General features: G+C 50.3%; 7 protein-coding genes, 3 long non-coding RNA genes and 3 pseudogenes across 24 annotated transcripts; 6 read left to right on the forward strand and 7 right to left on the reverse strand.

Annotated features, from left to right (window-relative positions):
• Window positions 1-35,279: 35,279 nt before the first annotated feature.
• Window positions 35,280-43,397, reverse strand: CRIPT (CXXC repeat containing interactor of PDZ3 domain). Its single transcript, XM_002709887.5, has 5 exons — window positions 43,245-43,397; window positions 41,491-41,556; window positions 40,783-40,837; window positions 36,521-36,624; window positions 35,280-36,182 (listed from the first exon to the last, which is right to left on the reverse strand). The coding sequence occupies exons 1-5, from the start codon at window positions 43,258-43,260 to the stop codon at window positions 36,118-36,120; spliced, it is 306 nt and encodes a 101-aa protein (XP_002709933.1). The 5' UTR covers window positions 43,261-43,397; the 3' UTR covers window positions 35,280-36,117.
• Window positions 43,398-43,462: 65 nt separating this feature from the next.
• On the forward strand, window positions 43,463-79,784 carry PIGF (phosphatidylinositol glycan anchor biosynthesis class F). Of its 4 annotated transcripts, none has more exons than XM_008254442.4 (7): window positions 43,474-43,602; window positions 44,371-44,466; window positions 45,105-45,349; window positions 47,471-47,562; window positions 48,792-48,908; window positions 68,622-68,730; window positions 79,392-79,784. In XM_008254442.4, the coding sequence occupies exons 2-7, from the start codon at window positions 44,451-44,453 to the stop codon at window positions 79,503-79,505; spliced, it is 693 nt and encodes a 230-aa protein (XP_008252664.1). In that variant the 5' UTR covers window positions 43,474-43,602; window positions 44,371-44,450; the 3' UTR covers window positions 79,506-79,784. The 4 variants fall into 4 exon arrangements, with proteins under 4 accessions (XP_008252665.1, XP_008252664.1, XP_051698909.1 ...); XM_051842949.2 differs by having other exon boundaries at window positions 68,622-68,734; window positions 79,392-79,700; XM_008254443.4 differs by lacking the exon at window positions 44,371-44,466 and having other exon boundaries at window positions 43,463-43,602.
• On the reverse strand, window positions 74,235-110,480 carry RHOQ (ras homolog family member Q). Of its 2 annotated transcripts, XM_051842945.2 has the most exons (5): window positions 109,492-110,151; window positions 108,966-109,024; window positions 83,796-83,960; window positions 83,449-83,544; window positions 74,235-80,031 (listed from the first exon to the last, which is right to left on the reverse strand). In XM_051842945.2, exons 1-5 carry the CDS (start codon window positions 109,631-109,633, stop codon window positions 79,876-79,878), a joined length of 618 nt encoding a protein of 205 aa, XP_051698905.1. In that variant the 5' UTR covers window positions 109,634-110,151; the 3' UTR covers window positions 74,235-79,875. The 2 variants fall into 2 exon arrangements, with proteins under 2 accessions (XP_051698905.1, XP_069925278.1); XM_070069177.1 differs by lacking the exons at window positions 74,235-80,031; window positions 83,449-83,544; window positions 83,796-83,960 and adding an exon at window positions 98,229-98,778 and having other exon boundaries at window positions 109,492-110,480.
• Window positions 110,481-110,805: 325 nt separating this feature from the next.
• On the forward strand, window positions 110,806-130,232 carry ATP6V1E2 (ATPase H+ transporting V1 subunit E2). Of its 6 annotated transcripts, none has more exons than XM_051842950.2 (2): window positions 110,806-110,943; window positions 129,327-130,232. In XM_051842950.2, exon 2 carries the CDS (start codon window positions 129,426-129,428, stop codon window positions 130,104-130,106), a length of 681 nt encoding a protein of 226 aa, XP_051698910.1. In that variant the 5' UTR covers window positions 110,806-110,943; window positions 129,327-129,425; the 3' UTR covers window positions 130,107-130,232. The 6 variants fall into 6 exon arrangements, with proteins under 6 accessions (XP_051698910.1, XP_051698913.1, XP_008252672.1 ...); XM_051842953.2 differs by having other exon boundaries at window positions 110,874-110,925; XM_008254450.4 differs by lacking the exon at window positions 110,806-110,943 and adding an exon at window positions 111,067-111,202.
• A 26,569-nt stretch (window positions 130,233-156,801) lies between these two features.
• Window positions 156,802-161,009, reverse strand: TMEM247 (transmembrane protein 247). 4 transcript variants are annotated; one of them, XM_051842947.2, is made up of 3 exons: window positions 160,802-161,009; window positions 160,027-160,290; window positions 156,802-157,290 (listed from the first exon to the last, which is right to left on the reverse strand). In XM_051842947.2, the coding sequence occupies exons 1-3, from the start codon at window positions 160,916-160,918 to the stop codon at window positions 156,817-156,819; spliced, it is 855 nt and encodes a 284-aa protein (XP_051698907.2). In that variant the 5' UTR covers window positions 160,919-161,009; the 3' UTR covers window positions 156,802-156,816. The 4 variants fall into 4 exon arrangements, with proteins under 4 accessions (XP_051698907.2, XP_051698906.2, XP_051698908.2 ...); XM_051842946.2 differs by having other exon boundaries at window positions 159,988-160,290; XM_051842948.2 differs by having other exon boundaries at window positions 156,802-157,191; window positions 160,802-161,008.
• Window positions 161,010-179,997: 18,988 nt separating this feature from the next.
• LOC127490330 (RNA transcription, translation and transport factor protein pseudogene) lies at window positions 179,998-180,879 on the forward strand (annotated as a pseudogene).
• A 31,755-nt stretch (window positions 180,880-212,634) lies between these two features.
• LOC100348549 (transmembrane protein 126A pseudogene) lies at window positions 212,635-213,054 on the reverse strand (annotated as a pseudogene).
• A 43,394-nt stretch (window positions 213,055-256,448) lies between these two features.
• EPAS1 (endothelial PAS domain protein 1) lies at window positions 256,449-337,105 on the reverse strand. Its single transcript, XM_008254453.4, has 16 exons — window positions 336,488-337,105; window positions 291,505-291,695; window positions 283,393-283,544; window positions 282,918-283,002; window positions 279,807-279,925; window positions 279,508-279,713; window positions 269,824-269,930; window positions 264,159-264,306; window positions 263,572-263,786; window positions 262,500-262,690; window positions 262,137-262,247; window positions 260,584-261,074; window positions 259,797-259,914; window positions 259,591-259,702; window positions 259,256-259,423; window positions 256,449-258,584 (listed from the first exon to the last, which is right to left on the reverse strand). The coding sequence occupies exons 1-16, from the start codon at window positions 336,511-336,513 to the stop codon at window positions 258,433-258,435; spliced, it is 2,592 nt and encodes an 863-aa protein (XP_008252675.1). The 5' UTR covers window positions 336,514-337,105; the 3' UTR covers window positions 256,449-258,432.
• An 88,367-nt stretch (window positions 337,106-425,472) lies between these two features.
• Window positions 425,473-927,835, reverse strand: PRKCE (protein kinase C epsilon). 3 transcript variants are annotated; one of them, XM_051828578.2, is made up of 16 exons: window positions 926,559-927,835; window positions 748,242-748,305; window positions 620,260-620,419; window positions 617,834-617,868; window positions 615,825-615,910; window positions 614,207-614,336; window positions 598,748-598,890; window positions 596,190-596,286; window positions 593,255-593,451; window positions 590,681-590,854; window positions 518,696-518,850; window positions 456,602-456,740; window positions 451,458-451,646; window positions 450,696-450,842; window positions 445,766-445,795; window positions 428,565-428,701 (listed from the first exon to the last, which is right to left on the reverse strand). In XM_051828578.2, exons 1-15 carry the CDS (start codon window positions 926,904-926,906, stop codon window positions 445,781-445,783), a joined length of 2,079 nt encoding a protein of 692 aa, XP_051684538.1. In that variant the 5' UTR covers window positions 926,907-927,835; the 3' UTR covers window positions 428,565-428,701; window positions 445,766-445,780.
• Window positions 434,124-445,758, reverse strand: LOC138848633 (uncharacterized). Its single transcript, XR_011386660.1, has 2 exons — window positions 439,917-445,758; window positions 434,124-437,398 (listed from the first exon to the last, which is right to left on the reverse strand). It is a non-coding gene; the product is annotated as an uncharacterized lncRNA (long non-coding RNA).
• Window positions 456,732-489,864, forward strand: LOC138848632 (uncharacterized). Its single transcript, XR_011386659.1, has 2 exons — window positions 456,732-469,303; window positions 481,514-489,864. It is a non-coding gene; the product is annotated as an uncharacterized lncRNA (long non-coding RNA).
• Window positions 469,297-482,600, forward strand: LOC138848631 (small ribosomal subunit protein eS8 pseudogene; annotated as a pseudogene).
• Window positions 799,264-806,188, forward strand: LOC138848819 (uncharacterized). The gene is made up of 2 exons (XR_011386925.1): window positions 799,264-799,647; window positions 805,608-806,188. It is a non-coding gene; the product is annotated as an uncharacterized lncRNA (long non-coding RNA).
• Window positions 927,836-952,768: the final 24,933 nt, after the last annotated feature.

The following is a 952,768-nucleotide window of genomic DNA, read 5'->3' on the forward strand; positions in this document are numbered from 1 at the left end:
GCGGTTTTCAAAGCGTTGTCCTCACACTGGCAGGGTTGTGGGCAGTGGGGTCCCTGGCTAGATTTTTTCCAAGTCCACACGTAAAGGAAATCAAAGTGGAAGCATAAAGGTGTATAGGAAAGCAGGATTTATTTAAAGCAGGGGTTGGGAACGTCTGCTTTATAAGGCTGGTGAAGTCGTTGGGTCTGGTGCCCTGAGGAGGCAACTGCAGGTGGAACTTAACATTCAGTAAATCTGTGGTGGGCTAGTTTTTAAGTTGATAATTTTGTATGGCCCACAAATGATGTTATAAATCTCCAGATGGCCCTTGGCATTATCTCAGCCTAGCCACAGGCCTCCATTTGCCCCATGGGATGGAGCACAAAGGTGTCTATCAGGACAAGTGCGTTGAATGGGTTTTCTCCAGTGTGGGGAAGGAATACATTGGACACATCTCCTGTAACGCCTTTCAGGTCTCTTTTGATATGGAAAGTGATGGTCTGGAAAGAGTTAACTGAGTCATTCTCCATAAAGAACTGGTAGCCACTGGAGGTGATGATCCTGTAGAAACTGATTATCAATATCCAAATGGCCCCCACCCCGATTTAAACAAAGTAAAGGTGCACACTCCAGAAATAAGTGGGGGGCTGGTGCTGTGGCGCAGCAGGTAAAGCTGCCACCTGCAGTGCCGGCATCCCGTGTGGGCTGATTCAGGTCCCGGCGCTCCACTTCTGATCCAGCTCTCTGCTAAGGCCTGGGAAAGCAGGGAAGGATGGCCTGGTCCTTTGGCCCCTGCACTGCTTGGGAGACCCGGAGGAGGCTTCTGGCTCCTGGCTTCAGATTGGCTTAGCTCCAGCCTTTGTGGCCATCTGGGGAGTGAATCAGCGGATGGAAGACCTCTCTCTGTCTCTGCCTCTGTCTCTCTGTGGCTCTACCTTTCAAATAAATAAATAGATTTTTGAAAAAGGAAGAAAGAAAAGAAATAAGTATAGGCCAGCGAGAGATAATGCTCCAAAGCCAAATCACAAAATGACCCCAACAAAAGCTGCAAATCAACCTCCCCCACAACAAGGTTCCGAATGTCCTTATATACCACTGGTAGGCGTAGCGGGTGGTGTCTGGGATGGATCTTAATTGAATACTCAAAATGGGTGGAGTTTGAGCACCACACATTTCTGTGCCTTTTGTGGAAGTGTCATGATGTCAGGTGCATGATGGGAGTGGGAGTGCCAGCCATGCTAATTTTATTGACATTATAATGACTTAAACGTCATCGCAGACATGTGTCCTGCAACCATATTGGATATTTCTAGCTGGCGTTGGCTCTTAGTTCAGAACTTGAAATTTCCACTTCAAGGAAAGAAGGTGGGGTTTGGCAGTACCCAGGTGGCCCTCGGTAGTGCACAGAAAGGTGAGGAAGTTTGGATGGTGCACAGAAGTTGGGATGTCACGTGGGCTAAGCTAGGCTGGCATGCAGGGCCCAGCTGCAGCTGTCCCACTGCAGGTTGGCGGCAGGAGCCATTCCACTCAGAAGCCTTCCCACAGAGGGTTGCACCATGGGTACCAAACAAGAGCCCCCTGCTGCTGCCCGAGTTGCTGAAGCTGTCAAACCTCCGTTCTTCTCTCCAGGTACCTATCAGCAGCATCAGTGTCACCTGGTTGTTTATGAGAAATGGAAATTAAAAGCACAGTCCTGGATTTAGTGAATCAGAAACTCTGTGAGTGGCACCCAGCAACCTGCTGTAATAAGCCTTGAGTTGATTCCTACGTAACCAAGTTGGAGAAGCAATGGTGAAATAATTTCTGTATCCGTGCCTGCTCAAATGCTTTCTATCTGTTAGGAGACATGAAATCAATCTTTCTACTCCTGTGTGTCTCCGTGTCTTTGAGCATGTGTGTATCTCTATCTCTGTCTCTCTTTTGCCTTTGTGCACACACACGCACACACAACACACACAGCTCACAAGCTACATATAACTTCTGCATAAACTGGTAGCCACTGGAGCTGATGATCCTGTAGAAACTGATTATCAATATCCAAATGCCCCCCACCCCTGGTTTAAACAAAGTGAAGGTGCACACTCCAGAAATAAGTGGGGGGCTGGTGCTGTGGCGTAGCAGGTAAAGCTGCCAATAAAATGAGCCGTCTTCCAATCTCCTAGTTAAGAGCTCCATGAGCAGCTCTTGGCTGCACATAGCAGAGACCCCGCACCCAGCCTCTTCCTCCTCAGCCTGTCACTAACATCAGAGCCTGCCTCTGCAAGGGATCCATTAGCATGCCAGTCAGCAGGTGGCAAATTGTACAATAAATCCTTGTCTCCTTCACCTCCTGCCCAATTAGCCAGAGGTAAGCTAGGAAGATTCATTCTGCTCTGCAGGCGAGGTCACAACCTGGAGTCCTACTGCAAGCCAGTTGCCATGCTGCCTCTCCTGAAGCTGCCGCAGCCGATTGGCTCATGGGCAGAAGGCTCTGCCTGGTAGCAGGGATCTCATAGGCAAAGCTATGCAAGGAGGGGAACCAAAAGGGAAGAATAGCTGCTCTAAGCCTGTTGCCTTCGCCTAAAAAAATTTATAGATCTATTTATAACCTGTCTTGCTCCACTAAGGGTTTGTGGCGGCAGCCTTCTTGTTGGAAAATCCTCGATGCCCACGCTTGCCATCTGATGTGACGGACAGGCTGGCTCGGAGCAAGGGGCCAAGTCCTCCTTGTCCACACAGCCCCGGGGAGGTGTCATGGCTGCTCTGGGCAGAGTGCTCTAGAGTATCCACCTTCTTTCTGCCTGCCTCCGCAGAAGGACCGTGGCCGCCGCCAGCCTGATTATTTTAAACAGCATCACCTGGCTCCTCCTGGCTCTGTGTTTTTCCCACTCAGACCAAATGAACAGAATCCACAAAGAAAATGCTGGGAAGCCCAGTGTGAGCAGTGCTTGTCAAGGGTCTGTACGAAGTGAATTCTTCCCCTTTCCTCAGCGACCAGTTCTTTCAGGACAGTGCCAGCTGCCCACCCCAAAGTCAGATGTGTACTCTGAGTTGACTTGGGATGGTGGTGGAGGGCAATTAAGTCAGTTAAGACATTTTAAGTGCCTAGAAGAAAGCCAGGCGCACAGCAAGTGCTCAGTAAGTATCACCTTAAACAAACAAAATAAGCTCCAGCCACAGCACAGATCTGTACTGAAGCCATTCACAGTATCTTGGAAGAACGTGGGCTGGTGTTGAGGGCTCTTCGGGGTGTGTCTCCTTCCAGAGTTATTGATCCTTGTTGAGTCCAAACCCCCAGCTCTGGCCTCATTTTCCATTTTCACTTTATCGCCTTAGCCTGGAGCAGTATCCAGCAATTCCGTCATTCCTGTTTCCAGTTCCTTAATAAACCACCCCAGAGGAGGTTTCTGATAAAGGCTTAGTCCATCTGTGATAGCCTTAGATCACTGTGCTCTTTTTTGAGTATGCCAAAATATTTAAAAAGCTTCACAGGGTAGAATCAAGCGTAAATTCTAGCAAGATCCTTATAAAGAAGAAAGAGGCTTACCCTGCCTTCTACACGGATTTATTATCTATTTTCATGGATTTGAAAGACAGAGAGACAGAGAGGTCTTCTCCCAAATGCCCTCAACAGCCAGAGCGGGGCCAGGTGGAAGCTAGAAGCTGGAATTCAATCCAGGTCCCCAGAGTGGGTAGAAGGGACCCAGGTCCTTGAACCATCCCCTGCTACACATCCCGGTGTGTATCAGCAGGAAGTTGGATCAGAGTGGAGCCAGGACTTGCATTCACACACTCTGATACTGGGATGTGGGTGTCCCAGGTGGCATATTAACCATTGTACCAAACGCCCACCCCTAAAGACTTATCCCTAAGTTAAAACATGCTGTTGATACAGGGATATTCTAACACACCAGCGGCATAGAGGAGAAAGCAGAGACAGACCCCAGCCATGAATGTGAGACAGGAATCCTCAGAGATGACCAAGGGGAAGATTGGGTGTTCAATGAGTGCTGCTACAGACTGGCTTCCGAAAGCATAGGGAAAAGCACAAGGGACACCTGCATAGACAGAAACTGGGAACTTCAGTGTAAAAGGCACAATTTTAAATTTCTTTTATTAGCTTTTAAAGACCAATGTTTTGTTTATTTGTTTTCATTTTATTTGAAAGACAGAAACACAAAGTGCTTCCAACCACTGGTACACTCCCCAAATGCCTGGGACAGCCAGGTCTGGGCCAGGCCAAACCCAGGAACCAGGAACTCCATCTGGGTCTCCCATGGACTTGAACCATCAACTGCTGCCTCCTGGGGTCCACATTAGCAGGAAACCAGAATTTGAAGTGAAGACAGAACTTGAACCCAGGCACTCCATACGGGATGCGTGCTCCCAAGCAGTGTCTTAACCCATGCAACAGATACCCAGTCCCAAAATCTTTTAAAGCTACAGAGTTAACTATGAACTCAGGGTAGGAAAAAAGATTTCATATAAGTCATAAAAAACATAAACCACAAAGGAAATAATTAACAAAATTTCTACATTAAAATTTTAAACTTCTATTTATCACAAATTCATTGTAAAGAGAGCGAGCAGACGTAGCACAGTCTGGGAAGAGTACGTGCAGCATGTATAACTGGCAAAGGATTCATGTGGACGCCAGTGAGTCCATGACAAAAGGCAAAATACCCCAACAAGAAAGTGAACAAAAGAGATAAGCCAGCATTCACAGTATTCACAGAATACACAAATGACCAATGACTTAGTGAAAATGCACTCAACCTATCAATAATAAGCACAATTAAAGCCAAACCTACAAGGAGATACCTTTTTTCCTACAATTGGATGGGCTAAAATTAAAAAGTTGAGCAATAACAAATGCTGGAAAGGCTGAGGAATAACCAGAGCTCCTGGACCCTGTCAGTGTGAGTGTAAATTGGTATATAGGAAAACAAATCTGGCATTTTCTGGTAAGGAGAAAAATAGGCACACCTTACAACTCAGCAGTTCTCCCCCAAGCGGATATCCTAGAGACACACACAGGAGCCAAGTACAAGAGTGCTCTGTGGCATGTGTCCAGAGTGTCCAACTCAAATGCCCATCACCACTGAAAGAACGTGTCCGTTTCTCATTCAGTGCAGCACTCTACAGCGGTAAAAATGAGCAGTAACTCCACGCATCAGTCTGGATAGATCGCTCAGATAGTGAGGGAGGAAAGCAAGATAAAGAAAAATACATTATGTTCTTCATTTGTATAAAGATCAAAACTGAAAAAGCTAAAAATAGGTTGTTTAGAGACACAGTGTATTATTAAATATATACGATTTAACAATGAACGTTAAGTGCTAAATACTATTTTGTTATGTGTATCAATGTCTTGGCAAGAAAGGGTGGCACATCAAAGTGGGTCATTATGGAGAATGTATTAAGGAAGAGACTCCACACACTGTATATGTCAGGTGGGCATTTGAGTTAGTGGTTCAGGTGCCTACGTCCTGTATCAGAGTGGCTGGGTTCACGTCCCAGCTCTGCTCCGGGTTCCAGCTCCCTGCTAATGCAGACCCTTTGAGGTGGCGGGTGATGGGACCAGTGATTGCGTCCCTGCCACCCACATGGGAGATCCAGATTGAGTTCTGGGCTAGCAGCTTAGGCCTGGCCCGGCCTGAGCCTGTGAGAGCGTTTGAGGAGTGAACCAGTAGGTGGGCGCTATCGTCCTCTCTGTCTCTCTCTTCTTCTCTCTTTCTGCCTTGCAAATAAATCCATAATTTAAAAAATGTGCATATAATGTAAGAGCTAGTACATTCGTAATGTGGGTGATATCAACCTCGGAGGTGAAAATTGGTTCTTGGGAGATAAACAACAACAACACTGTTTCCCTCAGAAAAAAAATGCAGAGATATGCACAGTGTATGAACAACTTAACATATATGTGTGTTGCTAACATTTCATGACAGGGCGTGATTAGGGGCAATGAAGAGTGAAAATGCTACTTAGCGGGGTTGAGAAACACCAAGTTCGGGAACCAGCAGGAAACAGTGCCCTGCCCAGAGCTAGCAGTGCTTCTGGAAGCGTTCCCATTCGAGGCCCGAAGGCGCCAGTGAGGGCAGGGAGAGGGCAAATATATGGAGAGGGCTGCCTGCCAGGAGCCATGGCCTGCACAGATGAATGCAAGCGATTGACAGCGGGTGAGCCGGCAGGGAGAGAGCAGGGCCGTAGATGCCCTGATGGCGTTCTCCTCACCCTGGATGGGATCTGCTGTCCGCACTTCACACTGGCCACGCCCGTCAGGAAGCCAGGGATCTAGGGAGGCCCCTGGTGCAGTCCAGGTCGTCAGGCCTGGGGAGGAGATCGGAGAGTGGATCTGGAGGAGTAGTAGCCCAAGCGAGGGCGGAGGAAGCAGCAGCCATTTCAGCTCCCAGGACCCTCTGGGAGTGGGGGTCTGGGGCTGCAATTAGGGTGGGGCATGCAGGGCCTCAGTAGCTTGGGTACCTGCAGTTGGGTGGTAGGCTCACAGGTGCTCACTGTAGTCTTCAAATATAGAAGTTGTGTGTACGAGGGAGCTTCAGAAAGCTCCTGGAAAGTGGGTGTGACCATAAAAACATGCATTTCAGAATGAGTTTGCACCCAAACAAATTGAGCTCTGAATTCCATTTTCCACAACAGTTTTGAAGTATCTTCATACAGAGTGTATCCATTTGCAGATATAATCCATTTCATCTAATATTTTTAGGAAGCTGATAAGGCAGGAGTCAGATAGGTAAGGTAAAGTGAAGAAGCATTCTCTGGCCCCGGAGACAGGGAGCTGGGTTGGGATCCAGGCTTCACCACTAAGAACCTCGGGTTGAAAGCAAATAACTGACTGCTTTGATGACACTGCCAGGGTCTGGGGAACCACCGTCCCCAGTCCACCTCCGCTGCAACTGGCAGCCTTCTGGGGACACAGTCCTTATCTGCTAATCAAGCTGATACAGCCTTCTCACACAGTTGTTATGATTCAATACAGTGATACACGGCAGGTGAAACCACGTGTTCCACCAACGGCTACCTGGTAAACATTTTCTCCTCTCCTCTCTCCCAGCTATCCAGTCCCACGGGTGTTAATTCCTTTCCGAGTTCCTGTGCCCTGACCAACCCTACCCCACTTGATCCTGCATCCAGACATGGGCCCAGGCCCAGAGTCCTTCCCCAGCCTGGTACTTCCTCATGTCAAGCCCCTGCACCCTCTGCCCGCCCCCACAGTGTTTCTGTGGTGGTCTCTTACAAACCAGATGTTAATACAAAGAGGAGTGAAGTATACCAAAAGCTCTCCTGAGTGCAGTTAGGACTACAGTGGTCCCCATCCTCCATGAGGAAGACGTGCCGGGACTCCCGGTGGACGCCTGGAATTGTGGGTAGTACCGAACCCTGTAGACACTCTTTTCACATATATACCTACCTATGATAAGGTGTGATTTATAACTAGGCACAGTAAGAGATTCTTAACAGCTAATAATCCAGCAGAATAATTATAACAATTCCCTGTCATAAAAGTTATTTAAAATTATGAGTTGCTTGTATCTGGACTTTTCCATCTGGTGTCTTCAGACCACACCTGACTACAGGTAACTGAAACCACAGAGGGTGAAACTGCCAATGGGGGCTGGAGGTCAGTTAAGTGGACAGGGCAGTTGGAGCAGGATAGTAACCAAGAACATGAAACACGGAGGCCTTCTGTTCCTTATTTTATTTTTTAAAGATTTATTTATTTACTATTTAGTTAGTTGAGAGGCAGAGGATCAGAGAGAGGGAGGGGGTAAAGAGAGAGAGAGAGAGAGAGAGAGAGAGAGAGAGAGAGAAAGAGAGAGAGATCTTCCCTCCACTGGTTCATTCCCCAAATGGCTGCAATGGCTGGTCTGGGCCAGGCTGAAGCTGGCAGCTAGAAGCGCCATCTGGGTTTCCGACCTGGGTAGTAGGGGCCCAAGGACTTGGCCATCATCTGCCGCTTTCCTAGGCACATTAGCAGGGAGCTGGATTGGAAGTGGAGCAGCTGAGAATCAAACCAGTACTGCAAGCGGTGGCGTAACGCGCTGTGCCACAATGCTGAGCCGCAGCACCTGCTTTTAACTTAACACACACAGACACACACTTCTTTTCCCGCCTGCCCAGGACAAACCTCGGCTTTTTCTTGAGTGTGGACTCTTTCTTGTTCTGCTTGCGTGGTTCCGGCTTCTGTGAGGTACAGCAACAACAGTCTCTGAAGCCCAAGGTCACAGAGCTTGCAGCAGGCCGGGACCAGAATGACCGTATTGGTGAGCACGGCGCCAAGCCGAGTCATGTCCATAAATTTAGTTGAACTGCACAGAGCTGCTTGGCTGCGTGCCCGGGAAGGGCCTGGGCGAGAACAAAGAGGACAAGCCGTGGGAGGCATCAGGGCCAAGGAAAACCCAGCCTCACTCCTGCCCCTGAAGCTGGTGGCCGCTCCTGGACAGAGAATCAGGCACAGTGTGGCCAGCTCTGACAGCTTGGGCCAGGGTCTGTCTCTGACCCTGTGGCTCACAGTGACAGTCCTGCTTTAGTCTGTGTGCACGTGTGTGTGTGCACACGTGTGTGTGTGTGTGTGTGTGCTGGGGAGCAAAGGGCAGGGACAGTGAGCGGGCAGGCTCTGGCTTCCCTCCTAAACCCCACTTCCCTGGCACCTGCGTGCCCCTTTGCCCAGTCTGTTCTGAGGTCAGAACCTCATCTGCAGCTACTTCAAAGTCTCCACTCGGCAAGGGGAGACTGGCAGGCTCCCGTGGCCTCCATGTTCGGAAGCACAGTTTCCTAGGCCGTGGAGGCTTTGTGTGAGAGGCCTCGCAGGTCCTGGGGAGACCGTATACATACGTGCTACGTAGGTACTTGCGTGTACATGTGCGAGCGAGCCTTCCCCTCACCTGCGCACAGGGAGTGAGTGAGGTGATGCCTTCAGTGTGGCCCAGGGGACTTCAGGGTGTGCACACGCCACTGTGGATTCCGTCGTCTCCGACGAGTGTTATTCCCTCGCAGGGGCAGGCTGTCCAGGGGAGCAGGCAGGCTGTGCCAGTGCTGCCCGCTTGTCTCCGCTGGGCCTGCCTGTCCGGGGGAAGCATGGTGAGCACAGGCCTTCCCCTGGTTTTGGTAGCCAGCTGTGGGGTGGCCCTACAGGGGCTAGGGAAGGGGGACCCCAGCCCCTTAGCCACTGTGCTTTCTTTGCCCTGCGTAGGAGCTGGGGCCTGGTAGGAGAAAGGAGGAGGACCATGGGAGTGCTCAGTCAGTACTCAGTGAGCGCCTGTCATTCGCTGTGTCCCAGTGAGACTGGCTTCTTGGGACATGTGGACTGGACATGAGGAAGTCGTTTGTGGAGAACCAGGGCAGTCTATCTTTAAACCTTATGTTCTGAGAGAGAGAGAGAGAGAGAGAGAGAACACAGGGAGGAGAGGCCTCTGGAGAGAGGCAACGTGATGGTGACTGAGAGCAGAGGGCTCCTTGGAATGCTGCTGGTGGGAGTGACATTCAGCAAGGCCAGCACCGACGGCGCAGCTGCCCACAGGTCCCCGAGGACAAGCAGGGTGTTCGGGCTCAGTCCCCAGGGCAGGCCTGTGTGCATGCAGCAGGTGTGTGGGCTGCCTGGGGTGGGAGTCCAGAGAGGCACCTTGGCCTGTGCAGCCCTGTGGGCGTCTGCCTGCCAGCCTCCTAGGCCAGCCCCGGGCTAGTGATTCCAGAAACTGCCCCGTGTCCATCACATGCTTGTTACCACTCCCACACCAAAGATGGCTGGCAGTGTAAGAGGTAGTCCCCTGCAGTGCACCTGCAAAACAGAAACTCGTGTCTGGACCCGCTGTGATCTGGCCTTCCTGTAGCAGTGTGTGTGTGTGTGTGTGTGTGTGTGGTGGGGAAGGTTTGTTGTCATGCTGATCCCCTGTGGGACCTGTGGGATACGACAGAACTTTGCTTACCTGTGTGGGAAACCACTGGGCGGCCACCCAGGACAGAAACACAGACCTGAACACCAATGCGAGAGGAGCATCCTTCAAGTCTGAGTGCACTTTGGACTCTTGGAAGCTTCCCCGGCGGAACCCTTAGCAGCACACACACTGATTTAGCTGTGTTTCTCGGGGCCACGTCTGCGCTGGGCAGTAGGTCCACTGTGGGGGTTCCCAGCTCTTTCCTCACCTGAGCGCCACTCTCCTAGTGGAAGCTGTATTCTGCAGCTGCCCAGTGACAGCCCCAAGACCCAAGGCGTCGGGGTTGGAATGCAAGGCCCCAAAGCCCTCATCCAAATCCCTGCACACAAGGTCCTGGCCCAAGACAGCATGTAACATCCAGATAAGGGGACAGATTTGGAGTTGGCCAAATACTAGCTGCCACTGATTTGAGGAAGGCAGCAATGAAGGGGGGAGATGTGCGTGCCAGCCAGGCACCGACTGGTCCAGCCACAGATCTGCAAGAGCCTGGGGGACATGGAGTTCCCATTTTTCAGGCGAGCAGTGCCATTGAAAGAATTCCCTGAGGGTGACAGCACAGCCCCAGTCTCTTTTAAAGAAGCAAGAGAGAAGGAAAGGGATCGTGGCTTGGCTGAACAATCCTGCCCCTGTTTTCTGTTTTCTGCCACTTGCCTTGGAGAAGGGTCTCATTCTCTGCTTGCTGCTCATTACAACTATCACTTGGTTTCTAAAAGGCAGCGGAAGGCCCTGGCTGGTGGAGACTGTGGGCTAGGTCCCCGGGCCTCTGCCAGGAGCTTCTTGTGAGTAGCATTGCCATGTCTCTTAGCAGAGCTGCGCCACACCTCACTGATCTCTGGCCAATCCTCCTGGCCCCCAAGGCCCCCAGCTGGGGCTGATGGAGCAAACGGAACATCTTGGCTGAGATCAGGGGGGCACAGTCACAGTGAAGAGGGCAGAGAGAGGGCCAAGGTCAGGGAGCCAAGGCTGACTGTAAGTGGAGGAAGCCAGGGAGAAGTTGCCAGCCCACCAGCGGTTTCAACAGGGGCAGTCACGGGAGAAATCTGGCACAGCGGCACCTACCCAGGCTTTCGGCAGCAATAGGCACGCAGGAGCAGCACTGAGGGGCCTTAGCCCAGCTGTGCCCAGGGCTGAGTCTTTCCAGGAACCCCCACTCTCCTCTGGGCTGCTGAGAACTTCTCCCCAGAGGCGAGGCCGGGTTATGGTCCCCTGTAGCTCAGCGAAGCGGCGCCTGGAGTTTGGGGGCCAAATGTCAATCCTTAAAGTGCTCTTCACTGGTTCCTGCTGAGGCCCATGGGGTCTCTCGTGCACAGAGGATTCTGTCACCGCCCCCCCCCCATTCCCGAGTCCTCCAGGATTTCATGTGAGCCGCCTTACCGCAGACTTCTTCCTTTACATAGTTGTCCATTTTCTTAAGCTGACAGATACGTTTTTGGTACTAAAAGCTTGTGTGTCTCACCACTCCGGTTAAGTGGTAAATCACTTCGGATGTTACGTATGGGTGCTCACCAAGGCGCAGAGCCTTTGCTCAGTGCTTTATCTAGATGATCTCATCTCATCTGCACGAGGTCCTGTGGAGTAGGTGTCACAGTTCATTATCCTCACTTTGCTGGGCGGAGCTAGAGGAAGGGGCGTGTCAGCAAACCTGCCCAAGGCTCTGGTTCCTTGTGTGAGCTGAGCAAGTGACAACTGCTCTGCACCTCAGTCTCCTCCTCTGTTAAATGGGGTGGGCAACAACCCCTACTTCCTAGGATTGAGTGAGGATTAAGTGAGTAATAGGTGTAAAGTGCTCATTAGTGTCTGTTCGGTAAGTAAATAAACAGCAACTGGCAGAGCTGGAGGTAAGCAGGGGTTGAGTCCGGAGCACAGACTTCCGGAGTGTGGCTTCTCTCCTGGCTGACTGTGCCCTGTTCTCTTGCCTCTGAAAGCTCTAGCAGGAATGCAGACTTCCACTTTACCGAGAGGAAAACTGAGCTGTGGAGGAGGGGATCCATCCAGGGTCCAACATTGCTTTGAGCATTTGCTACGTATTAACCAAAATAGTTCAAATCCTGGTAAAGGAGATGGCTGTTATTCAGCCCATTTTACAGATAAGGAAGCAGAGGCTGACTCTGGGTTGGTGATCCAAGGACTGATTGCAAAGGACTCTTATGGAGGGGACTAGGGCATCCTCTGTCCCACCTTTTCCACTTTGGCCTGTGATGAGGCCCTTAACTGGAGCACCCCCCCCCAGCCCCCATTTCTGTAACTGGCCTGGCCAGTGTGGCCCATTGCTAGGGTCACCCACCATCATGGTTTGCCAGGCATGTTCCGGGTTGAAGCTGAGTGATCCCTGGTGATGGGAAACTTCTCAGTTCTGCATTTGTCTTCCGGCCCAGTGTTGCTTTGCTGCCTGGTGCGCAGCATCCTGAGTCTTCCTGTGGACCCCCGGAGAGCAGCCTCTCATCTGCAGATGATTGCCTGCACCATTGCAGCGCACGTTAAATCACAGGCGCACAGGGGGTGTTGTTGGGGTGCTTTTTTCTGCTGGTGGAGGAGATCCCTTGGGCTTGCTCCTCTGTCACAGCGGAGGGGCAAAACCGTCAGCAGTTTCCTCTCTGCCTTTGCATGTGACCCACTGATCTGTTCTTTTTAATGTTCCCCATTCCCTTCATTTCTCTCCTTCTCAAGCACTTCTCTTAGTGGCTTCCTTTCAGCCAAAGGCAAGCAGCATCGGGCACATTGGAGAGGTCAGGGCTTGGAATGAGACAGCACGAGTAAGAGAGGAGCACAGATTTGCAGGCAGAAAGATCCGGGGGTGGGGTGGGGGGAGTCTTGCTTCCGGCATCTCGTTTTGTGTCTGTGCAAATGACTTAACATCTCTGAGCATCGTCTGAAAGAGGCTAACATGAGAAAATCGGTGATGGGGTCTGCAGTGCCTTGTGTAGAGTGGGACGGGATAGACACTAAGTGACTGGTGGAGGAGGCCCCAGCTCAAGACCGGGGCTTCCCAGGACTGGAAGGACTTTGATCCTAAAAGGCACCTGATGTGTCCAAATAGATGCTTTTGGGTGGCTGCTACCTACCTGATGTGGTCTCTTGGGCAAATTCTACCCTTCTTGCCCTAGGGAATCCTCGTTACAATCTCACAGGAGCCTGTTGTACCCCTTCTTCATGCTGCTTTTCACAAGTTTACTGCAAGTTTTATTTGGGTAATTCATTTCTATCTTTCCCACATGAACACAAACTCCCTAAAGGCAGGGACCATGTCTCTCTTGTTCACTCTTGTAGCTCCAGCAGCCGGTCTAGTGCCTGGCACACAGTAGGCCTTCAGTAAATGCTTGTTGAGTGAAATGAATGAATGAATCAAATGAGCATTGAGTGGTATGCAGGAAGACTGAAGTGCATAAGGACGCTTAGGCAGCAGTGAGCCACTAGGTGGCGCAAATGCCCCGCCTGCAAGCTGTGCCGCAGCCTTCCTCAAACTAGACTCAGTTTCCAGATAGATTACAACATCTACCTTTTGTTAAGTTTCGTGCTGAGCAACTTACAATGGGTAAAGGTAGCTCTTACAAGAAACACAGAAAAAAGTATCCCATTTTACAGACGAGGAAACAAATTCCCAAAAATTTTAAGTAATTTTCTAAAGATACTGGAGTGGCCTATTGTACCCGGCAGTTTTGCTTCCTGCAGTGACCTGGCCTCCCCCTGGCCCCCCACCCTCCTCAGCTGGTGGTTATCTTATCAGATGCCCACATGGAACTCTCCACACATGCTGATTTCTAAGAAGTCAACTTACAGGGCAGGGGACCTAGGAGTCAGAATGCACCCAAGGTGTCTTCAACCAGACCCTGAAGTCTTGGGCTCAGTGGGCCGCTGAGCGCGGCGTTCTAAGGAGGGAGGAAATAGTATTCGTGGCATCCGTCAGTCAGCAGTAGTTCTTCCCTCACAGACGCCTGAGCGAACACCAGTGAGCTTACAGTCTGGCTGGGGGTGTTAGGCATGCGCGTACGGGACGTGGCAGTACACAGCAGAACCTAGGTGGCTTGCAGGTGATATAGGTATTGTCTTTCTGTGTAGGATGGAACGTGTGTCTTTTTGTGTAAGTTTTGTAAAATAGGGGAGTCAGAATTCAGGGGCCAGAAGGATTCCTGCAGCCCCAAGTGGTCACAGATCTGCAAGGGCCGGCCTTCACAGAAAACAATTCTGGCGGGGGTGGGGGGGGCAGCAGGCAAACTGTGCGCGCTCTGCTCAGGGTGTAGACGGAGCACACTTCTTGCATGGACATTCCTAGCACCCTGCTCCAGGCCTCCTGAATCTGCATTCAACAAGAGCCCCGGGACTCCCTCTGGCTTGTGTCCAAAGGCTTGCTGGCTCACACCCGGGTGTGTCCTCATGGTCGGGTTTTTTTTTTTTTTTTTTAAGATTTATTTATTTATTTGAAAGGCAGAGTTACACAGCAAGAAGGAGAAGCAGACAGAGAGAGAGAGGGCCTTCCATCCACTGGTTCGTTCCCCAGTTGTCTGCAACGGCCGGAACTGTACCAATCTGAAGCCAGGAGCCAGGAGCTTCTTCCAGGTCTCCCTGTGGGTGCAGGAGCCCAAGGACTTGGGTCATCTTCCACTGCTTTCCCAGGTGATAACAGAGAGCTGGATCGGAAGAGGAGCAGCCAGGTCTCAAACCGGCGCCCATATGGGATGCCAGCACTGCAGGCGATGGTTTAACCACTAAGCCACAGCGCCAGCCCCCTCATGGTCTTCTTAAAGTGAACTCATGCTCTTTCATGTCACTGTTTAGTTTCCACTCTAGATCCCAGTTGCTTTTTTTTTTTTTTTTTTTTTGACAGGCAGAGTGGACAGTGAGAGAGAGACAGAGAGAAAGGTCTTCCTTTTGCCGTTGGTTCACCCTCCAATGGCCGCCACGGCCAGCGCGCTGCGGCCGCCACATCGCGCTGATCCGAAGCCAGGAGCCAGGTGCTTCTCTTGGTCTCTGGGTTGCTTTTAAGAGAGGGTGCTACCTACACTTCTACTGGTCTTCTCCAGAAGCACCTGTAGAAACCCCTAACACTGAGTTTTCTCTGGCCAGGTGATTTATTGACTGCAAGGCAAGCTCTTATCTGAAGTATCTTTTCATGTGCTTATGCAACAGGGACTGTTGTTGAAGAAACTGGGCCCTGAAAAGTCCTAAAAAAGTAAATGTTTGAATCACTAGAGGAAGTTTACCTTATGTTCACTCTAGTTTTGGTACATTCTAATTCTTTGCAGGTTGCTCATTCCTGTGTCTTATATGATGAAATCGTAACACTAGATCAAGTCTCCTCTGGTCACTGCCTACCTCCCCACACTGTTGTCACATCCATCATTCTGAATAAGTGACAGTTGTTGACATGTGGAATCTGTAATAACATTGGAGAAAGCCAGACACCCAAGACACCAGCGCAGCGATGGGACTTGAATTCACATCTCAGTAAGAGGCGATGGTGGCCCTTTGCCTATGATCTAATGTTCTAATTCACGCATGGACGTTGGGTGAGCCTGTTCAGAAAGACATGCTATATCGAAAAGAGCACTAGAAAGCTGAGGCTACTTGGGCTGAAGGATGACACATGTTGGCTGTGCAGTCTCTGAGTCTCAGTCCCCGGTCTATAAACCTGGGAGGTGGAACTCGGTGGTTGCTAAGATCTCTCTATGGTCTAGAAATACATGAGCCTAGTCGCCTAGGAGTTGCAGCATGGATGGTTATTCATTAAACTCAGAAGATGTAGTCCCAGAGAGAAATAGCCTACACTATCCTTCCAGCTGTACAAGTTGAGGGTTGGTTACCATGGTGACTCACCTTCGTGGAGTCAGTTATAAATTCGGTTCTGTAAGTGACAATATTATGTCGTGGCACCTGCAGAACTCCATCCTATTTCCTTTGCTTCCATTCTTGCCCCGGGCTCGGGTGCCAAGAATTGTCATCATCCAGAGAAGACATCCGGGATCTCAAGCTGCCTCTCGGTCTGCTGGAACAGAAGGTGCTCTCAGGGTGGGAGGGAAGGAAGGCCTCTTTTCCAGTTTACTCATTCTGCAGCCGCCCTGCACAAACTCCGGCAAATATTTTGCGATGTTGCAAGGTGTTACGAGAAGTGCAAAGCAAGCTGTGATTCAGCTGGTATGAAGCCTTTGCAAACAAAAAAGAGTGATCTAGTTTGCAGCCGACTGTTCCTTCTGCAGCAGCCCACAGATCAGAATACCCAGAGAGACAATCCTGCGAGACGCTGTTGTCCTACCAGCTGCGTTTTCTGAGTAAGATCAGCTTCAGATTAGTCAGCCTAGTTGGTCCCAACACGCGACCCTCAGCCCCCTGAAAGCTGTGGAGCTCCTGCAAGGCAAACCGCAAACCCATGTGCGTGTTCTGACTGCAGGTTGGACGGAAAAGGGCCTGGCCTCTGTGCGATACCTTCCAAACACGCAGAGGGATCATTACATGAATAAAAAAAATTACCTCTCTCTGTTATGGAAGATGCTTTGGTTTTTGTGATTTATTTTCTTAATGGATACCAAAGACAGGACTAATATCATGCTTGAGTTTAAGAAGGAACAATTCTTCTTTTGATGCTGAATGCAGTCGCTGTGCTTTTCAGACCATTGGCTCGATTCTTGGGCCAGAGAATGTGGCCACCTCCCAGCAGCAGAGAGCCTTTCCCCCATTCTTGGCTCTGCTTTCATGGCGTATGTTGGGTAGTATACTCAGCATTTGGCTTCTAGACCCACAGCACTGGCTACGCAGACGCTAAAGTAGTTAGCTGAGCTCTGCTCCCCTCCTGAAGAATGTTAACCCCGAATACCAGGGAGCTGAGCGCAGCCGATGTGCTGCATAGCGCACACGTGGATGTCAGAAATACAACCTGGTTGTAGTTTCAGGCCCTCCTTTCTCTGCATTTGTCAGAAACCCAATGTCAGTGAACTTGCGGAACTTAGCCTGTCCTTTCCCGAGGTTGTGTCGGGTTTCTTGGAGAATTGTGCTGGATGCGAGGCGTGCAGAAGCGGGAAGGGGAGGAGAAGGAGCAAGGGGCCTGGCGCTCGAGGCCATCCTTGCACACTCGTGTGTTCTGAGGAGCCTTCTGTTTGCAGGACCCTGTCCGGTCCAGGAGAGCCCTCTGTTGCTCCCCGCCCCCTTGGGCACCAGCAGACATGCCTCGGTGGCACTGGGGCAGGGACCCCTTGGCTTGGCTCCTGAAGCAGGGACCCACGTGCCACCCATTTCTTCTCCGAGGTCTTCCTGCCCTCTTGGGGCTCCAGTGCGGCTGCAAGGAAGGTGGCTTCTCTGCTCCCAAGGCCCAAAGAAACACCCGAGGGTGTGCCGTCGTCCCTGGGGGAGCCTGGGAGTGGGCCGCAGGACGCAGCCACATCCCTGCCAGCTGTGCTCTCCCACCCTGCCCTAGAACTTCGCCTCTCTTCCACTCTCCTTGCCTTTCCGGCTAAGTATCTTTCTCTGTGCCACTATAATGCTTTTTTATTCCTTCAACCCCTTCCTCTCAAACTTTTTTCTTCCCTGAAACCAAAATGCAGGAAGAGACCCTTAATTCTGTGCCACTTGCTATCTTGTCTCTTCTTTGAGACAGGGAACACAAACCAAAGCTTCCTGCCTGGATGAGGTGAAGGAACAAGGAAGGTAAACACAGGCTGAGGGATCCGCTAGTACACTTCTGCCACATACACCGATTCCTGCCGAGTTCATGGATCCAGGGCCTGCGAGTGAGATCAGCCCCAAACAAAAGCAGATACAGAGCAACCAGTCAATTTTTATAGGGCAGTTAAAATAAGCCCCACAAGCCCGGCACTGGTGCTCTCTTGCTATAGGCTCTTTTTTTTTCCCCCCAAAGAAACCTTTTATTTAATGAGTACAAATTTCGTAAGTACAGCTTTAGGAATATAGTGATTCTTCCAACCATACCTCCCTCCCACCCCTCTTCCTCCTCCCTCTCCCATTCCCAGTCCCATTCTCCATTAAGATTCATTGTCAGTTAACTTTATACACAGAAGACCAACTCTATACTAAGTAAAGATTTCAACAATTTGCACACACATGCACACACACACAAACTGTTTAAGAACAAGTTTTTCAGTTAATTTTCATAGTACAACTCATTGAGGATAGAGGTCCTGCATGGGAAGTGCACAGTGACTCCTGTTGTTAATTTAACAATTAACACTCTTATGTGTGATGTCTTGACATGAGCTGTGTAAGCTGTGGGAGGGAATCCACACTCTCTCTGTCAGTATCTAGACAAGGCCATAAGCAAAGTAGAAATTCTCTCCTCCATTCAGAGAACAGTACATCCCTCTTTGATGGCCCCTTCTTTCCACTGGGGTCTCACTCACAGAGATCCTTCATGTAGGACTTTTTTTTTTTTTTTTTTTTTTTTTTTTTGCCAGTGTCTTGGCTTTCCATGGTTATTGGCTCTTTTTTTTTTTTTTTTTTTTTTTTTAAGATTTATTTATTTATTTGAAAGTCAGAGTTACACAGAGAGAGGAGAAGCAGAGAGAGGTCTTCCGTCCAATGGTTCACTCCCCAGATGGCCGCAACGGCTGGAGCTGTGCTGATCCGAAGCCAGGAGCCAGGAGCCTCCTCCAGGTCTCCCACGTGGGTGCAGGGGCCCAAGGACTTGAGCCATCCTCCACTGCTTTCCCAGGCCATAGCAGAGAGCTGGGTCAGAAGAGGAGCAGCTGGGAACAGAACCAGTGCCCATATGGGATGCTGGCGCCCCAGGCCAGGGCGTCAACCAGCTGTGCCACAGCGCCAGCCCCGGCTATAGACTCTTAACACTTTTCTGCAGGCTGGCACTGGGTTTTGGACACAACAATGTTTAAATTATGGGATCTTTTCTGAGCGTTGGGTGCAGCATGGGAGCTGCATCCAGTCACACATGGAGGCGCTTCAGCCCGTCAGCCCGAGGACTTTGGGAGCGCAGGGGTGGCAGGGAAGAAAAGGGGAGCAGCTGTTCATGCTGTGGGGCTCCCTCAAGGTCCCACTTCCATTCAGACTCTCTCTGGAGTTTCCCTGCTGCTGACCAGCCAGATCCAAAGTCCATTCATTCATTCATTCATTTAAAGCCATTGTGTTCTGATGGTGGGCTACGTCCTGAGGGGCAAGGAACCCTATTTTAGTCTCAGTTGCCTTATTTAAGAGTGTCATTCAACACAAAACCACATGGCCATTGGATGAGTTGCAGGAAAGAGCTCAAGGAAAGATAGGTGAGAAGCTGTCCCCTCCCGGTTTGTAGGGGATACAAGGCAGGGCACTTGGCCAAGCCTTGAGAAGGCTTCCTGGGCGGGACAAGAAAGAAAAGGAGACTAGAGAGAGGGAGCCCCAGAGCTCTGGGGGCAGGGCTAGGTGTGGCGGGCCAGCCACTGGTGAGACAGCCTCTTAAGTAGGAGAGGGCCCGGAGAGCAGTGGGTCTGTGAACCAGCCCCAAATTTCCAGTAGTGGTGATGGCTATGTGTTTCAACTCTGGTGTTTATGAATGCACTTTTCTTGTACCAAAGTGCTAATTGCTGCTAGCCTCAGCAAGATGACCCCATTTCTTTGTTTCCGTAGGGTGCTTTTCTGAATCAGGAGCCTGTGGGAGGAATGTGGGGATAGGGGTCCTTTACAAAGGGAAAGCCACCAACTGACTTCCCTCTAGCCCCTTGGAGGGAGAGTGGCAGCTGCCTTGAAAGATTCCTATTTCAGGCGGGGAAGAGTTTGTTGGCAAAACCATGTAGGAGGCACCAGAGTGCTGAATTAGAGCTTTTGCAAGCAGTGTATTTTTATCATTAAACTCTTGGCCAAAACTCATTTGTTCCACATGGCCTGCCCTAGCTATGTGCACACGAATGTGGGGTGAGTGCCTTAAAAATACAGTTTTGTTGCAAATGATCCATGGAAAAACCGAGTTAACATGAAGTTTATGAAAGAAGGACCGTGTGAGAAGCTAGGAGGCTCCTTGGCCTACTACGCCATGAACTAGGACTGTGTTTATCCAGCTGTGGAGAGTGAAGATCAACATCCTCTTTGGGGAACCTCAACCACATCACCTACAGGCCAGCTCCGTGTCATAGCAGCAAATGAGGGAGCTGCACTGGAGGAAGGCCCCAACACGGCTGGTCACACAGGAAACCACGATAGACTATTATTCTCAAGTGAATGTAGCAAGAAAATGTAATCCTTGAGTAAATAACCAGAACAGACTAAGTATATTTGTGTTAAACTGAAAAAAATCATCCAGATCAAGCCACTTAATACTTTAGTCCATGAAGGTAGAATAACATGTGCTGTTGCTTATGCCAGTAAAACAATCTTTAAAGATGTCTGATGACTTCTAGTCCTAAATATAATCTGTAAAATGATTAAGGAATTAAGAAACAATAAAAATAGCCCAGGAAAACCTTGTACCACTACTGGGCGGCCATTAACCTTTGACACGAAGCCAAGGGTTTTCCAAGCACTTGGAGAATTTCTAGAACTGTCTAGAGCAAGGGTCTGCAAGCTCTTTTTTAAAAGCCAAGTCGTTAATGTTTTAGGCTTTGCAACTCTGCCGTTGTATACGAAAGCAGCCATATCCAATATGTAATGAGTGGCCGTGGCTATGTTCTGATAACACGTTATATGCAAAAATAGGCAAATGGCCTGTGGGCCATCATTTGCTGACCCTTCATCTTGAACAACTGCATGGATGTAGAGAAACCGTCAGTTTTTTTGGAAGAGTTCTGAGTTCCTCAGAGCTCCGCAGCAGACTCATTTTTGTGGGGCTATGCGGTGAGGGTGCATCATTCCACCAGGCAGCAGCTGTGCCCTTTGTTTACAAACATTACATAAAGAAGCCTGGATGAGGACTGGCTGGTGCCATCAAAGAGCCCAGGTTTGGGGGGGTAGGGATGGCATTGTGGTGCAGTGGGGTAAGCTGCTGGGATGCCAGCATCCTATATCAGAATGCTGGTTTAAGTTCTGGCTGCTCCACTTCCAATATAGCTCCCTGCTAATGTGCCTGGGAAAACAGAAGAGGATGGCCCAAGTATTTGTGCCCCTGCCACCCACTTGGGAGAACTGGATGGAGTTCCTGGCTACTGGCTTTTGTCTGGCCCATCCCTGGCTGTTTCAGGCACTTGGGGAGTGAACCAGCAGATGGAAGATACCTCTCTCTCTGTCTCTCACTCACTCACTCTTTCCCTCTCTCTGTAACTCTGACATTCAAATAAATCAATACTTTTTTTTAAAAGAGGCCCAATAGGCCGGTGCCATGGCTCACTAGGCTAATCCTCCGCCTGTGGTGCCGGCATCCGGGGTTCTAGTCCCGGTTGGGGCACCGGTTCTGTCCTGGTTGCTCCTCTTCCAGTCCAGCTCTCTGCTGTGGCCTGAGAAGGCAGTGGAGGATGGCCCAGGTCTTTGGGCCCTGCACCCACATGGGAGACCAGGAGGAAGCACCTGGCTCCTGGCTTCGAATTGGCGCAGCGCCGGCCATAGTGGCCATTTGGGGGGTGAACCAATGGAAGGAAGACCTTTCTCTCCGTCTCTCTCTCTCACTGTCTAACTCTGCCTGTCAAAAAAAAAAAAAAAAAAAAAAGAGGCCCGATGACTCAGGAGGCAACAGACCTGATGCTGGATTCAGGGAGAGTCGGTAGTTTGAGGTGAAAGCCACTTGGGGGCTTCTGACACTTTGACCTTGATGGTAGCTTTAAGAGGTGACGTGGGAATTCTGTACCTGATACCAGCTTGTCTGACATAAGTGTTTCATTTGGGGCTGGGAGGTTAGTTTTCCTGCCATATTCCTGGTCCCTGCTGAACGGGCATTGCTGTGCAACCCTCTCCTCCAGCCCACGCTCCGCAGCCGGGGGCCGCTCAGTCATGTGTAAGGTGCCCATTTTGAAAGGTGGAACTGGGCCCTGGTTCTTGTAACCGAAGGACAGAAGGGAAGGTGCGGTTGGTGGCCGGAGAGGCAGCCAGAAGGGTCGTATCGCCTCAGTTCCTCGGCCAGGATGGTTAGTTATTCTTCAGGACTCCTTCCATTCTAGCAAGACCACTCTGGGTTTGTAAACGCCTCTCTTCCCGTTTCCTTGTGCTGTCTCAAGTAACTGGTAACTAACGGCTGACTTCTCCATATGCGTTCCAGAATCACGTTCTTGCCATGTAACACCTTATTTAATGAGTTTTAGATCTGACATCCATGAACACAGGTTCTGTAGGTTCACCTGTTATCTCTTTAACTTTGATCTTGTCTGGAAGCAACAAATCCCATAGAAATGTCCTTGCCAATGACTTTTCCTTCCTTGTCAGTGATCTGTCCCCATGCTCAGCTCTCCCACCATGGTCTAACACTTCATTGCTGCTTGCTACCTGGGGGTTTCAGCCACAGTCTCCTAGAAGGTTCTTCATCTCCACCCACTCCCTGTCCTTGACCACCTGCTGTGAGAGTTCTTAACATTAATCTGCTTTCAGGCCGGCGCTGCGGCTCAATAGGCTAATCCTCTGCCTGCGGCCAGGCACACCGGGTTCTAGCCCTGGTCGGGGCGCCGGATTCTGTCCCGGTTGCTCCTCTTCCAGTCCAGCTCTCTGCTGTGGCCTGGGAAGGCGGTAGAGGATGGCCCAAGTGCTTGGGCCCTGCACCCGCATGGGAGACTGGGAGGAAGTGCCTGGCTCCTGGCTTCGGATCAGCGCATTGCGCCGGCCGCAGCACACCAGCCGTAGCAGCCATTTGGGGAGTGAACCAACGGAAAAGGAATACCTTTATTTTTCTTTTCTTTTCTTTTCTTTTTTTTTTTTTTGACAGGCAGAGTGGACAGTGAGAGAGAGAGACAGAGAGAAAGGTCTTCCTTTGCTGTTGGTTCACCCTCCAATGGCCGCCGCGGCCGGCGCGCTGCGGCTGGTGCACCGCGCTGATCCGATGGCAGGAGCCAGGAGCCAGGTGCTTTTCCTGGTCTCCCATAGGGTGCAGGGCCCAAGCACCTGGGCCATCCTCCACTGCACTCCCTGGCCACAGCAGAGAGCTGGCCTGGAAGAGGGGCAACCGGGACAGAATCCGGCGCCCCGACCAGGACTAGAACCCCGTGTGCCGGCGCCGCTAGGCAGAGGATTGGCCTAGTGAGCCGCGGCGCCGGCCAAGAAAAGGAATACCTTTAAAAAAAATAAAAAATAAAAAAAATCTGCTTTCATCAAATCACTTGTCAGAAGAAAAGTCCCTAATGTTTTCCTGTTGCCTCCTGGGTCCAATCTCAGCTCTTCGCTGCAGTATTTTAGCCTTCACAATCTGGTCCCACCCCATCTATTTTACTCCTATCTCCCACGACCGTTCCATGTGAACTTAAATTTCAACCAGGTTAATTTCCCATATCCTCTGTTACCGTGTCTCTTCATTCCTACCACTGTGCCTTTGCTTAATTTTGTCCCCACCACTTTTCAATGAGAGTATCTCCTCTCTGTGCCAAAATCTAATTATAATATTGTCCATGGGCAAAGCATGAGAAAGGATGGGAAGAGGACAAAGGCTTTATCTGTTCCCTTCCGCACATTCCAAAGGAGCAGTCAGTGTCTCCTGACCATTAGAAACATGACAAAATTATAGAAAGCATAAGAAGCAGAAGGTTTTGAGAAAAGCTAGCTGGGTGAGACGTGTCAAATGTTGATCCTTCTCAATTGCCCCTCCTGACTCTATGTCAAAGATACTGAGAGGTGGGAGGTGCGTAGCACAGACCCTGAGGATAAAGGGAGTGAAAGAAGATATAAAAGGAGCCACAGTCCAGAGAGTGCAAAGCAGGGAGACAAGCTCTAGTAGACGCAGCAGACTCGGGAAGCCACGGTGCAAACTGATGGTAAGTAAACTGAGGGAGATATTCCGTGCACTTTTTGGAATGCTCAAAAGGCTTGGGAGTGATGGCACCTCCAGGAGCTGGGAGAATAGGGGTGTTGAATTAAGAAAGACTGGCTGATGGGGCTGGCATTGGGGCATAGCTGGTGAAGCTGCCACCTGCAGTGCCGGCATCCCATAAAGAGGCTGCTCCACCTTTGATCCAGCTCCCTGCTAACGGCCTGGGGAAGCAGTGGAAGCTGGTCCAAGTGCCGCGTGGGAGACCTGCATGAAGTTCCGGGCTCCTGCTTTGACTAGGCTAGTCCTGATGGTTGTGGCCATTTGGGGAATGAACCAGTGGATGGAAGACCTCTGCTGCTCTCTGTAACCCTGCCTTCCAAATAAATAAATTAAAAAAAGGAAGACTGGTTGAATGAAAGTCATGTGAATTCCTGCATCTTTTCTTACTCTACTCCTGGTTGATTGCCCCTCCCACACTCTGGCCAGAGTGCTAATTTATGCCAAAATTGCTCATGAATGTTAAGTACTTGATTGATAGAGCTGGTGACACTGAAACAGAATACCATGCAGTGAGTATGTCACTTAACTCAGCAGAGGTGGGACTAGGCAGTACGAGAAGAATGGACATGAAGGAGGCAGGGGGTTTTGTCAGCCCCAAGGCAGACACATGTCACATCATCCATGAAGACGGTTTTCACACTGTCTTGGGGACCACCGCTCCCTAAGAACTTGAAATGTCCAGTTCTGCCTGATCGTTCAGGTGTCAGCTCTATGTCTCTGCTCTGGGTAGTAGCCACTATAATGAATGTCCATGAGGACAGAGAGCCGCTCTTGTCCACCACTCTGTCCTAGCTGTCTGTAACAGTGCACAGCAAAGTCTAATCTCACAAGGAACACTCTTGAGTCAATGGAACTGAAGGAGGGTGGGATTTCACATGAAAGCTGTGAGAACAAAAACGAAGTTGAAAACTACAAGAAGAGCTGTGTAAAATTTGAAACGTGTAGCCTCATTCTGATTTGTCCCCTAAGTGCTTGCCTTTCACATCTAAATCCTGAGTTTGCTTTTTGTGTGTGTATTAGTAAGAGACGGTGATTCAGTTAGACTTTGTTGAAGAATTTCCCCAGTACTCTGCACAGCTGCCTGTGCCACAGCTCACCTTGAATGTTTGCATCCATCTACTCCTGGTCTTTCTGTTCCCGTCTTTGTGTCCGTGTCTTAATGCTTCAGGTTTAAATAAGCGGTGATCCTTGGTAGAGCAAGTCCCTCTGACTTGTTACTTTTTAAAAGTGTCTTTTCACCTTTAGCCCTTCTCTATAACTTTTATGACTAGCCTGTTGAATTCTATCATGTTCAGTACAATTTTACAGCTTTTTACAGAAGTGACTTGGATACCTTATCCAGGCTGGATTGGAAGCAGATCAGTGGGGACTCAAACCAGCACTCTGATGGGATGCTGGTGCTGCAAGGGGTGGCTTGACCCACTGTGCCACAATGCCAGCCCCCAATAACATTGCTTAAGTGATTATAGGATCCTTCAATTTATAATTTACTATGTAATCTCAGGTCAGTTTTAATCACTACTGTTTTAGGAAACTGTCCATTTAATCTAATTTCTCAAATATATTGGGGTAAGATAGTTTATAATACTCTCATGTGTCTTTGATTTCTCTGCTGTATCTATAGCTATGTCCCATTGTTTACTCCTAATACTGACTCTTCCTGACCTTGTTTTTAATCAGTCTTGCTACAAGTTTCAGAATTTTATTACTCTTCACAAAGAACGAGCTTTTTGCTCTGTTGAGTTCTGTTTCTTCTGTTGAACTTTTGCTTTACACAAAACAAAATCAATTGGTGCTCTTTAGTAATCTCTTCTTCCTATTCCCTTTGGGTTTATTGTTTTTCTAATTTAAGTTCAATTCTTGAGTCATTAATTATCAGATTTTATTCTTTCTATATATAAGCATTTAATGTGTACATTTCCCTCTAAATCCCATTTAACTATATCCCATAAATTTTGATAAAGTATTTTCAGTATCTCCTAATTTCCATTGTGATTTTTTTTGACTCACTGGTTATTTAGAAAAACATTTTTAAATGTACAAATATATGGTTTTTTAAAAGTTATCTTTTTGCTACTAATTTCAAACCTAAATATATATGGTTAGAGATTGGCTTTCTTGATATCAATTTATGAAAATTTTCTGTCTTTCTGATAATAGCCATTCTAATGAGATGGTATCTCATTGTGGCTAGTGATATTTTAAGCATTTTTTCATAGATTGTTAGCCATTTGCATTTCTTCCTTTGAGAAGTGCCTGTGGCAAGTCCTTTGCCCATTTCTTAACTGGATGTGTTGTGTTTTCTTGTTGCAACACTATTCACAACAGCCAATAAATGGAGTCAACCAAGGTGTCCATCATCAGCTAAAGAGATATGGATGTATTATATATACACAAAATGACATTTGGTAATAAAAAAATGAAATTTAATCATCTGCAGCAAAATGGATAGGACTGGAGGACATGATGTTAAGTGAAGTAAACCAGACAGAGACAATTACTGCATGTTCTTCCTTAGATGTGAAAGCTAAAAACCCTGAATCTGAGTAATCTAGTGATTGCTGGAGTCTGCAAAGGTGGGGAGGGGGAGAGAGGGAGTTTAGATAATGGGTACTGAGTCAGAGTTAGAGAGAAGGAATAAGTTCCTGGTGTCACCTAGAGTATCAGGGTGACTGGTTCACAATAACCCATTGTGTATATTATGAGCAAATAGAAGCAGGGAACTCAAAGACTCCAATCATAAAGCAACGTCAAAGAAAGGGAAATGTTGAGTATCCTGTTACTGTGTACGTGTATTGAAATGTCACACTGTAGCCTATAGCATGTATAATTATTGCTAATAAAATAAAATTTCTGGGGACAGGCATTTGGCCAGCAGTTAAGAGGCTGCTTGGGACACACACACCCACACTGGAATGCCTGGTTCAGGTTCTAGCTACTTGGCTTCCTATCCAGCTTTCTGTTAACGTGCATCCTGGGAGGTAACGGATGATGACTCAAGTACTTGGGTTCCTGCCACCTGTGTGGGAGACCCGGATTGTGTTCTGGTCTTCCAGGTTCAGTCTGGCCCAGCCCTGGCTGATGTGAGCATTTGGGAGGTGAATCAGCTGATGAAAGATCCCTGTCTATATCTGCCTACTGCTTTTCACATACAATGAAAATTTAAAAAATTAAAAGTTTTCCAAAAATTGTTGAGACCAGACTTATGGCTTAGTACATGATTAATTTTTAAAAAAGTGTTTCCTGGGGCTGGCGCTGTGGTGCAGTGGGTTAAGCTGCCATTTGCAGCGCCAGCAGCCCCTATGGGCGCCGGTTCCAGTCTTGGCTGCTCTACTTCCCAGGCAGCTCCTTGCTAATGTGCTGGGAAACAGCAGGAGGCAGCCTGAGTCCTTGGGCCCCTGCACCCACGTGGGAGACCCGGGAGCTCCTGGCTGCTGACTTCAGCCTGGCCAGCCCTGTCATTGCAGTGGAACAGCAGATGGAAGATCTCTTTCCTCTCCCTTGTAACTCTTTCAAATAAATAAATAAATCTTAAAAAAAAAAAAAAAAAAAAAAAAAAACGGTTTCCTGTATGCTTAAGAAGACTGTGTACTGGATCCATGTTTTACATACATTCATTAGATTAAGCTTGTTAATTTTATTCTTCAAATTTTATTAAATGTTTATCTTTTGGCTTCTTCTTCCATCAATTGCTGCAAGAAGCATGTAAAATCCTCCACTTTTTCAATTTCTGCTTTATATATTATCTTGAAGCTACATATTATTAGAAGCATATAAATTAAAATTTTTTCATCTTCTTGTAAACTTGAACTATTTATCAGTATGTAATGATTTTCTTTACTTCTAGTAATACTTTTAAGATGTATTTTCTCTATATGAATATAACCACATCAATTTTCTTTTGGTTAGTGTTTGACACACACACCACATACTTTCCTCATCTTTCCCCTATAAATGCATTTAGTATTTGATGGCTGGAATATTTGTCCACTGGAACTGGAAAATTTAATATATTCACAATGATTGTATTGAGAAGTATTTGGATTTACTTATACCATCTCACAGTGATTCTTCTTTTTAAATATTTATTTATTTAAAAGTCAGAGTTAGAGAGAAGAGACAGAGATCTTCCATCCACTGGTTCACTCACCAATTGACTGCCAAGACAGGTCAAAGCCAGGAGCCAGGAACTTCAACCACATCTTCCACTTGGGTGGCAGGGACCCAAGGACTTGGCCATCTTCTACTGCTTTCCCAGGCCATAGCAGAGAGCTGGATTGGAAGAGGAGTAGCCAGGACTAGATCCAGCACCCATATGGGATGCCAGTGTTTCAGGCCAGGACGTTAACCTGCTGAGCCACAGTGCCGGGCCCTATTGCATTTATTTTTTAAAATATTCACTGTTGGGGCACAACAGTTTTAGCCTCTACTGTGACACCAGCATCTCATACGAGTACCAGTTCCTGTCCTGGCTGCTCCACCTCTGACCCAGCTCCCTGCTAATGTGCCTGGTAGGGCAGTGGAAGATGGACCAAATGCTTAGACCCCTTCCACCCATGTGGGAGACTCAGATGGAGTTCCAGGCTCCTGGCTTCAGCCTGGCTCAGCCCTATCCTTTGTGGCCAATTGGGGAGTGAATCAGCAGATGGAAGTACCAGCTGGCTTGCTCTCTCCCCCCACCCCTATGACTCTGCCTTTCAAATAAAAATGAAGTCTTTAAAAAAAGAAAAAGAAAAAAAATTCACTGCAGAAAAAAATGTTTAAATGTAGACAAAAGAGAGAATAGCTTCTTTTGGTGAGTGGAATATATGTCAGACTTCTTCCCTTCACCTCTCGTGTCTCATCTATTTTAAATTCCTATCTCTGAGCCGGCGCCGCGGCTCACTAGGCTAATCCTCCACCTTGCGGCGCCAGCACACTGGGTTCTAGTCCCGGTTGGGGCGCCGGATTCTGTCCCGGTTGCCCCTCTTCCAGACCGGCTCTCTGCTGTGGCCAGGGAGTGCAGTGGAGGATGGCCCAAATGCTTGGGCCCTGCACCCCATGGGAGACCAGGAGAAGTACCTGGCTCCTGCCATCGGATCAGCGCGGTGCGCTGGCCGCAGCGCGCCGGCCGTGGCAGCCATTGGAGGGTGAACCAACGGCAAAGGAAGACCTTTCTCTCTTTCTCTCTCTCACTGTCCACTCTGTCAAAAAAAAAAAAAAAAAAAAAAAATTCCTATCTCTGGATCTTTGCACTGATGTTTAGAAGAAGTTTTCACCCTGCTGCCCACTCTTTGCAGGGCTTAGGCCAAGGTAAGAAAGCATCCCATCTTTCTCTGTGCATATGTGAGGGGTATCCCAGTAAACCCATTAAAATGGGTGTGTGCAGGGCTCCCAGCTTCCTGTGTGCCTCTGCAATGTAACCTTCTCACCTGCTGCAGTCTGTTTCTGTCTTCCAAGCATGTGATGGCCTTTGAAACACAAGCTTTCCAAGCTGAGGGAGTATCACACATTCCTGAGCTCAGCACTGGCTTAGAGCTACCTTGCCCTCTAAAATTTGTATTTTCTGGCCTGTGAGGATTATCACTGGCAGTTTAATTATAGATATTAAATAATATATCTACTATATATAAATGTTTACACACACACACGCACACACACAGATAAATGTTTCCCAGAGTTTTGATTGTTGTGTGGTAATTTTCTCTTACTTACAATGTTGGAAACGTAAGTCCCAGCATTTGATCTTGAAAGTGTTCAAAGTGCAAATCTTCTAGCAGGATGGCAAGTTAATAACTAAGAAAGAGCATCATTGCCCTCTGGTGGAGGGACCTGCTGCTCCCACATCTAACAGACTCGCCACAACTCGTCCGCTCCACGTGTAGTTGCTGAGTTCTGCCAAATCTTCTATGAGGGCTTTCAAATCTGTCCTTTTATTTCCATTCTCCTGGCACTACAATTAGTACTAGGAGGTTCTGGGTTTTTCTTTTTTTTAAATATTGTTGTATTTATTTATTTGAAAGGCAGATTGACAGGCACACACACACAGATCTTCTGTACGCTGGTTCACTCCCTGAATGCCGGCAACAGCTGGGGCTGGGCCAGGCCAAAGCCAGGAGACCAGAACGCCACCCAAGTCTCTCATAGGTGTGGCAGGAACTCAAGCACTCGGGTCATCAATTGCTGCCTTCCTGCACGCGTTAGCAGGGAGCTGGATGGGAAGCAAAGTAGCTGGCACTATGGCAACAGAGTTACCCCTGGGCCACCATGCCTGGCCCTAAAACCACTGCTTTGATTCTCTACTTAGATATTCTTTCAATATATTTTCCTGTACTTATTGTTACACCTTACTTTAACAATTTTACACTAACTTGATGGGTCGTGTATCACATTCTTATGTGCAAAAATTTTGGAACCAATAATAGCCATCTGATTAGGGATGAAAACCATTTAGAAATCTAATAAATGTTGACTAAATTAGAAAAAGTATCTAGCCCCATTGATCATTTGTCAGATTTATTTGGTAAGCGGTACAGAAGTTCCCAAGCCTTTTTTTGCTGTAATCCTCAACTGACGAATGACATTCTCGTGTAATTCTCCTGTGGGGCTCACTCAGACTTTTTCACTTTTAATTACAAAAGGTACATGTGTCCAATATAAAAAAGATTCAGAGTTCTGCCATGAGTAACTACAGTGATGTTGGGAGCCAAGGTTTTCACTGTGGAAGAGGAGACACATAGGGAATGGGGAAAGGCAAGAACAACATGGTGGGGCTGGCCTGGAGCAGTGAAACTTGTGTCTGTTCACAGTCCCTATAAGCAATGACAATTCAGAAGACATAGATCTGTGTGCGTGTGCATGTGCGAGAGAGAGAGAGAGAGAGAGAGAGAGAGAGAGAGAAAGAAAGAGAAAGAGAAAGAGAAAGAGAAAGAGAAAGAGAAAGAGAAAGAGAAAGAGAAAGAGAAAGAGAAAGAGAGAAAGAGGGAGAATCTTTCATCCATTGGTTCACTCCCCAAATACCCACATCAGCTATGGCAGGGCAAGGCTGAAGTCAGGAGCCTGGAGCTCTATCCAACTCAAATGTAGGTGCTGGGTACCAGTTACTTGAGCCATCACCGCTGCCTCCCAGGGTGTGCATCAGCAGGAAGCTGGAATGCAGAGCTGAGCAGGGACCCAAGTCCAGGGCACTTGATATTGGCCTCCCAAGTGGCTGTGCTAGATGCCCACCTCCAGGTCTTCATTTCTTATTCTCCACTAAAAGAAACTAAGCATCACTGGACAAATGGCTGATTCCAAGGCTTCGACGGGAGGAAAAACCCTACAAAAAATCAACATGAACTTGAAACAGCCTATGCTGGAAAGTACAGAATTCCTCAAAGAATAAGAAGAGTCCCAGGGGCCAGCTTGAAAGGTCTCCCACTACTCAATTCTGACACAATTAGACATAAAAACTAATGATGGTAATAGACTGAAAAATATAGGAATCCACAGGTTTAATAATGCTAATGTAAATGAGAAAGAGATTTTCCTTACAGTAGAATGGTCCCTAATAAATAAAGAAAGAATTTGAAAAATCACATTTGGCACCTACCAGAGTAACAGTTAATTCAGCGAAGAAACATCTCTGGATGCTAAAATTAGTGTGTGAAGGATTGTTGAGAAACAGAATAGTTTCAAGTATCTCTACACCAGATGCTTATTAATTCAGCAGGAAAAATTGTTTTAAAGCTTTATTATTTGAAAGGCAGAATTATAGAGAGGCAGAGGCAGGGAGAGAGAGGTCTTCCCATCCACAGGTTCACTCCCCAAATAGCTGCATCTGCTGGAGCTGTGCCGATCCGAAGCCAGGAGCCAGAAGCTTCTTCCAGATCTCCCACATGGGTGCAGGAACTCAAGCACTTGGGCCAACTACTACTGCTTTCCCAGGCCATAGCAGAGAGCTAGATTGGAAGTGGAGCAGCCGGGACTTAAAACGGGCACCCATATGGGATGCTGGCACTGCAGGCAGCGGCTTTACCTGCTACGCCACAGTGCTAGTCTCCCCCCAAAAAACAAACAAACAAAAAAACCCAAAACATTTAAAGTAGAGAAATTGGGGCTGGCATTGTGGCACAGCTGGTAAAGCCACATATGTGATGCCAGCATCCCATATGGGTGCCAGTTCGTGTCCTGGCTGCTTCACTTCCAACCCAGTACCCGGCTAATGACCTGAGAAAAGCATTTGAAGATAGCCCAAGTGTTTGGGCCTTTGCCACCCACATGGGAGATCCACATGAAGCTCCCGGCTCCTGGCCGTGGCCTGGCCCAGCCCCAGCCTTTGCAGCCACCTAAGGAGTGAACTAGAGGATAGATCTGTCTCTCCCTCTCTGTAACTTTCATGTAGTTTTTTTTTTTTTTTTTTTAAAGGAGACAGAAATATCTAGGAGACATGACCTAAAACAAGTTCTCAAAATTAGCATCCATGTAATGGGACAGCTGACACCATGCACTACAGACACAGCGTCACTTCTGTGGTATTGCTGCTAAGAAGGCGTAAGCTCATCAGTCTCATCATGAAGGCACATCAGGAAAACCCAAATTCAGGGGTCACACAAAATAGCTGGCCCAGGGTTTCAAGACCTTGACATTTTTGAAAGACTATTGAAGAACTGTTCCTTCTTAAAGGACACTAGAGTTGTGAGAATGAATGTGTTATCCTGTACTGGACCCCAGGCTGGATTTATTTTCTCATAAAGGTCATTATTAAAATAATTAGTGAAATATGGTGGAGCTTAGACAGTTGTATCATATTAATGTTGGTTTTCTGATTTTGATAATTGTATCACTTATATAAGAAAACATCCTGGTTCTTGGGAAATAGATTTAAGCATGTGGGGTAAAAAGGCATCACATCTATAACAAATCTCAAATGGTTCAGGAGGAAAGCACTTATTCTACACTGTTGATAAAGGGAAACCTCACCCCAACAGGAGAAGGACAACTACTAGACAAAGAGTAGAGGAGTTAGAAAAAAAAATCACAATTTCGTTAACATTCTAGTAAAATTTATTCAGGCAAGAATCACCACAGGATGCTGAATCTAGGACAGGTAGATTTGATGAGGAATAGAATTATTAACATGTTACCCACCAAAAGGAAAACAACTATACAGTGGCAAATTGGGCATCTTATCCAAGCGGTCAAAATTCACATCACCAGTGAAGGGCCAAGGGCCGTCCAGTATTCCTACCCACACTGCACAGCCATGTCTAACCGAGAGGAGCCGCCAGAACAACTCACAGTGAGGATATTCCACTCTTCCTGCAGTATTCTTCAAATATATCAGTATTACAAAAGCCAGAAGTGCTGAAGAGCTGCTCCAGGTTAAACAGTCACCTTAATAATAATAAAAAATGATCCTCAACTGGATCCTGTAGCTGAAAAAAAATTACCAGTGAACAGCACATGAAATTGGGCTGTAAAGTACTGCACCAAACTTAAATTCCTGAGCACGGTTCCTGTGCTCGGGCCAGATGGTGTGTTTGTTCTTAATGAAAGATACATGTTGTATTAAAGGAGAAAGGGTAGAATGTCTGTAACACCCATTCAGATGGGTCAAGAAAAAATGTATTTGGAGAAAATGTGCAAATTGGAGAAACATTAAAAAGAAGTCAAAGTACAGAACAATACACATATATATATGTAATGTGTACATATATACACATATACATGTGTATGTATGTATGTGTATGTAAACTGTATATGTGTATACATATATTTCTTCTACTTAGAATTTTCAAAACAAATAGGTGATACTAAATTTGTTAGTATTATTTATTAAATACTAAATTTATTAGTATTATTATGATACCAAAATTATTAGTCTTCTCCATGCTCTCCCAGATAAGGGAACTAAGAGCTAAAAGATATTAAGGGGTTTGGCAAAAGGATGTAAGGGGCTAAATCTCTCTTTCAACCCTTAGCTCCATTCCAGAGAGAAAAAGTATCGAAAGTGTTAGTGTTTTCCCTATGAATACACAAACTGCAGCGCACATATGTAATCCTTCTGTTTTGATGACTGCATATTCTAATGAACAAATATATAAATTTGCTTAGGTATTCATTAGTTAATTCACACCTTATAAATATAATTTAATATAATGTGAGATTTTAGCATAACATATAGAAGCTCACTTTTGCATTTACTTTGATGAAAGTTATGTTTAGCCTTAATTCTGCCATCTTATTTTGTTATAATTTGTTTTTATGCCTTCCTTTGGAAAAGCATTTGTTGATTTTTGTTTTGGGGATTTCCTTCCCATCTAGTAACTACTTCTACCCAAATTTTGACAATCACATTATCTGACAAGGTTTATATTACTTGCATTGTTTTGAGGTATAATATGAATAAAAACTTTCATGGGAGAACCTGAGTCTGACTATTGCGTCCATTCATGAAAGGGGGCTACTTGAGTTGTGACTGTACATGTGAGTTGTGCAAGTCCAGATGCCAGCTGATCCCTGAGAAACAGATTTTTCTCATCAGTCAACTCAATTTTAATGGCTCTGGGGCACTCACTGATGGGGTCCTGTTGAGTTCCTTGTGTAGGTTTTAATGGAAAATCCCAAACAACTCACTATTTGAGGAGCAGGCATTTAGCCAAGTGGTTAAGATGCCTGACTGCATCCTACATTGGAGTGCAGGGGTGGGATTCCCAGCTCTGGTTTCTCACTCTAGCATCCCCCAGTCAGACCGTGGAAGCAATAGTGATGACTTACATAACTGGTTCCCGCCACCCATGACTAGATGGTGTTCCTAGTTCCTGGGCTTAGGCCCCAACTGCTCTGGCTGTTGTGGGCATTTGAGGAGTGAACCAGCCATCTGTTTCTGTCAAATAATTTTTTTAAAAATGAAAAAGAAATGTAATAAATAACTTTTAAAAGTCACTATTTGAAAAAACTTGTAGATAAAGTTAAAATTTTGGCTGGCGCCGCGGCTCACTAGGCTAATCCTCCACCTTGCGGCGCCGGCACACTGGGTTCTAGTCCCGGTCGGGGCGCCGGATTCTGTCCTGGTTGCCCCTCTTCCAGGCCAGCTCTCTGCTGTGGCCAGGGAGTGCAGTGGAGGATGGCCCAAGTGCTTGGGCCCTGCACCCATGGGAGACCAGCATAAGTACCTGGCTCCTGCCATCGGATCAGCGCGGTGCGCTGGCCGCAGTGCACTGGCCGTGGCGGCCATTGGAGGGTGAACCAATGGCAAAGGAAGACCTTTCTCTCTGTCTCTCTCTCTCACTGTCCACTCTGCCTGTCAAAAAAAAAAAAAAAAAAAAAAAAAAAGTTAAAATTTTAAATATTTTCATAGCAATTTTAAGACAAAACAGTAGCTACACTAGGTATATTAACACCTCATCTATGGTATTCTGAATTTCATAGTGGTAGGTATTTATACATATTGCAGTAGGAAATAGGGAGAGCTATAATAGGCTGTAGGTCTGAGAAGCAGACATGCTACATCTCTGAAGGCAGCACACACACACACAGTCAAGATGTTTGCTTTGTTCTATTTATTTCTTTGGGGAAGGGGGAAGGGAGATATATAGATATAAAAAAAATAAGTTTGTTTTTGCTTCAAAGAACTTTCCCTAGGAGTGGGGATTCATTTTCATCACATGTCAACATGGACGAACACTGCTCTCCTCTCCTGGCTCTCATGACAACTTGAGTTCAAGGTCTTCAGTGTTTTTCTGAAATCTAGTATGTGCATATTCAGAGGGACATACGGGTGTTCCTTCTTTTCTTGTTCATGTACAGAAGGTGCTGGAACTCTGGCTTTAAGAACAAATTTTTGAAAAAGCCCCACATCCAACTTGTCTGATGTGGTTCAGAACTAAATTACTAAGGAAGCACGCAGAAATAAATGGCCTCAAGCATTTAAATATTCTATGAAACTGCAATTAATTAAATGGCTGCTGACTTCAAGAACTATACAATAAGGGAATGAGGAAAGAGATAAAAGTCTAGATGTCAAGTTCAGAGTGAAGAATTAAGCTCCAGATCCAGTTTTGCAACATCTATGAATAGAGGGAAGGGATAAGAATTACATGAATAATATTAAATAAACAGTGCACACAGAACCGGGAGGTCTGTTAACATTAACTTTGCCACTGATTCTAGTTCAAAACAATGTTCCTGAGGGAAATAAGCACTTAGGCTGCTGTTCAGAACTTTTTGAGAGTTAAAGACTGAATATCAATCAACATTCTCAGTGTAAAGTAAATTACTTCTCTTAAAACATGTTATTTTATAAGTTGAACATCTATGTCATCCCTTGAAAATTCAAATGAGAAAGCAAAATTACAGAGAAAACCAGAAACCTCATCAATATAGCTAGACAGACGTTTGCTTGTAGTTTTTGGTATCCAAAACCTTTTTTCCACACATGGCACAGATGCCTGAAACAAAACATATAAATAAACAAATCATAGTACCAACTTTTTGGTCTATTTAAGTAAATCTTGAAGCTTAAAACACTATTTAACAGCATCCGAGAGAAAACACATACTTTTACCTGTAAACATGTTTTAAGTTCTATTTTGCCTGACAAAAGAAGAATATTTGACTAATACAAGGGTACTTTAAAAAGCTTATGGAAAGTATGCATGCATTTCAAGGTTTTTTTTGCATCAAAATACACTGTCCATTGTCGGTCTACCCCTTTCCTGTTACCCAAATCAGCAGTAAATGAAATACTTCTGGTATGAATAGAAAAATGGTGTTAAAAGAAACTTACCCTTTTTGTAGGCACAGCCCTGGCAGTAATGAGAACCTGGTTGGTGCACAGAACTTTTACAAATTCTGCAAGTGGAGAATTTATTCTTTCCATAAGGATCAAACCTAGAGTTTTTTTTAAAAGAGAGCAAAATGTAAACAACAGAAACACTCATAAATCACCACACTCTGGCAACACTTGGGATTAATCCATGTTTGCCAGGCTGTCTGTCAAACTCTACAACTGAAGGGCATAGCCGCCTTCTGGCCAGCTACTGTGTAATACGTACTTCCCACCCCCGCCCCGCTCCATGGAAGTTGTATGCTTACGAAGAAACAACTGTATTTATGCCCGATCCTGTTCATACCAGTTCTGCATGTCATCTTATTTGTGTGATACACATATTACAGACACGGATGAAAGTCTCTGATTCCATAAAACCACGTGACTGCTTTAGGATGACCAGCTAAGTGTGACTCACTCCAACTACTACTGAATTAGGAATGTGTGAGACAAGTGTTCAAAACTGGGGCACAATTGTAAGTGCAAGGATTCTATACTTTGTAAGTATGTTTTTTCTCCTCTTTAAAGATAACTAAAATAGGGGCCAGCACTGTGGCCTACAGGGTTAAACTGCTGCTTGCAGTGCTGGCATCCCATATGGGCTGCAGTTTGAGACCTAACTGCTCCACTTCCAATCCAGCTCCCTGCTAATGCACCTGGAAAAGCAGTGGAAGACGGCCCAAGTACTTGGGCTCTGTACCCATGTGGGAAACCTGGAGGAAACTCTTGGCTCCTGACTTCAGCATGGCCCAGCCCCAGCCACTATGACCATTTGGGGAGTGAGTTAGTGGATGGAAGATCTCTCTCTCTCTCTCCTTCTCTGTCTGTATCTGTGCCTTTCAAATAAATAAATAAAACATAATTAAAATATAAATACTTGTTATGATTTGTGAAGGAAAATGATATAGAACTCTTGTCAGCAGACTCATACTGAAAAGGCCTTCTCTCAATATTAATGATCAATGCCTAAATATATTAATGATCAATGCATAAATATATCAAAGTATGTGCCTTGATTTAAAATAAAATAAGAGGCCGGCGCCGTGGCTCACTAGGCTAATCCTCCACCTAGCGGCGCCGGCACACCGGGTTCTAGTCCCGGTCGGGGCGCCAGATTCTGTCCCGGTTGCCCCTCTTCCAGGCCAGCTCTCTGCTGTGGCCAGGGAGTGCAGTGGAGGATGGCCCAGGTGCTTGGGCCCTGCACCCCATGGGAGACCAGGAAAAGCACCTGGTTCCTGGCTCCTGCCATCAGATCAGCACGGTGCGCCGGCCGCAGCGCACCGGCCGTGGCGGCCATTGGAGGGTGAACCAACGGCAAAGGAAGACCTTTCTCTCTGTCTCTCTCTCTCACTGTCCACTCTGCCTGTCAAAAAAATAAAAATAAAAATAAAATAAAATAAAATAAAATAAGGTATATCCTCTTTAAAGGATTGCCTGCTTATAAACTATTTAACTGTCGCAATCCCTTTGGGTAAACAAGATTCTACTACATAAAAATGTCATCTTACAGTGACTGGAGTGCAAAATAACTTTGAAAGAAATATTCTCCCTGAAATTGGTAACAATACGCTGATTTAAAACTTCTTCCCTAACTACAAAATGATGTTTCTGTAAAGCCCTCATACACTGAACACCAGCATTGTCCTACACCCGGCATTTTCCCTTGTATTGTACAGTGGCCCATCTGCAAAGGGTAATTTTCCCAAGCCCAAAAGAAAATCACTTTACTCCCATGAGAGATACAATTCTTCCTTCCAATAAACTCAATTTGTTTGGACCTATATGTTTGGAAACTACCTTTTCTTAAAAGCATACTTTACCATACTAAAATGAATATATTAATCTTTGAAATATTACAATTAATTGACAAAGCCTTTTCTTTTTTCTTAAAGTAACAATGCACCTTATAAATATCATGGGTTCAATGCAATATAGTGGTATGCTTCCCAAAACAAGATGCTTAGAGTACCCCAAAATCACAGCAACTTTCTAATGATATCTGAGCATGTTTGAGAGCAAAAGGACCTGAGGATGTATAAAACCTACAATCTGTTCAAATAACAACAAAAAACTGAATGATCATAGATAGCATGATTAAAGTCAGTCAAGAATATACACTGTGACACTGCATTGAAGATTCAATCTGCTCTGCTGGTCTATAAACATTACTTAATAAGCACCTACTATGTGCTAGGCACTATATGTAGTAAAAGCCTTGTTTTTGTTATTTTGAATCTTCAGGATGATGTCACAAAACAAACACTGTTCATGCAGCAGATGTATACTGAGTACCTATTATGTGCCAGTTACCACTCTAAATACCAGAGATGACCATGAAACACAGCATCCCTGCTCTCATGGAGCCGACATTCTAGAAGCAGGAAGTAAGGAACTTGTCAATTTAATAGAACAAGCTATTCCGACAGTGCTAGGTGTTCCAGAGAGGAGGGGAGGGAGAGAGGAACTGGTTCAGATGCTGGCGAGGGAGCCGTCTCTGAGGAGCTGACATTTCAGCTGAGACCAGTGCAGCAAGGAGCCAGATGAGTAAGCTCTGAGGGATGAGCTCTAGGAAGGAGTGCACAGACCTCTTCAGAGGGATGACAGTAAATGAAGAATGAGGGCCAGTGTGGTCAACAGGGAATCAGAGCAGTAGGAGGCGTCACAGCTCTTAGCATGGAGAACCTGGTAGCACACGAAAGTGTGTTTAGACTTTGTTCCAAGTGGGGTGAAAAAACACACACACACACAAGAGGGTTTTAAGCCAAGGAATTACATGGCCTTTTTACAGGACTACTCTGGAGACTGTGAGGTGTAGGAAACCAGACAGCCAGGGAGACAGAAATGCTGTTACAGTATCTAAGTAAAAAATAACTGATCTGGGGGGCGCTGGCTTTGTGGCATAGGAGGTAAAGCCCCTGCTTGTGACGCCAGCATCCTCTATAGACACTGATTTGTGTCCCGGCTGCTCCACTTCCCATCCAGCTCTCTGCTATGGCCTGCGAAAGCAGCAGAGGATGGCTCAAGTGTTTGGGCACCTGCCACCCACATGGGAGACATGGATGAAGCCCCTGGTTCCTGGCTTCAGCCTGGCCCAGTGCTGGCCATTGTGGTCATCTGGGAAGCGAACCAGTGGATAAAAGATCTTTCTGTCATTCCCTCTTTCTGTAACTCTTTCAAAATAAATAAATCTTTTTTTTTTTAAAGAAATAACTGGTTTGGAACAGCATAATAGTAGTGAGACGGATAGAAGTAGGTAGATTCAGGTTATATTTTGGAGGTAGCTTCAAAGAACTTAGAGTTAGGTATGGGAAGTGGGGGAAAGGGAGCAATCGGTGAGGAATGCTGGCTTCCAGGCTTGAATACCTGGACTGGACAGTAGCGCCACCTACTATCCGAAGACGGAAGGAAGTTACCTGTTAGACATCAAATTGGATAACTCAAGCGACCATCAGATATACACCTAGAGCTCAGAGGAGCAGTCAGAACTAGAGATACATTTGGGAGTCATGAATATACAGCCTGGATTTATATCCAATACACTAAAGTCACTTTTGGAGACTTTATAAATTTATAAGAAAAAGGAAGTCTAGGGTTAAGTTCTAAGGTACCTGAATGAAAAGCAACAGCCAGTGAGGAGCCCCAGAGGCCAAGGGGATAAGGGGTGCCAAACAGAGTTACTAGAGGTTAGGTAAGAACAGAAGAGCAGCCATCCATCTGAAAGGTAACTCACCACCTTGATAAGAGAGTTTCAGGTGAGTGATGGGGATGAAGGAATGACTGGAGTGGCTGAAGGAAAGAATGAGGCTCAAGGACATGGACGGTGTCTGGACAAGCCTTCTGAAAACACTGCCATGAAGGGGAAGGGAGCAAGGAAATGGGCTGGCTTTGGCGGGGTCTCTGGATTTTTCATTTTATCTTCTCAAGAGACAAAGAGACAAGTGGGGGTGGGGGCAGAGAGGGAAAGATTGAGACCCAGATCCCCCATCTGCTAGTTCATGTCTTCTGGTCCAATTATAGAGACCGTGGCACTGGTATCTCCAGAGGCTGACACAGTGAGAAGGAACAGTGCTAACCAGCAGGTTACACCAGATCCCTGGCTCCCTCTGCCAGGACCTCTCATGCTTTGAGCACAATGCAATGATGAACAGTAAATTCACTCCCGCATGCTTAGTCTCAGGAGTGGGAACTTACACGACGGCTCCACAGAGGCTCTTACCCACCTTGCTTTTTTTGAAGTCAAAGCTTTATTTTCATTCAGCTTTCTTCCACCACTTTCTGTATCAAAATATTTCAGTAAGTTATTTCTACATACTTAACATCACACCTACTAATTCAGTTAGAAGTTCATCCTTTGACCTCCCACCATTAGAATAGCCTATATCAAAATTTTTAAATTCTCGTGAAATAGCTAAGTTTTTGAGATGCTACTTAGAAAATATTAGGGAAACAATGACGTTTATGTGAGATGCAGTTTTCTTACTCAGACAGCAAGCAGTACTTTAGGGGTGAGTCTACATTTACTCCATCCACTATAAAATCTAGAAGTTACTACTTTGGTGTCACAGACTCTGAGTCCAGTTCAACTTTCGTTTCCTTCCTGGTGAAAACAGCTTAAGTAATTTTTTTTTTATAAAGAAGATAAAAACTAGGTGAGGAGAGGAGAAATTAAATTCGGACTCTACACTATGACACACTCATCACTTGAAAATATTTAGTAGGTTTGCTATCTCCTGCTTACTATGTTAGGAACCTGTGCATGTAACTGGGAGAACTAGAGAGAAGGCATTAAATCACTGGGGGACCCCGTATATTCTTTATAGACAAGATACTCTGAGAATACAACATCTCACTTTACAAATAAATGTAAAAATATATTATTCACAGGTGGTATTTAATTCAATTTCTGTTTTCCAAAAGAAAAAAAATACCTGTGGTATTTCTTGCACCATCCTTCCATGTATCCGGAGTGATAACAGTGCCAAGTTTCTTTTCACCTGTTGTGATAAAATAGTAAAAGGGGCATTATAACTTGCTAGTTAATAAATACACCACATGGTGCCAAGGCTCCCAATGCCATCAACAGTCATATTACAGTGGGAGCCTGTTAATGCTGGGGTAGAGGCTAGTGAACTGAGATTCAAGATTTTTTTTAAAAAAATTTTATTTTATTTGTTTGAAATGCAGGTTGGGGAGGCAGGTGGTTTCCCATTCACTGGTTGGGAGTGGAACTGGGACTCACATCCAAGGATGCAAAACCCAGACACTCTAATCTGGGATACAAGCATCCCAAGTGACAGACTAACACAAATTACATGGGAGGCCAAAGTTAGAGATTTAAGAACCACACCTAAGAGATGAGACATTTGGGCCAGCACATAATATAAAGATATTTAATTCAAACTTACTCAAATACACACACAAGTCCAAAAACCACTGCAAGTACAAGATGAAGCAGAGTTACAGACAGTCAGTGTCAAGTAAGATCATGCACTTTCTGAAGGGATGGACAGGTCAGCCTATGATCACACTGCACAACTCTGAATATACTGAAAACCAGTGAATTGTACACTTAAAGTGCATGAATTGCATGGCATGTGAATTACGTCTTAATGGTTATTTTCTTAAAGCTTAATGTAAGGCAACAATGGTATGTGGTGTAGTATCCAGAAGGAGGGAGGCATTAGTTGCACTCTGGCCCACATATGGAGCAGAGTTTAATTCTGTGTCACGCAGTAGTGAGTTATGACAGAGGACACACTAGGGACCTTTGTACCAGGCATTACCTATGTCATTTCATGTAATTCTCAAAAAAACCCAAGGCTTATGTTGCGTTCTCATTTTCAGATGGGAAATCTGGGAACACCACGCAGCTTTGCCATGGGTCTGTGTGTCCAGACTGTATCCATCTACCACGGGGATGCCCACAGGTCATGTTCATTAGACCATAATCAGGATTAAGAGGAGTGGAACTCTTGTCACAGAAGAGCCAGAGGGAGAGGATTTGGGAACTTGACAGCTGCTTTTAAACACATAAACAGCTTGGTAGGTCCACAGGGTGTATTTTCTACAAATCTTAAGAGTTTGAATTAAAAACACTGGGTGGCAACCACAGAGGAAAATACTTTCCTCAAGCCAGCAATGCCTCCTTGCAGAGACTTCTTCGTAGGTCGTGGGGGTCTCCAGCCTCCCCCACCCAGATACTGTTTCTTTCATAGGATGGGATGCATTCAGAATAAGCAACGAAGCCAATTTAGTAAGGCACGTCCTAAATAACCGAATGGGGCATACTTACAGCACTAAAAAAAAGTATTCGTTGTTTATCTTAAATTAAAATTCAATTGGAGGTCTGGAATTGCTAGATCTCGCAACTCCACACGCTACAGAAATGACTTTTAAGGTCCATTTTAAGCCTGACGGAGGCGGTCGAGAAGCCGTAACTGATGAGGCGAGAGCCAGAAGGCGGCGACGGCAATGGGCAAAAAGGTGCAGAACTAAGGCCATTCTGATGACAAAATATACGGGATTACACAGTCGATGAGGGGCAGGAAGGGTCACAGGGCAAGGGTGGGAGAACACAGGCTAGACTTAGAGACCTGTGGGAAAAGGAAAAACCAAGTTCCCAGGAGAGTCCGAGTAAGTTCTCCCAGCCTCCTCTCCCCACACAAGCGGCCCCTTAACTCACATTTTTCGCACACCATCTTTCCGCCGACGATTCGCCCTCCTCGCCCCAGAATCAGCCGCAGCTTGAAAACATCAACACTACAGCCTGGGAAGAATTTTCCTTCCGGGCTACGTCAATCTACTTCCGGCCCCTAATCCTCCGCTCCCGCCAATCCTACGCCTGGAAAGCCGCGGGAGGCATGAACGCCAGCGGGTAGGCGGGGCTGCCTCGTTTGTCCGCCCATCCCCTTCTGCGATTGGCTGTGCGACCGTGGGTCTCCGCCCCGCGCGCTTGCGCCTGCGCGTGGGCTGGGGCAGCCCGTTGTGCCTTGATGGTGGGAGGCAGTAGTTCCCTTTCCCTTCGCGGGCGGGAGAGTTAGGTAAGCCCCGTTGGCTGCGTTCTCCTCTGGGAGGTGTGGAAGGCGCCTCCGCCAACTGCCCGAGTGGTCGCGAGCTTGCGCGCCCCCGCCGGCCCTCGGAGGGCCTCCTTCCGCGTGACCCAGGGGCTCCCCTGCTGGACCGCTCCTCTTTCTCAGGCGCGTTCCTGCCCGCGTCCCTCAGCTTTCGCCGGCTGACGGGCCGAGCCCCAGTGACCCGGTGTGGGGTGGGGCTGCGGATGAAGTCCGCGACCCGGGCGGCGGCTGCCCCGGGAGGGCTCGCCGGCGCCCTGCTGGCCGGCGTGGGCGGGCCGAGATCGCCGGCGCCGTGGCGGTGGCCCCGCGAAGGCGCGCCCGGCAGGTGTCCTCGTGGGCCCGCCGAGAAGGGCAGGCGCTTCACCTGCCCGGGTTCCTTCGTTCTTTGAGCAGGCGCTGGAGTGTGGCTTCTGCTGCTGGGATTCCGAGGGTGGCCCAGAGAAAGTAAGGGGGATCTGTTGAGAGAATGGATTTCTGTTCCCCCTACCCGACCCGCAGGCAGCTGAGAGTCTGAGAAACTTTGTCCCTGCTTGTCGCCCGTTCTCTACCGGATCCCTCGTGTGTCCCTTTATGTCTGTAGCGCTGGGGAGCTTGGAACAAGTCTCCTGACTTGTTTTTCTTGTTTAATCAGTAAACTACTTGCCTTTGATAAATGACCGCGGGAATCAAATAAGAGCTATTCGCCAGTGAGCTCCATCCTCTCCCCACCCACATATGCTTTTATGTATTTTTTAGGGCTGTTTCTGTTTGGTGGAATATTCACAGTGTAACACGTTGACTATTTAATAAAGTCTGTACTCCACACTGCCAATACAATGCATAAGCTCTCAGGTAACTAAATACATGAGACAGTAAAATTTTTTCTGCCTCCATTCATGTTTTATTCTTGATTGGAATCTAGCACCTGTAACAGACCTAGTCATTTTGGAAATGCTAGAGTCTAGGGATCCCTTAGTTTAGGGTAATGCTCTTTGAGTTCTTTGGTTGCCTAGGCTGCCACTTGAATATTCCAGTGTGTCCTTGGCATTTACTAGATGTGAAACGCGATGTTAGATGAGGAGGGACACCAACATTTTAGCCAAAGTGTATTCGTGAGGTTTCTAGAAAGCATAGGTTGCATTTCCAACAGAGGCAGATCATTTAATCCATGCAGTGGATTTCACCTTTGATTTCAAAATGGGTGGCTTACCTGGTCCTAGTATGTGGCTCTTGGCAGAAACCAGCCACACATATTTAAGAAATGAGTAAAAGGGTCCCTTTTAGTCTCTGAAATGTTTGTACCGTATTAAAAAAATTAAAATGTTAAGCTTACATGTACATTTACATGTATATATCTTCTTGTGTTTTGAACCAATACAGTGCCCCCAGAAAACTGACTTTGTGTATGGCTGATTTTTAGAGATTGAAATGTTGAAAATGGGAAGAAGTCATGACATGTAATTTTTCTTTTCTTGTTTTTCATTATATAGTCACCCAAGGAAGCACCATGAAAAATACTGATATCAGGAGACTATTTTATGCCCATCTTTTATGCGTGCTTTCTGTTATCCTGAGCACCTTTGTTCCATCATTCTTTTTGGAAAGTTTCTCGATATTGGAGACCCACCTGACGTGGTTGGGCATCTGCTCTGTTTCTGTAACTGCTGTCAATCTAGTGTTATATTTAGTAGTGAAACCAAATGTATCCTCCAAGAGAAGTTCATCATCACATAAGGTAATGTTTATTTTTTTTAGAAGATATCTTTATGTATTTGAAAGCCACAGTTCCAGAGAGGAGAGGCAGAGAGAAAGGTCTTTCACCCCTAGATGGTGGCAACAGCCAGTGCTGGGCCAGGCTGAAGCCGGGAGTTTCACCTGGGTCTCCCACATGGGCGGCAGGGGCCCAGATGTTTGCATCATCTTCTGTTGCTTTTCCCAGGCCATTAGCAGGGAGCCGGACCAGAAGTAGAGCAGCTGGGACTCGAACCAGCGCCTGTATGGGATGCTGGTGTCACAGGTAGCAGCTTTACATGCTGCACGACAGCACTACCCCAAAGCTTTTTATTTTATTTTTTTAAAGATTTATTTATTTATCTGAAAGTTAGAGTTACAGAAAGAGAGAGAGAGCTCTTCTATCTGCTAGTTCACTCTCCAAATGGCTGCAATGGCCAGGACTGGGCCAGGAGCCAGGCGCTTCAACTGGGTCTCCCATGTTGGTGACAGGGACCCAAGCACGTGGCCCATCCCCTGCTTCTTTCCCAGGTGCATTAGCAGTGAGCTGGATTGGAAGTGGAGCAGCTGGGACTGGAATCAGTGCCCATACGGAATGCTGGCGTTGCAGGTGGTGGCTTTAACCCGCTGCGCCACAGCACCTGCCCCTGCTTGCCTGCACCTGCTTGCTTCTTCTTAACTAGTTTGGGCATGGAGCCGGTGTTTCTCTTAATGGAAGAATATATTAGTTGAGTTCTCTGTGAGTTATTTACAGTGAGTAAAGAGATCCTGATTTTTTTTCGAATCAGTAACCTATTACATGCTGGAAGGCTGCCCACAATGTTTGATAGATCCTTGCCATGCATTAACTGTGGATTTATAACTGATTGGGGAAGCTAGCATTGTGAGCTTGTAGTCATTGTATGCCACTATTGAAGATACATACATGTAGCAGGCTATCTTTAATCCTTATCTTCTTTTTATTTATTTATTTATTTATTTGACAGGTAGAGTTATAGACAGTGAGAGAGACAGAGAGAAAGGTCTTCCTTCCATTGGTTCACCCCCCAAATGGCAGCTACGGTGGGCGCTGTGCCAGTCTGAAGCCAGGAGCCAGGTGCTTCCTCCTGGTCTCCCATGTGGGTGCAGGGACCCAGGCACTTGGGCCATCCTCCACTGCCTTCCCGGCCACAGCAGAGAGCTGGACTAGAAGAGGAGAACCAGGACTGGAACCTGGCACCTATATAGGATGCTGGCGCTGCAGGCAGAGGATTAACTAAGTGAGCCACGGTGCCACCCAATCCTTATCTTCTAAAACGTGGCAGTTTATTTTCATTTATTCTTGCATTTCTGAGAGACACTTAATGGATTTGTTAGTAATTTCATGATAGGCATCCATGGTAACTGTAGGTTTGAACATGGCCGATTTTCTGGAATAGTCATTGCAGTGTAACACTTGCTTCTTACTTAACAAAGTCCTTATTTAACATTATTTAACACTCTGTGTAAACTCTGCTAGGTAATTTAAAAAACTTTTACTGCTGTATGATAAGGAAGACTCAGTGTGTGTTTTCTAATTAGTTTCCTGAGCTCTAAGGTGGGTAGGCCCATGTGCTTATTTGTAGATGTTAGATCTTTTCTCAGTGAGTCAGAATAACTTGAACATGACTTGAAGATTTTTTTTTCTTTTTTGATGTAATTTTCCCAAGAGTCTTGTTTTAAAATGGGGGAAAATGGTAGCTACTTTCTGCAGGTATTTCAGGTCTCGTCACATAATGACTGTATTTGTGGAGTTTTCTGTATCCTAGCACTCTGTTATCAGCAAGTATTTCATAAATATTGATAGTACAGCTCAATACATACCACAGACACAGAAATCCTTTTTGACTTCAGTACTGGCTGCTTGTGTGGAATATAGGGGAGTGTGCACATAGCCTTGTCCTCTTAGTTTTTTTAACAGTCTGTATCAAGGACTGTATACCTGACTGAGCCCAGGACGTGTGATCTGACTCAAAGATATCTAAATCCAAAGAACATTCAGCTGTTTCATACATCATGGGAACAAGTTGTATTTGTAGATAAAATTGAAGAACTTTTATCCTTTAGGCATTCTCTTGAATTTTCAAATTATTCATCTCTCTTTCAGGTAGCCAGGTTTTTGAAATGCTGTATCTACTTTCTTATGTCTTGTTTCTCCTTTCATGTAATTTTTGTTCTATATGGAGCACCGCTAATAGAGTAAGTTTGAATTTTCTAACAAATTTACATTTTAAAACACTAATTTATTAAACAATATGCTGACATTTTGGCAGTTAGAGAAAAACTGATGTATTTAACAAATCAAGTAAGGACAGCATCATTGTCCTTTATTAGCTCTGTTTATTCTTTTAAAAACAATGGAATAACTTAATTCATTAAATGCTTCTATTACCTAGCCTTCTATTACCCAGTTACGTATTGGGAAGAGGGAAAGTAGAAGAGAATCTATGTGATACCATACCAACACATGTATGGCCTGTAGATAATTTACTGTAATGATATGTGTCAATTAGTTAGGATTCACATTTCAGTTCTTGATTAATGTGATTCTGATGTTCCTGAAAAAAGTTTGCTTTAAAAGGAAAGTCAATAGATTTCTGTATTTATATACTTCATAAGTCAGTGTTCATAATTTAAATGTGAAGTTTAGCCCAATAATTCTTTCAGAACTGTTCAATTTCAAACCAGTTACAACCAGATTCATAAATATTTCTCATAATGTTTATTATGGATTGGTGGACTTCAGTTTACCAGGGATCAACTATCATGGTGAAATGAGTGATGATAGAAACATTAAGACGTATGTGTACAAGTACAGTTACGTGTGCTTGTACATAGTTGTATGTAGACACAAACTGAGAGGTTATTTTCTAAACAGGGAAGGACAAACCTTGGTCATGGGGCTGGTAGTATCCGTCTAATCTTACAGTAGAATGAGTGTCTGGAATGATGGTTCTCAGAATGTATGGTCTTCAAACCAGCAGCATCAGCCTTTGATCAAAATGCACATTCTAAGGCCTCAATCAGAAACTCTGGAGATGGGACTCCCAAATCTTTACCTAATTCTCCAAGTGGTTCCAAATAAATTAAAGTTGAACCACTGGTTGTAGAGAAAGTTCTAGAGACTCTAATAAAGAGAACATTAATTTCTAGAAATGGACTTCCTTGCAGTGGAAGTCTCAGTACGAATCTTTGGGTTTATAACACTTATAAATCAATTGTTAAAATCCATATATATTTCTAGATTGCTTGTCAAAGCTCTCATTTTGCTAGAAAATTATTTATAGTCATCACTTTGTTAGAACTCGCCTTCCCTTTCAAAGTAGAATATAAAGAAATATTTTTATTTATGTAACTAAGATTACATAAGTATATGAATGTACATCTTCAGCACTTTGTAAAAAATTAATGAAGTTTTTTCTTCATAGGTTGGTGTTGGAAACATTTTTGTTCGCAGTTATTTTGTCTACCTTCACTACTGTACCTTGTTTATGTTTGTTGGGACCAAATCTCAAAGCATGGCTAAGAGTTTTCAGTAGAAATGGGTAAGTTTCTAATTTTATGTTTTAGTGATGTTTGAAATTAAAAAAAAACTAATGGAATGTTTTTCTGTTTGTGGCAGTTTGCTGATTTTCCCAAGAGCAGTTGGTTCTCAGGTACAGCGAGGGGGCCCCTGCAGCTAGGGACCGGGGTTAGCAAATAGATGGTTTGAAGAGGACCCAAGCAGGCAGAGCTACAGGTCCTTCCTCCACTGTGTGAAGATCAGCTCTGCTTTTTCTGTATGGTAGAATTCTGTTTAGCCTCTTGTTTGGAAACAAATATTTCTGCTACCAAAAGAAAGCTTTGAAAACCATTGTTCTTCAACAGTTCGGCACTGTGATAAAATTGCCACAAATAAAATTGCTTACATATGTTTTATAATCTAGAAATGGAGCCCATAATCTAAAAATGTCTTGTGTAGCAACAGTTTCTTATTTAGCCTTTCTTTGTGGTAAGAAAACAGAGTGCTAGTTTTATAGGATTTCATTTCCTTAGCAGGCATGTATTTTTCCAGCATAGTTAAGTTAAAACCAGAAACGGTTGATCTCTAAGAAAATCATATTATGGAGTTGGCATAGTGGGTAAAGCTGCTGCCTGCAACACTGGCATCCCTTATGAGTGCCAGTCCAGCTCCAGCTCTCTGCTAATGGCCTGGGAAAAGCAGTGGACCATGTCCCAAGTGCCTGAGCTCCTGCCATCCATGTGGAAGACCTGGAGGAAGCCTGTGGCTTCTGACTTTAGCCTGATTCAGCCCTGACTTGTGAGGCCACTTTGTAGGTAAATCAGCAGATGGAAGATCTTTCTCTCTCTGTCTCTACCTCTTCCTCTCTTTCAAATAAATAAGTCTTAGAAAAAAAACAATTATTTGATGTCTGTGTTTTTCTTAAATAAATATTTATTTTATTTATTCGGAAGAGTGCCACAAAGGGAGAGATATCTTCCATCCACTGGTTTGCTCACCAAACAGACATAACAGCCAGGGCTGGGCCAGGCCAAAGCCAGGAGCTAGAACTCCATCCGGGTCTTCCACAGAGGCCCAAGTTCTTAGGCCATCTTCCATTGCTTTCCCAAAGGCATTAGTAGGGAGCTGGATCTGAAGCAGACCTGCTGGGGCTCCAACTAGCCCTCTGGTATGAGTTGTTTGCATGCAGGCAGCGGCTTAACCCATTGCACCATTAATGCCAGCCCTGATGTCCATAATTCTGTTCTGTTTATCCCCCATCAGCAGAAACTTCTGGAGCACTTACTCTGCACCATGCTATGTATGCTAAGGTCTTTGTGGATTCTGAAGTCTTAGTAAGATTTCTTTACCTGAGTAGTATGCATGTTCAAGGGTAAGGAAGGAAATGAGTGAAAAAATATGAGACTAAGATTGTGTAAACCCAATGGTGAGTGATGTAGGAACACAGAGGACTAGGGGACCAATTAGGAGTGGAGCTGAGGCCGGCACCGCGGCTCACTAGGCTAATCCTCCGCCTTGCGGCGCCGGCACACCGGGTTCTAGTCCCGGTCGGGGCGCCAGATTCTGTCCCGGTTGCCCCTCTTCCAGGCCAGCTCTCTGCTGTGGCCAGGGAGTGCAGTGGAGGATGGCCCAAGTGCTTGGGCCCTGCACCCCATGGGAGACCAGGAGAAGCACCTGGCTCCTGCCATCGGATCAGCGCGGTGCGCCGGCTGCAGCGCTCCGGCCACAGCGGCCATTGGAGGGTGAACCAACGGCAAAGGAAGACCTTTCTCTCTGTCTCTCTCTCTCACTGTCCACTCTGCCTGTCAAAAAAAAAAAAAAAAAAAAAAAAGGAGTGGAGCTGAAGAGGGGGTGATCTGTGATAGACGTGGATCAGGAGTGTAGGAGCTGGTGACACCAAGAAGAGAGGGAAAGACCTTGTATGCCAGGGGGAACAGGCGAGAGCATAGACACGGAAATGACAGTGGTGTTTTTGTGTCCTTGGGAAAGGCACAGCCCCTGGAGAGCAGAAGATGCATGCTGGATAGCAGGCTTCATAAATAACAGAATTCATCTTTTGAGATTAATGTTGTTTTTTAAAAGATTTATTTATTTGAAAGTCAGTTACACAGAGAAGGAGAGGCAGAGAGAAAGGGGGGGCGGTTTCCATCTACTGGTTCACTCCCCATTTGGCTGCAACAGCCAGAGCTGCACTGATCCTAAGTCAGGAGCCTGGAGCTTTTTCCAGGTCTTCCACGTGGGTACAGGGGCCCTAAGATTTGGCCTAAGATTTGGGTCATCTTCTGCTTTCCCAGGCTGCAGCAGAGAACTGGATTGGAAGTAGAGCAGCTGGGTCTCAAATCGGTGGCCCTATGGGATGTTGGCGCTGCAGGCAGCAGCTTTACCCACTATACCACAGCGCAGGCCCCAATTTTATTATTTTTTTAAGAAGCATCTCCTGTTCATAAAGTCTCTGGAAAACAAGACCAGTGTGATGGCCAAAAGCTTTTTTCCATATTGTTAGCATAGTATGCCAGATGGAATTAATTTATTTTAGCATTTAGTTAGAAATGATTAAACAGTGAAAACTGGTTGAAATATTTTTTATTGGGATTGATGGTTTCTCCAGCTTTGAATTCTGCATCTAATAATGATAATGGTTTATTTGAGAGAGATATTACCTGATTTTACAGTTAGTTCTGCTATAATGTGGTATATATGTTCCCAGAAATCAACACATGATGCAAAATTGGGCAGTAAAAACCACAGAGCCCATAGGAAAGGTAGGCTTGGGGCATTGTGCTCAAAAGCCTCAACACTCACACCTAAAGAGAAGGCAGGAATGTATTAAAAATGGTAGCGTGGTTTTACACATGTTAGATGGCTAAGAAACACACATTGTAGTAACTATGACCCTTTCCCTGGAAAAGATCTGCAGTTTGCGTTTGGAAGCAGGAGGTGCCTCTTACTGAGTAACAAGTTGCATATCCCTTATACAGAATGCCTGAGACCAAGGTGTTTCAGTTATTGGATTTTAGAGTGTTGTGTGTGTGTAATGAGGAATGGGATCCAAATTTTAACATGGAGCTTGTTTGTATGTCATATACACCTTCCATTTATAGCCTGGATGTAATGCGGTATTTTTAATAATTTTATGCATGAAAAAGAATTTCATGGTGTAGAATTTCCTACTGTGGCATCATGTTGATTCTAAAAAGGTTTCAGATTTTGGAGCATTTGAAATTTTGGATATTTGGAATAGAGAAGCTCAGCCTGTATTATTATTAAGTGGTGAGGGGTGGATGTTTGAGATTTGACCAAAAGTTAACACCACATGTGGATGAGTGTGGCTCATGACACCAGTGATAAATGGAGGTAGCTGGGAGAAGAATTGTTTTCTTTTTAAAAATGTATTGAGCTGTCATTCACATTACCTGTTTAAAGTGTACACTTTAATGGTTTTTAGTCTATTCAAAGATATGGGCAACCATCACCAGAATCCCTTTTAGAAAGTTTTATCAGCTTGGAAAGAAACAGTGTGTCCTTTAGTTAGGACTTCTCTCTGGCAGTACTGCTGTCCTGCATGGCTGGCAGAGCTTGGAGGGACACTTGTGTTTTGTGTGTTCTTGTGCTGTGTGGTGTGGCTGGGTGTAGTGGTCTGCGTTTACACTGACTGTGTCTCACAGAATCATTCCCCAGTACAGCAATCCAGCTACTACAGATTTGAATCTTTAAAACAAACATTGTAGAAGGCCTGACTGTATAAATTCCTGGTTGTTGTTGTTGTTGTTGTTGTTTTGACAGGCAGAGTGGACAGTGAGAGAGAGACAGAGAGAAAGGTCTTCCTTTTCCATTGGTTCACCCCTCAATGGCCTCTGCAGCCGGTGTACTGCGCCGATCCCAAGCCAGGAGCCAGGTGCTTCTCCTGGTCTCCCATGCGGGTGCAGGGCCCAAGCACTTGGGCCATCCTCCACTGCCTTCCCAGGCCACAGCAGAGAGCTGGCCTAGAAGAGGGGCAATCCGGCGCCCTGACTGGGACTAGAACCCGGTGTGCCAGCGCCGCAGGCGGAGGATTAGCCTATTGAGCCGCGGCGCTGGCCAAATTCCTGGTATTTTTAAATTGAAAAATATTTAATGTTAAAACTCAAGGGAAACAGAAACTATCCTTAGTTTCTCAGAGTAATTTATCATAAAATTAATATGTATACTTTTTAAGACTTATTTATTTATTTGAGAGGCAGGGTTACAGACAAGAGGTTCACTCACCAAATGGCTGCAAAGGTCTGAGCTGGGTTGATCAGAAGTCAGGAGCCAGGAGCTTCTTTCGGGTCTCCCATGTGCGTGTAGGGGCCCAAACACTTGGGCCATCTTCTACTGCTTTCTGAGGCCATAGCAGAGAGCTGGATAGAAGCGGAGCAGCCAGGATTTGAACTGGTGCCCATATGGGACACCTAGACTGCAGGCAGAGGCTTAACCTAGTACGCCACAGCGCTGGCCCCTTTCTGGACCTGTTTTAACCCTATTTCTACTTTTAGGCTGAACTGTATTTTGCTTTCTGCTAGGTAAAAAAAAAAAAAAAAAAATTATCCTACAGTTTGCCTTTTGAATCTTGGTGAATAAATCCTCTGATTTTTTTTTTTTCATTCCTGTCAGCACTTTATCCCTTCTCAGAAAGAACAAAAGTAAAACTAAAAATTGTAGGAAAGGAGATAACCATTTTTTAGCAAGAGATAGAAAAGAGATTTGTAAGTTTGATAATAGATAGCATTAAGGCTTTGGGGAAGCAGAAGCCAGCAGTGGTGTTGAAACTCTACAAAGTGTCACTTGGTTGAGGCACTCTGAAGGGCAGTTAGTGATACGGTTGGCTCTCCACATATGTGAACTCCACAGGTACTCAACCAACCACGGATTTGAAAATACTTTTTACAAAATTGCATCTGTGTTGAACAGGTACAGATTTTTTTTTCCTTATATTTCTTAAATGGTACAGTGTAACAAATGTTTGCAGTGTAAAGGGTATCATAAGTCATCTAAAGATGATTCACAGTATATGGGGATATGCATAGGTTATATGTAAACACTACATTATTTTATATAAGGGATTTGAATATCCATTGATGTGGGTATCTGTAGGGGATCCTCAAACCCATTCCGCTCAGATACCAAGGGACAGCTATATCTATAAGAATTGGAAATACTTATCTTTAACAGTTCTGCTTCTAGGATATTATCCAGTAGGTATACATACTTGCATACCTGCAAATGTTGGATATATGAGATTATCCATTTCACCATTGAAAATAACCTAGATGTCCTTTAGTAAGGGATATAGTTAAATTTTTTGTAAAAATTTTATTTATTTATTTGAAAAGCAGTTATAGAGGGAGAGAAAGGGAAAGAGAGAGAGAGAGACAGAGGACTTCCATCTGCTAGTTCACTTTCCAAATAGTCACAATGGCCAGTCTGAGCCAGGTTGAAACTAGGAGCCTAGAACTCCAGCTAGGTCTCCCATTTGGGTGCAGGGCCCCAAGTATGTGGGCCATCCTCCACTGCTTTCCCAGGTGCATCAGCAGGGAACTGGATCAGAAGTGGAGCAGCCAGGACTCCAACCATTGCATCTCAGGTGGCAGCTTACCTTGCTGTACCACACGCCAGCACCTAATTGAGTTAAATTTAATCCACATCATGGAACACTATATGGCTATAAAACTACACATGAAAAAAAATCTGTTATGTACTCTGTGTTAAGTGGAAAAAAATGAGGTGCAAAAATATCACCATTTATGTTACCCATTGGTGGGGGCTGGGGGTAGACAGTGCCTGTGTCTCTGGAAGGGCACATATGAAGCTGACAGACCTTGGTTGTCTCCCAGGAGGCAAAGCGAGGAAAGTTTCCACTGAATGCCCTCTGCTGTCTTTGGAAAGTTGAACCGTACTAATGTACTTCTAACATTAAAGGAAAATTATAACAAGTTAGATTTCGCTAATACATGTCTTACTCCTTGCTTATTGAAAGTTAGGCCTGTATTGAGAGGCTCCTAGATTCTCTGATGCCACCTCAGCTTAGTGGACAACAGAGGTTGTCCTAAAAGTTTCATCATGCAGCTGGAGAACAGTTCAGTTTCTAGAGTACTTTGGCTAAAAACAGTCCATTTGTAATGCAGAACAGTAGAATCTAGTATCACACAGGACATGATGTGATATACTAATGCAAAAGATACTGCAGTAACTTTTAAAACATTTTCATGTTATATTGTTTTCAGAGCAATTGGTGAGATACTCTTACTATCACTCTTTTCTAGAGGAATACACTAGAAAGCTGACAGGTTAAGTGATTTTCTCAAGCTCTATAGCCAGTAAGTGCTAGGGCTGGGACTTGAATCTAGATCATCTGACAGTATAGAAATTATAATTGAGGGTAGAAAATGGGTTCCTTTTTTCTCAGTATGGTGGCCATAGGTTCCTAACTTCATGGTTCCACATATGTAATATGACTAGAATATAAGTAACATGTAACTTGCAGGATAGTTTTCAGAACTGAGGGAGGTAATGAGTGAAGTCAAATAGGTGCACAGCCAGTGCTGACTGCAGGTTTTCTCGGTCCTTCTTCCTGCTTTTGTATAACAGATCATAGAGTGCAGCACTTTCACAACCATGGATTAGAAGAGAGTGTTTTCTTCAGTTAATTTTTTTGAAGATTTATTTATTTGAGAGCAGAGCTACAGAGAGGCAGAGAGAGAGGGAGAGGTCTTCCATCTGCTGGTTCAGGAAAGAGAGAGAGAGAGAGGTCTTCCATCTGCTGGTTCACTCCCCAAATGTATGCAACAGCTGGAGCTGGGCCAATCTGAAGCCAGGAGCCAGGAGCTTCATACAGGTCTTCCACGCCCAAGGACTTGGGCCATCTTCCACTGCCTTCCCAGGCCATAGCAGAGAGCTGGATCAGAAGTGTAACAGCTGGGACACAAACCTGTGCCCATAGGGGATGCTGGCACTGCAGCGCTGGCCCCTTTTTTGGTTAATTTCATGTGAAGTTCATTTGCACTTTGCCATGACAGGGAAACTCAATTCTTCATGAAGTCTCCACCACACATTAGTGTTAATTCAATTTCTTCCCAATACTTTTATCATACTTTTCAAGAATTCAGTTTAGCGAATATGTCAGATACTGATTGAGCTAGAAGAAAATTTGATGAGTTAACTTGCTTAATGTTAGAGTTGGCCTTCTTGAATATTCACTTTTATGCAGAAATATAAAATTCAAAGATATGGTTATTGAAATATCTGTAAGAACAGTTAGCCATATGTTATATTGAAATACAGTTTCAATATATAGTTTAACTTATTAGTATTCCATCAAACTTTAATTTCGAAGAATTATTTAAGGAAGGTATATGAAATATATGAAGAATATGTATTTTTCATATTCAATAACTGGAAAAGAAATTAAAGTTCTAATTTGAAGTTTATATTGCTATAGTTATAATTTAAGGAATGGCTTTTAAATACTTGAAGTACTGATTAAAGATTTTTGAGCTTTAAATTCTTTTGGTATTCATCCTATATTTCATATGTAAAACATACCAGAGTGTTTTAATATAAAGCAGACTCAATTGAACTGTATCTGAGATGTTCAGTGTGAATAAGCCAGCCTTGAATTGGCATGATGTGGTAGTGTAGAGTCAATATAAAAGTATTACTATTTTTAGCAAAATAATGGTATATAATCATTTTTATGTATTTGCACATTTATAGAAAACTTAATACTGAGTAGATGATAATCATGAAGACTGAGAACACAAAAACTTTAAGAAGTGTGTAGAAATTACATCGTGAATAAGGATCAATTTTGATACTATTGAGATTTACTTCACAATTCAATGACACCATTTTAACAAGATTTTCCTTAAAGTAAGTGTAAAGCTGTTCTAGGAAAACAAAACAAAAAAACTAAAGAATGCTGTTATAAAGAAACTTGAAGATAAAAGAGTCATTTGGTTTCTTAAAAGAGTCTGTCAACATCTAATGAGTGTACTTAATACTAAATATATAAAATTTGTGCTACTTCAGTTCATTTTGTTGTTGCCTTGGTGTTAAAATTTTAATTTTTTTTAAAAAACATATAGACTTCTTTATAAGGCAGATTAATAATTTGACTACTGTACACCTGTGTTTTCGTTGAAGTCTGTTTTTGGATGTGCTAGCAGTTAAATGTAGTTATTGAATATGTAAGTTAGACCAGATCACTTTAAGTAAACTAAGTAGTCTCCTGAAAAGAAATAAATATAAATCTGTAGTGATTTTGCCCAGGGGAAAGCATCACAGTTAGACCAATTTGTGTAGATAAAGACAGCAGGCCTCTCTGTGTCATGTTTGTATTGAAATGGATATTGGGAGAAAAAAAAAAAAAAACATTGTGAACCAAAGATTTATTCATAGAAAAAGGAGGTAATATGGACACAAAAATTTATTGGCCAAGAGGCATTTATTCAACAGAAAAGGAAAAATCTGTTTAGCCACTAGGAGGAGTAGTTACCGTGTCTGTCTGTCTGTCTGTCTGTCTCTCTCTCTCTCTCTTTTTGATGAGTTAAATGATATAAAAGATCAAATTTGAGGCTGGTGTTAGGGTTTAGCAGGTTAGGCTGCCACCTGCAACATCCATATGGGCACCTGTTCAAAACCTGCCTGCCCCACTTCCAGTCCAGCTCCCTGCTGGTGTGCCTGGGCAAGCGGTGAAGAGTAGCCAGGTGCTTGGGTCCCTGCACCCATGTGGGAAACTCAGAAGAAGCTCCTGATTCCTGTCTTCAGCCTGACCCAGCCCCTGCCATTGCAGCCATTTGGGGAGTGAACCAATGGATGGAAGATTCTCTGTCTCTTCCTCTCTGTAACTCTGACTTTCAAATAAATAAATACATCTTTAATAAATCTTTTTAAAAAATCAAATTCATTTAAACAGCACTTTAATGACAACATATCTAAACCACCACTGTTTACTGTTAACTGCCCTCAGATGCTTGATACTGAGTCTGGCACATAGTGAACACTCAAAATGGTCTATTTATTCAATTTTTAAAAAACATTTATTTATTTGAAGTCAGAGTTACAGAGAGAGGGAGGTAAAGAGAGAATCTTCCATCTTCTGGTTCACTCCTCAAATGGCTACAACTGCCAGGGCTGAACCAAGCTGAAGCCAGGAGTTTCATCTGGGTCTTTCATGTGAATGCAGGGGCCCAAGCACTTAGGCCATCTTCTGCTGCTTTTCCTAGGCCATTAGCAGGGAGCTGGATTAGAAATAGAGCATCCAGGACTCAAACTGGCATCCATATGGGATGCTAGTATCACAGGAGGCGGCTTTACCACAGCACTGGCTCCCAGTTAATCTTGATAGAATGAATTATAGTGTAGCCAGTTTGTACTTGGAGCTCATTGTCATGAAAATTGACTGTTACAAGGTTACAGTAATACAGTAAGCCATTTATTCTTTTCTCATCTGTATGGACTATATGTTTCTTAACTGTGGAAAAAATTATCCAATAACAGTAGAATTTTGGTGACATTATGGAAACTTACACAATGGTAATAAACTAATGCCAGTGCTGCTACAAAGTAGTTAATAGAACTTACCTATTTTGTTTCTTTTTATCATTATCTTTTTTTTATTGCTATCAACTTCAAAGAAATTACAGAGATTCTCCAAATAATAATGATATTTACTTGGGAATAGCAAAGCATTGCAATAGGAATATGCATGCCATAGTAAACTATGAACATATTCAGAGTGTGAGGCAAGAAGATGTGCTTAAAAGCAAAGATGAGGACAATTACATAGATATTTTGGAGCAGTGATTAATAACCAGCATGACACTGGTCTGAGGTTGAACGACAGTTGCCCTTGTGGCTGTACTTTTAGAATAAGGTTTTGATGATCTCTGTGCAAGCTTGTGGTCCTGGCAGAGTCTTTGCAGTAGTCACTGCAGGCAGTCATGTGTAAGAACCCTTCCTTTATAACCTCCTGGCTTTACTTTTTGTTAGGATTGACACAAATGACTCCAACTTTCACATTACAGATGAGTGTGTTTGTATGTAATATATGCATTACATAAATATATATGTGTAACAAATTATGTTTAAAATTAAAGTTTCAAATAATAGAATATAAAAAATTAAGGATCTTAATTTTGTCAGAGGCAATGATTACTAATAGATTTTATATGTTCTAATTTCTTGTGCATGTAACGTGTCGTTTTTTAAATGTTTATTCTCATCTACTTGAAAGAGCAACAGAGAGAAAGAGAAAGGGGGAGGGAGGGAGAGAGAGAGAGGGAGAAACAGAGAGGGAGAAAGAGAGGTCCTCCATCCACTAATTCACTCCCTAAATATCCACAACAGCCATAGCTGAACCAGGCCAAAGCCAAGAGCCCAGAACACCATCTGAGCTTCCCACATGAATAGCAGGGACCCAAGCACTTGAGCTGTCATCTGCTACCTCCCTGGATGCATTAGCAGGGATCTGGATCAAAAGCAGAGTAATCAGGGCTCAAACCAGCACTCTGATTGGGATGTAGGCATCTCAGGCAGCAACAAAACCCACTGTACCACAGAGCCTGCCCCCATGTCTGTAATTTTAAGATGAAAATGCTTAGTTACTGCTTTAAAAAATTATTTAGGCTGGCGCCGCGGCTTACTAGGCTAATCCTCTACCTACGGCGCCGGCACCCCGGGTTCTAGTCCCGGTTGGGGCGCTAGATTCTGTCCCGGTTGCCCCTCTTCCAGTCCAGCTCTCTGCTGTGGCCCAGGAGGGCAGTGAAGGATGGCCCAAGTGCTTGGGCCCTGTACCTGCATGGGAGACCAGGAGGAAGCACCTGTCTCCTGGCTTTGGATCTGCACAGTGCGCTGGCCATAGTGGCCATTTAGGGAATGAACCAACGGAAGGAAGACCTTTCTCTCTGTCTCTCTCTCTAACTCTGCCTGTCCAAAAAAAAAAATTATTTGTTTACTTATTTGAAAAGCAGAGAGAGACAGATACAGAAATCTTCCATCTAGTGGTTCATTCCCCATATGCCTACCAAAGCTTGTGCTGGGCTAAGCTGAAGGCAGGAACTAGGAAGCCAATCTGGGTCTTCAACATGGGTGGCAGGGCCTCAACTATTTGAGCCATTACCACCACCTCCCAGGCTATGCATTAGCTGGAAGCTGGGATTGGAAGGTGAGCCAAGACTCAAGCCCAATATGTAGATAGGGCTTGAGTCTCCAGTATAGGATGTGGGCATCCCAAACAGCATCTTAACGGCTATGCTAAAGGACTGCCCCAGATACTGCCTTAGAACTTGCTTTCTTTCTACTAACATATTATGAACATCTTTACCTGTGTGGGTATGTATCATCCCTCTTTTGCATGGTATTCTTAGTGTATCTTGATGTATTAGGAGTAACACTAAGTTTCAGCTTACCTTGTTTAACAGTAAGGAAACTGATGATGTCACATAATAGGGTCAGATGGGTCAGGGCACTGAAAGTGTGTGACCATGATTCTTCTGTTTCTTCTTTTTTTAAGGATTGATTTATTTGAGAGGTAGACTTACAGAAAAAGAGAGGGAGAGACAGAAAGGTCTTCCATCTGCTGGTTCACTCCTCAAGTGGCAGCAATGGCTGGAGGTAGGCCAATCAGAAGCCAGAAACGGGAGCTCCTCCTAGGCTACCACATGGCTGCAGGGGCCCAAACATTTGGGCCACCTTCTACTGCTTTCCCAGGCCACAGCAGAGAGCTGGATCAGAAGAGGAGCAGCTGGGACACTAACCAGTGCTCATATGGAATGCCAGTGCCACAGGAGGAGGCTTAGCACCGGCCCCGTGGCCATGCTTCTGATGGATCTTCTGGTTCTTATCCTCAGGCTGGGAGTGAGATGGTAGCAGCAGCTTCTTTAGTTTTCCCAAACTGATCCTTGGGAGTAAGACTGGGTTCACCGTGATTTCATTGGTCTAATCAGTAGAGCTGAGGTAAATATCAAATAATTTGTCATCATTGTAAGTACTCCATATGCCATAATTTTTTAAAATTTCCTATTGAATATTATCATATTTCTGTAATTATAATATTATGAACATCTTTGTTTCATTTAATTTTTTATATTTGTGCCAAGAGTTTCTGTAGGCTAAGATTCTTGGAGTAGAATTCCTAGATGAACAGAAGTTGTCAACCTGAAGTTCTAATTTTAATAATGTGTATATCTCTATATACTAGACTACTTTAGAAAGTTCATGGAAATGAATTGAAAGATGAATTAATTTTGGTGCAAAAAAATTTGAAATCCATGAAAATAAGGGGGTCTTCAAAAAGTTCATGGAAAACTCATAAGAAATTGTACATGGATTTCAAAACTTTTTGCACCAGAATAAACATGTCTTTTAATTCCACTTTTCACAGACTTTTTGGCATACTCTTGTATATTCCTCTGAACAGACTGCTGGTTTCCCTCACTTCCCATCAGGCCTATTTACTCTTTAATCAATCTCACGGGTCTCTTGCCTACAAGGGACCTGCCAAGGGTGACAGTAACTTCATCTGGTGCCTAATAGAATGCATAAACTGTGGCCACAAAGTTTTAAAGTTTGAGTTTATAGAAACACCAATTAATAAATTTCAGCTGGACACTACTGATTGATTCCCAGAGATAGCAGTTCCCTTACTCTGCCCCCACCTTCAGTCTTTCCCTCTGCCTCCTCCTGTTGCAGCAAACTGGATAGAAAATAATATCCAGGCTTCAAAATGCAGCTTTGAGACAGGAAAGATGGGTGACAGCTGAGATGACCAGACATCTTCAGGGCTAACTCGCTCGACCTATCTGTGCTAATAGTCTCAGCAGCCTGGCCATGTTCGGTGTGTACAGTAAGAAGGAAGATGGCACAGCAGTCCTAAAACCTACCACAGGAGAAGCAAAACGAGCATACAGAAGATAGTCCAGACTAGAAAAAATGCTGTGCCAGGAACAAAAACAGTGCTCCACGCAGATGATCGTAGAAAGATGTTAAGAGGGCAGGTACTCCTCTCCGATTCCAGCTTCCTGCTAGTGCATACCTTGGCCTTGGGGGAGGCAGCAGTGATGGCTCAAATAGTTGGGTCCCTGCCACCCATGTGAGACACCCTGGTGGAGTTCAGGGATCCTGGCTTTGGCCTTGTCCAGCCCTGGCTGTTGTGAGAATTTGGGGGATGGACCAACAGATAGGAGCTCTTGTCTCTGCCTGTCAAATAAAGAAATATGTTATTAAAGATATGCATTCAGTAAAATAAGAGTAAAGATGAGATAATGAAACAAAATAAGTTGGGGAATTACAGAATTAATGAAATTACAGAATTAATTAAATAAGATGAGAATCCTAGCCACACTGTTACAGACATCAAGAAACTGAAATATAGACAAGTTAGAAAATAAAATTATAGGGGCCAGCACTGTGGCATAGAGGGTAAAGCTGCCGCCTGCAGTGCCGGCATCCCATACGGGTGCCGGCTTGAGTCCTGGCTGCTCCACTTTTGATCCAACTCTCTGCTAAGGCCTGGGAAAGCAGTAGAAGATAGCCTAAGTCCTTGGGCCCCTGCACTCACATTGGAGACCCAGAAGAAGCTCCTGGCTTCAGATTGGCACAGCTCCAGCTGTTGTGGCCGACTGGGGAGTGAACCAGTGGATGGAAGACCTCTCTCTGTCTCTGTCTCTGTCTCTGTCTTTCCTTCTCTCTCTATGTAACTCTGACTTTCAAGTAAATAAATAAATCATTTAAAAAAACGAAATTATAGACAAGTTAGAAAATAAAATTTTAGCATTGTGTAAAGGTTTGAGCCAATCAAAATGAATCAGGGCTGGCGCTGCAGCTCAGTAGGCTAATCCTCCACCTGCGGCGCTGCACCCCGGGTTCTAGTCGCGGTCAGGGCGCCGGATTCTGTCCTGGTTGCCCCTCTTCCAGGCCAGCTCTCTGCTGTGGCCCGGGAGTGCAGTGGAGGATGACCCAAGTGCTTGGGCCCTGCACCCCATGGGAGACCAGGAGAAGCACCTGGCTCCTGGCTTCGGATCAGTGCAGTGTGCTGGCCGCAGCACGCTGGCTGCAGCGGCCATTGCGGGGTGAACCAACGGAAAAGGAAGACCTTTCTCTCTCTCTCTCTCTCTCTCTCACTCTCACTCTCACTCTCACTCTCTCTCACTTTCCACTCTGCCTGCCCAAAATAAATAAATAAATAAATAAATAAATAAATAAATAAATAAAATGAATCAGGAAGGGCCAGTGTTGTAAAGTTGATGCCTGCAGCACCAACATTCATGTGAGTTCCAGTTGGAGTCCTGGCTGTTCCACTTCTGATCCAGCTCCTTGCTAATGTGCCTGGGAAAGGAATGGTGGATGGCCCAAGTACTTAGACCCCTGCCACCTATGGGGGAGACTCAGAGTTCTAGGCTCTTGGCCATTTGGGGAGTGAACCAGTGGATGGAAAAATCTCTCTAACTCTGCCTTTCAAATAAATAAAGTTTTTTTTTTTAAAACAGTGAGGTGTAGGGGAGGGTGTTAGGAAGAATATATAGAGAAGAGACAAAGGATATTCAAACTTAAGATTAGTTAGTGCCCTGAAAATGCAAAACAAGAAAAAAAATTCAAAGGTGTACTTGAGGTGGGTTTTGTGGCACAGCTATTTAAGCCACCACTTGGGATACTTGCATCCCACATAGGAGTGCCTGAGGTCAAGTCCTGCCTTCACTTCCAATTCCAGCTTCCTGCTAATGTGCACCCTGGGAGACAGCCGGTGATGGCTCAAGTCCCTGGGTCCCTGTCACCTGCTCAGGAGAGGAGGTTGACTTTTAGGCTGCTGGCTTTGGCCTGGCCCAGCCTCAGGTGTTGTAGACAATTGGGGAGTAAGCCAACAGGTGGAAGAATACTACCCCCTCACGTCTCTGTTTTTTTCTTGTATGTGCATTCTCTTTTGCTCTGCCTTTCAAATAAATAAAAATAAGTTAGTAAATTTTTTTAAAAGGACGAACTAGAAGACAGTTTCCCTAAATGAAAGAATTGTTCAGATTTGTACTTTAAAGAGGTTCACAATATCAAGAAAGTAATTAAATAACTGATAGTATTAGGGTTGCAGAACAAAATAGAAAAGACGTGAGGAGGAAAGGGAGGTGGAGAACATCTAACTGTATCCTCCAAGTGCCCAGTTGTTCTGGCTGTGTCTGGTTGCTGAGCCTGTTTGGTGCAGCCTCTTCAGGAAATAAAGCTGACATGGAATTCTGCACACCAGACAAGCGGCCCCACCTCTTCCCTGGCTTGACTCAGCATGCTGGCAGCCAGGTTTATGCCATCTAGGTAGAACACTGAAATATTTCACTCTGGGGAAAATGATACAAAAGAAAACTTACAAAAACTGGCATTTGAGGGTCCTCTCAGGGCAGCCTGTGGGTTGAATCATCCTACTCACACAGAGTGAGCCTCAAGTCAACGGTTTGTTTAGTGTTTTGCCTTGTTCTTATTTTTAGATAGCTTTATTGTGTTGTAACTGCACACCATAAAATTCACCCACTTAAAGTGTGTAACTCATTGGTTTTTAGTAGAGATGGTCATCCAGCTGTTGGCACAGTCTAGGTCAGTGACATTTCGTCACACCAAAAAGAAGCTGTTCTCTTAGCAGCCATTCCCTGTTACCATCGTTCTCCCCCATCCACAGCTCAGGCAACCACAGATGGGTTTTTCTGTCTCTAGGTTTGCCCAGTCTTACATTTCCTAGATGACATTTTAATAGAAAGAGAAATAAAGAATCACCACTTTGAGGACTGCCTCAAATGAAATCCAGAAATGAAAACAATGAGAAGCTCAGTGGAGATAAAGGCAATACAAAGATTAAAAAATCATAACTCTCAAAAAATTACATTTTTACATCCATAAGTGTGAACAGGAGGCGGTCAAAAGAAATGCTCAGAGAACAAGAAAGCTCTTGGGAAATAAAAATAGGGCATCAAAGAAATTGAACAGAAGTAGAGACAAAGTTGAAAAGATCCCTTAGTCAAACAAAAAGGCAGAGATAGGGAAAATGAATTAAAAGGTTAGAGAAGTAGAGAGTAGTTCAAAATAATAGTCTCAAGCAAAAGACTAAGGAAAAACATTCTTAGGAGAGTTTAGGCAGAAATGAAAGGCAGAGTTACAGAGGCAGAAGGAGAAAGAGGTCTTCCACTCAGTGGTTCACTCCTGAAATGGCTGCAACGGCCAGAGATTGATCTGAAGTCAGGAGCCAGGAGCAGAGAGCTGGATCGGAAGTGGAGCAGCCAGGTCTCAAACTGCGTCCATATCATTTGCTGGCACTGCAGGTGGCGGCTTTACCTGCTAGGCCATAGCGCCGGCCCCATGCTTTATTTTAATAGCATAAGATATCCACAGAGGTGCTGAAACAGTGAAAAATGTGAAGACCCATATCCTGTCCAAGGATCATAGAGTTCAGAAGTGTGAGAATGCATATTAGTCTTTTTGAAACAGTTCTGATCATTTTACTGCCTTGATTTGGGACCTTCTGTGGCTCCTTTAGTTTGACACTCAAGACGTTCCTAAATCTACTACCGTGAGATACCATTTCACACCCACTAGAATGGCTATAATCCAGAAAGGTAATGACAAGTGTTAGGAGGATATGGAAAAACTGGAACCCTCATATGCCACTTGTGAGAATTTAAAATAGTTCAGTCACTTTGGAGAACAGTCGGCAGTTCCTTAAAACATTAAACATAGAGTTGCCAAACGACCCAACAATTCACTTCTGGGTTATAATCCCATGAGAAATCAAAATGCACATCCACACAGCAACATGTACGTGAATGTCAATGGCTTCATTATTCATAGTAGCCACAAAGTTGAAACAACCCAAATGTCCACTGTTGAGTGGCTAAAATGTGGAATGTTCATCCATGGGAACAGGATTGAGCCATAAAAAGGCAGCAGGCACTGACACGGGCAACAACGTGGAGGAGCCCTGAACATGATGCTGAGTGGGGAAAAAATACTGCACATTGTGTGAGTCCATTGTGTGAAATGTCCAGAATAGGCATATCCATAGAGACCGAGCTTAGTGGTTGCCTGGGCCTGAGGAAGGTTTGGGGGTAGGGTGAGGAAGAAATAGGAAGTCACTACTAATGGGTAAAGGGTTTCTTTTTGGAGTGATGTGGTAGCTGCACAGCTCTGTGAATGTACAAAAACCGTTGAGTTGTGAACTGTAAAGGAGTGAATTGTATGGCTGGAAAAAAAATTATAGGATAAGTTTTGACCAGGCTCAATAAATCTAATATTTTAAAACATCCTAACGCTAACCTCCTTTTCCAGCCTTGTGATCTCACCCAGTCTTACCCATGTTCTCTGAAGTGCAGTGCAGCCTTTTCTCCAGTTCTCCAGTTCCATACCTAGTAGTGCCTATTTTTTTAAAGCCAGCTGAACTTGCTCCTCTGCCATAAAATAGAGAAGGTAAACTCTCCCTGACAGGATAAAATCTGTTCTTCCCCTCCCACACTGTCTCTCCAAGAACTTCATTTTCTGTGCTGCAGAACATAGGAGCTGTGTGTAGTGGAGGCTGGGCAGCATTTGCAGCCATGTATCATCCAAAATTACCCTAGAAAATCCTGAAACTTGCCTGAGCAGTGCAGTTCTCTCTTTACATTTGACTCAGCCAGTTTTTCTCCCTCCAAGATGGGAACAAATTTCTGTTCTGTTGAATCCTAGTTGAAGAAACTGACTTGGATTGATAGTTACTGCATGACTCTAAATATAGCTACTATATAAATTTAAAGAGATGGGGCTGGCATTGTGGTTAAGTGTTCACTTGCGATGCGGGTTCAAGTCCTGGCTGCTCTACCTCTGATCTAGCTCCCTGCTAATGCGCCTGGGAAAGCAGCAGAAGATGGCCCAAGTGCTTGGGACCCCGTTCCTACATGGGAGACCCGGAAGAAGCTGCTGGCTCCTGTCTTCAGATCAGCCCAGCTTTGGCTGTTACGGCCATTTGAGGAGTGAACCAGTGTATGGAAGATCTCTCTGTTACTCCCTCTCTGTAACTCTGCCTCTCAAATAAATAATCTAAAAGAAAAAGAAGAAGAACAGGAAAGGCCAGCAAATAATACAAACTTGGATATACAATGACTGCTTTAAGCCCCAGTTCTTCTCAACAGAAGCAAGCTAAGGCTCTAACCTTGTGCCTGTAGGGGTGTAAAATGGACAGGTGACAGAAGGATTGGTGTACCAACTGACTTATCATTTGGAAATTCCTTAATTCAGCACACATTTTGTGTGTAATAATTGGCCTATTTCTTTTTCTTTCTTTCTTTTTTTTTTTTTTTTTTTTTTTTTTGACAGGCAGAGTGGACAGTGAGAGAGAGAGACAGAGAGAAAGGTCTTCCTTTTCCATTGGTTCTCACCCCAATGGCCGCTGTGGCCAGCGCACCGTTGCTTCTCCTGGTCTCCCATGCGGGTGCAGGGCCTAAGCACTTGGGCCATCCTCCACTGCACTCCCTGGCCACAGCAGAGGGCTGGACAGGAAGAGGAGCAACCAGGACAGAATCCAGCACCCCGACCGGGACTAGAACTCGGTGTGCTGGCGCCGCAGGTGCCGGAATTGGCCTATTTCTAATGAGAGAAATCATCCAGCAAAACGTTTTCTAGTCAGAACATGCTGCTTTTCTAAACTTCACAGTAACTCCACTCTGCTTTTTAAGTAATTGAATGTTTGGACCCTGCTTACTGCATTGTGGGGGCTTTTACTGTACTGTGTCCAGCCTCATCTTAAATGTGATAGTTTGCATGTAAGGGGCAGGCTAAAACTAAAACCTCCTAAGAGAATGGAAGATTCAAGTCTTTTCACCTTTACACTCTTGGATGTGTACTTCCATTTTTTAAAAATGATATATTTATTTATTTAGGAGGCAGAATTAGATCTTTCATCTGCTGATTGACTCCCTAAAAGGCCACAAAGCCTGGGACTGGGCCAGGGGGAAGCCAGCAGCCTGGAAATCCATCTGGGTCTCCTATGTGGGTGGTAGGTGCCCAAGTATTTGGGTCATCTTTGGCTGCCTTCCCAGGCTTATTAGTAAGGAACTGGATCCAAAGTGGAGCAGCTGGAACTTGAACCAGTGCTCATATGGATGCCAGTGTCACAGGCAGTGGCTTAACCAGCTGTGCCACAACACCAGCCTTGGATGTGTACTTTCAGTACACCATTTGTACAGTTGGTTTATGTAAGTGAAATGTATCATAAGAAAGAATAGTTGAATAAATGAGTACTGTCTGAAACAGTATAATAATATTATAGCTGTTAACAAAGAAAAAAACAAAATTGAATTTATAACATGATGCACTGGAGTTTTGTTTGGGAGGATATATTACATGTGTGCATTGCACTTAATGCAAATAGAATATCCTTTAAAAAGAAACTGTTAGTACATGCATAAAATATTTTTGCAAGGATATGTAATAGTTTGGTAACAGCAGTAGTCTCTGAGACAGGAAACCAGGAATTGATAAGAGTGGTAGGAAGACTTGGGTATCACTGCAAATGCGCTTGTATAATGTTTGACTTGTACTGAGTGTGTATTATGGAAATACATTTATATCTTCTTACTAATTAATTGTCAACAGTTGATGGTAAATTTCTGCTTGTCAAATTGAGATGTTCATTTTAAATGAACAGAAAACATATTCATTTGTGTTACTGCTTGTTTAATCTCCAGCAGCTAAGATACCCAGGTATACCACTAATGATTTGCATATTTGTGTTTTACAGAGTTTCATCCATTTGGGAGAATAGTCTCCAGATCACTACAATTGCTAGTTTTATAGGAGCATGGCTTGGAGCATTTCCTATTCCCTTGGATTGGGGAAGACCATGGCAGGTTGGTGTTAGTTACTTAAAGCTTCAAGATACCTGTTTGTACAATGATCCCAAAGCTGATGAAGCAAGCTGTTGTGTATCCTGTTTGTTGTTCAGTTAAGGAGAGATACTGACTCCCTCTGTTGTTGTATTCTAGGCTGCTTCTTTGGGACTTGTCCCAGTGTCACAGCATCTAGGTTGCCTTTTTTCTTTTAAATTATTTTTTCTACATATATGTAGGAATAAATAAGCTTATTTTGTGGCTACATATTAGAGATAATTTTAATAATTCAGAGGGAAGGTGCCAAAATTCCCTATTATCAACTTTTATGTTTACTGTCATTTTGTTTTAGATTTATGTTTTTTTTTGTTTTTTTTTGACAGGCAGAGTGGACAGTGAGAGAGAGAGACAGAGAGAAAGGTCTTCCTTTGCCGTTGGTTCACCCTCCAATGGCCGCCGTGGCCGGCGCGCGGCGGCCAGCTCACCGCGCTGATCCGATGGCAGGAGCCAGGAGCCAGGTGCTTTTCCTGGTCTCCCATGAGGTGCAGGGCCCAAGCACCTGGGCCATCCTCCACTGCACTCCCTGGCCACAGCAGAGAGCTGGCCTGGAAGAGGGGCAACCGGGACAGAATCCAGCGCCCTGACCGGGACTAGAACCCGGTGTGTCGGCGCCGCAAGGCGGAGGATTAGCCTAGTGAGCCGCGGCGCCGGCCTAGATTTATGTTTTCTTAACTTGATTGATGGCCAAATTGAATATTGATCTTAAAAAGCATATAGTGGGGCCGGCGCTGTGGCATAGCGGGTAAAGCCACCACCTGCAATGCCAGCATTGTATAGGGGCACCAGTTTGAGTCCCGGCTGCTCCACTTCTGATCCAGATCTCTGTTATGGCCTGGGAAGCAGTAGAAGATGGCCCAGGTCCTTGGGCCCATGTACCTGTGTGGGAGACCTAGAGGAAGCTCATGGCTGCTGGCTTTGGATCAGCCCAGTTCTAGCCGTTGGCAGCCATCTGGGGAGTGAACCAGTGGATGGAAGACTTCTGTTTCTCTCTACCTCTGCCTCTTTCAAATACATGAATAAATAAATCTTTTTTAAAAAATAAAAAGCATATAGCACAGTAATTTTTGCAGTAAAGGTATGAGATATCAGAAGAAGCTAGTAAATACCAGATTTTTCCTTTCCTATCATAATGGGGTCAAGTCAATATGCTTGGTAAAGTACTGTCAAATAAGTACTCTTTTTATCCCCATTTTACAGATGACAAAACCGACACCTAAATGATAAGGAACATTTCCAAGGTCACTGAGCTAGTAGATAATTTGTTTTGATTTTTTTAAAGACATTGTAGTAAGCCAATATAAAGTTTAATAAATTCACTATTGACCATTTAGATTATGCCAATATATTACTATAATAAGCACTACTGTGATTAGCATCTTTGAATCTATAACTTCAAGGATTTTTCTAAATTTTTTTTTAAAGATTTGTTTATTTAGTTGAAAGGCAAAGTCACAAAGAGGCAGAGGCAGAGAGAGGTCTTCCATCCACTAGTTCACTCCCCAAATGGCCGGAACAACTGGAGCCGAGCTGATCCAAAGCCAAGAGCAAGGAGTTTCTTCTGGGTCTCCCATGTAGGTGTGGGGCCCAAGCACTTGGGCCATCTTCCATGTATCAGTGTGTGAATAGATGGGATATTTTAGAGTGTAAAAGTTTGATGTCTTAGACACATTTCAGTGTTCTATTTCCAAGACCATGCAGATAGTAGAAAATGAATCATAGGAAGTAGATGTGCGTATGAAATGTGGGTTTATGTTTGCTTAGAAAATGTGTATGTTAATTATTTAAAAGCCAATTACTCACTTTTGTACAGGCTTTCAGCTATTGATTCGTTTTTCTACCTCAGTGTTTATTTACAGTAAGGGTGAGCTGGAACCAAATCAATATTAGACTTTTAAGATTAATGTAGAATTCCACTTGAATTACTTTTTCCAGCTAGCTAATTTACATATATAACAAAATGTTGGTCTCATTAAGAATGGTTCATTCAGTTGGAATAATACTGGCTGTTCAATCATCTTTGCTGTTAGGTTAGAATATTCTAAGTTAATGACCCACTTGTTCACTTTCATCTTTTTAAATTATGATAACACTGTTAAGGGAATGATGGAATTGGTCTATAATTAAAAATCTTTTATTCATCTAATACTCATCTGTCCATCTGCCTTTTAGCAGCTATGTGCTATTCAACTAGAGAAATGAGGAGGTTTTTATTTTTCTCTCTCAGCTTTTGTTTTTAGCAAACCTGGTTGCCGTTTGTTTTTATTGCTGTTATTTGTATACTAATCACCCTCACTACACAGAACCAGTGTTCAGTATGGCTTCTGGCACTGACAGAATCTACCAGAGAAGTAGTAATCATATGAAAGAATAAGGCATTTCTGAAAAATGAAGATTATGCCAAAGCAAAGTTTCACAAGATTGCAAGTACTTCATAAACTTTATTATGTAAACTATTTTAAAGGCTTTTAGTTCTCTGTGCCTTGTAACCTAATACATATTTGATAGATTTTTGGTAAAGCAAGCATTTCTGGATTGTGGCCTGGCTTTATTTATAGTCTAGTCAGAGAAACCAGAGTGTGTGGTTAAGCAGTTATACTTTCTTTAAGGCCACACATGCACACACACCCAACATCCCACATCAGCTGTTAACATGTTTTCATCCATTTTCTCTACCTTGAACTCAAATTTGACTTTGTATAATGTTCCTGAATACAAGCAAAAGATGGTTAAGGATGAGAGTTCTATGAGACATTTTAGCATATTTGTATTTTAAAAGTTATTTCTTCATTGAATTAGAAGGCCTTTTGAAAATGTCTTTTCTGTGGAAAAGTTTTTTTTTCTTAATATAAATCTTAAATGATTTTAAGTAATGTCCAGTCTGTATAGTTGGGGGAAGCCTTTCTCTGTAGAAGGCAGCAGGGCATTTGATAAAGAGAATACGGTAGGGTGCTACCCTCTGTTGTTGGTCGTCTTTGTCATATTAGAAAATATTTATTTTTATTTTTTTAAATTTTTTTAAAGGCAGAGTTAGAGAGAGACAGACAGACAGAAAGGTCTTCCTTCCATTGGTTCACCCCCCAAATGGCTGCTACGGCCAGCGCGCTCTGCCGATCCAAAGCCAGGAGCCAGGTGCTTCCTCCTGGTCTCCCATGCAGGTGCAGGGTCCAAGGACTTGGGCCATCCTCCACTGCCTTCCCGGGCCACAGCAGAGAGCTGGACTGGAAGAGGAGCAACTGGGACAGAACCGGCACCCCAACCAGGACTAGAACCCAGGATGCCGGTGCCGCAGGCAGAGGATTAGCCTAGTGAGCCACAGCGCTGGCCAAGATAGTGATCTGATAAGAAGTGTTGTTGGTTATTCTGAGCAAGGGAAATTGACCATGAGGTTTTTAAACTCACATGTTTTGTTAATAGATACTCAGATAACATGATGATTAAGAGCTCTGGTAACAGATCACTGAGTTCAAATCCTGGCTCTGCCACTTGCTAGTGAGGCTTAAATTTTTTTTTTTTTTTTTTGCCAGGCAGAGTGGACAGTGAGAGAGAGAGACAGAGAGAAAGGTCTTCCTTTGCTGTTGGTTCACCCTCCAATGGCTGCCACGGCCGGCGCGCTGCGGCCGGCGCACCGCGGTGATCCAATGGCAGGAGCCAGGTACTTCTCCTGGTCTCCCATGGGGTGCAGGGTCCAAGCACTTGGGCCATCCTCCACTGCACTCCCTGACCACAGCAGAGAGCTGGCCTGGAAGAGGGGCAACCGGGACAGAATCCGGCGCCCTGACCAGGACTAGAACCCGGTGTGCCGGCGCCGCAAAGCGGAGGATTAGCCTAGTGATCCGCGGCACCAGCCAATGAGGCTTAAATTATAAAATCCTTCTAAGATACTTAGCATCTGATAATTTCTGCATAACCTTGTAGGCATTTGTGACTTATGAAAGTGGTTTAATGATTATATTTGTAGCATTCCTCCCCAAAAATGCAAATTGCATTAGTTGAGGTTTCATTTGTGTTGTCTCTGTTTTATTTGTGCCCAGCAGCACTTCAGTTAGTTGAGCTGATGGTTAATTTTTTGGTTTCTCTAGAATTGTTACACTGGTTCAGGCTGTTTGGATTTCACATAATATTCAATCCTGTTTGACTTCGGAGATAACAGCAAAAAGGGTAACATTTGCAGATAGTGTGCCACACATGCGGTTTGGCACTATCACACAGGTAGCTGAATGCTGACCACTTTCATTTCTTTTTATATACTAGAAAGTCAAAGTGTGGGAGGGAGGAGAACACATCTTGCTTAGAATTACTTGGCTGGCCAGAGACATAAAACTCAAACAAGAACCCCACTGCAACATGGTCCCCTTCATCCCTGGAGACTTGGAACATAGCTTTCCTTTGTTCAAGATGGCCATAGCTTGGATCTCTTTGGTATAGCCCAAGTAATTATTATATGGCATTTCTTTTCTTTGCTGTTTCCTTTAAATGCCAGGACCACCCTGGTGGTGCCTGAATTTTAGGCCATAATTTAATATGTCTTTGGGAGGATGATTTAAGCTAATATACAATGCTTTTGTGCCCCCAGGCCCCACAAATGTGTTTAAACAATGGACTTCAATGTCACTACCTCTGAAAGGAATTAGACCAGATAATCAGGTCTTTTCTAAGATACTTCGTTCTTAAACTTAAAAAGTAAAATTGATTTAATAATAGTAAAATATTATAATCAACTGACTTTGAAACTTTGGAATTGTAAACACCTGATATTTTAAAGATTTTAAATTGTTAAAAATATTTGTACGTATTCCTATCCAATACCACATAAATATGACATTGTTGTATTTAAATTTTTCCCTCCAGTTTTACCAGGAGAAAATTTAATATTTGTCAAACAGATATATGAATTTTCTTAAGTCACAGATGGCAGATAATTTCTTATATTGAAATTTGAAATCATAGGATTATAACTAAATGAATTATTGCAAATTGCAGAAAGGAGAGATAAAAATAAGATTATAGATTTGGTTGATTGAAGAGTTGCATGTTTTTAGGTTAATTGGTATTTCTTTTTACCAAAGAGATTGTATTGTTTTAGACCCAAATAAAATATTAATTTGTATGAATATGATTTATGTTTTCAGGAGGGAGGGGCACATAGAACACTTAACTGACAGGAAGCAGTTGTGGATTTAAAAGCTGCTTGTGACAGTATGTGCGTTGCTTGTGCTCTGTGAATGGATCAGTCCTGTGAGAGTAGTGCCCGCCAGGCCAACCTATTTGCATGAATTGGGGCCAGGCCTAGTAGCAAGACTTGGACAGGAGTTCTGCCTGGAGACCCATGTATAACTCTCCCGAGATCCTCTTGGCCTTAGAGAGTGTTTGGAGGACACACAGCAGTACGCTCTATAGCCAGAGAACGGCAGCCAGGTTGATTCTCTGCACACGCACAAGGGGACTTCAGAAAGTTCATGCAAAAGTGGAAATAAGAGGTGTTTATTTTGGCACAAAATTTTTTGAAATCCATGCAGAGTTTTTCCAGTACACATTTTCATGAACTTTTTAAAGAACCGCTTTCCAGCATAATTATTTTAAGAGAATATTGGCCTTTTTGAGTTTATGATGGAAGATACATAACAAGGAGTCACTTGATGCAGAGAGAAGACAATAATAGATAATAGTTCTCCTTCCCAGCCACTCAGGTTTTAGAAGGGTTTCTTTTTCATGGTAATTTTCATTTGTACCCACTTAGGTTGTATTGTATTTTTATGCAACAAGGGTTATTCTATTTGATAATTTTTTAAAAAATTTGATTTTTTTTTGACAGGCAGAGTTAGACAGTGAGAGAGAGAGACAGAGAGAAAGGTCTTCCTTCCATTGGTTCAACCCCCAAATAGCTGCTACAGCCGGCACTGCGCTGATCTGAAGCCAGGAGCCAGGTGCTTCCTCCTGGTCTCCCATGCGGGTGCAGGGCCTAAGCACTTGGGCCATCCTCCACTGTCTTCCGGGGCCACAGCAGAGAGCTGGACTGGAAGAGGAGCAACCGGGACAGAACCGGCGCCCCAACTGGGACTAGAACCCGGAGTGCCATTGCTGCAGGTGGAGGATTAGCCAAGTGAGCTGTGGTGCTGGCCAAAAATTTGATTTTTTAAAACTGGATGAAAAGATTGTCATTTTGGTGTCAAACACTTGTGAACGACTTCCTTTCCATGAATGTCTGTTAGAAGTTTTCTGTTTTCATTAAACAGAATTTGGAGAAATGTTTGTGGTAATGCAACTGAGTCATCTGTTTGGTACTACATGTATTTTTTTTTTATTTGACAGATAAAGTTAGACAGTGAGAGAGAGGGAGACAGAGAGCAAGGTCTTCCTTCTGTTGGTTCACCCTCCAAATGGTTGCTATGGCCAGAATTACGACGATCTGAAGCCAGGAGCCAGGTGCTTCCTCCTGGTCTCCCATGCAGGTGCAGGGACCCAAGGATTTGGGCCATCCTCCACTGCACTCCCAGGCCACAGCAGAGAGCTGGACTGGAAGAGGAGCAACCAGGACTAGAACCTGGTGTTCATAGGGGATGCCAGCGCCACAGGTGGAGGACTAACCAAGTGAGCCATGGTGCCAGCCCCATATACTGCATGTATTTTTAAATACTATTTGTGCCATGAAGAATGTTGAATAGAAAAATCTCTATACGTAAAGACAGAAAATTTTAAGATCGGATTTTTAGTAATTTTAATTAAAAAGGCAGAGAGATCTCCTATCCACCGATTCACTCTCCAAATGCCCATTCACCATGGCAATTGGGCCAGACTGAAGCCTTGAACCAGGCATTCAGTCTCTCTCCCAGTGGGTGGCAGGGCCCCAAGTATTTGAGCCACCACCTGCTGTCTCCCACGGATGCAAATAAGGAGGAAGCTGGAATAGAGGCTCTAACCCAGGCACTCTGATGGGAGTAACCACTGTCCCAAATGCTTGCTCCTAAGACCTAATTAGTAAGACACATGAGGAAGCTAGATTGCTTGACAAGTCAATATGAATTCCGTTGCCATAATACAGTTTTCAAATCTTTAAAGCAATAAGAAAGTTAGTTGAAATTGCTCGAGGAGTGGTTTTCACTAGGCAGTCTTGCTATCTCCCTTTATTGAGCTGCTACTTTTGCCATTTTAAAAAAATTTTGCTCTACAAAAAGCAGGAATGTTGCCGTTAGATAAAGAAACTCTCAGGGAACAGTGGGTAAGCTGTCACTTGGAATGCCTGCATCCCCTCTGAGAGTTATGGGTTCAAGTCCCAGCTCCTCCATGTCCAATCCAGCTTCCTGCTAACGTGCACCCTGGGAGGCATCAGGTGAGATGGCTCAAGTACTTGGGTCCCTGCCACTTGTGTGGGTGCCCTGAATGGAGCTCTTGCCTTTGGCCTGGCCCAGACCTGATTGTGGCACCTGGGGAGCAAGCCAGTGGATTGAAGTTCTCTGCATTTCAAATAAAATTAAAATTAAATTATCTTTTAAAAATGCCTATGTTATAATTAAGGACTGCTTATTTCAGGAAAGTCAAGCAGATATTATTTTAAGTACAAAGGCGGATCCACTACTAGCAAACAATCTTAAAAGTCAGTCCAGCATTTTACTCTGCTGATGGCATGGACTCCTTGGGATTTATATAACATTAAATAGCAAAGATTCTAAGCCTTAACCTTGCATTAGACAAAACTTTTAAAACATTGATTTCATATCTGGCTGTCAGGTGGAGGTGAAGTTGGGTGGTTTAAGGAACGTCTGTGAAAGTGTGTGAGGACAAAGCAATGCTGAAGTGACAGTGACTCACACAGAATCCAGCTGGCGTTCCCCAGGGTTTAGTATTCTCCCAACACCTGGACAGTGAGCTTGTTAAGGGAGTGCAGGTGCTCACCCTTGGCCGATGACAAGGAGACTCACAAGCATGAGGAAACAGGAAAGAATATTCTCTCAAATGTTCACATACAATGTTAAATACAAACTAAGAAGTTCAGTGGTTTACATAGATAGTGAACTATGCATATTATTTTATTTGTAACCCCATATGTTAAGGAGGGACACTGTTAAAGTAACAATCACTTAAAAAGCAACAACCAACAAACCAGTATTTAATTTGGTATTGAAAATTAATAATGAAAGTCAAATGGAAGCAGTATGTAGTAAGTTAACTAAGATAATTCATAACAAAAACCATTAATTCAAGCTCTGCTTATTGGAAACACAGTAATTCAACACAGACTAACCTAAAATGTAGCTATAGAGATAGAATAAGGGTATAAGTTAGCAAAGTATTAAATAAGATTTCAGGGAGCCCCAAAAATTGTTTAAGAACTGGTAAATCTCTTTATGCAAAACTGATTAACTACAAAGTTCTTATGAGTTCATTCATACATGACCTTATTTGAAGTAATGTATTTGCATTCACTAGCAAAGTTCATGTCAATCAGATATTTTTGAAGTATTTTATTTCCCAGATAGTTCGCTAGTTTGAAATAGTCATTCCAGTGGTTAGTTTGAATTTCTCTTGAAACCTAAGCCTTTAATGAAGACATGCTTCTGCAAATAAGGCAATTTTTCTACAATCTGCTTATGAAGAAAACAAATCTTTGGTTTTTAGTTAAAGTGGCCAGAAGGGATTTTGCAAAACAGAAATAGTAAAGAACCAAAGCAATTGAAACACTCTTAATAAGCAATGGGAAACTCCAAACCCCATCAAGGTCAATAGAGTACCTAAGGCACCTCAGGTTCAGATGATACAATCATCTTTGCTTTAGAGTTCTGATAATCTAAATATATGATTTTACCATCTTGAGAATGTGAAACCAAAAGGTTAACATCCAACAATGATTATTGTGAATAAGAAAGGTGAGAATCTAAGGGTTGACGGGAGACACTGGAGATCATGTTCTTCCTCCCATTTGTGAAAGGTGAGGAAACTGAGGCCCGCCAAGAAACAGGTGACACCAGTTTATGTCTCCAGCTTCCTGATCTGTTTCTCTTAGAATAGAACAGAGTCTAGGTTTTAACTTTCATTGGCTAGCAAATCAAGTGCGAAGGGTTTCAGAGATGTGAATTTGAAAAAGAAAAAAAAAAAAATCCCATCAAATCCCCAAAGGCAACTTGGGAATGTATAATACTTTACTGTCTTAATTCCTTTATAGCATAAGTTGGATAGCTTAGCTAATATGTTGATTGGTTTATGCAATTTTTGTCAATTCTACCTAAAAATATTAGGTCAAAATTTAATGGAAGGTTACATTTAAGATTCACTTGAGCACATTTAAGGCCATGATACTTAATGTGAACCACCATGTCTTGGGAGAAAGAAGATATCCAATGTCTAGCTCAGAGAGAAAGCTCCAGACCATTTATCCAGTAGACTCTCCATCTTCACTAGGGAAGATGATGCTCATTATTTTAAAAAATTTCTACAAAGCTCACATACAACAAGACAGTACATCCTAGGTTTGTGACTGATAGGAGCACTTAAGGCTATCATTTTCAAGTATAAAAGTTTAGTGTTCCATTACCCAATCTGTGCAAGAGACATAGCTATAAGCTCAAGTCATGGAAGTTATCAGAAGCTCACCAAAGACTTAAAAAAATCGTAATTTAGGCAACAGCAAGTTGAAATGTAGGAAAAGCTGGAAAAATGATGGATTTGATTACACGTCTCTAAACTGCATTATGCTGTTCTCAATGAAGTGTGTCTAACACTATTGTCTGGAATAAGGCAGAGCTTCACAGCAGACCAAACAGGAAGCCGGGTCAGGTAAAAGGAAGCGTGAGTAAGATGGTTCACCCCTGCACAGCTGTATGGCCCGTTCCCCCAAGACAGAGATCAGAGATGGCTCCAGTATACGGCGTGAGTTCCCAGGTGAACAGGAAGATTTGTCTCCAACTGTGGTTCTAAACGGAGCCTTTTACAAGCGACCGACACACGCTGATCTAGATGAAATCCACCAACACTGTTTACTTCTGGCTTGATGTCATATTGTGAGATGTAATGCGGCTGGAGAAAACTGGGTGTTTGGAAGCCAGTATTATGTTTAACTTACAGTCTGTGTGGATACGCAAGTTACAGTTCTATAACTTCTGCTGTAGTTCCCGTGCTATATCTGGAACGTTACAGAGTTTTGTGGAAGCAGCTGCTCTGTTATAAATTCCATGAACATGCTTGAATTCTACATCTTTCCTCTTTAACGACATTAAAGTTTGTTGTGGTTTGGTCAGCATACACACTTGCCATTTCATTTCATATACACAGCCAATATGAGATTTGTTTTTTTTTTTTAAATCACTAGCTAGTTCAGAAAGCTAAATTGAGTCCAGTATTATGGCAAATTCTGACCCAAAATTTTAATTTGTAACTTTAGCCTGTATCTCATGCAGTTTGGGGAGCAAACTAAATCTACAATTCGCAGAAGCCTTGATACAATTGAATGCACATTAACTAAAATGTGTACATTTTTTAGTGTTCATGATAAATGCAGGTATGACCTTATTACACTTTTGGCATTCTTTAAGAAAGCACATTAAGCTTTAATATAGAAATACTTAGGATACACTTAACTTGTGCTCAAGAAGACATTTGTTCTTTTTTGATCTCGTACATTCTCTCCGCAGGTGTGGCCCATCTCCTGTACGCTCGGAGCGACCTTTGGCTACGTGGCTGGCCTTGTTCTGTCACCACTCTGGATATACCGGAATAGAAAGCAACTTACATACAAGAACAATTAATTGGAGCAAAGGGAGAAGATATTTCTTTGTGCAGATTCCATAAGGGCTGTGCAGAAATGTCTACGGTCAAAGCCAAGCAGTTCCATTTACAGCACTGTTTTTTTACATAGTTAACATGATGTGATTGTAGCTTTTTAAACTATGAAACCCCTGAGAGATTGTATCTTCTAGTTGAAATAAAGTATTTATAATAGATTGTGGCTTCAGATGCTGTTTGCTGCTTCTTAGACATTTAAGAAACATTCTTAATAAACGCTGTAGAATTCTGAGGACATGAAACCGCTTCCTTCTTTCAGAGGTCTGGGTGTAGCTGCGGCATTTGGACGCGATCTGAGAAGTGGACAGTTCCCTTGGCCACCGCAGATGGCTCTCACGTGATCAGACAACAGTTTATACATCTTGATCCTATTCTTTTTTTTACTGTGTGTTTCTTTGGAGTTAAAATGGCTATGATAGCCTCATCAAAAACAGTCTTCAATCCCTTCTGGGTTAAAGCTGAACATTCCACATAGCAGCATGCTCCTATCTGCGAGGGAAAAAAGCAGAGAGCTATAAAACCTTTTCTGTACAACTGGTGTGTGACACAAATACATCGCGATACGCAAAATTATAAAATAGAGCTGTGAGAGTGAGCGAAGCAGGGCGAACTGACTGCTAAAACACTAGGGCCAGCCCTGCACACTTTCCAGATGCCAAATCCATCCGTTCGTCATTCACTGGGCACCTTTTATATACATCAAGCTGGGGTCAGATGCTGAGACCCTTCAGTGGGCTGAATAAAAGGGCACAGTCGCTGCTGTGCGCACCTACTTTTGGCTTAGGTTCTCCCGGGGGAGAGGGGCACACGGGAAGGGACTGCCAAGCAGCTGGAGGGACCTTCCAGGGAGGAAAGGCCAAAGGAGGGGCCTGGAACGCCTGGGGACGCTGGCGGGAGGGCGAGGTGAGCGGTGAGGGTGAGGGACAGCTGGGGCAGCGCTCCTGGGAGGCAGAGATGCCCGCGCAGGAGCAGTAAGCAAGTGGGTGTGGTGGGGAGTGAGGCCAGGGAGGGCCCGAAGAACTTCACCTCCCGTGGTCACCAACAGTTGACTCTTGCTTTTCCTGGCCCACTGTGAGAACACACAGGGAGCCATGAAGACCCTGTCCTGCCTTACCGTGTTTCAGAGGGAGGTCAGCCTTCACTGGGGGGGGACCACACGGGAGGTAAGCAGGGTCACACTGAGTGAGCTCGGAGCAGAGCCCTGCAAGCAGTGAGAGTGAGTGATGCCCACTCAGGGAGCGACAGCAAGGAGGCCAGAGTGCTGGAGGCGGGCAGGGGCAGGGGCCTGGGGCCAGGCCTGGGTGGCTACTCTGAGGACTGAGCAGAACAGTGCCCTGACCCAGCGTACACTTCAAGATCCACCCTGGCTGCCGAGTTGAGAACAGGTCATCCTGGGGCCCAGACACAGAAGCAGAAGGTGAGTTAGGATCCGCTGGAGTGAATCCAGGCCAGCGGGAGATGACCAGGACGAAGTGTCTGAACTCGAGTGTGGTCTGAAGCAGAGCGGCACATTTTGCTGAAATGCGAGGCTCAGCGCTGAAGGCAGACCTGAGTAAGCGGGAGGACAGGCCCCGGGGGTGAAACTTAAGAATCCTGCACTGGACATGTCCAGCCACTCGATGATGGCTGCATAGCCACATCTGGCAGTGTAGGGACAAGGTCCAGGCCAGACATCGATTTGCCTTCAGCCGGATACTGTTCAAGCCATACAGCCCTGGGAAGCTCCCACAGGCAGAGGGCGTAAGCAACCCCAGGAAGAAAGCCAGCCACCACGCTGCATGCGGGGGCCCTGCACCACCAATACTTGGGACCAGGGAAGTGAGGAGGGAGGAGAGGCCGAGGAGAGGAACTGAGGAAGGCAAGTGAAGAAAGTGTTTTAACATGGGACCAACAGGGCCTGCTGACAGGTCTAGAAATGGGGTCATTGTGTTTTGCAACTCCCCTTTTTTTTTTCCCTGAAACTACATAATTGATCTGAACATCTCAGCAGATAGTGCAGTAGGCTTTTCACAGGGGCAGGGCATTCTTTGCCATTAGGAACAACGCAGCATCTCGAGCTGTCTCGCTGAGCACATCCCCAACAATTTCCTTTTCTTACTATAAATCAACAAAGTACAACTGCGCATACTTGTAAGGTGCAAAGTGTTGCTATGTGGATACAGTGCGGAATGATTAGATCACACTGACACATTTGCCGCCTCAAATACCTATTATCTTCTGTGCTCGGAGCGCTGGAAATGTACTCTCAGCAGCGTTGAAACACACAATGCAGCGTCATTGAACCGTGGTCCCTGTGCTGTGCCGCGGTGCTCAGAAGCTCCACCCCTCCCGTCTAACTGAGCTGTATATCCTTTGACCAACATCCCAATTATTGTCTTGGGATAAATGGTTACATACAGAATTGCTGGCTCAAATGAGAGCGTGAGGTTAAAGGCTTTTGCATGCTGTCAAGATTGCTTTTATTCAACAACACACAGTCCAGCGGCGCGCCCATTTGCCTGCACCCTCGGAACAGTGGCTACGGTTCATTTCTCATCTGTTGCCAATTTGCTAGGTGGAAATTAAACTGACATCTGATTACTAAATGAGTTTGAACAGATTTACTCTCGATGCAATCTGCAATTCCCACTGCTGTGGAGCTCCCACTACTGTTGCTTGGCCACTTCTCTGTTGAGGGTGAGTGTCTTTTTTTGGTTAATCCACATGCCAGGGCCCGGTGTACGCAGGATGCTTACCCATTGGTTTGCCACACTTGTCAAATTGGTTTACGTGCCTTCTACATTTTGTTCCTGGCATTTCGTGTGATAGGAAACTTCTAGGTAGCTAAATCATCACTATCTTCCACTTACGACTTTTACCTTTAGGGCATTTAGAAATTCCTTCTCTCCCCACAATTACAAAACAGGACACGTGGAATCCCTACAGCCACTTGCCAGCGGGGCATTTACATCTGCTTTAGGAAGCAGCGTCCTCCCCAAAGCTTTCTGGCTGTCTTCTGCCTCCTCCTAGTACACCCAGAAAGCCCCGATCAGATGCTGCTTCCACAAAAGCCCTACTAAAGTCACAGCACTTAAAAAAACGAATTTCTTAACGGTAGGGCCGGCGGATAAGAAGTGCCCCCAGCCTTGGGGTGGGGAACGCTGTGAGTGAGAAGATACAGCATGCATCACCTCACATCGTTTTTCAGAAGGCTCACGTTTTCAGTTCTCTTTTCATAAAAAGACTGGAGGAAATTTCAACACAAGTCTTTTCAAACTTGGCCATAATCTTTTTTTTTTTTTCCCCACAAATTCAAACTGTCATCTTCTGGCCCTTTTCCGCCTTAACGCCGCGAGCCCCGGCTGAAGACGCAGCAGCGGGGAAGCAGGGCTGACAGCATCCCGTCAGCACCGTTCCGGACGCGTCTTCTACACCACGGTGTCACAAAAACCGGTGGAAAATGGAATGAAAAGATTAACTTGATTTGGGTGCAAAGACATTTTTGAAATCCATGCATATAAGAGGTAGTTGAAGAAAAAGTTCATGGGGACGTGTTTTATGCCAAAACTATGCATGGGTTTCAAAACCTTTTTGCAGCGTTTTTCCATGGACTTTTGAAAGGACCTTTGTAGGCAACTTTTTAAGGAAATACCGCTGGCAATGTAGCGCAGGTGTAACAGCTTGGGCCCTGGCGTCCGGCTCTGGTCTGAGCTGCAGGACCCTGGGCAAGTCACTGGTCAGCTCCAAGCCCAGTTCTCTCTGGCCCATGGGGGAAACGATTGGCCTCCCCTCGCTGAGTCAGCGCGAGGATGACAGGAGACAACGCCGGTCAAGCACAGCGCAGGGCCCGGCACACAGTAAGCACACAAGAAATACCGGCTTCTGGCATCATCTCAGCTTCTCTTAAAGTCCGCGAACGTTCCATACCTCTTTTGCTAGCTTCTGTCCTTGTTCCACACATATGGGCTTTTCTTTCATATCATTCAGTCTTGCTAACGTTTTGGGGTCATCCCGGAGATCAATCTAAGAAAGATCAATAACATCCCATAATATTACCAAAAACAGATTGAATGAGACAACTGAATTTGCAAAAACAACTGCTTGCTTTCTTTGGGCGCTGTGCTTTCTAGAAATAGCATAAAACTCAGTAACTTGCAGCCCAGACGAAACACTTCCATCATTTGCTACACCTGGGGTCCCTCTGTGTGTCAGCAGCCCCCTCCCCGCAACGAGACAGGGCACAAAACGCGAATGGCGAGACCCCACAGCCGTACCTGAGTTCCTATCAACAAGAAGGGGACGTTTGGTGCATACTCCTTAAGTTCCGGCACCCACTCCTCTTTCACGTTCTGAAACGAGGCTGGGTTGACGACGGAGAAGCATATGAGGAAGACATCAGTCATTGGGTAAGACAAAGGCCTCAGACGATCGTAGTCTTCCTAAGGAGCAAGAAAGACCCCAGCGTTGCCGTGTGTGTCTGTGGCTGACCCGCGGGCTGCCCATCGAGGAGGCGCTCCAGGTCAGCAGTGCTCCCCCACTAGAACCCGAGCTCTCGCCGCACAGCAGCGCGGACCCCTTCTGTCTGTGTCACTCCGGAGGCTCCGCCCACCACACGTGACAGGACGGTGAACGAGCGCCAGGAGCACTCTGAGAAGATACACTGTGGTTACTAACGGTGCCCCCGGGAAGACTGCGAGCTGAGGAGCTCCCACCCACAGCTGAGGAGCCAGGCGCTGCGCGTTCTAACAAAGGACGCAGACTCAGTGCCTGCGACGTGTCCAGTACAGACCAGCTCGTCCACAGAGGACTCGCTGAATCCCCGCCACAACCGTGCGACGCAAGCATCCGTTAGAGTAAACCGAGGCACAGAAGCGCGACAGCACGTGTAGGGAGGTGCGGCGGGTGCGGGGAGGGGCTGGGATCAGAAGGGTGCCCTTACCTCTACAGCCGCGCCAGGCCTTTGCCTCTCCTTGTTTATACAGGTTTCTTGATTGTGTGCAGGTGAGAATTTACAGATAGAAACATACAGAGCAAATCCACCTCCTGCCGCCGGCTTTCCTCTCCAGCTTCCATTTCCCTGCCCAGATGCTTTCCTGAGTATCCGCCCAGCTGTTTTCCAAGCACCTGTGTGTCTACACTGCACACGTCCGGACACCAGCGAGACCCTACAAGGCGCGTGCACCTTCTGCCCCCTCCTCGCCCCGTCCATCCTGAAGACCCTTCCAAACCGGAACACTTCAGACCCCACGTTATCTTAATCTGCCACTTCATCCGCATGTCCCACGCAACAGCTCTACTCCCGGGGACTGTTTTGCTACCATACGAAAAGACAACATCCGACAAGTCAGAGCACTCAATATACTTCCTGTCCTCTTTTGTCCACTCCGAACTGCAAGTTCCTAGGAGAGAGGGAGAAAATGCTTCCATCTTAGCGCGCTGCCCTGCACGCCGACACTCCTGGGCAGGGCTGCCCTCGGCATGGTCCAGGAATGGGTGCGCGCATTAAAACCCACTCAGCTGTTTCTCGTCCGCCAGTACTCACGGAAATAGAAGCGGGGATGCGACCCCACGGGGTCATGAGGAATTCGAGCGATAACACAGCCGAGGCACATGTGAGAACTTGCCCATGGAGATCCCCTATCCCCTGGGACCCTGACTCTCCCACTCATTTCCCTGCAAAATCCACACGGGCCCCCAGGAGGCCTCCCCTTTCCTGGCTTCCTTCTTCCCTCCAGCCACCGAGGGGACGCACCCGGGACGAGAAATGAAATCGTCTGTGCTGGCATCAGAACACACCAACGCAGGGAGGCCTCGGGGGGTGGGGCCGTGTTCAGGAGCAGGAGAGCAGGCCGTATGAAAACTGGGGCACTAGGCAGTCAGCGGGGCACCCCACGGCCCTCCCACTCCCTAAAGTGGAGCTGTCTGTAAGAACGCCAAATTTGAAATTTTAATGAGAGTTTTACTTTTCAAGCAACTCCGCCTTATCAGGGAAAAAGAACCGTGTGCTCCCTCCCCTGGGTGGGTGTGGGAGATGGCTAGGACCAGACAGCAGCCAAAGCCAAGGTTCTCCAGCATTGCTTCGCAGTAGGAACCCCAACATTCTGCCCAACACAGACCTGCTGTGCCGATCCCTTCCGTAGCCAATGGGGCCCGGCCTTCCTCGGGAAATTCACCCATGCACGTGAATTTCCTATGCATGTGTTGCACTGCAGATTTTGTTAGAATAATTAGAATGGGAAGAACTGGGGTCATAAAAATAAAAATAAAAAAAAAATGAAACAAGCAAGTCTATGACTCCTGGGAAAGAAAAGTAACTTCCTCCCTCTCAACTGTCCAGGATGAACTCCTTCCAGCAAATGGCAGTTACTACGAGGACGAGTAGTAGCCACGCAGGCTAAAGTCTAAAAACAGACAAGAAATTTAGAAAATTAGTTCCCCATGCATGCCGTCTCTGGCATTACGTAAAGCTGTTTATACTGCTGCCCAGCCTCCTGAGTGAGCTCAATGCGGGAAAGTCGGATTGGGAATAATCCATGGGGGCATGGACACTGCCCCCTGGAGGAGCCGCGTGGCGCTGGCCCCACACAGGTGCAGCACCTGCCCCTGCTCCAAAAGCAGAAACCTCGCGGCCGACTCTCCGGAGCCCTCCGAATTAACAGACCGATTCTATTTGCGCTTGGATCAAAAAGGAGGTCCTGAAACGCGTCCGCGGGTCCCTGGAGCATTCTCGGGAGTGTGGACGCACACCAATGACAGGGATCTGATGGCAAAGCCGAGGCCAACGGGCTCGCTGGGCTGCTCAGCAAACACATCGGCTTCTTACCAACTGGCTAAGGATGAGAGGCACGGGTTTCCAGACGCGTGTCCTGGTGGCGCCAAAGGCCCTCCACCCTGGAAGAACACGGCACACTCGAGGAAACCCAGACCGAGTTACAACACTGAATCTCAGCAAATGCCCGCCAGCCACAGCCCCCTTTCCACGTCCCACGGGGCCAGCCGTGTCCAGCAGCCTCTCTGCTTCGGCTCTCTTCTTGTCCCCTTCGGTGGACCCGCTGCGTTAGTGTTAACACCTGCTGTGTTAGTAAAACACAGGCTGCTGGGCTGTGCGTCTTTTAAAGTACAAATCCAAAGCGTGTTATTTTTCAGAAAGCCGTGGGCACCAGGCAGGGCCGCCTCTGCCTCGCGGGGCCAGCAGGGGTGCTGGCCACCTGGGAGCAGCAGCAGGGCTCCGTGGAGATGTCCTGAGGATGCACACATCCCTGTAAGGATGGGCCTCCCTGCACCTGCCGCAGCCAGGGGGTGAGATGGGAGACGGCTGAAGGTGTCAAGTCTGCTCACAGGAAGCTCGTGATGTGCGTGACAAGGTGCGTGTCATCGCATTATTCTGATTACAGTGCGGTGACTACCCAAAGTGTAGAGGACGTGAAGGAAAACCTCTCAGAAGAGGGATTGGGGTTGAGCCTCGGACTTGAACATACTGGACCGCTGTGGCCTTGGATAAGCCCCGTTTCTCAGGCCCTTGGTTTCTCTGTCTACAAAGGGAGCCCTTGCCACCAGCTCTGAAGACATAAAGGTCTCTAACAACCCTGCGGGGGTCTCTGACTCAGGAGACCCAGTCGCTTCCCTCCAAGCAACCTAGCTTAACAAAAGGTGGGGCCATGGCCGACCAGGGCTCTACAAGGCAAGCCTCGGCCTTGGACAGTCTAGGACGGCTTCTGAGCACTTTAAGAGGTTCCTAAAGCGGATGACAACAGGGTTGGTGCCGATGACTCGTGGCTTTGTGGCGTAGCAAGCAGCGCCCCTGGGTCACTTCCCCACACAGCAGCAATCTCCCTCTGAAACATCTGTCTCCACAGAGCAGCCCAAAATAGGCACGGCCGGCCTCTGGAAACACGCCCACCCACCCAGTGGCCACCAGCTCGCGCGGCTGGAAGCTGGCTTCTGGAAATGCCGTGTCTGGCCATCAACCCAACCTAGGCGCTAGGGCTGCCTCTACAGCCGCCTGCTAGTCACGTCTGGGTTCATCTTGTACTTAACGATGGGAAATGAAAATACCACCTTCCACCGCCTTAAAAATACTGCTTGTCACGGAAGCTGTTGCATCACTAGTGGTGACACTGTGATAAGTTTACTGGGAAATTCACCAGCGAGGGATTTACTGAATTTGCCAACCAGCTCCTGCCACCTCCCCCACCGCAGACTAAAGGAAATTTGGGGAAGAGAAAGGATTTTTTTAAAAAAAAATTGCTGTGAACAGGACTGGCGCTGTGGTGCAGCTGGTTAAGCCTCTGTCCGTGACGCCGGCATCCCATACAGGCTCTGGTTTGAGACTGGACTGCTCTACTTCTGATCCAGCTCCCTGCTAATGCACCTGGGAAAGCAGTGAAAGATGACCCAAATGCTTGGGCCCCTGCACCCACGTGGGAGACCTGGAAGAAGCTCTTGGCTCTGGCCACTGTGGCCATCTGGGGAGTGAACCAGCGGATGGAAGATCTATTTCTCCTCCTCACCAACTTTGCCTATCAAATAATAAATATATATATTAAAAAGGTGCTGCAAACTCCTAAGAGGTCATTGTTTTTAAAATATTTGCTCTTTTCTTTTTTTTTTTTTCCTCAATCTTCAGTTTGGCTGTGAAATAATATTTATATGTCACTGGCCTGATTAAATCTTAGTAGAAGAATTTTTTTAAAATAAATTTTTTAAAGATTTATGTATTTGAAAGAGAAAGAGAGAGAGAGATCTACTACACACTGGTTCACTCCATGGATGGCTGCAAAGGTCAGGCTAGGCCAGGAGCCAGGAGCTGCTTCCGGGTCTCCCACATGGGTGGCAGGGGCCGAAGCACTTGGCTCATCTGCTGCTGCTTTCCCAGGCCATTAGCAGGGAGCTGGACTGGAAGTAGAGCAGCCAGGACATGAACCAGCTGGTGGCTTTACCTACTATGCCACAACACTGGCCCAAAACAAATCTGATTTTCATTTATTAGACAGGCAGATGACACAGAGAGAGCCTCTATCCGCTGGTTCCCTCCCCAAATGGCCTCATCAGCCAGGGCTGAGCCAGGAGCATCCTGGATAGCAGGGGTCCAAGGACGTGGACCATCTTGTGCTGCTTTCCTGAGCACATCAGAATTCCTGAAGTACAAGGTTTGGGGCAGCGCTGAAGCGCAGCGGGTTAAAGCCCTGACCTAAAGCGCTGGCATCCCACAAGGGCGCTGTTCCAATCCAGCTCTCTGCTATGGCCTGGGATAGCAGCGGATGATGGCCCAAATCCTTGGGCCCCTGCACCCGCGTGGGAGACCTGGAAGAGGCTCCTGGCTCCTGGCTTCGGGTTGGCACAGCTCCAGCTGTTGCGGCCATCTGGGGAGTGAACCATTGGATGGAAGACCTCTCCCCACTTCTCCTCTCTCTGTGTAACTCTGACTTTCAAATAAATAAAATAAATCTTTGAAAAAAAAAAAAAGTACAAGGTTTACTTTCTAACTTTAAGCAACTGTCATGTTCATCTATTTTGGTCTATAAATAATCAGTTTTCCAAATAATTTACCAACTACCGAGGAGCGAGTCGCTCCTATCTGGGGCTTCCTCTCCATTGCACCTTGCTTTTGCTCCTGAGTTAACTCCTGTTTAGGTCAGCTGGAGAAAAAGGAGAGAAAATGTGCATGTGTTGTAACAGGAAGCCACCCAGGGAGAGGACCGGCCCTGCCCCTGCGCGCTGTGGCCGCCGTGGTCTGCGCCGGCGCTTCCTCTTCTCTGAAAGCAGCAGCCGCAGATGGCCACGCTGCACGGTGCACAGCGTCCCGTAACAGACTTCACGTGGGACGGGGCTCGGACGCCCCGCTGAGCCGTAAGGCTTAGGATTCTGTTGTTTCGAAGCTGACCCCTAAGGCCGGGGACCGAGACAGCTAAATATGGCCTTGGGCAGGCTTCCTTCCCGCATCTGCGAAGGCAGGGTAAATATAGCGCACACATGTTAGATAAATGAGAGCTGGTCAAGTGTTTGGAGCTTTCCAAAAACAGACAAACCACAACCGCAGGGGCAGTGCAGCCTTGGGGAGGGCACGGCCCCAGCCGTGAGGGACTCACAGCCCAGATGCCACCTGTCTGCAGCGAGAATTATCAGTCTCTTCCTGCAACTCAGGGGCCAGAGGCAACGGGCAGGGCCCACTTCCACAGGGGATACTCCTGGCCTCGCTTCTGGCACACATGGCACGCTGACGGGCTATCGGCTCATACGCAGGCCTGGCCCTGCTGGGGTTCTGGGTCTGACGGAGGAACAGGTGAGGGCTCTTTTACTGTAACTGCAGGGCCTTCTGGAAATGTGGGGGGTGTTTCTGTCAAATGGACGAGGGGACAGGGGGCCACCCAGCCTGGGTGAGCAACAGCCCTGGGTTCCCCAGGATTGTGACTGCAACGCCAGGCGTTCGCCAACATGAAAAACCCCTCTACAGTTACATGTATGAACCCGACTCCGCTGTCTGTATATATGAGCACAAGGTGGCTTTCCTTTTCCTTGGGACTTTTGTGAATTTCCTAGGAAGGTAATCTCAGTCCAGATGGAAGGACAAAGACTGTACTTTGTTTAAAAAAAAAAATCGCAGGTGTTGCTTTCCACGGTAGAACATTACGGCTCTTAGTACCCCAGCCAAGAGTAAAACCCAACTCCATCAATCAACATGCACTCCACACACAGGCACAGGCACAGGCACCTGGCTACTTCCATACAACTTCAGGGGCTTCATGGTCCTGGGAACTGAGGAATTAAATTCTCCAATATTTTTAGGATGAATCACTTTCATTTCTCCTTCACGGTACAGCTAGGATGCTACACTGATTTAAAATTATATGTCTAGGGACACATCACCTACAGAGTTCACTTGAGGATAAGGAGGAGATGGGTCGGCCATAGGCAAGGAACTAAATCAGGCACTTCACGAACAGGGACAAAAATGACGAGAAATGCCCACTGAGATAGGTGCGGTAAAGGAAAGGAGCCAGGCAGCAGAGGGGACCCCTGGGGAGCCCAGCCTCAGGCGGGGCAGTGGGGAGGCCCTCTCTGAGGGGCGGCGCTGAAGCTAAGGCCGGCGGGATGGTTAGGAGGCAGCCACCGGCAGCAGAGAGGCCCTCCCAGCTCCTGAAGGGCCTGGAGGCCAGGGCGGCAGGGGGATCGGAGGGACAGTCAGAAGGGGAGACCGGGCTGCTTTGAGGACGGTGACCTGGGGGGCCCCACGGAAGTCTCCATTCTACACGCTGTGCAGCACCCTGGTCCACGCCAACCTCCTCAGCCACGCCAGGAGAGTTGCCCCATTCATTAAGATGATCAAAAACACCTCCCATGTGCCCCAAGCGTCCCACAGATACACAGCAGCACTGCCCGAGGTGAGACAGGCTCCGCAGCGGTCCAGGGGAGGGAATCAGTGGCAGCTGTGGGCAGGTGGGGAAGTGGTGATTTCTAGACAGATCTGCAGCCCATCCAGGCTCGGGTACGGGCTGGGTGTGGGGCTAAGGAACAGTCCGGGTCCTGGCTGGTGTACTGGTATCTTTCACAAGGAAGCCTGGAGGTGGAGGAGCGTGCCAGGGAGAGAACTCTAGAGGCCAGTCCGCGACGCATCCAACTGGAGCTGTTCCACAGCAGGTGGGCGGCCTCTCTGCCTCGAGTTCCAGACCCAACTTTCTGCTTGTACGTTGCTTGAGCCAGAAGCATCCCAAATGCAACACGTCTAAAGCAAACTCACTTCTCCCTCCACTCCGCAGCTCCTGCCTTGTTCCCCGTCTCAGTAGAAGACCTCACTACTCGATCAGGCTGCACGAGCCGGAAGTCCAGAGGCCCTCACCAGCCCCAGGCCAACCAACACACACCCCGAGCCGACCACCGCGCTAGTCCTGCTGGGCCTTCTCCTCCTCCTCCTCCTGGGCGGCTCTGACCAGGCTTGCAGGCTTTGGGCCACAAATCACTTCGTCCAGATCGGCATCTCCACACTCCGTGCTCAGGATCACCGCGGCTTCTCCCTCTCTTACCGGCTGTAAAACTTCTTCTTTTCTTATCTGGACCCTGCACAGGGCTTCCTGATAGGCAAGGCCCTTTCCCCCGAGCCTGCTTATGGTAGCAGCTTGTTAAAGTCCTGCTGAATTAACGTGAAGTTGGAAAGGCAGGTGACTTACGCGGCTGCAGCCCGCGCCTCCTCGCCAGCTACAGAGCTGCAGGCTGGATCAGCAACTGGACTCCGCAGGAACAGGCTAATTTCGCAGGCTGCTGTCACCCATGACCAGGGCTGCCTGTCTGGGGTGCACCAATGGTCCAGTCCACCTGCCTGGATTACATGGGCTCTAAACAGGACAGCCTCAGACACAGAGACTCAACATACAGTTCCTGCTAATATTTTTCACCACAGCCCTTTTTTGCATTGTCTTGAGATTTATTTTACTAGGGATGGACAACACTGTTGATTGTTGATAGTCTACCAAGCATCCTTGTCCTACCTCCTCCTTTCCAAAACCCCAAGACTCACCCCTCCTCCACCCAGACACATACCCCAGGACTCTGACCCTATTTTTGATGACAGAGGGAGTCCCTGGCTGGATTCAACCAATTACTGAGCTTTAATCCCCACCTTCCTGCAAAGTCATTGGCTTGTGAACAGGCATCATATGCCTGAGTTGCCCAATCAGAAAAAGGCAGTGCCTAGACTGCACAAGGGAGCTGCTGCTGCTACTGATGGTCCTTGTCCTCTTCTCTCCTCAGCTCCTCAGTGTCTAAGGACTCACCTCTCACAGGCCCCGGTTCTGCAGCTCATAGAGACCACAGCCCTTTTCTACCTGGGTCAGAGCTTGGTCTCTGGGTACCCCCAGACAGCTCAGCGGGCGTGGGTTCCAGGCCTGGCACCCCCCACCCCCACGAGCAGCCTTCTGGGGCTTCTCCACACATGCACCACACAGGCTGAGTTCTGGGTGCCATGCACGTGCCCACACGTCCTTTGAATGCTCCGGGCAGCCCAGAGAAGACCCCATGTGGCACAGGCACCTGCTCCAGCCTGAAAGGCTGCCTTTCTCTGGGCCAGAAACAGCCACCGAGCGGCATGGCGGCATTCCACCGTGACCAGCAGCCTTGTCCGGAATCCTGACTGCTTGAACCGCGCTCCACTGGCCACATACCCTGGGTGCCACCCGCTGAGGATGGGAAGGCTCCTGGGCAGGCGGCAGAATCAGGGGCAGCCTGATGCGGCTCCCCGATACATTCCCGGATACACTCGCAGAGAAGAAGTCCACACCCTCGCTGCTGGGGTCATGGAAATGTTCCGGAACTAAATGGAGGTGGGGTGGCACAACAGGACGCCTATACGAATACCACTGGACTGCACACTTCCCCATGGTTACACATACGTTGTGTGAATTTCACTTCCATCAAAAAGAAACACTGGAGTCCACGAGTGTGTGAAGGTGTGATGTGGCAGGTGCACTCACACACTCATGCAAATGTCTCTAGGTGCCACCCACAGCACCCGGCAGGAAGTCCCCGGGGAGACAGTGACTGGTCCCGCCCCGCATTACTCACCACCGCACACTTCCCCAGTGCCAAGCACGGCACATGTCTGCCTGCCTCCGTGCCTGCCTGCTTTGTTACTTCCCTTCCTCTCCTCCCCTCCCCTCCCACTCTGGCCTTTCTGTACTGAATGCGGTGCCCAGAGGAGCTGTCCCAGGCATGGAACACACCTAGCTGCATGGTGGCAGCTTACTTAACTTCACAGTCCTGAGCAGGGTTCCTCATTCCGCTCTCGCATGAACCCCAACTCCCCCCGCTGGCCCCTCGACATTAGCCTGTGTCAAGGAGCAGCGCCCACGTCACTTCTGAGGATACTCGGGCTCCAGGCAGCTCACACCTGTGGCCCCAAGTCACGTGCAGAGCTGGGCAGTGGCGAGCGGGAGCACAGGTTTAACGCAGGTGGCGTGGGGCAGGCCATGCCCCTTCCTGTTCCCTTTACCTGTAAGATGGACGACTAATAGACCCCGTGCTTACACGGCTGGAAGATGTGAGGTGCTGAGGAGAGAGGCACTCGGCACACCTGCCGTCTGGTTTACATAATGCCCGCCCAGAGCGCGCCCCCTTCCCTGGGCTACAGATCTGGGGCAGAGGGAAAAACTGGTGAAAAATGAGAACTGAGGATGAAATCGACTTTTGGAAATTTTGCTGGTTTAAATCAAGTCAAGGGCTGAAGTGGGTATTTTATTAAAATACCTACATAAGACCTCAACCAGGGGCCGGCACCGTGGCATGGCGGGCAATGACACTGCCCATGACGCCGGCATCCCACAAGGGCTCCTGTTTGTGTCCCTGCTGCTCCTCTTCCAATCCAGCCTTCGGCTAATGCACCTGGGAAAGCAGCAGAAAATGGCCCAAGTGCTTAGGTCCCTGCACCCACGTGGGAGATCGTGGGGAAGCTCCTGGCTCCAGGCTTCAGCCTGACTCAGCCCTGGCTGTTGTGGCCATTTGGGGAGTGAACCAACAGGTGGAAGATCTTTCTCTCTCCCTCCCTCCTCAACTCTGACTTTCAAACAAGGAAACAAAAAAGACCTCAAGGATATACCTCAAGTATGTGTAAACACAACCATGGCCCCGAGGAGTAAAGAGTCAGGTGCACCCTCTGGTGTGAGGCCAGGCCATGTTGGAACTACTCTGGAGCAGCTGCCTGGGAGGCGGGGAGTGGGGGCGTGGTCTCCAAGTCAGAGGCGTGCACCCTATGACCCAGCGAGACGCCAGCAGCAGGGAACATCACCAGAAGCAGGAGTGTGACCCTGCATAAGTCACTTCAGAGGCTCTGAGCCTAGTTCCTCACCCATCATTGAAATAAAGAAAGAAAGCAAGGGCTGGATGACTTCTACCTCATAAGGTCATTGTTATGATGAACCGAGTCACCAGGCCCCAAGCAGGACTCCACTGCTCGGCAGGATGAGTGATGGAAGCAGGTGCTATGGGATGCAGGGAGTGAGTGAGTGCACCCTGAGGGACCAGTGGGCTACGTGGCCAGATCGGCACCACCCAACGCTTGTCCATGCTGTGAGTCTCCCCGCACTGCACCCCCGGCACCCTCTGCAGGGTCCGAAGCCCTCAGCCTACTCGGGCAGGGCAGCCACAGCCCCCTTGGGCTCCCTCCTCAAACTCAGCTCTATGGCTTCCCCGACGACCACCTTTTCTGCTGCCACAATGAACCCAGGCTGCGTCCTGTGCTCCCCACCCACCGCCCACCTCCCCTGTAAGCCTTTCTGTGCCCCTTTCCTTAGCCGGTAGTGCCTTGTCTTATCCAGCACCCCTGTCCGCCCTGGTCCCCCACACCGAGGAGTCTTCCCCTTCCAGCCCTACCCCACGTCACCGACACTTGCGCTGCAGCTCACATCTGCAGAGGGACCACAAGACCACACACAGTCGGCGGGGACCCGGCTCCGGTTTGAGGCTTCCAAGGGTTAAAGCCAAGCCGTAAAGGTTATTACTCATCTCAGTGTGGGCTACACTGAGACGACTGGGGCACCCGAACACAGCCCCATCTGACCAAGGCCAACTGAGACGCACCCAACAAAGCCCAGAGCACATGCGGCACGTCTCAGCCTGTCTGCAAAACACGCTAGCTAAGGAGTCCAGGTGCAGATGGCTCCGGGTGAGCCTGGCCCAGCGGGATCGAGCGACCAGAGTCATCCGGCACTCCCCAGCGTTATGTCAGCAGGCTCGGGAAGAAAGGGTTCTTCCAGTGTGCGGCCTGGGGACCCAGAGGAAGCCCAGATCCTCCACCCCATCCCACCCCAGGGTCCCCACCCCCTCTGGTCCAAAGCCTGAGGCCAAGCGAGTTTGTTGTGAATTCATTTTCCCAAGTAGCTTGAGGCAGGCACTGAAGAAACACATCCACCATTGTGACTTGGTTCTTCGTGTTTATGTTTCTAATTATACAAAAAGGGGGGGGGGGGGGACTTCAGTTAAATGCCAGCTGACTAAACACATGCATTTATCTCTGATCTCTCCAAAACCCTCTAACACAGACGGCAAGTTTTAAGGGAGGGCTCAGAGCCACGAGGACGGAACAGGAAGGCAGACAGCACAGAACAGCACTGCAGAAGCCAGAAGGCAGGGCTGGCGCCGTGGCGCAGCAGGTAAAGCCCTGGCCTGCAGCGCCACATTCCACATGGGCTCCAGTTCAAGACCTGGCTGCTCCACTTCCGATCCAGCTCCCTGCCACTGCACCTGGGATAGCAGTGGAAGATGGCCCCTGCCATCCACCGGAGAAACTCAGAAGCAGCTCCTGGCTCCTGGCTGTGGCCTGGCCTAGCCCCGGCCATTGTAGCTATTTGGGGAGTGAACCAGTGGATAGAAGATTTCTGTCTCTCCCACTCTCTATATAACTCTGCCTTTTTAGTAATAAAATAAATCTTAAAAAAAAAGGTAAAAGAACAAGTGGATCGTAGGCCAACTCTTGAGCCAGTGGCCAGAGGAATACATACCTGGTACCTGTCCCCTCCCCCGCCGGGCCTGAGCTGTGGGGCGGGGGTCTGCAGTGACACAGTTTAATCCTCAACCCACTTCCCTATAGGGTAAACTGTCTCCCCAACTCCGGCAAAAGACGGAGTCGTATGTGCTCTCCAGAGAGGACAGAGCAAGACCCACATGTTGTGTACCTAGATGGCACACACTGAAGAAGCATGGCCAAGGTGCACGCCATACACGCATGGCCAGGGCACACACCACACACTGGGACTCCCACCTGCCTCCCAGGATGTTGGCAGCTCTGCACGGGCCCCTCAGTCAGGAAGGTGGGGAATTCTCCCTGGGGAACATGACCAGTCCAAGAGGAGAGATGAGCACCTCCAGGATTCACAGATGCCCAGGAAAAGGTGCAGTGGGGGTGGGGTGGCACCTTTGGCACTATCTGTCCTACGTGGAGGAGGGGCCCCACCTGGTGGGAAAGGGCCAGGGACACGGCAGAACATCCTACAGTATGAACGTCAACAGGGCCACACTGAGAAACCCTGACCCCTGGGGAGGCGGAGGGTCCCCCGCGGGCTCCGGCTTCTCTCACACCTGGCTGCAACTCTCGTGGCCAGGAGGGGCTACCTGAAGAACAGAGATGGAGACGAGAGAAGAGCCGCAGGGGACCGAAGATGCTCCGTGCAAAACAAACCAGACGAAACCCAGACGCGGTTAAAACCAAACACCCAGGGAACAGGCAAGGCTCCCGCACGCTATTAAAACCTGAATCATGCGGAAGAGAGGGGGTGGAAGATACAACCGGGAAGGCGCCCCAGAGCACAGGGAAAGGGAAGAAAGGCATAGAGAGACAGGAAACGGGCGTGTTCCAGGAGCCCCGGACCCAGAAACTGCAAGTTCCAGGCTGACAGAACATGGGGGTGACAGGAAGTGAAGAAATCAAAGGAACAAACAGAGACAACGCCTCAGAACCCAAAGACGTGGACTTTCAGACGGCAAAGCCTCCACGGCCAACCACGCCCCACCCCAAAGCCCATGAGGGTACAGCGGCAGACCCCCAAAGTATCCAGGGAAGAAAAACGGGCTCCTGATGGTGGAACAAGGATGAGATGGGCACGGGACTTCTCCGTTTCATCAACAGAAGCCAGGACAATGTCTGAAGAAAAAAATATATAATTTCCGATCTATTTTCTAACTTTCAATCAGGTATAAGGAAATAACATTTTTATTTATTTATTTATGTATTTTTAAAGATTTATTTATTTATTTGAAAGTCAGAGTTACACAGAGAGAGGAGAGGCAGAGAGAGAGAGAGAGGTCTTCCATCTGCTGGTTCACTCCCCAGTTGGAGCTACACCGATCCAAAGCCAGGAGCCAGGAGCTTCCTCCTGGTCACCCACATGGGTACAGGGGCCCAAGGACTTGGGTCATCTTCTACTGCTTTGCCAGGCCATAGCAGAGAGCTGGATTGGAAATGGAGCAGCCGGGACTAGAACCGGTGCCCATATGGGATGCCGGCGTTTCAGGCCAGGGCGTTAACCTGCTGCACCACAGGGTTGGTCCCGGAAATCACATTTTTAAACATAATCAGCGTCAAACATTTTGCCTACAATTAATCTTTTCTCAGGAAGCCCACTCCCACCAAGGTGAGGAAATAAATCAAGAAGACAGGAGAGCCTGGAGACAGGAATCTACCAGAAGAGACAGCGGCAAAGAGAAGCCCGATGACAGGGAACCCCAGGGTCGCGGCTGGGCAGCGGGGGAGGCACCAGCCCAGCCTGGAGCTGGCTGGCAGGCTCGGCAGGGCTGGCCCCAGGAAGAAGGAACTGACAGAACACTGGGTACGCCTGGTGGCCTGGAGGGGCGAGTTGAGGGCGAAACAGTCAGACATGCAGTGAAGACTGAGCCAGGAAAGAAACGAGATCATCCTAACTCCAGAGAAACAGGAAGTCATGCAAGAAGGGCAGAGCAGACACACCACACGGCTCAGCGGTGACGACACGGCCACATAGGCGTGAACGCGGATCCCTGCTCAGGCTGAAACTACCGCGCAGCTCGGGGCGAAGAGAGCTGAGGTCACGGCGGGAGGTGCACGGTGTCCCCGGGCAGAGGGACCTACCCTCCTGCAGGGGAAGTGCGAGGACCTCTCCTTTCTTCCCATAGGACCTCATAGGGCTGCTGTCTCTTTAAGCCGTCTGCACATACATCTTTTAAAAAATAAAATGAGGGTTTGGTTTTTTTTTTTTTTTAAACTGGGGGAGAACAAAACAAAGTGGAAAGAAGAAATGTCTAAAATGATTCTGCTGACCACCTCAGGCACCACTGTAACACCGGCTTCCTTTGTCCTGGTTGCTCCTCTGTGTATCAGATGTGTGCTCGTCCTGCAAGGCTGCAGTTGCGCCGAAGTATACAGCTTTACTCTTGCTTTTTTTCCACACTGAATGCAACCTTAGCCTCCTCACGTTCCTTTAAATATTTATTGAAAGCACAGATATTAAAGGCTGCTATTATTCTAATACACACCATCCTATGACTTAATAAGTCCCCTTTATACCGCATACCAGTGTGTTTACAATTCCTCACTGCCATAAATGACACTGGGAACAATACCATGTTCTGTAAATCTGTGCGCTCTGATTGTCTACTTGGCATAAATTCACAGAAATGGATCGTTGCAGACCCGAGGGTCTCTGCCCAGCCAGCCTCCAAACTCAGAGAGTCGGCCATCGCTCCCAGCAACACAGCAGGCAGCATTCCCGCTCCTGTCTTCCGGGTTTCAATTTCTTCCATCTGGTCCAATTTGATCAATTGAAAAAAAAAAACCACTTTATTTGCATATTTTTCCATAGCATGTTTTCATTGGATGCTGCTTTTCTTCTTTTGTGAACTATTGGTTTATGTCTTTTGTCCCTTATTCCCCTTGGGCCACGTAGATTAACCCTTTGGCAACCTCATTTATACTTGGATCTCTTACGAGTAAACGTGGTTCCAATAAAATTCTGTTTAACCTGGGTGGCCCCACGGGAGCCCCGTCTGTCTGAGAGGTCCTGGCCAGGTGGTCAGGTAGTCTAGCAGCTTTCTGACTGCTCATGCGTCCCACTCGCCACTTGACAGAGGCGTGGACAGAACAAGAGCATGGGAGGGGGCAGAGGGAAGATTAGCCCCCAGCCCTCCCCGAGCAGGGCCCGAGGCAGCACGAGAAATGAGCTTCACTTTCGTCTTGGGAGCCCCCAGAAACCCTTCCAGAGAGCGGAGGGGGAAATGGCCATGCCAGAAATAGAAAGGACAGAGAAGTACTCGGGCATAAAAAGGAATGGAACGTGGACACGTGCTACATCATGGAAGAACCTCGGGAACACAATACGGGAAAGCAGCCAGACACAACAGGGCACAGTGTGCATGACTCCATCTCTGTGCAATGCCCACGGGAGGCAAATCCACAGATACGGAGATTAGTGGAGGTGGAGGGAGAAAAAGGGAGAGACTGCTAATGGGCAGGGGGTTTCTCTGGGGAGCAGGTGATGAACATATGCTGTGACTTCCATCTTGACTTTTAGAAAAGGAAATTTGCCTATCAAGTGTTTAGTCCTCCAAGTAATCACTTTCTCGCTAACATAGGCTTGCCTAGACGCTGAGGCCTATCTGGGCAGCAGGAGGCACGGGGTCTCCCTCCCGATCAAGGAGAAGCACAGCCTGCTGGCCATTCCACCACATCCCTGACTCCCTGTTTGTCACAGAGGGCCACAGGCCACCCTGGATGCATAGGCGTCACACATGAACCATACACAGAGGACTCCCACAGGCCTGGGCTCACTGGAGACAGCACCTGCCCACAGCCAACAGTCTATCCAGATCTGCAGCCTCTCCCACTGCGTGTAAAAGAGCGATGCGTTAAAATACGCTTGTGGGGCAGGCGCTGTGGCATAGTAGGTTAATCCTCTGCCTGCAGAGCCAGCATCCTATATGGGCACTGGTTCGAGTCCCAGCTGTTCCTCTTCTGATACAGCTCCCTGCTATGGCCTGAGAAAGCAGTAGAAGATGGCCTGGATGCTTGAGCCCCTGCACCCACATGGGAGACCCAGAAACTCCTGGCTCCTGGGCTTCAGATCAGTGCAACTCCGGCTGTTGTGGCCGTTCGCAGAGTGAACCAGCGGATGGAAGACCTTTCTCTCTGTCCTTCTGTCTGTAACTCTCTCAAATAAATAAATAAAATCTTTAAAATAAATAAATAAAATCTTTAAAAAAATAACCTCATGGACCGGATCTGAATGCCCCTTGGTAACTTCTACTCAAGTCATACAAGCTGAGAGAACGCCAGTGCAGAGGGGATACAGTCACAGGGTCATCTCGCCAACAGCCCCCTCTAAATCCAACACACCTCATGCCAAGTGCTGTGTGCCATGGGCAGTCTCCCATTGGGACCCCGCGATCGGAGTAGGGAGTAAAGATTTACGCACAGCCGGGAGCCAATTAGCTCAGGGAAAATCCAGAGACTCAAGCTGCAGGGGGCTGCAGGCACAGTGGAGGTGGCCCCAGCCCTGGGCCACCTTCTCCCTTTCAGTGGCCGAGCGGAAAACCTGCAGCTGCCACCTGAGAAGCGGGGACCTGGCTCCCTCTTCTGTGCCCTCCTTACCTTCAGTCCCTTCCCTGGCCCTGCAGGGCAGGCAGCAAGTGCAAGCCCCGGGCCAGTTGGTGGGGGGAGGCGGCCATCGGTCAGCCAGCTGCAGCGCGAGGATGGAAAGTGGACTGGACGTCGGAATTCTTTGAGGCTCTCCTCTCTGTGCAGCAGCCCTGAGCCAGGGCACGCTTGAGCCTGCTCACTTACAGGGATAACCCCAACCACTACCCCATCTGAAAGAGGATGCTTTTTCTAGACTGGAACAAGTTTGCACAAAAGAAAGAAAGAAAAAATGCAAAGGGGTGGGTGGATTGGATGACTGGAGGGAGAGGGAGACAAGCACATCGGAAGCCCAGGTCAGCCAGGGAAGCAGGGTGCGGAGGGTGGGGAGCTCTGAGAACCACAGCCCCTGCTCTTCCCCCAGCCACTCTTCCCAGCCCACCTGGGGAGCTTCAGTACCAAGAGGAGGCTTTGGAACTAACTTAGCACACACCAACCCGCCATCTGCTCAGGGGCAGTGACAGCCAGGCCTCCTGACTGGCTGCTTAAGGTGCAGGAGAGAAGATGGCTTGGTGGTAGGCTACATCAAGGAATACCCATGGAGCCTACTGTATGCATAGCCCTAGGCCAGACACAGAATGCAGATGGAGCCAAGCATGCTTCATGTAATTCTGAGAGTGCCGAGGCCCACGTCTACCAGGCGGGCTGGGGAAGAAGCCCCCTTGACTAATTCAGTTCACACCAGCGAATACAGAGTCCCAACCACGTGCAAAGAATCAGGAATGGGGGTGTATGGGAGTGGTGTTTCACAGGATCAGGAAGAGGGGGTTCCATGTTGAGCGCTGGGTTCAGGGTATAGGGTAGGAGTGCACGGGGCAGGCTGCCACCTAAGTGCACATCACTGACCCGGCGGCTCTGACATCTCAGTCTGGAAGCCATAATCGCGTGGAAGTGCCAGAGTTTTCGACTGCGGAGATCTGGGGTGAAACCTGAGCCGGGATTCCGACCAGGTTCCCGGGAGACAGATGTTGGCTGGAGGACCTCACTCTGAGCGCCGGGGCAGTGGTGCAAACCCTTGATGGATGAGCATCCGGTAGACCTCGGCATCCAGCCCAAGCCCCTTTTCTCCCTGGAACCCACCTGGAGGGCACCTTACTGAACTGAGCTCTCATTAGCAGTCCATCTCCCCAGGGCCCCCCAGCTGCCCTCCCTCCGCCCACTCCTGACCCAATCCTTTCACTGCGCCTCTGTGAGCTCCTGGGGACAGGGCCTGTACCTGACCCCCCTGTAACCTCTGTCCCTGGCACAGGCTCCAGCCCAGATTGGATGTCGGGAATGTTTGCTGACCGGCTGCATGCATGTTCTCATCTAGGCTCGAGAGTCAACGTGGGAAACAGCCCATCCAGGAGGATCTGGGAGCCACGTGGGCGGGGGACAGAGGGATGGCCCGTGAAGGCAGACAAGCGGCAGCAGGGGGCAGTGACAGTTTTGGGGTTTATTCAGGAAATATTCGGGTGAAGGAGGGATGCACATTTTTTAAGAGGAGGCTTTCCCCTAAACATGAAAACTCTTAGAGGGAGGAAAGAGGCCTGCATGGCTCCTTGGGATAGAAGAGGCACCTGCCACTTGCAGGCAAAAGCTACCCTGCCCGGCAGACCCATTAACAATAAGCTGATGTCAGGTCAAGGCTGCAGAGGGAGCCACAGGGACAGGGAGGGGACACCAAGGGTTCCCTTACAGTTCAACACAGGACATCCCCCCGCTGCCCCTGCCGGGCTAGAGCTTCTTCCACCACTCATTAGCAACATGGCTGCAGATGCCACCTTGGCAGAAGGCATGGTGGTTTACGGACAACTTGACAAAGCACCTTAACTTCAGAAGAAAGCAAAGTTCTCATAGAAGTCCCTTTGCCAACAGCCCCATCCATTCAGGTAGCCTCTAAGGAAGCCATTCTCTGAACTCGTCCATTGAGGAACACAACATATTCCTGCTACAGCGGAATACATGCCACAGAAAGGAGGCGTCTCCCGTGGGCCGGACGACCAGAACAACTTAACATGAGGAGCCCAGGCCTCAGCGTCAGAGGGCTGCGTGGCCAGGAGAAAGTCCTGTTAGCTCCCTGCGCCTGCAAAACGAGGCAAACACCTCTTCCCTGCACCTACGGAGCAGGTGTGGGGCCTCCAGCAGGTACCAGACGCAACACGCAATGCACTCAGCAAAACCACCACTCAGCACTGAGTGTGCTGTCCGTAAGCCCCAATGTCTACCTAGGCCAGGCAAGGGCAGGCGAGTCCAGGCATCTGCAGATGCATCTGAGAGGCAGCTGGCTCATGGCTCCCATCAGTTGTTCGAAAAGCAGCAGTGACAATAATACAGCCCTTCCCCCACCTTCTTTTCCTTCTACTAAAATCAATCTCTCTCTAATTACTAAGTTGTCAATCACTGGGTGAAAAACTCCATAAATCAGTTATCAAGCCTGCTCCCTAGACTGACACCATGGCAGGCACTGGAGCCCCAGAAAGATGCATGGGGGATGCCCCCAAGCCTGCCCTTCCTGCCCCATGACCTGCCCCAAACCTCCACTTCACGGCGCACAGAGAAGCTGAGACAGATGGTGCAGACAAGCACAGGGCAGGCAGGGCGCACAGGGTGAGTGACAGAAGTGAGACTGCTCCAGCTGGAAGGGACAGTCCATGCCCTGCACACTGAGCAAATTTCTGGGCTGGGAGCTGGAACAACCCAACACGGAGGTACGACTGTAAGTCCCATTTTACAGATAAGGAAACTGAGGTTTGGGGAGGCCAAGCCTCCAGCTAGGAAGTGGAGAGCTGCAGTTGGACCTAGGCAGCCCCAAACAGGGACTCACGCTGGCCACTAGTGTGCCACTGCCACCTGCTTCTTCCTGCATGCCTGGACCTTCCTCCAAGTTCCTCCCTGCCACCACGTCCGATATGGGACCACACAGCCCTGGATTTCACAGGATGAGCACTCCCAGTAGTACAGTGGCCCCCTATCCCCATCCCACCCCATCCCCCCACACCCCCTACAATCCCAGCCACCAGAATGGGTGAAAACACCAAGCGGGAACTGAATCAACAACAACCGAACCAAACTGGCCTGCAGCCCCCAAGCAGGCCTGGGCCTCATTGCCACTGAGGGGCCCCAGCCATGGGGTCACTACACGAACAATCTCTAATTCTGACAGTCGCCTTCACAAGGTTGAGACCACTTCCTTCTCACACAGAGGGCAAACAGGCCCATGCTCTCACAGCTACAAGAGGCAGAGCTGGGATTCAAAGTCCACCTGGAGAACCCCAAACCCACATGCTCCACTGCCAACCTGCCTTCTCCCATGGAGATCAGGAGCAAGAGGTCCCCAGAAACATACTAAGGCCTGTGTCTGAGACACGGCGCACCTGGCACACTCATGCCTCCCACCACCCAAGAGTGGAAATCCCACCAAACCTCCACTGCAGTGGAGAAGCCAATCAATCAAGGGGCCTAGGAGGGGAAGGGCCGGGCTGGGGCACAGCCAGGGGCCAACCAGAGCTGCTGGGCACTGCCTCCTGCTGCAGTCCCTGCCCAGGGGACCCACATCCCAAACCCAGGAGGGGGCGCCAGGGCCTTGGGGAGCAGCAGAGGCCACCCACCTTCCCAGGCACAGGAAGAGACCAGCACTCCCATGGATGCCATGTGGGCTACGGATATAAATATTTCTAAAAGGTTAGCAAAATGCACCTAAGACCACAGGTCTGCAGTAGGTTTCTAAGGGAAACCGGGCTGCTCTGCGCCCACATCCTACCTGTTGCAGCCCCTGTTCCTGGGGCCCCTGGGCACTCCTTAATCCCTCTGCCAAAGGTCTCCTGCAGGTCCTCTCCCAACGAGGGAAACCCTGCTTCCTGAGCACTTCTCTGTCTGGTCCCCAGAAGTCCACGCCCTCCCGACTTCCTCTTCCCCTGCCCATCATGCCAGGCCTCCGGTGCGGCGTGCAGGAACAGGCTCCCTTCTGTAGGGGAAGCACCGCCTGGGCACCCAGAGGGCCCGCAGCTGCTGGGCCGCGTCAAGTGTGAAACAAATCTCCCTCATCATGGCTGCAGAAGCCAGCCCAGGGACACTGGAGTAAAGGGTATTTATAGCTCTCGTGCACGCATCCCTGAACTTGTGCGTTTGAGTGGACAGAAATAGCAACGGCGTGCCCAAAAGATGCACATGGAACTTCCACACACCGAGGCGGCGGCCCAGTGTGCAGCTCCAGGGATCCCTAACTCAACCCAGCACACGTGCTCCTGGGGGCGGGCACTCTGGGGCTGAAGATAAACTGGGCTTCGGTCCTCCCCTCTCCAGGGCAGCAAGTTCTGCCTTCCTGCCAACGATTAAGAGGTCGGCCTGGAGCCCACAGCTTGCCAGGCAGCTCCCTGCTGGCCTGTCTGGACAGAGAGGGAGAGCTCTTCCCACTTCCCCTCGCTCCCCACAGCACGGAGGCAGGAGGGGAAGCCTCGCCTCCCCAGGCCCTCCCTGAGCAGACACTGGGGCTGCTGCAGAGCCCACGCTGAAAGAAGAAGCAGTGCAGAGGCCCAGGCAGGAAGCCAGCGCTCCCCGCAAGGCCCCCGGCCAGGAGCAAAGTGCCACTCTGAAATGCACGGCAGACCAACTGTCACGTCACCCGCTGACCTTGGACCACCCGGGGGCTAGGCCAAGAGACGGGGAGGGCTTCCCTGGGATCGGCAACACACTGAGCATGCTGGGGATCCTGGAGGATGTCCCCAGCACAGCAAAGCTCAGGGCCTGAGCCCCACACTCTGCACCCTCCCCACACCCCTGCTAACGGCAGCAGAGGTCAAGTGCACCGCAGCCTGCTCTGGAAGGCAAAAGGTCACCGACTGTAATCATCCCTTGGCCGAACACGTAAATTAGGCCTGTGGCTTTGACCTTGACGAGGGTCTACCATGAGGCCAAGAGGCCCCAGCCAGAGGGAGCCGCTGTTGCTGTTGTGGAAACACTGGGAGTCCACTTGAACGTCTTAGAAAGAAAGGAAGCGCTTTCCAGTGCGGCCAGCCTCCCCTAGTCGCTTTCCTCCCAGAAAGTAGAACCACAGGGAAACTTACACATGGACGCATTTCTCACGTTCAACCCGGAACTCTTGGCGATTTTTCTTACTTCATGGGAGGTGTAGGCTAGGAAAGCTGGCCCCACTTGTGCTGGAAAGGCTCTAGGGGCTGGCATTGCAGAATTCCTATTCCTTCCAGGCATAGTGCACTGTCCTCTTCCACCTGTGACCCCGCCCCCACAGTGCACCAGGATAATCTACTGCAATATTTCGTATGCCTGGAGAATGGGGGGGGAGGGGGGCGCAGCTGTTTTCACACATGTGAAAGCATTTAAGCCAGCCTCCAAGCTTGCAGTGGAGACTGGGCTAGCTCCATAGATCTGGGATAGATCACACAGAAAGTAAGGAACAGCTAGAATCCCAGGTCTGGAGCCTGCGACCGGAACCCACACTTGCTTGGTTCTAACCCCACGGCTACCCATCAGGTTTAAAATTTTCCACACATTATGAAGAATGAAGAAAAAAATTATATGTGAATTTCAGAATTATTGTACAAGATAAACATCTCTATTTTATTTGCCTCTTATTATCTTCATTTTATATGAAAGGCAGAGAAGACAGAGAGTGATCTTCCACCTGCTGCTGATTCACTCCCCAAATGCCCACAACAGTCGGAGCTGGGCCAGGCCAAAGTCAAAAGCCTGGAACTCAATCCAGGTCTCCCATGTGAGTGGCAGGGACCCAAGTACTTGAGCCATCACCTGCTGCCTCCCAGGGTGCATGTGAGCAGGAAGTTGGAATCAGAAGTGGAGCTGAGATTCAAACCCAGCTACTCTGAAATCCAACTGTCCCAAGAAGCTTTAACTGCTGTGCCAAATATTTACCCCTAAACTTTTCTTTAAACCTCATTTTCCATGAACTTTTTGAAGTACCTGTGTACACATTTGTATATATATGTGATGTGCATTTATTTAACATTATTGTTACTGATTCATAGCGGCATGCAGTCCTAATGACCAAGTACAACATAGGAATCTCCTACCTGACACACCTAACAGACACTTCTACCTATGCTGCCATTAGGGAGGCAGATCCCTATCTTCAGCTTACTCTTTTGCATTCCCCAGGAGCTCAGCACAGTACTAGGTACTTACATATGGTATTAGGTCGACACTTGCCAGGTGGTCTCATCATTACTAAGTTTGCTCATCATGAACAAACCCTCAACTGCTGAAAGGTGAATTAAATTACTAACTCTGATCAAAAGCAAAAAAAGTGCAAGTGCTGGGAGAAATGCCAAGGGGACCTAACACACACCTTGGCCACAAGAGCAGGTGTCCCACCAGTGGGTAGAAGCAGTCCATTCGAGCCTTACTAAGAGGCTGAGCCTAGCCGGTAGACATCTCACAGTCCTTCCATGATTATGCTCAGGTTTTGAGTGGGCTCAACTTCATGACTCTTGAGATTCGACTTTTCTGCTGTGGAAAGTTGGCATATGACCCTGACTCAAAAGACAGCCGTGATGATGCCAGGTGCCGTGTCCATGGGCACACGAACCATCTGACGAGCCGTGGAGACAGCTGACCATGAACGCCTATAAGCATAACGCATAACCACAGCAAACCGGAGCAGATTTAGACCCGCCCCCACGCTCAGCAGCTGTGTGACAGCAGGCAAGCAGCGTAGCTTCTCTGAGAAAGTTCTGTCATCTACAAAAATGGGATCCCACGTATCTCGCAGAGTGGTTTACAGAGTAACGCAGGTAGCACTTGCACGTGGCTGCCCCATGCCTGATACCCAGAAGGGACTCCAGGAAATACTAGTTGGGTTTGCAGGCAGGATGACCCACATAACACACCCTGTGGAATAGGTCCCACAGGCCAAAGACGACCATGGTGATAAGCACAGGGGCTGCAGCAGAGCAGGTGGTGAGAAGAGTTAAAATTACAGACAAAACTTCCTTCTGGTCAACTTCTAATGTGGACCGCGTGGTTATCAGCTATACCACTTAGAAGCTGGTTTCCTGCCTCTTGGCTTCCACATCTTCTGATGAAGGTAGAAGTAACAACTATTATAAGGCAGGCAACCAAAGCGGGAGGCCCTGGGGGGCGCACAACCTGGGCCCTCTCAGGGAAAGGCGCCAAGAGCTCAGGTCTCCAGCTTGCCAGCTGAGACCCCAGACGGCACCGCAAGGCACCCCTCCGGCCAACAAGCTGTTTCTCAGAACCCAACCCAGACTGTCACTTAGTACCACAGTGCTGAGTGCCACATCCAGGCAAGCTAAGACACTGCACTCCCTTTCCTGGGTGCCTGGTGTGTGCCACGCTACGCCCCCAGCACACTGCACACTGCACAAGGGTTCTGTCTTTCCTTTTCTTCATCAGATAGCAGGACTACAGGATCTGCGTAAGCCCTTCAGCTGCACACATGGCCTCCAGGAAGCCAGTCTGCATGAGCGTGCAAACTTCTGTCTGACTCCTCGGTCTGATCCCAGCGCCGATTCTGCAAAACTTCATCATCAACACCAATACGTGTGTGGCCAGGGAAGAGGGTGGAGCTGGGACTGGACAGGCAGGGACAAGGCTGGCCCCCTCTGCAGAGTCGCCAGAGGCTGAAGGGAGACGCGTACCATTTTCTTCCTCCTCAGTCGTCTCTCCCAGAGAAACCCGGCAAAGTCACCTGGGTGGGCTGAGCGGGGAGGGGGGCTCTTCCTCCAAGATTCACACTGAACGCCTCTCCGCCCACCCCAGGGAGTGGCCAGGCGGCTGCTGTCTCTCTGCTTGTCTCCCTGTGGTCCTCTGCTAACACAAATGACGTGTTCAGCCACTGGAGTCCCAGGGTGCAGTGATGTTGTAATAAACATAACCAGGACCAAATGCCTTCCCATCATCTTCGATGATGCCATTTCTCACCAATCAGGCTCCTCGGGCAGGCCGACCACTCACCAATGAGGGACCAGGCAGAGGCTGCGAGGGGCAGACCTGGTCAGCTGCAACTAAAAATAAGGGCGCTTCGGGATTGGCCGCTGCCACTTTGCAACAGGAGTTGGGACCCAACACCGGGCGCCACACAAGACCCACACGGGCGAAAACTTTCGCAGCCCGGGGGCTCCCACACGGGTGGGCTGGGCTGGGCGCGCTTTTGTGTCCGTTTTCCTAATTTGCTGACTGGACGAAAGAATTGAAGCCCGGTGCCGAGGGAGCCCCTCGCAGACACACCCTCCCGCCCAGAGCTTCAGTCTCCAGGGCCTTTTCGCAGGCGCGCGGGATCGGGGCACGGGAGGGCTGCCGGCCCGAGGCCCAGGCCACTCACCTGTCCGGCCGTGTCATAGAGTCCCAGGAGGTACTGCTTGCCCCCGACGGTGACGCTGACTGCAAGGACAGAGTGGGGGTGGGGAGAGAGGCTCAAAATGACCTGGACTCTGGCGGCTAGTCTGTTCCCCGCCGGGACCCTCCCCTGCCCGCCGGCCAGGGGCACGTGGGCGCTGCCCCGGGAGACGTCACCCCTCTCCCCTTGCACCCGGCTCCCCGTGAAGTGGCCCCCAAGCTGCCCACACCCCTCCTCCAGAGTCCCGTGGCCACGTCTCCCCCAGAGCCCGGGGCCAGAGGGAGGCGGCGGTGGGAAGGTCAAGGAGGTCGGCCCAGGGCGCCGAGCGGGGTGGGGGGCGCGGGCCGAAGGGCGCGGGGCGGCTGGAGGCAGGGCCAAGGGGTGCAGGGCCACCGGGGCCGCGCGCGGCGGGGGAGGGGCGGGAGCGGCTCGGGGGAGCCCAGGGGGGCTCGGCCAAAGTTGCTCCAAAGTTCCGGCGGGAGCGGCCCTTACTCAGCAGTTCCCGGCTCACCTGCGTAGTGGTCGAAGACGGTGGGCACGTACTCCTCCGGGAAGGCGTCGTTGGCATAGCTCATGAGCAGGCACGTCTTGCCCACCGCCCCGTCGCCCACCACCACGCACTTGAGCATCAGCGCGCCGGGCCCGTGAGCCATGCTGCTGCCGGCCGGCCTCCGGGCATGGTCCCCCCGGAGACCCCGCCTCGGCCCCGGGCTCAGCCGCCGCCCGCCGGGGGGGTCCGCCGCCGTCGCCGCCGCTCGGCGCAGCTGGGTCGCCCCCCCGGCCCCATGCAGCGGCTCCCCTCGCGGGAGGGGAGGGGGCGGCGGGCCCGGGGCGCTGCTGCCGCCGCCGCTGCTGCGCTCCCCGCGCGGATCCCCGCCCCGGCCCGGGTCGCCGCGCCCGCCTGCTGCCCCCGCCGCTCGGCGCCCGCGCCCGCGCCCGCTGCCCGGCCCGGCCTCCCCGGGAGGATCCGCTGGATCATAAGACTGTCCGGGCCCGGGGGAGACGGCAACTTTGGGGAGGGCGGCGGAGGGGAGGGGCCAGCGGCTCTCCCCGCCCGGCTCGGCCCGAGGAGGGCGGGCCCAGGCGCCTCCTGCGAGTGCGCCGGCCGGCTCCGCGCCCGCGCCCCGCCGCCGCCGCCGCCGCCGCTGCCGCCGCCGCGCGGCCCTGCCGGCTCCCGGGAGCCTGACTCCGGCGCGGCCGGCGGAGGGCGCGGAGGAGGGGCCGGGGGAGCGCTCGGCAGGGGCCCAGGGCTCCTCGCGCAAGTGCCCGCAGCGCTCAGAAGCGTCCAAAGGCCCCGTTGCTGGGAGAAGACGCGGAGGCCTCTTGGGGAACCACGACGACTTCAACGATGACGCAATTAAGTCATGCAGAATTATCCATCTGTATTTAAACTGCACCCGGAAGGCAGCAGCCATCCTATTGGCTTCTAAATGCGCAACGAAACTAGCAATCAGGAAGACCGAGGGGCTTAGAAAAATTAACGGAGCGCGGGGGTGGGGTCCCTGAACTGGGAAGGAAGGACCCTGACTCTCTCGCTTGCCACCCCCACCGCCACCCCACACCTTGCGCACCGCAAGCGTGAATCCTTTGCTATGGAGCTGGCGGGAAGGGGAATGTAGCAGTCGAACCCCTGACGCGCCCCCAACCAGCCAGGAGAGGGAGGCCCGCTGGCTCTGGCCCCAGTACCTGTGCTCCCCCTGGAGGCGCCATTCTCCGTCCCGAGCGGCCCTTCAAGGAACGGACTGGGTTGTGGTCCCGGAGAAGCGCCCCGCCCTGCGCTCCAGGACCCGGCCTGCCGTCGGGGCGGCGGCTTCTGCCCCTCTGTCTGGCCCACACCGCACTGCGGGTCAGGCCTGCCCTCCACGCGGCCGCCGCGCGCGCACCTCCATCTTGCTGACCTGGGAGAAACGTTGCCTTTCGTCGGTTGTGCGCGGAAAACGCTAGGGTGAGAGGCAGCCTGGAGGTCTGTGGGGCCGGCGAATGAACCGACGCCCGCCCGGAGCGGCCAAGTGGGCATCCGAAGGCTTCCGGCCACTCAGCAGCCCACGTCCTGCGGTGCACGACTTTGGGAAATCCCACTGTTAGGCCCCCAGCCCTTGCTTCCCAGGCCTCAGCGGCTCAGACTGCCTCTCTCCCAGGAAGACTTCCAGGATCTCTGGTAGTTCCCTGTCGATTGACACGGACACGGAGCATCGGACCAGACCTGCCCGTTGCATTTGCGTGTGAGCGTTTGCACTGCGGCTTTAGATGGGACAGTGAGTCTGGAAGGTACTCTGTATGTTCTGAACGACCCATCGAGGGAGGCAGGAGTCGGGTCAGGGTCAAGGCCTTCTCCACTCTTCCTAGAGGGGAAGAGAAGGGGACCTGCCCCTTTATTGGCCTGCGGCGCCGTGTCCTCGAAGCATGGGCCTTGACTCCTGTTCTGAAAGGTGGGGTGGGTCACGAGAGGTTAGGGCCTGGGGCAGGGCGCTCTGTCCCGGAGGGCTGCATTTGGCCGCAGCTCCACCCGGCTTAGCAGCGTTGCCCGGGATGTGGCTCTTCCTTTCTCAGGGCCTCAGACTGCTCAGCTGTAAATGTTTGCTCGTTGGGCAGGGCCTCCCAGTTCTGGAAGTTCCAGGAGCCGCTCTGGGAATATCAGCTCAGGCCGTGTGCGGGATGAATCATGCAGGGTGACTTCACTGGTGACAGCAACCTCGTTCCTCTGGACCACAGAAATGCCACACAGCCAGACTGCCAGCCCCTCCCCCCGGTGTGGGGGTGACAACCCAGTATGACTGTGGGATGGGGAGAGGAGGCGACCTGGGGTGCCCCCACCCGGGCCCATGAACGCTGGAAGCATCCCAACAGCAGCCTCACTTTCCCATGGGCAAAGAAATGAACACCTCAAATGGGAAAAGGCAGTTCTCAGAAGTCGGGAGTGCAAGGGCAGGAAGCAGCTTCCTTTCTAAGTATCTCCGAGGCTTTCTGCTTGCTTTTTTTCCTTTTGTTGTAACCGCAGATGCCGAAGCAGACCCAGGCCTGTGCCAGAACGGGGAACTTGCTACTTAGCCTTCTTCTCTTTTTCCCTCTACCGCCTCCTTCCTCCTCATTGTTCCCTTTCAGTATTTCATTTAACAAGCATCGATTGAAAGCCACTATCTGCCCGGCTTCATTCCTGGGCAGGGGCAAAGAGCTGGCAGGCCAGGGTCCCCGGAGCCAGGGAAGGAGGACAGGAACCGATGTGTGAGCGGCCGATCACCATCCAGGGTGTTCAGCATTGTGCTGGAGAACCCTGCCCAGGCTTCTGGAATGCAGTGGCGCCGTTCCTCCGCAGCTCTGGGCGTGCTGAGGAGGGCGCTGCGGGAGCCGTGGCCTGGGCCTGCACCTTAGGAAGCTACCAGGAGTAAGACAGGAATGCCTGGCAAAGTTAGATCCCTGTAGGGGTTGGGCTGGGGGGGGGGGCGGGGGGAAGAGGGTGGGCAGAGAGCAGGCTGAGTGGTGTGGGGACCTTGCTTGTTTTTAATTGGGAGCCATGTGGTGCAGCCACAGCCCTCCAGCTGAAAGCCATGAGAAGGTAAACTCAGGACCCCACCCAGGCTGGGCGTTCTGTGCACCATAGACTAGGGCCCAGGGTACTATGGGACGAGAAATCTGGCCCATACACTACTTAATTCAGCCCTGAGCCCATCGTGGTGGCCAGCATGATGTCAAGTGGCTGTTACCTTAGGCCTGTCTCTGCTATCTATCCCATCACTGTGACAATGGGTTGGGACCATCCTGATTGGCCCCCCTCCAAACTAGGTTGTATGACTTCTGCACAGAGGGTGGCAGATCTACCCATTATATCCTTGTAATACTCACCAGAGATCCACAGCCTCCCCCACACGACCCTGGAAAGAAAGAACTTTAGGAGAGAGGGAGATGAGAAAGAGGGGTGGCGGGCAGAGGGGGAGGTGAGGAAGATCCAGGAGACATCCAAGGTTCATTACACATCTCTGTCAGTTGGTTTTCAGCCCAGGGGTCCTGCTCACTCTGAACCCTATCTCCTGACCTCTGCTCCCTCCCTGAAGCTCCTTCTAGAAGGCGGCTAAGATGATTGGCATCCTTCTGCTCTGGGCCTGCCTACTCCTCTTTGCTTTTCTCACCCGCATGCCTGGCGTCTTCAGATGCAGGCTCCTTGCTCCCAGAGCCTCTCTGACTGCCCCTTGCCTGCCTTCATAGCACCATGCCTGTGCCTTCCCTTCCTTCCGTCTCTTCCCACTGCGAACACCGCCAGCTGCCTGCTTGCATCGTCCTCTCTCAGGGCTCAGACGTCGTGGACGCTGCACTGTACAAGGGTTTTGGACTAAGGTATTAATGGTGTAAACATCGCAGCCATTTCTTGAAGGTCAGTGGTCCCTGATGATCAGAATGACAGAGCCAGTGAGATTGGCTTCATTGGTTTTCATTTCCAGTTAGAATGTATCTAGATCCGTTTTTCTGGTCATTGCCCACCAGAAACTCCTAAGCATGCCCCAGCTTCTGAGGATTTTGGCTCAAGCACCCTAAACACTATTTTCACATCTTCCTTTCTCACTGTCTTCTGCTGCAGTGGACGTCAGGAGAAGACCAGCCATCGTGACCCCTGGCATTGCCACCCATTGCTCAGCTGTGGAGAGGCCACTTCCTTAGAGGAAGTGCATGGACCGCTTCCTCCCTAAGCTCCAAAGGAGCCGGGACGAGGCTGCCTCTTCCAGAACTGACATTAGTGATGGTACTCAGTGCAGCTGTACTAAGCGTGCCAGAGGACCACCCAACACTCTCTGGGGCAGGTGCTCCTCTGGGGAAGATGGGCTGGCTCCTGTGTGTAAGAGCCATGTTCTGAGGCTGGAGAGCTTTCCTACCCTCTAAGTCTTGGTGAGAAGATAAGAGTATCCTTTATTTATTTATTTATTTATTATTATTTTTTTGACAGGCAGAGTTAGAGAGAGAGAGACAGAGAGAAAGGTTTTCCTTTCTGTTGGTTCACCCCCTAAATGGCCACTACGGCCGGCGTGCTGCACCGATCCAAAGCCAGGAGCCAGGTGCTTCCTCCTGGTCTTCCATGCGGGTGCAGGGCCCAAGCACTTGGGCCATCCTCCACTGCACTCCTGGGCCACAGCAGAGAGCTGGACTGGAAGAGGAGCAACCGGGACAGAATCCAGTGCCCTAATCGGGACTAGAACCTTGGGTGCCGGCGCCACAGGCGGAGGATTAGCCTAGTGAGCCGCAGCGCTGGCCAAGAGTATCCTTTAAAGCAGCTGGAAGTTACGGACTCTGGCCTTCCTTGTCAGACCTGAGAGCTAGTGAAGCTAGACATCAATGCAGGGCAGCCTCCTGCAAGTCACAGCTTCAGTGGTGGGGATACAGTTCAGTTCTTAATGCGAGAAGAGGCACAGCGGGGCAGGTGGCCGTGATGATGGTGGTAAAACGGAGTTCCTAGTTAAAAAGTGACCCCTGTCTCGGCCTTTTGGCTAAGGTCAAGTGTAGAAGTGACCACTGTACACGTGGCTTGACTGCAGTTGGGTGACAGTAATAGTGCCAGAGTGGTTTTCTCATCAGAGTAGCTCCTGAGGCAGATGGGCACTGTTCCTGTCTTGAACAGCTACTCTAGCCGTCCCACAATCCAGTGGGCTACTCGTGATTCCTTTACAATGCCTGTTGAATCAGCCATAGATGGATTCTCTGGCTTGCAGCCCAGCCTCCTGAGAAGGGTTGCAGAAGCAGAGCCCGGTATTGTATGTGCTTCATATAGAGAGTCAAGATTTCCACTTCTACCATGCCAAGTAACGATACTAGATTTACCTTTCTAATGTAGGCAACTCAAACGTTGCATAAAATATGCAAAGCCACTGTTTTCAGATATAGGACAGCACATAGCACAGGAATGAAAGAAGGGGAAAAAGAGCTAATCCCTCCTTCTACTCTTTCTGCTGGTACTAGTTCCTGAGTGCTGGCGCCGTGAGCCCAAGCAGAGAAGGATGGTCTTGTCGAGTACAGGAGCTAGCTGGGGAGAACTTCAAGTCAGAGTGTCGGGGGTGGGGGGCATATAGCAGCAAAAATGGCCCCTGGGATTCCTCTGAGTCCGTTGCACAGTTCTAAGTTGCATATGCTTAGGGTGAAACTCCACAATGCAAGGCAAAGAACGTCCAGGGAGCTGGGAGCTGATGGAGTCCCAGGGCTCATAGGACTGGGAGATGTGGAGTCTCAACTGGCCAGAGTGAAGTGCTCTGCTCGAATGTCCAGAGAATTCAATGGAATCCCCCTTAAAAGAAGAGCTAAATTAGCCCCAGAGCAGGGTTAACTCTAGACATCCCCGCAACATGGCTGCGAAATAAGCCTCAAAAAAAAAAATTTCATCCACTATTGTCGTAACTGCCAGCCAAACAAATTTCAGCCTCTTTAAAGGACGATACCATTCAACATGTAGAATTCAGAATGTGAGAATTACTGGACATGCAAATAGGGAGGGAAATGTAACAAAAAAAAGTAATCGACAGAAACTCAGAAATGAAGAAGGTAATGAAATTTGCAGACAAGGACTTAAAAGGGCATTTAAAATACACACAAGTCGTAACACATGAATACAGTGAAGAAGGAAATGAAAGATACAAAAAAAGAACCACATGGAACTTCTGCCGTTTAGAAATACAACACCTGAAATGAATAGTTCACTATCTGAGCATAACAGCAGATTGGTCATTGTAGAAGGAAATATCTTTGACACTGAAGACTTAGCAATAGCAACTACTGAAAACAAAACACATACACACAGAGAACGGAACACAAAACCTCAATGACCTATAAGACCGTATCAAATGATTCAAAACATACAGTTAGAGCCCTAGATAGGGACTGGGATAATGACTTGAGGACATAATAGCCAAAAATGTTCCAAACTTAATGAAAATTACTAACTCACAGACGCAAGGAGCTCGGCAAACTCAAAGCAGAATGAACACAAGCAAGCCACATCAAGAAAGGCGCTTTATAATTAAATCCCTAAAGCAGTAACAAATGGGGGGGGGGGCAAAATCTGGAAGAGATACAACATATACAGGGGTACAAAGATAGAAATAATTGCTGATTTCTCAACAACAATGCAAGCTAGAACTTAATGGAATAGCATCTTTACAGTACGTGATTAGAGAAAGAAAAAGCATTGCTAACCTAGAATTCTATAGCTAGCAAAAATTACCCTTCAGAATTGAAGGTTAAAATAAGTGTGTGTGCGTTTTCTTCAGACAACAAAGGCTTAAAGAAGAGCTACTCTACAAGAAACTTTAAAGGAAATTCTGGCGGTAGAAAGATCATGACAGCAGATGGAAACTTGGATCTATGCAAAGAAATGAAAAGAACCAGAGACGGTAAATATACGGATAAACAGGAGACATTTCTCTCCTATTAAAAATTTCCATAGAAGATAATTAACCATTTAAAGCAAAAATAATAGCCATATATTGCCTGGCTTAAAACACATGTAGAGGTAAAATTTAGAACAACAATAACACAGGATAGAAAAACAGAAATAGAAGTATATTCTTGTGAAACCCTTACATTATGCGTTAAGTGGTGTAGCATCATTTGAAGGTTATCTTGGTTTGTTTCTGCTATGACAACAAAATGCCTCAGACTGGAGAATTTAAAAATAATAGAAATTTCCTTCTCACAGTTCGACTGTCTCAAGCCTAAGGTCAGAGGTCTGGCAGTTCTGTGTCTGGTGGGGCTGCTCTGTGTCCTCTGGAAGGGAAGAAATGAACGCTGTTTTCATGTAGTAGAAAGGCAAACGAGATAAGTCAACCTCACTCTCTGAACCCTTTTATAAAGGCACTAATTTCATCTATGAGTGCTCCTCCCATCCACCCAGCACAGTGCTCAGTAACTGTTCACCATATCCACTGCTTATGCACCATGCAGCCAGATTCTCAGAACGCTCTTCCCCACCCCTTCCCCATCTTAGAGGATGCCTGGTTTTGAGGCAAATACTTTGGTGAGTGGATTGAGTGGGTGCATAAAACCATCCATTATTATTAAGTCACCATAGATGGTTGCTTTGGGGCTGGCATTATGGCGCAGCAGATTAAACCACTGCCTGCAACACTGGCATCCCTTGTGGGGACCGGTTTGAGTCCTCACTGCTCTACTTCTGATCCAGCTCCCTGCTAATGCACCTGATTAAGCAATGGGAGATGGCCCAAGTCTTCAGACTACTACCACCTACATGGGACACTTGGTTAGAGTTCCAGGCTCCTGGCTTTGGCCTGGACCACCTCTAGCAATTGTGGTCACTGGGGGAGGGAACCAGTGGATGGAAGATATATTGCTCCATCGTTTCCTCTTTATCACTCTGCTTTTTCAAATAAATAAATCGTAAAAGAAAAAAAGATAGGGGCCCGGCGTCGTGGCTCACTTGGTTAATCCTCTGCCTGCAGCGCCGGCATCCATATGGGCACCGGGTTCTAGTCCTGGTTGCTCCTCTTCCAGTCCAGCTCTCTGCTGTGGCCCGGGAAGGCAGTGGAGGATGGCCCAAGACCTTGGGCCCTGCAACCACATGGGAGACCAGAAGGAAGCACCTGGCTCCTGGCTTCGGATCGGCGCAGCGCCGGCCATTGTGGCCATCTGGGGAGTGTACCAGCAGATGGAAGATCTTTCTCTCTGTCTCTCTCTCTGTCTGTAACTCTACCTGTCAAATAAATAAATAAAAATATTAAAAGATAGATGGCGGCTTAACTGCTCCCTAAGGAGGGTGTTTCCAGCTAACTCGTAGGGCAGTGATTTTTCCAATGTTTTGTGCTGCGAATCACAGCAGCAAGTGCATTTTTTACTGTAAACCACGTATGAATATCATACAGAGGAGGGACATTATGAAAAACTATGCATGGATTTCAGAATGTTTGCATCAAAATAAACATTTTCTATGAATTCTTTGAGATATCCTTATATGCATGTGTATAAGCGTATACCTATAACCAAAAAAAGGTTGACCAAGCCATACTTAGTCTTACTACTGGAATGAATTCTAGATTTCCTGTTCCATTAGGCTTCGTGTCTGCTGCTGCAGAATAATTTCACAGGGCTGTTTGCTAAGTAACCTGGCTGGAAGCTGGAGCAAGTGCTCAGGATCACAGAAAGATAAGGAACCCCCACCGCTCAACGGCAAACAATCAGTCTGATTTCAACATGGGCAAAGTGCCTGTGTAGACACTGAACAAGGAAGACATGTGAATGGCCGATAAGCATGTGATTGCCAGGACCAACCAAAACAGCAGTGACATACCACATCATACTCATTAGCATGCCTATAACCAAAGCCGAAAACGAACAACGAACAGCCAGGAAATAGCAAGCATCGGCAAGGGTGTGGAGATAACTGGAAAACCTGGGCACTGCTGATGTGACAGTAAAATAGGGCACCTGCTGTGCAGAATGGCATGGAGGGGCTCAAAGCATGATTGTCCTAGCCATTCAGGCTGCTACAACAAAAGACCCTGGCCCGGGGTCTCGCAGCTTTGTAGACTGGAAGTCCACGATCAAGGTATCGAGGAGCTCAGCGTGTGGCGATGGCCTGTTCCCCCTCCCCACCCCGAGCTCAGCGTGTGGCGATGGCCTGTTCCCCATGGAGGATGCCTTCCAGGGAGGGGCAAACAGACTGTTCTGAACTTAACCTAGAGGGCACTGATCCCATTCGTGAGGGCTCTGCCCTAATAACCTCACCACCTCACATCTTAGTGCTATGGAGAAGGGGGTTCAGTTTCAACATATGAACTTCATGGGGGACACCAATACTCAGACCACAGCACATGTGGTCCAGCACTTCCATTCCTGGGAATGTTCCCTAAAGGCTTTTCCTGTTTCTTTTAAAGACTTGTTTTAGGCCGGCGCCGTGGCTCACTAGGCTAATCCTCCGCCTTGTGGCGCCAGCACACCGGGTTCTAGTCCCGGTCGGGGTGCCGGATTCTGTCCTGGTTGCCCCTCTTCCAGGCCAGCTCTCTGCTGTGGCCCGGGAAGGCAGTGGAGGATGACCCAAGTGCTTGGGCCCTGCGCCCCGTGGGAGACCAGGAGAAGCACCTGGCTCCTGCCTTAGGATCAGCGCGGTGCGCCAGCCGTGGCGGCCATTGGAGGGTGAACCAATGGCAAAAGGAAGACCTTTCTCTCTGTCTCTCTCTCTCTCTCACTATCCACTCTGCCTTGTTTTATTTATTTAAAAGTCAGAGTTACAGAGAGAAAGGGAGAAAGAGAGGTAGAGAAAGAGATCTTGTTTGCTGATTCACTTCCCAGATGGCTGCAATGGCCAGGGCTGGACCAGGCTAAAGCCAGGAGCTTCCTGCAGGTCTCCCACATGGGTATGGTGCCCAAACACTTGGGCCATCTCCTGCTGCTTTTCCCAGGCCATCAGCAGGGAGCTGGATCAGAAGTGGAGCAGCCAGGACACGAACCAGCGCCCCTATGAGATGCTGTGTCGCAGGCTGCAGCTTTACCTGCTAGGCTATAACACTGGCCCGCAAGCAGGCATTTCAACAGATATTTGTACACCCCTGTTCTGGCAACATTTTTCACCAAAAGGTGGAAAACAGCCTAGATAAATCTTTCCTGTTGGATGAGTGGATTTTTTTAAATGTGGTGTATTTATACAGGGGAATGCCATTCGGCTATAGAAAAGAAGGAAGTTCTAGGACATGCTGTGACATGGGCAAACCTTGAAGACATTATGCTGAGTGAAATAAGCCAGTGAAAAAAGGACATTTTTTAAACTTTTATTTAATAAATATAAATTTCCAAAGTACAGCTTTTAGATTACAATGGCTTTTACCCCCCCCCATAACTTCCCTCCTACCTGCAAACCTCCCATCTCCCGCTCCCTCACCCATCCCATTCACATCAAGATTCATTTTCAATTCTCTTTATATACAGATCAATTTGTGTATATTAAGTAAAGATTTCAACAGTTTGCACCCACACAGAAACACAAAGTGTAAAGTACTGTTTGAGTACTAGTTATAGCATCAATTTACATTGTACAACACATTAAGGACAGAGATCCTACATGGGGAGTAAGTGCACAGGTACTCCTGTTGTTGACATAACAATTAACACTCTTGTTTATGGCATCAGTAATCACCCTAGGCTTTTGTCATGGGTTGCCAAGGCTATGGAAGCCTTTTGAGTTCGCCAACTCCAATCTTATTTAGACAAGTTCATAGTCAAAGTGGAAGTTCCCTCCTCCCTTCAGAGAAAGGTACCTCCTTCTTTGATGGTCCGTTCTTTCCACTGGGATCTCACTCAACAGAGATCTTTCATTTAGGGTTTTTTTTTTTTCTTTTTTTGCCAGAGTGTCTTGGCTTTCAATTGCCTGAAATACTCCCATGGGCTCTTCAGCCAGATCTGAATGCTTTAAGGGCTGAGTCTGAGGCCAGAGTGCTGTTTAGGACATCTGCCATTCTATGAGTCTGCTGTGTATCCTGCTTCCCATGTTGGATCATTCTTTCAGTTAATTCAGTTAGTATTAGCAGACACTAGTCTTGTTTATGTGATCCCTTTGACTCTCAATCGTTTCATTATGATCAATTGGGAACTGAAACTGATCACTTTGACTAGTGAGATGGCGTTGTACATGCTACCTTGATGGGGTTGAATTGGAATCCCCTGGCACGTTTCTAACTCTAAAAGGACAAATATTGCATGGTTCCAGTTGCGTGAGATGCTAGATTAGTCAAATTCCTAGAGACAGAAAATAGAATGATTGTGGCTGAGAGCTGGGGTCTGGGGAGAGTGGGCAGGGTTTCCATTTAGGAAGATGAGAAAGTTCTGGAGATTGCCAGAGCAGAATGAATACACTTAATGCTGCAGAGCTGGGCACATGCAGATGGTTGAAATGGCAAGATTTGGGAGCAGGTGTTTGGCCTACTGGTTAAAATGCCAGTTGGGACTATTGCATCCCGTGTTGGAGCACCCGGGTTTCAGTCCTGGCCTCTGCTTCCAATGCTAGCTTTCTGATAATGTGCACCCTGGGAGGTAGCAGGTAATGGTTCAAGTCATTTGGTTCCCTCCCCTCCAACGTGGAAGACCTGGATTGAGGTCCTGGCTCCCAGCTTTGGCCTGCTCCAGCCCCAGCCAGTTGCAAGAATATGGGAAATGAACCAGAGAACCAGAATATGTGAGCTCTCTCCCTCTCTATTTCTGTCTGTCTCTCAAATACATACATACATACACACATACACAAATACATACATAAATGAGTTCAAGGCAATGCAATGTTTTACATGTGTATTTTAACACAAATACACCAAAATGATAGATGGGCTTTATTTTTTAAATGGGATTTCTAGCTTCTCTGAAAAACCACAAGTCTACCTTTTCTAAGGCAGAGATGGCCTGGGCCCGAGTGGGGTTTGCCCCTTTAGATAAGAAAGGATGGAACCCAAGGGCCTTTCTGGGAGTAGGGGGAAATTCCCCTGGAAACTTAACTCTGCGAGTAGGAAGTGTGTTGCTGTTGGGGAGAACACCCCTGCTTTGAAGCAGCCTCCCTGTGGATGTGGAAGGAGAAGCTGCGACACTTCGTGGACGTTATTTTTGGAGCGATGTGTCTTTCCCTGCCTAGCTCTCTCCTGGAGATCGCATGCCTGCCCCTGTGGCCTTTGCTTTCTCCAGCCCAGACCAAAGCCCCAAAGCCGCTTAGCTTCCAGGGTGGAGTTCTTGGACTAAAACTGTGTGTGGCCCCTTGCTGTTGGCAACGGAAGCAGAGATGAAGCTTCCCAGGGCCTCTGATCTTCTCCCTGGGGGTCTCCTTTTCTGTGCGGACCACAGGAACTCTCTGGCTCTGGCTTTCTCCAGCACCGCAGGCTAGTTCCTGGGGGAGCACAGCACACATACCTTCACCCCGGCCGGCTGCTCTGCCCTGCGAGGACCAGAACCTGGGTCTTGTGCCACATCTCCTCCTCCATTCCCGATGCCTCTGGTGCCAGCCCTCATCCACGTCCAGTCTCTCTCTGGCATCTGGTTTATGGCTGGACTTCCCTGCTTCTGCCACCTCTGTACTACTGGTTCTAAACCAGGGTTTGGTCAGTTTACAACCCTGCTCGGAAGCCTCTGATGGCCCTTTTGCCTAAAGCCCCAGCTCTCAGCCTGACCTTTGCAGCCTTCTCCAGTGGAACCCCAATGTCTGCAGATGTGGCCACCGCATCCTCCTCCGCCTCACTGCCACCATGTCCACGTGTTCTCCCCATCTGCTCTGTCTCACTCTCTCTCCAATGGGGAACATGTCCCACCCCTCTGTGTAGGGCTGTGGGCTGAGAGGCACATTTCGCGCCCCCCACCCCCCGCCCCGCACCTCTGCTGCCGCCCCCTCTCGCCACGGTGCTAAGGGTGCTGCAGTCCCCAGCAGGGACACTCCCCACTCACACTTCCTCTCGGGGCCCTTCCTGCACCTGCGTGTGAAGTGACCAGGCTTGAAATGTCTCCTTCCCCAAGGACAGATGGAAGGGCTCCTGGGAAGCCAGCGAGGAAGGAATTTGAAGTTAGACAAGACAGGCTCCTAAAACCGCTGGCTCAGAGCAGCGTGAGCGGTGAGGTCTCACTCACGTCCACCAGGCTCCCAAGGGTGTCTAATCACAACCAAACCATTCTTCCGGCAAGGTGATGCCTGGGTGTGACAAATGCCTTGAGCAGCACTTATCCCGGCTCCTCAAGGTTTGTCCCTGGGACTGTACAACACAAGGGAAGCAGTCCCTGAGCAGCTGTCTGTGTATTTCGTATAGACCAAAGTAGCTGCAACCACCACCTTGCTGTCACCCCTTCTTTGGACCCTTGTTTTGTCTGTAAGAGCAAACCCCTTGCAGGCCATTTAGGAGCCACTGGAGTCCATGCTCCCGGGTGGCCGTCCTCACTTCAGCTGCAATCGGCTCCCCTATTCTCACACCCAGTGTGTCTCAACTGGCTCTCTGGGTTGAGACATGGGCACTGCCCTTTTTCTTGACTTAGGTATTTGCCTCATTAAACCATATACTTGTGTTCCACGTACTTCATCCAATGTGTATCATATTTCAATAACAAAAAAAGGCGAACTAAAAGAAAGTCCTCCCTCCAACTCCAAATCCTTCATCCAATCATCCGTGTTTAGCTAGCACCTCTGTACACCCAGCCCCTGCTCAGGAGTGGACATCTCACTCCCCCCAGGACTTTGCTGGAGCAAGCAAAACAGCTGGAAGAAGCAATGGCACTGAATCCAGCTCTGAACTGTACCCGGAAGACAGACCATGCTGTGGTTGTTTGGGGGAAGAGTGAGGAGGCGCGTAGGGGCCAAGGACGCAGTAGGACTTTAGCGAAGCCTGACATGCGGGTGGGGTTTAGTTTGTGCAGGCAAGCAGAGCCAAGCGTTTTAGCTGAGCAAAGAAATGGAACTAAAGATGCTAAACAGGACTTGGCTGATGTGTTGGTGGGGGGCGGGACTATGAAGAGAGCTGATGGTACTGAGTAGCTGTGGGGGTGGGGCTCTGGCTCGGACAGCTGTCCCTGCTGCCCCCAGCCCCAACTCAGGCAGGGTGGACGTGGCTCAGAGCACACGCCTGCCTCTGTGGAGTGCGAGGATCTGAGCCCTCAGGCAAGGGCAGACATGTGTGTTTCACATTTCTGGGTTTGCTGTGTTGTTTTGCTCGAGCCACAGGCTTATGTGGGCTTGTAATCACCATCCCAGACAGACCGGGAGTTACATCTGCCAGACACACTACACAGCCAGCCGTGAGCCTGCAGAGACACTTGCTTGCTCAGTCCTTGATCTGAATCCCGCCCCGCCCAGCAGCTGCCTTTAGTCCCTGTACTAACTGCTTAGTGGGGGTGCAGAGAGGGGGCACTGCAGAGGGTGGGACAGGGGTGAGGGTGGGCTGCGAGACGATTCCATCCTACTCCCATCACCAAGGACGTGGGCAAAGGTGCTATGGAGTGTTAGGAGGGTGGGTCCCTTGAGCTCCAAGTTTTACACAGGAAGCAAGCTTGGGATGTGTTCCCACTTTAGTGAGTGGAAATCAGATCTCTGCACAAGGAACGAGACCAGAGCAGAGAAGAGGTGATAGAAGGCACAGTAATGATGGTAAGGCCAACCCCAGGTGGGAAGACGAACTATGTGCCCAGCATTGTGCTAACCGCTCACCTCTCCCACTTCATCTGCACAATAATCCCGTGATGTGGACGCATTATCTCCATTATGTAAATGAGGAAAAGGGGCCTACAAATGGTCAGTGCAGAACCAGCACGTGACTTCCAGCTCCATGGCAGGAGACCACGCCCCCTTAACGCCTGTTATGGACACAGAGAGGTGCCCTCTCTCTTCGATGGAGTGCCTGGGGTGGGTATCCACCTTATCCACCTGGTGAATTTTGCTTGTGTTTGTTTCTCATCATACAACCATAGGATTTGGCTCCCTGCACCATCCAAATTCAAAAAACAGAGACCACGACATACCAACACGACAGCTGTATTTTTCATTAGTAAATCAATAAACCAGCTGTCTGGGTGCACACACATATCTATTAAGGCAAGCCCACCCCCGACCTGAAGTCCACCATGTGCCAAATTCATTAAGATTCTGGGCGTGCAAGGAGAGCCCCCAGCCATGGCCCAGGTGCCAAGAAAGTCCCTGTTGGCCTCTTCTTGGCAGACTTGGCCAGCCTCCCCCAGCGACAGCCTGGCCGTGGATTTAAGCCGCCTGGTCGGACTGTGAGGGTCGTCTGCACAAAGAAGGAGGCAACAGTGCCAGGTTCCAGTGCGTGCTCCAAGTTCCACATTCTGTTGCAGACTCCCGGCGCCAGAGCCAAGGCGGGCTGGAGGCTGGGGGCCGGTAAGGGTCTGTCTGGTGTGTTTTCTCCTCTACACACATAACCCAGCACATGCTGCGTCTTGTCCCCTCTGCTTTCACAGAAGGAGAGTGATCAGCAGAGTTACGGAGGAGCCTTGGGGACATCCCCACTCCACCATCTCATTGACTTGTCTTATTTAGGAGCAGAGAGTATTTTAATATATTGACATAATTGTAGCTTTTTTCCCCCCAAGTACCTCCTAAAATAATGGGGAAGGAACAGGCTAAATGATGTTCTTATTAACTTCCAGCAGCAGCTGTTAGGTGAAACCCAAGAGCTTTGGTCTTCGTCACAATCCTGGCTTGTTTCTCTACCACGCTCAGAGTGTGATACTAGTACATCATTCTGGGACAGGATCCTTTTCCCTCTTTTTTTTTGTGATAAATACATATGACACCAAATCTCCCTTCTCATCACCTTTTTAGGCATACAGTAAGTACAGTGTCACTAGCTGTACGCACTTTGATCACTGGCACGCTCTCATCCCGTGTGCCTGGAGCTCTGTACCCACTGCACAGCAGCTACTCACTCCCCCATGCCTGGCCACTAGCAACCATCTTTGCATTTGCTGTTGCTATGAGTTTGACAACTTGTGCAAGGGTGCTCTTGCAGTATTTGTCTATGACTGGCTTATTTCCCTTAGCATGATGTTCCCAAGGTACACCCACATTGTAACATGTGACAGAATTTTCTTCTTACTGAAGGCTGAATCACACTCCCTCGTATGTACACACTATGTATTTTCTAGTCATCCATCAGTGAACTGTTAGGTTGTTTTCATCCGTTGGCAATTGTGAATAATGGTGCGATGAGTATAGGTGCATAAATATCTCTTCGAGATTTTGTTTTCAGTTCTTTTGGATAAATACCCAGAAGTGGGATTGCTGAGTCACTGGTATTTCATTCTTTTTAAAAAGATTTATTATTTATTTGAAAGGCAGAGTTACAGAGAGGCAGAAACAGAGAAAGAGAGAGAGAGAGAGAGAGAGAGAGAGAGAGAGAGAGAGGTCTTCCATCCACTGGTTCACTCCCCAGATGGCCACAATGGCAGGAGCTGGGTCCATCCAAAGCCAGGAGCCAGGAGCTTCTTCTGGGTCTTCCACGCGGGTGCAGGGGCCCAAGCACTTGAGCCATCTTCTACTGCTTTCCCAGGTCATAGCAGAGAGCTGGATCAGAAGTGGAGCAGCCGGGATTCAAACCAGCATCCATATGGGATGCTGGCATCACAGGCAGCGGCTTTACCTGAATAATGACGATCCAAACAGAAGTGAGGTGATATCTCACTGTGGTTTTGACTGGTATTTCCCCGGCAAGTAGAGATGCTGAGCATCTTCCCATGCACCTGCTGGCCACTGGTGTGTCTTCTTCGGAAAAATGTCCGCTCAGGGCCTTCGCCCATTTTCCTGATCAGGTTATTGTTGGTTTTTGTCTGCTGTTCCATTGCATTATAGGAGTTCCTTACATCCTTGGATAGTAACCTCTTATCATGTATATGGCTTGCAGGCACTTTCTCCCATCCCACAGATAACCCCTTCACTGTGTGTCTTGCTTGCCTCCACTGAAGCTTCTTAATTTGATGCTATCCCAGTTGCCTATTTTTGCTTTCTCTTGTTTGCGCTTTTGCTGTAATATCCAAGAACTCATTGCCAAGACCAACGTTATGAAAGCTTTCCCCCTACATTTTCTTTTAGGACTTTCATGGCATTCAGGTTTTGTGTCTAAGAATTTAAGAATTGATTTTTGTGTCTATATAGGATAACAGCTCAATTTCATTCTTTTGCATACAATTACTGAGTTCTCTAACGTCATTTGTTAAAGAGTTATCCATTCACCATTGTGTTGTCTTGGCAGTCTTGCTGAAATCATTTGGTTGTCCATGTGTGCGTTAGTTCTGGGCATTTCATTCTGTTCCATCGGTCGGTCTGTCTGTCTTTATGCTAGTCACGTTGTTTTGATTACTTAACCTTTGTAATATGTTTTGAAATAGAAAGTGGATACTCTCTAGCTTTGTTGTTCTTTCTCAAGGTTGTTGTGGCTATTTGGGGTTCTTTTTGTGGTCTTATATAAATTTTAGGATTTTCTCCCTATTTCTGCCAAAAATATCATTGGAATTTTGATAGAGATTACAATGAATCTGTAGACCCTTTTTTGCTAATATGGACGTTTTAACAATATTGTCTTCCAGTCTATGAGTGGGGAATGTCTTTCCATTCATTTATGTCTTTAATTTCTTTCAGGAATGTTTTCTGGTTCTCAAAATATAAGTTTTCACTATCTGGATTAAATCTGTTCCCAAGTATTTTATTCTTCTTGATACTACTGTAAATGGGATTGTTTCTTGATTTCTTTTTAAGTTAGCTATGAATGTATGGAAGCATAACTGGAGCTGGCGTTGCAGTATAGCAGATAAAGCCACCACCCACAACACATGCTCCCATTTAGTGCTGGTTCAAGTCCTGGCTGCTCTGCTTCCAATCCAGCTCCCTGCTAATGTGCTTGGGGAAGCAGTGGAGGATGGCCCAAGTGCTTGGGCCCTTGCCACCAACACGGGAAACCCAAATGGAGTTCCTGGCTCCTGGCTTGGGCCTGGGCCAGCCCTGGCCATTGTTGCCATTTTGGGAGTGAATCAGTAGATGGAAAATCTCTTTCTCTCTCTCTCTCTCTCTTTAACTTTGCCTTTCAAATAAATAAATAAACCTTTTAAAAAACATAATGAAGTTTTACATATTGATTTTGTAATGTAGAACTTGGCTGGATTTGCTTATTATTCCTAGCAAGTCTTTTTGGTGGAATCTTTAGGGTTCTCTATATCATGTAATTTGCAAAAAAAATCATTATGCTTTTATTATTTTGAATGTCATGTAAATTCCTTTCTTGCTTGTTTGCTCTACCTAGGACATCAATATTACATTGAATAAAAGTGGCGAGAGTGAGAATTCTAGCTTTCTTCCTGATCTTAAAGGAAAACCTTCCAGTTTTTTCCATTGAATAAGATGTTAGTTATGGAATTTCCATATATGGCCTTTATTATGTTCAGATAGTTTCTAGCCTTAGTTTTTTTTTTTGTTTTGTTTTTTTTTTTTGTCATGAAAGAGTGTTGAGTTTGTCAAGTGCCTTTCTGCATCTATGGATCTGACTTTCAGTCCTCATTCTGTTAATGCAGTGTATCACACACTTTCCCTCCCAGATTTGGGGGGATTGTGGCCAATAATTCCCTGAAAGTGACCTTTTTCTCTTTCCTCCCTCGGAGTCTCGGATTATGCATATAATGGTCTACTTGATGATGTTCTGTGTGTCCTTTGCCTTTTCTCCACTCTTTTTCACACTTTTTTTCCTCCTTTGGATAATTTCTAATGACCTGTCTTCAGGGTCATTGATAACTTCTGCTGCCTGATCAAGTCTGCTGTTAATATCCATTCAGGTATTATATTCTTCAGCTCCAAAATTTGGTTCATTTTCATATTCAAAGTTTTTACTTGAAAGATAAAAAGAATGAGAGAGAGAGACAGACAGACAGCCAGAATGGGTTTTCCATTTACTGGTTCATTCCGCAAATGCCTGCAACAGCCGAGGCTGGCCCAGGCTGAATCCAGGAGCCCAGAACTCAATCTGGGTCTCTTACATGGGTGGTGGGAACCCAAGTTCTTGAGCCATCATAGCTGCATCCCAGGCTATGCATTGCAGGAGGTTGGATCGGAAGTGGAGGAGCCAGGACTTGGAGCAGTCACTATGATATGGATGGGCATCCCAGCTGATGACTTACCCGCTGGACCAAAGGCAGGCCCTGGGCTCTTTTGTATATTCTCCCTCCTTATGGTTGTTGTCATTTTATCCATGCATCATTTTCCTGAGCTCATTGAGCATTCCAGGGAGCCTCTTTAAGATTCTGAATCTTAGACCTTATTGTAGAGATTCTGATTGACTAGGTGGGGGTGGGTGGGTTTTAAAGGCTCCACTGGTGATTGAGATGTATTATGTTAAGGTTTCAAAACCACTTCAGTGAAAAGACTGCTGTCAGCCTCTCCTACTTCCCAGCTCTCTGCAAGGCTCCATGACCTGCCTAGCAGTACTCTACCTCTTTACGCAATGTGCAAGCTCCTGAAACTCTTCCACCTCCAGACAGCCTGTCTGGCCACAGCTTTTGTTTTGTTTTGTTTTTAATGACTCTCCCAGTCCTCTAGCCTCAAAATGTGTCTATACTTTTCATTTACAGGTTGATTTGGTATTGCCATCTTTCTGGCTTGCTACATGATTCTTAGGCTACCACTGCCAGGATCAGGTTGGCCCTAACCGTCTCATTTGAGGACAAAAGAGATGGTGTGAGTGTGAGTGTGGCAGGGAGGGAACGCTGGAGACCCGGCTTCCAACCTCTGTTCTTCTATGGCCTTGGACAGTTGCGTTCCCTCTCTGAGCCCCTGCGAAACGAGGGGTGTCTAGGTGGTCCTCGGGACTCCCGCCCATGGGCTCTGATTTTCTCTTTCTCCCTCTTGTGCACCCACAGCTGAGGAAGTAGAATCTGGAGACACTGCTGAAACTCTGCCCTAACTGGAAGGGAGCAGAGGCGCACCAGCTCTCGCTCCACCTCCTCTGCAGGACGGCCATGGCCCTGAGTGACACTGATGTGCAGAAGCAGATTAAGCACATGATGGCTTTCATCGAGCAGGAAGCCAACGAGAAGTCAGAGGAAATAGACGCCAAGGCCGAGGAAGAGTTCAACATCGAGAAAGGACGCCTCGTGCAGACCCAGAGGCTGAAGATCATGGAGTACTACGAGAAGAAGGAGAGGCAGATAGAGCAGCAGAAGAAAATCCAGGTGTCCACCCTGAGGAATCAGGCCAGGCTGAGGGTCCTGAGAGCCCGGGATGACCTCATCTCAGAATTGCTCAGTGATGCGAAGCTGAGACTTGGCAGGCTTGTGGAGGACCCGCAGGTCTACCAGGGGCTTCTGGATAAGCTCACGCTGCAAGCCCTGCTCCGCCTGCTGGAGCCCGTGGTGATCGTGCGCTGCAGGCCCCAGGACGTGCTGCTGGTGCAGGCTGCAGTGCAGAAAGCCGTCTCCCAGTACGTGATGGTCTGCCAAAAACCTGTGGAGGTTCACCTGGATCAAGAGGCCCACCTGGCCGCGAGCGCAGCTGGAGGCGTGGAGGTTTACAGCAGCGACCAGAGAATAAAGGTGTCCAATACCCTGGAGAGTCGGCTGGATCTGTCAGCCCAGGAACAGATGCCAGAAATACGCACGGCCTTGTTCGGAGCCAACGCCAACAGGAAGTTCTTTATCTAAGGTGAAGGTCAAGTGTCATCCTCTTTGACACTCTGATGTTGTCCTGTCTTCCGTTAGGAGATGCTCTTGGAACATTATCTAGTGTGAACTTTGGAATAAAGCTCAAATGCACGCTCAGGAATCGGATGCCGGTTTACCCGTCCGTGCCGCGGCTTGTGGTCCAACCTGCAGTCTGAGATGAAGGGACTGAGGCCGCCCGTTGTCAGCCTGGCCTTTGTGGGTGGCATGGGAGGGGCAGTCTTGGCCTGCGGTTCCGGGTGCTCTCGGCTTCTTTAATATGCATGGGATGGGTTGGGTCTCACTTAAGCACCTACACGTATGTGGTTTCTTGAGGAGCAGAGGTCTTCCTCATGTATACAGGGCCAACCTCATGGATGTGGGGCCAGGGCAATCACACAGGGGTGCATGCGCAGAAGGGCCCATTACTTGGAGTTTAATGCTCGGTAGCCACTGCCTTGCAAGTCCTGACTTTACTTTTGGGCGTGTGTTTTGGAAGTGAAGCCCGGATGGGACATTGGAGCATGCACGCATCAAGAGGTTGGATCTGGGCTCCTGTGTGGTAGTGACGCCTGAAGCCCTTGCTTGCCAGCTCCTGGGAGCCCTGAGGCCCAGTCCTCCCTTGTCTCACCTGGTGAACATCACACCCTGTGCCTCTGGCAGGGGAGGGTCACAGGGTGTGTGTGTGTGTGTGTGTGCGCCCCAAGAGTCTGAGGGCCAGCCATAATGGTGGCCGTCCCTACCCAGGCTGGCCACTACATGGCACATTCAGTAGGCAACTCAGGGAGGGTGAGACTGTTTCCTGCCAGATCTGATCACATCCTGGAGTGGAGATTTAAAGACCCCGAGAGCCCCCTGTGTGCTGTGCAGTAGCCAGTGCCCCACTATCCTCTGATCCCGGCCCAGCCGTTGGGGCTTAGGCCAGGCAGCTGATGGGCAGGGGAATGCAACAGGCATGAGACTTGATGCCACAGAGTATCCCCGTGCCTAGTGGCCAGTGCATGGCTGGGTGCACTCGGGCTCCTCTCTCCCAGCCAGCTGGAGGCATCCTCTTAGAGAAGCCGAGAAACTCAGATGATGCCATTTCTGTCATCAGCATATGGGCATTGTGCTATATAAAAAAGAATGGTAGCATTCATGCTAGTCAGTTAACATTTTCAGTTTTTCTTACTTAGGAAGACATTGAATAGCAAATAAACACCATGCAAAGTCAAGAGACTGCAGAAGAGAGAAAGTGAGGGAAATCTCTTATTTGCTGGTTCACTCCCCAAATGCCCACAACATCCAGGGCTGGGCCAGGAACTCCCTCCAGGTCTCCCACATGGGTGGCAGAGACTCAAGTCCTCAGGCCCTCCTCTGCTGCTTTCCCAGGCACATTAGCAGGGAGCTCGATCGAAGCAGAGCAGCCGGGACTCCCACTGGCGCTCCTATGTGAGATGCCAGCTTTGTAAGCGGCAGCTTGGCCTGCTGGGCCACAACACAGGCCCAGGTGTCCTCTCGGGTCAGCTGGTGTCTGGGGAAGTTCTTGGAGGAAGCAAGGTCTCTGTGGGCTGGAAGCCTCCCTGGAGGGCATCTTCTGTGCAGGCCGTTTTGATCTTGGAACTGAGTTGCTCAGTGACCATTTCTGAAGGCCAGTGGTCAGAGTACTGGGAGCTGAGCTACAGGCAAGAGTGTTACCTGGTCCTGTCCTTGCAGTCACAGATAAGCAGAGCACGTGGTAAAGGCCGGTCTGGTGCTGACGGAAGACACCGGGAAACACGGGGGAGGGTCACAGGAGGTTTCCCGGGTATTGGTAATTGAGCTAGGGAAGGCGCTCCAGGCTAAAGGGAGAGAGAAAGTGCAGAGTCCCCGAGGTGTGGGGGAGCGGCCAGTGCTAGAGGAACCGTGTGGAGCGCAGGGTGAAAAGTCAGGAGGAAGCGGTCGTCGGTGAGAATGGAAAGGCGAGCAGGGCCCGCGTGTGTGGCGTGGCCCACGCCACTCAGAAGTTTTGCATCCGTTCTGCTGAGAGGGCATCATTGCCTGCCCTGCTGGGGGCTTAGATCCCACTTCCTGTTGTAACCAAGAGTGTCCGAGCCCCTTGGCCTGCACCTGCTCTGGCCCTCTGAGCCTGCCTCTGAGTATTATCAGCCCTGATAGGAACTCATTTTCATAAAATGAGCAGTCAAGTAGGTTGTGTGAAAAGTGTTCTGGGCAGTGTAGCTGGTGCCTGTGGGGTGAGTTTTCCCCTAAGTCCCACGGAAGCTGCTCTGCGTTCTCCAGATATTTCTCTTGGAGCTGCCCCCCTGTGTCTCTGTCTCCCCATCCCCACCTCCCCAGCCTCCCCACCTGGTGGATCTCAGGCTCCAGCCTCGCCATGTGCTAAGGTTTTGTTACCAACCTGGATGATCGTTCCCGCCCCCCCTCCTGGAAGGCCCATGTGTTAAAGGCTTGGTGCCCAAAGTCACAAGTTAATGGTACTAGGAGACTGGAACTTGGCCCAGTTGGGAGGTGTGCTGAGTGGGAGGCCTCCCCGGTCACTGGGGGCGTGCCCTCGGAGGCAGTCTACTGAGAGGGTTGGCTAAAAGCCCGAGAGGGGCACAAGTGTTCTCTCTGCTTCCTAGCCACCACGTGGTCTGTCCACTGCGGGCACTCCCTCTGTCCCCCAAAGCTCTGTGCCATCTCAGGAGGCCATCATCAGAGCCCAGGCCGATGGCGCCTGCCTGGGCTGGACTGTGCACCTCCAGAGAAACCTTTCCTGCTTGTTTAGGTGTCGCAGCGGCATCATCATGGTGACACAGCTGACTCATGCACCTCGACCCCTCAGCGACACTGCGCCAGTGGCTCATCAAGCCCTGACCTGCCGCAGTCCCTGGCCTCAGGCTGCCCTTCTGAGCACTGCTCGGGCACTGCCTTTAGCTGCTTTGTCTCCCTGGCTCCTTCCCTTGTCTGTTTAGAGGCAGCTCCTCCAGTCTTTCTTCTTCCCGGCGGCCTTGCTGTCTTGGGGCCTGGAGTTGCAGGTGCAAGCGGTAGGGCCTGGACAAGCGTTGGTGGCTGTTGCCTTCTGTCTTGGCCTGGCCCTGCCTGCAATGTGGAGGACCACAGAGCCCAGAGCTGGCCATAGGAAGGGACAATTCTAGAAGATGGGGGTCAGGGGGATGGTGTGTGCCTTGTATTCCAGGGATCATTCTAGACAAGAAAACTCTTCTCACTGCTCCTGGGGAAAGGCCTGAGCCCAAGGCTGGATCTGCCCCCGACTCACTTCAGTCCAGTGAGTGCCTTCCTGGGCAGGCTGAAGGAGTTACTGCATCCCCACCCTCCCCGGGAAACAAATGGGAGGAGTGGCTTTGCTTTGCACTATGGTGCAAAAGTAGGAAGTTGTGCTGGGGGCCTGGGCCTGCTCCGTGTCCTCCTGGGGTGTCTCAGCTGTAGGAGAGGCACAGCTCTGCCTGTATGCATGTGTGGCCCCCAACACGACGCTTGACCTCTGGGGTCAGGCATCTCTGGGAGTCTTTGCTTTAGGAGTGCTTGCCCCAGGCACTTTCTGTGGGCTGACTGCCATGACGGTGGGTATGTTCCTTCCTTTTCCAGGAGTGTCTTGCCCTCTGCAAGGTGTGCTCCTTGTGTAAGCTCCTTGGTCCCAACCAGCCCAATGAACAAACTGTTGTAGCCGCGGGCAGGCACAACCCTTCCCCACTGCGCTCTCCTCATTAGCACTTCCTCCAGAGGTGCAAGGGAAGCTGTGAGGCTCTTCACACAGTGACAATGACAAGCCGCTGCTGCAGGCTCACTCCTTGGGGGGGGGTAGCAAGGGGGAGGCCCCCGTCCTGCACAGAGGCTGCCCCCTGCCTCCCCGACCATGAGTTTGGGCCGCAGGTAGCTGGGTGGAGGAGTGCAGCGTTAGCGCCCATCCTGTGCTGTCTGCAGAGCCAGAGATGTAGGAGAAGCTGCGCCCACCAGGTGGGACCTGCGAGAAGGCAAGGAGCCCAGACCTGCAGACACCAAAGGCTGCAGGGCTTCTTCTAGGACCCTGGGATCGGAGGACCTCAGAACGGGGGCACATCTGCCCCAGGCCTAGTCTGGGGCAGGGGGCAGTAACTGTGGTCCCTTGTTGGACTCGCTGGAGACGTCGCTCAGGTCTCTGAGCCCTTCCTGTGCTCCCTGTAGTATTCTTCCCTGTGCCACTCCCAATTCACGGTCTCACAAGTGACACCTGTGACTGACAGCACCGGGAAGTACCCGTCCATCCCCCTACGTCTGCCCCGCTGTGCTACAGTGGACAAACCCTCGCTCCCTCGTCGCACCTACACCACACTTCCCTGCACGGCTTACAGCTCTCCCAGGAGCCTTCTTATTCTAAAAATAATTTTTGTTTTATGTATTTGAGAGACAGAGAACACCCATGTGTTGGATCACTGCCCAAATGCCCACAATGGCCAGGACTGAGCCGAGGCTGCAGCCACGAGCAGGGACGCTCCTGTGGGTAGCAGGAACCCGATTACTGGGGGCATCACTGCCTGCCACCCAGGGTCTGCTTTAATGGAAGGCAGAGTCAGGAGCTGGAGCGGGAACTGGACCCAGGCATCCAACGTGGGTTGTGGGTATCTGTCTTAGCTACTCAGCCGACTTCCTGACTTGTCCCTGGCCGTCTTGACCTGCAGCTCAGCATTGCTTTCATTGGGCAGTAGGTTATTCCACTTTTCTGTACACACAGCATAAGGAGACCCCCCAAGACACAGTGCTGGCAGACCCTTAGCCCAGACACCCACACCCTCCTCCTCCTCCTGGGAGTGATGGCCCTGAGTACATTCTTCCATCACTGGGGTGGGGGGAGCACCCCCAGGGAGCTGTTCAATTTGCCATGTCTGCTGCGACACCTGAGTGGCTTCAGGCCCCGGGGATGTTAGAAGGTTTACAGCTCAAAGACACCTGAGTGGCTTCAGGCCCTGGGGATGTTAGAAGGTTTACAGCTCAAAGGGGCCTTGTGAGCTGAATGTGGGTTTGAATCTGAAGCCCAGCGGCAGCCAGGAAGAACCCAGGGCTGGAATAGGCTAATAGGGCTCCCGAGACCACTAACGAGAAGCCCAGAAAGACTGGTTGTCATCATTTTATGAAAAATGTGATGTTTTGAGGAAGCACGAGAACTCTGGCTCCTGGCAGGACACGTACGACAGCCAAGGCATGGCCACAGCGGGAACCTTGGCGAGGGCTTCATTTTATTTCCCAGGGTGCTCCGACCCGCGGCTCGGTCACAGCAAAAGCCTGCAGAGAAGGAGTGCTATGGGTGACAGGAAAAGACCATGCAAACTCAGGACCCTGGGGCACACTGAGTGGGTGGGCAGGGGGCATCAAGCACACAGCACCCAGCCCAAGGCTGGCTCAGGACAGGTGCCACTGAATGTCAGCGGAAAAGACAAGGAGAGGGGGGAAGGAAAGCAAGAGGAATAGAGAGGAGAGGAGAAAACAGAAGCAAACTGGGCTGGGCCTCCATTGATGTCAGGGGAACAACAGGGAGTATCTGCAGATTCTTGTCTTTGCTCCCTGGGTTTCCCATGGTTACGCTGAAATCAGCAGAGCCATTCATTCATTCATTCATTCATTCTACAAATATCTACTGAGTGGTTTCCAGGTGTCAGGTGCTGGGCCAGGCCATGTGTCGTGCTGGTGAACTGGATGGTCAAGGTCATAGTCTTTGCAAAGCAGTATTCTAATAGGGCTGGCGGGGAGCACAGGGAGAATGGGTCAGGGCTGGGGAGGGGACACTGGCCAAGTGGACAGCGGAGGATTTTGTGTTGATCTGTGTGCTGGGGAGAAGTTATGCTCTGCAAGGCCTTCCATGACCCATGCACAGAGAGGCTTCTTCCCAATTCTCGCTTGCATGGAAGGATGAGAAGGAGCCAGCCACAAACACAGCATGCGGACAGAGGGAGACTGGGAGGTGAGAAAGGTATTCTAGGCAGAGGCAACCACCAGTCCCACACTCAGGCCATTCGGGCTGCAGTAACGAAATAGCTTGGATGGGGGTAATTGATAAAAACAGAAATTTATCATTCGCTGTCTGGAGGAGCTCAGGGCACTGGTAGGCTCCACGTTCACAGATGGTGAACAAGACCTCCGTCCCCACCCCATTCCCCCAGCCGTCTTCCTCTGATCCCACTCAAGAGGGCAGAGCCCTGACGACCTCGACTCACTCCCAAGCCCCGTGGCCGACACTAGCGCACTGGGAATCTGGGAGTGACATGAATGTTCAGATCAGAGCAACGCGCGAACCACAAGGGCATCCGGGCAGAAAGAGCGAAGCTGCTTTGAGGATCAAAAAGAGGAGCAAAGGGGCTTGGCTGAGCTGGGTGCAGAAAGCCAGCACTGGGTTGGATCTGGCGGGGCTGGGGCTGGTGGGGAGCATTTAAGGAATTTGAATTTACTCTAAGGGCGGGGGAAACCACGGAGAGCTTGCAGGCCTGGAAGGCATACGACTTCATCCTACCATGCACACATTTTTGTCAGGTGCCCAAAGAAAGACAACACCTGACCCTTGCCTTCCTCGCTCCGGAGAAATCTCTGCAGGCACAGGAAAGTCGGGGCAGCAGCGGGGCCAGGGCAAGGCTCTATGCAGGGCAAGCTTCCCTTTTCCCCTGAAAAGTCCATGTACGTAGCACGCGGGGGCCATGCTGTCCTGTGCCTTACCTAGAGCAGGGTCCACGGTTGCCACCCCAGTGAAACGCAGTATTGGCAGAAGTCCTTCAGGTGAGCAGATCACTTGTCCAGGCATCCCCACCCACTGTTCTCATTGGCACTGACTCTGCCCTGCCAGCAGAATTGTCCAATCTGGGCTGAACTCTCCCTACTTGCTTTGTATCATCAGTGCCCTTGCTTTCTGTTCCAATTCCCTGGGTCTCCCCAGTCCTCCAGCCTCCCAGCTGGCTTCCTGGTCATCACCTGCCCTTGACCTCTGCTGATCTGTTTGTCTGGACTGCCTCACTGGCACTGGTTTGGTTAGCTGCTGGCCTGTGGCACACCCTGGCTCTGGGGAGGTTTCTGCTCTTCCCACTGAGGTCCTGGGCAGGGTGTGAGGGCCGGTGAACTCCAGATCTGGCTGGCCTCTCTCTCCAGGGGCAGGGCATGTTCCCAGGAAGGGGACAAGGGTGGCTGTGTGTGTGGGTGCTGGGTTGGGGGTGTGGCAGGAATGCTTCAGGCCCTAGGCGGTCCCCCTCTGAAGACAAAGAGCAAGACTAAGGCGAGCTTCCTGCCCCCGGCTCACCCCTGGAGAGAATCCGCACTGGGATCCCAGTGTTTGGGGACTTAATAGCAGAGCCACTCCGCCCTTTATATGCAGGAGTCATGTGGCTTGTAGGGCACACTCAGGCCTGAGTGCTAGTTCCAGGGTTGGCATTCATTTGCGAGTTTACTCTAAGTAACTCACTCACCCTTGCTGTGCCTTAACTTTCCCTTATGCGAAGCGAGAGAGAAAAATGCCTACTTTTGGTGAGGTCTTTTGGCAGTGAAATGAGATAAAACAGAAATTACTTGAAAAAGGTTAAAGAGGTTCCCATGCGTTCCACGCTGATTTTGATACTGCCTATTAACTCGGTGAAATCATTTTTATTGAAATAGAAAAATGTTAGAGAAATTCAAGGTATGTATGTTTGTATGTATGTATTTATTTATAAGAGTTATAGAGAAGAGAGAGAGAGAGAGATCCTCCATCTGCTGGTTCACTCCCCAAATGTCCCCCACAGCCAGGTAGGGCCAGGTTGAAGTCAGGAGCCAGGAATTCCATCCAGGTCTCCTACATGAGTGGCAGGGACCTAGTGCCTGAGCCCTCATCTGCTGCCTCCCAGAGTGCACGTTAGGAAGAAGCTGGGTCAGAAATGGAGCCAGGGGCCGGGGCTGTGGCGCAGTGGGTTAAAGCCCTAGCCTGCAGTGCTGGCATCCCATATGGGCTCTCGTTCGAGTCCCGGCGGCTTCTCTTCCTATCCAGCTCTCTGCTAATGGCCTGGGAAAGCAATAGACGATGACCCAAGTCTTTGAGCCCCTGCACCCATGTGGGAGACCTGGAAGACACTCCTGGCTCCTGGCTTTGGATCGACTCAGCTCTGGCCACTGCAGTCATTTGGGGAGTGAACTAGCGAAATGGAAGACATCTCTCTGGCTCTAAAGACTCTTTAACTCTGTCTTTCAAATAAATAAAATAATTCTTAAAAAAAAAAAAAAGAAATGGAGCCAGACCTTGATCCCAGGCACTTTGATATGCAGAGTCCCAAGCTGTGGGACAATGCCCATCCTGAAAATATATATATATATATATATATATTTATATATTTTAAATTGTGTCCATAGTGAGGCTTTTTTTCCTCATCATCACTCCACAAACAATACAGTATAACAGCTGTGTGTGCTGTATTAGGCGCTACGGGTAATGTAGAGGGGACTTGGAGTGCACAGCAGGATGTGCACAGGTTATACGCAGATGCCACCGAATTTCCCAGCAGGGGCTTCGACAGCTGAGGACGCTGGCGTCCCTGGAGCTTCTGGAATCGATTCGCGGTGGGAAAGGAGGGAGGACTGCATGTTGTTCTTTTAGTCAGTCTCATCAGATATTCTGTTAGCTTCAATAATAAGGCAATGAATTTTACGTACCTGAGCCTTTGTCCCTGTTTGGATAACTTTTATACTCAAGCATACTGAACTGTAATTAACAGGTTAAATTATAATGCATTTGAAAAGTCTCTTACTACATCTACTAAATTACTTGCTAGAAAGGATTTTTAAAGCTTGGTTTTCCAATTGCAGCAGCCAGCCCAATCTTGGACTTTTCTTCCCTGTGTCCCTCCTTTCTTAAATTGTAGCATTCCTTTCAGATTCGTAGAGTTTTGAGATGATCCCTTGGTAGGAAAGGAGCTGGCAGGAGGCAGAGGGAGAGGAGGAGGAGAGAGCAGGTTTGAATGTCATGAGCTCCCCAGCTGTCTTAGTAATTGTATCACAGTTGACAGATGTGCCAGCGGTCACGTGGCCTGAGCATGACCTCACAGCTCTAGACGGACCCAAAGGCAGCGGAAGGAGGGAAGAGAGGGTGATTTCATCACCACAAGTTGGCAAGTTACTTAAAGGGGACCTGGGGGCTTGGGAACTCTTCCCCGCTTCCCAGGGAGCCCAGCTTCTCCTGCAGCTGGGAAGCCAGAGACAATGTAACCATGCCAGTAGCAAGTGTTGGCCCAGTGCAGCCAGGGGCTCTGTTCTGGCTACAGTCCTGGCTTCTCATCTAGCAGCAAGCAGCTTATGGCTGCTCCACTTCCTGCTGCTGGGGACACAGTGAGGGCTGGGCCCTAGCGACCCTCAGCTGAGGGGAGCTGGGGGCGCTGGCTCAGAGCGCTTCCTGGAAGAAGGAAGAGGTGAGGCAGGCTGGAAGAGCACAGAACAAGGCTCTGTCTGATTTGTCAGGGCATCTGGGATTTTAGAGGAACTTTGAAAATAAAACAAGGAAGCAAACAAAACTGGCAAGAGGAAGTGTTGGCACCCAGGGGGTGGGGGGTGGGGGGTGGGGAGCCCACGGCTGCTATCCCACCAGCCCAGTGCCAAGGAGAGTCACCCCTGGCTCTGAGGCACCCTTGGGTCCCTAAAGACCCAGGGACATTGCAACCCTTGATCTTGCACCCACTCCAGGCACACCCACCTTGGAGCGCCAGCCCTCTGATCCTGGTGCTGTAAATGTTCTTGCAGACTCCTAAAGGAATTTTGGAAACTGGTATACCCCCTTTTATACATTTTTAGGCTCAAACATTTGGCTCCACAGAATCTCCTTTCTTGTATATTGCAAATATTGACATTTTGAAATAAAACTGTTACAGTACTCTGAAATATGTTTCTAAACGCAACACTAGAGTGAGTGGATCCCACCAGTATCCCTTTTTAAAAATACATGAACGTGTTGGACACATTTCATCTTTCTTTTTTTTTTTCCTACTTAAACTTACATTTCCATTTCACTTCCCCTTCAGGATTTTAGCTTGTGTATATTTATGGTTGAAAGTTTTTCATATATCCCCCATTGTACTTCTCTGCAGCAAAACTATATAAAGTGAATTCATTTTAAACATTTGCTATGACCATAAACTCCAGACATTAAAGGACATTTTGTTGGAGCTGGCATGGTGGTATAGTGGGTTAAGCCACCACCTGCGACACTAGCATTCCATATAGGCTCTGGTTTGAGTCCCGGATGCTTCACTTCCAATCCACCTCCCTGGTAATGCACCTGGGAAAGCAGTGGAAGATGGCCCAAGTCCCTGGGCTCTTGTATCCAGATGGGAGACCTGGATGAAGCTCCTGGCTCTCCCGTGGCCCTGCCTTGGCTGTTGCAGGCATTTGGGAAGGAACGAGGGAATGGAAGATATCTCTTTGTCTCTCTCTCTCTGTGTATGGGTGTGTAACTGCCTTTCAAATAAATAAATCAATTTTTTTTAAAGATCTATTTATTTATTTGAAAGTCAGAGTTACACAGAGAGAGACAGCAAGGCAAGATAGAGAGAGAGAGAGAGAGAGAGGTCTTTCATCCGATGGTTCACTCCCCAATTGGCCACAGCTGTGCCGATCCGAAGCCAGAAGCCAGGAACTTCTTTCAGGTCTCCCATGCAGGTACAGGGGCCCAAGGACTTGGGCCATCTTCTACTGTTGTCCCCGGCCATAGCAGAGAGCTAGATTGGAAGTGGAGCTGCCAGGACTTGAACCGGCACCCATATGGGATGCTGGCACTGCAGGCTGTTAGGCCCCAGCGCCGGCCCCAATAAATTAAAAAAAAAAATTTTGCTTGGGGATTTGTACCAGTATACAATCAGAACAAATACTGTTATAAATTACAGTAGATAAGAAAGAAGCATAAAAATAAAATTTAATTTGAAAGGCATCTCTTAAAGGAGATGAGACTTTCCCCATCCCCATTAATTCACACATCCTTGGATGAATGCTATTTATTACTGGGAGGGGTCGAGGGTCAGCGTGAAATCTAGCTTTTTTTTTTTAATTGGTATAAGAGCTGAGCTCAGAAACTTCTCCCTTTGCCTACAAAAGGAATGCAAGGACTTGATTGAGAGCATTGTCACTCAATGAATGATACAAACTCCTTTAGAGTTACAGCCCAAAAATCATAGGGGTAGATGAAACACCTCTCAGTGACGAGCAGCATTGCGTCTCCTCCGCTTTCAACGAAGGCAGATTCAAAAGCCACCTGACTTGCACACTCCTGTTCTCAACATCGGCACAAGGGTCTGGGTTGTTCCTTCATTGGCCCCCAAGCCAATGCACTGGGCAAGATTTGGGATGGGTAGGAGCCGGGAGAAAGGTGACAGTGATACGAGGCAGGACCATCACACGCGTGTGCACAGCCAGGCCACCTGCACCACAGGGCCCTCATGGAAGCTGAGGACTTGCTTGAGTCTTGTAAAACGACCTGAGCCAAATCATGCACCTTTTGGAAATGAACAAAATGACATGTGCCCAGGGTGCCTGTCATCGGGTGCTACAGGCCAGTTGCTGAGTGGGAGAGCAGAGGGAGGGTGGTGAGGGGGCGGGGGTGCAGGGAAGGGGCCCCGGGCAGAGTGACCTGCGGGCTGTGGCCTTCTCTGTGACGGCTCTCGTGTCACTGCAGAGACACGTGCAGCCGCCGGTCTGCCCCGGGTCAGACTGTCCTGTCAGGGCCTGCCTCCTCCTTCTGGTTCACCCTGACTGGAGCTCTCGTGAGAACCCACTTCTTATTCTCTCTGGCAGGGCTCCTGAAGGGCAGGAGGGGAGCAGGGAGGCGTCAGCTGGACTCAGTCCTGCGACCCCCACTTTGCTGACCTGTTCCTCCTTGCTGTCCCAGGGTACCCCTCCTGGGGCCTGCGCTGGCCTCTGAGGCGCCTTTATGTCATTCAAAAAAGGCCCTCTTTGGGGCAACCGCAGCAGCATGAGCCCAGCAGGGGGGGAGCACAAGACACCTCTGTAGGAAGACACAGGCTCCTCTTCCAGGGGACAGACGCCCCCAGTGCCTGGGGGGCACGGCGTGGCCAGGGGAGGCTGGGCCGGACTGCAGCGCCCACGTCTCTGCTGAGCCGGACACCTTTTGTCTTTGCACGGCCTGGGCCTGAATGGGGCATGCTGTTGCTGCTTGCAGCTGCCTCCAGTGCTATCCTCACCAGGAGCCAAGTCCTCCCTGTCCTTAGAAGCCCAGTTCAGATGCCACCACCTCCTCCCTGAGGTCAGGCTCCTGCAGCCCCATGTCACCTCCTGCTCTGTGGCTTCCCGCAGTACAGAGTCACAGGCATTCGTCACTCCACGGGAGACAGGGACCGGACTAGAGCGGGGGGCTCTCAACCAGGGGTGACCTTGGGCAGTGCCTGGGCATGGTTTTGGTCACTACAGCAGGGGCAAGGAGCCTGCTATGGTGTCTAGCACGCAGAGGCCAGGAATGCGGCAGCCACCTTACCGTGCACGGGACAGCATGCCCTGCCTCCCCAGCGCACACAGCAGAAAATTATCTGGCCCAAAATATCACTAGTGCTGAGGCTGACCAGCTCTGGGCTGGGGGCTGGTGTTGTGGCGCAGCTGGTCAAGCCGCTGCTTGGGACACCAACTCACCAGATCAGAGCACCAGTTTGGATCGCAGCTGCTTCGCTTCCGATCCAGCTCCCTGCTAATGTGTTGGGGAAGCAGTGGAAGATGGCGCATACTTGGGCCCTTGCCACCCACGTGGGAAACCCAGATGGAGCTCCTGGCTTGTGCCTTCTGCTGGCCCAGGGGAGTGAATCAGATGGAAGATCTCTCTCTCTCTCTCTCTTTCAAATAAATAAATGAATATTCAAAAGAAAGAAAGAAACTCTGGGTTAGATGATCTTTAGTCTTGAAAATACTTTGTATTGCACCTTAAGTTAAATTGTGGCTTTTTAAAAAATTGTGTTTTAATGACTTCAGTGTCAGGGTAATTTCTCAAACTTCGTGGAGGCCCCTCCCTCTGGCCTGGGGGGTTTGTGGATGTTCTGGAGGGAGGTGGAAAACAAAGCTGATTCTCTGCCATCTGTTGGTAGCCTGGCCCGTGGCTGCTGCGGTAGGAATCCCTGGCCAGCTGGACTCTATTACGTATTGTATAGAGGGATACATGTCAGAAGGCCATGGAGCCTTTGTGTGGCTCCCAGAACCACCCCAGCTTCCCGCCCTGCCTCCTTACATGCCCAGTCTTGGCACTGAGCTGAGAAGATGTTGTTGAGAGGAATCATTAAAGGTCAAGGTTGCAAGCAGCCAAGCGTCAGCTTTCTCATTAGCCTGGACAAGGAATCTATGACCTGTGTCTCCCCAGTCTGTGAATGCAGCCTGGGAAAACCTCACACCACGACCCACTAGAAAGAAAAGCCCAGATAGATTTTTCTCTTAAATGGGACAACTTCCAGAAGGTGAGCCCTGATATGTGTGGGGACCCAGGACAAGAAAACCAAGGGAGGCCCACAGGCAATGGGTTTAAATACGGAGCGATTGTAAGGAAAACGAACAAACTGCAGTGTTCCAGCCTCCTGTCTCGGCAAGGGAATCCTGCTAGTAAGCTGGAAGGTCAAGTTTGAATTGAAGTCTTACACTCCTCAGATGGCCAGGCCGCAACGTGGTGGAGAGGGAGGGCTGGCTGCAGGGCCCTCCCAGCCCCTTCCCCTGTTCCCGGGGTCCATGCCTGCTACGGGGCTTCACTGAGCTTCCTGCCCTAAAGCACAGGTGCGGTAAGTGCTAATGGCATCTGGAAGGGGGCTCTGGGAAGTAACTAGGATTATGGGAGGGGCCCTGTGGTCCATTGGTGGCTTTTTTTTTTTTTTTTTTAAGATTTATTTATTTGAGAGGCAGAGTTAGAAAGAGAGGGAGAGGGAGAGGGAGAGGGAGAGGGAGAGGGAGAGGGAGAGGGAGAGGGAGAGGGAGAGGGAGAGGGAGAGGGAGAGAGACTTCCATCCTCTGGTTCACTCCCCAAATGGCCACAACGGCCAGATTGGGCTGATCCAAAGCCAGGAGCCAGGAGCTTTTCCAGGTCTTCCATGCAGGTGCAGGGGCCCAAGCACTTGGGCCATCCTCCACTGCTTTCCCAGGCCATAGCAGAGAGCTGGATCAGAAGAACAGCAGCCGAGACACAAACTGGCACCTATATGGGATGCTGGCACGGCAGGCCGGGGCTTTAACCTACTGTGCCACAGCACTGGCCCTGGCATTGGTTGCTTTGTAAGATGATGGAGAGACCCAAGCCAGCGACTTGCTCTGTCTTGCCGTGCGGGGCCTTCTGCCATGTTAGGGTGCAGCCCGAAGGCCCTAGCCAGGTGCTGAGCAGAGTGGGCACAGGTGTTTGGACTTCCCAGCATCCAGAACCATGAACCAAAGAAAGTTCCAATCTGGACCAATTTCACAGTCTCGGGTATTCAGACACCACAACAGTGATCAGACTGAGACACCCGTTCTCCTCCACTCTCCCCCAGCTCTCCCTCTACCTTTGTGGGGCCTGACATGGGTGTTCCTCCCTGCATATCTATGTTCCAGGCTTACCTCTTAGCTTCTCACCAGCTGCTCCATCTGCTCCAGGGAGCATGGACTTGGGGAAGAAGCTCTGGGGTGGGGGATCTCAGTGTCTCTTACAGCCAGCCAGTGGCCTAGGAGGATGTGTGAGCATGGGTGGACATCGACACGTCCACAGGCTCCCGCAGACTCCTTGCCTGTGGGGAAGGGTGAGGCCACAGGAAACACCAGCCCAGAGCAAGGTCCCTCTGTTATGGGCCTGCGCATCTTAGCCTTTATTCCAGGTTCTCACCCCCACCAAGATAAGGTTTCAAAGCAGAGGCATAATACAGTGCACAAGTGAGAGCAGGAGTTATTTGAAAGAGAGAGAGAGAGAGAGAAGAAACACACACACACACACACACACACACACGTGAGTGTGGGCAGCCCCACGGGGAGATGCTCTTCATGAGTGGACCAGAGTCACCTCTGAGTAGGGGGGCAACAAGGCCAGAGCAGGAAGGCCCTTCTCTTATGAGGCAGGGGGTGGCACCGTAATTAAATATATGAAATGGGTAGAGTTCAGTGTGCATAAACCCTTTTGAGATTTTCATGGTGCCTCGGTGGGGAGTTTAACTTCCATGTGGCCGTCATGGTGTCTCCTCCTTCCTGGTCCTGGATGAGACAGGTGCATCATGGGAAGGTGGGCATAGTAGATGGACAGATAAGGGGGCGGAGTTACAATGCAGGGCTGACAGGAATTCCAGCTCATCTACCCCTATCTAACTCTGCCCCCCCCATCACCTCTTGCCCCATTCTGAGGGCAGCTCTGCTTTCCAGAGTGGCAGCTGCTACAGGGCCCCTGCCCTTGCCCCACCACACACAGCCTGGGCAGGAACCCCAGGAGCCTTTTTGTTATTGTTACAACTTTATTGAGATACGATCCACCTATTTGAAGGGTATAGTTGCATGGATTTTAGTATAAAGTTGTATAATCACCACCACAATCAAGTTTAGACTATTTTTTAAAGATTTATTTTATTTATTTGAAAGAGAGAGTTACAGAGAGGTAAAGACAGAGAGAGAGAGAGAGAGGGAGAGAGAGAGAGGTCTTCCATCTGCTGGTTCACTCTCCAGATGGCTGCAATAACTGGACCTGGGCCGATCTGAAGACAGGAGCCAGGAGATTCTTCCAGGTCTCCCACGTGAGTGCAGGGGCCCAAGGACTTGGGCCATTCTTCTACTGCTTTCCCAGGCCATAGCAGAGAGCTGGATCAGAAGTGGAGCAGCTGGGACTCGAACAGGCACCCATATGAGATGACAGAGCCGCAGGCTGCACCTTTAACCCACTGTGCCACAGTGCACGAGTTTAGACTTCAGCAACCCCAAAGAAACCACGTGTGCCTTAACTGACACCCCAAAGTCCTGCTCCCCCAGGCCTAGGCAACCACCGCTCTGTCTCTCGATGTGCCTGTAAATGGAGCCACACACCCTGCAGGCTTTTGTGATGGGCTTCTTTTGCTGGCATAGCGTTTTCCGTGCTCAACCATGCTGTGGTAGCAATCAGCACCTCACTCCTCTCTGTTGCCGGGGAATGTTTCACCACACTTCACTCATCCACCCATCAGCTGATGGGCATCTGGGTTGCTTGCAGACCCTCCCTGGATCCCTGGATCCTCCTAAGGGCACAGGGCTCTGCATGCTGGCAGTGCCCTGCATACTGCTGTTTGTGGACTTCCCACTTGGTGTCCCCCTCAGCTCCTGCCACCACTCCCTTGGCACTTCCACCCATGCCCCATGCCTTCATGGTTCTAGAACACGGCTGTGTTCTCCCAAGAACTAGGGAAATGGCTCCCTTCCCGAGCTCTGCTTCATCTCAGTGTCTCCCAAATTCCCCTGTCTAGGTTAATTGCCACATCTTTCTCCAATGAACGGGCTGAGAACCGACGCCAGGATATATGTCTTCTATCAGCTGTTGTAAGCTCAAGTGCCAGTACGTACACTGGGAAAGCCCTCGCGTGATTGCGATCTCTTGGTCCCATTGACAGCAACCCAATTTAAAGCAACACTAGGCCGGCGCCGCGGCTCACTAGGCTAATCCTCTGCCTTGCGGTGCCGGCACACCGGGTTCTAGTCCCAGTCGGGGCGCCGAATTCTGTCCCGGTTGCCCCTCTTCCAGGCCAGCTCTCTACTGTGGTCAGGGAGTGCAATGGAGGATGGCCCAAGTACTTGGGCCCTGCACCCCATGGGAGACCAGGAGAAGTACCTGGCTCCTGCCATCGGATCAGCACGGTGCGCTGGCCGCAGCACGCCGGCCGTGGTGGCTTTTGGAGGGTGAACCAACGGCAAAGAAGACCTGTCTCTCTGTCTCTCTCTCTCACTGACCACTCTGCCTGTTCAAAAAAAAAAAAAAAAAAAAGGCAACACTAACGGGAAGAGCAGGAGCCATGGAGCTTAGGGATGCCTCTTATTTCGGGATCCAGGGGCTCAGATAATTCCATCAAGAGCTCACACACCCCCCCTTCCCCCCCCCCCAGCCCTCAGGTCTGTGTCTCCTCTCCTGCTCTGTTTTTGTCAGTGTCTGCTTTATTTTCAGGCTTGCTCATCCCAAGTGGAACAGGATGACCACAGGGACTCTGGACATGGATTCCGCTACTGTAGTTCCCAGGGGAAGCAAGGTTCTCTTTCCCCAGAGTTCCAGCAAAAGTCCCAGGTTTCAGATTCATTGGTCAGACATTCACCAAGGAACCAATTGTCTTGGCCACAAGATGGAATTCTTGGTGGGTGAGGGCTTTGTCCTGGGCCCACCTTTTAGTGTATGTGAACTTACCTGGAAGAACTCCCCAAAAGAAAATTGGGGGGAGCTACCTGCTGGACACACATGGCAGAGGTCACTGGAACTGTCCTGGGAACTCACCCATCCGGGGTCTGCCTTTCCCCACACCCCTGCTTATTTATCGCACACACTCAGTTGTGCCGGGGCCCTGGGCGTGGACCTGCCCAGGCTGAAGCTGAGATCTCAGCTGCGTGTGATAAATTACATCCTCCCGAGGTTCTAGAAACTGATAGCCGAGATATTGTTCCTCCTAATGGAGATTTATAACAGAAATGAATAAAGCCTTGGTCCAAGAAATGCTGCCCTAATAGGAATTGCAGACTTAATGGCAGGGCGGTGGAGAAAATATTTTGAATCCAAGAAGGCTTTTGGAAATCCAGAGTCTCCCTAAGCGGGTGCCCACTCAGCAACCCCATGCTTAGGGTCCAAGTATCCTTGACTTAATTTCATAGTCATTTATTCACAGCTGGGCTGCACAGAGTCAGAATCAAGACCAAGGAGCTACAGACCAGGGGCCCAGACAGAGAAGAGAGAGTTTGCTGTAGGCGGCAAAACAACGTAGCTCTTCCCTGAGGTCCTCACGCTCTCTCCCCCTTTCCTTGTTCTTCTATCACCATGGTGACTAATGATGCTCCCTCCTCCTCTTCCCTCTCCAGCTCCAGCTCCGCTAGGGCCCCAGGCCCCTCCAGTCTTGTCTGGCTCCCCACCTCACTCAGCCTGGGCATCCAGCTCCACCTCCCTCCCACCTCGTTTTCCTGCCCCTAGGCTGTGCACTTTCCTTAATCTTGATGCAGGCTTTACTAAATTCCCATTTTCCTTTAAGAAGTTGTATGAAAATTAGATTTCTGCCACTCTAACCCGATTGGAAATGCATTTAGAAATCCGTCTCTTGAAACACCTCAAGGTGAGGCCGTTTCCGAGGGGAAGAAGCTTCTGCCCAGACAGTGCTGGGGGTGAGCCACCTGCTATTTGTGCACCCGAGTGTCTCCTGTTCGAGGAACCTCTGCCCCTCGTGGGTCTCTGAGTGAAACGGAGACCCTTCCATGGAGGAAATAACACCTCAAGTTCAGGGATTGTGAGCTAGGGGCCTGCAGACTTGTTGGGTTCATGGAGCGAGTCAAGAAAATCAAGCCAACATTTATCCCCGGCAGGTATCACACAGAACGCTGCATGCTGGATGCCCTTGAACGGGACCTGGCACCTGCATCTCCCACTGTGAAGGTGGGTGGGCGGGAGGGAGGTGAGGAGGCTGCCTGCCTCACTGGCTCTTCCTCTCCTGTAGCTGTATCTGGCCGGCATCCCTCCCACTCCGCTTTTCAAGATTTTATTTTATTTTTTGAAAGGCAGAATGACAGAGAGAAGACAAAAAGATCTTCCATCTGCTGATTCACTCCCTAAATGGCCACAACAGCTGGGGCAGGGCCAGGGCCCGGGCCAGGCGAAAACCAGGAAATGAATCCGGGTCTCCCATATGGATGCAGGGGCCCAGGCATGTAAGCCGTCTTCCATTGCTTTCCCAGGAGCATCACTGGGGGTGGAGCAGCTGGGCCTCAGAACTGTGCTGTGACAGGGACGCCAGCATCTCAGGTGTTGGCTTAACCAGCGGCATCGCAATGCCAGCCCCTCCCCATGGTGAGCCAGCTGCCTGAGCTCTCCCACTACTCAAGCTTCTAACCCCCACCTCAACTGATTTGCTTTTTTTCTTTTAAAAATATTTATTTTATTTACTTGAAAGACAGAGAGAGAGAGAGAGAGAGAGAGACAAGGAGAGAGAGAGATCCTCCGTCTGCTTGTTCACTCCCCAAATGGCTGCTACTGCCAGGGCTGAACCAGACCAAAGTCAGGCGCCCAGAGCGTCATCCAGGTGCCCTAAGGGTGCCAGGGGCCCAAACACTTGGGCCATGTTCTGCTACTTTCCCGGGCCATTAGCTGGAAGCAGGGCAGCCGGGACTCAAAGCGACGTCCATAGGGGATGCTGGCATCACAGATGCTAGCTTTAACCCACTATGCCACAGCACAGGGTTATCCTACAATGTGTGTGGTGAGTTTAGGGCAGTCACCTGGAATTCCTTTGACGTTGATCTGACAATTGAGAGCAGGTGAGCTTTTTACACTCTGCTTCCAAGTCTTCCAATCAAATCTCATCAATTTTTAGGCACTCACTCTGGCCTGCTGGGTTCCCAGGGGCTTGGTGGATGGGGATATAGACATTTCCCAGAAGTGAAAGCCAGTAAGAATGGACTGAAATTGTTCTTCTCATCTGATCATCCTCCCCTTCTGTCATGCACTGCTCCTGTCTCAGGACGAGCCCTGGCCTGCTGGTCTCCTGAAAAGGCATCGGGCCCGGCTGATTTATGGGGGAGATCCCCTAGGTGTAGTTACGCTCACTCACCTGTGTTGTGGGCACTTCATAGAGAAGGGGGGTGGGGGCCAGAGGAAACGCTCCGGGCCCTGGAGCATGGCTCTCCTGCCACTCAAAGTGGCGACAGGTGTGTGGAACAGGTGAGCAGTGGGTGAGGACTCACACCTCCTGTCCCTTCTCAAGGACGTTGTCGTCCTCAGCCTTTGGTGGGGAAAGTGAGAGACTGTCTAGAAGAAAAGGGTAGGATTAGAAGCAGAAAACACTGAAGCTGTGCAGGTGGAGAGACGTGTGCTGGGCCCAGTGAACGACACAGACGCTTCGCTCCATGTCTGCAGCCGGGGCATGTCTGCAACTTCACCCACAGCCCAGACAGCAAAGGCGGAGCAGGTGTCTTTGCTTCCTTGGCATCAGCTCTCAGCCCCTGGCCATGCTCCGTCTCTGCCACCATCTGGCTGTGTCCACTCAGGCGAGTCCTGACGCTCTGAAGCTGTGCTCGCCCCTGCAAGGCGGGGATGGCTCGCCAAAGTGCATCTCCCCTCCCCACCCACAGGCTGAGGTCCTAGCACGCGGGCCCTCAGAGACAGGGCCTTTAAGGACGTGATGAGAAAGGAAGCCTCAATCCAGAAGAACATGGGGAGAAGGAGCCTCACAAGAAAACCAACCACCCACCGACACCTTGACCTTGGATTGTCTGCTGCAGCACTGTGATAGAACAAGTGCCGGTTGTTTCAGGACCCCCAAGCTGGGCATTTCATTAGTGTGGCCCCAGCGGATTAAGAAGTAGGGCTGGGGACTGTGCCCCTACCTAGTGTGGCCGTGGCATGAAGTAGGTGACACAGGTGCATGGGCAGGGCGCCACCCTCCGGGGTTCCCCCTTTTCAGAAGCCTCCATCAGATGCCTTTCTTGGGCTGCCCACTGTGTGGTTCTATTCGATGCTTCTTCATTCTTCCCTAAGCACCCATGGACTCCCTATCGGTGCCCAGCAATGGGGTGGCCCAAGGAGCAGCCCTGTTAGCGGCTCTGGCCTTCTTCAGAGCGGTGTGCTGGGAGACAGCAGTCCTGGGAGCAAGCATGAGGCGCTGGGGTGGAGGGAAGCTCCTGAAACCGGCCCCCGCCCTCCTCCACCGAGGGTCCCCTTGCTCAGCCCGCGCTGCGCGGCTTCCCGGTGGCTGTCTTCCAAGGCCGGCTTTCTGCCCCAGGACCTTACAAAGGCTCCTTTGATGACAAGTCACAGGCAAAGTGGCTGTGTCATTTGATACAAGAGGCTCAGGGGGGTTAAAGCACGGCTTTCTTCTCCTATTTTTGGGTTTTCTAGTCCAGAGGAAAACGGTCAGCTGAATGGGGCTGGGGCGGAAGCCAGGAGGGAGAGGAAATGCCACCAACTTGGAGACCTGGGCTTCTGTCAGCTTCGTGATTAGCAGCTGGCGGCCCAGAGCGTGACCTGCATGCTGAGAGCGGCCTCCTGCCCAGCCAGACCCTGCTTCCAGAGCTGGGGGCAGGTGAGGGGCTCCTTGCCCATCACCCCAAACCCCTCAATACGCAAAGGACCTGCGCCTCCCTCCCGCAGGAGTGGGGACCAACGGCAGTCTCTTTCTGGGTGGGATTTAAGAAGGATGGCAGCAGACCATGGACCTACCACCAGGGCTGGCTCCAAGAGCAACGACACTGGGCCCTGGTTCACTACTCTGCTGTCACCACCTTGGAATTCTTAATACGCTGAAAACGAGGCACCCCCGCCTCCCGCCGCCCCGCACCCATGGCCCTGTTGCGTCAGGCCTCTCACATTCTGGAGCCAGCCCTCCCCACCTCTCCTGGGTCTTGAAATTCAGGCCAGCAATCCCTTCAACTCTCTGCTCATCTCTTGCTAATGCCCCTGGGTTCTGTGTAGCTCCACCCGTGCCATGCACTTGTACCCCGATTGCACCGTCACACAACTCTGTGAGGGTCTGACGTTCCAACCTGTGGCGGTTTGCAGAGATCTGCCCTAGAACCCAGGCCTTCTGATGCCACCCGATTGCTCTTTTTGAGGAACAAAAACGCCTACTTCCTGGCACTATCTGCACTTCCCTCCTGCTAAAGTGTGAGAAATCTGCAAGATGGAGGCTGGCACTGTGGTGCAGCGGGTAAAGCTGCTGCCTGCAGTGCCAGTGTCCCACATGGGTGCCAGTTCACATCCCAGCTGCCCCGCTTCCCAATCCAGCTCCCTGCTAATGTACCTGGGAAAAGCAGCAGGACACAGCCCAAGTGTCTGAGCCCCTGCCACCCACGTGGGAGACCTGGATAAAGCTCCTGGCTTTGGCCTGGTCCAGCACAGGCTGTTGTGGCTGCGTGGGGAGTGAACCAGCAGATGGATGATCTCTGTCTCTCTGTACCTCTTTCAAATAAATAAATAAATCTCAAAAGAAATTTGCCAACCTAAAGTCCAAACTGCACTCTTGAAAGCCCACCAGCCCCTGGAGAGTGCTTATAAGCGCTGACTACCAACCCTGCACCTGCTGCTCTTCTGGCTAATTAAGTCTAAACAAGCCAGACTCTAAATTATGCAGCAAGCCCTGGCCCAAACGGCTTAAAATGGGGGCGCCTCTGCTTTCCTGCCATGTCCTCTGGAAAAATCCCATCTTTTAATCATGTTTAACCTTCCGGAAGGAATAATGGCAACCTTTAAATAATGAATGAACGAATATTAGCAAGAGTTGCCCAAAGCCACATGCAGGAGCCAGATCAAAAAAAGAAACAGAGGCTGACACCGGCCTGGGGGATTCCAGATCTTTCTGGGGATCCCCGGGGTGCTGGGTGCAATCATTTGGTTCCTCAGCAGCTCAGCGCAAAGCCTGGTGAAAGGGCACGGGGTAGAGCAGCAGCTGGGCAGCCCCAGCCTCGCTTCCTGACATTGCTCAGCCAGCTCCTGCCACCCCCAGCCTGAGCCAGAGGCTGGTCGGGGCTCCCCCAGCTCCTCCAGGGTAGCACACTTCGATACTCTTTGTCCTCCCCCCACTGTTTCCATATGGCTCCCCCCACCCCAACACACTCCAGGTCAACAGTGGCATCTTTGCACCAAAGGCTAGGCTGATGTGAGTCCGATGCAGGAGCAGGCTTCCGTGTGCGGCTGAGTCACCGGATGCTGTCTAAAAGCACCTGACCCAGGGCTCTTGGGGGGGAGGGGGGGACTGGGATGCTGCACTTCAAAGAGGCTCCTTAGGTGATGCTGTTGCTGCTGGCACCCAGGCCCGCTGCGGAGGAGCAGGGATTTCCATTTTTCAAGCCCAGCTGCATGTTAGGATGAGCTGGAGCACTTTGAAGGTGATGAAGTCACCCCTGGATACCATCTTGGTCAATTAAAGCTCACCCTAGGCTGTGGTCCTTTGTTTCTGCAGAGTTAGAGGATCACCCGTCACCCCAGTGGGGCCGGGACAGCGTAACTGCCTTGCTGGCAGCCGCGTGCTACAGTGGGGTTAGAAAACAGCCATGGCAGGGAGGCGGCCCTGGAGCCAAGCCTGCTGCCGCTGCCCTCCTGCAGGTGCCGGCAGCCTCTGCAAGTCACAGTCCAGACCTGGGCTCAGGGTTAGAACCTGCCCTACCTGGGGAGCAGGAAGGCCCCTCCCATCTTTCTCCCCTGAAGCCTGGCACTCGACCACTGGTGCTTCATCATTTGGGCTAAAGCCAAGTGCACCTCCATCTGGAGCTCCATCTCCTACAAGCGTGCAAGCAGCGTGGAGTCGGTGCACCGCGCAGGTCCCTCCTCTCCCGACTCCGTGGCTGCCCCGGGGCTCTGCTGGGGGTGTCTTGGGTCAGGGAGGGCTGTGGCTTTGCTGACAGCACAGACAGGCCCGTCTCCTGCTGCCCTGGCGGTGGAAGGTCATGGAGCCTCAGGCAGAAGTCAGGAAGATGAGGGCAGAGCGGCTGCAGGCACGTGTCCAGGGAAAACCATGACCTTCCTGCTGTGGTATGCGGTGTGTGGGGCTCTTCCTTAAAGCAGAGTGCACTGTTGGGCCTGGCCCAAAATGACTGAAGTTCTGTTCCAGCCGATTGTTCCAACCCCATCAAGACTCAGGCCCGCAGCTCGGGAAAGGAGCGGGTGCTGGGCCTTAGCTGGGTGCTGGGCCTTAGCCGGGCGGTGAACAATCATTTGCTCGTTCATCCCCTTCCTTCCCCCGCCGACCAGCAAAATCTTGATCTTGTTCAAGGCTGCTACAGTGTTCCCCGGGCACACACAGTGTTCCTGGGCAAAAACTTAACACCTCAGATGCGATGCAGCTGTGAGTAGCCATCTGACCTTGTCTGACCAATGCGATGGAAGCAGAAATCTCCGGGTGGGGCTTCTTGGACGGTTGTCAAAGGCAGCTGTTGAGGCCTAGAGTTGTGGCCTTGGTCTCTGGAGCTATGGCAGCCGTGTTGACACAGTGCGGCCGAGGATGGTGGGGACAAGTAGCTGCCCAGGCCCTGTGGGACTTCACAGAGCCCTTTCAGCAACGTGGACAGACCTGAGAAACCTCCCTCTCTGTCTGAGTAACTCACCATGGCTGGTTTCCTTTACAACTGAAAGCAACCTTCAAACCCAGGCCCTTGGAAAGAACATCTTTGTGCCGGCCAACGAGAGGGAAGGTGCACGTGGGAAGTGGGGCCCCGGAAGCAAGAGGGAAGAGGAGGCCCCAAAGGCTTCCCCCGGCTCCCTGGGCTCCAGGGAGTTCTGCTTCTCCGCGCTTCTTCATAACGAGGCCTCGATTGGCCCGCAGCTTCTTGACACTCTCGCGTGCGTTCCGCTTAGCTTCCCAGTAAGTGGCGAGTCTCCAGGGCAGGGTCTCAGGTGCATGGCAAGAGCTCGTGCTTTGGAGTCGGCCCTGGGGTCCGCAGTGGCCTGGGGTCCGTGGTATAACCCCCGGCACCTCAGTGTCATCCATGAGACGAGGGGGACACCCAGGTGTACCTCCCAGGGTTTAGTGGACAAAGCCGCTGTAAGCATTTAGTGGGGTGCCCAGGAGGTACCTGTAGACTGGCTCGTCACACAGCTGTGCTTTTTCCTCTCCTTCGCATCTTCTGCCCTCCTCTGTGTGTTTTTGCTTTGCATTTGAACCGAGACACCTGCACTAAATTTGGGGCGTGGCTATGACTTGTTTTCTAGGAGGGTGGGGGGAGAGTTCACGGCCAGGGTTAACCGTGTGAGAGGAGGCGCTGATTTAACTGCTCAGGGAGTTAACGGAGTCTTTCTCTGAGGATTGGGAAGGAAAATGAACGCATTTAAGTCCAGTTTTACCTGGCAACAGGGGCATGGACTGAATGACCTTACAGCACTCGGGATGTTTTATGAACTCTCAATTCTATGCTCTGTAACAACATAAGCAGGTGAGTCTCTAGCTGTCTGCCATCCTCATGTCCTCCTCTTTCACCTCCAGCACATGCAAGAATCTCAGATCAAATAGGATGATAGAAGTCACCAAGAACAAACAAAAAATTCTATCATTGAACGTTTAATGAGAAAAGACAGCTTTATTACTTCCAAGTCACATGCGTGGGGGTGGGTGCATTGAATTGGTTGGAAAATGAGAAGGCTCCTGGACTAACTGGCAGGATAATGTGCTCTGACACTGCAGTCCTGAGGCAGCTTTTTGCTCGTGTGGTTTCACCGAGCATCAGAGAGCCCAGTGAGACAGACACGTACTCTAGCTCTTAGGGGAGAGCCCTAGCCAGGGAAGAGGAGGGTTCAAGACGGCTTCGATTGATTGCACGGCTGTGCCAAGCTTCACTGGGTTTGCCCCGTGGTAGCTTGAGTCCAGTCTCCTGTGCATGGCTAGCCGTCAATGCTTGGCTGGTGGGTGAGGACAGCTGACGATGTGTGTTGGGAAGGGCGCCCGAGAGCTGGTGACTGCGGGAGTCGGACTCCTTCCCTGTGTCACCTGCCAGTTGCTTGGCTTTATCTTGTGCCCCCTGATGAGCCCTCTAGCGTTCCTTGTGGTTGTTGCTGGATGTGTATTGGGGAGGTTGTGGGTAACTGCATTTGCTTTGTATCTCTGTATGTGTGTTTCTGGGCCAGCTTTCCTGTGTTTCTGTGAGTCCGTGTGCTCAGGCTGGTGGATGGTAGGTACGGAGGTGTGTGTGGGTTTGAGGGGTGGGTTGTACCTGCCTGTTTTTCTTCCACTTTTCTAGTAAAGTAGCCTTGACAACCTCTTTGAGCCAAATAGGATGTTTAATTCCCCTTTCCCTATTCCCTCCTCTGCCGCCTGCCTCCCCACGGGATGTCCTAGGGCGTAGCGAGAGGAAACCCCCTCCTGGCAGGTCCCGAGAAGCCTGTCCCAGGCTCCCTGGGGCCCCAGCATCTTTCCTGTGGACCAGGTGGGGTCCGGAAGCAGTTCCCAAGCTGGCACGGTTGCTGTGTGCGATTGTGCTCGGGCCCAGTGCTAAATAAAACCTCATCAGTGGCTGGTGATGCTATCCTGATACATTGGCAAGAGCCGGGACTTGGGAGCCTGTGTTGGTTTCCCGTGGCCCCTGTACCAGATTGCTGCCAGCCCATGACTTGCAACGGCTCAGATTTACTCTCCCAGCCATAGAGCTCAGAGGGTTGAGATGGTGGCAGCGCTGGGCCCCTTCTGGATGCTCTCAGAGATTGCGTACCTGGCCTTACCCAGCAGCTAGATGCTGCCCACGCTCCTCGTGGCCCTGCTGCCATGGTCTCCCCTGCTCTCCCTCACCGCACCCTGTCCTCTCCTTATAAGGGCCTTGGTGATGAGAGCGGGCCCACCTGGATGGTGCAGGACAAGGGCCTCCACTGGGGGAACTCGGTCTCTCTTGCCAGGGTGGTCACATACGCACGTTTCTGATACTGGGGACTGGGTCAGGGACCTCTTGTAGGAGTGGGGTTGGAGTTTATTGCCCAAGTCTCCCAGTCTGCCCACACCCCAGAAACGGCCTATGTGAATGTGAGCATGCGTGGTGGAGGACTCTGTGAGCCTGGTAAGGCTTTCTCGACCCCTCCTCTCCATGGATGCCTCCCTCTCTGGCCACCTGCTGAAATCTCTGGGGTATAGCGTGGTGGTGCAGGGGAGGCCACCAGTTCCTACGAGGGCCCGAGTGTGTTCCCTCCTTCCTGGATGTCAGTGGCTGGCACCAGAGCCTCCCCTAAGAACAGGCTCCGATGGAAGGGGGGTACCGTGTGCAGGAACCAGGAGCCCTGGGGCCAGCTTGCATTGTACCCCAATACCACCGGCATGGGGGCTCCCAGGGATGGAGAGAACAAAGGCACCTGGAAGTAGGACCACAGCGTTTTAATGAAGCAGAGCAAGATGGCGGCAATGCAGAACAGGTAGTGCCTGGAGAAGAGGAAGAAGAGCGTCTCCTTGGTGACGTAGATCATGTGGATGAAGATGAAACAGCACAGGAGCATGGCGAACTGGTTCTGCGGGAGCAGGAGGTCCTGGAGGCCTCCCGGGAACTGTGGGGGAAAGAAGACAGGGCTGGCGCCGGGCAGGGCTGGGTTCACTGCTGCGCCGTTCTTTCCTGCACGCGCCCTCGGGCAGGTTGTCGGCCGCACCTAAGGAAAAGGCAACAGCGCCCACTTCACATGATCCCGCGGAAGAGGAGGGAGATGGCAAAGGACAGAAAACTCCTGGGAGTGGGGAGCAGGGACCTCGTGAGTGCTGTCCTCACTCCTCCGGCCGGGGGCGTGAGGCCAGCGCCTTTGGTTTTGCGTCCTTCCCTGCCTGTCTGAGGAACCCCTGTGGCCAGTCTCTCCCTGGCTCCAGGGTCCCCCAGGCTGGGAGCCAGGTCCTGGGACTGCCCTCTGGAAAGCCTGCCCAGCCACTCCGCCTGGCTTGCTGGGCAGTTTTGGTGCCAATGGCCCAGTGGCTCTCGAGGGCTTAGTCCTTCGACCCAAGGTTGGGTTTCTCCCGGGGACAGGTGCCAAGAGATGGGGCCTACCTGGGTGCTCCAGATACAGGACGCAGGGGAAAGCAGCTTGAATTATCCGGCCAATTCTGCCTATGAGTTGTTCTTTTCCAGACTCTACATAATTGGAATCTGATAGTTCATTGAACGGTAAAAAGCACCAATGCCTATGTACGGGAAAAACTGGTACAACTATGTAAGTCATCAGCCATAGTTTATTTTTTAAAAATATTTTTAAAAATTGTGCCATATTCTCTGACAGCAGCCAGAGGCAGGGACTGAAATGTTCTAAACACGCTGACTGGGTGCTTTCAATATGATGAAGTCTACCCACCACCCACCCCCCCAGGAAAAGGGTGGGGGTGCTTCCAAGCCCAAGGTCAAGCCAACTTTCTACCTTTTAGTAAGTGCACAGAAAGTGAAACCCTACTGTAAACCATTAGCAAAGGTCAAGGTCACATTGTTGAAACTGCCATGTAACATGCAAAGATGACAAAGTGAGACTGAGGGCAGGGGCAGCAAGTGACTTCAGCGACGTCATCTTCAAATATGCGGCCAGGCGTGCGGGAGACCCGAGGGATAAACCCCAGGCTGTCATGGGAATGGAGGGCTGGACCCAGCCACAGACTATGTGTGGCTCCAGACCCATGACCTCACCCTACCTTGTGCCGTCTGCCCATGTTTACTGTTGGAAGTGCTAATGGAGTATACTTAGAACTTTCAGACAATATGCACTGTGACACTTTGAGACTTTCAAAATGCAGTCAGTCTCTCTTTGGGGCCCAAGGCAGGGAGCAGAGAGGACTACACCAGGAAGCCTCACAAGGCTCTTGGCAAATCCAGATCAGATGCCGTGCGTGGGGGCTCCACCTGCACGGCCCCAGCAACAGCTGCTCGGCACACTCCACCCTTAGCACCAAGTCAGCAGGCCTTCGGGCACCAACATATGCGTATCTTATCCCACTTCTCTGCAAAGTTTTTGAAGCACTCTCGTACGCCAAGTGTTTCCACACCATCCGGAAAGGAGAAAGATTTTCAAACTAACAAAGGGGGAGACACAGACCGAAGGCACAGTACTGTAACAGTCTGTTTTCAGAAGCTTCAGGCTCCAACTTGATGCCCCTATACCCCAGGACACTGAGAAAAAACCAGTTTGGAAATGGAACTTAACAGAATCAGAAAACATCAAGAAATGTGCCAGAATCTTATAGATAGTTGAATATTGTCTAAATTTGCAAAAAGGGGGTTCGGGGAGGTAGACTCTGAAAACCCCAGTTTAACAGACTTGACTTGGCTCAGGGAAATCATTTAGTATGTAATTAAGCAGGCATTTTGTGAGCAAGGGGGAAAATCATTAAGAAGCCAGCACGTGTTCATTGAGAACAAATGCAAAACGAGCCCCATTTCCTTTTTAAAAAAAGATGACTTGTCAGTTGGAGAGATGCGACAGGTAGTGTAATATCTTAACGTTAGGAAGCCATCAACGGTGTGTGTCACGACAGCTTTTTGGCCAAGGTGGAGAAATTGTGAACGGGGTAAAATGTAATTGGAAGGTGCTCCTGAATGGAGCCCTGGTAACCCCCTAGTGAGATCTCTGGCATCCGCGTGAGGTCGCATCCTCCTCGACTGTTACAGCAAGGCCTGGGGTAGAGATGGAAGGTAAGCCTCTCAGAAATGAGCGTCACTAGGACCATCGCTGGGAAGCACAGCTCGCTCATCACGGGGAGAAGTGGGCCGCGTGTGTGAGCACCTGCCCGAGGCTGCAGCTGGCATCTAAGGGGTACCCACCTAACAGGCTGCCGAGTGCTCAGCACGCAATCGCTCCCTTACACCCCACAGTGACCCACACCTTAGGGGTGTGCTTCCACAAGGGAGGGCCAGGGTTGTAGCCCAGAGCTGTGTGGCCTTGTTGGCAGCGATGAACAAGAACAGTTTTCATCGCATCACTGGCCTCGCCTCCAGGGGGCGCACTCGTCCCCATTAGGACAGGCTGAGGGCAATGGCTCTTCTTGCGGTGAAAAGACGGCTGTTGCACTTGACTGCCAGGCAGCGCGAGCCCACAGAGCCGCCCCAGCACTGCGGGGCGGGGAGGTAGCAGCGTCCTTGGTCGGCCTGCAGGGGTTCGCATGTCTGGGCTCCAAGCACCGAGTGTTTGGACAAACTGAGAGCCGTGAGGAGGTTTGGAAGTTTCTCTCTTTCCCGGAGAGAGCTGGTGGGGGTGGGGACCCGCGAACTCCCAAGAGCCTGGGCCTCGGCTCCGTGCATCAGGACCGTCCTACGTACGACGGCCCCAGGACACCGCAGCCCCCGTCCTCGGAGACCAGGGGTCCGCAGGACCACCTACCGGGCGCGCGGCGGCCTGCTGCTGCAGCCGCTCCATCACCTGCTCGTGCTGCCGCTGCCGCTCGTTCTCGGCATGCAGGTACCGGAGCCGCGTGAGCTCGAACTCCATGCGCGCCTTCTCCAGCTCCGTCTCGGTCTTGTGCTCCACCCCCGGGGCCCGGGCCAGCTCCACGGGTTCAGGTCCGTCACCCGCCTGGCCCTTGGTGGTGAGGCCAGCCTGGGGCGGCCCTGGGCAGCCTCCGTCCTCGCAAATGGCTGTCTCCTCCAGGTGGTCGTAGGAGTCTGGCTTCAGGGGTTCTGCCTCCTGGGACAGGGCAGGGAGGTGAGGGAGGGGCTATGAGAACTCAGCACGGGGTCCCCCACCCCTAAACACTGGGGTGTCTGGAAGCACCCCTGCATAGATTGTTGGGGCCTGAGGGTTTATAACACACTGGAAACCGAGGGGGACAGAAGCCTGTGGCTGCTGCACGTGGGTGGGCTCTCTGCCTGCTGGTGATTTGCAGGCTCCCCTGGAGGTAACTTTGAGACTGGTTGAACAGCCAGGTCTCCTGGGGGCGCTGCAGAGGGAGGCTGAATACAGGGTCTGCAGCAGCTGGGAGAACCTAAACTCGCAGGATGCGGGGTGGGGTGGTCCCACAGCAGAGGCAGGAAAGGGCTGCCCACGAGGAGGTCCTGGGTGAGCCCCAACTGGTCTCGGGTGACTTCCCAGTGTCGCTAAGACCCCCCAGGGTGCCTGTTGTGGGGCTGGGGTGCAGGGCCCGTCCAGCGTGTGCCCCCAGGCTGGGCTGTCTCCCCTGAGAGAACAGGCCCCTTACCACGATGACCCTGGGCTTCCCCTCAGGGACGGGTTCTCCCTGCAGCGGCTTGGGCATCGCTGGGCAGCTCTCTCCTGCGCCCCGGCCTTCCATGTTCTCCCGGTCCTCGGTTGCCATCCACGAAGCCCCCGTGCCGCCAGCTGGGCCCAGGGGACATCTTTCGAGGCACTGACATCGGCCCCGGCGGGTTCTGCAGGCAGGCCACGTCACAATCCTCTGTCCTCATAATAACCCACATTCTACTGGTTGCTAGGGCCCGCAGAAAGGGGGTGGGACAGGCACAGGGGCTGTTACTGAGGGGCCAGGCTGAGCCCTTTCCACCCCTGAGGCCCGCTCTGGAAAAGAAGACACATACCTGGAATCCAGAGTCCCCTCCCCGGTCCTCTGTTAGAGTCTGGGGAGAAGACAGTGCTGGGAGCCCCCAAGTTCGCATGCTGAAGTCTTAACCCGTAGTAGCAGCTCAGACCGAGTGGTTTGGAGCTAGGGACTTTGTTTAAAATGAAGCCATGGGGTGAGCCTTGTGGCACAGCTTGGGACAGCCACGTCCCATGTTGGAGATCCGGTTTGAGTCCTGGCTGTTCTGATCCAGCTCCCTGCTAATGCATCTGGGGAGTGGCAAATGATGGTCCCTGCCACTCGTCCTGGGAGACCAGGGTGGAGTTCCAGGCTCCTGGCTTCAGCCTGGCCCTTTGGGGAGTAAGCAAGTAGAGGGAAGACAATTTCATCCCCCTGCCCCCCTGCCCCCCCTCCCACTCTGCCTTTCAAGTAAACAGTCTCTTTAAAACGAGGTCATTAGGCTGGGCCCTGATCCCTAGAGCAGGTGTGCTTTTAAGGAGAGCAGATTTGGACAAAAATGTGCCTGAGGGAAGACAGGATGACAGCTGTCTACAAACCGGGGAGAAAGGCCTTGCCTTAGGGTTCTCTAGGAAACAGCACCAACAGGAGACACAAACAATGAGATGAAGTGCAAGGAACTGGCTTATGCGTTTTAGGAGACTGCATTTCACAATCTAGCGTCTGCAAGCCGGAGCCCTGGGAGGAGCCAGCGTCTAAACTCCAGTGCAGAGACCCCAGAACCAGGCGAGCGGAAGGCTGAGTCCAGGCCCCTGGGTGGGAGAAGCTTGTGTGTCGGTTCACCCTTCCTCCGCCTCCATTCCGTTTAGGGCTTGTGTGGATTGGACGCCGTCCACCCACACTGGGGGATGGCCGGCTGCTTTGCACACCCCACTCATTCAAATGCTCATCTGTTCTAGAGACATCCTCAAAGACACACCCAGAAATAATGCTAGCCAGGTAGCTGGGCATCCCGTGACCCAGGCAAGTTGACATAAAGGTAACTACTGTTGGGGCCTCCAGAACTGAGTGATTGAGCCGATGTGGCTGGAGCCATCTGCCTGTAGCACTTTCTCAGTAGCCCTAGCCAGCTCGTGTTCTGGGACAGGGTAGAGTGTGCTGCAGAGTGGTTTGAAGGGGGAACAGCAGAGATGGGATGGCTGGCATGTATTTGGCCATCTTCTGTTTTGGGAAAACCACAAAACATTTTTGGTAGCTTGGTGGGGGGGTTGCATTTGAATTCCAGCTTTGCTTCGCTCTCACCAGCTGTGTGACCAGGGGAAAGTTCTTTTACGTTTGACTCCGTGCACTCTGGCAGCCGGGATGATGTAGACGTTGCCTCCCTTGGATGTGAAAGTGAGAGGGGGTGTTCCGCCCTCTCTCTGCCTGCACAGGAAGCAAGCAAATGATAACCCTCATTATTGTAAGGGCGGGTTTGGCACTGGGGAGGGCCACAGGCCTTCACAATCTACCTGTTGTCCTTGCAAACCTTTACCTGCGCGGTGCCTCTGTCTCCTGACAGCCAGTGCTGAGCACATGAACTCTCTCACTGCTGCCTCGAGCGCTGGGAAGAGGATTACTGGAAAACATACAGGAGCCCCAGTTAAACCTGAAGTTTAGATAGACAAACTATCGCATACATGTTATAAAAATTGCACAAGACTTATCTCTACCAAACCTTATTTTGCTTTCCTGAAATTTAAATGTAAGTGACCATGCTATGTTTTTATTTGCCAAATCTGGAGAACTGAACTAGGAGAGACCCTCCCAAAGGAATAATTACGTATGATCAAATAATCGACAGCCACTTAAAAGCACCACGTGGGGCGGGCGTTGTGGCGCAGTGAGTTAAGCTGCCACTTGGGACTGTGTCATCCCGCATGGCAGTGCCAGTTCCAGACCCGGCTGCTCCACTCCTGAGCCAGCTTCCTGTTAATGTGCTGGGAGGGCAGTGATGCTGGGGCAAGTGCTTGGTCCCCTGCGCCCACGTCGCAGACTTGGATTGAGTTCTTGGCTCTTGGCTTCAGTTTGTTCCTGCCCTGTCTGTCCTAGGCATTTGGAGAGTGAACCAGTACCCGGGTGATCTCCTTCCCTCTCTCTGTCACCCTGCTTTTCAAACAAATAAATCTTCAAAAATAAGAACACAGCACTGAAATGTTTAATGAGTGCCGAGGGTAGTTGCTATCAGCTGTATATCAGACAGCCATGAAATCTCAGTGTCACACAGTGATCAACGTTCGTTTAGCTCAGGCGCCTGCCGATTGGCTGATCCAGGCTGCGTTCAGCTGGGGGCGTGGCCAAAGCAGCCTCTTTGCCCAAGTGTGTCTCGTCCTCTTCTGGGAACAGGGCGCCAGCCTGCGAGTGCTCTGTCCACAACAGTGGAAGAAGCACAGGAAGCCCTGTCGCTTGAGTTTGGTGCTCAGACCCGTGGGGACGGCCCTGGGCTCCGGACAAGTGTAGGGCTGGGCTGCCAGGGCTGCTGCCTTCCACACGCACTTTGTCCTGGCTGCCTCTTGGCTGATTCTGGGCTTTCTGCTCCCGCTCCCTCTCGCCTCTCACCAGCATCCATCTTCACTTCTCTGTCTCAGTTTCAACAAATGCACAGTTTCTGCCTTCTCCCAATGGCAGCTCAACCGTAACTTCAGCTGGTCCATTGTGGCCCTGACTACACGGCCTCTCTCCCTGCATTCTGTGTCGCTGGTCCTGATGACTTGAGTTGCTGTGGTTTCCCAGCAGGCTTTTATGAGGGCAAAAATCAGAGGTACCCGGATGGATCATCTCCCCTAGGACACAGCTTTGCATTCCAGCCATGGGGCAACCGGGACGTTGGGAGGGAGCCTGGCCCCCTTGACTGTAGCTAGGAAGTGCGGGAGGATGAGGAGGGAGGTCCTGTGGCCCAGGGCCTGGCAGCCTTGGGCTGTCCAGCTGCAGGTGCAGATGAGTCAGTTTCCCTTCCAAGGGCAGTAGGCGAAGCCGGCACCATGCTGGAGACTGATGGGCACATTCAGGGAGTTCAGTATGGGCTTGGCAAAGAACCAGCTGGGAGACCGTGTATGGGTACAGCCTGCACAAGCTCTCCTGTGCATGATCTCATTCGTGTCTCAGAATGCCCTTGGGAGGCAATTTAAAGCAGGTGCGGTGACTGCTGCCTGAGAAGTGAGGCGTGTGAGTCACGCAGAGCTGAGATTTATGTCTGTGCAAAGGGTGGTGGTTGAGCCAGAACTGGTTTCCCTTCTCGCTCCCTTGTACGGTGTGTGTGTGTTGTTGTTTGGTCTTTTGTTTATCTAAGAGATGGAGAGAGAGAACTCCCATTCTCTAATTTTCTCCCCTGAATGCCTGTGACAGCTGGGGTTGGGCCAGGGCTGAAGCCAAGAGCTAGGAACTCAATGCAGGAACCCAGTTACTTGAGTCATGGCCTGCTGCCTCCCAGAGTTGGCATGAGCAGGAAGCTGGAGTTAGGAGTGCAGCTGGGTGTTGAACCCAGGCACTGCGATGGGAGACAAGTGCCCACCCCTCCCCCCTCGCTTGTGTTTATTTTATATAGACCTTAAGATGGTCTTTGGGGTTCCAACTCTGAGAGGGGAGATGGCATCATGAAAGGGAACAAGTCGGCGTGTAGTTAGGTGGTCACCCGGGGCTGGACGTCCTGCCGAAATGTCCTCCTGTCTTCCTGGTTGCCTCAGCTCCAGGCTGTTCGGGGAACTGAGCCACTTTGGTGTGCTGCAACGTTTAGAGGATTCTAATAATAATGGCTTCCATTTATTGGGCATTAGCTAGTTACCATGCCTTGGGAACTTTTCATAGGTTATAGTTCTCAGAGCAACCTGTGAGTTCAGAGAGGCTATGCTGCCTACCCCACAGTCACACAGCTAGGGAGAGATGAAGTTAGAACTTAAGCACTCAAGTCCCTGCATTCAATCCCTTCCTGCTCAAAACACTTGGGCATGGTTTGTGTTTCCCTGAGTGAACCCTGGCTGCTAAGAGGCTATTTAAAGAGAAGGAGAGGCCGGCGCCGCAGCTCACTAGGCTAATCCTCCGCCTAGCGGCGCCGGCACACCGGGTTCTAGTCCCGGTCGGGGCGCCGGATTCTGTCCCGGTTGCCCCTCTTCCAGGCCAGCCCTCTGCTGTGGCCCTGGGAGTGCAGTGGAGGATGGCCCAGGTGCTTGGGCCCTGCACCCCATGGGAGACCAGGAAAAGCACCTGGCTCCTGGCTCCTGCCATCGGATCAGCGCGGTGCGCCGGCCGCAGCGCGCTGGCCGCGGCAGCCATTGGAGGGTGAACCAACGGCAAAGGAAGACCTTTCTCTCTGTCTCTCTCTCTCACTGTCCCCTCTGCCTGTAAAAAAAAAAAAAAAAAAAAAAAAAAAAAAAAAAAAAAAAAAAGAGAAGGAGAGGACTCGAGATAACTCCTAGGATACGCGGGGGACGGCAGACTGGGGAGGGGGGAGGAGCCAGCTGCCGAGAGGCAGTGTGTTGGGCTGTGTGTGTTGCATCAGAGCCCAGTCGCGAGGCGGAAACCAGGCAGTAATTCCCCCAGGATTTAATGCTTAGTGGGCAGAGGGAACTTGAAAAAATGCGGAAAGGGGTGTATTAGGGAAGTGCACTTCTGAGACCTCAATGTGAGGTCTCTCTGAGGTCAAGGTTGGCAAGCCTGCTGGGATGCCAACAAAACTCATTGGGGTGGTGGTGTTGACCTCTCCAGGAAGTAACTGGAGAGAACCACAGCTCGGAAACCTGGGGAGCTGCAGAAACTCGATGAAAGCGAGTGCCTGGGGTCTGTTCTGCGTGCCCACCCAGCATGGCAGCCCTGCAGGAGCAAGAAAAAGGGGAGGCACCCTAGACTTGGAGAGAAGCGCTGGTGCTGTAATGGTTCTCTGGCGCCCTCTACAGGCAGAGTTTAATATTGGCGTTGGCTGGCAAGGGACAAGGGGTGGAACTCAGCTTCAGAACCACAAGGAGGCCAGTGGGGCGGATTCGGTAGCAGGCACAGCAGGTGCATCTCAGCAAGCCAGTTCCCCTTCAAGGTGCCTGCTGCATTGCCCCGGGGGGTATCCTGCTTTTTGAGAAATTCACTCCAAAACAAGACTTCACAAGCCCCTTCCAGGCTCATGTCCCTGTGGTAGCCACTGTGGAGGAATAGCGAGGACCGGCGTGTGCAGCCCTTGCCTGTGCAGGGTGTACAGCAGAGGGAGGGGGACACTTCTAGATGTCCTGTGCTTGCTGCCTCCTTGCTGACACTCTCCTCAGCGTGGAAAACCCTCTTCCCCCAGTCTCCACCTACGACAACCCCCACCAGCCGCCAGCTCCTGCCACCTGGGAAACTGCGCTTTGTCTCTCTGGCTGCTTTGCAATAAGGAGAGAGAAATGGTGTTGTTTCCTGTCTCCTGCCGAGTGAGTGGCTGGTGGGGGCAGAGCATGCTGCGTTGCCCACAGTAGGTACCAGTAGGGGGTGAGTCAACTCCTGCTGGCCTCCCCGATGGCCATGGGGAGGGACACAGTAGACCAGAAGGTCAGCAGCTGTGCCATCTCCTTTTTGTGTTGACAGCCAAGAGCCAAGGGCTTGCGCCCTCCCCACTTTCCTCCTCTATCTTGTGGTGGGTGAACCTGCAGTGGATGACTCCTTACAAAGTCACAAGTAAATAGAAGCCTCATTAGGTATAGCTCTGTTTTAAGCGATTGGGTGGCAGCGGGATGGGTGTGGGAACTGTGTCGTCTAAAGGAACTGTGCCTAGTTGAATGGAGCTGCTCTCCCCCCACTTACAATTCTCTGGAACCCGATGGCCGTTCGTACGCTGGGTTGATAGAAACAAATCCCAACTCCCGCCTGCGGTGACCTTGGAGAAAGCTGAGGTGTCGGAGTGGCTGGGTTGGCGGCTCTGCTCTGCTTCCAACCAGCTCCCTGCTAATGCACACTCTGGTACCTGGGTCCCTGCCACCCAAGTGTGGGACCCAGATTGAATTCCTGGCTCCTGGCTTTGGCCTGGCCCTATCTGGATTTGGGGAGCTGAGCCAGTGGGTGGATGACCTCTCTCTCTCTCTCCCTCTCCCTCTCCCTCTCCCTCTCCCTCTCCCTCTCCCTCTCCCTCTCCCTCTCCCTCTCTCCCTCCCCCTCCCCCTCCTCCTCTCCTTCCTTCCTTCCTTCCTTCCTTCCTTCCTTCCTTCCTTCCTTCCAAATAAATAAGATTTTAAGGTGTTCCTGAGCTCTAACCAGTTGGAGCTCCCGGGGAGAGGAAAGTCCCCAGGAAGAGCCCATGTCAGCAGAAATCCCCCGGCTGTGGCCACTCTGAGCTGGAGGGGGCCTGGGGATGCCAGCCTGGGCCCTCATGGCTCTCGGTGACTGCTCACTGACCCATCTGAGGTCACTTATAGAGGTGTCCAGTAGAGTGGGGGGTGGGGGGCATCTTTGCACCAGGGCTTCTGGCCCCAGCTCCGTCATTAGCTAAGCCAAGACCTCGGCATGTCCTGGAAACCTCCAGGGGCTACAGATCTGCTCTAGGTCCTAGGTCCTGGGCACCAGTCACCATTGCTCCCTCCTGATGGTGGGCGGGCTCCCAGTGTGGCCGGGGGCACTGCTCTCCACTGGCCTTTCCTCTCTCCTGCCAGTCAACACTGATACAGTGAGTACCTCCGCTGGGCCGTGCACAATGGATGGGCAGTATGCCGTTTTTGGACGTATCTTCAGAAGTTGTATGGTTGTGTTTTGGGGGCGCGGTGTGGTATTTCCGGGTACTCGTTCGTAGTGCCCAGCACTCACCGTCTCCGTCAAGCCCCCTCTGTGGCATGGTTGGGGTCTCCCTCAAAGCAGCCTCCTTGGATGTTTCACCGGCCACCGTTTGTGTCACCGTGTGTAAGTCAACACCAAGTGAACCCAGTGCCTTAAAGACCTCTGCTCCCTCCCCTGCGCGACGCCTTGCAGCCTCCCGGCTTGCAGCCCTGCGCAACGCCTGCAGCCCTGGAAGCTGGTGTTGGCCAACACCGCCCCCTTGTGGTTGTGGTTGGTCATTGCTGAGAGGCGTTCAGCCTGGTTTCCCCAGGTATTCTTGCTCCCGCCCCTTTGCGGAAAAGCTGAGCCCACAAGACTCTTGGGGTATTTTGGTTTTGTTTTGGAGAATGCGTGGAGGCAATGCAGAGCTGCAGCCATCGCTGTGGGGAAGTCTGGGTGCTAGCAGGAGACTGAAGGCGCAGAGGGGTGTTTGCAACAGGAGTGTCCAGAGGGGCATTTGGTGTTGGGACGGGGGGCAGGAAGCAGGTGGGCGACCCCTGGAGGCTCCTTCCACCAAGCAGGTGGCCTTGGCGATCTGGGCAGCAAACAGCTGTGTGTATCCTTGGGTCTGGGCTAGGACACCAGGCCCTTGGAGGAAGGCCGAGTTGAGATCCAGGGGCTTGTGGGAGACTGGAGCAGGAGGAGGGGAGGGTCTGGCAGGGCACAAGGTTGGAGGCTGGTGATGAAGAAGAGGATGAGAGCAGGTGTTCAGGGGTGGAACGGGGCTGGTGCTCACCAGGACTGGGGCGAGGCTTAGAGGGAGGCAGCCCCGAGTCCAGGGAGCTGTCCGACCCTGCAGGTGCCTCACAGGGAGCTGAACTTACCAGCAAGGATGCAGGGCCTCCAGCTGTATGGGAGCGGCTGACATGTGTCTCAGCTTCCAGAACATTCCACAGCAGGCCTGAGCTTGGTAGATGCTGAAAGCACTTAGCATGAGTGTCTTCTCTGCCAGCCCCACACCTCCCCTAAACTTGCCTCCCATCCACTGAGCCACACTGAGCTGTGGGGACGGCTGGTCAGGGTGCCGTGGCCTCCTCTTCCCAGGCGTTTACCTGTGAACTGGCATGGGGGACTCTGAACCCTAGTGACGGGATTTTCGGCACAGAAGCAGGACACGGGGGTGGGGGACATGACTGGGAGCTTCTCCACCCTCGGATTTTCTCTGCTCACCACCTGCAGACGTGACCTTGACCTCTGTTTCACTTGGCTCCCCTCCACACTTCCTGTTTTGGGGCCTTGTAGCATAAGCTGCATCTCTGTAGTGTGCCCGTCAGATGCACGCACTGCTGGTGTGGTTCCCATGTTGCTGCATCTCCAGACTTCAGCTGTCTGGGGAACAGGGACTGATTGCCTGACTTACGTCTACTCCAGCACCTAGTGAGGCATCTGGAATCCAGCAGGTGCACCCATTAGATGCTTGTTGAGTGATGAGTGAAGCATGACACACTGGAAATGACTAAAAAACCAAAGCAAAAAGGCCGGCGCCGCGGCTCACTAGGCTAATCCTCCGCCTAGCGGCGCCAGCACACCGGGTTCTAGTCCCGGTTGGGGCGCCGGATTCTGTCCCGGTTGCCCCTCTTCCAGGCCAGCTCTCTGCTGTGGCCAGGGAGTGCAGTGGAGGATGGCCCAGGTGCTTGGGCCCTGCACCTCATGGGAGACCAGGAAAAGCACCTGACTCCTGGCTCCTGCCATTGGATCAGCGCGGTGCGCCGGCCGCAGCGCGCTGGCCGCGGCGGCCATTGGAGGGTGAACCAACGGCAAAGGAAGCCCTTTCTCTCTGTCTCTCTCTCTCACTGTCCACTCTGCCTGTAAAAAAAAAAAAAAAAAAAAAAAAAAACCAAAGCAAAAGGGTGCATATGTTTAGATGCCCCTCTGATAGAAAATGAAATCTATCATTGGTTTATTGGCGTTCAAGGGTATTTTTCACGCCCCCCCCCCCCCCCCCCCCGGTCAGGTGCTCCAAGTATTCTCCAGAATACCCATCATGATCTCCTGGTCGCAGTACCTCCTCTGTCCAGGAGATGGCGCATGAGGCCAGCAAGAGTACTCTTGCTGGCGCCAGGCCTGGCAGAATCTGGCCTTTTCATAAAAGAGCCCATCAATGCGCCTGGAAGCTTAGGACTGGCCTCTGAGGCAGCTTGTGCGGCTGAGCCCTGTGAGAGGGAGCTTTGGGAAGGGGGTCTGTGGGGTGCTGACAGCGCTGTTCTCCCTAACCTCCGTGAACGGCATTCCTGGGGGCTTCACGGGGAAGGAGCTTTCCAAGTTCCCAAAGGCGCCTCGGGACGTCTCCCTTCTGGCCTGGCCAAGTGCACCTGCCTGGGCCGTGGCTCCTGGCGCCAGTGGACTGGAAGCCCCTGTTGGCATCGGGTCTGTGTGCTGCCCAGAGCTCGGTCCAGACTTCTGGCCCGGGCTGATGGCAAAGAGGCGGTGGCCAAATGGAGCACTCTGGGAGTTTGCCCGCCCACCCTTCCGGCTCAGACCCGGTCGTGATCACCAAGGGGAGGCCGGCCCTGCCTGTCCCCTGCCCCCAGAGGCTCAGGGGTCACCGTGGCAGGAGGTGACCGGCTCCCTGTCTGTGTGCGCAAAGCGATTTTCAGGCTGCAGCCACTCCCGGGCCCTTCTGACCTCAATCTTCCCTTGAAGCCGAGCTGGGCTGTGGGCCAGGGCGGCAGTGGGGACAAAGGCACCCTGTTTGGAAGGCCTGGGGGCTGGCCCCTGTGTTTCCCTGGATGGCCCGACACCAGGGTGGGCCTCCCGCAAACCCACGTGCCCTCGAGGAGATAACAGAGAGGGCCCCTGCCTCGGGCCTCCTGGGGACCCTCAGGCCCCCTATTGCTGCCGCCTGGTGTGGGGCTGCCCCTCTGCCGCTCGTCTGGCTGGTGTGGGCTGGGTGCCTGGGGGGGGAGTGCCTGGGGGGGTTCCTCCCTCAGTGCAGCTTGCCCAGTGTTTTTCTGGCTGAGCAGGTGGGTGGGGACCTGGCTGTTGCTCGCCAGGGAGTTACTCCTCCTCGGGGTCTCTGAACCGTGAGCAAGTGGCACTTGGCACCAGATCTCTCCCTCCTTCCCAGTGTCCGGGCTCCTCTGCCTTTGGTGTTGCGGGGTTTACAGGAGCTGGGGATGGGGACTGCTCCTGCAGGAAGTGCTGTCGTGGGGAGACGGAACTCAGCCCTGGTAAAATGGGGGGTGGCACCTGCAGCCCCGTGACACCTGTGACAAATAGGAGCCACATGCAAGACAGGCAGGATATCTGCAGGCTTGGAAGGCGAGGGCGTACTAGAGAGGTTCACCCGCTGCACGTTCTGGACCAGGGTGGCTGAGGTGAGGAAGTGGTGAGGGCAGTGGCCTCCAACAAAATAAATCCATGGGCCATTCCTACAAAGCAGTGCATCATCTTCCCGGCTTTGTCCAAAGCCGTGCAGGCACACGAGAGCACCTGCGGCCCAGAGACTTGCTGAGGGGTCGGAGCACGAGGACCTGGAAGACCCAATTGGTTGCTTTGGAGAGTGTTGCTTGGTGATGAGTCAGGACCACGTGCAGATGGCGGTGGCCAGGACAGCAGGAAGGGGACTGTTGAGGAGGCGACTCTAAGTTCTGGACCGGATGAGGTGATGGAGACCAAGGTGGCACCTGCCGGGCAGACGTTCTGCGGGAGGCCTCGCCAGGGCGCCCCGAGATGCGGAGACCAGAAGAAATGGGGGCGGCTGGCCAGGAAAGCCTGGCGCCGGCGGAAAGTTCAGCCTCACGGCTGAGTCCTGTGTGACTGCTCACCGGGACCCGTGATGAGCAGAGCCCCCCTGTGGGCGGGGCTCCAGTTGTGGGGTCTCCACATGTTTCCCAAAGGGGCTCTCGCTCCCGACTGCATGGACTGCCAATCGGTTGAAGCAGTGGGCCTGTTGAACTCTGACCTTGGCCTTGAGGAGATTCCCCATGACAATGGCCTGCGACTGGGGTGGGCTTTGCTTCCCTGGGGGCCTCGTGTCTTCTCCCTGCCAAGCCAGGCCCAGCAGCTTGGGGGCCAGATGGGGAACTGGGCCTCAGCGGGAGCCTCTGTGTGGGGATGGAAACCGGGAGTCCCGCCTGAGTAGGAGGAGATAGCGGGGAGGAGAACAGCCAGCCGTTAGTGGGGTGGATGGGGACGCTTGTCTGCTGTGGCTCTCCTGGGGCCGTGATCTCTTGGGAGTGCTTCATGCCCTAGGGGAGCCCTGCAGCTGCCTAACAAGGGAGTCCTGGGAGAATGGGCAGCAGAAGAGGGTCGCGGGAGCCCGCGGGAGGAGGTGGGCAGGGGTCGGCCCTGCTCCGCTGTGGGCCTCCCCCCCCCCCGCCCTCCGCTGTGTCTGTAAGGTGAGGGTGCCTGGCTGGTGGACCTGGCAGCCCGTTTTGGGCCCGCTGTTCTGAGATTCGCTTTGTGCTGTGGTCCCGGCCTGGAGCTGGGTGCTGTGGGCCATGGTGCCGGAAACGCCCGTGTGGACAGGGAGGCCACAGTTGGCCACTCCAAGTCCCCTGCACGAGCAGAGTCCTGGTGTTGCGGGCCGGTGCAGAGCCCTGCATGGTCTCCTGGCTGGCTTGAAAAAGCCATTTCTGAGAGAGATGGTTAAAGACCGATCGTTGCAACGCCCTGGAAAGCAACACAATCCCTTTTTCTTAGGACGACTGGTGGGGAATTGGGATAGGATGGATGCAGCTCTAGCTGTTCAGACGGAAGCTCCCAGAGAGCTCTCGGCAGCCCCGCTCCCTGCCTGGGTGACCCCAGGCCACGAACGGTGCAGCTTGGCCGTGGCTGACCCGAGGCCCAGACAGTCCAATGACAGATGGGGACACGGAGGTGCCTGGTTCCGGGTCCATGTGTTGCTTTTGCCTTTTATGGAAAGTTGCTTTCAGAATCACAGCATGGTTCTCCTGGTGGTGTGTGCCGCCTTTCGCTGAAGACACTGGCAGGTCACCGGGACCGGCTCTGGAATGTCCCCCACCCAGAGACATCTTTAGTTATTTATTTTGAAAAGATTTACTTACATGAAGGGGAGCGTGACACACAATTTCCATCCATTGGTTCACTCCCCAAATGGCTGCAACAGCCAGGGCTGGACCAGGCTGACACCAGGAGCCTGGAGCTCCATCTGGGTCTCCCACGCGGGTGCAGGGGCCTGAGCACTTGGGCCATCTCCTGCTTTCCCAGGCGCATTAGCAGGGAGCTGCATGGGAACAGAGCAGCCGGGACTTAAACTGGCACTTGAATGTGGATGTCGGGGTTTCAAGTGGTGGCTTAGCTCGCTGTGCCACAGTGCTGGCCCCCAGAAATTTCCTGTAGCAGTTCACGTAGCAAACACTGTTTTCTCTCCAGGGGCTGCTCAGATCCTCACCTAAAGCAAGCAAATAACCAAACCACACTCTCGCCCCCAGAGGGACTGGTCCATGCTCAGCTGCACAGCCTTCGGGGCATCTGCCCGTTTCTGCAGTGTGAGGAGGCTTTGGACCAACGCCCTGCCCCCGTGGCAGACCCCGCCTGGGTGTTCCTGCCCCTAGGGTTCTAGATTCAGGTTGGTTTCCAGCAGGAAACCCTGGAGACGCCACCCCGGAAGGCCATGTGGAGCGCAGGCTGACTCCCTGCTATGCTGGCTCTTGCTGGGGGCCAGCGTGGTTCTGGGGCCGTGACCGTTTGTCCTGGGACCAGAGATCTGGCAGTGTCAACACGGCCGTGAGCTGAGCTCTGATTGCCTGCCATCCCCGTGACAGTAGAGGCAGCAACTTGGGAGATGAGTTGGGTGGCGGGATTCTGGTGGTCACTGCTGATGGCCTAGCCTGGGCCCTCTCCTGCCCTGTCTGTGGTTCATTCTGCAGGCACCCAATTCCTTGGTGATGGTGCTTCTCCCGGCTGGATTGGGTTTCCTGCATTGGAACCCTGGCTGACATGCCTGGGTCTCGGGGATGCCTGGGTGCCTGCTCCTTGTTGAAGCCGCCAGGGCCTGAGTGTCCGTTCCCACGCTGGCGCCCCCTGCTGGTGGCGACCTCTGTGTGCTCCAAAGTTCCACGCTCTCGCGTTTTAGTGATGGCTTCCAGCCACCCCAAAGGCTGGTGTCCGGTTGAGGTTTCCTCACTTGGTAAACCTTTCCTGTGCTGCCACTAGACCCTCACAGACACGGTGGGAGGTCCACAGGGCAGGTCTGCCGTTGTGACGAGGCCATGGGCGTCGCGTTCAAGGGCACTGGCGCCAGCACCGATGGCTGCTGGTTTCCGGAAGGGTGTCAGCCAAGGTTGTGGGAGGCTGAGCTTTGAGGAGCGAGATGTGTGAAGACAGATGGGCAGCGCTGGCCTTCAGGGGTGGAGGGAAAGACCCCGCCTGGAGGCCTGGAGGCCTGAGCGGGAGCTGCACCTTCGGTGCGGAACGCAGGGGACGGGCAGCCCGTGGGATAGCAGCAGAGATAAAGTGGTCGAGGGGAGCCTGGCATTGCCACCTGCAGGCGGTTTAGGTGGTCCCCTGTGGGTGACCCAGCGGCCAGCGAGCCACCTGCCTGAGTGAGCCCCCTGGCATGGCATGGTGCGGTGAGATGAGACGCAGAGGGACTGTGGGAGGCTGTGCTGGCTGATGGCCGTGTGTGTGTGTGTGTGTGTGTGTGTGTGTCTTTCTGTAAAGAATTGGGGACATTTGAGAAGAAGAAGTTGGGTTGGGAACTTGAGGACAAATGCAAAAGTCCAGAACAGCCCCCACGGGCTGACAAATGAGGGTGAGCAGGGGTGGCTGAAGCTGTCCCTTTGTGGGCAGTGCCCTGCGTGTGGCGAGGATTGGCTTCAGCAGTGCTGGTAATGAGTGAGTGTTAAGGTTATTCCAGGATTAGGAGTTTGGTGGTGGTGTAGGGGGGCAGACGTGATGGAAAGATAAGAGGAGGTTCCAGAGGAGGTGATTAACCAGAGAACAACAGAAGGAAACCCCTACAGGATGTGGCTGGATGGGCAAGTCAAGTCGGGAGGCACTGGCAGACTTGGGGGGGCCAGGTGGGGTCAGAGACCAAGGGGTGCTGATCGGGCGTGGTGTGGAGGTTAACCCTGAATGCAGAGAAAGTTCTCCCTGCTGGGAAGATAGATGGTGTGCTGTGGAGGATGGGCGGCCGGAAGTGGCAAAGAGGAAGGTCGCTGGGTTGGGAATGTTGGGGACCTGGCGGCCGGGGCGGTGGTCTCCCAAGATGGCACCAGGGGCTGGGCCGAGAGGAAGGCAGTGTGAGAGATGAACCACTCCCCATGCAGGGGCCCAGGCAGACCCTGAAGAACAGGGAGTTGAGACAATGTGACTCTGGTTCAGCCACCGGGGCGGGTTTCACCCTGAAGCTGAAGTGGGCCAGCCCGGGCAGGGTGGGCCTCTTTCCAAAGCCCCTCACTGACCACCTGTGCTCACATGGCCACGAGCTGCTATCTGTCCTGCTTACGGGCTTCTGTCCTGCTGCTGTCTGCTTACGGGCTCTGGCTTCTACAATCTCGTCGGCCTTGGAGGACAGGTGCAGCGTGCTGTCAGGGCAGGGATTCTGTGGGGCTGGAAGTGGAAGATTGGCCATGTTGTGAGTGACACAGGGGTCCCTTGCCTGAACCCTCCCGGGGGATGATGGTGCTTTCTCCTTCCTCTGAAGTTTCAACAGGAGCTCCCTGTTCCCAAAGTTCAAGGTCTAAGCATTACTGTTAGATTCCCGGGCGTGTCCCCTCCTGAGACCTTGAGAGTGACAAGTGTCCATGAAAGGTGACCTGGCAACCAGGAAACTGTAGACACAGGCAGATATTTAATTTGAGGTGGAGCTTTATTTTTTTATATCAGGATAACAGAGACCTCCGATCAAAGCCTTTGGGACTAATGACAAAAAATTAAATTAAGTGTAATTACATGCCACTCAAAGACCCCTGGGAAGCCATTCGAATATGCACAGGGCCTTCTGAGAGGCAGAGTGCTGTTCTCCTGGCTGGAGAGGCATCCTGGGGAGCAAGGGGTTGAGCAGGGGTAATTGTGTTTGATAAACTCCATCAGCACTTCCCAGCCGCTGTAATGGGTCTGCTCAAACAGTGGAAAAAAGATGGCATGCTGTCCCTTTGATCCGAGTGAACAAAAGGAGAAATAACCAAGTGTCTAGAATCTGGCAACTTCAAGGCAAGACCAGATCCTAAATTATGGAAGATACTTCTGGTTTCATTAATACGTACATGGTGGAGGGGCCCACGTAGCCTACAGGTGGATGGCAGGTGTCTGAATGCCAGGGACAGGGGCCTACGGTTGCCCCTGGAAGGTGGGTCCAGTGTCTGATGGTCTTTGGTGCCCTCGGAGCACAGGGGTGAGCCTTGAGGAGTGTCCTGTGTCACTCCCCTGAGTGAGTGGGTCTTGCTGTGTTTTCATTGGTGTCCTTTGATAAGGTTGTCTGTGTTGGCGTCTCTTTGGAGTGGTGCGAAAAGCTGCCTTCAGTTCCCAGCCCTTGGAGACCTAGGTCGGGAAGAAGTGGCAAGCAAACCAAAGCGAAGGCCTAGCTCAAGTCAAGAACTAGTTCTGGCTTGAACTGGTTCACGCTATTCTTTCCCGCAGCACTGTCTGCACCCCTAAATAGTAAGCTGCCCATTTTAGCTCCGACCTCTGCCCCACTCCAGGGCTCCCACGCTGCTTTCTCAGGTGCTGGGATCCAATCCCTCCCTTCTCCCAAACCTGCCTCTTCTCTGCCTTGTCCCGCTGTCTTCCCAGCTCAGCCCAGCTCCTGGGCTTCAGCCAGAGCCACCTCTGACTCTCCATCGTCTGATGGCAGCCACCGGAGCAGCCTCCTGCGACTGCCCTCTGACAGTCCTCCCCAACCCCACTGCCCGTCATGGCGGGCCCTTCCTGCTGTTGCTCACCTGCTGTAGACATGTCCTCGCTGGACCCCCCGACGCTGCCTCCTACCCAGCCCACCCTCTGTGCTGGGGCTGGGATCCTCTGAAAACAAAACTCATCCCCAAAGGGTCACGCTGCTCATGGGCCAGAGGGGGAGAGCAGAGACTATATTTGCAGGCCAGGTCTTGAACCCCAGATCCACTACACCCTGACCGTGAACCTGGGTGGCTTTACCCCACACCACAGTGCCGGCCCCTCGTTTAATCATTTCTATACTTAAATCTGCTGGGGTTTGAAAGGCAGTTATCAGAAACACAGTGCTGTCCTCTCCACTTGCGTGGCTTGTGGCTTCTGAGGTTGGGTTCCTAGTTTCTTACTGATGGGAGGATACCCTGGCCAGCCACAGGTCTTGGCTCTGCCGGTGACGGTGGGGCTGGGCCCAGGTCCCTCACCTGCCGATGGGCACCCTGGGCCCACTCCTCTGTAGGCAGTGCTGAGTCGCACATTGCCTGCTGTTTGGTGACAATCTGTTACCTCTGCCGGTATGTCAGTGTGCTTCCACTTCTTTGTATCCTTAAGATACATAAATGCATTCTTCTCCTGGATCCTTAAACCCTTATGCAAATTTAATGTGACTTGGAAGAGGATAAAGCCCTGAACTTCTGTTTCCCTTCCATGTTTTTACTCTGGGACATCTATCGCTGTCAGCAGTGTTACGATGACACCCCTGGTCCTGACTGCCGCCTCTGCCCTATATGGAATATCAGGGAGGGGACTGGCCTTGCATAGGCAAAACATGGGAAATAGTGGCTCTCAGGATTTTGATTACAAGCAACAAGTGACAGTGATCCCCGAGTGACAACAATCAAGTGAAATGGGAGGCTGATGATGTCTGGTTTAGTGCCTGGAGGAAAGAAATGAGGACTACAACTAGGGAGCGGGAACCCAGGAGCTGCCTGCTGGTCGTTCTTTCTGGGTTAAGTAGATGGAGTTAGGTCTGGGAAGCCACTGTGGCTGGGTTTGACGAGAGAGTAGGAGAGAGGGGAGGTACACGGAATTCTGGAGCTCTGCAGAGGGTCTGGTAGTGAAGGAATGTGAAGGGACAACCCAAGGCCTGGGAGAGAGCCCCCTGAGAGGGCATGGGGAGCAGTGGCCACACACCCCACAGAGCTGAGAACAGTGCTTAGTCCCAGCAGCCAGACTGAAAATCCTCATAACACATAGGGTTTTGCATAGACCAAACAGGAGCCTCCCTTGGAAATGGGAAAAATGAACCCTAGGCGCAAAGCTGCTTTGATGCATAAAATCAAGGCCTGTTAAGGATCTGTATTTTCAAATAATTGTATCCCAGAACAAAGCTTAAGAATAATGACAGGAATATAAAATGTTCAGCACCCAGTGAGATAAAATTCACAATGTCTGGCATCCAATCAAAAATTTGCAGATAATCCCCCTCCCCCAAGAAATATAACCTACAGTGAGGATCGCCATCAATCAGCTGAAATTGGAAAGTGGCACATGATAATTAGCAGATAAGATTAAGACAATTGTGGCTCTAGCTCATGTTCCCAAAACTACAGAACAGATTGATTATATTAAGTAGAAGACATGGAAGATAGTTAAAAAGATACACTTTTCATCTCTAGAAGTTCAATTTATATCTGAGATGAAAAATGTACTAGATAGAATTAACGGCAGATTAGACATTCCAGCAGGAAGGACTTATGAGCCTGAGGTACAGTATCAGGGATTGTTCACAATAGGATAGAGAAGGACTTAAAAAATGAACAGAGCATCAGTGAACTTTGAAAAAACTTCAAGTAGTCAATTATATATATACTTGGCATCCCTGAAGAGAGGAGAGAGAGGGACCAAAAAATTTAAATTATGGCTTAAAAATGTCCAAATTTGGGGCCGGCGCCGCGGCTCACTAGGCTAATCCTCTGCCTTGCGGCGCCAGCACACCGGGTTCTAGTCCTGGTCGGGGCGCTGGATTCTGTCCCACTTGCTCCTCTTCCAGTCCAGCTCTCTGCTGTGGCCAGGGAGTGCAGTGGAGGATGGCCCAAGTGCTTGGGCCCTGTGCCCACATGGGAGACCAGGAGAAGCACCTGGCTCCTGACTTCAGATCAGCGCAGTGTGCTGGCCGCAGTGGCCACTGGGGAGTGAACCAACAGAAAAAGGAAGACCTTTCTCTCTGTCTCTCTCTCTCACTGTCCACTCTGCCTGTCCAAAAAAAAAAAAAAAAAAAAAAAAAAAAGTCCAAATTTGGGACAAGTTAATGGCGTAGAAGTTAAAGTACAGGTTAAAACACCCCTGTCCCATATTGGAGTGCCTGGGTCTAATTCCTGACTCCACTCCTGATGCCAGCTTCCCACAGTACGGGCCCTGGGAAGCAGCAGGTTAGGGCTCAAGTAATTGGGTTCCTGTCCCCCAGGTAGGAGATAGATTGAGCTCCTGGCTCAGGCCCAGCCCTTGTAGGCATTTGGGGTGTGAAACAGCAAATTGGGAGTGTGTGTGTGCTCTGTCCTTCTCTCTTGTATGTCAAATAAAAGTCCAAATTCAATAACCAGTATAAATACACAGACACTCAAGTGCAAGAAACATGAAAAAAGCTGAACTAAGACACCTTAAAATTCAGCTTTTTACTATCCCTGAGAAAGAGAAAATCAATGGGGCCTCCGTAGGGAGACTGAGGAAGAATGACAGTGGAATTCTCGTTGGAAGCCTGAGAAGACAGCAGAGCAATATCTTTGGAATACAGAAGTATTTTGTAAAGATCTTTATTTCTTTGAAAGTCAAAGTTACAGAGAGGCAGAGGCAAAGAGAGAGAGGTCTACCATCTGCTGGTTCACTCCCCAGATGGCCATGGTGGCCAGAGCTGCGCCCATCCAGAGCCAGGAACTTCTTCCAGGTCTCCCATGCAGGTGCAGGGCCCAAGGACTTGGGCCATCTTCTACTGCTTTCCCAGGCCATAGCAGAGAGCTGGATCAGAAGTGGAGCAGCCGGCGCCCAAATGGGCTGCCAGCACTGCATGCAATGGTTGTACCTGCTACACCACAGTGCCGGTCCCAGTACTGAGGGTGTTTTGTTTTTTTTTTTTTTAAAGCCAATCTAGAAGTCTTTTATTCCAGGACAATATCCTAAAAAGCACAAGTGAAATAAAGGCTTTATTGGTCCAAAAAACCCTGAAATAGTTCCTTGCCAGCTCACTCACGCAAGAGCTATGAAAGGAAAGTGATACCAGAGAGTAATCCTGGATCCACACAGAGCGATAACGAGGACCTGACTGGTGCCTGTGCCACCGCTTCACCTCCCCTGGCTGCGTCCAGGGCACCAGAGTGAGAAGCCAGGACTGTGTTCCAACACCAGTGGGTGACTTTCACTACCACAGCCCTGCCAGCTTCAACCGCAAAGATGACGCAGAACGGAGAGACTTTTTTGGCTTGGCTTGAAGATCGGAAAATTGGATGCTAGGATTGAAGACAGAGGTAGTTTAAGGAACATCCGCAGCAGTGGCTGGCCCAAGTTCTCTGCAAAGTATCCTACAGTCGTTAACTGTGCTTTCAAGACAGACAGCAAGCAATGGACTGGCTTCTTGGTTTAACTGTTAGACTTGAACATGGAACTAATACCAAAAAATACAAGGACTGAGTACCTGTTAATGCAAAAAAAAAAAAAAAAAGTGTTGACAATGCAACTAAAAATGCAGAGCTGCTGATCCATTTGGAAGTAAATAATCCCGATTTCAAGGGTGGTGTGATGGCTTGAGCTCACTTTCTTCAGATTCGGCGTCATGACGATGACCTGGGAATGCTTAAGACAATCTGCGTTTGGTTCAGCCTGACACACGGTCTGGCGGCTAAAGCAAATGACACAAACATGTTCTTGGTTCTGACACAGAAGATGCGGTTCTTAAGGAAGCCACTCAGCTTCTGCAATTGCTGCAGACAAAAATGAATGGAGCCGGGCAGCTGTTCAGGCCCACAGACCACAGACCGGGGAACGTGGAAAGACGAACACTCGAGGATTTCAGCTTCTCCCCACCTTCACATTTGGGAACCATGTATGCTTCGGGCATGTGTTTGGAAATCAAATGTCACATTTTCATGGGATGAATCCTAGAAAATTGTGTTCTCGAGGTTTACCATCACTTTTTTCTTTAATAAAGTTTGGGGAAGTGGAGATGAAAAAGATGGCCCTCAATATCAGTCACCACCCAGATCGCCCACAGCTGCGGACTTGGCTCCAAAGCAGAGGTTCCCAGGACCCCTACTCAGGTTGGATCACTTGGGTGAATGACTGACAGACCCCAGGGAAGTGCTGTGTTCAGCAGTGTACCAGGAAGGATGCATACGAATGGCCGGGAGGAAAGGTACAGGAACGAGGTCTGGAAGGGTCCCTCCTCTTGTGGAGCTGGCACGTGGGTGTGGACCCCAGCCCAGATGCTTTGTGAACGGTGTGTTTTAGGGGTTTTTAAATGGAGGCTTCATATGATCAATCACTAACACAACTGCCGACTCCTCCCCACTTCCTGGAGTCTTAGGGGTGGGGCTGAAAGTTCAAGCTTCTGATTATGGCCAGAAGCCCACCAAGAGTCACCCCATTACCGGGGAAGTCCTGAGGGAGTTGGACCTCTGAGTGAGGATCACAGTCAACGGGCAAATGTGAGAGCAGAAGGTGCTCTTAGCATCGCTGGCGCTTAGTGAGTCCCCAGGGGTTTAGATGCTTTGTGTTGGGAACGGAGGCTGAGGGGATATCTATAGGTAATCAGCTGCCACGCTACTTCACCCGCCCCATCTACCCTGCAGCAACCACTGTGCAGGCTTTTTTTTTTTTTTTTTTTTACTTTTTTAAATTATTATTTATTTGACAGAGTTAGAGAGAGAAAGAGAGAAAGGTCCTCCTTCCGTTGGTTCACTCCCCAAAAGGCTGCTATGGCCAGCGCTGCACCAATCTGAAGCCAGGAGCCAGGTGCTTCTTCCTGGTCTCCCATGAGGGTACAGGGCCCAAGCACTTGGGCCATCCTCCACTGCCCTCCCGGGCCACAGCAGAGAGCTGGACTGGAAGAGGGGCAGCCAGGATTAGAACCTGGCACCCATATGGGATGATGGTGCCTCAAGTGGAGGATTAACCAAGTGAGCCATGGTGCCGGCACTGTGCAGTCTTGATAGGTCATAAAAGGAAATAACAAAGTCACCAGAAATAATTCAAAAGGAAGAACAATAGCAAGCAATCACCAATAAGGTAGGTTTAAACTCGAGCATCTCCGTGACCACATCAAGTAGAAATATGAGCACCCAAATGGAGAGGCAGATATTGTCAGGTTGAATAAGAAGTGAGACCTGACTGCATACTGCCTACAAGCAACTAACTTTAAATAGATTTAAGCATTACACTTAAAGGTGACTAAAAATCTGCACCATAAAAATAGGATGAAGAACACACAGCAGCTGTAGTCGCTGTGCTGATGTTAGATGAGAACGGTGACTATTACTGGAGATAGAATCATTTCATAATGGAAAAGGGCTCAGTTCATGAAGACGACAGTTGTAGACTCTGGTGCACCTAATAACAGCTTCAAAATGTAAGAAGCGACGAATTGAGAGAACTGCAAGGAGGAGTAGAGCCACAGAGCGGACAGAAAACCAAGAAGGGCATAGGAGACTCGAACAGCATTGTCAATGAACTAACATGCTTTATAGAATCCCTCCACCCAACAACAGCAAAATATACATTTATTTGAATTTTGAAAATTCCCAAGCTAGAACATTCTTAGCCATAAAATAAGTCTTGATACACATGTAAGGATCCAAGTCATATGAAACATTCTGTGACTTCAATGGATTTAAATTAGAAATCATTAAAGATGTTTGGAAAATCTTCCAATAGTTGAAAGCTGCATAATACATTTCACAATAACATAGACCCAGTATGAAAAACAAAAGCTGGCTCTCAGGGAAGAGGGAGCAAAATCTCTCAGCATCCCCAGGGGAAAAACTGAAAGCACAAATATCAGTGTCGGCTATGAGAAGTGATACTGCCATTAAAATAATAAGGGCCGGCGTCGCGGCTCACTAGGCTAATCCTCCTCCTTGCGGCGCCGGCACACCGGGTTCTAGTCTTGGTCGGGGCGCCGGATTCTTTCCTGGTTGCCCCTCTTCCAGGCCAGCTCTCTGCTGTGGCCTGGGAGTGCAGTGGAGGATGGTCCAAGTGCTTGGGCCCTGCACCCCATGGGAGACCAGGAGAAGTACCTGGCTCCTGCCACTGGATCAGCGCCGTGCGCCGGCTGCAGTGTGCCGGCCGCAGTGGCCATTGGAGGGTGAACCAACGGCAAAGGAAGACCTTTCTCTCTGTCTCTCTCTCTCACTGTCCACTCTGCCTGTCAAAAAAAAAATAATAAGGGCACATTAAGGGAAATTTGTAAAATAAGACTTTATTTATTTGAAAGGCAGAGTTAGAGGGAGAGGAGAGAGAGAGCTTCCATCTGCTGGCTCACTCCCCAAATGGCTGCAATGACCAGAGCTGGACCAGGCTGAAGCCAGGAGCTTCTTCTGGGTCTCTCACATGGGTGTGGGTCCTTGGGTCATCCTCTGCTTTCTCGGCTGCATTAGCAGGGAGCTGGATCAGAAGTGGAGCAGCAGGGACTCAAATCAGTGCCCATGTGGGATGCCGGTATTGCGGGTGGTGGCCTAACCCACAATGCCACATTGCTGGCCCCTAAGGAGAGCTTTTAGGTCAGTGAACTTAACAACTTAAATGGACAAATTGTTGAAAAAGACAACCTTTTTTTTTTTTTTTTCACTCAAGAAGAAATGAATAACCCCAGTGTTAGATATGCATTTGTGTGTGCCCAAAGTAGATTGGAGTCATATTCTTAACCAACGTGCAGAGTTCCAGTAGGCCAAGCTCTTCCCACTCTCTCAAGCGAGTGTGCACACTCACACGGATCCACACGCAGAACATCTTGCACACGCCAAATTGCCCTCCTTGTCGAAAACTGCTTGTTCCCCAGGCATTTCGAGGGTAGGGGATGTGTGCTTCTGTGAGGGACACCCCAAGGCTGGCTCAGAGGGGGCCTGGTGACGAGGAGGCCCCACCCCTCCCTGGTCTCTGCCTCCTGCCCCCTAGAAGTTCTTCAGAGCTGAGGCTGGGGCTCTAGTGTGACGGCTGTGGAGCACTTTCCCCCAGAGTTGTGAGCGACTTGAACCTGGGGCATCGCAGTCTGTCCCAACCTCATCGGTGGAGCTCCTGGGCTCCAGCGGCCACTGGCTGGGAGCTGGAGGGAGGCGGGGCTGAGGTCTCCCTTAGAATTCCTGGGAAATGTGTCAGCAGGAAACACTGCCAGTTGGAGATGAGACACAATGAGATTTAGGCTGCAAGAGAAACGGGAGCCCTGGAGTGAGACAGGGGAGGAGGCAGAGGCCCTGGGTTTTTGCCCCGGGACTGGGGGTCGATGGGTGTCCAGGAGCTGTGGGTGCCCGCGAGGCAGGGGCCGTGGAGGCGGAACCCATGCTGCCTTCGTGGTTCCGAGACGTGTACCATGTCAGGTTTTCCTAAGTGTTCGGCGTCCCTCTGTGGCTGGAGGACTTGGACTGTTTTTCAGACTCCTAGAGCTGGTAGGTGGGAATAGGCACCAGCCACGTTCCGGCTGCCAATGCTGGAAGCATTTGTGTGACGAGTTACTTACGGGTGCTACAGATAAGCTCATGGGTGCTGATCCTGTTGGATTATGGAGGACCCGTCAGGGTGTCTGGTGATGTCCCTGTTTCCATGTCATTCCCCAAGTTCCTAATGAGCATATTCCTTGTATGTCTTCAGTGCTGGTGGGTTCCCTGGGCCTCGACCCAGCATCCCAGCAACCTGCCCACCCGCCTCCTCCCCACCCCCCCCAGCCTCCCAATCCAATGAAATGAGACTGAGCTAGTTAGAGGAGATTCAGAGACACATGACTGGTGCTCTGAGGGTGACCCCTCAGAGGCAGGGCCAGTGTGGGCTGGAGTTTGGGAAAGGACCGAGCTGAGTGAGGGCGAATCCTGGTCTGCAGTGTTTACTAGGCCATCCCAGGGTGACTGTCGCTGTGCGCTGCACTGTCCCACAACTTCAGTGAAACTGACAGGCTCATAAACTCAGCTAGAGAAGAGTTAGGGTCTAGAGTGCAGGATGCAAGGGGCTGGAGAGGCCTGTGTGGCTCCATCTGTGAAGCGCTTTGGGGAACCCCACAGGGAAATGGCAGCATGGGCCTGTGGGATATGAGCAGTTTTGGGCCTTTGCACCTGTTGAACAGGGCTCCCGGGACTGTTCTGTCTAGGGAATTGGAGAAGAGCCACGCCCAAGCCCTGGTCTGCAACATGTGTGAAGTTTTTTAGGCTTCCTCAGCGTTGAGAGGGAACCTTAAATGGTTAGATTGTGGGGCCAGTGAGGGTGGGAGCAACTCGGGAATGTTGTGGCTAGAGGGGTGCTATGTGGAAGGCCCCCTGTGGTCACATGTTTGTTTACCAGAGTTGCGGACACCAGAAGACATGGATTGAACCTAGAACCTTGGCCAGGGGACTCCATGGAGCACTTGAACTTAGGATCCCAATCCAGGAGCTGTCCTGGGGCCTCCATCTTGGGCACAGGGTCTGCTGGATGTGAAGCTGTGAACAAGAAACTGCACCTGCTATTGCCCGAAGGATGACCAAGGTCAGGGCACCAACTGAAGTGGGGTACCAGTGCTTTGGGGTGGGTATTGAAAGTGGTATTCATGTCCTGGCTGGCGTACCTCTTCTTGTGAGGGGTTGAGAAAATGAAATGTGTCTCCCATGCACGGAACCCTCGGAGTGAACAACCTGTAGCAACTCCTAATGTGAATCAGATTACCTGACCCAGCCCCAGTTTGTACACAACTGCTCCTGGGGGGGTGGGGGAGGGGGGAGGAAACTGGCCTTCCAGAGGTAATGCTGGAAACGTAAGAGGGGTGATGCTGAAGTGATCAGAACTTTGTTTACATGAGTTCGTTCTAGGCAAGCAACCTTAAGAAATGAACAGAAATGGAAATGTAGGCCCACGGGGAGTGAGGGCAGTGGGAGAACCTGTTCTTCCAAAAGACTCTCCCCTGATCATTTCAGTTATCTGCCTTCAGATGTTTCTTATTCAGTTGTTGCACCCATGGGTGCACATCTGAGAAGATGTACAGTATGGCCATTTACTTATTTGGAAAGCAGAGAGACACAGGAATCTTCTATCCATAGTTCACTTTCTGGATGCCCACAACAGCCAGAGATGGGCCAGGCAGAGACCAGGAGCCTAGAATTCAGTCTGGATCTCCCACTGGGTCTCCAGGCCCCAAGTGCTTGAGCCATCATCTGATTGCCTCCCAGGGGATGTGTTAGCAGGAAGCTGGAGCAGAAGACGAGCTAGGACTCAAACCCAGGCACTTTGGCATGGGATGTGAGTGTGCTGTCATGTCTTAGCCACCGTACCACACTGTCCCTGTGCAGTTTTCTTTTTGTTAGCCTCCTCTTGGCATTGTTACAGTTATTTCATGGGTTCTGAGTGATCCTGCTCATGGCTGCCTCATGTTGTCAAGCGTGAGCATTAGAGTTGAGTAACATATTCCTCTTACGCTGGAGAGCAGGGCTGTTTCTGTCTATTTCCTATTAGAAACCGTATTGCTTTGGCAAATCTAATGACTTCTTGAGCAGGAATATTTGGGGTGCAAGTTAGAGACTGAGTTAGGAAAGGAAAGCTAAGGCAAGGATTCAGAAGGCGGGTGTGGAAACGCAGAGCCGCAACCATCGCAGGTTATTCCCTGCCTTCCTGGCTGTCTCTTGAGGTTGTACGTGCTCCTGGGTCCTTTGCAGCTTGCTCAGAATCCCATGTAGTAGCTCCACTCAGGTGCTGCGTAAAGTGTTGTATTTTATTCTCTGTACGCTGAGAGAAGAGTAGGTTCCTCTCTGTAATGCCTTCATCAGAAATATCTGCACTTTCCACTTTGCTAAAGGGATAATGGGCTTTCTAGAGGCTTTAAGCAATGATCTCTGTTCCCCCTACAGTCCTTTATTCCTGATCACACCGACAGACTTCTGATGGGGAGAAGAAACAAACTAGGGGACTTCAGGTCAAAGGCCAGGGCGTCCTTCCCTGCTGTGTGCAGACCTATGGAAAAGCAGTAACGTGCAGCCACACAGGAAAGCATTCATTTTTCAGCGATTCAGGCCACTTCAAAACAAAACCAGGTGATGCACTTGGCACAGAGGTTAAGATGCCGCTTGGATGCCCGCATCCCCTGTTGGAATAGCTGGGCTGGCGTCCTGGCTCTGCTTCAATCCAGCTTCCTGTTAATGCACACCCTGGCAGGCATCAAGTGTTGGCTCGAGCGCTTGGGTCCCTGTTACTCACATAGGAGACCCAGCTTGAGTTCCAGGTTCCTGGCTTTGGCCTGGCCCAGCCCCGGCTGTTGCAGGTGTTAGGGGGAGTGAATCCGCATAGGGGAGATCTCTCTGTCTCTGTCTCCCTGCATTTGAAATCAGTCAATCAATATATGAATAAGCACTTTAAAAAACAAAAATGCTAGAAAGGAAAGTGCCCGGCCGTTACCCAGCTTCGGAGTGAACTCCGTGGTGGAGTCAGAGTCTGTGCCTTGGAAAGCACCTTCAGCCCCAGCTTGCCCTGCGCGCTGGGTGATCCCAAGGTCTCCTGGCAGACGGGCATGGGTCCAGCTGGGCTGCAACCATTCCTGAACCAGAGAGGTCACTCCCCCCATGAGCTGCCTTTGGATGCTCTAGTTGTGGGCAAGTTTTTCTAGTTGCAATGTCACCTGCCTTCCTGGAGCTTCCTCCGGTGGCTTGCAGGTCTGCCCCGAGGAGCAACATCAAATAAACCTCTGTGTCCATCTTTCCACTTCCTGTGGGCTCCCCGTGGTCTCTCCTGTCTGCCCCTGGCCTTGTTCTTACTTGTTCTTTGTCCGGAAAGGTTCTGGCCAGTCTCTCCGGGGCAGAGTCCAGTTTGCCAATGTCTGGTTTAAAGTGCAGTCCCTGTAATAACGTTTCTAAGAATAGAACTTGATGACAAATCCCACTCAGAGCCTCAGTGGGGAGAGGAAGCCTCCTTTTTAGTGACTTTTTCTTCTTCATGTGAAAGTGGAAGTAACAGAAGGAAACAGACCTCCCGACTCAACCCAGCTGTAGTTATCCATTGCTGCTCTCATGGTGGTGCCAGCTGCTTCCGGGATCGATGGAGCTCCAGGGGGAGATGGGGGAGGGGCACCAGGAAGGGAGATTTGGGCTTAACTTGCCTCTTCTGAGCTATGAAGCGGGCACTCGTTAATTGCCGTTCTAGAACTTAAGAGCTGCAGGATTCTTAGAGGTCACTTCCATCAACACCTTTAAGTGAGTGAGACAGAAGTGATGTCCAGGTGTCTATGGGATCTTCCCAAGGTCATGGAGAGATTAGCAATAGCGTCCCAGCCAGAGGCTGAGTCTCGAGGGTTCTTTCTGCAGCCTCCGAACCCTCTGTCTGCCTGCTCTTAGCCTCTACCTCTGCACCTCCTCCAGGACCCCGAATCCTTTGTCCCTCTGACCATTATTCTTACCTGAAAGCACCCCCCCCCCACTTTTTTTCCCACGGGAATCATTTGCACTGTGGTTTATGAAGGAAGCTGACTTTAGCAATCTAGATGATGTGGTGGTTGTCAGGAGAGAACAGTGGCCGTTAAGATAACGTGTGTGTCTAAATATGTCAGCAGGTGCAAAAGCTGTCTTGTCCCACAGGGGCTACAGGAAATGTATTCACCCAAACATGCAGGTCACAGATGGGTCAGAGAGATAGCGCAGTACCAGGGGTCAGACCAGCCGCAGTGTGGTTTCTCTAGATACGTGGTCCCTCCAAGGTCAGGGGAACAGAATTGCCCATCTCCAGAAGATGACTGAGCGAAAACATGGGCACCCAAAAGAGAAAGCGCATTTAGACAAAACCGCTCCGGTGTCCAGGGCTGGCTTTACTTTTGCACCCTAGTCTACTCACCGTCTGTTAAGATGTTCTTGGATGTTCCAATTTGTTGTTTGTTTCTCTGTTTCCATTCATTCCGTCACCTATTCAGTCAACAACAGTTCTTGACTGCCTCCTTTATTCCAGCAACTTCCCTCTTTCCTGCCTATCTGCATTCTGCTCTGAATCCTCTGTACCTCATCCACAATCCCACGTGCCTCTCTTGTCTTCTCCAGCTCCCGGGTTTCTTCCTTGATTCTTTCTGCTTCCTGTACCTCTCTTCTGCTTTGGGCACTCAAGGCTCTCATGTGTTGGCTTTGCCATCTGGCCTTACCAATAGGTACAGCAAATGGAGTGTTTGTGTAGACATTTTCAGCTGGTCAAGTTCACATGCATTGTCTCATTTCACCCTCACAACCTTCAGGTAAGTATTCTTCTCATTGCAAAAGCAAGAAGGCTGAAGGCTTGGAGAGATGAACAAACTTGCTTGTCCCATGGCTGAAGGTAATGGTGCAAGACTGAAAACTCAGGTTGGTCCATGGGACTCTAACCCTTCTACTACACTACACCTGTCAAAACTCCCTTTTGTCCTCTATTGGGTCTTATACATCACTGGCACTCACCTACATTTTCATTGAGTGAATGGTTTGTAAATTTTATGCTGTAGCTTGATAGGTATAGAAGCACATATTCACTTGGAAGCTACCCAGAAAATGTAGAAATGTTGGATTTTTATGTTTGTAGTGTTATCTTTTGGCTTGGGCTGAGCCTGGAGGAAAACACAATAAACGTGTTGCCATCATGAAGCAGTTTATTAGCCTACAGCTTCAGAGTTCACACCGTGCCCTTTCCACTCCTAGAACAGAAGTTTGGGGCGGAGGAGGGCAGGGGAGGGGTGCAATCCAGTGATCTAATTGGAGCATGTGGCTTGATCTATGACATCTAGTGGAATCCTGGACTTATCATTCAGGTACCTAAATATCAATATCAACTCACACCAACTTCATTATTTACATGGGAATTTTGCTTTGTTTATTGGTTTGTTTTATTATGTGGGCTCCAGTAGGTCTCTGTGCTAGCAAGAGCTTAACAAATTAGATCCATATCCTTTTTTTTTTTTTTTTCAGATTTACTCATTTATTTGAAAGGCAAAAATGACAGAATGACAGATCTTCCATCTACTGGTTTACAACCTAAATGGATGCAACAGCTTGGTATGGGCCAGGCTGAAGCCACAAGCCAGGGACCCTATCCAGGTCTCCCACCTAGGTTGCAGGGGCCCAAGTTATTGGGTAACGTTTCTCTACCTTCTCAGGCACATTGATAGGAACCTGAATGGGAAGTGGAGCAACCAGGACTTGAACTGGCTCTGCAATATGGGACGCAAATGATGCACGCAGAGGCTTAACACGCTGTGCCATAATGCTGGCTCCTGATCCATACTCTTGATTCACAATTTTGTTGCCAAGTTAGTGGAAACCCCTCCTATAGTGGGTGCCATACTGATGTATTTACACAGTAATCATGTCATCTGTGAATAAATATAGTTTCATATTTTCCTTTCCTGTTTGTATACCTTTTATTTCTTATTGAAGTAGCTAGGACTTCCAGTATGATGTTAAAATGGAGTGATGAGATTGGACATGCTTGCCTTTCCCTCCCAATCTTTGGGGGAAAAGCACCATTAAATACAAATTAGCTGTAGTTTTTTTTTTTTTTCATTAACTTGATAATGCAGTTCTCCTCTCTTCCTAGTTTGCTGAGAACCATGTTTTTCCTAGTTTTTTGGAACCATGAATGGGTGTTGGATCTTGTCAGCTGTTGTTCTAGATTCATTGATATTTTTGTATGACTTCTTACTTGTCAGAGTGTTGGATTACATTGGATTGTCTTTCAAATGCTGAATGAGCCTTGCATACTTGGAATGAATTTCAGTTGGTTATTATGTGTAATTATTTTTATACATTGTTAGATTCTCTTTGTGGTGTTTTAGTGGGGATTCAGGCTGATCTGTTTAAGCCAGAGCAATGAACAAATAACCATGTTTTCCTGGAAAGTTTCAGTGGCTCCCGAAGTAGTCAAGTAAGATATAGATCTCTCAATCATTTTCAAATCTCTCTCTAATCTGGCTTCAATTTGCCTTTTTCTACCTCTCTCCCACTACTTTCTTTGAAATACCACTATTTCCCTGAACTTTCTCTGTATTTTCTTACCCTTCTGTGTTTGGATACCTCCCTGCCTTAATTTGGTACCAGGCATAACTCTTTGCCATCCCCATTTTCTGAAAATAATAATCCTCCTTCCATGTCAGTAATTATCTTTTTTACAAAAGATTTATTTTATAAGGCAGAGTTACAAAACAGAGGGAGAGAAAGAGAGTTTTTCTATCCTCTGGTTCATTCCTCCAAATGACAGCAACAGCCAGGGCTGGGCCATGCTGAAGCCAGAAGCTTCATCTGGGTCTCCCGCATGGATGTAGGGGCCCAAGTACTTGGGCTATCTTCTGTTGATTTTCCAGGCACATTAGTAGGGAGCTGGATCAGAAGTGGAGCAGCCAGAACTTGAACTGGTACCCATATAGAACGCTGGTTTCACTGGCCCCAGCAAATATTTCTTTTTAATATTTTTTTTTCTAAAGATTTATTTATTTACTTGAAAGACAGAGTCACAGAGAGAGGGAGAGACAGAGATCTTCCAAGTGCTGGTTCACTTCCCAAATTACCACAATGGCCAGGGTTGGCCAGATTGGAGCCAGGAGCTTCTTCTGGTCTCCCATGTAGGTGCAGGGGCCCAAGCACTTGGGCCACTACTTTCCCAATCACATTAGCAGGGAGGTGGATTGGAAGCGGAGCAGCCAGGACTCAAACCTGTGCCCATCTGGGATGCTGGTGCTGTAAACAGTGGCTTAACCCACTGCACCACAGCCAGCTCCCTGTAATTATTTTTGAAAAAATTATCTGTCTTCTGAAACATAGTGTATCATATATTAAGGTACCTGATGTACATTTTTTTTTTTTTTTGCAATGAAAGGAACCTGAAATTCAACTCTGAACTCCTTTCTCAGAATCTGATTCTTAGTTTTCATTTTTAAAATTTTTGATGTTTAGATAATCTAGCCCAATTTTTTTTTTTTTTTTTATTTTTTTGACAGGCAGAGTGGACAGTTAGAGAGAGAGAGAGACAGAGAGAAAGGTCTTCCTTTGCCGTTGGTTCACCCTCCAATGGCCGCCGCGGCTGGCGCGCTGCGGCCGGCGCACCGCGCTGATCCGATGGCAGGAGCCAGGAGCCAGGTGCTTTTCCTGGTCTCCCATGGGGTGCAGGGCCCAAGTACTTGGGCCATCCTCCACTGCACTCTCTGGCCACAGCAGAGAGCTGGCCTGGAAGAGGGGCAACCGGGACAGAATCCGGCGCCCCAACCGGGACTAGAACCCGGTGTGCCGGCGCCGCTAGGCGGAGGATTAGCCTAGTGAGCCGCGGCGCCGGCCTCTAGCCCAATTTTTTAACCAGAGTAGCAATCCTCTCTATTTTATCTCACAAAGTTACTTCTCTGATGAAGTATTCACTATTTATGGCCTATACTGTAGCTGGACTTTGTTAGATGGGTTATGTGCTATAGTGAGCCAAAGTTTGTCCACATATGACTTCTTCATTGGAATGACAATCACTGGAGGAACTTGTAGCTTTCCTGAAGTGTTGATAGGAAGCAAGCCTGGTGCAGTGGAAAGAGTTAGGTGTTAGTGTGAGGCAATTTGGGGCTCTAGGTCTAATCTGCTAATTACCAGTGAGATTCTTGGGTGGGTCAATGCATTTGCTGGATCTTTGCTTCTCATATTAAAAATAGGGATGATACAGCTCTCTGCTGTGGCCCGGGAGTGCAGTGGAGGATGGCCCAAGTCCTTGGGCCCTGCACCCCATGGGAGACCAGGAGGAAGCACCTGGCTCCTGACTTCAGATCAGTGTGGTGCGCTGGCCATAGCAGCCATTGAGGGGTGAACCAATGGAAAAGGAAGACCTTTCTCTCTGTCTCTCTCTCTCACTGTCCACTCTGCCTGTCAAAGAAAAAAAATAGGGATGATAATATCTTTTGAGGAATGTTGTTAGAATGAATGACCAAATATATGCATGAAAAAATTTATGTAAAGCTTCAATTACAGTTAGTTCCTTGAAGAAAGTAAGTATTAGCTAAAGGGTAGCAATTATAATTAAGCTCCCATGCTGTGTGCCATACTTTAGTAGTTGGCCTGGGGAGTCAAAAGTGACTAAGTAAATGTTTCCCTCTGAAGACACGCAAGGCTAATTTGAATGATGTCCCCAGTTCATCGCTCCAGATGAAGGAGAGGCAATGGCGGAGAGGTGAGTCTAGCTTGACAGGTGGGTGTTAGGACTTCCAGTGGGGACACTGTCATGGTTTCCTGGGATCAGAGCTGGCCTTCTAGAAGGGATTTGCCATCGGTTCAGTTGAAGTTGCCTGTGGTGGTTGGGAGACCAAACTGCCAGGGTGATGGCTGTGTGGGAGGAAAAAGTGAAACAGAGCCCATGGGTTTGTTGGTTTGTTGGTGAGCTGTAGACAGTGGGGCAAGAGGGGAAAACAAAGGAGAGTTCCTTAGAACTTTCTTTTCTCATCATCAGAGGACTTGGTGGGGATGAGTAATGTCTTCAAAGACAGCATTTCATAGTGATGTCCAAACCTCTTCACTGGCCTCCTCTCCCCACTTCTTTCTCATGTTAACACTCTGATTTTATGCTGTGTTTTATGATCGCTATGTGTTGCTCGTTTGTTAGGCTTTGTGATTTTTTTTTAAAACCTGTGAACTGATTTAAAATGAGAATCTAATATCCTGAGCACTTTGTTAAACACTCTGTGGTCTTACTGGGCAATCAGTAAATGGCCGCTTTGAACATTTCCTAGACAAGCATGTTAGTGGCTGCTCTACAGACACACAGCTTTTGACAGCTTGGCACAGGTTGGAGTAGGCGAAACACTAATTCCTGTGGGAAACTTTGTTGCTCATGGAGGCTCCCTGGATTTTCATGCTGACTCCAATCCTGATTGGATCCCTTAACTTGGCTTATGACCCACACAGATCCAGTCTTCTTTTAATAGGAACCATAGATTATGTGAATGCTAAGCTTTCACCTGATAATATAACTTCAGGCTCTGCAGCTCTATTCGTATCAGAAGCTCATTTTTAAGAAAAAATGTTCATGGAGGATGGAGGATTGCTTGAAGAATAAGCCATTCATTTCTTCCTCTGTCTTCTAAACATAATCCTTGGGTCAAGGGAGACCATCAGGTGCCTGCAGAGTTGGGAATGCATTGTCTTGGTCTTTCAAAGAATTCACTTTGATGAATTCAATTTTGACTTGTGCCTTTAGTTTATTAAATTAGGGAATTGGAATCTGCTATTGCATTCACTGTGGAGGATAGTTTACTGAAGTGGAATTCATTCCAACCCACTGCGCTGCAGTGGGAAGAAAGTTCTCCTTGGTTTCAGTGTTTCACCTAGGCACCTGTTGTCTTTTACTAGAAAATGGGGCTGGCACTGTGGTGCAGCGGGTTTATGCCCTGGCCTGAAGCGCCAGCATCCCATATGGGGTCCACTTCCGATCCAGCTCTCTGTTGTGGCTTGGGAAGACAGTGGAGGATGACCCAAGACCTTGGGCTCCTGCACCCATGTGGGAGACCTGGAAGAAACTCCTGACCCCTGGCTTTGGATCAGCGCAGCTCCAACCATTGTGGCCAATTGGGGAGTGAACCATCAGATAGAGGATCTCTCTCTCTCTCTCTCTCTCTGCCTCTGCCTCTGCCTCTGCCTCTGCCTCTCCTCTCACTGTGTAGCTCTGACTTTCAAATAAATAAATAAATAAATAAAAAAACAAAAAAAACTAGGAAGCTTGTAACCCACATTAACCTCTAAATGTGTCATGGGGAAGCATGCCATCAAAGTTGTGGACGTCTCTCTACCTAGCACCATGTCTTAGTCCTTGCTTTATTTCTTTTGCCAACTTCATTTGTCCTTAACCCTTTGTTTCCACTGAAGCAAAACTCCAATCATACTACCTGGGTTTCTAACTGCCACAAATCCATTTAGGAGCAGGTCGGGACAAGTGGAGATTGCTAAGAGCCTGGTATCTGGTTGGTGAAAGTCAGCACAGCACCTGGGAAGTTCCAGAGGAGAGAGCCACGGGGAAGAGTTCTCCTTAAGGAATGGACTTGAGCAGCTGTTTGCTTCTCTGTTGTGTGGAACCCTCTTCTTACCCTTGCAATTGCGGGCAGTATTCTCAGGATGACGCAAGGTTCAGCTTTCTCAGGAAATCATGGAGGTGTTCCAGAAATGAAAAGTCTAGGCCTGTTCACCAGAAATCTAGTCATACTTCGTGGGTGATAGGGTTCAAAAGCAAAGCCAGACACATGCTTTGGCAGGAACCCACAGCCCCGGCGGCCTCCCGTCTGGGAGGCCCAGCAGCTGCTCTGAGCACCGCAGAGTTGGTAGAGTCTTGTGCGTTACATTACTGTGGCTCTGCTCCCATTTGCAGGCTTGCATTGGTGAATTTTAGTTCACTCACCCAAGAGACAAGGGAGCTGGTATGCTCCACACAGTCCTGACCAGGAGGTGGGGGTTCCTGGAACGACTGCTGAAGTAGTCTTTCGTGGCCGTGGCCTTGGCTGTGGCCCTTTGTGATATCCTCACATCCCGTGCTCTAGGTGCCCTTTGCCCAGCCTACGGTGGTTTTCTCTTCTCGAGTGTTGAAGCACTGTCCTTGACATCCTTCAAGTTCCCTCCATGCCCAGGATGGCTGTGGCCTTTGGTCTGGAGCTCGCTTGGCCCTTGAATTCTGTGGTCGATCGGTTATTTGTCTGTGCTTCCATTGCAACTCGATGTTGAGCATCCAGAGGGCAGTGAGTACATCCTAGCTTTGGGCTTACATTTTTCACAACCATCATCAGGATTTTAAGCACCATTACGAACTCCAGTATTCCTCCCCCACCCCGCCCCCATCCTGGTGTGGCAATGTGTCATCCTCTTCCTGTTCTTCTCTGTCCTTGTTAGCTGAGCGTGGGACTCTGGAGCAGTCAGCTTTGCTACCGTAACAAGTCATTCCCCCAACTTCAGCAGCCGATGGCGAAGCACTCGGGGACTCCTTTGAGACCCACACAGAAGGAGAATCCTAAATTGGAGTCGAGCCATGGTCAATGGAAAGTGCGAGAGACCTGGAAAACATCTGCGTTGTCTCAAGGCATTTTCTCCATCACTTGCATTCACATCCCCTCTGCCCAGCCAAGTCACGTGGCCGAGACGGACATGGGTGGAACGTATATCCCATCTGTAGGGAGGCACTCGGATCACAAGGCAGTGGGTGGGACTCAGGAAAGGGAGCCAAGAGTTGGGAATGATGAAATCATTAACCACAGATTTCTGCTGGGAGCCCGGCTGTGCTCAGTGCAGTGCGCGAGGCGATGCCTGCTTTGCTCCAGATAGAGTAATTTGATGAGGTTCTACGGTTTTAAATCTAGTTTATAACAAGGGAACAAAGACTCAGATCCTTCCCGGTTATGAATGAAGGACTGTGTGTGTTTCAGCTGTTCTCGCTGCCTGCTGACAGCCAGGCTCCAGCAGGTGTCCCTGTGCAGCCGGCACTGCCAGATTTTTCATGGGACCCTGTGGAAAGAGCCTTCAGCAGGCTTCAATTGTTCCTTATCACTCAGACTAAGATTTACCTATGAAAGGGACTTCTGGAGATGCCTCAGTCCCTGAAGGGGAATCTGACAGTGGAACCTTTGAGCTTCAGCCCCAAGTCAGGTCTAAGAGAGCCTCAGGCTTTTTCTCACTGAATGTCTCAAATCACTGGTCCAAAGCTTTAGTTGTTTTTTTTTTTTTTTTTTTTTTTTAGATTTATTTTATCTATTTGAAAGACAGAGTTACAGAGAGAGACAGAAAAAGAGGTCTTCCATCTACTGGTTCACTCCCCAATTGGCTGCAACGGCCAGAGCTGCAACGATCCTAAGCCAGGAGTCAGGAGCTTCTTCCAGGTTTCCCACGTGGGTACAGGGGCCCAAGGACTTGGGCCATCTTGTACTGCCATCCCAGGCCACAGCAGAGAGCTGGATTGAAGAGGAGCAGCTGGGACAAGAATCGGTGCCCATATGGGATGCCGGTGCTTCAGGCCAGGGTGTCAACCTGCTGCGCCACAGCACCGGCCCCCTTTGGTTGGTCTTGACTTGAAATCAGAGTAATGGGTCACAAAAATATCTTTTAAAAACTAAAATAGAGGGACTGGCGCTGTGATAGCGAGTAAAGCCGCAGCCTGCAGTGCCAGCATCCCACATGGCCGTTGGTTCATGTTCCGGCTGCTCCACTTCCAATCCAGTCTCTGCTGTGGCCTGGGAAAGCAGTGGAGGATGGCCCAACTCCTTGGACCCCTGCACCGCATGGGAGACCCAGAAGAGGCTCCAGGCTTCATATTGGCGCAGCTCCAGCTGTTGTGGCCATCTGGGGGATGAACCCGCGGATGGAAGACTCTCTCTCACTCTCTCTCTCTCTCGCTCTCTCTCTCCCTCCGCCTCTGTCTCTTTGTTACTCTGCCTTTCAAATAAATAAATCTTTAAAAATAGAAAATGCTAGAACTTATTATATGTGCAGTAAGGCTAAGAATTTTTTATCTCACACTTTTAGTACTATCTGTGTATATGTTGTATATATACAGAATGCTATATAAAATGTGGCTTTTAGTGAGTTGTCCTCAAAGTTTTGAAATGCACTACTGTAAATAATACCTTCTTCAAAGTATTCACTGGGTCCATCTTTTTTTTATTTTATTTATTTGAAAAGCAGAGTTACAGAGAGAGAGAGGCAGAGACAGAGAGCTCTTCCATCCACTGGTTCATTTCCCCATGGCTGCAATGACCGAGGCTGGGCCAGGCTGAAGCTAGGAACTTCTTCCAGATCTCCCACATGGGTGCGGGGGCCCAAGGACTTGGCCCATCTTCTGCTGCTTTCCCAGACACATTAGCAGGAAGTTGGATTGGAAGTGGAGCAATTGGGACTTGAACCAGCACCCATATGGGATGCCAGTACGGCAGATGATGGCTTTACCTGCTGTGTCACAGCACTGGCCTCAGGGTCCATGTTTTCTGAGACCCAGTGCAATGAGTGATTTTGGAGGTCAGAGCTCATTTTCACATCACTGTGTTGCAGAGGACTGAGCTGGACTGGGATGACTGGCTCTCCCTGCCTCCGGGTTGCCAAGGCCTGGATTAGGACTGCACATGCTGTAGGCTTCCAAAAAAGCTGTGACTTCATGTTTCCTCAATCCAGACACTAAGACGTCTTTGGTTTTATGATTCCACGATTATCTTTTGTTTCAGAAAAAAATTAGTGAACCAGGCCGGCGCTGCGGCTCAATAGGCTAATCCTCCACCTTGCGGCGCCGGCACACCGGGTTCTAGTCCCGGTCGGGGTGCCGGATTCTGTCCCGGTTGCCCCTCTTCCAGGCCAGCTCTCTGCTGTGGCCAGGGAGTGCAGTGGAGGATGGCCCAAGTGCTTGGGCCCTGCACCCCATGGGAGACCAGGATAAGTACCTGGCTCCTGCCATCGGATCAGCCCATTGCGCCGGCCGCAGCACGCCAGCCGTGGCGGCCATTGGAGGGTGAACCAACGGCAAAAGGAAGACCTTTCTCTCTGTCTCTCTCTCTCTCACCGTCCATTCTGCCTGTTTAAAAAAAAAAAATTAGTGAACCAAAGTATCTTATGATTTTCTTGATAATATGAAATCCAAAATATTTTGTATCTTTGGGCTCTGTCTTCCCACCTCACTCTTGGGTTTGTGTACCTAAATGTTTCCAAATACTTGAATGTTGAGACTGGTGGGCATTTGCTATTTTCATCTGTCCAGCTCTGTTCCTGTCGACTCCATCCTGTTTTCTAAGAACAGTACTCGGCCATAGCAATTGGACCAGTGGGATGAGCGTGTCTCTGTCCAACCAGAAACCGTACATCGAGTCTTTCTTTAAAGAAGCTTTGTCTGGACTCATAACTGAGTGCTTGAAAAGAAGTGAAGCCTGGGGTCACTTGTGAACCCCTGTCCCCCATCTGCATGGGGAGGTATGCAGTGGGGGAGAAGGGGCACACTCTGTACGCGTGGGTGGGTAACTGGGGAGGAGGGAGAGCAAAAACAGATGAGTCAAAGAAGCAAATGGCATTGTTTGAGCTCCTGGATCTGATTCCAGATCCACCCCTCTTCTTTATCACATGCACCAGTTATATGTTTTTGTTTTTGTTTTTTGAACTCATTTTAGTTTGATTTCTGTGTCTTACCTCAGGAGTTCTGATCTATGCAATGCATAAGACATTCACATGGCTTGCTAGAAGTCCTGCTTTTGGTCCAGATCTATTTACCTAGTTTTTGTTTAAAAGAAAAAATTATGCCAGGGCCGGTGCTGTGGTGCAGCGGGTTAACACCCTGGCCTGAAGCACCGGCATCCCTTATGGGCATCGGTTCGAGTCCCGGCTGCTTTTCACTTCCCATTCAGCTCTCTGCTATGGCCTGGGAAAGCACTAGAAGATGGCCCAAGTCCTTGGGCCCCTGCACCCATGTGGGAGACCCAGAAGAAGCTCCTGGCTTCAGATCAGCGCAGCTCCGGCCGTTGCAGCCAATTGGGGAGTGAACCATCGGATGGAAGACCTCTCTCTCTCTGCCTCTGTCTTTCCTTCTCTCTATGTAACTCTGACTTTCAAATAAATAAATAAATCTTTAAAAAATTATGCCTGCTTCCTTCCATAAGTATTGAAAACAAAAAATATGCCACTTACAGTGTTTCATCTAGACAGTAATGATTATATTTAACTCCTAGCTGTAGATGGTTGTACATCAGTTTTTTCCCAATTTTTGCTTAGCTATAAACTTAGTTAAATAACACTATTAAAGAGAAATGCTCAAGGAATGAGATTTAACTTTCTGCTAGTGCTGCTTTTTTTTTAGTTTTCTTTGTTTGCATCTAGTGTTATTTCATATGCAAGGTAACGTTCCATGATTACAATCAAATTGGGGTCCAATTTGAGATTCTACTTTTTTCTCTTAACAGCAAATTATAAGTTACTCATGGTAATAATGTTCAATTGTTGCATAAGTTTCTCAGACTTAGCATTGTTGACATGTGAGGGGTTTATCCTACACATTATGTTTCCTAGCAGCCAGGGCCTCTCCCCACTAAATGACCCGAGATCACCTTACTTTGCCAGATATCCCCAGCTGAGAAGCTACTGAGTAATATTCTTTGACTTGTTATCATAATTTTCTTTTTTTTAGGGATTTATTTATTTGAAAGTCAGAGTTGCACAGAGAGAGAAGAAGAGAGAGAGAGAGAGAGAGAGGTCTTCAATCTGCTGGGTCACTCCCCAATTTGCCACAGTGGCCAGAGCTGGGCCAATCTGAAGCCAGGAGCTTCTTCCAGGTCTCCCAGGTGGGCACAGAGTCCCAAGCACTTGGGCCATCTTCTACTGCTTTTCCAGGCCATAGCAGACAGCTGGACTCGAAGTGGAGCAGCCAGGACTCGAACCGGTGCCTATATGGGATGCCGGCACTGCAGGCGGCAGCCTTACCTGCTATGCCACACCACCAGCCACAGCACCATCATTTTCTAAATCAGTTACCTACTGCTGGGCATTTAAGTTACTCCAAATACATTGCTGTTACAAATATACAGAAATGAATACTTTATGCATATGTCGATAGTATCAAGTTGATTTCCTGCCGATGATTCATCAAGGTCAGTCTTGGGATTTTGATGCTTATTGCCAAACTGCTTTTCAAAAGAATCGCACGAGTCTCCGTATGAGGAGCAATGAGTGAATGTGTTCATTTCCTCGCCATGTTGCCAGTGTAGCGTCTAATATGCCACACGTGCACTGTGGTTTCAGTGTCACGTGGTGAGAACCTTCTAGAATTCGGAGTCTGATCCGTCTGGATCCAAACCCACATCAGCAGGTTGGGCTCAGTAGTTAGCGAGTCTCCTAGGGCTGACGTCCTCATTCGTAAACAGCCCCTGCCAGTGCCAAGTTGGGCTTAAGACAACCACCACCAGCTGGCACTGTCCAGCAGTGCCCTGGACGCTCAGAAGACCTCTGCCTGTGAGGCAGGCTCTGGAAAAGGCCATTTCTGTGGCAGGGAAGGGAAGGGCAGGGATTTGCCATCACCATGCCAGAGACTGTTGGAGGGTTATTGTGCCCGAGAGGCGGTTGCTTCAGTCCAGTCATTCAAGTAGGTTTCCTGGGTGCCTACCAAGTTGGAGGCCGCTGGAGACAAGTGCTGGAGTTCCTGTCTGGGAGCTGAAGTTACCAGACCACCAGGCAGCAGTGACCGAACTGAGCGGAACTGGGTGGAAAGCTGTAATAGGGCTGGGGGTGTGCCCCGAGGGAACGAGTACCTGGGGGCTTTGGGGCTGGGGTGGAGGAAGTTATAGGACTTTGAGCGGGCTGCAAGTAAACAGTCTTAAAGGAGAGGACAAGGGGGTGGGTGGTAATGGGGTGTATTGATGAGTGGGGACAGGAAGAGCCAAGAGGAGAGAAGCCGGATCAGTGCAGAGGGGAGCAGCAGTGGGCTAGGGCAGGAAGGGTAGAGTGCAGGCAGTAGCAGAACGAGGAGATCGGATTGGCCCCACAACTGTCACACTGCTGCTGTCGTGTTTTGAGTCAGGTGTTTGGAAGGGAATTGGTATGCTACCAAGTGGACCAGAAAGCTCACATCCTCTGGATGAAAGTGACAGACATCCAATATATGCAACTTTTTAAAAAAATTTTTTAGGCCGGCGCCGCAGCTCAGTAGGCTAATCCTCTGCCTAGCGGCGCCGGCACACCGGGTTCTAGTCCCGGTCGGGGCGCCGGATTCTGTCCCAGTTGCCCCTCTTCCAGGCCAGCTCTCTGCTGTGGCCAGGGAGTGAGTGCAGTGGAGGATGGCCCAAGTGCTTGGGCCCTGCACCCCATGGGAGACCAGGAAAAGCACCTGGCTCCTGCCATTGGATCAGCGCGGTGCGCCGGCCACAGCGCGCTGGCCGCGGCGGCCATTGGAGGGTGAACCACCGGCAAAAGGAAGACCTTTCTCTCTGTCTCTCTCTCTCTCACTGTCCACTCTGCCTGTCAAAAAAAAAAAATTTTTTTTTGAATTTTTTTATTTTTTGACAGGCAGAGTGGATAGTGAGTGAGACAGAGAGAGAGAAAGGTCTTCCTTTGCCATTGGTTCACCCCTCAATGGCCGCTGCGGCTGGCGCGCTGCAGCCGGCGCACCACGCTGATCCATAGCCAGGAAGCCAGGTGTTTCTCCTGGTCTCCCTTGCGGGTGCAGGGCCCAAACCATCCTCCACTGCACTCCCAGGCCACAGCAGAGAGCTGGACTGGAAGAGGAGCAACCGGGACAGAACTGGTGCCCCAAACGGGACTAGAACCCGGGGTGCCAGTGCCACAGGTGGAGGATTAGCCTAGTGAGCTGTGACGCCTGCCCACCTTGCAATTTAACACACAGACTCTGAGTAAAAGCAAGCTTCCTAAAGAATACTTACCTCCAGCCTCTCCTCTCCCCTCCTCAAGTAGTTATGGCAAGCGGCTCTCCCCTAGAGAGTCTGAACCAGAGTAGTAGAGGAGGCCTTGCTTGCTGCCACAGCTGATGGGGCCCTGTTGGGCAGACCCTGCCTGCACACAGTAGGTCCTTTAGTAGTAGACATACCTGGGACTGCTGTAGTTTCCTAGACTCCCAGGACCCCTCCGTGGCCTTCATTCCCCCGTACCCCTTACAGGTCTCGTCTCGTCTGTCCTAGGCCCAGCTTGTGTCCTGATTCTCTTCTAACTGGGGCCCTTAATTCTGCTCCGCCTACAGTCCATTCTCTTGCAAAGGCTCAGCCCTGAAACTGGATCGCGTCACACCTCTCTCCTTCCCTGCCTCCCCACTGCACTTGGAATACACGCTGACTCCCTGCCACAGTGACTCCTTACTTCGGGGGCTGTCAACCCTGCCAAAGCTTGATACCTGTAATGCTTCCTAAGATTTCCAATGCCCTGGCTGGTGCCGCAGCTCACTAGGCTAATCCTCCACCTGCGGCGCCGGCACCCCGGGTTCTAGTCCTGGTCGGGGCGCTGGATTCTGTCCCGGTTGCCCCTCTTCCAGGCCAGCTCTCTGCTGTGGCCAGGGAGTGCAGTGGAGGATGGCCCAGGTGCTTGGGCCCTGCACCCCATGGGAGACCAGGAGGAAGCACCTGGCTCCTAGCTCCGGATTGGCGCAGCACCGGCCCTAGTGGCCATTTAGGGGTTGAACCAACGGAAGGAAGACCTTTCTCTCTCTCTCTCACTGTCTAACTCTGCCTGTCCAAAAAAAAAAAAAAAAAAAAAAAAAAAAAAAAAAAAAAAATTCCGATGCCCCATAGACCAGTTAGCCAAAGTCTCCAGGGGTAGAAGTGGGGGAAAATGGGAAAATGGGCCAGAGAATTTTCTGGAAGTAGAACAGCTGATTTTGTAGTGTGGCCAGGGTTAGAGCTGCTGCTTCATGGTTTGGTAGCCCCCTGCCTCTCCAATGCTCCTTTACCAATGATCTCTTCGATGCCCATGTTTCTGCCACATTGTTCTCTCTGCTTCTGGAGCCCACACAATTTGTCTGGACCCAGGTCTTTGTACTGACATTGCCCTTGACCTGGGATGCCTCTCACACGAGAGTGCCTTTCCACGAGAAAAAGGGACCTTTCTTGCTTTACTTATACTTTCTTTCCAGAGTCTAGCACAGTGCCTCCACCCCAAACCCCACATAGCCCTGTGCTTTCCTGTCGCTCCCCATTCGCAGAGGAACGACACTGGACCCTGCGCTGTTCTTTTGTCTGCTCGGCCCTTCCTGGGTTTGCTGCTGGTCCTTCCCGGGTTGGCTGCCGACCCTTCCACCACCGTGGAGGGGCGGTACCCCCTGCCACTTTCCCCACTTCCGCGGGGGAGCGGCACACTGCCAGCCGGCTCTCTCGGGGGCTGCTCAGGTGTTCCTTCAGATGTTTCTGGTGCATGTTGTCTCTCTCCTCCTTTATAGTCCTCTTCCACCAATCCCAACTCTGCTACCCACACGCCGAGCATGCTGCTCTCCTCCAATCAGGAGCAGGATTAGCTCCTGCAGTTTATCAGTCAAATTGGCGAGAGGCAGCTGCGTAGAAGTTTACTCCTCTCCCAGCGCCATATTGTGGGAGAGCAGATGCATAGAATAAGTCTTAATTCCAGTAACTTAGTCTAGTCTGAGTTGCTCCCCACACTTTCCATGTGGCCATCAGCATTTGTTACGCTGCTTGGTCTGAGTCGAGTTGGCTATAAGAAAGATACACAACAAATTTCAAGGACCTGATGTAAGAAAGAGAACATAAAATACCTTGTTAATAGTTTTGATAGATTAATGCATGTTATTAAACTTTATCTGTTTCTTTTTGACGTTTAGTCATGTGGTTAATGGAAAATTTAGAATGACACAGTTCACCTTAAATTTCCATGGGACTGCTAAGGAATTGAAGGGGTGAGCAGCATAGCCTTTACCTACCTTTCTTCCTTCCTTTCTTTTCTTTCTGGCATAGTTAGAGAGGGAGAAACAGAAGTGCTCCACCCACTGATTCACTCCCCAGGTCACACAACAGCTGGAGCTGGGCCAATCCAAAGCCAGGAGCTTCATCCAGGTGTTCCATGTGGATGCAGAGGTCCAAGGATTTGGGCCATCTTCCACTGCTTTCCCCGCCCATTAGCAGGGAGCTGGATTGGAAATGGAGCAGCTGGGACTTGAACTGGCGCTGGTGGAAGCTTAACCTGTTACGCCATAGTGCTGGCCCCCTAGCCTTTACCTTTCACAAGTGCTTTTTCATCAGTGCACCCCGACCAGCCCCACAGCTCCTCCCAGGGAGTTTCAGCTCCAGGGGTGCCTGGGGGCCCTCACCCCCTATTTCTGCAATGGAGTTGCCCAGCTGAGGTCTTTGTTCTTTGGTTTGAGCCCTCTCTCTACTGCTGCTTCGCTTCTGTTCCTCTGCATTATTCTAACTTTGTTCTCTTGAGTTGTGGCTCCTTTCCATAAACAATTGATAGTTTGCTATTTGGCATTTCATGCCTTTAATTTCCATTGTATCTTCTACATGAGCCACACAAACCCTTCAGAAAGAACCAGGATTGTGACAGCTGGCTGAGACCGCAGGGAACATTTTGTAAATGATAGGACTTGGCCCTCAAAGGAGGATGATGGCTTTACTTCAGGTCACCAGAAAGGTAAGCGTTGAACCAAACTCAGTTGCAGGTGTTAAGGGGGTGTGGGAAATGTGGAGTAATGGACAAGCCGTAGTACCTGTGCTCAGGAGGCCTGTGATGGTGGAGGTGAGCAAAGCACACACACAGATGAGGATGTGATCAGTGATGTGTAGCCCTGAGGAGGAGAGAGGAAGGGGCTGAGGGCTGGTGCTGAGGCACGCTGATGAGGGGAAGGACTGGAGGTTAAGGGATGGGGGACATCGAGTTAAGGCAGCTAATTTGACACTTTTCCAGTCCCCCTTTGACCCAGGACCACGAGCACATTGGCTTGCCTAACTTCAACGGCTCTCAGAGTCATCTTAGCTCACTGGGGATCCTGAATCAGGTCTGTAGTTAATCTTTGCCAAGCTGAGTGAACTCCTAGGTCTATGAATTAACCCATCCAGTCATTTGTATAGAAAATTTTCATCTGTGTTCATGAATAAGATCGGCCTGTGATTTTTCTTCCTTAAGATAACCTATTCATAAAATAGCCTGTAATGGTAAATGTAACTTTAGCATAGTTTTGAAGCTTGCAGTCTCTGCTCTGCGCAAGAGTTTGTGTACGGCTGACTGGTGGTTGCTTCCTTAAATGCTGAGTGGGGTTCAATTGTAAGCATCTTTGCCTAGAATTTTCTGGTGGAGGGGTTTATGGATTAAATTTCTTTAAAAGTAATATGGCAACTTAGAGTTACTATTTTTTTTTCTTTTACCAGACTTGGTGTTTTTTTTGTTTCTAGGAATTTGCCCATTTCATACAAACTTTCAAGTTAACTGGCTTTCAGTTCAAGGTATCTCTTACACTGTGACTTAGTTATGAGCATCTGTGGACTCTTTAGTGGTGCCCCCGTTTTTATCCATAATGCTGGTTATTTGATCTTTCTCTTTTACTTGAGTCGTCTCACTAGAGTTGATCAGTTTTATTAGTATTTTCAAGGAAACAACTTCTGGCTCTATTTGCTCTGTGTGAAGGCCTTCCCTAAACATCCGTGGAGATTAGGACAAGAGTACAAATGGAAGATATGCATAGGATTTCTTATGTATATCAATATGTATATAGCACACTTAGGATATATGGTTCTATTTTTCAATGTAAGATAAACATGTAACAACAAACTTGGAAAATATGTGAAAGCTATAGCTTCTGTGTGGCTAAAATTGATAAAACATCTGAGATAATTTTTATTTGGCATATCTTAGGTATTCTGTATACAGGCCTGTAATGTTTTGATGAAAATTTTATTTTACTTCTTAAAAATTAATAATCATGTTCTTCTAATCAAGATTTTTACACAATTTATATTAATTGGCAGCAATGAGTCTTTGTAATTATTAATTTTAAGCAATAATTTAAATTGGAAAAACTTCTCTTAGCTTGAAGAGTGAGAACTAAAGTTATCAACAAAATACTTAGCATTGCTTTGATTTGGAATCTTATATGTAGTACAGATACGGCAATGGAGTTGCATAAAAATTGCTATTGTAGAAAGGAGTCAAATACTTATATTTCACCAAAAAATCCTCATCACCAACAATTTAAAGTGATAACTAGATCCCTTCAGTATGTTTTTAAAAACATTTTCAAGTGTTTAGATGCTATAATTAAAACATAGAGCCACATTTGTTTGTTTTTTAAATCTCCTTCAGTCAAGACTATTCTTGTTCTATAATTGTCTGAAACTAGATGATACAACTTATTTGGAGGCTTATTTGTATGTCAATCCTGTCCTTCAAATTTATACAAATATTTTTGCTTCCCTGTTTTAAATTTCTCATTTATTGAAAACTCCCTTTTTTGCATCTTTCTCATGAAATTTCTTTGACTTTGACCTTGTCTAAAAAGTTTTAAAAGTTTTTAATGCTTTTAAAAGTATAAGAGCCAAATATCAACCTTTTGGGTTTTTTGGTCTTTCTACATTATTAATAGCAAGAAAAAATTCATTCCAAATAACTGATTTGCAAATTAAAATTATCATCACCTTCCCCCAAATACCACATTGCTTTGTTTATTTGAGGATCTGCTATTGTTTTGTTTAACTCATTTAGTGCATTTCATATCTTATCTAAATCAAATCTACTTATTCTAAGAAAACTTATTCAACGTTTCCATCCAGTGCCCTATGGTGTCTGTGAGATCAAATCTATGTGTGTTTAACCAAGATGCTCCACGTATAAGAGTTCTTGAAAACATTAATGGAAAATGTGTATTATGAAAAACTGTGCATGGATCTCAAAAATTGTTTGCACCCAAATCTTTTAATTATACTTTTTGTGAATTTTTTGAAGTATCCATACAATTGCATATAATTTTGAATTGTCTTGAATAATATCATTAACTGTTAACACAATTGGGCCTGTTTCTCCTAGAAACAAACTTGAACTGTGTTCTATACCGCTTGAAGAATGCATCTAGATTTTTGGACAGAATTCTGGCTTATACTTTTTATTTACCAGCTGGACAGTGCCATTGCTGAAACTTTGCTCACGACGACTTTTAAAGTCGGTTCCTCTTCTTTCAACAAAAGTAGTTTGGGTGGCTCTCCTCTTAACACAAAACCTGTACTTTTTATTTACCCCAGGTTTTTCCCTTCTTGTAGTCCATCAATACAAAGCAATGATGTCGTTTGATGTAATTTTTGTCCTTATTATAATATAGTTGAATAAAGTAATATTCATTCTCATTTTATTGTATGCACTTAGTTTCTATATTTTTAACCTTATTTCCTGTTAACATCTCATTTTGAATTCTCTAACTTAGATGGTGATTGTTTCTGTTTTGAAATCTGTCTTATATTTTTCTTTAAATGTTGTACCATTAGTTTTTTTTAAAAGCCTTAACTTGCTTGGTTAAAATAATGGATACGTAAGTCTCATCAGAGTATCAATAATGGATACATAATTCTCATCATATTAGTGCACATGTCTCCTGATTGAGTACAGTCAAGAGGCTGCTTTTTTTACTTTGAATAATAATATGGATTTTTTTGTGCATCTGATATTCAACTTTTTATTAATCAATAATCCAATTCTTTCTAGTCATAAATACTTTCATGGTAGAAGCTGGCTTGAATTTTGATTATAAAACATATAACCATTATAAAGCTTTTTATCTACAGTTTCTCCATTGGAAATAGTTTTGATGTAAAATGAAACATCAAATTTTCTTCCATATTTATCCAGTGGGGACGTGTAAGCATTGGTTTGTATCAGGTTGGGTTTGGTGAGTATTCTGTTGCTGTGCAAAGACTGTTGACTGATGCCCCTAGGATCTCTGTCCAATAGACAGTTAAGTCGAGCAAGTGTCTTTTTTCACATCTAACATGCTAATTTTATGAACAGGATTTCTGATTTTAATGGGAAGGCTAGAGGTTAGTTTTACTTATGAGTTGTAGATTAGAATGGCTCTTTTTTCATTGCCATTGACAGCTTTGTTTAGTATGAAGTTGCAAGTTTTATCCGACTTGTTGAAACTGCAGATTTCCTAAGAATATCTTAATGCTCATTTTTTTTATAAATTATTAAAATTTCGTTAAAAATTTTCTAATGTCTTTTTCTCAAATTCCCTTTTGTCTCATGTTTGACAGAAGTCTGTTCCTTGTAATTGCTTCTAGTGTTTAAAAGTTCAACATAACCATACTTTTAGGTATTTTCTCTTTTTTTTAAAGATTTTGTTTATTTATTTGAAAGACAATGGCAGAGGCAGGAGATCTCCCAACCACTGGTTCACTCTCTGGCCGCAGCAGCCAGGGCTGGGCAAGGCTGAGGACAGGAGCCGAGGGCTGCATCTGCGTCTCCCACGTGGGTGGCAGGGGCCCAAGTGCGTAGGCCGCCGCCTTCTGCTTTTCCAGGCTCGTTAGCAGGAAGCTGCACCACAACGCTGACCCCTCTGTTACCTTTGTCCTTCCTGAGTTCTGCTTTGCTGTATTTTATTCTAGGACTATCTCCTTCTTCACTAAACCTTCCTGAAGGTCTAAAGCATTAAAAAATAAAAAGGATTCAAATGACGTAGAAGTTTTAATGAATGTTTTTTCACCAAAAAATTTCTAGTTCGTATGAAGTATCAAATGCTTCAAAAACTTTATTTCTCTTAAACTGTGCAGAATTATTTACTAAAATAAAGACAAAATACAAAATGTAATTGAACTGTGAAAATTCTAAATACTTTTAAAAAATTGGAACATTTACTACTGATTTAAAAATGTAATACTTCTGTATGAATGAGTGGGAATGTGAAACTTCATGACTAAGAAACTTCACAATTGTAGCATCATTTCCTATGTAGTTGGTAATATGAAGAAGTAGAATTGCATTTCATGCATATTACATTCAAGAAAAATATGAGTGGTTTAATATTGCAGAATCCTGAAATCAGCAGTCATTGTTGTTTCCAATTCCAGAACACGGATTGAAACACAAAGGAATCAAGAAAACGGACCCCTCATGCTACCAGGAACAATGTTTTATGTAAGGTTCTTTCAAATTCCTGCTGAGTCTGGCCAGTTAGTTACCTTGACCTTTCACATCAGTGTCTTGTTACATCCTCCTTGCATGCTAAAAAGTGTCTATATCTGAGGTTGGCAGTGGCAAAACCCATACCATGTCCTGGCCTTCTGCTGGGCGGCAGAGATTCCCCAGGTCGTGAGGGTTGGTGGTGAGATGAGGAACTGTTGGGCCCAGCCCCGGATCTGCAGTGATGGGGCGACTGTGTCCTTTAACCAATGTGCAGTGTGTGGCGGGGGGCACGGGATGGATGGCTGTGCTTTCTCTCCATACATGGATACCTACTTGTTCCAGCATGATTTGTTGAAAAGACTCTTGTTTTCCATACAATTGTCTGCATTTTTGTCAAACATCATTTGTATCTTTGAGTCTATTTTAAACCATTGTTTAATTTTTCTACATTTTTACTATATTATTTTTAGACAGTGTCTTTATTACGGCAGTTAATTTCTTGAGAAGGCAGGCATATGACAGAGAAGTTAAACACTGCATCCGTGTTGGAGTTCCTGGGTTCAAGTCCAACTCTGCTTCCAATTCCAGCTTTCTGCTAATGTGCACCATGGGAGGCAGCAGTTCAAGTACTTGAGTCTCTGCCACTCACATGGGTGGGAGGCTCAGATTGAGTTTATAGCTCCTGGCTTCTACCCAGTGGGCATTGTTGTGGAAATTGTTCATTTTTGGGAATGAACCAATGGGTGGAAGATTTGTTTCTTCCTTTATCTCTGTCTCTCTGACTTCAAATAAAAGACAAATTAAAGCTAAAATATAATTCTTGAAATTGGGTTATATAACTCCTCCAACTTGCTCCTGATTTTCAAGGCCATTTGTGCAACCATTTTAATCTTAGAACAAACTTACCAATTTCTACAAAAAAAGAAAGCTAGCATTTTAAGTGGGATTATACTGAATCAACAGAGCAATTTGGAAGAATTAACCTCTTACCAATAATCTTCTGTTTATGAACACAATATATCTCTATGTTTTCAACATGTCAGCATGCTCTTAGTATTTTGTAAAATTAGTATTATTTCATATTTTTGATGCCAATAAGAATTTTTTTTAAAAAACTATTTATTTGAGAGAATATAAATGGAGAGTTCCCAGGTGATGATTCACTCCCCAGAGGCTTACAATGGTTTGGCATAAACCATGTTGAAGTCGGGAGGCCTCCTATGTGAGTGGCAGGGACTCAGCTACTTGCGCTGTTATCTGCCATCTCCCAGGGCGCACATCAACAGGAAGCTGGCACTGGGACCTGAGTCAGAACTGGAACCCAGGCCCTCCAGGAGGGGATATGGGTGTCCCAGGTGGTAGTGGGAAAGGCCTGCCCAGTGGAATTTTTGAAAAGGATTTTTACACTTGTGTTTGTGAAGAGTATCTACCCCTGGTTTTCTTTATTTGGATGTCTTTGATTTTGGTATTAGGCTGATGTTGGATTGCTATAATGAACTGGGAAATACCCCTTCCTCTGGAATTTTTGGGAAGAGTTTTTGCAGAATTGTCATTCAAATGTTTGGTAGCATTTATCAGTGAAGACATGGGAACCTGGAATTTTCTTTAAAAGGCACAAAGCTATTCAGTTTACTTATTTCTTCTTAAGCAAGCTCTGGTATTTTGAATGTTTCAGGAATATATTCATTTCATCAAAGCTTTTTAACTTGCATAAAATTATAATCTTTATTCCCTTAATGCTTAGAATTTGCAAATTATCTCTCATTCCTGATATTTGAAATTTATATCTTCTCTCTTTTATTCTTGATCTGGATAAAAATACACTAAGTTTTGTTGATTTTTCTTTAGGAAGTGGTTTTGATCTCATTGATTTTCTCTTTTCCCCCTTATTTCATTGATTTCTTTTATTGTACTTACTTTGGTTTAATTTTCTTTCTAAATTAAAGCATTTGATAATACACAGATATTCAGAGGGTAAATGTGTTATGTGTATACATTGTAAAAAGATTAAATCAAGCCAATTGACATATCCACCACTTTACCTACTTATTATTTTTGGGAGATTAAAACATTTTAAATCTCATTTCAGCAATGTTGAGATACACAATACATATTGTTAATTACTGTCACCATGCTGTACGGTAGATCATTGGAACTTACTCTTCCTCTCTAACTGAAAGTGCACCCTCTGAGCATCAGTTCCTCTCTCCCCATCTTGCCCACCCCCCTGCCTCTGGTAGACACCATTCTACTCTGTTTCTAAGAGTCGGACTTTTTTAGATCCTACGAATAAGTAAGATCACACACCATTTGTCTTTTGAGCCTGACACGTTTCACTTAGCACAAAGCACTCAAGATTCATCCATGTAGTTACAAGTGACAGAATTTTTCTTTTTAAAGTCTGCATAGCGTTCCCTTGGGTGTATACACTGTGTTTCTTTAGCCACTTGTCTGTTGAATAGACACTTGGGTGCATTGCATCTCTTGGGTATTGTGAATAATGCTGAAATGAACACATGAATACAGATATCTATTGACATACTGATTCCAACTCCTTTGGATACATACACAGAAATAAGGTTGCTGGATCACATAGTAGGTCCATTTAATTTTGTGAACAAACCCTTAAAGTTTTCAAAAATGGCTCAACTCACTTACATTACTATCAATAGTGTTCCACTGTTCTCTTTTTTCCACATCTATGCCTCTGTATAGATGCTTATATATTTTTATTTGATATAAACCTATATATGTATTTATATTATTTGAAAGGCAAAGTTACAGAGAGAGGGGGAGAGACAGACAAATCAGTCTTCCATCTGCTGTTCCACTCCCCAAATGGCTGCAAGAGCCAGGGCTGGGCCAGACCGAAGCCAGGAGCCTGGAACTCCATGTGGGTCTCCATGTGGGTAGAAGTGGGCCCAAGGAGCTGTCCTCTGCTGTTCCAGGCACATTAACAGGGAGCTGGATCAGAGGAAGAGCAGCCAATACTCCAACCAGTGCTCGTACGGGACACTGGTGTCACAGGCAGCAGCTTAATGTCCTGTGCTACCACGGCAGCCCTGCCAATCATTTTTTTTTCTCTTTAAGTTGACATCCTTTATTGGAGTTCAGCCTTTTCTTGCCTTGTGTAATCTTTTGTGAAGCTCCAAAATTGTACTTCACATGATAAATGACAGTTTTATATATATATATATATATTCATAATCTTAGATATAGCTTATTTTTACCATTTTATTTTTGTACATATATTTGCTTAAAATCAGTGAAATTTTAAGCCGGGTTCAGGTAACTGAAGGGCCTTTATAAGTAGTTGATATTGTCTAGACCCAAGGTATACATCGAACAGTCTGGAGCAAAATGGGAAATACCATCTTTGTAGACAGACTTTGAAATTCTAATCCGGTTTGTTAGAATGTTTCCTTTCTCTGGCAGCAGGGCTGATTGACACCTGGCTGCTAGGCCACGATTCACAGGTGTGGCCCAAAAAACAGGGTGCAAACCACCAAAAACAAGACCACCGAGTCCACTCCATGTTACAGGACAGGTGTTACAATTCAAATCACCTATACTCGAAGGAAAACTTAGAAAACCTTTGTAGGCTACATGTGCCGTCAAGAGTGGGATCACTGCCATGGGTAAGCCAGCACCTATATGAGCATACATCACAATCAAGACCCGTAGAGAAAGACTGTTTGCTATTAGGCCACAGAGAACAGCATTAATTCCAACATATGTTGATCCGTGTTGAAGTAGATTCCTTTCTGGTTCTGGAAGTTGGTTAATTTTTTTGGTTCTGATCTCCAAAATTGTTAAGTTTTCTTTGACAGTATCTGGTCATGACTTCCCATCTTGAGCCCTTGTGCTCGCCCTGTGCCAGCAGCCAGTGCCTCCCCTGGTCTTCCTCAGTCACGGCTGAGGCTCACCCTGTAACCTTTTCTCAGCTCTCCAGCATAGCCATCTTGAGCCAACACATGGCTTGTCAATTTTTGCATAAAAGCCTTCTAATGGGTGTGAGGCTGTATCTCCTTGTTGTTTTCATTTACATCTCCCTGATGATTAGCAAGGTTGAGAATTTTTTGATATATATGTTGGCCATTCATATGCCATCTTTTGAGAAATGTCGATTCAAGTCCTTTATTTTTAAATGGAGATAATTTTTTTCTTGCTATTGAGTTGAGTTCTTTTTATTATGAGCCTATTAGCCTCTTATCAAATGTAAGGCCTGCAAACATTTTCTGCTAATGCATGGGTCACCTCTCTACTCTGTTTCCTTTGCTATGTAGAAGCCGTTTAGCTTAATGGAGTCTCATGTTTATGCATTTAGTCTCATTGCTCATGCTTCTGGAGCTCTGTACAAGAAATGACCACCCAAACTGGTGTTGTGAAGATTCTCCTCTGTGTTCTTCTGGTAGTTTTGCAATTTCAGACCTTCACATTTAAATCCTTAATCCATTTTGATCTGATTTTTGTATATGGCGTGATAGAAGGATTTGCTATCTTTTCTCTACATGTGGATATGTAGTTTCCCCAGCCATTTATTGAAGACTGTTCTTCTCCATTGTACATTCTTTGCACCTTTGTTGAAAATCACTTGTCCATAAAAGTATAGGTTTACTTCTAGGTTTTCTACTGTTTCATTTTTTTCCTTTGTGTGTGTTTGTGTGTGTGTCTGTGTGTTTAACACCAGTCCCATAGTGTTTTGATGATGATAGTCCTTTTTAAAATTTTTTATTTATTTATTTATTTTGACAGGCAGAGTGGACAGTGAGAGAGAGAGAGACAGAGAGAAAGGTCTTCCTTTGCCGTTGGTTCACCCTCCAATGGCTGCCGCGGCTGGCGCGCTGCGGCCAGCACACCGCTCTGATCTGATGGCAGGAGCCAGGTGCTTCTCCTGGTCTCCCATGGGGTGCAGGGCCCAAGCACCTGGGCCATCCTCCACTGCACTCCCTGGCCACAGCAGAGAGCTGGCCTGGAAGAGGGGCAACCGGGACAGAATCCGGCGCCCCAACTGGGGCTAGAACCCGGTGTGCTGGCGCCGCAAGGCGAAGGATTAGCCTAGTGAGCCGTGGCGCTGGCCTGATAGTCTTTTATAATATATTTTGAAATAAGAGTGATACCTTCACCTTTGCTATTTTCACTCAAGATTGCTTTGGCTTCTCAGGGTCTTTTGGTGATTCAATATTAATTTTTAGAATTCTTTTTTCATTTCTGTTAAAAGTATCATTGGAATTTTGTTAGTGAATGCATAGAATCTGTAGATCATTTAAAGTATTATGGACTTTTTAAAAAATTTATTGATTGATTTATTTGAAAGAATGATGGAGAGGGGGAAGCAGAGAGAAAGAGAGACAAAAGATCTTCCATCTGTTGGTTTACTCTCCAAATAGCCGCAACAGCCAGGTCTGGGCCAAGCCAGAGCAGAGAGCCAGGTCTTCAATGTGGGTGTTAGGGGCCTAAGCACCTGGGCCATCTTCTGCCTTTCCAGGCTCATTAGCAGGAAGCTGGATCAGAAGCAGAGCACTAGGACTTGATATGTACTCTGATATAGGATTCTGGCATCACAAGCAGCAGTTTAACCTGTGCTACAATGCCAGCTCCTGGACATTTTGATAATATTAAGTCTTCCAATTCATGAACATAGGCTATCTTTTCAATTGCTTGTGTCATTTTCAATTTCTTTCACAGTGTTTCATAGTTTTCACTTTATTGATCTTTTACCTTGATTAAATTTACTGCTAAGCATTTTTTCGCTTGTAAATGGCTTTAGTTTCTTATTTTCTGATAGTTTATTCATGTGTAGGAATGCTACTGATTTTTGCATGTTGATTTTTTTATCCAATAAGTTTATTGACTTCGTTTATCAAGTCTAACAGGGTTTTTTTTTCTTTTTTTTTTTTTTTGAGTCTTTAGGATTTTCTATAAATGAGATAATTGTAATCAGGGACAATTTAACTTCCAACTTCCCAATTTTTATTCCTTTTCTTTCTTTTTCTTACCTAATTGCCCTGGCTAGGACTTTCAGTACTCTGTTGAAGAGAAGTAGTGAGTGTATCTTTGTCTTGTTCCTAATTTTACAGTAAAATCTTTCAAGAGTATTGTAGTTGTGGGTTTGTCAAATGTGACTTTAATTGTGTTGAGGAACATTCCTTCTAAATTACTTGAGAGTGATTTTTTATTCATAAAAGGTGTTGAGTTTTGTCAAATGCTTTTTCTGCATCTATTGAGATGATTGTGTGGTTTTTGTCCTTTGTGTTATTAACAAGGTGTATCACATTTATTGACTAAGGATGTGGAATCATCCTTACATCCCAGGGATAAATCTTGATCATGGTAAGTGATTTTTATACAAAATACTATTAAATTTGGTTTGCTAGTATTTTGTTGAGGAATTTTGCTTATACTTGTAAGTTCATCAGAATTATTTTCTTTGTTTTAATGTGACTGCTGAGATCACTGAATTGAGACTTTTCCTGTTTTCTAATGAAAACATTTCAGTATTGTGAATTTCCATTAAAGCATTCCTTTAACTGCATCTTATGAATTTTGATATGTAGTGTTTTTAGTTCCCTCAGTTAAAATACTTCTGACTTTTCTTCAACTTAATATTTTGTTATCTTAGAGATAACATGTTTTTAATTTCCATTATAGTCAAAGACTTAATACTCCACTGACTAAAGAGTTCAACAATAAAAAGTAAGAAGACCACAGTTCAGCAGGAATATAAGCAAGGGCTATAAACAATAATCAAATGGAAAGGTGTTCAGTTTCACCCATATACAGTAAATATTTTTTTTGGTTCATGTTTCTAAGTATTTGAATATTTTCTAAATACTTTTTATTCCTAGTATAATTCCTTTGAGGTTAGGGAACATATTTTATATATGACTTGAAGCCTTTTAATATCATACGGTCTTTATAGCCCAAAATATTGTCAATCTAGGTAAATATTCTATGTTCACATTAGAATAATGTATGTTCTGTCACTGGGTGAACATTTACATAAATATTAGCCAATTAAACTGATTGGAAGTGTCTTTTTGACTATTTTGTTGTTCTATCAATTCCTGAACAAGGAATATTGACCTTTCTGACTATTCTTTGGATTCTATGATTTCTTATATAATCTTCTGTTTTATACATTTTGAAACTGTTATTGGGTCTATGTACATGTAGCCTGAGGTCCTCCCTTTCCTATTATGAAGTGTCTCTGTTCATCCCTGGTTTGCTCCTAGTTTATTAGCATGGCATATTTGCCCTTTAACTTTCAACCTACTGCTGTCTTTGTTGATAAAGTACATTTCTTATAGGAGACATACAGTTAGGTCTTGCTTCTTTACCCAATATGGCACTCTCTGTCTTTTAAGTGAGCATATTTAGACCATTTACATTTAATATTATGGATACTGTGGCTTGGTTAATCTACTACCTTGTTATTTGTTATCTGTCTACCTTATTTGTTCCTTGTTCCCCATTTCCTCTTTTTGGGTTGATTTTCCTCTTTTAAATTTATAGACTATTTTAAAAATTATTTCCTTTGTTGGATTATAGTTATTACACTTTGCTTATTTAGTGATTGCTTGGGGTTTAGATATACATATTTAACTCATCATAGTCTATCTTCAATTAGTAGTGCTTCTTGTGTAATATAATAAACTGGCAACAGTTTCCTTGCATTTCCCTTCTGGCTTCTCTTTTTTTTTGTCATATATTTTCCATCTTTGCTGTAAGTGGTATAACATTTTGCTGTTATTTTCACTTTAAGCAGTTAATTCTGCTTTTAAGACTAAACATAGCAAACACACAAATTAATGTTTCTAGTGCTTTTTATTTATCTATTGAGATTTTTTCCCCTAAAAGACTTTCTTTAAATTCTTTGTTTTAATACACATCTGCTGCTGAATTATTTCAGCTTTTATATTTGAGTCTTGTTTTTCAGATTTATTTTATTTATTTGAAAGGCAATGTGACAGAGAGAGGAAGAACAAGAGAGAGAATCTTCTATCTGTTGGTTTACTCCCCAGATGTCTGCGACAGTTAGGGCTGCACCAGACTGGATCCAGGAACCTGGAACTCCATTCAGGGCTCCCACATGGGTGGCAGGAACCCAAGTCCTTGAGGCATCATTAACTGCTTTCCCAGGTGACTTAGCAGGGAGCTGGATCAGAAGTGGAGCAGCCAGGGCTTGAACCAGCTCTCTGATATGAGTTGCTGGCATCACAAGTGGTGGCTTAATATACTGCACCACAATGCTGGCCCCCTCTGAAATCCTTATTTTGTCTTTTTTTTTTTGGCGGGTGTGGGGGGGTGGGTGGGGTCTGGACTGCTAGGCTGACAGGTGTTTATTCCTCCTCCTTCAGTATTTGTAAGATTTCACTCCATGATTTCTAGCTGACATGGTTGCCCATCAAAATTCTGATAAAATTCTTTGTTGCTTTGTACATAGTGTAAGTGTTCCCTCTGCCCAGTTGTAAGATTTCTCTCTTTAATTTAATTATGGTTGTGTGTCCTTCGTGTTTCTTTTGCTTGGAGTTCATTTTTGTTTCTGTGGACTGATTTACATAATTTTTGGCCTTCATTTCCCCCATGTTTCTATCTTACCTCTTTCTCCAATTACATCTATTTTGTTCACTTAGTTCACAGATATTCTGCTCTCTCTACCCCTCACCCCAAATCTTTCATTTTTGGATACTTTCTGTTGCTATATTTTCAAGTACACAATTCTTTTCTTTTATTCATTCTTTTTTTTACAAGATTTTATTTATTTATTTGAGAGGCAGAGTTACAGATGGGGGGGGCAGGGGGAGAGAGAGAGAGGCAGGTGGTTGTGGGGGGATGTCTTCCATCTGCTGGTTCACTCCCCAAAATGGCTGCAGTGGCCGAAGCTGAGCTGATTTGAAGCTAGGAGCCAGGAACTTCTTCTGGATCTCCCATGCAGGTGCAGGAACATAAGCACTTGGGTCATCTTCTACTGCCTTCCCAGGCCATACGCAGAGAGCTAGATCACAAGAGGAGCAGTTGGACATGAACTGGTGCCCATAAGGGATGCTGGCGCCGCAGGTGGAGGCTTAGCCTATCACGCCACAGTCCTGGCACCCACCTTTCTTTCTTTCTTTCTTTCTTTCTTTCTTTCTTTCTTTCTTTCTTTCTTTCTTTCTTTCTTTCTTTCTTTCTTTCTTTCTTTTTAAGATTTATTTATTTGAAAGTCAGTTACAGAGAGAGGAAGAGAGGGAGGGGTAATGGGGGAGGAGGGAGTGGGGGAGAGAGGGAGGTAGGTCTTCCATGGGCTGATTCACTCCTCAAATAGCCACAACAGTTGGAGTTGAGCCTATCCAAAGCCAAGAATCAGGAGTTTCTTCTGGATCTCCCACGTGGGTGCAGGGGCCCAAGGGCTGAGCTAGATGGGAAGTGGAGCAGTCAGGACTAGAACTGGCACCCACGTGGAATGTCAGAATTGCAGGCTTTAACATGCTGTGCCACAGTGCCATGAAATCGCCCCCCCCCCCCCGTTCTTTTCTGTAGAAGTGTCTAATTTCCTGTTCATCCTTTCCAGTGTCTATTTTATTTCAGACACTTAACACTTTTATTTTTAGAGTTTGGATTTTTTTTTCTTTATATTTTCCATGTCTCAGCATATTCAATCTTTACTTTCCTGAACATAGAAAATATAATTATGCTAACTATTTTAACTTTTTTTCAGAAATTTTATTTTTATTTGAAAGACGGTATTACAGAGAGAGGGAGAGACAGAGATCTTCCATCTGTTGGTTCTCTCCTAAAATGGCCAGGGTTGGGCCAGGCCAAATCCAGGAGCTTCATCCAGGTCTCCCACATGGGTGCAGGGGCCCGAGCACTTGGGCTATCCTCCGTTGCTCTCCCAGCAGTGAGCTGGTTTCTAAGTGGAGCAGCTGGGACTATAGCTAGTGCACATATAGGATGGCATCTCCAGTAGTGGCTTAACCTACTGCACCACAACACTGCCCCTGATTTTAACTTTTGTCTGCTCATTTAATCACTTTTGTCATTTCCTTTTTTAATATTTTAATTTATACATAGAAATTATACATATTTTATAGGGAGCTGTGGGACTTTCAACACATGAAAACCATATATAATGATCAGCTCAAGGTAATTGGCATATAAATCATGTCTGACATGTATCATTTCATTTGTGTTGAGACCATTCAGAATCTTTTATTTATTTGAAAGAGCTACAAAGAGAGGAGAGACAGATCTTCCATCTTTTGGTTCACCCTCCAAATGGCCGCAATGACCAGGGCTTGGACAGGCTGGTCCTGAAGCCAGGAGCTTCTTCCAGGTCTCCCATGTGAGTAGAGGGCCCCAAGGACTTGGACCATCCTCTGCTGCTTTCACAGGCCCTGAGCAGGGAGTTGGATTGGAAGTAGAGCATCCAGGGCTTTGAACTGGTGCCCATATAGGATACTGGCACTGCAGACAGCAGCTTAACCTGCTGCACCACAGTGTAGATCCCGTAAGACATTTATTTGAAAGGCAGAGTGGCAGAGACCCCAGAGAGAGGGAGGGAGAAAATATCTTCCATCTGCTTGTTTACTTCCCAAATGGCTTTAAGACCAGGACTGGACCAGGCCAAATCCAGTAGCCAGGAACTCCATCTGGGTCTCCTACAGGCATGGCAGGGTCTGAGCACTTGGGCCATTTTCCACTGCTTTCCTAGGTGCATTAGCAGGGAGCTGGATTAGAAGTTGAGCAGCTGGAGGGCCGGTGCTGTGGCGCACTGGGTTAATCCTCCGCCTGCAGCTCCGGCATCCCATATGGGCACCGGTTCTAGTCCCAGCTGCTCCTCTTCTAGTCCAGCTCTCTGCTGTGGCCTAGGAAAGCAGTGGAGGATGGCCCAAGTGCTTAGGCCCTGCACCCGAGTGGGAGACCAGGAAGAAGCACCTGGCTCCTGGCTTCGGATCGGTGCAGCTCTGGCCACTGTGGCCATTTGGGAGGTGAACCAACGGAAGGAAGACCTTTCTCTCTGTCTCTCTCTCTCTCTCTCACTGTCTGTAACTCTACCTGTCAAATAAATAAATAAAAATGAAAAAAAGTTGAGCAGCTGGGACTCAAGCTAACACTCTTTATGGGATGCTGGTGTTGCAAGCTGCAGCTTAACCTGCTGTGCTGCAACGCTAGTCCCCATTCAAAAATCTTTTGAGTAGTCATTTTTAAATATTCCATTAACTGTTGTCAACATAGTTATCCCCTTCTGTGCTATGGAACATTAGAAGTTATTCCTCTGCTGCAACTGCACCGCTGTTCCCACTAACCATTCTCTCGCCACCCCCCATTTCCCCACAAGCTTGTTAGGCTGTGGTAGCCACTCTTCTTTCCTTTGTTTGCTTGAGATCCACTTTTTTTCTCCAACATGCAAGTGAGAATGCACATTACTTGTCTTTCTGTGCCTTTTTTCACTTAATGTCCTTCAATTTCATCCACGTTACTCTGAAGGCAGAGTTTCATTCTTATGTATGGCTGACTAATATTTCATTGTATATGTGTGCCTCATTGTCTTTAACTACTCATTTTTGTACATTCTAGACTGAAATACACAAGTGCAGACATTTCTTTCACATTTATTTCAGTTCTTTTGCATAGATACCCAGTAGTGATCTTTCTGGTCATAAGAAGGTACTGTTTCTAGTTTGCTAGAGGTATTTCCATACTATTCTCCATAGTGGCTGTACTAATTAACATGACACAACACAATGTGAGATTTCTCTTTTCTTCACATCCTTGACAACTTTCCCCCCTTTTTATATTAGCTGTTCTGACTGGGGTGAGATGATATTTCATTGTGGTTTCGATTTGCATAGCCCTGGTGATTAGTGATGTTGAGCATATTTTCATAGACTTGTTGGCCATTTGTAGATCCTCCTGTGAGATATCCTCTATTCAGGCCATTTGTCCAACTTTTAATTAGTTTTTGTTGTTGTGCCATTGAGTTATTGGAGTTCCTTATGTATCTGTAAGTTAATCCCTTTTAAGATAAATAATTTGCAAACATTCTCTTCCATTTTGTATGTTGACTCTTAACTCTGTTGATTATTTTCTTTGCAGAAGCTTTTATAGTTTGATGTAACCATGTTTGCCAATTTTTGCCTGTGCTTTTGGACTCATAGCCAAAAAGATCTTTGCCTAAAACCAATATCCCTATATTTTACTCTGGTAATTTCATAATTTCAGGTCCTATATTTAAGTCTTTGATAATTTTGAGTTGATTTTTATATGGCTAGAGATAACTTCTGCATTTGTATATCCAGTTTTCCCAGCATTACTTTTTGAAGAGATTGTCACTTTTCTGAGGTATGTTCTTGCTTCTTTTGTTGGAGATCAGTTGGCGATAAAAAAATTACTTCTGGGTTCTCTATTCTGTTTTATTGGTATATGTGTCTGATTTTAAGCCAATACAATATGGTGTTGATTATTATCACTTGTAGAATGTTTTGAATTCAGATGTTGTAATGATTTCAACTTTGTTCTTTCTGCCCAGATTTATTTTGGATATTCAGAGTCTTTTGGGGTTCTATACAAATTATAGGAGTGTTTTTTTCCCCATTTCTGCAAAGGATGCCATTGGTATTTTGGTAGGAATTGCATTGACTATGTAGATTGCTTTGGGCAGTATGAACATTTTAACAATATTAGTTATTCTAATCCATGAACATGGGATGTCTCTCCTGTATTTTGTTCCCTCTTCAAATTTTTCATTAGTGTATTGTGATTTTCATGGTAGAGATCATTCATTTCCTTTGATTAAATTTATTCCTAGCTATTTTATTTTCATTTTCTGTAGTTATTGTGAATAGCAGTGTTTTCTTGATTTCTTTCTCAGCAATTTCACTATTGATGTATAAAGAAGCTTCTGATTTTGGATGTTGATGTTGTGTCCTGTAACCCTACTGAATTTATCATTTCTAACAGAAATGGGGTGTCAGCACTGCAGGTGGTGGCTTTACCCTCTACGCCACAGCACCAACCCCTGGTGGGTGTATTAAAAATGAGGTCTTTGGTGTGGAATTCTGGACAGGAATCAATTATGACTTGAGCGTCTCGACTGCACTATGGCCACAGTTAAATACAGAGACCCTCTGAATTATGGAATTGCTAATATAAACACAAGACCTATGCTGTGCTGTCTTTGGTTTGATCTTCCTGGATTCACATCAAAAGCTTCTTGGGAGATAAATCCCATCAACATTCAAGAGGATTCTAGGAACACATCTTACGTATCATCTGCCAGAGACAAGACTACAACTGCTTCTTGTTTCTTTATACTGGTTATTTAAAAATCCTAAATATAGGGGCCAGTGTTGTGGTGTACTGGGCAAAGCTACAGCTTGCAGCACCTGCATCCTATATGGGTGCTGGTTTGAGTCCCAGCTGCTCCACTTCTGATCCAGGTCCTTGCTAATGTGCCTGGGAAAGCAGAGGAAGATGGCCCAGTTCCTTGGGTCCCTGACACCCATGTGGAAAACCTGGAAGAAGTTCCTGGGTTCGGCCTGGCCCAGCTCCTGACACTGTGACCATCTGGGGAGCCAACCAGTGGATGGAAGATATCTCTGTCTCTGTAACTCTTTCCAAAAAAGTGAATAATTTTTTTAAAAAAATCCTAAATATAAATGTCACTATTTAATTATGAGTGATATAATTAGAAATTGACAAAAATAAAATGATAAATAGAACTGTTTTGGACCGTACCCTCAACACAAGGTGGTCATGTACTAATCTGATGATTTATTTTCTGAAATGTCAAAATAACTATTGGGCTCAGAAAGTCACTCTAAATCTGTAACTGTTGTTTGAAAGTCATAATTTTGATGTCTGTAAAATGAGTTACACCAGCTTTTGTCCAATAACCACAAGTTTCTCTCTGCCCAAGGATGAGTATTTTTGCTGAACATTTAAGGGAAATATCAATATTTGACTGGGGAATGAGGAATTTGTCTATTTGCACAGTGGGCTTATTTCTCTTACTCGAATGGTTTAAATCGGGAGTATGGAAACTCTTGGCTTCCTCTCTCCTTGCCCTTTAGGAGCTGTTCATTTTTGTGTTTGGCAGAGCAAAGAGCTTGGAGGAATAAGCTGCCCAAATGTGTGATTGCTTGGTCTGCTATGACTGAGCATGATGGAGGCACTCCAGGGACTTTCATGGGTCATCCAGGGTCCTTGTGGGCGGTTGGGAGGTGCCTACCTGTCTACACAGCAAAATAGTGTCCTCTCCCAGTGTCACGCTGGCTCCCACCACCTGGGCCAGACAGATGCTGGACTTTGTGACGGGGGAGGATGACGTTTGGCCCTACAACTTGGAGGTCAGGAAAGCAAGTACAAAAGCTGTGCTGTGCAGCCCGAGGAGCCTTGAGGATAAGGCTGGGTCTAGGCTCCTGCAGAGATGACACCAGCACAAAATGATGGAGCCACCTGCTGGGCCGAAAGCGCGGACAAAGGTAAAGAAAGGCCTGCACTTGGAAGCCGGAAGGTGAGGTGGGAAAGGTGACTTAGGGCCAACTATCGAAGCTCAGGGCTGCGTCAGCTGTCTGGATTGGGGGACACAGGGGGGAATCCATCTGAATGCGGGGCCCCAACAGGCCTCTCCAGTACAAGAGGAGAGCTGATGCTCGGGAATGTGGCTTATCCAGTTTTCCTTTCCAAGAGCGCCTTGCGTGTGTCTTGGGATAACTGTTGGTCACTCATGGTGACATGTGCATGGTCTGCCTTCACTACTAAGGCTTTATACTCAATGAAGTCAGGCTCAGGTTGTTTGGTTCTCAGTTGGTTTCCTACTGCACAGCCCAGGGTGTGTAGGCCATGACCACAGAGGGGAGCTAGATTTTGTGGGGAGACCCTTTCCACTCCTGTGTCTTAATTTTACACCTGCCTCCTAGTCCTAGAGTACCACTCCAGTCTCATGGGGCTGCATCCCATCTATGGGGTGGCACTCCTGGACAGAGGAGAGCTTTCTGGTCATTATATCTCCTCCCCAGGTTAATGAGTGCACTTGCATTGGATTTTTATAGGTCACTTCTGCATTTGACCAGAGTCAATCGGTTCTTTATGAGTATTTTCCTCTCTGCATCAATGACTAAGTCTACTTTCCAGTCAGCGTAAGGCCTGACTCTGATCATGCTAAATTTGCTAAGAAATGCCCAGGAAATACCACCCTAGGAGACCCCTTGATCTTATTGTCCCTTTGTCACCTCCTTTATGATCCTACCTGATTCAGTCCAGACCTTTAAAATAGGTGAAAGCCACTGCAGAGAGCTATGAAGCCTGCCAGGGTGTCTGAGTGCCAGGGCCCTAATGCCGGGTTCAAATCCTCCCTCGCTGCGTGCCAGCTGTGGGGTCTTTGCAAGTTAGGCAACCTCTCTGGGGCTTAGGTTGCTTACAGGGACAGCAAGTTAACTGTGGAGTCAGTGCCTCCACATTGGACCTGGTCGTGGTAAACGCTCAGCAATCACGTGCAGCGATCGTTCTCAAGGTGGTCTCCTAAACTGCATTTCGGTGTTCATCTTTTTTTCTCCAGCAAGGTCCTGAATATCTGTTCTTCATTATGTCTGTCCTCTCACCTACCCACTCATTCACTCACCCATACATTCATCCACCCTCCCACATGCATATCCATCCATCCATCCATCCATCTACCCTCCCACATACCCACTTACCAACTCACCACCTACTCTTCTATCCATCTACCTACCCATCCACCCACCAACCACTCATCCATCTGTCTACCCACCCACCCACCTACTCATCCATCCACCCATCAACCCTCCCACCCACTTGTCGATCCAACCATCTATCCACCTGCCCACCTGTCTATTCACTCACCCACCCACCCACTCATCCATTCACCCATTCATTTACCCACCCCCACCTACCCACCCATCAATTCATCTACCCACCCACCCATCCACCTAGTCACCCACCCATCCACTCATCCATCCATATACCTACCCACCCATCCACCCATCCACTCATTCACTCACTCGAGCACCTGCCTATCCACCCACCCATCCATCTATACACCCTCCCACCTACCCACCCACCCACCCATCCACCCACCCATTCATCCATCCACCTGCGCACTCATCCATCTATCCACCCACCCATCCACCCACCCACCCACCCATTCATCCATCCACCTGCCCACTCATCCATCTATACACCCTCCCACCTACCCACCCACCCACCCATCCATCCATCCATCTGTCCAACCATCCATCTACCCATTCATCCATTCACCTGCCCACCCATTCATCTACCCACCCACCCACCAACCTGTCCACCCAACTACCCATCCATCCGTCTACTAACCAACCCATCCATCCATCCATGTACCCACCAACTCGCACACCCACTCACCCATCCACTCATCCATCTGCCCCCCTACCCATCCATCCATCTGTCCGTCTATATACCCACTCACCCACTCATCTATCCATTCACCCACCCATCCACCATCCATGCCCATCTGTCTTTCTATCCATCCTCATCTAACAGGGCCAGCAGGGCTGGATCAATTTGGCTGTGTTGGTGTTTCTGAGGCAGAAAGGATTTTGAGTCCTGTGAGGTCTGGGATGGGCCTGGCCTCGTCACTTCTGTGTCCTCAGTAGAGGTGTTCAGTAATCTTTGGTAAAGACACATTCTCGGCATTTGTCATTCCAGCTGATCGGAAAGGTCCCGCTTATCCAGGCTCGGCATGGGCTGTTGGCCAGTACCTGCTCGGCTACTCTGAGGAAGGCAGGGGATGTGCCCTGGCCTGCTTTGGTAGCTGCATTGAAGTCCTTTTGTTTGCTGGGGGTTGGCAGAGGGAGGTGATCCATTCACAACCCCAGGGCTATCTTCTGGGGAGAGAGACAGCAAGTCAGGTTTGCCATGAGGGAACTTGCCAGCCTGAGTACACAGTTCATCAGTAATTCCAGACAGCCAGAAACATTCTAGCCATCCACCCACCAACCACTCATCCATCCATCTATCCACCCATCCACCCACCTACTCATCCGTCCATCCATCCAGGCTAGCAAAGTAATACTGAAACATATAAAAAGCCTGCTTTAAATTTCTCAAGGCTTCCACATCTATGTGGGTGAAACCAGACTGTCTTGTGCAACATGTATTAAGGGCCCCTAGCATGGAAGCACAGGGAATGAATGTGTCCCATCAGGTTGCTAGGCAGCCTGATGTCCCCTGAGGAGGAAGGTGGGGGCACTTGTGGTAGGCCACCTGCAGGGGCGGACATGGGGCAAGGCCCCTGGGCACCTTGGCCTCTCCGAGTCCTCCTTGTCTGGAGCACTGAGTGGACATTGGAGGGCCTGGGTTCTGCCCCTAACTTGTCATTGACCTGGGAGGACCCTTCTGGCGCTGCCCTCACCTGAAGCCCAGGGCCTCTCCAGGCGTGGCCTGACGCTTCCTCCTCAGTGCTATTCCTCTTTTGCAACCTTTGTCGCATAGCTTTCTCCTGTGAGCCTCTTGAGGGCAAGGATGGCGTTCTGTCATTTTCACATCCTGCTGCCCACAGTGCTTGGCACTTGTGAGTGCTTAAAACCTATTAACAACAACAAAACAAACAACAACCAAGCAGCCCAGGAATGAGCACCCTCTATAGGACTGTGGCAGAATTCCTTCTTGCTCCCTCCAGCCTGGGCCCTCTGTTCCAGGACGCCTCCCTCCATCTCTCCTGTGCAGGAAGCATTCCTGTCCCTCTTCCAAGACTCGAGAACGTGGTTGGTCAGCTCTTGGGTGGCTTTGCTGGTGGAAGAGGAGCCGCCATTGGCCACCGTCTAGGGAAGGGCTCTGGATCACACTTGGGAGCAGGAGGCTCCGTGGACTTGGGTCAAAGTATGTCTTCATGCTCTGGCCTAGGCACAGGGAGGCGGGCGGCAGACAGGCAGTGGATACTGTCAGGAAGCCCCTTGGCCACCACTGACCCCCTTTTCCCCAATTGAAATGACAAAGAGTAACAGGGAACCGAAGTGCAGAGCTGGTGGCCACCCCGTCCCGCACGACCGGAACCTGGGACTGCACATACAAGAGAAGGGAGATGGGTCCAGGCAGGGCATCTGGAGGCGTCCAGAGAGCTCCCCTCAGTCAGCAGCCTGGGATGAGGGGCTTGGCAGGACTGGCAATGGGGCTGCCACTTACTGGGCTCCTTCAGTGTGACAGCTCCTGGGCTGGGCATCCAGCATGCTTACCCACAACGTGCGAGACCAACTAGGAGCCCATTGTGCAGAGAATGAAGCGGAGTCCTGAACCACTTTGCCCGTCAAGTACCCATCCCGCAGGAAGTCTGGTCCAAGGATTTTTCAGGAAGTTTATTTTGCTGCAAACGATGTTTGAAATCCACCTGTGATGTTTTCACAGTGCTCATTTCCTGTGAACTCGAATGCCGATCACTCAAGATTTGGATGAGTGTCGTCTTTTCCATTTTCTGTCTTGCCAAGCGGGACGTGCATGGCAGCCTCTGTCCCCTCCAGCTCCCTGAAGGAACTGAGCCTGTAACATGTTCTGTTCCAGTTGCTCCCTGCAGCCTCTGTCCCACACGTGCTGTGGATACAGAAAGCACACTGGAACATTCTGTCTGGCACCAGATAGTAGCCATGTTGGTGTGGCTGTGTCACAATGATCCTGTCCAGATGCGAAACCTCTGGCTGTTTTTTCTTGTTAAGTTACCAGGTCACATGTCCCACGGCCCTCCCCAAGTCATCCCCCTTGAACTCTGCTCCCTCTCCTCCCGTTCCTTGGCCCCAGCTGCATCTGGGACTTCCTCACCCCTGCTTTCCCTCCATGGCGCTGGGGCGGTCAGGGCAGACAGAAAGCATCTGCACATTGTGAGGAACTTGGCAAACGTGCGACATCCGTGCCTGTCGTGTTTTGGCTCGGGGTGGCTGTTCTGGCTTGCCAGGCTCAGGCTCACGTGGGGCTGCATCTTGAGGGTATGTGGGAGTTTGTGTTCTCAGCCCCTGCCCCCCTTCTTCACAACAGGAGGGCCTGAGACTCCCACAGGATGCATGGCTGGGCCCAGGCTATCCTTGGGGACCTTGGTGGGTCCAGATGATTCTGGAAGCTGGCTGCAGGGAATGCCCATAGCCAAACAAGTGCCGACTTTGGACGCAGACAGGCTGGGCTCCAGCTTTGCTACTGGTGCCCTGTGGTGTGACCTGCAGCAGGCTCCTAACCTCTCGGAGGCCCAGTACCTGTGATTATAGAGGGGGAGGAGGACTCCTTTCCCCTGAGTTTGCTGCCTGGGTTCACTACCATCAGGGACTCAAGCTGTTTGCCTTTGATTCTCATTGTATCCAGTCCTGCGCTTCTGCTACCATGTCCCCTCCTTTCTTGATATTTTTCTTCATCCTCTCACCCTTGTCCACTAAGGATCAGCCTGAGTAGATGACACAGACCAGGTTTCCTTATTTCCAAAAAGAGTTTCTTTAGGACACTGGTTGCCTGGAGATGTGGGTGGAAGGAGGGAAGAATTACAAAAAGGGCACGAGGAAACTTTTGGGGGTGACAGAGACATTGTCTTTCTTAGTTGTGGTGATGGTTTTATGGGGGTATTTGTGTTGGAAATAATCTGTGTACCGTAAGTATGTGCAGCTTTTAGCAAGCTTCAGTTACACCGCAATAAGCATGGAGAGAAGATTCAAAGAGATATCTCACCTGAGCGTGAGGGCGGGAACGTGCTCTCGTGCTACGCTCGCCTGTCGAGAACCTCACAGCATGACGGAGCAAGCTTCTGTTTTGATTAATGAGTTTGTGTTCTGATGTGGTACAAAGTTCAGAGGGTACAGAAGAGGCCACCTCTGCTTGCTAGTTCCTTCCAGGCCCTTCTAGAACCTTTCCTGCACATGTAAACCTACACCATGGCTTCCTGGGCTTGGCCAGATCGTTGGCCAAACATTCATATGTTTTTAATGTTGATCCTTTTTTTTTTTAAAAAAAAAAAACTATTTATTTATTTGTTTATTTGAGAGTCAGAGTTGCACAGAAAAGGAGAGAGAGGGAGAGGGGGAGAGGGGGAGAGGGGGAGAGGGGGAGAGAGGTCTTCTATCCGCTGGTTCACTCCCCAATTGGCCACAATGGCCAGAGCTGTGCCAATCCCAAACTAGGAGCCAGGAGCTTCTTCCAGGTCTCCCACGTGGGTGCAGGGGCCCAAGGACTTGGGTCATCTTCTACTGCTTTCCCAGGCCATATCAGAGAGCTGGATGGGAAGTGGAGCAGCCAGGACTCGAACCAGCGCCTATATAGGATGCCGGCACTGCAGGCGGTGGCTTTACCTGCTATGCCACAGCGCTGCCCCCAATGTTGATCTTCTATTGTTTAAATGCATCATAATTTATTCCAACAGGCTGAAAAACCATGCTGCCGTGAATATCCTCATACTTCATCTTTGTGAATATGTAGAAATATTGAAGAACCTTAAAATCAAACCAAGATGGAGTGACTTAAGCTAACGCTATTAAAAACAAGAAGTCACCTGTATCCCAAATAAAATTAAAGTTTAAAAATTATAGCCCTAAACTTTTTCCCCAGAGCTAAAATTAGGTGCAGCTATAAAAATAAGGGACCCTATGCTTAGCTAGCTGAGACACTTGCGCCTGGCTGTGCTAAGACCTAACCCAGTTTGCATGCCTCCTAATACTCAGATAACGGTGTGGGAAGCGGGACGCTGCTCTCCCTCCAGGGGAACGAAGGGAGCGAGACGTCGTCCCCCTCAGGGTGAACAAGATGATGCTGACAGGGAAAGGAACTGCTGAAGAAGTAAACAACAAAATGGCAACGAGGGGCATGCCTCCCATGTGATCCCGTAGCTGATTGGGTAGAGAACGCATGCCTTTCACACGATCAGCTCACTGATTGGATGGAGGACGCATGCCTTTCACATGATCAGCTCACTGATTGGACAGAAGGCACATGCCTTTCACATGATCAGCTCATGGATTGGTCGCTGCGGGTATATAAACCGTGTGGCTCTGTGCTGGGGACGCTCTCTGGACTCCCAAGTTCAGGAGGCCCGTCTGCACAGACGCCGGATAAATCCTCTTGCTTTTGCATCAGCCGGTCTGGACTCTGAGTCTTTGGGGTGTGACTCTCAATGTGTTAGCATCCTCACTCAGAGGGTCTAACAATATAATATGTAGGCATCCTAGAAATAGAAATGCTTATTCAGTTTGTATAGACGTGGGCACATTGCCTTTCAAGATATTTACACTTTTAATTTCCACCGATACTACAGAATGGCTATCGTCCTACATACCTATGTCAATAATATTTTTTCAAAGTTTTTTCCAGCTCATACAATTTTACTGAGGTAGAAAATCCACACAGAAACACACAAATTGTTAAGTTGGATGTGTTTTCCTAAGCTGAAACATAAGTACTGCAGACCTATAGGTCAGAAATAGAGGAATGACATCCCAAAGCCCCTTTTGATCACTGCTTACACTCCTGTCCAAAGGTGTTCAATACCTGATTTTTAATACCATGGATTAGTTTGTACTAACCTTTATAGTATAATCTGTTGCTAGATTCTAACACTGAGCATTTATGAAATTCCTCCGGGGTCTCCTATGGGGCAGTAGTGGATTCATTGTGAGTGCTGGAGCATAGCCCACATTAGGAATATACCATGACTTACCTGTCCCTTCTGCTAGTGAGGAATATTTGCATTATTTTCAGTCTAGAGCCACTGGAAATAATGCTGCTGCACATGTTTTTTTTTTTTTTTTTTTTTTTTTTTTTTTTTCCCCCAGGCAGAGTGGACAGTGAGAGAGAGAGACAGAGAAAGGTCTTCCTTTTGCCATTGGTTCACCCTCCAATGGCCACCACGGCTGGCGCGCTGTGGCCGGCGCACCGCGCTGATCCGAAGGCAGGAGCCAGGTGCTTCTCCTGGTCTCCCATGGGGTGCAGGGCCCAAGCACTTGGGCCATCCTCCACTGCACTCCCTGGCCACAGCAGAGAGCTGGCCTGGAAGAGGAGAAACCAGGACAGAATCTGGCGCCCCGACCAGGACTATAACCTGGTGTGCTGGCGCCGCTAGGCGGAGGATTAGCCTGTTGAGCCGTGGCGCCGGCCGCCTCATGGTTTTTAGCCATCCCTAGAAGTGGAGCAGCCCAATAGAGGAACATATGCATGTTCCACTTTCCCGCTGGCAGTGTCTGGGAACCCCAGGTACCGCGTGTTCTCTCCAGGACCTGGCATTGACAGGCTTTTTCAATTTTAGCCTCTGTGGGGCAAATGTAAGTAGTTTCTCATTGTGGTTTTAATTTTCATTTTCCTAATGATGACCAAGTTTGAGTACCACTTCATATTGTCGTGGCTATAAATACCTCGTGAAGTCTCTGTTCAAGACTTGGGCTCATTTTTTTGTTGAATTGTCGATCTTCTTTGATTGACTGGAGTTCTTTATATATCCTTAAAACAAGTCCTTTGTCAGATGTCAATATTGACAATATCATTTCTCATTCTGTTGACAGGGTTTTTGTAGTCAAGAAGTCTTGCCTACTTTGAGGTCGTGAAGATGTTATCTTATATTACATTCTAGAAGTGTTATCTTTGACATTCAGATCTCTAACAGAGCAGGAAATTTTATAGTTAATATAAAGTGTGAACCAAGAATACTTTTTCCCCACAGGGATAACCTGTTGACTGAACATTTACTGAAAGGACTGTCCTTTTGCTTGTTTTATATGCAATGATGTAAATTGTAAATAATGACAGTTTTAAAAAAAGATTTATTTATTCGATAGGCAAAGTTAGAGAGAGGTAGAGACAGAGTGGGAGAGAGAGTTCTGCCATCCACTGTTTCACTCCCCAAATGGCCACAACATCCAGGGTTGGGCCAGGTCAAAGACAGGAGCCTGGAACTCCAACCAGGTCTCCCATGTGAGTGGCAGGTGCCCAAGTACTTGGGCCATCTTCCACTGCTTTTCCAGGCACATTAGCCGGGAGCTGGATCAGAAATGAGCCTCTGGGTATGAACAGGGGCTCACGTGGAATGCTGGCATCACAGGTAGCAGCTTAAGCTGTTGTGCCACAATGCTGCCCCCAGTGGCAATTTTTTCCTTTTTTTCTTCCCTCCACTCCCCTCCCCTTCCCCCATCCCCCACCTTTTTTTTGCAATGACATACTTTCAGTTTATTTTATAATCATAAGCTTACCCCCCAGTAAGTAAAGAATTCAAGTAGTAAGAAGAAAAAATATCACAGTTCCTCAACAGTGTAGACAGGGCTGTAAACAATAATCAAATCTTAAAATCTGAGTTTCGCGCAGTTACATTACATTTTTTTTTGTACTCTATTAGTTACCACAGGTCAGGGAAAACATCTGTCTTTTTGGGACTGGCTTATTTCACTAATCGTTATGGTTTCTAGTTGCATCCATTTTGTTGCAAAAGACAGGATTTCATTATTTTATGGTTGAGTAGTATTACCTCCCTATGTGATTTTCATACCATTATTTTTCTTATTGTACAGGTTAAGTCCTCTAGTTTAATGCTTATAAGATTGTGAAATATACATTCTGGTCTTCATTGCCTGTCCTGGCAACTCCTACAATCCTTGGGATCTCTGGAGTAATGAGAGAGTTTTGTATGCTAACGGACTATCTGGGTGGGGGCTACACAGCTTCAGGAGAGGGGGTGATCCTCAGAAAGAACAAAATGTTAGTAGCAGGTTAGGACTTTCAAACCATCCTGCTTACCCGACCTCTGGGGAGAAGTGAGAGGCCAAAGCTGAGCTAAGGATTCAATGCATCAGGCCTGAGTAATGGAACTTCCACGGGAGTCAACAGGTCTGGGTGCAGGGAACCTTAGGATAGCTGAATACAGGGAGGTTCCCGGAGGGTGACCTGCTCAGAGAGACAAGTTCTGCTCCCCTCCCCTTCTCCCATACTTTGTCCCATGAACCTCTCCCATTTGGCTGTTTATCTATATCCTTTGTAATATCCTTTGTAATAGAGCAAAGGTGTTTCCTGAGTTCTCTGAGCTGTGCTAGCAAATTAGTTGCACTGTGGAAACCTTTGATTTCTAGCTGGTTGGTCAGAGGTATAGATGGGAGAAGCCTTGCGTGACTCGGCCCCCAACTTTTGGGATCTGATGCTGTCTACAGACAGTGTCAGAAATGAGTTGAATTGAATTCTAGCATGGCCAGTTGGTATCTTCTGGAATTCTAGGACGACCAGTCTGGAGAACAGTTTGGTTGATGTGTAGGAAAATCTCACCCACAGCTGGTGTCACAAAGTGTTGTGTTAAATGAGTGCAGGAGCAGAGAGTAGGAGAAACTGACTTTGTTTTCCTATCTCATTTAATGTTAAACAGAAATGAAGGTAGTTTGCACCCTTTTCTTGTTTCTCTTGGGGAAACTTCTTAGTATTTCACCAAGGTGTGATGTAGATTTTCAGTAAGTACCTTTCATCAGACTGAGGAAGCCACTTTCTGTTTCTCCTGTGCTGCATTTTTGTTTTTAATAATACATTCAGATTTTATCAAACGTCTTTTTCTTCATCTATTAAGTTTTTTTCCCTTTATCCTGTTAATATGGTAAATTGCTTAGATCAGTTGTTCCGTCTTAAACTAACTTGGTGTTCCTGTAATGGAGCCAGCTCTTTCTCATGTGTTACTGGATTTGATATGATTTTTGAAGTTATTTGAATTAATGAGGGAGAATGGCTTCCTGCACATCTTATGTCTTGTTACATGTTTGTCAAACTTAGGTATAAAGGGTATACTGACTCAGAAATGAGTTCATAGTTTCCTCCTTTTCTATCCTCTAAATGTATTCAAGAAAGAGCGATGTTCCTGAAGCATTTGGGAGAATTTAGGGGTGAAGCCTTCTGGGACTGAAGTTCTCTTAGTAGGAAATTTTTATTTAAGCATTTAGTTCTTTAATAACCATAGAACTAGTCACATTTTCCATTTCTTCTTGTGTCCTTCTTGGTACCTTTGATTTTTTCAAGGGGTTAATCTATTCCATGTAGTTTAATAGCAAAAAATTATTCCCAACATTCTTTTACAAACTCTAATTCCTGATATTAATTTGTGCCTACTCCTCATTTTCCTGACGAATGTGTTATATGTGCTTGTCTTTTTTTTTAGATGTATTTTATTTATTTGAAAGAGTTACAGAGAGAGAGGTAGGGCCAGAGAGAGGTCTTCCATCCACTGGTTCACCCCCAAATGACAGCAATGGCTAGAGCTGAGTTGATCCGAAGCCAGGAGTTTCTTCCGGGTCTCCCACGTGGGTGCAGGGGCCCAAGCACTTGGGGCATCTTGTACTGGTTTTCCAGGCCATAGCAAAGAGCTGGATCAGAAGTGGAGCAGCTGGGACTTGAACCAGCACCCATAAGGGATGCCGGCGCTATAGACCGGGGCTTTAACCTGCTACACCACAGTGCCAGCCCCTGTGTGCTTACTTTATTAGCATTTTCAAGGAACTAATTTGGCTTTATTGATTTTTCTTTGCTATTGATTTGTTTTATATTTAATCTCCTTGAATTTATTATTTGTTAGCTTTCTGTCATGTTTTCTAAATTCTTGACATAAATACTTCTTTTTTTTTTTTTTTTACAGATTTATTTATTTATTTGAAAGTCAGAGCTACACACAGAGAGGAGAGACAAAGAGAGAGAGAGGTTTTCTATCCAATGGTTCACTCCCCAATTGGCCACAATGGCCAGAGCTATGCCGATCTGAAGCCAGGAGGTGGGAGCTTCTTCCTGGTCTTCCACACAGGTGCAGGAGCCCAAGGACTTGGGCCATATTCTACTGCTTTCCCAGGCCATTGCAGAGAGCTGGGCTGTAAGTGGAGCAGCCAGGACAGGAACTGGAGCCCATATGGGATGCTGGTGCTTCAGGCCAGGGCGTTAACCTGCTGCGCCACAGCACTGGGCCCATTTTTTTGTTGTTGTTGTTGTTTATTCATTTATTTGAAAGGCAGAGATGCAGAGAAAGAGAGACAGAGACCCAGATTGAGTTTTGGGCTCCTGGCTTCAGCCTGGCCCAGTCCTGGCTGCTATTGTCACGGGGAAACGGCAACGGAGCGACGGTTTCGGTTCTTTGTCTCATGCAAAAGAAGAATTATCACGGGGACCCAGCAGTGAGAGTAAAGTAGGATTTATTCAAGTTGGAAATCTCCTGCCAGAGCGGCACAGGGAGGGGGTGGTTCCAAGAGAGGACGACATAAATACTTCTATCATTGGTTTCCATACTGCCTTCTTCTCTCAGGTATCCATTTAAGGCTATGGATTTCCTTTCAAGTATGGGTTTAGCTGAATCCCAGAAACTTTGCTACAGTGCTGTCATTAACACTCAATATATAATATATATATAATATTTTATCCATGGGTTATTTTTTTAAACTTTTATTTAATGAATATAAATTTCCAAAGTACAGCTTATGGATTACAATGGCTTCCCCCCAGTAACATCCCTCCCACCCGCAACCCTCCCCTTTCCCACTCCCTCTCCCCTTCCATTCACATCAAGATTCATTTTCGATTCTCTTTATATACAGAAGATCAGTTTAGCATACATTAAGTAAAGATTTCAACAGTTTGCTCCCACACAGAAACATAAAGTTATCCATGGGTTATTTAGAAGTATATTGCTTGAATTAGACATTTGGTGATTCTCAAATTACATTTGGCTATTGATTTCTAAGTTGCAATGTGACCAGGAAATATACTGAATGTTTTAAAAAAATTTATTTATGTTACAGATTGTGTAGTACTGGTACTATGGCTGAGTATGTGACTAGTTTTAGTAAATTCCTCCATGTTCATCTAAGAAAATGTCCATTCCATAGCGGTTGGGTGCAAAACATGCTAATTAGGTCTTCTTAATTGTGTTTCAATCTTTTATATCCTTACTAGTTTGTCTTTAATAGAGATATAATTTAGATGCCAAAATATTCACCCTTTAAATTGTGTGCTTCAGTGGTTATTAGTATATATATCAAAATTGTGCAACGGCTGGCGCCGCAGCTCACTTGGCTAATCCTCCGCCTGCGGCGCCGGCACACCAGGTTCTAGTCCCAGTTGGGGCGCCGGTTCTGTCCCGGTTGCTCCTCTTCCAGTCCAGCTCTCTGCTGTGGCCTGGGAAGGCAGTGGAGGATGGCCCAAGTGCTTGGGCCCTGCACCCACATGGGAGACCGGGAGAAAGCACCTGGCTCCTGGCTTCGGATCGGCGCAGTGCGCCGGCCATAGCAGCCATTCTGGGGGGTGAACCAATGGAAAAGGAAGACCTTTCTCTCTGTCTCTCTCTCTCTCACTGTCTAACTCTGCCTGTCAAAAACAAAAAACAAAAACAACAAAATTGCACGACTATTGCCACTGTGTAATTTAAAAATATTTTCATCACCCCAAAAAGAAACCCTCTTTTTCCAGCTCTTGGCAACTGATTATTTACTTTCTGTATCTATGGATTTGCTTCTTCTGGACATTTCATAAAAGTGGAGTCATATCATCTCTGGCCTTTTGTATCTGAAATATTTCACTCAGCATGTTTTAGAGGTTCATTCAAATGGTGGCATCTATCAGCACTTTCTTACTTTATATGGCTGAATAGTATTCCATTGTATGGATGTATGCCACATCTTATTTATTCATTTATCAGTTGATGGATGTTTGGGTTGTTTATCTTTTGGGTTGCTATAAACATTTGTGAGTTTTTAAAAGATTATTTATTTGAAAGAATGATTGAGAAAGAGAGACAGGGAAAGAGACATCTTCCATCTGCTGGTTCACTCCCCAAATGGTCACAACCACCAAGGATGGGGGAGGCTAAAGTCAGGAGCCAGGAACTCCAACTGGGTCTCCACGTGGGTGGCAGGGACCCAACCACTTGGGCCATCTTCCACTGGTTTCCCAGGCACATTAACAGGGAGCTGGATTGAAAGCATGGAGTCAAACCCAGCACCCTAATATGGGATCCTGGCATCACAAGTAGTGGCTTAGCCTGCTGCATCACAGCACCAGCTCCCAAACATTTGTGTAAGCTTTGTGTGAATCTGTGTTTTCGGTTCTCTTGGGGCCATACTTAGGAGTGGACTTGCAGCATCATACAGTAGTTCTAACATTTTGAGGAGTTGCCACATTGTTTTAGATTCCCACCAGCAGTGGGAGAAGCTTCCAGTTTGCCCACATCCTCAATAATGCTTTTTATAGCTCATCTTTTAGGTGTCAGTCATCCTAGTGGTATGTGACGTGGTATCGCATGGTGGTTTTCATTTGACTTTGAGCATCCTTTTATGTGTGTGTTGACTGTTTATATATCTTTGGAGAAACATCTTTTCAAATCTTGTACCCACTGTTCATTCAGTTAATTTCTTTTTTTTTTTCCAAGATTTATTTATTTGAAAGGCAGAGTTACACAGAGAGAGGAAAGGCAGAGAGAGAGAGAGAGAGAGAGAGAGAGAGAGGTCTTCCATCTGATGGTTCACTCCCCAATTGCCGCAATGGCCAGCGCTGTGCTGATCCGAAGCCAGGAGTCAGGAGCTTCTTCTGGGTCTCCCACGAGAGTGCAGGGGCCCAAGGGCTTGGGCTGTCTTCTACTGCTTTCCCAGGCCATAACAGAGAGCTGGATTAGAAGTGGAGCAGCTGGGTCTCGAACTGGCGCCCATATGAGATGCTGGCGCTTCAAGCCAGGGCGTTAACCCGCTGTGCCAGAGCGCCGGCCCACGTTAATTTCTTTTAATTGTTGTGCTTTAATTGCCTTTTATATATTCTTGATATTAGTCCCTTTTCAGACAGTCCCCAACTCTTGACAGCTCCACTTACGATTTTTGAATTTGCCAATGGTGTGAAAGCAATATTCATTGAGTAGGTTGTGCTTTGATTTTTCCAGGGCCAGCGCTGTGCAGTCTGATGCAGGCTCATGGTGTGCATGTGAGCCACTGCTGTCAGATACGGGATCACAAGGGAAACGGCTGACACTTGGCGGTGCACTGGGTTGCCAGTGATTTTTAGGTGCAGAGCTTTAATACATGACCTATTCAGCACCTTACTGGAAGGCAGGCTTTGTGCTAGGTGACTTTGCCTGGCTGGAGCGTACTGTGGGTGTTCTGAGCATCCCAAAGGCAGGCTCAGCGAAGCCCTACTGTTCCGTAGGTTAGGTGTATTGCAGACATTTTCCACCTAACAATGGTTTCAGCTCATGATGTGAGTCAGGGTGTGACGCCTTTGGAGACCAAAAAGAATCTGTATATGAGCTGCCAGTGTTTGTTTCCATTGTATGAGTTGTCTTTTTATTTTCCTGACCCTCATTCATATTTGCCTGCTTGTTTATCAGTGATTGAGTGAGGTATATTAAAAATTCCCTGTGTTAACTGTAGATTTTCTACTCTTCTTCATGGTAGTATCAATTTCTGATGGTTGTTAGGTGTATACACACACAGAATTATAATACTTCACTATTTTGCCTTGACCCTTTTATTAATAATATTACACTCTTTCTTGGTGACCTCTTCTTCCTTAAAGTCTGCCAGTTTGATAGCAGTATGCTGCACTCATGTTTTGGGGTTAATATTAGTGCATTGGCTTTCTTTGCCCTTTCTCCTGTCTATATCCTTAGCTACTCAAGGCATATCTCCTGTAAGCAGTCTACCCTTTTATTTTTAGATTGGTCTGACAATATTTGTCACTCAATGGAAATTTATATACATATATTTATACCTGTTTATATTTTATGCAATCACTGCTATACTTAAATGCAGCATCTGATTATTTGGTTCCTAGTCGTCACACCTATGCTTATTTCTCCTTTCTTACTTTTTTTTTCTGAAATAATCACATTTTTTTAAAGATTCCATTTCCTACTCTATTAGTTATATTATGATTTTCTAGTGATTTACCTGGTAATTACAATGTACATGCTTGATTAACTGATGTCTAATGTAAATGAGCACAGTTACCAAGTCCTAGATAATGCAAATATGAAAAAAAACCACTAAACTCTGTTTGCCCTTTCCCATTTTTGGTGCTATGGTACTTTTAAAAAATTTTTTATTTTGTCTTTTTTTCCCCAAAGAAACCTTTTATTTAAGTAATACAGACTTCATGCATTTCATAAATACAACTTTAGGAATATAGTGATTCTTCCTACCATACCTAACCTCACACCAATACTCCCACCCCTCTTCTTCCTCCCTCTCCTATTCCAAATCTTATTTTTTTTACTATGATCTATTTTCAGTTAAATTTATACACGGAATATTAACTCTATTTTAAGTAAAGAGTTCAACAAATTATATGGGAAAAAAAACCCACAACGCTTCCCCAGTAGTCGAGACAAGAGCTGTTCAAAGTCATTGCATCACAAAGTCAATTTCACTTCTTTTTTTTAATTTTTAAGCATTCTTTTTTTTCTTTTGAGAAACTTAATTAACTTTAAAGAAGAAACCAAGAATGATACATCTTTTGTGAGCTCTTAGATATAACTATAACTTATGAGACATAAGAATATCCTACACTTAATACACTAAGATGAAGTAAATCTTTGAGAACAAGTTTTACTATTAACTCTCATAATACAACTCTTTGAGGACAGAGATCCTGCATGGAAAGTTAGTGCATAGTAACTCTATTGTTAATTTAACAATTAACACTCTTATGTATGATGTCAGTGATCACATAAGGCTCTTGACATGAGCTGCCTAGACTGTGGAATCTTTTGAGTCCACAAACTCTGTCAGTATTTAGAGAAGTGGAAGTCTAAGCAAAGTGAAAGTTCTCTCTTCCCTTAAGAGAAAAGTACATTCTTTAATAACCATGTCTTTCCATTGGGGTCTCACCCATAGAGGACCTTCATGTAGGACACTTTTTGTAACGGTGTCTTGGCTTTCCATACCTGAAATGCTCCCAAGGACTTTTCAGCTAGACCAGAATGCCTTAAGAGCTGATTCTGAGGTCAGAGTGCTACGTAAAGCGATTGTCATTCTGTGAATCTGCTGTATGGACCACTTCCCATATTGGAGCATTTGCTCCTTTTAAATTCTATCTATTATTACCAAACACTTACTCCTACCTAGATGGTCACTTTAATACTTAATCCTACCCATATGATCACGTTAACACTTAAAATGATGTTTTTACCACTCAGCTTAAGTGGATGAGGGGTCCCATGGCAAGTTTTTAAACTGTATGCCTAGAAGTGAGTCCACAGGAATGTATGCAGAACTGTACTGCTTTACAGTTACAAACTTCATTTACTTCATAATTACAACTTTAGGAACATGGTGATTTTTCCTACTATGCTAGCCTTTCCACCCAAACTCATATCCCCTTCCTCCTCCATCTCTTATTTTTTGCTAAGATCTATTTTCAATTAACTTTATATAATATGATTAACTCTATGTTAAGTAAAGAGTTCAACAAATAGTATAAAAAAAACCCAAACCTATCCCTCAACAGTCAAGACAAGGGCTGTTCAAAGTCATTGCTTATCAATTTCACTTCTACAGATTGCCTTTTTTTTTTTTTTTTTTTTTTGACAGGCAGAGTGGACAGTGAGAGAGAGAGACAGAGAGAAAGGTCTTCCTTTTGCCGTTGGTTCACCCTCCAATGGCCGCCGCGGCCGGCGCGCTGCGGCCGGCGCACCGCGCTGATCCGATGGCAGGAGCCAGGAGCCAGGTGCTTTTCCTGGTCTCCCATGGGGTGCAGGGCCCAAGCACCTGGGCCATCCTCCACTGCACTCCCTGGCCACAGCAGAGGGCTGGCCTGGAAGAGGGGCAACCGAGACAGAATCCGGCGCCCCGACCGGGACTAGAACCCGGTGTGCCGGCGCCGCTAGGCGGAGGATTAGCCTAGTGAGCCGCGGCGCCGGCCTACAGATTGCCTTTTAGATACTCCATTAGTTATCACAGGTCAGGGAGAACATATGGTATTTATCCCTTTGAGATTGGCTTATTTCACTAAATATGGTGTTTTCCAGTTTCATCCATTTTTTTTGCAAATGACTGGATTTTTTTTTTAGACCACTGTGCATGTGCATGGTGTATGTATCCGTAATTTCTTTATCCAGTCTTCAGTTTACAGGCATTTGTGTTGATTACATATCTTAGCTATTGTGGATTGTGCTGTAACATGGGGGTATAGATAACTCTTTCATACTCTGATTTCATTTCTCTTGCGTAAATTCCCAGGAGTGGGATGGCTGGGTCATATGGTAGGTCTATATTCAGATTTCTGAGGTATCTCCATACTGTCTTTGCAAGTTTACCTTCCCACCAACAGTGGATTATGGTACCTTTTTCTCCACATCCTCGCCAACATTTGTTGTTTGTTGATTTCTGTATGAAAGCCATTTTAACTGGGGTGAGGTGAAACCTCATTGTGGTTTTGATTTGCATTTCCCTGACAGCTAGTGATCCTGAGCATTTTTTCATGTGCTGTTTGGTTATTTGAATTTCCTCTTTTGAAAAATGTCTGTTTAAGTCCGTTGCCCATTTAATAACTGGGTAGTTTGTTTTGTTGTTGTTGAATTTCTTGATCTCTTTATATATTCTGGTTATTAATCCTCTATCAGTTACATAGAGTGCAAATAATTTTTTTCCATTTTGTTGGTTGCCTTTTCACTTTGTTGAGTGTTTCTTTTGCAGTACAGAAGCGTCTCAATTTGATATAATCCCATTTGTCAATTTTGGCTTTGATTGCCTGTGCTTCTGGGGTCTTTTCCAAGAACTCTGCCTATGCTACCATCTTATGGGGTTTCTCCAATGTTCTTTGTGGGGAACAACTGGGAGCAACTCGGACTAGACTAAGTTACTGGAATTAAGACTTATTCTATGCATCTGCTCTCCCACAATATGGCGCTGAGAAGGGAGTAACAGCTTCTACACAGCTGCCTCCAGTTCAACCAATAAACTGTAGGACTTACTCCTGATTGGAGGAGAGCAGCGTACTCGGCGTGTGGGTAGCAGAATTGGGATTGGTGGAAGAGGACTATAAAGGAGGAGAGAGACAACATGCATAAGGGAACATCTAAGGGGAACATCTATCTGAAGCAACACCTGTGCAGCCCCCGAGAGAGCCGGCCGGCGGTGTGCCGCTCCCCCGCGGAAGTGGGGAAAGTGGCTAGGGGGAACCGCCCTTCCACCTCCGTGGAAGGGTCGGTAGCCAACCCGGGAAGAACCAGCAGCAAACCCGGGAAGGGCCGAGCAGATGAAAGAACAGCGCAGGGTCCTGTGTCGTTCCTCCATGAAGAGGGGGAGCGACATAATGGTGCCGTGACTCGGATAGAAAACCTAGGCAGGGCTTAGTGTTGTTTCTCCATGAAGAGGGGGAGCGACATTCTTAATAATTTGATGGTGTCAGATCATAGATTTAGGTCTTTAATCTATTTTGAGTGGATTTTTGTGTAAAGTATAAGATAGGGGTCTTGCTTCATACTTCTGCATGTGGACATCCAGTTTTCCTAGCACTATTTGTTGAAGAGACTGTCCTTGCTCCAGAGATTGGTTTTAGCTCCTTGTCAAAATAAGTTGGTTGTAGATGCTTGGATTGATTTCTGGTGTTTCTGTTTTGCTCCATTGGTCTATCCATCTGTTTTTGTACCAGTACCAGGCTGTTTTGATTATAACTGCCCTGTAGTATGTCTTAAAATGTGGTATTGTCATGCCTCTGGCTTTGTTTTGTTGTATAAGATTGCTTTAGCTATTCCAGGTCTCCTGTGTCTCCATATGAATCTCAACATCATGTTTTCTATATATGAGAAGAATGTCCTTGTTATTTTGATTGGTATTGTATTAAATCTGTAGATTGCTTTTGGAAGAATGGATATTTTGATAATATTTACTCTTTCAATCCATGAACATGGAAGATTTTCCCATTTTTTGGTGTGTCATCTTTTATTTCTTTAATGTTTTGTAATTCTCATGATAGAAATCTTTGACATCTTTGGTAAATTTATTCCAAGGTATTTGATTTTTTTGTAGCTATTGGGAATGGGATTGACCTTAGAAGGTCAATCTCAGTCTTGGAATTGTCTGTGTATACAAAGGCTGTTGATTTTGTGTGTTTATATTATGTCCTGCTACTTTACCAAACTCATCTATGAGTTTCAAGAGTCTCTCAGTGGAGTCTTTTGGATCTCTTATATATAAGAGATCATGTCATCTGCAAATAAGGATAGTTTGACTTCTTCCTTCCCAACTTGTATCCCTTTGATTTCTTTTTCTTGCCTAATGGCTCTGGCTAAAACTTCCAGGACCATATTGAATAGCAGTAGTGAGAGTGCTCACTCTCACTTCTTGTCTAGTACCAGATCACAGTGGGAATGCATCCAACTTTTCTCCATTCAATAGGATATTGGCCATGGGTTTGTCATAGATTGCCTTGATTGTGTTGAGGAATGTTCCTTCTTTACACAATTTGCTTAGACTTTTCATCATGAAAGAGTGTTGTATTTTAGCAAATGCTTTCTCTGTATCTATTGAGATAATCATATGGTTTTTGCTCTTCAGTTTGTTAATGTGGTGTGTCACATTGATTTGCAAATGTTGAACCATCCATGCATAACAGGGATAAATCCCACTTGGTCCAGGTGAATGATCTTTCTGATGTGTTGTTAGATTCGATTGGCTAGTATTTTGTTGAGGACTTTTGCATGTATGTTCATGAGGGAAATTGGTCTGTGGTTCTCTTTCTCTGTTGCATCTTTTTCAGGTTTAGGAATTAAGGCAATGCTGGCTTCATAGAAAGAATTTGGCAAGATTCCGTCCCTTTCAGTTGATTTGGATAGCTTGAGAAGAATTGGAGTTAATTTTTTAAATGTCTGGTAGAATTCAGCAGTGAAGCCATCTGGTCCTGGGCTTTGTTTTGTTGGGAGGGTCTTTATTATTGATATAACTTCTGTCTTGGTTATAGGTATGTTTAGGTTTTATATGTCTTCATGGCTCAATTTATGTGGGTTGTATATGTCCAGGAATCGGTGAATTTCTTCTAGGTTCCCAGTTTGTTGGCATGCAGCTCTTTGTAGTAATTTCTGATGATTCTTTTTATTTCTGTGGTGTCTGTTGTTACATTTCCTTTTTCATCTCTAATTTTATTAATGTGGTTCTTCTCCCTCTTTTTTGGTTAGTTGGGCCAATGATGTGTCAATTTTATTTTTTTGAAAAACCAATCTTCATTTTGCTTATCTTTTGTATTTTTTTGATTTTGATTTTGATTTTGTCTATTCTCTAATTTCAATTATTTATTTTTCTCCTGCTAGTTTTGGGTTTGGCTTGCTGCTGTTCATCTAGATCTTTGAGATGAATTGATAGATAATTTATTTGGTGTGTTTCCAGTTTCTTATGTAGGCACTAATTTCTATGAACTTTCCTGTTAACACTACTTTTCCTATATCTCATAAGTTTTTTTTATTTTTTAAAAGATTTTATTTATTTATTTGAGAGGTAGAGTTACAGACAGTGAGAGGGAGAGACAGAGAGAAAGGTCTTCCTTTCATTGGTTCACTCCCCAATGGCCGTAATGACTGGAGCTGCACCAATCCAAAGCCAGGAGCCAGGTGCTTCTTCCTGGTCTCCCATGTGGATGCAGGAACCCAAAGACTTGGGCCATCTTCTATTGATTTCCCAGGCCACAGAAGAGAGCTGGATTGGAAGAGAAACAGCCAGGACTAGAACTGGTGCCCATATGGGATGCCAGCACTGCAGGCAGAGGATTAACCTGCGCCACACCGCCAGCCCCCTCCCATAAGTTTTTTTTTTTTTTTTTGGACAGGCAGAGTGGACAGTGAGAGAGAGAGAGACAGAGAGAAAGGTCTTCCTTTGCCGTTGGTTCACCCTCCAATGGCTGCCGCGGCCGGCACGCTGCGGCCGGCGCACCACGCTGATCCGATGGCAGGAGCCAGGTACTTCTCCTGGTCTCCCATGGGGTGCAGGGCCCAAGGACTTGGGCCATCCTCCACTGCACTCTTGGGCCACAGCAGAGAGCTGGCCTGGAAGAGGGGCAACCAGGACAGAATCCGGAGCCCCGACCGGGACTAGAACCTGGTGTGCCGGCGCCGCAAGGCAGAGGATTAGCCTAGTGAGCCGCGGCGCCGGCCCCCTCCCATAAGTTTTAGTATGTTGTATTGTCATCTTCATTTCTTTCCAGAAATTTTTTATTTCTTTTTTTTGATTTCTTCTATGACCCACTGTTCATTCAGGAACATGTTGTTCAGTCTCCAAGTGTTTGCATATATTCTAGAGATTCCTGAGTTATTGATTTCCAACTTCATTCCATTGTGGTCAGAGAAGATGCATGGTCTGATTTTGATTTTTTTTGAATTTGCTCAGACTTGCTTTACAGCTTAGCATGTGGTCAATCCTAGAGAAAGTTCTATGTATTGGTGAGAAGAATGTGTATTCTGTAGCTGTAGGAGGGTAAGTTCTGTAGATATACATTTGGTCTAAAGTGTCAATTAACTGTAATGTTTCCTTGCTGATTTTCTGTCTGATTGATCTGTCCATTGCTGAAAGTGGGGTATTGAAGTCCCCTGTTACTATTGTATTGGAGTCTATGTCTCCCTTTAGATCCATTAGCATTTCTTTTAAATAGCCAGGTTCCCTGTAATTAGTTTATATACGTTTATAATAGTCACATCTTCCTGTTGAATTACTCCCTTAATCATTACATAGTGCCCATCTTTGTCTCTTTTAACAGTTTTTGTGTTAAAGTCTATTTTGTCTGATATTAGGATGGCTACACCAGTTCTTTTTTGTTTCTGTTAGCATTGAATATATTTTTCCATCCTTTCACTTTCAGTCTGTTATTTTTGTTGGTGAGATGTTTTGTAGGCAGCAAATAGATGGGTTTTGCTTTTTAATCCATTCAGCCAGTCTGTGTCTTTTAACTGGAGTGTTGAGACTATTTACATTCAGGGCAACTATTGATCAGTAACGACTTTGCTCTGCCATTTTTCATTACATATTCCTATTTTTTTACTTTGAATTTTCTTTATACTTTTACTGGAAGATTTTAAGCCTTCACCTTCTTTTGTAGTGATGACCATGTTTCTGTGTGTAGCACATCCTTAAGCATCTTTTGCAAGGCTGGGCAGATGGCAATAAATTCCTTCAATTTCTGTTTGTTATGGAAAGTCTTTATTTCACCTTCATTCATTTTTTAAAAAGATTTATTTATTTGAAAGTCAGAGTTACAGAGAGAAGGAGAGGAGGGGCAGGGTGGGGGTCTTCCATCTGCTGGTTCCCTCCCCATTGGCTGCAAAGGTTGGAGATGTGCTGTTACGAAGCCAGGAGCCAGGAGCTTTCTCCATGTCTCCCACATGGATGCAGGAACCCAAGGGCTTGAACCATCTTCTACTACCCTCTCAGGCCATAGCAGAGAGCTCCATCAGAAGTGGAGCATCTGAGTCTTGAACTGACGCCCATGTGGGATGCCGGCACTGCAGATGGTGGCTTTATCTGCTACGCCACAGTGCTGGCCTTCATTCATTCACACCTTCATTCATAAATGAGAGCTTTGCAGGGTACAGTATTCTGGGTTGACAGTTTTTTACTCTTAAGACTTGAAATATCATCTTGCCATTCTCTCCTAGCTTGTAGGGTTTCTAATGAGAAATCAGCTGTGACTCTAATTGGAGATCCTCTGAAAGTAATCTGGCATTTCTCTTGTGTACATTTTAGAATCTTTATGTTTTACTGTGGAGAGTTTGACTACAATGTGTTGTGGTGAAGCTCTTTTCTGGTCATGTCTTAGGAGTTCTATGTGCTTCCTGTACTTGGATATCCCTTTCTTTCTCCAAATTAGGGAAGTTTTCTGTTGTTATTTCACTAAAAAGCCTTCTAATCCTTTCTCTCTTTCCACACCTTCAGGAACTCCTAAAATCCATATGTTGGGTCATTTGATAGTATCCTGTGGATCTCCAACAGTGGTTTTTTTTTTTTTCTTTTAGTTTTCTAATTTCTTCTTCTTGTTTTTCATCTGACTGTAAAATTTCCTGTGGTTTGTCTTCTAAGTTAGATATTCTTTCTTTTGCTTCACTGATTCTGTTGTTAAGGCTTTCCACTGAATTTTTCATTTGTTCTATTGAACTTTTCATTTCCAAGATTTCATTTTGATTTCTCTTTAAGATCTCAATTTCATGGGAGAATGCACACCAGGTTCATCACGTCTCCTTGTGCTCCTCTGGACGGGTTGTTTTATGACCTTGCCAGGCCGGAGGTGTCTTGGTAGAGAATGTCCCTCAGCTGGGGTTTCTCTGATGTTTTCTTTTCTTGCAATTAGACTGCAATGACAGGTTTTTGGGAAGAAGAGCCATGGGGGGGGCAGGCGTGGTTTTTATCACATCGTATCAGAGGCACATACTGTTACAGGCCCCTCCCTGTGTAGCACTGCCTCCACATGTGAGTAATGTGCCCATAGGTCATTCCTGGAAATGGCCATGTGTTCCTAAAGGAAGCTGTAGAGCAGGTGTTCTGTGGGGATTCTCAGTCCCCACCAAGCTCTCAAGCAGTGAGCATCTTCCCGTACTTGGTGCGGTTGCATCTATTTTTTTTAAGATTTCATTTACTTATTTGAAAGAGTCACACAGAGGAAGAGGAATAGACAGAGAGCTTCCATCCACTGGTTCATTCTCCAGATGGCCACAACAGCCAGGGCTGGGCCAGGCTATAGTCAGGTACTTCATCTGGGTCTCCCACATGGGTGGCTGGGGTTCAAGCACTTGGCCATCTTCTGCTGCTTTCCCAGGCCATTAGCAGGGAGCTGGATTGGAAGTAGAGCAGCCAGCACTAAACTGGCGTCTTTATGGGATGCCGGTGTTGCAGACAGTGGCTTAACCCACTACACTACAGCACCAGCCCCTTCTTACTTTATTACATTAATGAACACCAGCCTATAATTTTCACAAACTCTGAAGCTCCATACAGAGGCACCTCCTTGGCATGGTGGCCGTGGCTCTCGTTACTGGATTCTTGGTGTCCAGACACGGATAACGAGGATCACGTGAGTCCCCAGGACCGTGGCGCTGAGCCGATGGAACTTGGCCCAGGACAGAGTTAGCGGCTCCTGCCTGTGTTTCTCCACTGTGTGTTCTGTGACAGTGTTCCTGCTTCTTCCCACCTCAGTCACCCCTAGGTGACACCTATGCTGGAGGAGGGATGTGAGGAATGTGAGAAGATGGGTCAGCCTCACAGGACCACCCGTCTCTTCCTCTGCTTGGAAAATGTGCCCTCTACTCACCCGATGGGCTGTTTGCAATTCGAGCCTTCACCCATGGGAGTCGTTATTGAGCCACAGCTCCCCAGCTCCCCGGTGCCTGCAGAGCTGCAGAGGCGAGCCCAGGTCCTCCAGTCTCTTCCAGAAGTCTCCCCAGGAGGGAGGGAGTGGCTGGGGAGGGGTCTTGACAGGGGCTGCTGGATGGGGAGAGGCTCCAAGGGCAATGTCCCACCAGCTTTGCAGTTTTCTCCAGCAACAGAATGAGCAGCTTGTGGCGAGTCCCAGGGCCTGGCCCAGCCCAGTGAGGCTCAGCACTGGTCCCTGGCACACAGCATAGTGGGAGGGACCCACCGCGGCCAGCGCCGCCAGTGCTTCCTGCCTTAAGCCAACCCCCTGGAGTGGACATGCACACTCTGGGCTCCTGAACCCATGCGGGCTGATCTAGCCCAGCCTGAGTCACCGTTCTCACCCGGATCTAAAACGTAGCTGGAGCCCTGCCTTGGTTCACTAGCAAGGCTCCCAAAATGATGTCAATGTTCACGCTCGGCTGCCCTCGTCTCAACCAGGCTAATGAGCACGGGGGAGCAGCTTTTGTTCCGGCCTGAAAGGGTCCTCCACCTGCAGCTGTCTTCCTTCTCTGTTCCTACAAGTGCCGGGCCTACCCGCGGGATTTAACACCAAGCTCGGGACACAGCAAGGGAGCTGCCCCTGGCCACCCTCACATGTGCTGTTAGAAACGGACAAGCTCGGGCCCACTGTGCAATTGAGCACACATATGTGACAGCCCTTGGGCACTGCAGGACACAAGGAGGGCCGGGCAGCCCCGCAGGTGTGGCAAGCCTGACAGGTACCTGTACCTCCCAGCCATGCCCACCCCCAGAAGGCCCCCGGGAGGCTGCACCGCCTCTCCTGACTCTACCTAGTCACACACAGAGCAAGCCTTCTGGGTCACCGGCCACCTGCTGGCCCTCGTCCCGGACAGCTCTGCACATCCACTCACCCCCACCCTCCCGATCCTGCCACTGTGCTCCTGGGAACCCTGCCATCACTGACTCAGAGAGGCTCCCCTGTTTACTTGTAAAGATTTATTTATTTGAAAGGCAGAGTTAGAGAGAGGTAGAGACAGAGAGAAAGAAAGAAAGAAAGAGAGAGAGAGAGAGAGAAAGAAAGAGAAAGAGAGAGAGAAAGTCTTCCATCGCTGGTTCACTCCCCAGATGGTTGCAGGGGCCAGAGTTGTGTAGACCTGAAGCCAGGAGCTAGGAGCTTCTTCTGGGTCTCCCACGTGGGTGCAGAGGCCCAAGCGCTTGGGCCATTTTCCACTGCTTTCCCAGGTCATAGCAGAGAGCTGGATCAGAAGTGGAGCAACTGGGCCTTGAGCCGGTGCCCACACGGGATGCTGGCACTGCAGGCGGCGGTTTTACCCGCTACACCACAGCGCTGGCCCCTCCCCTGTTTTCTGATTCTGCCTCTGCCTTGTTCCTTAGCTGAAGCCCAGCTCTCTGTGCCCTCAAGGCCCCTAGTTACTGTCTCCTGCGGGCAGGTGTTGGGCAGGGACTGAGGGAGGAGGGCGTCCTCCCAGCTTTGCGTGTTTGCTTCTGCATGCTGCCTCCTCCCTGCACCTCCTGTTTGCATCTTACAGTTTTTGTTTCAGATTTATTTATCTGAAAGGCAGACTTAAAGAAGAGAGAGATCTTCTGTCTGCTGGCTCACTCCCCAGGTGGCCGTGGCAGCCATGGCTGGGTCAGGCTGAAGCCAGGAGCCTGGAAATCCATCTGGGTCTTCCTCATGCGTGCAGAGGCCCAAGCACTTGAGCCATCTTCCACTGCTTTCCCGGGTGCATTAGCAGGGAGTTGGATCAGAACTGGAGTAGCTGGGACTTGACCCGGTGCCGGATACTGGCCTCACAGGCAGCAGCTAAACCCACCATGCTACAACACCAGCCCTGTGTCTTAGATTCTGGTTTCTTCTCTGCGCTCCAGTCACTTGCCTGCAGGATTTCAGTCGTGTGGACTGCAGCAGGCAGTGAACCAAGCAGGCACCCACCAGGGCACCCCGGGCCACGCCCCGGCTCCCTCATGCCTCAGACCTCCCCTCCCCACGTCCTCCCCCCCAGTACTTTATTTCTGCCACTCTGAAATCTTGAAATTTGCTTTGAGAGCAAGTTCTCATTTGCTTTCCCGAAGTGCTTTTCACTTCTGGAGCATGGGTTCTCCAGCACAGCCACAGACAGCCCTAGACCAGAGAGCAGCCCTGCAGGGAGCTTCCTCTGGCCCCCACCCCCAGCAGTGGTGGGCTCTGCTCTGTTCCTGTATTTTTGCCTTTCCCGGGATGCCTTGTAAGTGGAACGATACAGGTTGCAGCCCTTGGGCACTAACTTCCTGCACTCAGTGCAGCGCCTTTGAGACACGCGTGTGCCGGGGTCAGTGCTGGGCACCTGTGTGTGGATGCCCTACCAAGGTTGTTCCCAGTTCTTGGCAACCATGATTCCTGCTGCTGTAAGCGTGTGTGTGCAGATTCTATGTGAACTTAGCATCTCCACTTAGGATCAATACCTGGAAGTGGTCCTGCTGGCCTGCGTGGATGGCATGCATGACGTCTCCATGCTAAGGTGCCTCCCCGACAATGCCTCCCTCTCCACGGCTTCTCTTTCTCTAAGCATTGTTCTAACCGCTCCCTCATTAAGAACCTCCACCTCGCCTACCATCTTCCCACCTCCTGGCTTTGTCTCTCCTTCGCACAATAACAGTTCGCACAGCCCGTCCTGGAAGTCCCTCCAGGACGCTCAGATGCACCCTCCTCACTGACTGTCCCCGGGAAACCGCTGTCTGTCCGTCTGCCTCCCTCAGGGTAGAAGGATGTGCTCACAGGTGCACGGCTGCACCGATGGGTCAGCTTGTGGCTGTGGGTCTCGCTCGTCCTTGCGGGACTGACCGCCAGGCCAACCTTCTAGAATGACCGACTCTTGTTTGTGTCCAACCTCACTCTGCCCCTCCTTTCCTGTCAGTTAAAGGTGTTGCCTCGTTCAGCACCAGGTAAGTGATGAGACGTGGGTTAGCACACCAAGTCCCCCCGAGTGAATTCCACTTCCTGAATTAAAGATGCCCACCTGCCCTCGTCTGTGCACGCTGGGCGCCGTGCCTGCCCTCCTACCTTTCCAGCAGCTTCCCCCCTGCAGGTCTGCCTTCTCTCCTGCCTCCGTCAACTTCTCCCTCCGCCACTGCCAGGGAAACATCCCCGCGTACTCCTACAGCTCATCTTCGAAAATCACAGTCCCGAAAACACAGAGCACAAACTGGACCTAGATTCCCTCAGCCCAGTGACCAAGGTTAGCATCAACCGGGCCAGTGATTGCGTGTGGCCTTGATAGGATGCTGTGAGAATGCATGGGGCCTCTGTGGGCTTCCTCTCCCCACAAGCCCGTGACCCCTCTGAAACCAGAACACCATCAGAAAAACCCAAACTGAAGGATGTTTCACAAAATATGAGGCTACTTCTGAAAGTTCATGGAAAAAAATGGAATTTAAAGATACATTTATTTCTGTGCAAAAAAATTGAAATACTTGCATAGTTTTTCCATAATATGGATTTTCTCCAACTTTCTTTTGAAGAGCCTTTCCTACCTAACCAGCACGTCTCAGAACTGTCAAGTTCATCCAAAACAGAAAGCCTGAGAATCAGCCTAAGGAGACGTGACAACCAAATGTAATCTAGTGGCCTGGATTGGGTCCTGGGACAGAGAAAACCATAAGAGACATTAGGTAAAAACTAGGGAAGTTTGAAGAAAGTCTTTCGATGATAATGTAACCGCTTTCATTCATCATTTGTGGCACACCTGCCATAGAAGTGTTAGCTATGAAATTCTTGCAGCTTTTCTGTAAATCTACATCTGTCCTAAACATGTGTTAAGTATTCACACGCACGCACACTCACACTCACACTCTCCTGAGCCCTGTCTTCCTCCAGCTCCGTGCTCCATCCCTGCTGCCCTTCCCAGGCAGACTTCCTGAAGGAGCCGTGCATTGCTGTGTCGCTGTGGCCTCACACAGCCAGTGCACTCTGGGATACTTTCCAGGCAAGCTATTGCCCTGTGGTGGAATGAGAAGGCCATGCCAAGATGGACACTGGCAAGCGAGCATCAGTTACTCAGGAATGGCTTCGAAACCTACCTGGCAATGGAGCCTACCTGGCAACAGGCTGTGATTGGTTAGGGCATAAACCACCCCTTGACTGGATTGGCTACATTGGCTATATAAGCTGCTATACCAACTGAAATAAACGAGTCTGTGGGCTGCTTGCCTCTGGCCCGCTTTCACCCAACTCCTGGTATCTGTGTGGTGACTCTGCACCTCTTGCCCCCACTGCGCTCCTCCTCTCAGAACGAGTCCACAGCAACACTGCCCTTAACTCCCAGCAAAGTGGCTCTTGTTAGGGTCAAGGATGACCTCCATGTTGCTTTGCTCCCGTCTTACTGCTGAGTGCCGTATGTGACCCAGCTAACTGTTCCCCCGTTCCTGAAGGCTCCTCTTCTTTTGGTTTGTGGGACTCCACACCAAGGGTTTCTCCTACCTCTGTTGCTGGCTCCTCCACTGACCGCCCCTGGGTACCCGAGTGGCCCAGGGCTCTATCTCAGGCCCTCCATTCTGCCCCATCCTCACTCTCATCTCACAGGTTTCAGGTGCCTACTGGTGCGTCTCATGTTTGCATCTCCAGCCGGTACCCTCTGAGGCAGGGGCTATGATGCACCCATTATACGGAAGAGCAAACCCGGGTTGTCTGGCACTGAGGGGCTTGTGTGAGGTTGTTCAGCTGGGATCTGAACACAGGTCTGTCTGACTGATGGCCCGGCTGCCCTGTGTGCCTCCCCCTCCATCTCAGCCCCAATCCTGCTTGCTCCTAGGGTCTCCTGCATGGGCTGCCCACTCTGGCTCCACGCCTTTCATCTCTCTTCTCCCCTCTGATCCTCTTCCTGCCCAGCCCTGGTGGGGAGCTGCTCCACTCCTGAGGCCTGTGCTGACTTCTGGCTTCCTCTAAACTCCCACGGGGATTGGGGTCCACCCTGAGACAACCAAGTACTCCTCTGCATCCACAGCCTGGGGTGGGGAACATCCCACCCACGGGCCATAGAAGCTTGCAAAATCATTTGGTTTGGCCCCGCCAAAGCAATCACAGTTGGGACTCAGAATTCAACATATCTATAGCAGGCTCATTTAAAAAAATGTTTAAAAGTTTATTTGAAAGGGAAAGTTGTGGGAGGAGAGAGAGTAGGAGAGAGAGTACTTCCATCTACTGGTTCACTCCCCAAATGGCTGCAACGGTTGAGCTAGGCCAAAGCCATGAGCCTGGAACTCCATTTGGGTCTCCCACGTGGGTGCAGGGGCACAAGGACTTGGACCATCGTCTGCTGCTTTCCCAGGAGCATTACCAAAGAGCTGGATTGGAACTGGAGCAGCTGGGACTCGAACCAGCACCCATATGGGATGCCCGTGTGGCAGGCAGTGGCTTAACCTGCTGTGGCACAATGCCTGTCCCCAGGCTAATTTTTAAGTTGATAATTTTGTATGGCCCACAAATGATATAAAAATCTAAATGGCCTCAGGGTAGAAAAAAAATCTTTCCCACCCTGATTTACCATTACTGGGCTCTCTGAACCCATGATGGGGGCCCTTTGCCAAGTACAACTGCACCCCTGGGGCACTGAAGCAGTCTCCAAGGCTGGGCCTGGGGGGAAAGGTGGGCTGGGGGCCTCCATCGTGTGCACCAGGCTGCCCAATGCTTGCTGGACCAGTTTGCAGTGTTTAGGGAGAGGATCAAGACATCACTGTATTTGGCATTGTGTATGTAGCAGGTGGCGTGTAGACATCAAACCCTTTTCTCTGGAGCCCTGGGAGGACTCGGCGTGGGAGTGAAGGACCCGAGTGAGACATCGGAGGTCGCCGAGAGGCCATGCTGTTCTCACAGGGGTCGCTGAGTTCAGAGGAGTATTTTAAAGAAATGGGCTGATGCTGCAATCGTAACCCTTCTAGAAGAACCGAAAGTGCCCTGAGGGACGTCACAAAGACAAGCGGGAGGCAGCTGCAGGGAAGGAGGCCTGAACGCTGAACAACTGCAACTAAGGGCTGACCTCACTTAGGTGAGGCCCGCCCCGGCCCCATGTCACCCCCGTGGGCTCTGCCCCAGCCCTGTCACGCACTATGTGGCCACAGCCAAGCCACCATTTCCGTGGGCTTTAGGTTGAAAGAATAAGCGATGGGGTTGGCTCTGGCGTTTCTAGGCCCCCTTTTGGCACCAGGAGTTGGCCTGAGGTCATGTCTCCCTGACCCTGGACCTCCCTGCCTTGGGTGCAAGTACCACCGTGATCTGACCACGCATGCACGGGCGCCCAGCAGAAGTCCTGTTTTCCCACAAAGCAGAGGGTAGGGAGGGGTCGGAAGGAAGAAGACTGGGTGGTTGAGTCTTGCATGTCGTAAAGCAAGTGAATCTGTGTCGTAAAGGGGGTGGGTCTGTGTCATGACTCCAGGAAAACCAGCTTTTCTCCTCCCCAGGTGGCACGTGCAGCAGAGACCATGCTGTGTGAGGCTCACTTCTGCCCTGCTCGGTTCTGACGGGGCAGCGCTGGTCCTTTTCCAGCAGGTACGGCCTCCTGGCCGCCAACCAAGGCCAATGCTGAGAAGGTGTCAGCCCCAGCCAGGGTTTGCCAACTAAAGGAGAGCAGAGTTTGAGTCAGGTGGAATCCCAGTGGTTGAGCAAGTGGCAGCTCTCTGCCCCTACAGACCTGGCCATATGGGGCTGGCCTACTCTGAAGCCACCTGTGGTGTGGACATTAAACAGGAAACCAGTGCAATTTCACCCAGGATCCTCACCGCTAGAGATGAAACATGGGGCGGTGATGGCTTGCCTGGGCCTCAGGCCTCACGCTTGGGTGCTCTGGGGAAGCTGAGCTCCCTGAACACGCTTTGTGTGCTCCCCTTTGCTGGCCCACTGGACGTGGAAGCCAGAGCTGGGAGCTCCTGCCTACCCCTGGCCTTCAGATGGTTAAGGTCAGCCTAAGGGTTTTGCCTGGGGATAGCAATGTGGACCATGCAAGTCCACCCAGGTTGATGGGGTCCTGCGGTAACCCCCCCCTTCCAGGCCTAAGACTTGAACTTGCCAGTGTTCTGAAGGACAAGCTGAGATGTCACTCACAGAACAGCTTCAGAAAAGCACAGGGGGAGTTTTTACTCCAAGATGGTGGGCAAAGGTAGGTGGCCGGGTCTCTCCCACCCCACACCCTGCACATTACACCGCGACGGCAGCGGCCTGGTCCGATGCACATGCAGTTTAGGAAAGCAAACTGCGAATTAGAGGCCTCTCCAGGCCTGTGTCCAGTTCTGGGCTTTCACCACCTGTATCGGGCCGATACGGCTGATTTTCCCGTCCATGTGCTCCCTGGGAAGGCCCTGCTTGAGCCCAGCCACCAAGAGAATGGAAATCCCTTCTGACAGCCAGAGCCTGGCTGCCTCTTCCTGTTGGGGCCTCCCCCCGAAGGTGCAGAGTGGACATGCGCAGACCAGCAACAGGCTCTCGCAAGCTGCTCCACACCCTTCCTGAAGGCAGACCCCAGGATCTCTTTGTCCTGGGGCTCCCCGTGGGATATGAAAAAGGGCCCTGGGGCAGACAGAGAAATACCTGCAGCCTTTAGGCTGTTACCAGACAGTCCTTCTAGTCGTTCCTTCCTTCCCCAGTCTGCCTGCCAGCTGGCTTCAACCATCTGGGCAAGATGGGTGGTAAGGTTCACTCTGTGTAAACTATTTAATCAAGACTGCTTTCCACTGCATAGTCCATGACAAATGCACAGGAAGGAAGAGGCACCAGCAGTGTAGGATCAGAATACTTTAATACGATATCAGTGTCAAAATACATTTCTTTATAAAGTTAAGCTCCCATACAGTTATAATGTTGTCAGTAGGAATTTGACAATATAATAATGTTCATGAAATCATTACATTGACAGATAAGGTTAATACAAAGCTTGGGATACTTTTCAGAGTGTCTTAGTACAACTGCGAGGGTAGAATGCCCTTAATGCTGAGGCAACACACACAGGAAATCAAATACCAGCGCTGACCTCTCAGGAACCCTTCAAGTTCTGCCGCCGTGCGCCTGTTCCTCATCGAACTTAGGTTTCTTTTGTAAGTAACTTTCTGTGATTGGCAGTTAGTCTGTCTGGGCTTACCAGATTCTTGGTCTGATGGGCTTTGTGTGCATTTTTTTTCTTTTTTAGCAACTTCATTGTACCCACGACAGAGGAGTTCCATGGAGATGGCATTGAAAACCAAAAGGTGCTGTTCTTCTTCCCCAGTGAGATACACAGTGCTTCCTACCTATACGCGTCACTTCCTGTGACAAGGAGACCCCAGCAAGGGCCTGAGGCTTTGGGCTGGCCCTGGAGCTCTGCCTACTGCTTGCCAGCAGTGGGGTGTTGCACCTAGGCCTTGCAAGGCCGCCTGCCTGCAGCAGGCTGGAGGGGTACCCAGCTGGGGCTGGTCAGGACCCACTGCCCTCCCTTTGGTGCCCTCTCAGTCTAGCTCCAAGACCCTGAGCCAGGAGGATGTGCACCAGGTCACTACACCATTTCTGAATCCTGACTCACGGGAGTACCCATCTAAACCATTTCATAGTACTTCTGCAACTATCCTAGTGTGCTGCATGCAAGGCCTTTGGAAGTGACGTAGCTCAGTGCACTTGAAGGGCCAGCCACAAAACCTCAGGAGTGACAGCGCCCCCTCCGTCAGTGTTCTCCCAGCACGTGCCGTCAGACCCTGGCGGGCGCGATCAGCACACACACACAGGGAGGGGAGATGGTGGCCAACACCCCACGAACGTGGTTCGCAACCCCTGTGGCCTGTTGCAGAGCACAAAGCCAACGGGAGAGAGAGGCAGGGGGAGAGCTTTAGCAGGGTTAGTACAGGCCTGTGGCACTACCGTACAGTCCTGCCGTGTTGGCAACACCGAGAAAGAGAAAACAGCTTACAAAAGGTCTTACGGTGATTGTATGAACCGGGTTCCGTTTGTAAGTTTTTAAGATATCACAAAGTACCCATATATATGATAAGAAACACTTCACCCAGATATAAATTTTTTTAAAGAACCTCAGTTATGCTTTTTGAATAATAATATTAAAAAATCTGCCAGAATGGAGGGGAAACACCGCAGAGGTCAGGAGGAGCCGCGCCGGGTAACTTTCGCAGGAAACCACGCGTCCGAGTTCACCCTTCACATTGGTTTTTCCAAGTCGCAGCAGGGGGTTGGCTTCAGAAAGACTGAACTTTACCCATAAAGTGATTAGTTTTGAAAAAGAAAACAGGAGGGCTCGGGGTGGGGGTGGGGGGCGTGGAGGAAGCGCAGAAAGCAAAATCATTTGTGTCTCTTTGGCAACAACAACAGAAAACCTTTTGAGTCCAATGAAGCCGCCGCCGTCCCTGGAGGACCGCGAGCCGCCACTGAACCTGTTAGTGTAGAGACGGGGTGGGGGTGGGGGGGGGAGACAGACAGCTACGGAGAATATAAATTAGAAGTCAGGGGGTGGGGGGAGGGAGGGAGGCAAAAATCTTACAAAACTGAACGTTTTCCTTGACAGCAAAACAGAGCAGGTGAACACGATGGTGTTTTTAAAAAGGATGGATGGCAGAGTGGGCGTCTCGAAGGCCACTGCGTGGTGACCTGGGCAAAGCTGCCAGGTAAGTACATCTCGTAAAAGGTGTGCTGGTGTTAGAAATACCTAGTTGCAAAAACAGCCGTAGAGAGGGACGCTGCGGGACGGCGTCGGCGGGGCTGGGCCCCGGCCCCGCAGGAGGCCCTGGCTCAGGTGGCCTGGTCCAGGGCCCTGAGCAGGTCTCCGCCCTGCAGGAGCGTGGAGCTTCCCGGCACAGGAACGTTCACCTCACAGTCATATCTGGTCAGTTCGGGCAGCAGGTAGGGCTCAAACGAGGGCCCGAGCAGCTGGCTTGCCAGGCCTGCAAGAGGGGTGGGTGTGCGCTATTGCCAGGGGGGCCTGCGGGAAAGCCCTGGAACAGGGTTTAATTGGCAGGGGGCCCGTGGGGCTGAGGTGCGGAAGAGGAGGAGGCAGGGAGTGCTGCTCCCTCTATGCTAGTGGGCAGCTTGAGGCGGTACAGTCAGGTGAAAGACCCCGCAGGGTGGCCTCGTAAGGGACCAGGAGCTGCCACTCCTCCGTGCCCCTCTGTCCTGGCCACGCCCTTGTGTCTGGCAGCCTATGGGCTTCAGTTTGCAGGACAGCGTGATTCTAGGGGTGACCTCGTCTGTAGTTTTCCCTTTAGGTTCTCTGAGTCTTAGATCGCCCTGTACCGACCCTCCGCAGGGCTGATGTGACAGAAGCAGCCGTGGAAAGGGGGGGCCAGACCCCGCAAGGAGGCTCCCTGGGCAAGGCGTGGCCAAGTGACTGCTTGTGCTTGGCACCATGCAGGTTCTGGAAGGAAGCAGAGGGGGCTTGTCCTGGGGAGAGCTGCCCTCCAGGAAAGCAAGTATCAAACCTCTCATGCTCTTCCAAACGTGGGACTCCCGCCTTGGCGGGGTGGAGGTGAGGTGCAGCCAGGCTCCAGGTCTCTGCCCCGCACATCCTCCCCGCGCCTCAGACCCTGGGATGGGGCGCCTATTCCTGAGCACCCACCTGACATCTTGTGAGCCAAAGGCAGGTTGTAGTCCTGGTACTGGGGGGCGAAACACTGCGGGATGAGTCCGCTGCTGCAGTTGTCCCCTGGGCTCAGGGTGGATGGTGGTGGCGGCAGGTGTCTCAGGGGCTGCCCCAGGCCCCTGGCGGGGGTTTGCATGAACTCATCTGAAAGACCCGAGGCCAAAGCCGAGCATGAGGGCAGAGGCTGGGACGCCTCCAGCACCCGCTTTCCTGCCCGGAAGGTGCTCAGAGATTCCTGATGTCTACCCCATTCCAAGGCTCCGGGAGGTGGGGGGGGGGTAGCCCTCCCCCTGGGGCCCCAGCATGCTCACCCGAGGGGCCGTTAGCGTCCAGTCCCCTGTCCGGCGTCAGAGGGCAGCCCCCTCCCTGGAGGCTCTTCATCCGTTTCCACAAGTGGGAAGCGTTGCTGCCAGGCGGGTCCCCCTGGGCATGCACAGGGCAGAGGGTGGGGTTGAGGGCCACACCCCAGTCCCCCCGCAGCCCTGGCCAGCCCATGCACCTCCCCTACCCCACTCACATCCTGGAAGGCTTGCTTCTCGTATTCCAGCTGGCGCTTCAGCTTCAGCTTGCTGGACAGGGCCACCACGGCCGGGCTCATTGCGTCTGGGGCCTGGGGCCTGAAGCCCTTGGCAGACCTGCCAGGCAGAGACGGTACAGGGTGAGGCGGTGCAGCCCCGGCTTCTCGGTGCCTCCGCAAAGACTTGCAGAGGAGGGCCGAGCCCTAGCTCCCCCTGCCTTCCTCTGCTTTCTGGACTCGGGGAGAGGCTGGATGGTTCAAGCCCCATGCACCACCATGCACCACCTGCCAAGCCAGCCATGGCCAGGCTGTCCCGCTAGGGGACGCAGGTCTGTATGAGGGCTTGTTCTGCTTCTGCCTCTCCTGCCCAGTGGAGTACTCCAAAGTCCAAGACAGACCTGGGCACCACACCTCCCAACCACTGAGACTGCACCCAGTGGGCTCTCAACTCCTTGAAGCGAGCTTGTTGGGGAACCCTGAAGGGCATGAAGGGAGGGGAAGGCATTGCTTTCCTCAACCACGGTCTGCAGGAGAGAACTAAGAAAGCTGTCACTCCCACAACTTCCCATGTTCTCTGGTTCAGGGGATGCACCCCCCGGGTGGTCCTAAGAGAGATACCAGGGTTCAAGCCCCATCCCCCCCCGCCCAGCTACTCCTCTCCAGCTGTGGAAGGGGCAGCTAATGGAGCACAGGGTGCTGTTTATCCTCCCAGAGTTCAGGGGGGTGCCTGCCTGGCTCCTGCTGATATAGCTGAGTCCCAACCCCTCACCCCTCACCAACCACTGACCTCGTCTTGAACATGGAGACGTTGGGCACGGCAACTGGGGGTCCCAAAGGCGATGCCCCCAAGGGTTCCGTGTGCTGGTTCCCAGCAGGCCAGTCTGTGGGCCCGAGATGTAATGGTGGATCCGGGGGCCACTGGGTGTTGGACCTGCCTCCCATGGAAGACAGGGGGGTGCAAGCCTGGCCACAGCACGGAGACAGGGCTGTCTTGCTCCCAGCATCAAAGAAGATGGAGGACATGGGGTGGTGCTCGGGCTCTGTCTTCTTGCCCTCAAGTGGTGGTGGATACTTCTCTAGCAGGAAGGGGCTGGGCGCGGCCGTGGGGCCCAGCGGCTGGAAGATGGTGGTCATGGTGCTGAAGCACTGCTGGGGGGTGGGCTGCGGGCTCTCGGGCACGAGGGGCTCCTCGGGGCAGATGGGGCTCAGCTCGAAGTCCTCCCCGTCCATCGGGATGTAGGGCGCCAGCGTCTCCAGGTCCAGCTCGTTGAAGTCCGTCTAAGGAGGGGCAGAGCGCAGGCTGAGAGGTGGAGCTGGGCGCTCTGCCTGAGCCACTCGTCGCAAGCACCTCCAGGGCTGCCGCGGGCCCAGCAGCAAAGGCCTGGGACGCCGGGGCACAAGGCCTTCCGGCTGTGTACCTCGAGTCTCCGTGCTGCTGTGGCCTCCCCGACCACTCCACAATGCCTACTCTCTCCCTTCCACCTGCCCAAGCCCTTCCTCTTCACAGAGTGCCCCCTGTCCTCCTGCAACGCTTGGGCCTGTGGTGCACACCATGGCTCCTGGCAAGCCCTGGACAGCGTGTCCCTATTGCCCGCATGGGCCCTGCCACGTGCCCAGGGTTTGTGTAGACGGCCAAGCCCCAGCGGTAGCAGAACCTCAGCCATGGCCTCTAAGCTTCCCGGTGCCATATGTGCGTCGCTGGGACTGCTCACAGGCACATGTGGGCGATGATGACAAGTGGGTGACCCAGCAGAGCAGATGGCTAGGCTTAAGTACCGAGTAATAAGCCAGATAGGAGAGAGGGGGAGGCAGAAGGGCAGCAATACTTGGACTTTGTGCCAGGTAGGCTAAAGACCCACGCTGAGGAGCTTCCCTGGGGTTTTACGAAACATGCACCCCGCCCCCTCAGCCACTTCCATGGTTTTTGCAAGAATATTGGGCTGTGTGATTGACATGTTCCTAAAACGTGGTATGCAAGTGTGCCAATCAGTTGTCATCTTCAAATGCATTTCAAATGGTTCCTTAAACCACGATGTGACGGTGTTGGTGAAGGGAGGGGCGGCCTCTTCTGGTTAGAAACACTCTGGACCTCTGGATACGCTTTTTCAGTGTGGGGCTCCCTGCAAGGATGGTTTCAGTGCTGGATTTTGGTTTTCATGTGCTCCAAGAAAGCTAGTCAAGTAAGTAGGAGACAAACAGGCTGAGAATCAGAAATGGAAGTGCTGGATTCACTGTGGGAAAAGCAGAGGGGACCACTGGCTGCACTGTCCTGTGTCCTCCTGGGCCTCGGTGAAGCATCCTCCCCTGCCACGCTGCCCCTCGGGCTCCAGGGCCACCCACCTGGGCGCTGCACTGGTCCTTTGCCTCTGTGTCCATGGCAAAGAGCTTCTCGATCATTTCAATCTTCAGGTCATCCTCCAGGGCGGTGTAGTAGTCTCCAGGGCTGCTGGGCTGGGGGAGCAAGTCAAGGACATGGCACTCGGCTCCCCGAGGCCCCCCCCACCCCACCGGACGAGCGTGTGCCCCGGGGCTGTGACTTAGGAGCTGAGCACATTAGCTCAAGACTCTCCAAGGAGCGAGCTTCAATGGGGCCAAGTCACTGCCACTCCGAGCAGCTCTCACTGGACTCTGCCCTCAGCCATCTGCAGCAACCGGAAGCAGGAGCCCACCCACACTCGAGGGACAGAGGGGCTGAGGACTCACTGTGGAGCAGCTGCTGCTGCTGCTGGCGCTGGGGGTGGTGCTCCCCGGGGCGGCCACCTGCGGCACGGTGAAGGCGGGCAGGCTCCCAGCCTCGCTCAGGGCGCCGTGGGTCCTCATCTCTGCAGCCCATGGCTGGCCCGGGGGCAGGATGGCCTTGCTGTAGGCAGAAGAGTCCTCGAAGCTCTGACTCCCTGCAGAGACAAGGGCCTGGTTGGTGAACGATCCACACCTCTCCCGCCAGGGAGGAAACCCAAGAGTTGCACAAAGGGGCGGGAGAAGTTGGCCTGGGGTTGGGCCCTCGGCACCCTGGGGCTCAGCTGGGATGACGGGCTATGCCTTTTGCATTTTCAGTGACCATAGTAGGAGCCACTCTTCCCCAAAGAACAACCCAAGGAAGTTACAAGGGGGCATTTGGGCCATTTGCCTTGGCTCTGCCACGGAACGAGGATTTCAAGGCGTCTCAAGAACATGCCTGCAAGGGCTGGGAATGGCGGCAGCAGGCTGCAGGTGGGAGCTGCCCCAGCACAGTTCAGGGTTGCTCCCCGGGTGGGGGTGGGGGGCTGAGAACGGCAGGGGGTCACAGCACTGCAGCAGAACAGGTGCCTGCTTTAAGGAAGTCGTGCATCTGAGCACCTACTCCTGGGCCTGGATCTGCTCTCCCCCCGTGTTTCTGGAATGACCCCTCCTGACGCTGTTCCAGCTTGGCCCTCCGGCTAACAGGCAATCTTCCCTTCAAGGCCCAGGTGGGGGTCCGCCCTCCTTCTGGGACAGTGTCTTGGAGCAGGTCCCCCGCCTTTCCCTCCCTCTAGGCTTAGACCCTCAGCGCTTTTAGGAGGGCAGCGACCCATAATCTGGCCTTGTTTAGCATTTGACGAATGCAAACTTGGGGTGGACTTACAGGCAGGGGCTCCCGGGGGACTCTGGTGCCCAGCAGAGCCTGCCTACTAGTGGGTGATGGCCATGACTTGGGGCGGGGCCCAGGTAGGTCTGGCTAAGGAGACGCCGCAGCTGGGGTGAGAACTTCCCCAGCACGTGCTGAGATGCCTCCGTGGGCCAGCTGAAAAGCACCCACCAAAATCCAGAGAGATGATGGCATCGCCAGCCGTGGGGGCCAGCTGGGCCAGCTCCTCCGGCTCCTCCTTCAGCTTGGTGAACAGGAAGTCACTCTTCTCGGACACAGCCACCTCGCCACTGCTGTCAAAGATGCTGTTCATGGTCATCAGGTGCGGCTTGAACAGGGACTCGGTCTGGTCCATGGAGAACACCACGTCGTTCTTCTCGATCTCGCTGGCGGGACAAGAGCGCCAGTCAGATCGCCCAGCTTTTCCAGCAAAACCCTTTTCCTTAGCTGTTCTTTGTTCCGCCCTAGTGAGGCCTTCTCCCCAGGCGCCAAGAAGCGGGGTGGCACATCTGTGTTCCCGAAAGCGGGAGCGGGTCTCTTCCCTTTTTCCCCATTCCAAAAACATTTGTTACTAAGTGCCAGCTGTGGGCCGTCTGCCCCTCGTCGGGGTCAGAGCCCCGGCATGAATGACAGACAAGGGGAAAGGGGTAGAAGGTCCCAGGCAGCCCCCTTGGTTGCGAGGACTCATGCTGCCATGAGCCCCCGGCAGGGCCACCTCCCTCAGGGTGAGGAGCTGGGCCCCCGGCCCCCCTGCTCACCTCAGGACGTAGTTGACACACATGATGCACTGGGGCTGCAGGTTGCGCGGGTTGTAGATGACGGTCCCCTGTGTCTCCAGCCACACGTAGCCCCCGTGCTTGGCGAGCATTCGGTACTGGCCACTCACCACCTGGCCCTTGGTGCACACTGGGGAAAGACACAGAGCATGAGGTCAGCGTGCACCATGGGCTCAGGGGACCTCATGGGGTGGGGTGGAGCGGCCGTGTGTAGGGGGACAGGGAGGACTGGCCACAGAACAGCAGGGACCTGGGAATGTGAGCTGGCGGGCTGCCCTCTGCTTTAAACAAAGGCAAGAGAGGCCGGGAGAGGCTGAATGTCTTGGTTGAGGCTGGCCAGGCTCCCAGACTGGCTCTGCTCTGGGCACAGACACAAGCAGGTCCTTCCCTCCCTCCCTCCTGCATGGGGCTCAATGGGTGGAAACCCCTCGCTGAGGGCCACTCCAGGTGGTGGAGGGGTCAAAGCAGCTGGGAGAAAGCCCAACCCCAGCGTTGCCCTCGGCAGCAGCCGCACCACCCACACCCTGCTTCTGGATAAATGCAGGGGGTTTTGGTTTTGGGTTTTAAATGATGTCCTTAGTTATTCCAGGTCAGCTGTCAGGCCTGCCACCTTTGGGGCAACAGAAGGTTTGTGACGTCTGATACGGGCCACACTGCTGGGGTGGAAAAAGGACAGAGCCCCAGGAGTGTGCACAGCTCCAAGGTAAGCCCATCACCCTCCTCTTCCAGCGGGGCTGCCTGCCAGTGACTTCTTCCCTCTTCCAGATTGATCTCAACATTCATTTAATGTTGTTTTTCCTGTCTGAGAACACTGGGGAAGGGGTCCTATGTCCCAGTCTGCTCTCTTCACCTGTCTAGAATGCTCCAACTGCTCTCATTAAAAAGGCAGCAATACATCCTGAATAGTGGATTAACGGTAGAACCTCTGGTGTTCTCTGAACTGCCCATTTGCCGTGATTCCTTGGGAACTCATTCTTTAGAACTCCAGCTCAGAAGCCCCCAGACTTCAGGGACTTGGGAAGAAGCATGAGAGATGGGGTGGCAGAGTGGGAAAGGAACGGCCCCTCGTGGGTTTGGTTTCCTGTTCTGCAAGATGGGTTCCTGATAATGCGAGTGGTAATCACGGTCACTGTTAGCCACCCAGAGACCACTGCTGTCAGCGCTGAGGACCAAGTGCACCTGCCTGGCCCATCAAATACACAAACGCTGGCTGACTACCGCTGACAAGGATTGCAGCGGACAAGCCATCTCTTTCCCAAAGCTACTGACATGTAGAAGGGGTCTTTAAACATTCATGGGTATGCCTATTATATTGTAAACACTATGCATGGCCCTCAGATATCTTTTGCACCAAGATAAACATCTCTGAATTCCATTTCCCCTGAATTTCCTGAAGCTCCTCTGCAAAGTGCCCAGGCCCTGTGTGTTACATGTGTGTAGGTTACATCCTGAGAGCCACAGGGGAGAATTTCCAGGTTCTCTGCCAACACCAAGAGTCTCCTCCATTGTCAGGTTCATGGGCTTCCTCCCCAGCCTCTGGACCTGCACGGCTGGAGAGTCCAGCTAGGTCTGTGCTAACGCTGCTTGTACTTTTTTTTTTTTTTTTTTTTTTTTTTTTTTTTTTTTTTTACAGGCAGAGTGGACAGTGAGAGAGACAGAGAGAAAGGTCTTCCTTTGCCGTTGGTTCACCCTCCAATGGCCGCCGCGGCCGGCGCGCTGTGGCCAACACACCACACTGATCCGAAGGCAGGAGCCAGGTGCTTCTCCTGGTCTCCCATGGGGTGCAGGGCCCAAGCTCTTGGGCCATCCTCCACTGCACTCCTGGGCCATAGCAGAGAGCTGGACTCGAAGAGGAGCAACCAGGACAGAATCTGGCGCCCCGACCGGGTCTAGAACCTGGTGTGCCGGCGCCGCAAGGCGGAGGATTAGCCTAGTGAGCCGCGGCACTGCCGCTTGTACTTTTTTACACTGAAGACTGACTTGGCACATTTGACTCTCCTTCAGAAAATGTAATTAGCAGCCAAGAACTACAGACAACCTAAGTGTCTATCAGCTGAGGAATGGAGAAAGAAAAGGGGTACACATACACAATAGAGTACCCTTCAACCACGAAAAGGTTGGAATCTTGTCTTGCGCAACAACATGGAGTGGAGGGTGTTAAGTGGAAGAAGCCAGGCACAGGAAGAAAGGGATTCTGGGATGTCGCTCCTTAGCAGAGTCCACATGTGCTGCTCTCGTAGGAGTCGAGAGCAGAAAGGGGGTGAGAAGAAGCTGAGAGGGCAGGGGGAGGGGCTAAGTAATGGGTTCTCCATTACAGTTAGGAGTAAGAAATTCAGGTGTTCTACTGCACGGTGGGGTAACTACAGATAATGCCAATGCACTGTGTATTTTTCTAAAAAAAATGATTGAGGGAGTAGATACTTTTACCCTGATTTGAACATTACACAGTGTATTCATGTATCACATGGTGCCCATAAATATGAACGGTTTTTATGTCTCAAACATAAAATTTCAAAAGTAAAAACTTAAAATCTCCTACAAGGTGTAGGAATTACCGTCACTTAGATTTATATAGTGCTTTGCAGGGTCCCAAACTGTCTCCTAAGATGAACTCATTTCTGCAAAGCAATTAGAACAGTGCCTGGCACTAAAGCGCTCTCACGACTTCAGTTAATACGCGAGACCAAGGCGCTCCATGACGACTCCCACGTTCTATCTGCAGAAACCACCCAGCGGCTGGCTGGAAAACCCCTCAGTGGAGACTCTCAGCTAGGGGTACAGTCTAAATTACCCCTGGGCTAAGCCCTATGTGTTTATTGCTCAAAGCCAGTTGTTCTCAATAAAAATGTATCTGTTTTAAGCACACAGTTCACTGAGTTTGAACACATGTACACGCTTGGGCAACTGGCACCACACTGAAGGTACAGAATTTTTCCATCACTCCCTCAAATTCTCTGTGCCTCCTGGCAGGCAGCTCCCAGTGCCACCCCTGATTCCAGGTGACCCCTGGTCTGCTTTTGGACTCTCTATTGAAATGACCCTCTCCAGGTGTTCACGTAAGTGGGGTCAGATGAGGGTATGTGCTCTTTTGCATCTGGCTTCTTGACACTCGGTGTCAAGGTTTGCCTGAGACTTGTCACACTGTTGCAGGTATTCCTCATTCCTTCATTTTCCTTGCTGAGTAGTATTTCATTACAAGGATGTTCCACACTTAGTCTGACATCCCCTGCTGCTGTGTGTGCGTGTTCAGTCTGATGATGGTGAATAACACTGCCACCAACATCTGTCTACAATTCATGCGAACATGCATTTCCACTTATCGGGTGTAGCCAGGAGACCAATTCTTCATTTATCCGATACGTGTTTGACTATGCTTCCCATAGAAGCAGCTGCCAACTTATTTTCCAAAGTGGCTGTATCATCCTGGTCTTCTCCTTCTAACAAAGCCCTGTGCCACAGTGAGGACACACAGCAGCTTCTTTTAAGACCAAGAGACTAGGGTCCGAGGGGCTGTGACAGACTTGGCATCACACGGGACACAAGTGGCAGAGTCTGGGCAAGACAGCGGGGCTTCTGGCCACCAGTACCCAGCGCGCTCGCTCTGTCACCTGCACTGGGAAGACTAAGTTCGCAGTGGCTGCTGTCCCAGCTATCACGGCCCCCCTGACGGGGCCACCGCTGCTCCCCCTTCGACCATGCCATCGAGGGCCCCTGCTGCAGTAGAACGATCCTTGCACAAGTTCAAGTGCCTGCTGTTAACTTATTTAGATGGTTCTTGATGCAAACCAAACTTGGGACCCTGCTTCTTTTTGATGAAACGGCACGGCAAGCCAAGGTTTTAACTGTATTTCTAGCAATTGCAGGCGAGGGCCTGCTCTGTCAGGAGAATATAATTAACACCAGCTCCCTAATCATCTGCTCATTAATGCCAGTCTCGGTGAGGGCTCTGCTACTCAGTAGATAGGAAAATGAGATTAAAGGCCATAAAAACCTAAGAGCACATCACGTCCTCTCACAACAAAGAGAAACTGGCCCCTCCCCCTCACAACAATGTACGAATTATTCATTCATTTGGAAATGATGGCTTTTCACAGCCCAAGACTGAGCGTCCCCGTCACTTCGTGTGTGAGACACAAGTACACCTGGGCCAGCCACATGCCCGAGCGTCCTGGGCCCTGACGGCAGAAGGTGGGGCTGCAGCTTTGTCTGCAGAAACCCAAGGAGGAAGGAGCAAGAGGGCCGTCCGAGATGACTGACGCTCACCCGACTTCCAACCCCACAGCTTTCCCTTGCTGGTGCAGGACTGAGCTGGGGCAGGGGCGAGGCCTGGGGTTGTGCTAGGAATTACTCTGAAGTGTGGCCCAGGCTTAAATAGCGTAAAAAGCACCACATTTTCCCGGACGTCAGCAGGAAATGGGGAACTCTCTATCCGGGCCATCTTTAAGGACCTGGGCCCTAAGGGGAAGGAAAACCCTATCTGCCTGTGAGACGTCCTCCAGTTTGCTCCCTGATGGCAGCGGCTTCTGTTTCCCAGCCCAGAGGATCCAGTGCGACTCTGTCGTCCAAGGATTCCCGGACACGTTTCTACAGTGGTCCCCTGCTTTGGTTTGCCCCGGGCTGGGAAGGAGGGTTGGACTTTTCCCTCAGAGTCAGGCCCTGGGAAGCCAGTGGGTCCGGTGCCCCCGAGTCCCAGGCCCTGCACGGCTCTGTCCACCTGTCCTTGCAGCAGGAGCTCCAAAGGCACAGGGAACCTCCAGGGAGGGCAGGAGTCAGATCCTGCCACCCCCGAACTGGGGCAGGCTAGGGCTGGGTCACGTTCATGGGCATACGGACGCCCCTGCACCTCCCTCCCGCCATTCATGAGCCTCTGAATGCGGCTCAGTCTAGGTTAGGTCTTGCCAGAGTGGAACAGCTTAGATATATAATTAACAGGCCCTACTGTACTATCTGGTAAAACCCAGGAGAAGCAGAGGAATCAATCAGAGAAGGACTCTCCCCTTAAGAGAGCTAACACTGCTGGCAGCCAGCTTAGGGGGTGGCCTGTCTCCCGGACAGCTCTGCCATGGAGGCCTTTCGTAACGCAGGTTTCTTTCCTGCTACAGAGCCAAGTCCGCCCCCGACGCCAACACTGGGTATGAGGCCCAGGGAGTAATTTCTGCAGTTCTCTTGGAGACCCACAGCTGCTGGACACCTGTGCTACCTTCCCTTTGGTTCACCCCACCCTCTCTGGCCTCACACAAGTGCCTGTTCCTGAACTGCCCTAGCCCACCTCCTCACGGGCAGGTGGACCTGCACCAGCAGCACAGGCCTGGGCTGGCTCTGTGCGGTGCTGTGTTTCTCCCCACAGGGCAGTGTGCAGCTGCTGTGCAGACTGCCAGGTGCACAGGGTGCACAGTGGAGGCGGAGCACGGGGTGTGGGATTCAGCTCCCCCTCCACTCTCCGCGCAGCGTGCCTTGGGGTCGTGTCTCCCTGGAGGAGGGGTTCGTTTGCTGTTTGCATGAAGGTGTCCCACGGGCAGCCTTGGTTCTCTACCCAATCTCGGGGGCCTGCACACCTCAAGGGATGACCCAGCCTTCCACGTCACCAATGACACCCTGCAAAGGCCAGATGCCACAGGAAGCTGCACAGGGCACGCCTGGAACTCACGGTTCTGGTGGCTTTTGGTCATGCTCTCAGAGTCCAGGGCGTGGTAGAACTCGTAGGCCGAGCGCCCCAGCAGCTCCTCGGGGTGATAGCCAATCAGTTCTGTGATTCTGAAAACAAAACCAGAGCAGCATGAAGGGAAGAAAGACCTCAGCAGAGCCCACGGGCAGGGGGTCGAGGGGGTGAACCTGGAGGACCCACCCAACGCACACATTCAGAGGAACGCAGTCCAGACTTCCTGGCCATGCCATGGATCCAAGCAGAAAAACACTGTGCGCATCTGCAACTGTGGGCCCACTGGACCCCTCTGTTCCCGCCCTTCCTCAAGTCAGGACTGGGAGGAAGGAGAAGCACCGGTTCTGTGGCCTCCTCCTCCACACCACGCCCGCTACACACAAACACTGGCTCTCCACGAGCCGCCGCTCACCCACTCCCGAAGCCCAAGTTCTGCGGATGTGGGCTTGGGGATCGAGGGAGGGCAGACAGGTGCCTCATGTCTGCACGAGTGTCCAGGGACACGGCAGGAATGATGACCGGGCCTCTTCCTGACGAGACCAAGCTCACGCTAGCAGAGGGTGGGGGATGAGGGCCCAAGTGGGGACGCAGCGTCGGAGCTGTGGGAGCAGGAGCCGGGCAGGGGTGGCCTGGCCTGGCCTTAAATCTTCACTCCCCTGGACGCTTCTCCCACCCAGGGGCTGCCAGTACCTCAAGAACACCAGGTGTGTCTCCCGTGGCTGCTCCTACCTGCCTGCCTCCCGGCCACCCCACTTCGAAGAAAGAAACAAGGGCAGGAGGTGAGAGAAGCAGCACTGTAAGTTCACTGTCACGGAAACGTGACACTCTGATCTGCAGTTGTCAAACGACAGAGCCTGGCTGTCCCCAGCGTGCCTTCCTTCATTCCGACGCAAACGTGGGGAGCACTAGGAGCTGCTTAACCCCCTGGGGACCTCTGCCATGTGCTGGCATCATTGAAACACACGGCGCCCTGCTCAAGAACCATCCGATGTGGCTGCCATCCCCCATCACGGCCGAGTATCGTGGTTCACTGCCTTGCATCATGGGCCCGTCACCGTGAGCAGGGGCGTCAGGCGCTCATCGGCCCCGAGTACGTGGCATCCGGGGAGCAACAGCGAGGAGAGGAAGGCAGAGGCAGAAAGCAGAGTGGGGCTGCCCATCTTCCTGCCCCACTAAGTGGGCTCCTTGCGTACGTGTGTCAGGCTACACGGCCCCCGACACTTCCACCCTGCCTCCCCCTACTGAAGTGTCAGTTTTCCCTCGTGCCAGCCACATCAAGAGGGCACTCTGCCTGCCACCTCCCCTGCAGAGCACAGCCTTCCTCTGCCACACCACTGACCACTGACCCCTCTGCAGCCAGCCCCACGCCCCCTGTGCCCACAGCGGGCACACGCATTCTGGGCAGCAGGGCCTTAGGACTCTTCTAGCCTCTTCTCCAAGCACTTCTCCCGGAGCCCTCACCCACGTCTCCCCGTGAAGTCCTTGCAGGCACGCGGAATGTCACCGAGGAATCCTAGGTCCTCAGGCCCTGTGCTCGGGGACCACTGCCTCCAATGGGGGCTTAAATACCCAAGCAGCAGATCAGCCTTGCCCATTCCTGCTCTGTGGAGGAACCTGGCCCCAAGGGCCTCTCTCTGGGAAACAGAGCAATGTCTGGGGCGCACGCAAGCCTCGGCGGGAGCCGTCTTGAGGTGTGACCAGTCTGCCCTCTGCTCTGGTAGGGAGTGTGGCTGGGAGGTAGGCAAAGGAGGCGGGTCCTCGGCCTGGGCGAGAGCCTCAGGTCAAAGCCTTCGTCAAACAAGGGGCAGCTCAACAGGGCTGAGAGGCTTAGGCATCAGCTGATTCAGCCCAGGGGAGATTTCCCCGCGATTCAGCCGCCAGCCTCATGGCCACAGGATTTGTCCCCTCACTGGGCTCTGTGCAGAGGGGTCTGAACTCACAATGGACACGTTCCCTGCATCCTGACCCTGGGGCCAGCCCCCAGTGGCATGCTAGGTGAGGGAGAGAGGGGACAAGAACAAGGAGACGGATGTGCTGGCCATACCCCAGCTTTCCTGCTGGGTCCAGCGCGTTAGCCTGGGGGCTGCTTGCGATGCCCGCATCCCGCATCGGAGTGTTAGTTTGAATCCCTGCTTCTCCCTCCCTAGCACTCCTGCTAAGGCACCTGGGAAAGTGGTGGGAGATGGCCCAAGTGCTTGAGCCCCTGCTATGCAGGTGGGAGACCAGGATGAAGCTCCTGGCTCCGGCCTGGCCCTGTCTGGGCCATGGTGGCTATTTGGGGAGTGAACCAGCAGATAGAAGTCCTCTCGGTCTCCCCCTCTCTTACTCTGCCTTTCAAATAAATAAATAATAATTAAGAAAAAGAAAAGAGAAATGCCTTAGCCTGGGGATCAGCTCTGATCAGAACGTGACCTGATCCCCACCAGCCCTGCTGGCGATGGCTGGCAGTGACAGGTACCCTGGCTTGCCAGGTAAACTGCTTCTCTTCCTGGGCAGGTCTAGACGTTAAATTTCCTTTGCCGATTAGAATCTCTAAATGAAAATGTCCAATGTAAATATTATAATCAGCCTCATAATAAAATGCTTTTTATCTAATTAATGTATCATCCATTCAAAGGCACACAATGGGCTTGTCTTGGAAGTAACAAACAAACCTCCAACTTCAGAACTGCCAGATCTCATCCCAGTCGCAGCCTGCATTTATCTTGTCAACTAAAACAAATATTTAATGTCTGGTTCTTCATGCCTTTAAACAGACCACTGGAACAACTGGGAAACACACATACGCCCGGCACAATTGCAGAACGTCCGCGCTGTCAAACTTCACAAAGCCAGGAGGTCCCATCTGAAGGCTCCTGGTCATTCGCCCCCTGGGCAGGCCTGGAGACGCCAGTGGGGAGGTCAACGAACCAGCACTTGTTTATGCCCAGCCAGGACCAGCCCCCGGAGCCAGGCTATGAAGATGGACTCAGCTGCTCTCTCTCCAGCCGGGGCAGGCCAACTTGCTTTTTCTTTCTAATTAAGGCCCCAACTCCCTCCGTCCCAGAACTAGGAAAAAATCAGTGTGAGGGGGTCACCCATACATTTAAAAGTCAACTCGGGCTGTCCTGTTGGAAAAGGAGAGAGAAATGTAAAAGGACCTAATTTACCAGACTTTAAAAAGCCAAGACAGAGGCTACTCTGTAACAGCAACGTGGAAGAGGCAGCAGACCAAGAATGGAGAACAGAGACACAGAGAGAGGCAGCTACGCAGAAGCCAAGGAACAAAGCAAGCTCACACGCACAGCGCCAGGGGTTGGTGTGAGCCCATGCAAAGGTGCGCACTGCCCTTAGCTCTGGACCTCGGAGTGAGATGGGCCTTCAAAATGCAAAGTGAGAGGCCTGCCTGCACTGCCTGCATCCAATAAGGACAGCGGTTCCAGTCCCGGCTGCTCCACTTCCCGTCCAGCTCCCTGCTAATGCACCTGGGAAAGCAGCAGAGGATGGCCCCAGTGCTTGGCCTCATGCACCCACGTGGGAGACTCAGATGGAGTTCCCTCCCTCATTTTCCGTAACTCTGCCTTTCAAATAAATCAGTCTTAGAAAAATGCAAAATGAGTTGTTCCTGGCTCCTCAACTGCCCTTCCCCCTTACAAACGTGCAGGAGCTCCGTTCACAGCGGATGGCCGAGGCCGAGAGCGAGGAGGACGCTTGCTCCGTGGCCACTGATCAGTGCTGGCCCCTGCAGAGGCACAGGAAACCCAGCTGCAGCCTCAGCCCAGGGGCACAGCAGCCAGGCTTCCTGCCTCGGTGAGCAAGGTCTGGCTGCAGTGGCCACTTCTGTACCTCACACAAATAAAGGATTTGCTAAGTGAACTAATCGCGTAACCAAGACGGCTGGGGAGTATTTAAATGATTTAAGAGGATAAAAGTGTTAAGGGCTTTGGAAACACCTATTTGTTTTCCAAAGAGTGCATTTGCTACTAAAACTTATATGGGAGGCTGCTCTTCCTGCCACCCTCCTGGGAACAGCCTCTCCCAGACAGCACTCACGTCACCTCATTTTGCTTCCATGTGACAAAGCTTGTAAGCAATAGTGCTGCACGCCCTTATCATATACAGATGTTTCACCAACTCAGACTTCAGTGTCTTCTGCTAATTTTAATATGAGGGCACTTCAAAACATTCATGGAAATGGAGTTAAAAGGTGGTAAGTGCATTTTGGTGCCAAAAAAAAAAAAATTCTGAAATCCATGCACATGAGAAGTTGATGGAAAATGCATACTGTTTAAAAAATAAAACTGTGCATGGGTTTCCAAAGTTTTTGCACTAAAATTATCTTTTAATTCCACTTTTCCACAAACTTTTTGACTCTCCATCATCTATTTTTATCCAGTTAAGCCTGGTGTCTTCCTCAATTCTGAGTATTACAGCTAAGAATTACAGCTATATGAAACCCCCACACGCAGCTGTGCAGTCAATGGGAAGCCGATTTCACATCCTGACGTGTGGCATGTTACAGGGCACCCATGGGCTGATTTTATACCTAGCAAAGTGTCCCTGGCTGGATGTTGAGCAGAGCCTGCACCAAGCGCCACCATAAGCCATGGCTGCCTTTTATCACCCTGACGCCTCCAAGCAGAAAGAGGGAACTTGTCTTGAATTTTTGCAAGAGAGAAGCAGATCATGTAGAGGGAATAATGTTGGAATGGTGAGGCCTATTGAAGCTTGGAACAAACTCCAAAGAGAATCTGTAAACCTCCTTCCTCCCGGAGTTCTTCAGCATTCTACATTAGGCAGGACAACAGGTTAGCACTAAGTCTTATGGACTCAAACTCAGGGAGTGCTGAATTCAGACACTGCAGCCAAGGACAAGGAGGGTACCTAAAGTTCTTCCTAACTCGGGGATCTAAAGAAAAGCACCCTACTCAGTTAAGATGTGAAGAGAAAGGCACACATATACGTCTGCAAGAATAGAATATTCTGACTATATAGGAAATTAAATATATCTAATATATTAATCTGAAAGATCGCCTTGAATTTAAGATGGCATCCATCCCTAAAAAGAATAAAGAGAATCTATTAAATCTATCTCAGTATGCACTGAAACTACACAATCTCTTGCTACCAATTTGCAAAACGCCTTCCAGCTGTGTGTGTGTGTGTGTGTGTGTGTGTGATTGTGTTTCGCAATCCAGGGGGCTCTCCATGATTTTCTTTATTGGCGTTCTCTTTATGATCCTCAATGTTTCCCTCATTTTTGCTATCTTTGCTCTCCCAACTTCTTTGTACAAAAGGAATTCATCATGAGTTTTATCCATAGAATCTGAAATGCAGGCACCCTGTTACACTGTGATTCCTGATGTCAGGAAACAGGACTGCCTCGGAATTCCTTAATTGTAAAGATTACATGCACCTGTTTGTTTTTAGAAACTCCCACTGTAATTGTGATACCTTTCCCACCTCCAGTGATCCTGCTCCTGGCCACGTAATTTTTATTACTTTTAAGATACAGGAAGACTTGTGAAACTAACAAAGTTCACAGTGGGATTCCCCGAGAGTTACAACCTTGACCGAGTCCTGCTCCAGGTTTTCTCAGTTGCCAGCAGATGGCACCTCTACATGAATTTAAGAGCCACCCCACTTTGAAGTTAAACTACTTGGGAATGTTCTGTGTTGTATTATTCACTGTAGTTTAATTAAGTTGCTTGTGTCACAAACTTTAAACTCCTAGAGATCAGGAATCATCTTTTCTTCTTTGATATGACAGTCTCTGGCACTGGGTTAGATGCTCAATGATTACAGTTGATTGCCTGGTTACTCTCTGTATGCCAAGATACCAGTAACACTTTTGGCTTGAGTCATCGATGAAGATGGCACATCAATAACAGCGATACAGAGGACTCTTTTTTTTTAACCTTTTCATTCAACTGTGTTCCCTTTCAGAGCCATTGATCATATATATATATACACATATACATATATACGTATACATATACATATGGAACGTGCCAATGTGACACTGAAGAAGTCTTGGATTTTGGAGTATTTCAGAATTCGTATTTTCTGATTAGGGATGCTTAACTGGTATCATCTATGCCAATATTCCAAAGGTTAAGAACTTAAATCTGAAACACTTCTGGTCCCAAGCATTTTGGATAGGGAACAGTCACCCTGTATATATAAATGAGACAGATACAGACCTCATTACAGACTTCTAAAGATATTTACCACATGATGTGAGCATCATGAATACAGGATTTAACGTGGTCCTCTGCCTTTTAGTAAAGGGAGGACAGATGCATTTTGAATCTCCTGTACTCCTTCACTCAATTTCCTGTGCTTCCGAATATGTTGTTGTGGGTTCAGCAGATGTTGTGAATCTGTGACTCAGAAGCCGAGTTCCTGCCTCTCTCTGCTTTCTTTCCCCCCATCTCGCTTTTCCACCGGAACCTCTTTTTGGTTTGCCGGGTAATGTCTGCGGCCTCAGTGTACCTGAGGGATGTATCCAGCAGCCTCAGAACTGATTCTGTGGATTCTAATTGCCTTCCCCAGATTAATTTCCATGTCCTTTATGGGAAAACTGCCCCCTTTGTGGGAAACCACAGCCCATGATGTATGGCAGGATTCATTAAACCCAGAGAATTCTTGATTAACATGGAGAACCCTGGCTCCCATGAGCTATCACACGTAGCTGTTGGTTTTTAAAGCAGTTATCTTAGAAGGGTATGAAGAGAATGTGTGTGTGTGTAAATGCTTGTGTGCAGACACAGACACACACACACATACACACACACACACACACACGCTCCCCATGTCAATATAGAGAAGGAAACCAATACAAGCCACCAAAACCAAAACCATCTGAATCTTCATCATAGCAATTGAAAAACAACATCGAGGGATTAAGAACTTAAAATAGTCACTTCATAAACTGTCTAAGCCATGTCTGTGCCCTTGTCAACTAATCTGCTAATCGGTTCAACACGACCTGTGTGTGGCACAGCATTCTCTGTCTTTGAATGCCTCTACTACATCTCCCCAGCAGCCCCGGAGTCAGGGCTGGGGCCATGGCATGAGGTTTCTTCAAAGACTCTGCTGTGAGTACAAAGTGCCCTGCAGAGAAGCCGTCTGTGCCAGCGCTGGGTCACAGAGCCCTGCGTCACAGGTTCCTCTAAGCTCCTACCTACACCTCCTTACCAGTCCTGAACCCAGCCAAGAACCGAGCCTGGTGTCTCTCCCATTTCTGTGTACATTTCCTCTCCAGCCATTTTTAGGTTCCCCAGTTCTGTGTTTTCCCACCTCTTCTTTTATCCAAATCTGAGTGCTTTCAGAAAATCACCTGAAACTCACTCAGTGCAAGATAGTGAAGGACTGAAAACCCGGTGTCACCCTTTCCGGGGGATGCTTCTCCTCCATTTATCAAGACATAGTCACTGAAACCCAGAATTCTCTGGGTTTTCTGCACCCCACCCCCGCCATCTGTTATCCAGGGTGACAGCTATTTTCCAGGATGGCGGGGCTTTCCAGGGCCTGTGGAGTTGCACTCGACTGTGCTTGGCTCCTGGTGCTCTGTCCAGCTTCCCGCACCCACCGCACCGAGGCTGTGACCAGGCTGTGTGGCTACGGTCGCCTGAGCACCCCCTCACCCCCGAGCTGGTGCTACGCCAGCTGCACACTGGAGTTTCCCTGGTTCCCTCAGAAGGCTACTGAGAGGGTGCATAGAACAAAAGCATATTTTTGCCTAGGACATTCATCGGATAACTTTAAGCATAACCGGCTTCCTCTGGTGCCTGCCCCGAAGTGTGCTTTCTCTCTCATTACCACCACCACCATGGTGTTCAGCACGAGGGGGCCCTTTTCCTCCCTCTGACCTCAGAGCAGAGAACCACCCGCTACCTCCACCAGCCTTGAGGCCTGGCCCTGTTGTGGTCAGAACTGGGAGGAGGGAATGACTCGTGGCTACTCTGGGCAAAGTTCTGGAATGGTGCCACACGTGGTAGCTCATGCCGCCGGCCAGCAGCAGGTCAGGCTGGAGTCAGAGCCTCTCCCGGAAAGCACGTTGAAAGGTACAAACACGGAGACTCCCAGGAGGCTTCTTGCCATTGCTTCTCTCTTACCTCCTGCCTTGACCTCCCCCAAGAATCCCTGCTAAACCCAAGATCACTGCTGAGGGTATTTTAGTGGCTGGGGCCTGGGAGAAGGGAGGAGAGGTCACCAGCAAGACACTCGGCACCCCACGAAGAACCAGGTGCCCAGGGGATGTCCGCTGGTGAGGAAAGGGAGATGAGCCTGTGGGAGCTGCAAGGAGTCCCCTGCCAGGGTGGGCGGACAAGGTGGGTCCTTGCTAGTGGGCTCTCCTACCTCTCCCAGGCCCAGCCCCCCGAAAGCCTCCAGAAGCGATCGTGGCCCTGGGTTTAGTGGGGGACTGGGCTTTGCGGGGAGCTCCAGGATGGGAGGCTAAGATGAAGCAAAAGCAAGAAGCTCACGGGTGATGCGGGGTTTGCATTTCCCAAAGTGCCGGCGCAGCCAGTATCCCATCTCCACGGTCAAGATGGGGGCCCTGCACTCTCAGGTCTGAGTCCTAGAAGATGACCGAGCAGTGGCAAGAGTCCGGGGTGAGAGAGAATTGCCCAGGAACTGTGACTCCAGATGCTGTGCAAAGCTGAGCTCAGCCTGCAGCTCTCAGCCCTGAAGGGCTGGGGGGTGCACTCGGCAGCAAGCTGGTGGCATCTAACCCCATGCATGCCCAGTCTACCCAGGCCCGGTCTGTTCTCCTGGCTTCCCCCTTCTCCCCCCCGAACAGGTTGCTGCTCAGCACTTCCTCTGCCTACCTCCTGATCAGTCTCCTCCCCTTCCTCTCTGTGCCCCCTTGCCTCCCACCCCAGAGGCAGCTCAGTGCAGGGGCGGGATAGGAGGTAGGAGCTGCAGTGCAGTTGGAATACCCCTTCCTGTGACAGCCTTGGCCTCTTTCCCAACCTGTGCCAGCCCTCAGCCGGCCTTATCCATACAGCTCTACGACCTCTCCCAACGACTGTAACAAAGCACAAATGCGGGTCAGAGCCCACACGGAACATTTAACGCTGGGTTTGAACCTAGGCCACCGGCCCCGGAGACCATGCTCTTGCCACTGTTATGCGGCTTCAAGAAATTCCAGTTGGGTCTGGCATTAGGGGTAAGAGTTTGGCTTAGCTCCCATCATCCAAGAGCCTTCAAAACTAGACTGGACAAGGGCCAGCATGGGGATGCACACAGGAGCCGCACAGGCTGGGAGAAAAGCTCGGCCGGCCATGGACGAGAATAAGGAAAGCCAGGAAGCCTCCTGGCCAGAACCCAGTGCCCCCTGCTGCCCCCGAATCAGAAGTGGGAATCTCTCCGACCTTTGTCTCCTGGGGCAGTAGAGGGCTCTGAAAATGGCCTTAGGAGCCTGATACACACATGGAGAGATCTGCACACATGACAAGGATGACAGGAGAGCCACCCCCAGAACAGCACTGCACACAGGCCCTGCAGCTGTGTCAGTGGAAGACTTCAACCAAGTATGGGGCTGGGGACCCCTGGGGGGCTCCGATGAAAGAGTGACCCAGGCCCCATGACATCTGTGCCCCAGGCTCATCCCTTCAACACAGGCACGAGCACACACACGCATGCAGGGCGCCCCGTCCCTGCCCACCGCACACACCCGGACCCCACCTGTCATCGCAGTAGGTGAACTTCATGTCCATGCTATGGCGGCTCAGGAAAGTCTTGCTGTCCAGGGGAATGTCCATGTGGGACGGGTGCTGGATTGGTTCACACATGATGATGAGGCAGGAGAGCAGGGGCTCCTTGTAGCCACAGAGACTGCTGTGGGGAGGGCAGTTGTTGTAGACTTTCACCTGGCCAGTGCAGTGCAAGACCTGAGGACCAGCAACGGAGGGTCAGTCATGCGGCCAAGGGCACTGGGGCTGAGACGGTGCTCTAGGCCCCTCCCTGGCCTGACGCCGTCCTACCTTCCAGGTGGCTGACTTGAGGTTGACAGTCCGTCCCCTGTTGGTGACCGTGCACTTCATCCTCATGAAGAAATCCCGCTCTGTGGACATGTCTTTGCTTTTCTTCCCAAAACCAGAGCCTGGATGGGGAAGGGAGCCAGGTGGCCTTAGTTCTACACTCACATTCACAACAGTGGCCCTGCTACAGCTTTCTGGGCAACTTTCTGCTTGTATTCCCCACACTTCTGCTCTGAGCACCTGCAGCCTGCCGGGAACACTGAGGGCCACCTTGGCCTATGGACCACTGGTTTCTCATCTCCAGCCTGTCTTCTCAGCTGGAGGGCGCATGCACTCCTGAGAGGTGGGAGCTGCTCTGCCGTTTGAGTTCCCACTGCACCGAGGTCATGGTCAGTGGCCACTTGGCAGCAGCAAGGAAGCGATTCCCTATTAGCGGCAATCTCAGCAAATCTCTCCCGGGGCAGGCTGGGTTCTGCTGCAAGAACTACTGCAAGGGACAGTAACTGTGAGACCACAGTGAGCGCAGTGAGTGCAGTGCCAGCCGAGTCTCTCGTTCATGTCCAAGTCCTGCCTATACCATCATCCCTGGCCCCCGCCAAGCATCACAGAACAATCCAGACTCTTGCTTCAGTCACATTCCTCCCTCCAGGCAAAGCCATCAGCTTCCCCACCTACACTTCCAGAAGGCCTTGACTGTTTGATTGACAAATTCCCACAGAGTTGTGCGTCAAAAGCACTGCGGCCCCCTAGAAACACACTTACACACCTTTAAGGGAGCCCACTAAGTAACAGCCTGAAAGGTTAACATTTTGTTTTGCAAAGAGAGAAAACCTCTTTGTAAAGAGAGAAAATGGTAAAATCATGTCTCCCCTCCTTACTTAGGTTTCTCTCCACTCTAATATTCACAGGTAGTGCCTGCATATGGTGCTCTGTACCTCCTATCTTGGGGCCGAGTCCTATCACCGGGAACAGCCCAGGGGTTAGGGAGTTGTCTGTGGCTGCTGGCTTGGGGTACTGGTATGGTCTCCTAACTTGTTAACCTCCAGCTTCTCCCGATTCTGACATCAGCGTATTCTTTCTAAATGTAACTCCCACATCTCCCCAGCCCTGCTCAGATACTCCCATTAGCTCCCCGCGGTCTACAGGCTAAAGCTCAAGGCCCTCTGCCTGGCCTTCAAAGCCTTCCACGGTCCGCCTTGTTGCCTTATCTGCCCGCAGGAAACCACAGTGACCCTTTGCCTCCAGGTCCCGAGTCCACCTTCAGGCCGGCACCCTCGGAGACGAGCTGCTGACTCACCGCGCCTGAGTGCCCTGACAGAGGGACCGACAGATCTAAAGTTCTCCTCAGATACACAGAGCTCACTGGGCTGTGAATCACGGCGCTGGGGTGCTGGAGGGTCCTAGCCCTCGCCTACTCCGATACCGTCAGTTTCCACCAGAGAAGTGAGGTGCTTTGTGCAGGCCTCAAAGTCGAGCTGTGTCTGTGGTCAGCGGCTGCACTGAGACCGAGACCCCCAGGCTAACAGGTTTCTGGACACAAGAAATCAGAGCTTTGGTTTTCTCATGTTTTAAGCACCTGTTGAGGAAGTGATCCAGAAAGTCTGGCAGCCCCTCGCCCACAGAAACAAACACTCTGAACAGTATACACTTTCAGGATATTAAACAGCTCACGGGGTTGCTCTCTGGCCTGGGGGGCCCTGGGAGCCAAGTGGGTCCAGGCCCCTGAGCTGGGGGAGCAGAGGGCCTGGTTGGGAGGCTGTTTCTGGTGGTGGAAGGTGAGGCTGCTGTAATACTGCACCTCGCAGGTACAGACATGGCCTGCAGGTTCACTGTGCGACACGGGAGGTGGTGAGCCACTGACATGTCTGCTTTTGCAGCAAGTGTGGTAATCCACAGCTAGCCCTTCTGTGCTCTCTAGGCTGGGCAGGCACACACGCCACAGCAGGGACAGATGACAGTCACCGACAGAGGAAGTCCAGGTGTGGCCAGTGACAGACCCTCAGGTCCAAAGGGGACTCTGGGAACCACCGGGCCCCACGCCAGTCTCTCGGTAACATCTCCAGCTGTGTCTTGACTTGAATGTGCCCAGTGACAAGCTGTGGAGCCCCACTGTGACTGCAAAGTGCTTTCTGCTCAGGGCGGACCCTCTCATCTACTGGCAGCTGTGAGACCCTCCCCCAGGTAGGAGCTAGCCTGCCAGACCCTTCAAATCCCTTCTCCATCTCACCTGCTTGTCCTAGGCCTCATCCCCAGAGCAGCAGCCTCAGCCCAGGGCCCCCACAGCAGCTGTTCTCTATAGCTGGTCCCAAGCATGCCACTGCCTTTCGTGGTACCCTCCCATGCTGAGTCAGGGTTGCCCTGTAACTTGCTTTAACTAACAAATGGGGTAGAAGTGATGCTATGCCAGTGTCGGGACTGAGTCTTGGGAAGGCCTGGCAGTGTCCACTCTGGGGAGCCCGAGCTGCTGCACAGGAAGTCTGGCCACCCTGAGGACAGTGTGTGCAGGGGCAGAGGCTCTGAGCTTCCACGCAGTGAAGGAGCCACATGGCTGGCCCAGCCCCAGAGCAGATCCCGGGATCCAGCCACTTGCCACAGGCTGCCGATCCAGTCTGGTCCAGCCCCCAGAGGACTGCAGGCCAGCTGACATCACATAGAGCCAAAGATCTGTCCTCAGAACACACAGAAACCTGAATGGGAGGACACTGCTGGTTTTGACCTTACATGTTTAGTGGTTTGTTCTACAGGAACCAACAGCTTTGACAGCTGCCTGAGCATAGGTGAGTTTACTGGTCTGGGCAGAGATGCCTGGCTCCTAGCTGATGCACCCTCCTGGAGATGGCATCCTAGCCCAAAGGCAGGCCCTGGAGTGAGACCCCAGGCCTCCACGCAGCCTGCAGGAGCTGTTTCTGTGCATGGGACCCTCTCGGCACCTGCGGTGTCATCTCATAGACTGCACACCTACAGCAAGGGTGAACCTACAGCTCCAGTGTCAGCAATGTCAGATTCCCGGGTGTCATAATGGCCATCAGCTGTCTTGCCTACACTTGCAAGCAAAGGGAAAGCAGTGTTCCCCTGCAGATGGGGCAAGAAGGAAGGAGACACGCAGGACTTTACCACTTTTGAGAGTCAGGTTCTCTCGGATCTCCTCGTGGTCACAGGGGTGGGTGAAGTCAAAGATGCTGTGCCCTGTCAGCTCCACCTGTTTTGGAAACAAAGTTAGGCTTTGTCACTGCTGATGCCGCAGCAAGAGACTCCAGATCCGGAGCCAGGGAGGATGCATCAGGTCTGCTCACAGATCCAGAGATACCCAGAGGGACGACAGACGAGGCAGGGACATGATTCACGGTGGTGGCTTATAGATCCAGCTGGAGCACTGTCCAGCGGCAACCGGGTACCACTGCCATGGGCAACGCCAAACCCGGTACCAGTGAGCGGGCAGTGTGGTGCCGAGGCTTGTGGCCTGGAGTTAGTGAGGGTCCTGGTGGGCGGGTGCGAGGGGATTGTGACCAGCATCTGCCACAAATTCCTAGCCACTCCTCCCGCCACGGAAACACCTTCCCATTGTGAAATACATGGAGGAGGCTGTCACCTGCGTGAGTCCCATGAACTTGCTGATGTTTTCCGACAGGAAGATCATGTCGCCGTCCTGGGTCACCACGGCAATGAAGCCCTCCAAGGCTTTCAGGTACAAGTTATCCATCTGCTGGTCAGCCTCGGCTTCAGACTCATTTTCCGAGCACACTGGAGAGAGAGGGGGTGGACGGCCTGCGTGAATGTGGTGTTAACACAGACGTGACTGGCATGGACAGGCACCTGGCAGGGAAGGGTCAAGGGCACTGCGTGGACTTCGCTGGAAATACAGTGCCCACTACGTGGCCAAACCCCAGGCCCTGAATGAGGGTACCTTACAGGGGCTTGGCAGTGTCACTGTGGCAGGAAGATCTTAGCTGCTGCTGTACACCTAGCAACACCACTCACTAAGCATGCTTCATTGCCTTCACAGACCTACGAGACAGGTCTGATTCTTACATTCTACAGGGCAGGCTTTGGCCCTGGATGGAAAGGCTGGAGAGCTGGCAAGCCCTGACACTGAATCCAGAAGCCACGCTCAGCCTCTAACAGGCACTGGAGTCAAACACAGACTCTCCTAGAGCAGCCTCCTATCAGGCTGGGACCTTGGCTAAGGAACTTCCTCTTTGCATGTCGGTTTCCTCATTAGCTAAAGGAAATGGCCATTCCTATCTCTTGGGATTGTGGGGATTAAATAACAACATGAAGTGCTGTAGACGGCACCAGCGACTGCCAATTGTCTCTCCCTCTGCCCTCACTAGGTTCACAGCCCAGGCAGGGACCATGCAGGCCCCCGAGATGGAGAGCGAAATAAAAACCCCAGGGCATCACAGCTGGGTGCCCAGGGTGGGAGGCAGATGGCAAGTGCTTTCGGGGTCAGAGGAGTGGGGTCGCCTCCACGTGACCAGAAACAGCCGTTCTGAAGCTGGGGATGTGAGACGGCTCATGGAAGACGACATCTCTGTGGCAGTGAAAGGAGAAGGGCTCTCCAGCCCTGACAGGGCTGAGCCGGCCCTTGACAGCACATGGGGCCCGAGGGAGGAGATCCTAATTCCCAGCCCAGTGGCCTGCAGGGGCTCAGCCCCCAGGCAAAGGAGCAAGGGCATAGCAGGCAGACGAAAGCCCGGCAATCTGGCGATGGCACGCAGGACGGTCAAAACAGAGGCGGCCACTGCACCGGGCAGACTGGACAGGGGCGGTATGGGCAAACCACCACCCAAACCACCCACACTCTGAGAGCCCAGGCCCCTCAAGTACACCTCTGCCATTTGCAGAACGCAGACACTGCTCACCAGCCAGAAACGCCTCGGGGGCCCAGGCTCTGGGTTTTTATCCCGAGACAACAGGATGCATTTCAGCCCCACTTGTATCCTCCTCCTCCATTACTTGACTCCAAACACACCCTTACTTATAAATATTTATATTTGGCTCTCTGGGGTTTAAACCTCAGTAGCAGTATACCCTGCTTGATTTGCAGCACAAGAGATCAGGAAGTGAGGTGTCCTTTGTAAAAGCCAGCACACACTTTAACTAAAGGGAGTCTAGGGAGAGTAAAACGCAGCCAGCTGTACGGGCCACTCGGCCAGGGTGCATGGACACTGGGCAGTGAGGTGCAGGAGCCTTTTTGCAGGGGCGCTGGTTTATTTCATTCTCCTTTTCCTCAAGCTCTAACTTGAAGCTCTAGGCTATCTGCCATTACTCCCGATGAAGAAAAAAAAACCCAGGTTAGGAGATGTTCCTACCAAGGGGTTTTGATGGCACCGCTGGGGACCAGGCATCAGAGTACGGACTGGGGTCACAGCTGCGGATCTTTCTGCACAGGCCCTCAAAGCACAGAGCTGTATCGCCGTGGCCACTCTGTTTTGCTAATGTGACATGGCGCAACCAATTGAGGGAAAGTCTTTGCTCTTCATGCCCTGGCCAGGGCAGTCAGCCCTATGCAGGGGAGGACCCTATGGGAACTGCCTTACACCGCACCTGCAGCTGACCCCTGAGAGGGTCTGTCTCAGCTAACTAGTCAGCCGGACTCACGGAGAAATGCCAGTTCAGGTGTGGGTGATGCAGCTGCCAATGTCAATGTCCTACAGTGGCTGTAGAAGAGACAGTGACTCAGCCCAGAGCCTTCTGAATCACCCGGAGGACTGGCTAACCCCAAGACTGCTGGGCCCAGCAGGGTGGCACGATTTGCAGGGCCGAGAGCAAAGGAAAAATTCAGGACCACTTACGGAAAGATCACACCAAACCTGAGGCCTTCTGAGTGTGGACACGGCTGAGACTGCCCAGGCTACACCCCAGGAAGCCAGGCTGTGGAAGGGCCCTCCCCCGAGAGTGTCCCATTCTGGGGGACCCAGGTGGCCCAAGGCATCTGCCTTCTGAGACGCTTGCACTTGACGTAGATGCTGTTGCTCCCAGGAGCACATGCTGAGACGCCCTGCCTTAACTCAGACTCCCACAAGTGACCCTGACGTTGGCGAAATTAGTCTACTGCAGACTTACTGGGGAGTGGGGAGGAAGAGTTGTGGGCGCCATTTAAACATCACACGCCATCGGTGACCACCTTGTCTAGATGAGCAGAGGCAGTCCTGTGGTTTCTGGTCTATCGAGGGGCAATTTTCTATTTCTTTGATCTCAGTGGTAACATTGACTTCAAAATCTGGAGTAGTCCAAAAACAATCCTATTTGGGCTAACTGGGCCCAGGGGAAATAGTTTTGCTGAACACTTCCTGTTTTTAACAGTTCCAGTACAACCAAACTGGTGTCCACCTGTGCCTAGCACACTTGCTTCCAGGAGGTGGCGAAATCTGCTCTACCAGCCCGTCAGCCCACTTCTGAGAGGGAGGGAGAGGTCTAGCAGGGAAACCGAGTGCCATGGAAGGGAAGTCGCAGAGGCTGCAGGACCAGGAAGCCAGCGGCCAGCCCCAGGGACCACGAGACAGCAGCACTACTTGCTCCCACAGCATCTGCTTATCCTCCAGGGAGCTCCTGGGATCCTGGCTTGGCAATCAGGGTGAATGCTGCACAGCCAGGAGGCAGGGCCTCACCAAGGGGCTCCCATCACCTCCCGACACATTTCTAATGTGCCATTCACATTGGACTAGCCTTAGGTATACGGGAAAATGCACGTACCCTTTCCATAGTTATCCAGCTTCTACTGTGTGTGCGCCCTGGGCTAGGCACAAAACAACCAGTCCCTGTGGTGATAGTGTGCCCTAGGCTAGGCACAAAACAACCAGTCCCTGTGGTGATAGTGGTGGTGGTGGGGGGTGGGGGGTGACAAAGACTGCTGGAAGGTTGCATAATAATCAAGAGTTAAACCCCAGGGCCAGCGCTATGGCATAGTGGGTAAAGCTGCTGCCTGCAGCGCCAGCATCCCAGATGGGAGCCAGTTCGAGTCCCAGCTACTCCACTTCTGATTCAGCTCCCTGCTCATGTGCCTGGGAAAGCAGTGGAGGATGACCCAAGTGCTTTAAAATATTTTCTGTCCAGCACCACGACTCACTAGGCTAATCTTCTGCCTGTGGCGCCGGCACCCCGGGTTCTAGTCCCAGTCAGGGCGCCAGAATCTGTCCTTGTTGCTCCTCTTCCAGTCCAGCTCTCTGCTGTGGCCCAGGAAGGCAGTGGAGGATGGCCCAAGTCCTTGGGCCCTGCACCCCCATGGGAGACCAGGAGGAAGCACCTGGCTCCTGGCTTTGGATCGGTGCAGCATGCTGGCCGTAGCAGCCATTTGGGGGGTGAATCAATGGAAAAGGAAGATCTTTCTCTGTCTCTCTCTCTCTCTCTGTGTCTAACTCTGCCTGTCAAAAAAATAAATAAATAAAAGAAAAAGAAACAAACCCTGAGTGCAGACTACAGTGAGGAGCCCACAGTGGGGCCTCGGCCGGCTGCTGATGGGGTCACTAAGCTGCCCCAGGGTCTAGGTGTCCAAGGCTCGCTTTATGTGAACCAGTGGCCAGCAGCACTCTGCTAAGACGGAATACGCCCCACGTGGAGAGTCCAGGATTCTTCAATGCTCAAAATAGGCCTGGTAAACAGCCTTTGATGACTTTCCACGTCCAGGATATGCGCCGGCCGAGGCTTCGGAGCACTTTTTCCGGAGTATCGCTCATTTCCTTTAGGCAGCACCACCCATGTGGGGCGGGAGGGCATGGGCACAGGAGCTGGGCATCTGGGGTGAGCAGGCAGGCAGGGCAGACGCCTCCCGACTGGGTCCCTGAGACCAGGTGGCTGCCTCCCAGTTCATCCCAGCATGGACCTTTGTCCTCTCTCTTTCCTACTCTGCGAAGTTCAGGGCTGCTCCGGCTCTGCTCAAAGCCTTCCTGGCTCAGCTGTGTCAGGCGGACACTGCTTCGCTATCGTTCTCAACACCATCCCTTTAAGTCCCACCATCAGCAGGCTTGGGCCATGCTCCCACTTTCTGCAGAAGGAGCTGGACCCCATCTGAGTTAGCTGGGCTCCCAGGAAGCCCTGCAGGTCCCCTTTCCGAGATCACTGTGCAATCTCTGATCCTAGCCCCTCTCCCTGTGCCTAGGTCCCGGCACAGGGCTGGGCCAGGGAAACCCTGTCAATGTCCAGTCTTCTGGTTTAATGAAGGGAACAACCTGACCAAGGGTCAGCACCTCCAAGGCAGCAGCTGCTCGCTGCCCCTGATGGCCTCGCATCAATCAGCTTGTTGGCCTCTTTCCAAATAGGAGAGAAAGGCCTTGGTTAGGAGGGGGTTGGGGGAGGGGCTGGGACAAACAGGGGTGTGTGTGTGTGAAACCCCAGGAGAAGAATCTGGAAGCAGGGGCCCTAAGAGGGCGCCAGAAACCACACGTGCCCCGGCCGCCTCCCTCTCCGTGCCCCGCCTTTGCTGCCCGGCAAGGTCACAGCAAGCACTTCACCACGGCTCGCCCCACGTTTTCATGTCTCTCCCTTGCTGGTCTAGCGATCGGGAACTCATAATCTCTGCTGTTAACGCTGATGTTCTCCCCAGGCAAATGCCAGCGACTCCAAAATAAACCTGACATTTCTCTTCAGAAACCTCGCTGGGTGTTGGTCTCCGGCGCTCTCTTGGACAAATCCCATTTCACCGTGTCTGAGCGCCGGGACGCCCACTTTGCCCTGGGCACTGTGCAAGGAGCAGATTCTGCACTTGGGGCCCTTGCTGGCTGCCCCGGCAAGAGGACCGTCAAGTGGGGTTCCCACTGAGGTTCCCGTCAGAGCGAGCCCTGGGCCAGGCCCAGCCGGGACGCTAGTATCACAGGGCTATTGTTTGGCTCTGCTTCCTGCGATACGGATCTCACTCGGCCGCCCAGACCCACAGCCCGGCTTTCTTAGTGCTGAGGCTTCCTCTCCAACATTCCCACACGGAGTGGCCTACTGTGAGAATCAAAGGGCAGCGTGTTACTAAGTAAAGCAGCAGCTTTGCTGAGGCAAAACCTGGTATTTGTTAGCCTTTTGAACGCTGAGGTATGCAACCGGCCATTTCCTATTGCACAGTGCGCCGAGGCTGGCACTCACCTCTGTTGGCAAGGCTTAAGTCAGGACACTGGGGCTGCTGGGCTTGGGAAAGCCGAGGGCAGCTTTGCATTCTGACAGAGACTGCGGACGGGGAGCGTGGCCTCTGGGTTTTCTCGGACAGTGACTTCAAGAAGTCAGTAGGCCTGTTGACGTTGTTTTTGTTTCTAAGCGCTCCCTTGCTCAGTGCAGGTGCAGGCCTCCCTGGTCTCCCATAGCCTCAGCCCTCACACAGCCCTGCAGGCCAAGCACTGGCAGTCCCCTGGGTGCTGATGAGGAGACTTCGGCTCAACCAGCAAGAGAGATTTGTACAAGGTTGCAGAGCAGCCACACTGAGACCCGAAGGCTGCTCCATCTGCCCACCACCCTGCACTTGTATCCATCATGCTGCCCGCACCACACAGAACAAACTACGGGGTGTTTGCTTCCTCCCCCCCCCCCCCCCAAGAGCCTGTCTCACGTAGTTTCTGAAAATTCGTTTCAACAGCCAGTCTGGAGAGCAGGCGGCAGGAGCCTGGGAGAGAAGGCGGAGGAAGGGGGCTCTTGAGCTGCCACCGCCACTTCCCCTCCGCTGTGCTCATCTCCTGACAGCTTGTCCGTCAAGGACACCGGGGCCAGATGGCCAGAAGCAGAACTTTGTGTCCTTTTCCGCCCCTTCTTTCCTTGGGACAGAGAAGCCCAGAGCTGCCATGCTGAGGGCTCTGGGCAGCCCGTGGCCAAGCATGACCGCGGGACAGGCGGTTCGTGTCTATCACTTTCAGCAGCTCCTGAGCCAGGACCTGTGACAGCCCACCGTGAGCCCACTCCACGGGGCTATCTGGCACACGGAGGCCCACTGAGCCGCACGTGTGCCCGGAGGGCTCAGCCTCCCTCCCCGGGGCCACTGAGAAGGAAGAGCAGGCTCGTGTGGGGCTGGGCAGGGCCCGCGGGTGCTGCAGCAGCCACAGGAAGTATAGACACAGCCCTCCGAGCAGGCGAGGACCTTGGGGCCAGCCCCAGCGGCCTCCATTTGCCTTCCCTGCCTTGATCAATGTTCTCCTCTGTCCAGGCCTTCTGACGGCTCCTGCCATTCTCTGTCCATCTCATGCACGTGGATTCAAGAGGACTTGAACTCTAGGTGCAGACGGACCACATGTTCCATGTATGACTCTGAACAACCTGAGCTGATCTGTGAAACAAGGATGAGTGCCCTACATGAGCCAAGGCAGTCGGAAAGACACCCCAGACCCCAGGATTAGCAGGCATGCCTTCGAGGGCCTTCTGCTCACTAAGGAATGGGAGTGCTGGTGACAGAGGCAATGGTTAACCCAAAGGATTTAATATCTAAGAGCAGACTTCCAAGTCCCATAGGAGGGAAGCACAGGACCTGGTCCTGGGTGTCAACCTAGTCATTAGATCCCCTACTGCCTACTCCGTAAAGACGACCCCAGCATTCCCACACGGCGTCTCCAGGAAGACCAGCCCCTTCAAAAGAAGGAGGGACCGAGCACTCTAAGAGTTTCGCAGCCCTCCTTCTACGGGGCAGCAGCCCCAGCCTTGCCCAAGAGGCTGCCAGCCGGCTGTTCCCCCTTTCTGGGGCACCTGTGACCATGACCCTGCGGTGCCCTGCATCCTTGGAAGTATTTATAGAGTGCCTGCTTTTCAGAGACTGCACACCTGGCCTCCATCGGTCTGCAATACAGCCCACCCTGTAACCCCTGGGCCCACAGAGCTGTTGTCTGCTTTGCTCGGAGCGTTCCTCCCATATCCTTCCTGTGCTGCAGAGCCTGGAATAGCACACACTGGCCTGGAGTCCCCCCGCCCAGGGCCGGGCTCCCAGAACAGCCGCCGCGGCACAGGATGGCAGAGTGGGCCCTTCTGCAAGTGCCATGCGCACTCAGGAAAACTGAACGCGGGCCACAGAGCCTCCTGCTCTCTCACCCCTGTGGACACTGCCCACCTGGGATGGGGTGGGGCACCACAGGACTGAGGAACTCAATGAGATTTGTCACTGGGAGACTTCTCGGGCCACCTCTCTGGGGTCAGAACTAACAGGAAATGGTTTGTTGAAGAATGCTCACTCTCTTAGGAAAACAAACAGTGTTTTGTGAACCTGTAGGCTGCAGATCCCAGGGAGGGTGAGAACTCATCTGTGCTCTGGCGGGAGGGGTGGGGGACGATGCTTTACACATGAGTGCAGGGGGGCCATGTCCCAGTCCAGCCACACGGACACCCTGTGCAGCGTCATTAACCCCACATTACGGCTGGAGAAACCCACACTTGGAGCCCAAGTGGCCTCACTAGCTGGTAAGAGGGAGCCCTTTCTCTGCCACGCTGCAGAAGGAGCTGGGAGACAAGACTAAAATGCTGCCCCCGATTCAGGCTACTTGGCCCAGGGGGTCTCCCAATTGGGGGCAATGGAACTGGGAAACCAGCAGAAGCTGTTCTCGCTCCATCCTGGCCTTCGCTCATCCCATGGCTGGGGGTCACCGGCAGAGGCCCCTGCTGGACGGGAGATGCTGGACATGAAGGGACCACTGACCACTAGGGGCATCCCTGTGGGTACAGGTTTTGCAGAGCGGGCTGGACGGGCAGGAAGACCTCTGCCTCTGGTACAACAGGGGCCCCGAGTCGCAACCTGCCAGGGAGGCCTCACCTGAGCTGAGGAGCTTGTGTGTCCGCAGGAAGCTGATGGCCAGCCGCATGATGGAGGCCTTGTCCAGGTGGGAGCTGACGCTGTGCGGCAGGGGCAGCTCGTGGGCCAGCTCGTAGAACACCTCCGTCTCCTTGCTCCGCCGGCACCTCGCCGCATCGCGGGACTTCTCCTTCCTCCTCTCCGAGCTACTCCTAAACAGGGAGCAAGGCAGTCATTCTCTCAGAGGTCACTGTCATATTAGCACCCCCCTGGTCCAGGTAGCCCCCGCCCACAGTGCAGCCAGACCCTCTCCTGGAATTGCGCTGGGAGCCCCGCGCAAGCGGCCGCACAACCGTCAGTGCTGCCTCCACCTGTGCAGCGTCTTCCCAACCGCCCACCGCCTCGCCTGCTCCCACGGGCGCCAGCCTGGGGCCTCCCGTGAGGGGTGCTCAGCAGAGTCATGCTGGTTAGGCTGACTGGCAAGGCCTCAGCCTGGTCCTGGATTACCCGGGGACAGGGTGAGTGTCCGAGGGTGGGCAGGGAAGGCTGAGGAACCCAACAGGGCTGTGTCGAAGGCCCTGTGGTACTGCCTCGCGGCGCTCCCTCTCTGGGGAAGAGACACTCAGAAAGAGCCAGGCCCAGTGCTGGGTCTTACATCCTTCTTGCCCCAGGGAGAGTCTCCACAGTGGACATGGAGAGCGCCCCAGGGGGAACAGCTCCACCCCTCAGTGACACCAGGGAGTGGGCACAGATGCTGTGCAACACGGAGCCGCAGCCCGTCTCCCACTCAGCAGCTGCAGGGAGGGAGAGAGGACACATCCTGCACCTGCCTCCCTCCCTCTGCCCTGTCTTCCCACTTCGTGCCCATTTATTTTGCAGCCTGCTCTCCGGACAGAAGTCAGTATTCTGGGAGTCACAGAATGTGGCGACACCTCTCAAACCCTTCGTGGTTTGGGGTAGAAGCTCTGCTTTGACTTCACGAAGACAGAGGTGCAGCTCCCTGGGCGGGTCCAGGGTGCATACTCGGGCGTCAGCAGGGCCAGGGAGAGCCTTCAGCGGAACTGGGGAAAGGAGGGTCCTCACTCTCCTTGTCTTGTCTCCCTTTTTTCGGTCCTTTCACTCCTGCTTCCCCGTTCCCGGGGCTCCCATGTCACGTGTACCCCTACCCTCCCGGGCCCTGCCCTCAGAGGGGCAGCTTTTCCAGGCAGATCTGTAGTGGGAGCTTCTCTCCTAGTCCCTTCCATTTGCACTGGAGTCCCAACCTCCGTGGGAGACGTAGGGGCAGGTGTGTGGGGTCCCTCAAGTGCGACGGGGACATGGCACACCTTGGTTCAAGAGAACCAGATTTTAAAAGCTGCTGGACTCCATTCTCCAGCACCAACAAAAGTGCCATCAACACATAAGCGGTCACTAGGGGCATCTAGAGGAGCCACAGGCTGTGGCCTCAATGGCAACATCCCCCTGCACGAACCTTCCCTTTGCCACCCCTTCCCTTAGAGGGAAGGGCCAAGGGGGCAGGGAAGAAGACCCAGGTAGGTCTGTGCCTCGTGTAGCTCTGTCTGGCCATGGCGCATGAGAGCTGAGCGCTGCTGAGTCCCTTCAGCCACGTGCCTGCATTGGTGCCCGTCTCTATAATCTCGTCACAGGCCTCTTCACCACACACCATGGCAGGTGCTGCTGGCACAATTTACAGATGCGAAGATGGAGGCCCAGCCAGACTAAGTCATTTGCCCAAGGTCACAAAGCCATCAACCCCCGGAGAGCTCACAGTCAATTAGCAGCCAATATGCAGCAGTCCCACGACACACAGGTGCTCCCTGTTAAGTCCATCCTTATACCCATGTGAGGTGGGTAGTGACTGAGTACCACCCAGGTTAAACTACTTTCCTAGAGCAATCCAGCTACCACTAGTAGCAGAGCTAGAACCCTTCTCTTCCTAGGCCACCAGTCTTTTCATTGCTTACTGTAAGGGGACTGAAGCTTTGGAAAATGATAAAGAAACAGCAACATCCTAACAGTTAGAAAAAAAGAAAGACTGAGGGTTTGGGGCAGACTCTTGGTTTAAAAGTTGCGAGCTCCATTTTAGCTACCTTGTTTTCAGCAGTAGCACCCTGGGACTAACACAGCCTTAATTAGGTTATCTAGTTAACCTTGACACAGTCCAGAGCTATCTGTGTGATGTGGACGCTGGGAGGAACAGGCAGCAATCGGTAACATTGCCATCACCTAATTATCAACAGGGAGGAACAGGAATCATGAACACCAGGTATGAGGACAAGAACCCCACCCCCACCCACACACACACCTGCCCCCAGCCCCTCTGCTGGGGGTGCACACCACTTCCCCTCCACGATTACTTAGTCACAAACAGTGCAGGCGACTGGAAGGGAGCAGTGGCGGCGTCTCAATGATTGGACACTGGTGCATCTCTGGTTTTGGACAGGAAAACACATTCTCTAGGCCCTGATGGCCTCACCTGTGCAATGGGGAACCTCAGATCTTACTTATCAGGGTCAGATGAGATGAAAGGGAAGGCTGGGAGTATTAGAAAGTGCTCTGCCAAAGGTGACGTCACACCAGATATCCATGGCTCCTCCTCTGCCTAACTGGAGCTCTGACCACACCCAGGCTTGACCCAGACTGGGCACAGGGGTGTGCATCAGGCAGGCAGCCCCTGACCCGTTCCTCGTGTCACACCGCTGAATCTTCCGAGGCCAATGAGTTGTCTCATTTCCTAAAATACTTGTCCTTTCTTTTCTCTCCCTAGATGGGTCCTAGAATTAACTACAACACATCAATACTTTTAGTGAGAATTCTAAAATCTACATGCTAGTAGAACTCCTTGTTTTCTCTGAAACAAGTGCTTAAATCCTAAATTTTCAGAATTACTGGAAAAGGCTCAGAAATGTGTTTCTGATTCTAAATTTCGATGGTTTTCCTTTGTTTCCCCTCCTGTCTTTGGTGGTGGTCCTCCGGCTCCCACCAGGTTGGCTACGCAGAGGGCACAGCAGAAAGCTGCACCTGTCCCAGAAGTGGTTCCCGCGCTCGAGACAGTGAGTAGCGTGCACACTCCTTGTTCCCCATGAGTGTGCAATCTAGGCAGGGGCTCAACAACTTGAAACGGCTCCAGCAACCAAAGAAATAAGTGCAGACAACAAACACTACAGGAGGCTGGGACAGGAAACAAGTTGGTGTCACCAACAAGGACAAGGAAGGCAACTCAGGAGGCAAGATTTCATCAGAACCTACAGGGATTAATAACAATGCCCTTACACGTTCGGGAGCTCAGCAAGCACTTTTTAAAAAAATATATGCTCATTTGATTCTCACAACTACCCTGAGCAATCAGAACTATTAACCTCGTATCATAGATGAGGAGATAAAGCCTGGGGGAGTGGAAATGAGTTTCTAAAGACATTGTCTCAAATCTAGCTCCAAGAACAAGTTGTTTTCCACTGGCGGCAAGGGAGCTCCTGTTCAGTGTACAGCTCTCACAGGCCCTCGCCTTGTTAGACATTTTCCCATGCACTGGATGTGTGTATGAGAAGAAGAGGAAGGCTATGATTTGAAAAGAATACAGTAACAAGGATTCTATAGCTCTCTGTGTGTGGCAGGGGGTGGGGGAGGCTCTGCTACCCCACAAAATGACCTGGGACCTGAGAAGTAGGATTAAGAACCAATATCCGAGTTCAAAGAGGACATGAAGGATAAGAAGGGGACCCAATTCTGGGGGCCTTGGCAGGTGCATCCTCCAGTACGGCAGGATGCTTGTGACGGGTATGGTCAGACGGGAGTCCACAGAGCTCTCTATGTGTGGCAGAGGTCTAGCCCTGTGCATGTGGAAAACAAGCCGCTTCTGATACATTTGGTTTACTTTTTGACATTTTCATATGCACAAATTTATACTTACTCTCCTAAGCTGGAAACCTACATTCTAAAGCATCTGTTCCCAGGTAGATGAGGCAACCTCTTAGGGATCAGGCAGCCAGCCAAAAGATGCAACAAAACTGTCCAAAAGGCTCAGCAGATACAAGGGTAATTCAAAAAACTCTGGGAAGGGTGGCCATTTGGCCTAGCTAGGTTAAAATGCCCACGTCTGATGTTAGAGTGTCGGGTTTGACAGCCAGCTCTGGCTCCCGAATCTAGCTTCCTTCTAATGTGTACCCTGGGAGGCAGCAGGTGATGGCTCCAGTAGTTGGGTTTCTACTCCCTACGTGGGAGACCTGGGTTGAATTCCTGGCTCCCTGCTTCAGCCCTGAAGGATACAGACATGGGGGAAAGATCCCGTGGATGGGAACACTCAACCTCTCTCATTCTCTCTCTCTCTGCCTCTCAGAAAGAAGGCAAATAAGAGTTTTAAAAAGTTCATGGAGGGGCCAGCACTGTGGTGTAGTGGGTAAAGCCACCACCTGCAGTGCCGGCATCCCATATGGGTACCAGTTCGAATCCTAGCTGTTCCACTTCCAATCCAGCTCTCTGCTATGGCCTGGGAAAGCAGCAGAAGATGGCCCCAGTCCTTGGGCCCCTGCACCCACATGGGAGACCCAGAGGAAGCTCCTGGCTCCTGGCTTCGTGTCAGCGTAGCTCCAGCCATTGCAGTCATCTGGGGAGTGAACCAGCAGGTGGAAGACCTCTTTCTCTCTCTCTCTGTGCCTCTGCCTCTCTGTAACTCTGCCTTTCAAACAAATAAATCTTAAAAAAAAAACTTCATGGAAGGAGGGGGAAGTATCATTATATTAGAATTGTAACTATAAACTACATGAAATATGTTATCTTTTTATTAATAAAAGTTTTCAAAAACTATGGAAAAATAGTTCATCTTAGTGTAAAAAATGAAATGCATGCAGCTTTTCTCATAGTGTGCCTTTTCCAGGACCACTTCTAAGTATCCTCATACATCCTGTCACTCAACCAGGAAAAACCTTTTTGTGCAAAGCCTTCTCATGTTATTTTGAATCATTTGGTGCCAGGGTGACCTGAGGATCCCAAGGCACACTGTTAACGTCCCCGGGACTCTGCTCTCGGTGGAGGTGATCTTGGAGTCTGGCTTCCCGGTGAGAACAGCCTGCCCTGGGCCCCAGAGGCCTCCAGCAGCACCAAGGGGAGCAGCTGCTTCTTAAGTTATGAGCTCTTGCCCTTTACAACAGTTAGGATTCACGTGCCTGATGCCTGTGGCCATGGGGGATCCAGACCGTATGTCTACAGGCCTGCAGGGTTAACCAGCTTAGAGCAGAATGGATTTCGGCAGGTTAGGGAGACACAGCCCTGAAGCCATTGGAGCCAGACTGCATTAGGATGGTGGTGAAATTCTAAGCTTATGCCAATCTGCATAGGCTATGAATGGCAGAAATGAAGGTCAAGTGGGGTGGGGGAGGGGTAGATAGTGACCCTTCAGTGAGGCCAGGTGGCTGCTGCATGAGGGCCACCTGGAGGGAGAAATGAACCAAGCTTCCGAGACCCAGAATCTGCTGTCCCACCCTAGGTAGCTGATGGCTTTGTAGGTTAAATCAAAGCAGAATCAAAGCTAGTGGTTCTCAATCTTGGTGCTCATTGGACTCCCAGAGGAGCAGGTAGAGCCTGATGCCTGGGCTCTATCCCTGGGGGGACTTCTACTTAACAAGTTCAGGGTGCAGGCTGGGCGTCGGGTTCTAAGGCTGCCTGTGGGATTCTCCTTCGTAGCCAAGGCTGAGATCCACTCTTTAGCACTTTTTTTTTTTTTTGGTAGAATTTGGAGAAAGGTATTTTTGGAGATGCAAACAGCTGTGCATTCTGCTTCTCAGTGGTGCAGGAGGAAAAGGAAGCTGACATGCACTGAGCAGTGGGACGAGCTAGGTGCATTTCATAAACAATCACAGGACCCGTACGTAAACCATGCAGGGTTTTCAGCCCCATTTGTGCAGAGCTGGGACTCACAACATGAGCCTGCATTACAAACGCCAGGAGGTTAATGAACACACAGATTTCCCAGCCTGGGATCACCAGTCATGGAGGAACGAAATTGAGGTTCACTCCTAGAGCCTCTCCACCCCCTTCTCCCTTAGCGTGCACTGTGTACACATTCATGTGTCCAGCAAATTTGGAGTCGCCATCGTACACCAAACAGGTACTTGTCTGGGTGTTGCGGTGACCATCACTGTACCAGATGCTGGGACTGACAGAAAGGAGGAGGCAAAAGTCACCAGACAGAGACATGAAACAGAAGCGACGTGAAAGACCCTTCAGGACAGCCCCCTCTGGAGAGGGCTGTAGATGTGTTCTGCTGCGGTGGCCACAGCTCTGCACATCTGGGGAGGTCCTTTCAGGAGTGACTTCAGAGCCACAGAAGGAAACCAGGTGTAATGCTTCATAGCACACACTTCATTTTCAACCCTAAAACAATATGCTCTGGCCTACCCACTCCTCTGGCCATTGGACTTGGCTGCGGATGGGTGGCGATTGTTTGAAAGAATACAATGTGCTCTCCAACGATAAGGCCTGGCCACAATGGAAGACATTCAAAAGAACAGTCTTGGCTCTCGGGGCAATCCAAAGGACGGCACAAAAACGACTGACATGAAGGCTGAGTTCCAGGGGCCCCGTTCTGGAAGCACTCTGACGTCTGTCCAAAGGCAGGGAACTGTGATGTAGCAGAGGGAAGGGAACCGATGGGAGCAGTCAGAAAAGCAGGGATGAAACCATCAGACTCAGGAGGGAGCTGGCAGCTCAGACAGACCTGGCGAGGGGAGAGGAGCACCAGCCCATGTACTGGAATGCACACACGTCTCATGAGGGGCGCGGTCTGGGTCCCAGCCCGGCTGGGAGACACAGGCTGGTTTGTCAAAGTCCTAAAGCAGCGGGCGAGGACGAGGGACGACGACCGACGGCTGGAATGTCTCAAACGGGAGCAGATGCTTTCGCTCCTTCCCTGAAGGAGGAATCCTGGAAAGTGTCTCAACCTCTCAACCTCCCGATCTTCCCTCCTCTGCGCCTGCGCCCCAGCTCGCTGAGCCACTCGGAGGGTCTGTGTCCCTGGAGCAGAGGGTCTGCACTGCATTCAGGGATGACAGTAATGTCTGGTGCCCACCCAGCTCGGCCCTCTAATGGTCAATTCTGCTCGGGGCACACTGGAGATGCTTATCTGCGGGCCTTCTCCACTCCAGGCAGCCTTGGAGGAGACAGCAGAAGATTCAATTATCGTGCAGCCCATCTGGGGCTCCAGATGACCCAGCTCCTTATGTAATTTGAGGACATGTGCAGTCCCTAACCCTGCTGGGAAAAGCTGTGCGTGGACAGGAGTAACTGTGACGCAGTCGTGCCTAGTTTCACAAGCACGAGTCTTGTCTTGGCAGATACTCTGACCGGGAAGTCTGTGCCCCACCCCTGCCCCCAAATTCGTATGTTGAAATCCTCACCCCCAGTGAGATAGTATTTGAAAGTGAAACTTAAAAAGGTGATTAGGTCCCAAGGGTGGGACCGTCTTGATGGGATTTGTACTCCTAGAAAAGAGGCCCAAGGCAGATCCCTTGCCCCTAATACTCCCTGGAACCCTCTGTGAGCCAGACAGTGGGCCCTCACCCAGAACACCGTAATCTTGGACTTTCCAATGACTAGGACTGTGAGGAACAAATCCCTGTTGTGTCGAAGCCACACACTTTATGTGTTTTGCTGTTAACAGCCCAAATGGGGTTCATGAACATATTCATGTACTGTCAGGAAAGAAGAGACAGAGTATGAAGCCAAAGCCCAACCAGGCTTGTTCAGAAGAATAAAGCCTGGGAGCTTGGGAGGGGCTCCCTCCCCGGTGAACGCACAGTAGACGGCTGCCAGCAAACACCTAGCAGAGAGAGAGCCCCTTCCCTACACCCTAGTGGTTTACATGGTACAAAGTGGCAGGAAGAGGCTTGGGAGTCCGAGCTAAAGCTGGGCTGCTGAGGGAGAGCCTGGGTTCATTCCAGAGCTCCTGGGAGACTCACAGTGTGAGCCGGGAGGGGTTTGGGCTCATGAACCCCCTCCCGTTTGTATCACACATTGCAGTTCATGCAGGGCACTGTAAGTGAATCTGTAAATCAATCATCAACCCCCCCAAAAGGAGGACAGGAGGAGCAGCCACCATTATCCCCACTTTAGAGATGGAGAAAACTGAGGCTTAGAAAGATAATGGGGATACACAGAGCTGGAACAAAACCCCTGACATCTGACTTTTTCAAGGCCAGGTGAACAGGCAGCACTAGAATCGGATGCCTCTTACAATCCTGTGTTTTCTGACCATTTCCTTCTACAGTATTGCTTCAGTAGAGATAAGAACACAGCATATTTGGTATAGAAGCTTTGAAAATACGGAGAGATTCAAAGGAAACAAGTTGAGATGTCAGTGGATTTGTGGATCCTCACTTGGCTCCCTTTATTTAACATCACATTATTAAGAATGCCGTCCAAATACCCACAATAACCAGCAACGTCAGATTCTGTAGGCGGACCACAACGCATTTTCTATCTCCATATTATTTTTCAGGTATGGTTCCCAGTTTTCAGCTGTTCTAGATATGATGGTGATCTTTGGATCAGATGTTGCTTTTCAGTGTGTGACCGTGCAAGATGACGGGTATGCAGCTTGCCGTTGGCTCCTGGGCCGCCCTCACCATGAGAATGGCCGGCACCAGCCTCCTCAGGGCCACCACCGCCAGGACAGCTGTGGAGCCGGGAGAGGGGCTGGGGCAGTGTGCGGCAGGGTCCCCTCCTTCCCGACCCAGGCACCAGCTCTCTCCTCATGCCACATCCAGGTTAGGACACCTGGAGAGGGACGACCAACGTTCCTGAACTTGGGGGATTCCCTGGAATCCCGCCTCCTACTACACCCAGCATGGTGATGTTTAGGGAAGACTGCGTACATCTTCACCCATGAAAAGGGGAGACAAAGCGAGCAGGGGCAGGGACACCTGCCTGCTGTCCACTGCTCTCTGTGGCCTCTGATGCCCACTACGGTGTGACTCCTGACACCGTGCAGACTCCAGCTAATGGACTGGTGAACCTCAGCCAGCAGAGAGCCGGCTGGTGCTGCCACCAGCACCGCAGGCAATGCTCTTCAGTTACTAAAGAACTCCCGTCCTGCTGCCAGTGGCTTACTCCTGCAGCAGTCCTGAGAGGTAGGTATGGCATCTTCCGATGTGGCCCCAGGACGTGAGGCATGCGCAGCCGTCACCGGGGCAGAGCAAGACTCACTCCTCCTCCCTGGAGCTTCAACCTCACACTCCTGATTGCAACTGGACAACCTCCCCGCCAGTGCCACGAAGCAGGCTCTGTTTGCAGATTTGAAAGGTACCGATCAGTCCATGAGGCAGGTGCCTGGCAGGAGCAGAGTCCTCGGAGGATACTTAACGTGACGAGCTTTGGGGGAACACACGCTCTCGGCCTCAGAAGCAGCAAAGAGGGCTTTCCTGTCTACTCTCTCGCCTCAGATCAGCGCCTCACTGGCACGCCAGCCGCTGGCATGGTTCTCCTCTGCTGGGAGATGTCTGTCTTTTTACAGATTCCGACTTCTGTAGCAGAGCCCACAGATGCCCCAGTGGAGCGCTTCATTCTCACCGGGTCATTTTCCCTGGGGCCACTTCACTTCCCCGCCTCCCAGCTGCTGCCAGATCTGAGTTGGAGTTTTTCCTTAGGGCTTCTACCTGTTAGCAGCCTTCTCCCTTGGGATCCCACAAGCTTCCAATAGTACAATCTGTGGTTTGGCTCAAACCATTCCGCGTGTGCCACCATCCTGCTCCTATGACACTGCCTTCAGCTAGAAAATTGACCCAGCAATTGCACAGCAGGAAGATAAAGGAAAACATCCCTGGGATGTGACAGGGACTCCTCAGCCTGAACAAGCACCGCCAGGTGCAGCGAGGGGCCGCCAACTGTGCCCCTCTAGTGTCTGACTCTTATTTCTGGCTGCTGTCCCTCCCCACGGCCCTCCTGGAAGACACCTCTCATCCCCTCCGTCTAAATCGCCCCCACTTTTCTTCACCTCCCCCAACTCCATTTCCTCCAGGAAGGCCTCACGGGTGCAAACCTCCCCTCCACATCCCAGTTAGGAGATGCCCATGTGGTCATTTCCCCCTAACGAGACCCCACCCCCTGCTCCTCTGGCGTCCTCTAGGCTATGTAAGCAGCCCCAAGGGCTGCGAGTTGAAGACATGGGACAGAAACCACTTCCATGACTGCTGCCCTGCAAATTCCCTCAAGCCTCTCGCTGTTCTAGCTCTTTCGTAGGAATCAGAAGCCAATTCTTCAGCAGCATTAAAGTTTCCATCAAGGAAGAGCCATTGATTCAGGGAAACTCAAAGGTGTGTGTGTGTGTGTGTGTGCGTGCGTACGCACATTTTTATCATGACTCGAATCTGGAGTCGGAACTCATGTGGCTGGCAACTACCTGCGGAGCCACACAAGCCGGTGCTTCTCAACCTCCACTGAGTCACCTGGGGCCTTGTGACAACACCGTTTCTGATGCAGCAGCTCTGGGCCGGGGCCTGAGACTCCGCATTTCTATCAAGCTCTCCTACGAGGCTAATTCTTACGGTCTGCAACCTCACGATTGGAGAGGTGCGGGCGGCCCATGAACTCGAGACCAGAGATACGACGGGGACGTCAGCCAGCAGGGCCGAGGCTGCTCCGACGCCACTGTCACCGGAGGTTGCTAAAATCCACATGTTAGCATGCGTGTTCCTGAGCCTTCGCTCAGCCCTGGTCTGCGTCCCCCTCCTCCTTCACGGGGTCCCCGCTGTATCACTGCATCCCTTCCTGTTTCTTAATGCCTTCTCCATGGCGTGTCCTGCCCACACGACTCCCTGGCCTTCCAGTCTCGCTGGCCTTTCTAGGCAATCATCCCGCTGCTGTAACTGGACTTTGAGTACCTGGCGGCGGAGGGGGGTGGTGCAAACACCACACCTTCTACCTGTGCGGATCCTTCGCAGGACCTTGGGCCCGGGAAGGGAAACTGGGTAAATATTTGTTCGTTGACTGTAAGGACAAGCCAAGTGTGCCCTTGACGCTCCTCCTTTCCCTCTCACAGAGGAAAAGAAAAAGTGATTGCAGCTGCCTTGGCCTGCAGCCCCAGCCCTGGGCGCGCCCCTCCCCTGGGAGCTGCAGCTGGGCCAGCTGAGATTTGAGTTGCGCTCTGCGGCACCTCTTCCTTCAGGGAAGAGTTAAAGTCCGGGGAAGGCCGCCTCCCTCTTGCAAATCTCCATTTCCTCCTGCAGTGTGAACAAGAGAACTCTATGGACAGAGGCCGGGGGAGCGCGCAGCTCTGAATGGGGCTGTTCTCACGCGGGCCAAGCCGAGTCATTAAGATGCTGTCCCCGAGGTGCAGCCCCCAGCGGCACCTCTGGATGGCTGGGTCCTCCGGCCGCCGGCAGAGAATGAATGGCGAGCACAGAGCTGGAGAAAGCAAGCTCTTTCAGGGGCAGGGCCTGCTCACTTCAAGGCAGGGGTGCCGCCCTCCTCTCGCCCACTCCCCCTTTCCCTGCACGGGCAGGGGCTGGCACTCACCCTCTGGTTTACATGGAGTTGCCCCCCGGAACCACTGCTCCTCAAAAGGCGACTGAGGGGGTGGGTAACAGCATTAGAGAAAATATGTGCTGTGCCAAAAATAATCCCTGTGTCATGGGAAAACAGAGCCGGGCTGCCGCGGGGGCCAGCGGGGGCCAGCGCCGGGCACACTCGGGAGGGAGGGGCAGTGTTGTCAGCCATTCTGCATGAAATGAAAGGAAAGGAAACACACCATCGCTGGAAGACAGTTGTCAGATCTCACTTTCCAGCCAAGAATATGATTTTAGGGGTCTGCTCTCTCTTATCTCGGACACTTCAATTTCAAAGGGAATCCCGTTCGTCTCGTGTGTTAATCAGGAGTGAGGCTCGATCACGTGTAACAGGGAAACATCCCAGGATCTGCCCACTAATCCCAATTTGACGCCAGAACTGCTGGGGCCTGGTGTTTACAGTTTTTCAAAGCGGCAAGAGAGGGGGAAGAAAAGCACTGACTCACTCGCTCGCTCGCTCTCTCGCTCTCTGTCCTGCTCCTATCCCCTACCCGGGGTGGGGAACGTCCAGCCTGTGGGCCGTGTAAGGACCACAAAATCACGTGGTCTGGCCCCACCGAGGCAACCACAGGCAGCACTTGGAATTCAATAAATCTACAGCAGGCTAATGTTTAAGTTGATCCCTTGGCATGATCCATGAATGATGTTATAAATACCCAAATGCCCCTTGGCAGAAAAAAGGTCTCCCCTCAACCCTATTAAAAAAAAAAGAGAGAGAGAGAAAGAGAAGACAAAACCAAGCAAAGAAACGCAGAAAGAGCCCTCTCAAGGGTCCTTGACACAGAACTCTAATCTGGAGCCTGTGCCGCAGCCCCGGGTCCAGCTCTGTGAGATCTGATTCAGACACAGCATAAGCACATGTTTTCTCCCAACTCTGCTCCCTCTGTCTGCAAGCAGTGAGGCGCCCATGCACACACAGGGAGCTACATCCATTCCTTTGCAGAGAAGCCAACAAAAGCCACAGGAAATTACAAGGGTCTTCCCCCAAATTTCTATCATGCTCCCAGATGGGAACGCTGAGCAGCAGTGGGTGGGGAGGGGGGGAGGACTATGCTCCTGTGCTCCCCAGGAATTGCTTGCTCCCTCCGCTCGTTAACAGAGTCTCAGGTTCCCTCTGCACGGGCTGGAGCTGTGAGCCGTGGAACTCAGCATGCAACGACTCCTGACCGCTGGCAGCACGCAGGACAGAGGCGGCTTCCGTCCTGGAGGACTGGCCGAGCTGTCACTTGGTCAGTGCTGCAGGAGTTTGGGAGGAGAAAGTGTGCGAGGCTGGAGGAGACCGGGAAGGCTCCGTGCGGGAAGTGGGATGGGGGAGTTGATTAGGAGGGCCGAAGAGATGATAGGACAAAGATGCTGCTGGACAGAGGCACCTGGCCACACAGAGAAGAACGCACTCATTACACAGCGCTGGGGACCCACCAGGTGCCAAGCCCAGCAGGGGGCTTTAACCAACCCAGGACAGTAGATGAAGTGAGCCAAGAGGAGACTCACCTGCCTCGATGACTAATTAAGTAGCAGTTCAGGTGCCAGGTGGCAGACAGTGCAGGAACCTCACTCCAGCCAGCCCTGCTCTCCCCCATGCTTTGGCCACACTGGACAGCAAGTGTGAGAACCCCCCCCCCTTTTTTTTTTTGCCCTGAAGCCAAGGAAAACGAATCCCTTGTTAGAAGCTCTAAATATGGCAGCAACCCTCTGGGCTGCCACAGGTCCACGGAGACCTCCGCCAGGCATTCCTGCTGAGCACAACTCATCAACGTGACCCATGGGATGAAACCCACGGTCCTGCACAAGCCTCCGCAGGCTGCACTCCTGCTTCTTCCCAGAGACTCCAGCCCCTGTCTCCCGGCCGCTTCCCCCCTGCCCCTCGCCCCCTCCACCCCTGACGGAGGAGGATGCGGGCTGAATCCGGGCCAAGGAGAACAGCTCACCAGCCCACTGCCCTTTCCTCCAGACCCGCGTTCAGTGTGTCATTCCCCCTTTCAAAACAACGGCAGTGGCTCCTGCCGCCCGCGCAGCTCAGCATGCTCCTCTACGCTCGCCCCATCTCACATCCAGACTCAGTTCCCACTAAATCCACAGCTCCAGCAGCCCATACTGTGCACCACTGCCCCCCTCGTCCACACCCCTGTCTGTGGTTCATCCAGGCCCCCAGCTGCTCTGTGTCCCTTCCTTTCTGGCCCTCCAAACCCTCTCCTGAGAGAACCAGCGTGGGGCTGCCACCCCCACCCAGCCCATACTGGTGCATCCTCCACACCCCTGCCCCAACACTGGACCACGAACCCACGCTATCCATGACCATCACCTTGCTATCCCTTCTCTAAGGGTCTCCCCAACTGAGGACACAGACAAAATGGGATCCCAGGCCCTGGCCACGACGTCACATAGCTCTTTCAGATATGCTGGAGTGAGCTGCTGGAGTGAGACCGGCCACGGCCCACCAACCACAGGAGAGAACTGCAGAGCCCTGATGGGTGGCACTTTCCAGCGGAGAATGCACAGGTGGCACCTGCACTGGTCACTGGGATACTTAATCCCCCATGATGCCTTGTGGTCCGAGGCAAACAGACCCCTATACCATAAGGATGTCTGCACACAGCAGGCTGGGTTTGCTGTCCACATCACAGGTGGTGTGCTCCGTGAGCCAGCTGCCACCGACACAGGTGGGGACGGCTCCCCCCCCCCCCCCCCCAGGAAGCCAGGGTGGTTTTTGCCTGGGATCCCACCTCCACGGCCCCACCCTGCCCACAGCCCGGAGCCCTCACGCCACACGTGTAGGTGCCCTTTCTGGAGTCAGATTTCCAGCAGGGAGGGTGGCAGGGTTTGGCCAGGGTTCAACCCCTCTGGTGATGCAACCCGGAGGTCAGAAAGTGGGCCAACTGCCCCACCCCCAGAAAAGCTGCCCAACAGTTTCATGCCTGTGAAACAAAGGGAAATAAGTGAGAAACGCCATGACTGACAGCCCGAGAGATCTTGAAGCAAGCGCGCGTCTGGAACTGCCCACGTTTCGCAACAAGACACCTGCATTAGTGCGAACTTCAATGGCAGAAGTCTGCTCTCTGAGCCTGCACAGCCCGGGCCAGGAGGAGGTTAACGGAGGCCTGCTGCTGCTCTTATCTGGTGAACCTGCTAATGGCAAATCTCTGCCTTTGGGGTTCTGTCAGCGATTTCTGCAAATCGCCTTTATTAGTGATAATGTCATTTTTACTGCATTATCCAGCCCAGCAGTCAAGCAGAAAACAAGTTGGGATCTTCTCTTGGAAACACCAGTTCTGTCCATTAATGCTGCCAGGTGGCAGGAACCACGGACATGCGGTCGCTCTTCCAGGGGGATTTTAGTCAAAGGACTTAGCATCTCACTCCGTTTCCTCTGACCGGCCCAGTACCTTTGGCACCTCTTCTGTGGCACTGCTAAGCGGGCTGTGTGTGTACGTGTGTGTGTGTGTGTGTGTGTGTGAATGTGTGAAGCTCGCTGTCCCCACAGTTCAGAAGGGTTGGCCGGTGACACTGCAGCCAGCCAGCCTGAGCCCTGGCGGATAATACAGTTGTATAACACGCAGGCAGGTGAGTGCAGTTAGTGCAACTCTGTGGAAAGCAATAATTAACATGTGAGTCAGCAGTGGAGAAAGACTTTAAGTCTGGGGAAAAAAGCCACCCCGAAGTCCCCCTGGACCCGAGGTAGTGCCGTGCCCAATTAAACCCCTCAGAAATTTAGGCAACGCGGGCAGCCCTGGGCGTAGTGGGTATATGACCAGAGGCTCTCCCAGCTCGCCCCTCTGCTGTGGCTGGGACACTCCAAATCCTGCACGACAAAGTTCCTTTCTCCAGGATGAACCAAGAAGAGAGTTCTTTGCTATCTCCCTTAATTATTTGGAAAATGTCAGATATATGGCCCATTTCCTGGGAGTGACTTCTGATGGCCCTGGAGATTCGGACAAGCCCTCTCCTGCAGGCAGTCTGCCCAGCCCCACAGCTCCAGGCCACCGGGAAGCCAGCTCTGAAGCACCCAGAGCTCTAAAAAGCCACCCTCTGTTAGCTGAAGAAAAGCCCAAACACCAGCAAGCACCCTGTGGCACCGGAGCGCTCCTGTAAGAAGTGTGGCTCCTGGCAGGTCTTGAGCCTTGGGGAGCTTCTGCAGAGGCCAGCAGCCACGTGTCAGGAGCAAGAGGGATGTTACAGCCCACGGTGGGGACACGAGGGAGCTCCGGAGAGCTTCCCTGGTTGAGGTTTAAAGGACAAAGGAGTTGGACAGGACAAACTGGTGGCGAGGGTTGCCGGAGCACAGGCCTCCAGAGCAAGGCCTGGGACCAGCTCTCCCAAGGCGTCCCAAGGTGCCCTCCGCCGGAAGCAGAATCCCGGGTTAGCTGAACCATGGGGCAACCCCATTGTGGCATTTTCTCCATTTCTGCATTGCTTGTGCTTTGACAATGAGATGATTGTGTGGATATTACAAGAGGTGATTATCTCTGTGGGCACCGAGCCTGTTTTGGTGCAAAGACCTTATGCGCCAGAGCCAAGACTTCTGAGGTCACAGCTAAGTCACTTGTTCAAGAGAACCTCTGACAAACCTCAGTGCCACCAGGGAGCTGCTGTTTGGTGGCTTATGTTAAATGATAAGTGACACTGAACAGTTCCTGAGCAAAAGGTAGGCTGAACCCCTGATGCAGGGCTATGTACCGCGTGGAGGGACTGGACAGTTTGGCGGGGGATGGCAGCCTGGGCCGTGGAGCTGTCACAGCTCAGAAATGGCAGTCCACACTGCTGGATGCTATGAAGCCTTTTATCCAGATCTCTGTGGGAACAGGAGTGCCTGGGGAAGTTCATGTCATCACCAGGGAGTAGGGGAACTTGTTTGATTTTGTCACCATTAAATGCATTCAGATGGAAACTGGGAGGTAAAGTTTCAAGAAAGGGGAAACAAAATGTTACTGATGCGCCTGCGTGTTCGGACACACACTGGGCAGAGACTCTGGGACTTCAGTGGGAAACAGCGTGGCAGTCCCAGGTACACACTCTCAGGGGGACCTCCGTCATCCTGTGAATGAGTCACCGCCGTGCCTACAGGTGAACACTGGCTGTGAGCAACAGCTTGGGGAAGGGAGTGCAATACCCACAAGGCAGGGGAGGCGAGACAGAGAGCCACTGATGCTCTGCCTGCATGAAGGTCTTTCTTTTCCCATAGAAGTATTACAGAGATGAACACAAGCCAACGAGCAGGCTTGGACTCCAAAGGGGAAGATGTTTGTCTTGGAGAACGCAGTCATATTACCTTCTAACTGTCAGCATCCCTCTAGCATCTTCCCGTTCTTCTCTGGGTCTCTACCTCAAACTAAGAGATCCCCCATGTTCTGCTTCTGCTTTGTGGGGACCATCAGAGAAGGGGATGAGTTCTCAGAAAAGAACATTCTAGAAATGGCGCCTCCTACCCAGCTGTTGCCTAGCACCCAGATGGCAACCCCTGAACCAGAGTCAGCAAGCAGCCCTAGGTCTCCCCTTTCAGGCATGGCCTGATCGGCCAGGGCGGATTATTCAAACTGGCCTTACTATGGAAAAGAAATGTAATACACAACTCAACCTAAAAACCCCAGCAAGCTCTAGCACTCGATCAAGTTCCTAAGACTTTTTCTTTCCTCCATAATCCTCGGCCAAGTTCACAGGTGAGCACTTTCCCAGAGCCTCATTAGGAATAATGTTTATTTCATACATTGGGAGGTTGCAAAGTTTGAGTCCATCTTGCTTATTTGGAAAAAAAAAATAACTTTTTTTTTTTAATGACCAAAAGAAGGAGGGGAAGGGGGCTGAGGCAAGGGTGGAATCTGGGACAGAAGAAAAAGGTGGCCAGGAGAGCGCTAGGCAGCAGACGTGTGTTCAGAGCGCTCCCACCTCCAATCTGCTCTGAGGGGCAGTGAGGGCGAGTCACTGCCTCCCTGCCCCCTCTGTCCTCCCTGCTGGTGTGGGTGCCTGTGGAAGGGGTTGGGTTGATGGCAAACACTGGACCTGAGCCTCCGCTGAGCATCCTGTGTAGACAAAACGTCTCAGCAGGCTGTCTGGTCCGTACTGGGGAGGAAACTGGGCAGAGGGCTCTGTGGGGCTGTGATATGCTGAGCTGACACCAGTGCATCGGGAGCTGGCCAAGAAGCAGGCCCTGGCTGACTTCCTGGGTGATGAGCAGGAGCTGTCAAGTGAGGCCAGGGAGTTCACGCACCTTGGTGGTCATTTCCATCTCACGCTTCCCCCAGGATAAAGTCTGAGACCTCATGGACCTGCCAGCCTCCACGTCTGGTGCTAAGACAGTAGGGGTGGCACGGTCGGGACATTGGAAGGTACTTGATGCCTCTACCTGTCTTATCTGCAGGAGTGGCCTCCACTCATTCCCCAGGCTCACTTGTTGCAGAAGGTGCTGCCAACTCCCTGGCCAGGGTGAACTCATTTACTGTCTACACCACTCTTTTTGGCCCCTCGTTTCCCTGTGTCAGCTGAGGCTGCCAACAGCCCAGTCTGCATATGGACCCTGAAGACATAAGGCAGTCAGGCCATAGGAGACATTTGGGGCTGCTGCCTAGTTCCCCCAGAACCCCAATTCCAACATTGCTGGGGAGCACCCACAGCCACTCTTGGAGTGCCTCCTCTGTGTACTGCTCTCTAGAGGTGGGGCTGAAAACCCCACCAGGGCAGCACCCTGGCTGTGACAGCCGAGCAGTACACAGCACTGGGGTCTCCATGATTTTCTTTTGTGCCTACCCTACGCCAGGCACAATGTGCTCAGAGAATCAGCATCCAGGAATACCTGGGAAACCAGTGCAGGCCTCCCTATCGTTTCAGCCCACACTATTATTCTGGGTAAGGAGTTTTATAAACTTAGCTCCCCTAAATTTCAAATTGGTAACTTCTGTTTTTCTGCAGGTCAATTTTAATTTAAATATTCATGCCAATGTCCTAAGCTTCAGAATTCTGGAACGTGGTAAGTCGGAGCTCCTGTCTAAAGCCTTTGTGGTTCTAAATATCAGACAGGAATCTAACAACTTGTTTTAAAAAAACAACCCTGGTGAACAGTGCTGTGGCATGGCAGGGTAAGCCATTGCCTGCAGTGCCGGCATCCCATATGGGCACCGGTTCAAGTCCCAGCTGCTCCATTCCTGATACAGCTCCCTGCTAATGTGCCTGGGAAAGCAGTGGAAGATGGCCCAAGTGCTTGACCCCTGCCTCCAATATGAGAGACTCGTTAGAAGCTCCTGGCCCCTGGTTTCAGCCTGGTCTGGCCCTGGCTGTTGTGGCCATTTAAAGAGAGAACCAGTGGATGGAAGACCTCCCCCCCCCACCCCGCATCTGCTTCTCCCTGTAACTCTTTCAAATAAAATAAATATATCTTTAAAAATGAACCCAAATTCTATTTTAACCTGTTGTTGAGTATCTTGGACACCTCTGTGTGTTGAGGACAGCCCCACTGTCTCTGGAGATGGATTAAACCAAACACAGCGCTTCCACTGGAAGGCTGCTGCTCACCCAGTAGCTGTGCGCGAATCCTCCAAATGTTCAAAGACAATTTATGTCAAGCAAACAATTAAAAGAAACAAATATCAGAGAAGTTGCTCTCAAATCTCCTGGATAACTGGACAGGTCTAAACTCTCCACCCACAGCACTGAGTGTTTAATTGCCGCTATGCACTGATGCTCCAGCCTTCTCAGACTGCAGCTCCCGGAGGCAGGGACCACCTGCTTACTTCTCCTCTTTTCCGTGACGCCCAGGCGCCATGCTGGGCACACAGCAGCCACTGAACACATACTCCACCATGGAACCAGAGTGCCGCAGAACAAAGTGTTAGCCTTGCTTTGGTCTAATGCCTTGATTGCACAGATGAGGACACTGAGGCGGGGAGGTTCCAAGTCACTGGCTAGGGGTCAGCTCGGTCCCACCTCCTGGTGTTGGAGCTAAGACCCGTCTTTAGGAGCACTCGGGATTGCCCTCCGACACAGGCGCTGTGGTGACCCTCATTTTGCAGCTGAGAGTGTATGAGTGGCTGATCCAACACACCAGAGCTCAGTGGAGGTCCAGGATGTCAACCCAGGCAACCTGGCTGCAGCGCCTGCAGGCTTAGCAACAGCCCTGCTGCTTCTACTCTCGGGAACCCCCAGAGCCACTCCCCCACTTCCACATCCTGGAATGTACTCTCATCTGCACGCTTGTCTTACCCCTGCCTGGTCCCCACTAGGTTGTAGCTCCTAGAGGGCAGGGATAAAGGTGTCTCCTTAATGCTCTGGTCTTGAGCCCAGCATCCTCCCTACAGTGAGTGCTTGGTGGATAAAGCCCTGAGAAAGCACAGCAGGCAGGAAGGCAATCAATTTCTCCCTCCCAAAATGCTGTGCACATCTTTTCATACTTGTTTTTCTCCAAGGAGGAGATTAGAATCTTTTAGGAGTGCAAATGCCTTGCCAAGGCCTCTCCCAGGCCCAGCGTTGCCTAATTCTTGCACAACCGTGAGGTCATATGCAAGGCACATCCCCCAGGCAGGTGTTCCAGCCACTCCTTTCCCCACCCATTCATGGTTTGTAGCCCCCGTATTCTTCCACTCTGTACAGAAGAACTCATCCTGGACCCCTACCCCAGCTGCTCTGGGAAGGCGTAGTTCCCTTGCTATCAGGCATCGGGGACTGGACATGGCCCACTTGGCCGCCTTCTTCCAGGAGCCTAAGTCGGTCCCCTACAGGTGGGAGAGTCAGCAACAATGCCAAGGTTTCCAGGTTCCCCAAATCCACACAGGAGAGGAAACTGGGCTACCCCTACAGGGTACAGATGCCCACTGGGAACCGCCCCAATCCCAGCACCACGGAATCATTTCTATCCCACGCCGAATGTCACTCTTTCCCCAAATATTCAAAGTAGTGCCCAGGCTCTGCCAAGGCTGCCCGCGGGAAGAACCACTCAGCCCCAGGATGGCAGTGGGCTTTGCAGGAAGCAATCACTCCAGCTCAGGGATTTTCTCTCTTAGGGACTTAAAAGGGGCGAAGGGGGAGGCACTTTTAGTAATCATTATATAGCAGTTTTCTGTGTCTTCTCTGTTTTGTGTCCTTGTTTTCACAACAAAAAAGTCCCCACATGAATTCTGAAAAGCATCATGGCAGTAGAAGGCCAAGCTCTTCACCAAACTTCTCATCCACGCAGCAGCTGTGGAGGGACAGAGAGCAGCCTGCAAGCAGGGGTACGATCCCGGTGGAGATCCGGTGACAGCTGGCAGGGCCAGAGGAGACGGCTATGGCACTCATCCCCCAACAGCTGCCTGGCACTGGCAGCACCCTGGCCAGAATGGACCGGCTACCTTGTGGTTACCCCTGGCTGATCTCACTCGCTGGCATTCTTAGCTGAATGGCAAGGTCAGCAGGTGTCACCTGCCCAGGGGACATTCTTACACCGAGCCTTTAGGACTTTTCCACTGGTGCCCCTCCCAGATCCTCAGCCCCAGGCAAACACCCACATCAGCAGAGTTTTCTTTATGCTCTGTTTGGGGAGCTCCTTCCACCTGCAATGGGTAGGGGGGAAAAAGAGCTTCCCTCCTTAAAGAACCTGTTTTAAAAAGTCCCAAAGGACATTAACCCTCTAATAAAATTCAGGCTTTTACAACCCTTATTGTTTCAGACTCTGACCTCGGACATCTAGAACCACTGCCCATGGGGAGCGCCGGGTCAAACAGGCCACAGGGAACCTGCCCCATGGCGTTTTCACATAGAGAACAGGGCTCCTCCCAGGACCCCGACCATCAGGGACCCCTCCCACCCCGCTCCATCTGAAAAGCTCAGCCCCCCACCCCTACAGAAAAATGGACCCTTCTTTTCCTCTTTCAGCATTAAAAGAGCTCCAAAATACACTGGAATATCAAAAAGCCCCCACCAGCCCCTGGGGCACTGCCCACTCCAACAGTACAGCAGAGGTCTGTGCCCCAGCACACGGGACTGGCCTAGGACTCGGCAGCCTGAGAGGCTCACTGCTGAGCCAGAGCACTAACCAGTGTGGGACTCCTCTCCCCTTGACGCGGAACCACAGAGCTCCAGACAGAGGGCCCTGCCTCTCCTGTTAGGTCTCTTATAAGGTGCAGTTGGTTTCCCACTTACGTAACTGCTTTCAATACACGGCTTTAAAGCTCGCTGTGAAAAAGCCGTGGCATCTGGGAACTGCTGGAGGATGATCATTTTTCACTGTAACTAGCTCACCCCAGTCTTGCCCGCCATGGAGCATCTCAGAGCCAAGGCTGGGCATCAGCTTCCTGTAGGTGCGTCGTGTTTGGCCAGACACCAGCCTGCCCCCAGGGTTCCTCTGCCTTAACCCCAACAGACGTACATCTGTGCTCTGTATGGTCATAAATCAGATCTGAATCTTCAGTTGAGGACTATTCAGTGAGCATCTCCTGCATGCAGGCCCTACTAAGTACTGCAGGCAGCTTGAGACATCCGGCCCCTGTTTGGAAGCTGCTTGCAAATGTCAAATTAGACAAGAGAGCGCCACAGACTAAAAACGTGTTGTTGATGCAGATGAGGACCAGAAACACGTGGAAGACAGCGGTGGGATATTTCAGAAGATGAGAGAATCACAAGCAATTCTGTCAGTTTCCTTTCATCACTCACGGCCATAAGAGGAGAAGACTCCTGATCTGTAGACAACTCTGCCTGGGCTTCCGATAACTCCCTTTGGAAAACAGTCAAGGGGTCTTCAAAAAGTTCACGGCAAATGCATATTATGAAAGAAACTCACACGGACCCTCAATTTATTTGCACCCAAATCAACTTACCTTTTAATTCCGTTTTCCATGAAGTTCGTGAGCTTCCCTCAATAAGCAAGTGTTCTAGGGACCCACAGTGCCCCTGTGTGCCACCACTCACAACTTCAAGAGCAAAAGAAATTGTTCCCTTGATGAGCTGGGCCAGTCTTCTACAGTGTCTCATAAGAACACACGCAAGAAATACGCCTGTGGGTAACTCTGGGACACAGGGAAGCAACATCCGTTCAAGGTGTCGCCCTCTGTTCAGCCTAGCTTGTGTCTCCCATCCATCCGGTAAAAGACCTCAGTGCACATGTGGGCACAGTCACTTCTGGAACCTGCTTTATGCTTACCTTTCTCAGCAGTATTTACTGAGTGCTACTTTATATCCACCACCAAACTTCACGCAGAGTAATGGGATTTTCAGAACCAAACATAGCAGATATAAACTTGCTAAACTTGCAGCTTTAAAAACTCTGTGGATGAACTCCAAATGATTTTAAACTCCGGGAAGGGTAAAGGCTCTGTGCTGCTCACACCCTAAGTGAAGACACCGCTTCTGACCCAGGAGGTTCCAGCACAGTCTGGGAATTCTGTGCTTTCCACGGCTGCCAATCCACAAGCACTTCCCTCCTGAGCAGACTAGACTGGAGTTTGGGCAAGGTCTCTGTTTAGCTGTTAACAGCTTGACTCATTGGAAACATCTCCATTTTAGAGAGGCTGCAGAGGGAGGTGCAGGGATAAACTTTCTCCCCCTGCTGGGTGGTGATGGCTGTTGGGAGCAGTGGTGTGTGAAGGGTTCCAGGGCCACCTCTGGGTGCTAGGAATACTGTGAACCAGAGGAGGGGACTCAGGTGTTGTGCACCTGCCAGTCCTGATTAACGGGAACACCAGAGGCTTTGCACGGAAGCCCCAGCTTCAAATCTGAGCTCTGGCACTCAAAACTGTGCATAAGACCAACGTGTGTCAGCTTTCTCTACCTCGGCTGCTCCTCTGTGAAAGGGAAGGATGCCTATTCCAAAGGGCTGAACAGCAATGGTTCTCACAGTGCAGTCCAGGGACCAGCAATGTTAGCATCACTGCGGAGCCTGGTAGAAACACAAGGTCTCAGGTACCACTCCAGACCTCTGGAATAAGAAATTCTGGTTCTGATGTGTGCAGAAGTCTGGAGCAAGAATCACATATAAAGCATACGTCCTTACACGGATGGTAGTGATGTTTTCATCTGCTACACAGAAACCAGCAGAGGGCCAGGCTTAGGACAGGTGCTCAATAAGTTCTCATTCCTCTTCCAGTCTTGCCAAAGTACAAACTGCTGCCATTAAAAACATGAGGGGTGGGTAGGGGAAAGGGGGCTCTGTGCCTTATTTCAGAAGGAGAAGAGAGGCTGGGGTGGTTCAAGGAGCTAAGCCCACGGCGGGCAAAGCTGTTTGGGTGGTTTCCTCCCCAGGAAGAGGAGGGAAGATGGGCTTAGGCTTGCGCAGCAGAAGAAGCCACTCCAGGAGGACAGATACTTAGGCCCATGCTTCACCCTGCACCAGGAAGGACCACACAGGCCAGGCCCAGCAGCAGGCTTGCCTGAGTTCAGTCTCCATCAGAAAGGGTTGCCATGCCTTCAGTCCCCAAGGCTTCTGTGTAAAATGGTGTCACCTGCTGCTCCACAGTACAAACTTTGAAAGCAGGTCTGCTGGGGTACCTGTCCAGTCCACGTGCTAGTCAGACGGCGCCTCCTGGTCCACTACTGGGGTGCCTGTCCAGTCCAGTACTGGGGTGCCTGTCTGGTCCACGTGCTAGTCAGACGGCGCCTCCTGCCCCCTTCTGCCCCCTCCAGCCCTTGACACTCCTCACAGATATCTCTGCATTGACAGTCCCGTCTGCCTCTCAGGTACAAACAGGGAGGCAGTGATTTCCATCCCCACACAGGTCATCCCCCTGGGGGAAGGGGGTGGATGGGGCAACGTGATTATAAGGACAAAGGAGTCACTAATCACCAGGGAACTACCAATCAGAACCACAGGGAGAAGCCACTTCACACCCACCAGGAGGCTGTCATTGGCAAGGATGTGGAGAAACTGGAATCCTTGCTCCTGGCTGGTGGGAACGAACACTGGGCAGTTGCTTCAGAAATTATCCACTTCTAGGTATATGCTCCCAAATCAGGGGCTTAAATGGATGCTTGTACACTCAAGCTCATTGCAGTTGAAGGTGAAAATGGCCCAAATGTCCATGGATGGAAGGATGGGTACACAAATGTGTTTATACACAATGGAATAGTATGCAGCCTTTAAAAAGAGTGGGATTCAGATACATGCTACAACCTGGAGGAACACTGAAATAAGCCAGACACAAAAAGGCAACATTTTTATGTTTCCATTCATATGGGGTCCTACAACTGTCAAACTTACAGAGAGGAACTGTGGTTTCCCAATCCCCGAGGCTGGATGAGGGGAAGGGAAGAATGTGGAGAGGGTGACTGTTTAATGAGTACAGACTCTCAATTTGGAATGAAGAAGTTCTGCAGATGGACAGTGGTGACGGCAGCACTACAACGTGAATGTACTTAAAGCCACAGAATCGCACACTTAAAATGGTTCCAGTGGCCAACTCGCTCAGGGGCTCCAGGCACAGACACTGCGAGAAAGACGCCGTGCTGCCTACGGGCTGGGCTGAGCTCTCAGCGGCCGCTCAGCCCCCGTCGTCCTTTCCCTTAACGGAGGTTCACTTCAACCTTTCCATTAGCCCACAAACCACTATTAAAAAAGCCATTTATCAAATTAACACTGGGCACTGCAAAAGTCATCTGCAGGCAGCGTGCGCTTTTCCACGTAGGAGTTGCCATGCCGACGGCTGCTCCACGGTCACTGTACCGGAGTATCAAGTTCACCCAAGCCGCGGCTCCCAATTCTGGGGAACAATTCAGCCTCTGCCCAGACGTTCATGAACGGCAATGTCCTCACCAAAATCAGGTACAGAGCCAGCCAGGAAGCAATCACAAAATCAACGGCTAAATCCCCAGGCACCGAAAACTTTGAAAAGCAGGGCAAAAAGGATTATTTCCTCTTAACTCATATTCTCATCCCTCAGTTCTCAGGGATACAGACTCATGGAATTTGTTATAACAACACTCTGGGCAGCGATTCTAGAAAAAAGTCTGAGATGAATACCCTGAAGGAGAAAACTATAATTATGCAAATTGCTCTAATAGACCACTGGCCTGGCGAGCAGACAGTTATAAACAAAACAAGGTAAAAATCTTTGGATTTGACTGGTGCCCAATTCTGTTGCACATTTTCGTTTAAAACATGCCTGGAAGCTTGTAAATAAATATGTTTCAACGCACTGGCATCATCATGCTTTTTGATTCCGACAAAGTCTGAAACAGAGAGCTTTAGGAAACAATTTACCCCGACTCAAAAGTAAACCTAACAAGCAATTCCGAACCGCAAGCAATTACCCCCAGCCTCCTACGACAACTTCTGATGGCATCAAAGCGAGCTGCAATCCAGTTTTAAAACGATCTGACGAAAACAGCAAACGCTGCAGACACCTGGCTCTGAAACGAACAGGAGCCCCGGCGATGTTGAAGGTCACCGCACATCTAGGCTGTGGGTCCAACCAGGATCAGCATGGGAAGAGAGAGAGCTCACAGGAGCCTTGAGAACAGACAGCCTTCAGGGACGGAAGAGCAGCACTGTGCTAACAGCATTTCCTGCAGCCAACTTGCTGGTTTTAAAAATCATCTAATGACAAGCAAGTCTGGGTGATATTATAGATAGGCTTTGAAATTTTCGATACCAGGGAAAGACTACTGCACCCAGAAGAAAGGGGCCTTTTTGAACACGGGGATTGTGTCACTGAATTTTGGGAGGGCAATAGCCAATTAAACGTTAACTGGAGCTTATTTAAAATCTTGGGTACAGGGATGCCACAGAAGACAGACTTGTTCTCCTTGCTCAGAGCACTCACTTGGGCCGCGCTGGGAGGTCATCCTACCCCAAGTGAGACCCGGCCCAGCCCTGTGAGCTGTCATCGCTGCACCGTCTTCCTATGTAATCATGCGAATTATTCTAAGCCTAGAGAAAGGCCTCTGTGCGAACACAACCTTTTATTTAGCAGTTATTTCTGGGACAGCCGCGCTCACACACTGGTCAGAAATGTAAGAACGATGCTGTTTTTCAGGTTTGAAAATAATCTTTGGGCTGCTAACGGCTTGCTTTCTGAGCCTGGACATGTCCAGGGGCCTCCGAACACAGGACATCTGGACGCGGAACTTCACGCAGCTATCTCCTAGAGCCACCTGTGCTGCAAGACACGGTTCCCTCACACTGCTGTGCAAAATGCACACTGCCGATCCTGCTCTGTAACTACCGGCATGTACCATACGGAAGGAAGCGTGGCCACCTGAGTGTTAACGGTAGTTAGACTTCAAGGTGGCTGAATTTTGCTGGTTTTTATTTTTACCTCCATGCCATCCTGTACTATGCCTTCTTCATGGGGGAATGTGTATACTTTATGATCAGAAGAAAAAAGGTACTTAAAAAAATAATTTTCCAGGAGGTGACTCAGGGACACGGGGCTGTGTGTGTGTGTGTGTGTGCATATGCACCTGTGGAGGTAAAATCTTTCACCAAACAATCTGGGGGACCCTGGCCTGTCCTGTTGTCACCCATGAGGGCCCAGAGCACCCCTCGGTGATGTCCGCATGTCCCCAGCCTCCCTTTACATCCTGTTCTCTGTCCGCCAGCATCAGGGAGCGGGCCCTGCGCTGGGGCCAGCCATTCAAGAAGTAAGGAAATATTATGCAAGAGCACAGGAAGTCAGAGGAGACAGGATTCTGGGCAGGCCTGGCAAGGAGTCTGTGAACTCAGTGAACAAGCGGACTTTGCTCAGCGGGGCCGGGGCCAGCAGTGCCTGTCCAGGGCTGCGAGGCAGAGCCGTCCACCTCGCGTCTCTGGCCAGTGGGTGGCCATCCAGAACGTGGTGTCCCTGATGCGGGGCAGATAAACCCAACTCCCACTATTTCAGCTCTTTTGGCCCAAGTTCAAGGTGACTCCCCAACACTTCTGCACGGTGGCTCCGTGACTCACCTCTGCCCCACAGCACAGCGTGACTTCATTCAGTAATCTCAAGCCGGCGCCTCTCAAGGCCGTGGCTTTGCAACTCAGCCTTCTCCCACTGCCTGGGACGGCAGCACGCAGTCCCCTCGCATCGATCCTGTCAGTCATCTCACGTCAATGTCAGCCCCGAGCACCGTCAGCAAAGCCATGGAAAAATGGCAGGAGAAGAAAAGCTTCTTTTGGTGCAAACATTTTTTTGAAATTCTTGCATAGCTTTTTCATCATTTTCCATGAAATTTTCCAAGGCCCCCTGATGTTTGGTGACGGTGCCCGACAGTAACTTCCGGCCTGCTCCACTCCACTGCAACATGACCTCCGAGGGCAGGGGGCAGTTACAAGGCCCCTCTCATCACCCCTAATCCTCCCCCTGCCTTCCCGAAGGGGGTGTCTGGAGACAGCAGTCAGACGAGGCTCCCCCTGCAATTTACCTCCCAAAGGACATGGAACCCTACAAGGATCCCTGAGATTCTCCAGTCTGTTTCTCACCGACTCAGTCCATTTTGAAGATGGAGCAACTGAGGCCCAGAGGGGCCATGCAGCTGGGTAGCTTTCGTCCTTCCTGCCTCCCCCACCCCCTGTCCACACACCTACAGCACATTTTCCCCAACAGAGGGCCAGCCAGGGCTGGGGGGGGAGGGGCAGTGTGCTCCGAGCACCCCCACTCCCCTCTGCCTAGGCAGCCACCCAGCCACTGCCCCCGGCCTGACAATTGCTAATTGTGGTAAGAGCCGACAGTGGCATTCCCTGGGGACTCTGTTGTGTATTTCCAGACGCCACCAACACACAATGGTCCCTACTCCTCCGGTGTAAACACTGCCAAATAAGACAAACAATAACATCACCAGGGCAGAACAGCAAGGTGCCAAGAGAGAGAGCCCGGGGTTGGCTGGCAGGAGTCTGTTCACGTAGGCGCTGCCATTCCCTGACTTGGCCATCACATTTTTGTTCCTCAATTGTTTCATCAATGTGACAAAAAAAAAAAAAAAAAAAAAAAAAAAAAAAAAAAAAGAAAGAACGAACGAACAACTGCTTTAATCTATAAGAGCTTTGGAAGAAAATTAACCACCGAATAGATCTAAGAAATGATAACATCCAGGACAAAGAGCCAGCGAGCCTGGATTAATTATTTCATGGAGCAAATATTTAAGATGCACTTGATAAGCGCAGACACTGCCCTAAACACTGGCTTAGGCACTGGGCAGAGGTGGGGGATGCAGGGGAGGTCTGAGAGCACATAAATGACAATGTGGGGGAAGGCTTGGTGGCAGCCGACCTGGGGGGGGGGGGCAGGAAAGACTTCCTTGGGGAGGTGGTATGTAAGCCAGGGCCTCAGGCTGAAGTCTGCTGCGCAGCCTCATGGGCGGCTGGGGGGCCGGGTAGAGGCAAGAGCTAGCCCAAGCACAGGAGGTTCCAGAGATGTTCCAGGTGATGGACCACAGTCAGCGCTGAGTGGCCTGCCAGGTCTCCCGGGCAGAGCCAGGCTCCTGCCTGGCCACACAACCCTCGGTCTCAGCTTTATCAGCCACGATTTCCTCACATCCCCGGCTACGGGGAAAAATCCAAGGTTGGCTCAAAGCCTGAACCCTTATGGGCAGGAGCCCATGGTCTGAGTCACCCAGCAGGAGGGACGTTCAGGGCCCATGGCCCGGGCCCTGCTTTTCAGGTCTCCTGAGGCTCCCTGGGCTGGCGCCCAATCACTTGCAGAGAAATAATGCGCCTGACGATTACGGCGGCGCTGTGCTCGCCCATGCCCGTGCCTGGAAGGTCTGCACTTTACACGTTTCAAAAATCTCTTTATTGCTGGTACCATGGCTCAATAGGCTAATCCTCTGCCTTGCAGCGCCGACACCCCAGGTTCTAGTCCCAGTCGGGGCACTGGATTCTGTCCCGGTTGCCCCTCTTCCAGGCCAGCTCTCTGCTGTGGCCCGAGAGTGCAGTGGAGGATGGCCCAAGTGCTTGGGCCCTGCACCCCATGGGAGACCAGGAGAAGCACTTGGCTCCTGCCATCGGATCAGCGCAGTGCACCGGCCGCAGCTCGCCGGCCACAGCAGCCATTGGAGGGTGAACCAACGGAAAAGAAAGACCCTTTCTCTCTGTCTCTCTCTCTCACTGTCTACTCTGCCTGTCACCAAAAAAAAAAAAAAGTCTCTTTATTGAGATAATAGTTGCAAAAGTGATTTTTTTTTTAAATGCAGTTTTACTCTAACCCCAGCACATTTCAATCTTACAATGATACTCCAAGAAAGTAGTGAGTTGTCCAGCCCCTGCTTAGGACTGGTGAACAGGGAGAGAGGCAGACACTCCTGTTCTCGGCACACAACTCAGAGAAGGATCTAGAACAGCCCTTCACACTCTGAGGGCCTTTTGAAAGCACCTCTGAACCTCCTGGGAAGGCAGGCTTGGCCAGGGGCACAACAGAAGAGAAGGTGGCCCTGGGAGCATTTGTGATCTCCTGGGCAAGACAAAGCTAAGAAACACAGAACCCTTGTGGTCATCCTGCCGCTAATTTTGGAGGCTAAGGAATTCAAGTGGGTGAAAGTTTGTCCCTCTCCAAAACAAACACTTTCTCTGCCTTGGCCCTGAGGGTCTAACTCGAGGAGAATTAAATTGTCATCATCGCCCTTGTAATAGTGGAACCTGCACAAGGAGCTGCAGAAGCCCAGAGTCACAGAGCCTTGGTCGATCTGGACACAGACGATGGTTTCAAGCATGCTCCAAAGAGAGGGCTTGGGAGAGGGGGAGTCAGGGTCCACACTCGCAGCAGACTGCTTTCTGCCAAGGTTCTGTGGTCCCCAGGATGACCCAAGGCCTGCAGCCATTTGGCAACCACGAACCATGTCACCTTGCGGGGTGCCAGGCCCCACCATCTCACTAACCAAGGCAGGGGAGAAAACTTCCTTAGGGCTTAGCAGAGGAAAAGCTGGGATTTTTCAAAGGGACTTTTCTCTCTGGAAAGGTCAGAAAATGAACCCAAAGCGACAGACACGCTCCCAGCTTTGCACTCTCACAGCTGCCACAGGGGCCCTTGCTCAGGACACCTTCCTTTTCCTGCCCGGAGCTGTGATAAGGCGGATGCTAGACTCAGATTTCTAGCCATGGCAAGATTTGGGCAGACATCACGTTCTGGCCAGCAGAGTTTTTAGGGTATCCCCGGGGGAGCCTCCCAGGGAATGTCCAGGCCCCGGACAGCCCTCAGTCTGAGCTGGGCTGCTGTGAGCTCTGGAGCTCTTAGGCCCCTGGGGTCCCTCCCTGGTTCTCACAGTCCTGGATAAGGAAGATTCACTGCCACCTGGCACCAGAGGGCCTTTCCTTCTGGGGCCCGGAGCCCAGGCCTGCAGCTCACAGAGCAGGGATCTGGGTGACCACTGAGCCACCCTGCCTGAGCCATGCAGCACTTTCTCAGTTCTTCAGTCATCCCTGATCACCCAGGGGACAGGAAAGGCCTAGGAGGTGAGACATGCAGTTGTCACTGAGAGGTCAAATGCCAGGCCAATGGCTTTCAGGGGTCACAGCCTCCCTCGAGGTCCCACCGGCCAGGGTGAGCTAATGTGCCTGGGACCAGGCTGGCCCTAGCACTGGACCATCTCCAGCAATTCCCCACCTCTGGCCAAGGCCCTGCCACAAGTGCTCAGCTGTGACTATAAGTGCTTCTAAACTCCTCCAGGGGAGAGGTTACACCTGCTGGGGGTGGGGGCAAGAACGGGGCATCCTTTTAATTCCCTCTTCTGGCAGCACTGGGTGCCAGGGCTCCAGGGACTACTGCGACCACGTGACAGGAAACGGAAGGACAGAGGAACAGCGTGGCCACAGGCCTGCACACAGGCTGTCTGATGAACCATCATCAGCAGAGATGGACAACAGGCTTGGTGTGGCATGGAAGTGGCCGTCTCGTGTCCTACAAACAGTGAAGTGTTCAAGGAGCCGCCCTATCTTTCTTTGACAATCAGACTCAAAAATCTAGAATGTGGAGTGAGAAAGAGGAAGACGGATGGAACAGGCGACCTCACGGAGTCAGCAGGGGACGAAGGCTTTGCACTCAGAACGAGCACCAGCACTGCTAGTGTGGGATATGCCTCGCTCTCCTCCTCCAGGTCCCGCTCTGCCCGCTGGGAGGCTCACAGATGGCATTTACTACCCGGAGCGGTGGTACAGGCCGGAGTGCTGAGTACACTCGTAGATGACGGTCGCCCTCAGGGCACTGGGAGCCTGTGAGGCCAACACTGTGGAAGACAACTCGGCCTCCTCCTTCCACCCTGGATAATCACGTGAGAGCCAGGGTGCTGACCCGGAGCAGCTCCTCATGTCCCAGAAGAGGTGGGCCCGGCCCCACGGCCCCACAGCAGTCCAAAGACTCCGTCACAACATGACTCAGGAAAGCCCCACGCCAGCCCAGACCTGGTCCTCAGGTCCCCATGTCCTCACCTCCATCCACTAGCAAAGCTCTAGATACAGCTCTGGAAGGAGCACCCACCAGCCCTGGCTGGCACACCTGTGCGCTCCTGCCTTGATGCTGGTCACACTGCTCCCCTCCACCAGACTTCCCCTTACCCACATGCCCACCCAAACCCACCCCATCTTCAAGACCTAAGCCTCGGGGCTGGCACTGTGGCACAGCAGGTTAAAGCCCTGGCCTGCTGTGCTGGCATCCCATATGGGCACCGGTTCTAGTCCCAGTTGTCCTCTTCCGATCCAGCTCTCTGCTATGGCCTGGGAAAGCAGTAGGAAGATGGCCCAAGTCCTTGGGCTCCTGCACCTGCGTGGGAAACCTGGAAGAAATTCCTGGCTTCTGGCTTCGGATCGGCGCAGCTCCGGCCGTTGAGGCTATCTGGGGAATGAACCAGTGGATGGAAGACCTTTCTCTCTCTGTCTACCTCTCTCTGTAACTTTTTCAAATAAATAAAATAAATCTTCAAAAAAAAAAAAAAAGACCTAGGTCTCAAAGCTCTTGCATTAAACTTCCCTCTGATCCACACTAGCCCCACCCCTTTCTAACTGTTCACTCTCAGTTACTACCAAGCTTCCACAGTTGGTGCAGTACTTGATCTGAGCTGGTTTTGACTTCCCGACAATACAGCGACACCCACTAACATGAACCATCTTACATCACCTTCAACAAATCATTTTCGGGACCCTAGGTGCAGGGTCCATCGAATGCCTCTTTGTAACCTCACTGCATAGTGTCACAGTCCCTGAGCGGCACAGGAAACCCACATTTACACACAATGATGAGGCCAGCATCCCCACAACCCTCAGTACACACACGTGGGCAGCCAATGAGGATGGCTTCATTTATCTGAGCAAAATTTCTGTGTGTGTTTCCATTCTTGCTCCACACTAAGCCCCCGGAGTTCCTGACGTGGAATTATTCAGCATACAAATAATTACTGAGCGCCTCAATGTCAACCTCTGTTCTGGGTGCTGAGGGAAAAAAATACAGAAAAAGATGACTGGCCCCCTACTCTTGAAGGGAAAGCTTGCCAGAGAAAATGACCTCTGAACTGCTGACCTCTTGCACAAATTTCCCACCTGGCTTTTTTTTTTTTTTTTTTTTTTGCAAACTGAAAGTTTATTCATGAAATAAAATGTATATAGAAAATACGTCTTCGTCAACTTTTCATTTGAAAATGAAGTCATTAAGTGAGCATTTCTACAATTCTCTTCCAAGAAATCATCTAAAAGAAAGAAACAAAACACATGCATCCGATATTCAGCTAAATAGACAGCCAAAGCCTCAAATTTTAAGATATGTGAGAGGACCACCTAAAGGTACAGGGGGAAAGTAGGAACTCATGTAGGGAGCAATGGATGAAGCGCATTCCCTCAGAGACCCAACTGCTCAAAGCGCACTACTGCAGGGGACGGGCGGAGCACACTGATGCAAAACCTGACTCCTTGGTCCAGGGGTGCCGAACCCGTTTTCTGCCAAGAGCCATTTGGATATTTATAACATCACTTGCGGGCCATACAAAATTTTCAACTTAAAAATTAGCCCATGGGGCGGCACTGTGGCATAGCAGGTAAAGTCACTGCCTGCAGTGCCGGCATCCCGTATGGGTGCTGGTTCGAGTCCCAGCTGCTCCACTTCTGATCCAGTTCTCTGCTGTGGCCTGGGAGAGCAGCAGAAAATGGCCCAAGCCACTGGGTCCCTGCACCCACAGGGGAGACCCAGAAGAAGCTCTTGGCTCCAGGTCGGCGCAGTAACAGCTATTGTGGCCAACTGGGGCGTGAACCACCAGACGGAAGACCTCTCCCTCTATCTCTGCCTTCCCTTCTCTCTCTGTGCAACTCTGCCTTTTAAATAAATAAGTAAAACTTAAAAAATATTAGCCCACGATAAATATATTGAATTTCGAGTGCCATCTGTGGTTGTCTTGGCAGGGCCAGACCAAATGATTTCACTACAGTCCACAGGCCAGACATTCCCCATCTCTGGTTCCATCCAAAGGGGCTGTGGCCGGGTAGCAGAGGTATGCCCAGTAGAGGCTGCAACTGAACAGCTGATGAACCACCACGTGTTCAGAAATCAACCTATCACTTTGGAACCACAGAAGGATTATGCACTCAGAATCACACCTCCTTCCACCCCCACTCCCCCGCCCTACTCCAGCAGAGAGTCGTGCATTTAGGCACGACTTAAGAAAATTCCAGATTGCTGAGAAAATATTAGCATATCTGGATGATGCCTCTCCACTTTGTAGCAGATCTAGAAAGAATTCACTTGTTTTAAAATTGAGAATTAAGAAAGCCACCTCAGAAGCACCAGATTCTCAGATTTTAGAGGGAATTTCCATTGAATATTTGAAAACCAATCATTATACAGCTAAAGTTTTCCAAAACACAGAAAAATAGGAAGCTCTTGAATAATTTTTTCCTCCAGAGAAGACTTTTATTTAATGAATACAAATTTCTTAAGTACAACTTTAGGAATATACTGATTCTCCCCACCATACCAGCTCTCCTGCCCCTACTCCCACCCTTCCTCCTCCTCTCTTTCCCATTCCCTGTCCCATTCTCCAATAAGATTCATTTTCAATTAACTTTATACACAGAAGACCAACTCTACACTCAGTAAAGATTTCAACAATTTGCACACACATACACACACACACACACAGAGAACAAGTTTTACAGTTAATTCTCATAATACAACTCATTGAGGACAGAGGTCCTACATGGGAAGTGCACAGTGACTCCTGTTGTTAATTTAACAATTAATACTCTTATTATGATGTCAGTGCTCACCTGAGGCTCTTGACATGTGCTGCCATGGCTGTGGAAGCCTCTGAATTAACAGTCTCTGACAGCATTAGACAAGGCCATACGCAAAGTGGAAGCTCTCTCCTCCCTTCAGCGAAAAGTACATCTCACGGAGATCCTTCATGTAGGACATTTTTTTTTTTTGCCACAGTGTCTTGGCTTTCCATGCCTAAAATGCTCTCATGGGATTTTCAGCCAGACCAGAATGTCTTAAGGGCTGTTTCTGAGGTCAGAATGCTGTTTAGAGCGATTGTCATTCTACACTGTGTGGACTGCTTCCCATGTTGGAAATTTTCTCCTTTTTATTCTATTATTATTGCCAGACACTTGATCTTATTTTTATGATCCCTTTAAAACTTAATAATTATATCTATATGATCACTTTAACAGTTCACATGATCACTTCAACACTTAAGATGACATTTTTATCACCCAGCTTAATGAGATTTGGGGTCCCATCGCAAGTTTTTAAACTGTACCTTTAGATGTAAGTCCATAGGAATGTATGTAGAACTATACAGCTTTACAGTTACAAACTTCCTCCTCCCTCTTATTTTTTACTGAGATCTATTTTCAGTTGACTTTGTACACATATGATTAACTCTATGATAAGTAAAGTATTCAACACATAGTATTAAGAAAAGAAAATAATCTGTTCCTAGACAGCCAAGAAAGGGGCTGTTCAAGTTACTGCTTCTCAAAGTGTCAATTTCATTTCTACAGATTTCCTTTTACCACCTGGTTTTTCAAACTCTGAAATGAAGCAGGAGCAGGAGTGCATTGTTGTTTGGCTTGGCTTAATGTACAAGGCGTTCTGTGAAGTACTGGCATAATGCTAGCCTGATCTTGTACTTGATATAAAATCATGTATCAATAAGATCTGTCTGTGGTCCCTTAAATCTTTTATTTTCCTTCTTTCAAAACAGAAATGAGTAAAAGGGTCAAATCTATCCAGGGAGAGCAGAGCCCTAGTGCAGGCTTTCCAGGTAACCCAACGGACATCAACAAATCCTTTCCATGATGTATTTTTTTAAATTAAGCATGATTTCAGAGCAAAAAAAAAAAAAGCAAAGTGTTACAGGGCACATGAGAAAATTAGACACCCCTGTTCTTGAGCAACAGGCAATCTTGTTGGATAGACAAGAACAAATAAAATGTCATTAGATAACAAGGAAATATAATCAGGTTCTTTGGCAAACAGCACCAAGAGTGGGGGAGGGGCTGGTGTGGGAATTACCACCAAGGGCTCAGTGCAAATTAGGGAGCTGGGGCTCCTGCAAGGGGTAGGAACTAGAGGAGTAGGAAGAGAGAAAATGCATCCAGAGGGACAAGTTGAGAGAACAGAGGTGACAAAGAGCACTGTGACACTGCCTCTGGGCAGAGGGAAGAGGTACTGGGGACCCAGGGGCCCTGCTGGATGATGGGGACGAGAGGGCTGGGCCGGGGTCCCTCATCTAGGTGAGGTTAACCTCTGCCACGCAGGCTGCCCTGGGGAAGGACACTGGGACAAGGACTCCTGTCTTCACAGAGTGTCCAGCTAACCTCTACAATTCAGCAGGGAAATACCCAAACCCACCAACGAAGTCCTCCTCCCTCCCTAAAGAGAGTGTGTCCCAGGGCAGGGCGAGCCTGCCAGGAGGGCTGAAACGGGCTAGGACAAGTATCAGCAGCCAGGGTGTGGCCCACGAAGCCACGCACCTGCAGCACTGATTTCCAGAAGACCCCGGAGAGTGGGCAGGAGGACTTAGAAGACTTGCTGCCCACGACAAAGGGGCCTCACCAAACAGGAGGGCCACAGCAGCTAAGCCAAGACAGCAGAATGCCGGAAGAAAGTCACAAAGCAGAGACCCTGAAAAGGGCATGAGTCCCGTGCCCCACCCACCCCGAGTCCCCTAAAGCTGCAGGTATAGGATAAACGACAGACTCTTGCCACACAGGATATGGTTACATTTATAGAAGCTCCCTGTCACAAAATGCGACCTTCATACTTTCCTTATCTTGGGATCTGGGTAAACACGTGTTGTGCAAGCACACAAATAAAGGTTCTAAAGGTGAGATGTGGTGCGTCTGGTTACACCACGCTGCTCCCAGCCCAGGCACCAGCAGGCCCTCCTGGCGCTCGGGATGACTTTTCTCTCCCTCCTCCCTGGGCACCAAAATTAGCTCCGCCGACCTCAGCCAGGGCTGGAGTAAACGCTGCCATTCTAAAATAGCATCGGAGGACTCTTGCGAACACAAGAAAGAAATGCTAGGGTACAGTGGTTTACAGAGACACACTGGGAGCGCAAGGACACAGGAGTGCTTTTTAAACCAAATACGCAGGAAATGAACACACTCGGGACTTCTTCGGGAATCTTCTGTAAAGTGAATGCCACTGCTGTAGCTCCCTGACACCTCCCCCATGGCACAGTGGATAGACCCCCGTTTATTCTCTTAAGCACTACAGTTTTCATTCAGAAAAAGATCCTGCAGGTTGTATGGTCACCAAAGGGCATTTACCAACCGGCCTGAATCAGGACCCGAAGTTCTACTTTACTCATTTGCACGGCCTTGTTATATTACATATATTATATATTATAATATTATATTAATTATATCATATTATATCATATATTGTATTATATTGTATTATATATTAGAACGCTCTTTGAAAACACTTGTCCCATTTCTTCATACAGCTGACAGCCCAGATTTAATGTTTAAAATGATGTTCCAAATTTCAGGATTCTCAAACAGCCCCTCCAAACATAACCTTTTGTTGTTTTCACATGGAATTCATAAACAGGCAACTGTTTTTTTTTTTTTTTTCTGTGTGCTTAAAGACACTCTTCCTGCAACTGTGTGTGACGTATTTTTCCAGCACAGTCTTTCCCAATACTCCAAAGTGCTCCAGCAACAGGAAGTTGTAAAGGTAGGAAGGAGGCCTGTAAATATTTGCTGCCATTACTCAGGCGTAATGAGAAGAGTGAGCTCTGAAGTTTGAGTCACTTGACTCATTATCTTGTATGCAGCAGGAGCCCCGGATGGCACACAGGGGCCTGGCCTCACCGAGGCACTGGGGCCCCTTGCAGAGTTCGCTCCAGACGCTCTGGGCTGCTTCTTTCAGCAACTCCATTTCCCAGACAGACACTGGAGAGGATGCGCTGTCTTTCTCCCCTCCGGCCTCTTCCCCAGGGCAATCCGGGCAAATTTATGCAAAGCGGTGACAGTGGGAAAATGCATGCTACTAAGAGTAAAATTTGCGTGTTTGTTGATACTAATACATCAGAGAACAGGAGAGAGGGAGAGGGAGAGAGAGAGAAAGTATCAAGGGGTTCAACACAGCACAGTGATTAAAGTAATCACTATCAAAAAATGTACACACTTTATTAGATGGTGCATTTTAAAGGATTTATAAAACACTTCTGGACTTTCTCAGCCCAAACCCACGTGTCGTCCTACTGAAAGTGAACAGCTGACTGTCGCCAGTCCCAGGCCAACATCAGGGCACCTGACTAAAAATGAGATGACAAGAGTGAACATCAAGTGCAGCTCTGCAGAGCTGACTGGCTTCCAAGCCTGCTGTTGGCTGCACCCCAGCTTCTGGACAGCCACCCTGGCAATAGGGGCTAACCTCCAGCATCGCAATCACGAGTGCAACAGGAAGAATCCGCCTTCCAGACCGTGTGCTGGATTCCACGGCCTAACCACATAAAATCACCAATCTCTGGGATTCTTAACCGCCTACTCCCAGGTTTGATTTTCTTTTTCACTGGAGGATGCCATGGGGAGGGGGTACAGGAATCCCCTGTCTGTCTATATAAGGAGAGTTGGAGCAATTCACTTCCATGGCTTTGTATAATGCCATGTAGGTGCATAGTAAATAAATGTCTTTTCTTTTTAGTGGAGCAATTGATGAGCCACCCTTTCTAAGACCTGCTCCCTAGAGTCATTATCTCACATGTAAATTACTTGTGACTTTAAAACTGAAGAATCTTCCCATGTTAAAGGGGGGAAATGTGCCTCTCATGAACACACGAAGCTTCTGGCGGTGATGCCATATGCTAAGATTTTTGCTGATGTGAAAGAAGTCCCTGGAAGCAGCCTAAGGCAGCCAAGCAAACCAATATTTCTGGAGAAATTAGAACAAAACAAGGCCACTTAGGAGTAGACAACATTTGGTCCATTCCGCACCTGTCCCCTTGGCTCCAGGGGTCTCACAGGGCCCCGCCACTCTTCTTAATGTCATGCTTTCTGACCAGTTCTGTGGCTTGCAGCAGTGGGACCAGACAACAGCCCCTCATCTGGAAACTCGCAGATGTGGCTGATGGCCACACCCGTGGATGGCACCACACGCATTGGGGGGTGGTGTTACCAGCACGGTTCGCTTCTCTTCCCATGAGGACAGGTATCTGCGCAATTGTCTCCCAGCACTGGAAAAACCTCAAAAAGCATTCTGGGTTCACAGTGCTGAGGTCAACAGTGTGACAGCTGGGAAAGCTCAGGGCTCATCAGAGAAAGGGCTCTATAAAAATGGAACATGTTATTCCTGCAATGATCATAGCTATTCCTTATCCCCCCATCCATTCTTTCCTTCCTGTGCTTGCGATTTCAAAAGATCAAAACAGCCAGAGGAAGTCCTGTGCATCTTGATTTGGAGATGGTTCCTCAGAAGCCACAGAGGAAGAGCTGCTAACAGGTTCTCCTGCACAATGGAGCCTGCAGGCTGAAGACATTATTGAAGTCCTGCCACCAGCCAAGGGTGGGAGGTAGAAGGCTTTGAACTTCTTGGGGCAGCAGAGAACCACCTCCTGTCAGAGCTGAGGGAAATCCATGAAAAATAAGGAACTCCAGGAGTCCCAAGTCTACCCGTCAGATCTTCAACTCCTCTCTGTGTGTGAGGCTTGACACCAGTGATGAGTCACAGAAGAGAAAAGTAATTATAACAGAGACAGCAACGAAAGCAGCTATCATTTATAGAGTGCTTACCACAAGGCAGGCAGGATATGAAACGCTTTGTAGCTATCCGGGGTTCGGCAAAGCGGTACGGAGTCGTGGCTAACCGCGCAGGACCCTGGGATACTTTGCCCAGGTCTAGTCCCAGCTCCTCCCATCCTACCCATGTGACCCTGGGCAGTGGACCTTTCTATAGCTCAGCCATCCCATCTGTGAAGTGGGGATAATAACAGGGCTGAGGCCACTGGGTTGTTATGAGGATTAAAAGAGCTAATCCACGTAAAGTTTTGAGGACCACATGGGTGTAAATAAGACAGCGTTCAGTTTGGCTTTCTCCTACTCCATGTACGATTTCCATCAAGGACTTGTACAGAAGAGACCCTCCCGGCCATTGTCGGGGCTGACAGGAAATGTGAGGATGAGTTTATCCTCATGGCCATTTTAAGAAGCATTAACAAGGCAGATCACCCCAGAACTGACCTGGTACAGGGCATGCATCGCCTCTTCCTTCCGTGACTGAGGGCAGATGTGCAGGTGGGCAGAGGCCAGCCAAGTACAGGCATGGTCAGCCTGCACTACCAAAGCTTTACTGGGTGCAACCCCCTGCCACCTCTCCAACATGGGCAGAGACATTAGCAGTGAACTGCACAGCTGTCTGGGACAATCCTGAAAGCTAAGGCCATCACCAGATCAGACATCCAACATCAAGGGCTCATCTTTGCAGACCACAGAACTTTCAAATGGCAACTGAGACCTGACCAGGCTTGCTTTGGGGAGAGGGGAGGAGCTTACATATGTAATGCATGACACACAACTTCAGAGATTTGGGGACCACCCCACATGGCCTTTCACAAAGCCTGGGTTAGAAGTCTCCCCTCCCTCCAGGGCTGGTACTGTGGCTCAGTGGGTTAAAGCCCCATCCTGCAGCTCCAGCATCCCATATGGATGCCAGTTTGAGTCCTGTCTGCTCCACTTCCAGTGCAGTTCCCTGCTAATGCACCTGGGAAAGCAATGCAGACGGCTCAGGTCCTTGGGGCCCTGGTACCCATGTGGGAGACCGATAAGAAGAGCTCCTGGCTCCTGGCTTCAGATCAGCTCAGCTCCAGCCATTGCTGCCACCTGGGGAGTGAACCAGCAGATGGAAGACCTCTCTTCTCTCTTTGTCTCTACCTCTCTAATTCTGTAATAAAATAAATCTTAAAAAAAAAAGCCCTCTCTCCTTTTTTGATCTTCCTGAAGTCCTAGAACTCTCCGCTGTAACCCTCAGCAGAACCAGGCACTTGTGCTCCTGTCAATCATGCATCTCTGCCAGGTTCCTCCCTCCATGCCCCTCATCTAAAGCAAATATGAATAGATATCGGATATAAATTACTAAGACAACACATGTGTCCTGAATACCTCCTCCTAATCCGGACGAAAAGTGATAACACAGCATATGTGTATTGAAGGTGTTACATATACAATAGCCAATTTGGGGGCACTTCTGCCTATGGCATTGAAGTTCACAAAAGGGAATACTGGCAAATCCTCCATGTTGTCCTGACTTGTAATCTCCAAACACTGACCACCCTCGTTGGGTCTTTCCTCAAAGCCCATCTTTATGCTGGAGGTCAGCACCTACTCTGCCTGTGTGTGATTCCAGGGACACAATGAGCCAAGTCTCTGTGCACCCTACCCCCTGCCCAATACTCTCAAATGGCTGTGTATTTACTACCTAAAGTACTGGCTTCTTATCTTTCATTTCAAAGTATTTGATCCCTACCTAACAGTCCCGAGTCAGCTGCCGGCTACTTGCACTTTCAACTAAGCTGCCCCGTGTGGCCTCCTTCCTCCCAGACTAAGCAACTCCCAGGCAAGGGCCTTCTCCCTCACTTCTCAGTCTTCTCTGCAGCCCATCACCCAGGTAGGAGTAGGTGTCCCACCCACAGCTGTCATCTTATTGATGGATATCGTGGAGTGACTATCAGAGCTGGTTTTCATCACGAAAACAGGCAGCAAGAGATGGGAGGGAGGAGGACTGGGAGTAAAGGGTATTGGGGCCCTCAGGGCAAACATCACTAACTTTACAGTATCGGTAAAAGCCAGACCTGCTATGCACACCCCACGATGACGGGCACTAACGTGAAAGGGAAGATTTATTAGGCTGAGAGGGAAAGGGAAACTACCAAGATGGCGTAAGATGCAACTGGAGAAAACCGTGGAAAAGCACACACCCCTGGAGGGAGCTCCTGAGGAGCTTAACCTGACTTGTGAGACAACGGACAGCAGTACACATTTTCAAATACACAGGGCCAAAATCCTGGAACGCTAACAAGCAGCTATTGTTACTTGTATTAGTTCCTTCTATTTCTGAACCCTTCACATAATAAATTCCTAGAAAGTTGCGCAGCACCCTAGAGGGAGAGATTCACATTCGAGTAAATAAAACTTAATTTCATGATTTTCATCCCAAGAGCAAATGTCAACTCGCCTAGCACAAGAACCAATCTAGAAGGTGCACAGAGTTCTCCATTTCCCACAGCCATCTGCCCAGGCAAGGGTCCTCGCACTGGCTTTGTATAGTGAGGTCTAGCCAAACACAAGCAGGTTTTTTTCTAACTGCAATAAAGGGAGGACATGTCTGAATTCATTCTTCCCAAAGTTCACAGCCACAGGAACTGTACCAACTCTGCTTCCCTTGTTCTGCAAGGAGCAAACAGAAGCACTCCTGCTTTTGTAACGAGGAGCACGGCTCCTCCGGACGAGATGCATGGGGTGCACGGGCACTCTAACCACTTGGAAATCATCTTCCCTGTCTCAAAGCATTTCAAGACAGGGACCACCTTCGTGAACCGTAGGGAAACACCTACCTAATAGACAGGACTGACCCAGCGTTCTGATCCTTACCACAAGTAAGTTTCCCTGTGAGCAGAGAAATCACTTCACTTCTCTACGTTTCAGTTTCCTTATCCAGACAGGGCAAGCTTTGAGGAGATGGTTTCCACGATCCCTGACGAAGAAATTCTAACGTCCCCATCCGCAACACAGAAAAGACCTAAAGCCACCTGACCTGCTCTCGGCAAAGGTTTAAGAGATGGAACGGAGATGCCTGAATCCGTCACTTATATCAATTGTGCATCACCTTGCATTTCTGGGAAAGACAACAGAAATACAGCAGATGCAGAGCAAGTATTTATTAAAAGAAAAACTGTCCGGCAATATTTTTCCTTTCAGAGTAGGATAAAAGATGGAATCTGACTTTTCTGGAGCAGAGGAATAACCAAGTCCAGTGTGTGTGTGGGGGGGGGGCAGTTGAAAAACTTCTGGTACAGATGCCTCTGATTCGCCTTCCACCCGTGCGCAGCGCGGAGCAAAAGGTGCCTGTATCTGGCGCTGGCTTGGCGACCGGACTCTGATCCGGGATTATCCAAGGATCTCAGCCCCTTGGCGTCACAAGGCTCCTGGGAGGCAGCCCTTTTCAGCCCAGCGGGAAATGGACCACTCCTTCCATGGATGGTAAGGGGCGCGCGGCCGGTCCCGCCACGCTGAGACTCTGAAGCCCAGGCAGGGCACACAGGGCAGCCCCCAGGCAGCCTGAAGCCCTCGAAACAGCCTCCACGGCTTTCGCAGTTGGCCCCGCAGTGGTTCTTAAAGCGGCCACCCTCGTCAGAGCTGTGCAGTGGGATTATGCAACTTGGCCCCGGCTCCCATTCTGGCTCCCTTCACCCCTCGGCCGGTGCTAACAGAGGTGGCACTGTAACCCGGCATGTCGCAAGCATACCCCACTTCCGAGTTTCACGCGACTGTTAATATTCACAATAGCACTGGAGCTGGCGCTAAGGAGCGCGTAGACGCGGACACTCCACGCATCCGTCCCACCAGCGACTACCGGGCCACAGCCATCAGGCCGCCCCTCGGCGACGGCGCCGGTCCACATCGCAGCTGTGAAACGCACAAGTCCCCTGCCCACTCCGCAGCCCCGCGCGCTAGCAGAGGGGCTGCCCAGAGCTTTGGGTTTCAGTGTCCCGCAGTCATCACTGGCACTTTCCTCAGGTTCACCAAACGCATCGGGAGCTCGCCCAGGTTTTGTCGCGCTAAAAAGACGCACGGCTCCAGGGACGCCCCCCGAGGGTCCCAGGACCGTGCTGCTACCGTTTCCGGGGACGCTGGAGGGGGCTGTGGCCGGGAAGGGGGTGCGGGGCTCTACTGCCTCTTTCTAGCGACCCGCGAGCGAAGGGCCGGGCGCCCCGCCAGGACGGGTGCGATTTGCTCGCTTTTATCTAGTCCTTATCATGCCCCGAGGTGGGAGCCGCCGCTTTCGACCCGAGGATACAGGGCTTCTGGCTCGCGTCCCGCATCGGAAGTCGGCACCACAGCAAATAGACGCGGGCACGGAGTCCTGCGGGTCAGCCCTCCCCTACCCACACCGCCTCGCTGGCGCCTCGTCGCGGGTCCCCGGCGGCTCGGGCCGGCCGGTCGCCGCCTCGAGCGCGCGGGTCTGAAAGCCGCAGTTCCCAGGGACAGAGATGGGGAGAACGGAGCAAGGCGGCGAGGCGTCCGCCTTCGCTGGTGCTGAGGCCGTACCCGGGACTGAGCGGCCGCTCCTGCCCTCGCACGCCGAGGCTCGGCCGGGAGTGGCCGGGAGGGGGCAGGAGGGCCGAGAGAGTCGGCCGAAGTCGCCTCTCACCCAGTGCCGAGAGGCTCGCGAGGGCAGGAGAGCAGATGGTGGCTGTCCTTTCCTGTCCTCTTGGGAGACGGACATCGGACTTGCCCTGGGCGCCCCATGTCGTCATCTCCTCCCCGCACACGGAGACACCTGTCCCCGAAGGGCAGTACAGCCCACTACCCACTTTCCGGCGGGGTAAAGGTGTGGGGACGGAGAAGGGGTTCTCCAAAGCTTTGGCGAGGGTTGGCGGCGGGGAGGGGGGGGGTCTCCTGGCGAGCGGGGCCCTGCTCCTTGGCCAGGGGCGCAGTCCAGGGGCTGCGCTCTGCCTCCCGCCCCTTGGGGCACAGCAGGGGCATGGGAACGCATTTGGAAGGACCCAAGGGTTCAGAGAAAAGCGTGGATGCTGCCCCCGCACGTGAGACCAGATAAAGTGGAGGGCATCCCCCCAGGGCCATTTCAACTTGCTAGTCGAGGCAGGGTGGCATACAGGAACCTGAGATTTGGAAGACACCGCGGGAAGCGCCTCGCTACTCCGCGGCCGGCCGTCGCCCTCGGCCTCCTAGCACTAGCGGCCCCGCGTCTCCGTGGGGCCACAGAACCCTCCGCTGCGCAAGCACAGCTCCACGTCCCTACTCGGCACACCTGCTCTTAAGACCAGCCACGCCGATCTTCCGCACTCCTCTGCCAAGCGCTCGCGCGGTCCGGCCACGGCTTCAGGCCAGCTCTCCCCTGGCGCTGACGCCAGCTTACCTTTTCTTCTCCTTGTCAGCTGTCATTGTCGCCACGGCCGCCGCAGACGCCGAGCGCCTGAGTTCTCCGGCCAGAGAAGGATGCAGCCGCTGCCTTCGCGCTGGTCCTCGTGGGCTTCCTGGGGCCCGGGACACAGTGAAAGATCCTAAGTGGTTGCAGGTGCCGAGCGCCGCGCGCAGTCAGGTGGAAACTTGCGGGCGGCCAGATAGGTGCGGGGCCAAGGGGTGGAGAGAGGTGACGGGGAGGAACCTGCACGCGGAGGCGGGGTCGGGAAAGGGGTGGGAAGAGGTTGTCAGCCGCGAGAAGGGATCCCAGGTTCCCTCTTCCCTAGAGCAGGAGTCGCTTTTCTGGGTTTTCCTAAAAGAAGTTGCCCAAGCGACTGGCGTTGGCAGGAGTCCGGGCCGGGCTGGCGCGGCCGCTGAGATGACCATACAGTCTCAGGACACTGCCGAGGATTGTACGGCCGCCTCAGGAGAGTTGGGGCGGAGCGCGGCGAGCGCCGAGGCTGTGCAGCTGGCCGCTCCCCGAAGTGCGGTTCCAGCAGCTGCCGGCCCACTTTAAAACTCCAGCGGGCTGCCAGCACGGGGGCGGTGCGAGGGGCGCGGGCGCGGGGGCGGGGGCGGGCGCGCGCCGGCAGGCCCCGCCCCCGCCCGGCCCGCCCGCGCCCCGCCGCGCTGCGCGCCGCGCGCCGGGCAGCCCACTGCGCCCCGGCCAATGGGGAGGCGCGGCCGCCGCCTCTGCCCTGACCCCGGCCCGCCCCCTGCCCTCGCCCGCCCCGCCTCCTCTCTCCGCAGACCTGGGAGTTGTTTTTGAGATCGAGGCTGAGGGGAGGTCGATGTGGGATGGGACCCCCGCCGCCAGGGAGGCACAACTTGTGCGGAGCTAAACGGCAGCCCGGATCCGGCCCTCGGGAGCGCGGGGGAGAGCGGGAGTGCGCCACCGCGTCGAGGCCCTTCCGACCCCGCCGTGCCCTTGGGTGTAGGGCAGGACCGCGAGTGCAGAGTGTCCCGCGCCCGCCGGGCCTTGCACAACCCCTGCCCTCTGCTGCGCTCCCGCATCCCCGTCCCCGCAGCCTGGGGCAGTCATTCCGAGGACCCTGGCGGCCGCGTCCTGCCTGGCGAACGATGACTGTGCCGTGAAATTGGGCTCAGGGTGCGCCTACTCGTCCCTCCCCTCGGCCAACACCTGAGTACTTTGCAGGGTTGCACCGGGCTGTGTGATTATGGCGCTGGGCGGTGGAGGGCCCTGGAGCCGTGGGGCCTGCCGCCTCCCGCTCTCTGTACCCCCGAACCAACGCGCGGATCCTGGAGAGGTCAGCGTTGGAGAAGTCAGCCAGGCTGCCCAGTGTGGTCTTGGGGACAGATTTGGCTGCGTGTCCTCCAGTCGCTCGATTTCGGGCTTGGCCCCCGTGTCTCTGGGGTTCCATTGCAGTCTTAGGAGCGCAGAGGCTACAGGTGTTGAGAGCCGGGCGCTCCCAGGACTCCTGCATGTGGTTGGAGCTCGGGACTGCCCAGCGCGCTTCACAAGTAGCCTGCGCCCTGCGCCGGGCCCAGGTGCGCATCTGGGGTGCGCGCCTCTGCCCCGCGCTGAGCAGCTCTCCAGCTCTGCACCTGCGTTACGCAATTCGGCACCGGCCCCTCGGGAAGGGGCACGGGAAGCCCCTAGTTTCCGCATACCGGGGAAGGGCCCATGGGCTTTGTGGTTATGAGTTTTAAAAGGGCTGGTTCCGCCCTGGGACCCGAGATCATCGTGTAGGACCTGGCTTGAGCCTCTCGCCACGTTTGGTGTCGGAATAATCTGCATAAAGCGATGGGCAGGGGGAGGGTCTGTTTCGGCGCTGTGACAGGCATACCCGTCATTTTCCTCCTCGTGCGCAAGGAAGAGGAGCGAGAATACTTCGGAAGAGCCGTCCGAAGGCGTGGAAACCCGATGATTTCCCGTGGTTTAGAGTCGCTGAGCACTACTGCATCCAGACTTGGAAATCAGACATTTCCAAGTCGTCTTCTCTTGGGGGGCAGGGGGGCAGGGAAGGAGTGCCGTTTCTTCGGGCTGAGTGGGAGGGGGTTTCAGGACCAGGGTGAGTTCCTACCTGGTGACTGGAGCCCACCAGCCCTAGCGGCCACATTGATTTTATCTCCATGAGGAATCCTCATTGGTAGACATGGTCACACCTTAACTTCAGCTTACTTTCCTCACTTGGGACTGGGGGTGGAGGGGCAGGGATGTTGGAGCTTCCTGAAGTCCAGAGACGCGGCAGTCCGCGAGCCACACCTGTGACGGTGGACAGCGTGTCAGCAGGGATGAGGTCACAAGATTAGGTTTTTAGACGTAGGAAAAACAAGAAAGAGGGGAGGTGAAGGGTCACTCGGGCATGTCAGCCATACTCAGTCAACTCCTTCCCCGTGGCCTTTCTGTCTGTCTTCCTAATTGGGATTTTGCCCTGTGAGTGAAAGGTCCTCCCACTATCATCAACAATGGGCAGATTTTGTGGGAATTCCAGTGAATAAGTTTGAAGAGTCCAGGGTTTTGGCAGTGTCTGAGAGATTCACCAAAAGCTGTGTACAATTCCCAGAGGGACTGGGCCCAGTCTTGCTTAGAGGAGAGCTGGGCTGCCCCACAACCTCTTAAGATTTCTTCTGGGATTCAGCCAACAGCCTTTGCGGGAAGGAGTTGCCGTATAAGCCAGACACAGCCACTGGCTAGGGAGTCTCCTATTTTAATGTTTAGGGCCCATGGAGAACTCCAGGAGAAGAGCTTTGAAAGGGCTCAGGGGGGCTGGGCATGGGAGTGGGGGAGCTGGGTTCCAGATTTAGAAGGGACTCTCTGGAGACATTCATGTATTTTTGGCCACAGAGGGCAGCAGTGGGCACAGATAATCAAAGTTCCCAGGCTGCTTTAAAGAGAAACAAACTGGCCATCTCTCTTCCTCTTGGATCTCTCACCTGTCTCCCAGCTAGAGCTGGATTACTTGGGAAGGAAGGCTGGGACCCCAGGGGCAAGACAGGGCCTTGAGCTTCCTCTGTTTTTGTGTTTTGGTTTTTTTAATGGGATACCCCTTAGGGAGTTGGGATAGAGACAGGAAGTTAAATAACTTACAAACTTGGTAGACCTCAGACATCTGGGAGGCAGATGGAAGGTGGGCCTCAGTAGTCCAGCAAGAGTATCAGACCCCATGGTTGGAACAGGTGGGATTTAACAGAAGGGTTAACAGGATTTAACAGAAGAGACCCTGGAAAGGTAGTGTGTGTCACTAGGACTTTACAACATTCAATACGTGGTCACCTGGATGGGCTGAGACCGAGAGGCCCCATGGGTTCAGAACTCAAGGAGGCACTCTCAGGCCTGCGCAAGTGCGCTGCTTCCTCTCCTATACATGCGTAATCCCACGTGACACTCATCTGACTGAACTCTGGAGGTGGGGGCACAGAGAATGGGAGGCGGAAAACCTGGCAGAGGCCGGAGCTGCCCCGCTACTGAGCGAGCATTCCCTGAGTCAGCCCTGCCTCACACTTGCGTGTTACTTCATCCCAACAAACCACCCCTTCTGTGACTACCAAATCTCTCCCACTCCCTGTCACTGGACTCCAGGCCCAGAGAACCATGCCCCGTGCCTGCCTGCAGAGCTGACATATTACAGACATGTGCCACATCTCCTCTGAAACATGGTGGCTTTTGGCTCCACAAATCCAGAACTTGTCCTCTTTGGAAAAGAGTTGGGTGGGTTTTGTTCTTTTCTTTATTAATTGAGGAAAGGGTCAAACTTTTTTGTTCTATTGAATGTCTGAGTACTTACTGATTAGGAAGGATCCGGTCTAACAGCACCAGGGCATCTCCATTCTTCACAACTGGGTTCCCAGTGACTTACAGACTTGCTTCTTCCATTGCCGGGTCAGAGGAAGACATTTTGCCCATGGAAGTCTTGGGTGTTGATCGCTCTGTCATTCAGCTGATAGTGGGGGAGTCACTGGTCCATGGCCACCCTGCTGTGCTGTCTCAAGAGGAAATGGCAAGACACCAGATTGGTGGAAGAGAGCGCTATGGCTGCCTTCCCTCCAGGCACAGAGCTCAGCTGAGCACACGCTGCGTTCCCCAGATGATCAAGGTGCGCACTCACTTTTTAAGGATTTTGAATGCAATAAGCATCCTTTAATGTGGCCATGATCCTTTATATTCTCTAAATTTTAATTAATTAATCTGAGACACACCCATGCAGACACACACACACACACACACACACACACTCAGACAATGGGGGTGGGCAGACAGAGAACTTGTGTTGCATCCACTGGTTCCTGCAATTGCCTCCAATTGCTGGGACTGGGTAAGGTCAAAGCTGGGCACTGGGAGCTCAGTGCAGGTCTCCAATAGGGGAGGCAAGCACCCAGGTACTTAAGCCATCATCGACTGCTTCCCAGGATCTACACTGGCAGGAAGCTGGAATCAGGAGCTGGAGACAGGATTTGAACCCAGCTACTCTGGTATGGACATGGGTATGTTAACCACCATCTTAACTGCTAGGACCCCTGGCCCCTCCACCCTTTTATCTCGAAACTTTTTAAATTGGTAAATATATAAAACCATATTTTAAAAATATGAAATATGAGAGCAAAGTCATGTCATCTAAACAGTAGGTGTGGCAACAGTTTGGTGGTGGTGGGCGGGAGGGTGGAGAGAGTGAACAAGCAGAAACGTCTCGAGGCTGTGTCCATTGCCAGGGCCCAGAGAAGCCTGGCCTGGACTGTCCTGGCTGCCAGGCTGATGGGTGTGACCTCGGTAAAATAACACCCATGTGGGAGGAACGGCCAATAGGAAGGACATGCCAGCCCCACCTTGGAGAGAAAAAGGCCAAAGCTGCTCTGTCACTAAAAATAATGGCCCTGGGCCCCAGGCAACACTGCCTTGGAGCCTGGGTGACCGTAACTGGCAGAGTGGGGCTTAGTGAGAGCCTCCCCATCCCGTGGGGTGGCTTTGGTCTGTAACCAGGTGCTAACGCGGGACTCTTTCTACCTAGTGTTAACTGACATCCCCAAACAACAGGTGCCAACTACCCTCACTTCAGAACCTGATTTGCGTGCTTTCTCTAGCCACTGCCCAGCTCAAGGGAGTGCATGGATTGAGCCTAGAGAATGGACGTTGGATTTCAACATCAAGGACAACTCTTCCCGTACCGTGAAGGAAGGGAAGATTCCCCTGAGTCCCCTCTGGCAGCCCAGTGACTGGGGCTTACGGGCTCCCGCACAGAGAGCTCAAGGGACCCAGGAGAATGCCCGCTGCTGAGAGTGTGGCTGATGTGGCCGGTTCCAGCCAAGTGAAGCTGCATCTGGGAGCTCCTCCCTGTTGCCTGCATCGTTGTAGCAATAGATTGGCACGTGGCAGGTTGGATTCCCTGGAGCCCAACACTGAGGGGAAGATTGGTGTGTAGCAGGTTTGTTAGGGAGTGCACTTGGGTTAGCATTGGAGGGAGGAAAGGGGAGGGAACCAAGAATGGGCAGAGGCGGAAGTGAAGACTTTGAAGCAGCTTCATGCATCCAACCTCCAGGGAGATCTGAACCTTGCATGCGTCCCAAGGTAGAGTGAAAGATCTTTCTACATCGATCCATCTTTGGTGCTGGCTGACCTTGGGGGAGAGCTGTGACCTTGAGCAGCAGCCCCTGGGGAAGTATGGCCTTCACTCCTGAAGGGAGATCCGGACAGTGATGCCAGGGCCCAGTAGGGTGCATGGCATCCAGGCCCAGATGTGGACCCCACCAGAGTAATGCCCTGAGATTTTTATGGCCATCCTTTCTGTGAGAGTGTCTTCAAGGAAACCTGGGCAGGAGAAGGGGGGAGGGATGATTGTAAATGGGCAGCCCCTGGGGGCTGCAGTGGGTGGGAGGGGATCAGGAGAGGAGTGTGCAGGGAACCGAAGACCCCAAAGAGGGAAAGACTGCCATGGCCAGAGAAAATCAAAGAGAAATTGCACCCATGCTAGCATAATGAGAGAGAGAATTCCCTACCCCTCACTCCCTCTCCCTCCTTCCTGGGGGTGGGGGGCGGCTCAGGAAGCCAGCTGGGGATGGGGGTGGAGGTACTAAGTAGGGACTGGGTACTATCTGAGCCTCTGAAATGGCTGACAGGGCAGTTGGTGTAAAATGGGCCCTCAAATAATAGACAAAGAGGGAGGAAAATGTTTGCCCCTTTATGATCTCCCATGTCTGCGTAAGGATCTTTTACATCTGCTTGGTGCTGGGGACCGAGGCCAGGTCCTCCTGAGGTGTTGGTGGCAGAGGGCAGAGGTACGGTACAACTTCTCCAGCACATGTGGACACGCCCCCAAATGCACGTGCACATCCGTGTGCATGCATGTGTTGTGTGTCTCCCCAGGTGCCATGCCAAGGCAGAGACTCCCACGCAAACCTCACCACAGACGTCTGGTTTCTCTTGAATGCATACCTCTGTCTTTGCCCTTGGAATTAAACCAGGGATGCAATGCTGAGAATGTGTCTGTAAATGCTCAAGGTTTTAAACCCTGAGGGTTTTCTGTCACTCTCCTGGAGGGGTTGACCCTGTGGTGCACAAATCTTGGGGTTACACGGTGGGCTGTGCCCAGGGTGCTCAATGATGGACCCCAGGGGAAGGAAGATGAGCTGGAGACGCTGCAAAAACACGAGCCGATGGTCTTGGCCTGCCCTGGCTTCACTGTTAATTTTATATCACAGCAGATTAGCCCTTCCAGTTATTTCTATAGCGGGTTACATTGAAAAGGATCCTGGTTAGAAAGTAGTTGACAGGGGAGAGATGTCTTCTGGCCTGTGGTGACGCTCTAAGTTGATGGCTCCAAGGCAGAGCGTAGAGTTCATTGCACACAAGACTTTTTAGGGCAAAACTCCCATGCCCCAGTTTTTAAAGAATAATTAAGGCCATAATTACAAGAGTGCTAGAAAGACCCATAGAATTTTCAAGCTAACTTTACCTGTCCAGTGTAGATCGCTCTTTTGAAAAGGAGTAATGCAGTAGAGTTGACACGATGCAGCCTTCCAAATTCCCTCCTCAAAGGCCACTGCCCTTGAGAATCATCCCCTTTGATTGCATATATTTGAATCTTTAATTATTTCCTTCCAATGATTAATTTTCCTGTTTTTTTTTTTTAAATACTTATTTATTTTAAAAGCAGAGTTACAGAGAGAGAGACACACACACACAAGGAAAGAGATCTTCCATCTGCTGGCACACTCCCCCAAATGGCCACAACAGACAGGGCTGGACCGGGCCAAATCCAGGAGCCAGGAACCCAAACTCTTGGGCCATCCTGGTCCAGTGCCTCTCAGTTACATTGGCAAGAAGCTGGATCAAAAGTGTGAAGTAGCCAGGACTCATACCAGGCACTTCCCAGGGAATGTGGGCATCCCAAATGATGGCTTAACTGTGGAGCCACAACTCCCATGCGGAGGTGGGTCCTGAAGTGGGACCAGGAGTTTGCTCATCAAGGAGCAGACAGGAGCATCTGGGCCAAGGGTGGGCAGCCAGTCTTCTAACTCTCGATGCAAAGGGCAGGTCGCTCAGAGCCGCTGGAAGGCCCTTCGTGGACGTGCAGTCATCATCGTCCATCTTCATCGGTGGTTGCTGGCTCTGAACACCAGTGCTGGTTCCTGGCGGGGCATTTTGAGGATGACAGTAGCCCTTGCGCTGGATGTGGGTGGATGTGACTGTCATCATTCGGCCCTCACGTTCCAGCCTTCCTGTCCCAGGTCTGTTCCTAATAATTAAGTGACCATCAAGGCAGTGATGACACCAAAGCACAGTGGTCAGCATTTCTCAGCCAATTCAAGGAGCACCTGTGGAGCCCAGTGTGGCTGTCCTTGACCTGTGCAGGCTCCCCGGTCCCTCTTTCAAGTCCCTGAGAAGAAAGCGTCATCTTTCCAGTTCAGACCAGTCTTTGCAAATCCTTATTCTCTTTACACTGAAAGCATTGCTTCGTAGGCATTCGCATCAGAGCAGAATTCCAGTGAGTTATAGAATCTCCTAGATTCTAGGGAAAGCAAACTGAACTTGGAAGGGACACTTGTTGATACGTGTGGCCTTGCAAATATAGACAGGAGGCTGTGGTCCCAGCATCTTGGGGATGTTAAAGAGGGTCAAAGGCGAATCAAACTGTCTCCCATTGTCCAACTCGGGGTTCTTCGTAGGTGTCAGCAGCACAGGGGAAACCTCTGGAACTGGAGCTGGCGAGAAGGGACCTGGGCCTTGAAAGTTGCCACTAAGCTCACCCTAGGCGCCTATTTCTTCTCTTCCTCTTCTCCTCTCCACTACTTCCTTTCTCTTTTTCCTTTTCCCCAGGAGCTTCTGCAGAGCATGCTGGGTTTGATAGTTGGAGTTCCCTAGCTGTAGGGTGGCAAGTGAAGAGCTGTGCCCGCTGCTGCCTCCTGCAAGGGTCTTGTGGGATGCTTCTCTCTGCTGGCCTGGCCCACTGTCTGTGAGGTTTCTGGAGGAAAACCAAGCCAGCCAATCTTCTCCAAAGTAGTTTCAGGCCCCTTAAGTCATTCAGGCCTATAACAGAGCCAGTGAGGCTCTGGGGGTGAGCCAGGGGGCTGGGAATGCTGTGCAGTATGGCAGAAGAGGTTCCAGGGACAAATGGATCCCACTTCATTTTCTTCTGCCAAGTGGAAAGAACCCATATGGGCACTGGTTCGAGTCCCAGCTGCTCCACTTCCAATCCAGCTCTCTGCTGTGGCCTGGGAAAGCAGTAGAAGATGGCCCATGTCCTTGGGTCCCTGCACCCACATGGGAGACCCAGAGAAAGCTCTTGGCTCCTGGCTCCTGGCTTTGGATCAGCCCAGCTCCGGCCATTGTGGCCATCTGGGGAGTGAACCAGCAGATAGAAGACTTCTTTCTCTCTCTCTTTCTCTCTCTCTGCCTCTCCTTCTCCGTAACTCTGACTTTCAAATAAATAAATAAATCTTAAAAAGAAAAAAAATAAAGAACCCTGTTAGCCTCACAGGTGAAGCAAATGCCATGTGGGATGGAAAAACACAAACCCAAGATCAATACAAGGGCTTGCATCAGAGTGAGCTGCTGCTGTGGGGCTAGGGGCTGGGGGCTGGGGTTGTTTCACCCTCCCCCCCAACCGGGCCTAGGAGCCTCTTGAGGGTGGGGGTGGAGCTCTGCCTGGAGTTTTGGCTTTGAGCCCTGGCCAAGGCTTCTGCATCTTTAGGGTGGAAATTTGCATAATTCCACCTCACCTCCACCAGGCTCAGGGACAGGATCTCTTGAGACCAAACTGAGACCAAAAGCCCTTAGAGGAAGTATGCTACAAACATGGTCACTAGTTTTCCACACTTAATACCATGGGGTATCTTGTACCACGAGGGATTTCCGAAAACCAAGATGGAATAGCCTCGAAGAGATGGAAAAAAACTAGAATCTTGCACACAAAGCTAACGCCACTTCAGGACATTTGAAAACCTAACGTTCATTTCAGATCCTTGCAAATCAGTTCATGGAGAGATTCCAGAGCTTTCCCTAAGTGTTAGGAGAGCCCACTGTCCCTGCCCTTTGCCCTTGCTGAGTTGGCTACTCCATGGGGTGCGGGGAGACCCACGCTTCACCTCCCCACCTGCCAGGGCAGGGCTGTTGGGGTGAACTTGCTCCCTCCTCTCTGAGCAGATGGGTGGGGGCAGAGCAAGCCCCTGGTTATACTTTTAAAATAGTGTTGAGAGAGAGGCAGGCAGGGCAGCTCACTGACAGGAAGGGCAGGTTTTTCTGCCCTCCCTTCTAGCCTGCCTGCCCTGCCCTCTGTCACCTTGTCACCCCCACAGGAGCTGTCAGCCCAGCCCCACCCATTAGAGGGCGCTGCTGTAAGCCAGCCCCATGAGGTCCTTCCCATGTTCCCTTTTCTCCAGGCACCTCCCAGAGACCCTCTCTGCCTCACCCAGTTCCTGCATCCCAGGCCTGGGCAGCCTCCATCCCACACTCAAGCATTAGCTCTGAAGGGAAATAGACAAGGGTCCAGGTTCTGTGCCTGAGCTGCCTAGGCAGGCTTGGGTTGCAGGTGCAGGCTGTGCTCTGTGCTCCAGAGAGACCCCCAGCCCCTGAGTCCCAGGCTCCAGGAAGGGCAGCCCTCAGCCCCTCTGGCTTCCCTATGGTGGCCTCTGAACCTTAGCATCGCCCTGTTCCACCTGCCCCCAACACAGCCCTTGACTCTGCCCACCCTGAGCTGCTGGTCAGCTCCTTCCCTGGTGGCCAGTAGTGCCCCTCTGCTAGGCACGGACGTGGCTGCCTCCTGCCTGCCCTGCCAGATCTTTCACATGGGCCTACGTTGATATTTGCTGGCAGAAGGATCCTCTGCCAGCTCCAAGGTCTGACCTTGACCTCAATCACCACGGACCTGAGAACTTTCCAGGGCATCAGGAGCTCTGGGCTTATTGAGAGAGAAGTGGAGAATCTCAAGAAACGCCCTACCACTGGGAGCCGAGGGCTGGATAGCCCACTGCCCTGTAGCTCATTCAGGGCCTCGAGCAGACCCACTGTCTTCTGTTAATGTCCACCTTGTTGCCTGTAAAATGGAGAAGAAGTAACTTTGAAGGATGCAGCGAGCTTTAACAGATGTATGAAGGTACATTTAATAACTCATGGGAAAAACAGAATGAAAAGATAAGTTTATTTTGATGCCAAAATACTTTAACTCACGCACAGTGCTTTCATAGTACATAGGTTCCTGAGGAGTACCCTGTGAGGTTTGAACACAAACATCACCCACATCACCCCCAAAGTGCATGTGTGCATGGTATCTGGCTTCTTGCATTCTTCTCCCTCTGCACCTTTTTTGTTTGCTTATTTCTATCTTTGTTTTTTTGCCTGGTCGGTTGTTTTTTGCTTTGTGCATGTGTGTGATTAAGCAAAACGTCCTTCCACTGGATTCTGGCCCGCGGGGCCAGGCTATGCGCAGGTGAAGGCTTGCCGGGGAACGCTAAGCACCATGACCTTTCTCAGTGTGCCACAGGCTTTGTTTCTCAATCTCCTGACGACAGGAATGGATGTCCCTCGGCAGCAGCCACACAAGCAGCGCTGGAACACCTCCCCAGGGGATTCTGTTGACCCCCCCACGTCCCTGATTGCCTTGGAGAAAGGAGATACCTCGCAGTAGGGCCAGGCTGGGAAGTGGTCTCCAGTAACAGCAACCCAGAGGTTACTGTCAGGCCTTGCATGGGGCAAGGGGCTGCCCCAGTGGTGGGGAAGCCACAGGGAAGGAGCCCTGCTCTCAGAGGGGTTGGTGGGGGTCAGCAATTCCAAGCTGGCCCTGGCTTGGCAACAGAGAGAAAACGCCCTGCTGACATGGGAGTCCACAGTGGAGTCTGGCCTCATTAACCAAGTTAGCTAACCAGCCACGATGAGCGTGATGACTCAGAAGCCACAGTGTTCATAGAGGAAACAAACGCAGATGAATAGCATACAGACCCCACCAAGCTGAATGAATTTAGCAAGGGTCCAACACACGGAGGAGCAGGGAAGAAAATCAGTGTTTGCTGTCGTATGGCCCTTTGTTCTTTAAAAGCAACTTTTTAAACCGTCTACACTGATCCCCTCCATGTCTCTGACACAAATAGCCTAGATCTTAGTAATGGCAGCTCGCAGCAGCGAGATAACCCGGCAGACAGACTGAGTGAGGTAGCCAGGATCTCACAGTAGAGAGGGCTCCAGGGCTCATATCTCTTACTCCATTGTTTGTTTTGTTTGGGTTTCTCTTGTCATTGCTACAGGCTGTTCTCTCCACGGCAGCCAGTCGTCAGAGTCCCAGGACCTCCCAGGAGGCCTTGTCACTCCCTGGCTTGTAACCTTTAGGACACAATACAATCCAAGTGCTCACCTGCCCCCAGCTCTGGCCACCTCTCATGTCATGCTGGCTTCCTGCGGCCCCATCCCCAGGCTTCTGCCCAAGCCGCCCCTGCCTCTAACGTTGTCTCAGCCTGCCTGCCCCTCCCGCGTCCCAGGTCTTCTCAATCCTGTCACGTAGATGGTCAGCTTGGTGGAGAAAAGGCTTTGTTTTGTCCATGATGCATCCCAGTAACTAGAATGGGACCTGGCACATCACGGGTAATCAAAAGAGGATTTCCTAAAGATTATTTATTTGAAAGGCAGAGCAACAGATGAGAGAGAGACAGAGAGAAACACACACACACACACACATCTTCCATCTGGTGATTCACTCACCAAAAGGCTACAACGACAGGTCAGGGCCAGGCCTAAGCTAGGAGCCAGGAGCTCCATCTGGAAGTCCCACGTGGGTGATAAGGACCCAAACACAGGGGGTATCATCTGCTGCCTCCCAGGCACCTTGGCAGAAAGCTGGATTGGAAGCAGGGCAGGGGGCACTTGAACAGGCACTCAGCTGTGGGATGCCGGTGACGGCAGGGAAGCCTAACACACTGGGCCACGACACCGGCCCCAGTAAGGGTTTTGGGAATGAGTGGGTACTGCACTGAACTGAAAAGAGCAAGGGAAAAGCAGAGTCCCAGGGGACAGAGTGAGGAGAAACAGGTTATTAATGACGGGGCCAGCGTGCACGACATCACAGTGAGGCTGCTGTGGAGGCTACACAAGCTCTGCAGGATCAGCCAGCCCCCACCCAGGCCTGTGCTCCTGAACCCTGGGTGCGCCCCGCCCTGCAGCTCTGGTCAGCAGACCCAACCCAGCAGCGACTGCACACACCGCGCCTCTGACTCGATGTCGCCTTTGCTCTGCAGGGCTGCTGAATTAACACCTGTAGTGCTAACCCCGCTGCAACTCAGCAGCTTCACTGGGCGCTCCAACCTCAGTGCACACCCACCGTCCCTTTCTCACAGACGCCAGTCACCCATGGTTCTGGCTTTTGGGCTGGCCCAGACCTGGTGATTGCAGCAATTTGAGGAATGAACCAGTGGATGGAAGACCTCCGTCTCTCCCTCTCTTTCTGTCATTCTACCTTTCAAATAAATCTTTTTTTTAAAAAAGTAACTTTTTTCTGACAAATCTAAGACCCTGAGTTTATCCACATTGCAGAAACATGTTTTTGCCATCTGTTTGCCAAAATATCTGTCCACCAAGATACCTAAATTAGATCAACAGCTTACTTGCTAATTCCTCTTTCTCCGATTCTGAAGATGCTCATACGGCCTGACCTTCAGGGCATCAGAAATTTCCAGCACCACACAATCCTGCCATATTTTCCCTTCTTCCTTGGTTGCAACTTCCAAGTCTTTCTCTACCTTCCCTTACCACCACATGCCTTAGTGGGACCATGTGGTAGGTGCACAAGTCAGCCTTGTATGACCATTACAAAACACCCGAGGGAAACTACTTATGAAGGAGAGAGGCTTATTTTGGCTGATGGTTTTGGAGGTTCACAGTCCATGACCGGTGAGCCTGGTGCTTCGGCTGCCTGGGGAAACTGAAGGCTGGCAATGGCAGAGTGTGCGTGGACAAAGGATGTCGCGGTGAGCCAGGAAGCAGAGAGGGCTGCTGGGCCAACTTGGGCTTCTCTAACCAGCCCTCTTGTGAGAAATGCCCTCTGAGGCCATGGCCTCCAGCGACCTCAGGGCCTCCCATGAGGCCCACCTCCTAAACACTGTAAATGGATTAAGTTTCCACTCTCTTAGTGCCATTAACTTATGACTTTGAGGAATTCAACATCTACCTGTGTTCAAGAGCCAAATCTTGTTTAAGCCATAGCAGTAGGGCCCTGCAGTGTTCCGGTTAACGAGTCTTGGAGGCCTCCATCTCAGTGCCATCGCCTTACTTGCTGGACCTCACCATTGGGGTCAGACCCTGGCTTCCCTGAGGCCTCCGCCACCCATGCTAGCAAGGACAGAGGGGCTAGGGCTGAGGTCTCAGACTCTCCTGCTCCTCGCAGACTCGGGGAGGAATGGCAGATTGGGAGATGTGATCAAGGTCTTGAGTTCTCTTGATAAGGGAAATCTCATGCACCCCTCTGTCTATCTCTGTAACGGAAGTGGCGGGTGACAGAGCTCCACCCAGGCTTCTTCCTCATTCCCTTGTCGTCATCTCCGTCAGATGCTGGGTGTGGCCACCTTGCAAACCCAGAGCTTCGTGTCTGCGCTTTGCCCCTTTCTCCTTTCTTCTATTTCCGTTTGTCTTCCCTCCCCTGTCTCTGTCCTTCTTCTCCTTGGTGCCTCTCTACTTTGTCATAGTCCTGTTTCCAAAGGATCACTTGTCAGCTAAGGGAATCAGAACTCCCCTCTGGAAACCCACCGGGCACTTTATCCCAGCTCCCACGTGCAGTCTCTCCAGGTCGATGACAGAGGCAAGGACGGGAGAGAGCCGCCTTCTTCCTCTGGAGCTGAGGCCACAGAAGGTTGACGTTTTCGGAGCAGCCTCCTGTGTTTGAGTTGTTTGCCTCCAGACCCAGGTCATCTTATTTTCACTTTAATCCTGGCTGCCCTGGCTGACTCCGCCCCTGAGCAGCGTGAAGCTGGACTAGAGCCCACCTTGGTGCCCACTGTCGGCTAAGTGCCCCCGCTGTCTTTTGTAGGTGTGTGTTCTGGGGATAACAGCATGCATCCTTAACTTGTGAGCACCTACCTTGCATTCACAGAGAAAGACTGCGACTAGCATGATTCCCTTTAACCAGCCCATCCTTTTCTCTGCTGTTGTCACACATCCTACTCCTGAGTCTAAGTCCCAGAATAACCTGGTGTTGTCACTGATTTTGGTAATCATCTTTTAGAGACATTAAGAACCACAGCTTATTTTTTCAGAGTTATCCATACGCTTCTACCTCTGGTGCTGTTGGGAGTCATTTTCCTTCAACCAGCAGACCCTCACAATTCCCCCCTCTCCAGGGACACTGCAGCCTCTCTACCCTCCCATCCCTGCTTCCACAAAGTCTCCCGGATCTGCAAGTTTGGCTCCATTTCCCATAGGGTTGTTAACAGCCAGGAGTCCTAAGGACAGGCCCAGTCAGAGCCATGAAAGAGAAGAGAAGGCCAAGAACCAGGACCCTCTCGTCTCCCGGCTTCCTTTGCCACCTCCCCCACCCATGAAGGAGACCTTGCTCACCCTGGTAAGCCAGGTTAAAGTACTGACCTATCACCACCGTCATCATCATCCTCACTACTTTTACTAGCATTGCTTACCTCCTTTCTTTCCTGGGGGAGGCGGAGAGCATGAAAGTCTTCTTGGCCACAGTCACCCTCAGGTATGTACTGGGGCCCCTCCTGGAGCAGGTCCTTGCTGGGGAAGAGAAAGGAGGAGGTGCAGGGGAGTGGTGGGGCTAGGAGACTGGTTAGGACCCTGTGCACACACCCACAAAACACTTGGCGACAATGTTGCCTTTATGTATGTTTACTTACTTGAAGAGCAGAGAGGCCAAAGCCAGGAGCTAGGAATCCCTTCTAGGTCTTCCGAGCAGATGGCAGGGACCCGAGGATTTGAGCCGGGACCTGCTGCCTCCCAGGCATGCCCTAGAAGGAAGCTAGAATCAGAAGCAGCGCGAGGACCTGAACTCAGGCACTCCACTGCGGCATGCAGGTGTTCCAAGTGGTGTCTGAACTGCTGTGCCAAACCGCTGCTCCAGGAAGTCAGCAATCAAATCTGTTCCTCCACTTCTCTCTACGTTCCCTGCCAGTCAGCAAGCATCAGGAGGGGCTGTGGGTCGCATTAGAGCAATTGGGTCAAAAAAGATGATCAAAGAGGTCCTTAGGTTCTGCGCTCTGCTGAGGATGTTGTCTCCAAGGCCCCTCCCATCCCTGAATAGCTGTGCCAGGGATAACAAAGGGTGCTTCTCCTCCACCCACGCCCTTAACTCTTCCTACAGGTGAACACTACAGAACCTCCTCAAGTTCTCCCTCTAAGGCTTCCACAGCTGCTGCTATTGTTTCCTTTCCTCCTTTCCTTGTGTTTTTTTTTCTTCCCCTGAACAAGAGCCCCAGAACCAGTCAGCCCAGAGTTCAGATCCCAGCAAGACCATTTGCCAATTGGCTGACCTTAGATAATTCACTTCCCTCATTGAGTCTTGGCTTCCTTGTTTGTAAAAATGGGGACTTTTCTTTATTTGAAAAAGCCTTCAAGAGTGAATGTAATAGCAGAGGGTCAACAGGTTTGAAGTATAAAAAATTCATCTAAAACAAGAAATACACTAAGACAAAGGAAGTAAGGAGGCAGATGTCATTACAGGTCATTTCAAAAGATGGACTGCAAGTAGTTAGAAATATTTCAAAAACATATTTAGCATCTCTCATAATACAGAGGAAAATTAGTGTAGCACATTTTGCTTATGAAAAGATACTACAAGGACCAGCATTGTGGTGTAGCCAGGAAAGCTGCTGCCTGCAGCGCTAGCATCCACTAGGAGTGCTGGGCTGAGTCCCAGCTGCTCCACTTCCAGTCCAGCTCCCTGTTATGGCCTGGGAAAACAGCAGAAGATGGCTCAAGTGCTTGGGCCCCTGAACCCCTGTGAGAGACTCAGAAGTAGCTTCTGGTTCCTGGCTTCGGCCTGGCCCAGCCCTGGCCATTGCAGCCATCTAAGGAGTGAACCAGCTGATTGGAGACCTCTCTCTCTCTCTCTGTCTCTCTCTCTCTCTCTGTGTAACTCTGCCTTTCAAATAAACAAAACATTTTTAAAGTCCTGAAGAGTTGCTGTAGTTTTTAATCTTCACTAATGAGCATTGACAAGGGTAGGTGGTCCCTGCTTGGTCATTGAGAATGTTTTTGGAACACTGTCAGGCAGAATGTGCCACGAGATCCAACGGTGCCCACACACTTTAACTCAGCCATTTCACTTCTAGGAATCTATTTGCAGGATATAATCAGAGATGGGGTCAAAGATTAAGCTGGCGCCTTGGCTCACTAGGCTAATCCTCTGCCTTGCAGCGCCGGCACACCGGGTTCTAGTCCCGGTCGGGGCACCAGATTCTGTCCCGGTTGCCCCTCTTCCAGGCCAGCTCTCTGCTATGGCCCGGGAGTGCAGTGGAGGATCCTGCACCCCATGGGAGACCGGGATAAATACCTGGCTCCTGCCATCGGATCAGCGCGGTGCGCTGGCCGCAGTGTGCCGGCCGCAGCGGCCATTGGAGGGTGAACCAACGGCAAAGGAAGACCTTTCTCTCTGTCTCTCTCTCTCACTGTCCACTCTGCCTGTAAAAAAAAAAAAAAAGATTAATATTCGTAGATGTTCATCACAGAGTTATTAATAGGAAAGTTTTGCAAAGAAAAACCTAAATGACCATGAGTAAGTGAACGTTGACGTTTGTTGCAAGGCATCCTGAAAGCGGAATTTTATAGTGCTTTCACCACATTGTCAGATAATATGATTACAATGCCATGTGTGCTGATAAGCAGGATGTACCATCGTATACAATGTATAATTTCAATTTTATGTATCTGTATTTATCTACATGTATTATATATATGCCATTAGAAGCAGCAAAATAAACACCCAAAAGGTTAAAAGCAATAGTCTGAAAGGTTGTGATGTTATTTTTCAAATTTTCACAATAAACAAATGTCACTTTTAAATTCAGGAAATAAAACTACTATTTAAAAGCACAATCACACTGCTTGATCCAGTATCTCCTCTTCTTCAAATCTATCTTTTAAAGAAATCAGAAATCCAGCAGAGGGTATTGGTATAAAGAAGATATTGGACCACTATTGATAATTTCAAACAGGCAGAATAACAGGTGCACAGCAGTTGAACAGTGAGGAAGTTCTTTAAAATACAGAAAAGTGTATAGACAGCATGCTGTCACATATGTTTAAAACAAATCTTAAAACCTGGAGCACACACACTTAACCACAAGCAGTGGTTATATCTCGGTTATGGAATGATTGTATGCACATATTTCCAGTTGTCTGGTGCAAGGGTAAACTCACCTTTTAATTCTATTGTTATGAACCTTTTGAAGTACCTTGAATGGTTTTTATTGTCTCTGTACATTTTTACATTATTTCCATAGAGTATAGGTGCGGTTTGCATGGAGGGAAGGAGTGGGAAGCGAGTCTCCTTGTGCAGGATTCCTTTCTCGTCTTTCCATCCCCGATCTGGGGCTGACGAGCACACAGGCGAAGCAGGAAGGGAGGTGGTCCCAAGAAGGTCCTGCTAGCAGCCTTCCTGCCTCACTGAATGGGTGCACCGTTAATGCTTAGTGGCGCTTACGTAATGCTCTTTCCAGGCTCCTTCACAATGCAGTGTACCCTGGGAGGACAAACATACTAATGCTGTGACCCCTCGACACGCGTATTGTTATCAGCTGCCCCTCAGAAGGCATGCATGTGACATGGCAGCTGAACAGGGAATGACTGAGACTGGATACACGTGGGGATAGAGTTCTGAGTTCTCCCCCAGCAAATCCATACTGAGCTTCCTACCATGAGCTGGGTGCTGTTTTATACAGAAGATGCAAGCTAGGGGGCCGGAGTTGGAGTGTAGCAGGTAAAGCTAGGGCAGCCTGAGAGGCTGGCATTGCATACGGGTGCTGGTTTGTGTCCTGGCTGCTCCACTTCCGATTCACATCTCTAATAGCCCCTGCACCCATGCGGGAGAGCTGGATGAAGCTCCTTGTTCCTCGTTCTGACCTGGCCCAGCCCTGGGCAGTGAACCAGTGGATGGAAAAATCTCCCTCTCTGCCTCTCCCTCTCTCCCTGTTACTCTGACTTTCAAATAAAAACAAATAGATCTTTAAAAATAAAAAGAGGACACAGGCTGATACAAGCAAGTCTGGTCCTCACATCTCCTGTTGTATAGACAGAGAACTAAGACAAATGTGTGCAAAGAACAAAAAGAACACATAGATGCTTTTTTGGCCTTCAAGCTTGACCCCCTGGTATGTAGAAGGGTTGTTAGGCCTGGCTAGGTGTGCAGGACTGAGAGAAGCCCTAGGACAGGTGCAGCCCAGGGATGGGACAGTATCTGAGGAATAATGAAAAGACTGTCATACGAGGTTGGTGAAGGTGAGGAATGCGAGAAGTGCACCCTGGGGAGTTAGGGCCAACTTTCAGAGGAACCAGTACGCCAGCTTCAGGTGTCTGGATTTCGTCCTTAGGACAAGACTCCCCTGCAGGTTTCTGAGCAAAGAAATGACTTGGAAAAGAGAAGTTTCATGATTTGAACCTTGGCAGGAGTGGGTAGGAGCTGGCTGGCATTGGAGGTGAGGTGGTGTATCAGACAAGCCCTGCCCTGCATGTGAGGAAGCAGGGGCACGGGTTAGGCCTGTGGAGCTGGGAATGGGGAGAGAAGGAGAGTGCTGAAGGGCCATCGGGCGAGGCCTAGGCAGGCCACGGTGGCAGCAGAGCGGTGCCCAAGGAGGCATCCCCAGGCACTCTTAGTAAGAACCTGGGTCTCCACTGCTGAGGCGCGCAGGGGCCCTGGGGGAGGGAGAGGAAACACATTTCTGACCAGGGTTTCCAGGAGTTGTGTGGCCGGCCCAGGCTGGCACCGGAGCAGGGGTGGAGTCAGGGGGAGCTGTGGCTATGCCTATTCTTTCGTACAACAATGTCCCCCCAAAGCCAGCCGTATTCTGTGGTTTAAAATGAGGGCCTTTCTTCCTGCCAGTTCCTTGCCCTGGGAAGGGCAAGTTCAATGTCCTGGGAGTCCACAGTTGCAAATGCAAGTCTGCTACAAGGCTAAAGGCAGGCTGGTTGGCCGGGTTTGGGCGGGGGTCGGGGGTGGGGGGGTGCTGCCTGGTGCAGGCCTCTGAGGCCTCCACAGGGGACCAAAGAAGCTGAGCCCTGCTCACTGCATCACCTGGAAAGCCTGGATCGAGGACCTACTCCAGGCCAGGCAGATGCTAGATGCAGAGGACACAGGGGTGTGAGAGATGGACTGCAGCACTTGGTCGAGCTGCTGAAATGTCAGCATACAGCCATCGTGAGCCAGACACCTGCCAGGTGAGCGCTCAGGGGGCAGTGAGAGAGGGCTCCACAGAGGAGGTGACGCTGAGCAGAATCCGCAAGAGCAGGGGCTCGTCAGGTGGACCCAGGTGCGGGGAGCGTGCCCCGCATCCCAGGAGCTGTCCTGTGCCGAGGCCTGCAGCATCTCAGTACACCCAGACACGCACATCATGCGTCAACCTGCAGGACACAGTGCGAGCAGCAGGAGGTGGGAACTGGGAAAGGAGAACAAGCAGGGGCCAGGTGATGGGGACACCCACGGTGTACGAGTGTTGTCCCGCTGAGGGCAGGAGCCACTGGAGCTCAGCAGCCGCTGTCACTGCTGGCCCTGCCCCAGGAGTTGTTCTGCCCCTCGCTGAGCTCTGGGAGTCCAGGTGAGGCCCGGGGTGCCGGGGGAGAAAACCATCGGGGAGTAGTCAGGCCTGCCAGGAGGGCTCCCACTGTGGCCGCGCCTGGCAGTGGGCCCCGAGCATCATCTCCTGCGGTGAGCTTCTCCCACTGTGCTCCTCCTTCCGTCCCCTTCCAGGACCCTATCACTTTCTGCTGGAGTGCGAGCTCCAGGGGGCCGAGGGCCTCTCTAGGGTTTGTTCCCCAGCTGTGTCCCCAACACCTGCTGTACTTAGGCACTCATTAACTAATTGTGGAGTAGAAGAATGACTGGAGGGAGGGAAGAAGGAAGGAAAGAAGGCAAAACCCACCTCCGTAACTCCCATGCCCAACACAGAGTTTTAAGAAGTGATAGCTAGGGCCAGCCTGTGGTGCAGTGGGTTAAGCTGCAGCCTGCAGCACTAGCATCCTGTATGGGCACTGGTTCGAGTCCCAGCTGCTCCACTTTTTTTTTTTTTTTTTGACAGGCAGAGTAGACAGTGAGAGAGAGAGACAGAGAGAAAGGTCTTCCTTTTGCTGTTGGTTCACCCTCCAATGGCCACCACGGCTGGCGCGCTGCCGCCGGTGCACCGCGCTGATCCGATGGCAGGAGCCAGGTACTTATCCTGGTCTCCCATGGGGTGCAGGGCCCAAGACTTGGGCCATCCTCCACTGCACTCCCTGGCCACAGCAGAGAGCTGGCCTGGAAGAGGGGCAACCGGGACAGAATCCGGCACCCCGACCGGGACTAGAACCTGGTGTGCCGGCGCTGCAAGGCAGAGGATTAGCCTAGTGAGCCACGGCGCCGGCTGCCACTTCTGACTCAGCTCTCTGCTAATGCACCTGGGAAAGCAGTAAAAGATGGCTCGAGTGCTTGGTCCCCGCTACCCAAGTGGGAGACCCGGATGAAGTTTCTGGCTCCTGGCTTTGGCTTGTTGCAGCCATCTGGGGAGTGAACCAGAGAATGGAAGATCTCTGTCTCTCTCCCCACCTCCAATTCTCACTTTCAAGTAAATAAGTAAATCTTTAAAAACAAAAACAGCAGAAGTGACAGGTGCATAAGAAGCCCTGGGCTCTGCTGCAAATCCCCCAAGGCCTGGTTCCCTGTCCCCTTCCCCCCTGCAGCCTGGTGCAGGTCCCCACCCTCTCTGCCCAGCAGGACACCTGGCATAGCCTGGGGTAAACGTGCCAGAGAATAAGACACTTCCTCATCAGGGGCCACCCTGCCAGGTTGCAGGGCCCTGCGTCCCGGAAATGCATCCCCTGCGAGGGAGGCCAGGCTGGTGCGGTCCTCCCAGCCGGCCACAATGGCCTGCAGGAAAGGCCTGCAGCGGAAGCCTGGGCGGGGTCTTCTGGGAAGCTGCCTTTTCCCGCCTGCAGCAGAGAGCGACCCAGGGTCCCTGCTGGCCACTGGGCAGTGCCACCCTTCTGCCTTTCCACAGTGCTCTCCCAGATCCCAAAGACCCCCTAAGCAGGACCCCAAGCCCTGAAAATACCATGGCTTCCTGGCATTGCTATTCCATTCAAGACTTACATTATTCTTTTAAATCTAGATAAAAAAAGAAAGTTACACAAACAGATAAGTCTCAGTAGGATCCGGCATGACTACAAGGGCATTCGGCTCTCTCTGCAGTGTTCATTCCTTGCAGAAGGAAGTGATTGGAAAGACAGGTGAGCAAAAAGCTTGGCTTGCATTTTAGGTGGTGCCAACATGGGTGCTGGTTGTATTATCCTTTTTACTTGTTGGTAACTTTAAAATGCCTGAAGATTGCAAATAAACACAAGAAGAGCCGCAGGATTCATACCTTCTTTCCCACAATGGCTACTTGGAGAGTTGCTGAATGAATGAATGGCCTGGATTCCAGCCCTGGCATTGCCAGGAGACAAGGCACCAGGAGAGTTTGGTGGGGCAGACGGGGAGCGGGGCTGGCAATGTGGGGAGAGTGGGGGTGGGGGAGGCAGAGGCACTTTCTTAGGGTCTCTCTGTCTCACTGCACAGAGAGCCTCATGCCCTTCCCACGGTAGGGGCAAGCCTGCCTTCCTTGGCTTCCTGCAGGTTTTACTATCTGCCTCTGACCTAGGCCTTGGTTGTTGCCACACAAATCAGATGGAGGAGTTGAATGAACAGAAAACAAGAGAACTGGAGCCAGTCTGGTCTCAGCCGGTGTCACCTCCTGGCAATTCAGATCTGTCTCACTGCCGTCTCCAAGGCAGAGGGACAGTTACGAGGATGCTCAAGGACTCACAAGATACAGCGAGACCCAGTTCCCCCAGCACCATCCTCCCCATCGGAAGAAAACATAAGTGAGCAGACCCCTATGACTTTGGAGTCCAGGGAAAGTACGGCTCACAGGGGCTTCCTCCCTGCTTTCCTAAGGAGACATCTCATAGGATCGTGCCTGGTCAGGGTAGACTCAGCCCCAGTGCCTTACCCGGGGCTGCTGTAACAGAGCGCCACAGACAGGCAGAATGCAGCAAGTCTTTTCTGGGTCTTTCCTCTTAGAAGGGCACTCATGCCCCCATGGGTGGGGCTCTGCCCTCGTGACGTCATCAAAACCTGATCACCTCCCCAAAGCCCTGGCTGCTGATCTCATTACATGGCAGCATGGGATGGGGATAGGGTGGGGAGAAGGTTGGGCTTCAACGTATCCATTTCAAGGGACACAAAACTTCTGAGGGACATGAACACCCCCTTTGTCCATCCCAACTGATGCACGTGCTGTCTCTCTTTGATCTTCCACCTGCCAAGAAGCTCATTCCCTCTGTCCACTGGATACAGTCCTGCTCTGCAGGATGCACTAAATGTGCCTGGCCCTGACTCCTCTGTTCTCTCAGAGCTCAGGCCTGTGCAATGGAAATCATGATCCCAAGGGTACTTTGAAATCCTGAGATTCCAAAATACCTCTGACACATTCCAGAGAGGTTGGTTAGGTTTGTTTGATGGGCTGTTTAAAGGTTGGTAAATGATCAATCCACTAGCCGTGAAAGTGGTGACTTGGGGTTAAGCATGCTATGAAATAGCATAGGTGCTTCCTGGTCAACTAGGTCAGAGTATGGTGAAGACAGAGGGGCCTCTTAGAATTACTTAAGTTGGTACTCACATCGGGCTGAGAAATTTCAGGATTTTAGGAATATTTGTCCATCACTGCTGCATGAATATTGTCAATTGTTAACTCCCCAGGGAGGCAAAGTTAAGAGTCTTCCACAATCGGCTCAGAAAATACACACACTAAAAGTTTAGTTCGACCTAAAATCCTTAAGATGCCTGTTTGATTTAAGGTCACGTGGTCCTCCATGTGTGCCCGTTTCAGGCGGCGGCCCCAGAATTCAGCCGTAGCCAATGTCAGCCCTGAACAATGGGTGTTGGCCAGAACCCCCATCTGCAGAGAGTTGGACAGGCTGGGTGCTGGGGTGCCCCGGCCTCCTGAGATCCCTCATCACCCCTCCTACCTCGCCCAGAGCTACTCATTTCCTGGCGTCTCCTCTGCCTCTCCCTCTGCCCAGAGCTCTCTGCAGGAGGCTGTGGCCACAGTGAGTAAGGGCTGACTCTGGGGCTATTTTTGTTTGTTTGTTTCTTAACGATTTATTTATTTCGAAGGCAGAATACCGGGGGGTGGGGGTGGGTAGAGTGGAAGGGGAGAGAAGGAAGGGGGAGAGGGAGGGAGAGAGAGATTGAGATCCATTTTTCATCTGCTGGTTCACTACCCAGATGGCTGCAACAGCTGGGGCTGGGCCAGGCGGAAGCCAGGAACCCGGAGCTCTATCCAGATCTCTGTGGGTGGCAGGGGTCCAAGCACTTGAGCCATCATCTAGTGCTTTCCCAGACACATTAACAGGGAGCTGGATTGGAAGCAGACCGGCCTGGTCTCGAACTGCGGCTCCAGTGTGGGATGCTGGTGTTGCAGGGAGCAGCTTAACCGGCAGCACGACGCCCCTGGAGCTGCTTTGAATCTGGGTTGCCTGTTGACTCATTCTGATCCTGGGCTGAGCACCGTGTCAACACTCTGCCACTCCCAGGACCCAGCCTGGGCTCTGTGCCTATCAAGAGGCCCTGGGCAGGGAGATCAACAGGGGTCAGATTTGGAGGCCCAGCCATTCTGCAAAATGGGGCTGTGGGCCCTGGGCACTCAGCTTACCGTGTGCCTCAGACCTATAGACAGTTCTTCACATTGCCTCTCTGGTTTCTTGCTGGGCCTGGAGGAGGTTAATACATAACACTGGTGTTTCCCCATCTGTAATTAGCAGGTGGAGGTAATGCTGTCAGCTCTCCTACGGACAGAGCTGCTGGAGACCAAGTGCTCCTACTGGATCCTTCCAAGAGCACTCCTAGCAGACCCCCCACCAGGCTTCAGGCCCCACTCCCATCTGGGGAGGTCCTTCACTGTTAACCCCTCCAAAGCAGCTTCCAGTCTCCCCACCTGCTGTCAGGCACTTCTGACCAGCCCTGCTCCCTCCAAAACCTGTACAGAGGGCCCGTAGGGGGAGCAAGCGCCTGGGAGCACTTGGAGAAGTCGCTCCTCTGCAGACCAGGGGCTGCCCCTACCAACAGCAAAGCAAAGGAGTCTCCAGTCATTCATTTCTGAACAAGGGAAGATGCGATGTGGGCACAAGGCTCTTGGTTAGGAACCCGCTGGGAGGTAGTTCCAAAGCAGTCTCTGCGGGAAGCCACCAAGTCTGCTGAGTGGGCAGGGAGGAAGCATTCAATCCAGCGCTGCCACCCTCTGAGTGTCTGCTTTGTCCCGGGCACCATGTGAGGGGCTGGGAACACCAAGACAGTTCAAAAAGTTTGCGGAAAATAGAATTCAGAGGATGAGTTTACTTTGATGCCAAAAATGTTTTATAATTTGTTGAAAATACATATTGTGAAAAAGACACTACATGAATTTCAAAAAAATTTTTGGCACCAAAATCAATTCATGTTTTTAGTTTCACTTTCCATAAAGTTTTTTTTTTATAGATTTATTTATTTGACAGGCAGAGTAGCAGAGAGAGAGGGAGACAGAGAGAGATCTTCTACCTGCTGATTCATTTCTCAGATGGCCACAATGGCCAGGCTGGGCCAGGCTGAAGCCAGGAGCCAGGATTTTCATCTGAGTTGCCCATATGGGTGGCAGGGGCCCAAGCGCTTGGGCCATCTTCTTCCTGGTGCATTAGCAGGAAGATGGATGGGAAGTGGAGGAGCCAGGACTCGAACTGGCACCCATAAGGCACGTGGGCGTTGCAGGTGGAGGCCTAACCCACTACACTGGCCACTCGTTGAACTTTTTGAAGTCTCCTTGCACAATGAGAAATGCAAGATCCTTGCCTTCTACAGTCTCAGCTACAGTCAAGTCACCTTGTGCCACCTGGAACCCCGGTAAGAATAAAGGGCAGGAGAGGGAGAGCAGTGTTTCTGCAGGGAGACGTTAGAGAGAAGGTGAGTAGAGATAGCATAGCCCCAAGAACACAAGCCTGGAAGCCTTCAGAAAGCCCGCTGGGGACAAGGCTCAATCACCTCTTACATCCCAAACTGCAGCTGCAGAGCTGGCTACGTTTAGAGCAATAATCCCTTAAGGAGAGCAGAAACCACACCTGAGTCCCAGATCAGCTGCTTGGATTTACCCAGCACCTCTGCGCCTGATGCAGCTGCCTCCTGCAGGATTCTGGGAAGGCGGGGGCAGGGGCATTGGCACCCTGCTTGAGTGTGTGCTCCCCCTTGCTCTTGTAGAAGGTCAAGGCCTGACATCAGCCTCTCAAAGGGGCAAAGGTGGTCTTTCCAACCTCTTTGCCGAAGTGCTCCACAGAAGAGGCCTTGAAATCAAATGGAGGTCAGTTTTGCCGGTTTCTCAGTTTATTGGCATTTGCCCTATTACAATTAGACTTGTCTTCCCTTGGGGGCAGCACAGGCTTGAACCCTAGAGCAGGGACCAACCTTTCCCAGTCCCACCTGCCTCACAGCATGGCTGCCCAGATCTCCCAGGTCCTGAAAATAGCTCCAGGTCACCTAGACAAACCCAAGTGCTGGTTTCTGTACCCAGAACACAACTTGGCCCAGCTCTGCCAGGCCATTACCGTTCCCAGCCCTCACATGCCAGCTAAGGCCCGCCCTGATTTAATACGAAGCTAATGTTGAACAAAAACAAAGGATTAACTTAAGCAAATAGAGTTCTGAGCTTGGACGCTTCATGTGCCGAATTGATTTGTCTCACTTGGGGCCAAGTCCTGTTCTCTGGGAGAACACGGGGCTGGTGGAGAGAGTCCTGTGTGCCAAGGACGGCGTCCAAGGGGAGGCAGGTGTGGACGGCAGGGTGGAGAGTGTTCACGAAGCAGGCAGGGACCGCCGATCAGCAGCTTAGTGGAGTAAGCCCGCAGCCACACTGTAAACTTGCAGCAGGGAGTATTGAGTGCTAATCTTTTCTAGCAAAGTGCTCAGCACTTAGAAGCCACTCAGCAAAACAAATATTTTTGAACAAATGAATGAATCTGTTTTCTCCCTACCAGAAATCTCCCATCCCAAAGGGAAGCAAGTCTTGGGTGAGTCACAATTAGTCCAATTGTACTGTGTGCAGGATTCTGCATTTCCATATTGTCTATAGTTCTAGGAATTCAATGAGAAACATGCAGGCAATAGTTTTGCTTTACTAAGGAACAATGCTCCCGAAAGTCAGGATTTTGCAAAAACAATTTAGTATTTTAAATGCACAATGAGAACTGGCTATTTTAAGAATGCAGTGAATTTGGACAGAAAGGGAATAAGTGGTTAGATAGAGTCAGGCAATAGCCAGAGAGATCACAGAAATGATGCACACTTATATGTCTACACTCATTGCACTCTCCCACGTCTTTCTTTTTCTGTTGCTGAGGGGCCACTCTTAAAGAATACATTGTATTATTTAAAAGGAAAAACAGAAAGAAAATGCCCTAGTGCTGTTGCCTTTTAAAAATGCAAATAGGTGGGCCGGCGCCAAGGCTCACTAGGCTAATCCTCCGCCTTGCAGCGCCAGCACACCGGGTTCTAGTCCCTGTCGGGGCGTCGGATTCTGTCCCGGTTGCCCCTCTTCCAGGACAGCTCTCTGCCATGGCCTGGGAGTGCAATGGAGGATGGCCCAAGAGCTTGGGCCCTGCACCCCATGGGAGACCAGGAGAAGCACCTGGCTCCTGCCTTCGGATCAGTGCGGTGTGTCGGCCGCAGCGCGCCGGCCGCGGCGGCCATTGGAGGGTGAACCAACAGCAAAGGAAGACCTTTCTCTCTCTCTGTCCCTCTCTCTCACTGTCTACTCTGTCAAAAAAAAAAAAAAAAAAAAAAAGCAAATAGGGGATAGGGATTCTCCCTGTCTTCCAGGATTGCAGTGGCTGATTCCTAGTAAGGGCGGAGGGGAAAACAGGCTGGGAAGGCACTCAATACCAGATGCTTATTAGCTCTGGGAGACCAGTGAGTCACAGGAGCCCTGGTAGGCAGTCCTGTGGGCTGCTCGTCAATGATAGAGGTCCCAGAAGGAGCAGGGGGAACCCTGCAGGGGGTGTGCAAATTGAACAAGAAATGAACCGATTCCAGCGGGAGCATCAGAGACCCTGGATTGGGCAGTGAGACCTCCCCCCATAGGCAGAGGCATCGAGGGTTCTTTCTGTGGGGCGGAGTGCCTTTGGCTGGGGTGGGGGTGGGGGTGGGGATGGGGTCTCTCCTGTGCGGCGGAAGGGGTTGTTAGGGAGGCTGAGGAGAGGGTGGACTGTGCACCAATGACACAATGATCTTCCTGGAAGAGGACTATGCAATGATGGCATGGCATGGTGTGTGGGAGGGTCCCAGGACCCCCCTCAGATACCCACATCTGCACATGTTCAAGTCCCTAACAGGTGCAGCATTTGCATTTTTTTTCTTTTTGGTGCCTAAAAGCATTTGCATCTTAACCTATACAACCTTCCCATATTCTTACATCATCTCTAGATCACAGCGCATAATGTGATGTCAGTGCTGTGTGAATAAATAGCTGTCACACTCCATCACTTGGGGAATCATAAGAAAAATGGACTGCACGTGTTCCGAACCATCTTTTCCTAAACATGTCTGACCCACAGCTGGTCAAGTCTGCAGGACCGCAGGACTTCTGCCGGACTGTAATTTCTCTCCTATTTTAAGTCATGCGTGGCCAGGTGATAATGCTTTAGCGAATGAAATGTGTGCAAAACTGACCTGGGCTCATTTCTAGGCAAAGGCAATGAGAGCCAGCACCCCGGCTCACCACAGTCTTCCAGGAAGTAGCTGGGACATTATCCTGGTTCCCAGAGGGCTGATGGCACAGGGAAGGACCCGCAGCCAACCGGTGCTGAATGTGAGGAATGAGCAAGAAACATGCCTCTGAGGCTTTTAACCTTGGAGAGTCATCTGTACAGGGGAGAGCTTGCATCAGGACAGATGGGTGGAACATACATCCCGTAGGAAGAGTTCATGGAACTAAGGGGCACACATAGCCAGGGCTGAGTCCCACCAGGGAGGTGGGGAAAGAGTGTGGAGAGCGGGCATGCATCTCCCAGGTTACCCCGAGTCTGGAGTTGCCAGGCCTCAAAGATCTAAGGGAAGGCCCGTCTTGTCTCTGGGAGATTAAGATAATCTTCAGGGAAACCTTGTTAGTAGCTCCCTCCAAATGAACAAAAGCAGAAAGTTTTCCTTTTCTGTGCTCTGATCTTTTTTGTCTCCTGTTGCTCTCTATCTGTGGACTAAGTACAAACTGATATCCAGCCCCATGGCTCTGCCTTGCACAACAAGGCACATCCCAGACCCAAATCACACCAGTGCTGGATGGGCAGAAAAGATGGACCTGCAAGAAATATGCAGAAGCAAGATAGGGCAGAACTAGACTTTGCAAGCCCCACCCCTTTCTTGGTATTCTTTTAAAAATTGTGTAATACATATATAAAGTGAAATTTATTATCCTAACCATTGTAAGTGCACACACTCAGTGGCATTAAGGATTTATATTGTAGAGCAACCCTCAACCCTCTCAACCAAGTATCCCCAGAACTCTTGCGAAACAGCAGCTCTGCACTCATTAAACTGAAAGTCCCATTCTAGCTTCCCCCAATCCTGGAACCATTACTCTAGTTCTGTCTCTCCAGCTGGACTGTTCCCCCTATTGATAGTACTTTTTGCTCACGTTGAAGACCAGTGGTCTGCACACACCCCACCAATATATCTCTACTTATTAATTTATAAATCAATACAGTCATAGCACTATGTCAATATACTGTGTACATTTAAAAACACAGAGGGCAATACACATGTTATTCCTTCCATTTAAGACTTTTTATGTTGAAGTAATTTTAGACCTACAGAAAACTAGCAAAAATGGTACAGAGACTTCCCATACACCCCCTCCCAGTTTCTCCTAATGTAAATCTCTTACCTAATCATGCAACAATGATCAAAGCAGAATAGTAACCTTAGTATAGTACTATCCACCAGAGACACAGGATGCCCAGATGCTGTATTGCTGGTGAAGTGAACTTGGATCCGTTGGATAAGGTGGTGTCTGCCAGATTACCCCACTATTCAGCTACGATTTTAACCTTTGTAATTTACAGATATTTTGGGAAAGGCATTTTGAGACTATGAAAATATCTTCCTCCTCCTCAAGCACTGCCCGTGAGCTTTAGTCTCTGTGTGGATCCTGCCTTCAGGGGTCATCGCTGTGACATCCCAAGGGCGATTTTCCTATTTCCTTCATTCCTTCTACATTTATTCATTGGAATTCTTCTGAAAGCCACAGTTGTACTCTTGCTCTCATTTATCTATTTCTTCAATTATTCCGCTACATCAGTATAAATTCATGGATATTTCTATGGCTATAATCTGACATTATTACTATTCTTTTATTTCTCAGATTGTTCCAGTTTTGGCTACTGGGTACACCTGCATGTTGGTTCCTGTGCCCATTCCGTATGCTCCCATCTTTCTGGCATCACAGGATGCTACAACATCACCTTGCACTTTCCCTGCCCCAGCCCTCCAAAGAGCTCTGTGTCCATTTATTGGACAAATGGTATTTAGAAACCAAGATCTGAGTGCTGGGGTGCTCATTGCTACAGGAGTGCCATTGCTTCTAGGCTCTTTCAGCAGAGATGGGAAATATGTGCAGTTGGCCCTCTGTATCCATAAGCTCTGCGTCCAGGGCTATGCAACCAACCACAGGATGAAATGTTTTCAGAAAGCAAGTTCCATAAAACAAAACTTGAACTTGCCATGTGTCAAGTAGTATACTGAATCTATGTGACTAGAGTGATGTGTAGGCATTATTTTAGGTATAATAAGTAATATAGAGATTATTGGCCGGCGCCGCGGCTCACTAGGCTAATCCTCCGCCTAGCGGCGCCGGCACACCGGGTTCTAGTCCCGGTCGGGGCTCCGGATTCTGTCCCGGTTGCCCCTCTTCCAGGCCAGCCCTCTGCTGTGGCCAGGGAGTGCAGTGGAGGACGGCCCAGGTGCTTGGGTCCTGCACCCCATGGGAGACCAGGAAAAGCACCTGGCTCCTGGCTCCTGCCATCGGATCAGCGCGGTGCGCCGGCCGCAGCGCGCCGGCCGCGGCGGCCATTGGAGGGTGAACCAACGGCAAAAAGGAAGACCTTTCTGTCTCTCTCTCTCTCACTGTCCACTCTGCCTGTCAAAAAATAAAAAAAAAAAATAAGTAATATAGAGATTATTTAAATGTGGTGGGGGAAGGCTTTAAAAAGTTTGTGGGAAAATGAAATTAAAAGGTAATGTGCACTTTCTGTGAACTTTTGGAGCCCTCTCATATTTGGAATGATGTGCATAGAGTACATATAAATAATATGATACTTTATAAAAAGGACTCGAGTATCAGCAGATTTTGGTATCTGTGGGTACCAGATTTTGTTCTGTGGATACAATGGAATGACCATGTGTACGCTAACACAGGGATACACAAGTGATGTGTCTATATTAATTTTTTATAGCCATCTATCTGAATATGTGCTAAAATGCACATAAACACATGAGCAGTAAAACAATATAGTGGAATATTATTCAGCCTTTAAAAGGAAAGGAATTCTGATACATGCTATAAACATGGGTGAATCTAGAAAGCATACTAAGTGAAATAAACAAAGCCCAGCATGACAAATGTATGATTCTACTTACAAAGGTACTTAGAATAGGCAGGGACAGAAAGTAGAGATTATTTGGGGTGAGAATGTTGGGGAACGGAGGGTTATTAATCTCAGGTTACAGAGCTGGTGTTTCAGTGATGAAAAAAATTCTAGAAACAAATGGTGCTGATGGTTGTACAACATGGTGAATTGTCAGTGAATTTTACAGTTAAAAAGGATAGAATAGTATTCTTACATTGCTTGTGTTTTTCTACAAATAAACACAAGTTCAAGCTGGTGCCTCTCAATTCAGTCCAGCAACACAGAGCTCATCCTACCCTTCCTCCTCTCCTTGTTTGTAACTCTCTTCTCAGATGCTGAGAAACCACATTCTCCTTCACTCCATTTATTGTTCAATCCTGCTTTGTCCATTTTCAGACTTGCTAATGCATAGCCCTGTGAGAAACACATTAACTAACCACATTATTTGTGTAGAGTTCCTTTTTCTTTAACCTTACAACACCCACGCAAAATACTGCTGGCTTTCCTCTGCCTGCTCCTTTCTTCACCTCTCCCCCACCCCCCGCAGTGCGGCAGTGTTACTCATTCATACAGTGGTTAGGTTCCTTTGCTATAGTTTGGATCCTATGCTAAATTTACACCACATGAAGCTCATTATTTGTAATGTGTAATTCTGTAGGTTTTGACCAGTGTATAGAGGAGTGTATCTACCACCACCATTACCCCTGAATTCCCTCAATTTCCTCTTCATCACCAGCTCTTCCCAGTCTCCCCAACAACCACTGATCGACAGTTTCCTGTTCCCATAGTTTTGCCTTTTCCAGAATACAGATGGAATCCACAATAGGGTACCTCTTGACTCTGGCTCCTTTCACTTAAAAAATACATTCAATATTGTGGTTGGAATCCGTGCTTTGATCCTTTTCACTTCTCAGTAGTATTCCACCCACTGAAGAGATGTACTACAGCTGTTTGCCCTTGGCCTATTCAAGGACATTTAGGTTACCTCTTAGTTTTTGGCAACTCTGAATAAAGCTACTAAAAGCATTCATACCCAGACTTTTATGTGAACATACACTTTCATTTATTTAGGATAAATACCTAGGAATAGATGCTGAAGATATGTCAAGTCTGCGTCTAACTTTGTATGAAGCTACCTAACTGTTTTCCAAAGAGTCTGGGCTATTTGCATTCCCACCAGGAAGCTAGAAGAGTTCCAACTGTGCCAACTTTGCATCAGCTCTTGATATTATTAGGATTTTTTTTTTTTGGTGTAAGTTTTTAAAAACTATTCCAATGGATATATAGTGGTATCTTATTGTGGTTGTAAGTTGATGTACCTAATGACTAGTGATGTTAAATATTTTCATTTGTATTGTAAGAAAAAAGTAAATATGTGTAAATGCTCTAGTACTTCCTCACTCAACCTTGGTGTTATTTAGTTGCTGGAACTTTGGAGGCCATTGCTAATGGGAAGAAGCACTGGTGGGGGAACTCCACCAGGGCTGAGGCTACTCAGAGAAGTGCCTGGGCAGTGCCTACGGAGTGGGAGTGAGTTGTTAAACCGATGCTTCAGCAGTGGGAGGATCTGGCCAAGCAGAGGCCAGCTCACTGCAACCTGAATCTCGTTCTCTGGGGTCCCTACAAGACCCAAAGTCCTTTAGATGAACAAGGAGGCAGCAAGAAGCAGAAAGACATGTCCTTCCCAACCTCTGCCCGATTCTGAGGCCTCGTGACCACTGTTTATAAGGTACTCACATATTCCACATGTATAACCTTCCTCATTCTTCAAAGTCACCCTTTGAACTAGTTGTTGAGATCACATCCTATTTAACAGGTAAGGAAACCAGCTAGGAGAAGTTAATAACTTACCCAAGTTTGCCCAGTTACAAGGCAGCAAAATGAGGACTCTTGTCTAGGTTTGCTCATTCTGAACCATGTGCTTTTTCCATTGTCTGGACATGTGTGTGGAAGCGGAAGGTGCCGTTGTCCCCCAAATCAATCAATCATGATATTATTTTCACATACAGATATATCTGCATATTCTATAGACATTATTGAGTCCCCGCTGTGGGTGAGTAAGCCACCTTTAGGTGATAAGAGGGCTCAAAAATGAATAAGACATAATTTTTGCCCTCATGGACCTAACTCACCCACAAATTATATAAATTTGATGACTCTCAAATTTCTATTTTAGGCCTAGACCACTTCCTCCAATTCAGTGTTTTCATCCAACTGCCCTCCTGACGTCCCTATTTGGAGCGCTGAGACTTCTCAACATTGAGACATCTAAATTAACCCAACCCCACCAGCCCTTGTCTCCACCTCAGTCAGTGGTGACTCCGCCCTACCATCGCCCTAAAGCCTTGCAATCATCCTTGACTTCATCTTCTCTGTCGTATCCGCACCCTGCTCATCAGCAAGACCTGTGGGGGTTGCTTTGGAGCCTATGGGACGCTCGCCATGACTCACGACCCAGATACACCACAACCGCTCTGGTCCAGACTGCTCCCTTCTCTCCTTGTGTCCCCCTGTAACCTCTCAACACAAGTGACCTTGTTAAAGACTCGGGTCATGTCTCTCCCACTAAGAATTATCTCCATCTCACTGCAAAGGCCTCTCAGGGCTGGATGATGAGGTTCAGCCTGGGTCTCCCTCTGCCCCAGCCCACTGGTGCCCTCTGCCTGCTGGGTCTTTGCTCTCGCAGGCACTGCCTGCACCACTCTTTCTCTACATCAAGTGGGGCTCACTTGCTCACCCTCCTCAGAACTCCACTCAGACCCACCCTTGGACAGGCCCTACCTGACCCAGCCCGCACTCCATACACACTCCCGTTCCCCATTCCCTTTTCCCACTTTGTACTTTTCACCCCCTGATATGGGTTATGAATAAGGCAAGTTCTTTCTCCAGGTGTCTAAAGCCCCACGAGGCACCAGTCCTCACCTGTCTGGTTCCCTGGACAGTGTCTGGCACATAGGCTCTTGAGATTTTTATGCTGAATGAAGAAAACAACTGATTCAAGAGGAACATAACTCAAGTCACATGACTCAAGTGCAGAAAAGCTGCCACAGGACTGTCTGGGATCACATCAGAGGGAGTCCCGGCTTCCTGGAGGAGGAGACCTAGGACGACTTAGAGAGAAACGGACTTATTTCTTGATTTTGTGTACACAACCACACAGCTTGAATTTTTCTGCTCCATCTTCCCTACTCTTGTTTCAAGCATTTAAGGTTAGGATTAGAAGGAGCAATTTTACTTTTTAAATTATTCATTTGATCATTCAGGAGGGCAGGAGAGAAGGAGAGAGGGAGGGAGGGAGGGAGGGAGGGAGGGAGGAAGGGAGGGAGGGAGGGAGAGAGAGAGGAAGGGAGGGAGGGAGGGAGGGAGGGAGGGAGGGAAAGAGACAGAGAGAAAGCGGGGGCAGGAACTCCTAGACGCCTCTCTTCTCCACTCTGCCTAATATGGGCCACCATTAGTCATTTACAGACAAAGCTGGCTCCTGCACCCCCACGTGTGAGGGGAGAAGGCTGCCCAAACCAGAGATTTCTCCTCAGGGCAGAGCAGAAGGCCTCTCTGGGCATCAGCCCCAAACCCAGGCCCTTCCTCTCTTCTCCCTACACTTGGCTTCTGCCCCTCCCTTCCCTACCTGAGCCCTCCTCAGACAGGGGCCCACCCATATCCCTGAGTCACTTCCTCATTCAACAAACTCAAGTTGACCTCCTACTTGATGCCAGCCTCTTGGTACCTATGCAGGACTACAGAGACAGATAAGACCCTTTCTTGCCCCACTGTGGAAGTCCTGTGGTTCAAGTTCAAGGCCTTACCATGTATGCTTTGGGGCCTGCATCTTCACAGGCCTGCTTGGAGAGCATCAGGAAGTAAGGACAAGATCAGAGTAAGGAGAGATAATTACAAGAGCAATAATAACAAAAGAACTAGATGGCCTTGGACCAGGGAAGGTAGCTCTAGTCCCTGCACAGTATACCAATGGTGCCTCAGGACTTATCTTTCAGTTCCCTTCCCTCTGCACATTATCTTATTCTCTCATCACAGCGGCCTGTGAAGCAGGGTCAAGTTCTCTCCAACTGATGGATGAGGCATTGGAGAGCTCTGATGGATTAAATGCCTCACTCAACTTTGGAGAGCGAGCTAGTGACAGTTGAGACCAGAGTGGGGCTTTTCCTTCTCCTCTCCCAACAACAAGGACATTATCCTACCACAATAATGTCATGTGAAGCAAGTGCAGGTCTCCTAATTAGATTCATCTTAGCCAATTAAGTGTCATATTTGTCTGCAAGACCATAAGGTGTTGTTCTTGTCCCAACCTGTGTGGGCTTGTGATTGGTTGGCCAAGATGATGGGCACCATGGAGATGGACTGGCTGCCAACAGCACACTGGTCTCTGAGTGACACACCTTGTTGGGGGAGTCACTGTGGACGTGGGTGTGGTGGAGATTCCTAAACCGTTACTTGGGAGCTTATTGGCAATGATGCATGCCCCCGCGGACACCTGTCTCTGGAAATAACTAAGGGTAGAAGTCTATGGTCTCTGCCCTCAGAAAGCCCTCATCTGGCCAGGACAGGGCTCTGAGGCACTCCCTGGAGGGAAGGAGGAGGCTCAGCTCCATCCTAATGAGCCACTGTGTAGAAGGGGTGACATGGCCATGCCCGTGGCTCGGCTGTGTTGGCTGATCACATGGACACCCCAGTCCCTCCGTAGGTGGCCGAGAGTTTCTCTGGAGCCCTTTCCTTCCCACATAGAGCCTGATGTGAAAATTCTCCTTCATCGTGGGTTTCCTGGTCCAGTGCTTTTGCACCAGTGAGGGGCAGAGCCAGGCCTGCACCATTAGTGAAGAACCAGGGCCCTTTTAAAGCAGAATAAGACCACCTGGAGGCACCAACTACTGCCCTGTTGAAAACGTGGCATAGGGTAGCCAGATTCAGGAGTTGTCTAAAAGAAAGCTCTGGTGAGTGAACCAGTGGATGGATGCGCTCGCTCTCTCTCTCTCTCTCTCTCTCTCTCTCCTTTTCTTTCTGTAACTCTGATGTTCTAAATTTGAAAGGTAGAGACACAGAGACAGAGATCATCCATCTGCTGGTTCTCTCCCACAACAGCTGGAGCTGGGCCAGGCCTTATTCTCCCATATGAGTGGCAGGAACCCAATTACTTGAGTCATCACTGCAGCCTCCCAGGTTGCGTATTAGCAGGAAGCTGGAATTGGAAGCGGAGCTGTGACTCAAACCCAAGCATTCCAATACAGGCTACGGGTGCTGCAAGTGTAATCTTAACTCTTACGCTAAATGCTTGCCCTGGAAGACTGTATTTTTCACAAAAAGCAGAGCATTGTTCATCTGAAAACATGCATACAAATTACTATTGGCATAAACTCCAGTGCAGCCACACTGGACTACAGCTGTGTGTATTGGACACCTTGTATCGTAGTAGCACAATTTGGACTTTAGTGTACACGTAAGCTCAGGTACAGCCTCGCTGGGAGGGCCCCATTTCCTTCCTCCTCTGGACCCTGCCTTCCCCATGTGTGTAGCAGACTGTATGACATTATTCCCTGAAGTCCATTTCGTCTGTAATAGTCATTTTCTAAATGATAGGGTATCTACTGTGTGCTTTGCATTTCCCTACCTGGAGGCTCATTTCAGTTGCCAGAGCCCAATTTTTTTTTATTCACGAGGATTCTGAGCCTGGGGAAGCAGGCCATGGAACCTTCTAAGAGTCATGGGTTCAGGCAGTAGGTGAGTCAGGATCCTGAGAGCTAGAGCCGCATCCCCCCCCCCTCCCCCCCCCGCCCCGCAGAAAGCAGATCAGTAGTTCAGGGCCCAGCGGTGCTTCTTTTTGAGTGATGAAAATATACTGGGCTTCCATAGTCGTGATGGCCACACAACATTGCGAATGCACTAAACGCCACGAGAGGACACTTTTTCATGGAGAAAATGGGGAATTTTATGTTGTATGAATTTCACCTCAACGGAAAACAACTTTTCTCTATCCTCTGTTGACTTTCTGGTCAAAAAGTAGACTGAAATTCATCAGAAATATGAGCAGATTTGTGGAGGAATGCTAGTCCAATTATTTTTCATAAAAAAAAGAAAACTAGGAAATAACCTAAATCTCCAACAATAGCCAATTAGTTAAATAACCGGCGAGATAGCAAATGAGGGAGTTTCATGGAGCCATTCCAAATTATATTTTAAAGAACTTGGAATCACACAGGAATGTGCTCATGATATACGAGTGATGCTCAGGGGAAAGTGGTGTGACACTCTGCATAATGACATATGGTGCACGTGTGTGTGCTTAACAGAGGCGCCGCCATGGAAAGATGCCAAGCAGCTAACACTGGCCATCTCTGGGTGGTGTGCTCATGGCTTGTTTTCTCCTCCATGCTTTTTCCATATTCCAACTTTTCTCTAGGAAGCATTTGTTACTAATAAAAACAAAAAGTACAGTAGAAGTTGTTAAAGCAAATTTAGCAATGTTTTTGCTGTACTCTCTCTGGCTCTGGGCATATTCCCAGGACCTCTCCTCCTCCCCCCTGCACCCTGCCCAGATAAATAACAAGCAGATAAATATTTCAAAGGTCCTGGTCTCTGAAGCTGCCCAATTGCAGCCCCAAATTAAAGGACACTGCCTGTGCGCAGACCCAGGGCTGGTGGCGGCCCGGGAACGCTCTATTTTTATGGCTGGAAGCCCTCGTGCTCTTCTCAGGAATCCGGATGGGCCTTACAGGAAGCAGCTGGTTGCCCACAAGATAGGGGAGAAGTGGGCGTGGACGTGGCAGGCCCCAGGGCTGCTGGGTACAGAGCAGGGAGATCCTGGTCCAAAGCTAACCAGCTTCCCGGCACACAAAGCGTTATCGGTCATTAACACCTCCATGTGGCCCAGTGGCTTGGCTTCCTGACAATGGGCTGGTAAGAAGAGAAGGAAATCACACCCCCAGGAATAATACTGAATCAGAGCTGATTTTCTCTAGCTCTTTGGACCCTGACTCTGAGAAATGACTTTCATAAGTATATAAAATTAGCAAGGTTGAGGTCAAGGCAGGGGCAGGGGCTCTCTGCTAGCTGTACACGGGAAACAGCTGGGAAGTGTCTTAAAAAAAAAAAAAAAACTGGTGCCCGGGTGCACCCCCGAGACTCTGGCACCACTGCTTTCAGGAGAGACCCCATGAATTCTTTCTTCCCCACCCCTGCCAAGGTAGACAAATCCTGCACCTATGTATCACTTCCAACAGCTCTGCTGTTAAAAATAGAACAACTTAAAACCTGCTGTCCATAATAGCATCTGTAAGCATCTGGCAATAAACGATTCTCTTTATTCCAAGGAATCATTTAGAATAAACAAAATACACCTTACACCTGAGCGTCATCAGGATTCGTGGCCTTCAACCCCATCATTCTACTGTTGGACAGAGGGCCAAAGAAAAGGCTGAGGGACACAAAGACAGATTGCTTTGGAAAGGTATGATTTATAACATCAAAGATGGTGAGACAACATTATCATCTGCTGTTTTCAATTCCCTGATATCGGGGTCAAGTTGAAGTTGGTCACGAGAAAAGAAACAAGAAGACAAGTAGGCAATGTGAATCAGGATATTCAATTTAGATGTGGGCACGCAGCTCCCTGTGCTAACTCTGTCCTTCCATGGGCAAATAAGGAGACACACTGGGGGGAACTCAGCTAATCAGAGGTTTTTGAAAGGATACGGAGAAGAACAGGAAACAACCTCAAATGCACTAAACAGCCAGATTGCAAGGAGGCTGACCCGCCACTTGGAAAATATGTCATTGTTTAGGAGCAACACAGCTGTAGTGACATGGTGACTTGGTCATCCTTAGCAACAGAGGCTGATGCTCCTTCTGCCAAACTCCATCATTGCGGTGACCAGGCCACTCGCATGCCCTGGCTACACCACTCCTAGCACTACTGGCTTGTTGAGCCCATCCGGGGCAGACTCTGTGGAAGGGCTTGAACTTTTCTTCTTATAAATATAGCTTTAAATATGGGGGAGAGAGAGAGAGAGCCAGATAGACAGCAATCTCTATCTCACTGGCTGGTTTATTCACCAAATACCAGTAACTGCTGAGGCTGGGCTGGGGCTGAATGCAGGAGCCAGAAACTCAATCCAGGTCTCCCACATGGTGCTGGGGGTGGGGAGGCAGGAACCCAATTACCTGAGCCATCACTGTTGGCTCCCAGGGTCTGCAGTAGCAGGAAGCTGGAGTCAGAAGCAGGAGCTGGGGCTGAGACCCAGGTTTTCTGATATGGGACACAGCTATCTTAACCAGCATTTTAGCTGCTAGGCCAAATGCCTGTGTCTGTTCTAATAAGTTTTTAATTCATCAAATCAAGCCATATGGATTACACGAGGAAATCTCTTTCAGGCGCCAGAGATACAGCTCTAACCAAAAGGCACCCAGTTCCTGTGCCCATGGTACTTCTATTCTAGCAGAGGAAGACAAAATTACACACACAGAGGCAGACAGGGGAGAGGAAGGCAGAGGCCAAATTGCCCATTGTCATTGTAAAGGTGTCCAGACTGCACAGGTGATCAATGTACCTAAAACCCAAGGAAGTTCTGTAAGAAATGCAGCAAGAATCAGCCTCATCAAGTGGCCTGGTATAAGAAGGGCAAAGATTCATGCCCCGGGAAACAGATGCTATGATCAGAAGCTGAGCGGCAGTGGTGGGCCAAGATTGTACTAAGGCTTGACTGTGTTGAGCCTAACTGCGGATGCAGGACGCTGCTGGCCATTGAGAGATGCAGGGTGTCTGAATCAGAGGAGGAAGTAGAGAGCATGCCGTGTGATCCAGATCTAAGCTTTGGGGTGTTTGGTTCTTCTCATTTTGAGTGGAAAATGTTGGAAGAGATAGCAAGCAATGGGAAGAGTGACACTAAGTCCTGAACTGGAGGAGGCAGGCATGCATGCATGCTACCTTTGAGGAAGAGCAAAGCAGTGGGAGAGGGAGAGGCTGAGAGGCAAGGTCATAGGGTGCACACCCCATGAGGTCTTGTAGGCCACAGTAGGGACTTTATGCCCCTTATCTCCAAGGGGATATGGAAGCCTCTGCAGGGTTCAGAGCACAGGAGTGATGTGATCCTTTCAAAAAAAATTAATAGACTTAATATGTAAAGCTTTTAGGTTTGTATTTGTTACGATTGGTGAACCAATGCAGCTACAGTAGCTAAGGGCCACAGTTCACCTGTAGTAGGGTTCACTCTTCTTGCTCTATAGTTTATGTGGTTTTACAAATTATTAATTAATTAATGTGAGAGACAAAGAGACAGATTAACAGACTTCCCATCTGATGATTCACTCCCCATATGCCCACAATGGCCAGGGCAGGGCTGAAGCTGAAGCCAGTAGTCAGGACTTAATCCAAGTCTCCCGGGTGGGTGGCAGGAATCCAACCGTCCAATCCAAACATTAATGCCTCCTGGGTGTATTAGTACCAAGTTGGCATCTGGGGCCAGAGCTGGGAATTGAGCTGAGGTACTCTGATATGGGTCAGGGGCTAAACACCTGCCCCTATCCCATGTATTTTGACAAATACATAGCATGATCTACTTTTCTAGCATGAAGAATCACTCTGGTTGCTGTGATAAGAGGACGAGAACAAGGACATATGAAGGAGAGGGTGGTGAATCTGTCACAGTCTCTGGGTACAGCCTGGGTGACTCGGGACCAGCTTGTGGCTTTGTCAGTGGTTGGAGATGGTCGGGTAGAGATGACAGGAGTTGCTGGTGGAGTCGTCTAGAGAACAGGGGGTGGGATTAAAATGTCTGCAAGCTTTGGGCTTGAGTAACTAGAAAAATGAAGTTGCTGAGATAGGGGACTGGGGGGTGGGGGGGCATTAGGACTCTGGTTTTTCAGATACATTTAATCTGAGATTTCATCCATGTGGTCATTTTGGATGGGAATTGAATTTTTGAGTGGCATTTAGGGGAAAGGTCTGAAGTTTGCATGGGGATCATCAGCGTGTCCATGGCTGAATACAGAGTGGATGGCCTTAGCTCGAAGAGAATAAAATGGGGACGAGGAGGAGCCAAGGACTGGGCCCTGAGATCCTCCCGTATTCAAGAGAATGAAGTGGATCCTGCAGAAGAGAACGAAGCGGCAGCCAGTGAAGCCGCAGGGAAGCCAAGAAAGAGGGATCCTCACGGCAGAGGAAGAAGTGCCTGGAGGGAGCGAGAGTGGGCTGACCCTCTGGGCCTGCCGCAGCGGGCAGGCAGAGCAGCCTGGGACTGAGAAGGCAGCATCCTGAAGCCTTCTCGTGGTGGTGGCCACTGGCAGCTCTGACAAGAGGGGATGCATAGGGCCAGACGCTACTAGAATCTAGTTAAGAAATAAGGAGAGGGGGAGGTCTCCTTGCAGGAGATCACAGATTTACACAACTCTTGAGGCATTCTGAGATAAAGCAGAGCAGAAGGAGGAGGCCAGGGCTGCCCAGGGCTGCCCAGGACTGCGGGGTTGGTGGGAAAGCTTGGCGAAGCTTCAGCAGACCCATGAGTTGGGGATGACCAGTCAACCTCCCTCAGAGCCCTGTCCATCCTAGAGGGCACAGATCTCAGACTGGCTACACTGGCAGCCCCAGAGTGCCCACACCTAACCTTTGTCCTCGCTATGCCCAGAGTGAATGGTCCTGGGGCACCAAGCCTGACCACCCCTTAGACGGGACTTTCCCAGGGTGTGGGCACACAGGCTTACCAACAGGGGACAGTGTTGCTGATCGACACTTTAAGTGGCCAATCTGGGATGATCCCTCTTTTCCCAGCAAATGACATGCTTTCAAAATGACTCCAAAATGATGTGTCTTCATTCATAAAGTTGAGCATCACAGCGTCCTCTCCACAGTGGCCCAGTAACACCTCCACTGATGAGAACACCCTTGCTGTGCAGGAGAGCTCCGAGGGCTTCGAAGCTCATTCACAGCACATTCCATTCACATCTCTCAACTTCCATGGGCATTACTCTCCTCACTGTACGGTTGAAGCCCAGAAATGGTGGTGACTTGACTAAGACCGCACAGGAATCTGGACCAAGGGTCCTCATCGAAGGCCAGGGATTCTGATCTCATCAAGTCATCGAGGGGGCCAGGCGGCTCTGAGGTCTGGACGTGTTGCCTCTACACTGAGGCTCGGGGCAGAGTCTGGGCCTCTGTGGCTCTGTGGCCACACGTGGTGGCATGGCAGAGGTCCTCAGAGGCTGGACCCAGGACACATGGTTTGGAAGCTGTGGCCCAGGCAGCAGATCCTGAAGGGATGAGAGCCCCGAGACTGATGCTCCCATGGAGATCTGGGCCATCAAACTTGGAAAACAGGGCCCCCAGCCTCATGTTCTGATCCTGCTCCAGTGGTCTCCCCTCCCCGTGAGTTCTCACTGGTTGACTCTGGATTTCTCAGAGTCTTGTTCGAGTGGTGGGGAGAGCTTGGCCATTTTTTAGCTCTGTAGCCCTGTCCTTCTGGCAGGCCTCAAATCCCACCATGGGGTAGCTTTCTCTCTCCCAGGGGTCCGACCCCCCCCCCCCCCATATTCTGCACCAGATGAAGTCCGCCATGTTACCGCCAGCCTCCCTCTCCTTTCTAGGCCTTTCCATATTGCTTCCCAGGACCCTGGGGACACAGACGCTCTTCTGCCATGCGACTCCTGCCCCAGCAAAGAACAGCAAAAGGCAGTCACTCAGGAGGAGCCTAATTTCTAAAGAGAGTGCTTGGGGGCCAGAGCCTAGCAGGGCAGAGGGCCTCCGTGGCAGGCTTCAGACGCTCTTTCCACCTCTCTCTCTCTCGCTCTCGCTCTCGCTCTCGCTCTGTGTGTGTGTGTGTGTGTGTGTGTGTGCGTGTGTGTAGCTTTCCTTCCCGGCACCCCAGTTGGCCTTTAGCAGCTCTCACTGTCTGTCTCCTCCTCCGGCCTCTCTCCTCCCCTGGCACATCACGCAGACTGAGTCACTCGGAAAATGTGAGAAATGACTTCACGAAGAGGTGCCCTGGGGAAACGGACAGGTAAAGGGCTTTAAAGAAATGATTTCATCTCATGCTTAATTTACTAAGAACTATGCCCACAGTACTCTCACTAGTAAAGAAGACAGACGGCAGGTAAGTGGGCGAGATGAGCAGGCCGTCGGCACCAGAGCATGCCATTGCTGTGAGCTGCGGTTTCCCGCTCTGGAGGCAACGGGGCCAGGCCAGGCAAAGCTTTCTGCCTGGCCCTGTGGAGGAGAGAAGGGACTGGGAATCCAGCCAGCCTGATGCCAATCCCAGAGCCCACACTTTCCAGCCGTGTGACTTTGCCTAAACCACCTCGTTTCCCTGAGTGACATCCAGGAAGTGGGGAGACATTACCTATTTATCTCTGTTCACTTGACACATGTATGCCATATGTATGTTGGGGACACCCCAGAAGGACCCATCTGGCAGGAACACTAAAGGTTGCAGAGGAGATGGCAAGAAGACTGGAATAACAGGGCAGGACACTGTCCAGAGGCACTGGAAACCTTTGTCAGCACAAGGAAAATGGTGCACTTGGCGGTCAACGGCATGTGCTCAGGGACCCTGGAAGCTCGACTGTTAATCATTTCTTCTCTTCTCAGCCCCTGAAAGTTCCCATTAGATGGAACCAGAGCCAAATAGGAATCAAAACTACACTTAGTGCAGGGCTTGGGCAAAAGGCGGCTTGAAGGATGAGCTTAGACTCTACGTTGACGAAGACTTCCTGCTTCCCTGCAGGCTCACTGTCAAAGTCTGTGAGCTCAGCAGCTTCTGTCTGGGGCTGCATGAAAGAGACCAAAGGTAGAGGGGAGTCATGAGGCTAAGACTGCAGCAAAAAGCCGCCTATTTGCTAACCCAGCTTGGCCATCTAGCTGGGTGGAGAAAGGCCAGCAGGTACCTGTAATCTACACACACGTGACCCTGGTGTTCTTCTCTCTGGGACCAGGTCCCAGCACTTCCCAAGGCTGAGCATTCAGGTTAGTACTTCTTGGAAAAGAGCTGAGAAGAAGGAGCAGAGACGCACTTGGAGCAGAGGTTACACAAGAAAGTCTCCTTTGTCCTATGTGAGTGAGTCGGGTTAAGAATCCAGACACCCAATAACAAAGCATCAGAAGGCTCTTTGGCCAGGCAAGTGACAAAGGTTTGCCACGTTCAAGGTTTAAGGAGCACGAGTTCTAGTTCTCTTCCCCCAAGATAACCCATGAGAGCCCATGGGAGAGAAAAGCCATGTGGACCCCTGGGCTGGCAGATGTCTTGGTTTGTTGTGTGGGGAGTGGTGGCTTTGGCTTGGGGCTGGAAGCAGGCGTGCTTCCACAGCTCCCCCTGAGGGTAATTGAGAAGGGAAGGGTTGGCACCCTGCCCCAAACAGGACCTGCCTGCACACCTAGGATGCTTTAGAGGTAAAACCAGGGCTGTGTACGAGCTGGGCAAGAAGCGCTGACTGAACAGGTGCGGACCACTGGGCCTCCTTGCCTATCCCACCTCTTTCTAACCCCGAGGGCTGGTGAACGTCATTGCCACATTCTTCTTCACTCACCAGTCTTGGGCTTCCCAGCCGTGCAATGAGCAGTGACCAGCTGTGTCTTACAGGGTACGGACAGAGTTATATAATGAGTTTAGCGGATTCTGACATACAACAGATAATTCCTTATAAAATAGATGAAAAGTTGTATTTTAAGACCACATCAATATAATGCTGACTCTGATCCAGCTAGATTCAGTGTCATATACTTGCTTTTATCAGGTTCATTTCTTTCTTCTGATAATACAAAATTAGAAAAAAAATTGGGGAGGGGCTCATTCAAAAATATCCTGGACCCTGGGCACTGCGCTTTCTGCGGCTGAAAGGACAGGTTGGCCCCGGGGGGCACTGTGGCTGGCAGGTGGCTGAGGCATTCTCACACTTAGGCCTATTCACTGCCATCTCTTCAGTCTTTTGGAATCTTCATGGACCAGGGTCTGGCTCTTCCCATCCATACTTATTGCCTGAGTCAGTAGCCAGTGCCTCTGGGAGAAAATGGGCCAAAATAGGCAACCATGTGAAAATCTCATAAAAAAAAGAACCTGGTAGAAATATGAGTAGAACCAAGCAGAAACATACCATTCGAAGAACACAATAGATGGGTAAATGGCAGGTTGGTTTCAACAGAGGAATGAGTTCACCAATTGGCAAAGGCAATTGAGAAAAACTCAAACAGATAAAGGAAGGAATAGAACATATGCCAGGAAAGTGAAGAGAGATGGATTTTAGGGGTGGAAATGTTAATATTGCATAATAGGAACTATCAGAAGGAGAGGGAAATAGTAAAGGTATGTTTCCTGAAACAAAAAAAGGAGAGGGACAATTGAGAAGGCTAAGACTGAAAAAACCCACAGACTGCAAAACAGGAGACTCAAGCCGATGCATTGGGACCAGCACTGTGGCACAGCAGGTTAAACCTGCGACACCAGCAACCCAGACCAGAGCATTTGCAAAAGCAGCAGAAGATGGCCCAAAGACCTGGGTCCCTGCCGCCCACGTGGGAGACCCGGATGGAGTTCCAGGCTCCTGGCTTCAGCCTGGCACAGCCCAGTGGTTGCAGCCATCTGGGAGTCAACCAGCAGATGGAGGATCTCTTTTTCCCTCTGTTTCTCCCTCTCTCTGTCACTCTGATTTTCAAATGGATAAAAAGCAAACCTTAAAAAAAAAAGTCCTGTTTGCTGTACAGTGAAATTTAGGATTACTAGAGATAAACTTTCTAAAAGCCTAGAAATCTCATTGAGGTGATTGGATACAGAATTAATATTCAAAAGTCAGTCATATTTATATATACTAGAAATAAATAACGATTACTAGCAGCAAATATCCAGAAAACATAATTGAAGAAAATACATCATGTACAAAAACATCAAAGAATATCAAATATGCAGGAATAAGTCTAACGATAGGTATTGAAGAACAGGGAATGTTATTGAGAGATATTTTAGGAGCATAAATAGCTGGAAATTCAAGGACAGGAAAGCTGATTATCCTAAAGATCTCACTTCTTCCCAATCTGTTATGTAAATTAAATGCAATCCCACTAAAAAAACCCATTAGGAGCCTTTTTTCCCCTAATGGAACTTGATAAAATTATCCTAAGGATTATAGGGTCCATATAGCTATGCTTCTGTTGGTATGAAGACCTCTTTGAAGACACTGTGGCTACAACAGTGTGGTGCCCTGTGTGAGGCAGAGATAGGTGCCTGGGTCAGTGAGGTAGAACAGAGCACTTAGAAATACATCCACGCAGCATGGGACTCTGGTGTGTGACAGATGACATGCCAACAGCCCATGGGGACAGACGGATTAGTCAGAAACTGAGTAAGAATAGTTATCCAAACCTATAGATTGAATCAGATCCCTTCTTCATAGCTAAGCGTAGATTAAGGACTTCAATGTCCAGAACCCAACTGTAATGTGCTTAGCAGCAAATATATGTGCATAACTTCTATGCTTGGGGGCGGGAAAGGGTTTCTTGAAACACAAAACGCATTGGCTAAAGTCTACAAGGTGAACCAAGTCGACCATATTAAAATTAAGGGTTTTTGTTTTTCAAGAGACAATTTGAAGAAAGTAAAGCGAGCACGTTTTATCCTGGGAGAAAATATCTGTAAGACCTGGACCTGACAAGGATTAGCAGCAGGGACGCATCTGAATCTACAGCCACCACCCGTTCAGGAGGAAGGCGGGCCCTCCGACCCAGCAGGCAGCTGGACAACAGACAGACACGAACGGTGGTTTCACAGGGCACACGAAGAGATGCTCAGCATCACAAACAGAGACCGCACAACTGGGAGGAAACGCCACACCCATTCAACTGGTAACAACTTCAAAAAGCTTGACAGTACAGGTGTTTAGAATACGTGGCGCTGCATCTATGTGGTGTCCCGTGTGTCGCTGGGGAGATATAAATCTAACAGACGGCTTTACACGACTTCCTACCGTTGGACATAAGCATGGGTTTGCACTCAGGAAACCCATGCAAGAATATTCATAGCAGCACCATCAGAACAGCAAAGTTCTGGAAGCAGCCCAGATGTCCACCCACAGAAAGTGGTGTAGTTTCACATGATGGTTAAAGTAAATGCACTCTAGTGATAGAAAATGATATTAACAAGCCTGGGCAGTATCAGATCAAGTGATAAAAGCCCTCCTAGTTATATGCAGTATTACATTTTCACTGAGTTCCAACAGTTAAGAATCTAAAAGTACATTTTAGGAATTGTGCAGGTGGAGTAACACGATTTAAGGCAGCACAAAGGAAGGAAGAATGCTGGGTTCAGGATTGTTATTATATAGTGGCGGGGTGGGGGAAGGAAGGAAGTTAGCCGTAAGGCAGGACCACACCGCTGGAGGTAAACCCGGAAGACAGTGCACACATGTGGTTGCCAAGGGCTGGGGGCTTGGGGGTGACTTCTAATGCTTATAGTGGATTTTTTAGGGTGATAGAACATCCTGGAATTAGACAGTGGTGAGGGTCACATGGCTGTCAGTACACAAAATCCACTAAACTGTATGCTTCACAAGGCAACTACTGTATGAATTGCATCTCCCTTTTAAAAAACATACCGTTATTATAAAGTAACAGTAATGAACGTATTGTGTTTGGGTTTAGAGAAAGACAAATAAATTAGTGGGAAATTAAAAAGTCCATAAATAGATCTATAGATATGTAATCAACTGATTTTTGACAAAGGTGGAGAAAAAATAAGTCTTCTCAACAAACAGTTCTGGAAAACCTGATATACTCACATATGTGGAAGAAAAAGAACAACTTCGAATCACACCAAAATCCAATTCAAAATGAGTCTTGGACTTCCATGGAAATCTGAAACCATAAAAGCTCCAGAAGAAAACCTTTATGACTGAGAGTTAAGAATTCTTAGGTGCTGGCACTGTGGTGTAGTGGGTAAAGCCATTGCCTGCAGAGCTGACATCCCATATGGGCGCTGGTTCGAGTCCTGCATGCTCCACTTCCAATCCAGCTCTCTGTATGGCCTGGGAAAGCAGTAGAAGATGGCCCAAGTCCTTGGGCTCCTGCACCCAAATGGGAGACCTGGAAGAATTTCCTGGCAACTAGCTTTGGATCAGCGCAGCTCTGGCCATTGCAGCCAGTTGGGGAGTGAACCAGCAGATGGAAGTCAGTCAGTCAGTCAGTCAGTCAGTCTCTCTCTCTCTCTCTGCCTCTCCTCTCTCTGTGTAACTCTGACTTTCAAATAAACAGATAATAATAAATCTTCTTAAAAAATTCTTTTTTTTTTTTGACAGGCAGAGTGGACAGGGAGAGAGAGAGACAGAGAGAAAGGTCTTCCTTTGCCGCTGGTTCACCCTCCAATGGCCGCTGTGGCTAGCGCGCTGCGGCCAGCGCACCGCGCTGATCCGATGGCAGGAGCCAGGTGCTTCTCCTGGTCTCCCATGGGGTGCAGGGCCCAAGCACCTGGGCCATCCTCCACTGTACTCCCTGGCCACAGCAGAGAGCTGTCCTGGAAGAGGGGCAACCGGGACAGAATCTGGCGCCCCGACCGGGACTAGAACCCTGTGTGCCGGCGCCGCAAGGTGGAGGATTAGCCTAGTGAGCCACAGCGCCGGCAGTAAAAGACCAAATGTATCAAGTGTTAGTGAGGAGGTGGAAAACTAGCTCCACTGGTGGAAATGTAAAGTGGTACACACATTTGCCAAATTGTTTGACTGTTGTCTACAAAGTTAAAGATACTCGGTACTGTGGCATAGTGGTAAAGCTGCCACCTGGAGTGCTGGCATCCTGTATGGATGCCGGTTCAAGTCATGGCTGCTCCACTTCTGATGCAGCTCTCTGCTATGGCCTGGGAAAGCAGTAGAAGATGGCCCAAGTCCTTGGGCCCCTGCACACACGTGGGAGACCCAGAAGAAGCTCTTGGCTCCTGGCTTCGGGTCGGTACAGCTCCAGCCATTGTGGCCATCTGGGGAGTGAACCAGTGGACGAAAGACCTCTCTCTCTCTCTCTCTCTCTGTGTGTAACTCTTTCAAATAAATAAATAAATACATCTTTAAAGAAAAGCTAAACATGCTCTACCATATACAACAGTCATTCCACTGCTAGATATTCTCCCAAGTAACTGAAATTGTACGTGTACAGGAAGACACTCATAGCTTTATCTGTAAGAACCCCAAACTGGAAACAAGGCAAATCTCCATCAATGGTGAATAGAAACTAAGTAGTAACTTAGACCTGTGATGGAATACTACTCAGCAGTGAAAAGGAATGAACGCTTGATAGACACAGCAACGTAGACAGATTTCTTTATTTGAAGATGCACTTATTTATTCATAAGTCAGAATTACAGAGGGAGGGAGCGAGGAGAGGGGAGAGACAGGGAGAGAGGGAGATACAGAGAGAGAGAATGATCTTCCATCCTCTGGTTCACTCCCTAAATGACTGCAATGGCCAGGGCTGGGCCATGCTGAAGCCAGGAGCCAGGAGTATCTTCCAGTTCTCCCAAGTGGGTGCAGGTGTCCAAACACTTAGGCCATCTTCTGCTGCTTCCCTAGGTGCATTAGCAGGAAGCTGCATTGGAAGTGGAGCAGCTGGGACTCCAGTCAGCGCCCACATGGGATGCCGGTGCTGCAGCCAGCAGCTTAACTTGCTGTGCCACAGTGCCTGTCCCCATCAATGGATTTCCAAACAATTAAGCTGAGTGGAAGAATCCAGCAGAGAGCACTGGCTGATGTCATTTATATACTGTTCTAGAAAACGTAAGCTATTTTGTAAGGACAGAAAGCTGATACACAGCTGCTTGCGTGTAGGGTGGGATAAGGTGGGATAGAAGACACAGGCTGCAGGGGGTCACACGGAAACTCCGGGTGGTGATGGATGTGCTGGTTTTCTTGACTGTGGACATGATTCCCCGGAGGTAAACATGCGTCTACTTGTATCGAGTTGTGCACTTGATCATCAGTACTTTACCACATGTCGGTTATATCTCAATACAGCTGATCAATCCTGGCCTGTGTTCAGCACTGGAAGCCAGATGACGGGTATAGAGGGCTTTATTAGGCTATTCTCCAGGCTGTTTGAAATGTCCACTGCTGAAAAGAAACAAAAACCGGGGGAGGGCGCTGTGGAGCAGTAGGTTAATCCTCTGCCTGCAGCACCAGCATCCCATATGGGCGCCAGTTCCTGTCCCAGCTGCTCCTCTTCCGATCCAGCTCTCTGCTGTCACCTGGGAAAGCAGTGGAAGACGGCCCAAGTCCTTGGGTCCCTGCACCCATATGGAAGACCCGGAAGAAGCTCCTGGCTCCTAGCTTCCTATGGGCTCAGTTCCAGCCATTGCAGCCATTTGGGGAGTGAACCAACAGATGGAAGACCTCTTTCTCTCTTTCTCTACCTCTGCCTCTCAATAACTCTTTCAAATAAATAAATATTTTTAAAAAGAAACAAAAAGCTGTAATTTTGATGGTTTTAAAACATGTCCACAAATTCTGCGACAGCTCATCCCCTCCTCAGGAGTGCTGGGGGTACTTAGTGATGGCTTCCTTCGAACAGGGAAGGGGGGAGGTGGTGGTGAGTGCCCTGCCGCCTGACTCTCTCCTTGGAGCTCTTCCTCTGGGGGAAACCAGCTACCACACTGTGACATTTGAACAAAGCCAAAAGTTCCATTCAAATACCAGTGCCGACAGCAAGTGGCTCCCGATCCTCCGGCCTTCAGCTGGCCTCTTTTACGAGCCACTGTGGCTCCTGCTGCCTGGCCCAGGCCGTTCATCCACACTGCCCTGGACCACACACACGAAGGCAGGGGGGCACGAATCTGTCTCTCCAGGGGCAGTCTCATTATCAAAAACAACCTTGTCTTTCCTGGGAGGCTTGGAGTTTTCCGAAGCATCCCGTTTCCCCCACGCCACGCAACAGGGAGCAAAATCTTGCACGTAAGAACTTTTTTCTCCCAATTAAAAAAACAATGGAGTGAAATTGGCATAAAATACAGCGTGCTATCTTGGTGATTTCTGAGGGTGCAGTTCAGTAGTACTGAGTTCACTGAGTGCTATGAACTATTACCTGTGTAGGAAAACGGAAACTCTAGACCCATGGAGAGTACTCAGCTTTTCCCTTGTCCTGTGCCCTGGCAGCCAGCCTTCTCCTGTCCCTGGTGTGCAGTTATCTTATGAGAAAGCAGATACTTTTTGATAGGCAGACGTCAAGGAGACCAAACAGCACCACTCTAGCTCGCTGAGATCAGAGAAAGTTGAGAAGTGTCTCTCAAGGGCACTGCCTCCCTCCCCAAAATGACAAAACCCCAGGCAGACAAATGACCTTCGCAGGATGGTTAGGGTCACTTCCTGTTTCACTGAGTCCCTGAGAGATGCACACATCTGGAAGGGGGTGGCGTCAGTGCAAGGGTCAGGTGGAGTGCATACCGATGTGCCCGGCGGGGTCCACACCAGGGCCTGGCCTCTCTCCACTACAGACACAGAGTGGGCAATGTCACCACCCTGGTCATGCCGGACACCTCCTCTAGGGGTCCTCCCTTGTCCCAGAGCCTTCCCCCAGGGGAGCTGTCAGGCCATGTGCCTGGCTCTGCCTCCCCAGCCCCTCTGGCCCAGTCCTGCTCATCTCTGCTGAACTCAATACCAGGGTTCTTCCAAAAGGTTATGGAAAATGTCTACTATGGGGCGAGAAGGGGAAGCATGACTTCTCGATTTTTTTGCACCAAAAGAAGTCCGCCCTTTAATTCCATTTTCCACTGCTCTGAAGTCCCCTCTGATAGCCCTGCTGGCACCCAGGCCTGGTCTCTGAGTTCATCGCCCCTTTCCTTGTGTGAACAGCCTGGGCTCATCCAGCTCACCAACCATGAGGCAGGAAATGCCTGTCAAAGACTCCCCTCCACGTGCCCAACTGCTGTGTTCCTGGTTATTTGCTGAATGGCAGAGAACAGGACCCCACTGTTGCCCTCTTGGGGCCTTGGATGCTGGGATGCAGGGGTGGCTGATTTGGGGGGAGGTTGAGAGCCCACAGCCCTGACCTCCACATATCATATGCCCTCCGAGGGTCAGCTCCACCTAGCCCAGGCCTCTGTAGGAACGGGATTTCTGAGCATACCAGAAGAAACGTATTTTTGTCTCAAGCTGCAGTGGCCCTGGAGGCCAATTCTTTCTCACCCTCTCCTACCCAGGCCTGCAGAGCCCAGGCTGGGGGTCTGAGGAAGCAAGTTAGCCATATGCAGGCACTGGGGAGGGGGGGGCAGCACTCTCTGGCCCTGTCCCTTTGGCATAGCCAGGGCAACCTCCCCCCAAACCAAGGACAAAAGCACGAGGAAAGACACAAAGAGGGGGCAGGGAAGCTCCCTCTTGTGCCTTCACACTATGTTCTGTAAATGACTGTCACAGCTCATTTGACATTTGAAAGCATGAGCCGCAGAGGGGCAAGTGACCAACCCAAGGTCACTGGCAAGTCTGCACCATCTGGGGTGTGGCATGAATGCCAGGCTGCAGAGGACCTGAGCGCCAGGCCAAGACATGGCCTCAGCAATGGTTCTGAAGCCTTGGTGGACGCCTCACCCACATCCCACAATACAACCACGGCGCCTCTGAATGCTCAGAGACTAAGGCACCCGGTCTCCAAGTGACAGGCACATTAAATTCTGGGCTGCTTTTTAAAAACCAGGTGCTCTGGGTCATGGGCACATACACACAGAGAGGCCCATGGGCCCAGAGATGCTGAGAGACACGGAGTAGGACAGAACTCGCTTGCAATCACAGAGAGCCCTCAGCTTGTGCCCTGCTGCATAGACACTATGTGCAGACACTGAGGCCACACAGCAGGGCTGGGAGCTCTTTGGTTTGGGGGTGGGCTGGGGTGTCTGTCCTTTGTCTCAAGCTGTCACAGCAGGTGTCCATGAGAAGCCTCGCCCAGTGGTCAGCAAGCCAGCCCTTGGCCTTGAGCTCCCTTAGGTGAGTCAGAGCCCTTCTCTGTACTGCTGTGTTCCTCAAGCGATCCCTTGGGTTGAATTTCAGCATCTGTGTTGCCAGGTCCTTCCCCCACCTTGGGATCATCTGAGCCTTTGGGCTCAGAGCAGCTCACCCTGGGAGGCAGGTGACATTAGCTCGATTGGCAGGGGAGGGAGCCAGGCCCTGGCCCAACCAAGGTCAAGCCGAGCAGTTGGTCTTCTGTCCAGAAGGCAAGGCACTTCCCCCAGCTCCCTCGGCTGGGCCCTCTGCTCTCCTCTCTCCCCACGTCCCTTCCTCCTGAGGCCTTGCAGAGATGCCACCAGGACATAAGAGCCAAGTCTGCGGTGGGCAAAGGACTCCCGAGAGAGGAGCCACCACAGGCGCTGCAGCGTGACAAAGATGAGGCAGCTCGGATGCTCTCTCTGTTCCCCTCTATCCCACCTCCACTCCTCCCTCTGCAGAGAGCAGCCCCACAGAGGCCCTGGGACCACATGCTTAGGACCAGAAGGGACCCTGTGGAGGGTACCCCCCTTTCAGATGTTAGTGCTTTGGAGAGCCCTGCAGGGCAGGAAGCTGGGGCACACCATGCACATTATCGGTCGTTGTTTGCAGAAAGCCAGTGGCAAGCCCCAAATTGCATCTGACGGAGGACTTTCCTCGGCTGCAGGTGCTGTGCAGTGCTCTGCGGGACCTAGGAGCCTGGGACGCGCTGGGAAAGGCCAGTGCCGAGGGTGATGCTGGGGGAGACATCTCCAAACAAGGTGACAGAAATGGTCACGCCCAGCATTTGCAAGGCACACCGTCGCTGGCAATGCCGACAAGCAGCTGTCAGCCAGGGCTCCTTTTCGTCAGTTGCTGTATTCATCCGGGAAGAATGACAGAGTGGGCCAGAGCACACGTGGAGTGTCGAGGCAGACACCAACTCCACCGTGCTCTGTTAGACTGGGGCAAGGCTCTTAACTCCTCCGAGCCTCAGTTTTTCCATTTGTAGAATGGGCTTACATGAATCCCCCTCCTTTACTTGAAGGTTAACGGAAGTTGGTAGCCTAGTACCTGGTGTGTTAACTCCATGTGTACATTAATCAATAGATTAATGCCCAGACTCCCTCTACAAAGGATCTAAGTTGGCTTACGAAATTGGCCTTGATCCCCAGCAGCCTTGGGGAGACACTGGGCTGAATCCCAGTGTCTGGCTAAAGAACTCGAGCCTGAGAAAGATCCAGCACCTTGTCCCACCCATACAGGTCAACCCACGACCCCTTGACTCAAGGCCTTTGCTCCTTCCCTGATGGTTGCCTTTGCCACTGCCCTAGCATGCAGTACCTACTGCAGGTGCAGGCCTGGAGTGGCGGTGCCTGGAGGGAGGGCTTCATGGGGACCCAGTGCTGCTGGGGAGGTTTTGTATTCACACAGCATGGAGTTTCACCACGCCGCCTCTGATGAAGGTCCTTAAAGCCCAAGCACTGATCCATGGTGGAATAAATGCAATTCCTCGAGAACCTGCATTGGGAGTTGGACCCAAACTGTCAAAGATGGTCAAACTGAGCATGTCTTCTACTAGATGTTCCTTTATCACATGCGGTCAAGTTTTGATATGATCATATCAATTACATTTTTTTTTTAATTTAAGCTTATCTCTGGGGGTTCTTGGAGCTCAACAAGGGGTTCAACTCCTTTTGCAACTCTGTTTGTGGCTATTCCTGGTAGGGTGTAGGGACTCCTAAAGGGAGGCATCATGTGCTGTCAGGAATGTATACCCTATCACACACACAAACACACACACACTTCACAGTGCAACATACTCATGCAGCCCTCTTAGACCTTATGTGGGGAGGAGAGAGGAGCAGGGCTAGGAGTTGAGGACATTAGCAGCTGAGCTCCAAGGTGTATTCCAGTCTCCTGTTTACCCTGCAGGGCTGGGTACCACGGAGGCCCCAGCAGAATGTGGGGAGGGGGCCGGAGTGCAGCCTTGAGCTGCAGCTGGAGCGAACTGGCCACCACCCCAAATTTGCCGCCCCCTGGCCATGTTCTGGCCTCTCTCTACTGGGAGCCCTCCAGAAACCCTGCTGGGCTGAATCGGCTCTCTGTCTAGGACCAGGGCATTCATCCACAAATTGAGATGCTGGAGCTGAGTCAGAGGCCAGGCGAAGCTTCCAGGACGTGAGGCAGAGCACGCTAGAGCTGCCCAGGCCCCCGCAGCAGGCCGGCCACATCCCGGGCAGCCCTGGCAGGTCCTCCACACACAGACCATGACCATGCAGATTCCCGGGTGGCGTCCGGGGACCAAGAGCAGCACCCAGGTTCTGACCGAGGAGGAGCTGGTGTAGGATGAGGAAAGAGTGGGGCAGGAGTCTCTGAGCCCTCGTGGCTTTAAACTCTGTTCTTAGGGTTTAAAAATGCTAAGACGCATGGAAGAGATAGAAGGTGACTTGGGGATCACCTGTTTCATTGATTTCTGCAGGTCATTTAATTCATTCACTGACCTCACCAAGTGTTTACTGCAAGCATCTTAGATGTAGGGTTCTGTGTTAGGCACTTGGATCGTATGCAAAAGTAGCTAGAAGAGTTCTTGGTTTTCATGGTGTCTTCACCCAATCAGTGAGACAGACCAGCAACAACACACAACCATGAAAGAAAGGAAAAATTCGTACCAACAAAAAGTTACAAGCAACCAGCAACAGGGGCCCAGAGTGCAGGGCTCATTTTAACTGGGGGCTTAGGGGAGGCCTCCTGGGCAGGGAAGAGAAAGAAGTGACACTGATCCTGAGCCTTGAAAGCTGAGGGTGCCTGGTGAGGGGACAGCACAGGCAATCAGATGATGCGGGTGAACGCTCACAGGTGCTGCCCTGGTGCCTGACGGGTGAACATCAGTCAGTTCCAGACACCTTGTGACCCCGTCCTCCTGGCCCTCAGTGGAGTAGGGGCACCTGCTCCAGCCTCACCCCTGCGAGAGCCCTCTGGCCAAAGCAACACTGGGGGACTGGACCTAGGCATCCTCTCTCTGGGCGATTTTGCAATACAGACAGGAAAGGCAAGGCAGCTGGCTGCTGACGAGAGTAGGGGAAGAGGACAGAGAGTGAAGCGGAAGTGAGTCTTCCTGAGAACTTCTCAGACAGCCGGGCACACACGCGCAGAGGTGAGGGGTGGCCCAGCCTCTGTGCCCCACCGGGATCCCAGTCTCCAGGAGCCCCAGCGCTGCTGGCGGCCTGGATCTCCTCCGTGACTTTTCCCGGCTGGTGCCTGACGTCTGGCTGCGTGGCTGAGGTCTGCCAGTGGCCCGCACCTGCTCTGGCCTCGGCTTCCTCCCGGAGCAAGTGCCTGGAAGGGCAGCCTGAGCGCCAGGGCTGTCACACGGGCAGTGGGGCACGTGGGAGCCTCTGAGCAGCTCCGGACGTCCCGCAGGCACAGCAGGGGATCAGGAGCTGCAGTGAGGGGCTGGAGGGGGGCCGGCAGACGGGGCTCCCTGAACCCCACAGGACGGGGCCAGAGGGGTGCTGGGGCAGTGGCAGTGGCTGTGGGTGATGGGGCTAGCCTCAGTGGCCTGAAGGAGGCGAAATGGACCACAGTGGGGGAGAAGAGGCAGTCAGACCCCTGGGTGCAGGGAGCGTGAGGAGGAGCAGGTTTGGGGAGAGCGGATTGAGTAGGAGCACGAGGAGATGGTGGGGCACCCAGGATGGCTGCTCGGACCCCTCAGCCCTGGCGTGACTGTGCACGAAGGGACAGGTGAGCTAGCCGGGGGCAGCCGAGGGAAGAAGGGAGGAGACAGTTCCAGGGACCCAGGTCCCCTACCTGTCAGCAGGTGGTGGGGAGGTTAGTTTGAGGCCCAGAGCCCAGAGCAAAGGCAGCTAGGAGGAGTGCAGGTCTGTACCCATTCTTCTTGGCCCCCAGGAAGAGGCAGGGTGTGGGGGAAGGGAGCTGGCATCAACTTTTAGGACTGCCAGAACCAGGAATCCCGAAGCGAGCGACTTCATTCACAAGAGAAACTTCTGCCACAATTCTGGAGGCCTCAGGTCCGAAGCTGAGGGGTCGGCGGCCCCGGGCTCTTTGGAACCTGTGATAGCTGTACCACACCAACATCTGCTGTCACATGGCATTCTCCCTGTGCGTCAATATCCAGATTTCTTTTAGGGACACAAGGCACGTTGGACTAGGGTCGCCCTGATGACCTCATCTTACCATGATTACATCAGCAAATACCTGATTTTCAGATAAGCCACATTCCCAGGTACTGAGGTTAGGACTGCAACGTATCTGTTGGGGGGGACACAAATCCCCCTGTAACAGGGGTATCCTAAGACAGCTAGGGGTTAGCAGGAAGTCAAAGGGGATGGAGTCTTGACCAGAGCGGCTCCACCCATCCCAGTTTGTGCTGGGAGCATTCCACAGACCTGCTCGTCTTCCCCTTGGGTTGTGGGGTGGGGGCTGTCTCTCATCCTTTCCCTCTGGTCTGTTTCCCAGGGCCTCTGGATGTTACAGGGGCAGCCCTAAGCCCACCCACAGGGTGTAGAGAAATGCCAAGGATGAGAAGGATGGAGCCCCTCCCAGACCTGGGAGTCCTGCCCGAGCCCAGCAGGACTGTGGCGGCGGCCTTCTGGGCCTTCAGGTCAAGGCAAAGCCAAGGACAGCCTGGGAGCCAGGCAGGAAGCCGGTTTTCAACTGCAAGGCAGGTGGGCTGAGATGAAGCCACAACAGATGGGTGCTGGCTGCAACTCTGTCCCTCCTCTTGGGTCTAGAACGGTCTCCAAAAGGTTGGGGCACAAAGACCTCCAAAGGGATTGAGATGACCCAGTTAAAAAAAAAATCTCAAGAGACTTGAGCTGGCGCCGCGGCTCACTAGGCTAATCCTCCACCTTGCGGCGCTGGAACACTGGGTTCTAGTCCCGGTCGGGGCACCAGATTCTGTCCTGGTTGCCTCTGCCGCAGCGCGCTGGCCGCAGCAGCCATTGGAGGGTGAACCAACGGCAAAAGGAAGACCTTTCTCTCTGTCTCTCTCACTGTCCACTCTGCCTGTCAAAAAAATAAAAATAAAATAAAAATAAAAATAAGAGACTTGACAAGGAATTTCATGAAAAAGGACAACTAAACAGCCCCGAAGCCACAAGAAACAGTGCTCAACAGGCCCATCTGTAATGTTTGTAGGGCCCGGAACCCCTAAGTCTGGTGACAACCCAATGAACACATTTCAGCATTTCTAAGTTATTAATCTGGTCAGCAAACTAGTAAGTCAATACCCGCTACCTCTTTAACCTCACCAATATACGTTCGTGGTGACCTGAAAGGCCAGGTTCAAGTGCAAGCTTCTCAGACTGTTCCATGGTGGATGTGGTGACGGAGGAAGAAGGACCCCGTGTCAGACTCCAGCTCCCTGCACTTTTCTTCGCAACCCTGGAGAGGCCGTCACACTCACGTGTGGGGACACTCCAGACTACACGTCCACACTGCTGCTGGGGTCACCCTGCAGACCCAGGAGGATAGATTCAGAGTGCCATGCACACTGGGAGAACACACCTGGGGGAGTGGGCTGTCCAGGCCCTGGAATCTGGCTAGGGAGCATTTGGGCAAGGGATGCCAGAGCCCGAGCACCAGCTGCCCCTCTGACCAACTGATAATTAACTTCCATGAGCCTCAGTTTAGTTATCTCTAAAGACTCTATAAAACCTCCTCTACCAGGTTGGTACGAGGTAAAAACTTTCTGTAACTCTAAACCCTGATTCAAATGTTAGTCCAATAAATTTAGCGGTGCTGGACTGGGCTGTAGGGCATCACGGGGCATAGCGATAAGCTGAGATGGAGCCAGCCCACAGCCTGGCCCTTCCAGAAGTCCCACAGGGAAGGGGAAGAGGCAGCCCACTAGCCATGGGCCAGGTGAGCAAGGCTCTTGGCCATGTCCTGAGGGCCCCCTTGGCCTCAGAACTATCCATGGCCTTGGCTAGGAGGCCTGGCTGGGCACTCAGCAGCCTGGCACAGGCCCTGAGTTGGGTAACAGGATTCTAGCCCCCGCAGCTGTGTCTGCCAGCTGAGCTGTCTCACAGCCTGGGTAGGGTGGTGTGTGAGTGCCAGAAGTGGGAAGACCTATTTTTGCTCCAGTTACAGGCCTATGTCCAGAGAAAAAGTTAAATTAAGATGACTTTGTTTTTTCTTGGCATATAGGCTGCGACTCGCCTGCTTTTTAACAGAGGTGGTGAAACAACCTCTTGGAACGGTGGGACCTCAATGCACATAGATTTGCAGTGAGGCTGGAGATGTGGGGACCAAGAGAAGCGAGGAAGCGTGGAGGGAGAGATTCATAAGCTGGAGAGAGAACAGTTTAGAAGGAAAGAGCTGGGGTGAGGGAAGCCAGCTGAAGTCCTTGTCAGCACACCCAAGGGCCTACGAGAGAGATATGAGAAAGACAGACGGGCGGAGGAAGACAAGTGGACTCTGAGGAGTACATCCAAGCAGCTTAAAAGATGATATGCACACAGGGACTCCCAAAAGTTAGTGCAAAGTGGAATTAAAAGGTAAATGTATTTTGGTGCAAAAAGTTTTGCACTGTATGCAGAGTTTCATCACAATGGGCATTTCTCAAGAACTCTTTGAAGACCCGCGAATAGGTATGGTTTTCAACATCATCTCACATTTGGGAGTGACTGCCTCCTGGGCAACCATCACTCGGGTTCTTCCATCAGTGGCCCACGAGGGGCTCTTCTTGGTGAACCACCCCAAGCTGTCCATCAAAGAGGAAATTACTCTTTATCACCCCACATGCTGTCTCAAACCAAAGAGGCAAATTCTCCCCTCACAGCCTTGGCAAGTCCTTGAATAGGGCAGGAGAAGGAGTTAACCTGGAGGGGACCCGGGTAGACAGGATGCACCTGCCCTCGTGGGGAGGAGAGTAGGGGAGTAGGGAAGGTACCTTCCCAATAGCTTTCCAAGACAATAGGGTCCCAAGACCAGCCATGGCCGGGCTGACATCAGGCCAGTGGGCAGCTGCTACACACAATGAGATCTGAAAAACAGCAGGGAGGCAGCCCTACTCAACATATCTCCCCCAATGCCCGTCAGGGTTTCTCCCTCCACCTCAGGATAGCAGCCTCCCCTGGGGCCTGAGTCAGGAGGGCTGGCTGGGGGTCCATGGCGAAGCTTTCTAAGCTCCCATCTTAAAGAGCAGTAACGCCCCTTTCCTGCCCATGTCCATGGCTGATGGAAGAACAAACCTGATGGAGACACAGGATCATGGCCTGGGTTTGAATCCTGGCTTTGCCACTAGCTGGCCAGGTGATTCAGGCCCTCCATCCCTCAACCGCAGCATGAAAAGAAACGGTTTCTAGGATAATGAATCAAAGTCACACTTGTCACACTCTCGCACCAGGTGGTGACCATAGGAAGTACTTAAGTACTTTCCCTAATACAAGCTGTGGAGCTAAAAAGTTACTTCTTTGTGTGCAGAGACCCATGTTACTGGCAGACTCAAGGGGAGGGAAACACACTTACCCTATTATTAACATCTTTTCACAAATATTTTCCGATAGGACAGGCAGCTGAGAGCCAGTTTTTCATGTTCTAACACAACACAGGTAAAGTTAGATAAAGAAAGATAGGTGGGAAATGGGTCCCAAGTTAGGGTAACTTTTGGGTTCAACGAAGAAATGAATTTTCCACCTGGAAAATTCTTCTATGTTCTTAAGATTTAATACAAATGTCACATCCTCAGTGACATTTCCCCTAACCAGAGACAGTTACTCCTTTGAGTCCCGCCACTCATTATTCATAAATATTCAATTGTATTTCTCACCACTCATTATTCATAAATATTAAATTGCATCTCTCACCATTCATGGTGATTCTTGGTCTCCTCCCCTACCAAACTGTGGATCCTTCGAGAACAAGGACTGTATCCTACTCAGTGTGGACCACCAGCCGCCTGGCAGAATGTCTGGCCCAGAAAGGCAGTCAAAGTATATTGAATAAATACCAAGCTTGCCTTTCGTTGGTGAGACCAGAAAGCAGAAACACTTGACTTCTGAGAGGTTCTCCCTGATTACCAGAGGAACAGCTTCTATACCTGTTAGCTCATTTGCTCCTCACGATGGCTTCATGGGGTAGGCAGTAAAGGTACTGTGTCCCACCTGACAGCTGAGAGGAGGAACTAAAAGCGCCCGAGGGAGCCAGTCAAGGTCACCCGGCCAGGGAGTGAGCCACTGAGCCAGGACTGGCACCCAGGTCTCTGAATTCTAGTCCAGGACAAATCTGCTGAGGTTTTATTGGGTCATGAATCTACAGGTCAGCTGGAGAAGGAAATGGGGAATATTATTTTCTAGGGTTGTATTTTAGCCAAAGGATTACATAACTTTTAAAGAAAACCTGTTTTAAATAAGCCCAATCAGTAAAATATACTAAAACACATAAAGACAGAAGGTTCTATGAATTTATAGTATTTTATGCTTAAATTTATACCATTGAATCATGATTAAGTTGATCAATGATTTGAAAACCTGTTGCAAATCATATATGAAAATGCACCATCCAGATTAGCCATAAACCCTGCAGCCAGCTGAGCCCTCAGTAGCCGCTGGATTTTTGCATTTGGCTGGGAATCATGACCACTATTCAGTGTTACAGCTTACATTAAGGCTATTAGCTAAGTACTTCCACCCAGTATCAAGTAGGGGACAGATCCTTACAAACAACTTTTCTCCATCGGTTGCACAAACGACCCTGCTACAAGTACCATTCCAAAAAAATTTTAACTTCTCTTCCTCTCTTAGGAGCCCAGGCAGAGCAGCTGCTCATTTTAATGTGCGTAGGATTCCAGGGAAAGGAGAGGGATCGTTTGTTTAGCGCTTTCTGTACTGACAGGCATTCGCATGGTTTCCAAGGAGTGTCTTTGACACAGACTTCTTGGTTGTGTGAATACACCTTTGGGATAAAATCCCCACAAAGGACGCACTCAATGAGCAGGTGCATTAGACATTCCAAGTTAGCGCTCAAGGGGATCTGCTCCAATTTCTCTCTCACTTGCCATGTGTGAGGTTGTCAATCTGCCTCCCCTTGGCCACTGATAAGTGTATTTTTTTAATTTACTGTCAATATGTAACAAAAATCAGAATAATATTGCTTTATTTTGCTTTTATTTAATTATAAATGAAACAGTCTTCTCATGTGTCTATTCATGATTATTTTTTTTCTATGACATCTATTCATATTTTTAAACTTATTTTTCTCTTGGCCGCATCTTTTCTCTTCTTGCTTTATTTCTCTTTTTTAATATTAAGGGGGCTGTGCTTCTGGTACTCCCCGTGTCCCCATGACTCACCTGTTGTCAACTTTACTGAATAATTCTCTGTTCTCATCTTCTTTGGGTGCTCAACAGCGTTCAGAACAATTGGCCACTCTCTGCCTCTTCCCTACTTGTCTCAGGTTTAACAGTTTTTACTTAGTGTTGTTTTGATGCACGTTTACAGGGCACAGGCGGGAGAATAAAGAAGCCCCACAAGGCTCCCTGTGAAAAGCAGCATCGCTTTCCCCATCCCCTGCACTAACGACTGCTCATGAGCAGCAGACAGTTTCGACAGCCAAGCTTGACTCCCGGGTGTTTTGCTGGCTGCTGATCGCCTTTTCAGTTCTAGATGATCTCTACTGATTTCTCCCTGTGGTAAATGAGGATTTAGCTACGTCTTAACTCTGAGCTGCCCCAGCATAGACTCCCATACTTTCCATTCCTCTGTCCTCCCAAAATAACGACACAATGTACTTAAATTACTAGTTTGTATTTATATTTTCATGGTTTCATAAATGCTAGTTCTGGCTGAGACACACAATAGGCGTTGATGGTTTCGCCTTTCCTGCACAGTGCCCTCTCTGAAATTAATACCTATTTCATTTTCCCAAGGTCTTACTTTGTGAAGTATTTGGACTAAGAGATGGCCACCTTCAAAATACAATGATTTTTGGCATGCCAAGCAATTTGACGTAAAGGAAAATATCTCCCTGGAATTCTCTTATCTGCATCGAGACCGGAATGCAAAAGGAACACAGTTGTCTTCCATCCTTGCCCTGAGATCCCATTCTCTATCTCGGAAGAGATGACAGGAATGTAAGTACACCTGACTTCATCACAAGATAGCGTCTGTCCCTTGGGCTCATCCAGATTCCAAAGAGACACTCTCCGAAACTGTCCTTTCCTCGATAATTATTGACAAGTCCTCCAAATGGCCTCATTTGCCCGTTCTCCCCCTCCCCTGCACAGAAAGGGGCTCCAAGCACAAGTGTGCAAATACTGCTCAGTGGTCGTAACCACACTCCCGTGATTCCCCCTTCCGCATGCTAACAAATTCCTCTATGTTTTCCTCTGTTTGATCATTGTTTATTCCAGGGAGCCGAGAGAGGGTGGAGGGGGACTTTCCCATTGCCCCTGTACCTACACTTGTCAGTCCTTCAACCGCAAACCCTCTCCCAGTTTTGTAAGTCTCCTTTCGATATGTTCGAACGCAGCAGGCGTGCTAGCCACGTCGCCTCCATGTGGAACAGTCTTCTGTCCTGCTCAAGGCTGTTCTGTTTGCCCTCTGCACTTGGCACATGGCTGCTGTCTGGGGAAATCCTTTCTGCATCACTCTGGGGACTTCCTTCTCTTCTTCCTTGTATTGAATTCCTTATTTCCTGATTCCTCTGCTTTCCCAAGGTTTCTGAGAAGTGGTGTGCAGAAGATAACTTTTTTAACTAGCGCATCTAAGTGTCTTTATCCTGCACTGAAACTTGATGAAAGGTTTGCTTTGGGTATAAAACTGTAAGTTTCCAATAGTTTTCCTCTTCAGAATCTTAAAGATATTACTTCATTATATTATGCCTTCATGCATTTTTTAAAAATATTTATTTCAAAGTTAGAGTTACACAGAGAGAGAAGGAGAGGCAGAGTGAGAGAGGTCTTCCATCCTCTGGTTCAGTCCCCAAATGGCCGCAATGGCCGGAGCTGTGCCAATCCGAAGCCAGGAGCCAGGAGCTTCCTCCAGGTCTTCCCACGCATGTGCAGGGGCCAAAGACTTGGGCCATCTTCTACTGCTTTCCCAGGCCATAGCAGAGAACTGGACTGGAAGTGGAGCATCCGGGACTCAAACCAGCGCCCATATAAGATGCTGGCACTGCAAGTGGTGACTTTACCCGCTGTGCTACAGCACTAGCCCCTGCCTTCATTCACTTTGCATGACGTTTCATTTCTCACAGTGTTGCCTTTGAGGAAGAGGACATCATAGTGATTTTTAAAACAAAAGTCACAATGCAGAGAAATAGAGTCATGGAGACACACACAGAGGGAGCTCTCATCACCGAATCATCCCCGACATGTCCACAGTGCTGGAGGGCTGAAATCAGGGGCTGGAAACTCAGTTCAGTTCACCCATGTGAGTGGCTTGAGCCCAAACACTGGAGTCATCACCACAGCCTCCCAGGGCCTGCCTTAGCAGGAGGCTGGAGTCAGGAGTCAGAGCCCAGTACGAAGGCCAGGCCCTCTCATGTGGGACGTGGGTGTCTTAACTGCTGGGTCAAATGCCCACACCAGCCATATGATTCTAACTGTCTGATATCATCCTTCAGGAGACATCTCTTTGACCTTCTGTGTTAGGAAATTTCAGCATCATGTGCACTGGAGGACGGTCTATATTCACCCATTGTGCTAGAAACTTAAAGAGCCTGCTGGTCTGGAACCACATGAGCTTATCACCTAGGACCCTTTCTTCTGTTATGCTTTGATGATTTGTGCCCCTTCCCTGTGATTTCTGCTGGAATTCATGATCTTCTGTAGTCCCCTGCAGCACTGGGAGGGGTGACCCACATGACCGACAGATATGGTGAAAGTGACACTGGACGACACCCAAGGCCGGTCATGAATGTTAGTTCAGCCTTTTCTCCTTCTTTTGGACCACTCACCCTGGGAAAAGCCGGGTGTCATGTCATGAAGATTCTCAAGACAGCCTGCGGAGAAGTTTACACGGTGAGGAACTGACACCTTCCACCACCAACGAAAACAAGCCTGCCTGTCATGGGAGTTAGCCACCTTGGAAGCCGAATCTCCAAGCACAGTCAAATCTTAAAAAAAAAAAACTGTAGCTCTTGCCAACATCCAGCTGGCCCTTGTGAGAAGCCCTGAGCCAAAATTATTGAGCTAAGTCACTCATGAGTGGGTGCAGAATTGGAAAGAGACATAAATGTTTATTATTGTTTTACGCCACTAAATATTGGGGTATTTTGTTTAGCAATGCATAATACATTCTCTCACTCACTCTCTTTCTAAATGTTTTCTGGAACTTCTGGTTATTACGTGTTGGATCTCCTAAATTAGTTCCTTAATTTTTAAATTTGCTTTATATTCCTATTTAACATCTCAATGTCTCTTCATTTTTCTTTCCTGAAGGCTTTTCATTTTCCTTTTAAGAAACAGAGAGAGAGAGAAATCTCACACTTTCTGATTCATTCCCCAAATGCCTGATAGGATGATAGGGCTGGGCTGGACCAAAGCCAGGAGTCAGGAACTCAATCCAGGTCTCCCATGTGGGTGACAGGGACCCAAGTGTTTGAGCCATCACTCACTGCCTCCCAGGGTGTGCATTAGCAGGAAGCTGGAAGCAGAAGTGGAGCCAGGACTTGAACCCAGGCACTCCAGATGGGATGTGGGCAACCCAAGTGGTGTTTCACTTGCCACACCAAACACTACCCGTCATCTTTATTCTCTGAATACTGCCATCTAAGATTATGATGATGGAGTAGTCAGCATCAGATGGACGCCTCATACACACACACACACACACTGAAAAAAAGTCCATTTTCTAAAATGTTGAAAACCATAAAAAAGGGAAACATTGTAAAGTGAACCCCATGCTTACTCTGGCTTTCTTCCAAATGGTGGTACAAGGAAGTGGAGACCAAGCAAGGAGAGGAAGTCTTGCTGGGTGGAGGAAACAGATACAAGAGTTTGGGGCTGCTCCTGCGGTGGCTGGGATTTGGAGGGGCATAGTGCTAAAGACACGAAAACCACAGAGGAGAAATCTCAGCAATTTGTGTAGAGGGTTCCTTAGATCTTTAGCCTAATCTTCAGAGGTGCATGCACCAACAAAGATTCCAGGAGGCCTTAAAAAAATGAGCTGCAGGGTGGAGCTTAGCAATTGAACAGAGTCGTAGAGATTATCTAGAGGTGAGCAGACATTGCAGCGTCTACCTGGCTAGGTGGAGAAACTTTGATGAACACCCTAGGCATTCAATAGAGATCACAGGAAAGCCATATCCTAGAAGAACTATGCTCTAAAAAAGGGCAAAACTCAGCAGACCTGCTCTAGTGAAAGTGAAAATCCAGCCTCAATGAGATCAAGTTGACCCACAGTAGTAATAACAGTCTTACTTTTTTTTTTTTTAGATTATTTGTTCACCTAAGAGGTAGAGTTACACACACACACACACACACACACACACACAGAGAGAGAGAGAGGGAGAGAGAGAGAGAAAGGTCTCCCATCTGCTGTTTCACTGCCCAAATGGCCGCAATGGCCAGAACTGACCCAATCTGAAGCCAGGAGCGAGGAGCTTCTTCCAGGTCTCCCATGAAGGTACAGGGGCCCAACACTTGGGTCATCTTCCACTGCTTTCCCAAGGCATAAGCAGAGAACTGGATCAGACGTGGAGCACAGGGTTGGTGCTGTGGCATAGCGGATAAAGCTGCCACCTGCAGTGCCAGTATCCTGTATGGACACTGGTTCAAGTCCCAGCTGCTCCACTTCCAATCCAGCTCTCTGCTATTGCCTGGGAAAGCAGTGGAGGATGGCCCAGGTCCTTGGGCCCCTGTACCAGTGTGGGAGACCCAGAGGAGTTTCCTGGCTTTGGATCAGCCCTTTCCAGCTGTTGCAGCCATTTGAGGGAGTGAACCAGCAGATGGAAGACCTCTCTCTCTCTCTCTCTCTTGTGTCTCTGCCTCTCTGTAACTCTGCCTTTCAAATAAATAATTCATAATTCATATATATATAAAGTGGAGCTGCCGGGACATGAACCGTTGCCAGTCTGGCAGGCAGAAGCTCAGCCTGCTGCGCCATGGTGCCAGCCCAAAAACTGTCTTTCAAAATAAAACCTAATACTCTTTTATAAAATTAGTATTCTAAGACAGAGCTAGAGAGAGAGGTAGAGACAGAGAGAGAGGTCTTCCATCCGCTGGTTCACTCCCCAGATGGTTGCAATAGCCAGAGCTGTGCTGATCCGAAGCCAGGAGCCAGGAGCTTCTCCGGGTCTCCCACGCGGGTGCAGGGGTGCAAAGACTTGGGCCATCCTCTACTGCTTTCCCAGGCCACAGCAGAGAGCTGGATCAGAAGTGGAGCAGCCGGGACCAGAACCGGTGCCTATATGGGATGCCGGCACTTCAAGCCAGGGCGTTAACCCACTGCGCCACAGCGCTGGCCCCCAATACTCTTTTGACAAATATTCTGTAAAGGTTTGGAGAGTAAATATTTTGGGCTTTGTGAGTTTCTATTAGAGCTGTTCAACTCTGCCATTATGAAATGAAAGCAGCTTACAGACAATATGTAAAGTAGCGAACAGGACCCTGTTCCAGTATGTCTTCATTTTAAAAGCAGGCAGAGTTTTGCTCTGTGTGCTCTGATTTGTTGATTCCTACTTTAGAGAAAGATACCACAATCCCAAGCTTCTACACTGTTCAGCTTACCTTGAAAACCTAGCAATCCTGCCAAAAATAAAAAATAGGGAAAAGGGAGCTTTGATCAAGAGAAAGAAAGGTCAATATGAAAAGAGAGAGAAAGATAAGTCACTGGAATTAGCAGACAAGGATTTGTAAATAGCCATATTCATATAACAAAAAATACAAAGGTACAATGGATAAATGAATAAGGGTGTGTTACAACAGAGAAAAAAAGAACACTAAAAATAATTGACCCCTAATAACTACCTAATGTATATCTGAAATTTAAAAGTCTGGATTGGATTATCAAAAGATGCCTTTACTTACAATATGACAAAAAGCTGAATATATTATGCTGTTTTAAAGATTGATTTATTTATTTTAAAGACAGAGAGAGAGAGAGAAAGTGAAATCCTCAATGTGCTCTGGTTCACTCCCCAAATGGCCACAATGGCTGGGGCTGAGCCAGGCAAAAGCCGGGATCTAGGAACTCCCTCCAGGTCTCCCAGATGGATAGCAGGGCCCCAAGTATTCAGGCCATCTTCCCCTGCTCTCTTATGTGCATTAGCAGGGAGCAGAACTGGAAGAGGAGCAGCTGGGATTCGAATGGTGCCCATATTGGATGCCACTGTTGCAGGTGGTGGCTTAACCCACTGCGCCACAGTACCAGGCCCTCTTGTGCTGCACTTACAAGACAGAGTATTTTTTTTTTAAATTTGACAGGTAGAGATATAGATAGTGAGACGGAGAGACAGAGAGAAAGGTCTTCCTTCCGTTGGTTCACTCCCCAAATAGCCACTACAGCCGGCGCTGCGCCAATCTGAAGCCAGGAGCCAGGTGCTTCCTCCTGGTCTCCCATGCGGGTGCAGGGCCCAAGCACTTGGGCCATCCTCCACTGCACTCCTGGGCCACAGCAGAGAGCTGGACTGGAAGTGAAGCAACCGGGACAGAACCTGGTGCCTATATGGGATATCGGCGCCACAGGTAGAGGATTAACCAAGTGAGCCATGGTGCAAGGCCCTAGACAGAGTATTTTTGAGGAAAGCATGAAGTTGGTTTTGTATAAGGTTTGGGAAGGGTAGAGCTCAGTACTGGCAGAGTTTACAAATCGCTGTGTTCAGGACACGGTCGGCCTTTGGTACAAAAGCAGATCGCTGAGTGAAGCTGCTGCTAACTGATATTCAGAAGCCTGGTTACTTGAACAGGCTGTAATCAGTTGATAAGTTGGATGAAAAGCAGGCTTTGGTGGGGAGTACAGTCTCTTCAGAAGAACACAGGAATTGATTTATCCTCAAGTTTCACAGCAGACTAGACACCACAAAGACAGATTTAGGAGACTTGGTGGGAGATGAAGACAAACACTCCCAAACTGAAGAACTGAAAGAAAGAAGGAATGAGAGTGGGGAAAAACAGAAGAGATCAGCAGTGAGATATGGGGCATGACAATGACTATACAACACACATGCAACTGGAATCCCTGAAGGGGAAGGGAGTTAGAGTGGGGGAAAGAGCAATATTTCAAGAAATGTTCAAAAATTTCCAAGTCATTCTACTACACCTCTCTGTAACTGTTTTATAAAAATCTCTGATTCTCCTTTTTGCTAGTTGTTGTTCTTTAAATATACCTTACCCTCTTTAAAAGTAACATTTTTCTTATAAAACTACAAATGTTTCTCTTACCTCTTTGAGAATGTTAAGGATAGTACTTTTTTGTTTTGGGAAAGTTTTCTTCTCCCTCCAAATACATTTTATTTCTGTTTGTTTCCTAAGACAATCTAATAAGCAGTTTAAAGATATTTGGATGTTCAAAGAACTACAGAAATTAATTTTATAAACATAGAATACAGACAAAAATAAATCAGCTACAGGTAGATATAAAACAAAGTAAGATCCATGACTCTTATAAAACTCCCAAACTCTGAACACCAAAACTCTCTCATTTATTTGACAGTGAAATGTGACTGAAGTGAAACATATTTGGTGCAAAAACCTGCTATGAACCAATGTGAGTTTATTTAGTATCTTTCTATATCTTACCCAGCATGAAATTTTACATGATTTGCTCCAGAGTAACCACTTGAACATGGTTAGACATGTTTGATCAGGATGGGTCACTCCAAACCCTGCTGAAGATGTTACATGGTACACGCACTATTCTAGAATTTGAAAGTTTCTGAAATACATCTGGCCCAACACTTTCGGATAAGCTATTGTGGATTTATACTAGAAGTGAGAAAAAATGGGCAATGAGATAAACAGTACAAAAGGTAAATTTCAGAGACCACAGTTAATGAAATAGTCAACTGGAAGAGAACACCGTGAAATTCACTGAAATTCTAACAGAAAAAGGTAGCAAAGAGCTAAAAAATATTAATGAGCAATTAAGAGACTTGAGATAGAGACTGTCAAAAACTTTCCTAAAGAAATTTTTTAAAAAATGAGAAAGAAAGAAAGGTGGAGAAATAATATTTGGGAGATAAGAGTTATAAGTTTTTCAGAACTGAAGGATGATTGAAGCCCTCAGGTCAAAAATATAAATACAAAGCTGGTCAAAGAAAAATAAGCTTTTGCCTAGATGTATTATAGCAAATTTGCAGGATATCAAGAATAACAAGGAATTTTAAGAGACACTGGATGGGAAAGACAAATCATCTCCAAATGAATGATGTGTAGGTTGATAACATTCAATTTGCAAAAATGAACATCAATAAACAAGAGAAAAAAAATTCATTAAAACCAGTCAGAATTGGGGGGGGGGGGCAAATACAATACAAACAGTGAAAAATGAGCCCAGCTATGTTACAATGACTAGCACAGTCACACTGAATGGCAAGGGGAAGAAACTAAATTTAATAACTTTGGAAAATAATTTTGATTGGATACTATAAGGTTAGAGACAGAACTATTTGCAAATCTTCTCATATTTCTATGTAAACATGTTTCTTAATAGGATGTTGACTAACAATTCTGAAATTGTCTTTGTCTCTACTTGGATTGAACAAATACATGCATACATTATTGTGGTAGGTAAAATAATGGCTCCGCAAAGATGTCCCCTCCTGAACCCTTAGAATCTGTGAGTATGTTATGCTACAGAGCAAAGGTGAATTAAGGTTGTCAACTGGTCAGCCGTAGCACAGGAGACTCATCCTGTAGAATTATTCAAGAGGATACAATGCAGTCATGAGACTCTTCAAAGGTGGAAGGAGACAGAGAAGACCCGAGCGATGAAGCGATTACAGTCGATGACTCAACCTGCCATTGCTGCCCTTGAAGATGGAAGAGGATTAGCCAAGGAATGCAGGTAGCTTCTAGAAGGTGAAGACAAGGAAACATTCTCTCCTCTAGAGCTTTGGAAAGTCACGTAGCCTGGCCAGCACTATGATTATATCCCAACGAGAACTGCATCTGAAAGTTCTGACCTGAACAACTCAATAAATAACTAAGAATCTAAGAACTGTCAGGTAGTGAATTTCTGTTCTGTTGAGCCTCACAGTTTGTGGTAATTTGTTACAGCAGCAATAGGAAGCTAATACAATTATAGGCCATGAGAGCCAACTTTCACCAATGCCAGGGGAAAAATTACAAATAAGGAAATGGGGAAGGCTGGAACCAACCTTGTGGTATTGAATTAGAGAATTCAACTCGGATTCTCAGTTGCTGATAGATGGATAGATACTGTCAATAGATTGTCTCAAAATGTAGGAGCCTGGTAGCATGAGAATTTCCCCTTTCTCATCCTAAGTGTCGCAAACAACCAGGTGCATGGGGGGGTGGAATTGCATACACTCTGTTCTCAGCAAAGGTAGGGAAAAGATACCAGAAACACACAGTGTAGGGCACACGGAGGTAAGAACAAGAGTGGGTGCAGCAGATCCTGAGGACGACCCGTGGAGTCGACAGCCTTGGACGGGTCAGAAGGGGGTCTTACCCTGAAAGTAAGAAACTCATTTTCCCCCTAGAGATAAAGATTTATGGGATTTAAGGAAAATAGCAAGGAACTGAGCAAGAACCCTGCGGTAGAAAATTATAACACAGATCAGCAGATAATATCCAGACATCTCAGGGACAGCAGATTTCAGAGAATTCATTCTGTCAAAAACATTCGGCTGATGATCAGAATTTCACCCTGCAGTGGAAACCGTGTATTGTTAAATACAAGTTTCAGGATCTGAGGACAGAGCAGAAATGGAGAGCTGGGGATAGAATAGGAATGAGCGTGAAACATGAGAGAAATGCAACAGAATATGTAGAGAACAGTGTAACAGCCCCAGGGTGGCAGATGGCAGAGAATGATCTGCAAGGATGGCTCCATGAACCTTCTCTTGTATGTGGCTGGGTCAAGAATGTACAACTCTCTTGGAAAAGGGCAGCAGCATTTAGTAGGTGCAAAGTACTCACCAGCAATATATTGCCATGGGAGGGATGAGAATTATGTCAAAACCCTTTACTATGATTGATAAATTAAAATCTAAAAAAGTTTATGAAAAAAGATCACAGGGAAGAAACACAAGAACTCAAGTAAAAGATGTGCTATCATTTGAATATGATTTGCCTACCCAAGTGATATAGACATTTAAATCCCGAGGTCATAGGCCAAGGGATGCAGAGTGGAGGCTTGATCCAAGTATAGTGTCTGAAGATGAAACCATTAGGAAGCGACAGAACTGGAGTAAGTTGCTAGGGTGGAGCCCATGATCAAATCACGATGGCGTTCTAAGAGACCACATAGAGGAATGCACATGCTTCCTGTCTCTCTGCTCCTTGGCTTGCCAAGTGATTGTTCTTCCACCATCCTCTGGCTTCACCAGGGGCCACCCGATCTTGCACTGTGAACCTACAAAACCATCAGGCAAAATGAACCTTTTTCCTTCCCATGTAGCTCCTCTCAGGTATTTGTTACAGTGATGAAGAGCTGGCTAATATAAAATGACAAGCATAAGGAGTTAATGGGGAACTAGAGGTACTCAGGAAAGAGAAAGAAAGCACACCATGGAAACAACACTGAAGTTCATACAGGGACAAAGCGAAACAGATGTGGCAGAAACTGAGTAAGTAACCTTATCAGAAATTCGAAACAATGTGACCAAACTGAAATGTAAATAAAAGTGTTCAAAGGATTATAGAGAAGACGGGCAAAGGAGATCAACATACACATAACTGGAGCCACTGATGACTAAAAAGAAAAATTAGCATGGAATATTTAACTGATCTGAAGATAGAAAATAGAATTTAGGAAAATGTTGAAATCTCTAAGCAACAGGCAGCTTGCGTCTACATACTAAAAGAGCACCCACTGCATGTCAGAACAAACTGATACATGAAGGCACAGATGTCAAGACAGCCCCAGACGAGGAGAAACAAAATGTTTTTAGCTAGTCATACAAAAAGAGTAAATCACATGTAAAGGAAGAAAAAAAAAAGCAGTAGGCTCAGATTTTTCCATAAACTGCATGAATTAAATCTTCCAGTTGATGAACATGGTTAATTTCTTTGTTAAAAAGTATTCTCTAATGTTTCTTCATTTTTTTAGTTTTCTATAGTAAATAGTCTTAAAAATTTAGTTTTCTATTTATTGCTGGTATATAGAAATATAATTTATTTTTGGACACTGAATTTGTATGGAGAAAGTTTGCTAAATTCTGATTAGCTCTATCTGCAGACTGTTTTGGATTTATTTCACACTTAATCCTCTATTTTGGTACTGAATTTTATTTCTACATGTCCTGGTCTTTATGTCATTCTTTTTTCTTATTTGTTTGGTCAGCTACTTTGGCTGACTGCACAACGTAGGACATCCTGGTACAATGCAAAATAGAGCAACTGCTGGGTGGCAGTAGGCTGTCCTCACAATGTCAAAGGGAACGCTTTCAGCACTTTACTTGCTGAATATAATGTGTTGCCAAACTTGAAGAATTCCCTTCTCTTCCTAATCTACCGGCTGGTGGTTACTGTTGTTTAGTTGCTATTGTCAACTAAAGGGGAACCTTATCGAACGCCCAGTCCTCCTCCTTGGGGCACAGTGTAGCCATGAGGTGTTTCTTCCTGCTGTGTTGGAGCAAGGCAGGCAGCCTGGTGTAATACCTCCCCCAGGTCCTCACTGCAGTGGCGTCTCTGGACAGCTGGGCAGAGGAGGACTCTGTGATGCTCCTCGAAGCCATGGCACCAAGTGCAGGGCAGATCACTCTGGGTGTCACACAATGAGAGTGCAGAGGAAGGCCGCTCTGAGCATCTTGCCAGCAAAAACTGGGGGCTGTTGGTTTCAAAGGTTGCTTTTCTTCTCTCTGGGGTTTTGGCTTTGCCACTCTTCACATCACAGCTGGCCTTTATGGTCCTATTCGAGAAGATCTGTCTCTTGCCAGTGCTGTGTGCCTCTTGTCTCAGTGGTTAATCACCTTTACCACAAATGATTGCTTATTTTTTTTGTATTGGTTACATTATATGGGTCTAACTTGTAATTCTTTATATGAATTGTATCGATTGATTTTTTAAATATTAATCAGTGGATTAGCTGGGGACAAATTTGGAAGGGGACATTTGGCTGCATCTGGAGACAGTTTTTTAGTTTAGGGAGGTAGCAGGCCAGTGATGCTGTAGAAACCTGCTGTGATGAGCAGGCTAGTCCCCTCCTTCAGCAAATTACCCGGTCCCAAATATCAACAGTACCCAGGACGACAAACTCTGTGAAATCATCTCACATGCTAATGTAGACCATATTGCTTATGATATTTAAAAATCTTTATATAACCCTGGATTTGGTATGTTTTTATTTTGTTCAGGACTTTTGTGTCTATTTCTTATGTGAGATGGGCCTGTAATTTTCTTTTTCCAACAATGTTTGTCTTGATTTGCTGTGAAGATTTTATTAGTTTCACAAAATGAGATGGAGGATATAATTCTTCATGGATTCTGGAAACATCTGTATAAGATTCCAGTGATCTGTTCCTCAGACAGCAGGTAGAACTCGCCAGTGACAGTCATAGTTTGGAGTTTCCTTCATGCAAAGACTGTAAACTGCTGATTTAATTTATTTTCTAATTACATAATTCTCCAAGATTTGTTTTTCCTTATGAGCATTTTCGTAAGTTGTACTTTTCTAGGAATTTATTTCATCTAATTTTTAAATCAACAAAATTTTCATATCACTTTATCATTTTTATATCTGCAGAATATGTAATGATGTGCCCTTTCTAGTCACAATGTTATGTGCTTTTATTCTTCACTGATTTAGCTAAAGATTTATGCATTTTATTAGTCATTTGAAAGAACTACATTTAATTTTATGAATTCCTGTTTTCTGAATATTTTCTATTTCACTAATTCTTGCTCTAAGATCACTCGTTCTTCCTCCTGGCTTATTCTGCTGGTTTTTTCACCTGTTGCAATGGGCGGTCTATTTCTGTCACCTGTTGTTTCTGCAGTTCTCACTCTCCTTTCTTGTGTGCTATCTTACCTTTGACTAGGTACTGGTGGTGTACAAGTTACTTCGAGAAACAATGTTATGCCTGTAATGATGCTACCTTTCTCCACCATGGAGTTTTGCTTCATTCTGCGAGGCTCCTGCACAGACTACCTGTCTCAGACCACTTCAACCCAAGTTGAAGACAGGAGATTATCTGAGATCCCCAGATGAACAGGGAGGGAGGCTACAAGCTGGTGGATGAACTGATTCAACTGGTGTTTTTATTTTTAATTCCTTCTGCCCTGAAGATACAGTGAGGAGCGCTTCACCCCGAGTGCCTACTTCAGCTAAGTTCTTGTCTTTGACTTTTGTCTCTTTTCTTGGATTCCCTAAAGTGACAAGGAGTTTAGCTCTGGCTCATGGCTGTTTATGCAGACACATCAACTCAGGGCAAGTACAGCTTAGAGTGACTAGGCTTCCCTCTCTGGATTCTCCTAACATTGCTGCCCTCCAGCATGCTGTCAAAGCTCCAAAGAAGATTTTACAAAATAGTGTATCCTCCTCCTTTAATGGTGCTTAACACAAGGATGGGGGTGGAGTCACTTTGTGCACTACCATCAGATGGGAGCTCTCATTTTGTAACTTTCTACCCTTTGATCTGTGAGCCTTGTGGATGCTTCACTTTTGTAAAAACTTTTTTGAGAAAATTTTATTTTATTGAATATTTTTTGAGAGCAAATGTGTTGTTTTTATCCTTTAACTTTTATTTAATGAATATAAATTTCCAAAGTACAGCTTATGGATTACAATGGCTTCCCCCCCATAACGTCTCTCCCACCCGCAACCCTCCCCTTTCCCACTCCCTCTCCCCTTCCATTCACATCAAGATTCATTTTCGATTCTCTTTATATACAGAAGATCAGTTTAGCATACATTAAGTAAAGATTTCAACAGTTTGCTCCCACACAGAAACATAAAGTGAAAAATACTGCTTGAGTACTAGTTACAGCATTAAATCTCAATGTACAGCACACTAAGGACAGAGATCCTACATGAGGAGTAAGTGCACAGTGACTCCTGTTGTTGACTTAACAAATTGACACTCTTGTTTATGGCATCAGTAATCACCCTAGGCTCTTGTCATGAGCTGCCAAGGCTATGGAAGCCCCCTGAGCTCACCGACTCTGATCATATTTAGACAAGGCCATGGTCAAAGTGGAAGTTCTCTCCTTCTCTCCTCCCTTCAGAAAAAGGTACCTCCTTCTTTGATGACCCGTTCTTTCCCCTGGGATCTCACTCGCGGAGATCTTTCATTTAGTTTTTTTTTTTTTTTTTTTTTTTTTTTTTTTTTTTTTTTTCCAGAGCCTCTTGGCTTTCCATGCCTGAAATACTCTCATGGGCTTTTCAGCCGGATCCGCATGCCTTAAGGGCTGATTCTGAGGCCAGAGTGCTGTTTAGGACATCTGCCATTCTATGGGTCTGCTGTGTATCTCGCTTCCCATGTTGGATCGTTCTCTCCCTTTTTGATTCTATCAGCTAGTATTTGCAGACACTAGTCTTGTTTATGTGATCCCTTTGGCTCTTAGTCCTATCATTATGATCAATTGTGAACAGAAATTGATCACTGGGACTAGTGAGATGGCATTGGTACATGCCACCTTGATGGGATTGAATTGGAATCCCCTGGTATGTTTCTAACTCTACCGTTTGAGGTAAGTCAGCTTGAGCATGTCCCGAATTACACATCTCTTCCCTCTCTTATTCCCACTCTTATATTTAACAGTGATCACTTTTCAGTTAAGTTTCAGCACTTAAGAACAATTGTGTATTGATTACAGTATTCAACCAAAAGTATTAAGTAGAACAAACAAAAAAATACTAAGAGGGATAACATTAAGTTGTTCAGCAATAGTCAGGGTGAGGGCTGATCAAGTCACCGTGTCTCATAGTGTTCATTTCACTTTAACAGGTTTCCTTTTTGGTGCTCAGTTGTCACCAATCAGGGAGAACATATGGTATTTGTCCCTTTGGGATTGGCTTATTTCACTCAGCATAATGTTTTCCAAATTCCTAACAGGGGTCACTTTTCAGTTAAAATTTAAACACCTAAGAATAATTGTGTGTTAATTACAGAGTTCAACCAATGGTACTAGAACAAAAAAAATACTAAAATGGATAAAGTATTACATTGTACATCAACCATCAGGACAAGAGCTGATCAAGTCACTGTTTCTCATAGTGTCGATTTCACTTCAACAAGTTTCCCCTTTGGTGCTCAGTTAGTTGTCATCTATCGGGGAGAACATATGATATTTGTCCCTTTGGGACTGGCTTAATTCACTCAGCATGATGTTTTCCAAATTCCTCCATCTTGTTGCAAATGACCGGGTTTCATTGTTTTTGACTGCTGTATAGTATTCTATAGAGTACATGTCCCATAATTTCTTTATCCAGTCTACTGTTGATGGGCATTTGGGTTGGTTCCAGGTCTTAGCTATTGTGAATTGAGCTGCAATAAACATTAATGTGCAGACAGCTTTAATCTCCCACCTTAATCGCTCCTCTTGGGTGGTGGGGCCTGGCGTGAAGAGTGCTTTACCGATGCAAATGCAATTGGATGGTGCACGGTGGGCTGGTCTGACCCAGGTTCCATTCAGATATCCCGCAGGAAATTTCCAGAGAGGGGCCACGAAGGAGAATTCTCTGGAGGTGGATGGGAAAATCAACAGGCTACAGCCCCGATGCCCCCAGCAGGCTGCGGTGGCTTCCCAGGGCAGCAGCCTCCAGGGCAGAGGTGCTGGGCAGAGATAAGGTCTTGAAGCAATGGTGCAACCACAAGTGGCGGCCTGTCCTCTTATCCTTGCTAATAAACAACAGATTCCAGGAATGCTGCTCGCTTGGGCTGGGCCCAGAGGAACAATCCAGGGCGCATAAACACGGATTCCAAGGAAGCTCCTCTGGCCAAGGCAGGGGCAGGGGGTGGGGACAAAGCTCCAGAAAATGGCTGGTGCTGGCCTTCCTGAGTTCCCCAAGGCTGGGTTGAGAGGTGTCCTTTACACACCCTAGCTGGGCACCCTACGTCCGGCAAGGCAGGCTTGAGTGTCTCCAGTGGGCTGGGGCAAGACACGTGCCCAGTGTCCCAGAGAAAGTCACAGTCACCCATGCTCAGTTCTTCAGACATCTCTATGGGACGCTGGCCATGGCAGTCACTCGGCTAGAAGCTGAGGACCCCTGTCCACAGGAGGACAGTTTCACGGTATGCCAAAGAGATCACAAAGAGAGCACCACCCTGTCCCCACCCCAAGCTGACTTCCTAACAGAGAGGGCCCAAGTTCACATTTTCACTTGAACATATTTGGAAATGATGATGCCAGTTCTCATCTGTCAAGGGTGGGTGTGGGGTGGGGTGGTGTTGGGCCACCAGCAGCTGATGGAGACCTAATTCCTTTGTGGGCCGGCCAGAGGAGGGCAGTGGTCTAGCTTTGGCCTCTTGCAGCCTGTCAGGGCTCGCCCTAAGGCCTGAAGGAAGTTTTACCCTCTACCCTCATCCCACCTAGGGTTCCTGAAATTCCCACCTGCAGCAGTAGACTGGGTCAGTCTGGGCAGGCAGGAAAAGGCACAGGGGGCAGTAACAGTGGGGCAGGTGTGAGGTTAGCCCTCCAGGAGCTGAAACAACCAGAACCCCAACAGTGTCCTCAGGGCACCAAGGACCGAGCCCAGGTTGGGGAGAGAAACCGTGGGAACCCTGACAGGCACCTGCCTCCTGGGAATACCCAGAAGGCAGTGGGGAGCTGGGGGAAGTAAGTTGACACTCTGGAGGAGAAGGCCTGGGCTCTGCAGGAAAGCCAGAAGGTACCAAAACAAGGCAGGCTGGGAGCAGCAGGGAGAGAGCCTGGGGCTGAAGCATGAAGGGTGGAGCGCTTCCCTCGGCCTGGGAGCACCAGGGAACCACCTGATGGCGATGCCAGTGGCTGGCACACAAAGGGCACAAGCAGAGACGCAGCGGGCACTAGACTCGGTTAGGACCCCCTTTGCGAGCAGGAGGACCAGTGAGGGTGCGAGGCCCGGCTGTGGCTCCACGGTGCAGGCGGCTGGAAGCAGCTGTCCCAACTCTGTTAACTGCACTCCCTGTGGCAGCTTCAGAGGTGGAGGGAACCAAAAGGGTGGCAGGGCAAAGCCCGTGGGTCACGGTGCCCTGAAACCGGCTCCAGAGCAGGGCAGGGCAGGGCAGGCGGGTCCTCCCTGACCCCCAGAACACTCTGCCCGGAGCCCCTTGCTGTTGCCCAGCCCTGCCCTGGGGCACAGAAGGCAGGATTACTGCATATTTCTGCAGTTTGTCGGGGTTGGAGAGACTGGGCTTTTCTCCTTTACCTCCATGGAAAGGGGAGCTCACTCCTGTGCTCGATTCTTGGAAGCCTTAATCCCAGCCAAGGAGCTGCCCCCCCGCCCCCCAGCAAGACTTTTTTTCTCCTTCTCCCAGCAGTGACTGGGGACTACAGTGCCTCTCTGGGCAAACTTTTCAAAAGGCAGATTAAAGAATTACAACTTTAAAAAAAGAAAAAAAAAAAACCCTAGAGAAGTCCAAGAACAACAGGAAGTTGAGCAGGAAGTTCCCATAGAAGATGAAAATATTTGGGAGCTGAGCTGAGGGCAGAGGGCTGGGGGGATGTCGGGGAGGCACAGCCCTGGCTGAGGTGGTGTGTGCCACCCACCTCCTCACCACACACTCCTCAGGCACGATGCTCAGCCACCTCCTGGCCAGCCCCTGTCCACCCTCAGGGCTTCTGGGCACACACACACTTACATCTGCACTCATATGTCAACTCTGACACGTGCCTCCCCAGACACCCCCATGGAAGCACATGTACACATGTGCTCTTGCCAACACACACGTGTGCAAGAGGGAACCTTGCAGCACACAGGTTCAGAAGAGGCAAACCTGCTCAGACACACCGTGTGTGCCAACTGCAGAAACAGTGAGAGCTGCAGGGTGGCCCCTCCTCTCACTCACTTGCGACCGCCTCTCTCCCAGGGGTCCAGGTCTCTGATCCTGGCTGGCAGCCATGTGGCTTCTCACAGGTGTGCGCCCCAGGCCTGCCCAGAATAGCCCTCCGTGGGCAGCATTAGACCTGTGGTTCTCAAGCTTGCTTGCTTTTTTTAAATCTTAGGACTCCTCCATACTTTAAAAAGTTATAAGGACCCCAAAGACCTTTTGATTATTATACTAATCAAAATGGTGGCATTGTGTTACATCTCTGTAACCCTCTTTCGTGCACACTTTAATAGAAGGGATCCTATATGCTTCCATATGAACTCTCCCGGCGTGTCTGGTTACAGTCTATGAAGAAAACCCAGCACACAGAGATAAATAGCTGACAAGAGCAGATTTCCTGGACCCCCTGTAGGACACGGCCTTCAAAATGCCTCCAAAGGATGCCCCCGCCCCCCACCCTGTCGCTCCCCCTCTTCGCGGAGGAACGACACTAGACCCTGCCTAGGCTTCATATCCGAGTCACGGCACCATTATGTCGCTCCCCCTCTTCGTGGAGGAACGACACAGGACCCTGCGCTGTTCTTTTGTCTGCTCGGCCCTCCCCGGGTTTGCTGCTGGTCCTTCCCGGGTTGGCTACCGTCCCTTCCACCTCCGTGGAAGGGCGGCTCCCCCTGCCACTTTCCCCACTTCCGCGGGGGAGCGGCACACCGCCAGCCGGCTCTCTCGGGGGCTGCTCAGGTGTTCCTTCAGATAGATGTTCCTGGTGCATGTTGTCTCTCTCCTCCTTTATAGTCCTCTTCCACCAATCCCAACTCTGCTACCCACACGCCGAGCACGCTGCTCTCCTCCAATCAGGAGCAGGATCAGCTCCTGCAGCTCGTCAGTCAAATTGGCAAGGCAGCTGCGTGAAAGTTGTTTGCTCTCAGCGCCATATTGTGGGAGAGCAGATGCATAGAATAAGTCTTAATTCCAGTAACAGTCTAGTCCGAGTTGGTCCCCACACCACCCCACTCCAACGTTCATCCCCCTGAAATCCCCTCCTTTTGTGGATGGCGACCTAGTGATTCACTTCTAAGGAATATGGGAGTACTTCACATAGTTTGTGGGAAAATGGAACTAGAAGATCAGTTTATTTTGGGGCAAAACAATTTTGAAGTCCATGCATAGTTTTTTTCATAATACGCTTTTTCCACGGGCTTTGCAAAGACCCTCATACATACAGCACGAGTGATGGTATGTCACTTCGGGGATTAAGTTACAGACAGGCTGTGGCTCTGTCTTGAGGGCGCCCTCTCCTGCTTCCTTGCTCTGAGAGAAGCCAGCTGTACTACTGAGACAGCATCCCCCTCTGCCCCCACTGCCGCCCGACTAGGAACGGAGGGAGCTGCTGGCCATTGCCCAGTGGGGACCCGAGGCCACTGTGATGGACGGAATCCTGGCAACAGCCGCAGCCGGGAGCCGGGAAGCCGAGCTTCCTCTTCTCGAGGCTTGTAGCCCCAGACGACACTTTGATCACAGCCCTGGAGAAACTGAGGCATGCGACTAAGCCACATCCAGATTCTCGACTTACCGGGAGATAACAGAGAGATAAGCAAGTGTTGTTTGGGGGTAATCTACCAGGCAGCCTTAGATACCTATATAACCCATGAAATGCTCGAGGACCCAGGGAGTCCTTGGACCTTTCTCGGAGAAGTTATTCCAGATGTAACGACTCCAGCTCTCCTGAGGGTCTCACTCGTCCACACCTGCCTCTTCCCCGCCGTGGGTGATACAGGGAAGAAGACAGGTGAAAGAGCTAGGCCCTGTGCAAGTGATGGTTTGCATTACCCGTCCCAGGGGCTGGGTGTGGGTGCAATCTCAGCGCATTCGCGGGGTTTGCTCCGGGCAGAGCTAATGCGCTTCTCTGCTGCTTCCAGACAGCTTCCCTGGAACCCTGTGCTCTCTTGCACTGGTCCAAAGAGTCCAGTGTCCCGAGTGGGGGTGGAGAGTCGGCGCCAGCTCAGGAGCTGCTAAGTGGCACCGGGGGCTGGGGCTCGGTGACGCCTTGCTTCTAGGGCTGTCCTGAGCGACTGGCTGAGATGCGGACCCTCCCTGACTGGGCGTAACAACTAGAAAGCTCTCAGACCCTGGGAGGCATTTCCTGTTTTCCCATGAACTGAACCCCTGCTTCCGGCTTAGAACAGTCCGCAGGGATGGCTGCTTTTTCTGATGGTGGGCGGGGTGTCTGGGGTGGAGGCTGCTGGCTTGCCTTGCACTTGAGGACCCGCTCTCGGGGCCCCTCCAGGGGGGTGGGCAAGAGTACCACTGATGCTTTGGCCCTGTTCCCCAGCTGAGCCTTTGGGGTCATGTCCAAAGCCTTTGGAGAGAGAGCAGTGTGACTGTGGTAAACGATTGTATTTATTTGCATCTCACATGCAGGTAAAATTTGCCCCGAGAGAGAAAGCAACACCTGTGTGGCGACTGTGACCAGAGCACAGCACGAAGAGCTTTGGAGCCAAGCAGGCCCGGATTCAAACCTGCACTCGAACGCTGGCTGTGTTGTGTCCTCAGTTCCCTGCCAGCCAGCACAGTGGGGAGAGGGGCACAGAAGCACACCTGTTCCCAGCCATCAACCCACTGCTCCTCCTGGGCCCGAGTGAAAGTCATGTTCTCGCTGCTGCTCCTGCTGCTGCCACTGCCCTCCCCTGCCCTCCTCGTGGCCTCTTTCCCACCCAGGGAAGCCCCTCCGCCCTCCTGCTCCAGGCTCTCTGATCGCCTCCCTGGGTGGGAGCACAGAACTTCCTGCTTGGCCCCACCCACTTGCTGCTGCTCCGCCTCTCCTCCCCAGCTCCTTTCTGCTTGTCAGGGTCCCCCTGGGGCCCACTCCCCTCCCACCAACCCCCACCCAGACTGAACTCCCCTGGGCAGGGCAGGGGTGAGGGAGTGGGACGCCAGGCCATCTGCAGGAGGACATGAGCAAGGCCCCAGATGGCCAGGCGCTGCTGGCCAGACAAGACCCCTTGCTGGCCGGAGCTCTGCAGGGGCCAGCCTTGGCTAAGTGGGAGGGCCGCCGGGGAGGCTGGGAAGGGGACATCCAGTCCCTCGCATGCTCACATGTCATCTGTGTGCTGCCTGCAGTGTCACTGCCCTAGCCTCGCCGTGACCAGTGTCCCCTGGGATGGGCCCTGGTCTTTCTCTGTGGGGCGAAGCCTTCTGGGAGTGGCCGAGTCCCTGAGACATGAGTCAATGATCAGGTGAAGTGCACACAGCTCACCTGAGCCCGAGTCCAGCAGAGGTGGCAGCCAGCACCTCCTTCATTCTACACCCCCCACCCCCATTCCTGTGCAGCGCAACAAAGTGGCAATTCTGTGGAAATTTCTAGATGTCTACACACACAGATAGCAGGCGTGAGCAAAGCCCAGGCCTGTGACCTCCTGATGACCGTATTCCTGGAGGGGAGACCGTAGGGACCAGGGCTCCCCAGGGCCCCTGGGGATTCAGAGCCCAGGGGACAAGAGCTACACCATCAAGCGGCACAGTTCTGTTGCAGAAAAACACCACACAGCGGCCCGAGACTCAGGGCGGTCGATTTGACTGAAGCACCCAGCAGGAAATGAGGGCTGGGGCTGTCTCAGCCGGCCCTGCATGCCCCCGTCCCGCCAGGCTGCTCGCCGGGAGTGGCCAGTATTGCTCACTCATTCTCTACGTTAGAGATGCACTCAGTCCAGCCTGCCTGGAAACCGCGGCCATGCGTCGGCCTCTAGCAACCCCTCCTGCTCCGCTTCTCTCTGCAGCACACACGGCCTCCTCAGTGCAGTCCTGGACTTAGCTCCAAGGGGCCCCACCCCTGCCCGCTCCTGCAATTTAGAGGGCCTGGGGTCACCCTCCCAGTACCCAGCATTCTGAGTCCCTGTAGGCGGTGTGGGAGGGAGAGGAAGGCAGAGGCCCCTGGCACAGACCTCGTGCTTGGGTCCATCCTCCCGGGGTGACGGAGCCCACTGCATGCACACCTCGGGCCAGGACATGGGTGGAACCTGGCCACGCTGACCAGGGTGCCCTCATAGAGTGCGACGCAGATGTGGGGGTGGGGCGGGGGGCGTGGGGCCTGCAGGCAGGGTCAGCTCTCCCGAGCAGCTGCATCCTGGGAGCTGGGACTCCCAGGAGTCAGAGTACAGGCAGCCCCTGACTTGAATTCTCGACAGTACGGTGCTGCAAGAGCAGTCCACGTTCAGTGGAAACCAGGCTTCAGGTGTGGAGTTTTGCTCTCTCTCCCAGCAATAAACGAAGCTGGCCTTCGAGGCTGTTATAAAGGGGCATTTTTGCTGAGGGACAAAGCTGGGGTATATTTTACTTGGAAAGAGCTTGATTCGTAACTTCAGAAAATCTAGTCCCATGTTCAACAATACCACTGCGTAAACGTGAGGGCTGCCTGTGTCTTGGAACACACACACGGTGTGACTTTCAGGGTCATAGCCACAGCTTGTTAGTATCTGCCAGCTCCCCGCTCCCTGCAGGACATTGTATTAAGGGCAGGGACTTTTATCTGCATTGTTCGAGGGTGTCTAATAACTGGTGGCTGGAATGAGTGAATGAATAGTTCTGTGTGTCGTCTGTCCCTGGGTGTACAGTCTTTCTATAGGGTCTCAGGGGTCAGCCAGACCTGGCCTGTTGCTGGGTCTGATTGGGGCAATTTTTGTTTCCTCATCCATAGGATGCAATGTGAATAGGAAAGCTTCCTGCAATTGTCAGGACGCTCCAAGTTCTATAATTTAGGAGCCTCAGTTTCCTCATCTATAAAATGGGGATAATGGAGTGGGCTACTTCATGTGATTTTTGGGAGGTTTCAACAGGCTACTCACGAGGAGTACCTAGGGCAATGCCTGGGACACAGAAGACAATAAGTAGGAAGTTTAAATTATTCATAACCTACAGAAGCAAGGATGGGGCCTTTCCAGAGCCCCTCCCAGCAGCCAAGGGGGGCTGCTGCTCCTACGTGCAGGGCGCTGGTGAGGCAGTGAAGTGTGCAATTGGCCAGCCAGCACCTGGGCCCCAGAACAGAGGCTGGTCTGGGTCTCCTGCAGCATTTGCTTGACCCACTGGGGAAGAGGAGGCAGTGGAACCCGAACTTTTCCTCCATACATGAAGCCAGGGGTGCCTCCTTGAAGGGCTGGTAGAGTGGGCCGTCTCTGGGCCACCGTCCCACCTGCCAGCATCATCCAACCACGACTGCCGTGACCTTGACAGTCTCACATCGAGACACGAAGCCAATGGCTGCTGCAGAACTGCCCAGGAGCTCAAGTCCCGCAAGCTCCCAGCCCCAGTAGCCCCCTCCCTCCCAGGCCCTTCCCTGCCCCTTGCCTGTCCACATCCTCCTCGCCCCTCACTACTGCCTCCTCCAGGAAGCTACCTTGATAAGGCAGACCTACCATCTTTCCCTGCACTCCCCTGGTCATCTGCAGTGCCTGCCTAGGCTCCCGCTGGTTGTGATTCAGCAAAGGCCAGTCCTTATCTCCTTGTCTGTGCCCCCTTCCTACCCCATGGGGGGGGCCCTTCCTGGGGGGCTGGGCTGTGTCAGGTGCCCCCAGGAAAGGCACAGGAGGGCTGGAGGATGAGGAGAAACTCACTTGGGAGAGACGAGAGAGAGGCCGTCCTGAACACACCAAGCCACTCTCCCCTATGGTTCCATGGTTCAGGTGGTGCAGGGCTCAAGCCAGGCACAAGGGCGCTGCGGGGGGAGGAATCCATCCAGTGGACTCTTTGGGACTTTTTACCCCGCGACGTTTCACAACGGGGCTCTGAGCGGGTAGGTCTTGAGAGCACCATTTTACAAATATGGACAGGTGTGAGTTTAGAAAGTTCCAGTTACCTGCCTAAGGAGAAAGCCGACTCCCTGCGTGTTTCCCGAGGCCCAATCCCCAGGTTTTTTTGTGCGGACCTCCATATCGTTGAGAAGAGAAGCCCCGCTTTTCCCTAATGACCTCTGAGCCTCCGTCCGGGGCCCACCCAGACCTCCTTAGCAATCAGGCACAGAGGAGGAGTCTGGCCACCATTCTGGGAGCTCGGTGAAGTCCGAGCTCTCTGTCCTGTGGGGTGTTTGTGACATGGGCCTGTTCCAGCCTCGTGATCAGGACGCCTGGGGGCAGTTAGACAGCCAGGGTGCCGCCCACACAGCACCCAGACCCCACTGCTGGTGCTGTCCCCAGGGGTGCAACCCAAGGGCATCCTGGCCCTTTCTGCTGCCCTAACAGAACACCAGGACTAACTTGTAAAGGGTAATTTACAAAGGACAGAAGTTCACTTTACTTACAGTTCTGCAGGCCGCCAGTTCAAGGGCAGAGCAGTGGGGGTCTGGCAGAGGCGGATGGATGAGCTAGTGCGCGCAGCAGCGGAAGCTGCATGGGCCAGGCTGCACGGGCCAGGCACGCTTTCTAACGAGCCCCTCCTGTGCTCCCCACCACCGAGAGACAAGCAGCCATCCTGTGAACAAGCCAATCAACTCTTAAAGGCCCCACCTCTGAGCACTACCACCTGGCAAACAGATTTCCATGTCCGTTTCGGAGGGGACAAGCCAGGTTCAAACCATGGCAAAAGATCACAGCATGTGCTGGGTAATTTTTGAAAAAAATTTTTTTTTTGTATTGAAGTACAACTCTTATTGAGAAAAGTGCAGAGATGGTACAGGTAAAGTTTGCTTGCCACAGGTGCACCCGCTTGTTTCCAGCCCCGGGCTCGGAAAGCAAAGCTCAACAAGAACCCATCCCAGAAGCCCTTAGCGCCTGTCCTTGTCACCACCTCTCCTCGCCACAGGGTCACCGCGAGCCTGGTTCCTAGCGGCTGAGACGGTTTGCTTTACACACGGCATAATGGAACCAGGGCACGCCATTCGGTCTGGCGTCTTTCAGCGACCGGGCGCTTGCGACTCAGCTGCAATTGTCAATCCCCGTGCCCCCAGCTGGATGGCGATTCCTTGTGCGAGGCCCACACTTCGTGCACCCATCCCCGGGTCAGCAGACTCGCCTGATGAGTCAAGAGTGCATCGACGTTTTTCCAAGAACACAGTTCATTGCTCAGACGAGACCCAGTGAAGGTTCTAATTGTTCCATATCTTATGTCTGCTTCCTGGTTTAGTCATTCGGGAAGGTGTGAAGATTTACACTCGCCTGTCTCTGACGACCAGGGAAGTCGATGGCTCCCTGGGGTTTTATGCCCTGTGTTTTAAAATGCAGAGACTTGTCTTCAAGTATCTTTGTCCGTCTACGTATGTCTCAGCCACTGCTGTTGTCACATTTCTAACAGCCTTTTGCTAATTAAAAATCCTGTTTTCCTTGACAAAATCATTTTCTAGCATCCTGTATGCTAATAATAAAACTTTCAGGTGTCCTGGGAGGTAGAGGAGAACTGTAGCCCTTGAAGCTTTTATTTATTTATTTACTTACTTACTTACTTACTTACTTACAGAGTCCTGGGGCCAGCGCAGACCCATCGCCCCACACCCATAGCATTTGTTCTGAGTCTACAGGGAGAGCATTCAAGCCTCCCTTAGCCAAGTTTCAGGTGTTCTTAACCAGTCTCCATGTGCACGACAAACCTCTAGCACCTCTCTCTGCCTCTAGCTGAAATGCTGCCTCTCCATCACCAGCACCCCGTTGCCTCTCTCAAGCCCCAAAGCCCCTGGGCCACCAGCACTCTATGCCCTGCTTTTCGGAGTGGGCGTTTCTCATGAATTGTATTTAAATTCGTGATCAGACTACCTGGTGTGAAACTTGCTTGTTCTCAGAGGTGCCCTCACCGGGAATCAGCTGGCTGAAATCTCAGAAGCTACAGGACCACAGCACCTTCGTCCTCGGGTGAGTGGGAGACCACGGCTACACCTCCGGGTAGGCGGGTGGTGTGCTGAGTCGGGGGCTTCTGGAATGCTCCATGGAAGCCTGTGGCTGGCTGATGAAGAAGTGATTTTGTGGGCTGACAGCATGACAAGTTAAGCTGTTCTCTCACTTTAGGATGACTGACAGCAAAGCTGCAGTCATTTCTATAACTCTTAGGGGACAGGGAGTCTGGGCCAGTTGACACTTTGGGGGCACTTTGGAGTTTCAAACGTTCTTGAACAATCTGACATGGAGAAAGAAGAGGAGGAGCCTGGAGGAGCCAAGGTCATAAGGGTGGACTGGCAGGAAGGGAACCCGGAGAGTGGGCTGAGCAGGGCACCCTACCAGCCAGCCTGCCAGGGGCTCCCAGCCTCTGCATCGTCCTGGACCCCAAAGGCCTGAGCAACAGGCCGGGAACTGAGTCCCAAGGAGCCTTGAGTGACCCTAGTGGCAAGGAGGTCCTGCATTTGCTCCTTTGGAAAGACAAAATGGCAGGTGCAAGGTTTTCTGCTTTCTCACCTATCTCCCAGGACTCCAAGTGGCGAGGGTGGTTTCCCTCTCTGCCAAGGCAGCAGGGCCATGACTGCACAGGGCTCCTTCATCCCCCTTGGACTGGCAGCCCCAGAGGCACAGAGCCCAGGCAGGCGTGGGCAAGGGGAGGATGCCAAAAGGGCTGGGTGCAGCTTTGCGCCTCTTCCGAGGAGGAAGCTGAACCCACATCCAGGTTTGGGAATTTGGGACTCCGTAGCATGGCAGAGGCAAAAAGGCTTCACGAGTGCCCTTTGCCACGCATGAGGGAGGTCACAACCCCTACTGGGACTGAGGAGATTCAACATCATTGTATTTATTAGGTTCTGAAACAATACACATTCACATCCTTTTGAATACAGTACATTTGGCACAATAATGTTTACAATGAAATAACACTAATGAATGGCAAGATATTAAAATTACATCCAGAAAGGAATAAAATGTACAAATAAAGCATCACAATACAAAAAAAATCCCTAAAACTGAATACATTTTATATTTAGCCAGAATTATTTTGCACATAATTTAAAAAGAGGTAATTTTTTTAGCCTTTTTTTTTTTTTTAAAGCAAGACTGTATTGTGTTTTTCACCTTTGGAGGGAAAATTAGGTTTCCACTTCACAAAGTCCATAATAAGAGAACACAGGAGAACAGCTATCCTTCATATTTTTTTGGCATTTTTTTGCACTCAACTTTTTTTTTTTTTTTTTTACTAGAGAGAGGGAGAGAACAAGAGAGAGAAGTGGTGGGAAGAGTAGAAGGAAATAGAAACTTAACATTGTGTCTGCTTCCAAACCCTTATTGAAAATGGAAAAATGAAAACATCCAAGGAGCACACAAGCCTTTTTCTGCAGATTCAGGTTGGAGTGGATTCTGCCCATGCGAGAACATCGGCAGAAGCATCCCAGCCAGCCGGGCTGGGGCTGCTAGCGGGGAGCCGGGCTGCCTGGCTGTCCGGAGCTGCCAGGTGGAATGTATTATTTGACTTCCCAGCAAAGAATGCCAGTTGTCCTGTAGGAAGGATCCAACCTCCCCACCCCCCACTGCCATGCAAACACCACCAAGCCCTTGGATAAGGCCCTTTGGCATTGCAGTTAGAGCCTGCTTGGTTGTCCAAAGTTCATAATGGTGCAGGAAGCAGAAGAGAGAGCGAGCGAGCGAGCAGTAGTTATGCATGAGTATGATGGGCAGTATTGTCATGTCTTCCTAAAAAATGAGATGATGCCACCGAGAAGATGTTTCTGTGCTTGTACTCAACTCCGGAAGAAAGTCTCTCCCCAGGACGTCAAGTTACCGAAGATAAATTAAATTAATCTAAAAGTTCTTCGTCACTTCACTGGTATGCCAAACACACGAGCTGACATAGCATATTTAATAGTTGCAATTATCGTAAGAACAGATAATAATTACACCTGAGTTTTTTAAAAATAAAAACAAACGAGAACTGAATGTCATCACCAGAAACAAAGGCTATGACCAGCCGGATGCAAATACGGACGCAAACTCTCTGTGGGCTCGAGATAGTCACTGTCCAAGCCGTGAAATCCCATCAACAGCATTCCTTTCTCTCTGTCATCTCTAACTGGGCATGACAGAGCACAGGAGAGCTATATGTAAGATTTGATATAGCTTACTCTATGTGTACATTTTTCAAAAGAAACCAAACTGAAATAAACAGTACAGATGACTCCCTCCCCTCCAAAGGAACATACTTATCTCTCGGTAACTTGAACCAATACAGAGTATTGCACCTGAACATTCCTATAGTTATTCTTTCATACACTAAAGTTTTATAATATGCCTGAACATGCAGCAGTTGATACTTCTATAGTCAATGAATTAATTCCACAGGCCTTGCAGCAAACACTATATACAAAAATCTCAAATGTACAAAAGGCAAAAAGCTTCATTCGTGCCACTTTGCCACTCACAAGTATATATATTTAGGGAGCGCTGGGAGACCCACGTGCAACAGGTGGAATGGATTCCATTCCCCGCTAAACCAGCTCAGTAAAATAGGTGACCCAATGACCTCCAGGAAACATACTCCCAGAGCCATGGAGAACCTTTGGAAATCAAGAATGCAACACCATTCGCATAGCTATAGGAGGTAATGCCACATCCAGGAAATGGTGTCCACATGCGTCACTACCGCGTGTCACCCAGAAACAAAACTACGAGTCCATCTTGCCACATGGTCAGTTTTTACTCCAGTTGCTCTTTGGGCTCCTGATATCCTGTGCAAGACTCCTGTTGAGTCTCATCCTGCCTGTTCCAAAAGCAGGTATTTCATATTTGTCTTTACATGTTGAATGCTTGAAAACCACAACACAGTAGTACTACCATTTTGTAGAAGAGCGCAAAAAAGAACACACTGCTGCAGAAAACAAGTCGCGTTGATGCTGTGAACAGAGGATGAATCTGGAAAGAGAACTCGGGAGGTGAGCTTGGCAAGACCCCCAGGGTGCGGCCATGGCTGCGGTGGCCTTGGTGTTCAGGTAGAACTGTCGTCATGAGGACCACGACTTGTTTCCTTTCCTCACAATTCCTAAGACCATCACGTGCCACTGGAGCACTGTTGGCATGAACCTTGGACACATGGTTTCTCATTGTATATTAGCCCTTTAATATCTACCTGTTAATATCTGATATTCACATTGGAATTGACATCTTTCGGCCAATTAGAAAGCAAACTTGATAATATGCATGTCAAATGTTAACAGAGTTCACAATCAAATTTCTTTTTTTCCACGAGACAAAGACTTACAAGACTTTGGCATGCTCCGAAGCAGAAACCAAAGCAAGAGACGAGTAGCCATTCCAGAGCAAACCAACACAGCTAGCCGGCCCGTGTGTCTCCCCACCTCCCTTCACCACAGGGATGCCCAGAGGGTGCCCAGTCTCATGCGGGAGACGCACCAGCCTCTCGTCCTGGGCAGAAGGAAGGGATGGCAAGCCAGGCACAGGAAGGATGACAGGCGAGAGGTGGCGGGGACTCTATGTCGCATGGCAGAGCCAGAGTCGTCTTGTTTGCTTTCTTCTTCTTCTTTGTGGTCAAAGAACGGAAGTTGCTTTTTACCACCAGGAGCCCCCAAGGTGCGGCCCCAGGCTTGGCAACAGTCGCACGCGGCAGTGTGCACGGCCAAGTGCTGACCCACTGTGAGTAGGCATGGCTGCAGAGACAAGTGCCAAGAGTTCCTTCTGGTCACCAGGTGGACAGGGAGGGGTGGCCGGGGAAGGGAATGCAATAAATAGAGAGTGGACACAGGGCCGGGACTCCAGGGAGGAGAAGCAGTTTGAGACCTTCCAAGCCTCTGGAACACAGGGATCTTCTGGGGGCTTCTTCCTGCAGCACAGCAAACTCCAGCTGGGGCGGCCCTCAGGGCATCAGGTCTTCCCCGAAGTAGGAGAAGCCTTTGAATTCTTCCTGGTTGATCTGCTTCACGATGGCTTCGTCCACCAGCGTGAGGACCGGCTCTTCCCGCGTGAAGTCTTGGTCAAAGTTGTTGACGTCTCTTTTGGTTTTCTGTGGGAAGAAAAGAGAAAAGGCTGAGTGGTGGCTGGTCTCCAACCTGAGGCCCACCCATGGGGAGTGGGCCTCATGCCCACGTGGGCCTCTAGCTACTGGGAGCAGACACGGGGCTGTTCCAATGAGGCAACGATGGATGGCCCCAGGCCCGGGAGGTGACAGAGGAGAAGAGGAAGAATGAGTCAAGGTGAGAAGGAAGTAGGGGTGAGGGGGTAATGGAGAAGCAGGGAAGTGGGAATCCCATAGACTCACGTGAGTGTGTCTGTGTGCGTACGCACATATGTACGTAGGCATGTCTGCATCTGGGCAGAGTGGGATGCAACACTCCCATCTCAGACCCTTCTAGCACCTGCCAGATGTTCTGGCTCCTTCAAGTCTTCCCGCCCTGTGACCCAGGGACAAGCTTGAATCACCCTTCTGCAAAGCCCCGAGAGACAGAATCCCCTAATGCTGCCACGCCTGCTCCCCTGACCCCCCTCTCTATGAGCAGGAGGATGGGCCCAGGGGCTGGGCTGTTTCCCGGGATGCTTCCTTCTATCCCCACCTGCTCTCACCATCAGCCCTAGTTTGGGATCCCGTGTTTTGTTTTGTTTTGATTCTAGTATTACCCTCAACACACTGACTTGCCACAAGGTGCTTCTGCTTTTGTCTTGGCTGAGAGCTTCCTAAAGGCAGGGACCTTGTCTTATTCAACCTTGGCTTCCAGCAGACCCCCTTTCCCTTAGCATCTATGGCATGAAGCCAGAAGATACATTGCTGACTATGCAGCTCAGAAGGACCCTTACCCAGTGGGAAATTCAAGTCCTCCAAGCACAGCTGTGCCATGGTTTTATGTCTACATCTCTGGGAGGGCAATGGATTGCCTATTTCATAGAACTGGTTTAACAGGGAATGGAATCCATTCCACCTGTTGCACATGCATTTCCCAGAGCTCCCTAAATATATAAACTAAACACAAATACTTCTGTGCTAGCAGGATTGTGGTGAAGGGCAGCAGTCAACCAAACCACAAATGAAACCTGGTTTTCTAGAGAAAAGTTGGGAAGTGTAAATAATGCCATTTGCCATTAAGAGCATGCAATTATGTTGGGGAGCTGAGTTTTCCCATCCAGAATACATTTCATTGGGTAGGAAACATTCTATGGAGGAGTCAGGGCTTGGGCTAAGATGTGAAGAATGGGTTCCCATCGTGTTGGAAGAGGTGGGAGGAAGGTACCTTGGCAGGAGGAAAGCTGGGACATGGCCAGTGGCAAGAACACAAAAGACAGATGGATCCGTAAGACAATGGATTTGCCAAGGTGCTCGGGGCAGAGCCAGGTGAGGATGCCGGGCGGTAAGGCTGCAGTCCTGTGGCAGAGGCCCCCTCTCCGCTCCCAGGACACAGCGCAGGGCTGGAAGATGGCACACTCAGGCCCTGATGAACTGGGATTGCCCAGGACTTGTGACCAGGAGGTCGGCACAAACTGTAGGGAAAGATGCGCGTTACTGTCTATAGGGGGATCTAATAGATGCTACACTCCGTGGAAACCAGAAAAGATGTGAATAACTAGTCCACGCAAAGGATGGTTTTGAGACAAAGCTGTAACTGCATCCTGCTCTGAAGATTTGCCAGGCACCCTGGCAACCACAAGTTCTACGTAAGGACACCTGGCTCCCTTTGTTTAGGCGTGCCTTCCTCAAACTTGGCATAACTGATTTTCTCTTGAAAAGTTCATGAACACCTCTGCTGACCACAGAATTCTGAAGAACACGGTGTGTGAAGAAGCTGGTTTATGGTTTACAAAGCGTCTCCATGTTCATTCGAAGCTCATCGGGTCCTTGGAACAGGCAGGTGTGATGATCCTGGTTTTACAGGGGAGGAAATTATGGCTCAGAGAGGTCTGGTGCTGGGGCGCACAGCCACCTGAGCAGGAAAGAGCAGGGCCGAACTCAAAGCGGCTCTCAGTGTGGTGCTTCCCACGGTGTGGGGGGCCCTAGAGAAGGGGAGACACCTGGCTCTACTGGGTGGCTGAAGGAAAAAGGCAGCAAGGCCTGCCATGCGTGGCAGGAAAGGCCGTGGGTCAAGGACCCAGCAGTACCGTGGGCTGGGGGAGCAGGGCAGAGGGGCCAGTTTTCATGTGGCTTCAGACTGACGGTGTGGAGCAGGCATGAGTTCATCTCCCCCATCTCTCAGCACCGTGAGTCCTGCGGGGCGTCTTCTCCCTGGGCTGGAACTGCTTAGTTCAGTAGATCTCAGAGAGCTTGGAAGGGGCACAGAAGGGCGATCCAGAAAACCCAAAGCACTTCCCGAAAGATGACCCGAGGCGGGAGGACATGGCTATCGGTCCTTCTGCAGTGTGAACACGCCAGAGGAAAAGGGAGGCTGAGCAGAGAGGGACTTCAGAGAGGAACAACAAAGACGTCCCCAGACTGAGTGACGCACAGGGGAGGGTGGTGCCTCGGGAAAGGGTGTGGTGACCCCTGCTCAAGATCTCTATCACAGGAGGGAGGGATTAGCTGACTGGAGAGGTTCAAGGCACCCTCCAAAGGGAGGGGAGGAGTTGGCAACAACTTGGGGAGCACTGGGGATCCTCCCAGGAGGCAGCCAGGGGCCCTCCGCCCCAGGGACTGCTGCACAAGGGCCCGGAGGGGCCCAGAGGTGGCAGCAGCACCAAGAAGAGAGCAAAGGGATGGGGGGAGGAGAAGCTTACAGGTGACTTCACTAACGATGGGCCATGCCCAGGTCCACGGCGTTCCCAGGGGCAGGATGGCGTCTTTCCCAGCATCCTCTCTGCCAGTCACTACTGAGGAGCAGCACGTATGCAAAGAGCCTCGGACAATGCATCGCTTCTCCCTGTGTACTTACTGGTCTGTGCTTCACCTATCGGTCATCTGAGTCACGGGAACTGCCTTCATTTCCTGAGGTCAACTCAGCACAGGGATGGAGCCAGATGCTGTGAGGATGCGATGTCTGCATTTCACAACCCGCTCACTGTGTACCCAGGAGCCAGGCTCAGGCCAGACAGCTGCAGATGGTATCCCCAGAGGGCTTCGAGCTCAGCTCCAGTTTTCTCAGGGGTCCCAGACTCCTCTGTGGCATTCTAGAAATCTCTAGCCATGCCTCACCCACCCCCTGGCACAATTTCACCTCCACCCCGGGGAAAGGGTGTGGGAATGCCTCTTTTGGGGATGCTTTAAGTGCAGTTACCCCTTTCCAGTTCCAACAATCCGCATCCCTACTATGTGCAACACCGGATTATTCACCACAGAGGCTCTGGGTAGCCCCACCCCCTAATCAAGGCGCGTAGGCACCCAGCATCCTCAAATGCGGAGAAGACGCGAGCGTCTATCCTTACGCATTGACCTTATTCTTTGACAAGCAGCTTCCTCCTTCCCAGAGCAGGTTCGGGCAGGCAGGCTGTCGGGGAGACTGTTTCTCCCAGGCCTCAGTCATCCCACATTGCTCCCCATGGGCCCGAACGCCAGACTTCCAGTGCGCATGCTCAGCCTGATCGGGCCACTCTGCTCCAGGGAGGAGCCTGCCAGCTCTCTCCTCCGCCATGAAGCCTTTCCCACAACCTTTGGCCTACATTTAGGGCAGGCCGCCGAAGCAGGAGAAAAGTCGCTGTTGAACTCTTACCCTAGTACTGTCCCTTCCTGGTTATGGGACACTGTGAGGTCAACCTCTTTGAGCCTTTTCCTTTCTATCTGTACAATGGGGGTGATGACTGCGGTCCCATAGGCTGCCATGAGGACTAAATGAGGCGCCAGCTGTTAGGTGCCTCGCTGTATACTCTGACACACAGTTGGCACCCAAGAAATAAGAGTTCTTTCCCCGCCTCTGAATCTCAGCACCTGCGTGGCACGGGCACGCGGCAGGGATGGCTTGGCTGAGTTACCCAGCATGGTCCATGCGGCCTATGGTGTGGAGTGGGGCCTGCCCCGAGCCTCCCAGTGATGGAGAATTTCTGCTCGCTGCTCACTGCTCTTGGCATGAAGCCTCGAGTCCTCGCCCTCACGTATTTCTCAGGCCCTTCGGGCTCTTGCCCCTGCCGACTTCCCAGTCTCATCTGCCAGATGGGGCTGAGCCACGTGGCTTTCCACGTTCTCCGGCTTCCTCTCGCCTTCCAAGCCTTTGCCCGGCAAAGCCACCGCACCTCTCCCCCTCCTTCGCTGTTGCTGCGTTCACTCCCTTTCCCCATCTTGGTGTAGAGACTTCTGCAGGAAGCCCTCCCTGCCCCTCTGAGACGGATGAGAGCAAGGCCTCTCGTGAGTGGCTCCTAACTCTGATCACAGCATTTATCACATGGAACGCTTCTTATAACTCGCCTCTGTACCCCTTGCAGGCAGGGACGTGCTAGGTAATCAGTAGACACCTGCTAGCTGCAATGAATGAGCACCCCTTTCTTGCTGCTACTGTATCGAGAGGCAGCGAAGTGACCTGGACTCGGGGCCAGTGGCTGCTGTCCTGCCAGAGGGGATTTTTTTTTTTTCCTCTGGGAAGAGGAGGTGGGAGGGCAGGGAGGAGAGACTGAGGTCTGAGTCATGAAGGGCCTGGAGCGAGACAGCCCGGCCCATCACAAAGCCCTGGGGGCCTGCAAAACAGGCCTAATTAATGGGCTGTCTTCTCCCAGCACTTGGGGCACGAAGGTTCTCTAACTGCTGGTACAAGATGGAAACAGCCGAGGTTTGGGAAAATTCCATGGAGATGGATGCACTGAGGGACTCGGTGGGTCTGACCCTGATCCCTGTGGTTGGTGTTGGGGGGAAACTGCATCCCGGCTCCCTTTGGCATCTCTCCAGAAACAAGGTCCTGGACTTGAGACCTGGACTGGTGCTGGGGAGGGCGTGCTCCTGGGGTCTTCAAGGGTGTAGGGGGAGGCAGAGCTTGCACAGGTCTGTGAGACTGTTTCAGAGAAGCAAAGCCTGCCTTCTACGCTGCACAGGGCCGTGTAGGGACCCCAGCAGGGCGATAGGCTGGCTTCCTGTCTGGCTACTGCAATTCTCTCCCAGCCTTCCCTGTGCCCAAGTCATAAACAGAAGCTCTCGGAGGAGCCAGTGATTTCTGTCTGTCCTTATCTGATTACCAGGAGATCAACAGATGACTTTGTTCTCAAGCGCCCAGAAAACTCCCTGATCTTACAGGCTGAGGCACAGGGCTGCCTTTCATGTGGCCGCCTTGCGCGCCCCTGCCCTCTGCTTGGCGCGACACAGAAGCATAGGTAGCGCAGGGGCCCCAAGCCAGGGTCCTCTGCCTCCTGGATGTGGCCAGATCTGGGCAGACACGCCGCCTCTCCATGCCCTCCAGAAAAACCAGCTGCTCCTGGGGTCCCGCCCCAGGCTCCAACCCCCTCTTACTTCTTCCCTGATGCCAACCTCATCTGGCCTCACCCTTCTTCCCGCTCCAGGGATGCTGCCTGCACCCTAATTTGGCCTCTTCTTTTAGTTTGTGTCAGATTCCACTCACCAAGCCCTGAAGACATCTACTGTGTATACAGCACACAGTGTGCATACGCTTGAAGTTAATTTTATTCATGCTAGCAGTCAAACCCCAAGTCCTTCCTAGCTTTAAAACAGTAATACTCTCCCTTAAGTCAGACTTTTCTCCCTCTCATAACACTCTAAAGAAAAAGCAAGAGTTTATCTGGATCTTTCTGTGCATGCATATGCCCCTCCCCTCATTACGTCCGTACATTCTAAGTCACAGAGCATATGTGTGTATATACACGCCGATGTGTGCACCCCTGGTGCCCTGCCTGGCAAAAATGAGGGCTGGAACAGAATGTCAAGTTAAGTTAGAAATTTCTCCAAACCCACTCCTTCGTCCCTCCTCACCCTTCATGCTCTTCTTAGCTGAGGACTATTTGTACTTTTGGATTTCCTTTCTAGAAAGCAGGGCAGAACATGTAGTGTTTGCCTGGCACTGGCTGCCCATGGAACTTTTCGCAGGCCCCATCTTGCCATGAGCCCTTGGTGATGACCTTTTACTTTTCAACTACCTCCTTCCTGGAAGGTGGTGGCTAGAGCGGACTGCTCAGTTCAACTCTGGGGCGTGCACAATGCCAAGTGCAGGGGCAGTACACTCTACCTGCTGGGAACTCGAAGAGCTTGCTAAGATAGTATCAGTGTTTTATTTCTTCAATAGCTGTGGTAATGAAACACCAGTAGTCTCCTAGTGGTAGCCATTTGCTTTAACCCTGTTACCTGTTGAATTGTGCATCTCAAACAAGGTATGTGAAGTCCTTACCCCCAGTTCCTCAGAATGGGACCTTATTTGGAGATAAGGTCTTTGCAGGTGTCATCAAATAAAGATAAGGTCGCTAAGGTGGCCCTGATCCAGTGAGACTGTGTCCCTACCAGGAGGGGAACTTGGACACGGAGACAGGAACATAGAGGGAAGGCCATGTGACAACACAGATGGCCACGAGCCAAGGAATGTCTGGAGCTTCCAGAAGCTGCGGGAGACAAGGACGGTCCTTCTGTTACAGGGTTCAGAGGGAGCAGGGCCTGCCAGCACCGAGTTCAGACTTCCGGCCTCCAGAACTGAAAGACAACACACTTCTGAGGTTCTAAGCCACCCCGGTGTGGTCCTTGGCTATTGCAGTCCTAGGAAACTAACAGAAACCCACTCTCTTCTTTCTGGAGTTGATTTTCTAAATCCAAATGTGACTCTTTGCACTTAACCCTGATTTCTTCTTATTTTGGGATGTATTTCTAGCCTGTTGAGAGCACCATAAATGATTCTATAACTTACCTCTCAGAATCTAGGAAATGGGAGCAACAAATACACTGAGCTTCTGGAAATTTCTAAGAGCAAATGGGTAAAGCCCAAGTAAACTCCAAACCACCGTGCAAGAGTCATTGGAACACTGTCACCCAACTCTTGCATCCTTCAACCTTGGTTTAATGGGCATACTTCCAATCTCTGCATGAAGACAAGCATAAGATACTGATTCAGGACACCTCTGATCTGTCCTCTATAAACAGCTGACAGCAAGTCCCACTTTTTGGGATATGGCTGTTAAATCCCTTAAGGATCAACCAGTCATGGTCACTCTTTATTATCTTCAAGAGGATAATGGAGGTACAAATGCCTGCTGCACTCATCTGCTAGAAATAAAATTAATTGGTGGCAAGGGAGCACCATTTTCTCCCTGAATGTCCAAAAACTCTGCGTAAAAATGTCTGGAAAGCTGTTTTAGCAGTAACCACCTCAAAGCACCTCAAGTCCATGTTTTCTCTATTTCTACATCCTGGGAGACTATTTGCCTGTCTCCTCTCACTGCAATAGGCAAGGCTGGTTCTTCAATACCCGAGATACAGTTGCCCTGGGCCAGCGCTCAACTTCTGGAGCACGCTGGAAGCTCCAGGGGAGACTCACATGCCCCCCATGCTGGTCCACCCAGAGGCTGATTAACTGTTCCGAGATGTGCCCTGGGCATGAGATCCGAGGCTCCCAAGGCACACTGTATGAAATGTAATTCATTAATTATTCTTGGGCTTCAGGTCCCTCTTACTGGTTTCTGCCCTCATCCTTGTACTTTTAAGATATTTTTCTTTGAGGCAAAGTTGGCGATGGAATAACAGCCTTGCTTTTTGTCTCTGATGAGCACTGTGGTTCTCAATGCTGGCCATGTACCCAAAGTGCAGCTACACAGACACCTGGGCTTCGCCCAGGCTTCAGGAGCTGGCCCCTCCAGGGGTCTGGGGCGCAGGCCTCTGTTTTTTGTCATGGTCCATGAACGGTTCCGACTGCAGCCTGGCTGAGTTTTTATAAAGGATCAGGAAGTCTCTTTATTTCTCCTTTTGCTTTTCAGTCTTAAAAGGAGCTTTTTTGTTTTGTCCAAAAGCCTGTTTGGGAGCCTAAGGTTGTTCTGTATTCTGCCTCAAGTTCATGCTCTGTCTAGGCACCGCTTCTCAGGTTCCTGCCTTCCTTCCCGTCCACATCGATCTTTCTAAAATCTGGGCATTGAGAGCTCACTGGCCCATCACGCTGGTTTCTCTGTCTGAGAGGCGGAGAGCTTGGCGGCTGGCCTCCATGCTCTGTAGCCTGACTGCCTGTATTGCGCTCTTGTTTTTCCAGTTTCTGCTTCTTGTGGCCTTGGGCAAATTATGTGACCTTTTTGTGCCCTCCTCCCCTTTCTCATCCATAAAATGGGGACGTGAGTCAGCTGCCCCAGATGTCTGTAAGGAGGGAGAAAGGAAATGGCTCGTCCGAGTAGGGAAAGCGGTGGACGGCACCGAGGAAATGAGAGCCACGAGCATTTCTCCTTCTTCGGTGCACGGGGCTGCTTCAGGCAGTGCAGGGACAAGGTGAACTGAGAGGCAGGCTTATTTAGGTGCCTAAACCCTTAGGAATCCCTGTATGGCTTTTTCACAGTGCACGTAACCTCTGAACTTTGTGGAGACCCCTTGTCCTTCACAACTTCTGGTATACAACAGACAGCACTGTCTTTGGGGCGAATCGGGGAGACCTCTCCAAGTGGTCTTAGTGCCCAGGGAAATCGCCAGTGCCTGCGGTGGCCCGTCGTGTGCTTTCGTCTGCGCCACAGCTGGGATGGAAACTAACCAGCTTTCACGCAAAGCCGAGAGCCAAACGCAGGGCCCACCCCAAGAACGTTCCTGAGCCCTTTTGGCCTTGCTTTCTCTTCATGTTCACTGACTTTGCCTTACAGTATGTAGTTTATACATCCTGGTGGGCCATCTTTAAGCCTTCTGGAAAGAGGCAAGATATGAAAAACAAGAAAGGGAAAAAATGGATTTTATTTTTAGTACTGCTGGCTATGATGTGCTATTTCTGTTTCTCTGTAATGAGGGATGCGTGTGCTGCATGTATGTGTGGCTTTGTGTGTTGTATGTGTCTTGGATGGATGAGCGGCTATGTGTGTGGTTATGTGGGTCTGTGTCATGTATGTGTGTTGCATGTATGTGTGGATGTGTGTGTTGTATGTGTCTTGGATGGATGAGCGGCTATGTGTGTGGTTATGTGGGTCTGTGTCATCTATGTGTGTTGCATGTATGTGTGTATGTGTGTGTTGTATGTGTCTTGGATGGATGTGCGGCTATGTGTGTGGTTATGTGGGTCTGTGTCATGTATGTGTGTTGCATGTATGTGTGGATGTGTGTGTTGTGTGTGTTGTATGTGTCTCGGATGGATGTGCGGCTATGTGTGTGGTTATGTGGGTCTATATGTGTCATATATGTGTGTTGCATGTATGTATGGATGTGTGTTGTATGTTGTATGTGTCTTGGATGGATGTGCTGCTATGTGTATGGTTATGTTGTGTATGTGTGTTGCATGTATGTGTGGCTGAGCATGTTGTGTGTATTTGGCTATGTGTGGTGTACGTGTACATTGTGTGTCCCTCATGCTGCGTCTATGTGTGTTGTGTGTCTCCGTGTGCTGTGTCTGTGAATGCGTGTGTACAAAGTCGCACAGTGCTGGAGCCTGGAGGTACCAGGAGCGGTGGCACCAGACAAGCTGGGGTATGCGCCTCACCAGCCCTGGCTGCCTGTCAGGGACACAGACCCAGGGCTCCTTTGTCTTCTGAATTGCCAAGAAATGCCCCAATCTGCATTTTCACATTCAAGCTCCTGATTTTTAAAATGGCACCAAGGAATTCAGGGTTTTTGTCTGTTTTCTGTTTTTGATAAAAGGTCTCCTGGCTGAACAGGCTGCACAAGCCCTTAGCTTGTGACCTCTGCTCTAGTTAGTGGAGTGACTTCCACCGTCTAGGAGATGTTTTCCCAGTACTGAGGATTTGCTTCCGGGCAGCAAGAAATGCCCCTCCCCCCATCAGAGGGTCTCCTTTCCAGAGTCCCTGGGGGGTAGGTGGGGGGGGGGAAGTGGCACACCTTTCTGTGGCAGTCTGTACATATCCATTTTTAAAATGGATCAAATCCCCTCAGAGCGCCGGGCACTCTGAGTAACTGAGCACAGGTGAACGCTGTGGGCTCAGCTGTTGATGGAAGCTACCTCTTCTTTTCCCCTTGTTAGTGTTTGCAAAACTATGCAGATCTTGATTGTCACAATTCCCTCTGAAGAGCTACTCTGGAGAAAGCAAAGAGCCCCAGTTTCCAGCTAGGAGCTGACACCAACCTCCTCCATGCCTGGCCAATGTTCTCATCCGAGGGAGTGGCCTGCTGGGCTCTGTCTGTGGACACAGCCCTCAGGGCTCTCCAGCAGGGAAAGGGCAGGCATCTCTGGTATAAGGAAGTGGCTTCCGAATTTCCAGCACCACAGGGCAAGGTTTGTCTGGAAGCCTGCACATAGGATGGATGGAGTGAATCCATCCATGCATCCTATGGGTCTACCATTTTAAGTCAGAGTAAAGAATTTAAGGCAAGCCATCTCTACCTGGGTTCTTACTCCTAGAGCCAGGGCTGGCAAGTTTTTCTGTGCAAGGCCAGATAGTAAACATCTCAGGCTTTCTAAGACACGAGCTCTCTGTCATAACCACTGCACTCCACCTTTGAAGCCGAAAAGCAGCATGGGTCATATGTCAATGAACGGCTGTGGCTGTGTTCCAATAAAACTTTACTATGTACGGACACTGACACACCAGCCTTTTGCCTGATTGTTATGTGTTGTGAAATATTCTGCTTCAGCCGTTTACAAACAAAGCCAACGCCATTCTTACTTCATGGACTGAATGAAAAGCAGGCAGTGGGCTGCATTGGGCCCACAGGACACAGTCAGTCACCCCTGGTGCTAGATCATGGTCTTCAGGGCTCACAAATGGAGTGGGGCGTGCTGTGGGTGAGGGCACACTGGAGTCTGCCTGGAGAGCGAGCTTACTGTGCCAGTTCTCAAAGCAGGCGGCGAGTCCACAGCCACACCGAGAACCACTCGCTTGACTGGATCCCCGCCACACAGCCTTTCTCTGTGGTACGGCGGCTCTGTCTGAGGAGTCCACGCACGACAAAGCCCTGCCACGTCCCTGTTTGCTGAAGTCACCCAGACCACAGGGGTCCCCAGCACGGGACATCTGACCTGGCCTCGGTGATGACGGGGTGCTCCACTGGGGGAAGGCTCAAGTGTCTCATAGAAAACCAGAGAAAAGTCCCCGGATGCAGGCTGCACTTCTTAGATCTTTGTAGGGAAGGAGACATTGCTGGGCACTTCTTGGGTGGGGCTTCTACCCCCTTCCTCACACCCTCCTGGGCCAGTCCCACCCCCAGGCCAGCCCCACCCCCAGGCCTGCCCCACCCCCGGGCCTGCCCAAATACATACACAGGCACACTTCTGGCTCTGACCTTGAGAAATTAAACACGAGGGGCCTTCCCAAAGTTTGTGAAAAAGGAAAAAGAAAATCCGTTTCCTTTCTCCCCCAGACATGCTAGCAGTCCACGCAGGGTTTTCTCACAATACACATTCCCATGGACTTTTTGAAGACTCCCCCCACATAAATGATAAATTCCAGCTCTGAGTCATGTCGGGCCACGTGATCCTGGATGCGTCTGCATCGTGTGTGCCAGCCACACTGAGGCTGCTCGGTCTGCAGTTTATAGGGGACCTGGAGGTGTCTCCAAGGGCCTTGAGTCTTGGCTCTCCTGGGAGGTGGGCAGCCCCAGCATGTCCAGCTCAGCCCAGTGGTACCAGCACCCAGTTGACCAAATGGAGCTCCTGGTGTCCCCAGGGGCCAGCAGAGAGCACCAGCCTTTGCCTCTGCAGGCACCCCTTCCCCAAGTGCAGAAGTGAGAGTAAGGGCGGCTTCCTTTCCCTCTCCAATGCTGCAGATGAGCCTGGAAACCATTCTTGAGGTCTGTACCCTGCAGGCCAGCCTCTCCTGCACCTTAACCTGTACTTCTCCTTCATGGCACTCCTTGCCACTGGGGCTAAACGATGGCTCAGGCAATGTCCTTGCCAGCGCAGTGGGCTCCGGGTGGGCACCTGCTTTGTGTTTGCAGCCAGCACAGTGCGTGGGGCAGCCTCGGGTTCCTTGCAGGAAAAACAATGACGCTCACAGAGGGAGGCTTGGCCAGGGGCTGGCCTAGCAGCATAGGTGTCTGATTTATGTGACCATAACAGCTAACAGGGAAGCAGGTGCCACCGCTTATGAAGATGGGACAGTGGCTGAGAAGCTAAGCAGCTTGCTCAAAGTGCACCCCGGCCACCCAGCCAGGGAGAGTCAGGACCTGGATTCCATCTGGCCTGGAGGCAGGTGTCCTGGGTGAGTTCTGCCTCCTACCATGGACTCTGGGAGGTGGGGAGGCCATCTGCGCTGAGCTCAGCACAGGCTGCCAGGGCAGTGTTTTCTGCCAGGGGCGGCGATGCTGTTCCAAACTCATCCTCACAGTATACCCCATCCCCACCAAGGCTTCCGGGGCCCTTGCTAGACATCAGGGGTGAAGTGGGACACAGCCCACCGAGCAAGAGGGAGAAACACATTTTACATATGACCTACTGCATACTGCTTATCCAACCCGCACCAAGAGAGCCAGCAAGCTGCACTTCACTATTTGTGATGCGTTCTGTGTTGTCCCCCATCCAGTGTATTCCATTCCATTCTATCTTTGCCTTAATTTTTTTTTTTTTTTTGGCTGTACCCAGTTCACTAAATCAATTTGACAATTTACTAAATATGAGACCCTAGAGTGGGGTCAAGGGGCCCCAAGGGGTGCTGGCACTGAACACGCTGTAGAAAGTACTGTGTGTTGTTGTCCAAGAATCAAAAGCCTTGGGAGGAGACAGTATGCTGCCTGCCGCGGCTTGGCTGAGGTCTGAGCTCGCCAAGCTGGGCTCTGCAGCAGGCTGGGCCCACACAGCAGGACTTGCAGTGGCAGGAGGCAAGCCTGGAGATGCATCAGGAGCCCATGGCTGCTGCTGGAAGCAGGAGGGCCAAAGGTGGCAAACCCAGCCATGCCCTGCTTCTAACCATGTAACCCTTTTCATTTATCATCTGCTTTGCAAAGCTGGGTCACTGTTGCCAGCTCTTGGGTGTCAAGAGCCATTCCATTTTCAGTGCCTGGAGAAGAAACTCTCAAATCTGGTCCACTCCCAACCCTTTTTCTGAAAATGTTCTAGATAGAGATGGGTTTTTTTCTTGCCAGGGATTTACTTCTGTGCTGCCTGCTGGCTTTGAAACAGGACCTGTAAACATTCTAACAGGTGCCATAGGTGCCCCACTAATCAGTGTGAGGTCACCCCCCTCCCCCACCACTCAACAAGTGTGGGATTCCAAATGTGGGCTCTCATCACCCTACATCCTCAGGCATATGCAAGTACTGGAATCAACCTTAGGCCATAAAAGATGAGAATTCACAGATACATCTGGGAACAAAAAGTCTTTTGGAAAAATACTGTAGACCCCCAGAACTCATTAATTCACTCCACCAAGACAGACTAAGTATTTGCTCTGTGCCAGGAATTGCTAATTGCTGGGGATACACCTGTGAACAAAGCAGATCAAAGTCCCTCCCTTGATAGATTAACCACACATTGTGGGCGGGCGGATGGACACATGGGGATTCGCTCAGCGCTTCTCTCTGCTGGTGAGCATGTTTCAAAGTTTCCATGATACAAGGCAAAAATACAAGTCCCAGATCTCCAAAGCATGATACTGTGTGAAGGACGCCAGGCACAAAGGAGCACACGGCATGTGGCTCCACTTACAAGACACTGCAAAAGATGAGCCCAACCCGCAGTGACAGAAAGCAGACCTGGGCTGCGGGGGGTGGGGCTGAGGGCACCAGGGAACTTTCATGAAGGATGAGGCATTCTATGTATTCTTCGTGCTGGTGGACACATGGGATAGACATTAATAATTAGCTCCCCCATGGGACCAGCACTGTGGCACAATAGTTAAAGCCCTGGCCTGAAGTGCCAGCATCCCATATGGGCGCTGGTTCTAGTCCCGGCTGCTCCTCTTCTGATCCAGCTCTCTGTTATGGTCACGGAAAGCAATAGAAGGCGGCCCAAGTCCTTGGGCCCTTGCACCCATGTGGGAGACCTTGAAGAAGATGCTGACTCCTGGCTTCGGATCGGCGCAGCTCTGGCCGTTGCAGCCATCTGGGGAGTGAACCTGCATTTGGAAGACCTCTCTGTCTCTACCTCTCTCTGTAACTCTTTCAAATAAATAAAATAAATATTAAAAAAAAATTAGCTCCCCCAAATGCCTGTTTACTCCCCAAATGCCTGCAGCAGCTAGGACTTGGCCGAATCAAAGCCAGGAACCAGGAACTCCATCTGGGTCTCCCATGTGGGTGGCAGGGACCCAACAACTTGCATCATCACCTACTGTCCCCAAGGGAGTGCATTAGTAGGAAGCTGGAATTGAATGGGGCCTGGGACTTGAACCTAGGCATTCTGATGGGAGATGCAGGTGTCCCAAGCAGCAACTCACCCACTGGGCCAAACACTCACCCTTTGCACACTTGTAAAATATACTAAAATGGACTTTGACATCTCTGTTAGTCTACAGAGATGTTATTGAAATAAAGTTGATTTTAAAGCCCCACAGTCCCTGTCCTCACAGAGCAGCAGGGGCAGGAAGAAATCTTAGGGATTTCTTAAACCCCTTATAGGAAGGAAGCAGAGAGCCCTGATGACTTGCTTAGCATCTCAGAGAAACCAACAGTGGGGACCAAAGCCCTGCTCTGCCCCGTGTTTCCCCCTGCCTGTGGCACAGAGCGAGTGCAGAATTCGTCTCCTATTTTGGAGCAGGTGTATCCGGTCTCCTGGGGTAGAACACCTCCACGCTGGGTACCTGAGTGCCTGCAGCCCGAGTCTGCCAGGCCTCCCCAGGAAGCCTGCAAAAGCCTGGCATGGCCAAAGCCTCTGGCTCACGCCCCAGACCAAAGTCTGGTTTATTTTCTAATTTATCTCTCTCTGTTGAGAGGCCCTGCTCCGGAGGGCTGATTTCCCAGCTCCCTGCTTAAGGCAGACAGGTCTATTTCCTGTTTGTCCAGCCTTTCTCCATCCCTAGCTGGAGCACTCCACCGACAGCCAACCTCCACTCCCTCAGAAGGGCCCAGAGAGGAGCAGCCAGGAAAGCCCACAGTGGAGTCCAGAGTGGCTGGCAGGCACGAGGCCACGCCTTCTCACTCTGAAGAGGCTGAGGTTGATGGGGAAGCTTATCAAACCTTCAAAAATCTAATTTGCATTTGAGAGATCCTAGAAGTCTAGAATAAGGTTTGAATGTTAAGTTCAGGCCAATCCAGTTCAGTCACCAACCTCCCATCCTCTGCAGTACAAACAGCAGGAAGGAAACAGGGCACGGATGGCCTCACGTGCAAAACTGGGTTCCCCAGAGCTTCTCTCCTCTGCAACAGATGCCCCCCTGGAGACCGAGGGCCCTGTGCTTGGAGGCTGACGTGGGCGGGGGAACCCCGAGAGGATGCATGATGCCCCCAGATGCACAGACTCCTCAAATGGAGATATAGGCGAGAGGACTGTGCCTCTCCATGGGAAGGGTTGAGGATCTTCCAGCTTTTATGCTGATGCTCACGACCCTGCCTCTGACCGCTGTCCCTCCACTCCTGGCTGCAGGACAGACAGCCCTGCCCAGGACTCAAACTCTTTCCCAGGGTGGAAGGGGACAAAAAATGAAGTGCTGGCAAGTGCAGCAGGTCGCAGGGCTGTTCCTGCAGTCAGAATTCTGATGGCAAAATCTCTAGAGCAAGTTACAGATGTGCCACTGAGCCCGTTTAGCTGGGAGCTACCTTGGCACCTGCTAGGTGAAATGAAGTTGCGGCGTTGGTGACTTGCACGTTGTCGGACAGGGCCCCAGCAAAAATGTTACCAAGAAGGAGGCAGGAAAAGGAAAAATGGAGAGCAAGTTTGCAGAATAAAAGGGGGCACCATGGTGATAATTGGGGCACTGTCCCAAGCGGCAACAAGGCTATCACCCCCTAGGTACTATCCCAGCTCAGACCAATGGCTGTGCAAGAATTAGGTGCCAGCAGGTTCCCACACACTTCTGAATTGTGTTCTTCTGCCCTGTGGTTGTTGCCACCTGACTGGATGAGCCCAGCCCCAGGGCCAAACTGGTGCCCCCAGCACCTCTGCACAGGGGTGCCACCCAGCCTGGCCGCTGGTCCTCCTCACCGGCAGCATCAACAGCAACTTGAATGCTCATGGGATGTCACACACTGAGCTCATCAATCCACATAGTCCTGTTTGCGGACCCCTCACAGCAACATTGACCCTAGATAGTTATTATCCTCATTCCATGGATCAGCAGACTGAGGCTCAGAGAGATGACTCTCCCCAGATCACACTGTCCAAATCGGCACGATTCTAAAGCTCAGGGTCTGACCCTCACACACCTCCTACGCTAAAGAGCATCTTGGAGTCTTGAGATAAGAGGAAGAGGGGTTTACCAGGCTGGGGTGTGGGTGGTGAATGGAGAGAGAGGAACCAAGATGTACTGAGGGCCTATGGTGCACAAAGCATCTCAGGTTTGTCATCCAGTCCTGTTTGTACATCTATGGGACAAGCGTCCTCGGCCCCATTTTACTGCTCTGACCTCAAGGAGGCCAAGTCCAGGAGTGAGGCTGGGGGCGATGGGTCTCGGGATCACGTGACTAGCCCTGTAATAGCAAGTGCCACCCAACCCAGTCTCTGTGCGGTCCGAGCCAATACTTCGCCCACTGTGCTACGCCAACCCCCAGGCCAGCTACCAGAAACACGTTTTCCTACACCTTCCAGTCCTGGCTCTGCAAGGGATCCTGTAGCCCCTCGGATGTTGCGGGTGCTCACTGTGGTGAGGACAGTCTAGGGCAGGTCCTCACGGAGGGGTCCTCACCTGCCCCCCAACCCCCAGGATGGAGGCTGCGGATGGCATCTGGCAGTCCCTGGGCAGGTGGGCTGGCTTCCAGGGAAGGGGCTGCATTTTGAGCAGGGCTCCTCCTCAGGCCGCTCAGGTGGTGAGGGTGTGAGGGTCTCGAGCCCACTTCCCGGATGTTCTCTCAGCACAGCCCAGTCATGCAGGAGCATGCAGGAGAGGCCTCCCGCCGGGTCCCGCCATGCAGCGCGGATGGCTGGATGGAGTGGGGTCATGGAGTTGGAAGGACCTCTATGTGCATCAGCGGCCTGAGGGCTCACCTACCTGGACAGACTCCCCACTCTTGAGGCCTTACCTTAAAGAGGGACATTCACACTGAAGCAAACTTGAAAAGAGAGAACACGTACACAAAGAGAAGTTTACTTGGCCGGCATTTCCCTCCTCGCCTCTGGCTTTGTCTCAGGCCAGCTGGGTTTCAGGGGGCTGGGGCTGGGGCTGGGGCTGGGGTGGGGGTGGAGGAGGCAGCCGACTCCTCCTACACTGGCTTCGCCCACTCCAGAATCTCAGAGCCTAATGCTTTTGAGGGGAGGGGATGCATTCACAGCAGGGAAGCCAGAAATGAGTTGAGTATCTCCAAGATTCAAGACATGATGCTGTTCCACCACGCCAGACATGGCTGTGGATGCTGGGGGCCCCACGGAAAGCCACCCCACCAGTCACACCAAAGCTAAAGGTGACACTTTGATGGAAAGTGGGCAATGCCACCCTCTTGGGATGCAATTGCCAAAGGAATTGACCAGGGAATTCCAGGCTGGCAGATTTTCTCCAAGAACAAAGGTATTGGCTCTAGCCTTGCCAGCTCTCCTAGGCCCCCACCCTGCCACTGCTAAGGTCACTGCCACCAAACCTCCCCCTCTGGGTACCCTTGCTCTGAAGCCAGGCACCCCCAGAAAATGGACTTGCACACAAGACAACGTGACGGCTTTGGCTTGGTGCTGATGGTGCATTGCTAGTGCAAAACTCACTCAGTTCACGCATGGGTAAAGGCAGAGGCGGGGCAGGAGAACGTGGAGGCACAAGGACGTGGAGGAGGCAGGACACAGAGGAGAGCTGGGGGGACAACGGGAGCGCACTCCACACGGAAGCAGAGCTGCTGGGTGGGGCCAGCACCAAGGGGCATCAGGAGGGCCAGCTGTGCTCCTGACAGCTCGGGACTCTGGGCAGGGCAGACGGGGAGGCTCAGGCGCTGGGAGCGGCACTCTTAACACAGCAAACATCTCAGGAAGGCAAAAGCCTGGCGGGGCCAGCAGCCTGCGGAGGTATGCAACGGAACCTGACCCCAGGCCAGATTCCAGCCACAAATCTGCACAATCCCCTCCTCAGCGATGCCTTCCGCAGGGCCAGGCTTGCTGGGGGTGGGGGCGGGGGCGGGGTGGAAGGCAGGCCTGGGAGCCCCTCTGCTGCATCCTCAAGGCCCCACGGGGGTGACTCAGAGATCACCAGCCTCCAGGGAGCCTGCCAGGCTCCTGATGGGTGCTGCCAGGTGGCTGAGTCTGAGCTCCAAGCAAAGCTGTGGCTGTGTCTGGGCTCTTCGGAAGTCCTGGGCTAGATGGTGTGCTCTCTCCCAGCCTCACCTGCCAACTCCTGCACCGTCCGGAGTCACACAGGCAGGACACCCCAGCGTCCCTCGGCTTCGCGGGCAGCCCAGGAGTGGGGCTGTAGCTACTTGGCAGGTGCATCCTGCTGTGGTGTGAGCAGGGCATGGCTCAGCAGCCAGTGGAGCTAGCCCCAGGCAGAGGAAACCGGGGGCTTCCTCAGGGACCCCAGGCGCTGCGCTTCACTGCACTGCCCTGGTGGTCTTAGGGCTCACCAGATTAGGGGAGTGTGTGCATCTGGTTTCCTTGCTTGTTTGAACACGGGCTGAGGCCACCACAATGGCAAGGCTGGTGACATCTGCTCATAAACTCTCTTCTCACAAAGTGTCTTCTTGACTGGGATTCCCTAGGACCCAAGAGCCAAGACCCTCATCCTGCCCCTGGCGGCTGTGACCCTCTGTCCTGTTTCTCCCCGACGCTGGGTTCTGCATCAGCCCTCCTTCCTCCCCTGTCAGATCCCTGTCTCTCCAGCTGGCCTGGGTAGGTGGGTGAGGTGCATGCAAATTCTTTGATGGAACTCCCTGTCCCAGGAGCAGAAGACTGCTTCCCTTGAGGGACAGCTCAGCTTCCTGGTGCCTGCCCCGACCCCTCGTGGGGGACCACCTCTCTGGCCTATGGGAAGGCTGATCCTGTTTATGGAGCACACAGTGGTCCTCACTGCTGGGCTGTGAGTCAGGCGGGTCCCCTTACGCCCAGGGTCAAGCCTGCCTTGGCAAGAGGGGGCTGACGGCTCACAAAAGCCCCCAAGTGCCCTCACATGGGCTTGTGAGGTTCTATCATCCCTGCCATGACTTTAATTCAGCTTCAGGTTCATCTCTGCCATCCACAAGCTCACAGATGACTCCGGCTGGCACCATTCACATTTCCCGGGAGAAAGCTTTCTACTGAGGGCCAGACTTGGCACCTTTCCCAGCTACCAACAAGATGTGGCTTCTTGCTTCCCTTTTCACTGTGACATTTCTCTGCAGAGAGGTCTTGAGTCTCAAGGATGTACTGTGACGGTTACGTGACTAAGTCTTGAGGGCCTGGGGCTGAGCACCCTCGGAGCAGCAGCGTGATTCAGCTCGCATCGAGAGCAGGACCCTCCCTGCCCCTGCATGCGGTCAGCTTCCTGTTTTCTCCGTCCTCTGGACAACATTCTAATTCTCTTCTTGTACCTGACTGCAAACCAACTCAACACACCCTGGGGCTGGGCCCTGTCTAGCGTGGAGGGTAACCTGCGTGAGTGCACAGAGAATGGTTTCCAGGGTCACCACGGAGTCAGACATGGGGGGAAGACAGTTCTGTGTTTCCTCTGGGCCATGTGCTCTCAGCTGGGGTGCGGGGCATAGCACTTCAGCCCCTCAGCCAAAGAGGCCAGCAGGGTCTGGGTGTGGGCTCCTGAGAGGCCCCAGGAAGGGAGGCGCTGTCCCCTTGTGCTCCTGGGGTCCAGGTGGTGGTGCAGCTCCACCTGAGCCCACGAGCCAGAGCAGGGCTTCCTCCTGCTGGTTCCCAGGGCCCCTACATCCCTGCCTGCAAGAGCGTGGCTTTAAGGAGCAGGTCATGGACTGTCCTCCCTTCCGCTTGCTCCTCTCTCTTTTCCTCTTCCCCGTGTTGCACCTCACCCGGGCTTGGTAAAGCCCCCTTTGGGGAAGGCCTGTGGCAATCACCGTTCCATCACCTATGTGTGCCACGCAAGGCAGAACCCATCCCCCACGGCTGCACAGGGCACAATCTCCTTGGTGTCATTTCCCACCAAGCCTCTTTTTTTTTTTGGACAGGCAGAGTTAGACAGTGAGAGAGAGAGAGACAGAGAGAAAGGTCTTCCTTTTCCATTGGTTCACTCTCCCCCCCAAAGTGGCCACTACGGCTGGCGCGTTGCGGCTGGCGCGCTGCACCGATCCAAAGCCAGGAGCCAGGTGCTTCCACTTGGTTTCCCATGCGGGTGCAGGGCCCAAGCACTTGGGCCATCCTCCACTGCCTTCCCGGGCCACAGCAGAGCTGGACTGGAAGAGGAGCAACCGGGACAGAACCGGTGCCCCAACCGCGACTAGAACCCAGGGTGCCGGTGCCGCAGGCGGAGGATTAGCCTAGTGAGCCACGGCACCGGCCTTGCCCAAGCCCACATTTAAGCAGTTTTGTTGCGTCGGCCTGCTGTTTGCACCGATTCTGTACTTAGCTCTGCTTCTGATTGTGTTTTGGGCCAACTGATTTATCTCAAATCTAAATGAAAATCAGATCCGAGCAGTTAGCGCCCTCCACTGCTGCTAGACCTCCGGGCCCTCCACCCTATGCTGCACCAGGCGCTCAGGATAGAGCCCTTGAAGACCGTGTGCAGAGGCTCTCTGGCCCCGCAACGCCCACATCCAGCAGCCCAGCAGTGAGGGGGAATGGTCAGCCCAAGGAGCTTGCATTCCAAGCCCTCTCCATCCACGGAATCCACAACACAGGTTTGGCCTGGAGTCCCCAGAACAGTTGTGAGGTGGGCGGGAGTGCAAGGGATGGTCGAGAAAGGTGAGCAGAGTTTAGCCTGTCACAAGTGTGCACACCAAGCATGTCAAGGACAAAGTACTTGAGTTCACTCACAGCTGGTCAGCTCCGCAGGCGCCAGCGTGGCGGAGGCCTGGGCCACGCCCACCAGTCAGCGTCCCCCCACCCCCACCCCAGAACGTTTCTAAGAATCACAGCATAATTAGTAATGGCGCCCCCAAAACCTCACTCCTGGAGTAGATGGGGCCCTTCTGATGAGTCACAAAGCACCGCGAGGCTTTTCTTCTCTACGTGGAGGCGGAGGGGGGGGGGGGGGGCTCAGCTGTTAGTTTTTATGGCAAGACAGGTGTACAGAGATTGCAGTGGCTCCGCCCTGCCCACTGCCGCCCAAGCTCAGGCTGAGGCCTTGGCTGCCACTTCGGGCTCCAATGCAGCCGAGGCGGGGTGTTCTCCTGCTCTCTCTCTCTCTCTGAGCGGGGCTCCTCCAGGCTCTCATTCCCAGCAGCAGACCACTCTCTGGCCGCGGCCGCAGTGGGGGGATCCCTGTCCCAGCGCAGCCCTGTTCTCTTCCCTACCCCAGGTTCCATGCCTCAGCTCCACTGGCATCAGGACAGGCCTCGGTCCTGGGAGGAGGCGCGTACGGAGGCTGAGAGCAGGAGAAAGGTGGGAGAGCACGGAAGAGGAGCCGACAAAGGGCACGAAGCCACCGCAGCCCTCCCCATAGGTAGCAAGGAGCGCTCCGTCTCCAGTCACCAGCAGAACCCAGCTTCCCACGCTGGGCTGTGTAAACACCACGCTGCCGCCACTACCTCCTTCAAAGGCTTACCTAGACTCGGCTCATTTAAAAAGCAAGCCCGTTGATCTACAAGCAAATCTGATTTCTCCACTAGGCCAACAAGGACCCGATCCAGCTCAATCAGAATAAAAAATGTTCTCCTGGGGTTACAAACCTTGGCCTCTCTGGTCCTGCTTTAGGCGGGCGCCATCTTTCTAACAGCCAGAGCCTGGGGAGTCGCGCCCCACCCCGCTGCACCCGTCCAGCTCCACCACTGGCTCTGTGGCGGTCACGTGTCCCCGTGACCCCCCCCCCCCCCCGCCACGCTGGGCGCATGCGCGCAGCCGGGCCTGCCCCGCGGGGTAGAAGTCAAGCATTTCACTTACAATTCGCGGCTTAAATGGTGGTTTGATTTTTTTCTGCTCCAGCAGCACCCAGTCGATCTCCTTGAAGAAGGGGTGCTGTTTGATGGCGTCCTCGCCGTTCTGGGCCGCCACACAGCCCAGGCGCTTGTGGGGGTTCTTGGTCATGAACTGGGAACCAGAACAAAACATGGTGATGTCACCGACCGGCCTGGCAGAGCCGCTCGGCCACGGAGAGGCGGCTGCCGGGGCTTCATCCTCAGCACCACCGCCCCGCCCGCGTTTGTGTTATACACAGGTTTTCTTTCTTTTTTTTTTTCTTCTGCTTTTTTCTTTTAAAAAAATGATTTTATTTACTTATTTGAGAGGCAGAGTGACACAGAGAAGAGACAGAGACAAAGCTCTTCCATCTAACTGGTTCACTCCCTAAATGGCTGCAACAGCTGGAGCTTCGCTGATCCAAACCCAGGAGCTTGTTCCAGGTTTCCCACGCGGGTGCAGGGCCTCCCCATGAGGTATTGTTGTTATTTTCTCTGACTTTTAAGTGGCGCACACAAGGTCATTAACTGGGCAGGTCAGAGAGCCTGCAGGTGCTGGTCTCTGTCCTTGCCTCCTCCGATCCCGGGGGGGGGGGGGGGGGAGCAGAGGTGGGTGAGCAAGGGAGGAAAGGTGTGTGTGTGTGTATGTGTGTGCTCATGTGAGTATGAGTGTGTGTGTGTGTAGGGGTGAATGTCAGGGGGAGGAGCTGGGGAGCAGAGCCTCGAGGGAGGGGCAGTGACCACTCACAGCTTTCAGGATGCTGACGGCCTCCTTGCTGAGCCAGACGGGGTACAACACATCGTCGTGCAGGATGGACTCAAACAGGTCGTCCTCATTGTCCGCCTCAAACGGGGGCTGCCCAGCCATCATCTCGTACATTAACACCCCTAGGGCCCACCAATCCACCGATGGGCCATATTCCAGCTCCTGCAGGATCTGCATAGAGAATGGGCAGTGTCAGGCGCCACCACAGGGGTCCACTCTAGCCACCCCTAGGCCACAGGTGCCCCAGGGGGGAGGATGGCCTCCTCATTTTCAGTTGGTTCCCCCACAGGGCAGAGCCCCCCATTACAGGGCTGTGTGTCTAAATCAGCGAGTGGGTGAAAGTGAGTTGGGGGGGTAGTCTGATGAGTGCCAACTGCCATCTGTCCAGGTTGGCATTGACATCTGTCATTCCAGAGGGTATACACCGCTCTTTCCGTTTGCGCACCACAGGAAGTGCCCGACTTGAGGTTAGGACCATGTTAAACTAAAAGGTATTTTAAGTACTGATTCAGAACTTCAATGCACATGAAGAATTCTATCTGATATCCAGATGCTGAAGCAGCTTTGGAAAGCAAATAACTGCCCCATCCTAATTTTCCTGTGGCATGGGTGACAGCAGATATGAAAAGGCAGAGTTACAGAGATAGAGGGAGAAAGAGATCTTCCATCCACTGGTTCATCCCACAAATGGCTGCAATGGCCAGGGCTGGGCAGGGCTGAAGCCAGGAGCCTGGAACCCTGTCCAGGTTCCTAAGAGGGTGCAGGGGCCCAAGTACTTGGACCGTCCTCTGTTGCCTTCCCAGGTGCATTAGCAGGGAGCTGGATTGAAAGTGGTGCCTCTAGGACTCGAGCTGGAGCCTACATGGGATGCCAGTGTCACAGGTGGTGACTTAACCTATTGTGCCACAACAGGGGCCCAATTTTTTTTTTTTGACAGGCAGAGTGGACAGTGAGAGAGAGAGACAGAGAGAAAGGTCTTCCTTTGCCTTTGGTTCACCCTCCAATGGCCGCCGCGGCTGGCACACTGCGGCTGGAGCACCGCGCTGATCCGATAGCAGGAGCCAGGAGCCAGGTGCTTCTCCTGGTCTCCCATGGGGTGCAGGGCCCAAGCACCTGGGCCATCCTCCACTGCACTCCCTGGCCACAGCAGAGAGCTGGCCTGGAAGAGGGGCAACCGGGACAGAATCCGGCGCCCCGACCGGGACTAGAACCCGGTGTGCCGGCGCCGCTAGGCGGAGGATTAGCCTAGTGAGCCGCGGCGCTGGCCACCAAATTTATCTTTTAATTCCATTTTTTCCACAATGTTTTTACAGCACCCTTGCATGTGTATGTGTGTGTGTGTATAAATATGTAGAGAGTCAATGACATAAGACCAAATCTGATAAAAGAAAACTTGGATTTAAGACTATCTTCCAATTGTACAGAGCTTTGCATTTTCAGCTATACTTAAAAAGTATGACATACGTTAAGTGTGGGGGGGGGGCAGGTCAGCAATGCTTGTCAGGCTCCGGGGGCAAGTAAATGGTGGCTCTTGGGGACAATCAGAGCAGGATTAGGCACTGCCCCGCCCAGGACAGGAGACTGCACGGCATGAGGTCCATAGTTCTGGAAAGAATCCCAAAAAGTGAAGAGGGTAGTGGGGAAGCAAGGCCAGACCGCGTGTTCTAAAAGGGGCCACCCACTGAGGACCACGGATACAAAAGCCAGGGCAGTGCTGACCCATGCCAGCTCACAGGATGCCTTGGGCAGGTCACTTGCCAGGCCCAGGAAAGGGCTCCAGCTTGCTTCTCTGATTTCAAGGTGGCAGGAGAAGAGAGGATCTTATGTGGTCTACTCGGACCATCCTCCTAGAGGTCATGAAGTGCTAGGTAGGATTAGATAACAAGACTTAGCTAGAGGTCTTTGTAAAGAGTAAAATCATCCATGGTTTAGGAAACCTCTGCATTTGGAGTCTGAAGGAATGCGAGAAGATGTGGCCAACCCTAAATGACGTGGGGCTGGTGTTCTGCTTGGTGACAACCTTTGGTCTCCTAGATTGATGGTTCATGCATGGACTCTGTGAGGTCAGGGCTACAGGCTCCACTGTCCTGCAGAGTCAGTGACTCTTCTCCCTCTGCTCTCAAAGACCCAGCACCCCAGCTGGCTCAGCATGGACCACCGATTTCTGTCTGTCAATGTCACAGTTATGACCTTTCTCTTCCAGAAGGTTTCTGGAACTCCTCTAGTCCTTTCTCCTGTCCTCTCACATCCTCTGAGCCCTGCCTGTTTCTGAGATTTGCAGGCACTTTTACCACACACTGCCACAGTTTTGTTAATTTTTTTCATGGCCAACTGTTTCCCTAACGTGTGTATAAAACGCTGTTAGGTGGGGGTGCCAGCCGCCTTCTGAGTCCCGTAGGGTGACCAGCCCATTCCAACACCTGACTGGCAGGTGTGTCTCTTCCTGGCTGTTCTCCCTTCTTACCTGGACTCAGCGGACTCTGGGAGCTAAGGTGGCCACCCTCTAGCCTGAGGGGGTTGGGACAGCTAGGTTCTGTGCCCCTGTGGTGTGGTGAGAAGGTGACCCCAGGTAGCCTGTGTGCTCAGACTGGATTGCCCCGTGGCAACCACAGGCCTGCACTGCCCCAGGCCCCTTCCCCAGCCTTTTGGTTCGAGGTGGCATCTGTTGTAAAATTCCTTGCAGGCTTGTTTCCCTGCATAAAACAAGTGAGTCACCTTCCCAGCAAGGGAGCTGGTGAGTCGGGCAAGGCTTTGCCCGCTGCCGGGGGCACCTGGCGTGTTCTTGAACCTCAGGGAGTCAGGTGCTGCCCAGGAAGGCAGGGGCCGGGCGTGGAGAAAGGAGTGGGTGCCACGGGGGTCAGCCAAGGGAGGCGAGCCCCACAGCAGAGCCGAGGCCTCGCAAGCATCTCCAGTTTCGTGTCCGCCTCTCCTGTTTGAGGACAGGCTTATGGTTCTGAAGCTTGGCCCTGCCCTCACCGCATTAGAGTACTCACCACATCCTGGTGCAGTGGAGAGGGCAGGAGTCAGGATCCCCAAGGGAAAGATGAGGAACCCGAGATTCCAGAACATTCGGTGACTTCATCAGGGCCACATGGGGGCATGCATGCTCATGCCGGGCTCAGCTCTCGGCTCTCAGGCCGGTGCTGTCCCAGTCTCATTACACAAGCCAACACCGGTGGCAGGGACGGAGCCACCGTTTCGCCAGCGCTTGCTACAGGCCAGGTGCTGAGTGCTTTAGAGGCATCATTTCATGGAATTTGCCCAGCAGACCTTGATAAAGGCAGCGGTACGTTTCTCAGCTGCAACTTGCCCGCAGTAAGGTGAGGGACCATGTGCCATTTCCAGTGCAGGGGTGAACCCGCACGGTGGCCACGGAGGCTGCGAGCGGAGGACGAGCGTCTGTGCCTCTTTATAGACAGCACAGTGGGCCACTGTGAGTCTTGTGGGTGGACTGCTTTTCAGGAAAGTGGGGTGGGAGTTTCGCTCGGTGTAAAGTGAACACTTGTCTTGGGCGGGGTCCTTAACCACCACACTGGGCCTTGTCAATGCTTCCACTCTGGCCCCGACTCACAAAGGGACTGGACCTGAGCATCTGATGACAAGGAACGCAGCAGGAAGAGGAGAACCATGGAGCCCATTGAGAGGCTGCTCCTTTATTTTGCCCTGAAGGCTGAGTCCCCGGGGTTTTTGCAGAGGGAACCTGCTAGCAGAAACATTGAACCCTGAAGCCTCCGAGGCGGCTCTCCGCTGGCTAGCCCTCCCTCTACTTTCCCATCCGTCTTCTCCCTGGCCAACAAGAACCCTCCCCCACGGCAACTGCTCCTGGGTTCATAGATCCTGGAACAGGACTCAGTCCACATCCTTTCGTCCTTGTCCTGATCTCGTTCGTAAGAAACTCTGTCCTACCTACCCTGAACTCAGAAAAGGGCCAAGAGGTTGTCGATCTCCAGGCCTTTGCTCCCATTGGAATGTCACGAGTTCTCATTTGCTCATTCAACAAACCGTTCTACGCACATCTGACTTGCGCTGGTTTCTGGGAGTAGCCAGGTCAGACGCAAGTGCCCTGACTCCAGACGCGCCAGATCCCAGAGATACCCGGCCACCTCCCAGCTCTGTCCCTGTTCCACACCTCCCTGGTGTTTGCAGGAATGCCGCTCCCAGCCCTTATTCTGCACAACCCAACTCCCTCATCATGTGCTCTTCCTGATCCCTGCAGATACTGTCTTGTTTTGAATACCTCCGTGTTCTGTTGGCTTACTTGTTTACTCGTCGCTCCCTGTAAAGCGAAAGTTCCTTCAAAACAGAGACCCAGGTCAGTCAGTTCTTCATCCCCCATTGCTTTGTGTCTAGCAGGAGCTCAAACAGTGCCCACTAAGAGGAAATGGAATTGGAATGTGCTAAGACCTGCCCACCAATGGGCAAGGTTGAATGGGTTAGGGATAGTTGTCAAAGTCATGCTGGCTAGTTATCTATGATAAGGCCAGTGCCTTAAATCTGCACAGCACACTAGGTGATCTGACCTTGCTCAGTTTGAGCAAGATTGACCTTCAGGAACGCAAGGTAAACAAACACAGGACAAAGAGCAAAACATCCAAACAATGTTCCCAAGGCAGCCCCTTCGCAAGGCTCACGATGAACATCTCTGATCCTTGCTTATGATCAGGCATAGTCATTCCCACTCCCTGTTCCTTCCTGAGTGCCCACTGTATAGAATAGCCCCTACACTGGACATGGCCAACCCTTGCTGGCTACACCATAGGCACATTACAACCGATCAAGCTGATCCCTGCCTTTAGTCTGACTATCAAAAAGTAGAAGTGACAATAAACGTCAACAGATCTCTCTTGGTCCCAGTTTTATTGGTTGCTCTGGTCTAGGATGGGACACTGTCCAAAATCTGGGGAGTACCTGTTACTCTCAGTTCATCTATGCTCTCCCCCATTGCTGCGACTTCCTCATGGAGAATCAGCAGGCCATCTGCCTTCCCCATTCTTCCTCCTCCCTGGGTTCAATCCTGGTGTTCCAGAGCCTTCTCCCAGAACCCCTCGATATCCCTGGTGCAGGGGGCTGGACCCCTGCCCCAGTGCTGGCATCGGTAGGCAGGGTCCTGTGCCCTAGGGTCTTACCTCCGGAGCTATGTAGTCAGGGGTGCCACAGAAGGTGGTGGTGGTCACACCATTGAGAATCCCTTCCTTGCACATCCCGAAGTCGGCCAGCTTGCAGTGCCCTTCAGCATCCAGAAGGATGTTGTCCAGTTTCAAATCCCTGAAAGACAGCCCAGGGCCACATGGTGAACGCTTCACTCTCCCCAGTATGGTCTTCTCGCATTGAACAGTCGTGCTCACCCCAGGGAATGCTCCAGAGACAGGAGTCCTGGAGGAGGCTTGACCTGCCCCAAACCAGTCTTAGACCAGGGGTTCTCTCTTGTGATGCTCAACCTCCAAGGTGCCTCTGCTCCCCTCAGTTGTAGGGAGGAGATTCTGTTGAGCCCAAGAATATATCCAGACTGCTGTGGTTTCATAGATTAAAATTGCAATGCACCAAGACCCTGCTATGTGCTGAAATCCCTATTTTAAACCCTGCTGTGAGAGAAAGCAGCAGCTTACCTACCATCCTCTGAGTTAGCCCTGGGATCTTCTGGGAGGACCAGGCCGACCCTTAGTATCAGCAGTGCATTGGACAAAACCACCTGGAAACGAGGTGCTACCTTATGGGGCATGACTGCATGATTGTGCAAGCTGCTGTGTTCCCCAGCAAGCTGGTGCAGGTGCTGAGTGCTTCCAGGAGACAGTGACCTTCAAGGGAAGTGTGGGCAGAAGGTAAGATTTGGGTGGCTCATGAAGGGAGAGGGTAGGAAAGAGGGCAAGGCAGCACAGCTGATGTACAAGGTAGTGAGGAGGCTGGAGCCGTGAGCCCCCGTAAAGAGAAGGCAAGCCAGGTGTGCTGAAACCAACTTGGGAGACACTAGAATGCCAGGGAGAGGGGCTGGGCATTCGTGATGAGAGCAATGGCAGCCCTGCCTGCACGAGCCTGCAGCATCGGCAAGACCAGACTTGTAGGCGCAGGCAGGCTGAGTGGCGGGGAAGGGCCTGAGGGTAGGAAGGCAGACACTGGCCGCAGTCTGGTCATGTGCAGCAAGTCATGGCTGGGCCGTTGGGCTGGCCTCAACCAGCTCAGCTCTCTTGTGCCCAGGAATCACATAGTTCTGTCTAACGGGGTTCCAGGTAAGAGTCACCAAGCACGGAGCCCTCAAGCCTGGCCCCATAGAAGAACTTAGGCTGTTCAGATGGAGTGCCCCGCGCTGGGCCTCCTCGGCAGCTGCTCTGGGCTGAGAGGTCTTGCAAAGAAGGCCCACTCCGCTGCACACAGAGAGCAGGAGGGGCTGTGCTCACAAGCCTGCTGGCGTGTGCACTTGAACTCCAGTCATCACCAGGGACCCAGGCCTGGGTGCAAAGGTGAGGCAGGAAGCACTTTCGGACCCGCCTGCCTCGTATCCATGACCCTGTTTCCGCTTACAGCTGGGGCTCCTTGAGAGAAGAGCAAGCACGTAAAATGTGCTGTCCTCAGCAAACGCTCACAAGCTATAGAGAGGGCAGTGAGCCCAACACGGCTGAGCGGTGCAGCTCCGGCTGGGGCGGGGGAGCAGGGAGACAAGGCTTGGATTCTCATCACCACTGTGGCTCGGCCCTGGTAAAGTCACCTTGTCTTCTCTGCCAAACTGAGACGACACAGCCCTCCTCGGAGGGCTAATGAGACGCTGTGTGTGAGGGCAGTGCGTGTTCAATATGGCGGCATTCACTGCCTTCACGCAGAAACTCAGGAAGCTGGGCACTCGGCCTGCCCACCTGCCAATGGTTGCAGCACCACGAGGCTGAGGTGTGGGGCAGCTGACTCAAACACCCTTCAGGCCCCGGTAACCAAGGTGCCTTGCCAAGACCCACGTGGCCCAGCTGACGACAGCACCAGCACTCTGTCAAGGCTACAACACCTCCTTCCTGTGTAGCCCCTTGAACACACATAAGAGAATGTGAGTGGATGATTATTTCCCCTCTTTGAGGCCTTCCCTCTCCCCTTGATCCACACTCAAATTTTTCTGTCTTGGCACATCAAAACCCTCCTGATACTTGTTTATGGCTGTATAAAACTCCACCACGTTTCCTGGGGGACATTTAGGATGCTGCCCATATTATGCAATCATGGACAGTGCCTCTGGGAACACCCGTGCACTGAGGCATTGTGCACGTGCATCACGGTAACTGTGCACATTTCCAAGAAACATTTCTGAATCAGATACTCTAAGAATGTTAATTTTTGGTGGAGGCTGTCAACCTGCCTTAGGGGTTGAACAATTTACACTTCCATCAGCAATTTATGACAGTGTTTGCTTCTGCATATTCTTGCCGACATGGTATGTTATCAAGTTTTGGTAGTCTGATTGGGGAAAGAACAGTGCCTCACTATATTCTTCAGTTTTTCTATAAGTTTGAGCACCTTCCCCCTATATTTAAAAGGCATATGTACTTTTTTTTTAAAAAAGATAGCTTCTCATTTTTATTGTTGTGTTGTTGATTTGTAGGAGCTTTTTACATATTAGGAAACTAATTTATGTGGGATAAGAAGAGCAGATACTTTCCCCAGTAGTGCTGGGCTTTTGACACTGGTTATGGTGGTTTTGTCATGTTGCTATTAATTTTTATGTAGCTGAACTGATGTTTTGTGGGTTTTTTTTGGGGGGAGGTACATTTTATATCTTCATTGAAAAGGCTCTATTCATTTCAAAATTGTAAAAGCATTTGCCTAAGATCACTCCAAGTACTTTTATGCTTTCATTGTATAAACATGAAGTCTCTGATGCATTTAGAATCTGTTCTAATGAAAGAGGTGAGGTTTCTGTCTGACTTTGCTTGTTTCTGGATAGCCCCGGGGTTGTCCCATGGATCATCTTTCCCCCACTGACTGAAATGCCGCCTTTATCAAATAAGGGCACTGAACCTCCATAAGCACTTGGGTATTTCTGTACTCTCTATTCTATAATTTTTTTAACTACACTCATTTAATTATTGCAGGTTTATAATCTGTCCTTAGACCCAGGAGTGTTGGCCCATATTCTTTTTCAAAATTTCCTGCCTATTCTTGCTTATGTATCTTTGCATATGAACTTTAGAATTATTTGTTTAGCTAAAAAAAAATTCTGGTGATATTTTTATTGGAAAAATGCTCAAAGTTATAAATTAACTTGGGAAGGACTGATATTTTTACAATGTTGAGTGTTCCTACCCAATAATGTTGTTTGTCTTTCTGCTTTCTCAAGTCTTATCTGTCTCCTTTAGAGATGTTTTAAGGTCTTCTCACATAGATTTGAACACTTCTAGTTTTACTTTATGGCACACTGCTGTTTGTCCCTATATTCATTTTCACTTTCTTTCTCAGTAAGCATTATTTTTTTCTTTTCCAACCACACACACATTGCCTCGCTGCTATAAACTGGAATGAAAATCTGCCTTGGGGCTGCATATGGTTAAGTGACTGACTTTTAGCCGATCCTAGTGTGGAAGGCACAGCCTTTCTCTTCCTTGGCTTGCCTTCCTCTACCTGTTGCCTGGATAAGGATATAATGCCTGGAGTCCTAATAGCTACCTTCCACCCGAAAGATAAGAATCAACCCCTAGGAACCCTCACGGCACCACCCACCCCCAGGTAACTTTCAGATGAAAAAGACAGAAACTTAGATCTTATTTAAAGCACTGTTGTTTAGAGTTTAGGGATGAGTTGTGACTGAATCCTCTTCTAGATAATCCATGCTATTATTTTATAGTTTAAATTCCTTCTGTAAATGAGGTCCTTTCTCCCATGAGATCTATCTGGTTGCATATGCCTGAGGTGGCTTCACAAAGTTCAGGGAAAATGCATATGATGAAAAAGCTATGCGTGGATTTCAACTTTTTTGAGCCAGAATCGACTTAATGCCATTTTCCACGAACTTTTTGAAGTGCCCTCGTGCATGCCAGCTATTGGTTTCTGCTTGTCATTCTGTACCTTGTCACTCTACTGAGTCTCTTGATTGACAGCAAAGAGTTTTCCAGATGATTCTCTGGATTTTCCACATTATCTCCTTCTCAGACTTCTTGCTTCTCGCTCACTTCTCTTGGACAGTGGCGAGTAGCACCTCTGGAACAATGACACGGAATCTCCGGGACCCTAAGCATCCGACTGCTCTGACCTCAGGACGGCCACATCTGTCACTTCCCCTATCCTCGGCCTTGTCACTTGCACCTGCATTGATGGCTATCTCACTGTGTTCTCCACCAGCCCAAAGACTTCCATGGAACCAGCTTTCCTCCATCATGTGCCAGAGGGCCAAATAGGATATGGGAGGAGAAAAGCAGGCCTTTCCAGCGTGTGGTTTCTCAACCCTGACACATTGGGGCAGCGGGATAACTGCCCCGCCCTGTGCATGTGTGTGGTGTATTGGAGGGTCGAAGGGGGCTGTCCTGTGCATTTCATGTGTGGTGTCATCCCCGGTCTCTATGTGTTAGATGCTGTTAGTACCCTTCTCCAGTTGTGTCAGCAAGTCTCTGCTTCAATTTCATCTCTTATGCTGAGACAGGAGCTTGGACTAAATCCTGCTTGGGGACCCTTGTACCTCCACAACAGTAAAGAGGCAGCATGGGGCTGACCCCAGGTGACTGCTGGTGACCACCTTTTAATTAAGGCATGGAAGACACAAGGATTGGAAGTCTCTATTTCATGCATGGACCCAGATTCCTCCAGGCTGGGAAAAGAAGGCTCTGTGGCCAGCAGGAGCCCACAGAGGCCACCAACAGGGACCGACAGAGTTAGAGGCTGGATGGTAAAACCAAGGCTCGCCTGGGTAGGAGCGCAGGTCTCTTCCAGGAAATCAAAGGGCATTCAGAAAGGAAATGCCCCAAACAATACACTTAAAAGCATTCTATGTGAGGGGCAAAAAAGAAGACCGAGTAGTTTCAGGGGAAACGAAAATGTTTGACTTCTAAGGCCAACTGTGGGAGTGGGGACAGGGAGGCGGCCTCGCGGGTACAGACCAAGACCCCTGAAATGAGTTTTCTGTGAAGTGGGGGAGGAAGTGGTCCACACGGAGGGAGAATGAGGGTCTGAAGAAGCCTACGTCTCAGTAATGCAGTGTCTGCCGCATGAGACCTGTGGGAGGTCCAGTTGGGATTTTAGCCAAGGCAGTGACAGTGAGCCGGCTGTTGCTGTCTCAAGCAGTGTGTCTAGAATAATCTGAGATGCATATTTTGACTTTTAAGCACTGCCTCCCAGGAGCAGCTGTGTTTGCATCTGGTTCTTTGTAAAGTGGTTTACAAGTCACGAGTTGCCAATGCCTAGTTGTTGTGATCTGGGGTCCCCCACCCTCTCTCTCTCTCTCATGCAGAAAGGAAATGAAGTAGTTCTGAATCTGCATGCTAACTCTGCCACTTGCTAACTGGATGACATCTGGCTCCACCAAAAGTATCCTCGAGACTCAGTCTTCTTATCTGTTCCATGGGGAGAAGACAGCCTTGATCTCACATGATGTGCCTGATACATGGCAGCGCCCCCAGAAATTCTCTGTCTTCTCCAGGAGTCTCTGGCTATCACTTCTTAAAATACATATCCCCTGCTGGGACAAGTCCCTGAATTCCTAACAGCTCGTTTATTTTTGAAAAAATGCGTATGAGTTCTTATTACGTCCAAGTCACTGAGATAGCTCCTGTGGAATGCAAACTATGAAGCATGTGCAACTTTAAAGTATGGGAGAGACCGACAAATGATGAGATGATGAGAGATAGACACACAGACACTGTAACTTCTTGCAGCCCAGTGAGGAAATCATGGATTCCTTTCCCTGGGGGACTGGGAAATGACACGGTGTACAGGGACACGAAGTTCCTGAGGGAAGAAAGCAAGGATGAGGGCATAGGTAGGGACAGGGTGGAGCTGCACAGGTGTGCGTAACCAGGACCAGGGCGACAGCTTCCAGACATTTAGCACAGCCCTCAGGACCCCAGATCTCCAACCTGGGGCCACAAACAGGGTTGCCCTCACTCCCCACAACTGCTCTGGGTGGTAGATATCTCAATCCCAAGACTCGGGGCTGGGTGGGAGTGGGGAGCAGCCTGGTTAGGCAGAGGCCGGTGAGGCGGCCTGGGACCTGCACTTGGGCCTCTGTGGAATCCTCTTGGCCCTATGTGCTGCTCAGCTGTCTCATCTGAATTCACCCTTTCCCACTGGGACTTTCCCAATGTGGTGGTAGATTCCAAGGGCCAGAAAGTTCTACCTTGGTGAGCCACACGACTTTTAGCAAAGGATTGGCATGCAAGGCCCCCGTAACATATCAGAAAGAATGGGGGAAATACATATACCCTCTTGACTTGAAAACTGTCCCCAAGAGACCCTGCTGCCCCTGTACCCACCGCCCAGCACTCAGCTTGTAACGCCCTCAGAGCTCAGGGCCTAGGGCCATGTACGTGAAGATAAGAGATGAGGACGCCAAGGATTTGGGTTAACAGAGTTAGGCCCCGGGGGGGGGGAGTCATGAAGAAACTCTGCTTGTTTTTTGAACAAACAGCGTGAATGACTGCGGTTAATCAGATGGGAAGAGAAGCTCTCCTGGCAGATGTTACCACACACCTCTGTCAGTGTAACATGCTCAGGAGGCAGCCATGATGCCCTGCGTGATGCGGGCGGCACCCTCCTCTCCCAACACCTCCCATCTCAGAGGCCACCTGAGGCCAAACGGGGAGGCCAACCCATCACCTGTGCCTCAAAACCAAAGGCCTCCTTGGTTCCAGAGTCAACAGGAGTGACCTTCAAATTGCCCACCACAGTGCTGATACCTGAGGGTCTATGGCAAGACTCTATCCCGGGCCAGCCTGCAAGGGAAATCTCTTCCAAGTCTTCTCATAGGAACATTCAATCATTTAGGAAGAAAATAATAACTATAAAAAAACTTCAAATAATAACTATAAAAAAACTTTAAAAAAAATCTCCAAATGCTTTTGTGAGCTGGACTCAGTGTAAAGTCTCTGATATTCAATGTTTCCTTTAATCCCCACAAATGCTCTATGAATCTGGTGGGACTGTCGTCCCCTTTTCTGGAGGGAGAAAAGCTGTGAGGGGTTATTCATCTGGCCCGGGACACCCAGGCGATGGGGGAGTGAGAGCTGGTCCTGGCTGACCTCACTTCTTTGCTCGCAACCACTTGCTGATGTTTCTCGAGAAGAAAAGGAAAAATCACGTGCACACTCCTGCTCTTCCGTGGGCTGCAAGACACAGCTGCTGCCGCCGGGGCGATGGTGGTTTGTTTCTGAGTCTCTGCACGCTTAGGAGATGGGACTGATAAGCTAGCGAGGCTCTGCTGGCCGGGCAGAGGGCCCCTTGTCTGGAGGGTGCACGCTCTCAGCCGCTGCAGCCACAGCTGGAAACTGCAGCAGTCAAACAGCATCCTGGGTGACGGCCAAAATAAACAGCCTGCGGCTGTACCTGGGCATTAAGACTTGGAATTACTGCAGAATAACTTATCTGATCGCATGAGTGTCCGATTACTTTTTTTAAGAAATCCAGTAATAAAGGCACAATCTTATCTTAATATTGCTGGATAGATCCTGATCCTGCTGATAGGATCCAGGCATTGATTGTGTCCCCAGCACGGGACGATCATGACACTCAAACCGAATCCTCCATCACTCTCCAGGCCGCCAAATCAACCTGCTCTTCACTAGGGTTCAGTGAATCGGCCAGAGCCAAGGATGTGGCCAACTTGGAGCCAGGGAAATGGCTGCTTTTCTTCACCCTCAACCGTGAGAGAAGATGGCCAGATGAATCAACCCCTGAGGACACTTCCAATCTAAGATCTTGGAGAGTGGGGGTACTTGGAGCCCATGCGCTTGCACTTGCAATCCTGGCTGTGGCACACCAAACAAGGAGTAAGCCTTGGCCAGCGTGTCTTCTTAGACAACACAGGAGCCAGACAATGCTCTCCTCCCACTCACATTCTTCCGTGGCACCCCAGGGACATGGTGCCTAGCATGGCACGAGACATCCTTTGTGGTCTCCTTCAGCCTGGCCCTCCAGCTTCACCTCTCAACCACAGCCTCTCACAGTTCAGATTGGAAGCCCGGGGGTCTTCAGATGCCTCCTGTCTCCTGTCCTGAAGTCCCGGTGCTGGCTCCACCATGAGTGTCTTTCACAAAGGACCACTCCACAAGGGCAGGGTGTCCAAAATCCCTGCTCACAAGGCCTGATGCCATCTGTTGTTGAAATGCTTGAAGACATCAGAGAGGAGGTGAATTCATGGAATGTGGCCACAGGCAATCAGATGGCCTAAACATACATTTCCAGATAACATAAAGGTCTATGAAAACAATTTTAATTGAAAACTATTAAAATCAAGGCCAAGAGGCTGGCATCATGAAACAGAGGGTTAAGCTGCTCCTACGATGCTGGCATCCTATGTGAGTGCCAGTGCAAGTCCAGGCTGCTGCACTTTGGATCCAGCTCCAAGTTAATGCACCTGAAAAAGCAGTGGAAGATGGTCCAAATGCTTGGGCCCCTGCCACTCCTGGCTCCTGGCTTTGGCCTGGTCCAGCCCAGTCCCAGTCATTGCATCCATTTGGGGAGTGAAACAGATCTTTCTCTCTCTCTGTCTCTCCCTAAGTCTGCCTTTCAAATATATAAATAAATCTTAAAAAAAAAAAAAGAAAGAAAGAAAGAAAGAAGCACACACAATAGACTCCTAGCCATTGACATTTCTGCCTTCTCAAAGATGCCTTTCCAGGCCGCCCTACCCAAAGCAGCCCCACCATTGCCTGCCCCAACCCTTTAATCTCAGCCCCAGCGCCTTGGTCACTTCCTTCAAAGCAGTGTTCACAATGTCCATTATTTTGCTCATTTATTCCCTTGGCTATTATTGGTTTCCCTCACATGAACTCCATGAGAACAAGGGCAGCGTCTCCATGTTCACAGCATGGTCCCCAGGGCCCTGCAAAGTGCCTGGTACTCAGTGTTCACTGGCTGTCAGAATGAAATGCTGGGCAGGGCCTCCCGTAAGTCCCGTTCATGACCGTCTAGTTAATGGCATCATTGCAACTGGGAATACAAGTATTGTCTGCTCGGCTCTACTAAGTAATCATTCTACAATATTTACTCAGAGCCTGTTTTGGTGCTAAGGATTGAAGAGAAAGAAGACACAATCGTCAGGACCTCACGGGAGGGGTCCAGGGTCCAAAGGGACGGATGGACAGACATCCAGAGCACTTGGGATGGTGAGTTCCACGTCAGAAAGACAAACAGTGCATCATCACTGCCCTTAGAAGGCCACAGCTGCTGGTCTCGCCTTTTTTGGGCCCAAGAATTTTCAGCTCAAAGTCCAGCCAGCACCGTGTCGTCCCAGAAAGGGCCACTGCAGCTGAAAGACCAAGAATAACCTTTTGGGGGTGGAGGTGGGGTGGGGTATGCGGGGTGCTTCACGCAAGTGGACAGCAGAACCTAGCTCAGGGCCGGGAAGGCCAGGAGACCACTCTTCAAGATCCTTTCTCCAAGACCATCAGCTGCCAAGACCAGCACGGGGCCACCTTCCAGGTCCAGCCACACAGGGAGCCACGTGCTCAGAGAGTGGTCGGCCCTTGGCAGGTCAGCCCAGCCTGGAGAGCGAGTGAGCAAACTCACATGCCGCTCCACACACGCTGGGGGGATGTTGGGGAAGCACGTCGCCCTGCAAAGCGGGGGTCACCCAAGTTACTTGGAGGCTATCAGAGACCTCAGGGGCAAGGCCAGGGGGCTGAAAACAGAGTGACCTCTGGGGGGAGAGAAAACAGATTTTATTATTCTTAAAAACGAACTCTTACATTTCTATTTGTTTAATTTGGCCACAGAAGGCATTTGCTTTCAGACCACGTGGGGCTGTTCAGCCGATCAGAAGAGTGTGTGTGTGTGTGTTTGTGCGTGTGTGTGTGCGCGCGTGCATGCATACGCTACGTACATATGTGTGTGAGGAAGGGACAGGACTGTGCTTGTGCCCACACAGGTGTGGATGGGCATATACCTGCAGCAGTGGGGACTCTCTGGCCCGTGGGCCGTATAAGCAGTGGTCCTGCCAAGGCAACAGCAAAGCATGATTCAAAATTCAATACATCTATAGTAGGCTTAATTTTCTTTTCTTTTTTTCTTTTTCTTTTCTTTTTTTTTTTGGACAGGCAGAGTGGACAGTGAGAGGGAGAGACAGAGAGAAAGGTCTTCCTTTTCCATTGGTTCACCCCTCAATGGCTGCTGCAGCCGGCGCGCTGCGACCGGTGCACCGTGCTGATCCAAAGCCAGGAGCCAGGTGCTTCCTCCTGGTCTCCCATGGGGTGCAGAGCCCAAGGACTTGGGCCATCCTCCACTGCCTTCCTGGGCCACAGCAGAGAGCTGGACAGGAAGAGGGGCAACCGGGACAGAATCCAGCACCCCAACCAGGACTAGAGCCCGGGGTGCCGGCGCCACAGGCAGAGGATTAGCCTGTTGAGCTGCGGCGCTGGCCGTAGGCTTTTTAAGTTGATAATTTTGTATGGCCCACAGATGATGTTATAAATCTCTGAACAGGCCTTAGCAGGACACATGTTAGTGGGTGAGGAGCAGGCACAGGCCTGGGGGGACAAGGTAGGCCAAGAAGATACCTCCTCTTCATCAGGGAGAGCTGGTGGAGAGCTACAGGAAGCCCCTGGTGCCCTTGGGAAGAGCACTACTGAGTATCTACGATGAACCGGTGAGCTCCACATTCGGCAGTGAACACAGGGGCGACCCAGCAGGTCTGCAGAACCCGGAGGCCTCCAATTGGACACGCTGATGGGGGGATTACCTGTGAAGGCTTGGGTTGGCAAAAATAATTGTGTGTGTGTGCGTGTGCGCATGTGCACGCACATGTGATGAGGGTGTGGCAAGAGAAGAAAGTTCGAACTGGTTTGTGAGCAGGACCGACATGGAGGGGCCAGGACATGCACCAGAAAGACAGGTGGAGAGCCTTGGGAGGCCCCGGCATCCAAGCACCCAGGCAGAGGGTGCTCTCCAGCCAGGCCTGGTGAGCAGGGAGCGAAGAGCGCTCATGTTTCCTAGGTCAGAGCCCAGGCAGAGTCACTCGCCCTTATTTATATTTATTATTTTCCCTGCTATGCACTGCAAACTGTCATGAAGAACTAGTGATACGTATGAGTAGTTGTATTTTCAAGAAAAGACTTTGCAGTCCCATGGGGTATCAGGTACCCGAGTTGGCCCAGCGATCGGCTTTAGTAAAGGCAAGAACTGTGAACTTCCACCCTGCCAATGGGTGGGAAAAAGCAACAGTTCCGCAAGTGACCCTGGGAGACACGACCTTGCGCATGGGAGCACCGTGCGCCCTGGTCTCCTCCAGCTGCCAGGCTTTCTGCCGGGGAACGTCCAGCAGCTTCACCTCCCCCCTGGCCAGTGCCTGGCCCAAGACCGGCTCCATGTTCCTGACTGCTTTCTCTCCCTCCGTTCCACCAGGCCCGGTGCTTCTGGCTGCCCTGCCAGCCCTCATCCGCTTGCTCCTGGGATGTCTTTACGTCCTCCTCCTTAAAAACAACCCTCTTCCGCCCAGCCTATAGGCCCTGCAAACTACGTCAGGTCTGTCCAAGGTCAGTGAACTAAGGTGGAGACTTCCTCTTCCGGGGAGCCTGCGTGGACTGTCCAGAAGGCCAGAGGGTCCGTGGAGGTGGCAGAGGGGCAGCAGCTTCGGCATACCTCTCCGATCCTGGTGGCAGGGGATAGAGATTTAGCTCCTCAGGTCCCCGCTGCCTCAGTCCTGCCTCCGAGTCTCCCCTGGGTCAATGCTTCCTTTTCATTGGAGGGCGATTTTGGGAGCAGACCTTGTTCCTGGTATCTTTTAGCTAAGACCCAAGCTGCCTCCCAGTGCATTGCTCCTCCCATCAGGAGCAGGCTGTTTTTTGGCCCCAGCCAAGGATGAAGTATCAGTAAGTCGTGTTCAGTGGTGGAGAGGTACTTACAAAAGGTCACTCCACCTCTGCTTTGGGGACAAGTGACACTCACATTGTAAGCCGAGTCACCCGCAGTTACTGTGCAGGTCACAGAAGTGCACTGCAGATGTGGGGGTGCACACCCCGACTTCAGCAGACCTTCACATTCAACGCGTACAGTTTTACTGGCTTTGAGCTACCCTGAGAGCCCACAACAAGCAGCCATCCCCCCGTGTAGAGTCCCTGTGTTTATGAAGCTGGCATGGGGGCTAAGTCAGGAGGCCAACGACTCGGCCGATTAGGTGGAAACAGTGTCAACGGCTGCGAAAGGGACATTTTCCAGCCAGAAAGCAAGGGCTCTGACACAATCAAACAGGAACGTGGGACTTGCTGCGGGTTCAGATCTGTGACAGGAAAGTCCTCCAGATACTCTGTTCTGAAATAAAGGAATTGTGATGGATTCATTTAAGCAAAGTGTTGTGGCAAAGACGAACTTCACTGAACATGAAGGCCATGGCTAGCACATGCTGTGAGAGTGTGCCCAGCATGGAACTCTCACTAGCTCTGTCCAGCTGCATCTCTATCCTGGGCTAGTCATACTGCTCCCTTTATTACATACACACACAGGGGGCCATCGGTTTGGACTAAGCACCTACATTCTGCCCGACAGACCAGACCAAGATGGAGTTGGTCATGCCGACGTCCCATATGTCCAAGCAGAAGCAAAGTGGTTTATCAGATCTTTCCAGAAATCAGAAGAGAATGAGAACAGACCAGTCTCCAAGCTGGCCATGTTAGCTGGCATGACAAGGAAGTTCCTTCTGCTTTCACCCTTAGACAAAAGTAAGTACGCGGCCTTCCACTTGTTTCTGTGGTTCTGCTTCTGTGTTCCCACATTATGAAACCCATTGGTCTGCCATAGCTGAGCGGGAACCCTCATTCTCCTTAGCAGATTGAGTCAGGAATCACAAAGAAAAGCCAGGTAGATCTAGAACTCATTTTTTGTAATTTCATGTCTTGACACACATAACAAAGTGTATACATAATGTAGAATAAAGTATATAATGACTAATGTAATATAGATAAATAGGAGAGAGATGCTGAGAGACATGTTGGTTTTATATGTAAAATGAAACATACATGTAATAAGGTGGTTATGTGGCTTGAGAATGAGCCCAGGCAACAGTAACTCTCAGTCTCTCTTTCTCTGTTTCTCCGTCACATACATTAATCATGTTATGTAACTCAGGGATCACTTAATGTTAAGGACGTGCTCTGAGAGATGAATTATAGGAGACTGTAGCCGAGTAAAGCTCACAGAATGCACTCATCCAGCCGGAGACAGCTATGACGCTGCTCGGTGATACCATCTGATGGGGCCATTGTCGTCTGTGTGCTCTGTTGCTCAGTGAAATGTCATTAAGACGTGCAGGACTGTATTTTATTATGGGTAATAAGAGATATGGATGAAATAAAGCACCTATACAACATGGTGTATATTTTATGATTGATATATACCATATGCAGGGGTCCTTCAGAAACTGTGAAAAATGGAATTGAAAGATGCATACTTGGTGCAAAAAATTTCTGAAATATATGCAGTTTATTATATGCATTTTCATAAATTTCTTGAGGACCCTGCATATAAAAAGATGTTGGGAGTTATGTGTTGCCTTATATATATGTTTAAAGTATATAGGTGATAAAGTATAATTAACATGTCACAAATATTCAGTATAAGTACTTTTACATGTTTAATATAATCCATGTGTATGTGTAGTATAATACATGTGCATACAGTGTCCATAAAATCAGTAAGTTTATCTGAAAATGATTATACTTAGTGGTGCTGGTTTCTTTCCAATTTTGAAATTTATTTTTATCAATCCAGTAGTTTTTGAGAATAGAAATGGAATCAACACCAACCAAAACAATAACTATTGAAACCGTAAAAGAATACAAAAACAAAATGTAGGAGCACGCATTTGGTGCAGTAGTGAAGACTTGGTCTGGGATGCCCGCCTCCCACATCAGACTGCCTGGCTCAGGTCCTGGGTCTGCTTCCTGATAATCTGCACCCTTGGAGGTACCAGCTAATGGCTCAAGTAGTTGGGCCACTGCCACCTATGTGGGAGACCCAGACGGAGATCCAGGCTCCTGCCTTCGGCCTGGCCTATGCCTGGCTGTTGTGGGTATTGGGGGAGTGAACCAGTAGATGGAAGATCTCTTTCTTTATCCCTGTTTCTCTGCCTTTCAAATAAAACAAAAACAAATAAACAAACAAATAATTTTTAAAAAGCAAAACCAGTCATTTTAAGCTAGAAAGAAATCACTATTTTTTCATGTGCTAACAGTCCCTAATGGATGATAATTAAACAAATGCTAATATCCTAATCTGTTGATGATTGTCAAGTAGGTTTTATTGCCAGAGATTCGCCATTAAGATATACACCCACAACCATACCTGCTCTTTTTTTGAAAACATAAATGTTCTGATTTAATGGAAAATCACTGCAGGGCACAAGTATAAACTGTAAAACAATTAAAGTCATAAATCCAAGTGGCAGCAATCCCCAGCCAGTCTTACAAAATCAAACTAAGCAGCTGCCAATCAGCAAAGCTCTGCCCTGGGCCCTACGAGTGCTAGGGCAAGGAACAGGCATAGGCAGCTTCTGGCTGGTAGCCTGCAGCGCAAGACCTGAAGATGGCCTGGGTTCCAAGTGGGAGAGGTAGATGGTCAGCTCCGGGCTCGGGAGGGTTCCAGAACCCAAGCTGCCTACAGCTTCCTAGTCAGCTTGTTCCTTTCCGTGGAAATAAAACCCATCGTGCATGCATTCAGATACTTACAGGGCAACTACTTGATGGTAGTCACTGTTCCTGGCACGATGGGAAGAAGCTCCCTACATACTCATGGAGCTTACAGTCTGATGCAGAAAGAGAAACTCAACTCATACAGCAAAAGAATTCTACAGAGTGACGAGTGAAAGAGCAATGAGCATTTAGGCTGGGATTAACCCTGCCCCACGTCTTGATTCCTTTGAATTAGTGAACAAATATGTACTGAGCACCTTCCAACAGGCTAGGCCTTTGTGAGATGATTTTTAGGAGCTAGAATTTTAAGGTTTGTCTTCCTCCATCCACATGTTACACGAGGAGAGAGCCACAAAGACACCACACTCAATGACAGAACCTGGTGAGCACTTACTGGTGCATCTCAAGTGCACAAGTTCGTCTCGTTCTCCTGTAGTGAGCACCTCTCTGCCATGGGTATTGGCACCACTCCCATTTTAGAGAGAAAGAAACTGAGGCCCAGAGAAGCTGATCACCTGGCCCAGAAGTCCACAGCTAGCATCAGGGTGGAGAACCAAGATTTCAACCTTGTGCAGCAAACTCAACCATAGCCTCTGTGTGTGCCCAGGCTGGCTGGTGGAGAAACAGGGCCTGGGACGCTGTGAGCCCCTGTAGGAAACACTCACGTTGGCCACATTGGCCGTATTTGCCCCACAGCCACGGTGCCTGCTCCTCATGGAGGTGGCAGAGGAGGGCTGGAGAGGCTGACTGCCTGGGCGCTCGCCGGTGGTCTCACTTCAGGATCACTGTAATTGCCCGCCCAGAAGGTCTTCAGGGGTCTAGCTCTCTAGCTTTGACTTCTCGGCCGTGATAGTTCATTGGTTCCTCGATCTTGTTTTGTAGTGCTCAGCCTGTGGGATACCTGGATGACTGGTTATAAAATCAAGGACATAGGATTAGGGAATATTTTCCCAGACAAGGACACTCAATGATGGCACTTAGGATGCTCAATTCCAAGCAGGAGACTGTGTGTCTTAAAGAGCTGTGCTGTAGATTACCTGGACTCTGCCTTCTCGTTAGCGATGCATGACTATGGTGATTTAATCAGTGGAACCTCCTGATCTGTAAAATGGGGATCAAAATACTCATTTCAAAGGCTTTCTGTGAATGCTTAAATGAGACGACAAGGGGACAGTTTATAATAGTTTCTGGTGCACCATAGAGGCCTGACAAATATTAGATCCAATTCTCTTTCATGGGCAATTTCCAAACTGTGCCATTCAAACAATCTGTTTCCTTATTCCTCTCTCACATGCAGTGGAGATATGGTCTGTTATATAAATAGATTAGGATACCCCCCCCCCTTTTAACAAGACTAACTACAGTACAAGTGTCACTGTAGGAAAGCAACACAGTTATAAGCAATAGTGACACCAAAAACCAGAAAGCAAAACCAGAATGAGGAAAGATAAATAGGATATCAGCTGAATACTCAGCCTAGGAATTTCAGAATGGTGGCTGCATCTGGTTGCTTTTATTTTATTTTTATTTCCCCCTTAAGAGATTTTTGTCATGGACAGGGGCACAGCTCAGAGTGTGAGTTGCAGAAACATGTGGACACCACGGGTTGGCCATTCTAACATTCTGGCAATTTCTGAGCCAATGGCACAGAGGTGAGGGGCAGTGAGCTGACCAGGCTGAGGTTTCCCATATCTACAAAGCCTGCCTTTGTCCAGCCTCCTTGGTCTCCATTTTCCCATTGACTGCATCTGTGAGCTGCCACATGTCTTTCCACCAGATTCTTTTTCTGGGCAAGTTAGCGCAAGTTTTTCTGGAAACCCTGACCAATTCCCCAGTTCAGGTTAGTCTACAAACTCCTTGCTCCTCAACAACAGCACACTGCTCGTGATGACGGCCACTCACGGTCAAAGGCTTATACACTGGGAGCAATCCCGGGCTCTGCCAGTGTATTTGATTTATTTTATTTATTTATTTTTTTTGACAGGCAGAGTGGACAGTGAGAGAGAGACAGAGAGAAAGGTCTTCCTTTTTCCGTTGGTTCACCCCCCAATGGCCGCTGTGGCCAGCACGCTGCAACCGGCACACTACGCTGATCCATAGCCAGGAGCCAGATGTTTCTCCTGGTCTCCCATGCGGGTGCAGGGCCCAAGCATTTGGGCCATCCTCCACCTGCCAGTGTATTTGAAAGTGAAGGGGCCCTGCTGGCTGACACCTGCCGATCGCCTGCAATGTGCACAGTACTGGCTGGAAGCAGAGACCAGTACTGAGAAAAGCAGTCAAGGGCAGCATGACCAGCATTGCCAAGTGCGTAATGCCTGCCTGCTCCAAGACAGGACTAGGGCAAATGCTAGCTTCTCAGTGTACATAGACATGACCCGTGGACACCGGCTGAGAGGTCAGAGGCAGATGTTGGCATAGGATATGATCTTCTACTTAAAAACAAGTCTGCACAGCTGTTTCTACTCCACTTCAAAATAAGAGAAAATATTAGGCAGATTATTAAGACCTGCAGGAATCAATCCAAGAATTTAGTGACATGTGAGAAGAATATCAATGACAAATCATTGAAGGGCAGGGATCAGCAGTTTTGAAATGAACAAACCCGGAAGCTGAACAGGCTCGGAACTCGGGCGGTGGAGTTGTTTGGGGAGCCCCCAACCTGTCAGCTTTCTGACCCGCAAACCTTTCTCTTCCCGTGAACTCCCTCCATCCCTAGGTTAGGGTCTGGAGGTTTAACACGGCGCTCACTCACACCTGGATGCTCAGCAACACCCGTACTGCAAGGGAGCTCTCTAGGGGCAGAGGGCCGAGGAGGCGCACTGAACTCACTGAGGCGATTCTTTGCTGTCAGAGCCTGTCCTCCTCTCACCCCCACCCTTCCTCAGGCCCCTTTCCTGCCCCCACGCTGACTGGCCTCAGCTCTGCCCAGCTGTCACTCCCCCACTCTGAGAGGGACTGTGTCTGGACTGGATCCCAGCGTGGATCGAGAGAAGAGGGGTGGGAATTCCCTTCTGTCAAACTCCTCCCGTACACACAGAGTACACCAGGCTCTGTGCAAGGGCCATGGGGAGACACAGAAGTCTGAGAAAGAAGCATGACCAGGAAAAGGCTTTCAACCTGACATGAAAATAGGAAATACATGTTGAAGTATGCATTAACATCAAATAAAAGGCATGCATATTCCCTTCTGGGCTCTTGCATGACCTGCACCTGCACCCTCGCCTGTGACACTCTTCCCCTCTCTCTTCATTGGCCAACTCTCGTGGCTCCCTGCAGGGAGCTTTCCTGGCCCCTTCCTAAGGAGTACCTTCCCTGCCCTAGTATTCATGAAGAGGAAATATGAAAGATCCCATTATGCATTGAGGGAAGGGGTGAAAGGGACCAAGCCTGGCTCACCACTCTATCCCCTCAGCACCTTGCACAGTCCCCAGGATGCAGCAGGCGCTTAAGCATCTCATGGCTCTTTCTGGCCAGTGCCGAGCCATGGGCATCACCCGTGCCAATTGGCAAAAGCACCACCAGAGTGCAGGCAAGGGAAAGTCCTACCATAAGAAGCAGAGTGGGAGCTCAGCCACATGGCTGCCAAGACTGAAGTCGGCATCAGACACACAATCCTGGGGAGAGGAGGCAACAAGGCATTGTGCCCTGAGGCTGGATGGGGGGACTTCTCCTGGGGCTCCAAGTGCTGTGCTTGCACAAGGATCCCAGATGTTGTCTATGGTGCCTCTGATAACGAGCAGGTGGCACCAAGGCCCTGGGGAAGAACAGCATGGGGCTTACTGACAGCATGCCATACCGCCAGTGGTGCGAGTCGCCCTGGGCAGTGCCCCTGGGCTGCGAGAAGGGGTCCAAGCTGACGCTCAAGAAGGAAGAGATGTTAAACAAAAACTTATCAAGGAAATGCAGAAGAAATATGATGAAAGGAAAAAGAATGGCCAAATCAGCAGTCTTTGGGAGGAGTGGTTCCAGCAGGGCAAGCTCCTGGCACGCCTTCCATCAAGCCCAGGCCAGCGGGGCCAAGCAGATGGCCGTGTGCTGGAGGGCAAGGAGCTGGAGTTCCGTCTGGGGAAAATCAAGACCTGGAAGGGTAAATAAGTCCTCCCTCGTGCAATCAAGGTGTTTATTGTTAGAAATAAGTAAGTAAATATCTGCTGGGCGACTAAGTATGAACATAAGGACTGAAAGCCACCCGGAGAGATCTCTGCTTCCAAGCCAGCAGGCCCCTGGACTATTACCAAAGAAAGTTCCATTAGGTAATGTTCTTCGGGAAACTTAGCGTTTGTTACCTGTGCCATAGCTTTGATGCCAAGCTGACTAAGCAACGCTGTCTGAACGCACGCGACAAGAACCGACCTGCTGGGTGGGGTGTTAGTACCTGGCTTGGCAGTGCCAACCCTGCCGCTTACGTCTGCCACGCCGTTCGCTCAGATTAACTTGTCTCAAGTCACTTCTAATCACTTTAAACAGGCCCTTCACTTAGAAACAATGGAGGCATGTATGAGTGGATTTGGGTTCACACTCCATTTTGTACTGTAGCGATTGTGTATGGGATGGATTTTGGTTTTCATGCTTATTTAATCCTCAAGTGAATTATGAATGACTCACTATCATAGGCTAAACACTTGTTTTCCTTAGAGGGTCCTCCCTTATGTACCCACTAATCTCTCTATATTGTTAATTTTCAAAAACTAATGTATTTATTGGCATGGGTGAATTTAGGAGAAGGGAACTATAGTCAAAGATATTGAAAAGTGGAAAAACTCTAATCAGCTGTATTTGCTTACATGAAGGGGATGGCCAGTTCAGTCCCCTCATGATGCACACTCAATCATCTGCAGGAAGCCATGATGTGACAACCCATCTTTGGTCCATATGTCAACTTCAGAAGGTTCTTTTTTTCCAGATAAACTGATCCCCATGATCTCAAACTTTGAGTCACCATAACCTAAAATGTCTGCAAAAACTCAGTGTTATCAACTGGTTCTAAAGAACATTCTAGAGAAACACAGCATGTTGGAAACAAACCTGTCTTTTTTCTCAAGCACATAACAGGGATAATACCTATTTTTCCTTTCTATCAGAACTTTAAGGTTTATTTATTTATTTGAAAGGCAGAGTTACAGAGAGGCAGAGAGAGAGAGAGAGAGAGAGAGAGAGAGAGAGAGAGGTCTTCTACCTGCTGGTTCACTCCCCAGATGGAGGCAATAGCCAGAGCAGGGCCAATCTGAAACCAGGAATTAGGAGCTTCTTCCATGTCTCACACATGGGCGCAGGGACCCAAGGACTTGGGCCATCTTCTACTGCTTTCCCAGGCCATAGCAGAGAGCTGGATTGGAAGTGGAGCAGCCAGGACTTGAAGCCCATATGGGATGCTGGCACTGCAGATGGTGGCTTTACCCAATATGCCCTCTATCAGAATTTCGATCATTCTTAAGAAGGGATAAACCATAGTGCTGACCAGAAATGCATCTTCCCAAATACCATTCCCCAAAACATTTCTGATGACATTTAAATATAATTTCAAATATCATTTAATTCCAATTTCCTTTCCATATAAACTTTGGAAAAAGGGAATTTAATTTAGTTTGATTGTAACTGTGAAAAAAATCTTGAGAAACTGCTGTAGGGAGAAAGTACTGGTGACTGACCGAAGTAGACAGGACACCACTGCCAACGACCACCAAAGTGTCTTCTTTGTGCCACAGTGATGTATCCCTTCTCCAAGACTGAACTGTATGATAAAATTTGCTTTCAAGACACACCATACTCAGTAATTAAGTGGATGTTGCTAGTGGAGAAATTATTTTTAATTGTTTAGCACTACTTGATTCCCTGTGACCATACAGCACCACCGCCTCTACCATGGTTCATGTTCACCGTGCAGGGATCTTTGCTAGAAATAGCAGGAGATCAGAGAGCTGTGACAGTCACTGCTCGTCCCTGATGACTTAGTTTGTCAAAGACAGATGAGCAAGCGAAGTGTTGGGTAAAGAATGGGATCTCTTTCCTCCACCCAGAAGTCTAAAAACAAGCAGAGCCATGAATGCATAGGATAATTTTTAACATACATAGAGGGCTCTAGCTGGGGAATGACCATAAAGTTATAGGCAGAGTCAAGGCGGTTGACCAAGAAGAGAACGTGTTTATAGTGATTTCAGTTGATTAGACTGAACTATTCTTTAAAGGGAACTTTGTATAGATGTCTATTCACATTCCTCATTGTGTCTGAGAAAGCAACACTGCCATTAACACTGGAAATAAGAAGAGTGCTGAGGGCTCCACACTAGTATCTCCTTGTAAACAAGCAAACATTTTAAAGTCACTTTTCAGACTCCCAGGCCTAGGGGACATCATTTGACAACTGCTAATCATTTGAACTCAGCACTGCCTTGAGTTTTCTCCTTGTATTAGTTTGCTTTTTGTGGTCACAACAAAATACTCAAGGCTGGGTAACTCAAAAACAAAAGATGCTCAGAGTTTTAGAGGGTGAAAGTTAAGTGAGTCACCAGCTCTGGTGAGGGCCCCCTGGCTGTGTCAGTTCATGATGGTTGGCACGAGGGTAGGAGAGTGTCCAGGACAGAGAGATTATATGGCAAGACAAGCAGCCAGAGAGTGGAGTGGGGCTGGTCTGGGTCACTTGAAAAGGAAGCAGGGTTCTGGAAGAACCATCTCTTCTGAGGATGTGGCCCCAAGTGACCAAATCACCTCTTGCCAGACTCCACCTCTTAAAGCAGCAGCGGGGAATGTCTGGCTTACGAAATCAGTTGGTCTGGCCCTGCCACAGCAACCACAGGCGGTGCCTGAAATTCAATACATCTATTACAGGTTAACTTCTAAATCAATGATTTTGTATGATCCATGAGTGATGTTGTAAATATCCAAATGACCCCAGTAGAAAAAAGATTTCCCCAATCTTGTCTTAAAGGTTTTGCGCCCCTTAATCCTGCCACATCACAGCCCCAACTTCCAGAACACGCGCCCTCCAGGGACAAACCACATGCAAACCATACCACTTCCCTTCGGTCAGTTACTTGCCACATAAACATTTGTTTCCTTCATTTACTGTTGGCAACTGGACTTCTTTTTGTTTGAAGAGGCACTGACCATTATACCACACACTCAGGAGGGTTGAGGAAGGAGTAAGATACAAAAGAATGTAAAACCCACCACACTGGCTTTTGACCTATGGGATACAGAGCAGAATTCTTGGGGATTGCAAGAGTAAAGAGGCCAAGCCACTCATTCCCTCAGAAAATAAAATTCCTTACTTTTGTGCAGTGCTTTCTACTGCCCCCAAATTCTTTTATTCTCATTATCTCATTGATCTTCATTTCAGCCTACTTCCTAGTTATTGTCGCACAATTGGAGGTAACAGTTAAAGCCAAGGGTGTGATTTGCTTATCTCTTTATTCTCGGTTTCCTTTAAGCAGTGTGTAGACCCCAGGGCTTTCCTTTGTAAAGGCCCTCCTTTCCTTGTATTTACAGTTCTGCCAGAGAGCCTCTGTAAACTTTCTTCATAAAGTCTAAGCATACATACCCGAGCGAGGCTTCAGAAACCGCGGCCATGGGCTGGTGATACTGCCACAGTGAATGGCAAAGCGGTCTGGCAGTATTTTCTAGAATCATTTCTCAAACTGTACTAGGAAGGACAGAACTGAATTTATGTGAAAGGTGAGCTGGGCTCATGGGGACCCTCCTAACTACAAAGCAGACAAACGCTTACGGACGCTAGAGAAAACAGCCAGTTAGTTCTAAGCCAGCTCTGAGCCCTGGCCGTTGGAACTCTGCCTCCTGACACAACTGGAATCCTGAGTTTCTTCATCTGTAACATGGAGCCAACACTATCAGCCTCACAGCCTGTGTTTGTGAGGGTCTATGAGAGAATTTACAGAAAACACTTCTTGCCAAACCCAGTGAACCCCTCTATAAATGGTATTAGCAGTTACCAAAGTGAGGGCATCGCTTCATAGTTCAACCTAGATCGGAGCAAGGACAAAGGAAGACAGTGAAGGCTATTTAGGGAATTTCATCTCCAAGGTCAGCTTTAGAGAGACTTGAACGTAGCGTTTATCTAGGGTCAGAATGGTGCTTTCCTCCTCTGGGAGCAGGGGTGGCACTGATTGCAATGGGCCTGTGGGAGCCTGCTGGGGAGCTGGGAACATTCTCCATCTTGGCCTGGGTTGCACTAGTGTCTATTCATGCGAAAATTCATCAAGAGCCCAGAACGGTATGCTACTCTAGGCCTATTGTATCTCCATTGGAAAAAAGAAAGAAAAGGGAAGAGGGCAGGAAAAGAGGAGTGGAAGGAAGGAAGAAAAAAAAAAACAGGGTGGGAGGTGAACGGAAATGGCTTCTCCCTTGGCCTTATCAGTTCCTTTTTTTTTTTTTTTAAGATTTATTTATTTATTTATTTATTTGAAAGGCAGAATTACAGAGGAGGGGGGGAGGGAAGGAAGGAGGGAGGGATTCCATTTGCTGGTTCACTCCCCAGATGGACTCAATGGCCAGAGCTGTGCCAATCCAAAGCCAGGAGCTGGGAGCTTCTTCCAGGTCTCTCACGTGCAGGGCCCCAAGGACTTGGGCCATCTTCCACTGCTTTCCCAGGTCATAGCAGAGAGCTGGATTGGAAGTGGAATGGCTGGGTCTTGAACTGGCAACCATATGGGATGCCAGCACTACAGGCAGTGGCTTTACCCACGAGGCCACAGCAGTGGCTCCTCAGTTCCTTTTCAATTGCCTACAAACCCTGCTCTAGAGAGGCTCTCTCAACAAGTGAGCAGAATGCAAGGAGAACAGTGCTGCGCTGGTTTCAGGACCAGACCCCAGCTCCCGTACCAGGCGTGCATGAGAACATTCTGGCACATGTTCAGGTGTATGATGCCAAGAGGTCATGCAGGCCTATTTTCAATCCAAAGGTGTTCACTGACGTGGGATAAAGGCTCAGTGTTTTGAAATTGGTAAGTATCAGTCCAGACATTTTTTTTGGTTAATGAACAACCTCAATTTTCCATTGTTATGGTTTCTTATTTCCCTTCATTCCTCTACACCTTTTTCCTCAATCTCATTTATTTGAGAGATGATTTCTTTTTTATTTTTATTAAAGAGGTAGAGAGAGAGTGGAAGGGAGTGGGATAGGGGAGAGAGAGAAAAAACAAGAACAAATAATCCATCTACTGGTTCACCCTCCAAGTCTCAAAATGTCGAGAATGTTCCAGGCTAAAGCAAGGAGCCAGAAAATCAATATCGTCTCCTATGTGGGTGGCAGGGACTCAGTTACTTGGGCCATCACCACTGTCTCCCGGGGCTGCATAGGCAGGAAGCTACAGTCTGGAAACCATGGATATTGATCCCACGTACTCTGATGTGGGACATGGGCATTTTAAATAGCATCTTAACTGCTCGGCTTAAATTCCCACCCCAAATCAAAATTTCTCATGAATGTTTCTTAGCCATTCCTATAGGCCAGGTCCTAAAAATTCCCTAGAGGTGCCTATAGCATCTCAAGGCTAGGAGATTCTTCTCAGTGTGTGGGGTGGAGTCCATCCCTGAACTTGGGGACTGTGTCTCCTCAGGCTGATCTCATGTCATAAAATGTTCAAGGCAGTCTGGCTCCAAGGGGCCATGAACAATGCAAAGTGTACTTGACAATGGGTGCACCAGGGTAGACACGAAAATGGCGTACCGGTCAATGCTTGATCCTTTCAATCTGAAGAACACCAGATCAGTAGTGGCATGAACCTGCCCATAAAAGATGCTGAAATGGTGGCTGAGGTGAATATATTCTGATTAAACTGAGTTATGATAGTAAAGTGATTTTTTTTTAAATAACTGTGTTGTTTGAAACTGGTTATCTATAGAAAAATGGCTTTTATTTTGGGAATAGAGCCAAGCATCGCAAAGGATACCAAGCTTTCTTAAACAATAAATTTTATGGTTCAGGCTGTTTTTTTTTTTTTAATAGTCTTTCTGATCATGTAGGTCAAGTGGCACATAGTCATAAGGATTGCAAACAGTGGGAAACTGATAATACCTGAGTAAGGAGAGAGGCGTCCATTTGGACCGTTCTGGTTTTCACAGTAGGAACAGATTATCTTTTTGGTGATACCTTAAAGTTCAATACAATTTGAGAAGGTAAACGGTACAGAAGGGAATGAGATGACAGATGGAAGCCTTTCTCTTGTACCTTTTCTTGACTTCAAAAGAGCTCACAGCACCTTCACCCATTCCATCTGATATCCGCAGGATCTGAAAAATTGGCGACTCTGGCGACTCAACACTACAGAGACATCTGCAGAAGCCTGCCTGCCCTAGTGAGGGCTCTGCTGACGCGGCACCTCCCCACGCCTCAGAGTCGCAACCACAGAAGCTTAGAGCAGGGATTCTCAGCCTCAGAAACGTGGATGCCGCTGAGGCTGGGCAGTGCTTTGTTGGGGCGCTGCCCTGGGCACTGCAGAATGTGTGGCAGCACTGGTGGGCTCCACCCTTTAGGTGCTCCCAACCTACTGCTGTCTTTCCTCTGCAAGTTGCAACAACCCCAGATGTCCCCAGATGTGCTAACTGTTCCTGGGGGCCACGGCAAGGTCACCCCCGGGGATTGGGAAGCCCTGTGCCAGCCTCACCTGCTCTCATCAGGGAGGAGCAGCAGCCATGGCTGATGAATGTCCAAACCCGATTCGGCACTTTCCTCTTAGACAACACTGCCCACTTAAGAACCAGATTCCGTGTTTTTTTTTTTTTTTTTTTTTTTTTTTTAAGCTAACCTGGGGAACTGAGTCCCTATCACCCAGGATAGCAGCATCCCTTGGGCCTATGAACAAAGGGAGCTCAGGCCTTAGCAGGCAGAGCACAGCATCTCCTAAGGGTGCCCGGGTGGCCTCCTGGCTGCAAAGCCCCAGTGTGATATGCACAGAAAGCCAGAGAATCCAATAAATTCTCAGGTGACATTTTAAGAGACACGTTATTACTACAAGTTTCAGTAGTTCTATCTACATATCAGCAACAGGATTTGAGACTCTTGATGCAAAGGAAAAAAAAAAAAAGATTTAGATACGCTCAATGAATGGCACTAAGAACCAGTGTGGTCTTGCTAAGCTGTTGGAACAAAGTGTTTCGCAGTCAAGGCTGAGGCTGTCTCTGCAGTTACTAAGCAGCAATGGTTTCTGGGAAATAAATTGCTGGAAACAGTGTTACCTTTCCCAGCTCTAAAGCAAACCACCCTGCAACATGAGTCATTATGTTATAAACTAAATGCATCCTGCTCAGCCCAGAGAGATCAGAAATGAGAGGAATCTAGAAAACACCAGCCCCTCCAAGGCCAGTAAGTCATCCCGGGAGCCCTCTGAATGTATTTGATACTCACAGGAATTTCACTTATGATACCAATTTAAACGTTGTCTTCCTTCCCCCTCATTTGCCGAGATTAAGTGACATCATGTTGCTAGAGTAAAGAATGTCCTAAAGAGAGCTGGTAGCCCAAGCTGCTTCTACTGTTTAGGAAAGGAAAAAAAAAAAAAAAAAAAAAAAAAAAAAAAAAAAAAGAGAGAGAGAGAGAGAGAAGAAAAAACTCAACTCCTAACAACCCCCTCCCTCCTTTTTTCCCCTCCACAAAAATAACAGAAGGCAAGCTGCTCCTGTAATCAGCAGTGATTGCAGGCATTTCCTGTATTTTTATATCAAGCGGGTTGTTTTTTTTCCATTACATACCCGGTGAACTCCAGTTAGGTCAAGACTAGAGAAAAACAGGACCAATTATGCCTGTAAACCCACAAATCTGCCTACTTAGCTCTGCTAATTTTGGCGTGTTGATTCCATGGTTGCAAGGAGCAGAGGCAGGAAAAGTCCTCCTCCTGCAGGGGCAAGTCCCCAGGCTTCCCCTCTCCTCCCATCCCACTCAGTCTCCCCGGTCCCAGAGTGAGACTTTCGCTCCATCTGCTGCAGGTTGGTGGAATGAGAGGGTCTGGGTCAGGGGTCTGCCTTTCTGAGAAGTTCCCAGGCTCCCTGGGGTCCATGTTCCTGCTCTGCCTTTGGGGAGGTCAATGCTGAACTTCGAGATTCCAGTTACTCTGGCCCATTGCTAGGGACCGTGGCTCTGACGCCCATCCCGAGAACAGCAGCACGGTCTTCTTCCTCGTGCCTCATCTTCCCTCTCTGCTTTCACTTACATCCATTTCCTCTGCCTTTGTCTTCTGTGGTTACAAGAAAGCATTACGAGGCTCCTTACTGAAGTTAATTAATCGAATACTAGTTTTATCTCCATTTTTATTTTTGTTCCTTGAAAGCTTTCCATGAAAGGTGTACTCTATGGTGTTTCTGCACTTTGAAAATAATTTTAACACTTTGCTTATAATAGCAGGTCACATTGGTTGTTGCAGTCAATGGGGGGTTTTCACAGCTCTCTGTTCAAACCTTCTGAAAAGCTGTGAACACCTTTACCAAATTGAGATTGTGATGAATAAGGGACAAGGTCTTGGCCAACTTTGGGCAGTTTCTCCACCTTGTCCCTCAGTTTCCCAAGTGCCCCCTCCCCTCTGCAGGTGCAAGTTTGGGTAAGTTTCCTCCTGGGGATACTTCTCACAGTCAATTACACGATGATGTCATCATTTCAAACATCCAGCCCACAGAGGAGTCAACCCCGCGGAGGAGTCCACAAGTCTGTCCTCTAAGCTCTTCCTCCAAGGGGACTTGGCTCTGATGGTTTCTTCTTCAATTATTCATGCCACTTATCAACATGTTTTTCTTGTTCATATTAATCCTATTGTTTTATGTAATCCACCATCGAGATTTCACAGACTCTTAGAGCTAAACAAATGCCATTCTGGAATCGCTTCATGGGCCTGGGGATTATAAATGCTTTTTGAGTCCTTCTATAATCACCTTGGATGACCCCACTCTTCAAATACAAGTGCACTTTCAAGTTGAAACTTCACATCTAACTGCAGCTTTGTAAGCAAGAGACGTACACGCGTAGTTAGGGGTTACCTACCACATACCAGCTCCACATTAAGGTATTAAAAGGGAATGATAATCATAAATAATTACTAAGCCCTTCCTAAGGGTTTTTCAAGCATTGCCTTATTTAATATTCACGACAGTCACATGAGGCAGGTATTATAACTATCCCAGGTTTTTGATGAGCAAATTGAGGGTCTTAGGGAAAAAGAACTGGACTACCATCCACAGATGGAGCCAGGACCACCAGGTGTCTGAGCCACAGGTGCACCTAGGACCTAGGCTGGCTATATGTTGGACTCTCCAGAGACCCATCTACAATTTCCCTCAGAATCCACCATTTCAAAGTCACTCAGAAAAATCAAGCTTTCTTCCTTATCTCAATATGGTATTTGTTAAATATAAAATGATTTTCAGAAATCAGATTTACTTGCAAAGTAGGGCTATTAGCCACAAGACAGACTATTCACACAAAAACCTTGAGAAGGAATTACAGAAATATTTTTTAAAAAGCAGTGTTTTTGCCCTGAGAATAAAGTCTGTGAGAAAACTCTTAGAAGGGATGGCAGTACTCACTTGGATGCGTACACTCTGGTTTGTTTGCTTTAATAATCAGTCTACTTCCTTATGGCAAAGTCGAGAAACTCCCCTGATGCCCTCACTCCTTTCTGGAAGAGCGAATCTGGCAGATCTTAGAGCACTTTTGATGGTTTTCTCATAGCTTAACTTCATATAGGGTTCTTGGCTATTAAAGATACATTTTTTTGCTTCATGTTCTTTTTCATGTGAATTACGACCTAGAAGGTTGGTTACTGCTGGCTTGCCTTTAAGCAACAGCAAGAAAAACCACCACCGAATTCTTTAGCTTCACCAAGTGAAAAGTCTTCCGGCTTTCCCAGGTTGTTTTCTTCTCTCTACCCCTCACCACTGTAGAGCACTTCTCATTTGCTACTCCTCATGCCTTCCCCTAACTTCAGACCAAAGTGCTTTTACTCCCCCCTTTTCTCCATTCATCCTTTCAAGGAGGTTTTTTTTCTTTGTATAGAAGCCTTCTGAGAAACAGCATTGTTTGTGATGATTGAATTAGCATCTTTGGCCCAACACAGTGGAGAGTGGGAATAAGTATGTGGACCAAGAAGCAAGTGGGGGCTATGGGGGTGGTCCTGTTGTCAGCACAGACCAAACTCCCACCTTTAACGTGCCCCATTTGATTTCAGTTAAGGACAAGAGAGTAAGGGTGGCGCCGGATGAGGGAAGAAGGAACACCCACAGGCAAGGTCTTCAAATAGTTCATGGAAAATATGCATTATGAAAAACCTGCATGGATTTCAAAATGTTTTGTACCAAGGGAAGCTTATCTTTGAATTCCTCTTCCACGAGCTTTTTGAAGTCGCTGTACACTCAGGATAACCCTGTTTTCTCCTCATTTCATAATTGCTCCGAGGAATCAGCAGCTCCAAGGAATCAGCAGCTGTCCAATCTCCTCTTGCGTTTTTTCTTGATCATCTTATCTTACTGGAAACCAGGACGACAGTGGCCAGGTGACATTTACCCATTGTGGGGGTGTTTTTGGGTTAGAATCCTGAGGACCATAGCTGCACCCGGCTTAGGTACCCTCCACCGCCTCCCTGTGCACACCACTGAGAAGTTCTGAAAAGCAGGTCGCATCTGACAGTCCTCACCACGGAGGACAGTGTCACCTCCTTCACAGAGGCTTACCTCCTGCACAGCCCTAGGGGCACCTTGGAAGACACAGGAGAGGCCATGGTCCCTTTCCTCCAAGGGCTAATGATCGAGTCAGGAAGTCCAGACCAACAGAAGTGAATCATGGCAAGACTGAGGCAGCCCCTCTGCCCTGCCCACACCCCCAGACCCTACAAGCCACTGGGGACATGCTCATTCACCTTTGGGGGCATCTCCTCCCAGTCCTCTTGCCCTGTAACATTACAAAGGAAGCGCTTTTCCCCTCTGTGACTCCAGGCCCTGCTTGACAGAAACCACAAAGGCCTAATAGTGAAGAATCAGGTTTGTGTGTATTTTGCCGAAAAGGAAAAAAAGGGACGAGGAGTCCTCTAGAGGGGTGAAAGAAAGTCCTCCAGAGGTGGCAAGTGGTGGGAACACTCTCTCGGAGCCCCGTTCCCAGGGTCCCGGCTGCCATGGGGTGATAATTACAGAGGGGAAAGAAGCCTGTTCTAATTATAGCTCTAAACCCTACTCCCATCTAAAACACTGATTTAGAATTCAGACAAACCCACCAAAAGCACTTGGTAGCTTTGAAGCAAGTACTGGTGTGCTCGGAGATATTTCTAAAACCTGGCCTCATCACGCAGGGATGTGTCGCCCATCCATGGTCTGACGCTGTCAACTCACAAGCTCACCCTGAGACAATAAAGGGGTCCCTGCTGGAGGGTGCTGGGGAACCCGCAAGGAAATGGGGCTTCTGGGTTCGTCACAGCCCTCTGTTGGTTCTCCCAGCCAGCGCCTGGGGCCCACATCTCTGGGCAAGACAGAGTGGGTGGGAACTTTTCACTGGGGATTTGCATTTCCCTTGTGTGCACTGTGACTCTGGCCAACAGCACACACCGGAACCTGGGGAGATGAGACAGCCTCTGGGAATGGGCCCTGGGGAAGCACACCAGGCTGAGGGCCGAGGGTTCCAGGTGACCAGGGAGCTCAGAATCTTTGCTCTGCTGTGGATAGTTGACAAGTTGTCTGACCTGTCACCCGATTCAAACAGAACCTGCCAGTGCCTAGAACGGAGACTTGGACCATATACTGTGAGCCCAGAGGAAAGTCGCAATGGGCTCTTTCCCAGTGGCTTGGCTCTTGGGGAGGGGCCCTCAGGACGAGTGGGTGGCCTTGGCGGAACTGTCTCTGCACTTCCTGAGCAGCCCATGCCAACGGGACAGGATTTCCTGGGATCTTCCAGAATGCATCATCTTGGGAAGAGGAATCCTGACAGATATCATGAAGGTCTCAAATGCTTTCCTTTTTTTTTTTTTTTCCAAGCCTACCTTTTTCTCCTTCTTCTTGGCTTTAGCAATCCAGATAATTGTTCTAAGTTACTACACACACACACACACACACACACACACACACACAGAGTTTTTAAAAGAAACCCATGCCATGTTGAAATTTTCACTGAATCCCAGGCATTGCCAAGGGGCTCTCTGGAGGATAGGATAGAAATCTTGGGCTCTGGGAGGTCAATGTTGTTTCCAGTCCTGTTGGTGAGATGATGCCTGGCCTCTGGGAAGATTGCAGCCTTGACTCAGAAAAACCATCAACAAAGCCCCCAGCCACAGGAAACTCAGACAGACACACAGATTTCCTCTTAGGGCAGGCCTAGCGCTGCACATATCCGCCACTGGTATGAACCAGAGCCAAGCACTACAGACTCTTCTGTAAATGGACTTCTCCTTGTTCTTCTGGGTCCAAAGGCCAGCCTGGGAGTGCTCAGACATTAAAACTGTTTCTGAGGAATGAAGAGAGAGCAGTGATTCATTCCCATTAGGCCCAAACTGCAGACTCAAGAAGCAACAACACAGGAGAAAAAATAAGGAACATGAATAAACTAGAAAGATCTAGAACATTCTTGAAAACCACAGAGATGAAGCATAGTCACCCATCTAGGGCTCTCACAACAGCCAGGAGTAAGCAGCTGGCACTCCTGCAGGATTTTCAGGTTGATATGGGGAATGAGAAAGAGGGGTTCTTGTCTTGTTGTCCCTGCTGTCTTCATCACACAGGTCTCTCTCTATTCAAAAGCTAAGCCTGGCCAGGGTGACATGGCCTGGACATGGGGCGGGCGAGGAAGTAACACCATCCCCTTTCGCACTGCCCAGTCAACGGCAGAACACTCTCACCTACAGAGATGCATTTCTGTGCTGTAAGACGTTTTCCTAGTACTGTGCACATCCTCATATGTAGCCTCTGCCTCCTCCATGTCTAAAGTACCACTCCCGCCCAGAGTCTCCAGCGCAAACAGAAAGACTGAGCCACGGGGAGCACCTCGTTTAGAGAAAGACAATGGTGACAACCAAGAAGCAAAACAGTATCTATGACCTGGACAGCAGCTAGGACTGGGCCACATTCTTTGAGGAAGGTATTAGTATAAACATCTTACAGGTGAGGAAACAGAAACCAAGAGAGATGAAGGGACCTTCCCAAGATCAGACATCTCTGGTCTGGAATTTCAACCCGAGGCTGTCCGACTTCAGAGTCCTGTATGTAGACAACAGAACAGTTAAGCAACAAGAAGTTTCCAGTAAGTAACTATACAAAAAGCAGCCCTAGAGCCACGGGAAGGTATTTCAGAAAAGGTTATAAAAAATGGAATGAAATGTGAAGCTTCTTTGGGTGCAAAAAAAAAAATTTGAAATCCTTGCGCACAATGGATCTTCAAAAAGTTCATGGAAAATATGGATTCTGGAAAGACTATGCATAGCTGTCAAAACTTTTGCACCCAAATACATTTCTCTTTCACTTCCAGCTCCTGTGAACTTTTGGAAGCACTTTGCTTTGCTATGTACTCATATTTAGGGGAGTTACTCCTAACGCTGAGGCTTGGGGTTGTGATGTCAAGATTAGCTGTGAGTTCCATACAGTACGTGGGTGGGACTAGTATAATAATTACAATAATGGCTAATGTATGTGCTCACTGCCAAGCCAAATACTATGCTCACTACACTGTTAAAAAACTACGCATTAACATGTAGTACGTGCACATTTTTAAGGGAACAGTGAAACTTTTGAACACATATACATAGTTGACCACACCACGAAACTAGCCTTTCCATTTCCTGGTATTTTCTTTGGGTTTGGAGCTTAGCAGCTTCTCTCTTCCAGTTTTTTTTTTTTTTTTTTGCCAGGTAGAGTTATTGACAGTGAGAGAGAGACAGAGAGAAAGGTCTTCACTCCATTGCTTCACTCCCCAAATGGCCGCCAAGGGTGGCACTGTGCTGATCCGAAGCCAGGAGCCAGATGCTTCCTCCTGGTTTCCCACGCGGGTGCAGGGACCAAGCACTTGGGCCATCCTCCACTGCCTTACCGGGCCACAGCAGAGAGCTGGACTGGAAGAGGAGCAGTTGGGACTAGAACCTGGTGCCCATATGGGATGCCGGCACTGCAGGTGGAGGATTAACCAAGTGAGCCATGGCGCTGGCCCCTCTTCCAGGTCTTTATACAGGATATGTTTACATGATCATGAGCATAGTTATAATGTAGTATATAATGTATATATAATGTATAGTGCTGTAAAACACTAGGCCTTGTTCAGTTCACCTACTGTGTTTCAGTATCCATTGTCCAACCTGCTCCCAGCCCTCTTCCCCAACCCTTCCCAGCTTCTAGCAATCACTATTTTAAAATTCAGATAATGTATGTATATAATTTTTTTCAAGATTTATTTATTTATTTGAAAAGCAGAGTTATAGAGGGAGAGCAGGAGAGACAGAAAGAGAAAGGTCCCCAGATGGCTGCAACAGCCAGGGCTGGGCCAGGCTAAAGCCAGGAGCCAGAAGCTTCATCCAGGTCTCCCACATGGGTGCAGGGGTCCAAGGACTTGCACAATCCTCCACTGCTTTTCCAGGCCATCAGCAGGGAGCTGGATTGGAAGTGGAGCAGCTGGGACTTGAACTGGCACCCATTTGGGTTGCTGGCTCTGCAGGTGGCAGCTTTACCTGCTACATCACAGTGCTGGCCCCTGTATGTGTAATTTTTTTTATTTTTATTTTTATTTTTATTTTTTTTACAGGCAGAATGGACAGCGAGAGAGAGAGACCGAGAGAAAGGTCTTCCTTTTGCCATTGGTTCACCCTCCAATGGCCGCTGCGGCCGGCGCACTGCAGCCGGCGTGCTGTGGCCGGCATACCCGCGCTGATCCGATGGCAGGAGCCAGGTGCTTCTCCTGGTCTCCCATGGGGTGCAGGGCCCAAGGACTTGGGCCATCCTCCACTGCACTCCCTGGCCACAGCAGAGGGCTGGCCTGGAAGAGGGGCAACCGGGACAGAATCTGGCGCCCCTACCGGGACTAGAACCCAGTGTGCCGGCGCCGCTAGGTGGAGGATTAGCCTACTGAGCCACGGCGCCGGCCCTGTATGTGTAATTTTAAACTTTCATTTATGAGAAAGAGCATCAGAATTTGTCTTTCTACGTATGGCTTATTTCAGTTAGCACAATGCTCTTCAGCTCCATCCACTTTGCCGCAAATGTCAGGACTTCATTATTTTTTATGGCAGAAAAATACTCCAGTGTGCATATGTGCCACCTTTTGTTTATCCATTCATCCACTGACGGACACCTAGGTTGACTTCATATCTTGGCAACTGTTGAGTGCAATGAACACAGGGAGTGCACGTATCTGATTTCATTTCCTTAGGATGTATGCCCTGGGGAGTGACAGTTGGGTCATATGGTAAATCTATTTCTAGATTTTTAAGGAACTCCACATTGTTCTCCGTAATTGTTATACTAATTAAAATTCCTGGCAGCAGTGTGTGAGGATTCCCCTTTCCCCACAATCTTGCTAGCATCTGCTCTTTTTTGTCTTTTTGCTAATATGTGCTGATGTTTTATATACTTTATGCATTATGTACTTTAATGCATTGCCCTACTTAGCCTCACAGCCTGCTTTTGAGGGAGGTACTGTGACCATCTGTTATAGAGTCTAGAACACGCTTTTTCACATTTTAACAAATTTGAAATCAGATGCATTACAATTATAACTGGCAGATTTTTTGCTTAAAATGGAAAGAAAAAAGGGGAAGTGAAGGAAACAAAGAACAAAGAGAAAATAGTTATAAAAAAGGTAGATATTAATCCTATTATACCACATTAAATGTTAATGGTCTAAATAGGCCAATTAAAAGACAGAGTTTGCCAGAGTGGATAAAAACAAACCAGGTAAACAAACCAAAAGTCCCCACCAGATCCACCCATATGATGTCTACAAGAAACTCATTTTAAATATAAACATTCTTATAGCTCAACAGGAAAGGAAGGAGAAGGAAACACCATTCTACCACTAATCAAAAAAAAAAAATTAGAGTACTTTCATCAATTTCAGGCAAAGCAGACTTGAGGACAAGGAAAACTGCCAAGGTTAGGGAAGGAATTACATGATGACAGAGGACAGTTCCTCAAAGGGCCAACAAATCCTAAGTAGGGATGCACCTCAAAGGAGTGTCAAAATGGACAGAGCTCAAAACCACAGTGTAAGACACAAGGTATCTATTGGAATACAGAAAACAGATAATGACAAGTGTTGGTAGGGATTTGGAAACACTGGAGGCCTCATATGTTGCTAGTCGGAATGTAAAATAACAGCCAGCATCACTTGACCCAGTAATTCGACTCCTAGTTACATACACTGAGATATAAAAACTTGTGTCTACACAAGAACGTGTACACCAACATTCATAGCAGCAGGTGGGAGCAAGGCAAGTGTCCATCAGTTGATGAATGAAAAACAAAACATGCTATATACACAGAATGAAACAATAAAAAAGTAACACAATACTGATAACCTGCAAAAAAGGCAGATGGAACTTGAGAACATTATGTTAAATAAAAGAATCTAGTCACAAAAGATCACATCTGATAGGATTCCATTGATATGAAGAGAAAGAGTAGCCTAGGGCTAGGGGTGAGGGCACGCAGGACAGGGGTGGGGGGTGGATATGGTTAGAAAGGACTGGGTTTTCTTAATGGGGTGATAAAGACATTCTAAGGTTGATTGTGGTGATGGCTGCACTACTGCCTGAGTACATTAAAAACCATTGTTTTGCATGCTTTAAATGTAAATTGTAGGGTTATGTGATGGGTTATATATTACATCTCAATAAAACTGTTACCAAAAAACTAACTGAACTAAAGGCCAAATGCACCAATCTTCTCTTTCAGTGACAGATCAAAGCAGGCAGAAAAATCAATACAAGAAGTGTTGACTGGACCAGCACTATCCATCAACTTGATCTAATTGACATTTATAAAATACTCTATCCAACAACATCAGAGTAGGCATTCATCTTAAGTATTTATGCAACATCCATCAGGACAGATCATATCTAAGCCCAGATAAAATCCTTAAATTTCAAATAATGAAAATTGACAAAGAATTTTCTCAGACCATAATGGAATTAAACTAGAAATCAACAAGAGAAAGATAGCTGGAAAACCTCAAAATACTTGGAAACTGAACCTCACACTACTAAATGTGACATGAGTAAGGATGGAGTCTCAAGAAAAATTTTAAACATATTTTGAACTAAATGAAAATGGAAAATCCAACTTATTAAAATTAGCAGGACCAAGTGAAAATGGCGTTTCCAGAGAAAGGTATAGAATTGAATGCATATGTTAGAAAATAAGGAAGACTTTATTAAGTCAAGCTTCTACCTTAAGAAACTAGAGAAAAAATAGCAATTTAAACCTAACACAGAAGAAACAAAGACATAGCAAAAATTTTAAAACATAAATCAATGACATATAAATGTAGAAACTGTTAAAAAAAAATCAATGAAACTAAAAGCTGTTTCCTTGAAAAGATTTATAACATTGATAAATTTTTAGCCAGGCTAACCAAGAAAAAAAAAGACACAAATTGCCAATATTAGAAATACAATATTGGGGTCGGTGTTTTGGCATAGGAGGTGAAGCTGCAGCCTGCAGTGCCAGGATCCCATATGGGTGCTGGTTCGAGTCCCTGCTATTCCACTTCCAAACTAGCTCTCTGCTATAGCCTGGGAAAGCAGTAGAAGATGACTCAAGTCCTTGGGCCCCTGCACCTACATGGGAGACCTGGAAGAAGCTCCTGGCTCCTGGCTTCTGGCTTCAGATTGGCACAGGTCTGGCTGTTGCGGCCAACTGGGGAGTGAACCAGCAGATGGAAGACATCTCTCTCTCTCCCTCTCCTACTCTGTGTAATTCTGACTTTCAATAAATAAATCTTTAAAAAAAAAAAAAAGAAGTGCAAGAGTTGTCACCACTACTGATTACATGGACATGAAAAATTATACTTTTATATTTCCATATAACTCTATGTTCACAAATTTGATAACAAAATGACACAGACCAATTTCTTGAAAGATACAAGCTACCAAGACTCACACAAGGAAAAAAAGGATAAGTGTTTTGACTAAAGAAATTAAATCCATAATTAAGCACACTCCAACAAAGAAAGTGTAAGTTCCAGGTAGTTTCACTAGTGAATTCTGACAAACATCTAAGGGAGCAATGATATTAATTCTCCTCTATCTGTTTCAGAAGCCAGATGTAAAACGTATGCTCCTTAACTCATTCTGTGGGGCCAAAGACATGACAAGAAAGTAAAACCACTCATCAATCTCTCTCATGCGTGTAGCTACAGAGGCCCCTCAACAAATTAGCAAATCTAACAATGTATTAAAGAGCAATATTCCACAGCCAAGTAGGCGTTCTATGTATACAAGGCGAGTTCAGCATTTTAATGTAATGGAATCCACTACAAGTCCATTCTTGGTAACCTAGGACTACAGGGGGAACTTCCTGAACTGGTGGAGATCATCTACAAAGCCTTACTCAATGGTGAGACACCAGCTGCTTTCCCACCAAGATCACGCCAAGAGTGTCCTCTGCCACCACTCCTACTCAACTCTGATCTAAATGTCCAAGTTAGCGTGACAAGACAGGAAAATTAAATGTAAGGAATGTAGACTGAGGATGAATAAAACTGTCTTTATTCATAGACAACATCACTGTCTATGATTAAAGGGGGAAAAAAAAAGCAAAAAAAACCTCCTGGAATTAATTAGAAAGTACAGAAGAGTTGCAAGATATGAGGTTAATATACAAATGTAACACCTACATACTAGCAGTGAATAACTAAAGCTTCAAATTAGGAAAAAATTGCCATTTTCAATAACACACCTAAAAATTAAATTCTCAGGTATAAATATAACAAAAATCCATATACAGAAAAACTACAAACCACTGATGAAAAAAATCAAGGGAGGTTAAACAGAGAGATATTTCATGCCCATGGATCAGAAGGCTCAATCTTGTTAAGATGTAAAATGTCCCTACTTAATATATAGATTCAAATTTATACCAATACAATTCCCATGAAGCTGATTGATGGAAATCAGCAAACTTATTCTAAAGTTTATTTGTAAAGGCGAAAGAAGTAGGTGAGCCAACACGGTACTGAGTAAGACAAAGTTGAAAGCCTCACATTACTCAAGTCTAAGACTTATGATACAGTGATCATAATCAAGATGGTATGGTATTGAGGAAAGAGGTGTTGCAAAGATTAGTGAAAGACGATAGACAGCCTGGAAATAGTAACAGCTAAACGATTTTTGACAGCAAAGCAGAGGCTGTGCAATGGGGAAGATAGTCTGTTCAGCGAATAGTACTTTAACAATTGGATATCCAATAAAAATGAAAAAAGAACCTGGACACAGACTTTGTACCTTCCATAAAAATTAACTCAAAACAGACCATAGACCTATAAACTACAAAACTAAACAAAGAAAACATAGCAGAAAATCTAGGTGACCTCAGTTTTGGTGAGATTTTTCAGATAAAACATCAAAAACACAATTCATGAAAGAAAGTAATTGATCAGTTATACTTTATTAAAATTAAGAACATGTGCTCTGGAAATGCAAGCCAAATCCTGGGAGAAAATATCTGAAAAACACCTATCTGATAAAGGACTTGTATTCAGGGGTGCGTGTTGTGAGCAGAGAGTTAAGTTGCCCCTTGGGACGCTCACATCCCTCATCGGAGAGCTGGTGGAGATCTGGCCACTGCACTTCTGCCCCAGCTCCCTGTGAATGCACCTGAGAAGCAGTGGGTGATAGCTCAAGAACCTGGGCCCCTGCTACCCATGTGAGAGACACAGACGGAGTTCCGGGCTTCTGGCTTTAGCCTAGCCTGGCCCCAGCTGTTGTGGCCATTTGAGGAATGAAGCAGAGGATGAAGATCTCTTTCTGTATGTCTCCCTGTCTCTCCATCTCTATGTCATTCTGCTTTTCAAGTACATCTTTAAAAAGATTGTATTCAAAATATTAAACATACAAAGAGCTTTTAAGACTCAACAATAAGAAACAACTCAATTAGAAAACAGGCAAAAGGGGGCCAGGGTTGTGGCATAGCGGATAAAGCCACAGTCTGTGATGCTGGCATCCCAAGAGGGTGCTGGTTTGCGTCCTGTGTGCTCTATTTCTGATCCAGCTCCCTGCTGATGGCCTGGGAAAAGCAGCAGAAGACAGGCTAAGTGCTTGGGCTCCTGCCACCCGTATGGGAGACCCGTATGAAGCTCAACCTGGCTGAGCCATGGCCATTGCAAGTATCTGGAGAGTGAACCAGTGGATGAGATTTCTCTTTCTGACTCTGCCTTTCTCTGTAACTCTGCCTTTTAAATAAATTAATCAAGAATTTTTTTAAAAAAAATAAATAAGACTAATTCACTTTGTGTCTTATTTTCCAAAGAGAAAAAAAAAATGGGAGAGAGAAAGAGAAAGAAAATAGGCAAAAGACCTACAAAGTCACCTAAGTGAAGAAATATACAGATGACACATGCATGAAAAGACACTTAGCATCCTTCATCATTAGGGAACTGAAAACTAAAATAATACTTAGATGCCTCTATGTGCCTACTAGAATAGGCAAAAAACAAACAAATAAAAAAAAACCCAGCTAACATTGCCAGTGAGTAGAGAGGATGTACGACAATAGGAACGCTCATTCACTGTTGATGCCAAGGCACAATGGTTCAGCCACTACAAGATAGTTTGTCAATATCTTGCAAAGCTCAACTTGGTCTACTCTAGATGCAGCGATCACTTTCCTAGATACTTACCCAACTGATCTGAAATGTACAAATGTTTATACCAAATCTGCCTGTGAGCATTTATAGCAGCTCAATTCATAGTCACCAAAAGCAAAGGCAACCATGATGTCCCCCAAGAGGGGAATGGATAAACAAGCTGGATACACTCATAAAATGGAACATTACTCAGCAACAAGAAGAAATGAGCTGTCAAGCACCAGAAAGACAAGGACATGTGAATATTTAAATGGATATTTCTAGGGTGCTGCTGTGGCACAGCAGGTTAAAGCCCCAGCCTGCAGCGCCGGCATCCTCTGTGGGTGCCAGTTTAAGTCCTGGCTGCTCCTCTTCTGATCCAGCTCTATGCTATGGCCTGGGGAAGCAGTAGAAGATGGCCTAAGTGCTTGGACCCCTGCACCTGCGTGGGACACCAGGAAGAAGCTCCTGGCTCCTGGCTTCAGATCAGCTCAGCTCTGGCTATCATGGTCATTTGGGGAGTGAACCAGCAGATGGAAGACTCCTCTGTCTATCTCTCTCTACCTCTCTCTGTAACTCTTTCACATAAGTAAAATAAATCTTTACACATAGATAGATAGATAGGTAGATAGATAATTTCTAGGTGGAAGAAGTCAGTCTGAAAGGTGACATACTACATTATTCCAGCTACACGGCATCCTATAAAAGGCAAAATTACAGTGTTGGGAACAAGATAAGTGGTTACAAGGGGCTTAGGGAGGAGTGAAAGTTGAATGGGGTAAGCATAGGGGATATTTTAGGCTAATTTTTTTATAAGACACTGTAATGTTGAATATATCACACTATGCATTTGTCAAAACCTATAGAACTTTACAGCATGAAGAATGGGACAAAATCTCTTATCAATGTCTGAAACATCTTCCTTGAAGGGCATGGAAGGAATGGTGCTGTTGGAAATTAGGGGACTTTTTAAGACTGTATACAAAAGAAACTGTGCATAAGCACTGTACCTCTTAAGGGTTGAACTGTGGTCCCCCAAAAGTCAGATATTGAAGCCCTTAGCCTCAGTGCCTCAGAATATGACTGAATTTGGCGATAGGGCCTTGAGAGGTCGTTAGATTAAGAACAAGGCCGTCAGGGTGGGGTCAAGTCCAACGTCCCACCTCTGTTAAGAGGACACTGGGACACACAGAGGTACACCAGGCGTGCAAGCGTGCAGAGGAAGCCCTGTGTGGAGGAGCATCAGGGAGGCAGCTGTCTGCAAGCCAAGGAGAGGGGACTGCACAGAGCCTTCCCTTCTGGCCTTCAGAAGATACCAGCCTAGCCGGCCCCTTGATCGACATCCAGCCTCCAGAACCATGAAAGACACATCTCTGTTGTTTACAGCCACACAGCGTGGCATCTTGCTACGGCAGCTGAGCAGACTAACAACTAACAACAGACTAACAACTAAAAACTCACATTGAGATTTCATGGCCAGTGTCACGGCACTAAGAGGTGGGGGCTGTAAGAGGTGCTTAGGCCCTGGGAGTGCGTTCCCAACAGAAGGACGAGTCTGGGGCCCCCATGGTTGCCTCTGTCTTGCCCAGGCTCACCTGCCCCTCTGCCATGTTGTGATGTACTAAGAAAGCTCCCTCCTTCCCAGCATCCAGAAATGTGAGTCAAGGACACTTCCCCCACTTATACTTCCACTATAGCACATAAAAGGGACGAACCATATTAGAGCTGATACTGTTTCCCACGGCAGCATGGGTTAATAATTCTGATATCACTGTGCAAGTGTAATGGAAATGAACAATTCCATAATGGGTGGCAGATGGTAGGAGCAGGATTTCTTACTGTCAGAGTGGAAGTTAACGTGTAAGTAAAGGGAAGGGGTTAGACTAATCCACATGATAGAATTAGTGATATCAATATGAATTCCTTCTATTGAGTCTAATATAGACATAGGCTGTTTCTTTTAGAAATATTTATAGGTATGTGGTTATACATGAATAGTACCCATCTGAATCCTTGCTCTGTCATTTGAGTGGGCCTAAAAGAAATGATATTTCTTTTTTTTAAAATTTTTATTTAGTAAATAATTCCCCCCCCATAATTTCCCTCCCACTCACACCCCTCCCATTCCCTCTTCCATTCCATTCACATCAAGATTCATTTTCAATTATCTTTATATACAGAAGATCAATTCAGTATATATTAAGGAAAGATTTCATCAGTTTGCACCCACACAGAAACACAAAGTGTAAAATACTGTTTCAGTACTAGTTATAGCATTACTTCACATTGGACAACACACTAAGGACGGATCCCACATGAGAAGTAAGTACACAGTGACTCCTATTGTTGACTTAACAATTTGACACTCTTGTTTATGGCGTCAGTAATCTCCCTAGGCTCTAGTCATGAGTTGCCAAGGCTATGGAAGCCTTTTGAGTTCGCCGACTTTGATCTTATTCCGACGGGGTCATAGTCAAAGTGGAAGTTCTCTCCTCCCTTCAGAGAAAGGTACCTCCTTCTTTGATGGCCCCATTCTTTCCACTGGGATCTCACTCACAGAGATCTTCCATTTAGGTCTTCCTTTTTTTTTTTTTTTTCCCCCAGGGTGTCTTGGCTTTCCATACCTAAAATACTCTCATGGGCTCTTCTGCCATATCTGAATGCCTTAAGGGCTGATTCTGAGGCCAGAGTGCTATTTAGGACATCTGCCATTCTATGAGTTTACTGTGTATCCCGCGTTCCATGATAGATTGTTCTCTCCCTTTTTGATTCTATCAGCTAGTATTAGCAGACACTAGACTTGTTTGTGTGATCCCTTTGACTCTTAGACCTATCAGTGTGATCAATTGTGAACTGAAATTGATCACTTGAACTAGTGAGATGGCATTGGTACATGCCACCTTGATGGGATTGTATTGGGATCCCCTGGCATGATTCTAACTCCACCATTTGGGGCTAGTACTATTGGTTGAACTCTGTGATTAACACACAATTATTCTTAGGTGTTTAAATTTTAACTGAAAAATGATCCCTGTTAAATATAAGAGTGGGAATAAGAGAGGGAGGAGATGTACAATTTGGGACATGCTCAATCGGACTTGCCCCAAATGGAAGAAATGATATCTATAGCCATCAGCACACTTGGCACCCAGATCTTGGCTTCTATTACCATTCTCCAACAAAAGGAGCCAGGGACTCTTAGAAAAATGGAGGATTCTGGGGCCTGTGTTGTGGTACAGTGGGTAAAGCTGCTGCCTGCGATGCCAACGTCCCACATGGGCACCACTTTGTGTCCCAGTGACTCTATTTGTGATCCAGCTCCCTGCTAATGGCATGGGCAAAGCAGTGGAAGATGTCCCAAGTGCTTAGGCCCCTGCCACCCACGAGGTCACCCGGATAGAGCTCCTGACTTCGGTCTGGCTCAGCTCTGTAGACACTTGGGGAGTGAACCACAGGATGGAAGATCTTTTATGTCTCTCCCTCTCTCCTTGTAGCTCTTTCAAATGAAAAAATACATCTTTTTTTTTTTTTTTTTTTTTTTTTTAAGAAGAAAAATGGCTGATTCTAGGACTGGGGCAAGAAATACACAAGGTGAGCCTGAAGCATTTATAGTGCCAGAAAGAAAGAAGTGCTAAAAAACAATCCCCCTCACTTTCAGTGCAGGCTTTGAATAGTGACTTCCTTCCAAAGAACACACGCAGTAAGAAAAACGAGTGGACGTGGAGAGGACAGGGATCTTACAGTGGAAAAACCTGCATGCACTCTTGATGTGAAGTGAGGAGAAGGGCACTTGCGGGGCTGGCGCTGTGGTTCAGTGGGTTAAAGCTGCCACCTGCAGTGCTGGCATCCCATATGGGCACTGGTTTGAGTCCCGGCTTCTCCTCTTCTGATCCAGCTCTCTGCTATGACCTGGGAAAGCAGTGGAAGATGGCCCAAGTGCTTGGGCCCCTGCACCCACATGGGAGACCCAGAAGAAGCTCCTGACTCCTGGCTTTGGATCAACTCAGCTCCAACTGTGGTGGCCAACTGGGGAGTGAACCAGTGGATGGAAGACCTCTCTCTTTCTCTCTCTCTCTCTCTCTCTCCTCTCTCTCTCTCTGACTCTACCTCTTTCTGTAACTCTTTCAGAGTTTTTTTTTTTCTGTAACTCTTTCAAAGAAATAAAATAAATCTTTAAAAAGAAAAAAAGAAAGAAAGAACATGGTACTCTCTGTGGTCTTCCTAACCAAACCCATCATCACAGTCTAATCATGAGAACACCAGATGCTTTCCTATCAAAAGACAGGATACAAGATACTTGGCCAGTACTTCTCAAATGACTACGGTTATCCAAAATGGAAGGTCCGAGGCCCTAAGAGAAACATGACCACGAATTCTGGATGAGATCTCTTGGGGCCAAAACACAAAAAGCGGGGAGGAAGACATGAAGTGAAGACGTAGGAATCCTGAGTAATGCCACATACGATCGCGCCAGTCCTGGTTCATCAGGGGTGGCAGAGACACCAAACCAGTGTGAGATGTCAGAAATGGGAAAGGCGGGGGTGGGGCAGATGGAAACACACACAGCTCCACGACTGCTCACAGCAGCTCCCAAGAGCAGACAGCTACCTCTCCAGCAGTTTTAAGAGCTGGGTGTTAAACACGGCAGCTTGCCATTGCCCTCAGTGGGTGTATTTACACCACAGACATCAGCAAATGCTACAAAGCAGGCTTATTTTTTGGGGGGGGGAGCCAATGAATCAGCACACATTGTCAAAACACCTGAGCCCCAACTCTTGATTCTGTCTGTGTCACCAAGAGACCGAGTGACCTTGGGCAGGTCACCCAGTCCCTCTGAGCGGCAGTCTATTCATCTGTAAAGGGTGGAACTGGAACAGATCACCTCCCACTTTCGTCCACCTCTAATTTTATTAAAAGCAGGCCTATCTTTCACAGTGCCCACCTATAGGTTGTACGAGTCCCATACACCGCAAGACTGCGTCACTCCACACTCCCACTCCACATACACAACTCTTTCGTCTCTGCCTTCTGCCCCTTCTGCCAACCCTCACTGCTCACCAGGCCCTCCTTGGTGCTCTAAGTAGCAGGTGTATAGAACTTTCTATGCCCACTCCCTCTGGTGTTCCCCTTTTCCCCCCAGCACAGCCTCTTCACATCCACTCACTGGCACACTCTTCGTGTCTTACCCTGGCCCACTCTGGGGGAGGCCATTCCCCCTACAGCCGTCCTGACTTTTCCCTGGCTGGCCAAGGTACTCCCTGCTGTGTGCTTGCTTAGCAGTACATCCCTTTCTTCCCTCAGTACCTCTTCGCAGAGCTGATTGCTATTGCTTGTTTTATTGTCTGCTGTCCCAAGCACCAAGAAGGCAGAGACGTCACCTCTTTTCCTTACACTTGGCATACTAAAGGGGACCCAACAACTATTTTTGACCAAGTAGCTGAACATTTGCTTAGCCACACTGTTCTCCAAACACCAGACCGTTTTTCTTGCTTGCTACTCAAGGCAAAAGTGCAAACCTGAGCAGAAATCCATTTTAGATGAATGCTTTTGCCTAAGACGACTTCCTGCAAGGGAAGGTGCTTCATCAGAGAGCTGTCCAGCTTCCGTGATGTGCAGATGAGTGGCCGTGGGAGCCCAATCCTGATAGGACTAGGACTTTGTAAGTAAGCTTCCCAGCCCCTGGGCCAGGAGTTCTTGCTCCCATGGTCGGTTACAGCCCCTCATGGGAGCTCCACTCACCACAGAGATAAACACTGACTTTGGCAACACAAGAGGACTGAGGATAAACGGGAGGAGGGGACCCACAGCCTATGGAGAGGAGAGATCCACAGATGATGTTTCGATATGCAGAGAGCAGTGCACAGGAACACCTGCCAACAAAGTCTCATCTTCTAAGGAATCATGCAAACCATGGTCCTAAACCCTCCTAGTGCATAGCCGGACCCTCTCACTACTTGGATTCTCTTATCATTTGGAGCCACAATGAGATAGCACATTCAGAAATTCATTTGCAGATTTTGGTCAAGGCATTCTCAGACCAAACCACGTTAGGATCACAGAGCCAGACCAGGTAATCTGGCCACCATATTGTGTGCATAGGGAAACTGAGGCTAGAGAGGATGAGTCATTTACCCAAGGCCACCCAGCTAAGGCACAGCTTATTGGAGTTCTGACCCTAGTATTCTACCGCAGCCATTCAACAACCAGACATTGTCAAGAGCAAAAAGATATGGGGGATGGGACAGTGCACACAGAACACAGGTCCAGGGAAAGGCTGGTCCAGCAAGAAGTCCATTAGAAAAATGTGTCCAGTGGCTAAATATGTTTAGGGAACTCCCCTACCTCCCTGGAGATGTTTTATTGACATGTTTGATTATGTCAGCCAAGAACTGATGCGCCCCTAGGTAGAAGCATGAATTTATAATTATCAGTAGAAGCTCTATATGATCATTCAACCAAGAACTGTCACTTTACCATGTGAGAAAAGCTCTAACAAGGCGGCCGGTGTAACGGTAATAGGAGAAAGAAATGACGAAAAAGAAAAGGCATGGCATTGTATAAGAGCTATGGTATTCTAGAGCAAAGGCATGGGGTGGTGGAAACACCTTGTGTTGTGACTGTCAATGCCCAGAATCTAGGTAATAACCACACATGAATGGTGTTGGAGGCCCGCCAAGGAGCACACCTGGGAGAAGGCCCCAAAGTGCCTCAGAAAGCAGCTCCAACGCAAGACAGGAAGGGGTCATCTTGTGGAGCAGAAAGGCCTGCGTCCAAATCCCAGGGATGCAGCCAGTGAGAGCGTCAGCTTGTGGATGGCTTCAAGTAAGAAGCATGCAGACATGATCTCCAGATAACAGCTGTCATAGGCTTCTGAAGAATTAAGTGGCCCGCTCCCAGCTTCACGAGACTGAATCAGCCAGGAATGGCAGGAGGAGAGACCCAGCAAGGAGCAAGAAGGAGGCAGCAACCACCAGTATTAAATCTTCAGCCGTTACCCTCGGAGCCAGAGAGAGAAGCGAAGCTGACCACAAGTGGTCCCTACCGCCTCCACTCACTGTGCCTCCCTTGTGCCTCCCCTTCCTGCCCCACTCCGGCTTGAATCATCTTGAAACAAACACAGCCAACTGGGAGGGCCCACAGAGACCGGTGTGCACACAGGACTCTGCTTACCAAGACAAACCCACCGATTGTTTGCTAAAACAATTCCCATTTGTAGTAGCTCAATCATTAGCCAAAGGCATTGAAGAAACAAAAGTATATGACTAAAGCTGGGACAATTCAGTTGCTATGGTTAAATACATTGCTCTAAGATCCCTATTTTCTATAGAACACTGCATGATCACACAGAATAAAAGCAAGAAGTAGTTACCAAATTCTTCTTTAGGGACAGGTCCTGATGCCTTAGGACAGCCTCTGTCTAGAAGACTCTAACCCAGCCAGGTGTTTTCACCAGCTGGCAAGTGGCAGGATGCAGTCCTGGCGAACTTTTAGGGACACAAAGTGAATCAGATTAACAGTGTATCAGCCAGCACTTAATGAGCAGTGGCTCTGTACCAGACACAGTTGTAACTGCTTCCCAAGTGTTAACTCATTTGATTCTCCCACTGTCTATATGGAGGCAGTCATAGCCCCATTTCACAGATGAAGAACCTGAGGTTTGGAGAAATCCTCTGTCCAGGATCACGTGTCTAATGAGTGGCAGAGGCAGAGTTTGTGCCCTGGGCTTACAGAGTCACGTTCTTAACCAACACAGCGGGCGTCACCATTCTAGGCCGGGTACCACGAGAGACACCGAAGCAGCAGATCACAGAGTTACTGATAAGTTTTTCTTTGAACACACATTACAAGCTGAAACACTCAAACAAATTTAATCAGGAATTTCCCTCCGGTTCCAAACTTCCTGTTTGCTCTGAACCTCCAATGTCAGTGGGAGTCAGAATCCTGCTTCTGATCTGGTCAGCAATAACATGGCTTCCGCAGAAGAATGTAAACTTGGCTCCATCCCAACCAGCTCTGCCTCTGATCTCTCCTTCTCCCCTCCCCTTCATCACGTCACAATGATTCCAGCCCACATTTCTTGAGCAGGAACAAGTGCATGAAATCCGTTTGGGGTAAAGATGGTCTCACCCTCACATAAGTCTGGGCCCCAGATCCAAGGGACTGCTCCAAAATACTCCAAGTTCATATTTAGTGACTTAACAAACAAATGTGCCCTTCCATTCCACAACAGGGTGAAGGGACAGAATAACTCTCCTTTCTAAAATGTACATTTTCCAAGTCAGCTTCTTCGCTGAAGCAAATCATGCAGGGGAAGGCGGTGGGTGAGGGGTTCGTGAAGGTGGTGGGGTGCACAGGGCCCGTAGCAAGGAGGTCCAGGCGCCAAAGTCAGCCTACATGGCTTTCTGAGGCAGGGACACCTGTTGGGCTGTCCCAGTCTGCTGGTTACTGTCACATGCACTTAGCAGGACAGTCAGCCCTCCGCATCCATGGGTTCTGTACTCATGGTTTCAACCAACCACAAGTCAAAAATGTTTTACAGACTGTGTCTCCAGGCCACTGTGTCACTTATAGACACAGCTGACATTCATTAAGACAAAAGCAATCACTCAGAGACTACACTCCTGCGATCACCTAGAACCAAAACCAAGGCAACAAGCCAAATGATAGCCTGCATCCCAGTTAAACCATCAACTCTTTTCCAATAAAATCTACTCCATAGAGGAGGAGGAGTACACCACCTGGGCAGATGTCAACGTAGGGACACAGAAGATACGAAGAAGCAAGCCTAGCATGGTGCCTCCAAAAGAGCACAATAATCCTCCAGAATTAGTTCCAGAACTGAAAGAAATCTATGAAATGACAGATATAAATTTCAAAATAATGACTGGAAGGAAATCCAATAAGGTACAAGAAAATACAGATAAGCAGATTAAAGAAATAAGGAAATCAGTGAGTAACATGAATAAAAATATTACTAAGGAGACAGGACTCATCAAGAAGAGCCAAATAGAAATTTTGGAGATGAAATATTCAATCAGTGAAATAAAAACATAATTGAGAAATTTAATAGCATAATAACCAAGTGGAAGAAAGAATTTATGAAATTAATGACAAGAAATTTGAAATAACCTATTTAGGCAAAAATAAAGAGAAAAGAATGAACAGAAATGAAGAAAGTAGAAAGTCTATGTGAAATATGGGATACCATGAAATGACCAAATATTTGTATTATAGGTATCTTGAAGGAGAAGAAAAGGAAAAAAGACATCGAGAGCCTGCTAAAAAATGGTTGAAAACCTTCCAGGTCTTAAAAAAGTCATGGACATCCAGGCACAAGAAGCTCAAAGAACCCCAAGCAGACTCAACCATAAAAGGTGTCATCCAAGGCATACTGTCGTCAAACTGTCACCAGTTAAACACAAGGAAACAATTCGCAAGACAGCAAGAGAAAAGTGTCACGTTACATATAAAGGAAAACCTATTAGATTAACATCAGACTTCTCAGTGGAAACCCTACAGGCCAGGAGAGAGTGGGATGACATATTCAAGGACTTAAAAGAAAAACCTTCCAACCAAGAATATTGTATCCAGCGAAGCTAGCCATTACAAGTGAATGAGAGGGGCTGGTGCTGTGGCATAGTGAGTGACGCCTCTGCCTGCAGTGCAGGCATCCTATATGGGTGCCAGTTTGAGTCCTGGCTGCTCCACTTCCAATCCAGCTCTCTGCTATGGCCTAGGAAAGCAGTGGAAGATGGCCCAAGTCCTTGAGCCCCTGCATACACGTGGGAGACCCAGAGGAAGCTCCTAGCTTATGGCTTCAGGTTAGTCCAGCTCTGGCTGTTGTGGCCATCTGGGGAGTGAACCAGCAGATGGAAGATCTCTCTCTCTCTGCCCCTGCCTCTCTGTAACCCTGCTTTTCAAAGAAATAAATAAATATTTTTTTAAAAAAGTGAAGGAGAAATAAAGTATTTTTCAGATAAGAAAAACAGAGAATTCACCACCACCAGCCCATAATTTACATGAAATTCTGAAGGGTGTCCTGCATTAGAAGTAAACACAAAACACATGTCACCAGCAAATTCACTAACAGAGTAGTTAAAATCATTATCCAGTCAACAAAATTACAGGTCTTAGTTCTTATCTATCAGTACTGATCTTGAATGTTAATGAACTAAATTTACCTACCAACCAAAAAACTTAGGTTGTTTGGATGGATAAAAAACCATGTGCTGCATGTAAGAAACTCACTTCATAAAGATTCAAAAAGACAGACAGTGAAGGGCTAGAAAAAGATCTATCAGGCAAATGGAAACCAAAATTGAGCAGGCAGCTATCCTGATATCAGATAAAACAGACTTTAAATCAAAAAACGTAAACAGAGATAAGGAATGACATTCCAATTTGATAAAAGGTTCTATTCTGCAAGAAGACATAGCAATCGTAAATACACACATGCATGCAACACAGGAGCATCCAGATATATGCAGCAAATACTATTAGATCTAAAGGGAGAGATGGCTTCCAATATAACACTAGTGGGTGACTTCAACACCCCACTCTCACCAATGGACAGGTCATCTAGACAGAAAATCAATAAAGATCATCAGACTTGAAGCATACTATCGAGCAAATGGGCCTAACAGACATTCATAGGCCATTTCACCCAATAGCTATAGAATACACATTCTTCTCATCAGCACATGGAATATTTTTTAGGATAGACCACAAATCAAGTCTCAGCAAATTTAAGAAGACTGAAATCATACCAGTCCATAAAGGAGGACAATTAGAAATCAACAAGAACAATAGAACACTCATAAATACTTGGAAATTAAACAATACACCACTGAATGATCAATGCGTCATTGAAGAAATTAAAAAGGAAATAAAAAACTCTCTTGAAATGAATGAAAATGAAAATACAACATATCAAAACCTGTGGGACACAGCAAAAGCAGTATTAATATGTAATTTTATAGCATTGAGCACTTACTTTAAAAAAAGAGAAATGTCTCAAATTAAAGATCTAATGATGCATCTTGAAGACTTAGAAAAGCAAAAACGAAACAAACCCAAAATCATAAGAGGTGAGAAATAGTAAGGATCAGAGCAGAAATTAATGAAATCAAAACTAAAAAATATAAAATATCAATAAAACAAAAAGTTGGGTTTTTGAGACTATAAATAGATAAACCTTTAACCAAACAAAGAAAAAATGAGAAAAAACTCAAATAAATAAAATTAAAGGTGAAAAAGGAGACATTAACACTGACACACCTGAAATACAAAGGATCATAAGAAACTACTCTGAAGAATCATATACTAATAAACTGGAAAACCTCAAAGAAGTCGATAAACTCCTGGATTCAACTAACCTATCAAGATTAAATCAAGAAGATGTAGACAACCTAAACAGACTCATGACAAGCTATGAGAATGAAACAGTAATCAAAAGTCTTCCATCAAGGAAAAGTCAGGACCTGATGGCTTTACTACTGAACTCTTCAAAGCATTCAAAGAGGAAGTAACTCCAATACTCTTTAAACTATTCCAGAATATGGAACAGGGTGGAGCTCTACCAAACTCTTTTTCAATGAGGCCAGCAAACTCTGATACCAAAACCAAATAAAGACATACCATGAAAACTATAGACTTACATCCTTAATGAACAGAGACGTAAAGTCCTCAACACAATACTAGCAAATTGAATCCAAAACCACATCAAAAAGATCATAGACCACAATCAAGCAGGATTTATCCCAGAAATGCAAGGGTGGTTCAACATTTGCAAATCAATAAATATCATAAATCACATCAGCAGAATAAAGAACAAAAACCTTATGGTTATCTCAATAGATGCAGAGAAAACATTTGATAAGACTCAACACCCCTTCACTATACAAACCCTCCACAAACTAGGTACAAAAGGAACACTCCTCAAAATTATAAAGGCCATATATGACAGATCAACAACCAGCATCATACCGAATGGGGAAAAGCAGAAAGTATTTCCCCTCATATCCTGAACAAGGCAAGGATGTCTACTTTCGCTTCTCTTATTCAATATTATATTGGAAGTTTTAGCAAGAGCAATTAGGGAGGAGAAAGAAAAGCATTAAAATTGGAAAGGAGGAGAAAGTCAACAAAACTAGCAAAAATAGATTTACATATGTAGAAGAATCAATCAGATCCATACCTCCCGCCATATACAAAAATCAATTCAAGATGGCTCAAAAACCTAAATTTAAGATCTGACACTAGGAAGCTGCCAGAAGAAAACATGGGGGAAACCCTGCATCTGTGTGTGGGACGACTCCTTGAACAAGACCCCCAAAGCACAGGCAACCAAACAAAACTAAACAAACGGGACTGTATTAAACTCAGAGGCTTTTGTACAGCAAAGGAAATAATTAAGAGTGAAGAGACATCCAACAGAATGGGAAAAATATTTGCAAACCACCTATCTGATAAAGGATTAATATTCCAAATATATCATAAACTTAAAAAAACTCAACAACAAAAAACCAACCAATCCAGCTGAGAAATGGGCCAAGGACTTCAATAGATAGTCCTCAAAAGAATAAAAATGGTCAACAAATATGTGAAAAATGTTCAGTATCACTAGCCATGATGGAAATGCAAATCAAAACCACAATGAGATATCCCCTCACCCATGTCAGAATGACTAAAATCCAAGACACAGCGAGTAACAAATGCCGGTAAGGATGTTGACAAAGGGGGAGCACTTACACACGGTTGGTGGGAATATAAATTAGTGCAGCCACCATGGAAGACAGTGTGGAGATCTCTTAAAAAACTAGTAATAGCCTTGCCATATGATCCAGCCAGTCCACTACTAGATATATACACAAAAGACTTAAACACAATCTATCAAAGAGATCCACGCATTACCATGTTTATGGCATGTTCACAACAGCCAAAATTTGGAATCTATCAAGGTGCTCACCACCATGTGAATGGATAAAGAAAATGTGGTATATATACACAATGGAATATTATTCAGCATTACAAAAGAATGAAATGCTACCATTTGCAGCAAAATGGATGCAAGTGGAGGATAGCATTTTGAGTGATATAAGTCAGACCCAGAAAGAAAAGTAACTGATGTTCTGCCTTAAATGTGGGGGCTAAAATTTAAAAAAACAAAAAGAAGAAAGAATAAAGAAATATCTGGGTGGACTAGTATAGCTGCAAATAGGGTTTCGTAAAACTTTGTTTTCTACCTTTGTGAAGCCAATGGTCAAGAGTGTTATACTACTATAGTTTTAATAACCTATTACTTTAAAATGTGATGTATATGGATGAAATGGTCACTTGCCCATTCAATTATTATGTATAGCTATTTTCTATATTCCCACTAAACCATGGTCTTTTTATTTGTTAAACTTCTTATTCAGGGAAGTATTAAGCCTTTGTATTGTCCATTTAAAAAATGTCATCCAAAAACAAAAAGAAGACAAGAAGGAAGAAGGGTGGGAGGGAAAGGGGCAGGTAGGAAGGAAGAGAACGTCATTATGTTCTTAGAATGTTAAAAACTAATTACAATTAAAAATAAAAATAAAAACCATGTTTGTACTGAATACGTGCAGATTGCTTTTACTACTTGTTTAGCATTCACACTGTATTAGGATTATAAGTAACCTAGAGAAGAGTGACAGCAAGTGGGAGGATGTGTGTATGCTGTATTAAACACCACACCATATTATGAAAGGGTTTGAACACCTATGGATTTTTGGTATCCTTGGGGGAGTCCTCAATTGGTCTCCCAAGAATAAGAAGGCAAGGAGGAGTGGCTGCATTTACTTATCCTGTCCTAGGGTTCCACAGTGCTGACAAGAATGGAATATTGCCAAAGAAAGGCTCCTTTCTCCGTAATATCATATGCTTCTGAGATTGGGGTCTTGCCCTAGCTGGGCCCTTAACATGCACAAAGGACACACAGCCTTGCATGTGCACCAACCTGCTTCTCCCAAACATGGTGCCCATTGTCATGGGTGTGTCTGCAGCTCCTCAGACACTAAGCTGAGCCCCCAAACCACCTCCAGAGGCATTTATGCCCATTAACTTATTAAACTCTTATAATTTATGCCAAGTCCATAGGTTTTATTGCATTATTTTATTTAAAATTTATTATTAGCACCATTTACAGCTGGGAAAACAGGGGCTCAGAGATTAGATGATCTGCACAGGGCTATAGAGTTAGCAAGTGGCAACATTGGAACTTGAACCCGAGTCCTCTGCATCAGTTTATTAGAAATGCCATAACAAAAAGCTACAGGCTGTGTGACCTAAACAACAGAAATATGCTTTCTCACAGCTGTAGAGGCTACAAGTCCAAGAGCAAGGTGCTGGCACGGTTGGTTTAGTCTATGGCCTCTCTCCTTGGCTTGCTGATGGCTATCTTCTCTTGGTATCTTCACATGTTCCTCCCTTTGTGTTTACCTGTTTCCTAATCTCCTTGTGTTATAAGGATACCGGTCAGGTTTGAGATTACAGTCCACCCATGTGACCTGATTGTACCTTAACTGCCTCATTAAAGACCCTATCTCCAAACACAGTCACATTTCAAGGTACAAAGAAGTAGAAACTATGAAACTGTGTGTGTGTGTGTGTGTGTGTGTGTGATAGAGATAGATAGAGAGATGGAAGAGGGGGGAGAGGGAAGGGGGGAGGGAGAGAGGGAGAAGGGGAGAGAGGGAGAGAGGGAGAGGGGGAGAGGGGGAGAGGGGGAGAGAGGGAGAGAGGGAGAGAGGGAGAGAGGGAGAGAGGGAGAGAGGGAGAGAGGGAGAGGGGGGAGGGAGAGAGGGAGAGGGGGAGAGAGGGAGAGAGGGAGAGAGGGAGAGGGGGAGAGAGGGAGAGGGGGAGAGGAGGAGAGGGGGAGAGGGGGAGAGAGGGAGAGGGGGAGAGGGGGAGAGGGGGAGAGGGGGAGAGGGGGAGAGGGGGAGAGAGGGAGAGAGGGAGAGAGGGAGAGAGGGAGAGAGGGAGAGAGAGAATTCAGTCCATTAACCTTTTGACCATGAAATCTTTCGCTTTCCATCCAACTGACATTGATGGCCAGGGATTGCACTTGGCACTTCTGCAAATGTTTTCTCATGTAATTTTCAAAACAATCCACACTACAGTGAAGAAACTACATTTCAAGTAGTTTAATTATCCTGTCCAGCAAAGCACAACTGAGATGAAGCAGACCTTGGATTCAGCCCCAGTCCTCTTACCCTAAATTCAGTGCTGGCTTCAACATAGGAGTTTGCTTCCCATGTGAAACTATGATAGGCAGCAAAAGGGACAGGGTGACCTGACAGTGGCAGTAAAGAAAGATCTCACAATTTTTTTTTATTTGGAAACAACAGGAACCTTGTGGATAATAAAGTAGATACTTCATAGAGTTGGTGTTGATGCTGCTGTGGTTGTTGTTGTTATTATTGACTTTTGGATTAGGGGAGTGTATTAAGTACCCACAACTAATTTTCCTTCTCCAATTACACACACAAGAGGAGAGAACAAGGAAATAAACAACAGCAACACAATATTAGAAGCTGATAAGCAAATAGATGAGTGGTAACTGACTTAGCAGAGCTGAAAAAGTTCAATACCAAAACAGCAACAGGGAAAGTCAGGAAAAAAGAAGTTCATGCTGAAGAATTCTACTTCCTTCTACAAAGCCCAGACGTAAGCTGAAACAGCTCTGGAGATGAGGGAATGTGAAGAGAGAAAAAAAATAGACATTTGGTTGAAGAGCAGATATAAACTTGAATTCTCTCCTTCATTCTACACTTCTCAGCCGATTTCCTTCTGCAGAAGAGAAACAGGGGTCTCCAAATCGGGTGGGGAGTAGCACCAGAGCATAGCACTGAATGTAGGAGAAAAAAAATACATTTGTACTCTGGAAGCCGGTCCTCCCGTTGTCTTCCTCCACTCGGCACCTCTGAGGCACTCCTTCTTCCTTCAGGCAGAACTGTGGAAAAGTATTCCCAAGGTAATCTAAGCACTCCAAGAAGAAAGGTCTAAAGACAGGGTTTCCCCAACGAAGTGGGCAGCCATATTAATCTACAATGACGATATTCAAGTGACAGTTCCAGAAAGATAAAACAGAAGACAAGGAATCATTAAACTCATCAATATTTTCTGTATGTAAAGGACTTGGTTTTCCAAATTCAAACAATCTCTCCAGGGTCAAAATTCAATGGATGAAAACAGACCTACACCACATCATTAGGTGAGTTTAGAATAACAGAGACAAAAAGCTTCAACACACTTCTGAGAAAAAATGAAATAGGTCCATGCAACGGGTCAAGAGTCAAAATGACTTCAGATTTCTTTCCAGCAACACTGGGAGTCAGAGGACAATGGAACAATGCCATCAAATGAGACTTCTACATGCAGCCAAACTCTTCACCAGATCTGAGAATAAGATCAAGAAGATTCTAGACATAAATAGAAGGTCTCAAAAATTTACTTCTCATACTCTTTCTCAGAAAACCACTGGAGGAGCTTTACCAAATCAGGAGATCACACCAAGAAAGATGCACGGAACAGGAGCTTCAACTCAGGATATGTGGGAAAGGCAGCCCAGTGAAGGGGGCAGCTCTGCAGCGGGCAGAGGGCAACTGTTTATCCTGGGACCATTAAGAAGACTCCAGGAGAAGTTCATCCAAGAATGTGAAACTGACTGAATACCAACTGCATCTAAACGTCCTCCACAGGCATGCAGACAATGTGTGGAGAGTTCATAGCTGAATTAACAATAAGCACACAGAAAACAAAGGTAATTATTAACTCCAGGGAAAACAAACCAAAAAAAAGTATGAGTATGAAAAAGGAAAAGTAATTACAGTATGCTGCATGACTTAGTCCCAAAGAATACTACAGTCATAACAATGTCTACAGTATATATTCATTTGGCCAAATTACAGTAAGACATGTGGAGAGGCCAGGAAGTTGGGAAAGGTGTGTGCATGTCATGAGACAGAGGGGTGGGGAAATGGGTGGGAAAGAAATTAAATCTTGCATAGTGAAAAGTCATGAGATAATGCCCAGAACGAATATATTTTGTAAAAAGTAACAGCAAAATAATATGACTTAGAGACACAGTGCTCCATACCAAGAGTCAGATCAAAGCGTCTGAAGTGGCTGCTGCTTTGAGAGGGGAAACTAGGGGACGAACATGGCTTTTGTTTCCCTGAACACCTTGTAGGACTGTTCGACTCTATATATGCATATAGCTTTGATTAAAATAACATCTAAGCTTGAAACAGGGGTGAGTTACTGCCCGATTCTGGTTTCTGTTTCTGTAGAACGGCAGAGCTGGATTATATAATCTCTGAGGCCCTCCTTGATTGAACACTCGTGATTCCTGCCGTGGTAGCTGATGTCCTCACAGTAGAGACTCAGTCCTCAGATCCCTGGGAGTTTTATATTAAAATGTCACCTTCTCTAGGAGGTGGGAGAAAGCTAACAGCCGAGAGCAATGCTTTCAGGGAGGCGATCCTCAAGTGCACCCAGAAACTCCCCGTGAACCAGATCCTAGAAGACTGGAAGGGCAGAAAGCAGGGTCCCTCCTGCCATCTCCTCCCCTGCTTTGTGTTTGCTTTAAATGAGCTGATAAGGCATTGAAAGGAGATGAGACCTTCTGATTACGGACACAAGTTTAACCGGGGACATTCACACTGTCGGGGCATCCCTAACTGTGCCAACAGCAGAGGGCGGTTCCATCCACCTCCTGCTTCGATTGCAAGCTGGTGTGCATGTCCTAGGAAGATCTGGCCTGGAGAGCACAGCTACAGACCTCTGCATCGTGTATGTCTCCAGTCCCTCCCAGGGAAACCCCTTCGGAACTCCTCCTTTAGGGGGTTGTCCCCAGCGATGCAGAGAATGAGACGTTGGAGCCTCAGGTATACATGGTTTGCTGAGATTCTGATTAAATCTCTGTTCCCTGCTCTGAATCCTCATTTAGCTTTCGATCAATGTCATGTTGAATGAGGAAAGCTCACGACAGGCACCCTGGGAGTGGGGATGATGGCTCCAGAAAGAATGGAAGGCCTGGGTTTCAGGAGCAGGAGTGCTCCTTAACGCAAGTTCCCTCCTCTGTGGATGGAGACCCAGTGTCGGTGCTCCGGGTGACAATGTTCATCACTCACAATGCTTTACACAAATAAAGTGAAAGTGCTGGGGCCAGCACTGTGGTGTAGCAGGTAAAGCTGCCGCTGCAGTGCCAGCCTCCCGCATGGGCACCGGTTCAAGTCCTGGCTGCTCCACTTCCAATCCAGCTCTCTGCTGTGGCCTGGGAAAGCAGTGGAAGATGGCCCAAGTCCTTGGGCCTCTGCACCCATGTTGGAGACCCAGAAGAAGCTCCTGGCTCCTGGCTCCTGGCTTCAGATCGGCCCTGTTCCAGCCATTGCGACCATTTGGGGAGTGAACCAGCGGATCAAAGATTCTCTCTCTCTCCCTCCCTCCCTCCCTCCCTTTAACTATGCCTTTCAAATAAATAAATTTTAAAAAATAAATAAAAATAAAGTGCCTCCTCAGCCTCTATTTGCAATTACGTCTTCTACCACAGTCTGGCTTCTAGCACCTCCCCTGAGCTCTGTCACAGACCAGGCAAGTACTACCTCCACTCACGGAAACCAGACACAAAGATTTCTCGAAAGACTCTCCAGGAACTGTTTGACTGCTTCACCCTTGGGTAACTATGAGATTGGTAAAGGGGCAACTGACTTGAGGCCTGTCTTTATTGGTTCTATTTTCATTTGTCCTATGATGCTTACTTTATTTTTTTTTAAAGTTTATAAATTTTCCTCTACTTGAAAGGCAGAGCAACACCAGACACACACATATACACACAGAGAGAGTGAGAGAGAGAGAGAGCAAGAGGGAGAGAGAGAGAAAGAGATCTTTTGTCTGCCAGTTCACTCCACAAATGCCTACAACAGCTAAGGCTGGGCCAGGCTGAAGCCATGAGCCAGAAACTCCATCCAAGTCTCCCAAACGGATGGCAGGGGCCCAAGCACTTGGGCCATCACTGGCTGCCTCCCAGCATGCATTAGTAGGAAGATGAATCAGAAGCAGATTAGCTGGAATTCAGACCAGCACTCCCACAGGGACATGGGCATCCCAGCAGCGGCCTAATGTGCTGTACCACAATGCTTGTCCCATGACTACTGCTTTCATAATTTCCTTTCAAGAAAAAAAAGGTTCAACTTCATCAGGAGGGAGAATGAGAGGGGGAGGCAAGTAGGAACTCATGCATGTTATATAATCCAGGAGTCCCTTTGGAAACCTTGGGTGGATGAAAGATCTGATGTCCTTCCAATATATCTGGATAAATAGCAATGAAAGGTACAATAAGACTAAACTAACATTTATTGAGGATTTACTTGTGGCAGGCACTACCCAAAATTATTTAGACCTATTAACTCACTAAATCCCTACAACTTCACGAGATAGGTACAACTATGATTCCCATTTTGTAGATGAGAACACTGAGGCAGGAGGCAGGAGGCGCGGGAGCATGAGGCTGCAAAAGGGCTTGTTCTTTATCTGGTGCCTACTGAAGGAAGCTAAGAAGGGACCAGGGGACAGTCAGTCTGTGTTTTGTAAGAAGGCTGAGCAGTACTGGAGAGAGAGGTGGAGAGATGGGAGGGTGGGGAGGATGGGAGAGGCAGGGAGGCAGTGAGGGGGTCACACCGACAACCTGCGGCAGCATGGCCAGGACTGGAGGCAAGGCAGCCTGGAAGATCACGCCTCCAGAGGAAACCATCTCAGGAGGAGACCTCCTCTGTTTCTGGAGTTATGCGGGAGCTGGATACAGAGACTGGGGAGACACTAGCATATAGGAGTCATTTGAAACCATCCAGGGAGAATATTCAGCATAAGAATAGAGACAGGTGACACGCCTAGGCTCTAGGGAAAACCAGCAATCACAGAACGGGGGACAGAAAAAGAAAGGTACAGAGAAATGGTTGGAGAGATGATGAGAGGGAGAGGGAGAAGGAGGAAGGAGATAAGAGAGGGGAGGGAAGGGGAGGGAAGGGGAGAGAAGAGGAGGGAGGGGAGGGGAGGGGAGGGGAGGGGAGGGGAGAGGAGAGGAGAGGAGAGGAGAGGAGGGGAGGGGAGAGGAGAGGACAGTTTACAGAAGTCCGTGGAGCAGAAGTGGTCACGGATGTGGTGAGAGAGACGGAGAAATGCAAGGTGCCTAGAACAAGACGCTGAGTTTGCACTGGACTTGAAGAGGCAGGGTGACAGCTGTCATGGGGCAGGGTGACATGTCACCGGGAATGCAGCATGAGTGGTCATCAGTTGCACCTCCCACGTGTGTCACTCACCATGTACAGCCTTGATCAAACTACTGCAGGTGTGACTGTGTCCCTGCTGGAAAAATGCAGCTGACCATACCCACTCTGGTAAGCTGGTGAGGAAAGACAGCTCAGGGACTGGCGGTCTCTCGGCTCGCCCCTGGCCCCTCCCAGAACACTGCCTCATGGGCTAGATGGGTCTTTTCACACATGAAGTACATCCATAGGTTCATGGAAAGCAGAATTAACAGATAAGCTTATTCTGGTGCAGAGTTGAAATCCATGCGTTGTTTTTTCATAAGATGCATTTTCCGTGAATTTTTGCAAGACCCCCCATGTGTAACACCTATGGCTAACTAGTCTGTGAGTTGCTCTGGAGACAGGGATGAGGGTTTTAAACCAATGGCCATATTTTGACTTTGGGCAGGGACTACAGAATAAGAATAAAAGAAGGTGGAAGATTTCAAGAGGAAGAAGCAGAAGAGAGGGCCTTTCAGCACTTCACATAGGGGCCCAGTCCTGACGACGGGGAACAGTGGCCGTGCAGCAGTGGGTGTCCCCAGTTGCAACGCATTCACTAGGAAAAGTGGAAGGAGGGAGACTCGCTTTAGCTGATGGGACCAGGTAGGCTGTGCTGCATCAGGTGCTAGGGGCAGAGGGGCACAAGAATGCAATCAAATTGGAAATTAGCAGGTAAGCTTATGGAAAGCTAAGAACCTCGGTGAGGTCAAAAACAAGGTGTTAGGGGAAAGTGAGGAGAGAAAGGTGGCCTGGGCTTCAGCAGGCACAACCTAAGGTGGCCCCCAGTGAGAGTCACACCAGGTACAATCCCATCGTGCCTCCCCTTAGCTCAGCAGAACCTGTGACTTCCCTCAAAGCAGCAGACTACGGCAAAGGCGATGTGACGTCACTACCGAGATGACGCGACATCACGTGCAAAGGCAGTCCACCAATGGGATGGAGGCTCCCATTCTGTGAGTCGGAGTCAACAGCAAGGACCTCATCGTGGGTGGGGCTGACGAATTCCTTTAAAGGAGGGTCTGGTTGGGGACTTGAACACTGACTGTCCCTCCTCGGGCCTTGATGCAAACCACATGAATTCTGAAGCCACAGGGAAAGGAATTCTGCCAACAAGCAAGTGAACTCGGAGGCGGTGGCCGAGCTTCGGCGGAGAACGCAGCCTGGCTGTCACCTCGGTCACAGCCTCGGGAGACCCCGATAATGACCGGGTGTTGATTCACGCCTCCACGTTTGAGGTAGCTGGTTATGCGGCCGGGGAGACCAACATGTGGACTTCCCCAGTGCGGAGAGCCACAATCAGGGGTCTCTGAACCAGGGACTTTGTTCTCGGGGCTGCAGGAACCCTTGCTATTTTTGCCTTGCTTTAGGCAGAAGGAAAGAAAGCGGAGCCTGGGTTGGGGTTGCTCCCAAGCCCCTAGAGAACAGTTTAGGCAGGGCACTGCTCCCTGGGGTGGCTCTGCAGAGCCTAGGTAAGTGACTTGCACTCCGGGATAAAATAAGCCAGCTACTCTTCCACCCCATTTAAAAAGAAGTAAAGAAAACAAAAAGGAAGAGGCAAAGATCAAGTCAAGAAATTGACAGTCACTGAAAAACCTTAAGGACCTTTAGTATTCTTGTTGCTAATTATAAATATTTACTCCTCCCAGAATTCCTGGCCTCACAGAAGAGCCTGCGTAAATAGTCCTGCTCCCTTACTGGAAAATGAGCGCGAGGGTGTGTGTGTGTGTGTGTTTCTTGGAACGGGACTGGGCAGTAATAGAGCACTGGATGATCCACAAAAAGTCACTTCCTGTTGGATATTGTTTCGTTCCCATCCCCCCGCTCCCAGGTCATAAACCCCCAGACCCCAAGCAGCTCCTCCTTCCCTGATTCCATCGCTGGAGACAACTAAGCCAAACAAACTCAGGAAGTGGCAAGAGATTGGGGAGGAGAGGAAGTTCATGGTACAGAAGGGAAAGGAAAGAGAATGCCCTGCTGTCCAAGGCAGGGGGAGGGGCAAAGGGAGGGGCAGGGGGAGAGAAACGAAGGTCGCTCCAAGGTCACTCGGCGCCAAGCCTCTGCTGCGCTGCACTTGAGCTTTAAATCAAAACTGGCACAAACCACGGGTCAAATCTCGTGGGGCCATTTGAATATTAACATTCACAGCGATAAACAGCCCCCAAAAAGTCCTCTGTAAGCAAATCAGAACAAACAACCCATCTAAAACGGGTTGCTAAGAGACCAGTGGGGCAGGAGCCAACACCAGTTCAAACGTCTGGAGAGTTCTTTCTCGTGTGTGTGTGTGTGTGTGTGGCGTGTGTGTGTGTGTGTGCGCGTGTGCGCTGTCGGGACACAGAAGTGGGGCCAGGCTACCTGTAGATGACGCCATGTTGGTGCAGGAACATGAGGGCTGACGTCACCTCTGCAGCGTAGAACCGGGAACGAGGCTCGTCGAATTTTCGGGAGCGCTGGATCTGGAACATGAGGTCCCCACCGTTGACGTATTCCATGACGAAGAACAGCCGGTCCTGAAAGGAGGAAAGAGCATGACGTCACCGCAGCTGCCTGCACAGGACAGCTGTTGTGAGCCCGCTGCACGTGGCCACGAGTCCAGGTTGGAGGCTCAAGGTACACTCGTACCTTGGTACAAGGTACCTTTCTTGGTAGCATCTGCTCTAGAAAGAACAGAGGAATAAAGCATACACATTAGGGTATGTGGGCTATTTTAACAGTTTTTCTCTTACTTTGTCTTTTTTTTTTTTTTTTTTAGGATTCATTCATTTATTTGAAAGGCAGAGTTAGAGACAGAAGGATACACACACATACAGGAGAGAGAGACAGAGAGAGAGAGAGAGAGAATGAATCTTCCATCTGCTGGTTCACTCCCCAAATGGATGCAATGGGCCAGGCCAAAACCAGGAGCTTCATCTGGATCTTCCATGTGGGTGCAGGAACCCAAGTAGTTGGACCACCTTCTGCTGCTTTCCCAGGCTCATTAGCAGGGTGCTGGATGGAAAGCAGAGCAGCTGGGACTTGAACCAGTGCTCACACAGGATGCCAGTGTTGCAAGCGACAGCTTTACCTGCTATGCCACAGCACTGCCCCTCTGTCTTACTTCTGGGGGCATCCACCTGATGTAGTGAAAGGAGGCCTGGCACTAACGAGGCATGATCTCAGATAAGACTTTGTCCTTCTGAAGGTTCCAGTTAGCTCTACATGTATGTCAGGCTGAACAGGGAACCTCTGAAAGATACCAAGGGCCCAATTCCTGGAATGTGTGACTGTTCCCTTATATGGCATAAAATGATTTTACCAATACAAGATGCTGAGATGTGAGAATATTCTGGATTACCAGGGAAGGCACCAAATGCAGCCATAGGTGTCCTTAAAAGAGGGAGGCAGAGAGAGATTTGAGAAGCAAGAGGCGAGATAACCACCGAGACAGAGACTATAGGTAGGCAGCCGCAAGCCCACGGATGCAAAGAGCCATGAGAAGTGGGGAGAGGAAGGAAGGAGCCCTTGCAGGAGAATGGCCAGCCGACGCCTTGACTGTGACTCAGGAGAGTCAAGTTCTTTCCATAACAGTGAGAGAATCAAATTCTAGGGTTTGAAGCCACCCCATCCGTTGGCATTAGCTGTGGCATCATAGGGATGTAGTAAACGGTGGCATGGAGGAATGAGACTGTGAGATCCAGGAGGGCTCCCCTTGATTCCAGAGGTGGTTCCTCCCGGGGTTCCTGCGGAGCCTTCTCTCAAGGCAGCTCTCAGCGCTAGGCACATGCCATGGGAGGTGGTGTCTTCCTGTCCGCAATCCATGATAACGTGTGGAGAGGGGGACTGAAATACACTTGTGCACAGTGTCGTGACTGCTATCTTCTAAGTGACTAGCATATGGGATGCTAGGTGGTGGGTAAAGAATTAAATCCATCACAGCCCTGGGGTACTTACAATCCAGAGATGGAGATGGGGAACAGGCAGAATGATAGAAATAAAGTAGGATCTGAGTGCATTCAAGACACCAGGAGCTGAAAGGGTTTAGAGCTTGGGGGTTGTGGAAGATTCTAGAAGGAACTAGGCTTTGCGAGAAAGAGCAGGTGGGGAGAGGCAGGAACAAATGCCACCACGGTGTGGGAGTGGGAGCAAGGTGCACGTGCTGAGGGGTCAGTCACCTGACCTGATCAGCTGGGGAGGAAGCTTGGCAAAGCGAGCGGTAAGGTCTGAGAGGGGAGAGGGGCAGAGAATATTCTCCATGCATCCGGGCAACGCTTCCGGGGCTGGTCAGCACCTGGCTTTCACGAACATGGAGGAAACACCACCAGTGCAGATTGTTCCCTCATGAAGCGTATCTGCCGGAGCAGCAGCTCTGTGACCGTAAGTGCACGGTTAAGAACTGTTCACTAACGCAAGCAGCCTTCTCCCTCTGCACCGTCCCAGAGTGACCGCGGCTGTGCTGTTTGCTCAAAAGGCCCAGGGCCCGGCTTCTCTTCCCTTTGCCTGTCAGTTTCTCCCCAGAGTACAGCTGAGTACTCAGGAGAGCACAGGCTGTCTTCTGATAATTCCTGGATTTGTCCATCCTCCATTCAGATCCTCCTTTCAAAACCCAAGGGCTCTGGCCAACCCCTGTCCAATGAAATCAGCCCCGCTGCTGTGGCAGCCAGGCCCCCACAGCCGTTAGAACTCCCCAAGTGATCCCAACGTGCAGCTAGGGCTCAGGACCAGGCGCTCACATCCATCTGGTTTCTGCCAAGGTATTCTGCGTCGGTGCCATACAGAAATTACAAATCACTCTGGTTTGCCTCCTTCTCTCCTTGAGGATTCCCCCAAAGAACAAGGGTTCTCCAATGTGTGTGTCAGAAAGGCAAGGTTTCTTAGAGCAGAAATTCCTGGGCCCCTGGCCAGAGTTTCTGACTCAGAGGGTTTGGGGCAAAACCTGAACATCAGCAACTACAGCAGGTTCCCAGGTGGTCCCAATGCTGCTGGGCCAGGCTGCACTTTGGAAACCCCTGCCCTGGAGTGGCTGGGCAAGCCTCCTTCACAAGTCCAGCTGCATCGGTCCTCTCGCGCCGCCCCAGTCCAGCGGTCCGCACCATCAGAGCCACGGGAGCACCTGTTAGCTGTCACTGAACCTGAACTTGGCAGCAGGGGAAGCTGTTGGCCATGTTGAAGAGAATACAAACATCCCCTCCCCCACGCGGCCCTGGGTGCTTCCTATGCCACCAGCACTGGACACGAAGCGTTCAGGTCAGGGGGACTCCCACCCCACTTCATCACTTATGGGCTGTGTGACCTCAGCCCGATGACTTCATCTCTTCGTGCTCGGTTTTCCCATCTGCAACAACAGGACCTGCCCCTTTAGGAGGACTGAGCATATGCAGCAATGCCTGGCTTTGGGGCAGACGTAGGACAAGGTGGCTAAGCCGTCACTTGGGACATCCATATCCTGTATCAAAGTGCCTGGTTCGAATCCTGGTTCCACTTCTGATTCCAGCTTCCTGCTCACAGGCACCTGGGAGGCAGCAGGTGATGGCTCTAGTACTTGGGTCCCTGCTGTCCATGGGGTTCCTGGCTCCTGGTTTTGTCCTGGCCCAGTCCTGGCTGTCATGGGCATTTGGGGAATGAACCAGTGGATGGAAGTGCTCTTGTATGCGCGCACGCTCTCTCTCTCTCTCTCTCTCTCTCTCTCTCTCTCTCTCTCTCTCTTCCTTTCAAATAAAATGAAAATAAATACTTATTTGAAAAACGCCTGGCTCACAATCGGTGTTCCATGAAGATGGCCACGACCAGCGTTACTGACGGTTTCCTGGCTGCTGTCCTCATTACCGACTTCGTTTCTTCTGAGCTCTCAGCAGGTTCCTTCCCTGTGGCTTTCCTCCAGGCTGACTCTCTCCCTCTGTTTTGCAGGATACTTTCTGCTTCTGTTGCAGGCTTCTCCTCTCCCAGTCAGGAAGTATTGGACTCCCACAAGGCAGGGTTCGAACTCCCCCCTCCACTTTGCTTTCTGCCCACCAAGTGATCTCATCCACGCCCACAGTTTCTGGTGCCTTCCATGCCCATGACGCACAAACTTGGACTCTCCTCCAAGCGCTAGGCCCACTTCTCCGCCCGCATTGCTGACCTCCCTCTAGATGCCTCAAAGGCATTCAGAGTCAACAGGTTCAAAAGTGAATCCAGAATCTTCTCCCACAAACTGGTTCTCACCTGGGGTTGTCTGTTGCCTGTTTTGGCCAACAGCTCACCCTTCAGTCGATTTTACAAACCAGAAACATGGAAGTCATTTTTCCTACCTCCTTCAACCCTTGCATCCATTGCCAAGCTGTGGTGCCTTTACCTGTGACCAAATCTCTGCCCTTGCTGCCCTTGGACCTGTTCCCTTCGTCTATTTCTCTCCCTCCCTGCCACCCACCCAGCCCAAGCAGCTACCACGGCATGCACGTCCCCCACATTATTCCAGTCCTGCCTCCAAAAGCCAGTCACACCCCAGGCAGCTTGACCTGCTGAAATGGAACTGTGACTGTCACTCACCCCCTTTCCTCCTCATACTATGCTGTTAATTCTTTGAAAGGTTTCTGTTCACTCTTGGAATAGACAGAAAACTCCTTAGTAATGCATAATAGAGTAGTATATGACAGTGATAGAAATATACCTCAGGCCTGCAGGACCTCCTGAATGGTCTCCGTTCCAGCTGTGCCCCAGGACCTTTGTTCATGCTGCCCCCTCTGCTTGAAATGTTTCTCCCTCCTCTCTCCAGTTAATTCCTCCTCATCTTCAGGTTTCAGCAAGGCCATCTTTTTCTCCTAGGCAGCTGGCCAAATTCCCCTTCTCCGTGCCACACTCTCTGCTGCAGCACTCAGCACAGTGGAGATTTGATTTGTGTAACTGACTTATGACCCTATCCCCTAGTATGCTTCTTGAGGGCAGGAAACCACTGGCAATTCTGGACTGTTCTCTCTGTGTGTGTGCGTGTGTGTGTGTGTGTTTAAGGGAATTTTATGAATTCCTTTTCTGTATTTATTGTTATTTGGAATGGAGAGAGAGGGAGGGAGGGAGAGGGAGAGAGAGGGAGGGAGAGGGAGGGAGAGGGAGAGGGAGAGGAAGAGAGAGAGAGAGATCCTTTCCATCTGCTGGTTGATTCTCCAAATGCCTCAATATCTGGAGCTGGGCCAGACCAACGGAAGAGCTAAGAATTCAGTCAAGGTCTCCTATGTAAGTGGCAGGGCCTCAGTGACCAGGTTCCTTGAAATCCAAGCACTGCATGGAGAGAAGAGCTAAAATGGCCAGGGGGTTCTAAGTCAAAAACAGAACCCAAGGATGGTCCACCACCTGCCAGTTCTCCCTGCTTAGTGCATTAGAGCTGAGCCAGCCCCCTGCTCAGACCTCCTGCGGTGCCCACTGGAGCCCTGCCAGCCACAGAGGACCTCCCTGTATCCGCAGCCCAATATCTGGCGACAGCCTTGAATGGCTCTCTCTTCCCGTGGAGAGACGTATTCTCTTCCCAGTGACACGGTCAGCTCTTTGGGGAACACATCTCATTCTTCCTGACAGCCCAGTCAAGAGCAGCACAGCACAGCACTCTGCTTCCTTGGCACTTGGAAAAAACCTGATCACCCCAGCGGCACTCTGATGAGCACCACGAGAGAAAGAACGTAGGCTGCTTCAGTTCCTGACTGGTCCTGTAGCCACTAGAACTGGGCCTGGCTGGCATATGGCGGGTTCCTAGCACATCTGTGCCGAACGCCTGAGTCACTGAATCCTAAATTGTGGATGAGGCTCCGGTTACTAGAAATCCAAAATTAACCCAGAGTCGATTTCCCATACACATTGTCTCTATTGTTAACCCCATTTGGGCTCTCCCAGCTGCAGCCCACGTTGAACCCAGTTTCCACCTGCTTTCTGTTCACTACAGCTCAATGGACCGGGCCCCAAAGCATAACCAACCCTTTTTTACATATGAGGGAAGTTTGAAAGCGAGGTTAAGGTTTTCACTCCTTCTCCCTCTGCTCAGTGAGTTGGGGTTGTTTCTGACCTTCACCTTGAACACATGTGAGAGGTGTGTTTTGATGCAGAGCTAGAACCTCGAGTCATTCTGGGAACTGCTTAATTACATAAACTGAAATCAAAGGAAAGCTGGCAAACCCAGCAGCTACTCACTAATCCCCTCTTGGCATTGGTAGAAAACAAAACAAAACAAAACCCAACTTCCTGGTCAAGTAAGCAAATATGTTTTCTGGGGTAATCAAAGATTGTAAAAGCCTTTTCCACCTCCTCCTCCCTTAATCTCACCTGAAAGTCTAAAAAGTTACGGTTTTGTGATTGCAAGTAGAATAATAAAATTAGGAAAGAGATTATGTGTCATGGCCATTTAGGGTGAGAATGGCTAATAATGACCTGCAAGCTGGAAAGGCCACACCATGTGTTTGAAATTCCCACTGGGCTCCATTTTCCCAGAGCGCTAACCTTTCCTGCCTTGGAAGGGAAAACTAGCCCCGCCCTGTTCATCTTTCAAGGTGTGATGGATAGCCAGGGGCTTCCTCCCAGGAGCACTGCATGTCCTGCCAACTGAGTTTGTTTGGACACACATTCTCCATCATTTGCCAGCTGTTTATATGTGCAAAGATTCTATCACCTTTAAATAAATTTTGCATGAGTGTCCAACAAAAGATTGGACTTGGGGCTGTCTGCTTTGCTGATGGCACGCACACTTTCCTCAGCAAACCCCAGGGAATCATGGGTCCTTGTTTCATACTCTGAAACACTGCCTTTTCTCCTGCATGACTACATCATCCAATTTCTCAACCGGCCTTTCCTGGGTGCCCAGCCCTTGGTCAGGTGATGAGGGGCCATAGAGGGCAACATCAGCCATGGCTTTGGTTTCCAAGTGCTAGCAATTTCCAAGTGCTAGGAAACCACTGAAAGCAACATAAAACACTGTATCATCATGTGCTAAACTCTCCAGTATAGAACTGGACTATGAAACCTACATACGTGGACTGTATTGTCTTAGCCTCCTCGAGACTAACCACCTGGAACACAGCCACTTATAAAAGATCATTGTTAGGAAACAGTCATATAAAAAGTTTCTCTAAATTTCCTACAGCAGTCACGCATGGTAGGAACTGGCCATTGCTGTAGGAACTTGGTTGAGATAAAGCTGGATTGGAGCAAAGACTGAACTTCAGCCGTGGACAATGGGAGATGGGAGAAGGCCTCGTAGCAGAGCCCTGAAGGGCAGAGGGGCGCAGAGAGGGGTGAACGTTGCATGTGGGCAGGAGGAAGGCAGGTTAATCCAGCAAGAAACTTGCCTCCTAGGCAACTCACACGAACCCGGAATACAGACAGGAAGGAGACAGCCTGGATGGTGCTAGGAGTGGCACTGAGAACACAGATGGGAGGGGAAACCCTGGGAATATTTTGAATGGTAAAATGGCATCATTAAGGCTGACTTTAAGTAGGACTCTTCTGGAAGCAGAATTCAAGATGGGTTAGAAGAAGGCAACCTGAAGTCACTCCATCTTCCCCACGCCCACTGCCCTAAGTGTTTTATTACCTCTGAAGATGAAAACCTTCCTCACCATTTCACTTCCCAGGTGGAACAAAGGAAAATGCCAACCACTTCAGGAAACTTAATGAAACCCATCTGATTTCCCTGTTTCTGAATGGTAAGCCACCCAGAAAGCACAGCCCCCACTAGGATGAATGAAAAAGAGTAGATAATGAGTGAGACTCTCCAGGCCTTATGCTGCACACCACATGTGCACCGTGGGCGAAGTTGAATGGAGTCACAGACCTGCTGATTTCTTAGTTAGAAGGTCAGCACAGAAAACAAGAAGAAACTATCTTTTTTTTTTTCTTACTGGAGACTTATCTGTCAATTCACAGAGAATGAAAGTCTCACCTGAATAATAATTATTGCCAGTGATACAAAATTCCCAGTGCAATATTAATCACCCTAATAATGTTAAAAATCATTTTCATGCATTCTCAACACTCCTTCTTTTAGGTCTTTTCCTTCTTCTACCTTCTGTTGTTCAAGGCCTTACTTGTGTGTGATGACTTAGTTTCCCAAATTCAGTATTGTGCTAACTCTGAAATTCCTACAGGAATGGCCAATTCCATTGACACCAACAGTTGTATGGGAAACAGAAAATGTGTTTTCATGTGGCTGTTTTTCTTTCTCTTTTTTAAAAGATTTATTTATTTATTTATTTATTTATTTATTTATTTGAAAGGCAGAAAGAAGGGGAGGGGAGGGGAGGGGAGGGGAGGGAAGGAGAGGAGAAGAGAAGGAGAGAGATAGAGATAGAGAGAGACACACACCAAGATCACCTGCTGGTTCACTCCCCAAATGGCTACAACAGCCAGAGCTGGACTAGGCCAAAGCCAGGATCCAGGAGCTCCATCTGGATCTCCCACATGGGTAGTGGGGGCCCCGGCACTTGAGCCATCATCCACTCCCTTCCAGGTGCATTAGCAGGAAGCTGGGTAGGAAGTAGAGCAGCACTTTGATATGGGATGCCAGCACTGTAAGCAGTGGCTTAACCCACTGGCCACAGTGCCAGCCTCTTTTTTTATTTTTCTAAATACAATGCTATTATTTTCAAAAACCCCACCTTGACATACAAAAGGCTGTCCATATTTCATGTATACAACTCGATGAATTTAGAGACGGACATACACCAGTGACATCATCACCACAGCCCATGCCATACATATGTCTATCATCTCCAATAGTTTCCTTCCACCCTCTTTGTTATTTTTGAGTGTGTGATAAGAACATTTAATGGAAGATCTACCCACCTTGCAACAGTGTAAATACATAAGACAGCATTGTTAACTCTTGGCACTGTGTTGCATAGCAGATATCTAGAACTTACTCATTCTGGTACCCCTTGACTAACACCGACCTGACACTCTCTCCCCTCGTCCCTGGCAGCCACCATTCTACTCTCTGCTTCTAGGAGTCTGTTTTAGATTCCTCACATTAGTGGTATCAAGTTCTTTGTCCTGTGTGTCTGTGTGACGTAGCATAATGTCCTCCACTTTCATCCATGTTGTTGCAAATTGTATGCAACCACGGCCACTTCTAATAGTGTCTCTCATAAACCATGGAGGATATGGTCAACTCTATTTTAGTAAAAAGGGAGATGCCTTTCTTTTTCTTGGGGAAAAGACTTAATTCAATAAGAATTGGCCAAACAGTAAAAATTCCACATTACGGACCGTTTGTTGAAAAGATATTATTCATGTACATATACACATTTTTTTCCATTTCTTAGAACTATCATTACTTAAACAGAGTTTCCCAAGTTTAAAGTGACCTAAAGCTGCACCAAACTGACTCATCCAATAAAACTCAAATAAACATTTCCTGTTCTGATTAGAGCTGCACTTGGCCCAGGCAGCAACCTCAAAGTGCTGCCACCCTGCCCCACACTCGCCGTCTGTGTGACAGCCAGGGGATAGGAGAGGAGTGAGGGTCTCATCGACCCGAGAGCACTTTCCTTTACAGGGGTCCTTTTGCATCGTTCGGGAAAGAAGTTTCTGTCATGTGATAAACAGTGCAAACGGACCAGCCCCCAACCAGGCTACATCTTGGTAATGCTGACCACGAGAGCACCGCCTACCATGATACCTGCATATCTAATGTGAAGCCCGAGTGGCATGTCTTGAGTTTCTTCTTTGAAAAGGACACAATCAAGAGGGTTCGTGCAGGGAACCTGGCCACGGCAAAGTACACCGGTGCTGCTTTGTGGAACCCTCTCCTGTTCCTCCTCGTGCGTCCAGCAGTGAAGTCCGAGCTGAACTGTTACTCTCCAGTATGGTGGTGTTCTCCTGGTTTCACCCCGACTCCACCAACTGCCACATACGGGACACAGCACCTGGCCACTGCTCTTTGTCCCCTGGTGCTCACCTGGGCTCCAGGGAAGCAGAAAGCCTCTCCAGCCTTCATACCTACCCAACTCAGGGGCATGGTCAGCTTGCAGCAGTTGCATGCTCCATGCTAGGGCTGTGGCCCACTCAGAGTCTAACCTGCCTGTTCTGACAAGATGATGGCACAGGCAAAAAATCTCCTCTGGATGCTACCAAGAAATAATTTAAACAGAAAAGACTATGAATTGTTCACTGGGGACCACTGGCATCAGCAGGCAGTTGTTTGGAGCCAACATCAAGGACCTATGGAATGTTCCTTGTTAATCTTTTAAAGCACAGGACTAAAAATATTCTTATTCTAACCCCATTTCTCTGACCCAGTCAAAGCCCACATGATGGTTTTGCTCTTTACCCACACTCTTCCCATGACCTCAGACTGCTCCCTACAACCCAGTGTGCCAACCACAGTGTGCGAGCTCTGCTTACTTCCCACATGTATACCTTCCCCTGTCCCCGGCAGGGCGAAGCAGCCAACAGACGGTGCTCGTGACGTCCCTTTCTCGTGTCTCCTGTCTGCCTTCCTCCAGGTGTGTGGCTCAGGAAAGAAGACACGCATGAGACTCCCCAGTCTCCAGCTCACTGATGCTACAGATGGATTCCACACAGAACTCAATATCCCAAGAAGCTGCTACACTGATTCCAGAAACAGATGCCACCTTATCACTTCAAGTGTCAGTTAAAAAAAAAAAAGAGGCACCTACCAAGGTCAGGCTACAGTTCTGATTTCTGGGACGCTGTATTTAAAACCTGCAGTCCTGACTCAGGTCAGTCCTTAAACCACATTATTGTTGCTGTTCTGCTATTATCATTTTTGTCCTTTCTTTGCTAGCTTGCTTACTTGCTAAATTTTATTCAGAAAGAAATCCTGATAACCAATCAGGAGATTAGAATGTAACCACATCTATGATAAAATGACAAGTCAATTCAGTGAAAAGCAAGCAAGACATGGCTTCCAGCTTTGTATATATAAAACAACTGGCTAGTTAACTGAATCCTGCACTGGACAGGCAGCTGTCTGTATCACAATGGTTCTTTTCTTACCCTTTTCTTTCCTAAGGCCATGCAAAATTCTTGTGACAGTTTTACAGGTACATAAATGCCAGGAAGCTGACCCCAAATAAAGAAAGTGCATCAATATTTCTTTTCAATTGTGGGAAGGAAACATAACTGGCTGAGATGGAAATATTTAGGTTGGTCACACCACACAAAGAAGGAAAAACAGAAGACCCCACAAATCCATCTGGTTAAGTGTAGGAGTCAGAGCGGATCCTACTGATAAGAGCAGTGACACAGTGAGAACCTGTTTAGCATGCAGACGACATGTGCACACTTTGGGCTGTGCAGCAATCAATCCAGCTAGCCAATGAAATGCCATTTTTCTGTCTGGAATACTGGAAAAGCAGTATTCTAAAGTATACCAAACTCACTGGGGCCCGCTCATGCCTGGTAAGTCCAGCCACATGGACCTTCCATACTGGATCTGCCACAGCCAAGGAGCTTTCCCTGTGTGCCCTGGTTTGGGCCCTTGATTTGGGCCCTTGGTTCTTCTCAGAGTCTTTAGTGGACTCAGATCAAAGCCAACAATGCAGGCAGCAACGGCTCTGGTAGGACTCTGCTGTTTGGACCGCATGGTCGCTCCAACTCTGGCATTAGATTTGACACCGACAAACTAGAATTCACCCAGAGGAAGGTAAAACAGAGTGGAGAAGGAGTCAAGACCTCCAAGGAGAGGCTGGAGGCCGTGCCAATGGTCGGAGGAGACGGACAGTGTGGACTGAATGAAGCAATGGACAAATTGAGAAGCATGAACTGCACATGGCCTCCCTTAAGACACTTGGAGGATCTGCACACTGGAAGTAGCTTCGGCCTGCACCCTTGAAGAGGGCCAAACAGACAAATGGGGAGAAGACAGAGCAAGGCTCTTTCCATTGCAGGGCGGAAGGGCTTGTGGCAACCACAAGCCTCCGTCCAACACTGCATCTTGTGAGCTCGTGCTGGGGTGAGTTCCTTCCAGCCTGAGGGCTGCCAGCCTCAGCAGGACGACCACTTTGTGGGGCTGTCAAGAGAAACAGGCTTTCTTCATCGAGAGGCTGGCTCAGAGGCATGTCGGAATCTTTCCAAGCACTCGAAAGCACTTGGATTCCCAGCCCTGCAGCAGAGCTTCTAACTCAGAAGCGAGTCCTGGGAATGGGCCTTGAGGCTAACCTGCCCCAGGTATGTAGGGAAGGGTGGGGATCTGTGGACTAAGCAAATGCCAGGCGTCTTCTAACATTAAGGTTTGGTGAGGATATTGGATTTTGTACTGCATCTCCCCCTGATACTTTGATGTGTTGGTAAATCCCACTACAGCGTAAATTCTTGGGCCAGTGGCTTCTCAGTGTTCTTCTAGCCCAGCACACCGATGGACAGGGTGCACTCCCATCAAAACCATGACCTCCAGCAACAAGAGGGATCTCCTGGAGTCACCAGGGCCACGTCTCCTATTTCTGGCCATCTTCCTTATCAGCACCCTGGGCTCATCCAAGACGTTCCCGCAATGTCACCAGACTTAACTGTGCACCTGATACTGTGCTGCCTTGTGTTTGTGCAACTGTAGGGGCCACGGGAATTCAGCTCAGAGCCCTGAAGTTCCACTCAGGGCCCCACCACAGAATCGTAGTTCTTGCCCCACGTGGCTTCCTTTGAGTCCCACAGATGTGTTGTTGAATTCATATGCATGACTGCCCCGAACTTAATAAACCATGCCGTGACCACAAGACAGCGTGGCTGACGTCTCCACTCTGCTAAATCCCCATACATGTTGTGATTCCGTCAATGAAGCTGAAATTAAAACGTGCTAATCTGGGGGAAACTGGCAACTTGGGAAGAACACACCAACACACACACGGTCCCATTGTTTTACATCTTAAGCGGCATGGCTAGAGGTCGCAGGCACGCCGAAGAGGATTTCCGTACCACTTCACTAACACCTTCATCTGATGACAGGTAGAGCATGAAAGGGAGTTTTTTGATTACTAAATTCTTTGATGTACGTATTTCTGCCCAGGTTTATTCTGAGCGCCAAGCAGTGTGGTGAGATCAACTTGTAAATATTTGACGTGACAGCACAGCGTCCTTGAGGAGAATTGTGGAAATATTGTTATGCTCTTGCTGGGTTCCTGTAGGTGGTGTTTACTTTCAATAAATGAGCACGACCTCCAGTCAACACCAGGTAGCCCGCGTTAAGCCAGCGGCACAGGTGCTTGTAGAAGCAGAATACACACCCTTTGTTCTTAACTACCTGGAAAGGTGAGATGTGGACACAGCAAGGTAGAGTTTCAGGACAAGGCTGCAGCTCTGGTGTGGTCCGAGGGCCCCCAATTCAAATGGGAGGCCTCTCTCTCTGCTTGTAGGAATCTATCTGACCTTAGTAGATGTGTTGGCAACACAAAGGAGGAAAACAGAAACAGCTCCTGATTTCATTGTGATCACTCCTTCCATGTGGACCTCTTTCTGTGAGCATATAAAAATATTCTAGAAACTTCTGCACCCCCGTCCTCACCTGTATGGTACAACAGTCCAAACTCAGATGGCCTGGGTTCAAATCCTAGCTCAGCTGCTGATTTCCCCATCTGTATCATCGAGATTGACACAGTAGCTACCATGTGGCGAATTAAAATAGATTCTTTTTCATGTAAAAAAAAAACTGTTCAGGAAAATCTTTGTTCTAATATTGCAATCAAAAGCCTCCATCCAGTAGCTGATAGGGTTTGGCATTTGATGATGCACCGGTTTCAAATCAGTCGGTTAGTATTTACAGAGGACTGTCTAAGAGGCCGCAGTCTGGCTGGGGGTATGACAAATTCCTGTAAAGATGAGTTAGCGCCACGGGTGGGATTTTCTTATTTGTGGAGGAAAGCTCCACGGGAGCGAGACTCAAGAGAGAAGGGATCAGACAGGGTAGGGTGTTGGGCACTCCAGGTCCAGGAGAAACCTGAAGCCAAAGAGATCTCCACCCATCTGGAAACAGTGAGGGTCACACCTCCTCGCTATCTTCATCTTGGCCTTTGTCTTTATAGTCATTATCTAAGATAGATGTGAAGACAGGATCTCACAAGTAGAGACTAATCATGGTTGATGCAGAACTCTTGAAAGAGGTGCTAATAGCCATCTGCATTTGAAGCAGAGGCTCGGAGGAGGAATTCCGTGACTTGCGCAAGGCCATAAAGCAAGCAAGGACCACAGTGAAAACGTGAACCCAGGTCTTTCCATGGTGCCAGGAGTTACCCTCGACATCATCCAATACAGCTGCCAACAAAGCTCACGTTTTATACATCAGAGCTAAGGGAACATGAGGTACGGTTCCAGAACACACACGGAGCTTCTGTCTGGGTTTTATTCATAGAGGGGGTCTTGAGTCCCAAGAGCACAGACTGTGCCACTGCTGAGGGAGCAGGACAGTTCTCCCTGCGAGCACGGGGGCCTTGGCCTTCACAGTCACACGGGAATGAACACAGTGTCCTATCTTTTTCACAGTGGCCTGCTTTCTGGAAAAGGCCTCCCACCTTACAACGCAGATCTGTGAGACGGGAAAGGTGGTCTGGGCAGGAAGGGAGGCACTGACGCCAAGACCTGTGTGACAGACGCCATGTTCAAGTCTGGCACAAAATGCAGGTTAGGAGAGACTCCATTCCTGCCAGCTACTGCAGCAGCATGGCGAGAAATAAGGGTCTAGGTAACTGCTGGAGCCGCTGCAACACTTCCATTTTGAGACTGTTGAATGGCATTCCTATTTCTTACATCCCGCAAGGTGTTATTATGGCAAAGGCACCAAGAAAAGCTAAAATACCACTCAAAGCTCTTTTCTGCCAAGGCCTCAAACTTGTGCCAATTTTAATATTCTGACAGGGATGCTACTGGTATTAATGATTACATAACATTGTTTGGAAAATTTTTCCCATCAAAATGGTCTAGTGGTTTAGAAGAGCTTATATTTCTTTTTAATGTGGAAATCTGATAAGTGTCAGATAAATTAACCAATTCACGACAGTAGGAACTAGTGATCAGAAAACATATGAATGAGTCATGTTTTAAATGATAAACCATGTAGATGTTTTTCCTCATCGTTGAGTTTTTTCTTTTTCTTTTTTGCGAAGCATACACTTTTTAAAATTTCTGCTTACAGAAATATACCACAGCGCATGCACAGTGTTGTCCAGACAGCCCTGCCCTCAGTCTTCAGAAGTCACCTCTGAGTACACCCATGTAGACTAAAACTTCCTCAGTTACGTGACTTGAACTGGATAGGTTTCGTCTAGCAGGTGGTGAGTGGCAGGTGGGAGAGAAGACGGAAGAGGCAGCCCTGTAAGAGACAGTCTCAAACGCCCTGGTTTGCCTCTCAATGCTTCCTCTCTGCTTCCAAGGATCTAACGAAGCCCAGAGTGGCATCAACAGTGCTTTGCAAACATCAGCATGCAGAGGAACCAGCTGGACACTTTGTGAAAATGTAGACTCAGCACCCATATATTCTGAATCTGGAGGTCTAGGTTGTGATTCAAGATCCTGCCTGTTTAATAAGCTTCTAGGTGATGCAGTGCTGCTCGCCTTGGGGCCATAACCTGAGCAGCACTGGTCAAGATCTCCCCTAATCTGGCGGAAGCCTCAATTTCAATTTGACAGCAGGGGCTTCAAGAAGTTCATCAAGCATTCACATTATCTTTTAGTTCCATTTCCCTTGACTTGCTGAAGCCCCTCCCCCTCCATCTCATAGCTCCCCAGTCGAGATTTCTTTTCCTATCATGAGCACTCCTTGTTCTTGGCCACTTCTGATTCATCCTGGCAATCACTCCAAGTCCCTCCTCTCCACGCATCAAGCACTTCCTATCCCCCTGCTCCTGCTGTGTGACACCTTGGTAAGTGAAGCCAGCCCACAGGGAATTCTGAATTCCCAGCACTCGTAAGCTGCCCATCTGATGCCATGACCAACCTTATCCCACTGCTTTACTCTGCTGGAAGAGAGATGGCTCTTCACCTTGCTGTTAGGTTTGCACCCTACTTCTTCAACTGGATTTTCTCAGTCCTTGAAAGCCCTCACTATGCCATACAACTGCCAACCAATAAACCGGGGGTGGGGAATGTCAGGCCTGTGGACCGTATCAGGCCCATGAAATGTTTGGGTCTGGCTCCGCCAAGGCAACCACAGGCAGGACTAGGAATTCCATAAATCTATAGCAGGCTAGTTTTTAAGTTGATAGTTACATATGACCCATAAATTATGTTTATAAACATCCAAATGGTCTTTGGCAGAAAAAAGATTCCCCAGCCCTGTGAATAATTACCAATTAATTAAATAAGGCAATCAAAATATTTAAGGTAACTTTGGTTCTGCTCAGCCAAGACTGTGCTGCGAAGATGGGGGAGAACCGTTGTTCTAGATATCCTAGTGTGACGCTGTTTTATCATCTTGGTTCCCAGAGCAGCCCCTGTGGTCTCTTTCTGAGTCCTTTACTGGACTTAGAGTAGGCACGCTCATAAATTAGATGGCACATTCCTCAATGACTCACCCACATCAGCGACTTCTCGTCACCTGGGATGCAGACCAGCTATGGGTTATCCTCATTCATGACCCTTCTTTGAAGAATCCCGGAGGGGAATTCTACCAACCAATCACATGTCTACCAGAGTCTCCCCCGAACAATGAACACTTCAGTTTTCAGTTGTCTTTGTGACTAATTCCTTAGTTGGAGATGAAGTTCCTAAATGCTGATGAGGAAACCCTGCTCTCCTCCCCAGTATGATGCAAAATGTGTGCATGCTCTTGCAATACTGACCTACAAGCAGCCAATGCCAGGAAACCAAACAAATGCCTGGAATACTAGTTTATTTCCAGACTCATATGACTTTTACTGTACCCCAACCTTGCGTCAGATTCTTGGTTTCCAAGCTAGTGAGACAGTTAAGTAACTACCAGCAAGTGAAATGGCTTCCCAAGAATGGCTGATCCCTCCATTTTGGACTTCTACCCTCATCTTCAAACAAACTGCAAGTTCTGCACTTGACTTTGAGGAGTGCCAGCCAAGCATTAGCAGGTATTTCATAAGCACCTATGAGGGGCACGGGGTGTGCCTCCGACACACTCCCTGCTCATTCTCCATCTCTCGCTCAGAACTCCCAGATGTGTTCACCTTGAAATCATTCTGTACACGCAGGCTCAGCCCAAATCTGAACATGGGATGAATGCATAGAAGAGACAAACAATGCCACACGCAAGCACAGGCCAGGCTGCAGCGCAAACCCACTGCTGTACTAACAGGTGCCCTCAACCGCCCACAGGGAGCCAAAGCCAGCTCTCCAACGTCACTTCAGAAGGTTTCTCATGGCTGCAAACCTCTGCTTTCAGAACCGTTCTTTCTCCATTCAATCAAACTCTGATGGAGGACTAAGGCTCATGACACAGTGCACACCATCCATCGGGCACCTGTTCAAACAGGATGCAAAGAGAGAGGTCTTGAAGAAAACCAGGCTGAAAGTTGAGCCTCATAAACTAATGCATTGCTTGGCCCATGAAAGGCCAATTCAGATGCATAAAAAATTTTAATAATTTGATAACAAAACATTTTGAACATAGCACAAACACCTATTTCACAAATATGCAAATTAATGTTACTCTTATTTATTTATTTATGTTCTCATGGGAGATTCCTCCTGGCAAAAATTTGCCAGCAGTTCTAATCCTTGTCCACGCACAGAAATAATGTAATATTATCTCTATGAACATACTCCACGTAAGCCACATTACCCACCCGTTCTAATTGCCCTAATTAGTTTTCCTTTGCCATATATCTCTGCTTGGAGAAGACAAAACTCTGCCAACCTGGTCAAAGCAGCAGCACTGATAAGAGAATCATTAGCGGGAGCCTCCCACAAACCCAAGGACAGCCTTTACCCCTGAACCAGATTTTCTCCTGCTGCCTGTGAAGCCCAGGACAGGGTTCCCACGTACTCACGACCAAGGGTCAGCCAGTGACAACAGTCGCCTGTAGCCTAAGAGCACGGGGAGAAGCTTCTGCCCCGAGCTGATCGTCTGAGTAGAAAACTGAGGAGAGAGATACAGATCCGTTTACTGTGCCTCAAGCACTAGAAATAGCTCATTTTCATAATTTATTTGAACAAAATGTCCTGGGTAATATGAAGTTGTTAAATGAGTCTAAGTGTAGAATTCCTAATCAGAATAGATGGTTTCCTGCTCTTGTTCCTTGGAAACTGGAAAAATCAAGACGCAACCTACAGTTGCAGCCAATTCAACCTCTGCTTATCTATTTCCATTCATGAATTTTGGGGAAGGGAGAGGAAGGGGAAAAAGTGAGGAATAAATATAAATAAAGTGAGGTAGTGAGGCCTGTTACTTCACCATTTCCTTGAGGTGACCTTAGCCAAGCCAACACTTAGATGGGTGTGTTGGAAGCAGGGGAAAACAGAGGACAATGAAACAGCAAAAAGGAAAGAAGTTTATAAATGCTCCCACTCTGCCTCATACTGCATGGAGCTGTCTCTCCCCAAAGCAATGAAGCTGCTCACCCCCTCTGTGTCCTTCCTCCAGGTCACAGCCTCCCATCATTCTCTCAAGAAGAATGCTCAGGACAAAACGGTGGCTGGGCCATCAGCAGCCGGCCCTAGGAAAGGTCTATGAAAAACAGCAGCCGCTGGGGGATTACTAGGCCTTTACACATGCATGGTCAGCAGGCTGATCTGGTCCCAGAAAGCAGCTAAGAGAGATTTCTACCAGCCACATAGACATAAGAACAGAGTGCATCTGTTTCCTAAGAGACAATGCCGGAGCCAGTGCTATGGTGGTGCTGGCATCCCATATGGGCGCTAGTTCAAGTCCTGGCTGCTCCACTTCTGATCCAGCTTTCCACTATGGCCCAGGAAAGCAGTGGAAGATGGCCCAAGGAGACCTGGAAGAAGCTCCTGGATCCTGGCTTCGGATCAGCGCAGCTCTGGCCATTGTAACTATCTGTGGAGTGAACCAGGGATGGAAGACCTTTCTGTCTGTCTGTCTCTCTCTGTCTACCTCTGCCTCTCTGTTACTCTGCTTTTCAAATAAATAAATCAACCTTAAAAAAAAAGAGAGACAATGCCATCAGCTAAAGCATGAATCAACTGGTCTGTTCTCTTTTCTAAACTTGTACAAACACTTTCTTGGAATCAGCAACACGACTGAAAGCACCTGTGATCACTGTGGTTTGGAAACCGAAAGATGTTTCAGGATAATTTTCCAGTTGGAAACTATACTAACTATGTTTTACCTATGTTTCTGACCTGTAGTGACATCATGCTGTGATCATGAAGATAAAGCAAAGAAAGATGAGAAGTATTGAATTCTAGAACAGAAAGGCAAAAAGCATTCTGAGAAAATATGAACGGTAATTTCTTGAAACGTAGTTACGGCTAAGCTGATCCGTGATCTCATACACAAATAATTCTTGGCCAGTCTTTTGCTAAAACGGCTGCATCCTTTTCCCAACTCCGAAGCTTAACTGGACAGAAGAGAAGATGGAAGGGGTTTGGATGAGGCAGGGAGAGTCTTTGCAACCAGTATCTGTCACTGGGTGGGAAACAGACTATTTCATGCATGGGAAATAGACTATTTCAAGAGCACGTTCGAAACTGTGACAAACCCAAGCACTGCTCTCACTGGGATTCTTGCAGGGGTTGCCTAGCGAGCCAAAGACGAGCTCCCCAGCCCAGGACACAAGGAAAACAGCATTCTTTCAGGTACAGGTCTTGAGCAGCCATCTCTCACCCTTTTCCCTTTCTTAGAAGCAGGTTTTCAGGTTGGCATTCTCCAGGAATTACATCCCCATGCTTCCCTCTACTCCTCTTCCTGCTTGAATATAAGGAGCTGGGATCACTACCATTCAGTCTCTGATCCCAGCTCTGCTGAATGCAAGAATTTAAATTAAATTTTCAGAAGGCTCAAGAACATACAAGGATCAAATAACTTCAAGGCCTGGTCTTGCAAGTTAGAAAGTCACCACGTTCCCCTTCACACTCTGGTGGAAAGCAAAGGGCAGCATCGGTAAAAAAAACTTCAGCTCACTGCTAAAAAAATTAGCCTCCCCCCGCCAACTATCCCACCTCTGTTCCCCACATGGACACTCGGAGGGGAATAAAGTCCACAGGCAAAGGATCCAACCCAGGGGACAGGTGTAAAGTGAACAGAAAGAAGCAATATTCTGTAACGCTTAAGGCGCTGAGAGAGAGAGCCCAAGAGAATCGCAAATGTCTCTCTAAATGCAAGTCTGGCTTCTCTAGTGATCCACCACGTTACCAGTTATAGACCAATGAGGCACAGCCCAATTCCCACAGTCTGTCACTGAAAGCAAAGTCAAGTCGTTCTCAGAAGACACCCCCTTGCATCTCCCTGATTCTTTGTATCTAACTTGGACAAGAGAGCACATTCATTGAGAGGTGACTTCTGGTCATGCCTGCTGATACCTAAATCCCTTCAGCTGCGACTTAATCATTAGCTGTCGAGGACACCCTGTCCATCATCTAAAGACACTGTCAGTGCAAGGGAGTCTGACTGATTGGGGGTTGCCAAGCAGTCAGTATTGACAGATGCGCCATTACGTGAAATTCAGGTGAACTCTTCTGTAATGGATTTAGATCACGTTGGGTGTCAATGGAATCAGACTACTACAGTAGAGGGGTTGTTGAGCATTGTTACAGACAGCAAAACATTGGCAACAAAGGAACGGTGTCAGGACCAACACCTTGAGACAGCTGACTGTCCTGGGAGTCCCTACAGCCATTCAACATCAATATTCCGCCCTCCGTCCAGGTTATGCGATCACTTGTATCTTAGATGAGTTTGACAGGAAAATGCTACCGAAGGCAAGCAGGAGTCACCACATAGGATTGTGAGCGGAGAAGGAACCACCGTTGAGACTGTCTACAAACACGAGGCAAAGCCCAGCTTCTCCCCACAAGACGGTCACAGTTGCCGAATTCTGTGTCCTGGGAGCATGCTTGACTTCCGTGGTCAAGTGCAGAAGCAAACAAACAAACTGTGGCTGCCCCCACAGGGCCTCCGAGAGCGTTTTCCAAAGAGGAGCCCCAGCCCCCATTGGGGAGGTCTGCAGGGCCCAGGCCAGGGAGACAGTCTGGGAGTCTGTCTGTGTGCACAAGTCCAAAGCAATTCAGGAATTATTTCAGCTGTTTTCATTTTAGAATAAAACAAAGACACCAAGGAGGACCAAACACATACATGTGTGTATTTTTAAAAGAAAGGCAGACCTGCTCCTGACTTTTTCTCTATTTTTTTAGGATATTGCATATAAAAGAAAGTGTGCTAAAATGCTGGGAGCAGAGGCAGTTCCAATATTTCTCCTCCCAGAGCATTGCCCTTATGCTCACCTGGTTAACCCTAAAGCCTTCGAGGTCTCCAGCCCCAGTCTCATCCACCCTCTCCTGCTCAGCACCGCCTTTCCTAGTCTCACTGCCCTCTAGTGGCGAAAGTTGTTAACTGCAAGCTGCTCTGGAACTTAACACTAAGGGGGAAATAGGGTCAGCATCGCCACTTTGCTTTCTCCTGTGATTTCCAAGAATGCACTTAATACAATGAAGGAACAGCTTCCACATAAGTGCATTATTGCTTGAAATGTAGGGGAAATCTACATGAATAAACAGCGCTTTTATCTTCAACTCCTAGTTAAAAAAATACTGGAGGTGACAGGGCCGGAAGGAGTGGTCAATCCAGCACTGATCATCATTGCATTGGAGAGACCCTCTGACAGCACAGTCTGCTCAAGTCTCCCACTTTCATGCAGCCCCCAGAGCGTGTGCTCCGTGGCTAACTCCCTGGGGGAGCTCAGATTTACAGGTGGGTGTTCTTGGCAAGCCAGCTTACCCCTGGCTTCCTAAAGGGCAGGGTTTATATGGAGAGGCTGACAGACTGAGCAAGACACAAGTGTCCAGGCAGCACCCACAGGGGGGACTGTCACAAGAACATGCGAGCAGCCTGAGCACTGGGCCAGATTTTGTCCCTGAAAGTCTCAAACGCCATCCTCAGCAGGAGTGAGGGCCTGTTGTCTGCTGCCCCCAGCATCAGACACTGAGACTGTGGTGGGGAGCACAGGGGGCTCTCCTGGGGCCCTGCTCCCCCTGCAGCACTGGCACTCAGTGCCGGAGCTGGGCACAGCATTCTTCCTCTCTGGGCTCGCTCACTCCCCTCTGGACGCCAGCTCTGTCGTGGGGAGCATGTGGGCTGCCCAGGGCCAGGCGAGCTCTGGGATCACTGACTGTGCCCACCAAAAGGCTCTTGCACAGCAGGTGTCAGGAGACCTTGGAGAGGGTCCTCTCTGTGGGCTGCTGTGCTGTCTAGGCCATGCCCAGGGAAGGAAGGACTTGTCTGACCTTGGGGGTGACTGTCAATGAACTTGCTACCTCAGTCACGCCGTCTGCTACCATCACTGGGGTGGGCAGCTGTGAACACATTCCAGACTTAAAATAGTGCCTCCTCTAGAACAAAGGCACACACGCCACCCTTCTGTTCACTCTCAATAGCACGGGAGTCAGAGCCGAAGGCACGCTCTGCTGCTTCCTAATAAAATACACGATAATTCACACTCAGTCCACTCAATTCATATTTTTTCCTTAGCCATTTAATTTAAAAAATTTTTAACATCCCTGGAAAATCTCTAAAATGTTCAAGATCTCTTGCATTTTAGTTCGATCCAGAAAAACTTAAATGCTGGGGCTGGCGCTGTGGCACAGTGGGTAAAGCCACCACCTCCAGCACCAGCATCACATATGGGTGCCGGTTCAAGTCCTGGCTGCTCCTCTTCTAATCCAGCTCCATGCAAATGTGCCTGGGAAAACAGTGGGAGATGGCCCGAATTTCCACAAGGAAGACCTGGAGGAAGTTCTTGGTTCCTGGCTCCGGACCAGCCCAGCTCTAGCCATTGTGGCCATTTGGGGAGTGAGCTGGTGGATAGAAGACCTCTCTCTCTCTCTGTTTCTGCCTCCCTCTCTCTCTCTCTCTCTCTCTCTCTGTAACTCAAATAAATAAATCTTTAAAGAAATAAAGGAATAAACTCAAATGCTGGCTCCAATGAGCAAACAGGAAGTGGCAAGCCGTGGCCCAGAGCAGACACGGGGCTACAATATTGAGAGGCAGCAGCAAGGTAGGGATAACTCACTGATGGGCAGCCCCCCAGGTCAGCTTGGAAACATCAGCAAAATCACTCGTCTTGGCAAGGGCAAGCCAAATGGCAGTGGCCTCAGAGGGCAGTTTTCGAAATCTGGTAAAAGAAGAGGGAAAATCCCGACCTGTGAGGGCCGGCCAGGCTGGCGCTGGCTACTCAAAGCAGCTGGGTGGCAAGACTCATCTTTGGTTGATGAAGTGACCCATGCCAACTCCTCTGCATGTAAGCAGTTGCATAAGGGAATATTTTCGGCCAAAGCAAAACAATGCAAGAAAAAATAGTCATTAGGGACCAGTGCTGTGGTGTAGTGGGCTGAACCTTCGCCTGTGGCACCAGCATCCGTATGGGTGTCAGTTTGTGTCCCGGCTGCTCCTCTTCTGATCCAGCTCTCTGCCTATGACCTGGGAAAGCAGTGGAAGATGGCCCAAGTGCTTGGGCCCCTGAACACACATGGGAGACCAGGAAGAAGCACCTGGCTCCTTGGTTCAGATCAGGCCAGCTCTGGCCACTGCAGACATTTGGGGAGTGAGCCAGTGGATGTTAGACCTCTCTTTCTGTCTCTCCCTCTCTCCACAGCTCTACTTCTCAAATAAACAAAATCTAAACAAACAAACAAGAAATAGTCATCAATCCTGTTTTATGTTATTTGACAGTATCATTTTAAGTAGGAGAATAAATGTGACTGAACCCACAGCAGGAGACCTCTGGGAAACGCCTGTCTGGCTGTGGTCACTGCTACAGCCCTCCTCCCCCTGGGCAATGCACAGAGGGTCTTGCAGGAACATCTTTCACCATAATTTTGCGACTTGAGACAGCCGTCACCTCCCCTTTGCCACCGTCTGTTGAGCACAAGCCAAATTTACGGGATTTAGAACTCAAACTTCTGGGCTTCTTTAGTGGAAGTCTTGTTTGGTCAAATAAATATTTGGCATCCCGAAGCAGCGGCCAGTTTCTCTGGAAACATTGCATTCCACCCACACACAATGACCGCACAGGTCCCAGCCAGTCCTGCTGCAGCCTGGTGGCACAGCGTGGCCACTGCCACCGTCATGTTTGCCCTGCTGTGGGCGGCTGTGCTGGGGACACGTGGCCACAGGCTGCAGCAGTGGCAGACCCGGGGTGCCCTGCTGTCTCGCCTGATGCCCCTATGAGCTCCGGCAGGCCGCCTTACCTAGCGGGGGTGAACATAGCTTTCCCCAGCATGCTTCCGGCTCCACCTCCTGAGAAAGACACGAGCACGCATGTTATCTGCAGGTGCAAACTGCAAAGTGAGGGCAGTGGAAACGGAATTGGAAGACGAGGGCAACACTTGAGGTTTCCATCTGAACTATGTGTTCAACTTGTCATTGGCGGATGAGAGCTCTGTGGCCTGTGTCTCTGCTGGCCTGAGACTCGCTGAGAACCCTCCCTGCACTATTTCCCCTCCACTCTTCTCACAGGGGTCTGCTTGCTCCTCACAGCCCCAGGGCATGGGACACTGGGAGCCACCTCCTCGTGCCCAGCATTGGGGAGGGACCAACTGGACCACAAATGCACGAGCACAAGACTCCAACTCAAACAAAACTGTCTCTCTCTGTCCTAAGGCCTTGCAGTCAGGTAACAGAGTCAAAGCAGCGTTTGCACAGTCTTGGTGTTTCCATCCTGTTTCACTCTTTCCAATCCTTTGTACCAACATCTTTACACTGTGCCGCAAGGAGCCCGCAGCTGGCGGGGAGGGGTGGCCAGGCAGAGGAGCAGTCTCACTGGTCCGAGGCCACCATGCCGGGAGCCAGATCAAGTCCAAGACCATGTGGAGACACCAAGACCTCATGCAGAAAGGGAGGTGCCCAGGCAGCCCCCTCCCCCGGCTGCCTCCTCCCTGGCTACTGTACAAGCCCCTACCTGGGGGCCCTGCCCCAGAACCAGCCAGCGGTGCCCCTGAGCACTGGGGGTCTTCTTTGGCAGCCAAGGTAACCAAACAGCTCCCTGTCCCACCTCGGTCAGGGAAGCAGCGCTCGCCTCTGCTATAGAGCCTTGGGTTTTCTCATTAGTGCTGCAGTCATGAATGGCACCACTTAAAAAATAAAAAAGGGCTGAAGCTATCTTTGAGGGAGGGGCACAGGCCATTTCAGCCCTGCCACCAGCTCTAGAACTCCACTCTGTCTCCTGCTACCCTGCTGATATTTTCCAGTTTAAGAAACAGCTACTAGGGGCCAGTGTTGTGCTGCAGTGGGTTAAGCCGCCACCTGCAATAGTGGCATCCCATATGGGCACCAGTTCGAGTCCTGGCTGCTCCTCTTCCGAATCAGCACTCTGAGAATGCATCTGGGATGGCAGTGGAGGAGGCCCCAGTGCTTGGGCCCCTGCACTCATATGGGAGACCTGGACGAAGCTCCTGGCTCCTGGCTTTGGCCTGGCCCAGCCCTGGCTTTTGTGGCCATTTGGGAAGTGAACCAGTAGATGGAAGGCCCCTCTCTTCCTCCCTCCCTCCCTCCCTCTCATTCTTCCTTCCAAGTAAATAAAGTAAGTAAATAAATAAAACTTAAAAAAAAAAAAAAACTACTCATACACAGCAAAGCTCTTAATGAATAGACTTGAAAGGCAATGGCCTAAACTCTGGAAACACTAATTGCTGCCCAGTTTTGTCTTAACGTAGTACCATTTTCCCCCCTTTTATTTGGAAGGCAGAGTTAGAGAGAGAGAGAGAGAGAAAGAGAGAGGTCTTTTATCCTCTGGTTGACTCCCCAAATGGCTGCAACAGCCAGAGCTGGGCCAGGACGAAGCCAGTAGCCAGGAGCTTCTTCCAGGTCTCCCACATGGGTACAGGGCCCAAGCACCTGGGCCATCCTCCACTGCTTTCCCAGGCACATTAGCAGGGAGCTGGATGGGAGCTTGAACTGGCGCCCATATGTGATGTCGGCATTAGAGGTAGTGGCTTAACCCATTATGCCACAATGCCAGCCCCAATACAATACCCTTTGAGAAACGAAAGATGAGACAATTTAGCAAAAGTATCATACTGTCCCTCCAGATAACAAAGGAAAAGCTCAGGAAACACTGAATTAGTTTATTTTGGGGGCCAGCACTGTGGCGCAGTAGGTTAGGGCCCCAGCCTGTGGCACCAGCATCCCATATGGGTACCAGTTCAAGTCCCAGCTGCTCCACTTCCAACCCAGCTCTCTTCTATGGTCTGGGAAAGCAGTAGAAGATGGCTCAACTCCTTGGGCCCCTGCATTTGCGTGGGAGACCCAGAAGAAGCTCCTGGCTCCTTTGGATCAGCTCAGCTCTGGCCATTGCAGTCATTCAGGGAGAGAACCAGCGGAATGGAAGACCTCTCTCTCTCTCTCTCTCTCTGGTTCTACCTCTCTCTGTAATTCTTTCAAATAAATAAAATAAATATTTTTAAAAAGTTTATTTTGATGCAAAAATGTTTTGAAATCCATGCAAGGCTTTTTCATAGGATTCATTTTCCATGAACTTTTGGAAGCATCCTCAGATGAGAGACAGCTTAACAGAAGACCTCTACCAGGAAAAACGAATCTCATATGAACCCAACTGTGGGTTTAGCTCACACCAGGTGTGACCGACTGGAGGGACCCAGCACAGCTGTGACTTGTGTCCTTGTGATAGATATCTGAAGACAAACAGCACCCAGAGAGAGAGAGGAGAGAGATGTAACAGTAAGGAGTGGCGGGCATTTGCATAGTGGTTAAGACTGCTTGGAATGCCGGCATCCCATAATGGAATGCCTGGGTTCCCGTCTGGTCCTGCTTCTGAACCCTGGCGGGTAGCAGGGGATGGCTCTGGTAGTTAGGTCCCTGCCACCCACATGGGAGACCCAGGTTAAGTCCCTGCCTCCTGGCTCCGGCCTGGTCCTACCCCAAGCTGCTGTTGCAGGCCTTTGGGAAGTGAACCAGCCAATGGGAGAACTTTCTTCATCTGTATCTCGCTTTCTCTGCCTTTTAAATAAATGAAAAATAACATAAAATCAATGGGCCTACAAGGTAGGAAATGTGGTGAAAAAATAGTTGCTGAACTATGGACTTTAATAGTAAAGGAGTAAGATTAAGACAGAACATAATAATTACATACAAACGTGCGAACCATGAACAAGTGACTGAGCTCCCACTATTCTGGCATAGCTGATTTCATACTTCTACTTTTTAAAATATTATTTTTTATTTGAAAGGTGGGGGGGGGCGGAGAAGGAGGGTGAAAGGGGTGGGGGGGGAAGGAGGGGAGGGAAGGAGAAGGAAAAGGAGGAGAAGTCTTCTATCTGCTGGTTCACTCCTGAAATGCCAAAGCCAGGAGGCTTGAACCCAACTCATGTGGTTTGAAGGGACCCAGGTGCTTGAGCCCTCACTGCTACCTCCCAGAGCACACATTAGCAGGAAGCTGGAATTGGAGGGGGAACTGGGGCTCGAACCCAGGCACACCAAAATGTGATACAGGTGCCCCATGCTGCATTTCCACGGGCTGCTATACCAAACACCGTCCCCTGATTCCATGCCTCTAAACAGCTTGTTTTCATTTTACAGATGAGAAAACTAAGGCCTACTGTTAGAGAGTGGGCTTCTGGTAGGGCCAGGATTCAGACCCAGGAGATCAGACACCTGAGTCGTGCAAGTAAAAACTGGACTGATTCAGCCTTGCTCCAACGGGCGGGACCAGGATGGAGAAGGGAAGTCAGGGCAAGGCCAATGCCAAGGTTGGCCCAGAGAAGAGGAGAGGCTTCTACAGACTGCCTATGGAAGCACTGGCAGTCCCAGGCAGGCGGCATCCCACAGCAGAAGGCACAGAAGCCAGGGCATGGGCTGGGGCTGGGGGTGGGCTTCAGCTCCGAGGCACAGGCCGCACTGCAGGGTTTCTAGGGCCAGTTTCGGCCCCTGGGGTGCTGTGCATGGCTGAAGTGACAGCGAGCTGTGTTCAGAATCAGCTGTCCCCAGAGCTGCAGATTTCTCCTTCTGCAATTCTCTACCCACCACTTGACGCGTGGGCCGTGTGGCTAGGCACTCTCAGTGGGCAGGGTTGGGTGGCCGTATGATGCAGAAGAAAAGCACCGGGTGAAGAGGCAGGAGATCCTGCTCGCTGTGTAACCCTGAGGGAACCACTTCGTGCCCCTGCGCTCCAGTTTCCTCAGTCACCCCGTGGAGCGATAAGAGGCGGCATGGGCGAGGTGAGGGCAGTCCCGCAGCCAGACGGCTGACTTGGCATCCACTCTCCACCTTACGAGACGCAAGCCACAAAAACACTTCTAGCCTGGATTTCCTCATGGCAGAAGCAGGAGTAATAACAGACCCACCTCCCGAAGCTGCTGTGAAAACGCAGCGGGTTAACAGTTTGCACAGTGCTTGGAAAGCAGCCCGACTTACAGCCAGCACCAAGGTGAGCGTTAGCAAACATGAAGACGGACGGCGGCAGCGTCCTCCTACCCCATCAGGAGTTAGGAGAATGAGAACTACGTGGAGATAAGAGGCTGTTTTGTTGAGAGGAATGCAAAATAGTGCAGTCACTGTGGAAAACAGAAGGGTGGTTCCTCAAAAATTTAAAAACAGAATCTCCACTGGATCCAGCACCCCCACTTTCAGTATACACCCCAAAGACCTGAAGACAGGGCCTTAGGTATCTGCATACTATGCCCACAGCAGCTTTAGTCACAGCTGCTAAACATGGAGGCCAAGTGGCCATCAGTGGATGAACAAGCGAAATGTGGTATCTGTGTATGACGGAACATTACTCAGCCTTCAAAAAGGAATGGGATTGTGATACATGCTACAACAAGGATGAACCTTATGAACATCGTGCTAAGTAAAATAAACCAGTCACAAAGACACAAATACTGTGTGGTCCCACTTACATGAAGGACCTAGAATAGTTGTAATCGTTGAATGGTTGTAGCCAGGCAATAAAGGGAGTGAAGAGTAACTACTTAATGGGTATAGAATTTCCATTTTGCAAGATCAGAAGAGTTACAGATATGAATATACAAACCCTATGAATGTGTTTAATACCACAGAACTGTGTACTTAGAATGGTTAAGATGGTTAATTTTAAGGGTATTTTACTACAATGGAAAAATGGTGGCAGGGTGGGTGGAGGACAACTGGGCTGGCAGTTAAAGATGCTGGTGCTGGGTGTGTTGCCCTGGTCCCAACCCAGAGCGCCCATGTCCCATCCAGCTCCTGCTGAGGCACCCCGGGGAAGGCCACACGTGACGACTCAGTCACTGGACCCCTGCCTGCCACAGGGGACCTGCCTTTGGCCTGGCCCAACCCTGGCCCTGGAGGTACTCGGGAGTGAACCAGAGGGATGGAGAGCTCTTTTTCTCCTGTCTCTCTGCTTCTCAAGTATAAAAAAAAAATGATTAATAAAAGAAGTAGTCGTTCTTCATTGAAAAGTAAGTTGCTCTCCCACAACAATACAAAAGTTGCACTTTGTAAATTCACATTTATTAAATAAAAAACTATATAACAAAGAACTTAATACTTTACCCTTTTAGTATTTTTTATGTTCTACTTAAAACTATTGGTTGAACTCTGTAATTAATACACAATTATTCTTAGGTGTTTAATTAACGCTATAACTAGTACTCAAATAGTATTTTACACTTTGTGTTTCTGTGTGGGTGCAAACTGTTGAAATCTTTACTTAATGTATGCTAAATTGATCTTCTGTATATAAAGATAATTGATGTGAATGGAAGGGGAGAGGGAGTGGGAGAGGGGAGTGTTGCGGGTGGGAGGGAAGTTATGGTGGGGGGGAGCTATTGTAATCCATAAGTTGTACTTTGGAAATTTATGTTCATTAAATAAAATTTGAAAAAAAAAGATTAAAAAAAAAGTAAGTTGCTCTAAAACACAGGTCCTTTTCTCAGGCTTTTCTAGGTCAGATTTCTTAGGCTGCCAACGTCTAAGAAATCTCAAACAAGGCCCCCTAGGAGCAGGGATCCCGCCCCTGTTTATGATGCTCTCCCTCCCACATCCACCTAGTGGTTGGAAGCTCTCGTGCTCATCCCGCGCCTCTCAGGGCCCGCAGCCTCTGAGGCTCGTGTCCCGAATAACAGGAAGTCGCACGACAGGCTCTTACCTGCTTGAATGCCCTTTGACTTAGTTTTTGTGTTCGGTCTAAGAGGGAGCCTAAACCACCCTTTTCCCACCAAATGGTCTTAGCACTCTTGTTGGAAAGCAACAACCTCACTGCCAGCTCCAGTCACGTCCTACGCCACTCATCTACCTCAGGGCCCCTCAAATAGTTTTTGGACAAATGGAATTAAAGCAAGTTAATCTGGTCCAAAACAATGAAGTCCGTGGACGGGATTTCCACGGTGCCCCTTTCCTATGCATGTTTGAAGACCGCTTGTCCTTACTCCAGTACCACCCTGTTGCGAGTGCCGTAGCTTTATGGCAGGCTTTGATCAGGCGCTGTGAGTCCTCCAACTTCGTCCTTCAAGGCTGCTGTCACTACTCCGAGTCCTTCCCACTCCCACAGGAACCCCATTGTTGCACAGAAGCCTGCTACGTGACGTTAACAGGGCTTGCGCTGAACTTACAGACTGACTGGGGGCAATACCCATTTTCAGAAACCAAGTCTTCTGATGCACACACACGGACGGGTTTTCCATTAACTCAGGTCATTCTAGATTTTCCTCAGGGATTCCTTTTTTCTTTTTAAAGATTTTATTTATTTGAAAGTTAGAGTTACAGACAGTGAGAAGGAGAGAGAAAGTCTTCCGTCTGCTGGTTCACTCCCCAGATGGCTGCAATGGCTGGAGCTGCGCCGATCCGAAGCCAGAAGCCAGGAGCTTCCTCCGGGTCTCCCACATGGGTGCAGGGGCCCAAGGACTTGGGTCATCTTCCACTGCTTTCTCAGGCCATAGCAGAGAGCTGGATTGGAAGTGGAGCAGCCAGGGCTAGAACCTGCACCCATATGGGATGCCGGCGCTGCAGGCGGAGGATTTACCTACTATGCCACAGCACCGGCCCTCAGGGGCTCTTTAGTATGTAAGTCTTCAGCTTCCTCTGTTCACTGTAGTCCTGAGCACTTCGTTCCTGGTAGTAGCTCTGTCAATTGACCTATTTTCCACTGTGCTGTGGGCCAGGTAACTTCCCTGACCCTCGGTCTCCTCCTCTATAAAACTGCGGTGGTGACGCCCAACCTGGCCATGACTTCCCAGCCTCAACAGCTGTGTCTCAGAGAGAAAGTGCTGGCACCCATGTGCACTCTGAGATCTGAGGGCAGCCCCCCTACTCCGCGCCAAAAACCATCAGCCCCTGTCACCTGCCCAGAGCCCACTCATGGACTCCACTTGGTAAGGTCAGATTTGAGCATCAAATGACACGGGCTTCAGAAAGTTCAAGATGTTTGGGGAACCATTGTCACAAGGAGTGTTGGCTTGGTTCTGTGGAGGGACACGGAATCCCCCCGGTCCTCATTAGTGGGCTCGCCTAGGGGAGATCAACGCCCATGGAGAAAGCGCACTTCCCCCACCGACACGACACCACGTGTGCCCCTCTTGCCTGGGCGTGGGATGCACTAGACCTGATGACAGCCTAGGAGACGTTTCCGCCCAGAAAGACCACGGGTTTTTGGTGTTGTTGCTTGTTTGTTTTGTTTTGAGAAATTGATGTGGCTTTGACCAAAAGGAAGGAAATAAGAGTCGGAGCATCCAAAACAAGCCCCCCTGACTGGGCTGCGGTGGGGGTGGGGATTGAGGATTCTCCCAAGTCATGTTCGCTCCATGTAAGCCAGGGGCAGCAGTGTCCCGAAATGGCCCCCAGGGACCTTTGGAAGCTCTCCAGGGGCCAGAGCTGGGGGAAGAAAAGCCTGCCTTTCCTCCCAACCCACAGGTCACACTTGATATTTTATAATCCATTCAGCTTACAAGGGAGAGGCAAGGAGGGACAGGAGGTGAGGGAGGCAGGAAAGGAAGCCAAGGACGAGAAATAATGTTTTCTCTCCTGGGCAACCACGTGGTTTAAACCCATTAGGCTCTGAAGTGATTACAGAAATTAGACACCTTTTAACAAGTGGGCCACTGGAGCCTAGGTGTGCCGTAGGCAGGCATGCAGGGACGGCTCAGCAAATAGGCGCTCCGACGGCTTCTCACGGCCTGGGGATTACAAGGAAGCCTGTTTACTTAAGTTTTATAAACTCTACAATCACAAAGGGCTCGTAAGAAACCACCAGTGCCCGAATGGTGGTGGCAGTGCCTCTGCCAAGCTTTGCTGGCTTCTTGAGAAAGGTAAACAGGACTTAAGGGAAATGACTTTACAGATCTGGGGGTGCAGCGGAGGCCAGGAGCTTGCCTCAGCCACTCCTGGGGCCCTGGCGGCGGGGTGAGCCGTGGAGAACCAATGGAGGACATGTCAAGACTTTAAGCTCCCCCATGAGCCAGCGGGTCTGGGCTAGCCTATGCCCACCAGCCTTCTGCAGCTGGGCTAGCCTTCGCCCTCCAGCCTTCTGTGTCTGGGCTAGCCTTCGCCCTCCAGCCTTCTGTGCTGACTGTGATGCCTGGGCTTACAGCTCCTCTCGGGGGCTCAAGGCTCTCAGTCACTATGGAGGGGAAATCCAAACACCATGAAAGCAATGGCGTAGCATCAGATGGGAGGTCTGCGGGGGCTAAGCTGACATGAAGCATGAGCAATCGGACAGAAGGAAACCCATGATGGGAGGCCAAGCCGGCTTTCTCACCAGAATTCACAGGCGAGAAAACAGGGGGAGGCCCTCACCAAGGCCGACCGCCATGGGCTCAGGTGAGGATGCTTTCCACAGCTGCAGGGAGCCAGCCAGTGTTTCCTGCCATAGGTAGGACGCATACAGATGCTTCTCCACAACTCCAGAGTGACCCAGCCTAGCCGCCCTGGACTCTGCTCTAGGCTCCCAGGGAATGGCAAAACATGTGTGCAAAGGGCTTTGTGCCGATCTGGTACACGCCAGTCTGTCCCCTGCTGCCGGCCCTCGGGCCACTTTAAGTCAACAGAGGCTTAAGGGATCTGTAGGTGCAAGCAGGTGGGGCTGTGTACATTGGCAGGACTGGGCAGAACCAGCATTAATCCAGGGAGGGGGCGCTTCTGTCTCTAACCCCATTCAATTACTGATCGGTTAGGAAGCAGAAACCCTGACGCCCCTGGAGACCATCAAACAGGGGGAGGGGAGGTACGGAAGATTCCAGAAGGGTGGGCCTGGACAGCCTCACTCCCAGCTCAGTTAAGGGGAAAGAAAAGCCTTGTCTCCTCTCCTCCCTGCCGGCTCTGACTCCAGAGGTCAGGGTTGTCTCCACCAGGGGTCTCCGAGGAAGACCCCAAGGAAGGCCCCGGGAGCCTAAGCTGAATTGCTTAGCGAACCTTCTGGGGAATCCTCCTATGCCTGTGGACAGCAGGCATCAGTGGGAGACCGGCTCCAGGCCAGGACCAAAGCTTTCATCCTGTGACTTTTGCCATGCAGGAGTGCACCAGTGCAGAGTGCGCTCTCTCTGGGGAGGAGTAAGGAGGGTGCAAGGTCATAATCAGTGGGGTCTTGCAGGGCACTCAGGCTTTCACAAGGTGGAGAACATTCTGGGCTCACCGAGCTTCCCTGGTGCATTCAAGCCCCCCGTGCTTCCTACAAAACTCCCCTGTCAGACACAGGTTCCCTCACCCCCACCCCAACTCACATGCTTCCTCTTGACCAGAGACCCTACACAGAGAAGACCATACCAGGTTTGCATCAGGCTAACTCGTGGAGAAAGGCCAAGCAAAGACAACTAGACACGTTCGCCCCTGGGCAAACCTGCCCCTCTGGGCTGAGACCCAAGGATTGGCTCACTGGCAGAGGGGCACAGGTGACAGCAGCCCAGTGACTGTTGCGCGGTCCCTGCGGGAGATGAAGGATCCCTGGCAGAGGGTCACTAGCAAAAGGAACCCACAGATGGGAGCTTTCTAGTTTAATACCCTCGGGACGTCTCCAAATCTGCCCTGAGCCTCAGGCAGCTCTGTGGGTGAAGCAGGAAGGTGTGCGGTCTCCATTTCATAGATGAAGAAACGGAGCCTCAAAAATGTCACACAGCTAAAGTTCTACAGTTAATCAGCCATAGCAGAAGACAGCACCTGACTCTCCTTCCCCCCACATGCCTGTGAGAAGTCACTACAGCTTCTATGCTGGGCAGGTGTGTGTATCTGTGCAGCTCTCAACCACTGTGCAGAACTGGATAAGCCGGGACCTGCGCTGTGGCGCAGTGGGTAAAGCATCCCACATGCCGGCACCCTACATGCACGCTGGTTCAAGTCCCGGCTGCTCTAATTCTAATCCAGCTCTCTGCTAATGCACCCGGGAAAGCAGAAGAAAGGCCCAAGAGCTTGGGCCCCTGCATCCACATGGGAGACCCAGAGGAAGCTCCTTGCACCTGGCTTGGGCTTGGCACAGCCCTGGCCATTGCAGTCATTTGAGAAGTGAAGCAGTGGATGGAAGACCTCTCCCTCTCTTTTTCTCTCTGTAACTCTGCCCTTCAAATAAAAATACACTTTTAAAAAAATAGGTAAGTTAAATGAAAAGGAACTGAGTTGATGATTACTTATAATTAACATGTGTGTTGTCCTCCGCATTTTCAAAGCACTGTTTGATTTAATGAGCCATCCTGCTGGTCCTTGAGAAGCCGAGAGAGAGGATGGCATTTTAAAATCTACTTCAGTTTTCCAGGATCTGCTTGCTACTTGACAACAAGCTCCCTGTATGCAGGTGAGAAGCAGGCGATCAGTGGAAACACTGACGGCCAAGACATTCTCTGCACTCACAATTGCATCTGCGCAAACTTTTGCTTTTGAGTCACTGGACTTCCACACTCGACAAGAAATGAGCCCAGGAAGTGACCTGGGCGACAGGGATGAGGATGAGCAATCAACACGGTGGGTGTCTGTCCTGATCCATGCATGCAGCGGGGGAAACGCACAGCTCCTCACCACTTAACGTCTCGCCTACGACTCGTAGGGCCGAGCTTCTCCACGGTGTCTGGCTCAGCCAGTTCCGCAGGAGGCACGGGTTCAAGCCCTCATCGGCTGACCTCATAGCAGCACGAGGCGGTGATAACCTCTCAGCCAAGGTCTTCCCTGACGTTCGCTTTCTCTTCCAGCTACGTCTTTGCTGCTCCATAAAAGGGCACCTGCATCACCAGGTATCGGTTGTACTCATCAACCTCAGATGGGCGCTTGTCAAAGTACCTGGCGTTCCTTGACTGACTGGAGAAGAGATTGTAGTTCCCTTTTGCTGATGAGTATTTAGAAAACAGGGGATGTAAACAAGGGAGTGCCTTGGCCATCTGCTTGCCTGGCCCAACCTCGTCTTAATCCCGTGCCTTGAAATCTTCTCTCCATAGGGACAAATGTGGCCAGGAAGGCTGGGTCTCCAGGAAGAAAAATGCCACAGGATTCCTGTCCTAAGAGGTTTGTGGAGATCATATCCATGTTTCTTGGCCTACCACGTGTCCACTTCAGGAGAAAGGGCTGAGAGTGGCCTCTGATGCTGAGTCCAGGCGAGAGGCAGAAAGGGCAGGGTCTGGCCCTCGGTCAGCTTTGAAGAACTGCTCGTTAACTGGCAGGTGCCCAAATGCACACTGGGCATTCTTGAACTGTTCCCTCGATGAACAGACTGCAAACAAGGCTAGAACATGGAGCCTCTCTGGAACCCCACTCAAGAAGACCCCGACTACTCAAGTGCTACAAGTTCAAGGGCACTCCTAAAGGGTCTTGGCCATCGTGTAGGCCTCGAGGGCAGGCCTACGGTGGTGCTGCTGCAGCCACCTTTACAACATTTCAACTAACTGTGTGAACACCGACCAAGAAAAGAAGAACCCAAAATGAATGTTTTAGTTTTAGAACTGTGGTATGCTTAAAATTCCCCCTTCTCTACAAGGCATGGTATGTCAAAAAAAAAAAAATGTGAAAGAGTGGAATTAAAAGTTTATTCTGGGGCCCATGCCGTGGCACAGTAGGTTAATCCTCTGCCTGTGGCACCAGCATCCCATATGGGCGCCGGTTCTGGTCCCAGCTGCTCTTCTTCCAATCCAGCTCTCAGCTGTGGCCTGGGAAAGCAGTAGGAGATGGCCCAGGTCCTTGGGCCCCTGCACCCCTATGGGAGACCGGGAGGAGGCTCCTGGCTCCTGGCTTCAGATCGGCACAGCTCCAGCCGTTGCGGTCATTTGGGGAGTAAACCAACGGAAGGAAGACCTTTCTCTCTGTTTCTCCCTCTCACTGTCTGTTACTCTACCTCTCAAATAAATAAATAAAATCTTTTTTAAAAAAAAGTTTATTCTGGTGTAAAACAATTCTGACATCCATGCATAGTTTTTCATAATACACATTTTCCATGAACTTTCTGACGAACGAGAGCAAAGATACCCTGACGCTGAGATGATCAAACTTGGACACACAGACAACTGCCCTCGAAGGCCTGCGAAAACCACCTGGGCCTCAGTCCAGGATTCTGCTTCAGGAGTTGATTCTGATGAGAAGCAGGAGCTCTGAGGCCTACCCCTAGAGAAACAGTCCTGTAGAGCCAGGGACCACCACACATTGCTGGGAAAGGTGACCCGTTGCCCTGGAGATGGGAAACCCCTGGAGCCCAGACAAGGTCAGGACAGGCTGGGACAGCAGATGGCTGCTTGGAGCACCTGAGCAAAGGCCGGCAGCTGAGCCTGTAGGAGCAGGGCCCCCCTGGCTCTCCCCAGTCTTCCTCCAGGAAAGGATCCCAGCCATAGCCTGCTGGCTGAGTGGGGGCACCGGGTTTCCTGGAAGGAGGGAGGCACTCCATCTGCCATTAGCCACCATCTTCCTGTGGTGATTCAAGGTTCCTTATGGGGTTGTCTTTGCCCTCCAAGGACGCTGTTTTGGTCCCTCGTCTGCTGACTCAGTTTCCCCTAGCAGGGTGCCACCTTCAGATAAAGACCTAGAATCTAATGTGCTCTGTTTTCTACAGCAGAATGGACATCCCTGGAAACCACTGAGGAGGCGTGGAGAAGGACTGAAACACGCAGCCCTACTCAGCGGAGCCCAGAAGTCCTTCATTGCGCCCAGCACAAGGCTGAGCATCTGGGTCTTAGGCAGGAGAAAGAGAAGCCAGCAGCAGGCCAAAATCATGTACGTCACAGGCGGCTTAAAGTGCTTTAAACATCCTGTAAATTACTATCACGTTCATCCTTGCGACCACAACATGCAGTTCCGATGACCTAGTAAATACACATGTGTGGACCATGAAAGGTTGCACTTAGGTGTGTATGTGTGTGATATACACGTGACATGTATACACACACACACACAGTAGCTGAAACTAAGTTTTCCAATACAATTCTTATCTTTACTACATTCCCTACCCTACTCTGTTTCATTAAGGTAAAAAAGAATCTCATGATCCATGAACTCAACAAGACCTGGAGTTGGAAAAATGCTGCTATGACTTGGCTGCAGGGTGACGGATACGTAGTTTTATGCGTACTACTTTGGAAATAAAATGGCAGAATGAATCTATGCAACATACACGATAAATGACAACGTTGATTCATAAGGTACAAACCCGTGATGTGACAGCTTTAGGACAACCTCCCCAGGAGAGTTTCCCATTGGGAGAGCCCCTGAAGGTCCAGCAGCTCTGGTATCCATGGTGCTGCTCTAGGGGAGGAGTGCAAGGTGCACCTGCTCTAATTTATTTATTTGCCAATGACCTTTCAAGGAATTAGCATAAATTAAAGCTTTGCGTGTGGGGACCTCACCTTCCTGCTGTGGAACACTTTGCATTGAAAATGCTAACTGACACAGACCCTAATAAGGTCAGTTAGCAAGAGTAGGAAAATCTTGAGCTGGGCACACCCACGGGACTGCATCACAGCTAGCGATAATTACATGAATGTCTCTGGGCAAAAGCTAAGGGCTCCCGTTGAACCAAAAGACCCCAGGCACCAGATGAGTGCAACCAAAACCATTTCTGGCCTGCCCTGAGTCAGGGAACAGCACAAGCTGCGTGGAAGATCTCGGAGCTGGCCTGGGCATTGTGGAAGGAAAGCCACTCAGCGTTGCTACGTGGGCCAGGCGATGCCGCTGCGCGGCGCTCTTTACTTTCCGTGTGGAGTCCTGAAGCCACAGATGCAGCCACACTTGCTCCTCCAGCCCTAGGAATTAGATAGCCCTGGTCCACGGCCGCTCTGCCCCACAGCACCCGGGAGGAGGCAGCCAGCCTCACAGTGCGAGCCACAGCCCTCTGTGAGTGGCCCCAACCCACGCACCCACAAGCTTCTCGTCACCCCTTCAGGCAGCGCATGTCCTCAGTGTCTCCTAACCCTCATCCTACCCCTACCCTGTCCATAGACGAGGGGGTCTTCAAAAGTTGATGGAAAAAAATAAGTTCATTTTGATGCAAAAAAAAAAAAAACCACATTGAAATCTATCCATGCTTTTTTTTATAATATGCATTTTCCATGCACTTTTTGAAGTTCTCTTATAATCCCCCTCCCCCACTCCCACCTCCACCTGTCTTTAAGACTTCAACGTGGCCTGCAGTGTCCCCCCACTGCCCACCTCCGAGAACCTAAGCGCTGCCATTGGGCCATCCTCACAAGCCCTTCCTGGGTATCCCAACCCTTAGTCCATGGATAGCTCCTGTCTCCCAACACACCAATTAGACAATGGTGCATTCACGGACTTCGTGTGGCCAAACCTTCCTCAGTAAATGCGAATTCGAGGGCCCAGCCCAGGCCTCCCCTTTCACCCAGTCAGTACTTCCTGTGTATCCACCAGGCGCCAACCTGCCCTCCTTTTACATTCTTCTTCGTCTCCAGACCTGGATCTGCAGAGTTCCAAGTCTACACTCATAATACAGGATTTAACTTGCACAATAGGCAATCAGGATTTCAAAGGTACTTTGGCCTCCAGTCCACAGTGGCTGGCAGGGAAACCTAACAAGGACAAAGCCCACGATGTCACCTGCTCCTGCTATGTCTGAGCCACTCTGTCTTGAGGCAAGACACCGGAACTCTCCCCACGCAGAGAGCTCTTCGTCCTTCCAAACTGGAAGAGTCCTTTATACAAGCCGGTATTAAAACAGCAAAGCCCACTTCTTCAGAACTAACTGCTTAGAGTTACAGCCACTCAGGGACACAGAGAAACTCCTTTGGGATTCCTCCCATCTGGAGCGCCATACAGGGTCCCAGGGGAATATCAGACTAGAACCTCTCCCTCATCTGACTTTCCCTAACACGTCATCTCTGTTGCCCCCAAACCCTGCCCCGTGCACCCACCTCCCTGCCCCACCCCTACCACCAAGCACCCCTGGTTTGCTCTAAAAGTGGTCGCTCAGAGCGACAGGTGCATGCATTCTACACCATAGCACCGTCCAACCCTCTTATCTGCAGGGGGACCCGGCCACTGCCCTCCAAAGAGAAAATGTTAATGTAATGTATTAAAAAAAAAAAAGTGGCCAGGCATTTCCAATGTTACTTTAAAAACAAAACAAAACTGGAATAGCTACCTCATGGATGAGTCTCACCCTCACTGTTGGGCTGCGAGTTATTTTTCTTGCCATGTAAGCATGTCTATAAGAAGTCCAAACAAGCTCTGAGTTATATAACATAGTTCACATTTTTGGGGGCTATAATTAGAGTGATAAGATTATGGCAAGGATCCTAGAACAGATTAAGGACACAGTTCTGATGAAAGAGGGTTTGGGTCACTGAAAGTACAGATCTGCAACTGTTGTATCTAGTGTGACTTTGGCGGGAGGACCAGCGAGAAGCCGGATTTACAGAACACCTTCAGAAACACTGTTCTTGGATGTTTAACTCGGCCGGGAAGTTGCCAGTGAGTTCAGGATGCCGGATTCCACAAAGGACCCTCAGGAGACCACCTTGGTTCTAAAAGGGCTTGTATGGACAGCACCTACCGAGAGGCCAACGCGGCTTCTGAGGCTTTCTGTCGCTCATCTACTAAAAATGTGACACAAAACACCTGCGCTGATACAGCAAGGTCTAGGGACAGCAGAGCCGACAAGGACGGCGCTGGGGGCATGAGGCTGACCGTGAGCAAGCCCACAGGGCCCCTGACCCTGGCTGGGGAGACGAGGACAGGGTCTCCTCCAGCTGGGCGCTGGGAGTGTGCCCCAGCCTGCACCCCTGGTGACCTACAACACAGAGGGAAATCTGCCACGGAGCAGGCCTGGGGGAGGTTTCTTCAGACTATGGCTTACGGCTCACGCCATTCCTTGAGCCTCAACAGGTGTCCCACGAAGTCTGCAGAGGGGTGACTTTGTGGCGTGGGGGCTGGGGCTGGGGAGGCCTTGGCTCTGCAGAGGCACAGGCGGCCGTCCTCAGTCCCCTAAAACTCAGCCCACCCATCAACCTGGGCCTGGATCTTACTTAAATTTGGAACAGAATCACCTACACAGTAAACAAACAAGAAAAACCATTTTTCTTCACCTCCTTCAGAATAAAGTGACAACACTTTTTTGTTTTTGAGACAAGGATGCTGGAAGAAAGAGAAAAGGGGGGGGGTGCTCACAGAATGAGCTGTGGGAGCCCCCAGGGACGCCCTCAGCCCGGGAGTCACTGACAGCAACGCACCGAGGGCCTACGCACTGCACACTAGACCCCGCAGCTTCCATCATGAGCGTGACTTTTCCCTTCCATGATTAACTGTTGATTAACATGTTGAATAACGCTAATACCAGCGAGCCAGTATTCCCGAGAGCTGACACTTGCAGTTTGGCTGTAACTCATCTGTTTAAAACAAAAAGAGATAACGGTCTTCCTCAAGAGGGGACCATCAGACTGGGGGGATTACAGCCCGTGACAGACAAGGCGCATGAAGGGGCTTCAGAGAAGCGCATGGAGACTGCGTATTATGAAAACTCGGCAAGGGTTTCCATTGTTGTTGTTGTTGTTGTTGTTTTTTAACCCAGGTAAACTAATTCTTTAATTCCATTTTCTATAAACTTTTAGAAGTATACCCTTGCACATTTTAGTAATTAAAAGTTAACCACTGAAGATAAAAGCTTATGCTAGGATTTTTAGAATGGAAAATAAGAATATGCACACTGAATGGGCAAACGGAGGCTGGCTTTTCCGACATCCGAGTGTTGGCAGTGGAGTGGGGTTGTAGGGCAAATTCCTCCTGTCCAGAGAACTCTGAATTGAACTGAACAACATCCCGTAAGCTGATCTCTGCTGCGGCATGATGCATAGGGAAAGGTATTCACAAGGAAACACACGAGTGCTATGTTGATCATTCCATGTTAAGCGAAAAGCTATTATTTGTGACTTGGCAATCACCCTGGTTATACAGATCCAAAGCCACTACCTTCACGGCTACGCGGGCCAATCCTTGTGAAGTTTATTTAAGACTCTGCACTGAGGTTCCCATAGCTCCTGCACACGCAGCAGCTGTCTACGTTGTGCGGTGTTCTGCTGTTTATCTCAAAGCCAGCACAGATGTGACCTGAGTCAGGCCACAGGGAATTACATGTGTGTGTTTTTCTCTTTTATTTTTTATTTTATTTTATTTTATTTTATTTGACAGGCAGAGTGGACAGTGAGAGAGACAGAGAGAAAGGTCTTCCTTTGCCGTTGGTTCACCCTCCAATGGCCGCTGCGGCCGGTGCACTGCACTGATCCGAAGCCAGGAGCCAGGTACTTCTCCTGGTCTCCCATGCGGGTGCAGGGCCCAAGCACTTGGGCCATCCTCCACTGTACTCCCGGGCCACAGCAGAGAGCTGGCCTGGAAGAGGGGCAACCGGGACAGAATCCGGCGCCCCGACCAGGACTAGAACCCGGTGTGCCGGCGCCGCAAGGCGGAGGATTAGCCTAGTGAGCCGCGACGCCAGCCTGTGTTTTTCTCTTTTTAAAACCCAAGATGTTCCCCAGGAGCATGGCTTGTTAACTGCGTGTACCCTAAGAAGCCAAAGCCCCAGAAAATGACTTAGGGGAGAAAAAAACGAACAGCATTTACTTTTTAAATTCTGCTTTACGATTCTTACGTGGGACATGTGTGTACTTAGTCTAAGACTGAGGGAACCATTTAGGAGTGTAAGCGCCTTGTCTTAACTACTGGCCCCAGCAGGAGAAGCGCTCCAGACCATGCCCCTGCCGTGAACTTGAAGACTGCGGGATACAAACCTACTTACGAAATGAATACCTGGGGCTGGCCAGACAGAAGTGATGCTCCAAAACTCAGAACAGACAGTTCATCGGAATGCTTGGCTGTGAAGGCAGAAAATGCAAATGGTCCCGTAACGTACGAAGCCCTCCTTCCCGACACGTGTGGTGGCTTTCACTGTGACCCAGAAAGCACGTCAATTCTGAACTACATTTAAAATCAAGATTAGTCAGCTTGCCAGTTTGTGGGACCTCAGATGGATACCACCAAGGGAAAGGGAGGGTGATGAGGTCTTTCCACAGCTTTAGCCTGCCTGCTCTGGTCTCTTCTAGACCTTCGGTGAATTCTATGCTATCAACACATCTGAGTCTGTGATTTTTTTTTTTTTAAGCTCAATTCTTTCTAGGTTCATTCAAAAATTCTACACTCCAGCTTAAGCGGCAGGGTCTGCCATTTTCCAGAGACTGTTCTGGATTGACAGTAAGCGAGGACTCCCAGGAGGGCTCTCTGCCACCCTGGGAGTGCTGGCCAGGGGCCCTCACCCTCTCCCACGGCTCCCCCAGCAGGGATTCAGTTTTCCAATGGACTTGGGTGAGGCCAGGAGGGGCTGTGCTTTTCTAGTGGTCACATGATTCTAACCAGGAGCCAGAGTAGACTGTGTGTCCCAGGGTGTTCAGGACACTGCACTCGTCTGCCCCCCCCCAACAGCGCCTGTGGCCAACTACAGTGCAGTCCAACTGCTCTGCACCCTTCACACCTCTTGCATGTTCACCCTCTCCCTGGAACGCCCCTAGCCCCCCAGTTCCACCTGCTGAAGTCCTCGTTATCCTTCAAGGCCCAGCTCAGCTCGGGTAGTCAGCATCCCCCAGGCACCTGCTGTGAGCCAGATGCTGTGCTCCGTTCTGGGAACACAGACAAGCACGAGATGCGGGCCCTGGCTTCAGGGCACTTCCAGGCCTGGGACACGCATCCATGGACCCGGCTGAGAAACCCAAGTTTTCTAAGACAGTCACTCGGATTAAATGTCCTCCCTCTGCAGAGGAAGATGGCACTTCTACAAGCGGCCCAGGCCTGCAAGCCCAGGAGCTCAAACACATTGATTCAACACGAGGATGAAAAAAGGAGGTGGCTTCAAGGACCCCCAGAGAACCACAATGAGAGCAGGCTGAGGTGCAAGTGGACTTTCTCCTCCCGGGCCAGCGGGGAAAGGAAACCATGGAGGGAGCTATGGCCTGAGCCCTGCGGGTCCCTCAGGGCCTCCGTGGGTGCCTCAGCCCAAATGCCAATACCGTCATCCTGAGCTATTTCTGGAATAAACAACAGGAAAAATAAGAGGAAACATACTTCCAAGGATATTAGCCAGAACAGGCTTCTGGAAGGCTAAGGCTAAGTCAACCCAGAGCCCTCACTTAGACCCTGGGAGCAAAGCCGCTTTGCTTTGTCTTTGTGTGTATGTGTATGTGTGTGTGTGCGTGTTTTGATTAAAAAAAAAAATTGTGAACCAATAATGCAGCCAGCAAAAGATGTTCCACAGAGATAGAGGGACAGGCCAGCATATTCTGGAACATTAGTGTGGGGACCTGGAGCTCTTAGCGGTCAAGTGCGATTGTGCAAAGAAAATGGCAGCAGCTCTGACAGCTGGGTCCCCGAGACTTCTGCCGACACAGACAGGAATGCGAGAGAGTCACAGGGCCTGGGCAGGAAGCAGGCGAGCTGGAGCTGATGGGCAGGGATGAGGCAAGGCCCAGCACATCCTGCAGCCCGTGTGCGCGCCTGAAGGTTTCCCACTGTACCAGGAGGCCAGCAGGGACTGTGGCTGTCTGTTCTGTCTGCTCACGGAAGGAATGGCAGCCCTGAGCAGAGCTGCAGAGGAATCAGGCACAGCGGGGAGAGCGGGAGCAGAGGTGGGATTCAGACCGCAGCGGCCACCTAGGACCCTGCTTGTCCCACACTTGAAACTGCACCGTCACCGGAGCTCGGATGCCTACGGAATGAAATCAATTTCATGCAATAAAGCAGTTCCCGCAGGTGTGCTGGTGCCAGCGGCTTTACTGGCTTTACCGGCACACCATGTGTGAGGAATCAGATCTGGTTTCCAACAGGAACCCAGTCACGGTCGCTACAGCAGAAAGTAGAAAAATGAAATCAGCAGCCAAAAAAAAAAAAAAAAAAATGTAAAAACCACAAAAGCCTTCGGTTGTTCTTCCTTTCCCTATTTGGAGCTGCAAGAGCAGCTCCGTTTCATCATTCCAAAGGGTGCCTAGAACTAAGGGCTTGAGGTCATGGAACAAGCCGGTCATGAGGAAGTATCTGGAAAAAGAGTTCTCTAAGGCTGTGTGTTTGCGAGGGAAGCGGTTATCACTATGCCTTCGTTCCATTTTTCTCCATATTTAAAATCGTATCTCAAAAGACCAGGGCAAGTAGTGGGGACCGTGTGGCAGGCAGGTGCATTTGTGGTCAACCCACTTCTCGAGCCTTTTCCGAAGCCGGTTCATTCTGAGTTCACACATCACTTGGGAGCGAACAGTAGTCTGAACTTTTGGCCTGCGAAATATCCTGCCCATTGGTAAGTAAACACACAGTGAGGACAAACAGTTTTTATACAACTCTTCATTATACAACGATAAGATCTTGGATTTCTTTATTCAAATATCACACTCAGAAAATTCCCCATCCCACTTTGCCAAGACCCAACATTTGCTCTCTTGTCTGGGAACTGCAATAATTTGGCATTTGCTGCCAGAATGTCTTTAAAAAGAATTTTAAATGCTGTGTAGCCTCTTGCCTTTTTTTCTCCTCAAAAATTACACCGAAAGTATAAATGACTTATAAAGAAGATTGATACAGAGAAAGGGCCCCCAGTTGGTGCCCTTCGCAGGAAAGGAGGAAGCTGGAGCTAGAACACACTGCCAGGTACCCACCTGTGCATCCCTGCATCCCAGCTGTCAAGCAATCCTAAGAGATGGCCATTCTTACTGGCCCCCACTTATTAAGATGAAGAAACTCAGTTCAAGCAATTTCAGTAATCCGCTCCAAAGTCAACCAGCACCCAGAAAAACAAGCCACATGCATGTGGCTCTGAATCCAGTGGTCTTGCCCCTTTTAGCCAGGGTGATGCTGCTGTCTTTATGACACCTGTCTGGCTCCCAGGGGCCTTCTCATACCTGCTGTTGAGCTTACAGCAGCCCAGGCCAGTTTCCGTGGCTTGCAGAGCAGCCTCAAAAGGAACCACAGCCCCACAAAGCCCTCCCCTCCAAAAGGCCTGGGCACTGGCGGCCGTCTTCTTCAGCACCAGGGCCGCCAGGCTGAAGAACGGCCGGAGGATTTTCCCTCTTCCGACAAATGCCAGGTAAACCATACTCAGCGATGGAGTTCCCAACACGGGGATGTGGGCATCAGTCCGGGGGTTGGCGGGACATCGGGACTCCTGCAGCCTAGTTATGTAATAACGCACCACGAAACCAAGCGGCATTAGCAGGGAAGTCCTCTTTGCCTTGCCACAGAGTAACAGTGTCTCCCTGCTTTTCTCACACGTGGTTCACACGGCATGGGAGAGAAGAGGAGGGCAGGCCCCGGGGGTTGCAGCAGACAGGCCTAGCATCTGGGATGGGGACCCTCATCTGCAGCTGGGGAACAACCTGATGGTCCTGAAACCCACAACGCTGTAAGCGAAGCTGCTCACCCCATGCCTGTGGGATCCCATGGTTCCAAAGAGGAGAGTGCCCGCGGACGGCCGAGCTTCTGGCTGGGGAGGGGCGTCTGTGGCTGTGTGTGTGGGGGGGTGGTGCCCCGGCAGAGCCATAGTCACTACTGTAAGGGGGACAGCAGAGTCTGAGCGAGCAGGTGGAGGGGCCCCTTCCACTCCAGGGCCACAGCGGGGGGAGGGGCCTGAGCCCCGTGTGCCACCGGGTTCTTGGGAGCTGACATCTCTCCCCACTGGCTGGGGCTGAGCTGCCTGCTCGCTGAGACAGGGTGTGGGACAGCCAGGCTCCCACTGGGTTTTCATGACCTCCTCTGCCCATCCTCCGAAGACCTCTAAATACAGCCCCCACTTCTGGCTCCCGCTTTATCGTCAGTGATGCCCCATACAGGCTTCCTCTGGGCTGTGTTCACTTCTTTCCTGCCAGGGACACCCTGGAGCATCCACTTGGCTTGCAATGTCCACACCGGCTCCAGGCCTCCTCTCATAGGAAGCCTTCCTGGAACACCCCAGCCCAGAGAGGCCATCTCTACCTCTCAGGGTCTTAGAGGTCTACTGAAAAGTTTAAAAACATCTTTTAAGATGTATTTGAAAGGCAGAAAGACAGAGAAAGAGAGAGAGAAGCAGACATAGGGAGCTTCCATCCACTGGCTCACTCCCCAGTTGCCCACAATAGCTGGGGCTGGGCCAGGCCAAAATCAGGAGCCAGAAACTCAATCCAGGTCAACCACGCAGGTGGCAGGGACAGGGAGGTGGAACTGGGAGTAGACCAGGCACTGCAAAGGCAGGTGCAGGGCATCTTACTGTGGAGCCAAACACCTGCCCCTATCTAAGCTTTCTCACAATCTCATCCCTTCCCTCCCAGATGGTCAGGTGAGTGCCCTCTGACCCCATCTTCCCCCAACTTCCCTCAGCTCACTCTGCCTCCCACCATGCCGGCCTCCTCACTGTTTCTGAGAACTGCCCAGCACACGCCTGCCTCAGGGCCTTTGCACAGGCTGTCCCTGCTCCCTGTGACACTTTCCCCCAGGTATCTGAACCATCCTTCCTGACCCTGTGCAAATGCGACCCTAAGTGATCAGAGAGCCTTCCGCAGCCCCCCTAGATGAGCACTCACATCCTTTCCCAGGGCTCCACCATTTCCTGCTATGTTGAACTCAGTTCTTATCCCCACCATATGTCACAGATTTCCAAAAATCATTCCTTGAATTCCTTGTCTCTCTCTCCTTCCTTGGATGTAAGCTCTACGAGACAATGTTTCCCAACTGTTTTATTCACCACTGGGTCTCCAACACTTAAGGAAGTGCTGTACATATAATAAATATTTAATAATGCATGATAGGGGCCGGCGCTGTGGGTTAAAGCCCTGGCCTAAAGTGCTGACATCCCTTATGGCCGCTCTTTCGAGTCCTGGCTGTACCACTTCTGGTTCAGATCCCTGCTAATGCACCTGGGAAAGCAGCAGAGGATGGTTCAAATCCTTGGACCCCTGCATCCACATGGGACACTTGGAAGAAGCTCCTGGCTCCTAGCTTTGGATTAGCTCAGCTCCAGGCATGGTGGACATCCTGGGGGTAGGGGGAGTGAACCAGCAGATGGAAAACCTCTCTCTCTCTCTCTCTACCTCTCTCTGTAACTCTTTCAAATAAATACAATAAAATAAATCTTTAAAATATAGTATGATACAGCAAATAGTAATCGCTACGTACCTTACCATCTAGTACGTATATGTAAAGCGTCTATGTGATATGCATACATATATGTGAAAGAGGTGCAACAATATTACAAATCTCTCTCCTTTGGCTCAGACCCTCATTGGCTGGTTTTGCAGTTTACACTCCCCCCACAAGGCTAGGAGGGCACTCCCTGGAGTGAAGAGGGGAACTGTGGTGTGCGGGCAGAGGAGGCAGGGACCAAACCCCCAGCCGCTACCCCGGCCCCAGCCAGGTTAGGCTCGGGCTCACAAGGGCACTGTAGTCTCCCACTTGATACCACATTCAAGGATGACTTCCTGGCTGGGAGTTCAGAGTCAAGGGGAAAATTCCCAAGTTGTGGTCCAGTGCCACAAAGCCCTGGCCCTTGTACTTGTTGCCTGCACAGGAGGTCTGTGCCTGTTCTCTCCGTGAGGAGCTAGTTCAGGTGCTTCCAGCTCGGGTCCATTCTGATGCCGCTACAGAAGCATCCAATCAGACGTGTGCCCTCAGCACTGGGATCTGCACGGGCCTGCAGGTGTGTGGGAACCTGGTACAGGTGCTGTCGCAGAACAACCCCTGTGACCATGGGCTGCTTCGGGCCATATCCCCATGTGTGGTCCACTTCCCAGCACCAAGATCTGCAGAGGTCAAACAAAGGAGGGCTACCAGGTAGTCCCTTTTCCATACGGGCAGAATATGCCAACAAGCGAATTGTTCTCAAGGTTGCAAATATCCGCATCCCCTGAGTGACGACGAGTCAAGCCACTGTTAATTGGTGCCTGGCGCTGTCGTAGTAACATCTCTAATTTTCCCACTAAACTTCCAGGGTAGGTTAGAGCGATTAATGTGCCAAAGCCCCCTGGCTGGGCAGAAGAATCTTGACTGGCATCTTGCTCTGAGTTCTTTCCAGGATGCCAGGCTGTCTCTCCTAAGCCCACAGACTCAGAAGGCACCCATGGCCATGGAGGGGCGCACACACGCAGCCCCTCCTGGGAAGAGTAGGGAGGAAAGCCCTAATGCTGGCCGCCACTTACTGAATGCTTCCATGGGCCTGGTGCTGGCAGGTGCTCGAACAGGCAACTGTGGTTAATCCTCTTTCCAACTCTGGGGAGTAGGTGATAGCTCCCCTAAGGCTCACAGACAAGTGAGGGCTGTGCAGATCTTTCATGTACATGACAAGCAGCATTAAGACAGAAGTATGAAGGATCTGAGCTCTCGTATACCACCTTGGCTCTTGGCATGCCTCCAAGACACTCTTTATTTCACAGCAAATTTTCTGAAAGTCCAGAGTGTTCTTTGTCAGCTCCAGGATGGCCTGGGCTAAGACCTCACCGCTGATGGTGGGCTGCAGGGGTCTGTTCTGGGCCCATTAATCTCAGCTTTTAGGGAGCCTTACCCAATGCCATCGGATCCTATGGCTTTTTCTAAACTGAAACATATGCCTTCCATCAAGCTCAAGGCAGCCCTCATGCCGGTACCCCCTGGATTTATTCCTCTTGTCAAAAATCCCTCTTTCTGTAATGAGTCATCAGTGCAAACCCTACAGTCCTCCTGGTGCATAAAGTGTCACCTCTCACACCCACTGGCTTTGACTCCCTAGCTAACTCTATCAGTAGCCCAGCACTTGATTCTGTCAGCTCCTGCACCACCTATGCCACTTCCTGCACACATTTCCTGAGAATATGGCTCATAGCACAGAAATCTTTCCTGAAATCCACCAAGGCTAGGGCAGTGGCTTTGGCAAAAATATGCTGCCTGATTTGAAAGCCAACTCCCTTCAATAATAGGTAGCTACATCACTACCAAGCGGTATTTCTCCAAGTATGGTCAGCTACCACCTTGCAGTAAAAAAGGCAATCCTCCTAGGCTATGGAATCAGTACCTCCAGGGCTGAGACCTGGATTTGTGTTTAACCAGCTCTCTGGGAGATGCAACTCACACTAGTTGGAGGAACAACACTTAGCAAGACCCATGTCCAAGGGTCATCAGAAGACAGGGTGTGGGGCTCTGCACTTTGGTGGGACGTCCTAGCACCATGCCCACTGAGGAAGAGGAGGAACGATGGCTGCTTAAGCCCTCTCTTCCCCCATAGTGACGATGTGCGGTCAGTGCTGTCCATGAAGATCCACCCAAGTCCAACACTCAGGTTTGCTCCACCTTGTCTGTTCTCAAATCTTCCCCCAAACGACCGATCACTATGAACACTCCATGTTGGCTTCCCATCATCACACGTGAGTGGAGGCTCCAATCCACGCTTCTACACCTGTCACAGCGATTACAGATGAGAATGGGCCCTTCTCTTCCAATGGATGGGTCCAATTCTATAAATGAAACCTTGACCTTTAGAAGCCACACGAGGCAACCACTTCAATCCATACTTTCCTGATTCCAGGACATGTCGCATTCTTGGCAAATGGCTCTATTCTCACAGCCCAAAATGGGCACGCTGCACATGTGGACGTCTCGGCTGGGAAACACGACTTTTTTTTATATCCCCAAAAGCACACACCTTGAAACTTTACCCATGACTAATTAGAGTAATTCTTAATAAGGAAATCATGGAGAGGATTAAAATGCCTTATTTCTTTTTCTTAGTCTCCTGATTAGGACCTTCTAGGGTTGCAAGGCTTCTCATAAAATCACCCTAGCCAATCTGACTCCAAGCGTCAACATACCCAGTGTTGGCTGGGTATTTTTTAACCTAGCCAATAAAAACTCCTAAGTCATTCTGGAACTTTCTGAGATGACTGGGATGCAAGAAAAATACACAGTATCCTTTAACCAATTGTACAACTGGAAGCAAGCCATGGGAAGGTTCTGGAAGGCTTGGGGTAAGGGGTGGTCTGACCATAATTAAGGGCAAGTCCTGCCAGCAAATCCATGCGCGTTTTGAGACAGAAGTGGTGGTCTTCTCAGGCAGAATCGGGCTGTTCCAAAGGCAAAGGCTGGCTGCTGTCTACCCCTCCCCAAAATGAACACGGTCAGGAAGGGGAGGAGCACTGGGGTGGGCCTGGAAAGAGCTCAGCTCCAGTCCCAGTTCTTCATGAATCATAGGATATTGAGCAAATCCCATCACTGATTCATGCCTATTTCCTCATCTGTCAAAGAAACCATGCCAGCCCCCGCTCAGTGGCCCAGGGGAGATCAAGTGAGAAGATAAGGCACAAAGGACCCATGAGCCCCTTTCAAAGTCACACACATGCTACATGCCAGGCACTGTGCCCAAAGCCATACACACGGGTGTTATCACTGAATTCTCCAGGTGGCCCTTGGAGAGAAGAATGTTTTCCAACTTTGGAGGGGAGAAAACAATGGTTCATTGGCATTCTGGGTATTTGCTGGAAGTTTTGAAACAGCAGACAAAATAACAGGTCCACGGAGACCTGAAGGCCTGATCCCAGCTCCTAAGGAGCTGTGAAGTGAGCTCGCCTAAGGCCAGCTTTGGAGTCTCTCCCTTGCCAACTGCAACCCACCAGCAGGGCCGGGAGGAGCACGTGGGAGATTCAGGGTTCCATCTTAGCCATGTTCTGGGAGCAGAACGATGGATGAGAAATGAGACGGGAGCTGTGAAATCAGCTGCTCTGAATTCCAGGAATGATTCTTGATGGACATAATCAAGCTAGCTTTCACCACCCCGCCGCTGCCTACACAGGATGCACACATTGAGTGCTCACTCTGGTAAGTGGGCTTTTCCTGCACACACGTGCCTGTGCACGTGTGCCCAGAGAAGGGTGTGAAGGGGTAGGAACGTGTGTGCCTGCCTCCAGAGGCTTACCCTTGGTCTGGGGAGACAGGCACTTGTGCACACAGAACTCTACAGCTATTCAAGAGGCATATGCTGGGTGCCGTGTGGAAAGAACTCCAGCTAGAGGTACTGGGATGGATGAAAGGGTTCATGGAAGAGGTGGGATATGAGAGGGGTTGTAGGAAGTCAGGCTGACCAGAGAAGTGGGGCTGGGTCATCCCCAGGCCAAAGGAGCAGGCAGGAATTCACACGCTAGAATTTCCAGAAAGTGGGCGGTGAAACTCAAGAGGGCAGGTTGAGCTCCAACAAAGAACACAAAGAGATTGACATTTCATTTCACAGGCCCATGGGTGGCGCCCAAAGTCTCAGAATGGGGTGGTGAACGTGGGAAAGCTCTCTGGGACTATTGGAACTCTTCCACGGGTGATTCATGTAAAATAGAAATCAATATGGCTGCCCTACGACAATGGGTGGGGGCTGTTATTGAGAAAAGTCCATGTAAGTACTCGTCCCATTCCAAGGGGGCCTGTCACCTCACTTTCAAGGAAACTGTTTGAGAACAGGACGCCCTCCAGCTAATAAAGGATAGATACAGGAATCGCAAGACCCACGTTCCCCACCAAAGGAAACACAAAATGAAGACTATTTTCAGGAGGAAACATGTGCTGATTCTTGGGTGACAATGATGGCAAGGATCTTAAGACAGAAACTACCCCTAGGAAAAACGGTGGATTGGAAGCGGGGAGGGGCACAGCGGTCCACATCAGAAATGTAATTTAATACAGGGAAGGGTTCCTGTGGCAGCATCCCCAAGAGACAGCAAGTTCAGAGAAGTTCCAGCTAGCACGGCTATCTCTTAGGCCTCCCCAGATCACACTGGGAAAATGCAATAGCTTTTCACAAGTCACAGCGACAGGTGGGGGCAGCACTACGCCCAGGTGGGCACGGGGCAGAAAGAGCCACGCAAGTCTGAGCGTTGATTCCTGTCACCCTCCTGATCCACTGCCCTGAGGTTTGCTGAGATGACAGGGAGAGGTCGGGGGACGCAAGGAAAGCCCCCCAGAGTCCGCCATCGAAGCACGAAAGGACACGAGAATGAGACGAGGGGGCTTGTGCCCGCTGTGCAGGCGAGCGCAGAAGCTGCGGCACGTGCGGGAGCCTCTGAGTGTCTCTTGACACAGAAGGCTCTGTGGTGCCGTCCTCCCCCCCCCCCACCCTGGGGGGTTCAGCAAAGTCTGTTGGCTGTCCAGGTTCTCAGACAACAGTGACGGCGGCGGGCCAGCGGCACCCTCGGGACACGGCAATCTCAGGCCGCAGTCGGCCCTGCTGCCCGGCGGTTTTGCAAGTGAGGGCTCCTCACCGTCTCCTAATGGGAAGTAGCGGGCTTTCTAATGGATTTACAGAATCTTCTAGCCACGTTCTGCGGGTGGGTTTTCCTCCTTACATCATAGAGAGGGAGCTCCGCCCAAAGTCCGGTGTGGGAAATGTTTGCTCCGAGACAGTCTGGGAAGGGGGTCGTTGTTCACCAGGCTGCCTATTACAAGGACCCCAGTAAATCCCCCTAAACATCATTTCCTCCACTTAGATTTACCAAAAAGAAAAAAAAAAAGAGCAGCCGCAGTTTGAGATTTTCTTACAGTTTCCTCTTCCTGACCCTCTGCACAGAATGATGTAGTTGTTTACTTTAAGACTCACGACTCAGCCAACATTGTATGAAAAGCTTTCCCACCAAAAGACCTATAATAAGACAAACCCCTTTCCATGAGGCTTCGGCAATTAGCGATGCATGAACAGGCTTGCTCCAGGCCCTGCTCCTGCCTCCTGGGGCAGGAGCCATGCTGTCCTCGGCTGAGGGATGCAAGCGGGCCTTCTCACATCCCTGAGCAAGGTGTGGGGGCAACGAGCACCCCGGGTGTGCACTGGGCCCCTCACCCCCAAGCCATTGTTGTGGCTCCCTCTGCTGTTCACAGGCACCTGAAATGAAATTCTGAGCCTCTGCATACCAATCTGTAAAATGGAGGAGGAATAAAGCTGCCGGAGGCGTGGAGAAGACCGAGTGACATCTGCCACGTTGTTAGCGCACTATCTGAGATAACACGCACAGTTGAAGGTGAGCGCCAGGACAATGGAATGGAGTCTGGCTCCGTTCAAACACAGTTCTCCCACTCCCCAGCCCTGTGATACTGAAGTCACTCTAGCTCCCTGTGTCTCAGGATACCAATTTCCTAGGACTACGGCAAGGATTAATCAATTTCTGTAAGGAGCTTTAAAACAAAGCACATGGCCATTGTTTAAAAAGGCCAGCTGCTGTTAGTTATGGTTTACAGAAAACACTGTACAAATGCTAGCTCTTAGAGGTGGCAGCAAATGATTGTCATCTGCGGTGGGGATGGCAGGTGACAGCAAGGGGCAGGTGCGCCCAAGAGGGGAGGTCGGAACAGGAACATCAACGGCTTACAAGTAGCTTTAATTTGCAACCTAACTTTACAGAGAGAAATGGAAAGATGACTATGGTTTTCATAATACAAATCACCAAATAAAATGTCTCACTATGTCTTCTCAGCTCTACAACGTGGCTAAGCAAAAATGCTGAGAAACATCAAAGCATTGGGAACTCAGAACGATTCCTCCCCGGATGCAAGCTGTGTGCTGAGTGAGGCGGGACTAGGCTACCGGCTAAGAATTCTCCAGCACTGGGGGGAGTTCCTGGGGTGGGCTGCAGGTGGGCCGGCATTTCCCGGGGCAACCCCGAGTCTTCAGCCCCATCTTGGCCTTGGACTTGGGCAGAGCTCAGGGACTAGGCTCCGTCCTTCCAGTTCCACGCACCATGTGACCAGTCGCCACACTTCCTGTCCTTGAGACAGAGCTCACTGCCAAAGACAACAGGAAAGGCAGAACTTCAGTGGCAAAACAGCACTCGGCAGACATTGTCCTCGGAGCCGGTATTTATCCGAATGCTCTGGAAGGCATCGTTTGAACTGTGACCATCTCAGATGGCTCAGATACATGCATAGTCTTGGTTTCTATCCACACCTCTATTGTAAAATACACCTACAGGGGGATCTGTAAAATATTCAGGGGTGTTCTGGCTGGTGCTGTGGCTCACTAGGCTAATCCTCCACCTGCGGCGCTGGCACACCGGGTTCTAGTCCCGGTCAAGGCGCCGGATTCTGTCCCAGTTGCCCCTCTTCCAGGCCAGCTCTCTGCTGTGGCCCTGGAAGGCAGTGGAGAATGGCTCAAGTCCTTGGGCCCTGTACCTGCATGGGAAACCAGGAGGAAGCACCTGGCTCCTGGCTTTGGATCAGTGCAGCACACCAGCTGTGATGCACCGGCCGCGGCGGCCACTTGGGGGGTGAACCAATAGAAGGAAGACCTTTCTCTCTGTCTCTCTCACTAACTCTGCCTGTCCAAAATAAAATATTCAGGGGTGTCTTAAAGAACAATCACATACCACAAGGGCCCCTTTTGAAGCAGGCCGGTGGTGACAAATCAAACATGAACGCTAGACCTCTCGGAGTCCCGCACTGCGCACCCCGGGCAGTCACCACGGGGACTTCCTGGGTCCCCCTCCCCCATGTATCACATCTACAGTGCATGGTGCTGGGCTCTGCCAGTCTGGCGCTTCTGTGTCAGTGGGCTGGTGGCAGCACATGTTTTTCTGGGACCTGCTTCCTTGTTCTGCATCCTCCCTTCTATCACCAGCTCTTGCTGCTCAGGAGCCTCAGCCACTCTCCTAAGAGGGTCCTTTAAAGCATCCCTCCAAAATTCTCCCAACTCTCACGCCACCGCGAATCAACATTCTGTTCCCTTGGATGCAAATGGCTCCACTAAGCAAGCTCAGACCTGCTCCTCACCCTTTCCACCCAAATGTCATTTCTTTACATCCAAGCAGCGTTTGGGAGCAGATTTAAGGATCCAAGGAAATGCATGCAAGTCTTCCAAATGAGACCGTCTTCCAAAACGGCAGCTTTGAGAGCATCTCATGCTTCTTCGTATTTGTGCATGGGCCAGTGTGTTTCTCTCGAGCTGTATCCCACTGCTCACACCCTTTGCTACTCTGCTCTTTCCTTTCTCATGAAGTCCCAATGTCCTATTCTGGGGATTCCAAGTTTCACATCGTTTCACACAGCCCTCTTAGTTTCACCCTCCTGTAAGAGCCTGTTTGGGGCAGGCGCCGTGGCTCACTAGGCTAATCCTCCACCTGTGGCGCTGGTACCTTGGTTTCTAGTCCCGGTTGCTCCTCCTCCAGTCCAGTTCTCTGCTGTGGCCCAGGAAGGCAGTAGAGGATGGCCCAAGTGCTGGGCCCTGCACCCGCATGGGAGACCAGGAGAAAGCACCTGGCTTCTGGCTTCGGATCAGCGCAGTGCGCTGGCCATAGTGGCCATTTTGGGGGTGAACCAACGGAAGGAAGACCTTTCTCTCTGTCTTCTTCTTACTAACTCTGCCTCTCAAAAAACAAACAAACAAAAACAAACAAACAAACAAAAAAACACAGGCTGTTTGGGGGCCAGCGCTGTGGCTCAGTAGGTTAATTGTCCGCCTGCGGTACCAGCATCCCATATGGGTGCCAGTTCTAGTCCCGGCTGCTCCTCTTCTGATCCAGCTTTCTGCTATGGTCTGGGAAAGCAGTGGAAGATGGTCCAGGCGCTTGGGCCCCTGCACCCACGTGGGAGACCTTGAAGAAGCTCCTGGCTTCGGATTGGCACAGCTCTGGCCACTGCAGCCATTTATATGTAACTACCTCTCAAATAAATAAATATAATCTTAAAAAAAAAAAAAAAAAAAAACCAGTCTGTTTGGATCAAGTGGCCTCATTACTGCCAGAATCCTGCAAACTGTTAGGACCACCTCCCAAAGGGAGATACAATAGCACCTTCACTGGTGTCTTCAACACACGGAATTAGCCGTTTGGTGAAAGAGCTGAACAAAACCCAGCCTTCCGAGGCCGCAGGTGCCTGGCAAGGTGCCCAGGTTTTTGAGCCAGAGTGACAGTTGTTTGAAGCTTCTAGAAGCCCCCAGCATGCTCCTCCTAAGACCACTGCCAAGTTACTGACTTCCAGTGTCTCCCCAGGGCTGAGGGTGCAGGCTCTCTTTCGTTCCCATGGTGATGGACTGAGTTATTGATTTTTCCAGATGTCTGCGGGTCAGAGCAGCACAGATCAACTCAGGACTGGGCAGCTAGATGGGGGGAATGACAGTCTGTGGTGGTTGCTGTCCACACCGTGCGATGACCTCATCAAACCCATCTCCTTGATCAGGAAGGGCTCTCACCACGATGCTCCTCAGGGTGAGGGTGGGGGACCCAAGGCTCTTACTCTTACGACAAAGTCCTTGGCACCTGCGAGGAGAGAACCCCTCAGGGAGCACTGCGATGATGATGCCTCAGGCGCCAGCTGCTGCAGCCTCTCAGCTCCCCTGTCTTCAACTTTCTTAATTTCTGCACCAATTGCTTTGGCACAGAATCACCTATGTTAGCCTCACTTCCCTGGGTGGACCAGAAAGTCTCTGGACAAGTTCTGTATCCTTTTGTATTCCTGGAATGCCTGGTGCTAAGCGGAAGATGAGTAACATATTAAAAAACACTGGCTCTCCCAGGAATGCCCTGACTGCTGGGCCACTGAGCAGGTGGGATCTGCTGGTGCTTGCTCCTGCACTGTTTTTTTTTTTTTTTTTTTAAGATTTATTTTATTTATTTGAAAGGCAGTTACAGAGAGACAGACAGACAGACCTTCCACTGCTGGTCCACTCCCAAAATGGCTACAACAGCCAGGGCTGGGCCAGGCTAAAGCCAGGAGTCAGGAACTTCCTTCTGGTCTCCCACATGAGTGCAGAAGCCCAAGCCCTTGGGTCATCCTCCACTGCTTTCCGAGGAGCATTAGCAGAGAGCCGAGTCAGAAGTGGAGCTGCCCGGGACTCAGTTGGGCACTGAAATGGGATGCTGGCATCACAGGCAGCAGCGGTACCTGCTATGCCACAGCGCCAGCCCCTCCTGCACTGTTTTAATGTAGCAGATTTTGGTTATTCCATCTGATGCCCTGCTGGCAAATCCAAAAGGAAATTCCTGACCCAGAGAGTTTTCGAGTGAATTCTTTGACAAAGGTCTGCTAGTAAGAGTTGGCTTTGCAAGGTGAACAATCACACCTAAGTTGTTTATTTTAAGGGCTGTTTTTTTTTTTTTCCAGTGCTCTTCTAGTTAGATTTATCTCCAATTTATGCACATCAAACATTACTTCCCAGAGTGCTTACAAGCTCCCCCAAAGAAATACAATTCTGGGTAAACGAGGCTGTGGAAGGACTTCAACATTAATGGTTGAATGGCTTTGGTTGGTTGGGTTGGTTTTTTAGCATTAGCACTGGGGAATCCAGAAAGTCTTCATGAGTTAGGCCTTTATAAAGGAAGCAGGTGGTAAGCTATGATCTGGAAATTAGAAAGCAAACAACAAATGGGCATGGGCTGGATAAGAGGAGGCAGAACCCTAAGAACCATCATTTCTCCCCACCCCTCTGATGCTTGGACTGGACCTTGTACCCTCCTTTTGTAGACCACACAAGGCTGCAAGGCTGCAAGGCCCACATCCAGCTGTCCAGCCAGCAGGCTCAGCTCAGCGCGCCAGAGCCGCATAATGAGCTCAGTTCCCTAGCAACCTGCACACAAGTGTTCCTGATAAAGCGGATTACACATTGCTGATGAATCCTGAGTGCACAGCCTGTCGACCCGACAGAGGAGTTAATTTGTACCTCCCACCATTCCATGGGGACTGACTGACAGAGTTCTTTTTGTCTAAGATTCTTTCTAGCATTCTCCCTGGAATGTCCTGGTAAAAACAAAATGCTCCAATGGACTAAAAAAATGGATGCTTCAACTTCCTGTTGCCACTGCAAAACTGTTCTCGTAACAAGCAGCAGAAGGCCTGGTTCTTCCTTCTATCGCCTTCTTGTCACTCCTCAGGTTGCCTAAAATTCTACCCCCCAAGAGTTACTCCCTAGTGCCTGGGCAACTCACATGGGAGGTCTGGCCACCCTGTGATGTATCAACCAATTGCCATTTTATGTAGACTTTGGTCTCCTGGGAGTTTGGTTCATTTTCATCAATCCTTTGAAGCTTAATCTTCTTGGGTATTCAGACAAAATGACGTTTCTGGAAGCTGACCAACTGGTTTGAACCCAGACTCTGCCACTTCCAGCTGTGTGACCTCTCTTTGTAGGACCGTCCTACCCTATAGGGTTACTGCGAAGATTAAATGCATTCACATATGTAAAATGCTTGAAATTGAACCTGGCCTATGATGAGTACTCTGCACACATTGTTGCAGTTACTACCAGTGACACTGAAGTAAAGTTATAACCAGCTCACCTAGATGAGCCCTGTCTCCTTTTGGGCTAAAGCAGCAGCCTCCAAAGATAAACCCTCAAAGGGGCAGTTTGGTCCAAGATGTCCTTCTCTGGGACTGCTGACCTCCTCTTCCATCTCTGGGGAGCCCAGCCTCAACTGGGGACGTACCGCACCCACCTCAGCAGGAGGCAGAGTGCCCAGGAAGAGTTCACTGGAATCTCATGGAGGAACCAAGCCTCGAAGCCTGTTCTGATGAACCACTTGTGCTAGCTCCAGGCTAAGCTATGGGTGGAGTCATTAGAAGGATGGACTGCCCAGCTCCCAGGGATCCACACCCAAAGCTCTGGCCCTCACTTTAACCAGGTCCCTCACTGCATCCATGAACAGATTTTATAATGAAGAGAGCAAAATGATACAACAAAGCATTCGCCTTCTAGCTGGGCATAGCCTGTTCTGGGGAAGGAGGCAATTCTCAGTCATTTCTTGTGTGGTGTACTCCTGACCAAGCACTCTCTACCTGCACAGGTAAAGAGGCTCGGCCACAACAGTAGTTAAGGATCATGCGGAGGCCGGCGCCTTGGCTCACTAGGCTAATTCTCCGCCTTGCGGCGCTGGCACACCGGGTTCTAGTCCCGGTCGAGGCGCCGGATTCTGTCCCGGTTGCCCCTCTTCCAGGCCAGCTCTCTGCTGTGGCCCGGGAGTGCAGTGGAGGATGGCCCAAGTGCTTGGGCCCTGCACCCGCATGGGAGACCAGGAGAAGCACCTGGCTCTTGCCATCGGATCAGCGCAGTACGCCGGCTACAGTGTGCCGGCCGCAGCAGCCATTGGAGGGTGAACCAACGGCAAAAGGAAGACCTTTCTCTCTGTCTCTCTCTCTCACTGTCCACTCTGCCTGTCAAAAAGAAAAAAAAAAAAGGATCATGCAGGTGCAGGTTAGAAAACAGTGACTCAAGTCTTTTCTCCATGAAACTAGTACTCTTTGGGGTCAAGTCTACCAGTAATGGCTTCTCAATTCGAATTCATGTACAGTTGGCCAACTAACAAAAGAGGTCATGAGAAACATGGCAAAGCTCTTAATCCAGCTTGGTGTCTCTCTGTGAGCAGAGTTCAAAAAGTTCATGGGAAAAATGGAATTAAAAGTTTATTTTGGGAGCCAGTATTGTGGTACAGTGGGTTCAGCTGCTGCCTGTGACACAAGCATCCCATATGGTAGCATTGGTTCAAGTCCCAGTGGCTCCATTTCCTAGCCAGGTCCCCGCTAATGCATATGGGAAAGCAGTAGAAGATGGCCCCTGCCACCCTCATAGAAGGCCCAGATGGAGGCCCAGGCTCCTGCCGTTGACCTGGGCTAACCCCAGCTGTTGCAGCCATTTGGGAATGATCCAACAGATGGAAGATCTCTCTGTCTCTATCTCTTCCTCTCTCTGTGTCACTCTGCCCTTCAAAGAAATGAACAAATACATTTTTTAAAAAGTTTACTTTGGTGCAAAACATTTCAAATCCATGCATCGTTTTTTCATCATAATCATTTTTAATAAACTTTTTAAGGGCCCTACTATATAAAGGCTACTGAAACTACTAAGTAGCTAAGACAAAACTAAAACATGGTGTGCCAGACATGTGCTAAAAACTACAGTGTGAAACTATACCACCTCCTGCTAGATCTTCTGCTGTAGGCTCATTAGTCAGTGACAGTGTGTCTGAGTTTGAAACCCTGATGCAGAAGGATATGTATGAACACATGGGCTTTGGTTAGGGCAAGAGCATCAGCTGAATGAAGCTTTGAAAAAGGGATGCAAGACAGAAGCCCAGCCCACTGATTTGTCATTGTCCTTGTCTACTCATATGTTGGCTAACGGACAAATCTGCAGTAGCTCCATGTTCACAGATCATCAGAATCAGATTCTGGTGGGACCTCATGTCATCTGAATGCCCCTTGGTACCTCCTGCCCCCATCTTGTATGAATCAGGAGATCAGTGCTCAGAGAAAGGTCTCAGAGCAAGCATCAGTGGCAGAAGCCAGAGCTAGAAGCAGGATTTCTGGACTCATGGTGTTCTCTTTATTGTATCCCGTGTTCTCTGTAAATCAACAGGGCACTCATGAACCCAAACAGTCTGATGGGCTGTGCCCTGCGCCTGGCAAGATCTTCAAAGTCAGAGCAGGCAAGGCCAGCAGGGTATCTGGACTAGCAGAGACCACTAAAACGTCAAGTCCAGGTCATCCGAGGACAGCCCATGGCTTCAACAAATTAGGTAGAAGCTTCTCTACCAGAAGCCCCATGCAACTTGCCCTGCTGGAAACAACTTAGACCACTATCAAAATCCAACGTGAGCCTCAAAATAGATACACTCAAAAAGGGATAAATCCTGCAATCCAATAGAAGGCAGACACTGGGAGAGAGGAGCAATCTGACGTCAACCATGAGGAAACTGGCTTTGTTTGGTGAGCAGGTTATATAACTTAGACCTCTGGTCTCAGGTTTCAAGGTGAAACTTTTCATTTAAATTGAACCTTTATGTACCCATTCAGCTGTGGGCAAAATGACACCTTGGAGGTGTGTAGATCACTTACTGCAGTTGGCAGCGAACTAACTTCTCATTTCTTTTTTTTTTTTTTTTAAGACTTATTTATTTATTTGAGAGGCAGAGACAGAGAGAGAGAGGGGTCCTCCATCCACTAGTTCCCTCTCTAAATGGCCACAAAAGCCAGAACTGGGCCGATCCGAAGCCAGGAGCCAGGAGTTTCTGCCAGGTCTCCCACACAGGTGCAGGGGCTCAAGGACTTGGGCATCTTCCACTGCTTTCCCAGGCCATTAGCAGGGAGCTGGATCGGAAGAGGAGCAGCTGGGATACAAACTGGTGCCCAGAGGGGATGCTTGCACCACATAAGAAAGCTTAACCTGCTACACCACAGTGCGGGCCCGTAACTCATTTCTGATCGGTCCAGGGCTACACAACTGATGTTTCCTAGAGTATTAGGCAGCCTAGTACGTTCCTCAGAAGCAGGCTGGCCTCTCCAGATGCAGCGGGAGCACCGCATGGCCTCGGCCACTTCTTCCTTCCCAAGTCCTTCCCCGCTGCCTCTGGACCCCCGGGTTACTGAAACGGCCTCCCCACCGCTAGCTCTGCTTTTCAATTTCCCCTTTGATCAACGCCACCCACAGCAGCCATGCTGTGCGCGTCCAGATGCCATCTTTCTCACAACTTCCCAGTGCAGCAATGACGTGGCACTGCACTCCCTGATACAGGGCTCCATCCCTGAAAGCCGCGGGCCCTGCCCCTCCCCTCCCCTGTCAGCACCCCAAAGAGCACCTTTCTCATCCACCCTGTCCCACAGTGGCCTCCTCGTCCCCAGCAGACAAGGGTGGAGGTGGTTGTCCGAATCCTGGCTCTGTCATTTAACTCTGTATGATCCGACCCACAGGCAGCTCCCTCGTCTGTTCAAACACAACCACTCCATACCCAGTGGGCATCGTGTGAGATTGATGACGGTAGTGCTTAACCACCTTGCATAAGCCTGGCCAAGTAACACGCACTTGATAAACGTCTCCCCTTCCTCTTTATCATACGATGCCTTTATTCCAACTCACTGCTCGATGCTTATGATGCCATCTCTCCTCCAACAGAAGAGCCCCAGGCCTTGTTATCTCTCGGGGCTGTGTAGGAAGGCCCTGGCACGGAGCAGAGTCTCCGGAGCAAGGGAGTGTGTCAAACCCCAGTCCCATTCTATCATAAGCCAAGGTTAAACATGTGCCTCTCCCTATCGGAAGGCACTTTTACTAGTGAGCCAACCAAATTACAGGCAGCACGGCCATGGAATACATGAAGAGGGAGTCTCCAGCCTGCTTCCAAACTTCCCTCCCCTATGCCAGTCTCACGAAGGTGTCCACTTTAATAATGGGAGCACATCCATAAGCGAAAACTTCAGGAAATGAACCCTGCATGCATATGAGAGAACCTCCAAAAGACAAGTTTACTTTGACGCCAAAAATGTCTGAAATTCATGCACTCAAAGGGTCTTCAAAAGAATTCATGGAAAATGCATCCTACGAGAACATTGTGTGGCTTTCAAGAATTTTGGGCACCAGAACCAACTTATCTTTTAATTCCATTTTCCACGGACTTTTTGGAGTTATGCACAGGTAGGCACAAAATCATCAAGGCCATTGCAAATTCTCAGTGGACGTAGTGGTGTTTTAAATTTTTTCCCCCCAGAGTGAAATCCTTTGTTCAAATGTTCTCTTACTTGGGATGCTAACAGGTGAAGCAGCTGGAAATAGGGCTGCTCTGCTCCATGGGGCAGAAGGAAGGGTGAGAAGTCGTCCGCCACAGCACCTCCAGGCTCTGTGTGCCCATGCACCCACATGAGTGCACACACACATGTGCACACATACACACACACAAGTGTCCACAGACAGGCCAGCACGTACCCTGCAGCCACGGCCATGCCCCCACAAAACAGCTCAGAAGAAATAGCTTAATCAGTTAGGAGAATGGGAAATAAACTCATCGTGAATAAGCACCCACTAGAGGACCATTTAGCGTCAAACAGATTCAAATCCAGGTTTTTTGGACGCTCTTGACAAGTGGAGTATTTACAAGGTGTTCCCAGTACAGTTGTGCTATAGAGAGAAATTTAAACCGAGGCAGGTGGTGCCACTGCAGCAGGACAAACAGCTTCAGCTACTGTCTGCAAGCACCGGATACAAAACTCCCTTCCTAGAGGCCCTCGGATACTGCGGACGCTGAGCTACCAGCAGGTTGAAGATTTAGTGACAAAGGCAGGCTATGCTATGTTTCCAGGTGGAATACCTTGCCACGAAGTATACTGATTTTTATAAATACATATGTATGAATGGACCGCTACTTTTCAAAGAAACTAGAAGTAGACACATCAAATCGTTAGGAGTGGTTGTTGGAAACAGTCTTTTTTTGGCCTATTCTGAATTTGCGAATTTTCTGCACACAACAAATATCCTTTGTGATAAAGAAAAATTCAATATCATTTGAAACGGCAGGGTCACTAGGTGGAGGCCAGCACGCTTCACACTGTGGTGGCACAAGCACACGCCTGTGAGGTCAGCACACATTCTCACCCTGCTTGCCGCTGGACTTCTCGGCAGGCAATGCGGTGCCTTGTGACACTTCTTGGCATGGCACGTGGTAAGTGCTCAACAAACCATGGCTGAATGGGCGAGTGAAAGGCCTTCACCCTTCCCCAGCCTATTCTGGATACAAGTCCTGTGCCAAGCCCCTTTCTCCTCTCCTCTAGGGTGGTCAGAGAGCAGGAACAGGCTGACAGCCTCCTGTTCTTGCCAGCTCAAGGGGCATTCATTTTATTTTAAATCCCAGCCTCACTGAGTCCAAACGCAGAGTTGTCACCGTTCAACCCTCTTCCATGTTTGTGATGGTAAATGTGGACTTCGGGGGGGGGGGGGGGGGCTGGGGATGGAGACGTTTGAAGTGAAGAACCTGCACAGGAGGGAGAAGCTGGAGGCAGAGGCAGAGGGCACACAGCAAAGGCTGCTAGGAAATGCCAATCTCAGTCCAGGTTCTGCTACAAACAAGTGGCAAGGGGCCGGCGCTGTGGCACAGTGGGTAAAGCTGCCGCCTGCAGTGCCAGCATCCCACATGGGTGCCAGTTCTAGTCCCAGCTGCTCCTCCTCTGGTCCAGCTCTCTATGGCCTGGGATGGCAGTGGAAGATGGCCCAAGTCCTTGGGCCCCTGCACCTGCGTGGGAGACCTCCAGGAGGCTCCTGGCTTCAGATGGGCCCAACTCCAGCTGTTGCAACCCAGCTGTTGGGGAGTGAACCAAAAGGAAGACTTTTCTGTCACTCCCTCTCACTGTCTGTAACTCTACCTCTCAAATAAATAAAATCTTATTTTAAAAAAACCAACAAGTGACAAGGCTCACGGGCACTCAGTTGTCTCATCTGTAAAAAGGAGCCAACAACAACGAGATACCGCCTCAAACCCATCAGCAAGGCTTCCACTAAAACAGCAGAAAGCAACAAGCCTTCATGAGCTAGTAGAGGAACTAGAAATTTTGTGCACTGTGAGTGGGAACGTAAAATGGCCCAGCCATGATGGAAAATACTACGTCGGTTCCTTAGAAAACTAAAAACAGAATTACTATATGATCCAAGAATCCCATTCCTGGTAATGCAGCCAAAAGAATTGAAAGCAGGGCCTCCAAGAGGCATTTGCACACCCATGTGCATTCCTAGTAGCTAAGACGTGGAAGGAATCCAAGCAGCCACCACAGGTGAATGGAGAAGCAGAACGTGCTGTCCACATAGAATGGAACGGTCTTCAACCCTCAGGAGCAATGCACGTGCTGCAGCGTGGGCACACCCGGAGGACATTATACTACATGGGGTGAGCCAATCGCTACAAGACAAATATTACGTGACTGCAAATAGACAAGGGACTGAGCCAGAATCACAGGGGATCGGAGGTAGAACACAGGTGTTGCCAGGGGCCGGGGCGGGAGGGCAGAACGGGGAATGGCTATGTGATGGACTTTCACTTGGTGCAAGATGAAAAGTGTTATGGCAATGGAGGCTTGAGTGACACCACTGAACTGGACACTGAAAAAAATTGCAAAGATGGTTTTACATGCATTTAACCACAACGAAAAGCTTTTGAAGGAACAAGAGACTTGGTGACCGGATGGACTTCATGTCATTAGGAAGAGGTGTAAGTCAAGGCGTTTTTAAAAGCAACTCTGCTATAGGCAAGGGTTCCTTTCACGCAGAGAAGTCACGTGAGACAGCCATGTCTAGATTATGAGCCGATGTCCGCGCACACACGGCCCTGTCTGTTCCTGGGGCACACGAGCACTTGTGAACCCCACAGCCTGTGGTTTCATCCCACAGATGAGTCCCGCCATGCTTCAAGACCCGGGGGAAGGCCTCTGGCTGCACGAGGCCTGGCTCGAGCCTGGCAATCTGTGATCTTCCTGCGGACGGAGACTCCCAGCCTGTCTTCTCGTGGAATGCTCTAGGACACAGGCTTAGCCTGCCCCTCACCCCAAGGGAGTTTATTCCCACAAGGCCTTTGACCCAAGACCCTCCCGTGAATCTCCCCCTGCCCCACAGCACCGTGCACACCACAGGGCCTGCTCGGACGTGCTGGCTGGTGGATGGTGAGAAATGGCCTTGCATGCAGCCCACGGCCACTGAGGCCGGAGGCGGGGCTGGCTGGGATGTAACTCCCGTAACACTAAGCCCGTAACCTCCACCGTGGGCTCACCACACCGAACTCTGTTAAAAATTTCTGAAGCTATCTGTATTTGAAATCTTTCCTTGGCAAGCACGCTAACTCCCCGGCGGCTGCCTGACCCACATGGCGACTCCCAGCCAGCCACAGGGTACTGAACACCTATGCTTGGGCGGCACTCACAAGTCCCACCGAGCCCGTCCAAGGCCTTCAGCCTGACCGTGGTCATGCAGGAAAGGGGCCCGTGCCAGATTCGGTGGCTCTCTCAGTGCTGAAGTTTAATCTGCCAGGCACCTCTTTTAACAAATCATCTACCAGCGGCCGAAGTTTTTGACTTTGTTTTTTTGCCTTAGTGTTTACTCTTCTTCGGAACAAAACAAACCTCAGAGTTCCTGCCAGGGCCACTTTTCCCGGGCACTGTCAACCCTCCTCCTCCTCTCTCCCCCTGCTCACACAGATGAGTCAAACACACTGGATAGCCATCCCCAGTTGCTTTTTAAGGATTTTTCCATGCCGCATTTCCCCCAGGGCGGTGGGGGAGGTTGGCCTAGGGAGCCTCTGTAGGAGTTGGCCCTCGGCTTCCGTCTCGGCGGGGCCCTCCAGGACCTGGCTTCCCAGGCCTGGCAGGAAATGCCACGGGGTGGGGGTTGGGGACGGCTGTGCTGAGCTACAGTTTTAAGGAGGAAAAATCAGGGGTGAAATTATTCAAGCCAGGTTTTGTGGGATCCAATTGCAGGGGATGGTTTCACGATGCGGACCACACATACAAATGCACAGAATCTAAAAACGGCTGGGGATTTTCTTTCCTGTGACCACAAAAACAATATCAAAAGCAAACAGAAACCCACCTCTGGGTGGCTCTCCCCTCCTCGCCATCAGCGGATGAACGGGAAGCAGGAAGAGCCAATTCCTGGTTATTTCTCTACCTAAGTCCTGACCTTGACCAAGCCCATGACCTTTCAGCACCTTGCACAGTGTCTCAGGCCAGAGGAGAGGGCTCACCGCACCACCCATCCTTCCCTGCCTGTCAGCATCTGATCTCCCAGACGCAGGAATTTCTCTCCCTCTTAGCTAGCGGCCCCCACTTTTTCCTCTCCTTGCTTGCTGTGGTTCAGCCTTTATCGTTTCCTCTGAAGAAACAGCACACAGAAGGAATTGGAAATTCTAGCCTTGGGAAAACAGGGACAATGAGATTTGGAGATAATTTCTAGGCTTCATCAGCCGTCTCTTTGCCCCTACCCTCTTCCAAATGCCACTCCTTTTTCAAGGTCCAGGTCAGCTTCTACCTCTGCCAGGAAGTTTTCCTGACTGCCTTCTGCTGAGTTTTAAATGGATGACTTATGTAGTTCCTTGGAAGAGTAGCCAGGCTGTAGAATGTCATTGTAGTCTGTCCCACTAGACGCTAACTCTGAGTTTACAGGGGACATGTCTTTAGTTGTGTAGCCCTAGCATCTATCACACAGTGCCTAGCCTATAGTAGATGACTAATAAGCACATGTATCCATTGCAATAATTACAGGCCCCAAATTTTTCTCTTAAGCAAAAAAGAATTCTTTGTGTATGAGAAAATATAGATTTTTGTCCTCATGTTTATGAGAACAGATTAAGTGCTACTGAGAGTAACTTAAAGCAATATATTTGAAAGTCACGTGGGGGTAGGCACTGTAGCTCAGCAGGTTAAATGATTGCTTAGGGCACCCATATGCCATATTAGAGGGCCTGGGATTGAGTCCCACTTCTGTTTCCAATCCAGATTCTGCCAATGTTACCCTGGAGGTGACAGCAGATGATAGCTCAAGAACCTGGATCCTTGTTATCCACATGGGAGACATGGATGGAGTTCTGGGCCCCTGCTTCAGCTTGGCCCAGTCTGGGCCTATGCAGGCCTTTGGGGAGTAAACTAGCAGATAGAAGATGGTTCTCTCTCTCTCTCTCTCTCTCTCTAGCTCTCTCTCTCTCTCACCATGTCTTTAAATTAAATAAAAATAAATATTTAAAAAATAATTTGGCAGTTCCAGATGTTAAAATTTTCATTTCTCATCCATATCAAAAGAGGATTCTGTGACTAGCATTGAGGTGCAGCAGGTTGGGTCACCACGTGTGATGCCAGCACCCCATGTAGGAGTGCCAGTTTGGGTCACGGCTGGTCCCTCTTCTGATCCAGCCCCCTACTGGTGTGCCTGATAGGGCAGCAGACAATGGTCCAAGTGTTTTGGCCCCTGCCACCCATGTGGGAGATCCGGATGAGTTCTGGGTTTAGGGCTTCAGCCTGACTCAGCCCTGGCTGTTGCAACCATTTGGGGAATGAACCAGCAGAAGGAAGTGCTGTCTGTCTCTCTGTCTCTATCACCCCTACCCCTTATTCTACCTTTCCAATAAATAAATAAAACTTTTAAAAAGTAAGTACATTCTTTATGGCTGTGTCAACTTAGATGGGTATATTATCTTTAAAAAATTAGAATTATGTCCATGGTTTTATAATTGTGAGGATTAAGGCCACTCCATCGTGGCTGGAACTACAAATCCCTTACTGTCTTTTCCAAACCTTACATGTTGACAATTTAACAGTTTTCAGATTTCCTTCTTAGTTTAGATAACATGAGCATCCCAAAGAGTACACAGCATGCTGGGAACGCAAGTCAAACACAGTGGCTGACTTTCATTGAGGTTTATAAGTCATTGCTTTAACCTGTTGGCCTAGGGAGAGCAGGTCAGCTATAGTCATTTCATTTGCTTTCTCCTCTTTTCAGATTGCATGGAGAATGATCAAAGAGCAAGTAAAGCTTGTTGAGAAAAGCCCAAATCACTCTTTGCCTGTAACCTGCTCATTTCATGGGCTGCAGTGAGCAGATGACTATGCCATCATGACTGATGCAATGGGTTTGCACAATGGTTGCCATCGGTCCCCATGTTAGATATAATTCCCTCACTACACACACTTCTGCCTCCTGCTGGGCAACCCACAGGTGATGTGCAGCCTAAAGCTGGGTGCCACAGAACAGGAAGTTATCCAAGAATGTTTCCAATAGCACTATGTATCCCTATGCATGGAAAAATAAGGCTTACCTGGAAATAATTAAACTTGTCTTAACATTCTTACCACTCTGTGTGTCATAATTAAATGAGCATGAAATAAATCTTAATAGGATTGCAGTCAGGTCTTTGCATTCCTAATCACGCAGTCAAAATGAGTTCAGGGTGGCTCGGAGGAACCGCATTTTCAGGAAAGTGAAACTCAAGCAAGACTGAATGACGGCGACCAAACCTCCTGGCTCCCATTTTTCCCCCAGTGCTGTCCAAACCCTGCCTCTGCTTCCAAGCCCGACTTCAGCTCCTTTCCTCTACTAGCCCCTAAAAAGCAGCTTCCTCTGGGTCCTCAAGTCTGAATACCCCCACTCTGGTTAAAACTAATCAGTGCTGTTTTCTATTCTCTGCTAGCTTGTGGAAGTTGGAAAATCTCCTAACTCCTCACTCATAAACCCTTCCACTTGACAATCATCTTCCTTTTTGCTAATAACGTCACACCTTGCACCCATCTCTTTAAAACCATGACTACTGGTTATCCTAGGAAAGGTCACATGTTTTTGAAAAGCTAAGTTGGGGATTTATAGGATAATTCCTCATAAGGTTCTTTTTATTAGTAAGTCAATGTCCTTCAGGGAGATTAAAATATTTGTTTCAGAAAGCTTAGATGAAAACACATCTGTTGCGTAAAGCAAGGTGTTCCACCAAACAGTGGTGCCACGGACGAGGTGGTACAAGGCCACTCCTGATACTGCCTGGGACAAAGTGTTAATAAATCGGTGAGCTGCCAAGGAAGTCCCTTCTCTCCCCACCCTCACCCTCCAGGAACCCAGACCCCAAGAACCTTCTTAGCTCTGTCCTAAAAGAAACTCACGGTGCCCCTCATCAGCGTTTCGTGCACCCAAAGCTGCTGTACAAGGAGGAAGCTGAGCCTCGGGGAGATCACACGGAGGCCATTCATTCTCCCCCTTCACCCATTCTCCAAGCCGAGCTCCAACTGAGACCACCCCACATGCACATTTCAGAGGCTCCACAGGGCCCTCAGAACCACACTGGATGCCCCTCAGGTGCCAGCCCTCTTGACAGCATGTACACAGAGAGAATGCCAGAGTGTCTCCCTGCCTCAGAAGCTGCCCGACAGTGAGAGCGGAAGTGGGGGGTGGGGATGCCTCACCAAGGGGACACTGTTCTGGGCCAGACACCACAGAGCAACAGTGTGGCATCAGGCGAGCAAGGCCCCACTAGGCTGGGAACCCCAGGAACCAGGTGAGATGCCAGGCCTGGCTCTGTCCATACAGAGTGTCTGTAGGCAAAGGGCTTTTTGACTTCTCTTAAACCCAGTTTTTGCCACTGGTGAGAAAAGAAAAGCACAGGGTGGTTACAAACAATCTTATAGGAGCCGGCACGTGGTGTAGTAGGTGGTGCCTCCCACTGCAGAGCCGGCATCCTATATGGGTGCCAGTTTGTGTCCCTGCCGCCCCTCTTCTCCTCCAGCTCTCTGCTTATGGCCTGGGGAAGTGGTGGAAGATGGCCCAAGTGCTTGGGCCCCTGCACCCATGTGGGAGACCTGGAAGAAGCTCTTGGCTTTGGATTGACCCAGCTCTTGCCATGGTAGCCATTTGGGGAATGAACCAGCACATGGAAGACCTGTCTGTAACTCTACCTCTCAAATAAATAAATAAATCTTAAAAAGACCTTTGATTCTGATAGTGAGACCCACAAGGTAGGAGGCCCTGGGCCAAGACACCTGGAATAATTCCAGGAATATAGTGAAAAGTCGGACACAACATCTCTCTCCTTCATCTAGGGTTGTGCTGTCATGGAGAGGAGAAGAAAGCTCACCTCATCGCCAGCCTGGACTGTGTGCTGGACTCTGCCTATGTACACAGATACACACAGGCTGCTCCTCATAAATACTAGGTATTACACAACACGCATCCAAAATGAGGATGGTTAATAAGCCCTGTGCTTGTTCAGAAAACGGATAGGTCTCATTAAACAAGAGTCTCAGAGGAAAGTTTGACAGACAATAAAATCGAAGTGTCCTTGAAGGTTAAGCAGAAAGATTTCAAGAGTTTGCAGAAGATACTGCTGATTCCCCTGTGCGAGCAGAGGGCTGGAAAAAAATCTCTCCGTGTTTCTCCGTGTGGAGTAGGTGTTGTGTTTGTGGTGGTGGGGTCTCGAGATAAAATGTGTTGGGAAATAGTAGATTAAACAAAGATTATCTTTTTTTTTTTTTTCCACTGCAGTTCTCTTCAGGGATGCCAGTAAACAGATGTGTGTTGAAATTCTGTGACAGAGGTCAAGACTGCAGTGTCTCAAACCACGGGCCACAGAATGCCCGGTGCTCCCAGCTGCTCCAGGGATTAGGGTTCTGAGAAATACCCTCTGAGCAATGGTGCACCAAAGAGCCGCAAACTCTCCGAGGGCTTGCTCACCACACAGCGCCGGCACCCGATACAGCACCAGGCACACAGAAAGAGGCCAGTATCAGACAGGAACATGAACACTTGCTGAACGACCAAATGGGTAACCGTGGGAATCTAAGCAGGATTCAGCCGGGCAGAGGCAGGAGTTTGCCAGAGGGCACGCACTCGCCTTCCAGGACGCCCCTGCTCTGCCCGGGGCTCCGGATGGGGGTGGGCAGGAGGCACAGGTGACGTCATCTCTGCTTTCTCAAGAAGCCAACGCTACAAATCCAGATGTAGCCTAAGAGACCTTTTCTCCTTCCCCCCAAAAAGGCTAATAAAACAAGAGCTTCATGAAGAATGCTGGGTGGCATTTCCTTTCTGTCCTAAGAATAAGCAACAAATGAGTTGTGATACTCAGAGGTCGGGGCACAGCTTCCCCAGATGATCTTCGCTTCTTTACTGCCATCTTCTGGTCCCCAGGCAGTGACATGGCACATTGGAAAAAAAAAAAATCAAAACCCCACCAAGCTCCTGTTTGTCTTGCACTGTGGAATTTTAAGCATTTGTTTACATCCCGTACCTTCTCTGACGTTAACCAAAGCTAGAAACGATTAGGGTGGCCTTTCCTCTTTTTTCATGTGACCTGAAAGCAACTTAGCAGGTAAGTGATTTGAGAAGGGACAGAAACTTAGGAGAAGCACACGGATTAACCACATCTCTTGGTTTTTCCAAAGGGCACACCCTGGGTTGAGCTACTTGGCTTTGTCCAGCTCTATTTGCACAGTTCTACGGCTCTTCTCCTCCCTTCACAAGCACAACCTCCAGTGGAAAAATCCCATGCCCTTAAAAATAGAGGATGCTCCTCACATCCTCCCTGGTCTTTTCAAGCAGAAAATCCATTCCACTTCACCGAGTGTGGAGAGGCAATGGAGAGGCTCTGAAACCGAAACTTAAGACACTCAGGAGGCCGTACTGCCCTTCCTACGGAGCTGCTCCGGGCTGGTGATCACCAGCTTCTATCTAGACGCACCTTGGTCTGAAAGCAGCAGTAGAGTTGGGTTAGGTACGGGTGCTTCCGCGCCAGAGCCAAGATCCTCTTCTCCGTCATGGTGCAGTCCACGTCGTCGTCCTGGAGGATGACGTCCTTCTTTAAGACCTTCACGGCATACACTTCATCTTTGCCCTTGAGCTCGGCCAGCATGACCTGTGGCCAACCACAACAGCCCCATCAATCCGGCACGAAAGGACCAAAAGAAGCAACGCGAATGATACCGCATACATGCTTTCTAAAAAATGAATCCCTTTCATTTTAAATATTATAACTGATTAAAAACTGTTTAGGAAAACTGTCCACTCTAACATATTTCCTTCCACTGTCTGGTACAGCTTTGCACATTTGTTAAATGATTACCCACATGCTCATATACTTTTACAGGATAGGATTTAACAGAACTAGTATTTTATAAGCGTTTCTCTTTCATGGCTGCTGACACTCAATAAGTAAATACCACACGACTTATTTAGTCATTTCCTTCGTGTTACCCACTTACCACATATTCATAAATAAATTGCCTTAGGTATTTTTGTACAGAAAATTTTGAACTTCTGTTGTGTTACATCCTTAAAATAGAAATTCCCAGAAGTAAATTGAAGGGTTAAATATTCTGCACATTTCCTAACCAATTTTCCAAAAGGAGGAGAAATACAATGTACCACCAGCAACATGGCAGCATGTTAGTTTCGTGCTGATCTATCAACATTGGGTGCCTTCACTTAAAAATGCTTTTGCTCATTTACAAGGTATACAGTGCTATCTCGATGCGGTTATAACTTGCCGTGACACTTTTAAAGTGTTTGCTTTCTAATTGTATTTCTTCCTGGGTGGATTATTTGTCTCCTTTGTCTAGAGACCAGCAGTGTTATAACATTCTTACAAGGCTGTCCAAATGTACTGTACAAACATATTAACCCTCCACTTTCTGCAAAGGTTTTTCTAAGTCTGTTTTACAATTTTCCGCTTTTGCTTTCCACAGAGCAGAATCACTGGTTCTGATGCAGGGACATTTGTCATTGCTTCCATAGCTTCACAGCTACAATGGGACTCTTTCTCCAGTGAGCCAATTAACATTTCCATTTTCTTAAAGCTTTCCTAGCCATTGATACTTTCCTATGGAATAACCTACAAATGCAGGAGCCTTTTTTCTCTTTTTAAATAACTAACTCCTAAGTACAGCATCCCAAGGTAAGTTGTCAGAGCTAAAAAAGAGCAACTCAAAAACATAATAAGGGGATTTTTGATGTCAGCCTGAAGACGTCTCACCACCCACACCTAACAGAGACTTGAAAACTGGCTCGACCGATGGCTGTGACCTTCCCTAAGACACTGCTAAGTGCTCTGAAGTCATCCCGGCTGCCCTCCTGTCTACACGGCATGGAAACCTGGAAACTCTGAGTCTGCTCGTTTCCCTTGAATCTTGCTCAAAATAAACCGAGTTCTGCTCGCATCCCAACGTCACGCCATGCCCGAGAACGGGGTTCTGTTTCTTATTTAGCCAGTCTCCAAAGAATGTGGTTGCTTCAGCTCTTGCCACTTCCAGAAACTCCGGTGATCCCAGGCTGAGATAAGGGTAGGTGAGGGGCTGGGTGGAGTGGGCCGGAAGCTCAGCCAGCCAACAGCCCTGCAGGTTGGCTTCTGTCTAGAGTCTAGAACATGCAAAGGCATGGGGCTCCCAGGAGCTGCCTGGTCCCTAGAGCAGGGCTTCCTCGCTCCAAAGTTCCCAGAAAAGCAATCCCTGTGGCTTCCCAGGCACAGCTTGGAGAAGAGCCAGCCACAAATGCGGACTCTTGGCTGCAAAGCTAACCAGCTTCTTGGCCTCTGCGCCCCCTCCACCTTCTTTCTGAAAGGAACTGGGATTATTTTTCCAGTCTGCCCAGCCAGCATCCATTGGCTGATCAGCATGAAAGCTTCCCTGACCCAGAGGAAGGCAAACCTCACACCACCAGGCTTGTCTCAGTGGGAAGCAGGGCACGGAAAAATGGCCCTGGGGCATGGGACCCTGACCCCAAACATAAGCTGCCTGTTCTCATTCTGCCCCATGTAGAGGACAAACATAACATTTCGTAGGTGCCAGAAAAACCAGTTCAATAACATCAAGTTTCCAAAGGAAAATTTGCTGAGATTTGCTTTGAGCCTTAAGCTTGTTGAGGGCAGAGATTCTGGAGTTCATTGGCAAAGTCTTCATAATGAACTAAACAAAAAACCGCAGACAGAACTCTGGAGGAGGAAAGAATCGTGCTGATACCATCACCGATCGTGGGCACTTCAAGCCCATTAGCACTTTCTCACCACCGCACTCGGTTCCCGAACCCATCTGCCAAAAGCGAATCCCAAAGAGGTTAAATGACTACCTTGGGATCCGTCGCCAGTTTGAACAGCACAAGCAGGGCTCCCATCTGTGTGGCCTTGGCCCATTGCCACTCACCAAGAAAGGCGAATGTAGCCAGACCAGGATGAAATGTCCCTCACTGAATCTCAGATCAAACAGATGAGACCATGCCAAGGGTGTAAGAAAGTCAAAGAGATCCACCCCTGTGTGCCACAGACCTTGCCAAAGCTGCCTTTGCCCAAAACCTTGATGAAGTTGAACTCATCCAGACCCAAGCGCTTGGCCTGGCCTTGCCGCACTTCACCGTTCTCGGGGCTCCCCAGCTGGCCGTCGGTGGATGATGCTGCCCGGTGTTCCTCCCCTCGGTTGTCAAATGACAAGGCCTTCCGGATGTTGTTTTCAAGTTCTTTTAATTCTAGGGCCAAGGGAAACAGGACATTGCATTAGTGCACACCCACGAGCCATTGTCATTAGGACTCGGTACCCAGCATTTGCCCCAGGAGCTCTGCACCCATTTTCTAGGTCTTCGTAGCTACAGACCCAAGGAGGCATCCTTTATGCATTGCTTCCTTTGTTCGACACGCTTGCATCGGCACTGGGTGTACAGCAGGGCCACGTTTCGCAAAGGAGGACACACTCAGGCTCTGCCCTTACGAACTCCTCCTGCTCATACTGAACCTGGCCATCTTGTTGCAAGCTCCCTTTGCCTGGTAGCTATTTCATCACTCGAGGTATCGTAGAGAATCTGGCCCTTCTCTGGAAACCTGCACAGTCACAAAGGCAACAGGTCCCTTTCAAATGTCTCTTGAAGATTAGAACAACAACTGAGCAGTGACTGACACCACAGTAATCACTGGTGATACAGTTATTGCAACAGCCAGGCCTTCTGTGGATCTCTACTCGGCCATCCCACACAAGACTATCTGACAAAATGAGCAATGGGTTCATTATTAACGAAAGAATCGCTTCCCAGAGTAACACACTGCAAATTTATCTCTGATGGTGCAGGAATTCCTTGGGACAGTTTCATAATTTTGAGACAGTTTTGTGTCTCTCCAGAATGTGCGACTTGGGAGTGATAATGCTGGACAAGCCTTGACCGCGTCTGTTTGAGGAAGCTTCCTTGTTGGCTATTCATTCACCAAGACAGGCACCCTTCTGTGTAGAAATGGGCACCAGGAGCGCAAACCCACGTTAAAGATGCTCGTGAGTGACTGGGATTACAGAAGGAGAACACAGACTATTAACCCCTGGGAACAGAATCAAGCATGCAGGACCACGTGCCACTTGACAGAAAGACTTCAGCCGCTTCTGAGAAGGGCGGGGGCCCATGGGAGCTCACTCAAGAAATCTGGCCATCTTTCTAGGCCTGGCATTTGGCTCCTCGGAGATGTGCCGGGGCAGTGGGGGGACAGAGAGGTGGGGACAGCTTCTGAGTCTACGGATACACCCCATGCTGACTCAGCAGCTGACATCACTCTTAACTAAGTAAAACTTCAGTCTCACCATAGAGCTAAAATCTCAGTCAGGAAATGGGTTTTAGCAGGCAGAACTTAGGTGTCTGGGAACATCAAAGTTGGAAGAAAATGACTAGGTGTTCTTCCGATGGAAGAGAGACAAACTCTGTCTTAATTCTTTTTGTTACAATGCTTTATTGTTGGCTCTTCATTCTTGCCAAGAGGGATTTCCTTGGCAGGAGTGCTCACGCCACTCTGGGAGATACTGGTGCCACACTGACTGGGGGGGAGGGGGAGGGCGGGGACGGCACGGTATCCTGCCCAGGCCACATAGCACAGTGAGCCGGAGTCAGGCCTAAAAACCCTGGTCACCTCTTGATCACCTGGGGTCTCCTTATTTGTCTCCTGGAGGTCTCGGCATTGAAATGGGAAATATGAATGTGCCTAGACAGGACCGAGATGACATCTACCAGTTTGGAGGTTCCAGTGCACCATCAGGTACTTTCGAATGGGTAAAGTCTTGCATGGAACTAAGTAGAGTTTGTGCAAAGACACCCAGAAAGGAGGCAGAGCAGCATGAGGAACTGAGACCAACTGTTGAGTGGCCTCAGGGTTGGCACAGGGCCCCTGAGGCTGTGCTACCTAGTCCCGGGTAAGAAGGGCTGAGCCACAAGCCACGGCCTCCAGGGAGGGTTCTAAGAATAGATCCTAGGAGTGGTACTCTCAGCTGTGGGGGGCATCACAGGCCCCTCTTACCACTGATTTAGCTCTTGACCTTGGGACAAACCCTTGCAGTTCTTGGACCTTCGACTTCCCACCCTGTAACCTGGGGACAGTAAATGGAGCAGCAACAGAGATTCAGTGTGAGCATAAAACTGGGATCCCGAATACAGAAGGGCTACAGAAAATCCGGGGGGCTACTGCTATGCTGTGACAGGCACCCCTGAGCCACAGAAGAGAGTGTCCCCTCCCCAGGGAGGTTTGTCCCAGTCACCAGAGGGGAGCTCTCACATCTGTGTATCATTCCTCTAGCCTCAGCATTGCAAGATGCCTGCAGAATCACAATGCCAATGACCAAAAGTATGCCTGCAGAACTTATAGTCTTGGGCATATCTAGGAGACGTTGGTGAGCCATGGAGGGGAATCGGGCCTAATGCTGCTGGCTCCTACCCACTCCTTTCTCAGGCTCTCCTCCTGCTTACCTTTTTATTCTCACCCACCAAAGGTCCAGAGGAGATACCCTCTGCCACCTATCCCTCAAGTCAACCTGGTTGGGTTTTGAGTATGATGAGTGGAATCAAGGGGGAGGGTGATGCACTCAAGTGAGCAGGTTGAGGGCCAGATGCCGGCATGGCGTAAGAAGAGAAGGGGCCGTCTATGCCCCTCTCTCTACCTGCAGCCAGGGCAAGAGGCAAGGCAACACAAAGAGCCACAACGGCATCACACACATGCTCTCTCTGAGCCTGGTCTGGAAGGAATTCCAAGCCGGCACTGCCAGGGAGAGCCCAATCTTCAGGAAAGCCTTGTAGAAGGCAAGAACCACTACTACAGCAACAGGGATAAGGGGGTGGGAAGGTCTCCTGGTGCCCCTGGCTGTTTCAGCCCCCGAGGTCATTCCTAGGCAGAGAGGCCTCATGCGCTGTGGTCCTTCCAGGGACAGAGCCCAGAGGTAAGGAAGCAAATCTGTGGGTCTCACCCTGGTCACAGGGGGAGGTGGGTGCTGACTTGGACCGATCTTCCTCGGACGGTGAGCTTCCAGACGTGGGCTGTGGGGACTCGGCACCAGCGATGAGCTAGAGAGGAGGAGAGGGAAAAGTGATGGTTGTGAGTGCCCCTGAAGTCACAAGCATGAGGACAGTATCCCGAGAGCTGCACGAGTCCTCGTGCACTCTGAAAGCACAGGCTCAGGGTTTTGTTCGCCGATTCAAGGGGAGAAAACCAGGAGACTTCGGTTTGTTCGATTTTCGTTCCATCCAAATTCAAATGACCTTTGCAAGCACAGCTCAGCCCCAGCTCTTGCACAAAGCCGCCCTCTGCTTATCCAAACACTGCACTTATCTCATCCCAATATGACACTGCACCCAATGGCTCTTGGGCGTTTATTCATTATCTTATTCAGTTGATAATATCTGCATGTGTATATTGTGTGGGGCTCTCTACTTAAGTGGACTACATGTTTGCTGAAGATAAGACTTCTATCTAGTACTTCTGTTGCACCAAAGTGATTTGCACAAAGTAATATGCATAAATAGATGCTCAATAAGTTGGTATCTGTTGGCAAATTTGAATGGAACACACCCAGCAAAGCCTGTTCAAGGGGTCACAGGAGGGGAACCAAAGTGGCAGCGAATCTGGTGCTGCTGCAAGAAGACCTTTCAGCTTCTGACCCAGCGCCCTTGTCTCCTGTCCTCTCCTATTCACTTGGAAATTTTACCAGCTTTTGTGCCTGAAGCAGCACAGCAATACAAATAGCAAGCCTAGAGTCCCTTAGCCTTTACCCTGCTCCTGCCTGAATAGCTCCTTGTGGGCTTCTGTTGCTGGAAGCCTCAAACGCAAGCTGGGCAGATGAAGTTCAACTACTAGTTCTCACTGCTAGTTTCAGAGTCCCTGCAAACATGGCAAAGAGGGCAGAGATGGAGTTCTCTGTTCAGTGTTCCATGACCATGAATGTTTCTGTCTTAATGTATTTCTAGCAAGCAAAAAAAAAAAAAAGCCTCCTGCCAAGGCTCTCTGGAACTCACACAGGTGTCCAGCGTCATCCTCTGAGTGTTTGCTCAGCTTGCCTCTCCCGTGGGGCCCTCGCGTACTGACACTCTGCAAGTTCAATGCCTTGGGTCAACAACTTAAGTCTGATCCCCACCAGTGGGACTGAACTGAGACAAGCCACCCAAATCTCCAAATTTCAGAGATACCTAAACCAGGGAGGACAGAGGTGTATCTGCAACCCTCATGAAGCAGATTTATTTATGGGAACAGGGACAAGAAGGGGATGAACACAATCCAACCCTTCCCAATCCAGGGGAGAAGACTCTTCCACAAGGTTCCAGGAAAAAGGCGTGGGTAGGGTCTAAGACACACAGGCCTCTTCGGGGCCAAGTGTAGGAGTCGAGGCTGTAGAGGCCCCAAGAGTCCGGCTTGCTTTCCAACACAGAGCACCGGAACACCTGACGCTGCTCGACGAAGACCACTCCCACCCACCCCTCACCAGGATTCCCTGCCCAGTTAACATGGTTCTGATTTTTTCATAACTTAACTTGTTAAAGTCCCCTTAAGTCTTGGAGTAAGGCTAAACAAGAGCCCTCAAACAAAAGGCTGTGAGTGCCTCCAGTTCTATCTACATGTGTGGGCCCTGGCAAACCAAAGTCACGTGTTAGCCAGTGGATCTCTGGCTACCAGCACTCAGAATGTCCCCCGGGTAGAGACAGGGCTTGGTCCCCACAGAAAGCCCTGGGTGCTTCATGCTGTGGGACGTCAACCGTCCCCCCGGGCAGCTCAGTGCTGGCGCCATCACAAATCTTCTTGACTCCCTCCCTAGAAAAGAACGTGATTCCGGCTCTTCATCCATTTGTTCTCATTACAATGATGCTGCGGTGAGGTTTAGCCACTGGCATTGCTTTCATGCCAGCTCCCGAGCAGATAAGCCCATTTCCTTGTCTAGCGTTAAGATGTTTCTAGAAGGAATTCCAAAGTCCTCTTTGGAGCTTCAGTTTCTCTGAGAAACACCACACTGGAGGTTTGCTTTGTCACCCCCACCTTTGGAGACGAAGGAGGCTTCAGTGTTACCTGCTCGGCCTCTTTTTTTTTCCTTTAGTCACATTCTGTCTGTTAGTGAAATGGTACCATCTTATCTAAGGCACCATCTTAAGCCCTGGGCACCATCTTGGGCTCTGGCCCTGCCGCCATCTTGTACAATAAGCTTCAATACTAAACCCAGCCTGGCTTACTAGAAGTCAGGTGACCAAGTGGCCCAACCACAAGCGTCAGCTCCACCCCCACCCTAACAGGATTCGCTGTTCCCACATCCTTCCCTCTGCATAGCTACGTAAGACCTGTATTCCCAGCACAGGCTGCTGTTCTCTCGGGCATGGGGAGGCGGCCTGTTGGGTTTCCCCCACCCGACAATCAACCCTCTCCCTTACTCCAGTGTTTGCTGTGTTTTGTGGTGGTCTTTCACTGTTTTCAGTAAAATGCCTCAAACCCAGGCATCGCATAACCTCACTGCAGAGCTCCAGGACGCCACCCAAAGGCAGTCACCTTTTTCCTCCTCTGGCCACTGTTGGTGATTTTGTCCGGAGTGACCCCCAGGTCGGCCAGCACTTTGGCGATTCCTCTGGCGTCTACTCCGCAGTTGGGAGCCACGTTGGTCTCACATCGACGGTGAACATTCATTTTGCAGACTGTAAAGAGACATGGAGACAAATATCCAAATGTTCACAGCCTAGGAAATTCAACACACACACCCCTCACTCTATTTTTTTCTGGTTGTAAAAATAGTATATGCTTGTCTGCTATAATGTGGAAAATGCAGAGAAAAAAATAGAAAAATAAAAATCATCCATAATCCTTCACACAGAACTAAAACCACCCTCAAATCACCTTCCAGAGATAATCACTGTTTCTAGTTACTTCCTTTGACATATATTAACTAAGACAAAATAAGTAAGTATCGGATTTAAATTTTCTCTTGGTGGATGGTGTTCTGGCACAGTGGGTTAAGCTATCTCCTGCCGTGTCAGAATGCCATATAGGATTGCCAGTTGGAGTCTCAGCTGCTCCCTGCTAATGCACCTGGGAAAGCAGCAGACGATGGCCCAATCATGTGGGCCTCTGCCACCCATGTGGGAGACCCAGATGGAGTTCTGGGTCCCTGGCTTTAGTCTGGCACTTCTCTGGCTATTACAGACATTTGGGGAGTGAAGCTCTGTCTCTTCTCTCTATAATTTTGCCTCTCAAATAAAATCAACCCCCCTTTTTTTTAAAAGTTTTATTTATTTATTTGAGAGGTACAGTTACAGACAGTGAGAGGAAGACACAGAGATAAAGATCTTCTTTCCGTTGGTCCACTCCCCAAATGGCCACAACGGCCAGAGCTGCACCAATCCAAAGCCAAGAGCCAGGAGCTTCTTCTGGGTCTCCCACACAGGTGCAGGCGCCCAAGGACTTGGGCCATCTTCCATGCTTTCCCAGGCCATAGCAGAGAGCTGGATTAGAAGAGGAGCAGCTGGGACCAGAACCGGTACCCAGAGGATTAACCCATTGCACCACAGCACCAGCCCCCAAATCAACCTTTTTTTTTTTTAAGAAAGAAATCTATTTTTAAAAAACTACATTTCCTCTAGGGGAGCACAACTTTGGCTCTAGAAGAACTTAACTCTGTTCTTTGAAAAAAAGCTGATTTGGATTCTAGAGCCAAAGGGGTCCCATGTTCACAGTCCATTCCATTGCTCTACTGCAATGCTGGGACGTTACTGAGCAAGGAATGCCACGGTAGGATTTCTAAGGCTCCTTTCAGACTTCCAGTTGGATTTTAAAGGAAGCCCGTGCTTTGTCCATATTTCTCAGCTGTCCTTGGTATAAGACATGAAAGGGGCAAACACCAACTGCTCCCATTTCTGGTCTAGCAGATGAGGATCTTAGACGTCATCATTCAAATAAGGAAAGAAAAGAAAAACCAGCAACTCTTTTTAGTTCCATCGGTGAAGTGAGGTCACAAGGCCAGTTGGACAGGCGGACAGGTGGACAGGCAGGCAGGCAAACACAAAGCACCACAACTTACTGGAGCCCAAATCCCCCAGAGCCACCTCGGCAGGAACAGCAGTGGGGCAGGAAAACCTGAGCGGGGGGAGGCTCAGTGTAGACAACTCAGAGTCAGAAACTCCAGGGGGACCAAGTCATGGGGTGTCCAGACTGCACGCAGTTTAGCTTCAGGAGCTGGACTGCCTTCTCGCTTTTACTACAGGGAAAACTTCCTCACGCTGCCAGCAGGGGGAGGACGTGGGCGAGAAGCATTTTGGAAACAGATCAAAACATTCTGCTCTGAACAGAGCCTGCCCTTCAGAGAAACTATTTTACAAAAGCATAAACTAGCAGGGTTTTTATCAGATCCCAACCAAACCCGGGCAGGGAAACACCCAACTCCTGCTCCCTGGAGCCACCCGGTCCCACCTAGGACCAAGGAGAGACTGAGAAGCACTTGTGAAATTCACAGTCCGAAGGCACAAGTTCCATAGCAGACAGGGATCCACTCACCAGAAAACTGAATGCCTCTCCTCCCCCGAATCTGACTATCATGAGTAATGACCACAGTTCCTGAGACCCAGTACATCGTGTCCCGTTATCAAGAAACATTTGCAAGGTGTACTAAACAAACAACACCCTGCCACACACACACACACACACACACACAATCACAGTTTGAACAGACAGAACAAGCATTGGAAACTTAAAACAGCTATGACTGATATGCTCAAGGTGCTAATGGATAAAGTTCAGAGCATGTAAAACCAAGGGCCAATGTAAGAAACATGGAAAGTCTAATGAAGAATCCAGGGGAAAATGCTAGAGAAAGAAAACACTGTGAAAGAAATGAAGAATGCCTTTGATGGACTGATCTGCAGAGCAGACATGGTGGCGGAAAGAATCTCCAAGCTCAAGGATATCTTGAAACAACTCTGAACATGCAAAGACAAAGAGAACAAAGCCAACGAACGCAATACCCCAGGACTGTGGATGGCCACAAATGGTGTAAGGTGCATAACGGGAATACCAGAAGAAAAAGAAACCCGGGAACACAGGACATACTTGAAACAGTGGTTGAGATTTCCCCAACATCCAACCATGCTCTGAGAAGCTCAGAGAGCATTAACCAGGATAAATCCCCCTGGCAACCCACATGAGCACATCCTTTTCAAACCAACGGAAACTCAAAGACAGAGGGGGAAAAATCCTGAAAGAACCCAGAGGAAAAATCATCATACCTGCAGAGAAGCAAAGAAAAGAATTATGCCTGATGTTCCCTCAGAGGCCATGCAAACAAGAGAATGAACTGAACTATTTAAAGTGTTCAGAGAAAAAAACTCACTAGTTTGGGATTCTATACCTTGCAAAATTATCCTCCAAATGTGAAGGAGGAATATAAACTTCAGACAACAAAACTGGGAGATTTGTGGGCAGCAGATAGGCCTGCCTAGCAACAAACAATAGAAGAGTAGGTGGATGATATAGGTCAGACACTTGGGATCTGCATGTAGAAAGGAAGACCACTGGAGAAGGAATAAGTGAAGATAATATAAAGGCTTCTTTTTCTTACCTGATCTAATAATAAATCGTATGCTCAAAATACTATCAACAATCTACTGCATTATGTATGATTATGTGTGCACATAAACATATCCAGCATTTTATATATAATATATATGTATAATTATGTACTACTTTATCATTCTCCAAGAGAACATAAACCTTTATGTATATTCACTTATCAGAGCATCAAAATACATGAAATAAAAAATACGCGAACTTTAAGAAGAAATGACTCTTACTGGTACAGACCTTACCATCCCTGCGCCAGAACTGAACAGATCCAGCAGGCAGAAATAGCTGAAGCCAACAGAGCATCAGTCAACTGGATGCAGATGACATCATTCATTCACAACAGCAGAATACACATTCTTTTTTTTTTTTTTTTTTTTTTTTGACAGGCAGAGTGGATAGTGAGAGAGAGAGAGAGAGAAAGGTCTTCCTTTTGCCATTGGTTCACCCTCCAATGGCCGCCACGGCTGGCATGCTGTGGCCGGCGCACCGTGCTCATCCGAAGGCAGGAGCCAGGTGTTTCTCCTGGTCTCCCATGGGGTGCAGGGCCCAAGGACTTGGGCCATCCTCCACTGCACTCCCTGGCCACAGCAGAGAGCTGGCCTGGAAGAGGGGCAACCGGGACAGAATCTAGGGCCCTGACTGGGAAGAACCCAGTGTGCCGGCGCCACTAGGTGGAGGATTAGCCTATTGAGCCATGGCAGCGGCCAGAATACACATTCTTATCAAAGCTACAGACACAGTCACCAAGGCAGACCACACCTTAAAACAACAGATATCAAACAATGTCTGCTTTCAGACCACAATGGACTTAATCAGAGATCAACAACAGAAAGATAACTGGGGTGGTGGGTGGTGCCGTGGCGTAGTGGATAAAGCTGCAGCCTGCAGCGCCTGCTTCCCATATGGGCACTGGTTTGTGTCCCGGCTCCACTTCCAATCTAGCTCTCTACTGTAGCCTAGGAGAGCAGTAGGTGATGGCCCAAGTCCTTGGGCCCCTGTACCCACGTGGGAGACCTGGGGGAAGCTCCAGGCTCCTGGCTTCAAATTGGCCCAACTCCAGCCGTTGCAGCCATTTGGGGAGTGAACCAGCAGATAGAAGATCTCTCTCTCTCTCCCTCTCTCTCTCTGCCTCTACCTCTCTGTAACTCTCCCTTTCAAATAAAGAAATAAATCTTTAAAAAAGAGTTAAAATTTTTTAAAAAAAGATAACTGGAAAAACCAAACTACTTAGTGATGAAATGCCACACTGCTAAATAATACATGGATCAAAGAAATACCAAGAGAAATTTTAAAGTATTTTCAATTGATTGAAACTAAAATTCCAAAAAAAAAAAAAATAGCACAATTAGTGAGACATAGCCAAAGCAGTGCTTCAGGGAAATATTATAGCATTGAATGCATATGGTAGAAAGAAAATAATCTAAAAATCAATCATCTAAGCTTGCATTTTGGGAAATGAGAAAAAAGAAGAGCAAATTAAATTCAATGAGGGAAAAGTGATAAGAAGCTGGTTCCTTGAAAATATCAATAAAATCAGTAAGCCTCTGGCAGAGAGCGTGCGGGGTTGGGGGGACACAAATTGTTAGTATCAAAAGTGAAAGGGTTTTTACTACAGATGCCATGAATATTAAAATGATAAAAAGACTATTAACAATTTATGTCCACACATTTTATAGCATACATGAAATGGACTGATTCCTTGAAAAACACAACCAGTCAAAATTCACACAACAGGAAATGGACAATACAAATAAGCCTGTCCCTAGTAAAAAAAAAAATGCATTCAATATTAATAACTCCCCCAAACAGAAAACACTAGGCCCAAATTATGAATTCTAACAAACACTTAAGGAAGAAATTATACCAACCTGCTATCATCTCTCCCAGAAGTTAGAATACTCACATATCCTAACATATTTTATGAGTTGACCATTACCCTAATACCAAAACAATCCAAGGACACTACAAGAAAAAAAAAACTTCTCATGAATATAGATGCAACATCCCCAACAAAATACCAGCAAACAGAATCCAACAATATATACAAAGAGCTAGATATTACTACCAAATGAAATTTATCCCAGTACGTAAGGCTGGTTCAACATTTAAATCCAACTAATGTAATCAATCATATCAATGTACTAAAAAAGAAAAACCAAATGATCCTATCAACAGAAACAAAAAACACATTTGACAAAGTCCAATGCCCATTTACAATAAAATATCTCAACAACTGGGCAAGAAAGGAACAATCTCAACTTATAGAATATTTTTTAAGAAAAACCCTAGAGGGGCTGGCCGTGTAGTACAGCAAGTTAAGCCTCTGCCTGAGACGCAGGCATTCTATCTGGGAGCCAGTTTGAGACCTGGCTGCTCCACTTCCAATCCAGCTCCCTGCTGATAGCCTGGAAAAGCAGCAGAGGATGGCCCAAGTAGGGACCCAGGAAGAAGTTCCTGGCTCCTGGCTTTGGTCTGGCCCAGCTCTGGCTGTTGCAGCCATTTGGGGAAAGAACCAGAAGATGAAAGAAAGATCAATTTCTCTCTTTCTTTCTCTCTTTCTCTTTTTCTCTCTCTCTCTGTCTCTGTCTCTGTCTCTATTCCTCCCTCCCTCTCACCTCTCCCTTCTCCTCTTCTCCCCCCACCATTCCGGGCTCTATAACTCTTTCAAATAAATAAAACATAAATCTTTTAAAACAAATCTTACAGCTGACCACACATTTAATGCTATGAAACTAGATTAGAAAAAGTCAAGGATGTCTGCTCCTACCACTCCTTTTCAACTCTATGCCAGCTGTCCTAACTGATACAGTAAGACAAAGAAAGGAAATACAAGGGGACAGTGTGTGGTGCAGCAGGTTAAGCCACTGCTTGTGCTGCAGGTATCCACATTGGAAGTGCTGGTCCAAGGCTCAGCTTCCCTGCTTACGATCCAGAGTCCTGCTGAGGGGCCTGGGAAAGCAGCAGATGATGGCCCAAGTGCTTGGATTCCTGCCACACATCCATATGGGGGACCCGGACGGAGGTCCCGGCTCCTGGCTTCAGCGTGGCCCAGCCCTGGCTGTTGTGGGCATCTGGGGAGTGAACTGGGAGATGGAAGATTCTTTCTCTTTAATTCTCCCTCGTCCTCTCTTTCTGTCACTCTTTCAAATAAATACTTTTTAAAAAAAGAAAATAAAGGAAGAGAAAAGAAAAAGTATACTGATGTAAAGGAAGAAATAAGGTTGTCTTAGCTAGCAGATGACTTAATTATATAGGCAGAAAATCTGAAAGAATAGGGGGTGGGGGTGGGGGACCCTGGAACCTGTAAGTGACTACAGCAAGGTTTTAGGATCCAAAGTTAATCTACAGAAGTAACTGCTCATGTATAGAAAAACTAAGTATATTACAATGTGGGTTCTTCCAAACTTGATCCATAAAACCAACACAATGAAACCAAAATTCCAGCAAGTTATTCTGTAAATATCTACATCCAATTCTACAGTTTATATAGAGAGGTAGGAGATCTAAAATAGTCAACACAATATTGGAGAAGAGCAAAGTTGGAAGACTGACATGCCCCAATTTCAAGACCTACCAGACAGCCACCAGCAAGCAGGACAGTGTGCAACTGGTGAACTCAAGGGCATGTAGAACAATGGAAGAGGACAGAGAGGCCAGAAACAGACTCACAAAAATATGGTCACCTGATCGCTGATAAAGGAGCAAACGCAATGCAATGAAGCCAAAGTTGTATTTTCAACAAATAGTGCTGGAGCAGTTACTCCTACACACACACACACACACAATGAATAGACACACAGAACGTACATATTTCACAAAAATCACCTCAAAACGAATCACAGACCTAAATGTAAAACAAAAAACTCCAATTGTAGAAGATAACATAGGAGAAACTCTAGATGACCTCGGCTACGGAGACGACTTTTTAGATATGACACCAAAGACATTATCCATTAAGGAACTGACTGATAAGCTGGACTTCAGAAAAAATTTTAACATTCAGCTCTGCAAAGTTACTGTTAAGAGAACAAGAAGACGGGGCCGGCGCTGTGGCATGGCAGGTGAAGCCGCCGCCTGCAGTGCTGGCATCCCATATGGGTCCTGGTTCGCGTCCAGGCTTCTCCACTTCCAATCCAGCTCTCTGCTGTGACCTGGGAAGGCAGTAAAAGATGGCACAAGTCTTTGGGCCCCTGCACCCACGTGGGAGACCCAGAGGAAGCTCCCGGCTACTAGCTTCGGATCGGCACAGCTCCAGCTGTTGTGGTAAATTGGGGAGAGAACCAGCCGATGGAAGATGCCTCCCCCACTCCATCTCTCCTTCTCTTTGTATAACTCTGACTTGCAAATAAATAAATCAATCTTTTAAAAAAGAGAGAGTGAGAACAAGAAGACAAACCACAGATGGAGAGAAAATATTTACAAAAGATAAATCTTCTAATAAAGGACTATTGTCCAGAGTAGACCAAAAAAAGACTTAAAACTTGGCAATGACAAAATGAACAAACCAACTTAAAAACAGGCCAAAGGCCTTAGCACACTCAGCACCACAGCAGAGATGCAGGTGCAGATAATCGCGGGAGAGGAGCTCCCCATCATACTCACTCGGGTCCTGCCTATTAGAACGAGACACCACTACACGCCCACGAGGACGACTGAAGCAGAGAACACAGCAACACAGATGCCGGCAAGGAGGTACATCGACAGGAACTCATAGTCACTGCTGGTGAGACTACAGAATACAGCCCCTCAGGAAAGCACCCGGGCAGATTCTTCCACAGCTAATCCTGTGACCCAGCAGTTCACTCCTGCTACTGCTCAAGTGGGTTGAAAACTATGTCCATAAAATCCCGCACATGGGGGCTGGCACTGTGGTGTAGCAAGGTTAAACCTCCACCTGTGACACCGGCATCCCATATGGGCATTGGTTCAAGACCCAGCTGCTCCACTTCCCAACCAGCTCCCTGCTAATGTGCCTGAGAAGGCAGCGGAGGATGGCCCAAGTCCTTGGGATCCTGCACCCAATGAGGGAGCCCTGGAAGAAGCTCCTGGCTTCAGCTTGACCCAGCCTGGGCCGTTCCAGCCAACTGAAGAATGAACCAGCAGATGGAAGCTCTCTCTCTCTCTGTCTGTCTGTCTCTCTCTCTCTGCCTCTCCACTGTGTACCTCTGACTTTCAAATAAATAAATAAATCTTTTAAAAAATAAGTGAGCTATTAAACTATGAAAAGACATAGACTAACACTGAACGCATACTACTAATGAAAGGGGTCCATGTGGAAGGCTGACACTGTGTGATTCCAACTACATCACACTGGAAAAAAGGCAAAACCACAAACACAGCGTGAGGATCGGTGGCTGAGGGGGTCAGGAGAGAGCAAAGGGTGACGAGGCTGAGACAGGGAGTTTTCAGGGCAGTGAAACCACACTGACACCATGATGGTGGAGTCACGCCATTAAACACCCACCCAAACTCAGGAACACACAGCACCGATAGTGAACCTTCAGGTAAACTACGGGCTCTGAATGAGAACCATGTGTTGGTGTGGGTCCATCAGTGAACAAATGTCCAACTGTAGTGTGAGACACTGGTGGTGGGGGTGGGGGAACGTATCCATCAGAAGGGGCAGGGGCTGGATGGAAATCTTTCAACCCTCTGTTCGGTTTTCCTGGGAACTGAATACTGTCCTTAAAAACATCAACTCTATTCAAACAACTGTAAAGACTTTTCCTGGGGGTAGAATCGGGCAGGACGGACCAGACTCTTCTTGCCCTGAATAACCTGGCCACTGGCCTGGAGGTGGGGACAGTGCAGGATCTCCCAGTGCAGGTTTGCAGGGTGCTACTGCGCTGAGGATTCCATGGGGCTCTCAGCAAGGGCGCAGCGGTGGTGGTGGGCAGCTGGCTTTCTCAGACAACAACAAACCAACAAGAAAGCCCGGCCACAGCCCGGCCAGGGCCCTGATTTGACTACACTGAGTCATCACGACCCTCAGCCCGATCCGATGTAAGGACTTCAAACAGCAGTGCTCCGCGGGCAACCCCGTCTCATTTCCCTACAGCCACCCCTTGGCACTCATGCCTTCCCTGCTCTGCCCGCCACCTCACGAAAGCTCCCTTCTGCCTCTCTGAGCTGACGGAAAGGACAAGAACACAGGAGCCAAATTAGAGAATTTCCTGGCAAAGGCAACGGATTTGTTTCCATAATTTAATCACTAGCGCCCTCTGGTGTTAAAATGCCAGTTCTGTCTTTCCTGACAAGGAAAGCATTTCTTTGAGGACTTTGCTTTATGTTATTTCTTATTTTGAGAAATTTAATTATTTTAATTGAAATACAGAGAGACAGACAGATACAGATTAATGTCCCATCCACTGGTTCACTCCCCAAATGCCCATATCAGCCACGGATGAAATAGGCTGAAGCCGAGCCTGGAACCCCAACCTGGTCTCCCATGTGGATAGCAAGAACCCACCTACCTGAGCCACCCTGCTTCCCCCCACGGCGCACATTAGCAGACGCTGGGTCAGAAGCAGAGCCAGGGCTAGAACCAGGCACGGCCAATAAGGGATGCAGGCATCCAAGCTGCTCCTTAGCCACCAAATTCCATCCTCCGCTTTTTAAAGACTCTTACTCTGGGAGACCTATGCAATCGTCTAAATATGTAAAAATAAAAATCTCAAAGACACATCAGTTACACTGGGTTAACAGGAGACAGTGAGTTTGAAAGGGCTTTAAGTGACAAGTCTGAACACACCCAGGAAGTGGAGCTGAAATAACTCAGGAAGCCACATGGCCCCCAGAAGCTGGGGGTGACTCTGGGGGCTGCCGACGAGCAAGGGAAGGTGGATGTTCCACTGAGAACCCAAGGAAACCTGGGGCACACTGGCAGCCGAGTGGCCGTGTGAGCCTCCCACATCCTCCCACCCATTACAGTGGGGAACGTCACGGCCAAGGTCAGGCAGCCCTGGGTTGCCTTCTACGGCACCTCTCTCCAGGATGCCTCTTGTTCACTGCCACTGCTTCACCCGGGAGAAGATGTGCTGGAGAGAAACAGAGCGACGTGGCCAGAGCTCCCATACAAGGAGAGGCTCCAGCCGTTGGATGCTGCCAGAGATGTCTCACGTTAGGGATGTCAAGGGAATCTGACCCCTAGGGGGAGCCAGGGCAGTGGTCTGGACAACTGGAGACTGGTGTAAGGGAAGCAGGCGGGTGGGCAGGGGAGAGCCTACAGGGACCCAGGCAGACGAGGAGTGGGAAGGTTAGAGGGGCTGCCCCTTGGGCCCCAGGCATCACCAGATGCTACTGCACAGGACATCAAATCCACCACAAACACTCTGTGGCTTCTCAGTGCTGAGACTGGACTGCCCCTTCCACCCTGCCTCAACCAGACACCCACTCCCCCTGCTAGGTCCCTCCCCCCACCGAGGTCTAGCTTAAGCCCCTCTCCCCCAAGCCTTTCCAGTCCATGCCAGCCCTGCTGGCCTCTCTGTCCCAGACCTGCCCGCCTTCTGACTCACTGCTCTACTTATGTAATTTACTATGCTGTAGCACACAGGTTTGCAGAAGGCTAAAGTGATGCTTCGTCTGCGGAGTCTTCCTGGTGGCTTGCAGAAACCAGGATGCTGTTGATTTCCATGGATTTGACTCCACGGGAATCAGTAATTCTTAGGCAGCATCAGTGACAACCGACAGCTCTCAGAGCAGATTCCAATAGGAGACTGAAGCCCTAACCTCACCGCAGGCACTTTCGCTGATGGTGCAGAATTAAATGTCAATGCAAACGAAGGTGAAACAAACAACAGACAGCAATCAAAGCACCCTCTGTCATTCACCCTCAAGGACAAGGCCTTAAAGTTACTGCAGGAGGTTTGGTAGACGCTGGGCCTGGGGATGGCAGAGAGAAGAATATAAAGCCGGACACAATACAAAGGCACACACTGGAGCTGTGCTGGAATCTTTCACCTTGCACATATCACCTGCATTCTTTTTGAAAAAAAAAATCTAAAAATATAAAGAAAATTTGAAGTTATAGCCACAGGTTTAGTTGTTGAAAACAAAGAAAGAATTGACATTTCAGAAATGACAAGAATAAAAATTCTATAATTTTTTGTGTTTAAATATCCAAAGTGCCTTTTTAAAAGATTTATTTATTCAGGAAAAAGGCAGAGTTACTCAGAGGCAGAGGCAGAAGAGAGAGAGAGAGATCAATCTTCCATCTGCTGGTTCGCTCCCCAGATGGCCACAATGGCCAGAGTTGTGCCAATCCGAAGCCAGGAGCCAGGAGCTCTTCCAGGTCTCCCACGTGGGTGCAGGGGCCCAAGGACTTGGGCCATCTTCTACTGCTTTCCCAGGCCACAGCACAGAGCTGGATCAGAAGAGGAGCAGCCGTGTCTTGAACAGGTGCCCATATGGGACGCCAGCACTGCAGGCCATGGCTTTACCGGCTATGTCACAGCACCAGCCCCCAAAAAGCCTTTTTTAAAAGGAAGGGCAGAAAGACAGAAGAGAGGCAAGAAAGGAGGTGGGAGGGCGGGGATCAGGCAGCCACTCCCTGAGGTCCGCAGCTCAGAGCACTCTGTCATGAGTGCCCTCAGCAGCAGCAGGGCTGCGGGGTGTGTGTGTGTGTGTGTGTGTGTGTGCAGGGGGGGCACCCAGCCACAGTGACTTGCATGCCGTCCCCCATCCGGCAGGAAGCCACTCAGGACCAGGGCAGCTCCCCAGCCCTTAGCCTGCGATCCCTAGAGCCACAGTGCTCCAGGGTGGGAGGGTCCCTTTCTTCTTGACTTCCTAGAGAGCAGGCAACAGCCTAGGACTTGGCAGCCTCAGCGGAGGGCAGTCATTAGGCGAGAGCAGACAGCAGCGGAAGCTAAAAGGGGATCGATCCTTCAGCAATCTCCAAGGCAGGCCCTGCGGGAAGGCACCTTCCTCAGCCCCAAGAAGCAACTGCAGTCCTGGCGGACAAAGGCAGGTGCAAAGGAACCTCCGCAGACGGGGATGCCAAGAAATAAGGCCTGTGCAGGCGTCCGAGGGCCAGACCGCAAGCCTTCTGGTTCAGTCACCCCTGGCCGTCTGACGCCTTCAACAGCTGTGCTGGGGCACGGGCAGTCATGAGAAACAGGGGTGGGGGCAGGGCAGGTGAGAAGACCACCTTCTTCAGAAAAGGAAACAAAAGCTGTAGGGGGATTTCTGTCCCCACAGGGGACTGGCAGAAAAGGGTGCCAGATAAGGTCACTGAGCAGCAGAAAGGGACAAAAGCAAAAACCAAAAGGGATCCAAAGAGCCCAGCACCCAGGGCTGCCAGCACCAGGACCCTGCATGGCAATTTCTAGGCCGTTCACAGTGCTTGGAGGTCACAGGTGGCCCCAAGACCTGCGAGAAGCCCACACCCTTCGTGCACCTGAATCTAAGACAAAGGAGAGGAGTGACGTATTTTCCCTGCTCACTTAGCGCCAGTGGTTTACTGCCCTCGGTTACGGAGCTCAGGAATGAAACGACTGTGAGAGCATCCTCCAAGGGTCTGGTCCCCGTGTGACTGTGGGCAAGGAAAGCAGAGCCCAGAGCCCAGACGCTGGCCGCACCCCCGCCCCCGCCCCTGCCCCCGGGCTCCTGGTTGAGTACCCTTTTGCACATGGCTCAATCTTTCCAGTTCTCCGTTCTCTCAGCAATAAAGCAGAAGCAGTCAAGCTCCTTCAAGAGGGACAGTCCCAGGAGAACACACACACACACACACACACACACACACACACACACACGTGTGTGTGCGCACTTGCACTTCCGTGCCTGGACAGCTGGAGGCTCAAAGGAGAGTGGCCAAGACAATCTCCGGGATCCACATGCACTTGAAAATCCTAGTTTGCTGAAGATCCTGGAACCCGTTCCCAGGAGTAGGAATTCACAACAGAGCAGAAGCCACACAGCAGCAGCCAAAGGGCTGATTCCAACCTGCACCAGGGAGCAGTGGGAGCAGCGCCAGCCCAGGACAAGCAGCGGCAGACACAGCAGAGGAGAGGACCTGGCTGAGTCCCTGCTGAGCAGGAGAGGGTGAAGGCCCTGGTCAAGGACAGGTGCAGAACCAGACGGCCTGGCTTTAAACTCCAGCTCCACAGGGGCTTGCTTGGGGACCCCCACCCAGATCACTTTAGGGTCCTGGAGACCCTCAATTCTGACCAGCCTTGGCCTTGCAGCCCCCGTGAGGCCCGGCTCCCCGTGAACAGGCAGGGTGCTCTCGGCTCCCTCGGCTCTGCATCCTTGCCTTAGCGGGTGCAGGAGCGTTTCCTGCCCAAAGTGCTGAGCCCACAGTCCCTGGGCCCTGCCTTCTTCCAGGGTCATCCAGGGACTCAGGGCCATGGCGGCGACGTCTGGGCTGCTTTCTTAAAATATCAATATTTATGAGATGATCGTATCTTCGTTTAGATTCCCTAGAAAGATCAATAATTAATATATTTACTGCAAACCAGACATCACCTCATCCGAGGCCCCTCCAAAGCAGGCGCTGCAGTGGTTCCCAGCAGCCACGTTCAGCTTTCCAAAAAAATGCATCGCGCCTCTGCGACAGAGGCTCCGGCCTCCTGAGCCCGCCCCTCCTCCCTCTCTGGTTCTCACCTCACCTAATGCCCAGAAGGACTTCCCCTGCTCCCTCCAGGATGCCCAGCCAGCGGGAACACTGGATGGGAGCCCGGGCCGGCTTTGCTCCCTGACCCTGGCTGGAGGCAGCCGCTGGGAAAGTCACAGGGGACGTGGCCACGTGACAGGTCACGCTTCCCCATCCCCAGCCAGGGCATCTGCTGTCCTCACTGCAGGTCTGTCCAAGCTTCGCTGCCCCACTCCTGCCTCCCACACCCCAACTTCTCCCCTCCACCTCCAAAAGCACCTGCGACCCCAGCAGACAAGGGAAGTCTCTCTGCAGAGCCCTCGGCAGAGTCAGTCCTTAAATGATGGCTCTGCCCAGTCATCGCCCCAGACGGCTGTTCCTGACGCCAGACCCACGTCTGCACTCAGGCCGGCTCTTCCGGCTCCTGCCCCATCTTCAAGGATGGGCATGTGGCTTTCCCCACGAGGCCTGGTGCCTCCTCTGCCCCTGCTCCCTCTGTGGCCACGAATGGCCTCCTCATTCCTCACCTTTCCCATGTCACCTTGAGCCACTGCCTAGCAGCCTTTGGCACCACTCCCCACGAACTTTCTATTTGTTATTCCCCTGTTCTTGCGGCTCTGCTTGCCCGCACGCTCATCCTCAGGTGCTGGTGACTGCCCCTCCCCACCCCCTGCCCGGTGTCACCTCTGACTCTTCCCCCTTCCCACTAGCGGTCGTCCCCTGGAAGGATGACATCGGCCTCACAGCTGTGCCTGCTGCTGACGCGTGGCTCAGACCCAAATCGAGATGCACAGCCCAGATCTGTCCCCCTCACTTTCAATGAGCGTGTCCCACGGGTGCACGGCTCCTTGTAAATTTCCCACCAGCATCCCAAGTTCACACCCCCCAGCTGGACGCCACCACTTCTGCTTCTGGGCTCATTCCCTCTGGGTCCCCATCCCCATGAATGGCATCACCAGGTTCTGAGCCGGATCCAGTCACCACGTCCACCAAATCACCCCTCTCCATGTTGAAGTGCTTCGCCTCTGCGTTTCCATGGCAACCATTCCCTTTCTTCCAGTTCTTATAATTTCTCATTGGAATCTCTTCCCTGAGTAATTTATTCACATCTTTTTGAGCATTTTTTTCTTACACTTTACTTAGGATTCTAATCTTTTCCACAATGGAAATTTATTCATAATACATTCAGTACAAACCATAAGATAGTGTTTTTAAGTGATGTCCATTCAATAAACCCTTTGAGTGGCGGGACCAGCTTAAGGCATTGAGCACTTGCTTAGGGCCTAGGAATATATCCTCATCCTCCCATATTGGGTGCTTCTACCCAGGGCCCTATGACCACTCCTTCATGCTGACAGCACACAGGTGGGACACAGCACACAGAGGGAGGAACCCATGACTCAAGAGTCAAGGTTCAAACCCTACTAGCCTGGCTCCCTCTAAGAATAAACTCTGAACCACCCATAGCTATCACTTCACATCAAACTCCAAAAGTACTTTCAAGCATGTCTTCCTTAAGTGAGTTCTATGCTTGAGTGGCCTCAGCTCGTCTTCCCACCATCACTAGGGGGTGGGGTAGTGCCTTCCTCCGCCTCCTCCTCCTCCTCCTCCTCCTCTGTGTTTCCATGCACCCAGCCTTGGACCATCTGTGCACACAGTACTCTTCGGAGAAGGGCAGAGTCAGCCACAAGGGCCACACCGAGGCATGTGCTCAGACCCCGGGCTAAATCCAGAATGTCCTTCCTGGGCCCTCTGAGAACAGAGATGTTTGGGGGGAGGGGCACAGAGGACGGGGGCGGGGGGTGACTCACCTTTACACTGCAAGCCCTGCCGCAAGAGGCCCCAGAGCAAGGACCCGCAGTGGTCACAGAAGGTGGGGACCTTGTAGTTGTGGATGCCGAACTTGTGGGGCATGTTGACGCTGAACCGCTGCGAGCCCACCTGCAGGGCGGCAAAATACAACATCAGCACAGAGCTCCTTCACAGCCTGCACCCACTGCCCTGGGGCTCACAGAGAGCTCGGGGTGGCCTAGGCCTGGCCCCAAACACTGTCCTGAGAAACGCGGTGGCTGCACCTCCCTGCTGTGCCCAGCCTTGCCTCTGATGCCCCGACCTTGGGCTCTACAAGGCCAGGCCTGCTCCCCTAGGGGTCCCTCCGGGACTTCAGACCCCTGAACAATCACACACACACACACACACACACACACACTCATACACAAGACCCTCCACTTACACCCTCTGGGATATCACCACGAGCTTCCCATGCTGCTTTGCACAAGGAGGCCACACCTGCACAGGCTCTCAGCTGCTCCCTGGTAGACGCAGGGTTCCGGAAGTGTGCTGGGGACTGTGCTGCCAGGACAGGCAGTAATTATAACAAAGCTTGCCAACACAGAGTGCTGGCCGCTAATGATGCTCAGGGCCTAGTGCCAAGCATGCACCAGTGACACGTCACAACGCTGCATGAGTGGGGACACTGTGACCCCAAATTCACAAGTACGGCAATGAAAGGCGTGGGGCTGAAGGAATTCACTGGCAAGCTGACAAGAGGCTTCTGCCCCAGGAGCCTGAATCCAGAGCACCGGCTTTTAAACCACCACACTGCCCCTTGCTGAGCAATCCAAAGCACTGAAGAGAAAGTGGTCAGGCAGAAGGGGAGGAAGTGGGACCAGCAGGCCAGGCGTGTGAGCCTGGGTTTGCCAAAAATCACCGGTGAGGTCCCAGGCAGGTTTCCTTCATGGGGGCCTGGATTCTCAGCTGACAAATGAGGACAGCAGAATCCCTCAGAGTGCCCTACAGAGTCTCAGAACTTTGGGGCCAGTGAGCTAACAGGGCAGGAAGAGGCAGGAAACTAGAAGGGCTCCACCCAGCAGGGGTGTCAGCACCAGCGACCTTGACCTTGCGGGGCTATTTCCCACCCTGTGTTTCTAGTGGAGCAGGTGCACAACCCAGGCCCTTCTCAGAGCAGGCAGGAGGCCAGCCCTGGAGACAGCTGCTCCTAGGGACTGGGGGAGCTCCCCGCCGTCAGTCCCTGGCAATTTGCTCCTTGGGACATGGCCACGTCTGGGCACACAGCTCTCTGCAGACTCTTCACGGCCCGATACGGCAGGACAGACAGGAGGAGGTCGCAGCTTAGGGCAGGGGGCTGCGCATTCACATCCTGGCCCTCTAGCCTGCATGGCGCGGTCCCTCCCGGAACTGCTCCCTCCAGGGAAGGACAGAAGGGCTCGCAAATCCTGAGAGAGTGACTGGGAGCTGTGCTCTTTCTGTATGTTGTGTGCCAGCCACCAAGCTCTGGGTAACTGCGACCAACACAAGGAAGCAAGCCACAGGATCCCTGAGAGATCAGGGAGATCAGGTTCTCTTGGGACCCACAGAGGCGGCAGTCGAGGGAGGGAAGCGTAGATTTTCCACGTTGGCAGCACTCACCTCATCGGGGGTTTCTTGTTTCTTTAACCCAGCACACTTCGTGATGATGAGCTCATGGCACCGCTTGTGGACGACACAGGTGCAAACTGCAAACAGAGAAAGACAGCCAGGCTGAGGGACGAGGTGGGGAGTCAGGCCCCTGTGTCACTCACTAAAGCCCCACGGGCAGCTATTTCAAAAGACACTTTGCCCACACGGTGATGGGCAGATCCCGAGCGCTCTGCGGAAGAGTAAGACACTGGCATTCAAAGGCGCTGGGAGGTTTCTCCAGTGCTGGTTACGGATCAGTCTTCTTCCTTCAGTACACCAAGGCCTGGGGACCACTTCCTCCCCAGCCCTCCCGCGGGGCACGGCCTGTGAAAGGCACTGCCCTTGGCTCCTGTTCCACTTAGCATCTTGCTGAGATGAGAGGAGGAGCTGTAGCAGGTGGCAGGGAAGTTCCTAGTCTTCTTTTAAAATCTGATATACCAGCCAGCGCCGCGGCTCAATAGGCTAATCCTCCACCTAGCAGCGCCGGCACACCGGATTCTAGTCCCGGTCGGGGCGCCGGATTATGTCCCGGTTGCCCCTCTTCCAGGCCAGCTCTCTGCTGTGGCCCTGGAAGGCAGTGGAGGATGGCCCAAGTCCTTGGGCCCTGCACCGCATGGGAGACCAGGAGAAGCACCTGGCTCCTGCCTTCAGATCAGCGCGGTGCGCCAGCCGTGGTGGCCATTGGAGGGTGAACCAACGGCAAAGGAAGACCTTTCTCTCTCTCTCTCTCACTGTCCACTCTGCCTGTCAAAAAAAAAAAAAAAAATCTGATATACCAAACTTGAACATTCCCATGGCATTTAATACAAAAGTCCTTCAAAAAGTTTGCGGACAATGTATATTATGAAAAAGGTATGTGTAGATTTCAATTTTTTTGTACCACAATAAACTTACCTTTTAACTTTTTTAATTAGAGAAAAAGAGAAAGAGAGATGTCTCCCATCTGCTGGTTCACTCCCCAGATGCCCACAATGGCTGGGTTTGGCCCAGGCTAAAGCCAGGAGCTTGGTATGTAATCCAGGTCTCCCACATGGGTGGCCAGGACCCAACTGTGGGCCACCACCTACTGCCTCTGAGTATTAGAATTCAAACCCAAGTACTCTGATGTGGGATGCCTGAATTCCAAGCAGCATCTTAACCACTCCGCCAAATGCCCACCACTCATCTTCGAACTCCATTTCTCCATGAGCTTTGGTAGGCACCTGTGTATATCCAAGGAGGTGGCCCACAGCTGTCTGCTGTGTCACTGGGCAGTGTGGCCAACAGGTGGCAGAGGAGATCATTCTCTGAGCACACAGGCTAACCCAGAGGCACACCAACCTCCACCAGCGTCTGCCCAAGGTCCCCCAGGGGTGAGCCCCATGTCAGACAGAGCCTGGCAAGGAGCTGGGCAGCCTCCCCACTCTAACCACAGAGAAACCTCATCATGAACACAGGCATTTCCACCCTCCAATTTGTTCACAACTTGACCTTGCATTTGTAGGCAATTAAGCAGAGGGGGAAAATCATCTTCTAGACCATCGAGTGAGTTTGAAAGTTTTAAGAACTAATGAATCCAGGGCAGAGATAGCAAAAGAGAGAACTGCCGAGGCTCCTTCAGCAATACTGCCTAAACAAGCGAGGGAGAGAGGGGGAAGGGAACTGACAGAACAGGCAGACCTGGCTCACCACACTGCAAGGCTTCGAAGGAGCATCCCACCGAAGCGGTCTGTCCCACCAGGAAGCAGGCAAGTGCTACCTGCTCCACCTGGCACGAAAAGCCCGGGGAGGGGGGGGCTTGGGCTTGCTGAGACCACTGGCAGACAGGTGGTTCCTGCAAGGCCCCTCCCATATGCACAGGTGGAGTCCTGGCTGGGGAACGCAGAGAGCAGGATAAGCCCACAAACATGGCCTCAGACCCAGCACAGCTTCCTGTGAGCATCAGGGATCAGGAGCTCACCCTGGGCCTCGGAAGACTTTGTTCATCAAATACCTCTTACCTTGACACTGGTATCCCTGCTTTCCTATGACACCCCTGAAAGGAAGAACACAGCCTTTTAGGAAAATGAAAGTCTGTTAGGTCAAAAAAAAAAAAAAAAAAAAAAAAAACAAACACACACACACACACACCAGCACACCAAGCCACCCAATTCTGTGCACCACCCACACTGTACCGAGTCCCATGGAGTGCACTGCTTGGCCTGGGTACAAAGTCTGGTCAGCGTTAAGGGCTTGGTTTCCCACACCAATAGTCATTCCAGCAGGGCTCTGGAAAGCCACAAATGACCCTGCTTGCTCCCTGCTGGCCTGGATCAGTGGACCATTGCCCTCCTTGTGGATAAGAGAGACATTCCTCCTGTCCCAGTATAGGGCTGACGCTGGCAGGTGGATTCTCTGGGCCCTTCAGAGACCACCAAGGGCTGTGGGCCAGTCTGTGGTCTACAGTTTGGGTGAAGGCCACCATTAGGGGTTCCTGACCAGAGGAGGTGCCGGCGGCAAGGTTGGAAGTCGGCAGGGACACAGATCAAACCACCCTGGCCCTATCCCATCCCCAGTGTGTGCCAAGGCCAACTGGGCTGCGGGTGCCCCTGTAGCTCCCAGCCCAGGGGGAGGATCCAGAAGTTATCAGGCCACCTCCCAGCAAACCTCCAACTCAGTGGTGTTCTTTATGGGATTTGAGGAGACTCGCCTGAAGCTGTAAGCCCAACCACTCAACTGACAACCCCAACGTGGAAAATGGGCTTCAGATAGCTGAGTCAGAGTGGGGGTAGGGAAGTGGCCATGCTGGGAATGGGGCATCAGCTTCTGACTCCACTGGGTTGCTCTGCTCGGAGCTGTGTCACCTCAGATGTCCATGCCAAGCGGGTCACTGGTGTCACAATACCTCAGGATAAGACAAGGGACTCCCGGACACCAGGGGAAGCCAGGGAGCCCAATCCACACACCCCTGGCTGGGTTCAGACTGAAACTTGGCCTCACTCACTCCTCCCCGCTGTGTCCCATTGTGTTGGCGACTCTTACAGCACCTTCAAGGAGCTCACAGAGCATGCCGGGAAGGCTGGTGGGACGTCAGGAAAAGCATGAGCCCGCCCAGGGTGGACACATGCCTCTGACGCCCCCCAGCTGGAGGACATCAGATGAGGCTCTTAGTCACTTCTGAGCCTTAGTACTTTTAGTGGAATGGGGTCAACACTATAGAGCTCACAGGACACCTGAAAGATTTAACTTGATATTTCCAGTGTCCAAGAAAGAAACTGACTATGGAGGACATTCATTAAGAGTCCTCCAGTGCCAAGACCAGTGCTCTGTATCCTGCCCCAGCTGCCCAAAACACCTACGACCCCCTTCTGTCTACATATCAAAATCCTATTCATCATGAAAGGAAAAACGCCACCTCCGCCAGGGAGCCTTCCCTGACTATTCCAGCTGATTCGGCTCTCACTGCTCTGAGGTCTCGGCATCCTAACAGCACCACTACTGGAACAGTTCCTAAAAACTGCTTTGTGCTAAGATACTGGCAATCGAGTGCTCTTTAACATCACTGGGGCAAATGCAAATCCATATAAAGTGGAGGGGTGAATACAATGCACCCTCATGCACCCATCCCTCAGCTCCACAGCGCCTGTACCTGCCTGGCCCTGTATCTCCTCTCCTGCCGCCCTCTCTCCCCTCCTCCCAGGGCTGGTTTTAAACCAATGCCAGACACATCTCATTTCCTTTCTAAATCATTTATCTGTCTCTAGGAAAGGTATGGACTCTTTTTAAAAAATACAATTACAATATCATTATTGGCTATAAAGTCTTCACTCCTTCAGTATGGTCTGACCCTGGGTGCAGAGCTCCAGGAACCAGGGGTTATTGTTCCCATCCGCTCCTCCCACGTGCCACAGACACACTCAGCCTTACAGAAAAATCTGCCATCGGATACAGAAGAAAGAGTGCATGGCAGTGATTTTTATTTGCTTTTCGATATAGACAGCAAAATTTATTTTTAGCTGAAACCGATTCTACTCAAAGTTTAAAATTTCAGGAACTCTCCTGCACAATATTTTATTCATGGAAACCATGTCAATATCGAAGTGTTGGAAGGCTTGGTGTCGGCTCTGCGCCGTGACAGCGCCTGGAGACGGCGGGCTCTCTCCTCACTGCGGCTCTCCTTTTAAGCTTTACACGGATGTCAGAACCACGCCAAGCGACCGTACTCTAAACCCTGGTGCTTAAAGCAAAGCACGTTTTTGGAGCCATCCCGACTTGGCTTCAAATTAAAACATAATGATTTTGTCTGGAAGAAAACATCCAGCCCCATCGAGTATGAACTCTTACGATCAATACTTTCCTTATGTCAGCACTTTGTAAATGGAGTTTCCAATTCCCCCCCAACCCCAGAGCGGCGATAGCTAGAGGTTCCCAAGAGGGAGCGGCTTACCAGATGAAGTCTCTGCAGTGGGAGCAGTAGGTGGGCTGCCGAAGGTAGGTGGCCATGAACTTGTGGCCGTTGACCTGGTGGACCCTGCGCCTGACCGCCCCCTGCCGCTTCCTCGGCCGCATGCGCTCCCGGAACACGCGCTCTTCATTGTCTTTAGGTGCTGAGGAGGGACGAGAGCAGAGGAGGAAACAGTCTGGGTTAGTGCATCTCCACCACGAGCTCCAAGTTCCCGCTGGAGAGCCGCTGCACCTGCTGTGGGCAGGGGTGGGGCCCATGGAAGGCACCTTTCCTACTGGAGGGACATGGGGGTTTCACCACTCAGCTGCGGAGAGAGCCCCCAGGGGACAGGATGACCCAGGCTGTGCCTTTGCTGCCTGTGGGCTTCCCCATTCTTCCCTGCACCAACTGCACATTTGCAGGTCTAGGAGTTAAAATGCGCAAGGTCTCGACCTTAGTGCAGCTCCCTTGGGCAGATGGGGTCTCTGCACTCTGGGCCTCTGAGAGCGCCTCTCTGCTAATGGGACCATAGCACCGACCACACAGGCAGCTGCTCTCTCCCTCTCACCCAGACTGGGATGATCAGGAACTTTTCCCACAGGTCCAAAAGAGAGGGAAACACGACACTGTGAAAGGAGACAGTTTCCCAAAGGCTCAAGGCCCACCCCCACGGGAGACCAAAGCACCTGGATTTCTTTCCCTCCCTCCACCTCTGAGGCTGCCGCAAACCTAAGCACGCCCCGCAAGGGGCCTAACAGATGACAACAAAAATGATCATGGAGAGTGTTGTGGCCGGCGTGCCTGTGTCTCCTCTCCCTTTATGTGCCCAGCCCTCAGCCCCACTGTCCTGATGTTCAGGAATGAAGTGAGTAGGTTCAGATGCGGTCAGAGGGCGGAGCGGGACCCGTCCCCACGGTGGGGGGAGCATCCTTTATAACAGGAAGAGACTGGACTGAGCTCTGTCAGTAAGCTCACAGTGAGAAGGTGGCCTGAATTTGATCTTAGACTTCCAGCCTGCAGCATTGTGAGAGGTAACTGCCTTTCACTGGAGCCCCGATCTGGCGTCTTGTTGCTATGGCCGTCTGGCTTCAGCCAACGACAACGGCTAACCTGCCACCAGGGGCGGCTGATGCTGTGCCAAGTGTGATGTGTGCAGTCACTCACTGATGCCTCACAACAATCCCACCTGAACGTACTGCTGGTCTCCCCATCACACAGGTGTGCACACTGAGGTGTGGAGGGTTTGATGCTCTCCTGTTAACACAGCTGGTAAGCGTGGAGCTCGGATCCTAACCCAGAGCGGAGGGGGAAACCAACGTTCTCCAGCTCACACAGCACCGAGGGACAGCCCAGGTTCCCTACAGCCAGGCCCCCAGCACTCTCCGGGGCAGCTCCCATTATGGAAAGAACTGAGCTGCTTGTGGCGTCCCCGAGGGCAGAGTCGGCAGGCCCTGGTCTCCTGCCATGCTCCTGGAAGGTGCCCTGCACAGCACTGCTTGAAGTGTGCTGAGAGGGCTTCGCGCGCCCCAGCACGTCAGTCCCCAAGTCCCAGCAGTGCAGTGCCAGCCCTGGGTGGGGTGGGCTGCTCCCCGCTGGGCCTCCTTGAATGCATGGTTCTAGGCCGTGGTGGTTACATGGGTGACCCCAACAGCAATGAGTCCTGGGGACTCTTATGAGTCCAAAGAGGGGAGGGGAGGAGAAAGGAAAGCTGAAAGAGGAAAAAGGCAGAGTGGGGACCGAGTGTGTGGCTTGGGCTTTGAGCCAAGCCAAGCGAACAGGCTGCTGCTGGTCGGGAGGGTGCCCTGGAAACCTCTGACTGCATCCTGAGCACAGACCACGGCCCGGGGTGGGGGTCTGCTTGATGGTCCCAGCCTGCCTGCCCTGCCTTCCTGTTTCAAAGTCTCTGACACTGACCACTCTGAGTAGGGCAAACCCAGTCCCTCCTACCCTTCCCACAACCCACGAGCTTGGATTCACTACCCAAGTTCTCTCTGGAAGATCCGGGGTGTTCGATCAGGGGCATCCAAACACACAGGTACACCCAGGGGTGCGCACACACACACGACAGAAGCACGCTGATCACCACACGGGGCTGCAGCTACGAGTCACTTTCACTTCTGTTCCACACTCAATCTATATTTAGGCTGTTCTATTTCTGTAAGCAGACAAAAATGTGAGAACAAAAAAATCCAATCTCATCAAGAATTCCTTCTTGTTACAAACTTGGTCTACAGAAGTCCAACTCAAAGATCCCAGACCTGGGCATGGCGGGTGGGGCTGGGGGTGGGGAGAGAATTCTTCTTGTAAAACGCACCATCCGCTTCTTTCACAGAATTCAGCACAGAACACTAAGCAGTATACAGCCCCCTGATGCACCTGCGATGTAATTCCATCTGTGAATTAGCTGGTCTCCAAGATGGACTGCGGTGATGGTCGTACACCCACGTGACTGCACTAAAAACTGTTGAGTGTATACTTGAAATGAGTAGCTCGTACGATATGTGAATCATAGCTCAATGGAAGTGCTCTAAAAAACAAACTAGCTAGTCACTTGTACGCTGGAGAACTCTGGTCCAGGTGAAAATGGCAACAAGATGAGTCGATTCTTCTGACAGGAACACTGCTGGGATTGTGGCTGGAGTCCTCCCTGCTCAGCCCATTACAGGAACGACCAGCAGCAAAACCAAACGTCCTACACCACGTGACACTGAGTGAACAGGGCGAGGTGGTGGCCAAGTGATCCCACCCCATGTCTTTTCTACTGACCTTTCTGTAGGGTGGCTGACACCTGGGTCAAAGCTGTTTGAACTGGGAGTGGGGGGAGGGGTGAGCCTCCTCTGGGACAGGTTGGGTCAGGTGCCAAGGCTGACTCTCGTGAGTCAGGGTCTGCCTGGGCCGAGCTGCCCCAAAAGGTGTCCATTACTCCTCCCCTGGGACACACCCGCACGGCCTTTTAAGTTGGGTTTTATGTCCAAACAAAAGGAGCAGAGCCTGACCCCAGGTAGACTCTGGCTCCAAAGGAGACCTCTGCAAAGCAGGAGAGCAGGTGACAGAGGTGGGGTCGGAGCCCAGGGCACGTGAAATCACCTGCATTCCACAGTCCTCTGGACCAGGAAGTCAAGGCCAGGCTGGAGCGTCCAGGGCCCTGTCAGCCACCAGCAGAGAGGAAAGTGACCCCTGTGGTGTGAAGAGGGGGCCTTGTAGTTCTGGAGCTGCCTCCTCCCCAGGACCTCCCCTGCCTGGAGGAGAAATGAGTAAGATAAGTCAGGCACAGGGAAAATACTACATGATGCTACTTACATGGGGAACTGAGGCAGAGAGTAGAACAGAGGTTGCCAGGGTCATAGGGAAGGGAGTCAGGGTGGTGTCAGTCAGGAGCTAGTGCTGTGGTGCATCAGGTAAAACCACCGCCTGCAGTGCCAGCATCCCATGTGGGCACTGGTTCAAGTCCTGGCTGCTCCACTTCTGATCCAGCTCTCTGCTATGGCCTGGGAAAGCATTAGAAGATGGTCCAACTACCTGGGTCCCTGCCACCCACATGGGAGACCCAGAAGAAGCTCCTGGCTCCTGGCTTCAGGCCCAGCCCAGCACTGGCCATTGCAGTCATTTGGGGAGAGAACCAGCAGATGGAGGATCTCTCTCCCTCTCTCTCTGTAACTCTGATTTTCAAAATAAATAAATAAATCTTTTTTTAAAAGGTGGTATAACTCAGAGGGTATCACATTTCAGTTACACAGAATGAATGGGTTTAGGGATCTACCATATTGCCTGGAACCTGTAGTCAACAATACTGCATTATATGGTTAAACATTTGCTAAAAGGATAGATCTTATGTTACATGTTATCCCAAAAATAAATTTAAAAAATAAAACTCAGAGCTCTAATGGTAGGAGTAACACATTTTGTGTGATATTAAATACATTATATGTAATGTATATAATACTATATATTTACCATATATAAATATATGAGAAATCTTCAAAAAGTTCGTGTAAAATGCATATTATGAGCAAACTGTTCATGAATTTCATGAATGATCTGCACCAAAAGAAATTTCTCTTTGAATTCCATTTTTCAATAAAATGTATGAAGTACTCTCATGTCCTTTTGCTAAATAACTTGGAAGCTGCATCACGACACTTCATCCTTAAATATTTCAGCTTTTATCTCCTAACAACCAAGACGTTGTCCTACATAATCACAGTGTCAGAGCCAAGACATTCACCACTGATGTATTGCCTAAAACGACAGTATTTTAAAAGTTCATGGAAAATGGAATTAAAATATAGATTCATTCTGGTATAAATTTTTTTTAAATATGCATTCCCAAGAACTTCTTAAAAATGATTTTCATTTTTATTTCATTTATTTATTTATTTTTTTATTTTTTGACAGGCAGAGTGGACAGTGAGAGAGAGAGAGACAGAGAGAAAGGTCTTCCTTTTTGCCGTTGGTTCACCCTCCAATGGCCGCCGCGGCCAATGGCAGGAGCCAGGAGCCAGGTGCTTTTCCTGGTCTCCCATGGGGTGCAGGACCCAAGCACCTGGGCCATCCTCCACTGCACTCCCTGGCCACAGCAGAGGGCTGGCCTGGAAGAGGGGCAACCGGGACAGAATCCGGAGCCCCGACCGGGACTAGAACCCGGTGTGCCAGCGCCGCTAGGCGGAGGATTAGCCTAGTGAGCCGCGGCGCCGGCCTCATTTTTATTTCAAAGGCAGACAGACAGAGAATTTTTCATGTGCTGGTTCATATCCAAAACGCCTATGACAGCCAGGGCTGGGTCTCCCACGTGGGTGGTAGGGACCCAACTACTTGAGCCATCATCTGCTGCCTCCCAAGGTGTGCATTAGATGGAAGCTGAATTGGAAACAGAGGAGCCAGGACTTGAACTGGGCACTCTGATAAGAGATGCAGGTATTGCAAGCAGTATCGTCTACCCCAGTACCCCCAAAGATTTATTTATTTATTAGAATGGCAAAGTGTCAGATAGAAGACGACGCAGAGAGATACCTTCCGTTCTCTGGTTCATTCCCCAAATGGCTGCCTCAGCCAGGGCTGGGCTAGGCTGAAACCAGCAGCCAGGAGCTGCATTCTGGTCTCCCCTGTGTTGTCAGGGACAGGAGCACTTGGACCATGACCTGCTGCATTCTCAGGCCCCTGAGCAGAGCTGGGTGGGAAGCCGAGCAGCTGGGACTGCAGGTGGTGCTCTTGTATGGGAACGCCAGTGTCAGGAGCAGCAGTGTCACCTGCTGTGCCACAACAGGGACGCCAAAAGCAGTGTCTTAACCACTGTGCCAAATGCCCACCTCTATGGACAGCTCATATTCCAATTTCCATGATTATTACCTAAATGACCATCATTTGATTTTTTAAAAACTTTAATACAGGAGCTACTCAGAACTCACACACTGCCTTTGGTTGCCATATCACTTCAGTCTCTTTAGTCTAAGAGTTTCTTTCACATTTTCCCATTTTTATGGCACATTTAGAAAGAGTCTATGTTGTCTTACAGAATGTCCCATAATTTGGACTCATCTGATCCTTTTTTCCCAACTAATTAAATGGATTAAATGATTAAATGGCCAGGATCAAGAGCCTTACAGGTAACTGTATAAATAACGTGAACTTATATGGGAAATGTCAAGAATTCACTATATAGGAATTTGTAAAACGCAAGGCAGAGCAGTCTTGCACATCATTTCATACAAGGGAGAAAATGTGTTTAAAAATGGTATTACCCACTATTGGCACGGCTGCTATGAAACTGATCTAGCCACTCACTGCTGGAGGCCATGGCAGCTGACCTAACATTTTCAGAAAACATAGCAGAGAGATTCACACCCTTTAATCTGGCAATTCCTCAGGAATTAACCCTAAGTTAACAATTAAACAGAAACTTACAGCTAAGTACATTTATAAATGTTCTCAGTGCATATTTATATTAACCAACAGAAATAACTTAACACTAGGAGAATGGTGTCATCAGCTATATTATATGTATAGGAATTGAACAGTGATGAGGAGGAGTAGGCGTTTGGTGCACCTGGGGCACTCGCATCCATAATGGAGTCCTAGGGAGGGAGAGGGAGACAGAGAATCTCCCCACCCACTGGTTCATTCCCCAGATGCCTGTAACAGCTGTTACCGTACCAGGATGAAGTCAGGAGCCAGGAACTCAGCTTGGATCTCCCCTGTTTGTGGCAGGGACTTAAGTACTTGAGCCATCACCTGCCGTCTTCCAGGGTGTGCATTAGCAGGACGCTTGACTTGGAAGTAGAGCTGGGACTGCAACCCAGGCACCTGGATATGGGATGCAGGCCTCCCAGGGGCATCTTAACCACTGTGTCAAACATCCACCCACACCAATGAATAGTTCACAGCCCCAGCGTGCAGAAGAATTCATGACAGGTTGCAGGCAGGTGGGAACAGCCAAAAAGAGTTCACATCTTGTCCTTATTGTCTACCCTCACCTGGTCCCTACCCTTTGGGGTTACACAGGGATCCAGGGGGAGGCAGCCCCTGGCACTCAACTCTATGCCCTCTCCCCTCCCAGCTACATCTCCTCCTGTGCAAGAAGCGAGCCGACAGCACTGAACATCAGTCCCCACACAAGGTCATGGGCACTCTCAACCTCAACATCTTGAGAACGCCTTTGCATGTAACAATATCTAGCCAGGAATTTCCAACAGGCCAGACATACGGACTGCTGTAGGCTGGCACCTCCTTCTGGGATAGGTGTAGCAGTAACTGCCAAACTCAAGGGTCTACACTGCCTGGACCAGGCTCGCCAGTGGCAGGCAGGAGCGGCCAGCTCAGGCACACAGTCTTTCCTGACTGTAGGAAATCACCAGCTCTCCATGTCTAGGGCACAGGTGTGCTGTGGGGGTGGGGGTGAGGCGTCTTCTTTTTCTGAGTTCCTGCCTTTGACCTCCTCTTTCTGCCAGTGTGGTTAAACTTGATTGGGGAGACCAGACAGATTTTGCCTTTATCCTACACCTGCTCTGTATCCTTGAACATTTAATTTCTTTGGCATTCTGTCTTCTTATCTGCCAAGAAGGGGTAATAAAATGGCTCAGCCGAGATCCAAAGCTGGTAGGAGCGGGGCTGAGCCACATTACCAGCTGGAGGCACAGGAAACGTTAGTCATCCTGATAGTATCTTTATTTAAAATGTTGACGTTTCATTCATTAATTTGGTTTTGAAACTGCTGCATTCAACTATTATTTATCTTAATTCCTGAGCCTTCGGGTGCCTCTTCCACTTCACGCCCACTGTAATGCTGGCCACGGGCGTGGTGACTACAAAAGACAAAATGGGGCTGCTGCTGCTGCCGCCCCTTCCCCTCAATAGGCCGCCCATGGAATGAGGGGGGCCCTCCAGGACCCACCCTCAATGTAAGGACACCCCGAGATGGCCAACAGTATGGTGTCAGGATGGGAGGTGACAGAAAAACGCTACTGCCCAACAAGCGGCGGGTTCAGACCATGACTCTCGAACTTGCTCTGGCACCAGGCAGACACCGGGGCAGGGTTTCGTTCCCCTGTGCCCGTGGCGGGCACGAGCCCAAGATAAGCATCTCTCCCTGGCCACAGCAGTTTCCACCAGAAACTCTGCAAATGCTGTGAATTCAGACTTTCTTCCAGGGCCTGCTGTCACGTTTACCAGCACGTCGCCGCCCACTGCTCCTGAGGTCAGTCAGTGCAGCCAGGGCTCAGGTTCTGCCTCCTTCATCCTTTCAAAGACAGACTGCGTCCATCAGAGCTGTGGCCTGAGTCACATGGCACTGATTTCCAGGAGCCTCCCTATCCCCTCTTTACCTCCCAGGACCAACATGGCTCCGCCCTCCTGAGAGACAGTGGAATGGCCTCACAGCCCAGCCTGCACCTGCACCGCCTGCCCGACGCCCCTCTGCTGCCTCCACCCTGCTGGGGTCCTGCTGCCTCCAGATGTCACACACCTGCCACCTGCCAGCCCTGGACTCTGTCCACCCCATCCATCAAGGAGGCCAAGAAAGCACACTCCATCTCCAGATTTGGAAAACTGTCAGGAAGGTTGATCTGGGCCAGGAACACTCAAGATGTAGAACTCAGGCAGTGAGCAACCCGGCGACTCAGAGAAAAGGTTGAAGGCTTCCGACAAGTCCTATCTTGGAGCCTGAGAAAGGATGATTCTAGTCCTCGGGGCAATTTCACCACACAACACAGTGCCACCATTCTGGCACCTTTGTCTAAATAACTGGCAAACACTGGACCTTAAAAACAATGGCCACCATTTAGGCGGCCCCTGCCACGTTCTGAATACCACTATAAACACCTGCTGTTTACAAGGTACAACTGCAAATGCAAGAGGCAGTGTGACACATACAATGGCACATCAAAGAGCTGGTGGCAAAGTGGAATTGGGGCTGGCGCTGTGGCGTAGTGGGTAAAGCCTCCGCCTGCAGTGCCAGCATCCCACATGGGCACTGGTTGCATCCCAGCTGTTCCAATTCCAGTCTAGCTCTCTGCTGTGGACTGGGAAAGCAGTGGAAGATGGCCCAGGTCCTTGGGCCCCTGCACTCCCGAGGGAGACCCGAAGGAAGCTCCTGGGTTCGGATTGGTCCAGCTCCAGCTGTCATGGCCATTTGGGGAGTGAACCAGCAGATGGAAGACCTCTCTCTCTCTCTCTCTGCCTTTCAAATAAATAAATCTTTAAAAAACAAAAACTTGACTTCAGTGCAACAAATTCTGAAATCCAGGCACAGTTTCTTCAAAATTCACATTTTCCGTGAACTTGTGGAAGCCCTTCCCCTACAGTCACCCCTCTGGAGTTGTGAGCTCTGCATTTGCACTTGCACAAGCATGGGTTGAAAATGCCTTTTAAAAATCACATCTGCACAAACTCCTGCAGACCGCTTTTCTTGTTATTTTCCCCTAAACAACAGAAGGCAATGACTGCTTACACTGCAAGAGGTGTAAGTAATCCAGGATGATTTAAAGTATATGGAGGGAAGTCTGTAGGTTACATGTAAGTATCACACCACTTTATATATGGGTCCTGAGCATCCTCAGAGTTTGGTATCTTGGGGGGGTGGTTTGCTGGAAGCAACCCCCTGCTGAGATGGAGGCAATAGGACGTGCAATAAGTAGGCACCATGCATGTATGCTCTAATACCATGAGGTGTGTTATTCTCACAGAAACCCAGGCACCACATGGTGCACCAGCCGCTCTGTGGAAGGTCAGGAAGCTAACAGGGAACAGCTCCCCAAGGATGGCGGAAGAGGCCAGGTCCTACCTGAACCCAGCTGTGTGTGGAAGTCTGCTCCTGGCTGCTGACGGCTCACCTCTCTACGCACCTGCCCCAGCTCTCAATCAGAGACCCAGAGGATCAAGCTAAGGGGATTAAATCCCGCCTCATCCACATAATGGAAGTTAACGCAGCAGTTTAATGAAGGAGATGTGCTAAGGCCATCAAGAAACTAAAGAGAAAAAAAAAAAAACACTATGAAACATGCTTCCAGCGTGTATCTGTTTACACAAGATGGGAATGAGAACAGGACAAATACACACAGGTCCACAGGAGCAAAGCTGCAGGGGAGGGCTGCTGAGAGGGTAGGTAGTAAACATCGATGCTGCGGGCCAGGCATTGCTCCGCCACGGACTGAACTGCTGCTGGCCACAGGGTGACGGACTGACGCACTCCTGCAAGTGTTGTTCTCAGACATTCTGGATTGGGTCCTCAACAGGCAGGTTCCAAAAAATAACGCACGGGGGAGGGGGCAGCACCACGGCACAGCGGGTTTAGCCACCGGCTACAAGGCTAGCAGCTCGTGTGGGCAATGGCTGGAGTCCTGGCTGCCCTACTTCTGACTCAGCTCCCTGCTACTGTGCCTGGGCCCCTGCCACCCACGTGGGAGACCTGGATGGAGTTCCTGGCTCCTGGCTTTGCCTGGCCCAGCACTAGCTGTTGTGGCCATTTGGGGAATGAACCAGCAGACAGAAGATAGATCTCTCCATCTCTCTCTATCTCTCTCCTCTCCTGACTTCTTTCTCTCTGTAATTCTGCCTTCCAGATAAATAAATAAATAGATCTGTGCTACTGCTGACAACGTGCTGGATAGGAGCAGGAGGCGGTTGTAACAGAAGCCACGTTGGACCCTGCCCCACTCAAATTCTGGGGAGTTTTCCCAACTTCCCCATTCAGTAACGCTCTTGATTGACTTAATGAACTTATTGGTAGATTGGTAGAAAAAGAAGAAAAAAAATGTAAGGTCCATGGAAGGAAAACAAAACTATATACTGAGAACCAAAGCAGGCATGCCTTAAAAAAAAACTATTATCATCTGTTTTTCTCATAGGAAATATTTTCAAGTAAAATAAATGCCACATGATGGTGAGTTTTAAACACGGAATAAATATTTATGTGATGCCCAAGAATACGTTCTCTATGTTGTTCTCATACAATACGTTAAAGAAAACTTCTGTCCAAAACAGGAAAGAGGAAATGGCGATGAATTCCTTCAGAGAGATGGTCCTGAGCTCTCTGTGTCTTTCCAGAGAGCCACACGATGGGAATCAGAAGCGCTGCAGAGGAGACGCGTGCGTCACCTGCTTTACTCCTGTGCAACCCAAACAGAAGGGCACAGTGCGCGAGTCAGGACCCGTGCTGCTCTCCTTGCTCTCTCAATCTGCCGTCCTGTGCCGCCGACGGAGCGTTCGCTCTGTCCAGTGATGGGGGGAGGGGGACTGTAGCCAGGAAAAGAGCAGAACATTGGACTTTATGGGGCTGGAAGAGAAGATAGGGTGACGGAAACTGAGATAAAGTATGGCGACTGCTGGACAATAGGGGGAAGAGGAGAAAGCAGAGCCCACCCCCACGCTCTGACGCCATGCACACCGCCCTGAACGTGGAGAAGTGCCGGCCCCCTGCCTTCACTCTCACTCACTCATTCCGTGACCTCCTGCAGGTGCAGTGGGACCGCCCTGCGGGCTCTGGCACCCAGGAAACATCACTCCTTCCAGGAGGAAACTGCAGAGCAGGCGGACTGCTAGCTGTCCCCAGGGCTCCCGGCCTGGGACCCTGCCAAGTGGGGCACCGGCCGGCCGAGGGAGGGCCAGAGTCCCTGCGGCTGCCAGTGAGTCACAGGAAGCTGTCCCCTGGAGTCAGGATCTGCCCATGGCTCCTCAATCTAAGAGGCTGCCTTAAATATGCACTGGGGGCACCTCAGCAGGGTGCCTGTGTGTTCCTCTGGGGCGGGGTGGCGGCAGGGGCGCAGCATCAACACCCCACCCCTCCCAATATGAATAACGCACCTTTCGGTGCCAATAGGCACTGCAGCCACAATGGCTTGGGGTCATTTTCTTTCTTTCTAAGACTGATTTGTTTATTTGAAAGGCAGAGAGGCAGAGAGAGATGTCTCTCTACAGATACATGTCTACAGACATGTCTACATGTCTACATCTACAGAGAGATGTCTCGCTACAGAGAGGCAGCGGCAGCGAGAGAGAGAGAGAGAGAGAGAGAGAAGTGTCCTCCACTAGCTGGTTCACTCCCCAGACTGCCACAACAGCCAGAGCTGTGCCAATCTGAAGCCAGCTTCTTTCTTCCAGGTCTTCCACGTGGGTGAAGGGGCCCAAGGACTTGGGCCATCTTCTACTGCTTTCCCAGGCCATAGTAGAGAGCTGGAACAGGAGTGGAGCAGCGGGGACTCTAACCGGCGTCCATATGGAATGCCGGCACTACAGGTAGCGGCTTTACCTGCTACACCACAGCGCCGGCCCCTGGGGTCATTTTCAGCAAAGGCCACCCTCCCCTTGCTGTTTGCATCAGCTGTTGCCATCAGCCTAGCAGCAGCAAGCAGAGGGTTAGGGAAACAAGGAAACAAGGCCAGAGCAGAGCCAGCTAGGCAGGATCCCTCTAAGGCCCCGGCTGCACAGAGCCTCTCAAAATCAAGCCCCTGCTCAAGTTCCCAAAACACCACAATAAACTCGCTTTTGTTTTCCCCAAACTCCTTCTTTGCTAAGGTAGTCTTGAGCTCTCACTCATCTTAAAACTGAAAAGAAGAAACATGGCCTCTTCCAAAGAGATCTGGAATTCTGGGCAGAGTCCCCATGAAGCTGAGCAGGCGAGTACTTTTATGGAAAGGAAGGAGAGTTTCAGGAGTCACAAGTCACAGAAGAAAACGGGGAGCAGGTGTTCAGCCTCATGGTTGAGACACTTAGGTCCCACACTCGATACCCGGGTTCAATTCCCAGCACTGACTCGTGATTCCAGGTTCCTGCCTGCACACCCTCGCAGAGAGCGGCGATGGCTCATGTGATTGGGCTGCTGTCACTCAAGTGGGAGACCTGGGTTGGCCTGGGGTTCTGCGGGCATTTGGGGAGAGAACCAGCGGATAGCTTCTCTTTCGTGTGTGTGTGTGCTTGTGTGTGTGTCCACCTCTCAAATACATAAATAAAAATTTAACTAAAAATCAAACCACATCTAAAAATAGCAATGAAAGAGGAAACAGAGGAGATGGAGAAAAAGAAATAAAGAAGTAAAGATGGATCGTCAGGAAGTTCAGGCAAATGAACCCCACACCTTCCCAGAAAGCAGACAGATCTGATGTAACACAAGCTCTATCGGGTCCTTGGGTTCCTACTGACCAAGGAGTCCCTCGCCTGCCGTCCATGCTCCCTCCCATTAACCCAGGCCCATCTGGCCTCACAGGCAGGGCACTGGGGAGCTGCACACAGTGAGCAAGCCCCATCCCTCCACAGAAGCAACTGCAGTGGTCCACCCGCTGATGCAACTTAAACCTTTTCCTCTGCCCTCCAAAGCCTGCTTAAATCAAACATTTTCTATGTATTTTATGTTCCACTGAGACTCTGTGACCAGAACTCTGCACATGGAGAGAAGAATGAGGTAGTCAAAAGCGATAACAAAATGGAGGAATCTGGAACACATCATGCTGAGTGAAGTAAGCCAGTCCCAAAGGGACAAATACCATATGTTCTCCCTGATCGGTGACAACTGACTGAACACCAAAAAGGAAACCTCCTGAAGTGAAATGGACACTATGAGAAATGGTGACTTGATCAGCATAGCCCTGACTGCTAATGGACAACTTAATACATTATCCCTCATAGTATTTTTTTTTTGTCTGTTCTACTTAATATGACTGGTTTAATTCTGTAATTATCACACAGTTATTCTTAAGTGTTGAAAATTAACTGAAATGTGATCCCTGTTAAACATAAAAGTGGGAATAAGAGAGGGAAGAGATGTATAATTTGGGGCATGCTCGGGCTGACTTGCCCCAATTGGTAGAGTTGGAAACATACTAGGGGATTCCAATTCAATCCCATCAAGGTGGCATGTGCCAATGCCATCTCACTATTCCAAGTGATCAATTTCAGTTCACAATTGATCATAATGAAAGGACTAAGAGTCAAAGGGAGCACATAAACAAGTCTAGTATCTGCTAACACTAACCGATAGAATAAATAAAGGGGAGAGTGATCCAACATGGGAAGTGAGATACTCAGCAGACTCATAGAATGGCAGATGTCCTAAATAGCACTCTGGCCTCAGAATCAGCCCTAAAGGCACTTGGATCTGGCTGAAAAGCCCATGAGAGTATTTCAGGCATGGAAAGCCAAGACACTCTGGCAAAAAGATCTCTGTGAGTGAGATCCCAGTGGAAAGAACAGGTCTTCAAAGAGGGAGGTGCCTTTCTCTGAAGGGAGGAGAGAACCTCCACTTTGACTATGACCTTGTCTAAACAAGATAAGAGTCGGAGAACTCAAGGGGCTTCCATAGCCTTGGAAACTCATGACTGGTGCATAGGGAGATTACTGATACCATAAACAGGAGTGTCAATTTGTAAAGTCAACAACAGGAGTCACTGTGCACTTACTCCTCATGTAGGATCTCTGTCCTTAATGTGCTGTACACTGAGGCTTAATGCTATAACGAGTACTCAAACAGTATATTTCACTTTGTGTTTCTATGGGGGTGCAAACTGTTGAAATCTTTACTTAATGTACACTAAACTGATCTTCTGTTAAAAAAAAAAAAAAAAAAGAAAAGAAACTATCAATTCCCAACTTGACTCTCACTGGGATTAAACATGACAATAGGTCTGATCTGATTTCATCATCATTTAAAAAAAAATCATCTATTATTTTTCACTTTATGTTTCTGTGTGGGAACAAACTGTTGAAATCCTTACTTAAGGTATACTAAGCTGATCTTCTGTATACTAAGATAATCGAAAATGAATCTTGATGTGAATGGAAGGGGAGAGGGAGTGGGAAAGGGGAGGGTGGTGGGTGGGAGGGACGGTATGGGGGGGAAAGCCATTGTAACCCATGAGACGTACTTTGGAAATTTATATTCATTAAATAAAAGATAAAAAAAAAAAAAAAGCGATAATGCTTTTCATAGCTGGGAGCCCTGCACCGCCTACCCCAGACTCCTGCAGGACACCTAGGCTGTGACTTGCAAACACACATGCACTCATGCATGCACACCACGAACCCCCTGCTGCTGGCACCTCTCCCTTGCCACATGGCCCTGAAGTCCAGGAAACATGCTGCCAGCCCCCTGGTTATTCAGGCCTAGGGTCTTGCCAACTCCTGACTCCCCTTGAGCTGTCTTCCATGGTGATCTGAGATCATCAGGGAAAGAAGATTCATCTATTCTCACAGCACTGCAACCAGCAGAGACCTCAGCTAAATGTCAGCTGCATCTCCACAAACTCCCATGCAGAGGAAATGCAAATCACCAAGAGAAAAAGAGAGGACACTCTGCCCCACCCCCAGCTTAATGAACCTAAGAAACCTCAGAGGCTTCAGGGAGCTCCGATCGGCTTAGCTCTTGGTGCTAATGTGCAGATCCAATTTCCCAAATGAGTAACTTTCCTTTATCCAGAGGAAAAATGTTGCTGGCCACAGACCCTGCTGGAATCTCAGCCAGCAATATATTCCTAGGTCCTGGAGAAGTAGAAGGAATGGCTTGTGGTGTTATCCAACTTCCCTCCGAAACACACACACACACACACACACACACTCCACTTTCTGCCTAAGTGACTGCAGGGCAGCCCAAGAGTTGGGTCTTTCACTTACGGAAGGCAGCACTTCTCCGACATGGAAATCTGCGCCCTGCTCACATTGAGGGCAGCTGTGTGCCTTTCAATAGGCTTTGTTTCAAGGAGCAACCAGGACTAGGCCAGAAGGCTTGGCTGGGGTTAAGACCTACCACACGGTCTAAACAAGAATCCCCAGCAAGGGACCAGCCATGCCCCTGGCCAAAGCAAGCTGCCACTTCTCTGCAACTCTAGCAAGTCTGGCTACCTCTAATAGCCAGGTGAGAATCCAGGTCTACTAGGGGAAGGAGGTCAGAAGAAATCTCATGGTATCTGGGAGAAATAAGAAAGAGTTGGTGAGAGAGAAGGTAGCCAGCCCCCAGGCTGACCGGGGGCAATCTCTGCTGGGATTCACACCCTTACCTGGGCCCCTCCTGCAACAGAGACAGCCTGCTGCTTGTGTAAGCCAAAGGATCCTGCTCACACAGAGAAGACACGGCAGCTTCTCCTGAGTCACCCTGGGGAAAGTCAGCTGCTGTGTCCTGAGGACCCAGGAGGAGCCCCTTGGAGGGAAACTGAGGCCTCGGGCCAAGGCCGACACTGACCCGTGAGCCACGTGCACCAGTCACGTGGGTTGACATCCAACGTGAAAAACCTTTCTAGATTTCAGAAGTGGCCCCTCACTCCTTCACAGGAAGCCTTATTTCCTGCTGGAGTGTGATGGCCAGAGAACTCTGGGGAAGTGATTTGAAGGCCGGGAGGAGGGAGAACGGTTCTCTTGTTCATCGAGGCACGGACACGGTGCTTGTGAAAACCGAATTAGAGCGGAGAGGAACCCGTTTTAAGTGTATTATCATAATTCAACCACATTGAGTTCCGAATTCAACCAACAGTGATTCGCAAAGTTCAGCACGCATCAGAGCTACCTGAAGGGCCGGCCTGTTGAAACATCCGCGGCTGGATTCAGGCCCAGAGAGGCGGTCAGCAGGTCCCGAGTGGGGCTGGAATTGCATTTCGCACACTCTGAGGCGATGCTGACGCTGCAGGTGTGGGGTGATGCTCTGAGACCCATGCAGGCCCCACCATACATACACCCTACCTGGGTCATCTCCAAGTGGCCAAGCTACTCAAAAGTTACTGGGTTCCTGCTTAGGATGTGGAAAGCTGGAAAGACTGCCACGCCCACTTCAAAAATCCAGACAGATTGAGAGGTCAACGGAACAGTCCAGAACCTGTCCACATAGCCAGTGCAGCTGATTTTCAACAAAGGCAAAAAGACAATCCAATGGAGAAATGACAGCTCTTCCACCACTAGTACTGGAAAAAACTGTGCAAGAGAAAAGTGAAGGTCCATACCTTGCATCTTGTACAAAAATAAGCTCAAAATGTCATACACAAAAAATATAAAACCTAAAACTGTAAAACGTCTAGAGGAAAACCAAGAAAATCTTTGTAACCTTGGGGTTAGGGAAAGATCTATTAGCTCTGACTCTGAAAGCATCATGAATAAAAGAAAAGACTGACAAACTGAACTTCATCAAAATCAGTCACTTCTGCTCAAAAGACATTGTTTGAAAATGAAAAGACAAATCTCGAAATGGGAAAATTATCTGCACATCACGTATCTGGCAAAATACAAATCTAGGATATGTAAACAACTCTCAGAGTTCAGAGAAAGCCACCCAATAAACAGGAGGACAGATCTGAAAGACACTGCACCAAAAAAGACCCAGAGAGGTTAATCCATGAGAAGATGCTCAAGTTGACAGCAGTTCCAGGAAGAATACTGAAGTACTTCTGTGTGCCCACTAGAACGGCGAAGAAAACGAAACCTGAAAGCGGGATATGCGGGTGAAGACACCATGTGACTGGGGCTGCCACACTTTGCTGCTCAGATACAGAATGACTCTGCCACTTGGGAAAACAGGTGGCAGTTTTGGGGCCAGCACTGTGGCACAGTGGGTTAATCCTCTGCCTGCAGTGCCAGCATCCCACATGGGCACCGATTTGAGTCCCGGCTGCTCCATTTCCGATCCAGCTCTCTGCTGTGGCCTGGGAAAGCAGTAGAAGATGGCCCAAGTGCTTGAGCCCTTGCACCCACATGGGAGATCTGGAAGAAGCTCCTGGCTCCTAGCCTCCTAGTTCCTGTTTGGCATAGCTCCAGCTGTTGCAGCCATTTGGGGAGTGAACCAACAGAAGGAAGACTTCCCCCTTCCCGCCTCACTGTAACTCTGCCTTTCAAATAAATTAAAAAAAAAAAACAGTGGGCAGTTTCTTATAAAATCAAACACACACTTGGCAGAGGCAGTCTAGTGAGCCCACTCCTACAGATGTATTAAAATGAAAGGAAAACACGCTCACACAAAAACCTATATGCAAATGTTTATAGCAGCTTTCTTTTTAATCTCCAAAAACTGCAAAGAATCCAATGTCTCTCAACTAGAAGATGGATACACAGACAAATCGGGACAGAGCCGCATCAATAATTTTATTCAGCAAGAGCAAGGAATGAATTACGGACACAGGCAACATCCATGCACCAGGCTAAGTGACAAAAAGGGAAGTCAATTTCAGAAGACACATACGCTGTGTGATCCCACCTCAGTGACATTCAGAAAGAAGCAAAATCCCACGTCACCATTGGTTGTAGGTGGGCAACGGGGTTAACTACGAAAAAGGAAAGATATTGGGAAACTGAGGGGAGGCATGGAACTCTTCTATTTTACAGATTGATTGATTTGAAAGGTAGAGCAACAGAGAGAGAGAGGGAGAGGGAGGAGAAGGAAGGAGGAGAGGGAGGAAGTGGGAGGAGAATAGGAAGGGAGGAGGGAGGGAGAGGAGAGGGAGGGGAGATGGAGAGAAAGAGGGAGAGGAGAGAGGGGGAGAGGGAGGAGGAGGAAGGAGGTGGGGAGGAAAGAGGTGAAGGAGAGGGAGGGAGGGAGGGAAACATTCCTGCATCCACTGGTTCACTCCCCAAATGTCCACAACAGCTGGGAATGGGCCATGCCAAAGCCAGGAGCCAGGAACTCCATCCTGATCTCCCACATGGGTGGCAGGGGTCCAAGCACTTGGGCCGTCTTCCATTGCCTTCCCAGGAGCATTAGCAGGGAGCTGGCTGGGAAGCAGACCAGTCGGGTCCCGAACCAGCACTCTTACTGGATGCCAGCCGTGTAAGCATCAGTTTAACCGGCTGAGCCACAGCACCAGCCGGGCGCTGTTCTGTATTTCAATAGTGGTAGAGGTCGCACGAGTGCCTCCTGGATGACCCAAATGTGCAGGCGATTCTGCACTGAGAAATGGGAACAAGTCCCATACAGGTATTTGCCAAAACTCACAAAACTAAACCCTAAAAAGATCAAAGGTTATTATATGGAAAGAATTTAATTTTTTTAGCAGAAAAATAATTAAGGCCCTATTATATCCTCAGGCCTGTCAAGAGCTACAGAAGCTTCAAAAAGTGGCCCCGAGGACAGCTGAGAAGGAACATTTGCCGGAAGCATTTGAATGCCTGCCACTGAGAGCCCAGCAGAGCGGGACCCGCAGACCTGTGCTACCTGGGGGTACCCGAGTCCCGCCACTGGTGGTTTTTACCTCTATGTATGTGCTTTATATGCAAGGTGGGGACGGGGGAGAGAGGGGCAGAGAGATCGTCTCAGATGCTCACAACAGCTGGGGCTGGGTCAGGCTGGAGCCAGGAGCCTGGAACTTGATTTGGGTCTCCCATGTGGGTGACAAGGACCCAAGGACTTGGACAGTCGCCTGCTGCTGCCCATGGTGCACGTTAGCAAGAAGCTGGCATAGGAAGCAGAACCAGGACGGGCCCTCAGGCCCTCTGTTATGGGACGCAGGTGTCCCAGTGGCGCCACATCGCCTGTTTTTGCTTCTCGCTGTAAAGCTTGGGCTCGTCCTGCTCCCCTCCGGCTTCTCACTCCCCTCTCCCCGCTCCTGTTCAACCCCTCCCAATTTTCCACACATAGCTGCCCTCTCACACTCCCCACCCTTGACAATGAACTCTTGCATGAAAAGTTTCCTTAGGGGAGCCCGCCGCCACGGGATCTGCTCCTTCTCTGAACTACCCTGGGACACGCCGTCTTTCCTGTTCAATTTAATGTTCACCCTCAGCACACTTAATTATGCACTGGGCTAGCGCTGGGTGTGCTGTTCCCGCTGCTCCCGCCCAGACTGCAGATTACTTAGGGAAAAGAAGCTCGCCTGGCAACCCACCTCACCCCCTACCCCAGTCACTCCCACGGCCCAGGGCTAATCACTATTAATTGAACCAACTACCCAAGTATTGACAATAGGTACCAGAAACACTGAGCTATCAAATAAATGCTAATTCATCCACTTACAGTTCAAAATCACTGTATTTTTTTCCTCGCATACAATGCCATTAAAATGTCTTTTCACAAAATAAAAGCCATCCCCAGTTGAAACAGTTTATCAATCCACAAAGGACCCACAATTGCTCAAGAAGCACAGGCATTTCTTGACATATAATTGTTTCCAAGCACAAGGTTCCTTTCAAGTCCTAGCACAGGGAAAGGGGGGTTCCCACGCCCCTCTTTTTAACACTAATCAAACAAATCCTATGTATTTCATTTCTCTTCCAGAGAAGTCTGTGGCTAAGCATCTTGAGTAAATACGCACAGCTATGGATGTTTTCTGTTTTCACGCATGCTTCTGTTTAAATTAAAATTGAAAGGCCAGTGCAATTAGCCTTTTAATCCCACGGAGCACAGACTCAGGGAGAGCGTCACACCAGCTTCATGCCATTGTATTCTGAGTCTCACATTAAATTTCATTCCATGGTCCGGTTATTTTACAGTGAAAGGTAAATGCCCAATGCAATATGATAACAAGGTATTGGATCACAAGGAGATGCTTTTTTCTTCGGAAAATGTCTAACTGGCATCGAAACAATATTGAGTTTTTTGAGATGAGGAAATCAGCAGTCCTCGGGGGTATAGACAGACCTCTTACAACAATCTCCTGGACCTGGGGGTGAATGAGCCGGAGAACCGTCTCCTCCTTTGCCGGCTGTCACGGGGACTGTAAGAAGAGCCTGTGTCCCCAGAGTCCGCTTCCACGGTAGAGGGGCGCATTGGAAAAGTTGGTAAGTCGACACTTTTGTCTGAAGTGATAACTTCCTGAAAGGCCACTGCTTGCTAGTTCTGGCCTGAAGGTATGAACTTATGTACGTCTCCAGGTAGACAAAACAGCTATCAGATGCTACAGCACTGAGTGTGAGAGGCACACAAAAACCACTAGGCCAGCATTCCTCACACCTGAGTGTGCAACAGAATCTCCTGGCGATGTTAGTGCTGATGGCTGGGGGACCAGCACTGTGGCACAGAGGGTAAAGCAGCCGCTTGTGACGCCGGAAGTCATACAAGAGCATCGGTTTAAGTCCTGGCTGCTCTGCTTCTGATCTAGCTCCCTGCTAAGCATGCGGGAGGCCATGAGTGATGGCCCAAGTGCTTGACACCCTGTGTGGGAAATGGGATGGAGTTCCTGGCTCCTGGCTTTGGCCCAGACATGGTTGCTGGGGCCATGCAGGGATTAAACAACGAAATGCACAAGGAAACAGATGATCTCTGTCTCTCTTGTTCTGCCCTCCAAATAAACAAATCAATCTTTAAATCTTTTATGTTGAAAGTAAAAAACAAAAAAAACAAAAAAAAAACGGGTTGCTGGGTGTGCCCCAGAGGTTCTATGAAGCAGGCCTGGGTTGGGGCCTGCAACCCTGCATTTCTAACTGGTGCCCAGGGGACACTGATGGGTCCAGAACCAAGCGCACCTGCAGACCCACTGCGCTTGCTTGTCTCCAGCCCCCTGGATGACCCGAATGTGCAGGCGATTCTGCACTGAGAAATGCGAACAAGCCCCAGCTGGGCCTTCAGCCCTCCTACATAGCAGCCGCAGGCCCCAGGGACAGAGGCTGCCGAGTGCTCCTGAGGAGCCCGCCCTGGTGGGCACACGGGGAGATCACAGCCCCAGCTATCCCCGAAGTCAGCTTCTCGGCTCCTGCTGTGGAGCTGGACTCGGGGACAGCAGGGGAGGAACACTCTGGAACACAGCGGGAGCGGCTAGGTGATAGGAACACAGTGCCAATCTATGCCCGCCCCCAGAGCACCTGCTGCAAGCTGGGCTATGGCGGGGGGCGGGGCTGGCCCCAGGGCGAAGGGGCTGAGGGAGGGCCTGGGTGCCCCTCTCCTGGGGTATTTCTCCACCACCCCAGGAATGGAGGAGATGCCCTGGTTCACAGCTTCTTCCCGTGTCCTCCAGGGAGGGACCCAAACGAGCTCATCTCTCTCATGAGCTGCAGACCGCGTGGGCCCCACCGTACACATCTCCAGGAAAGGGCCTGGGGCAGTGCTAGAGAGGAGTTTGAGAAACTCCCCAGGAGATTCTCAACAGCCTCTCACAGCTGGATCTGGGCTCCCAGGTCCCCAAGAGGCTCTTGCTGTCCTTTCTTCTCCTGCCCTTTACCTGGGGATGAGGGCGTTTTTCACAGCAAGATTTGCAGCATTCAGGAACAGAGCCCTAGAAAATGCTGCTGCAGTAATGGTAGTAGGGAAAGGCAGTAGGGGTGCACTGTGCAGGCGTCTCAGGAAACAGCTCCTGCGAACCCATTCTCCTCCGGCAAAACTCGTCCCCCTCTGAACTCCGCCCGCATCCCCAGGAAACTAGGTACAGCAGGTGCCCAGAAATAATTAGAACTAACACTGCATGACCCTGGCCCTCCTCCCCAGCTGCACAGCCGACTCACCTGGAGTGCTGAGAAAAGCCAGAGGCTGGGGGGCCCGACCCAGGCAACTGTGGCACAATCTTGGGGTGGAGCCAAGACAATGGGGCTGCTTCTACAGCTCATCGGGGATTCTAACGTGCAGCCAGGGTGGAGGAGCACTGGCCGAGTGGGAGACACAGTGGATTAACAGCCAGGAGGGGTGTCAAAGGACGGAGGCATCCATCAAGCCAGCAGCTTCTGACGGTGTAGCTGCCGGTGACACTGAACAAAGGTTTCCGTTCAATGTCATTTTTCTTTTTAAGTTTTTTGGGGACAACTCAGCTGGGCTCTTGGGGCAGGAGAGTGGGAGCTGGGCATTCAGGGGTGTTCTACTCAAATCGGAAGGCACAAGGGTGAAGTCTTGGCTCTGGCACTAATCACACAAGTGATCCCTGCATCGATCACTTCTCTCACCATCGCCTCATCTTCCTCAAGCTGAAATTTACACAGGGGGCCAGTGTTGCAGCACAGTGGGTTAAGCTGCAGCTTGAGACACCAGCATCTCATAAAAGCGCTGATTCTAGTCCCAGCTGCTCCACTTCCAAGCCAGCTCCCTGCTAATGCAACTGGGAAAGCAACAGCAGATGTCCCAAGTGCTTGGACCCCTGCCACTCTGTGGGAGACCTGGATGCAGCTCCAGACCCCTGGCTTCAACCTGGCCCAGCCCTGGCTGTTGCGGCCATGGGGGGGGTGGACCAGCAGCTGGAAGAGCATTCCCTCTGTCTCTCCCTCTATCACTCTGCCTTTCAAATAAATAAAATAAATCTTAAAAAAAAAAATATTCCATGGGACGGTTCTGAGTTTTCAAGTCTGAGATTGCCCGGGGGGGGGGGGGGGGGGGGAGTGTTCCGTCAACGTGCATTTGCCTGGACCCAGGGCCACTTGCGAGCTGTTGGGATTGGAGAATTCCATTATCTCAAACAGGGTTCAGCAATAAGAAAGGCTATTGGTGGGACCTTCCTGTGAACAATAGCTTCCCAGGTGAAGTCAACACGCAGCGTAAACAAATTCTCATCCTAACTTAGTCCGAGTGCATTGTGCAGTCCCAGTGGTTCCAAAGCCCCTTAAGTGAGGAACTGGCTGTCTCATGGGGTCCTGGTGCTGTGAGGTCCGACACGGCTGAAACAGCTCTGACTTTTCCCCCAAAAGTTTGGCCCTGGGAAGCAGTGTGTCAATGGGCTTTCCATCAACCAAACCCAATTTTAAATGGGTATGAACCGCTCCAGAAGGGATCCCTAGGGCGAATGCTTTTGAAGTGTGACTAAAACGTCTTTGGTAATGTTAATAATTACACCTTAACTCAACTAGTTGGTAAATGTACATTTTTAACACAGCCATTTCAAAGTAAAATAGAGGTTGCTTTATGCGCCTTTAAACTCTTACCAATAGGGGCCTGGGGTATTTGATAATCAGTTCTGCTGGTACTTCATGCGCCTTTAGAAAGTATACTTGCAGCAAAAGGAGGGCTGTTTTACTGGTTTAAATTCTAAGGTTCTTCTCTGTGTTGAGCCAGTTACAGGGGCAGGGAGAGGAACGGCACAGCGATGACTTGCCTGCAAGTTCACGAGGTCCAGGAACAGCATGGGATAACGACAGGCACGTGACACTCAGGAGCTGGGGCCTGGGCTCTTCCCCTCAGCACCACCACCACCACCACCACCATGCCACCCAGTTCTGAGTTTTCCTCTGGCCTTCTGTTTGTTCATCTCTGAGTTGGAAATACCAGACCAGGTCATTTCTAGGTCTCTTCTAGCTCTAACGTTCTCGGGTGTTCGGAGAGTCGGTATCAGCTGAGGTTGTCAAGTTTTAGTCCTACAGCCACTCTATTAGTGCTTTGATGTGACAAGGCACAGACTGAGGATGAGGGATAAGAGAGTCAAGCTCACCCTGAGTGGTTGGATAGGTTGCACACTGCACAAAAGCTCTCAGCCTTTGGTACATTTGCCTCTGGCACAGGGTTGCACTGGCTTCTTGGAGGCTCCCATTTTGGTGGGTGCTGTGTGGCCTAGTGTGGCCTGAGTGAGAGTCGGCCCTTTCACTCTAAGGGCAGCAGGGCATACACCTATGATTAACAATTAAGATTGGCCCCATGTCCAAATGGCCCCAAAGAGCCTTGGCTCGGGTGAGGAGACCATGGACACATAAACCCCATCTAGTTTCAGAAAGGATGTCAGGGCTGGGTTGGTGGAGGGATGGTGGAAGCACAGAGGTCATACTTCGATGACTGTAACTGGCAACACTGCTTCCTGAACAGTCTGTATGATCCTTAGTTGACCTGGTTCGGCCCAAGCCTTATGGTACAGTTGTCCAAAGCAGTGGTTCCAAAGCTGGAAGCTGGTGCAGTTCCCTTGGGGAAGGTGTGGACATCTCACTTCAAGCAGCCCCCAGGAAGCCATCTGCAGTCAGCAAGCACCAGACGGTGCTCCAGCATTGAGACCCCTGGCTAGAGAGATGGGCTAGACACAGGGGTGTGGTGCTATGGGAAGGCTTGGAGAGCAATTCACAATCATGACCAGGGAGAGACCCCACCACACATGCAAGGATGCCGTCTGGGGCTCTCTGTCACGTGGTACATGAACATAGTCCTACAGCAGGAAATCTGAGTACTACCCAGAGGGCAAAGATAAGTCAAAGGAATGAGCCTGGTAGTTCAAGGACATTGAATCAGAGGAGCCAGGGTCTCGGAGGTCATCAGGAGTGCCAACTGTCCCACTCGTCCATGAGCTGCTGTCCCTGGTCCCCAAACACTTCTCACCTTGAGCCAAAAACACGCACTGATCTGTGCCCACCGTCTACATCCAAATCCATCGTCCTCTCTACACTCTGCATGATCCGTGTAATCTTTTTCACTCCATGGCTTATTAGATGCTTGGCTTGGGACATCAGCAAATCAGGCATCTGATAATCCCTGGGGAAACTGGGGCAGAGTCGAGAATAAACCCTGGTAATGACCTTGAAAGCCATTTTCTCCTCACTCAGTCAGAGTTCTTCATGCAAATGCATTGTGACATCTTTATCAGCTCTCCTCAAAATTAGAATGTGAGAAGCAGAAATAAATTAACTCTCAGTGAGTGTAACTGAAATCCTGCCAGAAATTTTCAAGATAAACCTTTTCATAATAAAATGTGAACATCGAATAAACTTATCTGAAGACCAGAGATTGGCTGATGTCCATTACAGCGTAATAAATTTCCTGATCCATAAAGCAGTCATGTTTTTACTCAGTGTTCAAACTAAGCAGGAGTTTTTGGTAAGCTTAGCTGCAATGTGCATAATGGTTTTAGTGTTAGTAAAAAATTCATTCGGTAAAAAAAGTTTCAAAAACCCTCTTTTGTTATGTGCTCTAGGAAAGCCATTAGGGACATATTTTCTAAGGATTTATTTTAGGCAAGTGCTTTGCTTCATAAAACTCAGGAAGAATTTTACAACTTGAATAGATCTGTAGCCGTTTGAAAAAATCAGTAATTCAAAAATCAATGCATTTCTAGTTTAAGTCCCAATAGGTAACACTTAGAATTTGAGAAGCTGATCCCAGAATTCAAAGAAAAATGGCCAAAAATAGCCAACAAAATTAACAAACGGGAATAAAGAATGGAACCCATTCTATCAGACATCAAGGTTTATTTTGAAGCTGAAAGCAATTAACACACGGTACAATGGCTCGGCGGCGGGGATAGAGCAAAGGAACGAAGCAGAGAGCAGAAACAGGAGGTTTCACGGAAAAGGCAAGGATCCATCACAACACGATCCTAGGTCCACAGGTCCTCAAACGGGGGCAAGGGTAGACCCAGGGACGAAGCAAAATGCTGAAGCTGTTATTTTAAAAGTCAATGGGAAAATGGTTGTATGATAGATAGGAGAAGACTGATTAAGCAAAACGCAAAAAGCTTAAGCCAAACATAATGATATTAACACACAAAGTTTCCGCAGAGCAGAAGACACCATAAATAAATAAGGACCAGCCCCAGCCGTGAGAGGAGGGATTTGTGACAGATAACAGACTCGGATTCAGCTGCTCAGGATCCGTCAAACACTCCAAACAAAATAGAGAAAAACTCACAACCAGGAAGAAAAATAATATGAACAGCTCCTCCTCAGGAGGACATCGAGCTGACCTGTAATCCTAAAAGGCTCTGTACCTTTAAGGTAATCAGGGGAATGCAAATTAAGAACCATAATGGCGTGCCCTGTTATGTTTATTGGCTGGCAAAAATTAAAATCTGGTATTTCTAAGTGTTGGTGAGACTGAAAGAAGCTTGCGCACCTGTGCTGGGCTGTGAACTCGCAGAGCCCTGATGCAGAGCGATTCTGTGAGGATCAGTGAGGTGCATGCTGTGTAACCAGCAGGTGCTTCCCAAGTATTTAGTGTGGAGAAGCTTGTAGGCTCAGATCCAAAGAGAGACGCATGAAGGTGTCCACTGGAATGCTGCTCACGGTGGTTAACATCGGAAAATAACTGAAATGCCCAGCAAAATGTGAATGGATATAAACCATGAGGTCATCAAAGAAACTCATGTATCAGCTAAAATAAATGAGCCAGAGCTATCACACTAACATGGAGAAATCATTAACATATAATGTTTCCTTGGAAAAGTGATTTACCAAAGAGCATGCACAGTAGACCATTTTCAAAGAATCAGATTCACAAACCAAACATGTTCTAAAAAGCACAAACCCATGAAGGGCTAAACCCCAACTAGAGGCCACAGCTACCTCTGCAGAGAGAGGAAGAGCTGAAATCTCCACACAAGGGACTTCCACTGCATGCATCTGGTTTCCATTTCTTGAACAAAGCGAATGAATGCTCTCTGGAGCACATGAGTAAGGGTACAGGTGACCAGATGATCACTAATTAGTCCCCCTCTTCCACTTAGGTCTGAAATCTTTCCAATACTTTGGAAGGCTGTGTGTGGCCATCAACCAGCATGTCTGGAACATGGCACAGCAAGGAATTCACCTCAGTGCACTGAAGACGTGACACGTGCACTTCACCACGTGATTGTCTTACACTGTGCAACTTTGAGAAAGATGCAATTTGGGGACCCAGTGCTGCAATGCCAGCATCCCATATGAGCGCCAGTTTGAGTCCTGGCTGCTCCTCTTCTGATCCAGCTCTCTGCTATGGCCTGGGAAAGCAGCAGAAGATGGCCCAAGTCCTTGGGCCCCTGCACCCTCGTGGGAGACCCAGAAGAAGCTCCTGGCTCCTGGCTTCGGTTCAGCTCAGCTCTGGCAGTTACAGCCACTTGGGGAGTGAACCAGCAGATGGAAGACCTCTCTCTGTGTCTCTACCTCTCTCTGTAACTCTTTCAAATAAATAAAATAAATCTTAACAAAAAAATAAATAGAAAGAGAGAGAGAGATGCAATTTGGGGCAGGTGTTTGGCCTAGCGGTTAAGATGGTGCTTGGGACCCTTGTATTCCATACAGAAGCGTGTGGATTCCAGGCCTGGCTCTGCTCCCAAGTCCAGCTTCCTGTTAATGCGCACCCTGGGAGGCAGTGGAGGTGGCTCAACTGGTTGGGTTCCTGCCATCAACATGGGAAACCCAGATTGAGTTCCTGGCTCCCAGCTTCAGCCTGGCCCAGCTCCAGCTATTGGCTGGTATTTAGGGAGTGAACCAGAAGATATGAGATTCTCTCTCTCTGAGAGAAAGATGCAATTTATAGGTTCAGCATTTTCCCAGAGCTATGGTTATTAGCCAGTGCTTAACATTTAGACAGAAAACGTTTATGTATATGAGGGGACTTTAAAAGTTCATGGAAAAATGGAGTCAAAAGTAGTTTTTTTGGTGAAAAAATTTGTAATTCCATGCATATGAAGGGCCTTCAAAAAGTTCATGGGAAATGTGTATTATGAAAAAATTATGCATGGATTTAAAATTTGTATAACACCAAACTAAACTACTTTTTTTAAAAAGATTTTTTATTTATTTATTTGACAGGCAGAGTTACAGACAGTGTGTGAGAGACAGACAGAGAGAAAGGTCTTCCTTCCGTTGGTTCACTCCCCAAGTGGCCACAATGGCCGGAGCTGCTCTGATCTGAAGCCAGGAGCCAGGTGCTTCCTCCCGGTCTCCCATGCAGGTGCAGGGGCCCAAGCACTTGGGCCATCCTCCACTGCCTTCCCGGGCCACAGCAGAGAGCTGGACTGGAAGAGGAGCAACCAGGACTAGAACCCAGCGCCCATATGGGATGCCGGTGCCACAGGAAGAGGAATAACCTAGTACACCCTGGCGCTGGCCCCACTACTTTTAACTCCATTTGTCATGAGGGAACTTTCTGGATCACCCTTGTATGAGTGACAGGTCCAGGATGGGGGAGGGGAGGGAGGTTTATTACTGTATACAGATGGCACTGCCGATTTCACATACCCATTGCTCAGCTTCCTCCTGTTTCTCAGCCATTGTTATATCACCCAACTTTATTGGTCAAAATAGGTTAGTTTCACAGTAAGGAATTTTGATCTTCTAGGCCCACTGCCATTGCCCCTAACTAACTTGCTACATTCTGTTCTCTCTACAAACACCGGCTGTTATCAGTAGCACCACAGCAAATATGGAAACCTGGCTGCCTACCAGCTGGACAAGAAACAACACAGCAAAGTGGCAGAACACAAATGAGGAAGACTGGGGACAAAGTGGACAAAGGAGGAGGAGAAAAAGGAGGAGAGAGAGAATCTTCCATCCACTGGTTCTGGTTCACTCCCCAAATGGCTGCAACAGCCAGGGCTGAGCCAGGCAAAGCCAGGAGCCAGGTGCTTCTTCTAGGTCTCCCACATGGGTGCAGGGGCCCAAGCATTTGAGCCATCATCCACTGCTTTCCCAGGCCATTAGTAGGGAGCTGGACCAGTGGTGAGTGGCTGGGACATGAATGGGTGCCCACATGGGATGCTGGCATCACAGATATAGTTTACCCACTACGACACAGTGCCAGCCCCAAACAGGCATCCCTTACTCCCTCCCACAGCTGGCCTGAGGCCATCACTGGTTAACTTCCTGTCTCTGTGGCCTTGCCTATCCTGAACATGTCACATAAACGAAATCATGCGACACGTGGCCATTTGTGACTAGCCTCTTCCACTCAGCCTAGTGTTCTGAATGTTCTGGAATATGGTCCCACCTACCTGTGTTGGAACTGTTTTCACAGAACTCCCAGGAGGCACGCAGGGGAGGTGCTAACCCAGGAAATCATGCTGGCACCTTTGTCACAGTCTGGTTCCAACGACCTTGCATCCCTCCCCCACTCCATGGCACTCCACAGGGAACCTCTCACAGCTGTCTGCTTCCCAGGGCTCCAGCACAGAGCACGCCGAGAGGAGGGGCAGCGGCTGGCGGGGTGGCGCTGCCCATTGCTCACTGGCCTCCTCCGAACAAGCGCGGGAGGCCCCCATCTCTGGGGTCAGCCGGCTCTGTTCTCCAGGCCCTGGCTGCCCTCCCCTCCCCTTGGATGGGCAGATGGTTCAGCTGCACCTGCTTCCCCTATGCAGCCTGGAAAGAGCTGAGCCAGCAGGTCCCAAGGTTCTGACTTGGGTCATTTAGAACCTGGATCATTTCCATAAAATTTAAATGGAAAGGAGCTTTGAGTGAAGTGAGCCAGAAAACAAACGGGAAAGCAAATAGGCCACATGGCCTCCACGCAGGGTCAGTCATGGTTGAACAAGTGTGACTCACATCCACCAACGACCTCCAGAGCCCAGTGATAGGAATTTAGGAGATGACCTGCAAGCTCAGGCCACCGTGGCTGGTATTCTGCCTCATCCAATCTCCGGCAGGGCCTCTGCCATGTTCACAATCAGATGGGGGACCCAAGGCAGCCCTGGTCACTAGCCAACACAACGCCTGTACGCGCAGAGCGCTGGATCCACTGCACATTGTGGTCTCTCATCAGCACTGTCCCATGGAGGCGTGCACACAGGTGTAAATGCCCTTCATGTGCCTTGTTTAGGGACACACAGAGAAGCCGTTCGCCACGTGGTCCCCCCAGTGCCTGGCACGGCCCCACAGGAAGTCATTCTTTCAACAAGCTGAATGGCAAATGAGGGTACGACTTCCAGCTCATGGGAACATGGAATTCAAAGTCTCCTGCACTGCAAACAAATTTGAAATTCATGCATAAGAGAGGTTTTCAAAAAGTTCGTGAAAAATGTACACTGTGAAGAATGTGTGGATTTAAACATGCTTTGCAACAAAACACACTTCTCTTTTGGTTCAATTTTCCCATGAGTGTTTAGAAATGCCCTCCTCGAGAGAAGAGCTCTGGCTTTCAACAGATGCCTCGATCCTAATTCTGGCCGTTACCGCCGGGTGAATTATTACGCAGCCTCTCTTGCTGCTGCCTGTGACTCACTGCATCTACCTTCTGGGTGACCGTGAGGCGTGACTGCAGTGACACACGGAAAGCACTCACCGTAAGATCTGGCACACAGTAGGTGCTCAGTAAAATGACCACTGTGGCTGTGGACGTTGTGCGGCGTCACCCTCCCCAGGTCTCGTGCTAAGATTGAACTTGTCCCACAACACACCCTAATCCGAGTGCACAGGTACGTGGCTCCATTGCCTGTATACCAGGATGGACCATGGAAGAGGAAGGAGGGGGAAGAACCACTACTGGAGAGGAAGAGATCACAGACAGGGAACATTGGAAGCAGGAAGACAAGGGCCCCATCTCTCCATGTCCACGGCAAATGGCCTCCTGGGGAATTCACCAACCTCCATGGCTCTGGTTTATAAGTGAGGTCACTTCAGCTTTTGTTTTGTAAATTGAAGGCTACTTTGCAAAAATCCCAGTGCAGGGTGTAGCTGCCTCTCCAAGCTGCACTGTCTCTCATGTCCTGGCTCAAAGGCATCTCCTTTGGAGCTCCTGTGTCAGCGTCAGGGGTGCTCATTGGCCCTTCCCCTGGGACAACCCGCAACACGCAGAACACAGTAGCATCCGAAAGCCTGACTCTGTTCAACAGAGCAACAGCAGTGAAGCAGGGCCGAGAGCAGAACTGAGTCACCCACCACCCAATTCAGCCTTCAGGGGCCCTGGGGTGCATGAGTCCAGGGAAGGATACGCAGGGGCTGGCCCTGCGTGAGCCCCGGAACACATCCCCACCATTCCCTCCACATCCGGCTCAGCCATCGCGCCCACTGGGACTCCGAACAAGTCACATCACAGCCCAGTTCTCAGCTTCCAGAGCCGGGAAGGCAAGGAGAGGCGACTGAGGGCTTTTCTGGCTCCAGCCACTTGAAGGACGCCTCCTGGCTGTCTCGGCAAGGCCACTCGCGCCGCACAGTGGCTCCGCCCTCTCCTGCGTTAACTCTGCATGGACACAGCCTGACCTGCCCCTGTCCACCGCTTTCAGCAAATGGGAGCTGTGCTGATGACTAGGCTGCAGCAGGGCTCTGTTTACTCGAAGATGCTGTAACCCAGCCAGCACCTCTGACAGCCCGGCGTCTGGTGAGAACTGTGTATTCCTGTGTCCTCCTCAAAGGCACCCCAGACGGCAGGAAAGGGAAAACATTTCAGAAAACACAAACACAGACACACATACACGGGCTCTGGAAGGAAGAAACCCAGGCCTCTGTAAGCTCAACAGCCTTGAGTCATGGTAGGAAAACCACTTCTTCTCTTGGGACCTAAATTCTCAATGGCCTGCAAGGCCCAGTTTGGATGTTACTCTCCCTCAACCCCCAGAAGTCCTGGCTAAGCCCTTGGCTAGCAGAGTTCAAGGAGAAGCGCCATGGCCATCCACCTGCAGCTCTGCAGCCTGTCCTGTAGCATCTGCAGTAACTCTTGCCCTGGCTGAGATGCTGTGGTTCTTTCTGCCTTTCACAGGCTGGGTAAGTGCCCCGTCCGTGGTTAAGTGCACGATTGCCTTCTCAGTGGAGGAATCAATGAATGAGTGCTGTTCTGGCTTAGGGTAAATTTGATTGTGTCATCTACCAAAAGCATTTACCGCGTACAGTATTCGAAAACAGAAATTGCCTACGATGAGCTCTTACGGCTGAGTCCCGGCCTCAAGATGCCATCATGCTCTTGGGCTAAAATGATTTGCAATTTACAAAATGCTGTAACAGTTGAGATGTCATATGAAATAAGGGATAATTATTAATCACAGGCACTGTGCACACTTCCAAGGATATAAGGGAGTGCATCAGCACTTGCTAACTGCCAGCAGGGGAGGGTCTAAGAGTCTGGGAAGTTGGGGGAAACCTGTTCTACACCTTGAAGCACTGCTCGGTACTCTTAAAGGTTGTACTGTAACATTGTTAGTTGCATTATTTAAATGATGTTGAATTAAAAGAAGTTTACAGGTGGGAGGGCGGGAATGGGGGAAAGAAACACTATATCCCTAAAAGCTGCACATACGAAAATTTGTATTCATTAAATAAAAACCTTCAAAAAGATAAATTGCAAAAAAAGAAAAAAGAAAAAGAAGAAGTTTAGAGGGAATTTTGATGTACTGGAAGGAAAAGATCATGCATGGATTTCCAAAATATGTTTGTATGAAAGTAAGCTTAGAATTGTACTTTTAGTGAACTTTTTGAAGCAGATTCTCATATATATAAAGTTACTACATGTGTACTATCATACTTACAATGTGTTATATGCATTGCATTATTTTTTAAACTTTTTTTTTGTTTTGAGAGGCAGACAGAGAGCTTCCATCCATTGGCACACTTCCCAGATACCTACAATGGCCAGAACTGGAATAGGCCAAAGCCAAGAGCAAGGAACTCAATCCAAGCTTCCCACCTGGGTGTCAGATACCCAACTGCTTGTGCCATCGATTGCTGCCCCTCAGGGTGTACATTAGCAGGAAGCTGGAATCACAAGTAGAGCCAGGATTCCAACCCAGGCACTCTAAAATGGGATGCAGGCATCCCAACTGGCATCTTCAAGGCCAGGCCAAACGTCTACCTCCAAGCATTTAATCATCAAAACACCCTGACCCCAAGAGTTAATCACAGCCTTGGTCATTATGGCCCCATCATTGTGCACCTGCTAGGAGCAGGCTTCTCAATGCTCAAGTCAAATTCCAGCCATCAAGATGAGTTAAGTCGGCCAGCAAGGGGCCCCATGAGTGTCTCCCTAAGGTGCTAACCAGGTGATTTGTCCCCTTCCACGCCCAGGAACACGTGCCCCTGCTTGTGGCTAATACGTAAGTCACCTGTGCCGCTGGGAACACTGTTTGTAATCATGATGGGTGCTTGAGCAAGAGGTATGGATGTGTTTGAGAGTGTGTGGGTGCAGGAGGGAGGTGAATGTGGGGCACATGTTGGTACAAGCAAGTGGGAGTGGGAGCACCGGCACGAGTGTGCTGTGTGAGTGTGCACACACAAGCGTAGTGCACGCCCATGGCTGCAGTCGGCATACAATTTCATGCTCCCATTTCTTGGACCTACTTGGATCTACTGAGTCAGAGTTCTCCAAATATTTATGGTAGCAAATACTACCAAGTTGTAAAATATATATATATATGTATGCTTATTTCCTTATAAATTAGAAACAGGTACCGCTAGCAATCCACATATTAAATATTAAAGTCACTTAATTTCTTACGTACAAAAGTGAATACAGAGGGAAGGTGTATTTTCTGCTTCCCAAATCCCAGCAGCTCGTCTCATCACTGTGTGCCAATGCACATCAACACTACTGTGCAGGCCACCCCTCTGAGCCACAACTGTCCCTAACTTTGTCTCTCAGCCCACTGCAGGGGGGGACACACGCCCCCTGCTGAGGGTTAGCGCTGGGTCCCTGGGAGCAAACGGCAAAGGTGGCATTGGGAAGCGGTCTGTGCTCTTTTGCTCATGAAGACAATCTGCAATTTGCACGGCTGATGCCAATTTCTGGGAGGTGGACAGGACAAAAGGAGGAAGGCAGAGAGAGGATTTCTAAGACAACGAGTAAGCAAGGAGACTCGGCGGCTCTCTCGGAGGCAGGGGAGAGCACTGACATGCTTTCTGGAAGTTGTTGCTGGTGGTTCACCCCCAGTCCTGCACGGAGAGGGGCTGGCTCATGCCCACCTGCCACGCTCCAGCCAGCACGCCTTCCAGGGCAGTAGCTGACTGCTGCTGGAGTCATTTAGGTGACATGGCTTTGAAAGTCCGAGAGGCCTGGGAAGGTGGGGGTGCTGGCTTTCTACAAGCCTCGTCTGCTGTCAGTATCTGGGTGCTACCGAGACATAGACCTCAGATCTGTAACACCACCACTCTGGTTACATCACGTTTCTCTTTCCCAAACCCACCTAGGGAAGCCTGCAAGGGACCCTGGGAACAAGGCCCCCAAGGGGGTAACCTACAGAGGTCTGCTTGGGGTTGGTTTCATGCTTTACATTTTTCAGGAGAAGAAACATTTTCCCGGAGAGTGACCGCCCAGACCTCCCGCGCCCTCCCCTACCCAGCCCCTCCCTCCTCGGGCTGGATTTCACTGGAACATCAGGGCTGGATACAGTTGGAGCCAGTGCAGAACGAGCCTGCTGCGCTGGATTCCTGAGTGTTGACTTGGCCACAAGACTCCACGAGGGCAGAGGGCTCAATGTTTGCCAGTGAGTAACGGATGAGGTGCCCGCCAGGCCTCACTGGGTGAGAAGACCTGGCCCCTGCCCTCAGCGGTTTCCACTCTGATATATCACAAACAGGGCCAGTGTTGGAGAGACCAAAAATGAGAAGCAAGCTGGCATGATTCTCTAAATATAAGCTTTCTCAGTGGGAGCCTACTTGCACACTTGTTTACGTTGTTCTGCCTGTTGTTGAATAAAGCACAGTACAATGAGCTTATGGTCCAATAATCAAGAAAAGGCAGCATTCAGGCAAAGGAGAAGGGTTCCATGAGTTGGCAAAGAATCCAAACTGAAGGCCAGGAGGTATTTGCTAACTGAATGAGTGACTGCTCGCAGGACTGGCCGGGGTGAGGAGACAGTACCAAGATGTTCCCAGGGCCCCAAGAGCTGAGCCAGGAGAGCAAGGTGGGAATCTCAAAGAGAGCTGCAGAGTGGGAGGGAGCAGGCAGGGTCAGGTTCACCCAGCTCATGGCTTGGTTTTGCCTGTTTGCTCAGAGGGCTGACAGTGAGCAGCACCACTTCTGATTCTCAGAGGTGCCCAATCCCAGAGGCTGAGCTAAGCAGTCACAGGAGTTTTCAGAAAATCATGACATACACTGGATGGCCAGAGAGCACCCTCACCCCAGCCAAGCTGTCCACACCGGCTTCTAAAGGGTTAAATGCCACCCCAGCAAGCCTGCCCGGAGACACAGAGCTGCAGTGTCCCACAAGCACAGGGTTACACGTGAGCGTGGACAGTCTGTGGTTCTTTATTCCTGGGGCCATACTGGGTGCTGAGAGTGCAACAGGATCAGAGAGAAGGGGGAGAGGAGGAAGGGGATGGAGACGTCTGGGGCTCAGAGGGTGGGGCTGCCTGAACCCCATTAACAGAGGATCCAGCATAGAATGTTCTCACCGCCGAGGAGCCAACATGGCAGCGGGAGCAGACCTGGGGACCAGTGACACCCGCATTCTGCTCCCAGATGCCTGTGGTCATTGGCTGAGCCTCAGTTTCCTCCTCTCTAAAAGAAGGGAGAAGATATTCCTTTCGGAATTCGGATGGCTTTTAGAAGGATCTCATTATGGCTGGCGCCGCGGCTCACTAGGCTAATCCTCTGCCTAGCGGTGCCGGCACACCAGGTTCTAGTCCCGGTTGGGGCGCCGGATTCTGTCCCGGTTGCCCCTCTTCCAGGTCAGCTCTCTGCTGTGGCCCAGGACTGCAGTGGAGGATGGCCCAAGTGCTTGGGCCCTGCACCCCATGGGAGACCAGGAGAAGCACCTGGCTCCTGCCTTCGGGTCAGCGCGGCGGCCATTGAAGGGTGAACCAACGGCAAAGGAAGACCTTTCTCTCTGTCTCTCTCTCTCACTGTCCACTCTGTCTGTCAAAAAAAAAGGGGGGGGGATCTCGTTATAAAGCACCGGGCACACAGAGGGCACTCAGTAACAGCAGGTGTCATCAGGATGATGGCATACACCTAAGAGATGTCCTTTTAAACCAAACCACCCAAAATGTAGAGTGGTCAGGTTCCAGCCCCATACATAACACTGCGGCTTAGGTCGGCCTCACGCAGCGACACAGGAGGCTGTGGGAGTAGTCACTGATGACCTCTAGGATGGGACACAGCTAGAGCCAGGACACTAGCAGTTCCAACAACACCCCCCAAACAGGTATTTTTACGTTGGTGCCATTAGAAAACCATAAAGGAAGGGAAAGGGTTTTAGACAAGTAGATAAACTGTAACTGCGACGGAAGTGGAATCTTCACTTCCAAGCCAGGTGGTCACCTTGCTCAGGCCCTGGGCACAACCCTTCATCCGGGATCACAGCCTGAGGCAGGCCATGGAAGGAGGCCCAACATCTGTGGAGCTCAAAGCCGACCACTGACGCTTTGCGCCTGTGTGGGCTCTGGTCTTGAGGGTGGAGACCCCATACGGCTGCTCTGGCAGGTGCTTGGCAGATGCCTGCTCCTTGTGGCTTCACAGTCGGAGGGACAGGCAAAGCCAGAGCCTTTGTTCCTGCCTCTTCTAACACAGAGACCCCTCGGAGGCTTGGGCTGGAGAAGTCTCTCAGATGGGCAGGGGGCCCTCCATATCAGGGTGAGGAACATCCTACCGGGGTGGGGGGTGGGGAGTGGGGAGTGGGGAGGCCGGGGGTCTGGCTCTGCCAAGGCAGTTGCAGGTGGGACTCAAAATTCAATAAATCTATAACAAGTTGATTTTTAAGTTGATCATTTTGTATGGCCCCTGAATGAAGTTATAAATACACAAATGACCCTTAGCAGAAAAAAGCTTCCCCACCCCTGCCCAACAGAAATATTAACTGGTCCCCCAAAACTATGCTTCACAACTCAAATTAAATGGACCCCTTGGGACGCAAAAAGTGGCAGGGGCCGCAGACTGCCTTGGTGTAAGGTGGGGGAAACCAGGCTGTGTTTTCTGCACCCATGCGCCGTGGCCACACGGGGGCACCCAAGTCAACACCTTAACTCTGGCCTCCCGCTGGCCTCCTAAATAACCTGGAGGAGGTGGAGGAGGTGGCAAGGGCCAGGCCTGCTGGAGGATGCGTCCTCGCTTGGCCACCGCCCCCAAGACAGGGACCAGGGTAGATGGCCCTCGGCCACTCCAGACCTGAGTGGGTGCCGGCCCCAAGGTTTCCCTCACTTTCTAAGCATGATCCAGACACCACAAGGGGCACAGGGCACTGAGTTGCACAGGGAGGTGAATGAATGAATGCAGTTTCCATGGAAAATAACTCCTTCCCTGGGGAGCTGGAGAGGCACTGCAGGGCAACTGCCCTTTTTTGCAGGGGTCACCCCGGTGTCCTTGGCCTTCTGGCCTGGCCCTTTCAGGGTGAAGAACTCAGCCACTGCTGCAGGGCTCCAGGCTGCTGGGTCTCTCAATGGAGTCCCCCCCACCACCCATGGGCAGCCACCTCCTCACCCACCAAGGGGAACCCCAGGATTCCAGCCCCAAACTCCCAATGGCAGCAGGAACCATGAGGCCCAGCCAAGTCTGCATTCCAGGCTCTGGGACCATTTTAATTTTTAATTATTTTCACTTTATTTGAAATGCAGAGAGAAGGAGAGAGACAGAGAGATCTTCTATCTGCAACAGCCAGGACTGGGCCAGGCTGAAGCCAGGAGCCTGGAACCCAATGTAGGTCTCCCATGCAGGTAGCAGAGAGCCAGGAACTTGAGCCACCATCTGTTCATTCTCAGGAAGCTGGCTGGGGAGTGGAGGAGCACGTTGGTAGGGGACGCAGGCATCCCAAGAGGCAACTTAGCCGCTGCACGAAACGCCACTGGTGGACCCATTTTAACGGGAATGCAGGATCCGAATGCACTGACCCAGGAAGCAACAGAAGGGAAGGCTATTTTGATCACTGGCTCCTATCACAGAAGAGTTCAGTTAAGCTGCAGTCTGTTTGAAGATTTGGGAAAAGAAAAAACATTTTTATTTTGTTTATAAACATGGACTAGAACGCAAGTGTTCAAGTATTAGGATTTTTTTTTTCTAGATAAGATAGTACTTCAAAGAAGTTCTTCACTTGAGAGCAACTCTGGATGTGACCATTTTCCTCTCCCTTATTTGTAAGTGGAAGAGTGGTTAATAAAAAAGGCATTGCAAAGCAGAGAATCATGGAAAAGACGACAACGTACTTTAAATATTTTAACTGGCAGCATGCATTCAAACTTAGAACAGTTATCTGAAAACAAATATGTACGCTGATTTGCCAGCAGCTGAAGGCCAAGGTCTTTAAGGTATAGCTCCTATTTTGAGTTCTGCATTTCTCTCCTAGATAATGGGTCATCTAATGATTTCCAATTTTGATTTCTTTCTAGCAGAGCAGAAACTAAAAGATATTTATGAAGTCATCTATGTCCAGGATCTTCTTAGAGATTTATTACCTAACTCCTAGTATTTTATTGTTTTCTCTCTCGCCTGTGATTCAAGAGTAATTTTATCAACTCAAGTTCCACTCTTTCCATCCCATGCGTGTTAGCTTTCCTAGAAAATTTTTCTTTTCACATGCATATCTCAGTAGCTTCATAAGATTTTGTCAAAGTCATGTAATTACAATAAGAGCAATTAGCATGCAACTTTTGATAAAAATATAACTGAAATCATGGGATGGAGGTGCATAGGGAGAGTAGAAGCTTCATCGTGGGTGATAAGATGGCTGCGTTCTTACAATGGCCTACCCCATAGCCACACAAGCGAACAAGCAACAACACAGGACATGGATGATGAGTCTCAGAAACACAACGCTGACTGGAAGAAACCAGATAGGCAAGAGTATACACCGTGCGAGGCCATCTATTTCAAGTTTAAAGCCAAGAAAGGCTACTCTTGGAAGTCAAGTGACTGGCGGGGGCGAGGGGTGGTCCCGCTCCATTCCTTCCTCTGCAAGCTGCTCGCGTGGCGTCTGCGCCTGGGAAAAGCCAGCGAGCGCCACGCTCTCCAGCTGCGCGTTTTCCCGTGGGTCTGGATTATTCTACCAAAGACATGAACAAAGGCAGCCGGATGCAGTGCTGCATTTGCTGAATGGATCCATCACAGAATACTTAGGACACGAGAGTGTGGGGATGTTACGCCCTAATGGGACAGCGGTGAAGCAAAGCAATGCGTGCACTTCAAGGAGCACATCGCTGCCCCTCAGGGAGCTGTCTTGAGGGGGGGCTACGTAGGCCAATGGGCTGACACTAGAAGGTGGCGTTGGAGCATTTACTACTTAGCTCATTCTTCTTGCCATTGAATCACACAGAGCCTTGTTTCAAATGCCTCGTGAGTGTGCAACCTTAACTATAAGCTCCCTGAAGGCAGGAACTCTCGGGAGAGTTCTCTAGCATCAGTCCCATCACCCAGCACAGAGCAAGGTATGCCATAACTAGCAAAACCACTCATTTAATGCCCGTACACCATCATTCTAGGACCATATGACAATGATATGAAGGTGTCAGCAGTGAGTGCAGCAACTCGTGGAAGAAATCCCCAAATGGCAATCCAAGGGCAACTTTATCATCAACTGAGAGCTTGCACTTTAAAGCACGGTGGATCTCAGCCATGCAATCCCAGAGTGGGGAAGCAGTGGCTTCACGGGGTTGGTGTGAGGATGACCCAGGGTACATGAGGTGGAGGTAAGGAAAGGGGCTGGGGAATCAGGGATGCGATTGTGTGCCAACAGCATCCCAGCAAGTACGATAAGCTGCCTTCTTCTAAACCCTTGTGCAACATGACCCTGAGCAGAGGAGAGACAGGAGAGGACTCTGACCCCCCCCCGCCCTGCTTTGTGTCCTCAACCCTTCCTGGAGGCAGTCCGTAGGTGGACTGGACACCAGCACCCCTGACCTGGCCCCTGGACTCCCTCCTGCACACACAGGCTCCTGAGTGGGAAAACGCCAAACTGGCACCTGTTGCATGGACTTCAGCATCATAGGTCATCCAGGGCCAGTGATCTGTTCCCCACGGTGAGGCGGCAGAATTCACCACGGGTAACTGCAACTGCCATGTCCTCCACAGACCCCATACCAACATGCAAGCTGGAAAGTGGGCAGAGATGATCCTTCCTGGAGCTGCCTGAGTGAGGAAGGAAGGGTGCCCCGTATGATGGAACAAGGGATGCCCCCTGTCTCACCACCCAGGGGCACGGCAGAGTCTTGGGAGGGCTGGATTCTGCAGATGTGGCCTGTGTTTGTACGAAAGTTTCACTGAGCACCCAACAGGAGCAATCACTCAGATGGTCCTGTATCTGCCACTAGCCAACCATGTAGTGTCAGGTAAATTTTCTGGACATTGCTGGCCTTCATTTCTTCATTTTTAAACTAGTAATTAGTGCCAGGTCATCTCCCACATCCCTTACCAACTTCTGATTCTCAAATCACCGAAGTTAACCTTCCTCTATTTCTAACTCACTCATGACATCTTGTTCTGCTATCTTTAGAGTCTGCGTGTCCTCATTTGCGGAGTGTCACACAGAGCAGTAATCAGGTGACAAATGAGTTAGACGCAAGTGTCATCTGACAGCCAAAGGAGATCGACAGAAGCCTGGATAATAGGAGGAGGGCTCATTTCTCACACTTGACTTTCCAGAAACCATAGCAGGCCACCTCCGGTTTGTCTATTTATTGCTCCATTGAATGATTCATGCATTCAACAAGCAAGGATTTGGTGCCATCGTGGCCCAGGCACTACGCAGGGCAGGGGGAGACACTAAGATAGGTTTGATCAAGGCCCCGCCCTCTGGGCTCTCATGCTCTGTAGGAAATGGGTGAAAGGCAGTGAACATGAATCACACACAATGCAGCACCAAAAAGGAGTGAGCACGTGGTAGGCAGAGGGAGAGAAGCCAGGAGTAAAGATGCAAGAGGAGGGTGGGAGATAATTGACGGAGTGAGATTCTGGGCGTGGGGACCACACTGGGGATGGAGCTTGGGATCTGTCAGAAAAATCCCAATGTAACCAATTTCCAGGGCAGAAGGAGCCCTTTGATAATTTTAGGTTTCCAAGTGTCTGGCTTTGGGAGAAGTCAGAGTCTGTTTTTTTTGTTTTTTTTTTTTTTTTTTTTTTTTTTAGCATCTAAACACCTGGCCTCCCACCTGACACTGCTCCTCCTGCCCTGCGGGGGCAGCTGCTCTCTGCAGCTTCTCTCTGATGCTCCCTTCTGGGTTTCTGCTGGCCAAATCCAGTCCCGGAGGGGGATGAGTGAGAACTGAACATGGTGAAGAAGCCCACAGCAATGGAGAGTACACACCAGAGTACAATTATTTATACACGGGCATCTTCCACCGGGGGAATTGCTCCCCGGCTGCTCTTTGGTGTCTCCCACTAAGACTAAAGCCTCGCTCCTTCTTCACTTTTCCATTCCAATTAGCTACATATTTTTAGCACGTGTTACATAAGGCTCATCTGCCCAAATTCGTTGGCTGGGGGCCCTTTCTCTGCTCTGATCTCACTGGTGGATGGACCCGCACGGTAGGATGACGAGCAGACCATGGCAAGTCTGTAAATAGCCTGCCCGAGGAGGGGTGGATGGGAAGAGAGCTCTCGAGATGAAGCGAGGGTTTGTATTTGGCGTGCCAGGGCTAAATCCATCCCTTCTAAAAGAGGAAAGCAAAAAGAACGTACACTTCCAAAGCGAACTGCAGCCTGCTCGGCTGGGGCTGCTCCGCCTACAACAAACACAGGAGGACGAGCTGCGCGAGGCAGGCAGCAGGTGGGGCCGGGCAGCCACAGAGGTGTCCCCAGGCTGGCTCCGGGGTCTTCGGGGGCTGCAGTGGCTGCACACGGGCCTCACCATGGCACATGAGTGCTGTATGCACGAGTTGTGGGCCTTTCTAGGAAAAACCACCCATTCGCACTGTTAGTGGGAGGTAGGAAGAAGCATGAAGAGGGCTTGAGAAAAGCCTTGCCCTAACCTAACCTTACCTTCTTGCATCGACTCTCGCCAGCCTAGGGAAAAAGCCTCATCTGTCTCAGGATCACCACCCAGGGGCGAGAGAGGGCTGTCATGGAACAATGCATGTCAAGCTACGTTCAAAGGGAAAGCCTGGTCCTACGACTGAACCATGCCCAGGATCATGTACCCAAGTCAAGTTTGCAGAGCGGGGCTGAGCTACTCCCTCACATCAAACAAGTTCCTGGGCAGTCAGTTACATACAGAAGCAGAGCCTAGGCAGCTAGGCAGCCTTGGAGGGAGGCAGAGGGGAGCCTGGGGGGTTAAGAGTAGTGCTGGGTCCTGCCACAGAGCTTGAAGGAGCTCACAGAAGCTAGACACCCCCTCCCAGGTCCTGGGCTCGCTGGGCGGAAGTCCCCATACACTGGGCTCCATCAGCCCCATCCTGCCCCCGATCCTGGTTTGACTCCCAGCCAGGGAAGGTTATGCAACAGGCAACAGTCACCCCAGAAAGCACGCATTTCCATGAAGCCTTGGGCACCTCAAAGGTTATCTGAAGTCACCATGGAGAAGTCATCGTAGAGCCAGACAAAACTGAGTCTTTCCGCCACATACATCAGCAATTAGCAATAATGTGTTTACCCATCTAATGGGAAGAGCTGTATTCCCATCTACTGCAGGACAAAACACCGGCAACTACAGACAGATCTGACTTCCTGCTGGCTTACAACGCTGGAGACAGGATGCCCTGTCCAATACCTTCAGCCTCTGCTGCAGGACTGAGGAACACAAGCCAGGCTACAAGGCTCCGGGCTGGCACTTCACTCGTTTGGTCTGGGTTAGGCACTAGGGTGTGAGGACAGTTTTGCTGGGATTCACCCGGCTTTCCCACGAGGAAAGTATTCATTGTGCTTATGCACCAGTTTGCAACAGTATAATAGGGGCACAATCATATGTGCTTCACAGGGAGATTCTGAGGATAAAATCGGATGTTATACATCCCAAATGCTTAACACGTAGCCTGGCACGTTGCAGGAGGTCCATGAATATTTGTTTCCTACTCTCCTCTAGGTTCCAACCCCAAGGAAACCCAACTAAACCTTCCGTTTCACCAATTATATTTTTATCTTTGCTTTAAAAATATTTATTTATCCATCTGACACATATGCACACACACAGTTTCCATCCATTGGTTCTTGCCCAAAATGCCTGCAATAGCCGGGTCGGGCCAGGCCAAAGCTGAGAGCCAGGGATTCAACTCAGGTTTCCCTCGTGGGTGGCAACAACCTGAGCTATCACGGCTGCTTCCCAGAGTGTGCATCAGCAGGGGGCTGGGATGGAGCACAGAACCAGGACTCGAACCCAGGTGCTCCAACAGGGGATACAGGCATCCAAGTGGTGATGCAACTGCTAGGCCAAACACCTCCCCTCTGTGTTTATTTTCCAGTCTCTGTTCCCTGACGGAGTCTCCCCACCCAACACTCTCTCTCTCGCTCCTCCCCTTCCCTCGCTCCTCCTCCCCTCCCTCCCCCTCTACCCCCCCCCAACCTTCACTCCTTCACCACCCTGTGTCCTACCTTTCAGCCCAAATTTCTACTTCCAGAAATCTTCTTGGTACCTCTGGCTCACTATTTGTGAACACATCTAGCTCTGCCCATCATGTCACTCATTGACAAGAGACAAGAGACACCAGTTTAATTTTTAGAAAGTACCAAAACAACAACAACAACAACAGCAACAACCAGCACGGGCTTACCCGTTCTTCTGAGTCTCAGCCTCTGCCTTTCACCCAGAGGCACCACCTAAGCAGCTCTAAGTCAGCTGCACTTCAGGGTCAAATAAGATCACCAGTGTGCAAGCACAGTGAGTTCCGCCAGCACTATGCACCTGCAAGGTCTCTGTTTTCCTTTAAAAATTTATCTGAGAGGCAAAAACACTGAGAGGGCAAGACAAATATAGTCAGAGAGCTTCCATCCACTGGTTGACTTCCGGAATGCCAGCAACAGCTAGGGCTGGGACAGGACGAAAGCTGGGAGCAAGGGACTCAATCCAGGTCTCCCCATTGGTGGCAGCAACCGGAACCTCAGCCATCACCACTGCCTCCCAGGGTCCACATTAGCAGTGAAAGGAGTCAAATGGGCTAACAAGCAACCAGCTCAGATACCTGTCAGAATAACAGGCTGGTTCAATACCCAGCTGGTTCAATACCCAGCCCCTGCTCCTGACTCCAGCTTCCTGCTGTTACAGCAGTCAGGAGAGGGGCTACAAGGAAAGAGTTTCCTGGGAAACTTGCTGGTGCTGGGCCTTTTATACACGAAGTGGCTATCTAGATTTAGCCAACCCGGGGAGAAGCAGAATAATAGACAACAACCAATCAGAGGGCTAGAATAGCAGCCAGTCAGAGGCTGGGATAACAACCAATCAGAGACAAGGACAAAACCTATTAACGAGGTGGGGTTTGGAACCTTGTCTAGCTTGTTCATGATTTAAAACAAAACAAAAAACCAAAAATCCTAAATGTTGCCACAGGCAGCCTCTGGGAGGAGGCAAACACCTTGTCTACTCTTACAGGGAAATTTTGAAGAACAGTCCCCAAGCCCTGGATGCCCACTATGAGGCTCCTTTTGTTTCTCCCCCACCCCCACCCTTGAAGACTTCAGCAAATGGATGCTGGAGGCAGCTGGACAGCTTTCAAAGCCCCTCTGCCCCCAGGTCCGGTGTCATGTGGCCTGGTCTCTCCCATCCTCAGTCTTCCTCTCTGAGCCTGTCCCAGAGCTCCAGCCTCCAGCCCTGGCTGCCACAGGCTCTCGGGCTGGCCCCCTGTACTCAGAGCTGTCCACGCCCCAGCTGGCCCAGGACAGCCCTGCTGGTGTCTGCGCAGCCTGGACTTGGCTTGGAAAACTTGCTCATGGCTGCCACATCTGCTCTCACCCAAGCTCCATGGCCAGCCTCACTTGTCCCCGGAACCTGCTGCTGTAGAACTCTTTGCCACCACCAGGGGAGATTAAAAGCACTTTTCTCAGCAGCAGGCAGGCAGCGAAGGAAGAGCAGCGCCTCTCTGTGGCCTGAGAGCAGCACTCTGCGCCCAAGCACTCTGGCCTCGCTCCAGGTGTGCTGACCCCTCAAGGAGGGACAGAGGTGTCTCCTGTCGTCTTCCTGGTGCGTGAATGAGGAGCCTCGGGTCCCACTGCAAGGAAGGCCGAGCCGGGATTCTGTCCGGCAGTGGAGCCTGCATTTCCAGACCCCCATTCTCCTGCCCCCAGAGAATGCGCCCTGCTGGTGAAGAACACTCCCTTCCTCCCCTCCCAGCTATCCTGGCTTCCCTAACGGCCAGGCCAGGCGTGAACAGCCAACTCCACTGCCCATTCTCCTCCCGCAAGGAAAGGCTCCTGTGGCAGACAGCTCCACAGGCAGCTAAGTCACAGAAGAGCCAATGGGGCTGCAGGCTGGGTGCCGACGCTGACTGATTGCTGTCAGTATCTCAGTGGAGCCCAAGATGCACCAAAGTCATGGTTCACTGTTGATTTCGTCCTGCCCTCATCTCCAAACCTCCGATACCCCTCCCCCACCTGCTGTGTCCAACAATGCTCCATTCTGCTCACCTGGGCTCCCCCCTCCTGTCTGATCTTGCCAGGGCCACTTCGCCATTTGCTTCTCCAGCATCTCCCAAACTGGAATGCCCTCTCCTAGACTCCCTGCTCATAGAAACCACCCTCCCGGGCCACCCCCGCCCCACCTCCCCAGGGACCCCCTGTGCTGGAGGTTATAGCCCCCTGCTGTGCCCTCCTATATTGCACAAAGGCCATGGTATAGAAGCCAGCATTCCTCACCCCACCTCCTATGCTGTTCCACCTGTGTCTCCTAACTGAGACAGAGAGCACATGTCTAAGGCTTCTATAGCTGCCTCAGCCCCTAAGGCAGGGCCAAGCACACAGCCAAGGCCAGGAAGACTTGGCTGGGCCTTGCTCTACCTCCAGGGCTGAGGTCCAAACAGCAGTGATGGGCCAGGGATACAAATCCTATGGAACCCACCTGGCACCAGCTCCTTGCAGGAGGAAGAATTCAGAACTCCAGACTCTGAGCCCTGGGAGCTGGGCTCAAGGCTTCTCCGCGCGGGCACTGCTCTGGACACACAAACACTTGTTGGCAGGATGTCTGGCTGAATCCTTTCTCTCCAGCTCCGAAAGCAGTCAAAACTTCAGCAGGAAGTACATGTGTCTCCCTATCAGCCCAGGGGCCCAGGGACCTACAATTTCTACATTTTCTAGAAGACTTGTAGTGTCACACTCTCTTGTAGAGGAGCTTTCCCAAATGCTTGCCCCTCAGCGAGCACCCCCTCCCATTTAGGAATTTACCCCATGCAAGTAAGCAGGCACTGTGAGGATGATTCCAAAGCAGGCTTCCTTCCCTGCACTCCAAGCACAGACACGCAACGTCTGTTTCTTTGCTGAAGGTGCATGGTGATTGCTCCCCTCTTATAACCTAAAGAAAGAATAGTCAAGCCCTGGGAACCCAAGGCTATGGGAGCTTGGCCTTTGGTGCACTTGCTATTTGCAATGACTAATAGCAAAAGATGTTCCCCTCAAGTTACAGGGATTTAACCTAAAGTCAGAACTGCAAGAGAAAGGTCTACGGGTGCTTAGGCCTGTGAGCGCATCCCGGTGCCAGATGATACACACACGTTTGCGCCGCGCGTTTCAACTCCACAATAATCTCCAGGCAACCCGAAGCCAGCTGCTTAGCAACCCAGGCTGGAGGATCCACTCGCACGTCTCTGTTAAAGGGCTGTTCCTGCCTCGTGCTAAGCGCAGGCCTGGGCTGGAGGCCGCCCCTTGGGCAGCTGCTGCCGGGCAAGGACCAGGCCCTCCAGGGCTGGGGGGAGGGGAGGGGGAGGGGAGAGTGAAGACAGTCAGTAGCTGTGCAGAGGGTAAAGCAGGACTGGAGTGGGCACAGGCTGCAGTCCCAGGGAAGGGACTCAGCTACTCCAGGCTACTCCGAAGCTCTTGCGTCTTACTCCTCTGCTCCCCGTTCTCAATGCTGTGCCCCTTGAGGGGGTGAGGGCTGGCTTTAAAAATACCGAGTAGCCAACAGCTCGATACAGTTGGCCCTCTGTCCCCACCAGTTCTGCACCTACAAATTCACTAGCTATGGATGGACTATATTTGAAAAAGCTGTCTGTTCTGAACATGTAGTGGCTTTTCTTGTCACCATTCCCTACACATAGCACTTCCATTGTATTAGGTACTGTAAGTTACCTAGAAATGGCTTAAAGCACACACAGGAGTGCCTGTGTGGGTTACATGTCTTTGATACAAGGGACTCGGGCACCCTCGAGTTTGGTATCCACAGGGAGCCTTGGAATCAATCCTTCATGGATAGCAAGGGACAATGGTACAAAGAATTCAGGACTCCTTTTCACTCAACTACACTAAATGTAATAGGGAAGCGAATGGGAATTTGTGAACGCAAAACTATAATAGATTCTTCAGAAGTTCAAGGTTTCCCAGAAGCTCTGGGACAGAGAAGCACAGCTATGGAAGCAGGGAGGCTGCAGGGACTTGGAGCCCAGGCTAGCTGGGCCGGAGTTCAGAGGCTACCACTACCCAGTTCGGGGGGCCTTATCTGTAGAAGGTACTAGTAGCCACCTGTTCACCCTGGGGCTGTTGAGAAAATGTGTGTCTGGCTATAGAGCTGCAGTATGAATATCATGATAAATCAAGCCGGCTCATCTAAGATGCTGTCAAACGGGCCAATGCACAGAACAACATGGCAAAGCCTGCTCAGGCTATAGAAGGGAGTCAAGAAGCTGGAGTCTCTTTTTCCAACTGCCCAGTTCACAAGCCTCTTGCCTGAAACTGGGGCAGAGGGACGTAGAGGAGAAGCAATTGAGACTGACCCAGAGGGGTCCTCGGGGACAGCTCCTCTTACTGGGCTCTACCCTGAAGCAATTCCATGGATTTTAATTATCCATGCTACAGCAATCCCCCAGCACCAGAGATAACCTCAGGTGAAGTCCATCAGAAATGCTCACACCTTCTCCAGCCTGGATCTTTCACCTTGACCTCCCAGAGGAACGTCAGCTCAGTAGCAACCACAGCTACACCATGGGTACCCTTCAGAAAACCCGGCCCCAGAAAGGAAGCCACTGAGCTGAAATGGTTCGATTTTGAGATGACAGCCCACTTGTAATCCCACATGAACCTTAGTTCATTGTCTCCACACAAGGGAGCAGGTGGATATGTGTATCAGCTCATAGTTCTCTCTCTCCTGTCACTCAAACCAAATATCAAATACAAATATAGTGGGTGAACCTCCCTTTAGTATGCATCCAAATCAGTTCTGCCCAAAGCAGTCAATACATACTCGGTCCTTTCTATAACCCAGCAAGCCTCACACCAGGGAGAGACACCAAGATGAAGGTAATACAGTGCCTCCCCTCAAGGGTCCCGCAGAAGGGCCACAGCTCAGGGCCCTCAGCTTGTCATCAAGGCACAGGTGGGAAACATCCCAAGCACTTCGGGACAACTGGAGGAAGCTCTCCCAGGCGATGCTCGCCACGGGGCCACCCTGTCCACTTACCCTTGCTCTGCCGCTTCCCAGTTGTATGGCCTCGGATCACCCAGCTACTCAGTTACTGAGCTTTCCTAATCTAGGGAATGGGGATAACAAATAACTCATCGGATCATTGTGAGGAACAAGCAAGCTAACAGAGGCAAAACTTTCAAAATAGTGCTTAGGTACATAACGAATGATCAGTTGAAGTCAACTATTAGTTCTTGCCCTCCTTGTAAGAGGGCTCTGCTAGCTCTTTTGATAAAATCCCCCCAGGCGAGCTGCCCTCTTCTCTCATCTGACTGCTGCTGCCAGTGCCTGGCCTGTGGCAGGTGAAGGGGGCAAGGGGACAGGTGGCAGGGAGGAGGGGCAATTGTTTGCTTTCCTTTTTATACCACAGTGTGACTGGTGTGTAAGTCACAGGCCATACATTTGCCCACTTAAAGTACAATCCAGTGGTTTTTAACACATGCACAGATGTGTATAGCATCACCACAGCTTGTTTTAGAGTATTCTTGTCACCTCAAGGAGAAATCCTTGTCTGTTCACTATCACCTCTATCCTCCAATTCCCTGCTCCCCCTCCACTCTCTGTAGCCACTCATCCGCTTTCTGTCTCTATGGGTTTCCGTTTTCTGGGCATTCATATGAGCAGAATCATCTAACATGTGGTCTCAGCCAGGAGCTTCTTCTGAGTCTCCCACACGGGTGCAGGGGCCCAAGGACTTGGGCCATCCTCTACTGCTTTCCCAGGCCACAGCAGAGAGCTGGATTGGACGTGGAGCAGCGGGGACTTGAACTGGTATCCATAGGGGATGCCAGCACTGCAGACGGTGGCTTTACCAGCTACGCCACAGTGCCGGCCCCCTTAACACAGTATTTCTAAGGTTTGTCCAAGGCAGTGCTCCATTCCTTTTGATGGCTGAGTGACACGGACAATTCCATACTGCCCCACTCAGCAGCTGACTGACATCTGGGCTGCTTCTCCTCCTTGGATATTATGAACCTGCCATGGACATTCGTGTGCAGGTTCCCGCATGGACACGCACCTTCACTTCTCTTGGGTTCACCCAGCAGAACAACTGTGTCATACAGTCACTGTACACTGAGCCATTTGAGGACCTGCCAGTTTCCTGAAGCAAGCACACCACGTTGCATTCTCACCTTCAGTTACTCAGTGAGTGGGCAGTGGGTGAGCCTTCGGCGAAGGGCCTAGTGTACACTCCACGGTCCAAATCCTGGCCCTCCCACTGATGTCACTTTGTCTTCTTCCATCAGACCTTAGGGCACACTTCCCCCTCACAGAACAGAAGCCCAGCTGTGAGCTTGTTCAGCGCCTGCCTGAACCCTGAAGAGTAAAACCTGATGTTGACCACCAGCAGGGCCCCTGCTTCTAGAGATGAGGCTAGTCGGGGTGTGGCCGATCAGAGCCGGCTGGGCTCATGGGTGCCTGTGAAACGAGGCCACCCAGCAAGGGGAGGGGCCGGGCTGAGGGCAGCTGGTTCCTGCTCCCCCGTACCTGGTGTCTCCCCTTCACCCAGGCGTCTCCTTTCCCCACCTGCGTTTGTCTAAGCGGTGAAGACGTCCTACATGTGTGTGTCACCTCTTTGCAGGAACTTCTCACAACTGCTTCCTTCTGCTTCCGTCTGCCCCAGGGTCCTCATGCTTGTCACTGGGTGCCCTGTGTCGTTCCCCAGCCCCACCCTAGAGTCACGGAAGGCCCAGATTTCCAGACAGATGGCGTCTTACGACAGTGACCTGCAATCTCTTGGGTTGTTTTTCTCAGCCTTCCGTGGCCTTTGTCTCCTGTTAGCCTTCCCCACCCCAGACCATCTCCATGTTCTCCAAGGCATGAGCCGAGCAACCCTGGGCACACTGTGAGCACCAGCTTCGCCCAGGGGAGAGAGGCTGCGAAGACGGGCAGGGGCTCCCTCTGGGAGGTGAGGGGGACTCCACAGAAGTCAAGTTCACAAGCAGGCACGAGAAACACAGACTTAGGCCGTGGGACAGAGAACGGAGGCAGAAGGCCCCCACCTTTGCACAGGCTCGCATCGCTGAGCGGTTCACAGATCACATGCTAGGGAAAGCAAGGCTCCCTAGGGCCCAGCCAGCCCACACCCAGCTCTCTAAGCTCTCCACGGCAGCCGACAGCGCGTCTGCTGCTCCCATTCCCTGGGCAGGGAGTCTGCACTGTGTCATCTCATGAGCCCAAGTCGTCCTTTCTTTTCCCTGCTGTCCACCCCACCTCCCCTCCTTGTCGCCCCACCCCTGATGTCTTGTTTTCAATTAGATTAAAGTGAAACCAGCTGTTTCCGTGTAAAAGCTTTGATTTATATCAACCTTGTCAAGCCCACATGGGCTGGCCTCTGGCCCAACTGTCCCGACACCCTCCTTGCTGGGGGCGGTCGGCCCCAGCTGGGACACCCTGGCCCCGGCCATGGCAAGCCAGCCGTGCCAGAGCGGGCACTTGCTGCCCCTGAAACAGCTCAGGCGGCCCTCCTTTCACACACTCCCGCCAGCCACAGCCCTGCCCGCCAGCCCACAGAAGCCTTCCCAGCCCATCCCATCCAGGCGGCACCGCCCTGGGTGCTGGCGTGTGTCTCCCCGGGGCCTGGGATGTCTCTTGATATTATACATTGGATGATTGTCATCACAAACTCTACAAGACCATTCAAGAACACCTGGCAAAGAAAAAAATCCTTCAAGTCTTCCACCCAAACGCCACGCTGCTAGTCTTTGGAGACGCTCCCCCCGACCCCGGGGTGAGTGTGTTCATACACTGTGCTTCAGCTTTGCCCCGGCCCCTCCCAGGTTCCTATTCACAAAGGAGGCTCCTTGAAGACAACTGCTTGGCAGCAAAGGAACAAAACTTGGGCCGTTGAGGCTGCTGGGAGGCCTCCCAACCCCTGCATCGCCATTGGAAACGCTCACATGAGTAGTTCAGGCTCTGAGGACCGCACTTCTGAACTCCCTGCCAAGCTCGGTGCCCCAGCCTGCCCCGGGCCTGCCACGCAGGACTCCAGCTCACGAGAAGGAATCCCCGTCCACACCTCCGTTTCCAGCTGGTGGACAGATTGGTTTACTATACAGAACCATGAAGGCTGCAGGGATTTGGGTTGAATTTGAATCATCTGGCTTTTAAAGTAGCTGAAGAAACCTACAAATGATTTATATGGTGATTTTTTTTTTTCCCTCTTACATTGCATTTATTGTCTGAACCCTTTTCTGGCCCTTAATCCCACAGGATCCCTTATGGCTGTCATCTAAGTATGTGTGTTTGCCCACACGGGCCTTAGCTGGCAGCAGTCACCTTCATCTTGTCTCCAAAAGCCCGAGGGCTTCCTAACTCCGATCTGGTTCGCTTTTCAGTCCTAGCAAAAGGTTAGTTCCATCACAGAGCCTTAATCTCAAGTACGTATTGTTGACAACGCTGGTGCAAGGATCACAGCCTAACTGAAAATAAATGAGCTACAGTTTTGGGGAGGACAGTAAGCACTGTTACAGATTAGACAGTGGCTGGAGCTGGGGCCTGCGCTCCCTGCTCGTGGCTGGGAAGGAAGCGCACCCTGGACTGTTCTACAGGCAGCCGCAGAGACTTCTCCTGCAGTGCTAACTTATGAAAAACAAGCTACTCTACAATGGAGCTTGAGTGGGTTTGGAGGTCTGCTCTTTTAGAGGCACAGCCTAGGGAGAGCAGAGCATCAGAGTCAAGTTAGCCAAAGAAATAACTTGAGAAGATGAGAAAATTGCCCAAATAAAACATTACTGCAGACTCTGTCAAATAAGAGCTTTCTTCAGTGTAGACAGAAGACAAGAACTAGTTCTCTCTTCAGTCTTAAGAACACTAAATCTTCACCAACTTGAAAGGAAAAATAAATAGCCACAGAAAGGGCCAACACAACGTGTTCCAGATCTTAACCGCCCTTGTGTCTACAGAGCTCCTTCTCAACCCGTTGGGCCGTCTCTCCCAGGAGCCCCGGACTCACCCTGAACGCTCCAAGTGCTACCGCCTTTCACAGGAAGTAGCGGCTCCCCCGGAAAAATTCCCTAAGTTGCCCCAGGCCGATTCTGTTCTGAGGGTATAGATCCTGTGGAGCGCCCCATGGTGAGATACACCCTCCCGAGCTCGCTCTCTCTGTGTTCCCTGGCCATTGTCCCCGCAAGATCAAGCGCAAGCACCAAGTTAGCCAACACCCAAACGAGGCTGTGACTGGGCCCCACCTGCACCTCTGCCCAGTGAGGGAGGAGAAGATCTGAACACCCTGGGGAATTCCAAAGTCCCCATCCACCTCCAGGAGCCTCCGATGTCTTTTCTTTTGTCCTCTGTTCACCTTTCAGGTAGAAAGGACTTGGCGCCTGGGAGGGCCCCGGGGGAACCTAAATCTCCAATGATGTGGGCTGAGTCCTTTAGGGTTCAGTGGAGCTTCACTGAATTCTACAATCCTGATGCAGAACCGCTAATTCCCAATCTTATGACTATTTCAACCCTTTTTTTTCATGCCAAGGATCTCAAAGATGTGTTCAGAGGCTAACAAGACATGCTCTGGCTGAACAGTTAAAAAGGTAAAGAAACTATTCCTAAAAACCAAAACGAGAAACGAAGACTCTTCTTGGGCCCAAAGAACTGTCTTCCCGATTCTTCCATTATTTTATATCATTGTGTACTTCAGGGATAGCGAAAGCACAAACACAATGTCTTCTTTCTAAACTCCAAGATGCTCAATCTTCGCAAACTCACACATATTTTCAGAGGCTGACAGTAAGGAGACACAGGGTTTGGAGGAGGGAGACAGAGTCCCCTACGGAGGAACAGGTGTGTAATTCCCCGAAGCTGGGGCCCCTGGATAGTTACATGTGGTTATTCCCTGCTTCCCATAAAACCAACACATGATTAATTTGCCATCAATGAATGAAGGACTCTAAAAACAAAATCCCTTGTCTGATCATGCCTCATCGATTTCAACATAAAAACAAGAATAATCTGTTCTGTCGAGTCACACACCTGCCTTCTAGTTAGCAAACCTGGAGTTTTGTAAATGAGTCATTCAGTCAAGCAGCCTCACTCACAAACGAGGAACCCAAGGCCCAGGGACAGGAGGTGGCTCCCCCAGGTCACCTCACTGTGGCGGCAGAAGCCAGACTCCCTGTTCACAAGGCTGTTGGAGATATATTTAGAGTTTTGTGCATGCTCTCTGTCTCTCTCTGATAAAAGGGTAGTTCAGAGATGCTCAAGTGGGATAAGGAAAGGCGTTGCTACATAACCAATAAAGGATGGTTTCGTACCCCAGAATTGCTTGGCTGGATAAGAAGAAAGCTTTAGAGAGACACAATAGCTGCTTTTCATTCTCTGAAGGGCTGTCAGTCCGGAAGACATGATGGGTTTATTTGCAGAGAGCTCTAGGCGAGTGACCAAAGCCTGCGATGATGAAAGTTATGGGCAAGCAGGGTACAGGGCAGCCTCCAGGGGCTGCCTCTAGGAAGATGATGCATCCCCCCAAGGCAGGGGCTGCATTCAGCTCTGTGGGGAGGGGAGTACGCGAACAGAGTTCTTCATCCACCTGCCTCCCTGATACAAACAAGGAGAGAAGGCTGACACCTAAAGATTTATCACCTGCCAGAAATAATATCAATGATGGGGGTCTGAACCAGATTAGTGGATCATAAACATGGTTGATGGCTGGAACCTCTGGGAATGCTTTCAAATACAGATTATTGAAACCAGTGGGTGGAAACTGGCTTGGAAATAGATAATTTTTAAAAACACTCTTTATATTAATCCATGATTGGATAGATAGGGAATCACTGAGATGGATCAGTGGCTCTCATCCATTTTTTTTTGTGATTTGTATTTAATTTATTAAAAAGGCAGAGTAGACAGATTTCCCATCCACTGCTTTACTTCCCAAATACCTCCAAGCCAGGAGCTGGGATCTCACTCCAGGTCTCCCACATGTGTGGCTGGGACACAAGTCATCATCTGCTGCTGCCCAGTGTGCACACTGGCAGGAAGCTGGAATTGGAAGCAGAGCTGGGGCTCGAACCCAGGCACTCTGATATGGCTTGGGGGCATCTCAAGTGGCGTCCTAAGTGCCAAGTCAAACAGCTGCCCTTCTCATACTTTTTGACCATCACTCATGGTATGAAAAACATGGTACAGAAACTCAGGAAGCACACCTAGCTACATACTGCAAATAAAAGCTTCACAAAAACAAGTGTCGGCTGGTGCCGCGGCTCACTAGGCTAATCCTCCAGCTTGTGGCGCCAGCACACCGGGTTCTAGTCCCGGTCGGGGCGCCGGATTCTGTCCCAGTTGCCCCTCTTCCAGGCCAGCTCTCTGCTATGGCTGGGAGGGCAGTGGAGGATGGCCCAGGTGCTTGGGCCCTGCACCCCATGGGAGACCAGGAAAAGCACCTGCCTCCTGGCTTCAGATCAGTGTGATGCGCCGGCCGCAATGCGCCGGCAGCAGTGGCCACTGGAGGGTAAACCAACGCCAAAAGGAAGACCTTTCTCTCTGTCTCTCTCTCTCACACTATCTACTCTGCCTGTCAAAAACAAAACAAAACAAAACAAAAGTGTCACCCCAACGAGTAGGCTACTCGGTGATATTTTCTATACACACAGTTCGTTGAGACCCACTAAATCCATTTTAAGACTCACTAATGGGTCACTTTGGGAGATACTGAACTTTAGGAAATGCTTGTATAACCTCCAAGAACTCAACAGACAGGAAGCAAAGGCGAGAAAAACAAAGTGTCTACGGAAGAAGAACAAGGGCAACAAAAAGGAACCAGGATTTGGAGCCCCTCGGCGTTTTGCATGTGGTTTGGTTGTTTTTGCTGCAATGAGAAGGCAGCTAGAACCTTCGAGAGAGTGCGCCTTCAAAACACACAAGCGTGTGAAGAGGTGGTTGCTGTAATAAAACACCATCCTGGGCAGGCAGCTCCCCAACCTCTTAGAAGCAAAACATCTGAGAAGACCTCCACGCACGCATGCCATCTCCCCCCAGAGAGCTGTGGAGAGGCAGCCAAGATCAGCCTCATCCACGCGGCTTAATTATGCTAGCGATTGAAAGGGTGTTTCCTTCCTCTGCATCAGCACCATTATTGGAAGGAAATGGCTGTTAATTGACAATGTAGCAAAACTTGCCCAGACCTCAGGGCGGCCCACCACCCCGTGGAGAGGGAGGACTGTGGCTCCGGTGTCCAGGGAAGTGCTCCAGGACCAGCGGTATCCCTTCCTGGGGAACGTCAGCTCTTCAAGGGCAACTGAGGACACGCTCGAAAGGAGGAGGCTGCAAGTCTCCTCCCCGTTTATGCACGCTTCTGTCAACCTGGTAACTCAGGCCTCCTGACCTCATACCTGGACTACAAAACCATGACAGCGAAGAAGGCACAGAGCCGGCTGCTTACGCTGCAACGTGCATGTCCAGCAGCTGGGACCTTGCTAAGATGTAAACTCTGACTCAGGAGGTCTGGGACAAGGGCCTCGAGTGTGCATTTCCAATCGGGTACCCGGCGACACCCACATGTCTGAGTGCGGGGACCTAGGCTTGGGGGCCACGCCTACAGGGATTTGGGTCCCTACCCTACCACTTTATATTTGCAATACTTTTGAAACAAACCATTTTAATAACATTTCCTGGGAAGAGGTGGGGGTTTCTGTTTATAACAGCGACACAGAAACGGGCAACTGATTCTAACCTCTCTGGGCGCTGCCTCCTCTGTAAACAGAAAACCACCAGCCCCTCCCCGGGGTGCAGGGTACTGAAAACTCAGCCTGTGCACGCTCCACCCTTTGTGGTCCTGAAAGGGGATTCTCCCTGCACACCTCCCCGCTGCTGCCCCTCCTTATCCAACAGTGCAGTGGGATCTGACCTTGGCCTTGAACTCGACCCTGCCCTATCCCAGGGCCCCAGAATCCAGCAGGTGCTCCTCAGCTCTCATTCTGATCGCTCTTCAACACTGGAGACATCACTACTTTCTTTGTTCTTAAAAAGCTCTTCGTTTAGGTTGCAGACTCCAGCCCTCCGATCTGCCTTCCGCCTGTCTGGATGGCCACCTTCCATCTGACCCGGAGGTTCTCAGTCCTCAGCCCATCCCAGGCATCCGGGTCTTCCTCAGGCTCCGTCCTTAGCTTGCCTTTCTGGCAAACATTTTCTACACACACTTCCTGGACCGCCATGGCTTTGGGGATTTCCCATATGCTGACAATCCCCAAATTTAGATCTACAGCATAAAACACTCCACTGCGCTCCACACCCAAGGAGCCAGCAGCCCCCTGGACATTGTGCACCAAACACTCCACATGGCCAAACAGAACTCATCACTTCCTGTGAGGTTCCCAGACTCAGCCACAGGACAACCCCCACCCCCCACCCCCAAGGCACTCTCAACATGGTTTGGACTTTTTTTTCAAATTCACATATGGGCTTATTATCTCCCTAATTACATAATGAACACCTCAATGCCCTCACAGCACCTGTCATGAGACCGCAGGCATGGGTGTGACTTAAGTCACCAGCAAGTTATTTCAGGACTAGAAAGTGAACTTCGCTGTGCTACCCATGGCGAGAAAGCCGAATCCACTAACAGCTCTCGGCAGTGCTAATGGTTTCCACTCTGGAAGGAACGTGCCAGGCTCCATTAGGTATACAGGCCACAAAGAAAATCCCGGTAAATTCTGCGTGAAGGAACAAGAACAGGTGGGGCATCCTTGTCTCTGTGGCACTTGAGGAACAGACATTCATGTTTTGGCCGGCTGACCTTGACGGGGAAGTCCCAGGATCACCAAGGCTGACAGCTAAACCCTGTGGTACAAGCATGATGCCTTGCCCGTCTTTGCCCTGGCGCCTCGCCCTGACCACGCACCAGCCCCCTGGATGGCAGGGATGGTGTACACAGGTTCCAGCCTCAGCAGCCAAGGCAGGTATGTGACTCAACTGTGAGTGGGTAGCTGGACGGCCAGCCAGGAAGACTGGCCTACTGAGCTGAAGGAGGTCTTGCAACCACAAGTGCTGAAAACTGGGGCTGCACACATGAGGCCAGGCTACAAGACTGCATGCAGCTCTCCAAGGAGAGCCATCTCACACGCAGACACCAGAACCCAGAGCTCCCGGCACCGAGCGCGCTTGTGCAGGTGACCCAAAGGCAGCACACTTCTCCCCAGCACCTCCTCATGCTTGATGGTGCCTTCTCCTTCCTCCAGGTGTTCAAGACCCTACCTCGCCTCTGTGCACATCTGCAGGCTACAGCAGACCTCATGATCATGTCCCTGCACCAGCCCCCTCCCAAAGTGGCTCCTGAGTGCCAACCCCAGACGTTTCTCCTAAGTCACCTGCCACTGCTGTGTCCCCAGAGCAGCCCGGGAAGCGTGGGCTTCATCAGGACATTCAGTCTGGGCTCTGGTATGGGTGGGCCGGCAGCCCCAGGAGGCTGCAAAAAGGTTCATACGGCTCCTTTCTGGACACCAGATCTAAGTCTATCGTGTCATTTGCAAACCCTACCTCACACAGACTCTTTTTAATTAATTTGAAAGGCATGGAGAGATGGAAATCAATGGACAGACATATATTTACCATCTGATGGTTCACTTGCCAAATGCCCACAACAGCTGGGGCCGGGCCAGGCCACCGTCCAGAGCCCGGAACTCCACGTTGGTCTCTCACATGAGTACTCGGAGCCCCACCTGCTGCCTGCCAGGTGGGGTGTTCGCAGGAAGCGGGAATATGGAGAGAGCAGGGGCCCAAATTCCAGCCCTCCAATCTGGGGCGCGTTTTAACCACTGCGCCAGGCACCGCCCCGCAGACTCTTTTCAGAGCCTCTTCTTTGCCATCTACTCTCCGTCAGAGACCCTGAGCTCCTCCTGGCTGAGACCGGGGGCCGAGAACGGGCGCTGGTTGTTTCATGGAGATTCCTGGTGAACAAGGCTTCGGAGAGGCTTTTTTTAAGCTACCAGACTGCTCTTATTTGTGAATGATATCATGTTTGTTTCTTTAAGATTTTATTTATTTCTTTGAGAGGCAGAGTTACAGATAGAGGGGATGTCTTCCATCTGCTGGTTCACTCCCCAAAGGGCTGCAATGGCTGGAGCTGGGCCGATCTCAAGCCAGGAGCCAGGAGCTTCTTCCAGGTCTCCCATGGGGGTGGAGGGGCCCAAGGACTTGGGCCATCTTCTACCCTTTCCCAGGCCATAGCAGAGAGCCGAATTGGAAAACGAGCAGCCGGGACTAGAACTGGCACCCATAGGGATTCCGGCGCCAAAGACGGAGGCTCAGTCCACTACGCCACAGCGCTGGCCCCAGAGGTGCCTTGCTGAGGCCACTCCGCACACCCTGTCCAGCCCAGCCTGGCTCTCACCATCCCGAAAGGCTCCTTCCAGCCTCCTGAATTTTCTCTGCTGTCAGCAGCTGTGAAGACACCTCCTCTTTCTGAAGGCTTCGGCCCTCCAATCGGGACCCTGCAGCCCGAGGCAGAACCCCAGCCTCCACCTGGTAGGCAGGAAATACAGCAGCCAGCCACCGCCACACCTGGAGGCAGAGCAGACCCCGGGTGATGGCCACGCTGGGTTTGCATCCTCTCTTATCCTCCTTGCTCCCTAGAGCTCCCTCCCAGGGTAGTGCCCAGGCCCTGCAGCTAAAGAGGCAGCAGAACACGGGGCCATTCTGCTGCCAGCTACCCATGTTCTCCAGCAAGACACGAGCCCTCATCTCACCTGTGACGTGGGACAGCACCTTCCCTGCACCCTCATAGCCCTGCAGAGGTCCAGCACGACCACGGGAGCATTCTGGAAGATGCCTGCCAGTACCACCGCCACTGTGCCCATCACAGTCCTTCCGTGCACCATGAGCGCAGCTAGATGCATTCACTCCAAGTGTTTGGGCCACATCCTCCCAGTTCTAGAAATTCTCTATCTTCCTTTAGTGTGCGCTCTTAAATAAAAACCACAGCAATAACCACACAGTAAACAGCAAGACCAGCAGCCAGCAGCAAATGTAAGTGCTTAACACATCCACGTGGTGAGATTTAAATGCAACCAGGGCACACACGCTCACGGTTAATCCTAACAGCCCTAGCAGGCCCACAGCTGCTCCAACTCCAATCCAGCTGATGCACCTAGAAATGCCACCCAAGCCCTTGGGCCCCTGCCACCCCCGTGGAAGACCCTGCTGGAGTCCTACCAGGTAAATACGGCGATCCTAATAAATTACTGCTGCTACATGCACGTTTCAGACAACAAAGTGAAAACCTGGAGAAGTCAAAGCAACAGAGCTACCAGCAGAGGAATGGAGCAGGCCCCATTCAACTCCCTTCTCTGTGCCCACTGCCCCCGAGATGGTCACGCCCTGGAATCAGCCGTCCTCAGGCCTGGGTGTCCCTGAAGCCTCAGCACAGGGCCTGGCAGAAACTGTGAGCAGTAGCCCCTCATCCACGCATCCTTCTGCCTCCAGGCACGGCTCAGCAGGAATTCTCCTTCGGAGCACTTTCTCATCTGGCCTCCAGGGTTCAGGGGAAGCCGGACCACGTGCAGCCAGGAAGCATGGCCTCCTGGAAGTGACAGCCCCGGCTGCTTCCAGCCACACTTGGGAGCCTCTGACCTCCTCTCCCCAGAGGCCCTGTGAGGCCCCGCAGGCAGCACGCAGGGCTTCTGAGCAGGGAACACACCGCACAGGACACGTGGTGCAGGCGCCGCCTGCCGCACGCTCACACGCTTAAGTCATCCGGGTTTTTGAGGAATGGGGGGGAAGGCTGCAGAGCGGCAGGCCTGGGCAAGGAAGCCCTGGGAGGAAGAATGTTTTAAGAAATCACTCATCCTGTGCTGGGCGTGGCCACAGACACACTCTCACTGAAAGGGGCAAAGCAACGAGGCCCCAAGGTAATGAAGGCAAGGCCAGGATTTGAACTCTGTCCCGCCTCTGCATAAGGTGCCGCGGTTCCCCCAGCTGGTACCCCATGTAGCACCGGGACAGAGGAAGCATATTTGTGCACACAAGCGTATTCCTGCCGGATGGCAAGCCATTCTGGAACGGGCCAGGGCACCTCTTTCAGCACCCTCAAGATTCCACACCATGCTCCGTTCCTGCTTCCTAGTTACCCCTGGCCTGGAACTCTGCACACAGGCCCTGGGAACTCCCGATCAAGGAGTCTGCAGGGACAACGGCCTCCACAGACACTTGTATGATCAGGCTCCAGTTGTGCACGACCTGTTGTTTTTAAACAGCAATCTAGCACTGGCGTTCCTAGACTCATTAACCACAAAAGGAACTTGGGTCATTATGCTTAGGTGCTTTGCTCTGCCTTAAGCACCTTGCAGTGTGAGTCCAGGTGCCCTGCGCACACATTCCTGGGCACTCGGCTGGGGCTCGGTGCCTTTCCTGGAAGGGGCCATTTACACAAATGTCACTCTGTCACTTCTACCTTACAGAGAAGCAGAAGTGTGATTCCGGTTCTATTTGAGGGAGAAGGCAGTAGACGGTCTCCATGGCAACCCCAAGCAGCATGTAGAATTAGAGCCTCAATAAGGTTTGAGGAGAATTAAGTTGTGGATGCCACGTGTCCTCCCCCTTGTCACAGGCAGTGGCTTGGAATGTCTGCCCAGAGGAAGGAGACAGGTGTGACGACCTAGAGGAACCATTCCAGCCGGCGCTGCCCCACACACTCCTGCCTTGGTGACGCTGCCAAGTGCCTCACTGTGCCATGTGAGCCTTAGCAAGAAGGCTAAGCACCAAGTGTGTGTGTGTGTGTGTGTGTGTGTGTGAGAGAGAGAGAGAGAGAGAGAGAGAAGATTTAAAACACACTTTATAGCTTAGTTTTCTAATTTTTGCTGACTTTGTTAACTTTATTTGCTGTTTCAACACCTTTTGAAACTTTAGAACATTCTCAACTGTGCACCTTAAGACCTATGTAGACACTGTCATTTCAGAAGTTTTACTCGGGGGCCATGGCTAGGGTGCAGCAGGTAAGCTGCTACATGCGACCACAGCAGCCCCTCTGACTGCTGGTTCAATCCACAGCTGCTCCGATTCCAATCCAGCCGATGCACCTAGGAATGCCACAGATGATGACCCAAGTCCTTGGGCCCCTACCTGGCTCCTGGCTTCAACGTGGCCCAGCCCTTGCTCTTATGGCCATTAGGGGAGCAAACCAGCAGCTGGAAGACTGACCTCTCTCTCTCACTCTGCTTTTCAAATAAATATGTAAATCTTAAAAACTAAAGGGGCCAGCGCTGTGGCGCAGTGGGTTAACGCCCTGGCCTGAAGCGCTGGCATCCCATATGGGCGCCAGTTCTAGTCCCAGCTGCTCCTCCTCCGATCCAGCTCTCTGCTATGGCCTGGGATAGCAGTAGAAGATGGCCCAAGTCATTGGGCCCCTGCACCCATGTGGGAGACCTGGAAGAAGCTCCTGGCTCCTGGCTTTGGATTGGTGCAGCTCCGGCTGTTGCAGCCAATTGGGGAGTGAACCAATGGATGGAAGACCTCTCTCTCTCTGCCTCTCTCTGCCTCTCTGCCTCTCCTCTGTGTGTAATTCTGACTTTCAAATAAAAAGAAAAAACAACTAAAGTTCTACCTGGTAGGGAAGCATGGCATTTGGGATGGGCGAATGACGACCTTCGGTGCTGGCAAGTCTGTGCGACAGTCACCATCAGCCACAGAAGAACTTGAGCATCCGCCCCGTTTCTGTTACCCACTGCCTTGTCATCTTCCGCAAGCTCGGAAACCAATCTCAGCCTCAGTTTCCTGGGGACGGTAATCTTCTTTCATCTCATAATGGCGTTTCGAGGATCAAATAAGATAATGACTGTGAAAGTGCTCTGTAAAAACACAGCGCAATCCACAGATGGAAGGAATGGTATGGTATTATACAGGCAGGGTTTATACAGGCAGGGTTTAATGCAAAGAAGTTGCATTACTAACGACAACGTTCCTGTAGCAAAAACAGTCTGGAGTTTTTCTCTGCCAACCTTGTTCTAAGTTCAAGAAGACAGTGAAAGACAGGAGTCGCCATGGCTGTCTGGCTTCAAGGTCAAGGCTCCGTCACGCATTTTTACGTGGCACTGAGAGTGGCCAATCGATTGGACACAGGAATCAGAGTGCTAAGTAGAAAGCTGCGGGAACAGATGACTCCTGGCTCAGGGAGGGGGAGGGGGAGAGGGAGGGGGAGGGAGGGAGCGGTCGGGCCCCGGCACTGGATGCCTGCTCCTTTTCCCGTGGTTTTGCCCACTCTGGAGGGCCACGCTTCGTGCACAGGGAAACTGAAGCAAAGCTCTCTTGGAGAAGGCCCTCCACATGTTCCCCGTCGGACTGGTGTGGAGAAACCTGTGAGTGCGAGAAGGAAAACAGGAACAGTTCACAGAAGCGACGCCTCCTCACTGGAAGGGTGTTCAGGCTGTGCCTGTGTGTCCCAGAGGCCCATGCTACTCAGACAGGGGCCCCAAGCCCCAGGATCGGCAAGGCTAGGAGCTGGTAACCCATATGGATTCTACGGCCACGCTCGCACCTGCTGAGTCAGACCCAACAGTAACACAGCCGCCAGGTTGCTTGCATGCACACTGGAGAAGCAGAGCCACGAACTCCCAGGAGTCAGGCTGGTGAAGGGGTGCGGATGCTTTGGGTGGGGCGTTGGGTGAGCCCTCCCATCCACCATGATCCTGCATGTGTGCCCCTGTTGGAGGAGCAGGGGTACCACCCAGGAAGCCCCAGCTTCCAGCCAGAGGCTGAGAGGCTAGACTAGCACCTGCCCCATCCCCCAGACGACAGCATCCTCCTCCTCCTCTCCACCCTGGACAACCTGGGACCGCAGTCACTTTGGCCGGGCTGTGGATACACTGCCCTTCCAGTAGGCTGATCCCTGGTCCACAGACAGGCTGGGTGAGAGAGGAGGAAAGGACACTCCCAGCCGCACGTCAGCCCTTGGGAGCAAAGCGGACCCGGCTGCCACTTGGGCCCTGGCTTCTTCGCAGCCACAAAGAGGGATTTAATGATTGCATCACCTTCTCCTTTCCCCTTATGCTGGGCCTGTAGGGCCAATGATAAGACTGGGAAACTAAGGCAGAGGGTGGCGACACAGCAAGGAGCCCCGGGAGTCAAATGTAGATTCTTGTCCTGTGCAGGTGGCATGGCCAAGTGCTCAGGGGGCCTGGCCTCCACCCCTGCTCATCCATTAACCTGACATGGGCCCTCTGCAGAATCTGAGGCTTCCTGGTGCTTTCCCTATCTCAGAAATGCAGGCCTCAGGGACCTGAGGAAGGCCAATGATGAACAGAATCCTGGACAGTGGACACTGGAAGGAATGTGCGAGACTGTTCTAGACGGGAGTTTTATTCCCCGGGAGGCCAGGTGCTGCTCTGAGCACTTTGCTGGCACAAGGCCTTTGCAGTAGGCACACCCATTGGGTCCATTCTAGAACGAGGCCACAGAGACCCAGAAAGTCCAGGAGTTGGCTGGCAGCTGCCCAGGAGACTGGCTCTGCTGGGCCCAGGACGGGAGCCCCCAGGGCAAACCTGGGCCTCGTGCCGTCTCCCTGGGGAGACCCAAAGACTGGCTCTGAGGGAAACGGCCAGGGTGGCCGGGGAGAAGGCTCAGCCATCCCTCGGGGTGGCCTCCATCTCAGAAAGCTGCACACATGGGTCTCCACCCTCTGCCACCTCCCTACCAGGGACAAACCCGTTAGCCCAGCCTTTCCCCAGCCCCACGGGAGATGGCGCCAGGTGCTGCACCCAGAGCATGGGGAAGGCCTCTGAGTGGTGCTCAGCCTGGACCCCGAGGCCATCTCAAACATTCCAGCATCTCCTAACACCGGGCCACGCCGCCTCTTATTCCCCAAGGTCACTCAAGGGGACTGCTTTGTTTCTCTGTTGCCAACCGTGGGTCTGCGCAAAACCCTTCCACTCTCCATCACCTGCTCTGAGACCTTCCAGCTTCCCTCACGGCTGAACCGACCCCATGGGCCACCCTGCCACTTGACCTCTGCTGCTCCGGAGCAGAAGGCGCCAGGTGTCCCGCAGTGGCCCTCATTTCTCCCATCTCCCCCACCTGGAGCTGCCCAGGGCACCACCCAGCCCAGCACGTGCAGGATGCTCTGAGGGACACGGTCTACACCCTGGCACCCTCAGCCTCACCCAGCAACGCTCTCAGGGCCCCACTGCCAAGCGGAAGCCCAGTGCAGCCTCCTAGGGAAGGATGACAAGCAGGGACCCTGCAAAACCCTGCCTGGCATGTGGCAGATGTGCCCGATCTCCAGAAGAGGGTCTGAGAATTACTCAGAAGTGCCCAGCGGGGCCTCGCAGGTCTAGTACGTGCAGTCGGGCTGCTGACACCCAGAGCTGCTTCCCAACATAGAGCGGGCCCTGCGGACAGCACGGAGCAAGGCCCGTACCCCGTAGCCTGGGCACACGCATGGAGGAGCATGTTGCATTGCTGGGCAGAGGGCGGGAGCATGAGATGACCCTGGAGTCACAAGAGTCCGACAGAGATGTTCAGAGAACACCAGAAACCCTCTGCACTCTTCCCTACCCCAAAATTAAACTGAGCAGTGCCCAGCGCCACAGGTGGAAAAGGCTTGCCTTGGCTTAACCGTGGGTGTCATGATTTTGCTTCAGTAAATGCACGATTTTAAATCTTCAGATCTCAGAGCAGAGCTGCAGCTGGAGATCTGCAGGGGGTTAATTAGCCCCATTGCCTTCAGCTCCCTGTCTCCTGAAACCTGTTGCCCACACCTTGGCTGCACCTTGCCTGGAGCAGAGCTGCACCCGTCCCAGGAACAGGACTTGGCACCGCGTGCCCAGCAGCAACCAGACGACCAGGAGGCATCCGACAGTTTGGGTGGTGCAGACTCTTGGACCAGGCCTTCATGACCACGTGGTGCCCCCTCCCTAGCTTTGGCAAACAACAGATAACTGACAGGCAGCAGAGCGAGAGTTGGGGAGGAAGCACCCTGGGAGTGGAGGATGATTCAGACCAGGGTCCAGCATGCTACCAGAATACCAAGTCACACTTGGGACACGGGGGAGGGGGAGGAAGGTCAAAGTGCACCATCAGCACCGACAGCTCTCCCCCCTCACTCTGCATGTACACACGTGCACACGTGCACACACACGCTTCCTCCCAGCCAGCCTCTTGGACTAAAGACCTTTGAGAAAATTATTTTCAGCAGTGGGAGCCCCATCTCACCCAATCTACGACGGAGTCCCGCGCACCAAGCCAGGTGAGCAGGTCAGGTCCTGGGTGTTCACCTACTGACTGCACGGGCCACAGCAGCCTTTGTGTCCCCAGCTGCACTTCTGCTCGAGCCTCCACCTCCCTGCCTGTCTCTCCCTGCTCACCCTGCGCCACCACAGGCTCCAGCAGGGCTCCTGGCCAGCCCACCTGTCCCTGAGGCAGGGCCACCAGGCAGGGCCCCGTAGAAACCCTGCTCTGCCTGACTCCCAGGCAAGCACACAGGGCTCCTGCGGGCTTCAGCTCTGTTCTACCAAACAGCAGGATGTCTTCTCGCTGACCGTTAAAGCCACAGTCCACTGTGACCCATCAACAACCAATCTGGCCCCAGGAAAATTGATTCCAATTCCCTCAGCACGAGTCTCGTAGCAATCAGCTCATCAATAAACATAATGTTTAGAAGCTGAGTATTGATTGTGGAATCTAATGGACTCATGATTCAACGTTCACTTGACCTCTGCAAGAACGTTCTCTCGGCTGCCCCGCCTCCCATCACCAGCTCCCAGGGTGGGGCTCTCTAGAGAGGAGGCAAAACGCTTTGTGGGGCTGGGCCTAAACTCAGGAATGCTCCTGGCCCAGGGTTTGGCCCAGCCAGCAGGAAGGGGCTGGCCTGCCACCTGCCCCCAGCAGGGCTGAATGAACAAGGGGCCGCTGTTGCCAGGGGAGACCATCGGAGCCATGAACACTGCTGGTGGCCAGAGAGCCGGAGTCCTTGCACCTGCTGAAGTGACAGGGAGCCCTTGCCGCTGCCTGTACAGCGCTCACCACCAGTACAGGCTGTCCCACTCAACGCACTGTGGTTCACACAGGCCCCACTGCCCAGCTGCCCGCAGTCCCCTGACTCCTAGCCCAGGACCCACCCACAGCACAGGCCTCTGCTGTCTGCAGTAGGTCCCACACAGGGCTGTTGGGGACAGTGGGCTTCTGGGGCAGAGGGAAGTGGGGCACAGCTTGGCAGGGGAGAGGGGTGGTCCCACCACCCAGCAGGGCACCGGAGACGTTTCCCAGAGGGGTCTCTTCCTGAACAAAGCCCATGTCCAGTACTCGCGGGCCAGTCCATGGGTAGCAGGAAAGCAGGAGCCAGGACGTGTCACTTCTTGGCAGGGCAGGGGAGGGGCAGGGGCAGAGCCTGCAGGGCCCCAGCCAAACACGTGGCTCTCTCCTCTAAATGCTCGTCTCAGCCGGAGTCGGCACAAAGAGGTGAGGCTTTGAGATGTGCAGGAAGTCAGTGTCCCTCGTTACATTCTAAATTCCCCAACCAAGGGGAAGCAGTGATGAGACGTTTGGTCATCTTCCCTCCTCCCCAGGGACAGCCACGGTGCCATCCCAACAGCGTTCACCGCCGGCAGAGAACTTGGCAAGCCTCTGGGTTTGCAGGATTTCAGGTTCATGCGTGGCTGGCTTCTTCCTAGGAAACGAAGCTTTCCTACATTTTCAAGGGACGACAAAAAGCTGGAAGGCTGCTTTGGTAGAATTTCGGATCTTATGTCTGCCTTAGGTGAGGCATGGTAAGCACCAGGCAGGCGACAGCCCTCACATACAAACTCTCCCAAAGGGAGCAGGCCACGATGGAAGCGAGCGGAATAAGGGCGAGCGGAATAAGGCGTGGGCTGGAGGGCACATTAACCCATCTCCCAGGAGGGAGCCTCTGGGCTGCCTAGGACTGGGCCTCCCGCTGGGCCATCTGCCTCGCCCACTTCACTCTCTCTCTGGTCTGTGTGTTTCTGGGACATTTTGCGATAGGGCTGACAGATTGAGAACAGAGAAGATGCCCAGGGAAGCCTCTCTCTCAGAAACAAATGAGAACTCTTTGGGGTGTCTCATGCAGTATCTGAGACACAGTTATACTCAAACACTTCGCAGAGCTGATGTGGAACTCAGGTCTTGCATGTGACCAGCAGCCTGACTCCTGTGAGCCGACTGTGGCTGGCGCTCACCACCCCGGGCTCCATCCCCACGGGAAGTGGAGGTCAGGCCAGCGACACAGCATCCTGCCCCACGTCTCGAGAGGAGAGGAATGACGGCAGCCAGGCAGTGTTGCTGACAGCCCTGCTTCGTGTCTGCGCGGAGGTGGAGGAATCGCAGCTTAAGGGAGGCGGCCAGAGGGGATTTTATTCCAGAATGCGATTCTGGGGAAGCACCACTCAACAGCCGCGTTCTTCAAATGAAGCCCCTCTGACTTCCTTCCAGATGCTTCCCTGGGGCGCTCAGACCACTGCAGACATGACCGTCAACAGAGCCTCGCGCTAAAAACCACACGCAGCTCCCATCACTTAAGCTAGCATTTCCCCGACTCGGCTACGCTCTCGGAATTCTATTCCTGCAGGGCTCCCCGGGACAGGACGCCTGGCTCCGTGGTGCGGTGAGCAGGACGGGGCACGCCGGGCACGCTCGTCTGCAGAAAGCCACTGTGAGATCAGCACTCCCCCTTCTCAACCTATGGCCCCTACAGGCATCATTTCAGCCAAGAGAGACACAGGAACACTGCCTCAGCACAGCCAACCCTGGAGTCCCCCTTACTCCTCCTCCCCAAGTCAGATCCGGGAACCTGGGTTTTTTCTGAAGTCTTCCTAGCTCACTCCGGACCCGCGGACTCATGCTCTGCCCACTAAGGCCTTATTCAAGTGCCACCTCCTCCAGGAAACCCTCCAGCCCCCTCTCCTGCCATCTCCAGTCCACAGAGACTGCTTCCTTCTTGTTTCTCTGGCTTTTCATTTAGCAACTATTCACAGCACATCTCCCCTCCCACACCCCATGCCCTCGGGATATTAACCCAGATCTCTGGATCTGGCTCTTTTGCTCTTTTGTGATTACTTCCCTTCTCTGGATTTCAGCTCCTTGTGCAGACTTGAAGCTCCTTGGGGGGCAAGTTCCCTCCTGCTCGACCTTAGCCCCTTCGTGCAAGATGGGCCATGGTCCAGCAGGCCTCTGGCAAATGCTTACAAACAGAACTATATTTGCCTGTCCACGCACCTGTGGGTCCAGCGACTGCAGGTTGCAAGAACAGCTTCTCTAACAGAGCCATGAGCTGACTTCTCACATGTACTGGGAAAGACGAAAGATTAACTCTCAAGTTGCTTTCTGAGCTGCATTTGACTACACATCACCTAACTCATTATACCCCCAAACACCCAATTCCAACCATTGGGGGGGTGGGGGTGGCCGGAAGGACCTGAGAGGTTGGAGACTTTCCTGAGGGTGAAATAATTTCAGAGCTGGCTTTATGCCAAAATTTCCAAGGATTATGGGATCTGCAACCTAGAAACTCAACTGGTTGCAATCCCTCTGTCCTAGGAGATACCACTTCACTGTCCTAAGGCAAAGATGACCACACGCGCTCATGGAAAGAAGAGATGGCAAAAGGACCTGCTCGCCAACGCGGAGTCACCGCACTCTTTGTTTAACGTGCCTGGCTGCACGGCTGGGTTTTATAGACATTGTGCTGTGAGCTCCACCAGGAAGCCAGCCTGCTGCAATACCGACCCCAGGGATCTGACTGCCTGTCCATGCTCTCCCACCCCGAACCTTTGACTCAGAATGAAAAACTGGAGCTGCAACAAGGGAGTCTCTAACACACACGGTGGGGAATCTAAACACGCTTAACATCAGCCACGCACACATCTCCTCCGGCCAACAGGCTGCTTGCCATCCCAAGTCAGTTTTTTGATTAAAAAACAAAATCTCCAAACTTCATACTCAGAGTTTTAAATAAATACCCTTAGTTTCCAATTTGAAATAGTTCAATCTCCTTCTAAGGAATAACAAGTAATAGGAAGATCAGTATTAAATTGATTTTTGTAAATCAACTATTTTCTACAAAAGTCTTGCTACCAAGGCCCATGGCACACCTCACTGATGCAGTCTGTGGGAAAAAAATTGAGAAGTTTGTGAAGCAGCCAATACATTTCCCGGGTGAAAACACTTAAAAAAAACTTTAACTTTCCAAAAACACAAATGCTCTGTGTGTCCCCACCTTAATCCTTAAGCAACCAACCAGGAACACCGAACACAGGTATCTTCTTTTCACAAGCACACTGTAGCGAGTTCTAGGTTTTGAGGTAATTTTCCTCCGTGTCAGAAATCTAGGAGAGTTCCCGTAGAAATGGAGCCCTAGCATGTTCAGCAGGGGGTGGAGGATGCAGTCCTTTTTTTTTTTTTTTTTTTTTTAAGATTTATTTATTTGACAGAGTTACAAAGAGAGAGAGAGAGAGAGAGAGAGAGAGAGAGAGAGAGAGAGAGAGATAGGTCTTCCATCCACTGGTTCACTCCCCAATTGGCCGCAACAGCCAGAGCTGCGTTGATCTCAAGCCAGGAGCTTCCTGCAGGTCTCCCACGCAGGTGCAGGGGCCCAAGCACTTGGGCCATCTTCCACTGCTTTCCCAGGCCATAGCAGAGAGCTGGATGGGAAGTGGAGCAGCCAGGACTCGAACCAGCACCCACATGGGATGCCAGCACTTCAGGCCAGGGCATTAACCCGCTGCACCACAGCACTGGCCCCAGATATAGTCCTTTCTAATTGCTCAGGATTCAACCCAGACGCCAATTCTCAGGGTCCTTCCACAGCTGGCCACTGCACCCCCAGCCTGCGCAAGAGCTCAGCTCTCTGCTGTGTTAATGACCAGGCTCTGCATTTCCCGGAGGCTTCACAGCTCCTGCACTGCCTGAGATGTTTGTTAAACGCTCACTGCTCATCTCTCCTCCGTAGAAAAGAACCTCAGAGCCCTGCAGTCAGGCCTCCCATCAGGGACATATCTGGTGCCTTGACTGGGGCCTGGTGGCATGAATTTGTGAACCAACTGCATTTTTAAAAAACATTGCTTTATGGTGGGAAAACAGACATCACATAGTTTGCCACACTATTAAGTTTTTTACGTTTAATTTGAGCAGAGAGAGGAGAGAAGAGGAGAGAGGAGGAGATGAGACAAGATTGACCCCACTTGCTGGTTCACTCCATAAATGTCTACAACACCTAAGGCTGGGCCAAAGCTGGGAGCCAGGAATGCACTCCTGGTCTCCTACCTGGGTGGCAGGACAAAGCCCTGTGGGCCATCACCTGCTGCCTCCTGGGGTCTGCATTAGCGAGAAGCTAGAATTGAGAGCAGAAGCCAGGGATGCATCCAGGACTTGAACCCAAAGTACACAGTGTCTTAACCACCAGGCCAAATGCCTGTCCTATAGAACCATTTTCAGGTGTACAATTCAGTGGCATTTAAAACATTCACAGTCCACCATCACCACACCACGCACCTCCACAGCTTCTTAAATCAACTCTTACTCTGTACTCGTTGAACAATAATTCCATTGTCTCCCCTCCCACTAACCCTGGAAGCCATCACTCTATTTCTGCCTCCATGAATCTACCTACTCCAGGACCTCAGAGAAGGTGACTCATACAACATTTGTTCTGTTTGTGTCCGGCTTACTCAGCATAATGCCTTCAAGGTTCATCTATGTTGTAGCAGGTGCAAGAATCAGAATTTCCTCCTTTTAAGGCTGAACAGGGTTCCACTGCATGTCTATGTCACCTCTGGTTCATCCACCCATGTACTCAAGGCCATCTGACCTGTCCCCACCTTTGGGCTATTACGAATAATGCTTCCATGAACGTTATACATACTTGCATATGCATTCCAGTCCCTGCCTTCAGTTTTTTGGGGGTATATACCCAACACTGGAATTGCTGAATCATATGGTAATTCAATTCATTTTTTTAAGGAAATGTCATATTGTTTCCTGTAGTGCTTGCACCATCTCTCGTGCCCACTAGCAACACACACAGGTCTCAGTTTCTCACATCCTCACCAATACTTGTTATTTCAAGGCTCTGTTTTTGTTTTCACCAAACTTTCTCTGAAGCATCCATTGTCACTTACGCTGGTTGGGTGGATCACATGAGAAGAAACTATGAACCCATCTGATTTACCAAATAACGCACAGTCAAGGTCAGAGAGAGCTAGGAAAAGAAAGAAAACCCTTAGCTTTCACAGCTCAGCCTGGAATAGTAGCATCTGGATTATTTCTGAATGCTTAGAGTTGTCTCACACTAGAAACCTAAGTGAGCAAAAGCAAGGCAAATCCATCAAGGAGCTCTCTTCCCATGCTCACAGCAATGTCTTGTGCAAATGGTCCCAGTCCACAGGCGCTGCTCTGTCCAGCACTGACCGACAGCCCCTGCTGGAAGAGGGCCTCTGGACACAGTGGTGTTGGCTACCAAGACTTGGAAGGAGGCTGGGACTGTGGCTCACTAAGTTAATCCTCCACCTGTGGCGCCAGTCCACCAGGTTCTAGGCCCGGTTGGGGCGCCAGATTCCGTCCCTGTTGCTCCTCTTCCAGGCCAGCTCTCTGCTGTGGCCCGGGAGTGCAGTGGAGGATGGCCCAAGTCCTTGGGCCCTGCAGCCGCATGGGAGACCAGGAGGAAGCACCTGGTTCGTGGCTTTGGATCGGCACAGCACACAGCTGTAGCGGCCATTTCAGGGTGTGAACCAACAGAAGGAAGACCTTTCTCTCTTTCTTTCTCACTGTCAAACTCTGGCTGTCAAAAAAAAAAAAAAAAAAAGACTTGGAAGGAGGAAGTGGGAACGCCATTGCCTGACTTCATCTTTGCCCAGCACTCTGAGAGTCCATAAATGTCAGGGCAGGGGGTGGCTAATTTCCAAAGACATACCATTTTCAGGACTTTGTGACCTCCAACAGAGTAAGGCCATCTGAGAAAACTATTTCCTGGAGCTCAAATCCAGGCTTAGAGAACGCGGCCACCAGCCAAAGCTCACTCTTTCACTCCAAATGTTTGCGCGTCAGTCCGTCCCCGGGGACTCAGATGCCAGGGAGAGGGAGCTGTGGCCGCCTATGGAACTGTGTCTTTCTCCTGCCCAGCACAGGACTTGGCACAGACCTGGGAAGAAACACAGGTTCCATAACAGTTAAAGGATGTACGACCCGGCTCAGAAGACTGGGGGGCTTGCTGTCTCCTTGGGACATCCTGCCCTGGGAGCTGTGGCCTTTCTCGTGGCCCAGGCCTCCGTGTCCTGGTAGAGACCGAGACAGTGGTCCTTCACAGACCTCCCTGAGGCCCTCATGCAAGTTCACAGTGAAGACTGGCTGTCTCTGCCCCTGCCTCACAGCAAGCGCTAGAACACTCTAACCTGCTAGCAGAGATTCCCGGTTCCCCTCTCGGCTCCATCCTCTGTTTCCACCACTCCCGTCTCCCACACTGGTTCTCCTTTCCAGCGGCAACTGGAATGGAAGTGGACAGCCCCCTGGCTGCCCTACAGCACACACGGGTCCTTTCCACTGCATTCGTCTATCAGGTCCTCAGCACAACCTGCTAGGGTGTCCGGCAAAGCCATGCCCCTCCACACTCCACACTGAGTCCTGTTTCTGTTACTGGCTTCGTGCTCCTTAAGGGTTACCCAGGCAGGGGCTCACATCACAGTCAAAGCCGCCTTCCTAAAGGTCGGCTTTCACACACCACTGGGATGCAGGAAGAGGACCAGACTCCAAAATGGCTTCCGTGGCCAGGAGCTTCCACCTCATCGTGAGTCCATGGACTAACGTGGCAGGGAACTGGGGCCCCCACTGGTAGCCATGGGAGAGTGTTATCTTGGAAGTTCCAAATCCTGCAGCCCCAGCGGAGCCTTCGATGACTATAGTACCAGCCAGAGGGTTGAACGCCACTCCCTGAGAGTCCCGGGGCCCGGACGGACAAGGCCAAGTTTCCCAAGTGCCTGACCCACAGAAAGTATGAAATAAAGCTTACTGTTTAAAGCAGATAGGTTTGGGGATAATTTTGTTATGTTGCAATATGTCTCTAATATAGTTTTCTATCATTTAGGGAATATTTACATGTTAAGAAATGTGATCATATTAAAAATAAAATCAATGATTTATACCACTAAGTCTATTATATTTTATTTTATTAAAATATCAAATTATTTATTAAAAATATTTATACATTAAGAAAGGTGAGCATCGAGGCTAGAGCTGTGGCACAGCAGGTGAGGCTGCCACCTGCAGGACCAGCATCCCATGTGGGCACCTGTTTGAGTCCCAGCTGCTCCACTTCCGATCCAGCTCCCTGCTGTGGCCTGGGAAAGCAGTAAAAGATGGCCCAAGTCCTTGGGTCCCTGCACCCATGTCAGAAACCCAGAGGAAGCTTCTGACTCCTGGCTTTGAATCAGCTCAGCTCTAGCCATTGTGGCCATTTGGGGAGTGAACCAGAGGATGGAAGACCTCTCTGTCTCTCTATGCCTCTACTGCTTTATAACTCTGCCTTTCAAATAAATAAGTCTTTTAAAAATTTTTTAAAAGGTGGGCATCTTAAACTCTTAATGATTTATATAATTAAACTTGTTTATTTTATTAAAATATCAAGTATAGGTTAGAAAACTAGATAATTTTTTTTTTTGACAGGCAGAGTGGACAGTGAGAGAGAGACAGAGAGAAAGGTCTTCCTTTAGCCACTGGTTCACCATTCAATGGCCGCCGCGGCTGGTGTACTGCGGCCGGCGCATTGCACTGATCGGAAGCCAGGAGCCAGGTGCTTCTCCTGGTCTCCCTTGCGGGTGCAGGGCCCAAGTACTTGGGCCATCCTCCACTGCACTCCCGGGCCACAGCAGAGAGCTGGCCTGGAAGAGGGGCAACCAGGACAGAATTGGGCACCCCGACCGGGACTAGAACCTGGTGTGCCAGCGCCACAGGTGGAGGATTAGCCTATTGAGCTGTGGCGCTGGCCTAAGATAATTTTTAATAGTTACCTATACTTTCATCTAGATATAACTAATTTTAACATAACTTTCCTTCTAGTTCCCACTTGTGCATAGATTTTCTTTTAAAAATATGAGCTTATTATACTATTTGCAATCTACTTTTGGCATTCAATAAAACTGTATATTATTTCAACTCACTAAATATAGAATGATAATATTTGGAATATTCAGACCAAATATACCAATATATATTTAAAATATATACCAAAATATTTTAAAATCCCCCCTTTATAAATATTTTATTTATTTATTTGTTGACAGGCAGAGTGGACAGTGAGAGAGAGAAAGGTCTTCCTTTACCATTGGTTCACCTTCCAATGGCCGGGGCACCATGCTGATCCAAAGTCAGGAGCCAGGTGCTTCTCCTGGTCTCCCATGTGTCGCTCCCCGTCTTCGTGGAGGAACGACATAGGACCCTGTGCTGTTCTTTTGTCTGCTCGGCCCTCCCCGGGTTTGCTGCTGGTTCTTCCCGGGTTGGCTACCGTCCCTTCCACCTCCATGGAAGGGCGGTTCCCCCTAGCCACTTTCCCCACTTCCGCGGGGGAGCGGCACACCGCCGGCCGGCTCTCTCGGGGGCTGCACAGGTGTTCCTTCAGATAGATGTTCCCCTTAGATGTTCCTGGTGCATGTTGTCTCTCTCCTCCTTTATAGTCCTCTTCCACCAATCCCAACTCTGCTACCCACACGCCGAGTACACTGCCCTCCTCCAATCAGGAGCAGGTCCTGCTGTTTATTGGTTGAACTGGAGGCAGCTGTGTAGAAGCTGTTTCTCCCTTCTCAGCGCCATATTGTGGGAGAGCAGATGCATAGAATAAGTCTTACTTCCAGTAACTTAGTCTAGTCTGAGTTGCTCCCAGTTGCTCCCCACACCATGCAGCTGCAGGGCCCAAGCACTTGGGCCATCCTCCACTGCACTCCCGGGCCACAGTAGAGAGCTGGCCTGGAAGAGGGGCAACCGGGACAGAATCCGGTGCCCCGACCGGGACTAGAACCCGGTGTGCCGGCACCGCAGGTGGAGGATTAGCCTATTGAGCTGTGGTGCCAGCCATAAATGTTTTATTTAATTTTATTTGAAATGCAGACAGAGACAGTGAGAAATCTTCCATCCACTGGTTCACCCCGCAAAGCCTGCAACGGCCATGGCTGGACAAGGCTGAAGCCAGGAGGCTGGGACTCAAGCTGGGTGTCCCTTGCAAACAGCAAGGATCCAAGCACTTTGCTATCACCTGCTGCCTCCCAGGGTGCACACTAGCAGGAAGCTGCACTCAGAAGCGAGCCAGGACTCAACCCCAGGCACTCGGATATGGTGTCCTGTTATCCCAAGCAGGGGCTTAACCACAGCGCCAGACTGCTGCTCCTCAATTCCTCTTTTTTAAAAGGGGATTATTCTGTCTCTCTGCCTTTCAAATAAATAGAACACAAATTAATTTTTTAAAAAAAGGAACAGCATTTGACACAGTGGTTAAGCCACTGCTTGGGATACCCATGTCCCATATCAGAGGGCCTGGGTTTGAGTCCTGACTCTGTTTCTGATTCCAGCTTCCTGCTGATGCTCATGCCGGGAGGCCACAGGTGACAGCCACGTGGGAGGCCTGGGTTGAATTCCAGGCTCCCAGCTTTGGTCTGGCCCAGCCCCGGCTATTGCAAGAATCTGAGTAAGGAGCTGGCAGATGGAAGATCTCGCCTCTTCCTCTCCCTCTCCCTCATAAATAAACTCTTTTAAAAGGAGATGGAGGGCTTTAGCTGTCACCTCAGTCATGCAGTAGAAAACCACACACGTGCCTCTGTGTGCTACCCCACTGTGTCCTACATGAACTGAAAGGAGGAGAGGAGCCGGCACTGTGGCGCAGCAGGTTAAAGCCCTGGCCTGTGGTGCCAGCATCCCATACGGGCACTAGTTCTAGTCCTGGCTGCTCCTTTTCCCATCCAGCTCTCTGCTATGGCCTGGGAAAGCAGAAGATGGCCCAGGTCCTTGGGCCCCTGCACCCATGTGGGAGACCCAGAAGAAGCTTCTGGCTCCTGGCTTCAGATTGGCACAGCTCCGGCTATTGCAGTCATCTGGGGAGTGAACCAGCAGATGGAAGACCTCTCTCTGTGTCTCTACCTCTCTCTATAACTCTTTCTAATAAATATAATCTTTTTAAAAAAGGGGAAACAGTGGGTAGAGAATGCATGCACTCCTGAGATGACTGCCACACAGCTGCCCAGTCACAAAGTCTGGGCCAGTGTGAACCCTCAGAGCTGTGTCTGTTTTCCCTCTCATCACATGCTGTGGCCAGCAGTGATTATTCCAAAAGCTGATTGTGAACTCAGAGGATTCTGTCTCTTGTGCCAGAGCTTTGGGCAGAGCAATGGAGAGACGGCTGGGTGGCTAAGACGGCGTGTCTCTAACTCGCACATCACCCGGCGACCTCCTCTCCATCTTTCTGCCCCCAGACAGCCCGCTGCTCCCCTTACTTCAGCTCAGCAGTGACCAGGGCAGGAGGCAGAGACCACGTCTGCCACAGAAGTCTCTGGCGTGCAGTGGTAGGAAACGTAGCACCTGCTGCTCACTTGGGCACAGTGCCTTTCCCCGCTGAAGATCCTCCACGGCATGCTGTTCCGCAACATGGGCTATTCCTGCAGCCCTTCGACCCAGATAGCCTTAACTCCAGTTTTAAAAATAAAAACATAAAATAGAGATGACCTATTTCTATTAGCATCAGACAAGAAGGGTGCCCAGAGTTCAGCCTCACCAGTGTGCTGCCTCCAACACTGCTGACCAAGCTGCATCCCACAGAGGTCTAAAGGCATCAAACCCCACCACCATCCCCAAGACTCAGCCTGAGCAGTGCTGGCCACAGAGACACAGACGGACTTAGGGGCCGAGGGACGGCTGGATAAATAAACGACATCAACGCCTATACTTCATTCAGCTGAAGAGCGCACAGTTTTCTAGATGACTTGAACGCACGTTCAACATAGATATTTCAAAGACTTCCTGCACACCTATTCTACTCTCCCCTCACTGAGACGACCCCTGTTCCTAATATACCAGCACAGCGACCACCTCCGCTTCCACTGGGGTTCCCCAGCCCCTCACAGGGCAGAGGGACTCAATGAGACCTGATGCAGCTCCCCTGCATGCCATAGCAACTTCCTCACGTGATGCAGAATGGTCCTATTTTAATCACAAACTCAGAAAAGAGCTTTTCCACTACCCAGTTGCATTAAAGAGCCAATTGGGCTTTTTCCTGGTGTCCTCCAATTAAATTCCTTTGAGATCTGCTTCTGTCACCTGCACCATCGATCCCTGCTGTCCAGGGTCCAGCCAGATGACAGGGTCCACAGAGACAGCTGGGTGTCCCCTCATAGAGGCTTTTATTTTTAAAAAGAGAGAGTCCCTTTCCCTGTTCACTGAAACCCCTCAAAGTCAACATAACCAGCATCAGGCTCACTGCCGCTGGAACGATGAATGCTATGGGTGTCAGTGTGTTCCCAAAAGGCACACCTGCGACAGGCAGCGGCTGCAGGTGCCCAACCTACCCCACGTAGCCTGGGAAAAGTCTGTTTCCTTTCTCAGGAGACACATGTGCACCTCTCAAGGCCAACTCCTTGTAACTCCAGCCCTCAACAAACATGTCTGGCCCCCATGCTTTCTTTTCTCAACTGACTTACATATTTGAAAGGCAGAGTTATAGAGAGGTTTGGAGGGAGGGGAGAAAGGGGGAGGGGCGTTGATCTTCCACCGTTGGTTTTCTCCTCAAGTGGCTGCCATAGCCAGGGCTAGGCCAGGCTGAAGTCAGAAGCCAGGAGCCAGGAGCTTCATCCAGGTCGCCCATGTGGGTGGCAGGGACCCAAGCACTTGGGCCATCCTCCCAGGAGCACTAGGAGGGAGCTGGTTCAGAAGTGGAACAGCCGAGATTTGAACGGGCACCCATATGGGATGCCGGCATCGCAGGCAGTGGCTTAACTGCTATGCCACAGCGCTGGCCCCTACGCTCATGTTTAAAACATACAATTGTTGCTACTTTGCAGGGGAATGAGAGGGAACCACTGTGTGCCGGTCGGTGTTTCTCACACCGTCACACCCCATCCTCACAGGGACACCATGAAGCGGTTTACTGTCCCCATTGTCATTAAGGAAACTGCAGCTCAGCCAGGTCAAGCACCCCTGAGCCCACCTTCCCACCATCCTGCCCTGGCTCACCCTCGGAAGCTCTGCAGTGTTTGCACACATGCTCCAAGTTCCAGAGCATTCCATCTAGCCTCCTCCATCTTCCGTTTAGTCTGTGAATTTTTATTGGTTCCTTTATTGGACTCCTAACTTCTTCTCCCTTAAGATATCTCTACCTGGTATTTATTGCTCAGCAAAGTAATCAGTCTCCCTAACTCTCCTTTATCAAACAACTTCTTTCCTTCATCACCTTGAATGCAGCAAGTTCCAGGCTTCTCCCTGCCATTTCTGGTACTGAGTACTCACTGGCTAAAATCAGAGCTCTCACGAGACTGCAAGAGCAACTACTCCATGAAGAGACACGCAGGTACTGTTATGCGTCAACCCTGGGTGACAACACAGACGGACTGCTGGACATAAGAGGGCTGATCAAGACAGTGTTTGCTGAATGCCCACTACATCCAGGACCATTACCTGTTTAATCTGGGCTATGCTCGAGTTTAAGTTTCGGTTATATCCCTGCTATAAATGGGCAAACCGAAACTTAAACTCGAAGTCACTTGCCTGCAAGAAGAGAGAGGCTGGCATTATTGCCCTAGAACCCCAGTCTATCAACAGGTCTCCGACACTGCTTGCCGCAGAGCCAAGAGTCCTTGGTCACACACAAAACACAGAATAACCCCAATCCTCAGAAGCTCACGGGGAAACCTGGCGTTCACGAGAAAATGAACCCACAGGGGCAGGTGTCTTGTTAAGACACTGGGAAGCTCCTACCTCCTGTTGGAATGCCAGGGCCTGAGTCCTGGCTCTGCTCCCAATTCCAGCTTCCTGCAAGCGCACACTCTGGGAGGCAGCAGGCCATGGCCCAAGTACTTGGGTTTCTGCCACCCACATGGAACACCTAGGTTGAGTTAGCTTCTAGCTTCAACCTGGCCAGTCTCAGCCATTGTCAGTATTTGAGGAGTGAACCTGCAGATGGGAGACATCTATCTCTGTCCTTCCTCTGTGTGTTGCCATGTCTCTCTCTCTCAAATAAATAAAAAAGAAAACAAAGCTACCATTTGTGTGAGTGTTTGCAGGGGGATCAAGTCCTGTCCAACAAAAACAGCCGCTGAGGTGGGAGTGGGGGACCCAGACCCCAAGCAGAAGGATGTGAGCTGGGCTGTGAGGAGGGGGAGGGGACGGCCCCCAGGGACAGCCTCCCCCCAGCAGCCCCGACCACGCAGACTCTGTCAGACGGAGTCTGCCAGACAGACGGCCACTATCTTCCCAGGCCATCCCTCTGTGTCTCCAATCTCCACAAGTCCCGGAAGAAACCACTCACGTCCTTTGCTTCCACTAAACCGCTCAGCTGAACGTGCCCGTGTGCGACCTGCCCTTCCTAATTCTCCCTTCTCCTTCTTCTGAACAAACTTTGCTGTGGACATGGCTTTCAGAGTGCTGTGAGGGACACAAAACGTCTAAATCGGGCACCCCTTCCAACGCTCCTCTGAACTGAAGGTGCTGAGGGGGGAAGGAGCAGGAGGCCCAGGCCGGCCCTCAGGGTGGACTCCTTGGGAAATCGGCAGTCAGCAGCAACCCCTGCGGTAGTGGGCCGGGGCACGCTTCTGGCCGCTCTTTCTGCAAAGAGCACACCGACGCCTATCCAAGCTCCAGGCTGCAGCGGGCTGCGCGAAGATGCATTTGCTACCCAGGTGCATGCTGGGCGAGTCCCTCTCCTGCTCAAGCACGTGCCGCCCTACCTCTCCTTATAGAGATACAAAGGTCCTTCAGGAAGTGCATGGGAAATGGAAGCGAAAGATCAGCTTGTTTTGATGTGAAAAAATTTTGAAATCCATGCATAGTTTTTTCATAGTATACATTTTCATGAACTTTCTGAACACCTCTCATAGGCATGGATTTCAAAAACGTTTTGCACCAAAATAATCTTTCAATGCCGTTTTCTGGGAACTTTCTGAAGTCTCCACCTGTCTTCATGCTGCAGTCTCCGGAAAATCAAGCTGCTTGGGATTTGGCGACTCAGAGCTGCCTCTGCGCCAGGCAGGTGCTCAAAGCACACAAGGCGAGCCTGCGAGAGGTCTCCAGAAAGTTCATGGAAATGTGTATTATGAAAAGACTGGATAAATTTCAAAATTTTGCACCAAAATAAACACACACCTCACCCCAAACGTTTGGAAGTGCTCTCATACGGCCAAAAGGTCTCCATTTGGTTTATCCCACTAACTGAGGAAAACTTAACTGCTCTGTGTTCCCCAACTTACCTCCTGCCCGCCCCACTCCAGCTTGTTTAGACTCCAATCACAACTGATGCATTTGCATCCCTGCCTTTTCCTCTCCCTGTTGCTAGTTTTCTCTCTCCGTTCTCTCCTATGGAGAAAAAGAAAGCATCAAGTACCTGTTGTGTGTGCTCAGCACCCGGCTGGCTCATAGGAAAAACCAAGAACTGCTCTGTCCAAGGAGTCCATCTGTCCAAATGGAACGGACGTGAGGCACAAGATGGCCTGGGGAGCAATGCACATCTGAGCTGCAGGAGTCAGGGCAAGGGAGGACCTCTCTCTGGGGAGGTGAGCAGAGCGCGAGCGGGACAGAGGCTCTGTGAGGCTGCGAGGACAGGACAGGCCCTGCTGGACAACGGAACTATCAAAGTACAGAGCACAGGGTGGCAAGGATCTCTGTAGCTGGAGAGAAGAACTTCTGCAATGACGGATAACGCTGAACACAGAGGCCAGATGCCAGCTGGGGAAGGCAGGCCAAGGTCAGGACTCAGCCTTTAGCTCCCAGGCAACAGGAGGCCCTGGAGATGTGCAGCCCCTTGCTCCCGTGGCTGAGATGAGTGCAGCAGCAGCAGCACTGGGCAGCAAGAATTGCAGATGAGAGCGACCGGACACTGCAATCTGTGCAGGAGAGTGCGAGGCACCTGCCGGTGCCCCACCCGGGCTCCCGCAGTTGCCATGGGAACAGGAAAGCAGAGCAACAGATGCAAACAGCAACTTCAAGGAAAGCGAAGGCCCTGTGACTGCTGAGCACAAGGGAGAGGGAGCGGTGTGAGAGGACAGTGACATTCAGAGTGGACACTCATCCACCGGGTGTTGCACATCGACACCTCCTCCCTATGCGGGCAGCATCACCATTGCAGGGCCCTGGAGGGAGGCCAGAGCTAGGTCTTCCCCAAAAGCTGGAGTCTGACATGCTCTTCGGCCTCCCACGGCTCAGGCGTGAGACCCACACCTCGATCACACAGTCCCACCCGGGACTCAGGGACTGGAGGAGGGGGACAAGGACATGGGAGTGATGTAGGATTCAGTCCCAGGGTGGCATCCAGCAGTGATGGCAACAGTGGCAGCTTTTGTGGTACTACGTGGGCTGAGCTTCCTGTGGCCTGGCAGTGTGTACTCTCCAGCCACACTCAGCCTGGTGACTACACTGGTACCCCGTGGGCTTCCAGTGGGCTCCCTCAGTCAGAATCTTTGTGGCTTACTGATAACTCTCACCGACAACAGCACTAAATCAATACCTTCCCTAGGTCCCTCCTCAAAACCCTCAGCCCCAAAGCCCCCAGCTCAACTGAACCATCATGGCACAAACAGGCAGAGACACAAAGCACCGATCGTGAGTTCAATTCTGCTAGCAGCATTCCCAGGACCAACCACAGGGGCTAACGTCACCTACATCCACTTCTGTCACCTCACATCACCGCAGCCAATCAAACCTGTCCCCCACCTACCACAGTGCCTTGTGTGAGGTGGGCACTGTGTGCACCTGCAGAGTGACCAGAATGTATTTGTTCAAGGAAAATCTAAACCGCCTCTAACGTGAGTAAAAGTCTTGATTGTTGCAATGTTTAGAAACACCGGGAAAGCACTGAGGAAGGAGGAGAAGGGTCAGAGATGGGACACAGACAGACAGAGCGTGTGAATTCCAGCTTCTGTTGCAAAATAACCCCGGGTGGGGGGGGATGAGTCCGAGTCTACAAGCTAGGGAGGGGCAGGTGGGGGTGTATTATACCACTTTCTTTCCTTTTGATATTGAGATTTTCCATAATAAAAATGCACAAAGGTGACATTGCAACTAACTGTCGCTCCCCCTCTTCGTGGAGGAACGACACAGGACCCTGCGCTGTTCTTTCGTCTGCTCGGCCCTCCCCGGGTTTGCTGCTGGTTCTTCCCGGGTTGGCTACCGACCCTCCACCTCCGTGGAAGGGCGGTTCCCCCTGCCACATTCCCCACTTCCGCGGGGGAGCGGCACACTGCCGGCCGGCTCTCTCGGGGGCTGCACAGGTGTTCCCCTTAGATGTTCCCCTTAGATGTTCCTGGTGCATGCTGTCTCTCTCCTCCTTTATAGTCCTCCTCCGCCAATCCTAACTCGGCTGCCCACACGCCGAGTACGCTGCTCTCCTCCAATCAGGAGCAAGTCCTGCTGTTTATTGGCTGAACTGGAGGCAGCTGTGTAGAAGCTGTTTTCTTGTCTCCCAGCGCCATATTGTGGGAGAGCAGATGCATAGAATAAGTCTTAATTCCAGTAACTTAGTCTAGTCCGAGTTGCTCCCCACAACTAACAAAAATTAAATGACTATCCTTGAAATTCCAAGCATACACTGGGATGGGATTCAAATCCCTGGTGACTGTGTGATAAGCAATTGCTCCAGAGTAGAGAGCAAGCACTTATTAGGAAAAGCTAGGATTTAGCAATCATGCTAAGGCTCCACTTACTAAGGTGCTTACGAGGGGAAAACGGGCGCTCCAGTAAGGGATTCGGCACTGAGAGATCGGAGCCCATAGAGTACAGAAGGGGAAGGGACAGCGATCCTACACCCTCCCTCCCCACCCGCTGCACCGCTTGGCCAGTTCCAGCCCCCGTGCTGATGTAGACGGCCAGTGGGGGAGTGTAAGTGACAGACCTTCATACACAGATGAAGCGGGCGCCAATCCTGCATCTTCAAGTTCAGCACAGCAGAGCACATGGGAACTTAGGGAGCCTGGAAGTCGCCACGACTCTGTGCAGACATAGCTTCCACCTCTGAGCCAGCCAGTTTGGTTCCATAGCTCCGGTTCTAGGGAAAAGCTGGGAATCGATCTATATAAGGCATGTCTGACGTCCTCTGGGACCCCACCTCGCGTGAAGCAGCAGAGGTGCACACTCGGAGCCCTTTGGCCTCGTCTGATTCTTGGAGGGCATCTCCCGGCTACGTTTACTCCTGCCTGTTTTCAGGACCAGCTCTGGGGTTTCATTGTTTTGGCTGCAAATCCCCAGAAGGGGAGGCTGCCTTCCTCCTGCCTTGGGGCACCCATGCGCTGCAGAGAGAGCAGCTGGCAGGACTCCTGCAGGACGCTCTCCTGGACTCTCTGCCCTCACGCTGCTGTCCTTATCTTCCGTGACCCACACGCTGGTCCTCCTCTGCACCACTGCCTGCTTCTGCAACCGATCCACACAAGCAACACCTGGTCTGCAACTGATTCGCACTTTCTTACTGGAGTAATCACACTGATCACCGACTCCCTCCTCGGAGGGCCACAAGGCTTCATGCAGAATCTCCTGTCCACACTGGCTGGTCTCCCTGGCCAGGGTCATCTCCCTTTTGGTATCCGGAAGGGCAGGGTGCCGTGGGCACTAAGGAAATCTGCCACCTTGATCAGACGCTGCTGAGGAGGCTGGTTCCCTGGAAATAAAGCAGACCTCTTCTCCGTGGGACTCCCTGGCTTCCTCTTTCAAAAGTGCTCCCCACACCTGCTGGGAAGTTACTTCTGCCTTAGTTGCTGTTTTTTTGCGAATGAGGCTTTCCTGTGGTCGAGTAAGTTTAGGGAACCCTTGCAACGGCACGTTTCCATCCAGATTCACGAGCAACATTGACATCGTACAGGCTCTGCGGTCAGGATAATTTTTTTAGCATGTTGTTTCCCCTTATAACACCCAGTGAAAGCAGAGTTCCCGAGAACCCGCCTTGGGACACCGCAGTTTCAGTTCACCCATCCCCCAAGAAGCTAAGGAGAAGCCAGAGGACAAACTTGTGACCCTTTGCTGCTTTTAACTCTTAACCACCTACCCTGGGGTCATCCACACACACCAGGAAACGATCCATGACCATTCCACACTCCGGCTATCTCATCAATTTTGGCTTCTGTACCTGACTCTAGGTCAAGGCCATTTCTAGGGATCACAGAGCCCCAGGGGAGATGGCAGCTGGTTTTCAAGATATACGGAACTTTAAAATTTTACATTCATGGGAAATAACATTAAAAGATAAAGTTTGGTGCAGAAAAATTTTGAAATCTATGTATCATTTTTTCATAATATATATCTTCCATAAACTATGTGAAGCCCCCTCATATGTATAGATTTCAATTTTTAACACATTTTTAAAAGATTTATTTATTATTTATCTAAAAGAGTTACAGAGAGAGGGAGAGACAGATCTTCCACCCTCTGGTTCACTCCCTAGATGGCCACAATGGCCAAGGCTAAGCCAGGCCAAAGTCAAGAGCTTCACCTGGGTCTCCTATGTGGGTACAAGGGCCCAAATGCTTGGGCCATCTTCTGCTGCTTTCCCAGGCCATAGCAGGGTCACAGGTGATGGCTTTACCTGCTATGTGCCACAATGCTGGCCCTGGATTTCAGATTTTTTGCATCAAAATAAACTTTAAATTCCAATTTCCACAAACTTTTCGAAGCATCCCCACATACTCTGCCTCCCATCCTGAGTGCCAGCTAAACTGCCATCTCTCCAAGCCCTTGTGGCTCAGGTCCTAGACGTGTTTTAGGTTTGGACAATCACATGCCTTTTTGTGAAATCTGAAGAGCCAGAGTGAGGCAGAGACCACGCATCAGCAGCACCTGCTGTTTGCTCAGCAAGTAGAGTCCGGGAGGCACCTGGTTCTTCTATAGCCATCTCATCAGCCAGGTGCTGGTGGCATCGTCACCCTGGCAGGAGACAGGGCCTGGGACCAGAACCTTCAGAGGGTGGCTCCCTGACTGGGACCCTCTCAGTCAGGGCAGAAGCCCCAACCTCATGACTGTAGAAAGGGCAGCAGCTTCCTGGTGGCCTAATCATTTAAGTCAGGGGTGGGGAATCCTTTTCTTTCTGCTAAAGACCATTTGGATGTCTATGACATCACTCGCAGGCCTTACAAAATTATCAACTTAAAGCTTGGCCTGCTACAGGTCAAATTTCAAGTGCCACTTGTGGTTGCCATGGCAGGGCCAGACAATTGACTTTGCTGGACTTACACGACCCATGGGCCAGACGTTCTCAATCCCCGAAATTTTAAGCAATTTAATCCCCTATAATAAATCTCCCCCTCAGAAAGTTTTCTACAGCGGACTCTTTGCTGCAACTAAACCTTGGTCCACAGGTCCCAACTCAAGGTGGGTGCCAACAAGGGTGCTCTACCTCTCCTGTCCCCTATCCCAGTGACCGTGAGAGTCCAAACATTTATCACTGTCTATGTTCCATCCAGATGGGGCGCCTCCTACCCAGCTGATTGTAACCCTAACCTTGGCAGCACAGCACGCAAAGCTGGCTCTCTGTAACCAAGCACACATCCTGGGCCAGGTCAGCTCAGGTGTCTACCCCTGCCACAGCAAGAAGCCTAAAGATTCTTAAGCAGCAGCAACTTTATGGTAAAAGCTCCCATGGGCAGACACCTTGGAAAAACCCGGGCAGCAAAATTCAAGAGAAGGAGCAATACACTTGGGCTGTAACGCCAACGCCTACTCTGCCAGGCAGGAACAGTGACATCAGCCACCTCCTGGAAAGTCAGGACTGAAGACAGTAGACCTGATAGATCTTAATAAAAAAAAAAGTATTCTATGAAAGGATGAGATTTATCACTACTAATATTATTACTAGCACCAGCCATCTGAAGCAAGTAAAAAGGAAACTTTTCTTGCACTTTGAGAGATACTGGCTATATCTTTAATACTCTCGACTTTTCAGCACGTTGGCATTTAGAGACCAAGCTTTATGAGCCCCATAAAAAGCCCAGGCACTGCAAGTGCAATGCCTCCTTTAGATCCCAGCCAAGCCCTGGAAAAGCACTGGAGAGATCATTTCCCTTCAACAGCACCACCAAGATTTTGCACGGCCGCCGTCTTTTTGGGCTGTCCGACCAGATGGCTGGGGTACTCTTCCTGTCTGCGCGGTTATGTTGCTCTGGGCGCTTGCTGTTGCTGTTTCTGTTTTGATCTGAGCATGTCCCCTGTTTCTTGAGTTTTTGACCCAATAGAAATCAGTATGGCCATAAGAGCCAGATGCAAAGTAAGGCCTTTCCACACGCTCTCCAGCTGCGCTGTAAAGACAGCAGATGGCCACCAGGCAGGGGTTCTCAGGAAGAGGTGGTCAAACAGGCAGCAGCCAGCCGAAGGTCCCAGAGCCCGGGGCTCTCAGGGTGCAGAGGGGAGTGGGTTAGGAACGGAGACAAGTGACAGACCAGAAGCCAGCACTCCCGGGGCTGGGAACAGTTCTACAATCAACTCACTGTGCATTCTAGGGCCAAGAACAGAAGTCACCCAGCATGTGGGCCCAGGCAGGTAGGGGTTACACCTGCCAGCAAGAGCTGGGTCCCTGGCAAGAGGCCCAGGCAGGCCTTTGGAGGAGCAGCAGGAGGAGCAGGAGGCCACTGAGCAGGGAGCGAGGTGGGAAGGAGCCAGGTCCTGAAGAGAGCTGAGCCCAACATGCCTTTCACACCTGACTCTTGGATTTATGTCCCCAAAAGAGCCTTCATTAAAGCAAAACGCACAGCTCTACAGGGTTTCTGTGAAGGCGCTCCCCTGCATTTAATTACAATTTAGCTTTGTAAATGGTCTTACACATGACATTTTGGAAACAAATCAACCTGTCAACATAAAAATCAAGGTCATCAAACCCTGCAAATCCATGGTTTTTATTTCTTCTTAAATCATAACCGACACCATTTCATACAGCAACCTGAAATCAGAAGAATTGTTACAACCCCAAAATATCCATGTTAGGACCTTTGAAATGCTTGCTTGAGCTAAGAATTAAATCCGCTACGCAGCCAACGACAGGCAAAGGAATTCCACTAGGCCATGAACACACTGCCCCAGGAGCCAGCCAAGCCAAATGCCGCCAAACCGAGACAGGTACCCAGGGAGGTGAGGTGTCCTGTGGACAAACGAATGTGCTAGTGTGCCGGAAGATGTTTTCAAAGACACACATAACCCCCTACAACCCAGTCAGTAGCAGTAGCTTCCTCCAAGGACACCAGCAAACGAGCTGCGGAGCGAAGTGTCCCAGGCCTGTGGCCGAGGGCTTCGCTGTACTCCAATGAACGAAGTGTCCCAGACCCTTCGCTGTTCTCCCAAGTAGCTCAGAGAAGGGAAGCTTTGTCAGGTCCCTTTCCTCCACACACATCATTTATTTGGAAGTCACGTGGTATGATTAAATTTAACTGGGTGGAGTAGTGGAAAACCGCAGTATTAACAACATAATTCTTTGGGAAGAGAAGTTTATTCCTCCAAGTGCAAAAGAGATAATTCGGAAAGCTTTGAGCTGCTAGGTGCAACTGTCAATATTTGTTTCAAATCCAGGGGTACCAGGCTAGAGGGCTGTATATCTCTGCTCCTGTGGCATTGTTTCTCAGTTTTGATTTATTTTTATTTTATTTGAAAGGCAGAGAGAGAGAGACAGACAGACAGAGAGGGAGAGTCCATCCATTGGTGCACTCCACAAATGCACTCAAAAGCCAGGGCCCAGAACTCCATCTGGGTGTCCCATGTGGATGGCAGGGACCCCAGCACTTGGCCCATCACCTGCTGTCTTCCAAGTGACGTAGTAGGAGGTTGGATCCAAAGTGGAAGAGCCAGCTACTCCAGTGTGGGATGTGGGTATCCCAAACACCGACTCTACTGCTGAGCCACACGCCCACCCCACCAAAATACTGAAACTACCCAGATCTTTATTGGTTGGAGTCTTAGTAAAAAGAAATTATGGTCTGCGTATGAAAGAGCACATGCAGTTCCTATAATGAGACATGCATATATCTGTGAGCCCATATGCACAAGGCGACTTCAAAAAGTTTATGAAAATTTCTGACTGAAAAACTTAAATGGAGTTCAAATGTTTTTGGCACCAAAATAAACTTATTAAAAATAAGTAGCCATTTTCCCCATAAACTTTCTGAAGTACCCTCCTAAAGGGGTACAGAGGAGAATTCTGGAAAGACACAGGAGCTGCCTCTGAGGAACAGGCCAGGGGAGGGGCATCTTTCACGCTTACCTCTATGTGCTGGTTGCAGTTCTACCATTGGATTACTTTTTAGTTAGCAAAACTGGAGTCCAGCATTGTGACATAGCTCAAAAAGCTACTGCCTGCAACACCAACATTCCATGTGGGCACCAGTTCAAGTCCCGGCTGTTCCACTTCCAATCCAGCTCCCTGCTAATGCCCCTGGGAAAGCAGCAGAAGATGGCCCATGTGCTTGGGCCCCTGTACCCATGTGGGGGAGACCCAGAAGGCCCTTGGCTTTGGCCTGGTCCAGCCCTGGCCATTGTGCACATTTGGGGAATGAACCAGCAAAATGGAAAATCTATCTCTGTCTCTGGCTCTCTCTCTATAACTCGGCCTTTCAAAACAAATGCATAAACATTTTTTTCTAAAGAAAGAAAAAGAAACCGGCATGAAAATGTTTTCAAAAACACTTCAAGAACCCAACCCCTGCAGCAGGGGTCACACACCTGCTTGATCCCCAACAAGCTGCAAAGGCGGGACATTCGCCTCAGGGCTTACGATGCATGCGCTACCTCCCTCGGTCTCCACCACACTGGCTCAGGACTTCCTGGGACAGTCACCGCTCCCATTTTATCTGTGCAGAAATGGATGTCCTGGAGTCTCAACCACCTGCCCAGGACCCCAGGGCTTGTAGCAGAGGGACCTGAACTTGAACCTGGATCTCCCTCTGTGCCATTCTGTCTTCCTACTGTGACATGCAAACAGGTCACTTCTGGTCTATGTCTACCCAGCAGTAAAATGGGCACACTATCAAAGGCATCCCTTCAATAGAGTCTAATAGTAGCATCTCTACTTTACCAAGAAGGAAACAGCTCTGGTTAACTAAGTTGCCCCACCACAGCCACAGAACTTGAACTCAGATCCTCTCACCCCAACCTCTCAAATGAATTACCTCCACATTTTCCCTTCTTCTCGAACCCCATGGTTCCAGGCTCCTACAAGTGCACGATAATTGTGGCTTGCGACACCTGACGATAACTGCTATAGCAACTGTGCGGCAGAGAAGGGCCTGTGACATGCAAAGCCACCTGCTCTCAAGGCACTTGCCAAACACCAGTTCCATGCCCCTGAAGCCTCCAGCAGCCTCAGGAATTCTGCTCTGCAGAACGAAAACAGAAACAAAACCACCAAAAAAACAGAGACCTCAGCTCCGCAAAGCACTGACAATGAAGCGAGCAGCTACCAAGGACAGATTCCCAGGGCCCATCCCCAAAGCAAGCCTGACCACGCCCCAGGCTAAGAGGAAGGGATGCTCCCACCGTGGGTCATGGCCCCACACCTTGTCCCACAATGGTTATGCAGAATTACCCAAGTGAGGCCAGCTTCCCCTGCCCTCCTGCAGGACGGGGAAGGAGTTGCTACCACATCCTAAGAAGCTTGGAGTGTTCAGCGGAACTAGGACTCACTTTCAGCACAGCAGGCCCATAAATGTGTAAAAGCTACGATGTACAATACTTCACTCCTCCACCCTCCAAAAAGCAAAACGGATGAGCAAGGGCCGGTGGCAATCAGGGTGGCAAATGCACAGGGGGTTTGGCTCAACCTCGGCCCCTAACGCAGGGGAGCTCACCTCTAGATGTGACACCTGGCTCCTGCAGGGCAGTAGCTGCTGGCCGCAGCTGAGGCTGCAGCAGGGGCCTGGCTGGGGCACTCACCCACACCCAAGGACCAGCCAAAAGTCACGGTTGCAGAGTCCTCTCCAGATTGCTCTAGCATGCTGTAGCTTGCAATCCACGCAAACTCAGTGCTCGGGTCATCAGCATCAGAATTCACACCTGGCTGTATTCATGGGCCATCTGTGTAGGGCCGTCCCCAGATGGCGGGGTTGAAACACGAGGGACATACAGATGAATACCCAGGGGCGCTGGCAGAACAGGACTTCAAGGTGGATCTGAATGTTTGAAGACTCCACCCACCCACCCCACCCGCTAACACTGAAGCCCAGGGAGCCAAATATCTGAGCGGTGGCTGGGGGCTGCCACACCTTGCTCCCCGCTGTGGCTCCAGCCTGGCCACACCAGGCACACACTCGCACAGCCTCACACATCCTGCGTGGTGGCTGTAGCAACAGCTGCAAAGTCCCCCTGAATGGAGCCTGCTCGCCTCCATGGAGGCTTATCCTGCCGGAGGCGGCGACAGAAGCCGGAGCCGCCCTAGAGTCTGTGCACTTGGAGGTGCCAGCACCCCCCAACCAAGCAAAGCTCAGCGCAAACCCAAGGGGAGGGGAGCTCACAGCCCTGGTGTGTGTTTTCCGTTCACTTTCTTCTTCCTCCTTTCCTCCCTTTGTGCCAGGGTCAGGGAGTTGGAAAGTGAAGCCAATTGCCTGGTTAGTTCAGGAAAGAAAGAGGCCCACCAGATATCAAGACGAGGAGAAGCGACTGGAACAAAGCCCACGGGTGACCACCTACCCTGCGGGGATGACTGTCCAAACACCAACTTTCTCCAGATCAGCTGAACCCAAGTCCTGTATTATTCTGGTGTTCTTCAACCCCAGTACCACTGAATAACTCATCTGGCGAGGCCACAACCATGGCCACTGCCTCAGACCTCTGTGTGGCTCAGAACAACAGAGCAGGGATGCTGTGTTAGCCCACGGGTGCCGCTGGCTCACCAACAAGACAAACAGCAGCAGCAAGAGCCCTGCACCACATGGTATAGGGAGTTCTGCAGCTAAGCCGCAACACAGCGCAACAGCCAACTGACAGGAGACAAAAACCCCACAACCTCCCAGCTCCTACGCACAGGTGTGTCGACAGAATATTCCTGCCCAAAACTCAGAACGCACCTCCATATGTCAATTGTTTGTAATTAATTATTTATTTGAAAGGTGCAGAGGCAGAGAGAGAGACTTTCATCTACTGGTTCACTCCCCAGATGGGATGCCGGCCCTGTAGGCGGCGGCTTTACCCACCATGCCACAGCACCGGCCCCTCTGTGTGTCAGTGGTGAGAGCAAGAAACTGGAGGAACTGTGGGTGACACAAGTCACCGACGCATCAGAAACAGCTGTGACGTACTAATTTCCTCTCTAACCTTTAAAAAATGTTGACTCCTGCTCTGCCTTTCCCCTTAAGCCGGTCAGCTCCGACTCCTCAGCTTTTTGGGAAATAACTCGGAAACCCAGTGGAAAGCATTGAGAACGCCTCTGCCGAGGCTACTGTTAAATCAGTGCACCGAGCTCCACTGAGCTTCCAGCTTCCAGCTCGCCGGCACAGCTCCACGCGGTCCTGGACTGCCTTCAGAAAGCCAACAGCAGTCGCGTGTGAGATAAAGAGCAGGTATCAGAGCAAGAAGGGCTGCGTCGGACTCCTACCTCCCCTGTGGGACGTAAGCAGGTGACTCCATCGCACTAGGTCTCCATTTCCTCATCTCTGAAAATGATGATAGCCCCTCCCAGATAATGAGGCTGCAGTAACCAAGTGAGTTAACACACACCACGTGGCTAAAACAGCTCCTGGGACAGGGTGAGCACTAATGGAGAGTGAGCTAGACGTGGGTGCTTGACACCCTGGTTATCATAGCAGAGTAACGGGGTCCAAATCTTGGCTCTGCCCCTGCCTCCGTTTCCTGCCAAAGCCCATCCCGGGTGGCAGCAGGTGATGGCACAAGCAGTTGTGTTCCTGCACTGAGTTCTAGGCTCCCAGCTTCAGCCTGGCCCAGGCCCGGCTGTTGCCGGCATTTGGGGAGTAAACCAGCAGATGGAAGATCTCTGTCTGCCTCTGTCGTTCAAATAAATAAAAATAAATTCAAGACATGTTTAAAGGGTTCTATTATATTTATAATTCATGCACATTTGCCAAAGACCTCATTGTAATCATAACGATATTTGTACATTTTTGACTTTAGTACTTGAGTGATATCTGTATTGCATATGATGAAAACATAGTAATGAGGGGCTGCTGCTGTGGCACAGGTTAACGGCCTGGCCTGCAGCTCCAGCACCCCACATGGGTGCCGCTTCCAGTCCTGGCTGCTCCACTTCCAATCCAGATCCCTGCTAATGTGCCTGGGCAAGCAGCAGAGGATGGCCCAAGTCCTTGGGCGCCTGCACCCACACGGGAGACCTGGAAGAAGCTCCTGGCTCCTGGCTTCGGATTGGTTCAGCTCTGGCTGCTGCAGCTATTTGTGGAGTGAACCAGCAGATGGAAAACCTCTCTCTGTGTGTCTCTACCTCTTTCTGTAACTGTCTTTCAAATAAATAAAACAAAAATCTTAAAAAAGAAAAAGCATAGTAAAGAGGCCTGGAAATAATCAAATCCATTTAGATATTTAAAAATACGTCCATTGCAATGGCAACATCCGTGTCACCCTTTGTCTTTCAGTGTATACAGACGTCACAGCACAGCGTGTGCCATGCATGGACTCCTGATTCCGAGGCTCTGCTTCTCTGACACCACACAGACCAGGACAAGGTGGGCACACGAAGATGCCAGCCTCAAACCCAAGGGCAAATATGCTCTGAAATCTCCCCAAAACATTGTTCTGAATCCTACATAGCTCGGTCTTAGTTACCCATCTGAAAATGGAAGTGACAAGTGGCCCTCAAGAGGATCATATTCAAACCGAGAGCACAGTGCTTTGCACCCAGCCAGTGCCAGCAGATCTGCACACTCTCTGCATTCATTGTTCAGAGTCTGGATGCTGACTGTGCACCTGCTGTGAGAGCCACGGTGCCAGGGGCTGGGGCCGGAGTACTTACAGTCACGCACCTCACACAGCCCTCCAGGGAGTTAATGCGATGTTTGATTTACACAAACATGTGCAAGATGACAAACTGAGATAAATGTCCTGAGGGACAAAGCAGGATGAGGGGTCTATAGCGGGGAGATCTAATTGAGACTGGGCTCAGCCTCGACTGCACGTGGAGAAGTGACGCTCGGACGAGGCCTCTGCTATAGCAATGGCAGAGCTGGTCGCTGGCACCAACTCTGTCACTAAAAAGTCCACCCCCCCAAAACGCTAAACCACACTGTTCAAACAACTTCAAATCCGCACGCAGATAAGAGAGCAGAGAACTAAAGACATGGAAGAAAAACGTGAACCCAGGGCGGCACTTTTGCCCTGTGGGTATTTACTAATCCTAGAAAGTTACATTTTAGTGTGGAAGATTTTTTTTAAGATGAGGAGATTTGATAAAAAGATCAGGGTCTGTGAGAGACCTCCCTCCACACCCCAGGACCCCACACCTCAGCATAGTGAGATCCCTCTCCATGCACCAGGACACCACACCCCACACCTGAGCATAAGTGAGAGCTCTCCCTCCACACACCAAGACCCTGTATCCCACAACTGAGCATAAGTGAGATCCCCCTGCACACCCCAGGACCCCACACCTGAGCATAGTGAGATTCCCCTCCATGCACCAGGACCCCACACCCCACACCTGAGCAGAAGTGAGAGACCTCCCTGCACACCCCAGGACCCCACACCTGAGCATAGTGAGATTCCCCTCCACGCACCAGGACCCAAAGGGCCCGCCCACACCTGAAGATAAGGATTTGCTGGAAATGAACCCTCAGGCAGATTTGTCAACTGCAGGAGACTCAAGCCCTGCTTTGGTTTAAAGTGGGTCTGGATGACTGGGCATCCTGCAGAAGGAAACAGGGGAGGAAGGTGTTGTAATCAGCCCCAAATAACATCTGCAAGCTCAAGGACCGTCCAAAGGTAAGCACGTCTAAGCAGACACCGTGAGCAAGAACAGCTGAAAACCCTAGACCAGAGCCCCAGACTCCAAGTGCTGGGATTATCAGACCAAAAACAACCACGTATACAAGGGTGATGTTAAGATATGTATATATCTGTATGTATATGAACACAAGTTTAAAAATATGTCAAGAACACAAAACTTAGTCACCTAAGAAGAATCAAATAGAACTTCTCGAATGAAAAATACCAAAATTTAAAACTGACTAGAAGAGTTTAATATCACATTAGGTGCAGCTGCAGAGAGGAGCAGTCAGAAGTAGTTATCCAGAGGGAACCACCTAAAGTGAAAGATGGAAAACACAGCCAAGGAGACGGAGTCCATTTAATCAGGATCCTGGGGCAGGGGCCGGGGAGAATGGGCACAAGGAGCATCGGAGGCAATTTTCTAAACACTAGTATATAAGTTTAAGCTGCCGGGGGCAGCGTTCCACCCAGTGGCTAAGACGCCTGCGTCCCACATGGGAGTGCCTGAGCTTGGTACCTGGCTCCTGCCTCCAGCTTCCTGCTAACATGGATCCTGCGAAGTAGTAGTGATAGATGGAGTGACTGGTTTCCCGCTACCCACATGGAAAACCTGGATTGGTTTCTGGCCCCAGCCACTGCCGGCATTTGGGGAGTGAACCTGCAGACAGGAGCACTCTCATTCTGTTCTCTCTCTCTCTCTGCTTCAAATAAACAAAAGTAAAATGATAGCCCACCAAATCCTAGGAAGGAAAAATAAAAGGCACACCTAAACACTTCGGTATGAAAATATGCATCACCAAAGGCAAAAATAAAAATCTTAGGGACCCGGAAAAAAAATCACATAATCTTCAAAACTGACAGATTGACAGCTAACTTCTCAATGGCAATCATATAAGACAGCGGAATGATACTCTCGCTGTACTGAAAGAAAACAACTCCTTACCCAGCATTCTATACCAGAAAAAAACAATCATCCCAGAATAAGGTGATTGAAAATGTTTTCAAACAGTGTTCCACTGCATGTTTCAATATAGGAATTTCTAAAGGAGAAAATGATCCCAAATGAACAGTCTGAAGTATAAGAAAGAAGAGCAGACAGTGTTAAATATGTGATCTACCCAGATATTGGCTACATAAAACAGTAATTACACTTTGTGTGTTTAAATTATTAGCACCATGTAAGATGAGTGCAGGGAAATAAATGTAATGAGACCATGGTAAGGTCCTTCTATTATCCACAAGAAGGCGGAAGTTACAAGGAAGCACAAATATGTTTAAGCAGCAATTACCGAGGCACTCAATCATCGAAAGAACAGGAAGAAATGCCCATTTTCCAGCTAGTGAATGCAGGCAAAAGCAAGTCCAAAAGACAAGAAACAGATCAGAGCATTCATAAAGAATGGTTCTGTTTAAAGCATTTACATTAATGTAAATAGACAATAGACAAATAGCCAAAAGACAAAGATGGTCGGACTAGAGTTATTCAAAATCTACAAGCCTGCTGTTTGCAAGAGATAAGATAAAATATGAAGAAGCAGCAGCTGTCAAGCTGGCGAAGAACAGCTATCCAGGCACAGGGAACAGCATCTGCCAAGCCCAGCAGCTGCACGGTGGCACGGCCTGGTGGTCAGTGTGGTCAGGGGTACAGATGAAAGGGAAACGTGGCCCGAGATGAGCCTGAAGGGGAGGCGGGGCTGGTCCACTCGGGCGCAGGTTAAAAACTGTTACAGAATTTATCCAAGGGGTTGGAAGAGACACAGATGACATCACTGACAAGCTCAAGCTGCCACACAACAGACAAGCACACATACAAGGAACCAGTGCTCTGAGCACAAATACAGAGCAACTTGGACCGTGTGGGAAACGATGGGGCTGGAGTGTAATTTATTTTTATTTGAAAGGCAGTTACGGTGGGGGGAGTGGGGGAGATCTTCCATCCACCAGTTCACTCCCCAAATGGCCAAAACGGCCAGAGCTGGGCCCATCCGAAGCCAGGAGCTTCTTCCAGGTCTCCCACATGGGTGCAGGGGCCCAAAGACTTAGACCATCTTCTGCTGCTTGAAGTGGAGCAGCTGGGACTCGAACTGGCACTCATATAGGATGCTGGTGTGGCGGGTGGCAGCTTTATCCACCACACCACAATGCTGGCCCCTAGAATGTAATTTTAAGGTGAGGATAATTTAGAGATGACCTGGAAGAGACCACAGGGACCAGACGACAGAGGGGTTTGCTTCTTTTTCTTAAGAAGAGGAGGGGGAGGTATCGTGTTCCTTCCACTGGTTCACTCCCCAGTGGCCACAACAGGAACTCCATCTGGGTCTCCCACATGGGTGGCAGAGGCCAAGTACTTGGGCCATCTTCCTCTGCCTTCTCAGGCATGTTAGCAAGGAGCTGGATCAGCAGCCAAATAAACAATCAAGACTCCAGCTGGTGCTCTGATACAGGATGCCACTTTTCAGTGGGCGGCCCCAGAGGGGTTGCCTTCTGATAAAGGAATTCAGATTTGTATCCTGAAGGTGGGGAGATGCTGAATAATTTTAAACACGGGAGTGATCTGATGAGACGTGCACATTAACATTAAACCACTCAGGCAAGATTGTGGATGATGAAGTGAGGGGAAACTGGAAGTAGGGAGACCAGTTAAACCACGCTGGTTTCTGAGCCACTGTAGTGTTTTCTTACTTCATATGCAGGCGCTCAATGAGGTACAAAGAAGTGAAGCTTCTTCCCCATGTCCCAGAGGGAGAGACCAAAATCTGGGGAGCAGATGAGGACACTCAGCACCCACAGAAGGGTCTTCCCGCCATGGTCACCCAACATTTTGGGCACAGGCTTCTTTTTTTTTTTTTTTTTTTTTGACAGGCAGAGTGGACAGTGAGATAGAGAGACAGAAAGGTCTTCCTTTTTGCCGTTGGTTCACCCTCCAATGGCCGCTGCAGCTGGCGCGCTGTGGCCAGTGCACCACGCTGATCCGAAGGCAGGAGCCAGGTGCTTCTCCTGGTCTCCCCTGTGGGTGCAGGGCCCAAGCACTTGGGCCATCCTCCACTGCACTCCCGGGCCACAGCAGAGAGCTGGCCTGGAAGAGGGGCAACCGGGACAGAATCCGGTGCCCCAACCGGGACTAGAGAACCTGGTGTGCCAGCACCGCAGGCAGAGGATTAGCCTATTGAGCCACGGCGCCGGCCTGGCACAGGCTTCTTTAGAAGTGGCACAACCTGTCCACTGTTATTAATTCACATACAGCTATTTAGCATCTCTGAGGACTAGGCATCAGCTTAGCATGGCACAACACACACAAAGACCCAGCACCTTGACCCTGGAGGAGATACAAGGTCACTTGCTTTCTAAAATGTCTTTGACGAGTTTGCAAATTCCTTCAGTCCAACCTGCCAGGCACTGCAGGAGCCCCTGCAGGTGGAGCAGCAGCCACCATGGGATCCCTCACAGGGAGGGGAGCTCAGCACCCCCAGAGCAGCGTTCGTGGTGGGAAAACCTCTAACTTGAGCTTACCTGTTCCCCAACTGATCTCTACTGTCTTCAGACTTGAAGGAGAACAAAATGAAAGCGTTTTCTATAAAACGCCTCTCCTGTAAGTGAAGATAGTATGAAAGGGATCTGCCAGAGACTCCCTCTGTCCAAGCCTTCAGCCCATCTCCCAGTGTCTCCAGATTTGGAAACTGGTGTTTCTGACATCCTTCGTTCTTTTTCTTTTTTTAAGATTTATTTACTTATTTAACTGAAAGGCAGAGTCATGGGGGCAGTGGTGGTGGTGGGGCCCATCTTCATCCACGGACTCGCTCCCCCAATGGCCGCAATGGCCAGGGCTGAAGCTAGAAGCTTCTGCCGAATCTCCCATGTGGGTGCATGTCCCAAAGGCTTGGGCCATCTTCCGCTACTTTCCCAGGTGCATTAGAGCAGGGAGCTGGATTCAAAATGAAGCACTTGGGACTCAAACCTGCACTCATATGGGATGCTGGCATCGCAGGCAGCAGCTTAACCTGCTGCACCACAATGCCAGCCCCTAACATTCCCCACAGCACGTGACAGCAAAACCAGTCTGCAGCTTGAAGAGTTTTCCGCAGGGTTGTGGACACAGATGGGTAGGCTTCAGATCATAGCAACTTGAAGCAACAGATGAAAATGCTAACTAGAACAGAACAGATGTGCGGTGGGCGCCAGTACTGCTGGCTGAGGCTGGGGCTCGGATGTGTGACTTTCTCCACCATTGCGCAAGGACACCTGCTGCTACCAGTTCTGCACTGGGTCTCGCCTGGACGAGCTGCCTGAAGGGCCTGTGTGTCCCCCCACAAGCCAACACCATCCCTGTGCTCAACACTCAGCATCCCAGAGGCCTGGGGACACCAGCCACCCCTACTTAGGGTTATGGACATGCATTGTATATAGGTTATACCTGTAGGTATACACACAAGGGATCTTCAGACAGTTAATGGAAAATGCAAATTCTGAAAAAAATTATGTATGAATTTCAAAATATTTTTTGCACCAAAATAAACTTATCTTTCACTTCCATTTTACTTTTTGAAATACTCTTGTATGCGCACACGAACACTCCCTTCATAATTACTGTTGGATCCATTTCCCCTTTCTGAAATAAGAAAAACAAGCTACTCTTACCTGCCTGAAACACAGGCCTAGGAGAGGTCAGCTACACCCCCAAATTAAAACAAGCCAGAATCAGACAAATAGAACCAGGTGCTTAATTCCCAAATATCCCCAGCTGCCATCTGTTGAGTAGCATATTCTGAAATCTGAGAGCCAGTGCCAGCAACAAGCAGAAACTAAGCAGCCTCTCTCCCGGTAAACAGCAGTGCGCAGCTCACGGCAACGAAAACCACCAGCTGCAGATTGATCACCAGGAATTTAGAACCTGCAGGCAAGGGGCGGTCAAGGTGCTTCTTTAAATAAAACAGAACAGGTGGTGCACCTGCGCTGTATCTGTGACGCCTCCCACAGCCACACCCTCCAGACACGACTCCTCCCAAGCTCCAAGCCCGACAGTGAGAGGAAGGAGGCAGGGAGCCCAGACAGGGTGGCCATCAGAAACTGTCTCAGAGGTGAGTGACAAGTTGGGAAAACAGCTCTGAGAGGCACTGCCCAAATGTCAGGAGGACCCCTGGGGGAACTGGCAGCTCCCTCCAAGGCTGAGTGAGCAGTCTCCTCCCTCCCTTGGTCCCAAGAACGATGGGAGACTCAGAAAGCAGGAGGCCAGGCATGTTTCAGGGCAGGTCACTGTCATCATAGAAGTCCCTGTCGCCGCCCCCTCTTGTCACCAGCAGGACAAAGGCACAGCCAGTCCAGCAATCTGGGATCCTGCGCGTTGGCCAAAAACTTACGGGCAGGGAAGGCAGGGCCAGGGAGAAAAGGGACCCCTGCCAAAGTCTCAGGCCTGTGAGAGCTGAAACACGGAAGCAAGGCTTCATTCCTAGGGAGGATGTGACCCTCCAGGGTGACTTGATGGAGCTGCAGGTGCCCGGCTCTAGGCACTCGGACCACTGGGAGGTGGAAGACTTGGCTCCGTTTTACGGGGAAGGGAAGGTTAAGACTCAAAAAGGTTGGAGCCAGTGCTGTGGTATAGTAGGTTAAGCCTCCACCTGCAGTGCTGGCGTCCCACATGCGCGCAGGTTTGACTCTTGGCTGCTCCACTTCTGATCCAGCTCCCTGCTAGTGTACTGGGAAAGCAGTGGAAGATGGCCCAGGTGCTTGGGCCCCTGCCCCCATGTGAGAGATGTGCAAGAAGCGCCTGGCTTCAGCCTGGCCCAGCCCCGGCTGTTGTAGCCATTTGGGGAGTGAACCAGCGGATAGAAGACCTTTCTTTCCATCTCTAACTCTGCCTTTCAAATAAATAAAATATTTTTTAAAATAAAGACTCAAAAAGGTTAACAGCAGCATCTGTTGATGTCTGCCTCCTCCTTCCTTCTTCAACAGCTCCCGCTTTCCTGAAAGCACAGCGCACCTCATCCCAGGCCTGGAACATCCAAGAGTCTCGGTTCTGGGGAGTCCCAGGTGGCCCTGGGAAGATACTGCTGGATGCCCAGCTTGAAGGCAGGGTGGAGTCATGGGAGAAGGGCCCAGGGGAGGAGCCTGACTGACACTGAGCAGGGAGGCACGCAGGCTCCTGGCAGAGCAGACAGTGGAATCACCGACCTCCTGGAGGAGGGGCTTGGAAGCAGAGGTGCCCGGGGAGCCAAGGGAGAATGCTGACATCATCTGGCCAAGGGCGGGGCCTGAGTCTTAGACAAAAGGAGAAGGAACACAGGCTTCTGTAAGTTCGGTCCCAAGTATTCCCAGAGGGGTCACACACACACCCCCCCCCAGCATTGCTGGGGTCCAGCAGCTGTGGATGCTTTGAGCAACAACCCCTGTTTTGTGTTTTAATTTATTTCGGTCGCAGTGTACTGATGATCTACTATGCATGATTCTATTATGCAGCTCATACCACGCATGAGCCACCATGTAAGATCTATAACATCCCAACTTGTTCATACCCTGCTGAACCTGCCCTTGGCGCTGGTGGCAAGGTCAAGTCGACCTGGGGACTGCTAAATGCTTCCTCTCAGTTTCCAGTCTTAGCCCTTCACCCGGAAGATGAGCAGGTGCGCAGCCATGCAAGGGCCCTCCGGCTCTGCAGGGCCACCGCGTGCTCAGGACTCCTCCACACTCCCCAGCGGGACCAGTCTCTGAGTACCACGGCCGCACACAGCCAGCTGCCTCCCACATCTCCCAGACATCGCAAATTCAACGCAGCCAAGACAGAGCTCTGAGACAGGCCCTCCACGCCTCGCATCTCCCCCAAGTGGACAGCAACCACAGCAACGCCATCCCTCCAGCTGCTCAGAACCAACGCCTTGGAGCCATCCTGGATTGCTCCCTGCATCTCACCACCCTCCCTGGGCCTGTCAGTAGCATTCAACTCCACCTGCTCAGGTGCATCCAGAAATCTACTCCTCCACATTCCCCCTGCCTGATGCGTCACGGCAGCGGCCCCCCACCAGCCCCTGCCTCGGCCTTTGCCCACGGCTCTCCCTTCTTACCCAGCAGCCAGAATGATCTCTTTACAGATCGGGACGGCCTCTGCTCCAGGTCCCAGCTCTGACCTGCACAGCCCTGGGCGGGTGCTCTGCTGTGGCTCCGACCTGGCCTCCTGCCCCTTTGCCTCCTTGTTCTCTCAGCCCCAGCCACACTGGTTTCCTTGCACACGCAGGGCCTTTGCGCTGCCGTTTTCTCTGTGCAGGATGACATTCGCCCATACCCACATTTCCTTCCAGGCCTTTCCCAAAGGTCTCTCGGGCCCCTGACCCACTGCCATTCATGCCCCCTCTCCTGTTTTCTCTCTTCCCAACTTAGCAGTTAGGAAAACACAACAGGATGACCACAAGGGCAGAGACACAGGCCTGTCCTGTTCACATTACAGCCCCAGCAACTACCGCAGTGGCTGCCACAGGTGGGTGCTCCCCACTCTGCTGGAATGAGGGCAGGTGTTCTACGGGGCACAGGTGTGGCTGGCCCAAGGCGCTCAGGCTGCTGCCCCTTCTCCACTTGGCCACCAGTTCCAGAGAGCAGACACCTCAGTGACTAAGGAGAAGCTTCCAGTGGGTGGGAAAGAGGGCTGTCCCCTGTCCCTGGGCACCGTCGTGGGAGCGGCTGTGCAGAAAACCACCCTGCACCCCTCAGGTCTTCACCGCCCTCAGCTTCCAAAGCTGCTGCTTTGCGCCCCCTTCATTTTTGCAAAGGAAAACACCCCCCTAGGCCAGCGTTTTTAAAACGTAATCCCATGTAAACCCTTCAGCTGTTTACCTGAATCCCATTTAATCTCCTGAAGTTCCTTCTAAGTCATCTGCTCTCAAGGAGTCTGGGGAGGAAAAAAAAAAAAAAAAACCACCTGTTCCTCCCCTGAATGTCCTCATCACTCTTGCTGCTCAGAAATCAAGCTGGGATTTCTACCCAACGCAGAAGCACAGGACAACGAAGCCATTGTCGGGCGTTTTCTCCTCGGTGCCGGATGATGAAACCACAGCTTTCCCGGAGCACTTGAGCTCCAGCAGTTCAAAGCTCCATCCATGTAAATGCCCTCTGGACAAAGGCCTGGGTCCCTCTGCACCGCACGCCCAGCCCTGATCCATCTTCCCTTTGTCCCCGCAGGGAGGGCACGCAGTGATCTCAAAACCAGCACCTTGCCCAACTGAAGCTCCTCTGGAGAGGGAGCAGGGCCAAGGCCAAGGTCCCTGGGGGAGGGGCCTTGACAAGCCCCCTCCCCAGTAGCCCTGACAACCAGGCCCTGCCGCTGGCCCAAGGCTGCTGGGGAGGGGTGGAGACAGGCATTCACGCACCACCTTCTGGGCATCCTGTTTCTCCCACCCCACCCCCCATGCCGCTGGCCCCACTGGGGTTTAAAGCCTCATGGGTCCAAGGTCCCTGTCGTCACTGAGTGCTCACTGTGACCTCCACCTGTCAACAGGTGGAGCCAAGGACAGAACTCTCAACCCTGCCCACAGACAGGGAAAGCAAGGCTTAGAGCAGCTAAAGAAACCTGACAAGGGGCCACTGCTGAAGCAACCAAGAGAAACCGCAGCTGAACAGCACGCAATTTCCACTCCACGTCTCACCACGGGCTCCCCGCCTCCTCACTGCCAAAATGCTTTCCAAGAGACGACAGGTCGGGGATTGTTCTCCGCATGTCTGGTGAAATAGGACAGCGAAAAACCATAACATGCTTTTTATTAAACAGTCTCGTGTAAAGGCCCAAATCAAACGGCTGATGTTAAATATGTAACCGAGGACTAAGGATAAGTGTTCTTCTCTCCAATTCTACTTTTCAAACAGGTCAGCGTCTCCAGATCATTCAAGTACTGGGACGTGATGCTAACACCTGACTCGGCCCAGACGCCTTCCTTTCCAGAGTTGGTCAGACCACTTCCCCTGGGTCCCCCTTCATCCAGGCACCTCCAGAGTCACACCCTAGCAACCTGGTCGCCCACCAAGTCAGTGGAGATGGAGGCTCTTCAAGGGACAAGGAATCCAGACACAGCTGAAGTGGGCACCATGGGAACCGCTACTCCGAGTGCCTCCTGTTACAGGCCAGGTCACCCACAGTCAGAGTTCCCCCAAAGGACAGGCCCAGGGCCCTGGGGAGGGTCTGCCCAGGTGAGGCGCTGAAGCAAGCTTACCAGGTACGCTCCATCAGGCAACACAATCTCTGCTTAGGGCAATGGAAAGAAGCATTGTCCCTGCCTGACCTAGTGCCGTTATAGAGAAAACCCATCCGGCAGCCTGTGCAAAAGGCTCAGCCCAGGGCCTGGCACACAAGAGGAGCGAACTAAGTGGTAGGTTTTGTGACTTTTTCATCATTCGTGGCATTTTGAGACTTTCCCTGGTATTAGCATTTATTAGTAGTATTAGCAGTAGCTCCAAAGACGACACAGAACATGAAGCTTTGGATGCCCCCCCCACCACGAAGGACGTGGCTGGAATGTATAGCAACGCTGACACCAGTGACAACAATGACAGCTAACATTTAGCACATGCCGTGTCTCTCCACAGCTGTTAGCGAATCTGAGTCATTAGTGTTCAATTATCGATTTTTATATTTGAAGTAGTTGGCCAGATATTCTTGAAAGTGTCTGTCAAACATTTCCACCAGCTCTGAAACTCAGCTGCCAAATGGATTTTTTCCCCACATCATAAAGAGCCTTCCAGGTCAAGGAAACCAGGTGCACCTTGCACACCAAGTGAGCACTTCTTTTCATCGGGTCACGCTACAGAGTATTCCATCCACTATTCAAAATGCACACACTTCAGAGGAAAAGAACAGCTCGGGGGGCTCATCTAGCAACCCCCACAACCACTTGGAAGGTCACCTATGTGGGGCCCCTTTCGGGCTTCATCACCGCAGATGGACAAAGTGTCCCGAGAAGAGCTTTGTTTCTGGACAGGAAAAGAAATTCGGGAGTTTGGGGCTGTTCAGCAGATGACCATGAGCCAGGCTGGGCCCCAGAATCACCTGAGGAACTTTAAAAACCGCACCTGCTCTGCACACAGCCCACACCAGCCAGGTCTCAGTGCTTTGTAAAGCGTCCTGGTAATTCCTGTCTGAAGCAGGACTGAGAACCACGGCTCCAGGGGGAAGCGGGGCAGCCAATGTCCTTACAAAGCTGCAGCCACGTGGATCCACTGGGCCACCTGGTTCTAGGGAGGGACACTACCACAGAGAGGATTTTTGTTTTCTTTACCAAGTGGCCTTCCTGTGGCTGGGGAGATGTGCAGGGTCCCCCGAGGGGCTGTCCCACAGAGGCTGGGAGGTGGAGGGAAGGTGGATGGCTCGGCTTCATCAGTCCCTGTCAGGCAATAGGAGTAGGTTGCTCGCCTATGTGAGGGGTCTCCAAAAAGTTCAGGTAAGACGCATATTATGCAGAATTTATACATGGACTTTGAAGTTTTTGCACAAAAAAAAAAAATTCCACTTTGCCCAACCTCTTTGGAAGTGCCCTCATATTCAATTGAGTTTTGAAATTAAAAGCACATTAGCACCAAAAGACACAACAACACACACACCTCATGGAAAATGTGCCAGGTCTATACAAAGGAAAACTCCAAACCTGTGAGGAAACAAACCAAAGATCTGGCGACGTGGGAAGCTTGTCCTGCACTGCATCAGAAAAGCTAAGTCTCCAACTCTCTGATCTGCTCTCCCTCCCAACAATGGCTCCCCGTGAAATCCCCCCTACGAAAGGAACCCCTGGATCTGCAGCTGTAGAAAAGAAAGACGAGAAAGCGAGCTCAGGGCCTCCACAGCGGGGAAAAGGCTTCGAGTCCAGGTTGCTAAAGAAAATAAGTTTCTACTCTATGCAAGTCCCAGCTGCTGTGTGGAACATAACTTATGCTAAAAATTACACAGTTTACCTCCAGTTCGGACGCACTGCACCTGCTGTATTTCTGGGAGCTGATGCTGGCAGCCTCACCCTCGTGCCTTGCACAAGGAACGGTGACAGCCCCTGAGCTCTGCACGCAGTGAGCTCCAGGTGAGCTTGTTCAAGCCTCCTTTCCTCTTCTCTCGGATTTCACTGGCCCGTGTGGGAGGAAGGCAGGGCAGGTGCCTCGTCCTCACTAACCACACGAGGGAAACACAAGCACGGAGCACTGGAGAGAAGACCCCACCTCCGGGGGCAGGAGCACAGCTGCGGCTGGTTCCTAACACACCCATTCAACTGGCCCCGGAGCCACAACCATGGTCAACACATGGGGAGCTGCCAGCCCCATGCGGGTGCCTGGGCCGCATCTGATAGACTCGGGCTGAACTGAGAGGAGTCCTGGGCAACTTTTTAAAACATCTTACCATGGACAACTGTAAAGATCTAGAAAGTAGACAATAAAGGACAATAAACCCCTAGGGACCCACGTCGGGAGACAAGTGCATTCCATACACCAGTGCCGTCCGGAAGCACGTTCTGCCATGGTGGGAGTCTACACGGGACTGAGAGCGATGGATGTCGGGGGGGGGGGGGGGGGCTACATTTTCAGCATTTAAACCATTTGTCTATGTTTCAGCGGCTGCGGGTGCTCAGTAGCTGCGCAGGGGACAGCACGGCCCTGCACCCGCTGGGAAGCTCAGCCCAGACATACTGCTGCACCCCTGTCTTCCAAAGCTTCCCAAATGAGTCAAATGGGACACTGCAGCGGAATCAATGGCCGCTGTCAGTCCCCTGTGCTACGAAAACAACGTACCTGAGACTGGCTCTGGAGACAGACAGGCCCGGGGGCCTGGCGAGGACTGCTCTCTGCTTCCAAGGTGGCACCTCTGGGGGCAGGAGGTGCTGCTGTGTTCTGGACGGGCAGGCAGGGCTGCAGGAAGCCTCTTTCATAAAGGCCTTCATCCCCGCCCTCCCCACGGAGGAGCCCTCTTGGCCTCACCACCTCCTAAGGCTCTCCCTCCCCCCAACTTGATGCCATGTCACTGGCAACAAGAGAATTGTGGAGGAGACCCATTCAAACCACACCCCCAGTCCATCATGTAGTCAATCATGTAACACTCCATCTACATAGAGGGCAGACTTTGGCAACCTCACAACCTCAAAACCCAGACTCTCTGCCTCACCCGTGCACTCAGCTCAACTACACTCCCACCAACTGGGGAGCTAGATCTATGGCCAGGCTCCACCCCTAGAGATTCTGATTGGCTGCCTGCATTTTCTCCGCCTCCTCATTTTGCCACAAACCCCTGATTGTGAGCCAGCTGAGTAGCCAGGGTTGAAAACCCCAGCTTTTAGGGTTTTGTTTTCCATGAAGCACGTTTCACTGAGCAGCAGAGCTGGCCTCGCCTGGGAGCTGGTTCCGGAAGAGGCTCTGGGAGCCCACTCTAGAGTTCCTGATTCAGAATCTGCACATGAACAAGGTCTCCCAGGTGACTTAACTGCACATAAACGTTGGACAAACCTGAGAACAGGGCTTCTCCAAGGCTGGTCTCCCGCCCAGAGTTGTGATTACTTGGGACACTGTTCGGGACCCACGGTCCTGGCCTCAGCGCAGACCTCCAGAAGCACAGCCTGGGAGAGTGGCCCACCAAGCTGTAGCTGAACCGGCCTCCAGGTGAGCCTGATGCACGGCTCGGGTTTGAGACCCACCGCTCTGCAGCCTGGAACCCAGCTCCAGACTGCCCCCGCAGCGGGCGATGGCCAGAAAAACAAGCCCTTGGCTACCAAAGAGAAGCTGAAGCCAGTGTCAGGTTCCCATGCAAACAAGCATTCCTAAAACAAGACATCTCTTTAGAACGCACGGAGACGGTGGGGAGGAACAGAAGAAAGAAGGCAAGGCTGGACTGGGCTCCTCCTAGGCAGGCACAAACCCTCCACCCTTCATACTCCTTGGAAGAACACGCGCCAATCTCAACGTATCCAAAGCAGGCGACACTTAGGCTCAGCACCTTCTCCGCGAGAAGACACCTGAGTTTACAGCTTAAAGCAACTTCCACCACCATGTTCTACATGTCCTGCAAGTGAAAAACGCTTGCTTAGGACAGTCTGTTGTGGCAAGCACTTCATTTCCAGGAAGGGGACAAGAAGAAAGGTTACAGGAGGGTGGCGTGGTCGCAGCCAAGCAGTTGCTCGTAGGTTCCTTGAGGTCTTGAATTCTTCTGAGAACGGAAGCAAAGCTATGAGCCTCCCTCCATGAAAGTGGCAAAAAGAGAGAGAACTCTCCGCAGAGTCCGAGGGCTCAGGGCCCCTAGGCCAAGGGTCTGACGCTGAAGAGCACTGAGCTGGCGAGCAGGCAGGGAGGAGATTCTGACTCTCATGGTGGCAGCTCTCGGGCCCCTGGGCTGATGCTGGCTTTCTCTCCAGCCAGTGCGCACGCAGAACCTCAGCTTGCTCTGCTACCAACAGTGACTGTAGGAAGGGCTGTTCTACTGGTGCCACCGAGGGAGTTTAGGAGATGCCCCCCCCCCCATATGCTGCTTTGGCCTTCAAAGTTCCAGCACCTGGGGAACAGCCGAGGTGAGGGGGGCTTTCTCTGCGCTCCCCTCATGTGCTGAAAAACAAGGGCAGCAGACCCACAGTAACAGGGCCAACTACAGGTGTAGCCGCCTCCTCTCCCCGCCACCAACGCCCTCCAGCCACATGCACTGGCCCCAGCTGTAGGGGTGGTGCAGCATGCACACACCAGAGAAAAGAAAAGTGGCCAGGAAGGGCTGTCTTCCCCTGGGGTTCTCGGCCAGAGTGCTCTGATCTGAGGCAGGAGGCTGGCTGCATTGGCAGTGCGAACACAACCCCTGCCAAGCCGTCAGGCAGCAGCGGGGATGACGGAGCGGCCATGTGTGCCCGCATTTGCACTACGCACAGCCTGGGGGCAGGACAGGGCTGACTCTGTACTAAGCTGCCTGTGCTGAGTCCCAGCAGTCCCCAAGCCCCCAAATGTGACAACCCCATCCCTGTCATGCGTGGGGTAACCTGTCAAGAGATGTCCCAGTGACACAGCCTTTGGGCTATGAGAAGTGGAGGCCAGAGGCTCAGAGGCCAGCTCCAGGGACACGGGAAGCTGGGAGAGCTGGCACTGAGACACCTACCCTTCAGAGGCCACAGGCTGGTGATGGCGCGCACTTCCAGGTGCGCGGCTTCTCTCGGGACAGCTGCTCAGGGGCTGGGACGTGGAACAACCCTGCCGCTCAGCCATGTGTGCGTGCGTGCAGGGAAGGAGGCCACGCTGCACTGGGGAGGGGTGAGGCCAGAGGAGGAGGAGCTGTTTGCTGCGGGGAAGGGGAGGTAGTCATGGCACAGCAGGAAGCAGCACAACCAGGAATTCCAAGTAAGAAACATGAAGTAAATACACGTTCAAGGCAATACCATCAGCTGAACGGAAAATGAAACGAAAGTCCCTTGGTCCTTCTTCCCACTTTCCAGACGTACAACCATCTGTGTGCACACACGCGGAGTCTCTGGGTGTGCACGTGTGTATCCTTTTTTCTTTTCACAAATGGGATTGCAGTAGACATACTACTCTAACTTACATTTTTTACTTAGTTATTTTGGACATCTCTCCTCAGTAAGGCATAAAAATAAGCTTAAAAACCTACACTGGTTGTTGATTGTTCCATTATAAGAAGGCAGAACACATCCCTTAGCTTGTTTCTTATATTTGTCTTTTTACAAACAGCAGTTTGCCTTTGCAGTACATGGACAGAATCACCACCAGCGGGATGAACCTGCAGCAGAATGTTTGGGTCAAGAGAAACCCCAGTGTCATTGTCACCAACAGTACCAATGGCATTTACTGAGTAACAACAGTGTGCAAGAAAGAGGTAAGAACTGGAGCCGGTACTGTGGCATAGAAGGTTAAGCCTCTGCCTGCAGTGCCAGCATCCTATATGGGCGCCGGTTCAAGTCCTGGCTGCTCCACTTCCAATCCAGATCCCTGCTAATGTGCCTGAGAAAACAGCAGAAGGTGGCCCATGTGGGAGACCCACAAGGAGCTCCTGACTCCTGGCTCCAGCCTGACCCAGCCCTAGCTGTTGTGGCCATTTGGGGAGTGAAATAGTAGATAGAAGATCGATCGGTCTCTCTCTCTTTCTCTCTTTCTGAATCTCTGTCAAATAAATTTTTTTTTTAAAAAATGAGGAGGTAAGAATAAAAGAGCTTTGATTTGGGTGACAGTGGAGATAAGCTTGTCTTGGAAATCTAGCCCCAAGCACAAAGAGGCATGGATTCAGGGCATTTCTACTTGATATGTTTCCTAGTGTGGGTGCATGTGTGTGTAACTGCATACTTACACATATGATGAATGTTAAATGTGCAGCCACACACACAGGTTATAAACATTCCTGCAGAACAGGTAGTTACAGAGCATACTTACCCCAATCTATCTTACATCATAAGTGCTTTTCACTGTGTTCAGCACCACCCAGCGTGTTCTAAATTATGTACCTAACTATCACCACGCACCTCTACCTCTGCAGAACACTCTCCCAGGGCTCGCCAGGGTTGCCAGTGGAGGTTAGAACCAAACTCATCTCTAGCCTCACGCCCACCCGACCCTAACACCAGGAAGGAGCAGTTAACAACGGGCCATGGCTCGGCCTGCTGTTTTCCCAGTAAGAAGCAGGGCTCCCCACTGAAGTTCTGATTTCCTGAAAAGCAAAATCCTCGTTGCTCTCTCTGCTGCGGCCCTTTCTCTACCCCCATCCTTTTATCAAAAGTGAAAGTGTGACTGTAACAGCACAGGACCATCTGAACTCTGCCTTGCCCACTGATTCCCGGAAAAGCACTTGTCTGGGACACAGGCTCAGGAGCCACCAGGAAGAGGTCATTGACCTCTGTCTCCAGGGCACAGCAGCTTTGGCACGGGGAGGAGCCGAGGTTCTCCGGATGTTCCAGGGTAGCGCCGTGCAGAGCTACAAAGGGATGCCTGTTCCCCAACTGTGCCCCATGAGAAATCAAACCCGCTCTCAAGAGAGCAACCGCCTGAACGTGCAGGTCCTTCAGAGACTTCCACAGCGACCATCTTCCACCGTCCTCACTCCGTGTACAGCCACGGCCATGGCCACCACCTCCATTACTTCCCTCCCTGGTACTCACATGCACACACAGTTCCCCGAAACTATCAGTTCTGGTTTCTATAGCAACAAAGCAAAAGCCAACAGGGTCTGAAAATACAGAAAACTTGACAGCGACCATAGAGAAGGGCAAAGAAAATTGCCTGGGAAAATGTGGTCTCCCCTTAGGAACCCACCCTCCAGGAGGCCAACCCCTCTAAAAAGTCTAAAAACTGAGCTCTCTGCTCCCAAGTCCCTTCCTCTTGCTCCACCCACCCAGGCTGGAAAGAAAAGGCCAGAGATACACTCCACAGTACTCTACGTAAGTCTTCAAGAGCAACCCTTAGAAGCAGCATTTGGGTGATTACACAGCAAATGGTCACACAACTCACTCACACCACTGATGCAGTGAGTCTCTGGACAGACTACGCTATACCAGGCACCACTCCACATTGCTAGGAAACCAAGGATAAACACGGCAGATAAAACTCTTGTCCCAAAGAGCTTACATTCCAAAGGGGCCACAGATAATAAGTAAACAAACACTAATTTCATAAGGTACCAAGTAATTTACAAAATCAGCTCCAATAACAAAGAAAAATGCAGCAAGTGTACTGTATATAAAAACGGAGGGCGGATGCAGCCTGCTAATGTGGATTACGCACCTGCAGGGTGCTTCCCTTCCAAAGGCAGTCATCAGGCACAGCACCCTACTTTGCTAGTGTTAACTGCAGTAAAACCATAAAGAAATGCAAGAAGATGCTTAATACAAAGTCCAAGATAGTTGCTACCTTTTGGGGAGAAAGGTTGGAGACAAAATCCTCACGGGGTCCCAGATGGCAGGGCACCTGACCCAACATAGAATTCCAGAACCAACATAGTGGGACAGAGGATAAGGCTGATTTAAATTAAGCTCAAAGGACAGACTGAAGGGAAACAAATCACAGAGGGTATTTTTTTTCTCTAAAGTCAAATAAAGAACTGATCATTTGTTCATTTTATAAGGAAAAAAAAAAAAAAAGCCTGGCAAAGGCCTCCCACAGTAAAGGAAGTGAACGCTAAAGCCCTTGGCTTTGGTTTGATTTCTGTTTTTAAAAATTAAAAATAAAAGCAAAACAGGTCCCTCTCCGGGCGAGCTAGGTGTTTCTAGCTGGCCCGGCACTGAAGTGGCCACAAGGAGCCGTAATTACAGGCAGGGAGAGGTCAGGCAGCGGGAGGGACCTCTGTAATTAAGCAGGTGAAGCCTCTCTGCCAAGCTGCGGCCGCCCTGCCAGCAGCCCCGGTCACCCCAAACCCACCTATTACAGGCAGTTCTTGACTTTCGACCATGGAGCCCTCAAACACCACACAGGCCAAGCACGGATGCTCTGCCGCCAACTAGCAAGAACGCTGCACCGGGGTGCCGCCTGCCGGCCTGCCAGGCAGCTGTGCCCTGCCACCGCTTCGCCATGAGCCACAGTCACTCCTCGCCACCCTGATTCGTTTCCCAAATAATTCCTAAGTGCCTCTGGGTCTTGGCACCGGCTCAGGCCTTGGAGGTGCGGCAGAGATCAAAGGAGACACGGTCCTTGCGTGGACAGAACTTGGACTTGAAAGAAGTTGTGCAAGCATTTAAATACATTACGGCCTCCCACCCTATAAAAACAATCAGAGCAACGGCTTAAGAAAGCAGGATGAGAGGGATGGCTCTCCTCCACTCCAGAGGAGAGAGGCCGATGCAGCAAAGCATCCATCTGCAGTCTCCCTGCGACCTTCCCAGCTCTAGAGCAGGTCAACAGGCCACCCAGACGACCAACTGAAAATTTAATAAGTCCGTAAAAAGTTCAAAAGAACAAAATTCTGGACATGTTGCCACAGAGTGTGTCCAAAAAATGGGACGTAATGAGAAGATTTTATAAAACATTTTAGTTCTATGGTCACCAAGTCCCGCATGGTAATGTTTAACTCAGTCATTCGACTTTCATCCCTAAGACTTTCAGTTGCCTTTTGAGAAAGCACCAGATGCAAACTTGGGGAACTAACCAAGCCTGGCTATTCATGCTTCAAACACAGGACTCGAGGAAGCCTGCCAGGGGCTGGCACTGTGGCGTAGCCGGCAAAGCCGCCGCCTGCTATGCTGACATCCCATATGGGCACCGGTTCATGTCCTGGCTACTTCTCTTCTGATCCAGCTCCCTGCCTATGGCCTAGAACAAGCAGTGGAAGATGGCCCATGTACTTGGGCCCCTGCCATCCACGTGGGAGACCTGGATCTTGCTCCTGGCTTCAGCCTGGCCCAGCACTGGCCACTGTGGCCATCTGGAGAATGAAGCAGCAAATGGAAGATACGTCTCTCTCTCTGTCTTTCCCTCTCTCTCTGTAAATCCGACTTTCAAAATAAATAATTTGATTTTTTAAAGATAAACACTGCTTTAAGACTCATTTTTTTTTTATTTGATAGAGTTACAGAGACAGGTAGAGACAGAGAGAGAGGTCTTCCATGAGCTGGTTCACTCCCCAGATGGCCACAACGGCTGGAGCTGAGCCGATCCAAAGTCAGGAGCCAGAAGCTTCATCCAGGTTTCCCATGTGGGTGAGGGGGCCCAAAGACTTGGGCCATCTTCTACTGCTTTCCCAACCACAGCAGAGAGCTGGATTGGATGTGGAGCAGCCAGGACTAGAACCAGCATATAGGATGCCGGTGCTTCAGGCCAGGGCTTTAACCCGTTGAGCCAAAACGCCAGCCCCATAATTTGCTTTAAAAAAGAAAGCCTTCCATCTAGCTTTATAAGATTTGGCCTTTCTGCCTTTGGCTTTTGTTTGCTTGTTCTGGAGGAAGGAAGGGTTCACCTTTTTTGTGAGCTTTAAGAGCTCTGAAGGCAAAACAGCCAACGTTAGATGGAAGGCAGGCCAATGTCACGGGGAGGTCCAGCTGCCTCACTGGGGCTGCACTGCATACAGGCAATAAATTGTCCAGTCTATTTATACAAAACATCACCCACCACAGTGAGAAAGTTTCTATACAAAAGGGAACCCCTTCTAGTGTTGAGGTGAATTCAACCCTTCCCAAAGAAATTTCCATCCTTTCCCAGTTCTGTGGCTGCCACGCAACACTTTCCTAAGTTGATGGAGAAAATCCCTACCTCACAGCCCACAGGAACAAGCACGAGCAAAGGCTGTTCCTATCAAATTGGGGGCTTTTGTTGCCATCTTCCTTTCTTCCAAAGGGACCTGTTCATAGATTGACTCCACTGGGCCACTCTTTTTAAAAAATATTTTTATTTTAATTTTTTATTAGTTTTTAACAGATTCAGTGTGATTTGCAGATAGAATTCTAAGAACATAATGATATTCCCTCTCTTCCCCTCTCTTCCTCCCACCCTCTTTCCTTTTCTCTTTCTTCTAGTTTTCAAGATAATGTATCTTAAAATTACATTATAGTAAAAAGACTTAATACTTCACCAAATAAGAAGTTTAACAAGTAAAAAGCAAAAAGAAAGGAAAAAATAGGAAGAAATGTCTGTGTGTATATCAGTACTGCTGCAAATACAGTTTTGTAACTTTGTTTGACATCTTTGTCAAACCAGTGGTTAAGGATGTTATACTACAGTAGTTTTAATGATCTGTAATTATTTTAAATTTACTGTATATGGGTGAACTGGTCATGGGACTGCTCTTTAAGCAAGCTCCACACGCATAGCCACATGAGAGGGAAATTAAGGAGTGAATACTGATGCAACAAGACATTTTTTCACTTAATACAAAGCCTTCAGAGGAGGAGCTCACACAATTAAGTGTCCATTCAAACAAATGGCTTCCCTATCCCTTTAGAACCATGATTCAGATTTGTTGTTGTTGCTTTTATTTGAGAAGCAGAGAGAGTGAGGGGTGGAGGTGGGGAATCCAGTTGCACCCAATGGCCAGGGCCGGGTCATTGCCTGGCCAAGATCTTTGTCTGGGAACAAGTAGCTGGGAATCGATGTGAAAAGCAGGAACCCAGCTTAAGCCATCACCATGGCATCCCAGGGTCTGCAGTGGCAGAAAGCTGCAGTCAGGAATCAACGTCAGGAATTGAACCCAGGATCTCCAATTGGATGTGATTTGTCTTAAGTGCTAGGACACATGCTTGCCCCAAGAGTCAAGCTTTTAAAGATTTATTTTATTTATTTGAAAGCAGAGTTAAAGAGAGATGGAGATACAGAGAAAGAGAGAGATGTTCCATCTGCGGGTTCACTTCCCAAATGACCACAACAGCCAGGGCTGGGCCAGGCTGAAACCAGGAGCCAGGAGCTTCATCCAGGTCTCCCATATGGGTGGCAGGGGCCCAAGCACTTGGGCCATTTTCTGCTTTTCCCAGGCCATCAGCAGGGAGCTGGATCAGAAGCAGAGCAGCTAGGACTCGAACCATATAGGATGCCAGTGCTGTAGGCGGCAGCTTACCTGCTACGCTAAGAGTAGCAAGATTCAGGTTTTCAGATTTCCATTTTTGCCTACATTTTCAAGAAATATGAGATTATAAAATTTCATGGAAAACACATATTATAAAAATCTTTTAATTGCATTTTCCATGAACTTTTGAATTACCCTTGTTGAAGTAGTCTATAAATAGAGGCTAAGGTCCTATTTATTCCCTTTTCCTTTTATTTCATACATTCCATTTCCCCACCTTTTCACAGTGCTGGCCCTGGATTTTTTTTATTAATAAAATAAATAGTTGCCTTCTAAGTTTCCATTTATATAATTTTTATGGAAGTCATTTATTACAAACACTCAGATCTTATGAAACCTTGAGAAGAATGAAATCACTTGTAGATTAAAATCAGAAAAATCACTGCAATTATCCAATCCAGCCCTCTGGCTAATATATGAATCTTTTCTACCATAGTTTGAAATGTTCATTCAGTCTCTACTTGAATACCTCCAGAAATGACGCATTCCCTACTTTCTGTTCAAGCACACTGAACTGCTGGCAAGGTCTGCCTGTTCAAGGATTTTCCCACATACTACGCTAGCGTAAATCTGCTTGCTGTAACTCTCTGTCATCCCTTTGGTCCTAAAGTGGCCCTAAGAAACTACAGAATAAGCGTGTACATGCGCACACACACACACCCCCCTTAGCTGCACTCTGTTCTAACAGATAGTCACCAGGTCATACCCACTCCAAGGCTCCTCCTGTTCTCTGGCCAAGAAGCAGCAGGTCTGACTCCCTGGCACTAAGTGTAGCGAGATTGAGAAGTTTTACCCACCTATTTTCAGCAAGTCTTCAATCTCAGCACTGAAAATCCTGAGCGTGTGCTGAACTAAGCCCATGAATGCTGTCAGCGCAAGCCAGCTGAGGGCCAGAATCACCCAGCGATTTGTTCACCCTCCGTGGACCGGTTAGTACCAGGGCCAGGAACAGAATCCAAGCTGCTGGTTTCTATAAAAGGGCCGCTTAATGCTGATTTCAGTGTAACTCATCCAGGGCTTCGTGCCCAGCACTAGAGACAGGGCTGTGCACTAGCAGGCTCCCAGAGACTTCACCTTGGTCCCTAGAGGTAGCCTGTTCCATGCTGGGTCGTGGTGGTCTGACGGCACGTGTAGTTCCCCACTCAACTGCGTGGCTGCAAGTACAAAGAGAGCCCCTGCTCCCCTACTGGTTTTGTGTAGTCACAAAGACAGACTGAAACTCTAAGCTCTGCCCTGTCAAATCAGGAGACTAGCCAGGAGCCTCCCTGCCTAGGGCTGGCTCTAAGCTCTGGGCCCTTGTTACAGAAACTTCTGTACTTGAATGGCTGTGATTTAAAAGGACAGCAGGGCACAAGCTGGACTCTAGCTATGGATGTGATACAAACATATGAGGACACGGTTATAGAAAGGCAAAGAGGCCCACGGGGGCAAATCCAGTGTCGCGAGGCAGGGGGTGCAGGTGGGGTGGACCAGCGTGGGAAGGCTCTCTGGAGGAAGCAAAGTAAAAATCAAACCTTAAACGAATAGAGAAGTAGCTGAATGCAGAGGGAGGAGACAGGGTATTCTAAGTGGGGTTGTGGCATGTGTAGAGGCACTGCAGTGGCCTCAGAAAGCCCCTAATAAGTACCCAGCACAGAAAGCTTAAACATTCAGGCCCACGCCCACCCACGTAACTGTACCCTGGAATATGAAACAGCCAGTTATCCAAAGCAAAGCCGGTCCAAACACCTTGTTTATCTCAATAGTTTGCTTGGAAAGTGACACTTGTTCCTGTTATTTTCATTTAGTCATGCATTCATTTATCCAACAAGTAAAAATTATGCCCCTACGGTGTACACAGCACTTAATCCAGAACTCTCTCTCTGCATTCCCCCTCCATATAAAGCAGGTGCAAGTTCCTGTCTCAGAGAAAGATCACGTAGAGGTAAGTTCTCGCAATGTCCCTAGGTGGGTGATTTTAATTAAAGCCCCAGGAACCAGGAGAAAATTAGCACAGCAGGATCAAATTCAAGCACCACTCAATACTTCAGGGTATTTATAGAAAAACAAATACAAAACCAAAAAGAAAAAAATCCAATATCCTGACTGGCTGCTTTTAGAAGGGTTACTTAGTGTTCTGTCTTCCTGGTATAAATTGGTTCTTGTGCTCATCTCGGAAGAACACCGATGCCGTCCATTTTTACCTCGTGAGGACAATGGAAGCCAGGGCTGACCACAGCCTGGGCACTGCCCAGCCTCCCTGTTAATGCTGAGTACCTTCTCGACACCCTTCCCTGGCAGAAAGGGCAAGCCGAGGGGGAAGAGTTTAACCGGAGAAGGAGTCAGAAGTCCCGACTCTAAGAACTCAGTGATGAGGATTCGGGAAGACAGAAGCCAGAGTGCCCTCATACTTCTCCATCCAACAGAAACGGCGGCCTGCTCAGCACGGCTCAGAGGGAAAATCTCGGGTCCTACGGTCAGTCCCACACGACTCCAAGCGTGGGCTAAAGACCGGCAGCTCGGGCATCTTCTGGGGGCTGGGTAGCAGCCCAGCCCCTCAGGCGCCTGCACAGGCCCACGGTGTCAGAATCTGCATTTGCACAGGACTCCAGGGTGAAGTCTCCCTCTCCCAACACGTGGGACAGCGGTGGTGAACACACCTGGCAGCTCCAGCTGGGCTGAGACAAATGCGTCTCTGTCCAGAGATCTGCCTTGGAAAAGGTTCCCTCCCACTTCACCCTTCCCAGCTATGTGCAAACTTCTCTTGGTTTTGACCCAGAACTAGAGAGCTAGATGGAGCCCTCACTGCCATCCCCTCTCTGCATACAGACTAGGCCACCAGGGCGCATGCACAGCACGTGACCCGTGACTGGCTGTCTCCTACTGGGGAGCTCCCAGAGGGCACAGGCCCTGTCTTCATCATCCTCGGCATGGGGCCTGGCCAACCAGAAGCTCCCGGTATGCTTGCTGAATGAATGGGTCAACCAAGGAGTGAACTAATGAGGAACCGGAACACAGATGCAGGTTCCAGGGATATGCAGCAGCACACCCGAAAGGGGACTGCAGTCGCCCTGGGTTCAGCCCTCCTAGTGGGCTGCTAGGAATGGTGGTGAGATGTTCTGACAGACAGCGTCTCCCCCTCTGAGACCATCACTGTTCTTTTCTTTTTTTGATAGGCAGAGTTAGACAGTGAGAGAGACAGAGAGAAAGGTCTTCCTTCCGTTGGTTCACCCCCGAAATGGCCGCTATGGCCGGTGCACTACACTGATCTGAAGCCAGGAGCCAGGTGCTTCCTCCTGGTCTCCCATGCAGGTGCAGGGCCCAAGCACCTGGGCCATCCTCCACTGCACTTCTGGGCCACAGCAGAGAGCTGGACTGGAAGAGGAACAACCAGGACAGAATCCGGCGCCCCAACCGGGACTAGAACCCCAGGTACTGGCACCGCAGGTGGAGGATTAGCCAAGTGAGCCACAGTGCCAGCCCATCACTGTTATTTTCAATGTCAGGAAACAAACATGAAAGCCTGGAAAGCAGGTGTGATTCACTGGCAGCCGCTTGCCCTACTTAGCTGGGCAGAAGGTGCCAAAGCTTGGTCTGTGGAGATGACCAAGCTTGGGCCACTGCTGCCACTAGCATGCCACAGTGGGACTGTGCAGGGTGCAAGCAGAGGTGAGGTGCTCCGTGGAGTTACTGCACCGAGGGTACCTCTCACGACCCACTCTGGGGAGTGGTCCCGCGCATCACACCCTCCTCTCCAAGTCGGGAACATGCGGTCCACAGGGACAGGCGCAGTCCAAGGAAATCCCTAATTTCAGTCTCTGCAAGTACGTACTGGAGGGGTCTGCGGAGCAATCAATGAGTGGAGAGCACGATTCTGGAGCTTCCTGCCATTAGATGATAGGTTCTGTGGATTCAGACAGGGTTTTCTGTTCTAACTTTTGTTCCTGAAGTCACTGTCCCTATGGGAATGGTCACATTTCCACCTAATTCCTAAGTATTTTCTTTTTTCAAATTTCTAAGTAATTCTTAAGCTCATACACATATGTACATGGGAAAGAGAAACAAAATTACAGACTCGAGAAGCACACTCCTTTATTCCCCAACTCCCCCTTCCCCAGAGACAACCCCTGTTCCCAGCATGCAATGGGCCACTGCAGAGAAAGCTGAGGCCCATGCATGCACAGGTGCACATACGTACACATATTCACTGGAATGCACACCCCACCTGGGCAAGGATTTCTGTGTATGCTGTTTAGGGCTGTGCCCTCACCCCTGAGTAGAGTAACCAGTGTACAGCAGGCACCCAACAGCTGCATGAATGAATGAATGAGTATACATCACACATATCCTTGAAAAGTTCAAGTTCGGGTAAATCAATTCCTAGCCCCTGTTTATTTTATCTTCTGTTTGGATTTTTCCTCGACCCAAGAAAGAGGACACCTGTCATTCCCAGCATTTAGGGGCTTTCGCACAGATGTAAAGCAATCCTGTGGAAGTGTTAATGGTGGCCCACTCAAAGAGGAGCCTCCAATGGAAGGAGTCTCCCCAATGCGCCCACTGAACCCTGTCCTCCCAACAGCTACCCAATGGCTAAAACACACTACCGTGCGTCTGTTGCTCGCCTCCTTCCATCACAGCCCCGGCTTCCTGAGAGGAAGGTCTACACCCCCAGGGCCTCGTAGATAAAATAAAGGATGCTTCCCAGGAAGGAAACGGGGGATGAATGGGAGGGAGTCCAAATAGGTAATTCAGAGTCATTCCTTCCCACCAGGTGAATATGGGCACCTGCCTGCCCAAGCTCCCAGCAAAGGTTTATAATAAAGGAGGAAGATAAAAGCCCCAGTGTTGGCGGCTCCATTAATGATGGTGAGGCACTTGATCGTGAAAATGTGAACGTTTCAACAAAGCCAGGTAATAAGGAAAATCAATGAAACTGTCAGCACTGGGCAATTTCAATTGGATAAAAGAATAGAATAATTGGCCCTGAAAGACAACTCACTCAATTAGGTTAGATGAATGTAAATATCCTTTTCTTTTAAGGCAAATCACAGGGACATCAACAACAGCAAATGATTGAATTATGGGCCATTCCGACCACGCAGGATCTGAGCCACAAACATGAATTTCCCAAAAACAATCTTCTTTATCGAACGCAGAAATGACACACAGCAAGACCATGGGGACAGAACTAGAGGGCTGCAAGGAGCCAGGAGCCCCACTTCCTAAGGATCCACACAGGACACCCACCCTTCTCCATATGCTATTGCTGCGACATGACTGTTGCTTCTTAAATTACTTCATTAGTGCACAGGCACACAAGGCGACAGAAGTGATCTGTCTGTGCTCTCACACTGCAGAGCAGGAGGAGGCTCTCGCAGCGACCGCGAAGAGCTCTGCTCTCAAACACTCAGGCCTCAATTCTGTTTTTCATCTGCTAATGGTTGGCATTTGGTGTTGTTAACCACGCATGATTCATTTCAGAGCAACTGCTGTGCATCTCGAGGCTATTTGGAAGGAAATGAGGGCTTCTTGGCTTATTTCTCATCCAGCGTTTTAGCGATGTCTCTCGGTGACATTGTAAACTCCTCCTTGAAGGGGGCTTGATGCTCGCTGTTTTCAGGCTGATTCCCTTGTCTCAGCTGAAGCATGTGAACACTTCTAGGAACAAGTCTTATTCTGGCAGGACGAATGATGGAGCCACACTAAGGGGCCTGTTCCCTGTGTCTGGGTATCGGCAGCAGCAAGTACTTGTGCTGGGGCTTGGGGGGCTCTGGGGAGTATACTATAACAACAATGTTTTTGAGCCTCTGGATTTTGTTATTCTACTGTTTTCTGGATGCCAGGAACTACTGAAGGATGTGAAACGTCCACTCGAGTCTGGGAGACCCATGGAGTGAGCAGGACTGGAACCTTGCTGCCTAAGGCATCTCACTGCAGGGACATGGGTCAGCACCTTGAGTTGGGGTCTGGCTTCTCAGTCCCCTCTTTGGGAAGATGGAGGCTCCCTTTAACTTCTCAAGTAATAATTCTTATGAGAAGGCCGGCGCCGCGGCTCACTAGGCTAATCCTCCGCCTTGCGGCGCCGGCACACCGGGTTCTAGTCCCGGTCGGGGCGCCGGATTCTGACCCGGTTGCCCCTCTTCCAGGCCAGCCCTCTGCTGTGGCCAGGGAGTGCAGTGGAGGATGGCCCAGGTGCTTGGGCCCTGCACCCCATGGGAGACCAGGAAAAGCACCTGGCTCCTGGCTCCTGCCATCGGATCAGCGCGGTGCGCCGGCCGCAGCGCGCCGGCCGCGGCGGCCATTGGAGGGTGAACCAACGGCAAAGGAAGACCTTTCTCTCTGTCTCTCTCTCTCACTGTCCACTCTGCCTGTCAAAAAAAAAAAAAATAATTCTTATGAGAAGCTGGACAAAACTTGCAAAACAAAAGCGTGAGAGTTTCTGACCTGAGTTTTAGGATCCCTGGGAAAAGCTAGCAAGGAGAATGCTGATAGCAGTCAAGTGATGACCATAACTCTTTGAGATTTATAAGGGACAACAATAAGAATGTTCAAAAAAAAAAAAAAATGACCACAAAAGGATTCCTGTACCTGGGCTTGATCTTCTAAACGTAAGTGCTGTGGTTGTAAGCTGTGCTTCACCCAGTGAACTGGGCTTGACCAAACTTGGCCTAGGACACTCCTCCTTCTTGGACATCTGGGAGAGAGAGAGGCCCTGATCATGAAGTCATACCCAGAAGGCTCCGCTTCAACCTTCGTACATGGATTAATCATTTTAGGCATTTCACAGCATGAACATTTCCGCCTGCAACCCTGATGCTCATCTCTGTTGGGTGCTCCTAGAAAACACACACACTGCATCTCTAATTTATCCTGTCTTCCAGCCATGCCTAAAACAAGACCTTCAAATGGTCTTTGACAATGACAACATGACTCGCTGTACTCAGAACGGCCTCTCCCCTGCTTCTCTGCCAATCCAGACTGCCACTCTTTCCTTTCCAGGCCATGCCCTGCCTCCTCCTTGAAGTTTTCCTGGGTTATCCCAGCCCAGATTTATTCCCACTAGGAGAACTTCCAAAACACCCAAAGAAGCATTCTCTGTGATGTTGTGCTGCATTACTTCCCAGTGTTTTCTTCCGGGAAGTCTTAGATTCCTAATCGATAGGGAGCTCCTTGAAGGCAAAGGCCATGTCTCACAAAGTGTCCACTTCCCATCCCCGGTCCAGCACCAACACCAAGCGAGGCACACTGGTTGAGGTGCATGGGTGATGACTGTTCATTTGAAGAAATGGTTCCTTTTAACTATCTGATAACCAGAAAGCACTGGATTCAATAACGAATTTAGAAGAAAAGAAGAATTCCTAGGATTCCCAACGCTTCTGCAGGGCTCTGGAATCTGAGATGCTATCTAGATCTACAGTGCCTACTGGCTGAGGCAGTGTCAGCAGAAAGTCCCTGCCCTCCACCCCCAGCCACCTTTCCACCCAGAGGGCAGTGCTCTGGTGCTTGTCCTGGACACAGCACTCTTCGAGCACGGAGCTAACACGGCGAAGGAGGAGGGCCGGTCAGCAGGAAAGATCACCATCCTGCTGTGATCTCCGTTAGTCCAGCTGCAAGCCAGAACTCCGTCATGGGTCTTCAGCACAGAGAGCTTTAGAAGGGTCCGACCAGTCCTGAACTGGGGCCAAGAGAGCTTCCTTTCCCACAAGAATGGAAAAAAGATCTGCTTACTTATGAAATGGACTCTCTGGGTCACCTCTGGATCCAAAGCCAAGAACCTGGGCTTTGTATTTCTGAAGAAAAGAACTACAATAGAAAGAGCAGCAGGGAAGTCACAGCCATGTTGGCCAACTCACTACGGGGGCCATGATTTGGACAAGGGGCCTGGAGCATAGGCTGGGATCTGGACCCGACAGGTCCTTGTAATCAATCTTCCGGCCTTGGGCACATCAGAGGGCCTCCCGACCTCACCATCTCCCACATAAAGGTAATAGTGCCACACACCCAGTAAAGCTAACACCCCTACACACATTATCATTCCAGAACCATACAAAGCTGGTTTGACTATGTCTGTCTGCCTGTGCAAGCTGAAAAAAGTCCAAAAGAGAGCTACAATGAAGAGTTAAGATTTCTACAACATCTCTTCTGAAACATTAAGGGATTTGCTTGATTCAGCCTGAAGAAGAGAGGTTTCATAAGTGTCTTCAAACATATGAAGGCTTTTATGAGGGGGCTGGTGAGAGTATGGGAACCACATGTTCTCAGTCTGCTCTGAGCAGAGACGGGCGAGCCAGGTTCTGACAAGAAGTTTCTCCTCTTCACCTCCCAACCCTTCCAAATGAGAACGCAGACCAGTGGCTCAGAGCTCCTGGAGAATGCACTTCTGGAAATTTCCTCCTTGAGGGACAAGTAGAGAGAGACAAAGGGCAGCATGGCGGAAAGTTCTGCAGCAGGCAGAAAGCAATCTCGTGGCCCACCCCCACAGCTCTTCAACATCCTGCACCAGATCCCCTGTTCTCAAGACTGAACACTGCTGGTCTAAAACCCACAATCAGAAATGCTCCGAAATCTGAACTTTCTCAATGCTAACCTCATGCCACAAGTGAAAAACTACACATCTGCCCTCCTGTGAGGGAGCCCAGGTGCACTAAAAAGGTGCAAAGTTACTTTCAGGCTAGGTCTAGAAAGTGTATAAGAAACACCAATGCATTTCATGGTTACACTTGAGTCCCATCCCCAGGGTATCTTATTATATATATGAAAATATTCCAGGCCGGTGCCTCGGCTCAATAGGCTAATCCTCCACCTGTGGCACTGGCACACCGGGTTATAGTCCCGGTCGGGGCGCCGGATTCTGTCCCAGTTGCTCCTCTTCCTGTCCAGCTCTCTGCTGTGGCCCAGGAGTGCAGTGGAGGATGGCCCAAGTCCTTGGGCCCTGCACCCGCATGGGAGACCAGGAGAAGAACCTAGCACCTGGTTCCTGGCTTCGGATCAGCGTGGTGCACCGGCAGCAGCGGCCATTGTGGGGTGAACCAATGGAAAAGGAAGACCTTTCTCTCTGTCTCTCTCTCTCACTGTCCACTCTGCCTGTCAAAAAAAAAAAAAAAAAAAAGAAAGAAAGAAAGAAAAAGAAAAAAGAAAAAAAAATAAAGAAAGAAAATATTCCAAAATCTGAACAAAGAATTCCCAAGCACTTCTTGTCCCAAGCATGTTGGGATTCCCAATCTTGTGCTTACAAGATGCTTCTTTGTTATCGTGTCTAGTTCTTGAGTCTTGTGAGTGGGCCACATCCCAGAATCAGAAACCTGCCCACAAACTGCCTCCCTGTGTACTCTGCCCGCTGCTCCAAGGGGACACGGGGCACTGAGTAGAGCTACGACCACCTCCCGGCCCTCGGGTCTTTGAGCAGCTCCTACATGCGAAGGCACTGTTCTTACAGCAGGGTTAGCACAGTCCCGTCATAAGTGCTGTGATCCTATCTACAAATGTGATAGAATCTATGAAGCACCACAGCCAGAATTCAAACCCAGGTCTGATGGGCTCCCGGGGCGCATGCTCCTTCCCCTCTCTCTGCCATCAGTCCAGGAGGAGAGTAAACACTTTGTATTGCAAGTGAGACGAGTATCGATCCTGCTCCCTGCTCCCTATCTTCCGCTTCCATGATACACAATCCCTCCGAAACTCAACCGCACTGTTTGTGAAGTCTGTGTTGCAAAACTCATGCAAATTATCTTGTAGCCTTTGTGTTTTATTGTGATACAAGCATCCCAGTGAGACCCAGTTCTTGCTATTTCCATCGTGAGTTTAAACTCCCAAGAACTCTCTGGATGAGCACTACACCTGGATGGAAGGTAGGGGAGCAGGGCCTGGAGCTCCCCCGGTCAGGCCCTCACCCTTCCTCACTGGGACACCTGTGGCTTATGGTACATTGGTAAATTGTTACAAAGAATAAGAAATAACGTATAAATTATGTCACAGCAAAGGAAGAAATAGTAACAAATGGATATAGCAGGAAACAATCAGTTGCACACTTGAGAATTACTAGTGTTGCTTCTGTTACCTGGGTTAACTATGTTCTAAGTACACAGTAAGCCTGCAGAACCATGTTTTGCTTATCAGGAACAATTGTGACTACTCTGTATGATAGAAGCAAAACACTATGCCCCTGGGATCGGAGGTTTACACAAGAACACTTGCAGTAGATTCGCTCCTTGGGATAAAGTAGCTCATAACTGCACCACACCTGTCAAAGAGTTCATTGCTTTCAACTTCTACTTACTGTAGATATTAGCCAGCACTCAGCTGTGAGCTCCGCCAGATGTCTATGCAAATTATACCCAAAGATCAAATCTCATGACCGGAAATGACCTTAACTGTCATCCAGCCTGACCCCTTACATCTCGGATTAGGTTGCCTGGTTTAGCTAAAGCACACACCAGTCAAATCCCATTATGGTGACCTGCACAGGACATGCAAGCAGTGGAATTTTATTAGACAGCTAGAAATCACATTAGCTCCTGCTTTAGCCCAGGCTTGCTAACTGTATGTTAGCAAGAAAAAGAATCCGTTGGCACATCCTAGAAGAAGAGGGTGTATTCACACCATCTCACCCCCACACCGTTCCCTGAGCTCCTCGCAATTTGCATGTGTTGTAGTTTGTGCAATTTCCATGAATATATTTTTTCCATTGATGAAGCTGGAGCATTCGACATAGACGAACTGAAGAGATGCTTGATGGCAGGAAAGGAGAGGGGTGAAACTCCAGCTACGCCTCACTTCAACTCTCTTGCCACCCTTTCATGGAACTGAGAGTCGGCTGCATGCACTCAGGAAAGGGGTCTTCAGCAAGGACCTGTGAACGCCCACAGTGTGTAAGTCCAACAGGGTGGCCGTGGCCGTGGCCACACGGTTTCACCCCAGGCCCTTTCTGCACTGGCCAAGTGATGGGGATGGGGTTTCCCACCCTCTACATCATCTCTTCACCTCCCAATCTTTCCAAAACCAAAACCACCTCTGAGCCAGAAGCCCTCACAGGGCCAGGCACAGAACTGTGAGAACAGGTATGTCCCATGCAGAGGGAATACAGGATCAACTTCAAGAAGGGGCTACTCAGAGTCCTCCCCACCAGCCAGAGAAAGGCTCTCCAGTCCAGGAACAGCAAGAAACGCAGAGTGGAAAGACGCCTTCCTTCCTTCAGAGCAACACATGCTAGCACTTACGGCTTCTGGCATATGTCAGCATTTCTGAAGTAAACTCTATTTTCTTTAGATGAAAGAGATAAAAAGATTCAGGGTTTGGTCCAATGAAAATCGCTTTGGCTATTCACATGCAATAAGCCACAGCAGCAAGAAGAAAAAAAATCAATTGCTCCTGATTTATGCATTCATTCACTCACTGTCCATCTCCTTTTCCTCTAAGGTAAAAAGGGGTGCCTTCTATAATTTTGCAAGTCATTAATCTTTTCAAAGCAAAAGAGAATGATCTGAGCCTGTCGCTTGTTGCCCAGTATCTTGGCACAGGAAATACATATTTAATTAATTATCCCATTGCATAGAGAGTATGGAAGGAAAAGGGGAGGGCCTGATTTTGCCTATCAACTGTTGCACCAGTGTCCACAATCAGGAGCCCATGTAAAACCCGAACGAAGCATGCTCCATTTGAAACACATGTGGTGCAAAAAGCATCTATGAGGCTACACCTTTCCAGTTGCTTTATTTCTTGATCTAAGTGGTGGGTACACTGGAGTTCCTTTTATTTTTCTTTAGGCCCTTTTGTAGGTCTCAAACATTTCATACCAAATATTGTTTAAATCCTCAAGTCTCCTACAAGAGGTTCTATTCTGGGCTGTTCGGAGCTGAGAGCAGAGAAGTGAAGTTGGAAATGCCAAAATGGAATTGCAATCCAGAGCAGAAAAATGTAAGCAACCAATTCTGGAAGGTTGCTTCAAGTTTTAACCCTGTGCCCAAGCACAGGAATCTGTTACAAGGGAGCTGCACCGTATTATGAGCCCCATAGGCACAATTATTGAATTCTTCCAAACACCTGTTGAGAACAGGTGATCAATTAGCTCAATAAAAATAATCAGGCACCACACTCAAGTGCATCATTTGACCAGCCCTTTTGAATTTGCTTCCATAATCTCTTCTCCTATTCTTCAACAAGAGACTCTGCATGGGGCTATAATTCTGTGCATGTGACCCCCAGTGTTCTAGGGAGATTTTATAAAAGATTCCAGTTTTCCAGCCAGGAGAGCTGAGTGTTGCTCTTCTCTCTCTCTCAGGACACTGCCCCCAAACTCCATTTTTTCCCCTGTGCCAAGAGAAACCAGCTGTGGTCTCCTAAACTCTCTGCCATGCCATTAAAGCCAACTGTTGTGCCTCCTTGGGGGGGGGGGGGGCGCAGAGAGAAGAGGCAGATGGTCCCTATAACTACATTTCAGCCCTGATTCCCGACTTTCTCCAGAGCTTCCACCGGCCACCATCACGTCAGTCCTGTTTGGACAAGGTTTTATTTTCTAGTTTCCTTCCCGACTGCTCAGCCCTCACCACCCAAAAACCCTTGAAAGGTATTAAGTGAGCAAAGAAAGGATCGAAAGACGATGGTGTGCAAGAAGGCAAATCCAAGTATGGGAGGCGACCTTCTGCCATCTCGTCAGCCGGTGGGGAGCAGACGTTCCCCCCCTCCCAGCGTTTCCCCTTGAGAGCAGAGCTCGTGCCAAATACAGGGCGCTAAGGGAGGCGGCACTTCTACACCAGCTCCACAGAAACAAGGCTCTGACGCTGACATCTTGCTGTGTCACTTTTGAGCACCGTTACACCAACTGGTTTGGCTTCCTTCCCGTAGTGCATCCCCCTCCCCCATCCCCACCCCCAAACACACCCACGAGCCCCCCGCTCCCGCCACCAGGAGAGGATGCCACTGTGCCGAAGTGTGCCATGCACACAGCATGCCAAAACGCCTTGTTGTACTGGCCTCGCTAAGTCACTCAAAAATCTTCCCTCTGCTCCACCGAAATTAACAGATGGCTGGTCCCTTTTGGTACACAGGCATACGTATCTTCAAAATAACCCCTTCCTCTAAGGCACGCCAATTAATTAAATGTCACTGTAAATACGTCCCAGCCAAAGAGAGAAGGAAGAGACCCGGAAGACACAGGGTCACCAGAAGATGACAAAGGAGAAGAGGTCACGCTCTCCTACCTTCACCCGACGATCCTGAAAGATCGATGATCACATACACTTTTCCTTCTGGCTCCAGGTCAATCTGCAATCGAGAAAATGACAGCGACTCTGTTAGTGCATCGTGCGGCCAACCAGAAAGGCCCAGATTTCTACCCCTGACTGCTAAAATCGAGAGACAGCGCCACGCAATCCCGCAACCTAGAAGAGTGTGGAGTGCTGGCTGATTCGGGAATGGAGGGGCAGGAACGCTGCCGGAGGCTGCCTCCTGTGCTCCCGCTGCAGCACTGGGAGGTTGGAGGCAGCGCAGCCCATGTTCTCAGCTGGGAGCTCTGTTCCACAGGGCACACTTGACAAACCTCTAAAGGTATATTTGATTGTTACGACTGGAGAGAGAATGCTGCTACTGGCATCTAATGGGTGGAGGACAAGGACATGGCTAAGCCACAGCTAAGCACAGCTCCCATAACAAAAATCGCCCAGCCCAAGATGTCAATGGTGTCACATTTTTAAAAACTCTTGTGTGGTCCAGACCCAGCTTGGGACACCCACATCCCATACAGAAGTGCTTGGGTTCCAGTCCCAGCTCTGCTCCCTGTTCCATCTTCCCGCCGATGCACACCCTGGGAGGCAGCAAGTGATGGAGGCCCAAGTACTTGGGTCCCTGCTGTCCATGTGGGAAGCCTGGACTGAATTCCCAGCTCCTAGGTTTGGCTGTTGCATGCATTTGGAGAGTGAACCAGCAGATCGAAGATCCGTTCATCTATATCTGTATCTCCCTGCCTTTCAAATTAAAGGAAAATTAAACAATAAGGAAATAAAACCCCTGTATGATCCCATTTTACAGACAGGAAAACTGTGCTTGAAGCTCAGCACCAAGATATCTTAAAGAAACACATGTGTTTTATCCTACACAAACTGCTCCCCGAGGAAACCAGAGAAGCATGAAACAGCACCCTTGCCCTTGAGGTGTTTACAGTCTCACTGGGGTGTGAAAGAGAACCATGCTGAACCCAGATTAATGACGGGGACAGAGAACAGCGGACGAGACACCTTCTGAGCCTGACACGGTGCACAAGAGCAGTCCAGGAAGTCCTTTCAGGGCTAAAAAAGGGAAGCCATTCAAGGTGCAAGAAGCAACATAAGCAAAGCGGGAAACATGTGGTGCTCACCACGCTCACGCTGTCCGCTGGCTGCACCGGTGTTCTGCAAACCTGGATTCTATCAGGTTGTGAAGGGGAGTCAATACCGCTAACTGCTTCCCATTGACTATCTCCTTCCACCCTGATTCCTCCCGCCCCACTGGAAGTCCAGCTGATGATTCTGATTCTGCAGAACCAGGCTGATGAAAGCCTGGGGTGGGGGCAAAGTCGAAAACCTGGGCGTCTTGGCAGGAAGGCGTCTCTGCAAGATCTGACGCCATGTCCTCTGTGACGGAGACCCTGGGTCACCACGTCTGCCTGCTGCTTTTCCCTGGCTCCGAAATCCAGCTGTGTATGCACAGTGTTCTTGCTCTCATAAGCACCAGGCTCTTTCCCCAGCAAACTGTGAGTGTCTTAAAGACAGGAACCACCATCCTTTCTTTTTCCTTTTCCCTCGTTCCCAGCAAAGAACAGACACACATTGAGCAAATAATTCTTGGGAAGAGTCAGTCTGGTGGTCACAGCCTCCGCCAAGGTCAAGGTTAGTTATGGCCTCCTCTCTGAAGCCCTGCCAGACACGCCCCATCAGATTACCCCCTGCTCCCCAGGATTCCAGAGAACAGCAGACACCTCCTGGCCCTGGCTCCTGCTCAACTGCCGCATATTGTCCATGTCTCTGTCTCTCTCTCCCACTACACAATCTCAACTCCTCAGCTCACTCTTTGTTAGGAGACACCAGCACAGATTTCTGGAGGTGGGAAAAGCCTCTATGTTCAGAACTTCCAGGGCCTATTTTGGTATCAGTCACCCCACCACGGAAGCACCAAGAAGACTGGCAGGCATGGGATCCACGCTAAAATGGCACTCCAACCAGCGGAGAGGGGCCGATGAGGGGGTGCCACCATGAGTACCACATGCTCCTCGGGAGGCAAAGACTCATCCAGGGGAATGGAGGTGCTCCAGTACCCCCCAACACACGGCCCAGCTTCCAGAGCCACTAATGAGCGTCCCTTCATTTCCAGATTCAGCCTTGGAAGCTTGAGCCCTTAAGCCTTCTCTGAAATCCTCCCCTTCTCCAACAAGGCATCTGCAGTGCCTTCCCGGGAAGGCCACGGAGCAAGCTCAGGTTCTCCACCAGGACAGGGGAGAAGGGGTGCGGTGAACAGACCTGTACTGCTCTACCAGGAACCCCAGGGGACTGCTCCCTCCACGTCAGGAAAACAGATGGGAGCCGAGAAACAACCTGGCGACTCCAAGAGATGACTTTTCTCATTCCTTCTGCCCTGAGAGTCCATGATTTTAGGTTTCTGGGTCAAGAAAATGTTCTCCAGAGCTCTCCCCACTGGGACTGACCCCCACCACAAGTCTGACCCAGCCCTGCAAGGAATTAAAAGCAGGAAAACCAACAGTTGGCTCTATTGAATGGAGCCAAACCAGAATTCTGTCCCTGCCAAAGTTCAAAAATATCAGGGCCCCCCTTGCCCCAAAGCATGGAATTTAAATAACGTATGCCTTTTAGAGATTAGATCATCCCTACGAAACCCCGCTGGCAAAACGAAACGCTTCCTCAGAGTCAAAGATTTCCCACGACTGGGGACTCCGCTGGCCAAGTGCAATGCTATCTGCGAGAAGCAGAGGAAGACCGCAGAGGAATGAGACGGGCAGGGCAGTGCGAGCTCGGGGCAGGGAGGACAGGTCATGGCCGATAACAAGTATTAGGATATTAACATTCAAGATAGCAATCAGAAACCATTTGAGCACCCACTGCCGCCTCAGAGCTGGTGAACTGCATTTCCCAGAGAAACACAGCAATTAAGCTGTTCAGCACGCCCAAAGCCACAAAGAGCTTTGCAGCCTGCCTGGGCAGGTCGCTGTGCAGCTCTGGCTGAGCCCCTGCCAGCCAAGAGAGGAGTTTCTGTGACTCCAGGGAGGGTGATGGGTATCCAGTGTCAAGGGGTCACCGTTTCTAAAAGGTGCTGGGGGAGGGGGCGGGCAGTATGCAGCAACTTCAGGGCCCAATTCATGGAGTCCCAAATGCTGAGCATGATCCCATGGCCTGGATGATGAAGCAGTGTGGGTGCCCGGCCCTACACAACCCTGCAAGCTGTCAGCATCAGCACCAGGCAGCTGGCACGCTGTGAAGAAGGGCAGGCCTGCCTGCCACCTCCCGCTGGCCACTGCCAAGGTTAGTGCTGTACCCCTGCCCCTGCGCTCCGGGGCTGCCCAGTTGTCCCAGGTGCAACCCAGTTCCTCAGATCTGCTTGGCCCCCGTGCCCTGACTCAGCAGTCTTCCTGGGTCCTCTCTCTGTGTTTGCTGACTGTGAGTCTCTTTCTAGCTAAGGTGCCTTTGGCAACTGAAGAGCGTGGACGACATCTACAGCGTCGGGTGTCAGACCTGCGCTGAGTGTTAGGTCCCTCACCTGCTGAGTTACCTCACTGTCCCCAAGCCCCAGCTTCTTCATCTGTGAAATGGGTTGCCTGGAAAACTCCCTAAGACATACATGCAAACACTTGGCACTTAGCAGATACTAAGTACGTGTGAACTTACTCGCTACGTGGCCTGAAACTGGCAACTCTCCTCCCTGAGCTCGGACTGCCTGTCAGGGAAATGGAACTTCTCACAGTTCCGGAGCCATTCCGGCTGGCGTGAGGTTACGTGGGTAATTGCTGCCAAGTGCTTAGCATGGTGCCCAGCACAGAGGAGTTACTGTTGATGCTGTTGTTTTCAAAATCCAAGTCGCCAGTCTCCTGCTTCTTAGTCCAGCGTTCTTCCTCCCAGAACAAACCTCCCCCAAACAACAAAGGCATTTTCTTACCCTGATTGATAATAACTGGTATCATATGTTGTTCCAGCAGACCTGAGGACTTTATAGTGTTGAGGATATCAACTAAAGAACTAAGGGGGCAGAATTTGGCCCAGCAGGTCAGATGCCCATGTCCCCTGTCAGAGTGCCTGGGTTCAATACCCACCTCCGGCTCCTGACTCCAGTTTCCTGCTGATGCACACCCTAGGAGGCAGTGGGGATGGCCCAAGTGACTGGGTTCCTGCCACCTACATGGGAGACCTGGGCTGAGTTCCTGGCTCCCAGTTTTGGACCTGGCCCAACCCTGGCAACTGCCGGTATTTGAAGAGGGAACCAACAGATGGAATCCATCTCTTTCCCTCTCTGCCTCTCACATAAATAAATGAAATTTTAAAATAAATAGCTAAAGGCAAGAGTACTGTCCCCAACCTGGGGAATACCCAGGGGTAAGGAAGGCTACACTGCTAGACGTCAGAAGCCCTGAGGCGCTCACAAGAGAACGAACGGGAGAGAACTGCAGATTTTCTGAGCACCTACTGTGCCCGAGACACCATTTTGGATGCCTTACACCTGCATTTAATATCCCTACATTCCAGATTTAAAAATAAAAAAAGGAAATGCAGGGTGCAGGGAGTTTTCACCAGGGGTGCCCCACCCAGGTCTGCCAGGCGTGCACAGGAGAGATGGCCCTGACTCAGCCCCCAGATCCTCCGGGCCACGCATGTTCCCTGACAGCCCTGTCCAAGGTGCCTGCTCCTTCCTCCCCTGCATCTCCAGCCTGGAGACAGCCCCGTCTCACTGCCCTTGGCAGGCACGATGAACTCCCCCGAGTGAGACCCTTCCAAGGCAGAGTGATGCCTCAAACACCGCCACGCTCCACCCAGTCCCAGCGGAAGGTCTCGGCACGCACAAGAGCTCCGCTCATCTGAATTAAGCACAAAGCAGCGGGGAAAGAGCCCACCCTGGAAAAGCCCCTGCAAAAGCAACATTGAGAAGCAAAACGACCCCCAGTGGGGAGGACATGTTCTGGGTGGTGCCCAACCATTCCCAAAGCCCTTCCCATGTGTTACGTCACTTGTTCTTCACAAGTAAGCCATTCTGTAGATGAGAGGACGGAGGGTAAGGAAGACAAGCGGCCAATGCATGGTGTGCAAGGCTGGGTACACAGCCGCACAACTGCAGGAGGCACCATTCACATCTAGGCTCTGCCACTGCATCCCCTGGAGCTGGGCAGCTGGCAGGTGCCTGACGGAGTCGAACTCACAGCCTCCAGTCTTGGCTCTCAGTCCACCTGCAAAATCAGGGAGCTTCCTGCTTCTTTGTTACTGTCGGCGCTGGGGATCCGCAGGTGTCTGCATGCCCGCGTTCTATGAGTGACTGGGTTCAAGCGAAAGCAGGTCCGCCAGTCAAAGCTTCCTCCTAACCCCAGGCTCAACTTCCACCTGAGACTGCTGGGCAAATCCTTCCTGACGACCGCCCACAAAGGTTGCACCTGGCCCACCTAAGTTTCCCTCTCCAGCTGTTCTCAGACACAAAGGCTTGGGGAAAGGCACAAGGTAGGTAGGGAAAGGGTCAGGAGGGAGGAGGGGGAGGAGGAGGAGGAGGAAGAGGGGCTTGCGCCACACCTGTCCTAGATAACAGAAGGAGCAGAAGCGGAAGCCAAAGAGAGCAGATTCAGGATTCTCTCCCCAAGTAGAAGCCCTGCTGCCCAAGTCCCGCACCTGCTTCGTGGCTGGCCGTGCTCGCTGCAAGCACTCTGCGGTCCCCAAAGCCACCTGGCATGGAGGTCTCCCAAGGGTAGGGGACCCTCAGGCATCTCATACCCCCACGGTGCAGGCATCTGGAGGGCACACCGCACGGAGGCACGGCCTTGGGCAAGGAAGGCTTTGGCAGCTGCTGGTGCGGATTTTCTAGCAGCGAATTAAGTTAAAGACTTGACTTGGGGAGGAAGTTGCTGCTTGCTCTGTTAGTAGAAGCACTGACTACTCAGGCAGAGGGTACTCACGACTTCAAACATTTTCAGGACTCCACCGTCAACTGGCCTAGGACAGCACTTCCGCTCATCAAATAAGGGGAGAGGAAGATCGCTTCTTTCTCAGACCCCTTGCCCTGCAAAGATCCGATGCAGCCTTTAGTACAAATCCCTGCAGGGCAGGGCCCTGTCTGTCCAGTGCATGGGAGGGACTTAGTACACATTTGGACGTGTTGGCTCAATGAATGCATTGCCTTATTTTAAACCACTTCAATATGTTTCTTAAAACTTGGATCTACACAATTAAATTATGGAAATGATTTTCCTGGGAAGCCATCAACCTGGACACCAATGTCCACAGCAGCTTCATTCCTCACAGTCCCAAATGAAAAGAACCCAAATGTTCAGGAGCAGGTAAATGAGTTAGTAAACCAGGCCACATCCATGGAATAAGGCTGACTCAGCAACACAAGCAAATGGACCACTGAACCAAGCAACAACCTGGACGACACAGGAAAAGAGCACACACTGTGCAATTTCACTCATGGGATGTTCTGGAACATTCTAGAACAAGCAAAACAAACAGAGAGTGACAAAGAGCCCACCAGCAACCTCCTGGGGATGGAGGGGGCCCGTGTATGGCAAGTAATACTGGGTGGGGTAGGGGGCTTACCTTGCAGGTAGCAGTTACAAGAATGTGTGCATTTGACAGGACCCATCAAGCCACACACTTGAAATGGAGGCACTGAATTTTATGTCAATCATACCTCAATGAAGCAGTTTTTGAAAACGGGGGAGAAAAAAAAACCCAAAGTCCTCCTCTCCCATAAGGGCTCCTCCACACATCTCCTTTAAATAACACTTCAGCTTCCCACCCTTGGAGCAGCTCAAATCTCAGATTCCAGTTTTAAAAATAAAAGCACTCATTCAGAGTTTTTCAGGAGCACATCTGTCACCCAACCTAACATACACCCACCTCCCCACGTGGGCGGCACATTCACACGCCCACCCACACATGCAAACACTCACAGGCACACAGCTGAGACTCCCTCTTCCACCTTCTGTGATCAAAATACAATAACGGCAAGAAAAACACACCCCGAATGTAGGCTCGAGAATCTACGGGATTATTCAAATGTGCCTTCGCGTGTGTGGCTCTCCATTGTCTCATATCCATAGCCAGATCGTGAGACCAAGCACTCTAGAACACCTTTAAATATGTGTGTGTGTGTGTGTATTTGAAAGGCAGAATGGCGTGGGGGGACAGATTGAGAGAGAAGGAAGTGGGGGGAAGTTTAACCACCCTCTGGTTCACTGCCCCAAATGGCCACAAATGGCTGGGGTGGGGCCAGTCTGAAGCCCCAAGCCCAGAACTCTGTCCAGGTCTCCCACATGGGTGAGAGGGGCCCAAATACTTGGGCCATCTTACTCTGCTTTCCCAGGCAGATTAGCAGGGAGCCACACTGGAAGGAGAGGAACCGGGACTTGAGCTGGCACTCATATGGGATGCCAGTGTCCCAGGCGGTAGCTTACCCCACTGCGTCACAACACCAGCCCCCCACAATCTCTCAATGACTGAAACATGCATGCTTAGGCGACTGCTTTAATCAACTGTGCTACATCAGATGCAAGCCCTAAATAAGAACTAAATTACCTGATACTCACTTATCAATGGGACACACTAAGAAGGGACAAAAGCCAGGCACAATGTGTTTATTATACTATGCTGCCATGTGAATAAAATAGGTGAGTGTGTGTCGCTCCCCGTCTTCGTGGAGGAACGACACAGGACCCTGCGCTGTTCTTTTGTCTGCTCGGCCCTCCCCGGGTTTGCTGCTGGTTCTTCCCGGGTTGGCTACCATCCCTTCCACCTCCGTGGAAGGGCGGTTCCCCCTGCCACATTCCCCACTTCCGCGGGGGAGCGGCACACCGCCGGCCGGCTCTCTCGGGGGCTGCACAGGTGTTCCCCTTAGATGTTCCCTTATGCATGTTGTCTCTCTCCTCCTTTATAGTCCTCTTCCACCAATCCCAACTCTGCTACCCATACGCCGAGTACGCTGCTCTCCTCCAATCAGGAGCAGGTCCTACAGTTTGTTGGTTGAACTGGAGGCAGCTGTGTAGAAGCTGTTTCTCCCTTCTCAGCGCCATATTGTGGGAGAGCAGATGCATAGAATAAGTCTTAATTCCAGTAACTTAGTCTAGTCCGAGTTGCTCCCCACAAGTGTGCACTCACTTACACACACACACACACACACACACACTTGCTCTGCACAAGTTATCTCCAGAAGGAGTCTTAACAGGAAATGGGGCCTGGCTCAGGGGAGGGACACTCCAGGAAGAGGGGATCAGAACCCAGGAGAGAGGACTGATTCCTGCCCCCATCCTAAGCCCTGGGGAACCACTGGAGTGGGATAGCTATGTTCTGAGCTAACTTGTAACAAAATGCAAGTCAATATCCTTTTTTAAAAAAAAATTAAAAGTCCCCCACAGTGCAGCTGGCTTCTGTCCCCAGATACACCTTCAGGAAGGCGCCTGCACTCCAGCTGGCATGTCACTGTTTTCCTGTCACCCAGAACCAACAGACAGGCAGCCATCATCTCCTTGTAGTGCTGCTATTGACTGGACTGGAGGCCTACACTACAGGTCCTCACTCTCAACAGGCCACCCATGGAGCCAGCTCCACAATGCACCTGCTGCCTCTTCTCAACAGGCTCAGAAATGGCCCCAGGGAGCCAACAGTGCCCCAAAACAAGCAGCTCAAGGTATCCACACAGGCTCTCCCAAGCCAAAAGAACACCCAAGGGTGCCAAACCCAATACCGAGAGTACGTCATGGCTTTTTTATCTGGTGACATTTTCACTGTTACCCACTCCTTCTCTTTCAAGAAGAGAGACTTTTCCTCCATAATAATAATCATAGTTCCAACAAACACTCTTGATTGCTCACTCTACATGTGTTATGTATATGAGGGAGGCAAATCATTCTTAACAGTTTCATGGGTGATAAAACTGAGGCTTAGAGACTGAAATGACCTGCTCACATTCTCTCAACGTGAAGAAACGGAGAGTGGATTAGAGCAGGACTCTCCAACTCCACACCCAATGCTCCCACCCACAGTCCTAGACCTGGCACACTGCCCAGCACACAGCGTGTGTGCTGTGTTCTGTGGAGAGAACACGTGTGAGTGGCTCGTGGAGCCCACACTGAATGCATACGAAGATGGAGCTGTTTCTTGGACACAAGTCAAGCCCTCCTCCCCCTCTGTCCTGGAGCCCACAGTTGAAGGCACATGGAGCCCTCAGCAAAACAGCTGGAAGACTCCATGATCAAATACTAACGTGATGCCGAGAAAGCGTGCCCCCTGGGGACCACCCTCCTCCTGTGACATTCTATGTATCCAGTGTTATTTACCATTACTTCTCATTGTATAGTTGGAGCCACGTCCTGTCAAAAAAAGGATGCCTTTATAAAAATTATAGGAGCCTGAAATTTAAGAGTAGGGAGCATCCTAGAAACACTAAACCGTGGTAAGATCTTTTTTTCTTTTCTTTTGCCTAAGAAATTGGTCAGAGTTTCCCTCTATGTTGTTTGCTTATTAAAATGCAACCAGAATGACTGTGATGAGTTCTGTTTAAGGAAATCAAAACTGCATGTCTTCTTCTTTTTTTTTTTTTTTTTTTTTTTTTTTTTTTTTTGACAGGCAGAGTGGACAGTGAGAGAGAGAGACAGAGAGAAAGAGAGAAAGGTCTTCCTTTTGCCGTTGGTTCACCCTCCAATGGCCGCTGTGGCTGACGCACCGCGCTGATCCAAAGGCAGGAGCCAGGTGCTTCTCCTGGTCTCCCATGGGGTGCAGGGCCCAGGGACTTGGGCCATCCTCCACTGCACTCCCTGGCCACAGCAGAGAGAGCTGGCCTGGAAGAGGGGCAACCGGGACAGAATCCGGCTCCCCGACTGGGACTAGAACCCGGTGTGCCGGCGCCGCTAGGCGGAGGATTAGCCTAGTGAGCTGCGGCGCCGGCTTGCATGTCTTCTTGTAATAAGAAGTGCCAAGCCTGTTGCACCACCACTCCCCCAAGGGAACCAACTTTAATAACTGGTACTTGGGTTCTTCTGGTGGTCATCGCCACACTCCTAAGTCAAATGTCTGTACCTTGGGACCTGCATTGTAGCGCAGTGGATCAAGCTGCCCAGTTTGAATCCCATCTGCTGCACTTCTGATCCGGCTCCCTGTTAATGCACCTTGGAAAAGCAGTGGAGGATGGCCCACGTATTTGGGCCTTTACCACTGATGTGGAAGAACAGGATGGAGCTCCAGGTTCCTGGCTTCAGCCTGGTCCAGCCCCAGCTGTTGTGGCTGTGAACAAGCAGATGGAAGACAGTCATATTCTCTCTCTCTCTCACTCGCTCTCTCTCCTATCTCTATCTCTATCTCTATCTCTATCTCTATCTCTCTCTGCCCCTACCTTCTGCCTTTCAAAAATCAATACAGAAATCTCTAAAGATATACCTCGATTTCCTGGTTTCTTATTTAGACATCTGTCTTGCCTGGCACTGTGACAGGTGAGGATTTAGTTCACTCATAACTTCATTCCTCTGCACAAAATAATTCTACATCACAATTTCCAGTTCTTTCTCCATTCTTTTGTATAACTGCAACAACAACAACAACAAAAGCCATCTAAAATGTCCATTTCCCATTCCATCAACTGCAGGCAACGCCCTTTGACCTCCACGGTGCAACTAGAAGACAAGGGCAGTGCCGGCACTTCCCCATCCTCCGCCCACTCCCAGCACCTGGGGCACTGCATCTGTGAACAACCTTGACCCCTGTGCTCCAGCCAAAGGTAAGTTCCATGTTTGGTGATATTCATTGGTCCCAAAAACTGAAAAACTAATAGCATGTACTTATGATGACTTTGTGGGATAAGTGTTTTTTGTAGTGGTTAAGACACTGCTTGAGGCTGGCGCCACGGCTCACTAGGCTAATCCTCCGCCTTGTGGCGCCGGCACACCGGGTTCTAGTCCCGGTTGGGGTGCCGGATTCTGTCCCGGTTGCCCCTCTTCCAGGCCAGCTCTCTGCTGTGGCCAGGGAGTGCAGTGGAGGATGGCCCAGGTGCTTGGGCCCTGCACCCCATGGGAGACCAGGAGAAGCACCTGGCTCCTGCCTTTGGATCAGCACAGTGCGCCGGCCACAGTGCGCCGGCTGTGGTGGCCATTGGAGGGTGAACCAATGGCAAAGGAGGACCTTTCTCTCTGTCTCTCTCTCACTGTCCACTCTGCCTGTCAGAAAAAAAAAAAAAAAAAAAAAAAAAGACACTGCTTGAAATGCCCACTTCCTCTATCAAAGTGCATGGGTTTGAGTCCTGGCTCAGCTCCCTAATTCCAGCTTCCTACTAATGCATACCCTGGAAGGCAGCGGGTGATGACTCAAATACTTGGGTCCCTGCCACCCAAAGATTCTTAGTGCCGATGAAGTCTAAATTGGCACAAATTTGTAAAGAGGGGATCGGCATTATATAACAAAAATCCTTTGCCCTCAAAATTCCACTCTGGGAATTTATCCCAAATCGCACACATGCAGAAAAATTTAACTACACAGATGACCACTGTAGCATTTTTTTTTTTAAGATCAGTAAAATCAGAAGCTGGTTGTTCAATAATAGCAAACTCTTTTAATAAATCATTGCATATTCAAACCATTAGATATCATGCCATTGTGGGAAAAAACCTTATAGAATTATATTAGTAACATGGAAAATATTCACTACATGGTATTAAGTGGAAAAATGAGATTAAGAAGGAATAACTACTCTGCCATTCAACTTCGCAAAAGTAAAATGTGCTTGAGCTAGGTGCATACACAGAGGGGAGAAGGTGTCTATGGGAGAGTGGAATATTGCGTTCTCTCCTTTGTTTCACAGATTTATAGTTTCTAAACTTTCTGCCTTTTTTCTACTTTCCACTACAGCTCTTGTGTGAAAAACAGACAAATCCGGTGTTGCTTTAGGAACACTGCATAGCTCAATCCCCTCGTGTTCACAGGTAAGGAAACTGAGGCATGATGAGGCTAAGCAAGCCACGCAGGCACCTCAGCAAACTGCCCAGAGCTGAAAAAAAGAAAAAGGAAATCAGCCTGATTTCTAGTTCTTTAAAGTGTAAGTTAAATATGTGACAAAGTATTTCAAATTTGCATATGTCTTTAAAAGCGCAATTTTCTGGTCAAATGGTAATAGTACTACTCAGCCCTCATCACCAATCCTGAGTGGTGAGTAGCTGGTTGCATTCCTTGCACGTTCAAGGAAAAGCTTCCATCGCCCAATAGATTTTTGAATATAGCTTAAAAATCTCTTAGTTTAATCAAATCTTTTCTCTATATGATGGGGTTCCTTCATCCTTGTATAATGTAGCCCATATTTTTATATTTTATACAAAGCTACTTTCAAACTGCTTTTCATGGGAGAAACTCACAACACAGACTTCCTGGACCAGGAGGATGAGAAAGCACGCCACAGTGCCCTGCCCCTGTCTATTCAATGCCACCCTCTGTGTCCTACAGGTAATCTTTGGAATATATTCTCTAATCTGTTTTCTTTTCCCAACAAAAGAATAACAAGAATGGCTCTAAGAAGGAAAAGACTGGTCCTAAGAAACTCAAGCACATGTCTCAAATTCACTCAACATAAACCGGAATTTAGTAGACATGTCCAAAGCAATGACATTTAACCCTCAATTGGATATTAATCAGTTGACTCCGCAATGAATTTTGAATGAAAACATCAAATTTTTGAACCTCTGAGATTTTGTATCTGAACGGTAAAGAAGTTGTAAATAAGAAATGTGGTATGATCTGCCATTTTGGGAGATAGAACCAGCCTTAACATGTAATCTACAGAGTGTGTTTGAATAGTCCACTGGCTTTTTTTCCATAACTAAATGAGTATGTTGGGTTTTAGGTACAAATTATATACGAAAGTAGGAGCTATCTGTTCTCTGGGCAACTCTCCTTAGACATTCTAAGCTTATTTACTATGTCGTTATCAATCTCAAGCCTTTAAAAATGAACAGGCTAATGGAACTAGACACACAAATTAGACTTCTGTGTGCCAAAGCCCCACCAACATCTTAACTAGAAGAGAGGATCCATCCTGAAGCACACAGCAAGGGGGAATCTGAACACGCCCCAAACTATGAAAGGCGTAACAGCTCCTGCATATATGTGCACCTTCCTACCCTGGACCCTAGATTTCCACGCGGTATTTTGGGCAAGCATTAGATAAGAGTTCTTATGATGTGTTAAAAACCACATGAGGCCGGCGCCGTGGTTCAGTAGGCTAATCCTCCACCTTGCGGCGCCGGCACACCGGGTTCTAGTCCCGGTCGGGGCACCGGATTCTGTCCCAGTTGCCCCTCTTCCAGGCCAGCTCTCTGCTGTGGCCAGGGAGTACAGTGGAGGATGGCCCCAGTCCTTGGGCCCTGCACCCCATGGGAGACCAGGAGAAGCACCTGGCTCCTGGCTTCGGATCAGTGCGATGTGCCGGCCGCAGTGTGAAAACAGCAGCGGCCATTGGAGGGTGAACCAACGGCAAAAGGAAGACCTTTCTCTCTGTCTCTGTCTCTCACTGTCCACTCGGCCGGTCAAAAAACAAAACAAAACAAAACAAAAACAAAACAAAACAAAAAAACACACACACATGAGAAGGTTTCAATGAGTTCACATCCAGTTTGTGAGGGCAATTTAGGGTCATTTACAATCATTAATTAATTAAAGGGGTAGGGACAAGGCTTGAAATGATTGCCCAAAGAAAGCTCTCAGCCTTTCAAAGACATCAAAGGAAAATGAAGGTTAAAACATCCAAGTCTCTCTTCACAACAGTCAATGCTTTGCTGAGTGCCCAGAGAGGATGTCACGAAAACCTTGTCCTCTGTGACTAGATCTTGTCCACCCATGTTGAACCGTCTGTTGGTTTTCATTTAGGGTGTTTCATGTCTTATTTGCAAAAAGGCAGGTTTCACAGTTTGGGTTTGGAGACTGTGTGTTAATTAATCTAGCATCATCAAGGAAAGCCTTTCCAATTCTCCAAGGAACCAGCCTCGTGAATATCTGGGGCCAGGGACAGGATCCAGTGCAGAGGCTCGGGCGTGGGAGAGGACTTGGTCTTCACCTAGAGACGGGCATGAGTGCCGCAGGTGAGAGAGCCACTGGGGATGGGTCGGGGGTGGAGTACAGCAGGTACTCTGGCACTGGTCCCAAGCAAACCGTAAACCAAGCAGGGACGGTATGTCACTCCCACCTCAGGCAAATCTTATGCGTTAGCAAGGAAGCAGAGAGACCACTTAGAAGGCAGGCGAGAGGGGCCAGCGCTGCGGTGTAGTAGGCTAAGCCTCCGCCTACGATGCTGGCATCCCATATGGGCACCAGTTTTGTGTCCCAGCTGCTCCTCTTCCAATCCAGCTCTCTGCTCTGGCTTAGGAAAGCAGTAAAAGATGGCCCAAGTCCTTGGACCCCCACACCCTTGTGGGAGACCCAGAAGAAGCTCCTGGCTCCTGGCTTTGGATCAGCCCAGTTCTGGCAGTCACAGCCATTTGGGGAGTGAACAGCACATGGAAGACCTCTCTCTCTCTCTCTCTCTCTCTCTCTCTCTCTGTCTCTCCCTCTCTCTGTCTCTCTCTCTCTGTCTCTCTCTGTCTCTCCCTCTCTATCTCTGTAACTCTACCTCTCAAATAAATAAATAAAAGTCCTGAAGAAGAAGAGGAAGAGGAAGAAGAAGAAGGTGGGCAAGTGGTGAGGTAGCTAGGAAGGGGCAGTAGCATTGGGAACCCAGCTCCAGGAAACACTGACGGTAGATCCACTTGCTGAGAGATTACATGTGAGACGATGAGAGGAGTGAATGACAGTATGGAGATTTCCTGCCTGGGCAAAACATGGAGCTGCCCTTGCTGGGCAGAAGAGTGTGCACGGAGCAGGGCAGGGAGTGGGCACCAGGGGCAGTTTGCACAGGCTAAGCTTGAAAGGCCTAAGACAGAGCTGGGGGCCATGGGTTATACAAGCCTGAAAGCCTGGGAGAAGGTCTCAGCACAAGTGCTGAGTGTGGGAGTCACCAGCAGACGGATGGCGCAGGTCTACGATCCAAGGCTCAACACTGGGAAGGTTTTTGACGTTTAGTTCAAAATCATTTGGTGACAAAATCTGACCCAAACTGACACAAGTGTATTTACTCTCTACATTTCCTCCACTTCATATGAATATTTACTATTTGTGACATGAAAATATTCATTTGTTTAATCATGAAAGGCTACCCCAGAATCATCTGGGGGTGTTACATAACATATAAAACATGTCCCGTATTCACCTTCTAAACCCGGGGAAATGCTGAATTTCCAAACAAAGCTGGAAAGAAGGGTTTCGGAGAAGGGACGTGTGGACCTGTACTCTGAGCCTCAAAATGAGAGGAGCTGAGCTCCGCCGCACGGAGACAAGGAAGACGAGGGCAGACCTGCCCTGATGTCCACGGAGACGCAGGCCCTGGGTGGAGTCCACGCTGACTTCATTCCTTCCTGCCCCCAAACCACCAACAGACACACTAACACCGACACGCGGCTCACAAGAGCCTTGTGGGCTTAAGTTCTCTCTGCGTCTCCATGACCTTCCTCCCCTCCCGCCCCCCAAACACATGGATTTTTATGAATCTGGTCATAACACTGATGTCATGCCCCACGGAACTCACTGTTCATGCCTCTTGAAAGGTGGGGTTTATGTGGTCAGAAAAGAAAAAAATACAGACAAACCCCACTAATGCTTCAAGTTAGCATAAAGGCCTTGCTGGGAAGCTTGCTGCCGCTGCTGTGATAGATTTGAGAGCCCCAGCTCCCACCACTAAACACCCCAGCCCCCAGTTAGGATGCAGTGGCGAGGGGCACGGGGCACCCCAAGTCCAAGACCTCTCGCAGGAAAACACTAGTGCAAGAGGCTAACACTCAGACCCTCTGCCCAAGGTGCTCACACAGCCAGTGAGACTAAGAAGAGGGGTCTCGGATGGTTTAGAACCAAGCAGGTGAACAGGACGCCGATACGCTGCTGGTACCGGAAGCTCTGATTGCCTCCACTCATTCCTAGGGACTAAAAGTGCTTCAGAGCTGGCGGCCTTCCTGTAGATAAGTAACCTGTTAAACAGTGAAAACTAAAAGTGAAAAGATAACCCCACTGCTGAATCCATCCAGTCTACCCAACGGGGCCACACTCCACTGCCTCTCCCCAGATCCCACCGCCCAACCTCCTGGACCACCTCTGCGTGGCTCCCATACCTAAGTTGTAGGCTCTTCTGCTTGTATGGAATAAGAGACTACAGATCTCTCTCCCAGTGTCCAGGGGCCTCTTCCTTCACCAACATACAGCAATACAGCAAATAAGAGAAACCACCCAGATGGAGCGGGTGTGGTCACCACATACATATCAACCTGAACACCAGCTTCCAGCGTTCCGGTAAGGACTGTTCAAACTGGCTGGTGGACACGGGGAGCCACTGGTGTGCTCGATCTATGCATATAATGGAAATGTTTCACAACAAAAGATAGAGAAAAGAAGAAGGAAGAGGAGAAGCAAGGGAAGGTGGGAAGAAATAGTCAACTTAAACATCCCAGTTGGACCACTCTCGAGTCATCTCAAAGACCTCCCCTGGGGATGGGGTCCTTCCCACAGCTCAGCCCCTGCGGGGACACAGCCGTGCATTCTGAAAAGCCCCTCTAGAGAGACTCCTATGCAGATACAGCAGTGGTGGGGGTTTTCAACACCGTGTTCAGGATTCGGATGACAAGTGCCTTGAGAAGAGGAGCTGATCCCGCATCCTTTCCCTTCTTCACAAAGATGCTAGCCCTGGCTTCAAAGGCTGCTTACCTCCGAGGAGTGTAGGGGGACTATGGAGCTAACGGGGTGATGAACAGGACCGTCCTGCTGAAGCCTGCAAATTCTTCCAGGTTCCCAGCGGCTGCCTCAACATTACCTCACCACCGCCAAACCTGCTCAACTCCCACTGGGCTTGGCTGGGCCCCCTAGACAGCTGGGTGTGCAGAGTCAGCACCACTCAGGACACAGAGTGCGGCAGCCCCTAGGCTGTGAAACGAGCCTGCCCATCTCCCAGCAGGGCCAAGAAAAGCCGGCAGTGCGAGGGACACATGCTGTGAGTGCAAGGCTTAGGCTCCTGCAGCCGAGCCAGGTGCCCTGCCCTCGCTCATTCCCGGGGCTGTGACCCTGGGCAGGCATCCGTGGTGCCCACAGACGTTCCCAGCACTGGACCAGAACCAGCTGCCCAGGGCACGTGCATCTCAGATGCTGCTGTGGCTGCCAGGAGCAGAACAGAGCGTGCTCTCGGAGGTCGGACCAGGCCTAGGAAACGAACAGGTGCAGCCAAAGGATGGGAGTGGAACCCCTGAAGTGCCGTCACAGGCAGATGGAAGGTGGCACTGAAATAAAGCTGCAGGGGTGCTGCCACTTGACCAACCCACGGCTTCCTCTCTGCCCTCCTCTCCCCTCCCGCCTCCTGCAGACTTCATTGCTAGGAAGTGACAGTCCTGGTGTGCAACACACACCCTGGTACCCAATGGGTCAATTATGAGAAAGCCCACCACACACATCTCCTACAAAGTCATGTTGCTCTCAGATTCTTTAACTCATTAACCTATCGGGGAACGGCACGTGTCCTGATTTCCTGGCACCCAGAGGTTTCAGAGCCTGTCTGAGAAAGTAAGCTCAGCAGCTCAGCTCTTGGGTGTGACATGTTTTCCAACCAACTCCCGTTTCTTTTCACCCAGGAACAGCAGAGGATCAACATCCCCGCTGACCAGCCTCAGCGCCCCGGTGTGTTGTTTGAGGCAGCTGCTTTGAGAATCACAGCCCTGGGAGTCAACCTCAATCTTCAGAGCCCTCGTGGAGTCCACTCCCTTCCTTGCCAACTCGGAACACAGCACGGAGCGGCCTCAGTAGACAGGGCCCCCAGCCCAAGCAGAGGGGGAGGCGAACAGACATGAGTGACACGGAGGGAGTAGCAGAACCCAGCAAGAAGACTCCGTGCATAACCCCCTTATCTATGCATGTGTTTTGTTTTGGCTATTACGTATCAATCATGGGAGACAAGGGTCATTATTCTGGACCAACACTCCTTATCAGAGTGCGGCCCCCAATAGCAGATTACACGGATTTTTATTGTATTCTGTCCACTAGGGTTCACAATTTCGAACCGGGCCCCTGGTATGCAGTGAACAATAAAAAGAAAACCAGAATATGGTTGTAAGATAACAGTTAACAATAACAAACCCAATAACAGATCCAACATATGGCTGTAAGATAACAGTGAAGGACACATTTCTGTCAACCTAGTTCCTGGGAATTTGGGCCCACATAGTTTCACAAGATACACCCTTAGCCGTTAGCAAGCAAAGCTACTATGTACAGAAGCAAGAGATCTGCAATTAGCTTTTAGCCACACTCACTCCATTGTGATTCTGATTCTACAGACAAGGGTCATTATTCTTGCGAGTCTATGTTTTGTATAAGAGAGTTGTTAGCAAAAAGCCAAGCAGCGACTCTCCCCATATAGACAGCAGGCCACAAAGCAAGCACTCCCAGGGCAGAAAGGAGAAGGCCAGTTTAGACCTTGACTATACAGTTCATTGAGGGAGGAGCACCGATTCACACCTCTTGCCTCCCCCAGCCCCAAATGCACCTGACCACTGCCTAAGTTGCCAGGACATCCTGACCACAGCCCAGAGGCTTGCCAGGGCATCCGTTAAACCCAGGCCAAAGGAAGAAATCATCCTGCAGAGGCAAGAGTGGCTGGTGGTTTCCCTCACTTCCCCTTCCAACAGCTCACACACTCGCCCACAGCCAGCACTGCCCCTGAAGGCAGGACATGGAGCCCCCAGCCCTCAGCCTCATCTGCTGGCGCCACTGTGCGTGGCCATTTGCGCTGCTTTCTCTTTTTTCCCCAGAGCCCTCAGCACAGCTCTCCGGGGTGGACTCAAGTTTCATCCTCTGCAAACCAGCTGCTCTTCAAGTGCCAGGGGCCTTCTGCAAGCTACAACACCACTTTTGTCCACTCTGAAGATGACAGGAGCATGTTGCTCCCCTGCCTTCTTACATACACACACACTTCCTATACATGATAACTGACATATGCTGACATTACCCAACAATTTCTGCAGAGATACATATAAAGGACCCAGGGGCAAACAGGGAGAGGGACTGGGGGTGAAGGGATACTACCGGACAAGCGCCAGAACATTCTGTGGGCAATCTTATCTGGGCCACGACCACATCTTCCCGCAGCCTGTCCCTCAGATCTACTTGGGCACGAAGCCTCCTCTTCATGAGCTGCGTGCCTGCCTTTGGCTCCATTCCCACCCCGGCAGCACCCTCGCAGGCTCTGTCCTGACAGCTCCTAGCTCTTCCCTTATTCTCCCCAACACCGATCCACCCAGCATGTAGACCTGACCCATCTACCAAGCAGCCTTGGGCCCCAGCACCACCGTCCAGCCACAGTCTGACATGCAGCCATCATCCTCTGCACTGGACCCAGTGTCCAGCAGCACCAGTGGCCCGGCCAGACTCGCCCAGTCCTCCCACAGTGCTGATCTCCACATGCACCTCACGCTGCTTCACAGGCATTCAGTCCTAGGGTCCCTCGTCCCCGGCTCCAGTGCTCAGCCCCTCGGCTGCTCCTCAGGTGTCAGCATCACGTACACTGTCAGGTCCCTCGTCCGTCCCACAACCATCCAAGTCCCAGGGGCACTGCCTCTCTGGGAGCCCCCCAGGTCCAGGGCCTAGCAAAGGGCCCTGCCCCCAGGAGCTGTTCCATCAACATCGGTGGGCTTCTTTAGCCCCAACCTGTGAGGCTCCATGGTGTCCTGCAGCATCTATAGTCTGGCGGAGATAATGGCTTCAGCTTCCAAATACTCAATGTTGAATACGGGGACTCTAGACAGAAACAAAGCTTTTAAAATGTACCTCCCTGCCCTCAGTCAGCCCGTTTATAATATTACAAAAAGGGAGTGAGGTTAAAGCCCATGAGATTTTCACAGGGCGCTGGGCGCTTCAAGGGGTGAACTGCCCCAGGGCAGCCTCCTCCACCTCCCCTGTCCCAGGCTGCCTGTCCTGACCTTGAGGCTGGCTCTGTGGTCCCCTGGGCCAGATGAGCTGTCACCAGACCTAAGCAAGCTTTCTGAAGGGGAGGACACCTCCACAATGCTTCAGCTCATTGTCAGGGGAGTGGGCCCAAGGCCAAGTTTCCTGCCGCGTTTTGCTGCTAAGGTTTTCACAATCAGAGCTCAGAGTCTGAGCTTTAGATTCATGCAGGGCAGGGCAGAGATGTGCAGCATGCAGGCATGAAGCAGAACGTTGAGAATGACCAAGAACTTGACAAGTGTGAAATGCTTTGGGTTTGAAACTTTCAAAGGCTTCCTGAAGACCTCACTCCCAAATAAAAAAATGAAAGTGCTCAGCCCGTACATCAAGTCTCTTGCTGGCATTTAAGATCCTTCAAAACCCAGCCTGGGCCGGCGCTGTGGCATAGCAGGTTAAGCCGCTGCCTGCAATGCTGGCATCCCATATGAGCACTGGTTCAAGTCCCAGCTGCTCCACTCATGATCTAGCTCCCTGCTAATGTACCTGGGAAAGCAGTGGAGTTTAGCCCAAGTTCTTGGGCACCTACACCTGCATGCGAGACCTGGAAGAAGCTCCTGGGGATTGAACCAGTGGATGGAAGACCTCTCTCTCTCTCTCGCCCTCTCTGTAACTCTGCCTTTCAAATAAAAAATAAATAAATCTTTAAAACAAAAACTCAGCCCCAACTGAAAGCCAGCTTTTCCATACCCTCATGCTGCAGCCACCCTGCCCTCCCATTACCCCAGGCCTTTCTTATTCTGCCCTCCCTTAGAGAAATTTGTTTCTCCCAAAGTACCCCCTCTGAAAAGCCCAAATAAATCAACCCAAACTTTCAGGCCCACCTCCACCTGGAGTCGGCTCCCCCCCAACAGCACCAGAGTCCCACGTGGGCGGATCCACACCTTGCTGGTCCTGGACTGTCCTTCCCTCTACCACGTGCACATGGAACATGACTGGACACTAAAAAGCTCTTAGCAGGCTTTTGTGAGTTACAGAATGAAATACCAAGACGAACTCAAGCTCCATGATGTTTCTATCACATTCGGCTGGAAAATCCCGTTGGCAATTCACCTCTGTGGTCCAATCCACCGAAAAACATCCTCCTTCACTTCACCACTGAGCTCATCTTAGACCCGTACCAGCACCGCACACACATCCCACGCGTGCTCCCCAGACCAGCGGTCATGTCCAGCCCCCACTGAACTCACTGCTACTTCTCAAAGCAACGCAGCCAGCCCAGATCCATACGTTAGGGAGGCAGTGGGCGGTGCACAGACGCACTCCAAATCCATCTTGATGCAATTAATTCCTGGTGTTGCTGCTGCCCTGTAGGTCCTCCATTGTTCTCCATGTACCCAGAGAGCTCTGTTCGAAGCTTCATAGGAAAAATGATTAGGGACGTGCTTCACATTCCACGCCTTCCAGCACGCGCAGGGTTTCAAAGCCCTCGTCAGTGGCTCTCAAGGCTCCAAGTCAAACAATTTCACAAACCAGCTTGCCAGGCAGTGTCGTCCAGACCTGACCTCAACCCTTTACCCTCCCACCTCCCTCCTGCACTATGAATGTGCTGCCTTCCCATCCACCAGACCATCAGCCCAGCCAGGGAACCTGCTCACCACCAGCTAAGCACCAGCAGGCCTGGCAGGGAGCAGGCTGGAAGAAGACCACCCTCCCTGCAGCCACAGGCTTGGAGGCACAGAACAGCCTCTCAGCGCCTCCTAATTCAACCCTGTGGACCCTGAGTCCAAGAGTGACGTTCTCCACAACCACCCCAGGGGAAAGGCAGTAGTCTGAGCTCTCCAGACAAGAGGAAGAGGCATCACAATACGTATAGGGGTGTGGACGTGAAAACCAGGCTGCCTGCACGCAAGTTCCACTAAGCAGCCCATGCCCACGGACAAGGCAAGTGCTCCTCCAGGCCTCATCCTCGATCCACAAACTGCAAACAGCAGCAATGTAGGGACGGTCTGATGAGTTCAGCTGATGGGGTACCTCTTTCTCACCCCCTCCTGGTTTTAGTATCCCTTTCTCCCCTGCGTAGGCAGGAGAGCAAATGGTCCACTCTCAACCCAGAGCTTCTGTCCCAGGGAACTCCACACTCCAAACCCCTTTCCTCTCCACCTCCTCCTCCTCATCCTCGTGCCTCCAACGTGAAATATCGAATATCCACGCGAGCACTCAAGAGCCCTTCCCAGTTTTTTCTCCCAGCAAATGCCCTGGATCCTCGCAAGCTAGCGCATACCCTTGGTGGCCAAGTGAAGACGGTCAGTGCAGGTTTTTATCATTATACATGCTTGGAAACACGTGTGGAGAGTGCTGACGCGGGGCAAAGGAGAGACCCAGGCAAGGAGAGATCCGGCACGGGGCTCCAGCTCCTCAGAATCACTCTTGGCTCTAGCCCGACACGGGCTGGCTCTTCTGCTCTGAGCTCACACTGTCCGCTCAGAGAGCCGGCCTGGGAAGAAGACGAGGCGGGTGGGAAAAGCTCCGGGTGGGAGCGGGGAAGACAGGCGAACCCCGAAGTGTCAGCTGGGCCCTTAGGATGTTCTCACTGCATAGCACAGCTTCCAGCGGAGGGCTGCTCCTCCTACGTAAACACAGGATGACTCGCTGGCGCTTCCGGCGGGGCACTGCTCTCAGCCGTGTTACCAAGTCAACTTCCAATCCAGAGCAGGGCTGGGGCAGCCAGTCCCTCCTCGGAAGCCCGAAAGATAGACATCGACAGAGTCGCAAGACTGATATTTGTTTATGCTTTCCATCCAAAATATTTGGAAAAATATGTTTTGATGTCCCAGAAACACGTCCTGGGAATGCCAAGGCAATAAAAACAGAACCTAAATTTTCTGTGATGGATGGCAAATTTTACCTTACAGACCAACTGGTTATGCAAAATGATCATGACATTCCTATTGCAGCAAAAGGGACAAAGTCACAGAATCATAAACGTGTCACCCTCTCTGGTAGAAGTCATGTTCTATTCCCTGAATCCTCCCAACAACTCCTGGATAGCTCCCAACATCTCTGAAAGGAATTAAACCTAACCCCTGCCCCTTTCATGCCTCAGAACAGCCCACTCTCTTTTTTTTTTTTTTTTTTTTCAAGATTTGTTTATTTATTTGAAAGGAAGAGTTACAGAGAAAGAGAGACAGCAAGAGAGATCTTCCATCCGCTGGTTCACTCCCTAAATGGCTGCAATGGCTGGGGCTATGCCAGGTGGAAACCAGGAGCCAGGAGCTTCTTCCAGGTCTCTCATGTGGGTGCAGGGGCCCAAGCACTTGGGCCATCTTCTACTGCTTTCCCAGGCCATAGCAGAGAGCTGGATAGAAAGTGGAGCAACCAGGACTCGAACCTATACTCATACAGAATCAGCTGGTACTGCAGACCATGGCTTTAACCCACAACACCACAGAGCTGGCCCCCAGCCCACCCTCTTACCAATTAGTGAAAGGAGGACTGACAGGAATAGCAAGTGAGATCCTAGTGGAAAGAACAGGCCATCAAAGAAGGAGGTACCTTTCTCTGAAGGGAGGAGAGAACTTCCACTTTGACTATGACCTTGTCTAAATAAGATCGGAGTTGGCAAACTCAAAAGGCTTCCATAGCCTTGGCAACTCATAACAAGAGCCTAGGGTGATTACTGACGCCATAAACAAAGAGTGTCAATTTGTTAAGTCAACAACAGGAGTCACTGTGCACTTACTCCTCATACAGGATCTCTGTCCTTAATGTGTTGTACAATATGAATTAATGCTATAACTAGTACTCAAACAGTATTTACACTTTGTGTTTCAGTGTGGGTGCAAACTGTTGCACCAAAGCAAAACTTACCTTTTAATGCCATTTCCCACACATCTTAAAGTATCCTCATATTACACAGTGCCAGGCCACCACTATAGCAGGAATTTTAATATGCGCGATAACAAGCAAGCATAGGAACAAATGCCAGTATAAACAAGGTGTTTCCTTCTTGTACTCACAGACCAAGAGACAGCAGTGACGTGAGAGCCTCACCGACAGCCTAGAGGCACCTCCCTTTAATTGCCAGGTTCACAAAGTGGAATGAGTGCTCTCATCACCCTCGAGTACTGTGTGGCACTTACATCTGCGATACCAGGGTCAGGGTGGAAGTGGTGAGGTGTGCACGACTGCTCGCTCGCTTCTGATGAGAAGTTGAGACTTGAAGATGATTGAACCAAGGCCATCTAACGGGACAATGCCGGGGCAGAACTGGAACCTACTGGTTGTACTGGTAGAGTACCAGTAGTCGGGAATTCTTACTTTAACTCCCTGTCACTCCTCAGCCACATCCCCCAATTCTTCCTGAAGAATAAGACACAGAAAGCCGTGTATGTGCTGGAATGTTCTATCAATAAAACCCTCTCCCAGCCTGGCTGAACACATATGGCTATCTACCACTGCCTTAGGGATTTTTATTTAGGCTATCTGCCCCCGAAGGCACTGGCCCAGAAATGCTAGGGCCCAGGAAGAACCAGGAAGAAAAAGACAAAGCACTGAGACTTGGAAGACTAAATGTGGGCAGCAAAGTAGAAGCCAAGAACAGAACGAGGGGCGGGGCCGAGGGAGAGAAGGGAGCTGTGGGGCAGCCTGGGAAGGCACAGCTGAGCCTGCACCAAGGAGAGACAGCCTGCCTGCCACGGTCACGGCTCAAGGAACACACTTTGCTTTGGCTCTGCAACCAACTCTTGGCCAGATACATTTCTTGATAAATACTTCTTTAAAAACTCATATTCTCGACCCTCCACCACAAGAGAGACCCAGGAAGGAGGGGGCACTGGTAGATCAAATTTCCTGCAAAATCCTCTTAGGAGATTAGCACCTTCTTAGCTAGTAATGAGGTTCTGGCCTGGGGACTAAGTTGTATCACAGCCCAGCTCTCCCACGGGGAGGGGGGTGTGCCAGGCTGCATGAACCAGGGTAGGAGCAGGGGCCTCTGATCCGTCTGCAAGCGCAGCCCAAACCACCTCAAACCTGGAGCCCAGAAGAAATGCACACAGCACCCATGCGAATGCCCTGCCCTGCTGGGTCATTTTTGGAGAAGTCAAAAGCCTGGGGCGTAGCGTGGAGATCCAAGACTGCTTCCTGGGTCTCTTCTCCTCATCAGGGCCCACAAGGCCAATCGTGTGCAGCCTGTGGCTAAGGTGCAAGGAAAAGCTCCCCTCCCACCTCCCTCCAGAGAGAATAAAACACTCTGCGAGACACTGTCCAGGGCTAGGACGCCTCAGCAGCTGTGCACGGTAAATATTCCTGGCGCCGGAGCCACCTCCTGCACGCACCCAAGGCCTGCAAGAATCAAGATGCCTGGCTCATACTCCCAGGCAGCTCAGCGCCCAGAGAACCAGGGCTCCTCATCGCCTTTCCAAACCCCCTGGCAAAGCGAGGTTACCTAGCGCCCCTCTTCCACACATGACATATTTTGTCCCAGAGTGTGATTTGCCTCCTGGTTTTCAGAAGAAAGATTCCTAAAATCCCACTGGAGGAGGAGTGCACTTGGACCCCCAACAGCAGTGCCAGGAATGAAAGTGGAGATCTGGGCAGAGGCAGGGCTGCCGTCAGCATCTGCCACCTTCCACACAGGAAGGACCTCTGCCCCCTGCCAGCCCCAGGGCTGTGTGCAAGGGACAGCGCCGTCCCATGACCCGGGTCTGAGTTCCCCCAGGGCAAGGGTCCCTCATCATCAAATCCATCAAGATCCCCATCACCAATCCCCAGCTGTGGCTTCAAGAGGCTCCTCAACCTGGCACCAAAGCCACACGTGGGTCCCAGTCACAGCAAAGCCCCATCACGATGCCCAGACAGAGAGGGTGTTAGCTGCTACCTCACTGCAACTGGAAATCCACCCACCCAGAATCCACCCCCTTCTCCACCCAGCACCCTCCGAGGGCTTTGTCTGATGATCCTGCCCTCTCTGGGGCTCTGTGCCCTGACAAGGGTCAACGGATGCCACGTGTGTTGGCCACACACCGACTGCACTTGGTTTTGAATTTACTGTGTGTTCCACACACCTTCAGCTCATCAGAAGAGACCCGGGGCAGACATTCCACAACACGTGCTCCACGGGCTGTGAAGGACATTTTACATGTTTCAGGGGCTCTCCACAATGCCCCTTGGGTTATTTGCATCCCACAGAGGAGCATCTGTGACAGGTCAAGAGGTAGCCCCTGCACTCCCCTGCACTCTCCCAACTTGCTGCATCGCGTGGCCTCCGGGACCTGGAATCCCAAATCCCAAGTGCTGGGCATGGCTTAGCCAGCGTCTCTGAGTGACTCCCTTGCATCCCCCTAGCCTTTGATTTTATGAAAGGGCAGGGGTAACTCCCAAAGTTCCCTCCAGCTCTAGAGCTCACATCCCGCATGGATCCTAGCAGGGGCTGGGCGCAGGGTGGGAAGGCAAGGGAAAGAGGAGACTGGGGCTTCCTTCCCCTCTCCTGCCTCCTCCCTGCTCAGAAACAAGCCCGGTCATTAGCACCTGCCCTGACTCACCCCAGGGAGCCACTGAGCCTCTGGGCACCTGCCTGCTGATGCAGTCCATGTCACTTCAAGGCCCTTCTTGCAGTAATAACCAGTGGCCGGGGAGGCCCTTGAGGAGAGAAGCCAGCAGCCCACCCCAGGCCCTGGGAGGCAGCTGTCCTGCTGATTCCTGGAGAAGGTGGAAAGGCTGCCTGGCTGGTGACTCGTGGCCGGGATGAGATAATGCAGAATTCCCTGGAGTGCTGCATCCCGGAGGTTAACACGGAGAGCAAACTACTCCAAGCCAAACCAGACCCATCCCCCAGGCAGCTGGCGGGGCCAGGAAACCCCAGAACTGGAATTTTTCAATAGCTGTGTTCTTCCAATTTTTGTTCTTTGTGCTTTTTTTTTTTTTTTTTCAAAATCAAATGGAAAACTTTCCTTAAAGTACTCATTAACCTGCCAGGGCTTAATAACTTGAATATGTCCACCCGAAACTGCAATGTTCACCCGCTACACTGTTCTGTTTGCTGGTTTCCATAACCGGACGGTGAGTTACACAACAGCAGAGCACGAGGCTGCGGACCCATCTCTCCGGGCTCTGGGCCTGCTCTGACTGCCGCAAACATCAGTAGCACATTTAACTTGCCTACCCTACTGAGCTAGATCATATTATCGCTACTTCAGAGCACTTACCTATGTGTGAGTCGCCCATGTGATAAGTGTTTTACGTCTATTAACTCATTTAATCCTCATATCGAGCCCACGAGATGGGCTCTACAGACACCCGCTGTACAGAAGAGGATGCTAAAGCACCACTGCCCAAGGCCACCCAGGCAAAGGGATGAGCCGGCTCTCCGCCAGCCCACCCTGCCGCCCCGGCGAGGTCCCGGCACAGGGCTCGGCATGCACGCCTGCTCAGCAGGCTTTGGTTTTCCCAGCTAATGGCTCAGCGCTGGGCCTCCCAGGTTTCATTCATGGCTCAGACGGGCTTTCTGCTGCCTAGGATGGGATTTCCCACACCAGACCTGTGGTTCCTTCCCTCCGAGTGCTTGCATTTGAATCATGCTTTGCGTTTGTCATAATCGCTGATGGATTGCCTCCCACCCAGATGCACGTCCTGGAGATGCCCCTGCGGGGGAGGTGGGACAAGTGCCGGTAAACCCATTTCACAGACACAGGGCCGCAGAAGGGCCCCAGAGTCACGCTGCAGGTCAGGGAGGAGGCTGATGCCACCACCCAGGCTGCACAACGCCCTGCTCACCCTCCTTTCCACTTAAAGCCAAGAGATTCCCCTGCAGTGCGGCCCTCAGACAAGAATGAATGCATGCATGAATAAAGGGAGTGGGGTGTGTGCAAAAGTAGGAACATGCCTGGAAGCGCTACCGTCATTTTAAATATCTTAAAATACGATTCAGGTTTTAAAATAACACTCAGCCTCACTGGTTCAAAACTCCACCATCGCCTAAGTGCACTCAGGGAAAAGACTCACTAGCGCCAGCTTCGCTTCCGGGGTTCAACATCCCCAAGCCTGCCGCCTCTGCCCGTGAGTTGGCAACCTGTGCCCACGGTGTAGAAACCTCAGCCTTCCCCAGCCTCAGAGCAACCGGATTTCCCTTAGAGCCACTCAGAGGTGGTGACTTTCACTTCATTTTACGGTTTTGATGATGTTACGTGAACAGGGCACCAATTCCAAAAAAAGAACCCCAAGACAATTGTAACATAAAGTCTCTCTCTCTCTCTCTCTCTCTCTCTCTCTTCTCTGGCCTCCAGCGACTGCTTTTCCTGGTGGGGAGAATCCGTGCCTTCACAAGCATATTCGTAGGTTCATTTTCCACTCCAATAGTAATCTGTCCTACATACGCACTGCGTCCTGCAGGTCTTAATGTCAGCACTTAGCTGCCTCCCTTGAAGGCCACACGATAGTCTACCCCAAGGATGCACTGCAGGTTACCTGAGTGTCACTGAACACCTATCCCTGTTGGCCAGCAAACACACGCTGCACAGAGATGGTGGCCGAGGCACAGGCTGCTGGCTTCCACCAACACCTGCGGACCCTCCCCGCATGTCACAGAATTTATAAAGACCACACTTCCCAGGCTCCCTTGAAACTAGGTACGGTCAGATGCCTAAACACTGGCCATGGGGTATAAGCAAACACGTGTGTGGCAATGTTCAGGAACTTTCCATAAGGGTAACCACATGTACTCCCTTCAGTCTCTTCCCCTCCAGCTCATCAGAAAAATTGTGAGACTTTGCAATGGACAAAAATGATGACTGGGGGCCCCTTCCATAGCAGTCTTCTGTGATCTAACTCTGAGTGAAAGAACCCTGTTCATAACACAAGTGTGCACTATCATCAATATGCAAATGATGCCCAATGGCGATGAAGTGCATAATGCAGTGGATATGGACAATTCTGCCTCGAGTTAGAGGTTCACTTCCTCTTTCCTGATGGTGTATGTATGTGGTCCTCCTTAGAACCAGCGGTAACATATTCCTGATTCCCTCACTAACTCATGATGTAAAAAAAAATCTTTCTTGTGTGTTTTGTTTATATTTATTTGACAATCATGATTTCACATTAAAAAAAAATCATTCTTTAACAATTCTTTTCTCCCTCCTGCTGTCTGGAACAGAAATGTCTGGAACAAGATGTAGGCCCCCTCTGGATGGAAGGGGCTGGGCCCTGTGGCCTGGCAGAGCCGTTGGCACCTTGGAAGTCTACCTGGATGTTTATGTGCAAGAAAAACGCACGTCTACCTCCTGCAAGTGGCTATCACCCGGGTTTGCTGTGAGAGTCAAGCAGGACGGAGAATGACTCCCAGCGGAAGTCTTCAATAGGAGAAGATGCAGCTGCAAGTTCTCCTGCACAGGGCTCTCGGCAGGCATCAGTCACCTGTCACGCTGCCTTCTGTCCCCCAGAGCTGTCCTTAAGGCTACCTCCTAGGTGGTCATTAATATCAGAGAGTTAGGAACGGCATTCAGTCACCATTCCTGCAGCAGCATAACAAACCAGAACAAAGTTCTCGATTCTTCAGGCTCTAACACAAACTTACAGATTTTTACCCCACCTGGTCCCCCGGGCTCAGAGCAGCAAACTATAGGGGACTGGATGAATGCTCGCAGCACTTCCAGACCAGGGTGGCCTCCCTGGTCTGGGCCAGTCCAAGGGTCTTCCCTTCAGGGAGCTTCCCGGTCGTCCCACATCCACATCTGTCACAGAGGGCATGCATCGTCAGGTCGCATGGGCACTGGCAGGTGCTGGACTCTGGGCAGGTGCATGTCCTTGCAGTGGGAGAGGGGTAGGATCTATTAAAGAGACCCCCAAATTTTCATGCTTCCCAGGCCAATCCCAGCTGCAGCTAGAGAATGAGCACTTAACTAAGGAACAAGGGGAGCCGGTCCCCTCCAACTCTGCTCCTCATTAGCATTGGGACTAAGCGAGGTACTTGCCCTCGCTTCCTCATCTGAGACTGGACTAGAAGGCTGCAGCTGTAAGACTGTCTGCTTCTTTCTATCTAGGACACGCAGGCTCCACAGCCTCGAGAGTGTCTTCAGTCCAGCAGGCGGGGGGCAGACAACCGTCCCTCCTGCCCTACCCCCAGGCTGAAGGGCTAGGGGGTGGGGAGAGGAGGGCCTCCCATCCGGGCAGCTGCCCAGCCGCTAGCTCCACCGCAGAGGCAGGGGCTGGCAGCCTGGGTGCCTTTGGCCTTCTCCAGCCTGTACACAAACAGGAAGCCAGGGAGGGGTGATAATTGTTTAATCAGCGCTCCAACAGCACCTGTGGAGTTGCCGCTAATGATGTGAAAAGTCAGGCTTCCAGGGAGTCACAGCTTCTGCTGGTTGTCAGGGTGGATGGCATCGGCACCATCCAAGATGACAACAGCCCTATTCCCCTGGCAGTTCTCGACGGTTCTTTCCACCCGCCACATGTCATTTCATCCTCTCGGCATATTCACAGGTGCCTGTCACGGGTGCTCATGACAGCCAAACGCACATGGAATGTGAAGGGGAAACAGCTCACTGAGCCACTGCCGACCAGACACTTACAACCCTGGCTTGGGGTACAGACCAGCTAACTGGCCATGAAAGGGGCGGAGCCAGGGTCAGACCCTAGGGCTTCCAGGTGATGGGGGTGGGGGGTTTGTGGGCAGGCTGGCCAGAAGCAGCAGGGGCAGCCATGGGGGAAGAATGAGCCCCCAGAACAAGGCAATACAGGTGGTGGCACAAGAGGCAGGGGGTAGAAACGCCCCTTGCAGCATCAGAAAGGAGGCCAGTGCAGAGGGTGCGGCAAGCAGTAGGAGGACAGAGGTAGCAATGGCGGCAGGGAAGAGGGCCCGCTGCTCTCACACGGGGCTTGCACGCCTATCACCTGCGGGGCTTATGAAACCTCAGGATGCCCCTCCCCCAGGGTTTCTGGTTCCCGGAGAGCTGAGGTGGGGGGAGGGGCTCACGTGTCTTCCAGGGGACACTGCTGCTGTATGTCCAGAACTCCCACTGGAGGAGCCCTGGGCTGGGCTACGAGGACTGCGGGAATCCTCCCCTGGGGAAATGGCAAGGGACCAGGAGTCGGGATTCTGTGATTTGGACGCTACTCCTTTCTGCTTCTACAAGCAGCTTTTCAGCCTCTTCGTAGACAGGATTGGGAGAAACTGACCACCACCGCCCACGTCTCTTCACACTCCCACTTCCCACTTCCGTGGGAGACACGTGGCTTTCTCAAGAGAAAGCAGCAGCCATTATTCTGGCCACCACCGGCCAGCAGAAAGCACCGTGTGGCTGGAGCTGTCGTCTCCTTTCGAGATGCTGGGTCTGGGAAGCTCAGCTCTGGTCACCCCATCGTCGGGCTCTGAGCACCTGCTGCATGCGAGGCACAGAGCCCCACACGCCGGGGCCATCCCTCTTTACAACGGCTCTGAGGGGAGGGATGCTCACCGCGTTTCACAGCAGAACTGAGGCAGAGACAAGTCTGTTCACAGCCAGGCCTCAGATGGAAGGCAGAGCCAAATATTCAGGATCAAGGTCTACCTGCTCCCCAGCCCAGGCCGGGCTGCATGCAGCAGCCTGCTCTGCTCTTTCTACCCAGAACTGCAGGAAGCTCCTGAAAGCCCCCTCAGTGCAGTCCCGTGGGCCTGGGGGAGGCCTACCTGCTGTGGCTCTCCAGGCAGTATGGCCTCCGGGACCCAGTGACTTAGCAAGTTGTGAGGGGTGAGCGCAGATCCAACCTTCACAGGCCCCTGGAATCTCAGAGCTTGCCTGGTCCTCCCTTCTCCAGTCCTGACACACCCAGGGTCCCTCCTTGCACACTCACTTCCTTACCCACCCCTCGAGGCTCTCCCTATCTGCCCTCAACCAGAAGATAATTGAGGGTGGGCTGGTGCCGCGGCTCACTTGGCTAATCCTCCGCCTAGCGGCGCCGGCACCCTGGGTTCTAGTCCCGCCCGGTTGGGGCACCCGATTCTGTCCTGGTTGCTCCTCTTCCAGTCCAGCTCTCTGCTGTGGCCCGGGAGGGCAGTGGAGGATGGCCCAAGTGCTTGGGCCTTGCAGCCGCATGGGAGACCAGGAGGAAGCACCTGGCTCCTGGCGTCGGATCGGTGCAGCACTCCAGCCGTAGCAGCTACTTGGGGGGTGAGCCAACGGAAAAAGGAAGACCTTTCTCTCTGTCACTCTCTCACTGTCTAACTCTGCCTGTCCTAAATAAATAAATAAATAAATGATAATTTGGGGCGAAGCAGCAAGAGCTCTAAGCGGGGAGATGCCAGGCACAAACAGGCAGACACTGTGCAGTGCCACTTATCCAGGGCACCTGGAGTCATGGAACTCAGAGACATCACATGGAAGGGAGGTGACAGCAGCTGCAAGGACAGGGGAATGGGCAGCCAGTGCTGAACAACACAGGGTTCCAGCTTTGCAAGGCGAGAAGAATTTTCTAGATGGATGGTGGTGATGATAGCACAAGAATCTAAATGTACTTAGTGCCACTGATTATGCACATATCAAGTAGACAGGAGGACAAATTTTGCTATGTATATTTTACCATAATTTTAAATGTTAATTAATTAATTGAATGAATCAAATTAAAAAAGAAAGATCTCCTGAGTCTGTGTCTCCTAGGTCTGCTGCTCGCACAGGTGCAGCAGGAAGTGAAAAGGAAGGTGAGCTGGGACACGAAGGCTCGGGCTGGGGAGGGAGGGGCAGAGCTGCCGGCCTGGAATTCTAATGCTGCTCTGTGTGCTTTAAGCTCACAGGTGTTGCTCTACTAGAGGGTTCATCTTGTTGATGCACCAGCAGGGACTTCCAGAGCTAACCTCTCCTCTAATCTACTTTCTCAATGACATACATGCGGATTAAGAACTATTGGGACAAAGGCCCCCGTCTCATCGCCTCCAGCCCCCAGGTCAGCGAAGACTGCATCATAGCAGCCCTGGAGCTCAACTCTGCAAACATGTACTGAGTTAGACAACAGGGAGCTCGCGAGCGTGGAGGAGGACATGCTGGAACACCGGGTGACCTTGGGCAGGTTACCTGACCTCGGTAAAGGTCACTTCTTTCTGGGTCAAGTGGGAAAGTTGTGATAGGAGAAAGGAGACAACGCATTCAACAACTACTTAGGCTAAGGTGCCAGTGATTGATGCTTGTTCTACAAGGATCTTTAGGTGCCAGGGCCTGTGCCGTAGAAATCACTTCTGTCCTCTGGGAACCATGGCCTAGGGAGACAGAGAAGTCAAGGGCAGACACAGGCTTGCATACCACACGGTCCCTTTGTGAGCGGGACACCAAGCATCCCTCACGAGCCCTGAACTTCACAGGCAGAGGGGTTCTGAGCAAAAAACCGTGCTGCCAGTGTGGGTGTGAATCCAGCAGTGTGACCTTGGGCATGCCGGCTGCCCTCTCTCCGTGCCCCCATTTTCTGTCTGTAAGACAGCGATCATAATAACACTAAGAGAACTCCCGCAGAGACTGAAGAAATCACTGTTCACAGCAGCATCTGAGAACCATTGGGTGTTCAGCGTGTTTTGTGTGTTTTCTTCTTTATTTCCATCTCTCCAGTCTATTCTAGCAAAGATTTCTAGATGGGTCATTTCTTGATGTGTAAAACAGAATATGCTTAAAAAATAGTCGATGAATTCAACTGAGTCTTTAAAAGGTTTAATACAAAATCGTACCCCAAAGAAACAAGCAGATAGAGAAACCTTTTTTTTTTAAGATTTATTTATTTGAAAGTCAAAGTTACACAGAGAGAGAAGGAGAGGCAGAGAGAGAGAGGGGTCTTCCATCCGCTGGTTTACTCCCCAATTGGCCGCAACGGCCGGAGCTGAGCCGAAGTCAGGGACGAGGAGCTTCCTCCAGGTCTCCCACGTGGATGCAGGGGCCCAAGGACTCGGGCCATCTTCTACTGCTTTCCCAGGCCATAGCAGAGAGCTGGATCAGAAGTGGAGCAGCCGGGTCTCGAACCAGCATCCATATGGGATGCCAGCACTGCAGGCCAGGGTGATAATCTGCTGCGCCACAGCAACGGACCCAGAGAAGCCTTTGGAAACAATCAAATCGGATTCCCTATCAGACTTCTGGGGCTAACCTGGCCTCCTCTCTGATTTCTGACATCCTGATGACAACACAACCAGGCCTGCTGCCAAGGGCCCTGTCCCTCAGACTCCAACTCACTCAGCGGCCAGGGAGGAAGAAGAGCAAGCCCTCTCCTCTCCCAGAAAGAGCTACTTTCTGATTGGAAGCAAATTCCTTCCCCATGAGGTCGGCCTCCACTGCAAGTAGGCCATCTCCATGATCCTGGCTGCACACGCTTTCTGGAGCAAGGCTTGACCCTTCCGTCACCCACAGCCTTCAACGACTCAGCGTAGGAGCTGGTGTCTTTTCCTCACCTGCCCTGCCCAGTGGGGGTCCTCCCCACCTGGAGGATCAGGCAGGACCCAGTCATTGGTGTATCTGAAAGCTCCTCCAGGGGCCAGCGCTGTGCATAATGGGTTAAGCTGCTGGCATCCTATATAGGCGTCAGTTCAAGTCCTGGCTGTTCCACTTCCAATCCAGCTCCCTGCTAATGAACCCGGGTGTGGGGAGCAACTCGGACTAGACTAAGTTACTGGAATTAAGACTTATTCTATGCATCTGCTCTCCCACAGTATGGCGCTGGGAGAGGAGTAAAGAACTTCTGCATAGGTGCCTCCAGTTCGACCAATAACCTGCAGGAGCTGATCCTACTCCTGATTGGAGGAGAGCAGCGTACTCGGCGTGTGGGTAGCAGAGTTGGGATTGGTGGAAGAGGACTATAAAGGAGGAGAGAGACAACATGCACCAGGAACATCTAAGGGGAACATCCGAATAACATCTGAGCAGCCCCTGAGAGAGCCGGCCGGCGGTGTGCCGCTCCCCTGCAGAAGTAGGGAAAGTGGCAGGGGGAACCGCCCTTCCACGGAGGTGGAAGGGTCGGTAGCCAACCCGGGAAGAACCAGCAGCAAACCCGGGGAGGGCCGAGCAGACAAAAGAACAGCACAGGGTCCTGTGTCGTTCCTCCACGAAGAGGGGGAGCAACACCCGGGAAAGCAGTGGGGGATGGTCCAAGTGCTTCGGCCCCGGCACCCACATGGGAGACCTGGATGAAGCTCCTGGCTCCTGGCTTTTGCCTGTCCCAACCTGGCCACTGTGGCCATTTGGGCTGTGAACCAGCAGAGGGAAGCTCTCTCTCTCCCTCTCCCTCTCCCTCTCTCCGTAACTCTACCTTTCAAATACATTTAAGGAAAGAAAGCAAGCAGCTCCTCCAGAGAATGCTGATGCTTAGGGCTGAGACCCGTTCCACTGTGTTCCCTAACACCTCTTGGCTTTGCGTACATGGCATTGAGCTTGCACCGACTGGCTACGGCATCTTCATAAACACTCATGACAAGTGAGGCACTAGCCAGGAGGATGCTGTTGGGGGTTGCAGCCCAGCACCCCAGGACCCCGTGCAGTAAAAAGCCAACTAGTGAACCTGAGGCATGGCTCAAATGCATGGCCACAGGCCCAGAGCTCTCCCCAATGGGGTGAGAATAAGGACCTGAGAATCCTGACTTTTAGCTTTCCCCACGACACAGCATTCTCTGCAGAGAATCCCTGCCAGTTTGGATAGACTATTTTATGGGATCCTCCCCAAAAGCATAATACATTTTATAAAACTGACTAGATTTATAGCGTATATAGTATTTTGGAGGGAAGCACTCTGTTACTAAAACATTTCAGAAACAATTTACTAAACGTTTATTCCACTGACCTACATAGAGCATACCCCACAGTGATGGAGCCAGCACTCATTACTGCTGGGGATGGTCACAAACCCATGAACGCCCAAATCCAAGCCATCAGTCAATATCAAAGGCCAACCGACAGCTGGGGACCAGGGGTGCTTGAAGTTAAAAGCATGCCCGTGACCCCTCTCTCGAGACAAATGTGACAAGCAGGGCCAAAGGGGTCTCAGCAAACCCTTCCCACTGCCTCTGATAACACCAGTGGGGAAAACACAAATGCAGGCTCCCTCCCAGGGATAAGCCATGCCCACACGGGGCAGGAGCTGCCCCTGTGGCAAAATCCCAGTGGGAGTCAAACATGGGAAACCTGACTGCTGTCGGAGGTAGTACCAGCTCCCACCACGCCAGAGACCCCAAAGCAGTCATCCAAGATTCCTCTCCTGAGATTTAGCTTCAGTTATGACAGTTATGACTTTGTGGGGCCGAATGATCACAGCTAACTGACCGGACCGTCTCGTACAACTCACATACCTGGGTGCAAACCAAATCTTATTTTCTCATGTCTAAATCGTCTCCTTTCTCTTCAAAGCTCACACTGTTTATTTAAACGCTCCATCAATGTCAGAGACATTTTAAATCGTGAATTTCCCATTTAAATTGTTTTGAAATGTCATTCGGAAATCAAGCACCAACTTTCAAGTCATATACTTTTACCATACTTAAAAAATAGACGCATCTACGTCCACAAAGCTGCAATTTCTAATATCTTTCATATGAGGGTGATTCAAAAAGTACACAGAACAATGGAATTAAAATAAGTTTATTTTTATGCAAAAAATGGAAATTGATGCACAGTTTTTCATAATACACATTCTTCCATGAACTTTTTTGAAGACCTCTTTGTGGGCCTGGCTTTCAAAATTTTTTTTGCACCAAAAGAAATGATAAATCTCATTTTTCCTGAACGTTCTAAAGTACCCTGGGCTGGAGAGCCTGGGGGCTCCCAACGAGGTTGTTTACAGTTTGTGTAACACCTGAGCCCTCCTCAGTGTGTAGGTGATGGTCACGGTGGCACTGTAGCAGATCCAGCTGTGAGTCATCCAGTCAGTAGCTAAAAATGTTGACGAGGAGCCATGGAAATCCCAAGCCACTCATAGGCCGTAGCATATACATGGCGTGCGTGTTTAGAGACCTGTGTCCATGTGTTTAAAGACCTGTGTCCAATGCCCTTAATTCATACTGAGGCTTGAGGGCAACTGACCCAGTCCCCGTGGCAGCAGCAAAGGAAGCCTCTTTGCATTCAAACCTTTGCTCTTGGAGATGGGTCAGTTCCCTGGTTCCGAGTGGGGCTCAGCAGACCCTTCTACAGGGCTCTAACTTCCCTGCAGGGCTCTCCCTTTGCTTTCAGAATTGTGACTTCATGCATTTTGTTGGTTGTTGTGAGGACTAAGCCAGGGGCCAGAGCCTCGTCTTCTGTGGGAGGTGGCTTATGGAAGGCCTGACCCTGGTCATCCTGTTGAGATTTACAAAACACACGTTCATTACAGTCGTCCATCTAAGACAGCATCACGATAGGATACACCATTATCTTATGGATCACAAAGAAAGGAAAAGACGGTGCTAACTGCAGTATAACAGGCTACCCTTGTAAGATACACCTGGACCTCGCGAATGGTAAAGGCGCGGACTGCCTTAGACTCAGTGGAATAAAGCACTGCTTATTCAAACCTCAGCCAGGAGGGTAGACAGGATCAGCTCTGTTTTGCAGGAAAGGAAAGGAGAGGTACAAGACTGACCCCAGCAATGCTGGGACCCTCAGTTCTGGGTACCCCAAACCCACAGTCACCTGCCTCAGGCGAGGCAACCTGCCCGCAGCGACCCCCCAGACACGCTGCAGCACCACGTCCTCTCTGGGACTGGGCCTCCTTCCCCACCTAATGTCCCCTCTGGCCGTTCCCCAGAAGCCTCTATGGCCTCTTCTCCACCAAGCTCCTGGACAGCAGGCCTCGTCCGCCCCCACCAGAACCTCACTCTAGACTCCTGCCACCTTGAACGGCACTGGAGCAGGAAAGCCAGGCCCGCCTGGTACTCCCCCGTCTCCCCCAGTGCTCCTCAGTCACTGAGTCTCGCGGATTCCACCCACTAAACACACTCCGGACCCCCGCTTCCTGTGGCAAAGAACACAGCCCTAGTGTCCGTTCTCACCACCTTGTGCCTGGATTCTAGAACAGCCATCCTACTGGTTTCCCTCCTCTGGCCTTCTTCTCTTCAAATTCATCCTTGAAAAATTCACAATTAAGCCGAACCTCCACCGAGGCACTAAAGATGGTCTTTCTAAAGTCTAAGTGTTCCTGGCACTCTCCAGCTCGAGACTCTCCCATGGTCACCAGTGAGATCAAGAAGTCACCTCCCAAGCTTAGCAAACCTGCTGATCCTTCCCTGTCCACCTCTCTCCCCATCCTCCGGCCCACTTTATACCTTCAACTGCCTATATATGCTAGAACATGCCTACGCTGTCGCTCAACCCTCAGGTTCTCACAGGCTGTGCCCCCTGCCTGGATGCCCTGCCCCATCTTCTGAGACCTGCTGAAAGGATCCAGGCACTCCTGCGGCGCTAGTTTCAGTGAATGGAGTGATCTGCTCTCAAACTCCCACAGTGGATTTTCACCACCCAGCAGGGGAAGAACTGGAATTGTGGCTCACCACACCTGCCTGGGAGCACCTCACACAGTGCAGTGGGCAGAGACATGCACTGTCATGGAAGGAAGGAAGTCAGCTCACTGCTGCTGCTTCTCAGATTCCTTCCCCAGTCTCAATGGTGGGAGCTGTAGTTTGTTCTTCTGCCCTTAGCCCCGTCTGAGGAAACTGATGCGGGCTAGGTGAGCTGCTAGCTAGGTCTGCTGAGCTAGACAGCACAAGCACCCATGTAATTCTATCCTCCTTATCAGTCAAAGCTGGCTTTCTCAGGATGCAGCGGCCTCATCTGGGACCTAAGGAGGGACACCATGAAAATATAGATATTGAGCTCCACGTGGAGTTTGCAGAAGTGCCAGATGTCCCCAGGAGGCTTCAGGCCATTAGGCACCACCCGTGTCTCCTAAGAGAGATCAATGGCTGGGAGGAGCCCTCGCTTCCACTGAAGACCAGGGCTGTAGGGGCTGCCAGGTGCTGTCTCTCTGCTTTCCTTCCCCCATCCCTTCTCCTTTCAGGCAACCTGCCAGTCTGATGCCCACTCATCATGGGTATTTCTCTGTGTGGGGGAACTCTTCTTCCCGTGTGTATGTGTGTGTGTGTGTGCATGCGCACATGTGTGTGTGTGTGTGTGCATGCTTTCTAAACCTTTTAAACACATTTCATCACTTTGTGCACCATATGGTGTCAGCGCTTAGAATGCATGTCATTGTCCATGACAAGAGCCTGCAGGGAAATAAATGCACCCCTTGCCCACGTCAAAACTCCCCACAGGGCTGAAGGCATGCACTGGATCCCCTGTCCAGCAGCCCAGCTTTGCCAAGAACTGGTCCTTCTCTCCAGCCCCCAGTCTTTCTTGGGAGGGAAGCTTGTCCTCAAACCCCAATCCAGACAGGGTTCTTAGTGCCTATTGCCACAGCCCATAGCCAACTCCCTACTGGAACATGCCAACTCCCCCGGCACCTGCCAAGTAGTTTAGGTCAGCCTGGGCTGTAGTCCCTCCAGGCCTGACCTGGGCCTGTGACCCATGGCACATCCCAGTGCTCTCTGGAGGCAAAGCCCTGAGCATGGGGGTTGGAGAATTCAGCCCAGAAGTCCCCAGCTGCTCAAGATTTACACACCCCACCCTGCACATGCTCACCTGTCTAGTTCCCGCTGTAATCAGAAACACCCCCACCCCCATCTTCCCCTGCTGCCTCCTGGCCTGACTGTGGGGGAGATCAGAGCTCTACCTCACACTTCTGCTTTAACACAGCATCCAGTCTCCCCCCCCCCCTTCCACACCCATGCAGCTCTATTCCCACAAGTCAGCCTTCTACAGCCTGGAGAAAGAAAGAACAAATCCCTCCCTGCTTGGCCACACTGGCAGGGATGACCCATGTGCCAGGCCTCCCCCTCCCTAGGGCATGCCACAGCAACACAGGACATGCCAAAAAGTTTGTGGAAAAATGCAATGATGGATAATTTTACTTTGGTGCAAAGAACTTTTAGAGTCCATGCATATTTTTTTCCATCGTATACTTTCTCCATGAACTTCTTGAAGACCCCTCGTAGTTCCCAGCGTGGTCTTTCCTTGCCTTGTGGAAGAGCAGCAGAGCTATACAGCCGCGCATGGTTTGCCTTGGGTGCCACTAAGCTACAGCTTGGTGACAGGACTCCAATTTCCATCCTGCCTCTGCTGCAAAGCCCTGGCTTTGGACAGCACCCAAGTTCTGCTAATGACTCCCTACCCTGCCTCGAGCAAGAAGTGGTTGAGTCTGTCCCTCGGATAAGTGCACGGAGACTTGGGTCCAAGACTGCCCTGGGCCCTATGCCTTAGACAGCTGCACACACCACAACACCAAAAAAGTTGACCTTAACAAAAACCATGCATAGCTCAGCACAGACACAGTGAAAGCCGTCGCCCTCAACCTCCACGCTCAGCATGCGCAGTCCAGGCCCAGGGCAGCCTCTCTCCACTACGGCTGTCCTCAAAGCCACAGATGACTTCTCCAAATGTCAGGCGGCTTGCGGTCGCACTGCCACTGAAGGTGGAGATGGGCCCAGCTTCAGGGTGTGCGGAGGATCCGCAGCCTAGGTGCTTAGGGCAGAGGAGAAAATCTCTCCCTTCCGAATGGCACCAGTGATGCAATCACGTCTCGCACGACCGAGCACATTTCTCAGAAGTGCCACGTGACCACTTTGTTGCTTCTTTTCTTTTCGCATTGCAACTCAGTGCCAGCTGAGAATTAGCACTGCGCATGACTGAAGCACATCCTGCAATCTCAACTCCTACTACCGTTAAATGTGTTCAGGCTTAGATCTAGACAAAGCACAACAAAGGTGATTCACTTCTGTTCACTGGCAACAAGACAGGCTGGAATCCTAAAACTGTGACTGGCTTTACTTTCATTAAAAAGACTGAACAATATTTAGTTAACTTTTCCAAAGTTAATTTAAAACGTTCAGGGGCCAGCGCTGTGGCATAGTGGGTAAAGCTGCCACCTGTGATGCCGGCATCCCATACGGGCACCAGTTTGAGTCCTGGCTGCTACACTTCCAATCCAGCTCTCTGCTGTGGCCTGGGAAAGCAGTAGAAGATGGCCCAAGTGCTTGGGCCCCTGCACCCATGTGAGAGACTTGGAAGAAGCTCCTGGCTCCTGGCTTCGGATCAGCGCAGCTCTGGCCAATGCAGCCATCTGGGGAGTGAACCAGCAGATAAAAGACTCTCTCTCTCTCTTTCTCTGCCTCTCCTCTCTCTGTGTAACTCTGACTTTCAGGTAAATAAATAAATCTTTTTACAAATTAATTAGGCCGGCACCGCGGCTCACTAGGCTAATCCTCCGCCTTGCAGTGCCAGCACACTGGGTTCTAGTCCCAGTCGGGGCGCCGGATTCTGTCCCGGTTGCCCCTCTTCCAGGCCAGCTCTCTGCTGTGGCCAGGGAGTGCAGTGGAGGATGGCCCAGGTACTTGGGCCCTGCACCCCATGGGAGACCAGGAGAAGCACCTGGCTCCTGCCATCAGATCAGTGTGGTGCACCGGCCACAGTGCGCCAGCCGCGGCGGCCATTGGAGGGTGAACCAACGGCAAAAGGAAGACCTTTCTCTCTGTCTCTCTCTCTCACTGTCCAATCTGCCTGTCAAAAAAAATTAATTAATTAATTAAAATGTTCAGCTTTACCTAAATAACTTTATTTAAATTTTTAATACATATTAATTATCTTGGCATCTGCCATTTAGTTTTGAACAGTTTGGGAGAAAAATAACTTTTTTGGAAAATGTCAAAGTAATTTGAATGAATTCTTACACACTACTGCCATTTGCATATCTATAAGATATTCTTGACTTTTATTTACTTCGAATATAATGACATTTTATCATGTCACTGACAGTGAATATGAGTTGAAATTATGATAGAAGCAGAAAACAAAGTGGAGCTGAAAAAAGAAATTGAAAATCAACAATGAATGAGAACACATTTTTAAAAACTTAAAACAACAAAAGCAAACTTGTGCATGACCCACATACAATTTGAAATAATATCACAAATTCTTGACTTAATGAAGACTCAATTACTGATCAAAACAATGCAAATTAGCAAGAGAAATACTGCCATCGAATGTGCAACTTGAACCTGATATTCTGCTGGCTATCAAGCAAACAAACTTGCGGCTTTACGTAATTGTTTTATTTTGTCACTCTGAAGGTGTATTTGTCAGGAAATGGGAACAAGCCCACAGCCTGGATTTTGATAAACCAAGGGACTCAGTAAACCCAGTGCCTGGTTTCTCCAAGTTGGAAATCTGCATTCTCCCGCCAGCTAACACCCAGCTGAGTTGCCCCAGGATTCTGCATCATGGCAGAGCGCCCATGAGAACTGCAGCTGAAGGCATCAAGTGCCAAGGTGGTCCCGGTCGAGCAACACAAAACCACAAAGCACAACACAGTCCTTCCTGAGTGTGTGGACTGTGGCCACCTGTTCCGAAATGCCACTGTCCCAGCTGCAAAGCCCTCCGCAACCCGGGAAGATGCTGGAGTCTCGCGACCACCTCCACCTCCTCCCAGAGCCTCAGTGGCCTTGGCTGCTTTGCAACGGAAGTAGATGGAAGGGATCAGTGGCCTCGGCCCGGTGCCTGGGAGAAGCCTGTCAGAGGTTATAAAATAAAGCGCAAGGCCTGGAGCAGACACTTGTGACTGTGAGCAGGCACACAAGGCCTCGCTTGATGGGCTCTACAGGTGTGAGCTGGGACGGCCCTGGGCAAACCAGCATGTGGGGTCAGCTCTGTCACAGAGAGCTGAGGAACCACGGTCCAGATTGGGGGATCTGCGGCTCCCTCTCTCCCCCAGCAGCTGTCATTGGGAGGCTGTTGGCTCAGAGAAGCCTCAGCCATGTGGCAGGAGTAAGGACTCATGGGGCAGCTGATGCTGGCAAAATGAGTGTTGGTGCAGTTTCGCCACCTGGACCAAGAGTTAATAACACGGGCCCAGCCTGCTACCCAGAGGCGGTCACAGGCAGTGTGGGACAGCATCAGGCACCAGGCAGAAGCCCCGTTCCCTCCCTGACTCGGGCTGCTTGTCTGACACTCCTAGGTGCATGTTCTCATGCACTTCTGTAAATTATTTTTAAAGATTTATTTATTTATTTGAAAGTCAGAGAGAGAAGGAGAGGCCGAGAGAGAGAGAGAGAGAGAGAGAGCACGGGCTTCCATCTGCTGCTTCACTCCCCAATTAGCCACAATGGTGGGAGCAGTGCCGATCTGAAGCCAGGAGACAGGGGCTTCCTCCAGGTCTCCCATGTGGGTTTAGGGACCCAAGGACTTGGGCCATCTTCTACTGCTTTCCCAGGCCATAGCAGAGAGCTGGATCAGAAGAGGAGCAGCCGGGACTCGAACCAGCGCCCATATGGGATGCCGGCACTGCAGGCAACAGCTTTACTCACTATGCCACAGCGCTGGCCCCTACTTTTGTAAATCTTAAAATGGATTTACTTTGATTTTATTTGAAAGGCAGAGAGACAGGGAAAGAGACTGATCTTCTATCTTCTGGTTCATTCTCTAAATGTCTGTAATAGCCGGAATTGGACCAAGCCAAAGCCAGGAGCCAGGAACTCCTACCCAGGTCTCCCATGTAGGTGGCAGAGACCCAAGCACGCAAGCCCTCCTCTGCTGCCTCCCAGGCTGCACATTAGCAGGGAGCTGGACCCAAAGACTACAAGTAGTTAGGACTTGAGCCAGGCACTCCACTAGGAGATGCAAGCATCCCAAGTAGTGACTTAACCACTGCACCAAATGCCCTCCCCGCCCCACCCCTGTATCTTAAATAAATAGTCACAGAGCTCTGTGACCCTCCATGATCTCCTGACTACCTGGAGATCTTTATCTGTGAAGTTACAAAGCCTCAAAACCCTTCAAGTCCTCTCCAGCTCCACCACTCTGGATCGGAGTCCTGGGCAAGACAACGGCATAGTGACAGCTGGTCCTTATCTCCCACACCAAACAGGTGCTGTGCTCAGCACTTCATACCTATTCCCTTCATCCTCCCAGCTACCCAATGAGGTAGACATCACATTAACCCCGTTTTGCAGACAGAGAAGCTAAGACCAAAGAGGGTAAGCTCATTTGCTTGGAATGAGACTGCCTAAATTAAGACAGTGCCTCCTCTCAAGAAGTTCAAGTTCAGTGGTGGTTTCAGTTTGGCAGTGCTAAATGCTAACAGAAGGAAAATAATAGCAGCATACGTGACATGTACTGTGTTTCAAGCATTCTTTTCAGGACATGCATTAATTCATCTCAGGGCATCCCTAAGAAGTGGAAATTCCTCTTAGCCTCCGCAAACACATGAGGAAGTCCAGGCACAGAGGGCTGAGTACCTACCCAGGGTCACCCACCTGGTAAGAAAGCAAGCAGGGGACCGCGGCAGACTGGCCCGAGGGGATGTCACGAACCACACCTGGGCACAGTGCCCGCACAGCCCAAGAATGGGAGAACCACTTGCAGACAATGGGCCATGTTTACTTTTCTGGCCTTTACACCTTGTCTGAATGCCTGAGAATGTTTTGAAAAAGTCCCATCATGCCTCAGTGGGGGGGGGGGTATCATGTTATAAAAAGGGACACAGCTCTGCAGTGGACAAATGCATGGGGCCCCCATGACAATGTCCAGCTGGTGTCTGCTCCTTGGCCAGCAGTGAAGAGAGGTAGGACAAGGAACACAGCGGCCAATCACCAAGAGGCTCCCTGGTGAGGCACTCTGAGCCCAGGGAGCCAGCGTGCATGCGTGGTGCGAAGTAGCTGAGTGCCGTCTTTTGGTCCAGGGCGGGGATCCCCTGTGAACAGGCAGCAGACCACAGCCTGGGGAAACTGGATTTTCAAGCATTTAAGCTTCGTGGGAGAACGGGGCCTGGAGGTGGGAGAGGAGCACAGGTCAAAGCAGAAGTGAGCGAGTCTGAGTTCAGAAGGGGCTTGGCTTCTTCAGGGCAGAAGTTCCAGAAAGGCCTGCTCCAGGGCAGCAGCCACACCCACGCCAGGGGCAATCAGGAGGCGGGGGAGGGGGGGGGGCTGGCTCTTGAGCACAGGTGGAGCAGTCTTGGGAAATCCCAGTGAGGGACTGACCCAGCAGCCATGCCTGGGTCCCCGCAAACAGGTGGGGGTAGGTGGCATCCGGATGAAAGGAAAGAGTTTGCAAAGCAACAACCCACCAACAACTACTGTTTCTGAATCATGCCGCTCTCATTAGCTCTGCGACCTCGAAACGTCTACTTGTTTGAAGTTCAGATTCTTCCTTTGTTTAAAAAAAAAAAAAAAAAAAAAAAAAAAAAAAAAAAAACAGAGGGGACAGTAATAGTCCCTCCCCTACAGGATCCCATAGACGGTGGATACACGATGGCTATCGCTGTGGTTTTCAAGTTATCAGAAAGAGGAAAGGCTACATCTTAGTCTAAAATTGGCACGAGGTGGGGGTGGGGGGTGCACAGAAAGTCAGAGCCCCTCAAGAGGAAGAGCAAAGCCCAGGGAATGAAGAGAGACCACCCACGTCTCTTCAGGGGCATTCACATCCCAGAACAGGCTGGCAGCAGGGTCTGTGTGGGAATGAAAATGCATCTTGGGCTGGCGCCGCGGCTCACTAGGCTAATCCTCCGCTTTGCGGCGCCGGCACACCGGGTTCTAGTCCCGGTCGGGGCGCCGGATTCTGTCCCGGTTGCCCCTCTTCCAGGCCAGCCTTCTGCTGTGGCCAGGGAGTGCAGTGGAGGATGGCCCAAGTGCTTGGGCCCTGCACCCGCATGGGAGACCAGGAAAAGCACCTGGCTCCTGGCTTCAGATCAGCGCGGTGCACCGGCCGCAGCGCTCCGGCCACAGCGCTCCAGCCACAGCGGCCATTGGAGGGTGAACCAATGGCAAAGGAAGACCTTTCTCTCTGTCTCCCTCTCTCACTGTCCACTCTGCCTGTCAAAAAAAAAAAAAAAAAAGAAAGAAAAGAAAAGAAAAAAGAAAATGCATCTTGCCTCAGTCCAGCTGGGCAAGCCCTCCCTCAAAGCGAAGGAGCGACCCAGCCCAGAGCTCGGTTCCTTCCCGTCCGCCCTGGCCATGCACTTGCCACTTTCCCAAGCCGCGGATCTCTCCCTGAGCAATGCATTATTCAGAGGGCACGCCACTCCAGAGTGCTGCACTCCGCTCTGGCGCAACGGCTCATCCCGGGCTGCGCATATGTTTCTGAACGGGATCCGCGAGAGAAATCACTTTTTAAAAACGTCAATAGCCATGAGGGCGAGCAGAGAGCTTAAAAGGGCTGTAATTCATACATCAATGAGGCTGCACTCGGCGGAAGGGTCCCATGTGACCAGCCAACAAGTTCATTTGCAGAGCGCTGAAACATCGGCGCCTCTCGCCGGTGTCCCCGCGAGCATCAGGCAAGGTTTAAGGGACAGTAGCATCCTCTGTGGGAGTCAGGCCTGGGGATGTGGGATTGCTGTGGCGTCCATCTAAATCTACTAGATAGAATAGATCTGTTCACGTCCCAGTAACCACAACCAACTAGAGGCAAGCTCGCGACTCAGTCTGTGGGCCCGGCTCACTGGCGACGCTGCTGATGGGCTAGCGGGAGGCCCTGTCCTGGCTCCTGACCGGCACCAGCACAGGTTCCCTCGGAGCTGCGATCCTGCTTCCAAACAGGCCTGCAGGGACATTCAAACGGTCGTGCTTCCGTTACAGCGGAGGGTTAACACAGGGCCACACCTGGAACTGGCCAGCCGCCCCACATGTGCTTATGCAGAACGGAAAGCCAGGGCACCAGAGAGAAACAGTCAGTAAGCCGAGCTGCCTTTTGACACAAACCTCAGCCCCGCTGGAGCAGGCTAAGCCGAAGCCCACACTGATCAGAAATTCTCAAGGCAGAGAAGCGAGAGCTACAACACCTGTCAGCTCCCCCGGCTCCCCAACAGCAGAGCTTGGGGGAAATGTAGGTAGAACTGCTCCTTCCTTCCCCCTCGCTCAGACTTCCCTCCCCCATGAGCAAGCTACCCAAACAGAACACAGCACACAGGAAGAAGAGAACAAGCGAGCAAGAAGAGCAGCCGCCCAGGAACCAGACAACAGAGGACTGGGGATCCTGGCTGTTCCCGCGTCATCCAGATTCAACAACAAGGAAGAGGAGCCCCTCCCGGTTCTCTCGGGCTCAGCCAGGAGCTTTCCAGGACAAGCTGTTTACTGAATACCTCTCCTGTGTCCTGCTCCAACCTACCCTAGAGCAGAGAAGGGTAAACAAATGAATTCTGCCATCCATGTATCAGTGCTCAGGACAGCACAGGATGGGTGTGTTTACAGTCGGCGCTATCATTTAATCCTCAGCACAACCTGGGAGGAAGAAGGGTTTCTTAACCCCATTTTGTAAGAAAGGAGATCTAGGCACAGAGAGGTTGAATAGAGGGCCTGGGGTCACACAGCTAGTGAGAGACAGAAGTGGGACCTGGCAGTCTGGCACCAGACATCACACTCAGCCACTGTGCTCTCTGGTGTCAGAGCCACAAGAAGAAGGTGCGTGGAGGTGATGAGGTGCGAGAGGCCATCTCCCTAGCTTCGTGTTTGGGACAGGGACAGGAAGTGACTGTTGTCAACAAAGGAACATTTCCTGAAGGCTCCCTTTGTGCCACCAAGCACCCAGGGGCAGGTGGTCCTTTACAGCGCCATGGGACATCAGGCTCATTCTCCTTATTCCATGGATGACAAAGCTGACACCCAGAGAGGCCTGCAGGGCCTGCACGCTGGAGCCAGGGCTCTCCTGCTGTACCAGAGCGGCAGCAGCACCTAGCACCTCTCTACAGCAAGGGGAGGCACCTTGTGGGGGGGCTGCAGGGGCTGAAGCCTACACCCACTGCCCCGTGGGGTGCTGGTCAGGCCTCTGCAGGAGGCCCTGGAGGCCTTTTCTGGGGGTGGTGCCTCTGTGGCACCACAGCTGTCTCCCTCCCCGCCCCGCTCCCTCCAGGACCGCAGAGTCACACCATGGGCTGCTTGGTTAGAGAGTCAACAACCTTGAAAGGTCCCAGGGATGGCACCCAAAGAGACACCAGGTGCACTCACACATCAGCTTCCCAGAGCGAGAGTGAGTGCATCCCTCGCCCGGCCTCAAGGTCTGCGCAAGATGCAGCAGGAGCAGGAAAGAGTGGGGGGCTCCCGCCGAGGTTGCGGCACAATGGCCAGGACCTGTGTAAATACTGGAGTGGCCTGCACTGCCTCGGGTTCCCTCAGATAATGGCCATTTCCTGCGCCCCGTTTCCTCTCATTGTATTGCAGTGGAACAAAAATGTTACAGTGAGCAGCTACTCAGTCACATAGGTTATTTTAATAGATACATCCTACAAGCCTTGAAAACCTGCTCTGTGCTCTGATAACAAGGCTAAAAATACCACGGGCCCTATTAGCGAACTTGACAATCCAAATCTGTGAGGCTGAAACACACACGCGCTTGTTTGGCTCAGCGCATCCTGCAGCTCCTCCCCTCTGCTGAGTCCCGCCCCCCCACATCCACATTTGCTTCCCCCCCACCCCAGTCTCAGGAAGGCCTGAGAACTGTGCGCAGCAATGCTTGCTCTCTTCAGCACCCCTCATTCAGCAGCACGTTTCATCGGAGGCTGAAGGCTGCTCCCAGGGACGCGGCTGCCTTGTCATCCCTGCTTCCTGACAGAGCCCCATGAAACACCTGCTTAGGAAGCCATTTGGAAAGGGCCGGCCTGGCCCTGCTGCCCACAGCGGAACTTCCCCTCCCCAGATGCACCTGCAGGCTCAGTCCTACCCGCGGTGACTGGGCTAGAGCCCAGCTGCTAGTCTGAGCCTCCCTCCCCTCTCCTCCCCCCAACTCTTCCCCTTTCCCCACCTCGCTCCCCCTCCCCTACCCCTCTCCCCTCACTACACTTTTCTTTTCTTTTTTTTTTTTTTTTGACAGGCAGAGTGGACAGTGAGAGAGACAGAGAGAAAGGTCTCCCTTTATCCGTTGGTTCACCCCCCAATGGCCGCTCCTGCTGGCACACTGCACTGATCCGAAGGCAGGAGCCAGGTGCTTCTCCTGGTCTCCCATGGGGTGCAGGGCCCAAGCACTTGGGCCATCCTCCACTGCATTCCCTGGCCACAGCAGAGAGCTGGCCTGGAAGAGGGGCAACCAGGACAGAATCCAGTGCCCCGACCGGGACTAGAACCCGGTGTGCCGGCGCCGCAGGTGGAGGATTAGCCTATTGAGCCACGGCACCGGCCTACACTTTATTCTACCTAAGGCATTCTATCCATTCTCCAAATCCACCCCGCAAGCAGTCTGTGTCTGGTTATTGAGTTGGGCCTGGAAGCCCACTTCAGGTACACCGCTTCATCTGGGCTGTACTCCAGTGACCAGGGACTCATGTCAGGAAGCCCAGAGTTCCCAGCAGGGCCTGTGGCTACAACCCGGCTCCGCCCAGCCAGAGAGGCAGCCTCACTTCAACCGGTCCAGGGCAGATCATTCTAAAGCTGCCCACACGTGCAAGTCACTTAGGGTCCCCGTGTGCAGACTCCCTGACCCACAGGACCACAGTCTACAGCAGAGACCGCTGGGGGTTCCAGGCTTTAACCAAAGCCACAGGGGACTCGCCAGGCCACTTTGGGCGACACCTGGAACCATGCTGCCCCGGGGGGCCAAGCCCCGCTGCTTCCCACGAGATTCTCTGCAAGTTACATGAGCTTCCACATCTGTAAAATGCAGGTAATAATGGCGGCTTCCTCCCCTGGGATGATGGAGAACCGGGTGAGGGCACATAAAGCAACCACTGAGGGGCTGGCGTTGTGACGTGGCGGGTAAAGCCGCCACCTGTGGCACCAGTGATATCAACCAGCATATTAATAATTTTCAATATTAATAACCCTGTGAGGTCTTGCCACTTATTCAGAGAATTCTGAATACTGGCTCAAACAGACCAGGCAACATGGTAAGTTTTTAAGCTTTTTATTCAGTGAGAGAAATGCATAGCAGAGTGAGGGCTTTATTTAGGGGAGAAAGAGAGGTCTAGAAGCTAAGTTGGGTCCATTCCAGGCAGAGAGCAGGCCGGGAGCGAGCCACATGGAGAAGGCGTATGGTTAGGAGCAGCCACAGGTAGCTCAGCGCGGGTAGCAAAGTGGAGGCAGAGAGCAGGCCATGAGCCACGACGTGGAACAAGCATGCAGGCAGGAAAGCAGAGAGCCGGCAACCAAAGGCCACCGGCCCGCCGAGCACAAGGGAACAATCAAGGGCCCACAGCGCTCCAGGCCTTTTATTTATTCCCAAAGGGGGACTGGTTGCATACTCCGATGGGCAGGTGGGCATACAGGTGGGGCCAGATAGGGTGTGAGGTCACACAGGGGGCATGGTAGAGGGCATGGTTTCCAGCTTACAATTCTAATCAACTTTATCCTATCTGCCTGCCTGTATCACCAGCATCCCATATGGGCACTGGTTTGTGTCCTGGCTGCTCCACTTCCCATCCAGCTCCCTGCTAATGTGCCAGGGAAAGCAGCAGAGGATGCTCCAAGTCCTTGGGCTCCCACCACCCATGTGGGAGACCTGAATGAAGCTTGTGTGTTCTGACTTCAGCCTGGCCCAGCACTGGCTGTTGAGGCCATCTGGGGGAGTAAACCAGCAGATGGAAGATCTCTCTGTGTCTCTCCCTCTCTTTCTGTAACTGTGACTTTCAAAATAAATAATTCAATCTTTAAATAAAAGAAAGCACAGGGAGTACACTGGGCATGTGGGGGACCCCAGGTGGCGTGCCTGCCACCTTGTCCCCACCGCTAATTTCTCCTATAAAATGCCCTGTTTTCCCAATTGAACCTCCAGTGCCAAGATAACGCTACTGTGTGTCCCTAAGGCCTAGCCTGTCCCCAGGAGTGGGGCCCAGCTGCTTCGGGTCTGTCTTCTGCCTCATCTTGTTGCAGTGAATCCGGTAGTGTGCAGATGGAACCTAAAGATAAAATGGATGAAAGCAGATACTAGGAGCAGCCAGAGACAGAGTGGGCGGAGACAGAAATGGAAGTTGGGGTAAGGAATATGAACTTCACCGATGTCACAGTTTTCTTGGAACCATGAATGAGGCAGTTAAACAGCAACTGTCACTTGAACTGTCTCTTCACTGTAACTCCTGCTGGCAACTTGGGGTAGATTCTGCCATGCGGGCAGGCCAGGAATACATGGGGACAGTGGACAAGCAACCTAGAAAGCATGGTGCTCCCTGGGACCCAGAAGGCAAGGAGCAGCCCCCGGCATAGAGAAATCCCAGGAAGACTGCAATCCAGGTCCCGGCAACACTGTTCAGTTAAACAAGGACTGCGAGGGTGTGTCTCCGCCAGGCCACCGGGCCCTGGGGAGAAGGCGATGTATGTTCAGCCCCACGATGGCTCAGCATGACTGCAAGACCCTCACCTGCCAGGTGACACCAAAGCCGCTGGGCCATCACCTATTGCTGCAGCAGAAGTCCCGAGCCTCAGCTGTGAGAGGTAGGCAAGGGAGAGGGATCAGTGCAACATCTAGATCTTCTTCTCTGCAGCTTACTCCAGCACAGGCGGCCTCCCAGGCACCTGCATCTCACTGCGAGGCACAGGTCAGAGTTTCGCCTCCAAGGTAGGACCGTGCATCTGCTCCATTTCCTTTGGATTGACTGGCCTCCTGTCCCCCACGGAAGCCCTGCCCCTGACTGCCATCTCTCAATGCCACTGGCTCTGAGTGGAGTTGTCACCATGAGTTTGGGAAATGCAGCCACGCACTACAAGTCAAGTCTGAGTGATTCTGGGTAGAAACAGCTGGTTTGCTCAGCTGTCACACAGGGGAACCCTGGAGGGCCAGCTCCTCTCCCACCAGCGCTTCTCAAACCCCTGCCAGTTTTCACTGCATAGCGCTAGCCCTGAGGAGGCTTTTTTCTTATGTAATTTTATTTCTAAAGAAAAAAACATTATAATACTACTTAGAAAAATTAGTGTCACTGGCCATAAACAATTATTTTTAATGCAATGAAAACAAAATAATATCACTCGAGGGCCCTCTGCCTTTCTTCTAAAGAGGAAATAAATATGTATTAGATGTTAATGACACTTGAGCCCTAACAGGAATTTATCTTTGATGAGATCTGGACTGAAAGCTAGACGATGAGGACCGGTGCTGTGGTGTAGTAGGCTAAGCCTCTGCCTGTGGTGCTTGCATCCATGTGGGCGCTGATTCGAGTCCCAGCTGCCCCTCTTCCATTCTAGCTCTCTGCTATGGCCTGAGAAAGCAGCGGAAGACAGTCCAAGTGCCTGGGACCCTGCACCCACATGGGAGACTTGGAAGAGGCTCCTGGCTTCAGATTGGCTCAGCTCTGGCTGTTATGGCCACTGAGAGAGTGAACCAGTGGATGGAAGACCTTTCTCTCTGTCTCTCCCTCTGTCTGTCTGTAACTCTACCTCTCAAATAAATAAATCTTAAAAAAAAGAAAAGAAAAAAATAAAGCTAGACAAGAAGGAAAAGGAGTAGCTTCTACTTCCTGAGACACAATTATAAGCAATATAATAGCCAGGTCTGAAGCGCACAGTTTGGTGAGCATGACAAACACAGGCACTTGCGTAACTGGCGCTCCAATAAAGACAAAGCACATTACCATTTTCCCAGAAAGTCTCCAACGCCTCCCAGGTGCATCAGCAGGAAGCTTGGTTTGGAAGCCGAGAAGCTGGAACTTGAACTGGTATCCAAAATAGGATGCGGTGCTCCCAACAGCAGCTTAGCCCACTGCGCCACGATGCCTGCCTCCGAGAAAGCCTCCTCCTGCCTCTTCCAGCCAAGCACTCCCCGCCCCCAGAGGCAACACCATTCGATTTCTACTTCTATAGTTTAGATTTTTTTTAAAAGATTTGTTTATTTATTTGAGAGAGTTACATGGCGAGAGAAGGGGGGAAAAGAGAGAAGAGAGAGAGAGAGAGAGAGAGAGAGAGAGCTAGAGAGAGAGAGAGTCTTCCATCTGCTGGTTTGCTCCCTAATTGGCCGCAACTACTGGAGCTGCTCTGATCCAAAGCCAGGAACCAGGAGCTTCTGGTGCGGGTGCAGGGGCCCAAGCACTTGGGCCATCTTCTACTGCTTTCCCAAGCCATAGCAGAGAGCTGGATGGGAAGTAGAGCAGCCAAGACTGGAACTGGTGCCCATTTGGGATGCCAGCACTGAAGGCAGTGGCTTTACCCACTATGCCACAGCACTAGCCCCACCATAGGTTAGTTTTATATGCTCTTGAACTTCAAATTACTGGCCCAGGGGGATGGCTTTTCCATTCCTAAATAAAAGTTCTGATCTTATTATATTTCTGTAAGCGTGTGAAAATCTTCATAATGAAAAGTTGTGTTTTTTTTTTTTTAACTTGAGGACTGCCAGTCTGTGCTTTACCTAAAGTCTTCTCCAGACCTGTCAGTGGGTGAAGAGCTATAATTTGGGGCACTTTGAACTAATGAAATGGGTAGACATCAAATTAGGAAATTACATTCTGACTTTGCAAATCTCAACACGATGCTGATCATAATAGTGATTTGCCAAATTTTTCCCCTAAATCCCAATTAATCTGAATATCCTTTACTCCCCAAAAGGAAATATTTTTCCTAGTTACACTGACAACCAGCCCAGCCTTCCTGCTTCTGTGGCAGGTCTGGCTGCACACATCACCTGTATCACTGGAGCCTTTGTCTACACGGCTCCCTATGCCGGGACAGAACTGCCCACTTCCAATCCCACCTCCATCCTTTCTCAGGATCCTGCTCAAGGCCAATGCCTCTCCTCTCCTTTAAAATACAAGCTTATGCTACACTTGCCACTTGGCCTTCTCTGCCTTGTGCAAAGGTACTTCCAAAATTTTGTGCAAAGTGGAACTGAGAGATTACTTGAGGGCAAAAGTTCTTAAAATCCAGGCACAGAAAGATCTTCAAAAAGTTTATGGGAACTGTGCATTATGAAAAACAACTACATGCGGATTTCAAAAAAATTTTTTGTACTGAATCTTATCTCATAATTCCACTTTTCCATGAACTTTTTGAAATATCTTCTTATTTTGACTTTTCTTTTAATATGAGCAAACCTCAGCTCCCCCGCTGGCTCCTGAACTCCTTGAGGGCAAGCATAGGATTATGTTGACGTTGATGACAAGATACTGGGGAGACAGCGGTCGTGGGTGGGCATGTAGGTGACTGAAATGAAATGCAAACCGCCTCCCAGCTGGATCCTGACAAAGCTCAAAGGCAGAGTCTTGAAGGTAAAGGCAGAAATGAGTGGAGGCAGAAGGAGTACCTTGAGTAGTGGCACTTTGTTGTTTCTGTCCCTCTCCTATCACAGAGTGTTGAGTCTCACCATTAGAAATTCAGATTCAGGGGCTGGCATTGTGGTGTAGCAGGTAAAGCTGCCACCCGTGACACCAACATCCCATACGGGCACCCGTGTATATCCACTTCTGATCCAGTTCCCTGATAATGTGCCTGGGAAAGTAGCAGAAAATGGCCCAAGCGCTTGGGCCCTTGCATTTACATGGGCGACTCAGATAAAGCTCCTGGCTCCTGGCTTCAGCCTGGCCCAGCACTGGCTGTTGCAATCATCTGCAAGGTAACCGCCTTGGCAGCGCGGAGTGTACACCCATGTAGAAAGGCTAGCCACTGAACAAGTGGTTAGGATGATGCCAAGAGAACGGGCGTTCTTACCACAACTAATGGAAGCCCCAAGTCCGTGCCCCGCAACCAGAGGACAAAGCGGGGTTTGGAAAGGGCTGTGTGTAAAAGAGGTGGCAGTCATTCCAGCATGTAGAGCTTTCACTGAAAACAAACAAACAGCCCCAGCCGCCCCAGGGGCCGGGCTGCCCAGCACCAGCCCGGGAGCGCAGGCTGGCCACTGGGACCAGTGCACAGCTATTTATATTTGTAATCCAATTTGGATGGGGAAGGCGCATGAAAATAAATTGATTATCTTGAAACTGTAAGAGCAAAATTGGCTGAGACAAAAACTAATGAAATAATAAAGAGGAAGTACCTGCGGAGGTCATTCGAGGGGAGGTGGCTCATGAACTGCGTGCAGCCCCGATGGCTCACTGGGCTCCCGACGCCCAGCCAGAAACCACATGCCAGTCCGTGGGGAGCGGCGGGCCGACTGCCTGCCCTTGGCCGTGGAGGGTATGTGTGTGTGTACTTGTGTGTGTATGTCTGAGCAGATTTCAAAAAGTCTGTGGAAAATGGAATTAAAAGATCAGTTGATTTCAGTACAAAAAAACACTGAAATCCATGCAGAGAGTTTTCATACTATGCATTTTCCACAGACTTTTTGAAGACCCTCCTGATGTATGTATACATAATCAATCAGCCAAGAAAACAAAGATTATATGACAGAGAGTTGATTATCTCAACTCAGTTCACAGGTTGTGAAGAAGTCAAGTGGAGAGTTTGTGAAAAACAACCATGGCTCCGAATCTAAGGGCCAAACAAAAGTGTGCATTATCCTGCAAACACTGGCCCTCTGTCTGGGCTCTCTCCCAGCCCCTTCTCCCTAGAAGCTGGATTCAACTCCGTCCTTCCACGGTAACAATAGCAACCATTTATGTAGCAGTAAGTCACGGGCTGAAGATGCACAGTCTGGAACAGCCATGCCATCCCGGGGTGGGGACTGTAAGCCCCCCTTTTTTTTTTTTAAGGTTTATTTATTTATTTGAAAGGCAGAGCTACAGAGAGGCAGAGGCAGAGAGAGAGAGAAAAAGAGAGAGAGAGAGAGGTCTTCCATCCTCTGGTTCACTCCCTACATGGCTGCAAGAGCCAGAGCTGGGCCTATCCGAAGCCAGGAGCCAGGAGCCAGGAGCCAGGAGCTTCCTCCGGGTCTCCCACACAGATGCAGGGGCCCAAGCACTTGGGCCATCTTCTACTGCTTTCCCAGGCACATTACCAGGGAGCTGGATCGGAAGTGGAGCAACCGGGTATCGAACCGTGTAGGCCCATTTTAAAGGTAAAGAAGCTCAGGATGATGACTGAAGTCAAGTGAAGACTCGGGATTTGAACCTTAGACTGTCTGGGGTCTGTTTCATTGCTTCCATGAAAGAACCTACGTTCGGTCTCTAAAATCAACATAGGTTCCTAGGAAGCAAGCAGCTAAGCCCAGGAGGACTTGCTGGACCACAGTGCGAAGGAGGAGATGGGGGAGAGGACAGAGGAAGGAGGCTGAGGAAGCCCCGGGGAGGACAGAGGTCTCCCGGAGGCCCAGAGAGCAGAGAAGGCAGATAGGAGAGATGCATAGAGGAAGGCTGTCCCTCCCATGGGTTTTCTCCCTGCAGCTAAGTCATAAAAAATAAGCATTTTGATAATGCTCGGGCAGACAGAACCAAGGCTAAGCTCAAACTTCACCTCCATTTCTTACCTATCCATTCCAAGCAAGGATACCATCTGTCTGCAATTCAGCTCCTGACTTCCTTGTAAAGAGACTGGGCCAGGAGTTCTCTCTCTTTTTTTTTAATTTCTCTAGATATTTTTATTAATTCTTAAATTTTCTTTTATTTCCTTTGAAAGGCAGAGAGAGACAAAGAAACAGATGGAGAGCTTCCATCCACTGGTTCACTCCACAAATGCCCACGACAGCTAGCGCTGGGCCAGGCTGAAGCCAGGAGCCAGGAACTCAATCCACGTTTCCCTCATAGACGGCAGGGACCCAAGTACTTGAGCCATTACCTGCTGCCCCCCAGGGTGCACACCAGCAGGAAGTTGGATCAGAACCACAGGAGGCAGGATGCAAACCCAGGCACTGTGATGTGGGATGCAGGTGTCCTGAGTGACGTCTGAACCGCCTACCAAACACCTCCCGCGAGCAGATTTTCTTCTTGCCAATAAGGCTGATGATTCTAACAATTAAGAGAAGTGACCCCACTCTGCAGTACCCCAGACAGCAGACTCCTGTGCAGTCAGCAAAGTGATGACAAGGAACATAACATTTCTAGAAGCCTACAGAAAAGCGTAATTTCACTGAGAGGCAACTACATAGCGAATCCAGTTATCAATCCTACTGGTTTGGGGTATTGTGCTGGTGTGGGGACCCCGTGTTCACTGCTGGTGACCAGCAGCCCTGGCTCTGAGCCTCTGATGACTAGGAACCAGCAAGCAAACGTTCCCTAAGAAATGCCATTCAGTCTCCCTGGCGCGGGGAGGGGAAGCTCACCAAAAGCCCTGATTGCTTAAGAAAAGCGTGGCTGAGCAAGGGTGGGATACGGGATGCAGGGACAGCCGTTTCGACTTCTGAATGCAGTGATTCTTCTGCAGGAGTCCCTGATCCCAAGCAGGAAGCATTTCAAGAGCACTGCAGTTTCTGCAAACACTCCAGATTCTTCCAGGCCCTGAGCTGAGACAGCTAAGCCGTCCTGGTGGCTCCAGCAGTGTCAATGAACTGGCTGAGGGCTGGAAAGAAAGGTATTTTTGTGCTGTTTCTTTTGCAGATGGGAAGAAGGGAAGGAAGTGGAAAACCTTGAAGAGAGGAGGAAGACTTTGCTGAGAATAAGCTGCTGCCATCAGATGGCCTCAGACGTCCTCCCCCCACCCCGCCCAGGGCTCGGATGAGATGGAACTCCCGCCTCTGGCAACTGAGTGCCCCCACAGCCAGCCCTACAGAGGTGGAGGTGCCTCTTGTTTCCCACCTGCACCTAGAGAGGGCAAACCGAAGGGGTTGTTTGGGGAGGCGGGGGAGGTGTCTCTTCCTTTCCTAAAGCCACTGCTCCTGCTCCGCTCAGCCAGTGCCCCAAGAAGCTCTGGCCCTTCTGCCTAGGAGTCACATCTGACTCTGCCCATGCCCCTGAGATGCACAACCAGATGACAGAAACACAGGGACAGGCCAACAGCTTAAAAGACACCATGGGATGCCGGCACTGTGGTGCCTCGGGTTAAGCCACCACTTGGCAATGCCTGCATCCCGTATCAGAGCATGAGTTACAGTCCCGGCTCCTCTGCTCTCTACTTCCTAGCTAGCTCCCTGCTAAGGCACCCGGGAAGGCAGTGGAAGATGGTGCAAGTAGTTGGGCCCTCGCCATTCATGTCAGAGATCCAGATGGAGCGTCTGGCTCCTGGCTTCAGCCTGGCCCAGACCCAGCATTGCAGCCAGAGAGTGAACCAGCAAGTGACAGATCCCTTTTTCTGTCTTCCCTTCCTCTGTCAGTCTGACTTTCACGTAAGTCTCAATCTTTGAAAAAAGAAAAAACACCTTGGAAATATAAGCAGCAGAATACAAAATAAGGGGGATACTTTAATGGTAAATGAGTAGTTTCTTCAACAAAAAAGTGGCAAGGAACAAACGGAGAAGAATGGGATTGAAATCGATGAGTCACATAGACTTTGAAAGCATCAATCAAATGCATTATGCACCTTATCTGAATCATGATTCAAACACATGTGCTGTTTTCAAAACAGTTGATAAGACAATTGCAAAACTCTGAACACTGATTAAATATTTGATGACACAGAGAAATTCACAGTTTTTAAATGCATAATGGCATTCTGGTTATATATTTTTTAAATGCATCCTTTTCTTTTGAGTCAGACACAGACATATTTACAGATGCAGTATGTGATATCTGGTGCTTTATTGAAAATAGCCAGTTTGGGGGAGCCTACGGCGAGGGATAGAAATCGAAGAAGATTGGCGGAAGCTGGAGGAGTGGAGTTATTATACTGTTCTATCTTTGTGTAGGTCTGAAATTTTCCATGGTCAACATTCTTCCTAAAATTAAAAGATGACTGAGTTAGAATATCTTTGACAAGGAAATATGTTAGTAGTTAACTCCTATTGAAAATACATCACACTTGGCCGCCGCGGCTCACTTGGCTAATCCTCCACCTACAGCGCCGGCACCCCAGGGTTCTAGTCCCGGTTGGGGCGCTGGATTCTGTCCCGGTTGCCCCTCTTCCAGGCCAGCTCTCTGCTGTGGCCCGGGAGTGCAGTGGAGGATGGCCCAAGTGCTTGGGCCCTGCACCCGCATGGGAGACCAGGAGGAAACTGGTCCTGGCTTTGGATCAGCGCAGTGAACTGGCCACAGCACACCGGCCATGGCGGCCATTTGGGGGGTGAACCAACGGAAAAGGAAGACCTTTCTCTCTGTCTCTCTCTCTCACTGTCTAACTCTGCCTGTCAAAAAAAAAAAAAAAAAACACACACACACACACACACATCACACTAGATATGCACGTATTAATTTTTACACATGTGTGTGTGGACACAGACATTATAGTTTTGCAGGCATGAGTGCTTCCTTGGAAGTATGTAGAGATGCTCCTCAGCGTACGTGGAGGTACCTCCTGAGGAGCCCACTGGGAACGGGAAATGCCAGTGAGCTGAAATGCATTCCGACACCCACCCACCGCGTACCACGGCACACTCGGTATTGACCTGGTGCTCACAGGCTGGCGGGAGCTGTGCCCACTGCCACCATTCAGTCCCTCCAGAGAGGACTGCACCACGTATGGCGAGCCTGGGAAAAGATCAAAACTCAGAATTCCAAGGATGGCTGCTACCGAACGCCCATCACCTTCGTACCACCATGAAGCTGAAAACAGTCACAAGTCAACTTGGCTGTTAATCCTGTTTTGCAGGGAGGAGGTGGACAGGATTGGAAGGAGATTTTCGTTTTTTTATTCCTCTGCCATCAAACACATCATCTTTCTCAGTTCACAGATGCAGAATGGGGGTAGCCCCAGTCCAGCTCTCACAGGCTCTGCGTGGTGGCCCCACCCCCACCCCACCCCACCACCCAGACAACCAGTGTGGGGCCTCTCCTCGCCCACAGACACCCTCATTACCAGCGTCTCCTCGGTGCTCCACCCTCCAAACGTTCCCCTCCCCTGTAACCCGCATCCCCACTGCACTGGCCGGGACCTGACAGCACCCTGCCATGGCGGCTGGATGGTACATTCTTAACACCAGGCCCAATGCCCCAGAATACCGGGGTAACCGAGTGCACCGCTGGGCACATGTTAGGCACTCAATCAATTTCAAGTTACCTAACTTTCCTGAGCCTCAACTTCCTCATCTGTAAAATGGGGATAGAGGTACCCACCTCACTGGATTGCCATGAGAAACAGTCGGGGAAAAGCAGGTAAAACAACCTGCACCTGTTTCAAAGGTTCTGTCTGATGTACACAGAACAGTCCCTCTGAGACGGGCAGCTGCAAGTTTTAAGAGAATGGAAAGACGGCCCGCAAATCCACCTGGATCTGCACCCTGGGGAGAACACCGTACAGGGGTCAGGAGAGGGGCTCTGGAGGTCAGATTTGAGCTCTCACTAGGTGGCAGAATTGTTTTCTTACCTTTATGCAAATAGGAGGGAGGGGCATCAGCAGAGGCAAGCAAACACCTCAAACTCATGACGCAAAGGAACAACAGTAATAGAGGAACAGGACTTAGCTTGAGGAAATGCACGCACTTAGAGCGTCCACTAGCACCAAGGATGAACTCCCGCTGGAGCTCCCTGGGTCTCTCTGTAAGGGACTGAGTAGGAAAGTTGGGACTAAATGGTGGGCAGGGGAAGACTGAGGAACCACCAGCCGGAAGTGAGAACCTGCCCGAAGGCCAAACCATGGCTGAACCTTCCCCATGTGAAAAGCACTAACAGTGTGATGCCTGGCCACGAGCATCTCCCCGTCACGACTCCTGCAGCCGAAGCAACCAGGGACGATCTCTTGGGAGGTTCAGTCTCCAGGAAGCAACACAACACTTCTTCGCGGCCGCTGCTCTGCACAAAATCTCAACTTTTCTATCCGGAGGCAGCATCCTGAGCAGCTGGTCTACACTCCAGCCCCCAGTGTGGACATCAGAGAACACTGATAACCACCCCCCCATACACACACACACACACCCTCCCTCTTCCTCAGTGCCACCAGTGAAGAAAACAAAGCGCACGAGCTGAGTGGACTCGCCGTTGCCAAAGGTCCCCCCTGCACGGCCCACCCAGCACGCCGCTGCCCTGCGATGAATATTCAGTACCATCCCAGGCACCCCTGGGCTGCCCTCTGTGCTGACTGCTGCCATTTTCCTTCCCTAAAGACCATAGCTTTGGGAGGCAGGGACAGGGTTCATAGAATAGCACCACGCAGTGATGAGGAGCAGGGGTGCAACAGGCAGACTGGGCGCAGATCCTGCTTCCACCCTGAGCCCTGGGCTCTGAAGGGGACACGTGAGCTCTCTGGGCCTCAGCTTCCTCCTCTGTAAACAAGAAATAGCAGCAGTTACTGCACAGGGCTCTTATTGCAGATTAAATATCACACACACAGAGTGCCCAGAGCATGTCACAGCCAATAGCGACAAATGTGGCTGTGCGCTCTGGCCCCCGTTCCGCTGCTCATCGGCTGTGGGCACCTGGGCAGGTCACATGACCTTGTGGGCTTCATGTCCCTCACTGGCAATGGTGAGGAAGAGTGAAGGGAGGCAAGGAAGGGTCGCAGAATGTTCCCTGAAGTCCACTGTCGCTCTGAAATGCCATGCTCCTCTGGAACGTTTCTCTCCTGTTTCCTCTCGGCATGTAGCTAGCGTAAGAGTGTAAGTGGAGAGGAACCCAGGCGCTGATTCTGCCTACTTAACCCGAGCCACCCATCCAGATCCACCTCACACTTTATTACCTGCTCAGGAGAGTTCTCCCTGACAACCTCCTCCGTCGGGGTTAGGCCACACTGGTTTTTTTTAAATCATCATCATCATCATCATCATCATTTGAGAGGCAGACACACAGAGAAAGAAAAACAGAGCTCCCATCACTGGTTCAGTCCCCAAACATCAGTTAACAGCCAGGCCGGGTCAAGTCAAAGCCGGCTCTCCCACATGGTGGCAGTGACTCAACTCCTGAGTGATCACCTGCGGCCTCCTAAGGTGTGCAATAGCAGGCAGCTGGAATCAGGAGCTGGAGCCAGAACTTGACCCCAGGGATTCTTATATGAGATACGGGTATCTTAAACACTAGCCCAAGCGCCTGCCCCAATCCTACTGTTGATGCTCTCCTAATACTGTATACTCAGCTCAATAATGCACACCCCAAATGTCAACTGAATTACTAACAGTGGGTTGCAATCACCATCCTGCAGATGAGCAAACCAGGGTTCTGGGAACTCTTGTCACTCATCTAAGTGGCACAGAGTGAGATCCAAGCCCTGGTGTATTTGGCCATAGATTGGCAGGATTGTTTTCTTTTTTTTTTTTTTAATTTTTTTGACAGGCAGAGTGGACAGTGAGAGAGAGAGACAGAGAGAAAGGTCTTCCTTTGCCGTTGGTTCACCCTCCAATGGCCGCCGCGGCCGGCGCGCTGCGGCCGGCGCACCGCGCTGATCCGATGGCAGGAGCCAGGAGCCAGGTGCTTTTCCTGGTCTCCCATGGGGTGCAGGACCCAAGCACCTGGGCCATCCTCCACTGCACTCCCTGGCCACAGCAGAGGGCTGGCCTGGAAGAGGGGCAACCGGGACAGAATCCGGCGCCCCGACCGGGACTAGAACCCGGTGTGCCGGCGCCGCTAGGCGGAGGATTAGCCTAGTGAGCCGCGGCGCCGGCCAACAGGATTGTTTTCATATACTCTCATATAGCATGCTGCTTAACATCTGATACACACCAATGAACTTCTACATGCATGAGTTAGAAAACACAGCAAGAAGGGTTGCAAGAAGCAGGCCGTGCATCCAGCCCGAAACCAAGAAAACAGCATCAAGGCCCCCAGTGCCATCGCCATCACCCCACCTGCCCCCACTCTGAGGCAAGCACACAGCTGGATTTGTATTTATCATTCTGTCAATTATTCTCTCCCTTCACTCAGGATGGAAGTGGGACACATTCACAGAAGGGCGCACCAAGGGATGGCACCTTTGCCACCATCAAGATACGGAGGATGCTGCCCTAGAGGGCCCTGGAGCTGCATCCCTGCAGGCACAGACCTTGCACACTTCCCACCAGGTCACACGACACCAAAGAGCTCCTTTGATCTGAGGACAGCGTTCCTATTAAGCCTAGGGTCCTTCCAAGAAGACACGCAAATCAGAAGGAGGGCTGGCACTCCAGGCTCTGGGAGGCGTTTGCTTGAATTGTTCTGATTCACAGAAGAGCCACAGCCACCTGGAACACAAGGCCAGGAGGCTGGTCTCCTAGGACGGTTTTCTCCCAGGCCCTGGAGCCATACATAGGCTCCTATCAACAGAATCCAGGTATAAGAGGTGGGGAGGGTGAGGGAGAAGCAGGGGCAGGAGCAGCATCCTCACAGTCTCCTGTGGCTGTGATTAGGTCATCTGAACTAGTGTTTCTCACAGGCGGGTCCTGATTAAAAGCAAATACGTGTGCAAGCAGACCACCTAATAGAAAATACTCTGCCACCGGCGCCACGGCTCAACAGGCTAATCCTCCGCCTTGCGGCACCGGCACACCGGGTTCTAGTCCTGGTCGGGGCACCAGATTCTGTCCCGGTTGCCCCTCTTCCAGGCCAGCTCTCTGCTGTGGCCAGGGAGTGCAGTGGAGGATGGCCCAAGTGCTTGGGCCCTGCACCCCATGGGAGACCAGGAAAAGCACCTGGCTCTTGCCTTCGGATCAGCGCGGTGCACTGGCGGCAGCGCGCCGGCCGCGGCAGCCATTGGAGGGTGAACCAATGGCAAAGGAAGACCTTTCTCTCTGTCTCTCTCTCTTACTGTCCACTCTGCCTGTAAAAAGAAAGAAAGAAAGAAAGGAAGGAAGGAAGGAAGGAAGGAAGGAAGGAAGGAAGGAAGGAAGGAAGGAAGGAAGGAAGGAAGGAAGGAAGAAAACTCTGAATGTAAGATTAAAGTTCCTCGAGGAAAAGCCCAGGAGATCACACGGGTAGATTCCGGCTTGGGCTGTCGATTAGGACATGGCCCTTCCTCCTTCACCTGCAGGTTCCTGGTTGTTTACTCTTTCGGGTGGACAATAGCAGGTTCAGTCCCTTGCAAGCCAACCAGCACTTAAGCACAGGGACATGCTGAGCCATGCAGGGGAGTCAAATAGTTTTGTCCGATCCCTGACCTCAAGGAAAATGCCAAGGGAATAGCTTAGAAAGTAAAGAGAGCTTAAGCAGCGTTTCTACCCAACTGTCTCTTCTCAGAAGCTTCACTATTTTGGTGTTTTATGGGCGAATTCTAGTCTAACTAATTACACTAGAGGGCAGGACTATAAACCTGTAGAATTCCAGCGCTAAGAAGCAGCCAAGCCCTGCAGGAAGAAGGACTGGCTCAGGGCTGCCGGGCTCTTGCCTAGTGCTCCTCTGCACACTTACACTCACAGTGCCCACCCTCAACTCTCCCTGGAGTCCACCAGGACCCTGAGGCTCTGGGCCCTTAGCACCTGAAGATGGGCAGGGATGAGAAATGCCCCTGTATTAGCACTGGATGCTTGGGGATCTCTTCCCGTCTCCATAGAAACTTCCAAAGCCTTCATTTCACTGGAACCCAGTGTTCTGAAAGGCATGCCCAGTGCTCCCAATTACCTCCCTCTTACCAGCCATCAGGAAGGCTTCGCCCGGCCTCTCTGAGAAGGTCACCTACTTCCAACAACCACGAACTGTCGTAACCCAGGACCTAGCTGGGTACATCCTGGCCCTCAAATTCAGTGATGCTCTCCATGTCCCTAACACCGATGGTCAGGAGTGTGCCCTACTCTCTCCATGGAGACTAACTCTCCATTTGCCTTACTTTCCTCACTTCTTAATTTTCAAGAATGCATCTACATGGGCCCAGTGTTGTAGTATAGGGCCTTAAACTGATGGCCGCAACACTGGCATCCTACATGGGCTCTGGGTCAAGACCCAGCTGCTCCACTTCCAATCTAGCTCCATGCTAATGCACCCAGGAAAGCGGTGGAGGATGGCCCAAGTGCTTAGGTCCCTGCACCTGCATGTAAGACCTGGAAGAAGCTCCAGAGTCTTGGCTTCAGCCTGACACGGCTCTGGCCATTGCAGCCATCTGGGGAGTGAACCAGCAGGTGGAAGACCTCTCTGTCTTTCCTTCTCTCTGTAACTTTGCCTTTCAAATAAATAAAATATTTTAAAAATCTTAAAAAACCAGAATGAATCTACTTACATAGTGTTTTTTTACTTCGAAACTTCAACTGAGAAACGTGCAGAGCACACGGCTCATGGATCACATCGACGCCCCGACGTGTGGGATCTGTAATACGGTATTAGCATAGCCGATCCCCACGTGTGGAACAGAAACTCCTTGCATCACAGAAATGGATTCACCTTTCCCAGTATCTTCCTGGGCCCCCAACAAGAAGTCTCTCTGCATGGGAGTGTGTTCATCCAGGCAGAGGCACGCAGGAGGCCCCAACAGCAGGTGCACCTTGACCGCTCAACTCTGCAGTCTCCCTTTGCACAACTGACAACCAACCAAGCCTGGCTGGAGAGCAGGGGGCCAGAGCTCAGCAGCAGACAGGCCCTGCGGTGGCCAGCCAAAGCCTGCGGTCACCTCTCTGCAGTTTCCTGGCTTGTGTTTGCCGGAGCCTGGGCGAACGCCAGCGTGTGACTAATGAGTGCCCATATGGAGGCAGTCATGGCCACCCAGGACTGCAGAGGAAAGGGAGAGGAAGACCGGGGAGCGGCCCCAGACCCAGGAGACTTGGCTGCGGCATCAAGTCTGGGATCCCACGCTGCTGGCAGGAAAGAGAGGGGCAAATGAGCAGACTCACTGTGCTGTGTTCCCCGGGGGGTGTAGGAGGGCGGCGTGGAGGCCAGGCAGACCTGGGGTTAAACCCAGCTCTGTCCCACAGGAGCTGGGGCCATGGGTGCACCATGTGTCTCCTTCCAGTCTCCCTCGCCTCCCGGGAGAGACGTGTAGACTGGATGAGATCGTGTATGTACTGTGCTTAGCACCGGCTGTATACGTAGCCAAGCGAGTGCCCTCCCTCTGCTTTCTAGGTCCATGTTAACTTATAATTCCACTCAAAAAAATTTGTTTTCTTCTAACATACAGCACTTGGGGGAAAGCCCCTGTCTTGGGAGTAAAAACCAGGGCTCAAGTCACATCTCCCCATGTCCCTGATAGGAGATTTCACTCATCAATATTTATTAAAGTATCTACCTAGGTGCCAGGCACTGCACTAGGCAGCCAGCATGCATCCGTGAACAAGAGAGAAGAAACGGCACTCCCATTGAAAAGCCTCCATGCGAGCAATCAGCAATCGGCAAATGAGATGGCATGTTAGGCCGTGAGAAGCAGGTGGACGGAAGCACAGGATGGGGAGTGCGGGTGGTGCAGAGAGCTGGGAGTTCAAGCCCTGCCTCCTTGCAGGGACACTGGAGCAAAGACTTGAAGGGAGAGGCTGAGATACAAAGGGGTGCGGGGCATGGGCGAGGTTCAGGCAAGTGGCGCAGCCAGAACTGCCCCTTGTGAGACTCAGGGTCAGGAGAGGAAAAGACAAAATGAGGTCAGCAAGGAGAGGTGGGAGTGGAGACGCGCTGGGGCTATTACAAGGATCTGGTTTTTGCCCACGATGAAGGGATTCTGAGCAGAAGGGTTGATTACATCACCAGTTCCTGTAGGCCGGGGCCACAGGGGATGCGGCAAGAACACAATGATCCTGGCGGGAGGTGGCAGAGGCTCCGATGGACCCAGTGGACACGGAGAGGACGGGCCAGAATCTGGACTTGTTTCCCAAGTGCAACAGTTCGCTCCCCTCCTCTCTGCCTTGCAGGGAGATAGGAAAAGAAGCAGATATGACAACCACATGGAGGGCTTTGGGGCCGCTTCCAGTCACCATGGCCTGGAGCCGGCATGAGTCGGTTCTTGCATGGGGGAAGCCTTGTCAACCCCAAGGCCATGAGCACCGCGTGGAGACTGAGGGAGGGGTCTGAGCGGTGTCCATCGGTCCACACGTCTGACCCACGTTGGAATAGGGGTGCACACGCAGAACACGCTCAGAGCAGGAAGACAGTGACCACCGCAGTGAGACAGACCTGCCAGCAGCCTGGCTGAGGACAACTACTAACCATGTCACCATGACTGAGTCGCTACACACAGGAGTCGGGGGACACGCACAGAAAGGAACGTGCAGAACTTGGAAATCTCCACTCCTCCCTCCTCGCTGACATCCTCCCCCCCAGCCAAGCCCACCTTGGGGAGGAGAAAGCCATAGATCATCCTGAACGCAGAGGGATCCACTTGTAAATAACTGAGAAGGGGCCACACTGCTATTGTTGCTTTACTATCCTGTTTACCATCAGTAAAAACAACTTCCTCTACCACACCCAGCCGGGAGGCTGTCACTGGGCTTCCTGGGGTCAGCGTGATACCGTGCGCTTGGAGACAGCCTCAGGAATGGGAGGAGCAGCGCCAAGGCTCAGACGCACGTGGGAACGGGTGTCCTGGCTCTGGGGCCCGACAGGCTGGGCGGGCCCCCGGGAGGCTGTCACAGTCAGGGTGACCGGGTGTCCCGGCTGGATTCCTTTACCAGGAGGCAGGGTTGGAGGTCATGTGGACCCAGAGACCATCGCCTGTCTCCCTGGGGCTGTGGCTTGAGAGCAGCACCCTTGGTGCCATGCCTGCCTCCTGACAGTCTGAGCTCCCCACGGCAGACGGCACGTGGGTGGAGAGGGGGCGCTCTCCACACTGGAGAGAAGACAGGAGCGGAGGGAAGGGAAGCAGGTGCTCCAGCCCCGAGGCTATGCCAAGCTTGCTTTTATAGCCCACAGCGGGATCCCACCCAGGCCTTCTCCACAGCCCAGTTCGACACAGATTTCGGGAGCACCTCCATAGGAGGAAGGCTGGCAGCTGCCAAAAAAGTCTGACAAGGCATCTGCCAGCCAGCATCCAGTCCCCTTCTGCGAGGCTGTGTGAAGCCACCACCAAACAGGGGACGCCTCAGAGCCCGGGAGCCAACTGCTGACCCCAAGCAAGGCTGTCATTCGAGGTAATCCCAGCCAAGGACGGCCCTGGATCTCCCAGGCTGACCATCTCTGGCTTCCTCCAGGCCCCACCCACGAGGGCAGCCCTGGCAGTACACACCCCTCCCCCTATCCGGGGCAGCAGAGCAGGAGGGGCTGGAGCGGGAGTTCTCTCTCTCTCTCTCTCTTTTTTTTTTTTTTTTTTTTTTTTTACAGGCAGAGTGGACAGTGAGAGAGAGAGACAGAGAGAAAGGTCTTCCTTTCACCGTAGGTTCACCCTCCAATGGCCGCCGCGGCCGGCCCGCTGCAGCCAGCACACTGCGCTGATCCGATGGCAGGAGCCAGGTGCTTCTCCTGGTCTCCCATGGGGTGCAGGGCCCAAGCACCTGGGCCATCCTCCACTGCACTCCCTGGCCACAGCAGAGAGCTGGCTTGGAAGAGGGGCAACCGGGACAGAATCCAGCACCCCGACTGGGACTAGAACCTGGTGTGCCGGCGCCGCAAGGCGGAGGATTAGCCTAGTGAGCCGCGGTGCCGGCATGGGAGTTCTCTTTATAACGGGCTGTGGCAGTGAGCTGCAGCTGCAAGGTGGCAGCAGCAGACAGCTCCACATGGGCGCGCATCAGCAGGGCTGCCCGCTGAGGGCCACTCCATGGGGTTGCGAGACAGCCCCAGGCAGCCTGCCCTTCCTCCCTCCTCTCCTTCTAGGAGACTGACAGCTTCAGACACAAGCACCCCAGGGCTTAGCCGGATGCTTCCTCCAGGCAGGCTCCTCTGAGTGGCCCGGGGAGAGAGGACCTGTTTCTCAGGTCCTGGGCAGTTCTGGGGCAAGCAGAGGCTCAGCACTGAGGGTCTCCTCTTCCTCAGTACTCTACGGCACCGTCAAGGCCAAAGCCTTTGCCCACTTGGAGAAACCCTGCTTTAGAATTCTAGAATGCAAAGCCAAGAAGGACCCAAGCAGCCAGCTCATTCAAGTCTTGACTTGCAGGTAAGAAAAGAGGCTGGAGGGCCAGACCTGGGGAAGCGGTGTGACCCATCTTATGCACTAAGTCTCTGGAGCCACAGCAAGTGACACCTAGACACTTAGCAGGCAGGGCCCCATGGCGAGCCAGAGTGGCAAGGCACTCCTGGGGCTGCACAACGGCTGTGCCCACTTCACCTGTCTCCAGTGCCTTCGCAGGCCAGGAACAATGGAGACGCCGCCTCCTCCTCTTCAGTCCCTCCCCAGTACCTAAATTCCTACCGCCCTCCCATCTCACAGCTCAGAGCCCACGACACGGCCCTCAGTGGGGACGAACACAGCAGATGCCCAGCTCACATTTCTGCCACAAACACCTGCGTGCTGTCACGGAACGCCTCCCAGCACAGTCGCCTGGCATGGGCTGCAAGCTCACTGCACGGGAGCCCGGCCCTCCTCACACTCCCCAAGGAGCCCAGGCACAGGCAGACTGCTCAGAAGATTGTCAACTGAGCCATAGAAGTGATGGGGAGATGGCAGACAAGTGAAGATGGTCAGTGTTTCCTAGGCAATGCGCTGCACGTCCTCCCCAGGTGACCCTCAGAGGCAGATAGGAGGTGTCCCTCCCCAGTCCCCAAACCCCTCCCTGGCTCTGCCACCTCCCACCCCTCTCCCATCACTCTGTTTCTCTTTCTCCCTTAGACACTTTGACTCCTACCTTCTTTCTTTGCACTCTCTGGTTTTGGAAGGAGAAATCCTGAATTTGGTGCTGATTCTGATTCTGGTACCCAGGCTGCCTGCTTCACCTGGCTGAAGCAGCCCCTCCGTCTCCCTGGGTCTCCCATCCTCCCGCTGCCAGTGGTCAAATGGCATCCAAGAGCCGAGGTGGGGAAGGAAGAGATTATGAGATGAGGAAAGACTGCCACTCCTTTTTTTAAAAAAAGGAAAAAAAAAAGATTTATTTACTTATTTGAAAGGCAGAGTTACAGAGAGGCAGGGGCAGAGAGAGAGGTCTTCATTTGCCATCCATCCCCCAAATGGCTGCAAAGGCCGGAGCTGTGCCGATCCAAAGCCAGGAGCCAGGAGCTTCTTCTGGGTCTCCCACGTGGGTGCAGGAGCCCCAGGACTTGGGCCATCTTCCACTGCTTTCCCAGGCCATAGCTGGGAGCTGGCTCGGAAGCGGAGCAGTTGGGACTCAAACCAGCACCCATATGGGATGCCGGCACTGCAGACTATGCCACAGCGCTGGCCTGAGACTGCCATTCATACACACACACACACACACACACACACGCAGTCCCCACATGCTTTCAGGGAGTTGAGGGCTCTGGTCTGACCCAGTGTCGACAAGTACGCCTGCTCCACCGTCTCCGCCCCAAGCAGCATGCACAGATGAGGGGCCCCTAGGGGGTGTCTTCCGGCAGGATCTGTGAGGGGCTGGGGGCCTCTGGGAAGGAAAGGACCCACCCTGCCTGCCACTGAGAGCGTACAGACCCCCTGCCCTCCACCACACCCACACAACCACCTCTCCCTGGGTCTTAAGCAAGCACCAACCCAGAACAAAAGTTCTAAGGAAAGACAAAGGAGGAGGAAGGGGAAGATGACCAGGTCTGAGTCCGCGTCACGCTCGGCGGCTTGCAGCAGCAGGAAATCCAGGGCCACAGGGCACGTGGGGCGCTGCTGCGCCGTGCCCACGTCTCTGTCAGCGACACAGGACCGCGGGGAGTGAGGTCAACCCGAGGCCGGCAGGTTCCCCGTGTCCAGCCCGCCGGGGAGGGGAGGTGCCGTGCCCGCAGGAGGAGGAACCTCTCATTAGCTTGTCTGAGAGGCTCTTCCCAGCAGGCTGCAGGCAGCCTCTGCCAGAAAACCGGGAACCGGCCCTGTCTGCCGCCGACTCCACAGCCCTGCTTGCTGCTTCTCGCTTCACCTGCACCCCGAGGCCCTGCAGCTCCCAGCTCCTAGGTCGCTACCCTCTTTGCCAACCCAGGACAGGAAAGCATCTCAGCCTGGGAGGAGACATCTGAACCTACCACCCTCTTCCCACCCCCACCCCCCCACTCTGCACGGACTCCTCGGGCCCCCTAAACACAAGGGCGCCCCGCCCTCACTGAACTCCCGGGTCACCCACCCTTAGCACCCCAGAGCTAAAAGGATGCTTGGCGGGAACGTGACAGTGGTTTCGAAAAGTTGATTCCTAATGCAACCAAAGTGGCCGGCTAAACAATGACCCAACTTAAATATTTTCCACCCACATTAATCAGCGCAATAATTCCTTAATGACTTCCTAGGAAAAGTGTGAACAGAAACCCTGGTTTGTTTTGATTTGCTTGGTCTTTTTCACCCTGGCTTAAGGAGCTCATTGTCTCCGCGTGGCCAGAAGCAGCCTGGATTTTTTAGGAAGGAAGAAATACTCCGCAGGTCACAAGGGAGGGTGGGGCTACAGAGCTGGCATCCCAGCCGGCCCTCGGGCTTCTCGCTGTCTCCATTCCATCATCCACCTAGGAAGGGAAGCGCGCCACAAATGCCGCTTGCCTAAATCACAGGGTGCTCTTGTGGCTTGGGGGTGGGACCACAGCTGTACCTGGTCCTCCTGTCAAACCACAAAGCTCCAGCAATACTCAGAGTGCGGGGCCCAAGGTGAATCTTCCTTCCGCTCGCCCCAGCACCAAGGCAGAAGGGACCCCTCATATCTGACATCTCAGAACTGACGTCCCACGCTGCAATCTGTCCGTACGCGGAAAGCCCAGGCAAGGGTCATGTGTACGGAACAGAAGGGCGACAGCATGTCCCTAAAATAAAGAAGCCACAGCCAGCACGGTGTTTCCCGAGAGGAAGCAGGGTTTCAAACTTCCTGATGCCTGTGCACCAGGAGTCCAGGTGGGACCCAACTGCTCAGCACTTGACCCCAGGGACCAGAAGCAACTGCATGGAGGGGGAGGCAGCAGAACACCACCCACAGGACTGTAGTCCCCAAGAGAGAATTGACGCTACGCTAGCATCACCTAACACTGCCTGAGAGCGGGCAAAGAGACAGGAAGTGGTTACTAATGGCAGGCCGACCTCCTGTGGAGTTGTTGAAGCTCCTGATGGCTGCATCAGGCATCCCCTAGGCATGCAGGGACCTGTGAGCGAGTGGCAGCGGGACGGAGGACGACGGGGTACGCATGTGCCTGCTGCACCCTGGTGAGGCGAGATTGGGGCTGGGGACATGTCTCTGCCTACCTGTCCTCAGACAAGTCCTTCCCCACACGCCATCCCATTTTATCCAAAGTGCTGGTGCATGAAGACTTGGAAAGGAGGACACGCTAGGCAAAGGCCAAATGTCCTACACATAACCCCACTCATGTATCTGATGGATCCTGAATCCTAGGTAGGACCTCAAGAAGCAACACTTCCCATGCTATGTAAGCACAGAGTGCAAAATGCATGTTAAAGGCAAAGTGGCCAAAGCCTGCGGAAGAGAAAAACTTACAGATTTGGGCAATAGAATCCCTCCACAACGCTGTACCACAGGTTAAGCAAACGCAGCATCAGTGAGGGACAAGCTGTAGTCTCTGGATGGATAACGGTTCATTTTCCACATCGCTGGGGCCCGAGATGCTGCTCAGCAGCCATGTCACCCCTCACAGACCCCTTGCCAGGAACTGTGTGTGAATGTGTCCGTGCCCAGTAGCTCTCAGATGGACACACAGAAACTCCCACACAGTGTGTGCATGTACAGGGGTGTGGGTGAATGTGTGTAGGGATGCATACACTTGCACATGTGTACAGGTGCACATGCTCTCCCCAACGCTGCCAGAGGGTGGACTACGAAGCCACACACCTAATTGAAAGGGTGGAAGAGCAAATGGCAACACAAAAGTACCCAAGGAAAGGAGGGAGGAAAAAGCGCCTTGAAACACAGCTTGACGCCCAGTCTTTTAGGCGCGAGGTAGGCGAGAGTGAAAAGACCTTCATTGAAGACATACAAAGGCAGTCAATGGAATAGTTGTGCCTTGCTGGCTCCCACACAGAACAAACCCAGCCAGACTCCCGATCATTAAAAATGAGCTAATCTGATTAGAGAACATTACACTTGGGTTGACTGCCCACCAATACACGAGAACAAATACCTGCTGCCAAAAATGCCCAGAATCCGCCAAAGCCCCCAGAAACCAGGTATTGATGAGATGAAGGCGGCAGCAGCAGAACAACCGGAGGATCAATAGCTTCTGTCCCGGCAACTGGATACAGCGTCACTCCTCAGTGCTGGGCCCCCGGCAGCCGGCTGTGTGGTGGACACACAGCTCCCAAGAGTGAGAGAGAGCAATCAACAAGCAGGTGCCAAGCGCCTGTTAAACTGCTGTACCTACTCAGGGAAGGGACAGGTAACTACAGGGGTGATGAACTTCCCTGCATGTAGCTTCTGAAGGATGCAGAGACTGGAATAAACAGAGCAGGAAAACCAGCAACTTGGCTCGACACCCGTTCTCCTACTCATCTGCTCAGCCCGTTATTCAGGAAGGGCTCCAGGCAGAAGGGAAAGAAGCCCCTCGTGTCGCCTCCCAGCCCTGACTGCCCCTTCCTAACTCTGGTACCCTTCTAGTTCCCTTAGCCAACTATCAGTTTCTTCAGCTTTTGGGGAAAGAGAGGAGGGAAAACGAAAATGGCTTTCATTTCTCGACCGGATTGGGGAGTGCCATGAAATGGACCCATCTAATGAAACGTGATACGCTTCCAAAGGCTTCCTTCCAAAGCCCACCCCCTGGGGACTCACGCATAGACCATGTCATTTGGAATTAATCAGATGTCTCTGTAGGTAATTAGAGCCAGGCGAGGATAGGGCAAAGGAAAAAACCATTCCCATAAGTACATTTAGCAATGTGACAGCTTTTTGAGGTTCTTTAATTGTCTTGACTTCTTTCCACTACCAAGACTGTCAAATTTCCCGAGGGGTCACGTCTACCCATCAGAAACCATCTGGATGCGAAAGGTGGGAAAAGCTCCGCCAGCCCAGGGTTCCTCCTCCAGCATCTGGGCTGGGCACATCCACAAGGCCCGGCCAGCATTCTTGCTTCTTTTCAGGGCGCAGCTCCTCTGCAGGAGCAGGCACTTGGAATTTTCATGCCTCTGCTTGGTGCGGGGCCACATTTTGCTCTCTGGGATGTTTTTACACGGATCCACAATTCCCACCAATGTTTTCCCACCAGTTCTCATCAATGGTGTTTCTAGTATTCTATGATCACCTGGGAGGCAAACACCTGTTGACACCTTGAAAGGTAGGAGAAGAGCTGTCCTGACTCCAGAAACAGAGCCCCAAGTCTTCCTCTAGGAAAACCAGCCAGGGAGGAAGGCAACGTCTAATCCTTCCCAGTGCACACCCATGCTGGGGTCAACAGCACGTCCACAGAGGTTCTGCTACAGGGAGACATGTTTCTTCTAAGGTTGCTTTATGATCCTTAAGAGAACTTGAGGGATTAGAGGAAAAGCAGCATCTGGTAGCCCAAGTGTGTGCATTCTGAAATTCTTCTGGATGTAAGGCTTCGGTAAAACAAAGCCTATGCCAGCGTCTTCCTTAAGAGACTCTCGCTGCAGTATGATCCTGGTTGACTGCCTGCCCTCTTTCACATAAATGCCCTTAGAACGAGGAGAGGCAGGAGCATCAAGACTTTTGGATAAAGCATAACAAGGATGCTGAGATAATGCCTATATCTGGCATAAACACGCTGCCAAATACTGAAAGTGCTTAAAATTGCCCATTAAGAAGACAGTTAAAAGGGGACATTGCTCTGCAAGCTTTTAAATCTCCTGCTCCTTTCATTTCAATAATCACAAAGAACACGAATATATTAAGTGAAGAGGGAGGGGGGAATTCTTGCCCTCCCTCCTTCCAGGAGAGTATTTGGAAAAAAATGGTTGCCTCCGTGTTATTTTTGTGAACATTATTTTTCTAAATCCCTTCAAAGTGAAAAGTACAGTTCCACGGGAAGCAAATTCAAAGAAAGTAGGACATGACTAGCCATTTGCCCAAATTCGCCCGCAGGAAGTCACTTTTTCTTTCGTCCCAGTGTGAGGATTGCGACTGTAAGGCAACACTAGGGTGTGATTCCAGAGGCCCCAGATTTGCCACTCACCCAAACCAAGACGCCCTGGCCATCAGCCGCCCTAGGCTCCGAAGTTACTCCCTGGAGATTGGTTATTGTGGGTCAGGCAGCCACACCACAGGCTCCCCCCTTGTCCTGCTGTGATGCTGACCCCACGTCTCTCCCCACCCCGCTCTGCCTCTCCAGGCCTCCATCAGTTCCCCAGGAGTGTCTCCAGCCTTACCCACGGTGAAACAGAAGGGCTGCGGGCTGCAGAAGAGGAAGAGAGTAGCACCAACCTCCAGGCAGCCGAGGGCTTTCTCACTCACTGCCGGGAGAAAGTGCGAGATTGGCTTCCTGCAGAACTGATGGAGGTCCGCCCAGCACACTGAGAACCAGAAATGTCACAGAACATGGGGACAAGTCCTTCAGACTAATAAACAGCCTCCTCTTTCCCTTCCCCCAGCTGATTATCTTGGCCTGAAGTTTGGGGATGAGCAGGAAACTTAATTGACTACAGGGTCTACAGACCTGCACGATTCCATCTACTGCAGTCAGCCCTGCAAATCCCCATAAACACAGATAAACTTGGGTACCTGCCAGCAACACCAGGCAACTGCTGGGCTTGCCAGACTCCCGAAATAATCTCTCCCATCTCCAGAATCTCCTGTAGCTTTCTTCTTAGTGCTGCCTGGAGGGGGGGTGGGGGTGGGGGCGGGTCAGGCTGGAACCTCGCAAGTTCACTGTAACACAGCTTTCCATTCTTTCTGCTACCCACAGTGACCCAGTGTCACCCCCTTTCCCAAACGTGGGCACGCGCTTCTGGTGGGAGTGGGAGGAGGCAGGGTGTCAGGAAGAAGGGGCGATCTCCTCCTGTGTGTTAATGCTCTGTGTTCTGTGAGGCAAACTCTGCCAAGAGCCCTGTTCTGGGAAGCAGCCCTGGGGCAGCTCAGGATCCTACTGGGTGGTCTCATCTTTGGGCCCTACTGGGGGTTGGGGGAGGGAGACAGTCAATGGTCCAGCGCTCTATTTCCAGTACCATCAGAACCTCAGCCAAAAAGCTTGACCTCTTTTCTTCAACCCTTTCCCCCAAATGAAAGGGAAAAGGGGAAAGAGCTAGAAGACGTGAATGGACAGCGGCACTGGGGAGAGAAATGTGGTATTGAATGAAGACCTCGGCAAGCAAGCGCCAAGAGACAGCAGTGCACCGCACAGAGCAGTGTCTGGAGAGCAGCAGCACACGCGAACGAGGCCAAGGTGCGGCTCTGATGGCCCAGGAGGTCCCAGTGGAGCCTGTCCTTGGAACTCCAGCCACAGTTCACACCTGGACACCCCAGGGACTTGGCCAGCAGCTCCTCCTCTCAGGAAACACATGCATTACTTTTGTTGTCAAGAAAACCTCTCCAGAAGGCTCCATCATCATGTGGATTCTTCTTTAAAAATTTTTTGAAAAAAGAAGAAGAAAGCCAACACTGAAGAATTAAGTAAAAATTAATCAAAAGCACATGGCTCAATTTCTCTTCAAGTTATGCATGGCTGAGGAGCACACCAAGGCTACAGCGTTTCCTGTGTGCAGGCTTGCAGATCTGCGGGAAACAAGCTGCTGGGGAGTGGGCAGGTTTGGAGGGTCTGGCACTCAGGATGGTCCCAGGCCAAAGCCACAGGGAGGACAGCCTGGGGCTCCAGTGGGTTCCAGGTTCCTCAGCCCGTCCATGCCAAAGGCAGGCATGAGAGGGGCCAGAGTTCCTTCTGTGTTGAGGGCATCCAACTCGGACCATTTTGCAAGATTTAAGGGCTAAATCACAAAGAATGGCGGGGGGCAGTTACAAACATTTTTTAATATATGATGAATTTAACATTATGGTCTAATGCATTTCCAGCAGAATGGATGGCAATTTCTTTCCACTGCAGAGATATGAATAACCCCTACCTTTGGCCTCTGGCATGCACATATTCATTTGGACTGACTTCTAGCTAGGCTTACTAAACGAACAGATACATTTTTTTTCCCTCCACTTTATAGCACACAAGAAATGGAAAGGGAAAATTCAGAGAATGGCCACCTGCTGTCACCTACCCCTTTTACTTAGCCTCAGATGAAAATTAGGGTTTGGGGGCCAGGCCCTCGCCCTACACAGCTGCGCTGCAGGTATCAACTTTCATGCACAGGTGTAGACATGAGTCATGCCGAAAGACTGAACCCCCTGGTTGCAACAGAAGCCTGTCAGTAGATTAATTTAGCTAATTATCTAATCAATTCATTAAAGCTAAGGTCCTATTTTCACTTTTCTTGTCAACCATATCATTTCTTCCTTTGAACTAAAATCTTCCACCTTCATTCACAGGCTCTTAGTAGAACCTTAGCAGCCTTCTCTCTCCCCACTGGAGAAACAAGGGGATTAAGCCACAGGATCCCTCGGGTCCTCCCTGACGCCAGGGCTCACCTAGTTTGGGCAAAGGGGCTGCAAAAGAGAAGAGAAGTGGGATGGACATTCAATAGTGAAGATGCTGCACAGAATGTCAACATCACAAAATCAGAGTGCCTGGTTCAAGTCCTGCCTCCTCCACTTCCCATCCAGGTTCCTGCGCCCTGGGAAGCAGCAGGTGATGACTCAAACACATGGATCCCTGCCACCCATGGAAGAAAACTAGATTGAATTCCAGACTCCAGGCTTCAGCCTGTTCCCACAATGGCTGTTTGGGGAGTGAATCAGAGGATGGGAGACCTCTCTTTGTCTCTCTCTGCCTTTCAAATAAAAGAAAGACAACAGAAGGGCCCAGCTACCAGAAGTAGCAGGAGGGGCTGCTGTCCAGGGAAACTGGAGAATCAAGCTCTGGGTTAGTCGTTATTGAATGTCTATGCTGAGAATCTTCGAGAAAAGGGAAATCAGCATTGAGAAGCAGGTGGAGAGGACAGCCGGGGAGCGAGGTGGGCAGTGCCCAAAGCCGTAACACACCCTGTGCTTGGTGGCTCCAAATCTGGGTACAGACGGGGAAGAGGAGGAATGTTAGGAGATCACTTCAGCCCCTGCCCTCGACCATAAGCTCTGCCTCATTCATCCACCAGACGGGCCCCTGGTGATTTCTGTTGAGAGATTCCCTTAGCTCTCCCACTCATAGGCCCAAGGCAAAGCACACCCAGGACCTACACTCGCTAAGCAAAGAACACCTCAAAAGCAAAGGGCTTTCCCCGCTGCACCTATAGCTGGGCACTACCTGTTAGCCCAGGGGCTTCTCATCCTGGTCCTCACATTATGTCATCCGTAAAGTGAGCTAACAGGTGTCCACCAGGCTGCTGCGCGGCTTCAGTGAGCAAATGCACAGAATGCCCTTAGCACCGTGCCTTGCGTAAAATGAGCTCTCGTTACAGGTCGCCTTGAAGTTGGTGGAAGAAACAGAGCCATCTGCGGTGGCCCAGGGAAGAGGCCCTCACGTTGGATCTTTCACACAACCGCCTCCCTTGCCCACGCGGACCAGCCCTTCTAGACAGAGCTAGACGTAACGGGCCATGTGGATGCCACTGAAATATTAGCCTTCAAAAGTCTCAAAGGACAAACAAGAGCCTTGCCTCCGAGCCTCTGAGCCTCTGAGCCTCCGAGAATGGGAGTTTGAGGCCACCCAGTGCATCCCACTCTGTTCCCGGTCAGCATGGGTCATCTGGGAGCAAAGGAGAGGGCTTGGGACGGAGGCAGGAACTCTGCCGCCTAAACCTCCCGTGATTCAGCCGGTCACCAGCTTTTAGCAGAGAAAACTGTCTGGCAATATATCCAGATCCACGATCCCTTCCAACAGAACTAAACACATACAAGTCCTGGGGGCTGAGCAAGCAAGAGCCTCAAAGGCTTCAGAAGTAAAAGAGTTTGACAAAAATGCTACCCTCTTCCCTGCCCCTCCTCCATCATAGAGGGTGCAAAACTTTCTGTGTTTTTAAAATATTTTTGCTGCAGCAAAATGGCACTGGCAAGCGGCAGGTACTGCCCTGGAGAGCGGCTGAGCAGAACGCACCAACCAAAGCCTGGAAAGCCAGGCTGGGCTTGAGCCCTCACCAGCCCCAGCTCTGCAGGACCTCCCAGATGGAGGCAGGAACTCGCTGGGTGGTCCTGAAGGGGGCGCTGGCTTGAGAAACAGGGAGACCTGGACTCGTGTCTATGATTCTTGGAAGGGCCCGATGGGAGGTAAACAGCACTGGCTCAGGAGAAAGGGTGAGAAAGGGAGTGACTCAGGGGCAGAGCATGGCAGCACGAGGCCCAGAGGGAACTCAGAAATCACACAGCAAAGCGCTTATCGCATACAAGAGGCCAGGGACCTGAAACTTGGAACCGACCTGCCAGACAGGAAGCCGGAGAGCGGAGAGGGAGAACCACGGCCAGATACACTGGCAGCCAAGCTTGGGGCCAGCACACCCAACAGCCAGGCCAGCTGGACGTGTCCTCAGATAGGCAATCTCCACGAGCCCAGGCCCTCTGATAAAGGGAGAGCATCCCAGCACAGACTTGGAGAAGTACTTGTGGGGACGACATCAACGTCCTGGAGCCAATTACTCAGGACAGGATAAATACTCACCCAGTGGCAGCTACTGATGCCAAACCCACCTACTAGAGTGGGCACTGGGGTGCAGTGGGTTAAGCCACTGCTTGGGACACGTGCACCTCATATCAGAGCGCCAATTCAAGTCCCCGCTGCTCCACTTGTGATCCAGCTCCCTGCTAATGCTCCTGGGAAAGCAGAAGGTGATGGCCCACGTACTTGGCCCCTGACACCCACTGGGAGACTGGGATGGAGTTCTGAGCTCCTGGCTTCAGCCTGGCCCAGCCCTGGTCATTGCAGACATTTGGGGAGTGAACCAGCAGATGGAACCTCCCTCTCCCTCTTTCTCTCCCACTCTCTCTCCACCCTTCCCCCCTTCTCCCTCTCTCTCTGTCACTCTACCTTTCAAACAAACAAACCTTTTTAAAAAGCTAAGCCGCTAGCATGGGATCCTTTTTGTATTTTGATTTTTTTTAAGTTAAATTACCCTTTTTAGACTTCAACCCGCTTGCGAATGTGTCCTAGAAGAACATATGCTTCGGGGCCTCCAGTAAGACTGAACAGGGAAGAGCACACCGAGGGCTGCTGGCAACAGAGATAAGACCAGCTCTGGATGCTGGTATCAAACATGTGTGTCCATTGGCCCTGGACACTCAGGACACTCGGTACTGCATGCGACACCCAAGCCAGGAAATTCGACGGTGCAGAGTGGGATCCCGGCACGGGGAGCACCCATACCCGTTCACACCGGTAGTGCCCTCCCAGGCCAAGGAGGCTCCCCTCTGGATTTCTGTACAAACTGCTTGAGGCACCTGTGCTCCGTCTGCGCCGCTAGCCAACAGCTCTGAGTTCACTGCACAAGCCAGAGCCCCCAGAGGCGGCCTGCCGACCTTGCCAGCTGAGCCACAGGCCGCCCCCCTTCACGGCAGCACACCTGTGTGTCCACGCGCCACGGCTGTAAGGGCTGCAGTGGATGGACCCAGGTGTATTGCACCCCCGCGTCCTTTAAGGAAATTCCCACACGAGAAAATGATTTCAGAGAACTGTGCCAGCAAGAGCTCTGCCTCCCCTAAGGGCTGCGAGACTGTCCCTTTCCGAGCAGGAGCTCCAAGTAACTAACCTGGTTTTCCTAACACCCTGGCTGCCAAGGAACGCGGGGTGAACCCAGGGCTCGCTGAGAGCCACTACATCAGCCAGTTTCCTTTTCATGGCCTCTACGTTGTTAACTTTCTTGTTTAAGGTGGCTGGCAGTAAGATACCTCTATACTTAGTAGACAGAGACAGTTGAGAATAAAGTCAAAGCAGAACCATCTACCCCTCCTATCTTCATCTTTCCATACCCTGCCTCCTCCAGGAAGCCTTCCCTGATCACCCCCGTCCATGGAGATCACATCCTCTTCTAATTCCAACAGCTCCCATGGCCCTTTCAGGCAGCACTTTTCAAATGCATCCTCTCTCCTATCCAGCACGGCAGCCAGGGTCCAAGGACTGCCCACAGGCCTTCCAGTACTTACCATAAACTCTAACCACAGTCACACATTAGGAGCTCAAACCACAGGCAGGTCTCAGTGGATCACATGGAACAGAAACCGGGAGGGCAGGGAACCCAGGATTTCCTTAAGAAGTTCCATCACCCCTCCCCTGACCCTAAATGCCAGACTCAAGAGCACTGACTCAAACCAGCAACGGCACGGAATGGCACGGCCAGGAAGAGCCCTGTGAATGCTTTCAGAAGATTACTCACCAGCTCGGACTAGCTATTTCTGTCCTTCTCCGGAGAGCCTACCCGGGGTGCTTCTACAGTCACATCCAAAGATGCGATAACTGACGTTTCAGACTGGAGCTGAGCGCGCGGCCTCCAGAGGGCGGGCACCAATGGCTGGGCTTCACGAGCTCTGAGCAGCTCCCAGCCGCTGCACCCCGGAGGAAGCCGGGGGCTCAGGCGTGAGGGGGAGCCACCCAGCCCCTCCCGAGGGCTGAGCGGCCCAGGAAGCCGAGGGACCACGAGCACTCGCCCAGCCCTGCGCTGACTCGGGCGCTCACAGCATCTCTCTGGCTCCTCTTGTGACACTCATGTCGGCTCCTCTTCTAGCCCCCACACCCCTCCACCTAATGGGCTCCTCATGCACAGAGCCTGGTACCTGACATTCTCGCGATCCTGCCCTGTACCCCTCATCCGCGCTCTGCTCGTCCGTCACCAGGTGCGTGCGACATGCCAAGTGAGACAATAGCCACATGGTATGGGGCTCCACTGGCGAGAACTGTCCAGAGCAGAGGAGGCTGGTGGCCGACGGGGGAAGAGAGTGAAAGGAACAGGTGTGGGGTTTCTTTCTGGAGAGAAAATATGACTACATTAAAATCCACCGCACTGTGCCTTTTCCACGGGCTCATAATTTGGTGGTGGTATCGTACCTCCGCAAAGTTGCTCCGAAAGGCTGAGAGGCAGCAGGTGGAGGTGGAGCCACCCTGGCCTGGAGTGGAGCGCCCCTTCCTGCCGATCAGGTGACCCACCCACAGGTACAAGCGGCCACTGCCCCCTAGGCTCTGCTGCTGGCCACGCCCATTGCCCGCCCAGCCCCTTGGCCCTGGAAGCCTTCCCAAGCCCACAGGCTCACGTCAGCTCCAGACACGCAGCCTCCGCAGTCCCAGGTGAGGAGAGGGAGGCTGCAGACGGAGATTCTCCACAGGACACAGCGTAGGAAAGTCTCCCAGGCCACACATGTTGAACACCTGCTGCAGCTCAGGGCGTCTGGGTGCAGGAGATACAGAAGTGGATAAAACAAAGTCCACGTCCACTTGGAGCTTACGGAGCTCATAGCTGAGGTGGAGGCAGGGAAGGAATGAGCAAATACACAGATATTTACCTGTGTTGGGAGGGGTGGGGGAGCCATGAGGAAGCCGCCATTTTCAATATGGCTGTCAGCAAAGCCCCTCTGAGGAGGCGACATTTGCACAGAAACCTCAAATCTGGGAGGGTAACCGACCAAACGCACACAGACTTTTTTTCTTGACTTTATTCCCTAAACAAAACAGTATAACAATTATTTGTGAAAAAATTTACATTGTATTAAGGTATTATCAATACTCCACAGCTGATTTAAAGTATATGGGGGAGGGCTGTGTGTAGATAATGTGCTAATACTACACTACCTATGCCGCTTAGTATAAGGAACTGAGCATCCTAAGACTGGGGTATTGGGGGGATCCTGGAAGCAGTCTCCTGTGACGACCGAGGGACAGCTGTAATACGCTCAGAAGAATGGCCTGTTCGGGGCCAGCATCATGGCACAGTGGGTTAAGCCACGGCCTGCAGCACCAGCATCCCATACTGGAGTGCCACTTCAAGCCCCAGCTGCTCTGCTACCAATCCAGCTCCCCGTTAAAGTGACTGGGAAAGCAGGGGATGATGGCGCAAGTGCTTGGGCCCCTGCCACACACATGAGGGCCCCGGATGCAGTTCCCGGATCCTCCTGGCTTCAGCCTGGCCTGGCCCCAGCCGTTGCAGCTATCCAGGAGAGTGAACCAGCAGATGGAAGACCTTTCTGTCTCTCCCTCTCTGCCTCTCTCTATTGTTCTGCCTCCCAAATAAATAAGCGAAGGGAGAGAAGCAATGGCTTGTTTAACTGAACTGCATTGAATCTCAGTCATCACTATTATTTAATTGTAACAACCTTATCAAGGCAACGTGAACGCACAATGAGTTGAACACACTTCCAGAACAGACTTGGCTGACTTCACCAAACATGCACCTGTGGAACCATCACAACTCTCTCGGCCCAAAAGTTTCCTCTTCACTCCCAGCCCCCCACGCCTGCCTCTTGCACCCAATCTCCACTCTGAAACAACCACTGTTGTATCTTCCGTAACTGTAGATTACTTTGCGACTAGTAGAATTTTATGTGAGTAGAATCACATAGAATATATTCTTATTTGTCTGGCATAATTATTTTGAGATCCATCAAGCACATCTTTTTATTGCTAAATAATAGTCCACTGAAGGGTTAGCCCGCAGTTCGTTTATTCGTTCTCTCTATGGACACTGGGATTGCTTCCATTCTACAGCTTTGCAAGTTAAGCTGCTAGGAACATAGGCGCACAAGACTTTGAATGGACAAACACTCTCATTTACCTTGGGTAAATACCTATGAGTGGAACGGCTGGAGCACACGGCGGCTTTATGTTGAACATTCAAAGAAACAGACAAAAATGTTTTCCAAAGGACCATACAGTCACCCCTTTTCTACATCTGAACTATGCACTTGCCCATCCTCTGCCATCCAGCCTAGAACTGCCAAACCACGAGAGGCTGGGAGGGCAAAACCTGCTCTGTCTTCCCACCCCCTGCTCCATTGTCTGTGTTTGGAAACCGGCTTTTGTCACAGTCCAACACCCTCCGGGAAACAGGGTGGATCTCTGTCTGATACGCAAATGTTTGACTCATCCCCCATCAATCTCACCAACAACTGGAGTCAGCATTATGTTTTAAAAATTCTGTGGCCACCCTTCCCTGTGGTCGGTCTCTATAGTCCTTGGCAGTTCCCTGTGTGTCTAGCAAATGCCCGGAAGCCAGGGCTGCCAAACTAAGTCTCTGGGCCTCCTTCTTCTACCCAGAAGTGGGGACCCAAAGTCTCCCAGATCTGCCCAACCCAGAATCTGCTCCCCAGCCACCTCCTTCCCCTGTCCCCCACCTTCTCCGATTCTCCAAGTACCTGCCAGGTCAACCACTTTTAGGACAGTTCTTCTGAGGACCTCAGTGCTGGGGGCTCTCCCTCCTATAAACTCAAAGAAAGCCTCTCCCGGAGCCACTTCCCTTAGACTCACTAAACACAGACGCTTTGCATTTTACTGGGCAAGCAGTATGGAGTCCCTGTTAGTGTGTGCAAAGCACAGGGCCAGGGTGAAAAGAACCCAAGTGGAAACGCCACCCTTGTAGGACACACAGATCACGGGTAAGACGTGGTTACAGGTGGAATATTTGTGAATGACCTGAGAACTGGTACAAGAAATCGGAGCTACCTATAGCGGGGGGCTGGCATTGCCAGGCAGGCAAAAGTGAGGAACAGGAGGTCAGCAAGTGCCTCTCAGCAACGCAGCACACTCTAGCAGACATGACCGGAGAGGGCCATCTTTGGGGCACACTGCAGGAGGCCCATGGCACTCGGGGTCCCCTCTGACTTATTTTTGTACCATGTGCCTTACCCAATACCCTACAAAATGCTTCCCCTCCCTCCCATTCCTGGGTATGCCACCTGGCAAGATGCTAACCTCCCTGCCCCTGAGGGTCACGCCGAGGCAACAGCCCACAATGATACAGCCTGGCCGGTGGCTTGAAGGAGCACAGGGAGAACCAGGAAAGACGTGCAAAGGGGCCTGTTAGCCATGGCCCTAGGGGGTCCACAGGCAGCACAGTGACCTCGGGCACTCGGCCAAGCACATCCCCTTCCCCGCCAGCCGTTCCCTGCCGAGGCCAGCCAGGCCACGGGGCATCCACGTGCACAGTGGTGTCACCTCCCCACTTGAACTGGTGGGAAAAAGCCCCCTGCGCCCCTAACCATCAGGACCCTGTCCAGAAAAGTCCTCCCCTCCTGGCAGCCTCACACCTCGATCCTTAGTCCAGCCCGAGGCTGGCAGGCTCCCCTGGCCCCGCACAGCAGACCATATGGCTGTACAGCTGATGCTGCGTGACACAGAGCAGTTCTGCTTTGCCATCCACGTCAGCCCGACCACGGGTACACTGTGGCATTTACAATGCAGTGAGGGACCTTGGATGGAGACGCAAAAGCGGAATTGGAGGCTTGCCACGTGTTCGGAACACCTACGGGAAGGAGGAGCACCGGGGGCAGGGCTGCAAGGGGGTGGGCGCGGCCCGTCCATATTTATTTATCATACTCCTGGCAAGAAACCAGGCCACCCAAGCAGACTAGGTGAGCATGTGAGCTCTCAGAGCCTGGAGCTCCAAGGGCTGTCTGCCATCCATGGAGCCTCAACGAAGCCTGGCTGATGAACGGAGGGTGAACGAGAAACCCAGGGAGCCCGAATACAGCACATGTTGTAAGCAGTGGAGCACAGCCATGGCCAGGCTTCAGGAGTCCTGAAAGCTGACAACGGCTTCTCCTCCCCTGGGCAATTTAGCTGCTCTGTGGACACTTCTAACAGACACACACTCGTGCAGCAAAGCAACGCACTGATCCACACGTCCCATGCCCGGTCTCGGTGCCTCTCCCCATCAAAGAACATAAAATCACCCGAGGTGTCTCCAGACACACATCCCACGCCGCAGCCTGCTCTCCCTGCCTTGTGAGAGTTCAGCGCTCCAGGCACCGACAGCGGCCATCTCTCTCCAGCCCATGCATAGCCCCCTCATTATCCAAAAAGCAAATTCGGAGGGATAGGTACCTAACAATCAAAGATGATATGGAGGTGGGCCTTGTCTGTGTCCTGATTCAACTGGAAAGACCACTTTCTGAACAACCGTGGAACGGTGAATGTGGGGTGAGCATTGGAGGACTCTGGGGAACACTTGTCGGATGTGTTAGTTAGGATCATGGCTTTGTGGTTAGGCAAGAAAATGTCTTTTTGTCTTCAGAGATGCAGTCAAAAAATATTTGGAATGCTAGGATGTCTGGGACTGGCTTTGGAATACTTCTGTGAGGAAAAAAAAAAGGAAGCAAAAATGATAAAAATCTAGATGATGGGTACATGGGAGTTCACTGTTCTACTCTCCCTATTTTTATAGGTGTGAATATTTTAATAAAAAGGCAGAGAAGAATGCTTCAGGCACACCAGCCAGGGTCAGGGAGATGGGCTAATCAGAAAGGAGAAGGCAAAACACAAACCAACAGCTCAAACTGCCTGGCCCAGCCTCCACGGGGTCTCAGGGCATGCTGATGGACGCCAGGCGTGATGAGTGTCCTTCATTACAGCTGTGCACATCAACATGCTACTGAGTCGCTGGCTCAGTATCCCGCAATGTCAAGTGAATAATTTTTACCCAAACACTTAATTTGCCTTCAGTTGAGAACTTACAGGGACGTAAAACTGTCTGTAGGAATTCCCTGTCCTGGCAGCCATGACATCGCCCGGAACTTGCTAGAAATGCACTCTGTGGGGCCTGAGCCAGAGCCGCTGAATCAGAAACTCTGCGAGGGTGGGCCCCGCAATCCTGTGTACCCAACCTCCAGGTGACGCTGGGACCCAGACATCACCACGTGCCTGTCACACACACACAGCACAGGGGCACGTGTGCACACGCCGTGCCCAGAGAAACTCAGCCTGCCCCTGCACCCTGACCAGGAAAGCTGGCAGGAGGAAGAAACGCAACCACCCAGCGCCACATTGAATCCGTGAGCTACAGGGAAGCCACCAGAGACTCCCAGGACCCTCCTCTGAAAGCGTGCACCCAGGGCAGCCCCACAAACAGCAGGGGCCCCAATTGCAGTTCAAAGGATGCAAACTATGAAAACAGATTATAAAGGGCTTACATAACCCACTTAGTCCCAACCACTCAGCAAACCCCACCAAGGGACGGCTCACACTGCCCTGGCTGGCGGCTGCAGGCACACCGAGGTGGGGGCGATAAGTGGGTCAGGGCAACTCGACCTCCTGCCTGCAGGGGACAAGAGAGGAGAAGCCTGCAGGTGCAGGAGGCGAGGACAGCAGGGAGGGCCAAGGCAGAAAAGCAAGCCTCGGCTCCAGTGTTTAATTTATAAAATCACAGAACGTTCTAGCTGAATAGCACAGACTGCTGGATTCAGCTCCCAGCTTCACAGATGAGGGCACAGGTTCAGAGAGGTGAACAGTCCCAACGTCACAAACCAGGGAGCGCACAGAGGAAGCACACCTTACTTCCCTGGGTCTCAATGCTGACTGTTCCATTAAATACTTGGGGGGGAGGAGGGGGTTCAGTGAGTGTGGGAGGAGGGTGGAGGCAAGCTCTCAGCCCAGAGTTGAGAGTACAGATCCTGGATTTAGAACTCAGATGCTCTATATACAAGCCTTGCAGCTTTAAATAAGTTAACTTCTCTGTGCACTGGTCTCCTGTTCTGTAAAATGGGATTTGTGGTAACATCTGCTTCCCGGTAGAAACAACGTGAACTGTGAGTGAAATCGGGGGGACCCCTCAGCACACAGCAAGCCCCCCTAAGTGCATTCATTTCACAGGCTATTGGCCCATGCAGCCTGAACAGCAGTTAGCTTTGGGGGACAGGGTGGAGGGTGGCATCAGAGGTGGGATACAGGAAATGTTCTCTCTTGTGTTTTCAAAAATCCATTTTCGCGGAGGCTGCTTGGGTAATTATTGTAAGTCCATTACATTAATCAGGTACGTATTAATCAAATTCTGTCTGTGCGACCTGGCACTAAATGCTCCACAGGCTCTCCTTCAGAGACCTGGCTTCCTTGACCTCATTAGACGCAGCAGAGTGAGACGCAGGAGCTGTTTAGAAACCAAATTAGTACCTGACACCGGCTGAAGATTACGTGTGCACGCTCAGCACTCTGGGTCAATGGCGGACGCATCAGGTACTAATTTGGTTTCTGACAGTGCCTGTGTTTCACGCTGGTATCTCTAATCAAATCAAAGAAGTCAGGTCTCTGAAGCTGGCCTGGGGGTATCTAGTACATATTACAACTGTGTGATACACACACACACACACACACACACCAGTATCCAATGGAGACTGGTACCAAGATCCTCAACGGATATCAAAATTCAGAGATCTTCCAGTCCCTTATATAAAATGGTGTAATATTTGCATATAACCTACACTTATGTTCCCTCTAATACTTCAAGTCATCCCTATGTATAGCTATTATAATACCACATACAATGGCAATGCCACATAAATAGTTGTCACATTGTATTGTTTGGGGAATAAGGACAAGAGAAAAATCTGCACGTGTTCAGTACAGATGCATTTTTTCAAACACTTTTGATCTGCAATTGTTTGAATATACAAATGTGGAATCCATAGATACAGAGCGCCAAATGTATACACTAACACATGCATGCACACACATGCATACTTCAAAAATTTGCTGAAAGCAGAATTTAAAGATAATTTGCATTTTCTATTAACCTTCTGAAGACCCCTCATCTATGTCTGCATAGCTCTCTGGGTCAAGGGTGAACAGCGTCTTCACTCAATTTAATGAATAGTTACATAATTGTTCTTCAAGCAGGGCATTATGTTAGACCTCAGTGGGGACGTAGAGATGAACAAGACGCAGCACTGACCTCAAAGCGTCTGCAGTCCAGCGAGGGAGGCAGGTGCACACGACAGTCCTCACACTGTGAGATCAGACTTCACAGAATAACACACTGCACCACCAGCACCATCCGCACCCTGACCCTGTAGGATCTCAATCATGTACTGTGTCAGTGAATCCTCAGAACAGACTGTGGGGCCAGTGCTGTGGCACAAAGGGTTAAGCTCCCACCTGCAGCGCGGGCATCCCATACGGGCGCCAGTTCAAGTCCTGGCTGCTCCACTTCTGATCCAGCTCCCTGCTAATTTCCTGGGGATGCAATGCAAGATGGCCCAAGTGCTTGGGCTCCTGCACCCATGTGGGAGACCCAGAAAAAGTTCCTGGCCCAGATCTGACTGTTGCAGCCATCTGGGGGGTGAACCAGCACATGGAAGATTTTCTCTCTCTCTGCCTTTCAAATGAATAAATAAATCTTGAAAGGAAGGAAGGCAGGGAGGGAGGGAGGGAGGGAGGAGGAAGGAGGGAGGGAGAAGGAGGGAGGGAGGGAGGGAGGAGGAAGGGAGGGAGTGAGGAAGGGCGAGCCCGTGTGGCTGCATACTACCATGGCGGAAGAAACAGTCTAGGGACAGAAATGAGCAGTTTTACCAGATGATGACAGGGGAAGCCATTCCCCGAAGAGGGAAGCGTGTAAGCCAGGGCACAGCGCCCTAGGGAACAGGAGGTGGCCCAGCAGGCACCAGGGAGCAGGCTCGTGGGGTGGGGGTGTGGGGAATGAGAGGTCAGATGCAGAGGGCCCTCCATGCAAAGCTAAGGAAGCAAAAGTGAGCTCTGGGCAGTGGAGAGTCGCAGTTTCGTAACACGAAGGGTGAGTGAGCAGCACTGCTGTGGTGACATTCAGTCCGTCTGCGAGCATGGACGAAAGAGAAGGACCCCTGAAGGGCCTCGGAGACCCAGCCCAAATCACGGCACCCAACGCTCATCAAGCATGGGATCCCAACACATCCTAATCCTAACCCCAATGCTAACCTCCCAAATGCAAGCATTTACTCTGCAGACTGCCAGGCGCCACCTCACTGAACTCTCAGAACCACCCCATGCGCAGGCACTGTTACAGCCCTGTGGTACAGAGGTGAAAGCCGAGGCAGAGATGTACTGAATACCCGCCGAGGGCCCAGCCTAAGGCTCTGACATTGTTTCACTTAATCTGCCCAGCAACCTTGACAGGCCTGGAGAAATCGTGGAACTTGACCAAGCACTTGCACGGTTCAGTCTTTGTGATCCCAAAGCTGTGCTCCCACAGGGACTCAGCTCCCAGGGGTGTGGCACAGCTCCACACCAGGGTGGAGGGTCTGCAAAGGTCAGTCTGGAAAGGAGGAACCATGAGCAGGGCGACTGATGGACACACGCAAAGCCACGTGTTGGACCATTCCTTCTAAAAGAACACCCAGAGTCGGCAACTCCTTAGCGATACAGACAAGATCAGCGTTTGCTAGGAACTACGTGACACGGAGATTCTGGAACTGGACAGAAGGGATGGCTGCACGACACCACGAATGCACTACACATCACCAATGGTGGATCTTATGTCGTGTGTATCTGACCACAATTTACAACCCCCTGGGTGTGAGCAGAAGGGAGTTGCTGAAGAGGATGCATTATTCAGCACTTGTACCTAAGAGCCTGGAGAACTCAGCCACGCTCAGAGACCTCAGGCTACAAGCAAGTAAGATTTCCTTCAACACAGAATATGCCGGAGCCTTTCACGTGGTTCTTGACCCTGACAAATATCTCTAGAAGAACTGTCACGTGTGGGCAAGGGTCAGAGGCCCTGGGGTGGATTTTCCTTTATCAACCTCTGTCCCAGTCTCCTGCAGCACCTGCGATGAAGAGGCGGCTTCGGGCGGCTTTGGAGAGCAAAGACTTGGGACACAAGTCAGCTGGGGGTGAAACTCCAGGGAAGCCGCGCTGCTTCCCTAGTAACAGAACTCCAAAGCTTTTGCGCAATTAGACAGAGTGTTCACAAAGTACTCATCACTTACTAATCATGACGTGTGCCGTAACTACCATGGGCAATCCACACTGCGAGAACGCCACTCCGTGTGGGGTCCGGCGGGATCCCCCTCAGAGGCTGCGGATGCCCTTGGGTAACCATTTCCTGTAGGTTAGCTTGGGCATCCACCCGGGGGGTAGAATCCGGGAGCAGAACTGCATCCTGTGTGCAGCTACAAGCCACCTGCCCAGGATGCTCATTCAATGTCCAAGTAAACTGAGGTCCGGGGCTAGACGAATGCATGCTGCAAGGATTGCGCCTCTTAGCTTGGAGCTGTACTGTACCATCTGCAAGTAGCATATTTAGTAAGTTGGCTTTTCTCTTTTTTTAAATATTTATTTATTTATTGGAAAGGCATAATGACAGAAGGGAGAGGGAGGGAGAGAAAGAGAGAGAGAGACAGAGACAGAGAGAGAAAGAGAGAAATCCTCCATCCTCTGGTTCACTCCCCAAATGGCCACAACAGCCAGCAGGGCTGGGCCAGGCCAAAGCCAGGATCCAGGAATTCCATCCCGGTCTCTCAGATGGGTAGCAGGGGCCCAAGCACTTTGGGCATCTTCTACTGCTTTCCCAGGCCCATTATCAGGAAGCTGGAATGAAGTAGAGCAGCCGGGACTTGAGCCAGTGCTCATGTGGAATGCCAGGGTTACAGGAGGCAGCTTAACCCGCTGCACCACAACGCAGGTGTTGGCTTTTCTGAGCACACACCCATGCTGGGTTGAAGACAATGCTTCAAGAACACATTAAACTCCCATCTGGAGTCCTGACAGCCTGCACTGCTCTGCTTACTTGGTCTCCGAGGGCACAACAACGTCTCTCATCGTTCCCCAGTTGTGTTTGCTGCTCGGTGCAGCACCTGGAGAGGCGACTCCTGCAGGGCATGGCTGTGCCTTCCCTTCCCCCTCTGTCTGGCACAAAGCCTCGCCTGCCCAGTATACACTTCCTGCAGAATCCAATGCATTGATGTGGGCGAGCAGCTCTGGGAACACCTCCACTACTAACGGGGGTGGAGACGAGAGACTGAAAAACCAGGCTACCTGCCCTCCCAGTGAAGGGTGGATAAAGGGACAGCAGGTGTGTGAGTCATGCTGAGGGCCCAAGCCGGAGCAAGATGGCACTCTGCAGAGTCAGGGACGCTGGCAACAGTCTGCCTGCCAGGCACGGGGGTTTCCGTAATGAAATCCAGAGGCGAGGCGTGATGAGCAACACATGTGTGAGGCTGGCTCACACACTCGCACGCATCCTGAAGGTACAGGAGGCAGCATGGGGAGTCAGACAGGCTTGGCTCCATGTGCTGATGCGGCCGCTGACGAGGCTGGGAGATCTTCAGCAAATGAGCTGACGTCGCTGAGCCCCAGTTTCCTCTCCTATAAAATGGGAGTGATGCCACACACCTGACAGGGTTGCTGGGTGTTCTGCATGAGACTGGTGCTGGGAAATATAACCACAGATGAGAAAAATCCCTTAGACGGCCTGCCAGCCAGCACGGCAGGGCCGAGGGGCAGACTCCCACAATAGGCAGTGGTTAGCGACGGGTTCCCCATCTACAGTTCCAGCTGCCACAAATCAGCTAGGAGGGTAATACGGAAAATGAGCATTATGGAAAAGGCATGCATGGATTTCAAAGCTTTTGCATAAAGATTTTCTTTTTCTGTCAACTTGTAAAATATCCTTAGAGCTGATAAAGGGTTAATATCTAGGATATAAAGAACTCCCACAACTCAGTAACAACAGCAAAGCCTGATGAATAGTAGACAAAGGACTTGCATAGACATTTCTCCCAGGAACAAATGGCCAATAAGCACATGAAAAGATGCTCAATATCACTAACCATTACAGAAATGTGAATGGTGGCTACTTTCCAGAAAAAAAAATAAAACAGGAGGCAGAAAATAACAAGTGTTGGCAAGGATGTGAAGAAATGGGCGCTGTTGGTGGGGATGTAAAACGGTTCAGCTGCTACGGGAAACAGGATGGTGGCTGCTCAAAAAAATTAAACATAGAATCACCATGTGACCCTGCAATTCTACTTCCTGGTATACGCCCTAAATAAGGGAATGCAGAGTCTGAAGGAGATATTTGTACCCCATGTTCATGGCAGCATTTTCCATAAAACTCAAAAAGCGGAAGCAGCCCCCATGACTATCAAGAAAGGAGAGGAAAAACAAAATGCATATGTACACCTACTAGAATACCACCCAGCCTCATAGAGGAAGGGAATCCCGACAGGTGTTACAACACGCATGAACCCTAGGACACTGTGCCAAATGAAACAAGCCAGTCACAGGGGACAACTGTTGGATGTTTTCACTTCTGCGAGGCACCTGGAGTTACGACATTCACAGAGACAGAGAAGAGAAGGGTAGTTTCCAGGGACCGGAGGAGGGCACAGAATTCCAGATCTGCAAGACGAACCAGCAGAGTTCTGGACACCGGCCACACAACAACGTGAGTGGCCTTTAAAAAGACTGCAAAGGTAGCCGGTGCCATGGCTCAATAGGCTAATCCTCCGCCTGTGGAACCGGCACACCAGGTTCTAGTCCCGGTTGGGGCGCCCAATTCTGTCCCGGTTGCCCCTCTTCCAGGCCAGCTCTCTGCTGTGGCCCGGGAGTGCAGTGGAGGATGGCCCAAGTGCTTGGGCCCTGTACCCCATGGGAGACCAGGAGAAGTACCTGGCTCCTGGCCTTGGATCAGCGCGGTGCGCCGGCCGCAGCGCGTCAGCCGTGGCGGCCATTGGAGGGTGAACCAACGGCAAAGGAAGACCTTTCTCTCTGTCTCTTTCTCTCACTGACCACTCTGTCCAAAAAAAAAAAAAAAAAAAAAAAAAAAAGACGGCTAAGGTAAGTTTTGTCTTAAATATGTGGCCCCTACCATGCTCTCCCTTTTTTTTTTTTTTAATTTGCAAAAACAGAAAGTACCCAGCTGCTTCAAGCGATGCAGTACAGAGTTGCAAGAAAATCAGGAACAAATGTCTTGGCCTCAAGAGGTTACAATCTCAGGAGACATGAGATGAACTCACGCAAAAGGAGCCAGGATCTAACAATGCGGGTCCGCCTTGGAGAGCTCCGAGAGGCCTGTGGCCCAGGCAGTCTCACGGCGGGGGACTCCGCAGGAGGCAGCAGCCACGGAGGCCTTGAAAGGTAGAAGAGCCTGGAAGGGCCTTGGGGAGAGAGGAGAGCAGTCCAGGCCTGGGGCCAGGAGAGGAGACTTAAGGGGAGGAATGCAATGACATGCTCCCGAGACAATGCGGAAGTCTGCCTCCTCGAAGAGCACGTTGAGAAATCCTCGGGGAGACAGGACAGAGATGCGTGGAGCAGTCGAGGAGAAAAGCTGGCTGTGATGTCTATGGGATGGAGAGGGTGCGCGGTGGGAAAGTCCTGCACCGACACAGCACACTTCTCACCTTAGCTCCTGCTGCCCACACTGGAGGACGAAGCAGCACCATCCACACGCTGCCGAGGCACAGCTGGAGGTAGACGGAGGTGAGCGACTCCTCTCCACCCTCGCTCCGCTCACTAGCCACAGAGCTGGGCCTGGATCCTTCCGGACTCCAAACATAAATGTGCAAGCTCGTCATATTCTTAGTTCTCATTCTGCAAATACAAGGCATCTTCCCAAGGTTCATGGAAAAATGTGCATTATGAAAATACTATGCGTGGAGTTCAAAATTTTTTACACTCAATTAAACTTAACTCTTTTTCTATTATTTACTCAAGAGGGAGGGAGGGAGACAGAGACACAGACACAGGCAGACAGACCTCCCATCCACCAGCCTCTTCCCAAATGCCCTCAACAGCTGCGGCCAGGGCCAGCTCTCCCAGATTGTTTCTTTTTATTAAAGATTTATTTTACTTATTTGAAAAGCGGTGTTAACAAAGAGACAGAAGGGAAGAGATAGAGAGAGGGAGAGATCTTCCATCCGCGGATCACTCCCCAGATGGCCTCAATGGGTGGAGCCAGGAGTTTCATCTGGGTTTCCCACATGAGCGCAGGGGCCCATCTTCCACTGCATTCCCAGGTGCATTAGCAACCAGCTGGATTGGAAGTGGAGCAGCCGGGGCTTGAACCTGCACCCATGTGAGATGCCAGTGTCGCAGGTGGCAGCTTAACCTATTATGCCACAGCATCAGCCCCCAAGTCTCCTATATGGAAGGCAAGGATCCCACTACTTGAGCCATCACCCACTGCCTCCCAGGATCTGCATTTGTAGGAAGCCAGAATAAGGGATCAACACCAGGACGCGGGCCCAAGCACTCCAATATGGGACACAGGCAATTGTCCTAACCACTAGTCTGAACCCCTGCTCCTAAATGTATCTCATGTATCTTTTAATTTCACTTTCATATGAACCTTTTGAAGTTCCCTAATATTTATGAAGTGACTGTTACGGGCCAGGCACACTCCTCGACCCTGCAGAAGGAAGAGTCTGCAGAAGGAGCAGCTACGGGGAGGAAAACCAGAAGCTCCGTATGAGCTGAGGACGTGTGATGTGCACGCAGCCGGCGAGCCCCCGACAGACACAAAGTCCTCATCAGAGGAGACAGCCAGAGCGGGGGACGCGCTGGAGAATCATCAATAGATAGGAGGCAGTGCACACTGTGGGGCTGGAGCTGGCTGAGAGCGTCCTCTACGGACACACGTAAAAAGTGGGAGACAAAAGGAGAAGAAGGGAGAGAAGAGAAAGAAGGGAACATCTCAGAGGGCAGAGACAGGCGCATTTAGGACTGCTGCCCAACTGCCTCCACTGCACTCTCCAATTTCTTTTTTCTTTTTAAGATTTATTTTATTTATTTGAAAGGCAGGAGTTATAGAGAGAGGTAGAGAGAGAGAGAGAGAGAGAGGTCTTCCATCCGCAGGTTCACTCCCCAGATGGCCACGACGGCTAGAGCCACGCTGATCTGAAGCCAGGAGCCAGGAGCTTCCTCCCGGTCTCCACACAGGTGCAGGGGCCCAAGGATGTGGGCCATCTTCTACTGCTTTACAAGGCCATAGCAGAGAGCTGAATCAGAAGAAGAGCAGCTGGGACTTGAACCAGCAACCATATGGGATGCTGGTGCTTCAGGCCAGGGCTTTAACCTGCTGCACAACAGCACCAGCCCCCTCTCCAATTTCTTTAAACTAGCACTTGGGACAATGTAATAATCAACATGCAAATTTATGAAAGAAAGAAAACAGTATGATAAAAGTCCATGGGCTCAGAACCCCCATCTATAATGATCTCTTGGGCCACCCATTTAAATTAGTGCAGCGACCCAGAACTAGAAGGGGTTGAAATACAGTGGAAAAGTTAGATGTTCAACAAACACACACAGAAAGTGGAGCTCTGAGAATGAACCCTGGCATGGTTCTACCTTCCCCTTGTCACCACGTTCCCATCCTGGGTCCACTCTCAGGGCTGCTCTACAAGCATTGCCTGTGTCCATAGTATGCTTGGAAGACAAGCTTGAAAGCTGGTCAGGGCCAGCCCCCCATCTCCCAGGCACCCTATTAACTACCAGGAAAAAAACTGCTGGCATTCTAAGTGAGACGAGAATTGGCTTTTTTACCACCATACCCAGCTCCGCTGGACAGCAGGTGCACAACATGAGCACCGAAAAGCAAAATCTGTGTACCTCAATCTCTTGCAACAAGAGAGCTTTCTGGAATGACAGGTCCAGGGGCCAGATCCGCACAGGGCACAGGGAGTGACTGGGTAGGGCCGAGGGGAGGAGAAGTTGTTTGGAACAAGGATGAGAAAAGGAAACAGCACACAGCAGATGGGGAGAGAGAGCTCTTGGAGGCTGGGAGTCCAGGCACAGTTCTGGAGGGCTGCAGTGAAAGGTGGGGTGGGCCTGCAGGAACACAGGGAGCTGAGGGCATCTGTCCCAGGCCGCCTCCTCCCCCGGGCCCTGCCCACCACCATCTGCCTCCATTGCAGCAGGAAGGAGGAGCAATCACACGATGGGGTGGCTTCCAGGACCTCCATGACACACAGGGACAGTTATAAAATGTGCTCGATCTCAAGAGGCCCAGTAAACAGTCCTCCCTGCCTGCCTGGCAAAACTCCCTCCCTGCCCCCACCTCCATGGCTCCCACGACACTGCCTGACATCCCACACATATGGAGATCTCCCACTCCTCTAGGTCAAACACCAGAATCAGCCCGAGCACTCTGGGGCACCGTGGGGCACCACCACCCAAGATCCAGAAACCAGCATGGATGGGACTGGAAGTCACTATGTCCAGCGAAGAAAGTCAAGCACAGAAGGACATGATCACATGATCTCACTCATATGTGGAGTCTTAAAACAAACAAATGAAAAAAAGTCATCTCACAGAGGTTAAAAGCATAATGGTATTTACCAGAGGCTGGGGAGGGAAGAGGGTAGGAGGGGGGATGGGGAAGGGTTGATTAATGGTTACAAAGCTATAGGGGTAAGAAAGTCTGAGGTCCTATTGCACAGCAGGTGACTACGGATAATGTTATATAAACCATGTATCTCTGCATTCACAAAACCTAGAAGCTAGGATTTTGAGTGCTTTCACCATAAAACACTGCTACAAGGCCGGCACAGTGGCTCACTAGACTAATCCTCTGCCTTGCGGTGCCGCACACCAGGTTCTAGTCCCGGTCGGGGCGCCGGATTCTGTCCCAGTTGCCCCTCTTCCAGGCCAGCTCTCTGCTGTGGCCAGGGAATGCAGTGGAGGATGGCCCAGGTACTTGGGCCCTGCCACCCTTGGGAGACCAGGAGAAGAACCTGGCTCCTGCCATTGGATCAGCACGGTGCACAGGCCGCAGCGTGCCAGGCATGGCAGCCATTGGAGGGTGAACCAACGGCAAAAGGAAGACCTTTCTCCCTCTCTCTCTCTCTGTCCACTCTGCCTGTCAAAAAAAAAAAAAAAGAAAAAAACACTGCTACAAGGCCGGCGCCGTGGCTCACTAGGCTAATACTCCGCCTGCGGCGCCGGAACCCCAGGTTCTAGTCCCGGTCGGGGCGCCGGTTCTGTCCCGGTTGCTCCTCTTCCAGTCCAGCTCTCTGCTGTGGCCGGGGAAGGCAGTGGAGGATGGCCCAAGTGCTTGGGCCCTGCACCTGCATGGGAGACCAGGAGGAAGCACCTGGCTCCTGGCTTCGGATCAGTGCAGTGCGCAGGTCGCAGTGGCCATTTGGGGGGTGAACCAATGGAAGGAGGACCTTTCTCTCTGTCTCTCTCACTAACTTTGCCTGTCAAAAAAAAAAAAAAAAAAAAAAAAAAAAAAAAAAAAACTGCAACAAGCTGGTATTTGCTGTGGCCAGTAAGACATGGCTTCGGATACCAGTATCCCATATCAGAGTGCCTGGGTTCAGGTCCCAACTCTGCTCCCAATTCAGTTTCCCACTAACACAAACCCCGGGAGGCAGCAGGCGAGGGTCCCAGTAATTGGTTCAAGTAGCACAGAGACCAGCAATGAGTGCCTGGCCCAGCCCTGGGCACCTTGAACACTTGGGAAGTAAACCAGTAGATGGGAGCTGTCTCTCCCTCTCCCTCCTCTCTCCCTCTCCCTCTCTCTCTGCCTTTCAAATAAATAAACAAAATAAATAAAAGAACATTTTTAGGGGGCTGGTGCTGTGGCGTAGCAGGTAAAGCTGCTGCCTGCAGTGCCCGCATCCCATATGGGAGCCGGTTCAAATCCCAGCTGCTCCACTTCTGATCCAGCTCTCTGCTATGGCCTGGGAAAGCAGTAGAAGATGGCCCCAGTCCTTGGGCCCCTGCACCCACGTGGGAGACCTGGGAGAGACTCCTGGCTCCCAGCTCCTGGCTTCGGATTGGCACAGCTCCAGCCATTGTAGCCAACTGGGGAGTGAACCAGCGGATGGAAGACCTCTCTCTCTCTGCCTCTCCTTTTCTCTCTGTGTAACTCTGACGTTTAAGTAAAATAAATAAATCTTTTTTTAAAAAAAAAGCTATAAATGGATTTCAGACTTCTAAAAAAAGAACATTTTTAAAAAGAAACTCTAAATGTTTGAGGAACTCTGTTCACGCTGACTGGACATTACATATTAAAACATAAATATGCATGATTTAATACCTCTGTTAAAGATGTTTAATTAAAAAAAATGTTTTGAAAACAGGCAAGCGCACTTTTTAAAACTTCATGTGATTCTGATGTGTGGCCAGAATTGAGAGGAAAACACCGCCTCCTATCAGAAGATTCTGGAAAGTTGTGCTTGCAGCCTCCCCCGATAGGCAGTCCCGGGAATAATCACCTGATCACCACGACTGAGCGAGATTCCTACACTGCATACCCGGCCCCCACTCTCTCTACCATTTCTCACGAAAAGCCACATGGTGGCTGTCATTTCCATTTTGCAAACAAGGAGACTAAGATCATAAACATAAAGCAAGTAAACCAAGGTTACCCAGTACATGAAGTTTTGGGATTTGAACCCAGAGCTATCTGCCTGTTTCCCATGCATCGTTTTTATGAGATGCACTATCAAAAAAAAAAAAAAAAAAAAGTGGTCAAATCAGTGATCCACCTAGCTGCCAGGAGTCAGGCTCCTTCCTGTAGACTCAGGCCCCTGCACCCTACCCTAGGCCGGGGATGAGGTCATGCTGGCGCGCGGGCAGCCTCTGACCAGGCCAGCTTCCTATTCCTGCAGTCCAGGAGCCGACAGAACAGCTGTAGGGACCAGAGCCGGAATCCAGCCCTCTGTGGAGTCTGCTCAAACTGTTCGGACTAAACACAGTCTCGAAAACCTCCTGCCTGGGGCGATGTCTTGAAAGCAGCAGTCGGGGGTTGGGGGGAGAGTACCCACGCCTGCGGCAAGTAAATGTACACAGATGTGGCAGGCAGGGCGGGGCCTGAAAGAGAAACCCGAACTGGCTCCGTGGGAAGGGATGAGCTAACTTCCTACAGCAGCTCCTCCCGGTTCCTTTCTCCCGGGCAACTTCAAAGGCAGAAAAGGACGGGCCAGCCTTGAAGGCCCCGGAGCCTGCGCCTCTGAGGGCTGCCCTTGGCTGGCTGCTGCGCCTACCTTAGAGATATAACCGACAAGTGCGACATGTCAGTATCCAAGGTGTCTACCGTGTTCTGATGTGTGTCTACATTGGGAGAAGATGACACCAATCAAGCTAATTAACAGATTCAGCTCCCCTTGGTTATTTTTTATAAGAATATTTAGGATGTTTTCTTCACAAATGTCAAGTACACATTATTAGTAATTATAGTCGCTGTGTATTAGGCTCCAGAATTTATTTATCTGATAGCTGAATGCGTTGACCTATGTCCTCCCCTTACCCCCAACTCCTCCGGCCCTGGCGACCACCACGCTGCTGTTTCGGAGGGCTGGACTGAGATTCCCCATCCAGGCGAGATCACACGGGATTTGGGTGTTTGGTGAGCAGCTTATTTCACTTAGCTAATGCCCCCCAGGCTCATCCCTACTGTCACAAATGGCAGGATTTCCTTCTTTTCTAGGAGGAATCACATTCCATTGTGTGTGTGCATCTCACATTTTCCTTATCCATTCCTCTATCAATAGATACTTGGGCTGTTCCCACATCCGAGCTATTGTGAATAACACTGCTATGGAGAGAGAAACTCAGAATCTCTGTGAGTTCATTTCCTTTGGACATCCACCCCGCAGCGCGATTGCTAGATCACACAGTAGTTCTAATTTTAACAGTCTGAGGAGTCTCCATACCGTCTTCCATAACGGCTGTGCCACTTTACATCCCTGTCAACAACGTATAAGGGTCCTCTTTGCTCCACATCCCTCCAACACAGGTTATCTTCTGCATTTCTGATAATGGCCACCTTAACAGGTGTGGTGTACTTCTGCTTTGAATTTCCTTGATGATGAGTGATACTGAGCACTCTTATCTTACACCTGTTGGCCATTCCTACATCTCTTTTGAAAAAATCTCTATTCAGGTCCTCTGGCCATATTTTAATCAGGTTAGTTGGTTCGTTGCTACTGAGTTGTAGGAGTTCCTTGTACATGTATCTTAACTCCTTATCAGAGGCATGGTTTGCAAACATTTTCTCCCTTGCCGTGGGTTGCCTCTGCATTGTGTTGTTTCCTTTGCTGTGCAGAAGCAGTCTTAGTCTGATGTAGTCCCACCAGTTTATTTTTGCTTTTGCTGTCTGTGCTTTTGGAAGCATCTTCCCCCAGATCTCCGGGAAGGAGACAGACAGCACCTGGGAGCAGGCAGAGGGGAAGTGCTTCCCAGTTTCCCCAAACCTGCCTTCCTAACACCCGTGCAGCACAGCACAGACGCCCGCTGCCCTCCGCACCGAGCAGAACACAAGCAGTACGGGGCCTCCGGTCTTCTTGAAGCGGGAGACCCTGCCCCGGGGCTGCAGGGAGCTCTCCCCAGGCCCACAGGACCAAGCTGGAGCAGCAGAGCTGTGCTGAGCTTCTCTGGTCACAGTGGCTGCTTTGCTGGCGGCCGTCCCAGGCTATCCAATCCCTGGCTGCATTAACTTCAAGCCACCCCCTGAACCTGACCTTCTGAGACCACAGCCCACAGCTTCTCAGCAACACCATCCAGCCTGGGCACAGGCCCAGAATGTGCCCATGCCCATCTGCTGGGCTTAGCTGACATCTGACTGAGGAAGTCTGCCTGCGGAGCTGAGTGTTCGGCCAGGACACTGCCGGCTCTGCCCAGAGGAGCCTTTGCTCTCTGTCTGCCCCAACCAGGGCCTTTTCCCCTGCCGCTAAAGGCCCCAGGAAGACCTTGGTATTTGTCCCTCGTTGGCCCAAGACCCTGTCTCACTCCCTCCAACTGGTAGGGTGTTTTGTGCTTTTAAAGATGGGACGTGTCATAGCTGTGTGCGCCAGAAGCAAGCTCTAAACAACAGAAAAGAAATGTTTCTAAGAAGCTTTATTGCAGCCAGTGTCAGCTCGGGCCTCACTCCCAGGGCAGGTTGTTCAATCTGATTTTCCAACTCTTCACAAACACCCTTGTGTTGCTGAACAAACAATGGTCTGCCAGGCTCCAGGTCTTGCCTGCAGCTTAGCATAAGCCTGCTCTATAATCACGACTTCTTCACAGCCACAGAACGAAGCCATCACATTGGGGATTGCTGGCACCGGCTTCCTAGCACCTCATTTCCACCATCAGAGCTTCCCCCATTTAATTTTGATAATTGGTGAGCTACTATTTTTTTTTTTTGCAAGGAGGCCATTTCAGAAAATTGCTTGTGTCTCCTATATATTTTTAAGCAGATGTTTTAAGCCAGAAAATGTGACATTAACAACAAAGTATTTATTACTTCCCTGTCTGTAAACATTTTTATTGAGCAGAAGGCTACCAACCCTTTAGAAACCGCTGCGTAATCTGTTTATTATAAAGTACCTCCTATTGCAACGCTGCTGGGCTCTCTAACAACTGTGGTCTGAGATGAAGCCAGGTAGAACTAGAGTGGGGCAGGGGGAGATACAGAGCAAATAATCAGACCTGCATGAAAAAGCCAAAGGCCCAGGCTGCAATGAGCTGCATTCCAAGGGGCTTGGGGGAGTCTGAAAGAACGAGGAACCCAGCAACTGGCATCCAAGAGGCTGAGTGTCCGGGAGACTCCTGGGGCTGAGGCTGTCCAAGCAGACTTGCAATGGGTAGCCAGCAGGGAGCTTCCTGGTAGGTCCTAAAGATGGCGGGAGGGGGTGGAAGAGGGGAGGCAGAGAAGGGTGGGGGAAGGCTAAACTCTGAGACTGCTGCACCTTGCCACCTCCGTCCAAGCTCTCAGCAGGCACAGGAAGACCAGGCTTGCAGCAGTGCTGGGCGCCAGGATGTTTCCTCCCCAAGCCTTATTTCTCAGGCTGTCACCAAGCCCACCCCCTCAATCCCAGATCCCACATTCGCCAAGCAGTCCCCAGTCCCCACACTGAGCCTCTAGCTAGGGGACTTGGGGTGCAGCTGCACTGGGTTAGCTCGCCACAGCTCCGAGCTGGCTTCTCACTTCCTAGCAGAGCAGAGTCTGCTGCTCTGTCCTGGGTGGCTTTTTCGTTCTTTTTCTTTTTTTTTTTTTTTTTTTTTTTTTTTTTTTTTTTTTTGACAGGCAGAGTGGACAGTGAGAGAGAGAGAGAGAGAGAAAGGTCTTTCTTTGCCGTTGGTTCACCCTCCAATGGCCGCCACGGCCGGCGCACCACGCTGATCTGATAGCAGGAGCCAGGTGCTTCTCCTGGTCTCCCACGCGGGTGCAGGGCCCAAGCACCTGGGCCATCCTCCACTGCACTCCCTGGCCACAGCAGAGAGCTGGCCTGGAAGAGGGGCAACCGGGACAGAATCCGGCGCCCTGACCGGGACTAGAACCCGGTGTGCCAGCGCTGCAAGGTGGAGGATTAGCCTAGTGAGCCGCAGCGCCGGCCAGCTTTTTCGTTCTTAATATTAAAGACGGTGGTATCTTAGCTCCTCTGAGCCTGCAGTTCTAGGTTTCACTAACACGCAGAGCCCATTGTCACTCAGGCCCCGTAAGATCTAAGGAGTTTGTTAAGGTACAGTTCACCTACTGTAAAAGTCGCCCTTTGTAGTGCACAGTTCTGTGGATCCTGACAAATACATACAGTCTTGAGGCCACCCAATCAAGATACACATCAGGGTTACCTCGGAAGATCCCCTGTCCCGTGCCCTTTCTGCTCTCCCCCACCCTCATCTTGGAAGCCACTGATCTGGTTTCCAACCTTAGGGCTTCACCTTTCCTGGAACATCACGTGTATGGCATCACACAGAGGAGAGCCTTTTGATTCTGGCTTCTTTCACTTAACATAGCACTGGTCAGGTTTTCAAAGAGGATGGGGAGAAATAACCTGAGGGGCTTGGGCATTTGCTGAATCCTCGGGCCAGAAGAGGATATAACAAAGGGAAAGCAGGGCTTCGGCACAACCTGCCACCTTTGTGGATGGCCAAGGCTGCTCTGTGCTCTAAGGGGTGCTCACAGTTAGAGGCAGAGAGACCTTGGCTGTCCAAGCACAACCTTGTGTGATTCAAAGAACAAACACTTTGGGCAGAAGACAGACACTTCAGTCGGCGGTGCAATCTGGAGTCTGATGCTCAGCTTCTCTGGGTCTCAGTGAGGTCCAGAGCCAGCGAGGAGACCACCATGCCTTCTTGGCCACAGCTGCGAGTGTGAAGACAGACCTTCCAGTGACTTCTGCCGAGGCTATCAGAAAGACATTCTCACTTGTCATTTTGTAGGTCCCTGAAATGGTAACGGCTGAATTTAAGCCTGGAGCTGCTGCTGGCTGTGCCTGCCCTGACTTGGAAGATGCTGGCTGAGAATACAGCGAACCAGAAGACAGCAGTCTGCAGGAACAGAGACAGCAACCTTCCATCTATCCTGGACCCGTATGTGAACCAGGATAGTCCCTTAACTGCTTCGTAAAAATACTACATGGACAACCTATTACTCAGAAGTTGCCGCGAGGATTATGAAATCCCTGTGATAGGGCTCTGTAAACTACACAGATGGACAACATTAAAATTCATCTATTTCAGGGCCGGTGCCATGGCTCAATAAGCTAATCCTCCACCTGCGGCGCCGGCACACTGGGTTCTAGTCCCGGTCGGGGCACTGGATTCTGTCCTGGTTGCCCCTCTTCCAGGCCAGCTCTCTGCTGTGGCCCGGAGTGCAGTGGAGGATGGCCCAAGTGCTTGGGCCCTGCACCCGCGTGGGAGACCAGGAGAAGCACCTGGCTCCTGGCTTCAGATCAGCACCATGTGCTGGCTGCAGTGTGCCGGCCGCGGCGCCCATTGGAGAGTGAACCAACAGCAAAGGAAGACCTTTCCCTCTGTTTCTCTCTCTCTCTCTCACTGTCCACTCTGCCTGTCAAAAAAAAAAAAAATCATCCATTTCGGTCCTTAGAAACATGATCCCCAATCCCATACCTCTAGGAGTTGTCACATTTTAATTTCTAATAGCTCTAAGGCCAAAGGCACAGCATTTGTTATGCCCCAGATGACAAGGAAGCATCTAAGACTCATCAGCACCAGTTAGGCCTTCATAGAAACCCACACTGACTCCTGCGAAGACTCTCAAGTTCAGCACAACTCAGCCAGCCCCGAGAACAAGGTACAAGGCTAGGATCTGTGGTTACATAAAGACTAGCAGGCCAGATCTCCGTCAGAAACGCAGCCCAAAAGGAGGAGACGGCACATCTGGCTTGTCTGGCTGCGAAAGTCAGTTAAAAAAAAAAAAAAAAAAAAAAAAGAGCCTCACAGACACGTGATTGGAGAACGGATGGGCTTTCAGACAGTGCAGAAAAGAAGAAAGGGCACGCAAGGAAAAGCAAGGCATAAGCAAAGGCACAGAGGAAGGAAACGCATAGCTCATTCAAATAAGCTCTTCTGGCTGCGCTCTAACTACAGGTGCACAGAAATTAAGTCAGAGAGACTGAGCAAATACCATAAAAGACTCCAGTTGCCAGGCAAGAAGTCATTATTTAATCCTAAAGCAAAGGGAAAACCTGCAAAGATTTGAGCAGGAAAATAACGTAATTAAGACTGCGTTAATTAGTGATTTGAATTAACATAATTAAACCTATAAATCTGCTAATAGCTGTAGGATGAAGCTAGAGCTGGGAGAAATTGGCATCCGAGAGGCCAGTTAGGGGAAAGTGAAAAGGCCAGGCAGAAGGTTCAGGCACCTGTGCCTGGACGGCGGGAAGGAGGATGTTGGTACAAGACGCTGTCAGGGAGCAACAGACAGAACTTGCTAGAAGGTATGAATGACAAGGAGAGGAATGAGACAGGAGGTTCGAGCCAGGGAGACCTGCTGTGACCAGCAAGGGAGACTGGAGTTAGGGAGGGTAACAGGATTCCTGGATTTGGGGTGCTGGGGTGATGTCCCGGCAAAGATGTCCAAGAAGCACTGGAATTGCACACACCAGCAGGTGGGGGGAGGAGCATCAGGACCCACACGGAGGCACGACACTGCTGTGGGGGCACGAGGGGCTCTGTCAACAGAGCAAAGGGACCAGGCAAGGGGGCAGTGGAAGAAGAGCGTGCGTGGCTGGACTGTGCCCTTTCAACCCTGACACTGTACAAGGGGGCTGCAAAAAGTTCATGGAAGGTGGGATTAAAAGGAAGGCTTGGGGCAAGCAGTTGGTGCAGCTGCGAAGACGCCACTTGGGGCACCCACAGCCCATAGCGGAGTGCCTGGGTTCAAGTCCCGGCTTCACACCCCACCCAGCTTCCCGCTAATGTGCACCAAAGGAGGCAGCAGGTGCCCAGTCAAGCGGATAGGACCCTTCCACCCATATGGGAGACCTGGATTGAGTTCTGGACCCCTGGTTTTGGCCCCAGCCCCTTCCCTGTCCTTGAGGGATTTGGGGGAGTAACTAATGGATGAAAGACCTCTCTACCTTTCAAATAAATAAAAATTTTTAAATAATACAAGGTAAGTTTATTTTGCTGCAAAACCAATTTGAACTCCATGCTGTTCTTCCTAATGCACATTTTCCACGAACTTTTTGAAGACACCCTCACGTCTGTTATGGGTCAAGGGAGAAGAGGCCCAGTGACGGCAGACACTGGGGGAGCATCTATAGTCCAGGGGAGGAGACACCCATGAAAGAGGCGGAGGAAGAGCCAAGAAGACCCCCTCCGGGCAGCTGCCAAGAGGGGCGACAGACCCCTGGGACTCCTGCCTTGTGAATGGGGCCACCACTTCCCAGCCTGCCTCCTCGGTCCGCCTGCGCAAGAGGGCTGGACCCGTGATGTCTCCCGAGCGCGTGGGGAAGAGCACAGCGTGTTCTAGGACCGCCAGGCTGGGAGGGGAGGGCGTGGGGGACAGCTCCACGGGAGTGTTTGGGAGTTCCTGATTTATGGGCAAGATGAGAGCAAGCTCCAGCAGCCTGGCAGCCTGCGAGGCAGCCAGGACGTGGGCCCGGGTAATTCAGGCTGCTGTAGCCACACTCCACTGGGGGACCTGGCCGACCCCTGCCACATGCCGTGAGCAGGTTACCGGCACACAGGACAGGCACTCCATGGATGACTCTCCAGCCAGGACCAGAGAGTGGCAGCTTTCCCCACTGGCCACCCCAGTTTCTCCCACCCTCCAAGCTCAGGTGTGGCCCGCACCTCCTCAGTGAAGTCTGCCCTGATCACCCCGCACTAAAGGGATCCTTGTCCCTGTCACATTACCAAAGCACCTGGGGCTGCTGGAGCTACAGCCACTGATCCCCGCTGTCCAGTGCTCCTACCTGTTCATTCTTTCCATGGGAATGGAGGGGACTGGGGAAGCAGAACCCACAGAACAACGAGAGGAGAGAGGTCCAGCTGTCTTTGTTCTCCAGAAAGAGGAAGGTAGACAGCCCCACAGCTGACCACAACAGCTGGCAGAAACCGAGAGGAGCCCTACACATGACCGACATACAGGCAGCACCAGGGACGTGAGACAAGGAGCAGGCTCCAGGGCAGGGGAACTCGGGGAAGCCTTCCTGGAGGAGGTGGCTTCTCAGGGCCTGATTTGACTAATAGACTGATATATCTGGAAGCAAATGATTTCTTCCAATGCCCCTCCAGCCTGGCCTATGACAGCACTGTGGAGACAGGCCCTGTTGTCACACAGACCTGCATTCCAACCCCGCCTGGCACATAACAGCCCTCTGACCTTGGGGACCTGCCTTAGGGTCTCACAGCCTCAGTGTACCACCTGTGAAACAGGGATGAAAGTGTGCATTTCCAGTGCACATGGGAAGGAATACAGGGGCAACAGAGGGAAAGACCTGGCACAGTGTCTAGCACATAGTAGGCGCCCAACTAATGTCAGGTGCACACAGTGTGCGTGTTCCGGTTGTTTTCTCTTTGAAAACCCCAGACGCTTTGCTTTCCTGCCACTTCCCCACTGCCCTGAGCCCCTCTCCTTTCCTGCCACCCGGATTAGAACCAACTCGCATGCGGCCACATGCCAAGCACCCCCAGCACACCGCTCTGTCTGCAGAACGACCCTGTGAAGGGGCCAGCGGCTATGATGACTGCGGATTGCAGATGACAAAGCTGAGGCACACAGACGCAGAGACCAAGGCTCACGGGGACGCCAGAAACCCGCTGAGATGGCTGGAATTCCGAAGCCCACAGTTCAACCCCAAACAGCACCACCACGCGTGTTACAGCTTCTGTGAGTACTTTTCCAGAACCGCCTTCCTGCAGTTCTGAGACACTGGGTTGCACGGAAGTGAGAGCTACCCAGGTCTGACTCAAGGAGGACACCGATCATCTCACAGCAGACACGCACGGGGGTGGCAGGACGGGGCGGCCACAGCCACGGGCCCACCCCTCATGGTGGAGGGTCACACACAGCGCTGAGACGTCACGTCCCCGGGCTCCACAGGAGCTGCCCACAGCACAGGCTGCTGCCACTGGACACTTTCGGGTCTTGCGACCCTGAGGTTTGCGTGCAGGAGGCCCACTGGGGGCTGCCCTCAGGATGACCCCTGCGGCAGGAGGGATGGCATCAGGATGGAGAAGGTGGGCTTCGTAGCACGCACAGCCACAGCCTCAGCCTGAGCTAGGAGGGCCTAGTGGGGCAGGGGCTGGGGCCTTTTTATTCCCCATAAACCGGATCTTTTCGCATGGGCTGCCCTGGGGAAGGGGCGGGGCCTCAGACTCTTCAGTAGGGTACAATGGTCTCAGGGAGTAGAGACGGGTCTAGTGGCAACCTGTCCGCAGGCAGCACCCTCACCTTCGGGCCTCTAGGGGTCCACGCGTCACAGAATCCACCTCTACTCAGGCCAGGAAGATTGGGGGCTACAGGCTAGGGCCCAAAGGCCTACTGCCATGGGACACCAAGTGCACACTACCCAGCGCATCACTTCCCCAAGGGTCTGCCTGATTCCAGAGCCACACCACAAAGCCTCCTCTTCTACTGACCTTGGCTCACTTCCACGACTCCAGCCACGTGACACAGGTGAGCCCACATTTAGACGGAAGAACACTCTGGCTCAGGCTTGCAATCATTAGGGAAAGTGAGGTTCAACTGGAGACACAGAGTTCAATGTCTGTCACTGGACCACACTTCCTAGCCACACAGTGCAAAGAATGGAAGCCATATACTTCACGTCAACACCATCCAGCCCCAACTGCATGTCGCATGCTATGCTCTCTGCCCTACACATTGTGCACACAGAGGATCAAATGGCCCTGCCTTCAAGGTTTTCCAAAGAAGCTAAGACCCCCACCTCAAAAAAAAAAAAAAAAAAAAAAAAAAAAACAGTTACACTCTGGCTGGCCCGTGGCACAGGTGCAACGTGAAGTCACCGATCTGAGAAGGCAGAAATCAGCAGGCCCTGAACAGCTTCATGCCACAGCAGAGCGGAAAGAGAGCCCCAGGGTCACTGGCAGGGTCGGGGCTAGAATCCAGGTGTCTGCTGTCTACTCCTGTGGGGAACAGAGACTCTTAGCTCAGTGGAAGGCAGGCTGAGCAAGAGAGATAGAGGAGGAAGGAGAAAGGGCATTTCGGGTCAGCCACACAGCTTGAAGGCTCTGCTGAGCTCTTACCTGGTCAACCAGGCCAACACTGCCAACCTAGGGAAGACTGCAACCCAGCACCCGAGCTTGCTTTTTAGTTCCTTCTCCATGGCCTTTATCAACTCATCACACAGTACATTATCTTTCATTTCCTATGTTTAGTGTCTTTTTTGGAAGATGTATTCATTTGAAAGGCAGAGTGAGGGGCCAGCACTGTGGCGTGGCGGGTAAAGCCACCGCCTGCAGTGCCAGCATCCCATATGGGTGCGGGTTCGAGACCTGGCTGCTCCATTTCTGATCCAGATCTCTGCTATGGCCTGGGAAGGCAGTAGAAGATGGCCCAAGTCCTTGGGTCCCTGCACCTATGTGGGAGACTAGAAGAAGCTCCTGGCTCCTGGCTTCAGATCAGTGCAGCTCCGGCTGTTATGACCAATTGGGGAGTGAATCACTGGGCGGAAGTCCTCTCTCTGCCTCTCCTTCTCTCTCTGTGTAACTCTGACTTTCAAGTAAAATAAATAAATATGGAAGGCAGGAAGGAGGAAGGCAGGAAGGAAGGTAGGGTGAGTAGAGAGAGACCTTTCATCCATTGGTTTACTCCCCAAATGGCCATGATGGTCAGAGCTCAGCCAGGTCAAAGTAAGGAGCCTGGAACTCCATCCAGCTCTCCCACATGGGTGGCAGGGGCCCAAGAACTTGGATCTTCTCCTGCCTTCCCAGGGCATCAGCAGGGAGCTGGATCAGAAGTGGAGCAGCGGAGAATAAAAATGGCGTTTATATGTGATACCAGCATCATAGCAGCTTCACCTGGTAGGCTACAATGCCCTGTTTATTGTCCATTATCTGTCTTCCCCTGCTAAAATGTAAGCTCCCTGAAGGCAGGGATCTTGTCTGTTCTCTGTACTGCTTTATCTGAAGCCCCTAGAATGATGATTGGAATACAGGAGGCACTCAATAAATACTTGCTGAGTGAATGAACGACTGAGCAGGAACTAACATTTGCTGAACTCTTACCATGCACCAGCCACCAGGGAGAAGGTGGTGAGCAGATCGGAACTCCTGCTCTCACCAAGCTCACGGGCAGTCAGTCTAGCACTTCCTCAGCCCAGGTCAACCTCAGTCCCAGGGCCAAATCCTAGCCACTGCCTACGTGTGTAAAAAGTTCGTTTATTTTTATTGTCTGTGGTTTTCTGCCTCCATAGTAGAGATGAATTGCTTGCACAGACTGCATAGCCCACAGAGCCGAAAATACTCCCTAGTCCTTGAAAGAAGGAAGTTGTCAACCCCTGATCTGGGGCACCCAGGAGCTACAGTGAATTTACTTCTCTCCTGGTCAGCTACAGGTGTACATTAGGTGTCACCCTTGGGAGAACTCTACACATTTGTGTGGTCTGGATGGGGAATCCTCGAGAGAGAGAGTAAAAGAGCCAAACAGGAAAATACCAAAGAGTGTGCTAGGGGCTGCCTGGGAGAAGCACATGGATGCTACAGAAGCAAATAAAGAGATGTGTGTACCCTGATTCGGAGGATCCAAGAACACCTCCTGGAGAAATGACATCAAAAAACACTATTATTGCTGCCACCGCTCCCACTGCTGAAAGTAATTTGTAAAACATAGGACAATATACAAACAGGGGGGCATCGGCGAATACAATAAAAAGAAATAGCATGGACAATGACCAGTAACACTGCGTTGGATTATTTAGTGCCCTCTGGGCTGTACAACAGGTCCTCTAAACACAGAGGTGACTCCCGAGTTGACATCGCCAAATAAAGATCTCAGCACATCCAAGTATTTTAACATGACCATCCTGAGTAGATGGTGAAGTCAGAGGTGCCTACCTACAGCAAAACCCACATCCATGAGCCGTGTCTGTCCTCAGCTCCCCATAAGGGCCCCATGCCTGTCCTAGAGTGTCCAGGGCCTTCATACTCACTTCTTCCAGAATGACAGACTGTCTCAGCCTGTGCCAGGTAAGGCTCTCAGAAATTTCACTGACTCTGATAGTCTAATACTGATAAAACGGTGTGCCCTTTCTCCAAGACATCTACATATTAACCTATTCATAACAAGGCTCATGTTACAGGAAAGACTTTCTGAAGGTAGACTTAGTCAGACTGTTAGCAGACTGTGGTAATCCCCAAGCTCTAATTTGCATCCCAAGTGGCAGGCTGAGTGTGGCAGCAGAAAACCCTGCAGTGCAGAAGACCTCTGAGTTTTAGGTCTCCCACTTGCTGACTACATGAATGTGACCAAGACATGCAGCGTCTCGGAGTGTCTCCACCCCTAACATGAATGTGAGACCACAAGACAGAAACATCTGGGGCCAGCGCTGTGACGTAGTAGGTTAAGCCTGTGCCTGCGATGACAGCATCTCATTTGGGTGCCAGCTCGGGTCCCAGCTGCTCCACTACCAATCCAGCCCTCTGTTAACACACCTGGGAAAGCAATGGAAGATAGACCAAGTGCTTAGGCCCCAGGCTCCTGGCCTCAGATCACCCCAGCTCTGGCCATTGCAGCCATTTGGGGAGTGAACCAGCAGATGGTTCACTCTCTCTCCTCTCTCTCTGTCTCTCTCTCTGTTTCTCTCTCTCTCTCTCTCACTCTGTGTGTGTATGTGTGTGTCTATAATTCTGCCTCTCAAATAAATAAAACAAATCTTTAAAAAAAATAAAATAAAAGAAAGAAATAACTTCTCTTCATTTCCTGGACTCTGCAAATGAAGATTCTCCATATAAATGCTTATTACTCTCATATTAATCCATCTCTGATTCTGGGGGCCATCCCTCCCAGGCTATACATCTGTGGATCAATCCTGCATGTGTCACAGAACTGATGGTTCTAAAATACTGACCAGATACCACAAGGAATGGGCTGCTCTTTGTAAGTGAATGCTCTGGGCCCAGGAGGCTGAACGTTTAGGGCAAGGAGAAATCACTCCCACTTGAGTTTCGGGCAAACTTTTTTTTATAAGCTCCTAGCTGCCCACCTGATCCTAGATGACCAGAGACTTCTCTGCAGGCTGGTCTAGCAAACCAGTGAATAACAGTGGAAGCAGTGACAGCTGTGGTTGACCCCCCACCCCCACCCCAGCACACACACACCCAGACCGCACCCTGCACGCGGTCTTGCTGCGCCTGCTGCGTCCTCTGATGGAGGTGGCAGTGCTCTTGGTGTCCCCTGGGTTTCCCTGGTAATGTCCATGTGACATCTCAGTCCTGCATCTTAGTCACAAACTGCTAGGATGCCCGAGTTCGAAGGAACCTTCATGGTGAATCCTCTTTGTACAAATGTGAACTGAAAACCCAGGATGACTGACAGTCAGTCCAGGTCTCGCTTCACCAGCTCACGATGTTTTTCTCAGTATCTGGGCTGAATTTCTTTCACCCACACTTGAGGCCTCGTCTTAAGTGCTTCCCGTGCATGATGTCATTCATTTTTTCATAACAATTATACGAGGAAGGTGTTATTATCATGTATCCTTTACCATTAGAGAGATTAAGTCATGTGTTTATTTTCATTTATTTTTAAAGATGTATTTATTTATTTGAAGGGCAGAGTTAGAGAGAGAGAGAGTGGGAGAGATAGAAAGAGAGATTTTCCATCAACTGGTTCACTTCCCAAATGGCTACAACAGCTGGGGCTGGGTGAGCCCGAAGCCAGGAGCCTGAACTCCATCCTGGTTTCCCACGTGGGTGGCAAGGGCCCGAGCACTTGGGCCGTCTTCAGCTGCTTTCCCAGGTGCATTAGCAGGGAGCTGGATTGGAAGTGGAGCAGCCAGGACTCCATGTGGTGCTTATATAGGATGCTGTCCTAACCTTTAAAGCCAAAACTGATAAGTACATCTAATTTATATAGAATTGCTTTTCAACCATCGTCTTTCTCCCTTGATGGGATACAAAAGGCTTTCTAAAAATAGATGAAGTCATACTTTAAAAAATGTTCTTCCACAGAGAGTAGGCATGGTGTTTAGATAATACACCACCTCCCTTAAGCCAAGTTTAAACCAGTGAGGGCTTCAGCTTCCTTCCTGGCTTCTCAGAGCTCTGGTATAATCTGAAAATACAAGAACCAACTGTGGATCCAAGAAGCAGAGATCAACGCAGTGGCAGGGAACTGGTGTCACCAGGGCTCAAACGATGATAGCCAGCTCTTACGGGTGGAACAACAGATGTTGCACAAAAGCTTGGTCAAATCCTCTAAGCTACCTGGAATGTCCACCCTCCTGCTCCAAATCCTCTTATCCTTTAAGGCAGAGTTCCAATCCCCTCCTCCTGGAAGCCCCCCTGATTAACACAGCACTCACTGCTCTGTCACACGGCTGATGCCCACTCCCACTTCTGCACACTGGTTAGACCCACAGAACATTCTGCCACTGCTTGTGCTCTATCCTCACTACATAGTCATTCCCATGAAAGGACTTCTAGAAGATTCTACCGTATCTCCTGTATCACCTTGCACTTGGCTCATGCTGAATAAGTAACCATGGTCTAAACACGTAAGCTGACCAACCTCGTATACACATAATTTTCTTCTCAAGTGAAGACTGCACTAGTTGCCTAATAAAGATTATGCCCAGTCCAATAAAATTAATTTCACCTTGGGCAGATGAGGGACTATACTATGCCAAGCATCCAGGTATACATCTTTATCCAGGAAATTTGTTCAGCAAATGGCAGATCTATTAACAAGAACTCTGAGGCCAAATCTTAAACTAAACAGAGTTTGACAACACTAAGCCTTTGCATACATTCTTAATCTGGTTTCCCAGGAGAAAAGTGAGGCCTAGAAGGTTAAGTGGCTTGTTCAAGGTCGTCCAGCTAGCAAGCGCAAAGTCAGCCTTGGAATCCAGTTCCAATTCCCCTTCCGCTACCCAGCTGTCACCCTACAAGGGCCTCTGTGTCACCTAGGAAGACAGGATGGCTGACCGACAGGCAATAGTGGCGGAATCCAGAGTCTCCAGGGACAGATCTGATTCCTGAAATCAGCAATATTCTTTATAAGAAAAACACAAGCTGAGGATCAGAACCACATGGCTGAGATGCCAGCACACGGTCCAGGCTCTGCAGCCACGCAGCGGTGCTGGAGGCACCAGACTCCACAGAACCAAAAGCAGGGTCTCCTGAAAGCATGCGGGAGCTGGCCGTGTCATCACAGCAGGAAGACAGGAACAGATGTGTGTGGCAATGGTCAGCTCCTGGAGAGCAGTTCTGAGCAGCAGAAACCCACAGTGGGCAGAGCGAATGCTGAATCACGACCATCTACAAGGCAACTGGCTAGGAAAAGAAACAGTGCCTTCCCAATAAACAGCTCCAAGCACAGTCACTTACCCAGGAACCCAGACTTCCAGAAGCACATCTGGGCCGAAAATTAACACTTACACCTCAGGCCCCGGAAGGCTCCCGAGGCTCATGGCAGGCACCTCTACTTACTACCTCGGAAACACATGGGATCCGGATCCAGGGGCCTCTCTTTCCCCATCACTGTTTTAACAGGGAGGATTGACTGCACTCTACCAAGAAGCTGCAGGAGTGGAATAACCACACGTGTACACCGTGCGGCCTGAAAGCACTGCGCAGACACAAGCGGCCTCTCCTCCTCTCTGTGATTCTCACCATTAGCAAACAGAGATTAAAGGCGGTTCCTTTATCTTCTGACCCACTACAACGCGTTCCTGGGTTTCTATGAAGACAGCCCTGCGGGGCCTTTGTTACATACACCAGGCAAGCTTACAGCTCCAAATGGAAACAGGACAGATGTGTCCCCAGCCCGGAATCCATCATACATGGTCAGAATACTCAGAGAGCCGGATGGCAGGAGGGGAGAAGAGACTGGCCTCTCTGCCCTCCCTCTTCTTCCAGCTTCCCAAGACCAGAATTCCCACCCCAGCTCAGCACCCACTTCCGCCTAGACCTAAATTTCAGCACTGGTCCCCAAAGTGTGTTCTGGATCCTCTAGGGGGTCTCTGAAGTCTTTCCAGTTGTTCTGCAAGGTCAAAGTTCTTCTCGTCATAATAGGAACAATCATGTCTTGTCTCTTTCACTCTCGGGGGGTACAGGGGCTACATCACACGACACCGCAATGCACGAAATGCAGAAGCGGATCTGAGAATGCAGGTAATTCAAGCTGAACATGACAAAGATTCGCAAAACTATAAAGTGATGTGACACTTCGAAGACTGTCACCCTGGAAAACGTAGTTCTATTTCATAGAAATACGCGCTTTTTAAGCCACCACGTAGTGGGTTTCTTTTTAATTAACTTAAAAATTCCTCCATTTTCACTTTAATGTTGTAAATATTGATGGATAAAGCCACACAAACAGAATCTCTCTGGGGTCTGCATATATTTACATAGTTCAAGTCTTGGTCTTGAGACCCAGAAGTTTGAGAACCACTCATCGAGAAGGAAGATGCTGTCTTCCCATCTGCTTCTTGAGCAACTACAACTTTTGGTCCATCAGAGTCTACCTATCATTCCAGGGTCTGGCTCGGGCACCGCATCCTCTACCACATCTTGGTCACCTCGCCCCGCTCCTCTGGGAATTCCACCTTCTGAATTCCTCCCGCGGCTAGGTTTTCTGTCTCGCCTGGCATTTCACAGTATGCCGCTCTGTGACATCCACTGCATGGGTGTCCTGGGTTATGTAACTTCCATTGCTGTTTGACTTCTCCCGTGGGCGTGTCTGGCTCCCCCAAGGAAATGCAGGAACTCTGAAAATGGGTCTCAATCTCAGCTCTGCCTCTTAACCGGCCAGCTGACTCCAGCAAGTTACAGAACCTGTTTCCTTATTACTAAAGAGTAGCGTGGGCAGACTTCCTATGCAAGCCAGGCAATTAGAAGCAGCATGGTCACTGCTCCTCCAACACCACCTAGCTCAGGAGTTTTTTGGAGAACCAGGACCTGCAGCACCAAGCAAGGTGCTGGTCTACACACGGCAGAACAACCTTCCTCCCACCTGCACAGCCAGGTTTACCTCTCACCTGTATGAATGGCTGGGTGAATGAATGATGCATGAATCAGTGCATCAAGCTGGGGTCTCACCAGAGGACAGTGCCGCCCTCTGAGAGAGACATTTGGAAGTGAATGTGGGCAGCGGGGGTGCTTGGTGAACAAGAACTGTCAGCATTTGGGGGGAGGGATATCTCTAAGCCACCATCTACCCAAATACTACAGATTTCTAGCTCAGACATGAACTTGACGCTCTCGGGATTCTGGTATCTCATAGTGTGCCCCTCACCCACTCACAGAGGAGGGTCTCCATGTCACTCCCCAAGCCACCAGTGGGGTGTATTAGGGAATCCTCAAATCCCCAGGAGGAATGCCAGCTCCGCCAACCTCCTAGGTTGGCATGAGAGTGTGTCCGCTTCACTGGATCTCAACCCCCTCCGTCTAGCTCAACTCCCCAGAGGGGTGGGAGCCTCCTTGCTGGTTTCCTCTACCCAGAGCACCTGCTAAGGTTCTCACCATTCCAATCACTAACCTTCCATGTGAATTCAACTTCATTGCCTTGGGGTGTGACCCCGGGGCAGGACTACAGCACACACACCCTGTGGGAACTTCTTAGTGACAGTGGGTCTGTTCACTGGTTTGTGAGTGGGAGGGGCAGTTTATGGGGTCATGATTTGGTTTGATTGAGATTACTCAGTGAGAAGGCAGCTCTCTGCACAGCACATATTATGTGCATGTGGACATACAGGGATCAACCAAGACAGCCAAGGAAGACGTATGCCCCCAAGCACATGATCCTCTCCACCTGAGCTAATAAACCTTTTTTTTTGTTTAGATTTTTAGTAGAGTCAAGAGATGCTCCACCAGTTTTAGTAAGTTTAGCCAACACTGAATATCAACTCCGTAGGAGACTTAACCCACACTTGCATATTAAAGATTCTGGGAAATTCTGAGATAAAGAAATGTGCTTAACCTTTAACTCAATGTTGCCCAAACTTTCTTGATCACAGGACCCTTTCTGTACGAAACAATCATGGACAGCTCCCAGAACTAACCAGTGCTCCTGGGAGTCAGGGTGAAAGCAGGGACTCACGGGACTCACGCTCCTGACTCCGACTCCAGCCTGAGCGCTGGGCTGTCTGCACAGCCTGCCTCCAGAGCTGGTGTTTGAATCCTGGTTGACACAGCACACAGCTCTCCTGGTAACCTGAACGGACCTACCAACTTCCTCCAACAATTGCAAGCTCTTGGTTATCGTTAGGACTGTACAAATAGCTGGCATCCCTCCTCACGTGCTAACCTAGTGGTGGGCACTGGAGCCCATCTTGCCCCCTAGCAGACACGGCGCTGTTTGATAACATCTGAGATGGTGTGACCACCACAACGAGAGTGCAGTGAGCATCTGGCAGGCAGAGGCCGGGGACATGGCTCAGCAGCCTTCACTGTATCAGACAGCCTCAGCGCACAGAGCTCCCCGGTCCAATCGCCAGCAGGGCCAAGGCTGGAACCCTACAAACCCACACTCTTGCTCTGCAAGGCTGAGAGTCCCGAGGAAGTCACCAAAACGATCAATGCCGCCCCAAAAGGATCCCGGGTAACCCACCATCAGCTTCTCCAGGGGGCACCTCTTTGCTCATAGATTAAAAGGATTTTTCCTTGAATGTGCCCAAGAGATACAGCTGGGGCACCAATGCTGGGCACTCAGAGAGCAAAGCTGTGACGTCACAGCATCCTTTGCCCAAGCCTCCACCATGGTTAACAGCCACATAAGACCATTCACACACAAAAATTAATGACAAGCGTGGAAGGAGCCAGGTCGGCTGCCGCCTCATCCTCAGAAGTCCCACCTCAAGGGGCAGAAGCAGACGACCTGAGCCGACCCAACATCCTCATCACCGTTACAGACACAGCCGATGAGGCAGAGGCCTCCAGCCTTCTCCTTGCAGTCAGGATGGATGGAGGGACTCAGAACAGGGGGAGCACTGTGCTTCAGAACCTGCGGGTGTGCACAAAGCACGTGCTGTGCTCTAGGGGCTTTCTTGTGCAAAGCTAAACTCCCCAAAAGACATACAAACCTGTGTTTAAGCGCGCGTGCCCATGTAGAGCTAAACAGGTAGACAAAAATGGATGAGCAAGAGGGAGTTAAATGTTGACTGAGAAATGAGAACTGGCATCTGAGTGCAGCTTAATTAACAGGTGCAACTCTCCTGCCCATTCAGCATACATGGCTGGCAAGCAAGAGAAGCTGCATGGTGATTGGGCAAGGAGAGGATTAAGCTCCTCCCTCACAGCAGTTACGTCATCCCTGTCCAGGCTCCACCCACCATGGGGCCAACACAGTGGGATCCCCTTCCTTTCATTCAAGGACCTTGGTTATCCATGTAGCACCTGCCTTCATCTATGAAATCTGAGGAAATGACTTTGCCAAGGATTCTAGTCTTCCCTGGGCCCCTGTTACACCTGCAGCTTGAAGAACAGACAAGTGCAGAAAGACAAGGAAGAGAAAACAAGGGTTTGCATGTCTCTCAAAGTCACCGTGGAAGTGAAAAACTACAACAGGCCTGGCCCAGGGAGGACTGAGCTAAGAATGGAGGCCAAGCCCCAGCAGCAGGGACCTCTGGGCCTCTGTAGCTGGGAGGGCTCTGGTGTGCTTTGAGATGAGAGCAAGAAGGGAGGATGTGGGGACTTCAACTTGCCTTTGGCTAACACTGCTCCACCTGTCCCAAACCATCGGAGCCCAGACTGCCACAGCCATCAGAAAGACAAGAAATGACTGCCGATCACCAAAGAAAGGCAAGCTTGCAGAGTGGGCAAAGGCACCAAGAAGCCAAAAAACAACCCTGTTCTCACAGCCAGGAGCTAGAACTGGGGGAGAGACAAGATGACAGGGGCCACACTGAGAAAAACAGCACCCCCTGCTCCAGGCCAGTGGTCCCCAGTAGTCAGCGGGAGGACCTATGGGCTCAGGAAGCGAGGCCCCACTGTATGGTGCAGCCAGAGCAGGTGCTGCTGCCCAAAAGACCCTGACTGCCCCCCCGGCTCCCCCACTGGGAAGCTCAGTGTCCTGGAGACTGGAGCAAGGTGGCAGCAATGCCTTTACCCCAGGGCTGGGGCCGGAAGGGCTCAGGAGGGACAAGACCTGCAGGGGGCCCTCAGAAACCACCCCCTCCCCGCGCCCCACACAATCCCACTTTCCCTACTCCCCTCTTCCTCAGCCCCTCACCGTGCAGATTTTATTTTTGAAAGGGATTCAACTCCTTAGAATATACTTGCCTGTTTCTATGGAGACAGTAGACTGACACTCGTGGAAAATGCCAGAAGCAGCCAAGCCTTTGGGAGAGATGAACAGGGGTCCCTTGCTTCTCAGAAGCCCAGTGACAATGAAAGACAACGGGAGGGGGAGGAAGGCAAGGTTGGGGAATTCCGCCGAGAGCAGGAGCTGACGGGGGTCAGGCAGCAAAGCCAGCCAGGTCTTCCAGGACTCTCAGCTCCCCGAGGCGCCGGCCATCAAGGACATAACTCCAGGCGCACCTGCAGCTAGTGCGGATGCCAAGGGCTCCACATGGGGGTCAGGAAGCCTCCTCCCACCAGGAGCTTCAGCATGGTGAAGACAAGATTGATACACTTGGGGACAGTCCAAGGCCCAAGATGCCACAGAGCAGCCCCGGGGCGTCTGAAGGTGGGGACTGCTGTACTCTGTACTCACAGCTGCACACAACCGGTGGCGGGGACACATCTGTGACATGAGCACTTCGTTCGCCTCTCAGCTCAGAGCTGCCTGCTCATGCAGAAGCTCTGAGAAGCCTGGTCTCGTTGTCTTCCAGGGCAGCATTCCAGCCCGGCATCAGGGAAAGCAACAAAGCCCAGGGAGGAACCCACAGACGCTGCAAACCCAAGGCCCAGAGGGAGAGGCCTTGTGGGTGTTCGCTCGCTGGGATGCCCACGCCGCCAATGGCCAGCTTATCCACAGCCACGAAAGTCAGCGCCACTCTCGGGCCACAGGCCATGGCCTCCGCTCTACCTTGGTGCTGAGGAACACAGGACATAGATGCTAAGGTCGCCACAGAGATAGCAGGCCAGGCTCAGCAGGCCCGAGGCCCATCGTCCCCTGAGTGAGGGAAGATCCACCTTGACCCTCCCCATCCCTGCCCCAACCCCCACCCATCACAGGGTCAGTGGTTCTGGGCCAGGGAAGTCTTTCATGAGGCCACAGTCAACATGAGGCAGGCAACCAGAGAGAAAACACAGACATCCTTCTGAGTTTTCACAAAGCTGAATGTACTTCCTTGAAAGAGCTATTCTCTATTTTGAGATGTGTCTGTCCTACTTTTGCAGCTTTTCAACCTTGAGCACACCACGTTTTTTCTTGCCTCAGGGCCTTTGCACATGCAGCGTCTGCTGCCTGGAACACCTGTGCCTCTTTCCAAGCCCTGCTCGCTCTCTCCATCTGTGCTTCCACTTAACTCTGCTCTCTAAAGCAGTCTTCCCCTGAAAGCAAGCTCCTCATCTCACCCTGAGGTCAGCCCCAGGCTTTTTCTTCCAAGCCCTTTGTGCACATGTGTTCAGGTGATGGCTTGGTTCCTGTCCATCCTCCACCCTGCACTAAGTCCCATTAGAGCAGGGGCCATGCCTGTTGGCCTGCCATACACCAGCCGCTACTTAGCACAGTGCTGGGGGCACTCTGGCCATCAGTAAATGCATATTCAATTATTGAATTAAAAAGCTGTGTTTGTTCACGAAGTAATTCTGGGAGGAAATTTACTGTTCAAATCCTTACTCAGAAAAATTAAAAGAATGTAACTCCAGGTCAATCACCTCTCCTCTTTTGGGGTGTGGGGGGGAATTGTGGTATGAGGAGGAGGCATTTTACTACCTCAAGAGATGCAAATATTTGCAAACCAATGCTTTATAGAATAAAAGTCCTTTTATTATGGGAGTCCCTCTAGGTAAACCACAAAACTACTTCTGCGACAGGTGCCTCTCAATGAAATGTCATCTGGTTCATATCTATTTCCAGAAAACTGCCTTTTAAAAAAAAAAGATTTATTTATTTGAGTTACACAGAGAGAGAAGGAGAGGCAGAGAGAGAGGTCTTCCATCTGCCAGTTCACTCCCCAGTTGGCCACAACAGCCGGAGCTGTGCTGATCCGAATCCAGGAGCCAGGAGCTTCTTCCTGGTCTCCTACGGGGGTGCAGGGGCCCAAGGACTTGGGCCATCTTCTACTGCCTTCCCGGCCATAGCAGAGAGCTGGATCAGAAGTGGAGCAGCCAGGACTCGAACGAACTCCCCCATGGGATGCCAGTGCTTGTAGGCGGAGGCTTTACCTGCTACACACCACAGCGCCGGCCCCGAAAACTCCCTTTTCTAGAGGTGTTTAATCTTCATTTCCCATCCGCCCTCAGTGGACACTGACACCAGGGCTTCCAGCTTGTCTCTGTCTTCCTTCCTGGCCTGCCAAGCTGTTTATTATGCAGGTTTCGGTTTTTCAACCTGTAAACATTCCTGGGTTTCTATTTAAAGCAATGCCAATGGATCCTTTCTTCACGCAAAGGACCACTTTTGGCCACATTAATACCTCCTCCCCGGTTGGTTCACATGTGTGCACACACTCAGTTTTCATGCAGCAGGGTTTGCCAGTGTGCACGGGACAACCCCGTCTATGGGCTCAGCCTCCGGAGCGGTGGGAGCCTGCCCTCCCCTGCAGCTACACAGGACATAATGAGGCTTTTCAGCCATCCACTGCCAACAGGCATCACACAACTATGTAGGGCACAGAAAAATACACATTGTTAGCCACCCTAGGGCTTGTGCTCTCCTGCCGCTGCTCCCATCTGCCAAGGTGATTGGCTGCTGAGTCCAAGGGCAAGAGGTGTAAAAACAAGGACGCCCTCCGCATGTCTAGAGCTCGGTTCCAAACTCCCTCGTAAGCAAGCAGCCACTTCCCCTTGCCAAGCTCCTTGACTGCAGATCATTGACGAGGCAGAGAAACCGAGGCCCAGGAAGCCGAGCCAGACTGGGGAAGACAGCGCTACGAGCCAGCACCAGGCCAGGACCAGGACAAAAACAGAGGTGATGGCTTTAAGCAGTCGTGATGGGCACTCCGGAGGCAAGGTGACAGTGATGAAAGCATCGTTCCTCCTCATCCAAAGTCTCTGAGCATGTACCATATGCCCGCTGTGCTTCCGGGCGCAGGGGGGCCCACACGTGGGGTGAGCACAGACAAGTGATGTGTGGTCCCTGCCCCGGAACGAAAGGGCAGCGTGCAAGAGGAGCTGACTGTCTCCTAAACAGATTGAGACCATAAAGGGAACTGGAGCCGAGCAGATGGGACCCCCGAGGAGGAAGCCCCACTGTATCCGTTGGAGCAAGGAGGAGCTGGATGGAGAAGAAGCAGTCACTGCGGGCCGAGGAAGCAGCACACCCCGGTCCCCAGAGCTGCGGCAGGTCATTAAGGGGCTGCAAATGTCTGCGGGATCTGCTGGGTCCACTCGGCCTTGCCAGGAGGAAGGAGTCTTTCCTGGAGGCCAGGCACAGCATGGACTTTTCTAAACACGGGGAATGGGATGATCAGATTTGGCTATGGGGAGGACAAGGGGCTGGTGGGCAGGTGACGGAGACCTGGGGTCCAGAGACCGGCGAGGAGAAGATGACAGTGTGAGGCGAGTGATCGTGGGGAGAAACTGGGACTCTGCCTGTCACCTGCCGAGTGCAGCGAGAACGCCGGGCCTGCCTCAGCGACACGGCTGCTTTGAAGCCATTCGCAGCAATGGAAAGATATCAGACACAGCAGTCCACACACACCGAGCGCTCACATACTTTCCTACACAAATATGTAGCATCTGTACAATGCACTAGGCATTGTTCTGAGTGCCTTGCAAACAGGAATTCACGTCAGCTCTGCCACCATCCTATGAAATACGGGCTTTTGTGATGCCCATTTTACAGACGAGGAAATAGAGCGCGACACGAAGTAACTCGCATCGGGTCTCCCAGGTAGACACGGTACAGCCCGAGGCCCTGCTCTCGGTCACGGAGTCCACAGCCCCTGTCTGTTACGTGGCCAGCACCGTGGCAAGGACCTTCCAGCTGCTGTCTACTACTTTGGTCTACATGAAAATTCTACAAGGTGGGTGCTCCTCTTCCTCCTTGTTCAACAAACAGAGAAAGTAACAGTCTGGACAGGCCCCTTGCCTGTAGCTGCACACGCTGTAAGTGCACGGACTGCACATGGCTTTGTGTGACCACAGGCTCATGTGTGTTACTGCTGCCCCACTCTCTAACTTCTGCAAGTATGAAAACCAGGGAAACAGAACAAAGACTGAATGCTGAAAACAGTGGGCAAGCGGGCAGATTTGCCCACCCACTCCTCAGCAGCGAGAAGGGAAGTCTCCCCCCACCATCCCCCACCCAGATCCCTGCACTCCAGTTTAGGCTCCCAGACAAGTCCAATGAGCAAAAAAACAGCCCAGACCCTGGGGGATGGGGGTCTGCAGGCTTGGGCACCAGGAACAGGGAGAGCAGACAATGGCATCTCAGTCAAGCCCGGGCAGCAGCAGCTGTAAACCCCCAGGCCCCAGGCACACTGGGGGCCATGCTGGAGCCACAGTGTCCAGAGCCTTCTCCTGCCACTTCTCAGGACTGGGAGTTCTGGCGTGGGGCCTGGCAATGGGATGGGCCTGTCTATGGACAGCTCCGCTAGGAGGAAAATGGGCAGGAAATTTTCCTAAAGAAAACACAGAAAATAAATTCCCCATGGTTCAGCTGACCCACGACCATCAAGGACCTTGATTCCCAGGGAAGGAGAGCAAAACCCCAGCAGGACACGTGAGAGGCCCTGGAGGAGCTCTCAGGAGAGGCCGTGTGTCACCGTGGTCCAGGGCATGGGCTTAGAGCCACGGGTTCAAATCCCAGCTTGTTCTCTTACCAGAAAGATGTGGCTCAGGGTCCTTAACTCTCTACGCCTCAGTTTTTTCTCACCTGTCATATCAGGACAAGGACAGGACCTAAATCCTCAGGCTGTTATAGGGATTCAGTGAGTTAAGACATAGAAAGTGGGGTCGGCGCTGTGGCATAGTGGGTAAAGCCGCCTGCAGTTCCAGCATCCCATATGGACACTGGTTCGAATCCCTGCTGTTCCACTTCTGACCCAGCTCTCTGCTTTGGCCTGGGGAAGCAGTAGAAGATGGCCCAAGTCCTTGGGCCCCTGCACCCATGAAGGAGACTGGGAAGAAGCCCCTGGCTCCTGGCTTCGGATCAGCTCAGTTCCGGCCATTGCAGCCATTTGGGGAGTGAACCAGCGGATGGAAGACCTCTCTCTCACTCTCCATGCCTCTCCATAACTCTGCCTTTCAAATAAATAAATAAATCTAAATAAAAACATAGAAATCTTGGAGAAGTTCCTAGCACCTGGGCAGAGCTGTGTACTATGCACGAGTTCATTCACTATGATAAATAGGCCATGGGAAACAGGGCACATCTCTCCCCAGGAGACGTCGTCATGATATCCAAACCAATGAGGGTGGGAGCTAGGGGCTTCCTATTCTATTCCTTTTTAATTTTTTAATATTTATTTGTTTGAAAGGTAGAGTTACAGAGACAGAGAAGGAGAGACAGAGAGGTCTTTCATCTACTGGCTCATTCGCCAAATGGCCACAGTGGCTGGAGCTGGCCAGTTCTTCTGGGTTTCCCACATGGGTGCTGGGGCCTAAGCACTTGGGCCATCTTCCGCTGCTTTCCAGGTGCATTAGCATGGAGCTGGGTAAGACGTGGAGCAGCAGCGACACGAACTGGAGTCCATACGGGATGCTGGCATTGCAGGTGGCGGCTTAACCATCGACGCCACAGCGCCGGCCCCTCCTATTCCTTTTTAAAAGAGTTTAGACTTGGAAGTCTCTGATCTAGGGTCCCAGAAAAGTCAAAGAGCTATCAGAGCAGGTACACTAAGGCAGAGCCAGAGCCTTGGAAGTCAAGAATGCTAGAGACTTCTGTACTCATCTGGACTGATGCTTCCAGAATTCACACACACCCACGGTCATCTAGTCACACCGGCTGCATACGGGAGAGCGGAGGCCACTGGAGGGCCTCGCCCAAGGTCACACAGCCAGGGTGGGGAACACAGCGAGGGCTGCTCCATCTGGGGCATCTTCTACTGCATCAGCTTTCTGGCCTTGCCCCAGCGAGGCTGAGAGCCCAGCACACGGGTGTGGGCCTGGTGGAAGCGTCTGCTATGTCGGCCTGGCCAGGACCTGCCGGGTGTTGGCCCCAGCCCAGGGTGCTCCTGGCCAGCACCTGCCACCAAGCTCTGACAGTCTCTCAAGTATTCAAGGCCAATCTCCTCTCGCAGAAGTGAGAACTGGAGTTCCCCACCTCCTGCACTTCCACACCTGGAGGTGGCTCGAGGCCAGGGCACTAATCCAGAAGAGCAGCCCAAGAAGTTCCACAAATCCCACTGATTCCACGTGCTGATCAAGCCAAAAGTCTCTGTCCCCATGCCAGCATATTGGGATACAGACCAATCACCCAAATAATCAGTGGCTCAGTGCAACTGGAGTCAAAACTGTACGCTTTGGTCCACATGGGAGAGGCTGCCCTCCAAGCAGGGATTTGAAGAGGCACATTCCTTCCCCAGTGAGGCTCTGACATTTTCAGCCCATGGACCCCGAGACCACCACGACTGGCAGCTTTGAGCTGACGGAGGGGGCGTGGGCTTCACCTGGGACACTGATTGGCCCAGAAGGCTTTGTGGGCTGGCCTAGAAGAGGCGCAGACTCCTCTCACATTTCACACCTGGTTCCCCTGGCTACACCTGGTCATAAGGGAAGGAGAGGGACTGGCTGGACATGGGCGTCAGTGGACACACAGGCTGTCTCTGCCAGGACAGGCCTCACGGCTGTGCTCACGAGCACTCCATGGGCCTGGAACACAGCCCAGACAGCAACTTGCTATGCCCGTGGAGATGCGCAAGGGAGCCCCGTGGTCCATGACACCCAGTCCATGATGCGCAGGGAGGAAGACGGAGCAGACTTGGGCAGCAGACGGGGAGCTCACTGAAGGCAGAAGCTGGGCACAGCCCCCTGCGGCACGCCCAGCACCCCTCGCCCGCCACCTGCCACAGTGCAGGCTCCTGATCCATGTCTGCTAAGTGGGGACAAGGGGCACGAACGCAACATGCAGGGTATGAGGCCCAGCGATACTACCCGAGCACTGGGGCCTCACTAACTGGCGCTTCGTGCCTAGCACTCCCAGGTCCACTTCCTGGCTCGGCAGCCAGGAGCCAGGGAGAAGGGGCCAGCCCGAGCCACCTCCCCCTCCAGGCCGGCGCTCACGTCAGAGGCAGACTCTCAGCTCTCCTGTGTGGGAAGGAAGCAGGCGCTGTTTCCATTTTATTTCATATTCGTCACGAACTGTGTCCCACAGACATGAGAAGCCACAAGAGAAACTCTCTCCCTCCCCCACCGCAGCTCCTCAAAAGCAGGGGCTGGGGGGTGGAGGTGAAGGGCACACCCTGGACTTCCGGGAGCAGAGGAAGCCTCCCCCAGCAGAGGCCAGCATGGGGCAAACAGCAAGAGGCGAGAACAGCCACAAGTTGGCATGGTGACCTTGGGCCAGCGACAAATGCTCTGGGTCTCCATTTCTTCTCCCCATCTGTCAAATGGAGATGATAAAGGCTGATCTGAAGTTCAAATGAGATAATCAATGTTTAGATGGCTCTGAGAAGTAGAAAGCTTTAGAGGGGAATACAAGGTGTTATTATCCACTCACCCTTCCTGCCTCTCCAAGGGATCCGATGTTTGCTTACAATGACAGTCTTGGCTGGATGAGCAGCCTCCACGTCTAAGAGGTGAGGACTGCGCTGCAGGCCTGTGCTACCCACAGACCTGGTAAGTTACAGGACACCTGCTCCAACCAAGGACCATACATCTGTGAATTCAGGAACCACCAGAGAGCCCTAAGGGACTTACATTGCAGACATCAAAAGCCAGTTCTCCAAGACTCAGATGCAGTGTGTGTCCCTGGAAGGAACCCAGCAATCATAAAACCTTAGAACTGTATTACCTGAGGCCATGAGTGCCAATCCTGTCCCTGGAGAAATGAGCTAGTTCCCAAGTGACAGCGGAAGGTCAAGGCCATTTCCCACTGCCCTGTGCAAGGGGAAGCAGGTTTGTTTCTATCATCACCTATTTGGTGTGGGATCTTGAGCAACTCACTTAGCCACTTTCTGCCCTGCTTCCTCCCCAGAGGAAAAAGGAGTGAGAAGCACTGGGTAACTGAAAACCAAGTCCAGATGCATTCCTTGCTCATGGTGATCAAGTTTTTTTCTTTCTTTGAGAGGCAGAGCTACAGACAGAGAGAGGGAGAGACAGAGAAAGAGAGAGGTCTTCCATCAGCTGGTTCACTCCCCAAAGGGCTGCAACAGTCAGAGCTGAGCCAATCTGAAGCCAGGAGCCAGGACCTTCTTTCAGGTCTCTCACATGAGCACAGGGGCCCAAGCACTTGGGCCTTCTTCTACTGCTCGCCCAGGCCACAGCAGAGAGCTGGAATGGAAGAGGAGCAGCCAGGTCTTGAATCAGCACCCATATGGGATGCCAGCGCTGTAGGCGGAGGCTTAACCTACTACGTCCCAGCACCAGCCCAGATCAAGTCTTACCTACGGGTACCTGCAAGTGCTCAGATTCTCTCACACAGAGAAAACAAGGTTTCCCGTTTCTCCTTCTGCTGGAACTTTGTTCACGTGATAGGAGCAACCTATCACTCGGTCAATACAAAAACCTACCTCAGGCCAAACGAGAGAGAAGATACTGCTAGAACGAGACAGCGGAGAGGGTGGCGTGTGCAAACGCTGAACTAATTCAAAGCAGGAAGGAGAGTGAGTATCATTCTGGATTGTAGTCCAGCTCCTGCAGGGGCAGAGCCCGGCTTCCCAGCCACCCCTCACTCAGGACCGGCTGGTGGTCACTGCTTCCAGGGCCCCTGACCCACCAGAACCACAGGAGCAGGTCAGAAGCAAGGGCAGGGCGGGGAGGGGATTTGGGGAAAAAAGAAGGGAAAGAGGAGAAGGAAGAAAACCAGGGCGCTGTCGGAGCCACGTTTCCTCATTACCACGGGTGTGCATTTGTTTCCTCTACTGGAACACGCAGAGTCCAGGGCAATCCTGAGTAATACCACAGCACTTCGGAGCCTCTGCTGCCAAGTCCGGCAGTGGCTACTAAGCACCATTCTCCCAGCCAGCGCTTGGCACTTCCAAGGGCAGACTGCACCTCCCCCCAGAGCTCCCCCTCCTTCTCATTCTACCCTGCGCCCCCAGCCACATTTCTGTCCCACCCCACCCCACCCCACAAGCCCCGGTAGCAATGGATTCTGATCCTCAAACAACGCGAATTTGAGGGGCCAACTGCTGAGGACCTGATCCCTTTATCTGCCTGCAGTGATGTGTGGAGCCAGGGAACCAGGGGCCCAGACACAGAGCTCTAGAGAGCCCACGTCTGACTTGAAGCCTGGCTGCTTTATCAAAGCGCCGCTCAGCACCCAGGCTCAGAATCCTGGTCAAAAAGCCCCAGGGTCCCCCCAGCCACTACACTGGACAAATTCATTATCCTTGGCTCCCAGGCAAGACAGAAGGCTTAATCAGGTCAGCAGCATTTGATCTGAAAATAAGCACCTTCTTGACACTGTGCAGATTATAGGAATTAGGCCTGGTAAAGCTACCTACAGCGCCATCATGTCAAAGGATATTCCTGGATATCCAGCTGTGGGGAATGGTCGCCCAGTCAAATGCTATCAAACCCACAAAAGGGAAGCAAGCCCACCCATGACTCCAGAAGCCACAAGGTGGAGGTTTATCCAGCAGTGGAAAAAAACAGCCAATAACCAAGATTTTTTTTTTTCACGCCTTTCTCTTTCTGCTGAGCCTGTAACCTGTAGGCAGGGAGGCCTGGGAGGGACAGAGGGGGCCTGAGGGCAGGGGTCATACCCAGCCTTCTCTCACAAGCACCTACACCCCAGTTTGCAGTCGTTGCTATTTTCTGACAAGCCATTTGTCAGCTAAAATTTTCCACTCCTGGATGTAGCCCAAAGGTGAATTTATTTTGGAAAGTCTGGGCCAAATGTTTCTGTAACTAGAGTTTTCAGCAGGTGAAATAGAGCTCGCTGCTTCTCCCCACATACAATTATGTCCTAAGAGTGCAACCACAGTTCAGGCCTCTAGCGTTACCCAGAGCCAAGCTCCCACAGATCCAGGGACAAGTATGCATTAGACACGGTGTTAAAAGACATGCCTGCAAAATGATACTGGACGAGGAGCTGAAATTTAATGGCAACATGTCCAAACAGGGCTGAGGGCCAGCCTCTGGCATTTGTAAGCTTTAGACATCTCAAAATACTTCAGCCTTGCTAGCTCACAGCTGCCCTGGAAAAAGAGGGGACCATCCAGGTCCCATCTGACACATGGTAAAATGGGTGCAAAAAGAGGGGGCCCAGAATCACCAAAGGTCACAGTGCATGTTGGCTGGCAAGGTCAAGACCAGCTTCTCAACCCCTGGTCTTCTTTGGACAAACTGAATATTCATGAGAATCTTAAAATATGGCACTGAACTGTGTTATCAAAGATTCACTCCTGCCTGTGATTCTGGAAAAATCAGAGTGGGCGGGACGAGTCTGCCACTTACCCAGCACCTGCACGTGTGGGACACAGGAGCAGGCACTCTGTCCTCATGTAATTCCACAAGACTGCTCTTGAGATCTCATTTTCTAATGTGGAAGGGGAGGGCTCCAGAGGGTCACTGACAGAGTCAGGACTAGGGATCAAGGGAGGCTGGTGACAAAGGCCACATCACTATGACCCAGTGCAAGGCTACGGAAACCTCAAATGCCCACAAGTCGTCACGGTTGGTGCAGGAAAGGCACTTCAGGGTTTGAGTTCTGACCTAGTCTTCAACCAGAGTAGTCACCACAAAGCAAAAGTGAAAGCTTCCTTCTCCCTTCCTGTCCCTCTCCAACCCCCATTCACCAGGAGGGCGGGACACAGAGGAGACAGAATGTTCAGAGAAAGAATGAAAAATGAGCAATCCCCAAGACAGCAAGAGCAAACCCTACACATGAAACCAGGTTCCCCTGAGATACACTGCACTGCAGAGGCACAGACAGACCTGCTTCCCTACATTGAATCCTAAAAGCAAAGGAAGAGAGCAAATGGAACTCAAACGTTAATAACCCCACATTCTATGTGCTGTTTCCTGCCATGACTTCCTTGGCCATTTTCCGTGCAGGGTTGTGTCACCCATATGTCTCTGGCCTTTGCACCAAGCAAATGCTCAATGAATGCTGGCCGGCTGGCTGGCTGGCTAGATGGATAGATGGATGCATGGACAGATGGACAGATGAAATAATATGGTCAGAAATAATGCTTCCTAATCCAAGTGGAATTTAAAATGCATTACTCTACCCATTTGATATTTGGAGATATAGTCATCATTTTAATACCAGCAATAGAAAACAAGCTATTTTAGCTTTACCCACTGTGAGCATATGGATAAGAAACTATGATTTTTTTGTTGTTGTGAGTGAACAGGCTGCACAGTTGAAGATAGTTTTGCAAAGACTGTGACAGAAACCCAATTATTGTCTTTGAAACAACAAAACAAAATAAATATTCTAAGGCTGTTTATAAGAACAAGTGGCAATTTCTATTTAAGACAATAAAAGAAAATCCAGAGAAAAATCAGTTCCAAACACAGAGGGTCTATCCCTGTCATCCAAGCAAGGGGAGTCCTGGAGATTTTGAACCAGGTGCCTCTGCCTTCAAGGAGCTTCTCATTGAGTTAGTTATTTGTATCCAAACCTCCCCCTGGAAAGCACCAGCCGCTTACCTGTAAGTGGGTCTTCCGGTCACCTGCATTTTAAAGCCCTGTCCTATGAGGAAAGGGATGGCGACCTCATCAGAGGCGGAGGGACAGGGACCCTGGTTCCTAGCACAGGTCAGTCTAGCGGGGCTCCCAAAGGACTCTTCCTTGTCTCTTCCAACGTCTGGAGCCCAGGGCATTCTCTGGCTAGTGACATCACAGTTTCAGTCCCCACCACCATTTACCCCTGGCTGTCTCGTCCCCAAGTCTGTCTCTGCGTCCAAAGCTGTCCTTTTGACAAGAACACCAACCGGAGCCACCCTAATGAGCCTATCTTGACTTGATCATGTCTGCGGAGACCCTGCGTCCAGAGCGCACATGCTGTGGAGCGAGCTGCTGAGACCTGGACAGAGTCTGTGTGCAAACCACACGGTTCAACTCACAGCTCCCACCTGCAGACAGGGAGGACCTCAGGGTCGTCCCAGGTCTCATCGAAGTGAAGTTCAGCTTCATCCGATGACCCTCGGGCAGGCAGAAGCAGAGACTGGAATGTCCTGGAGAAATCCAGCACATCCACGAGTGACGGTGCTCTGCTGTGCCCTCGGCTTCAAGCTTCTCCCCCTCCCCTCAATCCCCCAGCTGCTCCTGTGCCTCCTTCCTTCACATGCAGCCCAAGCCTCCTGGCCCTGGGAAGCCTCCCCTGACCTCCCAGGCCTGCAGGACCTCTGCGCACCTGCGCTCTCTCCCTCATCGTCCTCATCACCACCACTGCAGTGTCCCACGTCCTTTGGCATGATGTGACAGAGAGCTCTCTTTTTTACTGTCTTCCTACCCTGCTCACCATTGTCTCCCACCTCTCAGCAGAGCCCCTGGCTCTCAGTAGGGACTCAGAGCTGGTACTCGGCTACGTGCAAGGAAACTTAGACACACGTTTTATCCTCAGTCCAAGCAGCCTAATTAGTAACCAAGGCATTCACCCCAGGGGCCCACGCCTTCCACCTCCCATGGGCTGGGCCCAGCTGCCACCTCCCTAAGGACAGCCTATCTCAGGCCTGGCAACCACAGGAGAGGCAGAGCTGAAGCCCCCTGGCTGCCACAGCTCCTCACACTACCCTCATCCCTCACCAGTGTGTGCAATGAGCGTCTCACTCCCACCAGACACCGGCACAGCATCCACCTGCTGGATCCCAGAGGGTGTCTCCACTTCCCACCTGCCTACATCAGCCTGCAGCAGTGACCCAGCCAAAGCCACTACTTCCTGCGGAGCCAGACCTACCTCGACCAGCCTACCTGCTACCACACACAGCCCCAGTCTGCTTCTGAGAACTTCAAGGTCCATATACTACATGACAGGTTCCTTCAGGGTCAGCTTTAAATAGCTATCCCCACTAAGACAAGATGGTGCACATGTGGATAAGGATGACAGAGCTGTGTCTACAGTGACCCACTCAGCATGGGGCTGGCCACAAATCTCATGAGTCCCTGGCCCCCTCAGAAAGCCCTTCCCCCACAGACAGACTCCACGTGGTATCACACTGAAGGCTGTCTGGCCATCGCTCTCTCCTCCACTTTGTCACTCACTGCTAACTCATTCAGCCCCTCATCAGCCAGGTCCAAGGACCAACTGAGGACAATCGAGTTGATGAGAAAGGGCACAGAAGAGGCCCACTTGCTCCCACATTGCAGCATCTTAGCCCTGAGAAGATGCAGACAGGGAAGCAAATAGCAAGAAGCCAGGGGTACATCCCCTGCAGAGGTCAGCACGGAGGCCTCTGGGGAGGAGGGAGAGCCACCCCACCCACCCACCAAGGATGAACTCCTTAAGACCAGAAGGAGAACGGAGCAGGCAGCAGGATTTGAGACCCAGCTTCCTTGCAGAGGGAAAGAAAAGCACGTGGTAGGAACAGTAAGCCACGCCCTGTGCCTACGACTAGGGCTGCCTATCACAAATAGGAACAGGAGTGGGCATTTGGCACAGTGGTTCCGATGCTGCTTGGGTTGCCCGCACCATCATCAGAGGGCCCAGGTTCTGTTCCTGGCTCACTTCCAATTCTAGCCTTCTGAGAACATGCATCCTGGACAGCAGCAGGTACTTGGGTCTGGTAATTGGCTGACCGGGCATAATTTGCCCTGAACAATACACACACCTGAACCTGTTATAGTGGTGAGATTTTAAGTGCATGGATGTTCATCCTGTGAAAAGGGAGGGTGACCACACGGTCCTTCCGTACCTGATAACACCCGTTCTGTGTCTACAAAGCAAGCAGTCTCAGTATCCCAGACAACTCCCCCAGCATGGCTGACCCTGGCTACCCCCAGGGTGTCCTCCGCATGGCCATTTGGCCAGATGGGCTCCTGGGCCACATGGCACTTGCAGCCACGCCAGGGTACAAGAATCAGGATTTGAAAAACTGGGTCTCACCTTATTGTTTCCTCCGTACATGGATCACCTCCCTGCCACCGCCCCCCTTCCTCTCTTTCCTCTTCCTTTATATTTTTTTCCCCTGGGCTCACTGCTGTTTGCAACAGCTGCCGAATTTCACAGATCTGGGAAGTCCATTAACTTGCTGTTTACTTGTGCTCCACATCATTAGCAGAGACGTTGGACAAAATCAAGCCCTTCAGCCCCCAGCCCCTCCAGCACCCCCAGGGAGCCATCTCCCCACTGGCTGGAGCATTCCGCCCAAATAGCCCCTACCCTTCACTCACATCTCCCAACTAGCGATCTGAGTTTTCCATCAAGCCAGGCTACATTAATTTTGCTTAAAGAGAATTCTAAACATGATTTGGGATTTTGATAGAAAATGATCCCATCCAATGCACCTCCTGGTAATCTGGGTATTTTCATGTGAATACATCAAGTAGGGCATCATACATAAAACCTGATTTTAAGGACTTCACCAGAAGCCTGCCCACAAAACCAGCGCATGCTGCCTGACCTGCAGCCAAACATTGCATTTGCATGGGGCACCCAGTGGAGCATTTGTGGAAAATGAAGGCAGCACAGACGGAGGGCCGCTCAAATCGTAGCTGCCTGGAAACCGAAAATAAATCTACAAGGAGATGACACACGCTTGGCAGTTTGCAGGAGACTGGTCTCTCTCTTCTGCTGAAACGCTGTTTTCCATTCATGCTGGCTAGCAATGATGTGTGCAAGAATCTTCATTTTAATATTCTCAATGTCTTTCAGCAAACAAAACAGATATGTACAAGTTGAGCATCTCCAACCCGAAAACCTAAAATCCTAAATGCTCTGAAATCTGCAACTTTTTGATTGTTGAGTGTTGAATTTCAGACCATTTTGGATTTTGGATTTGGGGATTAGGAATGCTCAATTAGGAAAACGTACACAGATATTCCAAAATCCAAAAAACTCCAACATCTGAAACATTTCTGGTCCCAAGTATTTTGGACAGAGGATATGTAACCTATATACAATAGAAGAATCCAGGGACAAATTCCAGGTACTTCCAGGAAGACCTGGGTGCTGATTCATCAAAAAGAGCTCACAGAGGGGGCTGGGTTCTGTGGCACAGTAGGTTAAGTTGCAACTTGGGATGTCCATGTCCCATGTCAGAGCACACATTTGAGTCTTAGCTACTCAGCTTCCTGTAATGCATCCTGGAAGACAGCCAACGACGGCCCAAGAGCTTAGGCCACTGCTGCCACTCATGAGGGAGACCCAGATGGAGTTCCAGGCTCTTGGTTTTGGCCTGGCCCAGTCCTAGCCATTGTAGGCATTTGGGGAGCGAACTAGCAGGGCTCTGAAACAGGAAGCCACTTCCAGGCAGCTCCTGAGAACAGAACAGGTGAAGAACAAGTGTGCCCACAGGGGAAGATGACCCTGAGAGAGACTGCTTAAGGAGTGAGGCCATCAGGGCTAGAGTGACAGAGTGGGAGATGCTGCTTCCATGGGGGCCAACCAGTCTGTGCTTGGTCAAGACAGAAGGCTGCTCTCTGCCCCTGCCCGTCCTCACTTTTGGCAGGAAAGTTCTAGATTCCAGTTCCATTCTAATTTTGTTTCTTAGTCATTCTCTGTCCTGGCTAGATGAAGAATAAAATGGATTTTCACCCATATTTTGGCCAAGAGCACCATTAGGAAGCACACAGGGAAATGGCATTAGCCAACCCAAAGCTCTCCAGAGCCCAAAGGAAACCTCAGGACCAGTGTCAAGCGGAATCTGGGCAAGCAGGAAGGCCAGGCAGGGCCAGCAGGGGGCGCACCCCCCTCCTCACCTGCACAGGCCCTCACAGGTAGATCCTTGGCTCTTTGACTAGAGAATGCAAGGCCTGCCAGCTACAACAGAGCCTATGGCTTTATTTGGAGGCATCTTCCTGAGCATGAAAACAGCATCTGATCTGTGATCCACCTGTGCTCACAGCATCTGCCTGCGATCTCCAGGATGATTCTGATCCGGGGACAATCCCCCACATTACCATGGACATGAATGGTGCTTTGGGCTCTGCACTGAAAGTGGTCTTCCTTGGTAGGTACAAAAGCCAAGGTGGGCTGACACCATGGCTCACTTGGCTAATCCTCCGCCTGTGGATTCTAGTCCCGGTTGGGGTGCTGGATTCTGTCCTGGTTGCTCCTCTTCCAGTCCAGCTCTCTGCTATGGCCCAGAGTGCAGTGGAGGATGGCCCAAGTGCTTGGGCCCCTGTACCCGCATGGGAGACCAGGAGAAGCACCTGGCTCCTGGCTTCGGATCGGCACAGTGCACCGGCTGTAGCAGCCATTTGAGGGGTGAACCAACAGAAAAGGAAGACCTTTCTCTCTCTTTAACTTTAACTCTGTCAAAAAAAAAAAAAAAAAAAAAAAAAAAAAAAAAAAGAGCCACGGTGGAGGGAACCTGGAGGAAATGCCAGATAAACAGGCAGGGAGTGCAGGGCCCCACAGGGAGAACAAGAGACCCGTGATGGGGGCTGTGGACACGTGACCAGTCACATGACCAGTACAGCCCTGCACGCTCTCTTCCTGGTTCTCACCCACCCCATCAAGGGTCTGCGCTCTGAGCTCCACAATGAGCCTAACAAAAGGCCTGATTCTGGAACAAGATGCTGCACAGCCCCAACAGTTCCGCACATTCTCAGCTCCCCTGGATTAAATTCTAGATGGGTGGGGAAACAGGGATTCAGGTCCTCGGGCCTCCTCTGACCTCCACTAACTTTGGCTTAGCTGCAAGGGCCTATCTTTTTGAAAGCAAGTAAAAAGATGATGGTGAGAGACACCAGCAACACCAACCTCCAGGTATAAAATGGAGAAACCGGAGCAGGAGGCCCAGGGCCACCCTTCCACCACCTCCTGCCAAGATCCCCCAAGGGGTCTGGGAGAACGAGGTGTCTCTCGTGGGGCCCCAGCAAATCAATCACAAGGAACTTCAGCTGGTATTTAACAAGGCCCCAGAAAGTCTTTTTTCATAATTTTTGTAAAAAGTAATTATTTTAACCACTGATGTGTATAATAAACTCTTGTCAGCCTGACATTAAAATCTGTTTCTTTCCTCTGTTTCCCACCCCTTCCCCAAGAGCCTTGTATCCCACACGCATGCCACATGGTCTAGGACTGCTATTTCGGGATTTCATCAAGGAACCCGGTGACGGGCAGTTGTTCTGTGAAGCGGTGCTGCGCTGGTCTAGCACACGCAGCATCTCCTCACAGGCAAGCCAAAGAAAGACCGCCACGTCAGCAATCTGCAGCCCGGGCCTGGGCGGTGGGGGTGCACTAGCATCACTGGAGGAGAAAGTCCACAGAGGCTGCCGCCACAGGTACCCAGTGGCTAAGGGCAAGAGACCAAAGGTGACGGGAAAGAGAGAAGGGAATTTCTCCCCCAGCCTTCCAGCTCCGAGGGGAAAAGCAGGAAGGAAGAACTCGTGTGTGAGTTCCACGTGGAGAAGGAACACATCTCACAGGAGGCAGTCAGCTCTTCAAAGCCGAACGCAAGTCGCAGAGCGAGGCAGCCCTGTTTCCAAAGCACTGATTCCTCACATGACCACTTCTCTCCCCGGAGCTCTCAGCCTTTCTCAAGCTAAAAGTGCACACCATTCAATGGACATGCAGGGCCCTCCGCCACGCAGGTTCATCTTACCTGACCACAGTTCATTCCCAGATACACTCCCCCTCTGGCCTGGCCAGCTACATCGCCTCAAGGATATGCTACACTGCTTCTGGTATGTGGGCATCTACCTAGGATACTATTCCATCTCTTATCCATCCATCCAACCGCCCCCATTCAAAGTCCCTCTCCTGTCCTCCATGAACATTTCTCAACTTCTCTAGGCAACGCTGACTTAGCCTCTCCTTTTTGAAGCATACAGCTAGCACAGGTGCATATGCACTTCCCAGGGCTCTTGTATCTCCCTTAGCACAGGCCCTAAATCCCATGAAGGCAGGAGAGTCATCCCTGTCACACCTCTTAGCACTTAGCATAGGGCTGGACTGACTCACTGCCTCTGACACCCACTGAACACGCTGTGAGCTTGAGGTCAGGCACTCCAGGCTTCCTAACCCCAACTGACTCCACCGCCCCCTTCCCCAGACGCAGACATTCAGACGTAGATGGAGGCAGGGATAGGGGGAGAAGCATAAATTTTCCCCTGAATGGTGATGGCGGGGGGATGATAGTTCTTTGCAGGCCAAGGTTTCTACAGCACGTTTGTTTCCTAGATGAGATGCTCTGCCCCTCTCTGGAATTCCAGAGGCATCCCTGAGTTCTGGAAGGGTCAAAGGAATCTGTGGGACAGCTCTTGGGGCCAGGGTGTGAGCTCTCAGTCCCCACATCAGCAGGGTAACAGCACAGATCCACAGCCACAAAACACTGGGTCCACAGGTCACTCTCCCTTCCAGTCTTCAGGGAGGGCCCCAGAGCGGAGAGTGGCCCTCCGTGGGCTGAAAATGCCTTTCACGCAAGCACTCCCTGACATCATTCCCAAGATTCCCCCGGGGAGTCTCGGGTAAACATCCTTTCTCCCTGCTATTGATCCCACAGCCTGCCTGCCATCTATTCCAGAACTCGGCTCATCAATTATTTATTCCCTCTTTTCTAGCTCCTTGATGAACTAAAACTTCCTGCTCTCTCCCCTGCCTCCTCAGGTGCCCATTCCTTGTCACTTTTCTCACCAAACTGTTGGAGAGTGGCAGCCGCCCCTGCCTGCCTGCCTGCCTTCCACAGCTCCCTAACCTCTCACTGCTCAGAGTCGGCCCAGCCATTTCACTGAGAGTTTGCTCCTGTCAGTCTCAGGCGGAACATCGCTGGTCCAGTCCGTGCACCTCATGCTCCCTCCTCCCAGCTGGCGTGAGGCAGGACCCAGCGGTGGGGTGCACCCTTCTCCTCTTCTTACCCCTTCCTCCAGCCTTTCCGCACCGCCTCCCGCCCCTGTCCAGCCTGGGGATTCCCCACTCTTTGGGTCTCCACTGGCTTCTCTTCTGCTTCTGCCCACTTTCTCTCCAGGTCATTCCAGCCATTCCCTTGGTGTCCACTGTCACACTGACGTCCTTGCCTCTGGCCCTGACCTGTCCTCCCAAAGGCCAACCTCAAGTTCCTAACTTTGTGCCAAGCGCCTACTCCAGGAGCAGCAATGATCACCGGCCCCACACACTCACAAGCAAACTCCTTGTTGTCCCTTTCAAATCTGCTCTCCTGAGCACTCGCCCCATGTGCGCCAGTCCATGGGAGGCCTGAGGACCATCTCCCACCCCCCATCGACCCACCTCACACTTCCTCATGCTGTGTGTCCTCTTCTCATGTCACCACCGCCCCGAGCCCAGCCCCTCCTGAGCAGCCCCAGCCCCCTCCACTGGCTCCAGCCTCCAGCTCACCAGCCCCTCCCTCCCATTTCTACTAGGAGCATCTCCCTTGCCCAGGCCTGCCCAAAGGTGCTTTTGGGACGTTGTTCATGCTCACTCGGCTTGAAACGCATCCTCACTGCCCTCCTGTCTGCAACTGAAATCCCACCCACGCTTCAGGGCAGGCTCCTTTACCAGGCCTCTGTCCCGTAGCATGGACGCGTGTTGGCTGGCGCTGGGCCTCTAGACACTGACTCTGCCATCTTTCCATCACTTAACCCATGGAATTGGAGGCTTCCTGAGATCATGTGGGGTGATGAGTTCCACTATAGCCCCCAGAAAGGTGTGTCAAAGCCCTCCCCCCAGTCCCTGTGAGCAGGACCTGATTTGGAAAGAGGGTCTATGCCGACACAAGCGAGTTAAAGTGAGGTTGTGTGCTGGGGGGGCGGAGGGTCCTACATCAATGAGTGGCTGACCTCATAAGAAGGCAGGACAAAAAGGGAGAGCAGCGGGCCCCATAGAGAACAAAGCCTGGGGCAGTGCTGTGCTAACACAGGCCTGGGAGTGCCTGGATGGGACAGCCAGGTGCCCTGGGGGTTTTAGAAGGAACTCAACCCTGTCAACACCTTGCTCTCATACCTGTAGCTTCCAGAACTCGAGAGAATAAATGTCTGTTGTCATAAGCCATGCTGTCCGAGGTTCCCAGCTATGGCAGCCCTAGGAGAGTAAAGCAGTAGGGACTGTGCCACTTAGTCTGCACAGCCCTCGGCGGGCACAGTCCTTAAAACCCATTAACACCTTGAAGATTTCCCAAACAAAAATGCACCACACACCTGAAGGACCCTTTAGCATAAGTGAAGACATAAACGAACGAATCCCTTAGACAGAAGTGCTGTAGTCCTGCTTAAACCGCCATGTCCTAAGAGAATCTCTGAGGCGCAATCAGCAGCCCCGCAGAGCAGAGTTTTGCTTCCCAAGAAATCCAGAGATGGGCTGACTTTTAAGCCACGTATACCCTCCTCACCTGGTGTGCCCATACGTCACAGAAATGCCAGCCAAGCAGCTGGTTGGGTCTGCTGCTGTCCATTACAGGGAAGAGCCTGTCCTCCACGCAGAGTGGTGACCTTGGCCCCATTAGCACAGGGTGCTGTTCCACTGAGCTAATGACCTCAAATAGCAGCCAGCATAAATTAGATTCACTCAAAGGGATGTGGGGAGGGAAGACGGATAAACACTATGTCTCCCTCCAGACACAAAGTGAGGCAGAGCATAATTATCAAGACGGCAGTATGGCCACGGCCACGGCCACGTTTTCCATTCAACCAAGCAGACCCTTGAACCAAGAGCCTTTTAGGAATGAAAGCCCTGGGGAGAAGGCTGCTGGAGGGGCCGGACAAGGCGTGCTTGTTTCTTTCTTGAACACACACTGCAAACCAGCGAGTGAGAAGCTGTCCAGAAAATCCACGGATGGACAGAGGGGAAACACTCAGAGCTTGTATCATTCAGTCTGGATGTTGGTCTCTACCAGTATGGTGGCCATAAATAATACTCATGAGTCACAGCGAAAATCCACAGTCTCTCTGGAGACACAGCAGCCGGCAACAGGTGCACCCAGCCTGTTCTTGTGAGGAAATCAGATGTGGAGGTAGCAAAAGGACGACTCCTGCCCTGAACAGACAAACGGCTCATGCTACCCTGCAAGGGTTGGAAGGAGAAGCACCTAGGCTGGCCGATGGGGGAGCCCACTCACTGGTCTGCAAAGGCCTCTACTGGGCCCAGGCTCTTAGCTCCTCAGTTCTGCAACTCGATGTCCCCGTGTGTGTCCTTTTAAATAAAGTTAACACTAAGCCTCAAGAGAAGGAAGTCCACCTTCAGGCTTTCCCATGTTGACTGTCTTGAAGCTTTTAGGTAAATATTAAACCTTAAATTCTTTCCAAAATAAATGTGCAGTGACCCTGCTTTGCAGGCACCCAAGGTTATGTGCTTTATGCATCTCAGGGTAACCCAGGACAGCCTGGGCCACGCTGTTCCTAGACTCTAGGAGATCTTGGTTGCTCCACGATTGCCTGGCCACTGTCTCCCTTCTCCGGCTCCCACTGGGACACCAGTCTCTTCACCTGGTCTCTGTAGACACAGAGGCAAAATCTCTCGCCCCTCTCCTTCCTAATTCTGTGAACTGCCTGTCTGCCAGCTTCTCGGCTGCATACTCAGCCCTCTCCGTAAGGGATTCATCTGTAACGGTGGGTGATATTGCTTTAACTTTTAAAACAAAATAAAATAAAAATAAAAAAAAAACCTCTTACATGAATATACTGTTTTCAAAGAGGCTGAAGTGTTTGCTTGCAGTGTGACCGGATCTTTACCCGCAACCTAGTCATCTGCAGCAACAGCAGTCCTCGTGTGAGTCAAACTGAGAAGGCAGGGGCCAGCGTGGCAGCGTAGCAGGTAAAGCTGCCACCTGCGCCACCGCCGGCATCCCCTGCGGGCACCAGTTCATGACCTGGCTGCTCTACTTCCAGTCCAGCTCCCTGTCAACAGCCTGGGAAAAGCAGGGGAAGATGGTCCAATTGCTTAGGCCCCTGCACCCGCATGGGAGACCTGGAAGAAGCTCCTGGCTTTGGCCTGGTACAGCGCTGGTCATCCTGGCCATCTGGGGAATGAACCAGCAAACGAGAAAATAAATCCCTAAAAAAAAAAAAAAACCTGTGAACGTGCAAAACCCTGTCCACACCGTGAATAAATGTGCATGCTCCATCCCCTGCCCCTGCTGACATAGGGACGCGTGCTCCAGCTCTGGCCTTGCTCCAGCCTCGAGTCATAACAGGTGGGGCTCTGCCTCACAGGAACGGGAGGAACAGCACACGGTTCACAGCACCTTGGGAGGAACAGCACGTAGTTCACAGCACCTTTTCTTACTGGGACATCTTGGACACCTGTGTATCTTAGATGGTAGTCCCAGACATTTGGAAGGAACTGAAAATGTGTGAAAAGAAGCTAGCTGAACACCAGCAGGCTAACTCTTTAACTAGAGATCACTGTACTGGAGTCTTCCCAAGTTAGAAAGCAGATCAACAGGAGTCTAAAAACTAAGAAAGCAATTTCTAAAATTAAGTTTAAAAAAAAAAGTAGCATCATACATATGGTGATTATCTTATTTGCTTTCAAAAGAAGCAGACACATGTTGCCTATAAAATGAACAGAATATTTATAGGATGATAACAAGGAGAGAGAGGAGGGGTCACTTCTAACCTTTGTATTTTTCCTATTTAAATTCTTTCTTATGTGTATTTATTAAAAGTGTTTTGAATACCAAAATTACATAAACATATAAAATACATTTTTAAGACACAAAGCATAGATTACATTGCTAATTTTTAACAAGGAGAGTGACCTTGAAACTGCCTATCCAGAACCTCCCTCCTGGAGAAGCCAAGGCTGGGAGAGCGGCCTGAAGCTCGGGGGAGGCCGTGCCCCCACCCGCCCCCGCCGCTTGGTTCAGCCCTTTCTATTCTTCCACAACATTTTCTCATTTGTGCTCGTGTTCTCGATGCCAGGGTTCGGCTCCCAGCTTCAGCGAAGCAACACTGATCTTTCTTTCATTCATATGACACCCTGTAAGCAGGAACCTGGTCTTGACGTTTTCGAAAATGAGATTCTATGTCCAACGTGCTACAAGAGCTGTGCTTCATCACTCTCTTCTCGTACAGGATACCCCTCACTTACTCGGCTCCTTTAACCCAGCTTTTCTTTTGAGGGGTTGGCCTGAAACGCGGCGCAGCCGACGGCTCACTTGCGCCTGCGCCACTCTGCTCATTTTCCCTGGTGTCCTTATGTTCTGGCCACATCAGCACTATCAGCTTGAAACGTGAGCTCCCAGAAGGCTGGCATGGACTTTTGTGTTGTTGCTGCACAACCAATGAATCATGCCGCACACAAGCAATTGAGAAGCCTTCTGACATGACAGTCTCTCCGGCTAATGCGCACGGACCAAGGTATGCTCACTGTCGTCGTAATTTATAAAAATGAGCGCGACAACTCATTAGGATGGGTATTCTCCCAGCCCACATACTGCAAGTCCTGTTCTCTGTTCCTTATTCTTCTCGACTTAACCAATGCGATAGCTGACACATTACATAAGCCAGGGAGAGTCCAAATACTTGGTCTCTTTCCAGAAACCCAAAAAATCAACACAATCATTTGGTGGTTTAGGCATCTGCCACTAACACAGCCAAGACTGATGCTCTCTTTCATATGCATAATGTATTCGTCCAAGATGAATTCTCTTCATTTTGCTAAATTCTAGCCTCTGCTATTTATTAGCTCCCAGAATGGTTGTTTTATTACACCTTATGTTGGGGCTACAGGGGCAAAAAGAAGGAATGCTAACATGGTATCTTTTTTAATAACATTAAAAACCAAAGTTTGAACACCTATGAATCTCAGTTGTACTTCTTGTAATACACACCCTTGTCTGGACAGTGATGACATCCTACTCCAGGGCATTCTTAATTTTTTAATATCAAATTTTTAAACATTAACTTAAATATTAAATTTTTTGCCTGCCCACCCATTAATTAATTGAGAATATTTCCTTCTGGACTCCGAGTGCTCAGGGACCTCTCTTAGCAATTTCCTCACCTCTAATTATGCAGATGGGCTGTGCAACAGGTTGCATCATTATCTGAGTCAGATTCAGGTTGGTGTGAATGTCATGTGGTCCAACCTCAAGGGTCCTCGCTTGCTGGAACCCAAGAGGCAATGCCAGAGCCCAGAGCTGGTTTCGGCTGTGGGGGAGAGGAAGTGGAGGGGACACATCGTCTGGGTGCTAATGCTCCACCTGCCAGGGCCCAGGGTCACAGAGGCTGCCAGCAATTCCATCACCCTGGCCACACAGGACACTCGATGTCCTAGTACAGAAGCCAGCAGATATCCAGCACCGTGGGCTGCCTTTGGCCTGGCATTTCAAAGTACAGGGCTATTACCTAATCACCAGGGCCTCTCCTTTTTCTGAAATTACAGAACAATCTCCTAAATTTAGACAACACCTTTTTTTTTTTTTTTTTTTTTTTCTCGTGATTTTCTGAGAGGCTCCTCTGCTGGCCAGATCAAGGGTCAGGTAGCTCGAATCATCATTCCCATTCTGCAGATGAGCAAAGCCCAACATGCAGTTCAGGAAGACACGTAGCTGCTTTATCAAACACTCGCATGCCTGTCCCTGCACATACATATTCCTGGAGGGTAACGCTGGTGGAAGCGGAATTACTGAGGTATCAGGTATGTGTAGTTTGCATTTGCTTATCGATCATCAAAGCACTCACCATGGAAGACATTCCAGTTTATTCTCCCAATAGACAAGGATGCCTGCTTCCCCCTTCCCTCCACCCTCAGCGATAGCTGTTTTTTTTTGTTGTTGTTGTTAACATTTACCACTCTGGGGCCGGCGCCCAGAGTCAATCCTTGGTTAATCCTCCACCTGCGGTGCTGGCATCCCAGCGCCGGGATGGGTTCTAGTCCTGGTTGCTCCTCTTCCAGTCCAGCTCTCTGCTGTGGCCCGGGAGGGCAGTGGAGGATGGCCCAAGTGCTTGGGCCCTGCACCCACTTGGGAAACCAGGAAAAAGCACCTGGCTCCTGGCTTCGGATCGGTGCAGCACCGGCCATGGCGGCCATCTGGGGAGTGAACCAACGGAAGGAAGACCTTTCTCTCTGTCTCTCTCTCTCACTGTCTATAACTCTACCTGTCAAATAAAAGAAAAAAAAAATTACCATTCTGATTTTTTTTTTAAAAATGATAACTTATTGGGAGTTGAATGTTTTTGTTATATTTAAGAGTCATCTGTATTTTTTGTCAACAATCTGTCTTTTTCCCATTTTTCTTCTGAATTTATTAGAGCTCTTTATACATGTAAGGCTGTGAGTTCTTTGGTTTTCACTTGTGATTCTAAGTTCATTGTTATCTTTTGACTTTGCTGATGGTGCTCCATGAAGTTTCAGGGATCAATTCCATGCAAAGTGGGTTTTTCAAAAAAAAAAGCTGGTATTTAATCTATTAGTCTTTCTTGTTAGGATTTCCAGAGTTTGTGTTATGTCTAGGAAGATTGTGTTACCATAAGGTTTTTTAAAATCCTTTTTATGTACTAGCTTAATATTTAATGTTTTGATCCATCTGACACATATGTTGGCATAGAAGTGAGGTATAGGGGCCGGCACTGTGGTGTAGCAGATAAAGCCACCATATGCAGTGCCAGCATCCCGTGTGGGGGTGCCAGTTTGAGTCCCGGCTGTTCCACTTCCAATCTAGCTCCCTGGGAAAGCAGTGGAAGATGGTTCACATCCTTGGGCCCCTGCACCCATATGGGAGACCCGGAAGAAGCTCTTGGCTCCTGACTTCAGATCAACCCAGCTCTGGCTGTTGTTGCCATTTTGGGAATAATCCAGCAGATAGAAGACCTCTCTGCCTCTGCCTCTGCCTCTAACTCTGCCTTTCAACTAAATAAATAAATAAATCTTTAAAAAGAAAGAAAGAAAAGCCGGCGCCGTGGCTCAATAGGCTAATCCTCCACCTTGCGGCGCCGGCACACCGGGTTCTAGTCCCGGTGGGGGCGCCGGATTCTGTCCCGGTTGCCCCTCTTCCAGGCCAGCTCTCTGCTATGGCCAGGGAGTGCAGTGGAGGATGGCCCAGGTGCTTGGGCCCTGCACCCCATGGGAGACCAGGAAAAGCACCTGGTTCCTGGCTCCTGCCATCGGATCAGCGCGGTGCGCCGGCTGCAGCGGCGGCCATTGGAGGGTGAACCAACGGCAAAAGGAAGACCTTTCTCTCTCTGTCTCTCTCTCTCACTGTCCACTCTGCCTGTTAAAAAAAAAAAAAAGAAAAAAGAAAGAAAGAAAGAAAGCAACAAGGTATAGACCCCATTTTTGTTTGTACAGATGTCTACTCAGGTGTTCCAACCATTCATCATATATCATTGTCTCAGTGACCCACGACGCCTCTGAAGACAAGTCTTCTGTGCATATTAGCACTTAGCCTGGGATTCAGTTCTGTACTAATGACTTCTCTGCCTATCCGAGTGGCAGTCCCATGCTATTTAAATACATGCAAGGGGTCTTCTAATACTTCATGGAATTCTTATTAGGACAAAACTATGCATAATTTCCTAAAAGTTTTTGCACCAAAATAAACTTATCTTTTAATTCCATTTTCCATGAACAGGTTGAGGTTCCTTCATAAAATATGCTTTAAATAGGCAATATTGTGGCAGAGGTAGTTCATCTTATTCACTCTCATTTATCCTTATCATGAATGGGATCTTCACTGCCATTCAGTTTTCCCCTGGTTGTTTTCTCTAAGGCTGCGTTTGTATATCAATTCCAAACCACCCCACCAGATTTTCTTATTGTTGGTAATAAATAGCACATAATATAGTATATAAGTATAGCAATAATTCCATCTCTTGCTTTACATAGGTAAATTTTTTTATTTAAAAAAATTTTTTTATCTACTTGAAAAAGTAATAGGGAGTGGGAGTGGCAGGGGAAAAAAGCTCTTCCATCCTGGTTCACTCTGAAAATGCCCCCAACAGCCAGGGCTGGGCCAGGCCAAAGCCAGGAGCCCAGAGCTCCATGCATGTTTCCTACATAGTGGCAGGGCCCAAGCACTTGGGCCATCACCTGCTGCCTACCACGTTGCACAGTAGCAGAAAGCTGGACCAGAAGCTGAGCAGCCAGGGCTGAAATGAGCACTCCCATACGGGACATGGGCATCCCAAGTGGAGGCCTAACCAGCTGCCTAAAAGTGCCCACCCCCCCTTTACTGCTTTTGTCCTGATGCACCAACTGTCACCTATAGGACCACGTGCAGTCAAGGCAGTGGGAGCAGCCCTGATCTTCCGGCAGCATGGTGCTTGAAAGCTCACACAGCCCTGCTGGCCCTGTATTCTGCAAACCCTTACGGGAGAGAGGAAGGGAGAAAATCAGATTGCTGACTGCTGCTCTGGGGTCCCAATGAAACAGAAATGAAAGACAAGTTTTTCTGTAGGCACCTCCAACTGCACTTCCCTGCTAAGGCCTCCTGCTTTCTCCCTGCCTCCCTGTCTCCTTTAAAACCTGCCACTCCTTATAAAGCCACCGTGGGTTTTGTGAAGGACAGATACGAGCAAAGGGACTAAGATCCCTTTCCAAGAACATCTATCTGTGATTCTCCGCATCGTTCCTGCCAAGTCTCCCGTACGTAAATTGCTAAGTAATAATAACCGAAGCCTGCTGAGCTATGACTTGTCCCTTGGCTGGGCAGAGTCCTACGGGCCGCAAGGCAGGGACTGCGCTGCGAGAGCTGGGTCTTCTTGAGCTCCCTCTCGGGCCCATCCGCCACAGCAGAGGGGTCTTCTCCGCCCAGGAAAGCGTGAAGCACATCCCTAGCCCTTACAAAGCTTCCCCTCCCAGCCGCACCGCGTTCCTGGGGGAGACAGGCCTAGATACCAACCTCAGGATCCATTCTCTCTTTTTCCTCGGTAATGACTCTCTCAATTTTCACCTGTGCACATGAATACCTGGAAATATATACATATTTCCCAACCTTCCTTAATTCCTAAAAAGAATGCTCTCCTTCTCCCCTTTCTCTTGTAATATCTGCTGATAGCCGGAGCTCTGGCAGCCATACTGGACCATGTGAATGAAGGCCACACTCTACAGATAACAGACGAGAACGCTGTATGGAGCCTGAGTGCCTCATGGCTTCATGGACCACCACAGTAGCCTGGTTCAAGACTTGCTACCCTTGAAAAAAATAAAATCTCATGTCTTTAAGCCATTGCTAATCTGAATTTCCATTGCATGCAGATACACTGAATCCTAACAGGTGTATACTGGGTGGGGCCCTATCTGGCCACTTTAGAAGGCCTAGGGTCCCTTTCTGATGCTTGCACGTGAGTGAGCCTCATCTCCTCCTTAAACCTGCACCTGGGAGCAGGGACTTGTCGCGCCTGTGCAACCCCGTGTAGAGCACACACATTGGCTGAAATGCCTGTGCCTTAGCTGATGCTATCAACAGCACGAAGGGGGGAAAAACTACTTTTCTTACCCTAGGAAACCTGGCAATTGTTTTGCTAGCTTTAATTAACTCCCTGGCACTCTCTCCTGGCACCAAGGTCATTATTTGAATCCTGGTAGTTGAATCTCTTCTGCTTTCAAGAAATATATGTAGGGGGCAGCACTGTGGTGTAGAAGGTTAAGCATCTGCCGGTGGCGCCAGCATTCCTTATGGGAACCAGTTCGAGTCCCAGCCACTCCACTTCCAATCCAGCTAACTGCTGATGGCCTAGGAAAGCAGTAGAAGATGGCCCAAGTCCTTGGGCCCCTGCACCCACGTGGGAGACCCAGAAGAAGCTCCTGGCTTCAGATCAGCCCAGATTCAGCCATTGCAGCCATTTGGGGGAGTGAACCAGTGGGTGGAAGACCTCTCTCTGTGTCTGTAACTCTTCCTCTCAAGTAAATAAATAAATCTTTAAAAAGAAAGAAAGAAATATATGCAGAGTGACAAGCTAGCAGTGAAATCTCAGGACTCCAGAATTCCAATGCGGGCATTCATGCAGATGGCACATCTCATCTTTTTTGCAAAGAAATGTGTCTAATGCACAGTGACTATAAGAAGCTGCTTAAACAGCACACTAACTGACTCAGTCCACATACAGAGAAGGTTTTCAACAAGCAACTGTTGGTCAACTAAGCGAAAGTATTTGCCACATTCAACAGAGAACTGATCTGCCTTTCTTTGCCCACACAGACAGGAACCCAGTTCTTCCCCTCTGCCAAGTGTTGGTTACCTAGGAGTCACCTGCCAGTGCCCGGGTCACGTGAGTCCTTCTTGGCTTCCCTCCGTCCAGCACCTTCCTGGTCTTTGGGCCTATTTTCAGACCACAAAGTGCAGGGGAAGGAGATGTGAGGAGCAAGCCAGAAACGCAGATCTAACCAGTGCCAAAGCCAGGGCAGTGTCCTTCCTCCCGCCGGGTCTTCTGCTGTTTCCTCTGTGTTTCCTGCGTGGTCCTACCTGTGCCTCACAAACGGGCTGGGGTCGGGGCACACAAATCCCAGGCATTTCACGCACCGACACGTGGAACACTCCCCGTGCATGTCATAGAAAGCACCCCCGTATCAGGCAGAGCCAGCTTCAAGTCTGCTTTGCACTTGGCAAGAGAAAGGAGAGCGAAAGTTGAGCCCCAACTTGCCCTAAGCGCCCAGGTGCCGGAAGCTCAGAGCAGCGGCCCTGCCTGGCCTATGGGCCATGTGCCACAGTGGGTTGTGCAATCAATTTAGTAAGGTTACTAAATAGATGAGATGTTGCTCATGTGGTAAGACTAAGCGTCGCTCCCTGAGCCCTTACGTGTGTACCTCGTGTTGCAGGGCAGAATCTATTTCCCATCGTGGGTCCAGGCCAGATGTGGGAGAACCCAGCCTGAAGCCTGCCCTTGGTGCTCACGTTGAGCACAAGTGAGGCAGGCCTGCCCCACCCCCACCCCAACCCAGTGCAATCTCGGAGTCATGTCTGCCTATTCCACATCTCCCTGGGGTTCCTTCACAGACGCTGAGGCCTTGCAGTTCCCCCAAGAGGCCCAGGTTCACCAGACGAATTTCTTGAGAAAAGCAGCCACCGGCTGATATTCACACTGGGCTCTAACAGGCTCCCTGCAGGTGCTCCTGACAGCAGGTGTCAAGCAGAGGGAGAGAGACTACGGCACCATTTCATGGAGAGGAGAGGAAAGAAGAGTTCCCCTCAAAACTTCACAGGGCTGCCCAGCTCTGGCACGGCTTCTCTCTCCCTCCCTCCCTCCCTCTCCCTCACCCTCACCCCCAAGCCAACTGTACTCTGAAGCTGTCGTTGGAGTTCAACGGCAAAGAAGACTGAAAACTTCCAATGAAGAAGGCCTTGGGTTGATCGTGTACTTAGCTTCCCACATTACTTTTATCTGCTACCACTACAAATGGCTGAGTATTGGCTACAAATCCAATGGTCCATCCTGGGAAGCTTGTGTCCAGCCAGGGGATGGGAAAACAAGCGCATCCGCAGCTAACGGCAGACACAGGATCCCAGCTGAGTGGGGCTCTGGACACTGTGGACCGCTTGTTTTTTCAGACTTTATTTTTGTGGCATCAGTGTGCATTCCCAGCTTACGTGACTTGTTCAAGGTAGGAAGATGCTTCTGGAATGACCACGAACATTGCTCCCAAGGAACACTTCCCCAGCTCCCTGGAAACAGTGAGCCCTGACTACACCCCTGCTCTCATTCTCTCCTGCTCAAGTCAAGGGCCTTGAGAGCACAGACTGCGCACCCTCTCCCCGCCCCACAGAGCCGACAGGTGAGTCCAGAACGCACACGACTCAGCACCTTCCTCCCCTGTTGTTCTCCCCTTATCTCACTTCCTCCCAACTTCTGAGAAAGGCAGGACTTGCAGAGCCTGCATCTGAAAATAGTTTGGGCCCTTTGATGACTGCAAAGAAGGATGTCTCACATTTCCTAGAGCCACTTGGCTGACTGGTTGGGGGGAAAATTGTTAAAGTCAACCTATCCGGGTGCTAATTAGAATCAATTAAAACTCGACCGGCCTGCCCTGGTACTGCATGATCTTAGTGCAGGACTCGCTCAGCCCTTGTGAGAATCAGAGGGAAAAGATATACCTGCTGCACTAGGTCTATCGACTTGCTTTCCCCACTGAACCTTTCAACCCGGCCTTGGCCAGGAGGATCCCTTCACTCAGGAAGTGAAATCTTGGCTGGATTTGTCAAGAGGATAAACTGCTCTAAGTTACTGAGGCCATTATAAACACTTCCCCATTGAAATCTAAACAAACAAAAGATGTAAAATATTCGTTTTTGTAAAAGGCAGAGAGATGAAGACTCCACAGCTATGCACACATGACGGTCAACGAGCAGGATTTACTGCGTGCCGATGGCATGTCAGACACCCCTCAACTCACAATGGCAGGAAACCAGAATCCAAAAGTCATCCTGGAGCCAACTGACCCCTTTTCACCGCCACAAGTGTCATTTTGAAAGTTCCTATCTCATACTCACAGAAAGGCAATGTATATAAAAGGAATAGCCATTCAATGGCATTTTAAAAAAATGAATAATAAATTATAGAGGTGGGCAATTGGTCTAGTGGTTAAGACATAGGTTAGGACACCCATATCTCACATTAGAGTACCTGGGTTAAATCTCTGGCTTTGGCTCTTGCAGACCCTGGGAAGCAGTGGGAATGGCTCAAGTACTTGCATTTCTCCCTCCCATGTGGGAGACCTGGATTGACTTTTCATCTTCCAGCTCAGTCGCTTGGCCTAAGCAGCCATTGGCAGAACAAACCAGTGGATAGGACCCCCCACCACCACTGCCCCATCTCTCAAATAAACAAATACATAATTAAAAAAAAGAAAGATATTAAGTTACCAAGTTCAAACTTATCAGACTAAACACTCTAAATATGCGCAATTTATTGCATGTCAGTGATATCTCCCTAATGCTATTTTTAATAAGCTCAATAAGTCAATTTATAACTGTGTGAATAAACAATACTTACATTTTAGCCATCTCATAATTAAAACAAAATCCAGTCTGCTCCCCATACACAGCATTGGTGAGGACAGGGAAAGGGGAAGAAACCCTTTGTCTGGAGGACTGGGGCAGTGCAGCAGGGGAGGAGAAACGAATGCATGCCACAGTCACTACTAACCCAAGACAGGATGCAGCAAGCGCCAAATGAGTGACTCAGATGATACATGGTACACGAGCCGTGAGTGCTGACTGTGCACTGGAGGAGAACCAAGCGTCCTGCTGTTTTAAATACCAGGGATGCAGTCGCATCCTTGCTGTGGAGATTCCACAGGCACTGGCCACTTGTGTCCACTCACATAGGCGTGGCAGCTGTGTCACCAAGAAATAGCCCTAGCTTTGGTCTTACCCACGGGCCAAGGAAGGACTAGCTGGCAGAGCCAGATGCATTTTGGAAGATGATTCCAGATGAAATTGCTCAGGGTCCAATGAGGCATTCGGTGTACATACAAACACTGACACTAAAACAGAGCTGAGCGGCCTCTATGCAGGTGTGTCATATGTTTCTACCTAGGCCCTCTGAAAACCGCATGACTCAGTTTATGGAGACCTATAATGGGGCCATTTCTCATCCAGCAATTACAAACCACCTAGCTAAAGTTGAGAATAGCTAGCTCACCCTACACGATCACAATGACTTCCCACTGCAAGGCAAATGGAGGGTAGCCACAGGGACCACAAGAGAAAGCGCTGTGAGTGACATCGGTAGATCATAAGGGCCAAATGACTAGACTCCACATCTCGAACCTCAGGTGCAAGGCTGGGCACACAGCACGCACGCCACAGACGTCTGCTGAAGGAAGAACAAATATGGCGTGGAAGAACTTCAGAGCGTCTGCGACAAGTCTCTAATTGTTTTATGTGTGTTCGTCTGGTTTTCATTATAAGCACCTTGAGACAAACCATATCTTCTTATTTATCTTTGCTGGTTGAAAGGTATAAGGCTGTTGGAAAGTCTCTGTAATATGCACATTTGCTAAAAGGTTTCCCTACTCTCCTAAAACTCCTCCAAGGCAACATGTCTGGGTTCTCCACGATGTATACATCTGCGAGTGAGTGAGTTTGGGCCTGGCGGCAGAAGTCGGCTGTGCTTTATCAGCCTGTCTTTATCTTCCTTTCCCAGTTTGGCTCTCTATGTCCTGAGCATGTAAACAGTCCAACTTTAATGTTTAACCCTGGGCACCATAAAACTATCACTCAAAGAATTGGTCTGAGCCTAGAGGGTCAGCTCCTATTTGGGCTATCAGAGGAATGATTCTCTTTTTCCATTCTCGCTCCCAGGGGCAGAGAGGGGCCCATGAGAGGTGCTTGTGCTTCCATTCTATTCGTTCTAGCAAACCAGGACCTCCTGACTTGGAAAGAACTCCTATCCACAGCTAGACCTCCACTGCTTGCTGGCGCTCACCATTCCACTCCAACCAAGTGAGTAACCTCTGCAGGTTTATAGCATCCATGCCAAACCACCACACCAGGGCTTGCCTACCAACTTTTATTGCTTCCAGAACAGCCAGAGCTGGTCTGTGAATGCCAGCCTGGAATCTGCACCCTCACCCTTCATCCCAACACACCCTTCTTTATCTCTGATTCTTTTCTCTTTGCCTCTCCCTCAATCATTATTATAATCTCAGAGGGCTCTACTAATACACAGAAATGCTAAACAACTTCCCATGTCAATCAGCACCAAATAAAAGGATAGACATGAGCAAGGCCTAGGCTTGGAACAGAAACTGCTCATGCCCTTTGCTCCACTAGAACTTCACCTTCACGTTGCATAGACCTTTGGCTGGACCTGGAAGAGCCACGCTGAGCCAGCCCTCTCCACCCTAGCTGGAAGGAATCCAGATGAAGGAAGTTCAAAGTGCCTGCAGAGGTCAATCAACACACACACAGCAGAGCCCCACAGACACCCACACACCCACAGACTCCAGGCTCCTTGCTCTCGGCACTTACGGCTCCCCATAACCCTCCTCGTGAGAATACTCCACGTGCAGCCACTCCCTGAATCACCCCACTCCACCTCATGCTTGAACGCATCGTCCAAGCCCTGCTGCTCCCAGCAGAGCTGCTCTGATTTTGCAGTCTGTGCACCCATCAGCTCGACCTCTCTAGACCTGCACTTCTTCCCGTCTGGACCATGTGCCTAACACGCATTAGGAGCAGACTGAGGTTATCCACACGCACTTGCCTTTCCCATTTTGGATTGCAAATGGAGGGCAGCTCTGCCCTGAGCAGCGCCCCCTTCCACACGGTAGGCACACCGTAAAATGTGAAGTAAGGCGGTGCAGAGAAAGGGAGGAGCCCTTACCTTCCCCAGGGCAGCTTTTCATGGGAAATAATTCTCAATCCCAACTTCCAATGCTATGTTTCCCTTTTGGATGCAACGGGTTCAGTGTTTACAACAAGGTATTGTCTGTAGAAGTCCAGGGGCAGATGCTATTATAGCCACATTGCCATTTGCTGCTTGCATATTTATGAAAAATTATCCCTTCAGGATGAAATTTTCCATGACTGGCTTTGGATCCAAAATAAGGGTGTTTCTCTCTTTTTTTTCTTTTGGAAAATTTGAACAATATCCAGTCAGCCATGTAGAAGTTGGGCATTTGTGGGAAAAAAAAAAAAAACAATGACATGTTTTGTCTTTCAAAATCAATGTAAGTCTTTCTTTTGCGTGACCAATTAAAAAACAACTAACTTGAAAATGAGAAACTTTCCACTTGTCCAGACCTCACCGAGGATGAACCGTACTGATAACGGGAGCTGATGAAATGGAGACAGCCAAAACACTTGCTCTTACAAATTCCTGAAGTTGCAATTCTCATGCCATGCCTCTGAAATTTTATAATGCATTATGGCATGTGGGAAATCTTAGAGTCCACTGAGCTGGGTTAAAGCTCAGAGAAATGAAAAAGAGTTCCCAGATAATCCAGGCTAAACTTCTGGACGATTAATCATCTGGAAAGAGGGGTTCCCTACACATTCCCCTTAATACGGACTCTCGCACCTTCTGAGCACACACCCTCACGTATCGCTGTAACACTCTGACTCCCGTGTGCTCATCTGATACACCCTTACATCTAGAGAGACATTTGGGAATGACTGGTCACCTCTCCTAGCGAACAAACGCATCTTTAATTTGGCAATAGTCATTGCAAAACATTTGCAATCTGCGGAAGGCAACGCTGGAGAAATCCTCCAGCCCCGATCCCTTTCTAACGTTACCAGAATTATAAATGACAAGCAGTCACAAATGCCCAAACAAAATCAAAAGTCTTAACGCTGGTCTCTTATTCTTTTAATTAAAAAAAAAATCACTTTAAAAGTATTTTGCATTCTATAATTCAAAAGAACTGCATTACATATTCTGAATACCCTTGAAAACAGGAAGAATATTAAAGATCTTAAGAAGCAAAACCCCAAATTTCTATATGACATACAATCAGCTCCCAAGAAACTGAAAAATAGGTGAGGAAGGAGAAAAGACAGTGGGCAGAAATACCCTTGTTACAACAACAACAACAAAAGCTTCCCCTAGGATCAGTAGGCGGACAAACCACCAACTTCTATGATTGGGTTCTCAGTTCCATGAAAAATCAAATGGATATTTACATTTGGAGGGAGGAGAAGGGGCAGGAAAACCTAGAGGTGCTTTGTTCCTCCCACTTCCCACCAAATAATTCACCTTTCACTTGTCCTCCTCACTGCCCATATTCAACAGCCGCCTCTGTGACACAATTGCCCCAAGCAGATCTAAAGCAGTGGCCAAAGAAGCAAGCACCCACCTCGGTCAACAGCACTTGCCTTCAGCCCACAGCTCTAGCCAGCTAACTACAAGAGCCCCCACCCCTTTTTTTAATCTGTCCCTGTTTCATTCTCCAACATGATAAAATGCTAATCTCATCAGGCTATTTCCCTGTTTAAAAACCATTCACTGGCTTCCCAGTACCTTCAGAATAAAGCCCAAACTGCTGCTATTCAGCTCAAGGGGGCCCTCCTGGTTCCAGGATCCCAGCAGCAGGAAGGAGGGGAGGGGAGGTGGGAAGGAGATGGCAGCTGACAGAGCCATCTTACTTGTCCCCATGCCTCCTACTCCCACCCACCACCGCCCTGCACGCTGCAGTCATGTTAAACTCTTTTCCTCTTTTCAGGTCTCCATTTAGCTGTCACCTTCTAAAAGCCTCCCCCAACCCCCACGTCTAGCTGGGATCCCTTTAAGAGTTCTGATGGCATACACGACAGTGCTTTATACTCTACCAGGGCACTTCAAAAACATCACGGAAAAATGGAATTACAGGCGTGGTCATTTTTGGTGCAAAAAAACTTTGAGGAGTTGGGCTTATGGTGTAGCAGGTTAAGCTGCTGCCTTCAAACGCCAGCGTCTCATAACAGGGTGCTGGTCCAAGTCCTGGCTACTCTGTTTCTGGTCCAGCTTCCTGCTAACACGTCTGGGAAGGCAGTGAATGATGGCTTAAGGACTTGGGCCCCTGCCGCCCACGTGGAAGACCCAGATGGAGTTCCTGGCTGCTGCCTTTGGCCTGGCCCATCCCTGGGTATTGCAGCTTTTGGGGAATAAACAATGGATGGAAGATCTCAATCTCTGTCTCTGCATCTCAGTTGCTCTTTCAAATAAATAAATATTTCAAATAAATAAATCTTGGGGGAAAATCTGAAATCCATGCATAGTTTTCTCATAGTATATATTTTATAAACTCTTCGAAGTCCCTTCCTATGCATACACCTTAGTGGTTTTTTGTTTTTTGTTTTGTTTTGTTTTGCATTAAAACAAGCTTATCTTTCAATTCTACTTCCGTGAACTTTCCCAGCTACCCTGGCAGAATAATTGCCCATTTGCTTATCTGTCTACCAATTTGGATACCAGGCCTCTAGGCTCAGGGTTCTCACCTACCATGGTCCTACTTATGTCCTCAGGGCCTCCTCACTTGATGTCTGGCAGGAGCTCCTTTCTGATCTGCTGAATGAATGAATGATCTAGAAGCTAAGGGGAGATAAAGGCAAGGATGGAGATACTGGGTACCTCCCCAACCCCAGCTGTCGATGACTGAGCACATAAGGACGGGCATGTGCTGTTTGGACTTGCCGCCCCCTTGGAGCCTGCCCAGAGCCTTCCACTCTCCTCTGCATGAATAACAACCCTTGCTCCCAAAGGAGCCGTGTGTGTATCCACTCAGGCGGGCAACAAGGGGCTGGGAGTTTGCTGCAGCAGTTCAGCTGCCGCTTGGGAGGCCCACTCCCATATCAGACCCGACGTGCAAGCCTTGGCTCAAGGGAGGGTTTCAAGTCCCACCTCTGCTCCTGCTAACACGCACCCCGAGAGGCAGCAGGTGATGGTTCAAGTACTGGACTCTTTGCACTCATGTGGGAGACCTGCATTGAGCTCCCAGCTTCTGGCTTTAGCCTGGCCCAAGCCCAGCTGTTTTGGGCTTTGGGGAGTAAACTCCCTCTGCATTTCAATAAATAAAAGTAAATAAATATTTACTTTTAAGAAAGAAAGAATGCAACAGGCAATCATTGTAGAACCATCTTAGACTCTATCCACACCCTAATCTTGAACTTAGTTTTCCTTTTAACGCAAAAATGCCATCCTTACTGATATCACTCCGAACCACATGGGTTAGGAAAGGAAAAAGCTCTGTATACTCCAAGGAGTTATTTAAATGTTTCACATTGTTTTGTTGCTCTTGCTTGGGTTTTGAAAAATCTCTTTTGTAGAGGAACACTTCAATCATTGGCCTACTGGCTGGGGAGCCAGCACAGGTGAGCTGTGGTTTGTCAATGACATTCAGCCGAGACGCCGAGGAGGCTCTAGCTTGAGAATAGTCATTGCATTTGGTGGGAAGTGGGACTCCTAACAAGCCATGAGATTCCTAACAAGCCGCTCACGGCACCTCCAGGGAAGCCATCTCCCCGTCCGCTGAACTTCCCAGGGCCCTCAAGATCCCCCACTCTGGGTGTACACCACTTCTCAAAACACACAAACAAAACGCAACACCAAGTCCACAACCAGTGTCCATGAACCGCCATGACTGTAGAACCAAGGCAAAAATAAATAATAAATAGGTGGGGCATGGCTGTCAGGACTAAAGCAGCTCACATCACAGCTTGGAGTGGAGACGGCAGCTCCCAAGCAGGGAGGACGCTCAGGTACTCCTCCAGCCTCAGCTTCTCTCCCCACCCCAGCAGCTGGAGGCTTCCTGGTGGACAGCTGCCTCCCCACCCGGGCCCAGGCCTGTCTGGGAGTTCTGAGTGGTGCCAGCTGATAAGCAGAGGCCTAGACTTTTCTGGCATGAACTTCAGGCCAGCCCCTCCCGGCCTCCCCTCCTCCTCCCCGGCTGAGATGTTCAAGATAACCCTGCCAAGTAGATCAGCACCTGCAAAGAGGCAAGGGGGGGGGAGGAGGAAATAAGGGGGCGATCCAACTGGGAAATGCATCGCTGAATTTCCCCCAATCACATGGACCTTAAAACTCGTCAGACTGGTTTAAAATTAGCCAATACCCAGGAGAATAATTACAAAATGCAACTGTTATGATTCATTTAGATTCACTCCAATTCTGAAAAAGGTAAATGACAGGGAATCAACAGTGTTCATCTGCCCTACACTGGGCGCAAGAGCCTTTACTTCTCAGGCGAAAGCATGAAAGCCAGACTTCTAAAGAGCCTCACTGTCCTTCTCCGTAAAGGAAAACAAGCTGAGAAAAGTCAAAGTCGCAGGGCCAGAGGCCAAGGGACGCAATGGGTCTTCCTGGTGTGAGGAACTCCACAGGGTCCTCAAAAAGTTCATGGGAAATGCACACTGTGAAAAACCACACCTGATGTCAAAAAGGTTTGCACCAAACGACACTTATGTTTAAATTCCATTTTCCAAGAGCTTTTCACATACCCCTGCTTGTCTACAAAGTGCCATCTCAATGTTGTTCCTATTTTGTTTTGCAACTTAACAATGTTCCAGATTGTTCTGTGTGTTTGTAATCGATGATGAAGTCCAGTCCCCGGGATTTGCCTGCCTTCATCGTCCTCAGTTGGCAGCCTCGGAAACTCCCACCTCACCCCTTCCTTCCCCTCTCTGACATCTGACGAACGTGGCGTCGGAATCTGGGATGTGGACCATCCGAGGTAAACAGAAATAAAGATACTGGGTTGATAACAAGCATAATCCAAACACACACACAAAAAAACCTTGCTACCAAAAAGTCTCTTCTTTCGTCCGTTTCCCAAACAGCCAGGTGCCTGCTTTGTTTTGTCTTCCAGGTAATCAAGAGGAGACCCAGAACCTTCCAAATCGCCTCAAGGAGCCCAGGAGAGGGAGCGCTACAGACCTGCCCTCCACCGCCCCACCTCAGGCTGTGGCCCCCTTTCAGGAAGCAATCTCCTTTTTCCATTTGGCTTTCCATAAAGGAGCCAGAGTTTTCTTTTTCCTTGGCATCCAATCCATGCTGTGGACAGTGCCATAACATTCCGCAGGAATTTATGGCCTCTTTTTCCTTTAAAGCAGAAAGGCACTAATCCCTCACAGAGTGGGCAGACGGCGTTTCAAGCGTGACGTCATCTTGCAAGACGTCCCTCCAGTGCGAGCGAGGCGGGCCCTGGCCACGGCTGAAGGTTTGAGCTGATGCATCGCCGTCTCGCAAACAGGCCCGTCCCCGTGTGGACCTGCCCGAAACCTGGATCGATCGCCACCTGTCAGTCACATGTGAAAATTCCAGCCCTTGAATGCGACCCTCTGGGTGAAGGCACTTGGGAAGGCAGAGCCTGAGAACCTGAAACCAGACTTTGCCTTCTCCATGTCTCCCCGCCAGGCCGCCCGCGGGACCGCACTCACCTCTGCGCAGGCAGCCTCTACCCAGTCATTTCCCAACCGGTCCGAGGACTGGAGATGCTGACATACGCCTTCACGCCAGAGCTACTGATGGCAAAGACCTGGGGCTTGTCAAGGGATTAATGATTTTCGAAGAGAAGATGCAAGAGTTAAATGGTGCTTGGGTGATCTTGCCTCTGACCCACTTCAGGGAGGAGGAGGCCCGTGGGCCTGTGGCCTGGGCCCCTGTCATTCTATATGAACGGTCCCTGGGACCGCAACGTTGCCTTTGCTTTATAAATGTCACCGGCTAAAGACAGAACAAGAGTGAGCTCCCAGAATATCATTCAGAAAATCTTGCCAGCGAAGGCCCTAATTGCACTCCTATTTTCATATGTTTGTTCAACACAAGCTTTTCTCTCTCTGTTAGAGTCAGATACCTACTAAAAAAAAGTTGAGATTCTACTTTAAAAAGTTAAATTTTAGTCTTAATGGCGAAAGTTTAAAAAAAAGAACAAAACCAAACAATGGCCCATTCCCAATCATCACACGAGTCTTCCTTGGCCCACACCCCACCTACGTGATACGAGTATTTTCTTTAAATGGTAAGGGCCAGAGTCGAAAGCAGTGCTTCCCCACCAATAGTGAGAGACAGAAGCACCAGCCCCAAAATAGTGTCGCATGTTCAAATGAACTTAGAAACTACTCAATTGCCATCCGAGAAACTGTGGGAAATTAGCAGTAAGTGTTGCTAACCTCCAGTCAGTGTTTTGCTTAACGTAATCCAGTGCTTTCCCAATTCACTTGATTAAGGCATTCATTCTGGAGCGTGCATGATCTATTAGTCTCCTTTGTTGCGTGGAACACAGTTCGAGGGGACTTGCTGTGAGACAGAGCTCCAGTTCCCAAGGAAGACTCTGGCCGTCCCAGCAGGCTGACTGAGCGACACAAGTAAATGGATCCTGGCACTCTCTGGAGAGTTCTGGAAGCAGGGGGAACAGAAAGGACATCACCAAAAGAAAAGAGGAAGCCTTCAAAGAAAAACCCCTCATCCCAGCTTCCGTCGTCCTCCTGACATGCAGAGACTGGTGGCTGAGGGGCAGGCAGACGGTTCCGTCAGCCCGCAGACAGGGTTCAGCTTCTGTCAGCCCAGGGTGTGGTCTGATCAACTCCCCCGACCTCAGTCAGCATCTGAATAGCAAACTAAATAAACCAACAAGCCTCCATCACTAAACATTCTAGACATGCGGAACTGGCATCATTCGACAGGTAACCTGACAGGCAGGCAGAGGCAGGATGGACAGATGGACAGGTGATGGATGGATGGGGGACGGATGATGACTGACAGAAATGTGATGGGGAGGACTGGACGCAGCACAGTGGAGTGATACGGGCACCTTGCTTAAGATCAAGCTCACCGTTCGCTCATAGTTTCTGTTCTCTATTGGATTTTTTACGTTGAGCAAATCACTGCATTTCTGAGCTCACGTTTTTTGATCTACTAATGAAGATTTAACGAGCATCTGTTGTTAGACAGCAGTTTTTATGTCCTTCCAATTAGAAGGAAAATGTTTCATAGCCCTTTACCCCATCTGATCTTCCCTGTTAGAGAGGAGGGGGTGGGGAGGGAAGGGGAAAGGGAAAGTAGGAAGAAAAGAAGAAGGCATTTTGATTCCTTTGCTTGCCTTTCTCATGTAACTGAAATGCATACATGTATGATGTGTTCAACGTTAGTGGTACCAATATCAGTACCTTCTGCTCCAGGTCCTGGTCTCCTGGATCTAGTGTGTTTGGGAACTTCCATGCATCTGCAGTAAATAGCCCTTCTGGAAACCAAGAGACCCAAGTACTTGTTCGTCTGCTTCAGCCACCACTTCAAATTCCTTTGGTCTTTGTTGTTCACAAATATCAAATTAAAAAGGAGTACACACTTGTGCCGTGTATATACTTAAAAGAGTAAATGTGTGGGTGTGTTGTATACTTTTTATATAAGGATATACACCCATATATTCACTAACATACAGCCTTAATGGGACAATCAAGAGAAAAAGCACAACTGTCAAATAAATGTACTGACATTGAGTAGGCACTAAGAGGAGAAGCCAGAATGCCTTATCTTCCAAAGACCCTGCACTCCTGTGCTGGCAGAAGTGTAGCTAGTGCTAGGGCACCCCACCATGTATCACAGGACATGAACTGAGCTCTCTAACCTTGAACCCTGTGGTTCAACCCGGGAACCTTGCTGTACCACTATCTGATGGTGAATGCCACTGGCAGGCATCCTTGGAGAACACAGGTGTTTCAGTTGCTCAGGGCGCTTCTGCAGGCTTCTCTGTCACAGGCTCCTTCACTGAAGAGCAATCAAGCCAGATTTTCAGACCAGTGTACCCCCCTGACACCCCTCACCCCGTCCTTCAAGGCCCAGGTCTAAGCCACCTCTTCCTCAAAGCCTCAACTGGCCTTCCCCTGGGGAACCATAAAACATCTGTCTTTATGGAATCATTTAAGCCGCCAATTGTGAGCTCACTGAGTGCAGAAACCGTCTCCACTTTCCTATCTGCACCTTACGGGTATTCACTAAACCTATGTTGGATGAGGCGCTGTATCCTAGGATAGCATTTCTCCATTTTTTTTCTACTGGGACGTGTGGTGGGAATCAAGATCAGTAAACTCACATCAATAAAACTATAACAGAAGTTTTTGCAAAGCAGTATTTACCTTTACTGCATGTCAGGCATTCTGATCATTTCCACGTTGTTTATTTCCATATTGAAAATTGCTGCTCGAGATCCACTTCCCAAGATGCTTGCAGTGGAGAATCTTGGCCCAGAGAGGGAAACAAGGCTCTACTCAAGATGTGTCTTTATTCTCTTACATCTGTCCCTCTCCAAAAAGGAAAAAACGCACACAAACCCTGCAAGTTAACAGACTTAACTTTGAGAAGGGGCAAATGATGCTTACTTGCCTCACATCTAACACCCATCAGGGAAGGCACACAGCACCCTCACTGCGTAGGAGTGTCCACAGGGCTGCCCTTCAGCCAACAGAGACAAGCTAGTGTATGGATGGTGAGTAATGTTACTGTATCACAATACATACAGACATATGAGTGTGTGTGTGTGTATATATATATATATATATACACACACATCTATATCTAAAAATGGAATTGATCACCTGGATTATATGAGGTTACTTCAAAAAGTTTGTGGAAAATGGAATTAAAAGATGAGCTTTGAGTGCTAAAAAACTGAAATCCAAAGAGGGTAGTTAGCCTAGCATTTAAGGCACCTACATCCCACACTGAAGTACCTGGGTTCAATTCCCAGTTCCAGTTCCCAATCACAACTTCCCATCAATGTGCCCTCCCTGGGAGACAGCAGTAATAACTCAAGTAAACTCTGTCATGTGGAAGAGTGGGATTGCATTCCTGGCTCTTCCTCCAGGTCTTGCCCTAACCACTGTGATATTTGGGGAGTGAACTAGCAGATAGGTAGGTGCTGGTGCTCTCTCTCTATATATATATATGTGTGTGTGTGTGTGTGTGTGTGTGTGTATTGAACAAGAAAAAATATTTTTTGAAATCTATACATATGAATAGTTTTCAAAAAGTTCATGCAGATAACATGAAGATATTATGAAAAAAGTGGATTTCATAATTTTGCACAGAAGCCTAATTTTTAATTTTACTTTTCTACAAACTTTTTTTAGAGATTTATTTATTCCTTTGAAAGGCAGTGCTACAGAGAGAGAGAGGGAGAGACAGAGAGAAATCTTCCATATGCTGGTTCACTTCTCAAATGGCTGCAATGGCCAGGACTAGGCCAGGCTAAAGCCAGGAGCCCATAACAACTCCATTTGGTTCTCCCACGTAGGTTGCAGGGACTCAAGGACTTGGACTATCTTCCACTGCTTTCCCAGGCTCATTAGCAGGGCGCTGCATCAGAAGTGGAGTAGCCAGGACTCCAACCAGTGTACATGAGGGATATAGCACTGTACTGCACCACAACTGGCCCCTCCACAAACTTCCTGAAGTCCCCTCGTATGCCTTTTAATCTTTACAGATACTGCTTGCCATGCTGCTTTCCCAAAAATGGTGCCACTAATTTGCACCTCTAGCAACCATGCAGGCCAGACCCAGCTTCCCACGGGTTTCACTGAAATGCTGCAGTCGGTCTTTGCACATGGCCCTTGCGCCCTTTTCTGCTCCTTGGGAGCAGACACTGAGACCCATCCTCCGCAGCCCCCACTGCTCCCAGCCCCGCCTGGGAGGGCAGCAGAGCTCAGCCCAGCACTCCCGGGGCCAGGCTTTCCAGCACCGTCCTGCCGGGCCCGGCTGGCTGCCTGTGCGGGCGCTCGGGAGGCTGCCCCGGCCTACAACTCTGCTGTCATCCCACCCACGAGGGGACAACCACACAGCTCCGCTTGCCGTTTCTGAATCACTGTCTTATCTGTCTTCCTCCCCCTGTTCCCCTTAAAATAGCTGGCTGTACGGCCGTCTGTGCAGTCATATGATAAGCAGCGATAAAGGCACAGTTTTAAAGAGCCAAGCAGGGACAGGGAAGCAAGAGAGGAGACGCGTTTGCCGGCATGAGGGGGCGGGCTTCTAAGACACCAGTTTCCTAGAAACAAAACCCACAGAGCAGTCTTACAGCTTCAGCCCCAACAATGGGAAAGACTGGGGCAGACTGTTTGCCTGCGAAACCCAAAAGCTGCTGCGGTCATCAGGGACTTGGCGAGATGAGGTCTGCGCGCCACTCCAGCCCCAGCGTCCCCATTTGTCACCGCTGAGATGCCAGCGCCTGCCCTGCAGCCGAAGGCGGTGCCTCCTGGTTACTCACACCATGGGACACCTTTCATTTTCCAGAGGGACATGAAATGCGTCTCACGACCCACCGAGGTAAGCAGAGCCAATAGGCTGATTCCGTTCCGCAGTCGAGGACACCAAAGGTCAGCGGGATTATGTGTCTTCCCCAAGGTCACACAGCTCATCGGTGATGGAGCTGAGTTCACCAAAAAGAGAAATACAAGTAAACTGTGCGTGCAGGGCTCTGTGAATACACACCAACCGATAATGCCAAAAGTGGGCAAACCACAGCCACGGCCTACGGAACTCCGGATACTGAGAACTACACTCTAAGACCCGGCCCTCAGAGGAAAGGCGACCCTAACCCCAAAGGACCTCAGACTCAAAGGACTGAATCCAGTGGACTCTCCCACGACGTGATCAGTCCCTAATCGCAGAGCCGACAGCTCACTTTGATTCTGTGTTGTTTATTTGAAAGGCAGAGGGGCAGCCAGACAAAGGGAGAGACAGAGAGTCAGAGATACTCCTTGACACTGGTTCACTCTGCAAATGGCCACAGAGCCAGGTCTGGGCCAGGCTGAGGCCAGGAAGCCACACTCAATCCAGGTCTCCCAAGGGGGTTGCAGGGACTTCACAGCTTGAACCATCACCTGCCACCTCCCAGGGTGCACATGATCAGGAAGCTGGAACTGGATGCAAACCCAGGACTCAAATAGGATATGGGTCCCCCAAGTGGCATCTTATCTGCTATGCCAAACACCTGCCCTTGCAACTCATTTTTATAACAGCAGAATTATGCAAATAACTAACATTTGTGTTGCTTATCATGTGACAAGATTTTTCTAAGCACTTCACATGTAGCATATTACTGATTTCAAATAATTAGATAGTTATAAGCGAATCTGTTTAACAGATGAAGAAATAAAGGCTCAAGAGACATTGCGTAACTTGTGAAAATGTCACACAGTTGGTTCCGTGGGGGAACCCCCTCCTTCCGACTCAAAGCCCTTACACTGAAACACGCTGCCACCTGCTTCGCTCTCTGGGGCTGTGCTGCATCTCTTCTTCACTCTTTTAGTTAAAGACAGAAAGCAGTGGGTGTTCAGCCCAGCATCTAAGATGCCCTCATCCCATTTCAGAGTACCTGGCTAGGATTCCCGGCTCCAGCTCCGATTCCACCTAACGATGGCCCAAGTAACTGGGTTCCCGCCACCCACATGGCAGACCTGAACTGAGTTCTAGTGCCCAGCTTCAGCTGGTCCAGCCATAGCCATTGCAAGAATTTGGGAAGTGAAGCAATGGATGGGAGAACCTCTCTCTCTCTCTCTCACTCTCGCTCTCACTCGCTCATCCTCTTCACCCTCCCCTCCCCATTTACTCTCAAATAAATTATATATATTAGGGGAGAGGGGCAAATAGGAACTCTGTGTTCTTTCCGCTCTATTTTCCTATGAATCTAACACGACTCCGAAAAATAAAGTTTATTAATTTTTAAAAATGCTGAACTAAAGGATAAAAATCCTCCCAATGTGTTAGCATCTTCCCTTGCTTTTTTTAAAAGAAGAACCTAAAAGAGTATGTGTGTGTGTTTGTGTGTATGTAATTTGTTTAAACATTTCATTCTACTTTGGCATGGCAGGAAGAGGAACACCCCAGCACAAATTATCTACAGACAAATACCTACTTCTTTATTATTTAGATAAATATTATGATTTAGTGTTAAATTTTTGACTAATCAAGCATTTATGATGTGCAAGGCAATATCTAAATGTTAGCACAGAAAGGTAGGAGTTTTGACTCTTGGGGAACCCTCCCCCCGTCTCTACAAGAGAACAGACAAGAAGTATCAGATCCTCAACACCAGAAATCAATGACTTTAAAAAGGATGAAAAGATGAGGGTCTTCAACAAGTTCACAGGAGATGCATATTACGAAAAACTGTGCACGAATTTTAAAATTCATTTTCTCCACAATGAGCTTTTTTATTAATTAATCCATTTTATAGGGTGGCACTGTGGCATAGCTGGTAAAGCTGCCACCTACAGTGCCGGCATCCCATATGGGCGCTGGTTCAAGTCCCAGCTGCTCCACTTCCAATCCAGCTCTCTGCTATGGCCTGGGAAAGCACTACAAGATTGCCCAAGTGCTTGGGCCCCTACACCCACATGGGAAGACCCAGAGGAAGTTCCTGGCTTTGGATCGGACCAGCTCTGGCCATTGTGGCCATTGTGGAAATGAACCAGTGCATGGAAGACCTCTCTCTATGTCTACATCTACATCTACATCTACGTCTACCCCTACCCCTACCCCTACCTCTCAAATAAATAAATAAATAAATCTTTTTTAAAAAATAATCCATTTTATTTACTTGAAATACAGAAAGACACAGAAAGAAAGATTGGTCTTCCATCTACTGGTTCACTCCCCTAAATGCCCACAACAGCCAGGGCTGATTCAGGCTGAAGCCAGGAGCCCAGAACTCCATCCGTGTCTCTCACACAGGTGGCAGGGACTCCAGGGCTGGACCATCATCTGCTGCCTCCCGGGTGCACTATCAGGAAGCAGGAACAAAAGCCGAGGCAGAGGCCGAAATAAATGGCAGGTACTTGCTTATGGGATGTAAGCGTGGCAAGCAGGGTCTTATCCCACCGAGACACAACGCCTGCCACAAGCTGATCTTTCAACTCCACTTTCCCATGAACTTTCTGAAGTCCCCTGTAGTGCATGCAAGGACCCAAGGAGCTGCAGCCTGGATTTGGGGAAAGGCAGCCCAAAGAGGAGGGGGTGGGTGTGAGACCATGCCAGGAAGGGGGTGTGAGGAAGCAGAGCACAAAGAAAGGACAGAGCAAGGTTGGGGGTGGGGCAGAAACAAGCATAAGCTCATTTCCAGCCCAGAGGTGAGGGGTCTTCCTGGAGGAGAATGGAAGCTGCAGAGCCCCGAACGCCTGGCAGGACGAGGCGGCGAGACTCGGTTCTGCAGGCCCAAGGCCTCACAGCGCCCTGATCCAGGCACAGCTCACACAAATCCCCTGGATTCCAGGAGACCTGAACGATAAGAAAACCAGTCCTAAAGCTATCACCGTGACGTCATACTCAGCACTTGAAGTGTAATGAGATATTCTTTTCTACAAGGAAGACACTGTTTTTAAATCCAGCTTGGTGGTCACAGCCAGGGGTGATGCACTCCCTGTGACCACAGCCCTGACAATCTCCGTGTGGGGAGGAGAGGTGTGGGGTCCCGTGGTGTGGGACAGGCTGAGAGCATGGAATGAACTCTTGACCTCAAGGCTGACAGCTTTCTCTGAGACTCTAGGGGCTTTAGCTAATTCTGGAAGGATCTTAACAAGAGGTCAGGTTTCCCTCTCTGTCCTCAGAGGGGCCAGAAGAGGAGCAGATCTATCTATCGCTGGACAAGTTTCACAGTCGGGGTGGTAGGAACAGTGGCCCAGGGCGTTAGCCAGCCAGGAAACGGGGGCTCTTCTCAGCTCATTTTAATTCCAAATAAACAATAAATGATTTTATAGCATAAGTGTGCGATATTTACCCTATCTTTTTTTTAAAGGATTCATAGTTTATCTGAAATTTGATTTTAACTGGGCGTGCTGTATTCCGCCTGGGAACACCAGCCTTAGAGAACAGGACAGGTGCCCGGGAGCAGCAAACAACACAAAAGAAGGAGTTTGGGTGCCAAAGACAAGTGGTGGCCCTGCAGACGCTCAGTGGCTCAACAGAGCCCGGAGGTGATAGCTCAATGCCCAGGCACTGTCGCCTCCCTGGATCCTCCCTGATCCTCACCGACACTCGACAGGATTAATTAACACTTTGCATAAATGAGACGACAGAAGTGTGAGGAGGCTAACTGAATTTTCTCGAAGTCGCAAAGCTGCACGAGAGAAGCAGCAGGTCTCCCACTCCTGGGTGGACTCCTTAGAAGGAAGAAAAGGACGTAGGTGAGCCTGGCTGAAGAGGAGAAGGAAAGCAACGTCTGAGAACCGCTCCTCAGTGACGGCCAGATGAGCCGTCCGCCACGTGTATGCTTGTTACTCGAGCGAAACTTATCTAAACTCCAAGCTTAAAGAGCAAAGGTCTTTACAGATGATTAACAAGTAAATGTAGAGTTCTCTGGAAGAAGACAGCAAGGAGGCTAGCTGCGATTCAATCCTTCTTGCTCCCAAGCAATCCAGACATCGTGGTCAAAAGCCAAACCTCACTCTCCAAATGGAGCACCACGGGACACTGCCCAAATTCAGGCCAGGACAACGGAACAACCGGTGTGCATCACCAGGGGCACAGAAGGCACATACTGTAGGTAAATGAACTCAGAGACTTTGGCCCAGAGGAAATGGGATGCACACACAGACCAGGGCAAAACCGACTGTAAAAAAAAAAAAAAAGAAGAAGAAGACTCAAACTTCAGTTTCCGTACGAGGCCCACAGCTAATGCAGGTGATGTTCAGGTCCAAAGGCAATGCTCTCAGCTTTCCAAAATTGCAAGAGGAAACAAGGCACCAGATGCTGCCCCACTGGGGCAGAAGTCATCCAGGGGGCAGGGAATCCATGTTCCTCTCACTTCCCCTGCCAGGAGCTGCCTAAGAAGGGCCAAGCATGGAACTCTAGTTCTGGCGCTGGAATGCAGCAATCCCAATGCCTCCTGGTAGCTAGCTCATTTCAGAGAGGCCGGAAAAAACCTTGCTAGTACCTCCCAGGTGGTCATCACAAACAACATCTTAAGACAGAAGTACAATTTTACCTGTATCTAGCAAAAATATTAATTGCAGATAACCACCAATAACTGCCAGCTACCATTTATTGGAAACTTGCTGTAAGCCAGGCACTTTTATATTTCTCATCTCCAACTGCAGTAACTCTGCTAGGTGGCTATTATTCTCAGTTTGCTGATGGGGAGACCGGCACACACTGGCCCGATATCATGCAGACAACACTGATAACGCTAAAATTCAAACTCAGAACTAATTCCAAAGCTCATATGACTCTTTTAGATCCATGGATGTGGACTAACCACCACCATTCAATTACATGAAGGATTCTACAAAAGTATTTTCTATCCTTATCAATCTACCAAGAAATAAACAAAAAATAGCTGGCATTGCAGCACAGGAGACAGAGGTGAGTCCTCAGGAGAGATTCCCCTGATAGCCAAGAGTTCAATAAAATCATGAGTGCTTTTGCTTAACATTTTGCTCCAAGAAAAGTCCCTAGAACACAGGATGTGTTCAGTACATATGTGTGTGGAACAGCTGGCTAGCTGACTGGCTGGCTGAAGCATGGGCAGATGAATGAATGGCTACCCATTCTATCTACTGCTCTCTTTCTTGGGATAGACGTTTAATTTTTTTTAATGAAGCAACTATTTTTGGGTTGCATTCCTACTTTAATTGAACTGGGCTCCTGCCACTCCTCATAACCCAAAATGCTAAAAACTGCTTCTCTAACATATTTTATTGTCGTCACCCAGTTTAGAAGGGTCTCCTTATCGGTCTATTTAGATCCATTTTCTTCCAAGCCTGGCTCAAAATCTTACCAAGAAGCCTCTGTCGGAACTCGCAGGAACCTCCTCTCCTGTGAATTCCCACAGTTCCTCTGATTCACTGTTTTGTAAAAGAGTGTTAATCTTGATTCCCCAAACGGCTCACTTGAGGAAAGTCCATTTCCTCTTTTATCTAATTATAACGCTTCTCAAAACAGATCTACAAAACACAGGTTCTTAAGGTTTCACCCATTAAGATCATTCTATGATGAAATGTGCTTAGGCAATACCTAATTATGCAGGGGTGCACAACTCCCTTTGCTACTGACCATCTTGAAGTCTTTAATTGTCTTTAATTCTCCAGCATGCATAGGACTCCGTAACATCTCCCAAGCTCTGAGATCACAGAGACCTGGAAACACTGTAAGGCTCCCACTTCCTAAAAGGCAGCTGGCAAACCCTGGTTGATGATGCGCTCCAACCTTGACGGGTGACGGATGGGCTCTCAGCTACCTGAAACGGCTGGGATACTCATCAGTGCCAGGGATGGAGACAGATTCACAGGCCTTGCATTCCAGAAATTCTGCTTGCTTGCGTGTTTGTTTTTAGGATATCCTTTGAGTGGTTCGATGATATGGAGACAGGCTTTCATTTTTTTAAGTAAATTTCTTTATTTATGTGGGCCTTGAACATAAGGTAAAGAAGTAAGCTATCAAAAACAGCTGTGTGATTTTGAGCACAGGAGTAAAGAAGGATGAAGGAGGAATAAGCAGGAAGCTGACAGTTTTGCAGAGGAGAGAAGACGTGGCTTCATGGAGAACAACAAACATCTATCAAGAGCCTAAACCATAGGGTGCTGATGGCTGAGTCTGGGTCATGGTAACACGATCCAGAACATCTAAATTCTAGACTATTCTAACTCCTATTTCACAAACTGGAATCCAAGGTCTGACACCACTAGTTAATAGAACTCCCCACTTAGCATATGTCCTTGGGAAAGGACAAAGTATTAGCCAACCCAACCTTGCAGAATTGAAGTTCCACTGTCCCCAGGTTCTGAAAAGATTATGACAACCCCTGCTTCTCAGTGATAATGTTTTTAGACCAGGATAGTGATGCTATTCCCAGATTAATACTGTGCTTCCTGCTACACTATGTGCTCCAGGGGAGCAGGGACCAGCTCTTGGCCTGGTGCCTGGCATATAAGGCATTCAGTAAATATTTGCTCCATGGATGAAACTATAGGCAGAACAACGAAGGCATACACCACTTTGCCCACTGTTTAGAACCTTTTATGGGTTCTACCATGGTTCTTTGCAGCAGTGCTCCAGACAATGGACTCATCAGAGGAAAACTGAAGTCGGTAGGATGACAGAATGCGGCCCAGCTGAGCTTCACAAGACACACCCCAGAGAAGCAGCCTTTCAATCAGGCAACCCAGGAGTGAGTGGGTTACAGGGACCCCCTCAGTGGCTCCTACTCTGATTGCAGAGGGGAAGAAAGAGGCACCTCCTGCTCACAGGATGCATCTATCTGTCTGGAGAAAGAGCACTGGCACCCAGAGGTGGAGCGGACTGGAAGAACAAACAAATCCATTCATGCAAGACAGGCACAGCATCAGTCAGGGATCTTCCTCAGTAAGCATAATGACCAGGACTCCCGACCCCTGCTTGAGCCTGATAACACGGTAGTCTGATCCAGTCCCGGAGGCCCGGAGCTCAGTGAGCAAATAAAAGTGACTTTCACTATCTCACCACTACCTGTCTGTGGCTTGAAGGTGCGCTGGAAGGGACAGGAGGGAGCAGGAGAGGGGAGGTCCTAACTTCAGCACTTGGGTTTGGGGGCAGGTGTGGGCTCCTCCTCCTGCCCCCAGGCACAGCAGTATGGAGCGTGATCACCTTCGCTCTGAAGTGTCCGTTCTGTTGCAATGCCAGGGAGTTCTGACAGTCTGCGCCCGTCCTCTCAGAAATCCCAGCACTGCACAGACTTTCGGCCACTTCACGCGATTGCTGCCTGAAAACTAAATTTCAAACAGGTACAGCCCTGCTGATTAGCATGACAACAGACTGTAATGGCTTAACAAGCCCATATGTGCCCTGAGGAACCGGGACAGACCATTTGCCAAGTGTAGCGTTCATTTATGTAAAATACTGCAGGCCTGCTCTGGAGTCCTTCAGCTGAAGTGAAACCCCGGGAAGCTTGCTCGGCACATGTTTCAGTGAGCTTTGGGAGTTCAGGTGCCGGAATTTGACATTTCATTTCTTCTTGCTGCCAAAGACAAAGGGGTTTCTATCCCAAATCCTCATGAGAATTGAAACTTGATTTTAAGCTCTGTAAATGAAGGGCACAGAAGGTTTCCTTCTCCCCTCACCAGAGCACTTGCACGGGCCCTGGGTATCCCACAGGTACACAGCTCCTACTTCGAGAAACTTCTTATTTGATGGACGGAGATTTTTTAGCTTAGTGCAAATTGTCACATGGAAGCAAGAGAGCATTCTCCCATAAAGACATCTTCAGGGAATCTCACTGATTTTAATAAAATAAAGTATCCTTTTCTTCTTCCTCCTCTTCCTCCTTTTTTTTTTTTAATTTATATGACAGGTAGAGTTATAGACAGTGAGAGAGAGAGACAGAGAGAAAGGTCTTCCTTTCACGGCCGGCACTGCGCCGATCACAGGAGTATGGAGCGCAATCACCTTCCCTTCGGAGTTTTGATTCTGCTGAGATGTCAGTGAGTTCTAACAGTCTGTTCCTGTCCTCTCAGTGCTAGGAGAACCAGTGCAATGGCTGAAGACAGAGCATGCTATGTTTCAAGGGTATGTAGTGGGCCCATATGGCTGGAGAGGAATGAACAAGGAGGTGACAGTGTCAGAGAGGGCACAATAGGACGCCTGACTGTGTTGGCCTTGTGGGTTATGGTGAGGACTTGGGTTTTTAGCTGAGAGATTTGTGAGCAGACTGGAGCAAAATGAAGCCAGTTAGGAGGCCATTGGAATAAGATGACAGTGACTTAGGCCAGAGTGTGTATGTGTGTGTGTAAAGATTGATTGATTGATTTGAAAGGCAGAGTTACAGAGAAGTAGGGAAAAACAGAGAGAAAGAGACCTTCCATTTGTGGTTCACTCCCTCAAACGACCACGATGGCCAGGGTTGGGCCAGGTTGAAGCTGGGGGCCTGGAACTCCATCCAGGTCTCTCACAGGGGTGGCAGGGATCCAAGTACTTTGACCTTGCCCTGCTGCACTGCCATATAGGCAGGGAGCTGAACCAGAAGCAGAGCACCCAGGACTCGCACTGGCACTCCAATATGGGATGCCCACACTACAGGCAGCAGCTTCATCCACTGTGCCACAGTACCAGCCTCTGGCCTATATTTTGAAGACAGAAACAACAGATGTTGCTGATGTGCTAGATATGAGATGTATAACAATGAGAAGGTTTTGGCCAGGCTAAGTGGACGGACAGAGTTGCTGTTTCTGAGCAGAGGGGAACGGGTACGCCACACTGGATGCACTGAGTTTGAGATGCCTTTTCACAGTCAGATGGCAATGATGAGAAAGCAGGCAGCCCTTTATCTGACCTTTATCTGAGTTCTAGAGTTCAAGGGTGGGTATGGGCTGAAATGAGGGATTTAGAGTCAGTAGCATCAGGAATTTATTTAAATTCAAGAAACCAGATGAAATTGACAAGATATAACTAAAATACCAGCTCCCAAATATCCCTATTTCAAATTACTCATATGCTTCAATAAATAATTAACCTTTGGCCACAATGGCCACAATTCCTAGACTTCCCAAAATAATCTCATTTCAAATAATCCTATTATTTTCAAAAAGGCTATTTTAGAAGTGTAACTAAATTAAATTTATTTTTAGACTATGTAAGACTTTTCATATGAATACATTCACAAGCCAGTGAGAGAAATATCTCACTATACCATACATTTAAGATTCTAAAACCAAGAGCACATACAATACACGTCCAAGTATTAATAATAAAATTTCTGAAATATATCGTAGCCAGAGCTTTTGGTAAGAGCGCTACAAAGATCCCTTATTTAATTCTCACAACTCTGAAAGGTAAGAGCCATCCCCATTTTGTAGATGAAGAAGCAGCTTTAAGAGCCCGTATTGCACGCCCAAAGGGATACAACAGTGAGTGGAAGAGGTATCCGATGGCTGGGACTCGCCACTGAGGGCCCCAAATGTTCCTAACTCCACCTGGTGTCAGGACACAGGGTTAGGACTGCTGGCCCCATCAATGTTAAGAGGCGGTGTGAGATAGCACCACAGGGGAATTATTACATAACCCCCTGCTAAGTACATCCAATGGGAGCAACATGGAATGTAGGAGCTCAGGCACATCTGTGGAGGACCAGGTCAAGGAGGAGCCGCCCACAGAGGGGGTGTGGTAGACCCTCCCAAGCCTTTCTCTCTTCCTTTGCAAACCCTTCCCACTCACTCCTCGGATACCTGGAGGCTTTAGAGATTCTGAGATTTCCAGAGTCCTGAAGACAGCACCATGCCCTTGGGCAATTACAGCAACCTGCGGCCCAGCCCCACAGGGTGTGGCTCAGCAGGGATCCTGTGGAACCTCACCACCAGAGCCCCAGGCTCCTACAGAGACCCCAGAGGCCAAACATCTTGGGGAGCTGTGCCTTTGTGTCATAAGACCCTCCCCTACGCAATCCTGGTGGGCCACAGGCCAGGGCCTCACCTCTGGGCCCCTTCCCCTGGTTCACCAGATATGCCATTCATTTGAGAAGCCCCGCCCATGGGCCACTTTGGAAACTTCTTGTCAAATGAGACCACAGGGCTGAAGAGTACTACTTGGCAGCCCATGCAAAATGTGCTTCTTCCGGGCCTGCATAATAATCAGTTCAGTAGGAAACCTCTCTGGGGCCAGCCCCATGCTAGGTGTAGGAGACACAACATGACAACTGCAGAAGTTAATCACCCACTAAGCAGTTACTAGGGGTCAAGCTCTGGTCTATGCACTTGACACAGATTAACTCATTTAATCCCCACAGGAACCCCATTCCATTATAGATAGGGACTTGTACTGTCACCCGCGTTTTGTAGAGGAAGAAACAGACATTAAAAAGGTGACATTGTTCACCAAAGTTCACAAAAGTAGACACGGTGTTCAAACCCAGGCAACCTGGCCCCAGAGCTGTGCCCACAGCCTGTCTGGGGAGCCACCGCTCTCATCACCACTGTTCCATGAGCAGCTCTGCTACAGGATAAAGCAGGAGACCGGGAGACGGACACAGACCAAAGATGTCTGCAGGGCTCTGGCTGCAGAACAAAGGGGCAACTGAGCTTGGTATGAGAAGCAAGGAGGCAGCAGCGGAGGGGCCGGCCAGCTGGCACCTGCAGGCAGCCCTGGAAGCCCTCTCCCGAGCTCTTTTCCCAGACGCAAACGCCACTCCAGCCGGCACGCAGTCAGCCGCTGCTCCCCCAGTGCCTGCCCGTACTCCTGGTCCACACACATATCCTTACCAACCTCGCCTTAGGAATGAGCACACTCTCCTATAAAATTGCAAGACAATTCTGTTATGAAAATATGATCCATTAATTATCTGGCACCTCCCCTGCTGGCAATTTCCTTCCTAACCTATACCTCTCAAAGCAAGGAGGGTCTGGTCAGAATCCCTGGGACAACTCACCATCAGTGCAGATGCCCAGGGCTCACTCCAAACCACAGGGCCCAAAGCCCTGAACATGAAGCCAGAGGACCCGTACTTTGGAGATCTTCCCCTAGTGACACCTGTGCACACCGAGATCTGAGAGGACACCGAGATCTGAGAGGCATCATGATCTAGCTAGTTCTTGGAAAACCTAGCCACCGCAACGCTGTGATAATGGATTCCGCTGTAAGCACTGGAGAAATCTCTCCTGTTCTTTGTAATGCGCCTTCTCTCAGGCAACCCTCTTTGTCATCACAGCTGAAATAGTTGTCATTAGCAGGAGAATCATTATCTCAGCCTGGCTTTTAAACACTTGAGATCCGCCTCAGTTTCCGAAAGTTTCTCCACTCCTGTGTGTCCAAAACCTGAACCCTGTATCACAAACGCTGTTCAGGGGCACCTGGGATGAATTTTTTTTTGTTTTTAAGAGCCCTGGGAACAAAGAAAAATCAGATCTAATATTCAAACCTGTGGTATTATCAAGAGTAGAGCTTAATAAAGGATTAAGTGGAAAATAAGAATCAAATTTTTTTTTTTAAATATCAAGTAAACAGCACAGACCATCCTTAGAAAAAAAGTCTTCAATCTGGGAAACCTCGAGTACCTGGGAATTTCTCTCCGGTGCCTTCAGTTTCAGCCCTGCCTGTGTGTTCTCCAGCCCTGACCTAGGTACTCTCTGCCTTTATCCCAGCCGCGTCCATGCCTAAGCACTGCCTCCTCTTGTGGGTTCCTCTTCAAATGGTATCTACTCTTTCTTGCCCAGTTCACGCCTCCTTCTAGGAGCCCTTCAGGATTCCTCCAGGCTCTCTCAGTACATGACCTTTCTGAACTCTTTTAACACACTTATGGTTCTCCTCATTTGGAATCTAAATGTTACTTAAGTGGATCTGCTTTGGTGTCATTCCTTTAGTGAAATGAAAGCCCCTGGAGAGTAATCCATGGCCTTTCACCTCTGAATTACCTCCAACCAGTGGAGCTTAGCGCAGAACGGAAGCTCCATGAATCCAAACCTGAGTGGAATGACAGGCTCCCTGGCAGGGGTAGAAGCACCTGTTTCGTGCCCTGCACTTCTCCTTACTTCAGGCCAGATTTGGTAGCCACACCCAAGACAGGGTGTGTCTTTTTGTTCCTTCCAGGTAAGGAGCACCGAGGCCTGAGCCCAGCCGATTCTATCCACAGGTGTCATGCTGTGGGCGGGCCCTGGATGATGGGAATGGAAAAGGTGCCCTGACTCAGCCCAGTTGCCACTGGTCTCTGGGTCAAGTGGCCACAGCCTTCTCCAGGAAAAACAATACCAGATGAGTAATAAGCACCGCTCCTCTCCTTGATTCTCTGACTTCGGGTTTCTCTGTGTCTCAAGTTTTAAAATACGTGCAATAGCTGTCATACCTAACTCACACTTGCTATCAGGCAAAAGAGATAATGATTTTGAAAGCACTTGAAGTTATCATGCACAATAAAAATGTCATGGACACAGCACATGAATCTGCAGGGAGAATAAATAGACCGGGAAGCCAGATGGGTTGCAGTGGGAGGTAAGAGGAGGTGGGGACCCTACTTCCAATCCACCTTTGCTTGCCATGTGACCTTGGCTATCTCCAGTTAGCTCCTCTGGAACTCAGTGACCTTGCCTGTAAAACTTGCCTGTGCACTGGATGATCTGGTCTATGGCCAAGTCCAGTGTGAATTTGAGAATCTTACAGGAGGATAATCAAGCAAGTAATTCCCACGGCATGCTTCACTGGGCATGCTGAAAGGGGGTAGGGGTACCCTGATGTGTCCAGTGTGGGCAGTGGGTCCCACGAAGCTCTGCCAGCAATGCGCAGACACAGTGCCACCAGCCACTGCCTGTTCCGTGCACAGACGCAGGGCGGCTGGTCATGTCCCCTGCTCTCTGCAGAAGGTCCCCAGCTCCTTGATACTACAGTCAAGGGGTTTTAGCTTTTCGATTTTTTTCCCCTGCCCCTTCCTGAACAAAAACAACAAGTTTCAAACTCACAGCTGTTAGTGTTGAAGTCTGGCTATGAAATGAGCAATCCCATCAGCTTCCCCGACACGCACTGCTTACAGGAGAGAAGGCAAAGGGAAAGGTGGCTGGGGATGAAGGGGCCTCGGGTGCAGGCACCTGTGAGATGCCACGGGATGCCACTGAGCTCTCTGGGAATGCCACGAAGGTTTGCCTGCTTCCCTAAGTGGAAGCCACAAATCTCCCAGGGTTGTACTTGTTGGCGCTTCCCTGTGAGCCCCGTAACCATGGTTTCAGGCAGACTACATCACAGCCATGAGCAGAAAAAGAACAGGCTTTTTCCTATTTCCCCCTGAAACTCCACGTCCTTGCAAAAAGGAGGGAAGGTGATACCCCAAGGTGAGTCAGGTGCAACCTCTGACCCCTGGGGCACTCACAGAGTGCTTTTTCAATAGAAAGTGATTCCTCTCCATCTCCATCTCTGAACCTCTCTCTGTGTGTAGACCAAAGCACCCTGAAACCATTCACATCCACAGCAACAGCTGCTCTTAGCAGACCCACGTAACCAACCTGAAAATGCAGAATTCCATCTCCTAACGCAACACCTTCTCTCCAAGAACAGCTCAAAACCAAGCTTGCTTCTCTCTGCTTGTCTGAGGGCCAAGGTATGCATTTGGTTTACAGTACATTGACAAGGCCTATTTCCAAGTCCCTAATATTTTGACAATGTAATCAATTAACTCAGACTTGGCAAACAGTATTTCACTGCACAGCAACTCAAGGCAACGATGTAACTTTAAGACGCAAAGCATTGACTTGCAAAGACCTACAAGCAGAACCATGTCTAAAACACAATTCATTCTAGGTGGATGGGCAATGCACTGGGCAAAACCAGCTGGGCTCATGTGTCTGGGACCCTCAAGGGGACATCCTGAGAACACGTTTTTCTCCTTGTCTGGCCGAAAATGAGCTGACCACCATGCAGGAGCAGAAAAACAAGCAGGCGTTCTCCCAGAGGGAAAAATAAACCAAGTGCTCACTGGAAGGCTACCGCAGGACAAAGCCAGGACCAGCAAGAAGCCTTCAGTCTCAGGCTCCACGTGCTTCTCCAAGGACGGAGGGACCCACCCACGCACAATCACACACTGGCCAGTCCACCACGCGCTGGGTCCTCGGCCAGCCTTCAGCACCAGCGCACTGGGGCTCTCCCAGTTGGCAAGCTCTGGCCAGCCCCCGCCATCTGGAGGGCAACACGGCGAGCAGAGGGCTGAAGCCTCTTCCGAAGTCTCATCTTCCTCTCTGTCTCCCTCTCTCTCCCTCTCTCTCTCTCCTCCCCAGCAATCACGGGGATCCCACACCGGGTTCCCGGGCGGGGAGGCCCGGGACTCACCCAGTCCTCGAAGTGGCGGCTCCCGTTCTGCAGCAGCTCCTCGAACTGGATGGTGCAGTTGGCCACGAAGTCGTCGTAGCCGATGGGGGCATCGTGAAAGACGGCCAGCTCGATCTTGCGCCCATTGCACACATCAGTGACGAATTCGTCGTGCCAGGCCGGGCTGTTGGTCTTCTGTTTGGTGGCTGTCTGGCCGATGCGCGAGTCGTCCACGTTGAGGGCGATGTAGGGGTCGAGCAGGAAAGTCTGCGGCCGGGGTCCCACCGCATGGCGCAGCGACCAGGCTGTGGGCTTCAAGCTCACGGCCTCGCAGATTTTGATCTTCAGCAGGCCATTGAACACTACCATGGTCGGGGCGGGGATGACAGGGGTGAAGAACGGACGGCGGGGACCTCGGGGGCCCCTGTCGCCCCACCCCGCACACTCCTTACACCTTGTGGCGCTGCCCCCCGGCGCGGGCGAGTCTCAGCGAGGACATGTATTTCCTCGCCGGGTTCCTAACGGAAAGCGGCGACGACGGGGAGAGCCGGGAACGTCCGTGCCGGAGTCTCTCCCGCCAGCCACCGGCGGCACCTCCAGCAGAGGAGACGAGCCGGCTGTCTGCGGGCCGCCGGGCCGGCTTCGGGGTCCGGGCTGCGCGGAGCGGGCGCCGCGCCCGGCGCTCACCTACCTTTCCGAAACATAATCCCGGGAAATTTCGACTCCGGGAGGGGGAGGGGGGGCCGGGCCGGGGCGGGGACGCGAGCCGGGGGCGCAGATTTCAACCCGGATCCTCTTCGTGCACCCAAGCGCCTGCCTCTGACCGCGCGGGGCGGGGGTGGACCCAGGGATGTTCAGTCTATCCGGAGGGATGCATGTCGAGAGGAAATGGTCCTCCTCCGAGCCAAATTAAAAAAAAAAAAAAAAAGAAGAAGAAGAAGGGGGAAAAAATCCACAAGCCGTATGGCCAGCCCGGCCACCGCCTCCCGGGCCAAGCAGCGCCGCGCCGCAGCCGGCTATCAGCAGGCGCCAGGAGCCCGGAATCTCACATCCGCGCGGGCGCGGGAGCCGGGGCGGCTGCGCTGGGGCTCGGGGCGCAGGCCGGCTCAGCTCCGGGCGGTGCGCGGCGCGGCGGCGGGGCCGGACTGCGACTCGGCGCGGCCCCACCTCCCGGGCGCCGGCGCCCGCGCGCCCGCAGCCCGCGTCCCCGCTCTGGGCCGCCACTCGCTCGCCGCCCGCCAGTCCGCTCCGCCCCGCGGTCTCTGCTCTCCCTCGGTCGGTGTGCGAGCGCCGCTGCCTCCTCTAATGCAGGAAATGCGCAAAAGACGTCAGTGTGTGTGCGCGCGTGTCTGTGTGTGTGTGTGTGTGTGTGTGTGTGTGTGTGTGTACGCGCGCGCGCGCGCGCACCAGTGCTTGGGGAAATAGAAAGTTTTGCCGGTTGGGGGAGCAATTCGGGAAAGTGAGCCGAGCCCAGAACGGCAGCGAGCGGGCCAGCCGGCCCGGGCCGCGGAGGCGGCGGCGGGTGGGGAGCGGGGCGGGGACCCCGCGTCGGGTTTGGGGGAAGCGGCCTGAGCGGGGCGCGGTGCCGCGCGCGCTCTGGATCGGCCCTGTGGCCCCGGCCGGGACGGGAGCGGCCGCTCACTCCTCGGAGCCCCTGCGGCCAGCTTGTCTCTTGGAGCCTAGGTTGGGGAGTAGCGGTGGCCCCGTGGCCCCGTAGCCCCGAAAGACCCGGGCCCGCCCCCAGCCCCAGCCCCAGCCCCCGCTCGGGCAGCGGCCGGCAGGAGCGGCCTGCGGAGCGGCCTGGCTGCCCCTGCGTCCCGGGACTCTGCGGCGGCCGAGGGGCGGAAGCCGAGCCCGGCTTGCGGTGCGTTTGCAACACGGTCGTTGTGGTCCCCTTCTCGGGGGACGCCTCCCGCTTCGGGACCTACCCAGGACTGCACAAGCTGCGGGAACTCTTGGACAAGTGAAAGCTTGGCAGCGTCCCGGGCCCGTCTGTATTGTCTGTTTACTTTTGCCAAAGTGACTCTTCCGCTGTACGCCGGCCGCGTCTGCGCTCCCGCGGGGGCCGGGGTCGGCCGCGCGGGCTGCGGGAAGCGGGGCGCGCCCTAGGGGGCAGCTCCCTAACCTTTCAACCCTGGCCGGGAGCCGCGGCGGCCACTGGTCACGTGGGCCGGGCTCTGGGCTGCGGGGGAGGGACGTCCTCCGCGGGAGTCGGCGCGGGGAGGGTGGCCTGGCGGGGACTGCCCGTGCCGGGGACCGGGAACCTGGGAGGGCGGAGCCGGGAGCGCGGAGGCCGGGGCGCGGCCCAGCTGGGACTTGGGCTCAAGGGGTAGCCGCCACCTGGGGCCGGGGCGTTCTGCGAGCGTGGAAAGGAAACCACCGCCCTCGCCTGGGTGTCCGGTGGGGTCCGGTTTCGTGGGGATCACGGCGAGCCGAGTGTCTGGGTAGTGCAGAGCAAAATTCAAAACCTGCCTCCCAGTCCCTTTTTTCCTGGGTAGCAACAAAGTTATCATTTGCCTGTCGCCGTAGAGGCTTTCAAAGGCTTGGAGGTGAGGAAGGAGGCAGTGTGTGAAACAATGGAAGCACAAGGACAGGTGGCACACGGGTCCCCAAACCATCAGAAAAGTCCCAAGGCCTTCGTGGCAGGCGTCGCCTTTTGGTAGCAGATGCCTGCAGCCGCTTACTGGAAGTTTCCTGGAGCCCCGCCGGCTGATCGGGCAGCTAGGGACTCCCATGCAACCTTAGGCACTACAGAGACCATTCCCATGAAAAACCTCAGGCTCCCAGAGTTGCGCCTGCTGTGGCCACTCCCACCAGCTGGCCGTGCCTGTCAGTTCTTTGCTGTTTAATTTTTATCTCTTTTGCTCATTGCAGTGTTTTCCTCCTCTGCTTCTGGGTTCCACCAATCTGTTCTTGCGCTTTTTCTCCCGGGTAGCAAGTGGGGCTTCGTCTTCTGCAAATGCACTCAAAGGCAGGGCCAGCCTGGGAGGGAGGTGACCCAGAGATTCTTGAGAGACAAACGGTAAAGGCACCAAGAAGCTCAGCACTTTGATGCGATGCATATAAAAAATAAAAGTTAATATAAGAAGCCAGGGTGAACACACTGTGCACATTTTAAATAATTTTAAGTATTGTACTAAAATATTTTTTAAGCTGCTGAGCTCATGGCACCCCTTGCATCTCCGTATAGGAGCTGGGTGCTCCATTTGTGAAGCGTGTTGGAGGTCTAGAAAGTCGAGAAGTTTGTGAAGTTAGGGCTCCTGGTCTACTTAGTGTGGCATACCTTCCCTCCGCTGGCTCTGAGTGCGGCCTGTCTTGCATGCAAATCGAAGTAGGTTGGATTGAAAAACATTGACCCGAATCCCTCCTTTTTAGTGTACTAAGCAGGACATATGTTTAGAATTAAGGACACACTGAACTTGAACTTTTTGCATGTGATATTTCCACCCCTTCCCTCCCCAAGGCAAGACTGCCAAATACATGAAGTAGAGGTCATTGCCTGTTGGCAACTGTCTCAAACATAACCTTCCAGCTTCCAACACTGTCTCCCTGCAGCCTGGGTCAGGGTCCAGGAAGGCAGCACCTGCCTCTGTGCTGTCTGCAGGTGAGCAAGGCCCGGCTCCCTCCTATTACAGGTTTCTCCAGATGCAGATGTTAAGAGATGGGGCCAACCAGAACACCCATTTTGTGTTCGATGAATGTTTTTCTTCATAAAAAGGCGAGAGCTCTGGTACTCTTCATGCACACATTGCTGGTTTCCTATCCTTACTGCTTGCTTGCTTTTTTTCTTTCAATATTTTATTTATTTATTTGAGAGGTCGAGTTACAGTGAGAGAGAGAAACAGAGAGAAAGGTCTTCCTTCCGCTGCTTCACTCCCCAAATGGCTGCAATTGCCAGAACTGCACTGACCAAAGCCAGGAGCTTCCTCTGGGTCTCCCATGCGGGTGCAGGGGCCCAAGCACTTGGGCCATCTTTTGCTGCTTTCCCAGGCCACAGCAGAGAGCTGGATCAGAAGAGGAGTGGCCAGGACTAGAACCTGTGCCCATACAGGAAGCTGGCACCACCGGCAGAGGATTAACCTACTGCGCCACAGTGCTGGCCCCAACTGCTTCCTTATTTCTAAACAAATCTGTCACCTTCATACTCTCAAATTCGGCCAGATGAAAACAGATCTTCCCCAAGCACACCGTGAAGATGCCAGATGCCAGATGCCATCTTGTTGGTGGGAAAACCTTTATGCTCACCCAGGGCGGGTAGGGGCTGGGAGTCTAAAATACCGCCTGCTCCACTTCAAGTGCAAATGGAAGCCAGACCAGGGGTGGCTTAGAAGGTAAAACAGCAATCAGTAATTCCTGCCTGCATGCCAGTATTCATGGCCCTGCTACTGGGCTCTGGGCTCACATGGCCCTTTGCAGAATGCCGAGGGCCTGCTGCAGAGGTCTGCCTGGCCTGCACCTGTCAGACATTCCACACATGCTCCGGGAACAGAGTTCAACACCTGGGTCAGGGCGGAATATACTGCAGCCGGGTGACACAGCCCTGCCCCAGCCCAGCCCTAGCTGCTTGCTTACTTTGCCCCAGGCCTGCTGGCTTGTTGCTGGTGACTCAGAGGCCAAGCTGCTGTTACACCTGCATGGAGATAGAGGGGTCAGAGGTGGCCCCATGGAGCTCACAAACATGCAGGAAGGAGATGGCCTGGTGTCCTTTCCTTCCAAGCCCCATACTCCCGGGCCCCTTATGGAAAACACTATCCCATACCTCATCTTCTTGGATTCAGATATTGGGCCGCTTCTTGGGATTTTAAGATGTGTATCAGCCCAGGGATCTTAACTACGTACCTGTATGCACTGACACTACAGCAGGTGCTCTCGGGACAACAAACAGCAATTGGACGGTTCCTACTATAGTTCACATTTTTAGTGTTATGCCATTTGGAGCAGCGGGAAAACAAAAATGCTGGCACACAATGACCCTTGAGTAGTTGAGATGGCCTGGATGGTCCTGCTGTAGCCAGTACATCCCAAATCCTGCGGTATTAAAATCGCAAAGGTCTCGCTCACACACGCTGTTAGTCTGTGCAGGTCGGCTGGGAGCTGGGTGCCTCGTCTGTTCCATGCTGATTCCTGCCTGCAGGCCAACTGCCAAGCCACGTGCCGGAGCATGGCTGGTCCTAGGCAAGGAGCGAAAGCGCAGCTGGAGGGGCTCAGCCAGGCGATTCCATGGCCACCTGGAAGCTGAGCATCACTCGTGCTGGCCTGCGACCCCTCCTCCAACCACAGCGGGCTGGGAAGGGCCAGTGCTACTTGGGGAATGACACTGGAGACGGCCGTCCATGCTGCTGTCCAGTAACTGGTGCAGGGAGGTGATTCGGGGTAGCACACGCTAAGTGACCGATAAAGAGTGGGACCGTTCAACCTCCGCCACTGGCCCTGGGCCACTGCACACGGAAGATGGGCAGACTAGGAGGAGAGTCCTGCATACTCTCACGGCTCCTGGCTACCAGAGCTCCCACACCCTGCCACAGGCCCAGCCTCATGGGACCCTCGGGGCCTTAAAGCTACTCCAGAGCCAAGGCGGCACCCAGGAGGTATTTGGACACAGAACTGAACCACATGTGAGTCACTCTCTGCAGGGTCTAGGAGATCGCCGTGTCCATAGTTTTCTTGTGATAAAATCCTCTGTTAAATGAGGAAAGTCAAAGAAGTTAACTGACTTTCCGAAGAAGCACACACAGAATAGAGGCCTAAACCCCAGTCTCCTAAACTCACTGCCTCCTCCACTGCTCACACTGGAACCAGTGCACACCATTTAACGACAATAACTCCAATCACATTGTAATCCCCTGGGAGCAAGATTTCTGTAAACCCACTTGCTGTAAATGGGCATTTTTATAAGTACACTCAGTGTACACTATACTAACTAATATAACCTTCTCAGGGGGACCAGGCTGTTGATAGGGTTCTTCCTTAGGCCGTTTTGTGATGAGAGTCTTTAAAAGAAAAAGACCCATCGCTCCTCAACTTGTGTATTTTACCTCTTCTCTCCTGACACAGACAGCCACACAGGTGCATTGGTGTTCCCCGGGGGACAGTTCCGTGACACCTATACCAGGAGGAGCCACTGTTTCTGCAGGTGCCCCATGGACATTTGGTCAGTGACCAGCGTGACTGATCCGACTGGACAGTCGGTTAGGCCCTCTCTGCATCTGATTCACTTTTCAGGACCAGCAAGCTAGGGCTTGAGGGCTGGGATGTTATTTTCGTTTCCAGTAACAGTCAGTCCGGCCTAACAAAATGTATAACCACGACTGTGTGAATTCAGAGTCCACTAGGTTCTTCTAAAAGATTTATGGAAGGGACGGGCATTGGGGTGTGGCCGGTTAAGCCCTGACTTGGGACACTCACATCCCACATCAGAGTATGGGTTCCGGTCCCGGCTCCCACTTCAGATCCAGCTCCCTGCTAAAGCACACTGGGAGGCAGCAGAGGACGGCTCAAGTGCTGGGGCCTTGCCACCCACCTCGGAGACCTGGATGGAGTTCCTGGCTCCTGGCTATTGCAGGCATTTTGATCTCTCTCTCTCTCTCTCTCTCTCTGTGTGTGTGTGTGTGTGTCTAACTGTGTGGTTGTGTCGCTCTGCCTTTAAAGTAGATGAAAATAAATAGGCATTTCTTCAAGTTTATGGAAAAAAATTAAAGGATAAGTTGATTTTGGTGCAAAAGAAAATTGAGACCCATGTCTATGCAGTGATCTTCAAAAAGTTCATGAAAAAAATCTATGCATAGATCTCAAAAATTTCTTGCACCCAAATGAACTTACCTTTTAATTCCATTTTCCCATGCACTTTCTGAAGTCCCTGGCACGCGATGCTGGTGGTAAATGCTTCCCTGCCTTCAGCTTCCCCCCCCCAACTGCCCCCTCCCCAGGTCTCCTTCCCCCAGCCGAGGCCCTGGGCTCCCCCCACCCTCGCCCTCCTGTCTTAGAGCCCTTACCCCCCCCCCCCCGATTTCGCATAGTTGGTGGTACCTGTCTTGTCTTTATTTTTTTTTTAAAGAAGTTATTTATTTTTCACTTTATTTGAAAGGCAGAGCAAGGCAGGCAGGGATCTTCCATCCTGCTGCTTCACTCCTCCGATGTTCTCAGCAGCCAGGACTGGGCCAGGCCAGAGCCAGGAGCCAGGAGCTCCATCCAGGTCCTCCATGTGAGCGCAGGGGCCCAAGCCATCACCCGCTGCCTCCTAGCGTGCGCATCAGCAGGGAGTTGGATGGGACTCGGATTAGGAGTGCCTGCCTGTCCAGCAGCAACCCTGCTGGGCCACACACCTGCTGGGCACCTGTCGGCCAGGAGATGAAAATGACTCCTCTCTGTCCTGTCCTGCAACACACAGGGCGCGACTCTGCGCTCGCCAAACACTGTAAGCAGGAAAAGCGTCAGGAACAGCGCTCTCCTCGGCCTCTTGTTCTCCTTTCCCAAACGTGCACCTTGGAGGCGGCTGGGTCTCCTCCGTGGGCCTGTGACGAAGTCCCCAGGCCGCGCCTCTGCGCCCCGGCCTCCCGCGCCCGGCTCCGCGGGCCGACCGCGCCCTCTGGCGGACGCAAGCGCAACGGCCCGAGCCCCGCGGCCGCTCGGATCGGGAAATCTTGGACCTCAGGAGGGCTCGGGCGAGTCTGGCTCCCGGGGTTAGCTGCGAGCAGGGTTGCGGGGTGCGTGGCAGGCGGCGGCCGTGCCGGGAGCTCATCTCAGCCCAGCGGGGTTCAAGGCCCGGAGCCAGGACGGGAGAAAGCCAGTGGAAGGCGGGGACAGGCGAGGCCGCAGTCCCAGGAGGGTTCCCAAGGCCCAGGAGCAGAGACATGCAGCGGCGGTGGCCCCAGCCAGGGTTCCGGAGTGTCCCCCGGCTGTGTGGTTCAGGTCAGCACCCCTGGCCACTGGCTCCCCATTTGTGGGGTTATGGCATGGGCTGCTTCTCGGTCGTCAGGGCGCTGCCTTTGTCCCTTGTCCGTCCGGAGCAGGGGACAGGACAGTGCCGGCCCCTCCCGCCCCATCACGGCCTCCGCCGCTGTAAAGACTTCTGCTCTGTGCTGGGGCTCCAGCCGTGTCCCTTCGTTCAGTCCACGCTGGGATTGAAGAAGCCAGACTCTGCGGGAAGCGGACTTCCCGGGGCTCGCCGACAGAGCTCAGAGGGCAGCTCCCGACTCCGGGGTGCGGGCGGCGGCAGTGGCCAGGGAGCACCGCCGGACGCAGGGACCCGGGGTGGGAGCTGCGTGGCCGAGCACAGGTCGCCCCTCTCCCGAGGAGCTCACGACCTTTCAACGCCAAGCCCGATCCCGCGTCCCAGCGCATCTGTAGCAGGACCCCGCGGACCTCTCCACCTGCTGCTGTTGATCCAGCTCCCAGCCCTGCTGGCGAAGACTCTGTACCGTGCAATTAACAGAAAAGGTAAAACGTATCTGCAGATGATCGTGATCGGTACCATCAAGGAAATAAATGTAATAGAATCTTCAAAACAGCTCCTGGAAGTAGTAAATATGTTCATCAAGGTGGTAATTTAAAAGATCAATTCACAAAATAAACGGTGCTTCCGTATAACAACAGTGAACAATTGGAAATTGGAATTTTAGAGCTCTACTATAATGGTATCACGAATAGGAAGAGGTAGGGCTAAAGTGTGTACGATCTGATGAACACTCAGGAATTGCAAAACATTTCAGAGTATTTCAGAGAAACAGGGACATTTTTGTTCAATGTAAATATTTTAAACATTCTTTTTTTAAAAAAATTTATTTATTTGAAAGAGTTACACAGAGAGGAGAAGGAGAGAGAGAGAAAGAGAGAGAGAGAGAGGTCTTCCATTCACTGGTTCACTCCCCAGTTGGCCACAATGGCTGGAGCTGAGCTGAGCTGATCCGAAGCCAGGAGCCAGAAGCTTCTTTCTGGTCTCCCACACCAGTGCAGGGGCCCAAGGGCTTGGGCCATCTACTGCTTTCCCAGGACATAGCAGAGAGCTGGATCAGAATTGGAGCAGCCGGGATTTGAACTGGTGCCCATATGGGATGCTGGCACCACAGGCGCCAAAGCGCTGGCCCCCAGTGTGCTATTTTGAAATATGTGCACAGCACATACTGGTCAATCAGATCAGCATCCCCATCTGCTTCTCCTCGTTCCCCGCTTGGAGGCTTCTAGCTCCTCCTTTCCAGTTCTTTATAAGATAAAAATGTGCCACCCTGAACTACAGGCATCCAGCTGTGCTGTGGAACACTAGACATCAGCCCTTGGATCTAACCATGTTTGGGAACTCTTTCAACTGCCCTCTATCTCCTCCCCTAGCCCTTCTCAATCTTAAAAAATAATTTAAAAATGTATTTATTTATGGATTTATTTGAGAGTCGAGAGACAGAGAAAGGTCTTCTACCCACTGGCTCAGTCCCCAAATGGTCACCATGGCCGGAGCTGGGCCAATCCGAAGCCAGGAGCCAGGAGCTTCTTCTGGTCTCCCATGCAGGTGCAGGGGCCCAAGGACTTGGGCCGTCTTTCACTGCTTTCCCAGGCCATAGCAGAGAGCTGGATGGGAAGTGGAGCAGCTGGGTCTTGAACTGGCACCCATATGGGCGGTGGTTTTACCTGCTATGCACAGTGCTGGCCCCTCTGGCATCTGAACCACCAGCAAGACAATTGCCCCTGACATTGGCCTTTTGCTGGACATAGTGTCAAATAGAAAAGAAAGATGTGAGCCCCAAGTGTAAATTTTAGTCCCCTGCTATGAAATGACTCCATAGCAAATAAGGGAGCAGGTGGCAGAAAGGAGATTGCCATGGGCTTCCTGGAGGTGGCTGAATTCATGGGCTGTGCTGATCTGTGTGAATTAGGGTGTGTTAACTGTTCTAAGTGTTCTAACAATAAACCACCAAATGTGTAAAAACTCAAACACAGCAGATGCTAACGGTACTGGGTGGTGAACAGGTCCAAGGGATAGCCCAGCCTTCTCAGGCTTCTCTGATCACCCTGGGGATCATCCATAATGTCTAATTAATCTTTTGACAAGAGAAAAGGGGGCCAGCATTGTGGCACAGTGGGTTAAGCCACTGCCTGCAACACTGGCATCCCACCTCAGAGCACAGCTTTGAGTCCTGGCTGCTCTGCTTCCAGTCCATCTTCCTGCTAATGCACCTGGGAAAACAGTGGAAGATGGCCCAAGCATTTGGGCCCCTGCCACCCACATACATGGGGCACCGGGATGGAGCTTCTGTCTCCTTTGGCCGGGCCCAGCTCCAAGCTTTACAGCCATCTGGGGAGTGAATCAGTAGATCGAAGTGCTCTGAGTGTGTGTGTGTGTGTGTGTGCGTGTGTGTCTTCCTTTCTCTTCCTGTCACCCTACCTTTCAAATAAAGAAATCCTATTTTAAGAGAAAAGCTAAGGAACAAGCCCAGGAAGTTTCCCTAGGCCAAGTCACTTGCATCTCATTGGCTGGGACTTAGCCACGTGGCCACAGGTCACTGCAAGGGAGGCTGGAAATCAAAGCCCAGCTGTGTGTCCGGAAGGCGAGAGCCTGGCATGAGCAGAGAGCAGGTGTCTCCCACTAGGTCCTCTTCCCAGGAGCTGGATGGGTATGATCTGTTGGGTTTACCCTCCATGCAAATTCCAACCTTTCTTTATTTTCCTCTTCCCTTCCCCATCGTATTTTGTAAGGCATTCTGCAGGTGTGAGCAGAGACCTGGGAGCACATAGGGCCCAAGAGCAGGACGCTGAAGCATGATCAGGAGAGCCAGGTGCTGGACACTCTCTTTCAGCTCCTCTCTGCCCATTCAAGTGCCTGGTTGCCTCCCTATCTGCCACAAGTCGTGATGTGGTAGGAGCTGTGCCTCCTGTTTCCTAGGGGAAGGATCCATTCTCAGCTCTCAAGTGAGACTTCGTCAAGGTCCTCCTTGCAGCTGACCTTGGAGCTGCTGCAGCACACAGTGGGTTGTGCCATGGAGGACCCAATACTTTGACCTTTGGAGGGAGCTATTCATCCCGACTCCCCCTTTATTCCTCCCCTCTCAACCACAAGCGGAGGGCAAGTATCATTATTCCCACCGAAACTCAGAGAAAGCACGCAGGTTTCCAGGACCCCTGACCAGCCCGGGCAGTGAGAAAGGTGCCAGTGTGTGTGCCCTATGATATCCCTGGAACTGGAGCCTCCAGGGAAGCCCCAGGAGACGCAAGGCCTGGGACTGTGGGAGTTGCCCACTCAGCAAACCTCACTTCACCGGGCCTGATGCTGAGCTCACACAGATGGGAACAATGAACAAGACATGTGTTCACTAAGAACTTGGAGCAAGGAGGGGACTCTGCTTACTGCTTCTTATATGAACTCTTTTCTATCCCTGACCACCTGGGTTGGTGCAGATGTCTCTCAAGTTCTTACCTGGCTGAGGGATTTTCTCTTTTTTTTTTAATTTTTTTTTTTTTTTGACAGGCAGAGTGGACAGTGAGAGAGACACGGAGAAAGGTCTTCCTTTGCCGTTGGTTCACCCTCCAATGGCTGCTGCGGCCAGTGCACTGCGCTGGTGCACCGCGCTGACCTGAAGCCAGGAGCCAGGTGCTTCTCCTGGTCTCCCATGCGGGTGCAGGGCCCATGCACTTGGGCCATCCTCCACTGCCCTCCCGGGCCACAGCAGAGAGCTGGCCTGGAAGAGGAGAAACCGGGACAGAATCCGGCGCCCCGACCGGGACTAGAACCCGGAGTGCTAGTGCCGCAGGCGGAGGATTAGCCTATTGAGCCGCGGCGCTGGTCTGGATTTTCTTTTAAAAGTTGGTCTTCTCCGCACTCCTGTCTCCTCCCTTCCCTATTTTTCTTTCTCTGAAGTTACTGCACTGCACCTTAGGTTAATTTCTGGCAAAGGAAGCTTTTCTAGATGGTTCTGTTTTGGGGAGGTATAAACATAAGCTGATTGGGAACATGCGGCCAGATGCTGATAGCACAGGCTGGTGTCCTTCTTGGAGTGTCAGAACCAACCCTGGGACCTGAGATTGCCTAGAGGTGCTGGAGGAAATGTGACAGCGCCACCCAGGGCAGGGCGCTGTTGACCTCTAGGAAGTGGCAACTCAGGGCTTTGGAGCCTTGGGGTCCTGGGAGGAAGAAGATGCTGTTGTCCTCGTCCCTTTCTGAAAACCTGAGCTCTGCACCTGCTGAACCCTCTGCCAGGACTTGCTGCCCTCCCTTGGGTCTCAGCTTAAGTGACAATTCTCCCCAGAGCCGTCTCTGATCTGCCACCAGCCCTGCACCCATTCTTTTTTGGTTATCACTGGCCCACGTGTTTGTTTTTTCCCAAAGCATAATTGCAGTGGCCCTTTTGTGGGCCTGTCACTCACTTGTGCACCTTGCAAGGCCCTGTTCTGAATTTTGTGCTCTTTTTCCTAAAGCAGATTCTTCAAGTTGTTCAAGCTTTAGGAGCCATGAAGCCCGGGCCCCCCATAGCTTTTCCCACTACCCTGCAAATTCAGAGATGTAGGTTCGATTCCTTGGGTCACCCCTGGTGCTTAGAGCTGGGCTCCCAGGCAAACATTTATGAAATGGAAGAACAAAAGGAAGAAAGGATGCTTAGTTGTCCAGTGGTTTGCATGGAGAATCTTCAGCACTGCCATCTGAGCAGCCAGATGGCTGGGATGAAGTGCCTGTGCCTTCTGCACCTGTTCCTTACACACAGCTCAGGGTGTGGAGGGATCCAGCATGGAAGCTCTAGGGTCTTGGGCACATTCCTGCCCCTCAGTGGACCTCCATTTACGGAAACCTAACAAGGCATTGTCATGACACCTTGCAGAATAACGATGTAGGTACAGTCTCTGGCACAAGGAGTTATCAGGAAACCCTCCCTACAGAACACTGCATTGCTAATTCTCTTATTGCTAGTGTGGACAGCTACCCCGTTTCCTCAAGGTGCTTCCAGGATAGTGGGGTTTTGTTGTGGAGGATGGGCGCAGAGTAACGGGTGTGCCCTGGGCTCAGCTTCCTCAATAACTATGGTCCCACGACCAGGTGTGGTGTGGGCATCCCCCTAGACACTGTTCCTCCTTACCAGATATAGGACTATGCTGGAAAATGTAGAGGATATGAATAGTAATACAAATAAACATGGAAGCAAGCATATGCCATGGCTTGCTAGCTGTACCCTGCAGTTGCAGCTGTGTCTCCCAGCCAGTTGGGCCAGCCGGAGGCCTGCTTTATGTCCCTCCCTCTCAGCGCCGTGCACTAGTAATTATTTATCTCTGTGTCCTGGGGAAGAACCTGAAACTGTGCTCACACTGAACCATGTACCCACAGCACGGGGGCAGGCAGCGACAGGCCCAGAACTGTGGCCCTAGTCCATGTCCCTGCTGCCCTAGACACAGCCCCCTGACCCCGTCCTTCAGCACTGGATCGATGCACCCATCATACAGTTCAAGTTCCAGTGTGAGAACCAGTGTGCAGGCCGACATGGATCTGACGCTGCCAGCACGGCGCCGAGCGTGCCGTTGTTACTTTTCTCCAGCAAGAACTGAGAAGTGGTAAGTGTTTCTGTTGATCTCCCCAGTGTCTCTGTGCACCAGAGTGGAAGTTAGAGTGAGTGGGGCATGCAGAACAGGGTGGGACAGGGGCGTGTTACAGTCCATTGCAATACAATAATAGTAATTCATTTCTTGGAACAGGAATAGTAGTAACAACAACACAATAATAACAGCTAGCAACTGCTCGTTGGGATCTATGTGCCAGACATTAACTTTTAACAACTCTTTAATCATCAAAACAGCCCCCCCCAAAAAAAAACAGCCCAACAAAATGAATTACCATATTTTTCCAATATGAAGATACATGTTTTTATAAACTATCAGCATCCTATAACCTGTGATAAGAAAGTACTATCTACTATAATCCCTAATGTGTTTTTAAAAGATATCTTAATGGTAAGTAAAATTAGGGTACATTTTACAAATGAATTGACTCAGGTGGACAAAAACGAAGCAATATGCCTAGCAGCTTTTTTTAAAAAAAATTCATGTATTTGTTTATTTACTTGAAAGGTGGAGTAACAGAAAGAGGGAGAGGCAAAGAGCTTCCTTCTGCTGCAACAGCTGGGTTGTTGGGTTCCTGAAGCCAGGAACTCCATCCAGGTTTCCTAATGGGTGGCAGGGGCCCAAGCACTTGGACCAATATCCACTGCTTTCCCAAGTGCATTGGCAGGAAGCTGGATCAGAAGTGGAGCAGCTGGAGGGGGGCCAAAGCTGTGGTGCAACAGGTTAAGCTGCTGTTTGCAGTGCCAGTATCCCATATGGGTGCCAATTCTAGTCCCAGCTGTTCCACTTCTGATCCAGCTCCCTGCTAACATTCCTGGGAAAGCAGCGGAGGATGGTCCAAGTGCTTGGGCCCCTGCACCTACCTGGGAGATCTGGATGAAGCTTCTGGCTCCTGGCTTTGGCTTGGCCCAGGCTTGGCTGTTGTGGCCATTTGGGGAGTGAACCAGCAGATAGAAAATCTCTCTCCTCTATTACTCTGCCTCTCCCTCTCTCACTGCAACTCTGATTTTCAAACAAATAAATAAATAAATCTTCAAAAAAAAAAAAAAAGTGGAGTCTCTGGTACTTGAACCTGCACTCCAATATGGGATGCCAGCCTCATAAGCCGAGGCTTAACCCGCTGTGCCACAGTGCCAATCCCATTACTGGTTGTTCTACTTCTCGATCTAGGTGGGTGCACTGGAGCTCAGTTTATTTTTCTTTAAGCTCTTTCATGGGTGCCACAATACTAGGATATACTACTTGTAAAAAGTAGGTATACGCCTGGATTCATGGACAAGTGGTCCAGTTCCCAAGTCCACCCATTTGTTTGCTTGTTGGCTTGTTTTGCGATCTCAGGCATTCTGTAAACATCTGCTCTCATAGTCAGGCCTGAGTTTGTCAATCAGGAGACTGCCTCTTGCTGACCACACTGCTCTCAAATGGTACACACACGCACACACACACAGCTTTTGTTTTGCCTTTCAACTATAACCACGACTCTATTCTTTCACAGCAATCTTTGACTTAGATATTCCTTAAAGATAAACAGACACCAACTTAACACTGGCTGGATGGGCCTGGGTAGGGTTCAGGCGTCAGCAATGTTCCCCAAGAGAAAATAAATCCACTCCTGTTGTGCTTCTTTGGCCCTAAGTAGACTCCTCTCTGGAGAAAGTTTCTCCAGCTGGAAAGTGAGGCTCCTGCACCGCTTCCAGGCATTTTCGGTGATGTCTCCCTACCATTTTAGTTGACATCTGAGCAGGCATCCTCCACCGTGTATACTCCTTTTGTTTACAAAGAATACAGTTTGTATTTTGAGCACATGTACAGTTCTCTCCGCTCTCACACACATACACATTTGCCTAACTGCCATCCCCGTCAGAACACAGAACGGCTCCATCAGCCCTCCAAACCCCCTCATGCTACTCATTTGTGGTGAAATGCTGACCTCTCATTGTCTAACCTCTGGCAACCGCTGGGCAGTTCTTCATCCCTGCAGTGTGACCTTTTGCAGAATGTCTGACAAATGGAGTCACACAGGATACAGCCTTTTGAGAATGATTTCCTTCACTCAGCAAAAAGATCGCGAGCTTTATTCATGTTTTGAGCAAAATTATATCAAACATTTGTTCCTTTTTACTGCTGAGAAATGATTCACTGAGTGACTGTTCTAGAGTTTACTTAGCCATTCACTCACCGAGGGGATGTGGGGCGTTTTCAGTTTTGATGATTATAAATAAAACTGCTATAAACATTAGTATACAAGTGTTTGTGTGAGCGTATGTTTTCATTTCTGTAGGGTAAATACCTAGGAGTGGGAAGGTAAACATGGGTGGAGAGGGTTCCAGAAAGTCCATTTTCAACTGAGATGATCTAATAGAGACAAGATCACCTTCTCATCTGAAACAACCATAAAAAGGATACAACATATGAAGCAAAGAGTTTTCAAGATGCTGGTGGCAGGTGACAATGTAGAATGATCCCTGAGATACAGAGGACAGACCAGGTGAGCCCTAAGAGCGACTCAGGTTGGTGTGTTAAGAGCCTTGCCAGGCCATGGCGCAGTGAGAAGGAATCCAGGCAGGGCTTGGTAGACTGCTAGCTGGAAGAGATGAAGCTGACAGGTAGGGGAGACTGCAGTGCAAGAGTCTGACTGATTGTTATCCCTTATAGTAATGAAAAAAAATACATAGAAGCAACCCCCCCCCCCCCAAAAAAGAGTTTGCCTAACATAGCACTGGAGAAGTGAGAACTGTAAAGAGGGGTTCTTCTGGATACATCAGGTGGTTTTCTCAAGTATTCATCTGTGTACTGACAAGTGCATGCATGGGGGAAGCTACTGGAACACCTGGGCAAGAGCTACCTGGAAAGACCACAGAGAATGGTGCCTGATGTTCCCACAGAGCCTGGAATCGTGCCTGCTTCCACCAGCCAGAGTGGAAAACCTTATAATTCACAAGACACAAGGTAGAGAATGTAGAAAGCTCTTGCCCCTTTGGATCTGGCTGAAGAGCCCATGAGAGTATTTCAGGCATGGAAAGCCAAGACACTCTGGCAAAAAACAAACAAACAAACAAAAAAACCTAAATGAAAGATCTCTGTGAGTGAGACCCCAGTAGAAAGAACGGGCCATCAAAGAAGGAGGTACCTTTCTCTGAAGGGAGGAGAGAACTTCCACTTTGACTATGATCTTGTCTAAATAAGATCGGAGTTGGTGAATGCAAAATGCTTCCATAGCCTTGGCAACTCATGACAAGAGCCTAAGGTGATTACTGACACCATAAACAAGAGTGTCAAATTGTTAAGTCAACAATAGGAGTCACTGTGCACTTACTCCTCATGTAGGATCTCTGTCCTTAATGTGTTGTACAAAGTGAATTAATGCTATAGCTACTACTAAAACAGTATTTTACACTTTGTTTTTCAGTGTGGGTGCAAACTGTTGAAATCTTTACTTAATATATTCTAAATTGATCTTCTGTACATAAAGATAATTGAAAATGAATCTTGATGCGAATGGAATGGGAGAGGGAGAGGGAGCGGGAGATGGGAGGGTTGCGGGTGGGAGGGAAGTTATGGGGGGAAAAGCCATTGTAATCCATAAGCTGTACTTTGGAAATTTATATTTATTAAATAAAAGTAAAAAAAAAAAGAAAGGTCTTGCCTTAGTTGGGTGTTAATAATTAGCCTTAGACTGAGCATTGATGTAGTACGGCCTAACAATCTTACAAACAAGACCCAAAAGGATCAAACCATACTCCAGGATAAGGCTCAAGAATACTGAAGAGAATGTAGAAATATCCATTGTGCAACAAGTTAAAATTCAAAATATCTGGCAGAGGATAAAAAATTAGCAGTATGTAAAGAAGCAAGAAAATATGAGGACTATGCTGATCAAGTCAGCATAGCCCTGACTGTTAATGAACAACTTAATACATTATCCCTCTTAGTAGTTTTTTTGTCTGTTCTACTTAATATGACTGGTTTAATTCTGTAATTAATACACAGTTATTCTTAAGTGTTGAAATTTAACTGAAATGTGATCCCTGTTAAACATAAGAGTAGGAATAAGAGAGGGAAGAGATGTATAATTTGGGACATGCTCAAGCTGACTTGCCCCAAATGGTAGAGTTAGAAACATACCAGGGGACTCCAATTTAATCCCATCAAGGTGGCATGTACCAATGCCATCTCACTAGTCCAAGTGATCAATTTCAGTTCACAATTGATCATAATGAAAGGACTAAGAGTCAAAGGGAGCACATAAGCAAGTCTAGTACCTGCTAACACTAACCGATAGAATAAATAAAGAGGAGAGTGATCCAACATGGGAAGTGAGATACTCAGCAGACTCATAGAATGGCAGATGTCCTAAATAGCACTCTGGCCTCAGAATAAGCCCTAAAGGCATTCGGATCTGGCTGAAAAGCCCATGAGAGTATTTCAGGCATGGAAAGCCAAGACACTCTGGCAAAAGATCTCTGTGAGTGAGATCTCAGTGGAAAGAACAGGTCTTCAAAGAAGGAGGTACCTTTCTCTGAAGGGAGGAGAGAACCTCCACTTTGACTATGACCTTGTCTAAACAAGATAAGAATCGGAGAACTCAGAGGGCTTCCATAGCCTTGGAAACTCATGACTGGAGCATAGGGAGATTACTGATGCCATAGACAGGAGTGTCAATTGGTAAAGTCAACAACAGGAGTCACTGTGCACTTACTCCTCATGTAGGATCTCTGTCCTTAATGTGCTGTGCATTGAGATTTAATGCTATAACGAGTACTCAAACAATATATTTCACTTTGTGTTTCTATGGGGGTGCAAACTGTTGAAATCTTTACTTAATGCATACTAAACTGATCCTCTGTAAAAAAAAAAAAAAAAGAAAGAAAGAAACTATCAACTCCCAACTTGACTCTCACTGGGATTAAACATGACAATAGGTCGGATCTGATTTCATCATCATTAAAAAAAAATCATCTATTATTTTTCACTTTATGTTTCTGTGTGGGAGCAAACTGTTGAAATCCTTACTTAATGTATACTAAGCTGATCTTCTGTATATTAAGATAATCGAAAATGAATCTTGATGTGAATGGAAGGGGAGAGGGAGTGGGAAAGGGGAGGGTTGTGGGTGGGAGGGACGGTATGGGGGGGAAGCCATTGTAATCCATTATTCGTACTTTGGAAACTTATATTCATTAAATAAATAAAAAAAAAAGAAAAAAAAAAGAAAATATGAGGAAAATATGAAGCAAGAAATAATGAGGAGAAAAACCAATCAACTGGAACTGACCCAGAACTGGCACAAATGTAAAAAATTAGCAGACAAGGGCATTAAAACAGTTATTATAACTGAATTCCAAATGTTCCAAAGGTTAAATTTAGACAGAAAATATATTGAAAAATCCAAATATCAAACATCTGGAGGTAAAAATATCCTATAATATCTGAGAAGAAAAGCACATGGAGTTAACGATACAAACATTGCAGAAGAAAAGACTGAGTGCATTTGAAAACATAGGAATAATCCAAAATGAAACAAAGAGAAAAAAAAAGATTTTAATGAAAAGATCATTATTGAACCACAGAAGCAGTTTAACGTATATATGATGGGAATTCTGGGGGGAGAAGACAGAACAAATATTTACACCCAACCCTTCCTCCTATTATTTGAAAAAACTTTAATGTAGGTAACTAATTAAAATTTAAAAATTATCGCAGGCCAGACTCAACTGGTAGGTTGCCAGTTGGAAGTCTCTGGCATAATGGCATGAGTAAGATAAAAAGTAAGTACATCCCATGGCAACACAATTGTGTGTTGGAGCAATGGTTTTCTCCCAACACCTGAATCTGGACTCTCATCAGTGCTGCTCAGTGGGTAAGATGCCTACTTTATGCTTTGATAGATTCTGAGGTAGGCTTGAATGGCAAGAGAAATAACAAGACAAGAACAATCCAAAGCACTACCTCACAGGATATAACATGTACCATATCAAATGCTAATATAAACTCCATGAGTGTAGCACTAGTGAGAGGTGGGTTCCTGCCTCTCACGGAACCTGCTATTGTGACATTTCTTCTGCAGAAAGAATGCTTACCTTTTAAGACCTGGGCGTCACTGTTGAGAAGCAGGCTGCTGCGTCAGATATGGCTAATTTCCTTACAGTCCCCAGGGTAATTTAAATGCAAATACCTTGATCTTTCTTCCTTTAAATTTTTGCCAACCCATTTTCAGGACATATTTGCATAGGCAATCATTTTTCTAAAGAGATACTTTAAGGTTCAAAAAGAGCTTTTCTTTTGGTGCTTTGAAACCTTAGTATTTTGAAAATACTGAGTGGACATGCTTTGATTATTTATTTAATGACAAGATAGGTCTTATCTATCACTACTACTAAATACCTGACATGGATTACTTATGAAGGAAAGAATACTCATTTCAGCTCATGGTTTTGGAGGTTCACAGCCCAAGATCAGGTGGCCCCATTGGTCTGGCGTGACAAGGGTCGTGGCTGGCAGAACACATGCAGAAGAGTCACATGCTGAGTCTGGGGGCAGGGGGAGCGAGCAGGAAGGAGCACACTTATCCACTTCCATGTGGTCTCTGTTTATAAAGCTACGTGATTGATCATGTGGGATCCATCCCAGCACCGGAATCCAATCTAACCACTTCCCATAGACTCCAACCTCAGACGCCATAATTGAATTACATTTCTGCCCTTAAACCATTAACTATTAACAAAAGACTTTGGAGATCAAGCCTTCAACACAAAGGTCTTTTGGAGACACAGAAACTAACATCCAAACCCTAACAGTGCCTTTTGAAAGAATATTGAAAACAAATTATGTTGCAGTTTATTAAAATGCCTTCTCTCACAGCCTCTTGCAACAACACATGCAAAAACACTGGGTACTTCCTTGTGTTTTCTCAATTAGGTATGTTCTCTACCCTGGAGCAAGGTGCCAGGCAAGGGTCAGCCCTACAGCTGGTGGGAAAGGAGACAGCACACACAGGAAATATAGACACAGTACCCTTTCAACAATTCACCAACCTCTACTTCCTTGTCCGTGATTATTTTGTTCTGTCATAGACGGGAGGTGATATGTTTCTCCGAGGCTGGGTCCTCCCACATCTGCCGTCCCACGAGTCTTCCTCATCAGCGGAAGGCTCTCAACCCATCAGGGGAAGTTTAACGCCTTCCCTTTGCCTGTGGTTAGTCTAGGAACGAGCCTATGATGATTCAGAACTACACAGTGAGACATGGGAGTGGGAGGGTCCCCTGGCGAGTTCTCTGGGAAAAGCCTCCTTTGAGAAGGAAATGGAAAATAATGAAGATAAATCATTCCTTGCTAGTATTTGAAACATTACTATTACAGACTATTTTTGTTTTGTGTTAATCATTGCCCTTTTCTGTAGGTTAAGAGGGCATTATTGTGGATGGAGTACTATATGGACTCACAGTGCTGTGTATTAGTTGATTGGCTCTAGAAAGGGATTAGGTGGTGCACTGTGTTGCATGATGCTTGCCCACAAAAAAGGGTATGTCTAGCTCTTAAGCCCTGGTGCCCAATCCTGGGAACTGTAACTGATACCTTATTTAGAAGAGGGGTTTTTAGCAGACTTAATTAAGTTAAAGATCTTCAGATGAGGTCTTGCTGAGAGGTCAAAAGACCCCAAAAAAGAAAAGGCCGGGGATCTAGAAGAGGAGTGTAGGACTGGGCAGGTGTGTGATGGCCAGCCTTTCTTCACAGGCGCTGAGTAGGCCAGTGCCTACTCCATTGTTCAAAACCAGTCCTGCTATCAGATTTCATCCTGACCCTGTTACAGGTTGTAAGTGTTGCTCTCTCTTTAGTCATTGATCTTTCAGGGAAACCAGGTAAACGATATTGTAGATTGTCCAGGACAAATTTTTCTCATTCTTGGGAATACATCACAGAGGACCCCATCTCTCTAGCAGCCTCCTTAGAGGGCACACTGGGTAGGTTCGCTCCCCTAGGGGAATCTGCCCACATAGCTGACATAGTCGGAGACTCTAGCAGAGCCAGGAATACTTATACAAGTTGGGGGCAAAATATCGAGCCAGGATCACGTTAGCTCGAACAAATGCATATCTTGCTCAACCCCCAGAAGGATGTCATGGGTTAAATAGCAGTATGATTCTATTTTAGAGATGTTGACCTGAGGCTCAGAGTGGACACAATGTGCCCACAATCATCCAGGTTTTAAGTGATGGAAACAATTTGCAGTGTCCATTTGGCCCCAAAGCTTCTGTTTTCCACACTGGGAGTTGCCGCCTCACTATGGAAGTTAGAAAAGGCTCAAGTGTGCAGGCAAAAGGTGAAAAAGGGAAGCACTTGGTTCACCCTTTTTTGCTGTTCTTTCTCTTCAGGCTCCCTGGAAAACAGCAGCCGACTGTCTCGTGCAATGGGTCTGGGCTGACTGCTTCAGGAAGAGCTGCAACTCTGGGTATGAACTGACACAGAAGCCCAACGTCGAGCTGCTCTGTTCTCCTGGGACCACCCATCACTCAGAAATGAAAGATCATGAGAGTATTAGCTGACCTCACGCTCTGGGGCTATTTGTACCCAGATCTGGTGACCAGCACAGGTGTGAACCAAGAGTTTATTTGGACAAAGGAGGTCGGGGTGCTAACTTTTCCTGTCCTACTTGCCCGTGCTCCACGTCCATCTTCCCTCAGCCTGCAGAACACGATCTCCTGGAAAAGGGGTACTCGTGTTGTTTGAACTGGTCCATCAGCTGCCAGGGATGCCCACGCTGGGAACACCACCAGTCTCCTTTTCCCACCAGTCCTTCTAAGAAATTCCCCAGTGAGCAGCAGCCGAGCTTTTAAGAGAAAAAGGAATATAAGGGTTTCAACCCCCAATTTACCAGTTCTCATCTTCAATTTCTCTTTTGCACCCAAATTGGGGAAATCACACTTCCTTCTCACTGGCTGCTCTCTTCCTTAGGAGGAAATGGTCTTTTTCCAGGAAGGAAAACTGTCCAAGCGCTCAGTTTTCAAATCAAGTGACCGTGCACTTGTTCTTTTGGTTAATAAACTTGTTCAGAAAAGGCAGGTAAAGGCTGTGGTGGCAAAAGCACTTTGGGAACACACGTTAAGACTGGTCTCTTCCTCACTGGTTTTCTTGCTCTAATTAGCTCTAATGTTTACTGAAAGCTCCTTTAGTTCAACTCCTGCCCCTGCCTCCCACTCTGGCCCCATAGGATTAATCTCACTGCAGTTCAGTTTTGCTGTGAACTTCTGGAACATGGATGGGATCCAGATTCCAAGTCCCCGCTTGACCAGCTAGCAGCTGTGGGATTTGGAGTGAATCACTTAAAGGCTCTGCATGTCCACACCCTCATCTGTACCAGAGGCAAGTCATTGCTGTCTGCGACTTGCAACCAGAGGTGCAGGAAGGCAAAGCGCACTGAGAACTTTAGAGGCTGGTGCAGGTGTCACTCACATCCTTGCCCCTCTTCACCCTGCTATGCCTGTGGTTCTCCCGGAAGTGTCTCTCAGGGCACGAGTGAGGAGCAGTTACACCCTGCCAGCCAAAGCAAGTGTATTCTTAGTTCTCACCACAGCCACAAGCTAGCTGTGGTGTAACATTTCTGATGGACTTGTTCTAGCTCCTTCTTTTCACCTCCTTTTCTTTAAATTAAAAAATTATATTTTCCTCTTTAAATGTTAAAGAATGCACTTATAAAAATTTTTACTTATTTGAAAGGGGGGGGAGATAAAGAGAGAGAGAGAGAGAGAGAGAGATTTTCCATTCACTGGTTCACTCTTTAAATGCCTGCAATAGCTGAGGCTGGGCCAGGCTGTAGTCAAGAGCCAGAAACTCCATTTGAGTCTTCCACAAAAGTTCCAGAAGCCCAAACACTTGGGTCACCATCTGCTGCCTGGTGCATTAGCAGGAAGCTAGATTAGAAGTGAGGCTGACCTGGCCGGTGCCATGGCTCAAATAGGCTAATCCTCCGCCTGCGGTGCTGGCACCCTGGCGTTCTAGTCCCGGTTGGGGTGCCAGATTCTGTCCCGGTTGCTCCTCTTCCAGTCCAGCTCTCTGCTGTGGCCCAGGAGTGCAGTGGAGGATGGCCCAAGTGCTTGGGTCCTGCACCCGCATGGGAGACCAGAAGGAAGCACCTGGCTCTGGCTTCGGATCAGCACGGTGCGCCGGCTGCAGCGGCCATTGGAGGGTGAACCAACGGAAGAAGAAGACCTTTCTCTCTGTCTCTCTCTCTCTCACTGTCCACTCTGCTTGTCGGGAGAAAAAAAAAGAAGCGAGGCTGACCTAATCCCAAGCACTCTGATATGGGATGCAGGTGTCCCAGGTGGCAGCTTGACCTGCTGTCTCACAACGACTGCCTCCAATAATGTGTTTTAAACCTTGCTGTTGTTGGGAAATTTTACTCATCTGTATTTCCTATCATCTCTACTTCCCATGTTTGTAAACATCTTTCACCTCATCTTCAGTCCTCTCTTTTCTTCATCATTTCACAAAAATCCCCAAGAATGGTTCTGTCACATCTGTGTATTTGAGTGCTATGGTTTCTACTTATTCAGACTCAGAGACTAACTCCTATAAACTATTGTTTCTTTTATGTCAGACTTGAGCTCTTCTTTATATAATTTGTCTTATACTTTCCAACTTGAAGATCTTCATCCTTAGAGAAGAAAGAAGCAAATTAAGGTTTATTGAGTCTTTCTTTCAGTCATCTGTATTCACTATTTCTTCCAAAGAATGTCTTATTTCTTCCTTCTTCATTTTCTTAGAACAAGTTCTCTAAAGTCTTATTTCCACTGCTCTACTCTGGATTTCAAAAAATTTTTGTACTAACATAAACTTATCACTTTATTTTTTCACTTTTACTTGAAAGACAGGAGAAGAAAAGAGGAGAGTTGAAGAGTAAGAAGGGATTGTGCCATCTATCTGATGGTACACTAACCAAATGGCCACCACAGCTGGGGCTGGGCCAGGCTGAAACCAGGAGCTCAGGACACAACCCAGGTCTTCCATGTGGGTGGCAGGGACTCAAGTACTTGAGCCATTACCCACTGCTTCTCAGGAAGGTGGACTGAAAGCAGAGCCAGGACTTGAACCAGACACTACCATGTGGGGTGGGGCATCCCAAGTGGCATCTTAAACACTGAGCTAAATGGTCATCCCATAAACTTATTTTTTAATTCCACATTAGATGAGCTTTTGAAGTGCCCTTGTATGATTTAGCCATAAAAGGGAAGAGGAGATATTCTAGGTAACAATATGAAATAAGCTTCAATAAATATGTTCAGGTAAAATTAGAATGCATTGTCTACCAGGTGGCATATTATAATGTAATTGGCAGGACTTTTAGGAAAATTTCTTTTGTAGTAATATATATAAAAATGGTACATGCTGCAACCAATGGCACACTGAGCTTGGCAAAATATATTATTTGTATTTGTTTTGCATATGCATAGAATTTTCTCTGAAAAGACTCTGAAGATACTGGTAAAATAGAGTGTTCAATGGGAGACACCTTAAATCTGTTTTGTGTTGATTTAACATAATATCTGAAGCTGAATGATTTATAAAGAAAAGAGGTCTATTTAGCTCATAGTTTTGGAAGTCCAAGAGCAGAGCATGGGCACATGCTTAGCTAATGGCAAGGATGTCTTATAGACACCATCATGTGGGCACAGGAATAACCTTATAACAACCCATCCTTGCAGTCCCATGAAATCCAACTCAATCTCTTAAGACCTCATTCAGTCTCGAGAGATCTAACCCAGTCTCTTGAAAAAGACATTAATCCATTCACTAGCCCTCATGGCCTAATTATCTCTTAAAAGTCCCATCATATCTCAATATTATTATATTGGGAATAAATTTCAACATGAATTTTGGTGAGAATAAACTATATGCCAATCACAGGAGGTAGCTGGGGAGCAGGAGTGACAGTTATTCTATTGCTGTTTCCTTTCGTATTTTTCCCACTTTTGAATCAATAACCATGTTAAATAAAACATCTGAAGAGTTCATGCAGATTTAGAAAATATTGCTGGATATGAGTCCTTCAGATGTCACTGCTTTGTGTAGATATGTGCACAGGTTAGTGTTTGTTCCTAGTAACAGCTAATTAGCACTGTGCCATTGTGTAGAACACTCTTAATCCAGAGTCCCACAAGTGCCTGGTCAGGACTAACTCCAACTGATATCATCCCTTTGTCCCAAGGTGTTGGTCACTTGCAAATCATTAACCAGATCTTTGTTGGTTAAAATTAAGTTCAACATAGCTGTTTCATGGCTTCCTTTACCTTCTTGTTGATGAAACTGCTTCTCAAGGCAAGGCATAAATATATTACATCAGATGCTCTGCTGATAATAGATTTTTATTTCTAACAGAATCACTGAACAGCATCTATAGAGATGAGAAGAGAAACATCCACAAAAAGAAAAGAAAAACAGTTTCATTGGCATCAATGCATTTTTCAACAACTGAGCTACCACGATAGCTCATATGTGGTGTTTGCTATATAAAACGGGAGCTGACCACAGGGAATGACTTAAAGTGTTGGCAGCCATGCATGTTACTAAAACACCACTGCTAATTCATTCTTATTAATGATGTTATTTAGAAGTTCAAATAGGCACTTCTCAGATCATTCTGAATGTTCTACACACACACACACACACATACACAGTCATATTAAATTTCAAATAAGGAAAATGAATCT

This window comes from Oryctolagus cuniculus, chromosome 2, assembly GCF_964237555.1.
Source record: "Oryctolagus cuniculus chromosome 2, mOryCun1.1, whole genome shotgun sequence".
Classification (NCBI taxonomy): Eukaryota; Metazoa; Chordata; class Mammalia; order Lagomorpha; family Leporidae; genus Oryctolagus; species Oryctolagus cuniculus.

What these genes read in the sequence shown, in the direction of transcription:
- CRIPT (XM_002709887.5), bottom strand. An exon ending in TGGTGCAAGAAATACCACAG is followed by an intron (nt 40,838 to 41,490) that starts GTATTTTTTTTC and finishes ATTTTGATACAG; the next exon opens with AAAGTGGTGGAAGAAAGCTG. An exon ending in GGGCTGTGCCTACAAAAAGG is followed by an intron (nt 36,183 to 36,520) that starts GTAAGTTTCTTT and finishes GTTTTGTTTCAG; the next exon opens with GCATCTGTGCCATGTGTGGA.
- PIGF (XM_008254442.4), top strand. An exon ending in GAAGTTCATCATCACATAAG is followed by an intron (nt 45,350 to 47,470) that starts GTAATGTTTATT and finishes TCTCTCTTTCAG; the next exon opens with GTAGCCAGGTTTTTGAAATG. An exon ending in ATTGGGGAAGACCATGGCAG is followed by an intron (nt 68,731 to 79,391) that starts GTTGGTGTTAGT and finishes TTCTCTCCGCAG; the next exon opens with GTGTGGCCCATCTCCTGTAC.
- RHOQ (XM_070069177.1), bottom strand. Translation starts at nt 110,395, where the DNA reads ATGGCTGCTGCCTTCCGGGTGCAGTTTAAATACAGATGGATAATTCTG. An exon ending in CGTCTTCGACCACTACGCAG is followed by an intron (nt 109,025 to 109,491) that starts GTGAGCCGGGAA and finishes CTGTCCTTGCAG; the next exon opens with TCAGCGTCACCGTCGGGGGC. An exon ending in TCTATGACACGGCCGGACAG is followed by an intron (nt 98,779 to 108,965) that starts GTGAGTGGCCTG and finishes AAATTGGACCAG; the next exon opens with ATGGAAGAAATTGAAACCCG.
- PRKCE (XM_051828578.2), bottom strand. Translation starts at nt 926,906, where the DNA reads ATGGTAGTGTTCAATGGCCTGCTGAAGATCAAAATCTGCGAGGCCGTG. An exon ending in GTGGCCAGAGGAGGAAAAAG is followed by an intron (nt 596,287 to 598,747) that starts GTGACTGCCTTT and finishes CCTCCTCTCTAG; the next exon opens with CTCATCGCTGGTGCCGAGTC. An exon ending in CTGACTACATAGCTCCGGAG is followed by an intron (nt 451,647 to 456,601) that starts GTAAGACCCTAG and finishes TTCTCTATGCAG; the next exon opens with ATCCTGCAGGAGCTGGAATA.
- TMEM247 (XM_051842946.2), bottom strand. Translation starts at nt 160,918, where the DNA reads ATGGCAACCGAGGACCGGGAGAACATGGAAGGCCGGGGCGCAGGAGAG. An exon ending in GGAAGCCCAGGGTCATCGTG is followed by an intron (nt 160,291 to 160,801) that starts GTAAGGGGCCTG and finishes GCCCTGTCCCAG; the next exon opens with GAGGCAGAACCCCTGAAGCC. An exon ending in AGCAGGCCGCCGCGCGCCCG is followed by an intron (nt 157,291 to 159,987) that starts GTAGGTGGTCCT and finishes CCTTTTCCTTAG; the next exon opens with GTGCGGCCGACAACCTGCCC.
- ATP6V1E2 (XM_051842950.2), top strand. Translation starts at nt 129,426, where the DNA reads ATGGCCCTGAGTGACACTGATGTGCAGAAGCAGATTAAGCACATGATG.
- EPAS1 (XM_008254453.4), bottom strand. Translation starts at nt 336,513, where the DNA reads ATGACAGCTGACAAGGAGAAGAAAAG. An exon ending in AGTTCATGGGACTCACGCAG is followed by an intron (nt 283,003 to 283,392) that starts GTGACAGCCTCC and finishes TTTCCAAAACAG; the next exon opens with GTGGAGCTGACAGGGCACAG. An exon ending in TTTGGCTCACAAGATGTCAG is followed by an intron (nt 258,585 to 259,255) that starts GTGGGTGCTCAG and finishes CCCCTCTTGCAG; the next exon opens with GCCTGGCAAGCCAGCTGCTC.